General features: G+C 39.5%; 3 protein-coding genes and 3 pseudogenes across 5 annotated transcripts; 3 read left to right on the forward strand and 3 right to left on the reverse strand.

Annotated features, from left to right (window-relative positions):
* Nucleotides 1-130,101: 130,101 nt before the first annotated feature.
* LOC110310796 (large ribosomal subunit protein eL8 pseudogene) lies at nt 130,102-130,511 on the forward strand (annotated as a pseudogene).
* A 36,942-nt stretch (nt 130,512-167,453) lies between these two features.
* Tspyl5 (TSPY like 5) lies at nt 167,454-190,112 on the forward strand. Its single transcript, XM_029470155.2, has 3 exons — nt 167,454-169,473; nt 181,767-181,946; nt 190,036-190,112. Exon 1 carries the CDS (start codon nt 167,542-167,544, stop codon nt 168,763-168,765), a length of 1,224 nt encoding a protein of 407 aa, XP_029326015.1. The 5' UTR covers nt 167,454-167,541; the 3' UTR covers nt 168,766-169,473; nt 181,767-181,946; nt 190,036-190,112.
* Nucleotides 190,113-276,600: 86,488 nt separating this feature from the next.
* Nucleotides 276,601-276,792, reverse strand: LOC110309986 (cytochrome c oxidase copper chaperone pseudogene; annotated as a pseudogene).
* Nucleotides 276,793-277,673: 881 nt separating this feature from the next.
* Cpq (carboxypeptidase Q) lies at nt 277,674-794,910 on the reverse strand. Its single transcript, XM_021183241.3, has 8 exons — nt 794,713-794,910; nt 690,454-690,901; nt 656,474-656,681; nt 601,776-601,983; nt 504,246-504,357; nt 401,156-401,247; nt 369,691-369,892; nt 277,674-278,084 (listed from the first exon to the last, which is right to left on the reverse strand). Exons 2-8 carry the CDS (start codon nt 690,878-690,880, stop codon nt 277,921-277,923), a joined length of 1,413 nt encoding a protein of 470 aa, XP_021038900.1. The 5' UTR covers nt 690,881-690,901; nt 794,713-794,910; the 3' UTR covers nt 277,674-277,920.
* LOC110310359 (large ribosomal subunit protein uL30-like 1 pseudogene) lies at nt 473,595-474,327 on the forward strand (annotated as a pseudogene).
* Nucleotides 794,911-853,164: 58,254 nt separating the features above from the next.
* On the reverse strand, nt 853,165-1,061,263 carry Sdc2 (syndecan 2). 3 transcript variants are annotated; one of them, XM_085832013.1, is made up of 5 exons: nt 1,060,734-1,061,263; nt 870,253-870,364; nt 863,482-863,618; nt 858,248-858,383; nt 853,165-855,519 (listed from the first exon to the last, which is right to left on the reverse strand). In XM_085832013.1, exons 1-5 carry the CDS (start codon nt 1,060,791-1,060,793, stop codon nt 855,356-855,358), a joined length of 609 nt encoding a protein of 202 aa, XP_085688139.1. In that variant the 5' UTR covers nt 1,060,794-1,061,263; the 3' UTR covers nt 853,165-855,355. The 3 variants fall into 3 exon arrangements, with proteins under 3 accessions (XP_085688139.1, XP_021039624.1, XP_021039625.1); XM_021183965.3 differs by lacking the exon at nt 1,060,734-1,061,263 and adding an exon at nt 954,121-954,705; XM_021183966.3 differs by lacking the exon at nt 1,060,734-1,061,263 and adding an exon at nt 870,639-870,660.
* Between the last annotated feature and the right edge of the window lie 75,182 nt (nt 1,061,264-1,136,445).

Below are 1,136,445 nucleotides of genomic sequence, written 5' to 3' on the forward strand. Positions count from 1 at the left end.
GCTGTTCTATTCAGGAATTTTCCCCCTGTGCCCATATCTTCAAGGGTTTTCCTCACTTTCTCCTCTATAAGTTTCAGTGTCCCTGGTTTTATGTGAAGTTCCTTGATCCACTTAGATTTGATCTTAGTACAAGGAGATAGGAATGGATCAATTCGCATTCTTCTACATGATAACAACCAGTTGTGCCAGCACCATTTGTTGAAAATGCTGTCTTTCTTCCACTGGATGGTTTTAGCTCTCTTGTCGAAGATCAAGTGACCATAGGTGTGTGGGTTCATTTCTGGGTCTTCAATTCTATTCCATTGGTTTACTTGTCTGTCACTATACCAGCACCATGCATTTTTTATCACAATTGCTCTGTAGTAAAGCTTTAGGTCAGGCATGGTAATTGAGAGTTTGGCCGGGTATAGTATCCTGGGCTGGTTTTTGTGTTCTCTTAGTGTCTGTATAACATCTGTCCAGGCTCTTCTGGCTTTCATAGTCTCTGGTGAAAAGTCTGGTGTAATTCTGATAGGCCTGCCTTTATATGTTACTTGACCTTTCTCCCTTACTGCTTTTAATATTCTATCTTTATTTAGTGCATTTGTTGTTCTGATTATTATGTGTCGGGAGGAATTTCTTTTCTGGTCCAGTCTATTTGGAGTTCTGTAGGCTTCTTGTATGATCATGGGCATCTCTTTCTTTAGGTTTGGGAAGTTTTCTTCTATTATTTTGTTGAAGATATTTGCTGACCCTTTAAGTTGAAAATCTTCATTCCCATCAACTCCTATTATCCGTAGGTTTGGTCTTCTCATTGTGTCCTGGATTGCCTGGATGTTTTGAGTTAGGATCCTTTTGCATTTTGTATTTTCTTTGATTGTTATGCCGATGTTCTCTATGGAATCTTCTGCACCTGAGATTCTCTCTTCCATCTCTTATATTCTGTTGCTGATGCTCACGTCTATGTTTCCAGATTTCTTTCCTAGGTTTTCTATCTCCAGCGTTGCCTCACTTTGGGTTTTCTTTATTGTGTCTACTTCCCTTTTTAGGTCTAGTATGGTTTTGTTCATTTCCATCACCTGTTTGGATGTGTTTTCCTGTTTTTCTTTAAGTTCTTCTACCTGTTTGGTTGTGTTTTCCTGTTTTTCTTTAAGGACCTGTAACTCTTTAGCAGTGCTCTCCTGTATTTCTTTAAGTGAGTTATTAAAGTCCTTCTTGATGTCCTCTACCATCATCATGAGAAATGCTTTTAAATCTGGGTCTAGATTATCGGTTGTGTTGGGGTACCCAGGACTAGGTGGGGTGAGAGTGCTGTGTTCTGATGATGATGAGTGGTCTTGATTTCTGTTAGTAGGATTCTTATGTTTGCCTTTCCCCATCTGTTAATCTCTGAAGCTATCTGTTATAGTTGTCTCTGGTTAGTGCTTGTTCCTCAGGTGACTCTGTTAGCCTCTATCAGCAGACCTGGGAGGCTAGCTCTCTCCTTAGTTTCAGTGGTCAGAGTATTCTCTGCAGGCAAGCTCTCTTCTTGCAGGGAAGGTGCCCAGATATCAGGTGTTCAAACCTGCCTCCTGGCAGAAGTTGTGTTCCACTCACCAGAGGTCTTAGGATCCCGTGGGGAATTCTGTGTGGGTCCTTGCGGGTGTACGGAGACTCTGCTGGCAAGGAACCCTGGTGCTCGAGTGGACTGGAAGGGACTTGTGTCCCAGCTCAGGCCGGGTTGTCTGCTTCCCTAGTTAATGCAGTCTCAGGCTCCGCGAGATTGGATTGGAGCAGACGCTGTGTTCCACTCACCAGAGGTCTTAGGATCCCATGGGGAATCCTGTGTGGGTCCTTGTGGGTGTCCGGAGACTCCGCTGGCAAGGTACCCAGGTGCTCGAGTGGACTGGAAGCTACTTGTTGCGTTTTGCATTTTCTTTGACTGTTGTGTCAATGTTTTCTATGGTATCTTCCACATGTTTATCTCTTGTATTCTGTTGGTGATGCTTTCATCTATGACTCCTGATCTCTTTCCTGTGTTTTCTGTCTCCAGGTTTGTCTCCCTTTGTGATTTCTTTACTGTTTTTATTTCCATTTTTAGATCCTGGACGGTTTTGTTCAATTCTTTCACCTGTTTGGTTGTGTTTTCCTGCAATTCTTTAAAGGATTTTTGTGTCTCCTCTTTAAGGGCTTCTTGCTGTTTACCTGTCTTCTCCTGTATTTCTTTAAGGGAGTTATTTATGTCCTTATTAAAGTCCTCTATCATCATCATGAATTGTGATTTCAAATCAGAGTCTAGCTTTTCTGGTGTGGTTGGTTATGCAGGACTTGCTGTGGTGGGAGAACTTGGTTCTGATGATGACAAGTAGCCTTGGTTTCTGTTGCTTATGTTCTTGTCCTTGCCTGTCACCATCTGGTTATCTCTGGTGCTAGCTGGTCTTGCTGTCTCTGACTGTGATTTGTCCCTCCTGCAAGCCTGTATGTTTTATCTGTACTTTTGGGAGACCAGTTTTCTCTGAGAAGAATTTGGATATGAAGAGCTGTGGCACAGGGTCAGTTCTGGCCATAGACAGGAACTGGAACTATCCTGTCCCAAGCTGCTCCTTGGTTCCTATGTCCTGAAGGCTACCTAACGGGTCTGTCAGAGTAAAAGTGGTGGTCTTACCTGTGTTCACAGGCATGTCTGCACTCTTGGGAGGCCAGCTCTCTTCCAGTGGTATTTGGGTATGTAGTGCTGGGGCACAGGATCAGATCTGGATGATGTTGCACAGGATCAACTCCCGACTGAACTGAATATTTAACCATTCCTCTCTTCAGACCTGGACAGTGAATCCCTACTGAGGTGATGACCTTTCACCTGGGTATTCCCAGTTTCAAAATACCTTGTTATCAAAGGTATAGAAGAGCTCATATGGGTTTCTTTACTATTACAAACTACAATCCTGGAGCCTATCCTAAATAACAAAGTCACTACTGTTGCTTGTGAAATTTAGAGTTTATAGGTTGCTTCTAGGATTGGGATGAGGTTCATCCAAATTCTTTATTATACTGGAAATGGCTTTAATTAGAACATATTGGTACCCAGGAATAGACTATAGATGGGAGGACAAAGAGTTTTTTTTTTTTTTTTTTTTTTTTTTTGTGAAAGAAAGTTGAGGGTTGTATTTAACAACTGACATTTCTTTGCCCTTAGGACATGGTTGAAAGTTAGACAGTGTTCTTTATAATTGGTACTTAATCAGCGTTTACTAGATGAACAAAATAAGGTAAGTGTGAATTGGATATTGATGATGAGTAAACTTAGATAAAAGAAGAGATGAGGGGAACAGGAAGATATCTCTAGTACAAACTCACCAAAGGCACAATGAAAGATGAATGTGGGACATTTAATAAAATATAGATGTACATAAGGCTGTAAATGAAAATAGGATGTGTGGAGAGAGTTTAGGTTCTTGTTACTGATAGAGCATTCTGGTTGACTTTTAGCAGAAGATGAGGTAGAGAATTTAATCCCAATTTTGTAAATATCTGTTAAATGGCAATCAGTTTGACCCAAAGACTAAAGAATGTTAAGTTGTCCCTGTGGCTTGCACAGTCACCATCTCCAGGCATGTGAGCTCTTCCCAGGATAACAAACTAAGCCTGTGGGATTCTCACCCTGCCTCACTTCCTGCCTCTCTTATTAGCAGCATTCTTCTTATGTCTCCTTCAAAGCATCTGAGCTGGATGACTAACCTAAAAGCAGCCCACGGAGTGGGAGATGTGGCTTTCCACCTCACAGCTGCTGTTGGCTCCTGGGTTACCAGCTGATTGTTTCTTGGTTTCTGAATCCCAAGGGAAAGGTTGTGGGGCCTGAGCCTGACTCAGGAGTGAGTCAGAGCTGAGCATCAAAGATGAAGGACTCCCTGCAGCTGTACACCCTCTTTCAGGGGGATCAAAAAACACTGAAAAGGAGAATGGACATTTATATTATTAATCTTTTAAAGTACATTATGCAACTGACTAGTGTGTTATGGAAAGTCTGAGCTCAGCAGAGGAAGAAAACATAATACTGAAAGCTGAATGCAAGGAAAAATCATTAAAGAAAAATGTAAAACCCATACCACACCCACAGCTGTTCACGGAACTGACCGTGGTTTACTGATTCAGCCTGATTCTTACTTGCTGTTTTTTCTCTCCTACGTGCTCTTCTAACCTTCTTCCCTTTCCTGCTCTCTGCCACTAGTTGAGTTACCCACCCCCTAAACTCCCAGGGTGCCTTGTTTTGTATGGACTCTGGTAACTGTTCCAAGGGCTTTTCATTTGTCATTGTTGTTCACACACACACACACACACACACACACACACACACACACACACACACACCACAGTTCCCCTCTCTTCTCTTAGTTCACCCATGTCACCTCCCTTCTGCCTACCTTCATCCACTCCTTTTCCATTTCTCTTCAGAAAAGGGCAAGCCTCCTATGGATAGCAACTAAATATGTCATGTTAAGCTTCGGTAAGACTAGACTCTCCCCATGTATTAAGGGTGGACAAGGCAACCCAGTAGGACAAAAAGGGCCCAAAGCATGCAAAAGAGTCAGAGACAGCTCTGATAAGTGGTTATTAGCCCAGAAGCACAGAAGCACAGAAGCTCAGAATACCCAAGATACAATTCACAAACCACATGAAACTCAAGAAGAAGGAAGAACATAGTGTGGATACTTCTATTCATCTTAGAATCGGGGAACAAAACACCCATGGAAGAAGTTACAGAGACAAAGTATTGAGTGGAGACTGAAGAAATGACCATCTAAAGACTGACTTACCTGGGGATCCATCCCATTTACAATCACCAAACCCAGACACTGTTGTGGATGCCAACTAGTGCTTGCTGACAGAAGCCCGATATAGCTGTCTCTTGAGAGGCTCTGTTAGTGCCTCACACATACAGAGGTGGATGCTCACAGCCATCCATTGGACTGAGCACAGGATCCCCAGTGAAGGAACTAGAGAAAGGACCCAAGGAGCTGAAGGGGTTTGCAGCCCCATAGAAGGAACAACAATATGAATTAGCCAGTTACCGCAGAGCTCCCAGGGACTAAACCACCAACCAAAGAGCACACATGGTGGGACTTATGGCTCCAGCTGCATATGCAGCCGAGGTTGGCCTAGGCGGTCATCAGTGGGAGGAGAGGCCCTTTGTCCTAAGAAGGCTCGATGCTCCAGTGTTAGGGAATGCCTAGGCAAGGAAGCAGGGGTCGGTGGGTTGGTAAGCAGGGGTAGAGGGTAGGGGGTAGGGGTAGGGGTAGGGTATTTTTTGGACGAGAAACCAGGAAAGAGGATAACATTTGACATGTAAATAAGGAAAATATCCAATAAAAAAGGAGTCCCAGTAAAAGACCAAGCTACACACCTGTAACATATATACAGAAGATCTAGGTCAGACCCATTCAGGCTTCCTGGTTGTTGATTCAGTCTCTGTGAGACACTATGAGCCTAGATTAGTTGATTTTTTTTCTTGTGGTGTCTTTGACTCCCCTGGTTCCTACAATCCTTCCTTGAACTCCACCTAATTTCTGTATCACTATTTTCTGGATGAAGTCTCTCTGATGACAATTGGGCCAGACACCAATCTATGAGTATAGCAGAACCATTTCATTGACTTTTTTTTTTTTTTTTTTTGCCAGACATGTTTGGTTCTATTCTAGGTCTCTGGGCTACCCAGCCTCTGGGTCCTGACCCTTGTTGTAAGGTGTTTTCTGTAAGCTCATGTTTTTTCCTTCCAGCACCCAGCTTATAGAATAATGACTCTTTGACATAAATATATTTACAAATACCTAGGCCATATAGCCACTATCTCATAACCTAATAACCTATTTTTCCTATTCTTTGTTAAGTCACATGGCTGGTTACCTCTGCTCAGGTTCTATATGTCTGTCCTTCTTAGCTTCCCTGGGGTGAATCCTCTCATGTTTGACTCTCTTCCAGAATCCAATCTTTTGCCTGGATGTTCCACCTTCTATTTTCTGCCTAAGCTTATAGGCCAACGGGCTTTTTATTGACAGGTGACTGTTTCTACACATTGCACAAAGTACTTCTTCTACAGGCCCTCCAGTGTCAGGATAGGCTCCTTCTCATGTTGTGTGTCTCAGGCTGGACCAGTCATTATATGGCCATTTCCAGAATTTCTGCACTACCTTTACCCAAGCACATCTTGTAGGCAGGACAAATTGTAGGCTGAAGGTTTTGTAGCTGAGTTGGTGTCTCAATCCCTCCACTGGAAGTCTTGTTTGGTTACAGAAAATGGCTGATTCAGGCTTCATATCCCCCATTACTAGGATTCTAAGCTAGGAACACCCATGTAGATTCCTGGGAGTTTCCATTGCATGAGGTTTCTAGCTCATCCCCAAGATACCTCCCTCCTCCAATTTCAGTTGTCTCTTCCTGTACTCTCTTCCTCTATCCTACCCCAGACATTATCCCTCCTGTTCCCTCTCCTGAATTCCTTCTACCCACTATGATTATTCTATTCCCCCTTTTTAGGTAGATTAAAATATCCACACCTTGTGTCCTTCCTATTACTTAGCTTCTGTGGCTCTGTGGGTTGTAGCATAGCTATCATTTATAGCTAATGTCCACTTATAAGTGCATATATACCATGTTTGTCTTTCTGGTTTTGAGTTACCTTACTCAGGATGATATTTCTAGTTCTATCCATTTGCCTGAAAACCTCATGATGTCTTTTTTTGTTGGTTTTTTTTTTGTTTTTGTTTTTGTTTTTGTTTTTATTTTTTGAGATGGGGTTTCTCTTTGTATCCCTGGATGTCCTGAATCTTACTCAGTAGACTAGGCTGGCCTGAAACTCAGAAATCTGCCTGCTTCTGCATCGCAAGTGCTGGGATTAAGGCATGTGCCACCACTGTCTTGATGATGTCATTCTTTTTAATAGCTGAATAATATACTGTTGTGTATATGTATCACATTTTCTTTATCTATTCTTTGTTTGAGGGACAACTAGGTTGTTTCCAGTTTTGGGCTACTATGAGTAAAGCTGCTATGAAAATACTTGAACAGGTGCCATTGTTGTATAATGGAGCATCCTCTGGGTATATGCCCAGGAGTTGTATAGCTGGATCTTGAGGTAGGGTGATTTCCATATTTCTGAGAAACTGCCATATTGATTTCCAAAGTGGCTATACAAGTTTGCACTCCCAATAGCAATGGAGGCATTCTCTTGTTTCACATTCTTGCCAGCATGAGCTGGCACTTGTGTTTTTGATTTAAGCCATTCTGATGGGTGTACGATGGAACCTCAGAGTTATTTTGATTTGCATTTCCCTGATGGCCAAGGATGTTGACCATTTCTTTAGTGTTTCTCAGCTATTTGAGATTCCTCTGTTGAGAAATCTGTTTAGATCTGTTTTCCTTCTTTTTTTTTTTTTTAAATTGGGTTATTTGATTTATTGATATCTAGTTTCTTGAGATCTTTATGCATCTTGGAAGTTAGCCCTGTGTCAGAATAGGGTTTGGTGAAGATCTTTTCCAATTCTTTTCTTTTTCTTAAACAATTCTCATATATTATGTATATTTTAAAGATTTACTTATTTATCTTATATATGTGAGTACACTGTAGCTGTCTTCAGACACACCAGAAGAGGGCATCATATCCCATTAGAGATAGTCATGAGCCACCACGGGGTTGTGGAAATTGAAGTCAGGACCTCTGGAAGAGCAGTCAGTGCTCTTAACTGCTGAGCCCTTTCTTCAGTTCTCTTTTCCCATTCTTTAGACTGCTGTTTTATCCTCTTGATGGCATCCCTTTGCTTTACAGAAGCTTTCCAGTTTCATGAGGTCCCATTGATCAATTATTGCTGTTAGTGTCTTGTGCCAGAGTCTACCAGCATGAGTTGACCAGCCTCTGATGGAGAAGAGAGGATTAAAGATAGGAAAGTGTGGGGCTGTGATAGGCAGCCTATTTTGGTTGAATGAGGCTTGCTCCAGAGACCCAGTAGAAAACTCTACATGGGACAGAACACCAAGCCACATTTCCAGAGACAGGTGCCTGACATCACAGAGGCCCCAACTCCATAATTCTGTGACTATAAATTACACAGACAATGTCCCAAGCTCCTGGCATTCTGGTTAGATTCCACCCCCACAGTTACCTGACTATAGCCAGGTATGCTCCTCCCAATAGTTACCTGGAACAGTAAGATAGTTCAGCCAACTATAAAAGGGGCTGCTTGGCCCCTCCTCACTCTTTTTAAGTTCTCACCTTTCTCACTCTCCTCTCTAGCCCTCCTTCTCTCTCTCCCTTCCCCCTTCTCTCCACATGGCCATGGATGGTGGTCTCCCTCTTTCTACCTTCTCTCTTTCTCCCTGCATTTCTACAATAAAGGTCTAAAACCACAGACTGTTTCTGTTCGTCAAGGCCCACTGTGCTTGAATGATGGGATAGGCTTTCCCCTAACTCTTCAGCCATGACCGGACCAAGGACTCCTGCCTTCGTGGGAACCACCTAGTGCCCCCTCTTCCCATGTCCTTTCTTCCCTTTGGCCTGGAGCTGACTGAGCCACCCCCAGGGTCCCAACTTTGTTCTCAGGTCTTCATGGTGTTTAGTGGTGTCTGGGATGCCTGAGACTGAGAACCTGTTAACTTGGACTTCCCTTGTCCACCCTCTGCCAAGTTGGGGTCAGTGGCTTCCCACAGACAGACACACACCCAGGGCAGGGTGGAAAATGTGTGGCAGTCCTCCCACGTCTGCCCACCCAGAGCATGGGAACTCTGGCAGCATACAAGTTTTCTCATACTCCCATTATTTCCCTGGTGCCCACTGCCCAACAGGAAAGGCAGAACAAAGTTGCAGAGACAAGAGTTATATTTGGGAGGACTTCCAGTCAATACTGCAGCAGCCTCAAGTTTATTTTTTCATAGCCTTCCTATACTCCACAGTACTGTGGGAAGCAAAGCCACAGATAAAAGAAACAATTGCTGAAATATACACAGGACATCTGTTCTTATCCAGAGGACTCTGTTCCTTCCACCAATGTCCACAGAATGTTCAGCTCCTTGCCTTGAGCTTTAAGTGTGCCTCCTCTTATTGTTCCTTGACTCAGCAGACCAGAAAATCTGCCAGGAGACCCTGATCTGCCTTGACTCTGCCTGACTAATGGTACAGGAAGACTGTGCCTGTCTTAGATGTCCTCTGAAGAAGTATGGTCCTTGCCCATGTAAGGTACTTGAATCCTGGCATTCATGCCATGTCTTAGGTTGATCCACCTCTGAGAGAATCTTAACAGTTTTTGACTACCAACTTCTGCAATAAGGGATATAACCTATTAGGTTACAGTTTTGAGCTATATATGATGGAGATATGCACAGATCTTAAAAAAGGAATGGAGGGCACACTTAACCACAAGTGATAACAGGTATAACGCTATAACCATTAGAGTATCCAAGGCAAGTACAGAAATAGTGAAATGAGCAAATAAAGACTAGACTAGGAACTTCTTTCTTAGTGGCTCTAACTATTTATAGGCAGCTTTTGCATCTCAAATTGCAGGGGTTTAGCATATTTTAGATTAAAAATGTTCTGATACAATTGAATTAAATCCAAGGAAACATTAGCTTCATTCCAAATACCTTTAATATACAAATGTACCTGGTCCCAACCTTGTTGACTACCATTATACACATTCTACATCTGGGGTCTACAACAAGATTCTGATGTGGGGCAACTGAGAAGCTGCCTGATGGCCCACAAATTTATCTAAGGTAAGTCAGGAGATGCAGTGAAAGAATAAGAACCTCAAGGAATATCTAGAAAGACTTTTAGAAACCTATAGGATATATACTCCTTACCCAGAAGCCAGAGAGCACTAGTCAGCTGTGAACATGGCTTTTGTTAATCAAGCTGCCCCTGACATCCATTGGAAACTTCAGTCAGTGAGTGGCTCTGAGGCCTGCCTCTGACACCCAAAAGCCATCTTCTATTTACCTTTGAATGGCAAGACTTGGAGAGAGGCTTCAAGGGACAACTGACTTGGACACACCTGCCACAAGGATGCAGGAACTCATCCACCACCTTTGAGGAGGCACTGCATGAGGACTTGGGTGAGTGCTGGTGCCCCCCCTCCCCCACATAACTGTGCTCCAGTATGTATTTTGGGCCCCCAACTTGGAGACATGCCAGGAGGCAATACAAGACCTGCTACAGGAGCTGAGTCAGCTTGGCTGCCAAGTGTCTGCTAAGAAGGCCCAGCTTTTTAACTTGAAGTCACCTATCTATGATACATATTCAAGGGGAGGGGGTCCGACAATGCATGCTATGGGATAGCCTGGAAGTAAACCATCCTTAGCATCCCAGTTCCATCAACCTGAATGCAAGTATGGGAATTTCTGGGATCTGCCAGGTTTTGTAGGCTTTGGGTGCTCAGGTTCACTGGTTCACTGGGTTAGTCAAACTGTTATATTAGGCCTTCAGGGGCCAAGAAGACAAAATAGAATGGGCCCCTGAGATGGACATGGCTTTTAAGACTCTAAGGAAAGCCTTATTGTAGGAACCAGCCTTGGCTTTCCCAGACATTCCCAATCCTTTGTACCTGTATGTGGATCAGAGAAAGGAGATAGCAAAGGGAGTGCTCATCCAAACTTTCAGACCATAAAAAAAGATCTGTGGGTTACTTATCTAGAAGCTGGACCTGGTTGTCCAAAGATGGCCAGCCTGTCTCTAGATCATAGCTGCCACTGTCCTGCTAGTCAAAGATGCTGACAAAAATAATCATGGGGCAGGAACTTGTTATCACCACCCCCATGCTATTGAGGGGACCCTCAATAATCCACTTAGCCTGTGGCTGTCCTATGCCAGACTAGTGCACTTTCAGGTTCTACTTTAGAACCCCCCTCGCATAAGAGATAATCTATCATCTGCCCTAAACCCAGCTACCAGACCTGTCCTCAGATATGCATCATGATTGCTCTATAGTTCTGGGGCACATCCAGAACATCATGCCAGACTTGACTGACATACCCTGGGCACATGTGGAATGTATCTACTTCATGGATGGGAGCAGCTTCATCCAGAGTGGAATCAGGTATGCAGTGGTAGTGGTAATGGACTTGGATCTGTTATTTGGGCAACTGCTTTGCCCCTGGGAACTTCAGCCCAGAAACCTGAACTAAAGGCTCTAACCCAGGCTTTAAAACTAGGAAAAGGAGCCATAGTGAGATTTTGAAAGCAGATGGGATTATTGACTGCTGAAGGAGAAATAATAAAAAATAAGGAAGGAATATTTGCTTTACTGGAGGCATTATGGCTTCCTTTCAAAGTGACCATAATTTATTGCCCCATGCATAAGAAAAGGACATCAGAAATAGCCCAAGGTAACAGGCTAGCTGATAAAGCTGAAATGGAGGCTACCCAAGCTCCCACTGCCAACAGACTGGTAGCTTTGAAGTCCCCTGCAGTTCCAGCCATCCCTGAATATACTGCTGAAGACAAACAACATTAGGTGAAATGCCAAGGAGTTTACAGAAGAGACAGATGGTTGCTGACCTCTGAAGGCTGCACCACCTACCTAAGGAGTTTGCTTAGCAACTTATCCATCAATTGTCATGCCTGGATCTCCAAAAATGGAAGGAATTTCTGTGAGGGACAAAATACAAAATATTTGACTTAGCACACTTGTTTGATCAGGTAACTGTGGACTGGGCTACCTGCCAGACTCCCCAGGCCCCAGTCAAAGAGCTGCTCCAGGAATCAGAATCAGGGGTCAATGGCTAGAGGCTAATTGGGAAATAGATTATAGAGAAATAAGATCAGGAACATATGGATATAAGTATTTATTAGTTTTTATAGATACCTTTATAGGATGGGTAGAAGTCTACCCTACAAAGGAGACTGCCAAAGTAGAGGCAAAGAAGCTTCTGGAAGACATCACACCCAGGTATGGATTGCCTACCCTAATTATGTCTGACAATAGATCAGTATTTATTTCTCATGTTAACTCAATCTCTAACACAGATTCAGGGGACCAATTGGAAATTACATTGTACATAGGGACCCTTGAGTTCAAAGCAAGTAGAGAAGATAAATTAGATTCTAAAGGAGATGTTGACCAAATTGATCCCTGAAACTGGCAGTAAGTGAGCATCTCTCCTACCTTATGTCTTATTAGGGTCAGGAGTACCCCTTATATTTTAGGTTACACCTCCTCCCCTTTTGGAGATCATATATGGGAGGCCCCTTTCCATGCTGCCTAACCTCCAGTTTGATTTCTTAGCTGAATATGACCAACATAAGTTTTTAAAATCCTTGGAAGCCCTCTTTAGGGTCTAGAAGCAACTCTGGCCTGCCATCTGCCAGGTTTATGAGTCTTCTTCTTCCCCTAACTCCCATTGCTTTGAATCAGGTGAGGAAGTCTGGATTAAGAGACATTACCACAAGACGCTGAAACCTTGATAGAAAGGACCTCACAACGTGATTCTGATCATGCCTATGGTGTTTAAGGTGGTCATGATCAGGACATGAATACTCCACTTCCATGTTAAGCCTACCAGATGAGATTATCCAGCATTTGAGGTTCCAGCAGAGGGGCTTTCTATATGAAACAGCACAAGAAACATGGAAGGTCAGTCTGTTGATTAGCTGGAACTGCTACAATAGTGCTCCTGATCCTGCTTGCTCGCTGTTTATACTTTGCTGCACCATCAATTATCCCCCTAACTATCTGGGTACTCCTAGGGGGTGATGCAACAACCTTGTTATCAAGTTCACCGTGGGTGGCAAGAAGGCTAACTGGACTGCTGGTTCTTTTTTTTTTTCAATTTATTTTTTTTAATTAGGTATTTTCTTCATTTACATTTCAAATGCTATCCCCAAAGTCCCCCAGACCCCCCTCCCACTCCCCTACCCACCCACTCCCACTTCTTGGTCCTGGCATTCCCCTGGTTCTTAATTCCTCTCTCTCCCAGGGACTTAACACAGAACTAACTGTTGGTTACTGGATAGGGACTCTGTATTGGAAATAAGGTACCTCTAATCTATTCCCATGTTTGCAACCGCACTGCAATCCCTACTGTTGCAAGACAAATGATTCCCCCAGAGACTGCTTGGTGGGCTTGCACCTTGGGGCTTACTCCATGCATTTATGTCCTGGTTGTAAATATGATTGAGGATTTATATGCTTTTGTACAACTTGTACCCAGAATGACTTATTACTCTGAAGAGTATGTCTTCACAGCTATCACCCCCAAACAGGCAGGTTAAGAGTGGCCATTTCGTCTGTTACTAGGTTCTCTCCTTGTCATAGGGCTGGCTGAAGCTTCTAGTGTAGGGCCCTCAGCCCTAATACTCCTACAAGGCCCTATGGATGGTGATAGATACAGATAAACAGGAGATAGAAAAGCCCATCATGGCCTTGCAGGATTCCCAATCCTCCCTGGCAGAAGTAGTCTTACAGAAGAGTTCTATATTTGCTGTTCCTCCAGCAGGGAGGACTCTGTGTAGTCTTATGTGAGGAATGTTATATCTATGTTGACTACTCAGGGATGGTCAAAGAAGTCATGGTCTTAGTTAGAAAGAGACTACAAGGAAGATCCTACTGATGTTAGCTTTGACTTGTGGTCCCTGCATAATCAATGCTTTAGTTAGAGTTGTTAAGGAATGGATTTATTAGCCATATCAATGGTTTGAGGTGGCCCAAAACTGAAGGGGGGATGAGAAGTCTAGGCTGTCTCCATGAAAGGCTTCAAATTGGCAGTTCAGGAGAATAGGCCTAAGAACTGGGCAAGTCTAGACAAGTCAGCTATTAGAAAAATACCCCAGGCTTCAGGCAGCTAGTCAGAAACTACCCTGCCCTCAGAAGCTGCCCTGCCACTTGGCCTGATGTGTCAGCAGCAGCTTCTAGACTTCCTCAGCTACTTTCTCAACAAGAAGTTTGCAGACCTCAGTTTCCAACCCCCACACCCTGGTAATGGAATGTCCCTTAGACATTCCATTAGATATAGGTCACTTGCCCTGGAGTTCCTTAATGTGCTTCCAATCAGGTCTGCGAGCTCATTTGATTGTCTCTCTATTCTGGTAATGAGAGACCCCAGCATTCTGGACTTCTGCAGAATAAAATACTCTGTGTTTATATAATATTTGATTCCAGGGTCATTCTTTGGTGAATCATGGACCCTTACATAATTGAGGTCTGTAAGACTCTGGGAGCCTTAGCTTACCAGGGACCCCCTGATTGAACCATGTGGAGCTGGGACTGATGCAAAAAGCAAGAGGAATTTGTTGTTCCAGTGTACTGGGGTCATCCCAGACCTGTAGGAGAGATGGTGACCCCCCAGCACCTGTTCTGCGAATTTTTATGTGGTTTCCAGGGGCAGAACAGAGCATCAGCAACTAGGAACAATATGATCAGTGGAACAATGCACCCTTTAAGCTTTAGGGAATTAGGTGACAAAGACTTCTCTTGTCTGAAGGTGGGCATCAGTTTGTACTGAAGAATGTGTCCCCACCCGCAGGTTGGTTCTGCCCTGATGTCTTAGAAATGTTAATTACCCTCTCCCTTCTGGAGGGGCAAATGTTTCATGCCTTTCCCAAAGTTCCTAAGCTGACCTTTTCATCCTCCCCCTTTGCTTTGTGCATGCTTCACTCTTGAAGCCACTGGGGATAGTTATGCAGCTCATATCCCTGGTCCTCTGTACTTAGCTCTTGATATCTTTTTCTAAGGACCATCAACTGTACCATAACCTATGCAAGTTTTAATGAAAGCAACTAAGCAATTTAGAATGTAAAGGCCAAAGGTCAGAAGCAGGAACAAAATGATCAGGGGTCCTAACAATGCAGAAATCAAGGTAGTAAACCAGGGGGAGCTGTTAAACCAAGACTCAAACTAGCTCTGTCTCTGTTCTCTCTTCTGTCTAGCTAGTCCTTCTCTCACCTTGGCCATTGAATCTTTTACTGTCCCTGGAATGGTCTCCAGTATGTGCTTCCCGATGTTTCACACCCCTAGGTAGCATAGAAGAAATGGTTGGCCCCCTACCACTGATGGGTCTGCTGCTTGGCTTCTCTCATTTCAGGGACACACATTTATGCGGGTTTCTTGCAGGACACTTCAATTTTGGATGTCTGCACCCTAAGTCCCACCCTCCAAGGCCACTTCTGGGACACAGCTTAGATTTACAAATCCCTTGCCCCCACATTCAGGCAATCCCTCTCCCTGTGTCTCCAGGGCAGCAACATCTCTGAAGTCAAGGTCCACCACTAAATCAGAGATCAAAGTCAGGGTCCAGTCAGCAGGTACAATGTGGGTAGTGGACCAAGCCATATCACCAGTGTCTGGGAGCACCTGCCAAGTCACCCTGGTAGGGTTGAGGGGGCTTCCAAGGCTCAGTGCTGGAAGATATACCATAGCTGTCTCAGTTGTCTGGCCTTGCAGAAGGGGGTTGCTTGGATGTCTGGCTGCTATCTAGTTGGCATCAGGTGCAGGTGCTGATCTGATGTGAACCCAGGCAGTTACTCCATCCACTTTAATGAAGGTTGGGGTGGTCAGCAACACCAGGAACTGTTCTTTGCTTTTGAGTGTTCAGCATAATGCTTCTTAACATATGCCCAATCTCCAACTTGGTACTTGTGTGGAACCTCTGGGGTACCTGTGTTATACAGGGCACTAAGTTTAGGCCACAATTCGAGGTGGCTGATGGAGAAAGCTTGCAAACAAGCCATAAGATCCTTGTCAGCCTGAAAAGTCACTCTGAGGGGATCAAGAGCCGGGGTCAAGGGAGTGGGTATCCCATGCAGGATCTCAAAAGGGGTCAGGTTAAAATGGTAGGGGCTGATCAGGGTCAAGGGGAGCGGCACCCACCAGTCTGAACCAGGCTTCAAGGTCAATTTAGTCAAGGTCTCTTGTAGGGGTTCTGTTTATTTTCTCTACCTGCCCTGAGCTCTGGGAACAGTTGGCACAATGGGGCTTCCAATTAGTCCCCAATATCTCTACCAATCCCTGACTTACCTTAAGAGACAAAAGCAGCACCATTGTCCAATCCAATTACCTTGGGCACTCTAAAACTCTGGAAAATTTTTCTTCTAATATCTTCTTAGCTACCATGGTAGCTAATTTTTGGTTGGTGGGGCATGTCTCAGCTCATCCAGGGAAAACATCTACAAACACTAGAAGGTATTTGTAACCATATTTTCCTGGCTTAACTACTGTAAAATCGACCTCCCAATAAACTCCAGGCCATTCTCCCCTAGATCTTTTGCCCTGTTTACTCTTGGCTGCATTAGCATTTACCTGATGGCATACTTTACACTGTTCTACTATCTCTCTGGCAGAGAACCTGAGGCCTATTATATATACTTTAGGTCCCTTAGCTGCTTGGACAAGCTTTTTATCCCCTAAATGAGTCCATCAGTGCATTTGGCCTAGTAAGTCTTTGCTTTCTTTCTGGGGAGTATAGTTCTCTCTTCTTGGGTGCACCATTGTCCTACCTTCTCTTGGTATTAGTTGGTAGGGTGGCTATCGATCTGTCCTTTCTTCTTTTATATATTTTTAAGTGAAGCCATCTCTTAGTCCAGTCCCATTTCCCAGCAGGTGTTTCTTGCAAGTCCATAATCAGGATAGGCTCCTGCATAGCCACTTGATCTGCCTGGTTATTGCCTTGGGACACTGAGTCTCTTCCCTTCTGATGTCTTGGGCAATGAATAATACTCACAGTTTCTGGCTTCATCAGATCCAAGATTTCCTGCTTGTTTCTTTTCCCTCTGATGTGAGCATTCCTCTCTCTTGGTGGGTGTGGGCTGTGGCAAAGGCATACCTGCTATCCTTGTAGATGTTGATCTTTTTGCCTGCCCCCAGGTCCAAGGCTTTGGTCAGAGCTATCAGCTTTGCCTTTTAGGCTGCCATTCCCAGAGGATGCAGTTCTGCCCAGACCACCTGGTGCCCGTCCACAATGGTGGTCCCTGCCTTGCATTGTCCTTCCACCAGGTGGCTGCTGCCATCAGTGAACCAGGTTGTCTCAGCATCGGGGAGCGGCTGATAGACAGGTCCTTTCACCATCCTGGTCCTCAGCTAGAATCTGCTGGCAATCAGGAGCTGAAGGGTCGAAGTAGGGGTCAGGTAACAGAGTGGCCTGGTTGAGGGCCATTGGTGATGTGAAGGTCACCCGATTTGAATTTAGCAACAGAGTTGATAATGAGTCATGCAGACGTTGTTCAGTCACTGGTCTAGAGGCTGGCAAACAATGTTCTCCAAGGCATGTCACAGTCAGGTTCTGCCCCAGAGTCAATTTGTCAGCACCTAGAACCGCTACTGCCATCATTATCCATAGGCAAGCAGGCCACGCAGAAGTGACAGGGTCTAATTTCTTTGACAGATAGGCAACTGGGTGCTTCAAACAGGAACTGCAGTAAAAGCTCGAGACCTCTGGTTCACCACTCCAGTGTGTTCCCACAAGGAGTTATTTCCCGGCCAATGCACCAAATGTAAGACTCTGGGGAACCTTAGGTCACCGGGGACCCCCTGAGTGAACCACGTGGAGCCGGGATCGATGCAAAACGCAAGAGGAATTTATTATCCCAGGGCACTGGGGTCGTCCCAGACCTGAAGGAGAGGCGGTGACCCCCAGCACCTGTTTGGCGAGTTTTTATGTGGTTTCCAAGGGCAGAATAGAGCATCAGCAACTAGGCACAATATGATTGGCAGAATAGTGCATCCTTTAAACTGATTGGTCTTTAGGGAATGAGGTGACAAGGACTTCCCTTGTCTGAAATTAGATAATGGTCTGTCCTGAGGAATTTGTCCCTGGTCGCAGGTTGGTTCTGCCCTGTTGTCTGAGAAATGTTAATTAGCCTCTCCCTTCCAGAGGGGCAAGTGTTTCATGACCTTCCCAAAGTTACTAAGCAGACTTTTTCAGGTCCAAAGACTAAGAGAACCTACAGGCACTTCTTCTGGCACATCTACATCATACTACTTTTGAATTCTTTCTTCAGCTTCTTCTAGGTTGATAAATTTATTGTACCCTCTTCAGGAAATCAAGGACAAACCTTCTCTACAAAATCTAAAAAAATATGTAATTGTTGTTGCCCTACTTTAACCCTGTGAACTCAAAGCATATTTTTAAGCATTTGCACAGGAAGCACATTACTGTTTCCATTTTCTATTTTTCTTTTGACTTTTTTCCTTTTCTTTTGACTTTTACTTTTCTGAGCTTCTTCACTTTTTCCAAGCTCCCTTATTGGCATTTTCTTATGTCTTTTAGTCCCAAGAAATACTCATTGCATGGAACTCCCATTTTCCAAACTCCCTTTTCTTTTCAGAGCACTCATATTTTGCAAAGTCCTTTAATTGATCCCCAACTCTCAGAGTTATACCGTTTGGTTGCCACCTATACCAGTGCCCACCGGCACAAGTTGAACAACCTCTGAGGGGAAGGGGAGAAGGGATTAAAGATAGGAAAGTCAGAAAAAAAAGATGCAGAGACAAGAGACATATTTGGGACAACTGCCAGTCAATACTGCAGCAGCCTCAAGTTTATTTTTCATAGCCTTTTTATATCCCCCAGTACTGTGGGAAGCAATGCCACAAGCTAAAAGAAACAATTGCTGAAATATACATGGACGTTTTGTTCCTATCCAGAGGACTCTCTGTTCCTTCCACTAAGGTCAATGGAGAACATTGAGCTCCTCAACTTGAGCCCCAAGTGCACCTCCTTCTATTGTTCCATGCTTCAGCAGGCCAGGAAATCTGCCAGGAGACTCTGATTTGCATTATCTCTGCTTAATAGACAGTCTTTTCTTTTTTCCTTTTCTTCCTCTTAGAGAAGCAGGCAAAAGGCTCCCAACAGTGCCTCTGCTATCAGTGTTCTGTTCAGGATGCTGCCTCCTGTGCCAGTGTGTTCAAGGTTATTTCCCATTTTTTCTTCTATCGGGTTCAGTGTATATGTTTTTATTTTTTTTATTGAGGTTTTGATCCACTTGGACTTGAGTTTTGTTCAGGGTGATAGATATGGATCTATTTGCAATCTTCTACATACAGTAATCTAGTTAGACCAGCACCATTTGTTGAAGAAGTTTTCTTTTTTTCCATTGTATATTTCTGGTTTCTTTATCAAAATAAGGTGTCCATAGGTGCATGCAAATTCCATTGATTCAACCATCTACTTTTATGCCAGTAACATGTGGTATTTCTTTCTTTCTTCTTTTAAAAATATTTATTTATTAATTTTATGTATATGAGTACACTATTGTTCTCTTCAGACACACCAGAAGAGGGTATTAGATTCTCATTATAGATGGTTGTGAGACACCATGTGGTTGCTGGGAATTGAACTCAGGACCTCTGGAAGAGCAGTCAGTGCTCTTAACTGCTGGGCCATCTCTCCAGCAGCCCTCCCCCCTTTTAAAAGAAAACACACACACACACACACACACACACACACACACACACACACACACCCTGTAGCTGTCTGTGGTATTTCTTACTGTTGCTCTGTTATACCCCTTGAAATCAGGGATGATGATACTGTTGTGCTCAGATTGCAAAAAACACAGAGACCACCAGGAACCACAACTCTCATGCAAGCACATGAAAGTCTTTATTCAAGCTCATGAACTTGGGCCACAAACCTTACTGATGCAACAGAATAGGAGAGTGACCCTGAGGTCTAGGGGAGGAGGTTTATAAAGGCAAAAACTGCAAGCAGGTGTTTATAAACCTTGGCATTTACAAGAGAGGGTAAAAGAATGTTGGCCTTTAAGCTAATTGGTTTACAGCACCTGGTTAAACCACAAGGAGGGAACATATATCAAAAAGAAGCATCTTGACCTGGGAAAGACTTAGGTTTTCTTAGCCCACTCTGTTTTAAGTAGCTGTGGTTTCTATGCCTATTTTGCAACTGCCAGGGCCATTTCGTGATTTTTTCTCAGACCTCAAGGGTGGGAGCCATGCCTCTCTAAGGGGAAGCTAACTTAGAATGGAGTCTTGAAAACAAAATGGAGTTTATTCTGCTACCTCAGCCACTTCTATACCTAAAGAAATTCTTTTATTGTACAGGATTATTTTAGCTTTTCTACTTTTTTCATATGAAGTTGAGTACTGTTATTTTAGGGTCTGGTAAGAATTGAGTTGAAATTTTGGTGGTGGTTTTGTTGAATCTGTAGTTTGATTTTGGTAAGATGGCCATTTTTACTATGTTAATACTACTGATCCACGAGTATGGGAGATCTTTCCATCTTCTGTTATCTTCCTCAAAATTTCCCTTTCCTTAATTTTTCTCTCCCTCTTTTAGTTATTTTAGATAGCAATCTCCCTATCTTCCTGAATTTCTCAAAAACCAACATTTTCTTTCACTGATTCTTTTTATTGGTCTCTTCGTTTCTATTTTATTGATTTCAGTCCTCAGCTTGATCATTCCTTGCTATGTACTCTCATCTTGGGTGTGCTTGCTTCTTTTTGTTCTAGAGCTTTCACTTCTGCTGGTAAGTGGCTAATATGAGATCTGTTTTTTGTTTTGTTTTTAATGTAGGCACTTAGTGCTATGAATTTGGTTCTTGGAACTGCCTTCATTGTGTTACATAAATTTAGGTGTGTGTATTCATTTTCATTGAATTCTAGAAAGTCTTTCTAGAATTTTTTTTCTAGATCCATTTTTCATTCAATAGTGGCTTATTCAGATTCCATGACTTTGTATGTTTTTTGTTGTTATTGATATCCAACTTTAATCCCTAGTGGTTTGATAGGATTCAAGATATTATTTCAGTTTTCTTGTTTTGGTTGAGACTTGCTTTGCGTCCAAGTATGGGATCAATTTTGGAGAAAGTGCCATGAATTGCTGAGAAGGTATTGCATGAATTTAGGTTTTGTCTGGATGACCTGTTTATGGTGAGAATGGGATATTGGAGTCTCTCACTATCAACAATCAACTATCAATATCAAGTGGTTTAAGCTATTGTAGTGTTTTCTTTATGAATTTGAGTGCCCTTATGTTTCCTGCATAGATGTTAAAAATTGCTGTGTTTTTTTTGTTAATTTTCCAGAAAGGAACATATCTACAAAGTTTGAGCCAGCACCTCAGTCAGGTACTCTACAGATAGATAACATAACTATCCCTAGTGTTAACTACACAGGATTTAACATTAGATATGAGAAACCTAATTTAGCAGCAACAAATAGGCCAGCCATTATAGACTGTCATTATAACCTTAGCAGCCTAAGACCCAAATTCCACATCAAGGCACCAGAAAGGACTATGCAATGGTAGAAAACTTGGGGAATCAAACATAACAATGCAAGAACCATATGTCATTCAGGCTTACGTTATTTTAGCTCCATATTACCACACCCCTAAATATCAAGACTGGCAAATGTCAAATTGGACAGTACAAAAGCCAAAAGCAAGCCATATGCTGACTGTCACAGATGACTGGGATAGGATCTTATACTTACCCATGTCACTATAAGACTGCCATAAATCAGATCACTCACAGAATAATCCTTGCTTGGTAGACAGAGGGGGATTCAACACTACAACAGGTTATATAGGTATTAATAAAACCAGTATAAGATCCATGATGGCATATTACCCACCAGGATGGTTAAATCTACCACCTAGGCCACCTTCAGTCAAAGAAACCCCATTTGTAGTACTGGACACAACCTTACCAGTAGAAATAATATTGACTCCTAGAATCACGAAGATCCAGATTTCCATTTCATTACAAGCCTTTAAATCTCCTAAGTTATATTGTGGAGAAATAGACACCATATCATATCATACAGCAGCTCAAATAAGTTTGGCAGAAGACCCCTAGGGGCAAGCCATAGGAGCTTTCACGGATGGAACATTATTAGGAGGCTCGATAGGAGGTGTAGTAGCAGAAGCAGTGGTTGCATCCATCAAGGCAGAAATCTATAATATTCAGAAAATTAACAAGAAAACAGCCCAGGCACTCCATGAACTATTAAGAATCATAGATTCACTCCACATCATGATAAACGCCATGAATACAGAAATGCAAGTATTTAGGGAACAATATAAATATAATATATATATAATAGAACAAAGAATCTTATAACTCAGAACCATAACTTAATTATGAGCCAAATGTATAAAAGTAATCTAGCAGAAGTAGAGAGAGAATTAGATACCCTTTTTACAACAGGACTAGGAAAAAGGACCCCAGACTTCCAAACATTATTAGATAATGAAAAAGGATCATATTGTACAGAAGGCATATGCGAGATACACCTAATGCAAGTATTCCTGGACAATGCATACCCAGGATATCACACTAAGGCCATACCACAGAGACTAGGCAACAAATTTATAATACCGGTTGCTTACTTCCTGTGGTCATCAGTTAACACCACGAATAGCTCTCTCTTTCTCTGTCTTTGTTTCTCTTTCTGTCTCTGTCTCTCTCTGTCTCTCTCTCTCTCTATATATATATATGTGTGTGTGTGTGTGTGTGTGTGTGTGTGTGTGTGTGTGTGTGTATACCACTCAAAGACACCATTAAATTAGGAGCAAACACATATGTCTACCCACACCTACCAGACACAAAGATGCAACACACATAATTTTTTAATGTCGAGAATAACAACCACAATACAAGACATGGGCAACTATAACTTTATACTATGTATACTCACACCAAAAATAGCCACATGCAGATGGCTAAATGAATCACTCATGAACACTTTCAAAACATATTTTAATTTAACAGGCAGATGTTACCTGATGATGAACTGCTCACAGGCCACAATGGATGATACATCAATCATGACTACATTGATGCTAGAAAAAAAAAAACATTACTTTGACTCCAATGGGCTATTTAATTTTGAACTAGAACAAGATCATTATAACAACTTTGTTTAAAAACATGAACAAGATCTTAGAAATCATAACATACAATCATTAGAGGCCAAAATTAGGAAAGAAAGCATCACCCTGGGTAATACTCAGAGTGAAATACATAACTTGATTGGCCTATTGGAAGTCAACACCAGAAGCAGTAGTTGCACCCAATAAAATTGGAAAAGGAGATAGCAAAATGCGACCTGTGGGATACCATACCATCAGCAGACTAGCACACCTAGTCTACACCAGTGCACCCTGGTGTACTCATGGTGGCACTGGGTTAAAGAAACATTTTGTTTCCTCATATTTCTGATCATCTTCTTTATGCTATTAAATGTACCTTTAGTATGTTTTAGAAGCAATTATGGAACAGATGCCAAAAAGAAGGCCCTCACTCAGGAGGTCAAAAGGCAATGACTCCAAATGGAGACATGATGAGTAGCATGGCGAGAGCTAATGCATTTTTCAGAAAAATAATCTTTGCTAATGCATCATAATTTGGATTTTTTGATAGACTAACTAGAAACAAGCTATTTGAACCAGGAAATTGCATATTTTGTTTAAGACCCTATGCTATATGATTTTTGAGGCCCGATATTGATGATAAATTACTTACTTTGTTTGACCATTGTTGTTATTATAACCCTGCATCCTGTAACATGCACTCAGACTCCATCAGGGCAATCCAAAGCTTATTGAGCAGCCTCATGGCTTGCTATAGTAGTAAAGGGAAACACTTCTTGTACCATGCATGTTACAGCATGTTGGAGCATGTACCCGACTCCACATACAAAATGTTGGAGGGAGATTGGTATGGGAATGTCCCCACACGATCACACAACCCAGAACTCCTACGGGCTTACTGCTTAAGAATGATATTGAAGCCAATATTAAAAGAGTGCATCTTCCAATGGAATGTATACCGTACATAGAAAAGTTACTACAAAAATAGATTACACATTGTATATGAACCCCGCTTTGCAAGCCTTTTGGAGCCTTTGGGAATACCCAGACCTGTAGCTTTGGTTTCCCCAAGGCTCTACGGGATAGAATGTAAGGAACAAGATGTAAACAATGTAAGGAAACGATTCCATGGATGAATGTGACCGTGGAAACCAAGCGTAGAGTGTGTGCATGAGCATGATAAAGTTGAAGTAAGGTAAACTCCCGATTAAGTAATGTGCAAACGTCTTAATTATGATTGACTAAGTATAGCTTATATACTCCGTCTGGCTACTGCAACTCACTCGCTCTCAGAGTCCCACGGAGATGCCATCATGCTGAGAGATTGAGTCCACCAACCCAGATGCCCTGCGTCGAACGAGATGAGCCCGCACCAAGGACCGAGCTCCAGCTGGACCGAAAGCAGAAGGTAATGTCTCAAACCTTACCTGACGTGCCACCATGGAGCCAGGCTATGATACTGGGCCAGACTGGAGGTTAGTGAAGTGTGTGTGTACGAATGAATGCGATCCCACTTCCCTATTTACTTATTTACTGATACTTTGAATAAATAAGCTAATATAACCTGACCTCTGAGTCCGAGTTTCCCTTCTCACCTCTGTCCTCAATCCTGGTTCGTGACAATGGTGTTTCAGGTTTCCTGGATATTTGTGCCTGGAATTTTTAGATTTAACATTTCCTTTTACCCATGTGCTCACTTCTTGCATCTTGTCTTAGTGCCTGGGAGTCTCCCCCATCTCTTGCCTTCTGGTGCTGAGACTTGCAGCTGAGGTTTCCCTTTGGATTCTTGAATTTTTTTTTTTTCAGATATCCCTCAGTTTGGGTTTTCGATATTGATTCCACATCTATTTCTAGTTCTTGAACTGTTTTACTCTTTTTCTTCCAGTATGGGTCTGCTTTTCATAGATTTCTTTAAGTGACTTATTCACTTCCTCTTTAAGGACTTCTTACTCCTAATGGCTATGTTAAGATCCTCATCTGGTGCTTCAGCTGTGTTGCATTTGTTAGGGTTCTAGTGGGAACATAGTTTCTCTCTGTTAATGTGTTTTTATGCTGGCTTCTAGGCACCTGGGTCTTGGATGACTGTAATTCTAAGTACTGATACCTGATTTTTTTTATCGAGTGGGTGTTTTGCTCTTTGTTTTATGCTGCCTTCTCTGGTTCTTAGGGTCTGATAGCTGTGTGCTGTATAGTGGGAAATGCTTCTGAAATTCTGCTAGGTGTGGCCCCTGAGGGCTCTGGATACAATGTGCTTCTTGGTACTGGCTGCTGCTATTTAGGAATGGGGGTGGACTAGACATCCCCAGGGGAGGGGCTAAGAGGGTCCATATGAGGGAGGAAATTGTGGTGTTCCACCAGGATCTGCCTATTCCTATGGGAATGGGATAGAAAGTGAGGAGAGGCCACAGTAGGTAGTCTTTTATGGAGCTGTGTGTGAGACTGGGGGGATTGGATTTGGAGAAAGGAGTGAGAGTGATGATAAAAACCTTGCCTACCTGCTTGTCTGGACTACTTGCTCCTCTGCAGCCTTGGCTGGTTGGTTTCCAGGGAATGCCTGCTGGAGTTGAAGGCTGAGATGATATGCTGAGTCAGGGGAAGGAAGTTTGAAGGGGAATTATCTGTGGAATCCATGGGAGATGCAGGGAGGCAGAAAGGATGGCCCCAGCAGATGGTCTACTAGAGAGCTAGAGTGAGACTAGAAGATTGGACTTGAAGGAGAGGAGAGAGAGAGAGGTGAATATCTGCAGTTAGCCTACCTTCTTCCTGGGACTATGTCTAGGGTCATTCTTAATGTCTTAACAGCAGTCTGGTTGGAACCCATATGCCTGTGGTAGCCTGTAAGGCCCCAAATGCATAGCTTCTAGTATATATCTGTGATTATTCGGCTACTTCCACAATATTACAGTTCTGCAACCATACTGCTCTTCTTGTTTTTCAAACCTCAAAATTCATTCCCACTATCTGGCATGATGCTCCTTTCTGCCTGGAAGCTTCTTTCTAATCTTTGTACTGTTATCTTCTTCATGGTGCTATTACTTCCTTACTATAATGTTCCTGGCTAGTTTTGTGTCAACTTGACACAAGCTAGAGTAATCAAAGAGGAAGGAGTCACAGCTGAGAAAACAAACACCTTCATGAGATCCAGCTGTAAGGCATTTTCTCAGTTAGTGAGGGGATGGCCTAGTCCCTGTTGGTGGTACCATCCCTGAGTGGGTGGTCCTGTGGTTTTATAGGAATGAATGTTGAGAAAGCCATGTGAGTAAGCCAGTAAGCAGCATCCCTCCATGGCCTTAGCATCAGCTCCTGCCTCTAGGTTCCTGCCCAGTTTAAGTTCCTGTCCTGGCTTCCTTCAGTGATAAACTGCAACATGGAAGTGTAAGCCAAATAAACCCTTCCCCCAGATCCCGAACTTGCTTTTTGGTCATGGTGTTTTGTCACAGCAATAGAGCCTTAGCCCAGACAGCACCCTTCCTTTCTCTCTGTAATTCTCAATCCCATTTCATTTGTTCATTTTTCATCATCCTTTTGTCTGAAATCATCCAATTGTTCTCATGTTGTACTTATTCTCTCTGTAGAATGAAGGGCAAAACTTGTTTTCTACCTTTGCCACATAGCATCTTGACTAGAGAGCCTGGCTCTAGGGAGTGCTCATTAAATTTTTATTGAAGTTATGCATGGCTGTGACCTGTTGTTTAGCAAGCACCTACTCTGCACAGGGCAATGAATTAGGTTGTTTCACCTATTGGCTAAACATTTGGAAATTAAGATCCATTTGATAGACTCTCTAGCCAATGGTTTCTTTGTATGAGTATCTTTGAATTCACCATGAGGCAAGTGTAACTTTGGTAGCAAAGGGCATTTAGAGTAAAAATTCTATTGTCTAAAATTAGAGTATAGTGTGATGGGTATTTTTGGTTTTCAACTTGACTACATCTGGAATTAACTAACACTCAAATGGCTGGACACACATGTGAGGGATTTTTTTTTTTCTTAATTAAATCATTTGAAGTGAAAAGATCCACATTTTTCTGGTTTTTTTTTTTTTTTAACATTGTTTGTTTTGTTTTCTGTAGCCCTGGCTGTCCTGGAACTCACTCTGTAGATCAGGGTGACCTCAAACTCAAGAGATCTGCCTGCTTCTGCCTCTGCTGAAATTAAAGATGTCCAAATCTTTGATGTGGGAAGATCAACCTTCAATCTGAGCTACTTCTTCTGTTGGCAGCCTATATAAAGGACATGGAGGAAGGAAGCTGGCTCTTTCTTTGCTTTCTTGCTCTTGCAATACATTTCTTTACTACCATCATAGCTGACTTCTTTGGGTTTCTAGTGTATACTGAAGATGAGGCTGAGACATTCAGCCTTGTAGGCTACTGGATTCTTGGGACCTCTGTTGGTACACAGCTAGCTGGACCACAGCCTGTAAGTCATTCTAATAAATCTCATATTTATGTTATATATTATTCATTCTATACATTTTGTTTTTCTAGAGAACCCTGGTTAATACATGTAGCTTCTATAACTGTTGTCGCAGACAATCTTTTATAGAATAAAAGCAAATTCTTCCTCCATGAAAAAAAGCATATTCCTTCTCTAGACATAAAGAAATCATTTACAGCTAGGTTAAAAAGAATAGAATTCCTTAAGAATGAACTAGTAATCTTTCCTCATGCTTACCAACCACTTCTTTTAGAGTAATTTCTTTTAAAAAAAGTAATACTTTTTTTTCTGTATATGCATCACAGATGGCACTGGCTTTCATAAGGGCATTTTTATATATGCATATTATGCACTTTTGAGGACAGCTCTTATGCACACTTCCCCTTCTCACTCCTTCCCATACACTATGCTCCCTTGTTCTCTTGTGTTACCTCTCTAGTTGGCAGTGTGAACCTGGCAGAATGGAGCCTAAAAATGAGGCATCATAAAGTCTCATGCAATAGCCAAATTTATTCAGAGCATCAGACAATTTACATTCTGAGGGTTAAGAAAGGTGATATGAACAAAATTCACATGAGTTCAAGCTGTATAAAATCAAAAGCTCAAGGCATGTTCACATGAGTTTAGGCTGCCTACAATCACTGAATCCAATTTGTGCTTCCTGTATGCACATGAGTGGATGGACATCCACTGGAGCATGGGTAGTTTATCAAGAACCCACAGCCCTGAAGAAAAAAGGCTCTCTGTCCTTCAGCAGCATCAACTGCAAACCTCCTCAGCTGTTTGTCAGTATCAAAATGTTCTAATTCATTTATCTTACCATCTACCACTGATCTTCTGACTTCTATTTATTTATATTGGCAAGGCCTTCTGATGGATTTTAAAAAATTTTATTTATATTTTATGTCTATAAGTATCTTGACTGTATGTATGTATATTTTGTGTTCATACCTGATTCTTGTGGAGGCCACAAGATACCATCAGATCCCCTGGATTTGGAATTAAGAGTTATAAGCTGACATGAGCATTCTGCGAACTGAACTCAAGTCCTCTGAAAGAGCAGTAGGTACTCATAACTGCTGAGCAATCTCTTCAGCCCCCTTTATGGAATTAAAAAAAATGTATAATGAGTTTTTCATTTCGAGAGTTTCAATTAATTTTTTTTAGCATATTATTCTTAAGTTTCTTTTCATATCCTGTATGGACTTTTTTTAAAAATTCAGTGTTTATTTATATTTTCTAAATTAATTTAGGAGTTTATCTATATTCTCCGTAGAACATTTGTTAAATGTTCCTGTAATCTTTTGAATTCTATGTCTGGGAGTTCATCTAACTTACTCTTACTGAGTTCACTATTACAGTAGTTCTCAGAGGTGTCATGCTACCTTTAATTTTCATGATTACTCATATCTCTTACTTATATTTCTATTTCTAAGATTGGATTTTATAAACTATTTGTATCCCTTAATTTGTATTTCAATATTATAGAGTACCCAAACCTTCAGTCCTCATGTTCAGGGCAATGGACTAGTTACTAAGTAAAATCACAGTGATTAGGCTTACTATGTGTCTTAGTCAGTGCTTCTATTCCTGCCCCCAAACATCATTCTTTCAAGAATCAAGTTGGGGAGGAAAGGGTTTATTCAGCTTACACTTCCACATTGCTGTTCATCACCAAAGGAAGCCAGAACTAGAACTCAAGCAGTCCGGGAAGCAGGAGCTGATGCAGAGGCCATGGAGGGGTGTTACTTACTGGCTTGTTCCCCTGGCTTGTTCAGCTTGCTTTCTTATAGAACCCAAGACTAACAGCGCAGGGATGGCACCACCCACATTGGGCCCTCCCACCCTTGATCACTAGTTGAGAAAATGCCTTACACCTTTGTACTTGAACTAGTGCTATCCTACCAGCTCTCCTGGGCCTTTGCTTTACAGACAGAGCCTTGTGAAGCCTCTCGCTCTCCAAAATAATGTGACTGGGAACCTTGCAGGATAAATTCTTTACTATAGATATTTGTGAGTCTTATTGATCAATTTTTTTGGGGAATCCTATCTCATACAATTCTTTTTCTACCACAGAAGGCACAACTGCTTTTCCATGCTTCTAAACCTGACTCCTTCATCTGAATCTCAGTCTCAGTCTTTTCTTCCTCATTGAGGATGGAATTTTCTCAATATCTACCTATTTTAACATTTCTCTAGATTTTTAACACCATCAAGTCTACCCTTTAGAGACTATCTTCCCCTGATTTCAGTGTGCTGCTTTCTCTTTTTTTCCCCCTCTTATCTGGCTGATGTTCCCCTGTCTCTGGTCCTACCCTTTCTTGCTTTCCCATCACCTTTGCCTCTACAGTTCAGATACTTCCATGGACAACTTCATCTCCACCTACATAATGACCTTATACCTACAAGTTTCATCATTACCTTGATATGAAGACCATAATCTCTCCATTTGTTCACCCTCCTAAGAGCAGGTGAATTCTGTCCCACATATTTAGCTATTCTTGAAAATCCCCCCAGATTTTTGTTTCCTAAGATTTCTAAACAATATATTAAAACTGAATGTCATCCTCATTCCCCAACCTATCACACACTTAGCAGTTATTTTCTCTATGCAGAACAACAGCAACCTTCCCTTATTTATTAATTTCCTGTTGCCATCACACTCAAGAGTTAGCCGGGCGTGGTGGTGCATGCCTTTAATCCCAGCACTTGGGAGGCAGAGGCAGGCGGATTTCTGAGTTCGAGGCCAGCCTGGTCTACAAAGTGAGTGCCAGGACAGCCAGGGCTACACAGAGAAACCCTGTCTCGAAAAACCAAAAAAAAAAAAAAAAAAAAAAAAACTTAAACACACTCAAGAGTTGATCTTTCAAGGGCTGGTGAGTAAAAGTATTTTCTGCCAAGTACTGTTTATGGAACCTTCATGGTAGAATGAGAATATTAATTCTATAAGCTGTCCTCTGACCTCCACAAGTATGCTATGGCTTGTGCCCACATAGATAGAAAAATCTCTCTCTCTCTCTCTCTCTCTCTCTCTCTCTCTCTCTCTCTCTCTCTCTCTCTCTCTCTCTCATATTAAGTAACATCCCTCCATGGCCTCTGCATCAGCTCCCTGACCTGCTTGAGAATGACCATCCTACTCATCATCATCACCTTCTTCTTCTTCTTCTTCTTCTTCTTCTTCTTCTTCTTCTTCTTCTTCTTCTTCTTCTTCTTCTTCTATATGTGAAGATTGAAGCTGATGCCATCTTGGCAAGTACTTTACTACTATACTACTATGCCATGTCTCCACCACTTACATTTTTATTTTAAGGTACTCACTTAGTTTCCCAGTTTGAGCTCTGTGGTTCTCTTGCTTCAGCTTTCCTAACAGCTTACAGAGGTTATAGATGGGCGCCATCATAGGGAAAAGTTTTTCCTAGGACCATTTCCCTTGAAGGATATGGTTACAAAGTTCACCAGAGACCACCACCAGAAGGCAAGGACTTGCTTTGCTTCATCTGAAACTTTGTGATTCAGTCATGACCTTTGAGTATGCCCCACCTCATGAACACCTAAATGAAGACAGACCTAGCAGGAGTGAAAAGAACAGTACTTAGGGTCATCTAGTTTCCCTTGCCTACTCTATTACAGAGGACACCAGACGTTGGGCACTCTGTTACTGAAGCTTCCAAAGGTGGGTTTTAGCTCTTCCACTAACTTTCACAAGTGTCTTAGTCAGAGTTTCTAGTCCTGTCCCCAAACATCATGACCAAGAAGCAAGTTGGAGAGGAAAGGATTTATTCAGCTTATACTTTCATATTGCTCTTCATCACCAAAGGAAGCCAGAACTAGAACTCAAGCAGGTCAGGAAGCAGGAGCTGAGGCAGAGGCCATGGAGGGGTGTTACTTACTGGCTTGTTTCCCCTGGCTTGTTCAGTTTGCTTTCTTATAGAACCCAAGATTACCAGCCCAGGGATGGCACCACCCACAATGGGCCCTCCCACCCTTGATCACGAATTGGGAAAATGTCTTACAGCTGGATCTCATGGAGGCATTTCTTTTTTTTTTAATTTTTAATATTTTTTATTACATATTTTCCTCAATTAAATTTCCAATGCTATCCCAAAAGTCCCCCATACGGCCCCCCACTTCCCTACCCACCCATTCCCATTCTTTTGGCCCTGGCATTCCCCTATATTGGGGCATATAAAGTTTGCAAGTCCAATGGGCCTCTCTTTCCAGTGATGGCCGACTAGGCCATCTTTCGATACATATGCAGCTAGAGACAAGAGCTCTGGGGTACTGGTTAGTTCATCATGTTGTTCCAACTATAGGGTTGCAGATCCCTTTAGCTCCTTGGGTACTTTCTCTAGCTTCTCCATTGGGAGCCCTGTGATACATCCAATAGCTGACTGTGAGCATCCACTCCTGTGTTTGCTAGGCCCCGGCATAGTCTCACAAGAGACAGCTATATTTGGGTCCTTTCAGCAAAATCTTGCTAGTGTATGCAATGGTGTCAGCGTTTGGAAGCTGATTATGGGATGGATCCCTGGATACAGCAGTCTCTAGATGGTCCATCCTTTCATCACAGCTCGAAACTTTGTCTCTGTAACTCCTTCCATGGGTGTTTTGTTCCCAATTCTAAGAAGGGGCATATTGTCCACATTTTGGTCTTCATTCTTCTTGAGTTTCATGTGTTTAGCAAATTGTATCTTATATCTTGGGTATGAGGCATTTCTTTAAAGGAGTCTCTTTTCTCTGTGATAATTCCAGCTTGTGTCAAGTTGACACACAAAGCCAGCCAGTACACTTTGTAAATAACATAACAGTTTGTTAAAAAGTCATCCCTTTAATATTAATAAATACTTGGGGATAAAGGTACAAGGATAATATTGGAGGTACTAAAATATTAGTTGTTAAAGTTATATGCAGAAATAAAAGTAGGCTGGGAAAGGAAAGGGAGTAGATTAGATCAACTGAAAAAGTGCTGGAATGTGCTGAGGGAAAAGTGCTGGAACAGAGAATTTGGGATACTATCAGGGTCTACTGAGTTTAAGGATAACTATTATTTTAAAAATAAAATAATAATAATGATTATTGTTTGTATGTGTTTGTGTGTGTATGTAAATTTGGCCACATGCATTCCATAGTTTCTGAAGAGTCAGAGTACAACTTTACTATTTGGTTCTTTCCTTCCACAATAGGCTTTGAAGATTGAATTCAGATCATCAGGCTTGTGCAGAACATTGTGTTCCATGCTGAGCATCTTGTCTCTCGGCTTAAAGGCTATTAAAATTGTAGAATATTGTAGTGAAGAAGAAACAGAAAACAGATAGCAATCAAGAACAGACAGAGGAACTGAGGTAGTAATGAGAGGCAAAGTGTATGGGTTGTATGTAAAGAATTTACAATGGAATGGTCCAGAAACATACAGAACAGTAAGATAAGTTGAGCAGTATGCAACTAAAGTAATATCTATAAATAACACATAGCAGTGAAGAAAGAATGGTTAAAAAGGAAAGAAAAGATAAATAACAAGACAAAGAAGTACATCTATCTCATTAGTATGCAAATTTCCTTTAACTTTAAAAAATGGTAAAATTGTATATATGTAACAAAACAATTGTTTTAAAATAAATTTATGATTATTAGTAAATGTTTAAGTTTTATATATCTGTATACACAGGATACGTCAAAATTTCTCAGGAGAAGCTGAATTGTAGTGGAAAAAGTTTAAGAGACCCATTTTGTGATAATGTGGAAGGGGGTAATTTCAGAAGGCCCCTTCTCTCACAAAGAACTGTGGACATTTTCAAGTGCTGAGAGGGAGAATTAGTCTTCTCCAGGACTGAGATCCCTAGTAATTTGTACAATACCAAGTGGTCATCTCTGAAATCATGTACATATATGTAACATTAAACAGACTCAACTGTCTGTACTTGAATATTTATGCATATAATAATAATAACAATAATAATAGTAATGAAAAGAAGCCATCAATTTGAGAGGGAGTAAGGGGGATAAGGAGAGGACATGGGAGGGATTGGAAGAAAGAAAGGGAAGAAATGATATAGTTATATTTTAATTAAAATAAGAAAAAATAATAAGAAAAACGTCTGTCTACTGTAGTGCTCCATCTTTCTCCATCCTCCCTACATCAACCCTATGTGTTGCCAGAAGCGCTGTCCTACACTAGCAGCTCCTTTGTAGCTCCCTTGTCACCTGCCACATCATCTTTTTTGCCTGTCCCTGTGGCCAGTGTATGTATTATGTGTCTACATAACACACACCCGTTTGTTAAGCCACCCCCCAACCCCCAGGTTTCATTCCAGTTTCTGTCATTGTGTGAATTGTGTCTCTCAGTTTACATCCAAAGAACCTGGCACAAGTTATTTACTCAAATAACATTTGCTAATAAATTGACAGAAGTGGTTGTCCTGGAAAGAACAAACATCCATCTGCTTCTCGAGGAAAGGACTTATTTGTGATGTGTTTCAAGAAGTTGGAAAAGTCAAATCTGGCTGGATCACTCTGATTTTGAATACAATTTCCTTGCTCATTAAAAATTCTGAGATGACTGGGTATGTAATTAAAGGTTCCAGTCCTGAAGGAATTCATTCAATTTTACCAACAGAGAACAGGAGGATATTACAGACTTTAACATCTCTCAGATGCCAATTCCAGATGGTGGGAAGGAAAATTTATTAAAAGCAAAGAAGTTTGATAATTAAATGGACAAGTGGATGACATGGTAGCTTTGGAGTTTTGTATGAGTCCCATCTGGGGCTAAGCATCAGGTCCAGTTGTGTGCATGGGGGTGGGGCATCCTTAGACTTGACATTTAAAACTCCCACTACCTCCAAGTCAGTCCCTTGAGAAGTATGCTAGATTCACTTCTCTTTCTAATAGAGGATGTACATTTTTAAATGACTGATTTAAGACAGTCTTTATTTTCTTACTGAGATTATTTACTTTATGATATCCCCAGAGCTTCACAATATGTCACAGACCTAGACTCCAAGCATAGTGACGGAATCACTTCCTGTTTTTACAAGTCATTGCCAAGACTGGCCTTATCCTTCCTTTCTGGTGTCAGCTGAGAGGGAATTGGAGGCTGATGGCTGTAGATCCCAGACATCTCAGCCCATATAATCATGGATTTGAACTTCTCTCACTTCCTCCCATTTGTGACACCCATTCCTGTCTCTGGCCAACACTTCACAAGACTCTTAGATGACATGTAGAAGTTGCTACAGGAAGCACATGGTATCTACGCTGAACGGTCTGGAGTTGAACAAGGCATGATTGTTGTTACGTTTAGTTTCCCAAACAAATACTTTTCCAAAACAAATACTGGGATTTGAATGCAGGGTTTCTTAGATGCCAAGAAATCACCCTGCAGCTGAACTATATCCCCAGCCATAGTTTAAGGGTTTGTTGTTGTTGTTTTGTTTTTGTAATTTGTTCTTCTCTCATATGTTACATTCTGACCATAATTTTCCCTTTCCCATCGCCTCCCAGCAGCCCACCCCCGACCCCTGCCCTGAACTCCTCTGCCCCTCAGATGCAGTCCTTCATTTCTGTTCAGAGAACAGGCCCCTGAAAGATATTTACCAAATGTGGCATATCAAGTTGCAATAAGACCAGGCATATCCCCTCAAATTAAGGTTGTACAAGGAAATCCAATAGAAAGAAAAGCACCTCAAGAGCAGGTAAAAGAGTCTGAGACAATCCTTACTCTAACTGTTAGGAGTCCCACAAGAAGAGAAAGCTACACAACCTTAACATACACACAGAGGGTCCAAGTCAGTCCCATGCTGACTCCCTGATTATTGGTTCAGCCTATGAGCCCCTGTGATGCCAAGTTTGTTAATTTTGTGGATGATGTTCCTGTGGTGACCTTGGCACTTCTGGCTCCTACAATTCCTTTCTCTCCCTCTTCTTCAGAATTCCTGGTTAGCAGAGTATTATTGGGAATTGCTAACTCCAACAATTCCAAAGTGAATAGTGCTTCCTACCAGATGAGGATCAGCCCTATTGCCATAGAACATCCATCCAGACTTGATATAGTACCATTCTGGGAAACTGGGACCCTTGTGGGACCCTTGGTTATATCAACCTGTACCCCCTCACCCTGTTAAGAGTTGGTAGTATGGGACTTTAATGCGACTTTTACTGAAGGATCTTTACGGCCTCCCAGATTAATTGGGCTCCTACCCCAGTGTGTGTCCATCCCACATTCTTCTTTCTTCTCATAAACACTTCTGACATCCAAGAAGTACTTACTGTTCTAACATGCCATGCCATATATCGGTGTGCTGGTCCCATCACACCAACTTGGCCATCCTCTTGCATTGAACCTGCTGTGATATGGATACCTGTGAGTAAAGCAACTCATTTCCATGCTATCACTCTGATGTCTAAAATTGACTTGCAATCCCTAGGATGGGTCAAACATGATTTTGGCATCACTGTGTTCATAGCTGGGGCAACTACAGTGGCAGTGGCTGTGGGAAGCCACATGTGCCGTTGCAAAGTGGCACAGGCTTCTGCTGGCCACCACGCATACATAGGCAGGAAAGTTTTTTGCCAAGATGAGGTTTTGAGAATTGACCAAAATTGACCAATCAGAAGAGAGAGAAATTGACCAATCAGAAGAGAGAGAAATTGACCAATCAGAAGAGAGAGAAAGTAACCAATCAGATAAGAGAGAAAGTAACCAATCAGATGTAAGAATGCAAATGAGGTTGTAAGCATCAACCAAACACAACACAATCCGGGTGTGAGACACGCCTCTCCTAGGCCTATATAAAGCAGCACCAGGGCTGGGCTGAGGGTCTTTTCACCTCTGCAATCAAGCTCTCCCAATAAACGCGTGCAGAAGGATCCTGTTGCAGCGTCGTTCTTGCTGGTCGAGTCGGACTCGAGCAAGAAGTGGTGCCGAGAACCCGGGACGAAACATCTTCAGGCACGAGCGAAGACCCCCTGCTACAGGGAGGATTCAGAACTGCATCGCGGGGAAGGAGCGGTTAATAAAGGTTCCCATAAAACAGGCTGCTGAGAAGGATCCGGCGTGGATTCAGAACTCTTCAGCTGGGGAGCGGTGTTAATAAAGTGTTCCTGCAAAACAGACTGCTGAGAAGGATTCAACTGCGTGGATTCAGAACTCTTCAGCTGAGGAACGGTGGTACCGGTAAGTATAAAGAAATTAAGGTAAGTCTCTGAGAGGTATGCTTTCTTACGCAGTAGGTCTGGTAGTTGTTGCTGGGTTTGTGTGGGACCAGCTGTTAAGGAAGGGCAGCGATTTTGTAGGAGTACCAGGAAGGCATATCAGAAACAGAGAGAAAGGAAAAAGAAGACGCGCACAGAAAAATAAGTAACTTAAGAAATATAAAAAAAGAGAAAAAGAAAGGAAGCTAAAAATAAAGATACAAAGGATAATATAAAATATAAAGATACAAAGGATAATATAAAGATACAAAGGATAATATAAAGATATAAAGGATAATATAAAAAATGAAGAACAAAAAATTAAGTCAATTTACCCTCCTCTCGAGGACTTTGACTAAAGAGGCAGCCTTCATCAAAGGCTTAACGATAGCTCTCAGGGAAAGAGGAGTAACTATTAGAAGCAGCCACTGTGCAGAATTCCCAGAAGAAAGAGAAAAAATGAAAATAAGCTATTTCAGAGCCCTCCTAGGGACAGAAGGAAAATGGGAGACGTCCTGCTTCCTCTCTGACTCCTATGGAGAGATTCTTAGCTCTGGTTAGGATATCTGTGTCCCTTTGAGCTGTCTATTGTCTGTTTTTGGTGCACCAAATTGTCTATATGTTTGTCAATTCATGTTTGGATGATTGAATGATGTTCTGTGTTTCATGTTGAAAAATAATAAAAAGCAGTTTCAGTCTGCACAGCAAAAATTGACAAGTTAGCTGCACGGTGGCTGGGAGTCAAGTTCAGCTGAAAAAGCCCTGTTGAGGGCCGATTGCAAATGGAGCTTTTAAAGGGGCAGGCAGTCTTTTGCTTGTAACAGAAAGTTAGCTTAAAATTGGAAACTCAAGGTTGGAGTCATTCTAAACAACATGAACGAACCCAAGAAAACAGGTCATATGCAAAAGCAGTGTACAAAGGGTAGAAAGAATAGGTTTGAAAAGAAAGTACACATCTTTACAAATAGAAGGAAAAACCTTTCAAGGTATAATGGATACAGGAGCAGATAAAAGCATTATATCTAGTAATTGGTGGCCTGCTTCTTGGCCTGTTAATCAATCATCACATAGCTTACAAGGATTAGGATATGAAGCTACCCCAACTATAAGTGCAAAATCCTTACAATGGAAAGATAAAGAAGGAAGGACAGGGCTTTTTCAACCTTATGTACTCCCTTTACCTGTAAACTTATGGGGAAGAGATGTGATGTCAGCCATGAACTTTATACTGACAAATGATTATTCTCAGAAAAGCAAGGAAATGATGAAAGGAATGGGATATATACCTGGACTAGGTCTAGGAAAAAGTTTACAAGGTAGAATTTCACCAGTTAAAGCCACAGTAAAAGCAGATAAGAAAGGGCTGGGTTTTTTCTAGGGGCCGCTGAGGAGCCTTTGCCCATTCCGTGGTGTACAGAGGACATGGTGTGGGTGCCTCAGTGGTCTTTATCCTCTGAGAAATTAAAAGCAGCTAAAGAATTAGTACAAGAACAATTAGACTTGGGACATGTAGAACCCACACAATCACCCTGGAACACCCCTATTTTTGTTGTAAAGAAAAAGTCAGGTAAATGGAGATTGTTACATGACCTCAGAGCCATTAATGCACAAATGCAAGTTATGGGTCCTGTACAAAGAGGACTCCCCCTACTTTCAGCTCTACCTAAGGATTGGAAAATTATAGTAGTAGATATTAAGGATTGTTTCTTTTCCATTCCATTAAACGAGAAAGATAAACCTAGATTTGCATTTACCCTACCTTCTGTTAATCATATGGAGCCTGATAAAAGGTATCAATGGCGAGTGTTACCCCAAGGAATGGCAAATAGCCCTACCATATGTCAATTATATGTAGGAAAAGCTTTACAACCAGTTAGAGATGGTTTCCCCTCCTTAAAAATTTAAAAAGAATGAATTTATGAAATTCCTAGCCAAATGGATGGACCTGGAGGGCATCATCTTGAGTGAAGTAACACAATCACAAAAGAACTCACACAATATGTATTCATTGATAAGTGGATATTAGCCCAAAACTTAGGATACCCAAGATATAAGATACAATTTGCTAAACGCATGAAACTCAAGAAGAATGAAGACCAAAGTGTGGACACTGTGCACCTTCTTAGAATTGGGAACAAAACACCCAGGGAAGGAGCTACAGAGACAAAGTTCGTAGCTGTGATGAAAGGATGGTCCATTTAGAGACTGCTGTATCCAGGGATCCGTCCCATAATCAGCTTCTAAACGCTGACACCATTGCATACACTAGCAAGATCTTGCTGAAAGGACCCAAATATATCTGTCTCTTGTGAGACGATGCCGGGGCCTAGCAAACACAGGAGTGGATGTTCACAGTCAGCTATTGGATGTATCACAGGGCTCCCAATGGAGAAGCTAGAGAAAGTACCCAAGGAGCTAAAGGGATCTGCAACCCTATTGTTGGAACAACATGATGTACTAACCGGAACCCTGGAGCTCTTGTCTCTAGCTGCATATGTATCGAAAGATGGCCTAGTCGGCCATCAATGGAAAGAGAGGCCCATTGGACTTGCAAACTTTATATGCCCCAATATAGGGGAATGCCAGGGCCAAAAGAATGGGAATGGGTGGGTAGGGAAGTGGGGGGCGCTATGGGGGACTTTTGGGATAGTATTGGAAATGTAATTGAGGAAATTATGTAATAAAAATATTTTAAAAAAAAAAAAAGAAAAAAAAAAAAAAAATTTGTCATTATATGGACGACATTGTGATTTGTGGACCTGAAGAAGAAAGTATACAGCGAGCATATGGCTTTCTTAATGAAACTTTAAAAAATAATGGCTTGATTATTGCACCAGAAAAGGTACAGCAGTCTAATGTTAGTCAATTTTTAGGAGCCACTATTACTTTACAGTGTGTTACCCCACAAAAGATTAGTATAAGAAAAGATCATCTAAAGACATTAAATGATTTTCAAAAATTATTAGGAGATATAAATTGGATTCGACCTTATTTAAGGATCCCTACTTCGGAATTAAAACCTCTATTTCAAATTTTAGAAGGTGAATCACATATTACCTCATTGAGACAATTAACACCTGAGGCTTCTGATGTTCTTAGGAAGGTAGAAGAAGCAATCCAAACAGCACAGCTAAATCGTATAAATGAGCAAAAACCTTTTTGCCTATGCATATTACGAACCATAAATTTGCCAACTGCTGTATTATGGCAAGATGGTCCTCTAGTATGGATACATTTACATATATCCCCTACTAAGACTATAGAGCATTATCCCACCATGGTGGCAAATATGGCCCATAAAGGCATAAAAAGTTCAATTACTCACTTTGGAAAAATGCCGGATAGCATAATTGTCCCCTATGCTGCTGCACAAATGCAAACATTGTGTGTGACTATAGATGAATGGGCTATTCTTAGATGCAGTTATTCTGGTTTAATTGATAATCATTATCCTAAACATCCTTTATTACATTTTCTGTTATTACATCCAGTGATATTTCCAAAGGTAACGGCTAACACTCCTATAAAGGGAGCCATTGATATTTATACAGATGGATCCAAAACAGGAATTGGAAGTTATGTGATTAATGAAAAGGCTGTAAGGTTGCAATTTACACCAGGAGCCCCTCAATTGGTAGAATGTTTGGTGGTTTTAGAAGTCTTTAAAAGATTTCTTATGCCCATAAATATTATCTCTGATTCTGTTTATGTGGTTAATGCTGTACTAATGTTAGAGACTGTTGGAAATTTTAAGCAGTCTAGTCCAGTAACTGAAACTTTGAGGAAAATACAAAATTGTATTTTGATGCATGAGCATCCCTTTTATATTCAACATATTAGAGCACATACATCATTACCTGGACCTATGGTTAAGGGTAATGCAATTGCTGATTCAGCCACCAGAGATACGGTTTTCCTATCACAAAATTCTATAGAAAGTGCAAAAAATTTTCATCAACTTTATCATGTCCCTGCTTCTACATTACGACAAAAGTTTAAGCTCACATGAACAGAAGCTCGAGATATTGTCCTACAGTGTGGTAGGTGTGTAGAATTCATTAATGCACCTTCCGTGGGCGTTAATCCTCGCGGAGTGCGACCCCTAGATGTTTGGCAAATGGACGTCACTCATATCCCAGCTTTTGGGAAATTACAATATGTACATGTGTCCATCGATACCAGTTCTGGTGTCCTACATGCCTCTCCCTTGTCAGGGGAAAAAGCAGTTCATGTCGTATCTCACTGCTTAGAGGCTTGGGCTGCATGGGGTAAGCCCCTAGTGCTAAAGACAGATAATGGTCCTGCATATACTTCTTCTAAATTTAGCCAATTTTGCAAACAAATGCAAGTGAAACATATTACTGGACTGCCCTATAATCCACAGGGCCAAGGCATCATTGAGAGAGCTCATCGTACTTTGAAACAATATTTGCAAAAACAGAAAGGGGGAATAGAGGCTATGACACCAAAGATGGCTCTATCCCTTACAATATTTACTCTTAATTTTTAAAAATTGGATGATGCTGGAAGATCACCAGCCGAAAGGCACGGACAATGGCCTCAATCGCCCAATGAAATAGTCAAATGGAAAAATGTCCTTGATAATAATTGGTATGGCCCGGATCCTATCTTAATCAGATACTGGGGAGCTATTTGTGTTTTTCCACAGGGTGAAGAAAATCCACTTTGGGTCCCAACGCGACTGACAAGGACCGTGAAAGAGCAAGATGAATCCCAAGATGATCCTGCTATTCCTGCTCCTGATGATTGAGACCGGGATAAGTATACCTTTGTGGGCCATAGTAAGATCATGGCCAGTACCTTTACCGGTACATTCCAATTCTTCCACCTTGCCTTTGTTTTATGCAACAGAATGTTTTCTGGATGCGCCTTGTGCACGACAAACTCCTCAAGAGCCACGGGTGTATGATAGTACGAGTTTTCATTTAAATTATACACTATGCTTTGTGCATGATGTGGATAGACCTTTTACACCCTGTATATTTTTAAAGAAAAAGATTATCTCTAATTGGGCAGACCCCATTATCCAAAATAAAGTGAGCTCTGGAGTGTTACTTAGTGCTTTAACGCAAGTCGTCCAAGGAGAGCAATTAGGCTCAGGTGATGTTGGAAATAATATAACTTCACCTATAAACATTACCACTATTATGATAAAGGGAAAGGTGACTATTCCCAAAAGATCACGATGGCCTGTTGGCAATGCTACTGCTAAACGTAGCGTGCCCTGGTGTCATCTGGACCTCACATTTCCTATAGTTTTTTCACCTTGTCAATCAAAAATTTTTCCTCGAAAAGAAATAGCAAAGGGTTTTGCTTTGTCACATCCTTTAGATTTTTCTGTAATGAATGATAAGGAAGATGCTACAGGAAAAGAAAATATTTGGCCATATTACAATGGATTTTAAGCAATGAGGCAGGTGCTAGTACCAGTCTGTCAGCCTTTGCACTGCTGACTGGCACCTTTCATGAGATACTGAATGTTTCTGCCACACTTTCCAATACCTCTGCTCATTTAGATAATGTGACAACTAATAGAGTTATCAGAAATATGACTACCTCTCCAGTAGAAGTTTGTGTTAGTCCTCCATTTTTCTTTATATTGGCTGAATTTCAAAATGATACAGAATGGTTAGATTGTACAAATATCACTTGTTTTTTGACACAATGCTGGAATGGAACCAAATCTTTAGCCTTAGTGGTACAGCTACCAATCTTGGTCCCTGTACCTGTTGAGGCAGATCCAGAGAAGTTCCCAATAATGAGTCTAATTAGGCAGAAGAGAGATTTTGGAATCACAGCTGCCATTGTCACTGCCATTGTAGTGTCTGCAGCATCAGCGGTTACCGCAGGAATTGCTATGGCCAATCAAGTTAATAGTGCTGATACCATAAGTCAGATAGCAGAAAAAACGTCTGAGGCATTGCTCACTCTGCAAAGGGTGGATTCTCATCTCGCCTCAGGATTAATGTTAGTGAATCAGAGAGTGGATATTTTACAGCATAACATGGAACAGATGATGGATGTCATTCAAATGAGTTGTGTGGCATCCACTCCGCATGTATGCATTACTCCCAATAGGTATATTAATAATTCTTTTATTAAAAGTACAGACCTATCGAATTATCTGAAGGGAAACTGGTCGCAGGAGCTAGACAGGCTGCAGAAGAGGCTGCAGATACAGATCCTGAACCTTAATGGAACCAGAGTGGAACCTGTGACCTTTGGAGACTTTACCTCTTGGCTTTCCTCTGCTTTCTCTTACTTTAAGGAATGGGTGGGAGTGATTTTGTTTGGTGCTGCCATATGCTGTGGACTGGCGCTCATGCTCTGGTTGGTATGCAAATTTAGAACACAACAAAAACGTGACAAGGTGATTATAACTCAGGCATTATTGGCTATTGAAAACGGCGCCTCCCCTAAAGTTTGGTTATCTATGCTCAAGAATTAGTCGGCATCTGAGTTCTCTGCTCTTGCACATGAGAGAGACTCAACAATCATTGATCAGCCCTTGCACATTGATGCATACGACAGGGTGATCATGATTTCCCCACTAATTCATTTTTTGGCCGGCCTCTTTTGCAGAGTTCGCCCTAGGTCATTTAGCAGTTACTGTCACACAGCACTGGGGTATCCAGAGATGGGCAACTTTCCTCATGCACAGGCCAACCTAAGGCACGGGGCCCGGTGGTGATAGGGTTACCCTACGACGGGAAAAGACTGTGACATTGGAGGAACGACCTAAAACAGGAGCCACAGCAGATGGACATAATTGCACAGGCCTAGTCCAGCCTCATTTTATTAAAACAGAAAGGGGGAGATGTGGGAAGCCACATGTGCCGTTGCAAAGTGGCACAGGCTTCTGCTGGCCACCACGCATACATAGGCAGGAAAGTCTTTTGCCAAGATGAGGTTTTGAGAATTGACCAAAATTGACCAATCAGAAGAGAGAGAAAGTAACCAATCAGATAAGAGAGAAAGTAACCAATCAGATGTAAGAATGCAAATGAGGTTGTAAGCATCAACCAAACACAACACAATCCGGGTATGAGACACGCCTCTCCTAGGCCTATATAAAGCAGCACCAGGGCTGGGCTGAGGGTCTTTTTGCCTCTGCAATCAAGCTCTGCCAATAAACGCGTGCAGAAGGTTCCTGTTGCAGCGTCGTTCTTGCTGGTCGAGTCGGACGCGTGCAAGAAGTGGCCTTGATGCAAATTGTGACAACAACATAAATGCTAGATAGAGTTGTCTACTGATCTGCGGATGTCCTACAGGCACAGGAAATTTTTAACCAAAATTTTTACTGGGTCATCTATATTTTATAATAGCAGGTTGACCTCTTGTCAGAAGAACTCGAGTTGGTGCAGGACATGTTTCTTGAGTGTGACCCTAGGTTTAGGTCTTTCTGCCTAATCCCTTACCAGGTATGTAATTCTGCCTCAGAGAGGCTGAAGTTGGCCCATTATATGAAGGGACCATGGTTCACCAAGTTCCTCAATTATTCTATAATCCTCAGGGAGCAAATACATAAGCTGGGCTTCACCAGACCTCCAGCTATGTCCTTTGAAGTGAGCTTTATCACTAAAGTATGGGACAACATTAAAAGGCTCTATGATTCTCTTGGATGGTCACTTACACAATGTTAGGGGGTATTCTATTGTTAGTAATCATTCTCTTTGAATGTCTTATGCAGCTTATGTCACTCCAGCTCTCCATCTACAAGACTATGCTCTAAATGCTGATGGCTCTGCAATACCCTGAACAGGGTCCTCCTCCTGAGGTTATACAGGCATGGTTCTCAGAGATATGAAAGGCCTCCCAGTAGACTGACCTACCCCATCAGGGCATACTGTCCTGGGAGGCTGACCTTCCAGAGCTGGTACTAAACAGTCTGCTTCTGCTTCTTACCTGGCTCCTGGAGTCCATGTCATTGGTCGTTTCAAAGAAGGCTCACTCTGCCTTCTTACCCCTAACCCCAAGGGCTGTCCTGAGGGCCCAAAGGGTAGGGCAACAGAGTTACCCCAAGATATTAAATATTATTTGTGTCTGTTGTGAAGAGTGTTGTTCCCCTGATTTCTTTCTCAGACCACTTAGTATTTGTATATAGGAGAGTTAGTGGTTTGTTTGTTTGTTTGTTTTGTAGTTAATCTTGTATCCAGCCACTTCACTGAAGGTCCTTATCAGCTGTGGAAGTTCCATGGTGGAATTTTTTGGGTTGCATATATATATATATTTCCATATCATTTGTAAATAGTGACACTTTGACTTCTTACTTTCCAATTTGTATCCCCTTGACAAACTTTGTCTTATTTCTCTAGCTAGCACTTCAAGTTCTATATTCAACAGATATGGAGAGGGTGGGCAACCTTGTCTTGTTCCTGGTTTTAGTGGAATTTCTTTGAGTTTCTTTCCATTTAATTTGATGTTGGCTATAGGCTTGTTGTATATTGCCTTTATTATGTTTACATATGTGTCTTGTATCCTTGATCTCTCCAAGACTTTTATCATGAAGGGTTTTGGATTTTGTTAAAGGTCTTTTCAGCATCCAGTGGGATGATCATGTATGTCATTTTTTCTTTTAGTTTTGTTTATATGATGGATTAACATTGACAGACTTCCTATGTGGAATCATCTCTGCATCTCTGGGCCTACATGGTCATGATGAATGGTATTTTTGATGTGTTATTGGTACATTAGTCAGGGCTCTCTAGAGTCACAGAACTTATGGGTAGTCTCTATATAGTAAAGGAATTTGTTGATGCCTTACAGTCTGTAGTCCAACTCCCAACAATGGTCAGCAGCAGTTGTGAATGAAGTCCAAGGGTCTAGCAGTTGCTCAGTCCCACTTTGGCAAGCAGGCGAAGGAGAGTCTTCATTCTTCCAATGTCCTTATGTACATTTCCAGCAGAAGGTGTAGCCTAGATTAAAGGTGTGTGACACCACACCTGTAATCCAAGATGACCTTGAACTGAGAGATCAACCTGTCTTAATCTTTTGGAATTCATAGTCACTATGCCTCAAGATCTCCATACCAAGATCTAGGTTAGAAACTTCTATCTCCTAGCCTCCAGATTAGGATCACTAGTAAGCCTTCCAATTCTGGATTGTCCAGAATATATATATATATATATATTCCAGATATAGTCAAGTTGACAATCAGGAATAGCTACTACACTTGGATTCAGAATGTAGCTTTCTTTTCTGCAGAGACACACCTATTTTTTAAAAATATTTTTGCATCAATGTTCATAAGGAAAGTATAATTTTCCTTGTTCAATATTTTTGTGGTTTGAGTATCAAGGTGACTGTGGCCTTATAAAATGAATTTGGCAGTGTTTTTTCTGTTTCTGTTTTGTGGAAGAATTTGAGGAATCTTAAAATTAGCTCTTCTTTGGGTGGGTGTCTGGTAGAATTCTGAGGGTTTTTTTTTTTTTTTTTGACTTTTAGTGACTGCTTCTATTTCCTTAGGGTTTATAGGTCTCTATTTAAATTATTTATCTGATCTTGATTCGACTTTCAAAAGTGGTATTTACCAAGAAAATTGTTCATTTCTTTTACATTTTCCAATTTTGTGGAGTACAGGTTTTTCAAATATTACCTAATGACTCTTTGGATTTTCCTGATGTCTGTTGTTATATTCCCCTTTTCATTTCTGACTTAAAAAAATATATTCTCTCTGTCTTTTAGTTAGTTTGGATAAGGGTTTATCTATCTTTTTTTCCTTTTTTTCTTGGATATTTTCTTTATTTACATTTCAAATGTTATCCCCTTTCCCAGTCCCCCCCTCAAAACACTCACCCTATACCCCATCCCCTGCTTCTATGAGGGTATTTATCCCCCAACCACTCCTGCATCCTCACCCTCAAATTCCCCTATACTAGTACATTGGGCCTTCACAGAACCAAGGGCTTTTCCTTCCATTGATGCCCATTGATTCCCAACAAGGCCATCCTCTGCCACATATGCATCTGGAGCCATGTACACTCCAGGTACACTCCATATGTACTCCTTGGTTGGTAGATTAGTCCCTGCAAGCTCTGGGAGTTTGGGCTGGTTGATACTATTGTTCTTCTTATGGGGTTGCAAACCCCTTCAGCTCCTTCAGTCCTTTATCTAACTCCTTCATTAGGGAACTCATTGGGAACCCTGTGCTCAGTCCAATGGTTGCCTGTGAGCCTGTGTATTTGTCAGGCTCTGGAAGAGCATCTCAGGAGACAGCTATATCAGACTCCTGTCAGAATGTATTTCTTGGCATCCACAATAGTGTGTGGATGTGGTGACAATATATGGGATGGATCCCCAGGTGGGCCAGTCTTTGGATGGCCTTTCCTTCAGTATCTGCTCCTCACTTTGTCTCCATATTTGTTCCCATGAGAATTTTGTTCCCCTTTCTAAGAAGGATGGAAGTACGCACACTTTGGTATTTCTTGTTCTTGAGGTTCATGTGATCTGAGAATTTTATCTTGGGTATTCTGAGCTTTTGGGCTAATATCTACTTATCAGTGAGTGTATACCATGTATGTTCTTTTGTGATTTGGTTACCTCACTCAGGATGATATTTTCTAGTTCCATCCATTTACCTGTGAATTTCGTGAATTCGTTGTTTTTAATAGCTAAGTAGTACTCCATTGTGTAAATGTACCACATTTTCTGTATCTATTCCTCCGTTGAAGGACATCTGGGATCTTTCCAGCTTCTGGCTATTATATACAAGGCTGCTGTGAATATAGTGAAGCATGTGTCCCTGATATATGTTGGAGAATCTTTTGCGTATATGCCCAGGAGTGGTATAGCTGGGTCCTCAGGTAGTACTATGTCCAATTTTCTGAGGAACCACCAGACTGATTTCCAGAATGGTTGTACCAGCTAGCAATTCCACCAACAATGGAGAGATTCCTGTTTCTCTGCATCCTTGCCAGAATCTGTTGTCATCTGAGTTTTTGATTTTAGTCATTCTGACTGGTGTGAGGTGGAATCTTAGGGTTGTTTTGATTTGCATTCCCCAGATGACTAAGGATGTTGAACATTTCTTTAAGTGCTTCTCAGCCATTCGATATTCCTCAGTTGAGAATTCTTTGTTTAGCTCTGCACACCATTTTTTAATAGGGTTAATTGATTTTCTGGGGTGTAACTTCTTGAGTTCTTTGTATATATTGGATATGAGCCTTCTATTGGATGTAGGATTAGTAAAGATATTTTTCCAATCTCTTGGTTGCTGTTTTGTTCTATTGACAGTGTCTTTTGCCTTACAGAAGCTTTGCAATTTTATGAGGTACTATTTGTTGATTCTTGATCTCAGACCATAGGCCATTGGTGTTCTGTTCAGGAAAATTTCCCCTGTGCCCATATCTTCGAGGCTCTTTTCCACCTTCTTCTCTACTAGTTTCAGTGTATTTGGTTATATGTGGAGGTCCTTGATCCACTTAGACTTGAGCTATGTACAAGAAGATAAGATTGGGTCGATTTGCATTCTTCTACATGCTAACCACCAGTTGAGCCAGCACCATTTGTTGAAAATGCTGTCTTTTTTTCCACTGGATGGTTTTAGCTCCTTTGTCAAATATTAAGTGACCACAGATGTGGATTCATTTCTGGGTCTTCAACTCTATTCCGTTGATTTACCTTCCTGTCTCCATACCAATCCCATGCAGTTTTTTTATCACTATTGCTTTGTAGTACAGCTTGAGGTCAAGAAGTTCTTTCATTGTTGAGAATAGTTTTTGCTATTCTGAGTTTTTTGTTATTCTAAATGAATTTGCAAATTGCTCTTTTTAACTCTATGAAGAATTGATTTGAAATTTTGATAGGGATTGCATTGAATGTATAGAATGTTTTTGGCAAGATGGCCATTTTTTTTTTTTTTTATTAATCCTGCCAATCCATGAGCATGGGAGATCTTTCCACCTTCTGATATATTTAATTTCTTTTTTTCAGAGACTTTAAATTCTTGTCATATAGATCTTTCATTGGCTTGGTTAGAGTCATACCAATGTATGTAATATTATTTGTGACTATTGTGAAGGGTGTTGTTTCCTAATTTCTTTTTTTTTTTTCTTTTTTTTTCGAGACGGGGTTTCTCTGTGTAGCCCTGGCTGTCCTGGAACTCACTCTGTAGACCAGGCTGGCCTCGAACTCAGAAATCCGCCTGCCTCTGCCTCCCAAGTGCTGGGATTAAAGGCGTGCGCCACCATGCCCGGCTCCTAATTTCTTTCTCAGACTGAAGGGTACTGATTTTTTTGAGTTAATTTTATTTTATTTTACTTTTTATTATTTAGTTATTTATATTTTTGTTTTTCTGTGGCGCTCTGGATGTCCTAGAACTCATTCTGTAGACCAGGCTGGCTTTGAGCTCAGAAATCTGCCTGCCTCTGCCTCCCACGTGCTGATATTAAAGGCATGCACCACCATTGCCCAGCTTGAGTTAATTTTATATCCAGCCATTTTGTTGAAGTTGTTTATCAACTTTAGGAATTCTCTACTGGAATTTTTAGGGTGACTTAAGTATAGGATCATATCATCTGCAAACAGTGATATTTTGACTTCTTCCTTTCCAATTTGTATCCCTTTGACGTCCTTTTGTTGTCTACTTCTTCTGGTTTGAACTTCGAGTACTATATATTGAATAGATAGGGAGAGAGTGGGCAGTCTTGATCCTCCCTGATTTTAGTGGGTTTGCTTCAAGTTTTCCTCCATTAATTTGATGTTGGTTAGTGGTTTGCTGTATATTGCTTTTACTATGTTTAGGTATGGGCCTTGGATTCCTGATCTTTCCAAGACTTTTAACATGAATGGATGCTGAATTTTATCAAATGCTTTCTCAGCATCTAATGAAATGATCATGTGTTTTTTTTTTTCTTTGAGTTTGTTTATGTAGTGAATTATGTTGATGGATTTACATATAGTGAACTGCATCCTTTGGATGAAGTCTACTGATTATGGTGAAAGATCATTTTGATGTGTTCTTGGATTGGGTTGGTAAGAATTTTATTGAGTATTTTTGCATCAATGTTCATAAGGGAAATTGGTCTGAAGTTCTCTTTCTTTGATTGGTCTTTTTGAGGTTTTGGTATAAGCATAATTGTGGCTTTTTAGAATGAATTGGGTAGTATTCCCTCTGTTTCTATTTTGTGGAACACTTTGAAGAATATTGGTATTAGGTATTCTTTGATGGTCTGATAGAATTCTGCATTAAACCCTTCTGGTCCTGGGCCTCTTTTGGTTGGGAGATTTTTTTTTTTTTATTTCTCATGATTTGCTTTCTTATTTTTGTTATTTTTTAAAATTTTTTTTTATTATGTATTTTCCTCAATTAAATTTCCAATGCTATCCCAAAAGTACTCCCCCCCCACTTCCCTACCCACCCATTCCCATTTTTTTGGCCCTGGCGTTCCCCTGTACTGGGGCATATAAAGTTTGCATGTCCAATGGGCCTCTCTTTCCAGTGATGGCCTACTAGGCCATCTTTTGATACAAATGCAGCTAGAGTCAAGAGCTCCGGGGTACTGGTTAGTTCATAATGTTGTTCCTTCTATAGGGTTGCAGATCCCTTTAGCTCCTTGGGTACTTTCTCTAGCTTCTCCATTGGGAGCCCTGTGATACATCCAATAGCTGACTGAGAGCATCCACTTCTGTGTTTGCTAGGTCCCGGCATAGTCTCACAAGAGACAGCTATATCTGGGTCCTTTCAGCAAAATCTTGCTAGTGTATGCAATGGTGTCAGCGTTTGGAAGCTGATTATGGGATGGATCCCTGGATATGGCAGTCTCTAGATGGTTGGTTGGGAGATTTTTAATGACTGCTTCTATTTCTTAGGGGTTATGAGACTGTTTAGATGGTTTATCGGATCCTGATTTAATTCTGGTGCCTGGTATCTGTCTAGAAAATTGTCCTTTTCATACAGATTTTCCAGTATTGTTGAGTATAGGCTTTTGTAGTAGAATCTGATGATTTTTACAATTTCCTCAGTTTCCATTCTTATGTCTCCCTTTTCATTTCTGATTTTATTAATTTGGATACTGTCTCTGTGCCCTCCGTTTAGTCTGGCTAAGGGTCTATCTATCTTGTTGATTTTCTTAAAGAACAAGCTCCTGGTTTTGTTGGTTCTTTTTGTTTCTATTTGGTTGATTTCATCCCTGAGTTTGATTATTTCTTGCTGTCTACTCCTCTTGGGTCTATTTGCTTCCTCTTTTTTTCTTTTTCTAGAGCTTTCAGGTGTCCTGTCAAGCTGCTTGTGTAAGCTTTCTCCAGTTTCATTTTGGAGGCACTTAGATTTTTGAGTTTTCCTCTTTTCACTGCTTTCATTGTGTCCCATAAGTTTGGGTATGGTTTGCCTTCAGTTTCATTAAATTATAAAAAGTCTTTAATTTCTTTCTTTCTTTTTCCTTGATGAAGTTATCATTGAGCAGGGCATTGTTCAGCTTCCATGTGTATTTGGGCTTTTGTTTTGTTGGTACTGAAGACCAGCTTTAGTCCATGCTGATTTCATAGGATGCATTGTGTTATTTCAATCATCTTGTTTCTGTTGAGGCTGCTTTCTTTTTTTTTTTTTATTAAACATTGTTTAACATTTAGTTTATTTAAAAAAGATTATCAGTGTGTCTAGGGGAGAAGTTATTTTATCAGTAAGTAGATTTTAAAAATTTCTAAATAGCAAAAACTTTTTGAAGTTAAACATTAAGAAAATGTAATTTCAAGCAGAGCAAGACAAATTATCAATAATATTTCCATGATGTTTTTAGAATATGATTTTAATATTTTTAACTATTAATATTCAACAAACAGAATAATTACTTTAGGATATATTTTGTTGTTATATCTACCTTTTCATTTCTGATTTTATTAATTTGGATACTGTCTCTGTGCCCTTAGTTAGTCTGGCTAAGGATTTATGTATCTTGTTGATTTTCTCAAAGATCCAGCTCTTAGTTTTGTTGATTCTTTGTATAGTTCTTTTTGTTTCTATTTGGTTGATTTCAGCCCTGAGTTTGATTATTTCCTGCTGTCTACTCCTTTTGTGTGTATTTGCTTCTTTTTGTTTTGGAGGTTTCAGGTGTCCTATCAAGCTGTTAGTGTAACCTCTCTTCAGTTTCTTTCTGGAGGCACTCAGAGCTATGAGTTTTCCTCTTAGCACTGCTTTCATTGTCCCATACGTTTTGGTATGCTCTGCCTTCATTTTCATTAAATTCTAAAAAGTCTTTAATTTCTTTCTTTCTTTCTTTCTTTCTTTCTTTCTTTCTTTCTTTCTTTCTTTCTTTCTTTCTTTCTTTCTTTCTTTCTTTCTTTTTGTTGGTATTCAGGACCAGCCTTAGTCCATGGTGATCTGATAGCATTATTTCAATTCTCTTGCATCTGTTGAAGCCTGTTTTGTGACCAATTATATGGTCAATTTTGGAGAAGGTACCATGAGGTCCTGAAAAGAAAATATATTCTTTTGCTTTAGGATTAAATGCTTTATAAATATCCGTTAGAGCCATTTGGTACATGACTTCTGTTAGTTTCACTGTGTCCCTGTTTAGTTTCTGTTTCCATGATCTGTCCATTGATGAGAGTGGGGTGCTGAAGTCTCCCAATATTACTGTGTGGGGTGCAATGTGTGCTTTGAGCTTTAGTAAAGTTTCTTTTTCTCTTCTACCTCTTGTGTTCTGTTTTTGATGATTGCATCTATGACTCCTGATCCCTTTCCTAGATTTTCTATTTCCAGGGTTGTCACTCTTTGTGATTTTATTATTGTTTCTATTTCCAATAAATCTAATAGTTTTATTGTTTTCCTGTAATTCTTTAAGGGATTTTTGCGTTTCCTCTTTAAGGGCTTCTAGCTGTTTACCTGTGTTCTCCTGTACATATTTTTTAAGGGAGTTATTTATGTCCTTCTTAAAGTCTTCTATCAGCATCATCATGAGAAGTGATTTTAGATCCAAATCTTGCTTATCCAGTGTGATGGTGTATCCAGGATTTGCTATGGTGGGAGAACTGGGTTCTGAGGATGCCAAGTAACCTTGGTTTCTGTTGCTTATGTTCTTAGGCTTGCCTCTCACCATCTGGTTATCTCTAGTGCTACCTATCCTCACTGTCTCTGACTGGAACCTCTCATTCCTGTTATCCTAGTTGTGTCAGAACTGCTCAGAGTTTAGCTTTCTCTGTGCTTTTGTGCTCCTGTGATCCTGAGATCCTGAGTGTTTCAGAGTTCCTGGGAGTCAAGCTGCCTCTGGGATCCTTAAATCCTGGGGTGACCAAGATCTTAAGATTCTGTGATCCTGGGTATGTTAGAACACCTATGATCCTGGGCATGTTACAGTGCCTGGGAGTGGAACTTCTTCTGAATGCTGTGGCACTGGGTGCGGAGCTAGTGCCCAAGGTCTGCTCATGGCACTGGCTCAGACAAGATGAGTGGGTTTATCTATCTTGTTGCATTCTCAAAGAACCAATTCTTTGTTGATTTGTTTGTATTGTTCTCTGTTTCTATTTTATTGATTTCAGTTCTTGGTTTGATTATTTCCTGCCTTATACTCCCTTTGGGTGTTTTTGCTTCTTTTTTTGTTCTAGAGCTTTGTTGTTATTGTGAGATCTCTCCAATATCGTTATGAAGGTACTTAGTGCTATGAATTTTCCTCAGAGCACTTCTTTCATTGTGTCAGATAAAGTTGGGTATGATATGCATCCATTTATATTTAATTCTAGGAAGTCTTTAATTTTTGTCTTTCTCTCTGCCTTGAATCAGGAGTCATTTTATTAAGAGCTGTTCAATTTTCATGTTTTTCATGTTTGTATGTTTTCTGTTGTTCCCTATTGTTAAAATTCAGCTTTAATCCACGGTGGTCTGATAAGATATAGGGGGCTATTTAAATTCTTGTATCTCTTGAAACTTTCTTTGTGAGCAAATATTTGGTCATTTTTTGAGAAGGTTTTGAAAATAAGGTATATACTTTGCATTTGGGTTCTGTAGATATCTTTAAGGTATATTTGGTTCATAGCATCTGTTAACTCTATTATTTCTTTGTTTAGGCTTTGTCTGGATGACCTGTCCATTGGTGAGGTCAGTATTTACATCTCTCACTTTTAATATGTGGGGTATGATTTACACTTTAGTTATGTTTCTTTTGCAAATTTGGGTACGGTTGTATTTGGGACAAAGATGCTAGATGTTATCTTATGACTTTTTTCCTTTGATGAGTGTCTTTTCCCATCACTTTAGATGGATTTTTTAACATCTTTTTTATTGTTTCTTTGGAAATTTCACATCATGTACCACCATCCCATTCCTTCCATATCAACCCTTCACCCTTGTAACCTTCCTCCCAAAAGGAAATAAAAATTGAAAACCTCTCACTGATTCCTTTGAGCATGACCTTCTCCTCCTCTACCAATTGCAGTCTTATATTTTACTGTCTCAGTGCTTGAGTCTCTAGTTCTGCCCTACTTGTACACTTTGTTCCTCCATCTTTCCCTAGTGGTGTTGGGAGCTGCAGTGTGTAATGTGTATCCTTTTGCCCAAACAACTTTACCTGTAAATGTTTATTCCAATGAGTGATTGGTCTGGTTCAAGGTCTCTGGTATCTACTATACATCAATACTGGACCCTCACTGAGACTCCTCTCAGATGTCCAACTGTTGCCCAGAATCATAGAGATCTTGTGGTCCCAGTTCTGGAGGACCAGCCCATTAATGATTTCTAGCAGCTCATATATGGTGTAGATGTTGGGGTGGACCAACTTAAGGCCCTAGCTCTGAGCCTGGGTGATAGCTGAGTTGGTTAGCCTGGGTTTCTTCCAGGCCTCTTCTCTTCCCAGCTCTCTAATGACCAGCAGGTCAGCTTTCTAATGCCCACGGCACTGTGATCAGCTCTTCTGCGTGGCCTTGGCCCAGGCATAGGACGGGGGGTGGGTGGGTGGGGGAGGGCTGTTGCTTGTGTGGGGTGGGATATGGGAGTGGGGTGCTATAGTCTCTTTTGATTAATTTTCATTAGAATCTATATTGTTAGACATTGAAACAGCTGTACCAACTTGTTTTTTAGGCTCCATTTGCTTAGAAAATCTTTCCCCAACCTTTTATTCTATGGTAATGTCTATCTTTCATGTTGAGGTGTGTTTATTCTATGCCTCAGAAAGATGGATCCTATTTTCATATCTATTCTGTTAGCCTGTGTGTTTTTATTGGGAAATTGAGTTCATTGATATTGAGAGATGATTGTTAATCCTGTTATTTTGTTGGAAGTGTGTGTGTGTGTTTGTGTGTGTGTGTCTTTTCTTTTGGTTTTGCTGGTGTGAGAATATTTATTTTTTGTGTAGTTAACCTTGTTGGGTTGGATTTTTCTTTCTAGTACCTTCTGTAGGGCTGTATTTGTGGATAGATATTGTTTAAATTTGACTGTGTCATAGAAATTCTTGTTTTTCCCATCTATGGTGATTGAAACCTTGTCTGAGTAGTCCAGCCTGGTATCTGTGGTCTCCTATAGTCTCTAAGACATCTGTCCAGGACTTTCTGATGTTTAGATTCTACATTAAGAAGTTAGGTGTTACCAATCAAAGAAATCACATGGTGATACTCTAGTATCTAGTTGCATATGTAGCAGAAGATGGCCTAGTCGGTTATCAATGGGAAGAGAGGCCCTTGGTCCTGTTAAGATTCTATGCCCCAGTATAGGGAAATTTCAGGGCTAGGAGGGAAGAGTGGGTGGACTGGGGAGCAGGAGTAGGAGGTAGGGGGTAGGAGATTTTTGGAGGGAAGATTAGGAAAGGGGATAGCATTTGAAATGTAAGCAAAGAAAATATCTAATAAAAAATAAAATGAAAAACATGGAAAAAAAAGAAATTGTGTGTTATTCTAATAGGTCTGCCTTTATCTGTTACTTGGCTCTTTCCTCTTGTAGTTTTTAAAAAGTTTTTATTTGTTCTGCATGTGTAGTGTCTTGGTTATTATATTTTTGGGAACTTTCTTTTCTGATCCAATCTATTTAGTATTCTGCACACTTTCTCTCTTTCTTTTGTTATTGGCATATCCTTCTTTAAAAATCATGTTTGGGTTCCCGGATCCCGCCGAGACTAGTCTGCGCAGGTGAGAGTGTGGACTACAGAAGTACAAATGGGACCTCATAAAATTGCAAAGCTTCTGTAAGGCAAAAGACACCATCAATAAGACAAAAAGGCCACCCACAGATTGGGAAAGGATCTTTACTTATCCTAAATCAGATAGGGGACTAATATCCAATATATATACAGAACTCAAGAAGATGGACTCCAGAAAATCAAATAACCCCATTAAAAATGGGGCTCAGAGCTAAACAAATAATTCTCACATGAGGAATACCGAATGGCTGAGAAGCACCTGAAAAAATGGTCAGCATCCTTAATAATCAGGGAAATGCAAATCAAAACAACCCTGGGATTCCACCTCACACCAGTCAGAATGGCTAAGATCAAAAATTCAGGTGACAGCAGATGCAGGAGAGGATGTGGAGAAAGAGGAACACTCCTCCATTGTTGGTGAGATTGCAAGCTTGTACAACCAATCTGGTAGTCAGTCTGGTGGTTCCTCAGAAAATTGGACATAGTATTACTGGAGGATCCCGCAATAACTCTCCTGGGCATATATCCAGAAGATGTTCCAATTGGTAAGAAGGACACATGCTCCACTATGTTCATAGCAGCCTTATTTATAATAGCCAGAAGCTGGAAAGAACCCAGATGCCCCTCAGTAGAGGAATGGATACAGAAAATGTGGTACATTTACACAATGGAGTACTTACTACTCAGCAATGAAAAACAATGGATTTATGAAATTCTTGGACAAATGGAGATACCTGGAGGATATCATCCTTAGTGAGGTAACCCAATCATAAAAGAAGTCATTAGATATGCACTCACTGATAAGTGGATATTAGCCCAGAAACCTAGAATACCCAAGAGACATTTTGTTCCTCATTTTCTGTTTCATCTTTGGTTTTCTGGTCTTTGTGGTCTGTATGTCTGGTAGCCCTTTTCCCCAGCAGTAGGTCTCTGTTCATCTGAGTGATGAGGCTTGCACCTGAGCAGCAGGTATCTGCTCCTGTAGGGGAGTGGACATGGTAGCAGGGTGGGTGTGGTGGGTGGGAAGGGATGTCAGTGGCTTGGGTCTCTTTGGCTCTAAACTGAGAGCATAAAAGCATATGGAGGGCAAATGTAGCTCTTATCTGTTCTGGCTGGCATAGCCTGCACCCAAGTAGTGAATATCTGCCCAAGGTGGGCATGGGGGCATAGCTGTGGGGCAGAAAGTGGTTTCAGTGTGATAGGTATTTAGGGGCTGAACAAAGGCTGCTGCAAGGCTTTGAGGGCAGGTTGGGCTCTTACCTATCTGTGTTTGGGTTTTATTTGAATGAAGGTCTCACTAAATTGCTCGATTCACTTGAACACACTTGGTAGCTCAGGCCCGCCTTAAACATGTTTCTTCATGTCTCAGTCTTCTGTGATTAAAGGCCAGTGTCCCTTATAATCAACCTTTAAATATAGTCAGTGAGCAGGATCATAGCAACATATAAGCAATGTCATATAATGGTATATGATTTTAGCAATTTATTGATTCATTTGTTAAGCAATTACTAAGATTTACATAGGAAAGGCATGTGGCTTAGGCTGGGAATATAGTGAACAAATAGGGAATAATTATTGAGTTGTATACACACAGCATTCACATTCATGTGATCTCCTTCTGACCCTTTGGAGCTATTGGCTTGAAGCTCTATCCATAATTGTTTATTTTTTCTTTGGCTATGTGATTTCATTATTTACTTTCTCCTTCTAATTTAGTTTGATGTTGCTACTATGCAAGAAAGGCTTAGATGTTGGGAGAGAGTTGGAAAGAGAAATGTGTATTTGGTATAAGATATTTGTGTGCACATCTGAGCTATTGATTTAATGATATGGTATCCAGGTCTGCAAATTGAACGAGAAGGGAGACAGAAGGGATTTACAAACTGACTGGGTAATTACAGATTTGTTTAACTGTCACTGGGATTCCATTTCATGGCTTTGGTTTTTATAATTAAAATTATTTCACCACCAGGTTAAAACTTCATATCTTAGATGTGACCCAAAACCACTGTGTGTGTGTGTGTGTGTGATTGAGTTGTTCTGAAAAACCTTTGAAACACAAGGTTTACCAAGGAAATAATGAAATACAGGTACAATAAATTCTGAGGGATAAACTCAAGTGTCTGTGAAGATTATTGCACAGTAAAACATGGGGTGATCTAGTGGACATGGTTTATTCATAGAAAATTTAAAACACAAGGTATTTTAAGATAAATAAAACACATCTTTGATTAGTGTATGCACTTAAGGCAATAAAATACATAATCTCAAAAACATATTGGAGCCCATTTGAGGTTCAATGTGTTTTAGTATAGATTTTTCATTCAAAATTAGTGTTTACTCTCAGCCAGAGAAAACTCCCAGATTAGGCTGTGTATCTAACTAGAAGCTACAATTCCAGAGCACTTTGCCATGCACTATGTGCTCTGCCTCTATAGCATTAACTCTATCCTACTCAATAACTATCATTTGTTAAGGGGTTCTCTTGTGCCTGACCCCATGTTAACTACTTCACAAGTTCATTTAATCCCCAGGACAAGCCTTTGGGTGTCATTATATCTATCTTATAAATTGCAAGGATGCTACCAAGTAATGTTAATACAAATCTTGCCTGTGATCATGGAGAGGCCGAGCTCCCATCTTGGTCCATTATATCTGACTCCAAAGCCTGGGCCTTTGATTATTGCATCCACATTGGGTATTGAGTGGGCTCTATTGGCTTGCATTTGAATGTTAACAAGATGTGGTGTGGGCGGAAAAATACCTAGCAGTTCTTGCTTCACTAGCAGCAAGCATCTTCATCTCCTTTGAAATGGGGATAATGATTCCTACTACAAGTTTATTGCAAGATTCAAGCAAGACTATTAGTAAGAAAAATATTATAAACAGCTGGAGTCCATTCAATATAAACATAAATTATTTTCATTTTATTATGACAATGAAATTAACCAGTCAATTCTCAGAAATTCTGTTGCCATGAGCATTTTCCCCTATTTTCTAAGGAGGGAGAATATTTGACTGGCTTTGTAAAGCAGGGGTATGTTTAGGAGTAAAAATGTTGGGTTCACACTCTTTCTTCTTTCCTGAAGATTAAGTAGGGAGGTCCCATGTCCCTGGAGATAGAGATTTCTTTTTAAGTAAAAAGTAATTAGGCACCTGAAAAACATTCTTTGTTTTGCCGTAAATATGTTAGATCTCTAGTCTTTGGAAGAAGTGCCTACCATCACATATTCACATATAGATTTTTCCTTTTTATGCTTATAATGGCTACAAGTTTTTAAATTTAAACTTTTGATTTTTTTTCATTTTTAAGAGGAATATTTATTTGTTTGGAAACATCAATGCATTACTTATTGTAGTTGGGAGAGAGCATCTTAGGATTGTAGACACCATGTTGTAAAATACATAGTAGATGGTATATCTAGAGTGAGTTAGTATGTTCAGACTGGTGGAGGGCCTTCCTTTAAAGAGGGTAAGGGGACTGTGTAATGGTTTGTATATTCTTGCACCAGGGAGTGGCACCATTTGGAGGTGTGGCCTTGTTGAAACTGGTGTGACCTGGTTGGAATAGGTGTGTCACTGCGGGTGTGGGCATAAGATCCTTATCCTAGGTGCCTGGAAGTCAGTCTTACACTAGCAGCCTTTGGATGAAGATGTAGAACTCTCAGCTCTGCCTGCTCCATGCCTGCCTGTGCCATGCCTTCCTGGATACTGCCATGCTCCCACCTTGATGATAATGGACTGAACCTCTGAACCTGTAAGCCAGCCCTAATTAAATGTTGTTTTTTTATAAGACTTGCCTTGGTCATGGTGTCTGTTCACAGCAGCAAAACCCTAACTAATACAGACTGCTATGACTTTCCTGGCTTTGACACAAGAGTTAAGGTTAATGTTCTGAGGACAAAGGCATTGAATGAGAGAGTGAGATCTATTCTGAGAAGCATCTGGATTTTTTTATCAGTTAAGCAACTGTTAACTAAGGGGTAATCACACTGGAAACACTGTTTTGGAGATTAGAGAAATGCAAAGATAACAGGTTTTGTTTGCTTGGAAGATGTTTTTCTATTTTTAGGAAAGGAAAGACTTGAATACATGGAAGTATAGCTAGAAAAAAGTGGGAGGGGATTCACATGTAACACCAGAGTATGCTAGATTTAGAGGGTGGGGAGAAGATCACATCATGAAAGAACCTTTAGGAAGTTGGGAAACTGAGAACAAAGAATCATTCAGCCTGCCTAGAGTGCTGGGTTACTGTATGTTTGGGGTGAAAAGGTTAGAAATTCAGGTGACTGTAGATAATCTGCAACATTAGGCCTATGACAAAGACTGTAATAGAAACAAATCCCCAGGATTATCCCATATGCCACATCGATTCTTATTAGTGTTCTTGGTATCAGAGCAAAAGTCTTGGCTTCAGGGATTGCCAATGGACTGTGTAGCTATTGAAAGGAAATAAAACTTGAGACCTGTGATTCATGTAATATATGTCAAATAGCCCGGTGCCTCCTGCTCACCCCCCCCCCTTCTATAGGGAGCATAGTTAAAAGCTGAAACATTAACAAGATACATTGTCAACTCAGATAAGTCCCCGGTTTTAGAATCCTTATACGCCCAGCCTGCACGTACTACTCTGCTGACTCATAATCATGTTACTGATGTTTGAATGAACCAATCGTATGTAACCGCACCAATTCTTCCCTGCTGATGTTTGAATGAACCAATCATGTGCAACTGTGCCAATTCTTCCCCCAGCCCCAGCCCCTTTTCTACAAAAACCCCTAGCTTCCAAGCCTCATGGTTGATTCCTCTGTCTCCTGTGTGAGATACTTATTGACCCGGAGCTCCGCCATTAAAGCTACCTCATGCTTTTGCATCAAGGAAGTCTCTCATGTTTCTTTGGGTAACCCCGTGTCCTGAGACTTGAGTGTGGGGCTCTTTCTTGGGGTCCTACACTATCTGATCAGAAATACCAACCCAAGAGATATGCTGCACTACAGGCAGAGATGGCGCTTTATGGGCAGTGTAACCACAATGAGATTTATCTTCCAAGAGCTTACAGTAACACATACAGTGTTACACAGGAGAGAAAAACAAGAGCAAGTATTGGGGTTCCATGGGGACAGCTCAGGCTGTGTTGGTTGAGCTATGGTCCTGTTGATTATCAACAAAGGGCATTGTCTTAGAATCAGCCATGTAGAGCTTTGTTTGTTTCAAAAGACTTCTTGTTGCTTCAGGAGAGTTTTAATCCTTAAGTTGTTCATCAATCTCTGTTCAATCAATCTGTCTCTGGGATACAAAGTAACTATAGAGAAAGACTCAGGAGAATTCAAAAGGAAGGGAGTGAAATAAGATAGAGTTAGCTAGGTCAGTGACTGGGCTCTCTCTTAATATCTAATAATTTATTAAATGTGTACATATGCAAGAGAGCTATATAAAATATGAAATTCTAAGAAGACCAAATGGTTGGGGCTTAACCATGTTGTTGTTTTTTGTTTTTGTTTTTTTTTTTAAATAAAATAAAGAGGAGTGAGAATGAGAGGCAACTTCATAGGGAAAGTAAGTGATTTTTTACAAGAAACAAATGAGTCTAGAGAACAGACAGTAGTTTGTGTATGATTTTCTTTGGAAACTATGTGTGGGCCTGTGTACCAGAGGGGATAGTGGAGATGGAATCTGGGTGTAGAGGGGTCTCAATACTGGTTCAACATCCTTTGAGTGGACAGTCCTGGGTCCCTATAACTTTGTTGTGCCAGTTGTAGATTTCCCTAGCATAGAATCTCCAGTGGTAGGTGTTAGGAAGGCTCAGAATAGTCTGGGCAGTAGCAGAGTTAGCATGAAGACTGACAAAACAGCCAAGAGAATAGAGGAGAGGGGGGCACATGGCCTGGGCAGCAGTCATCAGGTCATGGATGTCCTTCCAAGAGATCCTGTCCTTCTGGATGTGGTGTTTCCTCTGCCCCTCCTCTTCTTCTTCTATCCTTTATCTAAATATAGTTTTAATTTAGTCTAGGGTTTTAATAATGTGTAAAGCATTCACAGTCTTGGGGGTGGAGAGGGATGGGAAAAACCGATCTTTTATGTCTCTTGCTAATAGGAGACTATTGGCAGGGATGGCTGAGATATGGGGTAGCCCTCTTTGTGGGGAACCCCAGACTCTCATAGTTTTGTTAATTGTCCTCAAATCTTATAATAATCTCCACCCCTGAGCTATTTTTTGTAGCAAATATAGGGGTATTCCATGGACTGTGGGAGAGGTGGAGATGTTGTAGCAACAGCTGTTCTTTTACCATCTGTGTGAGGGCTCTAAGCTCCTCCCTTGATAGAGGCCACTGTAGGACCCAGATGGCTTCATCGGAGAGCCAATCAAGGCAGGGAGTAATAAATCTAACAGTGGCCTCTAGAATTGGGGGTGATTTGGAGGAGAGTTTTTAGGGTCTCCTTAAGTATTATTTTCTTTATATGTACTGTCCTCTATTGTTATGTATTCTCTTTCTGGTTGGGTGATAAGAACCACCTCTAAGGCTTGTAAGATGTCTCTCCCTTGAAGATTGGTGGCTACCAGGGGCTGTATGTGGCCTGTAGTTCCATCTGGGTCTTCCTACCTGATGGCTTTTTTGGTAATGAATGCATGAGAGTTATCCCCTATGCCTAGGACCTGGGAACCAGGAATCAGCTGCCAGTCACATGGGATCTCTTGCTGTCTTAAAATAGTTCTGTCTGCTTCAGTATCAATAAGGCACTTGAATGGCTTATTATCTATCTTAATGGTTAATTTTGGATGGGAGCCTTCTGAGATGCTGGATACCCATAAGCCTTCTATGGGAGTAGTTGTCCCTCTTACTGTTGAGGCTGAGGGCTGGCTGCCCTGTCTGAAGTTTAAAGGCTCCAGTGGCTTACCATCCTTATCATTATACGGTGGTACAGTATTTCCTCCAGTGGAAACCTTTTCTGCAGTGGGGGCAGATTTTCTTACTGTAATTAGGCTGCTATGGGGAGAGAGTTTTGTGGGCATTTATCCCTCCAATGTCCTGCCTCTCCACATTTGAAGCAGATTCCTTCTGTTTTTACTGCTGCTACAAATGCCTGAGCCATGGATGTAATCTGGTGTGATATGGTTCCGGTTCTTATATCTTTGGTTGCCACAATCCACCTATCATGATGTTCCTCCAGGGGACCCTGACAAGCAAGTCTGGATTCAGAAGTCATGCCTTCCCATACAGTGGTTTTGAAGGAGGTCTCTGACTGTGGAGTTGGGAATTTTTCTTTCTAGGCTCATTTTGGTTCTGAGAATAAAATCAGATAGGGGTTGTCTGGGCTTTTGATGGAGAGAAAAAGCAGGGAGGAGGTGTGGTCTTGTGACCCTGAGGGTGGAGTGAGCCTATCCCAAGCTTGGGTTGCACAGAGGCAGACTTACTCATAGTACCCTGCTGGGTGAGTTGCCAGTTGTGCTCCAGTGGAAAAGTCTGCCTGGCCAAAGAGTTCATTAAAACCCCATGGGGTGTCGCCTCTGCCCTGGTTTTGCCTGACTTGTTGGCAGAGTTCACCTCAAAATAAGGCTTCCCATTCCAAAAACATGGGGCCAGAGAGGGAAGAACAACAAATATCTCTCCAATCTTGGGGGATATTTAAGTTGGCAATATGGCTCTGTAGGAGAGATTTTGTTCTGGGTGCATGGATGCCATCTTCCTTCACTGCCTGCCTGAGTTCTTTTAAGTCTGAGGCTTGGAGTGGATACCAGTTAAGTGGTCTATTTTGACTGGGGTTAATATTAACTGGGTATGCTTGAGCGGTTTGGTTTTCTAGTTTTGTCTCAGACTCCTGCATAGCATGGGAGGTAGGGTTAGTTTTTGCAAAAGAGTCTGGAAAATTAAACAAAGTTGTTGGGTGGTAGATAGTTGGGGCTAAGGGTCTATGGAGTTAGATGGGGCTTTGTCTATGAGTTTGAAGGTATTTTGCTTTTATGGCTTGGAGAAGGGGGAGCAAAGATACCTCTCTCTGGTTGGGCGTGGGGGGTGGGGGGAGGTGAAGTGAGGGAAGAGGCAGGTGGGAGCTCCTTTGTTTTTTTTTAATGGAGCCTTGGCCTAGAGTGGGAGAGGGAGGGGCAGAAAGAGCAGACAGTTTATTTAGTGTTTCCTCCCAGGCATAAGGAGGCAGGGGTGGGTAGATGGATTTTATTTCTCTTATTAATTGGGTAAGGGCTGTGAGATCTGAAATAAAATGGTTTTTAGTGGTTTTGATTTTTGGGTTTATCTGACTGAGGGTGGGGGTCAGGAGCTGTGTTGCTATCAGTCTATCCTATTTTATAAGGCCTTATGCATTGCTGAATTGCAGATAAGATCGGAAAAAAAAAATCACGGGAGGGTGTTTTTCTTCTCGGGTATCTCTGTTTTTGATGAGAGAAGCTACTCAGATCCATGAGTTCGGGCTATGAATATTATCATTGGCCATGCATGGCACTATCTGAAGGACTTCCTTCTAAAACAAGGAGGCTTGCTTTTTGGCTATCTTTATCCCTCGGTGTTTTAGTAGGGTATGTATTTCCCTGGTCTGGGGCGATATTTTATGTGACAGTGATACATGATACAAAAGAGGAGAAGCACTTGTCCAATGGGAACATTCCCTTGGCCTATTTGGCTTTGGAAGATTCCACAGAGGTCCAAAACGCTAACCCTTCCCACAGATTTAAGAACTGGCAGCTGCCCTGTGGCTTTTAAGTGGCTGCTGCATTACCAGGTTTTCTTTTTGTTTTAAGAAGTTAGATAGATAGTCTTTGCCAATGCACATTTTAGGCTGTCAGGATTTAGACAGAGGCCAGAGGGACCTTCAGCCAACACCAGAGAGTAGCTCTGGCCAGGTGGCTTCAGTTGCCCCTTTAGTTTGTCCAAATCCATGTGATGGCCCTGACTGAAAACACAGTAGGAAAAGACAGATTGATTGTTTTCAGAGGTGTCAAGGGGTGGGGCTTCCCTTCCCAAAGTATCCATCCAGTGCCATCCTGTCTGTCGGGAGCTAGATGTGTTCGTTTCTTTTTTCCCATTGATATTAGAGAATTCTCTGACAAAGCAACTCAAAGGAGGATCCTTCTTCTGGCTTCCATCTGGGCTGATCCTATGCTACAGCACTCCATATGCAAATACTGTCAGGAGAAAGCTGGTCTCCCAGGAGTTCTGACAAGCCTGTGAGCACAGGTAAGACTACCACTTCTGCTCAGAGGGACAAACCTGGAGACTTCAGGACACAGGAACCAAGAAGCAGCCTGGGACAGGATCCTTCTGGTTTCCATCTGCATCCAGAACTGACCCTGTGCCACAGCTCTCCATACCCAAATACTTGGGGGAGAGAGCTGGTCTACCAGGAGTGCAGACATACCTGAGAGCACAAGTAAGAGCACCACTTCTGTCAAGTTCCTGACCCAAGAGGGAGCCTCCCAGAGCCATCAGGACACAGGAACTAAGGAGCAGCCTGGCACAGGATCCTTCTGGTTTCTATCTGAGAGCTGACTCTGTGCTCTCTATACCTAAATTCTTCCTAGAGATAACTGGTCTCCCAGGAGTACTGACACAGAGCCTTGCAGGAGGGACAAGTCACAGTCAGAGACAGTAAGACCAGCTAACACAAGAGATAACCAAATGGCGAGAGGCAAGGGCAAGAACATAAGCAACAGAAACCAAGGCTACTTGGCATCATCAGAACCCAGTTCTTCCATCACAGTGAGCGGTGGATACCTCAATACACCAGAAAAGCAAGACTCTGATTTAAAAATCACATCTCATGATGATGATAGAGGACTTTAAGAAGGACATGAATAACTCCCTTAAAGAAATAGAGGAGAACACAGGTAAACAGGTAGAAGCCCTTAAAGGGGAGACACAAAAATCTCTTAAAGAATTACAGCACCCAGGCAGTGGTGGTGCACGCCTTTAATCTCAGCAGTTGGGAGGCAGAGAGATGAGTATTTCTGAGAAGCTGGAGATGCAATGGACCATGTCCTGGCTGAGGTAGAGCAGGAGTGGGGAGCTGATTTAGGTGCTGGGTGGCATCGTAGAGATAGTGACTCATTCTGTTTGTAGCTCAGGGTAGACATGAAATCCTTATGTCACTCAGGCTGGCCTGAAATGTAAGAAACACCCTCCTGCCTGCTAGGTTACAGACATGAGCTATCACATCTGCCACCTTATGAATATGTTTTAAATTCCATTGTGTTTGTTTTATTGTTTGTTTATTTATTTATTTATTTATTTATTTAATTTGCTTGTTTGTTTTTTGGGGGGTTGTACAGAGGCGAGGAGAGTATTGAATCCACTGCAGCTGGAGTTGGACATTTGTGACAGAGTGGGTTCTGCAAGTGAAGTTGGATCCATTGCAGGGGCAACTCTGGGAATCACTGATTGACTTGCCACATCTAGTATTTACCTCTTCTGGACATTTTATTTATTTATTTTTTCTCTTTCACAACAGATTTTATTGGTCAAGGAGCAGAGTACAGACATTCCAGTTCTCATCACACATACCCAAAAAGAGCCATGTATTGTGTTCACATACCCAAACTTTGAAGAGTCACGTTGTGTTCATGTACACTAAAGAAGAGTTACATATTGTTTTACTTTGAACTTGTTCCAGTGATGTTCGAGCCTCAAACTTGGCAAGTTTCCCTAAGACCTCTCATAACAACCAAATGCCTGTAATCCTCAGCTCCACCAATTCACAATGTTATGCCACACACAGAACAGACTCAGCATTTCCATCTTTCACAGCACATTATCACAACTGTTAGGAAAATGGACTGCCATGACCACAGACATCACAGTTCTGACAGGGCAAGGGCTAAAGACTGGCTTTCTTACAAAAATGATTCTACTAGAAACATGGGACCAGATAGAACTGAAAATATTCCAGACACAATTGCACGACTGAGACTCCAAATTGCCATTCAGTATGCTTAGTATTATAGGATATAAAACTAGCCCCCTCTATGGAATTTTATGGTGACCCCCGAGACAGTCACAGCCTCTCCTGATTCAGTATCTTGCTACTTTCTGCTTGTATCAAAAAATAAACAACGAGCAAATGATTTAACTCTTAAAAAGACCATTTACACTTAAAAAAATGGGATAAGGTGGGATTTCCTTACCTTTTAAAATGTTTCTAGAGCTACTTAAAAATTGCATTTACAAAATAGTTGATAAAATATATTCCTCTGGATTGTACAAGAAGGGAGGCGGGACCACTGACAGATGTGATAGATGCTTAGTTGGACTTAGCTTCTTTCTCTTCTTCAGAGACTGGACTCTGGTTTTCTGTCTCTCCATTTCTGTCTGCCAACCCAGGCTACTATACCAAACAAAACTCATTTACCATAGATGGATAAACTATGATATTCCAGACAAAAACCAAATTTATACAATATCTTTCTACAAATCTAGCCCTACAAAGGATAATAGATGGAAATCATGAACTCAAGGAGGGAAACTACACCCTAGAAAAAGCAAGAATGTAATCTTTTAACAAACCCAAAAGAAGATAGCCACACAAACATAAAATAACAAAAAATAACAGGAAGAAATTTTGGTCAGAAACTCAGACCTCACTCATTCTGTGGGGCTTTCTCTATCACAAGCATCTGTTGTTGTGAACACATGGACATGGAGCTAACTAGACTGAGGCTATGTGAATGTCAAGGCCCCACATCTTCCTGTGTTTTGTTCAATCTTGAAATAAAAGTGGGTTAGCAAAGAAGACAGGCTTTCCACAAAAGCTAGATCTACACTTAACATGAAGACTATCTAATTTTAAATGGCAGCCAAGGATAGTTTAATCTCCTTAGTGTTCTGCTGAGGTGGCTGTAACTGGGCCTTGAATGTGGGGTTTTGCTACATGACGTTCTGTCTGAATCTCAAGGTCTCTTTGGACTTTTGGAATGAGATACTGAGGGAGTGAAAACATGATGAAGACCCTCAAGACTGCTTATTTTGACAAAATGTCTTTTCTTATTGCATATCATAGCTAGAGCAATTCAAAAGGAAATGATAGGTAGAGAAACAAATGGAATTAGATGATTAATAGAAGAAAGATAGGTGATATTTAGATGGTTAAAAGATAGATTAATCAATCACATATACATGAGTGATTGACATATTAATTGTTTTATAGAATGAAGGGGATAGATAAAAGATGATGGAAAGAAAATAGCTATAAATGTGTGATAGATGGATAAATGATAGATGATAGAAAGGTATATTAGATAGAGAGATTAGATAGATGATAGGTAGACAGAAAGATGATAGAAAAATATACACATATAAGTGCAATTACACATATAAACAAAATCACCAAATAACAAAGGAGACTTATTTCTAACAGGATACCTTTCCTCACCAAAAGAAGCTTTCAATATTCAAACTCCATTACATCATACTGAGATGTTCCAATGGTTCACATGAGAATCTGCAAAGAACTCAGAACTCAGGCTGTTACCATGGCTATATGTTTCTCTCCACCACCTGTCAGCAAGGTCCTATTGCTAAAGACAACTCAACTCATTGAACATGAAGAAGTCAATCTGGCGACTACATAGACTCTTCACTCCTATCTGCTAACATCTTAGGTACAGGAAGATATTCTGCATGCCGATAGGAAAAAACAACAAACAAAGCCACAAACAAAACTCTTTGATTAACATTGGTGTTGTGTCTAAAAGATATGGTAGTGAAATGGTGGCCCAAGTTTGAGAGAGTAACCAAAATCTGGTTTAATTTAAAGCCCACTACACAAGAAGGAGCTTGTACCCAACACTGCTTGGGTGAGTGAAAACCAGACACTAGCTAGCCCAGGTACCTAGTGTAAAAGATATTCTTCTGTTCTTTAAAAAAGAAGAGCAATAACATGACATTCTTAGTACTTGGATAAGTACCTGAACATTCATTCAGTCTTAAACAGAGGCCTTCATTAAAACTATCTGCATAGAGACCAGTAAATCCAGAGGAAGAGGAGGCAAAAAGGGTATAAGAGTCAGAGGGAACAGTAAATTAATAAAAACCCTATTAATCAGTGGTTCTCAACTTTTCTAGTGCTGTGACCCTTTAGTACATTTTATCATGTTCTGGTGACCCCCAACCATAAAATTAGTTTTGTTACTACTGCATAACTGTAATTTTGATACTATTGTAATTATAATGAAAATATCTTTATCTAGGTTATCCAATATGTGACCAGTGTGAAAGAGTCATTCTTCCACAAAAGGGTAGTGAACTCCAGAGTGAGAACCACTGCTCTAAAACAACATGTAAAAATAACGTCACAAACCCAAACAGTCCATGCGGTGTTGATGGTACCATGTTAGTCTTAGATATATTGCAAACCCCAGTTAAGCAGGAGAGAAAAATGTATCAGAAGCAAAGTTCATTCCTCTAAGAATAAAATGATGGCACTCAGGATTTGAAAAGAAGATACCCCCAAGCTTCAGGCATAGTTCATGTGGGAATCATTTATTTAAAATGAGACAGTTATGTCTATATGCTCTCTCAGATGCAAGGTTAGGTTTTAAATTACACACATCAGCTGCTTTGCCAAATCCATATTTCCAAAGGAAAGAGAAATGAGGACAGTCCTAGAATTGTGGGAGCACTTCCTCCTGGGACAGCATGTTCCACACCATTCCTTATCACATTTGGACACCACTCGTCCTTGTCTGGGTTCCCAACCATGATCTTTCTGGATTTCTGTTGAGAATGGTGGCTCAACAGTATATTTCATAAAGCTCACCTCATTTTCCCCAGAGAGGACAGTTTGGAATATAGCATAGTTAGGAAAGAAAGTAATGAAATATCATAGAGGGCAGGTGAGAAGCAAGTCACCAGCTAGTCCTGTTTTCAACCATGTTTTGTTAAGTAGATATACCCTTTCTGTCTCAGTTCTTCTTAAAATTTATATGCTTCCCTCAGGGTTATACATCTAGTGAAGGCACTTGGGTCATCTAACCCATTCATACAGGCTCCATCTTTCCTAACACTACTTAGGACAGACTTGATGGATGCTCCAATTTATTCCATTTCCTGTTTCAATTCCAGTACAAACTCAGATATTTCAAGAAAACAAACTTTAACAAAACATATGAAACAAAGCTACATATGGTATTTAACTCCACACATTTGGCAAAACCACATGAAGTTTTAAAATATTTTAGTATAGAGATGTAAATGTTCTGTGAATGTTGTCTTTCCCAGGACGTGTGGTTGACTCATTGTAAAATGAAGAGCCTTAAGTATAGTTCTGTTACTCATTAGCAGTAGTGCAGAAGAAGTGGGGGATGCTCATTTTCAGGGTTCTGAGTGCTACTTTGATCAGAGTCTTTATAGATCTTGATATGGGTGTGGGTGGTAGAAACTGGTCCTACAACGTGATGTAATAATGGATTTGCTGATCTATTTGACATTACCAATGAGCCTCAGGAAAACTGAAATGCAGCTTCTCAGAAAGCAAGTATAGAGGTCAAAGCATCCTTCTTCATGTCTTCTATCATCATCATGCAAAGTGATTTTTAGATCCAAATCTTGCTTTTTCTGGTGTGATGGTGTATCCAGGAGTTGCTACGGTTGGAGAATTGGGTTCTGAGGATGCTAAGTAACCTTGGTTTCTGCTGGTTATGTTCTTATGCTTGTTTCCCACCATCTGATTATCTCTAGTGCTACCTGCCCTTGCTATATCTGACTGGAGCCTGTCCTTCCTATGATCTTGGTTGTGTCAGAACTCCTCAGAGTTCAGCTCTCTCTGTGTTCCTGTGATTCTGGGCTCCTGTGATCCTAGTTGTGTTAGAGTGCCTGGGAGTAGAGCTTCTTCTGGATTTTGTAGGACCAAGGTCTGCTCAGGGCACCTCTGATCCTATGATCCTGGGCATATTAGAGTGCCTGGGAGTGGAGCTTCCTCTGTATGTTATGGGACTGGCTGCAGAGTTCATATATATATATATATATATATATATATATATATATATATATATATGGTCTGCTCAGGACACTGGCCCAGACTGAAAGGAGCCTGTGCTCCTGTTCGGGTCGAGTTCCTGGGTACCTCGGTCCCGCTGGTTCTTGACATTGCTTTTTTTTCTTTTTTTATAGAATTAATTTAAAATTGTTCATAGTTTAATATTATTACAATTTTGAAGTTATATGTAGAAATTATTTGGTTTTTTTTGAGATCAGAGATTACTGAGTAACCTAGGCATGTCTTACGAACTCAAGCAATCCTACTTAGCCTTCCTAGTATCTGATATACAGTCTTACACTATTATATCTGATGGAGTGTTTGTTATGATGATGAAAATATAAATTCATTTGAAAACACTGCAGGATTTAGAGGAGTATTTTGATCTATTATTTTTTTCAGTGAATGTTACCCTTTCCATTACTGTCATGTTGGAGTTGGACCACCCTGATTCAGACCTAAGAGGTACAGGAAGCATCACAGCTATGAACATTTCAGATCTTTCTCAAGACTAATTAGAAATCTCAGTAAGATTGCCTGCAGACAAGTTTTGGCAGTAACCTTCCTCCTCTCTGTTGCCGATGTCCACTGGAATGAAAAGGATTCTTTCAGTACACATGGGTCTCAATATAATTGGGCACCATGGGTACTGAGCTTGACTCAAGACTACATCAAGACCTAAATCTGGAGGTATTCTAAACTGCTTTCAGGTTAGTAAATACCTACCCAGTCGTTGAGAGTGACAAGGTTTGTGCTAATGTGGTAATGTGGTTTGTCATATTTCCCGTGTTTGTGTAAGTGCATTTAATTTTAGCTAGAAAACTTTTATCAATGTTCTTTTCCCTCTGACTCAATTTCTCTTGGTCTCTCTCTCTCTCTCTCTCTCTCTCTCTCTCTCTCTCTTATCTCTATCTCTTTCTTTCTCTTTTGTTTTTAAAGACAATGTCTCTTTCATCGAACCTGGGGTCACCAATTTGGCCAGAATGTCTGAACAGTGGCCTCAAGAGATCCACCTGCCTCTGCCTTCCAGCACTGAGGTTAGAAACTCATGCAAACTTGGTGTTGAGGATCCAAACTCAAGTCCTATAGTTTGACACTATATTACCTGAGCCTCCTAGTTCCCATCCATTTCTTAATCTCTGAAAATGAGAGATTTACATTTCTCCTAATTCTTAGAAACTGTCTGTACAGCTAGATATTATTTTAGTTAGTTATTATAAAAGTGCCAAGATATGTATAAAGCAACTTTCCTGAAACCATCCTTAGTGACAGACTAGAATTCATTCTTTTTCACTAGGAAAACTATCTAATTAACAATTGAGTCAAATACTATGGAGCCACATTAAAAAATGCCAAGCTCCCCTAAAATGCCTTCCATACTTCCTTAGAGCTCTGCTTTAGAACTTCTGCAGTGGTCTTTAAAGACAGAGCATGTTTGGAAAATCCACATTCATCACATGGCTTACGCGGCTAGGGACCACCTAGAAAAAAATTAGTCTCTTCCCTAGTGTCTTACTTTAGGTTTCCATTTCTATGAAGAGATACCATGACCAAGGCAATGCTTATAAAGGACAACATTTAATTGGGGCCGGCTTGCTGTTTCAAAGATTCAGTCCATTTTTATCATGGTAGGAAGTGTGGCAGTATCCAGGCAAACATGATGCTGGAGAAGGAGCTAAGAGTTCTGTATCTTGACTATAAGGCAGTTAGGAGGGAACTATCAAAGCCTACCCTGACAGGGACACACTTCTCCAACAAGGCCACACCCATTCCAACATGTCCACACCTTGTAATAGTGCCATTCCTAGTGCCAAACATATTCAAACCACTATACCTAGGGATCAGAAATGGAAGGAGCTGGGGAAAGCGTACTTTAATCATATAGAACATATATTCCTGAATACTTACTTACATGCCAGAACTTTGGAGAAGCAAATATGGAGGAGAAGGAGTGTCTTGGCCTTCATTTTGTTTTGAAGGAGTCAGTCAGTTGCACAGATAATGATGACAAAGTAACATTAAAATTCAGGAGATTGCAGCAGGCATGGCCAGTTGTTAGATGAGTGTTTATTTCTAGACTCCTTGCCTCCCACTCCATGGAAACCCAAAAAGCTAAATACATGACTTTATGGTTTCCCTTTTAGGAAAGTGTCCCTATGAGTAGTATTGCTGGTAGAATATAGGAAAGAGAGGCAATATGGGAGAGATTTACTTTTCCTTTTGATAGTGGGGAAAGAAAGGAGCTGAGAATGTAGCTTGGTGGTAGATTCTGGCATGCATGAATTGCATTTAATCCCTCACATTCTAAGAAAATGGAAGGAAGGTTATCATTAATGCTAGTTGTTTCCTTTCTTTTTGTCATCAATAGAAAATTGATATGTCAGGAAATCAGCCATTGTTTTGCAAGCATTTAATGAGACATTTACAGAGATTCTAGATTTCACATGATCCATCTACTGAGTCAACACCAATGGTGAATTACCACTGTAAGATTTGAAAGTTAAACTTCGATTTAGAGCCTTATAAATTGAAATTGCCATTACTAAGTAGTTGTGTGCATTTTCAGAAGACATAAAGCATATAAGAAGTATTTTGGGAGGAATCTCTAAAGAGGCAAGAAGGATTAAGTCCTATTTAAAGGTATAGACTTAAGAGAGTTCTGATGCTTGTGAATTGTGAGAACTTGGATAAATCATATAACTTTTGTAGCTGCACTTTCTGAATTTGAGAAAAGTTAGGGGGAGGGGTGCTTCAATTTCAGTGATGCAAAGATTAAATGAGGCTAGAAAGTATTTCCCATAGTGTCTATAATGTGAAAAATTCTTGACTGACTCTATAATAAACACCCATTTTGAGATCTTAGCAAACTTATGGAGAACACACACACATATTTAACACATACACATAGCAATTTCTGTGTTATATAACATAAATGTATATTTGTGTTCATATGTATATATATGTGCATATGTATATGTATATCTCACACATATATTTAAAAACATACATTTGTCTACTACATTTCAGATGCCCAGGGAAATTATTTTGATGAAATAACCTAGCATCTAGTCAACAAGAATTTCTAAGCAGAGGCTAAGGATATATTTGATTCAGAACACAGGTCATGAATACCTCTTTGTAATAGATTCTACCCTCATCTTTTATTCAGGGATGAGATTCTTATTCCCCAGGTGCTGAAAGCTCTCACATGGCCATTTTTTTTTTTCAAATTTTTCTCAACCAAAGAAAAACATCTCACTGGAGGTCAAGTGTCCCTTGCAGAGGGCAGTCTACACCCAGTGCTAGTCAGCACAAGGTTATACATGACAGACAACTACTGTATCTTGAGAGGTCTATAAATGGCATACCAGTTGTAGAGATCTGGAAGTTTCCACTGAGGACTTTGTTGTGACTATTTCCAATTGCTTTCAGTCAAGTCCTGTTTCTCTTTCCCAGAGATGTTGATTCTGAAAGTACTTTCCAGTATTTTTGTTTTTGTTTTTGTTTGTTTGTTTGTTTTTTGTTTTTTTTTTGGTTTTTTGTTTGTTTGTTTGTTTGTTTTTGCAGGGACATCACAAAGAAACTCTAAAATTTTTTGGTTCTAACTGTATCCTTGAAGATGAAATCAATATTTTATCTTTGGGCAATTTCCTGGCTTATGTGTATATGTGCTTGCATGACTGGCTTATGTGACATCATTTCTAACTAAGATGAATCGGCTTATTCATTCCAGCAAAATATTTATAAACTTGCCACATACATCAAGCTCTGTGCCAAGCTATGACCCATGAAGCTGTGGGCTTGTTGAGAAGACAGACATTGTTCAAACAAGTATATATGGCTTTTAAGATACAACCATGACAAGTCTGTAAAGGAGAAATTCATGAGAAATTGAGTCTCAACAGAAGGGGCAGGAAAACATTCTAAGAACTGAGGGATGACTAGAATGAACTAGCCAAAGAGTGAGGGAAGACCATTCCAGCCACTAGATACAGTCTTTACTGATTCTTGGCAGGATGCAGTTAGTGAGAACTTAAAGGGGGAGGGATAACCACAATTAAAACCTAGGCAGGGCTGTGTAACGAAGGCCTTCTCACTTGCTGTCCTGTGTAGAGAAAACTTGATTAGCTGGGGGATTCAGTGTGGCCTGCTTTTACCAATCATTCCTCTACTTCGGAATGGACTACAAGTGACTGTAGGTGTCAGTAGGTAAAACCCAGAGTCTTCTGTTTCTTGTGGAGATGAAGCTGCCCGCAGTAAACTTGAATCCTTTGGTTTTCTGTGGGAGGCTATCTCTGTCTAGGTCAACAGTTCTTTTCCTGAGGAAAAGCAGTCGGTAAGTTCTGGACTCAGATATTCACAGTGAAAAGAAATGCTCAAGTTCAGACAGAAAATGCAGTTAGATGACAGAAGTCATATTTTTTTTCAACTCATTTTTGAGCACAAATCACATTATGATCTCCATTGTCTGACTCCCTTCTCCTATTTCCCTATTGGCCAAAGCTTGGGTGAGGGATAAAGATTTTATTTATGGAGTCCTCAAAGATCCCAGTGGGTATATATTGAGACCATATTGATCATCAGGGACCAAGCCATTCAGAGCCTTTTGTTCTTCACCAAGATGTTTAGATTTCATCCTATAAGCAATGCAAACACTTGAAAAGTTCACAAGCAGGAGCCCTGATCTAATGAACATTTTGGGATCCTTCTTGCTCTTGCAGAACGGGAAGAGAGATATTTAACCCTGGGAGGTTCTTTCTGTCTTTGCACTCCAAACAAATCTGAGGTCTTGACTTCTGGAGGTACAAAAGCTGGCAGACCTGCCACAGGACTTGATCTCATAGGAGGATGCATCAGAAGCATCTCTTTGCCTCCATCCTCAGCCCACAGCAGAGGCCTAGTATCTTGCCCTGGCAGCCTGTTCAAGTTCTGTGGCATGATGACATTGTACTCAGGGACACAGGATTTACTTTCACCAGTGAGCAGTGACCTGTTGTTTTCAGTTAGTGATGCTGAAAAAAAGAAAAGGTAAAACTTAGAAAGAGAAATAGAGTTTGGTTGTTAGAAGATAGACTGGCCACAGTTCTTTCTCTGAGTTATTTGGTGAGATGGGAAAGTTCTGAAGTTGGGTGAGGAGAATGGAGGGTGGGGGAGGAAGCAGCAGTTTGGCTGTCTGGAAGCAGAAGCAGGAAATAGTAAATTGGTAAAAGGGCTATTTGGAAAGCAATGGGAGGGCTCACCCCATATAAGGAGACAGGCTTGTGGTTTGTAGGTAGAAAAAGGAGCTGGCAAATTTAGTGTAGTGAGGAAGTAAAGGACTAGATGTGAGCCTACAAGAGGCTCACATCTAGAGAGGCAAGACCAAGTCAACTCAAAGGGGCAGAGAGATAAAAAACAAAACAAAGAGCAAAACAAACAAAATCCTGCAAAGTAAAATGGGAACTGTTGGAACAACTGACCCAGCAAGAAAGGAGAGAGGCTGATATTGTCAGAGCAGACAACATCTGAATTCAAGCCCAAGTAGGGATTCTTTAAGCTACCACAAGAATGAAGCCATCCCAGAACTCATACAAGGGCCACTTAAGGGACATGGACATGGGAATGGACAGAGTCTGGGATGGTCACATTTTTTAGAAAAATAAAAGGTTAAGTAACCTAGTCTTCAGCTTGCATTAAACTTTCTCATTTCATATTTTCTTTCTCCTTTTTTTTTTCTTCACCAAAAATAAAGACCAGGTAATTTTATTTACTTCTCGTGCTATGAAAACCTTCAATGTCGGGTCAGGTTTGGCAGAACAAGATCTCCCTAATATTTATTTCGTAGACTGTTTATTTGATGGGTGTTTAAAGAGGCACAGAACACTAGTGGAGAGATGAGCTCATGCCTGGACATTGGTCTAGGCAGCAGGATGCTTGGAGAATTGCACTAAATCAACCCAGAATGAAAGCTGGGACATATTTTACACAGAGAATTCTAGAAGGACAAGTGCTAAATGAGTAAGACCAGAAATCGAGCATTTTTGTTTCAATGTGTGTTTTTAAAAGGTCTTTGTTTTCTCTCGTTTACACTCTCAGGACAGTTTTTAGAGTTGTAACGATTACAGAAAAACATCCATTAAGCCTGCTTTCCCATCATGCTTTCTCCAGTGCTTGTCTCAGTTACCCTGAACAACTCAACATCCATGCCTGTCCCATGTCACTCACCCTTTCTTTTATAAGTCTCTCTCTGATACTCTTCAGTCCTTCAAATCTCTCTTCAAACCCTTCCTACTCTGCCTTCCAGTTTCATTGACAGACTTTAGGAAAATCCCTCCAAATTCTGACTTATTTTCTGAACATTTTATTCATCCTCTTGCATTCTACTCAAATGGTGTGGAACATTTGCCTCTCCTATCTTTTTCCTGTTGTGGGTATGCTGTTCCCCAGTGCCTTCCAGGCCTTTGTTCTTCCCACTTCTCCAGTGTTCTGATACCCATAGGGCTCTCCCACATCCATTTGCTTCATCTACTTCCCTTCTCTGGATGTCCTCTTTTACTGATGATTTTCATACCTCCATCTTACTATTTCTATCCCCGTCTTCTCATCATTTCTGTATTTTGAATAGCCATGTGGATGATTGATCTAACCCTTGGCATCACCTTGGGTACCCTTTGCTCCATGAATGCGCAATAGATTATGTACTACTCATTCTTTCTCAGCTTACCATTACCAGTTTAGTTACATATTTCCTGCCATTGTCTCCTTCACCTATCCCATTCCCTCTGGCACTTCTTGGACACCTCTCAGAGCTCCAGCCTGCAGTGTTGCATTCACTTTCTGTTTCTTGCTTATCCAGGTGAGACCCCATGGGCTGCTCTGTGTGTTTTGCTTGCTGACAGTGGACCTTCTGAGGTTGGTAAAACTCCAGCCAGAGCTAAGTCTGACATGAAGTGGCTCTTAGTCATGCCTGAGAGCTGCTTTACTCATCCAGACAACTCATATCCTAGCTTCCTCAAGAACCATATCTGTCTTTGCTTTCTCTGCTTTTAGAGCACCAGTATTCTGTCCCTGACGTTTACAGCCTTGTTCCTTACTTTATGAGAAAAATCAAAGCAATTTAAAGAGAATTCTAGTGGGCTTATCTAACATGCTGCACCCATTCCTGTGACAGACCTCTCTTTGTTGATTAAGTAGAAGCTTTTCTACCCGAGGCTGACTTTCCATATGGGTCACAGCCACTCTTACCCACTTAAGGAGTTTCTCCCTGTAATCCATCTTACGTTCTCCTATATTACCCACATTTCTCTTCCATTTTAGGGACACACAAGTGTACTGCAGTGTCTCCTAATTTTTAACCTTACATCTTGCTCAGGCCAATTTTGTTCTTACCTTTATAGGTAGCTCATTGGAGCAGCTATCTTGGCTGGCTCTCTCTGTTCCTTACTTTGTGTTCTCTGCTTAATGCACTTCCATCATGCTTTGTTGCTCCACCTAAACTCCATGACTACACTAATCTAATAAGAATCCCCCAGTTCTTATCTCAATTTTTTAATAGCATTCATCCCCCTAAGAAAGGAGTTTCTAGAGGAACCTTCCCCTTAGTACTTGGAAACCAAGTCTTGGCTTGCTTCTGACCTCACTGCCCATTCTTTCCTGGTTTCTCTTATCAACCTCTCTCTTCATACTGGATATCTGACAGTTAGTGTATACTCATTTTCTATGTTTATTATTCAACTTATTGCATTTTGGGTGGGATTCTTTTGAGATGGATTGTCTCTATGTAGCCTTGGCTGTCCTGGAACTCACTCTATAGACCAGATTAGCCTCAAACTTAGAGATCTACTCTGGCTCTGGATCTGCCTCCTGAATGCTGGGATTAAAGGCATGAGCCAGCACTATCCACCCAAACAACTCATTGCTTTGAAGACTATCTAGACCTCTAGATTCTGGAAGCTTATGACTTTACATATCACTAAGGTCATTATGACTCCTAGAAACCTTCTTTTTTCATTCTTTCTTAAAAATCAATTAGCATTTGTCTGACAGTTTTATACATATATGAAATGAATTTTAGTCATTTTCATCTTTATCACCCTCTTTCATCACCTACTCCCCTTTCACTGAAATATTTCACAAGTCCCTCTACTAATTTCATAATTTTGTATCTGTGTGTATGTGTGTGTGTGTACTACTGAGTTTTACCTAGGTTGTTTTCCTGACCATGGGTGAGTGGCTACATCACTGAAGAAAATTTCCCCATCCCTTACTAACCATTAACTCTGACAGTCATCCTTCAGAGAAGCATAGGACTCATGAGCACCTCCTTGATCCATGATGAAACATCACCTGTTCTAATTTTGGGCAGCTCTTCTTTAGGTAACCATAGCTACAGTATTTTCATGAGTGCAAGCCATGTTATGCCAAAAAGACATCTTTTGCAGCCAACTTCTCCAGTCTCTTGTTCTTACATTCTTTTCCTTGATGTTCACTAAGCCTTGGAAGGAGTGGTATAGACATCCTATTTAGGGTCAAGTATGCCACCATCACTTGTTTTTGACATTTTGATAAGTTATGATATGAGTCTCTCTCTATTAATCAAAACCAATATCAGTTACAGGCTTCTTTGAAGAAGGTTGTAAGAAACATTTTGCACACAGACAAACATTTGGGAGGCATTTTGGCAACATGTTCATTTAGAAAATCAGTATTAAGTAGATTCCCCACTGCATATGTGATTGCTATGAATTCATGTGTGCTATGGCATTATCTTGTCTGGAACACACTGTTTTGTTGAAGGTATTTACTCCCTTTTGCTCTAATAATATTTCTGAGCCCTCTTCCAGAATATCCCTTAGGGGAAGAGGGTGGGATTCAGATGTCCCATTTAGAGCTGTAACAGAGTTGGATTCAGTTGTGTGACTTGATAGAAATCATATTACCACTCCCCTAAGAATCATATCATCAGATATACAGATGTAAACAAAAACTATCATCTCTATTATCATATGCACTGAAACCTAGTTTTAGAAGTAGGAAGAATTTTAACTTTGTTTTCTGATTCATTATTAAAAAAATCACATACACTAAATCTATATGTACAGAAAGAATGCTGTTTTTAGGTTGTGTGTATCCTACTCATTTTTTGTTACCCAGTATTGAAGGTCAGCCTTAGTCTGGTGATCTGATAGGATGCATGGGATTATTTCAATATTTTTGTATCTGTTGAGGCATGTTTTGTGACCAATTATATGGTCAATTGCTGAGAAGGTATATCTTTTTGTTTTAGGATAAAATGTTCTATAGATATCTGTTAAATCCATTTGTTCCATAACTTCTGTTAGTTTCTCTGTGTCTCTGTTTAGTTTCTGTTTCCAAGATCTGTCCATTACTGAGAGTTGGGTATTGAAGTTTCCCACTATTATTGTGTGTGGTGCAATGAGTTTTGAGCTTTACTAAAGTTTCTTTAATGAATGTGGCTGCCCTTGCATTTGGAGCATAGATGTTCAGAATTGAGAGTTCATTTTGGTAGATTTTACCTTTAACGAGTATGAGGTGCTCCTCCATGTCTTTTTTGATAACTTTTGGTTGAAAGTCGATTTTATTTGATATTAGAATGGCTACCCCAGCTTGTTTCTTGGGACCATTTGCTTGGAAAATTGTTTTCCAGATTTTTACTCTGAGGTAGTGTCTGCCTTTGTCCCTGAGGTCTGTTTCCTGTATGCAGCAAAATGTTGGGTCCTGTTTATGTAGCCAGTCTGTTAGTCTATGTCTTTTTATTGGGGAATTGAGTCCATTGCTATTAAGAGATATTAAGGAAAAATAATTGTTGCTTTTTTTTTTTTTTTGTTAGAATTGGGTTCTGTTCTTGTGGCTATCTTCTTTTAGGTTTGTTGAAGGATTACTTTTTTGCTTTCTCTAGGGTGTAGTTTCCCTCCATGTGTTGGGGTTTCCCCTTTATTATCCTTTGGCAGGCTGGGTTCATGGAAAGATCTTGTGTGAATTTGGTTTTGTTATAGAATACTTTGGTTTCTCTACCTAAGGCAATTGAGAATTTTGCTGGGTATAGTAGCCTGGGCTGGCATTTGTGTTCTCTTCGGGTCTGTGTAACATCTGTCCATTATCTTCTGGCTTTCATAGTCTCTGGTGAGAAGTCTGGTGCAACCCTAATAGGCCTGCCTTTATATTTACTTGACATTTTTCCTTTACTGCTTTTAATATTCTTTTTTTTGTTGTTGTTGTTTAGTGCATTTGGTGTTTTGGTTATTATGTGACTGGAGGAATTTCTTTTCTGGTCTAGTCTATTTGGAGTTCTGTAGGCTTCTTGTATATTCATGGGCATCTCTTTGTTTATAGAAGTTTTCTTCTATAATTTTGTTCAAGATATTTACTGGCCTTTTAAGTTGATAATCTCCACTCTTATCTACACCTATTATCCTTAGTTTGGTATTTTCATTGTGTCTTGTATTTCCTGGATGTTTTGAGTTAGGGTCCCTTTGCATTTTGCATTTTCTTTGATTTTTATGTCCATGTTTTCTATGGAATCTTCTGCACCTGAGATTCTCTTTTCCATCTCCTGTTTTTGTTGTTGATGCTTGCATCTATGGCTCTTGACTTCTTTCCTAGGATTTCTGTCTCCACAGTTGTCTCCCTTTATGATTTCTTTATTGTTTCTTCTTCCATTTTTAGATACTGGATGGTTTTATTCAATTCCTTCACCTGTTTGGTTGTGTTTTCCTGTAATACTTTAAGGGATTTTAGTGTTTCTTCTTTAAGGTCTTCTACTTGTTTACCAGTGTTCTCCTCTATTTCTTTAAGGGATTTTTGTGTTTTCTCTTTAAGGAGTTCTCCTGTATTTCTTTAAGGGAGTTATTAATGTCCTTCTTAAAATCCTCTACCAGCATAATGAGATATGATTTTAAATCCGAATCTTGTGTGTGTTGGGGTAACCAGGACTTGCTGTGGTGGGAGTAATGGGTTCTGATGATGACAAGTAGTCTTGGTTTCTGTTAGTACAATTCATATGTTTGCTTTTCACCAACTGATTACCTTTGATGTTCGATGTTCTAGCTGTCTCTGGCAGGAGCTTGTTCCTCCTGTGAGTCTGTCAGCTTGTGTCAGCACTCCTGGGAGACTAGCTCTCTCCTGGCAAGACCAGTGTACAGAGGGCTGTGGAGCAGCCCCATATCCTGGCTGAGAATGAAGGCCTGTATTAGGACCATGTCTGAGAAGCTCTGTTGCTTCTGTGCCCGAGCTCTCTTGCGGGGGACACACTGGAGAGGGACACTGGTGAGAAAATTGAGATCTCATCTGAGTCCCAGCGTCACAGCACTCCCTGGAGGCAAGCTGTGCTCTGGCAGGGAAGGTGCACAGAGGACTGAGATTCAGCTCCACCTCCTGGCTGAGGATGAAGGCCAGAGTAGGACCATATCTGAGAAGCTCTGTTGCTTCTGCAGCTTGTGCTCTTCTGTGTTGTCCCACTTTAGAGAGACACAGGAGAGAAATGGTGATCTCACCTGAGCCCTGGGGTCACAACACTCCAAAAGTGCTCTTTATTATAAACCTTTCACCTGTACTAGATTTTCATATTTAAGTTTGTGACAATGTGATGGATTAAAACACACTCATCCATGTTTCATTGAAGAGACACTTTGTCTTTTAATTTATTGAAAATTAAACATTTATATTAAGTTTTATATATTTATATTTTTACCCCATTACAATTTAAAAAAATTCTAACTAATGTTTCATTTTATGTATTTTTGGCATTTTACTTTTACACATTTTTATAATATTTCTTTCTTTCATTCTGTCTTATTTTTACCAAGAAGACAAGCCTGACTTGTTAGGAAAGTCATTAGTAAATATGACACACACAGAGGCCAGAAGTGGACCTTGGCTCCCTGGAACTGGAGTTACAGGTGGCTGCGTGTCTGACTCAGTCCCTTAATCTTTCCAGTCCCTTATGTGTTTTAGAATGTGTTTAGAATTACCTGTTCCTTATGTGTTTTAGAATGTGTTTAGAATTACCTGTTCCAAGGGCCTTGCATGCAACAGGCAACTTTTACTCTAAGCTTTGTTTTCACTTTTTATTTTGAGTCAGGGTATCACTAGGTTGTTCAGCCTGGTAGCCTGGTCTTGAATCATCTGCCTTGTAGTCAGTTCTTCCACTTGTGAGTCTCCGGCCTAGACCTGTTAGGTAGCTGGAATTTCAGTCCTATACCACTGAACTTAAAATTGTTTTGGACCAGGCAATTATGTGCCATTTTTTAAAAAATATTTTTATTAGGTATTTTCCTCATTTACATTTCCAATGCTATGCCAAAAGTCCCCCATACCCCCCCCCCACTCCCCACCCACCCACTCCCATTTTTTGGCCCTGGCATTCCCCTGTACTGGGGCATATAAAGTTTGCAAGTCCAATGGGCCTCTCTTTCCAGTGATGGCCGACTAGGCCATCTTTTGCATACATATGCAGCTAGAGTCAAGAGCTCAGGGGTACTGGTTAGTTCATAATGTTGTTCCACCTATAGGGTTGCAGATCCCTTTAGCTCCTTGGATACTTTCTCTAGCTCCTCCATTAGGGGCCCTGAGATCCATCCAATAGCTAACTTTGAGCATCCACTTCTGTGTTTGCTAGGCCCCGGCCTAGTCTCACAAGAGACAGCTATATCAGGGTCCTTTCAGCAAACGCTTGCTAGTGTATGCAATGGTGTCAGCGTTTGGAGGCTAACTATGGGATGGATCCCTGGATATGGCAGTCTTTTTTTTTTTTTTTTCACTTTCTTTTTTTTTAAAATATAATTATAATCCATTTTATTATTTTTCTTAACACAAGATATCTTCATGTGACTCTGGCTTCTCTCCAGCTCCTATGTTCAAGTAATCACTCTGTCTCAGACTTCTCAGTAGCTTGGACTATAGGTGCTTGCTGTTACTCTGAACTCCAAGTCCATTATATTTACATTTTGTTTGCCAAGAAGAATATAATTCTTCAGAGACAAAGAGCTCTTCAGTTCAATGTTGCTGGAAATGTTGATAATGAATCCTTCTAAGGACTAGAATCTTAAACTCACATGGTTATGAAACAGGAAGTTGAGTTAAAAGTCCCCCATTTTATGGGGCACGTCTCACTTTCTTTCTTTTTTTTTTTTCTTATTTTTTTCTTAGGTATTTTCCCCAATTACATTTCCAATGCTATCCAAAAAGTGTCCCATACCCCCCCCCCCCACTCCCCACCCACCCACTCCCATTTTTTGGCCCTGGCGTTCCCCTGTACTGGGGCATATAAAGTTTGCAAGTCCAATGGGCCTCTCTTTCCAGTGATGGCCGACTAGGCCATCTTCTGTTACATATGCAGCTAGAGTCAAGAGCTCTGGGGTACTGGTTAGTTCATAATGTTGTTCCACCTATAGGGTTGCAGATCCCTTTAGCTCCTTGGGTACTTTCTCTAGCTCCTCCATTGGGGGCCCTGTGATCCATCCAATAGCTGACTGTGAGCATCCACTTCTGTGTTTGCTAGGCCCCAGCATTGTCTCACAAGAGACAGCTATATCTGGGTCCTTTCAGCAAAATCTTGCTAGTGTATGCAATGGTGTCAGCGTTTGGAAGCTGATTATGGGATGGATCCCTGGATATGGCAGTCTTTAGATGGTCCATCCTTTTGTCTCAGCTCCAAACTTTGTCTCTGTAACTCCTTCCATGGGTGATTGTTTCCAATTATAAGAAGGGGCAAAGTGTCCACACTTTGGTCTTCGTTCTTCTTCAGTTTCATGTGTTTTACAAATTGTCTCTTACATCTCGGGTATACTAAGTTTCTGGGCTAATATTCACTTATCAGTGAGTATATATCATTTGAGTTTTTTTGTGATTGTGTTACCTCACTCAGAATGATGCCCTCCAGGTCCAACCATTTACCTAGGAATTTCATAAATTCATTCTTTTAAATAGCTGAGTAGTACTCCATTGTGTAAATGTACCACATTTTTTTGTATCCATTCCTCTGTTGAGAGGCATCTGGGTTCTTTCCAGCTTCTGGCTATTATAAATAAGGCTGCTATGAACATAGTGGAGCATGTGTCCTTCTTACCTGTTGGGGTATCTTCTGGATATATGCCCAGGAGAGGTATTGCGGGCCTCTGCCTTAGCTCCTGCTTCCTGACCTGCTTGAGTTCTAGTTCTGGCTTCCTTTGGTGATGAAGAGCAATATGAAAGTATAAGCTGAATAAATCCTTTCCTCTCCAAGTTGCTTCTTGGTCATGATGTTTGGGGACAGGACTAGAAACCCTGACTAAGACACTTGTGAAAGTTAGTGGAAGAGCTAAAACCCACCTTTGGAAGCTTCAGTAACAGAGTGCCCAAGGTCTGGTGTCCTCTAATAGAGGCAAGGGAAACTAGATGACCCTAAGTACTGTTCTTTTCACTCCTGCTAGGTCTGTCTTCATTTAGGTGTCCATGAGGTGGGGCATACTCAAAGGTCATGACTGAATCACAAAGTTTCAGATGAAGCAAAGCAAGTCCTTGCCTTCTGGTGGTGGTCTCTGGTGAACTTTGTAACCATATCCTTCAAGGGAAATGGTCCTAGGAAAAACTTTTCCCTATGATGGCGCCCATCTATAACCTCTGTAAGCTGTAAGCTGTTAGGAAAGCTGGAGCAAGAGAACCACAGGGCTTAAACTGGGAAACTAAGTGAGTGCCTTAAAATAAAAATGTAAGTGGTGGAGACAGGGCATAGTAATAAAGTACTTGCCATGATGTCATCGGCTTCAATCTTCACCATATCAAAAAAGGAGGAGAAGAAGAAGAAGAAGAAGAAGAAGAAGAAGAAGAAGAAGAAGGAGGAGGAGGAGGAGGAGGAGGAGGAGGAGGAGGAGGAGGAGGAGGAGGAGGAGGAGATGGTGGTGATGATGATGATGATGAGTAGGATGGTCATTCTCAAGCAGGTCAGGAAGCAGGAGCTGATGCAGAGGCCATGGAGGGATGTTACTTAATATGAGAGAGAGAGAGAGAGAGAGAGAGAGAGAGAGAGAGAGAGAGAGAGAGAGAGATTGATTTATCTATCTATGTGGGCACAAGCCATAGCATACATGTGGAGGTCAGAGGACAGCTTATAGAATCAATATTCTCATTCTACCATGAAGGTTCCACAAACAGCACTTGGCAGAAAATACTTTTACTCACTAGCCCCTGAAAGACCAACTGTTGAGTGTGATGGAGACAGGAAATTAATAAATAAGGGAAGGTTGCTGTTGTTCTGCATAGAGAAAATAACTGCTAAGTGTGTGATAGGTTGGGGAATTAGGATGACATTCAGTTTTAATATATTGTTTAGGAATCTTAGGAAACAAAAATCTGGGGGGATTTTCAAGAATAGCTAAATATGTGGGACAGAAGTCACGTGCTCTAGGAGGGTGAACAAATGGAGAGATTATGGTCTTCATATCGAGGTAATGATAAGGTCATTATGTAGATGGAGATGAAATTGTCCATGGAAGTATCTGAAGAGTATCTGTAGAGGCAAAGGTGATGGAAAAGTAAGAAAGGGTAGGACCAGAGACAGGGGAACATCAGCCAGATAAGAGGGGGAAAAAAAAGAGAAAGCAGCACACTGAAATCAGGGGAAGATTGTCTCTAAAGAGTAGACTTGATGGTGTTAAAAATCTAGAGAGACCCGCAAGAACCCACACAGGATCCCCCACGGGATCCTAAGACCTCTGGTGAGTGGAACACCGTGTCTGCTCCAAGCCAATCGCACAGGACCAGACTGCATTAACTAGGGAAGCAGATAACCCGGCCTGATCAGGGGCACAAGTCCCTTCCCATCCACTGCAGCACCGGGGTTCCTGGCCCAGGGAGTCTCGGGACACCCGCAAGGACCCACACAGGATCCCCCACGGGATCCTAAGACCTCTGGTGAGTGGAACACAGCGTCTGCTCCAATCCAATCACGTGGGAACTGAGACTGCATTAATTAAGTAAGCAGATAACCCGGCCTTATCAGGGGCACAAGTACCTTCCGGTCCACTCCAGCACCAGGATTCCTTGTGTGCTGAGTTTCTGGACACCCCCAAGTTCCGCACAGGACCCTCCATGGGATCTTAAGACCTCTGGTGAGTGGAACACAACTTCTGCCAGGAGGCAGGTTCGAACACCAGATATCTGGGCACCTTCCCTGCAAGAGGAGAGCTTGCCTGCAGAGAGTACTCTGACCACTGAAACTAAGAATAGAGTTAGTCTCCCAGGTCTGCTGATAGAGGCTAACATAATCACCTGAGGAACAGAGACAACCATAGAGTTGTCTCTGAGAACCAGAGACAACTATAAGAACTAGCTCCAGAGATTACCAGATGGCGAAAGGCAAATGTAAGAATCCTACTAACAGAAATAAAGACCACTCACCATCATCAGAACACAGCACTCCCACCCCATCTAGTCCTGGGCACCCCAACACAACCAAAAAGCTAGACCTGGATTTAAAAGCATATCTCATGATGATGGTAGAGGACATCAAGGACTTTAATAACTCACTTAAAGAAATACAGGAGAACAGTGCTAAAGAGTTATAAGTCCTTGAAGAAAAACAGGAAAACACATCCAAACAGGTGATGGAAATGAACAAAACCATACTAGACCTAAAAAGGGAAGTAGACACAATAAAGAAAACCCAAAGTGAGGCAACACTGGAGATAGAAACCCTAGGAAAGAAATCTGGAACCATAGATTCGAGCATCAGCAACAGAATACAAGAGATGGAAGAGAGAATCTCAGGTGCAGAAGATTCCATAGAGAACATCGGCACAACAATCAAAGAAAATACAAAACACAAAAGGATCCTAACTCAAAACTTCCAGGACACAATGAGAAGACCAAACCTACGGATAATAGGATTTGATGAGAATGAAGATTTTTCAACTTAAAGGGCCAGCAAATATCTTCAACAAAATTATAGAAGAAAACTTCCCAAACCTAAAGAAAGAGATGCCCATGAACATACAAGATGCCTACAGAACTCCAAATAGACTGGACCAGAAAAGAAATTCCTCCCGACACATAATAATCAGAACAACAAATGCACTAAATAAAGATAGAATATGAAAAGCAGTAAGGGAGAAAGGTTAAGTAACATATAAAGGCAGGCCTATCAGAATTACACCAGACTTTTCACCGGAGACTATGAAAGCCAGAAGAGCATCTGTTTCTTTAGGTTTGGGAAGTTTTCTTCTATAATTTTGTTGAAGATATTTGCTGGTCCTTTAAATTGAAAATCTTCATTCTTATCTACTCCTATTATCCATAGTTTTGGTTTTCTCATTGTGTCCTGGATTTCCTGGATGTTTTGAGTTAGGGCCTTTTTGCATTTTGTTTTTTCTTTGATTGTTGTACCGATGTTCTCTATGGAATCCTCTGCACCTGAGATTCTCTCTTCCATTTCTTGTATTCTGTTGCTGATGATCGCATCTATGGTTCCAGATTTCTTTCCTAGGGTTTCTATCTCCAGCGTTGCCTCACTTTCGGTTTTCTTTATTGTGTCTAATTCCCTTTTTAGGTCTAGTATGGTTTTGTTCATTTCCATCACCTGTTTGGATGTGTTTTCCTGTTTTTCTTTAAGGACTTGTAACTCTTTAGCAGTGTTCTCCTGTATTTCTTTAAGTGAGTTATTAAAGTCCCTCTTGATGTCCTCTACCATCTTCATGATATATGCTTTTAAATCCGGGTCTACCTTTTCGGGTATGTTGGGGTATCCAGGTCTGGCTGAGGTGGGAGTGCTGGGTGCTGATGATGGTGAGTAGTCTTGGTTTCTGGTTAGTAATATTCTTACGTTTGCCTTTTGCCATCTGGTAATCTCTGGAGTTAGTTGTTTTAGTTGTCTCTGGTTAGAGTTTGTTCCTCTTGTGATTCTGTTATTCTCTACCAGCAGACCTGGGAGACTAGCTCTCTCCTGAGTTTCAGTGGTTAGTGCACTTTCTGCAGGCAAGCTCTCCTTTTGCAGGAAAGGCGGACAGATATTTGGTGTTCAGACCTGCCTCCTGGCAGAAGATGAAGGCCTGAAACTGGGCTTGTCCCAGAATCTGTGTAGCTTCTGTAGTCCACACTCTCACCTTCTCTGAGTAGTCTCGGTGGCATCTGGGAACCAAGATGATTCCCCCAGATGCTGTGGTGAAGCCCTTCTTGGTGGGCCAGACACCTCTCCTCTGGCAGGGAAGAAGCTCGGATGTCTGGAGCCTGAAACATGGTCTGCCCTAGAAGCTCTGTGGGTTCTGCCTGTCCCAGAAGCTGCTAGACTCTGCAGTCCATACTCTAACCTATGCAAACCAGTCTTGTGGAATCCAGGAACCCAAGATGGCTCCCCCAGATGCTGTGGTGACAGGTAAATTATCTAAACAGGCCAATACCACACCAGGAAATAGAAGATGTCATTAAAAACCTCCCAATCAAAAAAAAAAAAAAAAAAAAAAGCCCACTGCCAGATGGATTTAGCGTAGAATTCTACCAAACCTTCCAAGAAGACTTGATACCAATTCTCCTCAAACTATTCCATAAAACAGAAACTGAAGGAACACTACCTAACTAGTTCTATGAAGGAACAATTACTCTGACACCTAAACCACACAAGGATGTAACCCAAAAACAGAAGTTCAGACCAATCTCACTTATGAATATTGATGCAAAAATACTTAATAAAATTCTTGCAAACCGAATCCAAAACACATCAAAACCATTCTTCACTACTATCAAGTAGGCGTCATCCCAGGGATGGAAAGTTGGTTTAATATTTGAAAATTCATTAACATAATCCACTATATAAAAAAACTTATAGAAAAAATATCACATGATCATCTCCTTAGATGCAGAAAAAGCATTTGACAAAATACAACACCCCTTCTTGTTAAAAGTATTGGAGAGATCAGCAATTCAAGGCCCATGCATAAGCATAATAAAAACAATTTACTGCAAACCAACAGTCAATATCAAATTAAATGGACACATACTTGAAGCAATCCCACTGAATTTGGGGAGAAGACAGCGATGCCCACAACAGAAGAATGAATACAGAAAATGTGGTTCATTTACACAATGGAATTCTACTCAGCTATTTAGAATGAGGACATCCTGAGTTTTGCAGACAAATGGATGGAACTGGAAAATATCATCCTGAGTGAGGTAACTAAGACCCACAATGACAGGTATGGTATGTGTTGCAAGCCGTCCAGTGGCTCACAAGGAAGGGTACACCTGAATGGCATGCCGGCCCTGAAAGAAAGGGAAACTAGGTTGAAAGACCCCCGGAGGGCAGACACTCACTCAAGCCTCGGGACAGCCGCGCACCCAAGAAGACACTGAGACCGAACTTAAGATGTAGAGAGTAAGATTTAATAAAGCAACAACAAGAAAGCACATAAAAAGCACATAAACCAGAGCTCTGGGGTCGAAACTCATACACCCAGCATGGTGTAGAGGAGAATCGATGCCCGGCCCAAATTTTTACAGGCTTTTATAGGAAAAAGCCAGGGGAAAGGTACAAGTTTTACGTCACCAAGGGGTCGTGTCCTATATTTTGGCAATGTACCCGATCTATTGGAACATTCTGGGGTAGTACCAGGAGGCCCTTATCTCAAAAATGTTCTTGGAACAGTCCTCAGTTAGGAGGGGTAGGACTAGGTTTGTTCCAGGAGACCCTTATCTAAAAAATGTTCTCGGAACAGTTTTTAATTGGGAGGGGGTCGGACTCTGGGGTGAAGAGTTCAGGAATGTACTCTGGGGTGAAGAGTTCAGGTGTGTTCCGGGAACAATCTCTAGATGGGAGGGGTAGGAGGACTCTGAGTTGAAGAGTTTAGGTGTCCAGTAATTTTCCTCTTTCAGGTGATGAGAGAAAGATGGAACCAAGACAGTGTTCTGATCAAAGTTCAAACTTTTTTGTTTTTTGTTTTTTGTTTTTTTTTTCTGAGACAGGGTTTCTCTGTATAGCCCTGGCTGTCCTGGAACTCACTTCGTAGACCAGGCTGGCCTCGAACTCAGAAATCCGCCTGCCTCTGCCTCCCAAGTGCTGGGATTAAAGGCGTGCGCCACTGTGCCTGGCTAAGGTTCAAATTTTTAATGGTGGACACACTTTATAAAGGAGGTGGGAGGCCCATTCCAGCCAATTCATCCTTGGATCCTGGAACCAGCTGCAGGTGATGACTTGCGGAATAGGGTGTAGTCTCAGGAATAGCTCCGGGGCCTCTCAGCAAGTAGCAGTATCTAGAAGAGGAACAGTGACTGTGGCTTAACAATAGAGTGATCTAGGGAGGAAGGCTCCACCCTAGATAATCTCCTTAGTGGCAGCAAGGTCAAGTTTGGCTCAGCCTGCTTCAGGCTTGTGGGAGGCTACAGTAAGTACTCACGAATAAGTGGATATTAGGAAAAAAAATCCAACAGAATATCCAAGATAAAGTCCACAGAACTCAAAAATTTCAACAAGATGAAGTCCCACTTGGGAGCAAGAAGAAAGCATTCACAAGTGGGGAGAGAGTAAGTGACCTGGGAGGGAATGTGGACAGGGCAGGTAGTGGGTGTGGGGGAGAAGAGGGGATCCTGATCTGCTATTGGTGAGGGAAAAGGACTGAAGCCCCGAGGGCCAGCAGAAAGAATGGAAACAGACAACCTTGGGAAATAGGAGGTTGGAGGGACCTTCCAGAATGCACCAGAAACCTGGGAGTTGAGAGATCTTAGGACACCTTAGATGAAATGCCTAACTGTAGGGAGAGGGAACTTATAGAACCCACTTCCATCAGGAAAACAGGACATCAAGTGAGTGATGGGGTTGCCATCCCACAGTCACATCTCTGATCCATAATTCTTCTTGTCTGAAAGAATTACAAGGATGGAAATGGAGAGGATCCTGATAAAAATATGGTCGAGCCACAGGCACAAAGTAGAACCCATCTCAAGGTGAGGTCCGAAATCCCGCCACTATTACTGAGGATATGGAGCACTCACAAAAAGGAACCTATCATGACTGCCCCCAAAAGACCCAACAAGCAGCTGAAAGAGTCAGATGCAGGAATTTGCACCCAACTAATGGACAGAAGTTGCTGACCCCTGTTACTGAATTAGGGAAGGCTGAAAGAAGCTGAGAAGGGTGATCCTGTAGGAAGACCAGCAGTCTCAATTAATCTGGAACCCCCAAGATCTCTCAAACACTGGACCACCAAACAGACAGCATAAATCAGCTGATATGAGGTCCCCAACACACATACCGTAGAGGACTTCCAGGTCTGTGTTCATTCAGTATGCATCTAATCCTCAAGAGACTAGAGGCCCCATAGAGTTTAAAGGTCATTTGGGATGGGAGTAGAGACATCCACGTGGAGACAGAGGGGTGGTGAGGAAGTATAGGATGTGGAACAGTTGGACAGTAAATTGGGAGGGGGATAAAATATGGAGTGTAAAAAAATAAATTAATTAAAAATAAGTCAACTAACAAAAAAGCCCAGGGCCAGATGGTTTTAGCACAGAATTCTACTATACTTTCAAAGAAAAGCTAATGCTAACACTCCTCAAATTATTCCATAAAGTTGAAACAGAAAGAACACTGGCAAATTCCTTTTATAAGGCCACAGTTACTCTGATACACAAACCACAGAAACATTTAACAAAGAAAGAGTATTACACATCAATTTCCCTCATGAACATTGATCCAAAAATACTCGATTAAATACTCACAATCCAAATCCAAGAACACATCACGAATGTTATCCACCTTGATCAAGTGGTCTTCATCCCAGAGATGCAGGGATTGCTCAATACAGAAAAATATGTCAATTAATCCATCATATAAGCAAACTGAAAGAAAAAACCTCCCACATGATTATGTAATTAGATACTGAAAAAATCCTTTGACAAAATCCAATATGCCTACATGATAAAAGTCAGAAGGACATTCAAGAGACAAAGCTAAACACAATAAAGGCTGTTTATAGTAAGCCTATAGCCGACGTCAAATTAAAAGGAATCTCAAAGCAATTTCACTAAACTTTGAAACAAGACAAGGCTGCTGTTATAGTTTATATATGCTTGGCCCAGGGAATGGTGCTATTAGAAGGTGTGGCTCTGTTAGTGTATGTGTGGCCTTGTTGGAGTAGGTGTGTAACTGTGGGTGTGGGCTTTAAGACCCTTATCCTAGCTGCCTGGAAGCCAGTATTCTGCTAGCACCCTTCAGATGTATATGTAGAACTCTCAGCTTCTCCTGAACCATGCCTGCCTAGATGCTGCCATGTTCCTGACTTGAGTGTAATGGACTAAATCTCTGAACCTGTAAGCTAGCCCCAGTTAAATGTTGTCCTTTATAAGGCTTGCCTCAGTCATTGTGTTTGTTCACAGCAGTAAAACCCTAAGATAGCTGCCCACTTGGTGCATATATATTCAATATAGAACTTGAGTTCTATATAGAGCAATATGACAATTAAAGTTGACCAAGGGCAGACAATTTGAGAAGGAAGAAATCAAATTATAATTATTCACAGGTGATAATGATAGTATGCATAAGCAACTCCCAAAAATTCTACCAGGGAACTGCTACAACTGAGAAACATATTCATCAAAGTGGCTTGACACAAGATTAATACAAACAAACAAACAAGCAAACAAACCCCAAAAACAAAAACCAAAAAACCCGAAAGTCAGTAACCTTCCTGATACAAATCACAAATCAGGGAAACAACACCCTTTACAACTCTAAACAACCATGCAAATGATCTGTATGATAACAACTTCAAGTCTCTGAAGAAAGAAACTGAAGATGTCAGAAGATGGAAAGATCTGCCATGCTCATGGATTATTAGGGTTAACATAGTTACATGTCCATCTTACCAAAAGCAATTTATAAACTCATCACAACCCTCATCAAAATTCTAATACAACTCTTTACAGAACTCAAAAGAACCATACTGCATTTGGAAAAAAACAACTCAGGATAGTTAAAACAATCCTCTACAATAAAAGAGCTTCTGGAGGTATCACCATATTTGATTTCAAGCTATACTACAGACCTATAGTAATAAATACCTCATAGTATTGGTATATTAATACCATGTTGATCAATGGAATCGAATTGAAGAGACAGACCTAAGTCTATATGCCTATGGGCACCTGATTTTTGATAAGGAAATCAGAAATAGACAATGTAAATAAGAAAACATTTTCAACACATGGTGCTGGTATAACTGGATGGCAGCATGTAGAAAAATGCAAATAAATACATACCTATCACCCTGCACAAAATTCCAAGTGGATCAAAGACCTCGATATAAAACCAGATAGAGAACCTGATAGAAGAAAGAGGGGAATATCTACAAATGCATAGGCATAGGAGACAGCATCTTGAATTGAAAACTAGTAGCACAAGCACTAAGATAAGCAATTAATAAATAGGACCTCACGAAACTGGATAGCTTCTGCAAGGCAAAGGATGCCATCTAAAGGTCAAAGCAGCAGCCTATAGAATGGAAAAATATTTTTACCAAGTGCACATCTAATAGAGGCTTAATATCTAAAATATATGAAGAGTTCAATAAAGTAAACATCAATGAGCCAAATAATTCAATTTAAAAATGGAGTATAGATCCAAGCAGAGAATTGTCAACATAGAAATATCAAAATCTGAGAAACATTTAGAGAAATGTTCAACATCCTTAGAAATCAGGGAAATGTAAATCAAAATGACTCTGAGATTCTATTTAACACCTGTTACAAGAGTATGATCAAAACCACAATTGACAGCTAGTGCTGGAGAGGATGTGGAGCAAGAGGAACATTCCTCCATTGCTGAGTGCAAATTTTTACAGCCACATTGGAAGCCAATTTGGCAGTTTCTCAGAAAATTATGAATAGATCTACTTATATACCCAGTTATATCACTCCCTGGCATGCACCCAAAGGATGCTTCACTTTGCCACAAGGAGACTTGCTCAACTATGTTCATAGAAGTTTTATTCATGGTATCTAGAAACTGGAAACAACCTATATGTTCCTCAACTGTAGAATGGATAAAGAAAATGCGGTATATTTGTACAACTTTTGAAAAAATTTGATGTGTTACTTAGCTGTTAAAAAATAACATTATGAAATTCACTAATGTATGGAACTAGAAAAAAATCATCCAGAGCGTGGTATCCTAGGAAAAGGAAATAGAACAGATTTTGCAGATGGAATGGGGATGGATGAGTTTGGGAACAGGAGGAAGTGGGGGTGAAGGGAGATAGTATGGGGAGAGATGACTCTAATTGAGGGGCATTTCACAGGTGAGGTAGAAACTTAGTGCAATGGAAAGTCCCAGGAATTTATGAGTGTGACCCTAAGAAAAACTTGTAGTAATGGGGGATATGATGCCTGAAGCAGCCATCTTCTGTAACCAGGCAAGACTTCCAGTAGATTAAGTGTGACACCAACCTAGTCCTAAAACCTTTGACCTACAATTTGTTGTGACTTTAAGATGGTCTGGGGTAAATGTGGTGCAGAACTTGTGAGAGTGCCCAACAAATGACTGGTCCAACCTGAGACCCATATCATGTAAGGGAAGCCACTTTTGATACTGCCAGGAGGGGCAGGAACCAGAGGCTAGATAATCCAGAAACCTAGGATAGAACCAAACACTACTGGCAATAAAATAAAATAAAATAAAATAAAATAAAATAAAATAAATAAAATAAAAAAGTTAATTGAAATGATTCCTAATGATAACTTTGGTATTTGTAGATCATAGACTAGCATAATAATCAACAGAAATGTTTAACTCAACAACTGAATGGAGAAAATTCACGGCTAAACTTTCAGTGAAGGTCAGGGAATCCTGTGGAAGAGGGGGAGGGAGGATTAGAGGAGACAGAGGGGTCAAGGACACCACAGAATCAATTAACCAGAGCTCACAGGGACTCAACAGAGGCTGAAGTGATGGTCAGGGAGACTGAATGAGTCTGTAGAGGGAGGTCCTGAGGTTAAAATCTCATTTTCCTATTGGATCTTGATTTGTCAATAAAGAAGGACAGGGGCCAATTGCTGGGAAGAAGATGTCGATGGGACTTCTGAGTCCCAGGAGGAAAAGGCAGATGCAAGGAAGGAGAGGGGGCTTTACTGTTTATCTGATCCCGATTTAACTTAGGTACCTGGTATCTGTCTAGAAAATTGTCCATTTCATTCAGATTTTCCATTTTTTGTTGAGTATAGGCTTTTTGTAGTAGGATCTGATTTTTTAAAGGATTTTCTCAGTTTCTGTTGTTATGTCTCACTTTTCATTTCTGATTTTATTGATTTTGATACTGTCTCTGTGCCCTCTGGTTAGTTTGGCTAAGGGTTTATCGATCTTGCTGATTTTCTGCTTTGGTTAATTCTTTGTATAGTTCTTTTTGTTTCTACTTGGTTGATTTCAGCTCTGAGTTTGATTATTTTCTGCCTTCTACTCCTCTTGGGTCTATTTGATTCTTCTTCTTCTTTTTTTTTTTTTTCCAAGAGCTTTAAGTTGTGTTGTCCAACTGCTAGGGTATGCTCTTTTCAGTTTCTTTTTTAAGGTACTCAGAGCTATGAGTCATTCTCTGAGTACTGCTCTCATTGTTTCCCATAAGGTTGGGTATGTTGTGGCTTAATTGCATTAAACTCTAAAAGTCTTTAATTTCTTCCTTCCTTGCACTTTCTATTATTTTTGTTATTATTTTAGACCAGCCTTAGTCCATGGTTATCTGACCATATGCATGGGATTATTTCAACCTTCTTGTATCTGTTGAGGCCTGTTTTGTGATCAATTATATGGTCAGTTTTGGAGAAGGTACTGTGAGGTTCTGACAAGAAGGTATATTCTTTGTTTTAGGATAAAATGTTCTATAGATATCTGTTAAATCCATTTGTTCCATAGCTTCTGTTAGTTTCTCTGTGTCTGTCTTAGTCAGGATTTATATTCCTGCACAAACATCATGGCCAAGAAGCAAGGTAGGGAGGAAAGGGTTTATTCAGCTTACATTTTCCACATTGCTGTTAATCACCAAAGGATGTCAGGACTGGAACTCAAGCAGGTCAGAAAGCAGGAGCTGATGCAGAGGCCATGGAGGGATGTTCTTTACTGACTTGCTTTCCCTGGCTTGCTCAGCCTGTTCTCTTATAGAACCAAGACTACCAGCCCAGAAATGGTACCACCCACAAGGGGACCTCCCCAATTGATCACTAATTGACAAAATGCCTTACAGCTGGATCTCATGGAAGCATTTCCCCAACTGAAGATCGTTTCTCTGTGATAACTCTAGCCTGTGTCAAGTTGACACAAAACTAGCTGGTACAGTGTCTCTGTTTAGTTTTGTTTCCATGATCTGTCCATTGATGAGAGTGGAGTGTTGAGGTCTCCCACTATTATTGTGTGAGTTGCAATGTGTGCTTTAAGATTTAGCAAAGTTTCTTTAATGAATGTGGGTACCCTTGCATTTGGAACATAGATGTTCAGAATTGAGAGTTCATCTTCGTAGATTTTACCTTGGAGTATGAAGTGTCCCTCCTTTCTTTTTTGATAACTTTAGGCTGAAATTAGATTTTCTTTGATATTAGCATGGCTACTCCAGCTTGTTTCTTAGGATCATTTGCTTGGAAAGTTGTTTTCCAGCCTTTTACTCTTTGTAACTGAGGTGGGTTTCCTGTCCTGTTTACATATCCAGTCTGTTAGTCTATTTCTTTTTATTGCAGAATTGTGTCCATTGATATTAAGAGATATTAGGGAAAGATGATTGTTGCTTCCTGTTATTTTTGTTGTTAGAGGTGGAATTATGATTATGTGACTATCTTCTTTTTGATTTGTTAAAAGAAAATTAATTTCATGCTGTGTCTAGGGTGTAGTTTTCTTCCTTGTGTTGGAGTTTTCTATTTATCATCCTTTGAAGGGCTGGATTTGTGGAAAGATATTGTGTAAATTTGGTTTTGTTATGTAATACCTTGGTTTCCCCATCTATGGAAATTGAGAGTTTTGCTGGGTATAGCAGCCTAGCCTGGCCTTTGTTGTTTGTTTGTTTGTTTGTTTGTTTGTTTGTTTTAGGGTCTTATGACATCTGCCCAGTATCTTCTGGCTTTCATAGTCTCTTGTAAGAAGTCTGGTGTAATTCTGATAGGTCTACCTTTATATGTTACTTGACTTTTTTCTATTACTGCTTTTAATATTATTTCTTTGTTTAGTGCATTTGGTGTTTTATTATGTGACAGGAGGAATTTCTGTTCTTGTCAATCTATTTGGGATTTAGTAGGCTTCTTGTATGTTTATGGGCATCTATTTCTTTAGGTTAGGGAAGTTTTCTTCTATAATTTTGTTGAAGATATTTACTAGCCCTTTAATTTGGGGATCTTCACTCTCTTCTATTCCTATTATACTTATGTTAGGTCTTCTCATTGTTTCCTGGATTTCCTGGATGTTTTGGGTTAGGAGATTTCTGCATTTTATTTTTTTTTTCGACTGTTGTGTCAATGTTTTCTATGGTATCTTCTGCACCTGGGATTCTTCTATTTATTGTTTTCTGTTGGTGACACTTGCATCTATGAACCCTGATCTCTTTCCTAGGGTGTCTCTCTTTGTGATTTCTTTATTGTTTCTACTTGCACTTTTAGATTCTATATGGGTTGGTTCAATTCTTTCACCTGCTTGTTTTTTTTTTTTTCCTGTAATTCTATATGGGATTTTTGTTTGTTTGCTTGTTTGTTTTCTCCTTAAGGGCTTCTAGCAATTTATCTGTGTTCTCCTCTATTTTTTTTTAAAGAGAGTTATTTATGTCCTTCTTAAAGTCCTCTATCAGCATCATGAGGTGTGATTTTAAATCCAAATCTTGCTTTTCTGGTGTATTGGGCTATCCAGAACTTGTTGTTTTGGGAGAACAGGGTTCTGATGATTCCATGTAGCCTTGGTTTTTGTTGGTAAGTTTCTTGTGCTTGCATTTCACCATCTGGTTATCTCTGGTGTTAGTTGGTCTTGCTGTCTCTGGCTTGACTTTGTCCCTTCTATGAGCCTGTAAGCCTGTGTCAGCACTCGCCAGAGACAGCTCTTTCCTGGCAGGATCCATGCACAGAAGACTGTAGAACAATCCCAGTTCCTGGGTACAAATAAAGACAGATGGAAGGACTTTGTCCCAGCTGCTCTACTGCTCCTTTGCCGTGTGTGTTCTTGGCTGGACCCACTTTAGACAGTCAGTGGAGAGAAAATGGCGATCTCACCTCTGAGCACGGGAGTCAGAGCACTCCCTGTAGACCAGATCTCTCCTCACAGGACTGCACAGAGGCTATCTTACACCACATAAATGGAGTCATACAGCATTTGTATTTTCTGTTACTGGCTTATTTCACTTAGTACAGTTTCTTGAGAGTCATCAAAAGACACCATGTTACAGAATACTCATCCTTTAAAGATAAACTGATGTTATTATATGGATATATCACATTTTATCCTAATCGATCTGTCTATTCATTAATGAAGATTGGAATACTTCTTCCTTTTAGGCTATTGTGATTCTTCTGTTACTCAAATCTGCTTTCGACTGTGTCTAGTGCAATTTTCATTTTAGCTATTATAATTTTCAGACCGAGAAATTCTCTTAAAACTTTCTATCTTATGGGTATTTTTTAATTTTTAGATTTTTTTAATGCATCCTCAGAATATATCCCCATTGGTAAGTGGTACATGAGATTATGCTGATTTATTGTTATTTTCTTTATCCATATCTTTGTTTCGTTTTGTCAGCACCTTCAAAAGAGCTAATTTTTGTCTAGGAGAGCTACCTTCAGGTCTTCTTTGGGTCCCCTTTCTCCGTTGAATGGGTCACTCTTTCCTGTTTCTTTGTTTGGTTTTTTATTTTGTTGTTGTTGTTGTTGAAAACAGGTTAATTTAATTTAATACTTAAGTCTAATAATGGAAATCAGATTCTCCTTCCTAGATGTCTTAATCACTGTTTTTTTTTTTTTTCAATGAAGAACTACATAGGTAAAGTAACTCCAATGTAGGAAAGCATTTCATTGAGTGTTACTTACGGTTTCAGGGACTTAGGCCATGGTTATCACGGCAGGGAGGATAGAGACAGGCAAGCATAGTGCTGGAGCAATAGCTAAGAGCTACATCCTGATCCATAGGCTGGAGGTGGGGCTACTAGGAGGGGCATGAGCTTTTGAAACCTCAAAGCCCACACCCAGCGACACACTTCCTCCAAAAAGGCCATACCTACCAATTTTTCTCAAGTAGTGCCACTTTCTGGTGATTAATCATTCAAATATATGAACCTTCAAATCACCACACATGATACTTTCTCTGTCTCTGATTTTTTTTTCTTGTCTCTTATTGTTTATCTCTGTGCTAAGATTTAGTCTGAATTATAAGCACAGTGTCTTCTCAGGTTTTCCTTAGTCTGTTCCTTATCCATTATCACTTTTAAAACAAGCTCTTCTTGTTTCAATATACTAATTTTCTTTTCATTAAATGATTTTCACCTTTTATTGAAAACAGATTTTTCATTTAGTATATCCTAATTACGTTTTCCCTCCCTCTACTCCTCCCCATCTCCCTTTCTATCTTTATCCACTCTTTCTGTCACTCATTAGAAAGCTAAATAGACTTCTATGGGATAATAATATAATATAATATAATATAATATAATATAATATAATATAATATAATATAATCACAAAACAAAAACTAAGACATCAGAATTGGACAAAACAAACAGAAAGAAAGCCGCTCTAGAGAAGCAACAAGAGACAGAGATCCACTCATTAGCACATAATGAGTGCTAATGAGGAATCCCATAAAAACACCAAATGGATGCTACAATATATAACAGAGGACCAGGTTTCACCCCATGCTAGCCCTTTGAATGCTGCCTCAGGCTCTGAGTTTACCTGAGCTTTGATTGTGTTGATTATTTTTTTCTGAATGCATTAAAGTACTATATTAAAGTACTATGCTTTTAAATGGAAATCATTATTATTACTATCATTATTATTAATAATAATTTTTTATTAGATGTTTTCTTCATTTACATTCCAAATGCTATCCCCTTTCCTGGTTTCCTCTCCAAAAGTCCCCTATCCTCTCTACCCTCCCCTTGCTCCCCAACCCACCTACTACCACTTCCTGGCCCTGGCATGCCCCTATACTTGGGCATAGAATCTTCTCAAGACCAAGGGCCTCTCCTCCCATCGATGGCTGACTAGGCCATCCTCTGCTACATATGCAGCTAGAGACACGAGTCCCACCATGTGTTTTCTTTGATTGGTGGTTTAGTCCCAGGGAACTCTGGGGGTACTGGTTAGTTCATATTGTTGTTCCTCCTATAGGGCTGCAGACCCCTTCAGCTCCTTTGGTACTTTTCCTAGCTCTTTCATTGAGGTCCCTATGTTCCATCTAATAGATGACTGTGAGCATCCACTTTTGTATTTGCCAGGCACTGGCATAGCCTCACAGGAGACAGCTATATCAGGGTTTGGTGGTTGCTTATGGATCCTTGGGTGGGCAGTCTCTGGATGGTCCTTCTTTCAGCCTCAGCTCTGAACTTCGTCTCTGTAACCCCTTCCATGGGTATTTTGTTCCCCCTTCTAAGAAAGAACAAAGTATCCACACTTTGGTCTTCTTTCTTCTTGAGTTTCATGAGTTTTGCAAATTGTATCTTGGGTATTCTAAGTTTCTAGGCTAATATTCCCTTATCAGTGAGGACATATTATGTGTGTTCTTTTGTGATTGGGTTACCTCACTCAGGATGATATCCTCCAGATCCATTCATTTGTCTAAGAATTTCATGAATTCATTGTTTTTAATAGCTAAGTAGTAGTCCATTGTGTAAATGTACCACATTTTCTGTATCTATTCCTGTGCTGAGGGACATCTGAGTTCTTCCCAGCTTCTGGCTATTATAAATAATGCTGCTAGGAACATAGTGGAGCCTGTGTTCTTATTACCAGTTGGAACATCTTCTGGGTATATGCCCAGGAGAGGTATTGCTGGATCTTCCAGTAGTACTATGTCCAATTTTCCAAGGAACCACCAAACTGGTTTCCAGAGTGGTTGTACAAGCTTGCAATCCCACCAGCAATGGAGGAGTGTTCCTCTTTCTCTACATACTTGCCAGCATTTTTGATCTGAGCCATTCTGACTGGTGTGAGGTGGAATCTCAGGGTTGTTTTGATTTGCATTTCCCTGATTATTAAGGATGTTGAACCTTTTTTTCAGGTGCTTCTCGGCCATTCAGTATTCCTCAGTTGAGACTTCTTTGTTCTGAACCACATTTGTAAAATAGGGTTATTTGGTTTTCTGGAATCCCATTTCTTGAGTTCTTTATATATTTTGGATTTTAGTCCCCTATTGGATTTATGATTGGTAAAGATGTTTTACCAATCTCTTGGTGGCCTTTTTGTCTTATTGACAGTGTCCTTTGCCTTACAGAAGCTTTGCGATTTTATGAGGTCCATTTGTTGATTCTTGATCTTATAGCACATGCCATTGCTGTTCTGGTTAGGAATTCCCCCCCTGTGCCCATATCTTTGAGGCTATTCCCCACTTTCCTTTATAAGTTTCAGTGTGTCTGGTTTTATGTGGAGTTCCTTGTTCCACTTAGACTTGAGCTTTGTACAAGCAGATAAGAATGGATCAATGTGCATTCTTCTACATGATAACCACCAGTTAAGCCAACACTTTTTGTTGAAAATGCTGTCTTTTTTCCACTGGATGTTTTTAGCTCCTTTGTCACAGATCAAGTGACCATAGGTTTGTGGATTCATTTCTGGGTCTCCAATTCTATTCCATTGATCTACCTGTCTGTCACTGTACCAGTACCATGCAGTTTTTATTATAATTGCTCTCTAGTACAGCTTGAGGTGAGGGATGGTGATTCCACCAGAGGTTCTTTTATTGTTGAGAATAGTTTTTGCTATCCTATGTTTTTTGTTATTCCAGATGAATTTGAAAATTGCCCTTTCTAACTCAGTAAAGAATTGATTTGGAATTTTGATGAGGATTGCATTGAATCTGTAGATTGCTTTTGGCAAGATAGTTATTTTTAGTGTTGTCTTTAAAAGGCTTTGTCTTCTTGGTGTATTCCATCACCCCTTACTCTTATACCATTTTATTCTCCTCTTTTGAGGGGGAGGGACTTGATGGAGACATTCCTTTTAGGGCTGAGTGTTCCAAAGTCTCATTCTCTTCTCTATATAATGTCTGGCTATGGGTTTGTATATTGGCTCCTGCCTGTAGTAGAAGGAATCTTCTCTAATGATGGTTAAGCAGGAACTGATCTATGAGTATAGCAGAAGGTCATTAGGACTTATTTTATTGCTATGGTCTTTTAGACCAGTAATATTTGGTTTTCCCTTAGGTTCCTGGGCTATCTAGTCTCTGGTTCTTGGTCACTCAAGTAGTGTCCAGTACAGATTCAATTTTGTGGAGTGGACCTTAAGTCAAACCAAATTGTTTGGTACTGTAAATGAAATTATAAATTGTAGCTAGCACATATAAAAGACACACAGTCCAAGTATTTTATTTACAAGCTGTAAGCCTAGACTGGTCAAATTTTGGAGCTATTCTTACTTACATCCCAGCCATGTATCCCTTGTTACTTGCTATTTCTCCTGGCCATGTGCTCAGGGCCCATCTCCTCTCATTGCAGGTCTTCCTCTTGGTCTTCCTCCCTTGGTCTCCTTTCTTTTTTCCCCATCTCTACTTGCAACCCCCAGCCAGGTAATTGAAACCTGCCTACCTCTGTCTACTGCCCAATCACAGGCTTTTATTGATCAGTTAACTTTGGGAGCAGGGTTATATAACATTCTCGTGTGTGTGTGTGTGTGTGTGTGTGTGTGTGTGTGTGTGTGTGAAGATCTCTTTGTTAGGAGTCAACCAGATCTGAGGGATCAGCATTTGAATATGTAGTAGCTCCAGACCAACCCAAACAGGTTACTCCCACAAGATTTTCTATTGATGGATGGTGTGGGGAAGGGTGCTGCATCAAGTGGAGAAAGGGAAGTGAAAGGGGGATGAAGGAGGGAATATGGGAAACAATAGTTAAAATTAAGGGCTATTTGTGGGGTCATATGGAAGCCTAATATGGTAGAAACTTCTTAAAACACACACACACACACACACACACACACACACACACACACACACACACACATATATATATATATATGAAGCGAATCTAAATGAAATCACCAAATAATTGTGGAGCAGAGTCCCAATTGCCCAATTGCCAAATGAAGTTTCCAGTCCTGGGATTGGGTTACATCTAATTGATTGGTTCCATAGGAACTCCCAAACAACCCACTCTTTTGCTACAATTATAAGTTGCTTTCAACAAAGAGTTGGCAAGGCCCCATTGTTGAAGATAACACTTCCACCACTCATTCCACCATGTTAAATGTGGAGAAATTGAGCTGGTGCCTACATAGACCCTTTACCTCTATGTTTGAAAGTCATTGGTACACTGCCAACCTAGCCACAAACCCTCTATAATGGTGTACTGCCTGCAAGATATCCTAATATTTAATTTCTCTCCCCTAAAGGGTTCTCTGGCCCTTTAAATTTCCTGGAAGTCACTGCAACAAGTGGAGGATAGGCTTACAACAAAAGAAGGTTGGAAAATGGCAATGTGTTTGTTTCTATGTTTTTAATGAGAAACAGTAATCATTGATCAATGTTTGGTAATATATGAAAGATTTTAGTCTGTCTTGAATCCTGAAAGCTATGAGCCGGTTGTTACAAGTACCAAATAGCACTCCTATCAGGGGGTTAAACATGGAGACAAATATTGGTTACTATGATAAGAGCTTGTCTCAGGGATTCTGTTGATGTGACAAAAGATCATGACTAAAAACAACTTGGAGAGGAAAGAGTTTATTTGTCTGATATATCCTGAACTGTCATCCCTTGAGTCATTCAGGAGCCTTGAGGCAGAAGGTGGTATTCATGTAGTACTGCTATTGGCATGCTCTCTATGGTTTGATCTTGATGTTTTCTTACAAAACCCAGGTGCACCAGCCTAGTATCTCCAACCACAATGGACTGTGTCCTCCTGCATCAGTCACTAATTAAGAGAGTGCCTAACAGGCTTTCTTGCTTATAGTCTGACCTTATGGAGGCATATATTTTGTTTTTCAATTGAAGTTCCCTTTTCCCAGATAACTTGTATCTATCTGTCAAAAAAATAAAAATAAAGTAAAATAAAATAGCTAGGACCGAGCTTAAATGAATTAAAACAACCACAACATACACAAAGCTTCCTGTGGAAATTTCAAGACTTTGACCAACGTTTCATAAAATAGTTATGCACCATGTAACTAGTTTTTTTTTGTTTTTTTTTTTTTTAAGATTTGTTTGTTTTATGTATATGAGTACACTGTGGCTGTCTTTAGAAACACCAGAAGGGGGCATCAGATCCCATTCATTATAGATGGTTGTGGATCACCATGTGATTGCTGGGAATTGAACTCAGGAGCTCTGGAAGAGCAGCCTCTTGGTGATCCCAGAGGATATCAGGATATGGTTTTATAGGGAATGGCAAGCAAGCTAGGGGGGTTAAGCCAACAGGTGGTGCTTTGAAGCAAAACCATGAACAATTACATATGATGTGAAGGTACATCTAAAACAATCAGACTAATCTTTGATTGACTGTTGCTAGGAAGTAGTTAGGGAGTGCCTCTGGTGTATGGTCCAAGGACAAGCCATGGGATCTTTCTTGGTACTTTGGTGGATCTTCCTAGTGGCTACCTCCAGTTCCCCCATCCCCCAGTGCTACACACATCAGTTTAATTTCCCAACCTTCTGTACTTCTTCCAACTCCTCCCACACCTGATCCTGCCCCACTTTCTCTCACCTCTTCTCTCCTTTCCAGTTCCCTTGCTCATTTTACCTCCTGTGATTATTTTCTTCCCCCTTCTGAGTAGGGCTAAAGCATTTCCACACTTTGGTCTTTCTTCTTCTTGGGTTTCATATATATGATCTCTGAGTTGTATTGTGGGTATTCTGAGCCTTTTTTTGGGGGGGGGCTAATATCTAATAGAAGGAAATCTTGAACATATTGGCACCGGGAAAAGTTTCCTGAACAAAACACCAATGGCTTGTGCTCTAAGATCAACAGTTGACAAATGGAACCTGTTAAAATTAAAAAGCTTCTGTAAGGCAAAGGACCCTGTCAATAGAACAAAATGGCAACCAACAGATTGGGAAAAGATCTTTACCAATTCTACATCTGATAGAGGACTAATATCCAAAATATACAAAGAATTCAACAAGTTAGAATCCACAGAACCAAATAACCCTACTAAAAATGGGATATAGAGCTAAACAAAGAATTATCAACTGAGGAATATCGAATGGCCGAGAAGCACCTAAAGAAGTATTCAATATTCTTAGTCATTAGGGAAATGTAAATCAAAACAACCTTGAGATTCCACCTCACACTAGTCAGAAACTCAGGTGACAGTAGATGGTGGCAAGGATGTAGAGAAGGACTCCTTCATTGCTGGTAGGATTGCAAGCTGGTACAACCACTCTAGAAATCAGTCTGGCAGTTCCTTAGAAATTTGGACATGGTACAATCTGAGGACCCAGTTATACCACTCTAGGGCATCTACCCAAAAGGTGCTCCAACATATAACAAGGACACATGCTCCACTATGTTCATAGCAGCCTTATTTATAATAGCAAGAAGCTAGAGAGAACCCAGATATCCCTCAACAGAGAAGTAGAAAAAATGTTGTACATTTACACAATGGAGTACTACTTAGCTATTAAAAACAATGACTTCATGAAATTCACAGCCAAAGGGATGGAACTATAAAATACCATCCTGAGTGAGGTAACCCAGTCACAAAAGAAAACACATGGTATGTACACACTGATAAGTGGATATTAGACATCCACAGCTTTATCTCTATCTCATCTTTATCTCTATCACTCAGGAAACTGACACTGTCATACATTGCCTCACCTTAGCAGGTTTCTGTAACCTTGTGCAGCCTCCATGACCATTTCACTCTTATACTTTTCACACCTATAAAACCAGCACCATGAAGACAATTACAATTGTGCTGCCAGCTCTTTGATCAGAGCTATTTGCTGTTTCCCTACCAAAGCTGGGAAAAATGCCATTTCCAGCAGAGTACCATGAAGGCTGTGTATTTTTGTTTCTATGTGGGTAGAAAGTCTAATTGAATTTTTATTGGAAAAAGAGTTATCACCTCAAACAGCAAAAAATGAAGGATTAATGAGGAAACATTGTGTATTCATAGACAGATATAACTTCCAAAATATGTGTCACAGGAAGAATGTCAATTGTGCCCACTCCCCCACAGCACTAAAATATCAAGTGCTTTCCCATTTAATCTAATACTTCTGTGTTTCCACTAAAAAGAAATACAATAAAAGCACAGAAAAGTTTGTTTTGCAAAAGAAAATCCCAAAAGTCAAATAAGAGAGGAAATATAGAAATTGTTAAGTTACGTAGAACACTTTATATTATAATGGAATATATCTTCTCTTTTTATTAGATATTTTCTTTATTTACATGTCAAATGTTATCCCTGTTTCTAGTTTCCCATCTGAAAATCCTTTATCCACTTCTCCCTCTCCCTGCTCCCCAAGCCACCCACTCCCATTCCTGGTCTTGGCATTCCCCTATACTGGGGCATAGATCCTTCAGAGGACCTAGCACCTCTCCTCCCATTGATGACCGACTAGGCCATCCTCTGCTACATATACAGCTAGAGGTACAAGTTCCACCATGTGTTTTCTTTTATTGGTGGTTTAGTTACAAGGAGCTCTGAGGGTACTGGTTAGTTCATATTGATGTTCCTCCTATGGGACTTCAAACCCCTTCATCTCTTGAGTACTTTCTCTAGCTCCTTCATTGGGGACCTTGTGCTCTGTTCAATGGATAATTGTGAGCATCCACTTCTGTATTTGCCAGGCACTGGCAGAGCTATATCAGGTTTCTGTCAGCAAGCTCTTGTTGGCATCTGCCATAGTGTCTCTGGGTTTGGTGGTCATTTATGGGATGGATCCCCAAGTGGGGCAGTCTCTGGCTGGTCGTTCCTTCAGTCTCTTCCCTGAACTTTGTCTCTGTAACTCCTTCCCATGAGTATTTTGTTCCCCTTTCTAAGAAGGATTCTGAGCTTCTGGGCTAATATTCACTTATCAGTGAGTGCATATCATATGTGTTCTTTTGTGATTGGGTTATCTCTCTTAGGATGATATCTTACAAAACAGTAACTTCTGGTCTGGTTATAATTACTTAAATACCAAACAGATTTCTAGTTTTCTGTAAAAATGTCTGGGAGTTACTTATATTTAAATGGAATAAAGCTGTTACTACTTTTCTACAGCAGCAACTGCATACAGACTAGGCCACAGCAAGCACAGTTTAGAACTGTAGTTTCCCCCTAGATTCACTATGAAAAGAATGTAAGCAGTTGGTTTCATAAACATGAGTAGGGTTTTCTACTAGAGGAAATACACATAGAATAAAGAATCGAGATAAAAAGGTTTATTTAAATTTATATTTTACATTTATTTGTTGTTGTGAAGAACATCATGACCAAAGCATCTTATCAAAAGAAACACTGGATTGGAGGCTTGATTACAGTTTTAGAGGATGAGTCCTTGACCACCATAGCCAGAAGGCATGGTACTGGAGAAATGGCTGAGAGCATATATATTATCCACAAACAAGAGAGAGAGAGAGAGAGAAAGAGAGAGAGAGAGAGAGAGAGAGAGAGAGAGAGAGAGAGAGAGAGAGGAATGAAAGTGGACTGGAACAGGGACACACAGAGACACAGAGATACACGGAGACGGAGAGAGACATAGAGACAAAGAATTCAGGACAGAGAGACAGAGAAAGGCAGAGAGACAGAGACATACAGAGGAAGACAGAGATAGAGATAAAGGGAAAGAGACTGAGCCTGCTGTTTACTTTTGAAACCTCAAAGTTGAGCCCCAGAGACACTAGTCCTTCAACAAGGCCACACCTCCTAATCCTTCCCCCGAACAATTCCACCATCTAGGAAACAAGGATTCAAGAATATGTGCCTATGGGGGCCCTTCTAATTTAAACCATCACATTTACTATGTGTGTGTACGCATACATGCGTGCATGTGTGCCATGGTATGTGTCTGGAACAACTTGGAGGAATCAGTTCTTTCCTTCTACTATGTGAATTCTGGGGATTGAACTCAGATAAGTGGGCTTGCTGGGGACTGCCTTTAGCTGCCACACCATCCTTTCTGCCTGTGAAAGATTTCCTGAAGTAATGAAGGATAGCATACTCAAAGCATTCAATTTTTGGCATCCTCTACTGTATCAAATTCTTCTCCTGCACTTTCTGATGTCTGATATTTTCTCTAAGCAACTGCATTTATTGTATCAAGTTTTGCAATGAACTCAACAAAAGCTATTTCAGGCAGAATGCAGGCAGGTAAGTCATGGGTCGTAAAATAGAAAAAAAAGTTTAGAACCATTCTCAGGTGTTAATATGTGTATATTTTATCTCTTTATAGATTATATCAAATGCCTCTTGATAAAGCTCCTTAGGAATTATCTATCATTTATTTTGATCATCATCACAAGTAACTTGAGTTAGGTACTGAAAACGATCTCCACTTTCATGTAGAAGACCTTACTCTCTGAGTCAGTTACACTGGTTAGTTAGTCTGAATTTCTATTGGCATTATGATCTTTAGTAACCCCACCATAATGGCCCATTAATCTCTGCTTATGGCATTTCAAAGCTGTTTTGCAACTACAAACTCTTCTGCATTTCTTCCACCAACCAGTTCCAGAGGCCTGTTTTATCTTATTTTACTTTTTTTTAATTATCCCATAGAAATCTGTTTGATTTCTAATGAGAGACAGAAAGGGGATGGGTCCAGATGGGAGGTGAGGTGAAGATGAACTAGGAGAAGTAGAGAGAGGAGAAACTGATCAGTATATAATATATGAGAAAAAAATCTATTTTTTTTAAAGAGAAAAGGGGAAATAGAAAGGCAAGAAAAAGAAAAAAAAGTGGTGGTGGTGGTGGTGGGGGGGGGGATGTGAGAAACACTGGCCATGCCAGGTTAGTATAGCTAGAGCAGAGATAACAATGAAGATAATGATAGCTGATAAGTAAAGGAAGGGGCCAGAAAGGAGAAGCTTCCCAGCATGGTAAGGAATGGCACTGTCCTCTGAGAGCAATGGAAAACTCCAAAGGATTTAAAGTAGAGGAGTTTCAAGATCAGGTCTAAGTTAACATGCTCACCTAGGATGCTGTAGAGAATAGACTTCAGGGTTGGAGACCAGAAACAAGAAGTTCATTCAGCAAGAAGCATGGTTCATGAGTAGATATCAGGAAGCTGATATCTGAAATACTGGGGAGTTATTAGTGACTGTGGTTGAAGAATGAAGAGGAAGAGAGGCCATAGTTATCTGCAAAGGAATGACTGGTGCTCCCTTTGAGTGGCAAGAGACTATTTCCACTTCTAACTTGTGGCAAAAATCTGTACTCATTTTGTAAAGTTTTTTTTCTTGCTTCACTCTCAGTCTTAACATCATACAATATGCTATATTCTCTCTCTCTCTCTCTCTCTCTCTCTCTCTCTCTATATATATATATATATATATATATATATATATATGAATGAAGTGACATGATCTCAAGATATTCTCAAGATTCTCTTTAGAATTTGTGATTTTTGTCCACAGATAGATGATAGTTAAGACCTGTATATGAGGGTTTCTTAGAAGATGGGCTGAAATCAATGAAAGATGTGTCAGTAGCCCTTGGATTCCTGCAACTTGGAGGCAGGGCATCTACATCCAGTTTTCACCTTGTGTGATTTTGGGAGTCATGTGAGCTCCTTCAACAAATATCTTTAAATATCAACACTAGAAATTACAATGGTCCACATATGAATTATTTATACTTCCACAAGTTATAGTTCTTTTATAAAGTAAGGATTACCATCTATTAAAATATACCTTCATTGAATCAGATCACATGTATGCTTCATAAACAATCACATGAATAACTGGACATGTCGGAACCCTGTGAGGCTGTGCTACTTGGTGAATGGAGCATAAGTGTAGCAAACAAGACAGATGAGTGCTTATGTCTTGATATTCTATAGCTGAGCTGTTGGCAAGTGAGGTGGAATGTCTGCAATGGTTGCCTAAGGTCTCTCTTCCTGATAGTGTCTCTTGTACACGTGTGGAATAAAGCTTTTGTGTCTATGTGGGAGCAGCACTTAGAGACCACACTGAGTAGAAGATGGCAAACATAATCAGGCAAGCTTGCTCATGCCCCCATTCTTCCATCTTTCTCACTTACTCATTTGTTTACTCTTATACTATTTGAGCCTGATGAAACAATCTACCATGTTGTGAGCTTCCCCACGTAAGGTCCATTTGTCTAGAAACTAGTAATGGTCTTTAACTGTGGACTTTCAGACCAATAACCTAGAAAGAACTGAGTCCTGATAATAACCATATTTACTGGCTAGTTTTGTGTGAACTTGACACAGCTGGTGTTATCACAGAGAAAGGAGCTTCAGTTGAAGAAATGCCTCCATGAGATACAACTGCAAGGCATTTTCTCAATTAGTGATCAGGGGGGAAAGCCCATCTTTGGGCTGGTAGTCTTGGTTCTATAAGAGCGCAGGCTGAGCAAGCCAGGGGAAGCAAGCCAGTAAAGAACATTCCTCCAGGGCCTCTGCATCAGCTCCTGCTTTCTGACCTGCTTGAGTTCCAGTCCTGACTTCCTTGGTGATGAGCAGCAGTATGGAAGTGTAAGCTGAATAAACCCTTTCCTCCCCAACTTGCTTCTTGGTCATGATGTTTGTGCAGGAATAGAAACCCTGACTAAGACAAATTGGTACCAGCAGAGTGGGGTATTCCTGTGACAACTTGACCATGTTTTGGGGAGGACTGTGGAAGGACTTTGGAACTTTGGGCTTGAAGATCCATTTGTTGTTAAGAGCTCTATCAGATGTTGTGTAGGAGCTTGGAAGATAATGTTGAGAACAGTGCAGAAGATGGAGGTCTGGCTTATGAAATTTCAGAGGTAAAATTAAAGACTCTTTTCAGGGCCATTGCTGTTTTGATTGGGAAGATTCTGTGGTTCTGGTTACTGAGACTGAAGAATCAGCTGTGATTAACAAGATACCAGAACTACTAAAGTGAAACTTTTGCATTACTGGGACTATTGATGCTGGTTAGCTGGAGCTAAGAAATTAGTGGTGATTAAGAAGAGACCAGCATCATTGAGGTGACATCTTCTGGGAAGTGTTTTCTGAAAGCACAAAGAGGCTGTGTTCCAGAAATAACTAAGGTTGTACTCCTGCTGTGGTGGGACTTGGTAATGTGTAAGGGTCACCCAGGTGGTACTGGTTTTGAAGGCATGAAGGGGTCATGCAGAGCAGCTGAGGCTCGATACTGTGAGAGGACATGGAAGGACATTGGTGAAGGTGCAGCTTCAGTTGCAATTGACATCCCAGGACTGAAGGGGTCATGCAGTGTTTTGGAGATGCCAGTACCATGATATGACCACCAAGAGCAGTAGCAGTGGAGTACAGGCATCTGGAGCCTAGAGGACGATGCATGTGCTACAAAGGGCATGGCTAGAGAAGTGACCCAAGCCCTTGGAGGATCCCAGAAGATTGTGAGTTGGATCCCAGACATTGGATGGTTAGAGATTGATTTTTGCTTTTGATTGTGACTGTGCCCTGATATTTTCCCTCTTGAAGGAAGAAACTATTTTAGTGGAGCCCACAGTTAAGAGACTTTTAGTTGTAAAAAGACTTTGGATTTTAAAAGAGATGGATATTTTAAAGAGATTGAAATTTTAAGAATTTGTAAAGACCGTGGAACGTTTAAAGTTATTTAGACCTCGGGGATGAATAAGAATGTAAGGGTTGAGGCTTACATTCAGTGATGTGTTGGTATGTCACGTTGACAAGGGGTCAATAGTACTGGCTAGTTTTGTGTCAACTTGACACAGCTGGAGTTATCACAAAGAAAGGAGCTTCAGTTGAGGAAATGCCTCCATGAGATACAACTGCAAGGCATTTTCTCAATTAGTGATCAAGGGGGAAAGGCCCCTTGTGGGTGGTGCCATCTCTGGGCTGGTAGTCTTAGTTCTATAAGAGAGTAGGCTGAGCAAGCCTTCATTTCCTCAATGAAGGCATCGAGGAAATGCCTCCATGAGATACAACTGCAAGGCATTTTCTCAATTAGTGATCAAGGGGGAAAGGCCCCTTGTGGGTGGTGCCATCTCTGGGCTGGTAGTCTTAGTTCTATAAGAGAGTAGGCTGAGCAAGCCAGGGGAGGCAAGCCAGTAAAGAACATCCCTCCATGGCTTCTGCATCAGCTTCTGCTTCCTGACCTGTTTGAGTTCCAGTCCTGACTTCCTTGGTGATGAACAGCAGTATGGAAGTGTAAGCTGAATAAACCCTTTCCTCCCCAACTTGCTTCTTGGTCATGATGTTTGTGTAGGAATAGAAACTCTGACTAAGACACCATGTGAGTGTGAAAGTTGATCCTCTAAAGTTCTGCCATAAAAGGATGACTTTTTCAACTGATACCTTGATTGAAGTCCTACGAGATTTCTGATTCACATAAACTGAGATAATGTCATTTTGGGTTCTAAGTTTCATGGAAATCTGTTATGTAATTATATATATATATATATGTATATATATATATATAACTACATAACAACTATATACATATATATATGTTTATATATACATATACACATATACATATATACATATACATATATATATATATACATATGTTTATGTGTATGTGTATATATATATATATATATATATATAGGTTTTTCGAGACAGGGTTTCTCTGTATAGTTCTAGCTATCCTGGAACTCACTTTGTAGACCAGGCTGGCCTCGAACTCAGAAATCCACCTGTCTCTGCCTCCCAAGTGCTGAGATTAAAGATGTGCACCACCACTGCCCAATTTTTTTTTGTAGTAATATATTACTAATATATAAAGTTATTCAATTTTCTGTGCTGGTCTACAACACAGAATCCATATATTTATATTGTATCTTTATAGTGAGACTACAGTGAAAGAATGCCAAATTTATAAATGATTGTTACTATCACATAAGAGGGGGCAAAGCCTAGGGATATTGAATCTACCACGTATTGAATGGTATCAACAGTAGACACACTGAGGTTAGGCATGTGACTTCCATAGGTGTCCAGTTATAGCAGAACTACATTATTGTAATGCATTATATAGTCTTCTCTGTCCCATCCAGCAGGACTTAGTTATTCTGTTGGTCGAGGAGGACCAGGGCCTGAAAGAGAAATGAGCAGAGAAAGCGAAGTGAGACCAAGCAAAGAGTTGTCAAGGTCTGTTTAATGAAGGCTAGGAGCCTGATTATAAGCACACAGTGAGAGAAAATAGGGAGAAGTTGAGGGGGCATAATAAAATACAGAGAAAGGGATGGACATCTGGGGCGAATGCTGATTACAGGCTTCTCGTAGCTTATCTTGGAATGTTGGCCCCCTAACAGTCCCGGGCAGCCTTCAAACATTCTGCAGTTTATCTTGGAGTGCCATAAACAGTCTCAGGCACCAAAGGAGACATGGAGGAGGAGGTGAAGCTGCCTTCATCTAAGCAGTCCTAGGTGCCAAGTGAAGGAGGGAGTGAAGCTGGCAGTCTCAGGCACCAGGTGGAGGCAATGAAGGAGGGGGTGGCATAATTCCCTTCAAAGGATCAGCTGAATCTTTACGATGAGAGTAACTGCAGGACTTAGTTTCCCACAGTTTGGTGTTTCACACTTCTCCAGTTGACTATGAATTGAATGATCATGGCAGTGGAGGGATGTGGTGTATATTGCAATACCACTGTCCTAGTCAGTATTCTATTGCTGTGAAGAGACACCATGACCATGGTAATAAAAGAAAAAAATTTAATTAGCGTTTGCTTACAGTTTCAGAGGCTTAGTCTATTGTCAGCATGGTACCATACAGACAGACATGGTGCTGGAGTAGAAGCTGAGAGTTCTATATCTAGATTCACAGGCAGCAGAAAGAGAGAGAAAGAGAGATTCTGGGTCTGGCTTGGGCTTCTGAAACCTCCCAACACTAGAGACATACTTCCTCCAAAAAGGCCATACTTACTCCTACAAGGCCATGTATCCTAATCCTTTCAAATAGTAGCACTCCATTAAGCCACAATTTTCATTCAAGCCACAATAACCACTGTATCTCCAGTATCTCCCATAGTAGTAGAGAATAGAAATGACGTTTCATTTGTGTTTTTTGAAACTACAAAGAAACCACAAAGAAAAGATCAATCATTTTATTATTTATTTTAAAAAGTAATCAGTGAGTTAATTAAACACATGAATAATCAAATGAATGCAAAGACTATCAAATGGCCAGCTCTGGTGGTGTTTTCAGTGATCTAAGGAGGAGATGTGGGGCTGGAAATTAATGTAAAGCAGGCATAAACATACACCTGTTGAAGGAAGCAAGGCTCCAACACCTTTATTTTTTCCCCCATAGCTTATATTCCTCAACAAAATCTCTCAATCAGTATAAAAATATGTGATTACATTCTATTTTTTCTTTAATAGAATGATTACAATAAGTACACATGAAAAATAACATGTTCCCCAATACCCTTACATGATTAAACTTTTTACATCTTAGAGTAAAAAAATCCAAATTATCCCTAAGGACTCATATATGTTCATGTTTAAAAACCTTGTTATAGATTAGCAAAGTGTAAGCAAGCAAAGTATTTTTCTCAGCCAGCTATTTTACTGGCAGGCTGAAATTTGTGGTTACAAAAAAAAAAAATAGGATCAATCATTTTATTTTTATCTTAAAAAGTAATCTTATAAAAATCTTAAGAAAAATCACCAATGTAAACTTTTATATAAAAATAATCAGTCGTTTCTACTTTAAATCTTCAGGGTGCTTACCAGCTACTAACAATTTTTTTTTATTAAATCATATTAGGAAGCTGAGGGCAAAATGGGTACAAAAAATTAATCATCACATTGATCACCAGCCCAGCTTTGGCAATAAAAGCACATCAGCCAGTCTGTCATTATTTTTGTTCCCTGACCTCAAAGAATCCCTTGCTCAACTATCAAGAGTGTGCCTTTCTGAGCTTTAAATTGTTCCCCAAGATTTTCTACATAAAAGCCTCTAACAAAACCATCTTAACTTTACTAACAATTGGTATCTCTAAGTTCTTCCTGAGGGTTGAATCATTTATCTGTTCCATAAATAATACTTGGAAAAGATCAATCACTATTATTGTAAGTGCCAATGGTACTGCCTAGCGAGGGCCTGAAAAATCCCCTTAGAGTTTTCATACAACTCATAGATTATGAGAGATGTGATGACCATGAGGACAACAAGCAGAGTGAATCTCCACAACAACAACAAAATGTCCTCAGGGCACTTAGTCCTCTAGGCTCTGCCTTTCCAAGCCACATCCATGCCAATTGTGCTAACCACTCAACAGCTCTGCATGAGTTCTAAAGCTGTTTACCCTTCCCCTTGCATGGGCCTGGGAAGAAGACCTTATCTTATTGGGTTATCTGGCACTTTTCCCAGGAGACACAAGGGAGTAAAAGGAATTCCGGATATAGAGTAAGCAACCATCCCAGATGTTCATTTGCAGATCCTCATCACCTGTAACTCAGGCCAAAGGCTCGTACTTCTCTGGCCTCAGTATTCTCATGTGCCAAACAGGAGTTATTGTCTTAATTATCTATTGGATTGCTATGAAGATCAATGATATCCTGAATATGAAGTACTTTGTAACTGAGAATGCCAAAATTGTTAGCTGTTAGGAATGTTGGTAGAAACTGGTTTAAAATACTTTCTCTTAATTATTATTAATTATTCAACCAGGAATTTTTTGATGTAACTCCAGTTCATAAAATATGTTTATGACATAAAATTCATGAATAAATTTCACACAAAATCTATATTCCAACAAATTTTACTTTTAAAATTATCTGTAAAAAACAGTATTTTTCACCTGCCCCCAAGAATATAATGCTTTATTTTTCTTGTGTCTCTATCGCCTTGGTAGCATTTTGCAGGTTTACAAATAGAAAACATGTACTTTTTTAGATGTACTTTCAGCAAGTAGGGACATTGTGCTTTTGTTTTTATACCATGTTGTTGCTTAGTTTTGGCTCCATGAGTTTGTTTTGTAATTATTGAGATGGCAGTAAACATGTTTACTGGCTAAAGGAAACAGAGGCTCTTCAGAAGGATTCTGGCTGTGTATTCAGCTGTGTTAATTCCCAAGGAACCAGGTTTGCATCATGTGAAACACACTAGCAGGCTCTGGCCATCAGCCATGTTGACCTCACAAGAAGTAGAAGGCAGGAAAGGACAAATCAGTCTCTTTGGGGCTGCAAATGCTAAGACTTTATACTACTCTACCAAGACCTTTCAAAACACATCCAAAATACATGATAGACATATGTTTTCTAGCCTTTTTCAAATTGAGTGCAGTGGGAGGGTCATTGGATTACCATGAATGGATTTACCATGTGCCATGACATGAGTTTAGAAAACATAGCACACGTAGCTCCCAGGATATTGTAATGTCTTTGCTAAATAGCTAACGTTAGCAGGACTTAGATAAAAATAAGAATCATTTACAGAACTATACCCTTCACCCCACCCCATATCTCTTTCATAACAGTGATATGAAGTAGAAATTTCTGGTTTCTTTGGAGACTCAGTTGTGTCATGTGATCTTTTTCTGGAAACTATCATATGAGAGACATGTGGTGTTATTATGGAAGCAGCCTGGAAAAGGGGCATGTGAATGTTTTGCTAGAGCAGACACTTGAGAGAACACATGTTTGATGAAGGTATAAATATAACCCAACAGACAGTGGATGATGCTGTGTGGTATTGGTATGCCTTACCATTCTTTGCTGGTCATTGTTTGTCGTGACTTCATAGAGAGAAATGCCACCAAAGAACTTCTTGTGGTGTTTCAGGGGCTTCTTGCTGCTTCCTCAGACTGGGCCAATTGGTAGAGCCTTTGAAGTTCTTCTGGGTTGACCTGCTGTTGCTAATTCATGAATGATGTTTGCAAATGGTTGAGCTGCCTCTTCTAATTTGTGTAAACTCAACTGTTCATATCCTAACAATGCAGATTGGATTTGCTCCAAAGAACTATTTCTAAACAGTTCCACTTCCTCCTTTGCTCGATTAACCTTTCCTTTCTACTACCTCTGGTGGGTGATGGGCTAGAAGGAAGGTTTTGGAGTATTCTGCTAGCAGCTTTCAGATAAAGATGTAGGACCCTCAGATCCTCCTGAACTATGCCTGCCTGGATGCTGCCATGTTCCCCACTTGGAGATAATGAACAGAACCTCTGAACTTTGAAAGCTTTTAAATGCGGCACACAGAATAATGTGGAGAAAATAGTTTACTACGGAAAAACATGAGACATACTTGAAGACATGGTTTGCTTCAAAGATATCAAATCAGTGGCACTTTATCATTGTCTCATGGTGCCAAAGAAGCATATCGGACATTGCAAGGATCTAAACAAAGATCACATAGAAATGGTTGAGAACATAGTAGCTGTTGGAAAAACCATGCTTAAGAGGAATAATTTCACTGACTTCACAGATGTGAGAATGAGTTTCCATGTGGCTCTGTTCTGCTCCATCTCTCATCTGCACCTTCATGTGATAGCACTAGTCAAAGAGTTTGGCTTCTTATCAAAGCTGGTTCATAGGAAGGGTCATACAGTTGATTAATTGCTTGAAAAACTAAGAAAATAAAAATGTGAACCATGGATAAGTTTCTTACCTTACTCAAAAAAGCTATTGGTTTGCTCTTTTTGAAGGCTAATTGCAGTCTGAAGGTTTGCTGACTCATACATAACATTACCACTGACTAGCTTTACATTTTTTCTGGATATTTATTTTCTGACATATGTCATAGTTATGTGAGAATTTTCTCACTGACTTCTTTGTTTTAATGCTCACTTATGTAAGGTTTTATGCTTAAGATACTACAGCTAAAATCCATTTAATACAAATTCTGCTAATCAAGATGCATCCTATTATTTTTAAAGTTCAAGTTTCATTTATTAATGGTCTTAATAATAATTTGTAATGAATAAACTGGCATAAAAATTAGAACCTTTATTATAGTGAAAGAGAAAAAATAGCCATTTTATGATAGTTCTGTAGTCTTACACATAAAATTTCAAAATAAAGAATACTATGCTACCAATATTGTGTGATCTTGATGATAAAAGCAGTTATATCTGTGTCATTTCTAACTGGTTTCACACACACACACACACACACACACACAAATTTCCCCTTAGCCATAGGGAAGATACTCTCTTAGTCTCTCAGTGAGCACACAAAACCCAGGATAATACCAAAACCCATAATATATTCTGTGTTTTTTCATTATATGCATACCATATAGTTTATAACAAGCATAGCATGAGATTAATAAAAACAATGTTAATAAAATAGAAGTTATAACAGTGTACAATTAAAATACTGTCAATGTTCATGATTGTACTTTGTTGCCATATTAAGTTGCATATGGCTACTCTGAAGCTATGACAGTTAACCTAATAACTGAGATGGGAAGTATAGTGAGTAATGCATAGAGACTGTGTAGATGGTTCTCAACTCAGGTGGGGTAGAGAGGAATAGTGTGAGATTTCATTTTTCTGTGCAAAACTGCATGTAGTTTACAATATGTGGAGTGTTTATTTCTGACACTTTCATGTACTATTTGGGGTTAACCACAGGTAACTAAAGCTATAAAAGTTAGCTCACAAAAGGTGAGAGGGAACTGCTTTAATGTACTCTTTTTTATTGGATATTTTCTTTATTTACATTTCAAATGTTATTCCCTTTCCTGGTCCCTCCATCCCCTGGAACCCCCCTATCCCATCCTCCCTCTCCCTGCTTCTATGAGGGCATTCCTCCACCCACCCACCCACCCACCCACTCCTACCTCCCCGCCCTCAGTTCCCCTACACTGGGAAATCTATCGAGCCTTCATTTAATGCACTTTTATTTATTTATTTATTTATTTTTTATTTTTTTATGTTTTTAATTGGTAATTTTCTTTATTTACATTTCAAATGTTTTCTCCTTTCCAGGTCTCCCATTCGGAACCCCCTATCCCTGTTGACTAAGGATGTTGAGAATTTCTTTGGGTGCTTTTCAGCCATTCAGTATTCCTCAGTTGAGAATTCATTGTTTAGCTCAGTACTCCATTTTTAATAGTGTTCATGCTAGAGCCAACTATTCTTCCACAAACATCATCAAAAAACATTTGTTTTCCTAGTGGCACTGAATTTGTTTACTGGAAGAAAGTAATTTAGAAACTGTTCATCTTGATTTGTAGCTAATGAGACAAAAATACACTGCCAATTTTAAATTGCCAATCAGATGATCACCTTGCAACAACACTGATGGTCTCTGGCTCCTTACCTACTTGTGCTATGCCTTAAATAATTGTGCCTACCCCATTCTCAAGCTGAGGGTGGAAGGTGATCCTTGGAGGCTTTACTGCTCTGCTAGTTTACTTAGATTTCAAGAACAATCACAAAAAACATAAAAAGAAGGATTTAAACTCAGAGTGGTCCAAGAGTCAGAGCAACAAATGCTGGTATCTGTGTTAATTCTTCCTTTACTCTCAGAGAATCTCCATCATTTACAGTGCTCAGCTAAATGGATCTGGAATCCTTAAGGTGACATTTCAGAAAAATAATTATTGGCTCCTAGAACACAGCAATTGGTGGCTAGAAAGACATGATGCTGGAGGAAGCCTAGGTTTAAGGTTTTCATTCTTCAGTGCTGGGTCTGGTTATATATGAAAATATCATGTGCATACCCATTCTTGGGGAGGGATTGGAATTCAGGTTTGCTTCACAAACCAGACAGGACATGGAAAGTTCAGGTTGTATCAGGGTCTGTTTAATAAGATCCAAGTATCATTTGTTCTTGAAAGAAAATGATCATAGGTTATATGGCAATAAGAGCCTTACAACTTGCATGGGGACCTCATCTAGGGGATGATGGTCTTTACAACAAGAGACACCTGTTAAATTGATAGTTACTGACAGGAATTTGTAAGGCATGCCAAAGTTAGAGAATAGGCTTTTCATAATTTTGGTAGTTTCTGACTACAGGATGGTGGGTAGTGCTGCAGCCAGGGAGCAAAATGAAGACCCAGAAACACTAAATGTCATAGAAGAAGTGAGGGATACAGGAGCTAAGGACAAAGTGCATTTTCCGATAAGCCAGACAGTGAATTCCTTAGGCAAGCAAGTGAAGCACCAAATGTTTTAATGCTGACCTTATGATTGGAGTCTAAAGAGGCAAGGCAGAAAATCATTAGCACACATCTATCTCTTTCAACACTAAAAATTATATTGACTCACAAACCCAAAAGACCATGGAAGAAGCCAGAGGATTGATGTGGGGCCCAAGAATTTCTGAAAGGAGCTACTGTCCTATAAATAGAGGAGGATGGAGAGCTAATGATGGGTCTAGACCAATAGACAACCTTCCTAAACCTATAACCTTTTAATACAGTTCCTCATGTTGTAGTGACCCTCAACCATAAAATTTATTTTGTTGCTCCTTCATAACTGTAATTTTTTGCTACTGTTAAGAATCTTTTTTATTAGATATTTTCTTTATTTACATTTCAAATGCTACCCTCTTTCCTAGATTCCTCTCCAAAAATCCCCTATCCTATCTCCCCTCCCCCTCCCCCCCAACTCACCTACTACCACTTCCTAGCCCTGGCATTCCCTTATACTGGGACATAGAATCTTTGCAAGACCAAGGGCCTCTCCTCCCATTGATGACCGACTAGGTTATCCTCTGCTACATATGCAGCTAGAGACATGAGTCCCACCATGTGTTTTCTTTGATTGGTGGTTTAGTCCCAGGGAGCTCTGGGGGTACTGGCTAGTTCATATTGTTGTTCCTCCTATAGGGCTGCAGATCCTTTCAGCTCCTTGGTTACCTTCTCTAGCTCCTTCATTGGGGACCAATGGATGACTGTGATCATCCACCTCTGTATTTGCCAGGCACTGGCATAGCCTCACAGGAGACAGCTATATCAGGGTCCTGTCAGCAAAATCTTGTTGGTATCTGCAATAGTGTCTGGGTTTGGTGGTTGTTTATGGGATGGATTCCATGGTGGGGCAGTCTCTGGATGATCATTCCTTCAGTCTATGCTCTACTGTTAAGAATCTTAACTTAAATATCTGTTGGTCTTAGATGACCCCAGTGAAAGGGTCATTCAATTCCCAAAAGGGTCACAACCTACAGTTGAGAACTGTTATTCTAGAGGAAGGACTAATATGGGATTCTTCTAGACAAATGGAAAGAGGTCAAAAGCAATAGGGGCCTTGTACCTGCTCTTGAACAAAGTAAACTGTTGATGAGCTGCTGGCAATGCAAACTGTTTGGTTTAATTCCCCCAGGACCCTGTGGGTAGAGGAAAACACTGTGTATGCAGGTTGGGTCAAGGTTGGCAATATAGAAGACACAACCTGGGAACTGGCTAAGAAATGTCTACACTGTCTCTAAGTTTGGAGCCCAATGAAGCTACGATGCCTGCAGTGGACACATCCTTAGTGGCCAGGAAAGAGAGCTTTCTCCTGGGTGTCTAGGCATTATTCTTGTCACAAAGAACTCTGTGATGATTCCCTTTCTATTCTGGAGGGTTGGAGCTTGGAGTACTGGAGGATGCTTAGGGCATCCAAACTGAATTCGTGGATAGAGTTGTTGTTTGGATCAGCATTAAGGTAAAGTGAGTGAGGTGGTAAGTATACATAAAGTGTAAGCAGGCATCTCTATTCAGGTAGTGTAAGTCGTCAGTTGGCTCTCACATTTATGGCATAGCTGGTGAGGTTACCTAACCAGCTGGCTTTTGTTGAGTTTTCCTGTGCTAATTTTGCATTTAGTAGTAAACCATGGCAATGAGAAGCTTTTTGCCCATTTGATATTTGAAATCCTGAGGCCAGCTCTAGAAAACAAGGCAAAAACCAGGTTCTCTCTCTCTCTCTCTCTCTCTCTCTCTCTGTGTGTGTGTGTATGTGTGTATATTTTCAAGTAACTCCACTACATCAAATGCCATTAAGAAAAGGCTATTAGAAACCTGTTGCCTCAGCTGTACAGCTGTTATTTCTTTGGGAAGAGAGAAGTAAGAAATAGAAAGATATTTAATCACTAAAAACTAAAAAGAATCCACAAAGGATCAGCCTTTAAAGGCAACTCAATTGTTCTTTTCTTGATCAGAGAGATAAAAAAGGAAAGTTTATTTTAGATAGAATTAGAAGATAAATGATAACATGCAATTCTAACTCCCCAAATTACCCTCAATTGTCATGCTGGAAAGATATTTAGCTATTCATATTTAATCATGTAGTCTATGTTGTGGCAGTGACAAAGATGATGATGATACTCATCAAAATGAACAAGTATTGAACATTGATTTCTCCACATCAGGTGTTATGCTAACCCATAAGAAAAGAAAAGAATTTAAAATAAAAAAAAAAAAAGAAAAAGGAGACATAACCACAGAATCTGAGGAAATCCAAAACATCATCAGATCCTACTACAAAAGGCTATACTCAACAAAACTGGAAAGCCTGGATGAAATGGACCATTTTCTAGGCAGATCCCAGGTACCAAAGTTAAATCAGGATCAGATTAACAATCTAAACAGTCCCATTCCCCCTAAAGAAATAGAAGCAGTCATTAATAGTCTCCCAACCAAAAAAGCAGAGGACCATATGGGTTTAGTGTAGAGTACTATGAGACCATCAAAGAAGACCTAACTCCAATTCTCCTCAAACTACTCCACAAAATAGAACAGAAGGTACTCTACCCAAATCACTCTATGAAGCCACAATTACTCTGATACTTAAACCACATAAAGACCCAACAAAAAAAGAATTTCAGACTAATTTATGAATATTGATGCAAAAATACTCAATAAAATTTTCACAAACTGAATCCAAGAATATATCAAAATGAATATCCATCATGATCAAGTAGGCTTCCCCCCAGGGATGCATGAATGGTTTACTATATGAAAATCCATCAATGTAATCCACTATATAAACAAACTCAAAGACAAAAACCACATGAACATCTTGTTAGATGCTGAGAAAGCATTTTGCAAAATCCAACACCCTTTCATGATAAAAGTCTTGGAAAGATCAGGATTTCAAGGCCCATACCTAAACATAATACAAGCAATCTACAGCAAAGCAGTAGCCAACATCAAACTAAATGGAGAGAAACTTGAAGCACTCCCACTAAAATCAGGAACTACACAAGGCTGTCCACTTTCTCCCTACCTATTCAATATGGTACTTGCATTCCTTGCCACAGCAATTAGACAACAAAAGGAGATCAAGGGGATACAAATTGGAAAGGAAGAAGTTAAAATATCATTATTTTCAAATGATATGATAGTATATATAAGTGAACCTAAATATTCTACCTGAGAACTCCTAAGCTCGATAATCAGCTTTAGTGCAGTAGCTGGATATAAAATTACCTCAAACAAATCTGGGTTTTCTCTAGACAAAGGATAACCAGGCTGAGAAAGAAATTAGGGAAACAACACCCTTCACAATATTCACAATTAATATAAAATACCTTGGTGTGACTCGAATCAAGGAAGTGAAAGATCTGTATGATAAGACCTTCAAGTCTCTGAAGAAAGAAATTAAAGAAGATCTCAGAAGATGGAAAGATCTTCCATGCTCATTGATTGGCAGGATTAAAATAGTAAAAATAGCTATCTTGCCAAAAGCAATCTCCAGATTCAATGGAATCCCCATCAAAATTCCAACTCAATTCTTCACTGAGTTAGAAAGGGCAATTTGCAAATTCATCTGGAATATCAAAAAACTTAGGAAAGCAAAAACTATTCTCAACAATAAAAGAACCTGTGGTGGAATCACCATGCCTGACCTCAAGCTGTACTAGAGAGAAATTATGATAAATACTGGTACAGTGACAGACAGATAAATGGAATAGAATTGAAGACCCAGAAATGAACCCACACACCTATGGTCACTTTATCTTTGACAAAGGAGCTAAAACCATCCATTGTAAAAAAAAGACAGCATTTTTCATCAATTGGTGCTGGCTAAACTGGGGGTTATCATGTAGAAGAATGCAAATTGATCCATTCTTATCTCCTTGTACAAAGCTGAAGTCTAAGTGGATCAAGGAACTCCACATAAAACCAGAGACACTCAAAGTTATAGAGGAGAAAGTGTGGAAAATCCTCAAAGATATGGCCACACGGGAAAAATTCCTGAACAGAAAACAATGGCTTGTGCTGTAAGACCAAGAATTGACAAATGGGACCTCATAAAATTGCATAGCTTTTGTAATGCAAAAGATACTGTCAATAAGACAAAAAGGCCACCAAGAGATTGGGAAAAGATCTTTACCAATCCTATATCAGATAGGGGACTAATATCCAATATATACAAAGAACTCAAAAAGCTGGACTCCAAAAAGTCAAATAACTCCATTAAAAATGTGGTATAGAGCTAAACAAAGAATTATCAACTGAGGAATACCAAATGGCTGAGAAGCACCTAAAAGAAAATATTCAACATCCTTAGTCATCAGGGTAAAGCAAATCAAACGAACACTGAGATTCCACCTCATACAAGTCAGAATGGCTAAGATCAAAAATCCAGGTGACAACAGATGCTGGTGAGGATGTAGAGAAAGAGGGACACTCCTTCATTGCTGGTAGGATTGCAAGCTGGTACATCCCACTTTGTAAATCAGACAGGCAGTTCCTCAGAAAATTGGACATAGTACTACTGGAAGATCCAACAATACTACTCCTGGGCATATAACCAGAAGATGTTTCAACACATAAGGACACATGCTCCACTATGTTCATAGCAGCCTTATCTATAATAGCCAGAAGCTGGAAAGATCCCAAATGTCCCTCAACAGAGGAATTGTTACAGAAAATGTGGTACATTTACACAATGGAGTATTACTCAGCTATTAAAAACAATGAATTTATGAATTTCTTAGGCAAATGGATGGAACTGGAGGATATCATCCTGAGTGAGGTAACCAAATAGTAAAAGAACTCATATGATATGCACTCACTGATAAGTGGATATTAGCCCATAAACTTAGAATCCTCAAGATACAATTTGCAAAACACATGAAACTCAAGAAGAAGGAAGACCAAAGTGTGGATACTTTGTTCCTTCTTAGAATGGGGAACAAAATACCCATGGAGGGAGTTACAAAGACAAAGTTTGGAGCTGAAGGGGCTTCCAGAAACTACCTGTCTCCCGGGATTCATCCCATAAAAAGCCACCAAATCCAGACAGTATTTCCTGTGCCAACAAGGTTTTTCTGACAGGACCCTGATATAACTGTCTCTTGTGAGGCTATGCCAGTCCCTAGCAAATACAGAAGTGGATGCTCACAGTCATCTATTGGATGGAACACAGGGCCCCCAATGGAGGAGCTAGAGAAAGTACCCAAGGAGCTGAAGGGGTCTGCAACCCTATAGGAGGAACAATATGAACTACCCAGTACCCCCCAGAGCTTGTGTCTCTAGCTGCATATGTTGCAGAAGATGGCCTATAGGCCATCTTTGGGAGAAGAGGCCCTTGATCTTGAGAAGATTGTATGCCACAGTACAGGGGAATGCCAAGGCCAGGAAATGGGAGTGGTTCTGCTGGGGAGCAGTGCTGGGGGTGGGGGATGGGGGGAAGCATAGGGGACTTCTGGGATAGCATTAGCATGTGAAATGTAAATGAAGAAAATATCTAATAAAAAAATAAATAAGACTACTTTGAACATAAAAAAAAATGGGGTCCAGTGCTAAACAAAGAATTCTCAACAAAGGAATCTCTAATGTGTGAGAAGCACTTAAAGAAATGTTCAACATTCTTATTCATGGGGAAATGCAAATCGAAATCACCCTGAGATTCCACCTTACCCCAATCAGAGTGGCTAAGATAAAAAACTCAAGTGATAGCAGATGCTGGTGAGTATGTGGAGAAAGAGGAATACTTCCATTGTTAGTGGGATTTCATACTTGTAAAATCCAGATTTATCTGGAGATAAATCTGCCAGTTCCTCAGAAAACTGAAAATATTTGTACCGAAAGACACAGCTATACAGCTTTTGGGAATATACCCAAAAAGTTGCTCCACCATTTCAAAAGGACACATGCTCCATTATAGCCTTATCATAATATCCAGAAACTGAAAGCAATGTAGATGTCTATCAACCAAAAAACGGATACAGAAAATGTTCATTTGCACAGTGGAATATCATTTAGTTGTTAAAAACAAGGGCATCAAGGAATTTTGCATGCAAATGGATGGAACTAGAAAATGTCATCCTGAGTGAGGTAACCCAGACCTAAAAAGACATGCTATGTTCTCACTTATAAATGGATATTAGCCCCAAAATACAGAATAGCCATAATATACTCCACAGACCCTAAGAAGTTAAGCAAGAAGGAAGGCCCAAGTATGGATGCTTCAATCACACTTAGAAGGGAGAACAGAATAATCATGGGAGGCAGATGTAGGGAGGAACCTAGGTGGGAGAGGGGAGTAGGCAGGAAAAGGGGGCAGGAACAGGCATGGGGGGGGCAGGAGTGAGGCCCAGAGGGCCAGCAGAATGAATGGAAATATGCAGCTGCCAGGGGTTGGAATGGGGGGAACCTCTAGAAAGTTCCAGAGACCTGGAATGGGAGAGACTCACAGGACTCAATGTGGGTGATCTTAGCTGAAATGCCCAACAGTGGGGTATGGAAACTAAAGAGACCATGTCCTATAGTCAGACAGATCCTCCAGTGAAGGGATGAAACATCAACCCATCTATAAAACTTTTGACCCAAAATTGCTCCTGTCTAAAAGAAATGTAGGGAAAAAAAATAGAAGAGAGGCTTACAGAATGGCTGACCAGTGACCCTTGTGATCCATCCCCTGGGCAGGCACCAATCCCTGACACTATTACCGATGCTATGTTGTGCTTGCAGATAGGAGCCTAGCATAGCTGCCCTCTGAGAGGCTTTACCAGCAGTTGGCTGAGATAGATGGAGATACTCACAGCCAAGAATTGGACAGAGATCGGGAACCCCATGGAATAGTTAGGGGAAGGACTGAAGGAGCTGAAGGGAATTGGAACCACATCAGAAGAACAACAGTGTCAACTATTCCAGACCCCTGGGAGCTCCCAGAGCCCGAGCCACCAACCAAAGAGCTTTTATGGGTTGGTCCAAGGCCCCAGCACATTTGTAGCAGCAGGCTGACTTGTCTGTCTTGTGGGAGAGGATGGGTCCAATCCAGTAGAGATTTAATGCCCCAGGGTAAGGGGATGGGGGCTCTCAGAGGCAAAGGAGAGGGGAATGGGGGATCTGGTGGGTGGCAACATTTGAGATGTAAATAAAATAATTAACTAACTAAAAAATCAAAAAAAATGTTTTCAAATAAATAATGATGCACTTTAGGACCTTGCAAAACCAAGAATAGGCAAAGCAATACAAAATAAAAAAAAATCCATACACAGTAGATAAACTATAAAGACTAGTGTAGCAATAAATAAAATTGAGAAAACCACCAAAAAGTACATAGAATTGAAGAAACAAAGTGTTGATTTGTGCTTTTCCCCCAGCCTTGAGCAGGATAAACAGAACTTAATTTTTTGCCACAGTTGGTCTTCCACAGATCTAGCTGACCTAGGTGGAGTTCTTCTACCTTGCTGCTTCTGTGGTTTCCTGCAGGAGCAGACTGCCTGCTGAGCTTGCTTTGCAACATAATCCAGCTGAAACAAAGGATGGGTCTATGGTTTTCCTCTATATAAATGCAGAGCTGAGTATCAAACTTTGAGCCTTTATCAGAAAACTTTGTCTTGGCTTCATCCTTCTCTCACCCTTCCTTTTTCATTCCAGTCTCCCTTTCAGGTACCCAGTTCTCTGTGGCTGCTGGACAGCTACACTGATTCTTGAATCTGAGGAAAGAACTTAAGGGAGGGGCTATTGATAAGGGATATGGGTCAATGGAAAAACAGTAACCAGAATGTATTACATACATGTATTAAGTTGTTAAGGAATACATTTAATAAATGGAAAGGTTCTTTTAAATGTTAAAAAAGATTGAAAAGTCCTTAACCAAACTTATTAAAAGAAAGAGGGAGAAGATGAAAGTTAATAAGATTAGAGACTAAAAAAGGACACATTACAAGATATTGATGCAGTTCAGAAAGCCATTGGGGCATTCCTCAAAATCCTGTATTTTAATAAGTTGTAAAATATGAAAGAAGTGAATTCATTTCTAGACATATCACCTACTGAAGTTTAGCTAAGTATTCAAACAACTTTAAAACTGTATAATAAGCAATAGAATTGAGGCAGTAATAAAAATATATTTGGAAAAATAAGAATCTAGCAGCCCCAGGTGGATTCAGAGCTTGAAAGTTATCAGACCTTTCAAGAATAACTAATATGGATTGTTTATCAAACTCCTTCATAAACTAGAATTGGATATAATGCTACCAAAATCTTTATGAAACCAGTGTTAGTCTGTTACCTAAACCAGATAAAGGCACAATAAAGGGAACAAAATTGTAGGCTATTGTGATGGTTTATATATTCTTGGACCAGAGAGTGGCACCATTTGGAGGTGTGGCCTTGTTGGAATAGGTAGACCTGGTTGGAGTAGGTCTGTCACTGTGGGTATGGGCTTAAGACTGTCACCCCAGTTGATAAGAAGTCAGTCTTCCACTAGTAGCCTTTGGTTGAAGACATAGAACTCTCAGCTCTGCCAGCACCATGACATCCTGGATGCTGCCATACTCCCACCTTGATGATAATGGACTGAACCTCTGAACCTGTAAGCTACCCCCAATTAAAGTTCTGTTTTGTTTTTGTTTTTTTTAAATAAGACTTGCCTTGGTCATGGTGTCTGTTCACAGCAGTAAAACCCTAACTAAGACAGCTATTAATGCACATAGATATAAAAATTCTCAATAATATCTTGAAAACTGAATTCAAGAATACACGAAAAATCGTTCACCATGATTAAGTTGGGATCTAATAACCAGTCAACACACGTAACTCAATAAATATTATGCATTGTAAGTGAACTTATAGACAAAAATGACATGTCTTTCTAAATAGATACAGAAAAAACTCTTCACAAAATTCAACATCCCTTCATGATAAAAGTCTCCAGCAGCCAAGCAAGTTGCCCAAAGGGAAGAAGGCCAAGGGGAAGAAGGTGGCCCCGGCCCCCGCCATCGTCAAGAAGCAGGAGGCCAAGAAGGTGGTCAACCCTCTGTTTGAGAAGAGGCCTAAGAACTTCGGCATTGGACAGGACATCCAGCCCAAACGAGATTTAACGCACTTCGTCAAATGGCCCCACTACATCAGGCTGCAGCAGCAAAGAGCCATCCTCTACAAGCGGCTCAATGTCCCTCCTTGCCATTAACCAGTTCACCCAGGCGCTGGACAGACAGACAGCTACTCAGCTGCTTAAGCTCGCCCACAAGTACAGGCCAGAGACAAAGCAAGAGAAGCAAAGGCTACTGGCCCGTGCCGAGAAGAAAGCTGCTGGCAAAGGTGACATCCCAACTAAGAGACCACCTGTCCTCTGAGCAGGAGTCAATACAGTCACCACCTTGGTGGAGAACAAGAAGGCTCAGCTGGTGGTGATTGCCCATGACGTAGACCCCATTGAGCTGGTGGTTTTCCTACCTGCCCTGTGTCGAAAGATGGGGGTGCCCTACTGCATCATCAAGGGAAAGGCCAGGCTGGGGCACCTGGTCCACAGGAAGACATGCACCACTGTTGCCTTCACACAGGTTAACTCGGAAGACAAGGGTGCTCTGGCTAAGCTGGTGGAAGCTATTAAGACCAATTATAATGACAGATATGACAAGATCCGTCGCCACTGGGAAGGCAACGTCCTGGGCCCTAAGTCTGTAGCTCGCATTGCCAAGCTGGAAAAAGCAAAGGCTAAAGAACTTGCCACTAAATTGGGTTAAATGTACACTAAATTTTCTGTACCTAAATATAATTACAAAATTAAAAAAAAAGTCATGAATAAAGTAGGAATACAAAGAACATTTCTCAATATAATAATGGGTATTTATTATAAAACAGCAACCAAGATTATAATAATATAGACTTAGAGGATTTCCACCATATCAAGATTCCATCTTATCTTAATTAAAAAGACAATTATTATAAAACAAAGAATAACAAATGCTAGTGAGAATGTAGAAAATGGATTTGTAGGTACTGCTGGTGGGAATGTAAACTATTTCAGTCATTGTGAGGACCACTTGTGGGAGAACTGCAAAGCACTAAAACTACGTGTACTGTAAGACTTGGCTGTGTCCTTCCTGAGCATGTACATGAAAGACTCTCAAGTCAATTTAGCAGAGATTCTGCACATTAACTTTATTGCAGTACTGTTCACAATAACTCAGTTATGGATTCAACCCAGGTGCCACTCAACAGTATAATGCATAAGGAAAAGGTAGTACATAAGTACAGTGAATTTTTTTCAGTTACAAATAAGAATAAAAGTCATCTGAAGGAAAATGTATGAACATAAAATTATCACACTAAGTGAATTGAGTTAGAATCAGTCAGGAAGATCAATTGTTTTGTCGTTTTAAGTATTTTTACAGGATATTGGCAAGTATTTTTATTTAGTATTTCAAAGAGGCCATGGATGTCATTGTTTCTACTGAATGGATACTTAACTGCCAGAATCTCCTCATATTCAGAACTTAGGAATTAAGTATTCATATCCCTCCCACTTTGCCCATTTCATTTTTAAATTGTTATTATTCCTTAATCTTTTTTTTTTCATTCCAGTCATTATTCTTCTCCAGGTCTGCCTTTGTACAGTTCCTCATCCCATTCCTCCTTACCTGTCTCCAAGAGGATGTCCTCCCTCCCTACCCCACCAGACCTTCCCACTCCCTGGGGCTTCAAGTCTGTTGAGTTAGGTGCTTTTTCTCTCACTGAGGTCAGACCAGGCAGTCCTCTGCTGTATATGTGTCGGGAGCCTCATATCTACTAGTGTATGCTGTCTACATATGTATGTATGTATGACACTTGGTGGCTCAGTGTCAGAGATTTCAGGGACCTGGGTTAGTTGAGACTGCTGGTCTTCCTATGGGGTTGCCCTCCTCCTCAGCTTCTTCCAGCCTTTTCCTAATTCAACCACAGGCTTCCCCAGCTTCTGTCCATTGGTTGAGGGTAAGTATCTGCATCTGACTCTTTCATATACTTTTTGGACCTCTCAGAGGGCAGCCATGCTAGGTTCCTGTTGGTAAGTACACCATAACATCTGTAGCAGTGTCAGGGCTTGGGACCTCCCATTGAACTGGATCCCAATTTGGGTCTGTCACTCAGTCTCTTCTCCAGTTTTGTCCCTGATGTTCCTTTAGACAGGAACAATTCTAAGTCAGAGTTTTTGACTGTGGGGTGGCAATCCCATTCCTCCACTTTATGCTGTCTTTCTACTGGAGGTGGAGTCTTCAAGTTCCCTCTCCCTACTGTTGGGCATTTCATTTAAGGTCCCTCCCTCTGAGTCCTGAGTGTGTCTCCTCTCCCAGGTCTCTCTCTCCCTGGTAGATTCTAGAGGGTCCCTCCACCTTACCTCTCGAGGTTGGCTGTTTCCATTCTTTCTGCTGGTTCTCGGGGCTTCAGTCCTGTTCTCCCAACCCCCAGTACCTGATCATGTTCCCTCTTTTCCCTCCCTATCCCCTATCCCACCCAGATAGCTCCCTCCCTCTGCCTCCCCATGATTGCTTTCTTCTCCCCCCACCCCCAAATGGGATTGAGGCATCCTCACTTGGGCCCTTTGGCTTGTTAACCTTCAGTTCTGTTGATTGTATCCTGGGTATTTTGTTTTTTGGGGGGTTTTTTTGGTTGGTTTTTGCTATTGCTATTATCCACTTATTAGGACCCATGTCCTTTTGGGTCTAAATTACCTCATTCAGGATGATATTTTCTAATTCTATGCATTTGCCTGCAAAACTAATGGAATAGTATTCCATTGTGTAAATGAACCACATTTTCTGTATCCATTCTTCCAATGTGGGACATCTATGTTGTTTCCAGCTTCTGGATATCACAAATAAAGCTGCTATGAACATAGTGGAACACATGCCCCTGTGGTATGGTGGGGCATTTTTTTGGCATATAACCAAGAGTCTCCAGGCTTGTGCACCAAGCTCCTTTACATACTAAGCCATCTTGCAAAGTTGAAATTGTAAAGATTAAAAACAGAGGCTTTGCCGGGTAGTGGTGGGGCATGCCTTTAATCCCAGCACTTGGGAGGCAGAGGCAGGTAGATTTCTGAGTTCGATGCTAGCCTGGTCTGCAAAGTGAGTTCCAGGACAGCCAGGGCTACACAGAGAAACCCTGTCTCAAAAAAAAAACAAAACAAACAAACAAAAAAAAACCAAAACAAAAACCAAAACCAAATCCAAAACCAACCAACCAACCAACCAACCAAAATAAACAGAGGCTTTATCTTCTTCTTTTGGGAGGCTATCACAATGTTAGACCTTTATCACATTTCATGTTTCTTTACTCTGCTGTCTTTCCTTGTTGTACTTCAGTTGTGTATCATCTATTGACATCATCCATTTCAAATAATTTGTTTTATTGTTACCAGTCTGCTATAATCTACCATTGTGTTCATATTTTTACTTATTACATCTTTAAAGTGTAAAATCATTATTCCATACATTTATATGGGGTCCAGTTCTCTGGTGAAATTTTCTACTCTGTCATCTATTTTATTTTAAATCAAAGGTGATTATTTTAAATTCCCTTACATCACTTACTGGTCTGCTTTTATTGACTAATATTCCTCTTGGTTTTTATTCATATAGTTCTTTCTTCTGGTCTCTCTTATTAAAGGTCAGAATATGTGCATGTGGCTTTGGTTGATGCCTTTTTCCTTTTACTGTTAGGAAGAGTTCTACCAGTTGAGAAAAAGGAATGACCTGATTTAACTGGAAATTATGGTTATTCGAAGCTAGAATTTAACTTGGTGATAGATAATGCATTTTTATTCCAGACTTCTTCCCCAAATCAGCCTTTAAGGTTGCATCCATGCTTTCTGTGCATTACCCCAGCAGGTTCTAATGTTTGCTTTAAGTCCCCAGCACTGGTAGCATCCAAAGTGTTCTGAATAGCATTTTCCTTCTGATTTGTATATGATACAGAGTGAAAACCAGCAAAATCCCCATTAGAAAGAAATTTTAGACAGAAATTTGAGACCAACTTAGCCGCTGTTTCTTTTGCAACAAGATCTGAGGAATTTTGGACACCTAAAAGTATAGTACCCCCCACCACCACTGTAGCCAAATGAAACTCCCAAATCTCTGAGAATTTACTTTCTTGTCAGACTTAACTGTGTACAGACTGGCAAAGAGGAGAGGTTCACAGAAATGCCCATCTTCTCTCAGTGAGGTCTTAGCCTGGCAACATTTGCATGCCTAGAGTGATTATTGCTATTTTTAATCAGTGGCATCTGCCTTAAGCAGCTGTTTCTCATGTATTCAACACTGATCACCAGCTTAGATAGGTAGTCTGATGAAGGATGTCTCCTCATAGCTGGAGATAAAGTTCTCTCTGATTTATGTGTAAAAGATGAAAATTTTCATTTATAATTGAAGGCTCAAATTGACAGTGAGTGACATATTTTTGATGTGTGCCTCTAGGCATGCCTACTTCAAATGTAATAACACAATGTGTCCAACAGGGTTCTCTTTGTTTCCTTGGGAATATAAAGACTACACAGAGTTTAATAATACTGAGAAAACAGCAGAGATAACTTTTCATCAGGAGACCATTTCATAAATTGCTTTGGGGAACACAAATGTACTGTACAGTTTGAACAGGTGTTCTGTAGAAAAAGATATTTTTCCTGGTTAAATTACTTTGGGAAATAATAGTTAAACAGAATTTCTTTACAATATCTCTGAGCATTGTGTATATTACATGCTATATAAGACTGCAAACAGAAATTATGTAGAATTTCCTAGAATTATCCAATAAAAGAACCCTTTTAGGAGTGACTCATGGGGCAAGTATTATTTTACATATTGTAGTTTGGAAAACACTGGTTTGAGATGAAAGGAGGCAGGCTGAATTTTAGATGGCTGCTGGCCATCAAATTTATTACCCATATGATGTGCAGTGGGACATCTCATCTCTGATAGTTTTCTCACTCATAAAACAAAGAGGCTGCTTTTGGAAAGTTCTAAAGTCCAAGCTTTTCTGTGATACCGTGAAAGCTCTGATTGTATCACACCATGTTCTCCCTACTTGGATAAGCACCTTCTCTTTTAAATATAATGATGTCAACCTGAAGGGATGGTTTCAATCATGGAGAGACATTTTTTTATCTCTGAATTTGGAAAACATTAAATTGAAAAGATCATGTAGAAAAATATCTCTGACTCTCTAAAATATATAATGCTATAACTCTGAAGCACAGAGGAATATGGTTTGCTTACTGAAGCCACTGTAGGGCTTAAGCTGTTTATGCATACCTACTGATTTTGGTGAACTTAATCCTCTTTCTCATGCTTCATAGGAAGCAGGAGGCAAGAGAATAGAGTATTTAGTGGAGATTTAACAATAGGCTCTTTATAAAGTCTAACAGTTTAGGGTTCCTCCCTCCCTCCCTCCCTCCCTCCCTCCCTCCCTCCCTCCCTCCCTCCCTCCCTCCCTCCCTCCCTCCCTCCCTCCCTCCCTCCCTTCTTCCTTCCTTCCTTCCTTCCTTCCTTCCTTCCTTCCTTCCTTCCTTCCTTCCTTCCTTCCTTCCTTCCTCCCTCCCTCTCTCTCTCTCTCCCCCTTCCTTCCTTCCTTCCTTCCTTCCTTCCTTCCTTCCTTCCTTCCTTCCTTCCTTCCTTCCTTCCTTCCCTTCTTCCTTTCTTCCTTTCTTCCCTTTATATCGATTCTTTGTGACCTTTGTCTTACACCCAGTCCTGCTGCTCATCTCTGTGTCCCATCATATCTACCCTTTGCCCTGGCACATTCCCTCCAAATAAAAAGCACCTAAACAAATAAACAAGCAAAAAAACAAAGCATAGGAAACACCTCATCATGGAAGCTGTAATGTGTCACTGTGCCTTACAGTATACCCCTCTGTCTACAACTCTTTGCCTGCAAATGCTCATTTCAATGAGTCATTGGTCTGGTTTGAGATCTCTTGCTTCTGTGGCACAACCAATATTGGATCCTCATCAAGACTCCTGATAATCCTGTTGCCTTGTGTCATATAGATCCTGCAGCTTTAGATAGGGAGGACTGACCCTTTTATACAATCCAACTATTTGCAGATGATACAGATTTGGGGGTGGGCCAACTTTATTTACATTTTAAATGTTTTTCCCCTTTCTAGGTTTTCCTTTTGGAAACCCCCATCCCATCCCTTTTCACCCTGCCCCATGAGGGTGCTCCCCAACCCACCTATTAACTCCCATCTTCCTGCCCTGGCATTCCCTCAGGAGTGGGGCATTGAATACCCTTAGGCCCAAGGACCTCCAGTCACAGTGAAGTCCAACAAGGCCATCCTCTGCCACATATACGGCAAGCACCATGGGTCTCTCCATGTGTATTCTTTGGTCCCTGGAAGATCAAGAGAGTATGGCCTGTTGACACTGCTGCTCCTTCCATATGGCTGCAAACCTACTCAGCTCCTTCAGTCTCTTCTCCAACTCCTGCCAGCATCTGCCTCTGTATTTGTCAGGCTCTGACAGAGCCTCTCAGGAGACAACCATCTCAGGCTTCCACTAGCAAGCACTTCCTGGCATCCACAATAGCGTCCAGATTTGGTGGCTGTATATGGTATAGATTCCCATGTGGGGCAGCCTCTATATGGCCTTTCCTTCAGTCTCTGCTCCACACTTTTTGGCCAAATTTCCTCCTGTGAGTATTTTGTTCACTCTTCTAAGAAGCAATGAAGCATCCACATTTTGATCTTCTTTCTTCTTAGGCTTCATATGCTCCATGAGTTGAATCATGGGTATTCCGAACTTTTGGGTTAATATCAACTTATCAGTGAGTACATACTGTGTGTCTTCTTTTGTTGCTGAGTTGTCTCTCACAGGATGATATTTTCAAGTTTGATCCATTTGCCTGTGAATTTCATGAAGTCATTGTTTGTAACCTCCTTCAGCCTAGGTGGGCTGGTTCAGACCATACACCACTAAGGTGGGGCCACCTGTCATGCTGCTAGTTTCCTTTGATGTGACACTGCCTGCCACCTGCCATGAGGCCAAACCAGTTCTCCTAGATTTTCCGGAGTTAACTACAACCTGTGAATCTGGGGAATTATTGCTAAAAGGCTATGCTGACAACATCAAGAAACTTGGCATGATAGGGGATGGGTTTCCCTCTTTATAAGCGCAGATTTTTTTATTAAACATTCAAACCTTGAACAGACTAGCTTGTCTTGGTTCCATTATTTCTCAACCCTCCTAGATTCCTTCTTCTTTTTCAGCTCCAGTTGCCTCCCAGGCTTTCGAACCCGGACATGAGAGCTGAAGGCCAGCTCCAACAATTGTTTTTAATAGCTGAGTGGTATTCCATTGTGTAAATGTACCATATTTTCTGTATCCATTCCTTTGTTGAGAGACATCTGGGTTGTTTCCAGCTTCTGGCCATTACAAATATTGCTGCTATGAACATAGCTGAAGCAACTTCTGGGTATATGCCCAGGAGTGTATATGCCAGTATAAGCTGGGTCCTCAGGTAGCACTATGTCCAATTTTCTGAAGAACCACCAGACTGATTTCCAGAGGGGTTGTACCAGATTGCAATCCTACCAGCAATGGAGGAGTGTTCCTCTTTCTCCACATCCTGGCCAGCATCTGCTGTCACCTGAGTGATACCTGATCATAGCCATTCTGAATGGTGTGTGAGGTGTATTCTCAAGGTTATTTTGATTTGCATTTCCCTGTTGAATAAGGATGTTGAACATTTCTTTAGGTGCTTCTTGGCCATTCAAGTTTCCTCAGTTGAGAATTCTCTGTTTAGCTCTGTTACCCATTTTAAAAATAGGGTTATTAGTTTCTCTGGAGTCTAAGTCTTGAGTTCTTTGTATATATTGGATTTTAGCCCTCTATTAAATGTGTGATTGGTAAAGATTTTTCCCCAATTTATTGTTTGCCATTTTGTCCTATTGACAGTGTCCTGTGCCTTACAGAAACTTTGCAATTTTAGGAGGTTCCATTTTCCGATTCTTAATCTTAGAGAATAAGCCATTGGTGTCTTCTTCAGGAACTTTTCCCCTATGCCCACGTGTTCAAGATATTTTCCTACTTTCTCTTCTATTAGACTCAGTGTATCTGGTTTTATGTGGAGGTCCTTGATACACTTGAACTTTAGCAGAGAGATAAGAATGAATCAATTTGCATTCTTCTACATGTTTACTGTCAGTTGAGCCAGCACCATTTGTTGAAAATGCTGTCTTTTTTCCACTGGATGGTTTTAGCTCCTTTGTCAAAGATTAAGTGACCACAGGTATGTAGGTTTATTTCTGGGTCACTGTGCCAATACCGTGCAGTTGTTTTCACTATTGCTCTGTGTGGTACAGCTTGAGATCAGGGATGCTGATTCCCACAAAAGTTCTTTTATTTTTAAGAATAGTTTTTACTATTCAGAGTTTTTCATTATTCCAAATGAATTTGAGAATGGCTCTTTCTAACTCTATGAAGAATTGAGTTGGAATTTTGATGGGGATTGCATTGAGTCTGTAGTTTGCTTTTAGTAAGGTGGAGATTTTAATTGTATTAATCCTGCCAATCTATGAGCATGGGAGATCTTTCCATTTTCACAGGTTTTCTTCCATTTCTTTCTTCAGAGACTTGAAGTTCTTGTCATACAGATCTTTCACTTGTGTGGTTAGAGTAACACCAAGATATTTTATATTATTGTTTGTGACTAATGTCTTAATTTCTTTCGTAGCCTGTTTATCCTTTGAGTATAGGAAGGCTACTGATTTGTTTGAGTTAATTTTATATCTGGCCACTTTGTTGAAGTTGTTTATCAGCTGTATAAGTTCTCTGGTGGAGTGTTTAGGGTCACTTAAGTATTCTATCATATCATCTGCAAATAGTGATATTTTGACTTCTTCCTTTCCAGTTTGTATCCCTTTGACCTCCTATTGTTTTCTAAGTGCTCTAACTAGATCTTCAAGTACTGTATTGAAAAGGTAGGGAGACAGTGGGCAGCCTTTTCTAGTCCCTGATTTTATGGGATTGCTTCAAGTTTCTCTCCATTTAGTATGATGTTGGCTACTGGTTTGCTGTATATTGCTTTTACTAGATTTTGATATGGGCCGTGAATTCCTGATCTTCTAAGTCTTTTATCATGAAAGGATGTAGATATAGAATTTTGTCAAAAGCTTTTTCAGCATCTAATAAAATGATCATATGTTTTTTTTTAAATTTGAGTTTGTTTATGTAGTGGGTTATATTGATGGTTTTTCATATATTGAACCATCCCTGTATCACTGAGGTGACTCTTACTTGATCATGGTGAATGATTGTTTTGATGGGTTTTTGGATTCAGTTTGCAAGAATTTTATTGAATATTTTTGCATTGATATTCATAGGGGAAGTATGCAGTACTCTTTCCTTGTTGGGTCTTTGTGAAGTTTTGATATCAGTGTAACTGTGGCTTCATAGAACGAATTGGGAAATGTTTCTTCTGTTTGTTTTTTGTGGAATAGTTTAAAGAGTATTGGTATTATGTCTTCTTTGAAGGTCTGATAGAATTCTGCACTAAAACCATCTGGTCCTGGGCTTTTCCTCTTAGCACTGCTTTCACCGTGTCCCATAAATTTGGGTATGCTGTGCCTTCATTTTTATTAAATTCTAAAAAGTCCTTAATTTCTTTTTTTCTTCCTTGACTAAGTTATCATTGAGTAGGGCATTGTTCAGCTTCCCTGTGTATATGGGCGTTTTGTAGTTATTGAAGACTATCCTTCATCTGTGTTGATCTGACAGGATGCATGGGATTATTTCAATCTCTTTGTATCTGTGGAGGCCTGTTTTGTGACTGATTATGTGGTCAATTTTGGAGAAGGTATTATGAGGTACTGCTAAGAAGGTATATTCTTTTGTTTTAGGATGCAATGCTCTATAGATATCTGTTATATGCATTTGATCCATAACTTCTGTCAGTTTCACTGTGTCACTGTTTAGTTTGTGTTTCCATAATCTGCCCATTGATGAGAATGGGGTGTTGAAGTCTCTCACTATTATTGTATGAGGTGCAATGTGTGCTTTGAGGTTTAGTAGAGTTTCTTTTATGAATGTGAGTACCCTTGCATTTGGAGCATAGATGTTCAGAATTGACAGTTCTTCTAGGTAGATTCTTGGCTTTTTCTTTGATGAGTATGAAGTGTCCTTCCTTATACTTTTTGATAACTTTTGGTTGAAAGTCCATTTCATTCAATAATAGAATGGCTACTCCAACTTATTTCTTGGGACCATTTACTTGGATAATTGTTTTCTAGCTCTTTACTCAGAGGTAGTATCCTTTCTTTGACACTGAGGTGCATTTCTTGTATGCAGCAAAATGTTGGGTCCTGTTTATGTGGCCAGTCTGTTATTCTATATCTCTTTATTGGGAAATTGAGTCCATTGATGTTAAAAGATGTTAAGGAATAGTGATTGTTGCTTCCTGTTATTTTTGATATTATTTTTATTTTTGTGTGGGTAAGTTCTTTTGGGTTTGTTGAAAGATTACTTTCTTGCTTTTTCTAGGGTGTAGTTTCCCCCATTGTGTTGGGGTTTTCCATCTATTATCCTTTGTAAGGCTGTATTTGTGGAAAGATATTGTGTAAATTTGTTTTTGTCATGGAATATCTTGATTTCTCCATCTATTGTAATTGAGAGTTTTGCTGAAAGTAGTAGCCAGGGTTGGCATTTGTGTTCTCTTAGGGTTAGTATAACATTTGCCAAGGATCTTCTAGCTTTCATAGTCTCTGGTAAGAAATCTGGTATAATTCAGATAGGTCTGCCTTTATATGTTTTTTGACCTTTTTCTCTTACTGCTTTTAATATTCTTTCTTTGTTTTGATTATTATGTGATGGTAGGAATTTCTTTTCTGGTCCAATCTATTTGGAGTTCTGTAGGCCTCTTGTATGTTATGGGCATGTCTTTATTCAGGGTAGGAAAGTTTTCTTTTATAATTTTGTTGAAGATATTTACTGGTCCTTTAAGTTGAAAATCTTCATTCTCATCTATATCTATTATCCTTAGGTTTGGTCTTCTCATTGTGTCCTGGATTTCCTAGGTTAGGAGCTTTTTGAATTTTTCATTTTCTTTGACTGTTGTGTCAATGTTTTCTATGGTGTCTTCTGTACCTGAGATTCTGTCTTCTATCTCTTGTATTCTGCTTGCATCTATGACTCCTGTTCTCTAACCTATGGTTTTCTATCTCCAGGGTTGTCTCCCTTTGTGTCTTCTTGTTTCCATTTCCATTTTTTTAGATCATGGATGGTTTTGTTCAATTCATTCACCTGTTTGGTTGTGTTTTCCTGCAATTCTTTAAGAGATTTTTGTGTTTTTTCTTTAAGGGCATCTATCTGTGTTCTCCTGTATTTCTTTAAGGGAGTTAACTATGTCTTTCTTAATGTTTTCTATCATTATCATGAGATGTGATTTTAAATAAGAGTCTTGCTTTTCTGGTGTGTTTCATTATCCAGGGCTCACTGGGGTGGGAGAACTGGGTTATGATGATGCCAAGTAGCCTTGGTTTCTGTTGCTTATGTTATTGCCTTTGCCTCTTGCCATCTGGTTATCTCTGGTCTTCACTGTTCTTGCTGTGTGTGACTGTGGCTTGTTCCTCCTGCAAGCTTGTGTGTCAGAACTCTTGGGAGTCCAGTTCTCTTTGGGATGAATTTTGGTATGGAGAGCTGTGGCACAGGGTCAGCTCTGGGGTACAGACAGAAACCGGAAGGGTCCTATCCCAGGCTGTTCCTTGGTTTCTGTGTGATAGCTCTAGACGGGTCTCTCTTGGGCCAGGAATTTTAACAGAAGTGTTGATTTTACTTGTGCTCATAGGTGTGTCAGCACTCCTGGGAGACCAGGTCTTTCCTGCAGGCAATTGGGTATGGAGTGCTTTGTACAGTATCAGCTCTGGGCATAGATGGAAATCAGAAGCCTTTTCCAGTGGTTATCCCAGAGAGTGTCAAATCAGATTCCAAAATAGGTTCACACAGCTTCAACCATGAAAATTACAGTAAATGCATAAAAACACTACGACCATTTGAAGAAAGTTTCTTTGAAAAAATGGTGCGGAGAAAATTGGATTTCTATATAAAGGAGAATAAAACTAGATTCCTATCTCTCAAATGCTGGTAAAGTTGTGGGAAAGGGGATGATTGTTTACTGTTAGTGAGTATAAGCTAGTGTAGTCAATGTGGAACCAATTTGGAGGTTCATGAAGAAAGTAAAATTAGAACTAGCTTGTGGCACACAGACCTAAACAAAGAATTCCCGAGGAATACTGAATGACTGAAAAGCACCTGAAAAATGTTCAACATCCTTAATCATCAGGGAAATGCAAATCAAAACACCCCTAAGATTCCACCTTACACCAGTCAGAATGGCTAGGTTCAAAAATTCAGGTGACAGCAGATGCTGGCGAGGATGTGGAGAAAGAGGAACACTCCTCCATTGCTGGTGGGATTCCAAGCTGGTACAACCACTCTGGAAATCAGTTTGGCGGTTCCTCAGAAAATTGGACATAGTAATACCGGAAGATCCAGCAATACCACTCCTGGGCATATACCTAGAAGATGCTCCAACACATAATAAGGACACATGCTCCACTATGTTCATAGCAGCTTTATTTATAATAGCCAGAAGCTGGAAAGAACCCAGATGTCCCTCAACAGAGGAATGGATACAGAAAATGAGGTACATTTACATAATGGAGTACTACTCAGCAATTAAAAACATTGAGGCCTTTTGGCCTTTTGGAGTCTTAGGTACTATCCAGATTTTAGATATGGCTGGTGTGAAATTAATCTCTCTCTCTCTTTTAAATGAATAAAAGGATTCATGGTATTGGATAAACAGAAAATGAGTTTATTTTTTCTTTTTAAAAAATGTTTATTAGATATTTTTCATTTACATTTCAAATGCTATCCTGAAAGTCCCCTATACCCTTCCCCTGCCCAGCTCCCCTACCCACTCACTCCTGCTTCTTAGCCCAAGTATTCTCCTGTATTGGGACATATAAAGTTTGCAATACCAAGGGGCCTCTCTTCTCAATGATGGCTGACTAGAGACACGAGCTCTGGGGGTACTGGTAAGTTCATATTGTTGTTCTACCTATCAAGTTGCAGACCCCTTCAGCTCCTTGGGTACTTTCTCTAGCTCCTCCATTGGGAAAGAATTTGACAAAATCCAACACCCATTCATGATAAAAGTCTTAGAAAGATCAGGATTTCAAGGCCCATACCTAAACATAATAAAATCAATATAGAGCAAGCCAACATCAAACTAAATGGAGAGAAGCTGGAAGCAATCCCACTAAAATCAGGAACTAGACAAGGCAGCCCACTTTCTCCCTACCTATTCAATATAGTTTTTGAAGTCCTAGCCAGAGCAATTAGACAACAAAAGGAGATCAAGGGGATACAAATTGGAAAAGAAGAAGTCAAAATATCACTATTTGCAGATGATATGATAGTATACATAAGTGACCCTAAAAATTCCACCAGAGAACTCCTAAGCCTGATAAACAGCTTCAGTGCAATAGCTGGATATAAAATTAACTCAAACAAATCAGTGGCCTTTCTCTACACAAAGGATGAACAGGATGAGAAAGAAATTAGGGAGACAACACTCTTCACAATAGTCACAAATAATATAAAATGTCTTGGTGTGACCCTAACTAAGAAAATGAGTTTCCAAGATGCATTGTGGGTAAAAGAAGACATCTCAACTCTGTGGTTTATTATATCTAAATACTGAATAAGTGACAACAAGCTTCAGAACATGAAGGTTTAGTTTTTCCCTTCAATTATAGTTAGACAAAGCTCTCTCTCTCTTTTTTTTTAATCATAGTCCAGATGCTCCATATCAGGTTGTTCTTTGATAAAAATCATGCTGCTGGATTGAAGAGTGCTCACATAAGGACCAATTCACTGAGCTATGGTTATTGTTAAGGTGAACAGAAGCCTGGTTTGAGTGGGTGTGAGAGCTTCTTGTGCCCTTGTGTTCTCTTCCTGAAGGAGTTATCAGTGTGTTATTACCATTGAAAATCATTGGGACAGAAGCCAGGAGCGCAAAACCTATTCAGGCTAATCATCTCAGTGTATTTAATCACACAACTGTCAGCCTTAGTGTAATCACAGCCAGAACAGGTGGTAAATAGAGTTTCAAAAATGCTATCAGGTCCTGCGTTTTCCCAGTCACCATGTCTTGTTTCCTCCTGCAGTAGAGATTATTTCACCCTTATAAGCAAGGTCATCCTCACAATAATTTCAGGAAAAGGACTGCAAATATGTCTGTCATAATTTCTCCTTCCTTAACCAAGAGAGACATCTCTAATGGATCATCATGCTCTTTTCTGCTGATCCCAGATAACTGCAGCCTTAGAATCCTATTGAACCCAATGCTTAATATTTATAGTTCTCATATGAGTTAACTTGTGATACTTATTGTATCCTTGACTTTCTGCTATTATGTTCATAGCCCTATTGTTATCTTACTTCTTCCATCCATTATCTATCTATCCATCTACCATACATTCATCAGGTATCCATCCATCCACCCATCCATCATCTGTCAATCCATCTATCCTCCTCTACATCATGCCATTTATAGTGGAAGCACTGACATTGAAAAACTGGCACTTAGTTTACGATGGTAGGTAATTATTTTTTAAATATATTATATTTTGAAAATTTTATACTTGTATACTGTGTATTTTGAGCATCTCCCCTCTCATTCCTCCTTCCAATTCCTTCCAGATCCACTCCTCATCACAACTCCTTCCCAATTTCATGCCATCTTATGTTTTTAAATAGCCCATTGATACCAATTTGTTCTGCTTACATAGTTGGTAGGTCATCCACTAATCCACTAGATCAGGGAAGATTGGTGGATATCTTTTTTTTTTTTAACATTTTTTTTTCATTAGATATTTTCTTCATTTACATTTCAAATGCTATCCCAAAAGACCTCTATACCCTCCCCCTGCCCTTCTCCCCAACCCACCCCCTCCCACTTCCTGACCCTGGCATTTACCTGTATTGGGGCATATGATCTTTACAAGACCAAGGGACTCTCCTCCTAATGATGGGCAACTAGACCATCTTCTGCTACATATGCAGCTAGAGACATGAGCTCTGGAGGTACTGGTTAGTTCATGTTATTGTTCCTCTAGCTTTACAGACCCCTTCAACTTTTTGGGTACTTTCTCTAGCTCCTTCATTGGGGGCCCTGTGTTCCATCCAATAGATGACAATGAGCATCCACTTCTGTATTTGCCAGGAACTGGCATAGCCTCACAAGAGACAGCTATATCAGGGTCTTGTCAGCAAAATCTTGCTGGCATATGCAATAGTGTCTGCATTCGGTGGCTGATTATGGGACGGAGCCCTGGTGGGGCAGTCTCTGGATGGTCCTTCCTTCTGTCTCAGCTCCAAACTTTGTCTCTGTAACTCCTTCCATGGGGATTTTGTTCCCCATCCTAAGGAGGAATAAAGTATCCACACTTTGGTCTTCCTTCTACTTAAGTTTCATGTGTTTTGCAAATAGTATATTGGGTATTCTAAGTTTATGGGCTAATATCCACTTATCAATGACTGCATATCATGTGAGTTCTTTTGTGATTGGGTTACCCTACTCAGTATGATATCCTCCAGATCCATCCATTTGCCTAAGAATTTCATAAATTCATTGTTTTTAATAGCTGAGCAGTACTCCATTGTGCAAATGTACCACATTTTCTGTATCCATTCCTCTGTTGAGGGACATCTGGGTTCTTTCCAGCTTCTAGCTATTATAAATAAAGCTGTTATGAACATAATGGAGCATGTGTCCTAATTATGTGTTGGACCATCTTCTGGGTATATGCCAAGGAGTGGTATTGCTGGATCTTCTGGTAGAACTATGTTCAATTTTCTAAGTAACCTCCATACTGAATTCCAGAGTGGTTTTCCCAGCTTAAAATTCCACCAGCAATGGAGGAGTGTTCCTCTTTCTCTACATCCCCGCCAGCATCTTCTGTCAACTGAATTTTTGATCTTAGCAATTCTGACTTGTATGAGGTAGAATCTCAGGGTTGTTTTGATTTGCATTTCCCTGATGATTAAGGATGTTGAACATTTTTAGGTGCTTCTCAGCCATTCAGTATTTCTCAGTTGAGAATTCTTTGTTTAGCTCTGTACCCCATTTTAAAAATAGGGTTATGTGGTTTTCTGGAATCAAATTTCTTGAGTTCTTTATATATATATTGGATATTAGTCCCCTGTCAAATTTAGGATTGGTAAAGATCTTTTCCCAACCTGTTGGTGGCATTTTCTTCTTAATGACAGTGTCCTTTGCCTTATAGAAGCTTTGCAATTTTATGAGGTCCCATTCGTCGATTCTTGATCTTACAGCACAAGCCATTGCTGTTCTGTTCAGGAATTTTTCCCTTGTGCCTATATCTTTGAGGCTCTTCCCGACTTTCTCCTCTGTAAGTTTCAGTGACTCTGGTTTTATGTGGATCCTCTTAGACTTGAGATTTGTAGGAGATAAAAATGGATCAAATCGCATTCTTCTACATGATAACCTCCAGTTGAGCCAGCAACATTTGTTGAAAATGTTGTCTTTTTTCCACTGGATGGTTTTAGCTACTTTGTCAAAGATCAAGCAATCATTGGTGTGTGGGTTCATTTCTGAGTCTTCAATTCTATTCCATTGATCTAATTTTCTACCACTGTACCCTTACCATGCAGTTTTTTTTAAAATCACAATTATTCTGAAGTACAGCTTGAGGTCAGTGATGGTGATTCCACCAGAAGTTCTTTTATTGTTGAGAAGAGTTTTTGCTGTCCTAGGTTTTTGTTATTCCAGATGAATGTGCAAATCGTCTTTTCTAACTTGATGAAGAATTGCGTTGGAATATTGATGGGGATTGCATTGGATCTGTAGATTGCTTTTGGCAAGATAGCCATCTTTACTATACTAATCCTGCCAATCCATGAGCATAAGAGATCTTTCTGAGATGTTTTTAGATTTCTTTCTTCAAAGACATGAACTTCTTATCATACAGATCTTTCACTTCCTTGCTTAGAGTCACACCAAGGTATTTTATATTATTTGTGAGTATTGTGAAGGGTGTTGTTTCCCTAATTTCTATCTCAGCCTGTTTATACTTTGTGTAGAGAAAGGCCACTGATTTGTTTGAGTTAATTTTATATCCAGTGACTGCACTGAAGCTGTTTAATAGGTTTAGGAGTTCTCTGGTGGAATTTTTAGGGTCACTTATATATACTATCATATCATCTGCAAATAGTGATATTTTGACTTCTTCCTTTCCAATTGTATCCCCTTTATCTCCTTTTGTTGTCTAATTGCTCTGGCTAGGACTTCAAGTATTATATTGAATAGGTAGGGAGAAAGAGGATAGCCTTGTCCAGTCCCTTATTTTAGTGGGATTGCTTCCAGCTTCTCTCCATTTAGTTTGATGTTGGCTACTGGTTTGCCATATATTGATTTTATTATGTTTAGGTATGGGCCTTGAAATCCTGATCTTTCTAAGACTTTTATCATGAATGGGTTTTGGATTTTGTCAAATGCTTTCTCAGCATCTAACAAGATAAACATGTGGTTTTTGTCTTTGATTGTGTTAATATAGTGGATTACATTGATGGATTTCTGTATATTGAACCATCCCTGCATCCCTAGGATGTAGCCTACTTGACCATGATGCATAATATTTTTTAGGTTTTCTTGGATGCTGTTTGTGTGAATTTTATTGAGTATTTTTGCATTGATATTCATAAGGGAAATTGGTCTGAAGTTCTATTTCTTTGTTGGGTCATTGTGTGGTTTAGGTATCAGAGTAATTGTGGCTTCATATAATGAATTGTGTAACGTACTTTCTGTTTATGTTTTTTGGAATAGTTTGAGAGGAAATGGAATTAGGTTTTCTTTGAAGATCTGATAGAACTCTACACTGAACCCATCTGGTCTTGGGCTTTTTTTTTTTTTTTTGGTTGGGAGACTATTAATGACTGCTTCTATTTCTTTGGGGGAAATGGGACTGTTTAGCTTGTTAATCTGATCCTGATTTAACTTTGGTACCTGGTATCTGTCTAGGAAATTGTCCATTTCATCCAGGTTTTCCAGTTTTGTTGAGCATAGCCTTTTGTAGTAGGATCTGATGATGTTTTGGATTTCCTCACATTCTTTTGTTATGTCTTCTTTTTCATTTCTGATTTTGTTAATTAGGATACTGTCCCTGTGCCCTTTAATTAGTCTGGCTAAGGGTTTATCTATCTTGCTGATTTTCTCAAAGAACTAGCTCCTGGTTTGGTTGATTCTTTGAATAGTTCTTTTTGCTTCCCCTTGGTTGACTTCAGCCCTGAGTTTGATTATTTCCTGCCATCTACTTCTCTTGGGTGAATTTGCTTCTTTTCATTCTAGAGCTGACTTAGGTGTGCTGTCAAGCTGATTGTGTATGCTCTCCCCAGTTTCTTTTTGGCGGCACTTGGAGTTATGAGTTTTCCTCTTACGACTGCTTTCATTTTGTTCCATTATTTTGGGTATGTTGTGGCTTCATTTTCATGAAACTCTAGACAGTCTAATTTCTCTCTAACTCTCTCTCTCTCTCTCTCTCTTTCTTTCTTTCTTTCTTTCTTTCTTTCTTTCTTTCTTTCTTTCTTTCTTTCTTTCTTTCTTTCTTTCTTTCTTTTTCTCCCTCTGTCCCTCTGTCCCTCTCTCCGTCCCTCCCTCTCCTCCCTCTCCCTCTCCCTCCCTCTCCTCCCTCTCCCTCTCCCTCCCTCTCCTCCCTCTCCCTCTCCCTCTCCCTCTCCCTCTCCCTCTCCCTCTCCCTCTCCCTCTCCCTCTCCCTCTCCCTCTCCCTCTCCCTCTCCCTCTCCCTCTCCCTCTCCCTCTCCCTCTCCCTCTCCCTCTCCCTCTCCCTCTCCCTCTCCCTCTCCCTCTCCCTCTCCCTCTCCCTCTCCCTCTCCCTCTCCCTCTCCCTCTCCCTCTCCCTCTCCCTCTCCCTCTCTTTCTTTCTTTCTTTCTTTCTTTCTTTCTTTCTTTCTTTCTTTCTTTCTTTCTTTCTTTCTTTCTCTCTTTTTTCTTTGACCAAGATATCATTGAGTAGAGTGTTGTTCAGCTTCCATCTGTATGTTGGCTTTCTATTATTTATGTTTTTATTGAAGATCAGCCCTAGTCCATGGTGATCTGATAGGATGCATGGTATTATTTCAATATTTTTTGTATTCATTGAGGCTTCTTTTGTGACCAATTATATGGTCAGTTTTGGAGAAGGTACCATGAGGTGCTGAGAAGAAGATATATCCTTTTGTTTTAGGATAAATTGTTCTATAGATAGCTGTTAAATCCAATTGGTTCATAATTTCTATTAGTTTCTCTGTGTCCCTGTTTAGTTTCTATTTCCAGAATCTGTCCACTGAGGAAAGTAGGGTATTGAAGTCTCCCACTATTATTGTGTGAGGTTTAAATTGTGCTTTGTGCTTTACTGAAGTTTCTTTAATGAATGTGGATGCCCTTGCATTTGGAGCATAGATGTTCAGAATTGAGGGTTCATCTTGGTAGATTTTATCTTTTCTGAGTATGACATGCCTTTTTTGATAACTTTGGGTTGGAAGTCGATTTTATTCGATATTAGAATGGCTATTCCAGGTTTTTTCTTCAGACCATTTGTTTGGAAAATTGTTTTCTAGCCTTTTACTCTGAGGTAGTGTTTGTCTTTGTCCCTGAGGTGGGTTTCCTGTATGCAGCAAAATATTGGGTCTTATTTATGTAGCCAGTTTGTTAGTCTATGCCTTTTTATTCGGAAATTGAGTCCATTGATATTAAGTGACATTAAAACAAAGTAATGGTTGCTTTCTGTTATTTTTGTTTTTGGAGTTGGGATTCTGTTCTTGTGGGTATCTTCTTTTAGGTTTGTTGAAGGATTACTTTCTTGTTATTTCTAGGGTGTAGTTTCCTTCCTTTGTTGAACTTTTCCCTTTATTATCCTTTGAAGGGCTGGATTTGTGGAAAGATATTGTATGAATTTGGGTTTGTCATGGAATAGTTTTATTTCTCCATTTATGGTAATTGAGGGTTTTGCTGGCTATAGTAGCCTGCACTGGCATTTGTGTTCTCTTAGGGACTGTATAGCATCTGTTGAGGATCTTCTGGCTTTCATAGTCTCTGGTGAGAAGTCTGGTGTAATTCTAATAGGCCTGCCTTTATATGTTTCTTGACATTTTCCCCTTACTGCTTTTAATATTCTTTTTCAGTGCATTTGTTGTTCTGATTATTATGCGTTGAAAGGAATTTCTTTTCTGGTCCAGTCTATTTAGTTCTGTAGGCTTCTTGTATGTTCATGGGCATCTCTTTCTTTAGGTTAGGGAAGTTTTCTTCTATAGTTTTGTTGAAGATATTTACTGGCCCTTTAAGTTGAAAATCTTCCTTCTCATCTACATCTATTATCCTTAGGTTTGATCTTGTCCTTGTGTCCTGTATTTCCTGGATGTTTTGAGTTAGGATCTTTTTGCATTTTGCATTTTCTTTGATTGTTGTGTCTATGTTTTCTATGGAATCTTCTGCAACTGAGATTCTTTCTTCCATCTTATCTATTCTGTTGATGATGCTTGTATCTATGGCTCCTCCTTTCTTTCCTAGGATTTCTATCTCCAGAGTTGTCTCCCTTATTTCTTTATTGTTTCTACTTCCATTTTAATATCTTGAGTGGTTTTGGTCAATTCCTTCCCCTGTTTGTTTGTGGTTTTTTTGTAATTCTTTAAGGAATTTTTGTGTTTCCTCTTTAAGGAGTTCTACCTGTTTAGCTCTGTTCTCCTGTATTTCTTTAAGGGAGCTATTAATGTCCATCTTAAAGTCCTCTACCAGAATTATGAGATATGATTTTAAATCTAAATCTTGCTTTTCCTGTGCTTTGGGGTATACAGGACTTGTTGTGGTGGGAGTACTGGGTTCTGATGATGCCAAGTATTCTTGGTTCCTGTTGGTAAAATTCTTGCATTTGTCTTTCTCCATCTGGTAATCTCTGGTGTTAGATGTTCTAGCTGTCTCTGCCTGGAGCTTGTTCCTCTTGTGATTCTGTTAGCCTCTGTCAGCACTCCTTGGAGAACAGATCTCTCCTGAGTCTCAGGGGTTAGAGCACTCTCTGTAGGTAAGCTCTTCTCTGGCAGCAAAGGTGCACAGATTTCTGAGGATCAACTCTGCCTCCTGGCTGAGGATGAATGCCCAAAGTGTCCCTGTTCAAGAAGCTCTGTTGTTTCTGTGACCTGTGTGAGCTCCTGTGTAGACCAGCCACAGAGAGACCCCGGGTAGAAAATAGCGATCTCACTTGAATCCCAGGGTCTGATCACTCCCTGTAAGTAAGCTCTCCTCTGGTGTGGAAGGTGCACAGTGGTCTGAGGATCACCTCTGCCTCCTGGGTAAGGATGAAGGCCCAAAGGGACCCTGTCCAAGAAGTTTTGTTGCTTCTGTGACCAGTGTGATCTCCTCAAGATTAGGATTTTAAAAACACAATTTTGTTTTCATTTTGAGGGATGAGTCATCTACTGAGCTATGCAGTTTTCTTTTGTTCTAGCATTGACTAGTATTCCAAGATATTAATTTGAACATAGCAAACAACTCCTCTGAATGTATTCTATAATATATTCCCAACTTCCAGCATAATCTCCGGCTTTTAGATTATTTGATAAATATCTTCCTTTTAAGTGTTGAGATTTGACCACAAGGTCTCACTCATCCTAAGCAAGAACTCTATCTCCCCAGCCTTAAATATTTCCTGATTAAACAAAAATTCATTTACATTGGGGTCATATCAACTTTAACCACATTGTGCATATTAGTTTTAATAAAATATGATAGAATTGCAATCCATGACATTATGAAGATTGAATGGCTTCTCCTCCAAACTATAACAGTGGGTTTTGTGTTTACCACTGAATAGCCAAGACTAGTACTTGAGCTAGTCATTTTGATGGTTCCTGTAAGTACAGTCCCTGCCAATTAGAAACTTCCTAATAAGACCAAAAGGGAAATAATTTATTCCTTTGATTCCTGACTATACAGAAAACCTAGATCTTTGGCCAAAGTAGGCATAAGAATAGTCATGTAGGTAGCTTCATTTTATGTAGCCATGTAATTTACACACACCTTCATTTTGGCATGCTCTAAGTTCAGCCTCAAGTTGGTTGGAGATTTTTCTAGTATATTGCCTGCATTGTCTGTCAGAAACCAGGAACATACACAATATAAAGAGGATAAAATGAACCTCTGCCCCAGATAGTGTGCTTTGGTTGAAAAGCCCAGAGTCCCGAATCTCTTAACAATGACTTAATTTGGAATATTTTTAATCCAGGAGATTAAAGATCAAGCCATCTATTAAGAAGGTAATCTATTTGCTTGATTTTCATTAGGAAGGAATCTCTGTCTCACTGTCTGTTTCACTGTGTCTGTCTGCCTATCTGTCTCCTCCATCTTCTCTTCTTTCCTCTCCCTCCCTCTCCCTCTCCCTCCATCTCCCTCTCTCTCTTTCCCTCCCCCCTTCCCCCCCTTATGTGTGTGTCCTAATTTCCTCTGGATATAAACATTATCTCCTTTGTCCTCCGTGTAGTGATGTCATCATAGCTTTCAGAGACTGGAGTTGTGGGTATCAGCCATTGCTGATTCATCTCTGTGATTCATCTGCTTGAGTCCTGGGGCTAGGAAAGGAGTGGTGTTGTTGAATATCTTTTTCCTGGATGCCTCTTTAATTCTATGTGTGCTCATCTCAGGCTTGTTCAGGTGAGCTGTGTGCAAGTCTGGGAACTTATATAGCGTTCCAAAAGCTAGGCAATCCCAGTGTTGAAGTTCTTAACTTCACTCACCATGAAGCCATTTATAGATTCAGGTAACCAGCAGGGAATTCACCTAATCCATCCAAGGGAATCACAACCTTCTCAGCTATGCCACACCTCTCTGTTTTAAGGTCAGTTATTATAAATTATTAAATTTGTAAAAATGTTCTTAATTCAACTGTGATATAAACCATGAGTCTGTTTCTTTGTAATTTTAACTCAGAAATATCCAGATAACAGGAGTCACTGTTTTGATTATTTTTCCTCCCATTCTTCTCTTCTCTTCCAGTACTTCCTACTTCCAGCCCCTTACTTCTAACTTAACGGTTTCCTGCCACATATCATTTGGTTATAATTCCACTCCAGCCTTTTCTGTAATATTCAGTTGGACTCTTTCCAGGTCCCAGATGAGCCATTTATTTATGCCAAAGCATCTGGACTTCGATACAGCCCTGTCACTGCAACAAGGCAAACTGATGAAAGAGCTGACTGGCAACTGGCTGGCAGGCTGTATCATCATGGAAGCCAGAGAGGCATTTATTTTAAAGGAGCATGAGGCAGGAAAAGGGATGGATCTGAGGTGCAGTGGGGCCTCACATGAAGCCAGAAGCTCATATTCTGCCAAGCTGTGGTTTTATGGCTGCTTATGAGTGCAATATCATGGGAGTATGAGAGTTGGGATGCTTTTAAAGCAGGGTACTAGTGCTTCAGAATTCAAATAACTCCCTAGTCTCCATTTGTACATCTGAAACAGATATATCAGTGAAGGCAAGGGGTGGCCAGTTTTCAACAATGGAGATGTGAACACCCGGGTCAGGAATTCAGGAGTTGTGTGGGACTAGGGACCAAAAATCTCAGTTCTGATCTGTGCTTTCTATTTGCTTTTTTTTCATGATCTTAGTTAAGCCGTGTTTGTGGGCTTCCAAATACTTTTCATGAAATAGAAAGATTTGATGATTTATGGATTTTCAAGTCTTTTAACAGTTCAAGTCAAAGCCAAAGTAGAATCCTTAAGTAGAAATGGTGAGTAGGATTGTATGTATGTTCAACACTATTGTGAAAAGTTGTGTTAACTTGCAAAACAACCTTACTGTTGGCCACTCCAATTCATACTCAGAGGAGGGTACAGATATCAGACATGTGCTTTTTCCTCACTTCAATTATCCTGACTCAAGAGTCAGAGAACAAATCTCACCTTTTGACCTTCGCTCTTGTTCCTTCTGTACCTTTAATTGGCAGTTGGGCTTTCCTCTTCCTTTTGGCTTCTCCTCTCTATTTAGTCTGAATGAGCCATTCAGAATAAGGTTTTCTAGGTCTTAGGCAAGTCACAGTGATGAAGGTAAAAGTATGTACCAGTGTGTGTTTCCCTTTGACCATTTTGGGAAACTTCTATTGAACACAGAGGGTTTCTTAGAAAATAGTTCAAGAAATATCAGATAAGGTACATTTACCACACCAAATATCTGAGTTCTGTGAATTGTTTCAGGAAGCATGTTCTTCATGTAGACCAGAGTCTTAAAGGATTTGGGGGCTAAAGTGAACCTCTGAAGAGCACTACACCCCTCTTCTGTATGGAGCAGCTCCAAATCAACGCAGTTTCACTAGTTAGAAGAAATCTTCCTTGAAGAGCAGCTCAGCTCATAACTCAGGGAATGCACGTGTTTTCAGGTGGCATACCTGTGTCTCTCTCTGTTGGAGTGTTAAATCACTTTAGGCATGAGGATAAAGGGAATATTCTGGATCTGAAAATCTCCATTTAGAAAGGTGACTTCTTATACATAATTCCAGCTGGCCTGGAGGTGAGAGTTGCAGAAGATACACTCTCATCTCCTTGACTCTTTGTAGTGATTTTAGTGACAAGAGATCACTACTTTCCCATAATGCCAATACGCACAAGGTTTAGAGCCATGGTAGAGTGTGGGGTTACTTTCAAATACTTGCTCTTCTACATATTGAGGGACCAATTTCTTCTAGCTACATGGACATCAGGTCTTGTTATTGAGCTAATTCTCTAATGAGGGGATGAATAGGTAGCCTCATTTGCTGAGTTGGAAATTATGGAGGCCTGGGTTGGATTGCTTAGGTACTGGTTCACAGTTACCTAAATTAGCCCCACCTATGGTCATTCTTTTCTGATACCCTTTCCATCCCATGTGATCCTACATACACAGTCTCTTGAGGACAAAAGGAAATTTCTATTTTGAAATGATGTTTTGTTATGTTAACTGTATGTATAATTTACAGGGTGACTGGTTGTGATTTTCTTTTCTCTTCTTTTTTTTTGTTTTTGTTTTTGTTTTTGTTTTTTGTTTTTTGTTTTTTGTTTTTGTTTTGCCACTGTTGAATGGTGAAATAAGGCCAAGAGGCTAGGCCCTCAGAGGACTCCGGATCACACTACATGATCCTTAGCCCCCCAGAAATCTCTTATGGTAAATGAGTTCTTTCACCATCCATAGAATGTCACATAAACTCTCTTGATGCTGAAAATAATTCATTTACTATAATAATACATTGGGCATATGGAGTTATTTATGATAAACATTGTTGGTTTGATTATAAATGGGGACAATGATTGTTGTTGCTTGCTTTTTAAGATAATTTTATTTATTTATTTTTAATTGGTTTGAGTGATAGAAGGCAAGAAACAGGAGGGATGATGTTATTTCGATTCCCAGGGGTATTTTGCTACATATCTGCTCTTCTCTTTGTGTGTGCTGGGAAGGATGCCTAGGGACTTCAGGAGTCTCTAATGTTCATAAGTCTGTGGAAGGCAGCTGGTGTCCACCATCATTTCTAGGACTGTTCCTGCTGCAATGGGTTCCTCTAGTGGTATGCAGGGGCTTGGAGTTAAAAATGTACGTCACTGAGAGAAGCATAAGTGATCTGTTTTTTCAAACTATAAATTATGTACTTAATCATATAATTGCAAAGTGGTATCAAAACAATAGTTCTACTGCTTAATTTGCTTATATTCTCCTGAAATTGTAGGATTAACGTGTGGAAAGAACATTTTCTACATGTTGATCAGATATGTCCTTTCTTATTTGGGCTTGTATTTCTAGGCTTTTTCTTACTTCCTCTGCTCCACATATATATTAGACTCAGGGCTAGAAAAGTTCTGCACCTCAGAGGTGTCCTGCCCTGAGTGACAGAAGGCAAGAAACAGGAGGGATGCTGTACTATTGAGCAGTGGTCCTAGAGAAAGCTGTCCACTTAAGGTTCCAGTTCTTGCATTTTACACCCATGGTATCTGTAAATCCGTCTCAGGACTGGTCACAGTGTTCTTGCGGTAGACTCCTGCTATTCCATATCAATCCAGAATTTGAGCTGGAAGCTCTCACAAATTTACTGCCACACCAATTCATTTGTATTCAATATTTTGTCTAAACATAGTGTTAGACTCACTTTTCTCTAGACATTATGTGGATTAGTTCTGAATCATGCCCACGACCAGATGGAGCTTGCTTTTTCCAAGGAAGACAAAGCATGAAGTTTGCTTGTCGACATTATGAAAAACGCCGGCCTGAGCAATTACCTAGCTGGTATCCTAATTGTCTTAATCTGTGAATCAGAGGGACCATATGGCCCACCTGATCAATTATACAGGCATTGATTAAGTTGAGGAAGAAAAACATGTATCCAAAGAGGTATCATTAGTCACTCAGGCTGACACTTATGTCAGAAGCCTACTAGTTGCTCTGTAAACATTTGCAGATGTAGTTGCTGAGTACAGTTAAGGGGGCAGATGTTGTTGAGCTATCTTGAAAAGCTGTCATGCTGTATGGTAGAGAAAACATTTGTGGAGTCCACATTATTCATGGTAAGAAACAAGGGGTAGCTTGGAAATTTTGTGTCAAAAGAAAACCTTTAGAAATAGAGGTCAGCCGGGCAGTGGTGGTGCACGCCTTTAATCCCAGCACTCCGAAGGCAGAGGCAAGAGGATTTCTGAGTTCAAGGCCAGCCTGGTCTACAGAGTGAGTTCCAGTACAGCCAGGGCTACACAGAGAAACCCTGTCTCAAAAAACAAAAAACAAACAAACAAAAAAATAGAGGTCATCTTTGAAATTAAAAATGTTAATGGAGAGAAACTTTACTTGGCAATAAATAGGACTACTACTACTAGATAATTTCTTACTTCTACAAATGTTCTCCAGGTACCACCAAGTCCCCATCTACTTTAATACCTAAGGCAGATCCCACCTGTGACTCCAGCATCATATTTGTTTTCAAAGGCATCACGAGAGTCTCTTCTTTCAAGCAATTCAAATAATATCCAGAGATTTGTTAATGATTTCATGTGAAATTTCAGAAGAGTGCAGAACTGGGTTGTGAGGGGGCATCTGTAAGCTGAACTGGGTTGTTTGGTTCTCAGTGGATTTTACAAAATGAGAAAGTCCACGAGAAAATGGGTGATTTCTCTGTGTCAACAATCACATAGGACTGAGTGGTACCTGCCAGTCTGAGCCATGTTATCCCTATACTCACTTTTACTTAAGGTCATGGGATAGGCCTTGTTCTCCCTCTTTGGCCCTGCCCTGGAACCCTAATTCTGGTAATCACCTCTGACACAGTAGAGAAACAGAAGCACAGAGGAGCTCTGGTAGGCAGATGAAACTTTAACTTCACTAGGACTCAGTCTTAATTATAGCAGGGGAGGCCTTGGTAGAAAAAACAGCTTTTAAAACAACAGAAATAACTTCTTCAGACATAATTTTTGAAGAATACAAAAGGGGCAGAGGAAAAGAGGGAAGAAAGCACGTGTCCCTCAGCAAAGCTCTGTGCCCCTCTGGGAGCAGGGCGCAGACAGAATGCTCTAGTTTACTCCTTGTGTGATGTCTACTGCAGCTAACACCCAGGCTCCAGGCTCTCGTCAGGGTGAAAAACCATCATAGATAAAGTGCATGCAGAGGCTAATTGTGTGTTCTTTAAAGTCTGTAACTCTTCCCTTTGGTTTGGTGAGTTTGGATTTGGATCTGATCCACTGTGGATTTGCTTTTACTGAATGCTGTCCTGCTCACTAGTCTACAATGCTGGGGCTTATAGGATATGGTCCATGGAGATGGAGATTGTTAGAATCTCACAAGGACTTCTCATCTTAATACTCTTTGTGTGCTTAGTAGAGCAAATGGATGTGTTTTCTGTGAGAAGCTAATCTTGTCCTCCATCCCAACCAATAATACTAACATTATGAATGTTACTACCCATTGTGTCTCCTTTCTATGAGTGGATGAAAGGTCCGAATCAAGTTCATGGCATATCATTAGGAAGAAGATGAACATAAATGGAATGGATGTATTTGGGTTCTTCACCATGTTGTTTATTCTGGACTTCCAAGCTCTTGAATTTCATTTGTACTTTTGTTTGCCTATTAACTTTTAAGTGCTTTTTAAAAAATGTCTTACTAGAGTAGGGTACTATACTGCAGAATGAGTTACCAAATGAGCATTCCAAGGAGAATCTTAAGTTAAATTAGCCCAAATAAACTAAAATGGAACAACGAACCCAAGCTTTAATGCAACAAAGAATATTTAGCTCCAAAATACATGCTCATTAAATAAAGCTCAGCATAATCTTATCATTATGAATTCTTCTATGTCTTTAATGTAAACTACAAGTTCATTAGAGTCAGAGTGAAGTCTTCTAATGGACTGTTTCACCTCTATTATTTTCAGGCTGGTGTATAAAATGGGTAGGTTACCAAACAGAGTTCATTCCCAGTCCTTGCCCCATGACCTAACTCCATTCAGGTTCCAGTCACTCTTTGCAGCATTATGCTTCCTTCTGTACTCTCAAAATCAGGTGTGATTCATGGAAGATGTCTACAGATATAAGGGAGAGGTTATTTCACTCTTTGCCAAAATTTTCTGGAATAGCCCAAGAAATCTCAGGTACAGATCCCAATTAAATGTTTTCCTCCTATCATCCTATCAAGCAATGATTTTACAACCTCACTTTCTTTTATTCTGTAGCACATTTCTGTACTTATAATTGAGGTGTTGTTGTTGGGACATGTCTTAGTTCCCATACTATTGTTGTGACAAAACACTATGAATAAAGTGACTTATAAAAGGAGACATTTAACTGGGGGCTTACAGTTTCAGAGGGCTAGTCCATGAACATCATGTTAAAATACATTCGAGTATTTTGCTGAATCAGTAGCTAAGAGCTGATATTCCAATCTTCAGGGATGGGGACAGATGGAACTGGCCTGGCCTTTTGAAACTTCAAAATGCAAAGATGATTCCATGTGACACATCTTCAACAATGTCACTCCCCCTAATCGCTAGACCAGCCAGGAACAAGTATCCTAATATATGGATGCATATAATAATATATACTATTTAAGACTATAATACCAACAATCACTTTTGAGCAACATAAAAGGAGATGGAAAGGAAGGCAGAACCATGTTCTACTGTTTTTTTTTTTTTTTTGCCATAGACATCAGACAGCATTGTTGACTGAGAACAAATTTATTTTGTTTTTGGCAATTGTTGAGAGTTGTTTGCTGCAGAAATAGAAATTCAGAAAAAGGTGTTGAGCTCTTACCCATAAGGGAAGTTTGGCTTTTATAAACTTCTGATCTCCCTGGAGACAATGCTTGCCTAGATAAGTTGAGAAGAATTCAAGAACAGGATAAATTTAAAAAAAAAAAATCATTCACAGTCAGCTAATGGATGGAACACAGGGCCCCCAATGGAGGAGCTAGAGAAAATACCCAAGGAGCTAAAGGGGTCTGCAACCCTATTGGTGGAACAACAATATGAACTAACCAGTACCCCCAGAGCTCATGTCGCTAGCTGCATATGTAGCAGAAGAGAGGCCCATTGGTCTTGCAAACTTTATATGCCCCAGTACAGGGGAACACCAGGGCCAAGAAGTGGGAGTGGGTGGGGGTATGGGGGACTTTTGGGATAGCATTGGAAATGTAAAATAAGAAAATACCTAAGGAAAAAAATGAAAAAAATCATTCATTAAAAGCAATAACCTTGCTAGGTCCAATATTTCAGGCCTTTACTCCCAGTTATTCTGAAAGATGAGGCAGGAGTATCACAAGTACAGGATCTGCCTGGACTACAGAGGAAGTTCAAGACTACTCTGGGCAACTTAGTGAGGCCCCTTATCTCAAGGTAAAAAGTAAAAATGAAAGGACAAGGGATACAGATTAGTGATAGAGTGCTTAGTTGGCATGCACAAGGCCTGGGACTTATACCTAATATGTTATTACCCTTATACCCTAATACCAATGAACAAATAAACAACCTATGCTCAGTAAGTAAGGGCTTCGTGCCTATTCTTCTAAGCCCAGTCTATACCCAACAAATGGGAGACTTCCTTGTAGAACACTTAGTTTTGTTTGAGCAGTAAAATTTACTTGGAATATACTATGTCTCTTCACATTTTCTTCCATCGTCATGTTTTACAAGACCTTCATTTCAAAAAATTTATTTTGAAAACTCAATCTTGTTTGTGTGTGTGTGTTGGGGGGGGTTAGGTGTATGTGAGTGCAAGTGCCCACTGAGATCCAGAAAATGAAGTTGCATCTCAAGGAGCTAGAGTTAAAGCACCCACGAGCCTCTGATGTGAGTGAGAGGAGCTTAGATACTCTCAGTTGCTGAACCGTCTTTTCAGCCCCTTCCAAGCCTTCTTTGAATAGTTTTTGATTTTATAAAAATTATAAATAGATTAGGTAGTGGGTATGGTCTAGGCAATAACATTGTAGTAAGCATGTATTTTTATAATTGCAATATTTACACAATTTGGGTGAACTTAAATTGGCAATTTAAGTGACTCAAATAGATATAAACTATGCAGTCATTTTGATTGGTCTTTATTTATTTTTATGACTCAGGGACTAAGAATTATCCATCATGTCACTAATGAAAAGATCTGCTGTGTATTTCCTCTCTTTGATGGTCTCTGCTGGGTTTATCTGGACTGACTGGTCTTTGAAATCTTCTACTTCCATGTATATATTAATGAGACATGTCCCCTACAGAGTTTTTTATTGTTCTTTATTCTGTACCATCTGTGGGCACATTGCAAGACCCAATTAGATGATCAGATCATAGCCAAACTTTGTGATTTTCTTGGTTCAAAGAATTTATGGCTGTTCTTCTCTCCCTTTCAGGGTTCTGAGGCATGTGAATAGGGTCAATAGTGGGCATGTCAGGCCATTTCAGAAGCCCATTTATTGATGTTCCCCTGTGTGCCCCAACACACTTCTTTGTCCTTTATTGGTGGGAAGCCGTTGGGTAGAACTTGTTTGAGCTCCATTTGTTGAGAATGATTTTTACTTAATCTCACATCTCTGTCTTATTGAGGAAACCTGGTGGAGGGGGCTTTGTTGACTCTTCAAGGGTCCTAACCCTTGAAGACCCTGGAGGGTCAGTGTGTGAGTTCCTTTTTAGAGATTCTATTCCAGTTTGCCAGTCTCTGGATTTCCTCTAAGCTCTCTAACCTCAGACTGGATAAAGGTCTTTCTCTTTGTGCAATGAAGAAATAGCTCGTTATTCACAACATGCTTTACTTTTTCTATTGTAAATGTTACAAATCTATGCACTTGTAGTTCATGAAGACAATTTATGATTTACCATATATACACATATACATATTATTCTAGTTATAGGTTACTCTTGCTATGATGAAACATCATGACCAAAAGCAAGCTGGGGAGCAAAGAATTTATTTGGTGTACACTTCTACATTCTAGCCCATCACTAAAGGAAGTCAGGATAGGAATTCAAAAATCAGGGCAGGAACCTGAAGGCAGGAACTGATGGAGAGGCCATGGAGAGGTGTTGCTTACTGTCTTGCTTCACACGGCTTGCTCAGTCTGCTTTCTTACAGAACCCAGGAATATTAACTTATGGATGGCACCACCCACAATGGGCTCAGCCCTCCAACATCAATCACTAACTGAAAAAATGTTCTACAGCTGGATCTTATGAAACATTTTCTCAGCTGAGGTTCTCTCCTTTCAGATGGCTCTAGCTTGTGTCAACTTGTCATAAAAGTAGCTATCACACACACACACACACACACACACACACACACATACACACACACACGAGAGAGAGAGAGAGAGAGAGAGAGAGAGAGAGAGAGAGATTATTTATGGTGTAATAGCATTGAAACATAAACGTACATATATATGTATAATATGTATATATGCATATGTATTTTTTCCCCTAGGTATTTCCCCTTTTCTAGTCTAAAGAGTTTTTTAAAGTGTTGGTGTTACAGAATAAGAGATTCCAAGAAAGAAAAACACACATGGAAATACTTTAAAATATTCTACAGCTGCTTATGTGAATGAACTGAGATAAGTCTGTGGTCTACTATGGATTTTAGACTTTGGAGGATCTGAAAAAGCTATGAACATTGTTTAAGATTTTAAGTTCAGATAGTTTGGCTATTTACCATAAAAGGTTAAATTTTTCTCTCCTTTTTTTGGCTTTGAAAATATTCCCTTGGCACTGCTTTCTTTTCCATGCCCTTCTAGAATCTGGAGGTTAGCTGGCAAAATTCCCCACAGCATGCAGTACTCACTGCCATCCAATGATGCTGGAAGTGTCTCTTTAGGGAAGCAGAGAAAAACTCCATTGCTAAAAATGTCAAGTCTGGCATCCTGAAACTCTGCTAGTGAGACTGTGGGAAATGTTGTTCCCTTGGCTGGGGAATAGATTGGGCAGCTGGGATGTCCTTTTCCAAATTCATTAATTTCTATGATTTGAGGAAAGTTGACTTTAAAGGGAACAGAAGGAACCAGACTTTCAGACAAAAGCAAAACCTAGTTATAGTATCTTGCTTTATTTTTAAGTTTCTAGTAAATATTTGCCAATAATAAAATACCATAATAAGAAGAATTGTGTGCATGTAACTTAGGAAGAATTCATATCTTTTGTCCCTTGAGTACATGATAAATTTATATTTATCTAATGATAGTCAGAGAATGCTTACCACAAATAGAAAAGAAACAAAAGGGCTATGTTCCCCTTACTGGCTGTTGAGAATAAACTCATTCATGTTGATTACGGCAATGTCAAGAATATTGCCACAACATTTGATAAATTTATAGCATTTGACAAGTACTTGCTGTATATATTATGTATATGTTAACCTATGCATGTAAATAGATATGCATGCATAGATATAATTTTGAAAATACTTGTTAGAGAGGAAAAAAGCAATTAAAGTACTGGAGCAATTAGATTTTCAAGCTGTAATTTGACACCATGGGCCACTATGGAATAGCATAATGTTGGAGTTGAAATGCCTTTGTGTGGGTGGATACTTCATTCCTCTTTAGAATAGGGAAGAAAATACCCATGAAAGGAGTTACAGAGACAAAGTTTGGAGCTAAGACGAAAGGATGGACTATCCAGAGACTACCCCACCCGGGGATCCATCCCATAATCAGCCAGCAAACCCAGATATTATTGCATATGCTAGCAAGATTTTGATGAAGGGACCCTGGTATAACTGTCTTGTATGAGGTTATGCCAATGCCTAGCAAATATAGAAGTGAATGCTCATAGTCATCTATAAGATGGAACACAGGGCCCCCAATGGAGAAGCTAGAGAAAGTACCCAAGGAGCTGAAGGGGTATGCAACTCTATAGGTGGAACAATATGAACTAATAAGTACCCCCAGAGCTCGTGTCTCTAGCTGCATATGTAGTAGAAGATGGCCTAGTCGGGCATCATTGGGAAGAGAGGCCCCTTGGTCTTGCAAACTTTATATGCCCCAGTACAGGGGAACGCCAGGGCGAAGAATCGGGAGTGGGTGGGTAGAAGAAAGGTGGCGGGGGTGGGGGGAGGGTATAGGAAACTTTCGGGATGGCATTTGAAATTTGAAATGTATATAAAGAAAATATCTAATTAAAAAAAAAGAAACATCAACAGAAAAAAAAAAAGAAATACCTTTGTGAAGAGCACTTTCTGGCTGTGTAACATTAGAGAAGCTACTGAACCAGTTTGTGTAGCAGTCACCCCATCTTTAAATGGAAGAAATAATTGTTTCTTCCCCATAGGGTAGCTATGGGGATTAAATGAGTTAAGACTTGGCAATGTATAAAGTACAAGTAAATGCGAACTTTCATCACAATCACTAGCATGTGTAAAGCTCCATACTTGGGGCTTCAATAGATAAAAATAAAAAGCTACATAGTCCCTTTTACACAGTTACCTATCTAAGTAGGAACCTAAGCTACAATCACATAAAATTTGTTATTAATATCCATGAAGAAAATTCAGTTCATCACTGTAGACTAGCCTTTTAAATGCAAAAGGTACAGGGACTGGGTGACCCAGATCAGAGCATTTCTGTACAGGGTGCTAGCTAGTCTCTCATTTGTCTCTACTTACCTGATGCTGATCTATGTGACAGTATGAGACAAGGCTCAAGGTAGATTGTACACTAAACTGTGTTTGCACTGGCCTGGCTGCTGTTAATCCTGCAGTAGCTTAGCCTCTAGTGAGTTATACAATGCAGGTACTGATGTTGGATTATGACTCTTCACAACAGAGATGTCTTAAGCCTCAAGTGCTCACAGAAGTGCCCCAATTTGTAGAGGGATGCCAGTTGCTTCAACTCAATATTTATCTGAGATTTAGAGTCCAAACTATAATTATCCAGTTTAAGAAGCAATTCTGTGGTGTCTAACTGCTAAACAAATAGTACAGTGAGCCAGCACCCTGTGAGGTCCAAGTCAGAACTGTTTACTGTAGTCTGAGCTGAGCAGGGAAAGCATGATGAAGCGTGGTTAGGAAAGGCCTTCAACAAGGATTTAAGGCGATCTTTGAACTAGTTAATCCCTATTAGTCAAATAGCAATTCTCTCAACTCAAAATTTTCATCTGTCACTCCAGATTTTCACTTATACATTGTCCCTGAGGAGTCCTCTGCAACAAAAGAGAGTTTTGGTCAAAAGTAGAGTTTAATATGTTCCCACAGATTGATTTAAGAATATAGCTTTTACCAATAGCTTTGCTTCTGTGGAGAAAAGGGAGTATTTTGAATTTAAAACTTCAGTTATAGACTTTCTTTAAAAACTCTGCTGAAGTTGATCCTTTTGAATCAATGATTAAGTGTCATTTGTATGCAGAAACTGAAGATATGGTGAACATAACAGAGACCATTTGTTCATGGAGGTGACATTCTGGAGAGGAGACAAACAATAAACCATGGGTCCCTAAGATGACTCAGCTGTGCTAGCCTGACCACCTGAGTTCAATCCATGGAGCACACATAAACACAAACAAACAAACAATACCAGACCCCCAGTGCAGTGTCTTACACTGCATCTACAATCTCAGTATGCCTATGGTGAGATGGGAGGCAGAGACAGGAGAAATGTCCAGAAACTCTGGCAAGACACATAGAGTACACAGAGCAATAAAAACAACAAGAAAGACTCAGACTCAAGAGAGCCTACTCCCCAAAATTGTCTTCTGACTTCCACACCTGCACTGTGTTACCATTACACTAACACACACACACACACACACACACACACACACACACACTAAATAAATGTGTATTCTTTAAAGTTTATATATAAAAACCCCAAACTACTGGCAGAGTGTAGGAAGTTGATAGGTATTATGGGAGACAAAAAAAAAAAAGCATAAATGGAAAAGAGTTGACCATTTCACATGTGTTGGCTTTAATAGTGAGAAATGTAAGTGTATAGGGCCTCAGACCACATGTGGTAGACTGAGCACTTGAAGAAGGAAGCACCAGAATAAAGATTCTGAGGCAGGAGACCAGAGTATTGGAGAAAGCATAGGACAGAAGGTTAGAGGGGAAACCTCTCAGAGCTGGAGCTTGGCAGGCAACTGCAGGCCTTTGGAGAACGTGACTCACATGTATTGGTTAGTTACAGTTATTACTTAGTTTCAGAGCAACCTCCCCAACCCCGGCTTCTACACTTAAAATTTAATGTGTATAAAAGCTGCCCAAGGAACAAAATGCCCATGGTGGGAGATACGGAGATAAAGTATGGAGCAGAGGCTGAAGGAAAGACCATCCAGAGACTGCCCCAGCTGGGGATGCATCCCATATACAGTTACCAAATCCAGACACTATTGTGGATTCCAACAAGTGCTTGCTGGCAGGAGCTCCATATATCTGTCTTCTGAGAGGCTCTGCCAGTGCCTGACAAACACCGAGGTGGATGCTCTCAGCCAACCATTGGACTGAGCACAGGATCCACAATGAAGGAGTTAGGGAAAGTACCCAAGGAGCTGAAGGGGTTTGCAGCCCCATAGGAGGAACAACAATAGGAACCAACCAGTACCCCCAGAGTTTCCAGGCACTAAACCACCAACCAAAGAGTAGGAGGGACCCATGGCTCCAGCTGCATATGTAGCAGAGGATGGCCCTGTGGCATATCAATGGGAAGAGAGACCCTTGGTCCTGTGAAAATTCAATGCCCCAGTGTAGAGGAATGCCAGAATAGGGAAGCAGGAGTGGGTGGGCTGGTAAGCAGGGGGGTAGGAGGGATGGGATAGGGGGAAACAAAGAAAGGGTATAACATTTTAAATGTAAATAAAGAAAATATCTAAAATAAATAAAAATAAAAGCCGGCCGAGAGCTTGTTAACATTTAGTTTCTGATCCAGTAGTTCTTGTGCACCTTGAGCCAGCTTCCATATCCTGCCCAACTGCTAGGCTTACTTCTCTGTTCTTCACTGCAAGGGTGTTGTGCTTGAACCTGGAAGATCCACTCAGAAAGTTTCTCTTCACATTTGTCATGCATTCCCTCAGTACTCATGGTCCTGTAGCCCTGCTATAGGATCTGAGGTTTCTTTGGAGTGCTAGCCAGGTTGTCTGGCTGATTCTCTGTAGGCTATGCAAAGTTTCTAGGGCTCCCTCCCTCACTACTCCTGTAAACCCTGTCTCAAAAATCTCACCTGGAAATCCTTCTCTACTCCTAGATTGGTATTTTTATTCTATGTGTGTCCTATCCCAATTACAGGAGCTTGGACCCAGGCCTGTTATTTCTGGATCTGGACTGGGACTCACAGCATCACTCTGTGTAGACCTGAGGCAGCTGGAGGATTTGTGCCTAGGCAAGGAGTTTGGAATTTGTTAACATGCTGAACAGCTTAGGAGTCACCATAGCCTTTTGCAAAGGACCAACAGATTATGGTAGCATGGTAACATAATTAGGTCAAGGCTTCTTCTCCTTAGCTGTATAGTCTCCAGAATGTTCCTTAGTATCCCTCTCCTCTCCTCCTGCTCTTCCTCCTCCTCACTAAGGACCGAATCCAGGACTTCCCATGCTGAGTAACTGTTTTATCACTGAAATGTAACACCAGCCCTTCAGTTGCCATTTTAATCAGGAAACTGGGAACAAGAATACCTCCTTCAAGAACAGAGATAATGCAAAATTAGTATTCAGTAAAATGCCTTGTATGTATGATTATACAATATTAGTTCCTGTTACTTTTTTATTCTTTCTAAGTCATTTTAGATAAATATTATGGTTCTGGCTTTCACATTCCCTAGAGTTGAATCGTTGGGACAAATCTTACAGTAGAATAATTATGTGATGAGACAGACATGTCGATGACCAATTAATTATGAGAGATGTCACAGAAAATAACAAAAGAGGAAAAATACTTAGAAAATTGATGGAGACGGTAGTGGGTGCCTTTATGATGTCACTGTAGGAGCAATGGCTCTGACTTATGAACCCCTGGGGACACGCTTGCTATCAGTGATAGGAGATGAGTCAGCAACACTACCAAGGCCAAGCACAGGTGGAAACTAACTTTCTAACTGCAATATAAGACTAAGGGTGTGTAGCTTGTGAGGGTGGGCTGCTACGCAGCCGCTGAGCGGAGCCAATCACTGGGTGCAGTGGGTCCTGCCGTGGTGACGTCACGGTTGCCATGGAGAGGCCAGCTTTGTAGAGCCCCTGGGCTGGTAGCGGCTTTGAAACCTTGTTCTCTGGCACCATGAGCGGACGTAGTAGGGGTCGAAAGTCTTCCCGCGCCAAAGGCCGGGGCAAAGGCCGGGCCAGAGCCCGCGTCCGGGCCGCTGCGGAAGACGCCTGGCACGACGAAAAGCCGCCACAGAGCCCGCGGCTCGAGGAGGACTGCGGGGCGGCCGCGCAGGTGCAGGCCGGCGCTGCTCAGGGAGGCGCGGAACCAGCCGAGCCGCGGGAAGAGGCGGCCTGCCGCCTCCCGCTGGACTGCGGCCTGGCGTTGCGGGCTCGGGCTGCAGGCGAGCGCGGGCTGGAGGCCCCTGATCCGGACCTGGAGAGGGCCCGTTCCCTCGCCGAGCGCCTGACCAGCGACACCAGCTTCGTGGGAACCGTGGGAGCCTTGGCGAAGCTGCGACGCGGCTCCCGCATTGGAAATCGGCGAGTCCCCGGGAGGAAGGCCCCAGATACTCGGAGCGCCACGGGGAGGGGACCTCAGGCCACAGTTAGTGGGAAGCCGAAGATGGCCTCTGCGGGGCTGTGCGCCGCTGCTCCAGTGGGGGAGGAAAAAAAGATGACAGAGAAGCATGCTGGGGCAGGGTCTCCCGCGACAGTGGGCAGCATGGATACCCTAGAGACGGTCCAGCTAAAGCTAGAGACCATGAACGCACAGGCTGACAGGGCATATCTCAGGCTTTCCCGCAAGTTTGGCCAGTTGCGACTTCACCACTTAGAGCGCCGGAACCTCCTCATCCAGAGCATTCCGGGCTTCTGGGGGCAAGCCTTTCAGAACCATCCCCAGCTGTCAGCTTTTCTGAATACCAAAGATAAGGAGGTATTGAGCTATTTGAACAGACTGGAGGTGGAAGAACTTGGCCTTGCCAGGTTGGGCTACAAAATCAAGTTCTACTTTGGCCGAAACCCCTATTTCCAAAATAAGGTGCTCATTAAGGAATATGGGTGTGGTCCATCCGGTCAAGTGGTGTCTCGTTCAGCTCCAATCCAGTGGCTCCCAGGCCATGATCTACAATCCCTAAGCAAGGAAAACCCAGAAAACAATGGTAGCTTCTTTGGGTGGTTTTCAAATCACAGCTCTATTGAGTCTGACAAGATTGTTGAGATAATTAATGAGGACCTGTGGCCCAATCCTCTACAGTACTACCTGATCAGTGAAGAAGCCCGTGGAGAGAAAGGAAAGGAAGAAAGGCCAGGTCCAGCAAAACAGAGCCCTGCACCTGCAGTGAGGCAGCCCAACTGATCCGGCACAGATCTCCCTACCGACCTCTTGCTGGACCTGTTAGGCTGACCACGTGGGTTTGGTTGTCTGCCTTCTGTTCGTACCATACGTGGTAGCCACTTTGGACTTATCTTCAAGAATGTGACATTTGTGATAATATTCTCTGCTTCCCCATGACCTCACCTTGTCACAACAGTGTTGCGCGTGTGACATTCTCACTGTTTGTGTATCAATCACTTCGGATATATGACTTTCTCTATCCAGTCCCTATTCTTAGCTCTAGCTCTTCCCGCTTTCCTTTCACCTGGACATTCTGAGTCATTGTCCAGATAGATATTCAAGCTATGCTACTTCATGGCCAGTCAGGCTGGGCTTTGTGTCCATTTTAACCATGCATGTTATCAGTGGCAAGATTTTCCATTGCTATCACAAAATGAAGCCAGTGCTTTTATTCTGTGGGTATGGAGACATCAACCAAGGTTCTTCCTATTTTGTTTCCCACTTCAGCCTAGGTCCAGCAAACCACTGGTGTGGATGAGGACAAGGGAAAACAAGAGTATGTTCTGTTCACATCATACATCTCTTCTTGCCTCATAGACAGTCCACAAGTGAACCCTCCTCATAGTCTGGCTATGCCTGGCTGCAGTAAGCCTATTGCCTTTTGGCTAGGTCGGTGTTATTGGCTCCATCTTGTTTATCAAAGACCTCAAGAACTGCCTATGGACCCAGGTACCTTCCCAATGCATGAGCTACAAACCCACCTTCCCCAGACTTTAGAAAACCTACTGCTTGTCAGACTGGTGGGCAGCCTGGCATTTGTGAACATATGCTTGTTGCTATCATGTTGTGAACCCCGAGAAGAGTAGAGCTTTGGACCACATCTTTATCAACTGGGTATCTGTGCCATTTCTCTTATTCCTTGCTAAGAAGGGGCAAGAAGGAATTTTGAGGAAGAGAGATTTTTCATTTCTATGCCCATGTTTATGTCACACCTTCATGCAACTTAGTCTCCTTCCCTATCAACCTACCTTGGGACTTCCTACTCTCCTTATGAAGCTCTCCCAGCCTTTTAAAATAGCATCACAGTGCAGACAAAAAAAAAAAATCATCAACCAGACTTTTCTACATACAGTTAGGAGGCATGAAGGGGCTTCCTTTGCTCACTCATGTAGTAGGCTGAGATAGGATAAAGAAAAACCAAAAGGCCTCAAGAGAGTCTATGGTCAGACATAGGTCCTGAATCCTGGCTTTGTTCAGTAGTTCTAAAGTTGTATGCATCTGCTAGAATTAGAAACCCTAAGGCAGCAGTGTTGTGGTCTCTTGTTGTGCCTTCTGTCTGTTCCTTTTTAAGACCCAGGGGCTTCTTCCTTTTGTCTCATTTGATAGCCTATGCCACTGGGGTCCCCAGCCCCCAGCTTTCCCACTCAGTAGTGCTTTGCTGTCTTTGTTTCTTAGCCCAAATGTACTCACTATGGAAGAATCCCAAGGTTTTACTGGGGACAGGACAGGCAGAACCTGTTCTAGATATTTCTGGTAAGTGTGCAGGCTGAGCTGGACCATCTCTACCAAAGTTTGTCTGTGTTCTGACTTATCTTCTGTGGAAAGTAGAACTCTGTAAGCCAGCCCCCATGCTAGTATGGAAGACTTCATTCTAACCTTTGTGAGGGGGTCCTTGATTTAGTGGTAAGAAGAAAATAGGCAAGGGAATCCGGGCAAGATAGGTATGAACCTGGTATTGAGTGGGCCAGTAAAACTTGATAGAAATGCATTGTGAAGCTGCAGAGATAGTGATCTCATCTCTTAGTGATGAAGGTGACAGAAGAGACCTTACTCAGGGTTGGGATGGGAGAGTTAAAGGTGTTGGTAAACAAGATGCCGGGGCAAGGATGGATTCAGAGCTCTGGGCAGTCTTCATCATTGTTAGTTATTATTTTTTTTTTGTAATTACAGAAACAAACTAAAAGTAATATTACTATATTGGGTAGAAGTTACATCCTAGAGTGTGTAAGATTATGCTAAATGCTGAGTATTTGCCCTCTAAAATCTTACCACATTTTGTATTTTTGTCTAATGAGGAAAACAGAGCTGTATAAGTTTGCTTTTGCTCTTTATTATGTAAATTTCCAAAAAATAAGAGTGAAGAAAGTGGTCCCTGGACCCTGTGTACCTTCTAGCTAGAAGCAATGAGTAACCTAATGTCATCTGTAGCTTCTTCCTCCTGCATTTTCCATGAAAGTCCAAGTGCATATACCAGTGCAGCTGGATCTACTTTGGGAGACTGGGGCATTGAGATGAAATGTGCACTCTCATGATCACAATAAGTCCACTAATGTCAATTTTGTGTGAACTGATGATATTTTTAGAAGTGGGACTCATAAATAAGTCTTCACAATTAGTGGAACTTAAAAGAGCATTGGTGAGGATATTCTGCCACAGATACAAAAGAAGAGACCATTATGTTGTAAATCTGCCTATGACCCTGATGTAAGGCACTTGAGACCCTTTTCTCCCTTGTAACATAGAGACTTGTATGAACTGTTAGGGTTGCTGTGTTCTGTGAAAATAATCAAATACAACATAATCTTTTCATTAGTTTCTGTAGTTGATAATTTGATATCCTGGTAATAATGTGATTATTTCCCTGTTCCTAAGTGGCATAAATACTTGCAAGTGTGCATGTACAATGGAAAAAAAATAAAAAAATATTCTTGTGTCACCATTGTATTTAATATTACAAAGTAATAATTGGAGGGTTATGAGGCAGGAGCTGAGCTGAAGCAAGGACTGAGTGGTGTATACTAGCCTAAGTAAGCAGGTCCCAGGCCTCAGGCCTTTGCCTGACTAGTTACACAAGAATACTTAAATCCTGCTCCCTAGACCCTTCCCAGAGCCTGGTATTTTGTGTGACTCTAGAGGAAACAACTAGTATTGTTTATAATGAGTTTTCCAGGCACTTCTCATGGGAATTCAATATTTCTAACATCTTGTAGTGAATTTGAATTATGTGGAGAATCCTGTTAAGTAGATTTTGATTTAGTAGTCAGGCAAGCTTCCAGGTGATTGCTTGAAGGTGACATAAGGACTGTACTTTGAGTTGCAACTGAGGTGACCCTAGAGGCCCTTCAAAGAAATAATAAAAAGAAAATTGAAAAAAAATTTAAGTCCATTCAAACTAGAGTAATAGTCTTCAACCATGGTTGCATGTTAGAATTAACAGGGAGACTTAAAACATACTTCTCCTAGCTTCACATAAAAACTATCTAAGTCAGAATGAGGAAAGATATTGGCCTAGTCACAAGGAACTCCAAAGGCTAACTCAATATAGTGTCTTCAGAGTCAGGCTCTCTGATGCTGCTCCTTTCACATCCAGAGAAAGGATAATTTCCATCAGAAGCCATCCTCAGTAATGACCAAACACCACAGAAAATGATTAGAAAAAGAGCTTGGTTTTTAACTGACAAGAAAGTGCCGTTAGAGGCTGTCATGGTAGCTCCATAGGAAAAAGTTCTTGCTAAGCCTAAGGACCTGAGTTTGATCCAACTCAGTGAAGTGGAGAACCAACTCTTGCAAGTTGTCTCATGCGTGTCTCATGTCTCCTACAAGACCTTCACATGCATGTCACTGTGTACCCATCCCCCATACAGTAAATATGAGTGTGATAAAGAGATAAACTTATATGAAGGTAAAGATGCTGCATACAAGGACAGGCAGTGTTTGGAACATAGTAGGTGCTGCAGTGTTGGATGGACAAATAAATGTTGGTAAATGTATGAAGTATTTTGATTGTTTTATATGTACATCTATATTAGTTTTATTCCTGCACAAAGTACCACAGGCTAGAGGGTTCAAAGCTAAAGAAAGTAATCCCTCAATTCTGAAAGGCAGATGCTCAAGATTAAGGGTTGCCAGGCTTTCTTCTGAGGGCATATTTCCTTGGCTACAGATAGACTTCTTTGTGTGTTCACATGACCTTTTTTGGTATGTCTTATGTCATAACTCATCTTCCTAGGACTCAAGCCATATATTACTGTGGTCCACCCTAATGCCTTTAACTTCCATTACCCTTTAAAGAATAGTCTCTTGATAGTCTGGGGTGCTGGGATTAGATCTTCTGTGTGAATGTGGTGGTGGTAGAAGAACATTATCTAGTGACACCATTGTACAATGTAAATGCTTTACATAGTATCCAAGGCTTCTTATCATGTTCCAGGTACTTTTACAGTAACCTTATGGGGTTTAGCTTAATCCTTTCCATATTTTTATAAGGTATAAGGAATTGGAATAAAAAGAAAACTTAGAAAATCATTTGGGCCAGATCCCAGCATTAAACATAGCCTGGTTGAAAAATTCACACCCATTCTTACAGCTCTTAAATGTAAGTCAGTTACCAGAATACATTCTCACCCACTTTCAACTATTTATAGACAGATTTGGGAACAAAAATATTTTTCAGTATAAGGATGACAAACCCAGTCTGAGACCTTAAGAAATGAGGAGCTGGTGCCTGGGCTAGAAGTTAAGCAGGCTGTGTATAGGTTAGAGGCAACAACTCTGGGGCTCTAGCTGACTGTTTACTTAGGAAAATGCAGGCCTCCTGTAGCTGTGTCTCCAAAGAGAAGTGGGGAATGAGAATCTTTATGTGGATTTCCTATACTTGAATATTTTCAGGTAATCAGAAAACACATTTGCTTATTTTGTGTGTATTCATGGTGTGAGTGTACCGTACCAGGTGTAGTGGTCAGAATTGTCAAATTTGGCAGAATTGGGTCTCTCCTTCCACCACTTGTGTATTGGGGATTGAACTCAGGTTGTCAGGCTTGGTGGCAGGTGTCCTCACCATCTGAACTATCTCATCAGCTGTATAAAACCCAGAGTTTTTCTTTAAACATTTTTAAAATAAATGTTGTGTTAGATTCTCCTCCAGTCTCACTGTCCCCACCACTGTCTTTCCAATCCTCCTGGTAAGTCCCTCAGAGTTTTCTCCTAATGTCTCATTTACCCTCTTGGTCCCCTTCAGCACCTCTTTTTATCTGATGCTCTCCTACCTAGATATTTTCGGTTTTATCCATATTTTCAGTCATCACTATGCATACCTGTATACAAACTAGGATCCATGTAAAAAAGAACTGGGTATGTTTTGTTTTTATGAGTCTGAATTACTCTGTATAATATACTTTTCATATCCATCTATTTTTTGCAAATTTCAGTTTTTTATGGTTGAATAAAATTCCATGTGTATATGTACCAAATTTTCATTATCCATTCGTCTATTGAGGTATATCCAGATTAGTTCCTTTTCTGATTGTTGTAAACAGACCAGCAGGCAAATATCTCAGAGTTTTTTTTCTACTTGCCAATATGTAGAGTGTAGAATGAGGAGGCAGCTGTTTGTTTGTTTGTTTGTTTGTTTGTTTGTTTGTTTTCAGGCAGGAGCCTACAATTAGAATTTATGCTGAATCCTTGTGGCATTCCATTTGGGTCCCATCTAATTAGATTTATGTTCTGCATAGTTGCAAAGCCTATATTTTCTAGCTGGCTCACTTAAAACATTCTGTTGCTCAATTTTCTGTTACTATAGTGAAATATTTGAGACTGGATACTGTTATAAGAGAAAAAGTTTGTTGCTTATAGTTTTGAAGGCTTTGGTTCAGCTCCTCCTGTCTGCTTCTCATTATGGCAGGTGACATCATGGGAAGTGTATGAGAGAGAAATCGCATGATAAAATAGAGAGCTAGGGAGTTTCAGGAATCAGACATATCACAACTTTTTTTTTTAATATCACATTTTTTTAAATTAACAAAGTTTTAAAATTTTATTGTTGGTATCTTTACCATAGTTTATAAAGCAATGTATACCTGATATAATGAGAAGAAAAGACAAAACCATAAACGATAAAAATAAAAAGACCTCAGGAATGTACATCAAATTGACATCTTATTGCATTAATCAATAGCTGTTTTGTAAACCGTGGCTATGACAGTCCTGAGCAAGAAATGTTTTCTGTTTAAGCTGTAGTAACTTTTTTGATTATGGATCATAATTTTTTTTTCTGTGGCAGATTTTTATAATTATTTTAAATGTATTTGGAATGACTGTCTCAAAGTAACATGTAGCTTTCCTGACAACAACTTCCCCCTCTCCCTCTCCCTCTCCCCCTCCCCCTCCCCCTTCCCCTCCCCCTCCCCGTCCCCCTCCTCTTCTCCCTCTTGTTCTTCTTCTCCTTCTTCTGAGAGGAAAGAGTTTATTTCATCTTATATCTTACAGTACATTATGAATGGTAGGTAGTCAGGACAGGAAAACAAACATGAACTTGGAGGCAGGCACTGAAGGAGAGGTCATGAAGGAACAGAATTACTATCTTGTATAGACTGATTTCTTATTCCAGTTGTTCAGGGATGGCACTTGCAATAGTAAATCATCAGTTAAGAAAATACTCAATGATCTTTTGCCTACTAGACAATCTGCTGGAGACTTTTTTTCAACCGAAGTTTCCTTTTTCAGTTTGACTCCTGTTAGACTATATTTGATTTAAAAAAAAAAAAAGCAACAAAGAACAAAAGAAAGAAAGAAAGAAAAGGAACAAAAGAAAGGAAGGAAGGAAGGAAGGAAATAATGGAGAGCAGGAGGGAAGGAAGAAAGGAAGGAAAGATTTTCTCAAAGAACCAGCTCCTGATTTTGTTGATTCGTTGTATAGTTCTTTTTGTTTCTACTTGGTTGATTTCTGCCCTGAGTTTGATTATTTCCTGCTGTCTATTCCTCTTGGGTGAATTTGCTTCTTTTTGTTCTAGAGTTTTCTTTTTAAACTAACAGCTGCTGTTAAGCTGCTAGTGTATGCTCTCTCTAGTTTCTTTTTTGGAGGTACTCAGAGCTGTTAGTTTTTCTCTTAGCATTGCTCTCATTGTGTCCCATAAGTTTGGATATGTTATGCCTTCATTTTTATTACATTCTAAAAAGTCTTTGATTTCTTTCTTTATTTCTTCCTTGGCCAAATTATCATTGAGTAGGGCATGGTTCAGCTTCTATGTATATGTGGGCTTTCTGTTGTTTTTGTTGTTATTGAAGACCAGGCTTAGTCTGTGGTGATCTGATAGGATGCATGGGATTATTTCAATCTTCTTATATCTACAGAGGCCTGTTTTGTACTGGTTTTGGAGAAGTTTTGGAGAAGGTACCTTGAGGTTCTGAGAAGAAGGTATATTCTTTTATTTTAGGATGAAATGTTCTATAGATATCTGGTAAATCCATTTGGTCCATAGCTTCTGCTAGTTTTTCCGTGTCTCTGTTTAGTTTATGTTTCCATGATCTGTCCATTGATGAGAATGGGGTGTTGAAGTCTCCCACTATTATTGTTTGAGATACAATGTGTGATTTGAACTTTAGTGAAGTTTTTTTTTTTTTTAATGAATGACTGTGCACTTGCACTTGGAGCATAGATGTTCAGAATTGTGAATTTATCTTGGAAGATTTTACCTTTGATGAGTATGATGTGCCCCTCCTTGTCTTGTTTGATAACTTTGGGTTGGAAGTCAATTTTATTCGATATTAGAATGGGTACTCCAGCTTGTTTCTTGGGACCAATTGCTTGGAAACTTGTTTTCCAGCCTTTTACTCTGACATAGTGTCTGTCTATGACACTGAGGTGCTTTACCTGTATGCCACAAAATGCTGGGTCCTGTTTACATATTCAGTCTGTTAGTCTACATCTTTTTATTGGGGAATTAAGTTCATTGGTGTTAAGAGATATTAAAGAATAGTGATTGTTCCTTCCTGTTTGTTTGTTTTTTTGTTTTGTTAAAGGTGGAATTATGTTTGGGTGCCTGTCTTCTTTTGGGTTTGTTGAAAGAAGATTACTTTCTTACTTTTTCTATGGTGTAGTTTCCTTCCTTGTATTGGAATTTTCCATCTATTATCCTTTTTAGGACTGGATTTGTGGAAAGATATTGTGTAAATTTGGTTTTGTCATGTGTCTTAGTAAGGCTTTTACTGCTGTGAACAGACACCACGACCAAGGAAAGTCTTATAGAAACAACATTTAATTGGGGCTGGCTTACAGGTTCAGAGGTTCAGTACATTATCATCAAGGTGGGAGCATGGCAGTATCCAGGCAGGCATGGCGCAGGCAGACCTGAGAGTTCTACATCTTCATCCAAAGGCTGCTAGTGGAAGACTGACTTTCAGGCAACTAGGGTGAGGATCTTATGCCCACACCCACAATGACACACCTACTCCCACCAGGTCACACCTATTCCAAGGCCACACCTCCAAATGGTTGCCACTTCCTGGTCCATGAATATACAAACCATCACATCATGGAATATCTTGGTTTCTCCATCTATGGTAATTGAGAGTTTTGGTGGGTATAGTAGTCTGGGCTGGCATTTGTGTTCTCCTAGGGTCTGTATGACACCTTTCCCAGGATCTTCTAGTTTTCGTTGTCTCTGGTGACAAATCTTGTGTAATTCTCCTTACTGCTTTTAATATTCTTTCTTTGTTTTGTAGATTTGGTGTTTTGACTGGCTTATCATGTGATGGGAGGAATTTCTCTTCTGGTCCAATCTATCTGGAGTTATGTAGGCTTCTTGTATGTTCATGTGCTTCTCTTACTAAGTTTGGGAAAGTTTTCTTCTATAATTTTGTTGAAGATATTTACTGGCCCTTTAAGTTTGGAATCTTTACTCTCTTCTATACCTATTATCCTTAGGTTTGGTCTTCTCATTGTGTCCTGGATTTCCTGGATGTTTTGAATTAAGAGGTTTTTGTATTTTGCATTTTCTTTGACTATTGTGTCAATGTTTTCTATGGAATCTTCTGCACCTGACATTCTCTCTTTTATCTCTTGTATTCTGTTTTTGATGCTTGCATCTATGACTCCTGATCTTTTGCCTAGGTTTTCTATCTCCAGGGTTGTCTCCCTTTGTGATTTCTTTATTGTGTCTACTTCCAGGTTTAGATCCTGGATGGTCTTGTTCAATTCCTTCACCTGTTTAGTTGTGTTTTTGTGCACTTCTTTAAGGGATTTTTGTGTTTTCTCTTTCAGAGCTTCTACCTGCTTACCTGTTTTCTCCTGCATTTCTCTAAGGGGGTTATTTATGTCTGCCTTAAAGTCCTCTATCTTCATCATTAGATGTGATTTTACATCAGAGTCTTGCTTTTCTGGTGATTTGAATATCCAGGGCTCACTGGGTTGGAAGAACCTAATGATGCCAAGTAGTGTTGGTTTTCGTTGCTTATGTTCTAGGCCTTGCCTCTCACCATTTGTTTATCTCTGGCATTATGTGGTCTTGCTGTCTCTGACTGTTACTTGTCCCTCCTGCAAGCCTGTATGTCAATACTCCTGGACCAGATCTCTCAAGGAGGAAATGTGTATGGAAAGCTTTGGCACAGGGTCAGCTCTGGGGTGCAGATAGAAACCAGAAGGATCCTGTCCCAGGCTCTTCCTTGGTTCCTGTGTCCTGATGGCTTTGAGTGTGTCCCTCTTTTGGCCAGGAATTTGAGTAGAAGTGTTGGTCTTATCTGTGCTCCCAGGTTTGTCAGCTCTTTCCTGGAGGTATTCGGTACAGAGAGCTGTCGCACAGGATCTGCTCTCTCTGTGTTTTTCTTTTCCAGTCTTTGCTGTCAGTATTTTCAATGTTCCCCAGGCATGGTTGAACAAGGACTATGGTCTGAAGTTAGCATATAAAGAGAAGGTTCTGATGTACAGCCATCCCTTGTATTTCTCTTTTCTGCCTGTTCTAATAGTTGAGTAAAATGTTGTAGATCAAAGAAAAGAGAGTGGGAATGAAGACTGAAGAACCTGCTCACTATATAGCAGGCTGAGTCTGTGTTAAAATGTACTGACTTATGTGACCCAAACAAACTCAGTTGGAAATAGGAAGGAACAGTGAATATGGAATCTCCATTGCTCACCTGATTGAGCCACAGACCTTGAGAATGGTTGACTGCTAAGTGTTTGCCAATGTGAGGTTTACTACCTACAGTGTGAGCAATAACAGAGGAGCTGCAGAGTGTGACAGCTAAGAGTTGCAATCAAACATGTCCCAGATTGTAGTAATCTAGCATGTAGTGCTTTGGCAAGATCTGGTTTCTCTACCTATAACCGGGGAGTAAAAGTCAGATTGAAGTTATTCAAAAATAAGACTCAAATTAGTGTAGTAAAAGGATTAAGTTATTGATGTTGGGAAGTGAAAAGTCCAGGACAATCAATCCAGATTTGCTTGATCCCAGGGTGGGTGCTTTTTCCTCATGGCAGTGTGACTTACTTGGTGCTGTATGTCCACAAGTCATACCCAATCAGCAACCTCAATAAAGAAAACAAAAAGCTTTTTTTTCTCTGCCAATACATGCATGTGCACTTTTGTGTGTGTGTGCGTGCACACACACACACACACACACGCACACGCACACGCACACGCACACACACACACACACACAGAGAGAGAGAGAGAGAGAGAGAGAGAGAGAGAGAGAGAGAGAGAGAAAGAGACAGAGAGAGACAGAGAGAGACAGAGACAGAGAGACAGAGAGCTGAGGTTTACTCTTTTGTCTCATCAGGTCATTATAAACACTTGAGCTAAGTTAAGGCCTGGATCACTGCCCATCCCCAAAGCCAAGTGTAGGGTCAACCCCACCCAAGCTCCAAGGACTGATAATAAGAAAGAGGTGAAATCTTTTACAAATAAAAATAAACCACCATTCTAGGGCTAGAGGGAGGTGGAAGATGCTGCAGTGGCCCAAATAATAGCTTCCCACTGAACAGAAGCTGTCCTTGTTATTAAGGAAGTGGGTAAGGGTAGGACCAAAACCCTGTTATTTATAAAGGGTCTGGATAGGTCTCAAGCATCAGACACTGCCAACTCTTTTCCCTGCCTTTCCCCACAGAGTGACAGTTTTTGTGTTGTAGGAGTTTGGTTGCTACTTTCATAACCCACACAGTCTAATCTTTATTTAGATTATTGTTCTTCTCTAAAGATTTTGTACTTTCCCTTATTATTTTATTCTGGTGTTTCCTTTGGGAACAGATAATCCACAAACTAGCTTCTGTGTGGTCATGTGAGAATGAAAATCAGAAGAAATGAGGGGGTGGATTCCTCTTACATAGGATAAGGACATCTTCAGGAGGCAAAGACATGGGGCGGTGTGACATGTGCTAGTGCCTGAGAACTTGAAAATAGGATCTTCCACATACTGTCACCCATCACCATTCATGGAAAATTGGTTCCTAAACAATAAGGACGCCAAAACTGAAGGATGCTGAAGAAGTTCCTTATGTAAAATAAAGAGGAGTTTGCATGTCATCTGCACACACCTTCCTGTGTTCTTTTAATCATTCCAAGATTACTTACCTCATATACCAGTGTGAATGCTATGTAAACATTTGCCAAACAGTGTTGTTTAGGGAATATTGACTAGAAAATGCCCATACACATTCAGTATAGACACTGTCATTGTTGACCTAACCACAGTTTGTAGTCTGGATTTCTGGAGCCCTGCTCTGCATATCCCACATGTGTGGCAGGCTGCCTGTCAGTACTTCAGAGTTTAGGAGTTTCTCACTTCTCATTTCCCAGGCTCCTGTCTTTTACCCCACCCTCCTCATGGCTCCTACTCTTCCTGCATGTTTGTAGTTCCTCCTTCCCTTCTCTGCAGTATGTTCCAGATTTGGCAGCTTATGTGTCAATGGTTACTCCTCATAACTGTAGATATAGAGGGTTTACGTATGGATGATTACCTTCCAACACTGGACAGTGATGGTTAAAAGAGGGATGTAAGTCTGATCATAGTAACATAAAAGTTTCCAAGGCTCAGAGATATGACTGAGGTCATCTCAGGATGTAGAGCAGAAAGTAATCGCCTTGAATTTATAATATCATGAAATGGGCTGCTGATGTGTGTTCCCTCCAAACATGAGAACATGGGTTGCCAGGCAGTGGTGCTGCATGCCTTTAATCCTATCACTTGGGAGGCAGAGGCAGGTGAATTTCTGAGTTCGAGGACAGCCTGGTCTACAGAGTGAGTTCTGGGACAGCCAGGGCTACAAAGAGAAACCCTGTCTTGAAAACCAAAAAAAAAAAAAAAGAGAGAGAGAGAACATGAGTCAGAATGAGTCAGAATGGGGACATCTGTTTCTATTTCACACTCCCCCTCTGAAAGACTCAGGGGTTATTTTGGAGGAGGAGGGAAAAGATCTTAAGGTGGTGGACATCCTCAGGGAAGCAGCCAGTTTTTGCCAGACATGGCAGGGCTAGTGTGCACATCAACTCATAGTGACATGCATGAGCTCTGCATTAGATCAAGCCAGCAAAAACTGTCAGCATAGATGAGGACAAGTCCATGAAGTCCCACCCCAGCATGGATGATGATGGGCTCATGAATTACCACCCCTACATGAGAAACTATTGACTATTGATGGCTGGTGAGTGTGATTGAGTGTGTAAGGGGGGGTGCAGTCAGTTTTCTTCACTGGTGTGGCCCTCTGAGGCTACCTGTGTTCTTGAAGTAGATGGTCTTATACCCATAGAAACACAGACGATGCTACGTGGACTCTGTAAATTTAAACAAAACAAAAACACATGGAGTTTGGAGGGGCGGTTGGTAAGGAGAATAGGAGAGGAATTGGAGGTGGAGGAGATGAAAAACAAATTTGAGCAAAACACACAAATGTGTGGAATTCTTAAACAATATCAAAAATTTTAAAATAGAACATAGGTCTGAGAAAAGAATGTGTTCTTGGTGGGTTGTACCTGCTTCCCTCTGGACCTGGCTGTGATGAAGGAAGACACAAGAGAATTAACAGAATTTTAAGGTGTAGAGAGATTGATCCATGGGATCTGATGCCCTCTCCTGGTATCTGTGGGCACTGGCACTCTCATGTGCACATGCTGCTGTCCACCCCCTCCCCCATATGCATAATTAAGAATAAAAATCTTAAAAAGAATGAGCATTTTAGACAAATTGTTCTGAAATGGTTTTTTTTTTTTTTTACTTTTTGGTTTTTTGTTTGTTTGTTTGTTTTGTTTTTTAAGTACAAGGCAGGAAGAACAGTGCCAGTAGCAGGACAAAGAAGAGGCGGGATGACTTGGATTGGGCAGATAAGAGTTCAAGAGGTGACCTTGAGCCAAATAAAGAAGACCCAAACATAGGAAGAAGTACTGAGGCCAGAGAGAGAAACCGGAAAAAAAGAGGACTTTGATCCTAGGATGAGGGTAAGTGTAGAAGGAAATATATAGCATGCTAAAAGGAGAGCCTTTCCTATCCCAAGGTGGTGCCCTGGGGCCAGGGCATGTTATCTCATACCTTTGAGCTCACCTATGACTAAGTGAAGTTCTGTCTGTATGGAGCCAGCTTCGGGAGGATGATGCACCAGGAAGATTGCAGAAGGAGAATGCTGGCTGCGAGGGGACGCTGGGAGTTTCAACAGACCTTACTTTGCTCTGAGAAGCAGAAGGTAGAGTTTATTGGAGAACCAACTTCCTAGAAGGCTCCTTCAGGAGAAGGGGAAACCCACCTTGTTGGTGGTTCAGACAGGGCAGAGCTCATTCTGCTTCCTGTGGGGCATTCCTCCTCTAAGCTACATCCACACTGAAAACTGATAGTGTCCAGTCTCCAGCCCAATTTACAAGAAGGGGTCAGTTCACTTGAGCTTCATTCTGATTTCCATAACACTGGAAGAAAGTGAAGGAGGGGATATCTCAATAAAAAAGAAAACCATTTAAACTGCCAGGGAACTTGCTTCGGATATTTGTGAAGTGTGTACAATCGGGAGTGGCTAGCCAGTGGAGAGGCTCATCCCTGGACAGTCAACAATCAAGGAAAAGTGAACCAAAAGGGCTTCACATGGAAGATTCTCCACCAAAAATTAACTCCTAATGCTTTGATTCCCTTTTAAGTACAAGAATGAGGACTTCCTCATGGACACATTGGCAACTCCTTACCCTGTGACTGATTAGGACAGCACTAGTAGGTGCATCTGGGAGAGAGAGGCCTCTGTTGCAGTGTGTGGTCTTGGCAGAGCTGGGTTTCTTCCTGTCTTCTGTTTGTGGGCCTCTGCAGTTGCATAGTCCTTGCTTTGACTCCACTGTCCCAGGGCTCTTGTGGACCTCAAGCTGTACTACAGAGCAACTGTGATAAAAACTGCATGGTACTAGTACAGTGACAGACAGGTAGATCAATGGAATAGAATTGAAGATCCAGAAATGAACCCACACACCTATGGTTACTTGATCTTTGACAAGGGAGCTAAAACCATCCAGTGGAAAAAAGACAGCATCTTCAACAAATGGTGATGGCACAACTGGCAGTTATCATGTAGAAGAATGAGAATTGATCCATTCGTATCTCCTTGTACAAAGCTCAAGTCTTAAGTGGATCAAAGAACTCCACAGAAAACCAGAGACACTGAAATTTATAGAGGAGAAAGTGGGGGAAAACCTCGAAGATATGGGCACAGGGGAAAAAGTCCTAAACAGAATAGCAATGGCTTGTGCTATAAGTTCAAGAATCAACAAATGGGACCTCATAAAATTGCAAAGCTTCTTTAGGGCAAAAGATACTGTCAATAAGACAAAAAGGCCACCAACAGATTGGGAAAGGATCTTTACCAATCCCAAATCTGATAGGGGACTAATATCTAATATATACAAAAAGCTCAAGAAGCTGGACTTCAGAAATTCAAATAACCCCCATTAAAAATGGGCTACAGAGCTAAACAAAGAATTCTCAACTGAGGAATACCGAAGGGCTGAGAAGCACTTGAAAAAATGTTCAACATCCTTAATCATCAGGGAAATGTAAATCAAAACAACCCTGAGATTTCACCTCGCACCAGTCAGAATGGCTAGGATCAAAAATTCAGGTGACAGCAGATGCTGGCGAGGATGTGGAGAAAGAGGAACACTCCCCCATTGCTGGTGGGAGAACTGTTAACTCTTAGCTTAGCTACTATGGAGGTAAAATTCTTTGGTGATGTGAGCGATGTAAGTACAGTCTTATTACAATGAACTCCAATGTCCAAAAATTGTTCTTATTTTGGGTTTGTACTACAGTAAGAGCCAAGATTTTAAGCTCTACTAAAAATAAAACAAACAAACAAACAAACAAACAGAAAGACTTTATCTATTTATGGTCATTAAAAAGAGTAATAGTGATATACTATTTTAAAATATCATACAGTTAATATATTTGGAGTTATTTAAAATTTATATTAAGAAAACATGTATTTTCAGTATTGCTGTAGACAAGCATCTACATAAGGCTGTTCAATGGATTTTTTTATATCAAACAGCATTTATAATACTCATTTTTTATTGTTATAATATTTTATACATTTTAAAATATATGATTAAAAATTAAATGTATGGCAGGTATTGAAGGGGTCTCTGGGAAGAGTTGGGGTAGAAAATGGAAGAATGTGATGTACGTCTATTTACTCAAATTATGTTTTTAAATGTTAACAAATTCAGTTAAATTCAAAGTATGTATCTTTTCTCATCATAATACAATAAAACTTAAATAAAAATAAAGAACTCATCTACTGAATGGAACACAGGGCCCCCAATGGAGGAGCTAGAGAAAGTACCCAAGGAGCTGAAGGGGTCTGCGACCCTATAGGTGGAACAACAATATGAACTAACCAGTACCCCAGAGCTCGTGTCGCTAGCTGCATATGTAGCAGAAAATGACCTAGTCGGCCATCATTGGGAAGAGAGGCCCCTTGGTCCTGCAAACTTTATATGCCCCAGTACAGCGGAATTCCAGGGCCAAGAAGTGGGAGTGGGTGGGGAGGGGAGCAGGGTGGGGGGAAGGGTATAGGGGACTTTTGGGATAGCATTAGAAATGTAAATGAAGAAAATATCTAATTAAAAAATTTGAAAAATAAATAAAGTATTCTGTTGGTAAATGTTAAGACAGTGGAATAACAAAGGGAGAAAATACGTAGCATTTAGTCACTGGAAACTGAGTTTAGATAAGGAAAGAGTAGACGGTTACATCTTTGAAAGGTCACATCTGAACTTGTGTATCCTTTATCATGAAGCTTGTGAGCAAGGCAAACCTGTGTGCCTTTGATAAGAGGTCTGGTAGTCTTGTCTAGTTAACGAATTGACTAATAAGCTAATACCGTGGTCGATTACCGTAAGCTAAGGAGATAAAGTTCTGTTTGCTAGCTGACAAGCTGTAGTCAGCTTAGCTGTAAATGTAGTCAGAAATCCGGGAAGAATAAATTATGTTCTAGATATCAAATGTTAATTAAAATGACAGAGATTGGTCAGTAGTCCTCTATCCAAACAGTTCTCCCAGGTTCTGTGATTTCCATTGTTTCTTGGGGGGAGTTATTCTGGCCATCAGACCGAGAAATCAAGAAGCTTTTTCCTGAGGGGGAGTAATCTGGGAGAAATGACTTACTTTGTGTTAGGCAATATGAGAAATTTAACTGAGTGACCTCTGTCCACAGTGTAGGCTGAGCCCTGGCAGTGGGCATGGCAATGGAGCAGTGTTTTTTAGTGGTTATCATACCACAATCCAGGTAGTCTTGTCACTGTACCCATATCTTCTCACAGAACTTGGGGAGGGGGGGGTCACTGTTAGGCTTTGGGAGTCTTTGTCTGTCATAACAAGCTTAAATATTAACATTTTCAGCAGATTTCTGACAAGATTGAGAGATAGTTCTATTAAGTATATATGAGTTAGGCAATCTGTGTTTGTTTAATTATTTGTACCAGAATGTATCTAGTAAATAGAATACATTTCAACTTAATAGCCTTAGCAAAAACAAGGCTAAACATATATTTAAGGCACTGATCTTTAACTGAAGAAGTGATCTTTAACGCTTTTTACTGTTGTAAATCTTTAAATTAATATTAAAATCATTATTTACCAAGACAGGATAGAACAAAAACCTTATCTTAATTGGAAAGTGCCATTGGAGACCTTAAATCAGGCTGTGCTCCTAAAGACAGTGAAGTGGGAACGGTCCATAACAAAGATGGTGGGTATCTTGGACTGCCTTTAACCAAGATTTCACTGAAGTGACAGCAAGTCATGTGACCACCCTTAACTAAGATGGAGTTCAAGCACTAACTCTACCTGTGGAGAAAAGTCAAGTGTTACACCTTAGAATAGAGCTGCAGAAGCATTGTGTATCTTAGAATGAAATGGCAGAAGCATTGCAGATACAAACATAAAGCCAAATCTAAGCAGTGCAGTGTGAGGGGCCCATTGTGCTGCTTGGTGATGGGCTGCAGCTGCTAGAGTGAGAAGGTGTAGACAGGTGCTCGGCTTGGTGTCAGGTCATGGAGCACTGGGTAGTCGGACTGCGCAAGACCCAGGGAGGGTGAGGGGTGGCTATAGCTGTGCTCTGTCTGACTCTCTGGTTGCTGCAGCAGCAGAGCATGCTAAGTCCAAAATAAGATCTGGAGAGTGCAACAAAGAGTCAATGGGGCAGGGAGCCAAGAGCAGAGAGCAAGGGGGAGGGTTGAGAAGTACCAGGGGTCCTAGTCACTGTTGTGGAACCAGCAGCAGGGAGCTAGAGAGTGAGGGAGAATGGTGGAAAGTAGAGAGCGAGTTGGTTGGAATGAAGCCTGTGTATAGGAATCTTTTTGTTTGTTTGTTTGTTTGTTTGTTTGGATTGCTGATGATAATTATAAAGATCTTTTAAAATGGTAGGTTCAAAAGTGCTGTTAAGTGGCCATTTGGAGTCATTATCTAACTAAGAGGTAATGGGATCAGACCTGATTGCAAAGGTGGATAAGTTTGGAAGACTTTAATTCAGGTACTAGTTTTAGAGATTTGAGGCAAGATACCCATTGGGTGAGTAGAAGCTAGCAATTTGCCCAGTTACAGTGTTCAGAGGACAAATGTGATAGCTAGAAACAATAGCTGGGCTAGGTTATCAGGTCATCAAGTGTTGAAATGGGGTGCTGACCAGTGCCTGAGTAACAATTAGGAAAATGGTTCATCCGAGGCCTGGGATTTTGTAGTAGTGAGAAAGAAACAGAAGAGAAAGTCTCTCTCTCTCTCTCTCTCTCTCTCTCTCTCTCTCTCTCTCTCACACACACACACACACACACACACACACACACAGAGAGAGAGAGAGAGAGAGAGAGAGAGAGAGAGAGAGAGAGAGAGAGAGAGAGGAGAGAGAGAAAGAGAGATATCTCATCCAAGGGAAGAGTCATCCAGAAGGCCGGTCATAAAGACTATGGTTAACTTGTCCCCCAAAGACCCTAGAGGGTGGCTAGCTCTTTCTTGGAACCAGAAGCCTTTTACACTGACACCACTCCCAATGGTGGGAGGGAGCTTACAAATCTACCAGCGTCTAGATGAATAGGTCTAGATAGATCTGATGGCTAAAAAGTTCATGTGGTGGCAGGTTTGTGAATCTGAGTTGCAGGGAATGTGAACCTGCCAGTTTTTAAATCCAAGTCATGAAACCCATGTTGTGGTTTTATAAAAAGGAGTCAGGATATGTTTGCTAGATCTTGGTATAGTAAGGTGGGAGGGGTGCCTTGGCAGACCCCCTGAGGTACTAACCATATGACAGGTATAGTGTAGAATAGAATTCATATAGGACATGGGGAAGTGGAGTTGAAAAGGGAGTACAGACAGGGAAAGACAGAGGTGGAGGAGAAAGAGAGAGAAGAGGCTGGCCAGGAACACATGGAGAGAGATGGGGAAGGGGGAAGGGAAGAGGGGGAGAAAAGAGTCAGGAGAGAGAAGAGAGTCAGAGAGAGAAGGGGCAGAGAGAACCAAGAGGGGTCAAACAGTTCCTTCTATAGCAAACCAAGCCTACCTGGCTATTATCAGGTAACTATTGGGAAGAGCCTAGAAGGAATGCTAACAGGGATAATAAGGTATTCCTTAAAGAGGTGATAAATGGCACACAGTCTATTCTTGCTAGGGCTATACCTAGCTGCTAGAAATGGAGACAAGTCAACAGCAGTGGCTTAAATAACATACAGGTTCATTTTCTTTCATCTAGATTTGATATCTAGTCAAGACACCTAGGTAAGTACAGAATTTATTTAAAAGCTCCTAGCTTCCATTGTCTAGGGTTAGGGTGCCATGTCCTAAACAGGAAAAGCATGAAGAGGAAGAAATCAAGCCAAAGGGAATCTGAATCCGTTTAATTTAGAGAGGCGCCACCAGATCAGCTGGTTTTATTAGTGAACCATAATTTAATGATTCATGACATTTTAGCTTTGTCCATTGCTGCTCAGAAAATACTGAGTAGGCAGTAGGCATGTCTACCACACAATCTTTCATGGCAGCCTCTAGGCTGGGTAGAATGACATTGTTTTGGAGCCTGGTATGATGTGCATGTGAGTCCTGGCTCAGTGGTATTTTAGTTGTGTGACAGTGGGAAGTGTATTCTTGTTTTTCAGATAAATCTGTAGTTATAAAACTGAAAGGCTTATAATCTTCCTTTAGGGGCTGTTTTATAGCTTAAATGAGAAAAGTCATGCAAGGCTCAGGGCAGAATCTGCTATTTGAATAATAGGTGTTGAATGAAGCTAACCTTTCTTCCCTGTCCAGCAGGATGGATTCTTTCACATGCAGGCTTTCAATACCACTCATTAAATGCAACTCACAATGCAGACCCTCTGGCATAAACTGCTCCAGTAAACTGCTATGCTTTCAACTTTCAGCAGCAGTGAGACCTGAGGCAGATATCAGTCAGTCCAGGCACTCTTGCTCCCTAAACAGCAGGCAAAGAGGCTCTAGGCAGAGGAAAGCTCTGAGTCATGGGGAATGTAGATATGGTGAGGGGCCCAAGGGTCTGGGTAGAGGATGCTGGGCTCTGAAATAACATTTGTTCAATGCTGTTTGTGTCAAATACATAGCACAAAGTGTAATCCCTCCCAGGCTATATCTGGATCTGCAGGAAGCAGGAATAGAGAGAGGCACTGGGTCTGAGTTGAACGTTTGAAACTCCAAAAACCCAACCCTAGTAACAATTTTTCCAAGCAAGGCTACTCCAACAGAGTCACACCTCCTAATCTCTGTCAATTAGTACCAATCCCTAATGACCAAACATTCGAATATATGAGTCGATGTGGATTATTTCTATTCAAACTACCACAAGGGCCACGACTTATGTGTATGAAATCCTCTTCTCTGTTGGGTGGGTGCTTGTAGGTTATTTGACCTAAGACATCATTCAAGTCCCAAGAGGTAGAACTAGCTGATGCTTGGACAGTGTGGGTCACTTGAGGTCACACAACCATTATGACAGAATTATGATTTGAGCTCGTGGTTGCCTGGCAACACTCAAGAGATCCAATATTGTGCACACATTTGTTAAATAATGACCTGGGAACTTAAGTACTGAGTGCTTAATATTAAGACCTTTGAGATGCTTAATTCTTCAGTCCCAGTGATGCACAAGATGAACCCATTGTTCCTATGGGTACTAAAAACAATATCATTGTCTCTTTAAAGATTCCATCAAGGGTGCCTGAAACTCCAATTATTTTGATGGACATTTGGTTCTCCTAAGTTTAAGGAGGTAACAATAGAGGCATTGTTTGGGGCAAAGTTCTGTATTTAACTGGCAAGCCAGAGAGTTTGACTCAACTTGGTAACCAGAGGCCATTTGGAGATCTCTTATGATCTTTGCTATTTCCTTTTCTTGGGCTCTGTACACCCAGACTGTTAAACAGGAATCTATCCTGCCTCACTTCCTTCTTGCTGTATCGTTTCTAAGTCATCTTGGCTTTGATTCTGACATAGTGGCACCCAAACCCTGGCCACTCATTTCTTTCCCTCTTTTGGCCTTAAGGAGGCTGTCAATGTCATTTCCATGTAAGGACACTAGAAAATAGTGAAAGTAGTATCACCTACTCTACAGTCACTCATAAGATCCTCATTATTGGCCAGGCAGTGGTGGTGCACGTCTTTAATCCCAGAATTTGGGAGGCAGAGACAGGCAAATTTCTGAGTTTGAGGCCAGCATGGTCTACAAAGTGAGTTGCAGGACAGCCAGGGCTACACAGAGAAATCCTGTCTCTAAAAACAAAAAACAAAAAAATTCTCATTATCTAAAAATGTTTGATAACAGAAAAAAATAGACACTAGAAAGTGAGTATACTTAAAACACTGACCAAAGCAGATCACAGAAAACAGACAAATAGTCACCAAATCAAACAATAATAGATAGACCTGTTGAAAATTAATATAAAAGTTATAAAATAAGTTTATGTTATGTTGAACATTATATTGAATATACTAGTTTATACTATCAGCTAATTTTAATGAACAGAATAAACTTGTTTACTTGTTTATTTACTGTTGAGACAGGGTGACTCTGTGTATGCACCTTGCTGGCCATGAGCTTCTCTCATACTTGAGTGCTGGGACTTCAGATTTACACAACAAAGCTGGTAAGTTTAATTTGGATATGAGAACAAAAACTTCCAACAAAATCATTTGACTGCCCAACATTAAATTATTTATACATCAATTTTGCAACATGATCCCAAACAAAATACTATTTACAAAATTCTCACATTCAATTCTGTCCTTCCCCACAAAGCTTCATTTAAATTTATGATATCCAAATAATTTTCTTTGCTGCATCTTATTAACTTTACTCATTTTCTCTCTTCTCTTTCTCTCTTCGCCATTTGCACTCTAACTCCCCGGTCTGTGGTATCTTGGAGTTAAAAATCCCCAAACGATCTCCAGACTCAGTTTAGACTATAATTAACCATATTTATAAAAACTGCTAGTAGGATCATAATCTCAAAGACAAATCAGACATATGCAGCTCAGAGGCAGATTAAGGATGAGTTTTAAAGGCAAAGACCAGAAGTTCTTGAATGTCTGCATAAGCAGGTTACAAAAGCCAGAAAAGCAGTTATTCATATCATAAAAATTGGATGGTCATGGCTGTACATTTGAGGATTGGACTCAGTGAGTCAGAGACAAATAGCTATTAGGTAGCAAGATGGATGCCAAGAATAAAATGGAGTTTCTTTAGCCATTACAGTAGTGACCCTGCTTGAATTGAGCAGCCTTCAGCTTCACTTCCATTGATCTCATGAACTGACCAAATCTGCAGTTTTATTTGCCATGTGCTTTGTACTGGCTATTTTTTGTGTCAACTTGACACAGCTGGAGTTATCACAGAGAAAGGAGCTTCAGTTGAGGAAATGCCTCCATGAGATCCAACTGTAAGGCATTTTCTCAATTAGTGATCAAGGGGGAAAGGCCCCTTATGGGTGGGATCATCCCTGGGCTGGTAGTCTTGGGTTCTATAAGAGAGTAGGCTGAGCAAGCCAGAGGAGGCAAGCCAGTAAAGAACATCCCTCCATGGCCTCTGTATCAGCTCCTGCTCCCTGACCTGTCTGAGTTCCAGTCCTGACTTCCTTTGTGATGAACAACAGCATGGAAGTGTAAGCCGAATAAACCCTTTCCTCCTCAACTTGCTTCTTGGTCATGATGTTTGTGCAGGAATAGAAACCCTGACTAAGACATGCTTGCATTATGTTCACCGGATATGGTAGGGCAGTATAAATATGAAACTATGAGGCAGGAGAGTGCACTTACTTCATGGTAAAATGCTTTGTAGTAGGAGTCAATTTTATAAGTTCTGTTAATGTGGTTAGGAGAGACCTTTGCTGTCTTGTGCTATCCATATTTCCATATTTAACCTCATGAAGTTCAAAGGAACTTCCTGTGCTACACAGTACCCTGGTATTTGTGAAGCACTTGGACATTTCACTGTAGCCTCACTGCAACCCAGTGAGGAACCATCCCTTTCCTTGTGACTTTTTTTTTTAAAGATTTATTTATTATTATACATAAGTACACTGTAGTTGCCTTCAGACCCACCAGAAGAGGGTGTCAGATCTCATTATGGGTGGTTGTGATCCACCATGTGGTTGCTGGGATTTAAACTCAGGACCTTTGGAAGAGCAGTCAGTTCTCTTACCAACTCTGCCATCTCACCAGCCCTCCTTGTGACTTTTGAAAGCTAAAAAGGTTCAAGTAATGTACCCCAATCCCACAGCTTTTTGAGAAACAGAGCCACAGTTGGACCCCAGCTTTGGTAGTTGGAGATCTTCCCTTTTCTCTGACTGGTTACAATGGTGGTTTACTCATAAGAAGTCCTAAAATATACATATTAGAGGCAATTTGGCATGTATGTAAGATTCACCGATACCTTCAGAGTAGAAATAAAAATGACAATCCCTTGAAATTCCTTGAATTAAGCTTAAGGTTTACTGATGTATTTTAAATTTCATACTGTATCAGCTTGCATTTTTCTGGTACTATCCTTCTGGAAGTCTCTGAATTTGCTCACTTATGTACCCAGCACACGAATTGCAGATCTGGAGTAAACAAAGCCCTTATACCCTTTGCTCCTTCCTCATAGCCAGGGGATTCCTGCAAAGTCTAATCCTTGATATCTCTTAGGTCTAGCTCTATATTCAGGTCAGACTTCTTCAGTAGCAAAGCTCATTCTTTAGCTTTCTCATAATCAAAGTGGCCCCTTAGCTTGTAGTAACATCCATTCAAACAGGAAGCATTCTTTGGTCCAGAAGTCCTGTTTGTTTCACCTTGGCAATATCACTTCATTAGGATCAACAGCCCTCTTAATTATTGACTGTTCCTTAAGCAATAAGATAGTGCTTTATTTATCGGGATTTTATCTCCTAGTTGTATTAACGAAGCCCTCTGGTCTACCCAACTCAAATTGTCACGAAGAACAAACAACCTGAGAGCTCCATATTACTGCAGCACTGCCTGTCCATTCATTACAGTTTGCTTTATTAGGCTTCCATAGTTTGGAACTATCAGGAAATAGGTAGCAGACTACCAGGGAAGGATGAGACATGACTAATAGCCACAGTGTCCATGGCTATTCTAAGGTAGTTGAGAGAGGGAAGAGTTGGTCCTTGGGGAAGTCCTAAGGGGAATTTGAGAAAAGAAGGTTGTTTTTTCCCTGTGGTGATTTAAATATGCTTGGCCCAGAGAGTGGCTCTATGAGGAGGCATGGCCTTATTGGAGTAGGTGTGGCCTTGTTAGAGTAGGTGTGGCCTTGTTAGAGTAGGTGTGACCTTGTTAGAGTAGGTGTGGCCTTGTTAGAGTAGGTGTGACCTTGATGGAGGAAGTATGTTACTGTGGGGGTGGACTTTGAGACCCTCCTCCTAGCCACATGGGAGCCAGTCTTCTTCTAGAGGCCTTCAGATCAAGATGTAGAACTGTCAGCTCCTCCTGCACAATGCCTACCTGGGCACTGCCATCCTTCCTGCCATGATGATAATGGACTGAAACTCAGAACCAGTAAGCCAGCCCCAATGAAATGCTGTCCTTTATAACAGTTGCTTTGGTCATGGTGTCTCTGCATAACAATGGAAACCCTTAGTAAGATATTCTCCATGTGATTACTTGTGGCTGATGAAGTGTTCTCTGGTTTTTCTTTCCAAAAATGTGACCAGAGAGAGCTAGGACTCCCAAGAATCATCTGATTTTTCTGGCTTCTTCTAAAATGTTGGCTTCAAATATGTGGGCCTTGGGTCAGACAGACAGAGGAGTTATTATAGAATTCCAAAATGCCATAGGTATACTCAGCACTTCAATTTTGAAGTGTTTCCAAAGCCTTCTGAGAAAGACAAAACAAAGTTTCATTTAAGAACAATAGAATTCACAGCAGTTGTATCAAGAGCCTGTTGTGGACACCTACTCAGCCTTTACTGAGTTCCTTTTTGTGGAAACTGACATCAGGTTTGGGTCTTGTGAGCAGATGAGGGACTATAGCTCAATAGAACTTGACCTGCCTTATATAAGCCCAGACAACTGGAGTCTTCTCTTTAGGAAATTGGAATGAACTTTCAAAGACAGGCTTTGGATGCAGATGACTGGCTTTGAGGCAATTACAACTGGACACTGTGGTATCATCATCCCTACCCCAGTTTTCAGCCCAGCAAGTAGAGACTGTGGGAAGAAGAGTGTTACAAACAGTGAAGAGAAGCAGAAATGGGGCAGTACACGGCTGGACCTTGACATTTTCTTACTTCAGCTTGCACCTCTTCAAGGCACCCAGTAAGCCTTCCAAAACATTAAAAAAAAGACAGTGGCTCCTGCTGGCTACTATAAACCCAGCCAAAGAAACTGACCAGACAGCTTCTTGATAAAATATATTTTCTCAGAAAATAGATGTCAATGGTAACTGCTATTTGTGAGAAATCTTGATGTGTTTCATATACTGTAATGATGTTTATTCTTAATGATAATGTTTCAGTAGTTTGGGAATCTCTTCTATGTCTCCTAGGAAAGGGGATGGATTGTTTTGAAGAAATAAGGCCTGTAAAGCACTCTGCTCAGCACTGTCCACAGAGTAAGAGCTTGCTTATCTACTTTTTGTTTGTTTCTTTGTTTTTTATCACTGTTCTGGTTTGTGGATAATATTTTTCTCCAAAATGATATTGAAGGTTTGGTTCTCATACAGAAGATGCAATCAATGAAGATGGTTGGGTAATTAGGGCACTGGCCTCACTCATGGGTTAATACATTGATAAGTTGTTAATGAATGGAATTTTAGGAGCAGGAGCTTGGTTGGAGGAAGTAGGCCACTTGGAATGTATCTTTAAAGGATATACTTTGTCTTGGTCTCCTCCTGTCTGCTTTTGGAGACTGGTTCCAATGAGTTGATTGGCATCCTCTATCAAATGCTCTGGTTGCCTTCTCAAAGCAATAACACAGTGAAGCTTGTGGACATTGGCCTGAAGCCTCTGAACTGTGAACCCAAATTAGCCTTCCTCTTTTAAGTTGTTTCAGGTGTCTTCATAACAACAAATAGCCTGGACTATATTACCACATCAACTAAACTACTCCTAAAGTCTGTCCTTAATGTAACAGTAATGATTTGAGCATCGTTTCCCTCACTCTGAGAGTTTTTGAGGCCTCAATGTATTTGCCCTGCTATTTAAAGTGGTCCCACAAGTACCCCATGTTTAGTGTATTGAATTGAGAATCCCCATGCCATGACTCAGACCAATGGGTGGAAGTTTGAAAAGAATGCTTAGAGAATGTATAGCTAAGCCCAGTGCCTAGGTGTCTGATTCAGTGAATCATGGCAAACAGATCTTGAGGATTATAAAATGGTGTCTCTATTTAGGCAGCTTACATGTTTGACAAAATGTCTTTTCCATTTATTTATCTTTACATTTTTGAGATGAGATTTCTTTATGCAGCCAGAATGGCTTTGAACTCTTCGCAGTTCTCCTGCTTCCACCTCTATAGTGCTAGGATTACAGGTGTATACCATCTTGCCCTACTGAGGCCATGCTTTATTAATATAATATTACTCAGGAAAGTTTAAGAGTGTTTTATTGCAAGGATCAAAATATTAGGAGATAATCATGAAGGATAACTTCAAGGCAGTAGATGGATTAATAGTCCTTGGTTGGGATCCTGTCAGTACTATGATTTTGTCCCATCATTCAGATCTTATTCTGGATCAGATTCTAGATTTCAGTTATGAAATTCATCATCCAGCACTCATAGAGTTACTGGAATGGTGCTTCCCCAAAACTCTCAGGGCTGACATGCCCTGATGCCTGTGCCACTGCAGTAAAAGGCTGGTGTTCTCCTTTGCCCTTTACCACATGTGATGTGTCACTTGGCTAGGCCTGGATATTTTTGTTTTAAACTGTGCTGTTTCCATCAACCACAATTCCAAACTCATAAGACAAATACAGAAAAAAGATTATCTTCTGGTTTGTTTTATAGTTCTGATGTTATTTCAGGGTCCTCAATCTTACTCCTGGAATTTCCAACAGCACTCGAAGCTGTTCAGTAGGGTTGCCTTTGTCAAGAAAAATTATATATATATATATATATATATATATATATATATATATATATATATGTATTCATATATAAACATGAGAGGGGGTGGGGAGAGAGAGGGAAAGAGAGAGAGAGAGAGAGAGAGAGAGAGAGAGAGAGAGAGAGAGAGAGAGAGAGAGAGAGCTGTTGTGAAACTGGTGTGACAGAAAGTGGGTCACAGCACAGGTTCATTCATTCTGTCTCTATTATGCTAAGCGTAGACTTGTCAGAGTTGAATAAGACCTCGACACACTCACATCCTAGTAACAAAGTCTCATGAGATTCAAAAGTTATTAGAGTGTGAGAAGTGCATAGCTATGGCAGTGGAGTGGGCTGGCTCCAGGCAGTTGCCCTGTCAATAGAAGCAGAAAAGAACTCTAGTTCATGCTGTGGCCTTTTGGTTCTGACTCTGCAAGCTGTTAAATTTTCTTCTGCCTGTTTTCTCAAGCAATCATTTCGAACTTAGAATCCACTTAACAGTCAGTACAAGTAGTTTTCAAACTCTAGCTCCTGCGAGGCTAGGTGGGATACCTGTGAGGTACCACCCTCTGTGGAGTAAAATATATTGAGGCAAAAGCTTTGCATGCATGATAATGACTACATAAAAGAGCCATGCAGCATCTTATAATGTCCAATGGTGAGGAGCAGTCTTCAGGAGCACAGGCCATCACTGGTCTGCTCTTTCACTGTTAGGAGAAAAAAGCTAGGCCATGGTACCAACAGAGCCAGCCATTTCTCAGAACTGGAGTAAAGAAAGTCAAAATTCTAATATTGCCTTCCTTGTCTAGCAAAAAGGTTCAATTTGCTTGCTGTTTTCATACTCCTTGAAAGCTCAGTAATATTTGACAAGCTGTGCTGTGTAACCATGGAGATGTAAACCTACCAGGCGTTTTGCTAGGCAGGACACCAGACACCAGACAGACACCCTGATGCAAGCATCCATTTCAGACCCCAGGATGGCCATGAATTCATCCTTCCCTTGCTGTTCTGCAGTCTTGCTTTTCACAGTTTTTTTTTCACCTGCTCCACAATGAATGTCCTAAAGAGACAGGGAGAAACACTTCATCGTCAAATTTCCTACAGGGGCCAAGATGCTGCTGCTCTGTGGAGAACACACTGATGATCACACCTAGCTATCATGAGTATCTGTGATACTCTTGAAGAAGGGTGCTGGTAGACACAGGTAGCTGGTGACAAGACTTCTGAAAATTACTCAGTGTTTGCAATCCAGGTGGGTCAATGGCAGAAGAGGAGATCACTGAAAAGTATCTGGCAAAATCCTGTTCTCTTTACCATGGTCTCCAATGTGGTCTGTCAGTGTGTACGTAGGAAATCTTAGGCTGCCGTATGTCTCTTGTTAGGAGACCTGATGGATGAGACTGGTATTTTGATGCACCAAGGAGGAAAAAGAAATGTGAGTTTTGCAAAATACTAAGTTTACCGCTGATCCTCATCTAAATTATAGAATATGCTATTCAGTAGACAGTTGTGAAATCCTTTTGAAAAAAAGCTAAGACAACTGGTTGTGGTAGCCTACAACTTTAATCCCAACACTTGGGAAGTAGAGGCAGGTATATTTCTGTGAGTTCACATGTGAATTTTGTCTAAAAAACAAACCAATAACAATAACAACAACAAAAACAATAACACCCAAAAAGCTAAGGAGTCAGAAATATATGGCTTGCAAGTTTCTTTCTTTCCTGCCAATATTTTATATAAGGGAAGCAGTGAATAAAATTATTTATTAAATAAGCCAAAGTAGATTGGATTTGAGTTCACATGTGAATTTTGTCTAAAAAACAAACCAATAACAATAACAACAACAAAAACAATAACACCCAAAAAGCTAAGGAGTCAGAAATATATGGCTTGCAAGTTTCTTTCTTTCCTGCCAACATTTTATATAAGGGAAGCAGTGAATAAAATTATTTATTAAATAAGCCAAAGTAGATTGGACGTGAACAGCAATAACACAAATGTATTCTCAAATCCATCAGAGCCAAGAATGAAAAAAAAAGTCCCAGGGAAAAGTAAATATTTTAGTATCTGAGGTGACTGAATGACTGCTGATTTAGTAGTTCAGTTCTAAGAGTTCTGGACCAAATGAAAAGAGTAATTGTCAGGTTTTCATATTTTCTCAACATTTGTCCAAAATAAATAGGAGAGAGAGAGAGAGAGAGAGAGAGAGAGAGAGAGAGAGAGAGAGAGAGAGAGAAGAAGAAGAAGAAGAAGAAGAAGAAGAAGAAGAAGAAGAAGAAGAAGAAGAAGAAGAAGAAGAAGAGAAGAGAAGAGAAGAGAAGAGAAGAGAAGAGAAGAGAAGAGAAGAGAAGAGAAGAGAAGAGAAGAGAAGAGAAGAGAGGGGAGAGTGGTGCTATATGAATAGACATTTCAAAAATTTTCCTAGCTATAAATTCTATGTGGGATTTATTGCATGAAAATTGAAAATTGTAGTTTGCAAGGAGTGCCAAACAGCAAAATATGTTTCAAAAGATACAAACAGAGCTTTTGATACCATTTCTCTGTGAAAGCTGAAGAATTTGTACTGTATCATAACTCAGGTAATACCTTTTTTTTTTGCAGGGTACCATTATAATACAGAGTAAGTAAATGTCTTTAGGGACCCAAGAAGGAAACACATAAATATGGGATCTGTTGGCACAACTCTCTCAAACATCCAGTTATGGAGACAGAATAGTAGAAAACAAGACACTGAGAGATGACAGGTATGTCCAAAAATCTGTGAATTTGGTGAAGGAGAAAGCTAAAAGCTTCAGATCTCAGGCATATTGAAGCAGTTTTAATATTATCTTATAAAACATAGGAATGTGATAAGAATTCTTACTTAAAAAGTCAGTGTGTGTAGAAAATAGTGTGCCAAGTTACTGTTGAAGAAGACTGGTTTCAAAACACTGGTCAATAATGACTATGTAAGTTACTTCTTCATACCTTGGGGGTCTATTTGCCAAAGTATGGATAGCATGACTTACTTTATTTAAGGTCCAGTGAGAGATAGATGCCATAGTGACTAGTGACTGTTGGTTCACTTACAAGTAGCTGAAAAGGATTGAAGTAGATGTTTCCTTTTCCTTCATGCTCTAGACCACTGATGAAGATCCCTCTAATCTTGTTCTCTACCATGATTGACTTCCTTTCCTAATGTCACCCCAGAGCCCCAAATGACTTCTCCCAATACTGGCTTTGCATTCTAAGAACAGTGCTGTTTAAATCACTTTGGTCAGAATGTCATCACAAGGGAACTTCAGTGAGACCCTAGGGCAATCTGGGTAGTAGAAACAAAGTCAAGTGCAGCACACTTTAACCAGAAGGCTAGATCAATGTCTTGAAAAAAAAGTTGTTGTAAATATGTATGAGGAATGTTTGCTAAAATATTTCTCATTATTCATCTGGAACAGAAGTTTAAATGACTCTTCTGTATTTTACACAGACCAGTTAAGAAGCCAAGGGTCCTGTTACTGACTGGGAAGGAGATGGAGGAAACAGGAATACTGGAGACAGATAACCACCTCTGCCATAAAGATACACGAGAATATATCTGATGTAAAGTGGGTGCTCAGAAAATGTGGGACTTTCCCCTTTCCCCATATGGTGAAGCAAAACCAGAGGTGGTTATAGGGTAATTGCTGGTAGAGCCCATATTTGCTTTAGAAGTAAAGCTTCACCAGCTAATTTAAACTTATGGACATACATGTACTTGATTTAGACAGATAGTAGAGGATGCCTAATGTATAAAAAAGAAAGATTTGGCCTACAATTTAATAAGAATTCTGTTCTTTTTACTCATACAGTCCTGTCTCAGGGCTGCAGAAAACCACTTCTGAGCTTAGACCCACAGCCTTCAAAACCATGAAAGATAAGTTTCCATTGTTGATAAGTCAACTTTGTCAATGACTCTTTGTTGTAACAACTTGAGCTAAGCCAGAAAGTATTCAGTCTGTTATCTACCACTTGTTCCTCATTGCAAACACTTTCACATTCATAAAGCTGAGCTGGGATTGTTTTTCTGACTGTCATTATCCCAGAGTTTCAGCTCCTCAAGGTTATTCTGAATTCCTGGCCATCAAGTCTTTCCAGCAGTTAAAAAAAAATAGTTCCAAATACTGTGGCAGAGAAAGCATGAAGTTAATCACAGAACTCAGTTTCTTGAGTTAGAGGTAAAATAAGGTGGGACCAGAAATGAGCCTTTTACAGGATGTAGAAGTAGAAATTGCTTTGTCTTACCAGAAGTATTATGGGAGAAAGCAGTTGTACACTGTGGTCCTCTTTGCTTCTGGTGACTCATCATTCTTAGAGAACTGTCTAGAGAGACACAGTATTCTCTATCTGCATACGCTATGGATGGCTACTTTATAGAGCCCAGTTGATGTTGGCATTTGCACATCCTAACACTACTACATAGTTAACAGATCAGTTTATAAACCTGAGAAGAATGGTAGATTTGGACTTTTATATACTCATATTTTTATGAGACAACAAGGTGACCTTGAAAGAAGAATCACATTAATGAGTCACCAGGCATATAAAGCTAAGTGTGTGTGTGTGTGTCTATATGTGTCTGTGTGTTATTATGAGCTGAGCTACAGATATGAAACTTGACATATGCTAGGCAAATTCTATACTATGATGCTATCGCCTCAGAAAGACTTATAATTTTTAATAAAAGCCCATAGAGACTCTCCTACTATTGAAGATAGGATCTAATTCTTCCCTCAGACTCTAAGCTGGCCATAGTGAATCACTCTTCTAAGAATTTTGGTGGAATAATGTTCCACTGAGGTTCTTTCATAAAGAATGTTGCATATTGTGCCTAGATCTTCTGGAATGCTCACTTCAGAGTGTTCCCTCTTGGGACTGATACCATGTTCTAAGAAGTTTAAGTCACATAGAGAAGACATATGCAGACAGTTCACCTGAATTTATAGTCCACATCCAGGACCAGTTACCAGCTATTTGATGAACTGTTTTGACCCACTCAATAAAGTTTGAATTTGTGCTGTCCCAGGTGACATAGGAGGTCTATGGAAACCCCAAGGAGGAAACACCCATCTGAATTCAGTTAGCCTAGAAAATCAGAAGTCATAAATTGTATAAATGACTTGTTATACAACAAGGAGGGGATTTTTCAAGTCACTAGAGAAGTGTTCCAGAAAAATCTGGTATCATAAGAAATACAACCACTTGACCTTGAAATTGGGGTTGTGCTGATTTCATGGGTAACATTTGTCATCACTACATAAGCAGAGTGTGTCTAGTTTATGGAGGGCAAAATGAGGAGTAAAGTGACTTGTCCATTTCTTAGAGAAACCTGTCTTCCTCCTTGCCCAGAGAAGAAAGCAATGGTTCTAAGTTTACTAAAGGCACAAGGACCTTTTTTGTCATAAGAGATGCAATAACCCCAGATGGTGATCCACTTTCATGTATAGGTGCATGAGAGGAAGGGAGTGCTGGAATTTAAGGCAAATGAGATAAAACATGATGAGGTTGAACCCTAGTTGAGGATTTAGGGAATATTTCAATGACATTAAGATCTTAGATATTCGCCCATTCAATAGTAACTTATCGTGGATATATTTTGATATGTTTTGGGACCACAATGTATCTGGATATAGCTTCACAGAGGCTTCATGATCTAGTAGGGAAGACAGCTAGTAAATGGGATTGGCAAGTGAGTTGAGGTGGAAGACACTGACAAGGGGCACCAGAGGAGGAGTTGATAGGGACTCCTCTGGGTTATCAGCTGCCCCACTCTGAGGCACAGGTCCTGTAATCTGCCAGGTCTTTTCCATGTCTCCTGCTGGGGCCTGCTGATGCACACAGTACCCTCTCCTGCCCTGGGTATAAGATAAAGCATCTCATTTATGTCTTGATTTTGGCTCCAAAAATGACTTCTATGTGGGTGAATCCTTTTCACTCTGTGTCCTATTACTTTTTCTTATCCCTACTCTAAAATATTTTTAAAAGGAGACATTTTAAATAAATTACCACAGAGCTCAAAATGGCAGACAGTCACTAGAGCCAGTTTCCCTCACTTCCAATGTGGGCTTGTCTGACAAGTGATTTTCATACATTCCTGGAGAAGTTTTGCATCCACCTTTCTATTGTATGCCCTTCACACACACTTGAGATTCTCATGAGCAACAGCTGTGGTTAGAGGAATAGCTGGTAGGGTGAATTTTGCCTCATACTCTTCTTGGAGCTAACTTGTATTTTTACTTGGAAGTTGAATATTTGGTACATGAAACAAGGACCCATGCTGACTTTTATGTCAGTGACAGTACAGCACCTTTCTTCTTTACCACCTATGGTCTAACCTGAATCAGGTATCCATTTCTCCCTGGAGTTGTCACACAATGAGCTTTAGCCTGATTAAGTACAACTGGAGTGCAGTGGCTATCAGTAGCAGCTGACGAGGAACTTCTTTCTGATCTGAGAACACCTTAAGGGTGGGTATAAGCCCCCCTCCTCATTTTCCAGTAACCTTTGTGACACTTAGACAGGTAGTGTTTGTGGAATTTATCTGACTATCATACATGCATGCAACAGCTGTCAGATTTATCTTATTAGGGAGGGGTCATTTTATATAGCTAAATGGCAGTGTTAAAATTGCTTCATAAAGTATTGAGTGTGAGTATTGAGTTTGCTTTTGATAAGTTTGAGGATATGTACTTCAAAACCTTTACTTGGCTTGAGTTTAGAATATGACTGTATAGCTGCTTTTTAAAAAGATCACATTATAGATGAAGATCAAGAATTCCACAGAGGTGATGCAACTTAGAACATCCTCATCAGTTAGTCATTAATCTTCAGAAGGTCAATGCTACATTCAGGGACTCATCTATGGCATTTTGCTGTGACTAACTAGTTGGGGTCAGACTATTGCAGTAACCAACCCTGATAGATGTCTCCATGTCCTAGAAAACAATTTGTGCTAGTGGTTTATCTGAGGTTGCATCTTAGTCTAGGCACAGATCCACCCAACTCTTTTTCCCTACTGAGGACCAGGGTCTGGGAAGCATGCTTTTTGAGAGGCTTAGTGATTTTCATACATTCCTGGAGAAGTTTTGCATCCACCTTTCTATTGTATGCCCTTCACACACACTTGAGATTCTCATGAGCAACAGCTGTGGTTAGAGGAATAGCTGGTAGGGTGAATTTTGCCTCATACTCTTCTTGGAGCTAACTTGTATTTTTACTTGGAAGTTGAATATTTGGTACATGAAACAAGGACCCATGCTGACTTGCTGACATGACCCAAGTGCCCATGCAGCACTCTAATTCCCACCTAAGGGTATCCAGGGATTCAGTGGGTTGTTGTTTTCAATCTTTTTGAACTTGTACAAACAACTCCCAACAAATGCAGAAACTTTTCCCCTGCTTTGCAAACATTTCTGTGTAAACAGGCACAGCACACGATGAAAAAAATTAAGATGCACTTTCTAGCTCACCTTGCCATATTATTTAAAACAATTACTGTATGATTTTCTTTTCATATATCCATGGAAACCCCACTGGAAAGATTTAATACAATCTACTGTGGGAAGCTTATGAAGAAATCTGCTTCCCCAGTACTGGAAAACAAACTGAGCCAGTCCCTCCTGCTTCATAAAAGATGAGATGGATGCAAATTGTTCATCAGTAATCTCCCCAGCAGAGACTGAGCTTTCTGTGAAAGCATTTGAGAGATAATGGGACTGCTTCTTTCAGAGGTATCTGAAACAAAGCCAGTGCCACAGGAATAATAATCTCCTTTGATGTGTCTGGAGATGATTGACAATTTTAGAAAGGGAAGCACAGCTCAAAGCTTTGCAGTCAACACTCAAGTAATTAATGGCCCTGCCAGGTAACCAGCTTCTTGGCCTCTGTGTCTTAGGAAGGAGGGTGGCTCTTGACACCAGGCTCTGATAAGAAGGTGGGCTTTGCCTGGGAACTCTCTGTTAGCTGTAGTATAGCATTAGGTCTGCACTGTTCAACCCTGACCACCTACTAATACCTCCAAGTGGCATCAGAAAACCCTGAGGCTGAAACCTCAGAACAAACACATTGATCATCTCAGAACTGAAGAGGTTGGAAAGGCACACAAGCATTTGAATGCTCAGCCAGGACTGAGAGCCTTTGTTGTAGCACTTCAATTTTTTTCTGAGCTAAACTCTTCATCTGCTTGCTTTTTTGCATTTCCAGCTAGAGATATATCTTAAACCTACAAAAGCTGTTTAGCATCAAACAGGGGTTATTTCCACTTAGTTCTTAATTCTGACATTTAGTGGATGGTATGTAGCAAAGAATACTTGAGGTTGGGGAGTTGGAGAAGGGCTCTTCAGCTACTCTATAGAGTTTCTGAAACTTCTTATGACTTTGTAGTTATTTCTGAACAAAAATTTGCTTTAACACTGGTAGTTAAAGACTTAAATTTAAATTCTGAGTTAGTTGCCCATTAGGTATTAGATAAATGACAGATCATCTGGACCTTTTCCAGGTGAGATAATTATTTTTATTTATTGCATGGTTATCAAGTTACATTGTATAAATAGAAAATCTATATGTTAACTTGGGACTCCTGCCCAAGAAGGGCTAGATGAGATTATTTAAACCTTCTTTCTTCTTGTGGTTTTTGCTGCTGTAACATAAGGCTGAGTAATTATAAAGAAAACAAAGTTATGTTTTTAGGGGTTTAGCAGGTTATTATTTAAGATATATATATGGTTGTACATACATACATGCAATAAAAAAGAAAGAAAAGGCTGTGAATCTGCAGGAGAATAGGGAGGGGTGGATAGGAGGGCTGAGAGAGAAGAAAGGAGAGGAAAACATGTTATAATTATATTATGATCTCAAAAAGTGAAAAAAAGAAAAAGAAAAAGAAAGGGAAAGGAAAGTTAATTCCCCCAGTCATGAATGAGTCCAGGAAATCTAAGCTCTAGGCGTCAGCAGGTCTTGTATCTGCTAAAGGCTGAATCTCCTCTTCCAAGAGAATATTCACATGCTGTATTCCCAGAGGAATACTGATTCCCATTGGGAAGAGCTGGAGAGAAAGAGAGAGGGGAAGAGAGACAGACACAGATTCTGAGACAGAGAGACACAGAGATCTGCAAATTCTTTTATTGTCACCTTTATAAGTGAATGAGGGATAGTATCTGGTAATCTGGGTACTTCCCATCAGCCTTGATCTCATAACTTTGGTACCACCCATCACTTTATAACCTCTTCATCTACCAATATTACTATACTCAGGAGTAAGCTTAAATTTCAGCTTTATATAATACAGAAACATTCAAGCTACAGAGCCTTCAATCTATAGAGTATGGACTGAGAAGATAGCTCAGTGTCCCAGGTCTGGAAACCATGTTCTCAACTTTGAGGTCATGTGCTTGCCTTGCAAGCATGAAGACTTGAATTCATTCCCAGAACCAACTGTAATCCTAGATCAACAAAGATTAAGTAAGACAGATATATGCCTGATACTTTTTGGGCAACTAGCTTAGCCTTCTTGATGAGTTCCAGGTCAGAGAAACCATACCCAAGATATAAGATACAATTTGCTAAACACATGAAACTCAAGAAGAACGAAGACCAAAGTGTGGACACTTTGCCCTTTCTTAGAATTGGGAACAAAACACCCATGGAAGGAGTTACAGAGACAAAGTTTGGAGCTGAGACAAAAGGATGGACCATCTAGAGACTGCCATACCCGGGGATCCATTCCATAATCAGCCTCCAAACGCTGACATCATTATATACACTAGCAAGATTTTGCTGAAAGGACCCAGATATAGCTGTCTCTTGTGAGACTATGCCGGGGCCTAACAAACACAGAAGTGGATGCTCACAGTCAGCTGTTGGATGGATCACAGGGCCCCCAATAGAGGAGCTAGAGAAAGTACCCAAGGAGCTTAAGGGATCTGCAACCCTATAGGTGGAACAACAATATGAACTAACCAGTACCCCCCGGAACTCGTGTCTCTAGCTGCATATGAATCAGAAGATGGCCTAGTCAGCCATCAGTGGAAAAAGAGGCCCTTTGGTCATGCAAACTTTATATGCCTCAGTACAGGGGAATGGCACGGCCAAGAAGTGGGAGTGGGTGGGTGGGGGGGTGGGTGGGGAAGCATGTGGAGGACTTTTGGGATAGCATTGGAAATGTAAATGAAATAAATACCTAATTTTTTTTAAAAAAAGGAAAAAAATGTCAAGGAGGACTATAACTGAAGAAGGACACTTGAGCTTGTCTTCTGGCATCCACAGAGACATGTGCTTCTGCATGTGCATGTGTACACACACACACACACACACACACACACACGTACTCACACATGCACAAACATCTCCCTTCCCCCCACCATACACACACCTGTGGAATAGATAATTATTATCTTCACTATAAAGGGAATCTCTTGGAGCTTATATGTGTATAATCATCTTAGGTTGAGAGATCTTTCACTTAATTAGTTTAGCCACTGGTGATGGCTAGTTTTTTGCAAACTTGCCAGAAGCTTCAGTTGAGAAAATGCCTCCTTAAGATTAGGCTACAGGAAAGCTTGTAGGGCATTTTCTTGATTAGTGATTAATGTGAAAAGAACTGGACTTTTGTGGGTGATGCCATCCCTCATTGGGTGATCCTAGGTTCTATAAGAAAGCAGGCTGAGCAAGCCATCAGGAGCAAGAAAGAAGCACCATGGCTACATCAGCTCCTACTCCCAGCGCCCTGCTCTGTTTGAATTCCTGTTCTGGATTCCTTCAATGATGGCCTACAATGTGAAAGTTTAACTCAAATAAGCCTTTCCCTCCCTAACTTGCTGTTTGGCCACAGAGTTTCATCATAGCAATAGAGGCACAAGTACGACACTACTCCATCCCACTTGGATTGTTCAACATGTATCTGAAAGTCAACTTATCAATTTTCCCCAAACAAACCTCTTCAATTTTTCACTTTACTAAAGGATTGTGGGAGGGGAGCAGGGAGGTAACTTGAATTACACTGTAACATGAGAAAATGGTTGAAATCCTGTTTCTAAAGTGCCTTGACCATCTCCATGTTGCTTGGTGTTCACCTCTTTTACTCCTATCTATTCTTCTGGGTTTTCTTTCATCTTCAAATCTCTGTTTATTTGTAAAGTGTATGTTTTTTCCCCCTATTTCATTTGTTCCTTTGGCTCCAATATTTCCTTCAGGAAGATCATCAAAAAATTTCTTAACATGCTCAGTTTCTCCAAAGCCCCACAGAGCTTCAATAGGTCAACTAGAGTGCCAGACCTGATTCCCTGGCTGTGGTTGTTATGACCATCAGTCCAAGGTCACTGTATATCATACCCTCATTCTTCTGATACCTCCATACTGTTTCCTAATAAACAACAGATTAGCTATGCTATATCGCTGCGGTAAACAGCATGACAAAGCAACTTCCAGAAAGGAGAGTTCATAGTTTGTTTTAGATGCTGTTCTATTGCTGTGAGGAGACAACATGACCACAGAAAGGAGGATTTGTAGTCTCTCTTAGAATAAAAATAAATTTTTATTCTTTAATCTTTTTTTTTATTTCTACAGTCCAGTCATTATCCCTCTCCCAGTTTGCCCTCCTACAGTTACTTACATGGAGGGAAGCAGACAGGCATGGAGCCAAAGTAGTAGCTAAGAGCCCTATGTTCTGATCTATAGGCAGGAGGTAGAGAGAGACAGACAATGAGCCTGGTGTGGACTTTTAAAACCCCCCTAAGCCCACTCCAGATGGCACAGCTTCTTCAGAAAGGCCACAGCTACTCTACTAAAGCTACACATCCTAGGCCTTCTCAAACAGTTCCACTTCCTGGTAATTAATTATCCAAATATATGAGCCTATATAAACCACGGATACTAGAGAGATTTCTGTGTTGTGTACAATTTGCCTCTGTGTTCCCTGCCCCCACCCCTACCCCCCACCAGAAGCTCCCATCCTCCCTCCAGCCTGTAGAAAGCACTATACACAGATGTTGCGTCCTCCTGCAACATCCTGGTACTCCCTCCTTCTTCCCTAGTGTTAGAATGGTATTACCCATAAAACTCCCCCTTAATGAGGACATTCAGAGGAGACATCCTCCCCATCTTTGTGTCTCCAAAAACCAATACTCTTGCTGATAAGCAGCAGAACTCCAGATGCCTGTCCTTGAGACCTTAGAGAAATGACAAGCTCAAGGGAGACCATGGAAAAAAAGTAAACAGAGGTCAGGTCACAGACCGGTATGACTGGCCATAAAATTAGTCCCTGAAGACACACATTAGCCCCCCTCCTCCCACTTTAGTACTATTCTACCAAATGATTACAGCCTTCTACTCCACTTTTCTGTGAACATTCACACTATTCCTAACTATACTGTATATAAACCCAGTGTTTTCTGGACTCACGGTCATTTGCCAGCATTCACACAGTGAGTGTGAGGCAGGTGATTAGAGTTCCAACTTGAAACAATAAAAGTCTCTTTTGACAGTTGCAGTGGGCTTTGCAATTCTTGGGCTCATCTGAGTTTCCTGTGGACTCAGAGCACAACAGGTACACACCTGAGATGGTAGCCACCTCTCTGCCAAATTCCTGTCCTGGAACATATGCTACACATCCCACATACAGAAAAGTGGCCTATGGTCACATAGGCCCAAAACACAGTTCTCTGTGCTAATGAGGTACCTAGAAGTCCTGAGGGTTTAGCCAATAGCTCCTCTTCCCAGACAATCTTCCCTGCAAAATGTATTTAATCTCTTGGGTCCACCCTAAGAAGTAGATACACATCCATTTTCCATAATGAACAACCGATAAATAGTTTGGAACCAAGGACTGTCGCTTTCATTGAGAACCCTGCCATGGGGAGCATGGAACAGGCCTTCGCCTACAGAGCTGCTGCCTAAATCTCCTGTAGGAAGACCATCTGTGCCCCTAGAAAACCACTGCTACCATAGTCAATGAGCTAAGCCAGAGCTCCCAGCCCCAGCCTTGGGCTAGATACTGTCTTCAGCCTGTGGGCCCCCAACAACCCAGGCTTCATTTCAGGTCTTTGAACTCCTGACACTTTGTTCCTGACTTTTCTGTGTGGTTTTCTAGTGGTGACTAGGTGTCCAGGAAATTAGAGAATACAGCTTTTCCTTTTCCATATCTCAGACTGCGTGGGGTGGGGGTGGGGTGTTGTTTTTGTTTTTGTTTTTTTTTCACCCTGGAGTGGTGCCTCAGAGCTTCCCTGAAGCCCAGCACTTCCTCGAAGCATGGGATAAGTGCAGTCAAGAACTCCCTGCATTTTGCCTCCCCAGCAGCCATGCCCAGCTGCAGTGTGGAAAGCAGACTTACAGTGGGGGCCATTTTCATTCAAGTCACAAGTCAGATAGATAAGAGTCCATCACAGCAGGTAATTGTGGCAGCAGGGACCAGGCAGGTATGAAATCAGAAACAGCTGAAAAGCTTACATCTCAAACTACAAGGAGGAAGAAGGAGGAGGAGGGAGAGGAGGAGAAGGAGGAGGAGGAGGAAGAGGAGGAGGAGGAAGAGGAGAAGGAGAAAGATAAGGAGAAGGGGAAGGAGGAGAAGGGGAGGGAGGAAAGAAAAGAGAGAGAGAGAGAGAGAGAATAAACCAATAATGACTAGAGTCTTCGAAACATCAAATGTTTACCCTTCCTCCAGCAAGGTCACATCTCCTAAGCCTAAACAAACTGGACCTCCAGTGGAGGATGAAGTCTAATGGGATATTCTCATTCAAACCATCACACCTGTTGAGTGTCTCAGTCAGAGATAGGAATATATGAAACACAAACCTCTGATTTTCTACATTTGGGTCTAGTGATTACATTCTTTCCTCTGGTAATTAAAACTCTTGGAAATAAAGGCCTTATAGAAACTCTTTGTGCCTTCAAGAATGGCACATTGAAGGAACCTAAATCCAAAAAACTTGATCCAATATACCATATTTACCGAAAACAAAACAAAACAAAAGAAACAAGAAAAAAACAAAGATAAATGTACCAGTCAAAAGACAACCTCTCAAACCCTACACATTCAAGAGGAGTTTGGAAGTCTGTTGTTGCCCACAAGCTCCAACTAACAAGCTCAGGGAACAAAGACTTGCTGTGGCTTTCTCTATATATTGTACCTTGCTAGTTTTATGTTGGGTAGAGCAGGATAAGTCCAATCATGGAAATTAGTCTTAAAACGGAGAACAAGACACCAGATAGGATATGATTGTTTTCCACAATCAGAAAACTTTCTTCTCCTTTCCTCCCTTGTAATACTAGTGTTCTTATCTGAGATGGATTCCCTGAGAATAGTCCCATCAAGGTAGCCTTGACCATCCTGTCTCAATATTGGCCATCACAAATCCATCCTGTCAACCTGATTCCCAAACATTTTTCCTTAAACCAGAGCATGCTGCCCACCACTCCAAATGCCTATGTGAGTCTTATAATGCAAATGTAATTCATCTGTTTCCAAGAGGTCACAAGGTCATTAGAATTTCTATATTGTTCAAAAGCCCAGTTTGAAGCCTCCTCTGAGATCTAGGACAGACTTGTTGGCATGAGCACTTCCTATAAAAGGGAAGGAAAAAGTTATATCCTTCCACCATATGACACTATAGTGTAAATATGGCTATTCATAAAGAGAGATATTGAGCCTGGAAATGAGGCCCAAGACCTAAGCACGACCAAACTTAAGACAATGCAAACATTAAATCCTGGACCTCCATATCTGGCATCTGGGGTAACTGTTGGTATGACATGAGCTTCCAAGGACTTAGACAACAGTGCCTTCATGACCTATTTTCAGCCCACTCTTTCTTGGTCTGGCTTCTCTGGCTACCCAGACTTTCCTTGGCAGATATTTCACATTCTTGGCATCTTACACTGCACCTACAACCTTACTTCCACAGCTTTACACATTGGCATCTCAAGGGCACCCTACAATAAATTAGATTTTGCTACATTATGTCTGCATTGTGTAGCAACCAAGACAGCAAATATGTCTTGATGTCCTTAGAAATCTGGATGGAGGTTTTCATGTCTACAAAATTATTGTCATGTGGATGATACCCACTTGAACAATAGTAGTGGCCTCTGTGTGCATGGGTAGCTGAATTCATGGAAAACTTTTCCTTAAGTGGTGCCGTGTGACCAGGGAACCTCATGGCTCTGTTCCAAAGCTGTCTTAAAAGAGTTAAAACTCTAACTCTTTGAGCCTGTGATAGGTGGAACCCAGCCAATTCCTGAATTGCTTTATAGTTTAATGGCATCCTTTTTATTTTCTAAATGTAAATTCATGGCTTTTAAAAAATTTAAACGACTTTCATCTCTTCAGTGGCTGCCTTTTCTTTGATCTCATTTCACATGAGCCTTTTTTTTCCCATGAAAACTGTATATTTTTCAAATCTTTCTGTTCTAAGATTTGCTCCTAACTTTTATTATAAACCTTGCTACCAATAACAGTGCCAAAGTCTGAATGCTGAGTTACCTTGAGATTTCTTTCACCAAATCATCACTTACAAATTCAGCCTCACATAAATCTCCTTCTGCTAAAAAATACCGTGAAAATAACCCATCAATGCTTAAGGCAGTGCCTGGCATGGGATACCTTCACTGTTATTACCAAAGTTGAATACAGCTGGGATGAGGTGAGGACATCCCCTTGTCACAGACACTCGTGCCAGAAGGTGGTAACCCTTATCCTTCCAGCCCAACACCAGAACATAAGTGTCAGAGACATAGAGAGAGGTTTGTAGAGAGAATGCAATCCCCGGTCCACTCCTGGCCTCAAAGTATTGGAGAGTCCAGTTTTCTCTGGATGGCCTGTGGCAGAGCCTTGAGACAAATAGGAGTTTTCAGATTTTAAATAGGAAACACTGAGTTCTTAATCATGTAATGGCTAGTAATGCCAAGGTGGAGTAGCAGATACTATAAAAACTGAGTTGTTTGTTCATGCCTAGTGATTGAGACTCTTCAAAAATCTTTGACATGAAGAAACTAACATAAAAAGTTGTGTAAGTAGCTGCCTCACTTGGGGTCAGGAAAGTCAAACTACACATTATTTCTGGGATGCTGAGTGTTCTGTAGATCTTAACTGTAAGTATTTCAGAGGGAGAAACACATGCAAATCACTGGCATGAGGAAACAGATACCCTAAGCTTGCCTTCATTTTGGCATTGTTACATAGTTCTGCAAGTGTGTTTTTGCACATGTGCTTGTCTTATAGGGTATGTGAACTTTGTCCATACCAGCAATGACAATGGATAAATGGTAAATAGTTGGAGGTAATTAATTGAATGTTCTCCCTTGTTGAAATTTCAGGAGTTAGGAGATTTGATGGATAGATTCGGTTAAAAACCATTGAGGCACTGATTAGAGATGATGATAAACTAGATATCTGGAATATTTTCTCTAGGATGCAGACTGTAGCAAACTTAGGTCTGTGAGAAAATGAATGAGATAATTTGGTATGATGGTGACAGATTTGATCAGTAACATGGGATATGGGCAGAAGAGGTACAGTGCAGTGGATGAGCTCTCTCTGGATTCCAGTGAACTAGAGGTGACTTGAGTTTGATGGAAAAGAAACACTGTCCATTGTCTCTTTCTGCTTCTCTTTCTTCACGATGTCTTATATCTGGGCATTATATTCAGTCTTTAAGAAATCAATGTTATGTGAAAGAAAGTATTCCATGTAAGCCAGTGTTGGGGCAATAATAAAATAGGATGATCAGGAAACTTGCTCAGCAAGTCAAAGTCCTAAGTAAAAAGGCCCCACCAGCTCTATTAGTTCAAATTAATCAAGGTAATGCTTGCTTTAAGTTTTAAAGTATTTTTAAGTATCCTCAGTCACTAAACAACAGCCTTTTCTCCAAAATTATTCCTAGATAGACACACAGCATGATTATCACCCCTGTAACCTAAGTTTCCTGGATTTCATCCATTGCAAGCAAGAGAGGAATGTGGGCATCTAGTTCAATTTCTGCTCATTGCCAGCTCTTCTAGGTATGAACAAGAGGTTTAATAAATATGTGGGGATGGAAACTGAGTTGAATGTGGAGTCCTAAGGAAGGAAAAGGTGGGTCTCACTGGAGCTACCAACTCCAGTGGCTAAGTTGCTGGCAGAGATGACTGATACACAGAGATGACAGGATGGTCTGCAGCTCTTATAGTACCTATGCCCCAGATTTCATTGATTTACCATTTGGAGTCACTTTAAAGTTTTGTTTTGACTGTCTGGAAAAGTGGTCAGAGTCCTAAGAATGTGAAAAGTACCTCCTTTCCACTTTATTTGTAGTAAGGCCTGACTGACTTTTGATGGCTCTTTAAAGTTAATTACATACTAAAGGTCAGGGTAAAAATCAGGATGCAGGCCTGAAGGCTGCTCTGTCATACCTCATAACAGGACTCTGCTGTGTGTGACTCTTCAGTGTGTGACATGCCTAGCAACCTGGGTCATCAGAGATCTATTTAAGGTCAGTCATGACAAGCTCCTGAGCCAAAGATTAATATAATTCTAGAAAAATCACATTGGAAATTATTTATTCTGTCAGACTTCTTGAGCAAAAGCTTTTCTGGGTTCAGGCTAAATGATGGCATTCAACATGCATGCTTACTCATCTTGACAGCTAACAAGATAAACACGTCAGGTCTGTGACTTGCCAAATGCTTTCCCATTAATTCCACTTAGAAGTTGCCAATAATGCATACTTTGCAAAAGGGACAGATATCACCTCCAAGATAGTGGTTGGAAAACAATTTGTGTCTGACTGCTCTGCTCAGGTGTTTGCCTGTGAGGGACAGCTCACCAAGCCTGGGTCCAGGAGATAAGCTTTGGGTGGAGCATGGCTGTGTTCAAGGTTACTGTCAGGGAGCTGAACCTGGCTAAAGTGCTCTGTGTGTATAGGGTTAAAGACTGTGTTCATGGCACTTGCTTTATCTGTGGTAGTTAGAGGTGTGCCAAGAGACATGGCACAAGCAGGAGACTGGATTGTCAAGCAGACTGGGAGTGCCAGTCTCTGCCCTGGGAAGAATATTATACAGCTTTGAAGAAACCTAAGGAATGTTTGGGTTTGGCATGAAAGCAAATGTTGTCCTAATGAGACCCATCCTCATGCTGTCTGCCAGATGTTAGCTGAATGAACCAGCTCCACAAAGGACACTTTTGAGTCAGTTTGCTTCTTTGGCTAGACCTTCAGCCCCAGTTGACAAGCTTATAAAGGGAGTATGCTTCTGAATACAAAGTGCCCACTGTCAATCTGCATTTGGAGAACATAACTTCACAGAATGCCAGGATTACAGTTATAGAAAATTCTCCACACCTTCATTTTTCCAATGCTCCCATGCAGGAGGCTTCTCTCTCCAACTAAAGTACAGTTCTGGACATCAGAGGACTATTTTCTCTTGTGTTGCTCCCTAAATATCCAGGCAGTCATTCAGTATGTTCTCTGGTGTCCAAATTACTGAAGATAGCTCTCATTTTGTCCAAGTGGTGCCTGTAAGGTACTCTTATATTTCTTCAGGGAAAAGGTTTTCCCCAAAGCACTTCCTTTTTCTTTTTCTTTTCAGTCTGATCATACTGGCTATAGGATACAGGTCAGCAAGCTAGATATTTATTAAATCCCTCATCTATTATTTTCAGACTAGACATATACTAAAAAAAATATATAGTTTATAAAGTATTTTGTTTGGGAGCTATGGCATTTCATCAACTGTATGACAAACACCATGCTACTGCTTTAGATTTGGGATAAGGAAGTCATACAAAGCTTGTCCCTTCCAGGAGTCAGGTCAGAATTGTATTTTAAGTGGTGCTACAGGCATTATGAGATAAAAGATGGCTAAGAGAGGTACCCTCAAAAATGACTCACACAACACTGAGAATGGGTTTGTTATTCCATCACAGTGAATGAGGGCAATTAGCTGATGCTCTAAAGTCCCTTTTAGGGCTTTGGTACTTAGAAGGTAAATTATTAATGTACATGCAGGCTCCCTAGGCTTTGGGGGAGGTTAATGCCAAGGGTCTAGAGAACTATGTGCATTGATGTGATGTTACTCTTATGGTGACACAAGAGAGATTCCACTCCGGGAATTTAGCAGAGTAAACTCAGGTCATGAAATAGTCCAGCAAGACAGAGGTGTTGGGAAGCTGCAGAGGTGACTTAGAGAACACAGCCTCCTGTGTTGCATTATTTCCTTTTGATATTTCCTGCAGGAGTTGTTCAGGAAACATGCTTGTATGGTAGATATTCTCAATGCTTTGTACATTGATCCTGGCCCTCACGGGGTACATATGTTAGGCAACTTACTGGGAGAAGGGTGGGTATGTGTATAATCAAAGGTCACTGTCTACCGAGGAAATCAACCTCCAGTCTTAACAATATGATTCTCTGTGCATAGCTCTATTCTCCATGCATATCTTCATTGTGAGTCTGCTTGCTTCAGATTCACCGAAAAGAGAAAATTTGACTCTTGCAAAATATGCACTGCTTTGTAAAATTGACTAAAACAGTATTGTAAACAGCAAGCCATCAACAAATATTATTTGGCAGGGTCAGAGAAGTTAACAACCAGGATGAAATATTCACTGAGTTAGGTCCTAGGATGTTTGAAAGAGCCAAATGTTAACGAATAAGAAATGACCTTAGAGAAACTGATGGAGATGATGCAGATATCTAGGCAATGTTTTGACAGAAGTCCTCATTGGGCCCATTCTGCAAATGAAAGAGGGTGAGCTGATGTGCTGTGGTAGCACTCACAACCTCTGATGGTCTCAGCTCTGCTCACTCCAGGGCTCTGGAACTGTCAATTCAATCAAACTCTAGACTTGTGTGAGTTATCCTACTAATTTTTATTAATTCCTCTATTTCAGTCAGCCTACTTTTCCCCTTCTGCTGTTTCTTAAGAGCCTTAAATTTTGTTCTCCTCCAACCCACTCCTTGTTCTGTAGTTCAAATGCTTTTCCCAAGTAAAAACTCTCAATAGATAAACCAGTTTATATATTGTGTGTGTTTGCATGTGTAGATAGGTGTAGGTGTGTATGCAGAGACCAGAAGTCAACTTTAGGTGTTTAAGTGCTGTTATTCAGGGCCAGGAGTTCATCAACTAGGCACGCTGGCTGCCCGTAAAGTCCCAAGGATCCTCTGTTTCCCCCAGCCAAGTTCTGGGATTGCAAATGCTAGCCATATGACCAGCTTTTAATGTAGGTATTGGGGATTGAATGCAGTAGCTCATGCAACCAGTTTAATAACTGAATTTTCCTCTTATCCCATGAGAAGAAATATTTTTACTAACATTGTATGAGATGGCATATTTCCCAAATCTTTACTATCTATGGATATTTTAAGTTCATTTTTTAAAAAATGTCATCATCAGCTATTATTTTCTTTACAAAGAACTTTAAAGAACACATTGACCCTTTCCACCACTTTTTTGCAAATGCTTAAAATGTTAAGACATTATGACACAGTAAGTGCTCTCTGTGTTGTGAGTATGGTTTTGAAACTGGACAACACTTTTCCTGATCACCCTTGTCACTGGGCCTGAACCATATAGAAAATCCTCTTTGATGGTTGCTTCAGTGTGAACAATGCCATGTTCTCATCTGTTTTAATTTATACCAATTCTTGAGGACTGGAGAACAAGACCCCTTGAAACACATGACAGGCAATTATCCGAAGTAACACATATCTCATCCCTCAATGGCTGTCCATATATACACACTTTGGAATGGGCATTTTTCACAGAGATGACCCAACCATTTTGAAGCCTGAAGCTTTTGGAGGCTAAATATAATTTCTCTGGAAAAAGGGACAACTGCATCAGTTTATTTCCATTTGGTCTGTGTCTTTTTTTTTTAATATATTTTTAAAATATTTTTATTATGTATTTTCCTCAATTACATTTCCAGTGCTATCCCAAAAGTCCCCCACACCCTCCCTCCCACTCCCCTACCCACCCATTCCCACTTTTTGGCCCTGGCGTTCCCCTGTACTGGGGCATGTAAAGTTTGCAAGTCCAATGGGTCTCTCTTTCCAGTGATGACCTACTAGGCCATCTTTTGATACATATGCAGCTAGAATCAAGAGCTCTGGGGTACTGGTTAGTTCATAATGTTGTTCCACCTACAGGGTTGCAGATCTCTTTAGCTCCTTGGATACTTTCTCTAGCTCCTCTATTGGGGGCCCTGTGATCCATCCAATAGTTGACTATGATCATCCACTTATACGTTTGCTAGGCCCCGGCCTAGTCTCACAAGAGACAGCTATATTTGGGTCCTTTCAGAAAACTCTTGCTAGTGTATGCAATGGTGTCATCATTTGGAGGCTGATTATGGGATGGATCCCTGGATATGGCAGTCTCTAGATGGTCCATTCTTTTGTCTCAGCTCCAAACTTTGTCTCTGTTACTCCTTCCATGGGTGATTGTTCCCAATTCTAAGAAGGGGCAAAGTGTCCACACTTTGGTCTTCGTTCTTCTTCAGTTTCATGTGTTTTGCAAAATGTATCTTATATCTCGGGTATACTAAGTTTCTGGGCTAATATCCACTTATCAGTGAGTACATATCATATGAGTTCTTTTGTGATTGTGTTACCTCACTCAGGATGATGCCATCTAGGTCCAACCATTTGCCTAGGAATTTCATAAATTCATTCCTTTTAATAGCTGAGTAGTACTCGATTGTGTAAATGTACACATTTTTTGTATCCATTCCTCTGTTGAGGGGCATCTGGGTTTTTCCAGCTTCTGGCTATTATAAATAAGGCTGCTATGAACATAGTGAAGCATGTGTCCTTCTTACCAGTTGGAACATCTTCTGGATATATGCCCAGAAGAGGTATTGTGGGATAAAACGGTAATACTATGTACAGTTTTCTGAGGAACCACCAGACTGATTTCCAGAGTGGTTGTACAAGCTTGCAATCCCACCAACAATGGAGGAGTGTTCCTCTTTCTCCACATCCTTGCAAGCATCTGCTGTCACCTGAATTTTTGATCTTAGTCATTCTGACTGGTGTGAGATGGAATCCCAGGGTTGTTTTGATTTGCATTTCTCTGATGATTAAGGATGCTGAGTTTTTTTCAGGTGATTCTCAGCCATTCGGTATTCCTCAGGTGAGAATTCTTTGCTTAGTTCTGAGCCCCATTTTTTAATGGGGTTATTTGATTTTCTGGAGTCCACCTTCTTGAGTTCTTTATATATATTGGATATTAGTCCCCTATCTGATTTAGGATAGGTAAAGATCCTTTCCCAATCTGTTGGTGGCCTTTTTATCTTATTGAAGGTGTCTTTTGCCTTACAGAAGCTTTGCAGTTTCATGAGGTCCCATTTGTCGATCCTTGATCTTACAGCACAAGCCATTGCTGTTCTATTCAGGAATTTCCACACCCCCCGTGCCCATATCTTTGAGGCTTTTCCCCACTTTCTCCTCTATAAGTTTCAGTGTCTCTAGTTTTATGTGGAGTTCCTTGATCCACTTAGATTTGACCTTAGTACAAGGAGATAGGAATGGAATTATTTGCATTCTTCTACATGATAACCACCAGTTGTGCCAGCACCATTTGTTGAAAATGCTGTCTTTCTTGCACTGGATGGTTTTAGCTCCCTTGTCGAAGATCAAGGGACCCTAGGTGTGTGGGTTCATTTCTGGGTCTTCAATTCTATTCCATTGGTCTACTTGTTTGTCACTATACAGTACCATGCAGTTTTTATCACTATTGCTCTGTAGTAAAGCTTTAGGTCAGGCATGGTAATTCCACCAGAGGTTCTTTTATCCTTGAGAAGAGTTTTTGCTATCCTAGGTTTTTTGTTATTCCAAATGGATTTGCAGATTGCTCTTTCTAAATCGTTGAAGAATTGAGTTGGAATTTTGATGGGGATTGCATTGAATCTGTAGATTGCTTTTGGCAAGATAGCCACTTTTACAATGTTGATCCTGCCAATCCATGAGCATGTGGGATCTTTCCATCTTCTGAGATCTTCTTTAATTTCTTTCTACAGAGACTTGAAGTTCTTATCATACAGATCTTTCACTTCCTTAGTTAGAATCACGCCAAGATATTTTATATTATTTGTGACTATTGAGAAGGGTGTTGATTCCCTAATTTCTTTCTCAGCCTGTTTATTCTTTGTGTAGAGAAAGGCCATTGACTTGTTTGAGTTAATTTTATATCCAGCTACTTCACCGAAGCTGTTTATCAGGTTTAGGAGGTCTCTGGTGGAATTTATAGGGTCACTTATATATACTATCATATCATCTGCAAAAAGTGATATTTTGACTTCATCTTTTCCAATTTGTATCCTCTTGATCTCCTTTTGTTTTCGAATTTCTCTAGCTAGGACTTCAAGTACAATGTTGAATAGGTAGGGAGAAAGTGGGCAGCCTTGTCTAGTCCCTGATTTTAGTGGGATTGTTTCCAGCTTCTCACCATTTACTTTGATGTTGGCTACTGGTTTGCTGTAGATTGCTTTTGTCATGTTTAGGTATGGGTCTTGATTTCCTGATCTTTCCAAGACTTTTATCATGAATGGGCATTGGATCTTGTTGAATGCTTTTTCGGAGTCTAAGGAGATGATCATGTGGTTTTTGTCTTTGAGTTTGCTTATATAATGGATTACATTAATGGATTTCCGTATATTAAACCATCCCTGCATCCCTTGAATAAAACCTACTTGGTCAGGATGGATGAATGTTTTAATGTGTTCTTGGATTCGGTTAGCGAGAATTTTATTGAGTATTTTTGCATCGATATTCATAAGGGAAATTGGTCTGAAGTTCTCTATCTTTTTTGGATCTTTCTGTGGTTGAGGTATCAGAGTAATTTTGGCTTCATAGAATGAGTTGGGTAGAATACCGTCTACTTCTATTGTGTGGAATAGTTTGTGCAGAACTGGAATTAGATCTTCTTTGAAGGTCTGATAGAACTCTGCACTAAACCCTTCTGGTCCTGGGCTTTTTTTTGGTTGGGAGACTATTAACGACTGCTTCTATTTCTTTAGGGAATATGGGACTGTTTAGATTGTTACCTTGATCCTGATTTAACTTTGGTACCTGGTATCTGTCTAGAAATTTGTCCATTTAGTTCAGGTTTTCCAGTTTTCTTGAGCATAGCCTTTTGTAGAAGGATCTGATGGTGTTTTGGATTTCTTCCGGATCTATTGTTATCTCTCCCTTTTCGTTTCTGATTTTGTTAATTAGGATGCTGTCCCTGTGCCCTCTAGTAAGTCTAGCTAAGGCTTTATCTATCTTGTTGATTTACTCAAAGAACCAGCTCCTCGTTTGGTTGATTCTTTAAATAGTTCTTCTTCTTTCCACTTGGTTGATTTTGCCCCTCAGTTTGATTATTTCCTGTCTTCTACTCACTCTTCTTGGGTGAATTTTCTTCATTTTTTTCTATAACTTTTAGGTGTGTTGTCAAGCTGCTAGTGTGTTCTCTCTCTAGTTTCTTTTTGGAGGCACTCAGAGCTATGAGTTTCCCTCTTAGAAATGCTTTCATTGTGTCCCATAGGTTTGGGTATGTTGTGGCTTCATTTTCATTAAACTCTAAAAAGTCTTTAATTTCTTTCTTTATTCCTTCCTTGACCAAGATATCATTGAGAAGAGTGTTGTTCCGTTTCCACGTGAATGTTGGCTTTTCATTATTAATGTTGTTATTGAAGATCAGTCTTAGTCCATGGTGGTCTGATAGGATGCATGGGACAATTTCAATATTTTTGTATCTGTTGAGGCCTGCTTTGTGACCAATTATATGGTCAATTTTGTTGAAGGTCCCGTGAGGTGCTGAGAAGAAGTATATCCTTTTGTTTTAGGATAAAATGTTCTGTAGATATCTGTTAAGTCCATTTGTTTCATAACTTCTGTTAGTTTCACTGTGTCCCTGTTTAGTTTCTGTTTCCACGACCTGTCCATTGATGAAAGTGGTGTGTTGAAGTCTCCCACTCTTATTGTGTGAGGTGCAATGTGTGCTTTGAGCTTTACTAAAGTGTCTCTAATGAATGTGGCTGCCCTTGCATTTGGAGCATAGATATTCAGAATTGAGAGATTTCCTCTTGGAGGATTTTACCTTTGATGAGTATGAAGTGTCCCTCCTTGTCTTTTTTGATAACTTTGGGTTGGAAGTCGATTTTATTCGATATTGGAATGGCTACTCCAGCTTGTTTCTTCAGACCATTTGCTTGGAAAATTGTTTTCCAGCCTTTCACTCTGAGGTAGTGTCTGTCTTTTTCCCTGAGATGGGTTTCCTGTAAGCAGCAGAATGTTGGGTCCTGTTTGTGTAGCCTGTCTGTTAGTCTATGTCTTTTTATTGGGGAATTGAGTCCATTGATATTAAGAGTTATTAAGGAAAAGTAATTGTTGCTTCCTACTATTTTTGTTGTTAGAGTTGGCATTCTGTTCTTGTGGCTGTCTTCTTTTAGGTTTGTTGAGGGATTACTTTCTTGCTTTTTCTGATGCATGATTTCCATCCTTGTATTGGTTTTTTCTGTTATTATCCTTTGAAGGGCTGGATTCGTGAAAAGATAATGTGTGAATTTGGTTGTGTTGTGGAATACTTTGTTTTCTCCATCTATGGTAATTGAGAGTTTGGCTGGGTAATTGAGTAGCCTGGGCTCGCATTTATGTTCTCTTAGTGTCTGTATAACATCTGTCCATGCTCTTCTGGCTTTCATAGTCTCTGGTGAAAAGTCTGGTGTAATTCTAATAGGCCTGCATTTATATGTTACTTGACGTTTCTTCCTTATTGCTATTAATATTCTCTCTTTATTTAGTGCATTTGTTGTTCTGATTATTATGTGTCGGGAGGAATTTCTTTTCTGGTCCAGTCTATTTGGAGTTGTGTAGGCTTCTTGTATGTTCATGGGCATGTCATTCTTTAGGTTTGGGATGTTTTATTCTATAATTTTCTTGGATATTTGCTGGCCCTTTAAGTTGAAAATCTTCATTCTTATCTACTCCTATTATCCCTAGGTTTGGTCTTCTCATTGTGTCCTGGAATTCCTGAATGCTTTGATTTAGGATCTTTTTGCGTTTTGTATTTTCTTTGATTGTTGTGCAGAGGTTCTCTATGGAATCTTCTGCACCTGTGATTCTCTCTTCCATCTCTTTTATTCTGTTGCTGATGGTTCCAGATTTCTTTCCTAGGGTTTCTATCTCCAGCGTTGCCTCACTTTGGGTTTTCTTTATTGTGTCTACTTCCCTTTTTAGGCCTTGTATGGTTTTATTCGATTCCATTACCTGTTTGGTCATGTTTTCCTGCAATTCTTTAAGGGATTTTTGTGTTTCCTCTTTATGGTCTTGTACCTGTATAGCTCTGTTCTCCTGTATTTCTTTAAGTGACTTATTAAAGTCCTTTTTGATGTCCTCTACCATCATCATGAGATATGCTTTTAAATCCGGGTCTAGCTTTTCGGTTGTGTTGGGGAATCCAGGACTGGCTGAGGTGGGAGTGCTGCATTCTGATGATGGTGAGTGGTTTGGTTTCTGTTAGTAGGATTCTTACGTTTGCCTTTCACCATCTGGTAATCTCTGGAGCTAGTTGTTATAGTTGTCTCTGGTTAGAGCTTGTTCCTCAGGTGATTATGTTAGCCTCTATCAGCAGACCTGGGAGACTAGCTCTCTCCTTAGTTTCAGTGGTCAGAGTACTCCCTGCAGGGAAGCTCTTCTCTTGCAGGGAAGGTGCCCAGATATCTGGTTTTCAAACCTGCCTCCTGGCAGAAGTTGTGTTCCACTCACCAGAGGTCTTAAGATCCCGTGGGGGATCCTGTGGGGGTCCTTGCAGGTGTCTGGAGAATCTGTGGGCAAGGAACCTCGGTCCTGGTGTGGACCGGAAGGGACTTGTGACCCTGATCAGGCTGGGTTTTCTGCTTCCCTAATTAATGCAGTCTCAGGTCCCGTGGATAGGATTGGAGCAGATGCTGTGTTCCACTCACCAGGGGTCTTAAGATCCTGTGGAGGGTCTTGTGGGGTACCTTACGGGTGTACGGAGACTCCTTGGCAAGGAACCCCAATGCTGGCGTGGACCGGAAAGGACTTGTCTGGTCTGTGTCTTGAAGCAAGACTGAATGTGAGAGAAAATGTGGAGCCTGCATGGAGAAACAGCATGACAGTTCCAAGCACCATCTGCACAAACTTCTGTCAAGAGAGCCACAGTTGATGGCACTGCCACTTGTGAGCCCCACAGGGGATAACCAACTTAATCACCATGCACCAAGTTCTTCTGGTCTGGAGAACTGGGGTCCTTGGGTGAGTGCTCACTCAAACCTCATACTAGTGGTTCATACACCTGGGAGAAAATGGAGTTCTGAATGATCTAATGTCCTGCCCTTCATCCGGTCTTGATCCCTTCAGCCCCATTCTATTGACTGACCTCCTCTCTCCAGTTACCCATGGGTGCATCTGCTTTATTTATTTATTTATTTATTTATTTATTTATTTATTTATATTAGATATTTTCTTCATTTACATTTCAAATGTTTTCCTGAAAATCCCCTATACTCTCCCTGCTGCCCTGTTTCCCTATGCACTCACTCCTACTTCTTGGCCCTGGCGTTCCCCTGTACTTGGGCAAATAAAGTTTGCAATACCAAGGGGCCTTTCTTCCCAATGATGGCCAACTAGGCCATCTTCTGCAACATATGCAGCTAGAGACATGAGCTCTGGGAGTACTGGTTAGTTCATATTGTTGTTCATCCTATAGGGTTGCAGACCCCTTCAGCTCCTTGGGTGCTTTCTCTAGCTTCTCCATTTGTGGCTCTGTGTTCCATCCTATAGATGACTGTGAGCATCTACTTCTATATTTGCCAGGCACTGGCATAGCCTCACAACAGACAGCTATATCAGGGTCCTTTCAGCATAATCTTGCTGGCACATGTGATAGTGTCTGCATTTGGTGGATGATTATGGGATGGATCCCCAGGTGGAGCAGTCTCTGGATGGTTCATCCTTTTGTCTTAGCTCCAAACTTTGTCTCTGTAACTCCTTCCATGGGTATTTTGTTCCCTATTCTAAGGAGGAATGAAGTATCCACGAGATGGTCTTCCTTTTTCTTGATTGTCTTGTGTTTTGCAAAGTGTATATTGGGTATTCTAAGTTTCTGGGTTAATATCCACTTATCAATGAGTGCATATCAAGTGACTTTTTTTGTGATTGGGTTACCTCACTCAGGATGGTATCCTCCATATACATCCATTTGCCTAAGAATTTTATAAATTCATTGTTTTTAATAGCTGAGTAGTATTCCATTGTGTAAATGTATCATATTTTCGGTATCCATTCTTCTGTTGAGAGACATCTGGGTTCTTTCCAGCTCCTGGCTATTATAAATAAGGCTGCTATGAACATACTGGAGCATGTGTCCTTATTACCAGTTGGAACATCTTCTGGGTATATATATATATATATATATATATGCCCAGGAGAGGTATTGCTGGATCTTCCAAGTACTATGTCCAATTTTCTGAGGAACTGGCAGACTGATTTCCAGAGTGGTTGTACAAGCTTGCAATCCCACCAGCAATGGAGGAGTGTTCCTCTTTCTCCACAACCTTGCCAGCATCTGCTGTCATCTGAATTTTTTATCTTAGCCATTCTGACTGGTTTTAGGTGAAATCTTAGGTTTGTTTTGATTTGAATTTCCCTGATGATTAAGGATGTTGGCAATTTTTTCAAGTGCTTCTAAGACTTTTGGTATTCCTCAGGTGAGAATTCTTTGTTTAGCTCTGTATCCCATTTTTAATGGGGTTATTTGATTTTCTGGTGTTCAGCTTCTTGAGATCTTTATATATATTGGATATTAGTCCCTTATCAGATTTATCAGATTTAGTATTGGTAAAGATTGTTTCCCAATCTATTGGTGGCCTTTTGGTCTTATTGACAGTATCTTTTGCCTTACAGAAGCTATGCAATTTTATGAGGTCCCATAATTGTCAGTTCTCAATCTTACAGCACAAGCCATTGCTGTTCTGTTTAGGTATTTTTCCCCTGTGCCCATATGTTTAAGTCATTTCTCCACTTTCTCCTCTATGTATTTCAGTGTCTCTGGTTTTATGTGGAGTTCTTTGATCCACTTAGACTTGAGCTTTGTACAAGTAGATAAGAATGGATCTATTCACATTCTTCTACATGATACCTGCCAGTTGTTCTAGCACCATTTGTTGAAAATGCTGTCTTTTTTCCACTGGATGGTTTTAGCTCCCTTTTCAAAGATCAAGTGACCATAGGTTTGTGGGTTCATTTCTGGGTCTTCAATTCTATTCCCTTGATCTACCTGTGTGTCACTGTACCAGTTCCATGCAGTTTTAATCACAATTGCTCTATAGTACAGCTTGAGGTCAGGTATGGTGATTCCACCAGAGGTTCTTTTATTGTTGAGAATAGTTTTTGCTATCCTAGGTTTTTGTTATTCCAGATGAATTTGCAAATTGCCCTTTCTAACTCAGTGAAGAATTGAGTTGGAATTTTGATGGGTATTGCATTGAATCTGCAGATTGCTTTTGGCAGGATAGTCATTTTTACTGTATTAATCCTGCCAATGCCTGGGAGATCTTTCCATCTTCCGAGATCTTCCATTTCTTTATTCATAGACTTGAAATTCTTGTCATGCAGATCTTTCACTTCCTTAGTTAGAGTCATAACAAGGTATTTTATATTATTTGTGACTATTGTAAAGGGTGTTGTTTCCCTAATTTCTTTCTCAGCCTGTTTATCCTTTGTGTAGAGAAAGGCAACTGGTTTGTTTGAGATAACTTTATATCTAGCTACTTCACTGAAGTTGTTTATCCGGTTTATGAGTTCTCTGATGGAATTTTCAGGGTCACTTATAAATACTATCATATCATCTGCAAATAGTGATATTTTGACTTCTTCCTTTCCAATTTGTATCCCCTTGATCTCCTTTTGTTGTCTAATTGCTCTGTCTAGGACTTCAAGTACTATATTGAATAGGTAGGGAGAAAATGAGCAGCCTTGTCTAGTCCCTGATTTTAGTAGGGTCATCCATCATGACCAAGTAGGCTTCATCCTAGGGATGTAGGGATGGTTTAATATACAAAAATCCATCAAAATAATCCACTATATAAACAAACTCAAAGACAATAATCACATGATCATCTCGTTAGATGCTGAGAAAGCATTTGACAAAATCTAACACTCCTTCATGATAAAAGTCATGGAAAGATCAGGAATTCTAGGTCCATACCTAAACATAATAAAAGCAATATACAGCAAACCAGTAGCCAGCATTAAACTAAATGGAGAGAAACTCGAGGCATCTGCTATTTTAAACCTCTGTACTTTTGCATATATTCTTTTCCTTGTCTGGATTGCAACTGGGAAACTAATCTTTCCAAACTCAACCCTGTTGGTTCTTGAGCTATGGAAGTAGCAGTATCCAGATTCTCCTTTGATTCAGTGCAGTTGTGATTCTTTTCCATAATGTTTAGCACATTTTTTCCAGGCTTCTATTTTCTCTATAGGAGATAAAAAACCTTGATGGAAAAGATTATATTCATTCATTCATTGATTCATTCACTCAGTAATTTATTCACTCACTGGGACATGGCAAGTGATTAGAAATGGGTGAGTAGGATGTTATAAATAAGAATGGTTATGTAATCGATTGTAGACACTGGAGGATTACTGTCCTTTACACTGTATTGGGTCACTAAAATGTATGTGGTCTCATAGAATGAGAAACCTGTGATATCCCCTTACCCTTCCCTTCCAAGAACTTATTGCCCATGTCCTGACTGCCTAGCCTCATTCTGCCAAGCTTCCATGGGCGATCAAGAGAATCAACTGAACACTTAGGTTCCTTCACACTGATCTATCCTGGTAGACATGATGTATTGGGCATGTCATGTCGTAATTGTAGCCAGAATCCTGTGGGTTGGTAGGAAACCATGACACCAGCAAAGAGTGGATCATAGGGTTAGTTGTTAGTTGTAGACCCTGGGAGTAGTACAAGAGGAGAGCATGGAGAGTGGAACAGAGAGGTAACTGCAGTGCTAACAGAAACATGGGTCACCTACGAATATGCCTGCAGTCATGGTTTCCTTGCTTTGTTGCTCAGACTTAGAACTTCCTGGACCCTTTCTCTATGAAGTCTGTCTGCCATAAACTCTATGAAGTTTGTCAGGTTGATCTGTTTGGTTTTTTGTTTGTTTGTTTGTTTGTTTTTGTTTTTGTTTTCTCAATGTTAAAAGAACTTCACCAGTAGGATACATTTGTCCCCAAACTGGTATGTGATTCCATCTAACAGTGGCCATTAAGCATAGACCAGTATTCTAAAACCCTTCATTTTAGTTACTTTTAAATTTCGTTTGAAAATTTCATACAGTGTATTCTGGTCACACCACTGCTATTTCCTCCCTTCATCCAACTGTCCCTAGGGCAACCCCTAACATAGCTCCCTTCCAACAGAAAACTTTTTAAAAAATATTATAACCCACTAATTCAATATGTAATTGTTTTTGGAGGAAAGGATATTTTGCATTTTGATATTTGCACTTGACTTACATTCTATGTTACATCTTTAAAAATAGACTAAGTATGTCTTAAAATTGGTTTATACACTATTTTTTAATGTTTGATGAGTTTTATGCCATCTATTATGCTACTAAGCTTTACATAAAAATTAAAAATATTTAGAACATTTATGATAAGAAATGAGTATTAGGTAGACTCTTTGTTGAAATGTTCTAAGTACTCAGCCGGTAGGCTGAGCATGTAGTTGCTATATGGTATAATCACTTTCTTTACAAACTTGGCTCATCACTCTGACTCATTTGAGGAGTGTTGGAGGGACTATTGTCCTCCCTGTGAGCACACGGCATGTAATTCTAAGTTCCCAGGTTCTTGCATTTCTCCTCCAGCTCAAATAGGCTGGGACTGGTCTTATAAATGAGCTTTCATTCAGTCAGTGCTTCCTTCCTGGAGATTGTGTCTCAGGAAGCTTTCACTGTGGTGGCTTCATCCCTAAGGGGATGTTCTCCCACACTCCAATCTGAAGAGTCACTGAGCCATTCCATTTGAAGTTCTGATTTGCAAATCCCAAGCACACATGAAGGCAACTTCTGAGCATCCAGGGAAATCAAGCTTCATTCAAATAGTTTGCTTGGGTTTGATTACCCATGCACACCTGATATTCCATGTTGGTGTCACTCGGTCTTGCTTCATCCACTAAGAACAAGAGCCAAGCCTTTGTTCTAAAACATTATTGTACACTGATACTCTCTTAGAATGAAATTTAGGTAATAGTGTGCAACGGGTAGGGTTAACTCTTGAGTTAGAAAAAACCTGTAGTTTAAAAATTAGACTGTACCCCTTTGGTATGAATGACTTTGGACATATTGTATAACCCTCTCTTGGGGTTGTATTACTTTTTGGTCTTCAAAATACAATGGTAGCAACCTAAAAAGAAACTAGGGATCTTGTATCCCGGGTCTCTCAGAGACCAGTTCGTTCAGGAGAGCACATGGGCTGGAAAAACAACAGAGCTTCTTGGACAGAATCCCTTTGGGCCTTCATCCTCAGCCAGGAGGAAGAGCTGAGCCCCAGACCTCTGTGCACCTTCCCCTCCAGCAGAGAGTAGGCCTCCAGGGAGGGCTCTGACTCTGGGACTCTGGCAAGATTGCCATTTTGTGTCCCAGGTCTCTCAGAGACCAGTCTGCTCAGGAGAGCATGTGAGGCACAGAAGCATCAGAGCTTTTTGGACAGTGTCCCTTTGGGCCTTCATTCTCAGCCAGGGTGCAGAGCTAAGCCTCAGACCTCTGTGCACCTTCCCTGACAGAGGAGAGCTTGCCTGCCGAGAGAGCTCTGACCACTGGGACACAGGAGAGAGCTGGACCCCCAGGAGTGCTGAGAGAGGCTAACAGAATCACAGGAGGAACAAGGTCCAGCTAGAGACAGCTAGAACATCGAACACCAGAGATTACCAGATGGCAAAAGGCCAATGTGAGAATCTTACTAATAGAAACCAAGAACACTCAGCATCATCAGAACCCAGCACTCCCACCACAGAGAGTCCTGCATATCTCAACACACCTGAAAAGCAAGATTAGGATTTAAAATCATATCACATAATGCTGGTAGAGAATTTTAAGTAGGGTATTAATAACTCATTAAAGAAATACAGGAGAACTTGACTAAACAGGCAGAAGGCCTTAAAGAGGAAGCACAAAATCCCTTAAAGAATTACAGGAAAACATTGCTAAACAGGTAGAAGCCAAAGTTTTTTGTATCTTTAAACTGGTTTATCTTAACAAGACATGAGGGAACACCTACCGTGCCATGTAGGTGAAATACCACCACTGAGTCCCGGGGTTCAGGCTTCTCAACTGGACTGGAAACCAGAGTGCCTGTGTATAGCCCAATGCCCCACAGAGGCAGGCAACACTAGTTTGAGTACCACCATGGAGAATTAGACTGAGATGGGAAGGCAGCCAGCTGAAACCTTGGCCTAGGGGTTATCATGATGTAGTCTGATCAACATTTGCCACAGTGACCAACAGTCTTCTATCCAAAGCACTTGACTGTGAGATCTGATGGGCATATCAGTCAGAGGAATCCTTGGCAGCTATATAGATGGGCAAAGTCTTACCCACCAGCTGGCAGGTGAGTGATGGGCTGGTGTAAATGCTGAGAGTCTATAGCTATAGGGCAAAAATCTAGTTCCACCAGCAGTTGGTAGTACCAGAGTAAGTGGGAAATCAATAAGTCCAAAATTTTCTGTTTTCAATCATTCTCTGTGTAATAATGAAAAACTGCCTATTGTCTATCAAGCTTACTAACTTGTGCACTTGTTTCCATGTTGGGAGTTACACTGGCAGAGGTAAAGGCACAGGAGCTTTCTTTCTGAAGAGGGGAGCTGGGTATGGGAGAAAATTCACAATGTCAAAAAAATTACAGTTTTCATTGGCACTGAATGTCCCATGCATTAGTAAAATGAAACTCAGAGATGCCCTTTTAAGTGGTGGAGGAGTCTGACAGTGGTTCAGGTGAATTGCTGGGCCAGTGTAAATATCTCCTGGTTGACTGTATGGATTGATGCCTCCACCCATTTCCCTGAAGATGTAGCCTAGCTAAGGCCTACTTTGAAGCTACTGTGGCTTCAAGAATCTAAAGTGAAAGCAGAAGGACACTTAAAACCAAAGATTAATAACCTTAGAGAGATAACCTCCTTCTTGGACTGGGGACTAGAGGAGAAATGGAAACCAGCAGCACCCTGGAGCACAGGGCCAATAGTCATTGTAACCATGCGACTGAGACAGCTGTGGTGTTGTCATGCCAGTCCTGTGGGTTCTGCTGTGAATACCATCATGTCCACAACCATTGCCATCCCCACTGACACTTCTGCAGGCTAGGAAACATAGCAGATCCTTAGATGTGAGGGTTGCCTTTGAAGAAAGATGCCTGGAATTTATGCAGAGATAGAATTATGCTAAACAAGTAACTATGGTTACAAATCTCCATGGATACGTACATATTAAAGAGTGTGGGGCTGGAGAGATGGCTCAGTGGGTAAGAGCACCCGACTGCTCTTCCGAAGGTTCAGAGTTCAAATCCCAGCAACCACATGGTGGCTCACAACCATCCGTAATGAGATCTGGCGCCCTCTCCTGGAGTGTCTGAAGATAGCTACAGTGTACTTACATATAATAAATAAATAAATAAATCTTAAAAAAAAAAAAAAAAGAGTGTGGCCTTTCATTACTTATTCCATAGGTTCATTTGGATTTCTATTCGGTGCTGTCATCATCCACTGCTCTACAACAATTGTATTGAAAATTAATCCATTTATCATTTGTATAATTTCTTATAGTCATCCCTACTTATAGTTCTATTTCTGTGAACATGTCACCCCTCCCCTTTTTCTTTCTTGTGTCTCTTATAGCTACTAAGTGGACTGTATTAACTGAGGTCCAAAAAGAGGACCTTACATGTAAGAAGTGGATGAAGTTCTGAGTGGATATATATGACTGGCATGAGCATGGCTATGTCAAGGATCCCAAAGCATCAGACCTGTTGGACTAGCAAAGCCTTTCCCACTCAGCCACCAAGGAATAACCATGCTTTCCCTCTGAAAGTTGGAATGTTGCCAATGTGTATAAAAACTACTAACCTTAGCTTTTTTCTGCATGACTGAAACCCAAGGCTACTTCCCTATAGAGATCTTCTGCCCAGACTATCTCCCCTCATTCATGTTGCATATAATAGATTCACTGAATTTCCAGGGTACTACTCTTTCCATCAGAGCACATGGTTCATGTGATCCAAGCTTTTTTTGTGGGTGTGTCCATCGTTTTATAATTCTCTATGGTCCATTATGTCAGTCTTTAAGGTGTAGTACTTTTTATGAATTAATTAATATCAAGCAATATTAATATATATTTTGAGTGGGTAAACCAAACAGCAGACCAGGCCAAGGTGGTTCCATGTGAAAGAGGTTTATTGTGCAGAAGTAGAGGGGCGGTGAAGCAGGTAGAAGGGCAGAGAGAGGAAAATGAGAAAGAGGGAAGAGAGAAGAAAGAGAAGAAAGAGAGAGAGAGAGTGAGCAGGAGGTAATCTCCCAATTTATACAGAAAATGACATCACACCAGTGAGGGTGGGAAGTGAGCCAAGTGGATTGTGGGATTGAGGGTCATTGGCCTGGCAACGCAGGTCAAGGGTCACATAGTTAGGTCGGGGCTAGGAGTGTCCTGATACTAACAGTACTTATGTCAAATTGTTTCTCTTTTCATAAATGATGGACACAACAGGTAGTAAAAATAGGCCAAATTCAGGGCACCAAAATGCAGAAGGACACTTGCTCCCTTCCACAGGTCTGTCAGGGTAGACACACACACACAGGCTTATCTAATCTTCCCACAGGCAACCTGAGTGAAATGGATAAATAGGGAGGATACTGCCACCTGTGTGCTGGTCACATGTCCTGAAGCCCTGTGGGGATGAGCATCCTGAGAGTAGCCACGATCTCCCCAGAGAAGAATATCACTATGCAGAGAATGTGGATGTGGAGGAGCAGCTCATTCTCCTAGCAGAAAGGAGGTAGACTCATTTTTCTTCTAGCTCTATGAAGTTCTAAATGGTGCCTGTCCTCTACCACTTATTTGACCACTGCCATATAACCATGAGATTTCTGATGGCATATAGCTTTCTTGCTTGAAACCTAGGTGGTCTTTTACACACAGGAGATAGAAGCACAAATTTTTCTTGCATATTCACTCTGATCATTTATTGGAGAGTGCTTAGAGCACTATGTAGAAAAGGATTCTAAAGTGCTGCCATCTCCTGGTTATGGGACCCAGAAGATTTCTAATATTCCTATATGAGAATCATGCTAACAACTATAGTCCTATCAACATGCATTTGAAAGTCTTGTGGGAGGGACTATAGTGCCCTTCTATAACTATAAAGTAGTCATGGTTATTTCCCTCTCTTTCTTTGTCAAATAATGCAAAACTTCCATTTTCATTACAATTGCCTATCAGTAGACATTATGTATCTCATCGTATCACCTAATGTTAGATCTAGGTGAATCTTTAGAGAGCATTTCAAATTAGTATTGTGTTTATAGAAAGTAAAAATAATGTCTCAGGAAGTTCATTTCCCAAAAGCCGAGTATCTCATCAATCCTGGTCTCTTCTCTCCCATTTGTCTTCTTTAGGGCCTTTGCTTCCAGAGCAGAGAGAATCTGCCATCATTTTGCCTCCATGATAGTCAAAATATAATACAAAAAGTAGCAAAACAAAGCAAAGCAAAAGGTGGGATACACACACACAATCAGAGCAGTGATGGATCTTGAGTAGTAAAGATACAGGTTCAAGTCTCACAACCTGGCTCTCTCAATTGCTGGTTGAATAAACATGAGTAAGTGGTTTAGCAGGCTGAGCTTTGGGCATGAGAATTGTGAGGGTTCAGTGCAATGATGAACAGGAAAAGTATAGCACTGGGCCTGTTCTAACAAATGTTATTAGTGATGATTGAGTTGGACTGAATGATTCTTCTCTGTTCTGAGAGCCTATGATTAGAGGCACTGTTTGACAATAAACTGGAATTTCTCTGAGCTGTCTATAAGGAGGTCATGTTTTCTTCAAGACTGTTTCATTGAATAAGGAAGTCTGTGGAGTATGAGCCTTTGGCTATCAACAGAACTGGATTCCATACCCATTTCAGGCAACACAGTTGCCATCCTTATTCCTTCTACTACTACTAGTAACTGACAAGGTGTATCTTGTGATATGGTTTTGATTTTAACAAGCTAAAGTTTAAAGAGTACTTCCTATAAATCTCAATTCCACGAATTCCCTTGTTGGGGCCAGCCTGCGGCTCTCATGTCCGGGTTCGAGCTTGGAAGGCATCCTGGAACTGGAAGAGAAGAGGGAGCCTAGGCGGGTTGAGAAATAATGGAACCAAAACATGCTAGTCTGCTCAAGGTTCAAATGTTTAATGGCGGAACGCTTTATAAAAGAGGGGGGAAAAGTCCATTCCTGTCAATTCATCTTTGGAGCCTGGAACCAGCTGCAGGTGATGACATGCAGGATAGGGCATAGTCTTGGGAATAGCTCCAGGGCCTCTCAGCAGGTAGCAGTATCTTGAAGAGGAACATCAACAGTGGCTCAACAATAGAGTAATCTAGGGGAGAAGGCTTTACCCTAGATAATCTCCTTAGTGGCAGCAAGGTCAAGTTCTGACTTAGCCTGCTTCAGGCTTGTGGGAGGCAACATCTCCTCCCTGTTATTAATATTAAAAAAAAAAGCTGGACTGAGGCATAAAATTTATTTATGCTCCATAGTCCTGCCTGGGAATTATGGTGGCTGGCATGGTGCCTGCCTTAGGATCTCAGATCCTCTCAAACCATCCAATTCTGTCATAGGAAGATATATGCGGCTAGTTTGTGTAATATTTCACACAAACATGGCTCTGTGGTGTATTATCAACAGCCATGGCCTTTTGGCATGTACCCCTATCTTAGACTGATATGATCCAGGATCTGGTTGCCCATCATTGACTAATCGTCCCTCATAGCACACCTTATTCCCAAATCAGACCAAAGCCACAATATGTACTTAGAATTCTTCTTGATGAAAATTAATAACTGCCACCTGCATGCTGTTGGGGGTGGGGATGCACACCTGCTGAAGGGTGTTGACTGACCTGCTTGAAAAACAGTCAAGACAGTGAAAGTTACAGTACAAAACCTTCTTTTGGGGAAGTACAGGTACTCCATTCAATTGCAAAATTAGCAATGATCAGGCTAGACTTACAGCTCCTGGTGTTGGGGAGGTGACGTTGGGAATTGTAGAAAGGCTTACAGCTTCCCTGGGAGTGGAGGCTGTGCTCTAATTTAACTTTTTGGCTAGAGAGGATTTTTAGCCATAATCAAGGTTAGAGTCATACTTACTAGAAGATTCAGGATCTGTGTCTAGTTGTCGAACTAATCTCTCAGGCAGCCATTGTGCTCCATCTTCTTTTTGTGAAAAAAAAACACAGAACAAGCCCCTTTCCCAGATTAGGACAGGGTCTGGACCCTTCCATTCATTCCTTAATGGGTCCCACCACTTTACAAACATGGCATAAGAACTAGAAGTAACTGGATGCCAGTGTCGATCCATTGCAGACTGACCTTTAACATCAGAGCACATTCAACTATTCCTTGTCCCATGGGGTTACAAGGAATTCCAGTTTTATGTTTGATGCCAAATTCTTTACAAAATGAAGTATTTTTTCTTTCTTTCTTTCTTTTTTTTTTTTTGCTAGAATAGGATGGCCCAGCCCTGCACGGGAACCCTCTGCCTCAGGAGCAGGGAGAGCCATCTTGGTTCCGGGACTCCTCCGAACTTAGGAACTTAGTCTGCACAGGTGAGAGTGTGCACCACAGAGGCAGACAGCTTCTGGGACAGGTGGGAGCCACAGAGCTGCTGAGGCAGCACCCTTTTGGGGCCGCAGACATCCAGCACCCTCCCAGCCGGAGGACAGTGGTCCCGCCCTGCACGGGAGCCCTCTGCCTCAGGAGCAGGGAGCGCCATCTTGGTTCCAGGACTCCGCCAAACTTAGGAACTTAGTGTGAACAGGTGAGAGTGTGCACCACAGAAGCTGACAGCTTCTGTGACCTGCCAAAGCAACACAGCATCTGGGAAAGGTCCTGTTTTGGGCCTTCTTCTTCGGCCAGGAGGAGGTCCAAACAGCAGATATCTGTGCACCTTCCCTGTAAGAGGAGAGCTTGTCAGCAGAGAGTGCTCTAACCACTGAAACTCAGAGGAGAGAGCCTGTCTCCCAGGTCTGCTGATAGACGGTAATCAGAATCACCAGAAGAACAATCTCTAAACAGAGACAACTATAACAACTCCAGAGATTACTAGATGGTGAAAGGTAAACTTACTAACAGAAACCAAGACCACTCACGATCATCAGAACCCAGCACTCCCACTTTGCCCAGTCCAGGGCACCCCAACACACCTGAAAAGCTAGAACTGGATTTAAAAGCGTATCTCATGATGATGGTAGAGGACATCAAGAAGGACTTTAATAACTCACTTAAAGAAATACAGAAGAACACTGCTAAACAAGTAGAAGACATTAAAGAGGAAACACAAAAATCCCTTAAAGAATTGCAGGAAAACACAAACAAACAGGTGATGGAATTGAATAAAACCATCCAAGACCTAAAAAGGGAAGTAGACACAATAAAGAAAACCCAAAGTGAGGCAACGCTGGAGATAGAAACCCTAGGAAAGAAATCTGGAACCATAGATGCGAGCATCAGCAACAGAATACAAGAGATGGAAGAGAGAATCTCAGGTGCAGAAGATTCCATAGAGAACATCGGAACAACAATCAAAGAAAATAGAAAATGCAAAAAGATCCTAACTCAAAACATCCAAGAAATACAGGACACAATGAGAAGACCAAACCTACGGATAATAGGAGTGGATGAGAATGAAGATTTTCAACTCAAAGCACCAGCACACATCTTCAACAAAACTATAGAAGAAAACTTCCCAAATCTAAAGAAAGAGATGCCCATGAACATACAAGAAGCCTACAGAACTCCAAAGAGACTGGACCAGAGAAGAAATACCTCCCGACACATAATAATCAAAACAACAAATACACTAAATAAAGATAGAATACTAAAAGCAGTAAGAGAAAAAGGCCAAGTAACATATAAAGGCAAGCCTATCAGAATTACACCAGATTTTTCACCAGAGACTATGAAAGCCAGAAGATCCTGGACAGATGTTATACAGACACTAAAAGAACACAAATTCCAGCCCAGGCCACTATACCCAGACAGAGTCTCAATTAACATAGATGGAGAAACCAAAGTATTCCACGACAAAACCAAATTCACACATTATCTCTCCACGAATCCAGCCCTTCAAAGGATAATAACAGAAAAAAAAACAATACAAGGACGGGAAGCCCTAGAAAAAACAAGAAGGTAATCCCACCACAAAACTAAAAGAAGACAGCCACAAGAACAGAATGCCAACTTTAACAACAAAAATAACAGGAAGCAACAATTACTTTTCCTTAATATCTCTTAATATCAATGGACTCAACACCCCCAAAAAAAGACATAGACTAACAAACTGGCTACACAAACAAGACCCAACATTTTGCTGCTTACAGGAAACTCATCTCGGAGAAAAAGATAGACACTACCTCAGAATGAAAGGCTGGAAAAAATTTTTCCAAGCAAATGGTATGAAGAAACAAGCTGGAGTAGCCATTCTATTATCTGATAAGATTGACTTCCAACCCAAAGTCATCAAAAAAGACAGGGAGGGGCCACTGTACCTCATCAAAGGTAAAATCCTCCAAGAGGAACTATCAATTCTGAATATCTATGCTGCAAATACAAAGGGAGCCACATTCATTAAAGAAAGTTTAGTAAAGCTCAAAGCACACATTGCACCTCACACAATAATAGTGGGAGACTTCAAGACACCACTTTCACCAATGGACAGATCATGGAAACAGAAACTAAACAGGGACACAGTGAAACTAACAGAAGTTATGAATCAAATGGATCTGGCAGATATCTACAGAACATTCTATCCTAAAACAAAAGGATATACCTTCTTCTCAGCACCTCATGGTACCTTCTCCAAAACTGACCACATAATTGGTCACAAAACAGGCCTCAACAGATACAAAAATATTGAAATTGTCCCATGCATCCTATCAGATCACCATGGACTAAGGCTGATCTTCAATAACAAAATAAATAATAGAAAGCCAACCTTCACATGGAAACTGAACAACACTCTTCTCAATGATACCTTGGTCAAGGAAGGAATAAAGAAAGAAATTAAGAACTTTTTAGAGTTCAATGAAATTGAAGCCACAACATACCCAAACTTATGGGACGCTATGAAGGCATTTCTAAGAGGAAAACGCATAGCCCTGAGGCCTCAAAAAAGAAAGTAGAGAGAGCACACATTAGCAGATTGACAACACACCTAAAAGCGCTAGAACAAAAGGAAGCAAATTCACTCAAGAGGAGTAGACGGCAGGAAATAATCAAACTCAGGGGCGAAATCAACCAAGTGGAAACAAGAAAAACTATTCAAAGAATCAACCAATCAAGGAGCTGGTTCTTTGAGAAAATCAACAAGATAGATAAACCCTTAGCCAGACTCACTAGAGGGCACAGGGAAAGCATCCTAATTAACAAAATCAGAAATGAAAAAGGAGACATAACAACAGATCCTGAGGACATCCAAAACACCATTAGATCCTTCTACAAAAGGCTATACTCAACAAAACTGGAGAACCTGGATGAAATGGAGAAGTTCCTAGACAGATACCAGGTACCAAAGTTGAATCAAGATCAGGTTAATGATCTAAACAGCCCTATATCCCCCAAAGAAATAGAAGTAGTCATTAATAGTTTCCCAACCAAAAAAAGCCCAGGACCAGATGGGTTTAGTGCAGAGTTCTATCAGACCTTCAAAGAAGATCTAATCCCAGTTCTTCACAAACTATTCCACAAAATAGAAACAGAAGGTACTCTACAAAACTCATTCTATGAAGCCACAATTACTCTGATACCTAAAACACAAAAAGACCCAACAAAGATAGAAAACTTCAGACCAATATCCCTTATGAATATTGATGCAAAAATCCTCAATAAAGTTCTTGCTAACCGAATCCAAGAACACATCAAAACAATCATCCATCCTGACCAAGTAAGTTTCATCCCAGGGATGCAGGGATGGTTCAATATACAGAAATCCATCAACGTAATCCAGTATATAAACAAACTCAAAGACAAAAACCACATGATCATCTTGTTAGATGCAGAAAAAGCATTTGACAAGATCCAACACCCATTCATGATAAAAGTCTTGGAAAAATCAGGAATTCAAGGCCCATACCTAAACATGATGAAAGCAAACTACAGCAAACCAGTAGCCAACATCAAAGTAAATAGTGAGAAGCTTGAAGCAATCCCTCTAAAATCAGGGACTAGACAAGGCTGTCCACTTTCTCCATACCTATTCAACATTGTACTTGAAGACCTAGCCAGAGCAATTCGACAACAAAAGGAGATCAAGGGGATACAAATTGGAAAAGATGAAGTCAAAATATCACTTTTTGCAGATGATATGATAGTATATATAAGTGACCCTAAAAATTCCACCAGAGACCTCCTAAACCTGATAAACAGCTTCGGTGAAGTAGCTGGATATAAAATTAACTCAAACAAATCAATGGCCTTTCTCTACACAAAGAATAAACAGGCTGAGAAGGAAATTAGGGAAACAACACCCTTCTCAATAGTCACAAATAATATAAAATATCTTGGCGTGACTCTAACTAAGGAAGTGAAAGATCTGTATAATAAAAACTTCAAGTCTCTGAAGAAAGAAATTATAGAAGATCTCAGAAGATGGAAAGATCTCTCATGTTCATGGATTGGCAGGATCAACATTGTAAAAATGGCTATCTTGCCAAAAGCAATCTACAGATTCAATGCAATCCCCATCAAAATCCCAACTCAATTCTTCAACGAATTAGAAAGTGCAATCTGCAAATTCATCTGGAATAACAAAAAACCTAGGATAGCAAAAACTCTTCTCAAGGATAAAAGAACCTCTGGTGGAATCACCATGCCGGACCTAAAGCTTTACTACAGAGCAATTGTGATAAAAACTGCGTGGTACTGGTATAGTGACAGACAAGTAGACCAATGGAATAGAATTGAAGACTCATAAATGAACCCACACACCTATGGTCACTTGATCTTCGACAAGGGAGCTAAAACCATCCAGTGGAAGAAAGACAGCATTTTCAACAAATGGTGCTGGCACAACTGGTTGTTATCATGTAGAAGAATGGGAATCGATCCATTCCTATCTCCTTGTACTAAGGTCAAGTCTAAGTGGATCAAGGAACTTCTCATAAAACCAGAGACACTGAAACTTATAGAGGAGAAAGTGGGGAAGAGCCTTGAAGATATGGGCACAGGGGAAAAATTCTTGAATAGAACAGCAATGGCTTGTGCTGTAAGATCCAGAATTGACAAGTGGGACCTCATGAAACTGCAAAGCTTCTGCAAGGCAAAAGACACCATCAATACAACAAAAAAACCCACCAACAGAGTGGGAAAGGATCTTTACCTATCCTAAATCAGATAAGGGACTAATATCCAATATATATAGAACTCAAGAAGGTGAACTCCAGAAAATCAAATAACCCCATTAAAAAATGGGGCTCAGAACTGAACAAAGAATTCTCACCTGAGGAATACCGAATGCAGAGAAGCACCTGAAAAATGTTCAACATCCTTAATCATCATGGAAATGCAAATCAAAACAACCCTGACATTCCACCTCACACCAGTCTGAATGGCTAAGATCAAAAATTCAGATGATAGCAGATGCTGGCAAGGATGTGGAGAAAGAGGAACACTCCTCCATTGTTGGTGGGATTGCAAGCTTGTACAACCACTCTGGAAATCAGTCTGGCGGTTCCTCAGAAAATTGGACATAGTACTACCAGAGGATCCAGCAATATCTCTCCTGGGCATATATCCAGAAGATGTCCCAACCGGTAAGAAGTACACATGCTCCACTATGTTCATAGCAGCCTTATTTATAATAGCCAGAAGCTGGAACGAACCCAGATGTCCCTCAACAGAGGAATGGATACAGAAATTATGGTACATTTTCACAATGGAGTACTACTCAGCTATTAAAAAGAATGAATTTATGAAATTCCTAGCCAAATGGATGGACCTGGAGGGCATCATCTTGAGTGAGGTAACACAATCACAAAGGAACTCACACAATATGTATTCACTGATAAGTGGCTATTAGCCCAAAACTTAAGATAAACAAGTTATAAGATACAATTTGTTAAAAGCATGAAACTCAAGAAGAATGAAGACCAAATGTGGACACTATGCCCCTTCTTAGAATTGGGAACAAAACACCCATGGAAGGAGTTACATAGACAAAGTTTGGAGCTGTGTTGAAAGGATGGACCATCTAGAGACTGCTATATCCAGGGATCCATCCCATAATCAGCTTCCAAACGCTGACACCATTGCATACTGTAGCAAGATTTTGCTGAAAGGACCCAGATATAGTGGTCTCTTGTGAGACTATGCCGGGGCCTAGCAAACACAGAAGTGGATGAGCCCAGTCAACTATTGGATGGATCACAGGGTTCCCAATGGAGAAGCTAGAGAAAGTACCCAAGGAGTTAAAGGGATCTGCAACCCTATAGGGGGAACAACATGATGAACTAACCAGTACCCCGGAGCTCTTGTCTCTAGCTGCATATGTATCAAAAGATGGCATAGTCGGCCATCAATGGAAAGAGAGGCCCATTGGACTTGCAAACTTTATATGCCCCAATACAGGGGAATGCCAGTGCCAAAAGAATGGGAATGGGTGGGTAGGGAAGTGGGGGGGTATGGGGGACTTTTGGGATAGCATTGGAAATGTAATTGAGTTAAATACGTAATAAAAATATTAATAATTAAAAAAAAAGTATAGGATGGCCCATTATCTGTCTTAATAAGTTTAGGCAATCCCATGGCATTAAAGGCTTGTAAGCAATGATCAATTACAGTTTTGGAGGCTTCTCCCATATGCAGAGAAGCAAAAAGAAATCTTGAACAAGTATCAATACAAACATGTATATATTTCAATTTTCAAAATTCTGCATAATGAGTTACATCCATTTGTCAAATATGATTAGGCATAAGACCTTGTGGATTAAGTCCTAAATGTGGCACCGGAGATAATGTACTATATTTAGGACATTGTTTTACAATAATTCTTTTTTTAAAATTATTTAATTATTTTTTTAATTAGCTATTTTCTTTATTTACATTTCCAATGCTACCCCAAAAGTCCCCCAGCCCCCCACTCTCCCCCCCACTCCCACTTCTTGGCCCTAGTGTTCCCCTGTACTGAGGAATATAAAGTTTTACAATCATTCTTGCTTGATCCTTAGTTATCTTAAGTTGGAGCCTTAAGGTCTGGCTCAAGAGATGAAATTTTTCATGATCAAGTTTGGCCAAAGCAACAGGATCTGAAATTAAGGCTTCTCCTATTAGAGCTCTGTCGATGCAATCATTGCCTTCAGCTAAAGGTCCAGGAAGACCAGAATGAAATCGTATGTGGCCAATATAGAACGGGTGTTTTCAGGCAAGAATGATGTTTTGCAATTGTGAAAACAGGGATCCTGCTGGAGTATTAAAGTTAAACGTACCACAGGTCTCCAATAAGGGTACCGATTGTGCAACATATAAACTATCAGTAAAAATATTAAAAGCCTCATGTACAGACCAAAAGACATTCAGTACTGCTGTTAATTCTGCTAATTGAGCTGAGAGGCCTGGAGTGTTTATGATTACCTGTTGATTATATATAAGAATAAAGGCTGTAAGGAAGTCATTTTAGGAAATATCACCTCATGTACATTTAAAATTTTTATCAACCTATCTTGAGGGTAGTGGCTGTTTATAGTTCCGTTAAACCCTATTTAAGCAAGCAACCAATCTGTACTATGCTGTTTCAGCCAAGTGTCTTGACTTACATTGTAAGGCTGAACAATAATATCTGGCTCTTTGCCAAAATAAGTTAGTGCCTGCTTCCTTCCAATGATAATCATCTGGGCTACTGCTTCAGAATATGGCAAGATATTGCGTTTAGGAGAAATCCTCGAATGTATCCACATTAGGGGAGACTTTTGCCATAACAATCCTGTAGGCACACACATCGTATTAAAAATTAACAGATGTAATGGCAAAGAGTAATCTATATAAGTGACAAATTGCTCTTCAATAGCTTTTTCCACTTATTGTAAGACTAGCAATCCTTCTGAGGTTAGGGATCTAGGGGAGGTAGGATCAGAACTCCCTTTTAGAATATCAAATAAAGGTTTTAACTCCCCTGTAGTGAGCTTCAAATAGGGGCAAAGCTAATTAATATCACCTAACAATTTTTGAAAATCATTCCAAGTCCTTAAGTTGTCTCTGTGAATAACTATCTTCTGCGGAAAAACAGCTTGAACAGTAAGTCTAAAGCCCAAATACTTATAAGGATCCTGAGTTTGTATCGTTTCAGGAGCTATCTGTAATCCTTTTTCAGCTAAAGCTTTTTGTAAATCTCTATAACACAAAAACAAATCTTGGGGGCCTTTTCCAGGCAACCCAGGACAATTTCTTAACTGTTCAAAACCAGTCTTTTTTAAAGGAACAGTATTTTTTCTTATGAGTAGCATAAGCAATTGCAAGCTTGAGAATTAATAGCATTTGAGGGATGAACAATTTTAAGCAATTGTAAGCTCTTAGATATATATTAATAAATATACACATTAAGCTTGATTATTCAACATTTTAAAACACCATCTACAGCATACAATTTAATTATCTGTGTTGAAACAGGGGGAAGCTCAAAAGAATAAGCGTGTGATCCAAATCACATATACATTTCTCCCATAAGAGGGCTTTTTTTTAACACAGTAACTGGGATGCATGCATGCATGAATTTATAGAAGATACAAAAGCATGTGTAAAAACAATTTTTTAACTTTGGGATAATGATTTTCAATTTTATTTAAAATGATGATATGCAATAGATCAAATATTATTATTTTGTAATAATCAAATTAATTGCTGTTTGGAACAAGGAACAGACACTTAGTCAGGTTTTTAAGACACAATTTTTGTTATAGTTATTCTAAAATATATGAATTTATCTTACAATTCTTTGTTAACACCACAGTGGTCTTAATAGGATGCTGAAAGTTTACTTTGAGGTGAAGAAGGATGATTTTACAACAATGTTTTCTCTAGCCAAGGAATTGTTGTGGGCACATTTAATAGCCAATAACTAAAATAGGCAGCTAATATTTAATTACCATTGATTATAATTGATAACAACTATAAAAGCTTTCTTTACTTTCTGCAAGGCCTTTTGTTCTTTGCCAGTTAATTTGTGTCTCACTTAATAGCACCTGACAAAGGCTTAAGTTCTCCTATGGTGAGTTTAAGATGAGGTCTTAGCCTATTAACATCTCCTGGAAGCTTTTGAAAATAAAATTTTGAAGCAAATCAATTTTTCTTTCTTAGATTTTTAGGACTGTGATTTTCTAGTATAGCTAAAAACCTAAGTATTAAAAGATATTACCTCTGAATCTTAAGGAGGCAGGGAGAGGTGAGGTCCCCGGAACTTCCCCAGTTAGCAAAACAAAAGAAATGCCCCACAAACCTCTCTGAGGCTGCTCTGAGCTGAGCTCTGCGTCTACCCAAATGCAAACATTTCTCAATCTGAGCACTCTGCCAGAGTCCTGGCCCAAAGATTATCCCTATTTTGAAGTATCTTTAAAGACCTGTTTTCCTGGTTTTGCTCCTGCCACATGTTGTTTAGAATGACTTCAACTTTGAGTTACTAATTTTAAGCTAACTTTCTATTACAAGCAAAAGGCTGCCTGCCCCTTTAAGAGTTGCATTTGCAATCAGCTCCCAGTAGCGCTTTTCCAGTTACACTAGCACTTTTCTAAATTTTCACATAGCTCTAAACACATACACAAAAACACACAAAACAGAAACCAACAGATCCAGACACATGCAACCCTTTCTCGTCTTCCACGAGCAGGCAAAAGAATTAGAAGGGTAAGCTTCCATTTCTTAAACAAAACTTGGTCCCTCTAACTGATCTCTGGAGACTGCCAGAAGTCTCTGGCTCTCCCTACTCCCCAGGGCGTCCCCTGGGGAGGTAGTGGTCTTCCTAGCACATCTGCTGACCAGAAGTCCTCTGGTCCTTACAGCCTGAAGGGGCAGCTGCAAATACCAAGCACGAGTTTCAGAAAACCCCATCGTCTATAAACAGCAGAGAAACAAAACTCAGGCAGATCTAAACTCAGACTGCACCATGTTTCAGAGACATGGGAAGAAACACAGACAACAAACCAAAACAATGAGCACATGTTCATTTCAGGAAAGATAAGACAAACACTCAGAACAAAGACACCGGCTGGCATGCACACATGTGGGGATTCCTCGATTTTCTCTCTGTCCCTGGGAGAGTTTCAAAATCTACTTTCCTCCTGCTTGATGCAATTTTCAACTGCGGCCATCTGCCTGATTATTAAATCCCTTTTATTAAGCCCTTTTATTTCTCTCATCTAAAAAAGCAGCTTCTGGAAGCTGCGGCCGACTGCCTGCCTGTTGAGTTCCTAGTTACTGACAACTCACTGTTGAACCTAAGTGAATCCAGTGCACGGGAATCCAGCTTAGCCCGCACCAACCTTCTCTGGTATGAATTTTCTTTAATTCTTTTCTTCTTCCATGGAGCTCCAAACCAGCATTGCTTCTTCCAAATGTCCTCTGCCTTTCCCAGGTCCTGTGTTGGTTTGCCAAATTGTTGGGGAGGGCCTGCGGCTCTCATGTCTGGGTTCAAGCCTGGAAGACATCTTGGAACTGGAAGAGAAGAGGGAGCCTAAGCAGGTTGAGAAATAATGGAACCAAGACATGCTAGTTTGCTCAAGGTTCAAATGTTTAATGGTGGACATGCTTTATAAAAGAGGGGGCTAAGTCCATTCCCGCCAATTCATCCTTGGAGCCTGGATAGGGCATAGTCTCAGGAATAGCTCTGGGCCTCTCAGCAGGTAGCAGTATCTTGAAGAGGAACAGCAACAGTGGCTCAACAATAGAGTGCTCTAGGGAGGAAGGCTCCACCCTAGATAATCTCCTTGGTGGCAACCAGGTCAAGTTCTGGTTCAGCCTGCTTCAGGCTTGTGGGAGGCTATATTCCCTGAGGCATAGTACCATTTTTACCAATGTTTTTTATATCTTTAAACAAGTTGATGTTTTTAGGTTTTATTTTGTTTTTGTTTGTTGTTTGTTTGCTTGGTTGGATTTTTCCCCCTTTGATTCCAGGTGGTTTCTAGCAGTCTGTTTTTAAGGTAGAGAGTGAAGCATGCTCCTAATTTTAACAGCATTAAGATATTTAAGCCAGGCAATGCAATGTGGGGAACATTTCTGAAGTTTCTACTGGTCTTTCCCTCAGCTCCTTCTATTTGCCTCTTGGTGTGTGTGTGAACCTTCTATCTAACCAGAAACTTGAGAGTCAGAAATGTGGGTCTTTTATGTAAAGGTGCTCAGTGTGTGTTTGTCTCACAAATAGATGGGAAGTAAGTATAATGGAAGGCAAGCACAGGACCAGGAGGATGCTGGTTACATTAAGCATATTATGTAGACGAGATACCTGATGGGCTATCACTTCTAGATGAGTAGGCAACACACCCCCCTGCCCCCCCCCCTCTATCCCACTTTATTTAGAGAAAATGCTCAATTGGATATATGGGAGTAGAAATGCAGGACTGTAAGACAGAGTAGAAATGCCTCAGAAGTCACTCTGCATGGCTCATTGTATGAAAAAAGGAGTTGAAGCCAGTAAGAAGGAGTTGGCTAAACCAAGATCAGTGACAAGGCATTGCAACACTTAGACAGGAGCCAGGGAGATCAAGTCCAGCTGAAATTCAGCCAAAAGCCCTGTTCTTAAAGTCTATTAAGTTATGTAATGAGGATATGGTTGGTACTTCATTATGAATAGATACTTACGAAGCCATTTATGTGTGTCAGATTTTTGACTTTCTCAGCTGCTCTTTGATGTAAGTCCAGTAAGGAAAGAGCTACATAGGAAGCTATCCTATAGAGGGGAGTATATTAGAGCGGTGGTGGCTCATAGTCTCTGAGAGCTCATTGTCCTTACTGGTGATGCCTGGCTCTCTTGGGTCATTCCTTAATTTTAATAAGAGCATGTTGAAACAAATTTTAATTTTTAAGTATAGAGACACTAATAAGATAAAACGATGAAGCATCAGTTCATAACACATAATTTCTAATCTAAAATCTAAGAAAGATCTGTAAAGGGACTACCGTGCCGACTTGTAACTTTCTCTGTTTGAGCTACTGTTTCTCTTATATCAGTCCAGGATTAAGGTTTTTATTTGAATTCATCAAGTCTGGGCAAGTGATATATCTGTTCCAATATGTAAGAAACCATCTTCCCTTTCCTATAGAATTGTCAGTACTTAGGCATGCAATAAGAAGAAGAATCCAAATGAAATCATCCAGGGAAATCAGGGACAACTGTATAGTTGGGATCACACTTAAAGCTTGTCTGTTTGGATACCCATAAATATATACATTTTTTAAATGTACCACTTAATTCAATTGTATTATTTGACCTGATATATTAGATGAACGAATGGAGGATATTCCTAAGTGGTACTCTAGACTAAAGAGGCCCAATTAAGATCATACATCAGGTTAGCTCCCTGATTTGCACATGAAAATGCCCAGTTATTGATATAGCAGACTGGTTGCATGGCAAATTACAAGGAAACATTTTCTCTTTCTGCAGTCCAGACACAGTTTTGGCATTAATTTTGTAGGCTGGAAAGCTCTTGTTGCCATTAATTATCTCTAGTCAAAACTGAAACGAGTAGAGATGGATTGGTAGTAAAATAAGATGAAGCAGAAAATCATGCACAATATCTCACCACCTGAAAGAACCAATAAAGGACAGACTTGGAAACATCTGTGCATAGAATCCAGCTGGCCAGGGCAGGGAGTGTGAAGCTGTCTTTAAGAACAGAGCACACCTTTCAGATCTATCTTGTCCTCTCACTTTATAGGACCAATGCCTACAGAATCACTTCATGTTGATTCCAAAATGTCTCTTTATGCCTTGACTCACCAACTATTTCCCATCAATATTTTCTGGGAGTCTGATTGTCTGAGAACACTGAAAGAGGTCTGTCATAGTCAAGGTAAGTATTTCAGTTCTTAAGTGGTCTACCAATTAAAGTTATATAAAGAGAGTGATAGTACAACCACTCTGGATATCAGTTTGGCGATTCCTCAGAAAATTGGACATAGTTCTACTGGAAGATCCAGCAATACCACTCCTTGGCATATACCCAGAAGATGCTCCAACATGTAATAAGGACACATGCTCCATTATCTTCATAGCAGATTTATTTATAGTAGGCAGAAGCTGGAAAGAACTCAGATGTCCCTCAACAGAGGAATGGATGCATAAAATGTGGTACATTTACACAATGGAGTACTACTTAGCTATTAAAAACAATGAATTCATGAAATTCTTAGAAATGGATGGATCTGGAGGATATCATCCTAACTGAGGTAACCCAATCACAAAAGAGCACACATGATATGCACTCACTGATAAGTAGATATTAGCCCAGAAGCTCAGAATCCTTCTTAGAAGGGGGAACAAAATACCCATGGAAGGAGTTACAGAGACAAATTTCAGAGCAAAGACTGACCATCCAGAGGCTGCCTCACTTGGGGATCCATCCCATAAACAACCACCAAACCCAGACACTATGGCAGATGGCAACAAGAGCTTGCTGACAGTAGCCTGATATAGCTGTCTCCTGAGGGGCTTTGTGAGTATCTGGCAAACACAGAAGTAGATGTTCAGAATCATCCATTGAACATAGCGCAAGGTTCCCAGTGAAGGAGCTAGAAAAAGCCCAAGGAGCTGAAGGGGTTTTCAACCCCATAGGAGGAACATCAATATAAACTAACCAGTACCACCAGAGCTCTTTGGAACTAAACCACTAATCAAAGAAAACACATGGTGGAAGTTGTGGCTCTAGCTGTATATATATGTAGCAGAGGATGGCCTAGTAGGCCATAAATGGGAGGAGAGGCCCTAGTTCTGTGAAGGTTCTATGCCACTGTATAGGGGAATGCCAGGACCAGGAATGGGAGTGGGTGGGTTGGGGAGCAGGTGGATGGGGAAGGGTAGAGGGGATTTAAGGAGGGGAAACTAGGAAGAGGGATAACATTTGAAATGTAAATAAAGAAAATATCTAATAAAATATCCAAGGAGCTGAAGGTGTTTTCAGCCCCATAGGGGGAACAACAATATGAACTAACCAGTATCTCCAGAGCTCCCTGGGACTAAACCACCAACCAAAGAAAACACATGGTGGGACTCATGGCTCTAGCTGCATATGTAGCAGAGGATGGCTGAGTTGGTCATCAATAGGAGGAGAAGGCTCTTGGTCCTGTGAAAGTTTTATGCCCCAGTATAGGGGAATGCCAGGGCCAGGAAGCAGGAGTGGGTGGATGGGTGAGCAGGGGGAGGGGTGAGGGGCATAGGGGATTTTCAGAGGGGAAACTAGAAAAGGGGATAACATTTGAAATGTAAATAAAGAAAAATCTAATAAAAATAAAAGAATAAGAGAGAGAGAGAGAGAGAGAGAGAGAGAGAGAGAGAGAGAGAGAGAGAGAGAGCCAGAGCTTAGTCATTAAGAACCTGCTTTCTTTGATCTAAGCAAGCCCATGCATTTATATTTTATTTTGACTTTGGTCCTTGTTCAGCTCTGAAGGGCTCAGAACTTGTCCCATTTGGGATGAATGCCTGTGGTGGCCTGCTGTGTTGGGTTTATCATTCTCCCTGACCACATGCTTGCTTCATGCTTACTGAGTTTAGGGGTGAAGATTGGAAGATTGGCTAAATGGTCATTTCCTCTAGGGTTTCTAGATTTCTAGCAGCTACTGCTATGAATCTCAAAGGCTCTTGGTTCCCTTGGTGAATGGAGATACTGTTGGGAAACAAGAGGTTGTTTTTGTTGTGGGTAAGCCTGGTTGGATTTGCAAAGAAATTTTTTTTCAGACATCAGTCAGCATATTTGTTACTTGGTGAATTATATACTATGTTCATATTTTCTTATATTTTGTCTGAAGTTGGTTGTGCTTGTTGTTATCATTCCTGATTCAAGAGAAGAGGCTCTGAATGTTTGGTCCTACAATTTAAGCAATCTCAGTCTTAGATCAGAATCCAGCGGAAAAAGCATTATATAATATATCAGATAACACCACACTGTGAAACCTGCTAGCCCAAATATTCATGAGCCTTAGAAATTCCTGGGTTGGAAAGCATCCCTATCTCCTTTTTTGATGTATACCCCTTATAACCAGCAATATGCAAGCAAAGCTCTGGAATTAACATGAAAGACGTAATTATCTATCTGACCAGGAAACATAGGCATTAAATAAGAGTGGCATATGAGTACTTAGAAAATGTGCTGTATGTTCCATTTGAACACATAGAAAATGGACTAATAAAACTTGGGTCTTTCTTTTCTCTCACTTTCTGTTTCTCTCTCAGTGTGTATGTATGTGTGTGTATGTGTGTGATGTCATATGGTGTGGTGTGTTTATGTATGCATATGAGAGTGCATGGGTAGATGTATATGTGTGTGCTTGTGGAGGCTAGAATCCAAACTTGGGAATTATTTCTTAGCAGCCATCCTAGTCTCTCAGTAGGACTTATGGTCACTGAGTCTGTGAGATCCGCTACCTTGTGAGATATAGGGATCCTCCCATGTCCACTGCTCAGCACTGAGATTACTGGTGCATATCACCATATCTGGCTTTTATATGTGAATGCAAGAGATCCAATTTAGGTCCTTATGCTTATGTGAGCTTGTATGTACTATTTGATCTATCCCTCCAACCTAGATCAATTAAGGGAAAAAAATGAAGCCAGGCAAATTAGAAAGACACAGATTATAATTCCCCTAAAATGTAGTGTAAAGTGAAAATAAAATATGACCATGGGGCTACAAAATACTAAGAGCTGGCTGAACGTAATCTGTGCAAAAACGAATCCTAGGCACTTATGCATGGTTCTTTTTTCCTACCTCTGAATCAGCTGCTGGAATCCTTTGTACTGTTCTTTTTCATCACCTTCTCAGTGGGGTATATGTGCTCTCCTGAAAGGGGCTCTATTTGTCCTGCCAAATCACATTCTGAAAAATCAGCTTTTCAAACTAAAGCTTTAAGGGGACCCAAACAAGGCTGAAAACTAAGGAGTGTCCTAAAAGAATGGCTCTTGTTAAGAAGTTAAAGAGAATCTGAGAAGCCCCATGGAGTAAGTTCATATTTCCCAAGGATCCTGCTGGCTTGTGCCAGTTGAGGTGTCCAGTCTCTCCAGATGGGACTTACAGCTTTGTGTTCTGGGCTGTAATTGCCTAAGACAACTGCTGTCAACTCACCTCACCAAGAAAAAGATGAACCGACAACAGCAGAATTCTCAAACCACAGAAGTAAATGGAAACTGTCTCTATTAGAGTGCATGAGTAGATGCACATGTGTTGGTGAAAGAAAGATGAAATTTCAATACCTGTAAGTCATATAAAGTACTCAGAAATTGCTGGTTGTTTGTGAGCCTAGAGGCTGCCTGGGGCTGAGAAAAAAGAAAAACAAACCTGGGTATGCCCCGTAGTTAAAACATTCCTGGGAACATCTTGACCATAAGATAGAGGGGAATGTGAAGACACAACAGGGCTATCTAAACTGAGTCAGCAACTCACAGAACTCTGACACCCTGCACGTACATGTAATTTTTCTGCTGATGTTTGAATGAGCCAATAGTGTGTTGCTATGCTGAATTCCACACCCCTAAGCCCCTTACCCCATAAAACCCCTAGCTTTCGAGCCTCGTGGCCAACATCTGTTATCTCTTGTGTGGGATGCATGTTGGTCCAGAGCTCCGTCATTAAACGTCCTCATGTAATTACATCAAGATGGTCCTTCGAGATTTTTTTGGGTGCACGCCGAATTGGGAATTGGGTGGGGGTTTCCCCACTAGGTCTAACATTGGCATGCGGAGGCTAGAGTCCAACCTTGGGAATTATTTCTTAGCAGCCATCTTAGTCTCTCAGTAAGACCTATGGTCACTGAGTCTGTGAAACTGGCTACCTTGTGTGAGATAGGGATCCTCCCATGTCCACTGCCCAGCACTGAGATTACATAACACCGTATCTGGCTTCTATATATGAATTAGGGAAGTTCTTTCCATTCTCTCATTCTTAGGTCCACGTATTTATTTTTTTATTTTCTTTTTTTTCTTTTTTGTTTTCTAACTTAAAATTTATTTATAAAGAACTTGAAAATAAAAACACATCATACACCAAAATTACCTGGACTCAAAGTCTATATAGATCAGCGAACTTCTGTATAGATAGCAGTCATTCGTAAACTGTAAAGCTTCACACCAGAGTTTATACTTTTCCTATCAAATACATTATTATGCAAGATTCCTCCACCAGATCTGCTTCCATTCATGCTTCTGGGTTCCTGAATTGAGCTCCAAACGTGCCCTCTCTGGATGGTGGCCTGGAACCTTTAAGCAAAATAAACTCTTCCCCCAAGTTACTGAGGTCAGTGTTTCATTGCAGCAGCATAGAAGCAAACTAATATACTGAGGTCGAGAGTAGTACATAGCATGATTTTGCAGCCAGGCTCTAGGATTCCCAGGCAGAAGTCAGGGAAAGGCATGGGACTTGGATGTAGCACCCTTTATGAAACTCAACTTCCCTATGAGATGACACAATGTCATGTCCTGGCAGTAGAAGCCTGTTCAGTAGGGACACAGATAGGTGACTGTCAGTACATTTAAAAGTATGGAAGAGTGTCAGCTAGACTTCAACACTACATGTGAGTGGCAGTGGAAATACACAGAGGTACTTCAAGCTTCTACTTACATGTAGTTAACTACTTTCCCACTGGCTGATTCAAGACCCATGGGCAAGGCCAGAATCAGAGTAGGAGAAGTCTGAGAAGTTACAGGCCAACCAGAATGGAAGACATGGCACTAGTTAAGATATTTAAATGATCCATCAGCAAAACCTACTGTCTTAGTCAGGGTTTCTATTTCTGCACAAACATCATGACCAAGAAACAAGTTGGGGAGGAAAGGGTTTATTCAGCTTACACTTCCATACTGCTGTTCATCACCAAGGAAGTCAGGACTGGAATTCAAGCAGGTCAGAAAGTAGGAGCTGATGCAGAGGCCATAGAGAGATGTTCTTTACTGGCTTGCTTTCCCTGGCTTGCTCAGCCTGCTCTCTTAGAGAACCCAAGACTACCAGCCCAGAGATGGTCCCACCCACAAGGGGCCTTTCTCCATTGATCATTAACTGAGAAAATGCCTTACAGTTGGATCTCATGGAGGCATTTCCTCAACTGAAGCTCCTTTCTCTGTGATAACTCCAGCTGTGTCAAGTTGACACAAAACTAGCCAGTACACCTACCTTTCGTGGCAGTAGATCCAAATATGTTTTGAACTTTGCCCATTTATCTTTAAGGGTTAAGCCCTGGAAAGCTAATTAAAACTATTGAGTGGGGAGAGGCAGGTTTGAAGACTGTTGAAGGTCAAAGTAGAATAATCATTAGAAGACTCTAGTGGTCAGCAGATAGGTCACTTAAATGAATTCCTCTTGGGATGCCTTTGTTTCCCATATCAAAACCCTTTGATCTCCTTCCATGGTGACATATAAGTTCTGGTATGGTTTCTGATACTCCTGAGCACAATCAGAAGGAATTGGCATAACACTGTTTAATAGACAGATAGTCAAGAAAACTCAAGGTTTTAGCCTCTTATCTACACTTTTCAGAGGTCAGTGTCCCAGTGTGTAAAGCCTGTCAGATTTCTTTTTTTTTCACGTATTTATTTTTCAATAGTCTTTTGCCATCACCTCTAAATTTCCTATTTTTTCTTTTCTTATGAAAGATAAAGTAAGTTTAGCCTTGATTACTTGTTTTGTTTTCATTGTTCATATCAATAAGAAATATGTTTTCTTATGAATTTGTCATAAAGACCCTTGTCTTGAGTACTGCAGTATTGTATCGTATGGTTTTAGAATATTACAGGTGCATACCACCACATCTAGCTTTTCTATGCAGATGCAAGAGATTCATTTTTGGTCCTTATGCTTATGGGAGCTTGTGCATACTATTTGAGTAGGTATACCTCCACCCTAGGTCAATAAATATTAAGGGAAAAAATACTTCCTCTTCTGTTTACAATAAGCTTATTCTTTAATGAAACAGTCACTTTCATTTCTAACCAAGTGACCAAATGATGCTCCTATCACCAGACCTGGTCACTGCCTTACCTCAGTGGCTGGATCAATTGACTTCAAAAAGTCTGTCTGTCTGTGATCTGGAAGTAGAAACCAAATAAACTCCTTTCTCCCATTTTAAAAAAAAAGTATGTCTGGATTTTTGGTATGTGTTTGGAATTCTTAGGAAAGGATTGCCAAGCTGTAAGAATGTCAGCTTGGACATTCCAAAGCCATGAGGTAAGAATGGGGACAACCTGGATAGATCTTGGTTGTGGTAATCATTTGTTGTTGTTTGCTGCTGGGATATATCTCAGATAAATTAAAATTCTCCAATTACAATTTAAAATGCATGGAAAGAATTGAGAAAAGTCAGATGGGAGAAGTTAATGCATAAAATAAAGTACAAATAAGGTAGAAGATCACTGTTTAGTGAAGGGGTAATTAGTGAAAGGACTGGCTCTTGAATTAGCTTCTGAGAGACATCTCTGGAGTCTGTGGAATGGTTTGCCTGATGTTTGTGTTCTTGCTTACCTGATTTTGCTACCAGTTTGATTGAGACAGTGTCTATTTAGCCATGTGTCATCAGTTTGACTTCTTAGGAACTAGAATACATGTGGCTAAAATAAACCATACAGATGTTTCACAAGACTGGTTAACAACAAAAACTATGGACAGCAAAGCTTGGTTGAAATTGCTGGTTGTCATTACTTTGTATGAGGAATCATGTATCATTGTTAAATAATTTAGTATTACACAGCTCTCTTAGAAAGGAAAAACTGACACTCTATATCAGGCCTTCTTAGATGCTACACTACAAGCTTTCCCCACTGCTGAATTAGCCTATATTCTCTCTGTTTCATAAATTGTAGCAATGAGTAAAGTTGCTTTACTGCTTCTGAGAGTCAGTTTAGCAAATAATTGAACCGAGTGGTGGTGGCGACTTATCATACATGGGTCACAGAGGAACTTCCTCAGACTTATGTCACATATGTGTTCTACCAGAGAGTTATAAGGGCAAGCATTTCTTGTTTCAGGTATAACTTGCTAATTAGTCAGATGACTGAGGACATATGAGACAATAATGTAGAGATTTGAATGAGAAAACTCTCAAAGGCTCATTTTTGACTGTTTGGTCCCCAGTTATTAGTACTATTTGAGAAGGATTAGGAGATATGACTTATTAGATTGGACATGATCTTGTTGGAGGAGGTGTGTCTGGGATCAACTTTGAGGTTTCATAAGTCCATGCCAGGCCCATCCCCAATGTGCTACCCCTTGTTTCTCTCTGCCTGCTGACTACAGATAACGATGTATAAAACTTTCAGCTACTTCTCCAGGGCAATGTCTATCTGCTTACCACTTCAATTATGCATTAAACCTCTAAAACTATTAGAAAGATCCCTATTAAATGTTTTCTTTTATAAGAATTTTCTTGTTTATGGTGTCTCTTTGCAGCAATACTAACCAAGATATAAGTTTATACTGGGGAATGGTATATTGCTGTGATAGGTATGCCTATGCTGTTTGTTGGAAAAATATAAAAGACTTTGGGACTTTAGATTAGGAAAGTCATTGGCTGCTTTAAGTGGAGCTTAATGGGTTATCCTAGTAGGAGCATGGAAGACAGTGGTACTGAGAGCTTTGCGGACCGTGCATGCCTAATTCAAGAAGTTTCAGAGGGAAAGAATGTTAGTAAGTGGCTTAGAGACAGGTTTTGTTTTATTTTGGCAAAAAATGTGGCTGTTTTTTACCTTTGTCCTGAAACTTTGTTTGAAGTTGAATTGAAGACATTTGGATTAAAGGTTTCATTAGGAGATTTCAAGACAGTATTCATGGTGTCATGTAGTTATTAGTAATCAGTCATCCATGCAGATCTAAAATGAAAAGGTACAAGCTGAACAAAACCAGAATGTACAATTTGAGGCGAAAAGAAGGACCAGAAAATATACCGCCATAGTCAAGTCCTGTGTTCAAAGAGATAAAAAGATTAAACAAAGACCTGTTTCAAACTGGAATTAGAAAGAGGAGTCCCCTTAGGGCAAGATCCCAAACCAGCTAAGCTTCTAACCTGTGAAAAAGGAGTTGAAGCTTTGGCTTAAGCAGCAAAGAAAACCCCCAGCAATAGAAATTTATGTAAATGTAACTCAAGGACGGGTCACTTTCTAGCTCTAGAAAGCAGGATGGAAACTTCTGCCATAGGGTTCTGGACTTAGAGTCATGAAGGATACAGGAAAGGAGTTGCATAGTTTTCCTCTGAAGTTAAGAAAATCCACGGAGGCCAGTTAAGGGAGTCCGTTCATGAAGGCTGTTGTACAAAGCTGTGAAAGTAAAGCCTAGACTGCTTTAGGGATCCCAGAGGACACTGGATGTGGAACCAGCTCAAGAGAGAGAAGCGAGCTGCCGTCAATAAAGCTGGGAGGAGTGGGAGAGCTTAAGATCATTTTGGCACAGAATGTAGACACAGAATTTGGAGTTTTCCTTCTGTTTTTTGGTTTTGCTTTGTTCCGGGATTCCCTCCATATGCACCATTTCCTCTTGTTTGGAATGGTAATGTATATTCTAGGCCATTGTATGTTGAAAGCACATAATTAGTTTTTTGATCTTATAGGAAGTTTACAGTTAAGAATTTACATTGAATATGAGAAGAGACTTTGATCTTTGAACTTTCAAATAGTGTTGAGACTATGGGGACTTTTGAAGTTGGACTGACTGTAATTTGCTTTATGATGTGGCTACAGGCTTTATGGAGTTCAGGGAGTGGAATGTAATAGTTTGAGTGAGAATGGCCACTAGAAGCTCATATGTTTGGATGCTTGGTTCCCAGCTAGTAGAACTGTTTGAAAAGTATTACTGGATATAGCCTTGTAGGAGGAGATATGTTACTGGGGATGGGCTTTGAGGTTTCAAAGGCTCACACCAGGCCCAGCATATCCCTCTATCTGCCTACTTCTTGCATATATGGATATAAGGCTCTCAGCTATTGCTCCAATGTAATACCTGTCTGCTTTCCACCATGATCATCATGGACTAACCCCCTAAACTCTAAGCAAGTTTCCAGTTAAATACTTTTTTTGTATGAGTCGCCTTAGACATGGTGTCTCTTCACAGCAACAGATCAGTGACTAAGATACTTTGTTAACTACAAACAGATTCATAACTAAATATTGGCAAAATACTTTGTAGGTAGTGTGTGTGTGTGTGTGTGTGTGTGTGTATGTATGTATGTGTGCGTATGCAAGCACATGAATGTGTGGTAAGTCATTGCTGTGCTATTTATTGGTTTTGTTTTTAATTTTTTATTCCTCTCCAATATTCATGCATTGAAGCATAATCAACAATGTGCTATAATTAAGAGGTAGGATTTTGGGGGGGGAGGAGATTAAAACATGGAGGTGGAGCCATAGTGAATAGGTTAAGAGCTTTGTGAAGGAGGTTTCACATAGCATTCAGCAGTCTTGTTCTTTCACTGCTGTCATGTATGAATACAGCAGCAAAATGTGATTCTGGAATTAGAACAACTTCTCATTATACACCAACGTCAAATATTTGTCCTTTTTAAATACTCAGTCTGTAGCCTTTTACTACTGCAGCACAACTTTTACTACTGCAGCACAAACAACCATTCAATGTTTTAGTACTTTAAAAAAAACTCAGTACTGGAAGGTCATGGTGGTGTGGTCCAATATATGCAATACAATCTATATTCTTGGTGTCATGTTAGCTGTACATCAACTTCTTTGGGCTGATTCATTGTTCCTGCTCAATAACAGTGGTCTCTTAATAGGTCTACTAAGCTCCAGGTATTGTTTTAAACATTTTATAAATTAATTCTTTAAAGGAACATGATGAGATAGGGCAATTTTAACTTTTTTTTTTTTTCACAGCACAAAGGGTAAGGCAAGGATTGCTACTGCAACTTGCCTGATACCAATACTATAAGTGGTAGAATGCCAGGAGTCACATTCAGGAATCTTATATCCAAAATCCATGTGCTCATAGAGTATTGTTAGTCTATCACTTGTCTAGGCTTTGGCTGAAATAAAGAGGAACTGTATTGCACATACTGTTATACACGAGATATTTGAAAGTCAAAAGTAGTTAGGCTGAATGTGGATAAAAACTAAAGATTGAAGGTAGACATTTTAATTACCCACGACAATACCATCATTTGGTATCATGTTACAGAAATACCTTACTTGCCACATAGACTTAAAGGGCAGAAATTCAAAAGAATAGAGTTGTATCTACTGCTAGAAGAGCGAAGTAGATGCTCTTAGAGTTGGTTCAGTTAGAATGCATTGTGAATTACTTACAGATCTTGAAAAGATGTAATACAAGTGAAGAATCAACTCAGACAACCTCTTCAGATTTTCCTTATACTTGTTACGAGTGCACATGCACTAGGACGTGTTTAAAATATGGGGAAAGTATGGAGGCTAGGTGAGACAGAAGCACACAAGTGGTCTTATCTGTCTCCAGGGTCAGGAACTCTGGGCTGGGAGAGCAAGGAAACATGTTCTGAAGCACGCTGGGATGGAGTATATCCTCAGTTAGTGATGGCGAGATTTGAAGCATATGTGCATTTTCTCAGGTAAGCTTCTATATTTGTCCATCCTAGATATCTGTTTGCTCTCAAGATGGTGAGCATGAGATGTTGGGTTAGAAACTGAGTTTCTGGATTAAAACTAAAAGAAAATACATATATTTCTCAAACAAAACAAATCACAGAACTTTGTTTTCAAGAGCTTTAAAAGATAAACTCACATAGTTTCTTGGAAATCAAGAATTCTTTACATAGACATGTTTTGAGCCACCACTGATCACAGATTAGCTGGCATTGAAGATGATGTTCAGTGGTTGAAAGATGCTATTCACTGCTATCCATAAATCTTTAGTAACCCAGCAAGCACAGGGAGAATCTTCATCAAGTTTGTAATTTTATAGAAAAAGAGATTTTACTGAACACTCTCAGATCATCTTACCCCTGGTCCCTTCTCCTGACACTAGTTAATGAATCTGCAAGGACAATTATCCCCAAAGCTAATGAACTCACACACAACAGTGCTCACGGTCCTGCATAAACCCAAATGTTATGAAATGGTTTCAGACTCTCCCGTTAAGCCCTGTTCTGGGAGCAAGCCACCCAACATGACCTCTTGATTAGCCCTCTCATTTGGAATTACAGCAACTCCTCAGTGTAGGCTATAGAGTTCTTTTTGTAATTAACACCTCTCTTTATAGTTAATAGTGCTTACAGATTGGCCTCTAATGTGGGGCAGCTAGTAACTCACCCTGAGAGCTGCTTTCCAAATATGAAATTAAATCATTTCCAAGTCTTTCTGCAGCTCAGCAGTTGTCAGAGTATTGCTTAGAAAGCTAATGGGAAAGGCCTTCAGGACTGTGAAACATCCTGTGGAATTTGTTTCCCTTCTTCCTCTTTCTATTTATTCATTTATTTCAACGATGCACCTGAGTTCATTCCTATTAAGTGGGTCTTGTGGCTTAAGCCATGTCCTCCCATATGCCTGGGGCTACCTGACTATGAGTGTCTAGAGACTCAGATTTCAGAAAAATTGACACGAGAATGATATTGCCCAAAAAGCCTTCCAAAGCAGAGAAGCTTTGCTCTCTGCCTGCAATTGACTAAAGTTCAAAGGGGAAAGCTCAGACTATTAAAAAAATCCCTCACAAATAGTTCCTATTATAGTTCTGCATAAATAAGAGCAAAGAGAAGTACACACTCACACACACACACACACACACACACACACACACTCACACTCACACTCATACAAACAAGAAAACAAAAGTCCCCAAGACATGAGAGATCAAGTGTGTCATTTTCCAACTCTGTTGCAGGAGTAGCAAGGCTGGAGACAATCATACTAAGAAGAAGCTGGGTAGCTTTTCTTACTGATTAAGGACATATTAGACACTGCCTAAAACATGTACCTGTACTCTTACATAGTCTTGGGTCTAATGCTGTGAAGTAGATACAGCACTAAAGAGAGTGCACACAGCATGGAAAGACTCTTAACTGTACCTCTAGCTAAGTATAGCAACTGTTTGTGTATAGCTGTCTCCCCAGAGTCAGTCTTGTCTGGCTGCAGATCAGAATGCTCAAAATGCAACTGATTTTACATACTTCTATTTCACAGCATTACAGCTTTAGGAAATTTCTGAGACTTCATCTCCAGTCTGATTCTATTTGAGTATGTCTTCCATCCAGGTAATCCCTACTCTCAAATCCTGCAGCCAAGTCAAATTAGAGGGTAGGTAGAAGAAAGCCATGTGTGAGGCTCTAGGTACAAGAGAATTTGAATCTTATAACCATAAACTCGTAAATGTTAGTCTGATGGCAAAATCAGACCAATAAATAGATAACTCCAGTGTATGAGCAAATGTCATGTCAACTGGTATATACAGTGTTGAAGTGATCATTGTATTGGTACCAATTTTCCATAGAATCCCCATCAAAACCTCATGAGTAGTGTTGTCAAAGACATTTTTAGATAAGAAAGTGAAAACACTGAGTGGTTTTGTGACTTCTGTGACAAAGCCAGATTCTGAGTTCAAACAGACCTCAGACACTACACTTTTCCCCATCATGCTCTGAGAGGCAAACACTCTGAGAAGGCTTGGAGAGAAAAGAGGCTAGAACCTCAGTCAGCATGGAGCACCAGGCAAGAATGGACCTTCCCAATGAAGGAACTCCCAAGGTGGGGAGATGAATGGAAACTGCTTCATTCTCAGATGCAGCAGTGTAAACAATAGAGTGATCCACATGAAAAAAATCATTCATGACTATATAAACTTGGATTATAAAAAAGGGAAGGTGAAATATATCCAGGTAAGTCATGGAGTCTGCCATGTTCAGAAGCAATAGTCAAGTATTTGCATGATAACATGCATAGTTCTCAAAAACATGAGCTTGTGTGGTGAGGAAATTTCAGAATGGGACTACAGTCATTTTCATACTTTTAAATAGAAAAATGCACGCAAACAAAACAAAAATTTACCTTATACAAGAACATGTAAAAACAAAATGGTTCATGGGACTGAAGACATAACTCAGTGGTTAAAAGTACACTTGTCTCTTCCAGAATACTGGAATTGAGTCTGAGGACCATATTGGGTGGCTTAAAATCACTTATAACTGCAGCTTAAGGACATCATACACACACACACACATACACACACAGAGAGTAAAACAAAATAATCCTTATGAAGCAAGCAGAATAATCAGTTTGAATAAGGAAGAAAACAAGAATGGAAAAGAGGTTCAAAATAAAATAAAGCTACACAAGGTGCTGACGGTGTGCTGTGAGCTGAAGAGAATAAGTCCAGGGAGAGTTGAAGACTTTTGAATGACTACACTAGAATTAGTCCTTTCCTCCAATTCCATAGCTGCACCCAATGCTTCCAGTTATTTTCCTCAACAGAGCCTGCCTCCTTTCTCATGGGTACCTGGGGTTATTGTTCTAGGGGTGAACACTGACTTAAGCTCACAGCATCAGTTCACTTCCTATTGTAGAAGGCAGTCATCTTATGGCAGCTTAGATTCTCAGGACAGGGATTCAGGGGAAAAGGACGTAAACTGAATTTTTAGCTTTCAGTCAAAGCTCAGCTCCATCCTGAGCCCTGTGGCCTTGAGCAGAATGCTTAGTCTTTAAGGGGCCGAATTCTCTCATCTTTTAAGCTATAAAATATAATATCTGATTTAGAGGATTGTGTGAGGCTTTGAGGAGTGAATGAGTGTAGTGTTAAAAACAGTTCCTATGGCTCAATAAATACTGCCCATGATTATCCCTGGGAACTTAGAAACTGAGAGAATGATGAAATGGCTTTGTCTGGGTGGCCAATCATTATGTCAGGAAGTAAGTTACTTTCAACTGCATGGAGAAGCCTCATTATTTTATTCCCATGGGCCATAGAAATATCATTGTTTTATGTAACGTGGGTGAGATGCAGAAGGTTGGAAAGCCTGACTGAGCAGGCATCAGTCTCTGGTTTAGCTTTTCAAGTTTTGCTGTACTGAAGCCTCAAATCTACCCTACAGCTTAGAGTTTTTCTGCTACACCTCCTCATTTTCCTGAAGTTTGTTTAAAAATGTTTCTGTCACTTTACCCACAGAAGCCTTATTAAAGGATCACAATGACAGAGAAGACCCATAAGTCTCAGCTTCTATGTTCATTTCCCCATATGGTAATTTTCAGAAGTTCTGTAAGAGTCACCCTCATATACTGGTTGCTCAGTAAAAACACAGGCTTGGCTGTAGCTCAGTTGGTAGAGTGATTTCTCAGAGAATACATTGCCCTGGGTTTGACCCCTAACATAAAGCAGGCTAGAGCTTATACACCTGTAGTCCCAGTACTTGGAAGGATAAAGCAGGCGAATCAGCAGTTCAAGGCCAGACTTGGACACACAACGTGTTTGAGGACTACAAATACAATATGTGAAATTTTGCTTCAAAAATTATTGAAGGGACTGAGGAAGTAGCTCAACTGGTAACATACTTGATGTACAAATATGGACACCAGAATTTACATCCCTTGCATCCACATACAAATCCAGGCATGGTTTCATGAGCCTATAATCCCAGCACCAGGGAGATAGAAACTGGAGGGTCTTTGGAGCTTGCTGGCTATCCAAGGTCCAATGAAAGATCGTATCTCAAAAAATAAGGTGAAGAGTAATGGAGGAAGACACCAATGGACCTTTGGCCTCCTCATGTATGTGCATGCACAATTCTTTATATATGTGCATGTGTGTGGACACACACATGAACACGCATACAAGTATCTAGCATATACATAGAACAAAAATGTTTTAAAAATGTACAAATATTCTTCCTGCATCCCACCTAATTTCCATTGACACAACTGGTAAGGTCATAGCCTCAGCACACATATCATTGCACAGAATGTTCTGGTGTGATGACAATGAAACATGTATTTCTTACTTCATGAACTTTAACCAGGTTGGGAAATGAACCAGTTCCTGTTCTTCATCATTTTCTATAGCAATAGGTTCTGTTTACCACTTCCCAACAGAACTCTGGTAACAGTTTAGAAAAATTTGCCAACTTACCTTGTATATCAAATGAATAATTATTGCAGGGTTACATTTCTGAGAAGGGGATACTTAGAAGTCAATGTGGAAGTGTTTCTGGAAAGATGGACAAATGGCTTCTGTTGACCAGTGGAGATCAGAGAATAGTCAGCTAACTGGTTTATGCCAACTCTGTGTTTTGAAGGGTTTCAGAGAAAACTGTTATCAGTAGTTCAGCCACCACATAGCAACACAAAGATGAAGGACACAGGAAGCTTATCTGAGCAACTGATTGTGTTTGTGACTTCAGTAATGTTTCAGGAGGCATTTCTTGGAGGTCTGAGACGTTGTGCTTTTGATCATGTCAGTTTGCCATGTGACTTCTGATCACATGTCTGTCCTGCTCTGTGCTAGGTTCCAGGTGCCTTCCAACATTATGTGTGAAGGAAGGGGAGACCAGGTACTTTCTGAGGGGAGCCATCAGCTTCTGGAGGGTCATTGATGACATCCTCAAGATGTTTATTGCTTACTACTGTGGCAAAAACTTCTGCCTGAAGCTCAGTGTTCACATCACCCAGCAGTAGCATTGCATCATCAGAGAAATAAAAAAGTGCAGTCACCCCTCCAGAGACCTGTGCAGTGTTTCCTGGGGTGGTCAGTCCAGAGCTGGAATTCCAGTGTGCTGATGCTGCCAGCACTACATTCAGGAAGACAGATGGGGAGAAGAACATCCTTGCCTGCCAATGTCCTTCCAAGAGCGTTGTGTACATTTCTCATGTTATTTCTGGTTACAAGTATTAACTAGAATGTGATCACACTAATTGATGTGTTTATAAAAAGATAAAGAGAGAGAGGGAATATGTTCTACTGAGGGTGTGGTGAGGTATGGGGAATGGGGTGCCTCGGCAGGCCCATCTCTTCACCCCACTCCCCTGAAAGACTGGCCACACGACGGTATAGTATAGAATAACATTTATTCAGGACATGGGGAGGGAAATTAAGAGGGTAGTAGAGGCAGAGAAAGGCAGAAAAAGGGAGAGAGTAGAGAAGTAGAGGCCATCCATGAACACATGGAGAGAGGGGGAAGGGACTGGGAAACGGTGGGAGGAAGGGAAAAACCCAAGAGGGCAAGACAGAATCAAGAGCGATAGAGGAGGGTGCAAGCAGCCCCTTTTATTGTGGGTCAGACCTAGGGGTAAAGCAAACCTGGCTATTGTCAGGTAACTGCAGGGTGGAGTTTAAAAAGAATGCTAACATTAATGTTATTAACAAAGTTGGGTAGAAGAATATACTCTTTTACTCTAGGTAAAAATGTAAGACCTCTATTCCTATAACAAGGGGCAGAAGTGTAAAAGCCCTATATAGCTCTTTCTGCCTAATACCCACCATGACTCAGTTCAAATCTCCTTTCAGAGAACACCTCTGTCCAGGTTGTCAATAGTAATCCTTTCCCATGCTCCATCTATAACATAATCTGTTTAGTCTGATTTTTCTTTCTATGACCAGAACATAGACCCTAGGGTGCTTTTGCCCTTTCTTTTTTGCACTGTTTGCTATACCCTGGGGCTTAACAGTGTCTAGCACACAATGGGGACTTACAGTCATGTAAATGAGGAAAACAAAATGTCATTGTGACTAAGTGTAAGGGCTCTGAGGCATACAGTCTTGCATCCACTCCTAGTTAAAAATATCTTGGTCATGTGACTTACTCTATTTCTGTTTTGACTTCATTATTTTAAAAAAGAAAAAGGCAGGGTACTAGAGAGAAGTGGGGAGCACATATGACCAGAATACATTGTATACATTTAAGAAAATCACACACACACACACACACACACACACACACACACACACACACACACACACACAAAGTGGGGAACATTGTAAGGAATAGCATGAATTCAGGAATCACATATACAAAGGGCAGGATGAGACATACTGAATAATGGAAAACAAACAACAGTGAAACAGTGGAGTCTGAGTGAAGCAGAACTGAGAGTGGATAGGCTACCAGGGTGGGAACATGCATGGTCTTCTGTACTGTGAACATCTGCAATCCAGAATACATTCCAGGGCACTAGCCCAGACAGGTTTGCAATGCATACTTATCCTGGCTTCAATGAGAAGATGTAGTAAGCAGAGAACAGCTTCTGTGAATGGAAGATCTATTATATGTGCTCTTTTTATTTCATTTTTTTAAACAGTGTCTGGACAGAGCAACCTTTCATATGTGCACTTTCAAGTTCAACCTTTCTGCTGCTGTCTGGAGGCTCTGGGCAGGGAGAGCTGAGTCCTAGGCCAAGTCTGGCTCCTTCCTTTCTATGAGGGAAACTTTAAAGTATGCTTAACCAATTTTAAGTTTTCAAGGAAAAAACTGTTAAACATGGATGTTTTAGAATATTGCTTTGCCAAGTTTATATTTAGAATTATTGAAATTCAGGACAATATTAAAAATAGTTGATTTTAAGGCTGGGGTTTTAGCTTACTTGGTAGAGTGCCCCCTGAGTATGCATGAGGGCTTTTCAATTCCCAGCAGTGTATAAAAAAATAGTTGATTTTAATAATTGTTTTTCAAGCCTGGATAGAGTTTTGATGGGCTGGAAATATTTGATTTAATAGTAAATACATATACAATTTGGAACTCATTGTTTATATTTTCCATAGGATCTATTTTTCTTATTTTCATTTCTACAGTTATGAATTGTTTTTCATATAATTTATATTCTATTGGCAATAATGCTCTAAAGGATTTATATTTAAACACTCCACATCTGAATATATTTAATGACTCAGACATTAAAGCAAGTACAAAATATTTTGTGTATGTTTTCTGACAGGTTACCTGCTGAGTATTTTATGTGTATTTGGAGAGTGCCTCACATGGTTGTCTAGAATGGCCTAAAGCTTACTATATAGTCTTGGATTTACAGCAATCCTCCTGCCTCAGCCTTTGAATGCTCCATGGACCACTTTGTCCAGATTTTCAGAATAGTTATATTACTTTTAAACTATTCAAAATTAATCAATAGATCTGGATTATTTAGTCAAAACACAGAAATTAAAGCATTTAAATTGGAAAGGAAGAGTTAAAATAGCTTTCATTTTTGTATAATACATATATTAAAATTTCTAAGGACTAATAAATTTAGTACATTTTTCAGAATACAGAATAGCACACAAAATCTTTTGCCTTTCCACACACTTAACAATAAAAAAAGAAATTGAAGGAAAAATTATAATTATAATAGTTTCAAGGAGGAATACATTTAATAAAAGAAGTAAAAGGCTCTGAAATCATTGAACATTTCTGAAAAAAAATTAAAGGAGAAATAAATAGTGGAAAGTCATCCATGGTTCATGAAGAAATCAGTCCTTTAAAGATGCCAGTGCTGCCTAAAGAGATCTACAGAGTCAGTGCAGTCCTAATTAAAATAACAACAGATCCTTTAAATTTCATATGAAATTTTAGGAAACCAATAATCAAACTATCCTGAAAAAAGAACAAAATTGGGTACTTATTTCAAATCTAATTTATTTAAAAATTTATGTATTATTTACTTATTTTACTTTTTATATGTGTATAGCTGTTTGCTTGCATGTATATGTGTGTATAATATACCTGATGCCTGAGTAGGTCGGAAATAGAGGTGGGATCCCCTGGAATTGGAGTTACAGGTGGTTGTGTGGTGCCATGTGGGTGCCAGGAAACTGAACCCAGCTGGGCCTGCTATAAGAACAGCCAGTGCTCTTAACTGCAGAACCATCTTCCCATTGCCCAGATCTTATTTTAAACCTACAGTAACAAAAACAATAAATTCTGGGCATTAAAATCAGAAATCCTGACAAATGAGAAGCCCCCAAATAAAGCCATGCATATATGGTCAAACAATTTTTGACAATTGAGGAAAATAAAGTCTTTTAAAATATACAGTGTTGGGAGACCTGGATATCTCCATGAAAAATAATGAAGTCAGACCCTTAAAATGGTTGGAAATACACTTTAACTATGCATAAGGATTATTGAGTTAATATCTAAACAGAACAACTACAACTCTTAGACGATGAGTCTAAGTCAAGCTTTATGACATAGGAATGGATAATGATTTCTTGCTATGATACCAAAGGTACGAGAAACGAAAGACAATGATAAATTGGGCCACATCAGAATAGACCTACTTGCTTCAGAAAAACAGCCAATAGATTGAGAAAGCAAAACAAAGTGGTAAGTAAAAATTCACAAATCAGATCTATGGTGTAGGAGTGATATCTAGAGTATGTAATGAAGTACAACCCAACAATCTGAGTTCTAGAAAATGGGCAAAGTACTTTATATGGCATTTTTTCAAAGAAGATACACAAATGTGCAATATGAACATAAAGACATGGTCACTTGTTACTAGTAATTGCAGTGGTTTTCATCCCTTTTGGGGTTGTATCTCAGAATATCCTGCATATCAGATATTTACATGATCTCTAACAGTGGCAAAAATTACAGTTATAAAGTAAGAACAAAATAACTTTATGCTTGGGTTCACCACAACATGAGGAACTGTATTAAAGCTTTAGGAAGTTTGAGAATAGACCTTCAGGTATCAGGGAAATGAGAATAAAAACCACAGTAAAATATGGTGTCTCACAATCATCCGTTCTCACACTCATTAGAATATCTGCTATGGAAGAGAAATACAACAGGGACAGGATAGATGGTCCTAAGTACCCATAACAGCACCACTCATAGCATACCAGCATGCATCTGTAACCCAGCAAGTAGGAAGTGGGTATGTGGATGATTGCTGAAGGTGGTTGGCCCATCTGCCTTGCTAAATAGATGAGTTCCAGGTTCAGGTAAAGCCACTGTCTCAAAAAATGAGATGGAGACCTATTAAAACAGACATCCATTGTTGACCTCTGGCTTCCACCTATGCATATACACTTGTGCTTCCATATGTAATTGCTTATGCACCCAAACAAATATAGTTATATTGAACAGATAATACCAAGTGTTGGTTATGTAGGATTGAAGCATCTACACTTTGGTCTTCCTTCTTCTTAAGTTCCAAATGATTTGTGGGTTGTATCATGGGCATTCTGAGCTTTTGGGCTAATATTCACTTATCACTGAGTACATGCCATGTGTGTTTTTTTGTGACTGGGTTACCTCACTTAGGATGCTATTTTCTAGTCCCATCCATTTGCCTCTTTTGATCTCTTTCTTACGCCACTCCTATATTGGATTTTTTTCTCTTCTCTTCTCTTCTCTTCTCTTCTCTTCTCTTCTCTTCTCTTCTCTTCTCTTCTCTTCTCTTCTCTTCTCTCTCTCCTCTCCTCTCCTCTCCCTCTCTCCCTCTCTCCCTCTCTCCCTCTCTCCCTCTCTCCCTCTCTCCCTCTCTCCCTCTCTCCCTCTCTCCCTCTCTCCCTCTCTCCCTCTCTCCCTCTCTCCCTCTCTCCCTCTCTCCCTCTCTCCCTCTCTCCCTCTCTCCCTCTCTCCCTCTCTCCCTCTCTCCCTCTCTCCCTCTCTCCCTCTCTCCCTCTCTCCCTCTCTCCCTCTCTCCCTCTCTCCCTCTCTCCCTCTCTCCCTCTCTCCCTCTCTCCCTCTCTCCCTCTCTCCCTCTCTCCCTCTCTCCCTCTCTCCCTCTCTCCCTCTCTCCCTCTCTCCCTCTCTCCCTCTCTCCCTCTCTCCCTCTCTCCCTCTCTCCCTCTCCCTCTCCCCTCCCCTCCCCTCCCCTCCCCTCCCCTCCCCTTCCTTTCTTCCCTTCCCTTCCCTTTCTTCTTTCTTTCTTTCTTTCTTTCTTTCTTTCTTTCTTTCTTTCTTTCTTTCTTTCTTTCTTTCTTTCTTTCTTTCTTTCTTTCCTTCCTTCCTTCCTTCCTTCCTTCCTTCCTTCCTTCCTTCCTTCCTTCCTTCTCTCTCTCTCTCTCTCTCTCTCTCTCTCTCTCTCTCTCTCTCTCTCTCTCTCTCTCTCTCTCTCTCTTTCTTCCTTTCTCTGATTTAAGATAGGGTCTGACTCTTTAGCCTAATCAAGACTAGATTTTAACTCAAGGTGTTCCTCCTGCCTAAGCCTTCTGAGTTCTGGGATTAGAACTCTTCTAGAATTCCTTCTGATTTTTTTGGATATTTTCTTTATTTACATTTCAATTGTTATCACCTTTCCTGGCTCCCCCCCCAAAACCTCCTATCCCTTCCCATCCCCTGCTTCTATGAGAGCACCCCCCTATCCACCCACTCCTGTCTTCCTGTCCTGGCATTCCCCTACACTGGGGCATCAAACACCCTTAGGACCAAGGGCCTCTCCTCCCACTGATGTTTAACAAGGCCATCATCTGCCACATATGTGGCCAGAGCCATGGGTTCCTGCATGTGCATTCTTTGATTGGTGATAAAGTCCCCAGGAGCTCTGGCAGTCTGGCCTGTTGACATTGTTGCTCCCTCTGTGGGGCTGCAACCCCCCTCACCTCCTTCAGTCCCATCTATAACACCTCCATTAGGGATCCCTTCGCTCAGTCCAATGGTTGGCTGCAATCATCAGCATCTGTATTTGTCAGGCTCTGGCAGAGCCTCTCAAGAGACAGCCATATCAGGATTCCATCAGCAAGCACTTCCTGGCATCCACACCTAGTGATCCATCTGCAGACACCAAACTCCCATACTACTACTGATGCCAAGAAGCACTTGCTGTTATGAGCTTGGTATGGTTGTTCCCTAAGAGGTTCTATCAGCACCTAACCAATACAGATTCACATACTCACCAACCATTGGACTGAGCTCAGGGACTCCAATGGAAGAACTAGGGGAAGGACTGAAGGAGCTGAAGGGGATTGCAACCCTATAAGAAGAACAATATCAACTAACTGGACCACCCAGAGCTCCCAGGGACTAAACCACCAACCATGGAGGGAGCCATGGCATATGTAGCAGAGGATGGCCTTATCTGACATCAATGGGAGGTGAAGCCCTTGGTCCTGTGGAGGCTTGATGCCCCAGTTTAGGGGAATGCTAGAATGGATGAGTGGTTGGAGGAGCATCCTCAAAGAGGTAAAGGGGAGGGGGGAAAGGTGGGATGGGATGGCAGGTTTGTGGAGGGGTAACCGTAAAGAGGGATATCATTTGAAATGTAAATGAATAAAGTGATTAAATAAAAATTAAGTTTGTTTATATACTCTCATGGTTCAATAAAATATTAATAAACATGTTAGACATATTTTTAAAAAGCTCTAAACCCCACAAGTGTTGGTTAGGTTGAATATAGAAATTAAAATACTCATATATAGTGGGGATGTAAAATGGCACAGCCACTATGAAAATCAGGGTGTGGTAGAAAAAGAGATGAAGCTCAGAGGACTGGCTGTGGCATGGAAGAGCTACGGTTATGCCTTTCTCTTACACACACAGTCTGAGATTTTAATTTTGGTAGAATATTATCAATGTATCCAATCTAAATAATGTGCTTTCTTATTAACCAACTTGTAGTTATCCCGAATCTCTGAAATTATAGCACATTTTTTAAATACCTGGGTATAATAAAAATGTTAAAATAGAATCATCATATGATTCATTAATTCTATTTCTGGGTTATATTCAGCCCTAGGAGTTGAAAGTAGTCTCAAAAGAATAGTTGAACAGTCATGATTACAGTGGCCAGAAGGTACCTATCAACTGAAGAATGGATGAGACATATGTATACGAAATGTACAATTTTGTCTTTAAAAGAAGGAAACTCTTAACACACGCCATCTGTAGATGCGTTAGACTTTTCAATGGTGTGACAAAATGTCTAATTGAACAGCTTAGGGAGTACAAAATTTATTTTGTTCCAGAGCTTCAGTTTGTGGTTGCCTCATCTCCTGTGTTTGGATGCAACCTCATGGTGGTAGAAGCATGATGGTGTACACTATCTTCCCCTTCATGTATAAATCATAGGAATGAATGAATCTTGAGAATATTATGAAATAAGTGGGGTACTCTGTGATTCCATCTATAACAAGATGATTAAAAGCAGTCAGCTTCACAGGGAACAAAAGTGGAATGATGGTTGGTAGAGGTTGTAGGGAGTGCCATGGAGATCCATTTTGAGAGGAAAGGTATTCAGAAGACAGAGATAGTGATGGCTGAACAATTCATTCCACTAAAACTGTACAGTCAAAAATAGCTAAGATGATAGATTTTATATGTATTTTAAATTACTTTTATTAAATTCAAAGTGATTTATAATTAACTTAGTCTATTACAATTAATATAATTAATTGTAATTAATATCAAGTTTTAAAATAAAGACTTAAGTAAAGTAAATATTTCCCATTTAAATTTTAAAACATTTGTTAAGAAATTAGGTTTCTAAGATAAAGCTGTTTATATTTCTGCTATGACAGGCTAACTATCTAGTAATATAAATAATGGAAATCACATTTCAAGAATATTATGTTGAGGCTAATACTCAAATTTATAAAGAATACAAGTTATTTAATATTGTAAATATTAAATTATGCAAAATACCACATTGTGCAGTGCTGCAAATATTGTGCTAATTCATGAATATCTCCAGAGGCTGAAGGGAACATGAGGAGCATAAGGAAAATAGAAGATGCTCAGTGCTGCTGGGAAACAAAAGTTCTGTTAGACAAGGATCTATGGCTTTCATGCTCTCTGAAAGGAAAGCTTTGGTAAGGCCTGTCTTCTCTTGAGTACAGATCTTCCAGCTCTGAAGCACTGTCAGTATCATTCACACAGCATTCCTGCCATCTCATTTCAAAGACATTACCTGAAGTCACCCTTTTCTTTGTTTTCTTTTTTGAGCCTAAATGGTGTTAGCCTAGAAGAGGATACCCAATCAGAATTTACACTGTGATAGCTTTTGGTGAAGGATGGAAGTACCCAGGCAATCTCCAGTGTGTGTGTGTGTGCGTGTATGTGTGTGTGTGTATGATATATGTTCAAGGGACCACAGTGGGGCATCTCAACACTCAGTGAAGATGTGGTGGTTTTCAAATGCCACTTTCTGTTCTTTGTGGTGGGAAAGAAATTGTAAATTGCATTTTTTTTTTCAGTAAAGACTAGGAAGGCCACCAGCTACAAAATCTATTTGTATAAGAATGATATTTGAATTTAATTTTATAGGTTTCAATCATATTTTATCAATTCTATAACTTGAAGTAGTTATTTATGAGGTATATATCTAGGTTTTCTAATTTCTAAAATGGGTATTAATATCGGATCTGCCTCATTGCATTGAGTAAGGATTAACTGAAAGAATGCTAGTTGGTTCTTTGCATGGTTGACTCAGAGTGGGTATTAGAAATGCTTTGTATGGTAAGAGAGAGGCTCAGAGGTAAGTTTAGCTTGCAAATTCTTTGGGATATACTAACTGGTACTTTGAATTAAGGAAACTAATTAAAGCAAAGTTTGGCTTCATTGTGAAGGTCTAAAACCTAGCTAAGTGTTCTTCAAATATGGAAAATATGACAAGGCTTTCTGAAGGACATCACACTTGCAGATAATCTTGTAGCTACTGTATTAGATCTGGAATAGCTACCATAATATTAGTAATTAATAATACTGAAGAATATCTGATTCTCCTCAAGAATTCTAGGACTGTTTGGATGTGTGGCAAGCACATGAGTATTCATTTGTCAAGTTTTAAGGGTCCCGGGAGACTCTAAAATCCAGGGGAATGGTTTTATCTGAGGTAAGTCGTCAATTGATTGGAAGATTTGATTTGATGAGAATTGAGTTCCTCTGTCTCAATTTATGTAGAAACTTCATCAACCTCCTCCTACCCTTGCTTTGGCTAAACTGTGAAGCATTTCAGGGAGAGGGGAAAATGAAAACAAAATTTAAAAGTAATGTTTTTTCTGCTCCTAAAACAGTATTGGGATTTTCAGATTAACAGAGACTTGAAAAGAAAGCACATATTAATTTCTATACCATAAACATCCTTCATTTCAAGTGGCAATTAGTGATAACATTTCAGTCTCAAATTGTGATGAAACTTTTATGCTTATCATCACACAGCTGTAAATTAATTATTTGAGCACAGATCAAGAATATGTATATTTCATAAAACAGATATAGATATCAAGATGTGTTTGATATTTACTCACAGTAAATAGCACCTCAAATAGCATCTCAAATTATCATGAAAGGAACACCATAAGCAAACAGGGCTGTGCAGTAATGTGACATACAGTGGAGATACAGTGGAGTTTCAAGACTTTGTTGGTGTCATTAGTTTTGAAAAGGAAGGTGGAGCACTCTGGGGAACTTCACCAATCAGCCAGAACCCTCAAAATCCCTGTCAGTTTTTTTATTTACTGTATTTATATAATTTCTAATCATCCTGCTCCCCTCCATCTCCTTCTGTTTTCTCTCCACTCCATTAAAATTCATGACCTCTTTTTCAATTATTATTACACACATATACATATAAAACATAACCTACTAAGTCCATTTAGTGGGGCTTGCATGTTATGTGTTTAAGGCTGACTTATTGGGATTAAATAACCTATCAGGAGGTTCATCCCCACAGAAGACTGACCTTCCCTCTCTTAGCAGCCAATGATTCCATATAGTTCTCCATCTGGAGATGGGGTCTTGTGAGATTTCTCCCATCTATGTTGGCAAATGAACTAGTATAGTGAGAATTCTGGAACTTTGTTTCTTTAAAAAAATACAGAAATATTATACGAATATGTTTTTGTTTTAATCCCAGGTGTGGGAATATGGAGCTGCTTCACAGCAGCTGACTATTGTTTGCCTCGTGCTCTGGCAGGGGCATGATTTTGCCAGCTTCAGATAGTTTCTGCCAGCTGTGATTGTGTGATATTTGGAATTCTGGGAACTTCTCAGAGAGTATGTAAATGCTAGGGCTCAAAGAGTTGGGGGGCTGTTGGTGAGTTGTTGGTTGCTGTTTGGTTGTTGTTGATCATGGTTTGTTAAGTAGTCCTGTGAAATGAAGAAAGAATCAAAAATAGATATCCTGAGTATGAAGATCAAAATTTCCCCAAGGTACTCAACACCCTTAATCTGGAAGAAGTAGTCTAACAATGACATTGCTCCCTTTCCTTTCTATCAATTTTTCTGTAGCTAACACTGGCTACAAACTGGTATCATTATGAAGGTCTTGTTTAGCCAACTATATTGTTTAGATTTCATAAATGGAGCTTCCCTGTCATGTGTAGGAGACATTAGTTCACAGCAAAAATCTATCTTAATAATGTCAAGGGCATCAGCAATCAACCTGATTTACCTTGAATCTGCTTGGTTTTTGTTTGTTTGTTTGTTTGTTTGTTTGTTTGTTTTTGGTACATAGCATTTACCCTTTTCATATATTATATAATGTTTAATTGGGTTTCTCTTCCCAGTTCACGCTTAAGTCTACTCATGCAAATGAATCAAAAAAGCAGCTTGACCCTAAAGTCACATTGAAGAAACTGAATGGCAGGCTGCCATCTCCTGAGTACAAGAAGAGCTCTTTTTGATTCAATTTAAGGGGGGAAAAAAAAGAGAGTTTCACTTTAAACTTCCTATTCCTATGGCTACACAATGGTACATGCTGGGCTCTAAGGCTGTCTCATTGATAGATCTTAGCAGTTAGCATGTATATGCATGTACCATTCTGAGAAGAATATCATGAAGGTCCTTTTCTTTATTTCCAACTGCCACTCTCCTCCTCACTCTGAGTGACATACTGACACAGACATTGTGCAGCTTTCTCGTCAATCTGTACTCATTCAAACTGTCCAGTCCATCTCTTCTAAATTACTCGACTCAGGAAGGGACTGAGTGACAGACAGAGGAGTCAAAAGGAAAAAAGGCAACAGGAGTGGAGGAGGAATTTTTCTCTTGATAAAGAAGGCCCCAGGAGGTATAGGACTGAGAAGGGAGACAAGCAAATAAACACAGCAAGTACAGAAGGCCTGTAGTCTTGTCTGCAGCTCCATCTGGGAACCTATCTGGCTTACACTGTCTAGGCATGGGCCTTTTGCACTAGAGGTCTGCACTCACAGCTTTGGTGGTTGATCTCTCAGGCCAGAAAGAGCACAGGGCCACTGGCCTGGAGATTGTCTCCTCACTTCTGGGGCACTGTATGGTGCTCATACTCTAGGCTCTTAGGGAAAGTCTGATAGTGGTAAATTGGCTCAGATTACACTAAGAACATTCTATTTTTGTCTTGTTTTTGAAAAGTATTTTTAGAAAGCGCAGGATTTTTAAGTGGAAAATTGTTTCTGCACATGGCAGACACGGTCCCACTGTTACCTGACTTGGTTGACTTTGGGATGTTAACTGCACATCTGACTATTGTCCATCTATAATGAGTCATCCTTCTTATTCTTTCATATTTTTATTTACTCTTCCTTAGATTTGTTGGTTTATTGATTCTGTGTATTGATATATTGCAATCAACATTTGTTAATTTTTTTTTTTGGTAAATCTTTTTTCACATTTATTTTGGTCTGAGTCCCTGAGCAAACATGCAAGCAGACTCGACAAGCATCTTTTACCTTCTCAACATCTTACTCATGTGTTCTATGGCCTTTCCTTTCTGCGATACATTTTTATGAATGCCTTGCAATTATTTTAATTCATAAATTCTTTTAGTAGTTTCTTTGTTTTGTTTTGTTTTTGTTTTCAAGGTAAAGTTTCTCTGTTTCCTGGCTATCCTGGAACTCTGTAGACCAGGCTGGCCTCCAACTCAGAAATCCACCTGCCTCTGCCTCCCAAGTGCTGGGATTAAAGGCTTGCGCCACCACTGCCCAGCCCTTTTAGTAGTTTCTTAATTTGTCAGCTTCATATTTCAAGAATTTTTCTTTGATTCTTTTAAAAAATGCATTCTAATAATAATTATTTGCTTTTAATTTTTAAACTTTCACATCTTTAAACACAATAGGCCTAAAGGTGTAAAAACTGCAGCTTGAAATAGTCACTGACCAGAGGAAACTGTTGGTTAATTTTGTCAACTCTTTGGCTTGTTCTTGCTCAGAATGGAGCAAGAACCCAGCTCTTGCGAGTTCACGGTTTTATAAGTTTACAATAAGCTTACTCCTCAGCACCTGCACAGTTGTGACAAGCTCCTCGAGATTCCCTAGGGTTGTCCTAAGGTCATCATTGTTTTGAAGTGTAGTTTTTCAGGGTCTTAGTGGCAATGGGATCCCTTAGTATTCCTAATGGAATAGGTTACTGGATTTGTTTATACTCTGCCGATTACTTAACGTCTATAAAACATAGTATTTAAAATGTTTACATTCTTCAGAATTTCTACAGAAATATTCTTGGTATTTCCTTTTGTGTATATCATTATTGTATCATGTTTTAGTCAACTCATTCATGTTTTTTAAGAAATTATTTATAAAAAGTATTTCCATCTAATGTTGTATTGATAAGAATAAGAAGTAAAAATTCAACAGGAAGTTTTAGGGTAGGAGATCCTGAGAGTAAATAGTTTTTTCTTGGCAAAAGGTCAGAACTGTCTCTGACCCTGCCCACAGTTCTATTCTTGCCGAAGGCCAGAAATGCCAGGAATGTTTAAGCTAAAATGTCTTTGGTTATGCTGTGGCCAGAAGCCATGTATGGCAGAAGGCAAACTTGAATTCTTTTTGTATCTTTTCCCTAAATAAGTACCTTTGCATGGAATTTGTAGTGGAAGATGTGTTGAAACTGAGAAGAGGGAATTGGATACTTTGTGTTTGGGTCAAATGGATTAACCAGTTCATCATTTCCTTCCTCTTGCCCATCCTGCTTTCTGTGATAACTCAGTCCTAGACTTTCTATTTAATGGCATCCTGTTTCCAGGGTCTCAGCAGCTGTCCAGGGCTCTGCCTCTGAAAGGCCCTATGGATCTATAACAAACCCTTTTCTAAACTCAGCCTCCCATTGCCCATGATTTTTTACTTTTTTATTTTTTTGAACTCATAGAAAAAGCACTCAGAGACCACTAACGCCATGGAAACTTAGTATGACCATGAACATATAGCATCCTAACTCTGGATTTGAAGTCCATCTAAGGCTAGAGGAAAAGTCTGCTCTGAACTCAACGACACTGTATTTCTTCCTATTGATTTAAAATCTTCAGGGTCCGAGTAGGGATCTGCTACTTCACCAGCAAAGAAAACTCATATTCTGCCCTTCTATACTTTTAATCCTTTATGACCATTAATATGATAGATGCTCTATTTTCTCTTTCAGACAATTCAGTTACATTACAATCTATTAGACCGTTTGAGATTATGTCATAGTTTTTACATGATCCATTCTAATATTTGTTTGTCTTTATTATCTTACTATTCAGTTTAGATAATTTTGCTGACCTATATTCTAATTCATTGATTCTTTCCCTGGCCTCGTTCAATCTTAGTCTGCTGTTGAGCAATGACCCAAAACATAAAATGAAATAAAATAAAATAAAATGCTCTCCAACCCTCCTGACATTGTATTTTTAGTAATTTAATTTTGCTATTTTGTTTTATTTTTTTTTCTTCTGATTTTTAATAAATTATAAACACTCTATCCACTTATCAAAGTTCATCAAAGAACTTTCAAAACATTTGACCTTCATGCTTCAGGGATTATTCATTCACAAAGTAGGCCACCATGTCATATCTTAAATTCCAGCGCTCTCATGCATTCCTTGTGGGACTCAATGAGATGTCCACAGTGTTCTTCTCCTTTCTCAATGATGTACGCATCACATGCCTTCTTGGTTTCAGGGCAGGCACAGCAGGGCTTCAGAGGCTTCTTCTCCTGAGCCTCAGGCAGGGCGGGGCTAGCAGCTGCCAGTCCTGGCATCTTTCCAAGCAAAAGCAAATAAGAGCACACACTAGCAACGCTCCCAAGCTCCGACCAACCTGACCTATCTCTCATTATTTTATAATTTCTATTATATCCTCTTAGTGTAATTCATTCCTATTTTCCTGTGAACTCCATATTTATATTAAATTCTCAACATATTAGTATATCTATGATTAATATGTTAAACTCTCTTGTTTTATCTCTTGACAATAAGGTACTTTTGCCCTTTTGTGTTTGATGAGTTTTTGTTGTGTTGTTGTTTTGTTTTCCTTTTTTGCTTTTATGAAGCCCAGGCTGGCCTTGAACTCTTGATACTCCTACCACAGACTTTCATTTGTTGGAATTGCAGGTATGCACCACATCATACCAGGCTGTTTTGTGTAATTCTTGTGATTAATTTGAATATTAGACATTGTATAATGAAGTATTGTATAATGTAGCATTGTCTATAGAGTGGGTAAGAATTGAAATTTTTATCTGTGGAATTTTGTGAATATTATTTGGTCTATCTGGATTTCAACCTCTGAAATGTAGCTGTAAAAAAATGCCTCTGAGAAACTGAAATATATAAAACATACATATTAAATGGCAATATCATTATCTAGTGATAGTTTCCTGTACCCAGCTTTAAAAGATCTGTATATATATATATATATATATATATATTTGAAGTTTTCTAAATGTAAATTTGTTTTTACCAATTTGAAAATTCCATAAAATGTATAACATAAAATATACAAACTAGATCGTCAAATCTCTTCACTTATCCACTTAAAATATTGAGATTATGTAATTTTCTCCTCTTTTCCATAATATAAACCACAAATTGGTCTCATTACATTTAATTTAATGTTTATAAATGAAAATGAAAACTCAGAAACCTTTCAAATATTTATTGCTTATTTTTAAACTGGAAACAACATTTTCAAGGTGGTGCAGTAGGGATCATTATTTATTCTAGAAACAGGTATGAAAGTATTAAGGAAAGATGATTAACAGAAGGTATAAAGAAAACTATGCCCTGTGGATTAAGTGTATAACACTCTTTTGTGACGATGGATGCTGTGAAGATTCAGAGTTGGGATTCCCAACTACAGAGAACAAGGTCCTCTCTTCTTGTTCTCCTTAGGACCTGGGCAGCATTTCTTCCATGTCTGCAACAACATAAGCGACAACAGCCCACACAGCAGCAGCAACGTTCATCTGCTTTGGATCCATGACAGTCATGGTGTCTCCGTGGGAATGATGGAAAAAGAAATACTTGTACAAGTCATCACGCAGACTGGCTCCTGTGGAGAAGAGGGAGAATTCTGAATGTGCTATTTGACAAGCATGGCTGAATAGCTGTTTAGAAACCACTGGTGTCCTCCCACATCTTTTTGCTCACTCTCCTTACTAATTGAAGTGGCAAAGAAGGAAGAAATACCTATGTCATATTACTGTGACCAGAAGATTTATATGTCAGGCTGTGGAAGAGTTTTAGGAATGCCTTAACTTTGATGAAAGAACTTGGGAAAGGGTGGTTAACACTCGGTTAACACTAGCTCTAACAGGAATTAGAGCTTCAACTTATAAAAAGTCCAAGTTTCAGCCTCAAATCAGAGCCTGGGCAAATGTCCTCTCTAATTCATCCTTCAACACCTGCTTGAACTATCTTATGGAAGAGTAGCTGTAGTTCAGGAGCATCTGGCAGTCTGGTGGATTGTTTTATTGTGAAATTCATGACATGCAGAGAAGACTGCAGAGAGCCTACGTGTGCATTAAGCTGATACTATGAAGAGGTTGTGTCTATCATTAAATGCAAGACAGCACTTCCCAGCACATGAGAAAGCCATGCTCTCACTGTCATTTTCATTGCAGTTCTGTTCTACCTTCCCAGGACTCACAGTCCTGGCTTGCTCAAGTGCTGATCACTTCTTGTTTTTGGTAGTTCTCTCTCTCTCTCTCTCTCTCTCTCTCTCTCACACACACACACACACACACACACACACACACACACGCACGCACGCACATGCACGTGCACACACATACACACACATACACACACATACACACTCAATATGGCCAGAACTGTCTATTCTAAATATATTCTGTATTTTGCTCTTTTCACTCAGATGTATGTAAGATTTAACTGCTAATATGCATTGCTGTTCTATATTACTTTTAAATTTGCTGTATCCTATTTCATTGTATTAATTAATTATTATTGTTTCTGGCATACTCCCTTAAGACTCCAATCTTACCAGTTTTGATTAGAGTGTTCATGACTGCTCAGTTTTAAATGTTTATTAGCTTCTAAGTTGAATATGTTATCAACCTATGTTTTATAATAAATATCTTTCATTAAAAATATAGAGCTCCTTTGTTTATTTTTTACTATTAATTTTTAATATCATACAATGTGGCACAAATTCTTTGGATTTTGTTGTGATTTGCTTCATGGTCTACTTTCAAAAATGTTCCATACACACTGCTTGTAAAGGATGTATGTTTAGTCTGCTGGGCATGTCACCAAACCTAATATTTTACTGTGTTCTCCAAACTTTTAACTCTTTATCAACTTGTTATACATCTGATCTATAAGTATGGGAAGGTATGGACAAAAATGTCCATCTGTGATTTTCAATGTGCTTTCTACTTCATAGCTATTCTGTAGCTCCAGAAACGTCTTTATTTCTATATATTTCAAATCTATATATTTCTACATATTTAAAGTTATGCTCTGAGGGACACATGAACTTAAAATTTTGTCTTCCTGGTAGATTGAACTTTTATTGATTTGTGATGGTCCTCTTCATGTGTAGCAACACTTTCTGTCCTGATATTTTATTTATGATAAACATGCTAAGTAATGATTCAATGTCCTTTGTGGTTACTGAGTGCTTTAGACTTTGTGTTGCTCCTGTATTTAATCCAGCTCCTCCTACAGGTAAGATGGTCCACTTGCTTCTTTGTGCAGAATGCTAAGTGTAGTGCATCATTTTATGTCTCTTGTCCTTATACTCTAAATGTTTTCAAAATTAGTCTTGAGAATATTTGTGTTGTAGCAGGAGACTATAATTCCTTTATGCAGATTATGGGTTTTTTTGTTGGTTTTTTGTTTGTTTGTTTTGTTTTGTTTTAGTTAGATTTGCTTATACCACCTGAGGGTTAGCTCTTCTTTCCTTGTGTTTTCTAGATTTCTCCCCCTCAACTCCTCCACACCCCCCCATCTGCCTTGACCCTTTCTGGGTTGATTTTTCTCTACTCTACTGGTTTGAGCCTATCTGCTTTGCTTCTGTTCAGTCCAGAGACTTTAGAAATCATTGGTTACATATTGGTTTTCATGATTATAAAGAAAGTTAGCAGCACTGTGGAGGCTATATGCCTCATGCCTGTCATAAACACCCATGTTCTAAAGTGTTGAAGGTAAAGGCTGGCCCCACATTGCTGATTCTCATCTTGTACTTATTACTGGTATACATTTTGTATACTGCCTCCAGACAATGATTGCTTTAACCAATAATTTTGTGCAGGAATGGAATGATTATGAACGTAGAACATCAACAGTGACCTTCTGTTTCTTGCCCATAAGTTGGGTATAACATCTGTTCCTTAGACCTCCACTGTCCGGGACTGATTTTCTCCATGACATACTAAGTTTTCAGATCTTTACTAAAAGATATATTCTACCAGTTTTCCTAAACTCCTCACTCTGGAGTGAAGGTGAGGTTTTACAGGGTAAAGTTTGCCATAGTTCTACTAAACCACTAATACAAGCTAGTAAGGAAAGAGAAGCACAGAAGAAAGCTCTTTAACACTCTGACAGTGAATGGCTCCTATGCCTACATCGCATATTAAACATCGTATGTTAACTGACAAAAGCTATCAAACTCTTCACCTGTGTTTAGGTGACTTTTTTTCCCTGTGTAGTGATTTTATTTCTAAATCAGTAAAACATGTTATCTCTTCACCCAGGTGCTCAGAAAGGGTAAGATCTTGCCATCCTCCAGCCTGGTAACATAAAACTTATAGTGGGTAGGCTGGAGCTGAGGTCCATAAATGATTTGAGGTTCAATCCAACTCAACTGTGGAAATGTTTATTGAATCCCCATAACATTCTGAGCAGTAGGCTAAGGCTAAAAACTGACAGAAAGTTAGAAGGAACTTCATTTCTGTTAGGCTGGAACCCCTGCTCAACCCCTGCACAAGCTGTGAAACCTGTCTGTCCTCCTACTCCAACCCTGATCATACAGAGAAAACTCAGGCTAACACATCATTACTCCTCATCTCCATGTTTCCAGTAACCCTCTCAAGAGTGCCCTCCCAGAGGTTCAGTTTTTGACCATGTATAGACCTCATTCCAGCTCCTATCTGGTTCATCATCACTCCTCACCTAATCTCTATAGAGCCCCTTTGCTTTAGCCCACCCAAAGCTGCAAACTAATAACCATGCCTCCTTTACTTTTGGTCTAATCTGGTCTAATCTGTCCTATCTCTTCATCACTGAGGGAGAGAAAATGCTCTTCAGTTTTCATCATCCAAAACCTTATTCTGCAGTAGGGGAAGATACGCTTGTGAGTTATAACAACAAAGCATGAATGAATGGCAGGTGTTTATGCTGTGTGCTCTCCTTGCTGTCACCATCCTCATTACCACCATCATTTGTTATAATCGTCTTTGCACATTTTCCACAATACTGTAAGCTGCCCAGAGTCAGATCCTGTTTTGATACCCACTGTGCTGCTAATGTCTATGATATAGCACCAAATACAAGTTGGAAATATATTTACTTAATGGATGAATGGGAGCTAATTTTATGAGTGAGACATGTAGGGTCATTGTAGGAAAAGATGGGACTTACAACAAGGCAACTTGAATAATTTACTGAAGAGATGACTTATACAGAATTATTAGTGTTAAATAAAGCAATAAAGGATAAAACAAGCCAGGAGCAGGCACGGTGGAAAGCCATTGTCAGCCTTAGGCTTACAAGAGGAGGAGGGATGGTTTAGGAAGGAATTAAAAGTGTGTGTTAGGAAAAAATGAGAGGGGCTGTGGTTGTTTAGAAGCCTGGGTCTCAGTCTCTAGCTGATGCCTCCCCAAATTCTTCTGGGTCCCCCTGAACCAAATTCAACAATAGATCAGAAGGCAATGGGGTTTATTAGCATAGCCCATAGTAGTTCATCCTCAGAGAGTGATTGTAGGTTACAAAAAGATAAGAGAAATGGAGAGGTGGAAAAGGATGTCCAACATGAGTCCTTAAGATGTCAATAGAGGTTGGTTACAGGTATTCCAGGTACATAGAATATATGCACATTTTAATTTGAGCAACATGAGATACACCGGGTCAATAATTGACAGATGAAATGTGAAACTGATAACGGTGAATCCTGAAAATGTCATGGTGTACTCCATAATTGTACATCCTTAGCAGCTGTTAGCTGGGACATTAGGGCAACTGTGGCTTCATCTCACGGACCAGGAATGGGTAGGTAACTCCAGAGATGAAAAGGTAAGGATGCAGCTGGAGTAGTCTGGTAGCAGTCTTTCAGCTTCTGGAATTCTCATGGAAGAATGTTAATGAAAATAACAACCCTTTCCTGTGCAAAGGGCAGGATGCATTTAAAAAAAGGGGGGGGGTTCCTTACACCACAAGCCCATGGCATACTCAGGAAAATCAAATTTGCACGTTTTCTCTAATGGTACTATGTCTTCATAAAACTGTGACATTTTAGGATTGTTCGGTAGGGAGCACACACTTCCTAGATTCCAGATAGAACCAAGTGAATGTTGAAGTCACACAAAGATACACACACACACACACACACACACACACACACACACACACACACACACACAGGACAGAGTCAAGAAGTTCATAAAATGGAGTGGATGGAGGATGGATTAGGATACAGAGGGGGGTGTGGGTGTTTAATCCTAGCAGAGTATGATCACATGGGGCTGGTTTGATTCCATACAGGCCATCTTAAGAATACTGCAAGTTAGCTGATAGAAGAGGGACTCAAATTCCCTATTGGAAAAACAAAGGCAAGACATATTGTGATGTCCTTTACAGGCTTCCAAAATTACCTCTGTGTCTCAGATTTAAGGAATCTGGCTGCCAAATGAGTGATGTCTGGGTGCCTTCCTTTAGAGTCTGTGACTTAAGGAAGGTCACATTTCCTTCTATATCATCTAGGTTCCCATGACATTATGCAAAATAAAAACAACCAAGAAATTTGCTTATCACCACCAAGGAGCTATTAAAAGGCCCATTGACAGCCCTGGAGCTTTGTCTCTGTAATTCTACTCAGGCACTTTATCATTGACAGCTATTGATCTAAAGGACCAACACTGAAGGAGCTCCTGCATTTCAATTTCAGAGAAATGTGGGCGAATGCTAGCTATTCCTAGGGAGAATTGCATGGTATCTTTTGACAGGTGTATGAACTCTGAACAGGGAACCATCAAATGGTCTTTAGAAATGGAAAACTGCTAAGAGGAGTTTGCTCTAAGGAGAAGTAGTCTCCCCTGGAAACAAACTACAGGATTCTGAGAACTTTAACTGTTGGAGAGTATTTTCAAGAGAGATTTAGGATGTAAAGATGTCAGCCAAAAAGAAGGGATATATAGCTGAGGTAACAGAGGGAGGTAGGCTTAGGTTCTAACTCAAACTCTTCTGCTTGACTTTTAAAGTCGACTGCTAGGTCATTCCACTTCAGTTTCAGTCATAAAATCAGGATTATGGTAGCCAATATTCAAGATGCTTCTGAGGATTAGTAGGCTCTCAATTCAGTCTATTTTTTTTAAATGTCTGTTCTGTACCCATAGAAGCTCCAAGAGACCCATAGCATCAATTAAGTGCCCCTTGGAGGATTTAAAATCCTAATTTAATCAATCAAAATTCTGATGATTATTCAAAATGATGGCATAGTTGGACATCATGAAATCTGTTTTATGTGACATCGCCTTGACCCTGATTTAAATGATTTTTTTCTCTTCCTCCTTCCCCTGTTCTGTTTTCCACACCTCTGAGTCTTTCTTGCAAACACTCATATCACAAAAAATACTTTCCAGTTGTGAGCCTAGGTAAAACCTCCTCTGTGACTATCAAATGAGATACCAATTCTACTGAATTCTGCTCACAGTGTATTGCAATCTTCATAGGGACAGAGTGGTAATGTTCATGGTGTGTGTGCAGAACAAGAACAAATACTTTTTCCTAAAGATATAGGTGAGTAAAACCAAAGAATTTCCACATAGCACCTGCTTGTCATCCCTCTCACATATGTAATCAATAGGTTTTCATGAAAAAAAAATTAAGAAATTTATGTTTTGAGATCTTTTGGAAAGATAGTCAAGCTCTGATTTTCAAATTCAAGACTTTTATTTTATCAAATACATGGCTGTTGTGCTGTGTGAAGGCTGCATACAGGCGACCAGCTGTGGAAAATCCATTTCTTCTTTGTAAGCAGATCTCAAGCAGTCTGGAGCCCATGATTTAATTGCAATGGAATGTATTAAGGGCTTTCCCCCAATCATAATAATTATGCAGCTAGAGAAGAATGTTGTGTTCTTAATATATTCCCTACAAGGAAAGAGTCCCCTTAGCATCCATAAAGTGCTAAAAATACATTTAAAATTTAATTAAAATTTTCTCAGCTACATTAACATGTGAAAAAACATTATGAAAACAATTAGAAAGTCAATTAATAGAATTTGCAGGCATTTAATATCCCTTTTCAAGGAGGCACTTTAATCCCTATTAAATCTTATGGAAAATTACAATCAGGAGTAGTTAATGAATAGCTTCCTAACCCATAGCTTCTCAGAAGGGAAAACAAATCATAGGGGATGAAAAATAAAAAAAATAAAACAAAATATAGGCTCAAGTAAGAAAGAAAGAGACCCCCAACCTAAACATAATTAAAAGCATAACAGTTTGAGTTTATAAACATTTCACCTACTCAAGAACCACTAAGCTTGTACTCAATGTTTCCAAGGTGTGACCAACACAATTCTGAGCACATACTTGAGGTCAGCCCTGAGATTCCTGGTGACCTCCAGGGTAGCTGAACTGAGGGGCACTGAATCATCTCCCATAAAGTTGAAGAAGTGGACAGTAGCAATAGGACTAGTACTAAGAATCCTAGTAAGACTAAACCATACTACATGATAGTAGTTATGGAGCCATCCTACAGGGAAGTAAGAGAAATGGATTGTCATCACTGTTTATCCAGTGCTTCCTGTGTGCCTGGAACTCTTTGGAAATTATTTCATTTAATTCTCTAAGTGACACCATGAGTGCAAAACAGCAACAGATTGACAATAGTCATGAGGCTTGTTTAACACTACAGAGTAGTAGTCGGTACAGATAGGATTCCAGCTTGGGTTTTTCTGATTTAAAAATCCTTACTGTGTACCTGATCTCACTGAACTGTCTCAGGATATCAGCTTTTACCTCTCTGGGAATTTAGATAGTGTGGCCCCCGCCTGTCCCTCAGACCCACCCTGGTGCCCATTTTGATAAGGGAATAGAAATTTGAATTGGAAGTATATAGGATAATGAAGGAGAATTACATTCATAAACTAGGCTCAGACAGCCTGAGACCATTTGTCAGAAAATGAATGTCCATTGTGGCCATATCACCTTGAAACACCTGATCTTATTTGATCTTAGAAGCAAGAAAGGGTGAATTTGGGTCTCATATTGGACAGGCCTGCCAACTCTTCTGGGACTTCTTGGCTATCTGAAGTTACTCTTACCTCTAATCACTCATGATGTCCTTTGTGGTGATTTTTTTCAATACCATTTTAAAACTAATCTTTTAAAACTGATATACTATCAATAAAATTATACATACCAATAGAGTGCCATGAGATGTTTCAACATATCTGTTTGTAATATTTAAATGAGGTTAATTTAACCATGTCTATATTCTTAGTCATTTTTTTATTTCTTCATGATGAAACATCCAATATCGTTTTCTGGCTTGTAAGACCTTTGGAATTGCTGCCACACTTATCATACTCATTGATCCATTTATCATTCTTTCCACACCTGTTGAGGTTTGGTCTGTTGCTAAGTTTTGCGGTGCTAAATTCTGTACTCTAAGGTCTGGACCTACCAGTAATTTCTCATGTTTACTAGCTTTTGTTATCCAAACCTTGTTCCTAAATTTAAAACTATTGGTTAAATAAAAATGGCTACAGCCAATAACTGAAGGGATTAGAGGAAGGTGGGTTTTGAGTTACCTAGTTATGGGTGGAGAAGACAGGGGAGAGAGGAGAATGAGGAGAAAGCATCATGTGGGGAGATGTACCATGAGCACATGGCCAGGAGAAACAGCAAATATTTGGTGAATACCACTGGAGAGGTAGCCAGGCCAACAGTTCGAAAAGTAGATTAAGGATTACTATCCCAGTAATTGTCAAAGTCATAGACTGGAACAGAAAAGAAATTCCTCCCATCACATAATAATCAAAACATCAAATGCATAAAACAAGGAAAGAATATTGAAAGTAAGGGGAAAAGGTCAAGTAACATATAAAGGCAGACCTATCAGAATTATACCAGACTTCTCAACAGACATTCTAAAGGCCAGAAGATCTTCAGCAGATGTCACACAGACCCTAAGAGAACACAAATGCCAGCTTAGGCTACAACAAAACTCTCAAATTACCATAGATGAACAAACCAAGGTATTCCAAGACAAAACCAAATTTAAACAATATCTTTACACTAATCCAGTCCTACAGAGGATAAGTGAAGGAAAAGTCTAACACAAGGAGGGAAACTACACCCAAGAAAAAGCAAGAAATTAATCCTTTCACAAAAAAACCCAAAAGAAAAGAAACACACTCAACAACAACAACAAAAAAAGTAAGAGACTGACAAGCCAACTGAAGCCTTTTTCTTATGCTTCTGGTTTTCCCATAGACCAGTAACACTAAACAGAGAAAGGGACAGGAAACTTACACTCTAACCCCTTGTTCTCCACATACACCGAGCAGTGTGACCTTTAAAAACTCATTGACTTCTCAAACCCTGACCAAGTACTCCTAACATACCAGGCCTGGGGCTAGTAGCCAAAGAAGTCATGTAAAATCGGATCACTGCCCTTGAATGATTTACAGTCCTAGCAGGAAGAAGACAGTAAACAAGGAAGAAAAACTAGGATGTCAGCCAGGTTTGGACTAAAGAGTTGCAGGCGAAAGCACTCACTGCTCTTCCACAGGACCAAAGGTCAGTTCCCAGCATACAAATCCAGAGGCTCACAACCACCTGTATTTCTAGCTCCAAAGGACCCAATGCTCTCATCTGTCCTCGGTGGGCACATACACACAGGAACACACACACAAAAATATATCTTTTATTTTAAGTCAATTCTCTTAAAAAAAAAAAGAAAGAAAAGAAACACACAAACATAATTCCACCTTTAGCAACAAAAATAACAGGAAGCAAAAATGGTCACTAATATCTCTCAACATCAATGGATTCAATTCTCCCCATAAAAAGACATAGGTTAACAGACTGGATATGTAAACAGGACCTAGCATTTTGCCGCATAAAGGAAACATACCAATGACAAAGACAGACACTACCTCAAAGTGAGAGGCTGGAAAAAATTTCCAAACAAGTGACCCCAAGAAAAAAGCTGGAGTAGCCATTCTAACACCCAATAAAATAAACTTTCAACCAAAAGTTATCAAAAAAGATGGGGAGGGTCACTACATACTCAGCAAAGGAAAAATCCACCAAGAAAAACCTCTCAATTCAGAATACCTATGCCCCAAATGCAAGAACATGGACATTTGTAAAGAAAGAGTACTGAAGCTAAAAGCACACATTGAACCTCGCACAATAATAGTAGGAGATTTTAACACCCCACTCTCACCAATGGGCAAATCATGGAAATAGAAACTTCACAGAGACATGGCAAAACTAAAATAAGTTATGAAACAAATGGATTTAGAAGATATCTATAAAACATTTCACCCTAAAACAAAAAAGTATTACTTCTCCAAAATTGACCATATACTCAGTCACAAAACAAGCCTCAACCAGTACAAAGACACTGAATTAATCTAATCTACTCTATCAGACCACCACAGACTAAGGCTGGTCTTCAATAACAACAAAAACCACATAAAGCCCACATACATGTAAGAAGCTGAACAACTATCTACTCAGTGATAACTTGGACAGGGAAGAAGGCACAATATATCCAAACTTATGGAGACAATGAGAGCAATGCTAAGAGGAAAACTCATAGCCCTGAGTAACTCTATAAAAAAATTGGAGAGAGCATACACTAGTAGCTTAGGAACACATCTGAAAGCTCTAGAACAAAAAGAAGCAAATACAACAACAAGGAGTAGACAAACTCAGGGCTGAAACCAATCAAGTAGAAACAAAGAGAACTATACAAAGAATCAACAAAAACAGGAGCTGGTTCTTTGAGAAAATCTACAAGATAGATAAACCCTTAGCCAAACTAACTAGAGAATACAGAAACAGTATCCAAATTAACAAAATCAGCAATGAAAAGGGAGACATAACAACAGAAACTGAGGAAATTAAAAAAATAATCAAATCATACTACAAAATTCTATATTCAACAAAACTGAAAAATCTAGATGGAATGGATGATTTTATACACAGATACTAGATATCAAAGTTAAATCAGGATGAGATAAGCCATCTAAACAGTCCCCTAAACCCTAAGGAAGTAGAAGCACTCATTAAAAGTCTCCCATCCAATAAAAGCCCAGGACCAGATGGTTTTAGTGCACAATTCTATCAGACCTTCAAAAAAGACCTAATCCCAATACTCTTCAAACTTTCCACAAAATAGAAACAGAACGAACACGACCCAGTTCTTTGTATGAAGCCACAGTTGCACTGATACCCAAACCACAAAAAGACCCAACAAAGAAAGAGAACTTTAGACCAATTTCCCTTATGAATACTTCAAAAATACTCAATAAATTTCTCCAAGAATACATCAAAATGATCATTCACCATGATTGAGTAGGACTGCAGGTTTGGTTCAATATATGGAAATCCATCAATGTAACCCACCCAATAAATGGAAATTCATCAATGTAACTAACAAACTCAACGAAAAACTACATGATCATCTAATTAGATGCTAAAAACGCTTTTGACAAAATACAACACCCATTAATTTTAAAAGTATTGCAGAGATCAGGAATTCAAAGTCCATACATAAATATAATAAAAGCAATATACAGCAAACCAATAGTCAATATCAAACTAAATGTAGAGAAACTCAAAGCAGTCCTGTTAAAATCAGGAACAAGACAAGGCTGTCCATTCTCTCCCTACCTATTCAATATAGTACTCAATGATCTACTCAGAGCAATTAGACAACAAAAAGACATCAAAGGAATACACATTAGGAAAGAGGAAGTCAAGATATCCCTATTTGCAGATGATAAAATATGTTGCATAATCAACCCTCAAAATCTACCAGAGAACTCCTACAGCTGATAAACAACTTCAGTGAAGTGGCTGGATATAAAATGAACTCTAACAAATCAGTAGCCTTCCTCTACTCAGAGGAAAAATGGGCTGAGAAAGGAATTAGGGAAACAACATCCTTCACAATTGCCACAGATAATACAAAATATATTGGTGTGACTCTAACAAAGCAAGATCTGTATGACAACATATGGATTTTCATATATTGAACTAATCTTGCATCCCTGGGATGAAGCCTACTTCATTGTGGTGAATGATATTTTTTATGTGTTCTTGGATTTGGTGAGCTAGAATTTTATTGAGTATTTTTGCATCGATATTCATATCGATGCAAGCATCATCTGAAGTTCTATTTCTATTTTGGGTCTTTGTGTGGTTTAGGTGTCAGAGTAACTGTGGCTTCATAGAATGAATTCAGTAGTGTTCCTTCTGTTTTTGTTTTATGAAATAGTTTGAAGAATGTTGGTATCAGGTCTACTTTGAAGGTCTGGTAGAGTTCTACATTGAAGCCATCTGGCTCTGGGCTTTTTTTTCCTAGAAAGGTTTTTAATGACTTCTATCTCTTTAGGGTATATGTGCCTGTTTAGATAGTTTGTCTGCTCTTGATTTAATTTTGATATGAGATATCTGTCTAAATAATCATCAATTTCACCTAGATTTTGTTGAGTATATATTTTGTAGTAGGTTATGATGACTTTTTTTTTTAATTTCCTCTGTTTTTTGTTATGTATCCCTTTTAATTTTTTTCCATTTTTATTAGATATTTTCTTTATTTACATTTCAAATGTTATCTCCGTTCCTAGTTTCCCCTCTGAAAACAACTTATCTTCCCCTCCCTCCCCCTGCTCAACGCCCTACCCACTGCTGCTTCATGGTCCTGGCATTCCACTACACTAGAGCATAGAGCCTTCTCAGGACCAAGGGCCTCTCCTCCCACTGATGTACAGCAATGCCATCATCTGCTACTGGAGACAATGTAGCTGGAGCCATGGGTCCCACCATGTGTACTCTTTGGTTGGTGGCTTAGTCCAGAGAGCTGTGTGGGTACTGGTTATTTCATATTGTTGTTCCTCCTATGGGGCTGCAAATCCCTTCAGAACTCTGGGTTCATTCTCTAGCTCCTCCATTGGGGATCCTGTGCTCAGTCCAATGGTTGGTTGCAAGCCTCCACGTCTGTAATTGTCAGGCACTGGTAAAGCCTCTCAGGAGACAGCTATAACAGGGTCCTGTCAGCAAGCACTTGTTGGCATTCACAAAGTGTCTGGGTTTGGTGACTCTATATGCGATGCATCCCGAGTTGCAGCAGTCTCTGGATGGTCATTCCCTCAGTCTCTGCTCCAAACATTGTCTCTGTAACTCCTTCCATGGGTCCTTTCCCCCCTTCTAAGCTGGACTGAGGTATCCACACTCTGATCTTCCTTCTTCTTGAGTTCATGTGGTTTGGGAATTGTATCTTGTGTATTCTAAGCTTCCAGGCTAATATCCACAAATCAGTGAATGCATAACATGTGTGTTCTTTTGTGATTGGGCTACCTCACTCATATTCTCCAGATCCATCCACTTGGCTAATAATTTTATAAATCATTGTTTTTAATAGCTGAGTAGTACTCCATTGTGTAAATATACCACATTTTCAGTATCCACTTCTCTGTTGAGGGATATCTGGGTTCTTTCCAGATCCTTGCTATTATAAATAAGGCTGCTATGAACATAGTGGATCATGTGTTCTTATTACATGTTGGAGCATCTTCTGGGTATATGTCCAGGAGTGGTATTAGTGGGTCCTCAGGTAGTACTATGTCCAATTTCTGAGGAACTACCAAACTGATTTCCAGAGTGGTTGTACCGGCTTGCAATCCCAGTAATGGAGGAGTGTTCCTCTTTCTCCAAAACCTCACCAGCATCTGCTGTCACCTGAGTTTTTGATCTTAGCCATACTGACGGGTGTGAGGTGGAATCTCAGTGTTGTTTTGATTTGCATTTCCCTGATGACTATGATTGTTGAACATTTCTTTAGGTGCCTGTCAGCCATTCAGATTCCTCAGTTTAGAATTCTTTGCTTAGCTCTGTACCCCATTTTTAATAGGGTTATTTGTTTCTCTGGAGTCTTGTATATATTGGGTATTAGCCCTCTATTGGATGTAGGAGTAGTAAAGCTCTTTTCCAAAGCTGCTAGTTCATGCTCTCTCCAGTTTCTTTTATGTTTTTCTTTTTTTCTATTTTTTGTTTTCTTGAAACAGGGTTTCTATATATAGCCCTGGCTGTCCTAGAGCTTACTCTGTAGACCAGGCTTGCCTTGGGCTCAGAAATCTGCCTGCCTATGCCTCCAAATTGCTGGGATTAAAGCATGTGCCACCATTGCCCAGCCTTCAGTTTCTTTTTGGAGGCACTCGGAGCTATGAGTTTTTCTCTCAGGACTGCTTTCCTTGTGTCCCATAAGTTTGGGTATATTGTGGTTTCATTGTCATTAAACTCTAAAAAGTCTTTAATTTCTTTCTTTATTACTTCCTTGACTAAGTTATCATTGAGTAGAACATTGTTCAGCTTCCCCATGGATATTGGCTTTCTATTGTTTATGTTCTTATTGAACATAAACCTTAGTCTATGGTGATCTGATAGGATGAGTGGAATTATTTCTGTCTTCTTGTATCTGTTGAGGCCTGCTTTGTGACTGATTGTTTGGTCAGTTTTGGAGAAGGTACCATGAGGTGTTGAGAAGAAGGTATATCCTTTTGTTTTAGGACAAAATGTCCTATAGATATTTGTTAAATCCATTTGTTTCATAAATTCTGTATGTTTCACTGTGTCTCTGTTTAGTTTCTGTTTCTATGATCTGTCCATCAATGAGAGTGGGATGTTGAAGTCTCTCACTATTATTGTATGAGGTGCAATGTGTGCTTTGAGCTTTTGTAAGGTTTCTTTTATAAATGTGGATGCCTTTGCATTAGAAGCAGAGATGTTCAGCATAGAGAGTTCTTGGTAGATTTATTTATTTTTTGATGAGTATGAAGTGTCCTTCCTTATCTTTTTTGATAACTTTTGGTTGAAAGTCGACTTTATTCAATAGTAGAATGGCTACTCCAGCTTGTTTCTTGGGGCCATTTTCTTGGGAGTGTTTTCTAGCCTTTTAGTCTGAGGTAGTATCTGTCTTTGTCACTGAGGTAGGTTTCCTGTATGCAGCAAAATGTTGGGTCCTGTTTATGTATCCAGTCTGGTAGTCTATGTTATTTTATTGGGGAATTGAGTTCATTGATATTAAGAGATATTAAGGATAAAGATAGTTGTTTCCTGCTATATTTGTTGTTAGAGATGATATTATGTTTTTTTTGTGGGTACTTCTTCTTGGTTTGTAAAAAGAAGATTATTTTCTTGCTTTTTCTATGTTATAGTTTCACTCCTTGTGTTAAAGTTTTCCATTTATTATCCTTAAAAGGCTGGATTTGTGGAGAGATAGTGTCTAAATTTGTTTTTGTCATGGAATATCTTGGTTTCTCCATCTATGGTTATTGAAAGTTTTGCTGGGTATAGTAGCCTGGGTTGGCAATTGTGTTCTCGTAGGGTCTGTATGATGTCTGCCCAGGATCTCCGGGCTTTCATAGTATCTGGTGAGAAGTCTGGTGTAATTCAAGTAGATCTACTTTATATGTTACTTGAACTTTTTCCCTTACTGCGTTTAATATTCTTTCTCTGTTTTATGCATTTTGTGTTTTGATTACTATGTGATGGGAGGAATTTATTTCTGATCCAATCAATTTGTGTTTTGTAGGGTTCTTGTATACTCATGGGCATTTCTTTCTTTAGGTTAGAGATATTTTCTTCTATAATTTTGTTGAAGATATTTACTGGCCCTTTAAGATGGAAATGTTTGTTCTCTTATATATCTATCACTTTAGGTCTTGTCTTCTCATTGTGTCCTGAATTTCCTGGATTTTTGAGTTAGGATCGTTTTGTATTTTGCATTTTCTTGGTGTGTTGTGTCTATGTTTCCCACAGTATCTTCTGCACCTGAGATTCTCTATTCTATTACTTGTATTCTGTTGGTGATGCTTGCATCTGTGACTCCTGATCTCTTTCCTAGGTGTTCTATGTCCAGAGTTGTCTTCCTTTGTTATTTCTTCATTGCTTATACGTCCATGAGCCTGGATGGTTCTGTTCAATTCCTTCACCTGTTTTGTTATGTTTTCCTGTAATTCTTTAAGGAATTTTTGTGATTCCCCATTAAGGGCTTCTACCTGTTTACCTTTGTTCTCCTGTATTTCTTTTTCTTTCTTTCTTTCTTTCTTTCTTTCTTTCTTTCTTTCTTTCTTTCTTTCTTTCTCTCTCTCTTTCTTCTTTCTTGCTTTCTTGCTTTCCTTTCTCTCTCTCTCTCTCTCTCTCTCTCTCTCTCTCTCTCTCTCTCTCTCTTCCTTCCTCCTCCTTTCTTCTTTCTTTCTTTCTTTCTTCTTCTTCTTCTTCTTCTTCTTCTTCTTCTTCTTCTTCTTCTTCTTCTTCTTCTTCTTCTTCTTCTTCTTTCTCTCTCTCTCTCTCTCTCTCTCTCTCTCTCTCTCTCTCTCTCTCTCAGATATTTTCTTCATTTACATTTCAAATGCTATCCTGAATGTCCCCTATACCCTCCACCCACCCTGCTCCCCAATCTACCCACTCCTGCTTCCTGGCCCTTTAATTTCTTTATTTTTTCCTTGACCATGTTATCATGAGTAGAGTGTTGTTCAGCTTCCACGTGAATGTTGGCTTTCTATTGTTTATGTTGTTTTTGAAGATCAGCCTTAGTGGTGATGTGATAGAATGCATGGGATCATTTCAATATTTTTGTATCTCTTGAGGCCTGTTTTGTGACCGATTATATGGTCAATTTTGGAGAAGGTACCATGAGGTGCTGAGAAGAAGGTATTTCCTTTTATTTTAGGATAAAATGTTCTATAGATATCTGTTAAATCCATTTGTTTCATAACTTCTGTTAGTTTCAATGTGTCTCTGTTTAATTTCTGTTTCCAGGATCTGTCCATTGATGGGAGTGGGGTGTTTAAGTCTCCCATTATTATTGTGTGAGGTGCAATGTGTGCTTTGAGCTTTACTAAAGTTTCTTTAATGAATGTGGCTGCCCTTGCATTTGGAGCATAGATATTCAGAATTGAGAGTTCATCTTGGAAGATTTTACTTTTGATGAGTGTGAAGTGCCTCTCCTTGTCATTTTTGATAACTTAGGGTTGGATGTCGATTTTATTCAATATAGAATGGCTATTCCATCTTGTTTCTTCAAACTGTTTGCTTGGAAAATTGTTTTCCAGCCTTTTACTCTGAGGTAGTTTCTGTCTTTGTCTCTGAGGTGGGTTTCTTGTGTGCAGCAAAATGTTGGGTCCTGTTTATGTAGTCAGTCTGTTAGTCTATGTCTTTTTATTGGGCAGCTCAGTCCATTGATATTAAGAAATATTAAGGAAAAGTAATTGTTCCTTCCTATTATTTTTGTTGTTAGAGTTGGGATTCTGTTCTTGTGGCTATCTTCTTTTAGTTTTGTTGAAGGATTAATTTCTTGCTTTTTCTAGGGCATCATTTTCCTCCTTGTGTTGGACTTTTCCTTTTATTATCCTTTGAAGGGCTGGATTCATGAAAAGATATTGTGTGAATTTGGTTTTGTCATGTAATACTTTGGTTTCTCCATCTATGGTATTTGAGAGTTTTGTTGGGTATAGTAGTCTGAGCTGGCATTTGTGTTCTCTTAGAGTCTGTATAACATCATCTTCTGGCTTTCTTAGTCTCTGAGGAGAAGTCTCATATAATTTTAATAGGTCTGCCTTTATATGTTACTTCATCTTTTTCCTTAACTCCTTTTAATATTTTATCTTTATTTAGTGCATTTTTTGTTCTGATTATTATGTCGGGAGGAATTTCTTTTCTGGTCCAGTCTATTTAGAGTTCTGTAGGCTTCTTTTATGTTCATGGGCATCTCTTTCTTCAGGGTAGGGAAGTTTTCTTTTATAATTTTGTTGAAGATATTTACTGGTCCTTTAAGTTGAAAATCTTCATTCTCATCTTCTCCTGTATTTCTTTAAGGGAGTTATTTATGTCCTTCTTAAAATCCTCTATCAGCATCTTGAGAAGTGATTTTAAATCCAAGTCTTGTTTTTTCAGTGTGTTCAGGTATCCAGGACTTGCTGTGGTTGGAGAACTCAGTTCTGATGATGCCAAGCAGTCTTGGCTTCTGTTGGTAAGATTCCTGCCTTTGCCTTTTGCTATCTAGTTACCTCTTTTGTTAGATGTTCTTGCTGTCTCCGGCTGGAGCTTGTTCCTCTTGTGGGTCCATAAGCCAGTGTTGGCACTCCTGGGAGAATAGCTCTCTGCTGGCGGAACTTGTGTACAGAGGGTTCTGGAACAGCCCAAGCTCTGGGTGCTGATGCTGACCGGAATGATCCTCTCTCAGCTTTTCCACTGTTCTTGTGCCAAGTGTGGTCCTTGCTGTCCTGCTTTTTATTTATTTATTCGAGAGAAAGTGGCTATCTCACCTCAGAGTCCCAGAATGAAAGCACTCCTCAGTAGAACAGGTCTCTCCTGGTAGGACCCATGCACAATGGGCTGTGGAACAGCCTCAGCTCATGGATGCAGATGGCAGACCAGAATTCCTTTTTATTTCTGATTTTTTAAGTTACGATACTTTTTCGGTACCCCTTAGTTAGTTTGACTAGATGTTTATCTATCTTGTTGATTTTCTTAAAGAACCAGCTTTTGGTTTTATTGATTCTTTGTATCATACTCTTTGTTTCTGTTTGGTTAAATTTTGTCCCCAAGTTAGGAATGTGTGTGTGTCATAGCCTGTGTGTGGAAGTTAGAGGACAATTTTTTGGAGTTATTTCTTCACTTCCAAATTGACCAGGCAGCATCTCTTGTTTTCACCCATAAAGGCACTACAGGCAGAGTGCTCCATTAGTCTCAAGGTGTTTTTCCTTTCTCTACCTCCCACCTTACAAAAAATTGCAGTTAGGATCAACTACTGATTGGATAGTATATAGAATTTTATATGCATACTTTTGGTACCCGGTATTATATATGGGTTCTAGGATCAAACTTAGGGCTTCAGGTTTTCATAGAAAGAACATTTTATTCACTGAGCTATATCACTGGCCTATTATATAAATTTTGGTTTCCTCGATACTAGAGTCTTGCTACATAGCACATGCTGGCCTGAAACTTGTGATCCTATTGCCCTAGCTCCATAAATGCTGGGATGACAAGCATATACTATTGCAGTTGTTCCTTCCTCTCTTTTAACTGAAGTTTATTTGTTCCTAAGTTGTGGCTTATCTATTTTGTTTTGTTACTTATAAATTGTTTTTAGTAGTTTCTCTAGAATTGATGATATTCACTGTAAATAAATGTTTTTGCCAGGTCTGTACTTAATATATTTATAAATCTTAGAATAGTGAGTGCATTTGCATCTTTTTCCTTCTTTTCTTTGCAATATTGTTATCTTACATTTATTTCCTTGTATTTATAAACCTCATATATATTATTCGTTTTACTTTAAAGAGTTATATCCTTTTAAACGATATTTCATAGGCCAGAATGCCTTTAGACTTAGTGAGTTATTTATCTACTTATAAATGCATATATTTGCCCTTCTGCCTTGTCCTTGCAGCTGGGGCAGACCCCTAGTTGACTGTCCCCCTGAAGACTCCATATCCTGATACATCCCAGAAGACCTGCTGCACTCAGAGAAGTTGGTAAGAACAAATCCTCCATCCCCATGCCCCCTTCCCTGAGTCCCAGAGCTCCTGCTGGAAGCCTGGTATATTCAGAACCCATCACCCACCAAAACACCCACCCTCCCAAATACCACTCCCATTCCTTCCATCTCTCCCACTCCTTCAACCTACTCCTTGCTGTTGAACAATTGTACTGAGTGCAGCCCACTTCTCTGAGAGCAGTGGATTCTCAACTGCTCTGAGTGCAGAGGGTCCTCAACTTCTCAACTGCTCTGAGTGCAGAGGGTCCTCAACTGCACAGTGGGCCTCTGGGATGTATCAGGATATGGAGTCTTCAGTTGAGTAGACCAACTAAGGGTCTTCTCCAGCAGTCATCTCTCTTTAATATCTATCAATACTAATGGACTCAACTCACCTATAAAAAAGCATAAACTAGCCGGGTGTGGTGGCGCACGCCTTTAATCCCAGCACTCGGGAGGCAGAGGCAGGCGGATTTCTGAGTTCGAGGCCAGCCTGGTCTACAAAGTGAGCTCCAGGACAGCCAGGGCTATACAGAGAAACCCTGTCTCAAAAACCAAAAAAAAAAAAAAAAAAAAAAAAAAAAAAAAAAAAAAAAAAGCATAAACTAACAGACTAGATACGCAAACAAGATCCAGCATTTTGCTGAATTCAAGAAATACATCTCCACAACAAAGACAGACACCATCTCAGAGTAAAAGGATAGAAAAATGTCTTCCAAACAAGTGGTCCAAGGAAACAAGCAGAAGTTGCCATCCTAATAGCCAATAAAATAGACTTTCAACCAGAAGTTATCTAGTGTGATGAAGATGGACACTTCATATCCATCAAGGGGAAAATATACCAAGGGAAAGTCTCAATTCTGAATATATATGCCACAAATGCAAGGGCACCCAAATTCATAAAAGAAACTTTACTAAAACTCGAAACTCACATTGAACCCCAGACAATAATAGTGGGAGATTTTTTAACACCCACTCTCACCAATGGACAGGTCATGGAAACAAAAACTAAACAGAGACAGAGTGAAACAAAGAGGGGTTATGAACCAAATGGATTTAACAGATATCTACAGAATATTTCATCCTAAAACAAAAGAATACACCTTCTTCTCAGCACCTCATGGTACCTTCTCCAAAATCAACAATATAATTGGTCATAAAATAATTCTCAACAGATACAAGAAGACTGAATTAATACCATCCATCCTATCAGACCATCATGGACTAATGTGGGTCTTCAATAACAGCAAAAACTACAGAAAGCCCACATACACGTGGAAATTGAACAACACTGCTACTCAGTGATAACTTGGTCAGGGAAGAAATAAAGAAATTAAAGACTTTCTGGAATTTAATAAAAATGTTGACACATCATACCCAAACTTATGGGACACAATGAAAGCAGTGCTAAGAAGAAAGTTCATAGCACCAAGTGCCCTGGTAATGAAACTAGAGAGATCTTACACTAACAATTTAATGGCACCCCTGAGAGCTCCAGAACAAAAAGAAGCAAACTCACTCAAGAGGAGTAGAAGGCAAGAACTAGTCAAACTCAGGGCAGAAATTAATCAAATAGAAACAAAGAAAACAATAAAAAGAATCAGCAAAACCAAAAGCTGGTTCTTTGAAAGAATAAAGAGGATAAATAAACCCCTAGCCAAACTAACTAAAGGGCCAAAAGGCAGTATTTAAATTAATAAAATTAGAAATAAAAGGGAGACATAATAACAGAAATGGAGGAAATTTAAAAATCATCAGATCATACTATAAAAGTCTATACTCAAACTGAAAAATCAAAATGAAATGGATGGTTTTCTAGACAGATGCCTCATACCAAAGTTAAATCAAGAGCGGGTAAACTATCTAAACAGGCCCATACCAGACAAGGAAATAGAAGAAGTCATTAAAAACATCCCAACCAAAGAAAGCCCAGGGCCAGGTGGATTTAGTGCAGAATTCTACCAGACCTTCAAAGAAGACCTGATACCAATTTTCCTCAAACTATTTCATAAAATAGAAATGGAAGGAACACTACCTAACTCATTCTATGAAGCCACAATTACTCTGATACCTAAACTACACAAAGACCCAACGAAAAAGAGAACTTCAGACCAATCTCATTTATGAATATCAATGCAAAAATACTCAATAAAATTCTTGGAAACCAGATACAAGAACACATCAAAACCATCATTCACCACGATCAAGTAGGCTTTATCCCAGGGGTGCAAGCCTGGTTTAAAATATGAAAATCCATTAATGTAATCCACTATATAAACAAACTCAAAGAAAAAAATCACATGATCATCTCCTTAGATACTGAAAAAGCATTTGACAAAATACAGCACCCCTTCATGTTAAAAGTATTGGAGAGATCAGGAATCCAAGCCCATACCTAAACATAATTAAAGCAATTTACTGCAAACCAATAGCCAATATCAAATTAAATGGAGACATTCTTGAAGCAATTCCACTGAAATCAGGGACAAGATAAGGATGCCCACTCTCCTTATATCTATTCAATATAGTACTCTAAGTGTTAGCTAGAACAATAAGACAGCAAAAAGAGATCAAGGGGATACAAATTGGTAAAGAAGAAATAAAGGTATCACTATTTTCAGATGATATGATAGTAAACATAAGTGACTCCAAAAATTCTACCAGAGAACTTCTCCAGCTGTTAAACAACTTCAGCAAAGTGGCTGTATATAAAATTAACTCAAATAAATCAGTAGTCTTCCTCTATACAAAGGATAAACAGGCTGAGAAAGAAATTAGGAAAACGATTACTTTCACAATAGCCACAAATAGTATAAAATATCTTGGAGTAACTCTAACCAAACAAGTGAAAGACCTGTATAATAATAACTTAAGTCTCTCAAGAAAGAAATTGATGAAGATCTCAGAAAATGGAGAGATCTCCCATGCTCCTTGATTGGCAGAATTACCATAGTTAAAATGGCCATCCTACCAAAGGCAATCTATAGATTCAATGCAATCCCCATTAAAATCCAACACAATTCTTCAAAGACGTGGAAAGAGCAATTCTCAAATTCATCTGGAAAGGCAAAAACCCAGAATATCAAAAACAATTCTTAACAATAAAAGAACAGCTGGGAGAATCACCATCCCTGACCTCAAGCTTTACTACAGAGCAATAGTGATAAAAACTGAATGGTATTGACACAGATACAGACATGTTGATCAGTGGAATAGAATTGAAGACCAAGAAATAAAACCACACACTTACCATCACTTACTCTTTGACAAAGGCGCCAAAAATATACAAAAAAGAAAGCATCTTCACTAAATGGTGCTGGTCTCGCTGGCTGTCTGTATGTAGACGAATGATAATAGATCCATATTTGCCACCTTGTACAAATAAAGTCCAAGTCAAATCAAGTCCAAGTCGATCAAGGACCTCAACATAAAACCAGATAGACTGAATCTAATAGAAGAGAAAGTGGGAAAGAGCCTTGAACTCATTGGCACAGGGGGAAATTTCCTAACCAGAATTCCAGTAGCTCATACTCTAAGATCAAGAATTGATATAGGAGACCTCATAAAACTGGAAAGCTTCTGTAAGGCAAAGGACATAGTCGATAAGACAAATTGGCAACCTACTGATTGGGGAAAAAAATCTTCACTAACCCCACATCCAGTAGAGGGGTAATATCCAAAATATATAAAGAACTCAAGAAGTTCATCACCAAGAAACCAAGCAACCCAATTAAAAAAATGGGGTATAGAACTAAACCGAGAATTCACAACTGAGGAATCTTGAATGGCTGAGAAACACCTAATGAAATGTTCAAAGCCCTTAGTGATCAGAGAAATGCAAATCAAAAAGACCCTGAGATTCCACTTTACACCAGTCAGAATAGCTAAGATCAAAACCTCGGGTGACAACACATGTTGGAGAGGATGTAGAGAAAGAGGAATGCTCATCCATTGCTGGTGGGAGTGCAAACTGGTACAAGCCCCCTCGAAATCAATCTGGAGGTTCCTCAGAAAATTGGAAATAGATCTACCTGAAGACCCAGCTATATTACTCGAGAATATTCCCAAAAGATGCTCCATTATGCCACAAGGGCACATGTTCCACTGTGATAATAGCGACCTTATTTGTGATAGCCAGAAGCTGAAAACAACCTAGATGTCTCAGGACAGAAGAATGGATACAGAAAATGTGGTTCATTACACAATTAATACTACTCAGCTATATCTAATAAAAAATAAAGAAAAATAGTGATATATATATATATATATAGAGAGAGAGAGAGAGAGAGAGATTATAGATATAGATAGATATAAATCCTGATTTTTGCAGACAAATGGATGGATCTAGAAAATATCATCCTGATTGAGGTAACTCAGACCCAAAAGGACATGCACGGTATGTACTTAATAATAAATGGATATTAGCCAAAAAGGAAGAAAGAAAGAGAGAGAGAGAGAAAGAAAGAAAGAAAGAAAGAAAGAAAGAAAGAAAGAAAAAGAAAAACATACAGAATACATAAGATATAGTCCACAGAATTCAAAAGGCTCAACAAACTGAAGTGCCCAAGTGAGGATGCCTCAGCACTACTTGGGAGAGAGAAGAAAGCAATCACAAGTGGGGAGGAAGGGAGGTTAGGACTTGGGATGTAGTGTGGACAGGGTGAGGAGGCAGTGGCGGGTAGAGGGGAACCTGATCTGGTATTGGGTGAGGGAAAAGGACTGATGCCCTGAGAGCCAGCACAAAGAGTGTAAACAGGCAACTTCAGGAAATTGGAGGTTGGGGGGACCCCCAGAATGTACCAGAGACCTGGGAGGTGAGAGACTCCCAGGACTCATAGGGAAGGACTTTTGATGAAATGCCTGACAGTAGGGACAGGAACTTTTAGAGCCCACCTCTATGAGAAAGACAGGACATCAAGTAAGGGATGGGGTTGCCATCCCACAGACATATATCTGACCCATAATTGTTTCTGTCTGAAAGAATTACAGGGATAGCAATGGAGAGGAACCTGAGGAAAAGAAGATCCAGTGACAGGCCCAAAGTGGGATCCAGCTCAAGGGGTGGTTCTAAGGCCTGACACTATAAGTGAGGCTATGGAATGCTCACAAAAATGGATCTATCATGGCTGCCCTCTGAAAGGCCTAAGAAGCAGCTGAAAGAGACAGGTGCAGTTATTTGCAGCCAACCAATGGACAGAAGCAGGTGACCCCTGTTGTTGAATTAGGGAAGGTTTAAAGAAGCTGAGGAGGAAGGTGATCCCCGTAGGAGGACCAGCAGTCTCAATTAATATGGACCCCTGAAATCCTCAAACACTGGACCACCAAACAGGCAGCATACAACAGCTGATATGAGGCCCCAAACACACATACAGTAGAGGACTTCCAGGTCTGTGTTGTTTTGGGGGGTGGAGACATCCAATGGAGATAGGGTGGAGTTAGGAGTAGGTGTGGGATGTGGAGCAGTCAGATAGTCGATGGGGAGGGGTGGGGAATGGAATATGGAGTGTAAAAAAATGAGTTACAAATAAGATAAAATTAAAAAATATATATTTTTTAAACATTTTTTACTGGATGGCAGGTATCAGGAAGTTAGTACTGCTTTTGAAGCTCTGTGCCATATCTGGTATAGTTTTATTTTGACTTGAAACACTTTCTTTTTCTTGCTATATGGGTTTTCTAATAAAGTGTTTGATCATCTAATTTTGTTTCTTTTTTAATTGCATGTTGGAGAATTTTTAATTTTATCACCATTTTAAAGATGTACTTTTTTCTAAGTTCATGGGATTTCATTTAAGTACTTTAAATTTGCCAGCTCTTTGTCAAAACTTCTTGATCATGTCTTTGTAAGAAGAAAGATACAATTTCTATGGAGATAAGAATACCTGCTGGAAATAGACCTCTACAGAACATTTCTTATAGTGCAAAATATGAGTTTCTCCCACACAGAGATCAGGTGGGAAGAAACACTGCTTAAAAACTTATTTATTTCATTTGTATTACCCATGAAACAACTTACAGACCATATGAAGGTCAAGAAGAAGGAAGACCAAAGTGTGGATGCCTAGTCCTACTTAGAAGGGGGAACAAAATAATCACAGGAGGTAGAGGATAGGTGGGACTTGGGAGGAAAAAAGGAGGGAGAGAGGAAAAATGGGGGCAGGATCAGGTATAAGAGGAGATGGGGGAGATGCACAGAGGGTCAGGAAATTGAACAGAGCTATGTAGCAATAGGGGATGGGAACTGGCTGTAGCCAACAGAAAGTGCCAGACACCAGGAAAGCAAGTTTCCCAGGACCCAATGGCGATACATTAGCAGAAATACTCAACAAAGGGGAGCAAGAACCTGTAGAGACCATATCCAAAGGTTAGCCACAGCCCCTTGTTGAGGGATGGGGTAACCCACTCATCTCTAAATTTTTAACCCAGAATTGCTCCTGCCTAAAGGAAATACAGGGAAAAAGAGTGAAGCAGAGACTGAAGGAAAGGCCATGCAGAGACTGCCCCACCTGGGTATCCATCCCATATGCAGAAACCAAACCCAGTCCCTATTGCTGATGCCAAGAAATGCTTGCTGACAGAAGCCTGATATGGATGTCTCCTGAGAGGCTCAGCCAGAGCCCTACGGATACAGATTGGGATGCTAGCAGCCAACCACTGGACTGAGCAGGGGAACCCAATGGAGGAGTTAGGGGAAGGACTGAAGGAGCTGAAGGAGTTTGCAACCCCATTGGAAGAACAACAATATCAACCAACCAGACACCACCACCACCCCCAGAGCTCCCAGGGACTAAACCACCAACCAAAGAATACACATGGAGGGACCCATGGCTCCAGGTGCTTATGTAGCAGAGGATGCCCTTGACTGGCATCAAAGGGAGAGGAAGCCCTTAGTCCTATGAAGGCTTGATGCCTCAGTGTAGAGCAGTGGGGTGGGAGTGGGTATGTGGGTGGGGGATCACCCTCATGGAGGCAGGGGGAGGAGAGGAGGGGTGGGGGGTTGTTGGAGAGAAAACCAGGAAGGGGGATAACATTTGAAATGTAAATAAACAAAATAACCAATAGAAAACATGTTGGGAAACATGTTTAAGAAAACAAAGTGTCCCTTATGGTGCTACAAAGCACTGAATATTCTTATAAAAATAAACGATTATCTTTTACCTTGGTCACTTTTACTCAATGTTTTTCTTATTCATGTTTTAGAGAAATTCTTATTGGTGCTTCCCATCAGGTTGATTATAGTTACTTGGTTGTTTAACCTGCTTGGTTGTATTGAGTTTGCTGCGTTTGCGAGTGTATAGATCTTGATGCGTGGGAAAACCTTTGAGTATTTGCAGGGAAACATGAAGTTGAACTGGCCTGGCTGCCGTAAGAAGCATGTGTTATAAGTTTTTCAAATTGGAGGCCTTGGCTCTTGGGGTTCTACGTGGCTTTTCCTTTCTGAGAAACCAAGGCGCCCTCTCAAGCTGTGAAGCATTTCTCTGTATGTTCCCTTCGAAGTTAAGGAAGCATAGACGCTTGACAGGACAATTGGTCTTAGACATTAATTTTGTGTACACTGTGTACCCATCATGGCAACTATAACTGTATTGATCCTGGCAAATGCTACTATATTCTGTTTCTGATAAGAGCATAAAAACATCTGATTAAACTGTTACAGCCACAGTCTTCTTGGTGCTCCTCCAACACAAGCCTGGTTTAATTTCTCACCAGCCATATCAGGTAGCCTTGCCTGGGTAAGTAAGCGTGGACATTTTCAGGCGTGAATAATTAATTTTCTTTTCTTGTTCTAACGTCACCCTGACAGTTTTAGGGAGTCCACCTTTACATGTTGTACTTGTTAAACATGTTCCATTGCCACAGAGATTTTCATTTTTATTAATATGGTTCCCTCTGTCTTCAGTTTGAACTGCTTCTGATGCCATGTTTTGAAGTTCACTCGTCATTTACTTGAGTCAATATGCTGATGATCTCATTAAGTGGCGTTTAAATCTTCATACATTTAAAATGTGAACATTTGCTTCCTCTAGCATAGGGATCACAGTTCTCATCTTCACGCTGTCTACTATATTAAAGTGCTTGGCAGAAGTTGACCAGTTTTCCTGCTTTTATTGCCTTGTATGGCCCAAAGGGTCAGTTTTATTAGCATTTCAAACCTAATCTATATCTGCCATCCATTGTTCTTGGTCCTACATGTTAGCGCCTGACAGTTGCACTGTTAGCATGGACCCGTGTGTTTAGTTTCACAGATTATACGGGCAGCCTTGTCGAGTCTGAATTTTGCATTGTGTAACAGCTTCTGGGGTATTATAGTTCACATCTCTGAGCATTAGCCTCACTCTCTGTAATACAGGAATAATAAATAATTGCACTTAACATAATGGCTTGATTTTCAGTGACTAATGAGTTAGAATGTTGCTCAGCACATTAGGTAATGTTCACTGTGATAGTGGCTTTTAGTGCTGTCATTACTACCTATAAAGTCCAGTTGATTGATCTTTTCTTTTTTGTAAATATCAATATTTAGTCAATAAAATCACACATAATTATGTTATATAACATAATATTATCACATAAGCTTGTTAAGGAATTCTATACTCCATTTATCTGGTATAATCATAAATACATAATACAAAGTTCCTAGGGTGAGAAGAAATGGACTTTGACAGAAGTTGCTTCTTAAAAGCTAAGAGGATTGTAAAGTAGACTTTAAAAAGAAAAATCTTACAATCCAGGTTCATGCTGAAAAAGCATAGGTGTAGAGAGCTTCTAACAAGCAGATTTTATTGACACTGTGCTCTAATGGCAACAGATTGCTGAAGGAACATGGGAGTAAACTTATTTGTAAATCAAAGGATCATTTTATAGAGCAAATGATACCCACCAATCTGTCTATGCCATAAACCTGAAGTCGGGAATGCAGCACCTGTCACTGAACTGCAGCAGAGCCAATAATATTCATTGTTATGCTCTAATACCTTGTGTAACTATTTTCACATAAGAACTGCCCTTAGGAACACCTTTCCTGGAGTTTTGACGAGATTCTTGCTAATAGGAGGCCTCAAATTTATACATACTATACAAAGGTTTTTGGGTTTGGGTTTTTGTTTGTTTGTTTGTTTGTTTGTTTTGCTATGGGAGTGTGTATGTGTTCTTAAGCAGTCTGCATGAGTTTCACAGTTATGAACCAAACATACATTCAAGTTTCAACATAAAGAAAAAAAATTGATATTTGTTCTGCAAACCACTCATATATTGCCCTTGTTGTTCCATATTGAGAATAGTCTTGCCTCATGTGTGCAGGGCTCTTCTGTCTTGGATTAAAATGTCCAGCTGGGTAATCTCAGAAAGATATTGGCAGGATCATGTCTTGTAAATGTTTAATGACAGTCTTCAGAGGATCAAGGGATGAAGAAGCAATTAAAACTCAAACTCCTGATGGGATAATGTGATTCAGTCAGATTCTTATGTAGTAGTCTGACCTTGATGTAGCACCCCAGTGCAGAGGTCTGTGTGCCATTAAAATATTAAGTAATCCCCCACTGCTGTACAGGAGAGGGTTAGTACCAGAGCACTACACTCATTCCTCTGAGTCATCCTTCAGCATCAGCCTGATAAATAATACTTTGAATTTAAACAGTGTTTCTTTCAGAAAAGGATCAGTGCCTTTGTTTCCTATCTATTGTCACAACAACATTTGGGCAACGGAAGAAATTTTATTTTCTATTTGCATTCCTGTTAGGTACAATTCAAGAAAGAGCAAGACAGATAGGAAGAAAGGAATAGGGCAGGGGGAGAGATGAGAGATGTGGGGGCGGGGGACTATTTGTTTGAGATCACATAGTAATATGTATAGAGATTTTGAGAGAGACTTGAACTTTGGACTATCAATCTTGTAGTCATTCTATTTGATCAGGGTTAGCAGAAAATATATATTGTTAAGACAGAAACTAGTGTGCTTATACCCTCTGTGTTGTAAGTAACTACTCACCTTTGTTATTAAAGCATGAAAAACAATCATATTTATATGCACATATATGAACAGGTATGCGTAATTGATTTTTAATGAAATTACATATACATATTATCTATGCTATGCATAGAATTATATGTAACAAATTTCCATGCTCATATTTAAAAACAAACAATTTCCATGCTCATATATTTTAGTTTAAAAACAAACATTTAGTCCACAGATCACAGTTTACAATTCATGACCCATGATAAATGTGCCTTCTTTGAGCTCTAAGAACAATCACATGATGGTATCATGCAACATTCATTCGTGTTTCTTGTACTGTCACAAAATGATCAGGAGACTTCCAAGAGTGTTGTTAATAGATTTCTTTGTACTTTCTATATGAGGAAAACAAGATATAAACTTACTGGTCAAAGACCAGGTGGTAATGAAGCATGAAAACTGTAGTATATGTTTTGTGACTTTTGTTCCTTCTCTGGTAGCTCTTTTCATTAAAAATTTGTACCTTTACTTTATTTTCACACTAAAATCTTAGTAGTGGAGAAGCTGAATAACTAACTGATACATTCATTCATCTGTGAGGGTTCAAGTTAGAGATGGAACCACCACTTGATGGGTTCACATGGGTCTTCTGACTCACTACATTATTGTCGGAGTCTTTCAGAAATAACACAGGTGGAACTAGACAGACCTCTGTAGTCCATTGTAGCTCACTGTTTTAGCATCCTACAGTGATGCTGTGCACAATGATTTTCTTGATATACCAAAATTATCCAGACAAACTGATGAGGAGGACTACTGGATGTTTAGCAGCCTTTAAGATGAATAGTTAGGAACCATGATTTCTAGAATCTCCTCTCTTTCAGAACAGGGTAGGTAATAGGGCCACCAAAGGGCTTGCTTTCCCTGCAACTGAGGGGTTTCTTGGAACATAGTATCTGAACACTAAAGTCAAAAACGTCCCAGGCAACTGTGACGGTTCATATTAACTAGTTAGTAAATATTTGTTGGATGAATTGACCATTCCTGATAACTATGCAGCACTGGAGGTGATTCCCATCTGGAATGGGCACTAGGAAAATGGGGAAGGGTCTGGGGTAACAAACAAACCAAAGAAAGAGTGGTTTCTAGCTTCCTTGAGCCACCCAACTCTTAACTGTAGAAAACCAGACCCATCTGTATGAAATATCAGTATATATATATATATATATATATATATATATATATATATATATATCATTATAAAGGGAAATATAATATATCAGTTTGGATGATTAGTGGTACTTCTCACACTCACTTGTAAAATTGTATTATCTACCATTTTAAAAACACATGACAACACAGGCATTTAGTTCTAATCATTAGGGAAAGCACTTAAAAGGGCTGCACAGAGGCTGTACTATGGAGAGCACAGTATAAGCTATAGGTGATGACCAGTTTCAACAGAGTAGTGGTGGCCTGCATGGGGTCCATAGCAGGTTAGCATGATAGTGCTGGCTTCTACACTCAGGACTTGTGGTCACTGAGAATTCTCTCAGACCTCCAGTGTCACCTGCCTTTGATGAAGACTGTAAATTTGGGCTGCCTGGTGACCTACTTGGATTTCCATGGTTTGGGTGCATTCGTTTCTGTGGGCCCCATTGAAACCCAAGTCTTCTGTAAGTGGATGGATTTGATCTTTCTGTCAAGGGACTTCAATTACACTACGGGTCAACAATTCTCCTCATCCAGCAGAAAATTATAAATACCACAAGGACCTACATAGCCTTGTGATGGAATGACTACTAAAGCCTCACAGTGTTGACAACCACAAATGACCAAATAATGTTTGAGAAAAGCAGTGCATAGCCTTTCAAACTCTCCTTAGAGACATTCTCTATGGAAGGCCTTATTATAATTTTCATTTGCAGCTGGTGACTGTTTACTGAAGACCTTGGTTATGAAGATTCAGTTTAAATATGCATCAGTAAATTCTGCTGCCATTACATGCTGGCCAACCTCAGTAATGAATCTGGCTGGCTCTTCAAAGTCTGAATTAGCATCCACAACAGACATTCCCTCTGATTGGCAGGCAGCCTTAAGGAATTCAGACATCTAGCTAGGCCCCTCTCCATTTCCTCTCAAACCACAGATAAACTATAGCTCTTAAGACCTATAAGTCTCTAGTTTTTCTCCTCTGGAATTCTTACTGTGCAGTCTCTCTCCCATCCTGATTTCTCTTTGTACTTTACACTGTACTCTTATGTGCTCATCTTTCATGCATAATTCCTTCACAAATTTAAAAAGCCAATTGTCATTATGCTGTTTGTTTTGTGTAAACCAGATTTTTGAGGTAGACACTCTATTTCCTTAGTGTGGATAGCAAAGAGGCATAGACATAAGTTAACTAATGGTCACTGAAGTGGCATACAGAAAGCCAGTCCAAAGCACAGTGCCAGTGAGACTAGGAAGCAGGTGGTGTGGGTAGGACTACATACTACTATCCAGCCTAGAAACACTGTCCCCACTGATAGCACAGCCTAATCATGCATGAAGAAAATCAATTTATCTTCTACTGAATGTCAGATGAAGGCTAAGTCAAGTAGTGATCTATTCTTTGGAAGAACAATGTGAGCATAGTATAGGAGATGAGTAAAATTTCCATGGATTCCAATTATAGATCTGTGAATATCTGAATTAGGTGAAGCTTTTCATACTGAGTCACTCATGTCTATGAACTGGCTAAAGTGCTCGGCATATTCTCTACATCACCAAAAATTCAGCCAACACAATATTGGGGTAATATGGGCCCACAACCTAGAAGAAAACTGTTTGAGGTAGATAAAACTTCAATAGATTTCCTGTGTTTTCAGCAGACTTAGACTCACACTTGCTGCTGTATGTAGCTTTTGATTACAAACACAACAGTTGGGCAGTGCTGGTACCCATAGTTATCTTGTTAATTAGCTTATGTCATACAATGTATAGTCAGGGCTGTAACACTACAAGCAGAAGAGGCACACCAGAATAGCTTTTGAGCTAGCTGTCTTTCCTATTAGCAGGATGCTGGGAAGTCCTTCCTTCCAGAAACAATGAGGAGGCATATTGCCTGTCTTTCTATGCTGCTTTCCCCCATCTTTGGTTCAGTATATTTCAGTTGTGAAGCAGAATAGAACATAGGAAGAGTGCTGCAGAAGAGGGATACACATAGAATCTGCCTAGGAAAAATTCTAATTTCTATCTTGTGCTTTGTGTATTTCAGAATGAAAATTCTATACTCATTAAACTGTCCATTGTGCAAACAATACTGGGAAACAAGATGGGGTTTAGGAAGCTGAAAGGGAGGAGAAGAGGCAAGACAGAGCAAAAAAACAAAATTAGGACTTTTTTTTTAAAGGGGACTACAAAATGTTCAACCAGAGAGGAGAAAATATTTGTGTAGAATTCAAGGAAGAATGAAGTGATGCATCATTTCAATGTGGAAAACTGGCAGTGACATCACCACTGCAGACACAGAAAAATTAATAAATTAATATGAGGGACGACTAAACATTTGGTATTTTCACTTCATGTACAGAAGTGCAATGGATCTACCAGAATAAAATTACTAGCTACTAGACAAAACAGTGACACAGAGGAAAAAAAAGAAAGAAAGAAAGAAAGAGAGAGAGAGAGAGAGAGAGAGAGAGAGAGAGAGAGAGAGAGAGAGAGAAAGAAAGAAAGAAAGAAAGAAAGAAAGAAAGAAAGAAAGAAAGAAAGAAAGAAAGAAAGAAAGAAAGAAAGAAAGAAAGAAAGAAAGAAAGAAAACACACTGGCCACCTTCTGTGTACCAGGTGCTGCAATGTATTGTCCCATTTAATCCCAAACATGCAGTGCTGTGGAGATCAGGTCTCCTTTAGAGATGAGCAAAAATGCTTAAGGAGACAAATATCCCAAGTTCAAATAACTACTCAACAACCAGTACAGGTCAATCATGAGGACAAACTGCAGTCCTTCTCTACAAACTGGAGTGTCTTATGGGACAAAGTCCTAGCACACTCTAGAATGGAAACCAGCATATTTTAATGATCAACATGTGACAGCTCCTTGGAACATTCTCTCCTTTATTCATCACCTGTAACTCTAATTTCATTCATAAACAGACGTGTTGACTGACACAAAGTGCTAGGCTTCTTTAAAGGATGATTGTAATCAACACCAAGACAATTACACATTTGTGGTGCCTGGGTTAGGAGTAATATGGAACTTCAGCATCCTTCTTTAACAGGGAGATCTTATTTGAAAGCTCTAGGGAAAGAAACTTGGAGATTTCTTGTGTATATACCCATCATGCTCATGGTGGGTGTTCTGGTGCTCTTTCTGGGTCTAAAATATATATGTCCCCAGAGATGGAATGGGCATGGCTATTAGGACAGATGCAAATTTCAGTAATTTAGAAAACTGTAGTGCAAATTCATAGTTTTCAGTGTCCTTATATGAGTCTACGTTAGAGGTCACCAGATAAATTCTTTTCCTTGATTTGGGACTTCAGGAGAAGAAAAGAGATGAAATGTGAGAGGTAGGTGTGATTATCTCCTACTAGAGTAGACAGATCAGGTGACTTCTTCAAGGCCACTCTCTGCTAGGAATGTACCACAGGGGCAGGCTATAAATGGAACCTGCCATTCTGCAGCCTCCATCTCATAGAACCGAGCTTTACAAACTTCTCTAAGTTGGTGATTTAACCAACTATATTATAATTCTGTGAAGTCACACCAGTAAATATTGCCCCCATAGTTCCATTACTTGCCTTATATCCTATAGCTACTTCTCAGCAGAATGGATTCCTTTTATTACAGACCTATTTCTGTTGCTCCCATCTGAAGGAAATTCATTCTTCCTATAATAACTGCCCTTTCTCCATTTACCATCAAACCTCTTGTTTCCTTACCTGCTTTCTCCAATTCTTCATTTCTGACTCACTTTCTGTCTCCCTTTTACTGTTTCCTTAAAATACCACTTGCCAAGCTCAGCCTGCTGGTCACTGAAACTAACGAGCAAAGGCATCTTTCTGAGAACTCTTTCTGCATAGAACATCTTTCTTAAAGGACCCATCTCTGACTGAACCTCTGCAGGGGATTTCTTCCCCCAAATGCTCCTAGTTGCCTAATTTCCTTTTGCAGTCTTCTCTGCAAATTTTCATATCCTCAGCCCCTCCCCTCTCTGTTACCCCATAGATTACTGGGGCAGCATTTTATCAAAGTGATGGTGATATGTCTGGACCTAGTCAGAGACCCAGGACATATGAAACTGCCTGAAGCAGGGCTTTCCTCCTGCCCCAGACTTGAAGGTTCTTCCAATTTCTGTGAACACACTTTGGTTACGTCAGATGGCAGAGGCTGACAACTGATCATTGAAACTTGTCTTTCTCCCTTGACATTACTAGTTTATCCATCTCCTCTGTCTGTACTTTGACCCCTCACTGAGGCCATTGCTATTTCTTGTTGGGCCTTCCCATCTATTCCACTTCAGCTTCACACCCACTGTTACCTTTCTAAACATATAACGTTTTATTCTTGCATAGTTTGTTATGAGAAGTCTACTACTCCTTACTTTCATGAAAGCCACTATATTAGTACACCTACTTCTCAAATTATGATGAGATTATGCCTTATGAAAGCTTACTTAAGTTGGGAATATTAGATGTGGGGAACACAGGGAAGACAGCTAACATACTGAGAAGAGTGGATTAACAAATGCAGTGTCCTGTAGAACAAGAGCTATTACATTAGTTGATAGAATGGCTTGCTGAGATCTGTGGCTCTCTGATGTTACCCAGAGGAGAAAAAGGGAGGTAGGAAGAGAGGGAGAAGGAAAGAGAAAGGGAGAGGGAGAAGGAGAGAGGGAGAGGAGGAGAGAGGGAGAGGGAGAGGGAGAGAGAGGGAGAGGGAGAGAGAGGGAGAGAGGGAGAGAGGGAGAGAGTGAGAGAGGGAGAGAGGGAGAGAGGGAGAGAGGGAGAGGGGGAGAGGGGGAGAGAGAGAGGGGGAGAAGGTCTTCATGAACCATGTGGGAAAGATCAAAATTCAAAGCATGGTCTACTTGATGTGTGTTATGTTCATCCACTGTAAAGTTGAACATCCATGCAAAAGACTGTTTCGTCACTGTCATTCCAACCTTGTTTTTCCTCTTCTCTTATTTTTCAGAGATGCCAAGCTTCTTCCTGTTCCTTACTGTGCCATGCTTTCATAGTTTCTTAACCTTTTCAATGGGTATTCTGTGAAACCCCTCCCCTATGCTGTTCAGTTGACCTCTAGGTAATTATTACTGGTGTAGAGGTCACTTCTTCTTAAAGGTCTTCCCAGACCTCAGCTTGGTCCACTGTCTCTCAGGTTTCACCAGAGTCCATGTACTGTCCTACAAAGGCAAGTGATTACCACTTGTTTATGTGTCCACATCTCCTAGTAGAATATGAAGCAGAGGAGAGTATTGACTCTTTTGTGGCTGTCATCAGTTCCTATCAGTGTCCAGCAAGAATAACCATGTTGGATACTCCATAATGAATAAACAATCTTAAAGACTGAGAGTACTGCAGCAAGGGAGGGTGGCAACCTCTGCTTTTCCAGATGAAAGGTTTTTCTTGAGACAGATGAATAGCAGCAGAAAGAGAAAACCGTCTTTTTGGAAAACATCTCTTGTATCAACTGGAGTATATGAGGGGACAATTAAGAATCATGTGTGCTTTGAGAGTGTGAGAAAGAGAAAATAATATTGGGAATATAGTCCCCTTCTCTATTCTTGTATAAGATATTTACCAAACTCTAGCTGGATGTTTCTATGTCTCTACTGAAACAAGCAGAGCTTACAGTGATGACATAACAAAGTGTCCTGCTACTCACTACCTTCCACATTCTTGTGAGGTCATAGGCTTCAACATATGCTCCTAAATGACCCCCCCCCAGTCCTCCTCTGACTGGTGGGTGGTAAGACATGTGTTGCTTCAAGATGACATAGAAGTTAAGAACTACCTAAAAACAGAGTGGCTTATTTTGAACAAGGGATATCAAAAGAGAACCTGTGTAGCAATTGGCGATCTGGGATAAGGCCATAGAAATTTGTGTGACACTTGTAAGCTAGGGAACTTCTCTTGTTCTAGGATTAATGTAGAAGTCCTGGAAGATAAGCTGGACCTAACTTTCATCTTATGAAGCTTGTAATTCATCATTTATAAGAGAGAAGAGTTACTCCATGGTTAACTGCTGAGAAAGTATCATAAAACATTGACATCTGTGCTAGGCCTTGATTTCTCTTCTAGAAGAGAAAATATTAGCACAGTCTGAGTAAGAATCACCTGAGAGAATAGGAAAAGGAATGGGAGAGGATACACACAGAGCCCACAGAGAATAAAGAGAAGAGGAGCATAGGTAAATAGGTTGGTTCTAATCACGGACTATTGGAAGGTGAGATAGGACAAGCCTGACCTGCAGTGTTCCACAGGTAAGATCAATGGCTCATTTACCCAGCTTTAAAAGGCTACAAACAGCTATTTTTTTACGTTGGGAAAGAAATCTAATAATTTGTATGACTTTCTGCTATGAATCTGATAAAAAGCCTCCCGAAGTCTGTAACAAATGGCCACAGGAGCCCTGCATTCCTGCCGCAATATTATAATACACTGCCTGTGAGTTGGATCGTATCAATTTCTTTGGGACCTCCAGCCATCTTCACAATTCATCTTTTGGTTGCTTTACTTGGTTCCATTTTATTGAGTTTGGATTTCCAGCACTAGCTATAAGTTAGACTGGTTATGTGTAGTGATGGAGGTACAACTACAGACTTTCAGGAGCTCAAATGGAGAGCTATGGGGAATGAAAATGAGTATCACTATTAGTGTCAAAGGAAAAATGGCTAGAATTCCAAATATTAGAGGCGAATATGGAGAAAGTGAGACCTCCACAGGTGGAGAGGAGAGAAAGCCATTGGAGAAAGCCACTTTGGAAAACAACTTGGCAATTTTTACAAAGTCCTATGACGTTTTCCAAGAAGAAAATAAAGCAAATGCCCACAAACTACTTGTATCAGCATATATACAACTTTGTGAGTGCCAAAAACTGAAGAAGAGGTATACATTTATATAGTGGCAAACTGGACAACCAAGTTGTAGTTTGTGGATATTATGCAATATTGTCCAGCAATCAAAAAGAATAGATTTCCTGGGGCTGGAGAGATGGCTCTTCTTTTCCAGACGTCCTGAGTTCAATTCCCAGCAATCACACTGTGGCTCACAACCATCTATAATGGAATCTGATACACTCTTCTAGTGTGTGCCTGAAGACAGCTACAATGTACTCATATAAGTAAAATAAATCTTCAAAAAATAGATTTCCAATAAATGCAACAGTATGAGTGAAAAACAAAAGGCCACAGTGCTGAAGAAGTACAACCATACTCCATGTGTAATCTCCCTGATATCAGGTTCAAATTCAGGCAAAAGTAATCCCTGGCAGCTCCATTCAGAACAGTATTGTCTCTGAGAGTGATTGGGGTTTACTGAAATGTAGTGAGGAAGACGGATAGGGTGTTAGAAATGGATCTTTATTTGGATGTTGTTTGGACAGGCTACATGATTGTCAAATGTTATCAAATTTGGCATATTACTATGTGCCAATTATATCACAACAAAATAAACTGAAAAGGAGAGTTCCAGAAAAGGTCTGTCATAGGTGCTAAAAGCACGAATTACATACTTGGTAGGAACTGCCCAGAAAGAGAAGGACAATTGGATGATAAATGGATTTAAAGGGGCCTCTATATGGAACATTTTGTATAAAACAACGTTGGTACACTCATATCAAGAAAAACATCAATTTAAAGTGAGAAAATAGACTGTGTTCAGATTCCTGATAGTGAATATATTGTGATTCTACTTGGAGTGATGATGTTTCATAATGACAATTAAACTATGGAGCTATAAACATATTTATATTTGGTACATAAAAAGTAAAGTCTAGAGAATTAGAAATGAAAAGAGAGAATTTTGATTGCTTTTACCAGAAATTTGTGATTGATATTTGAGGAGACAGGTGTGTTTGCCTTGATTGGAACATTGCACAGATATTTTACATTAACAAAACATCACCTAGTGGCTGATTAATATGTAAAATTTGTATGCATCATGATTAAAATTTAAAAAAAATATAAAATGAAAACAGTTGCTTGAAATATGGTTAAGTCATGGAGGAAGTAGTAGAAATAGAGGACACTGGTGGAAGAAAGGGAAACCTGCTGCGTCTTTGTCAGGAAAAAAGATGAAGAACTGAGTGAAGAAGGATAAAAAAAAATCACAGAACTGTAGTGGACATGTGGGGATCTGGATGCAGTGGTAGGAATCTGATGGTGACAAGGAGATATAGATAGGCTGAATCTGCGGAGCACAGAGAGGATGTGGAACACATTTAGAGAGTTTGGCAGGGTTTTGCCCACAATACATGTGACCTATAACTTTATGGCATAGATAAGTGTGGAGATGTCATCAAGTCTAGGAATTGAAAGGCCCAAGGAGTGAGAGCACACAGTGGTTACTGAGAGCACAGTGGAATGTATCATGGTTGTGACAGTGATAAAACAGGATAGGGACAATGAGAAAGTCCTGGAAGGCAAGAAGAGAAACAGGAACAGCAGCCATAAGAAAGTGGGTAAGTGCAAGATAATGCTGTTAATCAAAGGGATTTCAGGGTCAAGATGTCTATGGAGACAGTTCTAGATAATGACAAGTTATGAAGTCTGGTGACAGCAGTGACTTGCAGTGGGGGGTGGGGTTGGGGGTGGGGGTGGGGTGGAGTCATGAAGGATGATGGCAGATTTTAAGAGAGACAGAAAATGACTTAAGTCCTTAAGGTAATAGGGCAGAGTTTCACTACTTAGCATGTCTTTCTCTTATGGTACTGGCTATATTTAACCCTGATATGGTTTGGATATGAATCGCCCCTGACAGACTCATGAGTTGAAGTCTTGGCTCCTAGTTGGTGCTGATATTTTGGGAGGCGTTAGAAACAGTAGAATGAGCCCTCTTTGGAGGAAGTAGGTCATTGGTGCCATGGTCACCTCCTATAGTCATCTCTGTTTCCCTGAGTGCCATGAGGTAATCAATTTTGCCGTGTTATTTCAAATGATATTGTAAATTGTTCTTTCTAACTTTCTGAACTATTGAGTGGAGATTTTGTTGGGGATTGCCCTGAATCTGTAGATGGCTTTTGGGAAGATGGTCTTTTTTTACTAAATTAATCCTGCCACTCACTGAGCATGGGTGATTTTTCCATCTTCTGAGATATTCTTTGATTTCTTTATTATGGGACTTGAAGTTCTTGCCATACAGATCTTTCACTTGCGTGGTTAGAGACACGCCTAGGTATTTTATATTATTTGTGACTATTGTGAAGGGTGTTGTTTCCGTGATTTCTTTCTCAGCCTGTTTATTCTTTGAGTGGAGGCAGTCTGCTGAGTTGTTTGAGTTCATTTTATATCCAGCCACTTTGTTCAAGTTGTATATCAGGTTTAGGAGTTCTCTGGTGGAATTTTTAGGGTCACTTATATATACTATCATATCATCTGCAAATAGTGATATTATGACTTCTTCCTTTCCAATTTGTATCCCTTTGATCTCTTTTTGTTGTATAATTGCTCTGGCTAGAACTTCAAGCAGTATATTGAATAGGAAGGGAGAAAGTGGGCAGCCTTGACTAGTCCCTGATTTTATTGGGATTGCTTCAAGTTTGTCTTCATTTAGTTTGATGTTGGCTATTGGATTGCTATATATTGATTGTTTTTCCTATGTTTACGAATGGGCCATATATTCCTGATCCTTCCAAGTCTTTTACCATGAAAGGGTATTGAATTTTGTCAAATGCATTTCTCAGCATCTAATGGGATATGAATGTAGTTTTTTGCTTTGAATTTGTTTATATAGTGGATTACATTCATGGATTTCCATAAATTGAAACATCCCTGCATCCCAGGAATGAAGCCTACTTGATCACGATGGATGATCATTTTGATGTGTTCTTGGATTTTGTCTGTGAGAATTTTATTGAGTATTTTTACATCAATATTCATAAGGGAAATTGGTCTGAAGATCTCTTTCTTTGTTGGGTCTTTGTGTGGTTTAGGTATAAGCATAATTGTGGCTTCCTAGGATGAATTGCATAGTGTTCCTTCTGTTTCTATTTTGTGGAAAAGTTTGAAGAGTATTGGTATAAGGTCTTCTTCAAAGGTCTGATAGAATTCTGCACTAAACCCATTTAGTAATGGGCTTATTTTAGATGGGAGACTTTTAATGACTGCTTCTATTTCTTTGGGGGTTGTGGGACTGTTCAGATGTTTTATCTGATCCTGATTTAACTATCTGGTATCTGTCTAGAAAATTGGCCATTTCATCCAGAATTTCCAGTTTTGTTGAATATAGGCTTTTGTAGTAGAATCTGATGATTTTTTGAATTTCCTCATTTTCTGTTGTTATGTCTCCCTTTTCATTTCTGATTTTGTTAATTTAGATACAATCTCTGTGCTGTCTGGTTAGTCTGGCTAAAGGTATATTTATCTTGTTGATGTTCTCAAAGAACTGCTCCTGGTTTTGTTGATTCTTTGTAAAATTTTTTGTTCTTTGATTCTACTTGGTTGATTTCAGCCCTGAATTTGATTATTTTCTGCCATCTACTCCTCTTGGGTATACTTGCTTCTTTATGTTCTATAGCTCTCAGGTGTGCTGCCATGCTGCTAATGTATGCTCTCTTCAATTTCCTTTTAAAGACACTCATAGCTATGAATTTTCATGTTAGCATTGTTTTCATTGTGTCCCCTAAGTTTGGGTATATTTTGCCTTCATTTTCATTAAATTCTAAAATGTCTTTAATTTTTTGCATTGTTTCTTCTTTGATCAAGATATCGTTGAGTAGAACATTGTTCAGCTTCCATGTGTGTGTGTGTTTTCCTTTTTTTTTTTTTTTTTTTTTTTTTGTTATTGAGGCCCAGCCTTAGTCCATGGTGATCTGATAGGGTATATGGGATTATATCAATCTTCTTACATCTGTTGAGGCTTATTTTGTAAGTGATTATATGGTCAGTTTTGGAGAAGGTACCATGAGGTGCTGAGAAGAAGGTATATGCTTTTGTTTTAGGATGAAATGCTCTATACATATTTGTTAAACTCATTTTGTTCATAACTTGTGTTAGTTTCACTATTCCTCTGTTTAATTTCTGTTTCAATGACGTGTCCATTGTTGAGAGTTTGATGTTGGAATCTGTGTGAGGTGCAATGTGTGCTTTGAGTTTTAGTAAAGGTTTTTTTTTTTTTATTTTATTTTATGAATGTAGGTGCCCTTGCATTTGGAGCATAGATGTTCAGAATTGAGAGTTCATCATGGTAGATTTTTCCTTTGATGTGCATGGAGTGTCCTTCCTTATCTTTTTTGATAACTTTTGGTTGAAAGTTGATGTTATTTGATGTTAGAATGTCTACTTTAGCTTGTTTCTTGGGACCATTTGCTTACAAAGTTTTCTTTTTTCAGCCTTTTACTCTGAGGTAGTGTCTGTCTTTGTCACTGACATGGGTTTCCTGTATGCAGCAAAATGCTGGGTCCTGTTTATGTATCTAGTCTGTTAGTCTATGTCACTTTATTAGAGAATTGAGTCCATTGATGTTAAGAGATGTTATGAATGGGGATGTGTCTTACTCCCATTTATCTCCAATTCTCATCCTTCTATTCAGGGAATAACTTGGCAGTGTATAGGGGCACCCAGGTATAGTGGCTTGTGTTCTTATGCTAATATGTTACCCAAAAACCTGTCCCCAGTTGGCTCTGATTGGGAAATAAAGTTGCCAGCAGCCAATGGCTGGGCTGGTAGACAGAGGCAGGACTTTTAGGATGCCCAGGCAAGAAACATGAGAGGAGGAAGAAGGGAGTCCTCCAAGAGAAGGGCATAGGCAGACCATGCTGGAAAGGCATGGAGGGAGAGACAGATGAAATATAGGTGCAAGGGGGAAAGTGGCCCCAGAAGGGCTGCCCAGAAGGGTCCAAGGGCAGCAAAGATAAAATATAGATTTAATAAGCATTAACTCAGGAATATCGGAGAAATAACCATTGAGCATGTTAAAGCACATTAAAAATAAGCTGGTGTGTGTGTGTGTGTGTGTGTGTGTGTGTGTGTGTTTGTGTGTCTTTCATTCATGAATCCAAAACATTTGGGAGGATTTAGAGGAGCCTCCACCAGGAGCATAGAGCAGACTTTAACAATTTACTGCAATACATAGGTATTTATTGAAATCACTTGACTGTTCAGCAAGTATGCTGACAAAAGATACAAGAACCATAGATTTCAGTATCTGGAAAGAAATCACATGGTTGGTGCTTAAAAGGGGGGTGCTGTTTGCTTCTGAGTCATCTCTTCAGTTATTTCAGTGATTTTTACTAAAGATGAAAACAATTCCTTCAAGCCTTCAAAAAATTGCAGTTCTTTTCCGGGTACTCCCAAGCTTCTACATTTCAAAGGCCAGTGGGAGCTGCTTGGTGGAGTCAGAGAGGAGAGGAACCATTTCTCCCATGCGACAGCTGTTTATCTTGAGTAGTATTGTCTCTCTGTGCCTTAACTTCTTCATAGAGAAATCATCCAAGTGGCTATACAACTATGAGTAAAAGTTACTAACAATGAATTGTGATACATGCAGAAATTAAATTGATAATAAGAATCAACTTAGATTTGAAACAGTAATGGTTATCTTGGTTCACTGGTCTCGGTTCATAATTACATGGCCAATTTGCAGTAACTGAATATTTTTTCTCATTGATCAGGACCCTATCATCTCTACAAACAAAGAAAATTCAAAACATAGTCACTTTCACTCCTTCAGCTGTTGCTGTGTCCCAGTCCAAGTTCCATAAACCTTCTGTCAAGAACGTTGTCACTCTTCCATGTGAGGCCCTGTTTCTGTCTGTTATTACATGTCACTGGTCAGGAAGCAGAGTTTAGATCACAAGGAAATCCGAGATACACAACCCAAAACCTTTTCCTATGATGTGCATCTTCCGAGTAAGTTCTGTATCCTCAAAGTTCCAAAACACCATATTATAGCACCACCATCAGGGGACCACATGTTCAAATAAAAAAGCTTGTGGGGGATATTTCACATTCAAATTATAATACCAAGGTATCTTTAGCCTTTGGCCCACAGTAGAATCTCAACACAATAAGTGTGTTGGTTCCCAATTCTAAGAAGGGGTGAAGTGTCCACACTTTGGTCTTCATTCTTCTTGAGTTTCATGTGTTTTGCAAATTGTATCTTGGGTATTCTAAGTTTCTGGGCTAATATCCACTTATCAGTGAGTACATATCATGTGAGTTCTTTTGTGATTGGGTAACCTCACTCAGGATGATACCCTCCAGATCCATCCATTTGCCTAGGAATTTCATAAATTCATTGATTTTAATAGCTGAGTAGTACTCCATTGGGTAAATGTACCACATTTTCTGTATCCATTCCTCTGTTGAGGGACAAAATACCCAGGGAAGGAGTTACAGAGACAAAGTTTGGAGCTGAGACAAAAGGATGGACCATCCAGAGACTGCCGCACCCGGGGATCCATCCCATAATCAGCCACCAAACGCAGACACTATTGCATATGCCAGCAAGATTTTGCTGAAAGGACCCTGATATAGCTGTCTCTTGTGAGGCTATGCCAGTGCCTGGCAAACACAGAAGTGGATGCTCACAGTCAGCTATTGGATGGAACACCGGGCCGGTAATGGAGGAGCGAGAGTAAGTACTCAAGGAGCTGAAGGGGTCTGCAACCCTATAGGTGGAACAACAATATGAACTAACCAGTACCCCCAGAGCTCGTGTCTCTAACTACATATGTAGCAGAAGATGGCCTAGTCAGCCATCATTGGGAAGAGAGGCCACTTGGTCTTGCAAACTTTATATGCCCCAGTATGGGGAATACCAGGGCCAAGAAGTGGGAGTGGGTGGGTAGGGGAGTGGAGGGGGGAGGGTATGGGGACTTTCAGGATAGCATTTGAAATGTAAATGAAGAAAATACCTAATAAAAATTGGAAGAAAAGAATATAAGTGTGTTGTTGTATGATTGAGAGACAAGGCTAACTTTTTCAACTTTGTATAGTCCATCCCTGTCAGAGAAATGGGCAGAAGTCAAGAATTAATTGCTTGGGAGTTCTACTTGCTTCCTAGTGTGTCAAGGACAGCGTGGAGGTTTTCTGTTCTGTATGCACCCCCAGTGAGCAAAGGGCTTAGACCTTAACTCTCCCAATTTTATAAATATATGTATTCACACATATAAGTTAAAGAAACAAACTTGCCACTGTGCACAAATGCAAGCCCTCCACTATCTGCCAGTGTATAACCCATGCATTTTTTTTTCTGTGACTTTCATTAGCATTCAGGTCAGACACTTCTCATGGGTATGGCCTTGCACAGGGAAATTATTATTAATGAAAGAAGTATTCTGTTCTTCTGGTAGTAAGGAAGAGGAGAGGGCATTTCAGCATTCAGTGATGAAGAAGCTGTGGTCACAGTTTTATATTTTATGCCACTACATCATGGCATCTAAGCAGAATCACCAAATGAATGTTGGAACCCATCTGATGTCTATGGGATGAAAATACCATATAAGAAAATTGTGAATAAGTAGTTTGGAGGTGAAATATAAATTCAGATTTACAATATCAAATCATGGCTTTCAATTGGGTCCCTACTGAAATCTTATTTAAAAGATCCATAAAGCCATTTTTTTTTAGCTGTAGTAAGGTACAAAGGAAGCCTCAAGCCTTTTAGTAAGCTGCACTAGCACTAAAGAATCAGGCAGTGTCTGCCTGTATTATCTGCCTAGTTCTTTTAGTTCTTTAGTTTTATTTGTTTGTTTTTAAAGAGGAAGGATCACAAGCATATATGTTCATATAGGATCACAAACACACAGGACAGCCTGAAACCCACAAGGCTAGCCTTGAAACCACAGGAACCAAGTTGTTATCTTTACAGGCTTGTGCCACCACTCCTGGCCTCCTAGTTACTTAGGTTTCTAGAAAAAGTGCCAAAATGTTATGTCTGTAATCTACTGAGAATATTACAGCTTATGTAACTATGCTACTGTTTATGCTAGAACTGTTTATAGTAGCCCAAAGGTGGAAACAGTGGAAATGTCTATGAATTGAGGAGCAGATAGCAAAAGGCTGTTATATAACAGAATGTTATTCAGTCTTAAGATGAAATTATAATGCCTGTTACTACACAAGTGAATCTTAAAGTTATTGTTAAGAGAAAAGGACAGCAATTTGGGTGATTCTACTTTTGCAAGTGGAAAGAACACTCACAGAATATTCACTCAGAATATAGAAAAGATGTAGTTTTCTGGAGCTAGATGAACAAGGAAATGCAAGGTTGAATTTTTTGTTTCATGGGTATAGCGTTCAGCAAGTCAGCACGGGAAAATAGAAGATGACTTTACATGGCAGTGATGGACAATATGAATGCACTTAATGCCACAACTTCATCTTAATATATCTAAAGCAGTAGACTTCAGATAATGTATATCTTGCCACAACTAGAAAAACTCCAAAATTTTGGAGTTTTTTTCAGCTGTAAAATGTGATACTATGTGATCCTTGCTAAGTTCATAAATCTGGTGCTGCTGAGAACCTAGAACAGAGAGAATGCAAAGCTCAGGGGTCTATGCCAACCTGCCATGGGCTGGTATTGCTGAGACCTAATGCAGAGTGCAGAAGTCAGCAGGTCTCTCTGCCTGCTGTGAGTTGCTGCATTCTCCATCTTAACCTATAAGCAATGCTTTGCCAATTGCACACTGAAATTTCAGATATGCACTTCTGTTCATTGAATTTAGCTCAGGGTGCCCTTTTAGAAAAGGGCTTTTATTAGTGAAATTAACGGTGTTCATTATATGTGGACTCACAGAAATCCATTAGAGACACCGTGTAACTGCTATACTCCATCACAGAATACCATTAAGTCTACATGTTTTACTTTCAGCAATGGCTTAACTTAGTTAAAGCCCTCAAGAGTCAAGAACACTGAAGAATCCCTGATTCCTGAAATTAGCCTGATGACTAACAGAACCCTGTTCCTGGTGTCGTCACTTGTCTTGACTAATATCTTGTACAAAATACTGTTCAGAAACCTCAAAATATAGATCTGGAGCACATTCAAATTTACCAAACAGTCATAAAGTCTCTGCAAGTTCCTTTCCTAATCAGTGTTTGCTAAGTGGATGCTTTACATGTGATGATGCTTGTCTGAAATTATTGCTCATTAACATTGTACTGGGTACTTTTGTGTCAACTTGACACAGCTGGAGTTATCACAGAGAAAGGAGCTTCAGTTGAGGAAATGCCTCCATGAGATCCAACTATAAGGCATTTTCTCAATTAGTGATCAAGGGGGAAAGGCCCTTTGTGGGTGGGACCATCTCTGGGCTGGTAGTCTTGGTTCTATAAGAGAGCAGGCTGAGCAAACCAGGGGAAGCAAGCCAGTAAAGAACATCCCTCCATGGCCTCTGCATCAGCTCCTGCTCCCTGACCTGCTTGAGTTCCAGTCCTGACTTTTTTCAGTGATGAACAGCAATGTGGAAACAGAAGCTGAATAAACCCTTTCCTCCCCAATTTGCTTCTTGGTCGTGATGTTTGTGCAGGAATAGAAACCCTGACTAAGACATCTAGTCATAAAGTTGTCAGCAGAGTTGCAATTCTAACCTGAAAACTTCCTCAGATGTGGCTAAGATTGAGCTAAGAGTCACAAGTTACCAGATCGTTCAGCTCATGCTCAGCAGTGTGCAGGCCAGTGGAAAAGTCTAGTGTCAAAGAACGCATAAGCAATGAAACCATAAAGAACTGGCTTATGATCAGGTTGAGTCCTAAGAAGTTACACTGAGGTAGTGCAGCTAGTCGTCCTCCTTGACTTCACAAATAAATGAAACAGAAACAAAACAAAACCTCAGAGTTCTGAAGTTCTCAGTGATCTTCCTAAGAAACTGAAGGAAAAATTTTAATATCTCTGTTACTTAGAAGACACAGTGTATTGAGCAACTGTGTTGTGTCAGGCATTTAATAGGTACTTTAATGAATGACTGATATCAAAAGATCCCTAAGAAACAGGCACTGTGCACCTGTTTTCAGAGAGATCAACTCCATTTACATACTACTTCCCTTGACATTCCTTGTAAGATGCAGGCAGTTTGAAACTCTTTCTGTGACTTGAAGTCACTTTCAATGACTATCTTGGCCAGGAAAGGTGTGTGAAGAATGACTGGAAATGTTAGACAATGCCCTGCTCTGATGTCTGCCTGAGGAGAACTTGCCCTCTAACTCCCCTAAGGTGGGATGTCTCTGAGGCATGGTCTGCAGGATCTCTTGGATCCTCTCAGTCACTCAGGCCCACAGGAGAGACCTGTGTGCTACCATCAGGTGAGCAGCTCCTTACCATCTCCTCATTCCCTGCTAGTGCTTCCTGGAGTCATCTTTCAGAGAATTACAAGTCATAAATCCTTATTTTAGGAAATGGTTTTAGGGAGCACACCTAGGAAAATTGTGAGATCATCCATAATAAATGCATCAGCTGTCGGATTGCAGAGCTAGAATGTGACCTGAGTTTGAGATCATGTACTTCTATCTTGCCTTACTCACTATTTAATCCCTGCCTGTGCAAGTTCAGATAGGACAGAGGAGAAGGGCCAGATAAATGGTACAAAAATACCTTAGAGTGCTCTAAATGCTTTCTTTGATTAGCTTCTCAGGTCCTCCTGCCCTCAGAATTGATACCATCACTCTCCATTATGCTAATATGAAGATTATTATAAGTGTTAAAAAATCTGATTAGTCATTTCAGTAGGTTCGATAAACATCTACACAACCTCTAACCCCTGAACTCATGAGTGTTACTTTACTCTTATTTGGCAAAGTGAACTTTGAAGATATTATTAAGGATTTTGGACAAGGAATTATTCTGATTTTAATATAATCACCAGGGTTCTTTTGAGCGGGACTTAGAAAGAGTCAGAGTCTTTTTCTTGCTGTATAATAGTAAAAATGTAACAGAAATGGACCACAGACACAGGGAAATATGTTATATGCTTGCTTACAAATACATAATAGATGTAATTTCAATGAAGTTATGCCATATGGGATGATAATATTCCCAGATAATAATATTGATAATATTATTATAATATATATTATATTGCCCAGACTATCTAAAAGCAAGCTAGTGCTAGGCAAGAGAAATATCTTTGAGTTGTTGTTCATGTGGATACAACAGACTTCTCAAACAATAAATGAAATTGCTATTGTTCTTGGTTGCCTCGTAGAGCTTGAAGGTAAGGTCTGTTGTTGAAGACACCACACATTTAGATATATGACTTGGAGGAATTGACCTGTAACTGACCTGGAAGCCTCCTCCTTTGGGTCTAGTTCTCATGATATTGGAAAATGTTTTGCAAGATGCTAAAGAAGAAATGCAATCAATAATCCTATCCAGCTGCAAAACATATAAACCAGAAAGGATCACTTGGCAAGGTGTCACTAGTGCTGCAATAGTGGCACTTATATCTTGGGTACAACCAATAGCTGTCTAACTGGACATAAAGCCTACTCAATAGCAGGGAATTCATACCTGAAATGGAAAATATAGATAACTACCTATGACCAGAGGAGAGGTTATACAACTTAGAGGAGAACACACTATTTCAGTTTTCCTAAAGCAATATAATTTCTTACTACATTCTAAATATTTATTCTATTGCCCACAGATAAGTGTAGCTCATATTGTACCTTCATAATAAAATAAGCTTGTTTTTGAAGCATATGGATCTATTACAGAGATCCCCAACTGTCCAAAATGGAGAGAAGAAGTGTCTGAGGGGTACTCAGGTGCTATAATCCAACTCCCACATTTAAGGTTTAGAGAACACTGCAGAAGTGGGAGGATAGAAAGATAGTAAGAACCAGAGGACTGGGAGGTTTGCTGCTAACTGGTATCTTCTAGTCATGACAGGGATGTTGCTCCTATGAAATCTTAGCAATACAATTACCTCAACCTATATGATACCATCAACTGGTATGTCAAAGGGCATTGGGGAAAGTTCATAAGGTCCAAACTCCTGTATAAAAATCTACAGCAAATTAAAGGCTGCTGAAAAAGGAAGAATCCATTTTCTTCAGGGGCAAGCTCCCCCATACAATCCCAGGAGGTCAGCTCTCAACACCAGACATATATGCAACACTAAAATGGATGCAGTTGATCAGTGGTGTGTGTGTGTGTGTGTGTGTGTGTGTGTGTGTGTGTGTGTGTATGTAAAACAATAATCATAGAAAAAGAAGTCATATACAGTCATGTATTTGAGGAGTGAGGGAGCATGGAAGGAGTTAGGAAAGAGAAAAGAGTACACATGATGTAAACACAGTACGGAATAATGAAAGTCTAAAAAGAATGAAAAGTTTAAATTAAAAGAAGGGAATCATAAGCCACATAATATTCTGGTGATAGCAAAGCAAATAGCTGGTGGTAGTTTCATAAGGTATGATATAACTGAAAAACTCTTCTTATGGCCATTTTACTGTGATATTGAAATGTCTTAATTATGTGTCCATGACAATGAAAATATAAGGTTGTGCTGCTAGTTGCATAAAAATAAGGCATAGAACCATGTATAATAATACTGTGCATAATAATTACTGTACTGGAAAGGAAAATAAAGGCAAGGACATGAGCTTTCCCTGAGCACTCCAGAAGACACACCCCTTTTTGACTTTTGTCCTCTACAACTGTAAAAGAACAAATTTGTTTTGTTAAAACCACTGGGCTTGTGTTGTTTCATTACAGCAGCATCAGGAATCTAACACAGATGAGCAGGCACTGCCAGTTATAAGAACACATGATGTCTATTCAGCTCTAGCAATGTCTCGGTGCACTTTATGGCCCAGCTGGCTAAGTCTCCCAGCAACTTCTTGGAAAAACTAGTTTTAATCTCTTCATTGTCTAATGAGGAAACTAGGGCTAAGAGATAAGAAACTCCTAACAATGAGCTAATACCTGAATTTAAGCCTTTGGTTCCCCCAAGCCATGTTGCCTTTTAAAACACTGAAATCTGAGTCCTTGAAACTGCCCTGGAGGGGGGTTAGTTGGAGGACACTTAGTACAGTAAAGCTCACTTTCAGTAATGCGGTGAACAGAGACAGAACCATGCACGGTGCCCTATTAAACACAAGTCTCCCTGGTTTTCACCTTTTTGTCTCACAGAACTTCTTCCCAGTTGTCCATGTTTCTGCTAAAGGGAAGATTATCCCAGGCTGAGATTGTTAATGAAGAAAATTTGGTGACTAGATATTTTGATGTTAAGATCTTAGCTTCTGTCTTCTATAGAATTGAGGTTAGACAAAACTCCCCTTGCAGCTTTCTTTGTAATCAGAAATGGGTTTGCAACCCCAGAAAGAAACACACTCCTCTCACCTTTTCTCATTTTAAGTGTATTTTTTAGCAAAAGAAAAAGCTTGAGACATTGTATAATATTTAAGTGGAATGGGATTTGACTGGTTCGAACCGAACGTGCCTAGCTGTGCTCTACTGCATACTTTGCAGTTTGCGTGATTATTTGCCCCTTTAGCGCACTCCACATAAGAAATATGGGACGTGTTTTCACCAGTCAAGCAAATAAATAATAAGATAACAAGGACCAAATGTTCAAGGAAAAGTCTGTGAGAAGTGAGGTTACAACAGATTTTCAGCTAAAGTCTACATTTATTTATTATTGATTTTATTATTCAGCCATTTGTATAATGATGTCATAAGAATAACAGTGCGTGCGTGCGTGCATGTGTGTGTGTTTTAAATCTGAAACTTTGTAAACGCACCGTTTACAATAGGAAGGAGGTTTCACTTTGGCTCTATCAATTCTGATCTATTGGTATTCATTCAAAGCATAGATAGAACTTTCTAAACTCATAAAGACTTAATGCCCCAATCAAGATTCAGTTGGAAAGAATTTGATCAATTGGTTATGTCTGTTTTGGATGCTGAATAAGGGAGCTTTAATAGTCCTGCATGCTAAAATTGTCTGCCAAATTTTACCAATTATGTGTATTGTTCACCTCTGTTTTCAGACAATGTCATCATTTGCTGAGCTATTTCTATGAATATGCAAGTTCTACCTCTGCCTCTTTGGTAGTTTCCTTAACATTTCAACCATCAAATTATACTCTGTGCTTTCAGAAATTCAAAGAAACAATGACTTTAATTTGAGAATAAAGTTAAAGTTTAAATCAATGCTTACTGAATTCTCCAAAGATGAGTATTATGTATGCCTAAAATCATTAACAGAAATAACGTTCTTTGTTATATTCCTAAAAACGTGTGGTTGAGTATCATTCTAATCAAATTCCTTTGACTTGATGAATAAATAAATTTTTAGTTCTTATAATGTAACTTGTGAAATGAATATGTACAATTCATAACATTCAGATTATCCCCATAAATTTAACTGTAAATTACTTCTAATATTTATTCATAATTTTAAAATAATTTTCTCAAATCACTCAGTTACACAATCACTCAACAGCTTTCCTTTTTTACCAGTTTCCTCCTAAGCTTGCAGTTGTTCTCTAAACTATCTTCTCACTCCATGAAAACTACTAGAACCAGAAGGCTAACAAGAATATGGTAGTTATCAATGAAAACAGTAGTAATGCCATCTTTTAAAAGACTCTTTAAATATATATATATTATATATACATATAAATCATATACATATACATATTTGTGTGCATGCGTGCGTGTGTGTGTGTGTTTGTGTGTGTGTATGTGTATGTGTAGCAGCTTGTGTTCTCATGCTAATTGTTACTTGAAAACTGGTTAGCACTGTCCCACACGCAGGACTGAAGGAATCCTGTTTCCAGTTGGTTTTTGACTGGTCAATAAAGTTACCCACGGCCAATGACTGGACAGGGAGACAGAGGTGTGACTTTTAGGATTCCTGGGAAGAGAAGGAGGGAAGGAAAGGATGAGGAAGAGAGGATTCTGTCATAACCAGGGCAAAGGAGACATACCACGTTGGAAAGGTGCAGGAGGGTTAGACAGCCAACATGTAGGTGCAGGGGGAACGTAGCTCCAGGAGGGCTGCCAAAGAGGCTCCAGGACAGCAAAGATAGAGTATAGATTTAATATTAACTCAGGAATATAGGACAGAAGAGTGTGTTATTCATGTGGTGTTAGAGAGTGGTCCAGTCTTTGAGCAGTTTAAGGTATTTAAAATATAAGGTGGTGTATAATGTGTCTTTCTTTTGGAAATCTAGAACTTTGGGGAAGCCTATGCGAAATTTACCTTCAAAATAATCAGAATAAGTAGACTAATGAAAAGGAACAGGGCCTTCAGTAAAGGCAATGCTCTTTTGGCTAGACAGGAAGATAGAGTTTCCTGATTACCATGGGCAGATCCATGTGATATGCTCTGCCCAACAGAATTTGTACAGAGGTTGTCCATGTTATTTCCAGAGCTGCATCTGAAAACCTGGAAAACATCCATCTTTTATGGATGATCAGATGCAGAATGACCAGTAGAGCAAAACTCTGAGGTCCTTAAGGCCCAGCTAGGCCAGTGAGATGGAGGAAGCTGAATAACTGCTTGTTCCACCACATCGCCTCCCAGAGCACAAGCACAGACTGATATCCATTGAACTAGATGCTTCCCATAAGCCAAAAACATAGGTCTACTTATCCCAGCTTCCAATATTGCTTACATTGAGTAGTTTTGTCATTGGGACTTTGAACTCTCTTATTTTTAATGGTAGTGGAACAGAAAATAAGGACACTACGGTGTGCATATTTTTGATGAATCAAATATATAATTATTAAGTGTTTTTAAAACTTTTTATTGATTCTTTGTGAATTTTGCATCATTGCCCCAATACTAGTCATCTCCCCACCTCCCCATATCCACCCTTGCAGCCTATCCCCAAAACAAAACAAAAAATAAAAATGAAAACAACAAAAAAGACAAAAATAAAAAATGCATCTTATTGTGGAGGCTAGGGTGTGTCGCGGTGTATCACAAAGTGTACCCTTTGGCCTACAAAGCTTTGCTTGCAAATGTTTATTGCAATGAATCATTGTTATGATTTGGGGCCTCTGCCTACAGCTATACTATCAATACTGGATCCTCACTGGGACTCATCTTGTATATCCTGTTGTTATCCTGTGTCATGGAGATTCTTAAGTTTGGTTATGCAGGAATGGTTCCTTCATGTGCTCTAGTAGTTCATAGATGGGTAGATTTTGGGGTGGGCTAACTAGAAGCCCTGGATCTCTGCCTGAGTGTTGGCAATTGTCTTAGTCAGGGTTTCTATTCTTGAACAAACATCATGACCAAGAAGCAAGTTGGGGAGGAAAGGGTTTATTCGGCTTACATTTCCATACTGCTGTTGATCACCAAAGAATGCAGGACTAGAACTCAAGCAGGTCAGAAAACAGGAGCTGATGCAGAAGCCATGGAGGGATGTTCTTTACTGGCTTGCTCAGCCTGCTCTCTATAGAACCAAGACTACCAGCCCAGAGATGGTCCCACCCAAAGGGGGCCCTTCCCCCTTGATCACTAATGGAGAAAATGCCTTACGGTTGGATCTCATGGAGGCATTTCCTCAACTGAAGCTCCTTTCTCTATGATAACTCCAGCTATGTCAATTTGACACAAAACTAGCCAGTACAGCAGTTTTGTTCAGCCCACAAGCTTCCTGTACTCACATCACTAGAGCCAGCTCTCTAGCACTGCCCTGGCTATGGGCAAGGACAGCTTTCCTACACTCACACCCTTGAGCTGGCTCTACCATGCCTGCACTACCAGGGCCAACTCTAACATGCTGCCCAGGCAAGGCATAGGTCCTTCTCTTCAGAGGACTGTGGCATGTGATAGGGCTAGCTTTCCTGCACTGGGGCTAGTTCTCCCACACTCATGCCACCAAGGTCAGCTCTCCCACATTGCCCAAGTGAGGAGCAGGGATGCTCTCCTAAATGCAGCAGCTAGGGAGCAAGGGGCAGGGCCAGGTCTCCTGTTCTCACACCCTAAGAGGTAATGTTTTCCACACTGCCCAGGTAAGTGGCAGGACCAGCTCTCCTGAATGTCACAGATTGTAAGGAAGAACTCTGTATAGCTCTTGGAGATGGTTCTAGGAGGCAGCCCCAGACAGGGATATTTGCATGAACTTTGGTAGTAATATGTGCCATGAACATTGACACAGACTCCTGCTGATGCAGAGCCACAGACTCTGGCATGGCCCCCAGTGACCGCAGGGCTGGGACATCACCATGGTCTCAGGTGGCAGCACAGGCTACTCACACCAGGCTGAGCTGCACTACCCTCCAGTTCTGCTTCTCTTTAAGTGTACACACTATTCTCTCTCCTGCCTATCTGGCCACCACGTACTCAGGGTATCTTCCTTCTGCCATGCTACATGGTGGCTAGTGGGCATCTGAGTTTTATTTATTTATTTATTTATTTATTTATTTATTTATTTATTTTGCATGTGCACCCCCTTTCTCTGAGTGTCTTCCACACATGCTCCCACCATAGTATAGTGATTGGTGTATCTCCGGGTGTCTTCAACCCATTAGCCACTGTGTGGAGTTGGGTATGCCTCTTAGTGTTTTTCACATGTTCTTATTAAATAATTTGTATAAAAAATGCATCAAGATTACTACCAGGTATTTAAAAAAAATCAGCATATTTCTAAAATGAAAGATTATAAAGTTGCTATGTCTGTGAACAAACTATGTTAGAGTTGGCCATTAATAACTTCGGGTTACTTATGGTCATTATTCATTTTCCCTTAGTAAATGTTTATCTACTTTAATCAAATATAGTAAATAGGTAGACTTAGGAAGTGATTGCTATCATCTGATAAGAAGGGTCAACTTTTCATAGCTAATTTCTGGTTAGGAATGGCCTAACTTGGTCGTTTGAGAAAATGCTACTAATCATTTTTTTTTTTTTTTTGGCAGCAAGAACCATACTGAGTACAGATATAAAACTCCAGTATATCACAACGTTTTCCCATGCTGGTAAGCCTTTGTTTAAGACTCAACTCATTGCTCACAGGAGTGGATGTGCTGGAGGATATCAATTAGCATGCAATGTGCTGAATTCTGTCAGAGAAGCTTAGGTCAGTGCCTTAGGGTTTTACTGCTGTGAACAGACATCATGACCAAGGCATCTCTCATAAAGGACAACATTTATTTGGAACTGACTTATAGGTTCAGAGGTTAAGCCCATTATCATCAAGGAACATTGGCAGGATTTAGGCAGGCATGGCTCAGGAGGAGCTGAGAGTTCTACATCTTCATTTGAAGTCTACTAGTAGAATACTGGCTAGGATGAGGGTCTTAAACCCATGCCCACAGTGACACACCTATTCCAACACAAGGCCACACCTACTACAATAAGGCTACACCTCCAAATAGTGGCACTCCCTGATCCACACATATTCAAACCACCACAGTCATCTTGAAGTTTCCTGTGTATTACTTTTTATGTTCCATAGACATTTCTAGGGTAGCAACCGTGAGACAGAATCATGAGGACACAGTAAGATCAGCTAAAGGTTCTTACTCTTATTTTACCCTTTGCCATATGCAAGATGACAAGAGAAGGTTGCTATCTCTGAGATCCTCCACATTTTTACCTACACACACTTAGCTGCTCACTGTTCAGGCACATGTCAAACGCTATCTCTTCCAAACTAATTTTCTTGGGTGTCCCTCCACCAAGTAATACTCTCTCTTTTTACTTTCTGTTATATCTCTGTTTTAGAATTTATATTTGCCTAGCTATTTAAATAGGTTTGTATTTTATTTCCATTTCCAGGATGTTAACTTGATGGAACAACTGTGTTTTATTCAAAGATGGAATTTCAGAAGAACAAAACTAAACTTATATGTGTTGGGAATTGTTCTTCTAGGCCATCTCTAATAAAATAACAGAGGCAGAGTTAGTATCAGGACACAAATATTTTCTCTTTTGTTTTTAGTCTCTGGAGTACTATTCCATGTGTTCCTAGCTTTACCACATTCTGGCTCTAGCACTAATAAGCTATTGGCCAACTTCTGTGCTTCCCATAGCTTTAGTTTACTCTCCCATCAAACGAGATTAGTAATAAGATTGTAACAAAAAGTATCTAGAAAGACCCTAGCACACATTTCAATGGACAGGGTTATTATTTTCATCACGACTGTCCTCACCCTATCATTCCACTAGGAAACTACAGAGGATTTTGGTTATTTTAAACAGAAAGTAAAAAGCTCAAATGTTCTTACAAACTAGAAAAGCAATGTGAGAAGACTAGCCTATGATGGGAAGTAGGCAATAACAGCAGTCTGATTAATGTTGTAGGATTACTAAGATAGGATCTGAACTATCAAAGGGAATTTTACCTAAGAGACATGAATGTGTTTAGGTGCTATCAGTTGGGAATATAAAGATAATTAGAAGTTATCTAAGAGGACCAGAGAGGAAAAATCATAGAAGTAGAAGGGTCAGAAGAGAAAATGGATGTAATGTACATTGTATTGGTAAACTTCCATGTGGTATATATAGTTTCATTAAGAAGCTGACTCTGAAAGAAGGATTGTCTCCTCCCATTTTAGACCCAAATGTGCTTATCTCAAAGTGACCTCAAAGGTCCCTGTCTGGCAGTGATCTAGCACCACTCCCTTACCTCTGTGACAGGGAGAGAAGAGAACAAACAACAAAGGGGCTTGTGTGTAAAACTATTGTGCCCCTGAGAATGAATGGCTACAAAGTAAACTGTTTCCTATTGAGGCTGTTATTGTGCATATCATGATACAAGAGTGCCTGCAGAGAAAAAGAGAAGCCAGAAGTTCAACTATGGCAAGCTCTTCCACAGACAGAAAGCTCAACTGATTGACTCAATTACCCTGGTTGGTTCCTTCTGGATATCATGAGCCCTCAGAGTGATGATGGTCTTATTCTGTGATTTGTTCTTTTACTTGGCAGCCTCATCTTAGGGAACACTGCTCAGCTCAGGACACTTTCAATCAGGAACTTCAGCTGAAGACTACAACAGGGCAATTCCAGTCAATTTCTACTAGATGTTTTCAACACCTGATTTAATGTTCATTTGTAGTCTGTCTGTTGGACTATCTATATCATCTGTCTATCTATCTATCTATCTATCTATCTATCTATCTATCTATCTATCTATCTATCATCTACCTGTCTGTCTGTTCATCTGACCATCTGTCCCTCCATCTGTCTATCTATCCATATATTCATACACACGTACAACCCTTCATATTTTTTCTTTTGCTTTGACTCATTCATTCAAATTGAAACTATGGCTACCACAAATCACTTGCCATCCCATACAGAATAATGAGCAAATGTGAAATAAGTTGATGCTTTTAAGAAATTTGTATGATGGTTCTATGGATAAGATCACTGACTGCTTCTTCAGAGAACTTGAGTTTGAGTCCTGGTACACATATAGTAGATTACAACCATCTATAACTCTAATACCAAGGGATCCAATTCTCTGTTCTGGCCTACAAGGGCACCAAGCATACAGATGACCCACATATAAAACACCCATAAAATAAAATAAGATAAAATAAAATGCTATAAAATAAGATGGTATAGCAAAATGAAATCCAGGTGGAAAACCAGTAATGATCAGACTGAGGATTTGGTAGTTATCAGGTTGTGAAATATTGCATATGCCATGCTTATGAGTTATAAAAGCAATGGGAAGTCACATTTTAAGATAATAACCTGAAACAATGGAGTGAGAATAAGCTCTGAATGGCTTCAGCAGCAAGGCAACAGCAGGATGAATGGAGTAGAATCTACATTTCTGGGACAGAATTGGTCTGGATTTATTGAATGGAGAAGGTAAATCTCTAGAAACTTCAAGAAATAGAGGAATAAGAGTTCAAAGGTGATAAATACAACCCTTAGTGATATATACCACCCAGAGACATGAAGTTGAGAATCTCTAGAAATGGCAAGAAATAGAAGATGAAGAGTATAAAGGTGAGACCAACTAACCCTTTGTGGTGGAGCATAAAGAAAGGAATCTAAAAAGGAATAAAAAGTGAGTTGAAAAGCTCAGGAAGAGGAATTTCTAAGGAAGTAGAGATGGCCCTTCACTTATGATGGAGGTTGTGTCTCAATCTAATGTAAGCAGAAAATCAGTACAGTAGAAATGTCCTGAGTGCACCTATCCAACTGAACATTCTATTTTAGGAACATGGAACACTGTAGGCAATCATGATCTTGATACTTACTTAGAGCTTCTTGCTTCTGTCCAGCTCTGAGAGAATCAGACTAAACATCAACATCTAGAGAAAAGGTCAAAATTCTAAGCACAGATTCTACTAAATGCCTAAAAGTTATAAGTCAAATCACTGTAGTCAGTCTGGGACTATCTGTACAGCTTCAAAATGATGATGATTTAAAAACAATCAATTTTAAAAGATTGAAATGAACATTAAAAAAAAAAAAAAAGAAACAATTAAGGCAAGAGTTATCCTTCTAGTCTGGGCCAGTGCCCTGAGCAAACATTGGGTGTGAACTCCATAGCTAGACCCACACCCACAACGCCCAAAGGAAGCTCCACTCCCAGGTGCTCCAACATACCCAGGATCATATACAGAGGTGAGGAGGACCCAACATCTGCCCCAACACCTTAATATCTCTTAACATCAGTGGACTCAAGTCCCCAATAAAAAGACATATACTAACAGACTGGATAAATAAACAGGACCCAGCATTTTGTTCCATACAGGAAATGCACCTCAGTGATAAGGACAGACACTACCTCAGAGTAAAAGGTTGGAAAACAATTTTCCAAGCAAATGATACCAAGTAACAAGTTGGAGTAGCCATTTGAATATTGAATAAAATCAACTTCCAACCAAAAGTTATTAAAAAAACGATAAGGAAGGACACTTCATACCGGTCAAAGGAAAAATCTACCAAGATAAACTCTTAATTCTGAACATCTGTACTCCAAATGCAAGGGCATCCACATTCATAAAAGAAACTTTACTAAAGCTCAAAGCACACATCGCATCCCACACAATAATAGTGGTAGAGACTTCAATATCCTACACTCAGCAATGGAGAAATCATGGAAACAGAAACTAAACAAAGACACAGTGAAACAAACAGAAGTTATGAACTAAATGAATCTAACAGATATTTATAGAAGATTTCATCCTAAAACAAAAGAATATACCTTTTTCTGAGCACCTCATGGTACTTTCTTCAAAATTGACCATATAATTGGTCACTAAACAGGCCTCAACAGATACAAGAATATTGAAGAAAAACAAGGGAAAGCACACATACACATGGATGTTGAACAACGATTAACTCAATGATAACTTGGTCAAGGAAAAAGTAAAGAAAATATTAAAGACTATTTAGAATTTAATGAAAATGAAGACACACCATACCAAAATTTATGGGACACAATGAAAGCATTTCTAAGAGGAAAACTCATAGCTCTAAATGCCTCCAAAAGGAAACTGAGGAGAACTTACACTAGCAGCTTGACAGCACACCTGAAAGCTCTAGAACAAAAAGAAGCAAATACACCAAAGAGGAGGAGATGGCAGAAAATAATCAAACTCAGGGCTGAAATCAACCAAGTCGAAACAAAAAGAACTATACAAAGAATCAACCAAACCAGGAGCAGGTTCTTTGACAAAATCAACAAGCTAGATAAACTCTTAGCCAGACTAACTAGAGGGCACAGAGGCAGTATCTAAATTAACAAAATAAGAACTGAAAAAGGAGATATAACAACAGAAAATGAGGAAATTCAAAAAATTATCACATCCTATTACAAAAGCTTATACTCAACAAAATTGGAAATTCTGGATGAAATGGATAATTTTCTAGATAGAAACCAGGTGCCAAAGTTAAAACCAGATCACATAAACCATAAACAGTCCCCAAGTCCCTAAAGAAATAGAAGCATTCATTAATAGTCTCCCAACCAAAAAAAGCCCAGGACTTAATGGGTTTAGTGGAGAATTCTATCAGACCTTCAGAGAAGACCTAATACCAATACTCTTCAAACTATTCCACAAAATAGAAACAGAAAGAATACTACGAAATTAATTCTATGAAGCCACAGTTACACTGCATATTTTCCCTTGGAGATGGAATGGTTTCTGTTTAATCAGGAACTTGTCTCAATTTCCTTTCATAGAGGACTTCATAAAAGATTTTTTTTCTACTTCTAACATGTTTAATGTTCCAAATAGATTTTATTTATTTGGGGGGGGGGATTTTTTTATTAGATATTTTCTTTATGTACATTTCAAATGCTATCCTGAAAGTTCCCTATACCCTCCCCCCTCACTGCTCCCCTACCCACCCACTCCCACTTCTTGGCCCTGGCATTCCCCTGTATTGGAGCATATAAAGTTTGCAAGACCAAGGGGCCTCTCTTCCCAGTGATGGCAGACTAGGCCATCTTCTGCTACATATGCAGCTAGAGACACGAGCTCTGGGGATACTGGTTAGTTCATATTGATGTTCCCCCTATGGTGCTGCAAACCCCTTCAGCTCCTTGGGTACTTTCTCTAGCTTTTCCATTGGGGGCCCTGTGTTCTATATTATAGATGACTGTGAGCGTCCACTTCTGTATTTGCCAGGCACTGGCATAGCCTCATATGAGACAGCTATACCAGGGTCCCTTCAGCAAAATCTTGCTGGCATATGCAATAGTGTCTGGGTTTGGTGGCTGATTATGAGATGGATCCCCGGGTGGGGTAGTCTCTGGATAGTCCATCCTTTTGTCTTAGCTCCAGACTTTGTCTCTGTAACTCCTTTCATGGGTATTTTGTTCCCTATTCTAAGGAGGAATGAAGTATCCACCCGTTGGTCTTCCCTCTTCTTGATTTTCTTGTGTTTCGCAAACTGTATCTTGGGTGATCTATGTTTCTGGGCTAATACCCACTTATCAGTGAGTGCATATTTAATGACTTCTTTTGTGATTGGGTTACCTCACTAAGGATGATATCCTCCAGATACATCCATTCATCCAAGAATTTCATAAATTCATTCTAATATCCAATATATATAAAGAGCTCAAGAAGCTGAATTCTAGAAATTCAAATAACCCCATTAAAAATGGGGTACAGAGTTAAACAAAGAATTCTCAACTGAGGAATACCGAATGACTAAGAAGCACCTGAAAACAAGTTCAACATCCTTAATCATCAGGGAAATGCAAATCAAAACAACCCTGAGATTCCACCTCACACCAGTCAGAATGGCTAACATCAAAAATTCAGGTGACAGCAGATGCTGGTGAGGATGTAGAGAAAGAGGAACACTCCTCCATTGCTGGTGGGATTGCAAGGTTGTACAACCATTCTGGAAGTCAGTCTGGAGGTTTCTTAGAAAATTGGACATAATACTACCAGAATATCCAGCAATACCTCTCCTGGGCATATACCCAGAAGAAGTTCCAACTGGTAATAAGAACACATGCTCCACTATGTTCATAGCAGTCTTATTTATAAGAGCCAGAAGCTGGAAATAACCCAGATGTCCCTCAACAGAAGAATGGATACAAAAAATGTGATACATTTACACAATGGAGTACTAATCAGCTATTAAAATCAAATAGATTTTAAAACTTGTTGAGTGCATATTACTTTTAGCTTCAGAAGGTATCATGGATATTTAAGAGGCATTTAGCTATCATTAGTTATTTTGATGACTTAAAAAAAAAAAAAAAAGAACATGCTCTTCCGGCCTGACCAGCACCAGGGTAGCTAGAGCACAGGGTCGGCTGACACCCACCAGCTACCCACGACACCCACCACAGGATCTTAAGACTTCTCGTGAGTGGAACACAGCTTCTGCTCCAATCCAATTGCGCGCTGGACCTGAGACTGCATTAGTTAGGGAAGCAGAAAACTGGCCTGAGTAGGGCCACAGGCCTCTTCCGGCCTGACCATCACCGGGGTAGCTAGAGCACATGGTCGGCTGACACCCGCCAGCTACCCATGACACCCGCCACAGGATCTTGAGACTTCTGGTGACTGGAACACAGCTTCTGCTCCAGTCCAATCACGCGGGACCTGAGACTGCTTTGGTTGGGGAGGCAGAAATCCGGCCTGAGTAGGGCCACAAGCCTCATCCGGTCTGACGAGCACCTGGGTAGCTAGAGCGCAGGGTCGGCTGACACCCGCCAGCTACCCACGACACCCGCCACAGGATTTTGAGACTTCGGGTGAGTGGAACACAGAGTCTCCTCCAATCTTTAAACAGTGACAACGATAACAACTAACCCCAGAGATTACCAGATGGCAAAAGGTAAACCTAATAATCTTACTAACAACAATTACTTTTCCTTAATATCTCTTAATATCAATGAACTCAACTCCCCAATAAAAAGACATAGACTAACAAACTGGCTACACAAACAAGACCCAACATTTTGCTGCTTACAGGAAACTCATCTCAGAGAAAAAGATAGACACTACCTCAGAATGAAAGGCTGGAAAACAATTTTCCAAGCAAATGGTATGAAGAAACAAGCTGGAGTAGCCATTCTAATATCTGATAAGATTGACTTCCAACCCAAAGACATCAAAAAAGACAGGGAGGGGCACGTCATACTCATCTTAGGTAAAATCCTCCAAGAGGAACTATCAATTCTGAATATCTATGCTCCAAATACAAAGGCAGCCATATTCATTAAAGAAAGTTTAGTAAAGCACAAAGCACACATTGCACCTCACACAATAATAGTGGGAGACTTCAAGACACCACTTTCACCAATGGACAGATCACGGAAGCAGAAACTAAACAGGGACACAGTGAAACTAACAGAAGTTATGAATCAAATGGATCTGGCAGATATGTACAGAACATTCTATCCTAAACTAAAAGGATATACCTTCTTCTCAGCACCTCATGGTACCATCTCCAAAATTGACCACATAATTGGTCACAAAACAGGCCTCAACAGATACAAAAATATTGAAATTGTCCCATGCATCCTATCAGATCACCATGGACTATGGCTGATCTTCAATAACAAAATAAATATTAGAAAGCCAACATTCACGTGGAAACTGATCAACACTCTTCTCAATGATACCTTGGTCAAGGAAGGAATAAAGAAAGAAATTAAGGACTTTTTAGAGTTCAATGAAAATGAAGCCACAACATACCCAAACTTATGGGACGCAATGAAAGCATTTCTAAGAGGAAAACTCATATCTCTGAGTGCCTCCAAAAAGAAACTAGAGAGAGCACACATTAGCAGCTTGACAACACACTAAAAAGCACTAGAACAAAAGGAAGCAAATTCACCCAAGAGGAGTAGACGGCAGGAAATAATCAAACTCAGGGGCGAAATCAACCAAGTGGAAACAAGAAGAACTATTCAAAGAATCAACCAATTAAGGAGCTGGTTCTTTGAGAAAATCAACAAGATAGATAAACCCTTAGCCAGACTCACTAGAGGGCACAGGGAAAGCATCCTAATTAACAAAATCAGAAAATAAAAAGGAGACATAACAACAGATCCTGAAGACATCCAAAACACCATCCTTCTACCAAAGGCTATACTCAACAAAACTAGAGAACCTGGATGAAATGGAGAAGTTCCTAGACAGATACCAGGTACCAAAGTTGAATCAAGATCAGGTTAATGATCTAAACAGCCCTATATCCCCCAAAGAAATAGAAGCAATCATTAATAGTCTCCCAACCAAAAACAGCCCAGGACCAGATGGGTTTAGTGCAGAGTTCTATCAGACCTTCAAAGAAGATCTAATCCCAGTTCTTCACAAACTATTCCACAAAATAGAAACAGAAGGTACTCTATCCAACTCATTCTATGAAGCCACAATTACTCTGATACCTAAACCACAAAAAGACCCAACAAAGATAGAAAACTTCAGACCAATATCCCTTATGAATATTGATGCAAAAATCCTCAATAAAGTTCTTGCTAACCGAATCCAAGAACACATCAAAACAATCATCCATCCTGACCAAGTAGGTTTCATCCTAGGGATGCAGGGATGGTTAAATATATGGAAATCCATCAACATAATCCAGTATATAAACAAACTCAAAGACAAAAACCACATGGTCATCTCGTTAGATGCGGAAAAAGCATTTGACCAGATCCAACACCCATTCATGATAAAAGTCTTGGAAAGATGAGGAATTCAAGGCCCATACCTAAACACGATAAAAGCAATCTACAGCAAACCAGTAGCCAACATCAAAGTAAATGGTGAGAAGCTTGAAGCAATCCTTCTAAAATCAGGGACTAGACAAGGCTGTCCACTTTCTCCATACCTATACAACATTGTACTTGAAGTCCTAGCCAGAGCAATTCGATAACAAAAGGAGATCAAAGGGATACAAATTGGAAAAGATGAAGTCAAAATATCACTTTTTGCAGATGATATGATAGTATATATAAGTGACCCTAAAAATTCCACCAGAGAACTCCTAAACCTGATAAACAGCTTCGGTGAAGTAGCTGGATATAAAATTAACTCAAACAAACCAATGACCTTTCTCTACACAAAGAATAAACAGGCTGAGAAAGAAATTAGGGAAACAACACCCTTCTCAATAGTCACAAATAATATAAAATATCTTGGCGTGACTCTAACTAAGGAAGTGAAATATCTGTATAATAAAAACTTCATCTCTGAAGAAAGAAATTATAGAAGATCTCAGAAGATGGAAAGATCTCCCATGCTCATGGATTGGCAGGATCAACATTTTAAAAATGGCTATCTTGCCAAAATCAATCTACAGATTTAATGCAATCCCCATCAAAATTCCAAATCAATTCTTCAACGAATTAGAAAGTGCAATCTGCAAATTCATCTGGAATAACAAAAAACCTAGGATAGCAAAAACTCTTCTCAAGGATAAAAGAACCTCTGGTGTAATCACCATGCCGGACCTAAAGCTTTACTACAGAGCAATGGTGATAAAAACTGCGTGGTACTGGTATAGTGACAGACAAATAGACCAATGGAATAGAATTGAAGACCCAGAAATGAACCCACACACCTATGGTCACTTGATCTTCGACAAGGGAGCTAAAAACATCCAGTGGAAGAAAGACAGCATTTTCAACAAATGGTGCTGGCACAACTGGTTGTTAACATGTAGAAGAAAGCGAATCGATCCATTCCTATCTCCTTGTACTAAGGTCAAGTCTAAGTGGATCAAGGAACTTCACATAAAACCAGAGACACTGAAACTTATAGAGGAGAAAGTGGGGAAAAGCCTTGAAGATATGGGCACAGGGGAAAAATTCTTGAATAGAACAGCAATGGCTTGTGCTGTAAGATCGAGAATTGACAAGTGGGACCTCATGAAACTGTAAAGCTTCTGCAAGGCAAAAGACACCATTAATAAGACAAAAAAACCACCAACAGATTGGGAAAGGATCTTTACCTATCCTAAATCAGATAAGGGACTAAAATCCAATATATATAAAGAACTCAAGAAGGTGGACTCCAGAAAGTCAAATAACCCCATTAAAAATGGGGCTCAGAACTGAACAAAGAATTCTCACCTGAGGAATACCGAATGGCAAAGAAGCACCTGAAAAAATGTTCAACATCCTTAATCATCAGGGAAATGCAAATCAAAACAACCCTGAGATTCCACCTCACACCAGTCAGAATGGCTAAGATCAAAAATTCAGGTGACAGCAGATGCTGGCGAGGATGTGGAGAAAGAGGAACACTCCTCCATTGTTGGTGGGATTGCAAGCTTGTACAACCACTCTGGAAATCAGTCTGGTGGTTCCTCAGAAAATTGGACATAGTACTACCAGAGGATCCAGCAATACCTCTCCTGGGCATATATCCAGAAGATGTCCCAACCGGTAAGTAGGACACATGCTCCACTATGTTCATAGCAGCCCTATTTATAATAGCCAGAAGCTGGAAGGAACCCAGATGTCCCTCAACAGAGGAATGGATACAGAAATTATGGTACATTTACACAATGGAGTACTAATCAGCTATTAAAAAGAATGAATTTATGAAATTCCTAGCCAAATGGATGGACCTGGAGGGCATCATCTTGAGTGAGGTAACACAATCACAAAGGAACTCACACAATATGTATTCACTGATAAGTGGATATTAGCCCAAAACTTAGGATACCCAAGATATAAAATACAATTTGCTAAACGCATGAAACTCAAGAAGAATGAAGACCAAAGTGTGGACACTGTGCCCCTTCTTAGAATTGGGAACAAAACACCCATGGAAGGAGTTACAGAGACAAAGTTTGGAGCTGTGATGAAAGGATGGACCATCTAGGGACTGCTGTACCCAGGGATCCATCCCATAATCAGCTTCTAAATGCTGACACCATTGCATACACTAGCAAGATTTTGATGAAAGGACCCAAATATAGCTGTCTCTTGTGAGACGATGCCGGGGCCTAGCAAACACAGAAGTGGATGCTCACTGTCAGCTATTGGATGTATCACAGGGCTCCCAATGGAGAAGCTAGAGAAAATACCCAAGGAGCTAAAGGGATCTGCAACCCTATAGTTGGAACAACATGAACTAACCGGTACCCCGGAGCTCTTGTCTCTAGCTGCATATGTATCGAAAGATGGCCTAGTTGGCCATCACTGGAAAGAGAGGCCCATTGGACTTGCAAACTTTATATGCCCCAATATAGGGGAATGCCAGGGCCAAAAGAATGGGAATGGGTGGGTAGGGAAGTGGGGGGTGCTATGGAGGACTTTTGGGATAGAATTGGAAATGTAATTGAGGAAAATATGTAATAAAAAATATTAAAAATTATAAAAAAAAGAACATTTGAAATTTACACTTAAACATCTTGACCTGCAAAATATACTTATCCATTATATTCATACTGTAAAATAGTTTTCAAAATAAAAACTTATGTTTTCTAAATTTTTTAGCTTAAGTAAAACATCTTCTATCAAATAATACATGCACACACACACATACATATGTATTTTTACACATATAGATGTACATACAATGTACAGATTTGTAAGACCTCCAGAAAAGTTCTCAAAAATTCAGAGGTGTCAGAATTGAACAATGAATGTTCTGTGTCAAAATGATCTCTTTTGTTCCTACAGGTCAAAAATAAACATAAAAAATAGAAAAGTAAGAACAAGGCTACATTCAGCTGCCACTTATATCCAGCACAACCTTTGTCATCTAATTGCTTTCAAAAATATGTTTGTACAATAAAATCAACTCAACAAAATTTTTAAAAAAGAAAAACTTCTATGTTTTATAGAACAGCAACAACAAAGGAAAGGACTAGAGTAGGCTCATATGAGGTGGGCTTATCTGAGTGGGCTCATCTGAGGTGGGCTCATCTGAATGGGTTCATCTGAGTGGGCTCATCTGAGGTGAGCTAATCTGAGGGGGCTCATCTGAGTAGGTTCATCTGAGGGCGCTCATCTAAGGAGGCTAATCTGAGATGGGCTCATCTGAGTAGATTCATCTGAAGGGTCTCATCTGAGGTTGCCCAAACAAAGGCTTTTAGATAAGTCTTTGTTTGGGAGGTTGGGCTTTTGTTATTGGTCTTTTTTGTTTTGTTTTGTTTCTTGTTTTTTGTCATAGAGTCTTTAGAAGTTGCTTTAGAATCCAGGCAACTGTGAGAAAAGGAATGAGGGAGGGAGAGGAGGAAAGGTTTAGGTACAAAGAAAAGAATGGTCATCCAGTCAAATGAAAGTATGTATCTATTTTTAATATAAAAGTCTTGAAATGTGTTACTTTGAAGGAACACTTTAGTCAAAATAAAATGAATATATAGAATGAAAATAGTTGCAGATTGATGTGTATGGGGCTGTGAAGGAACAGCACAGCACAGGTAAGAACAAGGATGCACATCCTGTTGTAAGAGTAGGAATAGATGGTAGAATTTATGGTCCTTTCCTGAGCAAGGGGGGATGAGAAGAGGAGGAAAATGACATCAACTGGGACATAGGCCAAGACACTTAGTGTACACACAGGTAAGATGTGAGGTGTCATTGAGGGCCATGTTTAGGACTAGAGGCCAGGACATCACAGAGGCACCAAGTTAATAATGTGCCTGTGACCTATCCAAGAAGACCCTGGCTATCTTAAATGTATGGGGCCAAGGCAGAAGATAAGTGAATTGGCTTAAAATATTTGATCTCTGTGGAGAAAGCTCATGCTATGATGTATTTAATGTCTTCCTTAGTCTGAAATTTCATTATAGGTCTGGACAATTTGCAAACCTGCAAATCATCTTAAATTTCCCCAACACTGCTGAATGCTAATCCATCTAGCTAGACATTGCAACCTGCAAGGGAATTGGAGCCTTTAAACTCAATTTTCTTTTGACACTTGAGAAATGAGTACAGAACAATGTGTCCAATTCTTAGTCCTTGGAGAGTCAAACATCAAAGTATTTTATAAGAGTGATAAGAGAAGAATTTTGTTCTTATAATACTTATTCTCAAACTAGAAAAGGAAAGACGAAGGCACTTGCACTTAATCTTGACAGGAGAGGAGCTTCTCAAGGACGCTCTTGCCTGTTTTGTGATTCCTGTAACTGTATGGAGCTCTACAGTCAGCACCTAATAGACACCACAGAACAGACTATAGAGTCTCTGTTATGACTCCCAATGGTCCAGACGCTGAGGTGATTAGCCATGACACGTTTTAGATTTAAAGAAAAAGGCAAAGAATAGATGATAGTGACTCTCCATAAAGGCCTCTACCTTACAAAGAATGATAAAATTAAGGAATCAGGGCTTATTGTTATTATGACTGGATTTGGAGTCTTCTAAGAGACAGACCTCTGGGTATGTATGTAAGGGTGCCTCTAGAGAGGTTTAGCTGAGGAAGAAAGACCCACCCTGAAAAGTAGCAACATCATTCCAAGGGCTGTGTTATGAGACTGCATATAAAGTTAAGCAGAACAAGAATATCAGCTTTTAACTCTATGCTTCCTGCCTGTGGAAACAATGACTAACCGTCTCACTGTTCTGTTTCCATGTTTTTCAGGACACAATGGACATTGACCCCTCAATCTGTAATGAGAATAAACCTCATTTTGAAATGTTGTCAGATATGTAGTTCGTAGAAACAACAAAAGTATTTAAAACAGTAATAGACTCAATTTTAGCCTTCATTCTTACCTGTGACATTGAGAAAGGTTCTCTATTGGATTGTTCTGTAGATGGACACTTGGAAAAGAATGATTGATCTCCTAAAACTCAGGCTCAATTCTATGTTTGTATGAAAGTGAACACCTGAACTTTAAACTTTAGGATTATGAAAGTAAGCGGGGGGACAGCAGATTTTTGACAGATTTTGAGGACATAGTTGTTAAAACTGCTGCACACAGTTTCCTGCTAGAGTTTACATTTCACATATTTTTTTCCATAGTTGTAAAGGAGGGAAATCCTTCTGGAACATTAGCTGCTATTTACCATATTTTTAGTTGTCTATAACTTCAGTAACAAGTGGTAAATAAGTACAATTTGTCCATAGCCCCCATGGACATAAACAATTAAATAGCAGAAACCATGTGCTTTGTTGAGGTTTGGTTGTAGAGATATTCAGGATAACTACAGCTCCTCTAGGAGCACTATGAGGTTCTCTCTCTCTCTCTCTCTCTCTCTCTCTCTCTCTCTCTCTCTCTCTCTCTCTCTCTCTCTCTCTCTTTCACACACACACACACACACACACACACTCACACACAGACACACACACATACCTTAGCAGACATCTCATTACTTTTACTCTACCTTGTAGTTTCCTATTGACTTAGTGCTTCCAGGGAAAATACTTTTTATTCTTACTATTCCTAAGATCCCAGACAGGCCAGATAAATTTCTAAATGCTAGGAGCATACACTTAAGATAGGGTTGACTGACTGTAAATGAAAAGTGCCAATGATAAGTTTAAAAATATAACACTTCTAAGAAAAACCTGAAATGTTTTCCAGGAAAATATCTATTCCACAATTGAATTTATACGTCATTGACAGGAGGAAAAAGAGAAAGAAGAGAAAGAGAAGGAGGTGAAGAAAAGGAAGGGAGAAGTGGAGAAGGAAGAAGAGGAGAAGAGGGAGGATCAGGAAGAAGAAGAGAAGCAGCAGGAAAAGGAGGTAGCAGCAACAATGGCAGCTTCTGCTGCTTGTGAACTAGCCTGATATTTAGAGGGAGGTGAAGATACTGAGAAAGAATCCCAATAGACTGCCAAGTTATCTCATGGAATATCAGAATCAGACTAGCTCACTTTGCTTTTGTGGCAAACTGGATCAAACCATAAACTTTATAATGCCATCTGAGCTCAGAGAAAACAAGATCACTGTGCAGACCTCCAAATACCAAATCTTCCCATCCTCAATAATGTGACTGACCATTGCTTCTTTACCTTGTGAGACTTCACTGGATCTCTTCTCCCTGAAGCTATGAACGATTAAGATGGTGGGATTGTATCCACTTCTTGTGTGCATGCAGTCTAAATGATCACCTGCTTCCCTGGAGCCTTGCCAACCACGAACCTAGTGCAAACCCAACATTCTAGATACTGCTTGGCACCCTTTCACTGGGTGTTCTTGTCTACAGAAACAAGCATAAACCCCCTGTGTTCAGCTACAGTGTGCTTTCCTGGTCTCATCTCTGGGGCATCATTTTGATGTGAGCATGCTCTGTGGTGTTTGGGGAAGGGAAGAGTAGTAAAACCATGAGGGAGAGGTCACAATGATGGTGGGCAAGGATGCTTCTCTATGTAGTTTCAAATCTCAAGGGACACTGTGAGAGCTCTCTGCTGTTCAGCACCTTTCCGTCTCTTTCCTGGGTTTTTGCATGCAATCACTCACACAGACTCTGCTGCTGCCAGGAAGGGGTTTACAGTGGAACTTGACTTTTATTCTACACATCTTAGGCTAGCTTGCAGCTAGTTACTACATCCAGCCAGCCAAATATGGTTGACCTCCTAGGCTCTGAGTGTGGGAACTATGAGACTTCCAAGGATACCTATTAGATGACAGTTGAAAAAACATGACTTTTGATCTGCCATCTCTAGGTCTTTGTAGAAATGAATTGAACAGGGTGAAGATAAAATAGAAAGTTAATGGGGTCTGTCTCCAAGGAAGTGGTTTTAAAAAGCATCTAACCCAGAGGGAAGTTCTTATAAAACATGAAGAATGCTGAGCTTTCTATTGGCATTTGTTTTCTGGGAATATGTAATTTATATAACTACACCCCCATAGAGAAACTAGCTTATTTTGCAAATATGGCCCCAAATTGGTCAGAACTTTTGCATGGTATGGTAGGAGGTAGAGATGGTTATCTCACTTGCACACTGGAAACATGAGCTATGGTAATAAATCCCACAGTATGGTCAGAGCATTAGCAACAGGTTCTGGAAGACACCCAGCTATTCCTACTCCACACCACCCTCAGCGTTCCCCAAGTGGTTATTCCCTTGAAGCAGCCTCATTGTTATTCCTCTGATCTTGGACTTGATAATACTAGCAAACCTAAGTTAACACTATCTAGATCATATTATTCTCAGGTCACTACAATAGGTATTTTCTGCTGAGAGAAATTAATAGGCCCATTCTGTTCATCAAAGGAGGATTTGTAGGTTCGTTGTCTCTCTCTCTCTCTCTCCCCCTCTCTCTGTATATGTGTGTATATGTATGTGTGTATGTATATGTGTATATGTGTGTGTGTATGCATGTGTGTGTGCATTATGTACATGCATGCATGCACACACTCATGCTCCCTTGCATTTGTATGGAGGAGAGTGGGCAGTGTTAATGGCAGGCATCTTTATAACTCACTATTCACCTTCATGTGTTTAGACAAGATCTGTCACTTGAACACATGGCTTGTCAACTCAGCTCGTCTAGCTAGCTCCTCTGTCTCTACCTTTATGTACTGACTGGGATTTTTACTTTACTTTTCTTTTTTTGTTTTTGTTGTTGTTTGGTTGGTTTTTTTTTTTTTTTGGTTGTTTTTTGGTTTTTGTTTTTGTTTTTTATTTTTCTTCAAGACAGGGTTTCCCTGTGTATCCTTGGCTGTCCTGGAACTCATTCTGTAGACAAGGCTGGCCTCAAACTTAGAAAGCCTCCTGCCTCTGCCTTCCAAGTGCTGGGATTAAAGGCATGCGCCACCACTGCCCGGCAACTGGGATTTTAAATAGGATGCTATGTCCTATATAAGTTGGCAATCCAAAATCAGACCCTTAAATTTGCATAGAAAACACTTGATCAGCTGAGTATCTCCCAGTCCTAGTGCTCTGCATCTTTACTGTCAGAGGAGTGCAGAAAAGACAGAAGTTGTGAACCCCAGCCCAGACTTCTATGTTAGTATCTGAGAAATGGGCCTCAGGAATCTGCCCTTGTGACAGCTTTGTCTGAGATTTTTACCTAATCTGAGTATTACTGCTCCAAGTGTAGGTAAGTCCTTTCAAAAACTAAGTCATAATTGAAGAAGAGGCCAAAACTCCCCACCCTATTGTTTGTTGAATCCAGTACCCTGAGAGGTAGGGTTGCTGATAAGTGTTTAAATATGGAGTAGCTTGTAGGGGGGTTCCCCTAATTATTTGATTGGCTAATAAAAACAACAAGAAGCTAATCGCTGAGCAAAGATAAGGAGGTGGATTTTTCTTGGTCCAAGAGAGGATGAGGTGACATGGGAAAAAGAGATGGCTTTTTTTTGTGAGGTTGAGAGTGAGAGGACTTGCAGGATATAGGCCACAGAATTGTCAGAAGGTGGGTGGGGTATAGAATTTCCAACATGATAATGAGTTTAGGACAATAGATTCTGTGCCCACCAGTTGTGTTATTCTGGTTAATTTTAAAATTAGGATTGTCTGGTGTTTCCATTAGCGACTATTCAGGTGGGCAGGTAAGTGGACGGTTGGTTGGTTGAATGGGGCATTCTCTGGGAGGAACACCTGCTGGGTGGCTTAGCAAAGCCAGCCAGAGAAAAGGTGGCAGTCAAGGCTGTTGCACTGGGCTAGGAACCTAGACAGAGCAAGCTTGGGTTCTTTTAAAATTACAAGCTACAGTAGCTAGTCCAAATTTCGGAAGGTGTATTTCTAGTTTTCAAAGATTACAAAATAAACAGACCTTGACAAAAAAGAGACAGTTTCTTTTCCACATTCTTTTGTAACAAGGCTGTGGCTTCTGTGCCCACAGGAGTGAAACTGCTGTGTATTGGCTGCAGATCAGAAGGCTTACACTACTAATAGGTGATCTCCAGTCAGGCGTCTATTGGAGTGTGTGTGTTATGGAATGTGCCACAATCATTAGAATTGCTTTTAGGCTCTGAGTTCAGGAAAGTTGTTATGACATTGGGGTGAATTGGAGGAAGCAATTTCCTTAATAACAGCAGCTGTTTGGGAACTGTGATACTATCACCTGGAGTGTGTTTAAATAGCAAGGCCAGCAATAGTTTTTTCACGTGTGACTTCGCGTTCTATAAGTAAGACACAGTCTCTTTTTCTATATAGTTTTAAAAAGTGTTTTGTTCTGTTAAGATACCATGGCTAAAATCTTGTAAACTTGTACAAAAATTTCTTGTAACCTCCCAAAGGCTACACAAGGGAGGAGGAAACCTGTATCAGGACCTCTAAGGCTGGGGTCCTGCTAGCACTTAAACCTCAATTATTCTCATTTTCTCTGTTGAAGTGGGTAAATCTGAGTCCTTCAACCATTGAATAACATCTGAAAACTCACAGAGAAAGCATAGACACATTTTTTTTAAAAAGTCCTTTTACCTTATGTGGTCTATAATAAGGTAAGTGATTTATGTAGAATTCCTTCATAGAAAAGCCTCACTTAGGGACTTGACTATACCACATCCAGTCAAACAGCCTGCATCGAGCAAAGCAGCGCCCCTTTTTCTGAGTGGTCACCTGGAGCACAGATGCTTACAGTCTGCTGCAAGGTGCGTAAATCAAGGCAGACAGCTATTTATAAAATTGAAATGCCATTGACCCAAGAGAAAATCTCTACATTCTTACTACATTATCAGCTTTGCAATGAGTGTGGTGAAAATTAACCATGCTTGGGTGAAATTTATTCCCATTGCTTTCATGGCTAATGCTTCTTTCACCATTGATATTTTAGGGAAAACACAGACGTGTGAAGCATGCCAAGCAGGTACTTTCCTTTTCAAACATGGTGGAGACAAGGTAAAAATGCTAGTCTATCTCATCTTTCTTTGCATTTCATCTCAGTTTGGATGCATCTTGTTTAATGATGAAGTCCAATATTCTTAGAGAAAAAAGCAGGTTTTAATATTATCTAATAAACTGTGCTTGTATATCCAGAACAAAATAACTAGAAATATTTCATTTTGGTCAATGGTTTTAAATTCCTAACTTCCCTTTACACAGGATGCTGCACACATACACTTTTTAAGTCAGGTACAAACTGAATAAAAGCACATCTCCTGTAGCAGTAACCTTTTGTGTTTTCTAGTGAGATTTTTCAAATTAATCTTTCAATATTTATATTAAGAAATCAGAGTTCCTGTTAGTCCTCAGATATAATGACAGCCTTTGCATTTGTGATATCAAGGAAGAGAAGAGGAACAGAACAGAGGTTTCATACACAGCTAATTTAACTTTCTTCTGATCCACAAATATGATACAACTGGATTCCTAATGGAAAAGCTTTCAAAATTAGAAATTCTGTCTTGGCTTTCTCAATCTACTACTCAAAATATCCTGCTCACTATCGTTAGAACTAAAGATCTTTTAAGAAGAGGTCTGTACTCTGGGGGAACAGTGGCCCCCTGAGGAGGAGTACAACTCAGCTTGGTTCTCCTGCAGTTTCTCACAGAACAAGGCTGTTGTTCCCTTTATCCTATGCTATTTGCAGCCATTATCATAGACAATCGACTTGAGAAGACACAGAATGCCCCTACTGCATATTTATAAGGCAGTTGTTAGTAGGCACCAGTGGAAGATAGGCTATGAACCTGCTTGGCCATTTATCAAGACCTGTAGATATGTACAAGACCAGAGAGTCTTAATACTAACTAGAAATAGGAAAATAACAACAAAGGAAAGATGTGTTGAAGACATTTGACTGACTGTTAAATGGGAAGGCATATTGAATGAAATCTTCCATAGTACTAGAGTCTTCATACTTTGTGGATCAGTTGGAAAAGTTCTGAAGGACATCTAAATCAAGTTTGCTTTTTTTTTTTGTTTTGTTTTGTTTTTAAACTTTTGACCAAGAACATTGCAAGATGGGCTCTTTCCCCACCAGAAATACATAATGTGTCAGTCTGAAATATTCTTGAACTAATATGAGACTTTAAAGTACATATTCAACACTAGATTAGTGACACACACACAGAGACACAGAAAGAGAGAGAGAGAAAGAGAGAGAGAGAGAGAGAGAGATTGAGACATACACAGATATACACACAATACACAGACATATACACCGACACACAAAAACAGGCATACACGGACAGACAGACAGACACACATACATACATACACAGATTCAGATAATCTGAGCTACAGGTCTGTCACAGAGGACTGAAGAAGTCTAAACTAATGACGGAAGTTTTGCTTCAATAACTAAACTAATAACTGTGGCTTATTCATGGAGATTTTGTGCTAAGCATTCACTTAAGGTGACCTTTATCTAAAAATACATAATTAATCTTATAAAGTATTATTAGCATTATTTTATTTTTTAAGAGTTCAAAAAGGTTTAATGCCTTACTAAGGTCACATAGCTAGAAAGTAGCTGAGTGAAATTCTAAGTCAATTTCCTTAATCCAAACTCTTATTAACTACACCTAACCCAGTGGTTCCTCATTCTGACTGCATTTCTGAATCCCCTGGAAATTACTAAACAAAGTGCAGTCAGCATTTAGTTCTCATGTTCCTCGTTAATTATTTGAGATACTTCTGTAGAAACACCACAATCAGTGATCTGGTTGCAAATGCACACATGAGAGTCTCAGAGAAAGAGCAGCAGAAACAGCAGCAAAACAGCTATGGAAGCCATTTGGGTTTTTTTGTCCTTTGGTATAGTTCTTCTACTAGAGATGTTTCTGTTAACTAGTTTTGTTTTGTTTCTTCAGCTCTATTTTGCTCTTGGGCAGCATGCACTTTCTATTTTCAGAGCCTTGAAGTATGTATGAATAATGGGTAAAGGCTCCAACTGTTATCTTTTCTTCCTCCTGTGTTTAAGCCCTGAATTAACTTTTTAGGACAGAACTTGTATTTTATGTGTGATAATGGCATGCATTGATATTACATGTTAAATATGACTTCTCTCCTTACTATCCTTCTGATTTTGCACAAAGATGAGCCTCTTGCAGATGAGCCACAGTGGCCTCATCTGAAAATTGGTTAAAGAATAATACTCTATATTTCAGAAGGTTCTTAAAAGTCATCTCCAAAGTCATTGCAAACTTTTGTTTGACTCATATTTGAAGTCTTGTTCCCGTGTGTCTTAGTCAGGTTTTTACCACTGTGAACAGACACCATGTCCAAGCCTACTCTTACAAGGACAACATTTAAGGCTAGTTTACAGGTTCAGAGGTTTAGTCCATTATCGTCAAGGCAAGAACATGGAAGCATCTAGGCAGGAATGGTGCAGGAGGAACTGAGAGGTCTACATCTTTATCTTAAGGCTGCTAGTGGAAGGCTGACTTCCAGGAAGCTAGGATAAGGTTTTTTAAGGCCCATGCCCATAGTGACACACCCACTACAATGAGGCCACAGCTCCTAATAGCCCTACTCACTGGGCCAAGTATATACAAACCATCATATTCCACTCCCTGGCCCCAATAGGCTTCTTCAAACACATGAGTCTGTGGGGGCCATACCTAAACGTAACATAATAGGAAATATATTTAGTTTAACTTCTAAAGTCCCCACAGAGTATAGCAGTCTCAACAATGCTAAAAGTCCAAAGTTCAAAGTCTCTTCTGAGATTCATCCAATCGCTTAACTGTAATCCTCAAAGCAAACCAGGAAACCAGCTGGGCAAACTCCAAAGTTTGCATCTCCATGTCTGATTTCAAGGTGGTCTTCAGATCTCCAACTCTTTATTCATCTTTGTTGACTGCAACAAACTTCTTTCTCCTCTGCTGGTTATATTTTCAGTCAGCAGCTTTCCTCAGCAGATGGCCCATGGTTCTGGCATCTCAAATATCTTGGGGTCTTCAAAGCAACTTCAATTTCACAATTTCTTGTTCAATACCTAGGATCCACACATGATCTTATGAGCTCCTCCAAAGGGATGGCATCACTTCTCCAGCTCTGCCTTCTGTAGCCCTCTAATCTCAGGATGATACACTTTACTGCCCCTGATGTTCTTGGTGGTCATCTCATGATACTGGCATCTCCAATACACTGGGGTGTTCTTCTGTAACTAGGCTTCATCAATAGCCTCTCATAGGCCTTCCATTGACTGTCACAGTGCCTCAGCTGTTCTTTTTTTTTTTTTTTATATTTTTATTACATATTTTCCTCAATTACATTTCCAATACTATCCCAAAAGTCCCCCATAGCGCCCCCCACTTCCCTACCCACCCATTCCCATTCTTTTGGCCCTGGCATTCCCCTATATTGGGGCATATAAAGTTTGCAAGTCCAATGGGCCTCCCTTTCCATTGATGGCCGACTAGGCCATCTTTCGATACATATGCAGCTAGAGACAAGAGCTCCAGGGTTCTGGTTAGTACATCATGTTGTTCCAACAATAGGGTTGCAGATCCCTTTAGCTCCTTAGGTACTTTCTCTAGCTTCTCCATTGGGAGCCCTGTGATACATCCAATAGCTGACTGTGAACATCCACTCCTGTGTTTGCTAGGCCCCGGCATCATCTCACAAGAGACAGCTATATTTGGGTCCTTTCAGCAAAATCTTGCTAGTGTATGCAATGGTGTCAGCGTTTAGAAGCTGATTATGGGACGGATCCCTGGATACAGCAGTCTCTAAATGGTCCATCCTTTCATCCCAGCTACGAACTTTGTCTCTGTAACTCCTTCCCTGGGTGTTTTGTTCCCAATTCTAAGAAGGTGCACAGTGTCCACACTTTGGTCTTCATTCTTCTTGAGTTTCATGCGTTTATCAAATTGTATCTTATATCTTGGGTATCCTAAGTTTTGGGCTAATATCCACTTATCAATGAATACATATTGTGTGAGTTCTTTTGTGATTGTGTTACTTCACTCAAGATGATGCCCTCCAGGTCCATCCATTTGGCTAGGAATTTCATAAATTCATTCTTTTTAATAGCTGAGTAGTACTCCATTGTGTAAATGTACCATAATTTCTGTATCCATTCCTCTGTTGAGGGACATCTGGGTTCTTTCCAGCTTCTGGCTATTATAAATAGGGCTGCTATGAACATAGTGGAGCATGTGTCCTTTTTACCGGTTGGGACATCTTCTGGATATATGCCCAGGAGAGGTATTGCTGGATCCTCCGGTAGTACTATGTCCAATTTTCTGAGGAACCGCCAAACTGATTTCCAGAGTGGTTGTACAAGCTTGCAATCCCACCAACAATGGAGGAGTGTTCCTCTTTCTCCACATCCTCGCCAGCATCTGCTGTCACCTGAAATTTTGATCTTAGCCATTCTGACTGGTGTGAGGTGGAATCTCAGGGTTGTTTTGATTTGCATTTCCCTGATGATTAAGGATGTTGAACATTTTTTCAGGTGCTTCTCTGCCATTCGGTATTCCTCAGGTGAGAATTCTTTGTTCAGTTCTGAGCCCCATTTTTTAATGGGGTTATTTGACTTTCTGGAGTCCACCTTCTTGAGTTCTTTATATATATTGGATATTAGTCCCTTATCTGATTTAGGATAGGTGAAGATCCTTTCCCAATCTGTTGGTGGTTTTTTTGTCTTATTGATGGTGTCTTTAGCCTTGCAGAAGCTTTGTAGTTTCATGAGGTCCCACTTGTCAATTCTCGATCTTACAGCACAAGCCATTACTGTTCTATTCAGGAATTTTTCCCCTGTGCCCATATCTTCAAGGCTTTTCCCCACTTTCTCCTCTATAAGTTTCAGTGTCTCTGGTTTTATGTGAAGTTCCTTGATCCACTTAGACTTGACCTTAGTACAAGGAGATAGGAATGGATCGATTCGCATTCTTCTACATGTTAACAACCAGTTGTGCCAGCACCATTTGTTGAAAATGCTGTCTTTCTTCCACTGGATGTTTTTAGCTCCCTTGTGGAAGATCAAGTGACCATAGGTGTGTGGGTTCATTTCTGGGTCTTCAATTCTATTCCATTGGTCTATTTGTCTGTCACTATACCAGTACCATGCAGTTTTTATCACAATTGCTCTGTAATAGATCTTTAGGTCCGGCATGGTGATTCCACCAGAGGTTCTTTTATCCTTGAGAAGAGTTTTTGCTATCCTAGGTTTTTTGTTATTCCAGATGAATTTGCAGATTGCACTTTCTAATTCGTTGAAGAATTGATTTGGAATTTTGATGGGGATTGCATTGAATCTGTAGATTGCTTTTGGCAAGATAGCCATTTTTACAATGTTGATCCTGCCAATCCATGAGCATGGGAGATCTTTCCATCTTCTGAGATCTTCTATAATTTCTTTCTTCAGAGACTTGAAGTTTTTATTATACAGATCTTTCACTTCCTTAGTTAGAGTCACGCCAAGATATTCTTGACACCTTCAAGCCTTCAAAACCAGTATTACCTGGGTGACTCTTACACATTACCAAGTACAGCTGCTGCAGGAGGTACAACCTTGGCTATCTCTGGAACAAGCTTCTTTGTGCTCTCAGAAAACACTTCCCAGAAGATTTCACCTCAGTGATGCTTGTCTTTTCTTAATCACTACGAATTCTTTAGCTCCAGTTAGCCAGCATCAGTTGTACCAGTAGTCCCTTCTATTAATCACTCTAAAGCCAGAACCACATGGCTGAAGCTACCATGTTCTGCTGCTTCCAGAAGCTGGAATATGGCCCCCTTGTTCTATTACCTTATCTCTTTGCCATCCCTTTCACTGCCTAAGCCTAGCTTTCCTGAATCTTGCTCTATAGTTTGACCTTGAACTCAGAGATCTGCATGGCTGTGTCCTGGGATTAAAGGTGTGCACACCATACCTGGATTTAAGCTTTTCTTCATCTAGAACTTGCTCTGTCCCACGCTGGCCTTGAACTCAGGATCTTCTTGGTCTCATCTCCTGGGATTAAAGGTCTGTACCACAATATCTGGATCTAAATTTAGCTGGGTAGGATCTTGCTCCAAAGTTATCTCCTTGAACACAGGAATCATCTCCATTTCACTTCCTGGTACCCCATTAATTCTCCATCCATATATTTTATATTTTTCATTTCTAAACTTGCTACACTTGCTTAAAATCCTCTTCAGTAGACTTAAACAGAAAACAAAGTCTATGATGTTTTTTTCTGAGACTTCTTTCGTCAAAGCAATTAATCTGAGTCTCTTTACCTTAGCCTCAGGTAGACTCTTCAGCCAAGGACAAAAAGTAGCCACATTCTTCACCAAAATACCACAAAACAGTCTCTAGGCCACATTCTGAAATTCTTCTTCATGAAAACCTCTTGGACCAGGTCCAAACAGTTCAAATCATACCCAGCAACAAATTCTTCCCTATTCCTACCTGGATAGCCCATTAAGCCCACCTTAAAGCATTCCATTGGTTTCCAATGTCTCCAAATTCATATTCCTTCAAACAAAAGCATGGTCAGGCCTATCAAAGCAATATGCCAGTCCCTGGTACCAAATTCTGCCTTAGTTAGGGTTTTGCTGCTGTGAACAGACATCATGACCAAGGCAACAGTTATTTAAAAAAAAAAAAGGTTTAATTGGGGCTAGCTTACAGATTCAGAGGTTCAGTCTAATATCATCAAGGGAAGAGCATGGTTGCATCTAGGCAGGAATGGTGCAAGAGGAACTGAGCGGTCTAATCTTCATCTGAAGGCTGCTAGTGGAAGACTGACTTCCAGGCACCTAAGACAAGGGTAATAAGGCCTATGCCCACAGTGACACACCTACTCCAATGAGGCCACATCTCTTTTTTTTTTTTAATTAGATATTTTCTTCATTTACATTCCAAATGCTATCCCAAAAGTCTCCGATACCTTTCCTCCACCCTGCTTCCCAACCCACCCATTCCTGCTTCCTGGCCCTGGCATTCCCCTGTACTGGGGCATATGATCTTTGCAAGACCAAGGAGGGCACATCTCCTAATAGTGCCACCCGTGCATGGTCAGAGCATATACAAACCATTACACTATGTTATAAATGAAAAGGCACTTAACTAAAGAAATCAGAAATTCCAGATATAAAAAGAAAAAATAACATTCATAATACTAAACATCACAGATTAACAGAAACTTTTACATCTCTAGTAGAAGAACTATACCAAAGGACAAAAGGACCCAGATGACCTCCATAACTGTTATGCTGTGGTTTCTGTTGCTCTTTCTCTGAGACTGTTATGTGTGCTTTTGGGAAAAGCACTAATTATGGTGTTCAATTTAGTGTTAGGATTTGGGGCAACAAAGAAAATCCAGATGGAACAACAGCAAGGGTTAGTACAATCTTATAGTCTTGAATTTAAATTGAAAGACATATTACTAATAGAATTTCTCTTTTGAGAACAAAACAATTGTCTAGCTACTAAAAGACTTAGAGATACCAGCCATGTTTGTTCGCAACAAATACATAAAAAGCACAGTCTGGGGCTCTAAATACCATGAATTTGTAAAAGTAGTTGAACTCATTGAAGAAATGGCTGATTCTCTATCTTGGGCAAGAAATGTACAAGATGATCTGGAACATTTGTAAAATTATAAACCTGGAATATTCCTAGTAACTGTGAGGCTCATGCTAAAACCAATTGGGAGGAACTCAATGAGGCCTCCACTGGCCAAAGATGGGACAGTTAAGGCATCATTAAAAATATATTCATAATAGATGAAACATATCAAATGTCTTGAAATTCATCAGTTAATAATGATGCAAAATGAATGAATTTATCATCTATGGATGACACTAGGAAACAAAATGATGGATTTTAAAACATGTAAACAAAGGAAAGAGTGAATGATCCTTCTTTCCTTCCTTCCTTCCTTCCTTCCTTCCTTCCTTCCTTCCTTCCTTTCTTCTAAATACATCTCTGGGTTACTAAAGGAAAAGGTTTTTATTGGTTATTGTATTTATTTACATTTCAAATGTTATCCTCTTTCCTGATTTCCCTGCCAGAACTCCTCTATCCCATCCCCCCTTCTCCTGCTTCTATGAGGGTGTGGCCCCACCCACCCACCTGCCTGCCCTAGCATTCACTGGGGCATAAAATCTTCACAGGACTAATGGCCTCTTCTCCCATTGATGTCTGACAAGGCCATCCTCTGCTACATATACAGCTGAAGCCATGGGTCCCTCCATGTGTACTCCTTGGATGGTGGTTTAGACCCTGGAAGCTCTCTCTGGTTGGTTGATATTGTTGTTCTTACTATGGGGTTGCAAACCCCTACAGCTCCTTCAGTCCTTTCTCTAACTCCTCCATTGCGGACCCCGTGATCGGGTCAATGGTTGGCTGCAAGCATCCACCTCTGTATATGTCAGGCTCTGGCAAAGCCTCTCAGGAGAAGGCCATTTTTTTATAGGAATATTTCAAATCATTAACAAAGAATATGAGAACTAAAATACATTATTAAGATTATGCTCCAATAAAATGTATGTTATGATATAAATATATATGAGAGAAAAATGTACAAGAGAATTTATACATGTGATATGAATTTATACACATATATATATATACCACATATCATGTATCTGTCTATCTATCTATATATTGATATATAATATGAATTTGTATATATTAGAGATAGATAGACAGATAGATAGAGATATATCTGTATTGTGGAAGGGAACGAGAAGGTATCAGGTGTGTTCCTGCTAATGTGAATAAGCAGAAGCATCTCTGCATTAATCTCACCATTCAGAATTAGGCTTGAGTCAGAACAAGCCACCTGAAAGTGCAAAAAAAAAAACAAAACAAAAAACAAACAAGATAAAGATATAATCTATGAATTATAAGAGATTTCACAGGCATGTCAGCAACTTGTATTATATAAACCTTATTGAAAGTTTGGGTCAAACTAGAATAGTTCTATTGAAAGTGAATTTAACTAGAAACATCTAGAAACTAGCTATATAACAGAATCTGACAGTAAACAAGGTAGTCCTAAAGTATTTTAGTGGAAAATGGTATAGTTCTATTGTTGTGTATGCGAGTCTTTATTTATGAGATATAAATTATTTACAAATAAATTGATGCTATATTGGGGATTTTCATCTGGCATAAAAGGTCTAGTTGTTGCTGAAGTGAAGTAAGACTATCCCTGAGTAAAACTGTTCCTAAGCTGACTTATAGGCACATGGAGGGCACATTGTGTGATTTTTATATTTTTGTATTTGTTTGACATTTTCTGTGGTAACAAATTGACAGTGGTATAGACTGAACCCAGGGCTGTGCATAGATTAAACTGACAGTATGGCACTTAGTTACATCTCTAGTCCTATAATAACATTTTCTTATAAAGAGTAGCATTATTTATAATCATAGGATATAACAAAAATTGCATAAAATTGAAGTTACATTTCCTCACTCCTTTAATACAAGGCTAGAAATGAATTCTATTGGGTTTTAGATCATTTCAGACATTTTTTCTTAGAAACTTAAATGTAGTTTTATTTAGTGTTCCATTATGAAGCCATTTTTCTAGTTTTTATGATTATGTAAACCAAATCAGTTGGTTTTCAGCTGTGAGTCCCTGGAGAGAAAAGGTCATTTCTTATTTTTATATTCCCCATAATTCATACATAATATAGCTACCTATTGTATGCAGTGATTATATAGAGACCCAGGCTTATGAGGTATTAACTTAATGCAGTTCCCACCTTACCATGGTGAAAAAGTGACATTTTGGAGAAACCATGCTTTGAAGTTTGAACTTCTCACAAGCAATATACCACTATATACCATCGTGAGATATTGTATCCAGGCATCAAGAAACCATAGTTCCACTTTGTCACTAGGTCACAAGAGGACATGGTCCATGAAGTAGTATTGTATGCTCTGTTGCTATGTTACTAGGACATGATGTCTAATAGGCAGGTAAGGTGAATTGTATATTTGTGACTCACAATGTTGTCACCTTACATTGAGGTTTTTTGGGTACATAATCCCACTATAAGTCAAGAAGCACCTGTGCCATCAAGAATAATACACAAAAATTGAGAGTCAAATGTATTAGAAGGGAGATTCCAGAAGAGCCAACCTTGAGACCATTAGAGGGAAAACTAAGGAAGCAAAGCCTTTCCAGGCTATGTTATTAGAAGCCATGGAAGATGGATTCTAATGGAAGATGGAACATGGTGTTCATGAGACACTCTGATGCACAATATAGAACAATCCTATAACATGTAAAGCAAGTGTTCTAACCTGTTGCTTCTTCCTCAAGTTCCCATTTCATTGCATATCCTTACACTATGCCTCCTATTGAGTGTGATCTGGGCATCTTTAGCATGAGCTTTCTAAACTTACAAAATTTCTCACTAAGCACTCTCCTGCTGAGGACTTATGGCTTCTTGGCATCATCTGTAAGAGTTTTCAACCTGAAACATATGGCCCTTGTACATCTGCCTGGATACTTCAACTGCTCTTACTGCCTATTGTTGTAGGAAATATTAAAAATAACATTAAATTCTCGCACTATGACAGGCACCAGCAGGCCACAGGGCTCCATCTGGGTGTTCTCATCTCAGCAGACTCTCTGGTCTAGGGCTCCTGAGACATCTCCACCTGCCTCGGCTAAGTTCCCTTGATGGGTTGCTGCCACTCCAGCCCCATGCAATGACTGCCCTCCTCAAGTTAGATATCACAATACCCAGTAACCTGATAAAATCAAAACTCTTGAAGCTTATAATTAACCAGTCAGATTTATATAACAATAAATTCTCAATTCACAAGATGCCTACACAATAATTTCAGAGCTTAATGATACAAGCTGCCCACCTAGATTAGACAAGTTGCCCCAATTATTCTATCCCTATATATTTACCTGTGGCTATTTAAAGCCTTGCTGAATCTGGATAATTCTGTTCATCCTCCATATTGCTTTCTTCTCCTCTGTCTCCATCTCTGCCACTCTTCAGTGCTGCCTCCCTTTTCCCTGTCCAATCACAGGCTTCTTGCTGTATTAATAATTAAATCCACTGGGCAGGGAAAATCCTGATATAGCCTATAACTTCCCAGATGAACTGCCCAGAGAAGCCTTTCTCCTGACTGCTGCCTACAGGGACACATGCCAGGTTTCTACTATCTCCTCACTAGGAATGTCCTTTTCTACCTCTGTCTATTGTAATGTCATATAATTTCATCATTAATGCCCAGTCTCATCTTGTAGCATTTTCATGTGCTCTATCATAGGAATCTGGAACACATTTCATATGTGCTACTTACGGGAATGTTGCACAAAATATCTGACTGTTACTTAACTTTTTTGTGTCCTGTTAATTTCCAGATCAATACATCTAATCATTAAATGTTTATGTTCCAAGTAATATTAGACCTTGTGGGACTATAAAGAAGACTCACAGTCTAGTTAATGAGACAAAACACAAAATACATGAACTTCCCAAGTGAAAGTTTGCATTTTAGCTTTTAATAACTATTCTGGGCAACACTAGACGATATTTCATAAGTCAGGATGTGACAAACTAAACCACTTCTATACTGTAAACAGCCCCTCTTCACCTAATTTGCAATCAGCCTGGGAGGCTTGGGGACCAGGAGGCTTCTACTGAAGTTGAAGCAAATCTGCTTTAAGGAGAAGAGTATAAAAGCTCATTGATTCTGAGCCTGATGAGCAACTTGAGATATTGACGTGGGTGTTAAATGGGTACATTTAGAAGATAGAAGTCAAGTAATAGTAATTCAAGAGTTCTTACTCACCCAGGCTAAAAAGGGGAAAGGGAGACACTAACTAAACTTATGTTAATAAACTTACTGATGTCATATATATATATATATATATATATATATATGAACACACATATATGTATATTATGTATATATATTATTCTTAGTTTATTTTTTGTAACAGTCTGTTTCCTCTCACTGTTACTTCTTTAGTTCAGTCTTCAAGAGAACATACATGGCTGTCTATCATCAGGGTCTACACATTCTCTGGATTATGCTAAACACTTAAGATGTGCTTACAGAATAATTTCCACAGCTCTTTACATAAGGGACTGAGAACTCCTGCCACAAATTAGAGAGCTTCCTTATAATGTTCTTAGAGAGGTGTGAACTCCTCAATGCAGAGCCTTAACTTCTTTGAAAACTCCTGGACAGAATGACTTCACCACAGGAGAAACATCTCCCATTTAGGGACAGTGAGGGGCACAAAAATGTTGAGGTGTTGTATTACACTTCGTCATGAGAAAATATGTATTTTGGATCCAGAGGGAGATCCTTGAACCTACTTTACATGAGCATATCTACCTGTGTCCTTGCTGACTGTTTTCTTAGAGCCTTTTGCTTTCTTAGAGCCTTTCAGAAGAAAGTCATTTGGAAATGTCAAAATAGAAAGTTTTTGGTTAGTTTTGTTGATATGAAACATTGAACAGAAATAAGGAAGACTGAAAAGTGCAAAATCCTGAATAATATGTATATGTTGTATCTCAGTGGAGTCTGAACAAAAATGAAAGAAGAGAACAAATGAATTATTGAAAATAATGCAATAGGTATGGGGAAAGGCCCATGTAATGGGATCATATGATCACTGAGGTGGGCAGCCCACTCTAGTTAATAAGCTTCTCTCATAGTATTGTATTTAGAGATGACCAGATATTATTCCATCAAAGTTTGACCTTGTTTATACAGCCTTTGACCTATGAACACTTTATGGAGGGACAAACACTTATCTTCAGGCATAGAAATTCTGCAGCATTCTCAATGGCTCAGATTTGTAAAAACAGAGCAAGCACCACAAGGAGAGCTGAGCTTGGTTTGGTGAACAAGCTCCAGTGGTAACTGCTTAAGCTTCAGGAGGTCAGAGAAAGCTTGAAAATGGGTGAAATAACAAACTGAACCATGCAGTTAGCTGTTGATAAGAGACTAGGGAAGAACCATATTCACAGAAGTGTGGGAGCAGAAGGTTGTTCCAGGAATTCCAGTTTGTTGGACAACTAGGAGACACACAGAAAACAAGAGAAGAGCCACACAAGGCATGGGGTGGAACATGAATGGCTTCACATTCCTGACTAAGTAGACACTTTAGTTATGTATAACAGCTGGAGACTGGAGAAACACTGAAGGATTTCATGTCAGGAGAAGATGATCAGATATCACAACTACTTTTAACTCTTTACTCAATGGACATCCTCACCTTAAATATTTTCCTCATATGTCAGGAAGCAATGCATTTTTCAGTGGATACTGGAAAGGATTCCACTTATTCTAGGAAGTGATATTTGATCAATATTCACCAATTATGGTATTTCTAATATGATGTGTTAGTATTATACAATTTAGGCAAAGACAGTAATCACAATTTTTCACCAGTGGAATGAAAGAAAGTCTGTCTTATTAATTCTTGAAAGAGTTACTCACTTTGAGAAAGGGATATAAATTATACACATTCTCTCTTTCATGACCATATAATGTAGAAAATATGCTGCTTTTAACAATCACAGCATGCCCAGGAGTATGGGATGAAACTTGTAAGATGCTTGGTGTGACTGGAAAACTAAACTGAACAGTGAGTTGGGCTGGGGACTAATTTCAATGGTGAAGAAGCACTTGTATGACTTGTATAAGGCCTTGTGTTTTATCTCTAGTACTGCAAAGGTGGGGTGGGGGGAATAACCAAAAGCTCTGGGTTTCTTTGTAAAAAATGTCCTTACTGCCTTCTGACTTGGATCTTCTGTTTTATTTTCTAGGTAAAAGCATCCCATTTGTTAGGTAGATTTCAACATAGAAGGTTTGCAATGAAGTGAGTGATTAGGGGGTAGGGAATTCACAATGTAGGTCAATGTGGCTGATGGAGTCCTGGGAATGAGTGAGTCAATGAAAGGGTCAATGGCCATAGGAGGTAGGGTACCGCCAAACTCCTGATAACCTGAGACCAAGGCTGTACCTAAGTGCTGTGGAAAATCAGAGCACCACAAACTGCTGTGGCCTCTGGATAGATTCATGAAAATGAATGAACACAGACTATGCCAAAAGGGGAGGGAAGAGTAGCCATGTTAAAGGAGACAGGGGGTGGCTTGGGGTTGAGCTTGAGTGGAAAGGGCATCGAAGATACTTTATATTAAATTTATTTTGAAAGCCTCTCTTTTTGTTACTTAGTTCATTGTCAGTTGGATTATTATCCATTAAAGATTTCAATCTATAGACTTCCCACTTTCTCAAAGATGACATTTCCATAAACTGACTTACTTTTCTTCAATAATTAGTGGAAATCATACAGAATTTTAATTCTATTTGAGTCCTCAATAACTATTTGTTTCTATTAGTCACATGTGAAACAGTTAAGAAAAACGGAGGCTCAGTCATTAAGAAGTCACTTCAGACTATGGCCCTTTAACAGATTTAGAACATAGCAAGAGGCCAATAAGTGTTTATTCCAAAGAAATGAGAGAAAAAGAACAAAATAGAGCTAGATGTGAAGTAATACAAAGCATCATTTAAATAGTTTTTTAATTAAATCAGCATAATGTATACTCTATTTTCCTTCAGATCAGTTATAATGATTGCCGTTTTCTGAAGTTCTGGAACTTTTCAATATTTTGAGTGTTACAGCATGAGCAGTCCTACTGTTTCTTCCAGGAATAACCAAATGTAGAAAAAACAAAAGATAGCTTAGGGGTGGGAAGATGGCTCAGTGGATAAAAGCACCTACTGCCAAGTTTGATGACCTGAGTCCAGTCTCTGGTACTTATATAGTGGAAGGAGAGAACCAATTCTCAGCAAGTTCTCCTCTGATATTCAGATGAGTACCTGGGTAAATGTATGTACACACACACACACAAATACACACATACAAAAGCACATGCACACGTATACACAGAGGAACACATACATACATGCACAGGGAAACATTTATAGTCATCTAAAATGAAACACTGACTCTAGAGAAAACCTGCTGACCTAGAGGAGGAAGGAGTAGAACAAAGAAAGTGAAGAGCAATATGTAGTTATTTACAATAACAAACTCCTTTGTCCCAGTGGTAAATGATTCCAAGGAGCATTGGGCTGGAATCTTTTGCATAAGCAAAAGCTGAATAAGATAAACATTTTAGATGGTCTGGGAAGACCATCAACATTCCAGACTTCTCTGTGTTGCTACATGGTGTGGAGGGAAATACCATCAGCCTTACCACCAAAATGATCTGATCTCAGGGTAATTTTGAATTCTGTAAGTCATCTCTCTGAGTCTATTTCTCCATCTTTAAAATAAGGGTAATTGTACTAGCTTCCAAAGGATGGTTTCAGATTAAAGGCAGTATTTTAAAAGAAGCTTGAGTGGGAGTCTCATAAATGGTGGAAGATCAATAAAGTGTAGCTTAACTAATTCAGCAACCAAAGCAGGCTTACATTCCTCATTCCACTCTCTTATGTGAAAAATCAAGCCTGAATCTGCTGAGGCCCAGAGGGATGGTATCTCATTCTGTCCTATGAAGGTAATTAATCTACCTGTTCATTTCATACAGATCAATGCCTATGGAACATAAACATGTGAAGAAATAAAGCAAGGGGCTTTCATGATCAAACATTCTAACACAACTGGTGGGTAGGGGGGTTGGTGTAAATTTTTTTGTCTCAGTTCTGCTGTGGATTTTAGTTCCTCCTCTGCTTTGGCCACTCCTGGTCAGTCTCCAGTCTGTTTCACCCTGAGCTACTAACATTTTATTCACAGCAGCTGCGTTGGTGGTTCTCAGTTGAAGGCTCACTAAGGAAATGGAAAATATGATCAAATGATCCTGTTCCACTCAGTACAAGCTTTTGTCCTTATACTTGGTATCCAGATCATATCATAATGGTTTGGATATGTCCAGGCATTGTGCACCATTCTTAGTGGAAATATGGATTTCAGAGAATTTCAAGTTTTTGTTTAAGTATCCATAGTACAAATGGAGAGAATTCAAGTCTCCCACTAAAATAAAGGAAAGACATTTTAACTTTTAGCTATGGATATTTACTATGGCTTTGAAGCCCTCAATATCTCAAGAATGGGCTTTCTTTACAATTAAAATCTATGCAGCTGTTGGTGAGATCTGTTTTTTGAGCAGGAAACAAAAGTGGCAGAAATGGACCTGGAGAGCCTGTTTTCAGTTCCTATACATATGAAAGTTTCAGAAGTGGTTAAGTAGCTCAAAGGCTAGGCTTCCCATTTGTATAACTCAAATGCAGAACAATATGCAGGAGAATCTGTAGATAGTCATTTTGATTATAAATATAATGGCATTGGAGGAACAATGTAGATTCATTAATAATACCAACAACTCTTAAGATGGTAGCTCTTGGGTAAAGTTGTGAAGCAGCACAAATTAATGGAAAAAAGTTCTTATGTTCTGTTCCCATAAACTCTTAGGTATACTTGCATTTTGTAATTTGATCTCTGTCCTCAAGGGCTTAGGTCTTCTCTTCAGGGGATTCACACCACAAATCACCAATCAGGGCAAGTCAGTTTATACATATCTTTGTTCTCTAGGGAGTGTGTATATGTGTGCATATGTGTATGTGGTGTGTGTGGGGGAGGGTGTATATGATTGTGTGTGTATATACTTATGTTTATGTATGTGCATGTGTGTGGTATATGTGTGTGTGTGTGTGTGTGTGGTATGTGTATGTGTGTATGAGGTTGTGTGTATATATATGTGGGATGTGTATGTGTGTATGTGGTGTGTAGGTGTGTGAGGTTTATATGTATGTGTGTGGAGCATGTATGTATGTGTAGAGCATGTGTTTGTGTGTGTGTGTGTGTAGTCTTGCATGTGAACATTTTTCATGTTGAGGTCAGAGGACAACTTATGAGAGTTGGTTCTCTCCTTCCATGTGGGTCCTGAGGATTAAACTCATGTGTTAAGACTTGATGGGAGGTGACTTTTTCCACAGAGATATCTTGTTAGTTTTGTGTCAAATCATTTAACAGAAGCATCAAGGGAAAAAAAAAAAACAATTTTAAGGAAAAATTCCAAATTCAAAGAAAGAATCTCTTATTGTGAAGTTTAGATACAACAATGTCTGGGTATAGCAATATTAGAGTAAGTGAAGATCCCCAGGGGTATTGGCAGCAGTGACTGCTTTCTACTTCATTTCTCAAAATTTGGTGGTGAAATTACAAAACACATATCTTTAAAAACAAATCAAATTCAAAGAGCAGATGTGTAGGCTGAATTCTAGGATCATTCACTGCAGATCTCAGAGAGTGAAGCACAGAGGATAAACGCATGCGAAATGAGTACCATATTTCCAACTGTGAAAGTAATTAGAATATACCTTACTGATAAAAGGATAGGACGTCTATGCCAGTGACCACTGGGACACCTAAATAGAGATGTTATTTTAAATTGGTGACATCATACTGGAACATCTCCTTCACTTTTGGTCTTACCAGGCACTCCAGCTTGGATCCAGAAGTTAATATCAGTTCCTTCTCCATTACTAAAGACCTTGGTGACATTGAGGGGTTGCAGAAGATTCATGACTTCCTTCATGATAGCCCTGGCCTTGTCACTGCCAGTGAACTGCAGTCCAGTGGGTAAGAAGGTTCCTGAGTCAGACTCCATCACCAAACTGTACTTGGAAACATTTGCCTAAATAAAATTGAAAAAGAGATAAATGTTTGATTCCCATTTGCTGCTTCTATGCTATTAAATAAATCACCTTCTTACAGATTGCTGTCAAAATTATATCACTCTACCCTGATCCATATCTACTCTGTGTATTTCCTGGTGGTGCTAAGGTGTATAATTTCCTATCCTGAGATTCACCAAACCTAAGAGTTGACTTGAAAAGTTACAAAAAAAAAATATAATGGAGCAAATGTAATAAAATTGCTCAATTATTTTTCCTAGCAATAATAGTTTTTGAAGCACTTAGCTTAAGGCATTTCTGTACTAGAATGCACTGTGTACTCTGCAGGAAGAGAAAGGTAATCACTATTCTTACCCAACTGTGTACCCTGTGAGCTAAATGTCCAAATGTCTTGCTGCTCTAGCAAGACAAGGCCCACTTGGACAATAGTAGCACAATATCATGAGAATAACCAACCACGTGCTGGTTTCAGTTCTGCCCCAGGAGATGGAACCCATACTTCATTATCAGGCCACAAACCCATGGCCAAATACCTTGTACCTACTAGGGGAGAATCTGGTACTATTGTTTTGCTAAGTGGACATGGTATTAGACTGACTTCTAATAACTTATTATTATGTCCATAGATTAATGCACATTTCACTCCTCATCCTTCTATTTGTGTTAGATGGTGAGTGTTACAGAGAGCAATGACAGGTGAGGGACAGAAAGACTGCAGATTTCTCAGTTCTAGATCAAATATACCACATCTCATGCTTCCAAAACTCAGGAGTAATTGCTGTAGGCAGAAAAACTATAAGAGTCAGATGTGGTGGGTGACTGCTATGCTCTCCGGTCGAGTCAACTGGACAAGCCGAGAGGCTTAAAAGTTACTCATGAGGCAAAAGAGTTTCAAGGAAGCTCTCCTCCTGGAGTCTAGCATTCCCTACCCATACATTAATTTTCCATTCCCGTGTTAGTCTAGTGTATGGATCCACGTGCTCTCTTTCAATATTTTTCTATCATAAGTGCCTTCTAAGATTGAATTCTGACATAGCTAAAGCGTGTTCCAACAATCCTAGTTCGTCCTTAGCAAGACCTTGGGCTTGGAATTTAGTACTGCCCCTGGTATTACACTATCTCTTTGAGTAAAAATTAGGTCACTGCCCTTCACAGGAATTTACCATCACTAAGGAAGAAGGAAGTTTCAGACCAAAGGAGAAACCAGAATAGATACTTAGAACTGTAACAGAGTTACACCCATACACACGTATTTACAATGGCCTAAGGGGAAGGTGGACTATACAAGAGACTAAAATAGGAACTATGGCAAGGGCACGAAGCCCTTGACCCTGGCTTCTAAGATTAGTGAATCTTAGGTGAAGCCCTTGTTGATCCCAGCTGTTATCAATGAATTCTATCCCAGGTGGTTCCCGTTAGACCCTTTGTGTTTGCATTCCTCTGTTTTATGTAAGATTTCGGTTACCTCAATTATACCTTGCGAATATGTCACCCAACTTCTTTATTGTCCTCTGCATAAAACGTCTAATGCTCGATTTGAAAATTACACTCAGATTCCACACGAACTCTCCTGTGTGTGTGTCTGTTTGTCGTTCATCCATGTTTTGCCCACCGCGTCGAGAGACCCCGTTCCACGCAGACACAGGGACCCAGAGGGTCTGTGGCAGGTGACTACTAGGAAACAGTGTCCTCTGGACACAGCAGGGCACATATGAACTCATAGCAGTTGTGACAGCATGTAGAAGACCTATGCAAGCCCAAGTCAGACCAAATCCCACTATATATAATGGTGTTGGGCACAAGATTCTATCCTAGCCTTGGAGTGACTGGCAACTGTTAGGTGTTGGAAGAGAAATAGTCAGTTTTTATAATAGGATAGTCCCTGGTAAGGTCATCATGTTCCAGTGGAAGGCTACATATTCAAGATATAAGGGCAGCACAAATTAGTCTTAATGGAGAAAAACAAAAGACAAGTTGAGAGGGATGTATCTGAGAAGTGTTGAGGGAGAAGTGACTATGACCAAAACACATTGTACAAAATTCACAAATCAGTAATAAACTTTTAAAAAATAAGTTTAGTAAGCCAGGATCCTAGTCATAGTTGTGTCTTCATTTAATTTTCAATGAAAGTTCCAAGGTGCTTATAATAAATGCAGCTATCTTTGCTCTCAGATGTAGCTACTGCCTTATAGTACCATCATTTGAAATACTAATGTGCAACAGATTTACATTTATGATGTATAGTAAGGGCTCATCTAACTGTATATTGCTGCAAGGTCAGCAGGTGAACATGTAATTTGGCAGTCCTAATCTTTTTCTCTGCTCTACCTCTACCCCAAACACTGCAGGAAGGAGAAAAGTAAAATTATAATATATCTTGTAAATGAACACAGAATTGGGCAATCTTGTATGTGAAAGTGCCAAATTGTAGACAGATCCTATGTTTCCAACAAGAAAGGCAGGCGAAGTGCTCTTGACTATGCAAGGCCACACCTGGCACTAAAGAGAAGCTTGGTGAGATAGATATGACTTTGGAAACATTATATTTCATTCCCTGTACAGCAACTGGCACTCCTGACTACCAAGCAGAATGACTACCCACTCTGTCTCTCTTCATGTTAACACAACTTGAGCCTTGCCTTTTCTGTCAGTAGAATGTGACAAGTGCCTTTACTTAAGTTTGAGTGTGAACTTATAGCCTGTTTTAAGTGATAGTAAGAATGGTTCCCTGACTAACTTACCAGGGCTTCTAACACATCTCTTAAGTCCTTTTTGTTTTTTGAATTGCAAAAGAAGGGAAATCTCAGAGACAAGGACTTTGAAATTTGGAGTGTCATTGCTCAATGACGTGGGATATTGATGGGTACTCAAAACGGTGTAAATAATGGAGCTTCCAGAAGTACCACTGGCTGTGAGCAGGAGAGCCGAAGAGCACAGGCTTCGGAATTATCCAGTCTGATTTGATCCCATGTCTGATTTTATGCTTATCAATCTTTAGCTATGTGCCTTTGCATTTGAGCTAAACTCTCAGTTTATGCTTCAGTGAAATGGGGATGATAACCATATCCAGCTTATGGAATTTGGAGAACCTGTAGTTCAGGCTCAGACACAAGGAACATTTGATAAGCAGCAGCATCACTGGTTTTACTGGCATGTCTCTTTAGTGTCCAGTGTCTCAGGATGGTGCCAGGGATACAAAAAGTATCCTGTTTGCTGATTATGATGACAGGCAGTGGATCTGCAGCACTTCTTTCATACCAGGCATGTGTGAAGTGCTTTGCATCTCATCCCATGGCCTGCTAAGCTAGTACAGTTTTTATACAAGTGCATAAAAGAACTGAGGCTGAGTCAAGTTATCAAGCTTGCTCAAAGTTATCTAGCCAGGGAGAAAAGTGTGTGGTGTGGATATAGGCCACTTCGGTATTTTATGACTTTGTGTCCCATCTCCAGAAGGACACTTCTAATTTCCCAGTCACAAATATTTACTTCTAAGTCAGAAATACAAAGAATGCACTTTTGAAAATGAATAGATTTTAACTTTTTCATGATCATAATCCAAAGTCTACTCAGAATTTATTATCTCTGCTAATAAAGTAATTTAATTAGGCACTGAGAGGAGTGAAAATGCAAATAAAAACATCTTGTTACACAATTTCCTTCCAATTAGGAATCAAAGCCTAAAATAATAAAACTTCCTTTCAAGCCAAATAAAACAGGATGTGTACAGATATCAACAAACCAGAATCCTGGCATAGTAGAGAGATGCTTGATTTCCAATCATGTATGGTTCCATTAGCATTGCTAACTTGATAGCAGTATGCTATTGTTTTCTACTTCTATATAAACACTGCCATATGTTTCCTATAAAGGAGAAGAAAACAAGCCATCCACCATACATCACACCACCTTTTCTCCTATTATAAATTCATCTTAGTCTGGGCGGCCAGGGAAGATGCTGGGACACCACTGCTAAAATCAACTGGAACGAACTACTGTCACTCAGGAATGTGTTATCACACATGCATATTCTTTATCATGAGCAGCTTGTTGTAGGTGGGGAAGGCTAATCATTGCCAGTGACAGGAAACAAAGCCATGCTCTATGGACTTGCACCCTTCACAGTGCATGGGGCGAGATATCTGACACTTGTTTACAGAGCATAGTGAAAAGAGACAAAATGCTTGGTTGCTGAGATGACCAACTCTGATTGAAATAAACTGGGACATCCAGAGGAAAAGTCTAAAGAACTCAAGGATAAGTTAGGATATGATCTGTAACTCACACTGCCCTCTTAATAAGCTGTCTATTAGGAGCCATGAGAGCAATCGCTCATTATACTGTAATGTCCATAATAACCCAAAGCAGAGGAATGCTTCTGTGACCCCTTAGCTGAAGTTCTCAGATCAGTCACCATATGCTCAGGGTCAGGGTTCACAGCTATCATATGCTACAATCACATCCTGCAACATGTCTTTCCCCCACTATTCCTTTTCTGTTTTTTTTTTTCTTCCCCTTTTTCTTAAGGATTAAGCAACTCAGCCAAGAGCAATTTGGTAACCATTAGCATTCTTTGGTGGCCATGCAAGATTTAAAAGAAGGAAACTGCTGAAAATACATATTGAATGTTTTAAATTGCTTGTTTTATAGCATAAGCACAAGAATGAGGTGTGTATTCTTTGCTTTTATAAAGTTCCAGGCAATTCTTAAAAAAAAATAGACCTGTGCTCCAAAACTTATCCTTTTCTCCATAAAATTAGCTTCATTTTTGTTTTATAACTTAACTTTCTCATAGCATAGAGAAAATAATTCACAAGAAAATTATAAGAAAATATGCCCATTTTCTCAGGTTTCTCAACATATCTTTGGTTTTTATTTAAAGTTACACTAAAATCTCCAAATGAAAAGGAGTCTCTTAATTACTTGAATTAATAGTATAGCCTCCTCACTTTTATCTTCAAAGAATATAGATAACTGTACTGACATGGGGCAGTTGGCCCCAGCACAACTTTCACAGATGTTAGTGGCAACGCTGTTTAGTCAGGTGGTAATCTCAAGGAAAATTTCAAAAGCAGACCATCTCATGTGCGCTGGGAGGCTGCATTCATCTGCAGCTGCACCAGAGAGTGGGGTTCCAGAAAGTCAGGCATCGGCTTCCTACAGAGCTCCGATCAACACCCAGTCCTGCATGCATGGTGGGTAGAGAAACATCTCTTACTGTAGGACAGCAAGGACAGACTTTGCTTTCTGGTCAGGTCTATCCTGGAACTTAAACGCTGTGTTCTTTTACGGACTCCAGCATTTGGTGTTGAGCAGCTGTGGGTACCCAGGGAAGAGTTAGAAAAAGATTAATGACAAGGCCAAGTGTCACAGGTTATTTTCACTTTACAACTAAACTACCTGAAGTTTAAGGAAATGAGCAGCTTTGGGTAAGTTACATTAGTACTAAAATTGCAGGCACCTATTTCAGTTTAGCCCCGACTCCCCCATTATGCTGGAGATAGGAGCAGAATGAACAGCTCCCTGAAGCCCATACCTGTCACTCAGTAAGTGTGCTCAGAGGCATTCTACTGTGGGACAATCCTTGTCCCATTTTTGAAGTACTTTGGGTTTCTGTGAATTTCTCCCCCTTTGTTAGTCAAAGTCCACTGATAGCCCCTAAATGTATTAAGACATATGATTGCCCCATAAATGTCACTATGGCAACCATAATGAGTCTGCAGGCTAAAAGTAAGTATATGAGCATCAGCTAAAAGATATATTTTAATTATATAGGAAATAGAATTCTATTAATTCTGGTATTTAAAAAGGAAATATCCTAGGATATTTGATAAATAGGCTTAAAAGGGGTTATATTTTACATTAATGGTTTCTGCCTCAGCATATAGTATTATTACTGATGTAGCAACATAGCTGGTGAAAGTCATGGGACTCAAGATCCCACCGTGGTATTTTGATTCCCTCTATGACATACATTGGCCCAGTACTTCATGTCCCTGGCTTCATATTCATCTCTATCTGCAGCTACAGAAATGTTCCATACAGTGGCTAAGGCCAGCTTTCTCATCCTCTATCCCTCTCAATCCCTTCCTATCTCATTACACTGTTAGTCTCTACTCATCCCTACTAACTCTACTCCTTCTTCAGGTTCAAAGATTACAACTGTTTTCCTTTGATTCACTTCCTTTAACACAAGGACCTTATAAGAGAAGAAAAAGACATGGTTTTGTGGTTGATGATGAGGGTGTGCCACGTATCAGATCAACTTCTCTTGCCCTGTTCTTGGTTGGGAAACTGACTTCAGCTTCTTTAAATGTTTCTAAGATTACTTCTGACTATTTTCTTATGACCAGACATGTCATTTAAAAGAAATTGTATTAATCAAAGTTATCTACAGGAAGAGAACTGATCAGAACGAATGTCTGTCTATCTATCTATCTATCTATCTATCTATCTATCTATCTATCTATCTATCATCTATCTATGTACTTATAGATAGATACCTATGTGTATAAATATGCATACATATGAATATATAAGGGAAATTATATATGATATATTATATATATTATACATAATGGGAATTTATTAGAGCGGCTTATAGGCCATAATCCAACTAACTCAGCAATGACTGCCTATGAATGGAAAATCTAAGAATTCAGTGTTCAGTCCATGAGGCTGGATGTCCCAATTGGTCTTTATAAATATATATATAGATATATACACACACACACACTGGAATCCTAAAGAAGTAAGCTCCAATGCCAATGAAGATAGGGTAAGAGAAAACAGACAAAAAGAGCTTCCTTATTCCATGTCCTTTTTATTATAGGCTGCCATCAGAAGGTGTGGTTCAGATTAAAGGTGGATCTTCCCACTTCAAAAGATTTGGATTGAAGTTTTAGCATCTTCTACCTCAAAGATCTGTATTAGAAAGGGGCCTTCCAACACCAAATGATTTTATTAAGAAAAAATAACTCACATGTGTTTCTGATCACATTTGGGTTTTAGTTAATTCCAGATGTGGTCAAGTTAACAACAAAGAATAGCCATCAATAATAGTCATAATTTTCTTGTCTTGCAAAGAAAATAGACTAATTTGAACTCAAGAATCAGCCTAGTCCAAAGCCACTCCAACTTAACTCATGACTTTTCTTTTTCATGGAAAATTGACAGCACTTGTGCACTTCGTGGTTTTGACAACATCCTCATATGCTTTATTTGTTCAAATACCTTTACTACTATTAATAAAGATATGAAATATAGCTTAAAAATTACTTCTGAATGGAAGCAGGAGAGCATCAGGGCTCTCAGTTCCCTAAGTAATCTCTGAGCCTTTAGCTACAAGCACACCACAGCCCAATCTAATATGCTGGCTTGTTGTACTTCATTACATTTGTGTTTTTTCCTTTTGCTCCTATAAAAATTCAAGGTCTCCTGTAAGTAAAGTGCCTAAGGCCACATTAAGAGCCAGAAAATGCTCAAGAGCCTAGAAGAGACAAGTGGCAAAGCTGTGTGTATCTCTGCTGCATCCCCAGCATAACAGCAGCATGTATGAGAAGCTCAATAAATACTGCAGGGGAAAGGTGAAACTGGGGAAGTTTAGACAGGAGGACACTGTGCTATCTGTGGCTGCTGATGTAAGTGGGAGGCTAGAGTGATGCCCTACTGAGCTTTCATTATCTTGCAAAAGAAAGCCAACTTCTAGTTCCTTGAAATAGATGCTGCTGGAGCTTCTTGTGCGCCTTTCTAATCTTAGGAGCCACTTAGGAGGTTCCAAGAGGAGGACTGCAAGTTCAAGGTCAGCTTGGGCAACTGAGTGAGTCCTTGCCTCAGTAAGACTTGAGGGTAGGGCATGGAGAGTTAGCTTAGAGGTTAAAAGCATTGGATGCTCCTCCAGAGGATCAGAATTTAGATACAAGAACCCAAGGACATTCCACAGCTACCTGTGCCTCTAGCTCCAGGAATCTAATTCCCTCATCTGGCTTCTGTGAGTACATCTGCAGAATGTGTGTATGTATCCATCAATAAAAATGAGAATACATTTCTAAAAGTTCAAAGAGGGCCGAATATCAAGCTCTGTGTAGAGGTCTTGTCCCACTGACCAAGGCTCTAGGCTTAATTCTTAGAAGTAGGAAAAGAAAAACTCAGCAGTGATTTTTTTCCAGGATTCATTTTTTATGGGGATTTATTTTGAGGCTATTTATAATGATGGATACTAGATAAAATAATTAAAGTCTTCAGGGACATTGTTAAAAGGTGCAGAAACCTTGAATTTTAAAACTTTTTTTTCCTAAACGTTGATCATCAATTAAAGTGAAAGACAAAATATTAAGTTTTATTTTACTATATATGTTTATTCAAGGAGAAAATATATGTCTATTTAATATATATTAAGAAGAAGCTGAGGAATGGGAGGCCAAGCATCCCTATTAGCCCTGGGCAGACTTAGTTTTCTTGCTTATCTCAGTATTATTATTAATAAGGGCCCCATTTCTCTTGCAGGGATATCTTAGTTTTAACAGTAAATTATTCTGGTGGTCTGTGAAGTGGGTCATTTACAAAGACCTGGATATCTTTGCAGGGGACCAGAGCTCACCAGAAGACCCTGGCTGGTTACCTCACATGTGATGAATTCTCAGACCATGTTCCAAAAGCAGATGGAAAGCCTGGGTCAAACTTTGTGGACAACGTGATACTAGTCCCAAGAAAAAGCCACTATTCTGGAAGTTCTGGTGAGTTGAGAATTATGTTTGTTTGTTTGTTTGTGTTATGTTTGTTTACAGTGTATCCCTAGGTCCTAGACAAGAGGAACCTTGAAATACACAACAAAGGAAGAAATGAATGAAGTGGCATTGATTTCTGCATCCAAATACTGCTCTTGAGATATGTCAGTTTACAAGAGAGGAGCAAGGTATATAAAGTTTAAAAGCATAAGGCAAATATACTCTACAGGTAGGCTGCCCACAAATATCAACTGTCCTTCCCAGTATTTTATAGACAATTACAAAACATTCCAGGTCTGAGATCAAAAGTGACCATAAAGTAACAAATGCCAATTGAACTACACTTGGCACTTTGCCTCTGCCTGGAAATATTGTTTTCCCTCAGTTTCTGGGATCTAAAACTGTCAGCTCTCTTTGTGTCTTACTGGATGCTCTTTCTCCATTTTTCTTTTACCAAGGACAATCTGCCCTTGGGTATTGTATGGTCAGAAACAATATAAAAGCACCTTGACTCTGCTCAGTTCATGCTTACTCTGCTGGGAATTGCAACCTTTTTAAGGGATTCTATTTTGTGATGAAATTTCTCTCCTGAATTTCACATTCAGATTATTATACCTGTACACGTATCAGTTTCATATGCTGCTTTAATAAATCACTATAGTCTAGCAACCTGCAACAACAACAGCAACAACAACAAAATATTCCTTTTGTTATGAAGAGAATCTCGCAAAGCTGAAGTCAAGATGCAGGTACTGCTGATGAGCTCCATCTGGAGGATCTGAGCAATTTTCTTCATTTTCTACCCCCGAGATGCTTTCAGTACTTTCCTTGGCTCCTAGCCCCAACACAAGCCTTTTCTCTTCCCATCTGTCATTATATTGCTTCTTTCTGAGTTGATCTCCTTACCTCTAAGGAGAAATGGCATAGTAAACAGCAAAAGCACTGAGGTCATTGAGTCTGGAAATGTTGACAACCATTCTTGACACTACCTTCAAAATGGAATCTATCACCGATTCTATTGCTCTACTTTCAATATCCACCTGAACTTCAGCAACCCTGACTAACATCACTGTCCTATAGGAGTGCTGAGGTAGTGTCCAGATCATTTCCACCTTGATCCCTCTGTAGGGATGGTTCTGATGCTAAGGTCCGTTCCTCAATTCGTTCTTGATCTATCAGTAAAAATGCCATTGACCTATTGCTGGACAGAGGAATAGACAGGACTGCGGGATTTCTGCAGGCAAGGGAGCAGATGCAAGAAGAGGGAGAGAGAGAGTTTTCTCCTTGCTTTGGAGGTGGAAAAGTCAACCAGTCATGTGAGATCTTTCACAGAGGAACCACAAGCTGCTTCTACAGATGGGAGGTTGGGGGTGTTGAGCTGGGAAAGGTGGCTGAGCAACTGAAATTGAGTGCAGATTTAGGGTGCTAATTTGGGAGTACTGGGCAGCGAATGCTGCTTGAGGTAGATTGGAGGCATCCAGCAGTTGAGCCAATAAGGCAAGTTGAAATTGAACAACTGTGTGCATCTGTGTTTTCATCTGCAGATCCAATATACTCTGGGTGGGGGCTGGTAGCATGGTCTGTTGAGAGCAAAATGTAATTTCTATAGTTTGGGAGGGTTGAGGAGAAAGCACACAATGGGAAGGGTGACTAGTGGGTGCTCACAAGTTAGCTAGAGGCAAGAAGTCCTGGGAAGCTACTGTTACAGGCAGTTGTGTTATCAGGCACGTTCTATGTCTTCTTGAAGAGCACAAGAAAGGAATTTGAAGCTTCTTACACTAAAAAAAAAATGATGTGTTTGAGAAGGTAGGACTTTAACCATATCTAAATATTATGCTTCTCACCCATGTATCAATGCATTCATGTTACTCCCTTTGTAAGTATGACTACATGTTTTTATGAGTTACACAAAAATAAATTTAAAAATAAAACAAAAAGAAAGGAAAATTATGGGAGATAAGTCATCTACAAATGCCAACATGAGGATCTCTGTAGCTGATGAAAATGTCCTGAGAAGTCTGAGATGCTACTAACAACCTTGTTAGAGATTTTGAAGATGGTACTTTGTGGAAAACTAGCCAAAGGCACATGAAGGGCACTTGTTATCACATGAGAAGGAATTAATATTTTATTAGAATAAAAATTAATATATTTTGAAATAAATTATGTAAAAATATTTTATGGAAGGTATTTGGCATGAGGTTGCCTTTAAAATGATTAGAAGTTATCGAAACACAAGTAAAATTTGTAAGGTCTTTTTAATAAGGGAATGATAAGGTAACCTTACTCGGAGACTGAGCGGCAATTACTTTCTCCTTCTTAGGTGAAATCTGGATCAAGCATATCCTTGGCAGATCCTGTCTTTATTTCACCACCTCAGATGAACCCCACCTTGTGTTGGGTTTAATGAAATGAAATGGCTTTCACTCACAGGAGGGCATGGCAGTAAGCAACTGCTGTGTGAAGTCTTAAGTGCTATTTAAACATATTAAAAACACATTTTTTAAAACCTTATAGTTTGTTATGTTAAAGTTGGTACAAAATGAGGCTAATAACACTCGGTATAATCAGCAAGATTCAATTACAGGAACCAATAACTGCATCCTGGGACCACCGAGAGCTTTAACAATTGCTTTTCATACTTCCTGAGTTTTAAAGTAGTCAGGCAAAATGAAAGAAAATAATAAACAGATGAGGCAATTTGACTTCGAAAAGAGTTAAGTTAACTTAATAGGTATATTTTAGATAAAAGGAGGCTAAGAAATTATAGAGATTATAGGGAGAGATCCAAATAGGTGTTTGCAATGAGCTAAGGGGGTTAAGGAGAAACAATTTCCCTTCTCTGAGAAGAGTAATAAACAGAAACAGCAATCATCAGAAGGGAGGAAGAGCAAGTAGCTGAGGTAGAAAATAGCTTCAAATGTGCTAGAAATAATGGCTGCTCTGAGAAGCCACCTGAGGAGAACTTGGGGGTCTAGAGGAAGAAAAGCCCAAGGTGAGGAAAACTAAAGGACCAGTCTAGCCCCTACTCTGCTCTGGTCCTTCTTGCATTTCTGTTCCCTTCATCCAGTGTCCCTGGTGTTTGAATACTACAAATAACTAGGCTAGGTGTGTGAGTAATCCCTCTAAGAGGTGGTTGGCCTGAGAATAGAGTGGATACTGCAATTCATATGTCCCTTGTGACTGCTAACCAGCACCAAGTGCTACCCTTGAAGATTTGCAGGTTCTAATGATATTTGATGTGATTTTTGGCCACGGAATGAAAAAACAAGAGGCAAGTTATTTAGCTACTCTAGCCTTGGTTTACTTGTAAAATGAGGGGGAGGGTCAGATTATTCATAGTTATCTTGCAGGTATATTAAGGCAGAAATTCTTTTTTTTTAATTTTTTTTTGAATTTTTTATTAGGTATTTTCCTCATTTACATTTCCAATGCTATCCAAAAAGTCCCCAATACACTCCCCCCCCCTCCTCTACCCACCCACTCCCACTTTTTGGCTCTGGCGTTCCCCTGTACTGGGGCATATAAAGTTTGTAAGTCCAATGGGCCTCTAATAAGGCAGAAATTCTTAAACTGGGCTGTGCTTGGGAATTCATAGATCTGGAGCAGGTCTGGGAACTTGAAAAGGAAATGCTTACATACTTATTTTTCCTAAAGTGCAATAGGAATTAGACTTATTTAATGTAATTTGTTGAGATTACAACATAATAACATCATTTTCCCTTTTTCTTCCCTCCAAGTAATGCAAGGGACACCTACCCCCTCAAATTAATGGGCTCTTAGAATTTTCTTAGATTATGGAGGTTAGCAACAAACCACAGAGAACCTGTCACTTTGTCAGCTACAGATACCACAGATATTTTCATGACATCTTAGGTATGCTGCAAAAATAAACTTACATGTTTATCACATTGAATTTATGGCAACAGTTTAATCATAGTTAGAATTATTTAATAAAGTTTAAGTGTCACACATACAATGGCTATAAATTCCACTTAAAAATTAGGTAACATTTTTAACAATGTTCTTGTCCTTGTAGCATTGTGCTTATTATTTTATATGTTCACTACCAAAGTGGTTCAGGGCACATGCAGTGGACATAGTTCTCTGATTGTTGAATGGGAGTTTTATTAATAATAAGGATTAACTGTTGTTATTTTTATTCTTGTTTTATTCAGTAGGGTTATTCTGTACTGAACACTGTGAATTGGGATCTTGTTTTCCTTCTATAATTGATGAAAGAGCTTGTGAATTACTTGATCTTTCTTAGGCTCATGCCATCTTTAGCAAAGGAGCAATTTCTCTGAAGAATCTGAGACTATTTTGCATATATTCAAAGGTACATCATATGCTCATTTTGTTCTATTGAGACTTATGATTACTATACGGAAGAGTGACTCATAACTAGAATGTTAAGTCATATCCCAGGAAGGATACCTTTGAGAGGGAAAGGAAACAATTATGACAAGATGATGCGTTGAAACTAGATTATCTTCAGGAAACTGGGGTAAAAAGAGGCTACTTAAATGCTTTTCTTAAAAAAAAAAAAGAAAAGGAAAGAAGAAGTATTATTTTTCTGATAGTTTGTATCTTTCATTACAAAACTACTACAAAACTCAATAAATATGCCCCACAGTGCTTTGATTATAAGATCCATATTTTCCACCAATTTTAACATTTTGTAAATGGGAATGTATCTTGTATTCCACAGGATTTTGCCAAATTCCAGATAAGGAAACAAACTGTGCTGTGAGTTGATCCTTACACTGCCTGTTGATGTACAAGGTTTCTCACTAGGGGAATTCATTGCATCCTCACTTAAATTCTTTGTACTTCTGTCAACAGCAATCATTGAATTTTAAGCCTGAGTTTTTAATAAGTCATTAAAATTTTTCATAAAGTCTTCATATATACCGAAGATAGTTCTTTCTACATGAGGGAGAGCAATTGGAAGCAATTGCTCTTTGGTAGAGACTCTTGATTGTCCAATGGTAATAAAGACTAGTGCCCTCAAATAGGCCTTCAGAGAGGTCTCCTTGTTGTGTTTTATAAAAGACAAGGATGTTTTGTATAGTGTGGTATGGTGAAGTGGAAGGGATGACTTTGTAAGCTCAGGCTGAAGCATCCCTTCCCCTGAGATACCAACAATACCATGGGTATAGTGTAGAATAGAGCTAGAGGCGGAGGAAGGGAGGAAGGAAGAGAGAGAGGAGAAGAAGAAAAGTGAAGAGGAGAGGAGAGGAGAGGAAAGATAAACAGAGACCTGCCAAGAACACATGTAGAGAGGGAAGAAGAGGAAGAGGAGAGAGGGAAAAGGGGGTAAGGAAGAGAAGAGTCAGAGAAGCAAAGAGAGCGAGGAGGGGCCAAACCCTCTCTTTTATAGCAAGCCAAGTGTACCTACCTGAATCCAGATAATCTGTCCATAGCTCCCTCAGCATTTCAAGATAAGTATGGTTTTAAAAGATTTATTTTTATTTTTAAATTCATGGTCATATATGTGTGCCTGTGTGTATATGTCACCTGTATGAATGCCTGTGGAAACCAGAAAAGGTGTCAGGCAGTGGGTGTGGATGCTAGGAACCAAACTCTGGTCCTTTAGGAGAGCAGCAAGCTTTGAATATATAATTGAAATATATAAAATATAATTCATTTAAATAGAAGTAAGATGACCATTTATAAAGGAACCCAGAATCATGTGTAAGAAAGAGGTACAGATCTGCTCATTGGAGATGCTGGTGGATACCTCATGGTATCTCTTGGATCCCTGTCTGTAATAATTTACTCAGGTAAATGTCGTTATCTTATTTGAATGATAAAATATCTTCTAAAAGGTATGCATAATATATGCATAAATATAAAGGGCATTTTCCACAAATCAGAATAGTCATGAGAAAAATGCAGTTTATTTTATTTGAAAATTTCAGCATTAAGGGCCAGAATAGCTGGCTCTCACAAAGACACTGTCAATTTATTGCTTTACAAGTGCCACTTCCATATAATGAAATAATTAGCTAAGAAATTATATTTGTATTTTCAACATTTTTGTACAATAGGAAAGTCGGGATAATTAGGCATTAAGTATATTTTCATGACATGAAGGTAGCAGCTTTGTATATAAGTGAATATTCATTCTTCCTCTTCATTCGCTCCATTCTTGGACTGGTGATTCAGAAAAGCATCTTTAAATAGAGGGTATCACACTGTACTACATTAAGATAATTACCGCAAAGATGAGAAGATAAAAATAACATGGGTAGCCAAAGCCTTCCTCACAGATTCTCTGGAAGCCAATCAGCTTACTGTGTGTGGTTCCAGAGCTTCGTGCTGCTTCTGAGTCATGCTTCTTGCTTCTCATTCTTATTTGCTTTTCTCTGCTGTGGCACTCCACTCTGGCAGGCTGAACTAGCCACCAGGGACATCTCTACATTACAACCACCTCCAAAGCAGAGTGAGTACCGGTTCGATTTTGGCAGGTACAGATTTTTCTTTTTCCCTTTTGTGATTCTGAGCTCACTGCCCAGCTTTCAGCTCAGCTGTCTGTCCTTGCAGTCTTAGATTGCAACTACTAAGGCAGTAACACAGGTGACAATAACATTTGGAGACACACAGCTCCCTTCTTTTCCAATTATTTCTCTGATCTTCTGAGTCACAGGCATACATCAAATGGGATTGGCCAGAGACATATGCTCTATATCTGATAATGTTAGAAAATGCTGTTGCAGTGAAATGCCCTTGGGATTTTACAAGATAGCTCAGACAGGAGTCTGTCCTGTTATATTTCTGTCACACAAATACAGTAAAAGAAGAAAGATGGACTCAGTTTGAGGAGAGGATTATATATTGTGAACCAAAGTTCTATACATACACAAAAGATCTAAACACATATTCACACATGATTAGTATCTTGTCTCATGTAACTTTGACAGAGCTAAACACAGCAGAATATCCTAAGGTGCTATCCTGAGGGATTCCCCTATCTAAAGAGACTTCTAAATAGTGCAATGATCTCAACATTTATCATGGCAAGGGCTTGGGATATTTTCAAATTGTATTTTTTGTTAAGCTATAAATTTACTTGCAAGATGCACCAAACTAAGAGGAAATTATACATAAAGTCCAAGTGTTTCTGCTTTTTTTCAATCATTGTATCAGGATTTTGAGAGTTAACATCATAAGTAAATGCATACTTTTTTTTTTTTTTTTTTTTTTGGTTTTTTTTCGAGACAAGGTTTCTCTGTATAGCCCTGGCTGTCCTGGAACTCACTTTGTAGGCCAGGCTGGCCTCGAACTCAGAAATCTGCCTGCCTCTGCCTCCCGAGTGCTGGGACTAAAGGTGTGCGCCACCACACCCGGCTAGTTATACATGTGTTTTTTAAACTTCCCAGAAACTATGCCAGAACAATGCATCGGAAATTAACAAGACAACCTATGCCTAGTGGCAGCTACCTATGTCACTGATACAGTCAGTGAAAGAAAGTGTATGAAGAGTAATTCAGAAGTGATGGCACAGATGGCATTGTGTAGAAGTGATAACCTAATTCACACTTGTGGGAAAACAAAAATTTTCAGATTTTGAATGGATTCTTTTGCACTGTAAGTCTAGCCACCAACCAACTTCTTCTCTATTACTTGAGTTTTAGATTTAATGAGTGGAGCACATTACTTTTTTTCTTACATGGAAAAAAAATGGACTATTTTCACAAAGCATTTTCCCTCAGACTACTATTAAGTTCTAATCCCTTGACCTTTCCTAATTCAAATGACAAAACAGTCGGATTGCTTCCCATTTGACTCTGTGGGTATAATAAAGCTTTGGAGGGGAAACAAATCATTTAGCTCTGTGGAATGGGGAGCATTCTACATTCTATCAGCCTGCAGTTCATACCTGGAGAGCTGGCCCCACTCTTGTCCTGGGACAGTGCCTTTAACTTGGTGGATGAGTTTTATTAAATGAAACTCTAGGGATTCATGAGAGCAAATGACACCCCTGTCCTTAACTAGTGACAGAAGTGCTGTTTAATTTGGAAATCACTCTGATTGTGAGACCATGGTCAGCCTTTATTGAAAAGCCTTGCTAAACTCTCTGAATGTGAATTGCTGTTTATGTATGTTCAGTTTTGCTGGGTACAAAAGCTCTTTAGAATTTTTTTTTTGCTCTTTTGTTTTTTTTTAATTAGGTAGTTTCCTCATTTACATTTCCAATGCTATCCCAAAAGTCCCCCATACCCTCCCCCACCCCCCTACCCACCCACTCCCACTTTTTGGCCCTGGTGTTCCCCTGTACTGGGGCATATAAAGTTTGCAAGTCCAATGGGCCTCTCTTTCCAGTGATGGCCGACTAGGCCATCTTCTGATACATATGCAGCTAGAGTCAAGAGCTCCGGGGTACTGGTTAGTTCATAATGTTGTTCCACCTATAGGGTTGCAGATCCCTTTAGCTCCTTGGGTATTTTCTCTAGCTCATCCATTTTGAAAAACTCTCCTTAAAAAGTATCCTGAAACTAATGCTAGCAAACTGCTAGTTGCTGTGGGCAACCCCCAGCTTCTAGAATGAGTAAATGCAAATAGTATGTAAATGTTTCATTTTGTTTGTTTGTTTGTCTTTTCCAGAGAGGGCTTCTCTGTGTAGCCTGGCTGTCCTGGAACTCACTCTGCAGACCAGGCTGTCCTGGAACTCAGAAATCTGCCTGCCTCTGCCTCCCAAGTGCTGGGATTAAAGGCATATGCCACCACACCCAACTATAAACATTTCTTAACAGACTACAAGAAGAAAGGTTTTGTAAAGAAAATGGGAATAAGGTTCTAATCTTGTGGTTAAGTTTTGTGTGTGTGTGTGTGTGTGTTTGTGAATGTGTGTATCTGCTTGTATATGTGTGAATGTATATGTGAATATGTATATGTGTTTTTGTGTATGTGTGTGTGAATGTGTGTATGTGACTGTGTATATGTCTATATCTGTGTGTAGATGTGTGTGAGAGTGCCTCTATTTGTGTGCATGTGTGTATGTGAGTGTGCATGTGTGTATCTATTGAGTATGTGTCTGAGTGTGTGTGTGTATGTATTATACACATATAGGGGAGTCAGCAGGAATTACAAATAAGGCCTTATTGCTAAAAAGGTTAGAAAATCAGGCCCCAATCACCACTATCAGGAGACAGTGGTAGAGCTGGGCAGATGTACCACCAGTACTACAGGACTTGGGTGCCCAATCCCATTTAGTGACTGTTAAGAGAGTTTCAGAGAGAAAGATAGAGGCTCATGGCAGGTCAACAGCTTGTGGTCAGAAGTGGGCTCCATAATTCTACTGCTGTTTCCTTGGCTGAGCTGCTGCCTTTATGGTAGTCTGGGTTTAATAATGCTGGTGGATCTGGACACTGCTAGTAGAGAGTGTGTAGAGAGCAGACTCCTCAACTTAGTATTGACTTTTAGGCAGGTTTGTGGGGTTCTGTTCTACCCAGAGACTCATGCCATTTTTGTCAGAGCACTCTCTGAAGTTGTATGAGCCATAGAACAGGAGGAAAAATCACCTCTGCTAGATATAGCCAGCCATCTCCAGGAGGGCTACTGACTGATGGAAGACCTACCATTTTTTCAATCTCCTGGGAAGATTTTTCAATCTCCTACTTTCCAATGATAATAATTTGAGTTAAAAACAAAACAATATATAGACAAAAACCCTGGCTTAATCTCAGATTTGTTAAGGAATTAAGGGCCAGGACACACTGTAGTGTTTGTTTCTTTATAAGACCCTTCTCTGTGCATAAACTTTTGAAAAAAGAAACTTTTAAAATTATATCTTACCATATTGTTATTTAATCTAGCTATCTGAAAAGAGCATCCTGTTCCTGCTTTAAGAAATATTGAGTACTACACAGTGGCACAGACCTACAATCCTAGTACTCAGAGACACAGAGCATCACAAGTTCTAGACTAGGCCACATAGGAAACCCTGTTTCAAAAGTAAAAAACAAAACTAACAACAAAAGCTAACCTGAAGGAAAAGGGGGAGAATAGGAATAAGAGGAGGAGAAACATTTATTGTTGTTTGTTTTGGGGAAAGGGAAAGAAGGATGATCCAGTATGTAGGGTGCATGAGGACCTGAGCCAGATTCTCAGTACCAATGTACAAGCTACGCATGGCAGAACACACATGTATCCCCACAGCTGGATGTGTTGTCAGGAAGAACAAGTGAACCATTACAATTGAATCAGTGAGCTTGAGGGTCATTGAATGAGATCCTGATTCAAAAATTTAAGGATATTTAATATTAACCTATAGTCTCCACAGGCACAGGCATAGCTGATAATACCTGGTTTGATGGGGTTTTATAAAACTCAAATAGCAAAATTTAAAACTCAAACATTATAACACAACCTAATCCAAAGACTAATTTGATACATACATATGTGAGGAATGATGTAGGAAAACATTGTCTTTGCTTTTCACCATCACGTTCCTATAGGAGCAGAAAACTTTGTACTGCTCTTCCTAACATTACAGTGGCTCCAGTGTGAGCTTCGGTGTCTCAGGCTGCCTTTATGATGTCATTTGGAGTACAAAGACTAAGTAATTTGATACATATATGTTGAGGAATGATGTAGGAAAACAGTGTGAGCTGAGATGTCTCTGGCTGCCTTTGTGATGTCATTTAAAGTACAAATTATGCATAGATTAGATTTGTTGTTCTTATACCTAGATCTGAAGAAGAGTGCAATGATGTCACACTCTGGTAGTGTCACTATGACCACATTAAAAATATTTGGGGGCTATAAGGTTAAAAAGTAAAAATTCCTACAAAACACACTTGCTTGGATAATGTGAGCATGTCTCCTTGGATTTGTAACATATCCCTTTTAAAGTGAATTGTAAAACTTAATGTGGGTCAGGAAGTTGGCAAAAACTTTACTACTAAAAGTAGGTAATTTTTTTTGTATATTTATGTAAGGAGGAAATTTTGTTTCTCAGCACTAGAAACACAGGAAATGCTAAATATAATTGATTATATTCATTTTAGCCTTTTTCTGTTCTTAAGGTGGCTCCAGTTAAAAAAAAAGCTGATGTATTTAAAATTATTATCAATCCCATCTCTCATTTCATAAAACCTATTTAAAATATTGCCCTTACTAATGACTACCAGAACACACCAGTGTTTACCCCATTATTCAATTGCCAGAAGTTTGTGCAATAAATCAGGATAAAGTTAAATATTTTTCATGCCAGACTAGAATACATCAATCTATTTTATTGTACTACTTCATGTAATGAAGTCTTCTCAAAGCCAGATTAACTTACTAATTATAATTATGCTAGAACATATTCATTTTTGCTTAAAATTTAAGAGATTTCAAAATTCCATTAAGTCCGGTTGAAATTAATTTAGATCCACCATCCTTTTTATGTTTTTTTTTATTACATATTTTCCTCAATTACATTTCCAATGCTATCCCAAAAGTCCCCCATACCGCCCCCCACATCCCTACCCTCCCATTCCCATTCTTTTGGCCCTGGCATTCCCCTATATTGGGGCATATAAAGTTTGCAAGTCCAATGGGCCTCTCTTTCCAGTCATGGCCGACTAGGCCATCTTTCGATACATATGCAGCTAGAGACAAGAGCTCCGGGGTACTGGTTAGTTCATCATGCTGTTCCAACTATAGGGTTGCAGATCCCTTTAGCTCCTTGGGTACTTTCTCTAGCTTCTCCATTGGGAGCCCTGTGATACATCCAATAGCTGACTGTGAACATCCACTCCTGTGCTTGCTAGGCCCCGGCATCGTCTCACAAGAGACAGCTATCTTTGGGTCCTTTCAGCAAAATCTTGCTAGTGTATGCAATGGTGTCAGCGTTTAGAAGCTGATTATGGGATGGATCCCTGGATACGGCAGTCTCTAGATGGTCCATCCTTTCATCACAGCTCCAAACTTTGTCTCTGTAACTCCTTCCATGGGTGTTTTGTTCCCAATTCTAAGAAGGGGCACAGTGTCCACATTTTGGTCTTCATTCTTCTTGAGTTTCATGCGTTTAACAAATTGTATCTTATATCTTGGGTATCCTAAGTTTTGGGCTAATATCCACTTATCAGTGAATACATATTGTGTGAGTTCCTTTGTGATTGTGTTACCTCACTCAAGATGATGCCCTCCAGGTCCATCCATTTGGCTAGGAATTTCATAAATTCATTCTTTTTAATAGCTGAGTAGTACTCCATTGTGTAAATGTACCATAATTTCTGTATCCATTCCTCTGTTGAGGGACATCTGGGTTCTTTCCAGCTTCTGGCTATTATAAATAAGCTTGCTATGAACATAGTGGAGCATGTGTCCTTCTTACCGGTTGGGACATCTTCTGGATATATGCCCAGAAGAGGTATTGCTGGATCCTCCGGTAGTACTATGTCCAATTTTCTGAGGAACCGCCAGACTGATTTCCAGAGTGGTTGTACAAGCTTGCAATCCCACCAACAATGGAGGAGTGTTCCTCTTTCTCCACATCCCCGCCAGCATCTGCTGTCACCTGAATTTTTGATCTTAGCCATTCTGACTGGTGTGAGGTGGAATCTCAGGGTTGTTTTGATTTGCATTTCCCTGATGATTAAGGATGTTGAACATTTTTTCAGGTGCTTCTCTGCCATTTTGTATTCTTCAGGTGAGAATTCTTTGTTCAATTCTGAGCCCCATTTTTTAATGGGGTTATTTGACTTTCTGGAGTCCACCTTCTTGAGTTCCTTATATATATTGGATATTAGACCCTTATCTGATTTAGGATAGGTAAAGATCCTTTCCCAATCTGTTGGTGGTTTTTTTGTCTTATTGATGGTGTCTTTAGCCTTGCAGAAGCTTTGCAGTTTCATGAGGTCCCACTTGTCAATTCTCGATCTTACAGCACAAGACATTGCTGTTCTATTCAAGAATTTTTCCCCTGTGCCCATATCTTCAAGGCTTTTCCCCACTTTTTCCTCTATAAGTTTCAGTGTCTCTGGTTTTATGTGAAGTTCCTTGATCCACTTAGACTTGACCTTAGTACAAGGAGATAGGAATGGATCGATTCGCATTCTTCTACATGATAACAACCAGTTGTGCCAGCACCATTTGTTGAAAATGCTGTCTTTCTTCCACTGGATGTTTTTAGCTCCCTTGTCGAAGATCAAGTGACCGTAGGTGTGTGGGTTCATTTCTGGGTCTTCAATTCTATTCCATTGGTCTATTTGTCTGTCACTATACCAGTACCACGCAGTTTTTATCACAATTGCTCTGTAGTAAAGCTTTAGGTCTGGCATGGTGATTCCACCAGAGGTTCTTTTATCCTTGAGAAGAGTTTTTGCTATCCTAGGTTTTTTGTTATTCCAGATGAATTTGCAGATTGCACTTTCTAATTCGTTGAAGAATTGAGTTGGAATTTTGATGGGGATTGCATTGAATCTGTAGATTGCTTTTGGCAAGATAGCCATTTTTAAAATGTTGATCCTGCCAATCCATGAGCATGGAAGATCTTTCCATCTTCTGAGATCTTCTAGAATTTCTTTCTTCAGAGACCTGAAGTTCTTATTATACAGATCTTTCACTTCCTTAGTTAGAGTCACGCCAAGATATTTTATATTATTTGTGACTATTGAGAAGGGTGTTGTTTCCCTAATTTCTTTCTCAGCCTGTTTATTCTTTCTGTAGAGAAAGGCCATTGATTTGTTTGAGTTAATTTTATATCCAGCTACTTCACCGAAGCTGTTTATCAGATTTAGGAGTTCTCTGGTAGAATTTTTAGGGTCACTTATATATACTATCATATCATCTGCAAAAAGTGATATTTTGACTTCATCTTTTCCAATTTGTATCCCTTTGATCTCCTTTTGTTGTCGAATTGCTCTGGCTAGGACTTCAAGTACAATGTTGAATAGGTATGGAGAAAGTGGACAGCCTTGTCTAGTCCCTGATTTTAGAGGGATTGCTTCAAGCTTCTGACCATTTACTTTGATGTTGGCTACTGGTTTGCTGTAGATTGCTTTTATCATGTTTAGGTATGGGCCTTGAATTCCTGATCTTTCCAAGACTTTTATCATGAATGGGTGTTGGATCTTGTCAAATGCTTTTTCCGCATCTAACGAGATGACCATGTGGTTTTTGTCTTTGAGTTTGTTTATATACTGGATTACGTTGATGGATTTCCATATATTGAACCATCCCTGCATCCCTGGGATGAAACCTACTTGGTCAGTATGGATGATTGTTTTAATGTGTTCTTGGATTCGGTTAGCAAGAACTTTATTGAGTATTTTTGCATCAATATTCATAAGGGATATTGGTCTGAAGTTTTCTATCTTTGTTGGGTCTTTTTGCGGTTTAGGTATCAGAGTAATTGTGGCTTCATAGAATGAGTTGGGTAGAGTACCTTCTGTTTCTATTTTGTGGAATAGTTTGTGAAGAACTGGGATTAGATCTTCTTTGAAGGTCTGATAGAACTCTGCACTAAAGCCATCTGGTACTGGGCTATTTTTGGTTGGGAGACTATTAATGACTGCTTCTATTTCTTTGGGGGATATAGGGCTGTTTAGATCATTAACCTGATCTTGGTTCAACTTTGGTACCTGGTATCTGTCTAGAAACTTGTCCATTTTATCCAGGTTCTCCAGTTTTGTTGAGTATAGCCTTTGGTAGAAGGATCTGATGGTGTTTTGGATGTCTTCAGGATCTGTTGTTATGTCTCCTTTTTCATTTCTGATTTTGTTAATTAGAATGCTTTCCCTGTGCCCTCTAGTGAGTCTGGCTAAGGGTTTATCTATCTTGTTGATTTTCTCAAAGAACCAGCTCTTTGATTGGTTGATTCTTTGAATAGTTCTTTTTGTTTCCACTCGATTGATTTCGCCCCTGAGTTTGATTATTTCCTGCCGTCTACTCCTCTTGGGTGAATTTGCTTCCTTTTGTTCTAGTGCTTTTAGGTGTGTTGTCAAGCTGCTAATGTGTGCTCTTTCTAGTTTCTTTTTGGAGGCACTCAGAGATATGAGTTTTCCTCTTAGAAATGCTTTCATTGCGTCCCATAAGTTTGGGTATGTTGTGGCTTCATTTTCATTGAACTCTAAAAAGTCCTTGATTTCTTTCTTTATTCCTTCCTTGACCAAGGTATCATTTAGAAGAGTGTTGTTCAGTTTCCACGTGAATGTTGGCTTTCTATTATTTATTTTGTTATTGAAGATCAGCCTTAGTCCATGGTGATCTGATAGGATGCATGGGACAATTTCAATATTTTTGTATCTGTTGAGTCCTGTTTTGTGCCCAATTACGTGGTCAATTTTGGAGAAGGTACCATGAGGTGCTGAGAAGAAGGTGTATCCTTTTGTTTTAGGGTAAAATGTTCTGTAGATATCTGCCAGATCCATTTGATCCATAACTTCTGTTAGTTTCACTGTGTCCCTGTTTAGTTTCCGTTTCCATGATCTGTCCATTGGTGAAAGTGATGTGTTGAAGTCTCCCACTATTATTGTATGAGGTGCAATGTGTGCTTTGAGATTTACTAAAGTTTCTTTAATGAATGAGGCTGCCTTTGTATTTGGAGCATAGATATTCAGGATTGATAGTTCCTCTTGGAGGATTTTACCTTTGATGAGTATGAAGTGCCCCTCCCTGTCTTTTTTGATGACTTTGGGTTGGAAGTCAATCTTATCAGATATTAGAATGGCTACTCCAGCTTGTTTCTTCACACCATTTGCTTGGAAAATTGTTTTCCAGCCTTTCATTCTGAGGTAGTGTCTATCTTTTTCTCTGAGATGAGTTTCCTGCAAGCAGCAAAATGTTGGGTCTTGTTTGTGTAGCCAGTTTGTTAGTCTATGTCTTTTTACCGGGGAGTTGAGTCCATTGATATTAAGAGATATTAAGGAAAAGTAATTGTTGTTTCCTGTTATTTTTGTTGTTAAAGTTGGCATTCTGTTCTTGTGGCTGTCTTCCTTTAGGTTTGTTGAGGGATTACCTTCTTGTTGTTTCTAGGGCGTGGTTCCCGTCCTTGTATTGGTTTTTTTCTGTTATTATCCTTTGAAGGGCTGGATTTGTGGAGAGATAATGTGTGAATTTGGTTTTGTCGTGGAATACTTTGGTTTCTCCATCTATGTTAATTGAGAGTTTGACTGGGTATAGTAGCCTGGGCTGGAATTTTTGATCTTTTAGTGTCTGTATAACATCTGTCCAGGATCTTCTGGCTTTCATAGTCTCTGGTGAAAAATCTGGTGTAATTCTGATAGGCTTGCCTTTATATGTTACTTGGCCTTTTTCTCTTACTGCTTTTAGTATTCTATCTTTATTTAGTGCATTTGTTGTTCTGATTATTATGTGTCGGGAGGTATTTCTTTTCTGGTCCAGCCTATTTGGAGTTCTGTAGGCTTCTTGTATGTTCATGGGCATCTCTTTCTTTAGATTTGGGAAGTTTTCTTCTATAATTTTTTTGAAGATGTTTGCTGGTCCTTTGAGTTGAAAATCTTCATTCTCATCCACTCCTATTATCCGTAGGTTTGGTCTTCTCATTGTGTCCTGTATTTCCTGGATGTTTTGAGTTAGGATCTTTTTGCATTTTCCATTTTCCTTGATTGTTGTGCCGATGTTCTCTATGGAATCTTCTGCACCTGAGATTCTCTCTTCCATCTCTTGTATTCTGTTGCTGATGCTTGCATCTATGGTTCCAGATTTCTTTCCTAGGGTTTCTATCTCCAGTGTTGCCTCATTTTGGGTTTTCTTTATTGTGTCTACTTCCCTTTTTAGGTCTAGTATGGTTTTGTTCATTTCCATCATCTGATTGGATGTGTTTTCCTGCTTCTCTTTAAGGACTTCTACCAGTTTGGTTGTGTTTTCCTGTTTTTCTTTAAGGACTTGTAACTCTTTAGCCATGTTCTCCTGTAGTTCTTTAAAGTCCTTCTTGATGTCCTCTACCATCATCATGAGATATGCTTTTAAATCCAGGTCTAGCTTTTCAGGTGTGTTGGGGTGCCCTGGACTAGGCGAAGTGGGAGTGCTGGGTCCTGATGATGGTGAGTGGTCTTGGTTTCTGTTAGTAGGATTCTTACGTTTACCTCTCGCCATCTGGTAATCTCTGGAGTTGTTATAGTTGTCTCTGTTCAGAGGTTGTTCTTCTGGTGATTCTGAGTATCGTCTGTCAGCAGACCTGGGAGACAGGCTCTCTCCTCTGAGTTTCAGTGGTTAGAGCACTCCCTGCTGACAAGCTTTCCTCTTAAAGGGAAGGTGTACAGATATCTGGCATTTGGACCTCCTCCTGGCCAAAGAAGAAGGTGGTAAACAGGACCTTTCCCAGATGCTGTGTTGCTTTGGCAGGTCACAGAAGCTGTAGGCTTCTGTGGTGCACTCTCTCAGCTGTGCAGACTAAGTTCCTAAGTTCAGTGGAGTCCTGGATCCAAGATGTGCTCCCTGCTCCTGAGGCAGAGGGCTCCTGTGTAGGGCAGACCACTGTCTTCCAGCTGGGAGGGTGCCGGATGTCTGCGGCCCCAAAAGGGTGCTGCCTCAGTGGCTCTGTGGCTCCCGCCTGTCCCAGAAGCTGTCTGCCTCTGTGGTCCTCACTCTAACCTGTACAGACTAAGTTCGGCGGAGTCCCGGAGCCAAGATGGCGCTCCCTGCAGGGCAGATCACTGTCCTCCAGCTGGGAGGGTGCAGGATGTCTGCGGCCCCAAAAGGGTGCTGCCTCAGCGGCTCTGTGGCTCCCACCTGTCCCAGAAGCTGTCTCCCTTTTTATGTTTTAGAACATGAGATCTGACATGCTGGCCTCCTAAGAGAAGGGAGGAGAGTAACTCTGTTCACATAAAAACCTGATTGGACCAATTGCATCTGGGCAATCATCATTTGATTAATTGATTTGAAAAAATGAGAAAAGGATCCTATTTTCAAAATACAAAGTTAAATTACACTTCCACAAGTCAACTTTTATTCACAGTAATGTGCTCTTTGTATGGTGACAATTTCTTCTAGTAAACATGAGTTTGATTCAACCTGTAGAGTAGTTCACATTTTAAATAATCACTTCATCAAGAAGCAATAATGCAAAGGGCCTTTTAGCAGGCTTTCTCATCCTGTCTAGCTGAGCATGAAGGGGTCATTCTCATTTTTAGTATTCCATTGGGTCCTCACAATCCTGCTCTCCCTTAGAAGGAGTCCGTTGTGGCTTCAACCGCCACCATTCAATGACCTGCTATGCCAAAGCATTGATCCACATGGATACAGTTATCACATCAGTCACCATATGTCAGTTTAAAGAGAAATGTCTTCTATAGTCTCATGCATTTGAACACATGGTTCCTTTCTAGGTGATGATGGTGTGAGTGGGTTATAAATCCTCCAGGAGCTTTGCTGGAAAAAGTATGTTCCTAGGGGTAGGATCTAAGTGTTCTAGGCTTTTCCTGCTTCCTGCTTTCTCTCTACTTCCTATGTACAAATTAAATGTGATCAACCAGCTGCTTGCTACTGCTTTTCTGTTTTATTTACCATTATAGACCCTCCCTTTGCAACTGTAAAACAGAATATACTGTGCATTCTATAAGTGGATTTCTTCATGATATTTTGTACAGCAACAGACAAGGAACTAGTACACACCCAAAACTCATGTGAATAAAAAGCCCTTAATTTCTCCAAATTGTAGAACAGTAGAATCAAGACAATTGGTCTCATTGCAATGATTGAAGAGAGGAGAAAGAGCCATTAGAGTAGAAGCAAACCTTTTTTTCTAGTCCTTCAGAATCACACCGTCAAATATCTATAAAATATAATACCTGCAGGAATCACCCAGCCTGTAAATACTGGGAAGGATAGGAGCAGCTGGGATACTTATGTTTCTGGTGAGGATGTAAGTAGTTAAGTTCTTATTGCTTAGAAGTTTTTAATGAAATTGAACATAGTCCTATGATCTAGCTATTTTACTCCTAGAAAGTAAAGTCCATCCAAATGTATATGTCCATCCAAACAACTCTACAGAAATGTTGATATCACTTTTATTTGTGATAGCTAACACTGGGAAGAGCACAAATGTCCATCAACAGAACAACTATGTTTTCTTTTTCTGGAGGAAAAAATAGAAATTGGGGTTTATTCACATAACAAAGAACTATTCGGGAAGGTGCCAATTCCTGTTAATAAAGCAACATTGATGGATTCTAAATCCTTATTGCTTAGTGAAAGAATCTGGATTGGAGATTACACACAATATGCTTATATTTACATGAGGATCAAGGCCAGGCACAACCAATTTGTGGTAATTAAAAAAAAAATCAGTGCAGTATTTGTCTTTGGTAGAGTTGAAGGGAAATTTGAAGCAGTATAAAGGAAGTTTGTAGCATAACGCTCACACTCTCATGTTGATCCATGTGATGATTACCAGATGAACTGGCTAGTTTTAAGTTAACTTAACATAAGCTACAGTCATCTGAGAGGTAGGAACCTCCATTGGCAAAATACCTTCATAAAATCAGACCATAGACGAGCCTTTAGAGCATTTTTTTTTTTTTTTAAAGACACAGGGTTTCTCTGTATAGCCCTGGCTGTCCTGGAACTCACTTTGTAGACTAGGCTGGCCTCGAACTCAGAAATCTGCCTGCCTCTGGCTCCCAAGTGCTGGGATTAAAGGCGTGTGCCACCACCACCGGGCCATAGAGCATTTTCTTAGTTAGTGATTAATAGGGGAGGGCTCAACTCAATGTGCATAGTTCCCTCCCTTGGCTGGTGGTCTTGGGGTCTGTAAGAAAGCAGGCTGAGCAAACCATGTGAAGCCTCTAATTAAGCCTCAATAAAATGATAGAATAAGTAGCTTAAACCACAAACAATATGCCTCTAAACAATTATCATATTCTTATGCTGATGTAATGACAGAGACATCAGAGGAAACTTGGAAATTAGGAAATGACATTGTATAACCCATCAGAATAAGAAAATCTCCTTTATAAGACTTTATGCAATGAATTGTTAGGGAGGTGCTAGGTTGATTTTAGGAATGATTTTTGTTATGGTTTGAATCCTAAATGTCTCCTGAGACCCTTGATCCACACTGCAGCATTACTGATTGGTGGGGTGTTTGTTTGCAAGGTGACTAGACTACAAAGACCTTATGAATTGATTAATATACTATTCATAGCTTAGAGGGTTTGGAAAGGAGAGTCTTATAAAGGGATATGTTCTTGCTTCCTGACCACCATAAAGTGTAAGCAGTTTGGTTGCATGATGTTCTTCTGTCTACCTTGTCATGAAATCAGAAATAACAGAGCCAAATAATCATGGACCAAAAATCTCTGAAAGTGTGAACCAGAATAAACCTTTCCTCCTTATAGAATAATTATTACTGATACTTCTTTACAGTGATGGACAGATGACTAATATGAGTTTTATTCTGATTGACTAATCTAGTCAAGTCATAGCAAAAACTTCAGTGTCTGTTTTCTATTATTTTACTTATGAGCTGTTGCCAAAAATCCATGTATATACATTTTTGCTGGAAAATTTGCTTCCTTGGAGAGAACATTTTAGAAATTGCAATAAAATTCCAGGTGAATCTAAAAATTCACATACTAAGCACCAATAGTTTTATCTATTTCTTAGATATACAATAACTGAATGAATTTTCAGTAGCTTAGTAAATTTCAACAGGTATTAAAATAATTAAGCCAATATTTTACAAGATAGCATAATTATAAAGTAAAGGTAGCTATTAATCAGAATATAATTTTAAAAATCAGTCTGGGCAATGAATTTTGTCCTATCTCTTAATTTTATATGTATATATTAATAAAAGCACATTATTAAGGCATATTTACTAAGAAAATATAGTGAATTACTTTCACTCCCATAAAGATTGACTAACCATGTTCATTAAAATATTTCTTTAGACTATTCATTGAGGAATAGATTTTATAAATGGAAAATAAAGTTACATTCAGAGGAAAAAAAAGAAAAAAAACAATAATTTTCTACATGTTTTTCTCCACAGCTGGTCCCATGTATGCTTAGCCAGCTGTGCTGTGAAACTTGACCCAACAAGAAGACTGTGGATGCAGCTTCATAATAATACACTACCTCCATGCAAACTACTTGCTGTTGAATATAGTCCACAAAAAAATAAAAATACAAAATTTTCTTTTCCTATAAAACAGTACAGAGATTATTGCATGGGAATACTGTGAAACTATAATTTTTATCATAAGACTGTGGGCTGGTAAATATCTTCTGTAGAGAGCCTACTAGTACAACTAGTGTAAAAGTTATTCTTGTAAGGCACAAGAGTAATGAACAAGCTTTTGTCACATAAACACTGATGTGGAAGGGTTGTTCCACTTCTTGCTATTGTTCTATGACAAAGGACCTCTACTATGATGTTAATTGTGTACTGTTATCACTTCTGACACTGTGAATAACCTGTTTTATCCCCACTCCTGGGACTCATGATTTGCTTATACATTCATATTTTTACATTATTTTATGTGTATGGTGTTTTGTCTGCACATATGTCTGTGATCCTTGTGCTTGTCTGGTACACATAGAGGTCAGGGGAGGGCCTCAGATCCTTAGGACTGAATGTCAGGGAGATTATAAGTTAGTATGTAGGTGCTGAAAATAGAAGTTTGGTCCTAGCCAGGTGGTGATGGCAGCAGCACAGGCCTTTAATCCCAGCACTTGGGAGTCAGAGGCAGGTGGATTTCTGAGTTCGAGGCCAACCTGGTCTACAAAGTGAGTTCCAGGACAGCCAGGGCTACACAGAGAAACCCTGTCTCAAAAAACCAAAAAAAAAAAAAAAAGTTTGGTCCTCGTCCTTCTCCTCCTCTTCATTTTCCTCTTCCTCTTCCTCCTCTTCCTCCTCCTCCTCCTCCACAGCAGGCATATGCATACCTCCTTCCCCTGTTTACTTGGGGACACTCAAATAGCTTCTCTTTGAGCTAATGTTCAACTTGTTCTCAAGGTTTCCTGTCCTTGCTGTATACTTTACTCTTTAAAAGTTGTTCTCTGATGTAACCCCCCATCTACAGTGTTAAAGGTTTGTAGATTAGAAAACTGTGGTCTTCCACAGTAGCCTTCTTGCTTCAGGAAGCACTGATTCCTAAGTTTAATACCCGACCAGGCAGTCCTCTGTGTTCTCAGTTCAGAGATCTGTGAATGACTCACTCCTAACACCACGAAGCTGATGCTGCTTGCTGACTCCAGGTATCAGGGCCTCAAATCCCAGGACTTCAGGGAGAGGGCTTGGCTTAGTGGGGAGGCAATGATTACCTAGCTTCCTGCCATATATGAGCACAGCAGAACTATTAAGACTCTTAGAAAATGGCAAGACTCAGCTGAGAGTTTTCTAGGGCCATGAGTATGATCAGACAATAGAAGGGCCATTAGCCACACATAGCATCTTCATCTCACCAGGACATTCTTGCTGACAGGACTGGGTATTGGCCAGTTAGTTGGCCACAAAGGACTAAGAATTCTTAGACAATTATAGAGGATTTTAAAACCCAAATTCAAACCAATGCTTTTGGTTTGAATTATAAATGTTATAAATGTTAGTGTTCAGCAGATGTTGGATAGTTTTACCTTATGTAGCTCATAATACTGGGAGGCACCAATTCCTCCTTGTTCTTCTGCAGTCCAGAGAACCAGGCGCAGAGTCCTCTTTGGACGCAGCCCTGGGAAAATAATAAAAGGCATGTCAATTTGTTTTGAATGTTTTTAAAGTGGTGGAGACCTCATCAGCACTGTGGAGATAAGAGTGAATTAGAAGCACCCGTCTCTTGCTGGTGTTATCATGCACACCTGCTTCAGGGTACAGATGATGGCACAAGGGTACAGCTTCAGAAATAATCTCCAGGGCAAGGTAAAAGTGAAAGTGTTTATGACCCATGTTATTTTCAGGGCTTAGTGTGTGGTCAAGTTCTGTGAAGTATTTATTATACCAATCTAGAAGGCAATGTCAGGAGGAGCCTAAGATCTTAAAGCCTCCCAGAGCTGTCAATTGGAACCAAATCACTTAACAGTATTTCAGGATACAGTGAAAAGGCATGAATCCATGGGCAAGGTTCTCATGCTCTCCCCAGGAACTTAGTAACTAAGAGGCTGATGCAAGTTCTGTGGTTAGTCATGGCCATGTACTGGAAAACAGAGTCATTCTGACAAGGTCAATGAAATGTAATCGAATGAGCCTGTCATTTTTTCACGTTACTTCACTAACAGCATGGCAACCACCTCATGGATTTGCAATAAATAATGTGTATAGATAGTCCCAGACTCAACTTACTAATTTCTACATTGTAATTATATGAACCAAATGTGTAGCTATTTAGCAGGATGATCCTTTCTCATATTACTGGACAGCAGTAGGAACAAGCCACAGTTCCTAGTGGGTCACATGATCACAAGGAACAACCACCAATGCCCTCCACTGTGTGAAGTTGCTGTCACCGGATGCTTGTCAGGAGAAGTGCTTGAACATACTTAGGATAGTGGTTCTCAACCTTCCTAATGCTGCAACCCTTTAATATAGTTCCTCGTGATGTGGCATCCCCCAACCATATGGTTCTTTTTATTGCTACCCGTAACTGTAATTTTGGTCCTGTTATAAATTGTAATTTAAATACCTCTGTTTTCCAATGGTCTTGGGCAAACCCTGTGAAAGGGTGGTTTGACCCAGCAAAGGGGTCACAACGGTTGAGAACTACTGACTTAGGATTTTTCCTCACAACTTATAGTGGTTTGGCAAGGATGCAGCCACCACTTTAAGCTGAGATCCTTTTACTTCAATTCTCAGGTTTTTAATTAATGGCAAACTTGTCACACCTAGAGTCTTTTTTTGGGGGGGGGGGTTACCAAGACTCTCCAGGAATCATTAACTGCAGGTTATCTATCAACTATTAACTTTTGTCTCAATTTTTAAAGTATGGTAAAACAATGTCTTAAATGAGCCACTTTGCTATCAAGGGCTAAAATTTCTCCTGCTTTTAACCTGATAATTGCTAGTAAGTAGCAAAAGCAGAGAACATAAAGGTGGCCTTTAATCTTATTCTAATGATTCATCTTCCTGCAGGTGAATTGTTAGAGATGATCACAGTGGATTTTTCAGTGGCTCTGAGGCAGCCATATTACCAATCTCAGGTATATCCACATACTTGCAGCTTTCCACAAGCTACAGTTTGGGCAGTAAATGCTCCTGTGCCATCAAGCCCATCCTGCCCACTCCAGGCACTGACACATTCTCCTTGCAGAAGCCTGATGGTAAGAATCTTGAAGTAAGGAGCTCTACTTCCCTTGAGGTGAGCATAGCTGTGACATCATTTCATATGGGAACATTTGGTGGAAAAAACCCCAGGTCCCAGATGCCTGCAGGTATGAGTTCCTGGGAAAGCCTGAGCAAAGTATGTCCTCAGGAAATACTGCTGACACTTCATTAAAGTCTATATAGAGCCCAGTTCATTAGTCTCTGGTCCAAAGCTCCAGCCTCAACTGACTGAACCATTGCAGCCACCTATCTCTCTTGCTGCTGCAGCCCTCTCTTTCCCTCAGATGATTGTGGCTGGAAGGATTTTGCAAAAGTGAAGCCAGACCACACTATTTCTCTGACCCAAACCTCCAATACTACTAGCTTCTGAAAGGCAAAGATTTAGAGTTTAAGTTATTTTTTTTTAAGCTACAAGTATGGTAGGGCCAACATGTAGAGATCAGAGGACAAACTGCGGTTTGTTTTCCTACCATTTGGGTCCTGGGATCTAACTCAGGTGCCAGGCTTAGCAAAAAATGCCTTTAAACAGTGAGACATATTTACTGGTCCTGAATTATACTTAAATTAAAAAAAAATATGGTATGGTTATGGATGTTCTGCTTGCACAGCTGTATGCATTAGGTTACCTAGAACTGAGGAGACTAAAAGAGGGATCAAGTCCCCTAGAACTGGAGTTACAGTTCAAATAAAATTCAAAGCTACTTTTACAGCTACATGTCCTCCTAAAATGTTTCTTCAAGCTCATTTCAAGGTTTTATATGTGAGAAAGGCGGACATATCTAGAAATTCCCACCTTTGATGGTTCACAGCTGTGTAACTACTCAGTAGTTGGTGAAACTCAGCCTGCTCGTTTGACAAGTAGAGATAATATTATAGATCTGTGCTATAATTCTTCCTCTCGATGGCCAGAATGATGTATGAGGAAATTCCTGTAGCAGGCATTTAATTAATTTAATTTAAACTAATTTAATTAATAATGAACTGTAAAGCTACATGATAACTGTCCAGGACAAAACATACTTTTCACACACACCCCAGAGGAAAAGAATCACTTATATACTCAGAGAGGAAATCCTTCCAAGGTCTTTAAGGAATTGGCAATGAAGAGAGAAAGCACCCAACACTGGCTCCATAGTCAACTATAATAGTCAACTATGGCATAAACTTCGCAAAGTTGTCAAGGAAAGTGATATAATCAGGATTGCTAAAGATCTTTGCCCATTTTTTTTTAAAGTATACTTGATGGTATAGGAGAGATGGCTATGTGGCTAAGAATATTGCTATTTTTGTAGAAGACTTGGGTTTTATTCACAATAGACTGGAACTCTAATTCCAAAGAGATCTGAAGTCCTCTTCTTCCTCCATGGGTACCAGAGAAATATGTAGTGTATGAACATACATGCAAGCATTGACAAATACACATAAGATAATAATAAATAAATCTTAAAGAAAAAGATGTAGACTGGTATGGTGGTGACACCATTTCAGCACGTCGGAGGCAGAGGCAGAGGCAGAGGCAGAGGCAGAGGCAGAGGCAGAGGCAGAGGCAGAGGCAGAGGCAGAGGCAGAGGCAGAGGCAGAGGCAGAGGCAGAGGCAGAGGCAGAGGAGGCAGAGGCAGAGGCAGAGGCAGAGGCAGAGGAGGCAGAGGCAGAGGCAGAGGCAGAGGAGGCAGAGGCAGAGGCAGAGGAGGCAGAGGCAGAGGCAGAGGCAGAGGCAGAGGCAGAGGCAGAGGCAGAGGCAGAGACAGAGGCAGAGGCAGAGGCAGAGGCAGAGGCAGGTGGATCTCTGTAAGTGTGAAACCATTGTAGTCTACAAAGAGAATTCCAGGACAGCCAGAGCTACACAGAAAAATCCTATCATAAAAAAAAAAAGCCAAAAACCATACAAAAGAGAAAGAAAGAAAGAAAGAAAGAAAGAAAGAAAGAAAGAAAGGAAGAAAAAAGGAAAGAAAAATAAGAAACAGGAAAAGAGAAAAAGATGTGCTTGAAGATTATGTAAGTCAAATAAGCTTTGTGTGTGTGTGTGTGTGTGTGTGTGTGTGTGCAACAAAGGAAAGAGTAATATATACTAGTGTTACATACTAAAAAAAAATTCTAGTTTTTCACCCTTGTTAATGCATTTGGATTACTCTCACTCCCACCCATCTTCTCTTATCTCCCTAAGACTCCTGTTACCTTCCACACAATTTTCCTACTCCCACTTTTATGTCTTTTTGTTGTTTTGTGACCAACTGAATTAAATCAGGACCAACTGTGTGATCACGGCTTTGGAACTATCCACTGGAGCCCGATGGATTCACTGGTGAATAGACAACTGAGGAAGATGACTGTTTCACTCCGAGATTCTGTCAGTAGCCAATAGTTTAGTAATGAATAATGTAGAGGACACTGTGGTGCCCTTGCTATCCAACACTAATTGCAGGGCTGGTCTTGTGCAGGGCCAGTGCAAGTTACTGCAGTTGTTGTAATTTTATGATTCTGAGGGCTGTGTCCTATCTAAAGGATGGTAATTCACAGCTTTTCTCACTATCTTCTGTATCTTACCTTTGTTCTACCTCTCTAATAATCTTACCTGAACCTTTCAGAAACTGAAGAACTACACTTCATGGCACCCTGAATTATTAAAAGGATGGACTTATTTAAAATAATAAATAGATAGTACAGGGCACAGAAAATTCATTTTCAAAGCCATTGCTCTGAAGATCCCTGCAGATTGAATTCACCATTGAAAGTCATTGGATGGCCTAGTCGGCCATCAATGGAAAGAGAGGCCCATTGGACTTGCAAACTTTATATGCCCCAATATAGGGGAATGCCAGGGCCAAAAGAATGGGAATGGGTGGGTAGGGAAGTGGGGGGCGCTATGGGGGACTTTTGGGATAGTATTGGAAATGTAATTGAGGAAAATATGTAATAAAAATATTTAAAAAAAAAGAAAGTCATTATCACAAATAAAGGAGTAGTCTCTCTCATATTTCAAATTGGCCAGAGGGCCAGTGGAGTCATATTAATGTAGTACAGAAGCAACCTGTTTGAAGTAAGTGATATAGAAACCTCCAAAAGACAGAAGCATAGTTGGCCCTAAAAATAAAAAAAACAAAAAACCACAGAACCCCTTTGAATCCATGAGAAGTCCAGCACCCATTCACACCTACTTCACAAAGTGAAGGGCCCATGGGAGAAAAGGAATCCAAGGGTTTAGCTGATGCCTAAGTAACTCAGAAATCTCCTCTCACTCTCACAATCTGATTGCCACTAAACTGAGAGAAGTGAATGGGATTTCAACCATTGATTTGGACCTATGTCTAATGTGCCATTTTGATTCCTAGGCCCCCTAGGAATCAATGTGTTGACCCTGGGGTCTGAAGGAGCTGTGCTTCATTCCTGCTCTAACATCTCTGAACCCTGATAGTTTCTTCTACACAGTAAAAAAAATAATGAGCACTTCATGGGATTACTAGGAAAATTAATGGGATAAGACAAAAACAATCTTACCTAACACCCGTGTCAGTCATAGGTAAGGTTACATAGCACATGTATTGGTCAGATTCTCTGGAACATATTATGCTTTCAAGGACTATTTCTTAGTTCTCTGTGCCTAATTCTAGATGGCTTTACATCTGGTAACAAGTGTCCAGAGTGGTAGAACCAAGACAAAACCTCTTGCTTATGTCTCTTCCACAGTCTTAGGACACCACTAACATACAGGCCCTCAGTCATGGAAAATTCAGATTTCAGTTAAGCTTTAGAAAACACAGCCTATTTTAGAGTGAGATGCATGCATACCTCAGCAAGAATATGTTCCATGACAAACACAAAGAACTTCCTCACTTTTCAGGTAAGAACAGTCAGAAAACATTTTATGGATAAGGTCAAAGCAAAATATATCTGAGCACCAAATGAGAATAATGCATTATTTTAACTTTAATTTCATCTTAAATTTTAATTTATACTTTTTAAAATAAAATATCTTAAATCCAATCTAATTCTCATTTTTCATTTTATGTTTTAATTGTGTGTGTGCATGTGCCTGTGCATACACACACACACACACACACACACACACACACAGGCACACAGGGCCTGGGGAAGGAGAGAGAGAGAGAGAGAGAGAGAGAGAGAGAGAGAGAGAGAGAGAGAGAGAGAGAGAAGACAATTTATGGGAATTTGGTTTTATCCTTCCACCATGTTGATTGAGGTCATCAGGCATAAAGATAAAGCCTTTACTCACTGATCCACTTTGGTGTCTCCAAGCCAGTTTTAAAATCCATATATTTTAAGTATGTAAAATAACAGTATTCACAAGTACTATTGGAATAAATCAATAGCAGCATCAAAGATCAGAAAGGGGGGTGGGCAAAGAGCTCAAGCATAGTAATGCTATGTCCCAGTTCTGGGTGGTACTCAGTAGGATGCAGACCTAGTTCAAAGTAAGCACATGAATTGAAGAAGGATGGAGACCACATCTAGCTGTGGCCAGGTAGGCATTAGGATTTTCTGAATTTTCACCACAGAATGGGCCATCTACTGGGTTTCTGATGAGTACATCCACCCTGTTTGACAAACATTTGACATATTTGTGGCTTTTCTCTATAAGAACAATTGTCAAAACTTCATTTTGGTGTACAAATGTGATCTACCTGCATTTTATTTTATTTTATTCAAAAACATTGGTGCTGGGAGAATAGCACCTACAACAAAGGATGAAGAGAAGATTTGATTAATAGCGGGTTTTCTTATTTCCAAATTTATAGGCAAAGAAACTGAGACTTACTAATAAATTGAAAAGGTCAACTGGCTGACCTTGGAAACTTGGCAACTTGGAAAATGGCAAAACAAAATCAACTCGACTTTCAACAAAAAACTAAAATTAAATCTTCTTGTAGATCCCTTTCTCAAATCCTGACTTCTAGAGAAACTATGGGTCCTCAGACACACTTGTTTCTGTCTCCCACTCTTTGGAACTTTGACTAAGTTCTGTCTTCTGTGACCTGATTTTGAAGAGCAAGTATATGTGGTCCTTACAGAAATATACTCACACTAGTTGAAAAATGCTGTAATTTTCCAGCCCTCTTTAGCAGCAGGTTGGAAGAGAAAGCCTACTCTTGAAAAGATAGAGACTCTGGCATATGCATCACCAATGTGTATTGTGTCTAAGTTACAGAGATAAATAATGGTCTGGGAGCCTATGGACTGAATGAACAGAGTGTGGCTAAATGCATGGGGCTGAGGTTCTATTTTCACACTGAGAAAATTAGACAATTTGTCATATAATAGATGAGAACATTATCATTGATTTGTTAAAATAGGGGAATGTACAAAGATTAATTATTCAGTGAACAAAATTGCACCTACTCTTTACAAGCAGGAGCAAAGAATTATCTTGAAGACCTTTGTTCTTGGGATAGCTACTTTGTCTCTGTCTTAGTTGTATAAATATGAAGCAACCAGGCACTTCATTGGTGCACTGGGTCAAGGCAACAGATTTTTTAAAAAAAATATTTGTATAGATTTATTTATTTCATTTTATGTATATGAATGTATGTGTACAATGTGCTTGCCTGTGGGCGTTAAGGGTGCTTGTGAGCTACCATATGGGTGCTGAAAGTTGAACCCAGGTTCTCTGCAAGAGAAACAGGCATTCTTAACTGATGAAACATCTCTCCATCCCTGAAACAGAGGGTTTTTTTTCTGTTTATTATTTCTTTTAGTTTTTAGATTATGATTATGTGATTTTCCTCTTCCCTTTCTTCTCTCCAAACTTTTCTATATACTCCTCTTTGCTGTCTGTCTTAGTTAGGGTTTTACTGCTGTGAACAGACACCAAGAACAAGGCAACTCTTATAAGAACAATGTTTAGTTGGGGCTGGCTTACAGGGTCAGAGGTTCAGTCCATTTTATTCAAGGTGCAAGCATGCCAGCATCTAGGTAGGCATGGTGAAGGAAGAGCTGAGAACTCTACATCTTTATCTTAAGTCTGCTAGCAGAACACTGACTTCTAGGCAGCTAGAAGTAGGGTCTTAAAGCCCACACCCACAGTGACTCACCTACTCCAACAAGGCCACACTTCCAAATAGCGCCAGTCCCTGGGCCAAGCATATACAAACCATCACACTGTCTTTCAAAATCATGGCTTCTTTTTATATTAACTGCTGTCATATGCCTATAAATATATGTGTGTGTACATATTCCTAAACATAACCTGCTTATTCAGTATATGTTGCTACCTTCAAAGCAGTTTGAAGAAATGTGATGATATTTATATTATGCTTGTGGAATAGGTTATAACACTTAATAAAAAGCAACAGTCCTACCTCATAATGATGAGGGTTCTAATATCCAGAAAATTAATCACTATTAATCACTGGTAATACAGAAACCATGTGACTACCAGTATGTGCTGGCCACTTATAAGCTATTCCAGTTTTCTACTTATACTTTGCTTATTTCTTTCATCCTAAGCTACGATACATTGGTTATTTGTATGGGACATGCTATGCATCCTATTTTAGATCATTGGTCCTTTGCATATGTTCTTGATTTTTTTTTCTGTCTCTAAGCTCCATTAGCCTTTTCTATTTGGTCAATTTCTATTCATTTAATAAAGTCCATTTTTAAAAAAATTTTTTACACTCTATATTCCATTCCCTGCCCCCCTCATCCACCTTCTGACTGCTCCACATCCCACACCTCCTCCCCACCAGACCCTCATTTCCACATGGATTCCCCCATCCCCCACTCCATCTGACTTCTAAAGTCTCTGGGGCTTCCAGTCTCTTGAGGGTTAGGTAAATCATCTCTGAATGAACACAGAACCCGAAGTCCTCTTCTGTATGTGTTTTGGGGGCCTCAGATCAGCTGGTGTGTGGTGTCTGTTTGGTGGTTCAGTGTTTGAGAGATCTTGGGGATCCAGAGTGAGACTGCTGGTTCTCCTATAGGATAGCCCTTCTCCTCAGCTTCTTTCAGCCTTTCCTAATTCAACAACAGGGGTCAGCTGCTTCTGTCCATTGGTTGGGTGGAAATATCTGCATCTGACTCTTTCAGCTACTTGTTGGGTCTTTCAGAGAGCAGTCATTAAAGATCCAGTTTTTTTAGTGTTCCATAGCCTCAGTAATAGTGTTAGGCCTTGGGACCTCCCCTTGAGCTAGATCCCACTTTGGGCCTGTCACTGAATTTTTAATATTACTTTCTCGTATACATATACACACACATACACATACACATGCACACACACACACACACACACACACACACACACATATATATATATATATATATACATATACATATATAAACATATACATAAACACTTTCTCAGATATAACTTCAAGGCAAAGAATGACTTTCTGGATTTTCTCTAGAATGTCACTTATTTATTTCTTTATTTATTTTTCAAGACATGGTTTCTCTATGTTGTCCTGGCTGTTCTGGAACTCAATCTGCATGCCAGGCTGTCCTTGAAGTCACAGAGATCTACCTGCCTCTGCCTCCTGCGTGCTGGGATTAAAATATATTCATTTTTTTTTAACCACACTTAAATGGTAATCTTCAAATGTACCAGTAGCTTTCTGAAATTTATTAATTCCCCATTTTATATCCTAGACCAATGGCAAGCATTTAGAAAATACTGAATAAATGTTAATTGATTGCTAAACAGACAGGCTGAATATATTTTTGAAGGATAAATAAAAGTTGCTATCTTGTCATCTAAAGCATGCTGTGCCTACTCATTTTAGGCTACCAAGCCTTAACATCACAGGTTAAAATACTCTAGTAGCCAAGGTGATTAAATGGGCTTCAATTTCTACATCTGCTTCAGCTACCATTGCATAGACTCGTTTATAGCACAGCTGGACCTTGTCAAAGTGCCTAAATAGCTCTTGTTGATCAAGTCATTAAATAAATACATAATGGCCACAGAGATCTTTTTCTAAGCCAATGGACTTAAATTATAGATATTTTTATCTTAAGTATGAATAGAGTCTATGTTTTACTTTGATAATTTTAATATAAATTCAATAAAATTCTCTGTAAACTTAAAGCTAAAGAAAACAAAACAAAAGTCCATAAGCATGTTGTTATTTTTCTTTATAACCTTTGTATACAAATATGTACCCAATACTTTATAAATATATAAATGGTGATTTCTCTCTCTATATAACTTTATACTCATTTTCTACTGAAGTCATGGAATATATGGTCTTATTGTAATCAATAATATTCAAGAAAAGTCTTTTACTAGTTCCTAGCTGATCTATAATTGATGTTTAAGGTTTTTACTCAGTAGTCAAGTTCTTAGAAACAGACATACTTAGTCTAAATGGTATAAACACTTTTAAGTCTTCTGTTACTTTTGGATTTTATTTTTATTTTGGGAATCAGGGTGTTTCTATGTAGTCCTTTCTTGGCCTGATACTTGCTTTGCCTAGGCTGGCCTTGAACTTGTGGCAGTCCTCTGAGCAGTGAAATTAGTAGTGTGTATCACCATGCCCAGCTTCTATTCTCCATCCTTCCTTTCTTTGTTTCATTCTTTCTTCTTTCTTCCTTCTGTCTTTTCTATTACAACAACAACAACAACAGCTACTCAAGGACTTAAAGACAGGTTTATATTCTTAACAAGTACATATGAGAATATTCAGTTTTACTTTAATGCAGACTTTTAAATCCCATCTTTTGTTTTTATGTGTCTTACATCTACTTTTTTTCTATAAAAGAGATTTTCACATATGCATGCATACACAATTTGTAGTCTATTTTCACTTGATTTTGACAAATGTTGGTCTTTTACCTGATGCCTGACTAGACGTAAGTTATGTGAATTTACATATCTTATCAAATATTCTTTTGAAATCACATATATTGACATATATCAGGAGAAACTGAGAAGCTGCTTAAGGATGACCTGAACTCTGTATCATACTTTTGCTAAGTATTCTCTTTCCCCAAACACCAACCAGCGAGGAATGTCACATAAAGTACAGTTTTTAAAAGTACAAGTAGCACAAAAACTCCTTTATGAATATACATCTAACAATATGACTATACATATTTTATTTTTATTTTTTTGTGAATAGGAAACTGTAGCAGAAAGGAGAACAGTCTCAGATCAGGGGTTATTAAGAAGTAGCTCAGCTCCCACAAATCTTCAAAAGTAACAACATTCCTGGATCCCTTTCAGCCTCACAGCCTTTGTATTTTGTTGCAGAAGTTGTCACTACGCTGCTTTTGTTGCCTCTTCCACAGCTCCCTTTTTACGGTAAGAGAGAAGATGCTAGCTGCACTTTCAAGGAGTTGCCATGTGCAGAAAATCAGTGGTAGGATTATCTGGACATTATTGAAACATGGATATTTCAATCCTGTATTGATTTTGACCACAATAAGGACATTTTTTTCTGTTCGTTTTTCTTATACTTACTTCTCAGCATAAAGCATTTCACAGACCAATTTATTTTTTAATGTGTTTCAACACAAATTTGTATTCCAAGGTAATTTCTACATACTCTCATCATGAAAAGATCAAGATTACCAAAATGTCCCGAGAATGCTTTCCTTCCATTTCCACACGGCAGACATAATTAAGCCTCCTGATTTGCTGTGTGACCATGTCACCATTTCTTCCAGTTACCTGTCTAATATTACCAAATTAATCCTAAAATCCTACTTTGATTATGTCACCGGCTGCATAAAAGTTCAGTAGTTGAGCATGGTGTTACTCACCTTGAATCCCGGAACTTTGGAAACATGCAGAAAGACATGTATTATAGGTGACCCTTGGCTCTTGAGCAAGATCACTCCCTGTTACTTATAGTTCTATTCCAACATTTTTGGCAACACTTCTCTAGCAGTAAATGAGTTTTGAATACAAACCACCATATATGTAAATATTGCATATAAAGTCAGTAAAAGCAATTGCCTGTAACAATCATTTCTTTTTCTCTATAAAGAGCACATATCTTCCTGTTCCAGTGGATTTTCATACTCATTCTTAGGTTTTGAAGGTCTATGATCTTGGGACATCTCCAGCCTTATGTGGACTTATTTACAGCTACAAGGTAAGGCTCTCTACTTTCTCTGAAGTTCAGAGCTATCAATTCTTGGGTCCACCAACTTAAATTAATCAATGTTAATTCACTTTCTTTTGGACGATTTTTATATACAGTCACTGATAAACTAAGGAGTTCCATTCACATTTATTAAGTTATAGATCAGTACAACTAGTAAAATTTGTTTTAAGCTGCAAAGAGTTATGGATTAGATACTTTAAAGCAGTAGATTTATTATCAGTTATATTTAAATAAATGGCAGAGGACCCTGGGGATTAGATGAGGCAGAAGCAAGTGGAATAGGTAGAATCAGATGGAAATATCCAGTTTACAGTAAAGCTATGATGTTATTACAAATTAATTTGTAAATTCTGACACTTCTGAAAAGCATTTGGCCTCTGAGGGGAAGTGTTTTTTTTGCCCTTATGAAAAGTGTGAGGCACTTTTCAACATTGAAAATATTTGTCCTGTTTGGCTGTCATCTCGTATAGACCTATTATTTTCTGAAAAGGAAATGGAAGGGGAAGAGAGGAGGTTGGGGGTAAGCTTGGCACAGTAGAGGGAGGAAATGGGTAGATGGGACTTATTGTATGAGAAGAGTCTTATTTTCTGAGGGAAGAGGGGAGGTGGAGGTAAGCTAGGAGGAGTAGAGGAAGAAAAATAACTGTGGTTGTGATGTATCATGTATTGTATGAGAGAAGAATATATTTCCAATTTAAAAAATAAAAAGCCAAAGAAAACACGACTGGTGTACTTTTGCATTCTCAAGATGAGAGAAGACTTAGAGCAAATTTAGGGCTATTTATATGAAATTTCAGTGTTCTACATTTGAAGAGCCTTGTTTGGTAAAAGTAATAGATTATTTAAACTTATGCAATGTTTACTTTCCCATATGCATAAAAGCTGACAGGGTAAGGAAGAAATTCTACATAGCATGTAAAAACTATTTTCAGGAGCGTGTAGAAATTTATTTAATACCTTGGAGGGTTATTGTCTGAGAATGACTCTCCCAGTTAATCTGCTTTCTTTCTAAGGTCAAGTTTATAGGAGTGCATTCAGTCTGTGAACACTCCACTCTTGAAATGAAGCCAAATTAATGCAGAATTATGTGCTTAGTGTGGGAAGGAATGTGATGTTTCCATTCTAAGTACTTTTCCCAGGACCCCTGTCATTAAGCCTTAAAAATAAATCTACTGATACTTTTTTATCTCCATGTAGATGCTAGCATATCAAAAACATTATTACCTGTCCTAACTTATTTAGTTCTAATCCCCACATTGGATATTTATTCAAAACATCATCAATGTTAAAGCACAAGCATATATGTAACTACTTTGTAAGAGAAAACTAAAATTCTATGATAGAAGATGTGAACAAACATATAAATAATATTCACTTGGCCTAAATGTGTATAAATAAAAAGATCAACTAGTAAAATCAAGACCAATAAAAATATGAGTTTTGCTCATGCAATAACTACTAAGGAATTGGGAACTGAAGAAGTCATGTGCAATAACTTTATGGAAGTAATATTCTAGAGGACAAAAAGTAATGTAAGAAATCCCTACATTAGTGCCATAATCACTGTAATCACTATTGTAGGTACTTCGAAAACACCTTAAAAAAAACTAATTAAAAAAAGAAATGTTTGGAAGCTGATCCTGTGCCACAATGCTCCATACCCAAATTCCACCAGGAGAAAGCTGGTCTCCCAAGAGTGGCTACATGCCTGTGAGCACAGGTAACCACCACTTTTTTTTTTTTTTTTAGGTAAGCTGTGATTTTTTTTTAAATTTTTAATATTTTTATTACATATTTTCCTCAATTACATTTCCAATGCTATCCCAAAAGTCCCCCATAGCGCCCCCCCACTTCCCTACCCACCCATTCCCATACTTTTGGCCCGGGCATTCCCCTATATTGGGGCATATAAAGTTTGCAAGTCCAATGGGCATCTCTTTCCAGTGATGGCCAACTAGGCCATCTTTCAATACATATGCAGTTAGAGACAAGAGCTCAGGGGTACTGCTTAGTACATCATGTTGTTCCAACTATAGGGTTGCAGATCCCTTTAGCTCCTTGGGTACTTTCTCTAGCTTCTCCATTGGGAGCCCTGTGATACATCCAATAGCTGACTGTGAGCATCCACTCCTGTGTTTGCTAGGCCCCTGCATAGTCTCACAAGAGACAGCTATCTTTGGGTCCTTTCAGCAAAATCTTGCTAATGTATGCAATGGTGTCAGCGTTTAGAAGCTGATTATGGGATGGATCCCTGGATACGGCAGTCCCTAAATGGTCCATCCTTTCATCACAGCTCCGAACATTGCCTCTGTAACTCCTTCCCTGGGTGTTTTGTTCCCAATTCTAAGAAGGGGCACAGTGTCCACACTTTGGTCTTCATTCTTCTTGAGTTTCATGCGTTTAGCAAATTGTATCTTATATCTTGGGTATCCTAAGTTTTGGGCTAATATCCACTTATCAGTGAATACATATTGTGTGAGTTCCTTTGTGATTGTGTTACCTCACTCAAGATGATGCCCTCCAGGTCCATCCATTTGGCTAGGAATTTCATAAATTCATTCTTTTTAATAGCTGAGTAGTACTCCATTGTGTAAATGTACCATAATTTCTGTATCCATTCCTCTGTTGAGGGACATCTGGGTTCTCTCCAGCTTCTGGCTATTATAAATAGGGCTGCTATGAACATAGTGGAGCATGTGTCCTTTTTACCGGTTGGGACATCTTCTGGATATATGCCCAGGAGAGGTATTGCTGGATCCTCCAGTAGTACTATGTCCAATTTTTTGAGGAACCGCCAGACTGATTTCCAGAGTGGTTGTACAAGCTTGCAATCCCACCAACAATGGAGGAGTGTTCCTCTTTCTCCACATCCTCGCCAGCATCTGCTGTCACCTGAATTTTTGATCTTAGCCATTCTGACTGGTGTGAGGTGGAATCTCAGGGTTGTTTTGATTTGCATTTCCCTGATGATTAAGGATGTTGAACATTTTTTCAGGTGCTTCTCTGCCATTCGGTATTCCTCAGATGAGAATTCTTTGTTCAATTCTGAGCCCCATTTTTTAATGGGGTTATTTGAATTTCTGGAGTCCACCTTCTTGAGTTCTTTATATATACTGGATATTAGTCCCTTATCTGATTTAGGATAGGTGAAGATTCTTTCCCAATCTGTTGGTGGTTTTTTTGTCTTATTGATGGTGTCTTTAGCCTTGCAGAAGCTTTGCAGTTTCATGAGGTCCCACTTGTAAATTCTCGATCTTACAGCACAAGCCATTGCTGTTCTATTCAAGAATTTTTCCCCTGTGCCCATATCTTCAAGGCTTTTCCCCACTTTCTCCTCTATAAGTTTCAGTGTCCCTGGTTTTATGTGAAGATCCTTGATCCACTTAGACTTGACCTTAGTACAAGGAGATAAGAATGGATCGATTCACATTCTTCTACATGTTAACAACCAGTTGTGCCAGAACCATTTGTTGAAAATGCTGTCTTTCTTCCACTGGATGTTATTAGCTCCCTTGTCGAAGATCAAGTGACCATAGGTGTGTGGGTTCATTTCTGGGTCTTCAATTCTATTCCATTGGTCTATTTGTCTGTCACTATACCAGTACCATGCAGTTTTTATCACAATTGCTCTGTAGTAAAGCTTTAGGTCCGGCATGGTGATTCCACCAGAGGTTCTTTTATCCTTGAGAAGAGTTTTTGCTATCCTAGGTTTTTTGTTATTCCAGATGAATTTGCAGATTGCACTTTCTAATTCGTCGAAGAATTGAGTTGGAATTTTGATGGGGATTGCATTGAATCTGTAGATTGCTTTTGGCAAGATAGCCATTTTTACAATGTTGATCCTGCCAATCCATGAGCATGGGAGATCTTTCCATCTTCTGAGATCTTCTATAATTTCTTTCTTCAGAGACTTGAAGTTTTTATTATACAGATCTTTCACTTCCTTAGTTAGAGTCACGCCAAGATATTTTATATTATTTGTGACTATTGAGAAGGGTGTTGTTTCCCTAATTTCTTTCTCAGCCTGTTTACTCTTTGTGTAGAGAAAGGCCATTGATTTGTTTGAGTTAATTTTATATCCAGGTACTTCACCGAAGCTGTTTATCAGGTTTAGGAGTTCTCTGGTGGAATTTTTAGGGTCACTTATATATACTATCATATCATCTGCAAAAAGTGATATTTTGACTTCATCTTTTCCAATTTGTATCCCTTTGATCTCCTTTTGTTGTCGAATTGCTCTGGCTAGGACTTCAAGTACAATGTTGAATAGGTATGGAGAAAGTGGACAGCCTTGCCTAGTCCCTGATTTTATAGGGATTGCTTCAAGCTTCTCACCATTTACTTTGATGTTGGCTACTGGTTTGCTGTAGATTGCTATTATCATGTTTAGGTATGGGCCTTGAATTCCTGATCTTTCCAAGACTTTTATCATGAATGGGTGTTGGATCTTGTCAAATGCTTTTTCCACATCTAACGAGATGACCATGTGGTTTTTGTCTTTGAGTTTGTTTATATACTGGATTACGTTGATGGATTTCCATATATTGAACCATCCCTGCATCCCTGGGATGAAACCTACTTGGTCAGGATGGATGATTGTTTTGATGTGTTCTTGGATTCAGTTAGCAAGAACTTTATTGAGGATTTTTGCATCAATATTCATAAGGGATATTGGTCTGAAGTTTTCTATCTTTGTTGGGTCTCTTTGTGGTTTAGGTATCAGAGTAATTGTGGCTTCATAGAATGAGTTGGGTAGAGTACCTTCTGTTTCTATTTTGTGGAATAGTTTGTGAAGAACTGGGATTAGATCTTCTTTGAAGGTCTGATAGAACTCTGCACTAAACCCATCTGGTCCTGGGCTTTTTTTAGTTGGGAGACTATTAATGACTGCTTCTATTTCTTTGGGGGATATACGGCTGTTTAGATTATTAATCTGATCTTGATTCACCTTTGGTACCTGGTATCTGTCTAGGAACTTCTCCATTTCATCCAGGTTCTCCAGTTTTGTTGAGTATAGCCTTTGGTAGAAGGATCTGATGGTGTTTTGGATGTCTTCAGGATCTGTTGTTATGTCTCCTTTTTCATTTCTGATTTTGTTAATTAGGATGCTTTCCCTGTGCCCTCTAGTGAGTCTGGCTAAGGGTTTATCTATCTTGTTGATTATCTCAAAGAACCAGGTCCTTGATTGGTTGATTCTTTGAATAGTTCTTCTTGTTTCCACTTGGTTGATTTCGCCCTTGAGTTTAATTATTTCCTGCCCTCTACTCATCTTGGGTGAATTTGCTTCCTTTTGTTCTAGTGCTTTTAGGTGTGTTGTGAAGCTGCTAATGTGTGCTCTCTCTAGTTTCCTTTTGGAGGCACTCAGAGCTATGAGTTTTCCTCTTAGAAATGCTTTCATTGCGTCCCATAAGTTTGGGTATGTTGTGGCTTCATTTTCATTGAACTCTAAAAAGTCCTTAATTTCGTTCTTTATTCCTTCCAAGGTATCATTGAGAAGAGTGTTGTTCAGTTTCCATGTGAATGTTGGCTTTCTAATATTTATTTTGTTATTGAAGATCAGCCTTAGTCCGTGGTGATCTGATAGGATGCATGGGACAATTTCAATATTTTTGTATCTGTTGAGGCCTGTTTTGTGACCAATTATGTGGTCAATTTTGGAGAAGGTACCATGAGGTGCTGAGAAGAAGGTATATCCTTTTGTTTTAGGATAGAATGTTCTGTAGATATCTGCCAGATCCATTTGATTCATAACTTCTGTTAGTTTCCCTGTTTAGTTTCTGTTTCCATGATCTGTCCATTGGTGAAAGTGTTGTGTTGAAGTCTCCCACTATTATTGTATGAGGTGCAATGTGTGCTTTGAGATTTACTAAAGTTTCTTTAATGAATGTGGCTGCCTTTGTATTTGGAGCATAGATATTCAGGATTGATAGTTCCTCTTGGAGGATTTTACCTTTGATGAGTATGAAGTCTCCCTCTCTGTCTTTTTTAATGACTTTGGGTTGGAAGTCAATCTTATCAGATATTAGAATGGCTACTCCAGCTTGTTTCTTCCTACCATTTGCTTGGAAAATTGTTTTCCAGCCTTTCATTCTGAGGTAGTGTCTATCTTTTTCTCTGAGATGAGTTTCCTGTAAGCAGCAAAATGTTGGGTCTTGTTTGTGTAGCCAGTTTGTTAGTCTATGTCTTTTTATAGGGGAGTTGAGTCCATTGATATTAAGAGATAATAAGGAAAAGTAATTGTTGTTTCCTGTTATTTTTGTTGTTAAAGTTGGCATTCTGTTCTTGTGGCTGTCTTCTTTTAGGTTTGTTGAGGGATTACCTTCTTGTTTTTTCTAGGGCGTGGTTCCCCCCCTTGTATTGGTTTTTTTCTGTTATTATCCTTTGAAGGGCTGGATTCGTGGAGAGATAATGTGTGAATTTGGTTTTGTCCTGGAATACTTTGGTTTCTCCATCTATGTTAATTGAGAGTTTGGCTGGGTATAGTAGCCTGGGCTGGAATTTGTGTTCTTTAATGTCTGTATAACATCTGTCCAGGATCTTCTGGCTTTCATAGTCTCTGGAGAAAAATCTGGTGTAATTCTGATAGGCTTGCCTTTATATGTTACTTGGCCTTTTTCTCTTACTGCTTTTAGTATTCTATCTTTATTTAGAGCATTTGTTGTTCTGATTATTATGTGTCGGGAGGTATTTCTTTTCTGGTCCAGTCTATTTGGAGTTCTGTAGGCTTCTTGTATGTTCATGGGCATCTCTTTCTTTAGATTTGGGAAGTTTTCTTCTATAATTTTGTTGAAGATGTTTGCTGGTCTTTTGAGTTGAAACTCTTCATTTTCATCTACTCCTATTATCCGTAGGTTTGGTCTTCTCATTGTGTCCTGTATTTCTTGGATGTTTTGAGTTAGGATCTTTTTGCGTTTTCCATTTTCCTTGATTGTTGTGCAGATGTTCTCTATGGAATCTTCTGCACCTGAGATTCTCTCTTCCATCTCTTGTATTCTGTTGCTGATGCTCATATCTATGGTTCCAGATTTCTTTCCTAGGGTTTCTATCTCCAGTGTTGCCTCATTTTCGGTTTTCTTTATTGTGTCTACTTCCCTTTTTAGGTCTAGTATGGTTTTGTTCATTTCCATCATCTGTTTGGATGTCTTTTCCTGTTTTTCTTTAAGGAATTCTACCTGTTTGATTGTGTTATCCTGTTTTTCTTTAAGGATTTGTAACTCTTTAAAAGTGTTCTCCTGCCATTCTTTAAGGGATTTTTGTGCTTCCTCTTTAATGTCTTCTACCTGTTTACCAGTGTTCCTTTGTATTTCTTTAAGTGTGTTATTAAAGTCCTTCTTGATGTCCTCTACCATCATCATGAGATATGCTTTTAGATCCGTGTCTAGCTTTTCCGGTGTGTTGGGGTGCCCTGGACTGGGCGAAGTGGGAGTGCTGGGTTCTGATGATGGTGAGTGGTCTTGGTTTCTGTTAGTAAGATTATTACGTTTACCTTTCGCCATCTGGTAATCTCTGGGTTTAGTTGTTATCGTTGTCACTGTTTAAAGATTGGAGCAGACTCTTTGTTCCACTCACCCGAGGTCTCAAAATCCTGTGGCGGGTGTTGTGGGTAGCTGGCGGGTGTTAGCCGACCCTGCGCTCTAGCTACCCCTGTGCTGGTCCGTCCGGAAGAGGCCTGTGGCCCTACTCAGGCTGGTTTTCTGTTTCCCTAACTAATGCAGTCTCAGGTCCCGAGTGCAATTAGATTGGAGCAGAAGCTGTGTTCCACTCACCAGAAGTCTTAAGATCCTGTGGCGGGTGTTGTGGGTAGCTGGCGACTGTCAGCCGACCCTGCGCCCTAGATACCCAGGTGCTGTTCTGACCGGAAGAAGAGAGCAAGACCACCACTTCTGCTCAGAGGAACCTTCCCAGACGCATTAGGACACACGATCCCAGGAGCAGCTTGGAACAGGATCATTCCAGCTTCCATCTGTACCCTGGAGCTGACACTGTGCCATAGGTCTCCATACCCAAATTCCTTCTGGAGAGATCTGGTCTCACACACTTGCAGGAAAAACAAGCCAGTCAGAGACAGGAAGATCAGCTAACACCAGAGATAAACAGATGTCGAGAGATAAGGGAAGCAACATATGCAACAGGCTATTTGGCATAATCAGAACCCAGTTCTCCCACCACAGTAAGCTCTGGATACCCAAACACACCAGCAAAGTAAGACTCTGATTTAAAAATCACATCTCAAGATGATGATAGAGGACTTTAAGGAGGAAATAAATACCTCCCTTAAAGAAATACAGAAGAACACAGGTAAACAGGTAGAAGCACTTAGAGAGGAAACACAAAAATCTCTCAAAGAGTTACAGGAAAATACAACAAAACGTGAAGGAATTGAACAAATTCATCTAGGATCTAAAATTGAAAATACAAACAATAAAAAAATCAAAAGGGAAGACAACCCTGGAGATAGAAAATCTAGGAAAGAAGTCAGGGGCCACAGGTGCAAGCATCACAAACAGAATACAAGAGACAGAAAAGAGAATTTCGGGAGCAGAATACCATAGAAAACATTGACACAACAGTCAAAGATAATGCAAAATACAAAAAAGCTTCTAACCCAAAACATCTAGGAAATCCAAGACACAATGATAGGACTAAACCTAAAGATAATAGGTATAGAAAAGAGTGAAGATTCCCAAATTAAAGGGCCAGTAAATGTCTTGAAAAAAATTATAGAAGAAAACTTCCCTAACCTGAAGAAAGGGATGCCCATGAACATACAAGAAGCCTACAGAATTCCAACAAGACTGGACCATAAAAGAAATTCCCCCCATCACATAATAGTCAAAGCACCAAAATGCACAAAACAAAGAAATAATATTAAAAGCAGTAATGGAAAAAGGTCAAGTAACATATAAGAACAGACCTATCAGAATTACACCAAACTTCTCACCAGAGACTATGAAAGCTAGAAGATCCTGGAAAGATGTCATACAGACCCTAAGAAAACACAAATGTCAGCCCTGGCTACTGTACCCAACAAAACTTTCAATTACCATAGATGGAGAAACCAAGATAACCCATGACAAAAACAAATTTACACAATATCTTTCCACAAATTCAGCCTTACAAAAGATCATAGATGGAGAACACCAACACAGAAAGGTAAACTACACCCTAGAAAAAGCAAGAAAGTAGTTTTATTTCAAGAAACCCAAAAGACAATAGCCACACAAGCATAAAAATAACATCAAAAGTAACAGGAAGCAACAATCCTTATTTCTTAATATCTCTTAACATCAATGGACTCAATTCCCCAATAAAAAGACATAGAATAGCAGACTGGATATGTAAACAGGACCCAACATTTTGCTTCATACAGGAATCACAACCCAGTGTCAAAGACAGATGTTACCTCAGAGTAAAGGGATGGAAAACATTTTCCAAGCAAATGGTCTCAAGAAACAAGCTGGAGTAGCTGTACTAATATCAAGTAAAATCAACTTTCAAACCAAAGTTAAAAAAAAAAAAAGATAAGGAAGGACACTTCATACTCACCGAAGGAAAAATCTACCAAGAACAATTCTCAGTTCTAAACATCTATGCTCCAAATGCAAGGGCAGCCACATTCATAAAAGAATATTTACTAAAGCTCAAAGCAGAAATTGCACCTCACACAATAACAATGGGAGACGTCAACACCCCACTCATATCAGTAGACATATCATGGAAACACAAACTAAATAGAGACACATTCAAACTAACAGAAGTTATGGATCAAATGAATTTAACAGATATCTATAGAACATTTCATCCTAAAACGAAAGAATATTCCTTCTTTTAAGTACCTCAGGGTACCTTCTCCAAAACTGACCATATAATAGGTAGCAAAACAGGCCTTAACAGAAAACTGAAAGAATCCCATCAGATCAACAAGGACTAAAGGTTGGTCCTCAGTAGCAACAAAAATAACAGAAAGCCCAAATGCACATGGAAGCTGAACAACACACTACTCAATTATAACTTGGTCAAGGAAGGAATAAAGAAATTAAAAACTTTAGAATTTAATTAAATGAAGACACAACATACCCAAACTTATGGAAACAATGAAAGCAGTGCTAACATGGAAATTCATAGTTATAAGTGCCTCCAATAAGAAACTGGAAAGAGATCTTGGTTCCGGGACTCCGCCGAAAGTAGTCTGCACAGGTGAGAGTGTGTACAACAGAAGCTAACAGCTTCTGAGACAGCACCCTTTTCGGGCTCCAGACATCCAGCCACCTCCCGGCCAGAGGACAGGTGTCCGCCCGGCCCGAGAGGCTTTTGCATCAGGATCAGTGGAACCCATCTTGGTTGAGCCATCTTGGTTCCAGGACTCCGCCTAAAGTACTCTGCACAGGTGAGAGTGTGTACTACAGAAGCTAACAGCTTTTGGGAAAGGCCAGAGCCACAGAGCATCTGAGGCAGTGCCCTTTTCGGGCTCCAGATATCCTGCAACCTTCCCGGACAGAGGACAGGTGTCTGCCCGGCCCAGGAGGACTTGCCTCAGGATCAGCAGAAGACATCTTGGTTCCTAGACTCCTCCGACAGTTGTCTGCCCAGGTGAGAGTGTGGACTACAAAAGCTAACAGCTTCTGTGACAGGCCAAAGCAACACAGCTTCTGGGAAAGGTCCTGTTTTGGGCCTTCATCTTCGGCCAGGAGGAGGTCCAACCTCCAGATATCTGTGCACCTTCCCTGTAAGAGGAGAGCTTGCCTGCAGACAGTGCTCTGACCACTGAAACTCAGAGGAGAGAGCTAGTCTCCCAGGTCTGCTGATAGAGGGTAACAGAATCACCAGAGGAACAATCTCTAAACAGAGACAACTATAACAACTAACTCCAGAGATAAGCAGATGGCGAAAGGTAAACGTAAGAATCTTACTAACAGAAACCAAGACCACTCACCATCATCAAAACCCAGCACTCCCACTTCACCCAGACCAGGGTATGCCAACACACCCGAAAAGCTAGACCCAGATTTAAAAGCATATCTCATGATGATGGTAGAGGACATCAAGAAGGAATTTCATAACTCACTTAAAGAAATACAGGAGAACACTGCTAAACAGGTAGAAGACATTAAAGAGGAAGCACAAAAATCCCTTAAAGAATTGCAGGAAAACACAACCAAACAGGGGATGGAATTGAATAAAACCATCCAAGACCTAAAAAGGGAAGTAGACACAATAAAGAAAACCCAAAGTGAGGCAACGCTGGAGATAGAAACCCTAGGAAAGAAATCTGGAAACATAGATGCGAGCATCAGCAACAAAATACAAGAAATGGAAGAGAGAATCTCAGGTGCAGAAGATTCCATAGAGAACATCAGCACAAAAATCAAAGAAAATGGAAAATGCAAAAAGATCCTAACTCAAAATATCCAGGAATTCTATCCATAGAAGACCAAACCTACGGATAATAGGAGTAGATGAGAATGAAGATTTTCAACTTAAAGGGTCAGCAAATATCTTCAACAAAATTATAGAAGAAAACGTCCCAAACCTAAAGAAAGAGATGCCCATGAACATACAAGAAGCCTACAGAACTCCAAATAGACTGGACCAGAAAAGAAATTCCTCCTGACACATAATAATCAGAAAAACAAATGCACTAAATGAAGATAGAATAATAAAAGCAGTAAGGGAAAAAGGTCAAGTAACATATAAAGGCAAGCCTATCAGAATTACACCAGATTTCTCACCAGAGACTATGAAAGCCAGAAGGGCCTGGATAGATGTTATACAGACACTAAGAGAACACAAATTCCAGCCCAGGCTACTATACCCAGCCAAACTCTCAATTACCATATATGGAGAAACTAAAGTATTCCATGAGAAAACCAAATTCACACATTATCTTTCCATGAATCCAGCCTTTCAAAGGATAATAACAGAAAAAAAAAAAAAAACAATACAAGGACAGAAACCATGTTCTAGAAAAAGCAAGAAGGTAATCCCTCAACAAACCTAAAAAAGACAGCCACAAGAACAGAATGCAAACTTTAATAACAAAATAATAGGAAGCAACAATTACTGTTCCGTAATATCTCTTAATATCAATGGACTCAACTCCCCAATAAAAAGACATAGACTAACACACTGGCTACACAAACAGGACCCAACATTTTGCTGCTTACAGGAAACTCATCTCAGAGAAAAAGATAGACACTACCTCAGAATGAAAGGGTGGAAAGCAATTTTCCAAGCAAATGGTATGAAGAAACAAGGTGGAGTAGCCATTCTAATATCTAATAAAATCTAATTCCAACCCAAAGTTATCAAAAAAGACAAGGAGGGACACTTCATACTCCTCAAAGGTAAAAATCTTCCAAGAAGAACTCTCAATTCTGAATATCTATGCTCCAAATGCAAGGGCATCCACATTCATTAAAGACACTTTAGTAAAACTCAAAGCATACATTGCACCTCACACAATAATAGTGGGAGACTTCAACACACTACTTTCACCAATGGACAGGTTATGGAAACAGAAACTAAACAGGGACACAGTGAAACTAACAGAAGTTATGAAAGAAATGGATCTGACAGATATCTACAGAATATTTTATCCTAAAATAAAAGGATATGCTTTCTTCTCAGCACCTCATGGTACCTTCTCCAAAATTGACCACATCATTGGTCACAAAACAAGCCTCAACAGATACAAAAATATTGAAATTGTCCCATGCATCCTATCAGATCACCATGGACTAAGGTTGATCTTCAATAACAAAATAAATAATAGAAAGCCAACATTCACGTGGAAACTGAAAAACACTCTTCTCAATGATACCTTGGTCAAGGAAGGAATAAAGAAAGAAATTAAGGACTTTTTGGAGTTTAATGAAAATGAAGCCACAACATACCCAAACTTATGTGACACAATGAAAGCATTTCTAAGAGGAAAACTCATAACTCTGAGTGCCTCCAAAAAGAAACTAGAGAGAGCACACATTAGCAGCTTGACAACACACCTAAAAGCTCTAGAACAAAAGGAAGCAAATTCATCCAAGAGGAGTAGATGGCAGGAAATAATCTTAGGGGCAAAGTCAACCAAGTGGAAACAAGAAGAACTATTCAAAGAATCAACCAATCAAGGAGCTGGTTCTTTGAGAAAATCAACAAGATAGATAAACCCTTAGCTAGACTCACTAGAGGGCACAGGGAAAGCATCCTAATTAACAAAATCAGAAATGAAAAGGGAGACATAACAACAGATCCTGAAGAAATCTAAAACACCATCAGATCCTTCTACAAAAGGCTATACTCAACAAAACTGGGGAACCTGGATGAATTGGAAAAGTTTCTCGACAAATAAAAGGTACTAAAGTTAAACCAAGAGCAGGTTAATGATCTAAACAGTCCTATATCCCCTAAAGAAATAGAAGCAGACATTAATAGTCTCCCAACCAAAAGAAGCCCAGGACCAGATGGGTTTAGTGCAGAGTTCTATCAGACCTTCAAAAAAGATCTAATCCCCGTTCTTCACAAACTATTCCACAAAATAGAAACAGAAGGTACTCTACCCAACTCATTCTATGAAGCCACAATTACTCTAACACCTAAACCACAAAAAGACCCAACAAAGATAGAGAACTTCAGTCCAATTTCCCTTATGAATATCGATGCAGAAATCCTCAATAAAGTTCTCGCTAACCGAATCCAAGAACACATCAAAACAATCATCCATCCTGACCAAGTAGGTTTCATCCCAGGGATGCAAGGATGGTTCAATATATGGAAATCCATCAACGTAATTCAGTATATAAACATACTCAAAGACAAAAAAAAACATGATCATCTTGTTACATGTGGAGAAAGCATTCGACAAAATCCAACACCCATTCATGAGAAAAGTCTTGGAAAGGTCAAGAATTCAAGGCCCATACCTAACCATGATAAAAGCAATCTATAGCAAACCAGTATCCTACATCAAAGTAAATGGTGAGAAGCTGGAAGCAATCCCACTAAAATCAGGCACTAGACAAGGCTGTCCACTCTCTCCCTACCTATTCAACATTGTACTTGAAGTCCTAGCCAGAGCTATGGGACCTCATAAAGTTGCAAAGCTTCTGCAAGGCAAAAGACACCATCAATAAGACAAAAATGCCACCAACAGATTGGGAAAGGATCTTTACCTATCCTAAATCAGTTAGGGGACTAATATCCAATATATATAAAGAACTCAAGAAGGTGGAGTCCAGAAAATCAAATAACCCCATTAAAACCTGGGGCTCAGAACTGAACAAAGAATTCTCACCTGAGGAATATTGAATGGCAGAGAAGCACCTTAAAAAATGTTCAACATCCTTAATCATCAGGGAAATGCAAATTAAAACAACCCTGAGATTCCACCTCACACCAGTCAGAATGGCTAAGATAAAAAATTCAGGTGACAGCAGATGCTGGCGAGGATGTGGAGAAAGAGGAGCACTCCTCCATTGTTGGTGGGATAGCAAGCTTGTACAACCACTCTGGAAATCAGTCTGGCGGTTCCTTAGAAAATTGGACATAGTACTACCAGAGGATCCCTCAATACCTCTCCTGGGCATATATCCAGAAGATGTCCCAACCCATAAGAAGGACACATGCTCCACTATGTTCATAGCAGTCTTATTTATAATAGCCAGAAGCTGGAAATAACCCAGATGCCTCTCAACAAAGGAATGGATACAGAAAATGTGGTACATTCACACAATGGAGTACTACTCAGCTATTAAAAATAATGAATTTATGAAATTCCTAGGCAAATGGATGGACCTGGAGGGCATCATCCTGAGTGAGTGACACAATCACAAAGGAACTCACACAATATGTACTCACTGATAAGTGGATATTAGCCCAGAAACTTAGGATACCCAAGATATAAGATACAATTTGCTAATCGCATGAAACTCAAGAAGAACGAAGACCAAAGTATGGACACTGTGCCCCTTCTTAGAATTGGGAACAAAACAGCCATGGAAGGAGTTACAGAGACAAAGTTTGGAGCTGTGATGAAAGGATGGACCATCTAGTGATTGCCATATCCAGGTATCAATTCCATAATCAGCTTCCAAATGCTGACACCATTGCATACACCAGCAAGATTTTGCTAAAAGGACCCAGATATAGCTGTCTTTTGTGATATTAGGCTGGGGCCTAGCAAACACAGAAGTGGATGCTCACAGTCAGCTATTGGATGGATAGCAGGGCCCCCAATGAAGGAGGTAGAGAAAGTATGCAAGGAGCTAAAGGGATCTTCATCCCTATAGGTAAAACAACACTATGAACTAACTAGTACCCTGGAGCTCTTGACTCTAGCTGCATATGTATCAAAAGATGGCCTAGTTGGCCATCATTGGAAAGAGAAGCCCGTTGGACTTGCAAACTTTATATGCCCCAGTACAGGGAACGCAGGGGCAAAAAGTGGGATTGGGTGGGTATGGGGGACTTTTGGGATAGCATTGGAAATGTAAATGAGGAAAATACCTAATTTAAAAATATGTAAAACAAAAATGAAAACAAAAAAACAAATACAAAAACAAACAAACAAACAACAAAAAAAGGAAACTGGAAAGAACATACACTGGCAGCTTAACACATCGGGAAACTCTGAAATAAATAGAAGCAAATACAGAGGAGTAGACAGCAGGAAATAATCAAACTCAGAGCTGAAATCAAGCAAGTAGAAACAAAGAACAAGTAACTTTACAAAGAATTAGCAAAACAAGGAGATGGTTCTTTGAGAAAATCTACAAGATAAATACACCCTTAGCCAGATTAACCAGAGGGCAAAGAAACAGTATCCAAATTAACAAAATCAGAAACGAAAAGGGAGATATAACAATGAAAAATGAGGAAATTCAAAAAATCATCAGATCCTACTACAAAAGCCAACAACACTGGAAAATCTGGATGAAATGGACAATTTTTAAATCAGATAACAGTTACCAAAGTCAAATCAAGATCAGGTAAATCACCTAACAGTACCATAACCCCTATATGAAATAAAAGCAATCATTAAAAGTCCCCCCCCCCCAAAAAAAAAGAAGCAGCCCAGGACCAGATGGGTTTAGTGGAGAATTATATCAGACCTTCAATGAAGACCTAATACCATACTCTTCAAACTATTCCATAAAATAGAAACATTCTATGAAGCCACAGTTACACTGTGTATTCTCCCTTGGAGATGCAATGGTTTCTGTCTAATCAGGAACTTATCACAATTTCCTTTCATAGAGGACTTCATAAGAGATTTTTTTTCTATTTATATCATGTTTAATGTTCCAAATAGATTTTAAAAACAGGTTGAGTGAATATTACTTTTAGCTTCAGAAGCATTTAACTATTATAAATTATTTTGATGACTTAAAATGTCAATATGGGGTTGTATATTTTAAAATAAATTGTATTAGTTTCATAACAATAAAAAAGAAAAAAAAAGAAATGTTTTGATCAGAGAGTGAAGGGGAAGGAGGAGGGAATTGAGGAAGGAAGCGTGGCTATGGGAGAGGGGGAGGGAAGGAAAGAGCACACATTGTTTCAAGAGGAGAGTAAAAGAAAGTTAACAGGGCTTGAAACAAATGAAGGGCATATAGGCATAGTAGAGAAAGAGTTTATAGTAGTATCTTTGTGACATTAGATATGGCTAGTGTTGAGAACAGAATGTGAGAAGTAGTGGCCAAGATTTATTGGGCACTGACTCCTGGGCTGTTATGCTGGTTAACTTCCATTGTTAACTTGATTAGATTGAAAATCACTTAGAAAGCATATTTCTGCACACCTGTGAAGACATTTTCAAAGGGACTAACTGAAGAGGATTACACACCTCAAGCACTGGTCTCACCATCCACAGCCTGAGAATCCATACTAAATGAAATGGGAAAAGGAGACAGCTGGTGAGCACCAGCAGTCTTTTATGTTTCCTTTCTGTGTCTACAGTATAGCCAACATCTTTACACTCTTGATGCTATACTGGACTATGTGCCCTGAAATCATTAGCCAAAAGAAACCTTTCCTCTCTTACTTTGTTACTTTTCAAGTAAATAGTCACAACATTCAACAACAACAACAACAAAACTGTTAGAGAACCAAACTGTTAAAGTACCAAAAGAACTTGTTAGAGTACAAAAAAACTGCAATTATTCCTATGAGGAACTTGAACAAGCAATTCTTAGGCCTTCTGAAATGGCTTGCAGGAGACATGTGACATCTTTGGATCTGTGGTAGCCTATAGATGTTGTAGAACTTTGTAGTCAGAACTTAAGGGGCCATATTGATATAGGAGTTTGGATAATTACAGTGCTGATGAGTTAAGGCTGTGCTCATGAAGGTTCAGAAGAAAAAAAGGACATATGAGGTACTAGGTTAGAGGCCATTCATGGAATATTCTAGCAAAGTATCTGTATGTGGTTTTCTTATGTCCTAAAGGCTTAAGGGAGTTGAATACAATGAATATAGACTAAGTTGCTTGGTGAAGAAAATTTCAAGACATCTAAGCTATGTCCTTGTTACTGGTTACTGCATTTACTCAGAGAGAGAGAGAGAGAGAGAGAGAGAGAGAGAGAGAGAGAGAGAGAGAGAGAGAGAGAGAGAGAGAGAGAGAGAGAGAGAGAGAGAGAGAGAGAGAGAGAGAGAGAGAGAGAGAGAGAGAGAGAGAGAGAGAGAGAGAGAGAGAGAGAGAGAGAGAGAGAGAGAGAGAGAGAGAACAAAGTGGCATGGGAAGGAGTTTGAATCCAAGTATAATTGAAGATAATATGGGTTTAGGCAAAGTGGATATAGTTGTTGGAGAGCAAAGAAGACTTGCTTTGCACTGGGGCAGCAAGATAACCACTGGGAGGATAAGGTATCCTACCACTAATTTTGGCTTCAGGGCATAACAATGCAAATGCCTTTGAATGGGGAGTGTTTTAAAACACAGAACTTTGACATACCCTCCTGGAAAGTAATTGCCTAACGAAGGTTTTCTCAAGGCTCAGTTATGAATATAAAGAAAGACTGTAGAAAATGGTCCAAAGAGACAAGACTAAGTATAAAACCAGGAGCAGAATTTGATTTTATCCATATGATACTGGCATGGAAGATAAAGGTTATAGCATCAAGGAAATTTGCACCAGGAATTCAGAAAGCCACCCAGACATGCATGAATCTGTTGAGTGGGTGTTGAAGGAGGAGTCTAAGTAGTGGGTGGAGAACCTAGAACAGTGGGAAAGCAACAATGATGCGATGTCTGCCAAGAAAGGGAAGCTCCAGGAACTGCCTTACAAGTGGTCATGCAGGCTGCAGGAGGGACTACACATACCTAATAGTACAGATGATGCTATTAAAGGACCCAGGTATCAGACATAGCTACAGCATTCTGAGTTTGCCCTACTGGGTTTCAGGTCTTATGTTAGTCTACATTTTCCTTTTTGTGTTCCTGTTCTACCATTTTGGAATGAGAATGTGTAGTCCATGGCATTTTACATTGAAAGTACATAACTTGTCTTTTGATTTTACAGTGTGTATAGTTAAGAGATTACCTCAACTCTCAGAGAAGTCTTTGAACTTATCCTTCTAAACAACATTGAAAAGTTCAAAACTTAGAAGACTGTAGAAAATGAACTAAATACATTTTACCTGTTAATTTAGCTATGAGCTTCTGAGGACCAGGATTAGAGTAGTATGGTTTAAAAGTGATGTCTTTGAATGTCTAGTTGGCAAGAGATGGATTTAGGATGTTAATATTCATTTCTGACTTCAACGAAGACAAGAATCAGCACCTAGGAGACACACTTGTGGACATATACGTAAAGGTGCTTTAAGAGAGGGTTAAGGGAAGAGTGAAACCACACCATTCTCCAGGCTGAGGGGCCCAAAGGAATCCAAGAGGAAAATGAGAAATCCTGACGAGCAAAACACTCACTTCTTTTTTTATTAGATATTTTCTTTATTTACATTTCAAATGTTATCCCCTTTCCTAATTTCTCCTCCAAAATATCCCTATCCCTTCCCCCTCCCCCTGCTCACCAAAACACTCACTCCCACTTCCTGGCCCTGGCAGTCTCCTATACTGGGGCATATAACCTTCACAGGACCAAGGTCCTCTCCTCCCACTGATGACCTATTAGACCGTCCTCTACTACATATGCAGCTAGAGCCATGATTCCCACCATGTATTTATTTTCGTTGGTTGGTGGTTTAGTCCCAGGGAGCTCTGGAGATACTGGTTAGTTCATATTGCTATTCCTCCTATGGGGCTGCAAACCCCTTCAGCTCCTTGGGTACTTTCTCTAGCTCCTTTATTGGGGGACCTAAAGCACTCATTTCTTTCTGTTTCTCAATTGCATGCCTTATCATCCTGCTGCCTGCCCCCAATGGTCTATATTCCCTTAAACCATGAATCAAAAGAAATGTTCTCTCCCTGAAATTGTTTCTGTTGAGGGACATGTTCAAAGTAATGAAAGCAGAATATTGTATTATGATGCTTACAGACAGTATCTTATAGTATTGTCATAAATGTCATCTCATTTAGTTCTGAGAAGCAATTATTATTGACATTCTTTCTTTCTTTTCTCCTCCTCTTCCTCTTCCTCTTCTTCCTCTTCCTCTTCTTCCTCTTCCTCTTCCTCTTCCTCTTCCTCTTCCTCTTCCTCTTCTTCTTCTTCTTCTTCTTCTTCTTCTTCTTCTTCTTCTTCTTCTTCTTCTTCTTCTTCTTCTTCTTCTTCTTCTTCTTCTTCTTCTTCTCCTCCTCCTCCTCCTCCTCCTCCTCCTCCTCCTTCTCTCTCTCTCTCTCTCTCTCTCTCTCTCTCTCTCTCTCTCTCTCTCTCTCTCTCTCTCTCAGAAATAATAAAACTGAGAAGAAGATAAATTAAGCTTCTTGACCTTAGCATTTGGTAACTGGCAGAGCCAAGATTGAAACCTAAGACAATCTGGTAGGAAGCCATCTTCTCAATTTCTTCATGCCCCTGCCTTTCCAAATGATAAGCCACACTCAAGGCATGGCCAATCCTGAACAGCCCCTGGTTTCTGATTCTATTCAAGTGAAGTTTTTATATACTCTAGCAAGTCTGCACATATCCTATTACTCAGAGGTCCATGTTAGTACCTTCAAACACCAGCTGAAACTGTCTATTCCCAAGAGACAGTTTCTATTAGTTTGAGGAAAGTTTTGGTCATTGAGAATGACCAAAGATGATGAAAACCTCCAGATTCATAGCAATGGAAATAACACAGTGTTGAACCATTGGGTCTAAAAATTGCTACTGATTTTGGATATGTAGTAAACAGAAAAGAATAATACCTTCCAAATGCATGATTCCAGATGTGCTTAAGCTACAGGGAACTGAACTCCAGAAAGACTAAAGATGAATCTAGGAAGTGAGTAAGCCTAACGTCCAGTTAAAGTCATCAACAAAATGAATGCCCAACACCAAAAAAAAAAAAAAAAAAAAAAAAAGCCATAGGCTTCTTAAAACTCAAGATACTATTACAGTCAAGAGTGCTGTGAAAATAACAATTGTTATCAAAAAATAAATACTGTTGGAATAGAAAAAATAGTTTAGGAGTCAATTTGGGGAGAGAGGTAATCAAGGCTTGGATTGCTAGAGATCAACTGTGTAACTGTCAAGGTATTTACAGTTGCATCAGTGCTGTAAGGGACAGCTGGCTAATTGTTAAGGGGGTGGGGCTTGGGGCAGAGAGGAACTGGGTGTACTGGACAGTTAACACCATGTCAGACACTGCTAATTTCTTCCCAGACATTGTCTCATTTGTTTCTCACAACAATCATACTTCACTTGAGACTATGTCATCTGATTGCAGCATCCCTCAGTAATAGATAAGCAAACCACGATTAAAAGAAGGCAATGACTTAAACAATGCCACAGGGCTAGTCCACATTAGAGTCTGAAGATGAATTCAGACTTTGTGTTAATCGTACTTCCCAGGCCTCTTTGAGATCACCAGGACTCAGAACTCCTTACGTGGAGAAAAATCTCTAATGTAAGAAACCGAATTACTTAGTATAAATGCTGACAACATGGGCAGACAATGTAGGAAAAATGTCAATAAGAATGTGCAAAAACTGAGGCGCTTTTTCTGCTTTTGTTTTTGTTTTTATTTACTTTTAATTGTTATTTTAAAAATTTATTTATTTGTTTTAAATTCCAGATTTTATTCCCCTCCCAGTCTGCCCTCTGACTGTTCCACATCCCATACTTCCTCCCTGGCCCCCTCTGTCCATGAGGATTTTCCCCCTTCCCCTGCCACCCCACTAGACCTCTAAACTCCCTGCACCCTCCAGTCTCTTGAGGGTTAGGTGCATCTTCTCTGACGAATCCAAGACCCAGCATCTGAGTTCCAGTAGGTGAGAGATCTTGGGGGTCCAGATTAATTGAGACTGCTGGTCCTCCTACAGGATGTCTCTCCTCCTCAGCTTGTTCCAGCTTTCCCCTAATTCAACCACAGGGGTCAGCAGCTTCTGTCCATTGGTTGGGGGCAGATATTTGCATCTGACTCTTTCAGCTGCTTGTTGGGTCTTTCGGAGGGAAGTCATGATAGGTCCCTTTTTGTGAGTACTCCAGAGCCTCAGTAATAGTGTTAGGTCTTGGGGATTCCCCTTGAGCTGGATCACACTTTGGGCCTGTTGCTGGACCTTCTTTCCTCAGGCTCCTCTCCATTTCATCCCTGTAGTTCTTTCAGACAGGAACAATTATGGGTCACAGTTTTGACTGTGGGATGGCAATTCCATCCTTCACTTGATGCCTTGTCTTCCTGCTGGAGGTGGGCTCTATAAGTTCCCTCTCCCCAATGTAGGCCATTTCATCTAAGGTCCTAGAGAAGCTTTTCCTTTTAAAAATTCTTTGTCTCTCTGACTTTCTCTGTCTCTCTTTCTCTGTGATTGTGTGTCTACACCTGTGCTATTTAACTAATGTCAATATGCCTGTATATGTAGGTTATAGGGAATGCTTGAGAGTTACCTCTTAGGCCATATCCACTAATTTTTAAACATTAATTTTCCTGTGCCTGTGTATACATATATGCTTGTATGTAGGCATGCAGGGGTCACAGTATATTTGTGGAGATCAGAGAACAACTTTTCCTAATCACTTCTACCATGTGGGGGCTCAGGATCAAACTCAATTATCATCTTGGTGGCAAGCACTTTTACCCACTGAGTGATCCAGCTGAACCCTATTTTTGTTGTTATTTTGAGAAAGGTCTTCCACTGGCCCGGAACTTACCAAGTAGGCTATATTAGCTAGCCAGAACTTTCAGGGATCTCCCTGCCTCTATTTGGCAGCTTCACAGTTACAATTGATGCCAAGCTCTTCTTTCTCATATGTGTCCCTGGGATCTAACTTATTTCCTTGTTCCTGTTATGCAAACAGATTAACAAATGAGTTATTTCATTAGCCCCAAGCAGAATATACCCTTTCAAATGTACTGGAGTGTCAGTTTCACATCACAGACTTCAAAGGTATCCCAGTGAATTTCATGTTACAGAACACTAAAGAACAAAGATGTTCACTAACAAAGTGAAGCTTGATTATTCATTCTCTTTCAACCCAGTAGGCTGAGCCTTGTTAAGTGATTCATGGTCACGTGCATCTCAAAAGACACAAATAGAATTTGAAGCCAGACCATTCCATATCAAGTCCTGGTTAGGGTCTTCATTCTATAGGCATCTGTGCCCTCAGTTGTTTGGGGATAACCTTCTTGGGGACATTCCTATGGTGTAGAGGAAGATATTGACAAATTCAAGAGGACTATATATAAGAACAGCTGTAGTCTGGGACACTCACAGCACTAAGAAACAGAAGAGGAAGAACTGTTATTGGCCATGCATTCACCACAGCTACAGGTTGAGAGCACATTGTTCACATTTTGTAAGAACATACAAAATGTTCAAGCAAATATTGCCACATCATTAGACTAGTGAGTTATTGATTCTCATTCCTTGGCTTTCCTGGGCTTGATTCACCACCATGTTGCTTAAATTTATTTCTGTGTGTTGGGATGGGGGACTGATAGCAGAAAGCATCAAATTGTTATGAACAAATTCTTCAAAGAACAATCAACATTGAAGGTACTCTAAAGCATAATGATGGGAGGTCATTTTCTCAAACCATGGGAAGTTAGGCAGTTCTCATCCACGTGTCACAGCATACATGTTCAATTACCCCCACTTGGCAATAGTGTTTATTTAGTCATTTGTTAGCATTGAACCTGGAGTACATTCTGTCAATTGGTCTAAACCTAGTCTTAGAGTGTTTTATCAACATTAAATAACAGGATCAGAGTGAATCTTTGTGTGTGTGTGCCTTATAGTCCAAGGGCAATATCAAATAAATAATTTGTGCCAGTGCTTCACAGTCTACTCTTTATAGCATTAAAACATTTACTTTATCCCATTGAATTTCCAAAGAAGAAAAACCCTTCTGTGCCTTATTTTAAATAATAACAATTTCTGCTCTTCCGGTCAGAAAAGCACCTGAGCAGCTGGGGCGCAGGGTCTGCTGACACTCGCCAACTGCCCACAACACCCGCCACAGGATCTTAAGACTTCTGGTGAGGGGAGCACAGCTTCTGCTCCAATCCAATTGCGCGGGACCTGAGACTGCATTAGTTAGGGAAGCAGAAACCGGCCTGAGTAGGACCACAGGCCTCATCCGGCTGGATCAGCGCCGGGGTAGCAGGAGCGCAGGGTTGCCTGACACCCGCCAGCTACCCACGACCCCCGCCGCAGGATTTTGGGACTGCTGGTGAGTGGAACACAGCTTCTGCTCCAATCCAATTGCGCGGGACCTGAGACTGCATTAGTTAGGGAAGCAGAAACCGGCCTGAGTAGGGCCACAGGCCTCACCCAGCCGGATCAGCGCCAGGGTAGCGGGAGCGCAGGGTTGCCTGACACCCGCCAGCTACCCACGACCCCCGCCCAGGATTTTGGGACTGCTGGTGAGTGGAACACAGCTTCTGCTCCAGTCCAATCACGCGGGACCTGAGACTGCTCTGGTTGGGGAGAGAGAAATCCGGCCCACACAGGGCCACAAGCCTCTTCCGGTCAGAAAAGCACCTGAGCAGCTGGGGCGCAGGGTCTGCTGACACTCGCCAACTGCCCACAACACCCGCCACAGGATCTTAAGACTTCTGGTGAGGGGAGCACAGCTTCTGCTCCAATCCAATTGCGCGGGACCTGAGACTGCATTAGTTAGGGAAGCAGAAACCAGCCTGAGTAGGGCCACAGGCCTCACCCGGCCGGATCAGCGCCAGGGTAGCGGGAGCGCAGGGTTGCCTGACACCCGCCAGCTACCCACGACCCCCGCCGCAGGATTTTGGGACTGCTGGTGAGTGGAACACAGCTTCTGCTCCAATCTTTAAATAGTGACAACGATAACAACTAACCCCAGAGATTACCAGATGGCGAAAGGTAAACGTAATAATCTTACTAACAGAAACCAAGACCACTCACCATCATCAGAACCCAGCACCCCCACTTCACCCAGTCCAGGGCACCCCAACACACCGGAAAAGCTAGACACGGATTTAAAAGCATATCTCCTGATGATGATAGAGGACTTCAAGAAGGACGTTAATAACACACTTAAAGAAATGCAGGAGAACACTGCTAAAAAGGAAGAAGACAATAAAGAGGAAGCACAAAAATCCCTTAAAGAATTGCAGGAGAACACTGCTAAAGAGTTACAAATCCTTAAAGAAAAACATGATAACATAATCAAACAGGTAGAAGTCCTTACAGAAAAACAGGAAAACACATCCAAACAGATGATGGAAATGAACAAAACCATACTAGACCTAAAAAGGGAAGTAGACACAATAAAGAAAACCCAAAATGAGGCAACACTGGAGATAGAAACCCTAGGAAAGAAATCTGGAACCATAGATGCAAGCATCAGCAACAGAATACAAGAGATGGAAGAGAGAATCTCAGGTGCAGAAGATTCCATAGAGAACATCGGCACAACAATCAAGGAAAATGGAAAATGCAAAAAGATCCTAACTCAAAACATCCAAGAAATACAGGACATAATGAGAAGACCAAACCTACGGATAATAGGAGTGGATGAGAATGAAGATTTTCAACTCAAAGGACCAGCAAACATCTTCAACAAAATTATAGAAGAAAACTTCCCAAATCTAAAGAAAGAGATGCCCATGAACATACAAGAAGCCTACAGAACTCCAAATAGACTGGATCAGAAAAGAAATACCTCCCGACACATAATAATCAGAGCAACAAATGCTCTAAATAAAGATAGAATACTAAAAGCAGTAAGAGAAAAAGGCCAAGTAACATATAAAGGCAAGCCTATCAGAATTACACCAGATTTTTCACCAGAGACTATGAAAGCCAGAAGATCCTGGACAGATGTTATACAGACACTAAAAGAACACAAATTCCAGCCCAGGCTACTATACCCAGCCAAACTCTCAATTAACATAGATGGAGAAACCAAAGTATTCCACGACAAAACCAAATTCACACATTATCTCTCCACGAATCCAGCCCTTCAAAGGATAATAACAGAAAAAAACCAATACAAGGACAGGAACCACGCCCTAGAAACAACAAGAAGGTAATCCCTCAACAAACCTAAAAGAAGACAGCCACAAGAACAAAATGCCAACTTTAACATCAAAAATAACAGGAAACACCAATTTCTTTTCCTTAATATCTCTTAATATCAATGGACTCAACTCCCCGATAAAAAGACATAGACTAACAAACTGGCTACACAAACAAGACCCAACATTTTGCTGCTTACAGGAAACTCATCTCAGAGAAAAGGATAGACACTACCTCAGAATGAAAGGCTGGAAAACAATTCTCCAAGCAAATGGCATGAAGAAACAAGCTGGAGTAGCCATTCTAATATCTGATAAGATTGACTTCCAACCCAAAGTCATTAAAAAAGACAGGGAGGGACACTTCATACTCATCAAAGGTAAAATCCTCCAAGAGGAACTATCAATCCTGAATATCTATGCTCCAAATACAAAGGCAGCCACATTCATTAAAGAAACTTTAGTAAATCTCAAAGCACACATTGCACCTCATACAATAATAGTGGGAGACTTCAACACACCACTTTCACCAATGGACAGATCATGGAAACAGAAACTAAACAGGGACACAGTGAAACTAAGAGAAATTATGAATCAAATGGATCTGGCAGATATCTACAGAACATTCTATCCTAAAACAAAAGGATATACCTTCTTCTCAGCACCTCATGGTACCTTCTCCAAAATTGACCACATAATTGGTCACAAAACAGGCCTCAACAGATATAAAAATATTGAAATTGTCCCATGCATCCTATCAGATCACCATGGACTAAGGCTGATCTTCAATAACAAAATAAATAATAGAAAGCCAACCTTCACGTGGAAACTGAACAACACTCTTCTCAATGATACCTTGGTCAAGGAAGGAATAAAGAAAGAAATTAAGGACTTTTTAGAGTTCAATGAAAATGAAGCCACAACATACCCAAACTTATGGGACGCAATGAAAGCATTTTTAAGAGGAAAACTCATAGCTCTGAGTGCCTTCAAAAGGAAACTAGAGAGAGCACACATTAGCAGCTTGACAACACACCTAAAAGCACTAGAACAAAAGGAAGCAAATTCACCCAAGAGGAGTAGACGGCAGGAAATAATCAAACTCAGGGGTGAAATCAACCAAGTAGAAACAAGAAAAACTATTCAAAGAATCAACCAATCAAGGAGCTGGTTCTTTGAGAAAATCAACAAGATAGATAAACCCTTAGCCAGACTCACTAGAGGGCACAGGGAAAGCATCCTAATTAACAAAATCAGAAATGAAAAAGGAGACATAACAACAGATCCTGAAGACATCCAAAACACCATCAGATCCTTCTACCAAAGGCTATACTCAACAAAACTGGAGAACCTGGATGAAATGGACAAGTTCCTAGACAGATACCAGGTACCAAAGTTGAATCAAGATCAGGTTAATGATCTAAACAGCCCTATATCCCCCAAAGAAATAGAAGCAGTCATTAATAGTCTCCCAACTAAAAAAAGCCCAGGACCAGATGGGTTTAGTGCAGAGTTCTATCAGACCTTCAAAGAAGATCTAATCCCAGTTCTTCACAAACTATTCCACAAAATAGAAACAGAAGGTACTCTACCCAACTCATTCTATGAAGCCACAATTACTCTGATACCTAAACCACAAAAAGACCCAACAAAGATAGAAAACTTCAGACCAATATCCCTTATGAATATTGATGCAAAAATCCTCAATAAAGTTCTTGCTAACCGAATCCAAGAACACATCAAAACAATCATCCATCCTGACCAAGTAGGTTTCATCCCAGGGATGCAGGGATGGTTCAATATACGGAAATCCATCAACGTAATCCAGTATATAAACAAACTCAAAGATAAAAACCACATGGTCATCTCCTTAGATGCGGAAAAAGCATTTGACAAGATCCAACACCCATTCATGATAAAAGTCTTGGAAAGATCAGGAATTCAAGGCCCATACCTAAACATGATAAAAGCAATCTACAGCAAACCAGTAGCCAACATCAAAGTAAATGGTGAGAAGCTTGAAGCAATCCCTCTAAAATCAGGGACTAGACAAGGCTGTCCACTTTCTCCATACCTATTCAACATTGTACTTGAAGTCCTAGCCAGAGCAATTCGACAACAAAAGGAGATCAAAGGGATACAAATTGGAAAAGAGGAAGTCAAAATATCACTTTTTGCAGATGATATGATAGTATATATAAGTGACCCTAAAAATTCCACCAGAGAACTCCTAAGCCTGATAAACAGCTTCGGTGAAGTAGCTGGATATAAAATTAACTCAAACAAATCAATGGCCTTTCTCTACACAAAGAATAAACAGGCTGAGAAAGAAATTAGGGAAACAACACCCTTCTCAATAGTCACAAATAATATAAAATATCTTGGCGTGACTCTAACTAAGGAAGTGAAAGATCTGTATAATAAAAACTTCAAGTCTCTGAAGAAAGAAATTATAGAAGATCTCAGAAGATGGAAAGATCTCCCATGCTCATGGATTGGCAGGATCAACATTGTAAAAATGGCTATCTTGCCAAAAGCAATCTACAGATTCAATGCAATCCCCATCAAAATTCCAAATCAATTCTTCAACGAATTAGAAAGTGCAATCTGCAAATTCATCTGGAATAACAAAAAACCTAGGATAGCAAAAACTCTTCTCAAGGATAAAAGAACCTCTGGTGGAATCACCATGCCGGACCTAAAGCTCTACTACAGAGCAATTGTGATAAAAACTGCATGGTACTGGTATAGTGACAGACAAATAGACCAATGGAATAGAATTGAAGACCCAGAAATGAACCCACACACCTATGGTCACTTGATCTTCGACAAGGGAGCTAAAAACATCCAGTGGAAGAAAGACAGCATTTTCAACAAATGGTGCTGGCACAACTGGTTGTTAACATGTAGAAGAATGCGAATCGATCCATTCCTATCTCCTTGCACTAAGGTCAAGTCTAAGTGGATCAAGGAACTTCACATAAAACCAGAGACACTGAAACTTATAGAGGAGAAAGTGGGGAAAAGCCTTGAAGATATGGGCACAGGGGAAAAATTCCTGAATAGAACAGTAATGGCTTGTGCTGTAAGATCGAGAATTGACAAGTGGGACCTCATGAAACTACAAAGCTTCTGCAAGGCTAAAGACACCATCAATAAGACAAAAAAACCACCAACAGATTGGGAAAGGATCTTCACCTATCCTAAATCAGATAAGGGACTAATATCCAATATATATAAAGAACTCAAGAAGGTGGACTCCAGAAAGTCAAATAACCCCATTAAAAAATGGGGCTCAGAACTGAACAAAGAATTCTCACCTGAGGAATACCGAATGGCAGAGAAGCACCTGAAAAAATGTTCAACATCCTTAATCATCAGGGAAATGCAAATCAAAACAACCCTGAGATTCCACCTCACACCAGTCAGAATGGCTAAGATCAAAAATTCAGGTGACAGCAGATGCTGGCGAGGATGTGGAGAAAGAGGAACACTCCTCCATTGTTGGTGGGATTGCAAGCTTGTACAACCACTCTGGAAATCAGTCTGGCGGTTCCTCAGAAAATTGGACATAGTACTACCGGAGGATCCAGCAATACCTCTCCTGGGCATATATCCAGAAGATGTCCCAACCGGTAAGAAGGACACATGCTCCACTATGTTCATAGCAGCCCTATTTATAATAGCCAGAAGCTGGAAAGAACCCAGATGTCCCTCAACAGAGGAATGGATACAGAAATTATGGTACATTTACACAATGGAGTACTACTCAGCTATTAAAAAGAATGAATTTATGAAATTCCTAGCCAAATGGATGGACCTGGAGGGCATCATCTTGAGTGAAGTAACACAATCACAAAAGAACTCACACAATATGTATTCATTGATAAGTGGATATTAGCCCAAAACTTAGGATACCCAAGATATAAGATACAATTTGCTAAACGCATGAAACTCAAGAAGAATGAAGACCAAAGTGTGGACACTGTGCACCTTCTTAGAATTGGGAACAAAACACCCAGGGAAGGAGCTACAGAGACAAAGTTCGTAGCTGTGATGAAAGGATGGTCCATTTAGAGACTGCTGTATCCAGGGATCCGTCCCATAATCAGCTTCTAAACGCTGACACCATTGCATACACTAGCAAGATCTTGCTGAAAGGACCCAAATATAGCTGTCTCTTGTGAGACGATGCCGGGGCCTAGCAAACACAGGAGTGGATGTTCACAGTCAGCTATTGGATGTATCACAGGGCTCCCAATGGAGAAGCTAGAGAAAGTACCCAAGGAGCTAAAGGGATCTGCAACCCTATTGTTGGAACAACATGATGTACTAACCGGAACCCTGGAGCTCTTGTCTCTAGCTGCATATGTATCGAAAGATGGCCTAGTCGGCCATCCATGGAAAGAGAGGCCCATTGGACTTGCAAACTTTATATGCCCCAATATAGGGGAATGCCAGGGCCAAAAGAATGGGAATGGGTGGGTAGGGAAGTGGGGGGCGCTATGGGGGACTTTTGGGATAGTATTGGAAATGTAATTGAGGAAATTATGTAATAAAAATATTTAAAAAAAAAATAATAACAATTTCTTCTTTTATCTAGAAATGCATGCTGTGCCCAGTTAGATTACCTGAAACTTTAAAGGCAAAGCTGTATTCTTGCTGCCCAAGTTTTGTAGTCAAATCACAAAACACTCTGAAAACTTATACACATTTTCATTTTCAGAACCAGACTTTGCTCTGGTATTTGAATAAGTAAAAGGTTTTTATGAGGACAGTGTCAAGTTGTCCTGTGATGGTCCCCATCTTGGTCTGCTAAGTCATTGTCTTCTTTTACCAAGCTATGGACACTGGCAGGTTTAAGAACAGTCACTTCATGAAAAATAAAATTTGAATCAAAAGGCAGCAAATTTTCAGAAACATTTGAACATGATGTTCTCTCTAGGGCATAGCTGCAGTATTTCCACAGGGTCGGGCTCCTTTATTGGCTGCCAGAGGCATTGTGGGAAGATACCGGTACTAACAGTTTCTTAAGCACAATTTGAAATGACTACATATCCTGGATAACAGTAATTTTAATCAATAAAACAACAGTGCTTTCGAGAGTGATGAGATTCTGGGTAGATGTCCTATACATGTACACACACACCCCAGCAATGAGAAATTTTTAACCCTTGCTTAGTCTGGCACAGTACAATTCAGTGCAAAGCTTCCTCACCTCATTACAAGCAGAAATGTTAGTGCAGGCCCGGACTCACATATATAGTTACGTTGGTTAGAATTTTATCAACTAGACACAAATTAAGGTCACCTTGAAAGAGGGAGCCTCATGTGACAAAATGCCCCATCAGATTGGCTGGTAGAAAAGTCTATAAATGTTTTTTGATTAATAATTAATGTGGAGAGTCCAGCCTGATGTGACCAATGCCATTCCTTGTCAGGTGGCTCTGGGAGATAAAAATAGCAGGTCAAGGAAGCCATAAAGACCAAGCATGTTCCTCCATTGGTTTTTGCTTCTATTCATTCCTGTCTCCACGCTCCTGACCTATTTACGTTCCTGCCTTGGCTTCCTTTAATGATCAGGATGTGTAAGCTAAATAAATCCTTTCCAAAGATTCAAGGAAAATTTTAGATCAGTGTTTTATCACAGCAATGGAAAGCAATCCACAACAGAAGTTTAGGATAACTTCATAGAGGGTTCTAGTGATGGAGTCTAATATAGGTCAAGGCTAGTTTTATCTCAAGCAAAGGTTAAGCTTTTCAGCCAAGAGAGGTATTAAAAAGTATACACTGTATAGAATTCTGGGAAATAAAGTCAAGATCATTGAATTGCATTTTTATTTGCCCAAAGAAAATCTTCACATTAATAACAACTAAACTTCATTTTATTGATGTGGTACTGAGGTAAAAGGAGTTTCCTTGAGGTCCTAGCGTTCCAACAAATACATTGGAGTATCAATGACTACCCATTGACTTTAATACCTCATTCGTGGTTCCTAACTTCTCTGATTGATTCTTGAACTATGTATCCCTAGAATAAGATAATTGGAATAATTATCTTTTCTCATAGAAGTGTTTTTTTTTCTTTGTCTTTATGACCTAATGGCTTTCCTCTGACTTGAAAATCATGGAGGAATGTCGTTGGGGGGATCTATAGGCAAGGAAGATAAGTCTGAAGGATTTTCCTGAAGATTGGTAAAGTTGGGTTGTCTTCTACATGTTTCTTTTATGCACACTCCATACAAAGCTCACTCTGCTGTCCTTACAAAGTTCAAAAGTAGAAGCAGTATATACTCTAAAGCCAGACAGGAAAGTATAGAGGAAATGCTCCTCAGCTATGTTCTCAGCAACTGAGAAGACTAAGTTCTGGCAAAAGAAATTCCATAAGAGACAAGTAATTTTTGTATCTTGGAATCTGGAGGGTTTCTGGTTTCTTAGAAATATAATATGAGAATAACTGACCTACAAGAGAAAATATTTCTGGTTATGTTGCTTGGATGGTCTTGTCCATGGGGGTTTGAAAATGTCAAAGAGGTAAAATAATCAACTAGTTGTCTATCTAAAAATCTGAATTCCATAAATGTGTAGGAGATGACATGTGGGAATGTGTGTGTATGTGTGTGTGTGTGTGTGTGTGTGTGTGTGTGTGTATGTGAACATAAGTGAGGGGTGTGCACGCACATGCATGTGGAAGCCAGAGGTTGTGGTTGAGTGTCTTTCTTTATCATGCCCACCTTATTTTTGGAGATAGGGTATGTCAGTGGATATCGATCTCAATGATTTGGCAAGGTTAGCTGGCCAGCAAGTTCCAGAGCTCCCTGTCTCCACTTCCTCAGCTATGGGATTACAAGCATTACACCATCATGCTTGGTTTTATATATGAGGGCTATGAATCCAAACTCTGATCATCATCCTGTATGGCAGTTACTTTATTCATGGAGCCATCTGCAATACCAAACTCCCTCAGTTTAACATTCTAGACTAAAACCACAAAGAAAAGAAAAACTGCTGGCATTTTCATACATTTTTCTTAAAAAAAATGCTTTAAAGTAAAAGTATCACAGAATAGTCACTAAAAGTCTGAACTTCAAATTTTGACTTTCATTAAAATCTAGAGCACCATTTTTCATATTACTTAGAGCTACATGGCTTGCACGCAGAGCCTTATCTTTAAGCCTTGGGTTACCTATGTGTAAATTAGAAATGAGCTAGTACTACCAGCCTTTTGGAAATGCTATGGGGATTAAATGAGAATCATCTTGAAAAGGTGTCCAGTAAATACTCTATAAATGTAAACCTCTGTTAGGCTAGTGTTAACACATACCTTCTTTAATTATTTGTTTCTTGGTTCATCCTTATTATGTCTTTTAGTAAAAGGCTGGTAGGATAAATGTATAAGCAATAGTAGAAAACAATTAAATTAAAATACAAGAAAATTTTATTACAAGAAAACACAAGAATAGATCCATAAAATCCAAGAAAGCTTCAATGGTATTTCATATCTCCTTACCCAAAACAGCAAAAAGTTGCCATTCATGTTATATAGCTCTCTCTGTAGCATTAATATAGAAAGAGATTTTAAGATTTAACCATGTTTAGCATTCTTTACCCAGTGTTGAACATGATCATATATCCTGTTTTAATTCTAGAGAGTATTCATCAATTCTCTCCCACAGGATTATTTGGAATTGTACAATAGAATTTAAGCTTCAAAATCTTTTATATTTTCAGTTCTTTCTCTTTTCTTTAACTTACCTTTGGAAATATTTAATTTCCATGATGTAATTCATAAAGTCACTCCTTGATATTCTCTTTTTGGAAATAAACCATTATTATTTTTTTCTACTAAGATTTTAAAAATTAGTCGGTGCCAGCACCGGGCTACCTTGGGGGTAAACTCGGCAGACAGTCCCATGGCCCCCAGAGGACTCGCCACGCACCAGGTGCTCTACCATGCCAGGATCTTGATCACCATTAACTAGAACACAACATCTGTTCTAACACCACTGGGAATGACTGGAACCAGCATGAGTCAGGGATGCAGGAACCCCATCCAACCAGTGGCTGAGGTGCCTTCCAGGCAACACTGGTCTACCTTGGTTGTAAGCCCAGCAGACAGCCCCACAGCCCCCAGAGGAGGTACTACTCCCAGGCACTCTAACATGCCCAGGATCTTAGGATCCCAGGATCTCAGGAACTTTGTCACCCCAGGATCTCAGGGCCTCAGAGGAAGCATGAATCCCAGGAACTCTGACACACCCAGAATCACAGGATCTCAGAGAAAGCTGGACTCAGAGAAGTTCTGATTCAACAAGGATTACAGGAAGGACAGGATCCAATCAGATATAGTGAGAGCAGGGAGCACTTGAGATCATCAGATGGTGGGAGGCAATCATAAGAACAAAAGCAACAGAAACCAAGGTTACTTGGCATCATTAGAATCCAATTCTCCCACCATATCAAGTTCTGAATACACCATAATACCAGAAAAGCAAGATATGGATCTAAAGTCACTTCTCATTATGATGATGAAGGACATTAAGAGGGACATAAATAAATCCCTTGAAGAAATATAGGAAAACACAGGTAAACAGGAAGAAGCCCTTAAAGAGGAAATACAAAAATTCCTTAAAGAATTACAGGAAAACACATCCAAACAGGTGAAGGAATTGAACAAAATCATCCTGGATCTAAAAATGGAAGTAGAAACAATAAAGAAATCACAAACAGAGACAACACTGGATATAGAAAACGTATGAAAGAAGTTAGGAGACACAGATGCAAGCATAACCAACAGAATATAAGAGATAGAAAAGATAATCTCAGGTGCAGAAGATACCATAGAAAACATTGACACAACAATCAAGAAAATGTGAAATGCAAAAAGATCCTAACCAAAAACATCCAGGAAATCCAAGAAACAATGTGAAGACCAAACCTAAGGATAATAGGTATAGAAGAGAGTGAAGATTCCCAAATTAAAGGACCAGTAAATATCTTCAACAAAATTGTAGAAGAAAACTTCCTCAACCTAAAGAAAGAGATGCTCATGAACATTCAAGAAGCCTACCGAACTCCAAATAGTTTGGATCAGAAAAGAAATTCTTCCATCACATAATAGTCAAAACACCAAATGCACAAAACAAGGAAAGAATATTAAAAGCAGTAAGGGAAAAATATCAAGTAACATATAAAGTCAGAATTACACCAAACTTCTTATCAGAGATTATGAAAGCCAGAAGATCCTGGGAAGATGACATACAGACTCTAAGAGACCACAAATGTCAGCTCAGGCTACTATATCCAACAAAATTCTCAATTACCATAGATGAAGAAAAAAAGGTATTCCATGACAAAACCAAATTCACACAACATCTTTCCACAAATCCAGCCCTTCAAAGGATAATAAAGGGAAAGCTATGGAGGAAAACTATACCCTAGAAAAAGCAAGAAAGTAATCTTTCAGCAAACCTACGATAGCCACATGAACAGAATTTCAACTCTAACAACAAAAATAACAGGAAGCAAAAATTACTTTTCCTTAATATCTCTTAATATCAATGGAATCAATTCCCCAATAAAACGACATAGACTAACAGACTGGTTATGTAAACATCACCCAACATTTTGCTGCATACAGAAAACCCACCTCAGTGACAAAGACAGATACTATCTCAAAGTAAAAGGCTGGAAAACAAATTTCCAAGCTAAAGGTCCCAAGAAACAAGCTGGAATAGCCATTCTAATATCAAATGAAATCGACTTTCAGCCTTAAAGTTATCAAAAAAGATAAGATAAGTAGTGATACTTCATACTTATCAAAGGAAAAATCCATCAAGATGAACTGTCAATTCTGAACATCTATGCTCCAAATGCAAGGGCATCCACATTCATAAAATAAACTTTGCTAAAACTCAAAGCACACATTGCACCACGCACAATAATAGTAGGAGACTTCAACACCTCACTCTCATCAATGGACAGATCATGTAAACAGAAACTGAACAGAGACACAGTGAAACTAACAGAAGTATGAAAGAAATGGATTTAACAGATATCTATAAAACATTTTATCCTAAAACAAAAGGATATAACTTCTTCTCACCACCTCATGGTACCTTCTCCAAAACTGACCATATAATTGGTCACAAAACAGGCCTCAGCAGATACAAAAATATTGAAATAATCCCATGCATCCTATCAGATCAGCATGGACTAAGGGTGATCTTCAATAACATCATAAATAATAGAAAGCCCACATACACTTGGAAGCTGAACATCTCTCTACTCAATGATAACTTGGTCAAGTAAGAAATAAAGAAAGAAATTAAAGACTTTTTGAGTTTAATGAAAATGCAGCCACAACATACCCATACTTATGGGAAACAATGAAAGCAGTCCTAAGAGGAAAACTCATAGCTCTGAGTGCCTCCAAAAAGAGACTGGATAGAACACACACAGGCAGCTTGACAGCACACTTGAAAGCTCTACAACAAAAAGAAACAGATTAAGCCAAGAGGAGTAGATGGCAAGAAATAATCAGACTCAGGGCTGAAATCAACCAAGTGTAAACAAAAAGAACTATTCAAAGAATCAACCAAACCAGGAGCTGTTTCTTGGAGAAAATCAACAAAATAGATAAACCCTCAGACAGACTATCTAGAGGGTACAGAGGCAGTATCCTAATTAACAAAATCAGAATTGAAAAGGGAGACATAACAACAGACTGTGAAGAAATTAAAAAAAAAAAAAATCAGATCCTACTACAAAAGCCTATGCTCAACAAAGGCTGGATGAAATGCACAATTTTGTAGACAGATACCAGGTACCAAAGTTAAACCAGGATCAGATTAATGATCTAAAAAGGCCCATATCCCCTAAAGAAAAAGAAACAGTTATTAATAATCTCCCAAATAAAAAAAAAGACCAGGACCAGATGCTTTTAGTGAAGAGTTCTATCAGACCTTCAACAAAGACCTAATACCAAATAATCCTCAAACTATTCCACAAAATAGAAACAGAAGGTACTCTACCCAATTCATTCTATGAAGCCACAATTACAGTTATACCTAAAACACACAAAGACCCAAAAAGAAAGAGAACTTCACACCAATTTCCTTTATGAATATCAATGCAAAAATACTCAACAAAATTCTTGCTAACTAAATCCAAGAACTCATTAAAACTATCATCTATGATGATCAAGTAGGCTTCATCCCAGGGATGCATGGATGGTTCGATATTTGGAAATCCATCAATATAATTCACAATTTAAACAAACTCAAAAAATAAACAATATGATCATCTCATTAGGTGCTGACAAAGCATTTGACAAAATTCAACACCCCTTCATGATAAAATTCTTGGAAAGAACAGGAATTCAAGACCCATACCTAAACATAGTTCAAAGCAATATGTAGCAAAACCAATAGCCAACAACAATGTAAATGGAAAGACACTTGAAGCAATCCCACTAAAATCAGGAACTAGACAAGACTGCCTACTCTCTCTCTACCTATTCGATATAGTGGTTGAAGTCCTAGCCAGAGCAATTAGAAAACAAAAGGAGATCAAAGGCATACAAATTCGAAAGGAAGAAGTCAAAATATCACTCTTTGTAGGTGATATGATAGTATACTGAAGTGACCCCAAAAGTTCCACCAGAGAACTCCTAAACCTGATAAACAACTTCAGCAAACTAGCTGGATATAAAATTAACTAAAAAAAAAATCAATGACCTTCCTCTATACAACGGATAATAAGGCTGAGAAAGAAATTAGGGACATAACACTCTTCACAATACTCACAAATAATATCAAATACCTTGGTTTTACTCTAACTAAGCAAGTGAAAGATCTGTATCATATGAATTTCAAGTCTCAGAAGAAAGAAATCAAAGAAGATCTCCGAAGATGGAAAGATCTCCCATGCTCGTGGATTGTCAGGATTAATATAGTAAAAATGGTCATTTTTCCAAAAGCAACCTACATATACAATGCTATCTACATCAAATTTCCAACTCAATTCTTTATAGATTTAGAAAGAGCAATTTCCAAAGTCATCCGAAATGACAAAAAACCTAGGAGTGTGAAAACTATTCTCAACAGCAAATGAACCTCTGTCAGAAACACCATCCGTGACCTCAATCTGTACTACAGAGCAATTGTGATAAAGCCTGCATGGTATTGGTACAGTGACTGACAGGTAGATCAATGTGATAGAATTGAAGACCCAGAAATGAACCCATACCCCTATGGCCACTTGATCTTTGACAAAGGAGCTAAAACTATCTAGCGGAAAAAAGACAGCATTTTCAACAAATGGTGCTGGCTCAACTGATGATTAGCATGTACAAAAGTCAAATTGACCCATTCTTCTCTCCTTGTACAAAGCTCAAGTCTAAGTTGATCAAGGAACTCCATATAAAACCAGAGACACTGAAAATTATAGAGGAGAAAATAGGGAAGAGCCTCTAACATATGGTCACAGGGGAAAAATTCTTGAACAGAACACCAATGGCTTGTGCTATAAAATCAGGAATTGACAAATGGCAATGGGACCTCATAAAATTGCAAAGCTTCAGTAAGGCAAAGGACACTGTCAGTAAGACAAAAAGGCAACTGTGATGTTTTGTATATTCTTGGAACAGGGAGTGACACTATTTGGAGGTGTGACCTTGTTGGAGTAGGTGTGACCTGGTTGGAGCCGGTGTGTCAATGTGGGTGGAGGCTTAAGACCCTCACCCTAGTTGCCTGGAAGTCAGTCTTCAACTAGCAGTCTTTGGATGAAGACACAGAACTTTCAGCTCTGCCTGTGCCATGCCTACCTGGATATTGTCATGCTCCAGCCTTGATGATAATGGACTGAACCTCTGAACCTGTAAGCCAGCCCCAAATAAATGCTTTTTTTAAAGGACTTGCCTTGGTTATGGTGTCTGTCCACAGCAGTAAAACCCCAACTAATACAGCAACCAACAGATTGGGGAAAGATCTTTACCAATCCTACATCCAGTAGAGGGCTTATATACAATATATACAAAGAACTCAAGAAGTTAGACTCCTGAGAAACAAATAACCCTATTAAAAATGGGGTATAGAGCTAAACAAAGAATTCTTAATGGAGGAATACTGAATGTCTGAGAAGCACCTAAAAAAATGTTTAACATCTCTAGTCATCAGTGGAATGCAAATCAAAACAACCCTGAGATTACCTCACAGCAGTCAGAATGGATAAGATCAAAAACTCAGGTGACAGCACATGCTGGTGAGGATGTGGAAAAAGAGGAACACTTTTCATTGCTGGTGGGATTGCAAGCTGGTACATCCAGGCTGGAAATCAGTTTGGCAGTTCCTCAGAAAATTGGACATAGTACTACCTGAGAACCCAGCAATACCTCTCCTGGGCATATACCCAGAAGATGTTCCAACTGGTAATAAGGACACATGCTCCACTATGTTCATAGCAGCCTTATTTATAATAGCCAGAAGCTGGAAAGAACCCAGATGACCCTCAACAGAGGAATGGATACAAAAAATGTGGTACATTTACACAATAGAGTACTACTCAGCTATTAAAAACAATGAATTTATTAAATTCTTAGAGAAATAGATGTATCTAGAGGATATCATCCTGAGTGAGGTAACCCAATCACAAAAGAACATACATGATATGCACTCACTGATAAGTAGATTATTAGTCCAGAAGCTCAGAATACCCAAGATATAATTCACAAACCACATGAAACTCAAGAAGAAGGAAGATCAGAGTGTGGGGACTTTGACCTTTCTTAGAAGGGGGACCACAACACCCATGGAAGGAGTTACAGAGACAAAGTGTAGAGTAGAGACTGAAGAAATGATCCAGAGACTGACCCACCTGGGAATCCATCCTATAGACAATCACCAAACCCAGACACTGTTGTGGATGCCAACTAGCTATACAGGAGCCTGCGTACAGGAGCCTGATATAGCTGTCTCCTTTGAGGCTCTGCTAGTGCCTGAAAAATACAGAAGTGGATGCTAACAATCTTCCATTGTACTGAGCATAGGGTCCCCAATGAAAGAACTAGAGAAAGTATCCAAGGAGCTGAAGGGGTTTGCAACCCCATAGGAGGAACAACAATATGAACTAACCAGTACCCCCAGAGCTCCCAGGGACTAAACCACCAGCCAGAGTCACATGGTGGGACTCATGGCTCCAGCTGCATATGTAGTTGGACATCAATGGGAGGAAAGGCCCGTGGTCCTGTGAAGGCTCTTTGCCCCAGTGTGGAGGAATGCCAGGTCCAGGAAGCAGGAGTGAGTGGGTTGATCAGCAGGGGAGGAGGGAGAGGATAGAGGGAGGGTGTTTTTCATAGCAAATAACATTTGAAATGTAAATAAAGAAAATATCCTAAAATAAAGAGTTTTTAAAAAATTGAAATTACTATATATTTTTAATTCTAATAATTTAAATTGGCTTTCTTTTGTATATGTACATTCTTATGTCACTGTATATTGCTACTTTACAAACTCTGTTATTTATATTTTAAATTGTTATCTACATATAGGATTAGAGACTAAAGTCCAGGCCAATGCATTATAAGTTATACATGAAACCACTAAACTACACCTTCAGCTCTCTATTCATATTTATGTGCATTTGTATGTACATATGTATGTATGTATTACTTGGGGGGTATGTGTGTATGTAATATGTGTGCATGTGTGTGTGTGTTGTACAAACTTGAGTATATGTCGGTATTCAAAGGTCAGAGCAGAATATCAGATGTCTTTATTTATCACTCTTCTTTCTATTGCCTTGAAAGGGGATCTCTCATCGAATGAGAAGCTTGACATTTTAACTAAGCTGGTGAGCAACCAGGTTTTCTGATTTTTATGTGTATGAAGATTTAAGAATATATTCTTAAGATTTCTCCTCACTAGTAGCACCCCATGGAAATTAGGGCAACATGGCATGCTAATATTCACAGATACACTTGGAATGGAAGACTGGGGTGGAAGATAAGGGAAAGAGAAGGTTGTGAAACAAGAAGGGAGTTAATGAAGACTTCGTAGGATGCTATTATTCTGTTTCTCAATTTGGAATTTAATTTATTCAGAGATAAATTTTAAAGACTTTTGAAAATATCCCAAGGCCATAATAAATGACTGTTCTTTAAATTCAAATGCAACTGTTTCCAGTTTGTCTTCCTTCCCTTTGCTTAAGAAAACAATATAAGACTTACTACCACTCTCAATACCTGTGTAAATGAGGAACAGATGGATGAATACTGGGTAACAAGGCCTACAAATGCAAAGGGGTAGCAGGTGAAATGGACATTGCTGGAGTTGATCATTAATTCCCCCCCAAACAGCATATTTTCAAATTGAATATTTTTGAAATTAGATGATTAGATGACTTTATGATGTATTCACTGAAATATGGGCTTTCATCTCTATAACATTTTCTTATGTCAAAGGTTTGTCTTTCAATTCACTAGTTGGAATTAAATCTAATCTTTTAATATAATTGTGAAAAAACTTAAAAACAAGCATACAAACAAAATTACAATAATCTAGAAACTTCTAATTCAATAGGAACAAAAGAAACCAATCTCCTAACTGAAATGGGCAAACAATGTTGGGTAACAATCAAGTCAGCAAAAGTCTGAGTGTGGTCAAAGCCAGAAGAAAATGAAATTACAGGATTTGAACTCTTGGAGAAAAGTAATCTTTTTCTAGTTCCCCAGGGTCTGTCTATATGAAAACTTTGACTCTTCTAGCTGAAGTGAGTTTTCTAATAAACCAGTATAACCAACTTTATGAGCTTTAATCTGTCCTGCTAAAGGGGTCTTAATTGGTAGAGAAAAAACATAAAACAACTAAAAGGGGACTTGTGTTTTTCATCAAAATCAAGGTGTCTCTAGGAGAGATTTTTTTCCCTTGAAGCTAAGAAAACATTTGAAGAGACTTTCCAAAGAGACAACCCCAGATGAAAGGCTACAAAACAGACTTATGACTTTGTTATAAATTCTCTAATGCCATACCAGGACCCGAGGTAAGTGATGAGAAGCCTGGGACTTTTCATAAACAAGGCCAGGTGCTCTTTGTATAGAATATTTCCAGATGGTGGGCTACCTTACTCTGCTAGTAACAAAGTAACTCCATTGTAGTCAGTAAACCTGCCAGGACCCTTGGGGGAAACGGTAAAGTCTTTGAAAGACTTTGTCCTTCAGTAAATTCCTTCTAATGTTATGACCTCATCATTTACTTGTTATTTGGGGAGAGAAGCTAGAAACAGGCCTAAAACAAAATTCGTCAAAAATCACAATCTATAGTTAAGAATATACAACTGGATAAACAGGATCAATTACCAAATAAATCTTAAAGGAGAGTAGTACTTGTGAAGCTAAAAAGTTGAGGGTTCTATTCATTCCCCATACTCTAAGCAGATGTATATTTGGGGGCCCCAAACTATATTTTACTAAATGGCATGTATGATAAAATTAAATTTAAGCTTAAATTTGTTAATGTGACTTATTTTGTGCCTTAGTGATACTGTAAGACTCTGGTGAGCCTTAGCTTACTGGAGACTCCCTGAGTGAAAGATGCAGAACTAGGAATCTATGCAAAAAGCAAGAGGAATTTATTGTTCCAACATGTTGGGGTTACCCTGCACATGGAGAGAGAATGACCACATGCAGCCCATCTGGCGAGCAATTCTCTAGGCAGCAACCATTAGGCACAGTGCGATTGGCAGAACTGTGTGACTTTTAAAGTGATTGGTCTATAGGGAATGAGGTGGGTACCAATGGTCGTGGAATGTGTCTGAGTTTTGATGGTCAGTCCCTCCTCCCTGTGGTCTGAGAAATGTAATCAGCCCCTCCCTTCTGGAGGGGAGCAGTGCCTATGTTCTTTATGATCTTTTGCTTTTAGGAGGGGAGGGGTCTGGTGGAATTTTCTAAAGTTGCTGAGCAGACCTCTTTAATACCTACCTATGAATATAAAAGTTCCACCTGGGTAGTTATTAAATAGAAACCACAGATAAACAAATACTGTAGTAGGGAAAAGATTTTGAAGGTCATATAATCTAAAACCTGGCCTTCAAGTCCTTTATGTGACTCTGGGATCACAAGGCCCTGTAAGTTCCATTTTTAAAGGTCAGTAAATCCTTTTCTTCAAAACAAAATGTCCCAAATGAAAAGATGAATCCCATCTCATTCTCACCTCTACCCATATTGATCTGATCAGACTGCTACCTTCCTGTGATAGTCTCAATAGAATTTACAATCATCATGGATACATATATTTAGGCATTTCTATGTTATTTAGATAACATTAATTGTGATGGAATCAACTGTCCTAAATGTGGGCAACACCATCCCAGGGACTGTAGTCATGGACTGAATAAAAAGAAGAAAGGGAGCTGAGCAGGGGCATCCATGCCTCTGCCTCCAGACTCCGTAGGCAGTGAGACCAGTTCAATCACATTCCTGCCACCATGCCATTGCTGCTAGGAAGGACTACAGTCACTGAAACCATGAATCAAAATGAACTCTTCCTTTCTCAATTTGCTCCTTCCTTCCTTCCTTCCTTCCTTCCTTCCTTCCTTCCTTCCTTCCTTCCTTCCTTCCTTCTTTCCTTCCTTCCTTCCTTCCTTCCTTCCTTCCTTTCTCCCTCCCTCCCTCTCTCCCTCCCTCCCTCTCTCTTTCTCTCTCTTTCTCTCTCTTTCTTTCTTTTTCTTTCTTTCCTTCTTTCCCTCTTTCCTTCCTTCCTTGCTCCCTCCCACCCCTCTCTCTCCTCCTTCCTCTTCTTTCTTTTTCTTCTTTTGTTTGTTTGTTTTTTGTTTCATTTTTGGTATTTCATGAGAGCAACAAGACAAGCAACTAATATTGAAAATAGACACTAAAAAGCGATGCTAGCGAGGTGATAAACCTGATCATGTGCTTTACAAGCCTTCAAAACTGCTTGGCTGCAGAATGGTGGAAGCATTTGGAGTTTTGAGCTAGGAAAGCTCTAGAGCCCTACAAGCCCAGTTACTTTTAGAAGTTTGAAAAAAATGGAGTTTTGAGAGAAGAATGGGCTTTGGAGGCCTGACTTATGAGGTTTTAGATGTGAGTGAGGACTAACAGGAAGCAGGTCTGAGGCCATTTATATGATATTTTGTCAAAGAATGTGGCTATATTCTGCCCATGTCTAGGAACTTCAGTGATACTAATGAACAACAGAATTGGAATATTTGTTTGGTGGAGGACATTCTGGCTATGGTATGTTTATTGCTCATTGTTCTTAAGCCAGATCTATAATGAGTGAGAACAAAAGTAGAGTAGAAGAATACAAAGAATATGTAATTTCGGGCTGGTGAGATGGCTCACTGCTCTTCCGAAGGTCCAGAGTTCAAATCCCAGCAACCACATGGTGGCTCACAACCATCTGTAACGAGATCTGATGCCCTCTTCTGGAGTGTCTGAAGACAGCTACAGTGTACTTACATATAATAAATAAATAAATCTTAAAAAAATATTTTAAAAAAAGAATATGTAATTTGGTGAGGAAACAAGAAACTAGATAATGTTCTAAGCCCCACCCATAGAAGTCTCGATCTTGTGAAATCCAAACACATTGGAATGGAAAGTACCAAAACTGAGAATGCCTCTGAAAATGTTGTTTCACAAATGCAATTCCCTAGGGAAATGTTTCTCTAAGCTTAGCTCATAGAAGCTGATGCAATGGTGGTCCATGGGGAACAGACTCTATCCTGAGCTTGTAGCAGAACTTGGCAGTACCATTTACAAAGTACTAGTTTTTCAGGCCTGAACTATACAAGATTGAGGGGGTCATGCAGTATTGTTGAGGGGGAATCATAGAGTCTTATGTCATGTTTCCAGAAAGCCATTGTGGCCAGACACTTTGTGTATATTTGTAGTCTCTGCTAGTAGTACCAAGAGGAGGCCACTGTATGAAACTGTGAATGTTAAGTCTGGCATGGTCTTGGGGAGGGTAGGGATAGGGGCTACCAAATGACAAGGTTTCTGACCCCGAGGGCTAAGCCAGTAGATGTGATGGCTGCCATAGGCATCATCCTTGTTTGTATACTAATATTCATATTTTACATTCCTCCTGTAAGGAAGGTCCTTGCTGTTAAGGTTAGTTACTCCATTATAATTAGACAGGACCAGTCCAGGAAGTGAAGGTGTGGCTAATGTCTCAGCAAAATGGTAAACACTGGGACCTTCAGGACAGCCTTTAAGGCTGTGGTGAAAAGCTCTAAAAACATGAGTTTCAAAATATATAATTTCTCACCTATACAAAAAATAAGGATGCAACATGAATTATGAGGGCCTTTATGAATCTAAAGGAACAGAGGCAGCTGCGTTAACGAGCCGTGTGTCAGAAAGATATGAAGACAGGCAGATACAAATGCAAGCAGATTTCTGAGTTCAAGGTCAGCCTAGGACACAGTGAGTCCATGCCCAAGTGTGGTACAAATACTAATGACAGAACTGGGTCCCACCCAGCTAGTTTATCCTCTGTATTTAACAGAGACAGGAAGATTTCTGAATTCTTTTGCAATATTAAAAGAACATTTGTGCTTGCAGTTTCCTAAGAATTAAGGGGCTGGGATTACAGGCTTCTAATTCATAGGATAATCAAAAGGAAATCTGACATAACTGACTGGACTGATAGTTAAAATAAAAGACTGGGCTTATGATCTTCAGGACTACAGGAGATGATCTATCTAGAAAAATTTTTAAGAATAGCAAGAGAGATCTGCTTAGAGAACTGTCTCCATCAGGACATAGAGAGCTGTCTGGAGGTTTCCAGAGAAAGCAGATCAGAGAAAGAAGGAAAGCATAACAGAGAGAAGGCAGGCTGGAAAGCTGTCTCCAGCAGAACGTAGGCTGCCAACTTGGATCCAACTTGGATTTGACTTTGAGTACTTTGTTTTTGCTGCTCTCAGACACCTGTACTCTTAGAATCCCCCTCCAACCGAAGACAATCCCTTTGAATGTAAAGATGAAGCTAAGTTGCAACGCAAACTTCTGCGGCATTGGAGATGGTAGAACCATGGGATTCCTGCTGAAGAAAGCTGAATATAAGAAGAAGAGCCTACACAAGAGAGAGGATCTGTATGCTGCATTAGCAGAGCTGGGAAAAGGGCCTACGCAATCCCTTTGAGACTAGATCATTTTGTCACAAGCCTCAGACATTGGACACAGCTGAAGGATCTGGCATTTGCTCTGCTGGGTTTCGGTCTTTCTTTGATCTAAGCATGCCAAGCATTCCCTTTGGAATGGAATGTTTATTCTGTGATGTGGCAGGTTGGAAATGTATATTTTCCTTTCTATTTTATAGAGGCTTAGAGTTAAGACCTTGCCTGGGTCTCAAAGGAGACTTAGGCTTTTGGATTTTAAACAAGTTTGGAATTGTTAAAGTCTGGGGGAATTTTAAAATTGATTTGAATACATTTTGTATTATGAGATGGTCAGAACTCTGAGCCCCAAATTCAGATATTGAGCTGTCTATGAGACATTGAGACATTTCAGATTCCACATAACCAAACCAAATTTGTTTTACCCATTTGACTTTTTAAGATTTGTGTCTATTCTTTATTAAATGGACTCCTTCCCCAATATAGTTTTTTTTTGCATTTACCATTTTACTTACCTGTCCATCAAGACACCCAAGTCAGAAACATTAGAACTTGAACACTTCTCTCAGTCAGATATTACAAAGAATTAACACCAATGAGAGTTTTCTTTGCATATATTTGCCAAGTTTTTACTATATGTCAGGCACTCATATGATATGTATGTTTGGTGCACTTAACTTTTATGATAATCTTATAAGTATTATTTTAGGAACTCTTAGAAGTATCATTATACTCTCCTCTTAAAATGGAAGTAAATGGAAGCATATATTAATTACTTCTTAGAATAGTCAACAAGCCAGTCACGTTGTCATAGTCTAAATCCTGGTAGTATAGGCTCAGGGACAGTGGGTTCTGAAATTGGTGGTTACTGCCTCTTTGCCCAACTTCTATCTCCAAAAATATTTACATTACAATTCATAACTAACAGAATTAGTTATGAGGCACCAATAAAATAAATGTATGGCTGGGAGTCACTACAACATGGGGAACTGTATTAAAGGGTCACAGCTTTGGAAAGGTTAAGAACCATTGTTCTAGAACATGAAGCTCATTTTCAAACCCAAGGGTGTTAAACAGTCTTATCCACTGTGCTAATTAATTATCAAGACCGATACAATTTGATTCCTGAGCCTTTTCCAAATAAGTCTCCTCTGCAGCATCTCAGTACTTGCTGGCTTCTGTAGGTCTATTTATCCACTAAGAGGAGATTTTAAGTATCATGAAGATCAGAATAAGAATAGCTTGTGCACTATAGTGCTCTGAACTTAGCACAATGATTAGCACTTAGAATAACCTCAGTGTTTTCTAAAACATGTATGTCATAATTTATATCTTGTTAGTAAAGGTAGATATCCATATCATTTCTCCTGCAACAGGTAGACAGCCACATCATTTAGGCTACAAATAGAAAATTTTTGAGATGGAAATAGAGAATTGACAGAAATTACTTTCGGTAAACTATTCCAATTATAATTAAAACCTATAAACCCTTTAACAACTGGGCCACCGTTGGGAACAAAATAAAAAAAGGGGGGCCTGGGGCCCTGGGGCCCTGGGGAAGAATGGAAGGAAAAAGATGCCCACACCCCGCCAGAGTTTCCCTATTCTCTGGTCAGTCAGGCGTGGGAGGACTGCTATCTACCCTATCCACTCATCCCTGGGTGGGCATTCCTCTATCCCACTCTTCAGGGGGTGGTCAAGGGGAAACCCTGCCTGAGGACACCCCCCCCCTCCCGAGCTACTTTGCCAAAGCCACAGGGTTGTGGGAGAGAGGGAAGAGGGAAGAAGTTCCCAACACTGACCAGAGTGCGAAGTGGAACTTGAAGGAGCAGAGAAGAGACTTTATGGTTTTAGAGTTTTATTATAGAAATGCAGGAGAAAGAGAGAAGGTAGAAAGGAGGAAGAAAGAGAGAGAGACAGAGAGAGAGAGAGAGAAGACAAAGAGAAAGGGAAGAGGAGAGAGAAGTGAGAGGAGAGAGAAGAGAGGGGACAAAGGAATAAGAGAGCGAGGTGCAGCCTGAGCTCCCCTTTTTATGGTCTTCACTGTTGCTAGGTAACTGGGGAGGAGTTTAGCCTGAAGGTCAGAAGCTTGGGCCATTGCTTATGTGACTACAGACCATGCTTCTCTTGTGAGGGCTGTGGGAAGTGGTACCTTAGGCAGGGGCCGGAGTTTCAGGATCATGAGGGAACGCCTACCGTGTCATGTAGACGAATTATGACCATCGGGGTTCAGACCTCAGCTCGACTGGAGACCAGCCTGCAATTCCCCACAGGGCACCAAATGTATGAGGTTGTCTTTTCACCATGCTGTACTGTCTTCTTCTGGCATTATAACAATTTAAATCATATAAACTGCATTTCCTAGACCCGATAACAGTAGTATTTAGAGTATGACAACATATATCAGTTATGTGAGATTTCAGAGGCAAAAGAAGATAGAAAAAATGTTGACTTCCTTGGGGTGATAAATAATGCCATGGATGTGCAGGCCCCAGGTGAAAACTTCTGCCAACACTGCTTAAGCATCATCTTGCACACCACTATCATGCATCTTCATTCTTGAATGATTATTTCCTGTAGTTCCTATACTTCATGGTTATTTGAACATAGGTAGTCACATGCATGACCTGCTCTCTGAGGCTTTCTGGCATTTTTATAAAGATTTGTAAGGCAATGTATCATAGCTTCAGTAGTCAGAACTTTCAAATCTCTATTTTATTTCAATAAAGTTGACTTTTTCTCATGCAAAACCCAGTATAGGCTGGGCATTGAGTACTTCCCACGATGTTGTCATTCATTCATACTCCAGCTAACCCTCCTTCAATCCTTTATTTTAGGTATTAACACACAACTTACAAAGTTGTTTCCAAGGGCTTTGAGCCTTAGAAGAGGTATATAGCCCTAGCTAGTCTGGTCCTAGGAAGTCCTACTTCACCTACCTGATGGTTTGAGACCACCATGAGCCCTCAAACTAACAGGAAGAGAAAGTGAGAGAAAATTAGAATGTTTACTAACCATTGATAATTTATTTCATGGGCTTTGATTACCTAAACTAAACCCCTCTATGCTTGAAATACCTAGGATAGTTTATATTGTCCTTATTGATTCACTTTAATTAATAATTCTGTAACCTAAGCATAATAATTGTAAAAAAGATATACATTATCTATGTTTATATACTTCAGTGAATAAATGTTGGTTTTACTGTTGGTTTGAATAGGTATGTCCCCCATAGGCTCATGTGTTTCAATGCTTGGGAGTGGCACTTAAAGTGGAAACTTAAAGGTTCTTTGGAGAGTCAGTTGTGTTGGATGGTGTTTTGCTGGAGCAAACACATGTAGGAGTGTTTTTCTAAAGTGGACACAGGTAGGCAAACTCATGAATGAACGTTTCACTGAAGCAGACACAGGAGAGAGGATGTTCTACTCAACAAACACATGAAATGATGAAATGACACGTAATGAGGGATTCTTTGCTGACAATACACATGTATTGGTCTGCCTTACACTGCATAGTTGAACTTCATTTGTCGCAGATTCAGGCTGATTAGATGCACGTGCTAAGACAAGACCCATGCTGAGGCAAGGCACATGGAGGATATGTAATGTCTGGAAGGTATAAATAGGACTGGACAGAATGATTGAGACAGAGTCTGGCTTGCTGGTACAGCTAGCTGTGTAACGCTTGTAGGTCTCAAGTCTGAGATGATCTTTGCTTCTGAGAAAGGCACGGTGGAGAACTTCTTCTGCTGTTCCTGCTGGTCCCTCCTGATGACACGAGCTTAGGCTGAGGCCTGGCTGTCTCTGCAAGGTTGTGCCACAACTATTGCTAACCCAATTCTACTGAACTGGATTGCTGGTGTATCCATTAAATGTTTGCAGGTAGATCGAGCTGCTGCTGCCTGCTAACCTGTGAACTAAACTGGAGATTTCCAGGCAACACAGATAGGGGTTGGTCCAAAAAAACCTTTCTATACAGGTCTACTTCCCCTATATCCTTTCTTTTCCATAACTCCTGGTGGGTGGTGAACTATAAGGGAGGTTAAAGCATTTAACAATCATCATTAAAAATAAAGTTTGAAAAATTAAAGTTGCAGGCCCTATTAGGAGATAGGGCTTTGTTGGAGACAGTTTGTCACTGTGGAGGTGGGCTTTGAAGTCTACAATATACTTATACCATGCCCAGTGAGGTAGTCTCTCCCTGCTGCCTTCTAATTAGGATGTGAAACTCTTGGCTCCTCCAGTACCATGTCTTCCTTCATGCTATCATGCTTCCTGCCATGATGGACTCTGAAACTATAAGCCAGACTCAAATGAAATGTTTTTCTTTATAACAGTGGTTGTAGTCATGGTGTCTCTTCACAACAACAAAACCCAAACTAAAACAAGTTCATATGAACAAATATTATTTTATATAATTTTGACATATAAGCTTAGTGTTTGGGTTATATACCTACTGACCATTATTACTTGAATTAACAAATGTGAGAGTAAAGTCTAAAGTAGTATTGTTGGTTTTAGCAACAAGAGAAAAACAAAATTTTGTTGGTATAGGACCTATTTGTGAAAAAATCATTTTTGTTTTAAATTAAAATCACCTATATTTTTCAGTGAGGGATGATATTTTTGAGATTCCAAAAGTATAATACTCTCACTCATTGGGGCTGTAAAGGACAGGGTCTATATTATTATTTTTGTATTTAACATACTTGATGACCTGTAAAGTCATAATACACTGAGCAAGAATGACCATTGAATTTGGAAATCATTATGTTTAGCTATGAAACTATTAGCTTTTGTTCATCTCTGATTTAAGAAAAAAATATATATACAGACACATTCATGCAATACAGTATCTTAAAGCAAAGTGCAAAGTTAGAATAATACAAACAATGTTTTATGATTATAGAAATGGTTTTGCCATAGACACTTTGTGGGACCTTCATCCTTCCCATCTGAAAGTGATTTTAGATAGACAGATACAATTCCATGCTAATGACAGTGGTAAATATGGGTTAATTTCTGTGGATGATGTATGGTCAAATCAGGTAGCCTACACTTCCTACACTATAGAGATTTAATTCCTGACTAAATTGAGGCATTTATCACTGTGCTCTGCCTACTCATGTCTCTGTCAACAAATGAAGGTCATGTTACTCCCTCCACTTTGTGTTAACACAAGATGTGCATACATCAGGCTATTTAGGAGGAAAGATATGCATAGGGTGATGTACTTCAGATGAGTCAGTATGAGGCTGAAGTCTATAAGTCTGCTTTTCGTCACACTTTAATTTACACTAACGAAAGCAAAGGAAATGAATGTAAGTAGAAACTCACTTTCACTGAGTACATGTGGCTGAATTTTGTGCTTCTTAATTCTGAATGTATGTTGTTTTTGATTCATCATAGCAGCTTTTGAAGATGACAATATAATTATCTCTATTACACAATAAGTAGATTTGACCATATATTTCTGTCTCAAAACCTGAACAAAGCTTCTTGTCTTTCTCAAATTCAATTTCCCCATTTGTGAAGTTTGAACAATAGAACTTTTCCCACATCTAGCCATTCTTTACACATGAAATTCTTTCCTGGATAGATGAGCAAAATCGGTCAAATCTTGTGTCAAGGGCCCATACTTTATTTTGGCTCTCAGAGTCTATAGTGATGGGGCTTTAAAATAAAAGTCCCTCTGCACAATACAGACCTTCTCAGATACTACACATCTGCAGAAAGAAGCTGTACTTCATTCAGTACTATTAGAAATACATTTTTGCCACCAACATTACTCATATCAAAGACCAAAGATTGACCAGTGATAATAATTAGAGTTCAGCTTGTTGTTGATGATTGCTGAAACACACTCATCAAGTGACACAGAATATGCTTATGTAAGGCCAAGCCCATCCACTTTGTGAGCCAGGTGCTGAGACCAAAGAAGAATCTACAAGGATTCAAGCATGAGCTTTGGAAGTCACTCATTTATGACTATGGTTGGTAGTTTTTCACTATTCACTCTAGGGACTTTTCTTCCCCCTGTTTCTTCCTAGTGACTAACTCATACTTTAGGGCCAGCAGTTCTCAATCTGTGGATATAGGCCTCTCTAGGGGCATCAAATGACCCTTTCACAGGGTCACCTAAGACATTAGAAAACACAAATATTTACATTACAGTTCATAACAGTAGCAAATTTACAGTTATGAAGCAGAAACAGAAATAATTTTATGCTGGGGGAGGTCACTGCAACATAAGGAACTGTATAAAAGAATCACACCATTAGAAAGATTGAGAATCATTACTCTAAGGAAACAGAACAGCAGTATTAAATACATTAAGAATTAATAACAGTTGATACCGTCTCTAAACTTCTGTAACTTTGTCATCACCAGTAAACATGGTGCATGTCATCTTGAAGGCCGAGTTCTGGGGATGTGATGATGAATAAGGCCCCACTGTCACAAAATTGGTAATCCAAATGTTAAATCATTATGTGTAGAGAATAGGTTAGGTATTATTATTAATATTTAACATATGAGAAGACTGAATCTGGTATTGGTCAAAAGGTTTTCAAAGTCTTTAAGACCATAAATAGCACACCCAGAACCAGATATCTGGGCATTCGTACGTGCAGGACTAGTCTAGGATTCTTTTGATACAGCTGCACTGCTCAGTTAATATGGTTAAATACACTAGGGTATAAAAAGATTAAATCCATTATCATTTATTCTATGATTATATTGAGGCTAGTGGCCTTGGAATCTTCCTTCCTTGATTTTAATTTATGAGTTTTTTGTGTGTAGTGATTACTTTGTCCTGTGAGTCATAGATATTTGTTTGGTTGGAAAAAATCATGATCCTCATTAGAACATTTAGTTATCTTTTTAAAAAAAATTTATTAGATATTTTCTTTATTTACTTTTCAAATGCTATCCTGAAAGTTCCCTATACCCTCCCACTGCTCTGATCCCCTACCCACCCACTCCCACTTCTTGGCCCTGGCGTTCCCCTGTACTGGGGCATATAAAGTTTGTAATACCAAGGGGCCTCTCTTCCCAATGATGGCTGAGTAGGTCATCTTCTGCTACACATGCAGCTAGAGACACGAGCTCTGGGGGGTACTGGTTAGTTCATATTGTTGTTCCACCTACAGGGTTACAGACCTCTTCAGCTCCTTGGGTACTTTCTCTGGTTCCTCCATTGGGGGCCCTGTGTTCCATCCTATAGATGACCGTGAGCATACACTTCTGTGTTTGCCAGGCACTAGCATAGCCTCACACTTAGTTATTTTAAGGGTCAGCTAACACCATCCAGTAGATGTCTGAGTTGAATATTTCCCAAGACCTTCATTCTATGGCTTCTACCTCTCTTTAAAAGAGGGATTTAGACAAAGTCAGTATCAGTAAGGTCTTTAAAGATTTCTTCCAACATTAAGAGAAAGTATTTCTTGCTCTGTCCCTGCAGAAGAGATAAGATGAAATGGATGTTCCTGTAGGTAGCTCCTGGAAGATGCAATGAGAAGACCTATTTGTTGAAGATTAATCAACAGGGATCTAGGACTGAGTTGGCGTGGTGGACTACAGGAGCATCCTGCACTGTAAGTAAAAACATTCTCCTATAGATGAGCTTTCAAGTGTGTCAACTGAAACTTCTTGGTCTTCAGATTTATCAGGGACAAGAGGATACATCTTTCTGGTTAAAGGTTCAAGAGGAAGCAGGAAACAACTCACAGAGCAAATAGAATTCTGTCCTATTCATTTCAGCTTGCTAAAATTCCTGGAAATCCAGAGGGAAAAAGCTGAGTGGATTGCTATTAGATCCAAAGGATGCCTGCTATTTTATTTTAACCCTAAGACTTGCCATTAAAGGCTAGTGAACGCAAATAACAGCCTCCCTTCACTAAAACAAAACAATAATTAAATTAGAGACAAAATGATAATTAATTTATATGGAAGAAAGGTTAGCTTGAGCTTGGGATCATAATTCCATGTGACGCCATTGTTTTGTGTCTCTGGTGGGGGTGCCAGATATTATTGAAAGTGAGTGTGAACAGGTATAAAAAAGAAGAAGAAGAAGAAGAGACTTAGGCTCCTGTCCCTCCCTTCCACCATGTCTACAATATCTCCTACTAGATTATTCTTGTTAAATGTTCTGTCTCCTCCTGTAGTATCATCCTGGTTAGCAAGCCCTAGATACATGACTTCTGGGGGACCTTCAGCCTTGAAATTATAACAGTGAGGTTTGAGAAAACTCAGTTTTCATGCCCATTTCTCCCCTCTCTAGTGCACATGTTTTTAATAAAAGATATACTTCTAGTTACATCAACATCATGCCCAATAAAACTAATTACCCACACTTGATGATCACTGTTGCAATCTTCATTTAGAGACTGCAGAGGGCCTGTCTTCTATGACAGTCACCTGTATGTCCTGGAAGATGAAAGGAATTGGTACGCAGAAACTATGGCATGAGCCTATCATGAATGTAATTCACACAACACATACTGTATCATCAAAACTAAAGCATACATTATTGCTTACTAAATAGGCAGTTACACAAAGCCAATATTTCACAAAGAATTTTGATATAAATGTATAAATTCACCTTTAAAGACTAAAGATATACATATACACTCACAAAATGAAATTTTCTAAGGCATGTTTTTGAGGACCTCTATACCTTGTCTTTGTTGCATATTCATCTGGAAAGTGTCTCTGCTATCTCCTCTCATCTAACAAGTGTCTTTTAAGAATGCCAGCTCCTCTTGATAAATAGTTGGGTGAGTCCAGTTTCCTTCTCCTTGTACTCTGAGTGCTTGAACTGTTGACAGGACTAACTCTACACTAAATCACTTGAGATAAATCTTCCTAAGTTGTGAGGTCAATGAGCAAGGTATGGTCAAAGCTAGACACTTCTTGAGATTTCGGGTAGTAAAGAAAACGGTAAGGGAAACAGAAGTGCATTTCTCCAAATCAGCTCATCTTCTCACACATAGTGCATTGTTTTCAGTCTAGAAAATATGGAAAGAAAACAAAAGCTCTAGACATATCAGAAGCCTGAGAAAGAAGGTCTACATTGAGCTGAGGACATAGGAATCCAATGAAGTTGGTCTCACTGTGGAGACATTAAAGATTATTTTCTTCTGCTTCTATTTTTCAGGAAGTAAAAGGTAAGGAACAAAAAAGGCCTAGTTAAAAAAAAATTACATCTGACTTTCAGCATAGAAAAGCACAAATTGCCCATAGGCTGAAGTGGTTAGACCTAGAACAACAGCAAACCTGGAATTCTCTGGCTATAGATCAACTACTTGCACATGTTTTTAAAATCTAAAGGAATCCCTATACAGTTGCTGATAAAGTTGCTGTGGAAAGAAATAACACTTGAAGATGAGCACTGCAATTCTCATGGCTCCTTCTGGGAATTCACTTCATGCCTCTGGATTACTCTTTATAGCTCTCAGAGAATTATGAAAACCCACTGCCACAACCATTGCTCATCTCTATATTTACAAACTATTAAATGAAATATGTGGAAATTAAATGAGATAAGAGGAAATAATTACCACTTTAGCACCTGGTAACTGCCTGAAAGTTTTCAATTAACATCTGTGTATGACGCTTAAGATAGAGCCAAGGTAGGAAAAATGAAGACTACATGATCAAATAACTAAAAGAGAGCGAAGTTCAAAGACAATATAAATATGGAGTTGCCTGACTTCATATATGTGCCTCCCCAAGCCTGGCTCTGATCTCCGTGGCTCTGTTCCATTTTACTTTCTTTTGACATAGAAACTCTTTGTTACTATTTTTTTTCTTTTTGTATAAGTAAGGGACTCAACACCCTTGTTGGCTAGCTCCTGTACTCCCTACAGCAAGACTTTCTCATGGTGTGCGCTTTGCCCCCATCCTAAAGTAACCGTGTAAAGTCAGTTCCAGCATATCTGACAATCTTGAATTTTACATTTTGTTGGACATAGGCATGCAAAAATTTAAAAAATGTCTAAAAGTCCACATAACATGATAGATAGGAGCACATATGAAGTAGTGCATGAAGAGACATGGTGAGTAAGCAGTGGGCAACAGTGTGGCCAATTTAGTGGAACACAAAATGTCCTGTCACGCACAAAGCAAAATAGCACCCTCAAGAAGAGGATTCTACAAATTCCCGTGGGTTTATTTCCCATATGACAGCACCCTATGCCAACTCTAACGTCTTTGAAGGCATGGAAGCAAATATGTTCACCACCACATCCATACCACGCTCTTCATTTAAAAGTGATCCTAAAGTCTTCATTCACATAAATTATCTCTCCTTATTCATACTTCCTTTTAGGTAGCTCATATAAAGACAAGTATAGAAATGTGATTCAAATAACTATGTAACAAGACCTATATTGTTCATCCCTCTAGCAAAGTCCATTTTAAAACTAAGCTCTGACTATGTAAACAAAGAGAAGACTAATAACTTGATTGTTTCCTAACTAATTCTCCCTCTGTCTCTACAGACCTTCTGGGATTCACATTCTACTCAGTGCCTCCACTTTGATGCCAGACTGGCTTCAGAGTAAGACCACATGTGAATGGCATAAGTCAGGAACTAAAGATATGTTTATTTTCTTAGTGCTGAGCATTGCACTTGAGAGAAAGAGGGTAGCAAGAATTAATCAGGCATCTTGAGAGATGAATCACCTGTTAAGAGAGCTAACTGCTATAAAAGAAGACTCAAGTTCAGTTTCCAATACCCATGTCAGACAATTCAAAGCCTGTAACTCAAGCTCTAAAAGATTTGCTGCTCTCTTCTGGCTCCTGTAAACACCTATACTCATGTCTACATAGTTATACACATACACACATAACCACATGACTAAAAATAAAATAAAATATTGAAAACAAAAGAATACTGAGTAAGTTTTTCTATGGCATGTTTGTGCAAGAATAAGCAAACGCCCCGCCCCATGAAACGGAGATGGCCAGGAACCAGAAACTGGACAGCCCAGAGACCTAGAGTAGAATCAAAGAGGACTGGCCAGGAAAAAAAATCAATAAAATGATTCTTCTTGATATTCTGCTATTCTATAGATCAGTGCCATCCATGTCCAGTCATCATCAGAGAGGTATCACCCTGCCACAGAGGGGAGCAGATGCAGAGACCAACAGCCAAACATTCGGTGGAACTCAGGGAACAGCACAGAAAAGGTGAAGGAAGGATTGTAGATGCCAGAGGAGTTAAGGATATCAATGAAACACTGCCCATAGAGTCAATTAAGTGGGCCTTATAGGAGCTCATAGAAATTGAAGTGCTGCCTGCATGGGTCTGAGCTAGGTCCTCTGCAAATATGTTGCAGTTGTTTAGCTTGGGGCTTTTTGAGACTCCTAGCAGTTGGAATAGGGTGTCTCTGATTCTTTTGTGTACTTTTGGAACCCCCTTCTTCCTGCTGAGTGGCCTTATCTAGCCTTGATATGAGGGTTTGTGTTTAGTTTTAGTGTATATTGTTATGCCATCCTTCGTTGATGTACGTAGGAGGACTGCTGTTTTCTGAAGGAAAATGGAGGAGAAATGGATCTGGGGGAAAGGGCAGGTGTGTAGGAAGGAACTGGGAGGAATTGAGTGGGGGCAGTCTTGATATATTATATAAAAAAAGAATACACAAAAACCATGGTGAAATCAATGAACTGAAAGCTGAATGTTTAAGGTTCATTCACCAACGGGAGGCAGAATCACTGATAAGCCGTAAAAGAACACACATGCTTTGGTGATCTGGGACTTTGTAATATGATCCAAAAATAAAATTAGGATTATTTGTCAAGGGTAGCAACAAAATGATTTTATATGATGCTCCCATGTTGGCTTAAATAGCATCATCTAGATGCTACTCAATGCCTGAACCCAGACTTCTTTGGAACCACATCTCTTTCCTCTCTAGATTTTACTGCCTGGTCAAGAGGGAGAGAATAGAGGCCACCAGCCACCAGTAGCTAAGCCTTAGCAGGAAAGAGGATGACAAACTCTCCTCTTTCTAGGTTTTTAATTGGTATCTTTAGGGCAGCACTTGCAAAGCTGGGATCATTAGGGAGAATGGAGGAATCCATTTCAGATAGTCTAAAATAAAATAAAGAAAAATCAGTGTATGCTTAGATGTGTAGAAATAAATTATTGCTAGGTAACATATTTGTATTTCTAATTTTTAAATCTCATGTAAAGTATACATGCAAAAGCTAAAGATACAGTGAAAGCAGATGGCAATTAGGGACTGCTGGTCCTTATAGTGTCAATGTTATTAGCCCTCCTCAACCCTGTTCTTGCAGTCACACACTGGGTAAGCCTGTGTGTGACTGGGAGCCCTATGGTGAAAAGAAATGCGGAAATACAAATTTAAAAAAATTCAAACTCTTATTATTCAATACATTTCAAGAAAAGAAAAAAAAAAAAAAAAGTAGGGTTGAGAATTCCGTATCCACACTTTTGCTGGGCAGGTGTTGGGCCATCGGGCAGCCCTGGGACATTGCTCCGGGGGTGGGGAAGCATAGTCTGAGGTGCGAGGCAGCCTGAGCTGGCTCAGGGTTCCCCAGATCTGCAAGGATGCTGGGGCCATCTGGTTTTCAGGCTCTCAGACACCCAGGCGCCACTGGGAGCCACGGAAGAGCTGAGAATGGAGTGGGGCCTTCAGGCTGGATCTAGCCCAGGGACAGGAGGAGAAGGAGGGAGCTCCTGCTGGTTCCATGGGGAGAGTTCTTGGCTCAGTGGTGGCTTGGGCTTGGCTTGGTGGTGGCAGTGGCTGGGAGCCAAGGCAGGCCTTCTACGGGAGATTAGGCGGCTCTGCAGGCCAAGGCCTTCTAGAATGCTCCCCACGGTGGATCGTGATGAAAAGAGGCAGTCCATTGTTTTAAGGCATTTATTGTCATGGCAGAAAGTGGATTAGAAAAACCATACCCCAATTCTCAGGGTGGGCCTGAGGTTAAATTCTTTTTGCAGAGAGGGGTGTCTGGAAGGAACGCTTATTGGCTAAGCCCTCCAGTCCTTTAGGTACTTGATTAAAATGTAGATCTGTCTTGAGCCAGGTCAAGTCCTCTACCTGTGAAGGGATTTGGGGTTTGCCCTTATGTGACTGATAGCCACAGATCTACTGGAAGCTGTGACTAGTGGCAGGGGCCTGGTACCTGGTAACAGGCAAAATGCCTACCATCCCTTCAGGATCTCCAGACTTTTGAGCGTTAGCTCAACCAGGGACCAAGATACCTTTCACAGTCCCACAAAGAAAAAGGAAGGTGAGAAAAAGGCAAAGAAGAAATAAATAAATAAATAAATAAATAACAGACAGGGAGAAGAAATTCCAATACACTAGAGTATGAAGTGGTAGTTGGTGCCACAGTAACCTGTCGGGTAACAAGACCTCTGAACACAGCACAGCTGACTCACACATAAACCCACAGGGACATAGGCTGCATGTACAGGGCCTTCATGGGGCTACTGTAATGGGGTCATATAGTTGAAAGAGGTAGACACATGTCCACATCCTTTAACCTAGAAGCTATCTTCAACTGATAACCACTTGCAAATGAAAAATTAGTTTTCCAGCATAGTCTCACTGGGGAAACACAAAAGTCTTAAGGGTAGGCCCCATACCCAGCAGCAGACAACCAACAGTAAACGAGCTCCGAATTTTTAGATGTTCCTTGTCTCATATTGCTGTGTTTGGGCTTATTTTTTTTTAAACACATGCATATATATTATGGCTTGCAGTTTTTCCTGGGATTTTTGTGTCTATATCTGTTTCTTATCCTTCTTTAGCTCTTTTTCTTTTGTTTGTTTTATTCTATCTGACTTGTTTGTTTTTGTTTTATCTTATTTTACTTTATTATCATTTCTTAGATGCCTGTTTGTTTTCTAAGGATAAACTCCCCCAGTCAAGAGGATCCTGGAACATATGGTGGCTACATGTGATGTGGTACCTAGTTGGAGTACTAGCAGAGAAAGCTATGATTAGATAGATGTAAACTATGGGACTCTGAATAGGTCTCACACACTTTTAGTTAATAATATCACATAGTCATTTGTTCCCTAATTGAAACCAACACACTGATATTAACAGCAAGACCTGGGTATATAGGACAGAGGACCTCTGAGTAACCTTTGTAACTTTTCTGAGAATCTCAAACCTATCTAAAAATTAATTTAAAAATTTAATGGAAAGGTTAAATAAGATTAGAAAGGCAGCAGAAGAGAAATATCATGAAATAAAACACTGGTTTGGAGGAAATCACTCAGGAAGCTATAAAGATAGATGAAGATCTGCAGGTGAAGCTAAGAGCTTTGAGACAGGGCACTTGTTTTCGAAGCTGGGAAACTGTTTGAGGAGATTGCTCCTTATATCATGGCTGAATCCCGCTCCTCCCACCTGCCCCACCACACAGCTCTCAACGGTCAGATGGAAGAACCAAAATAAATCAGAACAGAGAGAAAACAAAAACAAATGTGCCTCCAAATAAATCCTGGTGAAAATGCCAACTATCATTTGTGTGATTAGATTTACAAGATCAAGTCTAGGCACCAGAGGTATGGTAGCACCCTAATTCTGGAAAAAGCAACTCTCATCTAGATGAGAGTTAGACCTGATTACACAGCATTCAAAAATAATTCTTATTAGCACATGAGGAAACTAAGAAAATAGCAGTTAAAAATTACAAGTTAACAGTTCAAAAATGATAAAGAAACAACCCTTCACCCTACAGCTTAACTGAAAAGGGTTGGATCCAGACGGGTGTCAGGCTCTAGAAAACTTAGAAGGGATGTGAAGGAAACTGGAGGTTTTTTTTTTTTTTTTTTTTTTTTTTTTTTTTTTCTGGAATCCTGGCTAGCAAGACCATTTCTCAGATGCTCACCTTCGCTAAGGAATCTCAGGCAGCCTGAGTCCTTCAGTGTGAGCGAGAGTTCCGTCTCTATGATCAAAGAGACATAGAGGCGGGCCTCTCTACCCCGCCTGGTAAGGCTGAGCATGAGCAGTAGTTGAAGCACCAGAAAGATGGCGGAGGAAGGGGAAAGGAAAAAGATTCCTTTGGTTCCAGAAAATCTCCTGAAAAAGAGGAAGGCTTAGCAGGCACTTTTGGCAAAGAGAGAGAGAAAAGGGAAACAATTCAGGTTTTGATGACTAGAATCTTTTGTACTTGATTCCTGGGGGCAGCAACGTGACAAGGTGCGTGTCCAGCAACTAGAGGTGAAGTCTCGTGCTTTGGAGGTGCCTGATAAACATTCCTTGGCCTTCGTTATATGCATGGAAAGGATTGAAGGAGTGAGTTTATTGGTAAAGAGTGCCATCATGAAACTTGGCCTAAAGAAATTGTTCAGTGGCATCTTTGTCAAGGTCACCCCTCAGCATAAGAATGCTGCTCACGGTGGAGCCTTATGTGACCTGGGGATTTCCAAATCTGAGGTCTGTCCAGGGACTCATCTTGAAACATGGACAAGCAAAGATTAAGAGAGTCCCTCTGACGGACAACACGATGATGGAGGAGCACCTGGGGAGATTTAGTGTCATTTTCCTGGAAGACCTCATCCATGAAATTGCCTTCCCTGGGAAGCATTTCTAGGAGGTCTCTTCATTCTTGTGCCCTTTCCACCTCTCTGTGGCCCGCCATGCTACCAAGAACAGAGTGGGCTTCCTCAAAGAGATGGGTTCACCTGGCTACCGGGGAGAATGGATCAATCAGCTCATTGGGCAGCTCAACTAGAGCAGGAGCAGGTTTTCCAAAAAACACCCATTGGAAGTGTTTTTGTTGGTTTGTTGTTTAAAATTATCAAGTATCTTCAAAAAGATGATTTTCTGCCTTCAGAAACTAAAGGAGGGGGCCTGGAGAATGACAGTAAGATGTGAGCATCAGAGATGCTTACCACACCCCAATCCATGGAAAGGGACGATTACCCTCATTGGCTGCCCGTGTCTGAAATCAATGCAAGCTGTGCTCATCCTGCCTTCTATCTTGGTGTTTAATGTGGGATGGGCAAATAGCTCCAACATCCCTCTCACCCCGTCCAAGACTCTTAAAGCAGTGGGCCAGAGCAATGGGCACACTTGAATCTGGATGAAGAAGGTCCTGACTTTTTTTTTTTGGTCAGGGTAGGTGACCTTGTGTTTAGTTTGTTCAAGGCAGGGTCTCCCTGTTAGCCCTGGCTGGTCTTAAACTCCACAGCAGTCCTGCCTCCTCCTCCTAGGTGCTGGGATTATAGGTGTACAAGCCTGGGGACTTGTTCCTCAGACAGAAAAGGCAGTTAGAAAGGTGACAAAGGCCATGCTTGGTCTTGTGGTGTGAGGCCATGTTGCAACTGCACTGTCTGCTTTGGAACCTCTCAGGCTTGCTGTCCCTGGGTCAGTGTAACAGCATTTGTGCCCTGACCCGCAGTGACAGTCCTTCCCTGTAGCTCAGGGTTTAGGATGGGGAATCCCTGTGCAAGAAAAACATACATGGCACACATCCATACATTGTGCTTAGAACTCCATGATAGTGACACATAACCATCTTAGCACCTGGAAGTGTATGTGAGGACAGCCTGCTTTTTTATGCACATTGGTTTGTTAAGCTAGTCGAATTGTGTGCTACGGGAGGGGACTGAAGTTTAACCACTTGTCTTCTATTAAGAACTAGTGTTTGGCTGGGCCTGGTGGTGTATACCTTTAGTCACAGCACTTGGGAGGCAGAGACAGGCAGATCTCCTGAGTTCAGGGACAGGCAAGCCTGTTTTATAGAGTTCCAGGATACCCAGGGCTACACATATAGAAAATGTTAAAGACAAACAAAAAGCCAGACAGTGGAGGCATACACCTTTGGTCTCAGGACTCGGGAGGCAGAGGAAGGTGGGTTTCTGAATTCGAGGCCAGCCTGGTGTACAGAGTGAGTTCCCAGACAACCAGGGTTACACAGAGAAATCCTGTCTCAAAAAAAAGGACAAACAAAAACCAATGCGGTGATAGACTGTTGTTTCTTAAACCATATGTACCCGACTAAATTTCGCCCTTGGCTTAAGGATTACCCCTGTCTGCCCTTTCCTTAAAACCCACACCAGGATTCACATTCTTAAAAAAAAAAAGAAAAGAAAAGAAAAGAAAAAGAAACAATCATTCATAACAACCAAGTAACAATGTGTCTGTGGAGGGCTTAGACAGAGGCCTAATAAATCACTAGTTTATAGTAGTATATATGGTGAGGTGTGTGTATGTGTGTGTGTGTGTTTGCATTTGGAGAGAACATACTAGAACAATTTGTAATTATTGTCTCATTTCATCAAGACCTGTATCAACACAAATATGCACATATTTTGAGAAAAGCACAAGAAGGATAAATAAACTTCTAAATAGCAGAAGAAAAATGAAGGATGGATTAAATAAACCAGTTAATTTAGTACAAAGTGAAAGGAAGTATGGGGAAAATAAAAATGCAACTTTAATACAAAAATTTTTGGAAAAATTACAAAAATGGTCAGTAAGCACAATGAGGGCAAACCGAACAAAATTTCCCATTATCTGATACTGTCAGGTTGGAGAGTTTAAAAATCTAACTTGATACTTTTTTTTGTTTTGTTTTGTTTTGTTTTGTTTTTTGTTTTTTTTTTTTTTTCAAGACAGGGTTTCTCTGTTTAACCCTGGCTGTCCTGGAACTCACTTTGTAGACCAGGCTGGCCTCGAACTCAGAAATCTGCCTGCCTCTGCCTCCCAAGTGCTGGGATTAAAGGCATGCACCACCATGCCCAGCTTGATACTCTTTACAATAAAGTCAACTAGAGAACAATGACCTTGGAAATGTTTATCTCTTTTACATCAAGGATCTGAAACACACACGGCAAATTTTAGCACTTATAAAATCGAAGCCAATGTGCTTGTTTATTGTCCTCTGCCATTTTAAATGCTTAAGATATTTCTTAGCAAACAAAGAAATCAGAAAGAAAAATGTACTTGCAGCCACTCGAATTAAACAAAACAAGACAAAACACTTTCTATCTTTGCAGTTGATAGAAGCATCAACATAACACCATCTTAAAAACTAGAAACAGAGGAATGGTGATTCTTACCTTTTACACCAAATTGCCCAAATTGCATGGAGTATGGTGTATTCAAGAATGCTTACCACTATCATTTTTCCTAGAATTGAGAATAGTCTACTCTTCTCTTTATGTCAATCTAAGATCTGGACAAGAAAATTTTTTTTAAATCTACTTCATTCAACTTTTAAAGCAAGGGCATCGTTGACACTGTTAATAGAGTAAAACCACAAAATGTGAAATACAATTATCCAATACTCCATTGTTCAAAAATGCTTCAGGGATGGTAGAAAATATTTGTTTTTAAATATCACCATTATGAAGTTAGTTAACTTAAAATCTCCATCACTTTACAAAACACCACATGTGAACTCCAATGTGATTGTTACTATAAGGAAAGAATACCACTGCCATGCTCACCACCACTCTATGTTACCACTGAATTTTCCATTTCTGCAACTCTCATAGAATGTGCTTTCTTCACATCATGTTTAATCCAGTTTTTAAAAATAAGGATCTGAGTTCTAGTGATCTTCCAAGAGGCAAGAAAATATGTAGTGAGAACATAGGATATATTCAGTAATTAATTATACACTCCACCATGCCCAATGCATAGTTGATCATAAAAACCAGAACATCAGAAATGAAGTTTTCTTGCAGAAATTTTATATTTGATAAACACAAAAAATAATGTTTGAATATTTTTTCTACAACATATTTATACGAACAACAATCATACGTAAATTACTTCATGTAAAAATCATTCAAGTATAAAATATGAAACCATACATTATTTTTCTTCACAAAGAGTAATACTAGTATAAAGAATTTCATAAAATATTTCTTTCTTCTTTTTTTATTATTTTTTTTTAGTTAGGTATTTTCTTCATTTATATTTCCAATGCTACCCCAAAAGTCCCCTAACTCGCCCTCCCACTCCCACTTCTTGGCCCTGGCATTCCCCTATACTGAGGCATATAAAGTTTGCAAGACCAATGGGCATTTCTTTCCACTAATGGCCGACTAGGTCATCTTCTGATACATATGCAGCTAGAGACACGGCTCCAGGGGTACTGGTTAGTTCATATTGTTGCTCCACCTATAGGGTTGCAAAACCCGTTAGCTCCTTGGGTACTTTCTCTAGCTCCTTGATTGGGGACCCTGTGGTCCATCCAATAGCTGACTGTGAGCATCCACTTCTGTGTTTGCTAGGCCCCTGCATAGCCTCGAAAGAGACAGCTATATCAGGGTCCTTTCAGCAAAACCTTGATACTGTGTTCAATGGTGTCAGCATTTGGGGGCTGATTATGGGATGGATCCCTGGGTATGGCAGTCTCTAGATGGTCCATCCTTTTGTCTCACCTCCAATCTTTGTCTCTGTAACTTCTTCCATGGGTGATTTGTTCCCAATTCTAAGAAGGAGCAAAGTGTTCACACTTTCGTCTTCGTTTTTCTTGAGTTTCATGTGTTTTACAAATTGTATCTTGTATCTTGGGTATTCTAAGTTTCTGGGCTAATATCCACTTATCAGTGAGTACATATCATGTGAGTTCTTTTGTGGTTGGGTTACCTCACTCAGGATGATGCCCTCTAGGTCCATCCATTTGCCTAGGAATTTCATAAATTCATTCCTTTTGATAGCTGAGTAGTACTCCATTGTGTAAATGTACCACATTTTCTGTATCCATTCCTCTGTTGAGGGGCATCTGGGTTCTTTCCAGCTTCTGGCTATTACAAATAAGGCTGCTATGAACATAGTTGAGCATGTGTCCTTCTTACCGGTTGGAACATCTTCTGGATATATGCCCAGGAGAGATATTGTGGGATCCTCCGGTAGTACTATGTCCAATTTTCTGAGGAACCTCCAGACTGATTTCCAGAGTGGTTGTACAAGCTTGCAATCCCACCAACAATGGAGGAGTGCTCCTCTTTCTCCACATCCTTGCCAGCATCTGCTATCACCTGAAATTTCAATCTTAGCCATTCTGGCTGGTGTGAGGTGGAATCTCAGGGTTTTTTTGATTTGCATTTCCCTGATGATTAAGGATGCTGAATATTTTTTTCAGCTGCTTCTCAGCCATTCCGTATTCCTCAGGTGAGAATTCTTTGTTTAGCTCTGAGCCCCATATTTTAATGGGGTTATTTGATTTTTTTGGAGTCCACCTTCTTGAGTTCTTCTTCTTCTTCCTTTTTTAATATTTTTTATTACGTATTTTCCTCAATTACATTTCCAATGCTATCCCAATAGTCCCCCATACCCTCGCCCCCCTCCCCTACCCACTCATTCCCACTTTTTGGCCCTGGCGTTCCCCTGTACTGGGGCATATAAAGTTTGCATGTCCAATGGGCCTCTCTTTCCAGTGATGGCCGACTAGGCCATCTTTTGATACATATGCAGCTAGAGACAAGAGTTCCGGGGTACTGGTTAGTTCATAATGTTGTTCCACCTATAGGGTTGCAGATCCCTTTAGCTCCTTGGGTACTTTCTCTAGCTCCTCCATTGGGAGCCCTGTGATCCATCCACTAGCTGACTGTGAGCATCCACTTCTGTGTTTGCTAGGCCCCAGCCTAGTCTCACAAGAGACATCTATATTAGGGTCCTTTCAGCAAACGCTTGCTAGTATATGCAATGGTGTCAGCATTTGGAGGGTAATTATGGAATGGATCCCTGGATATATATTGGGTATTAGTCCCCTATCTGATTTAGCATAGGTAAAGATCCATTCCCAATCTGTTGGTGGCGTTTTTGTCTTATAGACAGTGTCTTTTGCCTTACAGAAGCTTTGCAATTTTATGAGGTCCCGTTTGTAGATTCTTGATCTTACAGCACAAGCCATTGTTGTTCTATTTAGGAATTTTCCCCCTGTGCCCATATCTTCAAGGCTTTTCCCCACTTTCTCCTCTATAAGTTTCAGTGTCTCTGATTTTATGTGGAGTTCCTTGATCCACTTAGATTTGACCTTAGTACAAGGAGATAGGAATGGATCAATTCCCATTCTTCTATATGATAACTACCACGTGTGCCAGCACCATTTGTTGAAAATGCTGTCTTTTTTTCACTGGAAGGTTTTAGCTTCCTTGTCAAAGATCAAGTGACCATAGGTGTGTGGGTTCATTTCTGGGTCTTCAATTCTATTCCATTGGTCTACTTGTCTGTCGCTGTACCAGTACCATGCCATTTTTATCACTATTGCTCTGTAGTAGAGCTTTAGGTCAGATTCCCCAGAGGTTATTTTATCCTTGAGCAGAGTTTTTGTTATCCTAGGTTTTTTGTTATTCCAGATGAATTTTCAGATTTCCCTTTCTAATTCGTTGAAGCATTGAGTTGGAATTGTGATGGGGATTGCATTGAATCTGTAGATTGCTTTCGGCTAGATATCCATTTTTACCATATTGTTCCTGCCTATCAATGAGCATGGGAGATCTTTCCTTTAATTTCTTTCTTCAGAGACTTGAAGTTCTTATCATACAGATCTTTCATTTCCTTAGTTAGAGTCACGCCAAGGTGTTTTATATTATTTGTGACTATTGTGAAGGATGTTGTTTCCCTAATTTCTTTCTCATCCTGTTTATCCTTTGTGTACAGAAAGGCCATTGACTTTTTGAGTTAATTTTATATCCAGCTACTTCACTGAAGCTGTTTATCAGGTTTAGGAGTTCTCTGGTGGAATTTTTAGGGTCATTTATATATACTATCATATCATCTGCAAAAAGTGATATTTTGACTTCTCCGTTTCCAATTTGTATCCCCTTTATCTACTTTTGTTGTCAAATTGCTCTGGCTAGGATTTCAAGTGCAATGTTGAATAGGTATGGAGAAAGTGGACAGCCTTGTCTAGTCCCTGATTTTAGTGGGATTGCTTCCAGCTTCTCACTATTTACTTTGATGTTGGCTACTGGTTTACTGTAGATTGCTTTTACATGTTTATGTATGGGCCTTGAAAATCTGAACTTACCAAGACTTTTATAATGAATGGGTGTTCCATTTTGTCAAATGCTTTCTCCGCATCTAAGGAGATGATCATGTGGTTTTTGTCTTTGAGTTTGTTTATATAATGGATTACATTGATGGATTTCCGTATATTCAACCATCCCTGCATTCCTGAAATGAACCCTATTTGGTCAGGATGGATGATTGTTTTGATGTGTTTTTGGATTCGGATAATGAAAATTTTATTGAGTATTTTTGCATCGACTTTTAAAAGGGAAATTGGTCTAAAGTTCTCTATCTTTGTTGGGTCTTTCTGTGGTCTAGGTATCAGAGTAATTGTGACTTCATAGAATGAATTGGGTAGGGTACCTTCTACTTCTATTTTGTGGAATAGTTTGTGAAGAACTGGAATTAGATCTTCTTTGAAGGTCTGATAGAACTCTGCACTAAACCCATCTGGTCCTGACCTTTTTTTGGTTGGGGGAACATTAATGACTGCTTCTATTTCTTTAGAGGATATAGGACTTTTTAGGTCATTAACCTGATCCTCATTTAACTTTAGTACTTGGTATCTGTCTAGAAATTTGCCCATTTCATCAAGGTTTTCCAGTTTTGTTTAGTATAGCCTTTTGTAGAAGGATCTGATGGTGTTTTGGATTTCTTCAGGATCTATTGTCATGTCTCCCTTTTTATTCCTGATTTTGTTAATTAGGATGCTGTCACTGTGCCCTCTAGTGAGTCTGGCTAAGGATTTATCTACCTTGTTTATTTTCTCAAAGAACCAGCTCCTCCATTGGTTGATTCTTTGAATAGTTCTTCTTGTTTCCACTTGGTTGATTTCGACCCTGCTTTGTTTATTTCCTGCAGTCTACTCTTCTTGGGTGAATTTGCTTCCTTTTGTTCTAGAGCTTTTAGGTGTGTTGTCAAGCTGCTAATGTGTGCTCTCTCTACTTTCTTTTTGGAGGCACTCAGAGCTAGGAGTTTTCCTCTTAGAAATGCTTTCATTATGTCACATAAGTTTGGGTACTTTGTGGCTTCATTTTCATTAAACTCTAAACAGTCTTTAATTTCTTTCTTTATTCCGTCCTTGACCATGGTATTATTGAGAAGAGTGTTGTTCAGTTTCCACGTGAATGTTGGCTTTCTATTATTTACATTGTTATTGAAGATCAGCCTTAGTCCATGGTGATCTGATAGGAAGCATGGGACAATTTCAATATGTTTGTATCTGTTGAGGCCTGTTTTGTGATCAATTATATGTTCAATTTTGGAGAAGGTACCATGATATGCTGAGAAGTTGGTATATCCTTTTGTTTTAGGATAAAGTGTTCTGTAGATATCTGATACATCAATTTGTTTCATAACTTCTGTTAGTTTCACTGTGTCCCTGTTTAGTTTCTGTTTCCATGATCTCTCCATTGATGAGAGTGGTGTGTTGAAGTCTCCCACTATTATTGTGTGAGGTGCAATCTGTGGTTTGAGCTTTACTAAAGTTTCTTTAAGAATGTGGCTGTCCTTGCGTTTGGAACATAGATATTCAGAATTGAGAGTTCCTCTTGGAAGATTTTACCTTTGATGAGGATGAAGTGCACCTCCTTGTTTATTTTGATAACTTGGGGTTGGAAGTCGATTTTACTCGATATTAGAATGTCTACTCCAGTTTGTTTCTTCAGACCATTCGCTTGGAAAATTGTTTCCCAGCCTTTAACTCTGATGTAGTTTCTGTCTCTTTCCCTGCGATGTATTTCCTGTAAGCTGGAAAATGTTGGGTCTTGTTTGTGTAGCCAGTCTGCCAGTCTATGTCTTTTTATTGGGGAGTTGAGTCCATTGATATTAAGAGATATTAAGGAAAAGTAATTGTTGCTTCCTATTAATTTTGTTGTTAGAGTTGGTATTCTGTTCTTGTGGCTGTCTTCTTTTAAGTTTGTTGAAGGATTACTTTCTTGCTTCTTCTAGGATGTGGTTTCTGTCCTTGTATTGTTTGTTTTTTTTTTTTTTTCAGTTATTATCCTTTGAAGGGCTGGATTCATGGAAAAATTATGTGTGAATTTGGTTTTGTCATGGAATACTTTGGTTTTTCCATCTATGGTAATTGAAAGTTTGGCTGGGCATAGTAGCCTGGGTCTGTATAACATCTGTCCAGGCTCTTCTGGCTTTCATAGTCTCTGGTAAAAAGTCTGCTGTAATTCTGATTTGCCTGCCTTTATATGTTACTTGACCTTTTTCCCTTGCTTCTTTTAATATTCTATCTTTATTTAGTGCATTTGTTGTTCTGATTATTATGTGTCGGGAGGAATTTCTTTTCTGGTCCAGTCAGTCCATTTGGAGTTCTGTAGGCTTCTTGTATGTTCATGGGCATGTCTTTCTTTAGGTTTGGGAAGTTTTCTTCTATAATTTTGTTGAAGATATTTGCTGACCCTTTAAGTTGAAAATCTTCATTCTCATCTACTCCTATTATCCGTAGGTTTGGTCTTCTTCTCATTGTTTCCTGTATTTCCTGGATTTTTTTTTAATTAGGATCCTTTTGTATTTTGCATTTTCTTTGATTGTTGTACTGATGTTCTCTATGGAATCTTCTGCACCCGAGATTCTCTCTTCCATCTCTTGTATTCTATTGCTGATGCTCGCATTGATGGTTCCAGATTTCTTTCCTAGGGTTTCTATCTCCAGCGTTGCCTCACTTTGGGTTTTCGTTACTGTGTCTACTTCCCTTTTTAGGTCTAGTATGGTTTTGTTCATTTCCATCACGTGTTTGGATGTGTTTTCTTGTTTTTCTTTAAAGACTTCCACCTCTTTGGTTGTGTTTTCCTGTTTTTCTTTAAGGACTTGTAACTCTTTAGCAGTGTTCTCCTGTATTTGTTTAAGTGAGTTATTAAAGTCCTTCTTGATGTCCTCTGCCATCATTATGAGATATGCTTTTAAATTCGGGTCTAGTTTTTTGGGTGTGTTGGGGTACCCAGGACTGACTGAGGTGGGAGTGCTGGGTTCTTATGATGGTGAGTGGTTGTGGTTGCTGTTAGTAAGATTATGTTTGCCTTTCACCATCTGGTAATCTCTGGAGTTCGTTGTTATAGTTGTCTCTAGTTAGAGCTTGTTCCTCTCATGATTCTGTTAGCCTCTATCAGCAGACCTGGAAGACTAGATCTCTCCTGAGTTTTAGTGGTTAGAGCACTCTCTGCAGGAAAGCTCTCCTCTTGCAGGGAAGGTGGACAGATATCTGGTGTTAGGACCTGCCTCTTGGCATTAGATGAAAGCCCCAAACAGGGATTTTCCCAGAATCTGTGTAGCTTCTGTAGTCCACACTCTATGCAGTCTGTATGATGCAGGCAGAAGATGAAAGCCCCAAACAGGGATTATCCCAGAATCTGTGTAGCTTCTGTAGTCCACACTCTATGCAGTCTGTATGATGCAGGGAGAAGATGAAAGCCCCAAACAGGGATTTTCCCAGAATCTGTGTAGCTTCTGTAGTCCACCTATGCAGAGTAGTCTTGGCAGTATCCGGGAACCAAGATGTCTCCCCCAGATGCTGTGGCAAAGTCCTCCCAGGCGGACTGGACACATCTCCTCTGGCAGGGAAGGTTCCTGGACATCTGGATCCCAAAACGTGGTCTGTCCCAGAAGCTCTATGGCTTCTGCCTGTCCTAGAAGCTGTTAGCTTCTGCAGTCCACACTCTCCCCTGTGTAGACTAGTTTAGGCAGAATTCCTGAACCAAAATGGCTCCCCCAGATGCTATGGTAAAGCCCTCCTGGGCAGGGTGGACATCTCTCCTCTGGCAGGGAAGGTGCCCAGGTGTCTGAGGCCTGAAACATGATCTGCCCCAGAAGCTCTGTGGCTTCTGCCCGTCCCAGAAGCTGGTAGCCTCTGCAGTCCACACTCTCAACCCTGCAGACCAGTCTTGGCGGAATCTATTTCTTTCTTCTAATGTTTACTTGAAATGGGATGACTCTGTGTGTCTATGGTCTATAGAAAATGGAACAGGTTTTGAAACACTAGTGCATTATATTTTCCCATATGCATTCATTAAAGCATAAGTTAGAATAGTTTAAATTGCACTTCAAATATGTTCCTTTCTATTATCACAGAAAAAGAACAGTAATACAAGGATAATTCCTTGGGATTCTTCATGTGAAGACATCCTGAGAACCTCCTGAGCCTGTGGATACTTGATATTGTTAAAAGCCAAGATTCCTTGAGAATGATCACCAGATACACTGTAGACAGCACCAGAATCTCTGCCTTCTCTGACTTGGTGTTTTTCTCTAAATTTAATAACTGTCTTGGCAGTAAGTTACATAGCCCTTCATAGTTTCATCCTGTTCTTTCTTTCACACAAGAATATATAAACCTATATACAGTATTACTTATGTGGAGGCCATTGACAGGGGAAAGTATAAGAAAAGATAACAGTCTCCCCTTCTTCATGCTACAGGATGTCATTTTAATTCCATATCACATTTATAAGACATCTTTTACATGCTCATTATCACTATAGCAACATGAAAACCTGCTCCTATATTAATTTTTTGTACAATCATGGAGAACTTTGTCTGTTCAGGACCAACCACTCTTCTCTTATTTATATATGCCCTGGTCATGCTGAATGTTCTATGAATGTGAAGACTTGAATTTTGAACTGTTCCTGAGATTACATTTTCTGCTGGTCCACCTGCATCTGTTACTACTACTACTACTACTACTACTACTACTACTACTACTACTATTACTATTAATGGCTTAGAAAAGGCTAGTCACCATTTAAATTATTTCAAACCATCCCATCAACTATTCAAGATAAACTGTTCTCATTGTAAACAACAACAACAACAACATCAACAACAACAAACTAGACCCATAGGAAACAGAATCATTTATCTAAGATAATATAGCCACAACTGCCATAGAATTTGAGCCCAAGAGATCCTAAGACTAAATACATGATTATCTGACTATCCATGTTGCCACTTCGGTACCTTTAAATTTTGGGAAGTTGGGCTGAAGGACTGAAAAGTCCAAGATCACTTCATAAGTTCTAGAGACGCTGGTGTTAGGCAAGAAAATGGACTGACCACTAGCTAATCAATGATGTTGATTTAACATGATAACATTAGGAATATTAAAAACAAGCCATCTAATAATATTCCATGTCTTTCAACACTCTGTTTAGACTATCATGATCACATACCCACTAGATACTTTCTGGTCATATTGCTTGCATATGAGAACAATCATAGATTTACAGGGAAAGATGCCTCTTGTATGTTTGGACATGATTTTCAAAACTAGGTAACCATGAAGGTTGGACATTTCACAATCTTCCATAAGGTCTGTGAACTAAACCTAAAGTTCATGTTTAGAAAAGTTTACTGGAAGAGAACTCCCTGGAAGATGGTTAAACCACAGCTTTTGAAAGTGCAGAATTAGCATGATGTGAAAAGTGTGAAGGCACAAAATATGTCACCCCTGAAATACCACCACTTCCTCTTTGATGTATTTAGCTTAGTAAGGTAGAAGCTGACTAAGTTAGCATATGGCAATAAGCTAAGTACTTACATAAGTATAAGTAATATACTTAGTTACTTGGAAGCTGTGTCTTAAGTTGGGATCTCCATGCTCAGTTCCTCAATATTTTTGCAGTGTTGATCACATCATTTTAGAAGTTTAAAACTAACTGAATTTTCATTTTAGAAAGAAGTCCTATCATGTCAGTCTCATACTTAAAAATCTTGAGTGGCTCCTACTTCCTGTAGCATCTTCACACTTTCCATTTTAGCCACCTTCACAAGTTGTCATTTTTCATTTGATCCACTTCCTACCACATCTTATTTATTGCTTCAGATTTACAGAAACATCCTCTGTTCCTTAAACTACAGGCAACCACAAGTTCAATTTTTTTTCTTTTTTCTCCTACCACATACTTTTTTGAGGTTTAGCTTAAATGTCCTTGCCTGTGTGAGGCTCTCACACCATGAGCTCTTGGCAGAAGGAGCTATAACCTCTCCATTTGATTTTCCAGTTATGACATGGCCACTTACTGAAATACAGTAACCTCTTTGTAAGAGACCACACTATACCACAGTGATGTGGTTCTTGTGAGGAATCTAGTTCTTCCACACAGATTTATCCTGGACTTACTCCATTATTGAGTGATAGGAAATTCATTCAGACACTAACCCTAAACTGTATGATATTGTCCCTCTTCTCCAAAAATCTATTGCTTTATTCACCATTGCCAATTATAAAAAATGAAGATCAATGGAACTGATCCTCTCTTAGCATTCATGTGTCACCTTCCCCATTGGTTATCAGAAAGGGAGTGATTGGAGGCCTCTGTTATGTTTACTTGTACACTAAAATGATACATTCTAATCAAATGATAAAATAGTAACCACAACATTCAAATAGCCTATAGCCATAAAATAACTACAGATTCTCCTACACCACATCCAAACTACAAGGCAAAACACAGTATAAGAGTGTCATTTTTAACACATCTTATTTTATCTCATAGGCATACTATACAGATCAATTTATACACAAGTTGTCTTTTGTATATGGCAGCAGAAATGCCTATGTTAGCCAAATGAGACATAGGGATGTCAAGTGTGTTATAAAGCTTGCAACTGAATTTGAATCTCAGAATAAGTTTTCAGCAATTTGTAGTCTTAAAAAGTGTTTTCCATGAAAGCTAGACACTACATAACTTACCAAAACAGGGAAGACATATTTGAATGAAAAACTGAGAAGATCCCTCTAACGGACATGAGAAAGGGCCACAAATGCCCATGGTTATAAAGTCTCTTTCAAAAGTGAATAAAAAAAGAGGAAACAAGAAAAAGGATGAACATAGTTTTGACATTTCTAATTTCTCAATTGTTATAGGTATTTGCTTCACTAGGCAGTTAGGAAAAGGCAAGACCAAAATTTTCTCAGAAAAAACAAATACAAACCACCATTTACACATTAAAAATTAAATTAATCATAATTAAACTGAATGGTGAGAGAACATTTAAATACTTTAAGGAAATTGATTTCCTGTACAGGATTACAAGTGACTAAATTACTCTCTGAAAATAGTGAAGACAGTGACTTCCATAGGATTCCTGATAGAGGGTTATTAGTTTCCTATCTGTGTTTGTAAAATAATTGTGAAGAAATGTTCCAAAGTAGAACAGAGTGAACAGAGTTCCAAAATGTTTTAAGACTAAAATTTCCTGTAGAAAAATTCAGATTCATAGAAAAACATAACAGATGGAAGACTTATTATATTTTATTTTATTTTATTTTTTTTTTTTTTTTTACCCACTTTCCTATCACTCATCATGTGCCTTTGTGTGTTTTTTACCCATTTTAAGCACCCTGACTCTTGGTGTCATCTTTAGAATCACTGTGTTACTAAAGGGAATGATTTCCCAATCTGGGAGGTTTGAAGTAGTTGCTGAGTCCCAGGAAAAGGAAGAAGAATGATGGCACTGGAATATGGTGAGCAGGTTAGAAATAGTAAAAATGAGACCATTGCATGAGCAGAAACTTACAGGGGTTTGGATTTTATTCTAAGCAATACTGGTATTCATTGGAGGGATTTAAAGCAGACAGTAAGTTTATCTGATGGTTTGAAGCATGATATTCTTTCTGTCAGTCCTTTTGTTTCATCAATGAGTCTTACCCAATATCAGTTATAAAGAGAACTCTTTTTTTTTTTCTCTGAATTCTGTCATCAAGCAGCCTGTATCCTTTCTCACAGCATGTAATACTTTCCCAAATGAGTCATTTACAGGACTCAAATAATTCAGTAATGGTACACAATTTGTTGTTTTATCTTGAGCTCTGAAAACAATATCTTGCTCATAGTAGACACACAATAAATACTGGTTAAATAAGTGAATAAACATATGAGTGTGTCTCACAGTAGATGCAAATTTTTTTCAATTTTTTAGATATTTTCTTCATTTACATTTCAAATGCTATCCCAAAAATCCCCTATATCCTCCACTCACACTGCTCCCCTACCCACCCACTCCCACTTCTTGGCCCTGGTGTTCCCTGGTACTAGGGCATATAAAGTTTGCAAGACCAAGGGGCCTCTCTTCCCAATGACGGCTGACTAGGCCATCTTCTGCTACACATGCAGCCAGAGAAACGAGCTCTGAGGGTACTGGTTAGTTCATATTGTTCTACCTATAGACAAGGGGTCAATTGTACTGGCTATTTTTGTGTCAACTTGACACAGCTGGAGTTATCACAGAGAAAGGAGCTTCAGTTGAGGAAATGCCTCCATGAGATCCAACTGTAAGGCATTTTCTCAATTAGTGATCAAGGAGGAAAGGCCCCTTGTGGGTGGGACCATCCCTGGGCTGGTAGTCTTGGGTTCTATAAGAGAGTAGGCTGAGCAAGCCAAGGGAGGCAAGCCAGTAAAGAACATCCCTCCATGGCCTCTGCATCGGCTCCTGCTTTCTGACCTGCTTGAGTTCCAGTCCTGACTTCCTTTGGTGATGAACAGCAGTATGGAAGTGTAAGCCGAATAAACCCTTTCCTCCCCAACTTGCTTCTTGGTCATGATGTTTGTGCAGGAATAGAATCCCTGACTAAGACAGTGGTCAAGCTGCTAATGTGTGCTCTCTCTAGTTTCTTTTTTTTTTTTTTTTTTTTTTTTTTTTTTTTTTTTTTAATATTTTTATTACATAATTTCCTCAATTACATTTCCAATACTATCCCAAAAGTCCCCCATAGCGCCCCCCACTTCCCTACCCACCCATTCCCATTCTTTTGGCCCTGGCATTCCCCTATATTGGGGCATATAAAGTTTGCAAGTCCAATGGGCCTCTCTTTCCATTGATGGCCGACTAGACCATCTTTCGATACATATGCAGCTAGAGACAAGAGCTCCGGTTAGTACATCATGTTGTTCCAACAATAGGGTTGCAGATCCCTTTAGCTCCTTGGGTACTTTCTCTAGCTTCTCCATTGGGAGCCCTGTGATACATCCAATAGCTGACTGTGAACATCCACTCCTGTGTTTGCTAGGCCCCGGCATCGTCTCACAAGAGACAGCTATATTTGGGTCCTTTCAGCAAGATCTTGCTAGTGTATGCAATGGTGTCAGCGTTTAGAAGCTGATTATGGGACGGATCCCTGGATACAGCAGTCTCTAAATGGTCCATCCTTTCATCACAGCTACGAACTTTGTCTCTGTAGCTCCTTCCCTGGGTGTTTTGTTCCCAATTCTAAGAAGGTGCACAGTGTCCACACTTTGGTCTTCATTCTTCTTGAGTTTCATGCGTTTAGCAAATTGTATCTTATATCTTGGGTATCCTAAGTTTTGGGCTAATATCCACTTATCAATGAATACATATTGTGTGAGTTCTTTTGTGATTGTGTTACTTCACTCAAGATGATGCCCTCCAGGTCCATCCATTTGGCTAGGAATTTCATAAATTCATTCTTTTTAATAGCTGAGTAGTACTCCATTGTGTAAATGTACCATAATTTCTGTATCCATTCCTCTGTTGAGGGACATCTGGGTTCTTTCCAGCTTCTGGCTATTATAAATAGGGCTGCTATGAACATAGTGGAGCATGTGTCCTTTTTACCAGTTGGGACATCTTCTGGATATATGCCCAGGAGAGGTATTGCTGGATCCTCCGGTAGTACTATGTCCAATTTTCTGAGGAACCGCCAGACTGATTTCCAGAGTGGTTGTACAAGCTTGCAATCCCACCAACAATGGAGGAGTGTTCCTCTTTCTCCACATCCTCGCCAGCATCTGCTGTCACCTGAATTTTTGATCTTAGCCATTCTGACTGGTGTGAGGTGGAATCTCAGGGTTGTTTTGATTTGCATTTCCCTGATGATTAAGGATGTTGAACATTTTTTCAGGTGCTTCTCTGCCATTCGGTATTCCTCAGGTGAGAATTCTTTGTTCAGTTCTGAGCCCCATTTTTTAATGGGGTTATTTGACTTTCTGGAGTCCACCTTCTTGAGTTCTTTATATATATTGGATATTAGTCCCTTATCTGATTTAGGATAGGTGAAGATCCTTTCCCAATCTGTTGGTGGTTTTTTTGTCTTATTGATGGTGTCTTTAGCCTTGCAGAAGCTTTGTAGTTTCATGAGGTCCCACTTGTCAATTCTCGATCTTACAGCACAAGCCATTACTGTTCTATTCAGGAATTTTTCCCCTGTGCCCATATCTTCAAGGCTTTTCCCCACTTTCTCCTCTATAAGTTTCAGTGTCTCTGGTTTTATGTGAAGTTCCTTGATCCACTTAGACTTGACCTTAGTACAAGGAGATAGGAATGGATCGATTCGCATTCTTCTACATGTTAACAACCAGTTGTGCCAGCACCATTTGTTGAAAATGCTGTCTTTCTTCCACTGGATGTTTTTAGCTCCCTTGTCGAAGATCAAGTGACCATAGGTGTGTGGGTTCATTTCTGGGTCTTCAATTCTATTCCATTGGTCTATTTGTCTGTCACTATACCAGTACCATGCAGTTTTTATCACAATTGCTCTGTAGTAGAGCTTTAGGTCCGGCATGGTGATTCCACCAGAGGTTCTTTTATCCTTGAGAAGAGTTTTTGCTATCCTAGGTTTTTTGTTATTCCAGATGAATTTGCAGATTGCACTTTCTAATTCGTTGAAGAATTGATTTGGAATTTTGATGGGGATTGCATTGAATCTGTAGATTGCTTTTGGCAAGATAGCCATTTTTACAATGTTGATCCTGCCAATCCATGAGCATGGGAGATCTTTCCATCTTCTGAGATCTTCTATAATTTCTTTCTTCAGAGACTTGAAGTTTTTATTATACAGATCTTTCACTTCCTTAGTTAGAGTCACGCCAAGATATTTTATATTATTTGTGACTATTGAGAAGGGTGTTGTTTCCCTAATTTCTTTCTCAGCCTGTTTATTTTTTGTGTAGAGAAAGGCCATTGATTTGTTTGAGTTAATTTTATATCCAGCTACTTCACCGAAGCTGTTTATCAGGCTTAGGAGTTCTCTGGTGGAATTTTTAGGGTCACTTATATATACTATCATATCATCTGCAAAAAGTGATATTTTGACTTCATCTTTTCCAATTTGTATCCCTTTGATCTCCTTTTGTTGTCGAATTGCTCTGGCTAGGACTTCAAGTACAATGTTGAATAGGTATGGAGAAAGTGGACAGCCTTGTCTAGTCCCTGATTTTAGAGGGATTGCTTCAAGCTTCTCACCATTTACTTTGATGTTGGCTACTGGTTTGCTGTAGATTGCTTTTATCATGTTTAGGTATGGGCCTTGAATTCCTGATCTTTCCAAGACTTTTATCATGAATGGGTGTTGGATCTTGTCAAATGCTTTTTCCGCATCTAAGGAGATGACCATGTGGTTTTTATCTTTGAGTTTGTTTATATACTGGATTACGTTGATGGATTTCCGTATATTGAACCATCCCTGCATCCCTGGGATGAAACCTACTTGGTCAGGATGGATGATTGTTTTGATGTGTTCTTGGATTCGGTTAGCAAGAACTTTATTGAGGATTTTTGCATCAATATTCATAAGGGATATTGGTCTGAAGTTTTCTATCTTTGTTGGGTCTTTTTGTGGTTTAGGTATCAGAGTAATTGTGGCTTCATAGAATGAGTTGGGTAGAGTACCTTCTGTTTCTATTTTGTGGAATAGTTTGTGAAGAACTGGGATTAGATCTTCTTTGAAGGTCTGATAGAACTCTGCACTAAACCCATCTGGTCCTGGGCTTTTTTTAGTTGGGAGACTGTTAATGACTGCTTCTATTTCTTTGGGGGATATAGGGCTGTTTAGATCATTAACCTGATCTTGATTCAACTTTGGTACCTGGTATCTGTCTAGGAACTTGTCCATTTCATCCAGGTTCTCCAGTTTTGTTGAGTATAGCCTTTGGTAGAAGGATCTGATGGTGTTTTGGATGTCTTCAGGATCTGTTGTTATGTCTCCTTTTTCATTTCTGATTTTGTTAATTAGGATGCTTTCCCTGTGCCCTCTAGTGAGTCTGGCTAAGGGTTTATCTATCTTGTTGATTTTCTCAAAGAACCAGCTCCTTGATTGGTTGATTCTTTGAATAGTTTTTCTTGTTTCCACTTGGTTGATTTCACCCCTGAGTTTGATTATTTCCTGCCGTCTACTCCTCTTGGGTGAATTTGCTTCCTTTTGTTCTAGTGCTTTTAGGTGTGTTGTCAAGCTGCTAATGTGTGCTCTCTCTAGTTTCCTTTTGGAGGCACTCAGAGCTATGAGTTTTCCTCTTAAAAATGCTTTCATTGCGTCCCATAAGTTTGGGTATGTTGTGGCTTCATTTTCATTGAACTCTAAAAAGTCCTTAATTTCTTTCTTTATTCCTTCCTTGACCAAGGTATCATTGAGAAGAGTGTTGTTCAGTTTCCACGTGAAGGTTGGCTTTCTATTATTTATTTTGTTATTGAAGATCAGCCTTAGTCCATGGTGATCTGATAGGATGCATGGGACAATTTCAATATTTTTATATCTGTTGAGGCCTGTTTTGTGACCAATTATGTGGTCAATTTTGGAGAAGGTACCATGAGGTGCTGAGAAGAAGGTATATCCTTTTGTTTTAGGATAGAATGTTCTGTAGATATCTGCCAGATCCATTTGATTCATAATTTCTCTTAGTTTCACTGTGTCCCTGTTTAGTTTCTGTTTCCATGATCTGTCCATTGGTGAAAGTGGTGTGTTGAAGTCTCCCACTATTATTGTATGAGGTGCAATGTGTGCTTTGAGATTTACTAAAGTTTCTTTAATGAATGTGGCTGCCTTTGTATTTGGAGCATAGATATTCAGGATTGATAGTTCCTCTTGGAGGATTTTACCTTTGATGAGTATGAAGTGTCCCTCCCTGTCTTTTTTAATGACTTTGGGTTGGAAGTCAATCTTATCAGATATTAGAATGGCTACTCCAGCTTGTTTCTTCATGCCATTTGCTTGGAGAATTGTTTTCCAGCCTTTCATTCTGAGGTAGTGTCTATCCTTTTCTCTGAGATGAGTTTCCTGTAAGCAGCAAAATGTTGGGTCTTGTTTGTGTAGCCAGTTTGTTAGTCTATGTCTTTTTATCGGGGAGTTGAGTCCATTGATATTAAGAGATATTAAGGAAAAGAAATTGGTGTTTCCTGTTATTTTTGATGTTAAAGTTGGCATTTTGTTCTTGTGGCTGTCTTCTTTTAGGTTTGTTGAGGGATTACCTTCTTGTTGATTCTAGGGCGTGGTTCCTGTCCTTGTATTGGTTTTTTTCTGTTATTATCCTTTGAAGGGCTGGATTCGTGGAGAGATAATGTGTGAATTTGGTTTTGTCGTGGAATACTTTGGTTTCTCCATCTATGTTAATTGAGAGTTTGGCTGGGTATAGTAGCCTGGGCTGGAATTTGTGTTCTTTTAGTGTCTGTATAACATCTGTCCAGGATCTTCTGGCTTTCATAGTCTCTGGTGAAAAATCTGGTGTAATTCTGATAGGCTTGCCTTTATATGTTACTTGGCCTTTTTCTCTTACTGCTTTTAGTATTCTATCTTTATTTAGAGCATTTGTTGCTCTGATTATTATGTGTCGGGAGGTATTTCTTTTCTGATCCAGTCTATTTGGAGTTCTGTAGGCTTCTTGTATGTTCATGGGCATCTCTTTCTTTAGATTTGGGAAGTTTTCTTCTATAATTTTGTTGAAGATGTTTGCTGGTCCTTTGAGTTGAAAATCTTCATTCTCATCCACTCCTATTATCCGTAGGTTTGGTCTTCTCATTATGTCCTGTATTTCTTGGATGTTTTGAGTTAGGATCTTTTTGCATTTTCCATTTTCCTTGATTGTTGTGCCGATGTTCTCTATGGAATCTTCTGCACCTGAGATTCTCTCTTCCATCTCTTGTATTCTGTTGCTGATGCTTGCATCTATGGTTCCAGATTTCTTTCCTAGGGTTTCTATCTCCAGTGTTGCCTCATTTTGGGTTTTCTTTATTGTGTCTACTTCCCTTTTTAGGTCTAGTATGGTTTTGTTCATTTCCATCATCTGTTTGGATGTGTTTTCCTGTTTTTCTGTAAGGACTTCTACCTGTTTGATTATGTTATCATGTTTTTCTTTAAGGATTTGTAACTCTTTAGCAGTGTTCTCCTGCAATTCTTTAAGGGATTTTTGTGCTTCCTCTTTATTGTCTTCTTCCTTTTTAGCAGTGTTCTCCTGCATTTCTTTAAGTGTGTTATTAACGTCCTTCTTGAAGTCCTCTATCATCATCAGGAGATATGCTTTTAAATCCGTGTCTAGCTTTTCCGGTGTGTTGGGGTGCCCTGGACTGGGTGAAGTGGGGGTGCTGGGTTCTGATGATGGTGACTGGTCTTGGTTTCTGTTAGTAAGATTATTACGTTTACCTTTCGCCATCTGGTAATCTCTGGGGTTAGTTGTTATCGTTGTCACTATTTAAAGATTGGAGCAGAAGCTTTGTTCCACTCACCAGCAGTCCCAAAATCCTGCGGCGGGGGTCGTGGGTAGCTGGCGGGTGTCAGGCAACCCTGCGCTCCCGCTACCCTGGCGCTGATCCGGCCGGGTGAGGCCTGTGGCCCTACTCAGGCTGGTTTCTGCTTCCCTAACTAATGCAGTCTCAGGTCCCGCGCAATTGGATTGGAGCAGAAGCTGTGCTCCCCTCACCAGAAGTCTTAAGATCCTGTGGCGGGTGTGAGTGTCAGCAGACCCTGCGCCCCAGCTGCTCAGGTGCTTTTCTGACCGGAAGAGGCTTGTGGCCCTGTGTGGGCCGGATTTCTCTCTCCCCAACCAGAGCAGTCTCAGGTCCCGCGTGATTGGACTGGAGCAGAAGCTGTGTTCCACTCACCAGCAGTCCCAAAATCCTGCGGCGGGGGTCGTGGGTAGCTGGCGGGTGTCAGGCAACCCTGCGCTCCCGCTACCCTGGTGCTGATCCGGCCGGGTGAGGCCTGTGGCCCTACTCAGGCTGGTTTCTGCTTCCCTAACTAATGCAGTCTCAGGTCCCGCGCAATTGGATTGGAGCAGAAGCTGTGCTCCCCTCACCAGAAGTCTTAAGATCCTGTGGCGGGTGTTGTGGGCAGTTGGCGAGTGTCAGCAGACCCTGCGCCCCAGCTGCTCAGGTGCTTTTCTGACCGGAAGAGGCTTGTGGCCCTGTGTGGGCCGGATTTCTCTCTCCCCAACCAGAGCAGTCTCAGGTCCCGCGTGATTGGACTGGAGCAGAAGCTGTATTCCACTCACCAGCAGTCCCAAAATCCTGCGGCGGGGGTCGTGGGTAGCTGGCGGGTGTCAGGCAACCCTGCGCTCCCGCTACCCTGGTGCTGATCCGGCCGGGTGAGGCCTGTGGCCCTACTCAGGCCGGTTTCTGCTTCCCTAACTAATGCAGTCTCAGGTCCCGCGCAATTGGATTGGAGCAGAAGCTGTGCTCCCCTCACCAGAAGTCTTAAGATCCTGTGGCGGGTGTTGTGGGCAGTTGGCGAGTGTCAGCAGACCCTGCGCCCCAGCTGCTCAGGTGCTTTTCTGACCGGAAGAGCTTATTATATTTTAAATAATATTACATTTATTTCAAATAAAACAGACTGAGAAAATGTGGAAAAGGAGTCATCGGGTATAGTTTTCTTTAAGTTAATATAAATGATCCTAAAGTGTGGCCTCTATAGGTCAATTATGGAACCACTACATAGTCCCAAAGGTAGCCAGGCAATTTAGAATGAAAACAGATATAAATGCATTGGGGTTTAGCCTAATGATGGCCATTTTGTGATCACTTGTACAGTCTTCTTTAGTTCTTCCACCTCTCAAAGAGCCCCAGGACAGTGCTCAAAAGCATATTCTTTTAACAAATGTTTTTCTTGAAAAAGAAATTACTAAGAGGCAATTTGTGAACTAATCTGTTCATTGTATATGTTTCTTTTTCCTTTTATGTATACTATCTCTTGACAGATTTAGTGTTTCTTGAGTCAGGCTGAGAATAATATTTCAGTGAACTTATATTCAATGGAGCCTATCAGTAGTATTACAGTTCAGTCAATAGGTTTAATTTACAGTTTCCACTGGACAGACAGCTATATCATCTTGGACAGGGCATGAGACTTTCTTCTGTTTTGCTTTCTTCTTCTCTACAGTGGTTGTTACAACAACTACAAGCTAGGTCTGCAGCTTGAGGCTATTAACAGGAAGAAATGACTATGTGTACACTGGAGGCCATAGCACATCACACCATGTGCAAATACAGTTAGTACTTTTGGTACAGCCAGAGATCTGACACTTTAGGGCGAATTCAATTTAAAATTTGATCTCTTTTCTAGGTGTCAGCCAATCCCCTTATGGGCTCAGGATCCCTAGAATCTCTAGTCCTATGGTTTAAATGACTTTTACCTCAAGGAAGTTGCTGACTGTTTTCGTACATCAGTTATACTGGATTGGATATCCTGGTGATTTTCTAAGGCAGATCTGAGAACCTGGACAAAAACACTTCCTCATCTTTTTCTTCATTTTCAAGTAAGACACCTTGCATAGGAGCTGGCTGCATAAGGCTATAACAGAATCAACATCTTGACATATATTTGTCTGTCTTCATTAGAATATTCTGGACCAGGTAGGCCTGGTGATTCTTCTATAAGTATCCCCACTTCTTACTTCTGCCTGCTAGTTATGTCAACAAAGTACTCATTCTGATAGTGATATCAGGATCCCCCCCCCCTTTAGTCTTTCTTCTGTTTCATTTTTTTAAGAGGAGGGTGTTTGGAACATATTTGTCTTTATAAAATAAAATGTACTTATTATTACAAAAACTTGACACTTCACTGCCATCTGTGGCTCCTGCCACTCTATAACCTTCAGCTGCCACCCAAGAATATCCTTGACACTAGGTTTCTTCTTGATAATATATGCACTGCTGAGAATGCCTGATTCTGTCTCCTTGTATTTCAGGAACTCCTATTTATCTTTATTAAACAAAGCTCAAGCACTGAAAAATCAGCATGTTGAGTTTGCCTTGCCCAGCCAACTACATAAAGCCTTCCCTCCATAGGTATCCAAAGTAAACTGTACATGCCACAGTTATGGAGCATTTGCAGCAATTTTACAGTTATTTTTGAATCAAATATCTCTTCTGTTTCAAAGATGTCAAAGTCCATCTTCTTTGGTCAAGGCATCTAGGATGCAGATATTCTATTACCTCATCAAACACTTGAGTGAGTAAGCAAAGAAGCACACAAATAAATATCTTCTAAGAAACTGTAGTGACAATTTTGAGATTTTGATTTCTTGAAAAACACATAAATAGTATAAAAATATGTTTTAATTTTAATCTCAGGTATGGGATATGCAGCTGCTTCAAATGTCCATTGACTATGATTTGCCTCATCCACTACTAGGGCATGATTTTGCCAGCTGCAGATAGTTTCTGTGATTATGTGACACTTGAAATTCTGGGGAATTTTCAGAGGGTTTGATATGGAATCATAGGGTTCCAAGAGGTGAGATGGGTTGCTCTTTGGCTGTTAATGCTGTGGTTTAAGTAGTAGTGATGAAGAACAAGAAGAAGAGGAGGAGGAGGAAGAAGGAGAAGAAAAAGATGAAGGAGGAGGAGGAGGAGGAGGAGGAGGAGGAGGAGGAGGAGAAGAAGAAGAAGAAGAAGAAGAAGAAGAAGAAGAAGAAGAAGAAGAAGAAGAAGAAGAAGAAGAAGAAAACAAGAAGAAAAAGAAGAACAAGAACAAGAAGAAAAAGAAGAAGAAGAAGAAGAAGAAGAAGAAGAAGAAGAAGAAGAAGAAGAAGAAGAAGAAGAAGAAGAAGAAGAAGAAGAAGGAGAAGAAAAATAAGAACTAGAAGAATAACAACTAGAAGAACAAGAACTAGAAGAACAAGAAGAACATGGCACTGGTGAAGGGAAATTTAGATATCCTGACAGTGAAGATCAAACTTGCCCCAAGGAACTCAACACCTCTAATCAGCAGGAAATAGGCAAGCGATAATGTAATCCCCATTCTGACCCCTGACTTTATTCAGGGAGATCTTTTCTTTCCTTTCCCCTTCTATCTTTTTTCTCTCCTATCTAGTAGTGTTAGGGGATTGAAATGGTAGAGGAAACGTATGGAAGGAAAAAGAACCCACAAAGTAACCAAAGATAGCTACAAGAAACAGACTCTCATGCTTGATAATCACAATCAGGATGCTCACATTTCATGTTTTTAGAAATATCTTTCTTACGTCCCACATTTCAAGATCCAGGCAATGTTCCTCTTTTTTTCTTTCATTTCTCTAGAATCAAAACCCACAAATTCTAACTTCATAAAGTTAATGAAGTGATGAAACTTGATGAATTTTGGAGTAGAAGGTGGTTTATTTTTTCTGACTAACAAACAAACAATGTGAATTATAGCAGTTTTGGTCCAGGCTTTGTCTACTGACACCAGAACTTTCCAGGAAATGAAATCTCAAATAAACAGTGTCACATCCAGTAAAGAATGTGCACATGCCACACACAGAATTCCATAGCACTCCACAACAAATAGCCTTTTGCTGACAGTTACTTAGGAATGACTGATTATACTTATAAAATGCAAATGTATTATTAGATTAATTGAATATAATTTAAGCTGCTAGCTTGAGCAAAGGAGTGAATCTGTAAGAGTTGTAAAGTAGGAAGACAAAGGACAGGACAGTAGAAGGCTAAATCTTGGAAAAAGATTCTCAAATATCAGAGAGCCCCATTGAACGAACACTTCAAATTAACAAGCCATCGAGGGACTCTGATGTTCAAGCTGCCTGACATCTCACCCAAGGGACAGCATTCAAGAGGAGTGCCATTTTTCTTGGAAAAAGATTTTCACAGAACTTTCATGAGTCACCAATTAAAAAGTTTAGGCTAACAGGGCAGTCATGGCACACGCCTTTAATGCCAGCACTTGGGAGGCAGAGGCAGGTGGATTTCTGAGTTCAAGGCCAGCCTGGTCTACAGAGTGAGTTTCAGGACAGCCAGGGCTACACAGAGAAACCCAGTCTTGAAAAACCAAACACCAAAACAAAACAAAACAAAACAAAAGTTTAGGCTCAATATAATTAAGTAACATAATTATGAACCCTCCTTCTGTTTTCTCTTTTCTTTTTTTTCTTTTGTCTCAGAATTTTACTGCTGCTTTCTTTTTAATGGTGCTGAAGAACGAACTCAGGACCTAACAGACACTAAGCACATGTTCTAATCCTGAACTCTTCTTTTTCTCCAAGCTCCTCTAGAATTGCAGGTGAGTTTATACAGAAGTAGTAAGTCACACACTGGATCCAGACCTTCATGTTAAAATGCATAGATAATCTAACAGAAATTCAAATTCAATTTTAAAATTTTATGATGGTTGTTCATTCAACAGGGTGTCTGCACAGGAAGTGATCACAAGATATCTAAGACTCAATAAGTTTTATATAAAAATAGAAAGTGTGAAGGATTCCTTAGGCTTCCATCATACAGGAGGATGGGGGCTTAAATGGAACAGAGAAAGCATATGTTAGTGACTTTATAGCCACTGGCTCTAGAGTTGCACTATTATAACTAAAATACTAAGAAGGCAGAGCAGTCACTAATTGGGCTACATTTTTAAAAACATCATCTCTTGTACCAGATTTGTTTTTCAGAGTTATGCTTATTAAGTTATAAAATATAATATTTATTAAGAACCTGGGTTGCATCAGGCACTGTTTTAAATAGATTAGGCTATTACTTCACTTAATTTTCTAAACAGGCACAAGAGATAGAAACTATTATCCTTATTACCTAGATGGAAAAATTGAGAAACAAAGAATCAAAGCAAGTTACCAAAGTTTAAGTTTAGGTAACTAGGAAGTTGCTGATCCGAGGTATGAATAAAACAGGTGGTCTAGCTCCAGTGTCCTGAGGGCTTCTTGTTTCTCTGTTTCGTTTTGTTTTTGTTGTTGTTTGTTTTTCAAGACAGGTTTTTTTTTTTCCTGTGTACTCTGGCTGTCCTGGGTACACTTGCTGTGTATAGCATGTGTTAGTTAGGATTTTACTATTAACAGACACCATGACCAAGGAAATTCTTGTAAGGATACTATTTAATTGGAGCTGGCTTACAGGTTGAGCATTTCTGTCTGTTATCATCATGGCGGAAACATGGAAGTTTCCAGGCAAGCATGGTGCAGGAGGAGCTGAGAGTTCTACATCTTGCTCTGAAGGCTGCTATGAGAAAACTGGCTTCTAGGCAGCTACGACAAGAGTATTAAAGCTCCCACAGTGACACACCTACTCTAACAATGCCACACCTCCTAGTGATGCCATGCCACAGGCCAAGCATATACAAACCATCACACCAGGCTAGTCTCTAGTTTAGAGTTCTGCCTACCCTTCAAGTTCTGGGATTAAAGGTGTGTGCCTCTATGTCCAACTTAGTGTCCTGTGTTTTTGACCCTGTGTCAGTGCTGCTGCACAACACACACTTGAAAGAAAATGCTACTTTTTATTTTGCAGTTTAAGTTGTATTTTTATATGAATTCTCATAAATCTTTCAGAGGTTAAAGCTGTGAATTTAAAACATGGAACAAAACCAAAACCAAACAAAATATTCAAATAACAACAACAACAACTTCTGAGTTCAATATTTTCAGAGATAGGATACTGTATTCACTATGCTTGCTATTTGACATTTATCCTTGAAATTGAATTGAACTCAGTTAACAGTAATTTAGGGTAACATGTTGAGGACCAGAGCACAGAGATTCAATATGTAGGGATGACCTGATTTTTATTTCAATCTAGAGCAAATAAAATATTCTGGAAGATTATCATTGAATACAAACGAGAAGCCTGAAGTTCAGAGTGTTCAGATGACCTGCCCAAGACCAGGTAAGTAGTCAGAGTGACCTAAAACCAAATTCAGGTGAACTAGTTGCTGTTTCCATTCCACCACTTCATTTCTATCAAATTGGCAAAACATTGAAATAAAATTAATTTCCAGAATAAGCATCTGTGCTCCATAAGGACAAATGTTTGATTTTTTTTGCATGTTTCCCCAAATAACTCATTTAATTTGGGAATGATTCAAAGAGAAATGGAAAGATCAAAAGGAGACAGAAAGGAGGGAGGATTCCACAAAATCTAGACCTCTGAGTGTGTGCATTTGGGTTTTAGTTGTTGAAAAGTTTCTCTTTTTAACCTTACTCAGTTGTAAAAGTAGGCATGAAACCATTTCCCTGCTTATAGCAGTGCCTGTGGGCAAATGTGGAGGTCTCTAGCTTTGTGCTAAGGCTCTTAGAACAGAGAACATGCTCTAAACCAAGCTTCTACAAAAGGCTTTATAGAAAGCATAGCATCTGCTCAATGCATCTTTTCTATTATGTATGGTAACAATGCTGGAATGCTAAGAATGTGCAACTAGAGATTTCTAATTGGTTTGTTTAATTGTTTTTTCATAAGAGATTGTGTCAAATATCTAGAGATATTTTATTGGTTTATTTATTTGTCTGTCAAATCAGGGCACTTGTCCTTGGACATCCATCCAAGGACATTTGACAATATGTAGAGACATTTCCACTGTTAAATTGTTTTTTCATGGTGGTGGTAAATGATAGTGGCAATTAGTGGGTAGAGTTTGAAGATATTATAAAATCCCACACTGTAATTTAAAAATGTCAATAGTGCAAGGTTGAGAAATACCTATATAAAAATATTACATAAGCAGTTTTTAAAATTTTTAATATTTTTATTACATATTTTCCTCAATTACATTTCCAATGCTATCCCAAAAGTCCCCCATACCCTCCCCCCCCACTTCCCTATCCACCCATTCCCATTTTTTTGGCCCTGGCGTTCCCCTGTACGGGGGCATATAAAGTTTGCATGTCCAATGGGCCTCTCTTTCCAGTGATGGCTGACTAGGCCATCTTTTGATACATATGCAGCTAGAGACAAGAGTTCCGGGGTACTGGTTAGTTCATAATGTTGTTCCACCTATAGGGTTGCAGATCCCTTTAGCTCCTTGGGTACTTTCTCTAGCTTCTCCATTGGGAGCCCTGTGATCCATCCAATAGCTGACTGTGAGCATCCACTTCTGTGATTGCTAGGCCCCGGCATAGTCTCACAAGAGACAGCTATATCTGGGTCCTTTCAGCAAAATCTTGCTAGTGTATGCAATGGTGTCAGCGTTTGGAAGCTGATTATGGAATGGATCCCTGGATATGGCAGTCTCTAGATGGTCCATCCTTTTGTCTCAGCTCCAAACTTTGTCTCTGTAACTCCTTCCATAGGTGAGAACCCAGATGCCCCTCAACAGAGGAATGGATACAGAAAATGTGTTACATTTACACAATGGAGTACTACTCAGCTATTAAAAAGAATGAATTTATGAAATTCCTAGGCAAATGGATGGACCTGGAGGGCATTATCCTGAGTGAGGTAACACAATCACAAAGGAACTCACACAATATATACTCCCTGATAAGTGGATATTAGCCCAAAACTTAAGATACCCAGGATATAAGATACAATTTGCTAAATGCATGAAACTCAAGAAGAATGAAGACCAAAGTGTGGACACTGTGCCCCTTCATAAGCAGTTTTTTATTTCTACATTTTAAAATACAAGTAAAACACAATTTATAAAAATATAAATAAAAATGCCACACCAAATATTTTCTGAAAACAAGACCATGTCAGCAACCTACTGTTAGAGTGATCAACAATATTTTCCTTTTGAGATGGAGTCTCATGTAGCCCTGGCTGTCTTTGGACTCACTATGAAACTGATTACTAAAATGAGAGGCATGCACTCCATACCCATTTTTATGAGTTTGGGGGGATTGAACCCATGGCTTCATGCATGTTAGGCTGCATTCTACTATCTGAGCTGTATCTAAGATGAATAATCTTTAATGGACCTATGAAGAAGACAAAAGACCCCGAGAAAGTGGCAGGGAATCATGAGTTTGGCGACATATATACTTAAACAATGAATGCTTTGACCTCTATGTTATCTGAGAAACAATTTGTTTTACAGCTACTATCCAGGACATTCTGCAGATGAAGCCCTTCAAAACCACCATTGTATGATTCAGACAATGAACTCTTGATTCCGACTATTCTTTTGTTTCTAACTGCACTCCATACCCACCCTTTTTAACCAGCACATCAAAAGAAAATGTACATTTATTTGCAAATATAGTCATCAAAAGGAGCTGCTATTAGCTGTGTCTCCAATGCCTGCTCCTCTTAGCCATATCTAGGTCAAGTTTCTCCTACCATGACTACAGGATCATTTTTTTTCCATTAAAGCAATTTCTGATTTCTGTGGAAAGATGATTTCCTTTTTCCACTATTCTCACAACCTTATTCTATCTTAAGAGAAGATAAGGCAGTCAGAAGCAGCTGGTTATTATCTGTATTTGGCCCTGCATGGTCTGGCATCATCTCCAACTGATATGATTACATGAGTTCTGGTTTTATTTGCTTGTATATTTTCCCCAATGGATGACAATAATATTTGCTTGAATACTTGAATAAAAAAATTTCTTCAAGGGATAAGTTATTTCTTATCCTTTAAAGACAAGAATCATTCTATTCTTGGAGTAAACTGAGAAAAATATAACCACAGGAGGATTTCTGAAAATACCACAAAAATGAATCCATTGTGGAGTTTCTGTATAGAGTTAACATATTACTACTGAGACCATTAAATGTTAGTTGAACACTTACCAAGATCTTTAACAAGTGAGAGCGCTTCCCATGATATGAAGGCTCCACCACCATCATCCAGGGCACCCTGCCCAACATCCCAGCTATCCAAATGTCCACTGACCAAGACAACCTAGAATAAATAATAATAATAATAATAATAAAACAATAAGAGAAACATGACAGCAAAAAGACACACTCAGGTATTTCAAACACTAAGATCAAAATTCTTATATTTGTCTTAGAATGTGTCTGAGACACATACTGTTTCTAGTGAGAAGCTAGGTACTACAGTATCAGTACAATTCTATGTTCATCTTCAGAATGATAAAAGCCCTCCCTTTGTGCCTTCTATTAATAATATTGTAGATGTTTCTTTTATTTCCTCAGAGGAAGGGATGAGATGAGAGCTGTGCCCAGACATTATAAATACACTTGAATTGAGCCCAGAGTATTTCTATTTAACTATACCTAGGCTGAGTTCTGGAAGCTTCTAGTGTCCAGACAATCTAATCTTCTGCAAGTACAGATCTTGAAGGCTTCAGCTTCTAGCCTCTGTCTGTTAACCTAGGCCTAGAGTAATTCAGCCTCCTCTGAGACTTACTGCTGAATATTCTCACTTTCTAGCTCTTTCGGAACTCTGGCTAGCTGACTCAAATCAGCTGTTCTGGCTCAAATTCCTCTCTAAGCTTACTAATTCAATTCACTTCTCCTGGATTCTGACTGAATTGTTCTGCTTGGAAAAATTACCTCTGAAGTCCACAAACTGAATGGAACTACATGAACTTAACTAAACTCAATTGAATTTGGTTGAACTGCCTTGAACTCAACTGTCTCTTCTCTCTCTGCACTGCTCTTAAGTAGCCTCTCCATTTATTCTCATGAGAGTTGGGCATACATACCCTGTCAACTTTTTCTATGATTCATCGCTTTGTCTGCCCTTCAATTAGATGTCATTGTTGGGGATTAAAGATGTGTACTAAAGACATGTCTGTATTCCAGCCAGAAATATAAAGTTGTCTACTGCTGGAGTGTCTATATTCCAGCTGGATCACACAGACCCAGGTCTTTGGATTTAACACTAGCAAGAGTAGCTATGTTTCTGGATAAAAATTCCTCTCTAACTTTTCCTTTCTGTTTAAGCTAAAAATTGTACACAGTTTAACTATTACAAAATAACATAATCTTGACTACTAAGGGCATTGGTTTATTGCTAACTGATTTTCCATCAGTTTATGGCTTAAAGTAAAAATTACATAAAATGGAGCTCAAGACTTCAACCATATTCTCAACTGGTTATTGATTTAGAACATACTTAATAAACATATCAAATTTAATCTAAATGGATATGAGAAAAATAACTTTTACATTATGAATTACTTTGATATTTATATTTCCCTTTAAGAGAGTGGAAAGTTATTTTACCAGGAGAAAAATCCATGTCTATACACAATAAAGGACATACACACCAGAATGCTATACAGCTACCCTGGAAAACCATCTTACCTAAGGACTATGAACATACACAAAGACTATAACTCAGAAATCTTACTCCTAGTTGTATGGTGTACTCAGAAGTGTGTGTGTGTGTGTGTGTGTGTGTGTATACTTTAACCAAGACACTTTTCATAACAGAATATGAATAGCCCTATCCTCATCTGAAAAGGAAAATATTCAAGTGTCTGTTAAAAGTAGAATGAACAAACTGTATTCATGTGTGGAACACCACACAATAGTAAGAACAAACAACTGCAATGCATAATAAACAGCATGAAGAATAAAAGAAGCCAGGCACCAAATAATACTCTATGTATATCTCCAGCTACATAAAGCATAAAACCAAACAAATCAGGGAAGTGGTCTCCTGTGTAAAGGAGTATGAGAAAATGGAAGGAGGTACAGGTGAGCTTTTGTAGAGCTATCATGCTGCTTCTGATGTGGTGCTGGTTATGAAGGTGTGTTTAATTCATACAGTTAGCACATATGAACTCTTCCTGACAACATTAAACTCAATAACATTTTTGGAAATCAATGTACAGTAAGCTGTCAGAGAACCAAAGCTGAACCAATATTCTTCATGGCTAACATGAAAATTCACCATTACTTTAGGGAGAGCGTTTGTGGCATATAATATCACTGTGACCTCTGTACCACATATTCACTGAGCAGCTGAAAGACCTCCTGATATCTTACAGGGAACCCAGCCTAGTATGATTTCATTGTAGTCACGAACAAATATAATGACCCATAAATAATAAATGGGTCATATAATTAACCCAGATGAATCATTTCTAAGGGGGAATTTAAAACAAAACAAAAAATAAAAAGAGCATGTTGCCATAGCAGAGTCTTCTGACATAGAAAGTGGTGTCATCCAGAGAAGTCAGGGTGAGATCTGTCAACATCCTCACAGCCCAGGACCATTGTCCTATGAAAGCTGCAGCAGACTAAAATGTAAGAATGTGTTTCAATTAACATTTTCTTAGTTAATTCAGGAGTACCCACATCAAGGCAGCCATCATTTTATATTTCTGACTTCTCTTACAATCACTGAGATCATTTTATATTTCTTTTTGTCTCTTACAAGTTTTCACTTTCCAGATATCAATTGCTACTTACATTAGCAGTTATAACATGAAAGAAATTTTGGAGTAGTAAAAAAATCTAAATTATGAAACATATGATCTGGACGTTGGCACAGTGCTATAGAAGCAAAAACATATCATTTAGATTGTGAGAGTTTAAAACATTTTTCAAATCATAAAATGTTGGGGTCCACAATCTGATGATTATAAGTTCAGTGTTTATTTTAATAGGGTAACAACAAAAATACCTCTAATTTAGTAGCACTTTAAAAGAAAATTCTAAATGTTCTCATTTTTAATGTTTTTACATATGTGTGTAGGAAACAGCAGTGGAAATTTCATTCTAAATAGTATCAGATCAGACTCTACTGAAGCCTAGACAAAGAACCTGACTGCTTTCTGCCATGTCCTGAGATCCTGAGTGAGGTTTATATGAAAAAAAAAAAATACATACTAAGTTATTTGGTGGGAAAAATTCATGACAGCATGTATCCAGGCTGTGCTGTGCTACTGTTCACTGCTCCTAGTATGATCCATGGCTAGAGAATATATAAAGAAAAGAAAAATACACTGTTTGGTGAGAAAGGAGTAAGATGACCTTAACGTTGCAGACAATCACAGAGAATAGCTGCCACTGTAACTACCAGTGGTAGGCTGCTCCTATGACAGCAATTATCCTTCATTTTACAAACATATTGCCCAAACAGAATTTAGAAGCATATCAGTCTGTTTGCTTTTGGCTTTTGTGGTTTATTTGCAGATTCATCTTCATGCCCCTAGGTTTATACATGTATTTTACAGTATTTCAGGACTCTCAGGGTTACAAAATTTGATGGGTGACATATTTCTGGTCTCAGGAAACTGTAAATTTATAGCAACAAAAATAACTGTTCAAAAAATATGATCTATAAAAATGAGGAAGAGAATCCATACCCAAGTGATGCTGCTGCCATGCTCCTCTGGCTGCTTCACAATAGATGGCATGGAATCCACTTTTAATTTTTGTTTTCTTTAATACAGAACCTTTTACTGGGCAGCAAAACTGAATCTGCCACATTGTGCCTATACATGTAAGTTTAATAAGGGCTCTCAGCATTGATTGGCATGGGAAAGTCAGCAGTCTCTAAAAGAGTGTTTTCTTACCCACAGAGTAAGAGTCACAATACAAACCTATCTGTGAAGTCTATTGTGAGAATTAAACATGATGATGATTATCCCTATCATCGTGCCTGGCACAAATATGAACTCCTTAAATATTTGCCCTTATTGATTTTGCTCTAGTTATATCAATGTGGCATTGGAAATTGTACACAGTTCTCTCTTGGAAAGATTTCTTTGGGCTTCTGTAGAATAAGCATAGATTCCTCCAGATTGCTTCATCAGGAAGGAGTTCTCTGTAGCCTTCTGTGTGCTCCCACTCTGAAGTAGAGAGACTACCAATCACAAGCACACAGTATTTAGAAATGTGACAAATATTTTTAGAATGTTTGCTGAGACCAATTTAAAACAGTATGAACTGATTCCATTTCCGAACGGAATCAGTATCTTAAGAGTTCTGGGTTACATTCTTATTTGTATTATGTACTGTAAAGGGTGAAAGGTTATAGCTCAAGCAATCACAACTTAGCCATTTCTCAGGAACCCTGGAGTTACTAAGTAACTAGGAAACACTAGGTTCAAATCAAAGTCTCCACCGTGTACCTGGGATTAGTTTCTTCTGGTTTTGATGGCACCTATTTCAAGTAGATTGCAATAATAGAGCTGATGATACTCGTCATGGCACACAACTGTCTCTCTAGCTGGGTTTGACTATAGGAAGAAAGCATCAATAGTCTGACATAGTTGATGGAGAAAAGGCATTTTCTGATACCACATTTGAGCACCTTGTGGATGGAGACATCACAAGGAGTAGAGAATGGAAGAGAAAGGAAAATGTTAATTTTTATTTTCATTGCAGACATTTGTGGTGCAGTACTGTTTAAAGATCAGGAAGAAGATGTAGTGGCCATTTTATGTTTTAATCTAAGATCTAATCATTTATGAATTAAGAGTCTTATATGTTCCTTCAGCAAACTGAAATAAGGTAGGACAAGTCATAACACTGCCTTTGAACTCTTTGTCCCCAAGAGGCAGACAAGTGAGAATATGATCTTTCCTTCTGCCATTGACTGAGGACTCCCAAGCAGCTCTTGAGCTGTTGGAGCATCCATTTCAATGTATCAACAAGGAGAACTTAATATGTGTCTCTAGTGCTACCACAACACCCATTGCTCGGTGCCTTCTTGGAACAAGAGGTATGCTCCATTTGTCTAGTTTTGTAATCTGCCTGATATTTTAATCTGTTTTATTATTACGTGAACACCTTCCAAACAGGTATGCTGTATGTTGTTATTGATATGGCTTTGTCTGATAGCAGTTATGAAGCAGTTGGAGGACAAGGAATAGATGGGTAGAAGGGAGCTAGGACAAGACCATACTAGGAATAGTTTGAAAATGCAAAATCTGATATCTCCAAGTCTGACAGACATCAATTGGGTAGAAGAGACAAGTGTGCTTTCCCCAACAAAATTCAGCTGTGAAATATCAAGTTCCTTCATGGAAAATAGCTTTGTATTTCATTCACACACACCCTCACAGACTTATAATACAGTGAATTGAACTGTTTAGTGGTAAAGTATGATTCAGAAAAAAACAACATTCACATTTGTGGTCAGTGCACATTTAAAACCCATTCCCCATTCTCCAACCTTTACAATTTTAGTTTCATAAATCTATTAAAGAAGTTTATTTTCAACTACTGTGCAATGAAATTTCCATTAGCTCAGTTGCCAGATTAAACATGAGCATATTTTTAAAAGATTAACCTTTACTATAGTCTGCAAAGTTCAGAATTACTCAGAACTATAAACAAAAAATTAAAACCAGAAATAAAACACTTCTTAAAAGTTAGAGACTTCTGCTCAACATGTTGTAATAAATTTACACTTAACTGTTCCAAGCATGTGGCAAATAGAATGGAATGATAAAATGTGAAAAACAAAAGTAACCACATATATCCAAGAAGCAGATAAACCCGAAGTAGAGCAGGTGACAAGCTGGGTGAAGGTGAAGAAGGATTCTTTTGTACGCTCTGGGAGCTTCTCTTAGTTTCCATTAAGCCTTTTCTGTGATGCAGCCTTAAAAGTATAGGGGCCACTAAAAAGAGTATATACTTGCCAATTCTATACTCACGAATGCTTGCAATATATAGAACCTTATATATCTAAATTCTCTCTATATGTGTTTTTAGTTTAAGGCATTTAGAAAATGTTGTGCCAATGCAGTTCTTGCTATACAAATGGTTTATGATTATTTATCCCTGGACTTCTCAGATGTTCTGTGCATCCAGCAAGCATTTACTGAACTACCATAGGCTGGTAACAGAACAAGGAATGTGCCATAGACATACTCTGTTCTTCTGAACGTCAGTCTAGCTAACAGTGGTGACCTAGAAGTGGACAAGGATATCTCAAGACAATGGCAAGTACAGTGAAATCAAATGATGTGCCAGAGAAATAGGACTCAGTGGCTAAGAAGGTAAATTTTGTGTTGAGGTGGAAACAATTATGGCTGGTCACATGAACTATTCGGAAGAACTGCAGCCAAAGAGATCAGCAGATCAAGAGGACTGAACACGGGCACGAGGTGAGTGGTGAGGGCTATTTCACAACAACTTGATCACATTCAGCCAGAGAACTCCATTTAAGAAATACTGAGATGCCAAAAATATTGGTTGCGTCTAAGTTTGGGAATTATGATGAACATGTTAACTTAGGGAAAAAAATGTAAAAACAACTAAAAGCTGACAGGCAGATCCATCTAGAAATGCTGATATAAAAGCCTTTATAGTAGTAAACTAATAAATTCAACTTTTAAAAATGCCTGCAAAAAAGATCCAACAGCGAAAACTAAGATGTGATTTTTAGAACTGTTTTTCTAATTGTATACAATTATTGAATAATTTTGCTTTTGACATGAAAATAACTTGTGCATCTAATTATCATTGAAGCTCTATGGAAAGAAGCCAGAGAGAAGAACATTTTTGGAGGAGAGAAGCCTATCTACCAAGAACAACAGGGAAAAGCCTGAGTGTGACTCTGGTACCAAACAAAAGGAGTGACTGGGATAGCAGGGAACAGAGCAAAGATGTGACATTTTACAGAGCTGATTGAAGGCTAACAAACAGCATGGGAAAGAGCACCAAGCTGAGTAACCTGTGTAATTGGTGGCATCAGTGCGTCAGTAGAGCCCATGGACTCTACTGTATGTGAAACAAGTAGCCACTGCTCAGACAAGTCACTTACCTTGGTTGGTTCACACAATGGCTTCACAGAGAGGAGACTTAGGGAGATATGAGAGTAGAATGACACTATTGACACCTTCCTCAAGAAGAGAAGTTATTTAGGAACAAGTAGAAACTAGTAGATGGAGGATTCACATCAGGCAGATAAGATGAAGTGGGAACAAGCACAGCAGAGGAAAATACTTCCAACTTCAGATCTAACTTGAAAAAGGTACTAAGTTGGATAGAAGTACAAAACCTCCATGCTGGTGGGCATTCAGAAACTGCTCAATCAAAACTTTATGAGATGAAATATTCTGATTTAGTCAATTTCCTGATTAGCTAGATCAGATTTTTAAGATAAAGATGTCAAACTTTATTACAAGTATCAGCTAAGATCAACAAAATAGTATGGGTGGTTAGCTCAATGTGCATCCCTGCATATGTGTACAAAATAATTAAATGTATTACAAATGTTTTATCCCTGAGCATAACAAAACTTGCATAGTAACCAAAGCTGAAGTGATATAAACTTAGGTTTTCTCTTTCTACTCAACATGCTCATAGACATTCCCACTTTTACTTTGTAGATCACCATGCTTTCTACCTATGTTGACCCTTGCTAGCCTGGAGCACTTTGCTTCCAGAAGTGTAAGGCCAAGACTGACTTGATCACCATCCAACTTCTACTGCCTTATGGCACCAAGGAGTCTCCAGGTATCCTGCCTGTTTTCTGGGAGGAGGGGGTGTCAATGAAAAAAGCAGATGTGAAATCTGTCCCCATTTGTTTAAAATCCTCTCATTCTAAATACAAGAATATGGCAAAGCAGCTTTCCATGAGCAACACAATAAAAGGCAGCAGGATGCAGAGAGAGTCCATTACCCTGAGAAGGAAGGGGAGTTTATACCCTTAGGCAGTACTTAAAGAATTTGGAGTATTTCCACTACTGAAGCCACTTGAAGAAGTCAGGAAAGAGTAAATATGCTAACACTGTAACCTTTCAAAAGTACAACTATTTAAAAAGAGCACACTGGCAGAGTGCTGTTCAAATAGTCTAAGACAATGAGCAGCCTGACATTTTTCAAACAAATATTTTAAAATGCATGCCCACATGTTTGCTGGAAATTAATGCCATTTGTTCAACAATAATAGACTTGATTCATATTCAGTCTCATATAGTGGATTATATTTTCTGATTTCATTAAACCTTCGAAAGGTTACAGCTGGTTGACATATGAAAAGCTTTACACCTTGAAAACAGAGAATTAAAGCAGGCTCTTGGTTACACAATTAGTCCCCAGAAGAAGCAGAAGAGCAGAGAACTGTATTCCTTACCCTCACTGATTATATATTCAAGTTTTATTATGCCAAATGACTGAAATGGTGGCCACAAACATATGGCTGAGCATAGGAGGTTTCTCTTGGAGCTGAGCTCTGAAGTGTGCCTGAAAAGGAGTCATTACAGTGAGTTGTGGAGACTTGAATCTGCAAGTCAAAGCTATAAAATGTAAAGGTGACAGGCACCACAGTGAGAACACATGTGCACTCTTGCCTGGTAAAGAGGGAATGTGCTTACCAAGACACAACTCTGGGTTCAGCTAAACAATGTTAAAGGTCATTTTTTAGTCTCCTTTTTCAGATTACTAAAACCAACCAACCACCAACCACCCGCCAACCAACCAAGCACACAAACAAACATCCAAACAAACCAAAATCTCTAATAACTAATTTATTGGGAGTGACAGAAGGGCTGTGTGACTCTGGAGAAACTAAAGTCAGACTTTAAATACTCTTATCAGCCTACTTGTATTAGGAAATAACTGTTTGACCATTAGGAGACACACCACTATCAATGCGGGTTTCACTAGGGCTTCCAACATTAGGAAAGTGATTCCTCCAAAAGGAGCTTTAACAGACACTAAGTCACAAAACCTTCCCTCCGGAGAGGGATAGTTACATAAATGTTCACTGTACTGTCAAGTCTTGAGTGATAACATAAATTCTGAAATTAAGTCCAGTATGCAGTCGAAGATAAAGTGATTGTGCCTAGCTCCCTTTCTGAAAATCCTCCTATCTTTTTGAGTTGTCTTCCTCTTATACCTCTTATATGTTTATTTCATTTCTCTTTTGAAGTAGAAAATTCTGTGCACCACTACTGTCCTTAATGACCTTGTTTTCATAATAAACACGAGGGCCAGGTTACTACTTACTTGCTGCAAGGCATTAAATATGTTAATTAACTTCCTGGTGCCTTAATTTTCTATTTATCAAGGATAACAATTATTCTGAAAGTATTAGTTGTCATGGCAGCTGAATATCTACAAAAATGATGACAAGGCCTGAAACAGAGTGGCCAATTATAAATGATTTGCACTCATTTTTTATTTCAGTCATGACTATATGTTATATGCTAATAGATCCCACCGTGATAGGTAGAAGGGGAAACCTTTCAAATATTTGATAATTTGCCTCCGAGTTCTTCATTGTTTCTAATTAAAATTCCATCCTGGAATTATCTCTTATTCAATACTGAAGTGCTAGAGGGCTTTTTGAGTGAAGGACCGTGCATATCTGAAAGGCTAGTTGCAGATTCCAGCTATCATTCAAACCACTGGACTAGAGGGAACCCTCCAGAAAGTTAGGTTTGCAGTAAAAGATGTACCTACATTCTCTCAGAGAGAGTTCAGTGGGATTATCCAAAGTACATGAAAGGAATTCTTGATTTCCATTCACATTAAGATTATATTAAAAGTCACTTTATGAAGCAGAGGGAGAGGTATTCAACTGGTATCAAGTGTAGCTTCAAAATCATCTATGCTACCTGCACAAATTCAGGTTGTCAGGTTCCATCCAGACCTACTGAATCAGAATGTGATCATGGATTCCAGGAGGCTATATTTCTACCAAGCATCCAGATAACTGCTATATCACTAGGAGTACTTCAGGAGCTATTCCAGGAAGCCCAGCTCAGGTAATAGGTATGATCTCCAAACCTATGCTGTTGGTGATAGACCTTTCTGATTGGATAGCAGAACTGTAGGTTATTTAATCTTGTTCATCTCTTTTGCACCCCAAGGGTCCATTTCTTCATTTGCTTTGCATACTCGTACTCTGCCTCAGTAAACAAATATAACTCTACAAATCATAGTGGGACCAAAGCAGGCAGATACCCCAAGAACTTGGTTCTAAGAATGATGTCTCTGCTGACTTCTTCCTTAGTGGGTCACCTAGCAAGATTATCCACTTTCCAATTAGGAAGTCACCATTTGGCCTTAGGCAAAGCCTCTAAGCATCCCAGTAAGTTCAGGATCTAGCTTAAGGATCAAGGATAACTGAACATGGCAGAAAGCTTGCTGAAAGTAGTTAACCTGTAAAATCAACTCTAACAGTTCTTACACAGACATGCTATTTCAGTTTCTGCTAATGAGAGAATCCAAACTCTATAAAGTATAAATCAATTTATACCTCCCTCGGTGATTCAGATGTGGTGAACGAGCTAATATTCACTAGAGAAAAGGGTAAACATGCTAGCACAGACATTACCACTGTCACTAGTAGAGAATTCCAGTGTTTCAGCAGCAAAGTGCATGGCTAAATGTCTTCCTCTTTCAACATTTGATGCACATTCCTTCTCCATATTGGGTCCTTTTTTTCCGCTTGTATATTTTAGAAAATGAAATGTAGTTATACTTGATTATACTCAGAGCTATGAGGGAGGACCTACTGGTACACAGTGAATACAAGGTTGGGCCAGTGGTGCTAACTATATCTTCAAGGCTAAAAGTTTTTCCTTCAGTAGCTTTAAAATTGAACTTCTGAGGCATGCTCGTGGCAGACAGGGAAAGACACATCACCTCTGGAAGGAGTGAAGAGTGGGACTTGGAGTGACTTGGTAAATGCTCTGGTGTCCCACAGCATTGGCTGGGAAACCCTCAGCCCTGAAGTGTCCTATCTATCCATCTACTCAATAACAACTCATTACATACAGTCATGCTTTGGACTTGAGCCTACACAAACCAACTCTCTACAGAGTGCTAACTCCAGCAATAGATGGACAGCTCAAATTCTGAGGCTGATTTACACGCTATCCAGCCAAGCTAGAAGATTAAAGAAACAAGTCACTTAGGCAAATTCAGCTGGGCTGTGGCACACAAATAAAGTTTAGAAATGAGAAAAATGTCAAGGTTATAATGAGGAGCACAAGGCTAGCACAAGTTCAGCCAATCCCAGCAGCTCATTAAAACCAGTTCTCCCCCTTCCCACTAAGTCTGCTTTCTGATTTGAAAGTTACATAAACCCTGGCAGCAACAGAACCTCCAACTCCAACCATTACCCACAGTCCATCCCAGTTAATTACCAGTCACCAGAATATTTCCATGGGAGAAGAGTGGGGGTGATTTTATAAGTCTCTAGGTTTTCATTACTGTGAAGTTCTCAGCTTTTGTAGGTGAGAAGCACACTGTGTGATAAGTAGCTCTTGCTTATTGGCAGGGCAAAGGGTAAAGAATGCCACACTGTAAAGAGCTGATGTCACTGCACAACTCTTGGAGAAAATGGATGGAGAATCTGAAAGAACACAGAAAGTGATTTAAAGAAAAGAAAAGTAAAATCAATTGCTAAGCTACTTTATATCTCCTGAAGGGATCAATCAAGAAATAACATACAGTATTTAATTACCAAAGACTAATTCCAGTAATAAAGCACACTTTAGTTGCTGCTATTGAAAATATTTGTTGCATTGGTTCGTTCATTCGTTCATTCATTTAGCAAATATCCAGTAGTATAATCTATACCAGGATTGATGGGCACTCAGAAAATTTGGATGCCTGGATTCCCTCTTGTCCCTGAGAAGCATTGTATTTTCCTTACCATCCCCCTATAGGAAACACTTACAATTCATATTTGTGTTCTGCACTAAGCACTAGTTACTAGTTAGTAAATGAAAATATAAAAGACAGAGAAGAACGAAGGGAGGGAGCAAGGAAAAGACACAGGAAGAAGTTCCTTTTTACTATAAACACAATCCACCTTGCCATGCAACTTAAGGTGATCCAGAGTCCAAAGAACCGTTGCTTTGCCTCTGCCTTCCGTGTAGGCCCAATCTAAACTTTTAGTTTTATGAACCGAACTTTACATTCACCCTACCAGAATCACATTTATTTTCAAACTGAAAGAATTAAAAGATGCATTTGGTAGATTTCAATGTCTTAACTGTGTTAAAGTGTATTTATAATGTTCCACAGTCAGCTTCCAAAAACAATAAGGAAAATAAAATAGGTCAAGAAAAGGAAAAGACTTTTTATAGAGACTGCTAGCACTATTTTCCTGAGGATTAAAATGTTTATGATTGGAAAGGGGATCTATTAATCTTTCACTTGGCAATTCTGAACAGAAGACTATTGATGAAAAAGATGAAGATGTCTAAAATGCAATGTAAGGGACAGCCAGAGGTCTTACACAGTTCTGTGAGAACTTAAGCTGCCACTATGGAAAATGATTTGGTATTACAGAGCAAAGCTCAATAGTCATACATCCCATGACCCAGGAATTTTACCCCAAGATTACGCTCTAAGGTCTCTTTTATGCATATTCCAAAAGGCAGAGACAGAAATGTTCATAGATAAAATTCTTTGAAACATCTGGAAAGAACCCCAAAGCCCATTGCCAGTGACCTGGGAAGGAACTATTGGCATGTTCATAGGAGTAGTCTAAGCTTAGAAAATAAGTAATGTTTATCTGCATACAGCAAAATGGATGCAGTGCTTAAAGCAAGTGTAGAAGGTAATAGCAATTACAATAATATCTATAATGCTCCCAAAAGTAACACCACACAACATATCATTTAAAGATTCACAGAGATATTAAAATATTAGCTTTAAAACTATAAGAGGGTTCATAATCCCCCAAGATTTAGATTGGTGAATACAGGATAAAAGGCACAAATGATGATTGTAGAGGACCCCGAGGCAGGGTCAACAGGGGTGATCCTAGGGAGAGGACTGGAGATGCTCATGGTTTCTATTTGTCTTCATAACTCAGAGAAATAATGTATATCATCTATGGAACACACACACACACTCACACACACTCACGCACAATACACACATTCACACTCACACACACTCACACACACACACACACACACACACACACACACACCAAGAATTACATGCACATTTAAAAATATATCCTAATATCACATAATGAAATATTTTACAATGAATGAAATAGATCAATGAGTTGAAATGTATGCACTGATTTGAAAAGATCTGAAGGCAAACTATCCAGGTTAAAATGCAGAACAAGAACATGGTGCAACCTTGCTTCTGTAACAAACAGAAAGAAAAGCTCAGAAAACCTTCAGGAGACTGGCTTGCATAGAATGGATTCCTAGCTTTTTTCCCCCTTGGCTTTCCTCATACTCAGTCAATGGGGAGGAACGAGGAAGGAGTACACTGTTCAGTCATGTCTCTGCGAGGCCTTTCTCCAGATTCCCATATCCTAGTCAATGAAAATCCTTCAGATGCTACTTTGTGCTTTCCCTAAGTGCTCTGCATCCCTTGCACACAATTCTCTTTATTAAATCTACCTTATGTGAGCCTAATTTGAGTGTACTGTTTTCTACTAGGATTACAACTGATACATTAATGTATTGATAAAAAAGTGTAAATAATAGACTCAAAAGATATGCAGATGAACTGGCTGGTGTGAGAACATTGCCAAGATCAACATCCACACAGCTCTTTGAATGTGGAGAGGTCCAGCTGGTGCCTGCATGGAGCCTTCATTACTACATTCTAGTCTCTTTAGTGTGGCAAGGTACTTTGCAAACTACCAATAGGGAAGCCGGGACACCAACCCAGCCACAAAACGTTTGACTTATAATCTGTCATGCCTGTAAAGTATGCTGAGGGAATGGTGGTTGTCTTAGTCAGGGTTTCTATTCCTGCACAAACATCATGACCAAGAAGCAAGTTGGGGAGGAAAGGGTTTATTCAGCTTACACTTCCACATTGCTGTTCAACACCAAGGAAGTCAGGACTGGAACTCAAGCAGGTCAGGAATCAGGAGCTGATGCAGAGGCCGTGGAGGGATGTTCTTTGCTGACTTGCCTCCCGCCTGACTTGCTCAGCCTGCTCTCTTATAGAACCCAAGACTGCCAGCCCAGAGATGGTGCCACCCACAAGGGGCCTTCCCCCCTTGATCACTAATTGAGAAAATACTCCACACCTGATCTCATGGAGGCACTTCCCCAACTGAAGCTCCTTTGTCTGTGATAACCCCAGCCTGTGTCAAGTTGACACATAAAACAAGCCAGTACAGTGGTGTAGAACTTGTAGAGTGGCCAACCAATGTTTGATTTAGCTTGAGGCCTACTCCAGGAAAGGAAGCCCTTGCCACTGCTTAGATGTCAGAAGCTGGATTGAAATGAGACCTAGAGTAGAACCAAATATGACTGGTTTTAAAAAGAAAAAAAATCAATGAAACGATTCTTAATAATATTGTGCTATACTTATAAATCAATGCCTTGTCTAGTAGTCATTAGAAAGGCATCATCTATCAGCAGGTGGGAGTGAACCTAGAGATTCAAAGCCAGACATTATGTGGATAGAGTCTAGACTGGAGGTCTCCATCTTGTCAATCCCCATGGAGCTCAGGGAACCTTGCAGAACAGAGAAGGAAAGATTGTAGGAGTCAGAGGGAGAACATGGCCCACTGAATCAACTAAGCAGGGCCCACGTGGGTTCACAGAGATGTAAGCAGCAAGCATGGGCCCTGCAGGAGTCTTTTGCACTAGATCCACTGAATGTATGCTATGGCCTTTAGCTTGGTGCTTTTGTGGAAATCCTTACTGTGGGTGTCAGTGCATCTTTGAGTCATTTGCCAGCTCTTGGGACTCTTTTCCACAAAGCAACATTGAACAACCTCTTTTGCCTTCTATGATGTTCTTGAAAACTAGTCTATCAGTGTAGGCTAAGTAATGGAGTCTCCTGTATACACTGAAAAACCTCTCTACACTCTCCACACTGAGGATAAACCTTAGAGCCTCCACACCCCCATGCTATTAAGTGGAGTTATTTTGGTATTCAAATTTCTAAGGTTTGGAAATATTTTCTACAGATTTGCCCTGTATCCTTGGAATATTCAGTTATTTCTCTATGTTTTCACTGGGTGTCAGGCAGGAAATTTTTGTGAAAGTGAGTTAATTAGCACAAACTTATCTGCCAGGGACCTACACTTCTGTGCTAAATTATTTCAAGAACTCTGCCTAACTAATATCTAATACAGTCCCTCTAGCTTGCTGGCTGCTCACAGATCTCCATAGTATTTAAGAGACCATGGAAAAGGTAAATAAAGGAAGGTTTGGTGTTCCATTTTGAAGAACAAATGAAACCATTAAGCAAGTAAGTCAGGAGTCACACAAGGGAACGCCGGGAATGAAAACATACATGAAAGTAATTTCTGAAAAACTTTAGGTGAAAATCCTACTTGGTTTTATCTAGAAAGATTGTTTGAGCCACACGTGATTGGACTATGCTGTTAACTGCCCCTTGGCATCTTCTCCTTCCAGTATTTCCACTTGTTACCCCATTGTTGCAATGCAGTGAGATAGTTTAGTTTTTTCTTTCCTAAAAAGCCACAATTTCCTCCAGTCCGTGAGTACCACAAAAAGATGGTGGGAAAGAGAGGAAGTTATAATTTCAGATGGGATGCTCACTGTAATTCTTATGGAGAGGGAGTCTATACATGGTAAGAAAAGGTAGTCTAAAGGAGACAATGTGAAAGAGACTGGTAATGTACCCTGGTTCCAGTTGTGGGCATTTGGTATTGTTTGCAATAATCATAGCTCTACAACTTGTCGAAACAGAAAAGTAGGCACAAAACTAAGTGAAAGCTAATGGAAACCCTACGTAGGAACTTTTCCAGAAATAGTGCCATAATTTCTCTTAGGACCTTAAGAAGGAAGAAAGGATGATAAACCTGGCACTATTAGTCTTTCTGGATGTTATCAGAAAGCAGCTTGCCTAGGAATGGAGCCACAGTAAGAAAAGAGGAGTCTTATGAAAGGCATTCAAGCATCCCTACTTTTTAAAACCTTGAGCTTAGTCCTACTGAACTATTCAGTTACACAAGTCAAGGTCTTCCCTTAGAGTTCAGGATCTCTATGTTTCTGATACTTAAAATGCTCAAAGCCCTGATTAATATACAGGTAAATAATATTCTAACTAAAATAAATTATATATATGTGTATATATATATATATACACACTGGGGAGAGATGAAGGGATTGTATAGGTGAAGTAAGGGAATGTAATAATTTGATTTCATTCATTTCACTAACTACATATTTATCTGTGGTTATGTCCCTTCATAAATAAACAATAGACCTATGATTATGGATGCCTCACTTCTCTTAAGCTTGACACACTGTGATTCTAGGCATGCTTTTGAGGGTGGGAAAAAGATTCACAAGAAAGCTGCCTCAGAGAGCTTGTTTTTCGGAATTGCTAAGTGAGGTGGGCATGAGATCTTGCTGAGATGTGCTGTGCAGAAAGCACAGCAAAAGCAGGATTACTGACAAGATTGATGGATTTATAGGCTAACTTCAATGACTTAGCAATTTTGCCAGTGTCAGCCCTGACAACCAAAGGAACAAATAAAAATTAAAACTTCGGTATTACCCATTTTATTCTACAAATAAGGTTTCTCCATTAGAGAGAAGCAAGGAAAGAGTGGTTTGTGGGACATGACTCCTCTGGTTCAGTTGTGCCTTCCCTGGAAATCCCTCTTCATTTAACTATCCCTGTCTAAATCCTACCTGAGCTTCAGCACTCACCTAAGATCTCTTCCACAAAGCCTTCACTGCTCGGTGATACCTTCCTTAACCTTAATATAGGTCTCTCCTATATGCCTCTCATTTAAACATTACTTTAATCCTGTATGGCCTCTCTGCACTGATGGGAAATGCCAGAGAATGTCAATAACATGCCCGAGGATGCCAGGCTTCCCACTGGAAAATCAAGTGAAATTTGGATGCCCAAATTCCACATCAAGAGTTCTTCCTGACCTTGAACTGATGATATGCACTCCTACCTTCCCTTCATGCTCCATAATGTTTTCTTGCATGTGTTCAATTTACTGTGACTGCATTTAGGTTCCTCACGGAGATTCTCTTGAATCACTGTTATTATGTTGTAAGGGAAATCACTAGATTCATTTTGTATCTGAAACACAGAGGAGCCAAGTGACTCGCTCAAGATCACAGAGCTAAGAACAGGAATAAATACAATTTGGAGCAAGAATGATACAATTGTGCAGCCATTTTCCCTTTCTCTACTATCAGAATCAAACACATTGTCTACGGTCATCACTGCTGCTACTGAAGAAACAAAAGAAAGGTTAAAGTCATTTCCCTAAGTTCTCCCTACTATATCTCTGATATTGCTCCCATTTTGTAGATGAGGTCACTTCACCAGGAGGTCTGTGCTAGTAGGTGGGTTCTCTTATGCTGCCAATGCTCATTTGCCAGACTCTGGTGCTTGCGAATACCACATACTCATTTGCTTCTATCAGATCAGAAGCAGTTTGATGGGTAGTAGTAGTTAATGCATGCCAATTGTTAGTTCAACCATTACTCAATAAAGTTGACCAAAGCCCAGAAGAAGCATTTGCTGATGTCACTGAACTACTTTCCCTTTCATCCCAGCCTCTCCTCTATCCATTCATTAAGGAAGCCACATCTACTCTAGCCAGAGAAAAATGGCCCTGGGCTTCAGGAGAGCACCAGTGAATGGGAACCAACTCCTTTAGACTGAGGCTGCATACTTGGCATTATCTCATCAAATCAGGCATTCATGGCTTTGTTAGGGCCTAGTCAGAGGCAAATCAAAGCTACTTTTTTTTTTTTTTTTTTAGGACAGATGGCTAAAAAGCAGAACATTTGCCAAGATTTTCAAACCACTGTTCCCTGCTGCTAGAGCTTTTGGTGGATCGTTGCAAACATCCAGTGGTCCTTACCAAGCCATACCTGACTGTACAGTCTAAAACAATTGACAAAAATCACCTTTTTAATCCCCCTTGACAATAATTGAAGAATAAATTTACATGAAAGCAGAGGATGGTGAACTTTAGACACAGCTTTCATATTGTGCTCTGACATGCACTTCCCACCACAGTATTAAACCCTTCTTCTTGGCCACTTTCTTCTACTCAGGAATGTATTTATCCAATAAGTATTTGCTATCTATCTATTAAAAGCAAGCACTCTCCTGGATACTAGAATATAAAGGCAAAGAAATAAAACCCATCTCAATGAACTCTTTTAACTGGAGGAGGCTACTTAGGATGCTATTTGTACCCTCTGGGGTCAAAGCACATGCAAATTAACTTATCAGCTAAACTAACAAGTCTTTTACAAAGCAAGAGTAAAGGTTCAAAACCACAGATCCAAGACAATGTGATTCCTGATGACCTGAGTCGTTTGGGGCTAGGTTTCAAAGAATAGACAAGAATCAGCTTTGTATAATGAAGTGGCATTTGGAAAAACATGTTTAGTGTAATCTTGTTTCATGAAGAGGCTTTGTAAAGTAAACTAATGGAAGTAATATTACATAAAATTATGTTTTTAAAGAATATATACTTTATGAAAATGCCTATATAAAATTGGGCTGGGGAGGTGATTTAGTGGGTGAAGAACTTACCATATAAGCATGAAGAATGATAGTCATATCCCCAGCATACATATTAATGCTGGATGGCCATGGTAGCCTACCTGTATTCTCAACACATGTGAGACAGAGCAGACCAATGGGAGAGACTCTGCCTTAATATATATGGTTGAGTATAATCAAAGACAAACCATATATTCACTACTGGTCTTCAGCCATACCAGCAAGCAAGTATACCTGGACCTGCACACAAACCTGTGTCCCCATACAAGCTAAACATGCCTATATAAAGGCACATCACACATACACATACATATACCAGACAAAAATCAAGGATATGCTATTAGAGTAAGCATATGCAATTAAAAAAATTATCAAAACATTCATGAGAATGATATATACAAGCTTCAAGTGAATTCTACAGGGAAAAGCAAACAAGGAAATTTGGCAGAGCTTTAACCATCATATAGGTGGGTTGTTTTGTATGTTTCCATTTCTTTCCTTGGTGCTTTTGTTCTCAGGGTAGAATCTGAAAGAAATACAATGGAATCTTAGAATCTGCATAATGTTGGTTGTGACTGTGTACATTCTTCTCTTCCTGATGTCTGAGAGCAATGTTACCAATTGGCTAGAGGAAATAGTTTAGTGAGATATATAACCATTGAAAGCAAAAGGTCAGCTAGTAACAGGATGATCCTGATCTGCTCAGACCTTTTGCATGAAGATATGCTTTGATGTTTCATTTCTAAGACATATCCAATGAGGCATCTTCTTTTGGAACAATTTTGCTGGAGAACTCTTTTTGGAGTGGGCATGTATAGATAGGTATGAAATGGCAAAGAAAGCCAGAGTCTCTAGGCTGAAGACAGTCATCTTTAATTTGGCTCTTAAATGCTCCCAAGGCCCTATTAATTAAAATTCTTGTTGAAATGGGACTTTCAGAAGGCAGGACCTAGAGGAGGTCTTAAAGTCATTGATGGAGTACCTTGAACAGGGTAATGAGTCTCTAGTATGTTCTTTTAATTTTTTGCTTCCTGATGAACAATTTTGATTTTGCTATGATATTAGTTCTATAAGTGATATGTTGTTCTGCCACAGGCCCAAAGCAATGGAACCAACCAATCATGGACTAGAACCTCTAAAATTCTAAGCCCAAATACACTTTCTATCTGTATAATTTAATTATTTCAGGAAGTTTATTACAGGGAAGGAATGCAGACATTGCAAAGACTAATTGTCTCAGGGCTCAACCACAGCATGAGATAGGATAATTGCAAGTGCTCAGAGAGGGAAGTCCAGATAAAGAAAATGATGTCATGTTCTAATCAACTAAGATGGCAGCTGTGCACTTATGTCCTTTCTGTTGTGTTTACTCCTCTTCTAAAACTGTAGCCTCCTCCAGCTTTGAGCAGGCTGGCTCAGACCTGTTCTACCACTGTCAGCTAGCCCATCTGGGATGGAGTCTTCTGACCTAGATAGGTCTATTGTTCTGCCACGTCTTTAGTTTTCTCCAAGACACCACTACCAGCTGAGAGGCTGAACCTGTCTTCCTGAGGTGATCCTGAATAAGCAACAGCCAGGTGACAGAGCAAGGAGAGCCTGGCATGGTGGGGGATGGGTCTTCCCCTTTATAAACTCAGACTCTTAAGTAAAATTTTGGTCTTGATCAGAAAACTTTGTCTTGGCTCATTATATCTCTCACATTTTCCCCCATACACCCCCAACCTTCCTTTTGGGAACCCAGTTCGTTTAGCTGAGGGTGGGTACATAAAACCCATACTTTCTCAGCTGAGGCAAGCACAGGAGAGAGACATGGAACAGAAAAGTTATGTTTCAATTTGGTAAATCAAACAGGAACAAGAGAGAACCAGTGGGGCTACAATAAAAATAATCAAGCAATCAATAATGTAGGGGAAGCAATGGTGAGGCAGTTTCCACCACGGCCATGATAAATCTAAAGAACCAAAATTTCCTTAAGTGAACAGGAGATGCACCTGCCTTCTTGTGTCACAATAGGAAGATTGAAAAGAAAGAACTTTTCTTTGTCTTTTAAAGAGTAAGTTAAAAACAAAGCCACTTGAAGTATTTTGTGTTGGAACTTTGTGTAACTACAAGGAATACATAAACAGCCATTGCCAGTAGAAAGGAGACTTTGGATGTTGCCTTTCCTTCTGTGCCACCCACCAAAGTAGTTACAAGAAAGGATGTTTGTAAGATGTAGAGCACTGGCCATTATCTTGGCCATGTGAACATCTCTATGTGGTATGCATAACACCCTTTATCTGACAGTATTGAAAGTCCTTAGTTCTCACAGACATAAGTCTAACATTCTAGTTTCCCATCAATTTTTTATATTATCCCAGAGGCCAGACAGATAAAACAATCTCAATTTTTACCCTTTTTCAGGCATGCAAATAATATGTATGCTTATGCTGCTGAGAAAGAAGCTAAATATGTCTTCTGAATTTACTAATCTGGCAACTCATTGCTGATAGAAATGAGAGGCTTCTACATAATTGGTAAAAAGTAATTCTACTCCAAGTTAAAGTTCATTTTAAAATGGGAAATCTTGTGTACCCATGTAATTCCAGCACTTGGTAAGTTGAGACAGGAAATTCATAATCACTGAGTTTTTGATCAGCATGCCCTACATAGTGGGTGTGAGGCAGCCTGGACTACAAGCTTTTAATACATGTGCTACAATCTATACAACCACAGAGGTTAAGTACCAAATAAAGGATTATGAAGAAGTAGAGGATCTCCTACGAAAGGGGAAGGAGAATGCACTGTTAGGAAGGTTTGCGAGTGACCGGAGTGGAAGGACTAAATGGGGGAAGAGGATAGAAAAAAGGGGCAAGGAAGGGACTACTGGAAGGGACAACTAAACACCATGTGCTACTTAAGAAGCTTACTAAAGTATATACATATATGTAAGAAGTATAAATGGAGTCAGCAAATAGTGAGGAAGACAGTGCTTCAACTTGACACCTTACATCACCAGGGAAAGTCTCGCTGTATCGCTAATGCCTCACTCAGCCATCATCAGAGAAGTTGTTTCTTGCTGTACATGGGAACTAACACAGAAACCTACAACTAGACGATATGCAAAGAGTGGTACATTTTAGAGCACTAAATTCAATTCAATTTAGAGCATTCAATTCTAAATGATATGTTTTCTTTTAACTGCCCCTCAGGCCTTGGGGAGACATGCTAAAAATGAAGCAGAAGTAAGAGCCAGAGGGGATGGATTACCCCCGCAAAAAAATGGTTTTCTCTAGACATAACTGGGCTGACACACATATGAGCTCACAGAAACTGAGAGCATGTACAGGGCCTACACAGATTCAAGGTAGGTAGTCCCATTGCTGACAGAGGAATGTGGACATGGGCTCCTACCCCTACCCAAAAAAACTATCTATAATTTATCATTGGTATCCACTCTTCTCCAGTGGAGTCTTATTTGGTATAATTACCACACTTCTGGGTAGGTCCAATGCCCAGTAGAGATCAATACAAATGAACTCACTGCTAATTTTGTAGGTATTTTTCATCTCATATTACTCAGTTTGGGCAATTTTTTGTATTAATGGTCTTTTGCTTATATATTTTAGTTTCTAATTTTGTGTTTGTGTATTAAAAGAATTTTCTTGTTTTGTTTGTTTTTTAAAGAAAGATATTAAAAAGGGTGTAGAGTTAGGTGTATAGTGAGGTTGGAAAATTTTGAAAGGAGTTGGGGGAGGAAATGGGTAATCAGAATATATTGTATAAAATTACTTTCTATTAAAAAATCAAAACCAAATCCAAAGAAACAAATTCCCTATGCCCTGAAAAGAATGCCATCTTTACTGTAACTGGATAACCTCCTTTCAGAGAGCATGCTCAAACCATGTGTAGTTCTGAGTACCTAGCCAAAGAACCAAACTTCTAAGAGGGCCACTGTGAGTGAGATTCCATAGGAAAACTGAAAATAAGATGAACAAATGAATAGGATTGACTTTTCTACTCCATAAATAAACAAAAAATGATCAAACCACTCAAAATAAAGGAAGACAAACATTTTCTCAACTCCTCCTCCCATGAAGATGTTCTATAATTTCTAATTGGTAGCCTCTTTCTGGACATTTAAAGGAACATGTGTCCCTTTCAGTCCTGTGACTTTTGTGTGTTGATTCCTTGATATGGGATTCATATGACTTTGTGGGATCTTAGGAGATAGAGGACTCCATTTTCATTTTGATTCCTTTTGCCATAGAAACACCAATAATTTCTGAATATGTCTCAGAAAATCTCTATGTCCTATTTCATCTCCTAAAAGCAAACTTCAGAAAGGCTAAGATTCGCCCTTCTTGGTTTCTGACTGGCCCAGCTGGGGATATTATTGTATCTCACTTCAAGCTTTGACCCTGATACAGCTCTTCTCTGAGTCCTCAGTTCACATAAAAGATTGCTCTTAGCCAAGGGATTACAGCAAAGAAACCTATTCCTACGAAAGTACTCCAACACACAGCTATGGAATTATCCATCTTTTTTTTTCAGTTTTTTGTTTGTTTGTTTGTTTGTTTGTTTGTTTGTTTGTTTCAGTTGGAATCAGGCCTGGGTAGCTGCATCTCAGAGCATAACTCACCTGAATGGCTGCCTACCTGCTACTGAAACAAGAGACTATTTCTACAAGATAAGGGCATAAATCCTGTACAAGTAAGCATGCCTCAGTGAAAGATTCTAAATTGGAGAGTCACTGAGCTATGTTTAAACTTACTTTGAGAATACAGAACTGCATTAGAGAATTAAAACAAAGAGGTGTCAAGAGAAGACACTGCTCACCAGCCTGGCACTGTAGCTAAGAAACTGGCATTGAGGGAAACACATGGAAGAGATTTCTATCTTTCTACATGAACATCTTTGCTTAATCTGATGACTCAGCAGGACACAGGAGTTATGCACATAACTGTTTCATGAAACAGCCCTACTAAAGCCACATTTAAGTACTGTGTTGCACCTTGTGTTTCATCTTCCTTTTAGCCAATATAGTGGGGCACATTTGCCCACCAAGTTTTTAGTAGGGTTATCCATCCCACTGCCAAGAAAATACAGTGTAAATATACTTTATTCCCTGGTCTCCAAAAGGTCTGATCCTATCCCTGTATTAGTTTAAGAAGCAGAAACAAAGCACACTGGCTTTTAAACTATCACTAACATAAGCCAAAGGGATCTTCCATTATTCCTGAGCCCAAGAATGCCCTCAATATAAAGGCTTGTTAATAGTTTCTTAGAAAGGCAAGTGCAAAGTGTGGTTGAAAGGGGGAGAAGAGCCTCTTCCTGGGGATAAGTTACAATTCAGTTCAGGTCTAAGATAATTTACAATTTACAATTTCTTAAAGGTTAATTGGGTCAAGGAACTTAGGTTTTGCTTGTTTTCAGACTCAGTAGAAATCCTCCAGGCCCTAGATTCCTGAAATTAAAATCAGATCAAATCCAAACAAAACATTTGTTTGAAAAGTCTGGTCTCCAGAAGCCTGTCCTGCAAGGTGCTTTCAGTTGGAGTCCAAAATAATGTGGATGCCTCTTTTCCTTGGGAGACAGTGGTGTGGAGAAGCTAGCAACTTGGCAGAGCACAGCTGGAGACAGGCCTATACCCTCCAGGTTTTTTTGCTCTCGATAGCAGAGCTTTGAGGTAAACTGCTTGGCTATGTTTGCCTACTCAGAATACCATGAGCAGGAGACCTGATTGTGAGGCAAAGATAAATTTCACCCAAATTATAAGTTAGCCTATTTGCTACTGAATGTGAGATCACCCGTGTTCTCTCAATTGTATAAGGTTACCATCACTCTCTCAGCTTTTGACTGTCTCTTTGTCTCTGTCTCTCTCTTCTTGCTTTCTCCAATATCATCATTCATATCAGTGCCAAATTCATAGCTTATTCTTAACTCTAAGTAGGTAGATGCTAGTCAGTTCATAAGAAAGTAATGTTAACTCCTTGATATTGAATTTCTTGACATTTGATTTATGCTACTATGCCAAGGTTACCTTCATTTAATTTAATTGCTTTGGATTACATTCTTTTGAAAAGCACAAGGAGGAAGATTATTAGTGTATGAATATCCCAGGGTTTGAAGCTGAGAGTACTTTTAGAAAATGCTTTCTGAGAGGAAAGGATGGGCACATCAGCCCATGAAATGAACTGAGTCAGTCCTGGGCTGTAAAGCCCTGTGATGATATTTAGTGTGGGGGACCCACCAGCTGGAGGGATAAACTAGAGGACTCTAACAAGCTACCTTGCTCCTGGAGTATAAAATGCTTCTCAGGTGTATTTCTATGTAAGGGTTAGTGACCAGGGCAACCACATTACTCTCTGAAAGTGGGGTAACGCTCAATCTGTGCCTTGAGCTCAGAAAATCAGGTCTTTCCTGGCATTAGAAAACTTCAGTTATCCAGAGTGACCCAGATCTTAGCCTTACTATGCTTTCATTTCCAACAAAAACTTCAGCTGCAGGAAACTTATACAGTCAAGCACTATTGAATTAAGATTCTTCCAGAGACCTCATACTTATTTCAGCTTTGTGACAAACAGAAAGGGTAGCCACCATGCATATCTTCCCTGGAAAGCATCACCAGGAAATTAAGCTGGTGTCTGAATCATTCACTCTGCCTAGCCAGGGCATTAGTTAGAACCTTAGAATGATTCAACAGGAACCCTGAGAAGGAGTGCAGGACACTGCCCTCTGCTCTGAAGCAATATATAAATGGAGTCACATAGAAGTGTGTTGTATTTAATTCCTCAAGATTGCACAAGCATATTCAGAAAACAAATGTTTGTCTTTAGTCTGCTGCCCAGGTTTCTCAAGTGGTAGCTTAATTCCATTTGCTCCCTTACTGAGTTACCCTGGGATAATATTTCATGTAAAAAACAAAACCAAACAAATATAGTAGATTAAAAACAACAAGAAGAAACAGAACTAGATGCCAAGATCTCCAGGAAACATCTTCTTTTGTTTCCAACAAGGACTCTGCAAATAGTTGGCATACCATCAACCACTACAGAGAGAATTTGTTCGGAAGATTTTCCCACCTGCAACCAAGATTGACAGAAAAATAAAGATTGAAGCTACAAAGAGATTAGCAAACATTATGACTAGTTTTAGCTGCCCAAAGAGGGTGGAAGCAACACATAGAATGAATAATTCCCTTTGACTGTGGGTATTCAAGCTGAATGATCAGATGGCCGTCAGTGTTATTTGTAAATTAGAAAGGTTAGGCTAGCTCATCTTCAGACTACCAGGATCCAAGGTCAGTTACAAGTATCTTTGCACACAGCCATGGTTATATGGATCTTTGATTTGAGGATGCCAGGTGACTAATATTTATCAGTATTGGCTGTTCAGTGTAACCATCTGAGATGAACAATGCATAAACCTGAATTCTAACATTGAGGTGCTCATTCAAATGATTTGGTGTATACCCTGGAGAATAAAAAGTAGTTTGACAGCCTCATGAGCTTTATTTAAGAATATAAAGTGTTAAAGTGAAAGAAACTTGGAACTCCACATACCAGGTTATAAAGCTTTAACAGTATTTAAATGCAATGAAAGAAAGGAGAAGCATTCTTCCTATAAACCCCGCATGTGTTTGATAAACACATATAGAACATCTATAAATGAACCCCCAAAGGCTAATTTACAGGCCTTTTTCTTTACAGCTCCTGTTAATGTTTCTTGGGATATAAATCCCAAGTGGATTATTTTTAATATAGTCATCATATATTAATTAACCATAATTTCTTCTTCCTAACCCAGTAATCTGATGATGTGTCTAGTAGAACTGATTGATAAAAGAGTGCATTGGTGGCAAAAGGATGTGCCATGCAAGCCTGAGCACCAGTTTGATGCCCAGAACCTACATAAAAGCTGGCTGGGTGTGGGCTTTGGAGGCAGAAAAGGGAGGGGGGAAATGTAACTATAAAATCCCCCAAATAAACAGATAAATAAGCAGAAGAATAAAAAATAATATGGATGGATAGTGCATACTAGTAGCATGTGCACTTATGTGCTTACACACATGAAAATTAAAACAAAGAAAAGAACAATGTAAATTGAGTTCGAAAGGGTTAATGAGAATCTTTTCAATGGGCCCCAAATAGGTGGTATCTAAATGCTGGCACTGGAAAGCATTATGTAAGGAAGTATTTATTTGTATTTTTTTTCAATCAGTTCCTTAGGACATGATATATGAAGTTCACCAACCTAAGTCCTTAACAACACATTACTGTATCTGATCAAATTTACCTCTACCTTTGTTTTAAAACTGAGCTGAATACGCATTTCCTTTTCAACTTACTGTTGAAACTATCTGCTTATTGGATACAGTGCATGTGTGAGAAAGCAAAATGCATTAGCCACAGTCACGTATGATACACAGATGTCATCTTTAGTAAGAGGTGGGGGGGGGGGAGGGAGGATGGGTCATTGCACAACAGTTGCCAAATATGTGTTTCAAATGACAGGTAATAGATTAAAAGGGTATGAGGAATGGCATGACAATGAAATAGGTAGTGATACTGGGTGACAATGTTTCCGTTGTCTGCATAAATCTTCTGAAAAAAGGCTGTAGAGAAAGGGATGCCATATATATTTAGGAAATGAGTAAATCTAGAGACACAGAGCAGAGCAAACTCTACCGGCTAGCCCCACTTTACTAAAGGATGGAATACAGTCACTTCTGTAGAAGGTGGGTGAGATAGTCATTAGAGACTAAGCAGAAGCTGTGAATGTTCAATTCCCCAACCTTGGGCCTACCTTTGAAAGCACTTGCAGTTTCAGAAAACAGAACTGATACAAACACATACCCTTTGTCTAGTGGCTGTGTCTGGTAGTAGGGCTGTAACTGCAAATTCTACTGGGAGGTCATCCTAAAAAGGAAAGGGTCTTAATGCTCCTGGAATAACTTCTACCAGAGAAGCATAAGTCAGTGAATAATCATCTTAGCTGATCCATTCTTCACTTGAGGCAATTCTGAGATATGTTACATAAACTTTCTTTAAAACATTCTCAGATGCTGGTGAGAATGGGGAGAAAGAGGAACACTCCTCCATTGCTGGAGGGATTGCAAGCTGGTACAACCACTCTGGAAATCAGTTTGGTGATTCCTCAGAATATTGGAAATAGTACTACTGGAAGATCCTGCAATACCACTCTTGGGCATATACCCAACAGACGTTCCAACTTGTAATAAGGACACATGCTCCACTATATTCATAGTAGCCTTATTTATAATAGCCAGAAGCTGGAAAGAAGCCAGATGTTCCTCAACAGAGGAATAGATACAGAAAATGTGGTACATTTATACAATGGAGTACTACTCAGCTATTAAAAACAATGAATTTATGAAATTTTTTAGGCAAATGGATAGATCTGGAGAGATCATCCTGATTGAGATAACCCAATCTCAAAAGAACACACATCATATGCACTCACTGATAAGTGGATATTGCTCAGAAACTTAGAATACTCAAGATACAATTTGCAAAATACATGAAAGTCAAGAAGAAGGAGAACCAAAGTGTGGATACTTCATTCCTTGTTAGAAGGGGGAATAAAATGTCCATGGAAGGAGTTACAGAGACAACATTTGGAGTTGAGACTGAAGGACAGACCATCAGGAGATTGTCCCACCCGGGAATCCATCCCATAAACAACCACCAAACCCAGACACTTTTGAATATGCCAACAAGATTTTGCTGACAGGACCCTGATGTAGCTGTCTCCTGTGAAGCTATGCCAGTGCATGGCAAATACAGAAGTGGATGCTCACAGTCATTTACTGGATGGAACACAGGGTCCCCAATGAAGGACCTAGAGAAAGTAACCAAGGAGCTGAAGGGGTCTGCAGTCCTATAGGAGGAACAACAATATGAACTAACAAGAGTTCATGTCTCTAGCTGCATATATAGCAGAGGATTCCCTCGTAGGTCATCAATGGGAGGAGAGGCCCTTGGTCTTAAGAAGATTCTATGCCCCAGTATAGGGGAATGCCACGGCCAGGAAGCAGGAGTGCATGGGTTAGGGAGTATATAGTGGAATTTTGGAGAGAAAACTAGGAAAAGGGATAGCATTTGAAATGCAAATGAAGAAAATATCTAATTAAAAGGAAAGGAAAAAATTCTCCAGCTGTTCCAAGTTCTCTCTCTCTCTCTCTCTCTCTCTCTCTCTCTCTCTCTCTCTCTCTCTCATAAACACACACACACACACACACACACACACCCCTACATCTATCTATCTACTATCTTCTATCTATCTATCATCTATCTTACTATTTATTATACATATAATACGTTTGGGTCTAATCCACACCCCCATTCTCTTTCCTCCAATTCCTTCCCATCCCATCCCAACATTTTTCCTTCTCGACTGCATGTGTTCATCTTTTATAATCCACAGTGTCTACTTAGTGCTGTTTTTATGCACTGGACTGTAGGACAAATCTACTGGAGCATCAGAAGCCTTTCAGGGGGCCACATCCTTGAAGAAAACTGACTCTCCTCGATTGGGGTTAGGGCTTTATGAGTTGCTTCCCCACCCACACTTGCATTTTGGTTGGCTTGATCTTGTGCTGGTAGTCCTGGACATTGTGAGTTCCTAAGTACTTGTCATGTCTGACAAATGGCATTTCACTTTAAACTTTCACTACCTCTGGCTCTTAAAATTGTTGCACTCCTCTTCCACAATGACCCCTGAGTTTTGGAAGCAAAGAGTATGATATAAATATCCCATATTTAGAACTGAGCACTCCACATTTCTTATTCTCTTGACAGACCAGTTTTGAGACTCTGTATTAGTCATCAATTACTGATTAAAAAAGCTTCTCTGATAAGGGCTGAACACTTTACTATCTTAGTATGAAGATAAGATCTTACATGCCAGCTTATTACTATGTCCACTTAGCAGAGTGTTAGCAGTTGCTTCTCCTCTAAGAATTATAACAGCTGATGAATACTTCATAATTTTCTCCTTCATTTTTACTTCCCTTTTTTTTCTGGAACCATCCAGGAAATAAACTAGTCACATTCAATTATTAGTATAAGGTATGTTTTTGAAGACCTGAACAAACACAGAACAAATAAGTGATCATATTAGCTTCCTAAGTTTACTTGAGAAGTAGCTTTGAGAACATGCCATGCATAAACATGGTGATTGCCCAGTAGTTATTGGATGGATAGATGGGTAGATGGATAAGTGTGTGCTAATTGAAAGAATAGAAACATAAAAATATTAGTACAGGAACCATGTCAGACAGTAATATTTGAAAGCAAACAAAGAGAAAAAAACTATCAAAGAAGAGGGCAGAATAATTCTTATTGGCTAGGCTTTAGGATCTAGGTGAAGAATCCCTGTGGAAAGACATGTTACTATAGGAGTGGAAAGAAGACATTTCATGGACTCTTAAGTGTATATACATTTAAAAAGAAACTCTTTCAATTTCTCAGTGCACATGTTTAACTTTCTAGCAAACGGAAGATTCAATTTCGTATTTTAAAGGGAAGATTCAATTTCATATTTTATATTGCTTCTTTAAACTTCTTTGCATCATAATTTTAACAAGTTTTGCTTAAGGTATTACTTCTAACCTTGAGGTACAATTTGGATTTATACAGAGATGATATTTAAAATCTCAAGTAAAGATAGTTTAGAACCAAAGAAAGAGAATATCAAAAAGTCAAGGTGGTGGAAAGTTTCTCTGTGCCACTAAGAAGTTTGCTGTGTCCTTGACTAATGTTTTATCCCTTCAAGTAGTCACTGCTATTATGACTTCAAGGGCTCATAGTGACATTGTTGAACTGCCTGTAGATTCTACCTCAACTCCTAATTCCTTTACACTGACAGGAAATTAATTCCCAATAAGACCTAGGATTCTGATGTCCAGTAGGGTTCAGTGTTTCAGAGTTGCTCTAATTGCACAGTTCTGACACCATCTCAGTGTTGAAAGTGAGCTAATCTTGGGTTTGATACTCCATTGATAACTAGAGGACTCCTCTGACACTTCCATGGAAAGTCATATCTCAGTGGTGTTAGAAAAACCACACATGTATCTGTTCATCCTAGAGGTACTGGATCTTCAAATATATGATGACCTGTCATACAGTCAGTTGAGAGGTGTCTCTAATTAAAATGGCAGTGACTAGATGGAACATGGTTAAAATCTCTACAGATAAGTGGTATTGTTACATTCTACAAAAGGTGGATATTATATTTCAAAGGTCTCCAGAATGAAGGAAGTGGACCTGGAGGGCATCATCCTGAGTGAGTTAACACAATCACAAAAGAACTCAAATGATATGTACGCACTGATAAGTGGATATTAGCCCAGAAACTTAGTATTCCCAAGATATAAGATACAATTTGCAAAACACATGAAACTGAAGAAGAACGAAGACCAAAGTGTGAACACTTTGCCCCTTCTTAGAATTGGGAACAAAACACCCGTGGAAGGAGTTACAGAGACAAAGTTTGGAGCTGAGACAAAAGGATGGACCATCTAGAGACTGCCATATCCAGGGATCCATCCCATAATCAGCCTCCAAATGATGACACCATTGCATACACTAGCAAGAGTTTGCTGAAAGGACCCCGATATAGCTGTCTCTTGTGAGACTAGGCTGGGGCCTAGCAAACACATAAGTGGATGCTCACAGTCAGCTATTGGATGGATCACAGGGCCCCCAATGGAGGAGCTAGAGAAAGTACCCAAGGAGCTAAAGGGATCTGCAACCCTGTAGGTGCAACAACATTATGAACTAACCAGTACCCGGAGCTCTTGTCTCTAGCTGCATATGTATCAAAAGATGGCCTAGTCGGCCATCACTAGAAAGAGAGGACCATTGGACACGCAAACTTTATATGCCCCAGTACAGGGGAACGCCAGGGCCAAAAAGTGGGAATGGGTGGGTAGGGGAGTAGTGGGGAGGGTATGGGGGACTTTTGGGATAGCATTGGAAATGTAATTGAGGAAAATACCTAATAAAAAATATTAAAAAACAAAACAAAACAAAAAAACAAATTATAGTCTTGCTTCTATTTTTCTTTTTAAGTCCTACTAAATAGAGAGCAAAAACAATTGTCCCTGTTTCATCTGGAGGCCACCAGTCAGTCAAATAGTATCCAATCTCATTTGGCAGTTCAGGCAAAGTATGTGGAATTCACAACAGTCTGTCCCAGTCCAAAAGAAGAAACGAGAAACAAATGTAATCCCTGTTCTTTGGTGAACTCCCACTGTCCAGACACATGCTGCTGAGCAAACAGCTCCACAGGCCTTGCTTGGGAAAACATTTAACAATCAGTCAAAGGCTTCCCCTCCCCCTCAAGCCTCAATTTGTCAATTTGCAAAAATAGACAGTTTGGACAGTATTAGGGGCTGAGTATGGCTAAGAAGAGGGGATCTTTGTAGTTACTGTTTATAAACACAGGCTCTGACCTAGTTCCATGGAGGTCATATTTTCGAAGCATCTTTCTCATAGTTACATATTGTGTTATCACACAAAAGCCACACAGACCTCTAGAATTAATTTTTTAATTTAATTTTAAAAAGTCCATAAAAATTTACTGGTATTCTTAGGAAGAAATATGAAGTGGTCTACACTTGAAGTCAATTTTTAAAAGATGGACAGAGAATCTGTGGTTTCTAAATAGGAATTATTTTAGAGTTGAACAACTAATCTAAGATTTTTTTTAAAAAATAGCATTAAAAAAAAAAAAGATACACACACATATAGCCTAAAAATAATGAGAAAATGCCAAACCAAATGCATTACTCAAATGTCCCCTTCCTATCTACTTTGGTTTTCTCCAAGATGTCTCTAATATAAACACAGGTAAAATTTAAATTGTGAATGACTGTGACAATGAAATTAAGGTTACAGGAGACTATTCATATTGGATGTGTTCCTATATCATTTGAGGCATGTGTTTTCAAATTTCTGCAAAAGTATTCTAATGAAGGAGAACAGTGTAGAGATGGGAGAAGGTACATCTTTAGCAAATCTGAGAAGCCAGAGTATAATCTCCTCAACTGACCCTGCTGACTCCAAACTGGGCTCAGTTCAGCATGCTGTCCAGACTCTATAACAGGTAACAGGTTCTCTCTCTCTCTCTCTCTCTCTCTCTCTCTCTCTCTCTCTCTCTCTCTCTCTCTCTCTCTCTGTATGTGTATGCTTTGTAAATAAATATTTAAATGCTGATCTACGTGAGAAATGTCAGCAGTACCAGAATAAAATAATAAACATCAATATTTTGCTCTTTACTTTTGGCAAAATAATGACAATTATAAAGCAGTAGATTTTGAAAGCTGAATGATTAAAAAATGTTCTTTTCATATCTGTCAAATGTGTGGTTTTCATCAGCCCTAAGTAAGATTACTGTCCATATTTTGAAATGGCAACTTGTCACTTATACAACTGTAGGTACTCTACTTCTCTCTCCAGGAGAGAAGTGAGGCATACTGGTAACTTAGGAATTTAAATCAAACTATCTTGTGCCTGTCCCTTGAGCCTTTGTGTGTTTACACAGACTTTCTGAGCTCTCCTAGCTTCCTCTGTAGATGGAATTAATAAATAATAATAATTAATAATGATAACAATAATAAATATGTACCAAGGCAGGATATGGGTCAGTGGATCTATGTAAGTGATTTATAAGCTAACTACAAGGGATAACATAAAATAAGAAATGCCAGTTCAAAATTTGCTCATTAATACCAACAATATGAGTGTTGCTAGGGCTGCTATGACTAAATATCATGGATGGGGGGAAGAAGGCAACAAGCATTTGCTTTCTCACAGCCCTGGGGTTGGCAGTTGAAGTTCTATGTGCTAGAGATTTTACTTCCCTGAAAGCCTTTCTCTAGCTTCTCTGTGGTTGTGTTCATTGCTTCATTAAATGGTTATGTCCTGACACACACATGGTGCCTCTTTGTCCCCTTTCCCTTTCTTTGTTTTTTTTTTATTTTTTAATATTTTTTTATTACGCATTTTCCTCAATTACATTTCTAATGCTATCCCAAAAGTCCCCCATACCCTCCCCCCCCCCACTTCCCTACCCACCCATTCCTATTTTTTCCTGGTGTTCCCCTATACTGGGGCATATAAAGTTTGCGTGTCCAATGGGCCTCTATTTCCAGTGATGGCCTACTAGGCCATCTTTTGATACATATGCAGCTAGAGTCAAGAGCTCTGGGTTACTGGTTAGTTCATAATGCTGTTCCACCTATAGGGCTGCAGATCCCTTTAGCTCCTTGGGTACTTTCTCTAGCTCCTCCATTGGGAGCCCTGTGATCCATCCAATAGCTGTCTGTGAGCATCCACTTCTGTGTTTGTTAGGCCCTGGCATCTTTTTGATCAGTCCTTACTCTAATGGTGCCATTTTTACTTACTTATCTCCTACTGGGCTTTATATATTTACATATTATCACATTCTGAGTAACTATAGGTTGGACTATGTTTGGAATTATGAATTGATTTTAACCTAGAACTGCATTTAAACTCGAGTTTTGGTATGAAATGTGTTAGTCAATGGCTGAGACACTGAGAGTATGCTAAAAGCTGTTATGATAACTAATTAGCAGAATGCCAGAATTAAATTACAGAATTTGTAGAGAACAATATGTTAAAATTGTTAAGAAAACAAGTCCATTACCAAATAGCACATTTATTTAAGCCAATGGCCTTACAACATTAAGTGGTGTACACTAAATGGTGCAGCTAATGGACTGTAGATCATAAAGAATGATTTGCACAGCTACTCTTTGCTTTGGCTAATAAAATAGTCTTTCAATTTAATTGGGCTCAATGAAGTAAGGGCCACTGCTTCCCCCAATTGCTATGTTCAACTCCCAACCTCCAGTCCCCAATATTTTTCACTAAATGTTTTCAAATTATTTCTGTTAACTATCAAACAAACACCCTTGAACATTATATTAATGGTCATGGTAGATAACAGCCAATATAGACAAAATGAGAGCTTACCACTTGTATATAATATGTATGCCAAATATTTTATATATGTTACCTGTTTAAGTCTCATATAAGCCAATAATGTATGCTTTATTTTAACACAGAAGAACCTGAAGTTCACAGCTAGCTGAGCTGTAAGACAGTCAAGATTATAGATCAGACCTACTTCTAGGAAGTGCATGTCATTGTAAAAGTGAACAGTACTAAAGACTCAGCCACACCAAAATTCTAGCAAGTCTGCGAAGAAGTAAAATTTAAGTAAAAAGATACTGCTACGTAGCAAAAGTCAAATTCTTTGGAGGAACCTCCCAAACTATAAGTCCTTGGTTTTCTCAATTCTTTTTTCTGGTTGATCTGGAAATATCTCCTTGGAGCAGCAAATATTGCTACGATTTGGAAATAACAAATCATTCTAAAAAAACACAAACAAACAAGCAAGCAAAAATTTAGCTTTGGATAGAAATAAATTAGATAAACCAAGAAAAATAGGAAGAGAAAATAAGAAAGTGAAAATGACTACCACCACCACAACAATTAGATTATGTTAAAAGGATTTAGGAGAATCTTGAAGGGCTCCTGTGTTGAGACAATGTATATAAAATTATAAATGAGTTAGTACCAAATACTCACAGAGAATACAGTATGCAAATAGGGGGAAAAGGAACACATTTTACAGTGGTGCCATCTAACAAAACCAACCTCAAGGTTAATATTAACAAAATCAACCTCCAAGATTAGCATGAGTAGAGAGTATAAGCTGGTATGATCTGACAAGAGCAATTTACTTCTCTGGTCTTCCTCCAAAAAGACACTGTCTAGTTCTACCAGGTGTTATTAGAGAAAATATTAGAGAAATCCCAATTAGCATCCTACAAAATATTGCTTCAAAATTAGAAAGACCATTGAAAACAAGAGAAGTCTGAGAAATATGTCACTTCAGAGATGTGACTTTCAAATGCATTGTAGATCCTGATGAAGATTCTGGAACAGACAGAGGACATTTGAGAAAAATAGAGGAACCAGAATAAAGTATGGTACTTTACCTCAAGATAATGCTTTAGTATTGGTTGATGGACTGTAGCATGTACCATACTGATGTAAGACATAAGTAGCACAGAGAGTAAGAAATTTTGGAACCCATTATTGTTTTCAAAGTAATTTTTCAAATTTAAAATGTCTAAAATTAATAAAGAAATTAAATATAATGGTCATATCATTCTAGTTAATCTCTACTTTCTTCATTTAAATTTATGTATCTAATACCAGTAAGAAATGAAGTGGTGAAATGGAGAACATTAAATTTTTTAATTTCTTTGAATACTAAAACTTTGAAATTGTTTTTCAAATTTTCATTTATTGTATTTTTTAAAGAATTTCATGCTATGTATTTGACTGTATTTGTCCATAGTTCCTCTTCCTAACTCCCCTAATGTCTCTCCTGAACTCCTTACCCACCTCTTTTATGAATCTAATTTATGTTGCTCATATACTTCTGGGTATGTGGCCAGTCACTAGAGTGTGGTCAACCTTCCAGGAACCACACCCTCAAAGAAAAACAATCTTTCTTACTACTGGAAGCCTCCAGTTGTCAAAAGCTGCTCAATTAGGGATGGGGTCCTTAAACAACCTCTCAATCTGTATAAGAATATTGAATAGCTACTGGTTTATTTGAGTTAATTTTGTATCCAGTCACTTTGCTGAAGTTGTTTATCAGCTATAGAAGTTCTCTGGTAGACATTTTGGGGTCACATATATACTATCATATCATGTACAAATAGCAATACCTCGACTTCTTTGCTAATTTGTATCCTCTTGATCTTTTGTTGTCTTATTGCTGTAGCTAGAACTTTGTGTACTCTATTGAATAGATATGGGGAGAGTGGGCATCCTTGTCCCTGATTTTAGTGGAATTGCTTCAAGTATCTCTCCATTTAATTTGATATTGGTTGTTGGTTTGCCATAAATTGCTTTTATTATATTTAGGTATGGGCCATGAACTCCTGATCTCTCCAATACTTTTAACATGAGAAAAAAGACAGGCACAAATTGAGATCCAGCTCATGGGGAAGCCCCAAGGCCTGACACTATTACTGATACTATGGAGTGCTTACAAACAGGGGCCTATAATGACTGCCCTCTGAAAGGTCCAACAAGCAGCTAAAAGAGTCAAATGCAGATATTTATATGCAACCAATGGAAGGAAGCTGGTGACCCTTGTGGTTGAATTAGGGAAAAGCTGGAAGAAGCTGAGGAGGAGAGTGACCCTATAGGAAGACCAGCAAGCAGTCTTAACTAACCTGAACCCCTGGGATCTCTCAGATACAGAGCCACCAACTAGACAGCACACACCAGCTAATATGAGGGCCCCAACACATGTACAGCAGAGGACTGCTGGTTCTGCACTCAGTCAGAAAAGATATGCCTAACCTTCAAAAAACTTGAGGCCCCATGGAGTGAGGAGGTCTGGTAGGGTGGGGTGGGGTAGAGTGAAGATATCCTCTTGGAGATGAAGGGGAGAGGAGATGTGGAATGTGGAACATTTAGAAGGTGGAGCAAGAGGGAGATAAAGTCTGGACTGTAAAAAAGATAAAAGAATATATATGGACTTTACAATCCTATAGAACAACTTTCTCTGTGCTTTCAAAGTGCTTTAGGCATCATGACATAGAAGTAGGTAATAGAAAATGAAGGCTTGAGCCGGGTGTGGTGGCGCATGCCTTTAATCCCAGCACTTGGGAGGCAGAGGCAGGTGGATTTCTGAGTTTGAGGCCAGCCTGGTCTAGTCTACAGAGTGAGTTCCAGGACAGCAAGAGCTATATAGAGAAACCCTGTCTCGAAAAACAAAACAAAACAAAACAAACAAAAAAGTAGGCTTTCATAGGACCCTCTGTCAGCAAACAACTCAATTTTTTTGTCAATTAAACTAAAATAAAGGTAATCTGTGGGCAGTTTATAGAATCCTAGGTTAAACTATGCACCTGGGAAAATATGGGAGATGCTTAGAGGGTTCTGCTCAAAGCTCAAGTTCTCAGAACAGAGGCAGAGAATTTGGATGATCTATCTTGATTCATTTGGCCATCTTTAGGCAGTGGAGAGCTGTACATCTTTGCTGGCATATCACTGAACTTGAGTGCAAAGTGGAAGGCAGAGTTCTAAGACTAATCAAGGTTTTATTTTCAGAAAACTTAGATGTTATGCAGGCTGAAATATCTGCTTTCTAGGTACTTCAATGAATTTAACAATCCAAAGAGAAGATTGAGCCAAGCAGAGTATTTGGAACCAAACATCCCTGTGCTGGCTAGTCTATGTCAACTTAACATAAGAGTTGAGTTATCTGAAAGGAGGGACCCTCAATTGAGAAAATAAGATACATAATACTTGCTTTACTTCATTTTCTTAATTACAAATTGAGAGGGGAGAGCCTGGACAATTTTGGGTGGTTTCATCCCTGTGCTGGTGGTCCTGGGTTCTATAAGAAAGCAGATTGGGAAAACCAGGAGAAACAAGACACTAAGTAGCATCCCTTCATGGACTCTACATCAGCTCTTGCCTCAGGGTGCCTGTCCTGCTTTTGAGTTCCTGGCCCGACTTCCTTTGATGAAGAACTGTGATATGGAAGTGTGTGCTGAATAAACTCTTTCCTCTCAAAGTTGTTTTGATTATGGTGTTTCAGCACAGCAATACTAGTCCTACCTAAGACAACCACCTATTAGAGAATGGTGGTGAGAAAGCACAAAGAAGCAAGGTGTTAATTCCAAGGGTTTTCCAATAATGGAAGCAGAGTGATGGACAACAGACATAGGCAACTCTGAGGTCTCCAACAAAATACATTACATGAGAGGAGAAGTCAAATTATCTGGATTTATCAAGGATCAGTTCACACAGTTCATATGAGTGACTGAGGTATTTCCTTCTCTTTCCTGGACCTTATTTTTACAGTAGGTTGAGGTTTTTAATGTATGTAAATTAATGAATATTCAATCTTAGGCATGCTTCAGAGATAAGTTAGAGTAATAAGGATGTCCAACTTCACAGCTCCTTTTGACAGTGGAACTTGTTTGAAAACTTGGAAGGTTTCCCTCTGGTCACTTCATCAGTGATGTTAATGTTAAAGAGCCCTTTGTAGGATGCAGTTTTTCTCCTTTTGGCTGAACAATCATTGGGAGGAATGCATACCACAACACAACCTCTAACCTACAATTTCAGCTTACATAAACAAATTCTTCCAAACGGTCCATTATTATTCCATCAGAAACTTATTCCTGGCATCCTAGTATACCACTTCCTGTTCTGCAGCCCAGATCTATGGGACCATTTATGGTTAGTTGGAGTCAGCAAACTTAGTTTAAAATTAGCCTGGTGGAATTCTGACCAAAAATCACTTACTATAATTTTAAAATAAACATCTACAAATGGCAAAGTGGGGCAGGGCTGTCTTCCCTTCACTGAAAACTAAGATATGTAATATAAGGGAAAATTCCAAAACTGCTACTACTACAAAATGTATTTCAGATCTTCAAATGCAAGTCAATAGTCATTCTTAACCCTGCTTAGTGTATAGACAAAACATCATGCTTAGGCATTTTTATCTGTTCATTCTCTACCACCAATACCTGCTGACTGAGCCCAAGAGCATCCCTTAACTTGCTTTCACTCTTGCCTCCATAAAGTTCTCTGTAATGAGGCATTCAGGAAACGAATCAAGATGATTGTCCCCCTTGTATCAAGGCTGTTGCCTTTTTATACTTAGATTTCTATGTATTTCATAGAACTAATCAAAACAGAAAAACAATAGTCATCAAAGAAAAGTTGTTTCCTTATTATGTATGAAGGTACTCAATAAAAATTTTCAAAGTAAGTTAAAAATGTAAGAATTTTCAGTATTCATATATATGTAATATGTTGTCTTGAAAAAACAATAGGATTTGTCCTTCCTTTGTACTTCAGCAAATCCACCCCCCACCCCAACACACAAGTAACAGTTACAGGCAGAACTTTGAACACAGTAAATTGAATAAGAATTATTTTTCTTGAAGGCCATGTGTATTATAAACTGGGTATTTATTATTGTGCAACTTCTTTTTAGTGGTGTTCAAGGTCACCACCTGGGTATGCAAATAGCAAAGTCATGGCTAAAAGAAATGACTACAATGCCTCTTTTTTTTCCTTTGTAATTTTTTGCATTCAGCAGGGTTTAGACTCTTAGAAATAATAATTTATAAATAGCCAGATCACTCTTTTTATTTCCACTCTGAACACTTCAACTGATGAGGACGTCTGAAAGGTTGAAAATAGGGTTTTTACAAAATGCAAGTAATTTCCTCTCATCTGGAAATCCCACCTGTAGTACTGGCCAGATAGGAGATTAGAAAGTATATTCCAATAAAGTTGGGAGGCTTGGAGTAGAAGGGGCTCAGATCTTGAAGAAAGGAAAATCCAATCTATTTAATTTCTTCTTCCCATACCAAAGTCTTTTCCTTTTGTTTAAAGTCAAAGTCAGGGTGATAGCAAAACTTTCTATACCTCACTGGCACTTAAGAACAAGCATAGCCACCATCTCTTGCTGGGGAAGCATATGGAGTTCACAACAGATATTTGCTCTTATGGAAATATCACAATGATAATGTGATTAGATTAGTAAGCTTTAGAAGCTAGCGCTGAAATCAAGGGGTTATATGTATTATTACCATGTTTAAAAGTTCTGCCAGCTCCATTAGCAGCATAGACAATGGTCCATATGTGTGGTTCATCTGGAGCTACGTGTGGCTGCCTGGTTGCTTTGCTCCATGTGCCTGTGTGCTTAGTAGAATTAAGGGATTTAATGGAGACTTCTCTTCACAGAGAGGACTGCTACTCACTACCATTTCCCAGCCCCAAAGTCATTTTTCTATTTTCTAATAAACGTCGAACTTCATTTCTAAGAAAGGAAGAGCACATTCTGGTACATAGGAATTCATATGTGAAGGGGAAGTAGGGAGGGTGAAGCAGGAAACAGCAGAAGAGCCAACAGCCAGGTGGCCTTCCCGAGTAAAGATGGAGCCCCTTTACACACTCTCCACAGGAAGGTGCCCACCCTGCCTTGCTCTCCTCACATGCATCTCAGCTCAGCCCACTTCAAGATGAAGGGGTAAGCAATTTCAAGGGAGCACATATGGTCTCATTCTGGGAAGCAAAGGGAGGTTTGATCTCTGAGACTATTTAAAGATCCAAAGCCTGTAGCACTATAACCAGGTTGTTTCACTTAATACTCCTTTGAGGTAGGCCAGATTCTACTGTTTCCTTTAAAGAACTGGCAAAGGAATTCACATCCATTTATGCTAGTATTATTCGAATTAAGCTCTAAAGAAACTATATAAAAGCATGTGTTTGGCCAGCTCATGCCTGATTTAATACAATTATGTAAAAATAATAACCTGTTTATGTGGCCCTGAGTGCTCAAAATAGCTTTATCTTTTAATGTGCTTTTTAATAAGTATTTTTAGCCATCATAATTATAGTGAAACTTTGAGAGGTATTTGACATAAAAAGCCTAGATTAAAACAAACAATATGTTCACAAAGATGTACTCAACATATACAAGATATTCCTAATGCAGATGCTGAACAGAGAGAGAGAGAGAGAGAGAGAGAGAGAGAGAGAGAGAGAGAGAGAGAGAATGCCTCTGCCACCTTGCCCACAGTGAAAGAGTAAGGAAGAGAGTAACCTCAAATAAAGTAGTGGGTAAAACTGGAGAAATATCATTTCTTACTTCTTTCAGTAAAATAAATCTATTTCATTTGTTAAAGAACTTCTGCATGACATTCGTCTAGCAAAAGCTTCCTAATGAGGGATAAAAACATCATAAAGAAATTCTTCATGGCTTTGGGGGTGTGAGGCTAGGCACTGCGCCACTCTGTCATTGAGGACTGTGCAGACAGCAGTTGCATTAATCCTTACAATGTCCACCAGCACTGAGTACTATGATGGTCACTTCTTAGATAGGCCAAGTGTGACTTGGAGAATGCATTTGATGTCCAGTAGTCAGGCTGTCAAACCTGGACTCACCCTCTGGGCTGGCTGACTCTTTCGCCCATATTTCTCTCATCAGAACAGGGCTGCTTCTGGGCTGTTTTGGAAGCCTGGGTTCTATAAAGTATCCACAGACTTTACAAAAAGAAATGGCAAAGGAAATAGTATCAGGCCACATGAGAAAACCTCTGAATGTTAATGCTTACATTTAACATTTTTATGTGCTTTCCTATATAAGGCTTCCAAGATAGAAATATTTAGTTTTACTGTTGAAAAGGACTGGTTTTCAGGAGCTTATTTACTATATCATAGTTGCCAGCAGCTCAGTGACAGCCTGACAGCAGGGGAGAGGGCCTTACACAGGAGAGGCAAGATGTGAGGGAAGCCACTGTGATGTTGCTATCATGAGGAATAACTAAAGCACACTGGAAATGAATAGAAGCCTAGAGGCCAGCTGAATGCAGAAGAAGCTTCCCATCTGGAGAAGGGTAATGGTAGGAGGAGACAAAGTTGAGACTCAGGCTTCTCTCTTTTTGCCAAATTTTGAGTTCTCGGATCTTCACTAAGAACATGCACCAGCCTAAGCCTTACTGGCTTGGAACTGAACTTTGGCACCAAAACAGGGAGTTCTCTTCATTTATGAGCTACTCATTCTCATGTGGACAGAAGAGCTGTAGATATTGTCTGATATGTTTTATTCTGCTTTGTTTCTTTAATTCTTCTCATTGCCAACCTGCAGCCTCATGCTCTGTTGTTTTACTTACCCAGGGGACTAAATGCACACAAATTAAAGAAATATTGAAATAAGTAAAAAACAAACAAACAAAAAAACCAAAAAAAGAAACAAAACAAAAAAACCAAATAAACAAAACAAAACAAAAACCCAAAAAACAAACAAACAAACAAAAAACCGCTTTGTTTATCTTATCCTAAAACAGTTATTGACTTAGCGAGATGGTTCAGCAGGTCCTTCAACCAAGCCTGATGACCTGATTTTTGTTGATAGGGCCCACATGGTCATAGAAGAAAAATGAGTTCAGTAAGCTGTGTCTAACCTCCATGTGTGCATTGTGGCATGTATGTACACAAACACATGAACAAAGAGACATACATACATACATATAGACAGACAGACAGACACATAAAAACACACATGCACACAGTCATACATACATGATGCAGTAAACACTACAAATGTCTCAACCATAGTTATTAAATGATAGATATTGTTGTTGCTTTATCTTTCAGTCATGTCCTATATGCTACCCTGTTCTGCTGACTTCCAATGCCATGAGCAACTTGATCAAGCACTGTAGAAGGGAAAGAGAGTGATTGTGGTGTTTAAAGAGACAGTTTGAAAGAGTGGTAATTTGATAAATCCTATAATTTAATGAACTTTTCCACTTTAAAAAAAGCCTAAGTAATCTGAAGTGACTATGTCTTCCATTTCTACATGATCCCTCTTCACAAATGTTCCTTTATTTTCCACTGACAAGGCAGGATAATGACCAAAGGTCCTAAGATGTCCACTCCCATCCCTTCTCTGGGGGACTGATGTGACTCATAGCATTTGGCTATTACAACAATCTCTCTTTTCACAAAAATACTGGCCAATACCAGCAGGATGATCACATCATTTGCTCCCAGTAGTGTGAGAAAGAACTGCCCACACTCCCTAGCTCTGAAGACAGAAAATAGTCACAGTTCTCCATCTCACTAAGAGAAATGTTCATGATCCTTAGATAGTAATATACTGAGAAAAGGACAAGAAATTCTCCTCTTTAACAAGTGCCTCCAGTGGAAGTAAAGAATCAGAGGAGGGCTGCCTTGTGGCAAGCACAGGCCTCAAGATCCATTTTATTCCCACTGTTGCTGATGTAATTGTGAATTCCTGCTGCATTTATAATTAAGGATGGAACAGATGGTAATGCTTAGCATTAGGCAATAAGGAGTGGTCATTAAAACAATCGAGAATGCCAGCAGTTTATATGATATCACAGGGTTAGTTTACCATAACAAAGTTTTATATCCATGGAAAAAGAGGTACTAAAGCCCCCTCATTCTCATCACAGCTGTCCCTTTGTTGAAGATACATTGTACATCCTGGGAAGACTCCAACCTTTTTACAATTGCTGGTCATATCTTGACTTTATTATGAGCAGTCATCACAAGTGGCAGAGCATGAAATTCAAGATGTAATATTAACCATCAAGAAGAGCAGTTGGGAAGGCACTGGAGATTCACTGGAATCACACTAGGATGGTACTGGGTGTCAGGCAGAGGTGGGGGGAGGAAAATTCTAGAATTCTCCAAGAATATGGCCAAAAGGCCAGACATCCTGAAGAGTATAAGGGTTACTTAATTGTAATACAAAATGAAGCAAAACTTCTCTTCCATTTCATGGTGAAAGGTTATCAGTGTGTGTAGCCAAAAGGGCAACAGTAATAGACTTTGTCTACTTGCAATAGAAATATCAACTAGCTTTTAAGAAAATCTGCTTCCTGCCTCCAATCTCTTCATGGATATTTTTGTCTCTGATAATGCGAGACTTCTAAACAATTTCTCAGCCTTGAAATTTGCCTACAGATTCTTCATCTCACTTCAGGCAGGCTTCTGTCTTATCAGGACATGATGGGACAGTCACTCTAAAGCAGTGTAATACTCTATGCCTAAGTTCGCTTGTTTCAGTCTGCTGCTGTTCTTGATTGTCTCCATCTTCTCACCAGTATCTGATATGTGCCAATCTCAGTCAATATCACTACTACTGAAAGATGAATTGTAGCAGAAAATTCTTGTTCACATTTAGAACATCCCAAGGCAGTGAATTAACAGAATTCTGTTATCAATAGCATAATATATCAAAAAATGATGATTTAAAAAATAAAGAAATAATACAGAATAAAGATAGGCATAATAGGGTAGAGGCTTGAGAACTATCAATAAAAATGTTCAAAATCTGTGAACTCATTTTCTGCTTGGCTGATCATTAAGAAAACACTCTCAATTTCCGCATATATGACTATAGCCACACCTGGGATTCATTATGGTATAACTGCTGGAAAAATAAATGAAAGACATTTCATAGCAGCATCTTTCAAACCTTTCTCAATCGATTGTATGTGAGTTAAATGTAGAATAGTCCATATGGCATCTTGTCTTCCAATTCACCCAGGATGTATGTACAGAATACTAAAACTAAGAAATGGAAACAGGAGAACAACATTGCCCCCAAGCAATTCTCAGATCTATACACAAGGCTGGAGTTGATACATCAAGTATAGAACCACAGAGCTTAGTAATAAAACCATGGGCAATGACAATTCCCACTTTGAAAGGTCTGCATTCCTGTCCTGTAGTGTTGGGAGCAAACTTGTTTGAACATTTACTGCCTTAAGTGCTTACTGGCATAAAGTCTTGGCCTCTTTGGGAAAGTACTAGCCCAGCTGAGTACAAATAGACATAAATCCTGAAGTCAGCGGAAAATAAATAGCTATAAGTCTTGTGGATATGTGCCTTATAACCCATTCTGTTCTGATCTTCCTGCTGAACTGTTTACCCAGTCAGTATCTTGTTCCTGGGAAAAGGTGCATTACCGAGAGACAAAGTGAGCCCCCTCCATCCCCCTTCCTGCTTCTATGAGTATATAACCTGTGTGGGAAAAATAAAAATTTGTCAGCTTGATCAGGACTTTTGACTTGCTGTCTGTTCTTTGTGTTTCTTGTTCCCCCATTCTCTTCCAGGTGCCCCCCAAGTCCCTGTTTGACTGTCCTATGGGTCAGGACACTGTAGTATCAACTCCTAACTAGGCACCAGTCCATTTCCTTCTCTGACAGCGTCTGAACAAGAATATAAACATGTGTCTCTGACATTGGTCACCATAGACACAGTTTGTATTGTTTTATGCTTGAACTGAAGGAACTTATAATACATAAGAACCTTCTACAGGACATTGCTTAGGACATTGCTTAAAGCAATGATCAGAGAAGCATAAATTTAAGCAAAAATTACCTGGATTTGAAACCAGGTTCACTTATTTATTAGTTATTAGACATTTTGATTCTGTAGTACCTCAGTTACCACATATGCCAAACAGATTTAATAATAATAACTCCACATGATTCATAAGCTTTCTATGGGACCTGAATTATTTCAACATATCAAATAAAAATGTATGACATGGAGTCAGTATCATAGAATGAGTACTCACTATTTCAATCATATATCTTGCAGTATAACCATCATTCCTAGATCTCTGGTTGGGACCCTGTCTTTATTCTTGGTCCTCTAAATAGAGTATTATTTCCGAGATGGGCTTGCTGGACTTAACTCATCCTATCCAAACACCTAGAGTGCTAAGTAGGGCATTTAGACACTTTGCTAGAGTGTGCAACAATACCAGAAAAATCACACAAAGATCTTGTGAATAAACACACAAATTGGCTGAAGGTCAGCATTGCTTAAGTCTCTTGGAGAGGGCCCACAGCTTAGCTCTTGGCCCATCAAAAATAGGATTATTAGAAAGCCTCCAGTGAAAACGTGGCTATAAAATGGCAGAGATCACTGTGGTCAGTGACTTCAACAGCTAATTCAGAAATGAAAGACAGTAGTTTCTACACAGGATACATTGCTAGAACATTGCCTCAATCTATGAAACGACTTTCCTCTAGATTTCAGGACATCATTCAGTTCCCTTCCACTGTGCTCCCCAAGAAATCCTCAAACAAACATGGAATGAGTAATACACTTTAGTGTACCTTACCCTTTTGGAAGAGGTCCGGAAAAGTAATTCTATACCCATAGCTGTCTACTTGTGTCAGTTCCCTATGTGCTGGGAATCAGTTCCAAGTATTTTTCCTATTATTGCTGCAGTAAGGGCTTGTGCAGAAAGCTCATGTGATATACCTTGCTCAGCTTCATCTGGCATTTTTCATTTTCTGCCTAGAGCTTTGTGTGCTTTTCGGTTATGAGGCTGCCAGGAACCTACAGTTGTTTTGATGCATGGATAAAGATGCATCAAAACATGGTACAATGGAATTGACAACCATGGGATAATGCTTGGTTAGAAGGGATCAGGAGCTGGAGGGTAAACACTATACTCTGGAAAACAATTGTACATGAGGGTCTTAAGTGAACTCTAGTGGAGTAGGTAAGATAACAACTCTCAAGAGTTATGTAGGTCCTTAGGATCAGTCTTAGGTCATCAGGCTTGGTAACAAGTGCCTTTACCTAATAAGTCATTTTGGCCAGCCATTGTCTTCGTTTCTTTGCTGTTGCAATCTACCTACTTCTGTTCCTTGATATAATTTCCCCCAATAAAGCACATGTCAATTCTTATCTCAGGCTTCTTTCAGAAAGGAACTTAAGCTAAGAAATCCCCATAGAAAACTTTCCCCAGTATATGAACTTCATATAGAAATAAGACTTACAATATTCTTCAAATGCAGATGCATTGTGATTCTATTGAAGTTTATACTTAGGGATCATCTACTTCAGAAGCCCTGTGAAAGTGTCTGAGTGCAAAAATGACTAGGATGATTCACAAGAAACATGAATTACAAATTAATGGCTAAGCCATTAATTTGGCCACAAAACAGGCCTCAACAGATACAAGAAGATTGAAATAATCTCATGCATGCTATCCCATCACCATGGCCTAAGGCTGGTCTTGAATAATGACAAAAACAATGGAAAGCACACATACACATGGAAACTGAACAGTGCTCTACTCAATGATAACTTGGTCAAAGAAGAAATAAGGAAAGAAATTAAAGACTTTTTAGAATTAAATGGAAATTTAGGCATATCATACCAAAATTTATGGGACACAAGGAAAGCAGTGCTAAGAGGAACACTCATATCTCTAAGTGCCTACAAAAAGAAACTGAAGAGAGCATATGCTAGCAATACCTGAAAATTCTAGAAGCAAAATAAGCAAATACACAAGAGGAGTAGATGGCAGGAAATAATCAAACTCATGGCTGAAATCAACCAAGTAGAAACAAATAGAACTACACAAAGAATCAACAAAGCCAGGAGCTGCTTCTTTAAGAAAGTCAACAAGATTGATAAACCCTTAGCCAGACTAACCAGAGGGCACAAAGACTATCCATATTAATAAAATCAGAACTGGGCAGAAGCAACATAGCTTCTGGGACAGGCCCCATTTCGGACCTTCATCTTCAGCCAGGAAGCAGATCTGAACTCCAGACATCTGGGAACCTTCCCCACCAGAGGAGAGGTGGCCTCCAGGAAGGGCTCTGACCACAGGAGCAGGTGAGAGAGCCAGCTTGTATCTCTGGTCCCTCAGAGACCAGTCTGCACAGGAGAGAACGAGGACTACAGAAGCATATTGCTTCTGGGACAGGTCCCATTTCAGGCCTTTATCTTCAGCCAGGAAGCAGACCTGAGCTCCAGACATCTGCACACCTTCCTTGACAGGAAAGCTGGCCTGCAGAGAATACACTGACCACTGAGACTCAAGAGAAAGTTGGATTCCCAGGAGTGCTGACAGAGGCTAAAAGAATAATAGGAGGAACAAGCTCCAGCCAGAGACAGCTATAACAACTAATGCCAGAGATTACCAAATGGCGAAGGACAAATGTAAAAATCTTACTAACAGAAACCAATACCACTCACCATCATCAGAACCCAGTACTTTCACCTCAACGAGTCCTGGATTCCCCAACACACCCAAAAAGCAAAATTCAGATTTAAAATTGTATCTCATGATGCTGGTAGAGGATTTTAAGAAGGAAATTAATAACTCACTTAAAGAAATACAGGAGAACACGGCTCAACAGGTAAAAAGCCATAAAGAGGAAGCACAAAAAACCCTTAAAGAATGACAGAAAAACACTGTTAACAAAGTACAAGGCCTTAAAGAAGAAACACAAAAATCCCTTAAGCATTACCAGAAAACACAACAAAACAGGTGATGGAATTGAACAAAACCACCCAAGAACTAAAAAGGGAAGTAGAAGCAATAAAGAAATCTCAAAGAGAGACAGCTCTGGAGATAGAAATCCTAGGAAAGAAATTAGGAACCATAGATGCGAGCATCAGCAACAGAATATAAGAGATGGAAGAGAGAATTTCAGATGCAGAAGATTCCATAGAGAACATGGACATAACAATCAAAGAAAATTCAAAGTGCAAAAAGATCCTTACTCAAAACATCCAGGAAATCCAGGACAGAAGGAGAAGACCAAACCTATGGATAATAGGAGTAGATGAGAATGAAGATTTTCAAATTAAAGGGACAGCAAATATCTTCAACAAAATTACAGAAGAAAACTTCCCTAACCTAAAGAAAGAGATGACCATGACCATATAAGAAACCTACAAAACTCCAAATAGACTGGATCAGAAAAGAAATTCTTCCCATCTTATAATAACTAGAACAACAAAAGCACTAAATAAAGATAGAATATTAAAAGCAGTAAGGGAAAAAGGTCAAGTAACATATAAAGGCAAGTCTATTAGAATTTCACCAGACTTCTCACCAGAAATTATGAAAGCCAGAATATCCTGGACAGATGTTATACAGACCCTAAGAGAACTCAAATTCCAGCCCAGGCTACTATACTGAGCAATACTATCAATTACCATAGATGGAGAAAAAAAGTATTCCGTGGCAAAACCAAATCCACACAATATCTTTCCATGAATCCAGCCCTTCAAAGGATAATAAAGGGAAAACACCAACACAAGGATGGAAATGAAACCTTAGAAAAAGCAAGAAAGTAATCATTCAACAAACCTAAAAGAAGATAGCTGCAAGAACAGAATCCCAACTTTAACAACAAAAATAAAAAGAAACAACAATTACTTTTCCTTAATATCTCTTAGTATCGATGGACTCAATTCCAAAATAAAAACATATAGACTAACAGTCTGACTACATAAACACAACCCAACATTTTGCTACTTATGGGACACCCACTGCAGGGAAAAGGACAGACACTACCTCAGAGTGAAAGACTGGAAAACAATCTTACAAGCAAATAGTGCGAAGAAACAAGCTGGAGTAGTCATTCTAATATCGAATAAAATCAACTTACAACCCAAAGTTATCAAAAAAGACAAGGAGGGGCACTTCATACTCATCAAAGGTAAAATCTACCAAGATGAACTCTCAGTTCTAAATATCAATGTTCCAAATGCAAAGGAAGCCACATTCATCAAAGAAACTTTAATAAAGCTCAAAGCACACATTGTACCTCACACAATAATAGTGGGATACTTCAACACCCCACTCTCATCAATGGACAGACCCTGGAAACAGAAACTAAACAGAAACACATGGAAACAAACAGAAGTTATGAAGCAAATGGATTTAACAGATATCTACAAAACATTTTACCATAAAACAAAAGGATATACCTTCTTCTCAGCACCTCATGGTACTTTCTCCAAAACTGACCATATAATTGGTCCCCAAACAAGCCTCATAGATATAAAAATATTGAAATTATGCCATGCATCCTATCAGATCACCATGGACTAAGGCTGCTCTTCAATAACAGCAAAAATAATGGAAAGCCAACATTCACGTCAAAACTGAACAGCACTCTACTCAATGATAACTTGGTCAAGGAAGAAATAAATAAAGAAATTAAAGACTTTTTTTGAGTTTAATGAAAATTAAGCCACAACATAACCAAACTTATGAAACACAATGAAAGCAGTCTTAAGAGGAAAACTCATAGCCCTGAGTGCCACCAAAAAGAAACTAGAAAGAGCATACATGAGAAGCCTGACAGCACACCTAGAAGCCCTATGATGAAAGGAAGCAAATTCACCCAAGAGGAGTAGACAGCAGGAAATAATCAAACTCAGGGGTGAAATCAACCAAGTGGAAACAAAAAGAACTAATCAAAGAATCAACCAACCCAAGAGCTGGTTCTTTGAGAAAATCAACAGGATAGATAAACCCTTAGCCAGACTAACTAGAGGGCACAGGGACACTATCCTACTTAACAAAATCAAAAATGAGAAAGGAGACATAACAACAGATCCTGAGGAAATAAAAAAACATCAGATCCTACTACAAAAGGCTATACTCAACAAAACTGGAAAACCTGGATGAAACGGACAATTTCCTCGAGAGATACCAAGTGCAAAGTTAAATCAAGATCAGATTAATGATCTAAACAGTCCCATTGTCTCTAAAGAAATAGAAGTGTCATTAATAGTCTCCCAACCAAAAAATGCCCAGGACCAGAAGGGTTTTTAGTGCAGCGTTCTAGCAGACGTTCATAGAAGACCCAATTCCAACTCTCCTCAAACTCTTCTTCAAAATAGAAACAGAAGCTTCTCTACCCACTTCATTCTATGAAGCCACAATTACTCTGATACCTAAACCACACAAAGATCCAACAAAGAAAGAGAACTTCAGACCAACTTTCCTTATGAATATTGATACTTATATACTCAATAAAATCCTTGCAAACCGAATCCAAGAACACATCAAAACAATCATCCATTGTGGTCAAGTAGTAGGCTTCATCTCAGGGTTGCAGGGATGGTTTAATATATGGAAATACATCAAAATAATCTATTATATAAACAAACTCAAAGACAAAAATCACATGATCATCTCATTAGATGCTGAAAGAGCATTTGACAAAATCCAACACCCCTTCATGATAAAAGTCATGGAAAGATCAGGAATTCAAGGCCCGTAGCTAAACATAATAAAAGTAATATACAGCAAACTAGTAGCCAACATCAAACTTAATGGAGAGAAACACGAAGCAATCCCACTAAAACCAGGGAGTAGACAAGGCTGCCCAAATTCTCCCTACTTTTCAATATAGTATTTGAAGTCCTAGGCAAGACAAGAAAAGGTGATCAAAGGGATACAAAATGGAAAGAAAGAAGTCAAAATATCACTATTGAAGATGATATGATATTAAATATAAGTGACCCTAAAAATTTCACCAGAGAACTCCTAAACCTGATAAAGAGCTTCAATGAAGTAGCTGGATATAGAATTGACTCAAACAAATCAGTGGCCTTTCTCTACAAAAAGGATAAATAGGATGAGAAAGAAATTAGGAAGACAACACCCTTCACAATAGTCTCAAATAATATAATATAACTTGGTGTGACTCTAACTAAGGAAGTGAAAGATCTGTATGAAAAAACTTCAAGTCTCTGAAGAAAGAAATTGAAGATCTCAGAAGATGGAAAGATTTCTCATGCTCATGGATTGGCAGGATAAATATAGTCAAAATGGCTATCCTGCAGAAAGCAATCACCAGATTCAATGAAATTCCCATCAAAATTCCAACTCAATTCTTCACTGAGTTAAAAGGGCAATTTGCAAATTCATCTGGAATTACAAAAAACCTAGGATAGCAAAAACTATTGTAAACAATAAAAGAACCTCTGGTGGAATCACCATGCCTGACCTCCACCTGTACTACAGAGCAATTGTGATAAAAACTGCATGGTACTGGTACAGCAAAAGACAGGTAGATCAATGGAATAGAATTGAAGACCCAGAAATGAATCCACACACCCATGATCACTTGATCTTTGACAAGGGAGTTAAAACCATCCAGTAGGAAAAACACAGCATTTTCAACAAATGGTTCTGGCACAACTGGCAGTTATCATGTAGAAGAATGCAAATTGATCCATTCTTACCTCCTTGTACAAAGCTTAATTCTAAGTGTATCAAAGAACTCCACATAAAACCAGAGACACTGAAATTTATAGAGAAGAAAGTGGGGAAAATCCTCCAAGATGTGGGCACAGGAGAAAAATTCCTAAACAGAACAGCAATGGCTTGTGCTGTAAGATCAAAAATCAACAAATGGGACCTCATAAAATTGCAAAGCTTCTGTAAGGCAAAAGATACTGTCAATAAGACAAAAAGGCCACCAACCGATTTTAAAACAATTTTCACCATTTCACCAATCCTAAATCTTATAGGGGACTCATATCCAATATATAAAAAGAGCTCTAGAAGCTGGACTCCAGAAATTCAAATAACCACACTAAAAAATTGAGTACAGAGCTAAAAAAAAAAAAAAATTCTCAACTGAGGAATACCACAGGGCTGAGAATCACTTGAAAAAATGTTCAATATCTTTAATCATCAGGGAAATGCAAATCAAAACAACCCTGAGATTGCACCTTGCATCACTCAGAATAGCTTAGATGAAAAAATTCAGGTGACAGATGATGCTGTCAAGGATGTGGAGAAACAGGAACACTACTCCATTGCTGGAGGAATTGCAAGCTTGTACAACCAATCTGTAAATCAGTCTGGCGGTTACTCAGAAAATTGGACATAGTACTACTGGAAGATCCAGCAATACCCCTCCTCGGCATATACCCAAAAGATGTTCCAACTGGAAATAAGGACCCATATTCCACTATGTTCATATCAACCTTATTTATAATAGCCAAAAGCTGGAAAGAACCCAGATGTCCCTAAGAAGAGGAATGGATAAAGATAATATGGTACATTTACACAATGGAATACTACTCAGCTATTAAAAAGAATGAATTTATGAAATTCCTAGGCAAATGGATGGTCCTGGAGGTCTCCATCCTGAATGGGGTAACCCAATCACAAAAGAACTCACATGATATGTACTCACTGATAAGTGGATATTAGCCCTGAAACTTAGAACACCCAAGATACAATTTGCAAAACAGAAGAAAATCAAGAGGAAGGAAGACCAACTCGTGGATAATTCATTCCTCCTTACAATAGGGAACAAAATACCCATGAAAGTAGTTACAGAGACAAAGTTTGGAGCTGAGACAAAAGGATGGACCATCCAGAGACTTCCCCAACTTGGGATCCATCCCATAATCAGCCACAAAACCCAGACACTATTGTATATGCAAGCAAGATTTTTCAGAAAGGACCCTGATATAGCTGTCTGTTGTGAGGCTATGCTAGTGCATGGCAAATATAGAAGTGGATGCTCATTGTCATCCATTGGATGAAACCCAGGACCTTCAATAGAGGAGCTAGAGAAAGTACCCAAGGATCTGAAGAGGTCTGCAACCCTATAGGTGGAACAACAATATAAACTAACCAGTATCCTCAGAGCTCATGTCTCTAGCTGCATATGTAGCAGAAGATAACCTAGTCCGCCATCATTTGGAAAAGAGGCCCCTTGGTCTTGCAAACTTTATATGCCCCAGTACAGGGGAATGCCAGGGTCAAGAAGTGGGAGTTCATGGGTAGGGGAGCATGACAGGGAGATGTTATATGGGACTTTCAGGATAGCATTTGAAATGTAAATGAAGAAAATATCTATTAAAAATAAATAATGTTGAATAGGTAGGGAGAGCATGGAAAGCCTTGTCTACTCCCCATTAAAAATGGCTTTCTTGCCAAAAGCAAACTACGGATACAATGCAATCCCCATCAAAATTCCTACTCAATAATTCAACGAATTAGAAAGAACAATCTGCAAATTCATCTGGAATAACAAAAAACCTAGGATAGCAAAAACTCTTCTCAAGGATAAAAGAGCCTCTGGTAGAATCACCATGCCTGACCTAAAGCTGTACTACAGAGCAATTGTGATAAAAACTGCATGGTACTGGTATAGTGACAGACAAGTAGACCAATGGAACAGAATTGAAGACCCAGAGATGAACCCACACACCTATGGTCACTTGATCTTTGACAAGGGAGCTAAAACCATCCAGTGGAAAAAAGACAGCATTTTCAACAAATGGTGCTGGCACAACTGGCAGTTATCATGTAGAAGAATGCAAATTGATCCATTTCTATCTCCTTGTACTAAGGTCAAATCTAAGTGGATTAAGGAACTCCTCATAAAACCAGAGACACTGAAACTTATAGAGGAGAAAGTAGGGAAAAGCCTGGAAGAATGGGTACAGGGGAAAAATTCCTGAATAGAACAGCAAAGGCTTGTGCTGTAAGATTGAGAATTGATAAATGGGACCTCATAAAATTCCAAAGCTTCTGCAAGGCAAAAGACACCGCCAATAAGACAAAAAGACCACCAACAAATTGGGAAAGGATCTTTACCTATCCCATATCGGATAGGGGACTAATATCCAATATATATAAAGAACTCAAGAAGGTGGACTACAGAAAATCAAATAACCCCATTAAAAAATGGGGCTTATAGCTGAACAAAGAATTCTCACCTGAGAAATACCGAATTGCAGAGAAGCACCTAAAAAAGTGTTCAACATCCTTAATCATCAGGGAAATGCAAATCAAAACAACCCTGAGATTCCACCTCACACCTGTCAGAATGGCTAAGATAAAAAATCCAGGTGACAGCAGATGCTGGCAGGGATGTGGAGAAAGAGGAACACTCCTCCATTGTTGGTGGGATTGCAAGCTTGTACAACCACTCTGGAAATCAGTCTGGCAGTTCCTTAGAAAATTGGACATAGTACTACCAGAGGATCCCTCAATACCTCTCCTGGGCATATATCCAGAAGATGTCCCAACCGGTAAGAAGGACACATGCTCCACTATGTTCATAGCAGCCTTATTTATAATAGCCAGAAGCTGGAAAGAACCCAGATGCCCCTCAACAGAGAAATGGATACAGAAAATGTGGTACATTTACACAATGGAGTACTACTCAGCTATTAAAAAGAATGAATTTATGAAATTCCTAGGCAAATGGATGGACCTGGAAGGCATTATCCTGAGTGAGGTAACCCAATCACAAAGGAACTCACACAACATGTACTCACTGATAAGTGGATATTAACCCAGAAACTTAGGATACCCAAGATATAAGATACAATTTGCTAAACTCATGAAACTCAGGAAGAACGAAGACCAAAGTGTGGACACTGTGCCCCTTCTTAGAATTGGGAACAAAACACCCATGGGAGGAGTTACAGAGACAAAATTTTGAGCTGTGACGAAATGATGGACCATCTAGTGATTACCTTATCCAGGGATCCATCCCATAATCAGCTTCCATACGCTGACACCATTGCATACACTAGCAAGATTTTGCCAAAAGGACCCAGATATAGCTTTCCCTTGTGAAACTATGCTAGGGCCTAGCAAACACAGAAGTGGATGCTCACAGTCAGCTATTGGATGGATCATAGGGCCCCCAATGGAGGAGCTAGAGAAAGTACCCAAGTAACTAAAGGGAACTGCAACCGTATAGGTGGTACAACAATATGAACTAACCAGTACCCTGGAGCTCTTGTCTCTAGCTGTATATGTATCAAAAGATGGCCTAGTTAGCCATCACTGGAAAGAGAGGCCCAAACTTGCAAACTTTATATGCCCCAGTACAGCGGAACGCCAGGGCCAAAAAGGGGGAGTGGTTGGGTAGGGGAGTTGGGGGGTGGGTATGGGGGACTTTTGGGATAGCATTGAAAATGTAAATGAGGAAAATACCTAATTAAAAAAAAAAGAAAAAAAGGAAAAAAAGAGAAACAATTTGATAGTTGTTACTATCATAATTTAAAAATTTTATAGTTTTTAAATTGTTTGAGGGTCCTAATGATTGTTAATAAAAGATGAGGCTATTATTACAAAAATAAAAAAAGAATAAATAAAAACAGGATTGAAAAGGGAGGTATAACAATAGAAACAATGGAAATTTAAAAATCATCAGACCCTACTACAAAAGCCTATACTCAGTAAAATTGGAATATCTGGATAAAATGGACAACAGATATTAGGTAGCAAACTTAAGTCAGGATCAGATAAACCATCTGAACAGTCCCATAATCTCTAAAGAAATAGCAGCAGTCATTAAAACCTCCCAACCAAAAAAAGCTTGGGACCGGATGATTTTAGTGCAAAATTCTATGAGACCTTTGAAGACAATGTAATACCAGTACTCATCAAACAATTTTACATAATAGAAGCAAAAGGCTCACTACCCAATTCCTTCTCTGAAGCCACAATTATGGTTATACCTAAACTACAAATTACCCAACACAGTAAGAGGATTTCAGACCAATTCCCCTTATGAATATCAATGCAAAAGTACTCAACACAATTCTCACAAACTGAATCCAAGAATACATTAAAACAACCATCCACCATGATCAAGTAGTCTTTATTCCAGTAATGTGTGGATGGTTCAATATATGGAAATCCATCAATGTAATCCACTATATAAACAAACTCAAAGAAAAAAAAGCCATATGATCATCCTGTTAGATGCTGAGAAAGCATTTGACAAAATTCAATATCCCGTTCTGGTAAAAGTCTTGGAATGATCAGGAATTCAAGGCTCACGCCTAGACATAGTAAAGGAAATATTACAGCAAACCAGTAGCTGACGTTAAACTAAATGGAGAGAAACTTGAACCAATCCCACTAAAATCAGGAACTAGACAAGGCTTCCCACTCTCTCCCTACCTACTCAAAATTGTACTCAATGTCCTAGACAGAGCAATTTGACAACAAAAGGAGGTCAAAGAGATACAAAATTGGAAAGGAAGAAGTCAAAATATCACTATTTGCAGATGATATGATAGTATACTTATGTAACCCCAAAGATATCACCAGAGAACTCTTAAACCTGATAAACAACTTCAGCATAGTGGCTGAAGTTTACTGAAACAAATCAGTAGCCTTTCTCATCTCAAAGAATTAAAAGGCTGAGAAAGAAATTATGGGAAGTATACCCTTCACAACAGTCACAATATAAAATACCTAGGTGTGACTCTAACCAAGCAAGTGAAAGATCTGTATAACAAGAACTTCCAGTCTCTGAAGAAAGAAATTGAAGTTCTCAGAATATGGAAAAGCCTCCCATATTCATGTATTGGCAGGATTAATATAGCAAAAATGTCTGTCTTGCCAAAAGGAATATACAAATTCAATGAAATCCCCATCAAAATTCCAAGTCAATTCTTCATAGAATTAGAAAGTGCAATTTGCAATTCATTTGGAATAATTAAAAATGCAGGATAGCCAAAACTATTTTCAACAATGAAAGAACTTCTGGGAGAATCACCATTCCTGACCTCAAGCTGTACTACAGAGGAATAGTCCCAAAAACTGCATGATATTGGTTCAGAGACAGGCAGGGATATCAATGCAATAGAATTGAAGACCAGGAAATAAACCCACATAACTATGCTCACTTGACCTTTGACAAAGTATCAAAAATCAATCACTGGAAAAAAGATCAGCATTTTAAACACATGGTGTTGCTTGATTGGAGGTCAGCATGCAAATCATTCCATTCTTATCTCCTTGTACAAAACTAAAGTCCAACTGTATCAAGGACTACCACATAAGACCAGATAAACAGCAACTAAAAAAGAGAAAATAGGGAAGAATATTGAATACATGGGCACAGGAGGAAAATTTCTGAACTGAAGACCCATGGCATATGCTCTAAGATTAAGAATTGATAAATGGAACCTCATGAAATTGCATAGATTCTGTAAGGCAAAGGACACTGTCAATAAGACAAAACAGCAACCAAGAGATTGGTAACATCTTTAGCAATCTCACATCAAATATAGGACTAATATCCACTATATACAAAGAACTCAGGAAGCTAGACTCCAGAGAACTGAATAACCCTATTAAAAATGGGGTATAGAGCTAAACAAATAATTCTCAACTGAGGAATACAGAATGGTCAAGGAGCACCTAAATGCATTTTCAAAATCCTCAGTCATCAGGGAAATGCAAGTCAAAATAACCCTGAGATTCCACCTCACACCATCAGAATGTCTAAGATCAAAAACTCGGATGACAGCTGATGCTAGCAAGGATGTAGAGAAAGAAGAACACTCCTCCATTGCTGGTGGAATTGCAAGCTGGTACAACAACTTTGGAAATTAATCTTGCAGTTCCTCAGAAAATTAGAAATTGTTCTATCTGAGGATCCAGCTATACTACTCCTGGGCATATATATATATATATATATATATATATATATATATATATATATATCCAAAGGATGCTCCAACATATAACAAGGATACATGCACCACTCTGTTCATAGCTGGGAAGAACACAGATATCTTTCAACAGAGCAATGGATACAGAAAATTTGGTACATTGAACTACTACTCAGCTATTAAAAACAATGAACTCATGAATTCTTAGACAAATGGATGGAACTATAAAATATAATCCTGAGTGAAGTAACCCAGTCACAAAGAACACACATGGGGCAGAGCCATCTTGGTTCCCGGATCGACCTCGGAGAGTAGTCTGCTCAGGTGAGAGTGTGGATGTATTAGTTAGGGTTTTATTGCTGTGAACAGACACTATGACCAAGGCAAGTCTTATAAAAAAAAACAACATTTAATTGGGGCTGGCTTACAGGTACAGAGGTTCAGTCCATTATCATCAAGGTGGGAGCATGGCAGTATCCAGGCAGGCATGGCGCAGGAGGAGCTGAGAGTTCTATGTCTTTATCCAAAGGCTGCTAGTGGAAGACTGACTTCCAGGCAACTAGGGTGAGGATCTTATACCCACACCCACAGTGACACACCCATTCCAACCAGGTCACACCTATTCCAACAAGGCCACACCTTCAGATGGTGCCACTCCCTAGTCCAAGGATATACAAACCATCACATTCCACTCCCTGGTCCCCATAGACTTGTTCAAAAACATGAGTCTATGGGGGCCATACTTAAATATAGCATAATGCAAAATGCATTTAGTGCAACTTTCAAAGTCCTCATAGTCTATAGCAGTTGCAACAATGTTAAAAGTCCAAAGTTCAAGGTCTCTTCTGAGATTCATTCAACTTAATTAACTGTAATCCCCAAAGCAAGGCAGGAAACCAGCCGGGCAAACTCCAAACTCTGCATCTCCATGGCTGATGTCAAAGTGGTCTTCAGATCTCCACTCCTTTTTCATCTTTTTTGACTGCAACAAACTGCTTCCTCCTGGGCTGGTTCCACTCCCTGTTAGCAGCTTTCCTCAGCATGTATCCCATGGCTCTGGCATCTTTAACATCTTTGAGTCTCCAAGGCAATTTCAATGTTACAGCTTCTTCTTTCAGTGTCTGGGATTCCACTTGATCTTTTGGACTCCTCCTAAGGACTGGCATCACTTCTCCATCTCTGTCCTCTGTAGCACTCTATGCTCAGGTTGATCCACTCCATTACGGCCTCTGTTCTTGGTGATCATCCCATGGTACTGACATCTCCAATACACTGGGGTGTTCCACTCCAACTAGGCTTCACCAATAGCCTCTCATAGGCTCTCTTCAGGGTGCCAAGCCTCAAATCCTTTGCATGACCCCTTCAATCCTGGGCCATCAACTACAGCTGAGGCTTCACCTTCTCCAATGGGCTTCCCTGGCCTCTCACAGTGCTAAGCCTCAGCTTCTCTCCATGATCCCTTCATTCCTTCACAAGCAGTACCACCTGAGTGACTCTTACACATTACCAAGTCCAGCTGCAGCATGAGGTACAACCTTGGGTATCTCTGGAACACAGCTTCTTTGTGCTCCCAGAAAACAATTTCCAGAAGATTTCACCTCAACGATGCTGGTCTCTTCTTAATCACCGCTAATTCCTTAGCTCCAGCTAACCAGCATCAATTTTCCCAGTAGTTCCTTCCATTCTTAACTCTAGAGCCAGAGGCACATGACTGAAGCTGCCGAGTTCTGCTGCTTACAGGAACTAGAACATGATCCCCTTGTATTATTACATTATCACTAGCTTTATGTTTTCTAAATCCTTCACTGCCTAAGCTTGGCTATCCTGGTTCTTGCTCTGTAGATTGACCTTGATCAGCATGCTTGTCTCATGGGATTAAAGGTGTGTACCACCATGCCTGGATCTAATTTAGCTGGGTAGGATCTTGTCCCAAGGTCCCACTCCCTTAATCTTTATCTCCTAGAACACAAGATTTTGCTCCATTTCACTTCCTGGTACTCCTTTAATACTCAAACCATATATTTTATATTTTTCCTTTCTAAGCTTGCTATACTTGTTCAAACTTTTCTTCATAAGACTTAACCAGAGAACAAAGTCTCTGCTGGGCTTTTTTGAAACTTCTTTTGTCAATGCAATTAATCCAAGTCTCTTCACCTTAGCCTCAGGCAAACTTTTCAGACAAGGGCAAAAAGTAGCCACATTCTTCACCAAAATACCACAAAACCAGTCTTTATGCCACATTCTGAAATTCTTCTCCTTTGAAATCTCTTGGGCCAGGTCAACACAGTTCAAATTACTCCCAGCAACAAAGTCTTCCATATTCCTACTAGGATGACCCATTAAGCCCCATTTAAAGCATTCCACTGCTTTCCAAATCAAAAGTCCCAAAATCCACATTCTTTCAAATAAAAGCATGGTCAGGCCTATCACAGCAATACCCCACTACTGGTACCAACTTCTGTATTAGTTAGGGTTTTACTGCTGTGAACAGACACTATGACCAAGGCAAGTCTTATTAAAAAAAAACAACAACATTTAATTGGGGCTGGCTTACAGGTTCAGAGGTTCAGTCCATTATCATCAAGGTGGGAGCATGGCAGTATCCAGGCAGGCATGGCGCAGGAGGAGCTGAGAGTTCTATGTCTTTATCCAAAGGCTGCTAGTGGAAGACTGACTTCCAGGCAACTGGGGTGAGGATCTTATACCCACACCCACAGTGACACACCCATTCCAACCAGGTCACACCTATTCCAACAAGGCCACACCTTCAGATGGTGCCACTCCCTGGTCCAAGGATATACAAACCATCACAGTGGACTACAGAGGCTGACAGATTTTGGGACAGGCAGAGGCCACACAGCTTCTGGAACAGACACCATTTCAGGCTCCAGACATCTGAGCACCTCCCCTGCCAGAGAAGAGGTGTCCACCTTACCCAGGAGGGCTCTACCGGACCACCTGAGGGAGCCATCTCTGGTCCAGGATCTCTCAAAGACTAGACTGCATAGGTGAGAGTGCCGACTACAGAAGCTGCACAGCTTCTCTGACAGGCAGAAGTGGCACGGCTTCTGGGACAGGCCCTGCTTTGAGACTTCATCCTCTGCCAGTAGGCAGGTCCGAAGGCCACATATCTGTGCACCTTCCCTGAAAGTGGAGAGCTTGCCAGCAGAGAGTACTCTGACCACTGAAACTTAGGAGAGAGCTAGTATTCCAGGTCTGCTTATAGAGGCTAACAGAATCACAGGAGGAACAAGCTCTAACCAGAGACAACTATAACAACTAACTCCAGAGATTACCAGATGGCGAAAGGCAAATGTAAGAATCTTACTAACAGAAACCAAGACCACTCACCATCGTCAGAACCCAGCACTGCCAACTCAGCCAGTCCTGGATACCCCAACACACCCAAAAAGCTAGACCTGGATTTAAAAGCATATCTCATGACAATGGTAGAAGACATCAGGAAGGACTTTTTTAACTCACTTAAAGAAATACAGGAGAACACTGCTAAAGAGGTACACATCCTTAAAGAAAAACAGAAAACACAACCAAACAGGTAGAAGTCCTTGAAGAAAAACAGGAAAGCACAACCAAACAGGTGAGGGAGTTGAACGAAACCATGCAAGACCTAAAAAGGGAAGTAGAAACAATAAAGAAAACCCAAAATGAGAAAACGCTGGAGTTAGAAACCCTAGGAATGAAATTTGGAACCATAGATGCAACCATCAGCAACAGAATACAAGAGATGGAAGAGAGAATCTCAGGTGCACAAGATTCCATAGAGAACATCGGCACAACAATCAAAGAAAATGGAAAATGCAAGAAGATCCTAACTCAAAACATCCAGGAAATCCAGGACACAAAGAGAATACCAAACCTACGGATAATAGGAGTAGATGAGAATGAAGATTTTCAACTTTAAGGGCTAGCAAATATCTTCAACAAAATTATAGAAGAAAACTTCCCAAACCTAAAGAAAGAGATGCCCATGAATATACAAGAAGCCTACAGAACTCCAAATAGACTGGACCAGAAAAGAAATTCCTCCCTACACATAATAATCAGAACAACAAATGCACTAAATGAAGATAGAATATTAAAAGCAGTAAGGGAAAAAGATCAAGTAATATATAAAGGCAGGCCTATTAGAATAAGACCAGATTTTCACCAGAGACTACTAAAACCAGAAGATCATGGACAGATGTTATACAGACACTAAGAGAACACAAATGCCAGCTAAGGCTACTATACCCAGCCAAACTTTAAATTACCATAGATGGAGAAACCAAAGTATTCCATGATAAAACCAAATTCACACAATATCTTTCCATGATTCCAGCCCTTCAAAGGATAATAACAGAAAAAACAAAACAAAACAAAATAAAACAATAAAAGGACAGAAACTACACCCTAGAAAAAGCAAGAAAGTAATCCTTCAACAAACCTAAAAGAAGACAGCCACAAGAACAGAATGCCAACTCTAACAACAAAAATAATAGGAAGCGGCTTTAGTTAGGGAAGCAGAAAGCCAGCATGAGTGGGGCCACAGGCCTCTTCCTGTCTGACCAGCACCGGGGTAGCTAGGGCGCAGGGTCGGCTGACACCCGCCAGCTACCCATGACACCTGCCACAGGATTTTGAGACTTCTGGTGAGTGGAGCACAGCTTCTGCTCCAGTCCAATCTCGCAGGACCTGAGACTGCTTTGGTTGGGGAGGCAGAAAAACGACCTGAGTAGGGCCACAAGCCTCTTCCGGTGTGACCAGCACCGGGGTAGCTAGGGCACAGGGTCAGCTGACACTCGCCAGCTACCCACAACACCCGCCACAGGATCTTAAGACTTCTGGTGAGTGGAACACAGCGTCTGCTCCAATCTTTAAACAGTGACAACGATAACAACTAACCCCAGAGATTACCAGATGGCAAAAGGTAAACGTAAGAATCTTACTAACAGAAACCAAGACCACTCACCATCATCAGAACCCAGCACTCCCACTTCGCCCAGTCCAGGGCACCCCAACACACCGGAGAAGCTAGACCCGGATCTAAAAGCATATCTCATGATGATGGTAGAGGACATCAAGAAGAACTTTAATAACACACTTAAAGAAATACAGGAGAACACTGCTAAACAGGTAGAAGACATTAAAGAGGAAGCACAAAAATCTCTTAAAGAATTGAAGGAGAACACTGCTAAACTGGTAGAAGACATTAAAGAGGAAGCACAAAAATCCCTTAAAGAATTGCAGGAGAACACTGCTAAAAAGGTAGAAGACATTAAAGAGGAAGCACAAAAATCCCTTAAAGAATTGCAGGAAATCCAGGCGAAACAGGTGATGGAATTGAATAAAACCATCCAATACCTGAAAAGGGAAGTAGAGACAATGAATAAAACCGAAATTGAGGCAATGCTGAAAATAGAAACCCTAGGAAAGAAATCTGGAACCATAGATGCGAATATCAGCAACAGAATACAAGAGATGGAAGAGAGAATCTCGAGTGCAGAAGACTCCATGGAGAACATCGGCATGACAATCAAAGAAAATACAAAATCCAAAAAGATCCTAACTCAAAACATCCAGGAAATCCAGGACAAAATGAAAAAACCAAACCTAGAGGAGTAGAAGGCAAGAAATAATCAAACTCAGGGGTGAAATCAACCAAGTGGAAACAAGAAGAACAATTCAAAGAATCAACCAATCGAGGAGCTGGTTCTTTGAGAAAATCAACAAGATAGATAAACCCTTAGCCAGACTCACTAGAGGGCATAGAGAAAGTATTCTAATTAACAAAATCAGAAATGAAAAGGGAGACATAACAAAAGACCCTGAAGAAATCCAAAACACCATCAGATCCTTCTACAAAAGGCTATACTCAACAAAACTGGAGAACCTGGATGAAATGGACAAGTTTCTAGACAGATACCAGGTACCAAAATTAAATCAAGATCAGCTTAATGATCTAAACAGTCCCATATCCCCTAAAAAAATAGAAGCAGTCATTAATAGTTTCCCAACCAAGAAAAGCCCAGGACCAGATGGGTTTAGTGCAGAGTTCTATCAAACCTTCAAAGAAGATCTAATCCCAGTTCTTCACAAACTATTCCACACAATAGAATCAGAAGGTACTCTACCCAACTCATTCTATGGAGCCACAATTACTCTGATACCTAAACCACATAAAGACCCAACAAAAATAGAGAAGTTCAGACCAATTTCCCTTATGAATATTGATGCAAAAATCCTCAATAAGTTCTCGCTAACCGAATTCAAGAACACATCAAAACAATCATCCATCCTGACCAAGTAGATTTCATCCCAGGGATGCAAGGATGGTTCAATATACGAAAATCCACCATTGTAATCCATTATATAAACAAACTCAAAGACAAAAACCACATGATCATCTCCTTAGATGCTGAAAAAGCATTTGACAAAATCCAACACCCATTCATGATAAAAGTCTTGGAAAGATCAGGAATTTAAGGCCCATACCTAACCATGATAAAAGCAATATACAGCAAACCAGTAGCCAACATCAAAGTAAATGGTGAGAAGCTGGAAGCAATCCCACTAAAATCAGGGACTAGACAAGGCTGCCCACTCTCTCCCTACCTATTCAACATTGTACTTGAAGTCCTAGCCAGAGCAATTAGACAACAAAAAGAGATCAAGGGGATACAAATCGGAAAAGAAGAAGTCAAAATATCGCTTTTTGCAGATGATATGATAGTATACATAAGTGACCCTAAAAATTCCACCAGAGAACTCCTAAGCCTCATACATAGCTTCGGTGAAGTAGCTGGATATAAAATTAACTCAAGCAACTCAATGGCCTGTCTGTACACAAAGGATAAACAGGGAGAGAAGGAAATTAGGGAAACAACATCCTTCTCAATAGTCACAAACAATATAAAATACCTTGGCGTGACTCTAACTAAGGAACTGAAAGATCTGTATGACAAGAACTTCAAGTCCCTGAAAAAGGAAATTAAAGAAGATCTCAGAAGATGGAAAGAACTCCCATGCTCATGGATTGGCAGGATCAACATTGTAAAAATGGCTATCTTACCAAAAGCAATCTACAGATTCAATGCAATCCCCATCAAAATTCCAACTCAATTCTTCAACGAATTAGAAAGGGCAATCTGCAAATTCATCTGGAACAACAAAAAACCTAGGATAGCAAAACCTCTTCTCAAGGATAAAGGAACCTCTGATGGAATCACCATGCCTGACCTAAAGCTGTATTACAGAGCAATTGTGATAAAAAAAAAAAACTGCATGGTACTGGTATAATGACAGACAAGTAGACCAATGGAACAGAATTGAAGACCCAGAGATCAACCCACATACCTATGGTCACTTGATGTTTGACAAGGGAGCAAAAACCATCCAGTGGAAAAAAGACAGCATTTTCAACAAATGGTGCTGGCACAACTGGCGGTTATCATGTAGAAGAGTGCGAATTGATCCATTCCTATCTCCTTGTACCAAGGTCAAATCTAAGTGGATTAAGGAACTCCACATAAAACCAGAGACACTGAAACTTATAGAGGAGAAAGTAGGGAAAAGCCTCAAAGATATGGGTACAGGGGAAAAATTCCTGAATAGAACAGCAAAGGCTTGTGCTATAAGATCGAGAATTGATAAATGGGACCTCATAAAATTGCAAAGCTTCTGCAAGGCAAAAGACACCGTCAATAAGACAAAAAGACCACCAACAGATTGGGAAAGAATCTTTACCTATCCTAAATCAGATAGGGGACTAATATGCAATATATATAAGGAACTCAAGAATGTGGACCCCAGAAAATCAAATAACCCCGTTAAAAAATGGGGCTCAGAACTGAACAAAGAATTCTCACCTGAGGAATACCGAATGGCAGAGAAGCACCTGAAAAAATGTTCAACATCCTTAATCATCAGTGAAATGCAACTCAAAACAACCCTGAGATTCCACCTCACACCAGTCAGAATGGCTAAGATCAAAAATTCAGGTGACAGTAGATGCTGGCGAGGATGTGGAGAAAGAGGAACACTCCTTCATTGTTGGTGGGATTGCAAGCTGGTACAACCACTCTGGAAATCAGTTTGGCGGTTCCTCAGAAAATTGGACATAATACTACCAGAGGATCCAGCAATACCTCTCCTGGGCATATATCCAGAAGATGTTCCAAGTGGTAAGAAGGACACATGCTCCACTATGTTCATAGCAGCCTTATTTATAATAGCCAGAAGCTGGAAAGAACCCAGATGTCCCTCAACAGAGGAATGGATACAAAAAATGTGGTACATTTACACAATGGAGTACTTTTCAGCTATTAAAAGGAATGAATTTATGAAATTCCTAGGCAAATGGATGGATCTGGAGGGCATCCTCCTGAGTGAGTTAACATATTCACAAAGGAACTCACACAATATGTACTCACTGATAAGTGGATATTAGCCCAAAAACTTAGGATACCCAAGATATAAGTTACAATTTGTTAAACGCATGAAACTCAAGAAGAATGAAGACCAAAGTGTGGATACTGTGCCCCTTCTTGGAATTGGGAACAAAACACCCATGGAAAGAGTTACAGAGATAAAGTTTGGAGCTGTGAAGAAAGGATGGACCATCTAAAGACTGCCATATCCAGGGATCCATCCCATAATCAGCTTCCAAACGCTGACACCATTGCATACACTAGCAAGATTTTGCTGAAAGGACCCAGATATAGCTGTCTCTTGTGAGACTATGCTGGGGCCTAGCAAACACAGAAGTGGATGCTCACAGTCAGCTAATGGATGGATCACAGGGCCCCCAATGGAGGATCTAGAGAAAGTACCCAAGGAGCTAAAGGGAACTGCAACCCCATAGGTGGAACATTATTATGAACTAACCAGTACCTCAGAGGTCTTCTTGTCTCTAGCTGCATTTGTATCAAACGATGGCCTAGTCGGCCATCACTGGAAAGAGAGGCCCATTGGACTTGCCAACTTTATATGCCCCAGTACAGGGGTATGCCAGGGCCAAGGGGTGGGGGTGGGTGGAAGGGGGACGGGGGGGGGGAGTGTATTGGGGACTTTTTGGATAGCATTGGAAATGTAATTGAGGAAAATACCTAATAAAAAAAATAATAATAGGAAGCAACAATTACTTTTCCTTAATATCTTTTAGTATCAATGGACTCAATTCCCTAACAAAAAGACATAGACTAACAGACTGGCTACACAAACAGGACTCAACATTTTTCTGCTTACAGGACACCCATCTCAGAAAAAAAGACAGACACTACCTCAGAGTGAAAGGTTGGAAAACAATTTTGCAAGCAAATGGTCTGAAGAAACAAGCTGAAGTATCCATTCTAATATATAATAAAATCGACTTCCAACCCAAAGTTATCAAAAAAGACAAGGAGGGGCACTTCATATTCATCATAGGTAAAATCTTCCAAGGTGAACTCTCAATTCTAAACATCTATGCTCCAAATGGAAGGACAGCCACATTCATTAAAGAAACTTTAGTAAAGTTCAAAGCACACATTGCACTTCACACAATAATAGTGGGAGACTTCAACACACCACTTTCAACAATGGACAGAATCTGGAAACAGAAACTAAACAGGGACACAGTGAAACTAACAGCAGTTATGAAACAAATGGATTTAACACATATCTAGAGAACATTTTATCATAAAACAAAGGGATATACCTTCTTCTCAGCACCTCATGGTACCTTCTCCAAAATTGACCATATAATTGGTCACAAATCAGATATTAACAGATACAAAAATATTGAAATTATCCCATGCATTCTATCAGATCACCATGGACTAAGGCTGATCATCAATAACAACATAAATAAAAGAAAGCCAACATTCACGTGGAAACTGAACACTCCACTCAATGATACCTTGGTCAAGGAAGGAATAAAGAAAGAAATTTAAGACTTTTTAGAGTTTAATTAAAATGAAGCCACGACATACCCAAACTTATGGGACACAATGAAAGCATTTCTAAGAGGAAAATTCATAGCCTCCAAAAATAAACTAGAGAGAGCACACACTAGCAGGTTGACAAGAAACCTAAATGCTCTAGAACAAAAGGAAGCAAATTCAGGCAAGAGGAGTAGACTGCATGAAATAATCAAACTCAGGGGAGAAATCAACCAAGTGGAAGAATTATTCAAAGAATCAATCAAAGTAGGAGCTGGTTCTTTGAGAAAATCAACATGATAGATAAACCCTTAGCCAGACTCACTAGAGGGCACAGGGACAGCATCCTAATTAACAAAATCAGAAATGAAAAGAGACACATAACAACCGATCCTGAAGAAATCCAAAACACCATTAGATCCTTCTACAAAAGGCTATACTCAACAAAAGTGGACAACCTGGATGAAATGGACAAATTTCTAGCAGATATCAGGTACCAAAATTAAATCAGGATCAGATTAATGATCTAAACAGTCCTATATCCCCTAAAGAAATAGAAGCAATCATTAATAGTCTCCCAACCAAAAAAAAAAAAAAGGCCAGGACCAGATGGGGTTAGAGCAGAGTTCTATCAGACATTCAAAGAAGATCTAATTCCAGTTCTTCACAAACTATTCCACAAAATAGAAACAGAAGGTACTCTACCCAATTCATTCTATGAAGCCACAATTACTCTGATACCTAAACCACAGAAAAACCCAACAAAGAGAGAACTTCAGACCAATTTCCCTTATGAATACTGATGCAAAAATACTCAATAAAATTCTCCCTAACCGAATCCAAGAACACAACAAAACAATCATCCATCCTGAATAAGTATGTTTCATTCTAGGGATGCAGGGATGGTTTATTATACAGAAATTCATCAAAATAATCCACTATATAAACAAACTCAAAGACAAAAACCACATGATCATCTCGTTAGATGCAGAGAAAGCATTTGACAAAATCCAACACCCATTCATGATAAAAGTCTTGGAAAGTTCAGGAATCGAGGCCCATAACTAAACATGATAAAAGCAATCTACAGCAAACCAGTAGGCAACAACAAAGTAAATGCTGAGAAGTGGGAAGCAATCCCCCTAAAATCAGGGACTAGACAAGGTTGCCTACTCTCTCCCTACCTATTCAACATAGTACTTGAAGTCCTAGCCAGAGCAATGCAAAAACAAAAGGATATCAAGGGGATACAAATTGGAAAGGAAGAAGTCAAAATATCACTTTTTGCAGATGATATGATAGTATGTACAAGTGACCCTGAAAATTCTACCAGAGAAGTCCTAATCCTGATAAACATCTTCAGTGAAGTAGCTGGATATAAAATTAACTCAAACAAGTCAATGGCCTTTCTCTACACAAAGGATAAACAGGCTGAGAAAGAAATTAGGGAAACAACACCCTTCTCAATAGTCACAAATAATATAAAATACCTTGGCATGACTCTAACTAAGGAAGTGAAAGATCTGTATGATAAGAACTTCAAGTCTCTGAAGAAAGAAATTAAAGAATATCTCAGAAGATGGAAAGATCTCCCATGCTCATGGATTGGCAGGATCAATATAGTAAAAATGGCTACCTTACCAAAAGCAATCTACAGATCCAATGCAATCCCCATCAAAATTCCAACTCAATTTTTCAACCAATTGCAAAGGGCAATTTGCAAATTCATCTGGAATAACAAAAAACCCAGGATAGCAAAAACTCTTCTCAATGATAAAAGAACCTCTGGTGGAATCACCATGCCTGACATAAAGCTGTACTACAGAGCAATTGTGGAAAAAAAAAAAAAAACTGCATGGTACTGGTATGGCAACAGTCAAGGAGACCAATGGAATAGAATTGAAGACCCAGAAATGAACCCAGACACTTATGGCCGCTTGATCTTTGACAATGGACCTAAAACCATCCAGTGGAAGAAAGACAGCATTTTCAACAAATGGTGCTGGCACAACTGACAGTTATCATGTACAAAAATGTGAATTGATCCATTCTTATCTCCTTGTACTAAGGTCAAATCTAAGTGGATCAAGGAACTCCACATAAAACCAAAGACAGTGAAACTTATAGAGGAGAAAGTGGGTAAAAGACTGGAAGATATGGGAACAGGGGGGGGAAATTCCTGAATAGAACAGCAATGGCTTGTGCTGTAAGATTGAGAATCGACAAATGGGACCTCATAAATTTACAAAATTTCTATAAGGCAAAAGACACCTTCAATAAGACAAAAGGCCAGGAACAGGCTGGGAAAGGATCTTTACCAATCCTAAATCAGATAGGGGACTAATATCCAATATATAAAAAGAGCTCAAAAAGGTGGACTCCAGAAAATCAAATATCCCCATTAAAAAATGGGGCTCAGAGCTAAACAAAGAATTCTCACCTGAGGAATAACGAATGGCTGAGAAGCACCTGAAAAATTGTTCAACATCCTTAATCATCAGGGAAATGCAAATCAAAACAACCCTGAAATTCCACCTCACACCAATTAGAATGGCTTAGATCAAAAATTCAGGTGACAGCAGATGCTGGCAAGGATGTGGAGAAAGAGAAACACTCCTCCATTGTTGGTGGGATTGCAAGCTTGTACAACCACTCTGGAAATCAGTCTGGCAGTTCCTCAGAAAATTGGACATAGTACTACTGCAGGATCCCGGAATACCTCTCCTGGGCATATATCCAGAAGATGTTCCAACTGGTAAGAAGGACACATGCTCCACTGTGTTCATAGCAGCCTTATTGATAATAGCCAAAAGCTGGAAAGAACCCAGATGGCTCTCAACAGAGGAATGGGTACAGAAAATGTGGTACATTTACACAATGGAGTACTACTCGGCTATTAAAAAGAATGAATTTATGAAATTCCTAGGCAAATGGATGGACCTGGATAGCATCATCCTGAGTGAGGTAACCTAATCACAAAAGAACTCATATGATATGTACTCACTGATAAGTGGGTATTAGCCCAGAAACTTAGAATACCCAAGATACAAGATACAATTTGCAAAACACATGAAACTCAAGAAGAACAAAGACCAAAGTGTGGACACTTTGCCCCTTCTTGGAACTGGGAACAAAACACCCATGGAAGGAGTTACAGAGACAAAGTTTGGAGCTGAGATGAAAGGATGGACCATCTAGAGACTGCCATACCCAGGGATCCATCCCATAATCAGCCCCCAAATACTGACATCATTGCATACACCAGCAAGATTTTGCTGAAAGTACCCTGATATAGCTGTCTGTTTTGAGGTTATGCCGGGGCCTGGTAAACACAGAAGTGGATGCTCATTGTCACCTGTTGGCTGGAACACAGGGCCCCCAATGGAGGATCTAGAGAAAGTACCCAAAGAGCTAAAGGTGTCTGCAACCCTATAGGTGGAACAACAATATGAACTAACCAGTACACCCAGACCTCTTGTCTCTAGCTGAAAATGTTTCAGAAGATTGCCTAGTCTGCTATCATTGGGAAGAGAGGCCCCTTGGTCTTGCAAACTTTATATGTCTCAGTACAGAGGAACTCCAGGGCCAAGAAGTGGGAGTGGGTGGGTAGTGGAGTGGAGGGGGAGGGTCTGGGGGACTTTTGGGATAGAATTTGAAATGTAAATGAAGAGAATACCTAATAAAAAAAGAAAAGAAACATAAAAAACAATAAACAAGCAAACAAACAACAACAACAACAAAAAAGAACACACATGGGATGCACTCACTGATAAATGTCTTTTGGCCTAAAAACTCAGAATACCCAAGATACAATTCACAGACCACATGAAGCTAAAGAAGGAAGACCAAAGTGTTGTTCCTTTGGTCCTTCTTAGAAGTGGTAACAAAATACTCATGGGAGCAAATATGGAGACAAACTGTGGAGCAAAGACAGAAGAAAAGGCCATTCAGAGACTATCCCACCTGGGATCCATCCCAAATACAGTCACCATATGCAGACACTAGTATGAATGCCAAGAAGTTCATGCTAACAGGAGCCTGTTATGGCTGTCTCCTGTGAGGCTCTGCCAGACCCTGACAAATGCAGAGGTGGATGGTCACAGCCAATAATTGAACTGATCATGGGGTCCCTAATAGAGGAATCAAAGAAAGGGCTGCAACCCCATAGGAAGAACAAAAGTACCAACCAACCAGAGATCCCAGTGTCTAAACCACAAACTAAGTAATACACTTTGAAGGATCCATGGCTCTAGCCATAAATGTAGCAGAGGATGGCCTTGTTGGGCATCAATGGGAGAAGAGGCCCTTGGTCCAGTGAAGGCTCGATATCCCAGTGTAGGGCAGGGAGTAGGAAGTGGGTGGGAGGGTGGGGGTACATCCTTATAGAAATAGGAGGAGGGGAATGGGATAGGGGGTTCCTGCAGGGGGAACCAGGGAAAGGGCTAACACTTGAAATGTAAATAAATAAAATATCCAGTAAAAACATAAAAATGAAGTGGACCAAAGTAAGAGTTCTTGACCCTCTTGATGCTGTAACTCTTTAATACAATTCCTCATATTGTGTTGAACCCCCAAGCATAAAATTATTTTTGTTGCTACTTCATAACTTTTTTGTTACTGTTATGAAACATAATGTAAATAATTTGGAAATAGGGATGACCAACAACAGGCCACACCTCCTGGAAATACAGGTGGGCTGCCTACCCATGGACCTCACACTGTCTCTTGGTGCTGCCTTTCTGACACTGTTCCCAATGTACTTCCCACCATCTCTGCCATATACTATACCCCAACTCAGGGGGAGACTCCCTGCTGACTACACAGGCTATCAGAACTCTAGTGCCCAACTTGAATGGAGAATTCCTGCTCAACCACAGGCCACATAGGCCTTAAGACCATAGATGAAACAGAAACCAATGAATAAAACACCCATCCAAAAATGACAAACCCCCAAACTAGCACCTAGACATATAATCACTCCAAACTCAGATGCCTAGACACCAACTTAAGAACACAATTAACAACAGCCAGGATGATATGTCTCACCAGAACACAGCTAGCCTACTCTTGCAAGCCCTGTGTATTAAAACAACTGAAGCATGAGAAAAAGACCTTAACATTAACTTTATGAACATGGTAGAGATCCTTAAAGAAGTGAATAAATCCCTTAAAGAAATCAGGGAAAATACAAAAAAGGAGGAGGAAATTAGCAAATCCCTTAAAGAAAGCCAAGGGTAAATAAACAAAAACAACACACAAAGGAAACCGATAAAACTGTTTAGGGCATGAAAATGGAAATAGAAACAATAAAAAGAAATGTCTGAGGAAGGAATTCTGGAAATGGAATGTCAAGTTAAATGAACAGGAACTATAGACACAGAAGCATCACTAACAGAATACAAGAAATGGAAGTGAGAATTTCAGGTGTTGAATATACAATAGAAGAAATAGATGAATTGGTCAAAGGACATTTAAGAAACTATGAAAAGATACAGATCTAAAAATAATAGGAATAGCAGAAGAATACTAGCACTGAGGTCCAGAAAATATTTTCAGTGAAATCAGAGAAGAAAATTTTTACCTAAAGAAAGAGATGCCTATAAAGGTACAAGAAGGTTACAGAATACCAGATGGATTGGAACAGAAAAGAAAGTCCCCTAGCTACATAATAATCAAACACTAAATATAGAGAATAAATAAAGAAATAATATTAAAATGGAACATATCAAGTACCATATAAAGGTATGCCTACTAGACTTACACCTGCATTCTCAGTGGAAACCTTAAAACCCAAAAGGGTCTGGATAGATGTTCTACAAACTCAGATGCCAGCCCAGACTACTATACCTAGCAAAACTTTTAATTACCATAGATGGAGAGAACAAGATATTCCATGATAAAGTTAAATTCAAAGAATGTTTACCTACAGACCGAGCTCTACAGAAGATACTCATTAGAAAATTCTAATTCAATGTTAATTACATCCATGAAAACACAGAAAATAATCTCACACCAGAATAAACAAAAGAAGGGAGAATATACAAACATACACACACCACTCCCACTCCCACCACCCCATCCCCCCCACCACCACCACCACAACCAACAAACCTGAAAAAAACAGGAATTTGTCACTGATATCTTTCATTATCAATAGACTCAATTACCCAATAAAAAGATACAGATTTAGCATGGATGGAAAGAAAAAGAATTCATCCTTCTCTTGCATACAAGAAACACACTTCAATATCAAACATAGACATTGCCACAGGAAAAAAATGTATCAAAAAGGATTTTCCAAGCAAATAGACCTAGCAAGGTGGTGAGACCATTCTAATACCTAACAAAATAGACTTCAAACTAAAATTAATGAAAAAAAAAAAGATGAGGGAAGACATTTCATACTCAGCAAAGGAAAATCTCTACTAAGATGATGTCTCAATTCTTAACATCTATGCCTCAAACACATTTTACATTTGTAAAAGAAACACTACTAAAGGTTAAATCACATATTGATGTTCAAAGGATAATAGTGGGAGATTTGAATTCTCCACTTTCACCAATGGACAGGCTATCCAAAGAAAAACTAAACAGAGAAATACTGTAGCTAACAGACTCCAATTTGATCGAACAAATATCTACAGAACATTTCAACCAAACACAGAACATACTTTCTTCTCAGCACCTCACAGAACTTTATCCAAAACTGACTCAAGTCACAAAGAAAATCTCAGTAGCTACAAGAAAACTGAAATAACTCCCTATATCCTGTCAGACCGCCAGAGATTAAAGCTATATGTCAACAACAACAGAAAACTTACAAACACATGGGAACTGAACATGTACTGAAAGCAGAATGAGTCAATAAAGAAATAAAGAAATAAATAAAATAAACTGAACCCTAGAATTCAATGAAAATGATTGCACAACGTATCCAATCTTATACAACACCATAAAAGCAGTGCTAAGAGGAAAGTTAAATGCACCAAGTGGCTACATGAAAATAAAATGAAGATATCTCAAACAGGATACCTAAAAGGTCTAGAAAGCTTTCAGGAAACCACACACAAGAGGAATAGAAAGGTAATACATAATAAAACTGAGAGTTGAAATTAATAAACTAGAAACAGAGAATAATATAAGAAATCAATGAAACAAAGAGTTGGTTCTTCGAGAAAGTCAACAAGATAGACAAATCCTTATCTGAACTAACTAGAAGATGGAGGAAGAATATCCAAATTAACAAAATCTGAAATGAAAAGGGGAACATAACAACAGACAACAAAAAAATCCAAATAATCATTACATCATACTTTAAAAACCTGTCCTCCACAAAAATGGAAAACATAAAAGAAATGGACAATTTTCTTGATACTACTTTCTGAATTTAAATCATGATCAAACAAGCAACTTAGATAGACATTTAAATACTAAGGAAATAGAAGTAGCAATTAAAAGTCTTCCAAACAGCAGCAATCACAAGAACTCCAGGTCCAGGTTGGTTTAGCACAGAATTTTAACAGACTTTCAAAGAAGAGCCAATGCCAATACTTCTCAAATAACTCCACAAAGTAGAAAATAAAGGAACACTCTAGAAACAAAGGCTTAGCTTGACATATGAAAATCAATGTAATCCACCATATAAACAAACTGAAACCAAACCAAAGCAAAATAAACCACATGATCTTCTTATTAGATACTGAAAAGTTATTGACAAAAGAAGGGATGAAGTCAATAAAAGAAGTCACAGCTCATGCTGGTGAGGATGTAGAGCAAGGAAAACACTCCTTCATTTCGGCTATGAGTGTAAACTCGTACAACCACTATGGAGATCAATATCCCAGCTCCTCAGGAAACTGGGAATAATTCTACCTCATGACCTAAGCTTTGGGCACATATTCAAAGGACACTCCAACCTACCTTAACTATGTTCACAGCAGCTTTATTTATAATAGCCAAAAACTGGAAACAACCCAAGTTCTTTCAAACAAAGAATGGATATAAAGAATGTGGCACGTTACCCAATGAGTATTACTCAGCTGTTAAAAATAATGACATTATAAAATTTGTAGGCAAATGAATGAAACTAGAAAAAAATCATCATGAGTGAGGCAATATAATACCATAAAGACAAAAGTGATATGTACTCACTTATAAGTGTTCATTAACCATTAAATAAAAGATAATCATACTGCAATCCATAGATCCAGAAAGGCTATGTAACAAGGAGGTCTCAAGGTGGCCATATAGATCTCCCTAGTAAGGGCAACTATAATAGATTTTGCAGGTATACTGTGGGTGTTGGTGGGGACAGGAACAAGAGGGACAAGGTTGTGGAGGGAGGGATGGATGGAGAAAGTATGGGAAGAAACAACTAGAATTGTGGCTCCCTGGAGGGCAATGTGGAGACCCAGTGTAAACGTCTAGAACCTTATGAGGGTGCCATAATAAGGACTCCTAGTAATTGAGGACATGGAGCCTCAACTGGATATCTTCCTTAACTAGGCAAGGCTTCCAGTGTTGGGACTTGGACGCCAACCAAGCCACAAAACCTTTGACCCACAACCTGTCCTGCCTGCAAGGTATTCTGGGACAATGGTGGCTCAGAGCTTTGGGAGTGGCTAACCAATGAGTGGTCAACCCTGACACCCAAGCCGTGAGAGGTAGCCCATGCCTGACACTGCTTAGATGGCCAGAAAACAGAAAATGGATGACCCTACCAGGTGGTAATCAGAGAGGCTTCCTCAACAAGCTTGATGGTAGCAGATTCAAGGACTGATAGCCAAGTCTGATCGCATCTTTTTATGCAGTGTTCTCCTGATATTACAGGGAGACCTATTGTTTTCTAAAGGGAAATTGAAGATGAGGATCTGAATGAGAGGGAAGGTGGGGAGGCAGGCTGAGGTCAGGATGTATTCTATGAAAGAGAAATAAAATAAAAGATAAAAGAAGGAAAGATAAAAGAAAAATATTTTGGGGCATAGAATTTTGCCAAGGGGTTATGATCCACAGATTGAGGACCACTGTCCTTAAGTCTCATGCAATAGCCAGCATTATTCAGAGCATCAGGCAATTTATAATTCTGAGGGTTAAGAAGAATCGCATGAGTAAGGTGCACAATATGCCACATGTGGCAAAACCACGGTTTTCCATAGAGACAGATAAATACAACCAGCTGAAGTAAACTCACATCTATCAATAACACCTGGGAGGAGCATGAACACACATTCCAAACACAATTCTGTTTTGAAGAAACTAAGGGCATAAGACTCATTTCTTGTTTTCTTGGAGTTTTCTCACAAGTACTCGTAATTCCCTTCTCACGACGCCATTCTTGGGCTGTATTCTGACAGTAAACAATGGAGGGAGGGGAGAAATAGCTTTGTATAAATCTGGTGAGAATAAATTTGGAATTAAATATCGTAATGTTACAAAAGGTTGAGGCATGACTAAGGAAGAACAGGCATTAACTGTACATAAAGGCTGCTGAAATTTCCTATGACGTTAAATTAAGTTAAGCTTAACATTAAATTAAGAAACAAGAATGTGCAAGAATAAGAATATGCTTCATCTAATCACTTATGTTTAATTTAGTAAACAATATAACAATTATGGCATGTTTGGCCATGACCACAATGCTCATCAAAACTGTACTGAGGCTGCTCTTGCAGCCACGAGGAAACCATGCTAACCTCTCCATAAGGTTTCCAATGATTATCATTTAAAATTGCCCAATTATCATAAAACACAGAAACAGTCCAAAAGATAAACACAAACCTTCGTTCCATCTATCTATCTATCTATCTATCTATCCATCTACTATCTATTTCTATATATTTATCTATATGTATACTTACACACACATATGTGTGTGTGTGTATTTCACTTAAAGATTATGTTTTATCATACATCTTATAACAGGTTAAATGAAATATTAAATATAGTAAAACTCCTCTTCAAAATATATTTTAAAGGATTTACTTTATTATTTATTTGTGTGTGTATGTATGTATGTATGTATGTGTGTGTGTTTATGTATGTATGTATGTATGTATGTATGTATGTAGGTTTGTGGCTGCCCAAAAAGGCCAGAAAAGAATGTCAGATCCCTGGAACTAGAGTTACAGTAAGTTGTGAGCCATTAGATGCAGGTGCTGGAAAGAAACCAAAGTTGTATCTCCTGGAGGACCAACATGAGCTCTTGAATGCTGAGACATTTCTTCAGGCTTACACAGCCGTCTTACTTAATATGATTAACAGGAACTGCTCTTACCTCTAGAAAACTGTAGACTTGCAACTGGATGCCTAGAGATTTCTGTACATATCAAGGATTGGTTTATGGGCTTATCACTGTGTGAAATACATAGATAGCGCTCCATAGTCAATCAATGAAAGAGGTATGGCATAGAATAACAAGTAAATCTGGGAATTTCTACTTCTAAAAACTCAGCTGAGTAGCAGGATGCCAAGGAACACATTTAATTGGTTACAAAATGTTATATTCTACTTGATTTTTTTGTAGAACTGGAGCAGTGAGGGCCAGGGGAAACCCAGCTGTTCTTCATTTATTTTCCTGGCTGCACGTTAAGCTAAAGTTTTCAAAATATGTACCCAGACAGGGAAGTAGTCAGAGAAATGTTGTTGCTCTGAATAGCCCTAACTCCTCATATGACAGCATTCTATGGGTTTTGGCTTTGAAGTAAAGATTTCTAATAATGTTTTAATCAATTTCCTATCTTCTAAACTAATTCATAAGGATCAAAATCACTACATAAACAGTGGTTATTTCAATGTAACATGATGAATTCCTCAAAATCCTGTTCATTTTTAGCTGTGTGACTTTTTTATTATCCTATATTGTGCAATTTTTGTAAGTGTGTTAGCTGTGGCACATGCCCATCTATATGTGCACACAGCCAACTCTGACTAGGACATCTTGTAGTAAGTGTTTACCAATTCATTAAACTCTTGCTCATATTTCTCATCTTTACCACTTAACTTTTGTGACATCTCAGACATAGTTATTCTTTTGTGAGTATCTTGTGCTCTTGATTCATATATGAGATTTCTAGAAGGCTTTAGTTTCTTAGTACTTAGACCTCTTATGTTTGGCCTAAAAGTCATCTCAATATGGAGGTTGGCATCTACCTTAGCAAGTGACCAAACAGAATGTGTATAGAAAAAAAAATGCACTGCTTGTAAGCTACATTGATTTTCTGCTCAAGTCTTGGACACCCTGCATGACTTCTGCCTAATCTCATTCATTGGAAGCCAGTCACTAACATCTTTTCACATGTAAGGGAGAGGAACTCAACTCTGCCTCTCAGAAAAAAGAAAAACACACTGTGGGCACATTACTTTAATCACATCACCGTCCTGTTTAAATTTCTTACTTACATGTCTACACTTTAGGTTTACTTCTGGATACTTTTGATGTATTTATTCTATGCCATAAAACACTGCAAAGATATGTGCAGTGACTGAATTAAGTTATAGAAAAATCACACTCTGTGTTTTCCTCTTGGGGCTAAGGTCTCTTGTATCTCAGACTGACCTTAAAGTTGTCAAGTAACCAAGAATAAGTTTGAATTCTGATGCCCTTTTTCTCTCTCCCATGTCCTGGGATTACAAGTATCACCACTCTTATGTATACAGCATTCTGCCTGCAAGTATGCCTACATGCTAGAAAGGGGCATCAGATCCCAGTATAGATGGTTATGAGCCACCATGTGGTTGCTGGGGATTGAACTCAGGACCCCTGGAAGCACAGCCTCTGAGCCATCTCTCAAGCCCAAGTACGACCACTCTTATTTTCAATGCAAGGCTGCAGATCAAATCCAGGCTTTCACACATGATACCCCCAGTTCCACAAAGTGTGTTTTTTGTCTCCTTCTATGGGGCATGTATCTGACTTTAGTTTTTATTCCCACCTGAACCTTCTTTGGCTTACTTATCTTTAAAGTGAGGACCATAATAATCAACTCTGTTCGGTGACTGAGAAAATATAGATAAAAGTGTACATTAAATCACAAAATATGCAGCAATTAGTACTGAGTCGGCCAGGATACAGTGCTACAAGCCCATAGAGCTACAGAGGAGGTTGAATTCATTCCAGTACTTGCTGCCTACATTAACCACCTACTACTAGACAAGGCCCCTTTCTTTTATCTTTTAACTTTTCTGCCTCAGAATGATTCCAATCCTCATGTCCTGCATATGCAAGTATTCAATAAGCATTTTCTACCTCTGAAACTGATGGTTTCCTCTATTTTCCTTTATTCAGTGTACAACAGGGGACATATTTTAGGTATGTGTATTTTACGAACTAGAAAGAAATTTAAAAGTATAAGGTGAGGAATGTCTGAGAATATAGGTTAATGCATAGGTCAGACATGAACTGAAATCCCAGCTCTGCTGGTCAGCTGGTAAGCCCTGTGATCCCTTGATGCTTTGTTTCCTTCGACATTTATATGGGGATAGTAAGTTTACTTATTAAAGAGATAATATGTGAAAAGAGTTTAGAATGTCACCTTTCAGTGCTAAGTGCCCCCTGGGAATGTGTTTCTTCTATAACTGTGTTTTTTTCAGATTGTTCTCTCATCAGGGCAAGATGTGCTGCCTGTGGACAAGTACACCCTACTGCTTGCAAGTCCGATTTGGCACACCAGAATGACTTCAATAGGGGAATGAGTAGTCCCCAGTGTTTGTTCTGCCTACCTGGATAGCAATCTACCAAAAACAGATGGAACTGTTTCCATTTGCTATTTAGCTTAGCCCAGGGGCATGCAGGGCCACAAGCACATTTCAGGAATTTGAAAAATAAACAATGAAATGTTTCATGTTTGCCACATGCGTCTTTTTCCTCCCATGATTTAGTTTGGCTTGTTCTCAGCCATAAAAATTTACAAGAAATAAAAGAATGGATAAATAAATCAGCATAAATCTTTCTAACCCATCCCCCCAAATCTTCCAATCCAAGGTTATGGTGTGAACACATGTTCTAACTAATATGTTCAAGAACTTTTTAATTACTTTGCTCATGAACGTTTAGTCAGCTGCCTATCTTGGTAAAAATATTCCCACTCAGGCAGAGTAACCTCCTATACTCTTGAGATTTTTCAAATCATCAGGCCATGAGATACATTCAGACAAAGGGGAAACGTGCATTCAGGGACTGCCTTTAACTATTCAATTATGTATGCAATAAGTTTGTCCAGCAGGTCAATTTCTTCGATGAGAATCTTGTTTATTCTGTCAATGAAAATCTTGACATCAGTGTTGGAGCAGTTTTCAAAGAGATTGCTTAGCTATTCAATAATGTATTTAGGAAAGCATAGAAAACAGGCCGTGCCTTTTTTCTAGGTTATTTTACAGCATACCTTCCAGAAAGGAAGCTTCCTTTTTAGATGGATTTGGAAATTACATCTCACCCTGAAAGGATCTTTGGTCCTTTCAAATGTATTATTTTCTCTTCTTGGACTATACCCTGTCCACCTCAATCTAATTCCTAGAAGCATTAGGATCTTTAAGTTTTACTGTCTTCAGAAAGCCTTTCTTAGCCTTGTTGGCCAGGATGGTGTCTCTGAAATTAGTTTCCATGGCACTTTGAACTGATAAATGATGGCACTCATGGCACACACACAGCTCATGAACACATTTCCCACCTACCAATGTTGTTTAAGTGTCAGGCTCTACTATACCACTCAAAAAGCTGTGAGTCCCATGACTTAACCCAGCACAGAGCTAGGGCTGAAAAAGAACCTGTGCGACTATGGGATGAATGCGCAGATCCTCCTTCTCACATGGCCTCCGCATCTCCTTCTTCTCTTTTGTATCTGAATTTCAATAACTCCTGCCAATTTTAGCTTTAAAATGTTTCCCAGACCATTCTCTTTCCTGACACTGCTTCAATTTTCTTAGCTATAGGCCTGCTTACTAAAGTTCAGCTGTACACATGGGCCTGAACACTGTGAATCACAGATCCACTTTAAATGCCCAGTGACTTCAGGCTGCCTAAAGTACAAATGGGGCTTTTTCTCCTAAGGCATCCCATCAACATTTTGCTCCTTGCCTCAGTCTGTGCTCTCTCTTAGCACAAGCTAATGTTTATATTCAGAAAGACAAAACAGCCTACAAAGTACAAGAGCCAGGGTTTGAAGATGATGTTTCCTAAACACTGCAAACTTCTTAGGTAAGCCCATTACTATAATGTACTAGACACGCAATAATTGAGATAAATTAGTGAATAATTGGGGGGAAGGAGTAAGGATAAAAACATAACACACTATTGCTTCTTGTGACTTTATCTCAGTGTTCTCAAAAAAAATGTTAATGTTAGATGTTAAGATACATTATGAAAACAATATTCCATGGGTAAAATGGAGAGCACAGTAGAGCTACTCCTTAGAGATTCCCAATGAATGCTAACATATTAAAATTAAATAAAGGCAAAATAAATATTAGCAAAAAGAGAGAATATTTGGAATAGGAGAACTGCTAACTATATTTGAATTACAGTCTAAAGCCACATTAACACCCCTTCACTATGAAACAGTCCACTGTTCCAACACTTCAGAGGGCCCCTCATTATGACTCACTACTATCCAGGATCACATGCCATGTACCGTGTGTCCACCATAAATTCTTTTGTCCAAATAATTTTCAATGTCTTAAATTTTAATATATTGATATGTGTTGCTTTACCATATTTTGTCACATTTCATGGTGCATCATGGCGATTTTAACACAAATAAAAATTATTTACATCAAGGATCATTAGCTTATGAGGTGTTTTATTGTTTGTTTTCCAGATCAATTAAGTATTATTTCTAGTATCCTTTTTATGATTTTTATATTTTGAAATTCTCATATATGCATATAATGTGTTTTTTGTGTTTTGTTGTGTGTTGCTTGAGACAGAATTTCTCTGAATAGCTCTGGCTGTTCTAGATCTCACTCTGTAGACAAAGCTGGCCTAAACTCAGAAATATCCATGCTGCCTCTGACTCCTGAGTGCTGGCACATGCTACCACCACCTAGCTATGATATGACTTTTAAATAATAAAATTTTAGGGTTGGCAATGACCTTTGGCTTTTCAAGCAAAGTCCTTCTCTCTTTAGATAAAGCATAAATGATTGTGTTATTTAAGTTTACTATTGCTGTAATGAAACACCATGACTAGGTAACTTAGGGAGAGAGGGTTTATTTGGCTTATATTGTTGTTTATCATCAAAGGAAGCCAGGAAATGAATTCAAATAGTACAGTAAACTGAAGGCAGGAGCTGATACAGAGGACATGGAGCACCGTTGCTTAGTCTGCTTTCTTATAAAACCAGGATCAGGAGCCTAGTAACTACACTAACCATAATGTACTAGGCCCTCCCACATCAATCACTAAATAAGAAAATCCCCTATAGGCTCACATACAGCCCGATCTTATGAAGGCATTTTCTTCAATGAGGTTCCCTTCTCTTAGATACTTTAACTTGTGTGAGTTTGACAAAAACTAGCATATAACTCTAGTCATTCAGTTTGCTTGTGACATAAAAAAACAATCCAGAAACAAACTAACAAAACCTCAAAGGCTTATACCACCCCTGGTCTTCTTTCCTTCATTCTACATCAAGAATTCTCAATCTCAGGTGACTCTTATTCCTTGGGAGGTATTTTTCATTGTCCAGGGGCACATTTTTTATGGTAAAGAGCTCAGAAAGTATGAAATAAGGCTGGAGAAAGGAGCAATACCAGTGGGGAGAGTCCAGAGATGCTCACTATCAAACAATACACAGGGAAACCTAACAAGAAAGAAGCATTTCAGCCAAAAGTCAACAATGGTGACTATAAGAAACTTGGTACTTACTTTTGGGATAGCATTGGAAATGTAAAGAAGAAAATACCTAATTTAAAAAATGCTCAAAAAAAAAAAAAAAGGAAAGAAACTTGGTACTTTTCTCTTTTCTAGAGATAATAAAGTATTTGGGTTGATCTGTGGTACTTTCATTTTGATTTTCCTGATAACCTTTGGAGCACTGCATTATATTTGAAATAATACAGGATTACAGAAATTAAATTATTCTTTTAACCCAGGAAGGAAGGAAGAAAAAGAAAATACAAACAATGTGGGAAGAGATGGCTGTATTTGAGGGATGATATGGAAACCTAGTGAAGAAAAAACTTCCTTAAATATATGGATGTGCTATTAAGAAATCTCCTATTAATGAGGGATATGGAGTCTCAACTGCCTATTTCTTGTCATCAAACAAGGCTTTCAGTAGAAGGATGGAGTTACATTCAATTGATTTTGGCCAAAGGGGTCCCATAGAAATTCCTAAACATCCCAGGCTGTTAAGATAATTGATTGCTCTCTGAAAACTGGCAGTGGGGCCATTGTTAAGGACAGCACCCACACGATTCATTAAACATGGAGAAGCTGAGCTGATGCCTACGTGGATTACTCACCCTATGTTCTATGCCTTTAGTGTGGGAAGATACTGTGCAAGACATCAAGATATAAACATCATTGTAACATGAAAATGTAATACCAACCCATGTCATAAAACCTTTGACCTGCAATCTGTCCTGTCTGAAGATAGGCTAGGTCAGTGGTGGCTCAGAATTTGTGGGAGTAGCGAACCAATTAAGGCCCATTCCATAAGATGAAACCCATACCCAATACTTTCTCAGTAACCAAGAACCAGAGACCAAAAAGATAGCTCAGAGACTTAGGGTCAAATCAAACACTACTGTTCTTAAAACAAACAAGTAAACAACAACAACAACAACAACAAAGTTATATCTCAATAAAATGACTCCTAGTGATACTGTGATATAATCATAGATCAGTGCCTTATCCAGTCATATTCAGAATCAGAGAGGCTATTTTGCTATGTGATTGTGGGAAGCCACATGTGCCGTTGCAGGGTGGCACAGGCTACTGCTGGCCACCACGCATAAGTTTGGGCAAACAACCAATGCGTACTTATGCAGTAAAGTTTTTCCGCCAAAACACTGCCTGGCCCGGGCATGATAATGAGGCTCTGCAAAGTACTAAGAGAGTTAACCAATCAGATGTGAGACATGCAAATGAGGTATGATAATGAGGTACTGAGAGAATAACCAATCAGACGTGAGACATGCAAATGAGGTATGTTAATGAGGTTTTGTGAGGTACTGAGAGAGAATAACCAATCAGATGAGGAACATGCAAATGAGGTAGAATGCACAACCAATCCGGGTGTGAGACACACCTCTCCTAGGCCTATATAAGCAGCACTAGTTCTGGGCTTGGGGTCTCTTCGCCTCTACAATCAAGCTCTCCCAATAAACATGTGCAGAAGGATCCTGTTGCAGCATCATTCTTGCTGGTCGAGTCGGATGTGCGCAAGATGTGATGACTTGGTAAGGGCAGCACAATCTAGATTCTGATTCAACTTCCATTCTTTAGTTTTGCCTTTTTGCTTTAAGGCATTTCCAGGTGGAATGGAATCACTTAGGGGTAAGATGAAATGAGCAGTCTCGAACCTAGAGATATATCCCCATCATGTATCTGGGTGTCCCTCTGGATGGACAACTCTGAGGTTTAGCTCTGCTATCAATCCTCATTTTCTGTTTCTGCCACTATGGTTTCTTATTGCCACAATCCCTTTAATGTATCTAATTAGATATAAATTCTATTCATAATGACAAAAGATTTTCAGTGAACTTTCAAACACACATTTTTATCAAGTGGGGTTGAAGTGACATTTCTACTGTAGTTCAAAAATCATAATGCTCACATTCTCACTCTGATTCTCTATAGTTATGCAAGAGAGAGCTTTCTAGACACCTTGATGTGTGGATCTTGAATGTTCCTCAGTAACTATGAAGGGTTTCTAGGATGGCAGTAATGGATTGTGGTGGAACCCGTAGGAATTAGATTATGGAAGAAATCCAGTTGGGGAAAAGTAATGGGTCCTGCCCATGAAGGGTACTTTGAAACCCTGGCCACTTTTTTCTTCCTCCTATTATCACTAATCATGAAGTAAGTTTTTGACCTGACACAAGTTTCCTATTGTTGACATTTAGCATGTCAAGCAAAGGCCAACGAAATGGGTCTGCACACTTGAAACTTTCGAAACAAACCCTTTTCCTTATGAGTTAATTATCTTAGATATTTTACTATATTAATGAAAATTGGACCAATGTGCATGATGTTCTGTTGATAATGAAGATATTTGGAGGCTACTCTAATAGCTTCCAAAGGACTTTTTTTCTCAATAAAAATGTACCTCCTTCAAGATTTTTTGAATACAGTAACTTGTGTAAACCACAGAGATGCCAGTTTATTATAAAATAAGACTAGAGATAGAATTTTGAGCTTCAGTTGGCTTAAATAGGTCTCAGTTGGTAGGATTTGTATCAGACCTCTATTCTGTTACTTTTACATTTTGAAGTCCAATAAAACCTGTTTATCTTATTGGCATTTGGAAAATTCTGTGGTAATCCCTCTTAGGTTTATGAATTATGCAATAGAGTTCCAAAGTGTCCTAATGTTACATCAATTACACACACACACACACACACACACACACACACACACACACACACAAACACTTTGGCAGAGCTGAAATTCCCTACAGTTTACCCATGACTTTTGGGATAAAACATAAAATGTCTTTATATACAAACTACTTACTTTCACTAAGATTCTGTGCACACATTTCTTTCATTTCTTATTCTCTTAATTTTAATGAAAATAAACATGGGTTAAAAAGCTACTGTGGAACCAGTCTCAGGATAGGAATTAGAGAAAAGAAAAAGAAAATAAATAAAATGTAGTGTTAATTTTTAGGTACTTGCAAGCTTCAGTTAAAACTGTCACCATAACAGTGGCACAGCACACTGGGATTAGGGGAGAGCTACCAGAGAAGGTTTTCTGGGAGACATGGATAAAAGGTTCTGGTTTACTTAGGCTCACTGACAAATTTAACCAATCTAATGGGGGATGAAATATATGATCCTGCCTTCACAGTGGTACTAAGAAAGTTACAAGGAACATTCATCCCTAAATACAGTCATAAAGACTAAAATCTAATAAAGAAATATAAGGAATGTATATTTTTTTTCTATTGAAGCTATGCAGTTATCTCTTTGTTGGGGAACTTCTGTTAACCTGTTTTGTACACCTTCATAACAAGATATTTATGACCAACTCTATGGAGTGTATGTACACATGAACATTTTACCTTTAGTTTCAAGAACACACACACACACACACACATCACATCACATCACATCACATGCGTGGAGGTCAGAGGATGACTTCTACGGAGAAGTCCTTGCCTGCCACGTTGTTGAGGTGGGCAGGGTTTCTCTTGTCTGGGCTGCTGTGCTTTCTACTCTAGGCTAGCTTCTTGGCAAACTGGACTCCATGTCTCTGCTTCCCATCTCAGTTTAGAAGTGTTGAAATTACAAATGCATGCAACTTCATCTGCCTTGTTCCATGTGTTCTGGGGATCAGAACCCAGGTTGTCAGGCACACATTTTAACCCAGTGATCCACCTTCCTAGCAATTTCTGAAAACACTTATCTACCCATCTGGAAAAGATGAATGTAGAGAGTGGAGCATCTTAATAGAGTCCAATATATTTAACACTCAGACTCCTAGGCAATTAAATGAAAACATAAGTCTACAGAAAGACTAGGTCAAGAATATTTAGATACTTTATTTACAATAGTCTGAACATAGAAATCAGTACATACCCAGCAACTGCTGAGTAGATAAGCATAATGTAATAAATCCAAAGAAGTGCTATCTGGTGACACAAGAGAAGAAACAATTGAAAAGTGAGTAAGTTCCAAAAGTTGAATTTAGAGAAGTCTGGCAGATTATATGAATAGATTACATGTGAAGTTCTAGAATATATAAAATATAAAAATCACAGTTAGATATAATATTCAGCATGGTTCCAAGGATGGATCTGACTGGGGTGGTAAAGAAATGAAGAAAAGACAGACACATAGACATGCAGAAAAGCCGGGGTCAGATAGACTGGGCTTTCTGATGGAGGAAATGGAAGCTCCCAGTGGTTAGTATGTTGACCTGAACATGGAAGTAGGGGTTTTGTATACAGCTGAACAAGGAGGTGGGTTTCTTAGATACAGATAAACAAGGAGGAAGTCTTTTTTTATGCTGTGTAGCTAGATTAAGGAAACAAGTTTAGCTAATCTTAGTAGGAACAATCTCTGTAAGAAAGCAGGTCATAAATATCTATTCAAGAGAAGAAAGATATAGTAGACATTTTCTGCACACACTATCAATATCCTCACAAGGATGAAAGAAAGGCTTTGACATTTCCCTTAGGCATCATCAGGTAGGTTAGGGGTTTTCTCACTCCCACAGGTCTGAGGTATGACCATGTCACATTTTCTTAACACTTCACTACTAAGGACTTCTTCACTCCCCATAATTGGAAGCAGAAATCATTGCTTGCCAGTGGGAAAGGAGGTAGAGAAAGAAGTGGACTACAAAGAGACCCAAGGGAGCCTTTGTATGATGAAAACAGTCTCATCCATGATTGTAGTAATGGTTACTGAATATGTTTCAAAGCACATTCATTTACACACTTAAATTGATAATTTATTGCTTATATAAACAGCCTCCAACTATCCCAGCTAGAAAACACACATGGCTTCCAGGGAACTGGCAGAACCAGAACTATCTGAGCCTCAGAATAGCAACAACGTTAGCCTCAGCCTCAGACACTGATACAGCATGGCTTCTACAAAAAGGATCCCATAATGCACTACTTGCCACCCATGCTGAGGTTCAGATTCTGCTCCCTCATCCTGAAAGATGCTAATATAACCTCAGTGAAAATTATTCTGTGAGGTCCTGATGACTCTAACTTGGGACTCAGGCTCTTAGCTGTTCTGCTGTGATCAGTTTTCCAAAAGGACAAGAAGGTGAACTTCCTGTTTTTCCCCTCAACATTTCAAGTCAGTTTCTCAGTGGTAACTGACTCGTTGTGTCTGGTGAGATCTTGCTCTTGTCATGACCCTATGGGTAACGATGCTCGGTGCAGTCGTCCCACTTCTCCAACACCAGGCACAACTGCTCACCATTTCCTTCACCTCACTGGCATTGTCACAAAAGTGTAAGTCTAACATTCTGAATAACTTAGTTGTGTTTTCAGAGTTATAGTTGCTACTAAGATTAATACCAGAATGTCTATAAAACATTGATGCGAGACAGCTACTGGGACAGGCTGGAGCCACAGAGCCACTGAGGCAGCACCCTTTTGGGGCCGCAGAAATCCGGCACCCTCCCAGCCGGAGGACAGTGACCTGCCCTGCAGGGAGCGCCATCTTGGCTCCGGGACTCCGATGAACTTAGTCTGTACAGGTAAGACTGAGGACCACAGAGGCAGACAGCTTCTGGGACAGGCGGGAGCCACAGAGCCGCTGAGGCAGCACCCTTTTGGGGCCGCAGACATCCGGCACCCTCCCAGTCGGAGGACAGTGACCTGCCCTGCAGGGAGCGCCATCTTGGCTCCGGGACTCCGCCGAACTTAGTCTGTACAGGTCAGAGTGAGGACCACAGAGGCAGACAGATTCTGGGACAGGCAGGAGCCACAGAGCCGCTGAGACAGCACCCTTTTGGGACCGCAGACATCCGGCACCCTCCCAGTCGGAGGACAGTGACCTGCCCTGCAGGGAGCGCCATCTTGGCTCCGGGACTCCGCCGAACTTAGTCTGTACAGGTTAGAGTGAGGACCACAGAGGCAGACAGCTTCTGGGACAGGCTGGAGCCACAGAGCCACTGAGGCAGCACCCTTTTGGGGCCGCAGACATCCGGCACCCTCCCAGCCGGAGGACAGTGACCTGCCCTGCAGGGAGCGCCATCTTGGCTCCGGGACTCCGCTGAACTTAGTCTGTACAGGTCAGAGTGAGGACCACAGAGGCAGAGAGCTTCTGGGACAGGCTGGAGCCACAGAGCCACTGAGGCAGCACCCTTTTGGGGCCGCAGACATCCGGCACCCTCCCAGCTGGAGGACAGTGACCTGCCTTGCAGGGAGCGCCATCTTGGCTCCGGGACTCCGCCGAACTTAGTCTGTACAGGTCAGAGTGAGGACCACAGAGGCAGACAGCTTCTGGGACAGGCGGGAGCCACAGAGCCGCTGAGGCAGCACCCTTTTGGGGCCGCAGACATCCGGCACCCTCCCAGCCGGAGGACAGTGACCTGCCCTGCAGGGAGCGCCATCTTGGCTCCGGGACTCCGCCGAACTTAGTCTGTACAGGTCAGAGTGAGGACCACAGAGGCAGACAGCTTCTGGGACAGGCGGGAGTCACAGAGCCGCTGAGGCAGCACCCTTTTGGGGCCACAGACATCCGGCACCCTCCTAGCTGGAAGACAGTGGTCTGCCCTGCACAGGAGCCCTCTGCCTCAGGAGCAGGGAGCACATCTTGAATCCAGGACTCCACTGAACTTAGGAACTTAGTCTGCACAGCTGAGAGTGTGCACCACAGAAGCCTACAGCTTCTGTGACCTGCCAAAGCAACACAGCATCTGGGAAAGGTCCTGTTTTCCGCCTTCTTCTTCGGCCAGGAGGAGGTCCAAACGCCAGATATCTGTACACCTTCCCTTTAAGAGGAAAGCTTGTCAGCAGGGAGTGCTCTAACCACTGAAACTCAGAGGAGAGAGCCTGTCTCCCAGGTCTGCTGACAGAGGATACTCAGAATCACCAGAAGAACAACCTCTGAACAGAGACAACTATAACAACTCCAGAGATTACCAGATGGCGAGAGGTAAAGGTAAGAATCTTACTAACAGAAACCAAGACCACTCACCATCATCAGGACCCAGCACTCCCACTTTGCCCAGTCCAGGGCACCCCAACACACCTGAAAAACTAGACCTGGATTTAAAAGCATATCTCATGATGATGGTAGAGGACATCAAGAAGGACTTTAAAGAACTACAGGAGAACATGGCTAAAGAGTTACAAGTCCTTAAAGAAAAACAGGAAAACACAACCAAACTGGTAGAAGTCCTTAAAGAGAAACAGGAAAACACATCCAATCAGATGATGGAAATGAACAAAACCATACTAGACCTAAAAAGGGAAGTAGACACAATAAAGAAAACCCAAAATGAGGCAACACTGGAGATAGAAACCCTAGGAAAGAAATCTGGAACCATAGATGCAAGCATCAGCAACAGAATACAAGAGATGGAAGAGAGAATCTCAGGTGCAGAAGATTCCATACAGAACATCTGCACAACAATCAAGGAAAATGGAAAATGCAAAAAGATCCTAACTCAAAACATCCAGGAAATACAGGACACAATGAGAAGACCAAACCTACGGATAATAGGAGTGGATGAGAATGAGGATTTTCAACTCAAAGGACCAGCAAACATCTTCAACAAAATTATAGAAGAAAACTTCCCAAATCTAAAGAAAGAGATGCCCATGAACATACAAGAAGCCTACAGAACTCCAAATAGGCTGGACCAGAAAAGAAATACCTCCCGACACATAATAATCAGAACAACAAATGCACTAAATAAAGATAGAATACTAAAAGCAGTAAGAGAAAAAGGCCAAGTAACATATAAAGGCAAGCCTATCAGAATTACACCAGATTTTTCACCAGAGACTATGAAAGCCAGAAGATCCTGGACAGATGTTATACAGACACTAAAAGAACACAAATTCCAGCCCAGGCTACTATACCCAGCCAAACTCTCAATTAACATAGATGGAGAAACCAAAGTATTCCACGACAAAACCAAATTCACACATTATCTCTCCAGGAATCCAGCCCTTCAAAGGATAATAACAGAAAAAACCAATACAAGGACAGGAACCACGCCCTAGAAACAACAAGAAGGTAATCCCTCAACAAACCTAAAAGAAGACAGCCACAAGAACAGAATGCCAACTTTAACAACAAAAATAACAGGAAACAACAATTACTTTTCCTTAATATCTCTTAATATCAATGGACTCAACTCCCCGATAAAAAGACATAGACTAACAAACTGGCTACACAAACAAGACCCAACATTTTGCTGCTTACAAGAAACTCATCTCAGAGAAAAAGATAGACACTACCTCAGAATGAAAGGCTGGAAAACAATTTTCCAAGCAAATGGTCTGAAGAAACAAGCTGGAGTAGCCATTCTAATATCAGATAAGATTGACTTCCAACCCAAAGTCATCAAAAAAGACAGGGAGGGGCACTTCATACTCATCAAAGGTAAAATCCTCCAAGAGGAACTATCAATCCTGAATATCTATGCTCCAAATACAAAGGCAGCCTCATTCATTAAAGAAACTTTAGTAAATCTCAAAGCACACATTGCACCTCATACAATAATAGTGGGAGACTTCAACACACCACTTCACCAATGGACAGATCATGGAAACAGAAACTAAACAGGGACACAGTGAAACTAACAGAAGTTATGGATCAAATGGATCTGGCAGATATCTACAGAACATTTTACCCTAAAACAAAAGGATACACCTTCTTCTCAGCACCTCATGGTACCTTCTCCAAAATTGACCACGTAATTGGGCACAAAACAGGACTCAACAGATACAAAAACATTGAAATTGTCCCATGCATCCTATCAGATCACCATGGACTAAGGCTGATCATCAATAACAAAATAAATAATAGAAAACCAACCTTCACGTGGAAACTGAACAACACTCTTCTCAATGATACCTTGGTCAAGGAAGGAATAAAGAAAGAAATCAAGGACTTTTTAGAGTTCAATGAAAATGAAGCCACAACATACCCAAACTTATGGGACGCAATGAAAGCATTTCTAAGAGGAAAACTCATAGCTCTGAGTGCCTCCAAAAAGAAACTAGAGAGAGCACACATTAGCAGCTTGACAACACACCTAAAAGCACTAGAACAAAAGGAAGCAAATTCACCCAAGAGGAGTAGACGGCAGGAAATAATCAAACTCAGGGGCGAAATCAATCAAGTGGAAACAAGAAGAACTATTCAAAGAATCAACCAATCAAGGAGCTGGTTCTTTGAGAAAATCAACAAGATAGATAAACCCTTAGCCAGACTAACTAGAGGGCACAGGGAAAGTAATCTAATTAACAAAATCAGAAATGAAAAAGGAGACATAACAACAGACCCTGAAGACATCCAAAACACCATCAGATCCTTCTACCAAAGGCTATACTCAACAAAACTGGAGAACCTGGATGAAATGGAGAAGTTCCTGGACAGATACCAGGTACCAAAGTTGAACCAAGATCAGGTTAATGATCTAAACAACCCTATATCCCCCAAAGAAATAGAGGCAGTCATTGATAGTCTCCCAACCAAAAATAGCCCGGGACCAGATGGGTTTAGTGCAGAGTTCTATCAGACCTTCAAAGAAGATCTAATCCCAGTTCTTCACAAACTATTCCACAAGATAGAAACAGAAGGTACTCTACCCAACTCATTCTATGAAGCCACAATTACTCTGATACCTAAACCACAAAAAGACCCAACAAAGATAGAAAACTTCAGACCAATATCCCTTATGAATATTGATGCAAAAATCCTCAATAAAGTTCTTGCTAACCGAATCCAAGAACACATCAAAACAATCATCCATCCTGACCAAGTAGGTTTCATCCCAGGGATGCAGGGATGGTTCAATATACGGAAATCCATCAACGTAATCCAGTATATAAACAAACTCAAAGACAAAAACCACATGGTCATCTCGTTAGATGCAGAAAAAGCATTTGACAAGATCCAACACCCATTCATGATAAAAGTCTAGGAAAGATCACGAATTCAAGTCCCATACCTAAACATGATAAAAGCAATCTACAGCAAACCAGTAGCCAACATCAAAGTAAATGGTGAGAAGCTTGAAGCAATCCCTCTAAAATCAGGGACTAGACAAGGCTGTCCACTTTCTCCATACCTATTCAACATTGTACTTGAAGTCCTAGCCAGAGCAATCGACAACAAAAGGAGATCAAAGGGATACAAATTGGAAAAGATGAAGTCAAAATATCACTTTTTGCAGATGATATGATAGTATATATAAGTGACCCTAAAAATTCCACCAGAGAACTCCTAAGCCTGATAAACAGCTTCGGTGAAGTAGCTGGATATAAAATTAACTCAAGCAAATCAATGGCCTTTCTCTACACAAAGAATAAACTTGCTGAGAAAGAAATTAGGGAAACAACACCCTTCTCAATAGTCACAAATAATATAAAATATCTTGGCGTGACTCTAACTAAGGAAGTGAAAGATCTGTATAATAAGAACTTCAAGTCTCTGAAGAAAGAAATTCTAGAAGATCTCAGAAGATGGAAAGATCTTCCATGCTCATGGATTGGCAGGATCAACATTGTAAAAATGGCTATCTTGCCAAAAGCAATCTACAGATTCAATGCAATCCCCATCAAAATTCCAAATCAATTCTTCAATGAATTAGAAAGTGCAATCTGCAAATTCATCTGAAATAACAAAAAACCTAGGATAGCAAAAACTCTTCTCAAGGATAAAAGAACCTCTGGTGGAATCACCATGCCAGACCTAAAGCTTTACTACAGAGCAATTGTGATAAAAACTGCATGGTACTGGTATAGTGACAGACAAATAGACCAATGGAATAGAATTGAAGACCCAGAAATGAACCCACACACCTACGGTCACTTGATCTTCGACAAGGGAGCTAAAAACATCCAGTGGAAGAAAGACAGCATTTTCAACAAATGGTGCTGGCACAACTGGTTGTTATCATGTAGAAGAATGCGAATCGATCCATTCCTATCTCCTTGTACTAAGGTCAAGTCTAAGTGGATCAAGGAACTTCACATAAAACCAGAGACACTGAAACTTATAGAGGAGAAAGTGGGGAAAAGCCTTGAAGATATGGGCACAGGGGAAAAATTCTTGAATAGAACAGCAATGGCTTGTGCTGTAAGATCGAGAATTGACAAGTGGGACCTCATGAAACTGCAAAGCTTCTGCAAGGCAAAAGACACCATCAATAAGACAAAAAAACCACCAACAGATTGGGAAAGGATCTTTACCTATCCTAAATCAGATAAGGGTCTAATATCCAATATATATAAGGAACTCAAGAAGGTGGACTCCAGAAAGTCAAATAACCCCATTAAAAAATGGGGCTCAGAATTGAACAAAGAATTCTCACCTGAAGAATACCAAATGGCAGAGAAGCACCTGAAAAAATGTTCAACATCCTTAATCATCAGGGAAATGCAAATCAAAACAACCCTGAGATTCCACCTCACACCAGTCAGAATGGCTAAGATCAAAAATTCAGGTGACAGCAGATGCTGGCCAGGATGTGGAGAAAGAGGAACACTCCTCCATTGTTGGTGGGATTGCAAGCTTGTACAACCACTCTGGAAATCAGTCTGGCGGTTCCTCAGAAAATTGGACATAGTACTACCGGAGGATCCAGCAATACCTCTTCTGGGTATATATCCAGAAGATGTCCCAACCGGTAAGAAGGACACATGCTCCACTATGTTCATAGCAGCCCTATTTATAATAGCCAGAAGCTGGAAAGAACCCAGATGTCCCTCAACAGAGGAATGGATACAGAAATTATGGTACATTTACACAATGGAGTACTACTCAGCTATTAAAAAGAATGAATTTATGAAATTCCTAGCCAAATGGATGGACCTGGGGGGCATCATCTTGAGTGAGGTAACACAATCACAAAGGAACTCACACAATATGTATTCACTGATAAGTGGATATTAGCCCAAAACTTAGGATACCCAAGATATAAGATACAATTTGCTAAACGCATGAAACTCAAGAAGAATGAAGACCAAAATGTGGACACTGTGCCCCTTCTTAGAATTGGGAACAAAACACCCAGGGAAGGAGTTACAGAGACAAAGTTCGGAGCTGTGATGAAAGGATGGACCATCTAGAGACTGCCGTATCCAGGGATCCATCCCATAATCAGCTTCTAAACGCTGACACCATTGCATACACTAGCAAGATTTTGCTGAAAGGACCCAAAGATAGCTGTCTCTTGTGAGACTATGCAGGGGCCTAGCAAACACAGGAGTGGATGCTCACAGTCAGCTATTGGATGTATCACAGGGCTCCCAATGGAGAAGCTAGAGAAAGTACCCAAGGAGCTAAAGGGATCTGCAACCCTATAGTTGGAACAACATGATGAACTAACCAGTACCCCGGAGCTCTTGTCTCTAGCTGCATATGTATCGAAAGATGGCCTAGTCGGCCATCACTGGAAAGAGAGGCCCATTGGACTTGCAAATTTTATATGCCCCAATATAGGGGAATGCCAGGGCCAAAAGAATTGGAATGGGAGGGTAGGGAAGTGGGGGGCGGTATGGGGGACTTTTGGGATAGCATTGGAAATGTAATTGAGGAAAATATGTAATAAAAAAAAACAGTGAAAAAAAAACATTGATGCAAGTTTTGTATCATATTAAGTACATGTGATTTCAGTAAGTACCTATGATGTGCCCAATACATATAAGCTTTCTGGTGGATAATGCCTCATCTACTTCTCGTAGTAATTCCGTTAGTGATTTAGTTCTTTATAAAGGTTAGCAACATGCTCATTTCTTGCAGATAATTCTCTAATTCCCAGGAAGTAAATATCCCATTATTTACCACTTGGCTAGTGGATATTTCCTTCTAAGATCATTTAAAACATACATAAAACTGGAATCTACACTTGAACTGTGGACTAAAGCTGGGTTTTGGTATTTCCTTGAGCTTAGATACTTTCCCAGCCACTTTGTGCCTATGTACAGACTTAGACAAGTGAGTTTCTATATAGGTTAGTCTCTTTGCTTTATAGTGAAGGAACTAGATTCTATACTATTGTAATTTGAAATGATTTTTAAAATATTCATAAAATTAACACAGTGTCAATCATTGGCCTGAATTCTCATTCTAAAGGATATATATGCAATTTTCTCGGCTGTTCAAATTGAACCTTCACACTATGGGATCAATTCTGATCTTGAATTCGTCTTTCCTTCTTTATTGTAGTGAACATTTTAATGGGAAAAATATATGATATTCCAGCTTTAATGAGTCTATGAAGACCATCTCCACAGATTCATTTTCTCTCCTTGTCACTATTCTAAAAATGGCCACCTGACTGGGGTACCCTATGCCAGAAGACAAAGACTTCTACTTTACTCACTTCCTCTGGATACGTGCTCCCAGTGATCTCTGCCACAGTATTGAAGGAATCAGTATCTGGATAGGTCTTTGCTCCCATTTCCAGATGAATGACAATTTTGTTCCCACGAGAAGCCATTCGAGACATCATTTCTGCATCTTCTACTGTGATACAGGCCGTTGGAATCTTGGGCACACCATCTTGATATTTCTGAGCACCTGTGTGAGGACTTGAGAAGAGAAACCACCATATTAACTTAAATGTGAAAACTGCTTCAAAACTCTTATATATTGACCCTAACATTCACTGTCTTTTACATATTCAGAGTAGGAACATTTGTCTTTTATATAAATATATCTTTTAATCTTAATAAAACTGTATAAAATTAAGTTTAATATTTATGTCATTTAAAAACTACATAATATTTTTATAATTTGGATAGTCCTAGTATGAAATGTTGACACAATCTCTTACAGAGAGTGACAAAGCTGTCATAACTAAGAAGTGAACACATGTACAGAAGGCAAGTGAGCCACAGAAGATAGAGACAAGTTCTACATGTGTAGCAAGAAACTGGTTCAGATTCTCTCAGGTCTGTAGATTCTTTTCTTTTCTTTTCTTTTCTTTTCTTTTCTTTTCTTTTCTTTTCTTTTCTTTTCTTTTCTTTTCTCTTCTCTTCTCTTCTCTTCTCTTCTCTTCTCTTCTTTTCTTTTCTTTTCTTTTCTTTTCTTTTCTTTTCTATTTTAAAGACAGGGTTTCCCTGTATAGCCCTGGCTGTCCTGGAACTCACTATGTAGACCAGGCTGGCCTCAAAATCAGAAATTTGCCTGCCTCTGCCTCCCATGTGCTGGGATTAAAGGCATGTGCCACCACACCCAGCTAGGTCTGTAGTTTCTTAATGACACTTAGCTTCCCTTTTTCTCTTCCAAACACAAAACACAGAATATACAAACCTTGTAATAAGGTAGAAAGTTGCATAGAAAAATGGTAAAACAACTAAGAAATACATATGTTGCTATGAAGAATATGGGTTATTTTACCGTAGGGAAAGGAAATCTATCATATTTATGACACCAAAGGGGATGTATGATGGTTAATCTGTATGTATTTATGTCTGCACCTATATGAATGTTTACCTATGGAGGCCACAAGTTGATGGTAGTTATTTTTCTCTAGTGTTTCTTGCTTTATTTACTGAGAGAAATCTGTGGATGAACCCAGAACTTGCTGATTCATCTAATTGTAATAGCTATCATACACCTGGAGATCCTCTGTTTCCGTCTACGGACGTTCTGGGATAAAAGGCAGGCAGGCTACCTGTCTACCCAGCTTTTATATGGGGACTGGAAATCTAAGCTCTGGTTCTTATACTCTTATGCAAAACATTTTGATTCCTGAGCCATCCCCCTGGCCACTATGACAATATATCTTAATTTTCAGCTTGCTTGAAGAGCTGCCTAAAATGTTAGTAAAGACGACTTCTAAGCTCTACTACAAAAATTCTGTGTCATGGCTGTCATGAAGTGAAAGCCCTTGTCATGTGCTCCTTTCATCATGATAGTCTGCATTATCTTCACCACATCAAAATGGTTACAATCAACCATGGGTGGAAACCGTAAAACCAGGAGCAAAGATAATTCTGTCCTGTTTTAAATTCTTTATCTCAGGTGTTTGTCATAGTGACTGAAATTCTGCATAACCCAGAAAATTAGTTAAGATCTAGATGCTAACATTGAAAGTGTAGAGTGTTAAACACATACAAGATATTCCAACAACTCAATAATGAAAATAAAATCCAATGGAAGACCAGGCATGATTCAATAGATAATTCTTCAAAGAAGATACAGCAAAGAGTAATAAGAACATGAAAAGTTTCTACACATTCTTTCTACAGGGAAATGTAAATAACAACCATATAACCATGTAGAGCTGTTACCTCACATTCACTAAAGTAGCTTTGAAAAGGAGGACAGATAGACACAAGGCCTGGGGAAGATGTAGAGAAAATGGAATACTCACTCACTGCTGACAGGAATGTAAATGGCAATCAGTTTTGGCAAATAAGTTCCTCAAAAATTAAACATGTACTTAGCATCTGTGAAGTAGCTGCCACTGCCTGCAGTTGAATACTTGGGCCCAAGCATGTGCTGCTATCTCAGTCAGGATGTTGTGGAAGCTTCGGGACTGTCCCTGTACAGCAGAGCAGATCACCTTGGCTGGTCCTTGAAGTCGATACCCAAGTAAGGTACAAAGTCAATCTCTCTGTGTCCTGATCTTATAGACAAGTGAGGAACTTTCCTAGAAGCTCTTGTCTCCATGAGTTCCATCATGCCTTCCCTGAATTTTCCCTGAAGTTGCTTTTGCCAGCTATTTTGTGCCAAGGAAAACCACTAATATACCATACGACCCAGTACATATATATACATATGTGTGTGTGTGTGTGTGTGTGTGTGTGTGTGTGTGTGTGTATGATAGATAACAGCAGGATTCTTTTTTTAGATTTTAATCATAATCTGGACTTTACTTTTTATTGAAAATAGATTTTTTTCAGACAGCATATAGTAGCAAGCCTAATATCCATCAACTAATATCCATGGGTGAGAAAAATATGGTATATCCATATTGTGGAATACTATTCAACCATTTAAAATGATGTCTCACCACATGTTGCAGCAGAGACAAAGTTTGGAAACATTATCCTAAGTGAGAAAATTTTCAAAAAACACATATTATAAGATGCTACTTATATAACATGTCTAGAGCAGACATATCTTTGGAAATAGAAAGTAAAATGTAGTTTATGAGTGGTAGACAAGAAGGCAATGTTAATGAATGCAAATGGGTATGCAGTTTCTTTGGGGTGATAATGAAAATGTTCTAACATCAGTGACAGTGATTGTACAGACCTGTGTAAATATCAAAATGATTGCACTACACAAGTTGAAGGTAGATTTTATAACTTTTGGATTATATTCAAATAAAATATCCATTTATAAAAATCAAGATAAAGTTCCAGATTTTAAATTAGGGAATCTTGGTATTCTTTGTATTGGAAAATTGTATATCTGTATACCCTCTTTATAAGACATGTGATAGTACACACAAAAGATAAAATGGGCATATAAAAAGTGAACTTGAGAGCTGCAATTAGGTTCTCAAATCTCATTAAAATTATTGTGCATTTTACAAAAGTGACATAATTTGAACACAGCTGAATATGTCCCATTTATACATAAAACACAGGCAATGTCTGAGCAAGTAAGTTTGAAATTTACTACGTGATTGCCACACATATCTCTAATGCCTTTAAAGCTAATCTCCTCTGACTAGTTCTTTTCTAAATATACAAGGCTCTAATGTCGCTGAGGATTTTGAAATCTGCAAGACCCATAGCAGTCTGGGACAAGAGGACAACAGGATTGTGTAGGGGGAAAGGACTGAAAACCCTGAGGGTCAGCAGAAAGAATGGAAACATGCAACTTCAGTGGTAGGAGGTTGAGGAGACCCTCCAGAATGTAAACAGAGATCTGGGAGATGAGAGACTCTTAGGACTCAGAGAGAGCGACCTTAAATGAAATGTCCTACATTGGGGGGATGGAACTTGTAAAGCCCATCTCCAGCAGAAAGACAGGGCATCAAGGGGGGATGGGATTGCCATTCTACAGTAAAAATTCTGACCCGTAATTGTTCCTATCTGAAAGAACTTCAGGGATGGAAATGGAGCAGAGCCTGAGGAAAAAAAGGTCCGTTGTCAAGTCCAAAGTGGGATCCAGCTCAAGGGGAGGCCCCAAGACCTGACACTATTATGGAGGCTATGGAGCGCTCACAAAAAGAGACCTGTCCTCCGAAAGGCACAATGAGCAACTGAAAGAGTCAGATGCAGATATTTGCACCTAACCAATGGTTGAATTAGGGGAAAGCTGGAAGAAGCTGAGGAGGAGGGCGACCCTGTAGGAGAACCAGCAGTCTCAATTATCCTGGACCCCTGAGATCTCTCAGATACTGGACCACCAACTAGGCAGCATACATCACCTGCTATGAGGCATCCAACACATATACAGCAGAGTTCTGCCAGGTCTGGATTTAGTCAGAGAAGATGCTCCTAACCCTCAAGAGACTGGAGGCCCCAGGGAGTTTAGAGGTCTCCTGGGGTGGGAGTTGGGGATGGGGACATCCATGTGGAGACAGGGAACCTGGAAGGAGGTATGGGATGTGGAACAGTGAGAGGGTGGACTGAGAGGAGAATAAAATCTGGAGTTTAAAGTAAGTAAGTAAATAAATAAATAAATAAATAAATAAATAAATAAAATTAATTTGAAAGTAATTCTCTTGAAATAATTACAATTTACTTCATTGTATTTTATTTAAAATCTAGCACCATAAAAGTATATTTTTCAGACTTTTAAATGTCATTAACAATAGTAAATGTAAATTTGTTTAAGACTTTTATACTGTCATTAACTACACAAAAGTATAAAAGTTTCTATCATGTAATTTTATGAAGATAAAAACCAAAACAGTCTACCTCCCATGAGTTAGGAACAAAAGGCTTGCTCAGTAGAAGAGGGAGGGCAACTTTTTACTCCTAACTTCTGCAGTTCAGATGAACAGGGTAGAAAAGAGGCAGAAATAAGTCAGATTCCTAAATCTATTCCATAGAGGAGCGGAGCTGTGATGGTTGGGGAGGTTACCAACAAACATGATTCATATCTTAAGTTCTATAGATCCCAGTAAGGAGACAGTTTATAAGCAAAGGCTTGGAGAGGATCAACTTCCCAAACAGAAAAAAAAAAGAAAGATAGCCAACATGACCAGAGTGTGAAAAGAGGAAAATGGCCAGGATGCTGAGAAGAAAAAGAAACTCTGAATTTTAATATCCATAGCACATAGGAGCAATTTCTGGCTCCTCTCTCTAAAATACAAAAATATAGAGAAGATTCAAGGACAACATGAAGCAGCTCTCTATAAAACAAATGAAAGTTTTTATATAGTTAAAATTTTACACTTCACATTTCAGCACTTAAAAAGTATGACATAAATATTAAATTTTGTTATGTAATTTGTAATTCAGATTCAGCATCACAAAGTGCATGTTTCTCATTTGATTTTGTTTCTTCTTAGAATGCTTTGCTTATTAATACTTTCTCTGTCACATTAACTTGGCCTCTCATTTCCTCTTCTAATATAGCACATCTGTAGCAGTACTAAGCAAAGTGGAGATTTATAATAATAAAATATCAATGTATGTGGTTCATTAAATAGTGGTGATGAGTGTGATATGAGAGAAACCAAAATCATTTGGCAGATACCAACTATAACCTTAGCCAAAGAAATGTCCTGTGTGTCCAACCACCTACTGTTGTCTATGTCAGCTCTAAAAGCCCTGGAACTAATTTATGTGGTAGTTTGACTATGTTTGGCCCATGGGAAGTGGCATTGTTAGGAGGTATGGTCTTGTTGGAGGAAGTGTGTCATTGGATAAGTAGGCTTTGAGGGCTCTTAGTACTCAAGCTATTTCTAGTACAGAAGAGAGCCTCCTTCTGGCTGCCAGTGGAAGAGAATCTCCTGGCTGCCTTGATCTAACTGTAGAACCTTTGGCAACTTCTCCAGCACCATGTCTGCCTGCATACTGCCATGCTTCCTTCCATTATAATGGACTGACCCACTGAAATTTAAGTCAGCCCCAAGTAAGTATTTTTCTAAGAGTTGCCTTAATCATGGTGTCTCTTCATAGGAATGAAATCCTAACTAAGACACCTTACAATGCATAGCATATCGTACTTCTTAACATTTTGGCTAAGATTGAATGAAGACATTTGAAATTTTTAACACTTATTATTCACTGAACTTCAAAGTAAACAAAGAATAGAGCTGGGGCAATAACTCAGAGTAAAGATTTAGCTATCCAAACATAAAGACCTTAGTTCAAATCCCGGGAACTCACACAAAGTCTGACATACCAGCTTGTATCTGTGATCTTAATTCTCCTATAGCAATATGGCAGAGATAGAAGAATCTTTAGAAGCTTATAGGCCATGTAGTCTGGCTTAAATAGTAGTGGGTAACAAAGAAACCATGCCGAAACAAGATAGAAAGATAGGCCCAACAAACAACCAAAGTTCTTCTCTGACATGCACATGCAAGGGATGGCATATATGCACCAATACTCACACATGTGAATACACATATATATCTTATATGCATCCCAGAAAGAGGCAGCAGAGACAATGAGAGAGACTTGAGGAAAATATATATGACAGAAAGCATCAATTTAGCATCTAAAAGAAAAAGCACAGGAGCTGTGTTTTCTATGCCCAACCCCATGGGAACAAATCTAAGAATGCTTATAACAGAGAGAAATGCATGGTTAAGCCTGGCCCCATTTCCCCACTTGTGGGATTCACACATATATTTGTCTCTAATAGGTGCTAAGACACAGTTAAGAAGCTTGCTTTATTAAGTGTTTCCTAAGCCCCATTGACTGTGCAAAGTTTTCCACATATACTTCTTCCATCTCATAGAGGAATAGGTTTTGTGAAATATTCATTAGTCCCCTCATAATAAAGAGTAAGACAAGAATATAGTTTGTGGCATACAAGTTTAATCTATTAAGATAATGCTTGTCTTAATATTTCTATCCATCCTGCATAGAGATCTCCACTCATTCTCTGTACCAGAAAGTCCAAAGCTGTGTTGTAGAAAATATTTTGAAAGATGGTTATGGTTTTGTTCTTTCCTTGTAACATGCCACCCCCTACAAGTTCCACTGTACTCCCCAACACACATGGACTTCTTACATAACAGAAGGTGTTTTCCTTCTCCAGTGTGGATACTCCAAGAATTTGGCCAGGTAGTTGAGCATTTTGTTTCAGGTTCAGTTAGATGTATTTTCCTGTAAGCCCTCTGTAACTACCTGAGTAGCCTTGGAGGCGCCCCTTCTCCACAGCTCTCCCTACGTTATACTGTAGCCAAGTGACTTAATGTTACACTTTAAGTTTTAGAGATGTTAGAGTATATCTTTGTGTTCAATAAATGTATTCATGCTGAATGTCTTTAATCATAAAACATCCAAATAATAAGCAATAAAGAAGTTTTTAGCCAGGCAGTGGTGGTGCATGCCTTTAATCCCAGCACTTGGGAGGCAGAGACAGAGGCAGGTGGATTTCTGAGTTGGAGGCCAGCCTGGTCTACAGAGTGAGTTCCAGGACACCCAGGGATACACAGAGAAACCCTGTCTTGAAAACAAAACAACAACAACAAAAAAAACCAAACAAACAAAAAGAATTTTTTAGTAAAATGACAATAGTATATGAGATTTTTAAATAAAAAAGACAATCATCAAAACATATTACTAATATATATGGATTCCAGATAAAAGTCGCTTAAAACACTTTGGAATGTTCAAAAAGGAAAAACAAACTATACAACATATATTAATATAACTACAGATCTTTAAAATGTAAAATGTAAGTAAGTATACATACTTGAACTGAAATGAACTTTTCAAAAACTAAATGTTGGGTCTGAAGCAATGGCTTAGTTGGTAAAACACTTGTTGTGCAAGCCTAAGAACCTTAAGTTTGACTCCAGAGTCCACATTTAAAAAGCCAGGTGGAAGATTTTCAACTGAAAGGGCCAGTAAATATCTTCAACAAAATTATAGAAGAAAACTTCCCTAACCTAAAGAAAGAGATGCACATGAACATACTAGAAGCCTACAGAACTCCAAAGAGACTGGACCAGAAAAGAAATTCCTCCCGTCACATAATAATCAGAACAACAAATGCACTAAATAAAGATAGAATATTAAAAGCTGAAAGGGAAAAAGATCGAGTAACATATGAAGGCAGGCCTATTAGAATGACACCAGACTTCTCAACAGAGACTATGAAAACCAGAAGATCCTGGACAGATGTTATATAGACTTTACGAGAACACAAATGTCAGCCCAGGCTACTATACCCAGCAAAACTCTCAATTTCCCTAAATGGAGAAACCAAGGTATTCGATGAAAAGACCAAATTCACACAATACCTTTCCACAAATCCAGCCCTTCAAAGGATAATAAAGGGAAAACTCCAACACAAGAAGGGAAAATACACCTTAGAGAAATCAAGAAAGTAATCCTTCAACAAACATAAAAGAAGATAACCAGAAAAACAGAATCCCAGTACTAACAACAAAAATATCAGGAAGCAACAATTACTTTTTCTTAATAACTCTTAATATCAATGGATTTAATTCCCCAATAAAAAGACATAGACTAACAGACTGGCAACATAAACAGGACCCAACATTTTGCTCCATACAGGAAACCCACCTCAGAGACAAAGAAAGACACTACCTTAGAGTAAAAGGCTGGAAAACAATTTTCCAAGCAAATGGTCTGAAGAAACAAGCTGGAGTAGACATAATAATATCGAATAAAATTGACTTCCAACCTAAAGTTATCAAAAAAGACAAGGAGGGGCACTTCATACTCATCAAAGGTAAAATCTTCCAAGAGGAACTCTCAATTCTGAACATCTATGCTCCAAATGCACGAGCATACAAATTCATTAAAGAAACTATGGTAAAGCTCAACACACATTGCACCTCACATAATATAGTGGGAGACTTCAACACCCCACTCTCATCAATGGACAGATACTGGAAACAGAGGCACAGTTAAACTAACCGAAGTTCAGAACCAAATGGATTTAACAGAGATTTATAGAACATTTCATCCTAAAACAAAAGGATATACCTTCTTTTCAGCACCTCATGGTAATTTCTTCAAAATTGACCATATAATCAGTCACAAAACAGGCCTCAGTGGATACAAACATATTGAAATAATCCCATGCACCCTATCAGATCACCATGGACTAAGGATAATCTTCAATAACAACATAAACAATAGAAAGCCAACATTCACATGGAAGCTGAACAACACTCTACTAAATGATAACTTGGTCAAAAAAGAAATAAAGAAAGAAATTAAAGACTTTTTAGAGTTTAATGAAAGTGAAGCCACAAAATGCCCAAACTTATGGGACCTAATGAAATTGGTCCTTAGAGGAAAACTCACAGATATGAGTGCCACCAAAAAGAAACTAGAGAGAGCATACACTAGCAGCTTGACAGCACACCTAAAAGCTCTAGAACAAAAGGAAGCAAATTCACTCAAGAGGAGTAGATAGTAGGAAATAATCAAACTAAGGGGTGAAATCAACCAAGTGGAAACAAAAGGAACTATAGAAAGAATCAAGCAAACCAGTAGCTGCTTTTTTTTTTTACATAAACCCTTGTTCAGACTAACTAGAGGGCAAAGGGAAAATATGCTAATTAACAATATCAGAAATGAAAAGGGAGACATAACAACAGAAGTTGAGGAAACACAAAACATCATTAGATCCTACTACAAAAGGCTATAGTAAACAAAACTGAAAAACCTGGTTGAAGTGGACAATTTTCTAGACAGACACCAGGTACCAAAGTTAAATCAGGATGAGATTAATGACCTAAACAGTCCCGTATCCCCTAAAGAAATAGAAGCAGTCAATAATAGTAGCCCAACCAAAAGAAGCCCAGGACCAGATGGGTTTAGTACAGAGTTCTATCAGATATTCAAAAATGACCTAATTCCCATTCTCCTCAAACTATTCCACAAAATAGAAACAGAAGGTACTCTAGCCAATTCATTCTATGAAGCCACAATTAAGGTGATACCTAAACCACAGAAAGACCCAACAAAGAAAGAGAACTTTAGACCAGTTTTGCTTACATGCAAACATACTCAATAAAATTCTCCCAAATCGAATCAAAGAACACATCACAATGATCATCCATCATGATCAAGGAGGCTTCATTCCTTGAATGCAGAGATGGTTTAATATATGGAAATCCATCAACGTAATCCACTATATAAACAAACTCAAAGACAAAACTCACATGATCATCTCATTATATGCTGAGACATCATTTGGCAAAGTCCAAAAGTTGTTTATGATAAAATTCTTGAAAAGATCAGGAATTCAAAGCCCATACCTAAACATAATAAAAGCAATATACAGCAAACCAGTAGCCAACATCAAACTAAATAAAGAGAAACTTGAAGCAATCCCACTAAAATCAGGGAATAGACAAGGTTGCTGACTTTCTCCCTACCTATTCAATGTAGTACTTGAAATTCTAGCCAGAGCAATTAGAAAACAAAAGGAGATCAAGGGGATTCAAATTGGAAAGGAAAAAATCAAAATACCACCATTTGCAGATGATATGATAGTATATGTAAATGACCAAAAAAAATTCCACTAGAGAACTCCTAAACCTGATAAATAGGTTCAGTGTTGTAGCTGGGTATAAAATTAACTCAAACAAATCAGTGGCCTTTCTCTACACAAAGGATAAACAGGCTGAGAAAGAAGTTAGGGAAACAAAACCCTTCACAATAGTCACAAATAACATAAAATACTTTGGTGTGACTCTAACTAAGGAAGTGAAAGATCTGTATGATAAGAACTTCAAGTTTCTGAAGAAAGAAATTGAAGAAGATCTGAGATGGAAAGATGACCCATGCTCATAGATTGGCAGGATTAATATAGTGAAAATGGCTACCTTGCCTAAAGCAATGTGCAGATTCAATTCACTCCCCGTCAAAATTCCAACTCAATTCTTCACAGAGTTAGAAAGGGCAATTTGCAAATTCATCTGGCATAACAAAAAACCTAGGCTAGCAAAAACTATTCTTATCAATAAAAGAATGTCTGACCTCAAGCTGTACTACAGAGCAATTGTGATAAAAACTGCATGGTACTGGTACAGCAACAGACTTGTAGATCAATGGAATAGAATTGAAGACAGCTATGGTCACAAGGGAGCTAAAACCATCTAGTAGAAAAAAGACAGCATTTTCAACAAAAGGTGCTGGCTCAACTGGTGGTTATCATGTAGAAGAATGCGAATTGATCTATTCTTATCTCCTTGTACAAAGCTCAAGTCTAAGTGGATCAAGGAACTCAATATAAAACCAGAGACATTGAAACTAATAGAAGAGAAAGTGGGGAAAACTCGAAGATATGGGCACAGGGGAAATTTTCCTGAACAGAACAGCAATGTCTTGTGTTGTAATATCGAGAATTGACAAATGGAAACTCATAAAATTGCAAAGCTACTGTAAGGCAAAAGACACTGTCAATAAGACAAAAAGACCACCAACAGATTGGGAAAGAATCTTTACCAATCCTAAATCCGATAGAGGACTAATATCCATTATATACAAAAAAGTCAAGAAGCTGGACTCCAGAAAATCAAATAACCCTATTAAAAATGGGGTACATGGCTAAACAAAGAAATCTCAACTGAGAAATACTGAATGGTTGAGAAACACCTGAAAATATGTTCAACATCCTTAATCATCCTGGAAATGAAAATCAAAACTATCCTGAGATTCCACCTCACACCAGTCAGAATGGCTAAGATCAAAAATTCAGGTGACAGCAGATGCTGGCAAGGTTGTGGAGAAAGAGGTTGCTGGTGGGATTGCAAGTTGATACTACAGCTCTGGAAATCATTCTGGCAGTTCCTCAGAATATTGGACATAGTACTAGTGGAAGAAGATGTTCTAACTTATAATAAGGACACATGTTCCACTATGTTCATAGCAGCCTTATTTATAATAGCCAGAAACTGAAAAGAACCCAGATGTCCCTCAACAGAGGAATGGATACAGAAAATGTGGTACATTTACACAATGGAGTACTACTCAGCTATTAAAAAGAATGAATTTATGAAATTCTTAGGCAAATGGATGGATCTGGAGGATATCATCCTGAGTGAGGTAACCCAATCACAAAAGAACACACATGACATGCACTCACTGATAAGTGGATATTATCCCAGAAACTTAGAATACCCAAGATACAATGTGCAAAACACAAGAAAATCAAAAAAAAAGGAAGACCAAAGTTTGGATACTTCATTCCTTCTCAGAATGGAGAACAAAATACCCATAGAACTAGTTACAGAGATAAATTTCGGAGCTGATATGGAAGGAAGGACCATCCAGTGATTGCCCCACCTGGGGATTCATCCCATAAAAACAAAACAAAACAAAACAAAACAAAACAAACAAACAAAAAACAAAAACAAAAAAAAAACATCAAACCCAGACAGTATTGTATATATCAGCAAGATTTTGGTGACAGGACTTTGATATAGCTATCTCATGTGAGACTATGCCAGTGCCTGGCAAATACAGAAGTGGATGCAAACAGCCATCATTGGATGGAACACAGGGCCCCCAAAGAAGGACCTAGAGAAAGTACCCAAGGAGCTAAAGTGGTCTGCAACCTTATACAAGGAACAACAATATGAACTAAACAGTACCCTCAGAGCTCATGTGTCTAGCTGCATTTGTAGCAGAGAATGGCCTAGTTGACCATCATTGGGAGGAGAGGCCCTTGGTCTTGCGAAGATTATATGTCCCAATACAGGGGAATTCCAGGGCCAGGAAACTGGAAGGGGTGGGTTGGGGAGCAGGGCAGGGGGAGGGTATAGGGGACTTTCTGAGAGGAAACTAAGAATGAGAATAACATTTGAAATGTAAATGAAGAAAATATCAAGTAGAAAAATTAATGTTAAAAAAAATCCAGGTGAAGCAAAGGACACCTGCATCCAGTACTGGGAGGTACTTATAGGAAGATTGTTAAACTTGCTGGCTAGACAACCTAATCTTCAAACTCTCAGATTCACAAAAGACCCTGTCTCACAAAATATGTTTCCAACTGAGGTCCAACCTGACATCAATTTTAGTCATTTATAAACATGTAGAGACATATATATGGACACAGAAACATAATTATATACACATATACATACTCCAATAAATAAAAATATCATTAAAATTGTTTTAGATATATTTATTTATGTGTATGAGTGTGTGTGTGTGTGTGTGTGTGTGTGTGTGTGCGCACCATGTATGTGTTTGATGCCTGTGAAGGTCAGAAAATGGTGTCAGATCTGGAACTAGAATTACTGAAAGTTGTGAACAAGCTGGGAATTTAACCCAGGTCCTTTTCAGGAACTTCCATTGACTACTGGGCTATTTTTCCACCTCTAAAATGTTATATTCCAAAGAATCAAAAATAAAGGCAAGAAACATAGTTGAATGGTAGACTATTTGCCTAGAATATGAAAGGCTCAAAATTCAACACCCAGTATTTCAAAATCAAAACAAATTCATAATAGTAAAATAGCATATACAGAGAATGAGACATACATAGCTAATTAATACTTGCTTCAAATAAAGGTTTTTAAAAAAATAATATAAAAAGCAATACCCAGATTCTACTTAGTGAGTGTGAGGAATATGTGTGTCCTCCAACTATTCCCGAATGCTCTCCTGTACAAAGGCTGAAAAGTCCCAACCATTTTCCAGCTTCCTTACACCTGCCCCTTACAAAAAGTTAGTCCTGTAAGATGATATTCAAAGTAAGATTCTTGCAGAGATGGCTAGAAAGCATGTCCCTACGCAAATATCAAAGCAAAGGTTCAGAGAAGGAAATCTGTCCTTCTGTGGAACTTTGAGTAAAAATTCCCCTATAGGTTCATATAATTGAATGGCTAGTCACCAGGAAGTGAAACTGTTTGAAAGGATTATAAGGGTTAGGATGTATGGAGAAAGTGTTTTGGAGAAAGTGTGTCACTAAGGGTGGACTTTGAGGCTTCACGAGTCCATGTCAGGTTCAGTGTCCTTCTCACTGCCTGTGGAGCAGGATGCAGTTCTTAAATATTGCTTCAGTGTCTGCCTGCATGCCACCGTGCTCCCTGACATGATAGTAATGGACTAAGGTTCTGAAACTGTAAGGCAAGCCCCTAATTAAATGTTTTCGTGTATGAGAGTTGACTTGGTCATAGTATCTCTTCACAGCAACAGAACAGTGACTAAGGCCCCTTCTATCTGCACCTTGCTGTTTCTACTCATTTAGAGTAAGAATGGATGCCTAAAGGACCAGCAGTTGTCTATGTCCACATATCAGCCAGCAGAAAGATAAAACCATAGGTGGAAAAATGGATAGAATGAGCCTGGATCTCTCACAACATAACAATTCAGTTATCTACCATGATTTTCTGTGAAGTATTAAACTCCTATTTTTCACTCAGCTATTAAAAGGAATGAATTTATGAAATTCCTAGGCAAATGGATGGATCTGGAGGGCATCATCCTGAGTGAGGTAACATATTCACAAAGGAACTCACACAATATGTACTCACTGATAAGTGGATATTAGCCCAAAAACTTAGGATACCCAAGATATAAGATACAAGTTGTTAAACGCATGAAACTCAAGAAGAATGAAGACCAAAGTGTGGACACTGTGCTCCTTCTTGGAATTGGGAACAAAACACCCATGGAAAGAGTTACAGAGATAAAGTTTGGAGCTGTGAAGAAAGGATGGACCATCTAAAGACTGCCATATCCAGGGATCCATCCCATAATCAGCTTCCAAACGCTGACACCATTGCATACACTAGCAAGATTTTGCTGAAAGGACCCAGATATAGCTGTCTCTTGTGAGACAATGCCGGGGCCTAGCAAACACAGAAGTGGATGCTCACAGTCTGCTATTGGATGGATCACAGGGCCCCTAATGGAGGTGCTAGAGAAAGTACCCAAGGAGCTAAAGGGAACTGCAACCCCATAGGTGGAACATTATTATGAACTAACCAGTACCCCAGAGCTCTTGACTCTAGCTGCATTTGTATCAAAAGATGGCCTATTCGGCCATCACTGGAAAGAGAGGCCCATTGGACTTGCCAACTTTATATGCCCCAGTACAGGGGAATGCCAGGGCCAAGGGGTGGGGGTGGGTGGGTGGGGGACTGGGGGTGGGGGGAGTGTATTGGGGACTTTTTGGATAGCATTGGAAATGTAATTGAGGAAAATACCTAAAAAAAAAAAAAACAAAAAAAAAACAAAACTATTTTTCTAAGCTGCTGTGCAATGAATAAATGTATGTGTCAGCTTAACAGGACCACAAAATACTTTGGCATTTGATCAAATATGCAGGCATGCCCATTAAGGTGTTCATGGAGTCTCTACTGTTGGAGTAGGAACTCTAAATAATGCACATTGTGAGGGTTAATGTAATGAGTTAGCTGAGGACACAGTCAGATCAAAAGCTGAAGGGGAAAGATCCAAATGCCTTCAGATAAATCAAAGCTTGGCTAGTGTGACTCAGTCATGCTACTTCACATACTGCTTCACAGTTCATTTTTTGTTTTTTTGTTTTTTTGGGTTTTTTTTGCCTTTTGTTTGTTTGTTTTGTTTTTGGTGTTTTTTTTTTTTTTTTTTTTTCTTGAGACAGGGTTTCTCTGTGTAGACATGGCTGTCCTGGAACCCACTTTGTAGACCAGGCTGGCCTCAAACTCAGAAATCCGCTTGCCTCTGCCTCCCAAGTGCTGGGATTAAAGGCACACGCCCGGCTTCCTTCACAGTTCTTTATGCTTCAATTCTCTTGCCTACTCTTACCTGAACTAATCACCTTGAGCCCTATAGGTTTTCCTTGGTTAACTTTCCATACAGTTTTCTGAATTTATGCTTTCTCTCCCTCTCTCTCTCTTTCTTTTTCTGATTTTCACTCTATCTGTCTGCATGTCTAGAGAATCCCAACAACTGTTACTAGTGAAACTATATTTTATTTATACCTAAATATATTCTAATGTTAGCAGGGACCAGAGTAGATAGGTTAGTGCTTTATATGTTTTATATAACCAATATTAAACATTTCTTTTTACAAATATATCATATCCATTCAGTAACTAAATTGAAATTAAAATTGAATCTAAATTGAAATTATATCACATGTAAACTAAAATATAATATTATTTAAACTGTAGGGAAATTGCACAAATACCCAACACAAGGAAGATTGTAACCTGCTCTGTCTGTATAGAGATTCATTACTCTGTAGCAAAATCTATAAAATGTACTTATTGGGTTCTGCTTATTTTGCTTTGAAAATGGATTCCTTGGCACCTCTGTAGAAAAAGAAAGATGTGTTAAGATGTTTTCTGTTTTTCCATATATAAACATGAAAGTCTAGAATTAAACAGAGGAGCCACATACCAGGTACCAGTGAAATGAAAGAATTCTGTGGAGTAAACAGCCCAAAACAAGGCATAGAGCATGCAGATGAAGCAGCATTGGGATGAAACAGAAAAATACAAAAACTGCACACAGTATGCATGTGATAAAGTATTAACAATGAATTTACAGAGATGGAAATATACTTAATTGTAACTTGGGTCTTTGAAAACCCATAGTTATTCTGTTGAAGTATAACCAAGCAAATGGCAGCATAACCAATAAACAAATTCTTAAAAGTATGTGCCATGTCACAACTGGCAAAGAGCCTAGAAGATAGTATGTAGCTAGTGATGGTGGCACAGTAGCAATCAAAGCCCTGATATTCTAACATACTGGCAGCTGAGCCTTGGGGGCAAAGTAATAGGAAAATGTCTGCTGAAATGATCTTGTCTTCTGCCATCACTCATATGATATGCTTGTCCTGATTCCCTCTGCAATGCCATCCCATCAACGTGCCATGTATGAAGAATCAGAGCTAGTGTTGTCTTGATGTCAATCACACCACAGTCCTGGGGCTACACATACAGAGATGATAGTTAGCATCTTAAATGTTTCTTCGTGCATTTCAGCTTCTGAGACATGTTTAGTCTTCTAATCTTTCCAAAGTCATCTATGGCAATCTCTCTGTTCCACACAGCTGTACACCAGGTCTCAGACTGATTTCGAAGAGACTACCGAAATAGGCAAAAACGGTCTGGGATGTTCTTCATTACTTCAAATAGGAAAACTAATGCATACAAACAAAATCAGGGTGGCACATAAGCATACTACACATATACTGAAATGATACATAGCCACAGAACAAAAACGGACTTTTTTGAAATGATCCTTCCTTTGAGAGGTTTTATTTTCTATCTATCTATCTATCTATCTATCTATCTATCTATCTATCTATCTATCTATCTATCTATCTATCTATCTATCTTCTATCTATCTATCTTCTATCTATCTATCTATCATCTATCTATCTATCTATCTATCTACCTATCTATCTATTTATCTATCTACCTATCTATCTATGTAATTATTTATGAGGACAAGATCTTGCTTAAATACCTAAGCTGGTCAAGTGTCAAGTAAGTCTTTTGCCTCAGCCTGTAAGTAGTTGGGACTACAGTATGTGTTGTGGAATCTAGTTTTCTTTCTTTCTTTCTTTCTTTCTTTCTTTCTTTCTTTCTTTCTTTCTTTCTTTCTTTCTTTCTTTCTTCCTTCCTTCCTTCCTTCCTTCCTTCCTTCCTTCCTTCTTTCATTCTTTCTCCTTCTTTTGTTTTGTGTCACAGTTTTGTATCAGGTCTTTTCTCATTATGAGGAGGCTTTTGACTGAAGCATGCAGTGACTTTTGCAACCCATGTTTTTACAGAAGAGTGATACAGTTCTATGTGTTCTCTAATATACTAGCCCATCAAAATAAAATATGCAAAGCAATGTTAGGATTTCTGATGAACAGTCCCAGCCAGTTAATGACAATAGTCACTCAATTTACTGAGTGACTACTTGTTATATGTCTGCCACTGCTCTGTGTTTTCTATGCATTGGTTGATTCGCCAGTATTCCAACCCTATTTGGATTTTTATTTCCTCATTTTAGAAAATTAAAACACAGAGGGACCCATAGTACCAACACCTAGAAGTTAACCATTTTAGAATTAAAACCTGGTAACCACTGGAGGCATTTTCCTGCCTTCTACTGGATCACTACTTGATTATAATGAGGTTTTATACCATTTTTATCTTTTATAGTACTTTGACAGAGACTGAAGAAATACTACAGTGCCTGGAAGGTAGTGTGGTGTGTAAATAGTTGTTTTCATCACCACCTATATTGTGTGCACATTTACAACCAATTGCCAACATTCCATTGCTTTTTTTTTTTATTCTTTTTTTTTATTCCATTGCTTTTGATGACATATTTTATACTCATTTATGTGTCTTTGTTTTTCCAAATCATTAGCTCCAAGAGAACATAGACATTATTGGTTTTGCTTTCATGTGTGGAGTTTCTACAGCATAATTTTTGCTCCATATTCATGCTCAGGATATATGTATTAAATTTGCCAACCTGTGGTCTTTCAAAACACTGGTCATCATTATTTTCATCTATTACCCAGACAAACCTTACTGTTTACCAATCCTGAGTCAAGAATAGCACAGAGGGTTTGCCAAAATAGATTGCTGCCTTCATCCTCTAGAATGTGTGATTCCAAAGATAAAGGTAATCCCTGACTTTTATTTCCAGCAAACGCCAGAGCATTGTCAAGGTTACTGGTCCACAGTGTTGGAGAGTCAGAAGCTTTATCAAGAAATAGGTCTGTTTAAAGAAAATCTCAGTCTGTGGAAAAAGAATGCTTTCCTAGGGCATTCACACTTATAAAATCATTCATCAATATGCACTGGTACACTCGGATGAACCCACCATTAACAGAAGTACCATAAAGTAATAACATCCAGCTCTTAAGAGGTTGATACAGACATGATGTCAAGTAGGACTATTGTTATAGACTTAACAATTATAACAAAAACCTACTCAAATGCATATAACAGAAAGAGTGATAGCCCTCTAAGGCCATCACTGTTGTAGGCTGCATACTCACTGCAGTTATCATTCATTTCTGTAAACATTTTGAGAACTTTCCCCCCAGAAATTGCCTGCAGAACATCTGGCCGCCTCCAAAGTCATTTAAATGGAGGTAAAATTGGTGCTTAAGAAAAGAATTGATTTCTTGAAATAGTAAAAATATGATGAATAAGTGACTTGTAGTTTAAACAAAAATATATCATAAAATGAGTCCAGTTTTACATTTTTCAGTCCATTAATAGATTCTAAAGACAATTGCAGAAAGGAAATATCAGACATGCTTACATCAGTGACACCTGTGTTGGAAAGATGTGTTTAGATTTACAGAAGTTATTTATACTGTAATACTGATTAGTTGTATACATTCTAGTGTATTTGTTTTAAAATATGTTAAAATTATTTACTGCAATACTGTTTTTTTAAAGTAGCAGCTACTTGGAGCTTGAGATATCCTGGGTTCATTTTCCAACACCCACATAATAGCTTATAACTGTCTGTAACTTTAGCTCCCAAGGATCTACACCCTCTTCTGGCTTTCATGAGCAGCGGGCATAAATGTGATAGAGGCACATACATGCATGCAGGCAAAATCTCCACACACATACAAATAAATACTTGTACATTTTAAGTATCTACAAGCTAAAAAATTGGTAATGAGGAAACAAATAATGATGTTCAATTTTAATGGAATATTTCACAGCCATTTAGATGTTAATGATGACATATAGGTAAACACATGAAGTTTTTCTAGTAAATAAGAACATGGTTATGTGTAAGCCATTGTAAATAAATGAGATAGAACAAACTATAATATAGTGAAAAGAGTTGAGGATAGAGGAAATGACAGGTTTATTTTTCTTTTGAACTTAACAGGAAAGACCAAATGGAGGACAGTAAAGGCATTCCAGGTAACTGAAACCACATACAATCATATTTTGAAGAATATTTAATGCTCACGAAAATGATGAACACATTTCAAAATCTTGTACACATTCATTGTACACATATAAATGTGAATATTTCCAGTAAAGTATGCCTAGGAAAACAGATAAAAAGGTAAAGGTGGATAGTGGAATCATGAGTTTTCCAAATTTATGAGAAGACTAAATTTTACATTTATAATCAGAAAAATATGAAACATTTTAAGCTAAAATATGAATCCATAATTGTGATGTGTGATTTTCTTTTATAAAGCACTTTTTATTCTGTTTGTGTGTGTGTGTGTGTGTATGTGTGTGTATGTGTGTGCACGTACGCACGTGTGCACATGCCTGTCTCTCAGACGGCTAGCCTGTCACATGTGTGCAGCCTCCCATGGAGACCAGAGGATGGTGTTGAATCTGTTGCAGTTGGAGTCACAGGCAAATGCGAGGCACCCGATCAAGGTACTGGGAACCAAACTCAGTCCTCTTGAAGAACAGTCAGTACTCTAACCACTGAGGCATTTCTCCAGCAACTCTCTGATTTTAATTTGAAAAAGATAGCAGTCTGGTGTGGTGTTACAGGGCTGGGAGGCTGCTTGGAGAACCTTGAGCTTTAGTACTGCCCCCACTACCCAGAGAGAGACTTTCTGAAAGCAATGGTGAAAGGAGGAAGAGAAGTGAGATGGGCAGGAAGGAGAAGGGTTGTGGGCCAGGGAGAGGGTGGGAAGGAAGGCGAGGGAGAAAAGGAGGAAATTTCACTGCTTTTGTATTCTCAGAGTCTGGAGTTTCATCGACAGCTCTAATGCCCTATTCTTCTATTTTTCTACTCCTTTTTCCAAACATCCTTTTCTAAATAGCCTTAAACTGACTAATAATGATGAGTTAGGCAGATTTTTGGGGGGTGGGTCTATTGCAGAGTTCTGAGGAATCAGAGACTGTTCCTTCATTCATTTCCCATAGTTTCAACTAATCCCCTAGTATATGAAATGGAATAAAAAGTTTCTTTGAAGAGTCAATACTTTTTAGACATAGAATGAGGAGATGTATAAAAGGTGTGCAGAATTTACTATTCACATGGAATTCCACAAAACAGACTGAATTCTTACATGTGTCATGAAGAAAGTGGGTGATGACAGAATGAGTCTCTTTAAGGTGGGGGAGGGGCTGTGAAGAGCTGGAAGGTGGCTCAAAAATGTTTAGTTAATATAAAATACTTTCATCTGGTACTTTGAAGTAAGAAAATGTAGTTTTTAACCACAAAGTCATACTATAAACAGGGTATTAGTAGAAAGGCATTTTATAAACATGTGGATAATGTGTTCCTCAGGCCTAAGCCTGAACTTTTTAGTTCAGGAATGTATAATCAACACCTTAAAATCCTGATTAAAACACATTTCAAGCATAAAAACCTCTAGTCTTTGCTGTGGTCTTAGATAGCACAGAAATATGCTATAAAAATGTAAAAAAAAAAAAAAAAAACAAAAAAAAACCTGTCACAACTGTACAGTCAGGTTCAGCCTTCAATTTTAAATTTAAGATAAGCCATCAAAAAAACATGCAATCTGACTCTTAAAAGAAATTACTAATCAGAAATCATTATTTCCTTACCTGAGGACACAGTTTAACTTTGGAGGGAAACTAGTACCTATGAATATTTTGAATCACATAAATGCCATCAGGTCAGTTTCCCCACAATCCTCTCAGTGTCCAGGTAAGTTCTGCTTTCAAATAACAAGAGAGATAAAGTATTAGAAGTTAGTTTCCTAGTTGACTTTAAAGAATATCATACAATCCAATATCCTAAGCTGCCTGGTATAGTGGTTTGAAACTGGCAATTCTCAGAGTACTTCATGAGCCTTCTGCTCTTATTGAAGTATAAACTATTCATTAGATCTGTCACTAAACACAATATCCAATTCCAGAATTTAAACATTTGGCTACCATGTCAATCTTGGGAATTAAATAAATGACTAACTCATTAAGAGGAAGAAAAAGAACTTCATGATTAAGCTTGTTCATTCTAGCCTCTTCATTATGCATTAGAAATGTTGGAACAACTTTTAAAAAAGCATTACTGGGCATTTATGTGAGCTTGTCTCATACTAAGCAATGGGAATAGACTACCACCACATATAAAACAAATGTAAATTCTATTTTCAAACAGTGACTCATTTTTGCAAAAATTTAAGGTTTATATATCCCAAATGGTATGACATTGTCAAGGTTTACATTTATTATTTAGGACCAAGATGTGTTATCAATGTGTCTCTATTTCTAATACTTACTAGAAATACCCTGATATGTACACAATGGGTTCTTAAGCACTCGAGAGAGGGAGAGAATGATGGAAAAGAAGTCCATTATTTCCATTATTATTTCACTACTAGATTAAATTTAAGATTCATAGCTTGAATTTAGGAAATATTTAACCCTCTTTTTACACCTATTCTTTTCCTATCGGTTCTCAAACCCCACAGAACTACCTAAAAATCTTTATCATTAGATTTTTTTTAACTAGGTCTTACAGAGAGTTAGTCACACAGCAACTCTAAAGAAAGTTCAGATTAGAGGCCAGTGCGTGCTACAAACCCTATCTGGTCAAATAAATGGAAGTTGAGTATAATAGGAATTCAATATATGGCCACCTTCTACAGAGAAGCTTATTGACCAAAATCAACAGCAGAAGACTTCTGGGATCCTGACAAGTTCACTTGAACAAAGCACAAGGCAGGTGGATACAGATATTCCTGATGTTGCTCGATGCTTCGTCAAAATGGTGCAGAGTTTTCTTCTCTGCTCTTCTAATTACAGTATCTACCTCTCTTCTCCAGATTGACGCATAGGGTCTTACTGAAGAGAAATATAGTCCTTTGAAGTGACCAAACCTCGAAAAGTTCTGGTGAAACCTGGAAAACCACAATCCTATTTTGAACTCTAGAGACTTGGGATCACATTATAAATCAGAGGCCAAGGTTTAAATCTACCCTCAAAGCCAACAATATGACTGAAGCCAGCCTTCTGAACCAGGTTAAGGCTCAGACTCTTTGTCCATAAAACAGAGAGGATACTGAGTACAGTGTTGCCCTGTCTTCAGGATACCTTCCATACAGAATACTTCTCACTATGTAATTATTGAAATACAAATGACATTTGTCATTATATTTGTGGGGCCCCCTGTCTTAAGCAATCAGAGGCTATCACTCACAGATTATATTCCAGCCCTCCTCTCATGCTTTCTTCTTCAAACCCCACTCCTGTTTTAGGTACTTTATTGATTCATTGACACATCTAACATTATAATTATCACTTAGAATTTGCTAAGTGTTTTCATAAAGATTATTTATATTTTATAATGATTTCATAAAATAGGAATTTAGAAAAACAAATTAAAACATTCTAGCTAAAATTTAAGTAATTTGCCCAATGTCACATTGAAAAGAATTAGAATTTATAAAACTTTTCCCTTAAGCAGAATAAATAGTTCATTTGGAAACATATTGCCTCTGCTTCCTGTTCCTATGCTATGCCTCATTCCCTGCCCTATTCTTCTGATTAGCTTTCTCGTTTATTTCCATTTGTTTGCAAATACAGAAACCAGGTAAATTTAGGACAGTTTTAAATTTTCCATAATAAAGGAATTCATTACTTTATGTTTAATTTAGCTGACATTTACAAAGGCACTCTTTTATACTTGAAAAATATGGTGGTGGTCATATATGTTACTGTTCTATATAGTGCTCTGGCCTATTCCCTGTTGGTAATTCCTGTAAACTTTCAAACCTCTTTTGCCAGATGATAGACTAGGATAATTCTTTCCAAAGAGTTTATGCTTTGCAGTTCTCCTCTTTCATGATGTGGAAAAGGAAACACTTTGTGTGAACTTTTGCATACTCTCTTAAACTTTTAGGACACTATGGAGTCTTCGATGGATGTTATCTATCCTCTCTAGCTGAGAGCCTATAGATGGAAATTTTCTTGGACCTAGACACTGGTGATTGGTTCAGGGAAGTTAGACTAGACATCTAGCTCCTCTGAGAGGGACAAAGCATGTTAGCCCTGGTTAGAAATACGGTTAGAAAGAGAGCAGGAAACATTGTCTCTTCCCAATCCTTCCTCTTGAGATGAGCCACCCTTTAAGCCTTCACATTTTTCAATAGCAGTGTAAAGCTATCCATATACCTATATCTCTATTTCTACCTTCCTTTGTGTATACACATATAGTGTGTATCAGGACAAAGGTAATAGTAGTCATTTCCACTTATTACATGGCTTATAAATATGAAGACCAAGGAAAATTATACATACTATTAAAATATGTCAAAATAATTTTATTTGATGATGCACCAAATCATGAGTTCTAGTCTTCACAGTTTGATATTTATGCAACTTCACCATCTGCTCAAAATTTTAAAAGCCATTAAATGATTCTCCAACCAAGATCATCTATCCTCCATGGAATTTCTTGGCAGTTCTTTACCTGGCATGTTTCAATGTACAGCTGCTTAACTGAGAAGAGCCTAACAAAGCCACAAACACTCATTAAAAATGGAAAACAAGTCTTGGAGCTAAGAACCAATACTTCTTTGAAACACTAAATAAGATCTCATTATGTACTTTCACAGAGCAGACACAATATCATTCCATTCCTGACTATAAAAAGCACTGGAGACTCCCCTCCCATTTCCAGTCATGTGCAAATGAAATGGCTGTCCTCATAAGCTTCAACCCTTCTTCCTGTACTTACCACCTTCATTCCACTTCCACATCGGTTCAACTTCCTTATCTCAGCTGCCTCTTCACCCTCTTCAACCTACAAACTATTCAATTATCAAGATAACTAGCTCATATTGTTGTTCCTCCTATAGGGTTGCAGACCCCTTCAGTTCCTTGGATACTTTCTCTAGGTCCTTTATTGGGGCCCCTGTGTTCCATCCAATAAATGACTGTGAGCATCCACTTCTGTATTTGCCAGGCACTGGCATAGCCTCACAGGAGACAGCTATCTCAGGGTCCTGTCAGCAAAATCTTGTTGGCATATGCAATAGTGTCTGGGTTTGGTGGTTGTTTATGGGATGGATCCCCAGGTGGGGCAGTCTCTGGACTAACCAGTATCTCCAGAGCTCGTGTTTCTAGCTGCATATGTAGCAGAGGATGGCCTAGTCTGTCATCAATGGGAGGAGAGGCCCTTGGTTTTGTGAAGAGTATATGCCCCAGTATAGGGGAAATGCCAGTGCCAGTAAGCAGGAGTGGGTGGGTTGGGGAGCAGGGGGAGGGGAGAAGGGATAGGGGATTTCAGAGGGGAAACTAGGGAAGGGGATAACATTTGAAATGTAAATAAAAAAATATTTAATAAAAAATACAAATAATCAGGTGTTTTCTACTATGCTCCCTAAATAGTGGTCCCAACACTGTATATTTTACCTCTACAATAAAACATCACCAACAGCAGAATATAATTTCCAATTCTAGATCTAAATCAACTCACTGGTCAAAATTTCAGTGGCTTTTCAGTGCCAGTGAAACTAAATCCATATTCCTTAACTTGTTCCTTGGTACCACCCAACTTTTGATTATACACTCCTTTTCTTATCTAAAACACTATCCAAAATTGATAAAGCCTAAATTCTTCCCAAGAGTACTGTTTCCATTTATTGAGTTGCCAGAGTTTTGCTGCAATTATCCTAGATTATCAATCATCTTTACACATATACACAAATGCAAAATCAATGTTATATTCTTATTATAAAAATGAATAATCTTAGACTCGGAGAGATTAAGAAATCAATTAAAAATGAACATCTGGGACTAACACAGTATGTAACCTTAAGGTTCACTACTTCTCTGTGATTTCTATGCAGATAGCACACACCAATAACCACACACACTATCCTCCTCATAGCATAGGCCATCCTTTTGCCCCACCTATGACACCTACATCCTTTATCCCTAGGAGATTCCATCATTTGCCGATGTTCCAACAATCTTCTTTGACTAGTTCAAATACTAACTCCTTCATAAAAGCCTCTCTGATTTGTTCATTCCCTTTCTTTCCATTTCTCTTTCCCTAAACTCAAAGCCCCTTTCATCTGAATGCTCATAATATTTTGTTTTTCCTTTAATATATTCATCATATTTAATCTATTGTTTTATACGACAGTATTCCAGCCTGTCATCCAGAGGCTTTCCATTTAGAGTCCCAAACTCATGTGTGGGTCATGTGAAGGCTTGCTGTGAGTAACATCAACATTCAGATATCCTGAGACATTATCCAGCTTGCATTTAATGAATAAATGTGAATTTCAACATAGTGAGTTTGCTTCAGAATAGGAACATCTGCTTTTGGCTCATCTCTATAATCTGCTGGGCTGCTGTTCTTTGCAAACTTCTGGTGCCAGAATTAGCAAAGAGAAGCGGAATATGAAAATGCTGTCAATGACAGCATTCTCATGTTCTTACATCTTCAGGGCCAGGAGGCATTAATTGAAAAATAGATTTTGAAAGTTAGTAACTTGAACAGCCAGTGTTCAGGTAACTTCCTCAACCAGTGTTCCTCTTCTCCTTTCCATACAAATGTTTCCCTCTCTGTTCTGACACTTTCATGAACTTGGTAACTCTTCACAATTGTGGGGTTTTTGTTTTTGTTTTTGTCTTTTTGTTTTGTTTTGTTTTCATAAGACTGTAAACTATGATTAAGAAGCAAAGCACTGGGTATATAATTAACGTTATTTGGCTTAAATTTTCTGCATTCTAAAATGTTCATGCTGACTTAGAATTACAATCTAGTAAATATATACCAAGCAATGTCAACATCCAAGTTTCATTCATTTTAGCATTGAACAACAGCTTGATAAAGTGTGACAACCAAATGACTCCAGAAGAAAGACTACTTTGTTTCTGGATCTTCCTTCACTATTTTTCAAAGATTAAAACTTATGGTGCACACAGGCACAAAACACATACACATCAAAAATTTCAATTCAAAATAATCTAACACTTGTTAAGAAATTTTCACTTTTAAAATCCATTTATTAGACTTGAAAGTAAGTACTACAGTTTCTTATTTCAGTACAAAACAGAGGGTGTCAATGCTGCCTAAAGCTAATCTACTTCAAAGGAAGAAAGAAATAATGAATTTGTACTTTAGAATTTTGTGTTAGTGTCCAAAGACTCTAGATGTCTGCTATAACTTATCTATCCACCAAAGAGCTTAATTCTTCCCTAGAGTGAATGGATTACCAAAACAACCATCCTAGTTGACCCAACCTAAGAACTGGAGGAGCTCCTACAGGCTGACACATTTGCATACCCCATGTGTACTAGCTCCAACCCTTTTGATTACTCAACATCAGTAAATGGTTGCCTCAGAAATTCACCTTCCTCTTGCCTAAGCTGCTGAGCCAAAGGGCTTCAGGGAATCAAATTCAGGGAAGTATATTCAAAACCCAAGAGAGCCACCCAAAGGACAGACTTTAAAGGAAGTATTTGGAAACTTCTTCAATACAAATAAATAAAGCTTTGAAGCTCTAGCCAATGTTCTCTCAGTACAATGATAGCTAAGCTTTTCAACTGGGAAATAGCCTATGCTGTAAACACTATTTTCAGTGATTTTGTTTTCTACTGAACTTTTCTTCTCAACTATATCATTCTGCTGATATTGCAGAGAACAGACTGAACTCCTACCATCCATTTATAGTCATTTAGTAGACAGGAAAGGTATTTACATGCTATTGGAAGGAACCAACAAGAGGGTTATGGTAGTATGTGAGATGAGCTACCCTAGTGAGCTCATTCCTCTTATTAGAAACATTGAGTCCCAGTATGCTCAATGCCTTTGCAAATTACAGCCTTCTCTTGACACTGTGTTTAAGCTGACTATCAAATATGATAAAAAATAAAATAAAGTAAAGTAAAGTAAAATAAAGCCCTATACTGGTTTACTTGAATTGAGTAGTTAACCTCACTTCAGATATGTGCAGACAAACACTCAGTCCTAAATGGGATGTCTTCATCAAACCCCTCCCCTCAGGGTGCAGGGAGCTATGCAGAAGAGATTAAAACAAAAAAAGCAGCACAATAATTCTATTTCTTTTAAGTGCTATGCAAAAGAAACTAGCAAGAGTCAATTAACAGCCCTGCTGGTCAATGCTTCAGAAGCACATAGTCAATAATCTGAAGAGAACTATCGTCCCCTGATGCACTGGGCTAAAGTTACTATAGTCCTGAACTTAATCTGCCTAGCAGATAAAGGAACTATGAGTCACTATAACTTTGAAGAACAATATTTAGAATTCCAACCAAAAAGATCCTTAGACAGAGACAAAAATATATAAATGATATTGAAAATAAAACAAAGCCGAAAAATAGCAAAAAATGACAATGAAGTAGTAGTAGTGTATAGAAAAGATTTCTAAACTGTGTTCTTAGAAAATATTTATACCAACACACAAACACACATCAGTGTACAGGGTAGGAAGATCTGGAAGAATGTGCATCACATCTACAGTATTGCTTATATCTAAGGATACTGACTAGAGAAGGGTATTGGAGATCATCAAGAGAAACATTCACCTGCATTACCCAAATTATTAATATTTTCAAACTAATTATTAGGATCAGTCAAATAGTTTGAAGGGCTTGGAAATATGGTTATACACACAGCTCCCTGAATCACAGAAAACACTAAACTCATAGCAACAGCTAGGAGGTTAGTGACCTCCACACCCAATCTTTATGTCTAATAGCAAAGGAGAGAGCTTAAGAGCTGGAAGCATAAGAAAGCATGCAGAATGATACCAAGTAAATTCTGGTGACCCCAAGAATATGACCCCCTTACATTTCTCCCTACAAACATATATTTTATTAATCACTTTTGCTTCAGGTACTATTTCAGGTTTACATTTTCTCTGCCTCAATACCAGGTTCCTAGTGACAGACATGAGTACTGGGTATTCCTGCCTTACACCTAGCAGGGTGTGCTCATATGGAGGATAGTCAAGGCATGATTTTACTCTTCTAAACCAAAAGGAAGGTACCTCTGCGTCACCATGCATGGAGAAGATCAATTTGAAATAATGAATTGTGCATCTACCCCTGCTTAGAATTTGCTAAACTCATGTTTTCACATTATAAGACTCTATCACTCATTTATCAAGAGTTGGCTTTCTGATCATCTTTGTTCCTTATTTACTAAATAGGTCAACATCAGCACAAAAAATTTAGGGGTGACTAGACACAGCTACACAACAAAAGCATTCCACAATAAGTCCAGTTAGGGAATACTTTTATTTCTCATTTTGATAACTGACCTACAACCCTGTGAAATCTCTTCCTGATAGTTCATCTTTGAGGATAGACTGCTTAGGGGCACACAAATCTCTTCTCAAATTTTTCTGTTCAAAAAGATGCCATTGAAGGAATTATTTTATAAGAGAAGGTCTAAATGTGTTCTTTCCGTGCAGTGAAGGAGGTGTGAACTTTTGTTTTGTTATTGTTTGTTTGTTTCTTCTTTAAATGAGCATTTAAATGTGCCTTTTTAAAATGAGCATGTAGATGTGCCTCCAATCCCTCTGGTCACTGCTTTCTGGCACTCTTTGATCATTGATTTTGACTTTTCCCTAGTGATCTTGAGGCATTATCTTCTTCTAAATTTACAGCAAGATAGTGTGTAGTGTGGGCTAACTAGTACTATGAAAACTAGCCAGGAGAGCAGAGAGATTATAGGTCTGTCCAAGCAGAAGCCCAGAGATCTGTGAATTGCCAACATGTATGAGAATTGGCATGCTTGGCCATGTTTCCTAGAAGCTAATATCACATAAATAAAAATAAATGCTGATGGTATACCAAGACGAAGTGAAGCTTTCTGTATCTTCTGGGAACACACTATCTTCTTAGTATGTACAAAGATGGTCTGAGCCCATTCTTGCTCTCCCTGAAGTTACAAGTAGTAGTACAGGAGAACACCAAAATGAGAGATGTTTTTTTCAAAACTTTTTTTCTTCATATTTTACAATCAAGTTGTTATCAAGATCAGAAGTAACTAACAGAATTACTGTCTTCCCCCTCCACCGAATTGGTATGTATATACTGATCAAGTTATCAGATCCTACTCTTAGTACCTCATCTAATGAGGAATCAACTAAGCTTCCTTTTTTTCATTGTAGCTACAGCCTAGTAGAAAGGAACACACAGAAGATAAGCATGCAATTAGAACAACTTTAAATCAAAATAAATGCCCTTGAAAATAAACTCCAGCAGTCACTCTTGAAATCTTTATTTCTATAACTACCACATACCTAATCTATCAGTGAGACCCCAAGGCTTTGCCACAAAATAACCAAATCTCACTATTGTGCACTGCTCATCACTACTGTCCTTGTCTAACTATTCTAAGGTCTGTCCTGAGTTATGGCAACAACTGCCTAAGTGTCTGTTCCTTTATTTCCATTCCTACCCTTTATAGGCTGTGTCATACCAAGAGAATGGATCTGACTGAACCAGAAAAAGATCATAGAAGTTCTTTGTTTAAAAATCAACTTTTTTTTTTTTTCAAAACGGGGTTTCTCTGTGTAGCCCTGGCTGTCCTGGAACTCACTCTGTAGACCAGGCTGGCCTTGAACTCAGAAATCCTCCTGCCTCTGACTCCCAAGTGCTGGGATTAAAGGCGTGCACAAACACTGCCTGGCTAAAATCAATTTTTAAAAGACTAAAATGCAAGGCTAAAACAGAGCCTTCCTGGCCTTCTATGAAAATCTGACCATGTCAGCCTTTCTCCTCCTTCTCTCCCTTTCTTCTATCTGCCTATTCTGTTTTAATAATATGCCTTTCTTTCACTGCCTAGAGGAAATAAAATGGGTCTCTCCACTCAATCCTCACATCAGCTGTTCCTTTGCCCAAAGAATTGCTGCCTCGGGTCTGAGTGGATACTTCCCATCACTCAACTCTAAGTTCAATGTGGATTTTCAAAGAGATATTTGTTAACCAATATAACTAGTGTAACATCTCCTGTCTCCAAGCAACATGAAACTCCGTTAACTTGTTTTACTTTTGTGCCCTTGTCACTCTTTGAAATTTTCTTCATTTGCTTATTTCCTTCTTTCTGCTCCCATTAGTATGTAAGACACATGAGGGAAGAGTTCTTGTTTATTGTTCATAGTCATTGTGCATTCCTGGTTCCTCTTCTAGAGTAGGCCTTCTATGAGTCAGTGAATAAATAAATGAGAGCAGCAGAAATGACTAAGGAAGAACCTCTGAAAAGTGGTTTTAGAGTTGAGGCCTCAATGAGAGAAACAAGTGAATGTTTTCACGAGTAAGGGTATGAATGTATGAATGTCATATCCTAGAATCAATCTACCTCCAAGAGCCAAGAATTCTCCTACGGTCTTTGGCCCTAGCACCTTGAATGTATGGCATGGTACCATTAATCTCCTGTTACCTGCTTGTTTGACTGTTGCCTATTATTCTGAGCTGAGAAGATGCCTGTCTATGACTAAAAGCAGATATGATAGTGAACTTCATGTGGCAATTTGATTGGGTCAGAGGACAGCTAAATAACAGGATATAGTCATTTTATTCTTTGAAAATGTCTTTGGGTGGAGTTAATATTTGAGGAGAGCACATTCCTAGTGGAGGTGAACCTCATCCTAACAATTAAAGACTTGAACAGAACAGAAAAAGCTAAATTTTCTCCCCAGCTAAGGAGGAATTTCTCCCATGTGACTGCCTTCAAGGGAAGATGTCAGTTTTGTCCTGCCTTTATACCTAACCCAAATGTGGCATCTTTCAGATCTATAGCCTGCCAGCCTTCAGGCTGGATCATTCTATCAGATCCTTTGGGACTCTATCAAGATTCATCCAGTTCATCTCTAGCTTGCTTACTCAGACAGATCTTAGGACTTGTTTGTTTCTTAAAAGGCACAGTCCAACCTTTCTAGGTGGCTTCTCCTTTTATAGGAGATGAAGATCATTCTTTTCTTCTCCCTTCTCTGAATATTCTCACAGGAGAGAGAGAGAGAGAGAGAGAGAGAGAGAGAGAGAGAGAGAGAGAGAGAAGAGAAGAGAAGAGAAGAGAAGAGAAGAGAAGAGAAGAGAAGAGAAGAGAAGAGAAGAGAAGAGAAGAGAAGAGAAGAGAAGAGAAGAGAAGAGGAGAAGAGAAGAGAAGAGAAGAGAAGAGAAGAGAGAGTTGGTTCTTTTCTTCCATCACATGAATCCAGAGATGGAGCTCAGATTTTTGCTCCATATCTCCTTTCCTCCCTCCCTCCCTCTTACCACCCCCCAGTTCTATTTTAGGCTGTCAATGAGACTTTAACTCCTAGATTAAATGTAAAATATGTTGGTTATACATATGATTTAGTAGAAAAATAAATAATGAGGAGTCTACACTCTACACTATTGGTGCTTTATTTCTGCACTCACAATAAACCCTTTTCATGAGCCTTCAAAAATATGTAAATACAGAGAGAATACATACAGGGTAAAAAAAAATTAAGCTTTTAATGTGAACAAAATACTTGCCTCAAATCAAAACCTTGGATGCCCAGCATTGTAAACATCTGCTGTGTTTATATACATAAAGCATAATCTTGTTTTGCTCTTTTGGAAGGTCTGTAGCAGCCCAGTGCAAGGTTGAAGAGACAAATTTTACTACAAACACACGCACAGAGTAAATGTCACATGAATTACCAGTGTTCAAAGGAGAAATTCCATCTGTGTCTGTAAAGATTGATCTCTCTCAGGGTTGATCAGTTTTCAGGGTACGTAAAGAATATAATGATTCATAGATTACAGCCTGGCCTTGAATTTTAGAAAGTTTTTCCTAGACAAGAAAAATCTCATCTTCCATTAAATTCCTCCCTATGGCAGTTATGTCATGTAGACCCAATTAAATACTTTGAGTATGCAAGAAGTTGGGCTAGAGCTGGGCGTGGTGGTGCGTGCCTCTAATCCCAGAACTTGGGAGGCAGAGGCAGGTGGATTTCTGAGTTTGAGGCCAGCCTGGTCTACAGAGTGAGTTCCAGGACAGACAGGGCTACACAGAGAAACCCTGTCTCGAAAAACAAAAAACAAACAAACAAACAAACAAACAAAGAATTTGGGCTAGATGTCTAAAAACACTTTTGGACATATTGGCACAAGAACTACCAAACCTTACCTGATGTTGGAAACTGTCAACATGCCCAAATTTGTAGTTTAAGTATCATACCTGTTTGTTAAACAATAAGTGTGCCTCATAATCTCTGAATGAGTCTGGGAAACACCCACAGTGATAATCCCAAGGAACAGTTAAGTACTGCTTATTATTTGAGGGGCTGGAAATATGTCTTGTGCTGAGTCACTCTCATTTTCTTTCATGACAAGCTCTAAGAACTTCATTCATGTCTCTTATATGGGTTAACCATGGGCAAACAAGAAGAGGGGACAGAGAGGGGTCACCAGAAACATGAGCTGGAAGTCTTAACAGAATTTCTCCAGCTGTGCCATGTTCTGGCACTTGTCATCCAAATTGCTCTTCTACTGAACAAATTTAGTTTCCTCCAGGCAATTCAAGATAAATGAGCTCATACTGTCTATATGATGACTGTCTATATGGAGAGTAAAGACTTTCTAAGAGCTCTGACTTGGAGGACAGGAAACAGAGAAAGGTGACAGAAACAAAGAAGGCAAGCAGATAGGATGTGTTCAGAAGGAGACCTTTAGTGTCAAGGCTCATGGGTTGTGCTCAGAGGAAGAACTTTAGCCAGAGGCTCATGGGATGTGTTCAGAGGGAGAACTTTAGTGCTGAGGTTCATGGGTTGTGCTGAGAGAAAGAACTTTAGTGCAGAGGCTCATGGGGTGTGCTTAGAGGGAGAACTTTAGCGCAGAGGCTCAGGGTGCTTTCATATCCACTTTCAAATCTAATGTCATAGATACAAAATCTAATGTCATAGATACAAAAGGAATTACACCACTCTGCATCATGTTTATCTTGGCAAATATGACTAAATTTATCAAATGTGAAAGTGCCAGAAATACCTTTTCCTCCTCATGTGAATTTTTATGTGTGATTCTATTTAATGTGTATGATATTCAGTTTGGTTTAGTTAAGAAGGGAGGAAATAGCAGCAGAGAAATTCAATGTACTTCTGACAGCATGACCAATGTGCTTTCTCAATCTCAGCTGGAATGAGACTTCGTAACAGGGCAAGTGGAAGATTTCATTAACCATGTCTTGATTCTGGGTCTTAAACATCAGCATATCTGTTTATTCCTTCTTGGATATTGGGGAACTGCCAGCACGGTCAAAGAGCAGTGAAGACAGCAAACCAAAGATGTGATAGGGCTAATGTTTGGAAGGGGAAATGTCACAAAAAAGAAAAATACCAAGAGGATGCTGCCTGTGCCTCTATATTACAGATTGGAAAATAACAGCAAATATTGCTTGTTAGCTGCGATTCACCACAGGAAACTGAATGAAGAAGACAGAAGAGGAGACCGAAGGAGGGGGATACAACAGATGAACAACAGAGAAACAAGTCAACATTTTCTTTAAAGTCCACTTTCCAAAGAAAAGGGATTTAGGCACTAGAAGCATCTTCAGACTGATCCTGTGTAGTAATTGGAATTGTTAGAAAGTTTGTTTTTCTCTTTGCTATGACTTGACCCTGTACCCTCCAAAATGCAGGTATTGAAACTTAATGGCCAATGTTTATTAAAAGATGTCAGATCTCAATGAAGAGAGCTTAGGGGTTTGTAAAAGAGACTCCAGGCACCATCCTACTAGAGAACCATTCATCTTCCACCATGTGAAGATATAGCATTTCTCCTCTCAGATAGATCTAGCAACGATACTCCATCTCAACAGACACTAAACCTGCTGTCTCCTTGATCTTAAACATCCAGAATTCCAAAACTTTAAGAAAAAAAAAAGCCTTTTGATTATAAACTGTCCATTCTATAGTGTTCTAATATAGTCACACAAATAGCATAAGACATCCCAGCCTGGTCTTCTCAATTGGGTCACATTGTGACCTCTATTGTAACCATTACTGACACAGACTACACAAAGAACCTTCTCTGTATTAGGGGTTTGTTTGCTTTTCTTTTCATTTGCAGAAAAGTTGGATAAAAACTTCCTTAAGTTAGAAAATGGGTCATTAAACAACTTTTTCTCCCAATGTCTCCTGACATGATTTTGATCTAGCTGCTCAAACACAAATGGATGCAAAGTTCTCTGATTCTGAAGGATCATGTAAATGTTCAATTGGGATGATATTCACAAAGCATACAATATTTAAAAGCTGGCATGAGTGTTAGTTCTTTTCTCTCTACTTCTTTGAAATATTTCTCAAATATATAGCAGCAAAGTCCAGATCAGTACAGGTTAATATTTAGGCATGTATCCATAAACTTGAATTTTCTACAGGGAATAATTCTAATTGAAAATGTCATACCTCTTAGGGGTATTTATGAGCATCGGAATACCTTTAGAAGAGTTTGTGGATGAGCGGGCTTTTCAATGTGCCATGGTGTTATGAAGACAAGCAGTGCTAAGCAACTTGAGGAATGTAAACAATGAAGAACCTTCCTCACAGCTTCTTTCCTTTAAGAGGCAGAAATGACATTTTGCAAGCCTTGCCTCCTGGGAGATTAAAATGCTAGTGCCCATGGAAGGCCAGACAGCTAATATATAGGCTCTTTCCCTACTGGGAAAAAGAAAACACAAACTCCCCAGAAATCAGACCTTTGTATAAACTGAGATTTCATTTCTGATAATAGTTCAGGCTACAGTCCATTTTGCTAAAGTCCTATCGAAATGACCCAAACACAACTGTTATGAAGCATTTTAGAATGCACATTGCATATTCTAATATTCTCTCAGGGGAGGATAGAGAGATTAAATCAATGCATATCCAAATAAATTGACATGGAATTATAGGAGAATAAGAATTATTTGGCAGAGATTTACACATGAGACTTTCTAGAAAAGAAAAATGTGATCAGGAAGGAAAGCACATATCCTTGATCTGACCTTCACAAGCTGAGCAACCTTCAGCCCCGAGTTCTGGTTCTGTAAGATAAAATGGTGGTCTGGCTTTTCTCTAAAGCACTCAAAAGGAGTAAAAATGGGAGAAAGGTTCTTCTGAAATGTCATGCAGCAAAGCCTGGAAATGGCCTGGAAATAAGCTGGAAGTAACAGGGAAGGATAAGGGGGAAGGTGTTACCAGCTCACATTTGTGGTTCCACATGAGGACAGTAGCAACATCTGATGAACCTCACAGAAACAAACTTTTAAAATCCGTTCTGATGTCCTTTCCCTCATTCTCTCAATCACATTGGGCAGCAAAGAGTGAACTACAGATACTGAGATTTTATTATTATTATTATTATTATTTAGTCCCTTTGTAAACTGTCTTTAAAAGTTCTTTCTTATTCTAAATAAGTGTTGATTTATACCCAAAATTGTATCTGAAATGCAACATTCTTCTAGTTAGGCTCTCACACTATCTAAAAGCATCTACCTCTATAAAACTTAGGTCCACTCTCAGCCTGAGCTATATAAGACACTTAAAAAATGCTTACTGAATCAATGAATGGATTGGAATATATTAAAAATTAAGTTCACCAAGATGTCAAATGTTTACTGAAGAGAAGCACATATGGGCACAGGCATCCATGAGCTATTGATAGGAGTGTTGAATTGCTATGAACAGATGCCATGACCAAGTCAGCTCTTATAAGGACAACATTTAATTTGGGCTGGTAAACAGGTTCAGAGTTTCAGTCAGTTATCGTCAAGGCATGAGCATGACAGTGTCCAAGAAGATGTGGGGGTGGAGTTGCTGCAAGTTCTACCTCTTGTTCTAAAGGCAGCTAGAAGACTGGCTTCTAGGGAGGTGGAATGAAGTTTTTTTTTTGTTTGTTTGTTTTTTGTTTCTTTGTTTGTTTTTTATTTTAGATTTTTTCGAGACAGGGTTTCTCTGTGTAGTCCTGGCTGTCCTAGAACTCACTCTGTAGACCAGGCTGGCCTCAAACTCAGAAATCCGATTGCCTCTGCCTCCCAAGTGCTGGGATTAAAGGCATGGACCACCACTGCCTGGTGTTAGAATGAAGATCTTTTTTTATTATTGTTAGATATTTTCATCATTTACATTTCAAATGCTATCCCAAAAGTCCCCTATACCCCCCTCCTGCCCTGCTCCCCTACCCACTCACTCCCACTTCTTGGCCCTAGTGTTCCCCTGTACTGGAGTATATGAAGTTTGCAAGACCAAGGGGCCTCTCTTCCCAATGATGGCTGAGTAGGCCATCTTCTGCTACATATGCAGCCAGAGACACGAGCTCTGGAGGTACTGATGAGTTCATATTGTTGTTCCACCTATAGGGTTGCAGACTCCTTCAGTTCCTTGGGTACTTTCTCTAGCTCCTCAATTGGGGGCCCTGTGTTCCATCCTATAGATGACTGTGAGCATCCACTTCTGTATTTGCCAGGCACTGGCATAGCCTCACAGGAGACAGCTATATCAGGGCCCTTTCAGCAAAATCATGCTGTCATATGCAATAGTGTCTGTGTTTGGTAGCTGATTATGGGATGGACCCCTGGGTGGGGCACTCTCTTTATGGTTCATCCTTTCATCTTAGCTCCAAACTTTGTCTCTGCAACTCCTTTCATGGGTAATTTATTCCCCATTCTAAGGAGGAATGAAGTATTCATGCATTGGTCTTCCTTTCCAGAGTGGTTGTACCAGCTTGCAATCCCACCAACAATAGAAGAGCGCTCCTCTTTCTCCACATCCTCGACAGCATCTGCTGTCACCTGAATTTTTTTGATCCTAGTCAATCTGACTGGTGTGAGATGGAATCTCAGGGTTGTTTTGATTTGCATTTCCCTGATGATTAAGGATGTTGAACATTTTTTCAGGTGCTTCTCAGCCCTTCGGTATTCCTCAGTTGAGAATTCTTTGTTTAGCTCTGTACCCCATTTTTAATGGGGTTATTTGAATTTCTAGAGTTCAGCTAGAATGAAGATCTTAAAGCCCTCACCCACAATAACAAACTTCCTCCAACAAGGCCACATCTACTCCAAAAGGCCACCCCTCCTAATAGTGCCACTCACTGAACCAAGCTTATTCAAATCATCAGAGAGAACAAATTGTCAATCTGAAAGGGAAACAGATAAATAAACATATAAGTTGTGAAGATAGAGAATAAATGAAAATATAATATTACTGTTTGCCTACCAGCCATATAACTGCGATTATAATTCATCAATCATGATGATATTAAATAAGCCAAGATTTCCTTCCTTCTTCCTTGTCTTCCTCATACATTTTATTTTCCTCTCCCTTTTAGAATACATTCATTTTCTTTCTTCTTTCATTCACTAACTACAGACAATCAATAGTGAATAAAACTATCAGACAATACTATCCTAATATATTTAATATTAACTATGTAGGCAAGGCTCAGTCTATAAAGTATTTGCATGAGGATCTGAGTAAAATTCCCTGCTCATGGTAATCCAAGTACTGGAAGCAGAGATGACTAAATACCTCATGTTTGAAGGTCAGCCAACTTAGTTTATATTGAAAATTCTAGACAGATGAAAGAGCCTATCTCAAAACATGAATTAAACAGCCTCTGAGGACCAGCAGCTGACATTGTGCTCTGACTTCTACACCCCTGCACATACATGGGCATCCCTACCCCAATACACAAGCAAGAATACACACAAAACAAAATAAAACATACTATGTACCAGGTAATGCCATTATCCTATTTAGCCAACACAAAACTCTGTGTCATTTTGTAGATGAAACTGAGGCACATGGAGATTCAGTATTTGGTAAGAGTAAACATCTGGCAAATGACTTAACACTCCCAAGCACTCTGACACAAAACTCAGGACCCACAGTGCAGTCCCTGAGTCTCTAAAATGAAATGTGTAGGATGCCTGTCAAACCACATGAAGCAGTGACCTGAGTGCAAAGATTAAAGACCGTTTGTGAATGACAAAGACAAGAATTACTTTCCCAAAGCCACAGAGTAAGGGAAAGAAGAAGAGGGTAAGAAGGAAAAACTGTAGCATTCTGTGTAGGTTTTCTCTGGCTTTCCCCCATGGGAGCACATTGGCCTCTACCTGCATAGGTGATGAGAATTAGCACTGGAATTGATTACTGAGCATCTGTTATGGGTCTCAGAGTGCATTAAACAAAAACAAAGTGAGGGAGGAAAAGTGCTTGTAATTAAGGGTCTCCCAGTTGTATTGTGTTCAGAGTGGCTTTTCCTTGTTTTGCACCAGCAGACACATATGCCCACCCTACTCCATAGCAACCATATTTCTAAACAGTTTAAATCAAGCTTGGTAGATAATTATCCAAAGGTCACAGTAAAAAACCAAACCACCAGGACATCAAAAGATCAAGACTATCTAAATGTGAATTATGCAGCATCATTTTTTCATAAAAATGGAGTAGTAAGCTTTATTTTTGCTCTCTGAGAATAGTTGGCTTCAAAGTAGATCTCTTAAGATGTTTCACCTCTGCTCAGAGTGTTTTAAGCTGGCTTCTGATTAAAAACATTCATGTGAAATCTCATCAAGATGCTTTCTTAAGAAAAAGAATGTTTTATAAATTGTAATGACTTTAATCAGCACCCTGTTTGAAGCTATTTAACTCTGTGATGTAGCCCAACAAGGGCTTCAGTTTTGTCATTTATCGACTCTGTATTAATTGAATATCATTCTATAGATGAATTTATATACCCTTTCACATCTTTCTTGCCAATTGGTATAGCATTCTCCATTTCTCTGACACTTCATAATCATCACCTGGATTCATTTGGCTCTCTCCATAGCTCAATGTTTCATCAACTTTTAGTCAAGTTACCCTAATTGCTTCTTTTCCGCTTCTGTTTTTCTTCATTCAGGCTATCAATATAGAACACCAGTGGTTCTCAACTTTTCTAATGCTGCAATGCTTTAATGCTGTTCTTTATGTTGTGGTGACCCCTCCAAAATAAAATTATTTTGTTGCTACTTCATAATTGAAATTGTCAGTTATAAATTGTAACATAAATACCTGATATGCAGTGGTTGAGAATCACTGCAGTGCAAAAAGGCCATGTGACACAAACATTAGCAGGTCATATTTATGAAGCCAAGTTTCTAAGTATCTCAGTACCTCAGTGAATTCTTACCCTGGGTGATCATAAAGTTATCAGAGCAATATAATGGATAGCCTTTTGCATTCTTAGCTGATTAAAACTCATAGTCTGTTCTAACATCTAGTGCAATGGAGAAGAAAAGTAGGAAAATAGCCAGGCGGTGGTGGCGCACGCCTTTAATCCCAGCACTTGGGAGGCAGAGGCAGGCGGATTTCTGAGTTTGAGGCCTGCCTGGTCTACAAAGTGAGTTCCAGGACAGCCAGGGCTATACAGAGAAACCCTGTCTCGAAAAAAAAAAAAAAAAAAAACGAAAAGTAGGAAAAAAGTGTTTGGTGACAAAAATATAAGTTTGTCTCAACGATGCCGGGGCCTAGCAAACACAGGAGTGGATGTTCACAGTCAGCTATTGGATGTATCACAGGGCTCCCAATGGAGAAGCTAGAGAAAGTACCCAAGGAGCTAAAGGGATCTGCAACCCTATTGTTGGAACAACATGATGTACTAACCAGAACCCTGGAGCTCTTGTCTCTAGCTGCATATGTATCGAAAGATGGCCTAGTCGGCCATCAATGGAAAGAGAGGCCCATTGGACTTGCAAACTTTATATGCCCCAATATAGGGGAATGCCAGGGCCAAAAGAATGGGAATGGGTGGGTAGGGAAATGGGGGGCGCTATGGGGGACTTTTGGGATAGTATTGGAAATGTAATTGAGGAAAATATGTAATAAAAATATTAAAAAAAAAAAACAAAACAAAACAAACAAAAAAAAAAGTTTGTCTCAATAGAGTCACATCCTGAATTTAATGTTATTTGGGCTAACATAAAACTTACTTTACATTTTTAAGATCACATGCAAAGAAAGCAGAAGGCAGAAGTCTCAAGGTGCACCGCATGGCAAGGAAGGCAGCTTTGACTGTTAAATTGCTCTGAATGATCCAAAACAGGGACAAGAGAAAATGCTTAGCTGCTGCAATGTTTTTCTTACAGAATGTAAAGATCAGATTAAGGGGGCTGTTTTACAGTTATCTCAAGCTCCAAATGTCTAAAAAGTCAAAATGGTTAAGTTTCACCCTAAAGTCTAAAGCACTGCACTCCCTAAGGCAGGCATCCTTAGAACAAAGACTAAACTCAACTACATAGAGCCACTAGCACGTAAGATCAATTAGGGAAATAGAAGAAAAAGAGAGTACTGACATTAGGCACTGTGGAAACAGACTTTATCAGAAAGGACTTAGGTGGGGGTTAATTTGTTTGACTAAAGTTTTCCTACAGAGTATGGTAGATATGTCACCAAATCTGGCTTTACTTTAGAATCTACAAACCCCAATTGTTATATAATACATGACTTTTAAAAAATTCTTAACTGACTGAGTATAGGCTGGTATCATATAATTTTAGTTTGGATTTGAATTGTTCATATCATCTTGCTCTCCTACCCCAATCATTTAGGACCTCTTTTATTCTTCACTGTTAGGACACCCTAACTCTCCTTCTCCAAGGAGGCAAAGCACACATGCATGATAACATTTATAAAGCTGTAGTTTTCTAGAGGGCTTGTGAAATCACTTGCTGGACTTCCACCCTAGGCCTTTCAATTTATTGGATCTCAGGTGGAGTCTAAAGGTTTATATTTCAGCAAGGTTGTAGTGGCTGATACCATCCCAGGAACTAGAAAGAGGGTGGCCGCACAATCATTTCCTCTGCAATAAACTGAAAACTCTCCAATATGACATACTAGATTCTTCAAATCTTTTTGCTCTGCTCACCCCAAAATTATTGCTCTGATCCCTGAGTAGACTTGGCTCCAACTAAATTTGTCCACCTGTATATCATCCCAATACATTATGACTCCAATTTTTTGCCTCCATCTTACATAGAATGTCTTAATACCTTTTGTAGATTATACCCCAAGGGCACACTTTCAGTGAACTGGGGCCAAGATTCCTGTTATCTCCTCTAGGATCCTACAGTATTAACTCCTCAGACTGATGAAATAATGAACAAAGAATTCAGTTCAAGAAGATATGAGTTTGAATCTAGTTCTTCATAAGCTGTGTAACTTGGTATGCCCTTTATCTATTCTGAATTTCTTAAGTATAAATATTAGTTTTTACTTCTATTGTGTTCCATAAAGAATTAATTAAAACAATTTAAACCATAGCTCAGTAGCATCATAAAATTCAGTTTGTGGTCATTGTCTTCCTCCATACTTTTGCCTAACCATGCGTTTCACACTACATATAAAATCCATTTGACTGATCATCTGAGTCTATTTGCCTGCCTAGATAGAATATTTCTGAAGGAACAACAGTATAATGATGACTAGGGCTTAGAACGTAGTGCTTTCACTAAAATGCTTGCTTGTCACTATGTCAATCTGTTCTCCATAGTTTACATTAAGACAAAATAAAAAAAAAACCCACAATATCATCATCATCAACAACAACAAAAGCAAGCATGAAGGCACATGCTTATGATCCCAAGACTGGGAGAAAAAGACAAATGGGTTCCTGAAGCTCCATGGCCAGCCGGCCCAAACAATTTGAAAAGTCCCAGGTCAATGAAAGACTCAGATTGATCATCAAAAATTGTAGATGCACACTGAAAATGTAAATAAAGAAAATATCTAATAAAAATATATGTTAAAAAAAACAAACAACAAACAAGAAAACAAAAAGTGTAGATGTTGCCTACCTGAAGAATAATAGTGATGAAGGTACAAAATTGGAGACTATCTTCTAACATGCAGACATACACACACACACACACACACACACACACACACACACACGCACACGCACGCGCGCACAGACAGAGAGAAAGACAGAGACAGAGACAGAGAGACAGAGACAGAGAGAGAGGAGAGACAAACAGGGAGAGACAGAAAGACAGAAAGAGAGATTTCTTTTTTTTTTTTTCAAAATGAATTTTTGTTTTATTTTTGTAAACTTGATAGCTGACAATCCTTTCCTATTTCAGCTATAAAGTCACATATGGATTGTTTTTTTTTAATTTTTAATATTTTTATTACAAATTTTCCTCAATTATATTTCCAATTCTATCCCAAAAGTCCCCCATAGCACCCCCCACTTCCCTACCCACCCATTCCCATTCTTTTGGCACTGGCATTCCCCTATATTGGGGCATATAAAATTTGCAAGTCCAATGGGCCTCTCTTTCCATTGATGGTCGACTAGGCCATCTTTCCATACATATGCAGCTAGAGACAAGAGCTCCGGGGTTCTGGTTAGTACATCATGTTGTTCCAACAATAGGGTTGCAGATCCCTTTAGCTCCTTGGGTACTTTCTCTAGCTTCTCCATTGGGAGCCCTGTGATACATCCAATAGCTGACTGTGAACATCCACTCCTGTGTTTGCTAGGCCCCAGCATCGTCTCACAAGACACAGCTATATTTGGGTCCTTGCAGCAAAATCTTGCTAGTGTATGCAATGGTGTCAGCGTTTGGAAGCTGATTATGGGATGGATCCCTGGATACAGCAGTCTCTAAATGGTCCATCCTTTCATCACAGCTACGAATTTTGTCTCTGTAACTCCTTCCCTGGGTGTTTTGTTCCCAATTCTAAGAAGGTGCACAGTGTCCACACTTTGGTCTTCATTCTTCTTGAGTTTCATGCCTTTAGCAAATTGTATCTTATATCTTGGGTATCCTAAGTTTTGGGCTAATATCCACTTATCAGTAAATACATATTGTGTGAGTTCTTTTGTGATTGTGTTACTTCACTCAAGATGATGTCCTCCAGGTCCATCCATTTGGCTAGGAATTTCATAAATTCATTCTTTTTAATAGCTGAGTAGTACTCCATTGTGTAAATGTACCATAATTTCTGTATCCATTCCTCTGTTGAGGGACATCTGGGTTCTTTCCAGCTTCTGGCTATTATAAATAGGGCTGCTATGAACATAGTGGAGCATGTGTCCTTTTTACCGGTTGGGACATCTTCTGGATATATGCCCAGGAGAGGTATTGCTGGATCCTCCGGTAGTACTATGTCCAATTTTCTGAGGAACCGCCAGACGGATTTCCAGAGTGGTTGTACAAGCTTGCAATCTCACCAACAATGGAGGAGTGTTCCTCTTTCTCCATATCCTCGCCAGCATCTGCTGTCACCTGAATTTTTGATCTTAGCCATTCTGACTGGTGTGAGGTGGAATCTCAGGGTTGTTTTGATTTGCATTTCCCTGATGATTAAGGATGTTGAACATTTTTTCAGGTGTTTCTCTGCCATTCGGTATTCCTCAGGTGAGAATTCTTTGTTCAGTTCTGAGCCCCATTTTTTAATGGGGTTATTTGACTTTCTGGAGTCCACCTTCTTGAGTTCTTTATATATATTGGATATTAGTCCCTTATCTGATTTAGGATAGGTGAAGATCCTTTCCCAATCTGTTGGTGGTTTTTTTGTCTTATTGATGGTGTCTTTAGCCTTGCAGAAGCTTTGTAGTTTCATGAGGTCCCACTTGTCAATTCTCGATCTTACAGCACAAGCCATTACTGTTCTATTCAGGAATTTTTCCCCTGTGCCCATATCTTCAAGGCTTTTCCCCACTTTCTCCTCTATAAGTTTCAGTGTCTCTGGTTTTATGTGAAGTTCCTTGATCCACTTAGACTTGACCTTAGTACAAGGAGATAGGAATGGATCGATTCGCATTCTTCTACATGTTAACAACCAGTTGTGCCAGCACCATTTGTTGAAAATGCTGTCTTTCTTCCACTGGATGGTTTTAGCTCCCTTGTCGAAGATCAAGTGACCGTAGGTGTGTGGGTTCATTTCTGGGTCTTCAATTCTATTCCATTGGTCTATTTGTCTGTCACTATACCAATACCATGCAGTTTTTATCACAATTGCTCTGTAGTAGAGCTTTAGGTCCGGCATGGTGATTCCACCAGAGTTTCTTTTATCCTTGAGAAGAGTTTTTGCTATCCTAGGTTTTTTGTTATTCCAGATGAATTTGCAGATTGCACTTTCTAATTCGTTGAAGAATTGATTTGGAATTTTGATGGGGATTGCATTGAATCTGTAGATTGCTTTTGGCAAGATAGCCATTTTTACAATGTTGATCCTGCCAATCCATGAGCATGGGAGATCTTTCCATCTTCTGAGATCTTCTATAATTTCTTTCTTCAGAGACTTGAAGTTTTTATTATACAGATCTTTCACTTCCTTAGTTAGAGTCACGCCAAGATATTTAATATTATTTGTGACTATTGAGAAGGGTGTTTGTTGTTTCCCTAATTTCTTTCTCAGCCTGTTTATTCTTTGTGTAGAGAAAGGCCATTGATTTGTTTGAGTTAATTTTATATCCAGCTACTTCACTGAAGCTGTTTATCAGGCTTAGGAGTTCTCTGGTGGAATTTTTAGGGTCACTTATATATACTATCATATCATCTGCAAAGAGTGATATTTTGACTTCATCTTTTCCAATTTGTATCCCTTAGATCTCCTTTTGTTGTCGAATTGCTCTGGCTAGGACTTCAAGTACAATGTTGAATAGGTATGGAGAAAGTGGACAGCCTTGTCTAGTCCCTGATTTTAGAGGGATTGCTTCAAGCTTCTCACCATTTACTTTGATGTTGGCTACTGGTTTGCTGTAGATTGCTTTTATCATGTTTAGGTATGGGCCTTGAATTCCTGATCTTTCCAAGACTTTTATCATGAATGGGTGTTGGATCTTGTCAAATGCTTTTTCCGCATCTAAGGAGATGACCATGTGGTTTTTGTCTTTGAGTTTGTTTATATACTGGATTATGTTGATGGATTTCCGTATATGGAACCATCCCTGCATTCCTGGGATGAAACCTACTTGGTCAGGATGGATGATTGTTTTGATGTGTTCTTGGATTCGGTTAGCAAGAACTTTATTGAGGATTTTTGCATCAATATTCATAAGGGATATTGGTCTGAAGTTTTCTATCTTTGTTGGGTCTTTTTGTGGTTTAGGTATCAGAGTAATTGTGGCTTCATAGAATGAGTTGGGTAGAGTACCTTCTGTTTCTATTTCGTGGAATAGTTTGTGAAGAACTGGGATTAGATCTTCTTTGAAGGTCTGATAGAACTCTGCACTAAACCCATCTGGTCCTGGGCTTTTTTTAGTTGGGAGACTATTAATGACTGCTTCTATTTCTTTGGAGGATATAGGGCTGTTTAGATCTTGATTCAACTTTGGTACCTGGTATCTGTCTAGGAACTTCTCCATTTCATCCAGGTTCTCCAGTTTTGTTGAGTATAGCCTTTGTTAGAAGGATCTGATGGTGTTTTGGATGTCTTCAGGATCTGTTGTTATGTCTCCTTTTTCATTTCTGATTTTGTTAATTAGGATGCTTTCCCTGTGCCCTCTAGTGAGTCTGGCTAAGGGTTTATCTATCTTGTTGATTTTCTCAAAGAACCAGCTCCTTGATTGGTTGATTCTTTGAATAGTTTTTCTTGTTTCCACTTGGTTGATTTTGCCCCTGAGTTTGATTATTTCCTGCTGTCTACTCCTCTTGGGTGAATTTGCTTCCTTTTGTTCTAGTGCTTTTAGGTATGTTGTCAAGCTGCTAATGTGTGCTCTCTCTAGTTTCCTTTTGGAGGCACTCAGAGCTATGAGTTTTCCTCTTAGAAATGCTTTCATTGCGTCCCATAAGTTTGGGTATGTTGTGGCTTCATTTTCATTGAACTCTAAAAATTCCTTAATTTCTTTCTTTATTCCTTCCTTGACCAAGGTATCATTGAGAAGAGTGTTGTTCAGTTTCCAGGTGAAGGTTGGCTTTCTATTATTTATTTTGTTATTGAAGATCAGCCTTAGTCCATGGTGATCTGATAGGATGCATGGGACAATTTCAATATTTTTGTATCTGTTGAGGCTTGTTTTGTGACCAATTATGTGGTCAATTTTGGAGAAGGTACCATGAGGTGCTGAGAAGAAGGTATATCCTTTTGTTTTAGGATAGAATGTTCTGTAGATATCTGCCAGATCCATTTGATTCATAATTTCTCTTAGTTTCTCTGTGTCCCTGTTTAGTTTCTGTTTCCATGATCTGTCCATTGGTGAAAGTGGTGTGTTGAAGTCTCCCACTATAATTGTATGAGGTGCAATGTGTGCTTTGAGATTTACTAAAGTTTCTTTAATGAATGTGGCTGCCTTTGTATTTGGAGCATAGATATTCAGGATTGATAGTTCCTCTTGGAGGATTTTACCTTTGATGAGTATGAAGTGTCCCTCCCTGTCTTTTTTAATGACTTTGGGTTGGAAGTCAATCTTATCAGATATTAGAATGGCTACTCCAGCTTGTTTCTTCATACCATTTGCTTGGAAAATTGTTTTCCAGCCTTTCATTCTGAGGTAGTGTCTATCTTTTTCTCTGAGATGAGTTTCCTGTAAGCAGCAAAATGTTGGGTCTTGTTTGTGTAGCCAGTTTGTTAGTCTATGTCTTTTTATCGGGGAGTTGAGTCCATTGATATTAAGAGATATTAAGGAAAAGTAATTGTTGTTTCCTGTTATTTTTGTTGTTAAAGTTGGCATTCTGTTCTTGTGGCTGTCTTCTTTTAGGTTTGTTGAGGGATTACCTTCTTGTTGTTTCTAGGGCGTGGTTCCTGTCCTTGTATTGGTTTTTTTCTGTTATTATCCTTTGAAGGGCTGGATTCCTGGAGAGATAATGTGTGAATTTGGTTTTGTCGTGGAATACTTTGGTTTCTCCATCTATGTTAATGGAGAGTTTGGCTGGGTATAGTAGCCTGGGCTGGAATTTGTGTTCTTTTAGTGTCTGTATAACATCCGTCCAGGATCCTCTGGCTTTCATAGTCTCTGGTGAAAAATCTGGTGTAATTCTGATAGGCTTGCCTTTATATGTTACTTGGCCTTTTTCTCTTACTGCTTTTAGTATTCTATCTTTATTTAGTGCATTTGTTGTTCTGATTATTATGTGTCCGGAGGTATTTCTTTTCTGGTCCAGTCTATTTGGAGTTCTGTAGGCTTCTTGTATGTTCATGGGCTTCTCTTTCTTTATATTTGGGAAGTTTTCTTCTATAATTTTGTTGAAGATGTTTGCTGGTCCTTTGAGTTGAAAATCTTCATTCTCATCCACTCCTATTATCCGTAGGTTTGGTCTTCTCATTGTGTCCTGTATTTCTTAGATGTTTTGAGTTAGGATCTTTTTGCATTTTACATTTTCCTTGATTGTTGTGCCGATGTTCTCTATGGAATCTTCTGCACCTGAGATTCTCTCTTCCATTTCTTGTATTCTGTTGCTGATGCTGGTATCTATGGTTCCAGATTTCTTTCCTAGGGTTTCTATCTCCAGTGTTGCCTCATTTTGGATTTTCTTTATTGTGTCTACTTCCCTTTTTAGGTCTAGTATGGTTTTGTTCATTTCCATCATCTGTTTGGATGTGTTTTCCTGTTTTTCATTAAGGACTTCTACCTGTTTGACTAGGTTATCCTGTTTTTCTTTAAGGATTTGTAACTCTTTAGCAGTGTTCTCCTGCAATTCTTTAAGGGATTTTTGTGCTTCCTCTTTATTGTCTTCTACCTGTTTACCAGTGTTCCTTTGTATTTCTTTAAGTGTGTTATTAAAGTCCTTCTTGAAGTCCTCTACCATCATCAGGAGATATGCTTTTAGAATCGTGTCTAGCTTTTCCGTTGTGTTGGGGTGCCCTGGACTGGGCGAAGTGGGAGTGCTGGGTTCTGATGATGGTGAGTGGTCTTGGTTTCTGTTAGTAAGATTATTACGTTTACCTTTCGCCATCTGGTAATCTCTGGGGTTAGTTGTTGTCGTTGTCACTGTTTAAAGATTGGAGCAGAAGCTGTGTTCAACTCACCAGCAGTCTCAAAATCCTGTGGCGGGGGTTGTGGGTAGCTGGCAGTACCCCGGTGCTGGTCCAGCTGGAAGAGGCCTGTGGTCCTACTCAGGCTGGTTTTCTGCTTCCCTAACTAATGCAGTCTCAGGTCCCGCGCACAATTGGATTGGAGCAGAAGCTGTGTTCCACTCTCCAGAAGTCTTAAGATCCTGTGGCGGGTGTTGTGGGTAGCTGGCGAGTGTCATCCGACCGTGCGCCCTAGCTACCCTGGTGCTTTTCTGACCGGAAGAGGCTTGTGGCCCTATGTAGGCCGGATTTCTCCCTCCCCAACCAGAGCAGTCTCAGGTCCCGCGTGATTGGACTGGAGCAGAAGCTGTGTTCCACTCACCAGCAGTCTCAAAATCCTGTGGCGGGGGTCGTGGGTAGCTGGCGGGTGTCAGCCGACCCTGCGCTCTAGCTACTCCGGTGCTGATCCGGCCGGATGAGGCCTGTGGCCCTACTCAGGCCGGTTTCTGCTTCCCTAACTAATGCAGTCTCAGGTCCCGCGCGCAATTGGATTGGAGCAGAAGCTGTGTTCCACTCACCAGAAGTCTTAAGATCCTGTGGTGGGTGTTGTGGGTAGCTGGCGAGTGAGTGTCAGCCGACCCTGCGCCCTAGCTACCCTGGTGCTTTTCTGACCGGAAGAGCGAAAGAGAGATTTCTAACTCATCCTATTCACAATTAGGGCCTGTAAAATTTCTATGCTAAATTTCAGAAGTAATCTAAAACAAATAGCTCCACAATGCTGTTTTGTTATATAGAGCTTCTTTATAAGTAACTATATTTATGATTTAAATATTTTTCATTACAAAAATAAATGCTATTTAACATTCAGAAAAACAAAGGATCTCATGATCTCAAGAGTGAATGAAAGGTCAGATCATTACAAAAGCATCAATAAAATGAACGGTCTTCTTTTTGCTCTAAGTTTGAAAACAGAATCTCTAATACACTGAAACTTACAGAAGAGAAAGACAGCATTTTCAACAAATGGTGCTGGCACAACTGGTGGTTATCATGTACAAGAAGGAGAATTGATCCATTCCTATCTCCTTGTACTAAGGTCAAATCTAAGTGGATTAAGGAACTCCACATAAAACCAGAGACACTGAAACTTATAGAGGAGAAAGTAGGGAAAAGCCTCAAACATATGGGCACAGGGAAAAAATTCCTGAACAGAACACCAATGGCTTGTGCTGTAAGAACAAGAATCGACAAATGGGACTTCATAAAAATGTAGTTTCTGTAAGGCAAAGGACACTATCAAGAAGACAAACAGGCCAACAACAGATTGGGAAAAGATGTTCACCAATTCTACATCTGATAGAGAGCTAATATCCAATATATACAAAGAACTCAAGAAGTTAGACTCCAGAAGAAAAAAAAATACCCTATTAAACATGGGGTACAGAGCTAAACAAAGAATTCTCAACTGAGGAATACTGAATGGCTGAGAAACACCTAAAAATTGCTCAACATCCTTAGTCATCAGGGAAATGCAAACAAACAAACAAACAAAAAATCAAAACAACCCTGAGATTCTACCTCACACCAGTCAGAATGGCTAAGATGAAAAACTCAGATGACAGCTGATGCTGACAATGTTGTGGAGAAAGAGGAGGATTCCTCCATTGCTGGTGGAATTGCAAGCTGGTACAACCACTCTGGAAATCAGTTTGGCGGTTTCTCAGAAAATTGGACATAGTACTACTTGAGGACCCAGCAATACTATTCCTGGGCATATACCCAGAAGATGTTCCAACATGCTCCACTATGTTCATAGCAGCTTTATTTATAATAGCCAGAAGCTGGGAAGAACCCACATATCCCTCAACAGAAGAATGGATACAGAAAATGTGGTACATTTACACAATGGAGTACTACTCAGCTATTAAAAACAATGAATTTATGAAATTCTTAGACAAATGGATGGATCTGGAGGATATCATCCTGAGTGAGGTAACCCAATCACAAAAGAACTCACATGATATGCACTCATTGATAAGTGGATATTAGCCCAGAAGACCAGAAGCTTGGAATACCCAAGATATAATTCACAAACCACATGAAACTCAATGAGAAGGAAGAACATAGTGTGGATACTTCTATCCATCTTACAAGGGGAGAACAAAACACCCATGGAAGGAGTTACAGAGACAAAGTGTGGAGCAGACACTGAAGAAATGACCATCTAGAGACTAACTCACATGGGGATCCATCCCATTTACAACCACCGAATCCAGACACTGTTGTGCTTGCTGACAGGAGACTGATATACCTCTCTCCTGAGAGGCTCTGCCACTGCCTCACAAATACAGAGGTGGATGCTCACAGCCATCCATTGAATTGAGTGTTGGATCCCCAATGAAGGAGCTAGAGAAAGGACTTAAGGAGCTGAAGGGGTTTGCAGCCCCATAGGAGAAACAACAATATGAACTAACCAGCACACCCCCCCTACCCCCCCCCCCCGAGCTCCCAGGGACTAAACCACCAACCAAAGAGCACACATGGTGAGACTCATTGAAATGTAAATAAAGAAAATAGCCAATAAAAAAAATAACAAAAGAGCCTGGAGGGGATACTGTCAGAAAGCAATGGGCTGTCTGCTGAGGACATCACATAATCATAGTTCTCCAAAAATGGGTCTTGGTATGAGTGTTTATTCAAAATACTGTTCAGAGTTATCCAATGAAACAGTCCTGTGAGGACTCCTTAATAATGAAGGCAAACAGCAATGGGTTGCAATGCATATCCTTTTCTCTGGCATTGTTAGCTTCTGTTAACCTTACTATGAAGAATTTACGTTGCATGGCCAGTGAACAGTAGGAAATGGGTCAATTGCTTTGTTATCATCACTGTTAAGATTTACTCTACAATCTCAATAGAGTTCATTTCTTAAACAGACATTTCCAGAATCCTACTATACATCAAATGTTATGCTGGATATTACAAATAGACTTTCTACACCCCTCCCCCCGGTATGTGTGTATTCAGACATTGGGCAAACTGAAAAGGTTTTTTTTTGTTGTTGTTGTTTTGATTTGTTTTTGATTCCACCAAATTCATTTTCCTTGGAAATAAAGATAAACTGGATTTCTCAGCCTCCATGTATTGGCATGCCAGCCAAGAGAAATTGAGTGAAGGTGATATGCTATTTCTGGACCTGGATAAGAGTAACCCTGGGAAAACCTTCTGGGCTATGAGCTTTCTATCAACTTCTTGTTTGGCTCAATGCAGAAGACTCGGGACTCAGAGGTACAGACCTATAAGATGGAAAGAAGTAACTGCCTCCTGTTAACAGGTTTGTGAGTAATAAAAAAAAAAACTTCTATTTCATTAAGTGACTGTGGTATAAAGGTGCTTCTTAGCAGTAGTCTATGCTATCGAAGCACACGCCAAAACTGCCACTGGCACATTAGATACAGAGGGTATATAGGATGATGTCCTAAAAAGGGGAAGATCAGCTGATGTACTGGCTAGTTTTGTGTCAACTTGACACAGCTGGAGTTATCACAGAGAAAGGAGCTTCAATTGAGGAAATGCCTCCATGAGATCCAACTGTAAGGCATTTTCTCAATTAGTGATTAAGGGGGAAAGGCCCCTGTGGGTGGGACCATCTCTGGGCTGGTAGTTTTGGGTTCTATAAGAGAGCAGACTGAGCAAGCCAGGGGAAGCAAGCCATTATGGAACATCCCTCCATGGCCTCTGCATCAGCTCCTGTTTCCTGACCTGCTTGAGTTCCAGTCCTGACTTCCTTTGGTGATGAACAGCAGTAAGTGTAAGCCAAATAAACCCTTTCCTCCCCAACTTGCTTCTTGGTCATAATGTTTGTGCAGGAATAGAAACCCTGACTAAGACACCTGACTATGAAGATCACCTGACTATAACTGAGAATCAAAAAATGTTCTCAAAAAAAAAAAAAAAGGCCTAAGACAGACAATGAAGGGCAGAGCATGACAGTGAGACAGCGAATGGAGGGAGCAGAGAAAAGATGCAATGTTAGGAAACTATGCATAGTTCTAAAGAGGTGCTAGGGAATGGGGCTGTTCTACTTGCATCTTCTGGAATGCTTGACATAGGGCAGAAGCCTTGTTGACTACTGGAAATAAGGCCAAGGAAAAAGAAAAGTCTAACTAAGGACTGTGTGATGGGCAGGGCAGACTTCAAGAAGAATCAATAGTTAGGTGAATACATGCACCTTTAACTTATGACAGAACATTTATAGAGCTGATAGAAAATGCTTAAGTAGAACATTTTAATCTGTGGCCAAAGAAATAGAGAGAAAAAGAGAGGAAGAAGAAGAAGAAAGGACAAAGAGAGAGAAAAGAGTAGCAGGAGGAGAGATACATAGGAAATAGAGGGGCATTAGGGAGATGGGGGACATAGGGGGAGGGAAAGGGACAAGAAGAGGAAGGGACATGAGGGAGAAGAGTACATAGGGAGAGGTATACTTGAAATAATGTTCTAAAATTCTAGAGTATTGGAGAAATTGGTCACTCTTTGTGGCTTTAGTGAGTTCCTTCCTAGTACTCACAAAAGCCACATAAAGTAATATGTGGTGAATGAAGGATGAAGAAATACAGATAGAAATATAAAATATGCTGAACACAAATTGGGTTTTTGAAACAAACAATGAGGGAACAAAGGAATTTCATTTTATCTTGATTTTTACTTTTGAGGTTAAAAGAAGTAAATATATTAGCTCTCTGAATATTATCTCTAAATATTCAGTTGTCTAAAAGGTTACTTTCCTATGGAGAAATGATGAAATGATGCCCCATTTGCATGGTCCTTCAGGTTGGTATCATGGCATGTGTGAAGGTACTCAAAGACAAAGTATGTCATGGCTAGCATTGTTTTTATATCCATATATGTTGCCAAAAGGGTTATAGCATTACAAGGTCAGTGGGATATTGACTATAAAAGTCCATGAAAACTTATAAGCAGTCCAGATTTAGACACATGAAGAAAAGATATTTTTACATAGTAAAAGTTGCTGACCCTGAGCTTTAAAGGCTAATATCCTGAAGGCCCATGCTGAAATATTCTCACTCCAGGCTGCAGCCTAAGTCTCCAGATGTCTTTATTATGCTGAGAGAAAAATCAAAACAAACATCAAACAAATAAAAGACATGCCAATGAGCCCTGGTGTGCATTAAGTCATCTGGGAATATATTAGTCTTATGAGTTTCAGTTTTTTAATAAAGATTCATGGCTAGGTTCCAGTTTCATACAGCAACAGACTCATTTCATAATTTATGCCTCATGACAAGTGAAATCATGGGGAATGACCACAGACTGCTGAGTTTGTTATTCCAAGTAGCTGAGGTGTTCTGGGAAGTAAGCTAGCCCCGTTTGGATTTCTCTCCTGGGAATACTGACCATCCAAAGGATATGATCCAATCATTATTTCAACAGTCTTGAACCCATTAAAGACTTTACAAAGAACAGTATTTTTAGCTTTGTGATACTGGTGTAACTAGAACTTCATTCACAAAACTCCCAGTGGGCAAATTTTTAACCTGTACTATCCTGCTCCCCAGGGAGGACATCTTATCTCTGTAAAATAAAAATTCTTCATCGTCCTCTGTGTACTTCTGTATAACTATTTTCTGACTGTGAACCCCAGGTGATGAGAACTAATTAAGGTCAACCAGCGATGTCCCCACAGCTCCAAATAGCAGTTTTGAAGAATACAGTTGTCCAGTAAGATCTCATTCTATGACAAGAGAGACACTCCCATCATGTTACCCACTATGTTTTTGTTTGACTTCTGTAGCAACATGGAAAACAGCCTGGCCTCCTCTGCAGTCATTAAGAATCTTGGATGAAGCACAGACATTAACTCAGCTCTCCCTCCAACACAGTATGTTAATTATAGAAAGAATGTTATGGGATCATTTTTAGTGTGAAATATCTTTCAGAGGAGTTCATAAGCAATGCTTGGAATACTAAAAAGGCCAAAGAAAATATTACAATGAAATTACCAAATGTGGGATGGGAGGAGATTCCATGAACTATCAGTATTTTCATTTGGATGGTTTGCTTTTATTTCATAATGTCTTCCTGTTCGTGGAAAACTAATTTTTGAAGGTGTTTCAAACAAACATCACAACTCACCTGTAAATGGAAAAGGAAGCTACTGATTGGATGAGGGATGCCACAGCCCCCACCTTGGCAGCTTCCACAGCTCCCTGCATCCGGTACTGCACAGTCTTCTCATAGCCAGTGTAAGGCTGATTATAAACAATGATCTTCCCTCTTGCTTCTGATGCCCTTCTTTGAAGTTCATCAAAAGAGGCCACCACCAGCACTTCTGCTGTGATGCCTAGAAGTAAAAATTAAGCAAATTAAATTAGGATTTCCCAACAGTCAGGTGGAATTGGCATACAAAAAGTTACACATATTCTGTTGGCTACATCTGGCATACTGGGTGGAGAAGATTGAAGTTTGAGAGCTAGTTACCATGGCAGCAAGACTGCAAGTTAGACATCTGCCTTAGAGGGAAACAACACATTCAAAATAATATAACATATAACTCAAGTTTTTTCAGCTCATTCCACCAGCTGGCATTAAGTCACAAATTGATTGAAAAGATACTTTTCCTTCCTATCCTAAGAAATCATGAATTTCATCAGAGAACAATTATTATTTTTAAAATTGCATTTCCTGAGTCTTAGAATTAATGACAAACATATTTATTCCTTCCTAAAGTTATTTTGGTATGTCACTAAATACTCTCAACTTCAGCAGAGGGCAGCAGCTTAGGAAGAATGTGTTTAGAAGACAATGTCTTTCATAAACCCAACTTTTAGCCAACAACATGCCTTCTCCTTAGAACAATAAAAGTCAGCTTGCTTTCTTCTTTGGATAAAAACACTCCAGAAGGATGTGGAAACTTCCTGTGCATCACAACTTAAAATAACTCATCACTAAAAATTACACTAACATCCTTCCAAAAAACCCCCAAAAAACAAAAACAAAAACAAAAAACAAAAATCTTGGAACATATATAAATGACCTAGAATCTTTTTGTTCTGGTTAGATATGTTCACTTACTCAAACCTCTTTCCCACATTACCATACTTTTCTGATTAAAGGAAAAGAGTTCTGTCTTCAAGAAATCAGGCAAACTGCTATACAAATACATATATGTATGTGTGTGTGTGTGTAATATATATATATATATATATATGCATACATATGTATATATATATATGGATATATACACACATATACACATATGCACACATACATACATGCATGCACACACATACATTCATACGTACATATTCACATACAAACACAAATATGCATATACTCATATGTACCCTTATACACACACACATAGACTTACACACATATATAATACACATTCACATACATACTTACACACTAACACACACACATATACAGATATTCAGACATATACACACCCACATGTACTCGTAGAGAGGAAAGATGCAGTACTAAATCTAAGAAAAGACATCTGTTCTGGTTATGCTTTATGTATATGCTGTGAATTGATTTGAAGGCCTTGCCCATGCTAGCCAAGCATTCAAATGCTAAGCCATATTCAAAGTTCCTAATATCTACTACCCTATGACTTTAGCCATGCAATCATTAAATATATCAGAAATTTGAAGTAATGTGCATATATAAGTTATATTTTCTTAATATCATAAACTTTAAGAATTAGGGTGTATTTTTTCTTTTTGGAGGGATTGTTTTATTTTGAAAGTTTAAAAGATGCCATTATAGTGGTAGTTGTTACTTAGAAAATCCTTTAGCATAGTACTCACATACTAGAAAACTCTTAATTTCAATATCGATTCCAAGAAAAGAATCCCTCTGGGGTTACAAATGTATAAGTATTTCTTCAGTTACAAGTTATAACTTAATTTACAATCTAAAATAAATAATACATAATTATAAAAAGGAAGGGAACCACCTGCTTTCCACATAATGAATATGTATTGAAAATCTAAATGAAGAATCAGGTAGGCAAATTCTGAGATTTTGACTCCAAAGTTACCTTGATATTTGACTGGTGTCAGTGTGAGCATCATATAAACATTTGGCTGATGGCCTTTCCTAATTAAATGTTCAATGGTGCTTTCAGTTCCCACCTGTGCCAGTCTGGAGCAGAGCCTGGGTGCTGGACCCGATCTCACACAGCCCACACCCAAGTTGGAGCTCCACTCCCCAGGATCACAGGATCATAGGAAGGACAGGCTCCAATCAGAGATAGGAAGTCTAGATAACACCAGAGATAACCAGATATTGAGAGGTAAGCATATGAATATAATCAAAAGAAACCAATTTGACTTGGCAACATCAGAACCCAGTTCTCCCACCACAGCAATCCCTGGATACCCCCAACACACCCTTAAAACAAGATTCAGATCTAACTTTCTTTTTTTTTTTTTTTTTTTAAAGATTTATTTATTTATTATATGTAAATACACTGTAGCTGTCTTCAGACACTCCAGAAGGGGGCGCCAGATCTCATTACGGATGGTTGTGAGCCACCATGTGGTTGCTGGGATTTGAACTCTGGACCTTTGGAAGAGCAGTCGGGTGCTCTTACCCACTGAGCCATCTCACCAGCCCCAGATCTAACTTTCATTTCATGAAGATGATAGAGGACTTTAAGAAGGACATAAATAACTCCCTTAAAGAAATACAAGAGAACACAACCAAACAGGTGAAGGAATTGAACAAAATTGTCTAGGATCTAAAAATAGAAATAGAATCATTAACGAAAACTCAAAGGGAAACATCTCTGGAGATGGAAAACCTAGGAAAAAGAACAGGAGTCACAGATGCAAGCGTCACAAACTAAAACAAGAGATGGAAGAGAGAATCTCAGAGGCAGAAGATACAGTAGAAGGCATCAACACAACATTCAAGGAAAACACAAAAAGCAAGAATCTTCAATCTCAAAACATTCAAGTAATGCAGGACACAATGAAAAGACTGAACCTGAGAATAAAAGGTATAGAAGAAAGTGAAGACTCCCAACTCAAAGAGCAAGAAAACAACAAAATTATAGAAGAAAACTTTCCTAACCTAAAGAAAGAAATGTCCAAAAACACACAAGAAGCCCTACAGAACACCAAACAAATAGGACCAGAAAAGAAATTCCTCTTGTTATATAATAATTAAAACACCAAATGCACAGAACAAAAAAAAAAGAATATTGAAAGTAGTAAGGGAAAATGTCAAGTAACATATAAAAGCAGACCTATCAGAGTTATGCCAGACTTCTTTTTTTTCCATTTTTTAAATTAGGTATTTTCCTCATTTACATTTCCAATGCTATCCCAAAAGTCCCCCATACCCACCCACCCACACTCCCCTACCCACCCACTCCCCCTTTTTGGCCCTGGCGTTCCCCTGTACTGGGGCATATAAAGTTTGCAAGTCCAATGGGCCTCTCTTTCCAGTGATGGCCTACTAGGCCATCTTTTGATACATATTATGCCAGACTTCTTAACAGAGTCTATAAAAGCCAGAAGATCCTGGACAGATGTCACACAGACCCTCAGAGAAAAAAATGCCAGCCTGGGCTACTATGCCTGGGAAAACTCACAATTACTATAGATGAGGATCTAACTTGTCCCTAATATCTCCCAACATCAATGAACTCAATTCCTCAATAAAACAGCCTAGGATAACAGACTGGATACGTAAACAGGATCCAGAATGTTGCTGCAAACCAGAAACACACCTCAGAGTTAAAACAGACATTCCCTCAAAGTAAAATGATGGGAAATTTTTCTCCAAGCAAATAGTCCAAAGAAACAAGCTGAAGTAGCCATCCAAATATCCAAAAAAAAAAAATAGACTTTCAACCAAAGTTAAAAAAAAAAAAAAAAAAAAGATGGGGAAGGACACTACTTACTCACTCATCAAGGGAAAAATACACCAGGATGAACCCTCAATTTTGAACATCTATGCCCAAAATAAAAGGAAACCCACATCTGTTAAAGAAATATTACTTTCTCTAGCTCCTCCCCTAAAGGGATCTGCAACCCTATAGGTGGAACAACAATATGAACTAACCAGTACCCCCCGGAGCTGGTGTCTCTAGCTGCATATGTATCAGAAGATGGCCTAGTTGGCTATCAGTGGAAAGAGAGGCCCATTGGTCGTGCAAACTTTATATGCCTCAGTACAGGGGAACGCCAGGGCCAAGAAGTGGGAGTGGATGGGTAGGGGAGGGTGTGGGGGACTTTTGAGATAGCATTGGAAATGTAAATAAAATAAATACCTAATTTAAAAAAATGTTACTAAAGATCAAAACACACATTGAGCCTTACACACTAATAATAGGAGATTTCAATACCCCACTCTTACCAATGGACAGATCATGGAAACAGAAATCTAACAGAGACACAATGAAACTAAAAGAAGTTATAAACCAAATGTACTTAACAAATATCTACAGACCATTTCATCCTAAAACAAAAGAATATACCTTCTTCTTATCACCTCATGGTACCTTTTTCAAAATCAACCATATACTTAGACACAAAACTGACCTCAACAGATACAAGAATATTTCATTAATTCCATGTATTCTATCGGACAACCACAGACTAAGGCTGGACTTCAATACCAACAAAACCAACAGAAAGCTCACATAAACATGAAAGCTGAACAATGCCCTATGCAACAATAATTAGTCAAGGAAGAAAAAAAGAAAGAAATTAAAGACATTTTAGAATTCAGTGAAAATGAAGGCATAACATATCCAAGCTTGTGGGACACAAGAAAAGCAGTGCTCTGAGTGCCTCCATAAACAGAATGGAGAGATCATACACTAGCAGTTTAACAGCTCATCTGAAAACTCTAGAACAAAAAGAAGCAAAATATACCCAAAGGGAGTAGATGGTGAGAAGTATTCAAACTCAGGACTGAAGTCAACCAAGTAGAAGCAAAAAGAACTATACAAAGAATGAACAAAACCAGGAGCTGTTTCTATGAGAAAATCAACAAGATAAACAAACCCTTACCACAGAGACAGTATCCAGATTAACAGAATCAGGGCTGAAAAGGAAGGTATAACAACAGAAACTGAGGAAATTCAAAATTCAAAAAATAATCAGATCCTACTACAAAAGCCTATAGTCAACAAACCTGAAAAATCTGGATGAAATGGATAATTTTCTAGACAGATACCAAGTACCAAAATTAAATCATGATCAGGTAAACCATATAAACAGCCCCCATGACACCCAAAGAAACAGAAGCAGTCATTAAAAGTCTCCCAATTAAAAAAAAAAAAAAAAAAAAAAAAAAAAAAAGCCCGGGGCCAGATGGTTTCAGTGCAGAATTCTATCAGACCTTCAAAGATCTAATACCAATACTCCTCAAACTATTGCATGAAATAGAAACAGAAGGAACACTACCCAATTGTTTCTATGAAGCCACAGTTACACTGAAACCTAAACCACAAAAAGACCCAGCAAAGAAAGAGATCTTCACACCAATTACCCCTTATGAATATAGATACAAAAATAATCAATAAAATTATTGCAAACCAAATAAAAGAACACATCAAAATTATTATCCACTATGATCACGTAGGCTTCATTCCAGGGATGCAGAAACGGTTCAATATAGGAAAATCCATCAATGTAATACACTATAAAAACAAACTCAAAGGAAAAAACCCATATGATCATCCCATTAGATGAGGAAAAAGTCTTTGACAAAATACAATACCCATTCATGTTAAAAGTATTGGAGAGACCAGGAATTCAAGGTGCATACTTAAATATAATAAAAGGAATATACAACAAACCAATAGCCAACATCAAACTAAATGGGGAGAAACTCAAGCAATCCCATTAAAATCAGGGACTAGAAAGGCTGCCGACATTCTCCCTACTTATTCAATATAGTAGTCAGAATTATAGCCAGAGCAATTAGACAACAAAAAGAGATCAAAGAGATACAAATTGGAAGGAAGTCAAGATAACTCTATTTGGAGAAGATATGATGGTATATACAGGTGACCCCAAATAGTCTACCAGAGAGCTACTACAGCTGATAAACAACTTCAGCAAAGTGGCTAGATTTAAAATTAACTCAAACAAATCAGTACCCTTCCTTCACTCAAAGGATAAAGGGGCTAAGAAAGAAATTAGGAAACCAACACTTTCAACAAACAGTCACAAATAATATAAAATATCTAGGTGTGACTTTAACCAAGTAAGTGAAAGATCTGTATTACAAGAACTTCAAAATCACTGAAGAAAGACATCAAAGAAGACATCAGAAGTTGGAAAGATCTTCCATGCTCATGGATTGGCAGGATTAATATACTAAAAATGGCTATCTTACCAAAAGCAATTTACAAATTTAATTCAGTCCCCATCAAAACTCCATTTCAATTCTTCATAGAGTTAGAGCAATTCTCAAATTCATTTGGAATAACAAAAATCTAGAATAGCAAAAACTTTTCTCAACAATTAAAAAAAAAATTCTAGGAAACTTACCATTCCTGACCTCAAGCTGTGTTACAGAGTAATAGTGATAAAAACTGAAGTGGTATTGATACACAGACAGGCAGGTAGATCAATGGAATAGAACTGAAGACCCAGAAATGAACCCACACACCTATGATCACTTGATCTTTGACAAAGAAGCTAAAACCACCCATTGGAAAAACACACCATTTTGAACATATGGTGTTGGTTCAACTGGCAGTCAACATGTAGAAGGATGAAAATTGATCCATTGCTATATCCTTGCACAAAGCTCAAGTCCAAGTGGATCAAGGACATATAAAACCAGATATGCTGAATCTAATAGAAGAGAAAGTGGGAAAGACTCTCAAACACATTGGGACAGGGGAAAACTTCCTTAACAAAATACCAATGGCTTATGCTCAAAAGCAACAATCAACAACTGGGACCTCATAAAATTGAAAAACTTCTTTAAAGCAAAGGTCACTATTAATAGGAGAAAATGTCAACCCACAGATTGGGAAATGATCTTTGCCAACTCTACATCTGATAAATGGCTAATATCCAAAATATACAAGGAACTCAAGAAGGTATACTCCAGAGAACCAAATAACCCTATTAAAAAGTGGAGTACAGAGCTAAATAGAGAATTCTCAACCTAGGAATCTTGAATGCCTGAGAAACACTTAAAGAAATGTTCAACATTCTTAGTCATCAGGGAAATGCAAAGTAAAACGACTCAGAGCTTTCACCTCATACCAGTTAGAAAGGCTAAGATCAAAAACGCAGGTGACAGGAGGTGTTGGGAAAGATGTGGATAAAGAACAACACTCCTCCATTGGTAGTGGGACTGTAAGCTAGTAAAACCACTTTGGAAATCAGCCTGGTGGTTCCTCAGAAAATTGGACATAGTACTACCGGAAGATCCAGCAATACCACACCTGGGTATATACACAAAATATACTCCATCATATAACAAGGACACATGCTCCACTATGTTTATAGCAATCTTATCTATAATAGTCAGAAACTGAAAACAATCCAGATGTCCCTCAACAGAAGAATGGATACAAAAATATGTGGCACATATACACAATGGAGTACTATGTAATGACTTCATGAAATTCACAGGCAAACGGATGGAACTGGAAAATATCATCCAAGGTGAGCTAACCCAGATACACATGGTATGTACTCACTAATAAATGGATACTAGCCAAAAAGCTCACAATGTCCTTGATACCACCTACAGACCATATGGAGCAAAGAAGAAGGAAGACCAGAGAATGGATGCTTCAGTCCTGCATTGAAGGGGGAACAGGATGATTGGGGGAGTTGGAAGGAGAGGGGGACAAGGAAGGGAGGAAGGAGGGAAAGGAAATAAAGGTGGCAGTATCAGAAACTGGAGGAGAGAGGTTCAGAGGGTCAGGAAATCAAATAAAAATAGGTAGAAGGGGGTGTGTGAGGAACTGGGGATAGCCACTGGAAGGTCTGGGTCCCAGACACCAGAGATACATGAGGTTTCCAGGATGACTTTAGATGTAGTTCACAGAGAATGGGGAAATTGAACCTATGGAGACTACCTTCAGTGGATAGGCATAGCTCTAGGTCAAGGGATGGGACAACCAACCAATTTAAAGATTTTTAACCTAGAAATGTTTCTGTCCAAAGGATAGGGACAAAAAATGGAACAGACACTGTTGCCATTGTCAAGAGGCACTTGCAGGTAGTGTGGTAGTTTCTTGGGAGATCCGGCCATCAACTGACCAATGCAGATGAGGAAGCTTGGAGCCAACCATCAGACTAAACTCAGGGAACCTGGTAGGGAAGCTGGCAGAAGGACTGGAGGAGCAGAGGGGGATTGAAACCCCAATGGAGGAACAACATAGGCTGGACTGACTACCCAGTTATTCCAAAGTCTAGACCAGGAATACTGGAGTGAATCTGGTGGGATCCATGGTCCCAGATACATATGTAGCAGAAGATGGCCTTGCCTGACAACAATGGGAGGGGAGGCCCTTGGTCCAGGGGATGTGTGATAACACAGAGTAGGGGGATACCAGAGTTGTGGGATTGAGAGTATAGGTGGGTGGGGGAAGCACTCTCATACAGGCAAAGGTGAGGGAGGAGAACAGATGTAGAATAAGGAATTAGTGGAGGGTAACTGGGAAGTGGGATATTATTTGAGATGTAAATGAATAGAATGATTAATTAAAAAAACATTTAAAAATCACAAAAATAAATAAAAAAGATTCAATGGTTAAATCCAACATAATATACAAACAATGGGATAAATTTGGCAACTGGATTAAAACTAGTAGAAATAAAGCTAAATTTCTACACATTTTCTTATTTTTCAAATTTTTATTAGGTATTTTCTTCAATTACACTTCAAATGCTATCCCGAAAATCCCCTTTACTCACCCACAGCCCTAATCTCCTACATATCCACTCCTACTTCTTGGACTGAATGAGGGCATATAAAGTTTGCAAGACCAAGGGGCCTCTCTTCCCAAGGATGGCTGACTAGAACATCCTCTGCTACATATGCACCTAGAGACATGAGCTCTGGGGGTACTGGTTAGCTAATATTGTTGTTCGCCTATAGGGTTGCAGACCCCTTCAGCTCCTTGGGTACATTCTCTAGCTCCTCCATTGGGGCCCCTGTGTTCCATCTAATAGCTTGTGGTGAGCATCCCCTTCTGTATTTGTCAGGCAATGGCATAGCCTCACAAGAGACAGGGTCCTTTCAGGAAAATCTTGCTGGCATGTTCAATAGTGTCTGTGTTTGGTGGTTCATTGTAGGATGGATCACCCGGTGGGGTATTCTCTGGATGATCCATCTGTTCGTCTTAGCTCCAAACTTTGTCTCAGTAACTCCTTCCATGGGTATTTTGGTCCCAATTCTAAGGAGAAATTAAGTATCCACGAGTTAATCATTTTTCTTGATTTTCTTATGTTTTGCAAATTGTATCATGGGTATTCTAAGTTTCTGGGCTAATAACCATTTATAAGTGAGTACATATCAAGTGTCTTCTTTTGGAATTGGGTTACCACACTCAGGATGATATCTTCCAGATACATCCATTTGCCCAAGAATTTCATAAGATTATTGTTTTTAATAGCTGAGTAGTACTCCATGAACGTACCACATTTTCTGTATCCATTCCTCTGTTGAGGGACATCTGGGTTCTTTCCAGCTTCTGGCTGTTATAAATAAGGCTGTTATGAACATAGTGGAGCATGTGTCCTTATTATCAGTTGGAACATCTGATTATATACCCAGGAGAGGTATTGCTGGATCTTCCTGTAGAACTATGTCCAATTTTCGGAGGAACAGCCAGACTGATTTCCAGAGTGGTTGTACGAGCTTGCAATCCCACCAGCAATGGCGGAGTGTTCTTGTTTCTCCACATCCTCACCAGCACCTGCTGTCACCTGAAATTTTGATCTTAGCCCTCTGACTGGTATGAGGAATTCTGACTGGTGTGAGGAGGGTTGCTTTGATTTGCATTTCCCTGATTATTAAGAATGTTGAACATTTTTTCAAGTGCTACTCATCTGTTTGGTATTCTTCAGTTGAGAATACTTTTTTTTTATAGCTCTGTACTTCATTGTTAATGGGGTTATTTGAATTTCTGAAGTCCAGCTTCTTGAGCTCTTTGTATATATTGGATATTAGTCCCCTCTCAGATTTCCAGATTTAGGATTGGTAAAGATCCTTTCCCAATCTGTTGGTAGATTTTGTATTATTGACAGTATCTTTTGCCTTACAGAAGCTTTGCAATTTTATGAGGTCCCATTTGTCGACTCTTGATCTTACAGCACAAGCCATTGGTGCTCTGTTCAGGAATTTTTTTCCCCTGATTTTTCATATCTTTGAGGTTTTTTTCCCACTTTCTCCTCTAAAAATTTCAGTGTCTCTGGTTTTATGTGGAGTTCTTTGACCCACTTAGACTTGAGCTTTTTACAAGAAATAAGAATGGATCAATTCTCATTCTTCTACATGATAACTGCCAGTTGTGCCAAAACCATTTGTTGAAAATGCTGTCTTCTTTTCCACTGGATGGTTTTAGCTCCCTTGTCAAAGATCAAGTGACCATAGGTATGTGGATTCATTTCTGGGTCATCAATTCTATTCCATTGATCTACCTGTCTTTTGCTGTACCAGTACCATGTAGTTTTTATGACAATTGCTCTGTAGTACAGCTTGAGGTCAGGCACGGTGAATCCACCAGAGATTCTTTTATTGTTGAGAATACTTTTTGCTATCCTAGGTTTTTTGTTATTCCAGATGAATTTGCAAATTGCCCTTTCTAACTCAGTGAAGAATTGAGTTGGAATTTTGATGGGAATTGCATTGAATATGGAGATTGCTTTTAGCAGGATAGCCATTTACTATTTTAATCCTGCCAATCCATGAGCATGGGAGATCTTTCCATCTTCTGAAATCTTCTTCAATTTCTTTCTCCAGAGACTTGAAGTTCTTGTCATACAGATTTTTCAATTCCTTAGTTAGAGTCACACCAAGGTTGTGATTATTTTGAAGGGTGTTGTCTCCCTAATTTCTTTCTCATCCTATTTATCTTTTGTGTAGAGAGAGGCCACTCATATTTTTAAGTTAATTTTTAATCCAGCTTCTGCGCTGAAACTGTTTATCAGGTTTAGAGGTTCTCTGGTGGCACATTTAGGGTCATTTATGAATACTATCATATCGTCTGCAAATATTGATATTTTGACTCCTTCCTTTCCAATTTGTATTCCCTTGATATCCTTTTGTTGTCGAATTGCTCTTGCTAGGTCTTTAAGTACCATATTGAATAGGTAGGGAGAGACAGGGGAGCCTTTTATACTCCCTGATTTTAGTGGGATTGCTTCCAGCTTCTCTCCATTTAGTTTGATGTTTGCTTCTCATTTCCTGTATATTGCTTTTATTATGTTTAGCTATGGGCCTTGAATTCCTGATCTTTCTATGACTTTTATTATGAGGGGGTGTTTGATTTGTCAAATGCTTTCTCAGCATCTAACAAGATGATCATGTGATTTTTGCCTTTGAATTTGTTTATAGAGTTGATTACGTTGATAGATTAAACCATCTCTGCATCCCTGGGATGAAGCCTACTTGGTCATGATGGATTATCCTTGGATGGAAATTGGTCTGAAGTTCTCCTTCTTTGTTGGATATTTGTTTGGCTTGGGTATTAGAGTAATTGTGGCTTCGTAGAATGAATTAGGTAGAGTACCTTCTTTTTCTATTTTGTGGAATAGTTTGAAGAGAGTAGGAATTAGGTCTTCTTTGAAGGTTTGATAGAACTCTGCACTAAACCCATCTGGTCCTGGACTTTTTTAGTTGGAAGACTATTAATGACTACTTCTATTTCTTTAGTGGAAATGGGATTGATAAAATCGTTAATCTGATCCTGATTTAACTTTTGTACCTGGTTTCTGTGTAGGAAGTTGCCCATTTCATCCAGGTTTTCCAGTTTTGTTGAGTATAGCCTTTTGTAGTAGGATCTGATGGTATTTTGGGTTTCTTCTGGTTCTGTTGTTATGTCTTCTTTTTCATTTCTGATTTTGTTAATTAGGATACTGTTTCTGTGCCCCTTAGTTAGTCTGGTTAAGGGTTTATGTATCTTGTTGATTTTCTCAAAAAATCAGCTCTTGGTTTGGTTGATTTTTTGAATAGTTCTTATTGTTTCCACTTGGTTGATTTCAGCTCTAAGTTTCATTATTTCCTGCTGTCTACTCCTCTTGCATGAATATGCTTTCTTCCATTCTAGAGCTTCTAGGTGTGCTGCCAGTCTGCTAGTTTATGCTTTTCTACTTTCTTTTTGGAGGTACTCAGGGCTATGAGTTTTCTTTTAAGACTGCTTTCATTGTGTCCCATAAGTTTGGGTATGTTGTGGCTTCATTTTCATTAAACTCTAAACAGTCTTTAATTTCTTTCTGTCTTTATCCTTGACCAAGTTATCTTGAGTAAAGTGTTGTTCAGTTTCCAAGTGAATGTTGGCTTTCTATTATTTATGCTGTTATTGAAGATCAGCCTTAGTCTGTTGTGATCTGATAGGATGCATGGGATAATTTTAATATTTTTGTATCTGTTGAGGCCTGTTTTATGACCGATTATATGGTCAATTTTGGTGGAGGTACCATGAGGTGCTGAGAAGAAGGTACATCCTTTTGCTTTAGGATAAAATGTTCTGTAGATATCTGTTAAATCCATTTGTTTCATAACTTCTGTTAGTGTCCATGTGTCTCTGTTTAGTTTCTGTTTCCAGGATCTGTCCATTGGTGAGAGTGGGGTGTTGAAGTCTCCCAGTATTATTTTGTGGGGCAAAATGTATGCTTTGAGCTTTACTAAAGTTTCTTTAATGAATGAGGATGCCCTTGAATTTGGAGCATAGATATTTAGAATTGATAGTTTGTCTTGGTAGATTTTACCTGTGATGGTTATGAAGTGCCCCTCCTTTCTTTTTTGATAACTTTGGGTTGGAAGTCAATTTTATTTGATATTAAAATGGCTACTCCAGCTTCTTACTTCAGACCATTTTCTTGGAAAATTGTTTTTCAGCCTTTTACTCTGTGGTAATGTCTGTCTTTGTTCCTGAGGTGGGTTTCCTGGAAGGAGCAAAATGTTGGGTCCTGTATGTGTAGCCAGTCTATTACTCTATGTCTTTTTATTGGGGAATTGAGTCCATTAATGTTAAGAGAAATGAAAGAAAAGTAATTGTTGCCTCCTGTTATTTTTGTTGTAAAGTTGGGATTCTGTTCTTGTGGCTGTCTTCTTTTAGGTTTGTTGAATGATTGCTTTCTTGCATTTTCTAGGGTATAATTTCCATCCTTGTGTTGGTGTTGCCCTTTATTATCCTTTGAAGGGCTGGATTTGTGGAAAGATGTTGTGTGAATTTTATTTTGTCATGGAATACTTTGGTTTCTCCATCTGTGGTAATTGAGATTTTTGCTGGGTATCGTAGCCTGGGCTGGCATTTGTGTTCTCTTAGTGTCTCTATAACATCTTTCCAGGATCTTCTGGTTTTCATATTCTCTGGTGAGAAGTGTGGAGTTATTCTAATAGGCCTGCCTTCATATGTTACTTTACCTTTTTCCCTTATTGCTTTTAATATTCTGTCTTTATTTAGTGCTTTTGTTGTTCTGATTATTATGTGTTGGGAGGAATTTCTTTTCTGGTCCAGTCTATTTGGAGTTCTGTAGGCTTCTTGTATGTTCATAGGCATCACTTTCTTTAGGTTAGGGAAGTTTTCTTCTATAATTTTGTTGAAGATATTTGCTGGCCCTTTAAGTTGAAAATCTTCATTCTCATCTACTCCTATTATCTGTAGGTTTGGTTTTCTCATTCTGTCCTTGATTTCCTGGATGTTTTGAGTTAGGATCTTTTTTGCATTTTGCACTTTCTTTGATTGTGGTGTCCATGTTCTCTATGGAAACTTCTGCATCCAGGATTCTGTCTTCCATTTCTTGTATTCTGTTGTTGATGCTCACATCTATGTTTCCTGATTTATTTCCTAGGATTTCTAACTCCAGAGTTGTCTCCCTCTGGGTTTTCTTCATTGTTTCTACTTCCATTTTTAGATCTTAGATGGTTTTGATCAATTACATCACCTGTTTGGATGTGTTTTCCTGTAATTTTTATGGGATTTTTGTGTTTCTTCTTTAAGGTCTTCTACCTGTTTGTCAGTGTTTGCTTGTAGTTTTTTAAGGGATTTTTGTGTTTCCTCTTTAAGGTCTTCTATCTGTTTAGCAGTGTTCTCCTGTATTTCTTTAAGTGAGTTATTAATGTCCTTCTTAAAATCTTCTACCACCATCATGAGATACGATTTTAAATCTGAGTCTTGCTTTTTGGTTGTGTTGAGGTATCCAGGTGGTGGGCATACTGGGTTCTGATGATGCCCAGTGTTCTTGGTTTCTGTTAGTAAGATTCTTATGTTTGCCTTTCACCATCTGGTAATCTCTGTAGTTAATGTTCAAGCTGTCTCTGGCTGGAACTTGATCCTCCTGTGATTTTATAAGCCTCTGTCAGCACTCCTGGGAGTCCAACTCTCACCTTAGTCCCAGTGGTCAGAGCACTCTCTGCAGACAAGCTCTCTTCTTGCAGGGCAGGTGTCCAGAAGTCTGGAGCTCTGATCCACCTCCTGAGTCCTGGGGTCAGAGCTCTCCTTGTTGGTTGACTCTCCTCTGGCAAGGAATGTGACTCAGGGTCTGGGTCTCAGTTCAGCCTCCTGGCTGAGGATGAAGGCCTGAAGGAACCCTGTCCAAGAAGCTCTGGTGCTTCTGTCATCCACGTGCTCTACAGTGATCACAAGGTCCTGGGTGTGCTAGGGGTCCTGCAGAGTAAAGAGTCCTCTTGGGCCCTCTATGCTGTCAGCTGGGTTCACATGAACGATGGTGTGGCTGGCCCCAACCAGAAAAATCCCAGCCTCTGGTCGGGTAGGGTTTCTTTGTCCCTGTTCCTGCTGGCACAAGACCTTCTGCGATTCTTTGGAGCTGATGTTGTGTTCCACTCATCTGTGATTCAGAGGTGATCTCAAAATCCTGTGGTGTAGGGAGTCACAAATTATCAAAATTAAATTAATAGAAGGGTGTTTCTTCACTACATTTTATACCTCAAATTCCTTTGATACATGTAAGATTGGAGAATTCAAGAGCCTTAAACCAAGCTTGACAGCACAGAGGCCAACATAAATATTTGTAACATCTACAGGCCAAATCCTAGCACCATAGACTTGGAAGAAGAGTTTGAATTGTTAAATTTTCCTGAAGACGGAGCCCTATCTAGTTCCTTTGTCTGTTTTATCCCCTCAGCCAATCAGTATTAAAACACTCGTAATTTTCCTCTTACAAGTCAACACTGATTGAGACCATGTCTCCTGTCCCATCCTGCTATATGGTCTTATTTCAGGACCTTATCACCTTTTTATTTCAGACTTGTATGAACCCTGCCTCCTCAGCACTTTCCACATCTACTGGCATCTCTGTCTCAAGCTTAGCTCATTCAAAACTCCACAGAGCTTCCAGTTAGGACTCCATATGCTATTGAGAAGTCGGATCTGTCCATGGCACTGCAGTTGTGCTCCTCTCACACTGCTCTCAAAGACTTACCTTTCAGCCTGTCTGTCATTCCAAGCCTGTCTACCTCTACAGACATACTTTTATTTTTGACGTCACCAGGACTAACTTTAACGTTCTCCTTCTCTTTCTCTGGTACCTCAGATAGTTCAAGAGCCCTGCCCATACTTTGTAAGGGAGACTGGATACTACAAAAGTAGGAGACAACAAAAAGGAGGAAGAACATCCAGCCCATTTTATAGGGAAGACAACAAGTTCAATGATCAAGAACAGATCAAGATGATTCCAATAAATACTCATTACTACCCCACTTGTTTCCACAATACTTTTTAATATTTCTAGGTCAAGTTATAATACAGAAATGAATAAATACTGCAGAATGCTGGTAATGCCTGAGTTGTAGTTATCACCTACTATCTATTCACATATTTATAAATGATAGGAAAGATGCTTCAGTTGCTTGGTAATGCCAGGATATGTGGCCAGTGGTTGGACTGGGTTCAGGCATTTGCATAACGGGTGATGCCCTTTCTAATGACACCTTCATCTTCAGTGTCTGTGTGGAGCTCAGGTCCTCCCAGAGTCTCCCATTCTTCCAACACTACATAGAGAGAGAATGATCTTTCTGGAAGCTTCCACAGCAAAGCTCAAAGCTTCTTTTGTTGGCTCAACCAACAAATCTATTCAAGACTCAAGTACCTACTTGAAAATTCAGTGCTTTGACCGTAGAGATTGGCTGTGCTGAGCACTTTAAGTCAGGAAAGTAACTTCTGCAACTGGGCTTGGGTTAAGCATCTATTCCACCAAAACCAATGTTTGGTAGTAGGCAAAAGCTGCAATTTCCAGATATAAGAAGAAGAATTATGAGTGAAAACAGCAAAAGACACAGAAGGGATGTGTCTATAGTATTAAAAATTATAATTTACCTTGAGGAGGATGTAGAGAAAAGGAACCCATTGACATTTTGAGGGAAGAGAAGATATTAGAGTCATTTTGGAAAGTGGTATTGAGATTGTTCAATAACAAAAGCGACAACAAAATACAGAACTACTAAATAATTCAGGATTTTCAGAAATTCTGCATCTCAGTATATTATAAGGCTGTGCGGTCATGTGCCAAGCAGATATATTTATGCCTATGTGGACTGCAGCTCTGTTCATAGTAGCCAAGACATGGAAACAGAATGAATATCAATCTGATAAATGGATTAAACCATGTGGTATGCCTACACTTGAAAAAGGAGGCTTTCCTGTAATTTGTGTCAATATGAATAAAACTGAAAATCATTAAGTGAGCTAATAACAGACAGTAAAACCACATAATTTTTTCATGTATAATCTATAAAGATGGAACTCAGAGAGAATAAAATAACCATTACCAGAGACTGAAGAGTGGCATGTGTTAGTTTCTTTTCCTGTTGCTGTGATAAAAATGCCTTGATAAAAGCAACCCCAGACTAAAATTCATCAATACAGGGAAGGCAAGAAAGCAAAGACCTGAAATAGACAGTTATACTTGTTTATAGCCAAGAGCAAGGAACAATGAATTAATGTGTGCATGCTTGTGTTCAACAGTCTCTTTCCAAACCTCTACAATACAGAATTTCCCATACAACAGATGATACCATTCACAGTTGGTGAGTCTTCCCACCTGAATAAATGCATTAAGATAATCCCTCATAGGACAATCTAATCCAGGCAATCCCGCACTGAGACTCTCTTCCCATCTGATTGTATAGTATGTCAAGTTGACAAAACTCACCATCATAGATAGTATCAGGAAGATGTTGATCAATAGACACAAAATTTCAGTTAGAGTGTAGGAAGTTCAAAAATATACTGTACATCATAGCAACTATAGTTAAAAATTCATTATAGACCTAAAAATTGTTGAGAGTTAATTTTAAATGTTCTTATTACTAAAAAATGTAAGTAGCAATATGTTAAACAGCCTCATTTAACTGTTCTGTGATGCATATAAATATCAAAATGACATATATATATATATATATATATATATATATATATATGCTTTTGTTAATTATAGAAGCCTTTTTTATTTGGGAGAGAATTAGATGTGTTCCATAGTACAAGAAATATATGACAAACAGGATTTTTTTCAAACAGGATTTTTAAAATACTTACTGAATGAGTTTTTAAGATGTTTCCGTTGTCTCAGTTTCTGATAAGACATCCAGCATATTATCTGTATGCTGGCTTGCCCTTGACTGGCATTCTGGTTCAGTGGTATCTAGTATGCACAAGTCCCTAAGTTTGATTCAGCAAAAATGAACAAAGTAATTCAGGAAAGTAAAAAGTACTAAAACTGTGACTTAGACGATGAGAACTTCTGGGATAAAAGAATTCACTATGTCGGCATGTTTAGCTTGTGAATGCCAGTGACATAGTCCATCTCTGCTTTCCTAGTCATTCACTCAACTACATTCTTTTGTAATGCCCAAGCTTAATCACTCATTCTTCATAAGGATTTATCTTTCGATGAGACACTTAAATTCGCCAAGCTTCATTTCATGTCTTTATACAACAATTAACTTATATCAACATGGTCAGCATGAAGGGAATACACGTGTTAAACTGCCATACAAATTAGACAATCACCATAGTGAAGCATCTTCCTCCCATCTTCCTGTTTTCTACTTTCTCTGGCTAGCCAAAACTCTGAAAGAGCTGCCTCTTTTCCCTTTCTCTCCCCATTTTTCATTTTACCACCCTGAAGACAAATAAAAGGAAGTCACTGCTCATTTGTGCTTCAACCCTTGACAACTATTTATTCACTTAACCCTCACCCTGATCCTGATATTCCTCTCCATTTTAGTTTTGGAACTTTATTTTTACTATCAAGGTATATGGATATAATCAATTGTCTGAAATATCATTATAAAGAAAGTATCTAATAAAAAATCCATTGTTTTCTTTATACCTTGCATGCAAGGTATCTCTGGAAGGCCCAGATACGATGACCTGGATGTGTGTGTGTGTGTATGTGTATGTGTATGTGTGTGTGTGTGTGTGTGTGTGTGTGTGTGTGTGTGTGTGTGTGTATGTGTGTGTGTATGTGTGTGTGTGTGTGTGTGTGTGTGTGTGTGTGTGTGTATGTGTGTGTGTGTGTGTGTGTTACCCATATACTCATTGGTGCCTGGTCAAACTCTCAGTGGCCAGCTCCTTAAAGTTAACTGAGTTCTATTCCTGCTTCCCCTGCTTCCCCTCCCACACCCGAAGCCATCAACTATGAAGAGCTTCACTTCAGCATCTTTATCAGACTCTCCTCCATAGCTTCCGGTCTGTACTTTCTTTAAGGACTCCCCTCCATAGCTTCCGGTCTGTACTTTCTTTAAGGACTCTCCTCCATAGCTTCCGGTCTGTACTTTCTTTAAGGACTCTCCTCCATAGCTTCCGGTCTGTACTTTCTTTGCGGGGGTAAGGTGAGGAAAATAAGTCTTCAGTGTTTTCCATTCTTGAGTTTGAGTCTGCTGTCATTCACACCACTGTAAAAGAAGCTTCCTTGCTCATAACAGCAGGTGGCCCAGATCACACATTGCTACATGGTTTTTAGTGACAGCGCTGACCACAGACATCCACATACCTTTTGGTGACAGTACAAAACATGGACATCACCATGGTCTCTGTGGGTAATGTGAACTACAGACACCAACTTGGCCCCTGGCTGCAGCATGGATAACCACTCCCTTCTGTGCCACCTGTACCCTGACTGGCATATGGCAGGTACTCAATAAAAGTCCAGTGAATGAAAAAAAAAATAAGCTGGCTCAAAACCCATGTATTGAAATAATATAAAGGTCTGATTTGGGAAAATGCAAATGTTTTAGTTAGGGTTTTATTTCTGTGAAGAGACACCATGACAATGGCAACTCTTTTTAAAATTTTATTTATTTACATCCCAAACACTGCTTCCCATTCTGGTCCCTCCTTCACAGAGCCCTTCCCAGCCTCCTCCCCTCTCCTTCTGAGAAGGTGTGTCCTCCTGCCCCTGGGTATCTCTTCACCTTAGCACATCAAGTCTCAACCTGATTAGGTACATCATCTCCTACTGAGGCTAGACAAGGCAGCCATGAAGACTAAGCTGCCTGTCTGCTACATATGTTTCTGGGGCCTCAGTTCAGCCCATATATGTCCTTTGGTGGTGGCTCAGACTCTGAGAGCTTGCAGGGGTCCAAGTTAGTTGACTCTGTTGGTCTTCCTGTGGAGTTCCCATCACCTTCAGGGCCTTCAATTCTTCCCTCCAACTTGTCCTTAAGGGTCCCCGATCTTCACCTAATGTTTGGCTATGGGTATCTGCATCTGTTTCAGTCCACTGCTGGGTAGATATTCTCAGAGGACAGCTGTGCTAGGCTCTTGTCTGAATGCATATCAGAGTATCATTAATAAGGTCAGAAATTGGTATTTGTCCATGGAATGGCTTTTGAGTTGGGCTGGTTATTGGTTGGTCTTTCCTTAGGTCTCTGCTCTATTCCTGCTTTTCTTTTAGACAGGATAAGTTTTGGGTCGAAAGTTTTGTGTGTGTGTTAGTGTCCTTGTTCTTCCACTGGGGGTCCTGCCTGGCTACAGGAGGTGGCTCTTCAGCTTCCATGTACCCACTGTTAGGCATCTAGGTTAAGGTCACCTGCATTGAGCTGGGAGCCTCTCTGTACCAGTTCTCTGGGACTTCCTAGAGATTCTCCCCTCTACCCATCCCAGGTCACTGCAGATTTCCATTTATTCTCCTGGCCCTCTGTGCCTCTTTCCTATCTCTCCCCATACCTGATCCTTCCCCATATCCCCTCTCCCACTCATTTCACTTCCTCTTACTGCTATGTCAATTCTTATAAAGTAAAACATTTCATTGCAGCTGGCACAGTTTCAGATTCCATTATCATCATCATGAGAAGCATGACAGCATGCAGGTAGACTTGGTGCTGGAGAAGAAGCTGAGAGTTCTACATCTTGATCTTCAGGCAACAGAAGGAGAATGCATTCCACACTGGACATAGCTTGAGCAGGTAAGACCTCACAGTCCCGCTCCCTACAGTGACATGCTTTCTCTAACAATGCCACAACTACTCTAATAAGGTTACACTTCCTAATAGTGCCACTTTCTATGGGCCAACATTCAAATACATGAGTGGTAGTTATTCCTATTCTAACCTCCAAAGCAAACATCTGGAGTCAGATCAATATATTTGTCTTTGGTACTTGTAACTAATGTCTCCAAGGATTGCTTCCTTCAACATTTCTCCTCTGACAGCACTCCACTCCTGGAGCCTCCATTTTGTGCCAAAAGCTTTTGGCTTCCACGTTTCTGACCCTTCTAGTGGAAAACATATTGTTTCTAAAATAATCAGAAACAGAGATGCTCTTGGTTGGCCTCACAGAATTCATAACCACAGGTAGTTAGGAGCTTTATAGTCTTGGATTCCACTGAAAGGAGAAAAAAAAAACTAGGCCTTTAATTGGTTGATTTTTCTATTACAAACTTAAATCCTAAGTTATCTGAAATTGGGTTTTCTAGTATCAGCCTTGCCTTAGGTAAATGGAGAGAATAAATTTCAAAATTGTGTTATTCATTTAAAAAGTCATCAATACTTGGGTAAGTCTTAAGGGGAATTTAAAAAGAAAAAAAAGCATTACTCATTTCTTAGTTTGAAGTAACATAAATTAGATCAGAGACATCAAATAATTAAATCACACATGGCACAAAGGAGTATGTTTTGAAGCTGAGAAATCCACAGAAGGTATGCACAATTCCTGAAAGGACTTATTCTGTTCACACGTGAAAATATAAAGTCAGTCAACTACAGACTCTGTACTGCCTATTACCCTTGCAGTATGCCAGAGAGTTTGTTGTTGTTGTTGTTGTTGATGGTGGTGTTTGTTTGTTTGTTTTACAATGGTATGGTACATATTCTCTGGTATTTGATATGTCAAGGGCTATTAGAAGTTTCAATATCAGAGAAATATGCTCCTATCCATTCCCTTCATTCTCTCCTTTAGATGCCAGGATGACTGAAGATCATTCATGCCCTGGTTTACCTGGTAATACCTCCAGATATAGCATTGTACTAAACACTAGATGATAGTGATCAGTCTTAATATCTTCATTGATTTCCTATCTGCCTCCCTGTTTTTTTCTTTCAGTATTTAATAATGAATACTAAAAGAATATACTCAGATATTTCAGTCAAATATAGCATCCCATAAAGAATTGTCATACTTTATACAAATAGTCACCTAAACAAGTGTTGCGCTCTCTACCTTTCAATGAGCTCAATCATGAGCAGTAAAATCTAGAATTTCACAGGTTTCAATTCATCTAGTCTTACTTGATTTCCTCCAGAAATGTTAAGCATGATTCTTGACTATATAAAAAATAAACAAACAAGCAAACAAAACAGTTGAGGTATAACTGAGGCTCAAATTTGAAATTTGAAATGATAAAGGACATGCTTAGATTGGAAATAGGTTCCTTTAGGTCCCCACCCTTCATGTTATGATGCTTAGAGACTTTCATATTTTTGCTGGAGTAGGGGGCAACTGAGTTGGAAATTCAAAAAAGGAAGTCCCACATTATTTTAGAGCCATATCCTTCTGACTTAACCCCATGGGACCAAAAAAGAAAAGAGAAAGAAGACCCTCATTCTATACAAGGTCCAGGTCACTGTTAGATCAGGTACCAAACATCTGCACTTTCTCCTACAGACTTAACCTATGGTCAGGAATCTGGATGCCAGATAACCTTGAGGGAAGAGAGTTTCACATGGCTCAGCATTTCCAATACCAACTTTTCATTTTTTCCTTAGCTATCCAGGTAGCAACATCATCACTAATAAGCCTATATCATGAACCAAAAAGATCTTTCAAAGTACTATGATGATTCTGTCCTGCTTTCAAGGACTTACCATCTTTAAAAAGTATACTTGGTGCTTCATTCTTCCCCTAATTCTACTGCCTTTATTCAGTTTTGTGTTTACACTTAAGCTATTGAAACCAATCTAAGAGCAAGAATCCACTTCCCAATTTCATTAATATTCATATCCTTCAAGACATACTCACAGGATTGATGTCAAAAGTAAAGATCTTTATGAGGCAACATAAATAGCTCTATAAATTAACAACATTCTATTTACTAAAGATGCTTTTAATCTTTTTAAAAATTCATATAAATTCAAAGGCAATTAAAGATGCATGCTGAATAACATCATTTTTGTAGTATTACAACCCAGTATGGGTAACAAACAACTGGGAAGCAGGCAAATCTCTAAGAAGTTCTTAGATATTTAACTCAATTAAAATTACCCCAGATTAAAAAAAAATGAAGTACAAAGCTAAGCAGAGAATTCTCAACAAAAGAAGCTCAAATGGCCAAGAAGTACCTAAAGAGAAGTTCAAAGTCCTTAGTCATCAGGGAAATGCAATTCAAAACCATGATGAGATTCCACCTTACACCTATCAGAATGACTAATATCAAAACTCAAGGGACAGCATATGCTGGTAAGTTATGGAACAAGAGGAACATTCCTCCACTCCTAGTGTGAGTGCAAACATGCACAAATACTCTGAAAATCAATTTGGTGGTTTCTTCAAAAACTGGAAATAGTTCTACCTGAAGACCCAGCTATACCACTCCTGGGCATATACTGAAACATGTTCCACCATCCCACAAAGACACTTGCTCAACTATGTTCATAGCAGCTTTATTCATAATACCCAGAAACTAGAAACAAGTACCTCAACTAAAGAACCGATAAAAATAATGTGATCCATTTATTATTGGAATATTACTCAACCATTAAAAACAAGGATATTATTAATTTCACAGGCAAATGGTTAGGACTAGAAAATATCATCCGTGTGAGGTAGCTCAGAACCAAAAAGACATGCATGGTATGTACTCATTTCTAAGTGGAGTATTAGCCATAAGGTACAGGATAACCATGCTATAATCAACAGGTGCAAAGAAGCAAATAACAGCGAGTGACCAAGGGAATATAGTTGAATATTCCTCAGAATGGAAAACCAAATAGATATTAGAGGTCAATGGAAGGAGGGAACAGGGTGGAAGAGGCAACTCTCGCTAGCTTCCATAGACCCTCTGGTTCTCTTGGAAATATGGATCCTGCAGTGGCTACTCCCTGTAGCCAGGTGGTAAAGGGATAAGGACAACAACTTACCCACAAAACCTTTGACCCAAAGTGTGTCCTGCCTACAAAATGTTCAGGGACAAAGATGGAGACCGAGAGAATGGCCAACTAGTGACTGCTCCAAATTGAGACCCATCCCATGGGCAAGAATCAATCCCTGTCACTATTTATGATACTGTTATGCTTGCAGATGGGAATCTAACATCACTGTCCTCTGAGCAGCTTTGCCCAGCAGCCAATAGGAAGAGATGCAGAGACTCACACCCAAACATTAGATGGAGCTTGGGAGCCTTGACTGAAGACTTGGGAGACAGATTGAAGGACCAGTAGAAGACAGGAACTTGACAGGAAGATCAACAGATTTAACTAACCTGGACCCCTGGGGACTCCCAGAGACTGAATCACCAACCAGAGCTAGCACAGGCTGGATCTAGTCCCCCTGCACATATGTAGTAGATGAGAAGCTTGGTTTACATGCAGGTCTTCCAATAATTGGACCTGGGGCTGCCCCTGAGCTTGTTGCCTGCCTACCTATGGGTTCCGTACCCCTAAGTGGATTACCCTGTCTGGCATCAGTGTACTTAGAGTCAAGGAATGCTTGCTTGCTTTTCTAGTTCTCTAACAGATAACATACTCGTGGTGGCACTTAGAGCTTCTGCTTCTCCCAGTCAAGTTTTAAAGTCTTTTGAAGACTTAAAAGTATCTTGACTTTATTAAACTTTCAGGAAATAAATTATTTTGGGAGGGGAGTAAGGAACATGGAGTGTGAGACCTTAAGGAATTATTGAGATGTTAAAAGAAACAGACATTATTCAACTATTACTGCAGCAAATTAATTAAATTTATGCTGGTCTCACCATACAATGATCCTCAGTTCTCAACTCTAACTTAGCTCATGTCTTAGGGTTTCTATCACTGTGACAAAACACTATAATCAAATAAACAAGTTGGGAAGGAAGAGGTTTATTCGACTTACACTGACATATTGTTGTTTATCATAAAGGAAGTCAGGACAGAATCTCAAATGGCAAGAACATGAAGACAGGAGCTGATGAAGTGGCTGTGGAAGGGTACTGCTTACTGACTTGCTCTCTATGGCTTGCTCAGCCTGCTTTCTTACTGAATCCAGAACCTCAAGGCCAGTGATGGCACCACCCACAGTGGACTGGGCCCTTCCCCATTAATCACTAATTAAGAAAATTAATACCTACCTATGTATAGCCCAAGCATATTCAGGCACTTTTTTTTTTCAATTGAAGTTCCATTCTCTCCAGTGACTCTAGATTGTGTCAAAATGACATAAAACTAACCAGCACAGTTGAGCACCTGTCAACAACTTGATACACAAACATTAAACCACAACCTACCTTCCTTCGTTCCTTCGTTCCTTCGTTCCTTCGTTCCTTCGTTCCTTCCTTCCTTCCTTCCTTCCTTCCTTCCTTCCTTCCTTCCTTCCTTCCTTCTTTCTTTCTTTTCTTTCTTTCTATTATTAATCATTTTTATCCCTTTACATTTCATATGATCCTCTTCCCAGATTCCTCTTCACAAATGCTCCATCCCATTCCCCTTCTCCTTTGCTTCTATGAGGGTGCTCCTCCACCCGCTCATCCACTCACATTTCAGCTCCTTCATTCCTGCCCATACCCCTTCCTTTGGGGTCTCTGGGGTTGATTCCAAAGTTTGGCTGTTAGTATCTGCATCTGTATTAGTCAGATGCTGGCGGAACCTCTCAGGCTCCTGTCAACAAGTGCTTCATGACATCAGCAATTGTGTCAGGGTTTGGTATCTACAAATGTGATTCATCCTGATTGAGGTGGTCTCTGGGTGGCCTTTCCTTCAGTCTCTGCTACATTTTTTGTCCCTGTCTTTCCTTTGGGCAGGGACATTTCTGGGTTAACAATTCTGAGCTTGGTGGATAGCCCCATTCCTCAACTGGGGGCCATGCCTATCTACTGGAGACTGCCTCTACAGATTCTACCTCCCCTTTGTTGGGTATTTCAGCTAATGTCCTGGGATCATCTTGCTTCTCTGGCATCTGGAACTTTCTACTGGTTACCCCCAGTTCCCCTTGCCCCATTGATACATATTTCTACCCAATTTTCTGACCCTCCGTACTTGTCTCCTGTCCCTTCCTTTACCTGGTCCTGTCCCCACCTATTTTCCCTCCCCCTCCTTTCTCCCTCCTAGATCCCTCTCTTGCTTTACCTCATGTGATTATTTTGTTCCCCCTTCTATGTAGCATCCATACTTTGGTCTTCTTTCTCCTTAAGCTTCATATGGTTTATGGGTTATGTCATAGATATTCTGAGCTTTTGGGCTAATATCCACTTATATATACAATGTGTGTTCTTTTGTGAATGGGTTACTTCTCTGGGGTGATATTTTCTAGTTCTGTCCTTCTGCCTGTGAATTTCATGAAGCATTTGATCTTAATAGCTGAGTAAATTGTACAAATGTACCATATTTCTGTGTCCATTCTCTGTTGAGGTACATCAGGGCTACTTCCAGATTCTGGCTATTATACATAAATAAGGCTGCTATAAACATGATGGAGCATGTGTCCTTGTTATATGTTGGAGCATCTTCTGGGTATATAGCCAGTTGTAGAATAGCTAAGTAGATTTATTTCCAGTTTTCTGAAGAACTGCCAGATTGTTTTTCAAAGTTCTTTAACCAGCTTGCATTCATCAGCAATGGAAGAGTGCTCCTCAATCTCCATCAATGATGCTAACCAGCATCTGCCATATTTTATTATTCTCTCTCTCTCTCTCTCTCTCTCTCTCTCTCTCTCTCTCTCTCTCTCTCTCTCTCTCTCTCCATTTCAAATGTTACCCCTTTCCTGGTTTCTGGCCCACCTGGAAAAACCCTATCACATCCTCCCTCTGCCTGCTTCTATGAGCGTGTTCCTCCATTTACCCACCCACTCCCACCTTCCTGCCATGGATTCCCCTACACTGGGGCATCTATAGAGCTTTCATAGGATTAAGGACCTCTCCTCCCATTGAATTTACTGGTTTTGATCTTAGCCATTCTGACTGGTGTAAAGTGGAATTTCAGGGTCATTTTGATTTGCATTTCCCTGATGACTAAAGGATTTTGAACAGGATTCTGAGCCATTTGAGATTCCTCAGTTCAGAATTTTTATTCAGCTCTGTATCTTATTTTTACTAGGGTTATTTGGTCCTCTGGAGTCTAACTTTTTGAGTTCTTTGCATATCTTGGATATTACCTTTTATCAAATGTAGGGTTGGTAAAAATATTTTCCCAATCTGAAGATTGCCATTTGTCCTACTGACAGTGCCCTCTGCCTTAGAAAAGCTTTTCAATTTTATAGGGTGTCACTTGTCAATTGTAGATCATAGAGCATGAGCCACTGGTGTTCCATTCAGGAAAAGTTCCCCTGTACCAATGTGTTTGTGGTTCTTTCCACTTTCTCTTCTATTAGGTTATTATTGTATCTGGTTTTATGTGAAGGTCCTTGATCCACTTGGACTTGAGCTTTGTACAAGGAGATAAGAATGGATCAATTTGCATTCTTCTACATGCTGAACTCTAGTTGAACCAGCACCATTTGTTGAAAATGCTATCTTTTTTCCTCTGGGTGGTTTTGGCTCCTTTGTCAAAGATCATGTGATCATAGGTGTGTGGGTTTATTTCTGGATCTTCAATTCTATTCCATTGATCTACTTGTTCGTCTCTGTACCAATACCATGTGTTGTTTATCACTATTGCTCTGTAGTACAGCTTGAGATCAGGGATGGTGATTCCCTAAGAATTTCTTTTATTGTTGAGAATAGTTTTAGCTATTCTGGTTTTGTTTTTTTTTTGTTTGTTTGTTTGGTTGGTTGGTTGTTATTGTTGTTGTTGTTATTGTTGTTGTTGTTACCAGGTGAGTTTGAGAGTTGCTTTTTCTACCTCTGTGAAGAATTGACTTGGAATTTTTATGGGGATTACACTGAATCTGTAGATGGCTTTTGGAAAGATGGCCATTTTTACTATATTAATCCTGCTGATCCATGAGCATGAAAGATCTTTCCATCTGCTAAGGACTTCTTCAATCTCTTTCTTCAAAGATTTGAAGTTCTTGTCTTATGGTTCTTTCACTTCCTTGAATAAAGTCACACCAAGATATATTATATTCTTTGTGATAATTGTGAGGGGAGTCATTTTCCTACTTTCTTTTTTTTTTCAATTTTTATTAGATATTTTCTTCATTTACATTTCAAATGCTATCCCGAAAGTCCCCTATATGCTCCCCCTGCCCTGCTCCCATACCCACTCACTCCTACTTCTTGGCCCTGGCATTCCCCTGTACTGGGGCATATAAACTTTGCAAGACCAAAGGGCCTCTCTTCCCAGTGATGGCCGAATAGGCCATCTTCTGCTACATATGCAGCTAGAGACATGAGCTCTGGGGGTGCTGGTTAGTTCATATTGTTGTTCCACCTATAGGGTTGCACACCCCTTCAGCTCATTGGGTACTTCCTCTAGCTCCTCCACTGGGGACCCAGTGTTCTATCCAATAGCTGACTGTGAGCATCCACTTCCATATTTGCCAGCCACTGGCATAGCCTCACAAGAGACAGGTATATCAGGGTCCTTTCAGTAAAATTATGCTGGAATATGCAATAGTGTCTGAGTTTGGTGGATGATTCAGGGATGGATCCCCAGGTGGGGAAGTCTCTGGATGGTCCATCCTTTCATCTTAGCTCCAAACTTTGTCTCTGTAACTCCTTCAATGGGTATTTTGTTCCATATACTAAGGAGGAATGAAGTATCAACGCGTTGGTCTTCCTTCTTCCTGATTTTCTTGTGTTTTGCAAATTTTATTTTGGGTATTCTAACTTTCTGGGCTAATATCCACTTATCAGTGAATGAAAATCTGGTCCAGTCAGTTTGACAGGCCAAGAGGCCTGGAAGCCACTCACGAGGCAGAGAGTTTCACGGAAACTCACCTCCTGGAGTCTGGCGTTCTCTTTAACCTATATACTCATATTCTATTCCCACGTTTGTCTGGTGTATGGATCCACGTGCTCTCTTTTTGTATTATCTTATTATAAGTGCTTTTTAAGATTGAATTCTGACATAGATAAGCCTTCACCAGTGTTCCAAAGTCCTAGAATGTCCTTGAGTAGACCATGGGCTTGGAATTCAGTAAGAATGTTGCCTATTCAGTGACATTCAGAATTGCCTCTGGTATTACACTATCACTTTGAACAAAAGCTAAGTCACTGCCCTACACAGGAATTTACCTTCATCTAGGAAGGGGGAAGTTTGATACCTAAGGAGGAACCAGAATAGATACTTAGAACTATAGATAGCTGAGTTACACCCATACACACATATTTACAATGGCCTAGGGGGAAGGTGGACTATACAATAGACTAAAATAGGAACTATGGCAAGGGCATGAAGCCCTTGACCCTGGCTTCTAAGATTAAGTGAACTTTAGGTGGAGCTCTTTTTGATCCCAGTTGTTAATAATGAATTCTATCCCAGGTGGTTCCTGTTAGATCTTCTGTGTTTGTATTCCTCTGTTTTGTATAAGAATCCAGTAACCTCTTTGTACCTTGCTGGTGTGTCACCCAACTTCCCTATTTTCTTCTGTATAAGAAGTTTGATGCTCAATTTGACAAATTACATTCAGATTCTACACAACCTCTCCTGTGTGCATCTGTCTGTCATTCCAGCCCACGCTTTGCCCACCTGGCCCAGAGACCCGTTCCATGCAGACAAAGGGTCCAAGAGGGTCTGCGGCAGATTTCTTTTGTGATTGGGTTACCTCACACAGGATGATATCCTCCAGATACATCCATTTGCCTAAGAATTTCATAAATTCATTGTTTCCATAGCTGAGTAGTATTCTGTTATGCAAATGTACCACATTTTCTGTATCTATTCCTCTGTTGAGGGACATCTGAGTTCTTTCTAGCTTCTGGCTATTCTAAATAATGCTGCTACAAACATAGTGGTGCATGGGTCCTTATTACCAGTTGGAACATCTTCTGGGTATATGCCCAGGAGAGGTATTGCTTGATCTTCTGGTAGTACTATGTCCAATATTCTGAGGAACCACCAGAATGATTTCCAGAGTGGTTGTACAAGCCTGCAATCCCACCAGCAATGGAGGAGTGTTATTTCTCAACATCCTCGCCAGCATCTGCTGTCACCTGAATTTTTGATCTTAGACATTCTGATTGGTGTGAGGTGGAATCTCAGGGTTGTTTTGATTTGCATTTCCCTGATGATTAAGGATGTTGAACATTTTTTGAAGTACTCAGCCTTTCAGTATTCCTCTTTTAGAATTCTTTGTTTAGCTCTGTACCCCATATTTAATGGGGTTATTGAAATTTCTGGAGTCCAGTTTCTTGAGCTCTTTGTATATATAGGATATTAGTTTCTTTTCAGATTTAGGATTGGTAAAAATTCTTTCCCAATCTGGTGGTGGCCTTTTTGTCTTATTGACAATATCTTTTGCCTTACAGAAGCTTTGCAATTTTATGAGGTCCCATTTGCCGATTTTTGATTGTACAGCACAAGCCATTGTTGTTTTGTTTAGGAATTTTTTCCACTGTGCCCATATCTTCAAGGCTTTCCCCCACTTTCTCCTCTATAAATTACAGTGTCTCTGGTTTTATGTGGAGTTCTTTGATCTACTTAGACTTGAGCTTTACACAAGGAGCTAAGAATGGATCAATTTGCATTCTTCTACATAACAGCCAAAATCAAGAACACATTAAAACGATCATCAAACATGATTAAGTATGCTTCATTCCAGGGATGCAGGTATGGTTTAATATATGGAAATCTAATTTTGTAATCCACTATATAAACAAACTCAAGACAAAAATCACATGATCATCTTGTTAGGTGCTTAGAAAGCATTTGACAAAGTCAAGACAAAAATCACAGGATTATCTCATTAGATTCGGAGAAAGCATTTGACAAAATCCAACACCCATTCATGATATAAGTCATGGAAAGATCAGGAATTCAAGGCCCTTATCTAACATAATAATAGCAATATACAGCAATCCAGTAGCCAACATCAAAGTAAATGGAGAGAAGCTGGAAGCAATCCCACAAAACTCAGGGACTAGACAAGGCTGCCCACTTTCTCCCTACCTATTCATATAGTACTAGAAGTCCTAGCCAGAGCAATTGGACAACAAAAGGAGATCAAGAGGATACAAATTGGAAAGGAAGAAGTCAAAATATCACTATTTGCAGATAATATGATAGTATATATAAGTGACCCTAATAATTCCACCAGAGAAATCCTAAACCTGATAAACAGTTTTCAGCACAGTAGCTGAATATAAAATTAACTCAAACAAATCAGTGGCCTTTCTCTACACAAAGGATAAACAGGATGAGAAACAAATTAGGGAAACAACACCCATTACAATAGTCACAAATAATATAAAATACCTTGGTGTGACTCTAACTAAGGAAGTGAAAGATCTGTATGACAAGAACTTCAAGTCTCTGAAGAAAGAAATTGAAGAGGATCTCAGAAGATGAAAAGATCTCCCATGCTCATGGGTTGGCAGGATTAATACAGTAAAAGTGGGTATCTTGCCAAAAGCTATCTCCAGATTCAATGCAATCCCCATCAAAATTCCAACTCAATTCTTCACTGTGTTAGAAAGAGCAATTTGCAAATTCATCTGAAATAACAAAAACCTAGGATAGCAAAAACTATTTTCAACAATAAAAGAACCCCTGGTGGAATCACCATGCCTGACCTCAAGCTGTTCTACAGAGCAATTGTGATAAAACCTACATGGTACTGGTACAGCAAAAGACAGGCAGATCAATGGAATACAATTGAAGACCCAGAAATGACCCCACATACCTATGGTCACTTGATCTTTGACAAGGGAGCTAAAACCACCCAGTGGGAAAAAAAAAAACAGCATTTTCAACAAATGGTTCTGGCACAACTGGCAGCTATCATTTTCCTACTTTCTTTCTCAGCCTTTTTATCCTTTGAGTAGAGGAAGGAAGCTGATTTGTTTGAGGTAATTTTATATCCAGCCACTTTGTTGAAATGGTTTCTGCTGTAAGAATTCCCTGGTGGAATTTTAGTGGTCAGTTATGTATAGTATTATATTATCTGCAAATAGTGATATCTTGACTTCTTTCTTTCAATTTGTTTCTCTTTGACCTCCATTCATTGTCTAATTGCTCTGGCTAGAACTCCCAGTACCATATTGAATAGGTAGAGAGAGATTAGGCAGCCTTGTCTTTCCCTGATTTTAGTGGGATTACTTCAAATTTCTCTCCTTTTAGTTTGATGTTGGCTAATGGTTTGCTGCATATTGATTTTGTTATGTTTATGTATGTGCCCCGAATTTCTGATCTATCCAAGACTTTTAACATGAAGAGGTGTTCTATTTTGTCAAAAACTTTTCAACGTCTAATGAGATGATCATGTGGTATTGTTCTTTGAGTTTGTTTATAGAGTTGATTACATTAATGGAGTCCTTGTATTGAACCATCACTGCTTCTCTGGGATAAAACTTACTTGTTCATGGTGAATGATGGTTTTGCTATGTTCTTGGATTTGGTTTGCTAGAATTTTATTATTTTTGCATCAATATTCATAAGGATAATTGATCTCATATTCTCTTTATTTGTTGGGTCTTTGTGTGATTTAGAATACATGACCCAATAAAGAACAATTTAAAAATAGATCAATTAAAAATAGAAACATTTACATTGTAAGTGTAAGTGTATTTTATTATAATAAATGTATTATATATTATAGGATATATATAGAGAGAGGGAGAGAGAGAGAGAGAGAAGGGAAGGAGAAACATAGTGGCAGTCAAATCTGATGGCTCAGCACTTATCACTAAGTTTAAAAACCTAAATTTGCTCCTCAAGACCAACATGGTAGAGAAGAGAACTAACTTCAGCACTGTATCTCCATTTTCACACACATGCTTACATACACATATATGCACACACAGAAACTTGTATACACATGCATATACAAACATACACACACAAAGAAATTAATAAAATAAAAAGCAATAATAAAAATCATGGCAGGATGCTAAGTGTCATTTGTCAATAGTAAAATGCAAAGCAAGACCACAGTGAGTTACTGTTAGGTAACTATAAGCAACCAGATAAATGTTGTATGTACATGGAGCAATTATACATTTTTAGTTAGAATATAAAAGGTGCAATTTTCAGAGAATAGTTTTGATGTGCTTCAGTAAAGTAAATCTAGAGCTATTAAATGTCCCATAAATTCTTCTTCTTGTTATATAAACAATATTAATGACAACATATTCACACAAACTTGTGCATAATTGTATATAATGGTGTTATTTAAGATAGGGAAAAGTGGAAACAGCAAAAAAGATGACACTGATTGATAAAGAAAACTAAAATAAAATACCTTTTCTCAACAAAATGTAGCACTTACATGTGCTACAATGCAGATGACATAAAAACATAATGCTGAGTAAAACATGTCAGTCACAAAAGACCAAAGAATGTATGTTCCATCTTTGTACCATTTCCAGAATGGTAAAATACACAAAGACTGAATGCAGGATAGTGTTTTCCTGGGTCTTGGGACTGCTGTTAGAGGGGTAAACGTAACTGCATTATGTGGTCTGAGGGAGACAGCAATGAAATATTGAACATCCAGACTGTGTTCTACAGTCCAATTGTTCTAGAATTATTCTGAAAAATTTTGTGAATATACTAAAAATAATTACATGTATATTTCTAGTTGATAGATATTATAGTGCATGAATTTTTAAAAATGATTTTTTTAGTAAACTGATACATTTCTACTGGGTCCTGGCATAGGAGAAAGTAAAAAGAATACAAAATATTTTTTCTACCACAGTAAATTAATCTATGAATACTTTCAAGTTTTATTGTTTGGGAACAATAATTAATTGGCTATATATTCCATATCCACTAACTATATTGCTGGATAAAACTGGAGCCAGGGTACTGATACTATGTTATTGAAAGTCATTATGCATAGCTTCTTTCTGAAAAGAAATGGAAGAGATAGAAAAAGAAAAGAAAGAAGAAAGCAGATATCAATTGTATAAAGATTACAGGAGGGCTGGACTCTGGGTACAATGGAAGAGCACTTACTTAGCAAGTTTGAAGCCCCAGCATCACAGAAAACAGTTATTAGGGGCACATACCTATAACCCCCAGCACTTGGGAGGTAGAATAAGAAGATCACAAGTTCAAAGTCACTCTTTGATATATAGTGAATTCAAAACTAACCCAGGTTACATGAAATCCAAGTGTTTATTTAAAACAACTTAAAGGGAGGGAAGGAGGAAAAGAGAGAAGGGATTAAGTTAAAGAGTAAAGCCAATTAAAAATCACAGTACCTCCTGGTGGAGTCCCAATGCTGCTGCCAAGACCTAGAATAGCCATCTTGTGAATTCGAGGCACAAGCATCACTGCAGATTCTTCTCCCCTCTCCCAGTGGGGTATTCTGACCTGCTCCAGGTGAACATTTTCTAGTCCATCTTGCTGCAGGTTTTGGTACATGATTTGGATAGCTTTCTCTAGGTTCTTAGAGCCACTCAGTCTGGGTCCAACAGTATCAACTAGAAGTCCCAAACGCTCATAGGACCGGTTCTGGTATTTACCATAAACAGCAAGGTTGATAATTGCTTTAGCAACATCTTCATAGTTGGCTATTTCTTCTTTTATTTCTTGAAATGTTCGCTGAGAAACACTATTCTTGAATATAGCTTTACCAGAGCCCAAGGCTAAAAGGTGGACAATGAACAGGAAGAAAAGGGACCTCATTGTTCCTAGTTGCTTTTCTTCCTGAAAGAAATAAATAAGAAACAAGTTTTAGGAAAAAAAAAAAAAAAACTCACAGGCATCTGCCCATAACACATGGCCTGCTTTCCTTGTCCTCTTCCTTTTCCAGCCATTGTCCAACTTCCCCCATCATATTCAACAATTGAGTTCCTATGAATAGACAGGCCAAAGAACACTCACCCTTACTAACACCGTGATATGTATCAAATATGTAGAGTCACTTGTTATCTAGGATATTGTTATTAAAAGACAGAGAGAGGGGGCGGAGGGAGATAGACAAACAGATAGAGAGCTACAAAGAGGACAGGGAGGAGGGGGAAGAAAACGCATTGGTCAAAGTGATGCTTGCTGCATGTCCCCCTTAATGGAACTCTAGCAAACTGGGTGGCCACCTTCCCTCTGCTCAAATAGGCTCTTTCTTCTTTGCCTGGAAAACTTGACTTTTGAGGTTATCTCAGATGTATTTTTTTCACTAATATCATTTCCACTAAAGATACCTAATTCTTTTTAAACAATATTTATTGAATATCAGGTATATTCCAGGAACTGTGATATACTTTTAGAAGCAGAGAACTAAAACAAATGCAAAAACAAAGATGAGGATTTGTTATTCTTCAACTCTATGTTATACATTATCTACAGGTTAATAATAAAAACAGTGCAACACATTTATTTCATTATTGTTATGTATCAGATGCTGTTCTATGTACACTGCTCTTGTTATTACATTTAATCCTCACAGTAACTCAGCTTCATGAGGCAGACTCTTATGACATTTGCTTTAATAAATAAGGAACAACTGGAGCACTAGCACAGAGAGATTAAGGAACTGGAAATATATAATATTTTTTCCAGTTCTAAGCTCTATGTTAAACAGTACTACTCATTTAGCACTGCAGAAAGTTAAAGTCCATGATAAATAACACAGGTAAGTATGTGTAGTGCTGCACAGTTTAGGACCCAATAGTCTCATGGGTTCAGTTTAAGTAAATTAACATTAAGCAGAATTTAAAATTCAATTCTTCATTTTTTTCTGACATATTTCAAGTACTCAGTAGGCACATGTGACTAGTGGCTGCCACCCCACACAATTCAAACAGAATGATTGTCATAGCAGAAAGCTTGGATAATATCAAGTCAGACAATTTTTAAATTGTGTAGACATTGTGGCTCAACTACCTCTTCCAATAGAATTGTCATCAAGAGAGTTATTGGGAAGAGAGACTTTAAGTTTAAGTCTTAACTTAAAACTTCTACCCTTCTGAATGAACCAAAAGTTGACATCACAGAGTGAACTCATCATAACCTCTTCTGGTCTCTCTTTAACCCCTTCTCCTGTCCTTTTGCAATATGATATGTTATGATAATGTTATGAAAGGATAAGAAATCCTCTATCACACTATGGGGGACTTTTGGGATAGCATTGGAAATGTAATTGAGGAAAATATGTAATAAAAATATTAAAAATCAAAAAAAAAAAAAAAAAGAAATCCTCTATCAGGTTTTCCAGTCTCCCAATCAGTAATCCTATATATTTCTGTTTACTATTAATTACATAGTCTGTGATATCCTCTTATGAAAAACAAAATAGACAAAGACAAGATTATCTTCTCTTTTTTCTTTTTTTGTATTTTTTATTTAGGTATTTTCTTCATTTACATTTCAAATGCTATCCCAAAAGTCCTCCAGGCCCTGCCCCACCCCCACCCCCTACACACCAACTCCAACTTCTTGGCCCTGGTGTTCCCCTGTACTGAAACATATAAAGTTTGCAAGACCAAGAGGCCTCTCTTCCCAATGATGGCTGACTAGGCCATCTTCTGTTACATATGCAGCTAGAAACATGAGCTCTGGGGATACTGGTTAGTTCATATTGTTGTTCCACCTATAGGGTTGCACACCCCTTTAGATCATTGGGTACTTTCTCTAGTTCCTCCACTGGGGACCCTGTGTTCCATCAAATAGCTGACTGTGAGCATCCACTTCTGTGTTTGTCAGGCACCAGCATAGCCTCACAAGAGACAGGTATATCAGGGTCCTTTCAGCAAAATCATGCTGGAATATGCAATAGTGTCTGCATTTGGTGGATGATTAAGGGATGGCTCCCTGGGTGGGGCAGTCTCTGAATGGTCTATCCTTTCATCTAAGCTCCAAACTTTGTCTCTGTAATGCCTCAAACGGGTATTTTGTTCCATATACTAAGGAGGAATCAACGTGTTGGTCTTCCTTCTCCCGATTTTCTTGTGCTTTGCAAATTGTATCTTGGGTATTCTAACTTTCTGGGCTAATATCCACTTATCAGTGAATGAAAATCAGGTGACTTCTTTTGTGATTGGGTTACCGCACACAGGATGATATCCTCCAGATACAACCATTTGGCCAAGAATTTCATAAGTTCATTGTTATTAATAGCTGAGTAGTACTCCATTCCTCTGTTGAGGGACATCTGGGTTCTTTCCAGCTTCTGGCTATTATAAATAGGGCTGCTATGAACATAGTGGAGCATGTGTCCTTCTTACCGGTTGGGACATCTTCTGGATATATGCCCAGGAGAGGTATTGCAGGATCCTCAGGTAGTACTATGCCCAGTTTTCTGAGGAACTGCCACAGTGATTTCCAGGGCTTGTACAAGCTTGCAATCCCACCAGCAATGGAGGAGTGTTCCTCTTTCTCCACATCCTCACCAGCATCTGATGTCACCTGAATTTTTGATCTTGCCATTCTGACTGGTGTGAGGTGGAATCTCAGGATTGTTTGATTTGCATTTCCCTGATGATTAAGGATGCTGAACATTTTTCAGGTGCTTCTCAGCCATTCAGTATTCCTCAGGTGATATTCTTTGTTTAGCTCTGAGCCCCATTTTTAATGGGGTTATTTGATCTTCTGGAGTCCACCTTCTTCAGTTCTTTATATATATTGAATATTAGTCCCCTATCTGATTTAGGATTGGTAAATATCCTTTCCCAATCTGGTGGTGGCCTTTTTGTCTTATTGACAGTATCTTTCGCCTTACAGAAACTTTGCAATTTTATGAGGTCCTATTTGTCAATTCTTGATCTTATAGCACAAGTTCTATTCAGGAATTTTTCCCCTGTGCCCATATCTTCAAGGCTTTTCCCCACTTTCTCCTCTATAAGTTTCAGTATCTCTGGTTTTATGTGGAGTTCCTTGAACCACTTACATTTGACCTTAGTACAAAGAGATAAGAATGAATCTATTCACATTCTTCTACAGGATAACTGCCAATTGTGCCAGCACCATTTGTTGAAAATGCTGTCTTTTTTTCCACTGGATGGTTTTAGCTACCTTGTCAAATATCAAGTGACCATAGGTGTGTGGGTTTATCTCTGGGTCCTCAATTCTATTTCATTGGTCTACTTGTTTGTCACTATACCAGTACCATAGAGTTTTTATCACAATTGCTCTGTAGTACAGCTTTAGGTGGGCCATGGTGATTCCACCAGAGCTTGTCTTATCATTGAGAAGAGTTTTTGCTATCCTAGGTTTTTTGTTATTTCAGATGAATTTGCAGATTGCCCTTGCTAATTTGTTGAAGAATTGAGTTGGAATTTTGATGGGGATTGCATTGAATCTGTAGATTGATTTTGGCAAGATAGCCATTTTTACTATATTGATCCTGCCAATCTATGAGCATGAGAGATCTTTCCATCTTCTGAGATCTTCTTTGATTTCTTTCTTCAGAGACTTGAAGTTCTTGTCATACAGATCTTTTACTTCCTTAGTTAGAGTCACACCAAGTTATTTTATATTATTTGACTATTATGAAGGGTGCTGTTTCCCTAATTTCTTTCTCAGCCTGTTTTTCCTTTGTGTAGAGAAAGGCCATTGACTTGTTTGAGTTAATTTTATATCCAGCTACTTCACTGAAGCTGTTTATCAGGTTTAGGAGTTCTCTGGTGGAGTTTTTAGAGCCACTTATATGTACTATCATATCATCTGCAAATAGTGATATTTTGACTTCTTCCTTTCCAATTTGTATCCTCTTGATCTCCTTTTGTTGTCGAATTGCTCTAGCTAGGACTTCAAATACTATATTGAATAGATAGGGAGAAAGTGGGCAGTCTAAGACAAGATTTTCAAATCTAATAAAAAAGTGTCTTTATTTCCTTTCATTTATCCTATTCATTGTTACCTTATTTTACAAAAATAGTAGTCTGCAAAACATTCAAAACTCTATAAATTACTCCTATCTACACATGTCTGAAACATAAACTGCTATGCAGATACATTTCAAATGCACCTGACAATATCTTTTTAAAATGGCATCTCTTTAAACTTGCCTTTCCTTACCCCTTCATCTGTCTGTGTGTCTCTCTGTCATGTTCTCCTTCGTTCTCTCCTTCTCACTCTCCTTGTTCCATATATATATATATATATGTGTGTGTGTGTGTGTGTGTGTGTGTGTGCATGTATTCATATATATGTGTGTGTGTGTATGTGTGTGTGTACTCATAAATGAAATAAAATAAATAAATCCAGAAGAAGAAGAAGAAGAAGAAGAAGAAGAAGAAGAAGAAGAAGAAGAAGAAGAAGAAGAAGAAGAAGAAGAAGAAGAAGAAGGAGAAACACTTGCGAGTCCAGCCTGGTCTACACATTGAGTTCCAGGACAACCAGGGCTACACAGAGAAAGCCTGTTTCGAAAACCAAAGGAAGGAAGGAAGCAAGCAACCAAACAAGCAAGCAAGAGCTTGCCAAGACAACTCAGTGGGCATTGGAGACTCCTCAGGCACAAGCCTTTTATCCTAGCACATGGGAGGATATATATATATATATATATATATATATATATATATATATATATATATATAATTTTGTAGACAAACATTATTTGAACTGTAGGTAGTCCAAGCTGAGGTACTTTTTATTTTGTAAGTGCAGAATGAACTACTATTTTTATTTAAGGATGTAAATGTGAAACAAAAGTATTCCAGATATATTGGATTACTTTAAATATATAATTAACTTCAATCATTTGTTTTTACTCCTTGATGTAGCATTTAGAAAAACTAAATCTATTTCTCCTTATTGTAATCAACAATTCATTTGGTTTTATATTGTTCTTCAAATTTCCAGTTCTTTCAAAACTTAGGGTTGATACTTACTTTCATTCTAATACATTTCAAGTCTCTTCTCCCAGCCCTATGCCCACCTACACTCACTCTTTAATGAGAATGTTTTAAAAATAGCATCCCATGAAGCCATGCTCAACCAAGCCTCTGAGCTGTTTACCATCTGTGTTTCCATCATAACTAATGTTAACAGCTATGTGTGTATATAAATCTGTCTCCCCAAACTCAAAATGCAGTGAGATAAATGATCAATCACTGTACTTTCAATTGCAGTATCAAGTATAGTCACTCAGGATCTTTTCATTTAAGGAATAAATAAGCCATTAATCTCTTAAGGTCTTAGCTTCCTTAGAGTATGGAAGTAGCCTTCCCTCCTTCACAAACAATCTACAAGAATAAAAACTTGCTATAATATTTAATCATTGTGAAAATTATGACAACTCTGCATTGTAGCTGACTTTCTTATAAGAATGATTATCACAAGGTTAAATTTTGTTAAATAATGAAAATATTTCACTAGACTATATATTTTTAGAAAAGGTTCACTAATTCCCTAACTATGGATCTAGACTACAAAGGAGAAGGAAGCTGAGCAGCAGCATGCATTTATCAGTCTCTCTTCCTGATTGTGACAGTGACCACTGGCTTCAAGCTTCTGGCACTTTCACTTTTCCACCATGATGGACTTTACCCTCAAACTATCAAAAACTATAACTTTCCCTTAAGTTGCTTTTAGGTCCTAACTCCTTCTATCAATTCATTTGACAAAAGTTTACTGAACCACTATAAACTGGAGACTAACTATAAGAGACAGTACTAAAGAACTGGCAAGCATAAAAAGGAACAAAAGAGAAAGCCCTGTAACTGAAGATGTTGCAAGGTTCAAACAAACAAAAGAAGTTTGTACAGTGCTTAAGCTGGGACACAAAAGTAAGCAGGGTTTTGCTGATGGGCACATGGAGAAGATGGAACTGATATTCAATAGGAAACAAATCTGCAAAGGGAGGGAAACTTTACAAAATGTAGCCAGACACAGCAAAGGACTTGACAAACAATGGATAAAGTATAAAGAAAAATACAGAAAACACAGAAGCAACAGAAAGAAAGTATTTCCCAGGAAAACATTCATCATATGAAGTTCCAAACAGATTTAACCAAGGCCCTGGAGGGATGTAGCAGTGGGGGCAATGAATGTGAACATGCATACACCGCCATGAGGTTAGGAAAAAGATCTCCTTAGATCTCCAGTTCACCTAGCCCTTGAGGACAGAGAGTCCACTCAGGACCATATCGGGGCAGGGACAGCATGTAAAATACCTCCAAAATCTCAAAAGAGACATTACTTATTACCTATAGGTTATTCTATAAATTTCTCAGAGGGATGAAATAAAAATGATGTACAAGTAGACAATGTACAAGAATTTATTCATATAAACACTCAACATTTTTTTCATTTAAAATCTCATAGATACTAATAAACTAATTGAGAAAAAAGGGATCAAGAAGTCTTTCATGCAACTATAGAACTACATAAAATGTCTAAATTTAAGCTGCATAATATTTCTAAATGCTCTTTATCTCTATACAAAGAAGACTGAATTGTTCTTTTCCTTGAATTCACACTATAGAAATAGCATATCTTTCAAATGTTAAACAGCTATTTTTACAATGCATTTTGTATCATCTTTGATTTCAGAAAGTTTAAACACACATACATGCATGTATGTGTATTATACAGACACAGTCTCAGGCATATTTGGAGCACTATTTTATATTTTAGAAAAATTTGTTTTGCTTTTTGCATATATTGCCTGCATAAGCCATAGCTATAGTCTCTTTCATAAAAGCAGAAAAAAATCTTATGGATGTCATTTTCTTTACTTTCTAGTCAAATCCAAAAGTAATGTAACATTTCTTGTACTATGAATTATATCCTAATAGTAGATGTATACTTTGAGGAAACAAAGCATAATCTTTTGCTTCTAGTTCTAAATATTTTTTCTTGAAAATTCATTGTTTGAAATTGTCTCGGGTTCTGTTAAAAATTACAAAATGAATATATTAACAAAATAGAAAAGGCAAGGGAGTGGACTGAAAGCTGATAGTAAGATTTAGAAATATACATACGCCCGGGCCACCGTGTGTGCAAATTCAGTGAACAGTCCAAAAGGCCCCCAGAGGACTCTCCATGGCCCAGGTACCCTTGCATGCCCAGGATCTTAGGATCACTAGTGAGTGGAACAAAACATCTGTTCCAAAACAATCGTGAGGGGCATGTGAAAGCAGGAGCAAGGACACAGGAAACCCACCTTGCCAGCAGCTCGGGTTCCTTTTAGTCAGTGCAGCTTTACCTTGGTTTTGAACACACTGGACAGCCCCACAATCCCCAGAGAAGGTACCACTTCCAGGCCCTGGAACATGCCCAGGATCTTAGGATTCTAGGACCCCAGGAGCTCAGTCACACTAGGATCTCAGGGTCTTGAAGGAAGCTTGACTGCCAAGAACTCTGACACACCCAGAATCTGAGGTTAAGAGGATCCCTGAATCATAGGATCACAGAGAAAGCTGGACTCTGAGGAGTTCTGAATCAACCTGGATTACAGGAAGGACAGGCTCAAATCAGATATATTGAGGGCAGTGAGCATTTAGGATAATCAGATGGCAGGAGGCAAGCATAAGAAGAGAAACAACAGAAACCAAGGTTATGTGGCATCATCAGAACTGAACTCTCCCACAATAGCACGTCCTGGATACACCATCACACCAGAAAAACAAGATATGGATCTAAAATCACTTCTCATGATGATGATGGAGGACTAGAAGAAGGAAATAAATTACTCCCTTAAAGAAATATAGGAGAACATATCCAAATAGGTGAAAGAATTGAACAAAACCATCTAGGATCTAAACATGGAAGTAGAAACAAAAAAGAAATCACAAAGGGAGACCACTCCAGACATAGAAACCCTAAGAAAGAAGTCAGGAGCTACAAATGCAAGCATAGCCAATAGACTACAAGAGATAGAAAAAAGAATCTCAGTTGCAGAAAATAACATAGAAAACATTGACACAACAATCAAAGAAAAAGCGAAATGCAAAAGGATCCTGTACTGGCTAATTTTGTGTCAACTTGACACAGCTGGCATTATCACAGAGAAAGGAGCTTCAGTTGAGGAAATGCCTCCATGAGTTCCAACTGTAAGGCATTTTCTCAATTAGTGATCAAGGGGGAAAGGCCCCTTGTGGGTGGTGCCATCTCTCGGCTGGTAGTCTTGGGTTCTATAAGAGAGCAAGCTGAGCAAGCCAGGGGAGGCAAGCCAGTAAAGAACATCCCTCCATGACCTCTGCATCAGCTCCTACTCCCTGACCTGCTTGAGTTCCAGTCCTGACTTCCTTTGGTGATGAATAGCACCATGGAAGTGTAAGCCGAATAAACTCTTTCCTCCCCAACTTGTTTCTTGGTCATGATGTTTGTGCAGGAATAGAAACCCTGACTAAGACAGATCCTAACCCAAAACATCCAGGAAATCCAGGACACAGGAGAAGACCAAACCTAAGAATAATAGGTATAGAGGAGAAGGAAGATTTCCAACTTAAAGGGCCAGTAATATCTTCAACAAAATTATAGAAGAAAACTTCCCCAACCTAAAGAAAGAGATGCCCATGAAAATAAAAGAAGCCTACAGAACTCCAAATAGTTTGGACCAGAAAATAAATTCTTCCCATTAGATAATAATCAACACACCAAATGTACAAAACAAAGAAAGAATATTATAAGCAGTAAGGGAAAAGGTTTAAGGAACATATAAAGGCAGACCTATCAGAATTACACCAGACTTCTCACCAGAGACTATGAAAGCCAGAAGAGCTTGGGCAGATGTCATACAGGCTCTAAGAGAACACAAATGGCAGCCCAGGCTACTATACCCAGCAAAACTCTCAATTACCATAGATGGAGAAACCAAGGTATTCCATGACATGACCAAATTTACACAATATCTTTCCACAAACCCAGCCCTTCAAAGGATAATAAAGAGAAAACTACAACGCAAGGAGGGAAAGTATGCCCTAGAAAAAGCAAGAAAGTAATCCTTCAACAAATCTAAAGAACATAGCCAAATGAACAGAATTCCAACTTTAACAAGAATAACAGGAACCAACAATGACATTGCCTTAATATTTTTTAATAACCATGGACTTAATTCTCCAATAAAAAGACATAGACTAACAGACTGGCCACATAAACAGGACCTGACATTTTGCTGCATACAGGAAACGCACCTCAGGAACAAAGACCGACACTATCTTAGAGTAAAAGGCTGAAAAACAATTTTCCAAGGAAATGGTCCCAATAAACAAGCTGGAGTAGCCATTCTAATATCGAATAAAATCGACTTTCAACTTAATGTTCTCAAAAAAAATATGGAGGGATACTTTTTACTCATCAAATAGAAAATTTACCAGCATGAACTCTCAATTCTGAACATCTATGCTCCAAATGCAAGGGCATCCACATTCATTAAAGAAACTTTGCTAAAAGTCAAAGCACACATTACACCTCACACAATGATAGTGGAAGACTTCAATATGCCACTGTCATCAATGGACAGATCCTGGAAACAAAAACTAAATAAACAAAGACACATTGAAACTAACAGAAGTTATGAAACAAATGTATTTAACAGATATTTATACAGCATTTCAACCTAAAACAAAAGGATATACTTTCTTCTTTGCACCTATGGTACCTTCTCCAAAATTGACCATATAATCGGTCACCAAACAGGCTTGAGCAGATACAAAAATATTGAAATAACCCCATGCACCCTGTCAGATAACCACAGACTAAGGCTTATTTTAAAAAACAACATAAATAATAGAAAGCCAACATTGATGTGTAAGCTAATATCCAATATATATAAAAACTCAAGAAGCTGGACTACAGAAAAATAAAATAACCCTATTAAAAATAGGGTACAGAGCTAAACAAAGAATTATCAACTGAGGAATAAGCTGAGAAGCACTTAAAAAAAATGTTCAACATCCTTAATCATCAGGGAAATGCAAATCAAAACAACCCTGAGATGTCACCTCACACCAGTCAGACTGGCAGATTTTGGCAAGGATGTGAAGAAAGATGAACACTCCTCCATTGCTGGTGGGATTGCAAGCTGGTACAACCACTCTGGAAATCAGTCTGTCTGTTCCTCAGAAAATTGGACATAGTTCTACAGGAAGATCCAGCAATACGTCTCCTTGGCATAGATCCAGAAGATGTTCCAACTGGTAATAAGGACACATGCCCCACTATGTTCATAGAAGCCCTATTTATAATGGCCAGAAGCTGGAAAGAACCCAGATGTCCCTCAACAGAGGAAGGGATACATAAAATGTGGTACATTTACACAATGGAGTACTACTCAGCTATTGAAAACAATGAATTTATAAAATTCTTGGGCAAATGGATGGAGCTAGAGGATATCATCCTGAGTGAGGAACCCAATCACAAAAGAACACACATGATACGCACTCACTGATAAGTGGATATTATCCCAGAAATTTAGTATACCCAAGATACAATTTGCAAAACACATGAAACTCAAGAAGCAATACCAAAGTGTGGATACTTTAGTTCCTTCTTAGAATGGGGAACAAAATACCCATGGAAGGACTTACAGAGACAAAGCTCAGAGCAGAAACTGAAGGAATGACCATCCAGAGACTTCCCTACTCAGGGACCCACCCCATAAACAACTACCAAACCCAGTCACTAGGCAGATGCTAAAAGAGCCTGCTGACAGGAGCCTGATTGAGCTGTCTCCTGTGAGGCTCTGCCAGTGCCTGGCAAATACAGGAGTGGATGCTCACAGTCATCCATTGGACGGAGCACAGGGTCCCCAATGAAGGAGCCAGAGAAATACCCAGGGAGCTGAAGGGGTCTGAAGCCCCATAGGAGGAACATCAATATGAACTTTCCAGTACCCACAGAGCTCCTTTGAACTATACCACCAATCAAAGAAAATACATGTTGGAAGTTGTGGCTCTAGCTATATATGTAGCAGAGGATGGACTACTCAATCATCAATGGGAGGAGAGGCCCTTGGGCCTGTGAAGTCACTATGCCCCAGTATAGGGGAATGCCAGGGTCAAGAATGAGAGTGGGTGGTTTGGGGAGCAGGGGGGAAGGGGAAGAGGATAGGGGATTTTTGGAGGGGAAACTAGGGAAGGGGATAACATTTGAAATGTAAATAAAGAAAATATCTAATAAAAAATCTAAAAAAGGAAAAAAAACCTATACATACAAGGATGGCAACCTATGTAAGAAAAACTTTTGTATGCTTACATAGGTTTTATTGTTTTTTGATAGTTTTTGTCATTGTTTTGTCCTGTGTTGTTTGATTTTGAGGCAAGGTCTTGTGACAGAGCCCTAGAAGGCCAAATAGTCATCATGGATCTGAGGATATTAGGGAATTCACAGCAAACCCACAATAAACCCATTGTCTTAGTTCCCAGATGCTGAGATTACAGGAATGTGTAGCCCACTTGGCAGGGGGTTTTTTAATTTTTTTTATTTTTAATATTAAACTCCTGTGAGCTGAGCATTGAATATAACTCTATCAGCCTTAGAACTACAAAATGGTTTTATATAGATATAAGATAATAGATATTTTCAAGAAATAATTATGCTGTTTTGTTCAAAACTTTACTGCAAGCTGCTGAAACACCAACCATATACCATGTGTAACACTGAAACACTGCTACTACACCCTTGGTGCCTGCCTCTATCACTGATACATTTATCATAGGAACCTATTTCATTTATCTTTTTTTTCTACTGTAGAGTTCATATTTTAAAAATCAGTCATTATAAACAAACTCAAAGACAAAAATCACATGATTCTCTCATTAGATGCTGAAGAAAGCATTTGACAAAATCCAACACCCCTTAATGATAAAAGTCATGGAAAGAACAGGAATTCAAGGCCCATAACCAAACATAATAAAAGCAATATAAAGCAAACCAGTAGCCAACATCAAAGTAAATGGAGAGAAGCTGGAAGCAATCCCACTAAAATCAGTTACTAGATAAGGCTGACCACTTTCTCCCTACCTATTCAATATAGTACTTTAAGTCCTAGCCATAGCAATTTGACAACAAAAGGAGATCAAGGGGATACAAATTGGAAAGGAAGAAGTCAAAATATCACTATTTGCAGATGATATGATAGTATATATAAGTGACCATAAAAATTCCACCAGAGAAATCCTAAGCCTGATAAACAGCTTAAGCGAAGTAGCTGGATATAAAATTAACTCAAACAAATCAGTGGCCTTTCTCTACGCAAAATATAAACAGGATGAGAAACACATTAGGGAAACAAAACCCTTCACAATAGTCACAAATAATATAAAATACCTTGGTGTGACTCTAACTAAGGAAGTGAAAGATGTATATGACAAGAATTTCAAGTCTCTGAAGAAAGAAATTGAAGAAGATCTCAGAAGATGGAAAGATCTCCCATGCTCATGGATTGGCAGGATGAATATAGTAAAAATAGCTATCCTGCCTGTACTGGCTAGATTTGTGTCAACTTGACTCAGCTGGAGTTATCACAGAGAAAGGAGCTTCATTTGAGAAAATGCCTCCATGAGATCCAACTGTAAGGCATCTTTTCAATTAGTGATCAAGGGGGAAAGGCCCCTTGTGGGTGGGACCATCTCTGGGCTGGTAGTATAAGAGAGCAGACTGAGCAAGCCAGGGGAAGCAACCCAGTAAATAACATCCCTCCATGGCCTGTGCATCAGCTCCTGCTTTCTGAACTGCTTGAGTTCCAGTCCTGATTTCCTTTGGTGATGAACAGCAGTAATGGAAGTGTAAGCCGAATAAACCCTTTCCTCCCCAACTTGCTTTTTGGCCATGATGTTTGTGCAGGAATAGAAACCCTGACTAAGACACTGCCAAAAGCAATCTCCAGATTCAATGCAATTCCCATCAAAATTCCAACTCAATTCTTCACTGAGTTAGAAAGGGCAATTTGCAAATTCATCTGGAATAACAAAAAAACCTAGGATAGCAAAAACTATTCTCAACAATAACAGAACCTCTGGGGGAATCACGATTCCTGACCTCAAGCTGTACTACAGAGCAATTGTGATAAAAACTGCACGGTACTGGTATAGCGACAGACAGGTAGATCAATGAAATAGAACTGAAGACCCAGAAATGAACCCACACACCTATGGTCACTTGATCTTTGACAAGGGAGCTAAAACCATCCAGTGGAAAAAAAACAGCATTTTCAACAAATGGTGCTGGCACAACTGGTGGTTATCATGTACAAGAATGAGAATTGATCCATTCTTATCTCCTTGTATAAAGCTCAAGTCTAAGTGGATCAAAGACCTCCACATAAAACCAGAGACACTGAAATTTATAGAGGAGAAAGTGGGGAAAAGCCTCAAAGACATAGGCACAGGGGAAAAATTCCCAAACAGAACAGCAATGACATGTGCTGTAAGGTCAAGAATAGACAAATAGGACCTCATAAAATTGCAAACCTTCTGTAGGGCAAAAGATACTGTCAGTAAGACAAAAAGGCCACCAACAGATTGGGAAAGAATTTTTACCAATCTTAAATCTGATAGGGGACTAATATCCAATATATACAAAGAGCTCAAGAAGCTGAACTCCAAAAATTCAAATAACCCTATGATAAAATGGGGTACAGAGCTAAACAAAGAATTCTCAACTGAGGAATACCGAAGGGCTGAGAAGCACTTGAAAAAAATGTTCAACATCCTTAATCATCAGGGAAATGCAAATCAAAGCAACCCTGTGATGCCACCTCACACCAGTCAGAATGGCTAAAATCAAAAACTCAGGTGACAGCAGATGCTTTCTCCACAGCAAGGATGTGGAGAAAGAACACTCCTCCATTGCTGGTGGGATTGCCAGCTTATACAACCCCTCTGGAAATCAGTCTGGCTGTTCCTCAGAAAAGTGGACATAGTTGTACAGGAAGATCCAGCAATACGTCTCCTTCGCATAGATCCAGAAGATGTTCCAACTGGTAATAAGGACACATGCTCCACTATGTTCATAACAGTCCTATTTATAATGGACAGAAGCTGGAAAGAACCCAGATGTCCCTCAACAGAGGAAGGGATACATAAAATGTGGTACATTTACACAATGGAGTACTACTCGGCTATTAAAAACAATGAATTTATGAAATTCTTGGGCAAATGGATGGAGCTAGAAGATATCATCCTGAGTGAGGTAACCCAATCACAAAAGAACACACATGATATGCACTCACTGATAAGTTGATATTAGCCCAGAAACCTAGAATACCTAAGATACATCTTCCAAAACACAACAAAATCAAGAAGGAAGACCAACTCTTTGATACTTCATTCCTCCCTAGAATAGGGAATTAAATATCCATGGAAGGAGTTGCAGAGACAAAGGTTAGAGCTAAGATGAAAGAATGGACCATCCAGAGAGTGCTCCACCCAGGGGTCCATCCCATAATCAGCCACTAAATGCAGACACTACTGCATACACCAGCAAGATTTTGCTAAAAGGACCCTGATATAGCTGTCTCCTGTGAGGCTTTGTCAGTGCCTGGCAAATACAGAAGTGGATGTTCACAGTCAGCTATTGCATGGAACACGGGGCCCCCAGTGTAGGAGCTAGAGAAAGTACCCAATGAGCTGAAGGGGTCTGCAACCTCATAGGTGAAACAACAATATGAACTAATCAGTACCCCCCAGAACTCGTGTCTCTAGCTGCATATGTAGCAGAAGATTGCCTAGTAGGCCATCATTGGGAAGAGAGGCCCCTTGGTATTGCAAACTTTATATGCCTCAGTACAGGGGAAAGCCCAGGCCAAGAAGTGGGAGTGGGTGGGTAGGGGAGCATGGCCGGGAAGAGGGTATATGGGACTTTTGGGATAGCATTTGAAATGTAAATGAAGAAAATATCCAATAAAAAAAAAAAAGAAAAAAAATCAGTCATTATAAATCACATTTTTAAAATCTCCCCATTATATGACAGCCATAACAACTGATTATTTAGAAATATACTAGAGCATCTGTGATGTTCATTTTAGGACCCTAAAGCAATTGCTTTTAAAGAATTGTGTTTCACAAGGTGGGGAACTAATGATTGAACTTAATTGAATTAAACAATTCTCTTCCTCTCCCTTCCTCACTTTCTCTTATAACCAAAGAAAGTCCTATGACTCAGTCTCACACAGAGATGTAAATAGAAGCACCTGATCAGGATGGAGGCATAGATGCTACCTCTCTTTATATTTATAACCACAGGGACAAGTCCAAGCCATCCTTCATCACCCACCAGCAGAACAGTACCATTCCTGTTACTTGAAAGAAGACACTCTATTTATTGTAGCCAATGTCAGTCTAGTTGTATGCTCTTCTAGTCTATGAACATAGTTCCACAGCCCAGTTTCTCACACACTGTCTACATAGTTTCCCTGGTCCTCACAAAAGTCTAAACATCCAGCACCAGACACAGATTCTTTGATTCTAAACCTCCCAATCCCAGTCTATTCCCAGAGCTAGTCACTACTTAGGAAAAACACTGGATTCTCTCTTGGGAAGAATAGATGAATAGTTGGCACTAATAGATGACTTTCTTCTTGATTAATCCCACTTCTTTCTACCCTCACCCTCACTTCACCAGCTCAGAAACTCTTTATCTTATATTGGGACCACACCCCAACCAATTTCACCATCTTGCATTTAGTATGGTTTCTAGTTGGACTGCTGTTTTCATAAAATACAATTGAATCACTCTCAGGTCTAAAATATGTTTCACACTATTCAGTATCACAGTTATGCTTTCTGCTTTGATTTGAATAGTGGCATCTTCTCCAAAATTCATGTTGACATTTCATCCTCAATGCAATTTTTAAGAGGTGTTGTTTTGGGAAGATGATTAAGACACAAGGGTTCTGCTACCACAAGTGCTATTTAGTACCTTTATTAAATACTCTCTTCTCCCTCTGTCTATTCCATCATGTGAGGACACCATACTCATCCACTATGGTATATATAGTAACTAAATTCAGCCTTGAAAGCAGATATGAACACCAGATACTTGGACTACTTACCCCCAGAATTATGAAAACAAATCTCTTCTTTAAAAGCAACCCAGCCAGAGGATTTTGATAAAGAAACACACATCTGTGAATATAACTTGCTAGTCTTCATAAGTCTTTATGTTGCAGCCCTAGCAGACTGTTTGCCATGGAGTACATTTGTGGATAATCTTTATGTGTCTTTGATTTTGCTTATGTTTTTCCTCTACACAAAGTAGAATTTCATTGTATCTCACTGAAGAAATTGGTCATGATGCAAGGTACAGTTTATCAGTCTCCAAGTTTTAGGTATAACTGATTATTACCCACAACATGTTACTGTTTTGTGTCTGTTACCATGCTAAACTATAAAACACTTAATAGTGATAGTATTTCACTTTTATAAAAATTCATTGAACATATTCTCCTCAAGAAATGTGTTTTTTCTTTTTACACAAACAAAAGCACAATATCTGTCAATAAATAGTTATAGAATAACTGAATACACTCATCAAACAAATAGTCTTATTTCATAATAGAAGTATATGACTCCAATTCATCACTTTCACAATTACTTTTCTCAAACCAGACATAGATTTGCTCCTTTAAACCTGGGCATATTCATAAGTTTCTTCTACAGTGGGTGTCAGGAGACATGAGCCTTGGTCCTGGCTGTCTCTCTCTAGATGTATGAACTTGAACAATTTATTTGAAGTGTCTCTTTATATGTTTGATGTAAAATAAAGGCTATATTTCAGCTCTAACACTTTATTACACATTTTCTGAAATATTTAATACCAATCACACTTTTCTTTACATTCCTTGCTACCACTTAACTAAATCACCTTAGCTCAAACTCTTTTTTAAAAAAATTGATGTTTTATTTGTTTACATTTCAAATGTTATCACCTTTCCCAGTTTCCCCTCTGCAAATCCCCTATCTTATCAATAAAATATTATGTTAAAAGCAAAAAAGTAATAAATACAGGAAGTTAATATAAGGAGTGGGGTACTTACTATAATAAAATAGACAATGTAGTTTGTTGGATTTTAAAACAGGTTGGCTGGAAAAATGAGTAAGATCTGTATTTTTGGTTAGAAAACCTTAAGAATGTTACAGAGCTTAATGAGCCATTCTGAAGGGAGTTTGAAAGACTAATGCTGACAGAAATGAAAACTGTGGGAGCTCCACTCACAAGCTTTCAGAATGGAACTATACTCTGTTGAGAACTTGGATAGAGGCCATTTGTATCATATTCTAGCAAAGAATCCGGCTGTATTCTGCATGTGTCCTTAGAACGTAAGTTAATCTATATTTTAAAGTAATGGACATATTTGTTTGGCACGGGGATTCTAAGACAGCATAGCACTTAAGGCTACATAATGTTTACTGCTCACTGCTCATATTGAAGCCTACAATGTAAAAGAACAAGTAGAACAGAAAGATAGAACAATATGTACCTGGAGGTTGAGGAAAGAAAGATTAAAGTTGCAGACAAGGTGGGCAATGAGAAAGAAGCTTCAATTGTTACAGAGACTTGCCTCATTGATATAAAACCTCTGCTCTCTGTCAGGAAATAGACACTGATGATCCCTTAAGGCTAACACTCACCCATTAAAAGATTCAGCTTGTGAAATGCAAATTCATTGAAAGGAAAGAATCTAAACTGAGGATGCTACTGAAACACCTGCAAATAAATTTTCAGGAAGTAGTATACAGGGCCAAGCACAACTATGGTCTTGGGAGGCTAGACTATGTCTCAAACTGTAAGCAAAATTGACAGTATCATCCACATCATTTCCACATAGTACTGATTGTATAGGCATGAAACATGCCAAAGTACAGGGTTTGTTAAGGCTTGGAAGAAGGTTCTGGAAAGTCATGATTGCCAGGCAACATTTGGCAATATTGGAGCCTCCATAAGGAGGTACCATGAGGCTTCTGAGTTTGCCATCTTTTTGTTGGTTTTCAGCCTTGTTTCAGTCTGATCTTCATATGTTCTCATTCCTCCATTTTAGGATGGAATTGTTCACTTGATGCAATTTTATATTCATAATGCAGTATTTGTTTATGTGAGGTTTTTGTTATTGTGAAGGCACACAGTTGAGAACCTCTATAAAGTTCAAAAGACTCTGTATTTGTCAACTATGGGACTAATAAAGATCATACATAAGCCTATGGGCAGCAGCGGTAGAATGTTATGATTTGAATGTGAAATGTCTCCCTCAGTTCATGTGTTTGAACACCTAGTTCTAAGTTCACAGTTGGTGATGCTGTTTCTGAAATGTCATATTATTGAATCTTTGGATCCTTGCCTTAAGAGGCGGGCCATTGTGGGTAGGCTAAGTTTTATGACCTGGCCTCACTTCATGTCTGTTCTTGTCTTAGGGTTTTCATTACTGTAAAGAGACCATGGCTGATGCAACTCATAAAAAAAAATAACATTTAATTGGGACTGGCTTACTGGTGAAGAGTTCAGTCCATTATCATCAAGGCAGAAAGCATGCAGTCAGGCATAGTGTTAGAGAAGAAGCTACATCTTGTTCTGAAGGGAACCAGATGAAGACTGTCTTCTAGGCATCTAGGAGCAAAGTCTCAAAACCCACCCCAAAAGTGACACACTTCCTCCAACAAGGCTACATTGCCTAATAATGCCATTCCCTGGGCCAAGTACATGGAAACCACCGCAGTTCTCCAGTTCCTGACTATAGGTACAATGTGACCAGCTATCTCAAACTCCCCGTCACTATGCATTCCTTGCCATGATGGATTAAACCTTCAATGTGTAAACCCAAATGAACTCTACTTCCCTTAAATTGCTTCTTATCAGGTATATATTGTCATAGCAATGAGAAATTTAACTGATATAGTAGACATTAAAACCATGCTAATTGTAATAGTTTTCCTATTTTTCACATGAAGAGAGACAGGGGGACAGTACAGAAAAAAAAAAAATGAAAGAGCCAACACAAACCTTTATTCTCACATGCACCTTCATTTCTACTTAGAAATCAAAAGCATAATACTAGATTTTACACCAAAGAAAGCCCCCATAGGAACAGCTGGTAAAGCCCAAATACAATATACAAATGACATCAATGACAAGTTCCTGGATTTAACATTACTGTAGTTGCAGAGATAATCTCAATGAGCTCTCCTGAGGAAATAAAAGGGCACAGCAGAATTGCTATGTACTGTTTTTGTAATGGCTTATGTGTTCTGTAATTGTTCCAAAAGGAAAGAGTAAAACCTATTTATCTGACTGACATGCAAAAAGTTTAAAGAACTCTACAAATATTACTCACACTTATTTTTTCTTCTGGAAATAGCCACAAAGGAGAAAGACACAATTATGTCTATTTGTTAGAATGAGTGAGGAAAGGGCTGCTGCATGCCAGCTCCCATCTTAGGCTGAGATTCATTTGTATCAATCAGCTATACCTTAATTTTTGCAAAGAGCTGTGATAGAGAATCTATTACTTAGACCACTCTTAATATAGCATACTGAACACACATGTCTTGTAGAAATGGGGGAGTGGAGGGTTAGAGATCAATCCTAACAGATGAGCAAAGGGATAGCTCTTAGTATTTATGACATTCCCTTTCTGGTTCCATAGGTCATGAAAGCTACAGCAGAGGCTCAGAGGATTATGGAAGTAGGACAATTGGTATACTGATGCCCGACCAGAAGAATCTCTGAAGGGATGGCCTGATGTATGGAGAAAGATCTAACCATAGAACCTTCTTTTCTCACTAGCTGCATTGAATGGCTCATGACTCCATGTACATGCCAAACTGTCTTCATTCTCCCTTCTTCCTCATCCAATCCTAATAAGCCAGAGTTGACTCTTTGGGGAGGAGAGTGGGGAAGGGAGTCCTGATAGTCTACTGTCTACATTTTAGTGCTGAACATTTTTACTTTTCTATATTAAAAAACTTGTTGGGCTCACTTCCCTGATTCTTTTCTTTATCCAACAACAGGCATATGTTTATACTGCTCACAAATAAATATGATTGTCATTCAGGTAACTGAATACAACTCTCTTTTGACTTGCCTCACAATAGGAGTGAGATACATGAATAAGAAACGAATTCATTTCTTATTCATAAGAAATGAATAAGAAAAGAATTGCTTCCTTTTGAAGAGAAGAAATATGGATAAAATAACAATGAAAATCACCTAATAGCCTTACAACAGACTTTGTATTTTGAGCTTACAAAAATCTGTTAATTAAATTTAAAGGTATAGAAGACAATCATTGGGGCCTTCAGTAGCAAAAGACTGATCACAAATGTGATTGACCTGACAACAGCACCTGCTGTCTGTAACACGTACACATACACAAAACCAGTGTTCATCCAAGCATATCAAGTCAGCAGAAGCTCAGATAAATCATAAAAGGATACTCTATTCCATTCATAGCTAAATTTAAGTAAGCATCCCTGAGCAGTAGCATTTCTAAAGTTCTAATTATCTTAGAGAAGGAAGAATAAAGGAAGGAAAATGGGATTCTAGCTTCATAAAGCTGTGGTTTTCTAGTGCTAGGACCTTCCAAAATAAGAGTAATAAGACGTGCTTTATTTTTCCCAATAAAACCAGTGAAGCATTTGCCTTCAAACTGATATATTTTTTTTACAAGGTGCAGGATCTCTTCAAGAAGCAGAGGAGAAAGTATGGGCTTAAGTCAGACAAAATGCAAAAGTCTTTCAGAGATGCAGATGCAGAAGCTAGAAAGATCTTAGAGATCTAGAGATCACCATCCACCAGAACAAGGTTACTGTGAGCTGCTGTCCTCATGGATTGCTATGGATAAATAGTATGCTTGCTCCCCCCAAATTGGCAAATAAGTTCTAAGGAACACTGGCAGAGGTAGTAGCAATCTCCACTGGTGTCTGCCTTTTAGTTTCTATTGATTTAAACAGACCTCTCCATCTCAAAAACCCAGAGGCAGAAAACCTCCCAATGAAGTTTCCTGAACACCCAGTTCTTATATCAGCCCAAGCCAAGGAGGCCTGCTCAGCAAGTCATTTGTTGTGAGATTTGCTATTAAACCTGTCAAACAGACATATGTGAAAATACTACTTCACTAAACAGCTGATAAGTTTCATGAACTTAAAAAGAAAATACCATCTAGCTATATGCTGCTACCAATAATTCACCAATCTGTTTTAAAATTTGATGTTCAATTATACTTTTCCCTAAATCCTAACATGTGCTCTCTGCTATGAAGCTGCCACATAGCACCATTGGCAAACACTGGCTTGAGAGCACACAGATTTGTTTCAACAGTGTGCTCCCTCCTTCTTCAGGGAGTGCTGAGCATCTGTGGCTATAGGAGAAAGTACTTCTCAGTGATGTCAGGGGACATAAATGTGCTTATTCCTCTTTCCCAATGGTCATACATTAATCAAAGGCTGCAAAAGAAAAGTGTTAAGCTAAATAGATTCACAGTAATAGATCTAAAACAATTACTCAAAATGCTTAGTCAATGTACACTAAAACCATTGTTGCATTACATCAGTGCACAGGCAGTAAAATTACATGGAGAAGACAGAACATTAATAACACAAGCTTTCTAGGAATGGAGGACACAGGGGGATATAGAAGGTGTTTGGTAGCAGAAAATTAAAATGGTAGCTGAAAAAAAAAGTAAAAAAGAAAAATTACTGGAGAGACACTGAGACAAATTTGGAGTGTAAGACAAAGACCATGGTGTGAGCAAAAATTCATCCCAGCCCAGCGGTAGGGGGTGGCAGGTAGGGGGTTGGGGCAGAGAACTGGAAAGCAACTGAAAAACCAGCTGAAAGTGATTTTTCTTCACCAGCAATTTATCTGTTCAAAGGGTAATTTTTACAGAGACAAGCACATATCCGGTGACAAAGCATATATAATTTAAAGGATGATAAAGATGAATCTGCGATCCCAGGTAGAGACTGCAGAAGTAGATGGGCGGGAGACTGGCTGCCTTTGGGGAGAGTTGAAAAAAATGACTTGGCTGGAAGACAGGAAAGAAGCATAGACCCCTTGGAGCACATACTTGTCTGTGATTTATTTCCCTGATGTCTTTCACTGTAAAGATGAAAAATCCAGAGTCGGTTATTCTACTCATTGTTATGGGGAATGAGGTGAGAAAACACTAGCTTCAGTATAATCACCCCATAATTGCCTGGAGGTCTATTAAATCTATGAGGGATCACTTTGTTTCCTAAATGCAATGCGTTTGATTTCCCTTCAGAGAATGCAGGAAATTGTAGCCTTTGAAACAGATGAGACGTTTTGGATAACATCTGATTCTATTGGAAAGCCCCCAGGTAATGAGTCAGCAACTTGCAGCCCACACAACAGTGTCTGATACACTTAGTAGCAGATGAGGAGAAGTTTGTTGTGACAGCTGTGTAAAAAGAAAGGGGGGTAGGAGTGGGGATGTCTAGAGGTTAGGTGGGTTTGCAACATGAGAAGGTGATCCAGTCTGGAAAATTCTGAGTTTTCTCAGGAAGAGAGAACGCCCAGAATGTGAACAAAAGAAACAGACTGGAAGCAAGAACACCAAGCATACTATGGAGTTTTCCGGCACAGCTTCCTTTGTGGAAAATGCCCACTAGCCAAGAGCAGGAATTCCCTGTAGGGCATGTTCACACAGAGAAAATGCTAAATTTTTCTTAAAGAACATGTTTTACATTTTCTGTATCCATTCTTCTGTTGTCAGACATCTAGGTTGTTTCCAACTTCTGGCTATCACAAATAAGGCCACTATGAACATAGTGGAACACTTGTTCCTGTGGCATGGTGGGTCATCTTTGAGGTATATTCCCAAGAGTGGTATAGTTGGGTCTTGAGGTAGATCTATTTCCAATTTTCTGAGGAACCTTCAGATTGATTTTGAGAGTGCTTGTACCAGTTTGCAATCCCACCAGCAATGGAGAAGTGTTCCTTTCTCCACATCCTCTCCAACATGTGTTGTCACCTGAGGTTTTGATCTTAGCCATTCTGACTAGTGTAGGATGGAATCTCAGGGTCATTTTGATTTGTATTTCTCTGATAACTAAGGACTTTGAACATTTCTTTAGGTGTTTCTTGGCCATTCGAGATTCCTTAGTTGTGAACTCTCTGTTTAGTTCTATAACCCATTTTTGATTGGGTTGTTCGGTTTTTTAGTGATTAACTTCTTGAGTTCTTTATATATTTTGGATATTAGCCCTCTATCAGGTCTGGGATTAGTGAAGATTTTGTTCCCAATGGAATACGAGGATATCCTGAATTTTTCAGGCAAATGGATGGAACTAGAAAATATCATCCTTAGTGAGGTAACTCGGATCCTAAAAGGACATGCATGGTATGTACTCACTAATAAGTGGATATTAGGAAAAAAAAACAAAAAAAAAAAAAACACCAGAATACACAAGATACAGTGAAGAAAGCAATCACAATTGGGGAGGGAGGGAGGGACTTGGGAGGAAAAGTGGGCAGGGCAAAAGGGGGAGGGGAACCTGATCTGGTATTGGGTGAGGGACAAGGACTGAAGCCCTGAGGGCCAGCAGAAAGAATGTAAACTAGCAACCTCAGGAAATAGGAGGTTGGGGGGACCCCCAGAATGCACCAGAGACCTAGGATGTGAGAGACTCGCAGGACTCATAAGGAGGGACCTTTGATGAAATGCCCAACAGTAGGGAGAGGGGACTTATAGAGCCCACCTCTAGCAGGAAGACAGGGCATCAAGTGAGGTTAGCCATCCCACAGTCACACCTCTGACCCATAATTGTTTCTGTCTGAAAGAATTACAGGGATGAAAATGGAGAGGAGCCTGAGGAAAAGAAGGTCCAGCGACAGGCCCAAAGTAGGATCCAAGCTCAAGGGGAAGTCCCAAGGCCTGACACTATTACTGAGGCTATGGAGCACTCACAAAAAGTGACCTATTATGACTGCCCTCCAAAAGACCCAACAAGCAGTGGAAAGAGTCAGATGCAGTTATTTGTACCCAACCAATGGACAGAAGCAGCTGACCCCTGTTGTTGAGTTAGAGAAGGCTGAAAGAAGCTGAGGAGAAGGGTGATCCTGTAGGAGGACCAGCAGTCTTAATTAACCTGGACCCCCAAGATCTCTCAAACACTGGACCACCAAACAGACAGCATACACCAGTTGATATCAGGCCTCCAACACACATACAGTAGAGGACATCCAGGTCTGTGTTCATTCAGATATTATGCACCTAACCCTCGAGAGACTGGAGGGCCCAGGGATTTTAGAGGTCAGGTAGGGGGGCACCCACTCGGAGAGGAGATGAAATAGGGTACGGAGGAGGTGTGGGATGTGGAGCAGTCAGATGATGGACAGGGAGTGTAAAAAATGAATTGCAAATAAAATTAAATTAAAAAAATAAATACTTTTTACTCTTTATTTGCCCTCACCAGAGGATATATACCCAGTCCTGTATTCTCCCCTCACCAAAATCTTTTTCTTTCATGACTTCCCTCACACAGGTCATGACAGCACATGACAGCCACACTCATGTTATGTCCCACAGAGGCCTACAGATATCCTGCTGAGAAGAAGACTAGTTTAGAAGAGCAGCCTTTCCCCTCCCTTAATGAAGTGTTGTGTGCTGAACAGAAAAGACAGGAGCATGGTCCAGGCTAGCTTCTGAGAGAAAAGACTAGAAATTTTTAGAAGCAAAAAGATAAACACCAATTGACAGAGATGGCCACCAGCAGCTTTCAGAATGTCACTATTGTGCAATATGCTGTGCAAACCCCATTCCTATCTTCATGGAGGCTAGAGAAAAGGGGAAATGGAAGATAGAAAACAAATACTGATCATTCCCCAGGCAAATAATAACCTGGGTGCCTTACTGTAGTATTATCTAACTTGACTTAGCTCTCAGAAGCATGCAATGAGTGAAATCACTACTGCCAAAGCAGAGAGCTAAGAGGCAGAAGGCTGCTGTAAGGTAACTGAACTCACCTGCTGTAGAGCCTGCCTAATCTCATGGTTTTGGACCCTGCTCTCTTCTAATCTGTATATTTTCTCCACAGTCCATATTGTTTTAATTGATCAGAGCACTTAGCAAAATGAAGAGCAGTTAAGCAAGTTATCCATGCCCTATTTCCAGAATCCCATTGTAGAGTCTCTGTGGTACTCAAATCACTCTGTGGAATGTGGTTATGGAGTTGTAAAACAGGGTGTTTAAATGCAAGTGATACAGAACCCTGAAGTGCTCTCAGCTCCCCAGTTGAAAATGAATGTTGGGTTAGAATATTTGTGTCTGTCTACAGGTTTTCTGTGTTATTTCTCTTCTATAGTAAAGAGCACTGGATAGTCCCAACTTCTCCATCACAGTACCCTAGACACCAATCATCCACACTCTGTCTCACCACTACAAAATTGTTGAAGATCTCTAATATGGAGGACATTTTTTCCTTTTAGCACTGTAGATGAAATGATGGTCAAAGTATCTGAACTAGGTCATTGGAAATAATTGTGGGATCTATTTCAGAGAACCCCCACATTTCTGTTTCAAAATTCCTGGTTCAAAAAGTGCTTTCACACTAAAATAAACAACCTAACCCATGGGGATGCATGTAATCAATCTATGTCTGGAGTAGAAGGCTGTGTCAGGCTATAACCCCCAACTCTGACCAGTCTAAAAACCTAAAAATATCAAGTCAGAAAAATAATCACATCTGGACCACAATATATCTGTTCCTGGTAACTTTGCCTCTCTTATTCCAAACTCACTTAGAACTTAGGTACAGATTTCAAAAGACATTGATACAAAGGCTGGTTTTATTGGATTCTGTCCCCAAATTAGAGAGCTAACTATGGACTTGAAACGGTAATCTGTGGCAAGTGGACACAAAGCTGAATGTGCATGTGATTCACAGGCCTGATCTCCAGAGGGAAAGGTTAACCTTCCTCAGTTTGTCTTAGCATTCATGTGGTGCATGTTCTATATATACTTCAGGTTCCTAACACCTCGAAGAGTCTCTTAGTATCACAACTACTTAGACTGAATAATTTCTAAAGTATACTAATCCCAATGCCAGAGGAACTGTGGACTCTTGAGAGATGGCCACTGCAGTCTTACATTGTTTACTTTATTCTTTGATTCTTTGTTTATTGGGTCAAATGTTTCAGCCACTTTTTATCACTTTCATTGGAGTAGGTATATTGTCATACAATGCATTATACACATTTAAAGTAAGTAACTTGGTAAGATTTGACATGTCTTTTTATTCATGAATTCATTATTTCAGTTAAGATGAATGTATGTTCATTAAATAAAGAAAATGACATATGATAATGTACACCCTCCAAAGACTTCTTTATGCCTCTGGCAGTTCCTTCCTCTTATTCCTCCTTGTATCCATTGCACAATGGAAACCCAAATTTGCTTTTTGTTACTATGTATTAGCTTTTATTTCCTAAGACATTATATAATTGGAATCATACTATATATGTTTGTATATTTTCTGCATTGTTTTCTCGTTCTAATTATTTTACAATTCATGCATGTTATAAACTATGTATTCATAGCTTATTATATTTTAATAGTAAATAGCATTGAATGGAATACATATGGATTTACTGCAGTTCATATATTTATTCACATATATTTCGGTTAGCTCCTATTTGAAGTTATAACAAAGCCATACATAATATTCATAAATATTCACATACTTTTCCTGTGTCCTTATTAGAAGAGAAAGTTAAGGCACACTAATGTCCAAAGGAAAGAACAAGAAGGAGAAAAAAGAGGACAGCCTCATAAAGGGCAGAGCTCCCATGAGAAACTATAGATGGCAACAATCTGACACCAGACATCAAGATTTTTTTTATTACACACTTTCTTTATTTACACTCCAAATATTATTCCCTTTCCTGGTTTCCCCTCTGAAAACCCCCAATCCTCTCCCCCCAAACCCCATGCTCACCAACAGGACCACTTCTGCTTCCCTGTCCTGACATTCTCCTACATTGGGGCATTGAGCCTTCTCAGGATTAAGGGCCTCTCCTCCCACTGATGTACAACAAGGACATCATCTGCTACTGGAGACAATGCAGCTCCATGTGTACTCTTTAGTTGATGGTTTAGTCTCTGGGAGCTCTGGAGGCACTGGTTGCTTCATATTGTTGTTCCTCCTATGGGGTTGCAAGATCCTTCAGCTTCTTCAGTCCTTTCTCTAGCTCTTCCATTTGGGGACCTTGTGCTCAGTTCAAGGGTTGTCTGAGAGCATCTACTTTTGTATTTGTCAGGCACTGGCAGAGCCTCTCAGGAGACAGCTATATCAGGTTTCTGTCAGCAAGCACTTGTTGGTATCCACAATAGTGTCTGGGTTTGGTAACTGTATATGGATGGATCCCCAGGTGGGGCAGTCTCTGGAAGGACCTTCCTTCAATCTCTGCTCCACACTTTGTCTCTGTATCTCCTCCCATGGGTATTTTGTTCCCCCTTCTAAGAAGGATCAAAGTACCCATACTTTGGTCTTCCTTTTTCTTGACCTTAATTTTTTCTGTGAATTGTATCTTGTGTATTCTGAACTTCTGGTCTAATATCCACTTGCCAGTGAGTGTATATCATGTGTATTCTTTTGTGAATACTTTTGTAATTCTTTTTGTGAATTCTCTTGTGGGTTACCTCACTCAGGATGATATTTTCTAGTTCTATCCATTTGAATTCTTCCATATAAGAATTTCATAGATTCATTTTTTTAAATACATGAGTAGTATTCCATTGTGTAAATGTACCACATTTTCTTTATCCATTCCTCTATTGAAAGATATCTGAGTTCTTTCCAGATTCTAACTATTATAAATAAGTATGCTATGAGCATAGTGGAGCATGTGTCCTTATTACATGTTGGAGCATCTTCTGGGTATATAACCAGGAATTGTATAGCTGGGTACTCAGGTAGTATTATGTCCAGTTTTTGAGGAACTGCCAATCTGATTTCCAGAGTGGTTGTACCAGCTTACAATCCTACCAGCAATGGAAGAGTGTTTCTCTTTCTTCACATGCTCCCCAGCATCTGCTGTCACCTGAGTTTTTAATCTGAGCCATTCTGGATGGAGTGAGATGGAATCTCAGGGTTGTTTTCATTTGCAGTTTCCTGATGACAAAAGATGTTGAACACTTCTTTAGGTGATTCTGAGCCATTCAGTATTCCTCAATTGAGAAGTCTTCATTTAGTTCTGTACCCCATTTTTTAATAGTGTTATTTGGTTCTCTGGAGTCTAACTTCTTGAGTTTTTGTATATATTGGATATTAGCCCTTTATCAGATGTAGAGTTGATAAAGATCTTTTCCCAATTTGTTGGTTGATGTTTTGTCCTATTGACAGTGTCCTTTGCCTTACAGAAGCTTTGTGATTTTTTTTAAAATATTTTTTATTATGTATTTTCCTCAATTACATTTCCAATGCTATCCCAAAAGTCCCCCATACCCTCCCCCCCCCCACTCCCCTACCCACCCATTCCCACTTTTTGGCCCTGGCGTTCCCCTGTACTGGAGCATATAAAGTTTGCGTGTCCAATGGGCCTCTCTTTCCAGTGATGGCCTACTAGGCCATCTTCTGATACATATGCAGCTAGAGTCAAGAGCTTTGTGATTTTTATGAGATCCCATTTGTCAATTCCTGATCTTACAGCATAAGCTACTGGCGTTCGTTTCAGGAAATTTCTCCTGTGCCCATGTACTTGAGGCTCTTCCACACTTTCTTTTCTATTAGTTTCAGGGTATCTGGTTTTATGTGTGGGTGCTTGACCCACTTTGACTTGAGCTTAGTACAAGGAGATAAGAATGGATCAATTTGCATTCTTCTCCATGCTAACTGCCAGTTGAACCTGCACCATTTGTTGAAAATGCTGTCTTTTTCTACTTGATGGTCTTAGTTCCTTTGTCAAAGATCAAGTGACCATACATGTGTGGGTTAATTTCTGGATCTTCACTTCTATTCCATTGATCTACCTGCCTGTCACTGCACCAATACCATGCAGTTTTTATCACTATTGCTCTGTAGTACAGCTTGAGGTCCAAGATGCTGATTTCCTCAGAAGTTCTTTTATTGTTGAGAACAGTTTTTGCTATCCTGTTTTGTTGTTGTTGTTGTTGTTATTCCAGAAGAATGTGAGAATTGCTCTTTCTAACTCTGTGAAGAATTGAATTGAAATTTGGATTTGGATTTCATTGACTCTGTATATTGCTTTCTACAAGATGGACATTTTTACTATATTAATCCTGACAATCCACTAGCATGGGAGATCTTTCAATTTTCTGAGCTCTTCAGTTTCTTTCTTTAGAGACTTGAAGTTCTTGTCATACATATCTTTCACTTGTTTGGTTAGAGTCACATCAAGATTCTTTTTATTGTTTGTGACTATTGTGAAAGGTGTCCTTTCCCTAATTTATTTCTCAGCCTGTTTATTCTTTGAGCAGAGGAAGGCTACTGATTTGTTTGAGTTAATTTTATATCCAGCCACTTTGCTGGAGTTGTTATCAGATGTAGGGGTTCTCTGGTGGAGTTTTTGGGATCATTTAAGTATATGATCATATCATCTGCAAATAGTGATAGTTTGACTACTACCTTTCCTATTTGTATCCTTTTGACCTCCTTTTGTTTCCTAATTCCTCTAGCTAGAACATCAAGTTCTAAATTGAATTGGTAGAGAGAGGGGGGAGCCTTGTATAGTCCCTGATTTTAGTGAGATTGCTTCAAGTTTCTCTCCATTTAGATGTTGGCTACTGACTTGCTGTATATTGCTTTTACTATGTTTAGGTATGGGCCTTGATTTAATTCCTGACCTTTGCAAGACTTTTAACATGAAGCGATGTTGAATTTTGTCAAATGCTTTTTCCACATCTAATGAAATGATCATGTGTTGTTTTTTTCTTTCAGTTTGTTTATGTAATGGATTATATTCATGGATTTCCATATATTGAACAATCCCTGCATCCCTAGAATGAAGCCTACTTGATTGTAGGGAATGATCATTTTGATTGGGTTGGGAAGAATTTTATTGAGTGTTTTTGCATGGATATTCATAATGGAAATTGGTCTGAAGTTCTCTTTCATTTTGGGTATTTGTGTGGTTTTAGTATCAGCCTAGTTGCTGCTTCACAGAACAAATTGGGTAGTGGTCCTTTTGTTTCTATTTTCTGGAATAGTTTGAAGAATATTAGTATTAAGTCTTCTTCGAAGATCTTGATAGAATTCAGCACAAAAAAACATCTGGTCCTGGACTTTTGTGGTTGGGATATTTTTAATGACTGCTTCTATTTCTTTAGGGGTTTACAGGACTGTTTAGATATTTTATCTGATCGTGACTTAACTTTGGTATTTGGTATATGTCTAGAAAATTGTCCATTTCATCCAGTTTTTCCAGTTGTGTTGAATATAGGCTTTTGTAGTAGGATCTGATGATTTTTGGAATTTCCTCAGTTTCTGTTGTTATATCTCCATTTTCAGTTCTGATTTTGTTAATTTAGACACTGTTCCTGTGCCCTCTGATTAGTCTGGTTAAGGATTTGTATATCTTGTTGATTTTTCTTAAATAACAAGCTCCTGGTTTTGTTGATTCTTTATATAGTTTGTTTTGTTTTGTTTTGTTTTACACATTGTTTGATTTCAGCCCTGAGTTTGATTATTTCCTACCATCTACTCTGCCTGGGTGTCTTTGCTTCTTTTTGTTCTAGAGCTTTCAAGTGTGCTGTTAAACTGCTAGTGTATGCTCTCTACAGTTTCTTTTTGGAGGCACTCAGGCTATGAGTTTTCCTCTGAGCACTGCTTTCATTTTGTCCCATAAGTTTGGATATGTTGTACCTTCATTTTCATTAAATTCTAAAAAGGTCTTTAATTTCTTAATTTCTTCCTTGACCAAATTATCATTGAGTAGAGAGTTGTTCAGCTTCCATGTATACATTGGCTTTCTGTTGTTTTTGTTGCTATTGAAGGCCAGCCTTACTCCATAGTGATATGATAGAAGCAATGGGATTATTTCAATCTTCTTGTATCTGTTGAGGTCTGTTTTGTGTCTGATTATATGGTCAGTTTTGGAGAAGGTACCATGAAATGCTGAGAAGAACATATATTCTTTTGTTTTAGGATGAAATATTCTATAGATGTCCCTTAAATCCATTTGGTTCATAAGTTCTGTTACTTTTACTCTGTCTCTGTTTAGTTTGTGTTTCCCTGATCTGTCCATTGAAGGCAGTGGGGTATTGAAGTCCCCCACAATTATTTTGTGACTTGCAATGTGTGCTATTAGCTTTAGTAAAGTTTCTTTTATGAATGTGGGTGTCCTTGCATTTGTAGCATAGATGTCCAGAATTGAGATTTCATCTTGGAATGTTTTTCATGAGTATGACATATCCTTTCTTATCTTTTTTTTTATTAGTTTTGGATGAAAGTTGATTTTATTTGATATTAGAATGGCTATTCTATCTTGTTTCTTGGCACCATTTCCTTGGAAAATTGTTTTCCAGCCCTTCACTCTGAGGTAGTGTCTGTCTTTGACACTGAGGTGCATTACCTGTATGCAGCAAAATGCTGGGACCTGTTTACTTGTCCAATCTGTTAGTCTATGTCTTTTTATTGGGGAAATTGAGTCCATTGATGTTAAGAGATCATAAGGAATAATGATTGTTGCTTCCAGGTATTTTTTATGTTATTTTTATGTTTGTGTAATTATCTTCTTTTGGGTTTGTTGAAAGAAGATTACCTTTTTGTTTTTTCTAGGGTGTCATTTCCCTCCTTGTGTTGGTGTTTTCCATTTATTATCCTGTGTACGGCTGGATTTGTGGAACAATATGGTGTAAATTTGTTTTTGTCATGGAATATCTTGATTTCTTCATCTATCATAATTGAGGGGTTTGCTGGGTATAGTAGTCTGTGCTTGCACTTGTGTTCTCTAATGCCTGTAAGAGATCTGTCCAGGATCTTATAGCTTTCATAGTTTCTGGTGAGAAGTTTGGTGTAATTCTGATAGGTCTGCCTACTTATGTTACTTGATCTTTTTCCCTTACTGCTTTTAATATTCGTTGTTTAGTGCATTTGGTGTTTTGATTATCATGTGATGGGAGGACTTTCTTTTCTGGTCCAAACTATTTGGAGTTCTGTAGGCTTCTTGTATGTCCATGGGCATCTTTTTCTTTAGGTTAGGGAAGTTTTCTTCTATAATTTTGTTGAAGATATTTACTGGCCCTTTGAGTTGGGAATCTTGACTCTCTTTAATGTCTACTATCCTTAGGTTTTGTCTTCTCATTTTGTCCTGGATTTCCTGGATGTTTTGGGGTTAGGAGTTTTTTGCATTTTGCATTTTCTTTGATTGTTGTGTCCATGTTTTCTATGGTATCTTCTGCACCTGAGATTCTCTCTTCTATCTCTTGTATTCTATTGGTGATGCTTGCACCTATGACTCCTGATCTCTTTCCTAGGTTTTCTATCTCCAGTTTTGTCTCCCTTTGTGATTTATTTTTCCATTTTTTATCCTGGATGGATTTGTTAGTTCTTTCACCTGTTTGGTTGTGTTTTCCTGTAATTCTTTAAGAGATTTTTGTGTTTCCTCTTTAGATTCTTCTATGTTTACCTGTGTTCTCTTGTATTTTTTTAAGGGAGATATTTATGTCCTTCCTAAAGTACGCTATCACCATCATGAGATGTGATTTTAAATCAGAGTCTTGTTTTTCTGGTGTGTTGGGGTAACCAAGGTTCGCTCTGATGGGAGAACTGGGTTCTGATGATGCCAAGTAGGTTTGGTTTCTGTTCCTTTTGTTCTTATGATTGCCTTTTGCCATCTAGTTATTTCTGGTGTTAGCTGGTCTTATTGTCTCTAACTGAAGCTTGTCCATCCTCCAAGTCTGTGTATCAGTACTCCTGGGAGACAAGTTCTTTCTGGGAGGAATTTAGGAATGGAGAGCTGTGGTACAGTGTCAGCTCTTGGGTGTGCAGGCAGAAACCAGAAGGAACCTGTCCCTAGCTGATATTTGGTTCCTGTGTTCTGATGGCTCTCGGAGAGTCCCTCTTGGGCCAGGAATTTGAAGAGAAGTGGTGGTTTTATCTGTGCTTGAAGGTATGTAGGCCCTTCTGGGAGACCATCTCTTCCTGTTGGGATTTGTATATGTGGCTCTGTCATACAGCATCAGCTCTGGGCACAGACAGAAACCCTGAAGTCTTCTGTCCCAAGAAGCATTTCGATTCCTATGTCTTGAGTGTTCCAGGTGGGTTCTTCTGAGCAACAGTGCTCACAGGCCTGTCTGCACTCCTGGAAGGCTTGCTCTCTCCTGGTGCTATTTTCAACGTCTAGATTTTTAATGGCAGAAAAATGGCTTTCTATCAAAACCATTTAGTCTATAAAGCTTTTTGATGGCATTCCTAGCAAACTAATATGGCACATCTCTCACCGCATATAGCAATCAACTCAGTGTACACCCTGCACCAAAATTTAAAACCCAAAACTACAGAAACTTTTACATGATATCTTATAACCTTATATAAACTAACAAGTCTTTCTTTGTGCAAATGTTTCTCAACTGTAACATTAAATGATTGACTCCTAAAGGAAAAGAAACTCCAAAGGCTTTTGGCCAGGTTTCCTTCCTAGGAAGCCTCACATAGAACACTTACCCATAAAACATGGAAACAGAGCTTCTTCTGGAAGAATAGAATCTGGGTTCTGTTTCTTTCATCTCTGCTTAGATTCTTCTGTAGCCTCTAAGACGACTATGAATGATTTTACAGACTGTATAATCTCAAAGAAAATAAACTCTGGAGAAAACTAATTTTAGTAGTCTGGTGTCAAGATCTTCTCAAAGCAATAGAAAGTCTTTTACTGAGATAGTAATGTCACATGATGTAATAGGTACTCTCTTACACTGCTTCCCTTCAGTCACAGGAGGTAGGCATATTATCCAGTCATGTGTGAAGAAATTTAGACTTCCACAACTGGTATCTGGGCTTAAGCCCATATTCCTTACTGTTCCAGTGTTTAGGGACACCTCATAGACAGTGGCCAGAAATTATGCTTATGCTAGTTTAAGAAAATAACTGTACCATTCTTAAAAGATGAAAGTTTTGCTGCTCCAAGAAAATAAAGCCAAGGTTCTGATGCTTAGAAAGCCACCACAGCATGTGATAAAGATGGTGACAGTATTAATGGTTTGGAGGAGCTTCACCCTCAGGTACACACCCCTTCCTGCCACCAAGCAAGTAGCACACAAGGATATATGGCAAGTGAATTTCAGTTGGCTAAATGTCTAAGCAACATTCAGAAGAGGGACAGAGCAGCAAACAGGGTGAAAATGTATGAAAGACACCCAACTAATACAAAACTCTGCTTAGATACAAGCCCTATTGCTCTTAGTGAATGTAATGGTTTACTATGCAAACTGTATTGTCCTAAAGTCCTAAGAACTTCATTTACATTGTCTGAATTCTTATATCCTTGTGAGTCAAGAATCACTAACATGATATGAGAGATTAAAAAGAACCTGGAGGAGAATAAAAATATTGTCAAAACACACAGGAAATAAGGAAATGAACACCAGTTTACACCTAGATTTGCAACTACATTCTTTGAAGTAAACACATTGATAGCCTGCCTCTCTCAGGCAGAGAAGAAGTGCAAAGAAAATAGGAAAACTCAGTCTGCCCTTTGTAACCTTCCCAATCTGTTCTCTAGTGCCAAAGCAGGTCCTTTACCACCACCCTAGAAATCTTGTTGTGGGGCTCCCTCCTGGAGAAAACATCACTGAAAGAGGGTACCTGTGGGTCTTCCTCACAGGTGTAGAGAGCCTTGGCTGTGAAGACAGGGAAATCACATATGCAAGACAGCTTCCCTGTCTGGCAGATAGTCTGTCACTGAATACAGCTTCAAGATTCTGGCAAGCTTCTGTGTATCTGGAGCTGATATGTGGCTTAATTCTCATAAGCCAAAAACCCAGCCAGCACAGACTTTGAAGCAACAAACCACCTTGGATCAGAATACCTTAGAAGGAACAGGAAAATGCTTGTCAGCCACACTTAGGAAACTTGGCATCTGCTTGTTGAAGGTTTGGATGAGCTTTTACCTGGAAATCATTAGCAGTTGCTTATGCCCTATGAAACATCAGGCAAGTGCCTAGCCACACAACAGTTTCATCAACACACATTCTAACTGAGACTTTTATAGTTTCAGTTTTTCCAGTTGGTAGACTTTGCCTTTCTCTGACATAATTACAAGTTCCATATTTTTGCCTTAAGGCAAAAATGTAAATCATTTCCTGGTATACCACAACTTCCCAGTTCTAACTATAAAAGGCAAAGCTTCATAGCATTTCAAATTGAAAACATCAGTTTCCTAAATGTGTGCATCATTATGTTGTTTACCAATGAAAGTTTGCTGGTTCAAGTCCAGTTCCTATGTATTTCAGGCAAAGGCTTGCTGGCATGGAGCAGAAGCTGGGCAGTATAGCCAGCAACTTGCCAAGTTTTTCTTCTCTTTAGGTCCCCTATGAGTTCCTTCAGAACTTTTTATGGGACTCCAGACACTGTTTCTAATACCTCATAAGCAGCAGGAGCTATACTGGTCTTTGTTAGTTGAGTTCTTCTTGGGGCCCTAGGAAAACCAAGCCTCTTCTCATTAGTGTTACAACATTACCACTGAACCCTCTCCAGATCAGTTGGGGAAACAGGATGTAATAAAGTCAGACAAACCTCTGCTAAAATCTTCATCCCTTCACTGACAGTCCTATACAAACCCGTTCACTACTCTAAACCTGTATTTTCTTCTCCATCAAGTGAGAATCTTTTTACAGACCTGCAGTTCTAGTGACATGGAATTTTAATATCCATTAGCATAGAGTAAATGGCCACTAAATGTTATCTCCATTGACTTTCTCTGTCCTTATCCTTGTGAAACCTAATTCTATGTCTGACAGTAGGCGTCTTCAGACTTATAGGGTTATAGAAAGGAGAACAACGCTTAAAATCACAGCTCAGAAAATCAAAAGAAATGAAGCCATCTTAAAAACCATGGTGTTGGGCTGCAGAGATAGATTTTTTTTTTTCAGTGACAAGCACTTGCTGACCTTGTAGAAGACATTGGTTCAGTTCTCAGCACTCACATCATGTGGCTCAGAGCTGTTTATAACTCCAATTCCAGGGGATCTAATGCCCTCTTCTGGCCTCCATAGCCTATAGTATATATACAGACACTCAGGTGCATATACAAATAAAATAAATAAAATATCAGTTTTTAATGATGTGTTGAACATATTCATTGGCCCAATTCAATACATACTGAAGGGATTCATGAAACTAGAACCTGGGAATTTAAATCCAGGGAAAGTTGGTTGCAAAAGCAGCTACACCATGATTTGCTGTGTCCCTGACAAAGTTATCCAAACTCTTTAAGGCATGGTTTCCTTGTGTTAAGTTAGGGGGTGATAGTTATGCCTCTTTTGCAGGGTTATGAAGAGTATTATGTAAGATATACCTGGATGGCCAATACAATGGCTAGTACCATGTAAATAATCAGAGATCAAATGACTGTAACACTGATAGGAAGCATGTGCTGGCCAAAGTAGCTAAAGACATGACTGCACACTCACATTTGCACAGCATGTGAATTTCTGATAGCCTCTAGCATATCGTGGTCACTCAAGTGCTGTCCCTCTCAGACTCCTCCTAGAAGAAAAGAGGATAAACCCTCAACATTCTTCATAACATTTTTTAGGGAATGAAATAAAATTATTGGGTGTAAAAGCCTCCTTTGAAAGATATAGTTTAAAACTCTTAAAAATTATTGTTAGAATACACAATGCTATAGTAGTGCTAATATTGAATAGTCACAGAGTCCTTAAATTCAACCAAAGAGCGAGGTGGTCTGAATGGGGCTCAACTAGAGGATCACAGGAGAGAGTGAAAGAGGAAAAATTGAGCACAGAAGCATGCATTAGGCAGAAAATCATACTTCAAAGAAGGGTTTTAATGTTTCATACATATTTTTGTGCTTCTATTTCTTGTTTGAAAATTCAACATCCCATTATCCTAGTGCCAAAATATCTTTACTCACTGAGGTTTGGGAGAAAAAAAGTGAAGAAAAAAGACAAAAGGATAAGTTGGGCTTCCTGAAAGCATTTGGAAAGTAGGTCAGTGGTGGATAGCAAGCAGGTGAGTGAGTTGCCCATCATGAGCAGCACAGTCACTAGTCCAGTTCAAGAAGACAAGACCCTGCAACACTATATTTTCTCCATAAAGCAGCTACAAAGCAAGAGATAGCGATTGTAGAGGCATGGATCCAAGTTCTCCTTAGAAAACAATATTTTAACGTTATCCTTTGCTAAGGTTTAGATTCTCTGTTCCTTCTGACTTTTGTCATGAAGACAATCAGCAGATATATCCTGAACATCTATATATGTAGGCTATATATAAGATTTGGCTCCATCCTTAAAGAAGTGGCTCATAATTTAATTGATTATAATATAGGATCTTCAATAATTAGCAAGATGATTTTTGTTAGCGGTAAGGCAACAAATAGTTTCAAGGACTTCTAGATTAAAAAGGTTAAGACTCCAGAATCCAGGAGCACTATCAACTGTTCAGTTGGAATAAGAGGGTGACATGGAAACATTCTTAAGGATTTTTATTTAACACACACACACACATACACACACACACACACACGTAAAGAAATAAAGTAGTAGGGACTGGAAAGTGCCACACACTCCAGACTTTTGGGATAGCATTGGAAATCTAATTGAGGAAAATACGTAATAAAAATATTAAAATTAAAAAAAAAAAAGTTTGAAGCTAGATTTGACAAATTACATTCAGATTCTACACAACCTCTCCTGTGTGCATCTGTCTGTCATTCCATCCAACACTTTGCCCACCTGCCCCAGAGACCCGTTCCATGCAGACAAAGGGATCCAGAGGGTCTGCGGCAGGAAAGATAGCTCATCAGATAAAACTAGTTGTTGATCTTGTAGAGGATCCACGTTTGATTCCTAGCACTCACATTGTGGTGGTTTAAATATGCCTGGCCGAGGGAGTGGCACTATTAGGAGGTGTGGTCTTGTTGGAGGAAATGTGTCACTGTGGGGATAGGTTTTCAGACACTCCTTCTAGCTGCCTAGAAGACAGTATTCTTTCCTGTTTGCCTTCAGACCAAGATATAGAACTCTCAGCTCCTCCTGCACCATGCCTGCCTGAATGCTGCAAGCTTCCCACCATGATGATAATAGACTGAACCTCTGAACCTATAAACCATCCTCAATTAAATGTTGTCCTTTATAAGAGTTTCCTTGGTTATGGTGTCTCTTCACAGCAATAGAAACCCTAATTACAACACACATGCCATCCATAACTTCAGTTCCAGGGGATCTGATTTCTACAGACACTAGGCATACATATTGTATACACAGATACATACAGGCAAAAGAGTCATACACATACAAAGAAAAATAATTTCATTCAGTACAGCATTAGTAGAAAAAGGTTGGAAAGTGTACTTAAGCCACATGTCATGTAATTTATTTACCCAATAATCATACAAAAATAACTTTCATAATACAGGATCTGCAGTATCAGGAATACGGTTAGCAACATCTGATTTGGTTGGAAATTTTCTCTTATAATCATGAACTTCTATACAAATCTTCCTATACTATGAACTCTACTTAATGGGCCCTTCTAACTTAGCAAGGTAATGAGTATAGGAGGCACTAATGTTTGGTGCTGAAATGTTACCACTGACTTGTATTTTGATTACTTGGTCTCCAGCTAGTACCACAATTTTAGAAACATTTGATGGGTGGAACATTACTACCGGAAGTGGGACAGAAGGAGTGGGTCTTTGAGCTCAGTCCCTGGCTCCAATCTGGCTCTCTGCTTCCTCATCTGTAGGATATGTATAGTGCTTCTGCCATACACTCCCACTGCCTCAGACTGAATTGCTTCCCTATTCTTGCTGTGATGGACTAAATTCCCATAAAAGTGTGAGTCAAAATAAACCTTTCATCCTAGGTTGATCTGTTAAGAATCTGTTCACAACTATACAAAGTATAGTTCACAAACTACACTAATATATGTAGAAACACAGAATTTAGGGAAAGGCCTTAGAAATAGGAACAAAGAGTCCCCTGTCTAAGAGTGCATGTGAAAGTGTTCAAGGTTTGATCTTATTAAGATAAGATCACAATAATTACACAAAATATGCAATAAGAGTTTATTAAGTGTGATATACTTAAATCCATTATTGAAGGATATCATATACACATCAAAAAGGGAAAAACCAAATTATACTTTACCTAAAATCTGATCACAATATCAATAATAGGGAAAAGAGAGTATTCATTCACTCTTTTTGGTAATAAAGACAAAGTTTTAATTTACCTAATATAATTCAAGAATAAATATACAGAAAAAGAGCCAAGAATGAGAGTATAGAAGGAAATAATATCACAGCAAATGAGAAAATGAACAATACATTAAAACATCTAAGGCAGAGACATTTATATGAGCAGTTTTCTAAACCAGGTAAAAATTTAAAATATATGACTTTATGATGATGTCAAAGACTATCTTTACAAAACAAGTTCAAAACACAATAAATAGGAAATAATCTAGCAAAATATTTCTTAAGATATGGAAAAACAAGAAACTAGAACTGCATTAATAAATTTTAAAGCATAAAATATTAAGGAACAAAATGAAATGGCAGAAGCTAGAATTTATAACAAAGCAGAGCATCTTAAACTTCCATGTCTACATTAGTCATTTAGTGAGTTGTAAATTGTAACTTTTGATTCTGTCTGAAGTGAGGACAAAAGACTGCATTTCTGACAAGCTGCTGCAGATACAGAACAGCATATCCACCAGTAGTATCAATAGAATAAATAAACAATGAGCAAGTTTAACAAGTCTGAAATCATCTCCTAGAATACAGAATGCAAAATCTAGGACAAGAAAGATGCTAACTAGGATGAACAAGTCAAGTAAAAATAGGCATGCTTAAGAGCAAAGCTCAAAGAAAACTTTTCAAGGGAAGAAAACCTGATAAGTTAGACCATGTTCCATTTGGAGCTAAAAAATCACTGAGTCTTAGGTAGTTAAAAATTTTAAATGTATATAAAATATGCACATGGATTATCAGGGAGTAATGTTATTGCTACAAAGGGAAGTATGTAGAAATAAGAGAGGGATGGAATAAAACCCTGTTCTTGGAACTTCCCAAAATAAACATCAAGAACTTGGCCACTCAGTCTAAATGTCTGCCTTTTTCCCAGCTCCTGGTGCTAACAGCCAAGAAATCTCCAGACTTCACCTTTAAACCCCAACTTCTACCTCTGCTTAGCTCCTAGACAGCGATCACTTGGCCCACACTTCCACTGTTCCCCTGGCTCCTAGGACAGAGAGGTAAATAGACACCAGACCTCAGTCCTAGGCTTACACTCATACTCAGTCAACCTCAGATACATAAGTTCCAGCACAGAAACAAAGAATGAAAATCCAAAATGTATCTCTGCTAAAAATAACTAATTCCATAATAATTGGACACGGTGAGAAGTGACCCGAAAGAACTTACAAAGACTTGAAAGGAGGAAAGAACAAAGGAAAGTGAGAAAGAAAGAGAAAGGAAAAGAAAAAAGAAGGGAGGGGAGGAGAGGGGAGGATGGGGGGGCAGGGGAGGGGAGGGAGGGAAGGGAAGGAAAGGTAAAGAAAAATGTTTGGATTAGAAAACAGGATTAGTGTTTTGCTGCCTCCAAGAAATATATTCGAGTAAAATGATGGGTGTAATCTTGGTGTAAAAGGATGGGAAAAGTAATTTCAAGCAAATGTGTCTAATTCATTATTGTTCAGGGTGTTAAAATTATTCTTTTTTGAGGATGTGGCCACTGGTAGGTTTCCTTTGTTCCAGTGCATGGCCCCACATCCACATAAATATGATGGGCAGCACTTACTGGATTTAGTGGGTTGTCTAAAACAAAATACTAAATTGGAAGAAGGGTGTATAGCTGTAAATAGAAAGAAGTGGGACAGAGAAGTGAAGATATGATCATATTATATTGTGTATAAGTATGAAATTCTCAAAAATAGAGAATAACTATTTTAAACTAGCAAACTAAATTCAAGAACAAAATTTCTTGAAGGTCTTACTACTTTTATTTTCAGAGAGCTGAAGTCTCATGGAATGTGCTAGAATATTTTCCTGATACATTTTATGTTGGAGATTTAAGTCCTTGACTGAAAGGTCTCATTCAGAAATTTCCAATTTTTTAAAGATTACATTGCTTTTCATAAGATGCTCAAGGATAGATCTTAAAGATGATCTACCATGATCAAGTTAGTTTTACCACAGACAGTCAAAGATATATGAATGATAAATGTAACCCACCACATAAGTAGACTCAAGAACTAATTTCACAGGAGACCCAGAAAAGGCCTTTGACACAACCCAGCATTCCTTTATAACAGTCAAGGAGGGGCTGGAAATTAAGCAAACGTGTCTCAACACATGAAAGATTATTCATAGCAAATCCTTAGCCAACACCAGGCTAATATCATTGGGTTCATTTTGTGCTGGCTGTCTACCACTTCACTCTTATTACGACATCGCTTAAATTCTTAGCTAAAACAAGTAAGACAAGAGAAGGTAATAAGGAAGATATAAGTAGGAAAAAGATGAAAAAAGTATGCATATTTGGAGATAATATCTTTATATAAGGGGCTCCAAATATTCCACCAAAACCTTTAGAGTTAATGAAGAATTTCAGCAGCGGCAGGATATTAAAAAAAAAAATTAGTAGTGTTCCTACATACCAGTGGCACACCTCAACAGATATCTGGGAAACAATAAAATTCACAATACACACACACACACACATACACACACACAAGATACAAGACAACAAACTAGGAAAACAAAACAAGAACCATTTGCACAGGCCCTGCTCTCTGAGTCCTCCGGGGAACCCCCAGCTGCCTTCAATAGTCTGCTTGCTATTCCCAGTGGATCTCCATTCTTCTGCCATGAAGAATCTCCATTCTTCTCCATTCTTCAACCCATCATCATTAGATCTGAGAATCCTGACCTGCAAAGGTCTGTGAATCCTAACCCATACAGACCTGCTGATCTGGAACCATACAGCCAAAGGTTTCCCATTAGAGGCTGGTCACACCAGGAGCATCAAGGTTAACTCCCATCCCAATACTTACTACAATGGAAACATCCAGGAACCAAACCCATCCATTTGGCTTAAGGCCCTCTAAAGAACACAATCAACAAAAGCTATGTCAATTCAACACCTTCAGAGCACAGCTACTCTACTCCACTAATCCTAAGACAAGCACAAGAAAATTACCTTAAATCCAATCTTATGAAGATGATAGAGTTCTTTAAAGAGGAAATGAGACTGCAGAAGCAACATAACTTCTGGAACAGGCCCCATTTCGGCTTTCATCTTCAGGCAGAAAGAAGATCTGAGCTCCAGACCTCTGCTCTCCTTCCCCACCAGAGGAGAGAGGTGGCCTCCAGGAAGGGATCTAATCACCAGAGCAGGTGAGAGACCCACCTTGTATCCCAGGTCCCTCAGAAACCAGTCTGCACAGGAGAGACTACGTGTGCAGAAGCAACATAGCTTCTAGTACAGGCCTTCATCTTCAGCCAGGAAGCAGATCTGTGCTCCAGAATTCTGAGCTCCTTCCCCATCAGGAAGAGGTGGCCTGCAGAGAGTAATCTGACAATTGAGACTCAGGAGAGAGTTGGACTCCCAGGAGTACTGACAGAGGCTAACAGAATCACAGGAGGAACAAGCTCCAGCCAGAGACAGCTAGAGCAACTAATGACAGAGATTACCAGATGGCAAAAGGCAAACATCAGAATCTTACAAACAAAAATCTAGACCACTCACCATCATCAGAACCCAGCACTCCCACCTCAGCAACTCCTGGATACCCCAACACACCCGAAAAGGAAGATTCAGGATTACAATCATATCTCATGTTGCTGGTAGAGGATTTTAAGAAGGAAATTGATAACTCACTTAAAGAAATACAGGAAAACACAGCTAAACAGGTGAAAGGCTTTGAAGTGGAAGCACAAAAATCCCTTTAGGAATTACAGAAAAATGCTGCTAAACAAGTAGAAGCCCAAAAAGAAGAAACACAAAAATCCCTTAAAGAATTACAGGAAAACAAAAACAAACAGGTGATAGAATTGAAAAAAACCATCCAAGATATAAAAAGGGAAGTAGAAACAATAAAGAAAACCAAATTCTGGAGATAGAAACCCTAGGAAAGAAATCAGGAACCATAGATGTTAGCATCAGCAATAGAATACAAGAGATGGAAGAGAGAATTTCCGATATAGAAGATTCCATAGAGAATATGGACATGACAATCAAAGAAAATGCAAAAGATTCTTACTCAAAACATCCAGGAACTCCAGGACAGAAGGAGAAGACCAAACCTAAGGATAACAGGTATAGAAGAGAATGAAGATTTTCAACTTAAAGGGCCAGTAAATATCTTCAATAAAATTATAGAAGAAAACTTCCCTAACCTAAAGAAAGAGATGCCTATGAACATACAAGAAGCCTACAGAACTCCAAATACACTGGACTAGAAAAGAAATTCCTCCCGACACATAATAATCAGAACAACAAATGCACTAAATAAAGACAGAATATTAAAAGCAGTAAAGGGAAAAGGTCAAGTAACATATAAAGGCAGGCGTATTAGAATTGCAACAGACTTCTCACCAGAAACTGTGAAAGCCAGAAGATCTTGGACAGATGTTATACAGACACTAAGAGAACACAAATGCCAGCCCAGGCTACTATACCCAGGAAAATTCTCAATTACCATAGAAGGAGAAACCAAAGTATTCCATAACAAAACCAAATTCAGACATTATCTGAATGTCTACGAATCCAGCCCTTCAGAGGATAATAAAGGGAAAACACCAACAAAAGGACACAAACTACACCTTAGAAAAAGCAAGAAGGCAATCCTTCAACAAACCAAAAGGAAGACAGCCACAAGAACAGAATCCCAACTTTAACAACAAAAATAACAGGAAGCAACAATTACATTTCCTTAATATTTCTTAATATCAATGGACTCAATTCCCCAATAAAAAGACATAGACTAACAGGCTGGCTACAAAAATAGGACCCAACATTTTGCTGCTTAAAGAAAACCTACCTCAGGGAAAAAGACAGACACTATCTCAGAGCGAAAGGCAGGAAAAAAATTCTAAGCAAATGATCCAAAGAAACAAGCTGCAGTACCATTCTAATATCAAATAAAATTGACTTCCAACCCAAAGTTATCAAAAAAGACAAAGAGGGGCACTTAATACTCATCAAAGTTAAAATCTACAAAGATGAATTCTCAATCCTTAATATATATGCTCCAAATGCAAGGGCAGCCACATACACTAAAGAAACATTAATAAAGCAAAAAACCACATTGCTCCCCACACAATAATAGTGGGAAACTTCAATGCCCCACTCTAATCAATGTACAGTCCTGGAAACAGAAACTAAACAGAGACACATGGAAACTAACAGAAGTTATGAAACTAATCGATTTACCAGATATCTACAGAACATTTTATCCTAAAACAAAAGGATATACCTTCTTCTCAGGATCTCATGGTACCTCCTCCAAAATGGACCATATAATCAGTCACAAAACAGTCCGCAACAGTTACAAGAATATTGAAATTATCCCATGCATCCTAACAGATCACCACGGACTAAGGCTGATCTTCAATAACAGCATAAGTAATAGAAAGCCAACATTCACTTGGAAACTGAACAACACTCTACTAAATTGTATCTTGGTCAAGGAAAAACTAAAGAAAGAAATTAAAGACGTTTTAGAGTTTAATGAAAATGAAGCCAAAACATACCCAAACTTATGGGACACAATGAAGGCAGTCCTAAGAGGACAACTCATAGCCGTGAATGCCTCCAAAAAGAAAAAAAAGAAAAAGAAAAAAAAAACTAGATGCGGAGATGGTTAAATATACGGAAATCCATCAACAATTCCACTATATAAACAAACTCAAGACAAAATCACATGATTATCTCCTTAGATGCTGAGAAGGCATTTGACAAAAATCAACACCCCTTCATGATAGAAGTCATGGAAAGATCAGGAATTCAAGGCCCATACCTAAACATAATAAAAACAATATACAGAAAACCAGGAGCCAACATCAAACTAAATAGAGAGATGCTGAAAGATCCCAGTAAAATCAGGGACTAGACAAAGCTGCCTACTTTTGCCCTACCTATTCAATATAGTACTTGAAGTCCTAGCCAGAGCAATTCGACAACAAAAGGAGATAAAGGGGATACAAATTGCAAAGAAAGAAGTCAAAATATCACTATTTGCAGATGATATGATAGTATATATAAGTGACCCTAAAAATCCCACCAGAGAACTCCTAACTCTGATAAACAGCTTCAGTGCAGTAGCGGATATAAAATCAACTCAAACAAATCAGTGGCCTTTTTCTACACAAAGGATAAACAGGATGAGAAAGAAATTAGGGAGATAACATGCTTCACAATAGTCACAAATAATATAAAATACCTTGGTGTGACCCTAACTAAGCAAGTGAAAGATCTGTATGACAAGAACTTCAAGTTTCTAAAGAAAGAAATTGAAAAAGATCTCAGAAGATAGAAGGTTCTCCCATGCTTATGGATTGACAGGATTAATACAGTAAACATGGCTATCCTGCTGAAAGCAATCTACAGATTCAATGCAATCCCTAAGAAAATTCTAACTGAATTCTTCACTAAGTTATAATGTTCAATTTGCATATTCATCTGCAATAACAAAAAATACTAAGATAGCAAAAACTATTCTCAACAATAAAAGAACCTCTGGTGGAATCACCATGCCTGATCTCAAGCTGTACTACAGAGCAATTGTGATTAAATCTGCATGTTACTGGTACAGCGACAGACAGGTAGATCAATCGAATAGAATTGAAGACCCAGAAATGAACCCACACAACTATGGTAACTTGATCTTTGATAAGGAAGCTAAAACTCTCCAGTGGAAAAAAGATAGCATTTTCAACAAAGGGTGCTGGCACAACTAGCAGTTATCATATAGAAGAATGTGAATTGATCCATTCTTATCTACTTGCACAAAGCTGAAATCTACTTGGATCAAAGAACTCCACATAAAACCAGAAACACTGAAATTTATAGAGGAGAAAGTGGGGAAAAGCCTCGAAGATATGGGCACAGGGGTCAAAATCCTAAACAGAACAGCAATGGCTTGTGCTGTAAGATCAAGAATTGGCAAATTGGACCTCATAAAATTGCAAAGCTTCTGTAAGGCAAAAGATACTGTCAATAAGACAAAACGGCCACCAACCAATTGAGAAAGGACTTTTACCTATCCTAAATCGGATAAGGGACTAATATCCAATATATACAAAGAACTCAAGACAATGGACTACAGAAAATCAAATAAACCCCTTAAAAATGGGGTACAGGGCTAAACAAAGAATTCTCAACTGAGGAATACCAAATGACTGAGAATCACCTGAAAAAATATTTAACATCCTTAATAATCAGGGAAATGCAAATTAAAACAACCCTGAGATTCCACTTCACACCAGTCAGAATGGGTAAGATCAAAAATTCAGGTGACAGCAGATGCTGGAGAGGATGTGGAGAAAGAGGAACACTCCTCCATTGCTGGAGGGATTACAGGCTTGTACAACCACTCTGGAAATCAGTCTGGCAGTTCCTCAGAAAACTGAACATAGTACTAATGGAAAATTCAGCAATACCTCTCCTGGGCATATTATATATCCAGAAGGTGTTCCAAAGGGTAATAAGGACACATGCTATACTATGTTCATCGCAGCCTTATTTAGAGTAGCTTGAAGCTGAAGTGAACCCATATGTCCCTCAACAGAGGAATGGATTCAGAAAATGTGGTACATTTACACAATGGAGTACTGCTCAGCTATTAAAAACAATGAATTTATGAAATTCTTAGGCAAATGGATGTAACTGGAAGATATCATCCTGAGTGAAGTAACCCAATCACAAAAGAAGTCACTTGATATGCACTCACTGATAAGTGGATATTAGCCCAGAAAGTTAGAATACCCAAGATACAATTTGCAAAACACAAAAAAATCAAGAATAAGGAAGACCAAAGCGTTGATACTTCATTCCTCCTTAGAATGGGAACAAAATACCCATGGAAGGAGTTACAGAGACAAAGTTTGGATTTGAGACGAAAAGATGGACCATCCAGAGACTGCCCCACCCGGGGATCTATCCCATAATCAGCCGCCAAATGCAGACACTATTGCATATGCCAGCAAAATTATGCTGAAAAGACCCTGATATTGCTGTCTCTTGTGAGGCTATGCCGGGGCCTGGCAAACACAGAAGTAGATGCTCACAGTCAGCTATTGGATGGAACATAGGGCCCCCAATGGAGAAGCTATTGAAAGTACCAAAGGAGCAGAAGGGGTCTGCAACCCTATAGGTGGAACAACAATATGAACAAACCAGCTCCCCCAGAGCTCGTGTCTCTAGCTGCATATGTAGCAGAAGATGTCCAAGTCAGCCATTATTGGGTAGAGAGGCCCCTTAATCTTGCAAACTTTATATGCCCCAGTACAGGGGAATGCCAGGGTCAAGAAGTGGGACTTGGTGGGTAGGGGAGCAGGGCTGGGGTGGGTACATGGGACTTTTGGGATAGCATTTGAAATGTAAATGAAGACAATATCTAATAAAAAATTGAAAAATAAATAAAGAAGAAGTGAATAAACCCCTTAACACAATACAGGAAAAATACAATTGAACAGGAGTAGGAAATAAGTAAAACTGTTCAAGACCCAAAAATGCAAATAGAAGAAAAAAAGGAAAACGTAAAAAACTCACAAAATGAGGGAATTCTGAAGATGGGAAACTAGGGAAGAGAACAGGAACATTAGAAGCAAGCATCACCAACAGAATATAGGAGATAGAAGAGAGAATCTCAGTTCTGCAAGATACAGTAGAAAAAATGAACACATCAGTCAGAGAAAATGTTAAATCTAAAATGTTCATGACACAAAATATCAAGGAAATCTGGGGTACCTTGAAAAGACCTAACCTAAGAATATTAGGAATAGAAGTAGGTATAAAGAGTCTCAGTCCCAAGATCCAGAAAATATTTTCAACAAAATCATAGAGGAAAGCTTTCCAAACCTAAAGAAAAAGAAAGACATGCCTATAAACATATAAGGAGCTTATAAAGCACCAATCAGACTGGACCAGTAAAGAAAATCCTCCTGCCACATAATAATCAAAACAAAAAATCTACAGAACAAAGAAATAATATTAAAAGCTGCAAAGGAAAAAGCCCAGGTAACATACAAAAGCAGACCTATCAGAATTACACCCAACTTCTCAACAGAGACTCTAAAAGCAAGAACCTCTTGCAACCTCTAAAAAACCACACATGCCAATGTAGATTACAATACCCAGCAAAACTCTTAGGATCAGGTGTGAGGAGAGCAGGTGAGATGACCAGAGAGTCATGAAAATGAGTGGAAATCTGTAACTGATGGGACAGGGGAGGTGGGGGGCATCTTGAGGATTTAGTAGAGTCCTGGGATAGGGGAGGTCCCTAAGAATCATTGGGAGTGATGGTAGCTGTGACCCACAGCATTGGGGATATGGAACCTGAAGAGGCCACCTCCTGCAGTCAGGCAGGAACCCCAGTGGAATGATAGGGACACCAATGCACACTTTTGACCCAAAATTTATCCTGTCTACAAGAATGTGGGAATGGGGCACTGAACAGAGACTTGGGGAATGGGAAACCAATAACCGGCTCAACTTGAGACCTATACCATGAGCAAGCATCAATCTCAAACACTATTAATGATCCTCTGTTGTGCTTACAGACAGGAGTCTAGCATGTCTGTTCTCTGAGAGGCTCCACCAAGCACCTGACTCACACAGATGCAGAGACCTACAGCCAAACAGTGGATGATGCTTGGTGACTCTAAAGGAAGAATTTGGGAAAGGTGGCCTGAAGCAGATAGGAATGCCACAGGGATACCAACAGAGTTATCTAACCTGGAACCTCGGGTCTTTCAGAGACTGAACCATCAACCAAGGAACATACATAGGCTGGACCTAGCTTCCCGCCACCCCCACCTGTCCCTGAACATATGTAGCAGATGCTCAGCTTGTTCTTCATGTGGGTCTTGAACAACTGGATCAGGGGCTATCCCAAAAGTTGTTGCCTGTCTGTGGGTTGTTTTTCTAGCTGGACTGCCTTGTCTGGCCTCAGTGGGAGAGGATGCACCTAGCCCCACAGAGACTTGATGTGCTGGGCAGGGGGTGGGGGGATACCTAAGGGAGCCTCTATCCTCTCAGAGAGGAAGAGGAAAAGAAAGAGGAGAGAAGGATTGTGGAAATGGGTGTCTGGGAGAATCAGTGAGTAGAATATAAAGTGAGATAGATAGATAGATAGATAGATAGATAGATAGATAGATAGATAGATAGATAGATAGATAGATAGATAGATAGATAGATAGATAGAGATATATGAGAGATATGGTGATTTTCTAGAAAATGCATAAGAAACCAAATAATAATAATATTGTACTCAACAAACTGGTCAACTTTCAAACATATAATGAATCCTAGTCATAATATAAACCAGTTAGAAAACACAGAGGACAAAGGCCCAATTCACAGTGCTTACAAGGTAGAAATTAATTGACAGAATATAGACAAATTAAGTGAAAAGACATAGGATTGCTCCTGACATATAAATAATAGACAAGTCAATTGTTCTCAAATTAATTCCTATAGAAGAATAATAAGCATTGAATTTGGCAAACCCTGCTCAAAGATAGTTAAATTTTAAAAAGTACTATCAGTAAAAGTATACTAAGAATGAAAATAGTCAATGACCAGCAGCAACACTCAACAAAGAAGTGGACACCACTCATACCCTTCCTCTAGGAAGGGTTACTCCTTTTAGCATGGTATCAGAAAAGTGAAAGCCAGAGAATGAAACCTCAGGAATCACAAAGTAGGTAACCCAGGTCCAGTAGGAGATGAATGGGAAAGTCAGGAAATGAAGAAGTATTACCAAAGACAGTCAAGTGTAGAATTAAGAAATCCTTTTTTAAGACCCTGATCATCAGTCAATGGTACTTACTTGGAGACACCCCCCACCCCCCCCCACACCCCCACCAAGTGAGACACCAAAATGCAGATCAAAGCAAGAGGTTTATTTTCTGGGGCATTGGGATCGACCTTCAATTAGTCCCTCAAGGCAAGTGACTAGAAGGGGACCCCAAATGGCTATTACAAGCAGTTATTTATACTTTTTAGGGTCACAGGTTACATCAGCAAGGTTACAGTTCAAACTTATTGGCTAAGCATACTGACCTTTACATCTATTGGCTAGCAAGCATGGCACGCATTTGAACTCTACCTGGGACTCTACCTGGTACTTTCCAGAGGGTCAGGTGACTATCAGTCAGTACATTCTGAAAATTTTTACTCAAGAATGTTCCTGTGGGTTGAGAATGGAACTTGGCCTAGCCTTGACCCCAGGCAGGAGGAAGAAGCTGTAAGGAGGGTGTGGGACTGGAAAAAGCCTTTAGGGTCCCTTACTCTGATTGACAGGACACGTGCTCTGTTCCACCACTACTAATTAATCTAGATGGTACCAATCTCAAGGAATTATCTTTTTTGTAGGTAGTGATATAGAAAAAAACATTATTAGTTATTTATAAATTAAGTATATTCTGTGAGAAATCTGTCATATTAAGATAGATAAAAAATTATCTGACAACAGAATCTTACAAAATTGTTTGGTGGATATACATTCATCTGTTTTACAAAACTTAATCATAAACTTCCTGATTTCAATAACTAGCTTTAAAAATTCTGACTATATATAAAGTACCTTTTCTCCCTATGAACTATTTATATGCATTGTTATTCAATGTTTGTGTAATATTCTCTTGTACAGATAGATGATCTGAATGTTCCCTGTCCTAGGATCTGTAAATAAATATCATAGTACAAACATCTTAAAATAGCTTTCAGGTTACTTACTAAAATATATTAACTAAAGTGGACTTTGCGGGGAACAAACATATAAACCTGTAAGTTCTCAATAGACCTTATAAAGCTATGCTCCAGGAAGATTGCACAGCATATTTGCCTCTACCCTGCATCAAGAGTCAAATGTCTGCTCCTACATCTGAACCACACCCAATGCTGCAATACTCTCTTGATTTCTGTGCTGTGGACTTCTCTTATTCTCAAAGCTTTGCTGCTGAGGCTGGCTTGGGCATGCAAGGGATGGCATGACATGGTTCCCACCCCTGAAGCAGAGCCAGCAGGGCATAGGCCTCCACAAGTGTTGATGATTGCTGTGGGTGTAAGGCTTGTTTGTATAATAATATATATAGATTCATGTTGCTCCTTGGAGGAATTTCCTCTTTGCCAAAGTTAATGACTTCATGGTAACCAGGGACATCACAAGTCCTGGAAGTGAGGGTGTATCTAATGTCTCAGCAAAATGGTAGAATGGTGTAACCTCCAGGACAGCCCTTAGTACTGTGGAAAAGAACTCTGAAAACACAATACAAAAATATATACTGTCTTAGTCAGGGTTTCTATTCCTGCATAAACATCATGACCAAGAAGCAAGTTGGGGAGGTTCATCACCAAGGAAGTCAGGACTGGAACTCAAACAGGTCAGGAAGCAGGAGCTGATGCAGAGGCCATGCAGGTATGTTTCTTACTGGCTTGCTTAGCCTGCTCTCTTATAGAACCTAAGACTACCAGCCCAGAGATGGCACCACCCACAGGGGGCCCTTCCCCCTTGATCACTAATTGGGAAAATGCCTTACAGCTGGATCTCATGGACGCATTTCCTCAACTGAAGCTCTTTTCTCTGTGATAACTCCAGCTTATGTCAAGTTGACACAAAACTAGCCAGTACATATACTTTCTCAACTATCAAAATATAAGAATGCAAAATATAAGGGTGCAATATGAAATGTATAAGAAGCTTTGAAGACCTAAAAGAACAGATGGAGCTGCACTGTTAGCCATCTTGTCAGAAAAATACAAAGGCAGGCAGATTCCTGAGTTCAGCATCAGCCTGGAACAGATCTAGGTTGGGCCCAGGCATGGTGGAAATGATAATCTCAAGATAGGATCCCAACCAGATAGATAATTGCCTCTGATTATGAAGGCAGGCAGATCTCTGAATTCATTTGCAATGTTTTTGTTGTTGTTGCTGCTGTTTTGTTTTTGTTTTTGTTTTCTGTGCTTACTATCTTTTTCTAAGAATGGGGGACTAAGGAGGGCTGGGGTCACAGAATGCTGATTCTCAGTGTAATCAAAGGAGAACCTGGAGAAATGACTAAATTGATATGTAAGAAAAAAAAAAAGAAAGAAAGAAGAAAGAAAAGAAATACTAGGCTTTTGGTCTGCAAAAAAAAAAAAAAAAAAAAAAAAAAAAAGAGCTATCCAGAGAGTGTTTTAGAATTGCAAGAGCTGCTGCCAGACATCCTTTTCTCAGAACCCCTCTCCAAGCCAAGGCTGGTCCTTGGCTTTTTGCCAGTCTTGAACTAAGATTTCTTTATAATCTAGAGTGTGCTTTCTAAGCTCTAGGGTTCTCTTACTCAATAGCAGTAGAAGACCCTTGCCATTTATTGGCAAATATTTTAGCAATTTTTATAATATAATGGACCTTTAAATTTGATCTTTACCAACTGGGATATGATAGAGACATCTAGGCAATGGATAGGCAAATATAAGAAAAATACAATTTTACACACACACATACACACACACACATGGAAATAACATAATGACTCCTATTTTTCTGAATGCTAACTAAGAATATTAAAAGCAAATAAAGTGAACAAAAATTTAAAACATCATCAGTCCAGATTTGAGACATATATATTACCAATGTAAAAGGGACCCCAATCATCTTCTATAGGCAGCACACATGATCATAAATGTCTTTTTCACAGTTTCTTTTAATTTTATTTCCTTTCAAAACCTACTTTTAATGATAGTTCTTAAATGTATTAACCTCCCTTCTACTCCACCACTCACTAGAAGTAGTGGAAAAGAAAGGATATGAGGGAAGTGGACCTGCTTAGAAATGGTTCTTTAGGACAAATCCCATCTGTATTCTCAGGAAATCAGTAGTGCAGTTCACAGGTCAGAAGTGGCAGCTTGATCCAGTTGTCAATGCTTCATTGATACTAACAGTCCAGTTAGTTAGCAGTGGTGGCAAAACCTAACAGGAACAGCCTAGCCTTAGAGGAATCAGCATGAGTCAGCAGGAGGGATCAGGGCCATGAGGGTCAACAAGAGTTTTTTGCCATGCCTCTCTTATCAAAGAAGCAAAGAAGTAAGACCAAGAAGTGTTGCAAAGCTAGTGCTACCAGCAAGCCAAACTCCTCTCATGGTCCATTGAGATTCCTTCCAAGCATCACATGTCTTCCACGGGACTTGCTTCACCACATGTCTTGCTTCAGCACGTGAGTCTGTCTTAGCAAAACTTCATGAGAGTCTGTATTAGCTGCCATCACTCTGCTGCAACATAACACCAGAATTTGTTCTTTTCTTTTCTTTCTTTCTTTCTTTCTTCTTCTTCTTCTTCTTCTTCTTCTTCTTCTTCTTCTTCTTCTTCTTCTTCTTCTTCTTCTTCTTCTTCTTCTTCCTCTTCCTCTTCCTCTTCCTCTTCCTCTTCCTCTTCCTCTTCCTCTTCTTCTTCTTCTTCTTCTTCTTCATCTTCTTCTTCTTCTTCTTTTGGTGTGTTTCTCTTTATGTAGTCATTAACCTCACTTCTACTCCACCACTCACTAGAAGCAGTGGAAAAGAAAGGACATAGGGGAAGTGGACTTGCTTAAAATGGTTCTTTAGGACAAATCCCATCGGTATTCTCAGAAAATCAGTAGTGCAGTTCACAGGTCAGAAGTGGCAGCTTGATCCAGTTGTCTGCTTCATGGATACCAGCAGTCCATTTAGTCCAGTTTTTGTGTGTTTCTCTTTATAGAGTCACAAAAGGAACTCAACAAAATTTAAGGCAGATCAATACATGGGTATCCTTAGTGAAGAATCCTTCATCATGTGTCTTTTCATGTGCTTGCTTTAGCAGAACATCCTTTCTCCTGTGTCTGCTTCAGGAAAACACTCCTTCAAATGTTTGACCAAGCAAAACACCATCTTATACAACAGACTTTCCAAAGAACCCTTGAGTTTCCACTTCAATTCCTAGACAGAGTCAAACTGTTTCCAAGAGCAGAAAGAAGTCAGGCTGTAAAGATTAAACTAAGACACATAAGACTCTATATTCTAGGTTCTACTAAATGACAGGATAGTAAGATTCTTGAAGAACAAATATCTCAGTCCAAAAAAAAAATCATAAAACAAAGAAGCTTTTATAATCAATTATTGAACACCAACCAGGTTTCCAGGTTTCCTGGTAAGTACATAGAGATGCTGAAAGATATAACCAAACAAACAAAAGAGTAGAAACAGAAGCATCATGTTACTATATCCAATATAACCAAATTCACCAACTAATGTTGAAAATATGGAAGAGAGAGTAAATGATTATTTTCGTGGGAGTCAAGGAAAGTATCAAGGTGGAAAGTATGCTGGATCTCAAACAATGAGGGGGGCAGAAAGGCATTCTAGGTAGACAAAACCACAGGAACACTGGACTGCCATCCTACAGTGAGATGCCCAGTGACCAATGTATTTACTATTTGAATCATATAACAGCAAGCTTTGTGATATGATACCAGTTCAATTAAGTATTATGTAGAACTTTCTTGATTTCAGTTATTTTTATACAACTATTGTTGGGGACATTTTTCTGCACTTGCCTAACAACAAGATAAAACAACAACAACAAGGTACAGAAATGCTAAATAAAGAAAAACTCAAAGATATAAACTGAATTCAGTGATCTATTTTTAATTATTAAATATTCACAGACTAATGTTTTATCATATTGTATGTTTTCAATATTATCTCATTAAATAGAAAATGGGTTTATATTTTAACAAAAGTTGATAGCTAACTAGCCAACTGCATCAATTTCAAACAGAATGATTCCCAGTTGGATGAGAACATACTTGGAGCAAAACCATAAAATGTACAATGGCTGGACTGGAGAGTAGGCTCAGGGTTAAACTGTAAAAAGTCTTTAATTTCTTTCTTTATTCCATCTTTGACCAAAGTATCATTGAGAAGAGTGTTATTCAGTTTCCACGTGAATGTTGGCTTTCTATTATTTATGTTGTTATTGAAGATCAGCTTTAGTTCACTCTGGAAATCAGTCTGGCGGTTCCTTAGAAAATTGGACATAGTACTACCGGAGGATATAGCAATACCTCTCCTGGGCATATATCCAGAAGATGTCCCAACCGGTAAGAAGGACACATGCTCCACTATGTTCATATCAGCCTTATTTATAATAGCCAGAAGCTGGAAAGAACCCAGATGCCCCTCAACAGAGGAATGGATACAGAAAATGTGGTACATTTACACAATGGAGTACTACTCAGCTATTAAAAAGAATGAATTTATGAAATTCTTGGGCAAATGGATGGACCTGGAGGGCATCATCCTGAGTGAGGTAACACACTCACAAAGGAACTCACACAATATGTACTCACTGATAAGTGGATATTAGCCCAAAACTTAGGATACCCAAGATATAAGATACAGTTTGCTAAACACATGAAACTCAAGAAGAATGAAGACTGAAGTGTGGACACTATGACCCTCCTTAGAATTGGGAACAGAACACCCATGGAAGGAGTTACAGAGACAAAGTTTGGAGCTGTGATGAAAGGATGGACCATCTAGAGACTGCCATATCCAGAGATCCATCCCATGATCAGCATCCAAATGCTGACACCATTGCATTCACTAGCAAGATTTTGCTGAAAGGACCCAGATATAGCTGTCTCTTGTGAGACTATGCCGGGGCCTGGCAAACACAGAAGTGGATGCTCACAGTCAGCTAGTGAATGGATCACAGGACCCCCAATGGAGGAGCTGGAGAAAGTACCGAAGGAGCTGAAGGGATCTGCAATACTATGGGTGGAACAACATTATGAACTAACCAGTACCCCGGAGCCCTTGACTCTAGCTGCATATGTATCAAAAGATGGCCTAGTCAGCCATCACTGGAAAGAGAGGCCCATTGGACATGCAAACTTTATATGCCCCAATATAGGGGAATGCCAGGGCCAAAAAAATGGGAATGGGTGGGTAGGGAAGTAGGGGGGAAGATATGGGGGACTTTTGGGATAGCATTGGAAATGTAATTGAGGAAAAGATGTAATAAAAAAAAAAGAAAAAAAAAAAAAAGAAAGCCACACACATGAAAAAAAAAAAAAAAAGACACAACAAGCAGCTGAAAGAGTCAGATGCAGATATTTGCACCCAAACAATGGACAGAAGCAGCTGACCCCTGTTGTGAATTAAAGAAGGATGAAAAAAGCTGAGGAGAAGGATAATCCCATAGGAGGACCAGCCATCTCAGTTAATCTGGACCCCTAAGATCTTTCAAACACTGGACCACCAAGCAAACAGCATATACCAGCTGACATGAAGCCCCCAACACACATACAGTAGAGGACTTCCAGGTCTGTGTTCATTCAGATATGGTGCACCTAATGGTGGCAAGGCTGGAGGCCCCAGGGAATTTAGAGGTCACTTGGGGTGGGGTTGGGGACAGGGTGGTGGGGAGGAGGTATGGGATGTGGAAGAGTTGGAGGGTGGAAACAAAATGGGGAATGTAACATAAATAAATAAATAAATAAATAAATAAATAAATAAATAAATAAATAAATAAATAAATAAATCTTTTAAAAAGTACAATGCTTTGCTGGAAAGTTTAGTCACCTATGCTAAGTAAGTGGAGGGTTCTTTTCAGTACACACACACACACACACACACACACACACACACACACACATAATTTGGCAGGATGCTTTCTATGGTTTTGTGTCTCTTTTTCACAACAAATTGTGAAATCTCTGATGACAGCCTGGAGAGCAGATGTGAACAAGAAAATATAGACTATTCTAGTACAATGCAAGGAGAGACAAAACTACAGCATATCATAAGCAACATGAGTCAGCATAAGTAATGAGATTGGTAGAATTCATTAGGAGCTAATTACTTGATTTGGAGCAAATAAAGAACCCATTAGCAATCTGACACTAAAGAATAGTAAAGACATCTAAAATGAAATCCAAAATGATGATTCTTTTATTTAGAAAGTCATAGGATGTCAGTGGTCAAAGGAACCTTAGCAATTATACTATTCAGATGAAACCAAACTTCAGTAATCATGGTTGGTTCCAAGTCAGGGAGGCTTTGGTGGAGTCTAAGAATATGGACTTGGGACCAATGTGGTGAAGTCAAAATGTCCAATCTTTAAAGACTTGTAGCTAAATTCTGAAAGCAACATTTCCTAGAGCAGGATTTCTCAATCTTATGGGTCATGAACCCTTTTGGGGATAGAATGAGCCTTTCACAGGGATCATCTAAGACCACCAGAAAAACACAGATCTTACATCATAATTCATAACAGTAATAAAATTACAGTTATGAAGAAGCAACAAAAATAATTTTATTTATTGTGGGGTCACCACAATATGAAGAACTGTATTAAAGGGTTGTAGCATTAGAAAGATTAAGAACCACTATTCTAAAGTGTTCCTTTTCTTTTTATTTTTCAGTATGGTAGTCACAGCTCTGGTTACAGCATTCTTACTTCAGTTGCAAAAAAATTTCAATATTTGTTAACATCCCAATATGTTCTTTACATTGATTACCATGTGCTTAGCCCAGAACACCAAAGTTCACTAAATCTCATGTATTTGCAGTTTCAGAGAACTTAAAAATCAAAGCATAAGAAACTCATAGGAATAGTTTGGAACATAATATCTGATTGGTAAAGTTGTGGAATTGGAGATGCTAGAACTCTATCACTAACTATTTATCAACTTACAACCATTTTATGCATCAGAGTCTTCGTGGTCTTTAAGGTTCAACAGTAATTCCCATCCTTATCTAAAGTCTCAGTTTTCTGCACCTAATTATAGTCTGAAAATACTAAATGGAAGGTACCAGAAGCAATTGCATTTTGAATTGAATGCTGTTCTAGCTAGTTGGATAAAAATGACTCATTTCACCCTTGTGACTCTTAGCTTTGTCTAGTGTATTCACATTGTATGTACTACTCACTTGCCAGTCACTTAGCAGTCTTCTCAGATTTACTATCATGGTATCACAGTACGTGTATCCAAATAACTCCTATTTTTGCTTGATGGCCTTAAAGCACAAGAATAGTGATGTAATTTTGACATGCACAGAAGAGTGAAAGAGCAAAATGTGCTTCCATTGTGAAAAGGTGAACTTGTAACAAAATATTTTGAAAGAGAGAGACCACATTCATATAACTTTAATCTCAGGATGAAATTCTTGTGGTAATTTTATTTTATTGTTAATAAAAATATCAATGTCTCATTTTGCCTAATTCATAAGTTAAATACTATATAAGTATGCACATATACAAAAATCATATAAGGGTCAATATTATGCATAGTTTTAGTCAGCCCAGGGAACTTAATGGTAAGGGAAAACTTTGGAATGAGAAACATTTGTAAAACTGCCTTTACAGGATTTAAAAAAGCTAGTCAAAATGAAACTAAAAATGAGTAAAATCCATCATATATTTCAGCCTCCACTATGCTCACAGAAACAACACAGACTGAGACATGGGTCAATGGAATATTCTAAATAATATATACTTTTGACTAGATCTTGAAAGAAGAAAGTGTAGGTATTGACAGTAGCAATGACATCAAAAACAAATGAAAAAAAAAGAACATCCACAAACAGTCCACATGATGTAAATGTTGCTGAGAAATTAGCTATTTTTTTATTCTTATGGGTTCTTGGTCATCACAAAGCAGAGTATGTTAGTTAGTAAAGTGAAGTGCTAAGTACAGGCATTTTTCTTGCAATGAATTCTATTAAAAGCTGGTTATCTTGGGTGAGATAGCGGAGAGTCCCAAGGTCCCCAGAGGACACTCCACGCTGCAGGAACTCTAGCACACCTAGGATCTTAAGATCACTGGTGACTGGAACACAACATCTGTTCCAAAATCCTAGAGGGTCTTCTGACAGCAGGAACAGGGACAAAGGAAACCCGCCCAAACAGAACCAGGTGTTCATTCCTGTAGACACCAGCCCTGCACCATCTTAGGTACAAACTTAAAAGGGCCTAGCACACCCAGAATCTGGGGATAACTGAGACAAGTTTGTGCAGGAGAGCACGTAGGCAGCAGAAGCAACAAAGCTTCTTAGGCAGGGTCCCTTCTGGCCTTTATCCTCAGCAAGGAGGCAAAGCTGAGACCCAGAACCCTGGGCACCCTCCCTGCCAGAGGAGAGTCAGCCTCCAAGGAGGACTCTGATCCCAAGATTCAGGTGGTGGATGTGAGCTACAGACTTCTGTGCACCTTCCTTGCAAGAGGAGATCTTGCTTGCAGAGAGTGCTCTGACCACTGGGACTCAAGAGAGAGGTGGATTCCCAGGAGTGCTAACAGAGACTAAAGAATCACAGGGCGGGGGGAGTGTATTGGGGATTTTTTGGATAGCATTGGAAATGTAATTGAGGAAAATACCTAATTAAAAAAAAATTAAAAAAAAAAAAAAAAAAAAAGAATCACAGGAGGAACAAGCTCCAGCCAGAGACAGCTAGAACATCTAACTCCAGAGATTACCAGATGGCAAAAGGCAAACTTAAGAATCTTACTAAGAGAAACTAAGAACACTTCACATTATCACAACCCAGTATGCCCACAACAGCAAGTCCTAGATACCCTAACACAACTGAAAAGCAACATTAAGATTTAAAATCATATCTCATGATGCAAGTAGAGGATTTTAAGAAGGAAATTAATAACTCACTTAAAGAAATATAAGAAAACACTACTAAACAGGTAGAAGTCCTTATAGAATTACAGGAAAACACTGCTAAACAGGTAGAAATCCTTAAAAGGGAAACACAAAAATTCCTTAAAGAGTAACAGGAAAACCCAACCAAACAGGTGATGGAATTGAACAAAACCATCCAAGATATAAAAAGAGAAGTAGAAACAATGAAGAAAACCCAAAGGGAAAAAACTCTGGAGATAGAAAACCTAGGGGGAAAAAAAATCAGGAACCATAGATGTGAGAATCAGAAACAGAATACAAGAGATGGAAGAGAGAATCTCAGATGGAGAAAATTCTATAGAGAACATGGACACAACAATCAAAGAAAATGCAAAATGCAAAAAGATCCTAACCCAAGAAACCAAGAAAATCCAGTAGACAATGAGAATACCAAACCTAAGGATAATAGGTATAGAAGAGAATGAAGATTTTCAATTTAAAAGGCCAGCAAATATCTTTAACAAAATTATAGAAGAAAACTTCCCTAACCTAAAGAAAGATATGCTCATGAACATACAAGAAGCCTACAGAACTCCAAATAGACTGGACCAGAAAAGAAATTCCTCCCGACACATAATAATCAGAACAACAAATGCACTAAATAGAGACAGAATATTGAAAGCAGTAAGGGAAAAAGGGAAAACCAAAATGTAAGATAGAAATTTAAATTCATAGCTATCATTATACTCAGCACAAAGTGCCTAAAAGCAATTCAATTTCTAATCAGTAGAGGAGGAGAGAGGACTGCTACAGGAACACAGTGAATTGTTACACAGAAGACAAAATAAATAAGTTTGTGTAACATAACATGAAAAATTATAATCAATATAATACTGGATTTGTGTAATTGTCTCAAGGCAGTCTAGAAACAAAAGAATGTCAATGAGAGGAGGAGATGGAAGGATAGAGGGAAGGAGAGAGAGAGAGTAAGAGAGAAAAATCATGAATGCAAGAAAGGTGTATGAAAAGTTAAGCAAGGAAAAAAATTATAGGGTTCAAGGTGATTAGTTCAGGTAAGAGTAGGCAAGAGAATTGAAGCATAAAAGACTATGCATTATAAACTAGAGAGAGTATACACTAGCAGCCTGCCAGCACATCAAGAAGCTCTAGAATGAAAGGAAGCAAATTAACCCAAGAGGAGTAGAAGCAGGAAATAATCAAACCTAGGGCTGAAATCAACCAAGTGGAAACAAAAAGAACTATGCAAAGAATCAACCCAACAAGGAGCTGGTTCTTTGAGAAAATCAACAAGATAGATAAACCCTTAGCCAGACAACCTAGAGGACACAGGGACAGTATCCTAATTAACAAAATCAGAAATAAAAAAGAAGACATAACAACAAATCCTGAGGAAATCCAACACATCATCAGATCCTACTACAAAAGGCTATACTCAACAAAACTGGAAAACCTGGATGAAATGGATAACTTCCTAGACAGATGCCAGGTACCAAAGTTAAATCGGGATCAAATTAATTATCTAAACAGGCCCATGTCCCCTAAAGAAATAAAAGCAGTCATTAATAGTATCCCAACAAAAAAAGCCCAGGACAAGATGGGTTTAATGCAGAGTTCTATCAGACTTTCAAAGAAGACCTAATTCCAACTCTCCTCAAACTATTTCACAAAATCGAAATAAAAGGTATTTTACCCAATTCATCCTATGAAGCCACATTACTCTGATACCTAAACCACACAAAGACCTAACAAAGAAAGAGAGCTTTAGACGAATTCCTCTTATGAATATCGATGCAAAAATACTCAATAAAATCCTTGCAAACTGAACCCAAGAACACATCAAAACAATCATCCATCATCACCAAGTAGGCTTCATCCCAGGGATGCAGGGATGGCTTAATATACGGATATCTATCAATGTGATCCACTATGTAAACAAACTCAAAGACAAAAATCACATGATCATCTCATTAGATGCTGAGAAAGCATTTGACAAAATCCAACATCCCTTCATGATAAAAGTCATGGAAAGATCAGGAATTCAAGGCCAATGCCTAACATAATAAAAGCAATATACAGCACACCAGGAGCCAACATTAAACTAAATGGAGAGAAACTCGAAGGAATCCCACTAAAATCAGGGACTAGACAAGGCTGCCTACTTTCTCCCTAGCTATTCAATATAGTACTTGAAGTCCTAGCCAGAGCAATTAGGCAAGAAAATGTGATCTAGGGGATACACATTGGATAGAAAGAAGTCAAAATATCACTATTTGCAGATGATATGATAGTATATATAAGTGACCCTAAAAATTCCACCAGAAAAATCCTAAACCTGATAAACAGCTTCAGTTAAGTAGCTGGAATTAAAATTTACTGAAACATTGTCTCTGTAACTCCTTCCATGGGTGTTTTGTTCCCAATTCTAAGAAGGGAGAAAGTGTCCATACTTTCGTCTTCGTTCTTCTTGAGTTTCATGTGTTTTGCAAATTGTATCTTGTATCTTGGGTTTTCTAAGTTTCTGGACTAATATCCACTTATCAATGAGTGGTGGGGTAAGGGAGTGGGGGGGGATATGGGGAACTTTTGGGGTAGCATTGGAAATATAAATGAAGAAAATACCTAATTAAAATAAAATAAAAAAGAAAAAATTTACTGAAACAAATCAGTAGCCTTTCTCTACACAAAGGATAAATAGGCTGAGAAAGAAATTAGAGAAACAACACCCTTTACAATAGTCACAAATAATATAAAATACATTGGTGTGCCTCTAACTAAGCAAGTGAAAGATCTGTATGACAAGAACTTCAAGTCTCTGAAAAATAAAATCGAAGAAGATCTCACAAGATTGAAAGATCTCCCATGCTCATGTCATAGCAGGATCAATATAGAAAAAATGGCTATCCTGCCAAAAGCAATCTAAAGATTCAATGCAATCCCCATCAAAATTCCCACTCAATTCTTCACTGAGTTTGAAAGGGCAATTTGCAAATTCATCTGGAATAACAAAAAACCTGGGATAGAAAAACTATTCTCAACCATAACAGAACCTCTGGTGGAATCGCCATGCCTGATCTCAAGTTGTACTACAGAGCAATTGTGATAAAACAAACAAACAAACAAAAACAAAAAACAAAAAACTGCATGGTACTGGTACAGCGACAGACAGGTATATTAATGGAATAGAATTGAAGATCGAGAAATGAACCCACACACCTATGGTCACTTGATCTTTGACAAGGGAACCAAAACCATCCAGTGGAAAAAAGACAGCATTTTCAACAAAGGGTGCTGGCACAATTGGCAGTTATCATGTAGAAGAATGGGAATTTATCCATTCTTAACTCCTTGTATGAAGCTCAATTCTAAGTATATTAAGGAACTTCAGTGTCCTTGGTAAAACCAGAGACACTGAAATTTATAGAGGAGAAAGTGGGGAAAAGCCTTAAAGATATGTTGCACAGGGGAAAAATGTCTAAACAAAACAGCAATGGCTTGTTCTTTAAGATCAAGAATTGACAAATGGGACTTCATGAAATTGCAAAACTTCTGTAAGGCAAAAAGATACTCTCATTAAGACAAAAAGGCCACCAACAGATTGGGAAAAGATTTTTACCAATCCTAAATCTGATAGGGGACTAATATCCAATATATACAAAGAGCTCAAGAAGCTGAACTCCAGAAATTAAATAACCCCATTAAAAATGGGGTACAGAGCTAAACAAAGAACTCTCAACTGAGGAATACCAAAGGCCTGAGAAGCACTTGAAAAAATGTTCAACATCCTTAATCATCAGGGAAATGCAAGTCAAAGCAAGTGTCAACTTTCAGACACAGTGAAGAAGGTACTGAAATTTCTGCAGCTTCTGAGAGAATGACAACTTAGAAGGTGGTAGCCACTGCCCAACCACAGGGAAGCGAAGCAGACAACAAGTAGACCCTAGAACCACCTTTCAACTAAAGAGCAGGGTCTCACATTTGAAAGTTGGCATATGCATGGCCACAGAGAAAAAGCTATCAATTGTGAGAGTCTAAGTCCCTATCAGTGTCTCCAGAAAGTCCATTGCTGAGACCTATGTTGTTCATTTACAAAGCAAATTATCCAAATTACCTATGGAGAGTGGCTGATGTTTGCCTTAAAGAGATCAGAAATAGGCTCTGAGCTTTAGTGGAAGATATTAATGTACCAGCATAATGAGAGAAAAATAAACCTTATAAGTAAGATGGAAATGAGGACCAAACATAAAACATCCATTTTCAGCAGAGTTGCTATTATTATTCCCAAAGGAGTGAAACTTTTTAGTAAAACAAAAATTTGTTTCCATTTCATAATGCCCTTTGTTGATCAGAAACCACTTACATAGTATCTCTAGTTCTTGAATGTTGACTTTTAACCCTATAGTAGCCAAACAGACTATATATGACACCCATAAGTAGATTGCAATTCCTCTGTTTATCACAGAATTTTTTTGTCATTATAGATTGAACATTAAATATCCCTACAGAGATGTGTCTAGCTCTCAACTAGAGAACTATTTTTGGAAGGTTTTGGAAACTTTGGAAGATTGGACCTAGTAGAAGAAAATAGGATACAAGATCATGTCCTTGATAACTGTGTTTTTCAGTGCTTCTTCTTCTTGTTCTTGTTCTTGTTCTTCTTGTTCTTCTTGTTCTTCTTGTTCTTGTTCTTGTTCTTCTTGTTCTTCTTGTTCTTGTTCTTCTTGTTCTTCTTGTTCTTCTTCTTGTTCTTCTTCTTCTTCTTCTTCTTCTTGTTCTTCTTGTTCTTCTTCTTGTTCTTCTTCTTGTTCTTCTTCTTGTTCTTCTTCTTCTTCTTCTTCTTCTTCTTCTTCTTCTTCTTCTTCTTCTTCTTCTTCTCCTTCTCCTCCTTCTCCTCTCTCTCTCTCTCTCTCTCTCTCTCTCTCTCTCTCTCTCTCTCTCTCTCTCTCTCTCTCTGAGTAAAGAAGGTTCAGGTCCCCTCCACTCCCTCCTGACATTCTGTTTTACCACATACACAAAAGCCAGGAGTCAAGTGACTATGCATAGAACCTACTGAGATCATGTGCAAGTCAACCTTTCTTCTTTAGGAGTGGTCTGTATCAGGAATTTAATCACACCAACAAGGACTTAACACAGTCAATAAATGGTTTGCATATACATGGTATTAACTTGGTTTTGCCATTAATACTATGTGGTTATAAGGGAATTTACTTACTCTCTCAGTTTATCCTTTTCTAAAAATGAAGATAGTAATATTACTGTATTGTTTTAATTGAAGATTAAAATAATTACATGCACAAAAAGTGTTTGGTTAAGCCCCTTCTAAGCACGAAAAAGAAGTACCATTTTGGTTAGCTAAGAAAAATAAACAAATGTCCATCCATTTACCAAAGAATTTCATGAAGTCATTGTTTTTAATAGCTGAGTAGTACTCCATTGTGCAAATGTACCACATTCCTATGTTGAAGAACATCTAGATTGTTTCCAGACTCTGACTATTATAAGTAAGCCTGCTATGAACATAGTGGAGCATGTGTCCTTTTTATATGTTGGAGCATCTGTTAGGTATATGTCTAGGACTGGGGTAGCTGAGTCCTCAGGTAGTACAATGTCCAATTTTCTGAGGAACCGCCAGAATGATTTCCACGGGGGTTGTAGCAGCTTTCAATCCCACCGATAATGAAGGAGTATTCCTCTTTCTACACATATTCACAAGCATCTGCTGTCACCTGAATTTTTGGCCTTAGCCATTCTGACTGGTGTGAGGTGGAATCTCAGGGTTGTTTTGATTTGCATTTCCCTGATGATTAAGAATTGTGAATATTTTTTCAGGTGCTTCTCAGCCCCTTGGTATTGTTCAGTTGAGAATTCTTTGTTTAGCCCTGTACCCCATTTTTAATGGGGTTATTTGATTTTCTGGAGTCTAGTATCTTGAGTTATTTGTATATATTGTCCCCTATCAGATTTAGGATTTATAAAGATCCTTTCCCAATGTGTTGAGAGCTGATACGGAAGGAAGGACCATCCAGAGACTGCCCCATCCCATAAACAGCCATGAAACCCAGACACTATTGCATATGCCAGAAAGATTTTGCTGACAGGACCCTGATATAGCTCTCTCTTGGGAGGCTAGGCCAGGGCCTTGCAAATACAGAAATGGATGCTCACAGTCAGCTATTGGATGGAACACAGGGCCCCAATGAAGGAGCTAGAGAAAGTATCCAAGGGGCTGAAGGGGTCTGCAACCCTATAGGAGGAACAACAATATGAACTAACCTGTACCCCCAGAGCTTGTGGCTCTAGCTGCACATGTAGCAGAAGACGGCCTAGTCAGCCACCATTGGGAAGAGAGGCCCTTGGTCTTGAGAAGATTATATGCCTCCATTTCACCCAATGGAGGAGCTAGGGAAAGGACCCAAGGAGCTAAAGGATCTTGTAGCCCCATAGGAAAAACATCAATATGAACCAACCAGAACCCCCAGAGCTCCCACTGACTAAACCACCAACCAAAGAGTACACATAGAGGGACCCATAGCTCTAGCTGCATATCATAGCACAGGATGGACTTGTTCGTCATCAGTGGGAGGAGAGGCCCTTGGTCCTGTGAAGGTTCAATGCCCCAGTATAGGGGAATGCCAGGACCAGGAAGAGGGAGTGGGAGGCTTATTGATCAGGGGTAGGGGAGAGGGGATAAGGGCTTTCGGGGGGGAGGGACCAGGAAAAGGATAACATTTGAAATATAAATAAAATATCTAATAATTATATATATATATATATATATATATATATATAATATCCAATAAAAGAAAAAGAGTTTATCTGATCCTGATTTAACTTTCATAAGTGTTATGTACTAAGAAATTTATCACCTTTTCTGCTGGAGCACACTCTTGGCTGGTCTATTCTAGTGAAGGCACCATATCCTCATACCATCCTAGAGAACCTGCTGTACTCAGAGCTGTTGGTAGGAAACTCCCACCCTGCCAGAGTCACAGAGCTGCTGCTGGGAGCCTGGTGGATTCAGGACCCATCACCCACCAAACCCCCCACTCTTCAGAATACCAGTCCCCTTCTGTCCCTTCCAATCCTTTCCACTCAGTCCTTTCTGCTGGGGCAGACTCTTAGCTGGTCTGCTCCAATAAAGACACAATATCCTGACCCATCCTAGAAGGCCCACTGCACTCAGAGCAGTAGAGGACTTGCTGCACTCAGAGCAGTTAGACAACAGTTTGACTGATCCACTGAAGACCCAACAGTCTGAAGACCTCCCAGGAGATCTACTGCAGCCAGAGCAACAGATCAGCAGCTTTTTTGCCCCTGTGAAGAGCCCCCAATTGGAAGGCCCCACAGGTGGTCTGCTACAACCAAGGCTGCAGGCCAACCAGGAGACCTGAAGCAATGCAGGGACAAAACAGGCAGACTCCAAACAGTAACCCAGACCAACAATTACTAGGGATATCCAGATGGTGAAAGGTAAGCACAAGGCCATAAGGAACAGAAGCCAAAACACTCTCCCCATATCTATTCAATATAGTACTCGAAATGTTAGCTAGAACAATAAGACAACAAAAAGAGATCAGGGGGATACAAATTGGTAAAGAAGAAATAAAGGTATCACTATTTGCAGATGATATGATAGTTTACCATAGCAAGCCAAAAAAATTCTACCAGAGAACTTCTCCAGCTGATAAACAACTTTAGCTAAGTGGCCGAATATAAAATTAACTCATACAAATCAGTAGTCTTCCTCTATACAAAGGATAAATAGGGTGAGAAAGAAATTAGGGAAACAATTCTCTTCATTCTCTTCACAATAGCCACAAATAATATAAAATATCTTGGGGTAACTCTAACCAAACAAGTAAAGACCTATATAACAATAACTTCCAATCTCTCAGGAAACAAATAAGAGAAGATCTCAGAAAAAAAGAGAGATCTCCCATACTCAAGGATTGGCAGAATTAACATACTTAAAATGGCCATCCTACCAAAGTCAATCTATAGATTCAAAGCAATACCCATCAAAATCCCAACACAATTCTTCAAAGACATGGAAAGAGCAATTCTCAAATTCTTCTGCAAAGAGAAAAAAGAAAACAGAATAGTGAAAGCAATTCTTAACAATAAAAGAACAGCTAGGGGAACCACCATCCCTGACCTCAAGCTTTACTGTAGAGCAATAGTGATAAAAACTGCATAGAAGTGATAAAGAGATTGACATGTTGATCAGTGGAATAGAATTGAAGTCCCAGAAACAAAACCACACACTTATGGTCACTTGATCTTTGACAAAGACGCTAAAAATATACAATGGAAAAAAGAAAGCTTCTTCAATAAATGGCACTGGTCTAACTGGCTATCTGTATGTAGAAGAATGAAAATAGACCCATATTTGTCACCTTGTACAAAGCTCAAGTCCAAGTGGATCAAGGACTTCAACATAAAACCAAGTACACTGAATCTAATAGAAAAGAAAGTGGGAAAGAGCCTTGAACTCATTGGCACAGGGGGAAATTACTTAACAGAACTCTAATGTCTCATGCTCTAAGATCAAGAATTGATAAATGGGACCTCATGACTGGAAAGCTTCTGTAAGATAAAGGACATAGTCAATAAGACAACCTACAGATTGGGAAAAAATATTCACTAACCCCACATCTGATAGAGGGCAAAAAATATCCAAAATATTTAAAGAACTCAATAAGTTAATCACCAAAAAACTAAACAACCCAATAAAAACATGGAGTATAGAACTGTACTGGCTATTTTTGTGTCAACTTGACACAGCTGGAGTTATCACAGAGAAAGGAGCTTCAGTTGAGGAAATGCCTCCATGAGATCCAACTTGCTTCTTGGTCATCATGTTTGTGCAGGAATAGAAACCCTGACTAAGACAAATTGGTACCAGCAGAATGGGGTATTCCTGTGACAACCTGACCATGTTTGGGGAGGACTGTGGAAGGACTTTGGAACTTTGGGCTTGAAGATCCATTCGTTGTTAAGAGCTCTGTCAGATGTTGTGTAGGAGCTTGGAAGATAATGTTGAAAATAGTGCAGAAGATGGAGGTCTGGTTTGTGAAATTTCAGAGGAAAAATTAAAGACTCTTTTCAGGGCCATTGCTGTTTTGATTATGAAGATTTTGTAGTTCTGGTTAGCTGGGGCTGAAGAATCAGCTGTGGTTAACAAGATACCAGAACTACTAAAGCAAAAACTTTGCATTACTGGGACTATTGATACTGGTTAGCTGGAGCTAAGAAATTAGCGGTGATTAAGAAAAGACCAGCATCATTGAGGTGACATCTTCTGGGAAGTGTTTTTTTTTTTTTTTTTTTTTTTTTTTTTTTGAAAGCACAAAGAGGTTGTGTTCCAGAGATAGCCAAGGTTGTACTCCTGCTGCAGCGAGACTTGGTAATATGTAAGGGTCACCCAGGTGGTACTGGTTTTGAAGGCATGAAGTGGTCACGAGCTGAGGCTCGGCACTGTGAGAGGCCATGGAAGGCCATTGGTGAAGGTGCAGCCTCAGTTGCAATTGAAGGCCCAGGACTGAAGGGGTCATGCAGTGTTTTGGAGATGCCAGTACCATGAAATGACCACCAAGAGCAGCAGCAGCAGTGGAGTACAGGCATCAGGAGCCCAGAGGATGACTTGTGTGTTACAAAGGTCATGGCTAGAGAAGTGACCCAAGCCCTTGGAGAAGCCCAGAAGATCGTGAGTTGGATTCCAGACGTTGGACAGTTGGAGATTGATTTTTGCTTTGACTGTGACTGTGCCCTGATATTTTCCCTCTTGAAGAAAGAAACTGTTTTAGTGGAGCCCACAGTTAAGAGACTTTTAATTGTAAAAAGACTTTGGAATTTAAAAGAGATAGATATTTTAAAGAGATTGAAATTTTAAGAATATGTAAAGACTGTAGGACTTTTAAAGTTATTTAGATCTTGGGGATGAATAAGAATGTAAGGGTTGAGGCTTTACTAGTGATGTGTTTGTGTGTCAAGTTGACAAGGGGTCAATTGTACTGGCTATTTTTGTGTCAACTTGACACAGCTGGAGTTATCACAGAGAAAGGAGCTTCAGTTGAGGAAATGCCTCCATGAGATCCAACTTGCTTCTTGTTCATCATGTTTGTGCAGGAATAGAAACCCTGACTAAGACAAGAACTAAAGAATAATTCACATCTGAGAAATCTCAAATGGATGAGAAGCACTTAAAGAAATGTTCCAAATCCTTAGTGATCAGAGAAATGCATAACAAAACGATGCTGAGATTTCACCTTGCACCAATCGGAATGGCTAAGCTCAAAAACCACAGGTGACAACACATATTGGAGAGGATATAGAGAAAAAGGAACACTCCTCTGTTGCTTGAGAGATTGTAAACTGGTACAAGCACTCTTCAAATCAATCTGAAGGTTCCTCAGAAAATTGGAAATAGATCTACATGAAGACCTGTAACCTCGTCCAGCCTGGGCAGGCTAGTTCAGACCACTGAGGTGGGGCCACAGCACCTCTGACTCAGCTAGTTTCCTTTGATGTGACACTGCCTACCACCTGCCATGAGGCCAAACCGGTTCTCCGAGATTTTCTGGAGTTAACTGCAACCTGTGAATTTGGTGACTTACTGCTAAAAGGCTAGGCTGACAACTTGGCATCAGGACAGCAAGAAACTTGGCTTGGCAGGGAATGGGTTCCCCCTTTATAAGCACAGACTTTTATTAAACATTTGATCCTTGATCAGAACCTTGTCTTGGCTCCATTTCTATCTTGTCTGCCAAGTTCCCCTCTCTTTTTTGCCCCAGTTTGCCTCCCAGGTGAAACCCAGTTCATGTGAGCCGCAGGTCGGTTTCCAACAAAGACCCAGCTGTACCACTCTTGGGTATATACCCAAAAGATGTCCCACCATGCCACAGGGTCACGTGTTCCACTATGTCCATAGCAGCCTTATTTGTGATAGCCAGAAGCTGGAAACAACCCAGATGTCCCACAACAGAAAACATGGATACGTGAAATGTGGTTCATTTAAACAATGGAATACTACTTAGTTATTAAGAATGAGGAAATCCTGAGTCTTGCAGACAAATTGATGGAACTAGAAAATATTATCCCGAGTGAGGTAACTGAGACCCAAAGGACATACATGTACGCATATGTACATATGTATGTACGCAATAATAAATGGATATTAGCACCCCCCAAAAATGTATAGAATACAGAAGATACAGTCCACAGAACTCACAAAGGTCAACAAGCTGAAGTGCCCAATTGAGGACACCTCAGTTCCACTTGGAAGGGAGAAGAAAGCAATCACAAGTGGGGAGGGACAGAGGGAGGGAGGAAGAGAGGGAGGGAGCGACAGAGGGATGGTGGAGAGAGGGAGGGGGACAGGAATTTGATCTGGTATTAGGTGAGGGAAAGGGACTGAAGCCCTGAGGGCCAGAAGAAAGAATGGAAGCAGGCAACCTTGGGAGTTAGGAAGTTGGGGGGATCCTCCAGAATGCACCAGAGACCTGGGAGGTGAGAGACTCTCAGGACTCAAAAGGGAGGGACCTTACATGAAATGCCTGAGAGTAGGGAGAAGGAACTTATAGAGCCCACCTCCAGCAGGAAGACAGGACATCAAGTGAGGGATGGAGTTGCCATCCCACAGTCACAACTCTGACCCATAATTGTTCCTGTCTGAAAGAATTACAGGGATTAAAATACAGAGAAGCCTGAGGAAAAGAATATCCATTGACAAGCCAAAAGTGGGATCCAGCTCAAGGATAAGTTCCAAGGTCTGACTCTATTACTGTGGCTATGGAGCACTCACAAAAAAGGGATCTATCAAGACTTCAGTCCAAAAGACCCAACAAGCAGCTGAAAGAGTCAGATGCAGATTTTTGCACCCAACCAATGGACAGAAACAGCTGACTCCTGATGCTGAAATAGGGAAGGCTAAAAGAAGCTGAGGAGAAGGGTGATCCTGTAGGAGGACCTGCTGTCTTACTTAATCTGGACCCTCAAGATCTCTCAAACACTGTACCACCAAACAAATAGCATAAACCAGCTGCTATATGGCCTTCAACACATATACAGTAGAGGACTGCCAGGTCTGTGTTCATTCAGAGATGATGCACCTAACCCTCAAGAGACTGGAGGCCCCAGAGTGTTCAGAGGTTAGGTGGGGTGTGGGATGGAGGCATCCACACTGAGACAGTGTGGGATGGGTTGGAGGTATAGGATGTGAAACAGTTGGAAGATAGATGGTGGACAATAGAGGATGGGAATAAAATATAGAGTGTAAAAAAATTATAAAAAGAAAATTATTCATTTCTTTTAGATCCAATTTTCTGAAGTACAATCTTTAAAAGTCCTTATCATTAACTATATTTTATCAGTATCTAATGTTATGTACACCTTTCACTTCTGATTTTCTCAATATTGGATATCCTCTTTCTATCTTTTAGGGTTTGTCTATCATATTGATTTTCTCATATCTTAGAATCATCTCTGTTACATTGATTCTTTATATTATTCTCTTTGTTTCTATTTCATTGATTTCATTCCTCAGTTTGGTTATTTCTACTCTTCTTGAGTGTGATTACTTTCGTTTCTTTTGTGATAGAGTTTTCAGGTATGCTGTTAAGTGGCTACTATGATTTCGCTCCATTTTTCTTTTTCTTTTCTTTTCTTTTCTTCTTCTTCTTCTTTTTTAATGTAGGCATTTAGTGATATGGGCTTTCCTTTTAGCATGGCTTTCATTTTTTTTTCCATAGGCTTGGGTATGGTATATATTGATTTTCATTGTGTTCTAGAAAGCCTTTAATTTCTTTAATTTGATCTTGACCATTTTTTTTAATTTAGTATAGAGTTATTCAGTTTCCATGAGATTGTAAGCTTTTTCTTGTTTCTGTTTTTATTCGTATCTAGCTTTAATTTGTGGTGGTTTGATAGGATGCAAGGAGTCATTTCATTTTTCTTCCGTATGTTGAGATTGCTTTTTGGTCAATTTTGGAGAAAGTTCCATGATGTGCTGAGATAAGCATATATTATTTTGTGTTTGGGTGAAATTCTCTGTAACCATCTGTTAGGGACATTTGGTTTAAAATGTCTACTAACTCTAGCATTTCTCTATTTACTTTTTTTTGTCTGGTTGACCTGTCTGTAGAATGAAAAATCACAAGTGTACTGTATGTCTCTTGTACCTTTATAGGTAACTCCTTCTTTAGGTTCGGAAAATTTTTCTTCTATGACTTGGTTGAAAATATTTTCTCAGCCTTTGAACTGGGATTCTTTTATTTTCTCTATTCCTATTATTTGTAGGTTTGGCCTTTTCATGGTGCCCAAATTTCTTGGATGCTTTGTGTCAGGAATTTTTTAAGATTTAATATTTTCTTTGACCAATGTATACATTTCTACTATTGTGCTGTCTTAGTTAGGGTTTTACTGCTGTGAACAGACACCATGACCAAGGAAATACTCTCTAAAAATGTGTTAAGTGTCTGAGTGAGGTGACACCATAAGTAGACAGATTTCTTCATTGGAATAGGGGTATGTAAAAATACAATGTCCGTATCCTAAGATTCAGTACCTATCAGTATAGCCTTATTTGAAAAGACCTTGGAAAAATAAGTAGAGTACGGAGCTTAAGAATAGGACATCCTGGGTTACATTCTGGTCTCTAAATTCAGTGACAAGAATGCTCACAAGAGATAGTGGTAGAGGAAATATAGAGGAGAGAGGGAAGCATTGCATTAGTTACTTGTCTATTGCTATGAGAAAATACCATGACCAAAGAACTTATTAAAGAAAGCATTTGATTAGGGAGTTGTTTACACCTTTCGTGGGTGAGTCAATGAACATCATGTCAAAGAGCCTGGCCTGAACTTTTGAAACCTCAAAACCCAACCCTCAGTGACAAACATCTTCTATGCTTCCCAATCCTTCCTAAAACCAGTTCCACCAGCTAGGGACCAAGCATGAAATATTTGAATCTCTGAAGGCCATTATCATGCAAACAACTCCAGCCATGAAAGACTAAGGTAGACTGGTAGCAAAACCACAAACCAAGGAATGTCTAGAGCCACCAAAAGCTAAATGAGACAAAGAAGTATTCCCCTCTAGAAAGATACTTCTGCCTTCCATATTTGTAAAGGAATGCATATTTGTACTTTTTTTTTTTTTTTTTTGGTTTTTCGAGACAGGGTTTCTCTGTTTAGCCCTGGCTATCCTGGAACTCACTTTGTAGACAGTAACCATTTTAAGTTCAAGGCAGACTGAGGAAACCAGTAGTAGATTTATTTATTTATTCTTCTGTTCAGAAAATATTCTCTGAGCTGTCATTATAAAATAGACACTGTGGTAGACATTTAACACATATAACAATGTCTCCTTCATAGATATTGCCTTGTAGAATCTTGTATTCCAGAAGCAATTGTGTTTGCCATCTAGATTTGGAGTATAAGTTGCTGGTAGGACATTTCATGCCACACTTTACAACAGATGACAGTTATGAGTCATATGCACATATCATAGAAACAAGAACTCATAAGATAGCTCTGGAGCCATCGGGAAAAATAAGTCAAGACCAGCCTTTTCTAATTTCCACAGTTCAGGTAGACTGAGCAAGAATTACAGCATTGTTGAACCAGGCAGAAGTCATTTCACCCTGTACTGGGTATATAGTATACCTTGTCATAACTCAAGAGAAGAAAAAAAGGGAGGTTAAAAGAGCACCTGGATATTCAGATATGGGATAAGGGAAAAACCAGCTTTCTTCAAAGTTACACCCTGATAGGAAAGGCTAACAAATATTTGTTAGGACCAATGATAATGGGTTCATGAACTGGCAAAAAGAGACTGTCTGACTTTAATTTGGCACATAAGAAAGCAAGTAACAGAGGCTGAATAACAAGTCAGCTATGCAAGCCATATTTTCAGAAGCTAAGACAATACAGTATAGATGAAAGTAAGTACTAAAGTTGTATGCATATAAAAACCCACAAAGCAAATATATGTTTTTTTCCTGGACTTTAAAGTGTGTGTGTGTGTGTGTGTGTGTGTGTGTGTGTGTGTGTGTGTGTGTGTGTGTTTCTGTGTGTGTGTTTGTATGTGCTTGGAATAGCCCATTACTCACAGAACTGTGATAAATGAAATATAAGATAATAAGATAATATGAAATATATTAATAAAACACAGAAATCATCATGATTTTCAATAAAAAAGATATGTGAGGCTGCCTCCAAAATAGCATGATGACATACTACTTTTTCTTTAGAAAGTGGAAGTATACTATACTTTAATGATAAAATTATAGTATAATAAATACATATAGAAGTAACGTAACTACTACTGTGTTATCTTTGTCAGGTGTTACATGCTACATCATTGCATATAGTATACGTTTATATGATTGGCAGTACAGTAAGCTTGTTCAGACCAACATCACACAGACATGTGATTAATACAGTTTTCTATGATATAATGATTGCAATAAGGTCAGTTAACAAAGGGATTTTCAGCTTCATTATAATAATATGAGACCCTTGTCATATCTGTAGCAAATCACTTACCCAAACATTATTATTAAGTTTACATGACAATAATTATACAGAATTAAAACAACTAGTAACAAAACAAGTAATAATTACAACTAACAATATGTAATAAATATGTTAGGAACCTTAACATGAAATTTTCTATAGAGATAACAAAATGAGAGACAGAGTTACTATTAATGCTGCTGAGAGAGGAAGAATTAACCCTAGGGACAGGACCTTGATAGGTTATCCCATACCTCATGATCAGACCCAAAGATATGCTCATATGAGCATCATTTTAATGACTCATTAGGTTATACATACATAAAACATACATACATATATACATACATACATACATACATACATAATATAATATAATTAAGAAAAGATAATTAATTTGAAAGATAGTTGAGGGTCAGAGAAGTTGGAGGTGGGAAGATATGGGTATAAATAATATAAATGTAGTACTCATGTATGACTATTAATGGCATTATGGGATTTTAAACTTATATAGTAGTCACTTATTAGTCTCTACAAGTTTTGGTGAATCTATATCACTTGATATTGACTAGTTTTGGTATGAACATGTGATCCAATTCTGGCCAATGAGCCACAAGGGATATATTTGTTTCTCTGTTCTTAGGAAGAAACAGAAAAAGAATTCATGACAGGAGAGGAGGAGGAGAGGGAGGACAGTGTTATCCCTGTCTCTTGCTACAGATACATGGTAAGTTTTGCCTGTAAGTGCAACCAGAAAGAAATAACCATGAAGAAAAGGCCACGTGCTAAGGATGGCAAAACAGGAAGATGAAAATGTAAAAGCCCTTATACAATTATTTACCTTCTTAATTTCTCTTACAAACGTACACTGCATGTCTATTCTTCTTAAGATATTCCTTTCATGGGACAGACAGATGAAACTTGGCACTTAAAAATATACATTTTTCAATTTCAGTGTGATTATGATCTATAGAAGAATACAAAACAATAACAAAAACCCACTGGTTCTTTTATAAAGACCTTTACTTTTGTTCTTAAGCAAATCAATTCCCAAACATCAAAAGGGTTTTCTCTTCCTTCAGATCCAAGAATAAACTGTTTTTCAAAGACACTTAATATTTTACCCAAAACAAAACAAAAATAAAGCTCTCAAAGTTTTATGAGAGAATAAGAAGGGGATGCCTCCTCCTTCTTCCAAGCAGAATAAAGGGTAATTTTGTTTTTATGTTTTATGTGAATGCCTTTCCTCTTTGAAACAACTACTTTAAGTTGTAACCTGAATGTATGCAGCTAGACAGTGTGCTCTGGTCCTTTAGCTAGAGCATAGATAATGCTTTAGATAATGTTCCTAAAGCGGCAAAACATAAACACAGGTCCTCCCCCATAAAAAGTATTTAATTGCTACTTCATAATTGTAATTTCACTACTATTATGAATTACAATAGAAACATATGATTTGTAGGATATCTGATATGCAACCCTAAGAGGGTCATGACCCACAGGATGAGAACCACTTTTATAGAGGCTTGGGGATGTTTTTCTTATGTAGGTGTGCTGATTAGTTCTTTGTAGTTTAAACTCCCCAAGAGCATTTCCTAAGGGAGGATGTCCTAACAAACAACATTTACTTTGTGTGATGGTCTGTATATTCTTGGACCAGGGGGTGGCACCATCTGGAGGTGTGGCCTTGATGGAATAGGAGTGACCTGGTTGGAATAGGTGTGTCACTGTGGGTGTGGGCTTAAGACTCTCACCCCAGTTGCCTGGAAGTCAGTCTTCCACTAGCAGCCTTTGGATGAAGATGTAGAACTCTTAGCTCTGCCTGCGCCATGACTGCCTGGATATTGCCATGCTCCCACCTTGATGATAATGGACTGAATCTCTGAACCTGTAAGCCAGCCCCAATTAAAAGTTGTTTTTTATAAGACTTGCCTTGGTCATGGTGTCTGTTCACAGCAGTAAAACCCTAACTAACACACTTTGTCACCAGGTTTTATACATTAGAGATATGGTCATACTGCACTATTCTTCTATGTAGATCTTACATTAATGAGATGTAGGTGCATACATTTATTAAACAGTATAAATAAGCCACATAGCTATTTTATGCCCAACATCATTAAGGAAAGAATGAAAAAGTTCAGAAATAGATAAAATTGAGTTCTAGTTGAGACATCTCTACAACTAGTTTGTACAGTAAAAATAATTTAAATTATATAGGTATGCTGCCATATTGAACCTTGTAATATACCATGACAATGATTGATATGTTATAATATCTACTGGAACCTATACTCAATAATCACTTTAATTGTATCTACTGAAATAATTAATTTTTAGGAAACAGACTAAGTTTTTATTACAAGAAAGCATCTCTCTCCACTCTTTCACATACATATGAACACAGATAGTTTACCTTACACACATACTCACAAACCCCACACATACACATATGCATACATGTACTTGCTTGTCCACATTTTTGTTTATATACATTTCACACACACTTGTTCACATACCATACATACATGTATACACAAAAGTTTGTGCCCTTTCCCCCAGCCTTGGTGCATTTACAACTTCCTGCCTGAGTGTTGAGGAACTGACCATCTACTGAGCTTACTTTGCAACTCAATCCAGCTGAAAATTAAAATTTGAGCCATAATCAGAGAAACTTTGTCTTGGCCCGTTATTTCTCTCATCAACCCATTCTAATTCCATCCCTAGCTCTTCTTCTAGGTATATCCGGTTCTCCATGGCCAGTGAGTGGTTACAGGTGGTGCCCAAATGAGGGGCTTGGACATAGAGAGACCAACTGAGGGACACTGTCTTCAGTGAGGCTCAGCAGAAAATGGTAGAAGTTATATACCTCACACAGTGGTGAGCAACATACAGCATTAATGTTAGTGCATAAATTTCATCTTTTGAAGGCTGTTGATTGCAAGGGTGCAAAAAGGATACAGGTCAGACAGAGTGAGCATCAGTCCAAAGCTGATATCAGCTAGGGGGTGACAGTGCATTGGGATGGGGAGTTCTATATAGTCAATTGTCCACAGTCAAGAACTGCATCAGGCTAGAGAAGTAGGGCTTAAAATAAAATAGAATAAAATAAAATAAAAAGAGTAAAAATAAAAATAAAAAACAGATGTTAGATATACAAATGATATGAGAGAGAAAGAGAGAAGGAAAATGGATTTCAGAAATCTCCTAGTGACAGAAGGAAATCGGGAAACATATTGCTTCCTCTCTGGCCCCTACAGGAGCCATCCTTAGTTCTGGTTACATCAAGTTCTCTTCCCTCTCTATATTGTCTGTCTTTGGTGCACCAATCTGTCTACATGTCAATTTGTGTCTGTTTTTGTTTGGTTGTCTGAATGACTGTTGTTCTATGTTTCATGTTGAAAAGAAAAAATGGTTAAAACTTATCTGCTGGCTATCCATCTCTTGATTCAGTCTCAGTTTACACAGCAGAGGCTGATTTAAGTTTTCCTGAACCCGAAGCCAGGAGTCAAAACAGCAGGAGAAGCTCTGCTGAAAACCTGCTTTTAAAGGGGGCCAGTCGCTTTTCAAGTTCTAGGGCAAACAAGCAGATAGGAGTTTTTTCCTAGAAAAATCTCTGCAATTATGATTATTGGGTTCAGCATACGACAAAGTGCTTTTTCTCTTGAAATTGTAGCTAGGAAAAGTAAAAATTTTGTCTGGTCCAAATTTATAAGATTTGTAGCTGCTCCATTTTGTTCCTGATTGGTCTTAAAAGTGTAAATATGTTCTGCATGTCTTGCTCATAGAGTATTGGCTTATAAGTTTTTGGGTATGATTTAAAAGTGTAACTTTGGTAACAGAAAGTTAGCTTAAACCTGGTAACTCAGGGTTGGAATCATTTTGAACAATAACACATGGCATGAGTCAGCCCGAAAACCAGGCCTCTAAAGATACTTCTACATTGGGATAATATTTTATGTAATTCTTATCCTAGAAACTAGGCCTTTAAGGGATAAGATTTAAAACAATGTCTCTTTAATGAGTTATTAAGTTGTACTGTCATGCATTCATATATATAAGAACTGGCAGCCAAACTTCATAACATCAAAGTAATGCTTTTGATATTGGTTTTAAAGAGAATAGATTGTTTAAAAATGAGTTTTGCTTTCCAAAGTTATGATTATTCCCTAATATTGCAAAAGAAACTTTAAAATTATGGTTAAATTGCCAGTGTTCCATTGGCTGCAGTTTGATCACGAGCTCAGAATTCTTAACTCACCATATTTTGTAATTAGGATGATTGCAGGACTAATAAAAGCTAAAAACAGCTGGGTTCAGTATGGGCCCACTGCCCCCCTTTTACGCAAGCTTTATTGGATACAGAGATAGAAGCAAAATTCAATCCCCCAAGATTGGAAAGGGATCTCAGTGAGAAATTGTTTGGTATCAAAAAGGCTACTGATAAATTGTTTCAAGGATTTTATGGATAGACTACTAAAAAAGCATTGTTTCAGATCTGTCCAGGTGTTGTCCAAAATAAAGTTCAAATTTAATGTAAACCCCCCCCCCCAGCCTGAAATCTGAATGATCAGGTTTGACTGTTATCACCAGGAGAGCATCAGGGGTGGAGCCTGCCACCCTATTCATTCTGCCACTCCCACTGCTGCTCCTGCTGCCTAGCTGTTCCAGAGCATTCACGTGGTCACCTGCAGCTGGACTCTGAAGATGATTTGGCGGGAATGAACCCCTCCCCCCTTCTTCATAACCCGGTGTTCCGAATAGTAAAATTGAGCTTTGATCAGAACTTTGTCTTAGCTCCATTCTTTCTCTCATCCGTCTAGTTCCCTCTCTTTCAGCCTGAGTCTTCCTCTTCAGCCATACCCCATTCCTCATGAGCCGCTGGACAGTACTAAGTAGTTTGGCACCTGAACAGGGAGCGGAAGAATGGCAGAAGGACACTGAGAGAATGCTGTCCGTGTGGAGCTCCACATGAAAAGCAAAGGGTCTTTCATATCGGGCACTGGAGCAACAAATAGGTACACATGCTAGCGCTAGCTTAAAATTTCATTTTTTTAAAGTGTTGCTAAGGGTGCGGTAGGATATGAACTAAGCTTGAATCAGCGCTAACCCAATGCTGATTCTGTTTTGGTTAGCAGCGAATTAATCAGAACTAGAAACTGGAATCAGGCAGTCATCCCCAGCTTTCAAGAGCTGTCTTAGGAGAGAGAAAGTAGGGTTTGAAGTTATGGATCAGGCGGTCGTCCTCACCTTCAGGGAGCTATTTCAGGCAAAAGGAGAAGGGCTTGAAGTACAATTGGTAAGAAATTTTTAGATAGGATAGATTCTTGTTGCCCATGGTTCAAGGAAGAAGAAACAGTAGATTACAGAACCTGGGAGAAAGTTGATGTGGCCTTGAAAATCACTCAGGCAAATAATTTCACCTTAGGTCTCTGGGCGCTTGTTAAAGATGCTATTGAAAAGGTGACCTCTCAGAAGAGACAGCAATATCTGGGTCCTTTCAGCAAAATCTTGCTAGTGTATGCAATGGTGTCAGCATTTGGAAACTGATTATGGGATGAACCCCAGATATGGCAGTCTCTAGATAGTCCATGCTTTCGTCACAGCTCCAAACTTTGTCTCTGTGACTCCTTCCATGGGTGTTTTGTTCCCAATTCTAAGAAGGGGCAAAGTGTCCACACTTTGGTCTTCGTTCTTCTTCAGTTTCATGCGTTTAGCAAATTGTATCTTATATCTTGGGTATCCTAAGTTTCTGGGCTAATATCCACTTATCAGTGCGTACATATTGTGTGAGTTCCTTTGTGATTGGGTTACCTCACTCAGGATGATGCCCTCCAGGTCCATCCATTTGGCTAGGAATTTCATAAATTCATTCTTTTTAATAGCTGAGTAGTACTCCATTGTGTAAATGTACCACATTTTCTGTATCCATTCCTCTGTTGAGGGGCATCTGGGTGAGACTATGCCGGGGCCTAGCAAACACAGAAGTGGATGCTCACAGTCAGCTATTGGATGAATCACAGGGCCCCCAATGGAGGAGCTAGAGAAAGTACCCAAGGAGCTAAAGGGATCTGCAACCCTATAGGTGGAACAACATTATGAACTAACCAGTACCCCGGAGCTCTTGACTCTAGCTGCATATGTATCAAAAGATGGTCTAGTCAGCCATCACTGGAAAGAGAGGCCCATTGGACTTGCAAACTTTATATGCCCCAGTACAGGGGAACACCAGGGCCAAAAAGTGGGAGTGGGTGGGTAGGGCAGTCGGGGGGCGGGTATGGGGGAGTTTTGGGATAGCATTGGAAATGTAAATGAGGAAAATAACTAATAAGAAAAAAAAAAGAAAAAGAAAAGAAAAGAAAGAAAAGGTGATCTCTCAGTGTTGGACTGTACCCAAGAGTTTGTAGAATCTCAGAAAGAGCTCCTATTGGAGAGGGCCTTCTCAGAAAAGGGTCCTTTTCAAAAGGATGGACCATCTAGAGATTGCCATATCCAGGGATCCATCCCATAATTAGCCTCCAAAGGATGACACCATTGCATACACTAGCAAGCGTTTGCTGAAAGGACCCTGATATAGCTGTCTCTTGTGAGACTAGGCCGGGGCCTAGCAAACACATAAGTGGATGCTCACAATCAGCTCTTGAATGGATCACAGGGCCCCCAATGGAGGAGCTAGAGAAAGTATCCAAGGAGCTAAAGAGATCTGCAACCCTGTAGGTGAAACAACATTATGAACTAGCTGCATATGTATCAAAAGATGGCCTAGTTGGCCATCACTGGAAAGAGAGGCCCATTGGACACGCAAACTTTATATGCCCCAGTACAGGGGAATGCCAGGGCCAAAAAGTGGGAGTGGGTGGGTAGGGGAGTGGGGGGTAGGGTATGGGGGACTTTTGGGATAGCATTGGGAATGTAATTGAGGAAAATATGTAATAATATTTAAGAAAAAAAAAGGGTCCTCTTAACTCTAAATTTGATAAATGTGGAAACTCTGATGATGAACTAATTTCAGACAAAGATCATTCAGATAGAGGAGCTGTCAATCATGTTGATGAGAATTAGCCTTCTTTGGAGTCTCCCACTCCAGCTATGGTCCCCACCTCAGGAGATGCTACTCATAGGGACTCGTGACTAAGCAAATTAGAATTTGAAATTAGTCGTCAGAAGTTGACTAATGAGCTTCGGGAGCTAAAAAGGATGCCAGAAGCGGGGAAGAGTAACTCTTCTGAAGTTTACCAGATGACGCTAAAAAGAGCTGTGAGTCAGGCTCGCGGGAGAGGACAGAATACATCGGATGTGCTAGCCTTTCCTGTGGTCCAGGTAGTTGGTCAGCAAGATATCAGAGTCAGACATTACCAGACTTTGGATTTCAAGTTGGTGAAGGAGTTAAAAGCATCTGTTGCGCAATATGGCCCTTCAGCCCCTTTCACTCAAACATTACTGGATACACTTAACCCCCTAAATTGGAAGACTCTTTGTAAGACTACCCTGTCAGGGGGAGATTTTTTGCTTTGGGATTCTGAATGGCGAGACTCCAGTAAGAAAACTGCCACTTTAAATGCTCAGACCGCTAATTTAGACTGGGATAGCAACATGCTTTTAGGAGAGGTTCCATAGGAGGGACAGACAAATCAGACTGATTTTCCCATTGCAGTGTACATGCAGATTGTGGTGGCCGCACATCGTGCTTGGGGACTGTTACCAGTTAGAGGGGATATTGGTGGGAGTTTAGCTAGCATTCGGCAGAGTTCTGATGAGCCTTACCAAAACTTTATGGACAGGCTGTTATAGAGGCTAGTAGAATCCTTGGAAAGTCGGACACAGGAAGTCCTTTTGTTATGCAATGAGAATGCTTATGCTTATGAGAATGCTAACACAATGTGTCGAGCTGCGATTCAACTGCACAGAGGACAGACAGATTTGACGGGATATGTCCGTCTTTGCACAGACATCGAGCGGTCTTGCACAACTTCACAGGGGACCCACGTATAAGCAATGTTCTCGCAGAAACGAGGGAATAATGCATGTTTTAAATGTGGAAGTTTGGATCATTTTAAAAGTAATTGTCCTAAGAACAAATGTGCTGAGAGTGTGCAAGCAGGCCATGCCCCAGGAATTTGTCCCTGGTGCAGAAAGGGCAACCACTGGGCTAGGGTGTGCAAGTCTAAGCCAGGCGTTCTGAACTGCGCGGTGCTGGGAAACAAGGGAAGGGGTCAGCCACAGACCCCGACTTACTCAAAGAAAATAGCTTATGGGGCTATAAATCTGCTGCCAAGCCAAAAAGATCAGTTTTTGAGCTTGTCAGGTCAAACACAGGAAATGCAAGACTGGACCTCTGTTCCACCATCCACGCAGTATTAACCCCAGAAATGGGAGTCCAAATTCTGCCTACCGAAGTCTTTGGACCTCTACCTGTAGAAACTTGTGGATTTCTTTTAGGACGAAGCAGTTCTTTTGTAAAAAGGCCTGCAGATTTATCCAGGTGTTATAAATAATGATTATGAAGGAGAAATTAAAATCATAGCTGCTTCCCCTCATGGTATTATAACTGTACCCGCTAATCAGAGAATTGCTCAACTTGCCTTAATCCCTTTACGTCAGTTACCGTATAGATTCTTTAAAAATGAGAGAGGACAAGGTGGCTTTGACTCCTCTGGTGTGAATTGGGTTCAATCTATTACTAATCAGAGACCTAACCTTAAATTGACATTTGATGGAAAAAGCTTTGAAGGATTAATAGATACTGGAGCCTATGTAACGATGATGAGAGGGCAGAACTGGCACTCAAACTGGCCCTTGACTGATTCCTTAACTCACCTTCAAAGAATTGGGTACGCTGGTAACCCAAAACGTAGTTCCAAATTGCTAACCTGGAGAGATGGGGATGGAAAGTCAGGAAAAATTCAGCCTGCCGTATGTTATGTCAAATTTGCCTGTAACTCTATGGGGAAGAGATCTCTTGTCACAGATGGGTATTATAATGTACAGTCCTAATGAGATGGTGACTAAGCAGATGTTCAGGCAGGGACCTCTGCCTGGTCATGGACTAAAAAAGAAGGGACAAGGAATTAAGACTTTTGAGGATCCTAAACCTCACTCTAACACAAGAGGTTTAAAGTATTTTCAGTAGTGGCCACTATCTTGCCTGCATCCCACGCCGATAAAATCCAATGGCTTAATGATATTCTGGTGTGGGTGGATCAGTGGTCTTTACCTAAAGAAAAAAATAGAAGCTGCTTCTTCGCTAGTGCAGGAGCATTTAGAAGCAGGATATTTAGTAGAATCTCAGTCTCCTTGGAATACACAAATTTTCATTATCAATAAAAAAAATCTGGTAAATGGAGATTGTTACAAGATTTAAGAAAAGTTAATGAGACTATGGTACCTATGGGACCTTTATAACCTGGGCTTCCCTCCCCAGTAGCCATTCCTAAGGGAGATTATAAAATTGTGATAGATCTGAAAGATTGTTTCTTTACTATTCCTTTGCATCCAAAGGATTGTGAAAGATTTGCTTTTAGTGTTCCTTCTATAAAATTTTAAGGAACCTATGAAGAGATATCAATGGACAGTTCTCCCACAGGGCATGGCTAATAGTCCTACCTTATGCCAAAGGTTTGTGGCACAGGCCATTCAGCCTGTGAGACAACAATGGCCTATGATTTACATCGTTCATTACACAGATGATGTTTTGATGGCGGGAAAAGACCCCCAGGATTTGCTTTTGTGTTATAGAGATTTACAAAAAGCTTTAGCTGAAAAATGGTTGCAAATAGCTTCTGAAAAGATACAAACTCAGGATCCTTATACTTATTTGGGTTTTAGACTCACTGATCAAGCTGTATTTTCCCCAAAAGATAGTTATTCGCAGAGACAACTTAAGGACTTTGAATGATTTTCAAAAATTGTTAGGTGATATTAATGGCTTCACCCCTATTTAAAGCTTACTACAGGGGAGTTGAAACCTTTATTTGATATTCTTAAAGGGAGTTCTGATCCTACTTCCCCTAGATCCCCAACCTCAGAAGGATTGCTGGCCTTACAGCTAGTGGAAAAACTTATTGAAGAGCAATTTGTCACTTATATAGATTACTCCTTGCCATTGCATCCGTTAATTTTTAATACGACTCATGTGCCTGCAGGACTGCTATGGCAAAAGTTCCCTATAATGTGGATAAATTCGAGGATTTTTCCTAAACGTAATATTTTGCCATATCATGAAGCAGTGGCCCAGATGATTATCATTGGAAGGAAGCAGGCACTAACTTATTTTAGCAAAGAGCCAGATATTATTGTTCAGCCTTACAATGTAAGTCAAGATACTTGGTGGAAACAGCATAGTATGGATTGGTTGCTTGCACAAATAGGGTTTAACAGAACTATAGACAGCCACTACCCTCAAGATAGGTTGATAAATTTTTAAAATGTAGATGAGGTGATATTTCCTAAAATGACTTCCTTGCAGCCTTTATATAATGCACTATTGGTTTTTACTGATGGATCCTCTAAAGGGCAAGCTGGATATCTTATTAATAATCAACAGGTTATCATAGGGACTCCTGGCCTTTTGGCTCAGTTAGCTGAATTAACAGCAGTACTGAAGGTCTTTCAGTCTGTGCATGAGGCTTTTAATATCTTTACTGATAGCTTATATGTTGCACAATCAGTACCCTTACTGGAGACCTGTGGTACATTTAACTTTAATACGCCGTCAGGATCCTTGTTTTCAAAATTGCAAAATATCATTCATGCCCGGAAAAATCCGTTTTATATTGGCCACATATGATCTCACTCTGGTCTTCCTGGACCTTTAGCTGAAGGCAATGATTGCATTGACAGAGCAATAGGAGAAGCCTTAATTTTGGATCCTGTTGCTTTGGCCAAACATAATCATTAAAATTTCATCTGTCTAGCCATACCTTAAGGCTCCGACATAAGATCACAAGGGGCAAGCGAGAATGATTGTAAAACAATGTCCTAAATGTATTACATTATCTCCAGTGCCACATTTAGAAGTTAATCCTAGATGTCTTAAGCCTAATCATATTTGGCAAATGGATATAACTCATTATGTGGAATTTGGAAAATTAAAAAATATATATGTTTGTGTCGATACTTGTTCAGGATTTCTTTTTGCTTCTCTGCATACAGGAGAGGCTTCTAAAAACGTAATTGATCATTGCCTACAAGCCTTTAATGCCATGGGATTGCCTAAAGACAGATAATGGGCCATCCTATTCTAGTAAAAATTTTACTTCATTTTGTAAAGAATTTGGCATCAAACACAAAACTGGAATTACTTATAACCCCATGGGACAAGGAATAGTTGAACATACTCATTGCACCTTAAAAAATTGGCTTTTAAAGACAAAACAGGGGCAGTTATATCCCCCAAAGTCACCAAAGGCACATCTTGCCTTTGCTTTATCTGTTCTAAATTTTTTGCAAACTGATATTAAAAGTCAGTCTGCAGTGGATCGCCACTGGCATCCAGTTACTTCTAATTCTTATGCCATGGTAAAGTGGAGGGACCCACTAACTAATGATTGGAAGGGTCCAGATCCAGTTCTAATCTGGGGAAGGGGTTCGGTCTATGCTTTTTCACAAGAAGATGGAGCAAGAGTGATGGCTGCCCAAGAGATTAATTTGTCAACTGGACACAGATCCTGAATCTTCTAGTAAGTATTACTCTGATGAGGACTAAAAATCCTCTTTTGCCTAGAAGTCAGTTGGGAGCACAGGCTCCCAGAGAAGCTGCAGTTTTCCTGCAATTCTCAGAGCCAGCCAGCCCACTAGGAGGCCGGAGACTGAGCTTGAGCCTTGCTAATTTGCAACTGAATAAAGTAACTGGACTTTCCCAAAAGAAGGTTTGTATTGTCACTTTTCACTGTCTGGATTTTGTCTTTCAAGCAGGTCAATCAACACCCTTCAGCCTGACTGCAGTGGGCATGCATCCCTGCCCCCAAGAGCATGCAGGTGGCAGCTACCAATTTTCATTCTAAAGGCATTCCAGCACATATTGTGGCTTTTGGTCTGATTTGGGATTAGGGTTTGCTATTAGGGCTAGAAAGGCAGAAATTTCAGATATTAGAAGAATATTGGTTTTATTCTGATAAGACGGGCTTAGTCTCTTAGCTGGTCTCCAGTTTTCCACCCTTGCTGCTATTGCAAGGTCCCCTTGGTTCCTCAGGCTGTGGAGATATTAGGGATGAGGAGGGTGACCTCCAGCTCCTAATATAGCCTAAGAGCCACAAATTGTGGTGTTACTAGTGACATAATTCTTGTAGAGGCCTTGCTGAATCTGAGGTTGACAATTCTTCCTTGGGAGCTGCACAGTACTCAGAATTGTGCATGTTGGTTCGTAATAATATGAATACAGTATGGGTACCAGCGTGGGTATGAGGCTAAGCACTGCAGGGGAAGGTCCAACTTGACCATTTCTGAGTTCCCTGAGAAACACACCCGGTTTGAATGGAGGTTGGTATCTAGTTCCAGTTACAACCAAAAGTATCGTTCTAAGGCTATGCTTCCCCTGCCCAAAAGATACCAAGAGCCATGATTCTTCCCACGGGAAGAATGGGGTCAATGCTCCCCCAGCCATGGTTAATGCTCATTCATTCAAGGATGAGAAGATCATTTGATTACCTCAGTTAAGTGTGGCCTTATTAAGTTTAATTCAAAGTGGGGAGAGAGGTTGGAGACCATACTGTGAAAAGGCAAGCCCTTCACAGCCTCCCACCCTAACAAGCCAAATGGCCTTGTACTAAGGAGCTGGTCATCACCCTCTTCTCTCTGTTCCCTGCCTGTCACCCAAGGCTGTTGAGGAGGATCCATGTACTCTCCTTTAGTGTTATCTTACTATAGTGCCTTTTAAAATTGTATCCTGATACAGTTTAGTCTTCACCAGTATTCCAATGCCCTAGAAAGACCATGTAACTGACTACTTGGAATTCAGTAGGAATTCAGCAAGGAAGTTACCTATTCAGTAACTAATTAGCATTATAAAAGATGGAGCCAACAGCTCAGGGCTAGTCTGCAAAATGTTTACTAGGACAGAAAGGACAGTCTTAACCAAATAAGGGTTTACCATGAAAAAAGTTAAGAAATCCCACTGAGACAGGTTTCTTTATTAGGCCCTAAGAATTCAGGCAGAACTATAGAGCATAAATAAATGTTATGCCTCAGCCCAGCCTTTCTTTTTTTATATTAACAACAGGGAGGAGATGTAACCTTCCCCCGCCCCCAGCCTGAAATCTGGCTGATCAGGTTTGACTGTTATCACCAGGAGAGCATCAGGGGTCAAGCATGCCACCCTATCGTTCTGCCACTCCCACTGCTGCTCCTGCTGCCTAGCTGTTCCAGAGCATTCATGTGGTCACCTGCAGCTGGACTCCAAAGATGATTTGGCAGGAATGGGCCCCTTCCCCCTTCTTTGTAACCCAGTGTTCTGAATAGTAAAATTGAGCTTTGATCTGAACTTTGTCTTAGCTCCGTTCTTTCTCTCATCCATCTAGTTCCCTCTCTTTCAGCTTGAGTCTGCCCCTTCAGCCATACCCTGTTCCTCATGAGCCGCTGGATGACACGCAACAATTTAAGATCTATGAAAAGTTAATGAGACTGTGGAACTTGTAGAGACATTACAATCTGGCCTGCCTACTCCATATAGAATTATTATGGATTTGGAGGGTAGTTTTTTCCTTTGCATCCTGATAACTCTAAAGTTTGCTTCTAGTGAGCTTGTAATCAATTGGAAGTTTTGCCTCTAGGAATGGCTAATAGCCTTACATTATGTAAAAAAAAAAATTGTCTCTGCTTCAATACAAGAAGGTTGAATCCTTCAGTGTGTATTATTCATTATATGGATATTTTATTAGCTGATTCCTCTGATGGAACTTTACTACAAACCTTTGCTCTTATACAACTAGCTCTAAACTTTTGGAGTAGTTGTTGCTCCAGAAAAGATTCAAAAGCAATATCTTTTTCAATATTTGGGGCATCAGTTTTATCCTAGAAAAGTTGTGGCACAGAAAATTCAAGAAAAAAAGATGATTTACTCACTACAAATTATTTTCAAAAGTTTCCAGGAGATGAAGATTGGCTAAGAACTCTCCTTACGCTCACCACAAGAGGACTTAATCGTTTGTTGGATGTAATAAAGGGGGATGAAAATTAACTGATGAGGGATGCATAAAGTAGAGGAAGCTGCTGTAATCAATTGTAGTCAATTGTTGGCTGTTCATATTAGTTATTGTTACTCAATGTGCTGACAGCAATTCTTTGGCAAAAGGGAGCATTAATGTGGATTCATCTTTCTTCTTCTCTAAATAAGTTTTAACATCTTATTATGAAGTTGCTGTGGTGTTAATAAAGAATTGTAAGATAGAATCATGAAAGTATTTTGGAAAGAACATCTTAAGAACCTGATGAGGCAGCTATTCCTTATTTCAAACAGCAATTGAATTGGTTATTGCAGAATACTGATACTATTGCATGGCAAACATTTTAGACAAGATTGATAATCATTATTCAAAAGACTAGTTGTTAAAATTTGCTTCTATGCATGCATTTGTATTTCCTGTAAATTTATACATGCATCCCATAAAGAATGCATCTACTGCATTTATAAACAGCCCTTCTATGGGGGAGGAGTTATGTAATTGGATCACATGTTTATTCTCATGAGTTTTTCCCTCTACTTCAGCCCAATCTCAGGGCTTACAATTGCTTGAAATTGTTCCTATTTTAGATAATGTTAACTCTTAAATTTTGCAATTATTTATGCATATAAAACTCAAGTTAAGAAGAAGTACTGTTCCTTTAAAGGACTATCTTTGGACATTTAAGAACTCATCTGGACTGCATGCACAGAACCCTTAAGGCAGTGACACAGCAGACTTTTATCCCAGGTAGATTATAGGCTTTACACAGGAACAATTAGTCATATAGTTTCATTCGCTACATCATCAAAATAGTAATGACTTGAGATAATAATTTGGTATTTTTAGAGAATGTGCATATCAAATTTTAAAGACTCATTTTCAATGTCCTCAATTTCTGCCTGTACCACATAATGGTGTTAATTCTCCAGGACGTATATTTAATCAATTATTGCAAATGGATACTCATATTTCTGATATTAGAAAAGTAAAATATGCACATGTGACTATTGATGCATTTCAGGCTTTCTAGTTGCAACTGCTTTAACAGAAGCAACCAAAAATGTAACTAGTCATTACCGGCATTATTTTTCTGTGCTTGGTGTTCCAAATCAGATTAAAACAGATAATGAAACTGGCTATTACAGTCAAGCATTTGAGATTGTTTGTCAACAATTTAATGTTGCCCATATTACTGGGATTCCTTATAATTCTCAAGGACAAGGTATTGTGAAACTTTAGAACAGTATCTTCTTAAACAAAGAAAGGGGGAATTCATATCCCCATACACATTATTTAAATCATGATTTTTCTTTAAAAATTTTTAAATTTGAATGGCAAGGAACTCTCTGCTGAGTGTCTACAGCACTCCGCAGCTAAGCATACTTATGCCTAGGTGAAACGGAAGGATCCACTTATTGACATATGGCATGATCCTGATCAGGTAATTAATATGGGGGAAAGGACATGTTTGTGTTTTTTTTCTGCAGAATGCTGCAGGAGTATGTTAGCTGAAAAAGTGACTGGTGTGACAGACATGCTGATGCTGGGACAAAGGATGATGCTGATGTCTGAGCTTGCTGAGTACCCTGATAATGGTGACAGGTATGCTTTATTGGACATATGTTCTTGATCCAGCTTTACTTGCCTATATCCCACATTGGACAAGCTGCCTTGCTTCAAGCTTCTAGACCTTGTGGGACAGAGAACATAGAGACTGTGGAAACTGTGGAACTTAGAAACATAGAAACTGTGGAACTTAGAACTTGGAGTGTAGTTTCCACTCCTACTGGCAACCATGTCTGGCTTAGGTCTGAGTCTATATACCCCTTTTTACCCGTCTTTAAGACATGCACATTGCTTTCTATCAGTTCTCAAATCCAACCCCCATCCAATACACCTGGTGGCCAGACTTTGTGTTTGATCTCTGCTAATTTGCAGCTGAATTGAAAACCTTGGACATCTCCACAGACAACCTTCATCCTGTTCTTTTTAACTTTTGACTATTCATAATAGTTATGTTATGGAAACAGCTGAAATGCCCACCATCAGATGATTGCATAAAAAAACCCCACAATATATATAATATAAGCAATGGAGTTTTATTTAACCACAGAAGAGAATGGCATTTGTCATTGAGCAAAATATTGTGTTTTCTTTTTGAAACAATTTTATATTCTCTTTTTAATTTTTATTTTTATTTTGTGTGTTTGAGTGCTATTCATGTGTGTGTGTGTGTGTGTGTGTGTGTGTGTGTGTGTGTATGAGAGAGGGGGAGGAGAGTGAGAGAAAGAGAGAGGGAGAGGAGGAAATAAACCAGTATGGAGATACAGAGTAATGAGGAAATAAATATGAGCAAAGTACAATGATATACATATACAAAAATCTCATAATGAAACCCATTATTCTGTATATACATATTTTTAAAAATCAATAAAAGAGAAGCTAAAAAGAAAAGAGGAAAGTGTGGGAGACATTTCAGAAGATACAGAAGATGATGGAGGGGTAGGGAATATAGCCAATTTTGCAAACATGCAGGAAAATGCTATTATTTACTGAAAGGAACCAGAAGCTTTAGGTTTGTGATCTATATGGGAACACACACACAAGTGTTAGGTCAATTCTTAAAGCACGGTAAAAATAAATAAATAAATAAATAAATAAATAAATAAACAAAATCTTCCCAGCCTACCTGATGTATATAGTGTTAAGGGACAAACCTGAGTCAGACTTGGTCGACTCGACCAACATGGCTCCAGATACCCTGTTAGTAGTAGATTTATAGGTGTAATCTTTAGCTAGGTACCATGTTTTCTCATTTTCAGGTTTGTTTTTCTTTTATTTTACTTTGCTTTTTATCTTTATGGCATTCCTCCCCTTCTCCTGCTCTGATCCAGAATTTTTACCATTTGACCCATTGTGGAGCTGTAAGAAACCATCTTTTCTATGGTAGGTGTCTCCTCTTCTGTTGGCTTCACCACACCTAAGTAAAAGTTAAACACAATTAAAAGGATGTGGATGTTACAGAATGAAGCTGTTTGCATCAGCATGGCTAGGATGTGAATTTTATCCACTAGATACTGGAAGTTTATATTCAGAGTATAGAGAAGAAAGACTAGCTGAGCCATGACATGGAAACTACAGTAATAGCGAGATCTGCCCATATCAGACTGTTTGGATTCTGAACCCAGAATTACACACAGATCATATCAGTGTCCACCTCCAAGAAAATCCTTTGTCTCTCTTGAGCAAATCAAATGCCCTCCTCTCCTCTCTTGCTTTCTCCTCTCCCTTCCCTCCACTCTTCATGACACATACTTAACCACCACTTTGCTTGGGCAACACCATTTCCAGGATGCTCTTTTTCTATGATGGCATTGAACCCTCTGCTTTCTTCCATCAAAGTATCTCAAGACCACAAGTTAAATTACCTGGGTTAAGTCACTGAACTAAAGGTTTTCAAGGGAAAGATGGTTATCATATGGAGAACGTGACAGTCTGTTAACCCTTAAAGTGAACCATATCCATCATCTTTATAATCCATCCATTTTTCAGCACATGTGTAACAGAGAGCTACCATATGGAACTTCACAAAGTGAAAAGCCTTAACCTTCAGTCTCTCCACCATCTATCTGTCTAAACCAATACCTCAGAGTCTGAATAATCCACAATGGCATTTGATCATTAATGACTCCAACAAGGTTTGCATAAGCATCTTTAAAATATTTCTGGCTTTCCTCCTCATCCACTACACTTTTCTCAGAAAAAAAAAAAAAAAAGAATTTTCTTTGTGCATGCTCCACTGTTACAGTGTTACCACCAACAGTCACATCACCATGTCAAACTCTGTAATAAACTAAGTGTCTGACCCCAGCTCTAATCTCAGCAGTGCAACCATTATATTTACCTTTAGCTGATACCTATCAGATCCTCCTACAGCAGCTGCTGCAAAATTCTTCCACTCTCCTTAAGCTCCAAATCCTACCCCTTCTATCCCTCAGGCTTAGAAAAAGCTCTCCTCTTCTTAACTGAGGTTTATATCTCTTTATTTTCAAAGATAGTCTAACCCCTCCCCCATCTACACACTGTTTCTCAGCTCTCACCCAAGGAAGGAAATGCCAATCAGTCATCCCAGTACCAAATTTTTAGTCCACAATGTACCAGATATCTGGATTTTTTCTTCTCCTTTGCTCCTTTCCTTCATCATAAAGAAATGTGTAAACCTTGTCAGTCCAAAGAGTGTTTTGTGACTTACTAGTATGAGTTGAACATTCATAAGATTCTACCAGGAGAACTAAGTTCTATTCAAAGCAGCTTATAAACACTATTTTATTTAATACTGATGACAATCATTGATATGTTTGATGTTATATTACCTATTTTATTGAATAGGAAATTGGGGCTATTGAAATAAGAAAGTTTACACAAGGATATAGAACTTGGTTGTCTTCTTCCCCTACTCCCCCATTAATATATTAAAACCTTTCCAAAGATAAACAAAAAGGTTCTTGATTCTTGTCCTATTGTTGTTCTTCTATTATCTTTGTGTTCATTGCTGTTTCCATCACACTTATTTACCATTTCTGTCAGCAAGGTTAGGGAAGCACAAATACTACACATAACTGCCACTGGTATTTCTGGAAATATTTGTTAAAGCATTGAAAAAAATTTTGTTTTTATAATATTTGAAATATGTCAGCACTGCTTTTCTCTCCTTTTTCAGAAGCAATCGTTTTCTTTTCTTTTCTTTTCTTTTCTTTTCTTTTCTGTTCTTTTCTTTTCTTTCCTGTGTGTGTGTGTGTGTGTGTGTGTGTGTGTGTGTGTGTGTGTGTGTGTGGTTTTTCGAGACAGGGTTTCTCTGTATAGCCCTGGCTGTCCTGGAACTCACTTTGTAGACCAGGCTGGCCTTGAACTCAGAAATCTGCCTGCCTCTGCCTCCCTGTACTAGTACCGTGCATTTTTTTTTTTTTTTAATCACAATTGCTCTGTAGTACAGCTTGAGGTCAGGCCTGGTGATTTCACTAGTGGTTCTTTTATTATCGATAAGATTTTTTGCTGTCCTAGGTTTTTTTTAAAATTCCAGATGAATTTGCAAATTGCCCCTTCTAACTCTGTGAAGAATTGAGTTTGAATTATGATGGGGATTACATCGAATCTGTAGATTCCTTTCAGCAAGATAGCCAGTTTTACTATATTAATCCTGCCAATCCATGAGCATGGGAGATCTCTCCATCTTCTGAGATCTTCTATTTCTTTCTTCAGAGACTTATCATACAGATCTTTCACTTCCTTAGTTAGGGTCACACCAAGATATTTTACATTATTTGTGACTTGTGAAGGGTGTTGTCTCTCTAATTTCTTTCTCATCCTGTTTATCCTTTATGTAGAGAAAGGACACTGATTTGTTTGAGTTAATTTTATATCCAATTACCATTCTGAAGCTGTTTATCAGGTTTAGGAGTTCTCTGGTGAACTTTTTAGGGCCACTTATATATACCATCATATCATCTGCAAATAGTGATATTTTGACTTCTTCCTTTCCAATTTGTATCCCTTGATCTCCTTTTGTTGTTGAAGTGCTCTGGCTAGGACTTCAAGTACTATATTGAACAGGTAGGGAGAAATGGACAATTTCCTAGACAGATAACAGGTACCAAAGTTAAATCAGCATCAGATTAACGATCTAAACAGTCCCATTTCCCCTAAATAAATAGAAGCAGTCATTAGTCATCTCCCAACCAAAAAAAGCCCAGGACCAGATGGGTTTAGTGCAGAGTTCCATCAGACCTTCAAAGAAAACTAATTCCAACTCTCCTCAAACTATTCCACAAAATAGAAACAGAAGGTACTTTACTCTATTCATTCTATGAAGCCACAATTACTCTGATACCTAAATCACACAAAGATCCAACAAAGAAAGAGAACTTCAGACCAATTTCTCTTATGAATATTGATGCAAAAATACTCAATAAAATCCTCACAAACTGAATCCAAGAACACATCAAAATGATCGTGCATCATAATCAAGTAGGCTTCATCCCAGGGATGCAGGGATGGTTTAATATACAGAAGTCCATCAATGTCATCCACTTTATAAACAAACTCAAAAACAAAAATCACATAACGATCTCCTTAGATGCTGAGAAAGCATTTGACAAAATCCAACACCCCTTCATGGTAAAAGTCTTGGAAAAATCAAGAATTTAAGGCCCATACCTAAACATAATAAAAGCAATATATAGCAAACCAGTAGCCAACATCAAACTAAATGGAGAGAAGCTGGAAACAACCTCACTAAAATCAGGGACTAGACAAGACAATTATTTTCTTAAACACCCCAAGCAAAAATAATTTTAAAAATCCAAAGAAAATTCTAGAATGCTCTTTGGCTTGAAAGTGCTTGTCACCTGGGTATTTTCCTTTAGTTACCTCACCCAGCTCTATGATGCACAGCTTGACACAGTTTTCATAGCTTTCAAGGGGATCTTTGTTTGAATAACAACAAGATCAATCCAGAGAGGAAGAGCTCACAATAGTTTCAGCTGCAAGTGCTTCAGTAACAGAGGCCAAGTCTGTCACCTAGGCCCCCAAGACCCTGAGGAAGCAAACATTTCTTCTATTGACAGAGGTTTAATTGGACATTTTGGGAATCCAGTGTCATGTATACTGATACAAATGTTTGAAAAGTTATTCACCGTGTAGTTTGTGCCAGACAGACTCCAATGCCAAGCCAGCAAACAGTCTTCCATTTATTCTGTTGGACCCAACTTCTAAAGATTTGTCAGGGCTCTCTGAGCCTTGTAAATTTCCACATCCAAAGGTCCATCTGTGCTTTCAAGGCAGCATCCTTCTTCCCACATGGGCACACATTAGTCCTTCCCCTGTCAATCTTGCTACTGCATTCAGAAAAAGAATTAGACAAAAAAAAAAAAAAAACCAAAAAACCAAAAAAACCCAAAAAACAAAAAACAAAAAGCAAAAAACTTCCAAGGTGTTTGCTCCATCTCTAAAAAGCATAGAGTGTAATGTTCAGTAGCTTCTACAAACAGACTCCAGTTCCTTTTTCTGAATTAAAATCTTGACTGTTATTCCCGATTCCAGGGAAAGATTGCTTAGAATCTCAGCTAATAGATAAGTCTACTGTAACAGATGATCTATATAGAAGCAGTGCTTTATTGGAAGAATAAAAAGAGGATATTAACAAGTGTACACTGAGGAATCTCTAAGCATTAGGCCACTAATATCTGCCCTAAAGTTTGCAATGTCAAAATTTGCTTTTACTTTGTCTCCCTGTTATCACACATCTTTCTCAAGAGAAATTGTTAAACTTTTGAGATTTTATTTTTTAAATTAATTTTTTACACTTCATATTTTATCTCCCTCCCATCCACTCTCTGACTGTTCCTTATCCCATACCTCCTCCCCACTACACCCTGTCTCCACATGGATGCCCCACCCCACCCTACCTGACATCTAAACACCCTGGGGCCTCTAGACTCTTGAGGATTAGGTACTTCATCTCTGAATGAACACAGATATTGCAGTCCGCTACTGTATGTATGTTGGGGACCTCATATCAAGTGGTGTAAGCTGTTTGGTGGTCCAGTGTTTGAGAGATCCTGGGGGTCCAGATGAATTGAGACTGCTGGTCCTCCTACAGGATTGCCCTTCTCCTTTTGAGATATTTTTATGTGTGTGCATGTACATACACATATACACATCTATACATGTATTTAGGTATCTTTGGAATGCAGAGGAAGGCATCAGATTCTTTAGAGTGACTTATGGCTATGAGTCATTCAATGTGGGTACTGGAAATCAAAACTCAGTCTTCTGCAAGAGCAACAAGTACTCTTAACCACTGAGACATATATCTAGCCCCAGAATAATTTAAATGTTTAAAGCCTCAAGCTGGGTATATACATTATGAACATCCATCATTTATTAAGAGTAGTTAGTGCATACAACAAGAGAGTCTTTGAAATGAAGGCATTTTTTTTTCCATAAGGCTATCACAAAATCAGAGAAGAGAAATCAGAAGTCATGTGTAGAGGTAAACATCTTATAAGAACAAACAAAAGACTTAAACCCATTGTTACCAAACCCCCACTTTTAGCTACAACATAAAAAGCTAGTAAGTCACTGCTGCTGTCCTTACTACAGCAAATCAAACTAAATGGGCTGAAAACCAACAACTTTCCTTAGCTCATAAGAGGACTGAAGGGTGAACAAACATTCTAAGATTGAAGAGATGGGCAAATCCACAGTCATAGTCAAGATTTACTCACTTGGACAAGAGCCACTGGAGCTCTTTGCAGGCAAGAACATAGAAATTGCAATTTTGAAAATGTGCTGGAGACTGAATCTAGTATATAGTACAATGAAGGTGTGAAGTTCCTGGAGCCCTGGTCTTGCTGATGGAGGCAGCTGCCATTTTGGGCAATCACAAGGCAAGTACAATAAAAATGACCTGAGATCAGATTCCCAACACCAATGTAAAAAGTCATGATTGATATCACATGCTTATAATCCCACTGGGGGTAGGTAAGACTAGGGGTTCATGGTTGGTTGCTGGTCAGTCTAGCCAAGTCAGTGACCTCTAGGCTCAGTTCAAAACTCTGTCTCAAAAACAAAGATAGCCACTGATGAAAGCACTCAACTTCAACATATGACATCTACATTCACCTTCACACTCTTAAGAATATCCCCAACACCACTTACACTGCTTTACACACTTAAAAATAAATAATTGGATATCTGCCAATAATGTGTGTATTTTTTATTTTTCTGTGAGAGTTTCAAATAAAGGAAGGGTTTATTTTGACTTATAGTTCAAGAGTGAAGTCCATCATGGAATGGAAAGTTATAAAACAGCATAGCTTAAGGCAAATGGCCACTTTATCCCAGTCAATAGTGTTGCCCACAGTTAATGTGTGTATTCTCTCTAGGTTAAACTAATCTACATAATTCCTCACAGGAGTGTCTGGACACCTATCTACTAGATGATTCTTAAAGGATCATTAATATTCCTTTCCTATAGTTTATATTTGTTAGCAGTATGAAATGAGTCTGGGTCTAATGTAATGGCCTTTACTTTGCAAAACTCCTTGCTGCACACAGGAGGACTAGAGTTTGGATGTCCAGAACCCATTGTCACAGGGTGATGTGAAGAATGTGGGAGTAGTGGCCACTTAGTCTCCCAGGCAGTAGGAAAGTGTAGCAGAGAGTAGTGGGTAAAAACCAAAAGTGTATTTAGAACACAAGAGAGAAACTAGCTTTCTCTTCCAGTTAACTGTTCTTCTAACAGCAACAGAATTACAAACTTTTCTCATCTTTTTCAGTTTGTTAACAAGGGATAAATAAGAGATTACCAATGTGTAAGTGCTAACAGAGAGGTTACTCTTACTTTGCAGAAAAGGCATTGGAAGGTTTTGCAGTGAGTGAAGAATGGGAGGGGGAATAAGATCAAAAGAAAGGGGTTATTATTAGGACAAATTTTCCAGAACACTTGATAAAGTCTATGACAAACTGTTAGTGAGGGGAAGCAGTGTCAGGCGCTTTGTAGAAATGAGTACATCAGCATAGTATCTTACAAACAAAGAACACCTTTGCACTTGACTGCTGCAGGAAAGATCAGAAGCAGATGCAACTAGATACTTTTATCTTTTTGTATATATGAAAACTTTAAAACTCAGGTGCCTTCTCTTTGTTTCCGCTCTCATGGCTGACAGTAACTCACAACCCTCTGACTTTTAATCCATGGCAAAATCTATTATCTCAGAGTCTTGCTTTGCCTTAGAACTTTTTGCTGTATGTTATGCTAACTCTGCCTACCACGTCAAGTGAAAAACTAAAGCAGATAGTATTTGGAGGCCACCAGAGTCAAAGCTCTAGGGAGAGGGATGGTGGCTGGAGGATTCCTAGTGCCAGCACTGCTGTATGGAATAAGGAAACTCATGAAGAATAGAACTTAGAGGCTATGAATGCCAAATGATGCTCTCAGAGCAATGTTTTATCCAATATAAAACACTCTTATGACATGATCTTCAGCAAGAAAGATGACCTTTTTTATGATACTGATAACCCTTTTATAAAGTGAACAATCATTCAATGGTAGGTAGAGTAAAAAAAAAAAGAGTCGCACTTATTACTACAGAATTTGCTTAAGGTAAGATACATCTCTGATATTGTATATCATATGTATAACATGTGAAGACTTGAGTATCAAGAATTAAAGGAATAATCTGGGACTGAATCCCTGAATCATTATATACCTTTTAAAATATATGGAACATGGTTTTCATGTTCAAATCATCTACCTACTTTTATTGTTTACCAAACATGTAGAAGTAGGTCATTGAACAATATAAAACTAAGCTGGGAAATGGAAAAACAAGTCTAGACCTGGCACTGCCCTCAGTCTAACTGTAAGGACCCACAGGAGACAGCCATACATGTAAATTCATCCATACAATGGGCAGACACAGGGAAACTAGAAATTCATGATCCTTGAATCCGTATCAGTACTAAAATGAAATAAAGTATTTTTTTGCATATGTATGTGTGGTAGGTGTTTTGTTTGCATGTGTATGTGTGCATGTGTTCATGCCTATAGAGACCCAAAGATGACATCCAGAATCTTCTTCCATCTCTCTACCTTATTCATTGTGGAGTTTAAGAAAACTGAACCCAAAGCAGTATCAGTATCAGTACCAGCAAAGGCAGATTTTGAAAACATAGACGCTATCTATCATGTTACAGAGATCTTCTATCTCTGCTTTCCAACCCCTGGAATTACAGGCATGCCACTGCATCCACTCTGCATTACACTTAGGTATAGTTAAGTATGTGGTAGTTCACTCTCTTCTCAAACTCAGTATTCCATTTCTTATCTGACATATAGCACATACTCAGTAAACTGTTGGGATATTAATATTTGCTGAATAAAATAATAACTAAGGAGAAGCACACCAATTGGTCCTACTACTTTGCAATAGTACCGAAAAGAGCCCAGAGTTAAATGGGGTGGCTGATACCTATAATCCTAGCACTTGGGAGACTCAGGTGCATGGCCTGGTGTCAGCAAGTTTGAAGGCAGCCTTGGTTACATAGTGAGTTCCTGAGCAAGTGAACTACTGAGTAAAAAATTGTTTTGAAACATAAAGGTTGAGAAGAGGTAAAAGGATGGAGGAAAGAAGGGGCAAAGAAGGGAAGGAGAAATGATGAAATGAAGAAAGGAAGAACGTGCCCAGAAATAAAGAGAAAAGAAAATCTCAAAATGGAAAGTACATGAATGGATAGTTTGTTTTTAAAAGCTAAGTGGTTTAGAGAAAATATGAGTGGGGGCAGAGAAAGTACATTTCAAAGCTCCAGCTCCAGGGCAAGTAATAAAAGTTCCTGCTTTAATTTTTTCCCATAATATTGTGAGCAATAGGAAAGTCTATTCCATCTCACCAGCCTCAGGACAAAAAGCTCCAGCCTCCTGAGCTAAATAAAATTGGCAAGGACTCTCAGCTTTCTAGGCACCAACCATTGGTTTCTGCCTTCTGTGAGACTAAACCTGGCAGGCAAAAGAAAACAAAATAATTTCCACTTATTTTATAGGCTACCTTTTTTGCTCTCATCAATTAATTATAAGGGTCCTGGAAGTCCATTTTACATTCCCAGTGTTTCCTATTAGGAGGATGTCAAGCAGCCTTTTACCAAAGACACAAAGTTAGGACACACACATACAAAAAACAATGCTTAGTCTCATGGTGCAGTGCCCTTAAATGCTGGTCACTGAACCCTCAATGTCACCTACTTTAAATTCCCTAAATAAGTAAAAGGATTAGGATGCGTGAGCATTTAGGTTGAAAGTGTCAAGTCAGAGTGGAATTAAAACATTCTTATTTAGGGTTTTTTTTTGTTGTTGTTGTTGTTTGAGAGTATCTCACTTGGATGCTCAGACTGTCTTGAACTTATAACAATTCTCATTACAATTACAGCTGTGAGTCACCATACCTGGCTGACAATTTGTGTGTGTGTGTGTTAACTATGTAGAAATCAGAGGACAATTTGCAGTGTGTGTGTCTGGTCCTGGGATTAAACTTAGTTCCCTCGAGTTGGAAGCATGTGCCTTTACCAACTAGCCATTTTGATGATGCTGGCTAATAATTTTTAAAATAATAAAATAACTAAATCAACCTTAGTAATCCTACTCCTTGGCTCCCATTCACAGTTCACTGGATATGGTAACAATATCCAAATTTTGTACATGTTCCAAAACACAAGGAAACCAGTCTTCCATACCACACAGACTTTCACAGCAGACATTGCCTGATCCCATCTGCTTATGTTCTGAGTCTTGGCTTCCTATTTTTCAAGTACTATTTCTGATAGTTAGGTCAAAAGGAGTTTCAAGTGTGCCTTGCTCTTAGGTTTACGGTGAGGATTAGTAGGGTAATATAAGTAAGAAGTTTAAATGAACAATAAAAGTGTGTGGTCAGAGCACCATAAATATCAACTTGTACATTTCAAAGTTGAATGACACATGAACCCAGAACTGGCTATTTGGGAAAACAACCTGAGAAAGTCAGTCTTTTTTACTAAACAAAACATTTACTCTACCAGATAGACTTGAAATAGGTAGGTAACAATAGGCACATGTCTGTGACCCCAGCACTAGCAGGGTGGAGACAAGAGGATTCTTGGAGCTCACTGGCCAACTGATCTAGCAGATTCACTGGCCCCCCAGGTCCACTGAGATGTGCTGTCTCTAAAATTTAAAGAATAAAACCTTTGAGGAAGATACCTGTGTTAACCACAGGTCTATACACACATATGTACACACACACACACACACACACACACACACACAATGAAGTTAAAATCTAAAGAGATCAAGTGACAATTCAAAGTCATTGATTTTGGTTTTATTGCGGGGGGGGGGTTGGGGAACGTGGGTCTAGGAAGCAAAACTACAGCAGTGGTCAACTGTATTAAAGCACTTTTTATATGTCATGCACACGAATTACTTTCCTCACTGTGACATATTTCGTTTTCTTCATTCACCTGCAACTCAACCAACCCTCGTCTAAGGAAAATAGACATTGTCCAGTCTTAGATTCATGAGAAATGTCTGGATTTAAATACAAGTCAGCGACATGGTTCTGCTTTGAGATGTACCTTTGTACCTTGTAAATACATTAAATATTTTGGTGACAACGATGGCTCAAACCAAAAGGGAGAATAAAGCACAAGCAAGCAAGAGTTCAGGTTATTTTGTTTTAGGCAAAATATATCTAATCCAACCAATGGAGATAATAAGGTGCAGGAGTCTAGTAGCTAACAACTACAAAGAATTAAACTCCTCTGGATTAACCACAGAGATTGCAAAACACTTAACTCTAAAAAAAACAGGCGAAAGCCTGTGTGTCTGATGTCTCCATTTCATATTCACTGTGCCATTCATATATTTTCTCATTCTCCTGCATTTCCTACGTATTTGTCCACGTAATTCATTCAGTTCTACTTCACAGTCAATTATTGGATATTGAGTACGACTATGTATGACAAGTCAGACGCTGACAACTCGAAAATGGGGCCTTTCATATCAGAAATGAAAGAACAGAACTAGGTAGAAAGTGAAAGAAACCACCAAAGCTCTCCCACCCCATCCTGGTAAAGCCTCTTGCAAGTCAGGTGACTAGGGAAAATTCCAGATAGGGGCTTGAAGGAAGCTCCTAGGCAGTCCAGGGACGGTGCAAGAGACCTTGAAGAGGAGACAGGCACCAGCAATTTTGGCCTCTGCCTCTGGGTTTCAGTGTGACTGCAGACAGTCTTGTCCTATGCAAGGGCACTCCAGCCCGATCAGGAAGCTCTCTGGCAGCCAGGCTGGCTGACCTCAGCCCACCCTCCCGCCTCTGGGGAGCAGCTGCTCACCCACAGCCTGGGGGCACTCACCTGATCACGAGGCTCTGCGGAGCAGCGGCCACAACACCGGGTGAGGCCGGCAGACTACAGGCACGTTCGGGGGCGGGACCAGGAAGGTCCTCGGAGCGCACTGGAGCCACAGGGCCGGCCTCCAGAGGCCTCAGGAACAGCCCGGAGCCCCAGGAGTCTGAAGGCCTGGCTTCTTTGTGTACCAGGACAGCTGTGGAGCCCTCCCTGGCCGGTGGGCGGAGACAAAGGTGCAACTGTCAGCCAGGCCCGAGGCCTGGGCTTTAACTGAGACTGTGGCTGGCTGGACCCGACCCTGAAAGGTCTCCCTGAGCCTGACTTAAGGCAAGTAGGGTCCCCAAGGCCTGGCTTCAAGAGACCTTGTTCTGGGAACCGTCAAACTCCTTCCCAACGAAAGCAACTCAACAGTTATTTTGTCCATGCTATTAATCACCCAGTGCCAGGGAGGATGGATATGCGGGAAGATGGCCCAGGACTTTGAGGCTTAGCAAGGGCTACAGAATAAATGAGACCCTGTCTCAAAAACAAAATGAAGCACCAGGTTATTTTCTCCCTTCCTTAATGGTTGAAAGACTGTAAGAAAGGAGGTGATCATGAAGGCAGGGGGCATGATCTAAAACTAGGAGATCAGAAAGTCATTTTTGGTCTAGGCATTGTATCAGGGAAAGAGCAATGCTATACTACTCTTGTAGTACATGTGCGCATATTTTTGGCCCATTTATCTATTTATTTATTTATCTATCTATCTATTCATTCATTCACTTTACATCCTGATCACAGCAGCCCCTCTGCTCTCAGCTCTCCCTTCCCATAGCCCCTGTCCTATCCCCTGCCCCCTTCTCCTCTGAGAAAAGGGAGAACCCCCTTATGAACCAGTCTACCCTGGCACATCAAGTCACTGAATGACTTCAGTAGTTGGGGACCTGCATAAAGTCCAAACTGCAACATGTGCACATGTTTTTAATGTTTTGTGTTTTGGTAAGTCCAAATGTCTTTGCTTAGCCAGACTCTTATCAAACTTATCTTTCTAAAATACTTTCCAGTTCCTGTCTCTCCTCTTAAAAACACACACACAGAGACATACACACACACAAAACCAAGGAAAAACTTCGGCATGCTGATACATGTGTGTGTTATCTCAAAGCACAGAAAATAGAGACAGGGATATTTTGAGTTTCAGGCTAACCTGGGCTACATAGGTAGATGCTAAGAAAAAGAAAACTCACATGCTTAAAAAACAGGAAAGAAGAGAAAAGCACCTGGGCAGCTGGGGCGCAGGGTCTGCTGACACTCGCCAGCTACCCACAACACCCACCACAGGATCTTAAGACTTCTGGTGAGTGGAGCACAGCTTCTGCTCCAATCCAATTGGCGGGACCTGAGACTGCATTAGTTAGGGAAGCAGAAACCGGCCTGAGTAGGACCACAGGCCTCATCCGGCTGGATCAGCGCCAGGGTAGCGGGAGCGCAGGGTTGCCTGACACCCGCCAGCTACCCACGACCCCCGCCGCAGGATTTTGGGACTGCTGGTGAGTGGAACACAGCTTCTGCTCCAATCCAATTGCGCGGGACCTGAGACTGCATTAGTTAGGGAAGCAGAAACTGGCCTGAGTAGGGCCACAGGCCTCACCCGGCCGGATCAGCGCCAGGGTAGCGGGAGCGCAGGGTTGCCTGACACCCGCCAGCTACCCACGACCCCCGCCGCAGGATTTTGGGACTGCTGGTGAGTGGAACACAGCTTCTGCTCCAATCCAATTGCGCGGGACCTGAGACTGCATTAGTTAGGGAAACAGAAACCGGCCTGAGTAGGGCCACAGGCCTCACCCGGCCGGATCAGCGCCAGGGTAGCGGGAGCGCAGGGTTGCCTGACACCCGCCAGCTACCCAAGACCCCCGCTGCAGGATTTTGGGACTGCTGGTGAGTGGAACACAGCTTCTGCTCCAGTCCAATCACGTGGGACCTGAGACTGCTCTGGTTGGGGAGAGAGAAATCCGGCCTACATAGGGCCACAACCCTCTTCCGGTCAGAAAAGCACCTGGGCAGCTGGGGCGCAGGGTCAGCTGACACTCACCAGCTACCCACAACACCCACCACAGGATCTTAAGACTTCTGGAGAGTGGAACACAGCTTCTGCTCCAATCCAATTGCACGCGGGACCAGAGACTGCATTAGTTAGGGAAGCAGAAAAACGGCCTGAGTAGGACCACAGGCCTCTTCCGGCTGGACCAGCACCGGGGTACCGTCAGCTACCCACGACCCCCGCCGCAGGATTTAGAGACTGCTGGTGAGTGGAACACAGCTTCTGCTCCAATCTATAAATAGTGACAACGATAACAACTAACCCCAGAGATTACCAGATGGCGAAAGGTAAACGTAATAATCTTACTAACAGGAACCAAGACCACTCACCATCATCAGAACCCAGCACCCCCACTTCGCCCAGTCCAGGGCACCCCAACACACCGGAAAAGCTAGACACGGATTTAAAAGCATATCTCCTGATGATGATAGAGGACTTCAAGAAGGACTTTAATAACACACTTAAAGAAATGCAGGAGAACACTGATAAAAAGGCAGAAGACAATAAAGAGGAAGCACAAAAATCCCTTAAAGAATTGCAGGAGAACACTGCTAAAGAGTTACAAATCCTTAAAGAAAAACATGATAACATAATCAAACAGGTAGAAGTCCTTACAGAAAAACAGGAAAACACATCCAAACAGATGATGGAAATGAACAAAACCATACTAGACCTAAAAAGGGAAGTAGACACAATAAAGAAAACCCAAAATGAGGCAACACTGGAGATAGAAACCCTAGGAAAGAAATCTGGAACCATAGATACCAGCATCAGCAACAGAATACAAGAGATGGAAGAGAGAATCTCAGGTGCAGAAGATTCCATAGAGAACATCGGCACAACAATCAAGGAAAATGTAAAATGCAAAAAGATCCTAACTCAAAACATCCAAGAAATACAGGACATAATGAGAAGACCAAACCTACGGATAATAGGAGTGGATGAGAATGAAGATTTTCAACTCAAAGGACCAGCAAACATCTTCAACAAAATTATAGAAGAAAACTTCCCAAATCTAAAGAAAGAGATGCCCATGAACATACAAGAAGCCTACAGAACTCCAAATAGACTGGACCAGAAAAGAAATACCTCCCGACACATAATAATCAGAGCAACAAATGCTCTAAATAAAGATAGAATACTAAAAGCAGTAAGAGAAAAAGGCCAAGTAACATATAAAGGCAAGCCTATCAGAATTACACCAGACTTTTCACCAGAGACTATGAAAGCCAGAAGATCCTGGACGGATGTTATACAGACACTAAAAGAACACAAATTCCAGCCCAGGCTACTATACCCAGCCAAACTCTCAATTAACATAGATGGAGAAACCAAAGTATTCCACGACAAAACCAAATTCACACATTATCTCTCCACGAATCCAGCCCTTCAAAGGATAATAACAGAAAAAAACCAATACAAGGACAGGAACCACGCCCTAGAAACAACAAGAAGGTAATCCCTCAACAAACCTAAAAGAAGACAGCCACAAGAACAAAATGCCAACTTTAACATCAAAAATAACAGGAAACAACAATTACTTTTCCTTAATATCTCTTAATATCAATGGACTCAACTCCCCGATAAAAAGACATAGACTAACAAACTGGCTACACAAACAAGACCCAACATTTTGCTGCTTACAGGAAACTCATCTCAGAGAAAAGGATAGACACTACCTCAGAATGAAAGGCTGGAAAACAATTTTCCAAGCAAATGGCATGAAGAAACAAGCTGGAGTAGCCATTCTAATATCTGATAAGATTGACTTCCAACCCAAAGTCATTAAAAAAGACAGGGAGGGACACTTCATACTCATCAAAGGTAAAATCCTCCAAGAGGAACTCTCAATCCTGAATATCTATGCTCCAAATACAAAGGCAGCCACATTCATTAAAGAAACTTTAGTAAAGCTCAAAGCACACATTGCACCTCATACAATAATAGTGGGAGACTTCAACACACCACTTTCACCAATGGACAGATCATGGAAACAGAAACTAAACAGGGACACAGTGAAACTAAGAGAAATTATGAATCAAATGGATCTGGCAGATATCTACAGAACATTCTATCCTAAAACAAAAGGATATACCTTCTTCTCAGCACCTCATGGTACCTTCTCCAAAATTGACCACATAATTGGTCACAAAACAGGCCTCAACAGATATAAAAATATTGAAATTGTCCCATGCATCCTATCAGATCACCATGGACTAAGGCTGATCTTCAATAACAAAATAAATAATAGAAAGCCAACCTTCACGTGGAAACTGAACAACACTCTTCTCAATGATACCTTGGTCAAGGAAGGAATAAAGAAAGAAATTAAGGACTTTTTAGAGTTCAATGAAAATGAAGCCACAACATACCCAAACTTATGGGACGCAATGAAAGCATTTTTAAGAGGAAAACTCATAGCTCTGAGTGCCTCCAAAAGGAAACTAGAGAGAGCACACATTAGCAGCTTGACAACACACCTAAAAGCACTAGAACAAAAGGAAGCAAATTCACCCAAGAGGAGTAGACGGCAGGAAATAATCAAACTCAGGGGTGAAATCAACCAAGTGGAAACAAGAAAAACTATTCAAAGAATCAACCAATCAAGGAGCTGGTTCTTTGAGAAAATCAACAAGATAGATAAACCCTTAGCCAGACTCACTAGAGGGCACAGGGAAAGCATCCTAATTAACAAAATCAGAAATGAAAAAGGAGACATAACAACAGATCCTGAAGACATCCAAAACACCATCAGATCCTTCTACCAAAGGCTATACTCAACAAAACTGGAGAACCTGGATGAAATGGACAAGTTCCTAGACAGATACCAGGTACCAAAGCTGAATCAAGATCAGGTTAATGATCTAAACAGCCCTATATCCCCCAAAGAAATAGAAGCAGTCATTAATAGTCTCCCAACTAAAAAAAGCCCAGGACCAGATGGGTTTAGTGCAGAGTTCTATCAGACCTTCAAAGAAGATCTAATCCCAGTTCTTCACAAACTATTCCACAAAATAGAAACAGAAGGTACTCTACCCAACTCATTCTATGAAGCCACAATTACTCTGATACCTAAACCACAAAAAGACCCAACAAAGATAGAAAACTTCAGACCAATATCCCTTATGAATATTGATGCAAAAATCCTCAATAAAGTTCTTGCTAACCGAATCCAAGAACACATCAAAACAATCATCCATCCTGACCAAGTAGGTTTCATCCCAGGGATGCAGGGATGGTTCAATATACGGAAATCCATCAACGTAATCCAGTATATAAACAAACTCAAAGATAAAAACCACATGGTCATCTCCTTAGATGCGGAAAAAGCATTTGACAAGATCCAACACCCATTCATGATAAAAGTCTTGGAAAGATCAGGAATTCAAGGCCCATACCTAAACATGATAAAAGCAATCTACAGCAAACCAGTAGCCAACATCAAAGTAAATGGTGAGAAGCTTGAAGCAATCCCTCTAAAATCAGGGACTAGACAAGGCTGTCCACTTTCTCCATACCTATTCAACATTGTACTTGAAGTCCTAGCCAGAGCAATTCGACAACAAAAGGAGATCAAAGGGATACAAATTGGAAAAGATGAAGTCAAAATATCACTTTTTGCAGATGATATGATAGTATATATAAGTGACCCTAAAAATTCCACCAGAGAACTCCTAAGCCTGATAAACAGCTTCGGTGAAGTAGCTGGATATAAAATTAACTCAAACAAATCAATGGCCTTTCTCTACACAAAGAATAAACAGGCTGAGAAAGAAATTAGGGAAACAACACCCTTCTCAATAGTCACAAATAATATAAAATATCTTGGCGTGACTCTAACTAAGGAAGTGAAAGATCTGTATAATAAAAACTTCAAGTCTCTGAAGAAAGAAATTATAGAAGATCTCAGAAGATGGAAAGATCTCCCATGCTCATGGATTGGCAGGATCAACATTGTAAAAATGGCTATCTTGCCAAAAGCAATCTACAGATTCAATGCAATCCCCATCAAAATTCCAAATCAATTCTTCAACGAATTAGAAAGTGCAATCTGCAAATTCATCTGGAATAACAAAAAACCTAGGATAGCAAAAACTCTCCTCAAGGATAAAAGAACCTCTGGTGGAATCACCATACCGGACCTAAAGCTCTACTACAGAGCAATTGTGATAAAAACTGCATGGTACTGGTATAGTGACAGACAAATAGACCAATGGAATAGAATTGAAGACCCAGAAATGAATCCACACACCTATGGTCACTTGATCTTCGACAAGGGAGCTAAAAACATCCAGTGGAAGAAAGACAGCATTTTCAACAAATGGTGCTGGCACAACTGGTTGTTAACATGTAGAAGAATGCGAATCGATCCATTCCTATCTCCTTGTACTAAGGTCAAGTCTAAGTGGATCAAGGAACTTCACATAAAACCAGAGACACTGAAACTTATAGAGGAGAAAGTGGGGAAAAGCCTTGAAGATATGGGCACAGGGGAAAAATTCCTGAATCGAACAGTAATGGCTTGTGCTGTAAGATCGAGAATTGACAAGTGGGACCTCATGAAACTACAAAGCTTCTGCAAGGCTAAAGACACCATCAATAAGACAAAAAAACCACCAACAGATTGGGAAAGGATCTTCACCTATCCTAAATCAGATAAGGGACTAATATCCAATATATATAAAGAACTCAAGAAGGTGGACTCCAGAAAGTCAAATAACCCCATTAAAAAATGGGGCTCAGAACTGAACAAAGAATTCTCACCTGAGGAATACCGAATGGCAGAGAAACACCTGAAAAAATGTTCAACATCCTTAATCATCAGGGAAATGCAAATCAAAACAACCCTGAGATTCCACCTCACACCAGTCAGAATGGCTAAGATCAAAAATTCAGGTGACAGCAGATGCTGGCGAGGATGTGGAGAAAGTGGAACACTCCTCCATTGTTGGTGGGATTGCAAGCTTGTACAACCACTCTGGAAATCAGTCTGGCGGTTCCTCAGAAAATTGGACATAGTACTACCGGAGGATCCAGCAATACCTCTCCTGGGCATATATCCAGAAGATGTCCCAACCGGTAAAAAGGACACATGCTCCACTATGTTCATAGCAGCCCTATTTATAATAGCCAGAAGCTGGAAAGAACCCAGATGTCCCTCAACAGAGGAATGGATACAGAAATTATGGTACATTTACACAATGGAGTACTACTCAGCTATTAAAAAGAATGAATTTATGAAATTCCTAGCCAAATGGATGGACCTGGAGGGCATCATCTTGAGTGAAGTAACACAATCACAAAAGATCTCACACAATATGTATTCATTGATAAGTGGATATTAGCCCAAAACTTAGGATACCCAAGATATAAGATACAATTTGCTAAACGCATGAAACTCAAGAAGAATGAAGACCAAAGTGTGGACATTGTGCACCTTCTTAGAATTGGGAACAAAACACCCAGGGAAGGAGTTACAGAGACAAAGTTCGTAGCTGTGATGAAAGGATGGACCATTTAGAGACTGCTGTATCCAGGGATCCGTCCCATAATCAGCTTCTAAACGCTGGCACCATTGCATACACTAGTAAGATCTTGCTGAAAGGACCCAAATATAGCTGTCTCTTGTGAGACGATGCCGGGGCCTAGCAAACACAGGAGTGGATGTTCACAGTCAGCTATTGGATGTATCACAGGGCTCCCAATGGAGAAGCTAGAGAAAGTACCCAAGGAGCTAAAGGGATCTGCAACCCTATTGTTGGAACAACATGATGTACTAACCAGAACCCTGGAGCTCTTGTCTCTAGCTGCATATGTATCGAAAGATGGCCTAGTCGGCCATCAATGGAAAGAGAGGCCCATTGGACTTGCAAACTTTATATGCCCCAATATAGGGGAATGCCAGGGCCAAAAGAATGGGAATGGGTGGGTAGGGAAGTGGGGGGCGCTATGGGGGACCTTTGGGATAGTATTGGAAATGTAATTGAGGAAAATATGTAATAAAAATATTTAAAAAAAAAAAAAAAAAAAAAAAAAGAATCAGATGTAATGGTTGACTGCAAGAAAACTGTCCTCTGGCCATGATATGGTCCTTGCACATATGAACTCACTGAAACTGACTTCATGCACAAGATTAAAATCCTGGGAGGCATACAGGTGGCATTCAGGAAGTCCTCCATTAGCTGAAGAGTGATTGGCAATTGTCTGCTGATTGGAGAGAAAGATTCAGGTTTCTTCATGGATATATAACCCTTGAGAGACTACTCATGGTCCAGAAGATGATTCTATACCTATGCACATAATGGCGGCTCTAAGTGGACGCAATGGGCTTAACAAAAAGCACATGAATTTGGGAGGGAGAGTGTGTGTTTGGGTATGGGGAAGCATGAGAAGGGGAATGGATTTGATCATTTTATATGCATATATGAAATTCTCAAACAATAAAATAAAATGAATGCAAAAAAAAAAAAAAAAAAAAAAAAAAAAAACAGGAAAGAAAAAATTAAGCATATACAAAGAAAATCATTTCGAGTCCTTTCACCTATGTACATATAACAATATAACAATCCCTCTAAACTTTGACTAGTCCTGTTGCCCTTCACAAAATATCACCTCTGTGAGGTATTCAAGGGTCTTTTCAACATGGTCCTAGCTGGCCTTTCCACAAATGGTCCCTGGGGAGTCATATCTAGTCCCACTGATTTACATTTCTCTGAAACTATCTTTGATGAAGAATAGGTTGGATTATTTTCAATCTCCTACAACTGGCTAATTTTGTAAAATGAAATTAATAATCTAGCAAAGGTAACTGAAAAGCTATAAAACGACAAACTCTAGTTCTTGTGGAAAGACAAGCCTACAGGTTGCAACAAGTGAAATATCACCTTTTTTGACACTTCTAGCTGCTTACACTCCACTTCTGTGTTTAGCTCATCATTCACCCGTAAAGATGGCCCATAGACTGTCTCTCTAAGTATAGCTTAGATGGCAGTGCCGTGCTCATGCTGTGCCCGATGCATTAACTTCCCAGCCTTTTCTTATGCTGTAAAAGTTCTCTGTCATTGACTCACAATGTAATAATGACAAGACTTGAACTTTAATTGAATGCTTTTTACTAACACTTTATATGGATTATCTGTGGGTGTTTTTCAGCCCTAAGAGCTAGGTATTATGACTATTATTTCTACTTCACAGATGAGTAATTTGAAAGCTAGAGAGGTCATGACACACCCAGTGAGGTCAAGTTGACGTGCTTAAAAAACAGGAAAGAAAAAATTAAGCATATACAAAGAAAATCATTTCGAGTCCTTTCACCTATGTACATATAACAATATAACAATCCCTCTAAACTTTGACTAGTCCTGTTGCCTTTCACAAAATATCACCTCTGTGAGGTATTCAAGGGTCTTTTCAACGTGGTCCTAGCTGGCCTTTCCACAAATGGTCCCTGGGGAGTCATATCTAGTCCCACTGATTTACATTTCTCTGAAACTATCTAAATTGAAATAGCTTGATTCCAGAGCCTGTCTATGCTTACATTGTCCTGGACCATTTTCATGAAGCTTTCCCCTCCCTTTAGCTGGTTGATTTTAATTACTCTATTCATGTCCATCTACTATATTATCTTTCTCCTTGGTGTTCATTTTATTCTTGTTTCTTTTAGAACTGTTACATTGCTGATATAGTGGCATTGGTAGATCTCCACAGCTCTTAGCACTGCTCTCACTGACTCAGATACTCTAGTAACTCAGAACTTGGCTCATACAAGCTACTGAAAGGGGAGCTTCTTTGTGCTTTCATTCTTTTCTGGGGTTTACCTCATTGGAATTATATGCTTATATCTACATCTTCTACTAAGCCATATGCCATGTGATGCACTCATTTTTCTTACTACTATAGTGTGGATCTGCACAGTCACTGCCAAAATCTTTTGTCTTGCATGCTTGGTCCACAACTAGTGGTTCTGGTTGGGGAAATTTTGGAAATTTCAGCAGTTAGAAAAGCTAAATCACTCTGAAGATGCTTTTGAAAGTTATGCCCATAATTCCTTCCACATTCTTTGCTCCTTTCTGCATTGTCCTCATGCTTCTCATTGCTGCTATGATGTGATCCAAGTGCACATAGCCAAGCAACCCTGAGCTTAATCATTTGAAACCACAACTAAGTAAACTCTTTTTCTCTTAATTTTTTCTCTTAGGTATTGTTGACACAGCCTCATAAAATTAGTACATTTAATAAAATGATTATATTTATATAGAGACAAATACTCATCAACATTTATATTATATCCATTGCATTTTGAGTACTGGAAACACAGTCTGATATATTTATTCATTATAGGCACTCAATACCGAATTGTGTTAATAAGCTCTATAGATCAAGCTGACAAGACTATCATAAGGGGAATGTACAGGTTATCGCATAGGTATGGAAGAATGCACTGGTGAAATAATTTTGGAGAATTGGTTATACTTCCCAAATCCTAGTTGTCATCCATCCTTTTAGCCCCAGAAGTGAACAGCTCTTTAGAAGACAACAGATTTGACATAAAGCACTAAGCTCATAGAAAATTCAGGATGGAGGTTGGGGATTTAGCTCAGTGGTAGAGCACTTGCCTAGCAAGTACAAGGCCCTGGGTTCAGTCCTCAGCTCTGGGAAAAAAAAAAAAGAAATCCAGGATGATAGTATATGTCGTCCAAGTTAAGACCAATGTGTGAGCTGGTCGAAACTCCATAGTAATGCTGTTCTTCTTCACAGTGAACATACAACTACGAGAATTGATTGATCATACAAAAGTAGCCAAAGCTTGCAATGTTTAATCAAATCACACTACCCAATATCAAATAAATAAAGACTATTCTAAATAGTGGCCTTGTTTTCAAAAGAATTTCTCAGTGTTTCTTTTGAATATACTAGTCTGCAATTATTTGATTAACCCTTTAGTTTTCCCAAAACAGAAGTACCAAATCAAGTACTTTTATTTGTTTTATCTGTTTTGAGACATTGGTATACCTAAAAAAAAAAAAAAAAAAAAAAAAAAAAACACTGCCAAAACAGTTGTCCCCACTAGCAACCACAAAACTTAAGCTTGAACCATCAGGTCCATAGAAGTAATTACATTAAAATTTACAACTTGTCTAACAATTTTCATTTCAAGACTATTTTTTTATTTTTTATTGGTTATTTTATTTATTTATATTTCAAATGTTATCCTTACTCCTGGTTTCCCTTCTGCAAACCCCCTATCTCACACCAACCCTGCTTCTATAAGGGTGCTCCCCCACGGACCCACCCACTCCCACTTAACCACACAAGCATTCCCCTATGCTATGGCATCAAGCCTTCACAGAACCAATAGCCTCCCCTCTAAGTGATGCCATGTTACAGGATGGATCCATGGGTCCCTTCATGTATACTCTTTAGTTGATGGTTTAGTCCCTGGGAGTTTTGTGGGGTCTGATTTATATTGTTGTTCTTCTTATAGGGTTGCAAACCTTGTCAGCTCCTTCAGTTTTTCCCCTATCTCCTCCAATCGGGTCCTGTGCTCAGTCTGATGCTTGACTGCAAGCAACCACATCTGTATCCATAACGCTCTAGCAGAGCCTCAGAGAAGACAGTTATATCAAGCTCCTGTCAGCAAGCACTTCTTGGCATCAACAATATTGATGGGGTTTGTTGTCCACATATGGGCTGGATCTTCAGGTTGGGCAGTCTCTGGATGGCCTTTCCTTCAGTCTCTGCTCCACTCTTATTTAAGCTAATGTCATCCCGGTTGGGTCCCAGGAGCCTCTTGGTTTCCTGGACTTTGTGTTGGACACCCCTGTTTTCCATCCCCCATTGCTACACAGCTCTGTTTAATTTCCTGACCCTTTGTACATCTTTCCTGTCTCCTCCCACACTTAATCCTGCCCACCTTTTTTCCTCTCCCTCTCCTTTGTTCCACCCAAGCCACTCCCATCATCTACCTTCTGTGATTATTTTATTCCCCCTTCTAAGGAGGACTGAAGCATCTACTCTTTGCTCTTCTTTCTTTTTGAGATTCATAAGGTCTGTGAGTTTTATCATGGTTATTTTTCCTAATATCCACTTATCAGTGAGTACATAACATGTATGTCTTTTTGTGACTGGGTTACCTCACTTAGGATGATATTTTCTAGTTCCATCCATTTGCCTGCAAATTTCATGAGGTTATTATTTTTAATAGTTGAATAATACTCCATGTGTAGAACTACCACACTTTCTGTACTGATACCTCTGTTGAGGGACATGTGGGTTGTTTCCAGCTTCTGACTATTATAAATAAGGCAGCTATGAACATAGTGGAGTATATGTCCTTGTTATATGTTAGAGCATCTTTGAGTATATGCCCAGGAGTGGGATGGCTGGGTCCTCAGGTAGTAGTATGCCCAATTTTCTGAGGAATCCACAGACTGATTTCCACAGTGCTTGTTCCAACTTGTAATCCCACCAGCAATGCAGGAATTCCTCTTTCTCCACATCCTCACCAGCATCTGCTGTCAACTGAGTTTTTGATCTTAGCCATTCTGACTGGTGTGAAGAAGAAATTTAGGGTTGTTTTGATTTGCATTTCTCCGATGGCTAGGACTAAACATTTCTTTAGGTGCTTCTTGACCATTCGAGTTTCCTCAGTTGAGAACTCTTTGTTTTGTTCTGTACCCCATTTTTAAAATTTAATTTTATTTATTTTTTTATTTTTATTTTTTTCAAATTTTTATTTGATATTTTCTTCATTTACATTTCAAATGCTATCTTGAAAGTCCCTATACCCTCCCCCTACCCTGCTCCCCTACCCACCCACTCCCACTTCTTGGCTTAACTTTAAGTTTATTTTTACACTCCATATTCCATTCCCCAACCCCCAACCCCCACCCATCCACACTCCATCTGTTCAATATCCCACACCTCCTACCCACCCCACCCAGGCTCCACATGGTTGCCACCTCCACCACACCTGAACTCTAAACTCCCCGGGCCTCCAGTCTTTTGAGGGTTAGGTGCACCATCTCTGAATGAACACAGACTTGGCAGTCCTCTACTGTGTGTGTGTGTGTGTGTGTCTGTGTGTCTGTGTGTGTGTGTGTCTGTGTGTGTCTGTGTGTGTGTGTGTCTGTGTGTTTTGAGGGCCTCATACCAGCTGGTTATGCTGTCTATTTGGTGGTCTAGTGTTTGAGAGATCAACATCCAGATTTATTGAGACTGCTGGTCCTCCTACAGGATCACCCTTCTCAGCTTCTTTCAGCCTTCCCTAATACAACAACAAGGGTCAGCTGCTTCTGTCCATTGGTTGGGTGCAAATATCTGCATCTGACACTTTCAGCTGCTTGTTGGGAATTTCAGAGGGCAGTCATGATAGGTCTTCACATGTGATTTCTTTCTTCTCTCTCCCAAGAGGGACTGAGGCATCCTCACTTGGGAACTTCAGCACGTTGAGATTTTTTGAGTTCTGTGGACTGTATCTTAGGTATTCTGTACTTTTTAATTTTATTTTAATTTTATGCCTAATATCTACTTATTAGTGAGTGCATATTATGAATGTCCTTTTGGGTCTGAGTTACCTCACTCAGGATGATATTTTCTAGTTCCATTCATTTGACTGCAAAACTCAGGATGTCCTAGTTCTTAATAGCTTAGTAATATTCCATTGTGTAAATGAACCACACTTTCTGTATCCATTCTTCTATCATGGGACATCTAGGTTGTTTCCAGCTTCTGTCTATCACAAATAAGGTTGTTATAAACATAGTGGAACATGTGACCCTGTGGCATGGTGGGGCATCTTTTTGGTGTATTCCCAAGAGTGTTATAGCTGGGTCTTCAGGTAGATCTATTTTCAATTTTCTGAGGAACCTCCAGATTGATTTCCAGAGTGGTTGTACCAGTTTGCAATCCCACCAGCAATGGAGGAGTATTCCTCTTTCTCCACATTCTCTCCAACATGTGTTGTCACCTGAGGTTTCGATCTTAGTGATTCTGAAGGCAGTATCCAAATTAATAAAATCAGAAATGGAAAGGGAGACATAACAACAGAGACAGAGGAAACTAAAAAAATCATCAGATCTTATGATAAAAGCCTATACTCAATAAAATTGAAAAATCTAGATGAAATGGATGGTTTTCTAGACAGATGCCACATACCAAAGTTAAATCAAGAGCAGGTAAACTATCTAAACAGGCCCATATTACACAAGGAAATAGAAGAAGTCCAACCCCACCCCCAACCAAAAAAAAAAAAAAACCCACAAAAAACAAAAAACCTAGGGTCAGATGGATTTAGTGCAGAATTCTACCAGACCTTCAAAGAAAACCTGATACCAATTTTCCTCAAAATATTCCATAAAATAGAAACAGAAGGAATACTACCTAACTCGTTCTATACCCCCTTTGCCTTACAGAAGCTTTGTAATTTTATGAGGTCCATTTGTCAATTCTTGACCTTGGAGCACAAGCTATTAGTTGGTGTTTGGTTCAGGAAAATTTGCCCTGTGCCCATGTGCTCGAGGTTCTTCTCCACTTTCTTTTCTTTTATTTTCAGTATATCAGGTTTTATGTGGAGTTCCTTGATCCACTTAGACTTGAGCTTTTAGACTTGAGCTTTGTACAAGGAGACGAGAATGAGTCGATTTGCAGTCTTCTACATGTTGACAACCAATTGAACCAGCACCATTTGTTGAAAATGCTGTCTTTTTCCACTGGATGGTTTTAGCTCCATTGTCTACGATCATGTGACCATAGTTGTGTGGATTCATTTCTTCAATTCTAATCCATTGATCTACATGCCTGTCTCTGTACCAGTACCATGTGGCTTTTATCATTATTCCTTTGTAGTACAGCCTGAGGTCAAGGGGTGGTGATAACCCCAGAAGTTCTCTTATTGTTGAGAATAGTTTTCGCTATCCTGGCTTTTGTTGTTCCAAATAAATTTGAGAATTGCTCTTTCTATCTCTGCAAAGAATTGAGTAGGAATTTTGGTGGAGATCACATTGAATCTATATATTGCTTTTGGCAAGTTGGCCATTTTTACTATATTAATCACACCAATCCATGGGACACCTTTCCATCTTCTGAGGTCTCAGTTTTTTCAAAGACTTGAAGTTCTTGTCATACCGATCTTTCACTTGCTTGGTTAAAGTCACACCAAGATATTTTATATTATTTGTGACTATTGTGAAGTGCTGCAGACTGGACAATCTCAGTCTTTTCACCCACAGGAAAACCAGGGTCATGGTACAGGTGGGCAGGAGTCGGCGAACAGTGACAAGCAAATATGGACACAAGGGAGTGTGCTGTATCTGAATGTAATTTGTCAGAGTGAGCATCAGTCTTATATATATTACAGAAAACAAAGAAGTTAAGTGATACATTAAGGCCATCCAAGGTACACTGAAGATATCTGATGCATCAAAACAGAAGTTATCTGTTATATCAAAACAGAAGAATGAAGCCGGGCGTGGTGGCACACACCTTTAATCCCAGCACTCGGGAGGCAGAGGCAGGCAGATTTCTGAGTTCGAGGCCAGCCTGGTCTACAAAGTGAGTTCCAGGACAGCCAGAGCTATACAGAGAAACCCTGTCTCAGAAAAAAAAAAAAAAAAAAAAAAAAAAAAAAAAAAAAAAAGAAGGTCAGCTTAATCTTAGAAGTCAGGAGCAAGGGCTTCATGCCCTTGCCATAGTTCCAATTCTAGTCTATTATATAGCCCACCTTCCCCCTAGGCCATTGTAAATTCTTGTGAATTGGAGTGACTCTGCTATTGTTCTAAGTATACTATGTAGACTAGCCCTGAGATTACTAGCTCTATTCTAGTGAATTGTAATGTCTGATTTCTTTCACTATCTCTCACAATACTAGAGGTAACTCTGAATGTTACTGAATAGGTAACATTCTTACTGGACTCCAGGCCCACGGCCAGCTCAAGGATGACCTAGGGCATTTGAACACTGGTGGAGGCTAATCTAACTTAGCTATATGTCAAAGTCAATCCTTAGAGGCACTTATAATAGAACAATATTGAGGGAAAGCACACAGATCCATTCACCGGCTAAAGCAAGGACAGGTTTGGAGCATTCATTATTACAGGATGCCATGGTTCCAGGAGACTAAATTTCCATGAACTTTTCACCTCAGGCCTGTCAAGCAAAGTCACTACTTGAGTGGGTGTGGCAGTGAAGGGTGCAGTTTCCCTAATTTCATTATCAGCCCATTTATTTATCCCTTGAGTAGAGGAAGACTAATGATTTGTTTGAGTTAATTTTATATTCAGACACTTTTTGTTCATCAGCTGAAGGAGTTCTCTGGTGGAATTTTTGGGGTCATTTAAGTATACTATCATATCATCTGCAAATAGTGATATATGGACTTCTTCCTTTCGAATTTGTATCCCTTTGACCTCCGTTTGTTGTCTAATTGCTCAGGCTAGAACTTCAAGTACTATATTGAATGGATTAGGAGAGAGTAGGCAGCCTTGTCTAGTCCCTTATTTTAGTGGGATTGCTTCAAGTTTCTTTCGACTTACTTTGGTGTTGGCTACTGATTTGCTGTATATTATTTTTACTATGTTTAGGTATGTAGATTGAATTCCTGTACTTTCCAAGACTTTTAACATGAAGGGGTATTGAATTTTGAAAGATGCTTTTTTAGTATCTAATAAGATGATCATGTGATTTTTTTTCCTTTGAGTTTGTTTATATAGTGGATTTGAAAAGGTGAAACAAACAAAAAAAAAAAATTCTAGACATTTAGGCCCAGGCTTGAGAATGTGACCTTTGTGGCTCAATGCTCCAAGGCATGCTAATCATAAAACAGATAGTGACATTCCTCCACCCACCTACTTCCTGGGTTCAGGGAGTGTTCATTCAAAGAAAGTCACCCTGACCCATCCTGACCATTGCTGGAACCCGATGTGCAAATGTTCTATTGTTAGAGGCTCATATAAAACTGTCTTGACTTTCTACTTCCTTGTGACTCTTAACTGGTATTTTTGGTATTTTCCAACAATGCCCTCCCCACCTACTTGAGTTGTGGTTTCTTCCTTTAAATACCCCCTTACCCAGCTACTTGGGGTGCCACTGTCCTCTACCCCTGAGTGGTGTATGACTGTGGGCCCGAGAGCGCTCTTGAAATAAAAGTCCTCTTGTAGTTTGCAGCAAGACCTTTTCTCATGAGTACTTTGGGGTGTTGCCTCTCCTGAGTCAGAACGTGGGGGAGTCCTCATGTTGTGGGTCTTTCATTTGGTGCGTTGGCCAGGAAATGCGACCACCCTCACACCTGAGAACCGACTTGGAGGTATGGGGATCCCCTCTGGAATGTGTGCGTTCTGGCCAGTGTCTCTGTTCTGAGTGTCTGTTTTCTGTTTTCTGAAATGAAAGTGTGCTTGTTGTGTTAGTTTGTTTGTCTGTGTCTTATCCTTTGTTTCTGAAGCACAGTGCCACCTGAGTTTATACTGATCAGCCTGAGTCTGGTTTAAAAATTGCCCTGAGGGACACCCCATCTGTAGGGACCTTTGTCTCATCTGTAGGGACCATCGTTCCATCTGTAGGGACCTTTGTCTCATCTGTGGGGACCTTCATCCCATCTGTGGGGACCTCCGTCCCATCTGTAGGGACCTCTGTCCCATCTGTAGGTCGGTAGCGATACTGTAACCCTTTTGTCAAGAATCGGCCATCAGATTCAGTGACCCTCTGGGTCATTTCTCTGGTTTTGGTCTTTGTGTTTGTTGACAGTTTGTGTGCTGTTTGTATTGTTTGTGACTAAGACAATGAGACAGACTGTGATGACCCCCACACCCCTAGTTTGACTCTTAACCATTGGACTGAAGTTAGGACTAGAGCCCATAACCTTTCTGTGGAGATCAAGAAAGGACCTTGGCAGAATTTTTGTGCCTCTGAGTGGCCAACTTTTGGCGTTGACTGGCCACCAGAGGGAACTTTTGACTTGACTATAATTTTTGAGATCAAAACAATTAGCTTTCAGGAAGGAACAGGATCACACCCTGACCAACAGGTATACATTATAGTAATGGCAAGACCTGGTCCAGAATCCTCCACCTTGGTTCAAGCCTTGGGTGCGCCAGCAGAAGCCAGGCTACCAAGTCCTGGCCTTTCAAAAACCCATTGAAGTGAAAAAGAAAAAAATAAATGGACAGTATCAATTGGTCTTTGGAGCCCTGTACCTGTTTAGGAGTCTAGTGTGGCTGGAGAAGCCCTGCTAGGAGCTGATTGTAAACACTGCTCTTAAAGGGACCAGCAACTTCTCAAGTTCTATAGTAAGGGAACTGTTGACTGCTTTTCCTACAAAAATCTCTGTGCTTGTGATTATTGGATTCATCAGGTAACAAGGAGCTCCTCTCTTGAAATTACAGCTAGAAAAATTAAGAATGTTGTATGGTTTAAATAAGCAAATGTATGCAGCCATTTCATTTTTGTTTCTGAATAGTTTTAAAGGTGTAAATATGTTTTATATGTCTTGGTTATAAATTATTGGCTCATAAGATATTGGTTATGATTAAAAATTTGTACCATTGGTAACAGAAAGTTGGCTTAAAACTGGTAACTCTGGGTGAGAGTAATTTAGAACTAAAACATGCAGTATGAGACAACTCAAGGAAACAGGTCTCTAAAGATATGCCTAAATTGGGTAATATTCTCTGTAATTCTTATCCTAGAAACCAGACTTATAAAAGAGAGGATTTAGGGTAGTGTCTCTTTGAGGTATTGCGGGCTGCACCTTCTTGTGTTTGTGTGCAGGAACAGGGAGCCAAACTTTGTAGCAAGTATTGTCCTTGGTGTTGATTAATTTTTAAAGAGAATAGATTGTTTACACTGTTAAAATTGGGTTTTGCTTCCCAAAAGTGTGGTTGTGCTCTGGTGTTACAAGAGAACTCGAAAGTGAAGGCTTCTCCCGAATTTGAACAGGCAGCTAAATCTATTCGCTCCTCCAAAATATATGAAGCCTCCTGAGTGGCCTAGTCCACTACCTCTCCCTTATCCACAGCCTCAACCCCAGCTGCCAGGGAACCCTGACCCCCCTCAGGGCAGAGGGAGGCAGACCCACTGCGGGTACACAGAGCCAGAGAGAGCAGAGTCCGAACAGACTCCGGTGGACCCACGCAACCTTCAACCCCTTCAGTACTGGCCATTTCCCTCTGCTGATCTTTATAACTGGAAAACTAACCATCCCCTTTTCTCAGAGGATCCCCAACGCCTCACAGGGTTGATGGAGTCCCTTATGTTCTCTCATCAGCCTACTTGGGATGATTGTCAGCAGCTGCTGCAGACGCTCTTCACAACCGAGGATAGAGAGAGAATTCTGTTACAGGATAGAAAAAATATCCCAGGAGCCGATGGGCAGCCTACACAGCTACAAAATGAGATCGACATGGGATTCCCTTTGACTCATCCTGGTTGGGACTACAACATGGCTGAAGGTAGGGAGAGCTTAGAAATCATATCGCCAGCCTCTGGACTCCAAGGCACCTCAAAACGGCCCACTAATTTGGCTAAGGTAAGAGAGGTAATCCAGGGGCCAACCAAACCTCCCTCAGTGTTTCTTGACAGTCTTATGGAAGCTTTCAGGCGGTTCACTCCCTTTGATCTTACCTCGAAATCCCAGAAGGCCTGAGTGGCCCTGGCCTTCATAAGGCAGTCGGCTCTGGATATCAGAAAGAAACTTCAGAGATTGGAAGGTGTATTACAAGAGGGGGCCAGTTATGTGATCTAGTGAAAGATGCAGAGAAGACATATTACAAGAGAAAGAGAGAGGTGGGAGGCAGAAGAAAGATAAGACAGAAGGAATCATAGTCAAGAGAAAATTTTGACTAGAATCTTGGCTGCAGTGGTAAGAGAGAAAGAAAAAACAGGACCTAGACAGGAAACCTGGGCAACAGAAGACCAATGTGCTTAACAGAATACTGTGAGTTGGAGTACCGAGTCTCAGATAAAAAGGATCAGCTGTGTCAGACTGAAGTTACATATTTGGGATACACCCTTCGAGATGGGAAGCGGTGGCTAATGGAAGCCAGAAAAAAATACTGTAACTAGGATCCCTACCCCAACTACACCAAGGCAAGTAAGAGAATTTTTGGACACCATTGGCTTCTGCAGGCTCTGGATACCTGGGTTTTTTACCTTAGCTGCCCCCATTGTACCCCCTAGCCAAGGAAGGACAGGTGTTTGTATGGACCCCAAATCACCAGAAAGCCTTTAAAGAAATTAAAAAGGCCCTACTGATGGCCAGCCTTCGCCTTGCCTGACCTAACCAAGCCTTTCACTCTATGTGGAAGAGAGAGCAGGGGTCAACAAAGGAGTCCTTACTTAGACTTTGGGACCTTGAAAAAGGCCAGTGGCTTACCTATCCAAGAAGTTAGATCCTGTTCCCGACTAATGGATACCAATGCTCATAGGACACATTTCAGAGCTTTTTGTTGACTGAACGAGTGAACTTTGCTCCCCCTGCTGCCCTCAATCCTGCTACCCTACTGCCCAAGACTGATGACTGTTCACCTACTCAATCACTACACCAACATTCTGTACATGGATGCAATAACTTCCTGGTTGAAGGTAAGCGGAAGGTGGGGGCAGCAGTGGTGGACAGGAAGCAAGTGATCTGGGATAGCAGCCTCTCTGAAGAAACTTCGGCCCAGAAAACTGCACTTGTGGCTTTGATACAAGCTCTATGAATGGCAAAAAGGAAGTCTATCAACATTTACACTGACAGCAGGTATGCTTTTGCCACTGCACGGAGCAATATACAGACAAAAGAGGGCTGTTGACATTTGCAGAGAAAGACTTAAGATGCTGTGGCTAAAGGGAATCAGATGGCAGATCTAACAGCCAAGCAGGCAGCCCAAGGAGCAATGATCCTGGCAGTCAAGGAGCCTAAAGATTATTATGATGTCATAGAGACCAGCTTTAGATACATCTCTGAGGACTATCAAGTTATGGACAAATTAGGACTGGTAAAGGAAACCCTGTATGGGTTAGTAGAAACAGAAAAAGGAAAACAATCCTCCCATGGGAAGAAGGATGCAAGTATGTTACCAACTTACATTATTTGACCCACTTGGGGGCCAAGAAATTAAAAGGTGTGGTTAGGTCCTCTGACTACTATGTTATAGGACTCTCTGACTTGGCAGAAGAAATAGTCAAAAGCTGCAAGGTCTGTGCTATGACTAATACAGGACACTTCGTGTATACTCCCGAGAAGAGGCTCAGGGGCAACTGGCTGGGGGCTTAAAGGGAAGAAGATTTTACAAAAATTAAGCCAGCTAGATATGGCAACAAGTACTTATTAGTGTTTATAGACACCTTTTCAAGCTGGGTAGAAGCTTTTCCTACCAGGACTGACACAGCCAATGTGATGGCCAAGAAGATCCTAGAAGAAATCTTCCCAATGTTTGGGATACCCAAGGTAATAGGCTCCAATAATGGACCTGCCTTTGTTGCCCAGGTAAGTCAGGGACTGGCCAAGATATTGGGGATTGATTGGAAGTTATGTTTTGCATACAGGCCCCAAAGCTCAGGACAGGTAGAGAGGATGAATAGAACCATTAAGAGACTCTTACCAAACTGACAGTGGAGACTAGCGCTAATGATTGGATAGCTCTTCTACCCTTTGTGCTCTTCAGGGTTAGAAACACCCCTGGACAGTTTGAACTGGCCCCCTCCACTGGTAAAAATAGCCTCTGCACATAGTGCTGACATGCTGCATCTCCATCTCTAGGCTCAAGGCATTCAAGTTGGTAAGACACCTAGTGTGGAAGCAGCTCCAGAAGGCCTACTCAAGAGAAGAAGACCTGCAAGCCCCAAATCTCTTTCAAGTTAGAGATTTGGTCTACGTTATCTAATGTAGATGCCACCATGCAGAAAACCTTGACACTTGGTGGAAAGGCCCTTAACTTCTACTCTTGACAATTCTACTTTATACCCTTATGGGACCCCTTTTGATTTTGCTTCTGCTTTTAAATATAGGTCCGCGTGTGTTAAATAGGCAAGTCGCCTTTATTAGAACAAGAGTTAGTGCTGTTAGTTTTGAGACAACAGTACCATGCCCTAAAGGATCAAGTGTGTCAGTGAGAAGATAGTGTCTAATTCTAAGATGAGAACTGCTAACAAGTAGAAGTGGGGAATGAAAAAGTATTACATAAAAGCAAAATTCTAGGCCTTTAGGCCCAGGCTTGAGAATGTGACCGTTGTGACTCAATGCTCCAAGGCATGCTAATCATAAAACAGATAGTGACATTCCTCCATCCACCCACTTCCAGGATTCAGGGAGTGTTCATTCAAAGATAGTTACCCTGACCCACCCTGACCATTGCTGGAACCTGCTATGCAAATGTGCTATTGTTAGGGACTCATAGAAACTGTCTTGAAAAATAACCTCCACAATTACCAGGTATTCCTTGTGACTCTTGTGAGTTTGCACTTCCTTGTGACTCTTAACTGGTATTTTTGGAATTTTCCAACAACGCCCTCCCCACCTACTTGAGTTGTGGTTTCTTCCTTTAAATACCCCCTTACCCAGCTACTTGGGGTGCCATGGTCCTCTACCCCTGAGTGGTGTATGACTGTGGGCCCAAGAGCGCTCTTGAAATAAAAGTGCTCTTGCAGTTTGCAGCAAGACCGTTTCTCATGAGTGACTTGGGGTGTCACATCTCCTGAGTCAGAACGTGGGGGAATCCTCATGTTGTGGGTCTTTCAGGTCAACTAATGGAAGTTGGTAACATACTTGTGTCCTTCTTCCCATGGGAGGACTTGTTTTCTTTCTTCTGTTTCTACTACCCCATACAGGGTTTCCTTTACCAGTCCTAATTTGTCCATAACTTGATAGTCTTCAGGGGTTTATCTAAAGCTGGTCTCTGTGACATCATAATAATCTTTAGGCACCTTGACTGCCAGGATCATTGCTCCTTGGGCTGCCTGCTTGGCAGTTAGATCTGCTATCTGATTCCCTTTAGCCAGAGCATCTTAAGTCTTTTTCTGCAGATGTCAACAGCTCTCGTTGTCTGTATATTGCTCCGTGCAATAGCAAAAGCATACCTGCTGTCAGTGTAAATGTTGATAGATTTCCCCTTTGCCACTCGTAGAGCTTGTATCAAAGCCACAAGTTAGGGTTTCTGGGTCGACGTCCCTTCAGGGAGGCTGCTGGCCTAGATCACTTGCTTTCTGTCCACCACTGCTGCCCCCGCCCTTCCGCTTACCTTCAACCAGGAAGTTACTGCCATCCATGTAACATCTCGGACTCCCAGACTAAGGCTGATCCTTCTGATCATTTCAGGTAACAGTTTCTTCTGCCAGGATGTCAGAGCAGTGATGAGTAGGTGAAGAGTCATCAGTCTCAGGCAGTAACATAGTGGGATTAAGGACAGCAGGGGGAGCAAAGGTCATTCGTTCAGTCAACAAAAGGCTCTGATAATGTGTCATATAAGTGTTGGTCATCCATTGATCAGGGGGCTGTCAGATAATACTTTCAAGGGTGTGGGGTGCCACTTCAGTTATTTGCTGTCCCAGAGTGACCTTATCAACACCCTTGACAAGCAGAGCTATGGCAGCAATAGATTTTAGGCAAGAAAACCACCTGCTGGCAACAGGGTCTAACTTCTTGGATAGGTAAACCACTGACCTTATTTGGGATACACCCTTCAAGAGAGGAAGCGGTGGCTAATGGAAGCCAGAAAAAATACTGTAACTCGGATCCCCACCCCAACTACACCAAGGCAAGTAAGAGAATTTTTGGACAACATTGGCTTCTGCAGGCTCTGGATACCTGGGTTTTTGACCTTAGCTCCCCTGTTGTACCCCCTAGACAAGGAAGGGGAGGTGTATATGTGGACCCCAGATCACCAGAAAGCCTTTGAAGAAATTAAAAAGGCCCTACTGATGGCCAGCCTTGGCCTTGCCTGACCTAACCAAGCCTTTCACTCTTTATGTGGAAGAGAGAGCAGGGGCTGACAGAGGAGTCCTTACTCAGACTTTGGGACCTTTGGGATCTGGGGTCCACACAAACACCTCCCCTTCCTTGGTTAGGGAGTACAACGGGACAGCTAAGGTCACCAACCCAAGTATCCAGAGTCTGCAGAAGCCAATGGTGTCCAAAATTTCTCTTACTTGCCTTGGTGTAGTTGGGGTGGGGATTTAAGTTACAGTATTTTTTCTGGCTTTTGTTAGCCACTGCTTCCCATCTCAAAGGGTGTATCCCAAATATGTAACTTCAGTGTGACAGCTGATCCTTTCTATCTGAGACTTGGTACTCCAACTCACAGTATTCTGTTAAGCACATTGGTCTTCCGCTGCCCAGATTCCCTATCTTTGTAGGTCCTGTCTTTTTTTCTCTCCTACCACTGCAGCCAAAATTCTAGTCAAATTTCTCTCTTGTCTACTATCCCTCCTGTAACCCTTCCACTCTCTGAAGTTTCTTTCTGATATCCAGAGCCGACTGCCTTATGAAGGCCAGGGCCACTCAGGCCTTCTGGGATTTCGAGGTAAGATCAAAGGGAGTGAACCGCCTGAAAGCTTCCATAAGACTGTCAAGAAACACTGAGGGAGGTTTGGTTGGCCCCTGGATTACCTCTCTTACCTTAGCCAAATTAGTGGGCCGTTTTGAGGTGCCTTGGAGTCCAGAGGCTGGCGATATGATTTCTAAGCTCTCCCTACCTTCAGCCATGTTGTAGTCCCAACCAGGATGAGTCAAAGGGAATCCCATGTCGATCTCATTTTGTAGCTGTGTAGGCTGCCCATCGGCTCCTGGGATATTTTTTCTATCCTGTAACAGAATTCTCTCTCTATCCTCGGTTGTGAAGAGCGTCTGCAGCAGCTGCTGACAATCATCCCAAGTAGGCTGGTGAGAGAACATAATGATGAGGGACTCCATCAACCCTGTGAGGCGTTGGGGATCCTCTGAGAAAAGGGGATGGTTAGTGTGGGTCCACTGGAGTCCATCAGGACTCTGTGCTCTGCGGCTCCATGTACCCTCAGCAGTCTGCCTCCCGCCGACTGGAGGGGTTTGGGGTTTCCCCCAGAGGCTTGGTTGAGGCTGTGGATAAGGGGAGGTAGTGGACTAGGCCACTCAGGAGGCTTCATTGATTTTGGAGGAGACCATGGATTTAGCTGGTGGCTCTGATTCAGGAGAAACCTTCAATTTCTCTTGTAACACGAGAGTACAACCACAATTTAGGAAAGCAAAATCCAATTTTAACAGTGCAAACAATCCATTCTCTTTAAAAATCAACACCAAAACATTAATGGATACAAAGTCTGGCTGCCTGTTATGAGAGTACAACCACAATTTTGGGAAGCAAAACCCAATTTTAACAGTGCAAACAATCCATTCTCTTTAAAAATCAACACCAAAAACATTACTGGCTACAAAGTTTGGCTGCCTGTTTCTGCACAGAAATGCAAGAAGGTGAAGTCCCCAATACTTCAAAGAGACACTGCCCTAAATTCTATCTTTTATAAGTCTGGTTTCTAGTATAAGAATTACATAGAATATTACCCAATTCAGGCGTATCTTTAGAGACCTCTCTTATTGGGTTGTCTTATGCTGCATGTTGTAGTTTTAAATTATTCCAACCAGAGTTACCAGTTTTAAGCCAACTTTCTGTTACCAATGGTACAAATTTTTAATCATAACCAATAACTTATGAGCCAATAATATATAACCAAGACATATAAAACATATTTATAACTTTAAAACCATTCAAAAATGAAATGGCAGCATACATTTGCTTATTTAAACCAAACAAAATTCTTAATTTTTTCTGCTGTAATTACAAGAGAGGTGCACCTTGTTACCTGATGAATTTAATAATCACAAGCACAGTGCTTTTTGTAGGAAAAAAACAGCCATCAGTTTCCTTACCATAGAACTTGAGAAGCAGCTGGTCCATTTAAGAGCAGTGTTTACAATCAGCTCCTAGCAGGCCTTCTCCAGCCATACTAGACTCCTACCGACAGGTGCATGTCTCCAAAGTCCAATTGATACTATTTATTTTTTATTTTTCTCTTTTTCCAAATTATCTCCAGATAGTCGGAGAGTACTGCTTTTCTCAAACCCATTCTCTTATGTGTAAACTATCTCTAATCAGGGTATAAAGCACCTACGAGAATTACCTTCACTTCTCTAGATTTACACATAGCTCTAAACACATACAAAAAAACCACACAAAACAGAAACCAACAGATCCAGACACACACGATCCTTTCTTTTCCTCCACAAGCAGGCAAAAGAATCAGATGATTTCCAAGGGGGAAGCATCTGCTTCTACAACAGAACTCAGTCCCTCTGACCGATCTCCGGAGACTACCAGGCATCCCTGGCTCTCCACACTTTCCAGGGCATCCCCCATGGTGGCAGTCTGTGGTCCTCCTAGCACATCTGCTGACCACAGTCCTCTGGTCCTTACTGCCCGAAAGGACACTTGCAAATACAAAGCGCGTGCGTTTCAGAAAATCCCATCTTCTTCAAATACTGTCATCTGCTTCCACCGGAACGACCAAAACTAGAGAAACCAAACTCAGGTGGATCCGAACTCAGGCTGATCAGAACAAACTCAGACAGATCAGAATCCAAAACTCAGGCTGATCAGTATCTAAACTCAGGCTGATCCAAACTCAGACTGTGCCGTGCTTCAAAAACAAAGGATGAGACACAGACAAACAAACTAACACAAGCACATGTTCGTTTCAGAAAACAGACACACAGAACAGAGACACCTGCTGGCATGCACATATTCCAAAGAGGATCCCCATATCTCCAAGTTGGTTCTCGGGTGTGAGGGGTGGTCACAATTCCTGGCCAATGCACCAAATGAAAGACCCACAACGTTTTTTCAACAACTCCCTCCCCACCCTCTTGAGTTGTGGTTTCTTCCTTTAAATACCCCCTTATCCAGCTACTCAGGGTGCCACAGTCCTCTACCCCTGCGTGGTATATGACTGTGGGCCCCAGAGTGCTCTTGGAATAAAAAGCCCTCTTGCAGTTTGCATCAAGGCCGTTTCTCGTGAGTGATTTGGGGTGTCACCTCTCCTAAGTCAGAACATGGGGGAGTCCTCATTTTGTGGGTCTTTCAGATTTAACTAATCAATTTACTTATGTTGAACCATCCCTCTATCCCTAGGATGAGGCCTACTTGATCATGGTGGATGATTGTTTTAATGTGTTCTTGGCTTTCATTTTCTAGAAAGTTATTGAGTAGTTTTTCATCGATATTCATAAGGGAAATTGATCTGAAGTTCTCTTTCTTTGTTGGGTCTTTGTATGCTTTTGGTAATTGTGGCTTCATAGAAAGAATTGGGAAGTTTTCCTTCTGTTTCTATTTTTAGAATAGTTTGAGAAATATTGGTATTAGGACTTCTTTGAAGGTCTGATAGATTTCTCCACTATCTTGTCCTGTGGAATTTTTGTTTGTGAAACTTTTAAAGACTGTTTCTCTTTCCTTGGGGATTATGAGACTGTTTAGATAGTTTATTTAATCCTGATTTAAATTTGGTACCTGATATCTGTCTAGAAAAAAAATCACCCATTTCATCTAGATTTTCCAGTTTTGTTGAATATAGGCTTTTGTAATATGATCTGATGATTTTTTAAAATTTCTTTAGTTTCTGTTAATATGATTCCCTTTTCATTTCTGATTTTATTAATTTGGATACTGTCTTTGTGTCCTCTGATGAGTCTAGGTAAGGGTTTATCTATTTTTTTTTCCTCAAAGAACCAGCTCCTGTTTTTGTTTGTTTGTTTGTTTTTTGTTTTGTATATATATTTTTTCTTTTACTGTTTTTAATATTTTTCTTTGTTTTGTGCATTTGTTGTTTTGACTATTATGTGATGGGAGGAATTTCCTTTCTAGCCCAATGTATGTGGAGTTCTGTGTGCTTCTTGTATGTTTATAGTCCTGTCGTTCTTTAGGTTAGGGAAGTTTTCTTCTATAATTTTGTTGAAGACATTTGCTGGCCCTTTGAGTTGGGAATCTTTGCTCTCTTATGTGCCTATTATCCTTAGGTTTGGTCTTTTCATTTTGTCCTGGATTTCCTGGATGTTTTGGGTTAAGAGCTTTTTGTATTTTGCATTTTCTTTGACTGTTGTGTTACTTGTTCTCTGTGTAATCTTCTGCACCTGAGATTCTTCTTTCTCTTTTATTCTCTTGGTGATGATTGCATTTATGACTCCTGATCTCTTTCCTAGGTTTTCTATCTCTATGGTTGTCTCCATTTTTTATTTATTTATTGTTTCTATTTCCATATTCAGGCCCTGGTTTTCTTCAATTCTTTCAACCTATTTAGTTGTGTTTTTCTTTATTTCTTTTACGAACTTAAGTGTTTCCTCTGTAAAACTTCTGCTTACCAGTGTTCGCCTGTTTTTCTTTAAGGGAGTTGTTTATATCCTCCTTAAATTCCTCTATCATCATCAGGAGATATGACTTTAAATCAGAATCTTGCTTTGCTGGTGTGTTGGGGTATGCAGGGATTGCTATGGTGGATGAATTGGGTTCTGATGATGCTGAGTAGTCTTGGTTTCTGCTGCTTATATTCTTGCCCTTACCTCTTGCCATCTTACTACCCCTGGTGTTATCTAGTCTTATTGTCTCTGACTGGAGTTTTTCCCTCTTGTTAGCCTATGGTCTTCGGTGTGTCAGCACTCCTAGAAGACCAGCTCTCTCTGGGTGGTTTTGGGGTACAGATAGTTGTGGCATAGTGTCAGCTATGCGGCACAGATGGAAACTGGATGGATTGTGTCCTTGGCTACTCTTTAGTTCCTGGATCCTGTGGGCTCTAGGTGAATCCCACTTGACCTGATATTGGGGCCATAGTGATGGTCTCACCTGTGGTATTAGGTGTTTTATCATGCCTGGGAGGCCAGCTTTCTCTGGGAGGGATTGGGGTGCAGATGTGCTGTACACTATTTTAAATAGCTAATTTATGGGAACAAGTTGTATGTATGTCAACAAAACTAATAAAAAAAGGTGCTATAGATATACACCAGGGGCTTTCTTAAGCTATAAAGAATAATAAAAATGTATCATTTTTCCAGAAAATAAAGAGTTGGACTTAAGCTTATTAACCTAATTTTCAAAAAAAAAAAAAAAACCCTAAATATCATATGCATTTTCTTATCTATGGTTACTAGATTTTACACAAATATATAAGATCATATATATATATATATATATATAAATATATGTAAGATCATGTATATATATATGTGTGTGTGTGTGTCTACATATATGACATGAAAGTAGAAGTGAAATTGTTTAATAGGACAAAGAAGAGTAAAGGGAAAAAATACCTAAGAAGTTAGAGGACTGTCAGTGTGGGTGTACATGATATATTGTATGAAGATGTAACTCAGCGCTGTGAACAATGAAAAAATGCCAATGTATAAAATAAAATCATTTTTAATATAAAAAGTAAAACTTTCCAAGTTGTGTAACCACATATTAACATAATGAAATGCAGAGGAAAGATGTATTTGAAAATTAAATATTTTAAAAATATTAAAACACTTTTCATATTTGAAAGTTATCATGAAAGGAAAATATGCAATAAGAAGGAAATAATATCTATGTAACAAACAATCACCTAAAAAAAGCAGACTTATTGATAAGTATTTTCCTGGAAGGTGATAAATACAAAAATTAATAGCAACAGTGGTGTAGATTTTCTCAAACACTTGAGCAGTACCTTCCTAGATGATATTTTTCAAACAAAAAGAAATTAAAGTAGTTTAAAATGTGTAATTTTTATACATCTGGTTCCTGACTTATCATGGCTTGAGAATTTTCAAGCTTTTAATAGTGTGAAGCAATACTAATTGTGAAAAGTCTGTACTTTAAATTTCTTTAGTTATTATAGCAATATGTGCTCCAATACTTTCTAGTAATGTAGGGCATAAACAACAGCTCTGTCATGAGGGTAAAAACAGAAAGTTGGTAAGGGAGACATGATGGGAGTCCTGGTTGAAGAGGAGGAAGATAGATATGATCAAACTGTTGGACACATGTATGCAAATTTCAAGGAACAAATAAAACTACTATTTTTAAAAGATACAAAGTGTATACTGCTGTACCAGTGTGAGTTTGTTTTGTTTTTATTGACAAACATCCAATAAATTATACCAGATATTCAAGATTTTATTGTAAGTAGATTTTTTATTTGATAATTCCATCAAGTGTAAGAGAATGAGAGTGTTCTGACCAAGATCAAGGTAGGCAAGGCTAACCTATCATGCTCCATATGTCAGGTGCATTAAGCACATACTTGTTTCTAATGTATTTAGAGATGTATCCCTAAAATAATCCAAGAAGCATCTGCATTCGCATTTAAATGAGTATATGATGAAAGCATTCACTCATTGCAGTGTTGAACACTTTATCTATATAACAAATTAAAATAATGAGAATTGCTTATTTTGTAATATTGAACTCTAGGGAGAAATTCTTCATATGATTAGAACTAAATAAAGAATAATAATGAAAAACACAACAAAAAATGAACTAAAATATTAACAGAGATGGTCTTTGTGTATGGAGATGAATGTGATTATTTCTTCTATATCTTTCTATATTTCCACTTTCATAAAAAATCCATCATCCTAAACATCCTAAAAATAGAGTTATAAGTAGAAATGAATCATAACCTCCTACTACCTGAGGTTGTCTGTTCCCATTCTTTTCTGCTGGCCCTTAGGGATTTCAGTCCTTTTCCCTCACCCAATACCCAATCATGTTCTCCTCTCTGCCCTCCCCCCCCCCCCCAGATGCTGAATCCCATTCCCCTTTCAAGGTCTCTTCCTCCCACATTGTGGTTGCTTTCTTCTCCCTCCCAAGTAGGACTGAGGCATCCTCACTTGGGCCTTTTAGCTTGTTGACTTTTTTGAGTTCTGTGGGCTGTACCTTGGGTACTTAGCACTTTTTCTTTTTAGCTAATAGCCACTTATTAATAAGTACATACCATGCATGTCCTTTTGGGTCTGAGTTACCTCACTCAGAATGATATTTTCTACTTCCATCTATTTGACTGCAAAACTCAGGATGTCCTAGTTCTTAATAGCTGAGTAGTATTCCATTATGTAAATGAACCACATCTTCTGTATCCATTCTTCTTTCTTGGGACATCTGGGTTGTTTCCAGCTTCTGGCTTTCACAAACAAGGCCACTATGAACAGAGTGGAACATATGCTCCTGTGGCATTGTGGAGCATCTTTTGGGTATATTTCCAAGAGTGATATTGCTGAGTCTTCAGGTAGATCTATTTCCAATTTTCTGAGAAAATTCCAGATTGATTTCCAGAGTGGTTGTACCAGTTTTCAATCCTCTAGCAATGCAGGAGTGTTCCTCTTTTTCCACATCCTCACCAATAAGTGCTGTCACCTGAGATTTTGATTTTAGCTATTCTGATTGGTGTAAGATAGACTCTCAGGGTCATTTTGATTTGCATTTCTGTGACCACTAAGGACATTTTTCCAAAATGTACCATAGACCTGGAAGGTATGAGACTCTCAGGACTCAAAGAGAGGGGCCTTAGATGAAATGCCCTACACTGGGGAGAAGGAACTTGTAGAGCCCACCTCCAGCAGAAAGATAGGGCATCAAGTGAGGGATGAGGTTGCCATCCACACTCAAATTCTGACCCATAATTGTTTCTGTATGAAAGAACTGCAGGGATGGAAATGGAGAGAACCCTGAGGAGAAGAAGGTTGAGTGACAGGCCCAAAGTGGGATCCAGCTCAATGTGAGGCCCCAAGACCTGACACTATTATTGAAGCTATGGAGTACTCATAAAAGGGGATCTCTCATAACTACCCTCTGAAAGACCCAACAAGCACTTAAAAGAGTCAAATGCGGACTCTTTATACCCAACTTACGGAAAGATGATGCTGACCACTGTGGTTGACTTAGGGGAGAGCTGGAAGAAGCTGAGGAGGAGGGCAACCCTGTAGTAGAGCCAGCAGTCTCAATTAGCTGGGAACCTTGAGATCCCTCAGATACTGGAACATGAACCAGGTAGCATACACCACCTGATTTAAGGCCTCCAACACATATACACCAGAGGAATGCTGGGTCTGTGTTTAGTCAGAGAAGATGCACCTAACCCTCAAGAGACTGGGGGCTGCAGGGAGTTTTGAGGTCTGGTAGAGTGGGACCTTTTAGTTTGTTTCTATAATTTGCTTTTTTGCAAGATTATCTCATTCGTACTTAGTTCAGGACTAATCTTTTGGGGCCATTCTCCTGCCTACCAGGAAACATACAGCATACAGAATATCTTATAAATAGATGTGTTAAACATGAGAAACATGTATACATTTTAGTTTGAATGTAAGTTTTCATCACAAATGGAAGATTTTTGCTCACCTTTTGTTCATTCACTCTTTTATAGTAATTTCCTGCCCATTTGGGGGAACTCTGCTTCCTTCTTCCACATGTTCCTGGAAGAATAATACCTTTGCCCTTTACATCAGACTCAGTATGCCTACTTCATGACCTCAGAAATAAGTTTACAATAGAAATATGACTCAGTCTGACCCAATTTCCTGCTTAAAATTTTACACAAGACATTAAAAAAAAAAGAGTGGATTAATTTGAACCCATGAAAGACAGTAGAAGTTGTTTTACTTAAACATGTTTCTAGTCACAAAGAAAGGACACACATGGAAAAAAAAAAAAAACTCAACCAACACCAGAAGTAGAGGTCACTTGTTTGCCAATGGGAAGGGCTGGTACCATCTGAACCATGAGATCCAGCTATACCTGAGGCTAGATAAGAACCTTTGCAGCTTATACATATAAGCAAATTCCTGCTTTTCTTTAGTATTTGCCTTAATATTTCTGTCATTTCTTTCCATATCACTCATTGTTTATGATGTGCATAAATTAGTTTGTTTACACTAACAATTCCTGCAACATGGCTAGAGCTGCTAAGAACCTATAAACAGCTCCTATAGTTATTATAACCCAGTGGTTCAGAAAATTGCCCCAGTTTCCACTGTACACTAAGCCCTCTCACTCTCTCTTTACCTTAACTTTTGTCCTATGGTCTGGCGCCTGAATCTTTTTGGATTGACACTTCACAGTATGTTAAATCTGATTTCCTATTTCAGCTTTACCCTATCCTAGTTTGCTTCCTGTTGCTGTAAGAAACACAGAAACCTAAAGCAACTTGGGAAGAAAAGAGGTCATTTTAACTTACACTTGGTAACAGTACAATATTGAGGAAAGTCAAGACAGAAATGCAATGCAGGAAACTAGAGGCAGGTACTGAAACAGAGATCATGTAGGAATGTTTTCACTGGCTTAACCCTAAATGTAGCTCCTGAAATAAGTCTAGGCTATATTCTTTTTCTACTATTCCTGACTTCCCTGACCATCCCACGATATGTAAATAAAACTTTTTTCAAAACAAAAATGACTGGGTTTTGTGGTAAATTAATTAATGTGTGCTCATTCTCGTTTGTTGTCATTTGGGTTTTAATTTTTGAGGTTTTTTAACCTAATGTTAGTACCTACTCTAAAGCTCACTAAGTAGTCAGTATTTTTCACAATTAATGAGAACTTTGCTAGAAATAGGTAAGGAAGAATAAGATTTTACAGGGAGGTTGGTTGTTTAAATAACAATTTCAATCTGCTTTACATAAAGCACTCACCCATACCAAGAAGACTGCTGCATAATTCCTTCTTTAAGACTATGCACCTTGCAAGTTCTTGTCGGAATTTCAGCAATTGTTACCACAGGATATGGTTGTAATTCAAGATCATCTTTGAAGAAATAATGAAGTTCAAATCCAATATAACTGGTGGGCTTTCTAAACAAAATTAAGACATAGAAACATAGAGAAGAGGGACCATGTGAGAGCAGTAAAGATGCTTCTTGAACAGCTGAAACAAGATGCTCCGGAGGAACCAGCCTTTCTAGACCTTTGATCTCAGACATACAGCTTCTTACAGATGTAAGAAAACAAATTTTGTTTTCAAGTCATTCCTTTTCTAGTGCTTTGTTATGGCATCTCCAGGTACCTCATACTATTTCCCACCAATTATTACAAATTGCCATTCTTCATCAATGACTTCTGTGGTAATCAGTATCTTCCTGATTTGCTGTCTTCTTCTCTATTGATAGTCACAGAATTATCACTGCATTCTTTCTCTTTAGCCAGAAATTAAAGGAATCTGTGGTGTCAATAATAAGTAGAAAATAAAGCTAGTGGTTATGTGTACTCTTCTTCAATAGCCAATTATGAATACACCTATAATATTAATACCAGGGAGGCTAGGTAAGATGATTACAAATTTGTGTCCAAACTGGGCTGTATAGGAAGGTGTTGTCGCAAAAAACAAAACAAAGCAAAAAACAAAAGGAAGCAATAACCAGAGAGACATCATCAATAAAAGCCTTCTTCCTTTTTTATCCTTTTTTATTTCCTGAAAAAGTTTGTCCAAGAGATTGAGCTGGGTGAGCAAGGATTGTGTCTATGTGTGTAGGAGTGGGTTGGTGATAATTTATGGTGGCTCAGAGAAAGTTCTGGTATTTGAGTAAAATATTTAGTATTATAACAGATGATGGTATCTGACTCTTGCTGGCCTGGTATAAAATAGATTTTGAGGTTCTGATAGTTCTGTAGGAGGATATTCTAAAATATAAAAGCATAGAATGAAATATTCTGATAAGGATTCTAAATTCATAAATGGCCAAGTTAATTGAACAAACACTGCTCAAAAGAAGAACACATGGGTAATAAAATATTTAAAAAGTGTCCACATCATTGTTCACCGGGGAAATAAATTAAAACTATACTAAGCTTCTGTTTTGCCCAAGAAAACAAATGCCTTTAAGGATGTGTGGGGGAAGAATGCAGATACACTGGTACTAAGAATGTAAACTTGTTAAGCCTTTGTGGAAAATAGTAGGAAGGGTTCTCAAGTAAACCACTAAACACAGAACAAGAATATCAATGTATATAGCAGGGTACATAAGTGAAGAAATCTAAAATTGCATATTGCAAGGACAAAACAACCATTTTTACTGTGGAACTATTTATATTATCTTGATATGGAGCCTTCCAGGTTCCTATCAACATATGACAAGATAAATAAAATGTAGATAAATAAAATGTGGTTATAGCCTTCAGTAAAGAATAGTAAAACATTGTCATTTTCAGGAAAATGGATAAAACTAAAGAACATTTCAAGTGAGTCATGACATATAAAGATCATCACGTTTCAGGACTTCATCATCAGCCCGGAGGTGTAGCTGAGAACCACACCTCTGCCCACAATCCCCAACAGAGGAGAACTGGCCTACAGTGAGGGCTCTGACCCCAGGATGCAGGTAAAAGCACCACCATATATCCCTGGTCCCTCAGAGACCAGTCTGTGAAGGAGAGCACATGGGCCACAGAAGCACCAGAGCTTCTTGGACAGGGCCCCTTAGGGCCTTCATCTTCAGACAGGAGGCAGAGCTGAGCTTGAGATATCTGTGCATCTTCCCTGAAAGAGGAAAACTTCCTGGCAGAGAGTACTCTCACCACTGGGACTTAAGAGAGAGTTGAATTCCCAGGAGTGCTGACAGAGGCTAACAGAATCACAGGAGGTAGAAGCTCCAGCCAGACAGCTAGAACATCTAACACCAGAGATTACCAGATGGCGAAAGGAAAATGTAAGAATCTTCCTACCAGACACCAAGACCACTCTGCATCATCAAAAACCAGTAATCCAACCCAGCGAGTGCTGGATACCCTAATACACCCAACAAGCAAGGTTCAGTTTTTAAAAAATATCTCATAATGCTGGGAGAGGATCTTAAGAGGGGATTAATAACTCACGTAAAGAAATACAAGGGAACACTGCTAAACATATAGAAGTCCTGAGGAGGAAGCACAAAAATCCTTTAAAGAATTACATGAAAACACTGCTAAACAGGTAGAAGACCTTAAAGAGGAAACACAAAAATCCCTTAAAAAAACTACAGGAAAACACAACCAAATAAGTGATGGAATTGAACAAAACCATCGAAGATCTAAAAATGGAAGTAGAAAAAAATAAAATCCAAAGGCATACAACTCTGGAGATATAAATCCTAGGAAAGAAATCAGCAATCATAGATGTGAGTATCAGCAACAGAATACAAGAGATGGAAGACAGAATATCAGATGCAGAAGAGTCCATAGAAAACATGGACACGACAATCAAAGAAAATGCAAAATTCAAAAAGATCCTAACTCAAAACATCCAGGAAATCCAGGACACAATGAGAAGACCAAACCTATGGATAATAGGTATAGATGAGAATGAAGATTTTCAACTTAAAAGGACAGTAAATATCTTCAACAAAATTATAGAAGAAAACTTCTCTAACCTAAAGAAAGAGATGCCCATGAACATACAAGAAGCCTACAGAACTCCAAATAGACTGAACCAGAAAAGAAATTCCTACCGACATATAATAGTCAGGACAACAAATGCACTACATAAAGATAGAATATTAAAAGCAGTAAGGGAAAAAGGTCAGGTAACATATGAAGGCAGAATTACATCAGACTTTTCATCAGAGACTATGAAAGCCAGAATGTCCTGGACAGAGGTTTTACAGACCCTAAGAGACCACAAATGCCAGCCCAGGCTACTAAAGCCAGCAAAACTCTCAATAACCATAGATAGAGAAAACAAAGTATTCCATGACAAAACCAAATTCACACAATATCTTTCCACGAATCCAGGCCATCAAAGATAAAAAAGGGAAAATTACAACACAAAGAGAGAAATTCTGCCCTAGAAAAAGTAAGAAAGTAATCCTTCAACAAACTTAAAGGAAGATAACCATAAGAACAGAATCCCGGGGTACTGGTTAGTTCATAATGTTGTTCCACCTATAGGGCTGCAGATCCCTTTAGCTCCTTGGGTACTTTCTCTAGCTCCTCCATTAGGAGCCCTGTGATCTATCCAATAGCTGACTGTGAGCATCCACTTCTGTGTTTGTTAGGCCCCGGCATAGTCTCACAAGAGACAGCTATATCTTGGTCCTTTCAGCAAAATCTTGCTAGTGTATGCAATGGTGTCAGCGTTTGGAAGCCGATTATGGGATGGATCCCTGGATATGGCAGTCTCTAGATGGTCCATCCTTTCATCATAGCTCCAAACTTTGTCTCTGTAACTCCTTCCATGGGTGTTTTGTTCCCAATTCTAAGAAGGGGCACAGTGAACACACTTTGGTCTTCATTCTTCTTGACTCTAGCTGCATATGTATCAAAAGATGGCCTAGTTGGCCATCACTGGAAAGAGAGGCCCATTGGACACACAAACTTTATATGCCCCAGTACAGGGGAACTCCAGGGCCAAAAAAATGGGAATGGGTGGGTAGGGAAGGGGGGGAGGGTATGGGGGACTTTTGGGATAGCATTGGAAATGTAACTGAGGAAAATATGTAATAAAAATATTAAAAATTAAAAAAAGAACAGAATCCCAACTCTAACAACAAAAATAACAGGAAGCAACAATTACTTTTCCTTAATATCTCTTGATATTAATGGACTCAATTCCCCAATAAAAAGACAGGACTAATATACTGTCTATATAAACAGGACCCAACATTTTGCTGTATACAGAAAACCTACCTCAGGGACAAAGACAGACACTACCACGGAGTAAAAGGCTGGAAAACAATTTCCCAAGCAAATGGTCCGAAAAAAACCAAGCTGGAGTAGCCATTCTAATATCGAATAAAATCGACTTCCAACACAAAGTTATCAAAAAAGACAAGGAGGGGCACTTCACACTCACAAAAGTAATATCTTCCAAGATGAACTCTAAATTCTGAATATCTGTGCTCCAAATGCTAGGGCATCCACATTTATTAAGTAAACTCTAGTAAAGCTCAAAGCACACATTATACCTTGCAGAATAATAGGGGTAGACTTCAATACCCTACTCTCATCAATGGACAGATCCTGGAAACAGAAATGAAACAAAGAAACATTGAAACTTAAAGAAGATATGAAACAAATGGATTTAACAGATATTTACAGAACATTTTATCCTAAAACAAAAGGATATACCTTCTTCTCAGCACCTTATAGTACCTTCTCCAAAATTGACCATATAATTGGTCACAAAACAAACCTCAACAGATACAAAAATATTGATATTATCCCATGTACCTATCAGATCACCATGGACTAAGGCTAATCTTAAATAACAAAAATAATAGAAAACAACATTCACGTGGTAGCTGAACAACACTCTACTGAATGACAACTTGGTCAAGGAAAAAATAAAGAAAGAAATTAAAGACTTTTTAGGAGTATGAAAATGAAGCCACAACATACCCAAAATTGTGGTACACAGTGTAAGCGGTGCTAAGAGGAAAACTCATAACTCTGAGTGCTACTGAAAAGAAACTAGAGAGAGCATGCACTAGCAGCTTGACATCACATCTGAAAGCTCTACAACAAAAGGAAGCAAATTCACCCAAGAGGAGTAGACAGCAGGAAATAATCAAAGGCAGAGCTAAAATCAACCAAGTGGAAACAAAAAGAACTATACAAAGACTCAACCAAACCAGGAGCTGTTTTCTGAGAAAATCAACTTGATAGAAAAACCCTTAGCCAGAGCACAGGGACAGTATCCTAATTAACAAAATTAGACATGAAAAGGAAGACATGACAACAGAACCTGAGGAAATCCAAAATATCATCAGATCCTACTACAAAAGGCTATACTCAACAAAACTGGAAAACCTGGGTGAAATGGACAAATATCAAGACAGATAACAGGTACCAAAGTTAAAACAGGATCATATTAATGATCAAAACAGTCTCATTTACCCTAAGGAAATAGAATCAGTCATTAATAATCTCCCAATGAAAAAAAAGCCCAGGACCAGATGGGTTTAGTGCAGAGTTCCATCAGACCTTAACTATTCCACAAAATAGAAACAGAAGGTACTCTATGCAATTCATTCTATGAAGCCACAATTATTCTGATACCTAAAGGACATAAAGAACCATCAAAGAAAGAGAACTTCAGGACAATTTCCCTTGTGAATATCAATGCAAAAATACTCAATAATATTCTCGCAAAATGAATCAAGGAACACATCAAAATGATCATCCTTCATGATCAAGTAGGCTTCAATCTCAGGGATGCAGGCATGGTTTAATATATGAAAATCCATCAACGTGATTACTATATAAATAAACTCAAAGACAAAATCACATGACCATCTCCTTAGATGCTGAGAAAGCACTGGACAAAATTCAACATCTATTTATGATAAAAATCTTGGAAACATCAGGAATTCAAAGCCCATACTTAACATAAGTAACATACTGCAAACCAGTACCCAACATCAAACTAAATGGAGAGAAATTGAAAGCAATCCCATTAAAATCAGGGACTAGAAAAGTCTGCCCACTTTCTCCCTTAAAGTCCTAGCCAGAGTAATTAGACAACAAAAGGAGATCAAGGGGATACAAATTGGAAAGGAAGAAGTAAAAATATCACTATTTGCAGATAATATGATAGTATATATAAGTGACCTTAAAACTTCCACCAGAGAACTCCTAAACCTGATAAACAGCTTCAGTGCAGTAGCTGGATATAAAATTAACTCAAACAAATCTACACAAATGATAATCAGGCTGAGAAAGAAATTAGGGAAACAATACCCTTCACAATAGTCACAAATAATATGAAATACCTTGGTGTGATTCTAAGGAAGTGAAAGATCTGTATGATAAGAACTTCAAGTCTCTGAAGAAAGAAATTATAGAAGATCTCAGAAGATGGAAAGATTTCCCATGCTCATGGATTGGCAGGATCAACATTGTAAAAATGGCTCTCTTGCCAAAAGCAATCTACAGATTCAATGCAATCCCCATCAAAATTCCAACTCAATTCTTCACAGAGTTAGAAGGGGAAATTTGCAAATTCATCTGGAATAACAAAAAACAGGATAGCAAAAACTATTTTCAATAATAAAGGAACCACTAGTGAAATCACCATGCCTGACCTCAAGTTGTACTACAGAGCAATTGTGATTTAAAAAAAAAAAAACAAAAAACAAAAAACTGCATGGTACTGGTACAGCAATAGACAGGTAGATCAATGGAATAGAATTGAAGACACAACAATGAACTCATACAGCTATGATCACTTTATCTTTGACAAGGGAGCTAAAACTATCCAGTGGAAAAAAGACAGCATTTTCAACAAATGGTGCTGGTTCAACTGGTGGTTATCATGTAGAAGAATGCTAATTGATCCATTCTTATCTCCTTGTACAAAGCTCAAGTCTAAATGGATCAAGGAACTCCACATAAAAACAGAGACACTGAAATTCATAGAGGAGAAAGTGGGGAAAAGCCTCAAAGATATGGGCACAGGGGAAAAATTTCTAAACAGAACAGCAATGGCTTGTGCTGTAAGGTAAAGAATCAACAAATTCAGCCTCATAAAATTGCAAAGCTTCTGTAAGGCAAAAGACACTGTCAATAAGACAAAAAAGCCACGGACAGATTGGGAAAGGATCTTCACCAATCCTAAATCTGATAGGGGACTAATATCTAGTACATACAAAGAACTCAAGAAGCTGGACTCCAGAAAATCAAATAACCCTATTTTAAAAATGGGGAACAGCAGGGCAGTGGTGGCACATGCCTTTAATCCCAGCACTTGGGAGGCAAAGGCTGGTGGATTTCTGAGTTTGAGGCCAGCCTGATCTACAGAGTGAGTTCCAGGAGAGCCATGGTGATACAGAGAAACCCTGTCTTGGAAAAACCAAAAAAAAAAAAAAAAATTGGTTGGGGGGAGCAGGAACAGAGCTAAGCAAAGAATTCTCAATTGAGGAATACCAAATGGCTGAGAAGTTCCTGAAAAAATGTTCAACATCCTTAATCATCAGGCAAATGCAAATCAAAACAACCCTGAGATTCCACCTCACACCAGTCAGAATGAATTAGAAATTCAGATGACAGCAGATGCTGGTGAAGATGTGGCAAAAGAAGGACACTCCTCCATTGCTGGTAGGATTGCAAGCTGGTAGAAACACTTCAGGAATCATTCTGGCTGTTCCTCTGAAAATTGGACATAGTACTACTGGAAGATCCAGCAATACCTCTCCTGGGCATATACCCAGAAGATGTTCCAACTGGTAATAAGGACACATGTTCCACTCTGTTCGTAGCAGCCTTATTTATAATAGCTAGAACCTGGAACAAATCCAGATTTCCCTAAACAGAGGAATGGATACAGAAAATGTGGTACATTTATACAATGGAGTACTACTCAGCTATTAAAAACAATAATTTTATGAAAATCTTGGGCAAATGGATGTATCTGGAGGGTATCATCCTGAGCAAGGTAACCCAATCACAAAAGAACTCACTTCATATGCACTCACTGAAAAGTGGATATTAACCTAGAAACTTAGAATACCCAAGATACAATTTGCAAAACACATGAAACTCAAGAAGGAAGACCAAATTATGGATACTTCATTCCTTCTTAGAATGGGGAACAAAATACCCATGGAAGGACTTATGGAGACAAAGTTTGGAGCTGATAGTGAAGGAAGCACCATCCAGAGACTGCATCACCCAGTGATCAATCCCATAAACAACCACCAAACCCAGACACTATTGTATACATCAGCAAGATTTTGCTGACAGGGCCCTGATATAGCCATATCTTGTGAGGCTATGCCTGGCAAATACAGAAGTGGATGCTCACAGTCATCTATTGGATAGGACAGAGGGCCCTCACTCAATAAAGGAGCTAGGGAAAGTACCCAAGGAGGTGACGGGGTCTGCATCCCTATAGGAGGAAAAACAATATGAACTAACAAGTTCCCCCTAGTACTTCTGTCTCTAGTTGCATATGTACCTTAGGATGGCATAGTTGGCCATCAATGGGAGGAGAGGCATTTGGTCTTGTGAAGATCATATGTCCCAGTACAGGGGAATGCCAGGGACAGGAAGCAGGAGTGGGTTGGTTGAGGAGCAGGGAGAGTCTACAGGGGACTTTCAGGGAGGAAAGAGGAAAGGGGATAGCATTTGAAATGTAAATATAGAAAATAGCTAATAAAAAAAGGTCATCACAAGTTTTCTTATGCAGAATCTGGGTAAAAATAAAGAGAGAGAGAGAGAGAGAGAGAGAGAGAGAGAGAGAGAGAGAGAGAGAGAGAGAGAGAGAGAGAGAGAGAGAGACTGAAACCAGAAGGGTTCTATTTATGGGGAGAATGGAGAATAGTAAGAAGTATGTTGTCTTTTGTTCACAGGATGGTTTTGTCTCCTTTGTCAAAGATCAAATGACCATATGTGTGTGGGTTCATTTCTGGGTCTTCAATTCATTGATCTACCTGTCTGTCTCTTTACCAATATCATGTGTTTTGTTTCACTTTGTTTTTTATCCTAGGTTTTTTTGTTATTCCATATTAAGTTGAGAATTGTTCTTCCTATCACTGTGAAGGATTGAGTTGGAATTTTGACGGGGATTGCATTGAATCTGTAGATTGCTTTTGGTTAAATGGCTATTTTTACTATATTAATCCTGCCAATCCATGAGCATCTTTCTATCTTCTGAGGTCTTCTTCATTTTCTCTCTTCAGATACTTGAAGTTCTTGTCATTCAGATATTTCACTTGTTTGGTTAGAGTCACACCAAGATATTTCATATTAACAGCCCCATGTATCCAGCTGGATATGTAGCAGAGGCCTGCCTTATCTTGTATCACTGAGAGGGGAGTTCCTTAGTTCTGTGGACTCTCAACTACCCAGGGTAGGGGAATGCTGGGCACCGAGGCAAGAGTGGGTGGGTGGGTAGGTGAGCATCCTCATAGGGGCAGTGGGAGGGGAGGAGATAGGGGGCTTGTGGAGGGGAAACTGGGAAGTGGGGTAACATTTGAAATGTAAATAGATAAAATGTCAATAAGAAAATGGAAAAAGGAAAAAGATTAACTATATCATGCAGACCATTGTTTCTAGGCAAATGTCTCTTCTACCCAATTTCGGCTAATTATTGTGACTACATTTAGTCCTAGGGGGAGAATTCTGAAGAGAGCACAGTAGAGCACAGGAGGATGGATTAATGAGGCATGCTATAAATGGAGAGGGGGCCAGAAAAAAATGTGTGTTTCCCACTCTTCTTCAGAGTCATATAAAACCAGACAATGGCTACCAGGTAAGGCTTGTGACTTCATTTGAGTCCCGAGGAATATATAGAGTGAAAGAAGGGACAGTACAAAAACTCTGAGATTAGAAAGATAGGTTTCAGCATCAGTGTGACAATGTGGCTGAGACTGACAAAAATGGTGGCTGGACTAGGGCTTGTGTGATGACCACAGATGTTAGAAATACAGATTATTTAAGTCTAGTGTTCCTGTATCAGCAAAGGCTGCCACATTATGTTGTCACACAGCACAAACATCTTCATATTATCCACTCTGAAATGACTGATCTGGTCCATTTTCTGTTGCTATAAGTGAATACCACAAACTAGTGAGTAGCCTATGAAGAATGTCAGTTTATTTAGCTTACAATTCTGGATGCTGGCAAGTTTAAAATCTTGCCATAACCTTTTCATTGTATGACAACATGACAGACACATCTGGTAACAAAACAGAGTGAGCACATGCTAGCTTTGTTTCTCCATACTTTTAAAGCCATGAACAACAAGCAGTGTTCTTAACCCTTAAGAACATACCTACTCCCAATTATTGCCAAAGATGGTTCTACACTTAAATAATGTTAATATGAATATCATGAACTTTCAGGGCCCTCTTTAAACCATAGCAGGAATGTATAGGAAGGTAAGAAATTAAAATGTTTCTGTTCTGCTGGCATTCCAAGGTAATGGGTTGAAAATGGTGAAATGACTCATTGCAGGTCACACAGAAAGAGCCAGAGTATCAGTCATAATTTATAAATAAAAGCAATGTCAGAGCAGAAGGAAGTGAGCACATTTAATCCAACAAGGCAATCTCACAATGCAGCAGCTTGCATGCTAGACCATTCAGCTGAAATCTGAGTGGATCTGAACTCATCATGCTGCTGAAGTTTTCAGAAAGGACACAAATAGACTTTGCCTGTGGTTTCTGGAGGACTTGTTTCTCAACATAAACTAGAACGAAACATTATTTGAAGATGAAAGGGAATAGCAAGTCATGTCACATTTGAGATAATACTGTAGCCCAATGGGCCCCTTTTGAAGGCAATCACAGTTGTTGAAACAGAATGGCTGAAACAGAGCCAAGCATCTTTAGAAAAATCCCAGTCACTTAGATATAAATGACACTGCCAAGATCAAAATTGAAAGAAAAAGTGGGAGGGGCATAGCCTAGCTTGGGATCTGGGTCTTAAGAGCTGCTGAGTCCTATTCACACAGCATGCCAGACTAATCCACAGAGAGATTCCCAGTGAGAACCCATAGGTCTGCAGAGCTAAAGAGTTGCCTGTGATCCAGGCAAGAGTGTTCTAGTTCATTAATGCTTGCAGAGATTATCAGAGAATGTGGAAAATGTGGTAGAAAGACTCTGTTTCTCCTTCACAGCACGGATAAGATTGTCTCTGAGGATGAAGGACACTGCTCAGGGGTCGAAGAAGCGTAATAATGAAGAAAAAGGCCATTCCCTAATCTCCTTTTTCCCATGATTGAAATACAGGGATTGAAACAGGACCCTACAGGAAGATAACTCTTCTCTTCACTTGTGAGGAAGAAAACACAAAAGCAAAGGTAGATTAACTATGTGTCCTGCCTGCACATCTGCCTTGGGCTTTTATTCTTTTCAGATTGTTGGGAGCAAACAGATGGCTGCAGAAGCCTGAATTTTAAATTTATTAATGGAAATTTGAACAGATGTTAAAAATCAAGATGGCTTGTAAATGTTTTTCATGCCACATTTATAGCCTTGCCTCCTTCATATCCATGAGAGATGTGTGTCATAAAAGGGTAGCTTTTGATCTTGGAGACAGCCTGGATCCAACATGGTGCTTCTGTAACAAAATAGCGGAAATATTGAAAGAACAAAGGAAGAAAACACTAATCATCTCCCTGTATAAATGGTAAATGTTTGTTTGCTGAATGCCCAAATGTATCTGTAAGGAAACCATCAACCATCGAGCAATTTTAAGTAGGTGAAATTAAAGCCTGGATTTGGAGAAATATATGCAGACACCTAGTTCCTTGAATTTTGTTTAATTTTGATGTAATAAAAGTGGGAATTTTTGTTTTTGGGGGGGTTTGGCTTTTTGTTTGTTTGTTTGTTTGTTTGTTTTTGGTTGTTTGTTTGGTTTTTTGGTGTTTTTTTTTTTTTTTTTTTGGCTTAGCTTGGCTTAGCTGAAAGTCCCAGACAAACAAATTTACAGAAGAAAGAAAGAGCTAATGATTATTATGAGGCTAGAGACAGGACTGGGAAAGAAAGGTGGGGTTTGTACTGGGAACCAAACTTCATGTAGTTTCTTCAAGTAATACCTCCTTTTCCTTCACCAGGAATAGAGTTTAAGATTCATAGTAGATTCTATCTATGTGATGTTTTAATTCACGGGAATGTACTATAAAGCATAGCTAAGAATAATAAATGAGAAGCTAAGTTTTAACAATAACTAATAATGAAGTGGAACAAATATAGTGATATGCTGTAAGCATGTACTTAAATATACATACATTTCAGAATTCTTCATTTAATATTTTCTTTTTCCCCCTATTTTCTTTTTCTTTTTTTAAAATACCTTTCCTTTTTATTAGATATTTTCTTTATTTACATTTCAAATGTTATCCAATCTTCTAGTTTCCCCTGTGAAAATCCCCAACCTCCTACGCCCTTCCCCTGCTCCCAACACACCTACTCCCATTCCTGGCCCTGGTATACACCTATACGGGGGCATAGAATCTTCACAGGACCTAGGGCCTCTCCTCCCATTGATGACCAAGTAGGCCATCCTTAGCTACATATGCAGCAAGAGCCATGAGTCCCACAATGTGTTTTCTTTGATTGGTGGTTTAGACCCATGAAGCTCTGGGGGTACTGGTTAGTCCATATTGATATCCTCCTATGGTGTTGCAAACCCCTTCAGCTCCCTGGGTCCTTTCTCTAGCTCTTTCATTGGGGACCTGTGCTCAGTCCAATGAATGACTGTAAGCATCCGCTTCTATATTTGCCAGGCACTGGCAGAGCCTCTCAGGAGACAGCTATCTCAGGCTCCTGACAGCAAGCTCTTGTTGGCATCTCCCATAGTGTCTGGGTTTGGTGGTTGTTTATGTGATGGATCCCCAAGTGGGGCAGTCTCTGAATGGTCATTCCTTCAGTCTCTGCTCCAAACTTTGTCTCTGTAACTCCTTCCATGGGTATTTTGTTCCCACTTCTAAGAAAGATTCTGAGCTTCTGGGCTAATATCCACTTATCAGTGAGTGCATATCATGTGTGTTGTTTTGTAATTGGGTTACCTCACTTAGGATAATATCCTCCAGATCCATCCATTTGTCTAAGAATTTCATGAATTCCTTGTTTTTAATAACTGAGTAGTACTCCATTGTGTAAATGTACCACATTTTCTATATCCATTCCTCTGTTGAGGGACATCTGGGTTCTTTCCAGCTTCTAGCTATTATAAATAAGTCTACTATGAACATAGTGGAGCATGTGTCCTTATTTCATGTTGGAGGATCTTTTGGGTATATACCCAGGAGAGGTATTGCTGGATCTTCCTGTAGAACTATGTCCAATTTTCTGAGGAACAGCCAGACTGATTTCCAGAGTGGTTGTACAAGCTTGCAATCCCACCAGCAATGGAGGAGTGTTCCTCTTTCTCCACATCCTCGCCAGCATTGCTGTCACCTGAGTTTTTGGTCTTAACTATTCTGACTGGTGTGAGGTGGAATCTCAGGGTTGTTTTGATTTGCATTTTGCTGATGATTAAGGATGTTGAACATTATCTTAGGTGCTTCTCAGCCATTCAGTATTCCTCAGTTGAGAATTCTTTATTTAGCTCTGTTCACCATTTTTTAATAGGGTTATTTGGTTTTCTTGAGTCCAACTTTTTGAGTTTATATATATATTGGATATTAGTCCCCTATGAGATTTAGGATTGGTAAAGATCTTTTCCCAATCTGTTGGTGGCCTTTTTGTCTTATTGACAGTGTCTTTTGCCTTACAGAAGCTTTGCAATGTTACGAGGTCCCATTTGTCAATTCTCAATCTTACAGCACAAGTCACTGCTGTTCTGTTCAGGGATCTTTGCCCTGTGCCCCACTTCTTCAAGGCTCTTCCCTACTTTCTCTTTTGTAATTTTCAGTGTCTCTGGTTTTATGTGGAGTTCCTTGATCCACTTAGACTTGAGCTTTGTACAAGGAGATAAGAATGGATCAATTTGCATTTTTCTACATGCTAATCACCAGTTGACCCAGCACCAATTGTGGAAGACGGTTTTTTCTTTCCACTGGATGGTTTTAGCTCCTTTGTCAAAGATCAAGTGACCATAGGTATGTGGGTTCATTTCTGGGTCTTCAATTCTGTTCCATTGATCTGTCTATCTCTGTATCAGTAACATTCAGGGTTTTTGTTGTTTGTTTGTTTTTGTTGATAGTAATTTATTTATTTATTTATTTATTGGAGACAGGGTTTCTCTGTTTAGTTCTTGTTGTCCTGATACTCATTCTAGACCAGGCTGGCCTCGAACTCAGAGATATGCCTGCCTCTGCCTCCCAATGCTGGGATCAAAGACATGTGCCACCACAGCCTGGCTACCATGCAGTTTTTATCACAAATGCTCTATAATACAGCTTGAGGTCACGCATGGTGATTCCACCAGAGGTTCATTTATAGTTGAGAATAATTTTTGCTATCCTAACTTTTTTGTTATTCCAGATGAATTTGCAAATTGCCCTTTCCAACTCTGTGAAGGATTGAGTTGAAAGTTTGATGGGGACTGCATTGAATCTGTAGATTGATTTCAGCAAGATAGACATTTTTTACTATATTAATCCTGCCAATCCATGAGCATGGGAGATCTTTCCATCTTCTGGGATTTTTGATTTCTTTCTTTAGAGACTTGAAGTTCTTATCATACAGATCTTTCACTTGCTTAGTTAGAGTCACACCAAGGTATTTTATATTATTTGTCACTATTGTGAAGTGTGTTGTTTCCCTAAATTCTTTCTCAGCCTATATATCCTTTGTGTAGATAAAGGCCACTTACTTCTTTGAGTTAGTTTTATATCCAGCTACTGCACTGAAGTTATCAGGTTTAGAAGTTCTCTGGTGGAATTTTGGGGGTCACTTATATGTACTTTCATATCATCTGCCAATAGTGATGTTTTGACTTCTTCCTTTCCAATTTGTATTCCTTTAATATCCTTTTGTTGTCTAATTTCTCTGGCTAGGACATCACGTACTATACTGAATAGGTAGGGAGAGCTTGGGCAGCCTTGTATACTTCCTGATTTTAATGGGATTGCTTCAAGTTTCTCTCCATTTAGTTTGATGTTGGCCACTGGTTTGCTGGATATTGCTTTTATTATGTTTAGGTATGGGCCTTGAATTTCTGATCTTTCCAAGACTTTTATCATGAAGTGGTTTTGGATTTTGTCAAATGCTTTCTCAGCATCTAATGAGAGGATCATGGGTTTTTTGTCTTTGAGCTTGTTTATATAATGGATTACATTGATGGATTTCTGTATATTGAAATATCCTTTCATCCCTGGGATGAAGCTTACTTATCATAATCGATGATCACTTAGATGTGTTCTTGGGTTTGGGGTTTCAAGAATGTTACTGAGTATTTATGCATCAATATTCATAATGGAATTCAGTCTGAAGTTCTCTTTTTTTGTTGTTGTTGGGTCTTTGTGTGGTTTAGGTATCAGAGTAATTGTGGCTTCATAGAATGAATTGGGTAGAGGACCTTCTGTTTCTATTTTGTGGAAAAGGTTGAGGAGTATTGGGATTAGGTCTTCTTTGAAGGTCTGATAGAACTCTACACTAAACCCATCTGGTCCTGGGCTTTTTTTGGTTGGGAGACTATTAATGACTGCTTCTATTTCTTTAGGGGATATGGGACTGTTTAGATCATTAATATGATCCTGATTTAACCTTGTACCTGGTATCTGTCTAGAAATTTGTCCATTTCATCCAGGTTTTCCAGTTTTGTTGAGTATATGCTTTTGTAGTAGGATATGATGATTTTTTGGATTTTCTCAGGTTCTGTTGTTATGTCTCCCTTTTCATTTCTGATTTTGTTAATTAGGATACTGTCCATGTGCCCTCTACTTAGTCTGGCTAAAGGTTTATCTACCTTGTTTATTTTCTCAAAGAACCATCTCCTGGTTTGGTTGATTCTTTGTATAGTTCTTTTTGTTTCCACTTGGTTGTTTTCAGCACTAAGTTTGTTTATTTCCTGCTGTCTACTCCTCTTGGGTGAATTTGCTTCCTTTTGTTCTAGAGCTTTTAAGTGTGCTGTCAAGCTGATAGTGTATGCTTGCTCCAGCTTCTTTTTGGAGGCACTCAGAGCTATGAGTTTTCCTCTTAAGAATGCTTTCATTGTGTCCCATAAGTTTGGGTATGTTGTGGCTTCATTTTCATTAATCTCTAAAAAGTCTTTAATTTCTTTATTTCTTCCTTGACCAAGTTATCATTGAGTAGAGTATTGTTCAGCTTCCACATGTATGTGGTTTTTCAAATATTTATGTTTTTATTGAAGACCAGCCTTAATCCGTAGTTATCTGATACTGTGCATTGGATTATTTCAATATTTTTTTATCTGCTGAGGCCTGGTGGTGATTGATTATATGGTCAGTTTTGGAGAAGGTACCATGAGGTGCTGAGAAGAAGATACATCCTTTTGTTTTAGGATGAAATGTTGTATAGATATCTGTTAAATCCCTTTGTTTAGTAACGTCTGGTACTTTCAATGTTTCTCTTTTGAGTTTCTGTTTCCAGTATCTTTCCATTGATGAGAGTGGATTGTTGAATTCTCCCACTATTATTGTGTGAAGTGTGATGTGTGATTTGAGTTTTAGCAAAGTTTCTTTAATGAATGTGGATGCCCTTGCATTTGGCATAGAGATGTTCAGAAACAAGAGTTCATCTTGGTTAATTTTACCTTTGATGAGTAAGAAGTGTCTCTCCTTCTCTCTTGTTTTTGAGTACTTAGGTTGAAAGTGGATTTTATTCAATATTAGAATGGTAAGTCCAGCTTGTTTCTTAGGACCATTTGCTTGGAAAATTATTTTCCAGCCTTTTATCCTAAGGTACTCTCTTTCTTTATACCTGAGGTAGGTTTCCTGTATGCAGCAACAAGTTGACTACTGTTTAAGTAACCATTCTGTTAGTCTATGTCTTTTTATTGAGGAATTGAGTCCACTGATATTAAGAGATATTGAGAAAGTCTTTGTGGCTTCCTGTTATTTTTGTTGTTAGAGTTGGAATTCAGTTCATGTGGCTGTCTGCTTTAGGTTTGTTGAAAGATTACTTTTCTCCTTTTTTTCGAGCTTGGTTTCTCTTGTTGTGTTGAAGTTTTCGCTTTCTTATCCTTTGAAGGGCTGGATTTGTGGAAAGATATTGTGTAAATTTGGTTTTTTCATGGAATACTTTGGTTTCTCCATCTATAGTAATTGAGAGTTTTGCTGGGTATAGTAGCCTGGGATGGCATTTGTGTTCTCTTACAGTCTGTATGACATCTGCCCAGGTTCTTCTGGCTTTCATAGTCTCTGGGGAGAAGTCAGGTGTAATTCTGATAGGTCTGCCTTTATATGTTACTTGACATTTTTCCTTACAGCTTTTATATTATTTCTTTGTTGTGTGTATTTGGTGTTTTGATTATTATGTGACAGGAGGAATTTCTTTTCTGGTCCAGACTATTTAAAATTCTGTAGGCTTCTTGTATGTTCATTTACATCTCTTTCCTTAGGTTGGGGAAGTTTTCTTCTATAATTTTGTTGAAGATATTTACTGGCCCTTTAAATTGGAAATCTTCCTTCTCTTCTATACTTATTATCCTTAGGTTTGGTCTTCTCCCTGTGTCCCGGATTTCCTGGATGTTTTGTGTTAGGATCTTTTTGCATTTCACATTTTCTTTGATTGTTGTTTCAATGGTTTCTCTGGTATCTTTTGCACCTGAGATTCTCTCTTCTATCTCTTGTATTCTGTTGGTTATGATTGCATCAATGGCTCATGACTTCTTTTCTAGTTTTTTCTATTTTCAGGGTGGTCTCCCGTTGTGATTTCTTTATTGCTTTTTACTTCCATTTTTAGATCCTGGATGGTTTTGTTCAATTCTTTCCCCTGATTGAATGTGTTCTCCTATATTTCTTTAAGGGAGTTATTTATTTCCTTCTTATAGTCCTCCATCATCATCATCAGAAGTGTCTTTAGATCCATATCTTGCTTTTCTGGTGTGATGGTGAATCTGTGACTAGCTATAGTGGGAGAGTTTGGTTCAGATGATGTCAAGTATCCTTGGTGTACTGGCTGGTTTTGTGTGTCAACTTGACACAGGCTGGAATTATCACAGAGGAGCTTCAGTTGGGGAAGTGCCTCCATGAGATACAGCTGTGGGGCATTTTCTCAATTAGTGATCAAGGGGGAGAGGTCCCTTGTGGGTGGGACCATCTCTGGGCTCGTAGTCTTGGATTCTATAAAAGAACAGGCTGAGAAAGCCAGGGGAAGCAAGCCAATATGTAACATCCATATATGGCCTCTGCATCAGCTCCTGCTTCCTGACCTGCTTGAGTTCCAGTCCTGACTTCCTTGGTGATGGACAGCAGTGTGGAAGTGTAAGCCGAATAAACCATTCCTCCCCAACCTGCTTCTTGGTCATGATATTTGTGCAGGAATAAAAACCCTGACTAAGACAGTTGGTTTCTGTTGCTTCTGTTCTCATGCTTGCCTCCTGCCATCTGATTATCTCAAATGCTGTTTGCCCTCAATATATCTGATTGGAGCCCTTCCTTCCTGTAATCCCAGTTGATTCAGGATTCTTGTGATTCCGGGATCCTGTGAACCTGAGATTCTGGGTGTGTCAGAGTTCTTAGTCAAGCCTCCTCTGAGACCCTGAGATCCTGTTGTGACCAAGCTCCTAGGATTCTGGGATCCTGGAATCTTAAAATGCTGGGTGTCTTATAGCACCTGGAAGTAGTATTTCCTCTGGGGACCATTGGTTGTCCTCTGTGTTAGAAAACAAGGTAGACCAGCACCAACCAGAAGGAACCAGAGCCGCTGGTCAGGCAGGTTTCCTGTGTCACTGCTCCTGCTGTCACTGGCCCCTCATGATAGTTTTGGAACAGAGGTTGTGTTCCAGTCACCCATGATCTTAAGATCCTGGGCATGCTAGGGCACCTGCCACATGGGGAATACTCTGGATACCAATGGACTGTCCACCGAGTTCCTGCTCAAGGTGGCGTGGAGCTGGCGCTGGCTGGAAGGCCATTTAATATTTTCTAACAAGACTTTCCTATGGGCAGCTGGGAAGGATTGGGGTGAGGATATTACTATACACATAAACTGTAAGAAATGGCTGATATTGCATTAAAACACAAGACCAGAGGGTAAATATATGTTGAACTTTACAGAAATGAAAGGGGGTGAGGTGAATCAGAGGTTTGGATGAATGAGGTTCATAACCATCTTGAGAAGGAGGGAAGATTTCAGAACTTGTACTATCCAGAAGAAGAGTGTCAACTAGGATCTGTTAGAAAACCTTACTGAGTGAACCTTCAAAAAGTAGAAAATACATGGAATCTAAAAGTCAGTTTATTAGGCATTGTAATGTACTACCAACAAGCTCATTGCCCACAGGGATCTGCACTTAGAGACTGTCCTGGCTCTGTAGAATCTACCATGGTGGGTTGTCTCCTTGTGCACTACGATATCATCACTAGTTTCCCTGCCCTGCTCTTATTGCATTCAGTGCCCCATCAGTCTATTATCCATAGCATAATTAAAGCAAATTGTGACATGATTCACTAATGCAAAATATCAGGCCAAATCAGAACCCTCAAAGGTGGACTCCAAATGATCTGTTCACAAATTGTCTAATGATTCCTATGCCTGCTGAATGTGTGTGTGTGTGTGTGTGTGTGTGTGTGTGTGTGTGTGTGTGTGTGTAGGAGAGTATGTATGTGTGTGCAAATAGGTATGATGGGCAGAGGTTGATAATAGGTGTCTTTATCAGTTGATTTCTGCTTAGAATTTTAAGTTTTAGATTCCATTTACTTACTTATTTCTATTTGTGTGTCTATAGGTACACACACACACACACACACACACACACACACCACAATGAACTTGTGGAAGTCAAGAGCAGCTTGTGAGAGTCATTTGTGGTCATCAGGTACAGTGGCAAGTATTTTTACCCATTAAGCCATTGTCCCTGACTCTTCGACTTAATTTTGACACAGGGTTTTTCACTGAATCTAAAACTTGCCTATTGAGCAGTTTAAAACTGGGCTAGCTCCAAGGAGTCTTCTGTCTCTGCCTCCCCAGAGGTATTATAGACATATATTTATGGTTTTGGCTTTTAATATCTGTCGGGGTCCCAAATGTAGAATCTTATGCAAGCACATTATCAACTGACCTACCTCCCCAGTCCCCATCTGATAAAATGGAGAACCGTTATTAAGCCTAAAGACTTCTCCTTGACTCAAAACCTTGCAGTGGTGGTCTAAGGTCACCATAATGGGTAAATGGGCATGTATGTATATATCTTCTGGTCTGTGGATGATCTGTTGACTATTTACCATTCTCCTTTCTTGTCTTAGTAATGGTCTTGGATCTCACTGTTCCCTCTGCTTACCCTGTACCTGAGATACCAGATCCCCACTGTTCCCCTCCCCTATCATCTGCGATACAAATTTCTTGTCACCCTCAGCCCTGTTGAAGTATCACCTTCTTGCTAAATTACAGCCCAGACAGACTTGATTATTGTCTGTCTCTTCTAAGGGCTTATCACCATGTTTGCCGACAGTACCCAGGCAGCATTTGGTAGAGGAATGACTACAAAATACAAAAGCATCTTGACTTGGTGGTCTACCAGATGCCAACTTATTTGTTCAGGGTGTCCCCTCTATTGCCTCAGTAATGTCAGCAAGCAAACTTGATTCTTATTCCTATCTATACTTTACAGAAGAAAAGGTAAATTAGCTAAGTGAAAAAAAGTAAAAGGTACTAAAACTATTAGAGGCTAAAGCATATTGTTATCAGAATAGCACTTTTTCAGGATCCCCAAATTCAGGTCATTGTTTGGTCGACAATGAAATCATATACATTCTTAAACAGTCTTTACTTTTCTTAGAACTTGGTTGCAGAGGAAATTCAAGGATACTCTGGTATTTACCTAAGCAGAATGCAATTAAGGAAGCTGAGCCCTTGTTTTCAAGGACCTCAGGTCAATGCTATATAAGAGGGAGAACCAGGAATCTCTGCTTGCTGAACAGTTCACATTTTATACACAGATAATAGCTATGTCTCCTGGTTTTATAAACAGTTCCTATTGCTTTGCCCGGTTACTTTCTTTAAGAACAGTTCATATTTCGTCACTGATGACCAAACAGAAAGAGTTACTCAAACTTACTTATTCATTAGTTCCCCTCTCCACACACTGTGTGCTTTACCTAGCAGCTGCCTAAATGACAAAACAGTGCATTAGAGTAAATCTGGTAATGCCTCACCTAAAAAGATAGACTGATTCTAGACAGGCCCAAGTCTATCCTGCTCTGCCATTTACCTCTCCAAGTTATCTCATATATCCCATAGCTTTTAATACCATCTGGAGGCCATTCAGTACTGTGGGAATCAGTGGGAGTCTGGGAAGGAAAACAGCCTATGCTGGGAATGCAAGGGAGGATTTAGTCACTTGCAAACAAGTGAGCAGAGCTATAAGAGCCAACCAGGGAAAGTGATTATCTAGCTAGTAAGTGCTAGAGAAGGTGGGAAGTGGTTTCTGACAGTTAAAGAATCATACTAGCTGGGCCCATGTAAGAGAACTTGCCTAGTCAGAATTCAAAATCACGGGGAAGCTGTCTTGGTGCTGGACCAAGACAGTGGGGCAAACAAGGCTCTCCAGCTTTATCCTTTCTAAAATTATTTTTAGATATTGATTTTTATTTCCGGTCTCTCTTTTTCATTTCAAAAATCATTTCTTTGATTTACTCACTGCCTATTCATGCATGTCTAACAATGTTCTCTCTAATTTAATTTGACCTAGAAGAATTCACACCAGCAGTGTGTACACCCCTTCTTCACCAATAGCTCAACTTTCTCTTAGATACTTAGCTTTCCTCATTTCCTGTTCTTCCAAACTTTTAGCAACATCTTGTGGTTTTAACTCTCCAAACAATAAAATACCTCTCCATTTAGACTGCTCCATTTCCAAAGTCACTACGTTTCTCCTGAGAAGATAATAATTACCTCCTAGCTGCAACCATGGAATCTACTTACATGCATGCAGGGAAAAGTTCTGTTAGGTCTTGAAGTCAAGGTAATCAACAGGGGCTTTATTCTAAGCCTGCAGACACCATTGGAATTTAATGAGGCCAGTCTATCTTCCCTGAGGAGAGTAATATATAAGAAAGCAAACACTGGAAGGAGAGACCAGCTAGGAAGTAATTCTACTTCTCAGCTTCCTTCTCTCAACTCTTTCTTACTAATTTCTCCCTCTCAGCAATTTATTTGTAATCCCTGTTCCTCTAACAGGCCAAGACCATACCCTTTCTATGGCTTTCCTATCACCTGGAAGGCCTGCTCGTTCTGGTTTTAGCAAACCTGAATCTGTATCCCCAAGATCTTGCACTCTGGATCTTTTCTGATCATAATATTCATGACATCTGTACACATCTCTCTCCTTTTAGCCACAAAGTAGGAGTGTATGTCTCTGTTCCTTAAGTACAGTATATGACTTGATTTTGCCAATAAAGTTGTGGTGCTTTGGCCCTTTTCTTTCTACTCCATAATTGTCCATGTGGAGATAATGGATACTCCAAAAGGCCATCATCCAGAGCCCTTGAGTGTGGACAGCAGTCATCTAAAGCACAATTTACCAGTTTATCTGGAGCTAGCCATCTGTTGGGGGCATATCCACACAACCTCAGCACTTGAGAGTTGAAGGTACGAAGACTTGAAGGTGGAAGGATAAATTAATCCTCACTGCACAGGGAGTTTGAGACCAGCTTTGGTTGCGTAAGATTCTACAAACAAACAAACAAACAACAATAATGAAACAAACAAAAAGCAAATGAAATGGTTTGGTGTTTGAAGTGACTGAGACTTTGAGATCCTTACCACAGCCTACTGAGTCCCTCCCTATTCTTAGTCCTTCAAACTGCATTATGTCTGTGGGAAACATTAATACCAAGTGAACTGCTCTACTTGTTAACTTCATATACATTTACTGACTTAATCTGACTACACCAGTCATCACTGTGTCCCCCAACTTCTATGCATTCAGTAAGCAAATTTTTGTTGACTGAACTTTCAATTGCTTGCAAAAATAATTTTTACTTCAACTATTTCACCAACAAAACGGGATCCAATAAATCCTGTGCTCAGTATTGCTCAAAGTACCAAAGCCTAAATCTTCATTTTGCTAGTATAGAGTTGGAATGGCAGGTTGAGTTACAACCTTGCAGCCTGCTAGAAGGAAACCAAATTGCTTCCAAAGCCACCAGGATTCTTTGGTTAGCAAAGGGCCTGCTTCAGAGCATAGGGAACAAGAAATGAGACCTCAAAATCCTTAGAGTGGCATTACCTCAGTCAGAAGCAGGTGGGACAAACTTCATTTGAATGTCACTTTTTACTAATAATTCTACTTGTTTTAAAGTTTTCTGTATAGACTCATCTAATTTCTCAGAAATGACCAAATCTCAAATTTCACAGTTAGTATAAGATTGTAACACTGGACAGGACTTTAACTAGTCACTTTAATGTAGAGCAACCACTTTTCATTTGTTTTGACTGAAGTTCATTAGAAACTGCTAAGGTTCTCAAAGTTGCTTTCTAGAGACTTAGAACAGAGAATCTTACACTGGACATTGTCCTTGTTTGCTTGTTGGCTTTCATTTTGGTGGATGGTGAGGATATAACCCAGGCCTTTTGCATGGATACACAGCAATAAAGGCAAAAGATCTATTAAAATCTGTCAGAACTATACCCTTAGACCCAACCCCAGCACTTTAACCCTGCTCTAGACTTTATTCTGAGGAATGCGTTGTTGCTACATTGCCCAATCTGGTCCCAAATTCCTGGACTGATCTGATTCCTCTGACTTAGTCTCCAATGTAGCTGATCTTGCAGATACATGTCATCTAAATATTTTTAATAATACACTGCCTCTATTCTCTTATTTAACTGTAATGAGGTTAAAAATATCCCACTTACCAAATTAGTTTGCTTTGTGTTGCTGTGATAAAGCATTGACCAAAGTCAACCCAGAGAGGAAAGGCTTTTTTGGCTTATATTTCCCTGGCATAGTTCATTAATTTGGGAAATTAAGGCAGGGACTCAAGCAGAAAACTGGAAGCAGGAGCTGGAGCAGAGTCCATGGAGGAGTGGTCTTTACTGGCTTGCTCTTCACTGTTTGCTCATTCCCATCCACAGTGGGCTAGGTCCTTCTACATATGATTAATCAAAAAAAACCTGCTTGGAATTACCTATAAGCTGACCATATGAAAGTATTTTCTCACTGAAGGCGCCCTCTTCCCAAATGTCCCTAATTTGCATCAAGTTGGTAAAAAAAATTAACCATCACCCCAAACTAACCTAGTGATATTTTTAGGGTTTTGTTCCTCATTTAAATTTTTTTCTTGCAATTTGAATATGTCTAGATTCTGAACAAATAAGCACCTAAGAACTATGAAGTTATTCTTAGGGCATTTTAGTTCCTTTAGACTATCTGTATAAGACACGTATGCACTGCTTAATTACAATTCTATCTACACCCTGCATCAACTGTACTGACTACAGTATATTCTCAACAAGGGCATTGAATCAAAGTGGTAAATAGTGACATGTGACAAGAAACTATCAACTATTAACATTGAGCGCAGTTTCTGTATTGTTTCAAGTTTGGGTACTTTTTAACATGTAATGAAAATTTGTATTTATTCTTTAGTGTGTTTTTCCCATTTGCCCACCATGAGCTAAAAACAGGACAGTTTGAAATGCTACAGTCTCTCAAACAAAAAGCAATACTCACACAGGGAGTTTGTTCACATGTGCTTTAAAAAGCAGGAAATACCACACTGGCTTTAATATTTATATTTTACCAAATTTTTTCTGAACTCAGTAAGGACTAATAACAGTTTTTATGATATTATTTACCATATCTTTAAAGTTTTTTTTTTTTCCACACTAAGCAGAGAGCATACAGAAAAGTGGATGTGAGTCTATACAATGGGTTACTTTCGGCATGACAGACTTTATTTTGGCACTTTTAACAAATGTGCTTTACAGCAGTGACAAAATATTTGCCAGGAATTTTTTTTCCCTGGCATAGATATTCCAAGCAAGTTATTCTACAAATTAACTTCCACTGTTTCACACAGTTAGAGGTATACCCACTACATTCTCAGCCTCTGTAATTGAGGGGCATTGTGCAGCTTTGGAAGGGCCCATCACTTCCTTTTAACATGGTGAATTACAGCTGTAATTGGACAGAAATGTATGAATTAAGGCCATTAAAGATTCAGACACAGCACTGTTTCAAGTGTTACTTTAGTTTTGTTTGAGTGTGTTCTGTGACAAGCTCAGGGAAGGTGCTCAAACGAAGTAGCCAAACTTTATCAAAAGTTAATTTTATGCTGGAAAAGTTGCGGATCTTGCTGTCTTCTTTCTACTTCCATGGCTCACAGTTTAAAACTAAAAACTAATGGTAAAATAGAAAGCAGAACAGAAAAAGGAAATGCTCTGTTCAGTGAGTACCCAACCGGGGCACCTCTATGCCTCCAACTCCTCCTCTGGCATTACTTTTTCTAGAAATATCCATCTTAAGCAGTCAGGCTGTCATTCAACAGGCAGAGCCCCCTACCTTCCCTCCTACCCCATGGAGTAGCTGTGGTTGTCGCTTACAGGGTTCTTCTGTAGGGGAGCTTTGACAGGTAAGCAATTCTATAGGTCTCTTCCCCAGTCACCTACTTCTAGAAAGGTCGCTTCTTTGGAATTTATACTTTTAAGAGTAAATTGCAAAAGAAGGCATCTCTCTCAATATTGTCAGTAGCTACACTACAAAGGCTGCAACCTTGAAATCCCCTGACAGTCATCCTGTTCCTGCACGCAAATACATGCAGAATAATACATACATTTCCTCTGAACAACTCAGAGGTAAATCTAGTAATTAACAGCCTCACTGAGGGGTTCTTTGGTCTTGATTTACAGACACCATGAGATACTCAGAAACCAAACCCATATAGTCACTGAGAGCGGACTGAGAGCAGACGGTCTGTCACAGCAAGGGGAGATGTACATTTGATAAGAAATGTACAAAATTTATAACAGTGACATTTTCAATATTAGGCCATGTGATTTATTCAGAAGGTTTTTTTTGTTGTTTCCAAATTACAATTTATGTCTATTCATAAGACTACAAAAGTTACCATTAGAATTGTCTGTGCTTATAAAATACCAACTTTTTAAAAACTGTTATATTATACTCATTAACACCAGTCTGCAACAAGTTACATAGAATCATAGGCACTTCAAAGGCTTAAAAAGATGTTTGCAATTTAAATGCATTTTAAGAACAAAAACTGATTTTTTTTCTTTAAACTCTTTCTCGTACCTTCAAATTATAAGAAATTAACAAGTACAGTGGCCAAAGGAATCTGCAGCAACTTCTCAAAATACTGTTAGCATCTTTGGGTTTGCTGAGGCTTGTCCGTTATGTCAAATCCTCCCAAAAGAAGATAGCTAGGACTAAACAGCTTCGTAGTAATAATCCAATTTTACACATTAATTTGCCTTTGCAAATCTGCTTGAAGCTACATGTAATGAAACTTAAAGCAAGCATAAATGGATAGTCTGATATTTAAAAACATTACATAAAGTGGAGGTTAAGGTTAACATATTTGAGAAAAATCACATATACACTAAATTACCATTATTGTAATCATTCAAAGACAAATTGCACCATGACAGCTACAAAAGGCATAAGGTTTTGTTTTTAAGAAAGGTGACAAGAAGGGAGGGTAGAGAAGAGGGACAAGAGATAAATAAATGAAGACCAACTCAGTAAGGTTAACTGGAGACTTGCTGACAAGGGGGAGTAGCAGTCATCTTTGAACCAGAGGACAAACACAATCTTTTGTATTTGCACATAGATGTTCAAATCAATTCCATGAATGTCAGGGGTTTTCATAACATAATATTTTGCCACTGCTATTCACAGAACACTGCAGATGTTAGATTTTTTACTTTTATGTCATTCTAAAGAAATACATGAAAAATTTTAAATACAATGGAATTCTCATCATTAAAGGGCCAGTATGGCTCTGTAATGAACAAAACAGATAACAAAGATCTTCATTATTCTATGCCAAAGCTTTATTTTGAAAAGTTCTGTGATCTCTTAAATAGAGACACTAAATGGGAGCTTTATGCATAAAACTCCTTAGTGGGTGCCTTCTGGTAAGCTGCGCTGGATGGTTTGCGTTCTCCAAGGTCGTAGCTTCCTTCATCTTTCTTCCGCATGCGATACACCAGCAGCAGGATGAGGAAAATGGCAAAGAGAAAGCCGATCACACCACCAGCAATGACGGCTGAGAGAAGAGAAGAAAAAGAGAAGGTCAAGGCTTTCAGGAATTAGTTTGGCCAGGTCCAACCTATTGATATTTTTATAAATGATTTGAGAACTCAAGTTTTTATTTTAATTATTATATATTTCTTTACTTATATTTCAAAATTTATCCCCTCTCCTCATTTTCCCTTCGACTGCACCCATCCATTCGCCTTCCCCCCTGCTCACTAACCCAATCACTCCACTTCCCTGTCCTGGCATTCCCCTACACTGGAAATATACTGGATAGCCTTAACAAAACCAAGGGTTTCTCCTCTCATTGATGTCTCACAAGGCCATCCTCTGCTACATATGTGGCTGGAGCCTTGAGTCCCTCCATGTGTACTCTTTGGTTGGTGGTTTAGTCCCTGGGAGCTCTGGGGGTACTGGTTGGTTCATATTGTTGTTCCTCCTATGGGGCTATAAACCCCTTCAGCTCTTTGGGTCCTTTCTCTAGCTCCTCCACTGGGGACCCTGTGCTCAATCCAATGGATGGCTGTGAACATCCACTTCTGTATTTGCCCACCACTGGCAGAACCTCTCATGAGACAGCTATAACAGGCTTCTGTCAGCACACACTTCTTGGCAGCCACATAGTGTCTGGGTTTGGTAACTGTATATGGGATGGATCCCCAGGTGGGACAGTCACTGGACAGCCTTTCCTTCAGTTTCTGCTCCAAACCTGGTCTCTGGATCTCCTCTCAGGGGTATTTTGATCCCCCTTCTTTTTTGTTAATTCTTTATTAGATATTTTATTCATTTACATTTCAAATGCTATCCCAAGAGTCCCCTATACACTCCCCGCCCCCGCCCTGGTCCCCAACCCACCCACTCCCACTTCTTGGTCCTGGCATGCCCCTGTACTGGGGCATATAAAGTTTGCAAGACCAAGGGGCCTCTCTTCCCAGTGATGGCTGACTAGGCCATCTTCTGCTACATATGCAGGTAGAGACACGAGCTCTGGGGGTATTGGTTAGTTCATATTGTTGTTCCACCTATAGGGTTGCAGAACCCTTCAGCTCTTTGGGTACTTTCTCTAGCTCCTCCATTGAGGGCCCTGTGTTCCATCCTATAGATGACGGTGAGCATCCACTTCTGTATATGCCAGGCACTGGCATAGCCTTACAAGAGACAGCTATATCAGGGTCCTTTCAGCAAAAATCTTGCTGGCATATGCAATAGTGTCTGCATTTGGTGGCTGATTATGGGATGGACCCCCCAGGTGGGGCAATCTCTGGATGGTCCATCCTTTTGTCTTAGCTCCAAACTTTGTCTCTGTAACTCCTTCCATGGGTATTTTGTTCCGTATTCTAGGGAAAAATGAATTATCTATGCGTTGGTCTTCCTTCCTCTTGATTTTCTTGTGTTTTGCAAATTGTTTGATCCCCCTTCTAAAACGGACCAAAGTGTCTACACTTTGATCGTCCTACTTGAGCTTTATGTGCTCTGTGAATTGTATCTTGGGTATTTCAAACTTCTGGGCTAATATACGCTTATCAGTGAGTGCATACCATATATGTTCTTTTGTGATTGGGAAGAACTCAAGTTTTAAACAGAATTATCAGGAGTCATTTTTCAGAAAGGTTCATTGATTGTATCAACACAAAGCCTCCATAAGAAAAATCCAGCTGTAATTTCACCTAACTCTACACTTTCAGATACTTGTGTTTGGTGCTTGCATTTTATAGTGTAAGCTTCTAATCACAATAAAAGCACAAAATATGACATAATAGATTTTTAAAAAAAGAAGAGTAAATATAGAAAGCATGCAGAAGTCTACTTATTCTTAAATTTGAGGAGACCATTGTATAAATTAAATGTTTTTAAATCTTGCACATCTTCCTCTTTAAAACAAATATCAGGACAGGCTTCAGTGGCTATTTCTTTTCAGAAATATCTGGAACCAAGAGTGTTTCCATGTCTGTTTTTTTTTTTTAATATTTACATACATGGATTAAGTTATCAGGGATCAGATACAAGCCTAAACAGGAAATATATTTATATTTCCATATATATTTTATATACATAGTTCATAGGAAAACTTACACAAGTTAACAAATAATTCTATTCATGGGACAAAGTTTCTGTAGTGTGCTCCTGTTTTGGGTGCACATCCTGAGGGCATTTGTGGCATCATGTCAGGGCTTAAAAAGTTTTGGAGGTTTAGAATATTGCAGATGCTCAGTTTCAGTGAGGCTCAACCTGTACTTTCATTAGGTGAATTTCAATTAGAGGCAAAATTCTTATCATGTCAGCAGCAGCAGCAGCAGCAGCAGCAGCAGCAGCAGCAGCAGCAGCAGCAGCAGCAACATCTGTACCTTTTCCTTCTCCGAAGTTGGTTTTGAACTCGGAAGATCACCTGAATATGACTGTCTGACCGACATCTCTCACCCTGCCTCCACACTCAACAGTTCTTTGCCTAGTCAATGTACTACTTCAAGCTCCTGTCAGTTTGGTGTCCTTGCCATGATGGACTGTAACCTGAAATTGTCTCCTATGTTAGCCTCTTATCAATGGCTGGCTAAGGGATAGACTGAAGGAGTTAACAGAAAATAGACAAAGTAGTCCTAACTTCTCACCTATCATTCTGAAATAAAAAGCCTGGAGATTGCTTCCTGAAGGCCTGTAATGTGCAGCAAGCTTTCTGAATGTCACCTATCCCAGGAAGGCCTCTTGAAGTTCCTTCCCACTTGACACTCCTAGCAACTCACCTGCTAGAACTTCTGTCCGTTTAAACAGATTGTCTGAATGTTTCTCCGTGTACACATCTGTGCTTTTTATAGCAGGGCCCAGCTTCTCTTCTGCCTCAGAGATGTCAACTTCCTCCTTGTCAGTTTTTTCAGGTGACTGGTGTGGGGAAGAAAGAAAACACAATTATCTCTCTTTTGATACGTGCTGGGAAGAAGAAACGATACTAAGTATATTCCCAATTTTCTTTCCATAAACGTAAGTTTAGTAAATATCATTAATAATAATGTGTATGATGTTTATTATGCCAGTTGGTGAGTCCCAGTTTGGACCCATATAGCTTGTGGTTCTAGTATCATTGAAGCAAAGATGATAAGAATGATATAAATAGTTGTTTTAGTTGACAATTCTAAGAATCTTTCTGGTTGGGAAGATAGCCCTGGCAATAAAGTACTTGCTTGTTTGCAAGCATGAGAGCCTGAGTTTGTCCCCTTAAAGTCACATGAAAGCACTGTGTTGGGGGCATGGTAGAATCTTAAGGCTCTGGCCAGCTTGCTAAGTGACTTCTAGGTCCACGAGGCAGTCAATCTCTACCGATACACACACACACACACCCTTTGAGTATTCTGTTCAGTTGGTCTGCTGATTTTTATTGTTATTTAAAGTCCCTCAGATGATGGTGTGGTTTGAGAAGGCCTGATTTAGAAAAGTTAAGATTCTAATGAGCTGCGGTTTTCTAACAGGTGAGTTTCTTTCTCATTGGCTAACACTACTGATGGGAAAACATTGTCAACTCTTAAGCTGTGTCTTTATTAGGGTTTCTATCGCTGTGGCCAAACATCATGACCAGAAAGCAAGTTGGGGAGAAAGGTTTTGTTTTTTGTTTTTTTGTTTTTTTTTTTTTTGCTCAAACTTTCATATTGCTATTCATTATTGAAGGAAGGCAGGACAGGAACTCAAACTTGGCAGGATCCTAGCAGGATCCTAGCAGCAGGAGCTGATGGAGAAGTTACGGAGTGGTGCTGCTTACTGACTTGTTTCCTCTGGCTTGCTCAGCTTGCTTTTTTATAGAACCCAGGACCACCAGCCCAGGGATAGGAACACCCTCCCCCATTGATCACTAATTGAGAAAATGCCTTTTATCTGGATCTCTCAGAGGCAATTCCTTAACTGAGGCTCCTTCCTCTCTGATACCTCTACTGTCAGGTTTACACAATACCAACTACAAAATCAGTAGACACTGAGTCTCCTCCCTAGCCAAACCTATTCCAGTTTTTCCTATGAATTCCCAGCCATCTTAAGCAGAGTCATGTGAATCATTCAGCTGTTTTGTGAAGGCTGGAATACATCCTATTAAAGAAGGCAAAAGATCTAAGAAAATAGTTCATTTTCTTGGACTGTTTCAAAGTCATCTTTATGTCTAGAAGAGACCACAGTCTAGACCAGGTGGATTCACTTGAACTCTAGTGATCAATGTGAACCAATTGGTACTACTTTTAGTGATCAGAACACACAAGGTTTCCACCAAATACAGTAATAACATGTGATAGAGTTTTTCCCAAGCTACAAGAAACCATATACTTCATAAATCTTAAGCTGCCATATTTTCTATAAATAATTATAATTTTTATCACTGTATAAATATAAAGTCAAGTTTATATTTCACTGTTTTCTGTCTGAGTATAGAAAACATGGTTGGTCCTTTAAGTCTTGCTGTGTCCAAGTAAAGCAGATGAGAGAAGGCTGTTGGCAGTATTTTGTAGGTTCTCTCCATTTTCTTCTTATAGGATTCCCATCAGTAACTGGTTATCTGGCAGGAAGGGCAGCAGAATGGCTTATTGAGTCCTCATCAAGGAAGCACATGCTTTCTTGCTCATTAGCATTGCTTTGGTTACTATGCTTTTAGAAATTGGCAAAGGGAAGAGAAAAAAAAAATCAAGGAATGGAATGATGCCCATTTGCATCCAGGGAAAGATGTGAGTGAAAACTAGCAAATGAGAAAGATACTGCCGGGCGTGGTGGCACACTCCTTTAATCCCAGCACTCAGGAGGCAGAGGCAGGCGGATTTCTGAGTTCGAGGCCAGCCTGGTCTACAGAGTGAGTTCCAGGACAGCCAGGGCTATACAGAGAAACCCTGTCTCGAAAAAAAAAAAAAAAAAAAAAAAAAAAAAAGAAAGATACTGAAGCTTTGACCCCAAGTTTATGTAATGCTTATTATCTTTATTATTAGATAAGCTACAAGGTTTTACTTGTTAATATTTTAAGTCCCTAAAGTCATTTAAGAGTTGACTTGCTCAGTTCCCTTTGACTCAACTTCTGAATAAGGACACAAAAGAATTAATTCAAGTGATGATCTAGAAGGCTCTCCACAGAAATGGCACTTAGACGAGTGTTCAGTCAGTACATAAGCCTCAAGGTGCTCTGTGTAATTATGAAAAGGGAGCACACATAATTGAATGAAGCCAACTGAAAGTTTATTGAATCCATGTCTGGATTCTAGAGGCTGTGAAAAGAAACTAGGCTTCACAAAATGAAGAAAGGTCTCTTTCTATTCTTCAGTCACATAGCTGTACAACACAGTGGATAGAATATCTATACCCATGACAGTAATGCCACTGTGAGACCTATTAAAACACAAAATTTTCTCTAATGGCAAGGTTTAATCTAGCCGTACCACGTAATTATAAACAGAAAATTACATTGCTGCTAGTGTTATTCATTATCAATATCTTCATCATGGACACCTAGACCAATGTTTGATGTACACTGAATAGAACTCCCATGAGTGGATGAATTCTTGTAATCTCATTAAATAGAACTAAAAATAAAATATTTGCATGAAAATGTTCAGAGATCGTTAATTTCTTAACTCATCCACGAAATGTCTTTTAGCAAAGGCCAATTCATTATGTTTTAGGACCAATTTCTATAAACTTAAATCAATTTTCAATCCATACTTGTCATTAGACCATAAATTTATACCAAACAGCGGTTTGTTTAGGATATAACTATTGAAGATTAGAAGCCAAAACTTCAGCAAGAGAGTTTCTGACTCTGCGATATTGAGTCTTAATGGTCACTGAGTTGAAAACATTGTTATAAAAGATCACGTAAAATTGTGGGAGAGACCAAGCCCATCTTTCCACAGGCTTTCCACAAGCTTCATTTAATTCTGGCATACCTGCCTGCTCTGACATATTCAGCAATTCTGATTCTATCACCAAAAGCACCTGCTGCTTTTTGTTTCTCCTTTCCTCATCTGTTTTATTTTATTTTATTTTTTATATGCTAAATTGGAAGATATTCTTTTTTTATATATATCTTTTCCTCAATTACATTTCCAATGCTATCCCAAAAGTCCCCCATACCCTCCCCCCCACTTCCCTACACACCCATTCCCAATTTTTTTGGCCCTGGCATTCCCCTGAACTGGGGCATATAAAGTTTGTGTGTCCAATGGGCCTCTCTTTCCAGTGATGGCCGACTAGGCCATCTTTTGATACATATGCAGCTAGAGTCAAGAGCTCCGGGGTACTGGTTAGTTCATAACAGTTCACATTGTTATAAAAGATCACGTAAAATTGTGGGAGAGACCAAGCCCATCTTTCCACAGGCTTTCCACAAGCTTCATTTAATTCTGGCATACCTGCCTGCTCTGACATATTCAGCGATTCTGATTCTATCACCAAAAGCACCTGCTGCTTTTTGTTTCTCCTTTCCTCATCTGTTTTATTTTATTTTATTTTATTTTATTTTTTATATGCTAAATTGGAAGATTTTTTTTTATATATATCTTTTCCCAATTTATATTATTATATTTTTAATATAATAATTAAATATATTTATAATATAATATTTAAATAATAATATAATATTATTTATATTATATTATATGATATATTCCCAATATATATCAATTCCCACCTATAGGGTTGCGGATCCCTTCAGCTCCTTGGGTACTTTCTCCAGCTCCTGGAACAGCTCCCAGGAAATGCTAGGTATGTCTGCCCCAGTTCTCTCAGAGTATCTCCTTGCCTTTCTGGTTCCTGGCTGTGGAATGGCACTGCTGGCAATAGTGCCAATGCTTTATAAGCCTAGAGAGAGTATCCACACATCGCTGAGCTCTTGGCTACTGCATGTCTGCAGGGAGCTTTGTCAACAGGGAGTTGTGTGCTATGACTTGATGGACTCATGAGTCAGGAAAATCAAGAAAGCGGAGGACCAGATACTCGACTAAGAAAAGCCTGCCAATGTTCCTGCTAACACAGGGGTGCTTTTTATCCCACAAAGCCTGCCACAAAACCTGCATGCTGCAAGAGCTTGGCAGCATCTTATTTGTAAATCAACAGATGGGTGAACTGAAAAAACAGGTGCTTGTGTTGTTAAGTTTTCATAAGCAGCATGCCATCCCTAATGTGTGTAAAGTCTACCACTAAATTATTACACATGCTCACTTGGTGAACTGGCTTGATCTCATCTGCTTCACCAAATTCAACTAATGCTTACACCGTGAATCAAGGAACAAGAGCTCAGGTGCCTGCTATGCAATATTCACATCCAATCTTTCTAACGATCCAAGAAATTTGACTAGATCCAGGATTCAATGCTTAGGCCTTCACTGGATTCTAATATCTAATTTCCATATTAAACAGTGTATCTATCAGTGGAAGGCTAGCTAATTGTAATATAATGTTAACAAAATCAAAGCATAAACTCAGTGTTTTCATTACTTAGGTGTTTTCCCTATTCTAAGTCCAAGGTCTCATTCTTATTAAGCTCTCACAACAAATAAATGCAGCTACACCAGGTACACATGTATCTGAGAGTAGAGCAAGCGTATGCAACACTGATGGAGGGTATAGACACTCATTGAGATCTTAAGACAAGACCCATATCATCGCTCCTTAACCTGGTCCAATGAATGTAAAGTTTACAATGTTTTTTTTTTAACATGAGGAAAAGAAAATCGGACTCTCAGCTAAGTAGCTTAATAGTTTGTCTTGTAACTGGGCTACAGAAGTTCTGCAAGGAAAAGTGCCATTTTAAAAACAGTATATCCCTAAAGAAGATAGTCCTAGCTGATAAAAACAGTAAGCAAGTCAACTGTAAAATGTAGGAAGAAAGAGCAAAGAGCCATTTATAGCAATACAGTGGAAGGGTTATTAGCCCTCATATAATTTTATGTGGGGCTTCTCTCACAGAAAACAGTTCTGTGCAGTCAAAAGACAGCAGTATTCACAATGCCAGACAATGCACCTCAGTCTGAGCAGGTGTAATGCTTTGTGTCTTCAACGTCATGGTTTCCACTTTGGGGGAAGCAGCACTCGTGAGTGGGATTCTTGGAATCAGTTGGGATGTTGTCAGAACTGGACTCTCTATGTCTTCATCAGCTCCTAGGAAAAAAAGTGAAGATAAGTTTATCATGTGACTCATGACACAGTTCTGTACATTATCAGGCATTATTATTCAGAATCATGCTCTCAAGTTACCAGGCCTAAGTTTCTAGCACAAATAGACCTATGGGCTTCAGTAAGTTTGCAGGGCCCCTGGGTATATGGTAATTTTTTTTCAGTGAAAAATAGTGTTAATCTCCACACAGTGCTGAGTTCTTGGCTATTGCATGTCTACAGGGAGCCACCCTTGACCCTTCCTAACAGCCCTGCTTCTCTTGCATGTTCAATCTCTTCTGTTATATGATATTTTTGGCATCTCAAAACTCAGAACTAATCAAAACATGAAAAGTATAAACTCTCTTTTACCTGACTGTTTTTCTCATGGAAAATATCTTCTCTAACATTTTATAGTCAACATGGTGTGGTGTGGTCCTTCATCAGCTCCTGTCCTCCTCATGCCCTCTATCTGCCTTGCCCTGCCACCCACTACTGATATTTTTTGTTGAGATCATCAATATTTTCCATGTTGTCATATATAATGGCTTTATATTAAAACACACTTAAAGAGCTCGTCTTGTATTGGCTGCATAAATGTCCCCCAAAGCCCATGTGCTAGACTGGCTATCAACTCACAATGCTATTGGAAGATAGTGAAACCTTTCAAACAATGATTCTCAACCTTCTTAGTGCTGTAACTTTTAAATACAGTTCCTCATGTTGTGTTGACCTCCAACCATGAAATGATTTTGTTGTTGCTTTATAGCTGTAATTTTGCTATTGTTATGAATTGTAATATAAGTATCTGATATGCAGAATATATGATATGTAACCCCCAAACAGCTTGTAACCCACAGGTGGAGAACTGCTGCTTTAAAAGGTGAGGTTTCAAGGAAAATCAGTCTCTGGGATCAGTCCCTTCAACAGTATACTGTGACCATGACCTCTTCCTGTGTCTCTTTTCTTAACTGAGGCACTCTAAGCATGATGCTTTGCCTAGCTACAGGCGCCAAAGCAACAGGCCATTATACCATGGGGAAAGCCTTCAAACCTGGGAGCCAAATAACATTTCCTCTTCATTAAGTTGCTAATTTTAGATATTTTGTGATGGTAATGGAACCTGACTAACACATTCCTTTCACCATTGTACACTGTGAACTACCACCTCCTTGATACACTCTATTTCTTTGACAGTTTACAACTTCCCTATTTTCTCCTACTTTTGTGCTATTATAAACAGATATATTTATCCTCCTCCACTAAAATCGCAAATAACAAGTATCCTTTATGGCTCCACTTTAGTCCTCCTCTTTTAAGATTTTTAGTGTGCATTGGTGTGTGCACATGCTTGATCGCCCACCAGGGCCTATGTGTTTAATAACAATGATTTCTCCTTATGTTATGTCCCATCCCAAGTTCATATGTAGAAATGTTGTCTCCACTACAATTTTTAAAAGGGATATTAAGGAGGTGATTAGGGGCTGGACAGTGGTGGCACATGCCTTTAATCCCAGCACCTGGGAGGCAGAGGCAGGCAGATTTCTGAGTTTGAGGCCAGCCTGGTTTAGAGTGAGCTCCAGAACAGCCAGAGATATATAGAGAAACCCTGTCTTGAAAAACAACAAGCTGGGCGTGGTGGCGCACGCCTTTAATCCCAGCACTCGGGAGGCAGAGGCAGGCGGATTTCTGAGTTCGAGGCCAGCCTGGTCTACAAAGTGAGTGCCAGGACAGCCAGGGCTATACAGAGAAACCCTGTCTCGAAAAACCTAAAAAAAAAAAAAAAAAAAAAAAAAAAGAAAAACAACAACAACAACAAAAAAGAGGTAATTAGGTAGTGAGAGTTCTATCTGCCTTGTAAATGAATTAGCACCTTATAAAAGAGGCCAATGGGAACTAGTTTGCCTATTCTATTAAAAATGCAACAAGAAGGTATCACCTCGGAAGCAGAAAGAAAACACTCATATAAACCACATCCACTGATGTAATCTTTGACTTCCCAGCCTGCACAACTGTGACCAATATACTTATGCTGTTTGTTTTAAGTTACCCACTCTAAAATATTTGTTATAGTATCCTAAATGAATCAAGATGACTTAGAACAAGTTTTAAAAATAAAATATTTGTGAATATTTCCAACGTGGAAGACATTGATGATCTTAAAAAGTATCAGTAGTGGATGGCAGGGGAAGGCAGACAGAGGGCATGGGTAGGACAGGAGCTGATGAAGGACCACACCACGCCATCTTTGGGAAGGTTGACTATAAAATGTTAGAGAAAACAGAGAATTTCCATGAGAAAGGCAGTCAGGTAAAAGAGAGTTTACACTTTTCATGTTTTGATTAGTTCTGAGTTTTGAGATGGCAAAAATATCATATAGTGGAAGAGATTGAAAATACAAGAGAAGTAGTGCTATTGGAAAGGGTTCAAGGGTGGCTCCCTGCAGACATGCAATAGCCAAGAACTCAGCACTACATGGATTAACACTCTTTCTCACTAGAAAAGAAATGAATGAACAAAATGAATGAAATTTGGAAAAACAGATAAAGGGAAGTGATTCCCTATGATAGAAAGCATTAATATTTATTTGTTTGTTCATTTGCTTGTTTACTGTAGTGTTCCTAGAATGAATGATGTCTGTTCCCACATTAAAGAAGGTGCTTAATAAATATGTGCTCAACAAATAACTATCTTTTGCATGTCTTCATTTTCCAGTAAGTTTCTTATTTCTAACACTGGAGTTTCACTCTCAGGAACATTCCTGTTTTGTTGTGTCCCCTTCTTGTTTTACCATTAAAACATCTTGCCTCTTGGAATTAGTTTTTCTGTACATTTTCTTCTTTTTCTGAGTTTCTGTTCCCTCTTCCTTTTGAGGCTTTCAGGTCTCATCCAGCTCAGATCCTTTGAGTTTCATGTCTGTAATGCATGGTGGTTTCAATAATGGGAACTTGAACTTTTATGGGACAGAAGTTCTTTTGGACTCCCTTGCTCAATACCATACTTTATTTTCAATAATCAATCTGTGGAGGGTTATCTTATGATGGAGGGAAGGGTCTATTTGTTTCTTAAAGAGATTTTCAACTATTTACCCTGAGGCTATTCACTTTCACTCCCCATTTATGCCATCATCTCTGGACCCCTGCGGCCTTCTGCAGCACGGTCCTGGTGCCTCCCAGTTCTGAACTGCCAGTTCAGTCTTTTCATGGCTGCCAAGACTGGTGCTGTACAACCATTGCATCTTTGGGTTTTGTTGGGGTTACTGCATCACCATCCTGATGAGTTCATGCTCTACTCTTTTAATTTCACTTTATCTTGAATGTGGCAGGTTTTCTGCTCAATTTGTCATCTTTAACCAGAATTCTAGTATTTATTTCTGTTGGTCAGTGCCTTCTGTTGTCACCAATCACACAGCATTATAATGATTTCTTTTTTAATTTCTAGAGTTGTGTGAATAAATTCTTGCTCTCTTGGGCTTGAAAAACATCTTTTTCTGTGTGTGTTTTAAAAGTTTAGCCCTTGGTGTGAAAGGCTTCACAAATGCTTGTGAAGATTCTCAGTTTGTTGGTTCCCATTCTGAATCTATATTTATGTAATGTAGGTCTTTTCTTCTTGCTGGAATGGACTCTCTGGGCCTTTAGACATTCTGTTCTGGGACATTTGCTTTCCTACCGGATAGCATGAGAGGAAGAAGGCCAGGTGGTACATTGAATGACACACTGATTTCAGTGGACATTTGTAAGGCAAAGCCTATTAATGGTAAAATGGGGATTTCCAACATAAGAGGTAAAACCTCAAGGGCTGAAAGGCAAGGCCTTTTCTAAAGCCACACTTCTTGCTTCCTGGTCCCTTACTTTCTGACAGCCTCACATGGATCAATGAAAGTAAGCTCCTTCATCTCTCTGCACTGTGGATTGTATCAACTGAAAGTAGAAGTGATAATAGAATCAGGGATATCTGATTTATAACAGAGTTATATGGATAAGGCATTTCCCAGCACAAAGTGTTTCACAAATTTTACTTACACAGACTAGTAAGTGGAAAAAATATCCATAGCAAAGCTCAAGATAGTTTCTAAAGCCAAGAATAATTCTTTTTCTGTTTTTGTTTTGTTTTGTTTTGTTTTGTTTTGTTTTTTTTCAGCAAAAACTTACCTACAGTTAGATCTGTGGCTAGAGAAATTTGCCCACATTTAAGTCTCATCTCCATCTAGTCCATATGATGAGTACGTTTAGGGCTTCAAATGTGACACTCCAATAACTGGATGAGTCAGGGAGGCATATACCCATTTCCCTTATACTAAATGTAAACAAAATCTTGGGCGAAGTCAGCAAAATGAGTTGAGCAACCCATAACGATCCCCCACGACCCTTGAATACTAAGATCTGTGATGAAATGGGGACCACAAAGATGCATGTTTATTATTCCCCAAGGCATTTTGAAATGACAGTTACAAGGCACTTTTGAGATGCTAAACAAAAGAGGTATCATGAGTGTAAGATATTAATAGTGTTGTGGGTTTCAGAGAGCAACTCTTTCACACTTGTTCTGCATATGTGAATGCATCACACTCCCTTGAATAACTAGAACTATTTTTACAGCAGGATGTTACTAGGTCAGCTACTGCCTCTATATTTTCAGATCGGTCATTTTCAAACTGAAACACCCTTATAAGTCTAGATTTTCACCAGAAACAATTGACCTTTCTTTGTTCTAGGACATTCTGAAACCTAGGTCAACTGCACTGGCACATATTTATATTCAGGATAATAACTATTACCATAGTTAAATCTTATCTGCAATAAACACACTAAGAAAGAAAGGTCTTGCTAAGACTTTTCTATATGCTACACACCAAAGATTTCTGGTTTGTCCACTGACTACATATTCAGCTCTTCCCTTTTCTCAGTTTCTTGGGAGCCATTCCTTGCACAGGTGAAACATTTCCAGGTAAGATATATTGGGGGAAAGTGTCCAAGCACATTTACTCCTCCATGTACCTACATCCTCTGTAATATGTTGATAGCTGTTTCAATTAAGAGGTGCAACTTGGGGCTGGAAACATTGTTCAGTTGTATGCATGCATGGGGTATTATGATTTGAATATGAAATGTGCCCTCATAGACTCATGTATTCTCTCCTTGATTCATATGTAGAGGTGCTATTTTGCAAGGTATTATAAAATTTAGATGGCATTAGATGTCGACAGCAGGGCATGCATTGGGAAGTTATACCCAGTTATCACTGCCTTCTGTATTATCTCATTCCTGTCAACTATGAGGTGAATGGCCTCCTCCAATTCATATTCTAATCATTATGTCCCACATAAGCACACAGGACGAAACAAATCATCTAAAACTAAGAGCCTTCTTCTCTTGTGACACTTCTTTCAGCTTCTTGGAATAAAGCAAACATACTGTCTTTGATCACTGGTACCATCAACATACACACATGAACTCACATTCATATGTACATAAGTACACACATGCCTACACATGCACATACATATAGAAATGACATTGTACCAAACTGCAAGTTTAGGATTAGATTTTTGCTTCACTCTGTGAAAATATGGCTGGTCACCTAGAGACTGAAGGGCCCATGTGGACTAAAGCCAAGCCTGCTCACGACAGAGCTAAGCCAAAATCAGCCAAGCATCAGCTGTAAGCACATGTAGAGCCAACCTCTAACTGGGAAACATTCAGAATAATGAATTAACCAAATGCCCACTGCTTCAAAGTACTTAGTGTTGGGATGGTTTGTTAGGCAACATTGCAGAGACAACAAACAACTAATACACTGAAGAAATCAAAGACATAAATCTATCTTTATGTTACATAGCTGTGGTTCTGTTCCTCCTACTTATGAGCAATATACTTTAAAAGACTGTAAGTTTTTGTTTTTGTGTATAATCTTAACATAGAGCAGACATTTTATGAAATGGGTATTTGAAAGGTTTCTTGAGCGGTGGTTTCTATGACCATATTCTGAAATTTTTAACAATAAAACTGAAAGCTATCTCCTCAACTCCATTTATCCATGAAAACCTTTATATGATTGTGGTAGTTTGAATAGGTACAGCCTTAATAGACTTGTGTGTTTGAATGCTTGGCCATAGGAAGTGGCACTATTAGGAGGTGTGGCCTTGGTGAAGTAGGTGTGGAAGAAGTATGTCACTGTGAGGATAGGCTTTGAGGTCTCCTATGCTCAAGCTATACCTAGTGTGGCACACAGTCTCCTGCTGCCTGCGGATCAAGATGTTGAACTCTGGTTCCTCCAGCACCATGTCTGTGTGCACACTGCCATGCATGTTGCCGTGATGATAATTACTAAGTCTCTGAAACTGTAGGCCATCCTCAATTAAATGTTTTCCCTTTTGAGTTGCTGTCAGGTGTCTCTTCACAGAGACAAATACCTAACTCAGTGGTAAATATAGTTATTTATTTCCACTTATAAATAATGAAACTGAGAGTCAGCAAAGTTAGGTTCCAAAGTTCTCATAGCTTGAACTACAAAGAACTGGAATTTGTATCCCCAAACCATGCTCATGACTATGACACATGCTGTGCTTGTAACGGAAGAAGGCACAGCGAAATGTATGTGTGCCAGGGTATAGAGAATGGCATCCAGTAGGCAGCCTTACCTGAGCCTGAGGCAGAAGAATAGTCATCATCATCAATAGGATATACTCCTGAAGCTTCCTCAATGGAGCTGTTGTCAAGGTACATGTCCTTATCGGATGTCAGCTCTGTTCTCTGAGAAAGGAAAGATAAGCAATTCAGGATGGTCAGATTAAGAAAGGCTCTGCTTTGCCTACTGTTCACATTTTGCATATGCTGTATTGATGATCTGTCACTTTACATCTGTGTTCTGTATTCTCCTGTCTAACCACCCTTCACACACACACACACACACACACACACACACACACACACACACAACCCCAAGGAAGCTAATCTTATATAATAATGACCACACAGACATCCAAGTCTGGCATAGACTTAGCTCATTCCACCCCACTTCACTTACCTGAGTATCTGTTGTTCTAAGTTACTAAACTATCTCAGACATTCATTCTATCACAAATGAGATTACTTAGTGATTAATGTTAAGCTACAGAATGCCTAAATCATTTACGATTTTCTTGGAAACATAAAGCAAGATATTATGACACTAGGCTAAATAATCACTTAGGGACGTATACATGCCAGATACTTAGCAGGCTTGGCCATGCTTGGCTTTCTCACTACAGATAAGTGCTCTCCAGTTGCTAGGGAAAACCAGAGATTTCTGTACAGACCAGACCCACACTGACATCAGGCAAGGTAATCTGTGTGGAACAGGGCCTGTGGAGCTCATATGCCAATGGTGAAAGTCCATGGCAAGCCTACTTCTCAGGCTTGCTGGCTTAGCAAAGTTTAATGACAAACAGATAAACCCACAAGAGTACTTTTTCTTGTATTACTGGCACTTGGTGACAGCAAGTCATAGGCTTGATGTGCAGCGGGATTGAGTCACCAAGTATCCCATTTCCAGAGCCTCTCAGCTTTTCAAGAAGAGGCCATGATTAAAATTCAGTCTATGTTTGCCCAAGAAGTAACTTGCATGAATTGCAGACAGAACAGAAGTGGAATTTTTTTTAAAAAAGGATTTAGTAAATTGATATTTTACTACCAGTATCTCAGACTAGCAGTTTTTGGAACAGATGACATTCATTTTAGTCCTATTTTTAACGATCAAATTGGAATGTTTGTCCCTCATGGAATTATATTTTAAAAAATTCCCCTTACTATATTGGTTTCCACTAGATTTCTACTAAAAATAAAACTTGGTTTCAACAGTCAATATGCATGAACCTCCCTGGGAAAACTAGCGGGCACACTCTGAAAGCAACACTTGGTCCTCTCAAGTTTCAGGGGCTTGCTGGAGAGGCAGGAGGATATTAAATGTTAGCCTACAATCTCCATGGGCCTTGATGCCAAGGAACAAAGAAGGATGGGAATCACTTTGAGATATCACACTGAGCAATTAAGAGGCCACAGCCCTTAGGGATTTGGGTTGCAGCAGGCTGGTTTGCAGGCATGAGTAACACCCCTCTCACAGCAGCCAAGAATGTCCTGGAGCTGTCCAGACTGACAGTTAGATTCATCTGTAATCTGAGGCAGTTCTACAAAATACCAGTCTCCAAGCCTCTGATCATTCCATATTTTAATTCTCAAAGCTTGCAAACTGAGTAGGGACTTCTGCATACTCTAGCCTCATGCATTCTCTGACCCTATTACATTCTCAACTCTCTGGTGGGAGAAGGCTGTGCACATAGCCCCCAACATTCCTAGGATATACATTCATACATACATGAATTCAAACTACTGTAGGTTGAAAAACAGTGTGTGTGTAAATATATAATGGTACTAATGAATCTGAGGTAGGACAATCACACATTTAAGGGCAGCCTGGGCTACTTAATAAGACCCTGTCACAAAATAATGTGAATATAAATTTTTTTAAAAATCGGTACTGATAATAAACAACAGCTATTAACACAATCATTATAATTAGCCAGGAGACGACTTAAAGTACACAGGAAAAATCTGGGTATGCGGAACTGTTATTTTATATAAAAATGACCTGTAGTTTTATATAATAAAAAGTAAGCATTTGTTGGTGTACAAGGCATCTTAGACTCAACAGCAGGACCTCCCTGAAAGCCTCCCCACTGCACACTACTAAATCTTAGTGCCTGGAATAAAGTAGGTGCCCAGAAAACACTCCTTTTGTTGAACTACCTGCCTCGAGATGCTGTTGGTTTCTGCCTGGATTAAACCTTGTCTTTATAAATTACCTAAGGAACTATCTACCCTGTCAAATCCTGCCTGGTTTTCAAAACACACTGGCTTCTCTAGAGAAGTCCCCTGGTTATGAACTTGCTTTTTCTGCCTCTGCAGCACATGCACCACGGAAGAGAGAGTTTCCTGTTGTTTTTAATTAGCTCCTGCGTATTCTCCCAGCTTCTGGATGGAAACAAAGTTTTCATCCAGGTCTGGAATACCTGCATGACCTTATTCTTTGTCCAGTTCAAAGTGCAAATAAATATTTGTCAACTGAGATTACTAAATGACACTGGTTTAAGCAACCTTTGATTCAGGTTTCAGTAACATACATTGTAAGACCTCTAGGATCTTGATAGTTAAAAGCTCTTGAATTCAAGCCTGGGAGGTAACCTGTCCCACAATTCCCACACTTTGCACTGCATCTCATTAAGTGACCCAGGGTTCTTAAAGTAAGAAGATTTTAGAAACTAGTTTCTCCTTTCTTAATAACAAATATGTTTCAGTCTTTTCTTTGTTCTTTCTCAAAGAAATCTGAGATGGTAGTGTTAATAATGAGATAATTAATTCTTATATACCAATCAGGTTTTTAGTGTTACATGACCCAGTTATCAGGACAATCATTCTGTACCAATGCCTGGTAGGTGGGATTCTCTCAGAGTATCCCAGCAACATATTTTAGCACACTGAGTAGCATGAACAGCCACTGGTATAAGAGGTGGCTGCAGGGCTTGGATTATGATAGGACTTGAGATAGGGCCAGGTAACGTCTAGAGTCTGGTTGAAGCCACTTTGGTCTTATAGCATCAGGGTAGTTCAGGGCTGTCCAGATGTCTGATGTATTTGGAAGCAGCCAAAAGTATTTGTTCCTCCATCATTCATTGGGATGCAAGTAATTTTGACATCAAATTAAAATCATTCCTCCCTGCTCTAATTTCAGAAACACTGGCAACAAAGTGGAAATCAACCACATTCTTGTATAGAGTCCACTTTGAGAGCAAAAGGACCTTTTTCACCTGTATCAGCTACTGCTCTATGAACCCATTCCTCTGAAACACTGTCCCAAACAAGACAAACACCATTTCTGAAGTGTTCACACCCTGTGTTGGTAAAAGATTTTGCAGTTAACATGCTGAAAAGGCTAATAAATTATATACCAGCATTTCCTTAAGATGTGATGTGCATCTCTCTAAGGTCATGCTAAGGGGATCTCACAACTAGATATACATACACTCCCCTTGACAGTACATGCTCTGCACATGCTTAGTGGTTCAGTGGCACAGAGTGACAGTGTGGAAGTGACTGGGAGGAGAAGCACAGAGGCCAGCAGTGGAAATGTGGGATTTCATACAGAGGCTGTTTAATTTGGGTCTCATCATGGCTATGAAGAGCTGATGCCCTGGGCTAATAGGGCTCAGAGAACAAAGCTGGCCTTTCACAACAAATTCAGGATCAGAAGGGAACCTGTGGAAAGCATGGAAGTAGAGGAAACTAGCTAGAGATTGAGCCAGGAGGAACTGTCTCAACATTTTCTTCTCTACTTAACATCCTACCAATCCAATTCCCTCTATGGAACTTGGTGTTGCCTAGAGCCACAGGTGCTTGTTGTCTTTAATTAATTATGAGAAATATCTCATCTTTAAAATGCAACAGAAAGAAAGAACTCTTTGGACAAAGACACTCCTGTCTTTTACTGTGATGGATCTGACAGAGGAACAACCCCTTGGGTATTTACAAGCACTCATTGTAAGGGGTTGTTTAAAGAGACTGGTCTACTATCTAACAATTTTCCAAGCTTTTTACCATTTCCCCATATATATTCCATTTAACCTAATCATAGAAAAATGTGGAGTTCCAAAAATGGGAAAAATTCTTAAAACTTATTCTTAAGAAACTCATAATTCACAACTCTATGATCCAGTACTTGTAGGTCCTTAGTTATACAGAACGCTCAGTGGTGTATGGTGGTGGTGGTAGTGGTGTGTGTGTGTGTGTATGTATATGTGTGTGCATGTGCATGTGTGTATGTGTATTTGTTTGCATTTGTGCATACACATGTGTGTGATTGCACAATAGTGTATAGGGAAGGTGAAGACTCAAAAAAGAGTGAACATGAGCAGACACAAAACAATTCTAGACCTAAAAAGAAAAGTAGACACAATAAAGAAAACCCAAAGTGAGGCAAAGCTGAAGATAGAAAACCTAGGAAAGAAATATCAAACATAGATGCAAGCATCAGCAACAGAATACAAGAGATGGAAGAGAGAAACTCAGGTGCAGAAGATTCCATAGAGAACATCAGCACAACAATCAAAGAAAATGCAAAATGCAAAAAGATCCTAACTCAAAACATCCAGGAATTCCAGGACAGAAGGAGAAAACCAAACCTACGGATAATAGGAGTAGATGAGAATGAAGATTTTCAACTTAAAAAGCCAGCAAATATCTTCAACAAAATTATAGAAGAAAACTTCCCTAACCTAAAGAAAGAGATGACCATGAACATACAAGAAACTTACAGAACTACAAATACACTTGACCAGAAAAGAAATTCCTCCCGACACATAATAATCAGAACAACAAATGCACTAAATAAAGATAGAATAATAAAAGCATTAGGGGAAAAGGGTCAAGTAACATATAAAGACAGGCCTATCAGAATTACACCAGACTTTTCAACAGAGACTATGAAAGCCAGAAGAGCCTGGACAGATGTTATACAGACACTAAGAGAACACAAATTCCAGCCCAGGCTACTATACCCAGCCAAACTTTCAATTACCATAGATGGAGAAACCAAAGTATTCCATGACAAAACCAAGTTCACACATTATCTTTCCACAAATCCAGCCCTTCAAAGGATAACAACAGAAAAAAAGCAATACAAGGATAAAAACCACGCCCTAGAAAAGCAATAAAGTAATCCTTCAACAAACCTAAAGGAAGAACAGAATGCCAACTGTAACAACAAAAATAATAGGAAGCAACAATTACCTTTCTTTAATATCTCTTAATATCAATGGATTCAATTCCCCAATAAAAAGACATAGACTTACAGACTGGCTACACAAACAGGACCCAACATTTTACTGCTTACAGGACACCCATCTCAGGGAAAAAGACAGACACTACCTCAGAATGAAAGGCTGGAAAACAATTTTCCAAGCAAATGGTCTGAAAAAACAAGCTGGAGTAGCCATTCTAATATCTAATAAAAATGAAGTCCAACCCAAAGCTATGAAAAAGACAAATAGGGACACTTCATACTCATTAAAGATAAAATCTTCCAAGATGAACTCTCAATTCTGAATACCTATGCTCCAAATACAAGGGCAGTCACATTCACTAAAGAAACTTTAGTAAAGCTTAAAGCACACATTGCACCTCACACAATAATAGTGGGGGACTTCAACACAACAATTTCATCAATGCACAGATCCTGGAAACAGAAACTAAACAGGAACACAGTGAAACTAACAGAAGTTATGAAACAAATGGACTTAACAGATATCTACAGAACGTTTTATCCTAAAACAAAAGGATATACCTTTTTCTCAGCACTTCATGGTACCTTCTCCAAAATTGACCATATAATTTGTCACAGAACAGCCTTGAACAGATACAAAAATACTGAAATTGTCCCTATCAGATCACCATGGACTAAGGCTGATCTTCAATAACAATATAAATAGAAAGCCAACATTCATGTGGAAACTGAACAACACTCTTCTTAACGATACCTTTGTCAAGGAAGGAATAAAGAAAGAAATTAAGGACTTTTTTAGAGTTTAATGAAAATGAAGCCACAACATACCCAAAGTTATGGGACACAATGAAAGCATTTCTAAGAGGAAACCTCATAGCTCTGAGTGCCTCCAAAAAGAAAGTAGGGAGAACACACACTAGCAGCTTGACAAAACTCCTAAAATCTCTAGAACAAAAGGAAGCAAATTCACCCAAGAGGGGTAGATGGCAGGAAATAATCAAACTAGGGGTGAAATCAGTCAAGTGGAAACAAGAAGAACTATTCAAAGAGTCAACCAAACGAGGAGTTGGTTCTTTGAGAAAATCAACAAGATAGATAAACCCTTAGCCAGACTCAGTAGAGGGCACAGGGACAACATCCTAATTAACAAAATCAGAAATGAACAGGGAGACATAACAACAGCTCCTGAAGAAATTCAAAACACCATCAGATCCTTCTACAAAAGGCAATACCGAACAATACTGGAAAACCTGGATTAAATGGACAAATTTCTAGACAGATACAAGTACCAAAGTTAAATCAGGATCAGGTTAATGACCTGAACAGTCCTATATTCCCTAAAGAAATAGAAGCAGTCATTAATAGTCTCCCAACCAAAAAAAGCCCAGGATCAGATGGGTTTAGTACAGAGTTCTATCAGACCTTGAAAGAAGATCTAATTCCAGTTCTTCACAAACTATTCCACAAAATAGAAGCTGGAGGTACTCTACCTAATTCATTCTATGAAGTCACAATTACTCTGATACCTAAACCACAGTAAGAACCAACAAAGATAGAGAACTTCAGACCATTTTCCCTTATGAATATTGATGCAAAAATCATCAATAAAATTCTCGCTAACCGAATCCAAGAAAACATCAAAACAATCATCCATCCTGACTAAGTAGATTTCATTCCAGGGATGCAGGGATGGTTTAATATATGGAAATCCATCAACATAATCCACTATATAAACAAACTCAAAGAAAACAACCACATAATCATCTCATTAGATGCAGAGAAAGCATTTGACAAAATCCAACACCCATTCATGATAAAAGTCCTGGAAAGATCAGGAATTGGATGCCCATACTTAAACATGATAAAAGCAATCTACAGCAAACCAGTAGCCAACATCAAAGTAAATGGTGTGAAACTGGAAGCAATCCCTCTAAAATCAGGGACTAGACAAGGCTGCCCACTTTCCCCATACCTATTCAACACAGTATTTGAAGTCCTAGCCAGAGCAATTTGACATCAAAAGGAGATCAAGGGGATACAAATTGGAAAGGAAGAAGTCAAAATATCACTTTTTGCAGATGATATGATAGTATATATAAGTGACCCTAAAAATTCCACCAGAGAACTCCTAAACCTGATAAACAGGTTCAATGAAGTAGCTGGATATAAAATTAACTCAAACAAATCAATGGCCTTTCTTTACACAAAGGATAAACAGGCTGAGAAAGAAATTAGGGAAACAACACCCTTCACAATAGTCACAAATAATATAAAATACCATGGCATGACTCTAACTAAGCAAGTGAAATATCTGTATGATAAAAACTTCAAGTCTCTGAAGAAAGAAATTAAAGAAGATCTTAGAAGATGGAAATATCTCCCATGCAAATAGATTGGCAGTAAAAATGGCTTACTTGCCAAAAGCAATCTACGGATTCAATGCAATCCCCATCAAAATTCCAACTCAATTCTTCAACGAATTAGAAAGGGCAATCTGCAAATTCATCTGAAATAACAAAAAACCTAGGATATCAACAACTCTTCTCAATGATAAAAGAACCTGTGGGGGAATCACCATGCTCGACCTAAAGCTGTACTACAGAACAATTGTGATAAAAAAATGCATCGTACTGGTATTTCAACAGACATGTAGACCAAAGGAATATAATTAAAGACCCAGAACTAAACCTACACACTTATGGTCACTTGATCTTTGACAAGGGAGCTAAAACCATCCAGTGGAAAAAAGACAGGATTTTCAACAAATGGTGCTGCCACAACTGGCAGTTATCATGTAGAAGAATGCAAATTGATCCATTCCTATCTCCTTGTACTAAGGTCAAATCTAACTAGATCAAGGAACTCCACATAATACCAGAGGCAGTGAAACTTATAGAATAGAAAGTGGGGAAAAGCCTCGAAAATATGGGCACAGGGGAAAAATTCCTGAGTAGAATAGCAATGGTTTGTGCTGTAAGATCGAGAATGACAAATGGGACCTCATAAAATTGCAAAGCTTCTGTAAGGCAAAAGACACTGTCAAGAAGACAAAAAGGCCACTAACAGATTGGGAAAGTATCTTTATCTATCTTAAATCAGATAGGGGGACTAATATCCAATATATATATAAAGAACTCATGAAGGTGGACTCCAGAAAGTCAAATAACCCCATTAAAAAATGGGGCTCAGAGCTAAACAAAGAATTCTCACCTGAGGAATACCGAATGGCTGAGAAGCACCTGAAAAAATGTTCAGGCATCCTTAATCATCAGGGAAATGCAAATCAAAGCAACCCTGAGATTCCACCTCATACCACTCAGAATGGCTAAGATCAAACACTCAGGTGACAGCAGATGCTGGCGATGGTGTGCAGAAAGAGGAACACTCCTTCATTGCTGGTGGGATTGCAAGCTTGTACAACCACCCTGGAAATCTTTCCGGCGGTTTTTCAGAAAATTGGACATAGTACTACTGGAGGATCCCAAAATACCTCTCCTGGGCATATATCCAGAAGATGTTCCAACTGGTAAGAAAGACACATGCTCTACTATGTTCATAGCAGCGTTATTTATAATAGCCAGAAGCTGGAAAGAACCCAGATGCCCCTGAACAGAGGAATGGATACAGAAAATGTGGTACATTTACACAATGGAGTACTATTCAGCTATTTAAAAGAATTAATTTATGAAATTCCTAGGCAAATGGATTGACCTGAAGGGCATACATCCTGAGTGAGGTAACTCAATCACAAAAGAACTCACATGATATGTACTCACTGATAAGTGGATATTAGCCCAGAAACTTAGAATACCCAAGATACAAGATACAAAGCACATGAACCTCAAGAAGAATGAAAACCAAAGTGTGTATACTTTGGCCCTTCTTAGAATTGGGAACAAAACACCCATGGAAGGAGTTACAGAGACAAAGTTTGGAGCTGAGACAAAAGGATGGACCATCTAGAGAATGCCATACCCGGGATCCATCCCATAATCAGCCTCCAAACGCTGACACCATTGCATACACTAGCAAGATTTTGCTGAAAGGATCCAGATAGAGCTGTCTCTTGTGAGGTTGTGCAGTGGCCTAGGAAACACAGAAATGGATGCTCACAGTCAGCTATTGGATGGATCACAGGGCCCCCAATGGAGGAGCTAGAGAAAGTACCCCAGGAGCTAAAGGGGTCTTCAACCCCATAGGTGGAACAACAATATGAACTAACCAGTACCCCCAGAGCTCGTGTTTCTAGCTGCATATGTATCAGAAAATGGCCTAGTCTACCATCATTGGAAAGAGAGGCCCATTGGTCTTGCAAACTTTATATGCCTCAGTACAGGGGAACGCCAGGGTCAAGAAGTGGGAGTCGGTGGGTAGGGGAGTGGCGGGGAGGGTATGGGTGACTTTTGGGACAGCATTGAAAATGTAAATGAAGAAAATACCTAATTAAAAAAAAGAATGAAAAAACAAAAACAAAAGAAAACAAAACAAAACAACAACAACAAAGATTTCCCAAACCAAAATTCTCACATATGATTGGGCTTTAATACTCACACACACACACACAGACACACACACACACACACCCTTTACCTAAGCCAAAACACTTTGCCATGGTGTTATTTGGCCCCTGAACACTAACTAGAATGTATGATTCAGTGCTTTCAGAAAAGGTGTCTCACTGCATGGATGCTGGTACATACAACACTACAAAACTATTTGGTTTACCACTGTGTTGTTTATTGATTCTACATAATAGTTCCTGCCTCAATAACTTGCTTGTTAGATAAATTTAAAGTAACAAATCAGATTTGTGTGTCCAGATAATCTTTCATGCTTATTTAACAAATGAAGCTACTTTCTTCTACTACCATGCATTGGAATACACAAACAAGGTATGTGTTTCCCAGTCTCATGTCTCTTGAATATAGAATTTGGTGACAATGAGTAACCCCAATCATACATACTGTTGAGTATGTGTTCATCTGCTGACAACCACATTTCTGGTATATTATTCAACAAAACTAGGACGATAATCCCTTGGTTTTCACAGTCTACATTTTCATGGTGAAGAACACAGAAGAAAGCAAGGAAGTAAGACACCCAAATCTTTGCACCTTAATTCTTGACACAACTCTTGCTTTGTAATAGTTACAGGGAAAAGTTTACTAAAAGCAAAATATTCTACCTAGAGACTATTTTTACTTGTTGCCCTTCTGAACTCCTAAAACTTAAAACCTCTGCATTGCAAATCTCAATTAATATATCTGCTTTTAAAAGTACCTTTCTGGGGCTAAGGAAATAGCTCTTCAGAAGACCACTTGCTTAGCATGTGTAAGGTCCTGGATTCGATACCCAACATCACAAACAAACACACAAAGAAGTCCTAAAACAAGTTGCTTTATTGCTCATCCTAAACAAAATAAGAGTTTTCTTCCTTGGTAACAACCACAGCAGAAAATCTGACCAAGAGAGGAAAGAAAAACATGAACAGAACACACTTGCAAGCCACACTTCTGTTTGTAGTGGTGGCTTCAGATTCCTAAGTCAGGGAAGAAGGGAAGAACCCTTTGTGTTGAATTAAATTTGTTGGCAACAAGAACAGGGATCTCCAAAGCAATGCACAGTAAGGCGCCAAGGATGGTGAGTGGGTTATGAGGAATACGTATGACACATAAAAGGAAAATGTCCATTGCTTGCATATGTCCTCTGCTGTGTGCCTGATTCCTTTTTAGGAATAGCAGAGAAAAGCAGGATGTTTGCAGCTATGTTATTATAGGTATTATTGCCTCTCACCCTCCTGAGCTAGCATATTCCAGTGTTTATTTTTATATCCATATGACCATAGCTTAGACTACAGTAAAAATAGAAGCATTGTAAGCTAAACCTGAAAGATCCAAGTGTGGAGAAGGTCAGTATTAATAAATTCTAACTAAAGTAATGAGATGTTCTTTCTTAGAGTTTGGCAGGAGATGGGGGTGGGAAACATATTTGGTGTTTATTTCTCTTTCATCAATATTCTGTGAAAACTATCATTATAGATAAGATTCTAAGCTAAGCACAGGGAGCTGTGGGAAGCCACATGTGCCGTTGCAGGGTGGCGCTGGCTTCTGCTGGCCACCACGCATACATAGGCAGTAAAGTTTTTTTTGCCAAGATGAGGTTTTGAGAATTAACCAAAATTAACCAATCAGATGAGAGAGAAGTTAACCAATCAGATGAGAGAGAAATTAACCAATCAGATGAGAGAGAAGTTAACCAATCAGATGAGAGAGAAGTTAACCAATCAGATGAGAGAGAAATTAACCAATCAGATGTAGGCATGCAAATGAGGTGATAAGCATCAACCAAGCACAACCAATCCGGATGTGAGACACGCCTCTCCTAGGCCTATATAAGCAGCACCAGTTCTGGGCTGGGGATCTATTCGCTTCTACAATCAAGCTCTCCCAATAAACGTGTGCAGAAGGATCCTGTTGCAGCGTCGTTCTTGCTGGTCGAGTTGGACATGCACAAGAGGGAGCCAACTAGATCTGATCTGAATTTAATAGTTCACTCTAAGGAATTTTTCAATACCTGCATTTCTAGGTCCATATGTATTCTCCACTCAAATGAGGGCTGAAAGATGAGAATGACTTTGACTTGAAAGAGCAGGTAGATGCTGCAGCCAATGCTGGGCATGAACCAGAACTCTCAGGCCTGCAGCAGTGACAGATGGTGTTGTAGGAAGCTGAGCTAGACATGAGTCATAAGTAAGTACAGCAATCTATTGCTGCTGTAAAAAGAGTACTGTGCTATCTAACCAATTCTAACAGAGGCTCTGACCCTTTAGAAATTGCCTTGGCTTTTACGAAGCTTCCAAGCTGGAGGGAGTGGGGGAATGGCATGTGAAGTTAGGAGAAGTAGTGAGGGATTATGGCAGAAGTTAAAGGGGAGGAAGTGGTTAATCAAGACATACTGTATACATGGACTTCTCAATAAATAAAAATTAACAGATAAGAGAGAGGGGGGGATGTGGGATGGGTGCAATTCTGTTGTGTTAAGTTATGATTTGTGAATACCTGAAAAGCACATTCATTACCTTGTGAAATTAGAAGAACAATATATTTATGGACAGTAATATTATTTCCACCAACAAAAAACATTCATAGCTGTGCATATTGACATGCTGGCCAAAGTCTGCAAAACCCTGAAAGGGAACTTAACTCCATGGGAATCTGCCTGCCCCTTTCTGAACTGCCTCCACCAGAACTTAGATCTGTCTATAAAGATACCCTGACATTCCCTTCGTAAGATTACATAAGCCTATGCTGTGGGTTAGAGAGGATGAATCAGGTATAAAAGATGTGACAAATGATAAAATTAGGTTCTTTATTTAAAAAATTCAGAATCACACTAAAGAAAGCATTTTTAAGAAGCAGAGTATTTTATTATTTTTTTTTGCCCCAAAGGAGGATAATACATGGTAATTAAAAGTAGTGATTGGAATGCTTATCCCTAAACACCAATTTGTCACAGATAAAACATTTAGTTTATTAAAATATGGGAGATTAACAAAAAGTAAATCTTTGAGTCATATCTGTGTTATGCAAGACCAGTGGGGGCCACCTGCTGATTTCTTCAGGTTTTGTCACAGGTCATACTGAAGATTTCCTTTCCTGTTGATCCAGCATCCAAGGGTACTGACTACACACAATGATGCAAACTTCTGCGACCTCTCTACAGATCCCACTCTAGTCAGAATCTTCAGTGTGTCCAAAGTAACTAACAGATGGCCCCATTGAGTATGTATTAAAATGTTCATTGGCCAGGCATGGTGTCTGACATCTACAATGATGGCAGTGGGGAGGCCAAGGCAGGAGAGTCACAAGTTAAAGGCCACCTTTGGCTAAACAGTGAAAAACCTGTCAAAATGTTCTCTTTTCAAAATGAAAACCCCTACTCAGTTTCATCTTATTTATCCAGAAGACACAATTGGTGAAGAAATAGAATTGGGGCAGAGCAGCATGCAGCCTTACTAGCTAGGTTACTGTGGCATGTGTGAAATACCAAAGTAAGATGTGTTTGCTCCCCAACAGCCTTGGCACAACAGAGTGAGGGTGTTTAGAGAGTGAAGGCTGAGTAGCAATCCCTCACCACTGTCCCGAGCTCTGGATGGAGATACCCTGAATTATATTTTCTTGTTTCTCTTTTTCTTGCTGGTGGTTGATCCTGGAGTCTTGTGTATACTAAGCATGCATTCTGTCACTTGGCTGCACCTGAATTATTCTCTTGAAATGACCATGTAGTAACTTCTCCACATTTCTGAGACACTATTGCATATGCTAGCAAGATTTTGCTGACAGGACCCTGATATAGCTGTCTCTTGTCAGGCTATGCCCGTGCCTGGCAAATACAGAAGTGGATGCTCACAGTCATCTATTGGACGGAACACGGGGATGGAGGAGCTAGAGAAAGTACCCAAGGAGCTGAAGGGTTCTGCAACCCTATAGGAGGAACAACAATATGATCTAACCAGTACCCCTAGAGCTTGTGTCTCTAGCTGCATATGTAGCAGAAGATGGCCTAGTCGGCCATCATTGGGAGGAGAGGCCCTTGGTCTTGCGAAGATTATATGCTCCAGTACAGGGGATTGACAGGGCAAGGAATTGGGAGTGGGTGGGTTGAGGAGCAGGGCAGCGGTAGGCTATAGGGGACTTTCAGGATAGCATTTGAAATGTAAATGAAGAAAATAGCTAATAAAAGATATTAGTTCTCCCCCTTTTCACAGCTTTTAAGAAAACAAATTAAGGCTAAGAAACCATAATCAATTCTTCTAGACTGCCTAATATGAAACACTAAATTATACACACACACACATACACACACACACACACACCATATCACATAAGACAAAGCCATCTAATACACTGCCTTTCGTTTAAGGGGGACAGAGTGCTTTCTTCTCTTTGTAAGGTCAGTTGAATATACCCTATAATTGTTAAATACTGATTAAAACAGCTACTCTTTTAATAGTTGTTTATTAGTCAAGACTAGCTTAAAGGTTGAATGGAAATTCATGTTCATTCAATATCTGGCATTTCAAATTCTCACTTTGAAAGATAATATGTTATTTTCTCTATGCCTATTTTTGAAAAAGCTATCAATTCTAGGCCTGTATATCCAGTTATGTTTCAAGTGATTATACCCTGATTGAACTTCCAAATACTAGAATATGTTAAGTCTTTTTACAGGAATTATGGTAGGTATATTATTCTGTCAAGTTCACTTTTTGTACTAGGTCTCTTTGAAACTTGAGCTTTTCAAAAGCCAAGAAGTCAATATTAAAAGTTTTAATGTACAGACAGAGCAATTTGGAATTTCCATCAAAAATCAAATTTTTAAAAAATCACTAATGTCAACAGCCAATTTCCAGATTAGACACCAAGGAAAAGCATGATTTAATGCAATGTTTGTTACTGGTGCTTTTGGTTCAAAGGAAAAACTGAAACTTTATTAAAATACTATACATAAAACGAACATAGAATTGAAATCTAATTGGAGTCACAACCTACAATACTGTGCACCAGTGTGACACCCACCATGGGAATGAAATTAGATCTGACCACATCAAAATAGCTGGCAAAAAGAAAAGAAAAACTTAACTATATGCTTTGCGTTCAAATAACAGTAATTTCAATTTTAAGAAGCTAGCTATAATTGCTATGGCACATGTCCACTATCCATTCAAGCTTCACATTCCTGGCATGTAGCTGTCATCAGAGTTTTTGGAAGGGATGGGTACAACCTCTGCTTTTCCATGAGAAAGTTGAACTCCCTCTCCACATCTATCCTATCCTCTCAAATTCACCCAACTAAATTAGCAAAAGTTGAGAATTCTATAAGACTCTTTAATACTAGCTGATTAAGGGCCCAGACTGATTTCAAGCCAAGCTTCCTGGGTTGTCACCTGGGGGCATTTCACAGCTTCACTGGTCCAGGAAGCCTTTTTATCCCCAGTAAGTCATTTTAAGCAAAGTTTCTCCCCTAGAAAACACATCTCTGGCTTCATCTCTTCTATTATAAAGTGGTGATGGCACAAAAAAGCTAAAAGCATTAGAGAAACCAGAATCAGCTGGGTCAACTAATTCCAGTCCCATACTCCAACTGGAATGCTTTTTTGTGAATTAGGGTTAACCAGTGACAATTTCTGCATTGAAGGAAATTTCTACATCTGTGCTATTCAAAATGATAGCTATTAGCCATAGGCAGCTACGGAATAGTGGGAAGGGGTTGAGATCCTAAGCAATTGAGATCCTCTGTTTTTTTATTTACTCTTAATAAATTTATGTTCCAGTAACCACAGGTGTCTGGAGGCTACTGATATGGAACAGTGCATTTCTAGGAGATGTGAGATTTTGGTTAAAAGTCTGGGTCTTTAACAGCCACCTACTTTGGTAAGCTTTTCCTGCTTGGATAAGCTGCTTAAATGTATATTTGCAGGAGTCAGTGACTAACAACTTAATTGCTCTGTCTCTCCCAATTTATCTAACTAGATCGTTTAATGACTATTGTTTCAATAACTTTTATGTACAGAAGCTTGCTATTATTTCATTAAAAATACAACAGTAAAGGCCAGTGATACAGTTAAGTGCGTAAAGGTGACCCCTGCCATAAGGATTTGAGTTGGATCTCTAGGACCCATGCAATAGAAAAGAGAATAAGGTTATTTGGTTTTCTGGAGTCTACCTTCTCCAGTTCTTTGTATATATTGTATATTAGCCCTCTATCAGATGTAGGGTTGGTAAGGATCTTTTCCCACTTTGTTGGTTGCCATTTTGTCCTATTGACAGTGTCCTTTGTCTTACAGAAGCTTTGTAATTTTATGAGGTCCATTTGTCAATTCTTGATCTTAGAGCATAAGCTATTGGTGTTCTGTTTAGGAAAATTTCCCCTGTGCCCATGTGTTGGATGCTCTTCCCTACTTTTTTTCTTTTAGTTTCAGTGTATTTGGTTTTATGTGGGGGTCCTTGATCCACCTGGACTTGAGCTTTGTACAAGGAGATAAAATGGATCAATTTGCATTCTTTTGCATACTAACAGCCAGTTGAACCAGCACCATTTGTTACAAATGCTGTCTTATCCTGAGTGAGGTAACCCAGTCACAAAAGAACACACATGATATACACTCAATGATGAGTGGATATCAGCTCAGAAGCTCAGAATACCCAAGATACAATTCTCAGATCACATGAAGCTCAAGAAGAAGGAAAACCAAAGTATGGATACTTCAGTCCTTCATAGAAGGGGGAACAAAAGATCCATGGGAGGAGATACAGATACAAAATGTGTAACAGAGACTGAAGGAAAGACCATCCAGAGACTGCCCCACCTAGAGATCCATCCCATATACAGTCACCAAACCCAGACACTATTGTGGATGACAAGTGTGTGCTGATGGGATCCTGATATAGCTGTCTCCTGAGAGGCTCTGCCAGTGCCTGACAAATAGAGATGGATGCCCTCAGCCAATCATTGGACTAAACACAAAGTCCCCAATGGAGGAGCTAGAGAAAGGAATGAAAAAGCTGACAGACCTTGCAACCCCATAAGAAATACAACAATATGACCCAACCAGTACCTCCCAGAGCTCCAAGGGACTAAACTACCAACCAAAGAGAACATACTGAGGGACCCATGGCTCAAGCTGCATATGTAGCAGAAGATGGCCTGTCAGTCACCAATGGGAGGAGAGGCCCTTGGTCCTATGAAAATTCCATGCCACAGTATATGGGAATGCCAGGGCCAGGAAGTGGGAGTGGGTGGGCTGGGGAGCAGGGAGAGGAGGGAGAGGATAGGGAATTTTCGGAGGGGAAACTAGGAAAGAGGTTAATATTTGAAATGCAAATAAAGAAAATATCTAATAAAAAAGAATATAAATAAAAAATAATTAATTAATTTAAAAAAAAAAAGGAGGAGACCAAGTAGGATGTTCAGGTAACGGGAAGAGATTCCCTTCAATGGGATTAAAGTAGCTCTTATTGAAGCCGTTGACTCTTTCTTAAAAACCAAATTTATATAAAAAGCAATTTGAGTCTACCAGCTTCCTGTTTGGTGATGTGACCTGTCCTGACACCTGATACTCCTGTGAGGGTCCTCACTAGAGCTAAGCTGCTAACAGCACCATGCTTTTGAATTCCCCAAACACTGAGCTAAATAAGCCTCTCTTCTTTTATAAAGGTAGCCTGTGTTTGTTATTTCTTTATAGAAACAGAAGGAGAAACAATGAGGAGAAATGGTTAAAAGTACAGGAGGTGTCTTCAAAGGAGAGAAAATAGAATTAATCAAGATAGAAACCTTGCTTATCAGAATTGCATGTGCAACCAATTCTTTGGTACTTTTTCACTGGACAAACATGTCAAATCTACAGAACAGACACAATTTCTGTATGTATGCAGCTGTGATGGAATTCATGTATTTATTCAAAGGCTAAAAAATTAGAATTGAAGGCTTAAAAAAGAAAAGAAAAAATACAAGTTTTAACTCAGATAATATCATGGGGTGTGGGGGGGAGACCCTTCACTGTCTCAGAAATGTGGAGAAGTTACTACATGGTCATTTCAAGAGAATAATTCAGGTGCAGCCAAGTGACAGATGCATGCTTAGTATACACAAGACTCCAGGATCAACCACCAGCAAGAAAAAGAGAAACAAGAAAATATAATTCAAAACTTCTGTCTCCAACTCCACCAAACCCCAATTTAATTAGCTAAAAAATAGATGATAGTTTCAATATCAACATTATTCATGAATTACATTTCATTGATATATTTAAAATATAATTTCAATTCAAGATGCAGAGTTCAGATTTGTATACTTTTCTATTATACTTCAGTACAATGTTGACTCAAATAATTGTAATATTTTAATTCAAATTTAAAATTAATAAGTAATAAATTTATGTGTGCATGTGTCTATCTATGTATGTGAAGCTTATTTTAGGTGTACATGCACGTGTGTGTCACTTGTGTTGGAGGCTGAAAGTCAAAAAGATAAGCATCAATTTTTTGTTGTTGTTGTTGTTGGATGTGTTTTTTAATTTAATTCTATTTGTAATTCATTTTTTTACACTCCATAATCCATTTCCTGCCCCTCCCCATCCACCGTCCTATTGCTCCACATCCCACACCTCCTCCCCACCCCATCTCCATGAGGATGCTCTGGCCCCCCAACCCAACTGACCTCTAAATGCCCTGGGGCCTCCAGTCTCTTGAGGGTTAGGTGCATCATCTCTGATTTAACACAAACATGGAAGACCTCTACTGTATGTGTTTTGGGGCCTCATATCAGCTGGTGTATGCTGTCTGTTTGGTGTTTGAGAGATTTCCAGGGCCCAGATTAATTAGGACTGCTGGTCCTTCTACAGAATCACACTTCTCCTCAGCTTCTTTCAGCTTTCCCTAATTCAACAACAGGGGTCAGTTGCTTCTGTCCATTGGTTGTGTGCAAATAACTGCATCTGACTCTTTCAGCTGCTTGTTGGGTATTTCAAAGGGCAGTCATGATATATCTCTTTTTGTGAGCACCCCATAGCCTCAGTAATAGCATCAGGCCTTGGGGCCTCCCCTTGAAATGGATCCCACTTTGGGCCTGTCACTGGACCTTCTTTTCCTCAGGTTCCATTCCATTTCCATCCCTGTAATTCTTACAGACAGGAATAAATATGGGTCAGAGTTGTGACTGTGGGGTGGCAACCACATCCCTCACTTGATATCCTGTCTTCCTGCTGGACGTGTGCTCTATAAGTTCATTCTCTCTACTGTCAGGCATTTCATGTAATGTTCCTCCCTTTGAGTCCTGAGAGTCTCTCACCTCCCAGGTCTCTGATTCATTCTGGGGGATACCCCCAACCTCCTATTTTCTGAGGTTGCCTGTTTACATCCTTTCTGCTTGCCCTCAGGGTTCTAGTCCTTTTCCCTCACCAAATACCAGATCAGGTTTCCCTCTCCCCCGCAATACCCCCCCCCCATGACCCCATTTATTTTCCTTCCTAGGTCCGTCTGTCCCTCCTCACTTGTGATTGCTTTCTTTTCTCTCTCAAGTGGGACTAAGGCATCTTCACTTGGGCACTTCAGCTTGTTGAGGCTTTTGAATTCTGTGGACTGTATCTTGTGTATCCTGTATTATTTTTATGGCTAATATCCACTTATTAGTGAATACATACCATGCATGACCTTTTGGGTTTGAGTTACCTCACTCAGGATCCTTTCTTCCTTCCTTCCTTCCTTCCTTCCTTCCTTCCTTCCTTCCTTCCTTCCTTCCTTCCTTCCTTCCTTTCTTTCTTTCTTTCTTTCTTTCTTTCTTTCTTTCTTTCTTTTCTATTTCTAGTTCCATCCATTTGCCTACAAAAGTCAGGATGTCCTTGTTCTTAATAGCTGAGTAGTATTCCATTGACAAAAAATCTTCACTAACCCCATATCCAATAGAGGGCTAATATCCAAATATATTTTAAATAACTCAAGAAGTTAATCACCAAAACACCAAACAACCCAATCAAAAAATGGAGTATAGAACTAAACCAAAAATTCACAACTGAGACATCTTGGAAGGCTGAGAAACACCTAAAGAAATGTTCAAAGTCCTTAGTGATCAGAGAAATGCAAATCAAAATGACCCTGAGATTCCCCCTTACACCAGTCAGAATGTTTAACCTCAGGTGACAACACATGTTGGAGAGGATGTGGAGAAAGAGGGACATTCTTCCATTGCGGGTGGGTTGCAAACTGGTACAACCACTCTGGAAATCAATCTAGAGGTTCCTCAGAAAATTGGAAATAGATCTCCCTGAAGACCTAGCTATATACCACTCTTGAGAGCACCCATATGATGCTCTACCATGCCACAGGGGCATGTGTTCCACTATGTTCATAACGGCCTTGTTTGTGATAGCCAGAAGCTATAAACAACCTAGATGTCCAAGGACAGAAGAATGGATACAGAAAATGTGGTTCATAGATAACACACTCCTAGCTAATTGCCACCTGAGGGACAAAGTGAGATACTTTTGAGGGGTATTCTTAGGAGGCAATTACAGTCTAAATGCCTAACAGGCACATCATAAAACTCTAGAAAAATTACTCTAGGGCCAGAGGCTGTTGTAGCCACCTCAAATCTAGAAAACCACAGAAAGCTTTCCTATGGTGAATAAAGAAAGCAGTTTGTGGTGACAGTGCTATTTCCTTTCCACTGCTGCCCTGGGGGCTCTGCTTGTTGGGTATTTCAAAGGGCAGTCATGATATATCTCTTTTTGTGAGCACCCCATAGCCTCAGTAATAGCATCAGGCCTTGGGGCCTCCCCTTGAAATGGATCCCACTTTGGGCCTGTCACTGGACCTTCTTTTCCTCAGGTTCCATTCCATTTCCATCCCTGTAATTCTACAGACAGGAATAAATATGGGTCAGAGTTGTGACTGTGGGATGGCAACCACATCCCTCACTTGATATCCTGTCTTCCTGCTGGACGTGTGCTCTATAACTGGAGACTTTAAGGACTCCCTAAGCTAAAGATGCTGGCTACCATTATGGACTTAGGCCAAGAGCTAACTCATGTATTTACTGAGAGCCTAGTATGCGCAGCTGAGGATTGTGGCAGTGGTACAAGCCAACAGGAGTTTCTGCAATAAAACTTGGAAATAACACTTGGCAAAGAATTATTTTTTCACCTTAAATAGTTCGGTTCTTGAAGCCCTCTGGCCACTTCCAAATGCAAATCAACATGGGAGATATGGGGGAAGAGAACCCAATGTGAAGCCAGTAAAACCTGGACTGGGGACAAAGCTGGAACAAAGACTGGGGGAATGACTAACCAATGAGTGGCTCAACTTGAAAGCCTAATAGTCCCTAAAACCATTAATGATTCTCTGTTATGCTTGCAGACAGGAGCCTAGCACAACTGTCTTCTGAGAGTCTCTGCCCAGAAACTAACCAAAACAGATGCAGAGACCAACAGCCAAACATTGGATGAAGCTAGGGGAGTCTTATGGAAGAGTTGGGGGAAGAACTGATGGACCCAGAGGGGATAAGGATGGTAGAAGAAAACCGTCAGATCAACTAATTTGGACCCTTGGGGCTCCCAGAGGCTGAATCACCAACCAAAGAACATACAAGGACTGGATTTAGGGCCCCACCCCTGCACATATATAGTAGATGTGCAATGTGGTCTTCATACAGGTCACCCAACAACTGGAGTGGGGACAGTCTCTGAATCTGTTGCCTGTCTGTGGATCCTGTTCCTCTAACTGGGTTGTCTTTTTGTCCTCAGTGAGAGAGGATGTACCTAGTTTTGCACTGACTAGAGGTGCCAGGGTGGGTTAGTAGCCAGGTAGGAGTAATCTCTCCCTTCTCACAGGTGAAGGGGAGGTGTGGAAGGCCCATATGAGGGGAGAAATTAGGAGGAGATGGGGGGTACTGTGACTGGGAGGAAAAATGAATAAATAAATTAATTAATGGGGGGGGGAGAAAACGTATAGAAAAAAATCTGACTCCAAATGCAACAATGATCTTATAATACCTGAACAGAAATATCATTTGAGACATCGTTTTTCATAACCCCACATCCATCTCCTTAGAACAGAAAAAACAAGTGCAACCTTAGGGCAGGATTTTTAAAAACCGATCAGTGAAACACCCAAGTTTGTCTTCTGTGAGCTACAGGACCTCCCTGAAACTCAGGGTCCTCATAGAATAGAAATGAGAGTCATTAGGGGATACCACCTAGGGCTTTCAAAAACATTAAATCAATTAAAATGTAAAGGCACTTTGGACAATGCCTGGCAGTTTGTAAGTGCCCCAGATATGCTGATTAAGAAATCCCAGTAATATGTTTTACTATTGCTATTCCAGGGGTGAGTTGTTCAGGTGATTTTTCCCTTTATCCACCTAATGCCAGAACTCCCTCCTTGGAAGGCACTCATGTTCAATCTTTTCCTGACTCCTATACCCTTCTACTGGCCTAGCTCTATTGCCTCTAAAAACCAACTGAAGAACCCCATCAGGATAAGCTAGAGGCAAGAAGCAAAAAAGACAACTATTGAGGTGACACTCAATTTCATGTCTCTACTTTCAAAAATGGAACAATAAAAGTGCATACCTACTGTATGAGTTGTTGGGAAAAATTAAGTGAATTAATACCTACTGGAAGATATGTGTAGCATTTAACACATAGAAAGCATTCAATAAGATTATCTACAATTAGGGCAGAGATTACACAATTATACTATGATTTTTATGGCCTCATTTTAATTTATTTAACAGGTACTTAATCCTTGGTAAGTGTGAATCACTGTGTCTATGTAGCCCTTGCTCTCAGCTTATAGTCACATAGACAGACAGACAAGAGCTATGTAGGATCAGGAGGAAGATATTATATTATACATAAGAATATCAGAGAAGAATTAACTTAGGTGAATGAAAAACAGGCAAGTAATCTCATGAAGGAAAGGATACCTAGACTGAGGACACAGCAAGAAGGAAGGATGAATGGATGTGAAAGAACACTGGACAACTACAATCCAAGTATCAGCCTGTGAAACTTTTCATTTCCTGATGGCCAATCACTTTCCTTGCTCATCACACTTTCTTGCATCTGATCTGACATTGCCTGTCTATTTAAGATAAATAGAGAATTCCCACATAGATGTTTCCCTGTCATAATGTTACAAATGCACCTGTTGTTTTCTCTCCTAGAAGTAAACAACTTCAACTCTAAAATGGTGGCCTCAATTACCATCCTAGACCTGAACATGCTAAGCAGCTCCTGATGTCAACATGTACACACCCATTTACATTTTCTGATGAGTTTATAGTGCACAGACCTATAAATGCAATAGAGGATGTTGCATCATTTCTTCCTATGAGCCTAGCATGACAAGCAAGAGTGCCAATTCCAGACATTCCGTTTGATAACCAAGTGATTGACCCGTATAGACCAGGACCTACATAGCAATCACAGATGGTCTCTGGCTTTACCCGGGCAGTTTCTTAGGCTCTATGACAGGTTACATCTGACAGGTAAACTGTGGGGCATTGGGCAGTCTGGTCTCCAGTCAAGTTGAGGTGTGGAACCCAGGGACCCGGTGGTGATAATTCACCTACATGGGATGGTACAGTTTCGTGCAGGATTCGGAGTAACCAATGGTCAGATTTGTACCACTTCATCAAAGACTGGCATAAATCAGCTCTAAAAAGAGGTTTCTTTTGTTAGTAGTGGTGGTGGTGGTGGGTTTTGTTTGTTTGTTTGTTCTCTCCATGAATCCAGCCCTACAAAGGATAATAGATGGAAAACACCAACACAAGGAGAGAAACTACACCCCAGAAAAAGCAAGAAAGCAATCTTTCAAAAAACCTAAAAGAAGTTTGCCACACAAACATAATTCCACTCTAATAAAAAAAATAACAGGAAGCAATAATCACTTTTCATTAATATCTCTTAACATCAGTGGACTCAATTCTTCAATAAAAAGTCATAGACTAAGAGACTGGATAGGTAAACAGGAACCAGCATTTTACTACATACAGGAAACGTACCTCAGGGACAAAGACAGACACTACCTCAGAGTAAAAGGTTGCAAAACAATTTTCCAAGCAAACGGTCTGAAGAAACAAGCTGGAGTAGCCATTCTAATATGAAATAAACTCAATTTCCAACCCAAAGTTACCAAAAAAGGCAAGGAGGGGCATTTCATACTCATCAAAGGAAAAATCTACCAAGATTAATTCTCAATTCTGAACATCTGGGTTCCAAATGCAAAGGAACCCACATTCATAAAGAAACTTTACTAGAGCTCAAAGCACAAATCGCATCCTACATAATAGTGGGAGATGTTAACACCCCAATCTCAGCAATGCACAGATCCTGGAAACAGAACAGAGGTACACTGAAACTAACAGAAGTTATGTACCAAATGGACCTAAAAGATATTTATAGAACATTTCATTCTAAAGCAAAAGAATAAATTTTCTTCTCAGCATCTCATGATACCTCCTCAGAAATTGACCATATACTAATCCACAAAATAGGCCTCAACAGATACAAGAAGATTGAAATAATCCCATCCACCCTATCAGATCATCACAGACTAAGGCTGGTCTACAATAACAACAAAAACAACAAAAAGCTCACAAATGCATGGAATCTGAACAACTCTCTGCTCAATGATAATTTGGTCAAGGAAGAAATAAAGAAAAAAATTAAAGACTTTTTAGAATTTAATGAAAATGAAGATACATCATATCAAAACTTATGGAACACAATGAAAGCAGTGGTAAGAAGAAAACTCATAGATCCAAGTGCCTCTGAAAAGAAACTGGTAAGAGCTTACACTAGCAGTTTAGCAGCACACCTAAAAGCTCTAGAACAAGAAGAAGTAAACAGACCCAAGAGGAGTAGACAGGAGGAAATAATCAAACTCAGGGCTGAAATAAACCAAATAAAAACAAAATGAATGATACAAAGAATGAACAAAACTAGAAGTTGGTTCTTTAAGAAAAATCAACAAGATAGATAAACCCTTAGCCAGACTAACCAGAAGGTACAGAGACAGTATTCAAATTAATAAAATCAGAAATGAAATGGGAGACATAAATGACAGAAATCACAAAAATTGAAAAAAAAATCATCAGATCCTACTACAAATGCTTATACAAAACTAAATTGAAAAATCTGGATGAAATGGACAATTTCCTAAACACATACAAGGTGCCAAAGTTAAAACAGGATCATGTAAACCCATCTAAACAGACCCATAACCCTGAAAGGAATAGAAGCAGGACTCAGGAGATATTTTTCTCTGGTGACTCTCTAAGGCAGGTCCACTCAGGAGTGCGCAGATCCCAGAAGCTGCCAAGGCTCCTAAGGGCCTACATCTGCACCCAGGAGGTGGGGCTATTCCCAAGCCCTCTGTGCACAGGTCTTACTATGAGAGAATTGGTCTCCCAAGAGTGCTGACACAGGCGTAGAGACTTACAGGAGGAACAAGCTCCAGCCAAAGACAGCAAGAACATCTAACACCAGAGATTAACAGATGGCAGAAGGCAAACACAAGAATCTTACCAACAGAAACCAAAACTACTTGACATCGTCAGAATCAAGTAATCCTACCACAATAAGTCCTGGAAACCCCAACACACCAGAAAAGCAAGATTCAGATTTAAAATCATATCTCATGATGCTGGTACAGGATTTTAGGAAGGACATTAATTACTCCCTTAAAGAAATACATAAGAGAAAAAAATCTTAAAACAAACAAACAAACAAATGAAAAATACAAGAGAACACAAACAGGTAGAAGCCCTTAAAGAGGAAACAAACAAACAAACAAAATCCCTTAAAAAGTTACAAGGGAATACAAGTAAACAGGCAGAAGCTCTTAAAGAGGAAACACAAAAATCTCTTCAAGAATTAAAGGAAAACACAATGAAACAGGTGTAGGAATTGGACAAATCCATCCAGAATATAAAAATGGAAATAGAGTCACGCCAAGGTATTTTATATTATTTGTGACTATTGAAAAGGCGTTGTTTCCCTAATTTCTTTCTCAGCCTGTTTATCCTTTGTGTACAGAAAGGCCATTGACTTGTTTGAGATAATTTTATATCCAGCTACTTCATTGAATCTGTTTATCAGGCTTAGGAGTTCTCTGCTGGAATTTTTAGGGTCACTTATATATACTATCATATCATCTGCAAAAAGTCACTTGAGGAATACCGAATGGCTGAGAAGCACCTGAAAAAATGCTCAACATTCTTTTTTTTTTTTTTTTTTTTTGGTTTTTCGAGACAGGGTTTCTCTGTATGGCCCTGGCTGTCCTGGAACTCACTCTGTAGACCAGGCTGGCCTCGAACTCAGAAATCCGCCTGCCTCTGCCTCCCGAGTGCTGGGATTAAAGGCGTGGGCCACCACGCCCGGCTAATGCTCAACATCCTTAATCATCAGGGAAATGCAAATCAAAACAACCCTGAGATTTCACCTCACACCAGTCAGAATGGCTAAGATCAAAAATTCAGGAGACAGAAGATGCTGGCGAGGATGTGGAGAAAGAGAAACACTCCTCCATTGTTGGTGGGATTGCAAGCTTGTACAACCACTCTGGAAATCAGTCTGGTGGTTCCTCAGAAAATTGGACATAGTACTACCGGAGGATCCAGCAATACCTCTCCTGGGCATATATCCAGAAGATGTTCCAACCGGTAAGAAGGACACATGCTCTACTATGTTCATAGCAGCCTTATTTATAATAGCCAGAAGCTGGAAAGAACCCAGATGCCCCTGAACAGAGGAATGGATACAGAAAATGTGGTACATTTACACAATGGAGTACTACTCAGCAATTAAAAAGAATGAATTTATGAAATTCCTAGGATGGACCTGGAGGGCATCATCCTGAGTGAGGTAACCCAATCACAAGAGAATTCACACAATATATACTCACTGATAAGTGGATATTAGCCCAGAAACTTAGAATAAACTTAGTCCAAGATATAAGATACAACTTGCTACACACATCAAACTCAAGAAGAATGAAGACCATAAGTGTGGACACTTTGCCCCTTCTTAGAAATGGGAACAAAACACCCATGGAAGGAGTTACAGAGACACAGCTTGGAGCTGAGACGAAAGGATGGGCCATCTAGAGACAGCCATATCCAGGGATCCATCCCATAATCAGCCTCCAAACGCTGACACCATTGCACACACTAGCAAGATTTTGCTGAAAGGACCCAGATATAGCTGTCTCTTGTGAGACTATGCCAGGGCCTAGCAAACACAGAAGTGGATGCTCACAGTCAGCTAGTGGATGGATCACAGGGCCTCCAATGGAGGAGCTAGAGAAAGTAACCAAGGAGCTAAAGGGATCTGCAACCCTATAGGTGGAACAACAATATGAACTACCCAGTACCCCCCAGAGCTCATGTCTCTAGCTGCATATGTATCAGAAGATGGCCTAGTTGGCCATCAGTGGAAAGAGAGGCCCATTGATCTTGCAAACTTTATCTGCCTCAGTACAGGGGAACGCCAGGGCCAAGAAGTGGGAGTGGGTGGGTGGGGGAGTGGGTGCGGGAGCAGGTGGGGGACTTTTGGGATGGCATTGGAAATGTAAATGAAATAAATATCTAATAAAAATGGAAATAGAAACAATAAAGAAATCACAAAGGGAAAAAACTCTACAGATAGGAATCCTAGGATAGAAATCAGGAGTCATAGATGCAAGCATCAACAACAGAATACAAGAGATAGAAGAGAGAATCTCAGGTGCAGAAGATTGAATAGAAAACATAGGCTCTACAATCCAAGAAAATGCAAAATGCAAAAGATCCTACCTCAAAACATCCAGGAAATCCAGAACATAATGAAAAGATCAAAACTAAGTATAATAGGTAGTGATGAGAATGAAGATGTTAAACTTAAAGGGCCAGTAAATATCTTCAAAAAATTATAGAAGAAAACTTCCCTACCCTAAAGAAAGAGATGCCTATGAACATACAAGAAGCCTACAGAACTCGAAATAGTTTGGACCAGAAAAGAAATTTCTCTCAACACATAATAATCTAAGCACCAAATGCACAAAACAAAGAAAGACTATAAAAAGCCGTAAGGGAAAAAGGTCAAGTTACATATAGAGGCAGACCTATTAGGATTACACCAGACTTCTCACCAGAGACTATGAAAGCCAGAAGATCCTGGACAGACCATAAGAGAATACACATGCCAGCTCAGGCTACCGTACCCAACAAAACTCTCAATTACTATAGATGGAGAAACCAAATTCACAGAATATCTTTTCATGAATCCATCCCTTCAAAAGATAATAAAGGGAAAACTCCAACACAAGGAAGGAAACTATGCTCGAGAAAAAGCAAGAAAGTAAACTTTCAACAAACCTAAAAGAAGATAACCACAAAAACAGAATCCCTACTCTAACAACAAAAATAACAGGAAGCAACAGTTACTTTTCCTTTATATCTCTTAATATCAATGGACTCAATTCCCCAATAAAAACACATAACCTGGCTGCATAACAGGACCCAACATATTGCTGCATACAAGAAACCCACATCAGTGACAAAGACAGACACTACCTCAGAGTAAAATGTTGGAATAAAATTTTCCAAGCAAATGGTCTGAAGAAACATGCTGGAATAGCTATTCTTATGTTAAATAAAATCAAATTTCAAGGAAAAGTTATCAAAAAGGTGAGGAAGGATACTTCATACTCATCATAGGAAAAAAATTTCCCAAGATGAACTCTCAGTACTGAACATCTATGCTCCAAATGTGAGGGCACCCATATTCATAAAAGAAACTTTACTAAACCTCAAAGGACACACTGTACCACACATAATAATAGTGGGAGACTTCAACACCCCACTCTCAACAATGGACAGATCATGGAAACAAAAACTAAACAACACGTAAAACTAATTGAAGTTGTTAACCAAATGGATTTAACAGATATCTATAGAACATTTTATCCTAAAACAAAAGGATATACCGTCTTCTCATCATGTTATGGCACCTTGTCCAAAACTGTCCATGTAATCTGTCACAAAACAGTACTAAACAGATACAAAAAATTTAAAATAATCCCAGGCATCCTATCAGAACACCACAGACTAAGAGTGATCTTCAATAACAACATAAATAATAAAAATCCCACATACACATGGAAGCTAAACAACAGTTTAGTCAATGATAACATGGCCAAGGATAGTAAAGAAAGAAATTAAAGACTGCTTAGTGTTTAATGAAAATGAAACCACAAAATACTCAAAATTACAGGGCACAATGAAAGCTGTCCTAAGAGGAAAACTCATAGCTCTGAGTGCCTCCAAAAAGAAACTAGAGAGAGCATACACTAGCAGCTTGACAGCACACCTGAAAACTCTAGAACAAAAGGAAACAAATTCACCCAAGAGGAGTAGACAGCAGGAAATAATCAAACTCAGGGCTGAAATCAAACAAGTAGAAACAAAGAAAATATATGATGAAAAATCAAAATCAGGAACCAGTTTTTGAGAAAATCAACAAAATACTCAAACCCTGATCTAGGCTAACTAGAAGGCACAGGGACAGTATCCAAATTAACAAAATCAGAAATTAAACAGGAGACATAAGACTAGAATCTGAGGAAATCCAAAAAATCATCAGATCCTACTACAAAAGCCTATAATCAACAAAAATAAAAAACTGGGATTAAATGGACAATTTTTTTGACAGATACCAGGTACCAATGTTAAATTGGGATCAGATTAATGTTCTAAACAGTCCTATATCCTCTAAAGAAATAGAAGCAGTCATCAATAGTCTCCCAACCAAAAAAAGCCCTGAACCAGATGGGTTTAATGCAGAGTTCTCTTAGACCTTCAATGAAGATGTAAAACCAATACTCCTCAAACTATTCCACAATATAGAACAGATGCTACTCTATCCCATTTGGTCTATGCAGCCATAATTACTTTGATACCTAAACCACACAAAGACTCGAAAAGAAAGAAAATTTCAGACAATTCTCCCTTATGAACACTGATACAAAAATACTCAATAAAATTCTCTCAAACCGAATCCAAGAACACATCAAAATAATCATCCATAATGATCAAGTAGGCTTCATACTAGGAATGCAGGGATGTTTCAATATTTGGAAATCGCTCAACGTAATCCACTATATAAAGAAACTCAAAGACAAAACCACTTGATCATCTCCTTAGATGCTGAGAAACCATTTGAAAAAAAAATCAAAAACCCATTCACGATAAAAGTCTTGGAAAGATCAGGAATTCAAGGCCCATACCTAAACATAGTAAAAGCAACATACAGCAACATACAGTAACTAACAACAAAGTAAATGGAGAGAAACTTGAATCAGGGACTAGACAAGGCTGCCCACTCTCTCCCTACCTATTAAATATAGTACTTGAAGTCCTAGCCAGAGCAATTAGACAACAAAAGGAAATCAAATGTATACAAATTGTACAGGAAGGAGTCATAAGATGATATGATAGTATACATAAGTGACCCCCAAAAGGTCACTCACTACCAGAGAACCCCTAAAGTTAATAAACAACTTCAGTGAAGTAGCTGAATATAAAATTAACTCATAGAAATCAGAAATCAGTGGCTTTCCTCTACACAAAGGATAAACAGGCTGAGAAACAAATTAAGGAAACAACACTTTTCAAAATAGTCACAAATAATATAAAATACCTTTGTGTGACTCCAAGCAAGTAAATGATCTGTATGATAAGAACTTCAAGTCTCTGAAGAAAGAAATCAAAGATCTCAGAAGATCAAATATCTCCCATGCTCACTGATTGGCAGGATTAATATAGTAAAAATGGCTATCTTGACTAAAGCAATCCACAGATTCAGTGCAATCCGCATTAAGATCCCTTCTCAATTCTTCAGAGTGTTAGAAAGGGCTATCTGCAAATTCATCTGGAATAAGAAAAAACCTAGGATAGCAAAAACTATTCTGAACAATAAAAGAACCTCTGGTGGAATCACCATCCCTGACCTCAAGCTGTATTAAAAAGCAATAGTGGGGAAAAAAAAAACTGTATGGTATTGGTAAAGAGAGAAGCTGGAATATCCGTGGAATTAGAATTGAAGACCCAGAAACGAATCAACACACCGATGGGTACTTGATCTTTAACAAAGGGGTTAAAATCATCCAGTGGAAAAAAGAACATTTTCAACAAATGGTGCTGGCTCAACTGGCGGTAAGCATGTAGAAGAATGCAAATTGATCCATTCTTATCTCCTTGTACAAAGCTTAAGTATATGTGGATCAAGGACCTCCAGATAAAACCACAGATTCTGAAACTTACTGAAGAGGAAGTGGGGAAGTGACTGGAACATATGAGCATACAGGAAAAATTCCTAAACAGAACAGCAATGGCTTATACTGTAAGATCAAGTATTAACAAATAGGACCTCATAAAATTGCAAAGTTTCTGTAAGGCAAAGGATACTCTCAGTAAGACAAAAAGGCAACCAATCCTAAATCCAATGGAGGGCTAATATCCAATATATACAAAGAACTCAAGAAGTGAGACTCCAAAAAACCAAATAACCCTATTAAAAAATGGGGTACAGGGCTGAACAAAGAACTCTCAACTGAGGAATACTGAATGGCTGAGAAGCACCTAAATATTCAACATTTTTAGTCATCACAGAAATGCAAATCAAAACACCCCTGAGATTCCACCTCACTCTGCTCAGAATGGCTAAAATCAAAAACTCAGGTGACAGCAGATGGTAGCAAGGATATGTAGAAAAATGAACACTCCTTCATTGCTGGTGGGATTGCAAGCTGGTACAACAACTTTGGAAATCAATCTTGCAGTTTCTCAGAAAGTTAGAAATAGTTCTATCTGAGGAAAGAGCTATACCACTCCTGAGCAAATACCCAAAAGATGGTCCAACATGTAGTAAGGACATATGCTCCACTATGTTCATAGCAGCCTCATTTATGATAGCTAGGAGCTGGAAAGAACCCATATGTCCTTCAACAGGGGAATGGATATAGAACATGTGGTACATTTATACAATGGAGTACTAGTCAGCAATTAAAAACGATGAATTCATGAAATTCTTAGGCAAATGGATAGAGCTAGAAAATATCATTCTGAGTGATGTAACGCAATCACAAAAGAGCACACATGGTATGCACTCACTGATAAGTGGATATTAGCCAAAAAGCTCCAAATAACCAGGAGCTTTCACAGACCACCTCAAGCTCAATAAGATGAAAGACCAAATTGTGAGTGCTTAGGTCCTTCTTAGAAGGAGAACAAGTTACTCACAGGGGCAAATATGGAGATAAAGTATAGAGAAGAGACTGAAGAAAAGGCCACACAGAGACTGTCCCACCTGGGGATTCATCCCTTAGTTATCAAACCCAGACACTATTGTGGATACCATGAAGTGCATGCTGAAAGGAGCCTGATAATGACTGCCTCTAGAGAGGCCTTGCCAGAGCCTTACAAATACAGAGGCGGATGTTTGCAGCCAACCACTGGACTGAGCTTGGAGTCCCCAATAGAAGACTTAGAGAAAGTACTGAAGGAGTTCTCAACCCCATAGGAAGAACAACAATATCAAACAAACAGACCCCCCTCTCCCCAGAACTCCCAGGGACTAAGCCATCAACCAAGGAGTACAAATGGTTCCAGCCTCATATAAAGCAGAACATGGTCAATGGGAGGTGAGGCTCTTGGTCCTCTGAAGGTTCGAGAGATGCCCCAGTGTAGGGGGATCAAGGGGTGGTAGGTGGGAGTGGGTGAGTGGGTAGAGGAACACCCTCATAGAAGCAGAGGGAGGGAGGATTGATAGGATATTTCCAGGAGGGAGGGAAATCGGGAAAGGGGATAACATTTGAATTGTAAATAAAGAAAATATCCAATAAAACAAACAAACAGAAAACAAACAGGATGCTTTTACACAGCAGGGAAATTTCAACATTCAAAATGTCCTGACATGAGGGAAGTATGGCAGGAGGAATGTTACTTCACTTTATATGGAAAGTGGCAATCAACAAGAAACAGAAGAAATAGGAAACAGAACAAAAACAGTACAAAAAAACAAAATCAGGACTTCAAAATATAAAAAATGCCACAATCCTCCAAACAGAAACAAACCCCACAAATCCATGTCCCCTTCAGTTTCAAAGTTTGAAACAAAGCAGGTAGCTTTACAATTATAATCAGAATAAACCCTTACAAGGGGCACAGAACTCATAAGTGAGCTGCTCACTTCCTCTCTTAGTTTTATTTTGTGCTTTAATTGGTGATCTTTTCCAAGATTTTGAATGTAACTGTTCACATTAAATAACAAAGTGAGATGGGAGTCCAAAGTTAGATTTATCAGAGTCAAATGTATCATTTGTCTATAGATTTAGATTCTTGGTTTAAGCAACTTGACACATTTAACCTGTCTTAAAGGGCACGTTTTGTTTTGTTTTGTTTTGTTTTGTTTTGTTTTGCTTTGCTTTGTTTTTAAGGTAAAGTGCAAACTGGCTTCATAGTGATAAATCATAGCTGCCTAAAGTCCATTCCCTCAGTGGTTGGGCAGAATGCAGCCAAAAGCATGGTAGCATGATACCACTTGCTGCTCTCTTGATTTTGATACCTTATCTAAGATCAATAACATGGGATATGATTCAAGAACTTTAGTATATCAAAACATGGAGATAAGCAAAACTCTAGGCCTCTGGACATAACGTAGTCCCAAGATGGAGTTCAGAATAAAAACAAGTTATAGTTTGATATTAGATACTAGCATCAGTATTTCATACCTATTTTACCTTAAGGTGAGGCATTGGCTTGAATATGATTCGGATAAATCAGGGCTTCTGGCTAAGCCCTTAGAGAACATAGCACCATCATTCCTGTGACCCTAATTCTACTGCAGATCAATGGGATTTGATGTTTTGCACAAACCAGGAGGTATTCACACACTCTTGAGAGGAAGCATAAATTGTGAATCTCTGTCAATCAGGTCCCTGCAGCCCCACACCCCATGCCCAATAAGAAACTGGCTGATCTTGTTTCAGAAAATAGGAAGGAGGAAGAAAAGATTGGAAAGAGGAAACCTGAGAAAACATACTCCATGAAAATGGAAATAAGCACAACAGAACATGACTCCTGAATCCAAAGGAGCTGAAGCAGAGGGAGCCTGGAGACTGCCCAGGGTACAGGTTGAGGTCTGCCCAGTGAAGTCTTTTTGGTGGATCATGTCCTAGTGTTTACAAAATGACCTGCCTACACTTAGAGATAAGCAAGGTCAATCTCTGGAAAAGCCCATCAGAATCTAAACAAACAACCCTGAAACCATCTTGCATTTGGTGACAGAGGTGTGATTGGGTAAGATCAGGAATCTACAGCTACCTAGATTTTTCCTGGGCCTACCAGTTCCAAAACTTGGTCAAATAACTGAATTGTTGTGTCTCTGCTTTTCTTCCATGTGAATGACTGATGGTCATGTACCTGACTTAGGAGATGGCTACAAAAGTTCAGTAACTTCAGGCACAGGATGCTGACAGCATGGGTTTGCACAAAATAAACACCATAGAGAAATGATTATCCCTAGTCACTACCCTCTGAGGGAGGAAGAGGCCCATTTTATGATATGGCATGGGAAAAAGGTAAGCTTTGTAGTTCTTGGGACTAGGGGGTAAAGGTGGGAGAGTCCTTGAGGCTTACTGGCTAGCCAGGCTACATGACTAGATTAAGCTCCAGGTTGGTAGAACTGTTTGAGTAAAACATCAAGGTAGAGAGCTCCTGGGGAATCATAGCTAAGGTTGCAGCACATATGCAACTACACACACATACAGACCAAAACTTGTGTGCTTTGACTAGGAAACTGGTAAGCATGACCAGACTCTCTTCCAGGCATATTTCATAGGGGTTTCCAGAAAGAAAGTGATGTCACCCCTGGCAGCCGTGACATGAACTTTGCATCTAAGCTACCTGTCTACTGAAGGGGTGAGACCAAGAAACCTTCTCCAGAGTCACAGTACTTGAACCAGGCAAGGTTCCCTGGAGAAAATAACCTACTATTTCTGCTCATTGCCGTTGCCAATGGGAACTTCAGTTGATCTCTAGAGAAGCTGGAGGCAAATTGTTCCTGAAGTAACTCCTGACCTGGGAAAACCTGCAGATCTCACCAGGCATGACCATAGACACTGCAGGAAAAACAAAATAAAAAAAAAAAAAAACCAAGGGCCAACAATCTGAAACCTAGAAAACAGCTTGGGACAGCCATCAGTAGGAAGCCACTTGACCTTTGTTATTCATGTGTGAGCCCTGTGTAAGAGGCTGAGGGGGAAAACTCACAGAAGGGCTTGGAACCATTAACCTGCTTCACTTTTCTAAGAACCACTGCAAGTATACTTCAACTCAACCTTATAAAAATTTTCGGACTCAACATGCCTAGAGAGCAGAGGTTTGTTATTGGAAACACTTACTACGTTATTTCCTAAGGACTCTGGGCATCCTTGTTTATATAGGGATCAGTTCATGTCAGTGAGCATGTGACATGTATCTGTCAGGAATATTGAAGCCACTATTTCTTCAGCATCTTTGAAAACCTGGATAATAAAAAACAGCACTAGCCATTCAATTTGGGGGTGTAATTTGTCTCTCTCTGAGAATAACTAAACATCCTGCACATGCTTTTGGATTATAATTACTCTCAAAGCCTCAAAGAGCTAGGGGCAAATACCTAGTTTCCATCCTGATTTTAATATTTATATTTAACAGCATAGTTATTTATAAATATGAGATCTCTGACAAGCTTTTTGAGTTTTTATTTTCTGAAAAGCAGAGCCACTCCTAGCCTGGGGAACCTGTGTATTTGGGACTACTATATAAACCAGAGAGAAACTGAAATTCCAAGTGTACATTTCCAAGCCCAGCTTGCTGGTTCAACACTTAAAACTGAAGAGCTAGAAAGGTTGCAACATTCCAATCTGTCAGTGAAAAAGGCACACACACTAACACATTTCAGCAGAAATGGCAAATTTTAAATATGCTCATAGGAAATTAAAAAAAAAAAAACCTCAATACCTTAATGCTATTCACTGAATTGATAAATAAAAAAAATGTTTTTGAAGAGACGCGACTATACTGTGCCATTGTTCCAGAAACTGGTACAAAGTCAGTTAAAACTGAATTTTCTTTGATGGGAGATCCCATGGTAAAAGTCTGGTGAAGCTGCCCTAAATAAATAAAGGAAACAAATGGGCAATTAGCAAGAATTCCTCAAATCATTGGCCTATCAGGTGGAGGATGCTGCTTCTATGCATCTGTCAGCTGCGTTAGAGCCCTTTCTCCCAGAGCTGTGCAGCCACAGATTTTTTTCTCAAGCTGTAGCATTTACAACAGTCTATAGAGAGTTCTCAAAGATAAGACTTCATTTTCCAGGGCTACCTATATAATAAGATTTTTGGTATTCCATTCTGAGTCTTTTTTGTTTGTTTGTTTCCTTTGTGTCTGATTCAACAGTCAGACATGTTAGAAAAAATGAAAACAATTTATCTTGTTTTCTCTAAGCCAAGACCTGTGGTAGGCAGAAAATGTGGAGGAGGAAAAATAATAGGGAAAATTTGTAAATAGTCAAAATCGATTTTTAAACAACATGGCTTTTTTAATGTTTTCCTAAGAAGATGACTCCTCAATTTTAGTACAAAGGAGTTCTGTTGAACACTGTATTTAGATTCCTGAACTTAAGACTTCTCAAGAAATATTTCTGACAGATACAATTTGTATAGCAATACAAGACAGATGAGGTTCTTGGGCACATTTCAGTTCAATTTGCTTAGCATGTTAGTGAGGGAAGTTTGTACAACGCAATAATATGCTGTGATTTCCATTAAATGCTTGCTCAGATATGCTCAGCTTCCCTGTTCCACATACAGAGTTGGAGTCAAAGCTTTCAAATAGACAAATATGTGGGCCCAAAACTTTCAAAGACATATATCTGTGTACTACTTGACATCGAGCCTGTAAAGTCCACAACTTTCAACACTGCAAAGTCCTTCTTTTGAGTGTACTACCAAGTAAGTTTTCTCTCTTATCTTTCAAGCTAGACTCAGACTTTGTAGTCTCAGTCTCAGACTCAGGCTCAGCTGCAGCTACCTCCTGGACCTCTACATCTTGTACTTAAAGGGCAGTACCACAGTGATGACATGAAATATAGGTTAAAATGAGTTTTGAAAAATGGGCCAAATACACACTCAAGGCTGAGCACAGAAAAACAACTCCTCTGACAAAATGAATCACACCATATATCTACAGCAGAAAGAAAGTATTTGTAATTCTGAGAACTGTCTTTTTCCTTGACAGTCCTTGTTTGGGAGGATATCTGTCGTGCAGAAGACATTACAACATCATGACTATTTTTATAATGGGAAATTATAAGCCACAACAGAAAAAGGACATTAAGGGTCTTAAAAAAATAGAATTTAGATCTCACCAGGAACAATATTAAAACAGGAGCCACAAGAGGGTATTGGTTCCCCTAGAAATAGAGTAACAGGTAGTTGTGAACTTCCCAACAGAGGTACCAAGAACTGAACCCAGGTCCTCTGGAAGAGCAGCAAGTGTTCCACTGAACTGTCTATCAATCCTCTCCCATTTGTAATTCTTATGGAGAACTCACTGAACACTATCCATGTTGGCCTAAGACACAAGCCACATAACAATTTCCACCAATAGCCCAATGCAGAGCATTGGTCAGGAGGGGGAATCTACAAGTTTATGGGAGAGCTTGAGTTATAACAAGGCCTTCTAGATCCACATTCACAGAGATTCACACTGTAGTGGAACTGTTAAAGTCTTTTCTTGTGTGAAATAATGAATCGGATTTTCACATGTATGACTGAAGCCTGAGATGCAGGCACGCTTTCCACAGGAGGCAGGCACCATCACTGAAACATTGTCAGCTCAAAGCTTCAAGATATGGTAACAAATTGAAACTGGTCAGCATCTCCTCTCAACTCAGATATGAGACTATTCACTCTGACACAAAGGTTTTGCAAATCAATAGACCATTTAGAAGTGGCTTGTTTTCATTCTAACATAGTTGCTTTTTAAAAACTGTCACACCCAATATAGCAGGCTCCAGGGTCTGTGGAAGTGCCAGTTCAGAAAAGCTTTGCTTATTGTGATGGTTACCATTGGCAGAGGAAGTTCACAGCAGGATGCTCACCAGGTCCATAAATCAATATATGGAAATCCAAACCAAGGCTTGTTTAGCTCCTCTTACTAAAAGCATTTTTAATTCCACAAAGGAATCAGAAGCCAGAGACTGTAGCCTGGTTAGAGAGCTAACTGTTCTGATGAATCTTTAATAAAACACTTGAAGAACTCATTCACACAAGATCCTGTTTCATATACCAGCTTTTATCTTTCAGCTGCAAAGCTGATATAATTCAGCTCCTCACTGTTAAAATTGCTATCTCTTTGTACTTCAGCCTAAAACAATGACACAGCTCCTTATGGAACAGAAAAATTTATCATACACACTACACAACACCGCCCTTTTTGTTCCTCCTATCCCAGTTAATGACTGTGGCCTCCCATACAGAGAAGCAAATGGAATGTCTTCTGCAAGACAGCCAGCCTTGCCTTCCCCAGACACATCTCAGGATTCCTTTGTCTTCTTTGACAAATCTTAGAGAGGGCATGTTTGTGGATGTAGTCAAGGCTATGGCCCTTCTTCTCCACAAAACAAACATCTATACCATTCTACTATTTCAGGGAATTGGTTCAGTGGCCTTCAGTACATTTAGGGTTCATGGTCCCAATTAAAATATCCCTCCAAGCTCAATCTCTAGTCCTGGATTATATGGAATATCTATGAGGCTTTATTACCAGACCTGCAGAGGAATGGATTTAAAAGCTTGCCTTTTGAAAACATCTCAATGAATGACAAATGAAAAACAAAACAAAACAAAACAAAACACAAAACCAACACCAACCAACCAAACAACCAACCAAACAAACAAACAAACAAAAAACACTTTGGAATTTCTCAGCAGTTTTCATCTGCCCATACCTTCAGCCATAGAAAAGTTCTACCTTGAATTTCTGCTTGCTGTTTCTCTCTTACATGAACAGCCTCTGAGGGTTCCTTAGCATCCCTGATGGGGTCTCCAAGGTACAGCACTAAACTGCACTTATTTGAATACTACACTGCAAGCTGTAAGCACTGCCATCTGAGGCATGGTTTCATAAAGCATGGTTCCAACATTCCAAGTTCACTTAGGTGCCTGGTGGCAACGCAGATCGCAGGAGATCCACTAATCCCAGAGCAGAACAGAGTTTTTCCACACTGAACAGAGTTTCAGGGTAGAAAAAAGCAGGACTATGGATTACATAGCTCACTGGATTCTAGGGCATCTGCAGCTCTACAGAGATCAATATTCCACTGAAACATGGTTATGCTTCTGTTACCACAGTGCCATAAATTCATCCTTGCCTTGGACTTGGTCCTGACTCCCACTGCTGTAAGAGAATCATCTCCCCTCTCCTTGTCTATATCTTACACTTTTCAAATGACCTACATCAAACTCCTTTCTTCCTGGATACTGCTTCTAGTCTTGTGTCTCATTTAATTTTTGTCTGAATTCTGACATCAGAATGACTTTAGTAGGGAGGGGAAAGGGGAGAAATTATCAAAATTATCAGTCATGGGACAGGCTAAGAGCTGTAAAATTCAGAGAACTGGCAGTGAATTGTGTGTGTGTGTGTGTGTGTGTGTGTGTGTGTGTGTGTGTGTGTGAAAAATCAGAATTCAAGAAACAATATTCATAAATAGAACTCTCACAAGACATCAATGACTTGGCTATCAGGCATTTATTTAAAATAATAACAACAACAAAAAAAAAAAAAAAACAACTAAAATATTCCCAGAACTGTTTCCTAGGCAGAGAAGAGTTGAAATAGTAAAACCTATCTCTTAGCTAATGCAGGAGTCAAAGCAGCAAAGCTAGTCATCTTAGCCCATCAGGATATACTGGTAACAGGAGACAACTCAGTGAACTTAAAGAAGGCATGCACCTCTGCCCCTCCCCAAATCACTTATGTGACATCATGAAGTGATAGGCCCATAAAATGCAGGGCAGCCTTCAAATAATGCATAATAACAAACTGTAAAAAATATACAATTATATACAATTAATTATCTATAAACCAGATGATAATTATACTAAATGAGGTTCTCTGTAACATTCATGTGCTTTAAAAATCTACAATTGCTTCATCTCTTGTGAGTATAATTATCTCTAAGCCCATTCATATAGTAAGTAAATTTTTTAAAAAGCTACTGAATTTCCTAGGGCTGCTGCTGCTCTGAGCAAAGTACAGCAGGCATATCAGAATGAATGAGGAAGCTCCGGCCCTTGGGCAGTTCACACAGTCATGTAGGAGAAATATAAGAAAGACAAACGAGGAATATGGTCACCCTTCTCACTATTATTCTGTGTAGAAAAAAAAAATGTTCTGCACTGAAGAAGAGAAGAAATTATTTAATAAATAGATTTACTTAAGCCATGGATTCACCTTGAAATCCCAAACAGGACTTGTATACCCTTGAGTTCTCAGTGGAGGTCACCTGCCCCACTTCTCATCTCTCTAGAATACTAAGACAGATGTGCAGGGAAATAATGTGACAGAATTGTTTAGGACCAGTACAAAACAAAACAAAACAAAAACCTTGGGTGTTTATTCATTCTCTGCTATAAAAACCAGGCCACCACTTTAGAGACATTAATAACCTTCTATTGTATAGGCATTAGCCATTTCAGCTTCCAACTTCAGAGCTTTCCCCAACCCAAAACATTCATTACATACGGTTTACAGTGCTGGACGCTACAAAAGTCAAATTTCAGAGCCCATATTCTCTTTGAATTTAGATTCTGAGATGGAAAGTGATGTGGATTGTAAAATGAAAGATACATGTAGAAGAAATAAGAGAAGTAAAAGAGCGCACCAAGATGGAGCGGGAGTGCTGGATTTGGAAGAGAGCAGAAGGCATGCCAGTGCATGGAGAACCTAGTTGACAGGATGCTGCATCCTTGTTAGCAGCTCTACATGCTATAAGCAGGGGTTGATAAAAAATGAGTCACAAAGAGAGCTTCACAGTTCTTTTTGCAGCCAGGTTATGTCTGAGAATCAGTGTTTCCTTGAGTATGACCTATCCTGTGTCCTGGTTCCCACAGCACCATAAACTTACCTGTCATTCCTTTGTGAGCCCTGTCAATTCTAGGAAACTTTTATGCCAACTACTGGAGAACATCAAACAAAACACAAACATCCAATGCAGATGACTATACAAATAACTGTGTAACAGTGCAAATAGACTCTACCAACTTTCCTCATCATGCTACATTGACATTCATTAACCAAACATTAACCTTCTATCTCCTAAGCAGTGCAGCCCCCATTGTTGTTTCTGTTTCTATAAAGGTAACTGTTCTAGTAATTCAGAGTAAGTTTGGGGCTTTCTCTTTCCAGTTTCTTTCAATTATCATAATGTTCTTGAATTTTACCTCAGTAGTAGTGAAAGTCAATTTTTCTTTTCTTTAAAAAAAATAAAAACAAAACATTTTTTTGAACAAGGCCTCACTGAATATCCATTAACTCAAAATATTCATGCTTCAAACTCCTGAGTGCTGGGATTAGTGGCACACACCACCACAACTAGCTCCTCTACTCTAGGATTAGAGGCACACACCACCACACATAGCCTTTCCACTTTTGGACTAGTGGTGCATACCACCACACCTAGCTTGTCCACTCTCTGTGTTCAGCACATGTTGTTTACTATGGTAACTGTGTTTAGAATCAATGAAGGAACTATACTTCAAATACAGAAATGGAACACACTCACATTCAATGTGACAGGCACTTCTAGTTTCCTTTTTGTACTGAATAAAAGATTTGATATTTGCTGTAGAAACGGAGATGTGTTAGAAATCAAAAAACAAAAAGCAGGTAAGAAAATGTTTCCCCAAGGCTGTCTTCAAATTCCTCTATCAAGCAAAGTGGAAAACTTAATCCCCTTGGCCTGAGTGAACTGAGACTTTTCTGGAAAAGTGCTTTGCTTTTCCCAGCTTCTGTTTGAATGCATCCACTCCAGTACTGCTGCTAAGACTTCCTTCACTGACAGCTTGGGGGCACAACTCTTCATCTAGAAAGGGAAAAATCACTGCTGGAAAGATAAAGAGTACTAACCCTTTTTGAAGTCCTGGTTTTAATAAGCCACAGAGGTTTGTAAAACAGGTGTGTTTGGAGGTGGCAGAGTAGCATGGTCTCCACAGGAATGACCCCCCAATGAGGCAGGAGAATGTAGCTAACCCCTGATTGAAAGTGTCTGAACACTTATGCTTGTCTGAAAGACTGGGGTCAAGAGGTTCTTTTATCCTTTTGGATCATCTTAAGATTCTGAATATAGGTCTGTTATCAATTACCTTTCTGTTAATGTGATAAGAATCCCCTTCTAAGGCAACTTATAGATGAAAGAACTTATTTGGGCTCCTGGTTCCAGACAGAAAATGTCCATCACCATCAGAGAAGCATGGCTGTAGGCAGGCAAGGTGACTGGAACAGAAGCTGAGGGACACATCTTAAATCCCAAACTGGGATGGAAAGAGGCTTTGAAACCTCAAAGCCAAACTCTGGTGGTGTGCTTCCTCTAGCCATACCACTCCTAAGCCTCCCCAAACAGTGACAGCAACTGGGGATCGAGTAACCAAATACCAAAACCTCTGGGAGAGATTCTCATCCAACTTCCATAACAGAATTACATTTTGTTTCCTTTTCTTAGTAGTTATTGGAACTTCTTGGGCACTTGATATAATTATCTCAGTGGTCTTAAGTGTAATGGACCAGTTTTAAAAGTATATCTTGTAGCAATATGGTCTATTTTTCCCATCCAAACTCATTGGTCAGAACTACTTTCACTTAGTTATATCATATGATGTCCTGAGAGTAGAATAAGGGTAAACTATACCTTGTTGCAGAAATGACACCTTTAAAAACTGGTGCTTAGATTGAAGGAATGACCAGTAAAGGTTATCAGGTTTATAACATTTATAGTCTAAATGGTGCCAAGGCTATTTAACAGAAGTTTTTTTGTTTGTTTGTTTGCTTGCTTGTTTTTTTTTGGGGGGGGGAGGGGGTGTATTTTAAGAGAAAATGAAAGGAGACAGGATTTAAGATAAAACATAAGATTGCGTTTTGTATTTCTTTAAAAACTTCAATGAAGCATCAGGAAAGAAACCAGGCATCTTTAATGGATCAGGATCCTTTCTTACATTTCTTTTGCTTCCTGCAGTACAGTGCTGGACAAGCATCAACTATCCTTAATATATGGTCATTTGTTTAAGTATTAGCAAAAAGCCCAGAATCAATGTTGCTTTTCCCATCCTAATATAAATTTTTAAAATTTCAAATTTAACAGGGTAATAAGTCACTAGACTGTGAACTCACAAACATATAAGGACTTTACCATGTGTGTAATCTCACAAGCACAAATCTAGTTTAGAAGAAAAGCACTCAAATGTGTTTGAAGAAAGTACTTTAATGTCATCTCTCCCATGCTGAGATGTGTTTCATCTTTGAAAACATGGGAGATAAAAGACCTTCTGTAATATCATTTCTGCCAAGACTCCAATGGTTCATGTGGCATTAGACAAAATTCCATGTTTGCCACTAGGTATTGGCAAGATGGTGACAGGTATTGATCTGTCTTCTTACACTCAAAAAGGAAAACCAGAAAATTACTATAGTATGAACTATCTTTTGACCAAAATTAATCATTTGTTTACTTTGGGGAGCACATGGAGTATTTTCAAATAAACAGTTTAAAATGTTTTATTTTAACATTCCAAACCAGGATCAAATAAACATAGCTTATTTTGTAACTGCCTCCTATAGAATTTGCCATTATCCCCTTTAAGGTTACTGTTTACAAATAATGTCTTGGTCAGCACCCTAGCAGGGCTGACCCAGATGAGAAGCCATGTGGACTTGTGTATGTGGGGGGGGGGGGTATGGATTTGGTTTGGGTTTTTTGTTTGTTTGTTTGTTTGTTTGTTTGTTTAAATGATGATTAAGATAAATGTATCTCTCTAGCAATTGCTCTTTGCATGGCAAAAATTTGATTGAATCTTTAATATTGTATTCATAGCTCAGCAATGCAGATTCTTCTAAAATATAAAAGTATGGGTGACTGAAGAAGTTGCCATGGAAACTGCCCCTTCTTCAACTTTTAGCAATTTCTGAACTCATGTCTATCAATTTTTATACTGTCGACTTTGAGGCAAATAACCTTCTTTTTAAAAATTAACACATTTTGAAGAATTTTTAAATAATGAAAAAGAAAAACCCTTCATTTGTTTTAGGGAGATTTTACACTGAAATCATATAAGCTTCAGTCAATTTAAACTAATAAGAAAAAAAAATTCAACAGTAAAATTTATAGCAAATATCTTTTGACCTGTAGTATCTTTGGTTTGAAATATTTACTAAATACTTGTTTTAAAACAACTGCACCTGCAGTTTTGATACATTTCTGTACCTGTTTTGTTATATGGTCTGAAATAGACTTTTGGGAATGAAATGTAGGGGTTAGTCTGTCTCCCAAGATATGGTTCCCCTGGTGAGGAGACCCACAGGTAAACCAGTTTTTACTGTGTAAACCTTGCCCCACAAGTTTACAGCTGATTGAGTAACAACGACTACAGCCTGAGCATAATATATAACATATAACGTAACTTTCCATATAACACATCCTACAAGAAGTAAAAGTTTTTGTATGATACACAGTACTTCTAAATGTTCAGAAACCAATTCAGCCCGAAGTCAGGGTTCTTTTGTAAAAGAAAGGAAGCTGACAGCTCTAAGTGCATAGTCTCCTAAGGAATGGAAAAATTATCTATATTTCACTCATTATCCTTAGAGCCAGTGACACCAACATAATATACAGGTCTCATTACACTAGTGTTTAAACCCAATAAAATAATAACAATCGCCCAAAGTAAGAACCTCTGAAAGGGAAGGTTACTAACTTTGTTCTGACTTGCATGCAGTCTTTCCACTCTTATTGTCCCTGCACTGCCATTTTCTCTGATGGAGCCTCCACACCCACAGAATGTTTGTATCGTGTTCAGTTGTTTCTTTTTTTTTCCAGTTGTTTCTTAAGTATGCTATTTTCAAACTATTTCTGAGAATTAGAAATAGCTCTGAATATGAAGACATAGAATTCTCTGAACTTCAGACTAGGGACCTCAAGCAACTCAAGAAGTGTCATGGTCTACAAATGTAAGATTTCAGATCTCAAGTGGCTTCAGAGGAAGGAAGCTCCCCCAACCATTGTCTTAAAAACATGAAAATGGACTTGCAAAATCAATAGCTTTCTTTCTTCTTTGCCCTCTATTCCCTCCCATAATATTTATAAATTCTTTTGGTGCAGAGAAAAGATATAAATCTTGCTAATACAGTATAATCTCCCTATTCTTCTAAAAATTGATTTTAGTCATTAAGATAAATCAAGCCCTACTACTTTTCACAATAGCATCCCACAAAGGTATGATAAACCACCAATAAGGAGACCAGCTGACTCCCTCCCTCCCTTTGTCTTTCTGCAAAGTCTTGCTAGTAACCTAGTTCGGCCTTTACTACTAATTATTATGCTCATGGGCATGTGTCACCAATTTTATAAAGAGACATTATAGCACGTGCTAGATCATGCCTTCATTATTTCATAAAGAGATAAATTGATAGACAAATGGTTTTACTAAATGTGGCTGCTGTTGAATTAGACTGGCTACTGAAATAACTAAAGTCTGATGAACTTTTCAAACTGTGCAGATTTCTGCCAGGTACCCAGAACCCTGGCCAAAATCAGACTTTCTCTGATAGATACAGAAGTAAAGAGCATAGTAAGGAACCCTAAGGAGGTCCCAGAGGCTAGAACTTCCTTCTCTCTGACTTCTCTAAAAAGTATAGCAGAGCATAAACTCCACAGAGCATAGATTGTGTCTGTCCCATTCACAGTTATATCCCTAGGACTTACAATCCAAAGTCCTCTAAGCTTACAGAAGACATTCAGATATCATGATGACCACATCTGTAAGTTTCTTAAGAAACATGACTGAATGGAGCAGTGACCATACCATGACCAGCCTTCACTTCACTATTTCTATGCAGAGTCTTGGCAAACCTGGTTTTCTTGTTTGTTTTATTTCTGTTTTGGAGTAGAGAAGACACAAAAAAAAGGAAAAAAGGAAAAACTAAGATAAGTCCCTTTTCAAACTCCTCATATGTAAATTAAATCCATCTCAGGGAAAGGACATCTGAGTAGTGTATCTGCATATATAGGTTAGGAGACCTTAGCTGACAGATAAAACCATCCCTCTTTTGGCTTATTTCTTCAGCATCATGGTTTGAGCTTCACAAAAATACCAATTTTTATGATTCATAAAATGGCCTGATATAATCCTTAACTCTCATAGCTGTGTTCTCATGGTCTCTTAGGCATACATTCTTCAAGGCGGACTTCCTGCGCTGTGTTCAGAGAAAGCCACATGATTTGGGGTAAGATGTAAAGCATGTGAATTACAATAAGTATCCCCTAATCTGGGGATAACACACAGATTCCTTATGTTTGTCATGTGATCTCCTAAATTAAGCCTGATACCCCCATTTCATGCCTTAAAATCTCAGAAACCCCTCTGTGTTGTCAAGGCTCTTGTACCGACTAGCAGGCATTTTCAAGTTAGTCAAAGCAAGGCCTCAGGTAGGAATTAACGTTTTCTTTTACTCACTTACTGGTCCTGAAGGCCAAAATATGCTGCTTTGAAAAGAACATTTGTAATAAATAAACTGGTATTCATAGGATTACTAGACTCATATATACAAATAAAGCGTGTCTGGATAAATATGAATTTCTGAAAACAACAAACGTTTCTCAGTGTATATCCCAAACAGTACATGGGATATACTTAAACTAAACTAATTAACTAAATAAAATAAAAAGTAGATCCATTTTAATTGAGCATTCTGATTTACCAAGAACCACTATTTATGGTAGGAAACAACAAATGGCTAAGCCATTAGAGAAAGGGCAGAAGTCATGATGGGGCTAGGGGAAGAACAGACTTGGGAGATAAAACTGAGGATGGAAAAAGGTTCAAGTGTTGTCACAGCATGAGGGCTTTAGTTCAGGTCTCCTAGATATTGTTGAAATTCTTTAATTCCCAGCTCGAGGATTCAAGGTTTCAACCTCACCTTAGTCTATTTAAGTTCCAGAGTGAAAAGCACAAACAGCCTTAATATTTATGATGAGCCCTAACTCACTATGAGCCCATAGTGAGCCCAGCTCACTATGTAGGCAAATACCTATCCTCTATGTTATTAGAATTTACTTTCATATCAATAAACCTGAATTGTTACTTACTATTTACTATGTGTCATCTGGGCTGCTCTTAACCTCAATCAGCCAGCACACAGGGCCATCTTTTCTTTATTCCTAACCCATATTGACGTGTTCCTTCTCTTCTTGCCACTGCCTTTGCCTTCTTCTTTTCCTCCTTCTTCTCCCTTCTTCCTTCTTGTCCTCCCCCTTCTACTCTTCCTCTTATCCTCCTCCTCCCCCTTCTTCCTCTTCTTCTCCCCTCCTCTTTCTCCTTTATCTTCCTCCAACCCCACCTGTCTTTTCTGCTGAGCTATTGTGGCATCTTTATTCACCAATCGAAAATAACTTGGGGCAGGGTCACAGGGGCTAAGGTTGCTGGGGGTACACTTAGCATTACAATAGACAGTAAAAGACACCTGGACCTGAGTAAAACTATACATGGTAGTCCCCAATACTTGGGAGAATTAGTCAGAGAGACCCTAGCAACTACTCTAGCTGAAATGGGGAGATCTACGTTCAATGAAGACCATAATATTAAAAAAGTTTAAAAATAGAAGTTGACTTCTGGGCTTCATACACACATGCACAGGACACAAACAAGTCCTCATACCACATATACATAAAAACATACATAAGACTAAAGGAGGCAAAATAATTTGAGAGGAACTAAAATGTTTGTAGGAGAGACGGATATATACTTAAAGGAACCTGAAAACTATTAACTGAAACTGAATAAAGCATTAGCATGGGATAGCCTCAAATGAGCCATAGTATGAAACTGCCAAAATGCACATTAAAAAGATATTACTTTTGCCAGGTCTAGTAGCATACCATTTAAGCTAGTAGTGCAAAAGATGGCTTGGGAAGATTGTGAGCAGAAACAATGTGGGCCACAGAAGCAACAGAGCTTCTTGAACAGGTTCCCTTCTGACATTCATCTTCAGCCAGGAGGTGGAGCTGAGCTCTAGACCTCTGTGCACCTTCCCTGCAAGAGGAGAGCTTGCCTGCAGAGAGTACTCTGACCAATGGGACTCAAGAGAGAATTTCAGGAGTGCTGACAGAGGCTAACAGAATCACGGGAGTAACAAGCTCCAGCCTGAGATAGCTAGAACATATAACACCAGAGATTACCAGATGTCAAAAGGCAAACTTAAGATACTTACTAACAGAAACCAAGACCACTCAGCATCATCATAACCCAGTACTCCCACCACAGCGAGTCCTGGATACCCCAACACACCCAAAAAAGCAAGATTCTGATTTAAAAATCATATCTCATGATGCTGGTAGAGGATTTAAAGTAGGGCATTAATAATTCACTTAAAGAAATACAGGAAAACACTACTAAACAGAGAGAAGACCTTAAAGAGGAAGCACAAAAACCCCTCAAAGAATTACAGTAAACCACTGCTAAACAGGTAGAAGCCCTTAAAGAGGAAACACAAAAATCTCTTAAAGAATTACAGGAAAATACAACCAAACAGGTGGCAGAATTGAACAAAACCATCTAAGAACTAAAAATAATAAAGAAACAATAAAGAAAACCCAAAAGGAGACAACTCTAGAGATAGAAACCCCAGGAAAGAAATCAGGAACCATAGATGTGAGCATTAGCAACAGAATACAAGAAATGGAAGACAGAATCTCAGGTGCAGAAGATTCCATAGAGAACATGGACACAACTATCAAAGAAAATGCAAAATGCAAAAAGATCCTAACTCAGGAAATCCAGGACACAATGAGAAGACCAAACCTATGGAAAATAGGTATAGATGAGAATGAAGATTTTCAACTTAAAGGGCCAGCAAATATCTTCAACAAAATTATAGAAGAAAACTTCCCATACTTAAAGAGATGCCCATGAACATACAAGAAGCCTACAGAACTCCAAATAGACTGGACCAGAAAAGAAATTCCTTCCGACACATAATAATCAGAACAAGAAATGAACCAAATAAAGACAGAATATTAAAAGCAGTAAGGAAAAAAGGTCAAGTAACATATAAAGACAGACCTATAAGAATTACTCCTGACTTCTCACCAGAGACTATGAAAGCCAGAAGATCCTGGACAGATGTTATACAGACCCTAAGAGAACACAAATGCCAGCTCAGGTATTAGGTGTTATTTACAGGTCAGATAGAATTCTGTACTAAACCCATCTGGTCCTGGGCTTTTTTGGGTTGGGAAAATTTTAATGACTGCTGCTACTTCTTTAGGGGTTATGAGATTGTTCAGATGGGTAATCTGATCCAGATTTAACTTTAGTACATGGTGTCTGTCTAGAAAATTGTTCATTTCATCCAGATTTTCCAGTTTTGTTGAGAACAGGCATTTGTAGTAGTATCAGATGATTTTTAAATTTCCTCCATTTCTGTTCTTATGCCTGCCTTTTCAGTTCTGAATTTATTAATTTGGATACTGTCTCTCTGCCTTCTCATTAGTCTGGCTAAGGGTTTCTCTATCTTGCTGATTTTTTCAAACCAGCTCCTGGTTTGGTTGATTCTTTGTATAGTTCTTTTTGTTTCTACTTGGTTTATTTCAGCCCTGATTTTGGTTATTTCCTGCCTTCTATTCCTCTTGGGTTAGTTTGCTTCTTTTTGTTCTAGAGTTTTCAGGTGTGCTGTCAAGCTGCTAGTGTATGCTCTTTCTAGTTACTTTTTGTAGGCATTTAGAGCTATGTTTTCCACTTAGCACTGCTTTCATTGTGTCCCATACTTTTTGATATAATGTGCCTATGTTTTCATTAAATTTTAAAAAGTCTTTAATTTCTTTCTTTATTTCTTCCTTGTCCAAGTTATCAGTGAGTAGCATGTTGTTCAGTTGCCACGTGTATGAGGGCTTTCCATTGTTTCTGTCATTCTTGATGACCATGGTGATCAGATAGCATGTGTGGGATTATTTCAATCTTCTTGTATCTGTTGAGACCTGTTTTGTGATAGATTATATGGCCAGTTTCTGAGAAGGTACCATGAGAAGTTGAGAAGAAGGTATATTCTTTTGTTTTAGGATGAAATGTTCTGTAGATATCTGTTAAATCCACTTGGTTCATAACTTCTGTTAGTTTCAATGTGTCTCTGTTTAGTTTCGGTTTCCATGATCTGTCCATTGCTGAGAGTGGGTTGTTGAAGTCTCCCACTATTGTTGTGTGTGGGGCAATGTGTGCTTTGAGCTTTAGTAAAGTATCTTTTATGAATGTGGGTGCTCTTGCATTTGGAGCATAGAATTGAGAGTTGACTTTGGTAGACATTTTCTTTGACAAGTATGAAGTGTCCTTCCTCATCTTTTTTGATAACTTTTGGTTAAAAGTAAATTTTATTTGGTATTATAATGGGTACTATAACGTGTTTCTTGGAACCATTCACTTGGAAAATTTTTTTCCAGCCTTGTACTCTGAGGTATTGTCTGTACTTGTCACTGAAGTATGTTTCTTGTATACCAGGTCCCGTTTACATATCCAGTCCATTAGTCTATGTCTTTTTATTAGGGAATTGCTTACATTGATATTAAGAGATATTAAGGAAAAGTGATTGTTACTTCCTTTTATGTTTGTTGTTAGAGGTAGAATTATGTTTGTGTGGCTATCTTCTTTTGAGTTTGTTGGAAGATTACTTTCTGGGTTTTCTTGGGTGTAGTTTTCCCTCCTTGTGTTGAAGTTTTTTTCATCTATTATCCTTTGTAGGGCTGAAATTATGGAAAGATATTGTGTAAATTTGTTTTGGTCATGGAATATCTTAGTTTCTCCATCTATGGTAATTGAGAGTTTTGCTGGTAGTAGCCTGGGCTGGCATTTGTGTTCTCTTAGTGTACTGACTGGTTTTGTGTGTCAACTAGACAAAGGCTGGACTTATCACAGAGGAAGGAGCTTCAGGTGAAAAAATGCCTCCATGAGATCCAGCTGTAAGGCATTTTCTCAATTAGTGATCAAGGGGAGAGGGCCCATTTTTCATGGTACCATCCCTGGGTTGGGAGTCTTTGGTTCTATAAGAAAGCAAGCTGAGCAAGCCAGGGGAAGCAAGCCAGTAAGAAATATCCCTCCATGGCCTCTGCATCATGGTCCTGCTTCCTGACCTTCTTGAGCTCCAGTCGTGACTTCCTTGGTGATGAACAACAGTATAGAAGTATAAGCTGAGTCAACCCTTTCCTCCCCAACTTGCTTCTTGGTCATGATGTTTTGTCCAGGAATAGAAATCCTGACTAAGACACTTAGAGTCTGTATGACATCTGTCGAGGATCTTCTGGCTATTCTTAGTCTCTGGTGAGAAATCTGGTTTAATTCTGATAGGTCTCCCTTTATATATAACTTGACCTTTTTCCCTTGCTGCTTTTAATATTCTTTCATTGTTTTGTGCATTTGGTGTTTTGATTATTATGTGATGGAAAGAATTTCTTTTCTTGTCTAGTCTATTTGGAGTTCTGTAGGCTTCTTGTAGGTTCATGGGCATCTCTTTCTTTAAGAAAGTTTACTTCTATAATTTTGTGGAAGATATTTACTGGTCCTTTAAGTTGGTAATCTTCACTGTCTTCTATACCTACCATCCTTAGGTTTGGTCTTCTCATTGTGTTCTGGATTTCCTAGGTGTCTTGGGGTTAGAAGCTTTTTGCATTTTGCATTTTCTTTGATTTGTGTCAATGTTTTCTATGGTATCTTCTATAACTTGAGATTGTCTCTTCTATCTCTTGTATTCTGTTGGCGATGCCTTCATCTATGGCTCCTGACTTCTTTCCTAGGCTTTCTATCTCCAGGGTAGACTTTTGTCTAAAATCCTTTTGTGATTTCTTCATTGTTTTTACTTCCATTTTTAGTTACTGGATGGTTTTGTTCAATTCCTTCTACTGTTTGGTTGTTTTCTCTTGTAATACTTTAAGAGATTTTTGAGTTTCCTCTTTTAGGGCTTCTACCTGTTTGTCTGTGTTCTCCTGTACTTCTTTAAGGGAGTCATTTAAGTCTTTCTCAAAATCTTTTTTTCAGCATCTTGAGATGTGATTTTAAATCTGAATCTTGCTTTTCCCATGTGATGGCATATCCAGAACTTGCTATGGTGGGAGAACTGGGTTCTAATGATGCCAAGTAACCTTGGTTTCTGTGTCTTATGCTGCTGTTGATCTTGCCTCTCACCATCTAGTTATCGCTAGTGCTACCTGAACTCACTGTTTGACTGGAGCCTGTCCTTCCTGTTATCTTGGTTGTGTCAGAACTCCTCTGAGTCCAGCTGTCTCTATGATCCTGTGATCCTGACATCTGGGTGTAAGAGCTCCTGGGAGTCAAGCTGCCTATGGGATCCAGAAATCCTGGTGTGGCCAAGCTCCTGAGATCCTGTGATCCTATGATCCTATGATCCTAGGTTTGTTAGAGCTCCTGGGAGTCCTGCCTCCTCTGGGTATGGTGGGATTGAATGCAGAGCTAGCATCGAGGTCTGCTCATGGCATTGGCTCAGTCTAGAAGGATGCACTTTTAAATTTATATATTTAGTTTCATTAGTATTTACTAATACTCTATTAGTTAGAAATTTCTATAATTTTTTGTTTTTGCCTATTCTCCAAGTAAAATCTTAACATGGTATATAAATAAAAGAAAAAATCTCTATTTAACACAGTTTTAATAGTAACAGAATTGTAGTAAATCAATATTTATGAGTGTGATATGTTAACTTAGCTATTAACTACTCCAAGCTTGTGTTTAAGAAGGACAGCAGCTCAGCAAATTTCCCTCTCATGTTTTCTACCCAAATAATTGTATGACACATGATCATACATCATGGAAGTACCGTGCACTAACTTACTGTGATTACACAGCTCCACAATCACACTTCAAATGATTAAAAGGCCAAAAGTCAATGAAAACTCTTTTCAGACGATAAGGAGAGTGAGGCGTTTTACTAAAAATTGGATTGAAATCATTAAAGATCAAGGGGGGAAAAAGGCACCTTAAAAAAAAATCTGTTTTAAACTAATCATCTCACTACAAGGAAGCAAGATGTAAATAAGCATGAGGGAGGGAGGGGGAGAAGGCAAACCATAATGAGTCAAGACAAGTTAAAAACAGATTCTCCATCACATAGCTAAGTGGCCACAAGGGACATCTAACTATAAACATACCAGGGGTTGAGAATAACAAAGAAAGAAAAACCAATTCAGCAATCCCAAGAAAAAGAGAAAAAATATTTATGAAGGAAAATAGAAAGAAAGCACCTGATATCACCAACCCCAAATGAGAAGCTTCTAAGGCCCACTCACAGGCTGCCTACTAAGCCTTCAACAGTCTTCAAAATAAGCACAGATAAAGTACCCTGAGATGCTAATGCCCTCAGTAATGGTCATGGGTGTGATGGGTCCTTGCCCACTTAAGATTCTTTTTTTTATATACTAGAACATTTTATTAATTTAAAGCTTAATTATTCTTTTAAAAATTGAATATTATTTATAATTTTATAAGTATTAAAGGTATACACAGTTAAGATTCTTAACCAGGACAAAAACAATGATCCCTTATTCAAAAAAAAAAATAAGGATATGAGGATGGTTACAAGTATAAATCTGGTTGGTTTTGTTGTTGTGATTGTTTTGAGGCAGATTGGTACTCTGCGATCCAGCCTAGGTTCCAGCTCATAACAATCTTCTTGCTTTATCCTTTGAAGTTCTGGGTTTGCAAGTGTGAGCCAATACAGCTGGAACTTGGTTACTTTAATAAATTTATTGTATTTTAAACTGAATATGTTTTTAGCATATGAAAATTTAAAGATACAGATTAAATACATGGAAAGAAAAGTTATTTATAGGATGTCTAGTGATTGCCCAGTCATCAGAAATAATTACAGGTCAAGTTTTAATGTATTTTCTTTCATTCCTTTATTTTTCACATGCTCCTGTGAGGAGCATATTTTTCACATGCTCATTGCAGGAATGATTCATGGCCTATTGTATTTAAAATTATCTCCTCTCCCGTACAGGTGTCACTTCATGAATTTTAGACTGAAACCATTGAATAAAGCACATTTAATTTGTGGCAGCATTTTCATAACATATTAGAAACCAACAGCAGCTTTGGCTATGGCAGCAATGACCTACCCAGAATCACTCCATTGGCTGAGGGGGTGGGGATGATGAACCTACCACACCAATGCAACCCAGGTGGGAAACTGTCAGAAGAGAGTTCAGTGCCCCAGTGTCAGAAACAGGAGATTCTTGCAACCACTGTTCCATGGCAGAAGCTAAAGACTTTGGTGATGGAGAACACATTCCTTGTATAGAATTAAGTGACTTACTCAATTCAATATTATTCGACTGTTGGGGGTGGTGAAAATCCAGAAATTTAAAAACCTGTCCCTTGGTGTGATCTTCTTACCATGTTAATATACGAAGTCTGTTACACCTCTGGTCTTGATAAAGTATACCAAGTACTTATGAGGATCCACCCAAAAAAATTCTCAGGAAAAAAAATGGCCTTTTCACACATAACCCTCCCCCCATTACGTGCAGCATTCTCTGAAGCTCCATGCTGGCATTCATAGAACACAAAAAAGATAACTTCTCTGCTTGCCCATCTTGCCAAAAATAAGAAATCTGCTATATTATCTTAAACTTCACAGAAAACAGAGAAGAAATTTGTGTAACTATAAGACGTTGACTGTGCATTTTCTGACAATATACTTCACAATAAGAAACACACAGTTCTATATTAACGAAGAAGTCTTTAAGGAGATCAGGTCTATGTTGAGAAGCTGTAAGCTTCTAGTTTGTTTCATCCTTCTGAACAAACTTTAGATAAAAAATATTCTAAAACAATTTTATAAAAACTAAACAAGTATACTTTGCTCTTGCCACACCCTAAACAACACCGAATAATAACTATTCATGCAGCATTTAAACACTATTACAAATTATTGCTTATACGGCATTATAAGTAATTAAAATATTATCTGAAATATGTGAGGAGATGTGCATATAATTACTATTGTTATATACAAATACTATTTCTTGGATAAGAATTTGAATATCCGTTTGGTTATCTGTGGGAACCATGGAGCTAGTTTCTCCAACACACACACAAATGATGATTTTGAAATGCTTTATTGTCTATAAAAATTACAAGATTGTATATCCTAAAAGACTTCCATGTATAAACCCAGTCACAAATAATCAGTTACATCCTCACAGAATTCCTATTTCCATAACAAACACAGCCATAAGAGGAGCCTACAGAAACAAAGTATCCGGAAAGAGCTATAAAACAAAACATGCCTAAGCCATATCCACAAGCCAGGACTATCTATGCCACATGATGTGTAAATACAGCCCAGATGTTCAGTTTGATAAGCTCCATTTGAACCTTTCTGGGATTTACTATCCACAGGCTATGTAAGATCCAACTCTGGAAGTGAGTGTGCAATTTCTTCATACCTTTGTCCTAAAGGATCATATTTCTTCTCAACACCATACCCTTTGTATAAGGGAAGGGTCTTCCTCTGACTTCACATGTGGAAAAACTGAGGTCTAAGCAATGTATGAAGGATCCCACCAATCAAGGATTTGAAAGTTCTTAGGAACAAAATTGGTTTCACTTTGCTAGTGGAAAGAGGTACTAAGTTCTGTAATACTTCCAAACACCAGCTTTCTTCTTGGTCAGAAATTAGTTAACTTGTCTGGATTGTGAAGAGCTTGAAGAAGATTTTGTCATCAAATAGATAGAGAGCAGAGAAAATGTAACTAAATGCTGTCCCCCAGAACAAAAACCCTCTTCTGGAGCCCTAAACAGCTATTAAACAGAGCCAGCAAGTGATGGAAGAGATGTAAAAGATAGGGAAACAGGTTAGGATTGGCTTTACCCACAAAGAATAGGCTCTTACAAGAAACATCCAGAAAATTAAGTATACCACTCCACTACTAAGGAGAGGAGGTCCACAACTCTAACTGAATCTGGGGAAGAGAGGTCGTTAGAGCTGCAACACACATGGTGCATTTGTAATAATGGAGCAGTACTTCCATATAGTGACCAGGACAAAAACAGTGTTATCTCTGGCCTAATATCATCATGCATTGGCCAAAAGTTCTGCCACCTTTGAATCTAAAGTAGCAAAAGAATGACAGAGAAGAGAATGGGCATCTTCAAATATTGGGAGGTTGAAGTCATCATGAGGCTATGCAGGAAGAAGGGTCTCTACAGTGACCTTAAGTGCAGAATGTATTCCCCCTTTACTGTGATTCAAGTTCTCTGGTATCATCTAAGCTCAAATGGAAATTGAATTTACCTTTTAAATATCTTATTTCACTTGTATTCTATGGTAATCAGAGGATGTCATTGGAGCAGCCAGGCATGGTGGCACATGCCTGAAGATCCTTCATTGAGAGGTAGAGGTGGGAGATCAGGAGTTCAAGGACAATACAATATTGACTACACCCTGAGTTCAGGGCCTTCCTAGGTTAATTGTGATGTATTAAAAACAAAACAAAATTGAGAGGAGGGAGGAGGAAAGAGGACTGTCATTGAAAATCCTTCAGACATCACATTTTGATCACAGGAAAATAAGAACCACCCACTGAGCTGCACCAATGGCACTACATTAGGTTTCATTAAACAGCCCAGTGATTCCTGCAGGTGTTTATTAGGTGTATCCATGGCAGCACTCTGACTCCTATTAGTGAAGAAGAGGATGGAGGAATGACTTTTAAATGTCGCTGAAGCTTGCTGCTAACAAACTTTGCAGGGTGTGCCCATTATTCCCAGACACCTTGCAATCATTAACCACAGGTAAGAGAGGATGGGGCAAGACAACAAACCCCAGTGCTCTGCATTGGAGACTTCCTAATGCAACTTTCAACAAGGCCATTTAAGAATTCCACAACTTCAGTATCTGAAACCAAAAAAGTTGTTATTCTAAACTGGAGCATCTAAAATTAGGTTTGAGTGGTTTTCATTGAGTTTTTTTTCCCAGTTGTCAAGGTGTAGGGGGTGTGTGTGTGTGTGTGTGTGTGTGTGTGTGTGTGTGTGTGTAGACTTGCATGCATATCTCACATGCTTAACAGATGTAAGCAGAAATCAAAGCAGTGCTGCACACAGCCCTGCACAGTGACTTCCTGAAACAAAAGTCAGCTATTTACAATGACATCGCCAGAGTGATAGATGTGCACATTAGAAAGTTAAATCTCGTGAAAAGAATGTTGAATAAAGCCATCAATTTTATTTGGGGTTCATCTGGATTCAATTTCTGCCTGCAGTCATTTCATTATGGGACAACACAGGCACCTAGATTCACTTCAGGGTCTCTGGTCCATGAACTATGGCATTCCTCACATAGTTTCCCAAAGCTAGGGCTGTAATGTCAGCTCCCTACTTCTTAGTTCACTGTAGAACTTTCCCTGCCCTTTGATGTGAAAGAAAAACACTCCACTTTACAATATTACAGGGGCTGGAATTTTATTTGAAGGAAGCCAAAACAACAGCGCTCCTGAGGCCACCCTGATAGTCTTCCCAACCATGGGAGACAATCTTAATGTAATAAACACACTGAGAGTTCACCTCTCCCTAAAATCTAATATGCCAAGGAAAAGAAAACATTTGAAAGTTTTCCCGCAGTTATCCTTAACAAAAAGTCCACCTCATTTTCAGATGGATAGGTGCACAAATTGTTAAGAATTTCTCTATCCTTTAAGTGCTTGGACAATTTGTTGTTACTAAATGTATGTTAAGCCAACATTTTAGAACATTGCTGTTTTCGGTGATTTTATTTTCCTCCCCTTCCCAGCAGGAATTTGGAGCTATAATAGTAATTCCACAGTCACGTCCTACTGAATAATTATGACTGTAGACCAATTAAACTAATCACCTTTTCACATATTTTTGTCCAGTTTACAGATGTAAATCCCTCCTGGACTGGCAATAATGAAGGCTCCTCTCACATGGTACCCAGCAATCTCCTAAAGAAGCCAGCATGAATGCAAAATCAACTCCCAGGAAAGTTACTAAGTAATGCTTCCAAAAACGTTATATGAACATGGGCTAGATATCCTACTGTGAACCATTCATAAAGGCCTCCTGTAAGTCAGGACCCTCAACTTCCTATTAATGTGGTTGAGTTTAAACAGAAATACTACCAAATCATCTAAAAAGGAGACCCAAAAAGCACAAGATTTTAGATCCTTAATAATCCATCACATACGTTTTTGGAAAAAAAGGAATAAGGAGTAAGATGATATATATAGCTATCTTAAACCCTAAGGTTTGTAACTGTAACAGGGACCACTAAGGATGGAAGAACTGAGCTCATAACCCTTAGAGAAATCTTCCTTGAAGAGCCACATAATGCACTATCTTGGAAAGGAAGAACACACTTCTAGACAGACATCGAGTGACAATGAGAGGGAAAAATGCCAACCCCAGGCAAGGACAGCTGGTGGGAAACACACTTCCTTGGTTTACAGCTACTCCAGGGAGAGACATGCCAATTCCTAGATAAGTCACCATCTGATGGGATTTATAACCTAGCTGACAGTTTAGAAGCAATTCGCACAGGACTTACACCTTCAGTCTGCTCATTTTGCTCTCTAAAAGTTGAATAGCACAGCATAACAACTTCAATTATCCACCACAGATCCATAGGCTACTTCCTCAGCTTCAGCAGTCCAAATAGATTCTCCAAAGGTTACATAGTATATATCACATGAATTAGAACAACTGCCTACAGAGATTACCACTTAAATTCTCCCTCAGGTTCTATTCATATATATATATGTAAACAGCATGAAAAATCCTGAGGGATTTAAGAGACACAGTAAAACAGGCCTGGATTCTTTTAGTGTGTTGGTTTGGTTTTGTTCTTGCTTGTTTCTTTGTATCTTTGCATCTCTGGTAAACAGTACTTTTTCTCTGTCCTATCTTTTTTTTCTAGACAGTGATAGGAACCCAGGGCATTGCTTGATGTGTTCATTTCCCAGCAACAGGGACTTCAAAACCCTAATCGGTCAACCAAATACTTTCTGATGAGATGGCTGAATAAAACCACTTCCCAAACCACAGCTGTCTGGAAGATGCTTGTCCTATATGTGGTATCAAAATCTTGGGAAAAGAATAAATGCAAAGAAAGATAATCTGTAGCATCTCAGTAAAGTGTCCTAAATACAGCATCTAATTTTTATTTTTACACGGAATAGAACCACAGAACAACTACACACTGGGCTCACACTCAACCTAGAAAAGTGGACAGAGTAACTAGAGATCCCATCCTTAAGAAGTATAAAATACAAGGCTGTAGAGACAGATCAGTCAGTGTAGTGCTTTCCATAGATGCATAAGAATCTGAGCATAAGAATGCACGGATAAGAACTGGGTGTGACTGCCAGGTACCTATAATCCTGTTGCTGAAGAGACAGAGATAGCAAGATCCCCAGGGTTCAATGGCCAGCTAGTCTAATCCAATAACTGGTGAACCCTAGGTCTCAAAAAATAAGGGAGAGAAACAAGTCAGGAAGACAACTAATGTCAAACTCTGGCCTCTACACCAAGCATATATACAAACAAGCAAACACAAAACAGGAATTATAAAAAATATGTTCCAAAACCACAAGAAATGAAGACCAAAGTGTGGACACTGTGCCCCTTCTTAGAATTGGGAACAAAACACCCATGGAAGAAGTTACAGAGACAAAGTTTGGACCTGTGACGAAAGGATGGACCATCTAGAGACTGCCATATCCAGGGATCCATCCCATAATCAGCTTCCAACCGCTGACACCATTGCATACACTAGCAAGATTTTGCTGAAAGGACCCAGATATAGCTGTCTCTTGTGAGACTATGCCGGGGCCTGGCAAACACAGAAGTGGATGCTCACAGTCAGCTATTGGATGGATCACAGGGCTCCCAATGGAGGAGCTAGAGAAAGTACCCAAGGAGCTAAAGGGATCTGCAACCCTATAGGTGGAACAACATTCTGAACTAACCAGTACCCCGGAGCTCTTGACTCTAGCTGCATATGTATCAAAAGATGGCCTGGTCGGCCATCACTGGAAAGAAAGGCCCTTTGGACACGCAAACTTTATATGCCCCAGTACAGGGGAATGCCAGGGCCAAAAAAATGGGAATGGGTGGGTAGGGAAGTGGTGGGGAGGGTATGAGGGAATTTTGGGATAGCATTGGAAATGTAATTGAGGAAAATATGTAATAAAAGATTAAAAATTAAAAAAATGAAAAAAATAAAATAAAATTTTCAATAAAGGAAAAAAAACACATGCTGGTTTTGTTTTGTTGTTATTGTTTGTTGGTTTGTTCTGTTGTTAGTTAAAACTCTTTAAAGCAACAATATCAAAAACCCTAACCTAATAACTCAATCTTTTAATTGGACAAAAATAAGGAAGTAGTCACTGATTGGTTTGCATTTAATGTGTTAGTTCCTACATGAAAGCATCAACTCCAACCACCCAAAGGACTAACTCTATAGTTCCTGCTAAAGCCATAAAGAAGGGAATCATTCAACACTCAGTATAGATGTTACACAAACAGCAACACATTAGAGAACTCAAGACAGCCATCTTCTCTGACAAAGCCTTCTCTAACAAAGCCTTTTGTTTACCTGGACAGCTTTAGGCTCAGCAACACACCGTCATTCTCAAACACCTACTGTCTCTAGGCTGAAGTCCATAATTCTCCCAGAGTGCAGAGCTGGGCCACTGAAGTTGAACAAAGGAATCCATTTCATTAAAGAAGGCTCATTCTCAATGAAGCTTTCTTCGGTTCTACTTTCCTTCCCAGTATCTGCTCTGCCTTTAAATATCATACACAGAATTGACTGCAGTGGTCTATCCACTAGTCATTTATACACTGATAAAATGCTACTTGAAAGAAATATATCCCAACAAGCTGGATACAGTGATTACCATATAATTCTCCGATGCACTTTTTTAAAAAGTGTTTTATATATGTGTGTATTTTGTCTGCATATATATCTGCGTACTACATGCATGCCTAGTGTCCACGGAGGACAGCAGAGGGCACTGGATCTTCTGAAACTAGAGATTGAGTGGCCAGTTGTGAGTAGCTATGTGGATGCTGGGAACCTGAATCCTTTGGAAAGCTGATGTTGCTATTGAGCCATGTTTCCAGCTCCTGTGCTTTTCTTATTTTCCAAAAATATGTTTTTGTTATTTTAACTATATATGGGAATGCGCACATGTGTGCAGATGCCCTTGGCGGTGGGAGACATTAAATCTCTGGGTGCTAGAGTTACAGGAGATTGTGAGTCCAGAAATGTAGGTGCTGGGAACTGAACTCAGGTCTTCTGTAAGAGCAGTATGGATTCTTAACCATGTCTCCAGCTTCCATAATGCTTTCTCTAGTGTTTCTTCTCTAAGATCAGTTTTCAAAAACATGAATGATTATCTCAAGGTAAAGATAACAACTTCAGACATGTGGTACTTCAGCTCTAACTGGGGAATGGGAAAACATGATTTTCTCTGTGGTAGTTGAATTAAAATGGACTCCATAGACTCATATATTTGAATGTTTGGTCCCCAGTGAGTGAAACTATTTGGGAAGGACTGGGAATGTGTCCTTGTTGAAGGAGGAGTGCCATGGGGGCTGGGCTTTGAGAGTTCAAAAGCTTGTGTTATTCCCAATTTGCACACACTCTTTCTGCCTCAAGCATGTGGAAAAAAAATGTTAAGTTCTCAGCTACTATCCCATGCCATGTGTTCCTGCCTGTTCCTATGCTCCCCACTATGATGGTCATAGACTCATCCTCTGAAACTTTAAGTTCCCATTAAATGCGTTCGTCTATAAGTTGCCATGGTCATGCTGTCTCTCTTCATAACAGTGGGAAAATGACTAAGCCCTAAGCCAGTAACTTAACTGCTCTGAGCCTCTGTCCTCCTCAGCTGCTCAAGCCCTCCTGGTCCAGTCCTTTACCCCAGTGCCCGCCACCAGGTCTGCAAAGACAAATACTATTAGCCAGGTCTTCTTCAGCTTTGGCTCAATGCTACTTCAAATTCAGTCTCCCAAAGAGTCACCTTCTTTTACCCTCTACATTTTCTGGGCTTTAGTCCTTGGTTGTCCCTGGAAGAGTCTTTTGTTTAAAAAAAAAAAAAAAAGCCCTGAAGTTCCCAGGGGCTGAGGGTTAATGCAGGTCTCTTAGAGCCGGATGTGCATAATCAGACTCAGACAGCAGCTGCTGAGCTGGAGCTAATCCTTAGAGGACTGCTCAGCCCTCCTTGTTCCAGAGAAGTGAGATTGCCTGTCACCAGGCCTTCTCCAGCTGCTGGCCTGTATGTTTTCAGGACACTGCAAACAACATCCTCTGTGAACTCCACTCTCAAAATGCCAACAGATTTCTGTTTTGCTTTATCATGCTGCCTCTCCAGATTCAAGGACTTCAAACAGAAGTCTGGTTGGTGTCCACACACTAAATATCATATATAAATGATGTGGGGGTGGGGAAGGTACCTAGAGAGCCATGGATGTGAAAGTCTGTTAACAGAACTCTTACTATGCCCGTGTTCACATGAACAGGCAGTATTCTACACAACATTAAAGGTGAGTGAAACATCCAAAGTCACCACTAAATATATAGCTCAGACACTACTTCCTAATCCCAATGGAATGTCCCCCTGTTAGTGTAATGCCTCTCCAATCCAATCCCATGGTAAGCAAAAATAAATATGATTTGGTTTTGTTCTCTTGGAAATATAACTAACAACTTTGCTTTAGCAAAAAATGTTTTCTTCTTGTAGGTTTGGGAGAAGGATTTTCAGGATGCATTTTAAAAATAAGGTCATCATTACAAAGTTTTCTTGGCTGGATTCTTAGATCAACTATAATTAGCACAACTCATCGTGTGCCAGGAAGTCTCTCGAGAAAAGTAAAAGTTTGCTTGAGAACCAGTCAGTTCTAGGTAACAAGTATGTACTAAATTTGTCAAATTAGGGGCCAGCATAACTCATGAGAGACTACTTATTTGTTCGTATAGTTAACATTATATTACTGCTTCTAACATACAAACAATTCAAACTCCATTATGATTTTAAAATATTTTTCCATGGTAAGCATAAATTTAGACAATTTGGTGACCGAGACTCCCGAAGCAAAAGTGTTATCTTTAATGATTCAATGGAATTAGATTCTTATTTAGTTGTAAATATTTGAAGAGTTCCCAGATCTCTATACAAATTACATTTTAAGTATTTATTTTTATTATGTTTTATTTATATGCATGCACCTGTGTGAATGTGTGCTATCCGTGCATCGGTTCTGGAGTTACAACTAGCTGTGAGAGCTATTGTGAGTGTGGAGAACCAAGCTCAGAAAAGACATGCTGAGCCACCTCTTCATCCGAAGCTTCAGCACTTTTCAATTGCACATTTTTTGTTAGATGTTCACACTAATGAATACATAGAATTTTGAAATATTTTAAGAAGCGCTTTGAGACTTAAGAATCCATATTAAATAAATTCCAGTCACAAATTATATTTTAGAATTTGAAGACTTCATTAAAGACAGTGAGGAGAGAAAAATAGATTTGCAAATCTACTTTATGGTTTCTAGACAGTTATCTGGAGAATGGGAAAAGTTGCTCTTATCACACAGAAGGCATAAGCACCAAGCTGCCTCTGCTTCTGCTTCTGTTTCTGCTTCTGCTTCGGCTTTGGCTTCGGCTTTGGCTTCTGCAGCCTGGTTCCCAACAGAGTTCTACCACTGTGCTTGGCCCCACAGAGCCTGGCAGCTCTCAAAGAAGACAACACATTGTTGCTACTATTCAGTCTCCTCAGAGAGGGCATTTAGGTGGATTTTGTTGGGTATTGCCTGGTTTTGTGTTTTCATGTGGAAAACATTAAAATCAAACAATGAAAATCATTGCAACAAATCAGAACAAGACAGAGTCTGAACATACTCTGAGTAAACACTAGAATGGGTCTCCTCCAAATGGTTCTACTTTAAGACTTAGGGAGACTTCTGTTCAAAAACATTCAGGGAATTAAAGCTAACAGCTCAAGAGATGAACCACATTATTGCCAATTATTATTATCATTATATTAATGTACCAGATGCCAACAATTAAAAGCCCGTAGTGGTAAATCCTTACAGGCCCAGAATAAAATTCAAACATGTTGTAAGAACATACAGATATTTTTCCACAACTCTAAGTCAGAGAGACTCTTCACCAATGTCCATGAGAGGAATCAGTCAAGAGTCAGAGCAGAGTGCTGGGTTCGTACTACATGTTTTATACTTTGAGAAGGAAGAAGCCAGGACACACTTCACAAATACAAGCTTTTGTACATCATAAAATAAAATAACCTAGTAAAGTGGCACCTTATATGGGTGAGAACATTTTCAGCTGGTCATTTTGCTAAGTCCTTATTTGCTAAGTCCTACTAGTAAAGTAGGTGCAGGTCAAGGACAAGACCCACCACATGAACGACTCCGGAAGACTCCATAATGTCTTCTTTGCCAGAGAGAAAAGCAAAGGAATAAAACTACCAGCAAGCCAATCAGTCTCCTACTTACTTTTCAATTTGTTGTTCTTGATTGGTTTAGGTTTTTGTTGTTCTTGCTTGTTTGTTTTTTAAACAGGCCCACTCTGTAGCCCAGGCTAGTCAGGCTGGTATAGAATCCATTGTGTTGCCCAGGCTGGCCTGTAACCACAATCTTCTACTTCACTCTTTTCTTTTTTCTTTGTTTTTACTTTATCTTTTATTTTTGAGATGCTAATATAATACATTATTTTTCCCTTTCCTTTTTCCCTCCAAGCTTACTATAAACCTCTCCTTGCTGTCTTTCAAATTCATGACCTTTTTTTACATTAAGTGTTGTTACATTTATATACGTATATATACATATATCCCTCCCTTACTGTAACCTGCTCCATCTGCATAATGTTATGTGTGTGTGTCTGTGTGTCTGTGTGTGTCTGTGTGTGTCTGTGTGTGTATGTCTGTGTCTGTGTCTGTGTCTGTGTCTGTGTCTGTGTCTGTGTCTGTGTCTGTGTCTGTGTCTGTGTTTGGGGCTGACCTGACGCTCTGGCTCTTATGTTCTTCTCATCCCCTCTTCTGTGATGAACTCTGAATGTCAGTTCCTGGAGTTATTTTGTAGATGTATCTGTTCACTGGGACTGGGCTCCAGAACTCATCATTTTAGTTGGTTGTGGCTTTCTGTTATTGTGTCTGCGGGTTGAAGTGACAAGAATAGGCAAATCTATATACAGAGGTAACACTGTGGTTTCCTAGAACTTGGCATGGGTGGAAGAAGAAATGATTGATAATGGGAATATGAGGAGAGGTGATAAAATGTTCTAGAATTTGACTGTGGTGACGTTTTATATACAACTATAAATATATCAAAACCTACTGAGCATAACATCCTTAAAGGGTGAATATTTATGGTAGGTAAATCATATCTTAGCAAATCTGTTATACATTGTGGACAAATATCAACCATGAGCATAAAAATGTTAAGGCATAAACAATTTACAGATAACATGAAGAATGATTTCATTTTTAGCTCTGGATCAAAATTTTGCATTTTGTAGATAATCTTTTAAGTGGAACTAAAATGTTGGCATAGGAGTGAAGTCTGTAGGAAGTCATCCTGAACTTTCTCTTTGTTAGCCTACAGCAATGAGTCTAAAACATCAGTGTGTTTAGACAATGTAGAATAGAGGATGGGAACCATGAATGTCCATTTCCACAGGGTGAAAAGAATCTGGGGTGAACAAGCCGCCTTCAGTGTTTTGTTTTCTTTGGCCTCTAAGAATTCTTGCCATCAAGTTTATAGGCATTTGGGACTGTTTTTGTTTTTGATTTTTGATTTTTCAAGACAGGGTTTCTCTGTATTACCAGTCCTGGCTGTCCTGGAACTCTTTTTGTAGACCAGGCTGGCCTCAAACCTAGAGATCCACCTGCCTCTGCCTCTCAAGTACTGAGTTTAGCCATGCATCACCATGCCCAGCTTTGGAATCTTTCTAATGTAAAGGTTCAGATACATCGTGCTTCACCAAGCCCCTGAAATACACTTGTTTTTTGTTGTTGTTTTGCTTTGGTTTTTTGGCATTGAAGTGTACAAGCAGCTTGCGTCTGCACTCTCCCGCAGAAGTCCCCCTCCCCCCTAGGCTTTCTCTCACAGCAAGAGCAGTGAGACACTAAGGCAGCTTGCCTCTGTGTTTTCCCTCAGAAGTTCTGCTTTCCCCAACTCCTGCTCCCCACACCCTACAGCAAACACAGGGACACTCCCCCTGCTACTCAGAGAGGACTCAAGGAGCCACAGGTGCCAGCTTGAATGAGACAAATGATAAAACTCCCCAACTCCAGAGACTAGCACTCTCCCTGATAACCGGCTGGGCTCTTCCCAGCTGCAGCTGGTGCCTGTCCTTGGAAAAAGGAGAATTACGTTTAAATCATAGATGAGAGGTAATCAGAGGTCATAGACAGTTATAGCTGGCCATAAAACTAGTTCCCAATAGCCCCATAAAGATAATCCTTAGGTCGGAAGAATCCCCCTCTCAACCTTGTGATTCCGCCCTACCAAATGGTATCATGTCTGAATTATGACTTACCTCACCCACCTTCCCTCCTCTCCACCTTAAGCATTCAAAGAATCCCTAACTATGCTGTATATAATTGCCAAGCCATCCAAGCTCATGGTCGCACTCCTGAGCTACACTGTAGGAAGGTTTCCAATCCAGGTTGAGACTCATAAAAAAGGACTCTTATGCAAATTGCAATGGACTCTGTAGTTCCTAAGCTCTCCGGGGTTTCCCTCCAAATCAGGGCATAACAGCATGGACATGTGTTCACATTTGAGAAAACTATTCAGTTCCAAACAAGTCAGACTGTATACTCAGTGGCTAAACTTCAGAGCTTAAAATGTGGAAGGAGCTGAGCTCGGGTTCTCAGCTATAGAACCAACTCAGGGACAGTTGGCCCTCACAACTCAATTACCTCTGTTCTCTAACACATGGACATTTTCTACCTACATTAAGAACTTTACCTCCTATTCCAACTTCTACTTCCCATATCAAGAGCATCGCCAATCCTATTTGAGAGGAACTATATGAAGAATCACATCCAAGAGGAAATGGTTAGTCATGAATGATTAGTGTATTCTATCTGACAACTACAACTGATTTTCTTGACTGCCAAGGAGAAGATGAGGCATAAGGCAAAACTGTACTGGAATTTTAAAGAATTTTACTTTAAAATACTTGGTAAATGTGTTGGAGAAATGACTTCCATAAGGAAACGCAGAGACATTTCATGGCCTTTGGGCTGCAGAGAACAACAGGAGAGAAGAAAAGAGGCTGTGCAACTTGACAATGATCTGAGTTGGTGAGTGACTACTGTACATGGTAGATGCCTATCAGCATCCTTGAAAGCTAAGACAATGTCAAATTGCAATGGTTATGATTCCCCCAACTAGGCAGTTGGCATTAGTGCGTGTTGATCCTAAAATTTCACTGTCCTACTAAAGACAACAAAAGATTCCTAGCCTCTGTCAGACCAAGTCATCAGTAAAGGAAGCAAAATGCATGCTAAGCTACTCAGTTCACAACATCAAACTGTAAGAACAGCCACACCTTCTAAGGCTACAAGGAACTGAGAAGGGCAAGCTAATTTCCACAGCCAGAGGATGTACAGTATTTCTTGAATCTCCAAAACCAGTAGCTAGCCACACAACCCAAGCACAAGCCCTATTAGCCATCACTGTCTGGTTGGCCTATTCTTAATCTGCCTGTTATTTAGAAAGTTCTTCTTCTTATCCAACCCAAATCAATCTCCTCAGAGCTCCCTGCTGCTGCTTCACACCAGTGTCCAAAAGAATGGGAGATCCAGGAAGGTAAAATGTCCGGGGAACTCATCACATCTGTCTAGAAACTTTCATTACTGTTGCTTAGGTTTCTAGTAAAATAAAATCCAAACCTCTTGCACAAAAGTGCCAAAAAGAAAATATTTTTTTTCATTCAATAAACAAAAAGTTCTTAATGAGTAGTAAGCACATCTGTAAAAAGTTTATGGTATGAAATTTGTTAGAACCCTCTGGGTTCTCTGTCTCTATTTGTACCTCAAAGTACAAAACAGCAAAAGCAGCCTGGTAAAGACTCACAAGAGTAGCTAATGCTCAGAGGAGAGAAACAGCAGATGCCAGGAGGCATATTGCAAATGTCCCCTCAATATTTATTAAACCAACAGCAGTGTTTGGAGTAAATCTTATTAACAGGATACACAGAGTTCTGGCAAATAAAATTTCAGTTCATTTGCATCAGATGTGCCTACAACCCCTATTTTTATTAAATAGACAATAAGCATTCAGTTGAAAGGCTTGGAATTGGTGTGTTATTTGACTATTATGTATTACTTTTTTATCACCCGAGACGTCAAACGTCTTTTTAAAAGCATTACACAAAATATGTTAAAGACTTTGGCTGTTTATAAGTCTAACTTTACTCTTTACAGCATCCCTGCAGAATAATGCCTTTAGCTTTAGAAATCACTTCTAATCTTTTGTGCTCTGAATAAGGTCTAAAAACATAGTAAAGTACATAAAAAGCTTGAGAAAGCGATGGGAAGTGAGTTCAAATCAGCATTTTTATAAAACTCATTGTTTGGCTACAAGCCTCTACACATTTGTCAGAATTAGACATTTAACTCATTTAATTTAGGGTATTTGAGAAAAGCATTTTCCAAAAGTCTGTCTCCACCTTGATTCAAATTTGCCAACCACTAAAGCAAATGGTGCAGTGCTCAAAACATACCAATACAGCCAACAAGTGAACTTGTTCTGACAGAAACTTAATTTCCAAATGCTCCAAACTCAAAAATGCTGAGAGACAGCAACAGCCTTTGTCTATTTAGGCCCCACATCAAGTTCTCTACTTCTGTTTCTTGCCAGCTGTTTAAGCATTAGGTACAACTCAGTCTGCACTAAGCCTGTTATTTAATGTGTCAATGAACAGACATAGATATGAAGGGTGATAACACCTGAACCATATTCATGCTGGTGCCTCAGGATTTTGAGGCCAAGGCTGAAGGCTGTATGTGCCACCCATTTCCTTCATTAAAGTCAGGATCAGGATTTACATCAAAGGGAAGTTACAATAGAAAGTCAGAATACAGGCAATGGAAGGAGATGATGGGAGATGGGACCCATACCACAATATTCCCTCTTTCTTCTCAGGTAAGAATCTGTCCATCCATCTTTGGAAATCTTTCCTTCTCTACAACAGTCCATGGGGTTCAGGTGATGAGTTCTCCATATTTGGTTCCTGGCTTGGTGCATGTATTCCAGGCCAAGGAAGAGTCAACAAGAAGCCAATCTGGGGTTCTTCCTAGAGTGGTTGACAGAGAACTGGTAGAGAAAGGGACCTTTTTCCACTGCAAATGCTGAGGGTAGGCTATTAATCCAGAGATGTCATGCTACATCCTGATGCACCCAGGGGATTAGTCTCTTCTGGTCCATCAATATCTCAAAGTTGCCCTTTCTCTTCAGATGTAAGTGGGCACATTTCCTTGTGTATAGAGACTGCATTCTCCACCATGCATGGACCATTCTGGACATGTGACTGAATTCCAAAAATGGGTTATGAGAAGAATGCTGTTACACTTCTGGACTCTGGTCCTTTTGATTCTTTCCTGGCTAGGCAATTAAGTGGGTAGCCACCTGGACTTAACCAGTGAGAGCTGTCTGAGAGCAAGGCAGAGCTTTCTTGCCTGTCTTTGCATTATTATGCAAAGAGGAATAAATCTATTTAAGTTGTTATGATTAAGGACATTTTCATAATAACGTAACTGTTAGCTTGATTCTTTTCCAGCCAGGAAGTGATGCTAACAAAGGGGCACTGAGATGAGAAGCATATCAGACCCGATTCCTTGAGACAATCACAGCATATACTCTTGGTGCAGCCATACCAGAGCTTTTTTTCACCCTTCCATTATGGGAGCTAAGATGTTCCTTTGCATTCAATCGCTTTAAAAATGGGGTTTTCATTATGTGCCTCTGCAAAGGTCTTAACTGCCGCCACTTACCTCCCAGTGGCTGGCAGACAGTCACCATTACAATATTCCTGGTTCTAAGCAACTGCTATGAAGCTATCCTTTGCTCTCTGTTGGTTGCCTTGCAAATAACTGTCAGGCAGAAGCCAAACCAACTGTTCTGCCTCCTCACAAAACTTGTAAATTAGAGCCATTCTAGAGGTTGACTTCTATAAAGGAAATTCATTATATCTATAAAGCAACTTTTCTACAAACTCTGATGTGTTTATGAGTCACAGAAATCTTGTTAAAATGAAAACTGTAATTTAGTAACTCTCAACGGGGTTCTAGAGTCTGGATTTCTAACTAGCTTTCAGATGATGCTCCTACTCCATAGGGTACCAAAACACTGGCCTCCAACTCTGAGTACTGCAATCTCTCAGGCAGCTGCAAAGATTGAAATAAGCATCTAGGGTCAGGAGTTCTCACTTAACTGCCCGCATTGCTCTCAGCAATGAGATCCAAGGGTCAGCTGCTCTCCAAAGCTAGCTGGCAAAAGAATCCTTCTGAAGAATGTTTGTAGTTCCCAGCACACAGCACCTCTCTGGCCATATAGACCAATGAGAAGTAAGGAAAATGATGTGTGGGTGTAGAAGGAGACACAAAATCTGCACTTCACACATGGTCCTCACTGAGGCAGATGTTGGTGGCCCACAGACACTGACAGCCACTGGTCCAAAGCTGGATATACCAACTCAGAGGCCTCAATGTCCACTGAGTAAAACATTGCTACATAATAATTACATCAATGCTCTGGGATGCTAACCTGCTTATCAGGGATACAGTGGAGGGAGAGAGAGAAGAAAATCCCATTTCTACTCACTTGACTTCTAAGATTAAGCCACACTGTGCTCAATACTTTTTGAAGGCACAGTTAATCCTATCCTCACCAAAACCTAGGCCATAATATTGAATATCATTCTAGATACTAGACCTACTGGATTTCTAAGCCTCCATTAGCAGCTTTCTCAGAATGCTACTCTTCACTCAACTCGAGGCAGATTCATGTAGAGTAGCAGCTTCTAAAAGGGTGGTGTTTTGTGGGCCTGGGTACCAGAGATTTTCCACGGAGATTTCTGGCCAGGCTTGGTGCGAGAGTTTTGGCGAAGGGAAGCAAATGCGGGCAGGGAGGGGAAGTCACTTCCCTGCTTCTGCTGCTCTGGTCAGCTCCACCTCCTCTGCCATAATTCTGTGCTGCCCTGCACTGGGTCGGGTCTGGCTGGGCTGACCAGAGGCTGATTAGCCATTGAGGAGTGCGGCAGGGCCTCAGGCGTCACTTCTTCGGGAAAGCAGATCTCTCCTCAAGTGTTACAGCTCTTAGGACAAAGGCTCAGATGATGAAGTAGCTCTCCCACACCTTTTATTCGCTGGATAGGACTTAAAAACAGTTTGGGGGATGAGTTGGGGTTTGACAGCAGGTACTTCTCATTGCCTTGGACGGAGAGTTTGGGGAAACCTTATTTGCATGTGGGAGGGCTTGGTGCAGCAGAATATCTCTCTGCAGGGGGCTGTGGGAGGCTGTACCTACCCACAGAGCCTACCAGAGAGCTGTACCTACCCACAGCCTTCCACAGCGCCCCTGCAGAGAGCCAGGGGCCGAACTTCTGTGGTCCCATGCAGGTGGAAATCACCAACACCGGGAATCTGGGATTCCAGACCTTTGCTCAACTGGGGACCAGGCTGTCTGTGCACAGCCCACCACCCTACAGTGTTCTAATGCTATCCTACGGGGCAACTTTTAAAATATTTGAGAAATCCAGAATGTTTTTGAAAGGTCTTTCTTTCCTCCTGTGTCAATTAAAGATATCCCTCTTTTATTTAACAGATGAGAAATTGTGGTTTTAGGGTTGAATGAGGGCAAACATTCTCCCAAATTAGATATATGAACAAAGTAAACTATGAATAGATTCAATAATGGGCTACTGCTTCTTGCTGAAGTTCAGATGTCTTGTGCCCACCACAGTCTGAAGCCCTCTCTTCCCACTGAATGGCAAAAAAAAAAAAAAAAAAAAAAAAAAAATGGCACTGTGTGGAAGGCAGCAACTTGATCCAGGTCCATGGAACAGTACTTAAGTCCTGGTACCATAAAAAGACAATCTTGAAACCATATGGGTAAGACTTAACAGTGCATTCAGACAAATTCTGAATTCCATTCCAGGCAATCACACAAGTCCTCCATTCAGAGTATGCCTGGGACAAGTCTAATAAGCTGACTAAACATGTTGTCTGCACCAGGACAAGCCTCCACTGTTCCTCTACAAAAAGTTTTCCTTAATAAATGTAAATGTTTCCAATTTTGGTATGTTCACAAAACGTGCACATTATGTATATGCTGGTGCATTTGCATATATGGATGAATCTTCATGTGAACACCTCCCCTGTTTCTATTGTCAAACGACATCTTTTTTTTAAGACAAATTAATTTCCAAATATATCACTTTTTTATCTGAAGAACTCCCAGATCCACCATAAGATTAGGAAACAAATTACCAAAAAGTACAGAAAGCAGATAGTCATTTCAGTGTGGGAAACAGAGGAGGGTGGAAGAGAACAAGGCACTGCCATTGTGGTCCTGGCGCTTGAAGTCTTGCCTGCCAGAGACTTCCTAGGACAGAGGTCAAAAAGGCATCTCACACAAAGGTTCTCAAATCTTCTAGAAGATAAGACTTAGCTGAGGCGTTTCTAAAACACCATGAGCTGGGCCCCATCCTAGTTTTATGCATGTGAGGCCTAGATGCAAAGGGCACTGTAAGAGTCAGAGTGTCACTAATGAGAACTCATGAGTCTTCCCTTCCCTCAGTCTCCTGAATGCTAGAATGATACGCATTAGCAACAAAACTCCAGATGTGATACTGTACATCATGAGTTCATGACACTACTCTATAATAAGACCTCCAAGACGCAGATGACAAGCCTATTGAGGTCAAAACACTCTCTCCTTTCACCAAAATAAAACAAAACAAAAACAAAACAAACAAACAACAGAACAGCCATAAAAAGAAGAGGGAGAAGAAAAGGGGAAAATCCATAATTTCCCTCTGATGATCTTACCTAGTTAGTGGCACCACCATCTCCATCCCTCACCCCTCTCTCTTGTTCATAGGTCTGTCTTGTCTGATGAATATATTTTATGAGTCATCCATTTGAATCAGCAGCAGCACTAAGACTGCAAACTCCATGCAGGATAGTCTTCTAAATGTTTGGCTTGCCAGTATTAACTCCTAACCATGCCATTATCTCAGGGAGGTAGCCTCTGTGATTAATAACCTTCTTATAGATGTGAACACTAAGGTCCAGATATGACCTTTCCACAGCACAACAGAAATCACCCGACATAGAGTATAGTTAGATTTCCACTGATACTTGGGAGTGCAGCTCAGTGGTAAGAACTTAGCCTTGATTCATATGGCCCGAGATGAAATCTCCAATACCCCAAACAAGTTTATTTCTTAGCTTCCACACCATTAAAGGGAAACATGTAGACAGAACCCATCAAAGCAACATGTGACATGTGGGTAAAGAACTCTGAATTCCAATGGCCAAAAGAATTAAGCTAGTTAAGGAAAATAAAGGACCTGGTGCTTTGACATACCAGCGTGCATACCTATTAGGTGAATTAAAATTGGAAACACTGAAAGTTTCACTACATTCCTGATTGATTATGGTATCATAACAGGGGCTTGCTGCCAGCCAGAAAAACTCAAGCTCTAACTTGGAATGTAGGCTGCAACCTTTGTAAATCACCCTGCAGGGCAGTCAGGTGACAGTCACAAATAATGAATGAAAAGTACGGATCACATTCATTATTTGTAGTAGTAGATCAGAGACAGTCGTCTCCAATAAATTCTCCTTAAAAATCATCCCACAAACTTCTTTTCTGAAAATGGCTGAAACACACACACTTGTATGATGCAGTAATTTAGGAAAGCAGTCTTCAAGAGTAAACTGTTGAGAGATCAATCCACTTTCTATGCTGGCAAGAAGAACACAGCAAAGGATCATTTTCAGCTGGGCCAAAGGCAGGCTTGACTCACATTCTGCACACTGATGACGTATTTTTTAAAGTAAAAATCTGAGGAATGTTCTTTATTCCTCTACCTACAATAACAGCCTTTTCCTCATTAGAAAAACGCAGCTTTAACTCACAAGTGTTTTGCATATTGGTTTTTATTTCCAGGAAGCTTTTATCTCCACAGTAGTCCTAAAATTTGCAAATTGACTTGATTTCAGTCCCTGCTCCATCTGGTTCCTCCAAATCCCTGGAATCTTCCTCCCACAACTAGCTAGAAGGTCCATAAACCAGCAAAGGAATTAGCTAGAGGTTTTGCTAGGAATGAGTAAGTTAGCTAAAAATCACCGTATTCATGTTTCCCATAGCACATGAGGCACACTGGTGTGTATTACATATAACACATGTTCTGTTGGTGTTTCAGTTCTTCATATGTATGTCAGAACAGTACCACCAGGAATCAGGGAGAAGCCAGAAAAGAAATGCTTGATGGCAAAAAAAGGAAAAAAGAAAAAATATACTAGTAGGTCAGACCACTTAGGTTAAACTATATACTACAGCACCTTGGTCAAGCTCCTAAACCTCGCTCAGTGTTCATTGTGTCACTTTTAAATGTCAGATCCAGGGCCCTGAGAGATAGCTCAGTAGAAAAAAAAATGATTTCAGTCAAGTCTGGGGACCTGAGTTTGATCCTCAGAACCTACATAGTGAAAGGAGAGAAATAAGTACTGAAAGTGGCCCTCTGACCACCACAAACACCAGTACACACACACACACACACACACACACACACAAATAAATTAAAAATCAATGTTAAAACAAAACATAGCTGGATGTGATGACACATGCTAATAATATTATTCCTAAGGAGGCTGATTGAGGTAGGAAGATCACAAAGTTACAGGCCAACATAGGCTATGTAATAAGACTCTGTCTCAAAAAACAAAAGTTAGTCCAAATCCTTATTTTTTAAAAGTAACTATTCCAGCTCCACCATCCACCATCCAATTGTTACAAGGATTGAAAGGAAAGAGTCCAAAAGAATACAAGAGAATTATCCAACATTACTAAGTTCTCAATCTAAGCTGACCCCATACAAGGGACATCTTGACTCTAGGAGCCTACAGTATACATTATATGGAGAATGTGACTAGCTAAAATATAAAGTCTCATTCTTCTCTGATATAAACAGCAACCAACTTCTGTCAGTGGTCCTGCTTCTTTTTGGGTTATAGCTTTCTGGCAGTTCAGATTACTAGATACACCCAACTGGACCAAGGTAAAAAGATGCATACTTTACATGCTGTGTCTATTACGCATAGATCCAGTTCATCTTCCCCTCCCCTGAGTAACCAAATGTGGATTAAGAGCAGATTGAAAGTAAGCTCCAAGTCACAGTTTGTTTTTAGTTTGAAAAGGCAGCTGAGACTTTCCTTTGGTAGATGTATAATGATGTAATTAAGTGTTAACAGACCAACTAAACATGACTTAATAACTAACCAAGATAATTACGAAATCGAACTAAATCTAATATAAGCAAATCAAAATATCTCTCTTAAATAAATGGTGTCAGAAGTGGGACATAAATTATTAATACATTAGTGAACTTAGTGTAGTTGGTGTTTACAATTTAACCAGCTGGTATTGGCTTCTTTGAACATTTTACAGCGATAGCTTCAATAATTACACCTGGCTTTCCTGTCTTAGTGAAATCTGCTTTGTACATTTTCTGTGTGCTTTAAGTATAACCCAAGAAACAATGATGATGAGAAAAATAAAAAATACAACTCAGCAGCACACCCGCTCTAGTCAAATAAATAACTGGCCCTATATTTGTAACAATGTAAGCCACTTGGTGTATGCCATAAGACACAAATGAGAAATGCAAGACCTACCCATACATATTTGTATGTACACATTTTTGAAAACTTTTATCAGAGACTATTTCAGAACCACAAAGCTTAAAGAAAAATAAAACAAGCATCCTTAAAATGCCAACTATAGGTCAAGTTTTATGTTTGGTATTAAAGCTAATCTTCAAAGCAACAAAATATTAAAGCTAAATATTAAAGTAATCTTCAAAGTCTCAAAAGAACAAATATTATAAGTCTCAGTTTTAAATTAGAGAAACAAGTTTGGAAGTGGTAAGAAACATCCTCAGATCACATGGCTTTTAAATAGCGACACCAGAATCAAATTGTGATTTACAGAACTCCAAAGCCTGAATATGATCTCCTGTAGTCATCTGAATTTGAGGAGTGCACAGTGGGGACTGGAAATGCTGAAACTACCACTCCACATGAGTTAAAACCTCTGTGTTACAGCCCTGCCTTTACTGGACTGTCACACACCTGTCACCCATACAACAAGACTGTTGCCTAAAATCTTCATAAACAGTGGCCTTTGGTTCCTAAACATGTCACTCGAATTAAGTCATTGGCCCAGAAGTATCAACCCTAATATATAGAAAACCTCCTACTTAACAAGAATTTAAGTGACAGTGTATAAAACCTTTCCTAGTGTTGTATAAGATGGTTTTCTGCATCTGTTGAGATGACCATACCCCCCTTGAAGTGTCAATATCAGCATTGCTTCCCTGATGTTAAAACATCCCTTTGATAGATCTTCTGTGATCTCATATTGTCCTTTTAATAAAATTGTGGCTGCATTGAATATGGCAATACCTACTTACAATTATGGCACCAGTGGTGTGAAACTGACTAATAATCTGTTTTCCTGCATGCCTCTGATTCTGACATAGGATAGTACTAACCTCATACATTGATCGGAGAAGAAGAACCTTTGATCACTTCATTCTCTGTGCTCTAGAACAACAATCACTTGCTCCTTGAAGGGCCTGCAATACTCACTAGTAAAACCCTCCAGGTCTGGGGCCTTTTCTTTCTGGAGGCAAGTACAGAAATAATCAGCAAGATCGTTTATACCCATTAACTGTTTTTCCTGCTGATAACATTTTACAGAACCTTAGTAATAATATCCACAATCAGCATATCAATATAATATAACAACTTTTTTTCTGATATTCCTAATTTATAGCATAAGTAAGTATTTGGGTTTTTTTTTGTGTGTGTGTGTGTGTGTGTGTGTGTATGTGTGTTTCTCATTCTCTACACAATTCTATCACATATGCAGGATTGCATATAGTATATGTAGCTGGATAATATGTAGATATATAAATTCACACATCTATATATAGTCTTAAACACACAAACAGTGACTTACTATGCTTATTTTCAAATCTTACTTTTTAATCTGTTATAAAGTCTCCAAACTTATTTAGATTTTACAAATACATTTTTAATGGCTACATGAAATTTAGTGTGCATTAGACCCTTTTATTTAGTCATTATTATATACTCAGGTTTTAATTTGTTTAAAACTATTATAAGCAGAGCTTCAAAATGAGCTCATTTGAAAACACTGTTTATCCAGTTATGATTATTCCCTCTGTATAGGTCTGTAGTGGCAAAATCACTACTAGAAATGGACTCTTATGGGTTTGCCCTGTCTCAGTGAGGATAATCAGAGATAATAAATGATGTATTTTCTCCTATTAGCTGAGTATCAGTATATGCTTCATATCTCAGCACAGAGCTTGTTTTTACCAAGATGGAAGCAAGAAGTAGTTGGCTCTGTAATGGACAGTCTGAGCCCTTCTCAGCTAGTGTTTATCACATGAGCTCATAAGTTGTGGGTGCCAAGTTCCTCCTCCTTAGGAAGCAGAAAACCTAAAGCTGTAACAAACACATGGCATAGGGCATAAATATGCCAGTGACTAAAAGATCCTATTTATTTTACCTAACAAAATCCTAAGACATTATTTTAGCATGGATCACTTACCATGGTGACAACATTGAGCTCAGAGATTAATAAATACACCTGTGTTACAGGGTAAATGTATTCTAAACCAGGACAACTCTAGAACCCCAGCTCTGAGCTGCCTACCAAAAAGCCTGCTGCTTCCCACTCTTGCTCCTATTCTCCACAGCACCCACAGCAGTACTGAAGAGGGAAGCAGTAGAAGGCACTTCCCAAATGTCATCAAGAAGTCATGCTGACTTCTATCTATAGTCAAAGTTAATCCCACCCCATCAACTAGTCATGATGCTACATTAGCTTGTGAGCATATGGGAAACTACTACTTGCTGGCTCAAGAGGTATCCCAAGCAATGAAACTAATCAGAGTACAAGATGAATGCTGTGTTTAAGCTAACACATCATTGCCGACTACCACAAATGATTTACCATTCTGAAATGTGAGAGCATCCCTTGCCTCAATAATAAACTCAGAACTTTCCTACTTAAAACATATTTTCAAAATAAGCATATATCACTGATTTAATTTAAAAATAAAATTTTTAAACTCAAAAATCACTTGGCAAGGACTTGATTATGTGTTAATTGGATTAATCTATAATTTCCTCAATAATACCCTAAAAGAAGAAAAAAAACAAAAAATCCTAAATATTAATGGCAGAAAGTTTCTCCAATTCAGCTCTGTCACTCTGTAGATGACCCACCGGATGCAGTCCTTAATAATGTATAGAATTCCCTCTGTGGGCCTGGTCTAAAGATGGCATGCATTTACTTTACCAGTCTTTCTGTTCTAAGAGGAAATTATACAAAACATAAGCTTTCACTTTTCATAACTCTTAATAATTGTAATTTTGCTCCATGTGTCTGCCAAGCCCTCCAGCACCATAACTAAAAGTCTCAGAATTAATAATACTTTACCAGGTCTTGGCTCCTACTGAGTTCTGTGCTTTGTAGAGCAGAGTTATAGACACCACCCCTTCCATTACATGGTGTCAGTCTCTATGGAAGAGACACAGGAGGGTAAGAGATCTTACAGAACACTTATCTGTATTTCATAGTGAAAGGAGGAACGCTGTGTCATGTCCTCTGCCATTCGTAGATGCCCTAACTGCACCCTCCACATCGTCAAAATTCATGGCATAAAATCATTTTGGGGGCCCAATTCACTTACAGAAATGCATTTTTAAGTGGCTTGGAGCTTTGTATTTTGTGTGAGTTCTGCCATACTAGAAAAGGAGCAAGCACTGTCATAGAAACCCCAGCCTATTGGCTTCCCAAGGGAAACTAGCTTTGCTCTAACCCAGTCACAGCTGAGAGGTCTGGATGGGATACAGGATAGTCCATAATTAAGGAGTAACCTGTGATTCCCAGGGGAAGCTGACTCATTATAACCATCAGAGATGCTTTGTAAAAGATACAAATTATCCAGCCACACACACTGAGGCTCTGTTTGCAAAAATTGGAGATAAACTTGTAAGATTTGTATTTATATGTACTTCCCATGACCTTGTCAGTCTGTCTGGTTACTTAAAGGAGCATAAAAAGAGGTTTGGCTGGAACAATGGAGAAAAGCTACTGAACAGAATATTAAAGGAGGTCTAACGAACAGAATATTAAAGGAGGAATGCTTTAATTCGGCTATGTCTAAGGAAGGATCAGAACAGTGACCAAGAAGGAGTAACCAGGAAGCAGTGTTAGCATGGGACAGCTTAAAAATCTGGCCAATGAATGCAGATTCCAAACCACGACCAGTATACAAGGTAGTTTCTGAACCACAGCCAACATCTCAGAGTGATAAAGGGCAAACCATAGAGCAGATCAGCACCAGGCCAAGGATGGTGACTATACAGCTACTGAGAAGATGCAGAGGATTTGCAGGCTTGCTCACTGCTTAATCCCAGCACCTAGCAGGAAACCCACCTGCTGAGTAAAAGGAGGGGTCAATACCCTGGTGAGTTTAAAGGCAGGGTATAGATGGGAACCATGATAAATGAGTGAATCAAGGATTTCTTCAAAATGCCAGTCAATGAGGCTAGAAATAAAACTCTATGGCAACCTAAAAAGTTAAAACATGATGGCCTTGTTTTCAGTCAAAGCTCTTCTTCATGATGTGGGCTTTCTTCTGAGACTTTTTATTGGCTCCTACTCCATGAAAGAATGAAATGACTTTGAGATACTGGAATGTATTTTTGGCCTAGGTATAAAAGATGGCAAGCCTTCTTTCTGCCTTGGGAAGGAGAGAAAGATGGGCGAGATCTTGTAATTTGGTTTTCTGGGAAAGGAAGAAGGACAGCTTCTGCTCACTGGGCCTTTTGGATCACAACAAGCAGGCACACCAATAGCACAATAGCTTGACTAGACTCCTTGTAAACCTTGATGACAGAGTTGACTGGGCTCTGATTAGCCAGGTCAGCCTCAGAATAGACAGTCCCTAGAAGATTCCAAACGACCTATGATCAGGTCTGGGGAGTTCTGAAGGCTTGGAAATGAGATTTGCTTTTGGAAAAAAACCTAGCTGACATTTTAAAATTCTTTCACAACTTATGATTATTCTAGTTGCCCTTCAGTTGACTACATTACACAGTCCACTCTTAGGCTGACAACAGAATAAAGTATACTACTTTGATTTGAATATCATATGATGCATACATGAATCAAAATATCATAAATATGTAAAAGTACTACTTATTTATCAACCTTTTTATTTTATTTATTTATTTTTCTTGGTTTGTTTGTTTGTTTGTTTGTTTGTTTTGGTTTTTGGGTTTTTGAGACAGGGTTCCTCTGTATAGCCCTGGCTGTCCTGGAACTCACTTTGTAGACCAGGCTGGCCTCTAACTCAGAAATCTGCCTGCCTCTGCCTCCCCAGTGCAGGGATTAAAGGCATGCGCCACCACCACCTGACTTATTAACATTTTTAATGAAATGAAAAAGGCATTCCAGTTCCCACAATAAAGAGTTGAAAGGCATACTCAAATTCCTTCTTGAACACCCATCTTCTGAGCTTTCCTTCTTAAATGACAACTCTCTACTGCTAATATTGAACTGAAAGATAAAGAGCCTTTGTTTCTGTCAAAGCACAACTAGTTTGCCCCATTAGAACGGACAAAAATACATTTAAAGAAAGACTGCTAAGTGCTACAGTATTTCAGCTTTAATTTCCTTACTAGTGCAAACTTTCCAGAGCCTGGCTTTCACAGTGCCTTTTGAGGTAATGCATGGCTCCAAGTGACTTAACAGTTTCTTTTAATTTACAGACATCTGAGCATGTTTATAAAATTCCACCAGTTTAAAAGGCTTCCTTTCCTTAAACATATTTCCAGTTCAAATTATATGTTTACAGCAGTCTGTACTGTATTATGTCTAACATAAACAGTCATGTACAAAATTGACAGAAACCTAGTAACACATCACTGCTGTCCCTTTCCCTTCACCATCCTTCCAGCAGTGAAAGTCTTCAGCTGCCAGTGGAAAGCATGAATGAGTCCCTAGGAACAGACTTTCCTGCTGTCTCCGTGTCCTCAAGAAGACCCCTAGTTCTTTTGCCCAATCAGTTTTGAATCTTAGTGTCTGAGAAGTTTTTCTCACTCTGAGCTAAGTATAAAACTAAAAAATTTACTAGCTGCAGATATTTCTCCATTCTTGCCAAAAGGAGTCAGAGCTCAAACAATCACTACTTTTAAATCCCAGGACACTACAGCAGTTTCCAAATTAAAATACAAAGTGCTGGAAATAATGTTCTGTAATAGCGAATTTAAAAAAAAAATCATGCCTTTCAAGTCTGGGTATATTTATGCCACTTTAGGTGAAGCAAATAAAGATAGGACTAAGCAATGTAAATGGACAATTAGATGGTTTGGGTTTTGAAACAGCTTTTACTGAGAAAGACTGACTCACTGCCCAACAAAGGCTGTACGTAGGATTCTCAAGTTGACATTTTAAAAATATTAAATCACCCTTTGAATGATAGTTCCAGGGCTCAAAACAGAATCTTTCCAATAAATCTGCTCTTTTGAAAAACATTCAATTCTGTTTTGAACTGAGAAAATGGTAGAGCCCCAAACATAAGAGATTTCAGGGAAAATAAGGCAGGGAGAGGTGACTAGCACATTTAAGGAAAAACAAACAACAGCAAACCCCACCATCTCTTAAGAAGCTTTCAAACCCATACAGAAGCTCCAAAGGGCTTTTCTCCTAGGAAATCTCTGAACCAGGTTCTGCAAAGAAAAGGTCCCCAACTCTGCTCAGTTTACAAGATCCTCTCTGGACAATAATTTAATTGAGCTGTCCCTTTGCCCAGGTTTGCACAGCTATGTAAAGCAATGGTTGCTGTTGTTTTGTGTTGTTTTGTTTTCTTTGAAATACACACAGAATAGCTCCAATTTAGTTTACAGCATGCCAAAGTTCAGAACTAGCCAAGAGAGACTGCTGATTTCAAAGGATTAAACATCTTTTGCTGTGAGAATTCTGGTAAGTCTCAGAGTTATGTTTTTACATCACAACCTCTCAAATACCCACCTATCCTATGCAGTTTCCAATTCTAAGTTCCCCAGCCTCTAACTCTGGACAATGACCTTCTAGCCCACACAGCAGTGCCCCAAACCTACAGCTGATCACAAATGTCCTTATTCTCCTGAATGCCAAAAGGTTTATCAATCGTCCAAGGGTCAAAAAGGGGGAGATTATCCAACCCAGCTAAAGGCTTTTCCATTAATTCGAATTGGGCAACTTACTGCATGCCAAAGGAATAGCATAGGAAACAAGAGTAAAGAAAAGAGGAGCACTCCCTAATTGAGCCTGCAGCCCTGGGACTGCATGTCAATAGAAGCTGCTTGGACTTCCACCTGCTAAAACAGACCTGTAGTGACCCAGATAGGGGCTGCCACACTAGTTATGAGCATAAGAGTGCACACACTGGGCAACACAGAGAAACAAACTCCAACCCCAGAAACACAATCCTGACCAGAAATAAAATTTCCAGGGCCACCGAGGGGAAAGGATGCTAGTAGTCTCTAAGAAGACAGTTTCAGGAGAATATGGGATCCACAGGAGTATCAGGTTGGCAGGACAGAAATCTACAGTCCCCCCAGCAGCCCGAGGATCTGAGGGCCAAAGCAATGTCACAAGCATCCTAATCTTTCCATCTGGAAAAATCCCATCTCTCTCCTACAGCCCGGGGCTTCGCTCCACAAGGAGGGTTCCTGGAAGCTCCCAGAAACCAGAGAGCCCTGGCCTGTTCCTGAAAGCTCCACTCTGCCAGGAGCCTCCGAATAGACCACTGACTGCATCTCCACTTAGTGTGGATGCCTTGCCACAGTCACAGGGAGCATTAAACAAATGCACTATTAGAAACTTCCTCTCCTGATATGCTCGGTTTCTTTAATATGGACCCTATTTCCCTAAACTTGCCTTCAGTGGAGCTCAAAGCCTGGAATAGGGGGATGGTGTGTATCAAAGTTTCCAACTCATCCCTGGGGTTGGTCCAGTACACAGAGCTTACCAGATCCTTTCCTGGCCCGCAGTGGTGCTCTAGTAACCTGCAACCTTTAGCCCTCTGTCCTTCCTAGACTACACCATAAAATCCCCCAAGGCAGAAAGTTGGAAGTGACTTTAAGGACCTTTGGGGTCCCTAACCTCCAAGTCTTGTGCTCCCACCCCCTGAAGACATGGCTTAGGTAACTCCCTGTAGCAGCTCAATTGTGCAAGAGGGAAAAGGAAGAGCCCAGGGGCAAGTGGTTGAAAAGCAAGCTCATTTGTTTCAGTAGATCCTAGGCAGCCCCACGTTCAGGGTTGGCAGATCCCCCAGGTGGCATTCCCCAATTACCCTCTGGCTCTTCTATTTGCCTGGGCACTCTTAACAGTGCACTTCCCTGGCTGGGCCCACTCACCATCTCTGCTGATACACAGGCCATCAAGCCCAAGGTGAGCAGGATCCACGCGCGCTGCATATTCCCCGGGGATGTGGCTTGTTCCCGGATAAAAGGAAGCCCAGCGCTCTCCTAAAAGGGCCTGCAAAGGAAAGAAGCTGAGCCGCCTCCAGGAGAGAGGTTTGGGCTCTGATTCCGAGCTCTAACAGTCTTCTCTGGCGCCTGCTCTAGCGTTCTTGCTGCGCCCCGGAAACGCGGCGCCTTCTCACTTGTTGGCTTCTGCACTTCCAACCCAGAGTTGCTGCTTTGCGAGGCTGTTTTCTTGGTCTGGTCCTACAAGGCAGCTTTGTGCTTTCACTCCGCGGACTCTGGTGTCTGGGTCGCGATGCTGTCTGATTTGAAGCAAGCAGTCGCTGGGTTGAAACCGAGCTGCCGCTCAAGTTTAGGATGCCAAAAGGCGGCGGGGACGCGCGATCTGCGGGGCTGGATCTCCAGGAGTATCTGGAGTACAGCACTCTACAGCTAGGCTGGTGGCTTGGCTGCAGCGCCCCTCCTTCTACGAGCCGCCGCCTCCCGGGTCCTCCCCTCGATCTCACCCCACCCCCCTCCGTGTCCTCTCCCTGGTCCTGGTCTCGGTCCTGCTCCTCCTCCGCCTCTACAGCCCCCACCTTCCCTCCCTTCTTAGGCCTGGCCCTCCGGGTTCCTCCCAGCTACTGGGGGAAAGGAGGTTGCCAGGACTCCATGATAAAACCAGGGAGAAATTCTTATGGGATTACACTGGGATTGGCAGCTCCCAGAGCCAGTGGGAGCCAGCAGCTCCACGCTGTGGCTGTCCTGAGAACCTGCCTCTGCAAACCTTAGTGCTCTTTCATTTTCTCTCTCCTTCTTTCCCCTTCTAAACACCCTCCCCTCTCCCCACCACTGTTCTGTCTCCCTTTCCCTTTCCCTTTCCCTTTCCCTTTCCTTCTCTTTTTCTTCGCTGTAATTTTCTAAAGAAAATTCAATGAAGATTTGATGGGCATATTGAGCCTTTTCTGACTTGTGAAAATTGGGTCAATAGAAAGATGAGAGTCGAGAAAAATGAGAAAGTTTATACATCCCCTTCAAGTATTCACAATGCCCATAGGTCTCCAGATAATGAAGATTGCAATGCAGAAAAGACAAAAATAATTGTAACTAGTTCGTACTAAGATTCTCCTTGGATCTTTCCCCCATGACCCATCTCCACCCCCACCCCAACCACAACCTACAACCCACAACCCCCAAAAAGCAGAAAAAAGCGATTCCTAAAATCCAAAAATTCAACAACTCCAAAGCACAACTTCATTAAAGGCTTACAAACCATTTCTGCTGCTCACAGTTTGTGCCCTGCCTCCCGACTCGCGTGCTCACACGCGCACGCACGTGCGCATACACACACACACACACACACTGCCCCAGGCATCAACTAAGTTTGATTTCCATATTTTTACTTTTGAAAAATGTAAAATTGTTTACATTTGGAAGCAACAGATAGGGATGAAAAATTAGAGAGTCTAGATAATAGCAGATGAAGTTCAGAGAAGGGTTAAGTAGTTTCTGGCTTTAAGAAAATGAGTATGTATTTCCTGCATAAAGCAAAAGCATGTGTCGTGTAGTTCGGTGCTGTATGGTGCTACAGAACCAGGCAGGCACATACTATTCTAATGCCCACCGGTGTTCTCTTGGATTTAGGAACTGAATGAATTATGGACCCATTTTGTTCTGTGATTCCCATTTATAAAGGAACAGGGACATTTCAGTATTAGTCACTATTTGGTTATCATGTGAGATGAATTAAAAATACATAATAACTATGTTGTAGGCAAATACTACTCCAGACCTCAAGCCACACCATAAAAAGCTCTGTGCTTCTCTCTCTCTCTCTCTCTCTCTCTCTCTCTCTCTCTCTCTCTCTCTCTCACACACACACACACACACACACACACACACACACACACACAGAGAGAGAAAGAAACAGAGAGACAGAGACAGAGAGAGATACAGACATGAGGCCCTAGTCATTTTAGAACTAAACTGTAGTCACATCCTGTCTTAGTTAGGGTTTTACTGCTCTGAACAGACACCATGACCAAGGCAAGTCTTATAACAAAACGGCATTTACTTGGGGCTGGCTTACAGGTTCAGAGGTTCAGTCCATTATCACCAAGGTGGGAGAATGGCAGTATCCAGGCAGGCATGGCACAGGCAGAGCTGAGAGTTCTATGTCTTCATCCAAAGGCTGCTAGTGGAACACTGACTTCCAGGCAACTGGGGTGAGAGTCTTAAGCCCACAGCCACAGTCACACACCTACTCCAATCAGGTCACACCTATTCCAACAAGACCACACCTCCAAACGGTGCCACTCCCTGGTCCAAGAATATACAAACCATCACACATCCTAAGTGACTATTACAGTGTTTTAGTTACTGTTATAAATCTCAAAAGAAAAAAAATTAGCAGGAGAACCATAACTCTTTAAGACATCAACTCTGGCTCAGATAACTAACTCCCAACTTTCTGGTTCTTATAAGAAGCCTAAGGCACTGGCAGCCAAGAGAGGACAGGGAGGGGTACAACTAATGGCCACTAGTGGCCATCAGAAAGGTCTCTAAATCTGGGAATTATGGAGGTATATTTCTACATCTGCTAAGTGAAATTTTTATGAAAATTGGTGGAGACTAAAATCCAGTTGAAATTTGTTAATTATATCTGATACAGAAAAGATAGACCAGCTATCATTCTCCATATGTTCTGAGGTCCTCCAGCTGATAAGCTGGAGTTCAAGGGGTCTAACAAGAAAATATTCTTAACTGATATCTTCTAAGATTTCATGGTGTGGTCTCAGAAGAAAATATACAGGATGAGGGCCAGTGATATGGTTCAGCACATTTATGTTTAGGTATGGGCCTTGATTTCCTGATCTTTCCAAAACTTTTATCATGAAGGGGTGTTGGATTTTGTCAAATGCTTTCTCAGCATCTAACAAGATGATCATGTGGTTTTTGTCTTTGAGTTTGTTTATATAGTGGAAAACATTGATGGATTTCCATATATTAAACCATCCCTGCATCCCTGGGATGAAGCCTACTTGGATGATCAATTTGATGTGTTCTTGGATTCAGTTTGCAAAGCTTTTATTATTTTTTTATTTTTTATTAGATATTTTCTTTATATACATTGAAAATGCTATCCTGAAAGTTACCTATACCCTCCCTCTGCCCTGCTCCCCTACCCACCCACTCCTACTTCTTGGCCCTGGAATTCCTACGAAGGGGCCTCTCTTCCCAGTGATGGCTGACTAGGCCATCTTCTGCTACATATGCAGGTAGAGACACGAGCTCTGGGGGTACTGGTTAGTTCATATTGTTGTTCCACCTATAGGGTTGCAGAACCCTTCAGCTCCTTGGGTGCTTTCTCTAGCTTCTCCATTTGGGGCCCTGTGTTCCATCTTATAGATGGCTGTGAGCATCCACTTCTGTATTTGCCAGGCACTGGCATAGCCTCATACAAGACAGATATAACAGGGTCCCTTCAGCAAAATCTTTCTGGCATTGTGCAATAGTGTCTGGCTTTGGTGGATGATTATGGGAAGGATCCCTGGGTGGGGTAGTCTCTGGATAGTCCATCTTTTCATCTTAGCTCCAAACTTTGTCTCTATAACTCCTTTCATGGGTATTTTGTTCCCAATCTAAGGATGAATGAATTATCCACCCATTGGTCTTCCCTCTTCTTGATTTTCTTGTATTTTGCAAATTGTATCTTGGGTGTTCTATGTTTCTGAACTAATATCCACTTATCAGTAAGTGCATATCTAAAATGACTTCTTTTGTGATTGTGTTATCTCACTAAGGATGATATCCTCCTGATACATCCATTTGTCCTAGAATTTCATAAATTCATTGTTTTTAATTGCTGAGTAGTACTCCATTGTGTAAATGTACCACATTTTCTGTATACATTCTTCTGTTGAGGGACATCTGGGTTCTTTCCAGCTTCTGGCTATTATAAATAGGGCTGCTATGAACATAGTGGAGCATGTGTCCTTATTTCCAGTTGGAACTTCTTCTGGGTATATGCCCAGGAGAGGTATTGCTGGATCTTCCGGTAGTATTATGTTCAATTTTCTGAGGAATCTCCAGACTGACTTCCAGAGTGGTTCTACAAGCTTGCAATCCCACCAGCAGTGGAGGAGTGTTTCTCTTTCTCCACATCCTCGCCAGCATCTGCTGTCACCTGAATTTTTTATCTTAGCCATTCTGACTGGTGTGAGGTGGAATCTCAGGGTTGTTTTGATTTGCATTTCCCTGATGATTAAGGATGTGGAACATTTTTTCAGGTGATTCTCAGCCATTCGGTATTCCTCAGATGAGAATTCTTTGTTTAGCTCTGAGCCCCATTTTTTAATGAGGTTATTTGAATTTCTGGAGTCCAGCTTCATGAGCTCTAGTACAAATTGGATATTAGTCCCCTATCAGATTTAGGATTGGTAAAAATCCTTTCCCAATCTGTTGGTGGCCTTTTTGTCATATTGACAGTGTCTTTTGCCTTACAGAAGCTTTGCAATTTTATGGGGTCCCATTTGTCAATTCTTGATCTTACAGAGCAAGCCTTTGCTTTTCTGTTTAGGAATTTTCCCCTGTGCCCATATCTTCAAAGCTTTTGCCTACTTTCTCCTCTATTAATTTCAGTGTCTCTGGTCTTATGTGGAGGTCTTTGATCCACTTAGACTTGAGCTTTTTACAAGGAGATAAGAATGGATCAGTTTAAAGAAGTATGGAAACCAGTATACACACATGCACACACTCACATTTAAAGACTTCTTTCAGTTTCTACTGTTAATGGAAATCCTAATTGTGGCAGCACTTGCCACATTTGTAACTTTAGCTAATGTTCTAATTAAGTATCTGCCATGCCAACCAGTTTGCTCCAAAAGAACAAGGATCATGACCAGTTTTAATGAACTTGTATATCTTTAGCACAGAAAAGTATTGTCTGTATTATTGTCACAGTCTAAAGGTAAAAATATCTGAATAAATGAATATGTGCATATGAAAAAAAAAAAAAGAATGGATCAGTTTGCATTCTTCTACATGTTAACTGCCAGTTGTGCCAGCAGCATTTGTTGAAAATGCTGTCTTTTTTCCACTGGATGGTTTTAACTCCCTTGTCAAAGATCAAGTGACCATAGCTGGGTGGATTCATTTCTGGGTGTTCAATTCTATTCCACTGATCTACCTATCTGTCACTGTACAAGTACCATGCAGTTTTTATTACAATTGCTCTATAGTACAGCTTAATGTCAGGCATGGTGATTCTACCAGAGGTTCTTTTATCATTTATAGTTTTTGCTATCCTAGGTTTTTTATTTTTCCAGATGAATTGCAAATTGCCCTTTCTATCTCAGTGAAGAATTGAGTTGGAATTTTGATAGGGACTGCATTGAATCTATAGATTGCTTTTGGCAGGATAGCCATTTTTACTATATTAATCCTGCCGATCCATGAGCATGGGAGTTCTTCCCATCATCTGAGATTTTTTTCAATTTCTTTCTTCAGAGACTTGAAGTTCTTATCATACAGATCTTTTACTTCCTTAATTAGAATCAGACCAAGGTATTTTATATTATTTGTGACTATTGTGAATGGTGTTGTTTCCCTAATTTCTTTCTCAGTTCATTTATCCTGTGTGTAGAGAAAGGACATTGATTTATTTGAGTTAATATTATATCCAGCTACTTCACTGAAGCTGTTTTTCAGGTTTAGGAGTTCTCTGGTGGAATTTTTGGGGTCACTTATATATACTATCATATCATCTGCAAATAGTGATATATGGACTTCTTCCTTTCCAATTTGTATCCCCTTGATGTCCTTTTGTTGTCGAAATGCTCTGGCTAGAACTTCAAGTACTATATTGAATAGGTAGGGAGAAAGTGGTCATCCTTGTCTAGTCCCTGATTTTAGTGGGATTGCATCGAGTTTCTCTCCATTTAGTTTGATGTTGGCTACTGGTTTGCTGTAGAGTGCTGTCATTATGTTTAGGTATTGGCCTTGAATTGCTGATCTTTCTAAAACTTTTATCACGAAGGGGTGTTGTGTTTTGTCAAATGCTTTCTCAGCATCTAATGAGTTGATCATGTGTTTTTTTGTCTTTGAGTTTGTTTATATAGTGGATTATGTTGATGGATTTCCATATATTAAACCATCCCTGCATCCTTGGGATGAAGCCTAAGTGGTCATGATGGATGACTGTTTTGATTTGTTCTTGCATTCAGTTTGCAAGGAATTTATTGAGTATTTTTGCATCAATTTTTATAAGGGAAATTGGTCTGAAGTTCTCTTTCTTTGTTGGATCTTTGTGTGGTTTAGGTATCAGCGTAATTGTGGCTTCATAGAATGAATTTTGTAGGGTACTGTCTGTTTCTATTTTGTGGAATAGTTTGAGAAGCGTTGGAATTAGGTCTTCTTTGAAGGTCGGATAGAACTGTGCACTAAACCTATCTGGTCCTGGGCTTTCTTTGGTTGGGAAACTATTGATGACTGCTTCTATTTCTTTAGGGGAAATGGGATTGTTTAGATCGTTAATCTGACCCTGATTTAACTTTGGTACCTGGTATCTGTCTAGGAAATTGCTCATTTCATCCAGGTTTTCCAGTTTTGTTGAGTATAGCCGTTTGTAGTAGGATTTGATGATGTTTGGATTTCCTCAGGTTCTGTTGTTATGTCTCCTTTTTCATTTTTGATTTTGTTAATTAGGATACTGTCCCTAATTAGTCTGGCTTAGGGTTTATCTATCTTGTTGATTTTCTCAAAGAACCAGCTCCTGGTTTGGTTGATTCTTTGAATACTTCCTTTTGGTTAATTTCTGCCCTAAGTTTGATTATTTCCTGCCATCAACTCCTCTAAGGTGAATTTGCTTCTTTTCGTTCTAGAGCTTCTGTGTGCTGTCAGGCTGCTAGAGTATCTTCTCAGTAGTTTCTTTTTGGAGGCACACAGGGGTATGAGTTTTCCTCGTAGGACTGCTTTCATTGTGTTCCATAAGTTTGTGTATGTTGTGGCTTCATTTTCATTAAACTGTAAAAAGCTTTTAATTTCTTTCTTTATTTCTCCCTTGATCAAGGCACAATTGAGTAGAGTATTGTTCAGTTTCCAAGTGAATGTTTGCTTTCTATTATTTATGATATTATTGAAGAATAGCCTTAGTCCTTGGTGATCTGATAAGATGCAATGAGATAATTTCAATATTTTTGTATCTGTTGAGCCCTGTTTTGTGACCGATTATATGGTCAATTTTGGAGTAGGTACCATGAGGTGCTGAGAAGAAGGTATATCTTTTTGTTATAGGATAAAATGTTCTATAGATATCTGTTAAATCCATTTGTTTCATAATTTCTCTTAGTGTCCATGTGTCTCTGTTTAGTTTCTGTTTCCAGGATTTGTCCATTAGTGAGAGTAGGGTGTTGAAGTCTCCCACTATTATTGTGTAAGGTGCAATGTGTGCTTTGAGCTTTACTAAAGTTTCTTTAATGAATGTGTCTCCCCTTGCATTTGGAGAATAGATATTTAGAATTGAGAGTTCATGTTGGTAGATTTTAGCTTTGATCAGTATGAAGTGCACCTCCTTGGTTTATTTTTTTTTTTTTTTGATAACTTTGGATTGAAAGTCAATTTTATTCTATATTAGAATGACTACTCAAGCTTGTTTCTTTGGACCATTTGCTTAGAAAATTGTTTTCTAGCCCTTCACTCTGAGGTACTGTCTGCCTTTGTCCCCGAAGTGGGTTTCCTGAAAGCAGCAAAATGTTGGGTCCTCTTTGTGTATCAGTATTTGTATTAGTCTGTGTGTTTTTATTGGGGAATTGAGTCCATTGATGTTAATAGAAATTAAAGAAAACAATAGTTGCTTCCTGTCATTTTTGTTGTTAAAGTTGGGATTCTTTTCTTGCGGCTGTCTTCATTTAGGTTTGTTTAAGGATTACTTTCTTCCTTTTCTAGGGTATAGTTTCCATTTCTGTATTGGTGTTTTCCCTTTATTATGCTTTGAAGGTCTGGATACATAGAAAGATATTTTGTGAATTTTGTTTTGTCATGAAATACTTTGGTTTCTCCATCTATGGTTATTGAGTGTTTTGCTGGGTATAGTAGCCTGGGCTTGCATTTGTGCTCTCTTAGGGTCCATATAACATCTTTCCAGGAACTTCTGGCTTTCATAGTCTCTTGTGAAAAGTCTGGAGTAATTCTAATAGGCCTGCCTTTATATGTTACTTGACCTTTTTCCCTTACTGCTTTTAATATTCTGTCTTTATTTAGTGCATTTGTTGTTCTGATTATTATGTGTCGGGAGGAGTTTCTTTTCTGGTCCAGTCTATTTGGAGTTCTGTAGGCTTCTTGTATGCTCATGGGCATCTCTTTCTTTAGGTATGGGAAGTTTTCTTCTATAATTTTGTTGGGGATATTTGCTGGCCCTTTAAGTTGAAAATCTTCATTCTCATCTATACCTATTTTCCATAGGTTTGGTCTTCTCATTGTGTCCTGGATTTCCTGGATGTTTTGAGTTAGGATCTTTTTGCATTTTGCATTTTCTTTGATAGTTGTGTCCATGTTCCCTATGGAATCTTCTGCATATGAGTTTCTCTCTTCTATCTCTTGCATTCTGTTGTGATGCTCACATCTATGTTTCTTGATTTCTTTCCTAGTGTTTCTCTCTCCAAAGTTGTCTCTCTTTGGGTTTTCTTCATTGTTTCTACTTCTATTTTTAGATCTTGGATGGTATTGTTCAGTTCCATCACTTGTTTGGTTGTGTTTTCCTATAGTTCTTTAAGGGTTTTTTGTGTTTCCTCTTTAAGGTCTTCTATCTGTTTATCAGTGTTTTCCTGTAATTCTTTAAGGGATTTTTGTGTTTCCTCTTTAAGGATTTCTACCTGTTTAGTAGTGTTTTCTTGTAATTCTTTAAGGGCTTCTGCCTGTTTAGCAGTGTTTTCCTGTATTTCATTAAGTGAGTTATTAATGCCCTTATTAAAATTTTCTACCACCATATCATGAGATATAATTTTAAATCCGAGTCTTGCTTTTCGGGTTTTTGGGGGTATCCAGGATTCACTGTGTTGGGTGTACTGGGTTCTGATGTTACCCAGTGTTCTTGGTTTCTGTTAGTACGATTCTTATGCTTGCTTTTTGCCATCTGGTAATCTCTGGTGTTATTGTACTAGCTGTCTCTGGCTGGAGTTTGATCCTCTTGTGATTCTGTTAGCCTCCTGGGAGTCAAACTCTCACCTGAGTCCCAGTGGTCAGAGCACTCTCTGCAGGCAAGCTCTCCTCTTGCAGGGCAGGTGTCCAGAAGTCTGGAGCTCTGATCCACCTCCTGACTCCTGGGGTCAGTGCCCTCCCTATAGGCTGACTCTCCTCTGGCAAGGAAGGTCCCCTGGGGTCTGGGTCTCAGCTCTGCCTCCTGGCTGAGGATGAAGCCTGGAATGGACCCTGTCCAAGAAGCTCTGTTGCCTCTGTCGCCCACGTGCTCTCCAGTGATCATGAGGTTCTGGGTGTGCTGGGAGTCCTGGGGCGTGGAGAGTCCTCTGGGGCCCTCGATGCCTTAGGCTGGGTTCACGTGGAAGATGGCTGAGCTGGCCCCAACAGGAAAGAATCCCAGCCTCTGGTTTGGCGTGGTTCCTTTGTCCCTGTTTCTGCTGGCACAAGACCATCCGTGATTCTTTGGAGCTGATGTTACATTCCACCCACCTATGATCCTGAGGTGATCTTGAGGTCCTGTGGCCTGGAGAGTCCTCTGGGGTTCTTGGCAGCCTCTGCTGGGTTCAGGCTGAAGATTGTTATAGTAGAATTCTTAAATTTATTCCTCTTGTATAAGTAAAATTTTGAATAATTTGGCCGACAACCACCCAGGCTCTGGTAGCCTTTGTTGTATGAACTGAACTTTTATAGATTCCATATATCAGTGAGGTCATGTGACATTTGGTACCTGTCTTTTTTATTTAACAGAAGGCCCTACAGGTTCAAGTATATTATCACAAATAGATAATGTGATTTCCCTCTTCTTAAGGCTAAATAGCAACCTATTATTTATACACACTGCATTTTCTTCATTCACCCAGATCTACTTCTTCCATTAGACTCTTCAAGATACCTTGAATTCCTTAAAGCAAATTTATCTTCCATTATTGGAAGCTATTAGAAGAGTGTTTCTTCAAAGGAGGAGTTGATCTGGGGGAGAATGGAGGGGAGGGACTAGGAGGAGTGGAGAGAGGGGAAACTGCCATTGGGCTGTATTGCATGAGAGAACAGTAGTCTTTAAAAAGGATGAAAAGTGTTTATTTTGTTGTTATCAACAAATAATATCAATGGAGAAATTAAAATGAGGCTGAACTATGGCTACCTTATCTTCATTCCAGGCTGGTATGAAGTTCTTGCCATTTAGTGATCAATGAGGCATGTATAGGTCCATAACAGTCTTAATAAAGACAGACTCCTGATACATTTAATAAGTACACATGAATTCACACATCCAAAAGTTACTTAGATGTGGGGAGGGCAAATTTTAAAGCAAAAGGGGCTTATAATTATTGACTTTCCTTAGGAGAAATATTTTCCTGTAGAGTTATCTATTTCAGATACTCAAAACAAAACAAAACAAAAAAATGATAGATAGATAGATAGATAGATAGATAGATAGATAGATAGATATTCATCAAATGAAATAGTGTTAATACTGTGAATGAATACAAACTACTGTTGGCCATTACTTCACTGAATCTCTTTTCTAAGAAATCTAGGATATAAAGTTCCCAAATGTTCACATATGAAAATGCTACTGACCTAATGAAATGAGTGACAGGTCCAGTGGCCATTCCTGAAAAATTATTAGGTAAGCCAATATGTCAAGGAGCTAGATAAAGCAGGTTTGTTTGTCACTTGAAATGAGTTTATGCCCTTGACTTAAGCAACAACAGTTGTTTGAAAGAGCCATTTCCACAGCTTTTAGATTCATTATTGCTATTTTATTATGATCAACTAGCTCTGTATGTGTGTGTTATGTGGTGGTGGTGGTGGTGGTGGTGTGTGTGGATGTAGGTATGCATGAACTTCTGGGTGCTTTGCCCTCCTCCAGGATCAAATGTTCTTCTTTCTCCTTTGTCACTCCAAGAGATAACAGTTTGTCTGTTGAGCTGGTGGCTATCTCTAACCCACTAGATCTCTGGTTATAGATATGTGTGTGGCCATCCCTAACTTTTTACATGGGTTCTGGGAATCCAAAGTCAGGTCCACTCTACTGATTGAGTCACCCATCTTCCGTTTCTACTAGTTACTTCATTCATAAAGCCTTGAAACCTGAGCAGGTCATTGAACTTAAGCCTCCATTTCTTCATCTGCAAATTTACTACACTAGAGTTAATGTAAGGAGTATATGAGGTAATACTACAAAGTACTGAACAAGTTACTTCGCACATGGTAAATGTCATATAAATGCTAGTAGTATGTTATTTTAATGCATATCCATTGTCATAAATGTCAGTACTGTTATTACTTTCTCTACGTAGAAGAACCTGTTGTCTTGGTCAGGGTTTCTATTCCTGCACAAACATAATGACCAAGAAGCAGTTGGAGAGGAAAGGGTTCATTCAGCTTACATTTCCACATTGATGTTCATCACTGAAGGAAGTCAGGACTGGAACTCAAGCAGGTCAGGAAGCAGGAGCTGATGCAGAGGCCATGGAGGGATGATCCTTACTGGCTTGCTTCCCTTGGCTTGCTCAGCCTGCTCTCTTATAGAACCAAGACTACCAGCAGTGATGGCACCACCCACAAGGGGACCTCTCCACTTTATCACTAATTGAGAAAATGCCTTACAGCTGGATCTCATGGAAGCATTTTCTCACGTGAAGCTCCTTTCTCTGGGATAACTCCAGCCTGTGTCAAGTTGACACAAAATTAGCCAGTACAATTGACTCCTTGTCAACTTGACAAATGCATCACTAGTAAGCCTCAACTCTTAGTTTCTTCCTCATCCCCAAGATCTAAACAACTTTAAAATTCCACATTCTTTAAATATTAAAAGTTCAATCCTTTTAAAATATCCAATATCTTTTAAAATCCAAAGATTTTTTTACAATTAAAAGTCTCTTAACTGTTGGATCCACTAAAATATTTTCTTCCCTCAAGAGGGAAAAATATCAGGGCACAGTCACAATCAAAAGCAAAAATTAAATTCCAACTGTCCCATGTCTGGGATCCAACTCACGATCTTCTGGGCTCCTCCAAGGGCTTGGGTCAGTTCTCCAGCCATGCCCTTTGAAACACACAAGCTGTCTTCCAAGTTCCAGCCGCCTGTACTCCACTGCTGTTGCTCTTCTTGGTAGTTATCTCATGGTACTGGCATCTCCAAAATGCTGCTGTCTTCCACTGTAACTTGGCTTTAACAATAGCCTCTCATAGGCTCTCTTCATGGTGCTATGCCTTAACTCCTTTGAATGACCCCTTCAGTCCTGTGCTATCAATTGCAACTGAGGCTGCACCTTCACCAATGGCCTTCCATGGCCTCTCACAGTGCCGAGCCTCAGCTGCTCCGCATGACCCTTCATGCCTTCAAAACCAGTACCATCTGGTGACTCTTACACATTACCAAGTCCAGCCACAGCACAAGGTACAACTTTGGCTATCTCTGCAACACAGCCTCTTTGTGCTTTCAGAAAACACTTCCCAGAAGATGTCACCTCAGTGATGCTGGTCTCTTCTTAATCACCACTAATTTCTTAGCTCCAGCTAACCAGCATCAATAGCCCCAGTAATACAAAGGTTTCACTTTAGTAGTTCTGGTATCTTGATAATCACAGCTTATTTTTCAGCCCCAGCTAACCAGAACCACAGAATCTTCACAATCAAAGTAACAATTGTCCTGAAAAGAGTCTTTAATTTTCCCTCTGAAATTTCACAAGCCAGGCCTCCATCTTCTGCACTGTTCCCAACATTATCTTCCAAGCTCCTACACAACATCCCACAGAGCTCTTAACACCGATCTTCAAGCCCAAAGTTCCAAAGTCCTTCCATAGTCCTCCCGAAAACATGGTCAGGTTGTCACAGGAATACCCCACTATGCTGGTACCAATTTGTCTTAGTCAGGGTTTCCATTCCTGCACAAACATAATGACCAAGAAGCAGTTGGAGAGGAAAGGGTTTATTCAGCTTACATTTCCACATTGATGTTCATCAGTAAAGGAAGTCAGGACTGGAACTCAAGCAGGTCAGGAAGCAGGAGCTGATGCAGAGGCCATGGAGGGATGTTCCTTACTGGCTTGCATCCCCTGGCTTGCTCAGCCTGCTTTCTTATAGAACCAAGACTACCAGCCCTGAGATGTCACCACCTACAAGGGGACCTCCCCCCCTTGATCACTAATTGAGAAAATGCCTTACAGCTGGATCTCATGGAGGCATTTTCCCACCTGAAGCTCCTTTCTTTGTGATAACTCCAGCTATGTCAAGTTGACACAAAACTAGCCAGTACTCCTGTCTTCTCACCTCTCTTTGAAATCAATTCCTGAGTGCCCCTTAAGCATCTGAAGAAGTATCCCCATTAGCAGATATCTTAATTCCTACTGTGAGTCTCAACACCTTTAAGAAACATTCTTTGACACCCATGGATTAGATAAAAGACTTTTGGACAATTAATAATCACCCATTAAGGAAAACTTACAGTTGAATATTGTCATTGTAAACTTACTCTTAGAAAGGAGTTCTGTTAAAGAATAGACAACTGGATGACAATAAGAATGACTAGGATGCAAACGTATCATATTATGTAATAAAAGTACATGACAAGCTGAAAATGAAATAAATTCTTGAAGAACTAGTATAAAATGTCAAAGCTGAAAGCCCTGAAATAGATGTATGAAAATCAAGTTGGTTAAAAATCACCTCCTTGACATAGGAATAATGAAGCTACTTGGGAGTTTGAGGCAATAAATAAATAAATAAATAACAAGTGCAAGGCCAGCCTGGGCTACTGAGTTGAAGGCCAGCATAGGTTACTTAGTCTTGTAACAAAAAGTAAAAAGAAGACTAGAAATGTATAGCAACTCTAGTACAGTTCTTGCTTAGCATGTTTGAGACTCTGGGTTCAACACTCAATACTGCAAAGTGATGATGATGGTGGTGGTGGTGGTGGCAGTAGTGGTGGTGCCAGTAACAGCAGCAGAGGAGGATTTGTAGAAGGAGGAGCAGTAGCAGCAGCTTTAGGAAAGGAAAGACAGGCACTCTTTCACAGTTAAAAGTTAAATGTCTCCATTCTTTTCTTTTCCTCAGAGCACAATGACAAAACCTGGGTAGTTATTCATAGTGAAAACACTCCTGCAAGCCCAGTTCCCCAAAGGCACATGCCAGCACCTGGTAGAGTATGAACCATGTAAACAGCAAACTTGAATCATTCTGCCTTTACCTCTCTGCTCATCTAACCCTGTATGGACACACATTCACATATATGACATACACACAAAAGGTTTTGCTACATATTTTTTTTCTTGTTTTACAAAATAGGATTCCAGCAAACACACTTTCTTGCTTTGTTTATCTTTCTGAACACTAAGTCGCTTGATAGAACTTCCTTTCATGTTCCTCATGTCTTCTTGGTGTAGGTGTTTCCTGTTTGATCCACCCCTTTCCCCATAGCATGTTTCTGATTCCAATTGGCTCCCCCCCCCACACACATACACACCAGTACAGCGATGTTACAGAAATACCTTTCATATATTTCTTTAAATACTGGTGACTCTCTTTCTGTGGACCAGATTCCCAAGAGTAGGATTGTTCAGTTGAATAGTAAACATATTTTTGAGTTCTTATGTACCCACCAGGAAATCTGAAACTTCCTTCTTCCTGTCCCACATCCCAGGCAGCAGAAGGCATCTTTCTCCTCCCAGAGGCAAACATGCTGAGTATGAATGGTCAGCTCACTACTCAAGTTACCTGGAGATTGGTTCAGAGAATCTTTATCTGTGTTTATTCTATTTGGAGTTGGTCAGCTGAGATATTTTTTTTAAATTTATTTACTGTTTTCTCCTTCTACATGGTAGTATACCTTTTTTCCTAAAGCTTTTCCATGACTGCTATCTATATCATCATCATCATCATCATCATCATCACATCCCAATTGCAGTTTCTTCTCCCTTCTCTCCTCCCAGCCCCTCCACCCACCCTTACCTCCATCCACTTCTCCTTCATTTCTCTTCAGAAAAAGGCAGGCCTCCCCTGGATATCAACCTGGCAAGCCTTGTCAAGTTGAAGTAAGAAGTATCTCCTCTCCTATTAGTTCTAGACAAGGCAACCTGTTAGGGGGCAAGGGTTCCAAAGGCAGGCAACTCAGTCAGAGACAGCACCTGCTCCCATTGTTAAGAGTTCCATAAGAAGACCAAGCTTTACAGCTGTAATATATGTGTAAAGGTCAGTCCCATGCAGGCTTCCTGGTTTGAGATTTAGTCTCTGTGAGGCCCTTTGTGCCCAGATTAGTCAATGTTGTGGGTTTTCTTCAGGTACTCTTGACTCCTCTGGCTCCTATAATCCTTCCTTCTTCTCTTCCACAGGATTCTCCAAGCTCCACCTAATGTTTGACTATGAGTCTCTGCATTTGTTTTCATCAGTTGCTGGATAAAGCCTCTCTGATGACCATTGGACTTGGAACAAATCTATAAGAATCATAGAATATTATTGGGAATAATATCATTGACTTTTTTTCTTCCACTTGTGTTTGGTTCTATCCAAGGTCTCTGAGCTATCCAGCCTCTGGTTCCTGACCCCACCACCACCACCGCCACCTCAAGGAAATGTTAGTGGTTGGCTCCCCCTCATGGCGTGGGAGTTCAAGCTGAACTAGTCATTGCTTGACAACTACCACAATTTCTGAACCACTTTTACCAGCATATCTTGTAAGCAGGACATGGTAGGTCGAAGGTATTGTGGCTGTGCAGGTGTCTCAGTTGCTCTAACATAGGAAGTCTTGCCAGGTTACAGGAGATGGCTGGCTCAGGCTTTGTATTCCCCATTGCTAGGAGTCTTTGCTAGGGTCACTCTCATAAATTCCTGGGAGTTTCCATTGCACTGGGTATTTAGCTCATCCCAGAGATGTGCCTCCTCCATTCCAGTTGACTGTACCACTACTTTCTCCCTCCCTTCTTCCTCCCTCAACCTGATCACTCCTATCCATATTTCCACCCTCCAGTTCAGACTACTCTCCATGTCCACCAACAGTGGCTATTCTTCACCTTCACAGTGAGATTCATGCATCCCCTTTTGAGCCCCCCCTCTTAGCTTCTCTGGGACTATGGACTGTAGCATGGTTATTCTTTATTTTATGGCTACTATCAACTGGTAAGTAAGTATGTTCGTCTTTATGTATCTGGATTACCTTACTGAGGATGAACTTTTGTAATTCCATTAATTTGGTAGCAAATGTCATGTTGTCATGTTTTTAACACCTGAACAGTATTCCATTGGGTACAAGTACCACATTTTATTTATCCAGTTTTTTGGTTGAGAGACATGTAGGTTGTTTCAAGTTTCTCACTATTATGAATAAAGTTGCTATGAAAAAAATTTGAACAGGTATCCTTGTGATATGGTGAAGTGTCCTTTCAGTATATACTCAGGAGCTGGGTCTTGAGGTAGATCTATTCCCAATTTTCTGAGAAACCACCTTTTGATTTCCATAGTGACTGTACAAATTTGCATTCCAGCAGCAATGGAGGAGTGTTCCCATTGGTTTTTTTTGTTTTTGTTTTTGTTTTTTTTTTTTTTTACCTTTTTTTTCCTGCTGCATAAGACCCCCAGAAACTCTTTCAGAACACTGATGCCACAAATCAAATAGATAGGAAGAAAGGAAAAAAAAAAAGCCTTTGATGGCATATACATCTAGTCCTGTCATGTATACAGATGACGAAACTGACACACAGAATATATAAATAAACATCCTAAGATCAATAGTCTGGCCACACTGGCAGGCCAGGTTTATTATCTTACCCTACCTTGTCTCTGTTAGCAGAGATTCAGTGTAACAAGTGTGTAAGTGTGCAGTATTTCAGGGCTTTGGATTATGGATACTCTGCTGTAGCATTTCTCAACTAGAAAAGAGAAATATTCATTCTTTTATGACAAGTATGACAATTCTCCAGTCATGTTATCTGTAAACAATGGGGACCCAGCCAAAATAGACACAACACACAAAAAAAGTCCTGCCCTTGTCAAACTTTCAGTTTTCTCTGGGGAAAAACAGAACTCTGTCTGTGTGTGTGTGTGTGTGTGTGTGTGTGTGTGTGTGTACATGTGCATGCATGTGTTTCTGCATTGTGTGAATATACACTAGATTATGGCATATGCTTGGAGGAAAATTAAGACAGGAAGGAAAGGGTACCAGAAGAGAGGGCATTTCTGTGGGAGTGTGTGTCCAAGGGACCTTGCTGATAATGTATTTGAATCTGAGTGGTGGTCTGATCTAAAGCCCAGGGCAGTGTTTTAAAAAGCTATAGATAGAATAGGACTGGATTTCATATATCCATCTAATCACTAATGAAACCTCTAACCACAGTGTCACTTTCTGACTACATATGAAATTTATGGTTTTAGTATCTAGTTAACAGTTTAACAGCTTTCTCTAGTTTGGATTTTTTTTTAATTTTTAATATTTTTATTACATATTTTCCTCAATTACATTTCCAATGTTATCCCAAAAGTCCCCCATAGCGCCCCCCACTTCGCTACCCACCCATTCCCATTCTTTTGGCCCTGGCATTCCCCTATATTGGGGCATATAAAGTTTGCAAGTCCAATGGGCCTCTCTTTCCATTGATGGCCGACTAGACCATCTTTCGATACATATGCAGCTAGAGACAAGAGCTCCGGGGTTCTGGTTAGTACATCATGTTGTTCCAACAATAGGGTTGCAGATCCCTTTAGCTCCTTGGGTACTTTCTCTAGCTTCTCCATTGGGAGCCCTGTGATACATCCAATAGCTGACTGTGAACATCCACTCCTGTGTTTGCTAGGCCCCGGCATCGTCTCACAAGAGACAGCTATATTTGGGTCCTTTCAGCAAAATCTTGCTAGTGTATGCAATGGTGTCAGCTTTTAGAAGCTGCTTATGGGATGGATCCCTGGATACAGCAGTCTCTAAATGGTCCATCCTTTCATCACAGCTACGAACTTTGTCTCTGTAACTCCTTCCCTGGGTGTTTTGTTCCCAATTCTAAGAAGGGGCACAGTGTCCACACTTTGGTCTTCATTCTTCTTCAGTTTCATGCATTTAGCAAATTGTATCTCATATCTTGGGTATCCTAAGTTTTGGGCTAATATCCACTTATCAGTGAATACATATTGTGTGAGTTCTTTTGTGATTGTGTTACTTCACTCAAGATGATGCCCTCCAGGTCCATCCATTTGGTTAGGAATTTCATAAATTCATTCTTTTTAATAGCTGAGTAGTACTCCATTGTGTAAATGTACCATAATTTCTGTATCCATTCCTCTGTTGAGGGACATCTGGGTTCTTTCCAGCTTCTGGCTATTATAAATAGGGCTGCTATGAACATAGTGGAGCATGTGTCCTTTTTACCGGTTGGGACATCTTCTGGATATATGCCCAGGAGAGGTATTGCTGGATCCTCCGGTAGTACTATGTCCAATTTTCTGAGGAAACGCCAGACTGATTTCCAGAGTGGTTGTACAAGCTTGCAATCCCACCAACAATGGAGGAGTGTTCCTCTTTCTCCACATCCTCGCCAGCATCTGCTGTCACCTGAATTTTTGATCTTAGCCATTCTGACTAGTGTGAGGTGGAATCTCAGGGTTGTTTTGATTTGCATTTCCCTGATGATTAAGGATGTTGAACATTTTTTCAGGTGCTTCTCTGCCATTCGGTATTCCTCAGGTGAGAATTCTTTGTTCAGTTCTGAGCCCCATTTTTTAATGGGGTTATTTGACTTTCTGGAGTCCACCTTCTTGAGTTCTTTATATATATTGGATATTAGTCCCTTATCTGATTTAGGATAGGTGAAGATCCTTTCCCAATCTGTTGATGGTTTTTTTGTCTTATTGATGGTGTCTTTAGCCTTGCAGAAGCTTTGCAGTTTCATGAGGTCCCACTTGTCAATTCTCGATCTTACAGCACAAGCCATTACTGTTCTATTCAGGAATTTTTCCCCTGTGCCCATATCTTCAAGGCTTTTCCCCACTTTCTCCTCTATAAGTTTCAGTGTCTCTGGTTTTATGTGAAGTTCCTTGATCCACTTAGACTTGACCTTAGTACAAGGAGATAGGAATGGATCGATTCGCATTCTTCTACATGTTAACAACCAGTTGTGCCAGCACCATTTGTTGAAAATGCTGTCTTTCTTCCACTGGATGCTTTTAGCTCCCTTTTCGATTATCAAGTGACCATAGGTGTGTGGGTTCATTTCTGGGTCTTCAATTCTATTCCATTGGTCTATTTGTCTGTCACTATACCAGTACCATGCAGTTTTTATCACAATTGCTCTGTAGTAGAGCTTTAGGTCCGGCATGGTGATTCCACCAGAGGTTCTTTTATCCTTGAGAAGAGTTTTTGCTATCCTAGGTTTTTTGTTATTCCAGATGAATTTGCAGATTGCACTTTCTAATTCGTTGAAGAATTGACTTGGAATTTTGATGGGGATTGCATTGAATCTGTAGATTGCTTTTGGCAAGATAGCCATTTTTACAATGTTGATCCTGCCAATCCATGAGCATGGGAGATCTTTCCATCTTCTGAGATCTTCTATAATTTCTTTCTTCAGAGACTTGAAGTTTTTATTATACAGATCTTTCACTTCCTTAGTTAGAGTCACGCCAAGATATTTTATATTATTTGTGACTATTGAGAAGGGTGTTGTTTCCCTAATTTCTTTCTCAGCCTGTTTATTCTTTGTGTAGAGAAAGGCCATTGATTTGTTTGAGTTAATTTTATATCCAGCTACTTCACCGAAGCTGTTTATCAGGCTTAGGAGTTCTCTGGTGGAATTTTTAGGGTCACTTATATATACTATCATATCATCTGCAAAAAGTGATATTTTGACTTCATCTTTTCCAATTTGTATCCCTTTGATCTCCTTTTGTTGTCGAATTGCTCTGGCTAGGACTTCAAGTACAATGTTGAATAGGTATGGAGAAAGTGGACAGCCTTGTCTAGTCCCTGATTTTAGAGGGATTGCTTCAAGCTTCTCACCATTTACTTTGATGTTGGCTACTGGTTTGCTGTAGATTGCTTTTATCATGTTTAGGTATGGGCCTTGAATTCCTGATCTTTCCAAGACTTTTATCATGAAGGGGTGTTGGATCTTGTCAAATGCTTTTTCCACATCTAAGGAGATGACCATGTGGTTTTTGTCTTTGAGTTTGTTTATATACTGGATTACGTTGATGGATTTCCGTATATTGAACCATCCCTGCATCCCTGGGATGAAACCTACTTGGTCAGGATGGATGATTGTTTTGATGTGTTCTTGGATTCGGTTAGCAAGAACTTTATTGAGGATTTTTGCATCAATATTCATAAGGGATGTTGGTCTGAAGTTTTCTATCTTTGTTGGGTCTTTTTGTGGTTTAGGTATCAGAGTAATTGTGGCTTCATAGAATGAGTTGGGTAGAGTACCTTCTGTTTCTATTTTGTGGAATAGTTTGTGAAGAACTGGGATTAGATCTTCTTTGAAGGTCTGATAGAATTCTGCACTAAACCCATCTGGTCCTGGGCTTTTTTTAGTTGGGAGACTATTAATGACTGCTTCTATTTCTTTGGGGGATATAGGGCTGTTTAGATCATTAACCTGATCTTGATTCAACTTTGCTACCTGGTATCTGTCTAGGAACTTCTCCATTTCATCCAGGTTCTCCAGTTTTGTTGAGTATAGCCTTTGGTAGAAGGATCTGATGGTGTTTTGGATGTCTTCAGGATCTGTTGTTATGTCTCCTTTTTCATTTCTGATTTTGTTAATTAGGATGCTTTCCCTGTGCCCTCTAGTGAGTCTGGCTAAGGGTTTATCTATCTTGTTGATTTTCTCAAAGAACCAGCTCCTTGATTGGTTGATTCTTTGAATAGTTCTTCTTGTTTCCACTTGGTTGATTTCACCCCTGAGTTTGATTATTTCCTGCCGTCTACTCCTCTTGGGTGAATTTGCTTCCTTTTGTTCTAGTGCTTTTAGGTGTGTTGTCAAGCTGCTAATGTGTGCTCTCTCTAGTTTCCTTTTGGAGGCACTCAGAGCTATGAGTTTTCCTCTTAGAAATGCTTTCATTGCATCCCATAAGTTTGGGTATGTTGTGGCTTCATTTTCATTGAACTCTAAAAAGTCCTTAATTTCTTTCTTTATTCCTTCCTTGACCAAGGTATCATTGAGAAGAGTGTTGTTCAGTTTCCACGTGAAGGTTGGCTTTCTATTATTTATTTTGTTATTGAAGATCAGCCTTAGTCCATGGTGATCTGATAGGATGCATGGGACAATTTCAATATTTTTGTATCTGTTGAGGCCTGTTTTGTGACCAATTATGTGGTCAATTTTGGAGAAGGTACCATGAGGTGCTGAGAAGAAGGTATATCCTTTTGTTTTAGGATAGAATGTTCTGTAGATATCTGCCAGATCCATTTGATTCATAATTTCTCTTAGTTTCTCTGTGTCCCTGTTTAGTTTCTGTTTCCACGATCTGTCCATTGGTGAAAGTGGTGTGTTGAAGTCTCCCACTATTATTGTATGAGGTGCAATGTGTGCTTTGAGATTTACTAAAGTTTCTTTAATGAATGTGGCTGCCTTTGTATTTGGAGCATAGATATTCAGGATTGATAGTTCCTCTTGGAGGATTTTACCTTTGATGAGTATGAAGTGTCCCTCCCTGTCTTTTTTAATGACTTTGGGTTGGAAGTCAATCTTATCAGATATTAGAATGGCTACTCCAGCTTGTTTCTTCATGCCATTTGCTTGGAAAATTGTTTTCCAGCCTTTCTTTCTGAGGTAGTGTCTATCTTTTTCTCTGAGATGAGTTTCCTGTAAGCAGCAAAATGTTGGGTCTTGTTTGTGTAGCCAGTTTGTTAGTCTATGTCTTTTTATCGGGGAGTTGAGACCATTGATATTAAGAGATATTAAGGAAAAGTAATTGTTGTTTCCTGTTATTTTTGTTGTTAAAGTTGGCATTTTGTTCTTGTGGCTGTCTTCTTTTAGGTTTGTTGAGGGATTACCTTCTTGTTGTTTCTAGGGCGTGGTTCCTGTCCTTGTATTGGTTTTTTTCTGTTATTATCCTTTGAAGGGCTAGATTCGTGGAGAGATAATATGTGAATTTGGTTTTGTCGTGGAATACTTTGGTTTCTCCATCTATGTTAATTGAGAGTTTGGCTGGGTATAGTAGCCTGGGCTGGAATTTGTGTTCTTTTAGTGTCTGTATAACATCCGTCCAGGATCTTCTGGCTTTCATAGTCTCTGGTGAAAAATCTGGTGTAATTCTGATAGGCTTGCCTTTATATGTTACTTGGCCTTTTTCTCTTACTGCTTTTAGTATTCTATCTTTATTTAGAGCATTTGTTGTTCTGATTATTATGTGTCGGAAGGTATTTCTTTTCTGGTCCAGTCTATTTGGAGTTCTGTAGGCTTCTTGTATGTTCATGGGCATCTCTTTCTTTAGATTTGGGAAGCTTTCTTCCATAATTTTGTTGAAGATTTTTGCTGGTCCTTTGAGTTGAAAATCTTCATTCTCATCCACTCCTATTATCCGTACGTTTGGTCTTCTCATTGTGTCCTGTATTTCTTGGATGTTTTGAGTTAGGATCTTTCTGCATTTTACATTTTCCTTGATTGTTGTGCCGATGTTCTCTATGGAATCTTCTGCACCTGAGATTCTCTCTTCCATCTCTTGTATTCTGTTGCTGATGCTGGTATCTATGGTTCCAGATTTCTTTCCTAGGGTTTCTATCTCCAGTGTTGCCTCATTTTGTGTTTTCTTTATTGTGTCTACTTCCCTTTTTAGGTCTAGTATGGTTTTGTTCATTTCCATCATCTGTTTGGATGTGTTTTCCTGTTTTTCATTAAGGACTTCTACCTGTTTGATTATGTTATCCTGTTTTTCTTAAAGGATTTGTAACTCTTTAGCAGTATTCTCCTGCAATTCTTTAAGGGATTTTTGTGCTTCCTCTTTATTGTCTTCTACCTGTTTTCCAGTGTTCCTTTGTATTTCTTTAAGTGTGTTATTAAAGTCCTTCTTGAAGTCCTCTACCATCATCAGGAGATATGCTTTTAGATCCGTGTCTAGCTTTTCCAGTGTGTTGGGGTGCCCTGGACTGGGCGAAGTGGGAGTGCTGGGTTCTGATGATGGTGAGTGGTCTTGGTTTCTGTTAGTAAGATTATTACGTTTACCTTTCGCCATCTGGTAATCTCTGGGGTTAGTTGTTGTCGTTGTCACTGTTTAAAGATATGAGCAGAAGCTGTGTTCCACTCACCAGCAGTATCAAAATCCTGTGGCGGGGGTCGTGGGTAGCTGGCAGGTGTCAGCCGACCCTGCGCTCTAGCTACACAGGTGCTGATCCGGCTGGATGAGGCCTGTGGCCCTACTCAGGCCGGTTTCTGCTTCCCTAACTAATGCAGTCTCAGGTCCCGCGCGCAATTGGATTGGAGCAGGAGCTGTGTTCCACTCACCAGAAGTCTTAAGATCCTGTGGCAGGTGTTGTGGGTAGCTGGCGAGTGTCAGCCGACCCTGCGCCCTAGCTACCCTGGTGCTTTTCTGACCGGAAGAGGCTTGTGGCCCTATGTAGGCCGGATTTCTGCCTCCCCAACCAGAGCAGTCTCAGGTCCCGCGTGATTGGACTGGAGCAGAAGCTGTGTTCCACTCACCAGCAGTCTCAAAATCCTGTGGCGGGGGTCGTGGGTAGCTGGCGGGTGTCAGCCGACCTTGAGCTCTAGCTACACTGGTGCTGTTCCGGCTGGATGAGGCCTGTGGTCCTACTCAGGCCGGTTTCTGCTTCCCTAACTAATGCAGTCTCAGGTCCCGCGTGCAATTGGATTGGAGCAGAAGCTGTGTTCCACTCACCAGAAGTCTTAAGATCCTGTGGCGGGTGTTGTGGGTAGCTGGTGAGTGTCAGCCGACTCTGCGCCCTAGCTACCCAGGTGCTTTTCTGACCGGAAGAGGCTTGTGGCCCTACGTAGGCCGGATTTATCGAGTGTTCCCATTGTTGCGCAACCTCACCAGCATAATAATCTGTCACATGTATTTTTGATCTTAACCATATTGATAAGTGTAATGTGGACTCTCAGAGTCATTTTAATTTTTGTTTCCTTGATTGCTAAGAATGTTGAACATTTCTTTAAGAGCTTCTCAGCTATTTGAGATTGATCCATTGAGAATTCTCTGTTTAGATCTGTATTCCCTTTCTAAATTAAATTATTTGGTGTTTGATGTCTGGTTTCTTGAGTTCTTTATATATTTTGGATACCAGCCCTCTGTCAGATGTGGGTGTTGGTCTGTGTACCACAGAGTTACATGGGGCTCTGGCCCAGCTGGAGTGACCAAAGAGTTGTGCTCTCCAAGGGGTAGAGGTAGTCAAATCATAATAGGCTGTCTAGTCTCTTCCATAACGGCTGCTGCTTCAGAATTGGTGGCAGGTAATGGAATGCCAGTGGGTGCAGCTGGCAGTTAGAAGCCAAGGTCAGAGCCACTGAGCAGGAAGTGACTGTAGTATGGTCAAGCAGTTTCAAGAAGTTTCCTGAAAGCTTCAGGAGAGAATTCTCTCCCCAAAGTGTTACAACTCTATAAGACAAATACTCTCAGATGGTCATTGATGAATTACTCATGAGCTTTATTCCTTGTGGACAGATTCTTATATGCATTTTGTGGTGGATTGGAATCTAAAAGGAGATTCTATTGTCTTGGTTTGAGATGTTAGAGATGCCTGATCTGCATGTGGAGGGGCTTCAGAGGTTGCCCCATCATGACTAATTGTCACAGAACCCTCCATGGGGTGTAATGATCAGGTATTCCACAACAGGAACCTGGTTAGGGGGTAAATGAAACAATTATCTTTCTCATATATGAGAGTATCGGGATTTTTGAATCCACTCTACCTTACCAAGTGTTCTGTCTGATGACATAGTCTACTGCCCAATTGGTGAAGATCTATTCTCATTCTGTAGGCTGCTATTTTGTCTTTTTGATAGTTTACCTTATAGAAGCTTGTTAATTTCATGAGGTCACATTTATCAGTTGTTGATCTTAGTGTCTGTGCTATGGGTATTCTGTTCAGAAAGTTGTAGGGTATCCAGTTTTTTATTCACTTGGATTTGAGTTTTGTACAGAGTGATAGATAAAAATCTATTTGCACTAGTCTATATACTGACATCCAGTTCAACCAACACCAGTTGTTGACAATATTTCTTTTTTTTTTCCATTGTATAATTTGGATTCTTTGTCAAAAATCAAGAGTCCATAGGTGTGTGGATTTAATTCTGGGTATTCAATTCCATTCCATTGATCAGCCTGTCTGTTTTATATTAGTACCACACAGTTTTTATTACTATGCTCTGTAGTACAACTTGAAATCAGGTATGGTGATACCTTCCAAAGTTCTGTTATTGTATAGAATTGTTTTAGCTATCCTAGGTTCTTTGTTTTTCTGTAAATAGTTGAGTATTTTTCTTTTAAGGTCTGTAAAGGATAGTATTGGAATTCTGATGGGAATTGTGCTGCATTTGTAGATTGCTTTTAATAAGGTGGTCATTTTTCTATGTTAATCCTGATTATTTATTATCATGGGAGAGCTTTTCATCTTCTATCTTCTCCAGATTCTTTCTTCAAAGACTTCAAGTTCTTGTCATACAAGTCTTTTACTTGCTTGGTTAGAGTTACACCAAGATATTTTATATTACTTGTGGCTATTGTGAAGGAAGTTGTTTCCCTGATTTCTTTCTTAGCCCATTTGTTTTTGTTTGTTTGATTGTTTGTCTTCTTCATAGAAGAACTACTAATTGTTTTTTAGTTAATTTTATATTTAGCCACTTCACTGAAGGTATTTATCAGCTATAGGAGTTCCCTGGTAGGATTTTAAGAGTCATTTATGTATGTGTATACTATTGTATCACCTGTGCATAGTGATACTTTGAATTCTTCCTCATAAAATGAATTTGACAATGTTCCTTCTGTTTCTATTTTGGGGAATAATTTGAGGAGTATTTGGTATTTGAAAGTTTAGTAGAATCCTGCACTAAAACCACCTGGCATTGGCCCATTTTTGCTTGTAAGCCTTTTAATTACTGCTTCTATTTGGGGGAGGGGAGTTACAGTTCTATTTAAATTGTTTATTTGATCTTGATTTAACTTTGGTAAGTAGTATTTATCAAGAAAATTGACTATTTCTTTTAGATTTTCTAATGTCATGTCCAACTCGACCAGCAAGCAAGACGCAACCACCGGTTCTTCTTAAAGCAGTTTTACTCAGGCAGCTTCTTTCTTCAAATCCTGCAGCCTCCCCGGTTACAAGTGTTTTTCTCCACTCCAGCCGCAACCTTGCCCCCACCAATCACCACAGGTCACATCACCTCACCAGGCAGGCTTGCTCAGCCAATCAGGGATTAGGGGCGTGCCATCCACCAAACATGGGCTTGTTTACTGCCTGGATCAGATTTCCATCCTGCTGGCCAGGAAGTCCGGAATGGCTCCCCACATTCCAATTTTGTGGAGTACAGGTTGTTGAAGTAAGACCTAATGATTCTTTGGATTTCCTCGGTGACTTTTGTATCATCTCCCTTCTCCTTCTGATTTTGTTAATTTGGATATTCTCTATCTGTCTTTTAGTTTGGAGTAGGACTTGTCTTTTATTGATTTTTCTCAAAGAACCATCTTCATTTTATTAATTCTTTGTATTGTTTCTTTGTTTCTATTGTATTGATTACAGCCCTCAGTTTGATTATTTCTGCTGTCTACTCCTCTTGAGTGAGCTTGCTTCTTTTTGTTCTACACCATTCAGATGTGCTATTAAATTGTTAGGGTGAGATTGCTCCAATTTTTTATAAAGGCACTTAGTGCAATGAACTTACTGACATCTTATAATCATTTTCATTTTGTTCCATAAGTTTGAGTGTATTGTGCATTCATTTTCATTGAATTCTAGGAAGTCTTCAATTTCTTCTTTTTTAAAAAATTTCTTCCTTGACTCTATAGTCATTCAGTAGAGAGTTGTTCAGTTTCTATGCATTTGTAGGCTTTCTGCTGTTTCTGTTTTTGTTCAAATCCAGCTTTAATTTGTGATGGTTTGATAGGATATAGGGGATTATTTCAATTTACTTGTATTTGTTGCGACATGCATTGTAACCAAGTATATGGTGAAATTGGAGACGATTCCACGAGATACTGTGAATAAGGAATATTCTTTTGTGTTTGCATGAAATGTTTTGTAGATATCTATTAGGTTCATTTGATACTTAATGTCTGTTAGTTCCATTATTTCTCAGTTTAGTTTCTATCTCAATGACCTGTCCATTGGTAAGAGTAGAGTATTGAAGCCTCCCATTATTAAAGTATGGGGTTCAACATGGGATTTAAACGTTAGTAATGTTTCTCTTGCAAATGTGGATGCCATTGCATTTGGGCAATAGATGTTCATAATTGGAACATCATCTTGGTGGACTTTTCCTTTGATGGGTATGAAGTGTATTTCCCCATCTCTTTTGAAGACTATTTTGTTAGATATTAGAGTGGCTATACTAGATTTCTTTTAGGGTCCATTTGCTAGGAAAACAATTTCCCAGGACTTTGCTCTGAGGTAATGTCTATCTTTGTGGCTCAGGTGTGCTTCTCAGATGCAACAGTATTATAGATCTTATTTTCGTATCCTGTGTCTTTTTATTGGGGAATTGAGTCCATTCATTTTGAGAGATACTTATGACCAAGTATTGTTAATTCCTGTTATTTTGATGTTGATCATAGTAGTGTGTCTGTGTGTCTCTGTGTGTGTGTGTGTGTGTGTTTCTCTTCTTTAGGTTTTGCTGATATAAAATTAATAATTTCTTGTGTTTTGTTTTCATTATCCTCCTTGTGTTGGAGTTTTACTTCTAGTGTCTTCTGTAGGGCTGGATTTGAGGAAAGATGTTGTTTAAATTTAGTTTTGTTATATAATATCTTGTGTTCTCCATATTTAGTGATTGAAAGTTTTTCTGAGTATAGTAATAGTCTGACTGACACCTGTGGTCTCTTAGGTGTCTGTAAGACATTTACCCCAGCTCTTCTGACTTTCACAGTCTCTGTTGAAAAGTTAGATGGAATTCTAATTGGTCTACTTTTATATGTTACTTGGCCTTTTTCTCTTGCTGTTTTCAATATTCTTTCTTTGTTCTTTACACTTAGTGTTTGAATATTATATGGTAGGATGATTTTTCTTTTCTTGTCCAATCTATTTGTTGTTCTGTAGGCTTCTTATATATTTATATGAATCTCTTAGTTTAAGGACATTTTCTTCTATACTTTTATTGAAAATATTTTCTGGGATTTTGATCTGAGAATCTTCTTCTATTCGTATTATTATTAGGCTTGGTCTTTTCATAATGTTCCAGAATTCCTGGATGTTTGTGCCTAGAATTTTTTACATTTAACATTTTCTTTGACTGATATATCAATTCCTTCTTTCATTTCATCTATACTTGAGATTCTCTCTCTTGCATTCTGTTAGTCATGCTTGCATCTGTTGTTCCTTTTCACTTACCTAGATCTTTCTATCTCCAGGATTACCTCTGTTTGTGTGTTCTTTATTGTTCATACTCACCATATAGCTGTTTCTGACCTTGAAACCTCAGTCCTCTTACTTCTTACTACTAGGATGACAAGTGTGCACTGCCATACTTGGGGTTTATGTGGTGCTTGGAATTGGAATCGTGGCCTCATGGATGAAAATTTAAGCTACATCTTCAGCCATATTTCAAAATATTTGATAGTTTCCTTGTAAATTATGTGAAGTTCTTGTTAAATCCTTATTATTTACTGTCTCACTATTGTACATGGCCTTTTATTTTCATTGAGCAACCTACTAGTAGAATAGAGAAAAACCATATACCCTTAGGTATTTGGTCTACATAATAATATATTACTAAATTCTTTACTGATGTCCTCATTCTTCTCTAATAGTCTCAGAGATTTCTAAGTATAAAATTATATTATCAGACAAAAATTGGGATTTAAACCTTTGCTGGTATGTATTAGTCAGGGTTCTCTAGAGTCACAGAACTTATGGATAGTCTCTATATAGTAAAAGAATTTATTGATGACTTACAGTCGGCAGCCCAATTCCCAACAATGGTTCAGTCGCAGCTGTGAATGGAAGTTAAAGGATCTAGCAGTTACTCAGTCTCACACGGCAAGCAGGCGAAGGAGCAAGAGCTGATACAGAGGCCATGGAGGGATGTTCTTTACTGGCTTGCCTCCCCTGGCTTGCTCAGCCTACTCTCTTATAGAACCCAAGACTACCAGCCCAGAGATGGTCCCACCCACAGGGGCCTTTCCCCCTTGATCACTAATTGAGAAAATGCCTTACAGTTGGATCTCATGGAGGCATTTCCTCAACTGAAGCTCCTTTCTCTGTGATAACTCAGCTGTGTCAAGTTGACACAAAAATAGCCAGTACAATTGACCCCTTGTCAACTTGACACACAAACACATCACTAGTAAGCCTCAACCCTTACATTCTTATTCATCCCCAAGATCTAAATAACTTTAAAAGTCCCACAGTCTTTACATATTCTTAAAATTTGAATCTCTTTAAAATATCCATCTCTTTTAAAATCCAAAGTCTTTTTACAATTAAAAGTCTCTTAACTGTGGGCTCCACTAAAACAGTTTCTTCCTTCAAGAGGGAAAATATCAGGGCACAGTCACAATCAAAGCAAAAATCAATCTCCAACCGTCCAACGTCTGGGATCCAACTCACGATCTTCTGGGCTCCTCCAAGGGCTTGGGTCACTTCTCCAGCCATGCCCTTTGTAGCACACACGTCGTCCTCTGGGCTCCAGATGCCTGTACTCCACTGCTGCTGCTGCTCTTGGTGGTCATCTCGTGGTACTGGCATCTCCAAAACACTGCGTGACCCCTTCAGTCCTGGGCCTTCAATTACAACTGGGGCTGCACCTTCACCAATGGCCTTCCATGGCCTCTCACAGTGCAGAGCCTGAGCTGCTGTGTGACCCCTTCATGCCTTCAAAACCAGTACCACCTGGGTGACCCTTACACATTACCAAGTCCCACTGCAGAAGGAGTACAACCTTGCCCATCTCTGGAACACAGCCTCTTTGTGCTTTCAGAAAACACTTCCCAGAAGATGTCACCTCAAGATGCTGGTCTCTTCTTAATCACCGCTAATTTCTTAGCTCCAGCTAACCAGCATCAATAGTCCCAGTAATGCAAAGTTTTTGCTTTAGTAGTTCTGGTATCTTGTTAATCACAGCTGATTCTTCAGCCCCAGCTAACCAGAACTACAAAATCTTCACAATAAAAACAGCAATGGCCCTGAAAAGAGTCTTTAATTTTCCCTCTGAAATTTCACAAACCAGACCTCCATCTTCTGCACTGTTCTCAACATTATCTTCCAAGCTCCTACACAACATCTGACAGAGCTCTTAACAACGAATGGATCTTCAAGCCCAAAGTTCCAAAGTCCTTCCACAGTCCTCCCCAAAACATGGTCAGGTTGTCACAGGAATACCCCACTCTGCTGGTACCAATTTGTCTTAGTCAGGGTTTCTATTCCTGCACAAACATCATGACCAAGAAGCAAGTTGGGGAGGAAAGGGTTTATTCGGCTTACACTTCCATGCTGCTGTTCATCACCAAAGGAAGTCAGGACTGGAACTCAGACAGGTCAGGGAGCAGGAGCTGATGCAAAAGCCATGGAGGGATGTTCTTTACTGGCTTGCCTCCCCTGGCTTGCTCAGCCTACTCTCTTATAGAACCCAAGACTACCAGCCCAGAGATGGTCCCACCCACAGGGGCCTTTCCCCCTTGATCACTAATTGAGAAAATGCCTTACAGTTGGATCTCATGGAGGCATTTCCTCAACTGAAGCTCCTTTCTCTGTGATAACTCAGCTGTGTCAAGTTGACACAAAAATAGCCAGTACACTGGTATCTGCACGTTATATTTCCTCATTTATTAAACATAGATTCTTTTCTTGTAAAATATAATCTGAGTGCATCTTCCCTTATTCCTTTTCCTCCCAGTTTCTCCCACCTGGATCCGCTCCCTTTCTGTCTCTCATTTAAAAAGAATAGGCTTCTGGGAGATTACAAAACATAACAAAATAAAATATAATAAGGTAATAACAAGTTAGACAAGATGAGCTAATAAAAAATTTCAAAGTTCTAATAGAAATCACAAGAAACAGAGACCTATGCATTTGCACATCCAGAAGTCCCATAAAAGTAATAAACTGTAAGCTACAGTACATATGCAGAGAATTTGGAGCTCTTGACCAGTTCTTTAATAATGGAAGTTTGTATAATGAATTGGTTTTAATGAGTCACAGTTTATAATTTCAGTTTATCGTTTGCAGTTGGTTTGGATATAATCATCTGTTCATCAAAATATTTATCTATGTTGCGTGTTTATTAGAAAAGACTAGAGGATTTTACTGATGTCCCATCAGGGCTTGTTAACATTATCTCATGAATTTTACCCCTCAGTTTAAGGTAATAGAATTGGTTCATATTCCTAGAGGATTTTTTTGATAACTCACATGTTTCTTGAATAAAAATCTCTTGTTCTCAGAGCACTTTTTTTCAACTTGCTAATGTCTCTTTCCTAACACTTTCTACTAGAACAGGTCATGTCCTTAAGTTACATTGGCTGTGTAAAATTAATGAGAGAGTTCTTCCTCTCCATCCTGGACTAATTTGAGTTGCATCAAAAGGTCATTTCTATACTCCCCAAACCCATTTGGACTGGAATCTGTTCAATGACAGCTCTCTTAGTTCTTTCTTCTGTTATAATTAGTCTACTCAAGTTTAGTATTTCTTTAGGATCAATTTTTGACATTTGTATTTTGCCACAATGTTACTGTTCTCTGTCAGGTTTTAACTTTTGTTCCCATGGCTTTGCTTCTAAAGATAAGTAATCTCTTGCCAATCTCTCTTGCATTTGTTTCCCCTGTATCTGACTCTTCTGCATCTGTCTCTCCTATCTCTGTCTTTCATCTCTTTGGCTCTCACTTCTCTTTTACTAACCAGAACCTTGAAGGATATTTAAACCAATATTACTAACATTTTTAAGCTTTGCATTTATTTCTCCTTACTATTTATATTTTCCTTCTTTATCTTGTGGATCTCTATTTATTGTTTAAATTAATCATAAAATGTATTAAGTACATTTTAAGTTCTATTATTTCTGTCCTTTTTTGTGCTCACACACACACACACGCACAAAACATTGGAAAGAATATATTCTCTAGGCAATCTGTCTTTTCTACTTATGACTTTATAGATTTTTCCCAGTCACCCTCAGAATCCAGAGAAGTGGTATGCATGTGGACTGTATGATGGTCCTTTCAGATTACAATGTAAGTTTTTCTCTGCATATATCTAGATTAACTTTAAAAATATTCTTCTTTGTTTTGATATGTTTTCTTTCTTGAGCTGTTTTTGTCTGTAAAGTTTCATAAGAGATAGCATTCAGTTTTGTTTGGTATTTGGTTGTAACTTTCCATTTCCCCCACTGTAGCTTGATTGTGTTTGTGGGCTTTAGGAGCAGTGAGCACTCTCTGCTTTGATTTAGCTTCTGAATTTTTTATTGGGACATGATGCTTTTATTGCTTTTCGTGTTTCTCACCAACTTAGTCATTGTCATCATTATTTTGAGGACACATTTAGTCTATTCAAATGCTTCAACAAATTTTAAAACCTTTTTAATGTCTCATCTGTCTCCTTTAGCACCTCTACTTTCTTAGTCTTTTTTTCTTCTTCTTCTTCCTGCTCTTTGTCTGGCTGTTCAAGTGCCAGAAAGCAGAGTTTTGTGGATGGGTGAGTAGAATAATATGTCTGCTTATGTATCCAATTTCTTGCTGAAGGACATTTTTATTGCTCCCTAATGTGAGCTGCTATATGCATCCATTTGCAAATGTTGTGTGTACACAGGTTTTCAAATCTTTGTGTAATGATTCTTGAAGCATATAAAAGGGGTATATTTAGATATGAAAACATTGCTGTAACTATTTTTTTCACTCACACCAGCCATGTATCATCCACACCAGCATTTGGTGGTATCAGTATTTTCATCTTTATAGTAGGAGTGTAATGATATTGCACCACTGTTTGCGTCTCTCTAGTAGTACATGATTTAACATGTCTTTACATGCTGCCCATGCTATATTTACATCTTCATTGGTAAGGTTTTGACCACTTTTAATGTGGTTATTTATTTTTCTCATTGTTAAGTAATAAGAGTTCTTTATCATTTGCTTGTTTGATGAGTTGGGTTTGTTTGTTTATTTTTTGAGACAGAATTTCTTTGTGTAACAGCCCTGGATGTCCAGAGACTTGCTCTGTAGACCAGGCTGAAATCAAAATCACAGAGATCGAACTGGCTTTGTCTTCCAAGTGCAAATATCAAATGCATGTACCACTCCTACTTGGCATGAGTTCTTAATATGCTTAAAGACCAATCATTTATCGGGTATGTGTTTAAAAAACATTTATTTCAGTTACAAGAGTAGTGCTAGAGACTGAATAATGCAGGTATCCTGCACCTGACTGATGTATTGAAACATAATCCCCAATGTGATGACATTTGTTAGTGAAGCCTGAGAAATAATTGGGTAATAAAAGACTCCATCCCTTCTGCTATGTGATAATACAGAGCAAAGAAGAGTTTCTATGAGCCAGGAAAGTTCTCCCCATAATAATTGTTTGTCTTCATTTCCTTCAGAGAAGAAGACTGACAGTAATGCAGGAAGTAAGTAATTACCTTACTTTTAAGAGTCAAGGGGGGCAAGATCATTTTGCTCATTGTTGAGAACACAAATGTACAGTAATTGCAAAAGACTGGTCATTAGATCATAGGAGTGGAAGAGACTTTAGCTGTAGAACTCAGCAGTCTCTAGCACACTTTCACCTGGAACACCCCTGAATGATCACTACTGGGCTCATTTCAAGTATTTCTGAAGAAGGTTTTCCATTCTAAACCCTGACTCTATTTATAAGAATGTTTTTCCTAGTCTTAGAAACATACTCATTCCCTCTAATTTGACTCCTATAAGAAAACCACTTACTGTATTGTAATAACAATTTGTATGTGTATCACAAATCTCCTTAAAGATCTAAGCCTAAAATAGTTTAAATTAGCATTGCAGATAAAGGTTTGAACTTGGCTTCATTACAAACTTTTACTGGCTTATAAAACATTTGCCTCTTTTGCCCCATGTCATATCATGCATATGCAGATGGTAGCAGTCATCAGTAGTATACAGAACATTGATGGCTTAATAGTAAAATATCATGTTTATTATAATTTTAGTTAAGCTCAGTTCAATTTATTTTACTCTCCTGGGACTACTTGAGGGAATAAATTTACTGAGGCAGTGGGAAACTAATTGTTTTCACAAAAACAACAGAAAACAAAGAAAAGCAGAGTTGTAAATTATAAATTTTATTATCGAAGATTTTAAAAACAGGAAAACAAGAAGCAAAAATAATCAAATGGACAGTGATATAATTTAGGCAATAGTTCATGAAAACAGAACAACACTGTCTGGTTAAAACTAAAGTACAAAATCACTGAATTGGAGATTGAATTTATTACTAAAAGTAAAGTGTGTTTTTAGTTATACATTTTTTATTAGTGTAAGTGAAGAAACCTACACAAGTTGTATAAAAAGTTTACACATATGTATGAGTGTGGTGTATGTATCTGTGTTGAGTGCATGCTCTCATGTCTAGGGGTGCATGTTTATGCACAGGTACATATGGAGGCTGAAATTGACACCAGGTGTTTCCCTTGATGGTCTCCACGTTATATTTGAGATAATGTCTCTCATTTGAGTCCAGAACTTATTGACTTTTAGGTAGTCTAGCTAGCCAGTTTGCCCTGAGGCATCCTATGACTCTGCCTCCTGCTCTCTGGGATTACAGGCAGGTTACCATGTTCATCTGGCATTTACATAGGTACTGAGGATTTTAACTCCAGCCCCAATACTTGAGTAAAAAGCACTTTACCTGCTGAGTCATTTTTTCAGCCATCCAAACCTTTTAAGAAAGACCATAAATTCTGAAATTCTTCCTGGTAAATGTTCTTGGTATCTCTTGGTGTGTTCTTGCTTATAACGATCCCTCGGATCCTTTGGCATAGACCAGAGGATACATTTTTAAAGACTTGGGATTGAGTTATAATTCTGAGCTTAAGTGGTATCAAATTAAGTCAAGGGGTAAGTCATCAAAGCATACAGCAGTAGAGGTGGAGACTGCTGTTGGTGGTTTGATTATATTTATGAATTAAAAAAATGATTGTGACCAGCTAGGGAGTAGGAACATCAACAATACACATGACTTTACTTCTTGTTGCTTCACAAATCCATAAAATAGCAATATGGCTAACAGGAAGCTACAGGAAAGTTTTGTTTTACTTGGACCAAACTCGTACAAATGTTGAAGATTAAACCTGTAGTAAAAGCACATGTGACAGGGGAAGTAAAGAGAAAGAGTGACCCAGTGTCATTCCTGGATGAGGAAGTTTGAAGTTAGTCTGAGTTGTAAGAGATCCTGTCTTTAAAAAAAATAAACAAAAACACCCACCAAAATGTTGAAATTGACTAAATATCTAAAATGGAGGCTATATTCTTTAAGAATTAGTTAATAAACTAGACTTTAATTTTATGTTATAGTTTTTTCTTCCAGGGAATGGGAAGCTGCACAAGATCTTTGAGATTCAGATCAAAGAGCTCTTGGCTTCTTGTTTTATAGAATGCTATGTTTTGGACAAATTGTTTAGTTTTGTCTGCTTTTGAATATTTTAAATAGGGGTTATCCCATATTTTTACAAAACTTTGTTAGAAACAAAAGGAGTTTTGTGTGATTAAGCCTTGTGTGATACATTTGCTAGCATAAGTCCATATTTCTCGTTGAAGTAATTATAGGGCATCTGGGTTCTGCTCTGTCACCACTTTCTGGTTAGGTTTAAAAAGAATAAAGCAAATAATATGAGACAAAAACTCAGCAAATTCCATGCTCATGGATTGGCAGGATCAACATAGTGAAAATGGCTATCTTACCGAAAGCAATCTATAGATTCAATGCAATCGCCATCAAAATACCAAATCAATTCTTCAACATATTAGAAAGTGCAATTTGCAAATTCATCTGGAATAACAAAAAACCTAGGATAGCAAAAACTCTCCTCAATGATAAAAGAAGCTCTGGTGGAAACACCATGCCTGACCTCAAGCTGTACTACAGAAGCAATTGTGATAAAAATTGCATGGCACTGGTGTAGAGACAGACAGGTAGACCAGTGGAATAGAATTGAAGACCCAGAATGAACCCACACACCTATAGTCACTTGATCTTTGACAAGGGAGCTGAAACCATCCAGTGGAAAAAAGACAGCATTTTCAACAAATGCTGCTGGCACAACTGACAGTTATCATGTAGAAGAATTCTAATCGATCCATTCCTATCTCCTTGTACTAAGGTCAAATCTAAGTGGATCAAGGAACTCCACAAAAAAACAGAGACACTGAAACTTATAGAGGAGAAAGTAGGGAAAAACCTTGAACATATAGGCACAGGTGAAAAATTCCTGAATAGAACAGCAATGGCTTGTGCTGTAAGATCAAGAATTGACAAATGGGACCTCATAAAATTGCAAAGCTTCTGTAAGGCGAAAGACACTGTTAATAAGACAAAAAGGCCACCAACAGATTGAGAAAGGGTCTTTACCAATCCTAAATCTGATAGGGGACTAATATACAATATATATAAAGAACTCAAGAAGGTGGACTTCAGAAAACCAAATAACCCCATTAAAAAAAATGGGGCACAGAGATAAAGAATTCTCAACTGAGGAATATCGAATGGCTAAGAAGCACCTGAAAAAAATCTTCAACATCCTTAATCATCAAGGAAATGCAAATCAAAACATCCCTGAGATTCCACCTCACATCAATCAGAATGGTTAAGATCAAAAATTCAGGTGACAGCAGATGCTGGCGAGGATGTGGAGAAAGAGGAACACTCCTTCATTGTTGGTGGGATTGCAAGCTTGTACAACCACTCTGGAAATCAGTCTGGTGATTCCCCAGAAAATTGGACATAGTACTACCAGAGTATCCAACGATACATCTCCTGGGCATATATCCAGAAGATGTTCCAACTGCTAGTAAGAACACATGCTCCACTATGTTCATAGCAGCCTTATTTATAACAGCCAGAAGCTGGAAAGAATCCAGATATCCCTCAACAGAGGTATGGATACAAAAAAATGTGGTACATTTACACAATGGAGTACTACTCAGCTATTAAAAACAATGAATTTATGAAATTCCTAGACAAATGGATGTATCTGGAGGATATCATCCTTAGTGAGTAACACAATCACAAAAGAAGTCATTAGATATGCACTTACTGATAAGTGGATATTAGTTCAGAAACAGAACACCCAATATACAATTTGCAAAACACATGAAACTCAAGAAGAATGAAGACCAAAGTGTGGACACTTCGCCCCTACTTAGAATTGGGAACAAAACACCCATGGAAGGAGTTACAGAGACAAAATTTGGAGCTGACACGAAAGGATGGACCATCCAGAGACTGCCCCAACTGGGGGTCCATCCCATAATCAGCCACCAAACGCAGACAGTGTTGCATATGGCAGCAAGATTTTGCTGAAAGGACCCTGATATAGCAGTTGTCTCTTGTGAAGCTATGCCAGTGCCTGGCAAACACAGAAGTAGATGTTCAAAGTGTGGTTCTTGCATTCCAGCCACTACTGTGAGCCTTTCTTTTAATTAGATGTTTACTCTTCACAACAATCCAATGAGGTAGACACTGTTCTCATTCTGAATTATAAACATAAGGAAATATTGCTTACCTAACTGCATTTATGAACCAGACACCTGACTGAGCAACGTGTCGAATCCAGGCGACCTGCTCTGAGTCTCCATATTCATTGTCCCCCTTGCTGCTGCTCCTATTTAGTAACCACTTCAGCTAAATTATAGATGGGGTATATAGTATCCTGTGGCCGATGTGCCAAGTACCACAAACTTTGTAGCTTAAAAGCAACACACATTTGTTATGTTAGAGTCTGAAAGCCAGTCTTTAGCAGATTCTACTCCATTTCAAGGCACATGCATTTAATCATTTATTCATTCATTCAACAAAAAAATTTTACTATATTTCATAGATATATGAGGGAATAGCTGAGCCATTTGGAAATAAACATGATAGTGAGACTTAACACACTCCAACTAAATTCAATTGAAGGTAAGAATGAAATTTTAAAAATATATTGTGTGTATATGTATAACATATGCTTATGAATGTGTTCATATGTGTACATACACAAGTGGGTGCATGTATACATCAGTATAGAGGCCAGAGTGTAATGTTGAGTGCCTTCCTCCATCTCTCTGCATCTTCAAACCTTTTTTATCTTGCAAATCTGAGACAGGAACCCCATTAAAAGCCAAGGGCTTAGTCTAGTTAAATGGTTTACCAGGTAAAGGTACTTGTTTTCAACTCTGACAACCCGAGTTCCGTCCCTGAGATCCATGTTGTGGAAGGAGAGAACCAACTTCTACAAGTAGTCTTTTGGCTTCCACACTCATGCTACAATGAGCACATAAGTGTATACAAATGCAAATATACATATACACACAGGAAATAAGTGAAAATAAAAGAAAAGGAAAAATAATAAAACAACTTCTTACCCACTCCCTTTAGCCACTAAAACCTTACTTTTGTTCTCCATTTTCATTATCTAATGAGGAAACTCAGATAAACGAAAACAAAACATTTTCCCTGTGTCTGTCTGGCTTTTTTACTTACCAGAATATTCCTAAGATTCTTATGGGTTATTTCTCTGCCAGTGCAATGAGACAATTCAAGCCAGATTGGAAAGCTGCTCTTGGGTGAGTTCACTGGCCCCAAGGATTGAGGACAGGGGAGTTGCCATGTGGAGGGAGATGTGAAAGAAAGAGAAAGGGAATGCATAGAAAGAAGAAAGAGACGGAGGAGAGGAGGAGGAGACAGAGGGGGAGAGGGAAAAGGAGAAGAAGAGGTGAGGGTGAGAAGGGGTGAGGAGACCAAAATGTCTGAATTATATAGGTAAGAGTCTCTAGAGGAAGGGCAGCCTAGCCTGTGGGCTGGGGAGTTCAGAGTTGGAGGCAAGGTATGCCATGGAATGAGGGATGCTGAGAGGATATAAAAGCCAGGTCTTCTTTGCTATAAAAAATAGGCACCTCAGTCCCCTGTCCCTTATATGCAGCTTTGATCTGTTCCTCTGCGGGGGACTTTTCTTCTGTTTACCTTTATGTCTTTCAGAATTGAGGAACCTTCTCTACACCCCCAGGGCCCACTTCAGCCCTTTATTTTTCTGTTTTTTACCCAGACTTCCTGTTAGTTGTATTTGAGTTCTGCAATAGAACTTTTGGCTATTTAGAGGGTTGATGAGTCAGTGTGTGGCTAGATGCAGAGTAAAATTCAAACTACTTAAAAAGTCAACTAGTGCATCTCTCAATGTTTTGTGCTACTTACAAACTAAATCTGTAATAATAATGACAGTAATCAATTGTAAACATGAGTTCTGAAAGCCATTACTGAAAGATAAAAAGCTTTATGCTGACATCAAAACACCACAAGTTATTAAAATTTTTATTTGCTTCATGACAAAGAACAGATTGAAATTTTATAGCTGTGTTATGATTACACATAAAATTTAGGCCTTTATCTCAAAATAATTTATAGTTTCTATCTTTTAAAAAGGAATATCTTTCAACTTCATATTTAAAGAGAAAATTGATGTTTCAAAAGTCAGTTTGGGTCAGAAATTTAGGCTTGTTTTCATCAGCTCAACAACTAAAGCTCAGAGTTCATTTTTTAACTGTTTTATGTATTAATAACTCATCAGTTCTATGAGTAAAGATGTCTGCTGAGTTATTATTTGTGTAAATGAAACAGAAGTTATGAGGTTGGTGGCTTAACTCTTAGTACAGCACCACATGCCACTCTGTCCTCACATATAAACAGCTTTAAAAATTAGTTACTAAGAAGCTATTAAACCTATTTTGGTTAGTAGCCAATGAATGGCAAGGTGGCAATGAGGACTTAATAGGGTACAGCTCATGTGATGCTTACAGAGACACTTCACAACAGATCTACTAAGTGCTCCAAATGTTATACATTAACTAGACAGTCTTCTCATGCAGTGATGGAATGCATCTGGGACACAATTCTTCCATTCTTCTAAGTGGGGCCAACCACATAAAAACACAAACAATAACACAACAGACAATGAGAAGTAAGTATTCTTCATGCACTTCCTCACTCCTCAGACTTGCTAAGCTGTAGTGCCCACATCTCATCATATCCCAGTCCACTGGTTTAGGCCCTGGTCCTCATATTAATCTGGGTAGAAGGTAAAATGTCTACCCCAGCTCTATAAGTTTCTGTTGAAATTATCAGATAATCTGAAAAGACCAGACTTTCCAGGTTCCAGCCATTCTCATTTTTCACAGAGCTATCTTCTGACACCAAGGCACTTTTGGGAAACACTCTTTTCTGATGGAAGTGCTGCAAGACCTCTGCCATACCTTCTAGTTCATAGTCCAGGAAAGACGAGGTGTTATAGCCAAGTTCTACAATCTTTTCTCCTGGCCTAGAAGCCAAGTCCACTACCCATTTTTTTTAATCTATGATCTCAGAAAATTTATTTATCTTCTTCAATTCCCTCATTTTAAATTGAGAACAGCAGATAGTGTAGTTTTAAGGGCCATTTTAAAAATTAAAATAATTGCTATAAAACACTTAATGTATTGTAGGCACAAAGTTGTGGAGCTTTAACTGTCCAGATAAATGACCAGCTGTCAAAACAGTGGGTTTGTGTCAGTTCAGTGTATGTGCTGATCTGGCCTCCTCTCCTTACAATGGTAAGTTTCTCCTTCTCCCCCTTCCTTTCTTTCTTCTCTTCCTCCTTCTCTTCATTCCCCTCCTCTGCCTTCCCCCTTTAATAGTACAAAGTAATATTTAGTTAACAAATGATATACTTGGGCTGGAGAGATGGCTTAGTGGTTAAGAGCACTGACTGCTCTTCCAAAGATCTTGAGTTCAAATCCCAGAAACTACATGGTGGCTCACAACCATCTGTAATGGAAGTCGATGCCCTCTTCTGGTGTGTCTGAAGACAACAAATGATATACTTGAAAGTAGAACTTCTTATTTGAGGGCAATTGAGCCTTATACTTAATGTCCTTGCCCACAGCTAAGGTGACTTGGTTCTTTTCCAGTCTTCTTGGAAAGACTGTGGTCTGTGCCAGAAATCCACTTTCTCGATCAGGCAATATGGCTATGAGAGTAAAATGGCAATTAAGGTATGTCTCCTGGATCCCAATAGACAAAGCATTGCCATATATTCACTGGTGTGTGTGTGTGTGTGTGTGTGTGTGTGTGTGTGTGTGTGTGTGTGTGTGTGTGTGTATGAAGCTGAGGATAGGACTTAGTGGGTAAAATGCTTGCAGTGCATACAGGAATTTATGAGTTCAGATCCCTAGAATCCATGTAAAAGTCAAGTGTAGTGATGCATTCTGTAACTCTAGCAATGGTTTAAGAAAAGTAGACCCATATAGCCTCACTAGTCAGCCAGTCTACTGATACAGTAAGCTCTAGATTCAGTGAGAGACCCAAGCACCTACTATGGGCTGGTGCTATGGTGGTGGGAAGAAAGGCACTCAAGTTCTGGCTTTGGCCACGCTGGCCTGGGGAGGCTAGAGGAAAGATAACCAATTGCTTGTCCCAGCCACATTGAGCGTGGGTGGCCAGAAGAAAAATACCAAGGACCCACCACAGCGTCAGTACAATGGATAAATGTGTGATTGAGAGATGGGAAAGATGGAGAGATAGAAAAAAAGTGAAGCTGAGGAGTCCATACACCATGGGAAAAGGTAGAACTAGAGACTCAGTGGCAGATATGAGGATGATATAGTGAGGTCCTGGCCTGAGCTGTTGCCAAGGACCTTGTCTAAATTGATGGCTGGGGTCTGTAATCTGAGTCATCACCCAAAGATTAAGCAAATGTCTGTGGTCTGGGACTGCCACTGGAGACCATGTGAATATCTGAGGGCCATGTTGCCCCAGGGGAACATGCTAACCCTGGCAGCAAAAGTACAGATAAGCAGATTCCAGAACATAAAGGTAAGAGAACTGACCCTGCCCCTAGTCTACTGTGAGGTGTCTTGGGTAAGGGAGATATGCCCTCCCCAAGACCTGAGATCATGAGAGAGGAAGAGCTGGCCCTACCCCTCACCACTGCAGTACTTAGGAAAGCTAGCCCTATACCTTGCCTGTGCAGCACAGTGGAAATGGCCCTATTGGAAAATGTGCAGGTAAACTGGCCCAAGTACATGAAAGAGGAGAGATGACCCTGATCATTGCTGTCTGTGGCATTGAGTGAGCTAGCCAAGGCAGTACTGGAGAACTCACCATGGTAATGTGGACATAAGAGAGATGGGAGGCTGACCAACTCAGCTACCTCTTAGGCCCAGATTTAGGGCTTTGAGTTGGACCACCCCAATATCTATCCTATTTATGATCTGCTGGAACTCATGGATGGGCCAGTCCTGCAGATTGAAAGCTGTTCAATGTGCAGTCCCCGTTACATGAATTTAGCAGAGTGTTGCTTCCAGGGCTTTAGGGAAAATAGTTACTGGGTGTAGGCATATATGACATAGGAAGAGATGTTGTGAAACACGTAGACTCTGTGACTTCCCTATGAATCCCAAATATGGTGCAGAATCTAACTCATCCATTTATCTATGCAACTCTCATTAGAGTGGCTAGTTAGGTCTCACATAAACATGTATTTGTCTAGCATGTCCTATGTCCACAAACATTCGAACCTTGTCAGCCACTTCCCTTTGCTGTGTCTTGTATATCTTTTATGTTCAAATTGCCATACTGTATGTAGGATTTTCCATGTAGGGAAAAGAGCATGTGACTCAATTCATAAAACTTGGATTTTAAGTATAGGAGTCTCCCTGAATTTCTGGTCACACTCTATCATCTATAAAGTAAAGGTGATGACACAGGTTCTTCCTTCCTCTCTCCCTGACCCATCTCAGGATTAAAAGAAGGAAACAGATTCCAAAAGAAAAGAGAACTCAGTACTTTTAACTTGATGCTAAAGCTGCTGAAGGAATGTCTTAAAAATAGACAAATCCCTTAAACAATAGAAATATTTGTGAAAGTCAGTAAACAAGTCTAGACTTCCTATGTTTGTCAGTATACATGTATAGAATGAATGGAAAACATCTCACACAAACAGATATTCCTTGGAGATTCAAAAAGGATTCCAGGCTCTATGGAGATGCTTGTCAGCAGTTAGTTGAGAGCATTCAGACAGGCCTCATCTATGCTGTAACAGGATTTTATTACAAATGTCACATGGAAGCATCAGTTAAAGGTATCCTGAATTTGGTGCATTAAGAGGGTAGACAACAACTGGCCTCTGTTAATCAGACAGAATGTTAGAGTGGGTATGAACTTTGGTATTTACAATAAATTTGTAAGAAGGGGTAAGAGAGGAAGAAGCAGAGAGAATAGCAGTATTAAGGAAAGAAATAGTAGATAACAAGGAGCCAGGTCAACATGGAGATTCCAAGCCCTGCTCCCTACTTTGTGCAGGAAAATGGCTCTCACAGAAACAGGGCAAGAAGGGATGGGATAGAGGGCTTCTGGGGGGTGTGGGGGGACCAGGAAATGGGATAACATTTGAAGTGTAAATTTAAAAACTATCTAATGAAAAAAATATAAAATGAACATCTTAACCAAAAGTATGTTATATAAAAAATTCCAGTCATAAAGCATACAGGAAATCTGGGGCACTATGTGAAAAACAAATCTATGAATAAAACAATAGAAATCCATGTTGATTAAATAAATTATATTTTTATACAATATTTTGATCCTGTTTTCTCCTTACCTTAGCTGCTCCCAATTCTTTCCAAATATTTACCCATTTAAACTAAAGTTTATCTATGTGTCTGTCTATCAATGTATCTATGTATCGATCTACCTATCTACCTATCTACCTATCTACCTTCCTACCTACCTGTCATGTCTATTTATAAAAATAAAAACCCACAAACATAAAAAATAAAACAAATAAGAAAATTGCCAAAATGAAGCAAAAATGTAGACATCAAACAAAAAACCTATTGAGTGTATTTTGTTCTGGCAAAATATTCCTGGACTGTAGGATGGTCTGGAGAGTGACTGATATATTCAGTGCTACTCTTTATGAAAACAGCTTTTCACAAGTAACAACTTTAAATATCTTCATGGTTAGGGATGGAAAATCCTTGACTTCAGTTCTGGGACCCTGCCTACCTTGAACCTGTGGAGGCCTTTTATGAGCTCTCCTGGTCTCTGTGAATTCATATGTACATCAGTTTTGTTGCATCTGAAAGGCACATTTTCCTTTGAGTAATCCACCAGCTCTGACTCTTGCAATCTTTCCACATATTCTTCTATATAGATCCCTGAATCTTGACAGAAGTTTGATGAAAGCATTCCATTTAAGTCGGAGTGCTTCAAAGAGTCTCGCTGTTGTTACATGATACATTAATATATATCTAAGCTGGCTCTGATCTACTACAAGAAGCACTTTCTCTGGAGAGGTTTGAGGGAAACACAGATTATTGATAATAACAGTGTGTCGTTAAAAGTAATTTGATTGTCATGTTCTTTTAGCAGAATAATAATATTAAACTTTCTAGTAGGTCTGTGACCTATATAGTCCTAGGTCCTTTGACACTTTAGCAGTATAAGGCATGTGTTCCACAAAGTGGTTGGTTATTCTTGTAACATTTGCGCCATCATAGTACCAATATATCTTTCACATAAATTACCTTGGCAGGCTCCAGAATTTATTTCTGGGAGGTTACCAATCTTCTCAGGCAATGTGTACAGTATCTTTTGTCACCAAAAATGCAAGTCAGTAGGGGAAAATCTTCTAGATAGGCCCAAGCTTGACAACGTTGGAAAGTGGTGTCATAAACAATAGAGACTTTCAGGTTATGAATAGCAATCAATAGACTTTACACTTTTTTGTGATGTTTGTGGATTCAATGAGATTTCGTTAGCAAATGATTTAGTAAACTATTCTGAGAATTTACATTCTTGCAGAGCATGTTTTGCTTGGTAGCGTAGCATATCTAGATGGGGTGTTACCTCCTGAATTATAAGATAGCTCTGTTTAGATTTCTTTCACATGGATATATATTTTAAGAAGCTCCTACAGTAGTAGGTTTCTATAAGGCTTTTCAAAAATACTTTAGTGTTGCTTGTTTTTCCTCATAAGCCTCCCTTACTCTTTTATCATATCTCCTCTCCAACTGTTTCTTTTATTTTAGGTTCCGCCTTTACTCTCCACAACACCATCTATCTTCTATTTTCCCTTCCATGGGAAACATTTTCTTCTTCCCTGATCTTCGGTGGATATTCACTTTATGTACACAGACTAGAAGCTTAAATTAATATCCCAATATAAGATCAAACATAAACTATTTAATCTTTTTTCCTGAGTTACATAATGGAGGACTACTTTTCTCTAGGTCAATTTCATTACCTGAACATCACATAGTTCCATTTTTCTTAAGAGCTGGTGAATTCACTGTGTGAATATACCATATTTTCATTAATCACTCATAAGTTGTTAGAAATATAGGTTGTTTTCAATCACTGGCTATTATTAATGGCACAGCATTAAACCTGGGAAGTAAGTATCTCTGTATTAGGATGTATGTATATGCCTAATATTCAGTATACTATATCTCAGAGTCACCACACTGATATCAATAATGGTTGTTTCTGTTTGCACTCCCATTAGAATTGAATATATATTACTCTTTCTCAGAAAAAAAGAAGAATGTAATTATACAATTTAAAAGAAAATGAATGGAGCTGGATAGATATAACCATTTTAAACAAAATAATTCACCCTCATAAAGACAAATATGACCAATTTTCTCTGATATATATAATCTAGATTTAATTGTATGTATGTATGTATGTACACTTATAGGCTTTTTTCATTTTTTTATTAGATAATTTCTTTCATTTTTAAAGATATTTTCTTTATATACATTTCAAATGCTATCCTGAAAGTTGCCTATACCCTCCCCCTGCCCTGCTCCCCTACCCACCCACTCCCACTTCTTGGCCCTGGCATTCCCCTGTACTGGGGCATATAAAGTATGCAATACCAAGGGGTCTGCTTTCCACTGATGGCCAACTAGGCCATCTTCAGCTACATATGCAGCTAGAGACACAAGCTCTGGGGGTACTGGTTAGTTCATATTGTGGTTCCACCTATAGGGTTGCAGACCTCTTCAGCTCCTTGGGTATTTTCTCTAGCTCCTCCATTGAGGGCCCTGTGTTCCATCCAATAGATGACTGTGAGCATCCACTTCTGTATTTGCTAGGCACTGGCATAGACTCACAAGAGAGAGCTATATCAGGGTCCTTTCAGCAAAATCTTGCTGGCATATGCAATAGTATCGGCATTTGGTGGCTGATTATGGCATGGATCCTTGGGTGGGGCAGTCTCTGGAATGTCCATCCTTTTGTCTCAGCTCCAAACTTTGTCTCTGCAACTTCTTCCATAGGTATTTTGTTCCTTATTCTAATGAGGAATGAAGTATTCATGTGTTGGTCTTCCTTCTGCTTGATTTTCTTGTGTTTTTCAAGTTGTATATTGAGTATTCTAAGTTTCTGGGCAAATATCCACTTATCAGTGAGTGCATATCAAGTGTGTTCTTTTGTGATTGGGTTACCTCACTCAGGATGATATCCTCCAGATACATCCATTTGCCTAAGAATTTCATGAATTCATTGTTTTTAATAGCGGAGTAGTATTCCATTGTGTAAATGTACCACATTTTCTGTATCCATACTTCTGTTGAGGGACATATGGATTCTTTCCAGCTTCTGGCTATTATAAATAAGGCTGCTATGAACATAGTGGAGCATGTGTCCTTATTACCAGTTGAAACATCTTCTGGATATATGCCCAGGAGAGGTATTGCTGCATCTTCCTGTAGTACTATGTCCAATTTTCTGAGGAACCGCCAGAATGATTTCCAGAGTGGTTGTACAAGCTTGCAATCCACCAGCAAAGGAGGAGTGTTCCTCTTTCTCCACATCCTCGTCAGTGTCTACTGTTACCGGAATTTTGATCTTAGCCATTCTGACTGATGTGAGGTGGAATCTCAGGGTTGTTTTGATTTGCATTTCCGTGATGATTAAGGATGGTGAACATTTTTTCAGGTGCTTCTCAGCCCTTTGGTATTCCTCAATTGAGAATTCTTTGTTTAGATCTGTACCCAATATTTTAATGGGGTTATTTGAATTTCTGGAGTCCAGCTTCTTTAGCTCTTTGTATCTTTTGGATATTCGTCCCCTATCAGATTTAGGATTGGTAAAAATCCTTCCCCACTCTGTTAGTGACCTCTTTGTCTTATTGACAGTGTCTTTTGCCTTAAAGAAGCTTTGCAATTTTATGAGGTCCCATTTGTCAATTCTTGATCTTACAGCACAAGCCATTGCTGTTCTATTCAGGAATTTTTCACCTGAGCCCATATGTTCAAGGTTTTCCCCCACTTTCTCCTCTATAAGTTTCAGTGTCTCTGGTTTTATGTGGAGGTCTTTGATCCACTTAGACTTGAGCTTTGTACAAGGAGATAAGAATGGATCAATTCGAATTATTCTACATGATAACCTCCAGTTGTGCCAGCACCATTTGTTGAAAATGTTGTCTTTTTTCCACTGGATGGTTTTAGCTCCCTTGTCAAAGATCAAGTGATCATAGCTGTGTGAGATCATTTCTGAGTTTTCAATTCTATTTCAACTGATCTACCTGTCTGTCGCTGACCCAGTACCATGCAGTTTTGTTTTGTTTTGTTTTGTTTTTAATCACAATTGCTCTGTAGTACAGCTTGAGTTCAGGCATGGTGATTCCACCAGAGGTTCTTCTTTTGTTGAGAATAGTGTTTGCTAACCTAGGTCTTTTTGTTATTCCAGATGAATTTGCAAATTGCCCTTTCTAACTCAGTGAAGAATTGAGTTGGAATTTTGATGGATGGGTTCCATTGGAGGCACAGATATCGTATGGAATGAAAGCAAAAGGTAGACTATTTAGATGAAGAAATTAACATTGAAAAAATAAATTTCTATAAACAAAACAGAAATTCAACTAGGCCTAACCTTATACTTTATGTAATATTTAAGCAAACATACACAAAGTATAATGATACACATGTATAAAAGTGTTACAATAGAACTTATTAGTTTGTATGCTAACTAAAATATTAAAATGTATTAAGGTAAAAACTCAATTAATAAATAAAGTTAATAAATAAAGTTCTTCTAAAATTTGGCAAAAATTCTTGAACAAATAATTTTCTAAAATTTGGTGTATCTCAATACTTGCTGAGTGCAGGATGTCCACCTCTAAAAGATGTGATGACATTATGTAGACAACAAAGATACAGTGACAAAGATGATAGTGACTAATGATAAAGACAAGGTTAGAGTGACTGTAAATGAGTACCATAGAGGAGCTTCTAGAATCATAGGATCATCATGTGTTCTCATGAATTATGTTACATTAATCCAAACAGATGTTAAAATTTCTGGTTGCTTATGTTAGAACACACCTGCAATCCCTGCAATCAAGAGGCAAAGGCAAGAGGACTATGAGTTCAGTACTGACCTGGGCTATATATCAACAGAATGCTTGAGAAAAACAAAGTAATACAAAAATTCAAAGCACTATGAACTCAAAAGAGTTGTCATGTAGGATGATTTAAAAATAATGTCTAGAAAAATGAGTCATTGCTATAGTAATCTCATTCCTTTTTATGTAGATCGTAGTCATCAATGATTTTTATTTAATTGCTTATGTATTCCCAATGTTCACTTTACCCATATACCCTGCTATGTTTCCCTCATGGAGCTCACACCAATCCTCCTTTAAAACAGGCAACTAGAATCTTATTCACTCCTACAGTAACTCTAGTAAGGTTTTGCTCAGAAAATTGGTTCAGCAAAAGGCAGCTTTAAAGGGTTATGAATATTGCAGTTAATTAATGCTGCTGCTGCTGGTGGTGGTGGTGCAGATTATGGTAAGAGTGTTTTGAAACTGAAGCATTTTCTCAATAGCTCATCTGCGTAGAATGAGCCTAACAGATACTAACACTAATCCTCTTGCTAGCATGAAAGTCATAAAATTGTGGTTGAGAATATCATGAGGACTTTCTGGGGACATCTAGAGTGATACATCCATGAGCCTTTGTAGCCTTCGCTTCCTGATAACACTTTCTTCCATTGTGCATAAGAGTGCAATTGTAGAAAGAACCAAAACCAGGTTTAGTTCAACTCTTTTCTCTTGCTGTTTTCTAATCACCGAGGGCTCTTCACAAGTGGCTTGATATATTTCTGCAAACAGAGAGATGATATCTACAAGGTACTCACCAGATGACTGAACCTTACTCCAGTTGAGTGGTAGAAACAAAGAGCTGGTTCAGTTATACCTGGGACACCAGTTCTGTGCTTCAAACACCAAGTTTCTCCCTCAATTTCTTGTGGTATAACTTATTTCTGCCCAAACCTGCTCTTCTCACCTTCTAACATAGCACAGTTCCAAATGTGGGGTTTCCACATAAGGCTGATGGTCCCTTTGGTAGAGTGAGGAATTTTGCTGATGGCATTCATTCATGAACTCATTATGCATTCACTTCAAGTCCATCCCCAGGTTTAAAATATATTTTCATTGCTTTCTTACTCTTCTTTCATTTTATTTCCTCCCACCCCTATCAATCCACTTCATCCTTATCAGTCCATCCCTAGCAGATTCATGACTTAGCTGTATACACACTGGTGACCCAACCAGGCTCTGGTGGATAGTTCCGATCTAAAGGCCACATATAGGTCAAGGAAGTTCAACAAGGTCAGCAGTACGAGTTTAGGGTATGCAGAAAATATGATCGTTCAACACCATTGCTTATTCAAATGAACAGAAAATCAACAACTTGATCATATTTTGTTTTGCTAAGGCATAAGAAATTACTTGTTTTGTGAGTTTACTCTGCAAAGCCATGACTTTGCTGAACCCAGGGCCCAAGTCAACCCTGACTTTCTCCCTGCACATATAGACTCGTGTTTCATTTGGTGTTGTTTGCTTGCTATTATTTTGTAACATTTACTGATTTCCTATTGCAAAAGGCACACATGTTCTGTATAAAAATATATTAAGCATTCAAAGAAGCATCTCTATTACCCGCACTCCCCAAAATCTAGATAAACAGGAACAGGTACTTGGCATTTCTCACAGCTTCTTTTAATTTTTTTTCACATATATTTTGGGGTTTGGAGGGTGTACAAACTATGAAGCAACATGTAGAGGTCAGAGAACAACTTTCATGAATCAGCTCTTTTTCCACCATGTGGATTCAGGGAACTGAACTTGGGTCATTAGAAGTGAGATCTGGGTTTTTAAGCCAGTTTCTCTTAGAACTTCCTAATTGTAACCGTGTTCATTTGAGCAGGGTAGTACTTTGACAGTACTTGTCCCAAATGATAGGTTTAATATCCTATTGTAAACAAGCCATGACATTGTGTCTGCCCCACTGCTTGGGTAAATTCCTTACTTCATTAAAACTGTCCTTAGACAAAGAATTCTAAGGAGACAAATACATATGCACTCGCTGATAAGTGGATATTAGGCCAAAAGTTCAGAATACCCAAGATACAATTCACAGACCATATGAAGCTCAAGAATGAAAACCACAGTGTGGATACTTCAGTGCTTCTTAGAAGGGGCAACAAAATACTCACAAGAGGAAATATGCAGACAAAATGTGGAGCAGAGACTGCAGGAAAGGCCCTCCAGAGACTGCCCCACCTGGGGATCCAGCCCATAAACAATCACCAAACCCAAATGCTATTGTGGATGCAGGGAAGTGCTTGCTGAGGGGAGCCTGATGTCTCTTAAGAGGCTCTGCCAGAGCCTGACAGAAGCAGATGCTCACAGCCAGCCATTAGACTGAGTGCAGGGTTCCCAACGGAGGAGTTGGAGAAGGTACTAAAGGAACTGATGGGGTTTGCTACTCCATGTGGGGAACAACAGTGTTAACTGACCAGACTCCCTCAAGCTCCCCGAGACTGGAGCACCAACCAAAGAGTACACATGGAGGGACCCATGTTCTAGCAGTGTATGTGGCAGAGGACGGCCTAGTTGGACATCAGTTGGAGGAGTGGCCTTTGAGCCTGAGAGGGTTCGATGCCCCAGTGTAGCGGAATGCCAGGGTGGGAAGGCAGAATTGGGTGGGTGGGTGGGGGAGCACCATCATAGAGGCAGAGGGAGGGGGTTTCCATAGGGGAGATCTGGAATGGGGTAACATTTGAAATGTAAATAAAGTAAATATCCAGAAAAGAAAGAAGACGAACATTGACAATTTAAATTTAAAAAAGGAAAACAAAAATCCCACAGGCTTTCAGGTCTTCCTAGTCATTACATTTGACACTTGTACTTCCCATTTAATGCATGGCAATCCTGCAGTTCTGAGTTGACTTGGGTTTTAAAGCAACAATAGGGTTCAACAGCAGTGCCATAGCTCTGACACAGACCTGATTGAGAATTTCTATCTTCACTCTTTCTGTTTGATGTTCAGTGTGCTGTTACTTTTTATCTCCAGGGCAGGAAAGTCCCTGGCCTGAGAAGCCACCCCATCCATCTGCCCAGGCATTCCTGCTTCCTATGCATTGGTATGGAATGGACCATTAAGAACAAACCCTAGATTCAAACCCAGGGTTTTAGATGTATGGCTTTGGGGAGAAAGTGAATCAAAACAGGCTTAGTAAGTGATGAGCCAGGTGTGTGTGTGTGTGTGTGTGTGTGTGTGTGTGTGTGTGTGTGTGTTGTGCATTCTCTCCCAGATATGCATGTACAGAGGCTCAAGGAAGACATCAAGATCAGCTGTCTTATATCACTCTGCCTTATTGCCTCGAGACAGAGTCTCTCACTAAACCAAAAGCTCACATTTGGCTTGCCTACCTGTCCAGCTCCTAGAATCTGCCTCCAATGCTGAGTTTATACATGCAGCCATGCTGGCAATTTTACGTAAGTACTTGGGATTCAAGCCCAGATACTCTTAGTGTGTGTGTGCAGCAAGCACTGTTACTCACTAAGCCATCTTCATACCCTCTGTATTATTCCACACACACCCTTTTTTCTTTCTTTTCTTTTTCCAAGTCGAACTTCAGCTTCTTTGGGTATATGTAGCTCCTACAGATCCTCACTCCTATGCTCTTTTTCAACTTTATCTTGATCACCATTTTTCTCTTCTCTCTGCCCCACTTGGCTCAGCTATTTGTCTTATTTATCTCCATATCTATCTCGTTTATCCCTGTATGGCACATATTAGTTGTTCCAGAATGCTTATAAAAATGAATTAAAATTAAATTAAATTTAAAAAATAAGTACTTCTAAACTTCTGCTCTTTATCCATTTCACATCTCGAGTTAAGTTGTCCCAGCTTGAGTGATATACACATAAAACCAACTCAGTTCCTGAGGCTTTTTTCTACAGTGTCAAGGGCAGAGTCAGCAAGTCCAACATTCACTCTTCCAACTGGAAACTAATGAGGGGTACAAAATGGGAAGAACGCCTCCATCATTTCCAGATCATCAGACTGTAAAAGAGATTTTCTAAATCATATATGTATAATCATTGCTTCCTGTGATGGGTGTCATGGTGACACATTTGGCTAGATCATTCACTGAATCATGGTGGATAGGAGATAATAAGATGTCCATGCTGCTGGCAGGACCATCCTAGTGGGACATGAGGGATGGTACCTCTGTCCAGTTCCTGTTAAGCAACATGAGTCTTCTCTTAAATCTTTAACACTCTAAATGAGATTTCAGGAATTTCAGCTTGGCATGGGGTGACCATATAAAGAAAACTACAAACTACTTTCAATACCAGATCTCAGTAGGAATTTCTTCATATACTGTCTGTTAACTTGGTACTATATTCATCTCCATTATCTCTATCCTCTGGCAGTGGAAAGAGTTGTTTTGATACAAAATACTACAGATTATTCTTTGGGGAATTATTGATTCAGCATGAAAAAGCCCCGCCCATATCATGGTATAAGTGGCTTGTGTGGCAAAGGCTGTTGCCACAGTTGAAACAGAAATAGGAAACTTTGAAGACTCATAGGAAACACGAAACACTGACATCAGCTCAATTTTATGGCAATGACTGGTGTAGGCTGAACGCTGATCGTGGAGAAAGTGGGGAGTTTGGAGAACAGGGAGAGTCGTCCCATGCAACGCTGAGATGCAATACTGAAAAGTACACAAAGGAAGTTTAATATTTGTGCCAGATTTTGGAGGGCACCAGTGCTTCCTTATCTGAAAGATCCATCTGCCTCTCCATATTTCAAGGTGCACAGTGGTGGGGATACAAGGTTAGATCTAGTTTAGGGTGAGTGAAAGCAGTTGTGATGCCTCACTTTTGTAATCCTAGGACTTGGAAGGTGGAGCCAGCAGGCTCATAAACCGAAATTGCCTGGATTCCACAGAACTTAACTGTGTGGATATTGCTTTTTTTCTTTTATCCATGACAGAAACATTACTTTTGTACCCAAGATAGACACTGTTGAGTACTACCCACGCTTTATATCACTTCTTGCTGTAGCTATAATCATTTCTTCACATTGCAGTGGAGGATACTGAGGCATGGGTGATACAAGACTAACCGAGAGTCATATTAGCTCATGGTGGCAGTGCTGGGACTGTGGACTTTGCAGGTCTTAGTCTGTGGTCTGTACCCCTCATGACAAAGCCACACTACTGGACTGTCAATTTGATCTGCAAAACCACCTTGGCCAGGATCCCACTATAGCAGTAACTGCTAGAAACCTGCACTATGCACAGGTCACTCAGGTTGTGTCTCATCTCAGTGCCTCTTTGTTAGTCACATCTTTGGCTACTCTGAGATGTCTAGCAGCATGAACCTTTTTTTCATTTACTTATCAGTTTCCTGGTATCCCATTTGATAAAACACACTAACTGACAAACATGAAATATAAAACATATTCATGAACTCAGAAACATGGGAGAAAACTGTGGTCATATGGGACATGACTGAATGCAGGAAAAGTAGCCATTAGTATTTACTGACCTGTTGCTAACTCCAGTGGAGTATAGGGTCTGTTCATGTATTATATATTTATTCCCCAAACCTTCTGAGGTAAATTTGATCTTATCCCACTTGACTTAGATTAATTTAGGTTTACATAGCTTCTGATCTGCAGATATATGATACCAGCTCTGGTCTAGCTATGTTCAAAACTTATGATCTTAATTTGTGCTGTGTTCAGATCCCTGCTCAGATAGTCTGACCTTGCATATTCAACATGGGAGCACGTCTTGTTATTGATGTCATCTGGTTATGACATTGTTAGTACTTCTGGGACATTTGGAAGACCTCCTTGAAATGTGTGGCTTTATGTGCCTTTTCTTTCCATTAGAAAGGTACTTCATTTAAAATCACTTTTCAAGTGAGAAAATTGAAGCCCAGAGAGGCTCATTAAGTTTCCCCAAATCCAGCCATTAGCAAGGGACAAGTCCCTGAAACCAGTTTCAAGTGGTCTGATTCTGATACAGTCAACAACTCTGCTCACCTGACCACCAGCAGTGATGGGCCCTGCCAGTGGCAGCTTAGTCTTTAATTAGCTGGAGATTGTCAAAGCTATGAGCCTGATCTCTGACAGCTGTAGCCTGAACCTTAATCCTGCCAGATGTCCTGCAAATATCCCACAGATCTAAGCCTGTGGTTACCAAGGAGACCAGGTGGGAGACTATGAGTGGCTCAGTGCCAGTCAGTCAGCTCTGTAGTGGAAATCGCCTTGCCAACAAGAGGTCAAAATTTAGTTCTCCATATCATTAAATCCAACTGAAAACATGTTAGTCAATGGATCTGTCTTCTCTGCATCCCCAACTGTGAATCCTGTCCCTAATAATATGCACAAAATATTGTCTTTTGCAACCACTGTTCACTAAAGGGATCAAATGCCAGTTTCATAAAAAGAATAAACACAATATGTCTCCATGTCTGATGGACATAGAACAAGAACATTTTCCAGTGGAAATTTGGGAAGTTAGCAGGCAGAGCCCAGAATCATAGGGAAAGTTGAGACTGCTAGGGGATAGGGAATCAAAGGCTAGCTCCTCTTCATTAAGATCAGGGAGGCCTAAAAGCATACACCTAACAACAGCAGACTAAAAACTGCTGTTAAGAGGCTGGTGAAAGTTGTGAAATTGATTGCACAGAACTCTTTAGAAATTCATTTTTGCTCTAATGGCAGTTTAGTAGTTAGAAATAGGCATATCATTGGAGAAGGAAAAGGATACTGTGCTGATGGGTTAACATTTCTACAGCCAGAGTGAAGGAGAAAATTGATCTGGTCAATTTAATCCACCAAGATAGTCAACAAGGAGCAATTTTCTCAAATACTTGTATTTGAATCACCTTTTATTTGAATCCCTCACTTGGTTCAAGGCTTAAAATCATATGGAGTGTTTAAACCATGAGTATTAGGGAGATTGTTATACCACAGTACATTGTTCATGTTTCATAACTCTTTGAACAAAACCCACATTTGTTACTCTAAAAACAAAATTGCCTGGCCATGGTGTTATAAAGTATCACACATACATCAAGGGATACTGAATTGTGGACCATTCTGTCATCATTAGAGCTGCTGGGGAGAATCTGATGCTGTTCTCATGTGTTTGCTTTTGAGGCTGGCTTTTCAGCTTGATTTCAGCTTTTAACATTGTTTGTTTCTTTGTATTTTGACATCTTGCCTATAACATGCTATGGAGAGACTTTTCTTGAGATTTGTTTTTTTTTTATTTGTTTGTTGCATTAGATTATCCATCTCTTTTTCTAGGTTTGGAGAATTCTCCACTATAGTCTCAGTGAACAGATTCTCTCTTGGTGCCCTAGGTTTTGCTCTTGGCTCTTTCTTGGGTTCTTTGTGCTTTTGCATTTGGTCTTTTGATCCCAGAATTCATGAATGTTGTGGTCATGCTCCTTGTTCAAGTATTTGCTGTTATTGATGATGCTTCACTGCAGAATTTCTAGACTTTGTCCTCTGTCCTTTATACACCCTCTTTCTCCTTGATATGTCTTTTTCCTGTGAGTAAAGCTTTTCCCTGTGGATGAGTTCTGTTTTGTTATTCACCAGGCATTTCATTTATAACATTTTCCTTTCAAAAACCTCAATTTTCTTGCTGTTTTTCTTCCATATTGCTGATCTTCTCATCTGTATCTCCAGTTTTCTTGTCTAATTTAAATTTTCTTTTGGTATTTTTTAAAAAAAGATTATTAATCATTCTTTTACAGCTCAAATGATATCTCACTTCCCAGTTACCCCTCCACAAGCCCCTCATCCCACAACCTCCCTCTCTTCCAACCCCTTTGCCTCTGTGAGGGTACTCCCTCCCTCACCCACCCTCTAACGCCTCCTTCCAGATTCTCCTACACTGGGGCATCATACCTCCACAGGATCAAGAGCCTCCTCTCTCCCATTGATGTATCTGGAGCTATGGATCTCTCCTGCACACTCCTTGATTAGTGGTCTAGTCCCTGGAAGCAGTGGGTCATCTGGCCAACTGATTTTGTTCTTCTATGGGGTTGCAACCCCCCTCAGCTCCTCCAGTTCTTCTTCCAGCTCTCCCACCAGGATCCCTGAGCTCAGTCTGATGGTTGGCTTCTAGCGTCCACATCTGCATTGGTCCAGTGCTGGTTGAACATTCCAAGGAGACACCACACCTGGTTCCTGTCAGCAAGTGGCTCTTGGCAATAGCAATAGTGTCAGGTTTGGTGTCTACAGACAGGATGGATCCCCTGGTTGGGCAGATCCCAGATAGCCTTTCCTTCAGTCACTGCTCCATTTATTATTTATTTATTTATTTATTTATTTATCTCTGTTCTTCCTTTGGGCAGGAACATATCTGAGTTAAAAATTTGAGATGAGCTGGTGGCCCCATTCCTCGACCAGGGACCATGCCTATCAACTAGAGGTGGTCTCTACAGGCGCTATCTCCCCTTTTCTGCTAAAATCATCCCTGTTGGGTACTGGGAATCCCTCATTTCCCTGTGACCTGGGGCCTTCCAATAGCTATCCCCATTTCCTCATACCCCCGCTACTTATTTTTATATGATTTACTGACCCTCTCTACCTCTCTCCTGTCATATTCAGTACCTGATAATCCCTCACTAATTTCCTCCTCCTCAATCCACTTTGCACAATCAACTAGTTCTTTGGTCAATGCAGTACTGAAGCACCAATTTCCTGGTTGTCATTTCTACTAAGTTCAATATGGACTGAGAGTTGTAACAAGGGCATTGTGAGGATTTGGTCTAATATCTATCTCTCAAATACTATAGACAAAACCCAATTTAAACTATATCTTTCTACAAATCCATCCTTACAAAGGATAATAGATGGAAAACACCAACACAAGAAGGGAAAATACAACCAAGAAAAAGGAAGAAAGTCATCTTCCAACAAACTCAAAAGAAGATAGCCACACAAATATAATTCCATCTCTAACAACAAAAGCAACAATCAAATTTGCCTAATGTCTCTTAACATCAATGGACTCAATTCCCTACTAAAAAGACCTAGCCTAACAGACTGAATAAGGAAAAAGGACCTAGAATTTTGCTGCATACAGGAAATGCACCTCAGTGACAAATACAGACACTACCTCAGAGTAAAGGGCTGGAAAAGAATTTTCCAAGCAAATGGTTTCAAGAAACAATCTGGAGCAGCCATTCTAATATTGAATAAAAGCAACTTTCAACCAAAAGTTATCAAAAAAGATGAGGAAAGACACTTTATTCTCATCAAAGGAAAAATCTACCAAGATAAACTCTCAATTCTGAATATTTATGCTCCAAATGCAAGGGCAACCACATTCAGAAAAGAAACTTTACTAAAGCTCAAAGCACACATCACACCTCACACAATAGTAATGAGAGACTTCAACACTCTATTCTCATAAATGGAAAGATCCTGGAAACAGAAACGAAACAGTCACAGTGAAGCTAACAGAAGTCGTGAACCAAATGGATTTAATAGAAATCTAAAGAACATTTGATCCTAAAACAAAAGAATATACTTTCTCCTCAGTACCTTATGATACCTTCTCCAAAATTGACAACAAAACAGGCCTCAACAGATACAAGAAGATTGGAATAGTCCCATGCATCATCTCAGATCACCATGGACTAAGGCTGGACTTCAATAACATTAAAAAAATCAAAAAACAAAAAACAACAAAAAAAAACCCATAAAGCCCACATATACATGGAAGATGACCAATGGTCTACTCAATTATAATTGGTAAGGAAAGAAATTAAAGAAAATTTATAATTTAATGAAAATGAAGCCACAACATATCCAAACTTATGGGACACAATGAAAGCAGTGCTAAGAGGAAAACACTTAACTCTGAGAGCCTCCAAAAAGAAACTGGAGAGACCATACACTAGCTGCTTCACAGAACACCTAACTATTTAGAACACAAAGAAGCAAATGCAAGAGGAGTAGACAGTAGGAAATAATCAAACTCAGGGATGAAATCAACCAAGTAGAAACATAAAGAACTATACAAAGAATAAAGAAAACCGCAACCTGGTTCTTTGAGTAAGCAAGATAGGTAAACCCTTAACCAGACTAAACAGAGGGCACAAACACAGTTTCCAAATTTAAAAAATCAGAAATGAAAAGGAAGATATATCAACAGAAACTGAAGAAATTAAAAAATATATATATCAGATCCTACTACAAAAGCCTATACTCAACAAAACAGGAAAATCTGGATAAAATGGACGATTTTTCTAGACAGATACCAAATACCAAATTTAAATCAAGATCAAGGAAACCATCTAAAAAGCCCAATAAACCATACAGAAATGGAAGCAGTCATTAAAAGTCTCTTAACCAAAGAAAACCCTGGACCAGATGGGTTTAGTGCAGAATTTTAGCAGACATTCAAAAAGACCTAACACTAATACTCTTCAAATTATTCCACAAAATAAAAACAGAAGGTACTCTACCCAATTCATTCTATGAAGCCATAGTTACACTGATATCAAAACCTCTCAAGGACCCAAAAAAGAAACAGAACTTCAGAACAATTTTCCTTATGAATATCGATGCAAAAATTCTCAATAAAATTCTTGCAAACCAAATCCAAGAACACATCAAAATGATCATTCACCACTAACAAGTAGGCTTCATCCCAGGGATTCACGGATGGTTCAATTTATGGAAATCCATCAATGTAATCCACTATATAAACAAACTCTAAGAAAAAAAATCAGATGACCTAGTCAGCCATCAATGGAAAGAGAGGCCCATTGGACTTGCAAACTTTATATGCCCCAATATAGGGGAATGCCAGGGCCAAAAGAATGGGAATGGGTGGGTAGGGAAGTGGGGGGCGCTATGGGGGACTTTTGGGATAGCATTGGAAATGTAATTGAGGAAAATATGTAATAAAAATATTAAAAATTAAAAAAAATCTACATGATCATTTCATTAGATGCTGAAAAGCATTTGACAAAATTCAACATCTCTTCATGTTAAAAGTATTGAAAAGGTCAGGGATTGAAGACCCATACCTACACATAGTAAAAACAATATATAGCAAACCAGTAGCCAGCATCAAACTAAATGGAAAGAAACTTGAAGCAGTACCACTAAAATCAGGGACTAGACAAGACTGCTCTCTCTCTCCCTATCTATTCAATATAGTACTTGAATTTCTACATAGAGCAATTAGACAACAAAAGGGAGGTCAAGGGATACAAATTGGAATGGAAGAAGTAAATTATCACTATTTGCAGACGCTATAATAGTGACCCCAAAACTCCACCAGGGAACTCGTACAGCTGATAAACAACTTCAGCAAAGTGGCCTAATATAAAATTAACTCAAACAAATCAATAGACTTCTTATACTGAAAGGATAAATGGGCTGAGAAAGAAATTAGGGAAACAACACCTTTCACAATAGTCACAAACAATATAAAATATCTTGGTGTGACTCTACCCAAACAATTGAAAGATCTGTATGACAAGAACTTTAAGTCTTTGAAGAAAGAAATCAAAGAAGGTCTCAGAAGATGGACAGATCTCTGATGCTCATGGATTGGCAAGATTACTATAGTAAAAATGTCAATCTTGCCAAAAGCAGTTTACAGATTCAATATAATTGCCATCAGAATCCCAACACAATACTTTATAGAGTTAGAAAGAGCAATACTCTATTTCTTTTGAAATAATAAAAAAAACCAGGATAGTGAAAACTATTCTCAACAATAAAAGAACCTCTGGGGGAATCACCATCCCTGACCTCAAGCAGTATTACAGAGCAATAGTCATAAAAACTGCATGGTATTGGTACAGTGACAGGCAGGTATATCAATGGAATAGAATTGAAGACCCAGAAATAAAAATAAATTGAAGACCCAGTTAAAGTGACACCTATGGTCACTTGATCTTTGACAAAGGAGCTAAAACCATCCAGTAGAAAAAAGACAACATTTTGAACAAATGGTATTGGTTCAACTGGTGGTCAAAATGTAGAAAAATGCAAATCAACCCATTCTTATCTCCTTGCACAAAGCTCAAGTCCAAGTGAATCAAGGACCTTCACATAAATTCAGATACACTGAAATTACTAGGAGGGAAAGAGCCTTGAACACATAGGCACAGGGGAAAACATCCTAAACAGAACCCCAATGGCTTATGCTCTAAGATCAAGAATCAACAAATGGAACCTCATAAAATTGCATAGCTTCTGGAGGACAAAAGACACTGTCAGTAGGACAAAATGGCAACCAACAGAGTGGAAATAGATGTTTACTAATCCTACATCTGATAGTGGGCTAATATTCAATATACAAAGAACTCAAGAAGTTACACTTCAGAGAGACAAATAACCCTATTGAAAAAATGGGGAACAGAGCTAAATGAAGTATTTTCAACTGAGGAATACTGAATGGCTGAGAAGTACCTAAAGAAGTGTTCAAAGGCTCAGGTTCCACGGGAGCCACCTTTGTTCCGGGACTCCACGGTGGGCAGTCTGCAGGTGAGAGTGTGGACTACAGAGGCTAGCAGCTTCTGGGACAGGCTAGAACCACAGAGCTCCTGAGGCGGCACCATTTTCGGCTCCAGACAACCAGGCACCTTCGAGGACCAGAGGGCAGGTGTCCTCCCGGCCCAAGAGGCTTCTGCCTCAGGTTCCGAGGGAGCCACCTTCGTTCCAGGACTCCATGGCGGGCAGTCTGCAGATGAGAGTGTGAACTACAGAGGCTAGCAGCTTCTGGGACAGGCAAGAGCCACAGAGCTCCTGAGGTGGCACCATTTTTGGCTCCAAACAACTGGCCACCTTCCTGGCCAGAGGACAGGTGTCCACCCAGCCTGGGAGGCCTTTGCCTCAGGATCCGGGGGAGCCATCTTGGTTTCAGGACTCCGCAGAAAGTACAACAGCTTCTGTGACAAGTCAAAGCAACACCGTCTCAGAAATATCCTGTTTTGGGCCTTCATCTTCGGCCAGGAGGAGGTCCAAACTCCAGATAACTGTGCACCTTCCCTGAAAGAGGAGAGCTTGCCTGCAGAGACTGCTCTGACCACTGAAACTCAGAGGAGAGAGCTAGTCTCCCAGGTATACTGATAGAGGGTAACAAAATCACCAGTGGAACAATCTCTAAACAGAGACAACTATAACAACTAACGCCAGAGATTAGCAGATGGCAAAAGGTAAACGTAAGAATCTTACTAACAGAAACCAGGACCACTCACCATCATCAGAACCCAGCACTCCCACTTCTTCCAGTCCAGGGTACCCCAACACACCCAAAAAGCTAGACCTGGATTTAAAAGCATATCTCATGATGATGGTAGAGGACATCAAGAAGGACTTTAATAACTAACTTAAAGAAATACAGGAGAACACTGCTAAAGAGTTACAAGTCATTAAAGAATAACAGAAAAACACAACCAAACAGGTAGAAGTCCTTCTAGAAAAACAGGAAAACACATCCAAACAGGTGATGGAAATGAACAAAACCATACTAGACCTAAAAATGGAAGTAGACACAATAAAGAAAACCCAAAGTGAGGCAATGCAGGAGGTAGAAACCCTAGGAAAGAAATCTGGAAACATAGACGCAAGCATCAGCAACAGGATACAAGAGATGGAAGAGAGAATCTCAGGTGCAGAAGATTCCATAGAGAACATTGGCACAACAATCAAGGAAAATGGAAAATGCAAAAAGATCCTAACTCAAAACATCCAGAAAATCCAGGACACAATGAGAAGACCAAACCTACGAATAATAGGAGTGGATGAGAATGAAGATTTTCAACTCAAAGGACAAGCAAATATCTTCAACAAAATTATAGAAGAAAACTTCCCAAATCTAAGGAAAGAGATGCCCATGAACATACAAAAAGCCTACAGAACCCCAAGTAGACTAGACCAGAAAAGAAATTCCTCCCGACACATAATAATCAGAACAACAAATGCACTAAATAAAGATAGAATACTAAAAGCAGTAAGAGAAAAAGGTCAAGTAACATATACAGGCAAGCCTATCAGAATTAGACCAGATTTTTCATCAGAGACTATGAAAGCCAGAAGAGCCTGGACAGATGTTATACAGACACTAAGAGAACACAAATTCCAGCCCAGGCTACTATACCCAGCCAAACTCTCAATTACCACGACAAAACCAAATTCAGATATTATCTTTCCACGAATCCAGCCCTTCAAAGGATAATAACAGAAAAAAACCAGTACAAGGACAGAAACCAAGCCCTAGAAAAAGCAAGAAGATAATCCTTCAACAAACCTAAAAGAAGACAGCCACAAGAACAGAATGCCAACTTTAACAACAAAAATAACGGGAAGTAACAATTACTTTTCCTGAATATCTCTTAATATCAATGGACTCAACTCCCCAATAAAAAGATATAGACTAACAAACTGGCTACACAAACAAGACCCAACATTTTGCTGCCTACAGGAAACTCATCTCAGGGAAAAAGACAGACACTACCTCAGAGTAAAAGGCTGGAAAACAATTTTCCAAGCAAATGGTTTGAAGAAACAAGCTGGAGTAGCCATTCTAATATCTAACAAAATCGACTTCCAACCCAAAGTAATCATAAAAGACAAGGAGGGGCACTTCATACTCATCAAAGGTAAAATCTCCCAAGAGGAACTCTCAATTCTGAATATCTATGCTCCAAATACAAGGGCAGCCACATTCATTAAAGAAACTTTAGTAAAGCTCAAAGCACACATTGCACCTCACACAATAATAGTGGGAGACTTCAACACACCACTTTCACCAATGGACAGATCATGGAAACAGAAACTAAACAGGGACACAGTGAAACTGACAGAAGTGATGAAACAAATGGACCTAACAGATATCAACAGAACATTTTATCCTAAAACAAAAGGATATACCTTCTTCTCAGCACCTCATGGTACCTTCTCCAAAATTGACCACATAATTGGTCACAAAACAAGCCTCAACATATACAAAAATGTTGAAATAGTTCCATGCATCTTATCAGATCACCATGGACTAAGGCTGATCTTCAATTACAAAATAAATAATAGAAAGCCAACCTTCACGTGGAAACTGAACAACACTCTTCTCAATGATACCTCGGTCAAAGAAGGAATAAAGAAAGAAATTAAGGACTTTTTGGAGTTTAATGAAAATGAAGCTACAACATACCCAAACTAATGGAACACAATGAAAGCATTTCTAAGAGGAAAACTCATAACTCTGAGTGTCTCCAAAAAGAAACTAGAGAGAGCCCACATTAGCAGCCTGACAACACACCTAAAAGCTCTAGAACAAAAGGAAGCAAATTCACCCAAGAGGAGTAGAAGGCATGAAATAATCAAACTCAGGGGTGAAATCAACCAAGTGGAAACAAGAAGAACTATTCAAAGAATCAACCAAATGAGGAGCTGGTTCTTTGAGAAAATCAACAAGATAGTTAAACCCTTATCCAGAATCACTAGAGGACACAGGGAAAGCATCCTAATTAACAAAATCAGAAATGAAATGGGAAACATAACAACAGATCATGAAGAAATCCATAACACCATCAGATCTTTCTACAAAAGGCTATACTCGGCAAAACTGGAAAACCTGGATGAAATGGACAAGTTTCTAGACAGATACCAGGTACCAAAGTTAAATCAAGATCATGTTAATAATCTAAACGGTCCTATATCCCCTAAAGAAACAGAAGCAGTCATTAATAGTCTCCCAACCAAAAAAAGCCCAGGACCAAATGGGTTTAGTGCAGAGTTCTATAAGACCTTCAAAAAGATCTAATCCCAGTTCTTCACAAACTATTCCACAAAATAAAAACAGAAGGTACTCTATCCAACTCATTCTATGAAGCCACAATTACTCTGATACCTAAACCACAAAAAGAACCAACAAAGATAGAGAACTTCAGACCAACTTCCCTTATAAATATCGATGCAAAAATCCTCAATAAAGTTCTTGCTAACCGAATCCAAGAACACATCAAAACAATCATCCATCCTGACCAAGTAGGTTTCATCCCAAGGATGCAGGGATGGTTCAATATACAGAAATTCATCAACGTAATCCAGTATATAAACAAACTCAAAGACAAAAACCACATGATCATCTCATTAGATGCGGAAAAGGCATTTGACAAAATCCAACACCCATTCATGATAAAAGTCTTGGAAAGATCAGGAATTCAAGGTCCATACCTAAACATGATAAAAGCAATCTACAGCAAACCAGTAGCCAACATCAAAGTAAATGGTGAGAAGCTGAAAACAGTCCCACTAAAATCAGGGACTAGACAAGGCTGTCCACTCTCTCCCTACCTATTCAACACTGTACTTGAAGTCCTAGCCAAAGCAATTCGATAACAAAAGGAGATCAAGGGGATACAAATTGGAAAGGAAGAAGTCAAAATATCACTTTTTGCAGATGATATGATAGTATATATAAGTGACCCTAAAAATTCCACCAGAGAACTCCTAAACCTGATAAACAGCTTCAGTGAAGTAGCTGGATATAAAATTAACTCAAACAAGTCAATGGCCTTTCTGTACACAAAGGATAAACAGGCTGAGAAAGAAATTAGTGAAACAACACCCTTCACAATAATCACAAAAAATATAAAATACCTTGGCGTGACTCTAACTAAGGAAGTGAAATTTCTGTATGATAAGAACTTCAAGTCTCTGAAGAAAGAAATTAAAGAAGGTCTCAGAAGATGGAAAGATCTCCCATGCTCATGGATTGGGAGGATCAATATAGTAAAAATGGCTATCTTGCCAAAAGCAATCTACAGATTCAATGCAATCCCCATCAAAATTCCAACTCAATTCTTCAACGAATTATAAAGGGCAATTGGCAGATTCATCTGGAATAACAAAAAACCTAGGATAGCAAAAACTCTTCTCAAGGATAAAAGAACCTCTGGTGGAATCACCATGCCTGACCTAAAGCTGTACTACAGAGCAATTGCGATAAAAACTTCATGGTACTGGTATAGTGACAGAAAAGTAGACCAATGGAACAGAATTGAAGACCCAGAGATGAACCCACACACCTATGGTCACTTGATCTTTGACAAGGGAGCTAAAACCATCCAGTGGAAAAAAGATAGCATTTTCAACAAATGGTGCTGGCACAACTGGTGGTTATCATGTACAAGAAGGAGAATTGATCCATTCCTATCTCCTTGTACTAAGGTCAAATCTAAGTGGATTAAGGAACTCCACATAAAACCAGAGACACTGAAACTTATAGAGGAGAAAGTAGGGAAAAGCCTCAAAGATATGGGTACAGGGAATAAATTCCTGAATAGAACAGCAATGGCTTGTGCTGTAAGATCCAGAATCGATAAATGGGACCTCATAAAATTACAAAGCTTCTGCAAGGCAAAAGACACTGTCAATAAGACAAAAAGACCATCAACAGATTGGGAAAGGATCTTTACCTATCCCAAATTGGACAGGGGGCTAATATCCAATATATATAAAGAACTCAAGAAGGTGGGCTCCAGAAAATCGAATAACCCCATTAAAAAATGGGGCTCAGAGCTGAACAAAGAATTCTCACCTGAGGAATACCAAATGGCAGAGAAGCACCTGAAAAAATGTTCAACATCCTTAATTATTAGGGAAATGCAAATCAAAACAACCCTGTGATTCCACCTCACACCAGTCAGAATGGCTAAGATAAAAAATTCAGGTGACAGCAGATGCTGGCGAGGATGTAGAGAAAGAGGAACACTCCTCCATTGTTGGTGGGATTGCAAGCTGGTACAACCACTCTGGAAATCAGCCTGGTGGTTCCTCAGAAAACTAGCTATATTAGTAACTGAGGACCCATCTATTCCACTCCTGGGCATATACCCAAAAGATGCTCCAATATATAACAAGGACACATGCTTCACTATGTTCATAGCAGCCTTATTTATAATAGCCAGAAGCTGATATGGACACAGATGCCCTTCAACAGGAATGGATAGAAAAAAAAAAGTGGCAGATTTATACAATGGAGTACTACACAACTATTAAAAACAATGACTTCATGAAATTCTTAGGCAAATAGATTGAACTAGAAAATATCATCCTGAGGTAGCCCAATCACAAAAGAGCCCGTGGTATGTAGTCACTGAATATTGAATATTAGCCCAAAATCTAGAAATATTCAAGATACAATTCACAGACCATATGAAGCTCAAGGAGAAGGAAGATCAAAATTTGGATTCTCCAGTCCTTAGAAGGAGAACAAAATACTAATGGTAGGTAGATTGTGGGAGGGACTTGGGAGGAATAGAGGATGGATGGGGAAAAGTGGGGACAGGATCAGGTATGGGAGGAGAGAGGTGGTGATATTCAGAAGATCAGGAATTTGAACAGAGGTTTGTAGCAATGACGAAGGAGAAACTGAGTGTAGCCACTAGCAAGTCCCAGATGACAGGAAAGCAAGAAGCTCCCAGAATCAAAGACAGATGAGTTTAGCTGAAATGCCCAACAAAGGGGAAAGAGAACCTGCAGAGACCATATCCAGAGGTTAGATAAGCCCCCAGTTGGAGGAAGGGGCCACCCACTCACTTCCAAATTTTTAACCCAGAGTAGCTCCTGTCTAAAGGAAATATGGGGACAAAGTGTGGCGCAGAGACTGAAGGAAAGGCCCCCCCAGAGAGGAACCCACCTGGGGATCCATCCCATATACAGTCACCAAACCCAGACACTATTGAGGATGCCAAGAAATGCTTGCTGACAGGAGCCTGTTATAGCCATCTCCTGAGTGGCTTTGCCAGAGCCTGACAAATACAGAGGTGGATGCTCACAGCCAACCATTGGATTGAGCACTGGGACCCCAATGGAGGAGTTAGAGAAAGGACTGACAGAACTGAAGGGGTTTGCAACCCCATAGGAAGAAAAACAATATCAAACAACCAGACTCCCCAGAGCTTCCTGGGACTAAACCACTAACCAAATAGTAGACATGGAAGGAGCAATGGCTCCAGCTGCATATGTAGCAGAGGATGGCATTGTCTGGCATCCATAGGAGGAGAGGCCCTTGGTCCTGTGACAGCTCAATTCCCCAGTGTAAGGGAATGCCAGGACAGTGAGGTGGAAGTGCCCCACAGAAGCAGGGGAAGGTGGTATGGGATAGGAGGGTTCCAGATAGGAAACTGGAAAGCAGATAACATTTGAAATGTAAATAAATAAAATATCCAAGAAAACAACAAAAACAAACAAACAAACAAAACCATTACTTCCATTGTTCTTTCTGCTTCAGAATTTATGGTCATGGTTTGAAAGATGATTAAATCTCCAAAATGGAAAAAAAAAAAAACTTACTTTAAAATGTCCATGATTTGGTACATGTGGGAGATAGCAATTAGTTGAGTTTTGAAGTATCTAATGTCGTTCATTATAAAAATGAGAAGGCATCGTTTCATTTAGGGAATGTTGATTGCTCATAACTACACTGTTTGAATAAACCTATATTGGTTTAATGAAGTTTTCCTGTGATTAGTATAATTTACTGCAATTGTAGTCAAACCCCAAATTATGGGTACTATACAAATGAAATACGGCCCTGGTTGAGGCAATTAGTGGGAAATGAAGCAGGGACTGCACTGTCCAGGGCTTCCCCTTTAGCACATGATGTGAGGCCAGCACATGCCTTGCTGGCTCTTAGAGGGCAGGTCTTCATTCTCTTGTGCCAATTACCTTCTGCCTTTTCCTCTTAAAGCTCATGGTGTTTTGCAAACAAAACCTCCCCTAGGTGGTGGCTTAATGCCTTCAGTTGATATCCTTTAGATGGTGCCTTCCACACCACTCATTCTGGTAATACTACTGTAGAGTCAGTCGCATTATTTGTCTTTTGAAAGTCCTTGGGTCAGGAGCCAGAGGTTTGATAGCTTTTCTTGGTCATTCTTCCAGATAAAGAAACAAGACCTGTTGAAGTGCTTGCTGAGGGAACAGGAAATACATAATGGGTAGTAGAGGAAGGTAGTTATAAATATCAGTTAAAGCCATGTGACCAGTTATAATTGACTTGAGCATTTCTGTAATATTTTGATAAGGATGTATTTGTACAGCTATTGTGTTTTCTTTTCTCATTTTTTATCATGTAATATAACACTAAGTAAAAGAGTATCATTAGTTGTTACACTTACGTTTTGAGATAACAAAAGAATGTCCGTCCCTCAACAGACATTGCTACCTATGATCTGGTTAATATATGGTGTGTTTTTTATTATATGAGAGAAAATTATATCATATTAGGCATAATTATGACCTACTAATTGTTTGCATTTGGAAATTAAGTATGATATAAGGAAATATTATTGTGTATCAAGTTGATAATAGGTAGACATGACTAAATATGGAATTAAGTAAAACTGAAGTGGTTGGTTACTCCTGGTTTCTTCTCTTAATTAAATCAATTGAAGTTGGAAGACTCTTTTAATCAGGATATTTAATCTAGGTCTTTTGAGATGAATAGATGCATCTTCAATCTGGTCCACATGATGTGGAAGAAAGAAAGTTCCGCTCTTTGCTTGCTTGGTCTCATTTTTGTTGGGCCATCCATTTCTTCATTGCCATTAGAGCCTACTTCTTTGGGATCTGGGATATATAGAATACCAACCTCATGGATGAACAACTACTTGATTCTTGGACCTTCCTTTGGTACACAGCCATTGTTGGACTAGCTGGACTACAGCTTGTAAGCCAATCTAACAAAATTTTATATTCTATCTATCAATCAATTGATCTATCTATCTATATTCATCCCATAAACTTTATTCCTCTAGTGAAATTAATGCAAGAGGTGAATTCAAACCCAGGCTCACTGTTCAGTTTGGCTGTTGATATCCAGAAAACATGCCTATTCTATTTCATTCACTTCTCTCTCTCTCTCTCTCTCTCTCTCTCTCTCTCTCTCTCTCTCTCTCTCTCTCTCTCTCTCTCTCTCTCTCCCTCCCTCCCTCCCTCCCTCCCTCTCTCCTCTCTTCTTCTCTCTTCTTCTCTCCCCCCTCCCCTCCTCCCCTCTCCCCCTTCTCTCCCCTCTCCTCTCTTCTTCTCTCCTCTCTCCCCCTTCCCCCTCTTCCCCTCCCCCTTTTCCTCTCTCTCTCTCTCTCTCTCTCTCTCTCTCTCTCTCTCTCTCTCTCTCTCTCTCTCTCTCTCTCTCTCTCTCATTTTGTAGCCAATGTTGCCTTCATAGTCAATATACTACTACCTTAGCCTCCCCAAATGCTAGGCTAACAGAAATGTTCTCGCATACACAGCTTGTCAGACATATCATTTCCAGGCTGGTCTCTCTTCCTCTGGTCTGGCCTTCCTACCACTGATTCTCTTACAGAACAAACTGATAAAGTATGAGTTTGACCACGATGTTTCTGCTTAAATCATCCATGGCTTCACACTCATTTCTCAGGCTTATGCATTTACCTGACTCAACAAAATGAAAGGCAAGACATTTTGTTAAAATGAAGACAGTAGCTGTAGTACTTCAGGCAGGACTTAGATGTTGCTTGTCTTACTACTTATTGTATAACAGTTTCCTTTGAGCTTGAAACATTCAATCCTTCCAGGAAGCTCCTTAAGCACAATAATAAACAACTCAAAATAGTTACAAGAAGTCCCTGAAACTGACCAGATTCACTAGGGATTCCTTTTGAAGATTAAACAAAATTTCTGCAAGGCCCTCTCATATAAACAATGCTTCAAAGACTCTGAGACCACACAGGTTGAATGGAAGAAACAGAAACCAACCAAGCTACCTGGAGGGGGTTTAAAACACAATTAAATGGAAACAACACTCTTCAACTTATTAAGCTGGCTGTAGGTTGGGCAATATGTTATATACAGATCTCAAGGGACCCAGAGACTACCAGAGACCACCAGGAATCCAACTCCTATGCAAAAGCAAAGAGTCTTCAGTCAAGCTCAAGCTTAGACCCCCAACCTCAATAATGCAGGATGAATGTGGAAAGTACCCAACTGGTGAAGCCTTGTCTTTTTATTACAGTTACAGCAGGGTACAGGACTTTCCAACTTGGCAGTTACAGGATTAGTTGCCTTCTAAAAATTGCAGCTTGATACATTTTTATGTATCAAGCTAGTGATGATTTCAGCTTGGTATAAAAACTAGTGGCTAGCTTAAGCATTCTATTTTAAGATATAGGTGCTCTGCCCCTAAGAGCTGATTGGCTGTTACTAAGGGTGGAATGGCTCTTTGTTAGAGGAGTTGTGGTTGTTGCTAAGGGTGTCTTGGTTTGTGGAACAAGCTGGAGGTTTTTCCAGTAAATGAGTTCAATGTGAGAGCAAGTTAAACATAAAATGGAGTCTAACAGTAAAATGTAATTTGTTTTTTATTGGATATTTTCTTTATTTACATTTCAAATATTATCCCCTTTCCTGGTTTCACCTCCGAAAATCACACTCCCCCCAGCTCCCCAACCCTGCTCACTAACCCACCCACTCCCACTTCCTGGCCCTGGCATTCCCCCTCACTGGGGCATAGCGCCTTCATAGGACAAAGGGCTTCCCCTCCCATTGATGTCCAACTAGGCCATACTCTGCTGCATATGCAGCTGGAGCCATGAGTCCCACCACGTGTGCTCTTAGGTTGGTGGTTTGGTCCCTGGGAGCTCTAGGGTTACTGGCTAGTTCATATTGTTCTTCCTATGGGGCTGCAAACCCCTTCAGCTCCTTGGGTCCTTTCTCCAATTCCGTCATTGGGGATCCTATGCTTGGTCAAACGGAAGGCTGTGAGCATCCACCACTGTATTTGTGAGGCACTGGCAGAGCCTCTCAAGAGAGAGTTATATCAGACTCCTGTCAGCAAGCACTTGTTGGAATCCACAACACTGTCTGTGTTTGGTGATTGTAAATGCGATGAATCCCCAGATGAGTCAGACTCTAAATGGTCATTTCTTCATTCGCTACTCCACACTTTATAACACCTTCCATGGGTGTTTTGTTCCCCCTTTTAAGGAGGATAGAAGTATCCAAACTATGGTCTTCCTTCTTCTTGAGTTTCATGTGGCTTGTGAATTGTATCCTGGATATTCCAAGCTTCGGGGTTTCTGGACTAATATCCACTTATCATTGAGTGCATATCATGTGTGTTCTTTTGTGATTGGGTTACCTCACTCAGGATGATATACTCCAGATCCATTCATTTGCCTACAAATTTCATAAATTCATGGATTTTAATAGCTTAGTAGTACTCCATTGTGTAAATGTACCATATTTTCTGTATCCATTCCTCTGTTGAGGGGCATCTGGGTTCCTTCCAGCTTCTGGCTATTATAAATAAGGCTGCTATGAACATAGTGGAGCATGTGTCCTTATTACATGTTGGAACATCTTCTGGGTATATGCCCAGGAGTGGAATTGCTGGGTCTTCAGGTAGTACTATGTCCAACTTTCTGAGAACCCACCAAACTGATTTCAAGATGATTGTACCAGCTTGAAATCCCACCAGGAATGGAGGAGTGTTCCCCTTTCTCTATATCCTCGCCAGCATCTGCTGTCACCTGAGTTTTTGATCTTAGCCATTCTGACTGGTGTGAGGTGGAATCTCAGGGTTGTTTTGATTTGCACTTACCTGATGACTAAGGATGTTGAACATTTCAAGTGCTTCTCAGACATTTGGTATTCCTCAGTTGAGAATTCTTTGTTTATCTCTGTACCCCATTTTTAATAGGATATTTTTTTTTCCTCTGAAGTATAACTTCTTGAGTTCTTTGTATAAGTTGAATATAAGCTCTCTATTTGATGTAGGAATTGGGGAAGCTCTTTTCCCAATCTGTTGGTGATCTTTTTATTTTCTTGAGAGTGTCCTTTGCCTGACAGAAGCTTTACAATTTCATGAAGTCCCATTTGTTGATTCTTAATCTTACATCCCAAGTCATTGGTGTTCTGTTTAGGAATTTTTTCCCCGGTGCCCATATGTTTCAGGCTCTAACCCACCTATTCTTCTATAAGTTTCAGTATATCTGTTTATATGTGAAGGTCCTTGATTCACTTGAACTTGAGCTTTGTACAGAGATAAGAATGGGTAGATTTACCTTCTTCTACATGCTAACCACCAGTTGAATGAGCACCATTTGTTGAAAATGCTGTCTTTTGTACACTGGATGGTTTTACCTCCCTTGTCAAAGATCAAGTGACCATAGGTGTGTGGTTTCCTTTCTGGGTCATCAGTTCTATTCCATTGATCTATCTGTCTGTCAATGTACCAGTACCATGCAGTTTTTATCACAATTGCTCTGTAGTAGAGCTTGAGGTCAGGCATGGTGATTCCACCAGAGGTTCTTTTATTGTTGAGAATAGTGTTTGCTATCCTAGGTTTTTTGTTGTTTCAGATGAATTTGCAAATTGCCCTTTCCAACTCTGTGGAAAATTGAGTTGGAATTTTGATGGGGATTGCATTGAATCTGTAGATTGCTTTTGGCAGGATAGCCATTTTTACTATATTAATCCTGCCAATCCATGAGCATGGGAGATCCTTCCATCTTCTGAGATCTTCTTCAATTTCTTTCTTCAGAGACTTGAAGTTCTTGTCATACAGATCTTTCACTTCCTTAGTTAGAGTCACGCCAAGGTATTTTATATTATTTGTGACTATTGTGAAGGGTGTTGTTTGCCTATTTTCTTTCTGTTTATCCTTTGTGTAGAGAAAGGCCACTGGTTTGTTTGAGTTAATTTTATATCCAGCTACTTCACTGAAGCTGTTTATCAGGTTTAGGAGTTCTCTGGTGGAATTTTTAGGGTCACTTATATATACTATCATATCATCTGCAAATCATGATATTTTGACTTCTTCCTTTACAATTTGTATCCCCTTGATCTCCTTTTGTTGTCTAATTGCTCTGGCTAGGACTTCAAGTACTATATTGAATAGGTAGGGACAAAGTGGGCAGCCTTGTCTAGTCTCTAATTTTAGTGGGATTGCTTCCAGCTTCTCTCCATTTACTTTGATGTTGGCTATTGGTTTGCTGTATAATTGCCCTTATTATGTTTAGGTATGGACCTTGAATTCCTGATCTTTCCATGACTTTTATCATGAAGGCGTGTTGGATTTTGTTAAATGCTCTCTCAGCATCTAATAAAATGATCATGTGGTTTTTTTTCTCTTTGAGTTTGTTTATATAGTGGTTTAGGTTGATGGTTTTCTGTATATTAAACCATCTCTGCATCCCTGAGATGAAGCCCACTTGGTCACGATGGATGATCATTGTGATGGTTCTTGGATTCGGTTTGAGAGAATTTTATTGAGTATTTTTGCATCTATATTCATAAGGGAAATTGGTCTGAAGTTCTCTATCTTTGTTGGGTCTTTGTGTGGTTTAGGTATCAGAGTAATTGTGGCTTCATAGAATGAATTAGGTAGAGTACCTTCTGTTTCTATTTTGTGGAATAGTTTGAGAATTGAAATTAGGTCTTCTTAAAGGACTGTTAGAACTCTGCACTAAACCCATCTATTCCTGGGCATTTTTGTTTGGGGGAGACTATTAATGACTGCTTCTATTACTTTAGGGGATATGGGACTGTTTATATTGTTAATATGATCCTGATTTAACTTTGGTACCTCTTATCTGTCTATAAAATTGTCCATTTCATAAAGGTTTTCCAGTTTTTGTTGAGTATAGCCTTTTGTAGTAGGATCTAATGATGTTTTGGGTTTCCTCAGTTTCTGTTGTTATGTCTCCCTTTTCTTTTCTGATTTTGTTAATTAAGATGCTGTCTCTGTGCCTCTAGTTACTCTGGATAAGGGTGTATATATTTTGTTGATTTTCTCAAAGAACCAGCTTCTGGTTTGTTTGATTCTTTGTATGTTTTGTTTGTTTCCACTTGCTTGATTTCAGCCCTGATTTTGATTATTATCCTGGTGTCTATTTCTCTTGAGTGAATTTGCTTCTTTTTCTTCTATAGCTTTCAGGTGTGCTGTCAAGCCAGTAGTGTATCCTCTTTCCAGTTTCTTTTTGGAGGCACTCAGAGCTATGAGTTTTCCTCATAGGACTCCTTTCATTGTGTCCTATAAGTTTGGGTGTGTTTTGGCTTCATTTTCTTTTTCTTTTTTTTTTTTTAATATTTTTATTACATATTTTCCTCAATTACATTTCCAATGCTATCCCAAAAGTCCCCCATAGCGCCCCCCACTTCCCTACCCACCCATTCCCATTCTTTTGGCCCTGGCATTCCCCTATATTGGGGCATATAAAGTTTGCAAGTCCAATGGGCCTCTCTTTCCATTGATGGCCGACTAGGCCATCTTTCCATACATATGCAGCTAGAGACAAGAGCTCCGGGGTTCTGGTTAGTACATCATGTTGTTCCAACAATAGGGTTGCAGATCCCTTTAGCTCCTTGGGTACTTTCTCTAGCTTCTCCATTGGGAGCCCTGTGATACATCCAATAGCTGACTGTGAACATCCACTCCTGTGTTTGCTAGGCCCCGGCATCGTCTCACAAGAGACAGCTATATTTGGGTCCTTTCAGCAAAATCTTGCTAGTGTATGCAATGGTGTCAGCATTTAGAAGCTGATTATGGGATGGATCCCTGGATACGGCAGTCTCTAAATGGTCCATCCTTTCATCACAGCTACGAACTTTGTCTCTGTAACTCCTTCCCTGGGTGTTTGGTTCCCAATTCTAAGAAGGTGCACAGTGTCCACACTTTGGTCTTCATTCTTCTTGAGTTTCATGCGTTTATCAAATTGTATCTTATATCTTGGGTATCCTAAGTTTTGGGCTAATATCCACTTATCAATGAATACATATTGTGTGAGTTCTTTTGTGATTGTGTTACTTCACTCAAGATGATGCCCTCCAGGTCCATCCATTTGGCTAGGAATTTCATAAATTCATTCTTTTTAATAGCTGAGTAGTACTCCATTGTGTAAATGTCCCATAATTTCTGTATCCATTCCTCTGTTGAGGGACATCTGGGTTCTTTCCAGCTTCTGGCTATTATAAATAGGGCTGCTATGAACATAGTGGAGCATGTGTCCTTTTTACCGGTTGGGACATCTTCTGGATATATGCCCAGGAGGGTTATTGCTGGATACTCCGGTAGTACTATGTCCAATTTTCTGAGGAACTGCCAGACTGATTTCCAGAGTGGTTGTACAAGCTTGCAATCCCACCAACAATGGAGGAGTGTTCCTCTTTCTCCACATCCTCGCCAGCATCTGCTGTCACCTGAATTTTTTATCTTAGCCATTCTGACTGGTGTGAGGTGGAATCTCAGGGTTGTTTTGATTTGCATTTCCCTGATGATTAAGGATGTTGAACATTTTTTCAGGTGTTTCTCTGCCATTCGGTATTCCTCAGGTGAGAATTCTTTGTTCAGTTCTGAGCCCCATTTTTTAATGGGGTTATTTGACTTTCTGGAGTCCACCTTCTTGAGTTCTTTATATATATTGGATATTAGTCCCTTATCTGATTTAGGATAGGTGAAGATCCTTTCCCAATCTGTTGGTGGTTTTTTGTCTTATTGATGGTGTCTTTAGCCTTGCAGAAGCTTTGTAGTTTCATGAGGTCCCACTTGTCAATTCTCGATCTTACAGCACAAGCCATTACTGTTCTATTCAGGAATTTTTCCCCTGTGCCCATATCTTCAAGGCTTTTCCCCACTTTCTCCTCTATAAGTTTCAGTGTCTCTGGTTTTATGTGAAGTTCCTTGATCCACTTAGACTTGACCTTAGTACAAGGAGATAGGAATGGATCGATTCGCATTCTTCTACATGTTAACAACCAGTTGTGCCAGCACCATTTGTTGAAAATGCTGTCTTTCTTCCACTGGATGTTTTTAGCTCCCTTGTCGAAGATCAAGTGACCGTAGGTGTGTGGGTTCATTTCTGGGTCTTCAATTCTATTCCATTGGTCTATTTGTCTGTCACTATACCAGTACCATGCAGTTTTTATCACAATTGCTCTGTAGTAGAGCTTTAGGTCCGGCATGGTGATTCCACCAGAGGTTCTTTTATCCTTGAGGAGAGTTTTTGCTATCCTAAGTTTTTTGTTATTCCAGATGAATTTGCAGATTGCACTTTCTAATTCGTTGAAGAATTGATTTGGAATTTTGATGGGGATTGCATTGAATCTGTAGATTGCTTTTGGCAAGATAGCCATTTTTACAATGTTGATCCTGCCAATCCATGAGCATGGGAGATCTTTCCATCTTCTGAGATCTTCTATAATTTCTTTCTTCAGAGACTTGAAGTTTTTATTATACAGATCTTTCACTTCCTTAGTTAGAGTCACGCCAAGATATTTTATATTATTTGTGACTATTGAGAAGGGTGTTGTTTCCCTAATTTCTTTCTCAGCCTGTTTATTCTTTGTGTAGAGAAAGGCCATTGATTTGTTTGAGTTAATTTTATATCCAGCTACTTCACCGAAGCTGTTTATCAGGCTTAGGAGTTCTCTGGTGGAATTTTTAGGGTCACTTATATATACTATCATATCATCTGCAAAAAGTGATATTTTGACTTCATCTTTTACAATTTGTATCCCTTTGATATCCTTTTGTTGTCGAATTGCTCTGGCTAGGACTTCAAGTACAATGTTGAATAGGTATGGAGAAAGTGGACAGCCTTGTCTAGTCCCTGATTTTAGAGGGATTGCTTCAAGCTTCTCACCATTTACTTTGATGTTGGCTACTGGTTTGCTGTAGATTGCTTTTATCATGTTTAGGTATGGGCCTTGAATTCCTGATCTTTCCAAGACTTTTATCATGAAGGGGTGTTGGATCTTGTCAAATGCTTTTTCCGCATCTAACGAGATGACCATGTGGTTTTTGTCTTTGAGTTTGTTTATATACTGGATTACGTTGATGGATTTCCGTATATTGAACCATCCCTGCATCCCTGGGATGAAACCTACTTGGTCAGGATGGATGATTGTTTTGATGTGTTCTTGGATTCGGTTAGCAAGAACTTTATTGAGGATTTTTGCATCAATATTCATAAGGGATATTGGTCTGAAGTTTTTTATCTTTGTTGGGTCTTTTTGTGGTTTAGGTATCAGAGTAATTGTGGCTTCATAGAATGAGTTGGGTAGAGTACCTTCTGTTTCTATTTTGTGGAATAGTTTGTGAAGAACTGGGATTAGATCTTCTTTGAAGGTCTGATAGAACTCTGCACTAAACCCATTTGGTCCTGGGCTTTTTTTAGTTGGGAGACTATTAATGACTGCTTCTATTTCTTTGGGGGATATAGGGCTGTTTAGATCATTAACCTGATCTTGATTCAACTTTGGTACCTGGTATCTGTCTAGGAACTTCTCCATTTCATCCAGGTTCTCCAGTTTTGTTGAGTATAGCCTTTGGTAGAAGGATCTGATGGTGTTTTGGATGTCTTCAGGATCTGTTGTTATGTCTCCTTTTTCATTTCTGATTTTGTTAATTAGGATGCTTTCCCTGTGCCCTCTAGTGAGTCTGGCTAAGGGTTTATCTATCTTGTTGATTTTCTCAAAGAACCAGCTCCTTGATTGGTTGATTCTTTGAATAGTTTTTCTTGTTTCCACATGGTTGATTTCACCCCTGAGTTTGATTATTTCCTGCCGTCTACTCCTCTTGGGTGAATTTGCTTCCTTTTGTTCTAGTGCTTTTAGGTGTGTTGTCAAGCTGCTAATGTGTGCTCTCTCTAGTTTCCTTTTGGAGGCACTCAGAGCTAGGAGTTTTCCTCTTAGAAATGCTTTCATTGCGTCCCATAAGTTTGGGTATGTTGTGGCTTCATTTTCATTGAACTCTAAAAAGTCCTTAATTTCTTTCTTTATTCCTTCCTTGACCAAGGTATCATTGAGAAGAGTGTTGTTCAGTTTCCACGTGAAGGTTGGCTTTCTATTATTTATTTTGTTATTGAAGATCAGCTTTAGTCCATGGTGATCTGATAGGATGCATGGGACAATTTCAATATTTTTGTATCTGTTGAGGCCTGTTTTGTGACCAATTATGTGGTCAATTTTGGAGAAGGTGCCATGAGGTGCTGAGAAGGTATATCCTTTTGTTTTAGGATAGAATGTTCTGTAGATATCTGCCAGATCCATTTGATTCATAATTTCTCTTAGTTTCTCTGTGTCCCTGTTTAGTTTCTGTTTCCATGATCTGTCCATTGGTGAAAGTGGTGTGTTGAAGTCTCCCACTATTATTGTATGAGGTGCAATGTGTGCTTTGAGATTTACTAAAGTTTCTTTAATGAATGTGGCTGCCTTTGTATTTGGAGCATAGATATTCAGGATTGATAATTCCTCTTGGAGGATTTTACCTTTGATGAGTATGAAGTGTCCCTCCCTGTCTTTTTTAATGACTTTGGGTTGGAAGTCAATCTTATCAGATATTAGAATGGCTACTCCAGCTTGTTTCTTCATACCATTTGCTTGGAAAATTGGTTTCCAGCCTTTCATTCTGAGGTAGTGTCTATCTTTTTCTCTGAGATGAGTTTCCTGTAAGCAGCAAAATGTTGGGTCTTGTTTGTGTAGCCAGTTTGTTAGTCTATGTCTTTTTATTGGGGAGTTGAGTCCATTGATATTAAGAGATATTAAGGAAAAGTAATTGTTGTTTCCTGTTATTTTTGTTGTTAAAGTTGGCATTCTGTTCTTGTGGCTGTCTTCTCTTAGGTTTGTTGAGGGATTACCTTCTTGTTGTTTCTAGGGCGTGGTTCCTGTCCTTGTATTGGTTTTTTTCTGTTATTATCCTTTGGAGGGCTGGATTCGTGGAGAGATAATGTGTGAATTTGGTTTTGTCGTGGAATACTTTGGTTTCTCCATCTATGTTAATTGAGAGTTTGGCTGGGTATAGTAGCCTGGGCTGGAATTTGTGTTCTTTTAGTGTCTGTATAACATCCGTCCAGGATCTTCTGGCTTTCATAGTCTCTGGTGAAAAATCTGGTGTAATTCTGATAGGCTTGCCTTTATATGTTACTTGGCCTTTTTCTCTTACTGCTTTTAGTATTCTATCTTTATTTAGAGCATCTGTTGTTCTGATTATTATGTGTCGGGAGGTATTTCTTTTCTGGTCCAGTCTATTTGGAGTTCTGTAGGCTTCTTGTATGTTCATGGGCATCTCTTTCTTTAGATTTGGGAAGTTTTCTTCTATAATTTTGTTGAAGATGTTTGCTGGTCCTTTGAGTTGAAAATCTTCATTCTCATCCACTCCTATTATCTGTAGGTTTGGTCTTCTCATTGTGTCCTGTATTTCTTGGATGTTTTGAGTTAGGATCTTTTTGCATTTTACATTTTCCTTGATTGTTGTGCCGATGTTCTCTATGGAATCTTCTGCACCTGAGATTCTCTCTTCCATCTCTTGTATTCTGTTGCTGATGCTCCTATCTATGGTTCCAGATTTCTTTCCTAGGGTTTCTATCTCCAGTGTTGCCTCATTTTGGGTTTTCTTTATTGTGTCTACTTCCCTTTTTAGGTCTAGTATGGTTTTGTTCATTTCCATCATCTGTTTGGATGTGTTTTCCTGTTTTTCTTTAAGGACTTCTACCTGTTTGATTGTGTTATCCTGTTTTTCTTTAAGGACTTCTACCTGTTTGATTGTGTTATCCTGTTTTTCTTTAAGGACTTGTAACTCTTTAGCCATGTTCTCCTGTAATTCTTTAAGTGAGTTATTAAAGTCCTTCTTGATGTCCTCTACCATCATCATGAGATATGCTTTTAGATCCGTGTCTAGCTTTTCCGGTGTGTTGGGGTGCCCTGGACTGGGCGAAGTGGGGGTGCTGGGTTCTGATGATGGTGAGTGGTCTTGGTTTCTATTAGTAAGATTATTACGTTTACCTTTCGCCATCTGGTAATCCTGGGGTTAGTTGTTATCGTTGTCACTGTTTAAAGATTGGAGCAGAAGCTGTGTTCCACTCACCAGCAGTCTCAAAATCCTGCAGCGGGGGTCGTGGGAAGCTGGCGGTACCCCGGTGCTGGTCCAGCCGGAAGAGGCCTGTGGTCCTACTCAGGCCGGTTTTCTGCTTCCCTAACTAATGCAGTCTCTGGTCCCGCGTGCAATTGGATTGGAGCAGAAGCTGTGTTCCACTCACCAGAAGTCTTAAGATCCTGTGGCGGGTGTTGTGGGTAGCTGGCGAGTGTCAGCCGACCCTGCGCCCCAGCTGCCCTGGTGCTTTTCTGACCAGAAGAGGCTTGTGGCCCTATGTAGGCCGGATTTCTCTCTCCCCAACCAGAGCAGTCTCAGGTCCTGCGTGATTGGACTGGAGCAGAAGCTGTGTTCCACTCACCAGCAGTCCCAAAATCCTGTGGCGGGGGTCGTGGGTAGCTGGCGAGTGTCAGGCTACCCTGCGCTCTAGCTTCCCTGGCGCTGATCCGGCCGGTGAGGCCTGTGGCCCTACTCAGGCAGGTTTCTGCTTCCCTAACTAATGCAGTCTCAGGTCCCGTGCGCAATTGGATTGGAGCAGAAGCTGTGTTCCACTCACCAGAAGTCTTAAGATCCTGTGGCGGGTGTTGTGGGTAGCTGGCAAGTGTCAGCCGACCCTGCGCCCTAGCTGCCCCAGTGCTTTTTCTTCATTTTCATTAAACTCTAAAAAGTCTTAAATTTCTTCCTTGACAAGTTAACATCAAGTCAAATGTTTAGCTTTCACATTATGTGAGCTTTCTATTATTTATGTTGTCATTGAAACTTAGTCTGTAGTGATTTGATAGGGTGCATGGGATTATTTCAAAGTTCTTGTATCTGTTGAGGCCTGTTTTGTGACCAGTTATGTGCTGTTTCAGAGAAGGTACCATGAGGTGCTGAGAAGAAGGTATATGCTTTTGTTTTAGGATAAAATGTTCCTATAAATATATGTTAAATCCATTTGTTTCACATCTTTTATTAGTTTCACTGTGTTTTTGTTCAGTTTCTGTTTCCATGATCTGTCCATTGATTAGATTTGGGGTCTCCCACTATTATTTTGTGCAGTGCTATGTGTGCTTTGAGCTTTAGTAAAGTTAGGTGTTTTTGTTGTTGTTGTTGTTTTTATGTGGGTGCCCTTGCATTTGTAGCACTGATGTACAGAATTGAGAGTTCATCTTGGAACATTTTTACTTTTGGTGAGTATGAAGTGTCCCTCCATATATTTTTTGATAACCCTAGGTTGAAAGTAGATTTTATCCAATGTTAGAATGGCTACTCCAGCTTGTTTCTTGGGACCATTTGCTTGGAAAATTGTTTTTCCAGCCCTTTACTCTGAGGTAATGTCTGTCTTTGTACCTAAGGTGGGTTTCCTGTATGCAGCAAAATGTTGGGTCCTGTTTACATAACCAGTCTGTTAGTCTACGTCTTTTTAATGGGGAATTGAGTCCATTGATATTAAGAATTATTAAGGAAAAGTAATTGTTGCTTACTGTTATTTTTGTTGTTAGAGTTGGAATTCTGTTCTTGAGGCTGTCTTCTTTTAGGTTTGTTGAAAAATTACTTTCTTGATTTTTCTAGATCATAATTTCCCTCGATGTTTTGGAGTTTTCCCTTCATTATCCTTTGAAGGGTTGGATTTGTAGAAAGATATTGTGTAAATTTGGTTTTGTCATGGAATACTTTGGTGTCTCCATCTATGGTAATTAAGAGTTTTGCTGGATATAGTAGCCTGGGCTGGCATTTGTGTTCTCTTAGGGTCTGTATGACATCTGTCCAGGATCTTCTGGCTTTCATGGTCTCTGGGGAGAATTCAGGTATAATTCTGATAGGTCTGCCTTTATATGTTACTTGACTTTTCTCCCTTACTGCTTTTAGTATTCTTTCCTTGTTTTGTGCATTTGGTGTTTTGATTTTTGTGTGACAGGAGGATTTCTTTTCTGGTCTAAACTATTTGGAGTTCTGTAGACTGGAGCTTGCTCAAACCAGGATCTCAGGGTCTCAGAGGAAGCTTGACTGCCAAAAACTCTGACTCACCCAGAATCTCAGGATCATAGGACCCCAGAATCACTGGATCACAGAGAAAGCTGGACTCTGAGAAGTTCTGACCCAACCAGGATTACAGGAAGGACAAGCTCCAATCAGATAGACCAAGAGCAGGAAGGACTTGAAAGCTTGTCCTTCCTGGGATCCTGGGAACCTAACATCCTGAGTGTGTTAGAGCACCTAAAAGTGGTACCTCCTTTGGGGTCCATGGGGCTGTCCACTGAGTTTCAAACTAAGGTAGACCAGTGCCGACTGGTCCTGTGTCCCTTCTCCTGCTGGCCCCAGGTACTCCTGGCGTTGTTGGAACTCCTGGTGTGTTATATTCATCAGTGATCCTAAGATCCTGGGTGTGCTAGTGCGCCTGGGGAGTGAAGAGTCCTCTGGGGATCGTGGGTCTCTCCACCAAGTTCACACCCAAGGCACTGTCACTCACTAGATGTCAAAGTTGTTATTTCTGTGGCTGCCAGAAAGATTTTGGCCAAGTTCCAAATGTGTTGGGCATTGGAGCAGGCCTGTTTGTCCTCAGAGGACTCTCCATTATTGTATACTTTCTCTGCATCCACCAACATCTCCTGTAGGGACTTTTGAGCATCCTATCTACTCTTTGTAACTTATGCTTTATGTCTTATGTTGCTTGATTGACAAGAACCAACATCACTGCTGACTTGTTCCCTGATGATTCTAGGTCCAGCAGGGTGTTGGTCCAGAATGCTGTCATAATTCTCTGGAAAGGCTGTAGAAGACTCCCTATCTTCTTGCCTAACATCACCTATTCTAGCCAAATTAGTGGGATGGCAAGTGGCCACCTGGAGATGCCCCTCCATTAAAGTCTAGCAGTAGGCCTGGATCCACTCATTACCTACAGCCATGTTGAAGTCATAGTTGGTCCTTGCCAAAGGAAAAGAGGTATCAGTAATTAATTGGTTAGTAGTAGTGGTCTTGTTCTTGTCCAGACTAATTCTGAAGCCTCATTGGTAATTCTTCCTTTTTCTTCTGTGGTCAAGAGACTCTGCAACAGTTGCTGACAATCATCACAAGTAGGTTGATGGGTAAAGATTACTGAATCCAGGAGATCTATAAAGGGCCCTTTGCCTCTCCAAAAAAAATTGGGGATCTGTATCTTCCAGTTATAAAAATCACTAGTAAAGAAAGACCAGTATTGCATAGATTGGTTCCTCTGGTTATCTGAGAGCCCCATGGCACTAAGAGGGAGGACCACTCTAGTGTCTCTGGTGTCTTGTGCCTGGCCTTTTCCCTTTTCTTCTGGTATGTGGAGGGTTAATTAAGGGTGCAACCACTCCCCCTGCATGTGCTGGTGTTGCCACTGCTTCAAACCCTTCCAGGGCAGGTTGTGGAGCATCAGAGGCCAGCAGCTGGTGCTGGTAGTGGGGAGGAAAGAAGAGAAGGAAATCTTCTCCCTCAATATCCTGCAAAATTGGATAGAGGGGGAGTGTTGGTTTGGGTTTCTCTATCTTGTCTTCTTTCACTGAAAGGATATGTCTCAAAGGGAGTAGCAGCTTCAGCCAGTCTGGTAGGTTGTCCACCAGGTCGTGCCAGATAGAGATATAAGGGATATGGTCTTGGTGGCCAGGAAAACTGTAGATGATCTTGATTCTCTACAGAACTTCTCAAGGGGACATACAACATGGAAAGCTGGCCACTCTGACCTGAAAAAAGTGGTTATCCTGTTCTTCATAACTTTTAGCCCTAAGTCTATAGCCCTAGTCCTAAATTCCTTAAATATGTCCAGGAAAAGGAATCAAGGCAATTATCTGGGTCTATTCCACTGTCCTAATTTCAAAAAGAGTTAAACACAGTAAAAGATGAGAAACACACAGACACACTAATGCCTGTTTGTGTGGGATACCAAAAGCCAAAGTGAGACAATAGCTGAGTACCAGTGTAGTAGGCATGACCTGGAATGTCTCTCCTAAGAAACCAAGGGGATTTGGTTTCCCTACTAATGAGTCAGGGAGGTTCTCTGACCAAGGCTGCCTTGGGCGGTTCAGCATGTCTGCTGAGATCCTGCATGGCAAGTTACTAAATTACCAGTATACAAAGTTACTAAAAAGAAAATGACTGGACATTCAGACAGACATTAACCAAGGCACATTTGTCGGTGTTCTTTGACTCTCTGAGTATGGAGACCTGGTTAGAGGGAGATCTCAGTGATCCCAGACAAACCCCCAAATGTTATGCCCATGTCACAAGATCCCTCTCAGACCGACCACAAGAGACCACCAGGAATCCAACTCCTATGCAAAAGCAAAGAGTCTTTATTCAAGCTCGAACTCAGCCCCTCCAACCTCTCCAATGCAGTAGAGGGGTGTGAAAGGCCCCAAGCTGATGAAGTCTTAACTTTTTATTATAGTTACAGCAGAGTAAGGGGCTTTCTAACTTGGCAGTTACATGATCAGCTTGGCACATTTCTATTGGCTAGTAATGATATCAGCTCGGTATGAAAAATAGTGGCCAGCCTAAGCAGTCTATTTTAGGACACAGGTGCTTTTCCCCTCAGAGCTGATTGGCTGTTACTATGGGCTCAGTAGCTACTTGTTAGGGGAATTGTGGTTGCTAGGGGTGTCTTGGCTCCTAAAAACAAGTTTGGATTTTTCCAGGAACCAAGTTCAATCTAAGGGCAAATTAAACATAAAATGGAGTCTAAAAGTTAAATGGGGTTTGTAATGTTAAGCAGAGACTTTCACAGTATGCTCCAGGATACCAGGTTTATAAGCTGTCACCTGTATTTTGATGCAACTCTCTCTGAGTTATTTCTGCTCCTGTAAGTAACACATTACCCATACTTCTATAAGTAACCCCAAGTACACATTGGTTCAACAAGTTGGAATTTAGTAGTATTTGTACTTTGGTTGGTCAAAGACTTCCTATCTGGGGAGTGAGTAGATATGTGTTGCATCTCCACAGAAAAAAATTTCATCACAACACTAGCTCCCAATGTGAAAATGAGTATGTACATGTGTATGTGTGTATGTATGAATATATATGTGTGTACAAACACACACACACACACACAAACACACACACACAGGCTGTTGGGCTACATTGCCTAACAAAATTCTTTATGTTGATAGGAATGATTTGGGTCTGCAGAGTGCACTATGACAGCCCCCAGTGCTTGTGGCCACTGATCACATGAATTGTGGGTAATGTGTGGAAAAGGTGATAGTTATATACTAAACAACAGTAATGCATAACTGACACAGACTGGACTCAGTCTGCCCCTCAACCCACGGGGAACCAGGGTGCTCAGTGAGCAAGGAGTTGGCGAAAAGTGACAAACAGACACTGACACACAGAGAGTACTCTATCTGAATGTAATTTCTCAAAGTGAGCATCAGACTTATATTACAGAAGAAATCAAAGAAGTTAGGTGACATATCAGCCAAGGTACATTGATATTATCTTGCACAAAACAGAGAAATGCATACATAAATACTAGCAGGAACCAGGCAGTGGTTACAACTGAGATAAAAGGCAGCCCTTTCTAAAGTCAGCCATTAGGGAGCCAGGTGAGGATTTCACACCCTAGTCACAATTTATGCTATTCCTTTGAGCCTTGTGAAAGTTTGCACCAGGGGGTTCTGCTCTTTCTCATGAATAATGTAATACTGTAGTTCCTCCTTAAACCACAACCCTCCTTCTTCTTAGGCCATTGTAAATTTCTGCATATGGGAGTGCCTCGGCTGTAATTCTAGGTTTACTTTGTAGAACCCTGAGATTTTTAGCTCTTATCTAGTAAAATACTCCAAGAAAGCATGAAAGACCCTCCACCCTATCTCAGGGACAAATCTGGTTATGGGGCACCAGAGACTCACCAGCAGATAAGTTTCTGTGAAACTTTTTGCCTCAGGACTGTGGCCAAGCTTGACACACAGAATTCACTGGAGTGGGTGTGGCAGATAATAGCATGGTCTCCTTAGAACTTTAAGACTTATAAATTGCCCACTTCTTGCTTTTCATTTCCTGAATCTTTCACCATTCCTTGGCACCACAGTGCAAATTCCCTATAAATTTTCCAAATAAGACAAGTTTCTGTCATGCTTCCCGGTTGTGTGTTGTGTTCCCCATATATGAAATTTCTTTTCTCACAATCATTTTGCCCAGTGGTATCACACCTTCTTTCCACACATTCTTCTTCTGTGAACATTCTCCTTCTTTGCTAGTAGCAACTGGTGTTCCCTGCAAAATATGAAGAGAGCTCTTTGTGTAATGAAGCTCATTTTTCCTGTACATTAATTTGATATAAAGAAATTCAATGTGGCTTCGGGTCAAATAACTAGAAAAAAAAACATAGAGTAAATCCTATCTGACTTTGAAACCTATCCCCCCACACACACACATGCATGCATATGCATACACACGACCTAGTGCTCATCTGCTTGCATAAGACTGTGGAATGCACAGTACAGGTCATGTGGTGGTAGAATTATTTGTCTGCAATGTATCTTCTACATGGGCTATAAGCTCTGACAAATCACAGATTGGGTATGATTGATTTCTGTAGGCCTGGGATCTGATTTGTCATGAGCTCTTGACTGTCACACCTGGGTTATTTTACTGATGCGCTCAGTGTTCAATAGGCTTCCTAGTTTAAATTAGAAAGAAAGACTGGAAGGAAGAATGGAGGGAAAAAGAGAAAGGAAGGCCCAATGTTGACCATATAACTATTAAGCTGGATCTCCTGCTTATTCTGTACAAGCTGGGAAACTTTATCTGCTCTTCTTTCCCTAACCTATTTCCTACCTGCTTGAAGAAAACTCAAGCTAACATGTCATCACTCCTTGTCTCCACATTTCTGGCAACCCACAGAAGAATGTCCACCCAGTCATTCAATTTTTGACCATGTATGTACACAATCTCAGCTCTTAGCTCACAAGTCACCACCCCAGTCCATAAAACATCCTTGTTTTAGCCTGGATGTGTGACTTCACTGACCTCTACCTGTGAGATCTATGAACCCACCTGAGAGCTGCCTCCTAGTAAACTTGCCTTTATCTACTTTTAGTCTAGTCTAATCTGGTCTGTCACCAAGGGAATGAAAAAGCCTAGCAATAACATGGGCAACAACAATAAGGAATTAGTTAGAAACCAAAGGATAGAAGGTTTTTTTTTCTGTTGTTCTTTTTTAGATTATTCTATTGTAAAATTTTGTTTATATGTGTATTGGTAAGTAGTAATTGCACATTAATGTAAGTGACCACTGAGGCCAAAGAAGATTTCAGAGCCTCTGAAACTGTAGTTTAACCCAGTGTGAGTGCTGGAACCAAACTCCTGTCATCTATGAGAACAGCTTACATTCATAAACACTGAGCCACCTCTCCAGTTTCAGGCAGGGAATCTTGCCAAGTAACTTTTTGGCTTCTCCTCTTGCTATAATTTGCAGAATAGTGTGTGTGTGTGTGTGTGTGTGTGTGTGTGTGTGTGTGTGTGCGCGCGCGCGCGCGCGCGCGCGTTTTACCAAGTCACTTTCTATATCTTGTGTTACCTTGATTCCAATTAAACACTTGATTTATCTAATTTACTTTATCAAATATTTAACTATTCTCCCAAACAGACTCTCTCTCTCTCTCCTTCCCCCTCTCCCTCTCCATTCTCCTCCCACTCCCATTTCCTCCCCCGACACACAAACACTCACACCCCTCCACAAATCTGTGCTAGTTTTTAGTGGATAAAGAAAAATATAAATTATATAAATTAAATAAAAGACATTTCTTACCTCAACAAATAGCTAAAATTCTGTGCAGAATGTGCACTGAAATAATGCTTAAAAAGAAAACAGAGGGAGAGGAAAAATAGTGTGGGAAAAGTTAAATTATTAACAGAAACTTTTGTCATTCTCCAATGTGCCTGATTAGCATGGCCAGTATTGCCCTAATATCTTTAAAAGAAGACTTTATTGACACACTGGAAAGGCTTCCATGCAGCCAATATAATTGATTCAGCAATATAAATTGACATGACCTTCATAAAGAGAGCTTGAATCCTATTCAAATTCCTTAAAAGCATGTATGCTGTTTGTTCTGGACATTTATCTTAAGATAATCATCATGGTTAGGTATCTGGTCCTATTAGCACATTATTTATAAAGATTTTAAAATGCAAAAAGGCAAATTTCTAACCCATGGGAGATTAAGTAAATTATTCCGAATCTGCGTAATTGTAATTGGAGGTTATTTAACTGCTGGATATGAAGTTATAGGTTTTTAACACTATTTCTTAATGAGGAAGGCTAGTTATAACATGGAATACTTCATATATATCCTAAGTGGTCAAAGGTTGAAGGCGCTTGTATATGCACAGATAAAACTACTGAAGGGACTCTCGGGTGATATGATTAGACAATTTTTTCTTTAGACTTTCATGTCTGCGTTCTACCTTGTGACTAAAAAGTAGGGGATTTTTGTTGTTGTTGCTGTTGGGGTTTTTTTTTATGAAGATGTAAATATGTCAGCATATTCAGCAGTTCTATTTTAGTCTGCCATCTAGCTACCAAATATCTTCTTGAAGACGCAAGACAACTCAAAGCAAATCTATAGGTGACCAGCTGCCTAGAAATGTCACCAAGTTTGGTAAGTCATACTCTTTCCCATCATCAATCAATGTCTTCATTCCTTGATTTCCATTACCTGTTATTTTCCTGACTCTGCTTTCAAACCCATCCTAGGAGAAAGCCATCTTATCTCTGTCCTGCTCTCACTTGATCCATGTTCCCCAGGAGTATAAACATGCCATCTGTTTGCCCCAAAGATAGTAGCCCAAATTTGTTCATTTCTGTGTATTTCTTCTGATGGATGGGTATTTTGACACATGACTTTTGATCCCTTGTACCCCCATTCTCTCAGTCTTTTTGCAGAAGCATTGCTGTTTTATCAGTCAATGGTTTCCTGGGTGTCAAAATAGGTAAGGAGAAGGTATAATATGCCTGACCCAAGATGAATCACTCTAGCTACCAGAAGCTCACACAAAGGAGAAAAGGGCATCTAGAGCCTACTTCAGACAAATTGAACTATGAAATATAAATTTTAAAAAATGTCTAGCTCTCTGGTTTGGGAAAATTCATTCAATCATCTAATTTCTTTTCTCCAATTTGGGTCAAGAACCTTTAGCTAGGATGTCAGTGGGTGGGTTTGAGACCAAGTCTCATTATCCAGCACTGACTGACCTCAAATCCATGGCAGTCCTCCTACCTGAGTTACTGAAGAAGTGCTGGCATTAAAAGTGTGCCATCATGTTCTAATTGAGAACTCAATTTTAGCTTGATTCTTAAAGTTTGCACACAGACTTGTAGGTTTTCTTATGGCCTTTGCATACATAGGTGTTATGACACTTTCTTCTTATACATCCATTTTGCCCTTCCCCATACTTCCTTCCTACTGATCCTCTTCCTTCTAAACAGTCACACTTTAGGACTTCATGTCATGCGTTTCATAATTGTCTGTCTCTACCTTAAAATCTCTTCCTATCATCTCATGATCCTCTTTTTATTTTTATAACTTAAACATACACACACACATCTAGATTCAATATGTGAGAGAAAATATGTGATGTTTGGCTTATTTCACTTTTACTTTTGTTTTTATGATATGTGGTCTCTCTGCCTAGTGTAGGCTGGACTGGAGCTCATAATCCTCCAGCATCAGCCTCCTGGGTGCTGCATATACCACCATTCCCTGACTTGAAGACAGAATGTTTTCATTACAAAATTAAAAGGGGATTCAGGTTTTTAACTGCCTAAGGAATATAGATGAATCTCTCTGATTGTTTTTAAGTAATATTTCTATAATAGACCATGAATCCCCAGATACACTGCATTACAGAATATGTGGCTAAGGGATTCTGAGGTAGCACACCCTGAGTGAGAAAACTTGACAGAGAATCTAAAAGACACAAGGACTGGGCCATGAGAATGGCTCCTAAGCCAGAGTAAGACCACAAAAAACAAGTTGGAGAGGGAGAACAGATGCTAAGGCAGGCAAATTTGTGTCTGCCTGAAGAAGAGGCCATCATTACCTGGTGTGGCAGCTACACAAAGAAGGCCCCTTCCTACAAGTCTCAGTCATTGGGCAGCCAATCAGCCATCCAGCTCTATGTCCCATTGCTCTCTAAGTCAACCAGGGTAGGGCCTCCTGCACACAGAACTTCCAGCAAGCTGTCTCCCTCCTCCTTACCTAAGGGACTTCCATGACTTTAAAGCCCAGGATCTATGTTTCTGTATATATGTGTACCCACAATGGTTTCTAGAGGTAGCTTTTTAGCTGCATGAAAATGTATAATTACTATACCTACACACACATACACATACACACACTCAAACTCACACACTCCTGATCCAGGCTGTATATTTTGTATTTTGAGTTTGAAATAGCCTTCTCAGTGCATGTTTCTGGCCATTCTGAGTCCCTGCCATAACCCTGTACCATAAAATACCTCTCTATTGCATGCTAACCACAGTACACTGAAAAGCATACTTTGAAGAAAGAAATTATTGTGTTCCAATCATTTGAAATAGAACTTGGTATGATAGTAAATGTTTGGTAACATTTGATCATCATACACAGAAATGATTTACATCTGTCTTCCAAGCTTGCTAGTATTCTGTAAACAGAGAGTAAGTCTCTATCTCATCCCCAGATGAGTCTTGGAGTATAGACTATTTTGTATCAACAGAACATTGCTGAACTCTGTACCATATATAAATACAGTGGAGCAAGGACCATCCCTGGCCTCCCACTGATTGCAGTTTAGTGGAAAGACTATTACAGATTTATTATCCCACATGAGCAATGCAATGAAGTACAGGAGCAGGGTGGTAGGGAAACAGACTGAAGGATCATTTTATGTGCAACCTAGTGGGCTCCCAAGTAAAGATGGCAGATAAACAAAACAAATACAAGCTGGAAGAAATAGTCATTGCCACTCTTGGTGACATGAGCAGCTCCTAGACCTAAGAAAGGAGTTGCTGACCAAGAGGCCAGATATACCTCAGGAGACAGAGCCTTAAACCAAAGGACAGACTTCTGATCTCAGGACAGAGACACTTAGGCTCATCTTGATTCCATTTGGTCATTGTGATGGTTTGTATCCCAGGGAGTGGGACTATTAAAAGATGTCGCCTTGTTGAAGTAGGTGTGTCACTGTGGGCATTGGCTTAAGACCTATATCCTACCTGCCTGGAAGCCAGCATTCTAATAGCAGCCTTCAGATAAAGATGTTGAACTCTCAGATCCTACTGGATCATGTGTGCCTGGCTGCTGCCATATTCCCACCTTCATGATGATTGTATGAAACTCTGAACCTCTAAGTCAGCACCAGTTACATGTTGTCCTTATAGGAGTTGCCTAGGTCATGATGTCTGTTCACATCAGTAAAACTCTAACTAAGGGATGGTGCAGATGTTGCATAATGCTTCCAAAATACAATAATTTCAGTTTACCACATATGGTATTGTTTCATCACACACACACATACATACATACATACACACACACACACACACACACACACACACACACACACACCAAAATAAATAGAAAGAAAAAGCATAAAGAAAGAAAGCCTGCCTAGGTTTCAATATGCAAACAGCTGAACCTGCATTTTTGCATTTTCTGATTTCAGCAAAGACCCTGAGAGTGTTCCCATGACCCCTTTTTTATGTAGCACTCAGCTTCAATTATATTTTATTAGGCAGTGGGAGTCTGCTGCAGGGCTCCCATCTGCTGGTGCTCTTTCTCATGTTGAGTCTGCCTGCTGCCTAATAACAAGCAGTAGAGATTTCCTTCCTAATCGGAAGAGCACTTGATAGCTTTTCTACCTCTTGAAAGCCAACACAAAGCCCTGGCTGAACACTCTGTGGCTAATTAGATGGTGTTACCCTATACTTTGTGCCACCTTCTCCTTATCCCAGGCCACCCCATACCCTGTGTTCTTTCACAGGATATTTGTTATGTGTTTCTCAAACTGCTGGCCTGGGGAAGAGAAATCCATAGTACATGAATTCCTACGGTGAGGAGTGGGCTTACTTTATTCTTCAATAGCTGTAGAGGAAAGAAAAAAACACAATCCTCCAACATCAATCAACAGGCTTGCAATTTTGTACAGGATATAAAAACACATACCTCTAAAGCAATTATAATTTAGTACTAATTATTTTTTCTTATTTATAAGCTATCTCTCCCCTATTTAAGCACAAAGGAAAATTGATAGGTGGAGATAAGAAAATCAAACAGAAGAGTTTGATAATTGGGATGCAGGATGGACTGAGTTTAGGGCAAATTGGGAGCAGTGTTGCAGTAGTATGTAGTCCTTCTTTGTCCAGGCCTGTTATTTGGGATTTGCAGTGGAGTAAATGTGGTGGTTATGGGAGAATCTGGAGTACTTAGAAAATAGGAAGAGGAGACTGCTCTGGTTGGGGAGAGAGAAATCCGGCCCACACAGGGCCACAACCCTCTTCCGGTCAGAAAAGCACCTGAGCAGCTGGGGCGCAGGGTCTGCTGACACTCGCCAACTGCCCACAACACCCGCCACAGGATCTTAAGACTTCTGGTGAGGGGAGCACAGCTTCTGCTCCAATCCAATTGCGCGGGACCTGAGACTGCATTAGTTAGGGAAGCAGAAACCAGCCTGAGTAGGGCCACAGGCCTCACCCGGCCGGATCAGCGCCAGGGTAGCGGGAGCGCAGGGTTGCCTGACACCCGCCAGCTACCCACGACCCCCGCCGCAGGATTTTGGGACTGCTGGTGAGTGGAACACAGCTTCTGCTCCAGTCCAATCACGCGGGACCTGAGACTGCTCTGGTTGGGGAGAGAGAAATCCGGCCCACACAGGGCCACAACCCTCTTCCGGTCAGAAAAGCACCTGAGCAGCTGGGGCGCAGGGTCTGCTGACACTCGCCAACTGCCCACAACACCCGCCACAGGATCTTAAGACTTCTGGTGAGGGGAGCACAGCTTCTGCTCCAATCCAATTGCGCGGGACCTGAGACTGCATTAGTTAGGGAAGCAGAAACCGGCCTGAGTAGGACCACAGGCCTCATCCGGCTGGATCAGCGCCAGGGTAGCGGGAGCGCAGGGTTGCCTGACACCCGCCAGCTACCCACGACCCCCGCCGCAGGATTTTGGGACTGCTGGTGAGTGGAACACAGCTTCTGCTCCAATCCAATTGAGCGGGACCTGAGACTGCATTAGTTAGGGAAGCAGAAACCGGCCTGAGTAGGGCCACAGGCCTCACCCGGCCGGATCAGCGCCAGGGTAGCGGGAGCGCAGGGTTGCCTGACACCCGCCAGCTACCCACGACCCCCGCCGCAGGATTTTGGGACTGCTGGTGAGTGGAACACAGCTTCTGCTCCAGTCCAATCACGCAGGACCTGAGACTGCTCTGGTTGGGGAGAGAGAAATCCGGCCCACACAGGGCCACAAGCCTCTTCCGGTCAGAAAAGCACCTGAGCAGCTGGGGCGCAGGGTCTGCTGACACTCGCCAACTGCCCACAACACCCGCCACAGGATCTTAAGACTTCTGGTGAGGGGAGCACAGCTTCTGCTCCAATCCAATTGCGCGGGACCTGAGACTGCATTAGTTAGGGAAGCAGAAACCAGCCTGAGTAGGGCCACAGGCCTCACCCGGCCGGATCAGCGCCAGGGTAGCGGGAGCGCAGGGTTGCCTGACACCCCCCAGCTACCCACGACCCCCGCCGCAGGATTTTGGGACTGCTGGTGAGTGGAACACAGCTTCTGCTCCAATCTTTAAATAGTGACAACGATAACAACTAACCCCAGAGATTACCAGATGGCGAAAGGTAAACGTAATAATCTTACTAACAGAAACCAAGACCACTCACCATCATCAGAACCCAGCACCCCCACTTCACCCAGTCCAGGGCACCCCAACACACCGGAAAAGCTAGACACGGATTTAAAAGCATATCTCCTGATGATGATAGAGGACTTCAAGAAGGACGTTAATAACACACTTAAAGAAATGCAGGAGAACACTGCTAAAAAGGAAGAAGACAATAAAGAGGAAGCACAAAAATCCCTTAAAGAATTGCAGGAGAACACTGCTAAAGAGTTACAAATCCTTAAAGAAAAACATGATAACATAATCAAACAGGTAGAAGTCCTTACAGAAAAACAGGAAAACACATCCAAACAGATGATGGAAATGAACAAAACCATACTAGACCTAAAAAGGGAAGTAGACACAATAAAGAAAACCCAAAATGAGGCAACACTGGAGATAGAAACCCTAGGAAAGAAATCTGGAACCATAGATGCAAGCATCAGCAACAGAATACAAGAGATGGAAGAGAGAATCTCAGGTGCAGAAGATTCCATAGAGAACATCGGCACAACAATCAAGGAAAATGGAAAATGCAAAAAGATCCTAACTCAAAACATCCAAGAAATACAGGACATAATGAGAAGACCAAACCTACGGATAATAGGAGTGGATGAGAATGAAGATTTTCAACTCAAAGGACCAGCAAACATCTTCAACAAAATTATAGAAGAAAACTTCCCAAATCTAAAGAAAGAGATGCCCATGAACATACAAGAAGCCTACAGAACTCCAAATAGACTGGATCAGAAAAGAAATACCTCCCGACACATAATAATCAGAGCAACAAATGCTCTAAATAAAGATAGAATACTAAAAGCAGTAAGAGAAAAAGGCCAAGTAACATATAAAGGCAAGCCTATCAGAATTACACCAGATTTTTCACCAGAGACTATGAAAGCCAGAAGATCCTGGACAGATGTTATACAGACACTAAAAGAACACAAATTCCAGCCCAGGCTACTATACCCAGCCAAACTCTCAATTAACATAGATGGAGAAACCAAAGTATTCCACGACAAAACCAAATTCACACATTATCTCTCCACGAATCCAGCCCTTCAAAGGATAATAACAGAAAAAAACCAATACAAGGACAGGAACCACGCCCTAGAAACAACAAGAAGGTAATCCCTCAACAAACCTAAAAGAAGACAGCCACAAGAACAAAATGCCAACTTTAACATCAAAAATAACAGGAAACACCAATTTCTTTTCCTTAATATCTCTTAATATCAATGGACTCAACTCCCCGATAAAAAGACATAGACTAACAAACTGGCTACACAAACAAGACCCAACATTTTGCTGCTTACAGGAAACTCATCTCAGAGAAAAGGATAGACACTACCTCAGAATGAAAGGCTGGAAAACAATTCTCCAAGCAAATGGCATGAAGAAACAAGCTGGAGTAGCCATTCTAATATCTGATAAGATTGACTTCCAACCCAAAGTCATTAAAAAAGACAGGGAGGGACACTTCATACTCATCAAAGGTAAAATCCTCCAAGAGGAACTATCAATCCTGAATATCTATGCTCCAAATACAAAGGCAGCCACATTCATTAAAGAAACTTTAGTAAATCTCAAAGCACACATTGCACCTCATACAATAATAGTGGGAGACTTCAACACACCACTTTCACCAATGGACAGATCATGGAAACAGAAACTAAACAGGGACACAGTGAAACTAAGAGAAATTATGAATCAAATGGATCTGGCAGATATCTACAGAACATTCTATCCTAAAACAAAAGGATATACCTTCTTCTCAGCACCTCATGGTACCTTCTCCAAAATTGACCACATAATTGGTCACAAAGCAGGCCTCAACAGATATAAAAATATTGAAATTGTCCCATGCATCCTATCAGATCACCATGGACTAAGGCTGATCTTCAATAACAAAATAAATAATAGAAAGCCAACCTTCACGTGGAAACTGAACAACACTCTTCTCAATGATACCTTGGTCAAGGAAGGAATAAAGAAAGAAATTAAGGACTTTTTAGAGTTCAATGAAAATGAAGCCACAACATACCCAAACTTATGGGACGCAATGAAAGCATTTTTAAGAGGAAAACTCATAGCTCTGAGTGCCTCCAAAAGGAAACTAGAGAGAGCACACATTAGCAGCTTGACAACACACCTAAAAGCACTAGAACAAAAGGAAGCAAATTCACCCAAGAGGAGTAGACGGCAGGAAATAATCAAACTCAGGGGTGAAATCAACCAAGTAGAAACAAGAAAAACTATTCAAAGAATCAACCAATCAAGGAGCTGGTTCTTTGAGAAAATCAACAAGATAGATAAACCCTTAGCCAGACTCACTAGAGGGCACAGGGAAAGCATCCTTATTAACAAAATCAGAAATGAAAAAGGAGACATAACAACAGATCCTGAAGACATCCAAAACACCATCAGATCCTTCTACCAAAGGCTATACTCAACAAAACTGGAGAACCTGGATGAAATGGACAAGTTCCTAGACAGATACCAGGTACCAAAGTTGAATCAAGATCAGGTTAATGATCTAAACAGCCCTATATCCCCCAAAGAAATAGAAGCAGTCATTAATAGTCTCCCAACTAAAAAAAGCCCAGGACCAGATGGGTTTAGTGCAGAGTTCTATCAGACCTTCAAAGAAGATCTAATCCCAGTTCTTCACAAACTATTCCACAAAATAGAAACAGAAGGTACTCTACCCAACTCATTCTATGAAGCCACAATTACTCTGATACCTAAACCACAAAAAGACCCAACAAAGATAGAAAACTTCAGACCAATATCCCTTATGAATATTGATGCAAAAATCCTCAATAAAGTTCTTGCTAACCGAATCCAAGAACACATCAAAACAATCATCCATCCTGACCAAGTAGGTTTCATCCCAGGGATGCAGGGATGGTTCAATATACGGAAATCCATCAACGTAATCCAGTATATAAACAAACTCAAAGATAAAAACCACATGGTCATCTCCTTAGATGCGGAAAAAGCATTTGACAAGATCCAACACCCATTCATGATAAAAGTCTTGGAAAGATCAGGAATTCAAGGCCCATACCTAAACATGATAAAAGCAATCTACAGCAAACCAGTAGCCAACATCAAAGTAAATGGTGAGAAGCTTGAAGCAATCCCTCTAAAATCAGGGACTAGACAAGGCTGTCCACTTTCTCCATACCTATTCAACATTGTACTTGAAGTCCTAGCCAGAGCAATTCGACAACAAAAGGAGATCAAAGGGATACAAATTGGAAAAGAGGAAGTCAAAATATCACTTTTTGCAGATGATATGATAGTATATATAAGTGACCCTAAAAATTCCACCAGAGAACTCCTAAGCCTGATAAACAGCTTCGGTGAAGTAGCTGGATATAAAATTAACTCAAACAAATCAATGGCCTTTCTCTACACAAAGAATAAACAGGCTGAGAAAGAAATTAGGGAAACAACACCCTTCTCAATAGTCACAAATAATATAAAATATCTTGGCGTGACTCTAACTAAGGAAGTGAAAGATCTGTATAATAAAAACTTCAAGTCTCTGAAGAAAGAAATTATAGAAGATCTCAGAAGATGGAAAGATCTCCCATGCTCATGGATTGGCAGGATCAACATTGTAAAAATGGCTATCTTGCCAAAAGCAATCTACAGATTCAATGCAATCCCCATCAAAATTCCAAATCAATTCTTCAACGAATTAGAAAGTGCAATCTGCAAATTCATCTGGAATAACAAAAAACCTAGGATAGCAAAAACTCTTCTCAAGGATAAAAGAACCTCTGGTGGAATCACCATGCCGGACCTAAAGCTCTACTACAGAGCAATTGTGATAAAAACTACATGGTACTGGTATAGTGACAGACAAATAGACCAATGGAATAGAATTGAAGACCCAGAAATGAACCCACACACCTATGGTCACTTGATCTTCGACAAGGGAGCTAAAAACATCCAGTGGAAGAAAGACAGCATTTTCAACAAATGGTGCTGGCACAACTGGTTGTTAACATGTAGAAGAATGCGAATCGATCCATTCCTATCTCCTTGTACTAAGGTCAAGTCTAAGTGGATCAAGGAACTTCACATAAAACCAGAGACACTGAAACTTATAGAGGAGAAAGTGGGGAAAAGCCTTGAAGATATGGGCACAGGGGAAAAATTCCTGAATAGAACAGTAATGGCTTGTGCTGTAAGATCGAGAATTGACAAGTGGGACCTCATGAAACTACAAAGCTTCTGCAAGGCTAAAGACACCATCAATAAGACAAAAAAACCACCAACAGATTGGGAAAGGATCTTCACCTATCCTAAATCAGATAAGGGACTAATATCCAATATATATAAAGAACTCAAGAAGGTGGACTCCAGAAAGTCAAATAACCCCATTAAAAAATGGGGCTCAGAACTGAACAAAGAATTCTCACCTGAGGAATACCGAATGGCAGAGAAGCACCTGAAAAAATGTTCAACATCCTTAATCATCAGGGAAATGCAAATCAAAACAACCCTGAGATTCCACCTCACACCAGTCAGAATGGCTAAGATCAAAAACTCAGGTGACAGCAGATGCTGGCGAGGATGTGGAGAAAGAGGAACACTCCTCCATTGTTGGTGGGATTGCAAGCTTGTACAACCACTCTGGAAATCAGTCTGGCGGTTCCTCAGAAAATTGGACATAGTACTACCGGAGGATCCAGCAATACCTCTCCTGGGCATATATCCAGAAGATGTCCCAACCGGTAAGAAGGACACATGCTCCACTATGTTCATAGCAGCCCTATTTATAATAGCCAGAAGCTGGAAAGAACCCAGATGTCCCTCAACAGAGGAATGGATACAGAAATTATGGTACATTTACACAATGGAGTACTACTCAGCTATTAAAAAGAATGAATTTATGAAATTCCTAGCCAAATGGATGGACCTGGAGGGCATCATCTTGAGTGAAGTAACACAATCACAAAAGAACTCACACAATATGTATTCATTGATAAGTGGATATTAGCCCAAAACTTAGGATACCCAAGATATAAGATACAATTTGCTAAACGCATGAAACTCAAGAAGAATGAAGACCAAAGTGTGGACACTGTGCACCTTCTTAGAATTGGGAACAAAACACCCAGGGAAGGAGCTACAGAGACAAAGTTCGTAGCTGTGATGAAAGGATGGTCCATTTAGAGACTGCTGTATCCAGGGATCCGTCCCATAATCAGCTTCTAAACGCTGACACCATTGCATACACTAGCAAGATCGTGCTGAAAGGACCCAAATATAGCTGTCTCTTGTGAGACGATGCCGGGGCCTAGCAAACACAGGAGTGGATGTTCACAGTCAGCTATTGGATGTATCACAGGGCTCCCAATGGAGAAGCTAGAGAAAGTACCCAAGGAGCTAAAGGGATCTGCAACCCTATTGTTGGAACAACATGATGTACTAACCGGAACCCTGGAGCTCTTGTCTCTAGCTGCATATGTATCGAAAGATGGCCTAGTCGGCCATCAATGGAAAGAGAGGCCCATTGGACTTGCAAACTTTATATGCCCCAATATAGGGGAATGCCAGGGCCAAAAGAATGGGAATGGGTGGGTAGGGAAGTGGGGGGCGCTATGGGGGACTTTTGGGATAGTATTGGAAATGTAATTGAGGAAATTATGTAATAAAAATATTAAAAAAAAAAAAAAAAAAAAAAAAAAAAAAAAAGAAAATAGGAAGAAGAACAAAATTAACTCATCAACCTGAGGCAATGACTGACACATTTTGATAAACAATCTTCCAGGCAGTTTTTTCTGTATGTATATTTTCCACAAAGTTCAGATCATAAATTGAGTTTTGCATCTTGCTATTTCCATTTGTCCTTGTCTAAATATATTGAATTATCCCTGATCTTTGCTTGGAAATTTGAATTTTAGTGGCTGAACAGTTTTAATGTGTGGCTTTACAACAATGTATTTCTTTTTCTTTCTTTCTCTTTCTTCCTTCCTTCCTTCTTTCTTTCTTTTTTTTTTTTTTGATTTTTTATTAGATATTTTCTACATTTACATTTTAAATGCTACACCCTTTCCTAATGTCCTCTCCAAAAGTCCCCTATGCACTCTTCCTGCCCTGCTCCCCAACTAACCCAAGCACTCTTCCTGGTCCTGGCATTCCCCTGTACTGGCTTTACAAGGGCGCCATCCTACAACCTAGCCCAGGCCGCTTAGAGGTGGTGGATTCAGAGAACCCCAAGCATACTACCTACCATCAGTGAGCCCAGAAAAAGTGAGTTGAGGAAAAGTACCCATTAATTCATGTCTGCCAAGCCCTCCAGCACCATAGCTAAAAGTCTCAGAATTAATAATGCTTTACCAGGTCTTGGCTCCTACTGAGTTCTGTCCTTTGTAGAGCAGAGTTATAGACACCACCCCTTCCCTCACATGGTGTCAGTCTCTATGGAAGAGACACAGGAGGGTAAGAGATCGTAAAGAACACTTATCTGTATTTCATAGTGAAAGGAGGAACATTATGTCATGTCTTCTGCCATTCATAGATGCCCTAACTGCACCCTCCACATAATCAAAATTCATGGCATAAAATCATTTTGGGGGCCCAATTCACTTACAGAAATGCATTTTTAAGTGGCTAGGACTTTGTACATTGTGTGAGTTCTGCCATAATAGACGAGTGGCAAGCACTGTCACAGAAATCCAGGCCTGTTGGCTTCCCAAGGGAAACTAGCTTTGCTCTAACCCAGTCACAGCTGAGAGGTCTGGATGGGATACAGGATAGTCCATAATTAAGGAGTAACCTGTGATTCCAGGGGAAGCTGAATCATTATAACCATCAGGGATGCTTTGTAAAAGATACAAATTATCCAGCCACACACACTGAGGCTCTGCTTGCAAAAATTGGAGATAAACTTTTAAGATTTGACATGACCTTGTCAGTCTGTCTAGTTACTTAGAGGAAAATAAAAGAAGTTTGGCTGGAAAAATCATGAAAAGCTATTGAACAGAATATTAAAGGAGGAATGAACAGAATATTAAAGGAGGTCTAATGAACACAATATTAAAGGAGGAATGCTTTAGTTCGGCTATGTCTAAGGAAGGATCAGAACAGTGACCAAGAAGGAGTAACCAGGAAGCAGTGTTAGCATGGGACAGCTTAAAAATCTGGTCAATGAATGCAGATTCCAAACCATGACCAGTATACAAGGTAGTTTCTGGACCACGGCCAACATCTCAGAGTGATAAAGGGCAAACCACAGAGCAGATCAGCACCAGGCCAAGGATGGTGACTATACAGCTACTGAGAAGATGCAGAGGATTTCCAGGCTTGCTCACTGCTTAATCCCAGCACCTAGCAGGAAACCCACCTGCTGAGTAAAAGGAGGGGTCAATACCCTGGTGAGTTTAAAGGCAGGGTATAGATGGAAACCATGATAAATGAGTGAACCAAGGATTTCTTCAAAATGCCAGTCAATGAGGCTAGAAATAAAACTCTATGGCAACCTAAAAAGTTAAAACATGATGGCCTTGTTTTCAGTCAAAGCTCTTCTTCATGATGTGGGCTTTCTTCTGAGACTTTTTATTGGCTCCTACTCCATGAAAGAATGAAATGCCAGCACCATTTGTTGAAAATGCTGTCTTTCTTCCATTTTCCTTGATTGTTGTGCCGATGTTCTCTATGGCGGTTCCTCAGAAAATTGGACATAGTACTACCGGAGGATCCAGCAATACCTCTCCTGGGCATATATCCAGAAGATGTCCCAACCGGTAAGAAGGACACATGCTCCACTATGTTCATAGCAGCCCTATTTATAATAGCCAGAAGCTGGAAAGAACCCAGATGTCCCTCAACAGAAGAATGGATACGGAAATTATGGTACATCTACACAATGGAGTACTACTCAGCTATTAAAAAGAATGAATTTATGAAATTCCTAGCCAAATGGATGGACCTGGAGGGCATCATCTTGAGTGAGGTAACACAATCACAAAGGAACTCACACAATATGTATTCACTGATAAGTGGATATTAGCCCAAAACTTAGGATATCCAAGATATAAGATACAATTTGCTAAACGCATGAAACTCAAGAAGAATGAAGACCAAAATGTGGACACTGTGCCCCTTCTTAGAATTGGGAACAAAACACCCATGGAAGGAGTTACAGAGACAAAGCTTGGAGCTGTGATGAAAGGATGGACCATCTAGAGACTGCCGTATCCAGGGATCCATCCCATAATCAGCTTCTAAACGCGGACACCATTGCATACACTAGCAAGATTTTGCTGAAAGGACCCAAAGATAGCTGTCTCTTGTGAGATGATGCCGGGGCCTAGCAAACACAGGAGTGGATGCTCACAGTCAGCTATTGGATGTATCACAGGGCTCCCAATGGAGAAGCTAGAGAAAGTACCCAAGGAGTTAAGGGATCTGCAACCCTATAGTTGGAACAACATTATGAACTAACCAGTACCCCGGAGCTCTTGTCTCTAGCTGCATATGTATCGAAAGATGGCCTATTCAGCCATCACTGGAAAGAGAGGCCCATTGGACTTGCAAACTTTATATGCCCCAATATAGGGGAATGCCAGGGCCAAAAGAATGGGAATGGGTGCGTAGGGAAGTGGGGGGCGCTATGGGGGACTTTTGGGATAGCATTGGAAATGTAATTGAGGAAAATATGTAATAAAAAATATTAAAAAAAAAAGAATGAAATGACTTTGAGATGCTGGAATGTATTTTTGTCCTAGGTATGAAAGATGGCAAGCCTTCTTTCTGCCTTGGGAAGGAAAGAATGATGGGCGAGATCTTGTAATTTGGTTTTCTGGCAAAGGAAGAAGGACAGCTTCTGCTCACTGGGCCTTTTGGATCACAACCAGCAGGCACACCAATAGCACAATAGCTTGACTAGACTCCTTGTAAACCTTGATGACAGAGTTGACTGGGCTCTGATTAGCCAGGTCAGCCTGAGAATAGACAGTCCCTAGAAGATTCCAAACGACCTATGATCAGGTCTGGGGTGTTCTGAAGGCTTGGAAATGAGATTTCCTTTTGGAAAAAAACCTAGCTGACATTTTAAAATTCTTTCACAACTTATGATTATCCTAGTTGCCCTTCAGTTGACCACATTACACAGTCCACTCTTAGGCTGACAACAAAATAAAGTATAATGCTTAGATTGGAATGTTATACAATGCATACATGAATCAAAATATCATAAATATGTAAATGTACTACTTATTTATTAACATTTTTAATGAAATGAAAAAGGCATTCCAGTTCCCACAAGAAAGAGTTGAAAGGCATACTCAAATTCCTTCTTGAACACCCATCTTCTGAGCTTTCCTTCTTAAATGACAACTCTCTACTGCTAATATTGAACTGAAACATAAAGAGCTTTTGTTTCTGTCCGAGCATAAGTAATTTGTCCCATTAGAACTGACAAAAATACATTTAAAGAAAGACTGCTAAGGGCTACAGTATTTCAGCTTTAATTTCCTTTCTAGTGCAAACTTTCCAGAGCCTGGCTTTCACAGTGCCTTTTGAGGTAATGCATAGCTCCAAGTGACTTAACAATTTTTTTTAAATTTACAGACATCTAAGCATGTTTGTAAAATTCCACCAGTTCAAAAGGCTTCCTTTCCTTAAACATATTTCCAGTTCAAATTATATGTTACAGCAGTCTGTACTGTATTATGTCTAACATAAACAGTCATGTAAAAAATTGACAAAAACCTAGTAACACATCACTGCTGTCCCTTTCCCTTCACCATTCTTCCAGCAGTGAAAGTCTTCAGCTGCCAGTGGAAAGCATGAATGGGTCCCTAGGAACAGGCTGTCCTGCTGTCTCAGTGTCCTCAAGAAGACCCCTAGTTCTTTGGCCCAATCAGTTTTGAATCTTAGTGTCTGAGAAGTTTTTCTCACTCTGAGCTAAGTATAAAACTAAAAAATTTACTAGCTACAGATATTTCTCCATTCTTGCCAAAAGGAGTCAGAGCTCAGACAATGACTACTTTTAAATTCTAGGACACTACAGCAGTTTCCAAATTGATATACAAAGTGCTGGAAATAATATTCTGTAATAGCTAACTTTTAAAAAAAAGTTATGCCTTTCAAGTCTGCGTATATTTATACCACTTTAGGTGAAGCAAATAAAGACAGGAAAGCAATGTTAATGGACAATTAGCTGGTTTGGGTTTTGAAATAGCTTTTACTGAGAAAGACTTTGCCCTACAAAGGTTGTATGTATTTTAAAAATATTAAATCACCCTTTGAATGATAGTTCAAGGGCTCAAAACAGAATCTTTCCAATAAATCTGCTCTTTTGAAAAACATTCAATTCTGTTTTGAACTGAGAAAACGGTAGAGGCCCAAATATAAGAGATTTCAGGGAAAATAAGGCAGGGAGTAGAGACAAGCACATTTAAGGGAAAACAAACAACAGCAAACTCCACCAGGTCTTAAGAAGCTTTCAAACCCATACAGAAGCCCCCAAGAGCTTTTCTCCTAGCAAATCTCTGAACCAGGTTCTGCAAAGAAAAGGTCCCCAACTTTGCTCAGTTTATAAGACCCTCTCTGGACAATAATGTAGTTGAGTTGTCCCTTTGCCCAGTTTTGCACAGCTACGTAATGCAATGGTTGCTGTTGTTTTGTGTTGTTTTATTTTCTTTCAAATGTCCTTATTCTCCTAAATGCCAAAAGATTTACCAATCGTCTAAGGGTCAAAAAGGGGGAGATTATCCAACCCAGCTAAAAGCTTTTCCATTAATTCGAATTGGGCAACTTACTGCATGGTAAAGGAATGGCATAAGAAACAAGAGTAAAGAAAAGAGGAGCACTCCCTAATTGAGCCTGCAGCCCTGGGACTGCATGTCAATAGAAGCTGCTTTGACTTCCACCTGCCAAAATAGAACTGTAGTGGCCTAGATAGGGGCTGCCACACTAGTCATGAGCCTAAGAGTGCATACACTGGGCAACACAGAGAAACAAACTCTAACCCCAGAAACACATTTCTCAACAGAAATCAAATTTCCACCACCCCCAAGGAGAAAGGATGCTAGTAGTCTCTAAGAAGACAGTTTCAGGGGAATATGGGATCCACAGGAGTATCAGGTTGGCAGGACAGAAATCTACAGTTCCCGGCAGCAGCCTGAGGATCTGAGGGCCTAAGCAATGTCACAAGCATCCTCATCTTTAAATCTTGAGAAATTCCATCTCTCTTCTACAGCCAGGGGCTTCGCTCCACAAGGAGGGTTCCTGGAAGATCACAGAAACCAGAGCGCCCTGGCCTGATCCTGAAAGCTCCATGAGGCCAGGAGCCTCAGAATAGACCACCATCTCTACTTAGTGTGGGTGTCTTGCCACAGCCAGAGGGAACATTAAACAAATGCACTTTTAGAAACTTCCTCTCCTGATATGCTCGGTTTCTTTAATATGGACCCTATCTCCCTAAACTTGCCTTCAGTGGAGCTCAAAGCCTGGAGTAGGGGGATGGTGTGTAGAGGAGCAGATCCTCCCCAAAGTTTCCAACTCATCCCTGGGGTTGGTCCAGTACACAGAGCTTACCAGATCCTTTCCTGGCCCGCAGTGGTGCTCTAGTAACCTGCAACTTTTAGCCCTCTGTCCTTCCTAGACTACATCATAAAATCCCCCAAGGCAGAAAGTTGGAAGTGACTTTAAGGACCTTTGGGGTCCCTAACCTCCAAGTCTTGTGCTCCCACCCCCTGAAGACATGGCTTAGGTAACTCCCTGTAGCAGCTCAATTGTGCAAGAGAGAAAAGGAAGAGCGCAGGACAAGTGGTTGAAAAGCAAGCTCATTTGTTTCAGTAGATCCTAGGCAGCCCCACGTTCATGGGTGGCGGATCCCCCAGGTGGAATCCCCCAATTACTGGCTGGCTCTTCTATTTGCCTTGGCACTCTTAACAGTGAACTTCCCCGGCTGGGCCCACTCACCTTCTCTGCGGACACCCAATCCATCAAGCCCAAGGTGAGCAGGATCCAAGCGCACTGCATATTCCCCAGGGATGTGGCTCATACCCGCATAAAAGGAAGCCCAGCGCACTCCTAAGAGGGCCTAGAAAAGAAAGAAGCTGAGCTGCCTCCAGGAGAGAGGTTTGGGCTCCGATTCTGAGCTCTAACAGTCTTCTCTGGCGCCTGCTCTAGAGTTCTCGCTGCGCCCCAGAAAAGCGGCGCCTTCTCATTTGTAGGCTTCTGCACTCCCAGCCCAGAGTTGCTGCTTAGCGAGGCTGTTTTCTTGGACTGGTCCTACAGGGAGGCGTTGTGCTTTCACTCCGCGTACTCCGGTGTCTGAGTCGCGTTGCTGTCTGATTTGAAGCAAGCAGTCGATGGATTGAAACCAAGCTGCCGCTCAAGTTTAGGACGCCGAAGGGCGGCGGGGACGCGCGATTTGCCGGGCTGGATCTCCAGGAGTATCTGGAGTACAGCACTCTACAGCTAGGCTGGTGACTTGGCTGCAGCGCCCCTCCTTCTACGCGCCGCCGCCTCCCGGGTCCTCCCCTCGATCTCACCCCACCCCCCTCCGTGTCCTCTCCCTGGTCCTGGTCTTGGTCCTGCTCCTCCTCCGCCTCTACAGCCCCCACCTTCCCTCCCTTCTTAGCCTGGCCCTCAGGGTTCTTCCCAGCTACTGGGGGAAAGGAGCTTGCCAGGACTCCATGATAAAACCAGGGAGAAATTCTTATGGGATTACACTGGGATTGGCAGCTCCCAGAGCCAGTGGGAGCCAGCAGCTCCACGCTGTGGCTGTCCTGAGAACCTGCCTCTGCAAACCTTAGTGCTCTTTCATTTTCTCTCTCCTTCTTTCTCCTTCTCAACACCGTCCCCTCTCCCCACCACCCTTCTGTCTCTTTCCCTTTCCTTCTCCTTTTCTTCGCTGTAATTTTCTAAAGAAAATTCAATGAAGGTGTGATGGGCATATTGAGCCTTTTCTGACTTGTGAAAATTAGGTCAATAGAAATATGAGAGTCGAGAAAAATGAGAAAGTTTATACATCCCCTTCAAGTATTCACAGTATCCATAGGTCTCCAGATAATGAAGATTGCAATTCAAAATAGACAAAAATAATTGTAACAAGTTCGTGCTAAGATTCTCCTTGGAACTTTCCCTCATGACCCACCTCCACCCCCACCCCAACCACAACCCCCCAAAAGCAGAAAAAAGCGATTCCTAAATCCAAAAATGCAACAACTCCAAAGCACAACTTCATTCAAGGTTTACAAACCATTTCTGCTGCTCACATTTTTTGCCTCCCCCACACACACACACTGCCCCAGGCATCAGCTAAGGTCGATTTCCATAGTTTTACTTTTGGAAAATGTAAAATTGTTTACATTTGGAAGCAACAAATAGGGATGAAAAATTAGAGAGTCTAGATAATAGCAGATGAAGTTCAGAGAAGGGTTAAGTAGTTTCTGGCTTTAAGAAAATGAGTATGTATTTCCTGCATAAAGCAAAAGCACGTGTCATGTAGTTTGGTGCTGTATGGTGCTACAGAACCAGGCAGGCACATACTATTCTAATGCCCACCGGTGTTCTCTTGGATTTAGGAACTGAATGAATTATGGACCCATTTTCTTCTGTGATGCCCATTTATAAAGGACAGGAACTTTTCAGTATTAGTCACTATTTTTTTTATTATGTGGGATGAATTAAAAATACATAATAACTATGTTGTAGGTAAATACTCCAGACCTCAAGCCACACCATAAAAGCTCCGTCCTTTTCACACACACATACACACACACACACACACACACACACACAGAGACAGACAGACAGACAGACAGACAGACAGACATGAGGCCATAGTCATTTTAAAACTAAACCGTAGTCACATCCTAAGTGACTATTACAATGTTTTAGTGATAAGTTACTGTTATAAATCTCAAAAGAAAAATATCAGCAGGAGAACCATAACTCTTTAAGACATCAACTCTGGCTCAGATAACTAACTCCCAAGTTTCTGGTTCTTATAAGCTGCCTAAGGCACTGGCAGCCAAGAGAGGACAGGGAGGGGTACAACTAGTGGCCACTAGTGGCCATCAGAAAGGTCTCTAAATCTGGGAATTATGGAGGTATATTTCTACATCTGCTAAGTGAAATTTTTATGAAAATTGGTGGAGACTAAAATCCAGTAGAATTTTGTTAATTATATCTGATACAGAAAAGATAGACCAGATATCATTCTCCATATGTTCTGAGGTCCTCCAGCTGATAGGCTGGACTTCTAGGGGTCTAGCAAGAAAATATTCTTAACTGATATATTCTAAGAAGCTTTAGTGGTGTCATCTCAGAAGAAAATATACAGGATGAGGGCCAGTGATATGTTTCAGCAGATTTAGGCAATTGTTGTCAGTCCTGACCACCTAAGTTCTATCCCTGGGCCCACATGATGGAAAAAAGAAAATCAGCTTCCAAAAGTTATTTTCTGACTACCACATGTGTACCGCAGCATCACACATGTACATGTAAATAAATGTCCTTAAAATTGAGAATTGGAAAGCATATAAAACAAATAAAAGAGAACCAAAAATGTAAAGAGAACTGGACTTATTTTTATATTTTTATTTTACGTATGTGTATTTTGTTGTATGTATGTGTGAAATGTACCTGCAAGTGCCCAGAGAGGCCAAAAGAGGTCATCAGAACCGAACCACTGGTACTGGAATTACTCAAGATTGTGAGTCACTAAATGGATCCTGGAGACTGAACTGGGGTCTTCTGCAGGAGCAGCGCATGCTCTTAACTTCTAAGCCATCTCCTCAGCCCCAAGAACCAAATAACATTTAAAACATAGAAATAACTGCCATTAAAGACAGTGTTTCACCAAGGATGGAACACTAGACTCTGTCATTAGTGTATCTAATGACAAGTTTGGATAAACAGGTGCTTCATCATAAGGTGGTTGACAATTGTGTGAAGCTGTAAAAGCAACACGATGTCACTCACAGGTCCTGGTTGTGCTCCGATTTGCTGTCCCATGCAATGTTTCCATGGATATAGTCTAGAAATCAATTTGGAGGACTTAGCATGTAAGTGATAGAATTTGAAAGCAAAGGAAACCTGATTAATCACTCATTGCTAATGATGGCAGGTGAGCTAAGGCTGTAGGGAAAATCTGCAGGCACTCCAAACAAAATCTATTTTTAGCGTCAAATGTTCACTCTTTCTCTGCCTCCATTAGCCCTTCACCAAGGAAATTGGCTGGCTTCAGTTGTACAAAATCAGCATGGTGCTGATGTTGAGCAAAATTCATGTTTCCATTACTAATGAAACAGACAGGAAAGACAAGAAACTGTAAAATACATAAATTATCCTTGAATAAGATAGGAAATGAAGAGCTGGAGAGATGACTCGGCAGTTAAGAGCACTGACTGCTCTTCCAGAGGTCCTGAGTTCAATTCCCAGCAACCACATGGTGGCTCACAACCATCTGTAATGGGAATCCGATGCCCTCTTTTGGTGTGTCTGAGGACAGCTACAGTGTACTCACATACATGAAATAAATCATTTTTTAAAAAGGATGGGAAATGAGAGGACTATGAGCCAGTGATCCCAGGAGAAATGCAAGGTTAGGTTCTTCCCACTCTGATCCCAACATTTGATCAATACAGAACTTTGCTTCCTGTGTGTCTCGGATTAAAGATGCTTAGACATTGATGATTTGTTTGCCTTGACCAGCAGCCCTGCTACCTTGCTGAAAGTAAGCTAAGGTGCAGCTGTGAGACTCACAGTCTCAGAGTGAGTTCCGTTCCTGACACTCAAGGAGCATAGAATCTGGCACAGAGGTGGGGTATGGACCAACATGCCAGAACCAACATAGATAATTCTCCATAGCTGGCCGGTCATCATGTCAGGCAAATGGGAAGGAGTCAGGAGCCATATTGATTCTTCATGGAAGGGAAGACAGGGAGTGTGTCTGAAAGAACCAGAGATGCCCTTCTGACAGCAAGCTCTCTGTTTTTCCTTCCTGGTTTTGTTTGCACGTACTGGTCACAGTTTTAGAAAGGTCTTATGTGATTACAAACTGATTAACTTTTCTTGTCATTGTCACAGGGAAAAATTAAAAATAAACAGGGTTTAGCTGGACAAAGACAAAGGGCTTTGTGGAATAATTTAAGTTCTTGGATAACATTTTTATCATCCTGGTCTGAAGTTAACATGGGGATTCTGATCAATTTTTGGAAAGGATTAAGTAACTTGTCTTAGCTTTTAGAGTCATGCAGCTAGAATTATTTCCACTTTGTTATCTTTTTAACAGCTAGATTTTATTTTTTTTTAGTAGTTTTAGTCTCTATAAAAACTGAGCAGCTCAGAGCCTTCATGTATTCTTTGCCTTCAGACATTCATAACTTCCCTCTTTTAGTACTTATTCTATTGCTACGAAGAGAGACCATGACCAAAGGACTTAATTGAAGGCTTGCTTACAATTTAGAGGTTTAGTTCACTAACATCATTGCAAGGAGTATGGCTACAAGCAGGTAGACATAGTCCTGGCAGAATAGCTGAAACTACATCCCAATCTGCAGGCAACAGAAAGGGAGGCCGATTGAGCCTGGTGGGGGCTTTTGAAACATCAAAGCTTACTTCCAGTGACATATTTCCCCCAACAAGGCCACACCTCCTTCCTAACCTGTATAGTCTTTCAAACAGTTCCCACACAGTGACTAAACATTCAAATATATGAACTTACTGGGAGGGGAGATATTAGGGAGGGGACATTCTTATTCAAACCACCAGACTCTCCCACTAGCAACATCTGTCAAGGAGAGGTTCATTCACACAGTCAGTTATATGGTTCAATCAGTGTCACCCAGGGTCCCTAGATTACATTAGAGTTGCCTGATGCTGATGCATTGTACAGTCTTTAGTCTTGGACACGTGTGTCTAGAGGACACGTGTCTACTGTTATAGTGTCATGCAGAGAACTTTACTATACTATGCTAAAAGAAATCCCCTGTACTCTATGTCTTCTCCTCCTCCCACTCCTGGCATCCACTTTTACTTTTAACTACCTCCATCATTTGCTTTTTCATATTATTTAAATTGTACAGTGTGGATCCTTTCCAGATTGCCTTCTTTCACTTGGAAATACACATTTAACTCTCATCAGAGTCTTTACATAGCTCAAGAACTTCTTTCCTTTCACTATTGAAAAGTATTTTATAATCCAAGAAATCAGAACTGATGGATGTGCCCATTCACCCTCAGAAGAACATAATATTTTATTCTAAGTTTGGATGATTATGACAAAGCTCTTACAAACATCATGGGGGGCTTTTGTGAAGAGATGTTTCCACTACCATAAGGCATATATCAACCAATATGATTTCTGTGTTATGTGGTGAAATTTTTCAAAGAAACTCCCAATCTATGCATTCCCCCAGCAGTGAGTGTTGGGAACAAAATAAAAGGGGGGCGGGGGGCCCTGGAGAAGAATGGAAGGAAAAATATGCCCACATCCTGCCAGAGTTTCCCTATTCTCTGGTCAGTCAGGCATGGGAGGGCTGCTATCTACCCTATCCACTCATCCCTAGGTGGGCATTCCTCTATCCCACTCTTCAGGGGGTGGTCAAGGGGCAGTCCTGCCTGGGGACCCCCACCCATGTCTACTCTATGGTTTTAGAGCTTTATTATAGAAATTAAGGGAAAGAGAGAAGGTAGAAAGGAGGAAAAGAGAGAGAGAGGGAGGGAGGGAGGGAGGAGAGGAGAGGAGGGGAGGGGAGGGGAGGGGAGGGGAGGGGAGGGGAGGGGAGGGGAGGGGAGGGGAGGGGAGGGGAGGGGAGGGGAGGGGAGGGGAGGGGAGGGGAGGGGAGGGGAGGGGAGGGGAGGGGAGGGGAGGGGAGGGGAGGGGAGGGGAGGGGAGGGGAGGGGAGGGGAGAGGAGGGGAGGGGAGAGGAGAGGAGGGGAGAGGAGGGGAGGGGAGAGGAGAGGAGAGGAGAGGAGAGGAGAGGAGAGGAGAGGAGAGGAGAGGAGAGGAGAGGAGAGGAGAGGAGAGGAGAGGAGAGGAGAGGAGAGGAGAGGAGAGGAGAGGAGAGGAGAGGAGAGGAGAGGAGAGGAGAGGAGAGGAGAGGAGAGAAGAAGACAAAGAGAAAGGGAAGAGGAGAGAGAAGTGAGAGAAGAGAGAGGCGAGAGGACAAAGGAATAAGAGAGCGAGGTGGGGGCTGAGCACCCCTTTTTATGGTCTTCACTGTTGCTAGGTAAATGGGAAGGAGTTTAGCCTGAAGGTCAGAAGCTTGGGCCATTGCTTACTTGACTACTCTTGTGGGGGCTGTGGGAGGTGGTACCTTAGGCAGGGGCCAGAGTTCCAGGAGCATGACGGAATGCCTACCGTGTCATATAAGTGAATTATGACCATTGGGGTTCAGACCTCAGTTTGACTAGAGACCAGCCTGCAATTCCCCACAAGTGAGAATATCTTTTTTTTTTATATCCTTGCTTGCTTTTGATATTTTTAGTGTTATTTATTTTTACTACTGTAAATTTTTGTCTTAGTCAATGTTCTATTGCTGTGAAGAGATACCCTGACCACAGCAACTTTTATGAAAGAAAGCATTTAACTGGGACTTGCTTACAGATTCAGAGGCTTAGTTTATTATCAGCATGGCAGGAAGCATGCATGGCGGCATGTAGGCAGACACGGTATTGGAGAGTTAGTTGAGAGTACTAAGTTTGGATCATCAAAAAAGATAAGAACACTTATTACTTATCAAAGGAAAAATCTACCAAGATGAACTCTCAATTTTGAACATCCTCAACAGATACAAGAAAATTGAAATAATCCCATGCATCCTATGAGATCACCACGGACCAAAGCTGGTCTTCAATAACAACAAAAACAACAGAAATTTTACATACACATGTAAGCAGAACAATGCTCTACTCAATGATAACTTAGTCAAGGAATAAAGAAAGAAAGAATTTAATTTCACAGCCAGGCATGGTGGCGCATGCCTTTAATCCCAGCACTCGGGAGGCAGAGGCAGGCAGGTGGATTTCTGAGTTCGAAGCCAGCCTGGTCTACAAAGTGAGTTCCAGGACAGCCAGAGCTATACAGAGAAACCCTGGCTCGAAAAATCAAAAAAAAAAAAAAGGAATTTAATTTCACAACATGCCAAAACTTATGGGACACAATGAAAGCAGTGCTATTCATAGCTCTGGGTACCTCCAAAAATTAATAGGAGAGAGCATACACTAGGAGCTTAACAGCACACCTGAAAGCTCTAGAATAAAAAAAAAGCAAATACACCCAAGAGGAGTACATGGCAGGAAATAATCAAACTCAGGGCTGAAATCAACCAAGTATGGGTCTTGAATTCCTGATCTTTCCATGATTTTAACATGAAGAGGTGTTGGATTTTGTCAAATGCATTCTCAGCATCTAACAAGATGATCAAGTGATTTTTGTCTTTGAGTTTGTTTATATAGTGGATTATGTTGATGGATTTCCGTATATTAAACCATCCTTGAATCCCTGGGATGAAGCCTACTTAGTCATGTTGGACAATCCTTTTGATGTGTTTTGGATTTGGTTTGTGAAGATTTTATTGAGTATTTTTGCATCGATATTCATAAGGGAAATTGGTCTGAAGTTCTCTTTCTTTGTTGGATCTTTGTGTGGTTTAGGTGTCAGAGTAATTGTGGCTTCAAACAATGAATTGGATAGAGTACCTTCGGTTTCTATTTTGTGGAGTATTTTGAGGAGAATTGGAATTAGGTCTTCTTTGAAGGTCTGACAGAACTCTGCACTAAACCCATCTGCTCCTGGACTTTTTCTGATTGGGAGAATATTATTAATGAATGCTTCTATTTCTTTAGGGGAAATAGGACTGTTTAGATCGTTAATCTGATCCTGATTTAACTTTGGTACCTGATATCTGTCTAGGAAATTGTTCATTTCCTCCAGGTTTTCCAGTTTTTTTGAGTATCGCCTTTTGCAGTAGGATCTGATGATGTTTTGGATTTCCTCAGGTTCTGTTGTTATGCCTCCCTTTTCGTTTGTGATTTTGATAATTAGGATACTGTTCCTGTGCCCTCTAGTTTAGTCTGGCTAAGGGTTTGTCTATCTTGTTGATTTTCTCAAAGAACCAGGTCCTGGTTTGGTTGATTCTTTGAATAGTTCTTTTTGGTTCCACTTGGTTTATTTCAGCCCTGCCTTTGATTATTTCCTGCTGTCTACTCCTCTTGGGGGAATTTGCTTCCTTTCATTCTAGAGCTTCTAGGTGTGATGTCAGGCTGCTAGTGTTTACTCTCTCTAGTTTCTTTTTGGAGGCACTCAGGGCTATGAGTTTTCCTCTTAGGACTGCCTTCATTGTGTCCCATTAGTTTGGGTATGTTGTGGCTTCATTTTCATTAAACTCTAAAAAGTCTTTAATTTCTTTCTTTATTCCTTCCTTGACCAAGGTATCATTGAGAAGAGTGTCATTCAGTTTCCACGTGAATGTTGGCTTTCTATTATTTATGTTGTTATTGAAGATCAGCCGGAATCTGTGGTGATCTGATACGGTGCATGGGATAATGTCAATATTTTTGTATCTGTTGAGGCCTGTTTTGTGACCAATTATATAGTCAGTTTTGGAGAAGGTATCACAAGGTGCTGAGAAGAAGGCATATCCTTTTGTTTTAGGATAAAATGTTCTGTAGAAATCTGTTCAATCCATTTGTTTCATAACTTCTGTTAGTTTCAATGTGTCTATGTTTAGTTTCTGTTTTCAGGATCTGTCCTTTGATGACAGTGTGGTGTTAAAATCCCCCACTATTATTATGTGAGGTGCAATGTGTACTTTGAGCTTTATTATAGTTGTAGATGCCCTTGCATTTGGAGCATAGATATTCAGAATTGAGAGTTAATCTTGGAAGATTTTACCTTTGATGAGTATGAAGTACCCCTCCTTGTCTTTTTTGATAATTTTGGCTTGGATGTCGATTTTATTCGATATTCCAGCTTGTTTCTTCAGACCATTTGCTTGGAAAATTGTTTTCCAGCCTTTTACTCTGAGGTAGTGTCTGTCTTTTTCCCTTAGGTGAGTTTCCTGTAAGCAGCAAAAAGTTGGGTCCTGTTTATGTAGCCATTCTATTAGTCTATGTCTTTTTATTTCAGAATTGAGTCCATTGATATTAAGAGATGTTAAGGAAAAGTAATTGTTGCTTCCTGTTATTTTTGTTCTTAGAGTGGGATTCTGTTGTTGTGGCTGTCTTCTTTTAGGTTTGTTGAAGGATTACTTTCTTGCTTTTTCTAGGGTGTAATTTCCCTCCTTGTGTTGGAGTTTTCCCTTTATTATCATTTGATAGTGGAACGATATTGTGTGAATTTGGTTTTATCATGGAATACTTTGGTTTCTCCATCTATGGTAAATGAGAGTTTTGCTGGGTATAGTAGCCTGCGCTGGCATTTGTGTTCTCTTAGGTTCTGTATAACATCTGTCCAGGATCTTCTGGCTTTCATAGTCTCAGGTGAGAAATCTGGAGTAATTCTAATAGGTCTGCCTTTATATGTTACTTGACCATTTTCCCTTATTACTTTAATATTCTATCTTTATTTAGTGCATTTCTTGTTCTGATTATTATGTGTCAAGAGGAATTTCTTTTCTCTTCCAATCTATTTGGAGTTCTGTAGGCTTCTTGTATGTTCATTGGCATCTCTTTCTTTAAGTTAGGGAAGTTTTCTTCTATAATTTTGTTGAAGATATTTACTGGCCCTTTAAGTTGAAAATCTTCATTCTCATCTATACCTATTATCCGTAGGTTTGGTCTTTTCATTCTGTCATTGATTTCCTGGATGTTTTGAGTTAGGATCTTTTTGCATTTTGCATTTTCTTTGATTGTTGTGTCCATGTTTTCTATGGAATCTTCTGCACCTGAGATTCTGTCTTCCATCTCTTATATTCTGTTGCTGATGCTCGAATCTATGGTTCCTGACTTCTTTCCTAGAATTTCTATCTCCCGAGTTGTCTCTGTTTGGGTTTTCTTTATTGTTTCTACCTCCATTTTTAGACCTTGGATGGTTTTGTTCAATTCCATTACCTGTCTGCTTGTGTTTCCCTGTAATACTTTAAGGGATTTTTGTGTTTCCTCTTTAACGACTTCTACATGTTTAGCAATGTTTTCCTGTAATTCTTTGAGGGAGTTTTATGCTTCCTCTTTAAGGACTTCTACATGTTCAGCAGTGCTCTCATGTATTTGTTTAAGTTAATTATTAATGCCCTCCTTAAAATCCTCTACCAGCATCACGAGATATGATTTTAACTCCAAATCTTGCTTTTCAGGTGTGTTGGGGTATCCAGGACTCATTGTGGTGGGAGTATTGGGTTCTGATGATGCCGAGTGGTCTTGATTTTTGTTAGTAAGAATTACATTTACCTTTCACCATCTGGTAAATCTCTGGTGTTAGATGTTCTAGCTGTCTCTGGCTAGGGATTATACCTTCTGTGATTATGTTAGCCTCTGTCAGCACTCCTGGGAGTCCAACTCTCTCCTGAGTTCCAGTGGTCAGAGCACTCTCTGCAGGCAAGCTCTCCTCTTGCAGGGAAGGTGCACAGAGGTCTCTAGCTCAGATCTCCCTCCTAGCTGAAGCTGAAGGCCCGATGGGACCCTGTCCAAGAAGTTCTGTTGCTTCTGTGGCCTGAGTGCCCTCCTGGGATGACTCCTCTCTGAGAGACCCAAGATACAAGACGGTGCTCTCACTTGAGTCCCGAGGTCAGAGCCCTCTCTGGAGGCTGACTCTCCTCAGTGATCCTAGGATCCTCGGCGTGCCAGAGATGCTGTGGCATGGAGAGTCCTCTGGGGATCGTGGGACCATCTGCTGAGTTTGTGCCTAAGGTGGCCCAGGGCTGGCACTGACCAGAAAGATGCCAGTGCTTTCTTGTCCTGGCTACATGCCTTCCTGGCATGTAGTACAAGGTCTTCCTGTTGTTCTTCCTTTCATGACACATGAGAATGCCAGTGATATAATTTTATCACTAAGGTACATATAAAGATGACTGAGTCTAAGTGTGCACATTTCACAGAGCCAGACATGTTATAAACTCATAATAACAGTCAAATATTGTTAGCTTTTCATTGTTGCAATAGATACTTTTAATAATCAATCTACAAAGACTTCTGTCTGAGGTCCATTGGTCCTATTGTATTGGGGCATGTAGTAGCTAAACACTGGAGACACAACTGGAGAGCAAAAATCTTTCACCATACAGCAAGAATGAGAAAAGACAAAATTAACGAATAATAATAATAATAAAAAGAGAACATGATCTTGAATCCCTTTCAAGGACTTAAAACCTACCCAACATATAAAGTCAGCTGTAGCAAAAAAGACTACCTTTGAGTTACAGATAATGAAACTTAGCTTTGGAGGGGTTGAAAACTTTCCAGGCAAAGAACTCAAACCCCAGCCTCTCCAATAGTCAAGTCCATACATACTGTCACTCTACCTACCTCAATGTATTGTTCATAATAGCAAAAGACTTGAGAAACAAACTAAAAGGTCAAAAAAGTTAATGGTGAAACCAACTCTGAAACTTGTACATGATGAAATACCAGTCAGTATATACATCCCTCAAAATCCAAGAAAACAGGCCCTGAAGCTGCTCTGTGATGCAGAAACATAAAGCACCAACTCCAGAGCCTCCCTGAGGCTCATACACAATGCCAACACTGATCAAACCAGAAACTTCTGTCCTGTGGAGCCCTTCCCACTTCAACTCATGTGTTACTGTGGTTCTGAAAATTGAGGTCTCTCGGGGAGGATGACTTCTCTCTCATCCTTGTAAAAGGCCAGCTTGGTTGCCTTGTCTGAAATCTCTATGTTACACCCCTTCTCCAGGAATTCTGTGATATCATCCTAGGTGTATTGTCATGTCACAGCACTTACTAGAGCATATGTAATTCACTGAGTGGCAAACATCTTTCTTCTATCTTGTGTGTAATGGAAATTAATCACATTCTCTGTTTCATCATTTGCCCAGTTCCATAGATTGGTACAGTGTGAGTCAGTAAGTATTTTGTAGTAACAACAGCTAACGTTCCCTAAGAATATGTGATATACTTAGACCTGGATAAAAAAGCATTTTGTGCAGTCTGAAAGACTGAATGAACAGAAAGAGTAATTCAGAAAGCTGCTGTTGCCCTCCACAGCATCAAACACTGGTCAGAGGGGCAGCAGAAGAAATACAGCTCAGGGTATAGAGGTGAGTCCTGACCCAAAAAGCAGGATGTAAAGGAGGGAAGATTGAGCTTGGTTACTTAAGTTCCCTAATCCTTTTTTGGCTTCATATGGAAAATGAGTATTAGCATTACCTCATGAAGTTTAGGGCAGGTTTGTACACACATAAATTCTTATGTGAAGGCTACATGTATATCAGTCTCTCTAGAATATTTCTGGTGAGATAAAGGAAGTGCTCTGAACTCAACAATAGACAGAGAGGTCAAATGTCAAAACTATGTGCCCTGCTTTTCTTTTCTCTCTCCATGGTCTCACTAGGGAGCCTAGACTGGTCTCAAATTCCCATCGTCTTGCCTTACCTTCCTGGAAGCTAAAATTATAGGCCTTTGCCTAACTAATACATGCCATTTCTACAATCTTACATCAGCAAGAGAGAGAGAGAGAGAGAGAGAGAGAGAGAGAGAGAGGGAGAGAGAGAGAGAGAGAGAGGGGAGGGAGGAGAGGAGAGGAGAGAGGAGGTGGGAGGATGAGGGAGGAGGAGGGAGGAGGAGGGAGGAGGAGGGAGGAGGGAGAGAGGACAGAGAGGACAGAGAGGAGAGAGAGGAGAGAGAGGAGAGGGAGAGGAGAGAGAGGGGAGAGAGGGGGGAGAGAGGGGGGAGAGGGGGGGGAAGGGAGAGGGGAGAGAGGGGAGAGAGAGGAGAGAGGGGAGAGAGAGGAGAGAGGAGGAGAGAGGAGAGAGGAGAGAGGAGAGAGGAGAGAAGAGAGAGGAGAGAAAGAGAATATAAATGAATGAAGGAAGGAAGGAAGGACTCCTGCTCAGCTAGCTCTGTCTTTTTGCACAATCCAGGACCTCACTGTTCACACGTGGTCAGGCTAGAATCCGCCTAGATTTTATTACTAAGGAGAATCAAATGAATAAATTCACCCCAACCCTTAGGGCAGTACACAAAGGACTGGCTCATTTATTTGTGCTCAGCATTGTGCAATGACATAGACTTTCCACTAGGGGGCAAGCATGGCTCACTCATTTTAAATAATAATAGGGAAGGAACAGTGTAGAGATCTGAGCACTTTCTCTTTTCTTTTTTTTTTTTTTTTGATTTTTAATATTTTTATTACATATTTTCCTCAATTACATTTCCAATGCTATCCCAAAAGTCCCCCATAGCGCCCCCCACTTCCCTACCCACCCATTCCCATTCTTTTGGCCCTGGCATTCCCCTATATTGGGGCATATAAAGTTTGCAAGTCCAATGGGCCTCTCTTTCCATTGATGGCCGACTAGGCCATCTTTCGATACATATGCAGCTAGAGACAAGAGCTCCGGGGTTCTGGTTAGTACATCATGTTGTTCCAACAATAGGGTTGCAGATCCCTTTAGCTCCTTGGGTACTTTCTCTAGCTTCTCCATTGGGAGCCCTGTGATACATCCAATAGCTGACTGTGAACATCCACTCCTGTGTTTGCTAGGCCAAGTCAGACCCACAGCGGCTGCAGTAGAAAACAGGTTTCCAAAACAGTAGACACCAAACAGACCATTATTGTCTTTGTAGTTCATGAGGTGAATTGTATTTTACTTAGAGGTATAATTGGATCCCACGCAATTGTGTCTCTCACATTTCAGGTATGCCTTCCTACCTTAACTAACATGATTCTAGGAAGTCCTTCTAGGTGTGTTCAGAGACTTTCAGTCTTGCACACAATAAACCCCAAGTGGTGAAGAACATCTCACTTGCTGTTGTGCTTACAGTGTCCAGTGTTGGGAAATATTTTCTTCCAGAACAAAGTGAAGTGATGTGGAAATGTTCAAATTAGTACTTTGAATCTTGTAGCCCATCCCAGAACATTTTTTTCATAAACGATGCAGCTGCCGTCACATTGGTAGACACCTGTGCCTGCAGCATTGTGTCCCAGACAACTTACACCAAGCAAGAGAAACACAAAGGTATGGCTTAAACACACCCATGAAGAAACCCCAAACTCCTGTGAGTTCACCTCTTCGTGCCCATCCATTTAAAGATATTTTATCTTAAAGTTAGAGATGTGATGCTTGTGGGAACTGACTCACTTGTGCAATTATCTAAGTTGCCCACTCTATCAGCTGAGTTTTCCAGTGAGCATTCTTTATGTTTGAAAGATGTCAAACTACTCTATTCAAATGCACATGTTGGGCAAATATCTAAATGAACCAGTGAGGCAATAGCACAGAGAGAAATAGCTTAAAAGTTTTGTTTCCTATGTTTCTATGTTGAAGCCTGGGAGTTTGAATGAAAAAAAAAATACAATAAAATTTAGGTGTCATAGTTAATACTGATTTTCAATCTAGAGTCACTGAAAATACATGTCGCTAAGGACGTCTTGAGGGGGTTTCTAGATCAAGCAAATTCAGGATAGAAAGACCCACCCTAAATATGTCTGGAACTATTCTAGGGTAGAGTTCATTCATAACACAAAACCAGCTAGCTAGCTGGATAGCAGGGTCCATCTCTCTCTGCTCCCTGGCTGTTGGTGTGCCATGGCCAGCTGCCTTCTGTTCCTTCCCCCATGCCTTTCTCACTAAGATGGACCATGGAGGGAGAGTGTGAGCCAAAGTCAACTCTCCCTCCCTTGCTTGCTTCTTAAAAGGTGATTTATCTCTTCCCAACAATTAAGCAACCTTTCTTACCAAACTGGAGGTCATATTGGCAAATACGGTCCTTTTATGTGAGTGGCATTTATAATACTACATGTATTACAGAATGCAAATTTTTAAACAAAATAATTTCTGAAAATTAAATATTTTTAGAATATAAAGTAATTCTGAATAAAAAAATTAGTAATCTGGTATAATACTCTGTTTTAATAAACCCCAAAACATAGGTAAATAAATATGTAAGCCCCACTCATACAATAAGAGTAATTTTCACTAGTGGAAACACTTAGCTAAATTTAAGTAAATTAACAGCCAACAGTATTCTTACAAGGAGCCATTTTAACATGACTAGGAGTAGACTTGTACAATGTAAACTGAAGTTGGCTCAGTCTGTCCTGGAGGACCCACACAGACCAGAGTTATGGGTTCTGGGGCACTTGCAAGCCGTGGATAGGAAATCAAAACATAGAGCCTATATACATCCTAGCTCTGCTGCGTACCTCATCAAGTCTTCGATAAGAAGTGACACTTGCCAGTTTTCTCGTGTGTAATGTTTGGGTCATGATGCAGTGTCCTGACAAGAACACACAGAGAAAGGTGTAGTTTCACAAGTGCTCCTGATGCCACTGAGGTGGCAAATTAGCAAACATGATGCTTTCTCTCTGGCAGCAGTGGACGTCAAACACATGCGTGTCAAGAACCCTCGGAGAGACACTCGAAACCGTTTAGCAATCGGGCCCTGTCCCTATTCCAGCCTTATCTTCTACAACTGTGTAGAAGGCTGGAATCTTGGTAGGCCCCCTTCCTGTCTGTTACCAATCCTATACTCATGCCCTTTCACTTGATGGAACTAAGTGACGGTTCAGACAAAGTCACACCGTTCAACGGACCTCAGGAGGGAAGTAAAGAGAGAGGTACAGAGGCTGGGGAGTAGGGGTGGGGTGTCTCACCTATTTACTAGGGCCATGGCTCCAACAGGGCAACAATGGGAATTGCCATTGCCAACTCCTTTAGGGGCTGGTTAGGAAGATGCCTGATTGTCAATATTGTCGTGGGAGTCCCTTTTCATCTGTCCACAGAGATGCCTGACTGCTAACACTACTTTGTTACACACAGTCCAGTTCCACATCCTTTCTCTACCTGGCTTGTTTTACTTAATGTTACCTCTTACACACTCATCTACACATTGTCACACATATGTCTTTTTCTTTAGAAGATGTATAGATTCACAGGAAAGTCTGTCAGATCTTCTGGGCCTGGTGGCTGAAGATGCATGCCCCACCAACCACAGAGAAACCTTGGGTGACAGTCAAGGTTGTTAGTAAGTCTCTGCCATTTTTATAGGCTCAGAAACTGCTTGATCAGCACTTCCTGCTTACTCAGATGAAACTTATCCTTCTCTAGTCTCCAATGGGGTTGAAGACTAGTTATAGTTTTATCAGTTTATCAGTCACAACCACTTTACTTATCTTCATAGATAACATTCAGACCACAGGCTTCACTCTCCTAGAGCTACATGTCTGCCTTACAATTTTCCTTGTTACCGGATTCAGAAAAGAGAAACTCAAAAAAGAGGTGTGAAGCTTTCAAAAGTTGGAAGACATAAAAACTTAAATTGTGAAGAATTTAAGAAAGTATTGTAGGGTGCAGGAAGATGCTTTAAAGCTGGAAAATGCAAGTTATGAAAGTTGGAGAATGTGAAATCTTAAGTTATAAGAAGGTATTTTAAGGTTGGTAAATGCAAGTTGTGAAGGTTAGAGGATGGAACGCTTAAATGGTGATAAGAAAATTATTTAAGGGATATATGCTTCAGATTTCTTTCCCTTGCTAATCTGACACAAATCCTATACAGAACTTTGAACACACAATATAGGAGAGATGGTGGAATACTTTCTCCAAAGTTGCCAAATACAAATGGACTGGCCATTATAATATAATTCTTACCCAGATAGTTCTCATAGTTGTCCTTATTGTATATAGTGTACTGATGTTAAGAGATAAAGCCATTTCTTAGACTAAAAAGGGGAGATGTTGGGATGACCTATACCCACATATATTGTATCAAATGGCTATGTAGGAGTACTGGCTAGTTTTGTGTCAACTTGACACAGCTGGAGTTATCACAGAAAAAGGACCTTCAGTTGTGGAAATGCCTCCATGAGATCCAACTGTAAGGCATTTTCTCAATTAGTGATCAAGGGGGAAATGCCCCTTGTGGGTGGGACCATCTCTGGGCTGGTAGTCTTGGGTTCTATAAGAGAGCAGGCTGAGCAAGCCAGGAGAAGCAAGCCAGTAAAGAACATCCCTCCATGGCCTCTGCATTAGCTTTTGCTCCCTGGCCTGCTTCAGTTCCAGTCCTGACTTCTTTCAGTGATGAACAGCAATGTGGAAATGTAAGCTGAATAAACCCTTTCCTCCCCAACTTGCTTCTTGGTCATGATGTTTGTGCAGGAATAGAAACCCTGACTAAGACAGTAGGTATGGCTCTGTATTTTCAGTTGTTAAATGCTTTGCTGGCTGGATCTTTGGTATTGTCCTTTCTGTGTTTGTATATGTAAGTATTTGTCACTCCCTCGCCTGCCCCAAAAGAGGATTCTCTGAGATTATCATGTTAAAAAGCAAGCAGCAGTGGTGAAGATTAAGTAGCCCTCAATGCCAAAAAGCAACAAAGAGGGATGGACCAGGTGCTGTTCTAATGCTGATTGATTCCGACTGGATGGATAAGGAATGAAGCTTTCTGTAAAATAAAGAGCAGGCAGTGAGACTGGGCTAGAACAACCAGGCACACCAAGGAGAAGATGAAAGAAGCATGCAGTACAAGGTAGAGCAGTGAGAGCCACATGGAATGACAGAGAAGACAAATTAAGTTAGGGGGCTAGCTGAGAGACTGCCCCAACAAACAGGCTAACAGCTTTAAACTATATAGATGTTTCTATGTCTTCATTATATTAAACTTCAAGTGGGACCCCAAAAGTCCTGCAATACCTGAGTACAGACACTACACATTCTTAATTTTTTCCATCATCACTGGGTGCTTGGGTTTCTACTTCTTGACTATAATGATTATCACAACCAATATGAGCACACCAATTGTTCCTTTAATACACAATTAGTTCCACTGGATGTGTCTATAAATAGGATTGTTCTTTGATTTTGTTTGTTTTAGAAAACTCTAAACTTTTCTGCAGTGGCTCTATCACTGTACAACTACCCATGTCATGTTTGGGTTGTCTTTTCTCCAAGCTCTCATCAATATTATGATTTCTAGTTTATCCAAAGATAGCTTTTTTTTTTTAATAGTACAAGGTCAGTATCATTGTGGAATTGGTAGGTAAAGGGTGATAATATGGAATTAGATAATATACAAATTCTGGGGCTCTAATGCACAATACAGGTGTTATGGGTGGGTTAAGTAATTTGATTGGGTAATCATTATATAATCAATATTTCTATCAATCACATTATATAATCAAAATGTATTTGATCTTTGTCAATTAAATACTTTATAGAAATGATAAATGAGTGAATGGTAAAATAAACAATGCTATGTTACTAAAATCAAGACACCTCATTCCCAGGCAGAATATATATTCTCTTCTGTTGACCATCATAGTTGTATGGAGCCTATTATGCAATTTTTTACATGTCAACACGCCCAACACAGTATTTGACACTTAGATGACATTCTTAGAATGAGTTCTTGACTTGAGATGAGAAAAATCTCCTCATTATAGTGATGTATGATCATGAAATAGGAATAATTAGTTCCTTTGATATTTAAAAGTGCCACTGTAAAAATTAGAAATATATTGCAAGATGCAATAAACTATATAATGAATGTGTAAAAGTGTTTTAATAAAGGAGTCATGCACTAGTGATGCACACTCAGTACAACGAGAGAACTGATACATCAGTAACAAGTATGTTTCCTCAGTAGAATAATAGTTAGCAATTTATGTAAACTTTCAGGGATACCCTCAGAATTTTGGTTAAAGTATATGATAATGTCTAAAATTTGCAGATAGGAAGTCATGCACTACCAAAGACCAGCCTAGGCTGGTCTAGAGAGGGGTTCTTGAGAGAACGAATATTTGAAAGCAGTGAAAAGAAGAAAAGAATGACTCAAAGTCAATTGTGAGTACAATTTGACAATCTGTGTCCTGCTTGAGACAGCTTTCTCTGGAAATCAGACAGTTCATCAAGATAGCTCAGTTATCTGCTGGGCAGTGGTGGCACATGCCTTTAATCCCAGCATTTGGGAAGAAAAGGCAGACGGATTTCTGGGTTCGAGGCCAGACTGGTCTTCAGAGTAAGTTCCAGGACAGCCAGGGCTACACAGAGAAACCCTGTCTTGAATAAAACAAAAAAAAACAAACAAAACAGATAGCTCAGATATCTCTCACAGACCAAAGCCCAGTCTTTTACTTACTTATCAATTCAGTCATTTACTCCATATTCCCTTTGATTATTCCATGAATCAGCATTCCATGACCTCAGCTCCCCGATTCTTAGAAAAAGATACCAAACACATTCTTTTTCTTTTTCCTTTTCTTCTTCTTTCTTTTTTCTTAACATTGCCAATGAACTCAGAGATCTGCCTGCCTTTGAAAGCACAGACAATAAGTTTAGTTGGGTAGGATCCTGTCCTAAAATTACCATTTGGTCTATGCCTGGGCCTGAACCTAAACCTGCTCTGTTCCAGACTGACCTTGAACTCAGGATTCTGCCGACCTTTATAAGCACAAACTATAAACTTAGCTGAGTGGGATCTTACCCTGTGTGATCAGCATTCCTCTTTGTCTCCTTCCCTAGTATCTTTCTGACAAGCTGGCTTGTAGTGCAGCTGCCTTTGTTCTTTTAGGTCCATGGAGCTCTTTAGACAATTCATATTGCTTATTATATTTTGCATAGGTGAGAAATATTTTTGAACTAATATTTTCACAGTTTTTTCCACAGCCTTAAAGATTGTCCTGAAGGTCCCATCACTTACCATTTTGCTGAGACATAAAATGCACCCTTGCCTTCTGGACTTGTGCTGTCATGGAATCACTAACCTTGGCAGAGAGGACATTCCTCAATAACTTTGGCAGGGAGAATATTTCCTGAATGAGGAGCATGAAGTAAAACATCTCTTATACAAACCAGTATAATGCCCAGCAACCATCAACATTTGTGGAGGCCCAAGAGCTGCTGGCTTTGTTCCAGTGGTAAAAAACCATGTCACTCCATCTCTTCCATATGGACAAGCAGGACTTGGCAATCCACAAACCATTTTTATATTAATGGAGGCTAAAAAACTAAGCATAGCTTTGTCTGGCTATTTGTTGCCAAAAAAAAAAAAAAAAAAAACCTTTCATGGTAGATTATCCTTTCTTAAAACTAGGTAGTAATAGGAGAGGTTTAGAAGTGAGGACATGATAGAAATATATCTATGAAAATATTTCAATTAAAAGTACCGAGTCAATAAAAATAAATTTAAGAAGTCTCAAAAATAGAAAACAATAATCATACTAAATACAAAAGGCAGATAAACAAAGATTAAATATTTAAAGTTGCTTGAACTGATAAAATACATAGAGTGGATTCATGTGTGCTTCTTGGAGCAGGAGGAGGAAGAATTTTGCCTCTCAGAGAGGGTACTTTCTAGAGTTCTCAGTAGTTACTGCAAGCTGGGGGAGAGATCTGGCCTGTACTGGGTAGAAGGCAATGTTCCGCTAAAAATGGTTACAAGGAAGCCTCTTTATATAGATGGCTTTGTGGCTCAAAATACCTTTAAGACTGAGATTGGGAAACTAACATATAAAATATCCATTGAAAACTAGGGAGAAATCTGAGCATATGACTGTGTTATCCTACTGGCAAGTTTGCAAGTAGTCTTAAATTCAATCAAAGTGAACACTGAGAGATACATAAGAATTTCACAGCGACATCATTTAAAATGGGAAAGATGGGAAACTCGCTAAATGGGCCATCAAAAGTAGATGTCTAAATAAAACATAGGCTATTCCTTTAAATTGTGGGATGCTACTTAACAATTCTCATCAATACACACACAGAAAAACATAACCTAAAGATAACCTCAGCAGCACATAATGGTAAAAGCACCTTGAGAAACAAGCTCTATGATTGCCCTCATAAAAGTTTCAAAAATGGCCAAATCAGAGTCAGAGTACATGACACGAAGATATTTCCTGGCTGAGAGAAGGGAAAGAGAGGGAGGAAATCACAAGTGGGAAGCTGTGTTTGGGTGAGCTTTGCAGAGACAGCCTCCTCCTTACCTGGCCTCAAGCTATGTTTTCAAGTCACTTTAGTTAGAGTAGATTTAATGGACATTAAGAAAAATGTCTCACAATTAAATTTATAAGTAAAAATGGCGTTGTTCATGTTTATGACACTATCTGTATTATTTACTTATGAACTTAGGTTCTTTTAAAGAATTTCTTCTTATGCGTTTTATTTTTATACATTAAAATGTACATATTTATGGGAAAATATAGACTTAATCAAATGTATATAATGTCCACATTGGGCTAAGCTCTTACTGCACTTATCTTTTATTTGTCATAAAAATACTCAAAAGCGTTTGTTATATCCACTTGGGATATTCTGTGCATCCCTCCCCATTGTCATTCTACTATGCAAGGGAGAACCAGAACTCATTTCTCCTAATCATTGTACATCATCCATTGTCCAACCTTTCTATGATCCTTCCTCCCTTCATCTCACCTAAATACTACTGCTCATCTATCTTATCATGAGGCATTTGTCTTTCCAAGCCTGGCTTACTTCACATAACTCATATTCTTTGGTCATGCCTCAGAAAATAAACTGATTTTGAACCTATGACAACAAACATAATAGTCACATTCACAGTATTCCTGGTATGTGCAAGCCAGAAGAGCACACCTGTATTCTATCCCACACATGCTGTTGTATCCCTGATGTGAGTGGATCAGATCTCACCTGTATTCTAACCTTACACCTGCTGAAGTATTCTTGAAGTGAGAAAGTTTATCACACCTATAGTCTATTCTACACATGCTGTATTCCTGATGTGAGTGGGTCAGAGTATACTGCATTCTATCACACCCCTGCTGCAGTATTCCTGATGAGAGCAGGCCAGATGTCACCTGTGGTTTTTCCTACATATGCTTGGTATTACAGGTGTGAGTGGGTCAGATCTCACCTGTATTCTAGTCCACACCTGCTCTAGAGAAGCTCTTCTACTGGAAGCTTCAACTACCCCCATTGAGCTCACTAGAAAGCCCCTCTCTTCTTTTCTTCACAAGGAACATAAGCTCAGTTCCCCAGCACATCCTTCCATACACTTAACTTTAAAATACATTCAATTTATTCTTTACCTAAAATACTCTCCTAGGAATCCTGATAACTCCTGGGACTCACCAGCCGTGTTTCATGTCAACAAGAAAATTACCTGTTTATATGCAGAGCCCACATTTGAAAATGCATGAAAGAGGAGTTTCATTCTTCAGAAAGTAATTTAGCTGCACAAATTGAAAGCAAGTGGATTTATACACACAGAAATAGACTTATGTGTCTTTTATTCTTTGAATAACTTTCTATATCCCCCTGATTCTGAATTTGACAAAATTATCTCCCACTTTCTGTTTTCTTCATTTTTTTTTAAACCAGAGCAAGAAAATTTGGAACTGAAATTCTATTGGAAGAAGTTGAAGAAACTCACAGGGCTACAGAGGGAACCTATTGAAGAACCTCCTGCAAGTTTTCCCAGAATCTTATGAGATGCCTGAAGATGACCCAAAGCCACAGGGAGGACCCCACCTGAAAGACATAGTTCCCTCCTGTGTCTCTGTGCCCTTGGTACCCGAGAAGAGAACAGATTCCCTATGTGGTTCTCCAGCTAAGCACATCAACTAGATGATAACAAAGACAACACAAGGTGAAACCAAACCAAACCAAACCAATGTTTACCAAGTAAACAAAGCTGGAAAATAATGTAATGAATTTTAGGAGATGCTATATGTAGTGATTGTAATTGAAATGAAAACTATAAAATGTATATAAATGTTGTATTGTCCTGTAACTCGGATAGGACACTGTCTCTGAAGGCATTAATCAACTCTTCAAAGTCTAGCATGGTGCTATCTTACTGTCAGTATCCACAATATCTCAAAAACATTATGCCATTTCATGTGAACCATTTTCAGGGAATCTCAGTAGTGATGTCAGGGTGTCTGATTTAAACAGACAAAAATCTGAGGCTTCTTCCATTTACCTAGTGTTCAATCCACACACTAAGAGTAACAGAGTCTGTGGTCATGATGGACAGGCCAGCCAAGAGTCTCTAGCTTCCACTTCTCTAATTCCCCATCGCTGATTACTGGATACTCCAATTTTGAGAAATGCTCAGAAGCCAAAGTTTCTAATCTGCCTCTACTAAAGACTTTCCTCATACAGTTTAGAAGATTTTCCCTCTGGAAGTGTCTGTCCACTAAGAGATATTTAAGTCAACACTTGTAGTAAGGTCACAGGGACATTGTCCACACAATCAGACAATGTCACATGTGAATTCCTTGGCTATGAGATGATGTAGCAGTGAGGAACACTGCACACACACACACACACACACACAGAGAGAGAGAGAGAGAGAGAGAGAGAGAGAGAGAGACTCAGATATTGAAACGAATAGTGCAGTACAGAGCTGACCGAAATATACATGTCTGACAGTCAATTCAGAACCTGTTGTTGGGATCATGTGACCCTAGTTCTACTATCTGCAGTAAAATCAAGAAAATCATGAGCACACTTAAAACTTTGTTTAAACGGAAGTGTTTTTTGTTTTTGTTTTTGAGAATATCCTTCTGTATATACATACATTTGAAGATTTTGTGTTTAATTTTAGATAAATATAAAATTATAAGATTCTTTGAGGTCTTATTGATGTTGATGTTATTTGTTCCTTGATCCTTTGTCTCCTTCTGTATTGACCTCTGTCTCCCTCCTAACCTGGACCCCCTCCCATTTTGATGTCTCTTGCTTCCCATCAACTGTATTCTGTTAACATCCCAACACCACCCCCACCCACCTCCATTATGGTCTTATACTTTTTTTGGTTTCTGTGGTTACTCTGTGTTGTGCACTCACATCTGAAGAGTTTGAGCTAGGAATCACGGACAGAGAGAACATATAGCATCTGTTTTTCTGGATCTGGGTGACCTCCCTCACCATAGTATTTCCTACATTCACCCTAGACCTGCGAATTTTATTGGTTCATTTTCTTAACACTTTACACAGTGTTCCACTGTGTATGAGACACTGCCTCATTACTCACTCATCTGATGAGGCACATTTAAGTTGTTTCCATTCCCTGCTTTCTGTGAATACTGAATTGTGGCACGGAACATTGCTGAAAAATACTTGTAGAATATGATATCAGGCTTTTTGGGCATAGGCCAAGTAGTGAAATAGCTGGGTCATGTGAAAGATTGAAGGGGTGGTTGTGGCTGTTGTGTTTGTTTGTTGTTTGTTTGTTTTAGGATTCTCTATTCTTTTTTTCCATTGTAGCTGCCCTAGTTTTCATTCCCACCAACAGTGAATGAGCTAGATCTAACATGAATTGTTTTCTTCATGACATCTAGTTCCTATGGCATCAGAAAACACTATGTAATTTGCCAAGAAAATGAAGCAGTTAGTAGTCCTACTCTCTTGTAGAAAATATTTAATCTCAATCTGGAGTTTATACCCCACTTTTGACCATTTAGTTCCTGGTTAAAAAACACATGCAACCTTTATATTTATAATAAGCCTTAATCACCACAAGAGTTGGGCAAATATATCTATCTTTTATGTTACTATGTCTATTTCCCAGCCAAAACTCGTTACATAATTTATCATGTTCCACCTGGGCTGCTCTTAACTCCAATTAGCCAACCTACATGACCATTATTTTAAGATTCTTACCACACGGTGGCTTTTTTTCTCTCTTCACCTTCTTCCTCGTTGTCTCCCTGAGTCCCAGGCCAGGAACACCAAGCATCGCCTATCTCAATTCTGCCCAGCTATATACTGTAGACATCTTCATTTACCAATTAAAAATAAACCTGGGGGCAAGTTCACATAGTATCACTTGGGTCTATGTGTGGACTCTCTCATCTCTGGGGCAACCAGGTCTTGGGTGCTTGCACTTAGCATTACAATACATAGCAACAGACCAAACCTTAATACAACCCAATTACAGCACACATTAACCAAAAAATTGACCAGCATGGTAAGGTAGGCATAAGGGGTACCAGCGGTTTAACTGAACTTAGGCCCACTCATAGAAGAAAAACCAAAACTATCCCTGGTTCTAGAAGCCTAACCAACTTCCTGAGGCTAGTGAGGGTATAGGCCCTAGGAAAGAATCTACTCGTTTTGCTGGCGCAGCATAACTCCTTGATACATTCTGAATCCTATCTTTACACCTACAGATAAGTGTGGCCACTACCCCTAATCAAAGAAGCCTCTCTTTAGGGAATCATCACAGAAAAAAACACATCTGGTCATGATGCTAAGATCAGCATATTGTGCGAAGCCAGCTCTCATGTCTACATCTACATCATAGACACTGAATCTGCGGCTCTAGAAAGATTGAAAGAGCCAGAATACAAGGAAGTCTGTGATGAAACAGTCTCTCTGAGAAATGTCTACACAAACAAGACTGGAGCAACGTCAATATCAGTGGATACATTAAAGGACATATGGAAGGAAGAATGTTTCAAGGGTTCCCACTTCTAGACAAGGAACTAAAGGCCAATAACGACTGCTGGGAGAGGGAGAATTATCTCCTTCCAGGGATGAGCTCCTTAACTGGGTTTCTAATGCCAAACTGTCAGCCCTGAAACCACAAACACACAAGCAACAGAAATTAGATCAGCAGGCTGAACTCATCTACTTCTATATACATGCATATGTGCATAGGTACAGATAAATAAAAAGATGCTATCAGTTTGAGAGTGAAGGGCAAGAAAGGAGCTGGGGAAGTACATCTGCGAGGAGCAGGAGGAAGGAAAGGGGTCAGGGTTAAAGATGTAATTCTTTTAAAATTAAAATATATACATTTTTAGAGTAAAAAAAATTAAAAAGGATATCCTTTTGAATAACTGGGTTGTGCCAGAGAACTATTATAAATACTTCAATGGAAAGCTGTTGGAATGAAATAACAAAAGTGGATTACAATATTGAGCATTAGTGGAGAAAAATTAACAATGTGAATAGTTCCAGTGAGATGCATTTTTGAGTGCAATTACTGTCATAGAATTATAAGCTTGCAAAGGTTAAAGCCCTTTGTTCTCATCTGATGTGGACTATCTAAAACTGTCACAAAAATTAAAAAAACAGATTCCAAATTGTATTAATTTATGCTAACTATGTGACTGTTTAGAATCTCCTTTGCAGCATATTTACTGAGAAAAATTAAGAGGTTGTGCACTATAGCCAGTCTGTGTTTTTGTGAATTGGGGACAAGGAAAGTAATGAAAAGAAATAAACTGTGTTTACTGCTGGTGAATACACTGCTGGGTATAAACTGGTGAAGCAACTGTAGAAATCAAAAAACTAAAAGTAGATCTTCCCTATTACCCACCTATAATACTTTCGAGCACATTCCAAAGAACTCTTGTTTACTACTCTGGTGGTTTGGATAAGAATGGCCCCCAGAGACTCATAGATTTAAATGCTTAAGCACCAGGGAGTAGCACTATTAGAAAGTATGGCTTTGTTGATGTAGGTGTGGCTTTGTTGGAGGAAACGTAGAGGTGGGCTTTGAGTTTTCAAATGCTCAAGCCAGGTCACTGACTCTTCCAGTACCTGTCAGTCTGGATATAGACCTTTCAACTCCTTCTCCAGCAACATACCTGCCTGTATGTTGCCATACTTTCCACCATGATGATAATGGTCTAAACTTCTGAACTGTTGCCAGCCCCAATTAAACACGTGTCTTTATGAGAGTTCCTGTGGTCGTTGTGTCTCTTCACATCACTTAAATTATGACTAAGATATTTTCATATCCACATCTATTACTTTTCTATGTACAAGGGCAAAGGGGTGTAATCAACTTACATGTACCCCAACTGGTGGATACATAGGAAAAATATGCTACATATATGCAATTAAATTCTATTCAACCCTAAAAATATAATATTGTAAAATTGCAGAAAATGCAGGGAACTGAAAAAAATCACATCAGGGTGACTAGGGCTCGGGAAAACAAGTACTTCATCTGTTCTCTCATACACAGATCTCAGCTTCTAATGTTTATGGTATGAATGTGTGGAAGTGAACAGGGTTAGAGACCAGGAACTTAGAAGGACTCTGGGACAGTGGAAGAATTTTTAATGAAGGAGAATGGGAAGGGTAATAGAACTCATGACATGGAAGCTGAAAAGGGAGTACTGAGGGCGGAGGGCGGAGGGCAGAAGTAGGAACAGGTAGAAAGAAGACTGAGGAGAGGAGCAAATAAGGGCAGAATCAACCAAGTAAAAATAAGTTTTATTAAAAATGCTATAGCAAAACAAAATGTGTTGATTCTTGAGCTGGTAAAGAATAAAATAAAATTAAAAGAATTATTAGAAGTAACACATGTCAAGCAACATATTTTACTTGATTAGTACTTATTATATGCAAGTAATAAAGTGAATGGAATGATATGATGTGTCTTTCAGAGTGTTTGGGATAACATATAGTATGGGAATTCATGTAACTTGTAGGAGTTTGCTTGCTTCAGTTTCAGTTCAGATAACGCTTGTGTGAATGGCTAAATTTCCAAATGACAGTGAGCAGGGATGCAGATAAAGAGAAACTGAACACCTCTCAGCGATGCCTGGACCTTGGAGAAACACACTTTGTTATTTACCTTACCCCATGATTATAGCTTCCTCTCCATCCTCTCCTCCCAGTCCTACTCTCTGAGTTTCTTTTTTCACATCCTCTTGTTGAAGCTTTGTCCTTAGAAAAGGGGAGACTTTCCATGGATGTCAACCTCTTAGCATATCAAGTTTCAGTAGGACTACACACATCTACTGTGGCAAAAACAAGGCAACCCAGTTAGGCTACAGGGATCCAAAGGTGGTCAACAGAGTTAGAGATAGCCCCTGCTCCTGCTAAGGATGGGTACATATTTTACTGGCTTGAGAAATGGGCACAAGACTCTAGATAAATAATGGCATCAAGAAAGTGAGGAGGGAATCCTGACATAATGGAGAGGTGCCAAATTCTGTGCATGAACTTGGCTGCCATCACTCTAGCCAGCAACGCTAGTAGTCAAATGCATGGGAGAGTAACTACATTAAGGTATGGTGAAAAGGGAAGAAATCCTAGCTGCTGCCCAATTCTAGTGAGACAATGTGGAAAATTTTTACTACCTGTCAGAAAAGAAAAGAAAGAAATGGGAAAGGGGGGAATATATTATATTTTCATTTCTGTCATGGTATAGTCAGAATATTTAAAAATACATTAGGAAAACAAACCATAAATGAATTATGGAAGGCTGTCAACTGAGCCTCTGCTGCCTGCAGATTTTAGCAAGTAGAATGTCATGGGCTCTCCTGCTGGCATGGCCTCCAGGCTCCCTCCTCCTTTTCACAGGCCCATCCATCCATGATCCTTGCTTTATTCCCTCCTGGTTTCACACATTCTCTTTACAGTTAGGGCGAAGGGCAAGGAGAGTCTGTAGAAAAGTACTAGAGAGGGGAAGGCGAGCTGTTTTATTTCCTAGTTTGCTTAGTCCCTTTAGCTTTCTCAGTTTGACACCACCTCATTGTCTAAAGGGGCTGTATGGAGCAGCTTCTGGTCTGTGGGGCTTCTGAAGTTCATTTGTTAGACATCTGTAGGGCTGAGAAGAGAATGTATCTGTGCATCTGGTGAAATGCATGCACTGCCCCCGCTCATCCCTAGGGTGTACACTAGTTATCAATTAATTTGACACCCTGAGAACTACAGAGCTCTCAGGAGGTCATTTCCATTTTTTAAGAATTAGTTCCAGAAAGTTTCATACACAGAGAAGCTACACACCACACCACACCACACCACACCATGGTCCACAGTTGTGTGTTTTAAACACCTGTGCTTTTCTACTGATTCATCTATTAACTAATTAAGTTAATTTTATCACATGTCTACATGTTCCAGGAATTGTCTCAGAGTGGAAACATGTTAGAGAACATGACAGAAAAGGCCACTGCCTTTCATTTATACTTGTTCTTCTGTCTTAGAAGCTACTTATCATTTGACTTGGAATTTTAATCAACTAATATGCCCATTATAATTTTCATTTCTGTTAAAGGTGTTCCATTTGCTGAGTTTCCTAACACGCTATGTCCCTGAAGACAAAGGTCTGCTGATTCTGGTGACAATCAGAGGCACTTCCAAGCATTAATCTATCATGTCCCTGTCTGTCATCCACTCGTGTGACAACTGACTCATGGGAGCAAGCATGAAGTGATGCGTGCTACATTCTACAACATAGTTTATACTCCAGAATTACTTAGACATCTTTTACCCTCTGCCTTGTATACAACAGAAAACAAATAATACAGCTGAACAGCTTTGGCTACTACTCTCCTGTCTAATTTTTTGATGAAACCCACCGTTATCTAATGTAAATTCATTTCTTATTCTTATAAACAACCTCACATTTGCTTTCCTGGCCATTTTTGAGTGGCTCAAAAAGTTAGCTCTTATTGTGCCACAGGTGGTAAAACTTCAGCTAGATGCTAAGTAGGTGGCCAGAACTAAAATAATGTGATCATCCAATCACATTATCCAATAATGTGATTATCAGTGTGAGCTGTGTGAATGAGGACAATTTTATTTACTATATCATTGAAATATAAAAATGTAAGTTTATGGTTAAATGAGTTTATGAGTAAAATTAGGTCTCAGGTACCCCTAAGGAACATCTATTTAATATTCAAGATAAAAAAAATTAAAAATAAGTTGGGCAACACTTCAAATGCCCACCTATTATATCTCCCTTCAATACATTTAGTGGAACAGGTTTGCAAAATGAAGCATTGTTGAATCTCCCAGACCAGTAATCTGCACAATAATAGAAGCAAGCCACTTTTTAGCAGGTTTAATCAAAAGCCAAGGGAAATGTTAAACTTCATTTTAAAAGCCATTTTTTTCAATGCTTTTACATACCTAACATGAATCATCATTTCTGAAAATATTAGACTTCCAGCCAAAAGAGCAGTGTAAACTCACAGTTCTCGGCCATCTGCTCAAAGACAGAGCTGAACATGAAGATAAACACAGACCAACTCCAAAAATAAAGTAAGATACAAATATTCACTAAATAGGGCTAAATATTTGTGCACAAAGAACACTTGAATTGAGACAAAAAATAGAGAGTTAAATTCAACTCGCCTTTCAGCAAAAGCCACAAGACACATCCATTTTCTCTAGAACACAAACTAACTCCCTGGATTCATTGTGGCTTGACTCTGAGGTGAACACAAATAGGAAAATGGCATCTTTAAAAAGCATTGACCTTGAATATTAAATCACTAAAAAACATTTCTCCTAGAGAACCAGAAGATATATGGAATTAAAGAAATCATAGGCAAACCAGAAGAGAGAGAGAAAGAGAGAGAGAGAGAGAGAGAGAGAGAGAGAGAGAGAGAGTGAGTTGAATCCCCTTGGAAAACTGAATACCATTTGAAGGCCCATATATGTTCCCGAGAAGCTCAAAAAAGAAAGGAAGTGGGCAGGAAATGGGGGAAAAGTGTTGCAGGAAATAATAAAAAAGAAAAGCGCATCCCGTGCTACACCATGCCACTCTTCCCCGCGGTCCTGCCGCCTCTGTGCTGCTGCTGTCTTCCCAGCTCTCAGTCGCCCACTCAATGCAAAACTCCAGTAACTCAGTAAATCAAAAGTCTAGAAGCTTATAATTAATCAGTCGGATTTATATATCAATAAATTCTCAATTCACGAGATGCCCACACAATAACTTCAGAGCCAATTGATAATGATACAAACTGCCCACCTAGATTAGACAAATTATCCCAATTATTCTATCCTTATATAATATTTAGCTACCGGTGGCTATTTAAAGTCACCAGGAATCTGAATCACCCTGTTCATCTTCCATCTTTCTCCTCCTCCTGTATCGCTCCCTATCTCTGCCACTCCTAGCTCTTCCCCCTTTTCCCTGTACAATCACAGGTTTCTTGGTATATTAATATTTAAATTAATTGGACAGAGGAAATTCTGCTACAGGAGAGTATGCAATAAAGAATGATTAGGGTTTTTCAAAATTAGTAAAAAGAAGTTAATTTGTTAAAAGTGAACGAACAGTCAATATCAAATATATTTCAAAACATATCTATACATAGATAAAATTCTAGCAATTTTTACTAAAACATCAGAAATTGACGCTAATGAGGAACTGTCTCCAGAAACCACGGAAAAAGGATAAATAAGTTGAAAGAAAATTGCAATGGCTTGATCACACAATGAAGGTCTTTTAGCTTCCCCACTAGACAGCATAGGTGAGCTTCAGCTATACTGGCGTTTCACATCTTCTGTGTATTCAGGGTAAATAATTCTCGAGCAAAAATATTATACCCAGATGAGCCCTCATCCAAAAAAATCAAGAAAAAAAATGAATTTGAAGTCTGTTAAACACAGCACTCTTTGAGTATAAACACTAAACTATATAAGAGATGTGTGAAATCATATGTCAGAAGGAATATATGCAGGGAAAAGGAATCTAAAATATAAAAGCTTAAATTGAAAAACAAATACTCTTAAGTATCTTAAATTCTTATTTGAGGTTTTGACAGCACTTACAAGTGGTGGCATCAGTGAGGGACAGGTGCCCTCTCCACCCTTTCCCCGTGCCAGTCCTGGGGTCATGAGAGCAGGAGAGCTGGTCCTGCCCCTCACCTGCTGCTGCATGCTAGAGAGTGGGCCCTGCACCTGGTCTGGACAGTGTAGGAGAATTGGCCCTGCCTCTTGTCTGCTGTGCAGTGACTTGGATGCAGGAGAGGTGCCCTCCTCCCCTCCCTTTTTAAAAATTAGATATTTTCTTCATTTACATCTCAATGTTATTCCCTTTCCTAGTTCCCCCCCCCGAAAACCCCCTATCCCTTCCCTCCTCCCCCTGCTCAACAACTCACCCACTCCTGCTTCCTGGCCCAAGCATTCCCGTATACTGGGGCATAGAACCTTCACAGGACCAAGGGCCTCTCCTCCCATTGATGACTGACTAGGCCATCCTCTGCTACATATGCAGCTAGAGCCATGAGTCCCACCATATGTGTTCTTTGGTTGGTGGTTTAGTCCCAGGGAACTCTGGAGATACCAGTTAGTTCATATTGTTGCTCCTCCTATCGGCTGCAAACCCCTTCAACCCCTTGGATACTTTCTCTAGCTCTTTCATTGTCTTTCAGTAATAGTGACCTACGTTTAAATCCAGAACCATGGAAAAGAGTTCTAAATCTTAATCAATATGTTGCTTATGTATTATTACGCATCTGTGCTGTTTGTGAATATCATTCTCTTATTTTATCTTCCCCTCTCAGTTCCTGGGCCTCTTATCCATTACAGACTTCTGATTCAGGAAAGTCGCCTCACTTTACCCCTATTCCCCTTAAGATATTTACCTACGTGGCATTTCTTGGTTAGCAACTCAGACTAACTTCATATTTCTAGACAAGTAGTCTCCATCCTCCTTTAAGCTTTTTTTTTTCTTTCTTTTCACGATGTAGCTGACACTCCTTTCAGGAAACATGTGCTGGAACTCATGCTTAGGAACTCAGATGAGAGGCAAATAGAGTACCTGAAAATGGTATTGCATAAAGTGCAAGGCTAGGCCACAGACTTTTACTTCTCTCCCAATCCAGTCTGGTCCATGGGTTACTAGGCTTGCTCTTGGATGCAAGCAACACATTTAAAAGAAACACAATCAAGTCAGCGCTGAAAGAAAAGAAAGAAGAAAGAAAGAAAGAAAGAAAGGAAGGAAGGAAGGAAGGAAGGAAGGAAGAAAGAAAGAAAGAAAGAAAGAAAGAAAGAAAGAAAGAAAGAGAGAGAGAAAGAGAGAGAGAAAGAAAGAGAGAAAGAAAGAGAGAAAGAAAGAGAGAAAGAAAGAAAGAAAGAAAGAAAGAAAGAAAGAAAGAAAGAAAGAAGGAAAGAAAGGAAGGAAGAAAGAAAGAAAGAAAGAAAGAAAGAAAGAAAAAAAGAAAGAAAGAGAGAAAAGAAAGAAAGAAAGAAAGAAAGAAAGGAAGGAAGAAAGGAAGAAAGGAAGAAAGAAAGAAAGAAAGAAAGAAAGAGAGAAAGAAAGAGCAAAAGAAAGAGAGAAAGAAAGAAAGAAAGAAAGAAAGAAAGAAAGAAAGAAAGAAAGAAAGAAAGAAAGAAAGGAAGGAAGGAAGGAAGGAAGGAAGGAAGGAAGGAAGGAAGAAAGAGAGAGAGAGAAAAGAAAGAAAGAAAGAAAGAGAGAGAGAGAAAGAAAGAGGAAAGAAAGAAAGAGAGAGAGAGAAAGAAAGAGGGAAGAAAGAAAGAGAGAGAGAGAGAGAGAGAGAGAGAGAGAGAGAGAGAGAGAGAGAACTAAAAACACTAAAAGGAGAAGTCTTTTTTTCTGGATGCTTTCCGTTTTCAGCTGACAGCTGAAGGGATGATTTTGCAGACAACTTTCAGTAAGTGACCTGGATATTGTGCAGTAGAGATCAGCTGTTCCTGATGTTCCTGGCTTGAATTTCACACTCACATAATCCATGAACACTTGAATCTTTACCTTTGGGGTAGGAGCCATTTGTTCCATAGTTGTATAACTATTTATGATTCATATCTCTTTATAATGTGTATAGCATAGATTATTTTGGCATGAAATGTTTAGGACAATAATATGATTTATTGCTTTTCTTCCAACATTTTCTTTTCATCAGGGAATAATTTTCCACTGACCTTTACTTTGGCATCTTTCGGCATAATGCATTTGATATTTAACTTTATGTAAATAAATTATAGGTAGTTTTTACACCCATGGTTTGTGGAGACTATTTTTCATTAAGATTTATCATTTCATTTTTTTTTTATTCAAGTGAATCTGTGTTGTTGGTGCTGCTGTTATTTGAGTGGCCATAGAACTTGTTATGATCTGAAAGTTTTTTTTTTATTTTAATTTTATTTTTTTAATTAATTTAGGTATTTTCTTCATTTACATTTCCAATGCTACCCGAAAGTCCCCCAAACCCCCCCCACTCACCTACCCCCAACTCCCACTTCTTGGCCATGGCATTCCCCTGTACTGAGGCATATTAAGTTTGCAAGACCAATGGGCCTCTCTTTCCACTGATGGCAGACTAGGTCATTTTCTGATACATATGCAGCTAGAGACACGAGCTCCAGAGGGTACTGGTTAGTTCCTATTGTTGTTCCACATAGGGTTGCAGACCCCTTTAGCTCCTTGGGTACTTTCTCTAGCTCCTCCATTGGGGGGCCCTGTGATCCATCCAATAGCTGACTGTGAGCATCCACTTCTGTGTTTGCCAGGCACCAGCATAGCCTCACAAGAGACAGCTATATCAGGGTCCTTTCAGCAAAATCTTGCTAGTGTGTGCAATGGTGTCAGCATTTGGGGGCTGACTATGGGATGGATCCCCAGGTATGGCAGTATCTAGATGGTCCATCCTTTCGTCTCAGCTCCAATCTTTGTCTCTGTAACTCCTTCCATGGGTGTTTTGTTCCCAATTCTAAGAGGGAGCAAAGTGTCCACACTTTCATCTTTGTTCTTCTTGAGTTTCATGTGGTTTGCAAATTGAATCTTTTATGTTGGGTATTCTAAGTTTCTGGGCTATTATCCACTTATCGGTGAGTATATATCATGTGAGTTCTTTTGTGATTGGGTTACATCACTCAGGATGATGCCCTCCAGGTCCAACCATTTGGCTAGGAATTTCATAAATTCATTCTTTTTAATAGCTGAGTAGTACCTCATTATGTATATCCATTCCTGTGTTGAGGGCCATCTGGGTTCTTACTAGCTTCTAGCTATTACAAATAAGGCTGCTATGAACATAGTTGAGCATGTGTCATACTTACCGGTTGGGACATCTTCTGGATATATGCCCAGGAGAGGTATTGCAGGATCCTCCCCTAGTACTATGTCCAATTTTCTGAGGAACCGCCAGACTGATTTCCAGAGTGGTTGTACAAGCTTGCAATTCCACGAACAATGGAGGAGTGTTCCTTTTTCTCCACATTCTTGCCAGCATCTGCTGTCACCTGAATTTTTGATCTTAGCCATTCTGACTGGTGTGAGGTGGAATCTCAGGGTTGTTTTGATTTGCATTTCCCTGATGATAAAGGATGCTGAACATTTTTTTCAGGTGCTTCTCAGCCATTCGGTATTCCTCAGGTGAGAATTCTTTATTTAGCTCTGAGCCCCATTTTTAAATGGGGTTATTTGATTTTCTGGAGTCCACCTTCTTGAGTTCTTTATATATATATATTGGATATTAGTCCCCTATCTGATTTAGGATAGGTAAAGATTCTTTCCCAATCTGTTGGAGGCCTTTTTGTCTTATTGACGGTGTCTTTTGCCTTGCAGAAGCTTTGCAATTTTATGAGGTCCCATTTGTTGATTCTCTTACAGCACAAGCCATTGCTTTTCAATTCAGGAATTTTTCCCCTGTGCCCATATCTTTGAAGCTTTCCCCTACTTTCTCCTGCATAAGTTTCACTGTCTTTGGTTTTATGTGGAGTTCCTTGATCCATTTAGATTTGACCTTAGTACAAGGAGATAGGAATGGATCAATTCAAATTCTTCTACATGATAACAACCAGTTGTGCCAGCACCATTTGTTGAAAATGCTGTCTTTTTTCCACTGGATGGTTTTAGCTCCCTTGTCGTAGATCAAGTGACAATAGGTGTATGGGTTCATTCTGGGTCTTCAATTCTATTCCATTGGTCTACTTGTCTGTCACTATACCAGTACCATGCAGTTTTTATCACTATTACTCTCTAGTACAGCTTTAGGTTAGGCATGATTATTCCACCAGAGGTTCTTTTATCCTTGAGAATAGTTTTTGCTATCCTAGGTTTTATATTATTCTAGATGAATTTGCAGATTACCCTTTCTAATTCATTGAAGATTTGAGTTGGAATTTTGATGGGGATTGCATGGAATCTGTAGATTGCTTTTGGCAAGATAGCCATTTTTACTATATTGATCCTGCCCATCCATGAACATGGGAGACCTTTCCATCATCTGAGATCATCTTTAATTTCTTTCTTCAGAGACTTGAAGTTATTATCATACAGATATTTCACTTAGTTAAAGTCACACCAAGGTATTTTATATTATTTGTGACTATTGTGAAGGGTGTTGTTTCCCTAATTTCTTTCTCAGCCTGTTTATCCTTTGTATAGAGAAAGGCCATTGACTTGTTTGAGTTAATTTTATATCCAGCTTCTTCACTGAAGCTGTTTATCAGGTTTAGGAGTTCTCTGGTGGAATTTTTAGGGTCATTTATATATACTATCATATCATCTGCAAAAAGTGATATTTTGACTTTTTCATTTACAATTTGTATCCCCTATATCTCCTTTTGTTGTCGAATTGCACTGGCTAGGACTTCAAGTACAGTGTTGAATAGGTAGGGAGAAAGTGGACAGGTTGATTCTTTGAATAGTTCTTCTTGTTTTCACTTGGTTGATTTCACCCCTGAGTTTGATTATTTCCTGCCATCTACTCCTCTTGGGTGAATTTGCTTCCTGATTTTAGTGGGATTGCTTCCAGCTTCTCAGCATTTACTTTGATGTTGGCTACTGGTTTGCTGTAGATTGCTTTTATCATGTTTAGGTATGGGCCTTGAAATCCTGATATTTCCAAGACTTTTATCATGAATGGATGGTGGATTTTGTCAAATGCTTTCTCTGCATCTAAGGGGATGATCATGTGTTTTTTTGTCTTTGAGTTTGTTTATATAATGGATTATGTTTATGGATTTCCGTATATTAAACCATCCCTGCATCCCTGGAATGAAACCTACTTGGTCAGGATGGATGATTGTTTTGATGTGTTCTTGGATTGGGTTAGCAAGAATTTTATTGAGTATTTTTGCATCAATATTCATAAAGGAAGTTGGTCTGAAGTTCTCTATCTTTGTTGGGTCTTTCTGTGCTTTAGGTATCAGTAATTGTGGCTTCATAGAATGAATTGGGTAGGGTACCTTCTACTTCTATGTTGTGGAATAGTTTGTGGAGAAGTGGAATTAGTTCTTCTTTGAAGGTCTGATAGAACTCTGCACTAAGCCCATCTGGTCCTGGGATTTTTTTTTTTTGGTTGGGATACTATTAATGACTGCTTCTATATCTTTAGGGGATATAGGACTTTTTAGATCATTAACCTGATCCTGATTTAACTTTGGTACCTGGTATCGGTCTAGAAATTTGTCCATTTCATCCAGGTTTTCCAGGTTTGTTGACTATAGCCTTTTGTAGAAGGATCTGATGATGTTCTGGATTTCTTCAGGATCTGTTGTTATGTCTCCCTTTTCATTCCTGATTTTGTTAATTAGGATGCTGTCCCTGTGCCCTCTAGTGAGTCTGGCTAAGGGTTTATCTATCTTGTTGATTTTCTCAAAGAACCATCTCCTCGATTGGTTGATTCTTTGAATAGTTCTTCTTGTTTTCACTTGGTTGATTTCACCCCTGAGTTTGATTATTTCCTGCCATCTACTCCTCTTGGGTGAATTTGCTTCCTTTTGTTCTAGAGCTTTTATGTGTATTATCAAGCTGCTAGTGTGTGCTCTCTATAGATTCTTTTTGGAGGCACTCAGAGTTATGAGTTTTCCTCTTAGAAATGCTTTCATTGTCCCATAAGTTTGGGTACATTTTTGATTCCTTTTCATTAAACTCTAAAGAGTCTTTAATTTCTTTCTGCCTCCTGGCAGAAGATGAAGGCCCGAAACAGGGCTTGTCCCAGAATCTGTGTAGCTTCTGTAGACAACACTCTCACCTGTGCAGAGTAGTCTCGGTAGGATCCTGGAACCAAGATGTCTCCCCCAGATGCTGTGGCAAAGCCCTCCTGGGAGGGACGGACACCTCTCCTCTGGCAGGGAACTTGCCCGGGTGTCTGGAGTCCGAAACATGGTCTGCCCCAGAAGCTCTGTGGCTTCTGCCTGTCACAGAAGCTGTTAGCCTCTGCAGTCCACACTCTCACCTGTGTAGACCAGTCTTGGTGGAATCCGGGAACCCAAGATGGCTCCCCCAGATGCTGTGTTAAAGACCTCCCGGTCAGGGCTGACACCTCTCCTCTGACAGGGAAGGTGCCCGGATGACTAAGATTTATCATTTCTACTAGGTATAAGATAGAACAGGGTTTCTTCTCATTTTATACTCAAGTCCAGGGTTATTTTCATATACTTATTGAAAGCAGTTATGCAAGATGTCTGCAGTACACTGATACTCCAACTCAATTCTTACAAAAAAAATCTAGTCTTTATATAAAGAGCCATAATAAGGTGTTTATTTATATAAACAGATTACAAGTGAAGTAATATCATCTCTTTTCCTGAAGGCTGTGCTACAGATGCACCATCTAAACATGATATCCACTGCAGTTCCATGCTGCTACTCATGACAACATCTCACCAGTACTCTCACATGACAGACTTCTCCCTACATCCATCCTTTCACAATCCAGGAACTTCTTACTTCCTCCTCTGACCTGTCAAGCATATTTTTTCATAGATAGCCTAAGAGCCACAGTCCTTCAGAGGAGGCTTCGGGAGTAAATTTTAATGCTGTACTTCAATTGTGATTCCTACAAGTTCTACTGTGGTCAATTTAATTTCTCTGATGTAATTTGCTTGAAACCATGGTACAGAGTAATATCTGATGGAACACCTGGGGTGCTAATCAGACTGATGAAGAAGAAGCATCAAGATTGGCTTGGTATGAAGGAAGCCTGGATAGTTAATTCTTCAAACTACACAGCGAATCAGTGAATACTTTTCTTAAATGCCTAACATCATTCTTTCTTTAGTGAATAACTGTGCTATTTTCAGCATGGAGAGATGTATGCATTCTTTCCGTAAATTCTCCTCATTTGTAATATGACTCTAGCTTCTTGACAAAAGAGCTAACCATTTCTCCATCCCTGTACATTTTCATATCTGCTGTTTTCTTCTCCTTTGTTGTCTTTAACTAAAACTCTGGAAACAGAGTATTACTGTCTTCCCTAGTTTTAAGTCAAATGGACATAAGCTAGATTTATCTTCAAAAAGGGAATTTCAATTGAGAAAATGCCTCCATAAGATCCAGGTGTAAGCCATTTTCTTAGCTAATGATTGACAGGAGTGGGCACAACCCATTGTGTTTCGGATCATCCATGAGCTGGTATTCCTGGGTTCTATAAGAAAGCAAGCTGAGCAAGCCATGATGAGCAAACCATTAAGCAGCATCACTCCATAGTCTCTGCATCAGTTCCTGCCCCCATGTTCCTGCCCTGTTTGAGTTCTTGTCCTAACTTCCTTTCATGATGAGCAGTGATAATGAAAATGTAAGCCAAATAAACCCCTTCCTCCACAACTTGTTTTTTGGTCAGAGTGCTTCATTGCAGCAATAGAAACACTAATGAATTATCACAGGCTATTGTATTTACAAAGGGGTCAGATGCTGCTAGTTCTACTCATGTCATAGCATCTGTGGTATGTGATGTAGCCATGATAGCAGAGTATAAGCCTGTGTTTTATGGGCATGGTTCATTACATGGCACAAACAACTTTTACATCATTACAGCACAACAAAGGTTCTACTACTAAATGTTTTTAAAGTCATGTAAATTACCTTATTCTGAGCTAGGGAGATAGTTTAGAGAGCAAGAGCCCTTACTGTGCAAACATGAAAACCCGAGTTAGATTTCCCAGCTCCCATTGGAGGAAAAAGCCAGGAGTAGATATAGGCACCTGTAACTCCAGCACTGTGGGAGACAGGGAGAGAGAGAGGAGAATTGCCTGGAACTGCTGGCTGCCAATCTCACTCCAGGGTCAGTAATAGACTTGTCTCAAAGGAATAAGGTGGATAGTGACAATCATAGCATGTCTTTGTTACTGCCCTACCCAGGAGACTGACTAGGATACCTCTATAGGCTTATTTTAACCTTGTTCATATCAGTACAGATATTCTTTCTTGAGCATGCCATCTAATTCCTCTTGGGCCACTGATGGAAATAACAGGTACACACCAATTTTCTGAAATGTATGGCTTACAGATAGCTATAGTTTGCTGACACCCTCATTCAGGCATATCTTTGGACAGCTTCAATTTAAAGGCTAGAAGAACACTCACAGCTTTGCAGAGAATATCAACCATGTGTAGTCTCAATGAAGATAAATCTGAAACAAAAATAAGAATATGTGCTATGTTGTTTCCCTTGAGTTCAGATTTTGTTTTGTCCTCCTCTCCCTACAGTGATTGTGATAACTAACTCTCTCTATGTAGCTATGCAAACTCTTATTTCAAGAGTCTCAAGGAGAGACTATATTAAATGTATTCTCCAAGGAACCATGCAATTTAAAAGGAGCTCATTAGCAAGAGAATGTTAACTTGAATATTAAAGAAACATTTCAAATTATTGAGTGTACTTACTTTCTCTTAAATTATGCCAATATAAGAGAAGCAAACTCAATGGTTTTTATATAATATAATCAGTTATGACCCATTTATAGATCTGAAAAGACTAGTGAGTTTTAAAAGTTAAAGTTGAATTTGAGAAGTATTTAAGGGCACATTTCTCATTTGTAACCACATCATTTTTACTAACAAGGACATGTTTTCCTCCTGTCACTAAGGGAGAAAACAAGCCACTCAATTCTAGACACAATATGCCTTCACTATGCAATTCTGGACACAATATCCTTTCTCTCACATTCGACAGCTTCACATTCTGTGGAAACATTTCTGAGCTTGCAAATTGCAAATGGGTTAAGGTCACAATATATAAACCAAATTATTGGATGCTCCCTGCTTGACCTCTTGCCCCTGTTCTTTTAAAGGGCCAAGCACCTCTGACTTTATTTCTGTAAGAGTTTAATAACTTGTGCACTTGTAATTTTCACTTCTATAGGGCAAAGGGAGAGAGTTTCTCAGGTTTATTTGTGTGTGTGTGTTCTCATGAAACACACAATATACGCCTATATCCGGTGCACTGCAAAACCATGTTCCATGTTGCCTATTGGAAAGGAGCTATGTGTTCTTGGGAGACCAGACCGTTTTAATAAACTGTCCTGCAGTCCTTCTCCTGTGTGAGGTGACTTGCAACTTATGGAATTTCTTGGACTGTAATATATTGCTTTATTCTGAATCACTTCTGCTGTCATTGTTGCCTAGATCTGCTCTGTTTTGATCCATTGTGCTACTGAAATTCACTCTGTTGTGAACACTGCTGTCTTGTCTTTTGGCAGAGAAGACCTTTACACAGTAAATTTTGTGGAAGTTGAGTACTTCAGAAATCCATGTTCTTCCAAAGATCTCAAAACAACATTCTGGTTTGTGTCACAAAGAATGTTTTTGGCTTGTCACTACCTGAGTCACTGTAAAGTTCCAAAGTTGTGATTACATCAGTTGTATTTAAAATTCTCTTTGTTGGTGATTATTTTTTTAGATGTAGTCTCACTGTATAATGTAGCCCCGGACAACTTGTAACTCACTATGTAGATTAGGGTAGCCTCAAATTCACAGAGATTTGCCTGTGTCTGTCTCACCAGTAATTGGATCAAAGCTCTGAAGCAATCATATCCTGCTTATTTTAAATATCTTTATATTCATAATATTTTGATGACTTCAAGGTCCTCCAATGTTGGGAAGAAATGTTCACTTCTTGATAGTAGCTGACTCCTACAGACAGCAATTTGCAGTGATTTCACACATAGACCAACTAATTACAAGACCATGGCATCTAGCACCACCAATCTCATTTAGCTGGTCTGCACACACCAAAACAACATCCGCTACATTGCTGGGGTACTTCCCGTGGTAGATCTTCCCTTTCTCAGAGGACGAGCCTGTCAGGACATGCTTACTTGGCATAACTTATTTGCTTAAGCAAATAAAGCCAAGTGTGTTAATGGGATCTTTTCTGATATTCTGCAGTCACCATTAGGGATTGGTTTGTATCTAGCTGTGAAAATAGGTTGCAATTGAGTTACTTCAGAGAATTCCACTAAATCAGGGGTTCTCAACCTTCCTAATTCTGTGACCTTTCAAAATAGTCTCTATTTCATTGCTATTTCCTAATTATAATTTTGCTGCTGTTATGAATTGCCATGCAAATATCAAATATTAGATATGCAGGATATCTAGTATGTGACTCCCAAAGAGACCATGACTACCAGGTCGAGAAATGCTGCACTAGAGTGTTTTCACATCTGTTCTCTCAGTAGCTTGTGTTTCCTAGCACTAGCAGGTCTCACAGTGAGGATAAAACAGCCCAAGCCAATCTTCAAAAATGCAGTGACAGCAGGAAGCAAGGTTCTGTTAGTATTCCTACTAAGAATTTGTGGGTTAGTTTATTGCTTTCACATACCCTAGTACAAGGGTGAATAGAAGACCCAAGGTTACTGCCTCTATCAGGACTTGGTGATTTGGTGTTAGAAGAGGCTTCTTCAGGGAGGGGAATTGATTCTAGAGACTGTCTCTTTCTGAGTTGCTCAGCTATACGATGTAATCTGAGTTTTATAGTCTTTCCTGTGTATAAGATGAAAACAGTCTGTGTAAGACAGAAGTCTACATACAGGAAAGTGGAGCCAGGAGGTTAGGGTAGAGGTCTCACTAAACAAGGTAAGAAACAACTGAGGAAGACAGCGGATGCCATCTTCTGGCAAGCAACCTTCCCCCCCTCAACACACACACACACACACACACACACACACACACACACACACACACACACACACTGTTAGAAACAAACCCTGCTTGTCTTCATACCTACCAGTTATTTGAGAGTTTATAATTTTAAGTAACAGAAAGATGTGCCTACATCTAGTAAAAGGGTTAAAGTGCAATATTTCACAGTTGCGCTCAGTTTCCTATAATGGATAACAATAGTTCATCCCAAGACTGTGGAGGCACATGGTACAGAATGTCCCCAAACTCCTAACTTTTGTTTAAAGGTTCACCAACTCTTTAAATCTAAAAAAAAAAAAAATCACACAAATTGTTATTGTGGAAGTCATGACAGGAAAGCTGTTCTCATACAATGGACAAGCTGGAGTGCCGAGTAGTTACTGACAAAGAAATAAGGATGGAATTCTCAGGCTGTTTTATTTGTTCCTGTGGAAGATGATTTTTTTCTTTAATCTATTTAAATTGTATTAGTCTAAACTAAAACCCAGGAGAAAAATCATAAGGTCACAGAATCGAAAAAGAAATGTTATCTACGTATGTTTACCACAGAGTTATCCCTTGAAGCATAAAAATGTCTTTCATTGATGTTTCTTCCTAATGTTGTAAATACTGATTTGGAATTACATTTCCTTAAAGGATACAAATATCTGACATGTAAATTAAAGTTGCGGTTATGCATAATATATAGCAGGGTGTTATTCTTTTCAATATTCTTCTACAATTCCATCACGGCTACAGAGGATTGCAATGAGGCACTTTTGTTTCCACATCCTGCTCTGTGAGGTAATTTGAGGATGCACAACATCTTTGTCTTTCCTACGAGGAGTGATAATCTGACAGAGATGATGCACAGAGCAATAATCACACAGCAGTGCATCGGGAGGGGTGTCCATCAAAGGTGCTTCCCTGTCTCTGTGGTTCACTCTTAGACATTGCCTTTGTGGCTCTTCCCCACAAATCTGTGGGAAAGAAATGGGTGGATAATATTGCACTGAATTTTCTAGCAAAGAGATCAGATTAGATCACCCAAGGGCACAATCAGGAAGTGAGAAGTCTAAGTTTTCATTTTCTTTCTATAAACCAATGTACACTTATGATCTAGAAGTGTGTGTGGTGATCAGATACATCACAGGATCAATAATTAGGAAGCTTTATTTGTGCCTGAAACACAGGTGAGTCATTTTAATGGAGCTGAGCATGGCACTTCACTAATCTTGGTGTTCACTGAGTCTATTAGTGTGGCTTGCTGGTGAGGTCCCATGGATCTGCCTCCCCCAGTCTCCATAGCCATATCTAGGTACAGATACATACTACCTCACCTGGATTTTTATATGGGTACTGGGAATCCAAACTTGGGTCATCAAATTTGTACAACAAGCAGTTTAGTACTTGAGCTACCTTCCCAGCCTCTGTTTCTGACATTGGAGTGAAGAGAGAATAAAATCTAAGGCACACTTGGGGCTGATGCAGTTGCCTTTACCTCTCACTGAGGCAAGAATGGTGAAGTGGCTCCCAGACTCAGGGCTGGGATGTCTGTCCTTCATGTTCAGCCAAATTCCCTTTTGAGTCTTGAAAGCATATGATGGCATCTCTCCTCTGTGTAGACAAGACAAGGCCATTTCCCTCCAAGAGTGTCTCTCAGGTCACTTGCATCCCCATCTCAGTTTGGCCAACTATTGGGGATGAAGAATGCTGTGTTCTGTCAAGTTACAAATGCCTGTCTCTCACTCTCTTTGCCTGATATTCTCTTTATCTGCATATCTGTTGCTAACATTCAAAACCCATCTTTTTTTCAAAACTAAAGAGTAGTATCAACATTTCTGTATCCTGAAGTCTCAACCAAGTTCATGGTAAGTTGTTACATGATGTTAGTTTGAGGTTAATATCCACATATATGTGTATTTTTATTTATTTGAATATGATATGTAATTTATGTGATACTCATGTACATATAGAAACAAGGATAGATAGACAGATGATAGACAAACAGACAGAAAAATGATAGATATGGATAGATAAGAGAAAAAGACGGCAAAGAAAAAAGACAGGAAAATTCTTCAACAGAAGCTGATATTCTGACTAAGCAGGTCTCCAGGGCTTAACTGTGGATTTTGATAAATAAAATAAGAACACCTTTTCACACCCTGGAAAATTTTGTCTCATTAATACAACAGGGATATGCATGAGCTGTTATTACCATGCTGCTGCTGGACTTGACAATTAAATGCCTCTGAGATTTCTGCAGTTATTTTTCTTTCCTATCCAGTAGCTGCTACCAGGATTTCCCATGGGCAAAATACTTCATTTTGGTTAGGAATTATGTCTTCCAGGATTTCATCATTTGTTTGCATGTTAATAAAAGTTCAAGAGGAGACAGGATAAATTCTAAAAGAGTGGTTGACATGTTATCCTACTTCAGAAGAGAGGAAGCCATCTTCCTTAGGGTTCCAGGAGGAGAAAGACAGATGGTGGCATCTTCATATCTTCTGAATTCCATGGCGATGTTAGTGTCTTACCAGTGAGGTTCAACTCTATCCTTGTCCTCTCCTGCAGCTCAAACATCTATGAAAGGGACAAGACCTCCCTGTTCACACTGCATCACAAACATGAATCCATCCTGTTCACTACAAGTCATTATTGCATGTGAGTGTGGTCACTCCTCCTTAAGAGAAAATCTTATGGGTAAAATTCAGTTCTTAAAATGTTTTAACAGATTTACAGAGGTCTTAATTTTTAAGGTTTTATATTTTACACTGAGTTTGAAACAATAGACTCGATTTGGCTCACTGAATTGTCAGTCAGGCAATCTGTTCCCATGCTCCAGTGAGACCCTTTATTCTTCCTCCCTCGAGATTCATTCTCATGCTAAACTTGAGCGCCATTGTTACTCTGGAATGGAGAAAACAGAAGGTGCTGAAGAAAGAGGAAGGAACAAGGCAGTTTTGGGGGAATAGATCTTTTAATTTTTTCTTAAGTTTGTGTGTATTTCCCCTCTTATATTGCTTTCTTTATGAATAAATCCACTTTACCTTATGTTCATACCTGTTGTAGTTAATATACAACAGGGCTTCTTTATTAGAAGCTAGATTCAAGGATGTTAAGAACTGTTTCAATTGGGGCTAGAGTGCTTGGTAGACAATCAAGAGGACCCAAGTTAAAGTCCTAGCACCCACAAAAATAAATAATAAATAAATAAATAAATAAATAAATAAATAAATAAATAAAGCCTGTTCCTCCAGATCTGAGAAAAGCATATCCTTAGAACTTGCTGTCCAGCAAGCAATGAGCTTAAGGTTCAGTGAGAGACACTTCCTTAAAAAATAAACTGGTCAGAGACAGAGGAAGATGCCTGGCATCCTTCTTTGGCCTCCACATGGTATTCCCTTGCATACCACACACCTATAAACCACACCTCCACCACAATAAACCTCTTAGGTCATCCTTGTTTTTCAATTTAGAATCTACCTTCCTCTCCATCTACCCAACACCCACACTCTCCCTCAGGGTGTGTGTGTGTGTGTGTGTGTGTGTGTGTGGTATATGCAGCATGTGTTTTTTTCAACCATAGGCATATGCAAAGTAATGAGACTCCAAACAGACAAGTACAAGGTGCATTCTCAAATAGCAGTATCCTTCAGAGACAGAGCACAGCCATGGTCAACCCATGCACATTAGGTAGGGGAGTCAAGGAATAAATACTGAAATGCTCCTTTCCTCCTATTACCCAAGCTCTCCCAAGCTTGGACTCAATAGAGCTAAAGAAAACAGTTTATAAAGGTTGGCTGGTAAAGTATGGCATCATGGGGCAGGAAGGATCCCTAAGTCCAAAGAGCAGATGGGGCATACATACTGGCTTCAGGACATTTTTCAGAGGGAGTCTACAAAAAGTGGCAATGATATTACCTTCTCACTGGGGCTGCTAACTTCCAGTGATCAACTGCCTCCCTAGCACTTCACAGAAATTACCTCATGTGTTATGTCCTGAATTTGCCTGGTGCAATTACATCAGGAACAGAGGCACTGTCTCATACCCTGTGTCTTTTCACCACCCAATAGATAGTGACCATCCACAGCATGTACCAGAAGTGCATATTGACTGAATACATATCTTATGTGCTAGCATCAACAAATGTTTTGTGTTCATGTTGTGAAAGGCTTTTTTATTAAGTGGAGAATAAACATATTCTTGCAGATATGCCCTTGGCATTGTGTTTGTTTCAGGTGACAATCTCATTCTTGTTTTGTTTTTGTAAAATATATATAGACTTTCAGGGTATAGGATGTTGCTATGTTTATGAATACAAAGATCTCCCTGTTGTTTGCATCTGTAATTTGTTCTCCATTAAAAAATGAGACCCTGCAGAGAAATTGGTTCATGATGAAGAACCCAACCACATCCCAGTTTTTCCTCTGAACTGGCCATAGAGATCTGGCTCATTCTCAAGTATGGAGATGTCTACTTGGCCTTGAAATCTACTTTTAGCCAGTCTCCCTAAATCAAAATAAGATTTGTTATTTGCAAAAGCCAATACTACATTCATTCAACAATTTGTAAAACAAATCCATTTGCCTCATTTTTGGTCCTAACAGTTTTCCTGGCTATGTGGAGTCTCAAGCCACTCTCCATCTATGCATGCTGCAGAGAACATCACATCCGAACTCCCTCTGCATCTCTCACCCTACTGTGTCTGCAGAGTCCTCTTCACTACTGCACTAATTGAAATAACTTGTATATCTCCTTCAAACAAGGATGTAGAATGTGTATACCACTGCTTACTGGCTGTCAAAATTCAGAGTCTTCACAACTTTTTTCCAAAAGGAAGAATAAGAATGGAATCTGCTTTAGTCACTGTGGTATAAAGATTGAAACAGCTCAGTGGAGTTAATATTTATGACTAATTATGCTCTGGAACATGGTACGCGCCAAATAATATTTCATTTACCAAAGATACAAACTTGAAAATGAAGGGAGTTATCTGTTTGTCAACAAAGACAGCAGAACAAAGCATAGTATGCTTAGAACTGTCAAGTTGATGTTGCTTGCACACAGCTAGCACCTTCTTACAAGCTAGGAAGTAATAGTTATTACCACTTACACGGGAAGCATGATGGATTCCTATAGGCTAGTGTTGGCTTGGTGTCATTTCTTGAGCATAAGGTGAACTTCAATTAGCTGAAGGCAGACTTAGTCAGTGTGGACTTTGTTTTCCATTTTCCTGTCCTCTCAGTTTACTCCAGGGAGTTGAAAAAGAATAATGCCATATAGAGCCACACACTGGTCCCACACATGCCTACAGATCAGGAAGAGTTAACGACTTAACTGGCCCTTTTACTTTGCAGACATGCCACACTGACAATGCCTCATTCACAAGGTGGCTCCCAAGGAGCATGCGACTGACTACTGTAAAGCCAGCAGATGGCACTGTCTTCAGAGTTCTGCTTTGGTAATCCAACATATCTCACACTTCCTTCCTTGTTCTCTTCTAGTGGGCTGAGCATTTCGCTGGTTAGCTTTCCATTTTCTGTTGGTCCTGAGATGCGTGTTACCCTCATCTACCCAAGGCTTGTAACTAACACACTGTTGTTGATGCAAATGAATATAACTTTTATCCGATTAGAGCGCTCAGGGAAGGAGGCTAAGGACAAGGACATCTGTAGTACAAACAAGTTTTCTGTGAAGGGGATCGTGGCGACTGGGCACTCAGAAATTATACTGTCTGCCAATGTCCAAGTTTTCTTTCTATTGCTATAATAAACATCATAACCAAAAGTAACTTGGGCAGTAACCAAATCAGATCTTGGAAGAATGCTTCTTACTGACTTGGTTTATATAGCTTGCTTAGCCTGCTTTCATATACATGCCAGAACTCGCTCTCAGAGATGAGGATACCCAAAGCTGTCTGGTGCCTTTGACATTACTCATTAATCAAGAAAATGCCCTTGCAGATTTGCCTACTACATGTCAGTCTGATGGAGGCATTTTCTCACTTGAGGTTTACTCTTCCCCAGTGGCCCTAGCTTGTGATAAGTTGCCAAAAACCTAACTGGCACAACCAGGACAAAGACAGCTCCATGAAAGGCACATCATAGACATCCATTATCAGAGTTGTGCCATTCTGTGCTGGTGGGGATTATCATCTTTTCACTGTTGTGAGCAGGGATCTAAGACCAAGAAGAAATGGGAAAACAAGGACTCTGAAAGTTCTACAAGATCAGAAACTTCAAATAGCCAAGATCAAGACAGGAGGCAGGCTATTGTTATTTTTTTAATGTTATCTCTGTAACAGATTACCAAACCCTTGGTATCTTAAACCACAATAATTCATCATCACATATCTAAAACCCAAGAACCTAAAAGTACCCCATGAGCCTAAAAAAACACCTGCTGATATGGATTTAGCCAATTTTGAAGTTTTGGGGAAAGAATCCCTTTGCCTCCCTTCTCCACTTTGGAGTGACTGTTCAGATGCTGTGCTTTGTGGCTCCTTGCTTCTTCTTCAAGAGCATTCCCAGATGGTGAGATCTGTCTCACAATGCAGCACTTTGACTCTGGTCCCTGTGTCTCCACTTATCAACTTTAGTGTCCAGTAGTTACAGGGGTCTCTGGATATTTCAGAACAATCTTATCTAAGAGTCACATGTTTAATAACCTTAATTCTATTTCCAATGTTAGTTTCTGGTTTTGATAGAATGTAAGTTATCTGAGAGTGTTGGAAATCCGCTGGGATATATCAAAGGGTGGTGGAATTATTTTATCTACCTCATCCAAATACAAAATAATATAAACTATTACATTGTAATGCTATTAATCCAAACCCATCTTGAAGGTATTTATTTTCTTTCATTTACATTGCATGTCTTATTTAACATGATGAGATTTATGTTTCTTTGTGTGTGGTGCTAGAAGTAGAATCCAAAATGCTTTGTGTGTTCTGCCACTGGGCTACACCCTGGTCCAAGATGGCAATTTTTAATTTCACCCACATAAGTATTTGTTCCAAACAAAAACAAATGACTGTTCAGATGGTGCCAAGGAAAATCAATCTCTCATTTCATTACACTTGGGGATAGAAAAGAATGAGCAGAGCCCTTAGTCATTAGGCGCTTTTGAGCCCCTGCTGCACCTCCCTGGACTTCAGCAGAGGTACTTCTGAGTGCAAAGGAAAATTCCAGTCTCCAGACACTGATGTAATACAGTTTAAACAAAAATTGCGAGGTTCAAGTGTTAGACTGTGGTAGCCTAGAATCTATTAACGCTTTGTAAGGCATATCGAATATTTTTCCTTTATACTCAGTGGCCTGTGCGTGTGGCTATGTGTGTAGGCCAAACGTTATCTACATAAATTAGTTCTCTGCCAGATCTTTTGAGACAAGGTCTTTCAATGAGCTTTGAGAAGACTGTTCGGTTACTGAGCCTCTGTGGTTCATCAGGAACATTCTCTCTGGTACTGGGATGACAGGCATGGTATATTTGCAATAATTCTTGCTTTTCTTCTTGGGTATAAATGCACAATCTCTTGTTTGTGCTGCAAGCACTTTACCGACGCAGCTTTCTCCCTAGGCTCCTATGTGACTTTAAAATTCGAATTTGAGTGGGTTAATATTTAAAAATATAGAACTCAAACTTTTTTTTCCAGAAAATCATTAGGTGATATCTGCTTGGAAATGCTGTCCACTCTGCTTTCTGACAAGCCTACAGGGGGTGTATAGACAGGAGGATGTATAAACTGGAGGATGTATAGACAGGATGATGTAAAGACAGGTGAATATATAGAATGAAAGATGTATAGACAGGAGGATGTATCTCCATCAGGATTCTAGTGCTTCTTGTACCTGGCAGGGCCAGGGTTGAAATCTGTATTCTGAGCCAGTTTCCTGGGGCACCACTGTACAATGTATTTAGGATACCAGAGACTGGGTGATATATATGTATATATATTCTGTCTATCATCTATCTATCTATCTATCTATCTATCTATCTATCTATCTGTCTGTCTATCTTATGTGTATGGGCATTTGGCCTACATGTATAGAGACTGGATGATTTATAAAGAATTTATGTTTCTCAGGACTTCTAGAAGCACAAATTCAAGGGGGCAGATTTATCAGATGGGATTTCTGTGTCCTCAACTGGGAGAAGATCGGGGGAATGCTCTTCTGAGCATCCTTTTTGCTGTTTTAAACATCCTTCATTTATCCATCTACTCTCTTTTTATCAGACCCCTAAATATGGCACACAAGACATTAATATTCTCACACATTCACTTTGTGGCTGACGCTGGAAACCCCAGCACACTACATAACATCTACAGAAACACTACACACAGTGGGAGCAGGGAAACAGCTCATTCTTAGAAGCTCTGTAAGGAAAGGTGGGCTATGGGCAGGTGAGTGCTGGATGACATTTAAAAGGAGACTGGAGTCTGCAGCTGCAGAGAGACCTTGTCATATCCCAGAGGATGAACTACACTCAGGCAAGGCCACTTGTAGTGCTCCAACTTTGAAGGGGCAGAGCAGGTTCATTCTCAGATGCTTGAGCATAAAGTCTAAATTCATGTCCCAGGCACAGCCCACAGGAGCCCAGGGTGAGTGTTACTACTTTCCCTCTCAAATCTCTCATGTTTCTGTTTCAGAACTTCCCTCACAGAAGTATCTGCTTTCTCCTGTTCAAAACAAAGCAGCAGAGAGGATTGTCAACAAACTCATCCCTTTAGAGGGTCATTCTCACCCCAGCCTGGTGCTGGGAAAACACAAAAACACACACAAAAGAGATGGTCTGGTAGCTTTTCAGAAGCCTAAAAGGTCAGGATGTAATGATTTTTCAAGTAAAAAATCAGTTAAGAATAATAAAAGTATTTGAACATTTTTTTTTGCCCATTAAGCATCGTGTTCCTCACATTAGAAACCATGCATCATATAATCTTCCCGAGGAGGTTATGACTCAGATCAAATTTTATTCTTGTCTTGTGGATAGGAGGTTATGACTCAGATCAAGTTTTATTCTTGTCTTGTGGATGTTATGCCAATCTGTCAAATTATAGAAATAATAATGGATTAAAAAAAGTAAAACAACATGAAGAAGAACAAGAGGGTAATGGAAACTTGTGACATGAAGGCAGTAGGTGACCTAGGTGGGAGGAAGGCAGAGGAAGAGAGGGACAAATAGGAGCATATTAATGAAAATACAAGAATGAAACCCATTACTTGATATTTGGAAGGTGAAAGAACCAGTAAGAGGAGGCTTGGGAGGAAGGCTCACCTTCTGCCTATTCAGATTCACTCCCTGTTGGCCTATGACTCCCCCAAGTCCCTGGCACTTGAACCAAGCACCCAGCAGCTTAAGAGTGAGAGAAGAACCTGCCCCTCCATTCCTCATGTGCATTGTTTCACTCTGGATCCTTTGTCCAAACACATTTAAACACCAGGGTACTTGCAAAATATTTGCAAGTAATTTATAGAAACATAAAATCAATTCATCCGTGGGCTAATAGGCACACAGTGCAGTTCTGACCTCTTGTAATCAATGACCCTCCAGAGGGATCAATTTGTTGACAATCCTATCTGTGCTGCTTTGTTTTGAACAGGAGAAAGCAGAGATTTTAGTGAGGGAAGCTCTTGAGACAGAAACCTGAGAACTTTGAGAGAGACAGTGGTTCGACTCACCCTGGGCTCCTCTAGGCATGCATGGGAGGTGGGTTTAGACTTTGTGCTCATGCATTTGATGTGTGAACCTTCTGCCAAGAGTTATACAAAGTGTGGCTCTCTATCTGTTTGGCAGTGTCTTAACACTGATCTCAGTCCAGCCAAGAGTCTTTCAGATTCCGACAGGTTTGGACCAGTGAAAAGACACTCTAGGGGCTTTATACCAGTGCTAAGTGTGAACTTTATCATGGATATGCCTGAAGACTTGTATTTGTGGGAACACATTGGACCTCCTCTCTGGACTTTGAAAGGTCACATGGTTGGGTGGTAGGCATTTAGTCAGGAAGATTAAAGATATTAAATATAGTCCAGAGCATATTTGCATAGATTTGATAACAGGACTGTCTTGACTGCCCGGGATGCTGAACAGGAAGGACAGTACAGGTAATGCATAGGTGATGACTTTTTTCCTGGGAGGTACTATTTTTTTTTCATAATACTATTTATTTTTCTTTGGAAAGGTAGCCTGAACTATGGATCCTGGAGTCTTTCAGATTTTAAACACAGTATGCAAAATTACCTTATACATTATATGCATATACCCTATACATGTCCTAAATTATCTCTGGGTTATGTAAATGTAAATGTCATCTCAATAGTATAATGGATAATTTAGGAGAGAAACCCAGAAAAATGCCTGTGCTCACTCAGCATATGTATTAGTCAAGATTCACTAGAGAAATAAAACTGATATGGTGAATCTGTATATGCTAAGGGGGTGGAAGTTCTTAGAAAATGTAACTGGTTATGACTATCTTCTGAAGGAAAGGCTGAGAATCTTGAAGTTATAAGTCCATGATGCAGGACATCTTAGCCAGTCTTTGGCAGCAAGATAAGATGAACTTCCCAGTAAGAGTGAGGACACACAGACAAAAAACCAAAATCTTTCATCTTTCATGCCCTTTTATGTGGGCTGCCAACAGAAGATTTAACATGTTTTCCTACCTCAAGTGATCAAGATTTAGTGGAGGTCTTCCCACCTCAAATGAGCCAATCAAGAGAAAATCCCTCCTAAGTATGCTCCAGTGTTTGGGTTTTAGATGATTCCAGATATAACCAAGCTGACAACCAAGATTAGCCACCAATGGGCTGGAGAGATGCTTCAGCAATTAAGAGCACTGGCTGCTCTTCCAGGGGGCCTGAGTTCAATTCCAAGCAAAAACATGGTGGCTCACAACTATAATGGGATCTGATGCCCTCTTTGAGTGCAGAGGTATATATACAGGTAGAACACTTATATACATAATATAAATAAACCTTTAAAAAAGAAAAGACCATCCCTTGCCAGCTTGGCACAAAGTCGTATCTCTGTGTGTCATGCTTAATTTCCAAATTAAAGTAATTTCCAAATGAACATAATAATCAGTTCATAATTTCATTAGTAAGATATAATCATCCTATGTACAACTGCAAATGAATATGTTGTCCCTTGAGGGTTATCCTATGAGGTTTCTTGGTGTCTCATAACTTAAATATGATAACTCTTGATATTACCATAATTGATGTTATATTACATGATGAAGACATAGGAATAATACCCGCCAATATCTGTTTAATATTTATGTATATCTGCACAAATATCCTCTTAACAAAACATGCCAAAAGCACACATTAGAATCCTAATTTTTGCAACTGGACACAGCCTTAGCTGGTATGTATAACTTCGGGTCTTGATTCTGTCTCAGGAGGAGTGACCCATTCCTGCATCTCTGAAAGGTTTGGGCCATTTTCATCCTGCCTGAATGGTTTTGCTATACTTTCCCATTGACTTTAAGCACCAGTCATGGTAACACCAAGAGATGTGCTAAAGGGTCTCCGGCTCCCCAAATATAAACTTCCCTCCATTGTAGAGAAACAATACAATTTCTCCTTGGAGGTTGAATCAATCATTCTTCCTAACAGTGTTATTTCTGTTTAGCCTATTAGATTAAGGGCATATAAAGCCCAAAGTATCTGAGGGGAAGTCTGAGCTTCCAGTTCAATGGGGTGTTTATTGTATTTTAGGCAGGAGTGTTCCTCCATCTGAAACCAAAACTTCTAGGCCAGAATAACTTAAGGTTGAAGGAACAGGAAGTAAATATTTCCCTAGTGTGTACCTATAGGTGATAGTGAGTGGAATTATTCTACCTCTTGATGCCTGAACCCATGAATCCTGGCTACGGGAATAACTGTACTATGTATTGAAAACTTATTCAAAGCATAGCCTGGTTTCTGGAAACCTCTGCTTCAGCCCATTAGAATACTTCCACCTAATGGGTGCTGGACTTGGGTCTTCAAAAGACCATCCCATCATTCTATCAGGCCAGCTACTTCAGGATAATAGGAAACATGGTAAGACCTTTCAATTCCATGGGCATAGCTCACTGTCTCACTTCTCTGGCTGAGAACAGAGTTCTTCAATCAGAAACCATGCTGTGTGACATTCCACAATGGTAGATAAGATAACTCTGTAGCTCCATAGATGGTAGTTTGTGGCAGAAGCTTTATGTGAAGGAAAGGAAAATCCATAGTCAGAATAAACGTCTATTCCCAGTGAGGACAAAGTGTTGCCATTTTTACAGGGGACGTGGTCCAATGTAGTCAACCTGCCAGCAGATCACTGGGTGATTCCCCTGGCATATAATGGCATATCAGAGACTCAGTGTTTGTCTCTGCTACTGCCAGATCTCTCATTAGGAAGCTATAGCCAGGTCAACCTTGGTGAGGAGAAATTCATATTGTTGAGCCCATGAATAAACACCATCTCAGACACCATGGCTACTTAGTCTATCAGCTCACTGGGCAGTGGCAGGAATGGACAAGGGAGAAGCTGATTGAATGAAACATCCTATCTACTTTGTTATTGAACTGCCTCTGTGCTGATATAACCTTTTAATGAACATTTAAATGGGATACAAATATCTAACATCCTTTGTTTCTTTAGAGAGATCTATCTACATACTTCTTCCACAAATGCTTTTCCCACATATTTTCCAATAATGCTCTTTCCAACTCCCCGACAATTCAGCCAACCCATTCTTTACAACTTAGGAATTAACAAGCAATTGCACATATAGATATTTCTCCTTTCAAGCATGATATTGAAGTTCATGACCAAAGGCAGTCATGACAGGAACTCAAACAGGGTAGCAACCTGGAGGCAGGAGCTGTTGCATAGTTCATAAAGGACTTGTGCTTTGCTCTTTGTATCTTGCTCAGCTTGCTTTCTTATAGAACCCAGAACCATCAGACTAGGAGTGGACCCATCTACAGCGGGCTGCTCTACCACCTCAATCATTAATTAAGAAAATACTCTACTGGCTTGCTTACAGTAATGAAACCCATGGGTGGCTGAAGATCCAGGCATAGAACTCATAGACATTTAGACTGTACCTTCTTATTCATGCATAGTAGGGCAGGCAATGCAGAAACATTCTTTGTCAAGAACTCACTGTCTCTACTTCTGGAGCAATCCAACACTGGGTTCAGAAAAAAATGATGCCCACTCTGCTGCAGGACCACCCTGGCCTCACTATCTAGAAAATTTGGGCAAAGAGATCTCTTCATAGTAAGAACAGGGCTGAAGGAGTCCACCCTGGGCAGCTTGATGAGCCTCTGTGCTGGCCCTGGAAAGGGAGTTTCCAATTTTCTTTTGGGAGACACAGCATCTCTTATGACTTTAAGCTACCTTTCTTTTGAGAGATCTGGGATTACCTACCATTCCTAACTGGTACGAGGAACAAAAGCTAATCCACATGAGAACACATGCACAGGCATATGCCTGTAATAAAATAGTTTAAAGCACATAAGCGGCAAGATGACGTGTCTAGATAATCCCTAGGGGAGGATTGGTGAGTGCTATCTGGTTCTGCTGGCTGGTTCTGCTGGCTGGTTCTGCTGGCTGGTTCTGCTGGCTGGTTCTGGCCCCTTTGATGCCTGCCTCTGTATCACATCACTCCCCTTTCCAGGAAAACAAGTCATCCAAATCACCCATCCGTTTTCCTATTAGACCTCACTTTGGTTTGAATTCTTAACTTAGATTTGTCTGTTTCCCCATGCACCCAATTCCTTTGTCAAAATATAACCTGCAGGGCTCCCAGTAGAACATAAGAATGCGCCTCCTTCTTACCACCTCTTATATCTCATCTCTGAACATCAACCTGTGTAGTAGTACTCTTCCTCTGGTCCTTTCCAGTCTCCTCCAGAACCTTGTATCAATATTCTCGAGGTGGCCTGTGCACTGTGCAGGCTGACCTCATCTCTGTTCCTTCTGTTAGAATCAAAGTATTAAGGACCCTGATATAGCTGTCTCTTGTGAGGCTATGCCAGTGCCTGGCAAACACAGAAGTGGATGCTCACAGTCAACTATTGGATGGAACACAGGGCCCCCAATGGAGGAGCTAGAGAAAGTACCCAAGGAGCTGAAGGGGTCTGCAACCCTATTGTTGGAACAACAATATGAACTAACCAGTACCCCCGGAGCTCGTGTCTCTAGCTGCATATGTAGCAGAAGATGGCTTAGTCGGCCATCATTGGGAAGAGAGGTCCCTTGGTCTTGCAAACTTTATATGCCCCAGCACAGGGGAACACCAGGGCCAAGAAGTGGGAGTGGGTGGGTAGGGGAGCACAGGGTGGTTATAGGAGACTTTCAGGATAGCATTTGAAATGTAAATGAAGAAAATACCTAATAAAAATTGGAAAAAAAGAATTTGAACATAAAAAAATTGAATCACAGAACACAGAATTCCCTACCCTTGCCAGTCTCACGCTCTGTGTTTGTGCCCTGATATTCTAAAGGACTTGTCACAAAGAGTGTCCAAATACAGACAACAAAAGTTCTTAAATATCTTTAATAGAACCAAAAATTTGAAATGGATTTTTATTACCGAAAACCCCTTTACTAAGTTTAACTTTTAAGCATATCATTTTTCCTTGTCAATCTAGTGGGCTGGGAATAAAAGGCAGGCGCTTTGGGAGCTTATTAATCATCCTGGCTATTTCAAGGTGTAATGTTTGGGGGGGGGGTTAATGTGACTTGAATAGTTTAATTGCCTCTTTCTGAAAATACGAAACTCTTTCAGGAGGTATTGCACAATTATGCTGAACATTTGGGAAACATTTCCACCGGGTTTTGAATAATATGATGAGTTCTGTCATTTCACACATACATCCGAGCCCTGGAGCAACAGGTGTTTAAGATACCTTCTCTGTCCCTAGGAATATTTTGATCAGCTACCTTCCAAAGGCTGAAGCATTGTGGCTCCAGCCACAATGACTTTATTTAAATTTCTTTTTATTTTAATGAGACTGGAGGGCTGGTATGAGTTGACTTTCTTAACATTTATTATTTTAGTACATTTTTAAATGTAAGGCCAGCACCTTCTGAAAACCTATCACAAACTCATTCAGTCTTGTCACAGGGGAAAAGAGAAGAGGTTCATCAGCAATGGCAACTCCACAGCTGCCTGTGAGTGGCAAATGGAGTGACTAGATAGCCAGCCAAGTGCTGGCCCTGTTTCTAGAACTTCAAATCATGGCTTCAGTATTTCACGGGTTCTCTCTGAAACTTATCTCTTTGGAAAACATTGAAACTCTTGTTGATTTTTTTTCCTTTGATATATGAACTCCATGAAATCCACATAGCAGCACTTGCAGGTATTTGACACGACAATTGCAATAAAATTTTCAGGGAACATTAAAATGTTCGAAAGAGAACATGGAAACTTGTCTTCAAGAAAGTTTTCTAGTAAGGTTCTTTGATTATTTCAAAAACAAGCTCTGTGCAGGTTCAGTGTCTTCTTATGAGCAGTCACCATTGGATTCAACAGTTTTGAAAGATGCAGCAGTTAATTTTAGAAGCACGGAAGGGTTTACATTCTGGAGACTTGGAGAAATATTGTAATATATAACATTTAGTAACTGCTGAGGTAACCTTTAACAAATAGATGTCACTTTTGGGAGGTGAGACCACCTAGAAGATTTTTTTTGACACTGAGAGTCTGAGGTACCTTGTGTGCACCCCCTTAGGGGAGGACAGATTATAAACTGAGCAATCCTGGCTATGTTATTCCTGGCTCAGATTCCAAACCATTGGAGCTACTCAATGATGAGGCTTTAAACTTTTACCTTTTCATTAGGTACTTTTTAAAAAAAATGTTAAAACCTAATTACATCGCTTTACCTGCCTCCCTTTCTTCCCTCCAACATCTTCTATGTCTAGTCCTCACCCCTGCCTAAAATTGATGGCTCCGTTTTTATTACTTTTGTATGTGCATAAATATATAAATACAACCTACTGAATCTGCTTAGTGTTGCTTGTATGTATTTGTTTTCTTTTTTTTCTTTTTTTTTTTTTTTTTTTGGTTTTTTCGAGACAGGGTTTCTCTGTGTAGCCCTGGCTGTCCTGGCACTCACTTTGTAGACCAGGTTGGCCTCGAACTCAGAAATCCGCCTGCCTCTGCCTCCCGAGTGCTGGGACTAAAGGCGTGCGCCACCATGCCCGGCTGTATTTGTTTTCGATAAGCAATTGGGAGTCTCATTCCTGGTAGAGAGGAATTCCTCCTATCCCATCCTCAGTCATTGGGTAGAGTTCGTTGTCTACAGGTGGGACCCTATGGTATTTCCTCCTTCCAAGTTAGAATGTTTATTGGTATTGACCACACATTACAGGTCTTGTTTAGGCAGCTGTATGGTGGAAGTATCATAGTTTTGGCTTAAACGTCTAAATTTTTGAACTAAATCTCCTTTTTTTGGTTTTTGTTGTTGTTGTTGTTGTTTTGTTAAAACAGACTACTGTTGCTTCTGGGCCATAGATGCAGACATAGCCCACCCTTGACTGTAGCATGGGTCAGTACCTGACCATGGCCTCGAGGTGGCAGCATAGGCTACTTGCATCAGGCTGTTCCTCACCACCCTTGAATTTCTAGTTCCTCCTCTCCTCCGAGTGCACCAATTATCCCAATTCTCTTTCTCTCCCAACTCTCTACCACATGCATGCTTACCTTAGTTGTGCTTACCACATGGTGGCTGGCATGTCCCTGGGAGTCTTCAGCCGGTCTGCTGTTATGTGGTGGTGACTCCAAACTGTTTTTTTGCATATTTTATGTGCTTACATTTCAAATGTTGTCTCCATTCCAAGTTTCCCCTCCATAAGCCCCCCCCCATCCCATATCCCTCCCCTTGCTTCTATGAGGGTGCTCCCACGGACATAGTGTCTGGGTTTGGTATCGGCAGATGGGATGGATCTCTAGGTGGGGCGGTCTCTGCATGGTCTTTCCTTCAGTCTCTGCTCCACTTCGGTTTTTCATTTTTCTTCTTCTTGAGTCAGAGCTTTATTTGGTACCTACAGCTGCCTGCACCTCACTGTTTATCCAGCCCTGGCCTCAAACTCAACATCCGATCTCTACCTCTCCAGGGCGGGGGTTGGAAATACATCATCAGCTCTCCTAACTTAAAGCTATATTTGCTCCATCGGTGTCACTGAATTTTACAAATAACACAAACTAAAATTTACAAGGGCATTTTAAAATAAATTATAATTTTACCAATTTGAACTTTACAGCTGCAACAGTAAATTCTGCCACCTAAAACATTTCCACACAGTTTTTCTGGCAAGAGAACATCCCCCCTCCTTCTCTCAGCATCAGGGAAGCCCACATCTCTTTTCTGTCACCATGATTTCCTTTTTTTCAGAATTCCTATGAGTAGAATCATGAGGTATACCTTTTTCCTTTTCTTTTCTTTTCTTTTCTTTTCTTTTCTTTTCTTTTCTTTTCTTTTCGGGCGGCTGGCTCATTTGCCTTGGTATAATACTCTTGGCTTCATTTCTGTTGTTGCATGCCAGCATTTCTTTCTTTTTATTGCCAAGGCACATTCCATTTTATGGTATACCACAATCTGCTTACTCATCCACTAACGGCTGGACATTTGGACCCCTTCCATTCTTTTCCTACTGTTAATTTTACCCTATGCATTTGGCATACAAATCTTCATATGGACATATGTTCTCATTTCTCTGAGTAAATATTTAAGTGTTGCAGGACTATGTAATAAACATACAGCTTGATAAGAAACTGTTGAACTGTTTTCTAATGCGGCTATTCCATTTTGATTACCATCAACAATCTGTATTTCTCTGCGCTCCAAATCCTCCCCTACAGTTAGTATTGCCATTGAGTTTAATCACTGTAATAGGAGCATAGCAGTATTTCAAGTTAGCTTCACATTCCCCAGATGACTAATGATGCAACCACTTTCTCCTGTGCTTGCTAAACTAGAATGTCTTGTTTTGGTAGAGGGTTTGCTAAGCTCTTGTGTCTTATTGGTTGTATTAAGGAGATATTCTTTGTATACAGCTCGGACAAGAGTATTTATACTGCAGTTGTTTGTCCAGAACATGGCTGACTTTTCACATTACTAACAATGTCTTTCTGGGGCTGAAGAGATGGCTCAGTGATTTGAAAAGCTTGCCTCATCAGGCATCAAACAATTGCCACTAACTCCAGCTCCATACATGGACAATATACAACTGTATACACATGAATAATTGGCAAAATATAACTTTACCTTTCATGCAACAAAATGGTTCATTTTTGTGCTAATTTTCTTATATGAGTTATGTTTCTTCTGTCCTCTCAGGACTTTGTGTATCCCAAGGTCACAAATGTAGTTTTGGAAGCTTTATGGTCTTAACTTCTTACGTTTGATAATAAACTGCTTTCTAATTTATACCCACAAAGTAACATGATTATTGTATTTATTTTGGTTTGGGTTACTGGAATAAAATATCCTGACAAAGGCCACTTAAGGGAGAAAGGATGTGTTGGGCTCAGAATTCCTTATTACAGTCCATCATTGCAGGGAAGGCATGACGGCAGCAACTTGAAGGAACTGCTCACATCCCACGCACAGCAAGAGCTGTGGTATCCTGCTGGGTATTGAATTAATGCACACTTGTTAGCATCCAGCTCCTTTTTCCCTGTTTACTCCAGGATCCCCTACTAAAGGGAGGGCGCTACTGTAGCAGGTGGGTCTTTCCATCTCAAGTGTTAAAATCGTTAGTCCTCTCCGTCACACCCACAGGCCAACCTGGTCTAGACAATCCCTCACTGAAGCTCCTTTCTAGACTGTATCAGGCTGACAACTAAAATGGATCCCACTTTTGTTATATATTGTTACACTTTTTTCTGTATTGACACATCTATGTTTTTCACATTTATATCCGAAATATGATCTTTACATCACTAAATCACTTTGTCATTTTTATTCCCTTTATGATATTGAATATATGGATGTGTTTTTTCATCTGCATAACCCACCTCTCTTCTGTTCTTCTACTCATCAATTACTATATTAACTACACACACGAATTAAATGCATATCATGGTATACACATGAATTAAGAACATAGCATGCTAGACAGTCATTCATGTTTCAGACCAACCATGAGATAAGCTTCTCTTATATTTAAACACTTATCTATTTTCATCATTCATCATTCTTGATTAAAGAATGTTTTCCCATCTGGTTTCACCTTTGCTCATGTATTCTATGGAACTTTTAAAAAACTCTTTCTCCTCTGTGTGGGAAAATCTTATTGTCAATGAATAGTCTCATCACTTGTTTAGGTTAAAAGGCGTGTGTGTGTGTGTGTGTGTGAGAGAGAGAGAGAGAGAGGGGGGGGGGGGGAGAGAGGGAGAGGGAGAGAGAGAGAGAGAGAGAGAGAGAGAGAGAGAGAGAGAGAGAGAGAGAGAGAGAGAATGTGCATGGGGCCTCAGGGTGCATGTAAATATTAATATCACATGTCCTTCTTGTTCAGATGCTATCAAGCCCCACTTCACCTCTCATCCTTCCATGGAGAATTCTAAATCTCACATCTAATTATCAGTCTCCTGTTTGGATAAAACATCTACTTCAGGGTACATCAAGCACTTTCTTAGATCCTTGTGAATGGTGATAACTTAGGTAGCTCTTCTCCTGTGAAGGTCCTTTTTACTAGATTCTGCTTTTGTACTAGCAGTGCAGATTGTAGGGCCATAGGGGGCCAGAATGCAGTGGAACTGCCGCTGAAGTAACATTCAAGCACTGATTCTAAGAGGTCACCAAGACAGCTGCTTGTTCAGAGACTAACCCAATGCAATTTCCCAGACTTGATAATCACAGCCTAACGAGGAGAGCAATCAGCAGGATTCTCAAAGAGTTCTATTCCAAGTCACAAAAGCTTGATTTTGCTTTACACCATGAAAATTTTGTAAACAGCAGTACCCAAGTCTGGATGTAGGATTAAGACAAGCCACAGAATTTTCCCTAAATCCCCTTTTCTCTAATGTTTCCAAACATCTAATCTTTTTATATTTCATTAGCATTACTAAGCTTGGCAAGGTAATGAGCTCTCACCCCTTAGGGTGCTAGAAATAGATACAAATGCATGTTTGCTGGGGTAGGGTAAGAGCTTATTGTCTCACAAAGGATAACCTGCACAAGCCCCCAATATGTCATTATACCACTCAATAAAAGGGTTAATTGACATATCAGTCCTTTTTTATTTTTGGTACTCTGGTGATATTTGTGGTTACCTGACTAAATTACAGAATTTAGAGAGACAGACTTAAAAGTACATCAGCTCATTACTAAGAAAAGAGCACCCATACCATATCCTGACCTCTGGGTTAGCTAGCTGACCTTGGCTGACCTCAACTCCATACTGTGCAGAGCCAAAGCTCCAGGCTGCTGACCAAGGGGCTTTACTCTCTTGGCACACCTCTCTTGCCTTCTTCCTATTACTCTGTAATACTGCATCTCTCTATAGGTTTTGATTACGCCTCTGGGCCTCTGAGTGAATAAACAGCCTTTCCCAGCAGTGTCTTGCCAGGTGTTGATTCTTCTGATGAGTGAGAGGATTGAGCATTCTATGGATGATTTATAATTAGCCTGCGTCACCACCTCACCTCTGTGAAATCCTGGCCATGCTACCTATAAACGTATATCTTGGTTCTCTTTGGTGATTTTTCTTCTTAAATACTCCCTGCCTGGAGTCACAAGACTTACAACATAGTTTGAAAATGGATTGAGAGATAGAAGAGGAAATGTAGGCTAAATGAACTCAGGATTATTATCTCTGTTACATTTTCATTTCCTAGGACTCAGATTCTCAACTCGTCCCAATTTTAGAGGTGTTTCAATAAATTTCTTTGAACCATCTGCCTCAGGCCATGCCTGTGACCATTGCAGCAAAAGCTGGATGGACCAGCAGCTCTGATGCCCTCAGCCATTGGTGTACGGATCACTAAATGGGTGTTGACATGGCCTTGTCCTCAGGAAAAGATGAGATCATTGTTGGTGTGCTTTATGTTAATAAATCCCAACCACAAATTTCTAAATGTTTGAGTCTTTTGTTGACTCTTCATTGAATTGAATCACCAGAAATAAAGCATGTTTATATTTATTTTAATTCTCTATAATGAAAAATGTTTCCTTCTGTTTATTTCCAGCAACAGAACATGGCCCAGTGCCTTTGTAGATGTGTTTGTGTATCAGATGAATGCCTCACCTAATGGTTTTCAACTGATGCTATGAATAGAACCTATAACTTTCCTTTCTAGATGACGTCTCCATTCCTTGTCACCCTTTTTGCAGAACCCCATATGTGCCATTGCACAACACTATTGGGAGATGTAATAATTCTCACAACCTATATTTTAGTATATGTCACAAATTTTGCTGATTTAAATATTAAAAAACGTTAGAAAAATATGAAGCAGAGAACCACACTAATAAACTCTTTAAAAGTATAAGTGGGCCTGAGGACATGCTGCCTATGGAGTTCCTATTCACATTCATGAGCATATTATACAGGTCGATAGTGGACTTGCGCTTCATTTTCTAAAGAAAGGTTTATGTGATTCTTGTTGCTTTTATTGTAAATTTTTCCACATTATGATTTTGGTAAAAAAAAATAGTTAAGAAGCAATAACAGAGAATAAAGGAAATATTTTATAGCTGCATGCCTTTTAAATTTTTTTAATTTTTTTTAAGTTATTTTTCTGCTGGTGTAATAGAAAACCACAGACAGGGAGATTTATATCAAGAGAAGCATATTTGGTTTACTCTTCTAGAGACTGGACAGTTCACATCTAGAATCTAGTGTCTGGAAGGGGACTTTTGTAGTCAATAAATGACAGAAAGACAGTGCAATATGCTGCAGAGGTCAAAGACAGGCTAGCTAGCAGCAAACTTTCTTTTTGTTAGCAAACCTAAATTGCCACTATAAAACAGTTCATTCAAGAGAACAAAGCCCCTAGGACAAAATTACTTTTTTTTAAATGATTTTTTATTAGATATTTTCTTCATTTATATTTCAAATGCTATCCCAAATGTCCCCTATACCCTACCCTTGCCCTGCTCCCCTACCCACTCACTCCCACTTCTTGGCCCTGGCATTCCCCTGTACTGGGGTATATAAAGTTTGCAAGACCAAGGGGCCTCTCTTTCCAATGATGCCCGACTAGGTCATCTTCTGATACATATGCAGCTAGAGACACGAGCTCTGGGGTTACTGGTTAGTTCTTATTGTTGTTCCACCTATAGGGTTGCAGCCCCCTTCAGCTCCTTGAGTACTTTCTCTAGCTCCTCCATTAGGGGCCCTGTGTTCCATCCAGTAGATGACTGTGAGCATCCAATTCTGTATTTGCCAGGCACTTGCATAGCCTCATAAGAGACAGCTATATCAGGGTCCTTTCAACAAAATCTTGCTGGCGTATGCAATAGTGTCTTTTGAATGTGTTACCTCTTAATTTGTATTGCAATCACAATTATATTTCAGAACCAGTTCTGGGTGACATTCAAATCATGATATCAAGAGATCTTGGCAACTCTCATCACTTAAAAAAAAAAAAAAATTGATCTTGTCTGTAATTTCTGAAAACCTTAAAGAGATTCACATTTTTTGTTTAAACAATACATGCCAATAATGATACCATTAACTAGATGCACTTTGTGTTTGAAAAAGTCTGCTAACTTTTAATTAAGTTCAAGACACAATGTGGCTCTGCCAATCAAGAGCATCAAGAATAAAAATATTCATTTTACTGTGGCATCAGTGGGTAGGCATAGATTTTTTAAAACCTAGGAAGTGACAAGAAGTTGCTGGAAAACTACCAGAAGTTCTTTGGTGCTTTTCTACCTATGATGTCATGACAATCAATGACCAGGGAAGAAAGAAAGGTGAACCAATGCAAGACTGTCATCATCGAATACCAGCCTTAGCAAAGCCCAATGATGACCAGCAGAGTTGCAAGGCAAACCAATACAAGACCATAGTCTACTTTCTCCTGGATTAAACATATAGTATACTCTTTCCAAACGTCACTTACCTTATAAGCATCTGTTCCAGCAAAGCATCATATTCCCTTTCACCAGGCAACTTCCAGAAAACACAGCCTGGCTGTTGTCACTAAAACACCCTCCCATGTGTCTGCTTCAGCAAAACATCCTCTTATAAGATATTTTCCAGATAAACATCACATGACACAACTGAGTTGCCAACAAAAGAAAAAAAATCCCACTTCATCAGTGTATCAGATAAGGACATTTTTTTCTCTCCTTTTAATGACTGTTTTAGTTATTAATTTGTTCTTTTATGATCTCACCCATGTAACTAATGTGTACTGGCCACTCCTACCTCCAACTCTTCTTTTTTGTTTTTTTCAATTTTTTTATTAGGTATTTTCTTCATTTACATTTCAAATACTATCCTGAAAGTCCCCTATATCCTCCTCCCACTCCCCCCAGCCCACTACCCACCCACTCCCACTTCTTGGCCCTGGCATTCCCCTGTACTGGGGCATATAAAGTTTGCAAGACTAAGGGGCTTCTCTTCCCAATGATGGCCGACTAGGCCATCTTCTGCTACATATGCAGCTAGAGACACGAGCTCTGGGGGTACTGGTTAGTTCATATTGTTGTTCCACCTTTAGGGTTGCAGGCCCCTTCAGCTCCTTGGGCACTTTCTCTAGCTCCTCCATTGGGGGCCCTGTGATCCATCCAGTAGATGACTGTGACCATCCACTTCTGTGCTTGCCAGGCACTGGCATAGCCTCACAGGAGACAGCTATATCAGCAAATCTTGCTGGCGTATGCAACAGTGTCTGCATTTGGTGCTGATTATGGGATGATTATTGAGTATTATTGCATCGATATTCATAAGGGAAGTTGGTCTGTAGTTCTCTATCTTTGTTGGGTCTATATGTGGTTTAAGAGTCAGAGTAATTGTGGCTTTGAAGAATGAGTTGGGTAGAGTACCTTCTGTTTCCATTTTGTGGAATAGTTTGAGAAGAACTGTAATTAGGTCTTCTTTGAAGGTCTGATAGAACTCTGCACTAAACCCATCTGGTTCTGGGCTTTCTTTTTTTTGTTTGGGAGACTATTAATGACTGCTTCTATTTCTTTAGAGGATATAGGACTTTTTAGGTCATTAATCTGATCCTGATTTAACTTTGGTACCTGGTATCAATCTAGAAATTTGTCCATTTCATTTAGGTTTTCCAGTTTTGTTGAGTATAGCCTTTTGTAGAAGGATCTGATGGTGTTTTGGATATCCTCAGGATCCGCTGTTATGTCTCACTTTTCATTTCTGATTTTTTTTTAATTAGGATGCTGTTCCTGTGCCCTCTAGTGAGTCTGGCTAAGGGTTTATCTATCTTGTTGATTTTCTCAAAGAACCAGGTTTGGTTGATTCTTTGAATAGTTCTTTTTGTTTCCACTTGGTTGATTTCGCACTTGAGTTTGATTATTTCCTTCCTTCTTCTCTTGGGTGAATTTGCTTCCTTTTGTTCTAGAGGTTTTAGGCTTGCTGTCAGACTGCTAGTATATGTTCTCTCTAGTTTCTTTTTGGAGGCACTCAGAGCTATGAGATTTCCTCTTAGGAATGCTTTCATTGTGTCCCATATGTTTGGGTATGTTGTGGCTTCATTTTCATTAAACTCTAAAAAATCTTTAATTTCTTTCTTTATTTCTTCCTTGACCAAGGTATCATTGAGTGTTTGTTCAGCTTCCACATGAATGTTGGATTTCTATTATTTATGTTGTTATTGAAGAACAGCCTCAGTCCATGGTGATCTGATAGGATGCATGGGATAATTATATGTTCAGTTTTGGAGAAGGTACCATGAGGAGCTGAGAAGAAGGTATATTCTTTTGTTTTAGGATAAAATGTTCTGTACATATCTGTTAAATCCATTTGTTTCCTAACTTCTGTTAGTTTCACAGTGTGTCTGTTTCCAGGAACTGTCCATTGGTGAGAGTGGGGTGTTGACGTCTCCCGCTATTATTGTGTGACGTGCAATGTGTGCTTTGAGCTTTACTAAATGTTCTTTAATGAATGTAGCTGCCCTTGCATTTGGAGCATAGATATTCAGAATTGAGAGTTCCTCTTGCAAGATTTTACCTTTGATAAGTATGAAGTGCCCCTCCTTGTCTTTTTTGATAACTTTGGGTTGGAAGTTGATTTTATTCGACATTAGAATGGCTACTCCAGCTTGTTTCTTCAGAACGTTTGCTTGGAAAAATTTTCCAGCCTTTCACTCTGAGGTAGTGTCTGTCCTTTACCCTGAGGTGGGTTTTATGTAAGCAACAAAATGTTGGGTCCTGTTTGTGTAGCCAGTCTATTAGTCTATGTCTTTTTACTGGGGAATCGAATCCATTGATATTAAGAGATATTGAGGAAAAGTAATTGTTGATTCCTCCTATTTTTGTTGTTAAGAGTTGGGATTCTGTTCTTGTGGCTGTCTTCTTTTAGGTTTGTTGAAGGATTACTTTCTTGCTTTTTTTAGGGTTTAATTTCCATCCTTGTGTTGGTGTTTTCCCTTTATTATCCTTGAAGGGCTGGATTCACGGAAAGATATTGTGTGAATTTTGTTTTGTCATGGAATACTTTGGTTTCTCCATCTATGGTAATTGAGCATTTTGCTGGGTATAGTAGCCTGGGCTGACATTTGTGTTCTTTTAGGGTCTGTATAACATCTGTCCAGGATCTTCTGGCTTTCATAATCTTTGGTGAGAAATCTGGAGTAATACTAATAGGCCTGTCTTTATATGTTACTTGACTTTTTCCCCTTACTGCTTTTAATATCTTATCTTTATTTAGTGCATTTGTTGTTCTGATTATTATGTATTGGGAGGAATTTCTTTTTGGGTCCAGTCTATTTGGAATTCTGTAGGCTTCTTATATGTTCATAGGCATTTCTTTCTTTAGGTTTGGGAAGTTTTCTTCTATAATTTTGTTGAAGATATTTGCTGGCCCTTTAAGTTGAACATCTTCATTCTCATGTACTCCTATTATCTGTAGGTTTGGTCTTCTCATTGTGTCCTGGATTTCCTGGATGTTTTGAGTTAGGATCTTTTTGCATTTTGCATTTTCTGTGATTGTTGTGTCCATGTTCCCTATGGAATCTTCTGCACCTGAGATTCTCTCTTCCATCTCCTGTATTCTGTTGCTAATGCTCGAATCTATGGTTCCTGATTTTTTTCCCTAGGGTTTCTATCTCCAGAGTTGTCTCTGTTTGGGTTTTCTTTATTGTTTCTACTTCCATTTTTAGATCTTGGATGGTTTTGTTCAATTCTGTCTCCTGTTTGGTAGTGTTTTCCTATAACTCTCTAAGGGATTTTTGTGTTTCCCCATTAAAGGCTTCTAGCTGTTTACCTGTGTTTTCCTGTATTTCCTTTTTAAAGTCCTGCATCATCATCATTATCATCATCATTATCAACATCATCATCATAAGTGACTTTATATCCATGTCTTGCTTTTCGGGTGTGAACGTGTGTCCAGGACTTGATATGGTGGGAGAGTTTGGTTCTGATGATGCCAAGTAACATTGGTTTCTGTTCCTTCTGTTCTTCTGCTTGCCTCCTGCCATTTGATTATCTCAAGTGCTTTCTGCCCTCAATATATCTAATTGGAGCCCGTCCTTCCTATAATCCCAGTTGATTCAGGACTCCTCTGAGTCCAGCTTTCTCTGTGATCCTTTGATTGTGGGCTCCTGTGAACCTGAGATTCTGGATATGTCAGAGTTCTTGGCAGTCAAGCTTCTCTGAGACCCTGAAATACTGGTATGACCCAGCTCCTGTTATCCTGGGATCCTGTTGTCTTAAGATCCTGGGCAGGTTACAGTGCCTGGAAATGGTGTCTCCTTTGAGGACCATGGAGCTATCTGGTCTGTTTAAAACAAAGGTAAACCAGAACTAATCAAAAGGATCCTGAGCCTCTGGTCAGGAAGGGCTCAGGTGTCCTTGTTCCTGCTGTTACAGGCCCGTCACAATTGGGTTGGAACTGATGTTGTGTTCTGCTCACCAGTGATCCTAAGATCTTGTGGAGAGTCCTCTAGGGACTGTCGGGGTGTCTGCTGACTCTGCGCCCAAGGTGACCCAGTGCTGGCGCTGCCCGGAAGGGACTTGTGCCCCTGCTCAGGCCGGTTTTCTGCTTCCCTAATGCTGTCTCAGGTCCCGTGCGATTGGATTGGAACAAAAGTTGTGTTGCACTCACCAGTGATCCTAAGATCACGTGGAGAGTCCTCTGGGGACTGTGGAGGTGTCCACCAATTCTGTGCCCAAGGTAACCCCTACCTCCAACTCTTCTGTAGCTCCCTAAAAACTCTTATATTTCCCCTCTTTACCTACAAATCTTTTTAACCTTCATATTTATTCATTATGTTTGTGACTTAATGAGTTTAACCAGGGTCATCTCTGTCACTATGCATCTGGAAGCTGTTATATATGGTATGGTGGCTCAGGAGTGGGTATACAACTGAAACCGTGACCCTCCCTCTCCCAAAATCTACCAATAGCCAATAATTTAGCAATAAGTGGGAGGGCTGCATTAGTCTCTCTCCCTGTCTTAGTCAGGGTTTCTATTCCTGCACAAACATCATGACCAAGAAGCAAGTTGGGGAGGAAAGGGTTTATTCAGCTTACAATTCCATACTGCTGTTTATCAACAAGGAAGCCAGGACTGGAACTCAAACAGGTCAGGAAGCAGGAGCTGATGCAGAGGCCATAGAAGGATGTTTTTTACTGGCTTGCTTCTCCTGTCTTGCTCAGCTTGCTCTCTTATAGAATCAAGACTACCAGCCCAGAGATGGTCCCACCCACAAGGGGCCTTTCCCCCTTGATCACTAATTGAGAAAATGCCTTACAGTTGTATCTCATGGATGCATTTCCTCAACTGAAGCTCCTTTCTTTGTGATAACTCCAGCTGTGTCAAGTTGACACAAAACTAGCCAGTACACTCCCATTCATGACTGATTGCTGAGAAAGCCAGTGTGTGTCCAGTGTGGGAAATCACAGGTATCCATGATTGCTGATTGTAGAGAGTCTAGGGGTTGGCATATTATAGCTACCTACTCTATCTTCTAGTTTTTACATACTTTCTGCCTATCTTCTGCAATATTTCTTGAGCCCTAGAGAGGATTGTGCAACCACCACATATTCTCAGTATCTCAGGCAGCCACGAGCCTCTGCATTTATTAATGTTCACTGCAGAGAAAGACTTCTCTGACTAAGGCTAGGCATAGCTGTTATCTGTAGGTATGACCATAGATATCTACAAGGTAGTTTTAAGCTATGTCCCTTTAAGTAAACAATAGTAGTAAGTTGCCATCTCAAGGTTATGGTATAATAAATTACTAACTAGACTTACAGTACCTGGGATGAGGAGGGAGGTCAGAGGCTGGTTGGTTATCTCATTATCACTATTTCAAAGGATAGGACTATTGATTCTTTTCCTCCCCAGTAGCAAGCATAGCTGTGAAAGCTAGCTTGGAGAGAAAGGTTTTCTCAGTTCCAGCTTACTATCTTGCAAACTACGTGTATAGAGTCTTCAACAATCGCCAAACCATACTTCTGAAAACTCTGACTCATTTTTTCCCTGTCACAAACACATATATGTTTGACATTCACTTTAAAAATATATCTCCCTTCTTCATATACTGTGAGGCTTAAAATTGGAGTTGGAATAAGTGTTTAATAAAATACCACTTCTTTAAACACCACTTATATTTGCTTCTTTGTTGTGGAATATGCAGTCATAGGAATGCCCATATTTGGGGAGCACTTCTGACTGAAATAACCATTTTTAGATCAGCTTTGTATGTGTTAGGTCATTGAAGGAACCTTGGGGTATAAGATCCTTTTTTTTAATCTTTGTTCTGTAGATCAGAGACTGAGAAACATAAAGCCAGTTAATATCACCAAGGCCAACTGGAAGATGTGAGACTGTGATACAGCCCAGGACCAATTCAGTACCTCTTCCTTTCAGTGAGGACTTTGAAAAAGAGCTACATCCATAGTTACCACATTCCATTCACAGTGACACTAAAACCATGTGTTTCACTTTGCCCCAAAATAAATTCAAAATAGACCCAGTAATTTAATGTAAGACCTGAAATTCTAAAACCATTAGTGGAAAATACTTACATAACCATTAAGCAAATCCTTTCTGAAAAGAACTCTAAGCATGGGAAATAGTCCCAAGGACTGACAAATGTGATCACAGAGGATCAAAAAGCTTCTACACAGTGAAGGAAACATCACCAGCCTGAAGAGAGAGGATGTAGAATGGGAAAGAATCTTTGCCAACTTTATTTCCAACATTGAATTAGTATCTGAATTTCACAGATGATTACAGAAAGTTAATTACAAATTAAAAATTTTGCCCAATCAATAAATAACCTAATGTACTGGCTATTTTTGTGTCAACTTGACACAGCTGGAGTTATCACAGAGAAAGGAGCTTCAGTTGAGGAAATGCCTCCGTGAGATCCAACTGTAAGGCATTTTCTCAATTAGTGATCAAGGGGGAAAGGCCCCTTTGTGGGTGGGACCATCCCTGGGCTGGTAGTCTTGGGTTCTATAAGAGAGTAGGCTGAGGAAGCCAGGCGAGGCAAGCCAGTAAAGAACATCCCTCCATGGCCTCTGTATCAGCTCCTGCTCCCTGACCTGTCTGAGTTCCAGTCCTGACTTCCTTTGGTGATGAACAGCAGCATGGAAGTGTAAGCCGAATAAACCCTTTCCTCCCCAACTTGCTTCTTGGTCATGATGTTTGTGCAGGAATAGAAACCCTGACTAAGACAAATTGGTACCAGCAGAGTGGGGTATTCCTGTGACAACCTGACCATGTTTTGGGGAGGACTGTGGAAGGACTTTGGAACTTTGGGCTTGAAGATCCATTCGTTGTTAAGAGCTCTGTCAGATGTTGTGTAGGAGCTTGGAAGATAATGTTGAGAACAGTGCAGAAGATGGAGGTCTGGTTTGTGAAATTTCAGAGGGAAAATTAAAGACTCTTTTCAGGGCCATTGCTGTTTTGATTGTGAAGATTTTGTAGTTCTGGTTAGCTGGGGCTGAAGAATCAGCTGTGATTAACAAGATACCAGAACTACCAAAGCAAAAACTTTGCATTACTGGGACTATTGATGCTGGTTAGCTGGAGCTAAGAAATTAGCGGTGATTAAGAAGAGACCAGCATCGTTGAGGTGACATCTTCTGGGGAGTGTTTTCTGAAAGCACAAAGAGACTGTGTTCCAGAGATAGGCAAGGTTATACTCCTTCTGCAGTGGGACTTGGTAATGTGTAAGGGTCACCCAGGTGGTACTGGTTTTGAAGGCATGAAGGGGTCATGCAGAGCAGCTCAGGCTCGGCACTGTGAGAGGCCATGGAAGGCCATTGGTGAAGGTGCAGCCTCAGTTGTAATTGAAGGCCCAGGACTGAAGGGGTCACGCAGTGTTTTGGAGATGCCAGTACCACGAGATGACCACCAAGAGCAGCAGCAGCAGTGGAGTACAGGCATCTGGAGCCCAGAGGACGACGTGTGTGCTACAAAGGGCATGGCTGGAGAAGTGACCCAAGCCCTTGGAGGAGCCCAGAAGATTGTGAGTTGGATCCCAGATGTTGGACGGTTGGAGATTGATTTTTGCTTTGATTGTGACTGTGCCCTGATATTTTCCCTCTTGAAGGAAGAAACTGTTTTAGTGGAGCCCACAGTTAAGAGACTTTTAATTGTAAAAAGACTTTGGATTTTAAAAGAGATGGATATTTTAAAGAGATTGAAAATTTAAGAATATGTAAAGACTGTGGGACTTTTAAAGTTATTTAGATCTTGGGGATGAATAAGAATGTAAGGGTTGAGGCTTACTAGTGATGTGTTTGTGTGTCAAGTTGACAAGGGGTCAATTGTACTGGCTATTTTTGTGTCAACTTGACACAGCTGGAGTTATCACAGAGAAAGGAGCTTCAGTTGAGGAAATGCCTCCGTGAGATCCAACTGTAAGGCATTTTCTCAATTAGTGATCAAGGGGGAAAGGCCCCTTTGTGGGTGGGACCATCCCTGGGCTGGTAGTCTTGGGTTCTATAAGAGAGTAGGCTGAGGAAGCCAGGCGAGGCAAGCCAGTAAAGAACATCCCTCCATGGCCTCTGTATCAGCTCCTGCTCCCTGACCTGTCTGAGTTCCAGTCCTGACTTCCTTTGGTGATGAACAGCAGCATGGAAGTGTAAGCCGAATAAACCCTTTCCTCCCCAACTTGCTTCTTGGTCATGATGTTTGTGCAGGAATAGAAACCCTGACTAAGACACCTAATGGAATCAATAGACATCTCTCAAAAGAGAAAGATAAAGTAACCAATAAATGTTTGAAAAATTGTTCTACCTTGTTGGCCACCAGGGAATCAAATACTAAAACTACACTGATACTCTACTTCAGGCCAATAGAGATGACTGTCACCAAGAAAACAAGCAAGAACAAAATGCTAGTTAAAACATAGAAAAATGGGTCTCTTATTAAGTGTGGATGGGGAAGTGTCACCTACTCTGGTAATCAATATGGGGTTCCTCATCAAACTGAAAACACGTGTACCACTCCTGGGAATATACCGAAGGGGCACTACATCAGGACCCCACAGCAACCCTTGCATGTGAATGTTTATTGCTTCACTATTCAAAATAGATAAGAAAGGAGATGAGCCTAGACAGCCATCAACAGTTTAGTGAATAAATGTGTTACATTTGCACGCTAGGATTTTATATCTCCTTAGAGAGAGATGAAATCATGACAGTTTTAGGGAAATTGGTTGATGTGGAAATCATTATGTTAACAGTCAGCCAGAATCACTAAGACAAGTAACATATTTTTATCTTATACACGGAATCTAGATTTAAATATTTATTGGCTAGATACAGGGGCCATGGAGAATCTTCCTTGCTTGAGTTCATGAGTATACCAGATGTTTACAAAAATTCTTTATGATTTGTCTAATATTCTCAATGTAAAATACATTATTTAATGATATTTCCCAAAGAATTATGATTTAATTGATTTCAAATACAAAAAGTTTGAAGCTTGTTTAGACAAACACCAGAATGACGATAGCCAGTTGTATGCTCCGAGATGAAGCTTCGTATTTGTTACTGACAGTACTCCATTACCGGGGCTGGATCTCTGCATGCTCACTCCTGCTAAAAACTGTCTTTTCTTCAAACAAAAGGTTTATGGAACTAACAAGCTCAAAATATCAGGCCTCAGTCTCAGGTACCATATTTAGACTAAGTGGTACATGTGGCAGTAAATTGAACATGACCCAGTAAGGACACTATCTTTGTCCCTGAGAAAACTCTGAGAAGCATGGGTCCCAGAATACACTTTGGCCACAGTACAGTAAGCTAAGTCAGGCTGTGCTCTTTGTTTCCCTCTGGGACGGTTGAAGATGAGTTAATAAGGACCCAGGTAGTAAGGAGAGAGGTGGGAGCAAAGCATACATTTACATTTATTCTAATTTTATTTAATTAATATCTAATTATATAATTTTCTTCCTTCCCTGTCCAAAGTCAGAGCCTCCTCTCTTTTATTCTTGCTGCATAGACACATAAAAGAATAAAAGCATGAAAACAACCTGCTGAGTCTGTCCAATGTTACCCGAATATATGTTTCTAGGGATGACCACTTGGTACTAGATAGCCAGCCCGGTGGCTGCTATTTGAAGAAAACCAAATTTCCCTCTCCCAGCAGTTGTTAATTACATGTAGCCCTTAATTTAGGGGTGGGGCCCTTGAGATATCTCCCATCTCCATTCGTGTGTCAGTTGTTGTTGGAGTCTTGTTTAGGCAGCCATGTTTTTGAGATTTCATATGCATAGCTTCCCTGTCATAGACAGAAGGCAAAATGTTATGTCAGTACTCTTACAATCTTTTCACTCCAACTTTGCTTAATGTTCCTTGGACTTTAGGTGCAGGAGTGTTGCTGTAGATGCATCCATTGGGGCTGGGCACT

This window comes from Mus caroli, unplaced genomic scaffold (genome assembly GCF_978045245.1).
Source record: "Mus caroli unplaced genomic scaffold, Mus_caroli_1 scaffold_16, whole genome shotgun sequence".
NCBI classification, from domain to species: domain Eukaryota; kingdom Metazoa; phylum Chordata; class Mammalia; order Rodentia; family Muridae; genus Mus; species Mus caroli.

Bases quoted from the DNA above. Each gene is read 5' to 3' on its own strand.
- Tspyl5 (XM_029470155.2), top strand. From the start codon at position 167,542: ATGAGCGGACGTAGTAGGGGTCGAAAGTCTTCCCGCGCCAAAGGCCGG.
- Cpq (XM_021183241.3), bottom strand. From the start codon at position 690,880: ATGAGGTCCCTTTTCTTCCTGTTCATTGTCCACCTTTTAGCCTTGGGC. The intron at 656,682-690,453 runs GTACTGTGATTT...TTTTACTTCTAG, and splicing joins CATTGGGACTCCACCAGGAG to GCATCACAGCAGAAGTGCTG. The intron at 369,893-401,155 runs GTAAAACTATCC...AATTTTATTTAG, and splicing joins AGTATTATGAGCTACATAAG to GCAAATGTTTCCAAGTACAG.
- Sdc2 (XM_085832013.1), bottom strand. From the start codon at position 1,060,793: ATGCAGTGCGCTTGGATCCTGCTCACCTTGGGCTTGATGGATTGGGTG. The intron at 863,619-870,252 runs GTAAGGCTGCCT...TTTTTTTCCTAG, and splicing joins TTCTTCTGCCTCAGGCTCAG to GAGCTGATGAAGACATAGAG. The intron at 855,520-858,247 runs GTGAGTTGCTAG...CTCTTCTCTCAG, and splicing joins ACGGACAGAAGTTCTAGCAG to CCGTCATTGCTGGTGGTGTG.